Source organism: Typopeltis vanoorti, chromosome 22 (genome assembly GCF_054136105.1).
Source record: "Typopeltis vanoorti isolate ZY-2024b chromosome 22, IOZ_Tvanoo_1.0, whole genome shotgun sequence".
Classification (NCBI taxonomy): Eukaryota; Metazoa; Arthropoda; class Arachnida; order Uropygi; family Thelyphonidae; genus Typopeltis; species Typopeltis vanoorti.
The window spans coordinates 14,463,966-15,617,398 of record NC_143570.1 but is presented as its reverse complement, the minus strand read 5'-3'; the positions used below and the strand labels follow the sequence as shown (position 1 = coordinate 15,617,398).

Genomic DNA, 1,153,433 nt, shown 5'->3' with positions numbered 1-1,153,433 from the left:
AGGAAGCAATGCAGTGTATCATTTCCGCGGTAGTCCACCAGGAGGCCGAAAATAACGTCAAAATCCCTATGACGAAAGCATATTTTTTCATCCTTACAATTTTAAAAATAAATTGGAATATTACCTTTATTTGGAATTGTGACGGTCTGTTATTAAGCAAAATACAGGGAGACGAAGGAAGCCTTTATTCGCTATGCCGAAAGCGATTAAAACTCTAATCTTACTGATCTTTTATTTAAATATCACTGATGTCTATTTAACATTCTGAAGATGCATGCAATCCAATAAATGGGTTACAAAAAAAAAAAGTGAAGATCACGAACTGTGGAAACTGGACCGTAAGAAAATAATGAAAGATTATTTGCTATACTAAAACTATAAAGCTATTTTTGGCACAAAATTCAAATACGTCTTTATTGAGACGAACGCGACTTAATAAACGTTATGTATCAATGCTGACACAATAATTCAAATCTATATAGGAGGCTTCTTAGTAACCTCCATGATGTTAAATCTGTAAAAGAAAATGCCGCTAGAGGGTTCATTCTAGTCGTCAGCAAGATGAAGGTTTTTTTAGGTTTTTTTCGGCTAATTCTCCGTTTAGTCAATCGGTATAGCTTTTTTTTGGTTTTCCTCAGAAAAACTGAGCCTAGAAATCATACACTTTCGCACTGTAATCCCCGTTATAGTTTTTAAGACGAGATTTGTCCTGCTTCTATCTCGTATCGCCCATAAGTTTGCAAATCATTGATAGAAAGGAGATCAGCTACCGTTTATTATGAAGAATGAAAATCGATTTCGGAATGTAAGTACTTCTACACCGATAAACAAAAGCTAGATTTGTGTACAGTATTTGAAGACGAAAAAACAACTCGTTTTTTGTTGTTGTTTCCCAAAAGGAGTATAAGGAACTGTTTTATCCCATACGTTCCTGAAAATTGCTGGAAGTTTGTTTACATCTTTAGTTATTAACAATGTCTGGTTTCAGGACTATCGATGATTTATAGGATTCCGGGGAAAGAGAGAATACGGAAGAAAAGTGCTGCCATCTCGTGACTATAAAACCTAACACTGATACTGTGGTTTGAAATAGTGTGAGCTATACTGTCGGTTTTCTTCAGTCGTGGGATTAAACTCCTAAATATCGATGAGAAGAAAATCTTGCCTCTCTCACCAATAATAAGACTCGAACCTACAATGGTCTTCCTTCTTTTGGTCTGGTATTATCGAATAAACAACTCTGGAATTTGAACAAAGAAAGAAAATTGAAATTGGCTTCATATCATGTATTATGGGACGGTGGAATATGGAGAGGGAGGGAGAGGGAGAGAGAGAGAGAGAGAGAGAGAGAGAGAGAGAGAGAGAGAGAGAGAGAGAGAGTTTGTTATAGACAGTTTTCGTCAAAGTCCTCCTTCTATGGGAGATGGATGAGTCTGGCCAGAATAAATAGCTGAAAAAGCTTACTGCAGACTTCAAAATTGGGTCAAAACTATTTATTTCCTGCCCAAAAAGCGAGGTCTTAGGACTTCTATTTTTTTGCCTAGGGATAACAAAATCAGATGAAAATCATAATAACAGATTCGACCGATTCAAATGACCCAAGTAAAAGATGGGTGTGTGATTGTTTGTGGTTGTGATTTTTTTTTTCAAATTATCTTTGGAGTCTGTTGAATTCATCATCATCATCATTGCTTAACAACCCTTTGAGAGTCCTAGCCTTCCTCAGAAGCTTCTGCCACTTTTCTCTATTTTTTGCCTTTGTCATCCAATTACGTTCCCCAATAGTTTTCATAGTTTTCGCGTCTTGTGTCACATTATTCTCCCAACTAGTTCTTGGTCTTCCTCTAGATCGATTATCCCCTGGGTTAGAGAGAAAGACTTTCTTTACTGGTCTTAGGTTTTTCCATTCATATAGTCCAGCCCATTTTTATGAATGTAATAATACGGTTCCCTAAACAAATCATACAGTTCATTATTATACCTCATTCTCCATTCGTTATTCATTTTAACTGGTCCGTATATAGTTTGTAGTATTTTTCTTTCGAAAATACTTAATCTTGTTATATCCTGTTTGTTCATGCTGCATGTTTCTGATGCCTGATGAACTCTACGGTGTAAATATCATTCTAAATAATATTTCTAACGTGGTGCATTCATTTATTATCCACTTTCTTAGAACATGGACAGTTAAACTGTTATAAGATCATAAAGCTACAGTCTGTGCACTTAAAAAAGAGTAAACCCAGAAACGTGCTGTGATATTTATCTCATTATCATCATCATAATAACGTCTCTCTCTCTCTCTCTCTCTCTCTCTCTCTCTCTCTCTCTCTCTCTCTGTCTTTCTGATAAGCCAGTTTCCACATTTCAGTCTTATTAATGCCCATTGGAGATGAAATGGAACATTGGTACTCACGCACGCACGCACGCACGCACACGCGCGCGCGCACACACACACACACAGAGAGAGAGAGACAAACAGAGAACCAATTCCATATTAAAGAGATTCCATTTCCATCAACATCAACATCGATGCCAATTCCATTAACGCCAATACATAAACTTTACATTTCTTTATAGATTCTTTAGGGGGGGGGGGGGGGCAGAAATGACTCTACGCCTCTTTCGAAGTTCTTATCGACATAGTAAAACGTGATGGAAGAAATCCATCCATAATTCGCTATACACTAAAGTAACAACGGCTGACTGACCAGGAACACAGCAGTTCTTAAACCGCAGTATAAAACTATAAATGGATTTTTTGGTTTTTTTTTTTTTTTTTTTTACTATCTTCGTGCTTCTCTATCTATTTTAGTCCTTCGTCCCCAAATGCCTTTCCGTATCTGGAGAATTGCAACTCACCTTTGCCAGCGAACACTAAAAAAAAAAAGTGTGGAATTTATTTCGCTTACGAAATAGAAATCGACACTCGGATGTGTTTGTGTGTGTGTGAATGTTATTTCTTACTTTTCAGATGGACTTGATAGAAACCCATTCTCTGACACGTAATCTCCGTAATCCTTTCAGATACGACTTTTTTTGATTACACATCTCGGGCTCAGTAATACCCTAAGATAACAAGATGACTGTTTACTAGAAAACATTCAAAGCGATGCAGCTCATCTTCACTCGTTACTTCGCTGTAAAAATTTCATTCTTTTCTCCAGATAAATAAAACGAAAATAGAAAAGTGCAAACGGTATCTCTCGTGTTGGCTGCCCCAAAACATTCTCGCACATTTCAGCTACTTTTGAAGTGTTACATTAGAGACATCGCGCGAGCCTTATTATCCGTTTGCGCCTCGAAAAATACAACAGAGTTTGTGTGATTGGATTCTTTTATTACTAGAAATTCCACATTTTCAGGCCAGAAAAGTAATGAAAGCGTCTATTCTACTGCTCTGTTTCTTTAAACAGCGTCTCCCCCCCCCCACCCTTCTTGCTATATCTCTGGTTATTTGCTATTATCAATGTTACCATGACAACCAGAATTGATAAAGCAGTAAGAATATGCTGATTGTAATAAAAATTCGCCATAATGTTCTAGAGCAGTGTTTCCCAGTGTACCCCTGGGGTACGAGAAACATTTTTAGGGAACGCGAGGCACTTTTTTTTCTTTTTTAATTTTGATTACTTTTTTTAATTAATATTTTTGTCACTGCATTGTTAAAGTACGAAATTATTCAAATTATAACACCATTTAGAGAATCATAAAGACTACCAGAAAAGCCCAGAAATTTTGGAAATAGACGTAAAGCTTTAAAAATTTCAAAGAAAATTATACGTAGTATGAAGGAAGGCGAAAATATGAAAGATTTGGAAACTTCATGTCTTCTCTCATCTTTGCGAAGTTTGGAGTTTGTTTCTGCTTGTTGTGACTTCACAAAAGCGCCATCTTCTTGATGACGAATCTCCTCTACGGCTAAATATAACAAATACAGGAAAACCTCGTTTAACACGAATTCGATATGCGCGATAATCAGTTAGTGCGTTGAGTGAAATGATACTATTTCCCACTTGAAGCGAGTGATTAATCAGTTAACGCGATTTTTTGCGTTATGAGAAATTTTACTTTACGCGAAATTTTTTGTCGCCAATCTGCAGTGAACGGAAGAGCTGGAAGTCATTAAGAGAGATGAAAGGCGCTAGTAATACAATGATTGTGCGAAACCTGGGATACAGCAAGTCTACAGTTTGGACTATATTAAATAAGAGCAAAGAATACAAAGAACAAGGAAAAGTTGCTACTGATTTATTGAGCATGCAGATCACCCGAAATAGAAGCCATTTAACGATCGAGATGGAGCGTCTTCTGTCACTCTGGATTGAGGATTGTAACCCCAAAAGAATACCTCTCAGTACAGGGAATATTCAGGCCAAAGCTCTCAATATTTTTACCTCAAGAGATCAAATTTCAAGAGGAATGTGAAAGCTTTACTGCATAGTATGGTTTGACCGTTTTAAAAATCGAGCTGGCCTGCATAACGTAAGAATAACTGGAGAATCTGCTAGTGCTGATAAAGATTCTACAGCCAAGTTTCCTGAAGAATCGCAAAGGATAATTCAGGAGGGTGATTATGACGATCGGCAAATATTCAACGTCGACGAAACTGGTCTCTTCTGGAAGTACATGGAAACAAAAACTTTCCTAGCTAAAACTGAAGCATCTCAACCAGGATACATAGTATCTGAAGATCATCTTACGCTTTTATTAATAGACAATGCAGAAGCCGACTTTAAACTCAAGCCTATATTAGTTTATCGTGCACAAAATCCAAAACTACTATTATTGAAGAAATCAGCAGAACTGGAAAAAAAAATTGCATTTATTGAATTGTATAATGAAGGTATGAGAAACTTCCTCGATTCCCATTCAGACGCTGCTCTTCAAGTTGGTCTTCTTAAACTTGAAGAACAGCGTGCATATGAAGAAGAAGAAGATGAGGAGCGCGAACAAGAAGAGAATCTTACGACTTAGAAGCTAGCAAAAGAACTTGAGCTAGTTTTCAATCACATTGAGCATGCGAAGGAAATTTTGTTCGATGCTGATCCTGATATGGAACGAAGCTTCGAAGTCCGCCGAAATCTTGATAAAGCGATCGTAGATTGCATGACAAGATGAAAAAGTCGAGTGTGATTCAAACATCTTTACTTAATTTTTTTTTGTAAAAAAGTAGCTCAATCACATGATTAGACATTAAAGAAAATTTTAAGCAATTGATTTTTATTAAATTTGATGATTTTATCCTCTAATATAGTTTATAGTTTTTTTTTTAAATTTACGCTAACTGACGGATGAATTATAAGTATTCCTATTATTTATTGTTTTCACTTAACGCGATTTCGCTTAGCGCGCATTAACTGATGGATGTTAATGCGCGCTAAGCGCATTAACATCCATCCTTCTTCCTTCCCTATATCGTTAATAAACAAATTAAATAGTAGTGGTCAAAGAACAAACCCTGCGGCACACCACTAGTCACAAGCCGTCTTTTGGACTCTACTCCTGAATAAACCACTCTCCGATATCTCTCCATCAACCACCCACCTATCCATCTCACCAACCCTATATCCATTCCCATACGTTGCAGTTTACTGATTAGAATTCCATGTGGTATCCTGTCACAGGCCTTAGCAAGGTCCAGTAGAATCACTGTAAATTACCCTTATCCAGTACGGCCGTCACTGTGTTATAAAACCTGAGCAAGTTACTGAAGCATGATCTACCCTTCACAAAACCATGCTTACCCCACATACAGTATCTTTTTCATCAATCCATTCCTGTATTTTTCCCTTGACTACTTTCTCCAAGACCCTGACAACGACTCCTGATATGCTGATTGGTCGGTAATTTGCGATAGTAGTCTTGGATCCTCCTTTATGCAGTGGAACTATTTTCCCCTCTTTCCAGCCCTTCGGAATAAACTAGACCCGAGACTCAGTTTAAACAAAATGGTCAAGAGCACTGATAATTCTTTAGCCGCTTCACGTCAGATCCTTGCTAGTATACCATCCAATCCCACAGATGTATTCACATTGAGGTTTTGTAATAGACTATTTACCTCCACTTCATTCACCACAATTCCCATATAAACTAATGGTTCCTTCATTCCTTCGATGTCACCACCTGGATGATATACTCTTGCAAAGTGCTCACCCAGTAATTCAACTATATCGACTGATTCAGTTACCTCCCTAGATGACCAGATTAAATACCTACCATCGGCATTCTTTAAAATCATTCTGCCATATACATTTTTTCTTTTACTTGCCACATTTCGAAAAAAACTGTTTGGGATTCTCTTTAGCCTGCATGGCCAATGTTCTTTCATAATCCGCTTTTGCTTTTCTTACCACACTCGTTACCCTTCTGGCCTGCGCTTTATACCGTTCATGTGCCTGCAGGTCACCTTTCTCCTTAAATTCCTTCCGCAGTTGTTTCTTTTTTTTGCAACTCAAGTTTAATGGTGTGTGTTATTCATCCATTTAACCCCTACTTGATTTACTATTCGAACTCTAGGTATACAGTCAGCCATATATGGATGTTTCAAACGCCCAATAGAATACAGTGAAGGAAATTAAAATGATTGTGATAATAACTGTGAAAAGAACACGTCGATGCATCAGAATAAAATATTTTTAATGAAAGCAATGAGCGTGAGACATTAATTGATTGAAATGCTAAAAAAATAGATTCCTTTATAATTATTCGTGTTTGAATAAAAAAAACAACATAACTTCTACCAAATTACCTTGCTAAGAGGAGGTGGGAAAGTTACTAAACATTTTAAAGGGGGTACACGGTTACCGGAAGTTTGGGAAACACTGTTCTAGATTCAAAGACGTATTGCTTATTTCTAGTGCTATATTCAATGTTGATTTTTTAATCTTTTGCAAGTTCATTAGGTTTTAATAATATTGGTTATCTAACTTTACTGAAACACGACCAATCGATTACCGATTCGCCTTAACTTCCTTCTCTCGATATGGGAACTTCATCTCTTCTGTCATTAACTGGGACACACAATGGCCATCATATCGTTCACTGTCAAAGTATGCACAAAGCAGATAATCACGATTAACCAAGAAATCAATCAGTGATCTCCGAATGTACACCCTCTGTCCAAAAAAGAAACCGAACCTTTCGCAAATAGAAGAAACTAGTGGTGCCATCTGTTGTATCTTTTTGTTGTCGAAAGCGGCAACCTTCACTAGTGGTGTATCAACTGTTTATGACATTTGTTTAATTAGAAGCCGAGTTATAGTGCCAAGAGTGACAGTGTTTTGACAAATGGTCGGAAAATGAGTTTCAAACAGAGAGCTGCGATTGACTTTTGTGTTAAACTTGGTAAACGTTTCACCGAAACGCATCAAATGCTTCAAAAAGCATACGGGGATGAATGCTTATCCTGTACTCATGTTTATGAGTGGTTTAAACGATTTCAAAGTGGTCGTCAGACGCTTGAGGACGACGAAAAGCCAGGCCTTCCAAAAACTGGACCGAGCGAAGTTAACATTCAAAAAGTGCGTGATTTCGTCAAAGAAAACCCAAAATCGTCCGTGAGATTGATTGAAGATGAATTGGGATTCCAAAATCAACTGTACACAACATTTTGACCGAGAGTTTTGGGCCTTCGTAAATTGAATTTGCGATTTGTTCCCCACAAGTTGACCGACGACCAAAAAAATGTATCGAACTGAACACTGTCATTTTCCGACCGTTCGTCAAAACACACTGTCACTCTTGGCACTATAACTCGGATTTTAATGAAAGAAATGTCATAAACAGTTGACACTGATTATGAAGGTTGCCGATTTCGACAACAAAAAGATACAACAGGTGGCGCCACTAGTTTCTTCTATTTTCGAAAAGTTCGGTTTCTTTTTGGACAGAGAGTGTAGATGCCTGATCATAGTATGATGACGTGTGGGAATTTTCTTTCTAAATGAGTACCTTTTGAATGAGCGAATGAATAAACAACCATAACTGCATATGCTTAGAATGAATCAAAAAGAAGATAGCAATCTCCCTTTCTACATCTCTCTTTGTCTGTGCGTGTGTGAAGATTCCAGCATTTTGCTACAATCTTCACAAGTGGAGCTCTTTTCACAATTGTAATTTAACAAAATACGCTTAGCTTCAGTTGGCTGGTTAAGAAATTATCTGCAGTAAAACGATTTGTTTTTCGACTTACAGTGTTACAGTCAGAAGTAGAAAAACCTCATCACTTGCAAGGTCATGTCATCCATCTATGGCGCACAAAGAAAAACAAACTCGCTTATTCCAAAGAAAATCATGTTTCTTAAATTGGTTTCTTGGCTTAGCTTTCCATGAAGTTATGAACAGAAATTATAAAAATAAGAATTTTATAGAAATAAAAATGAATGTGCAAAATAAATGAGTCCAAAAGGATATTCATCATTTCTTTCTGCTTGCGAAGATCTTGGTGACAAAGCAACTCATACGCATTGTGCAGGTCATTACTCACTGGGGTCATCTTAAGCTCAACATTTCTCTTCTAGTTTACGGTATCGGTTTTACTTGCCATGACAGATGACTTTAACGGTTGATATCGAAGACAATACATCCTACACCTCTTACAGGAGCTCCTTATTAAGAGATATTCTAGTGCGTGTGCTTGCGGGCAAACTGACCATATGAGTTACCTGGAAAATAGTAGCGGGAATACGAAGTAGCAGTATAGACAGAAAAGTAGAATATTCTTTTTCTTTTTAACATAGAAAGGAAATATATCTCTGACAAAAAAAAATGAAAATAACTTTACCGTCTGGGTCGTTTGCAGATGGTAGCAATAAGTCATATAATGACAGCTTCCAAGTATTTTACTCTGTTATTTTAGTTCAATTCTCCCCCTGAGTATGCCTATCTCTTGTGCAAGTTGTTCACACCTTGGTACGTCTATATTCATACATGCATAATCTGTAGTTCTCCGTAAATATTGGTTGACCTTAGACTAACATGAAATCTGAATTGGACTCCCTAGCTTTTCCCTGACCTCCCATCATTGCAAGAATTCCTTTTGTAAATAAAACACAATACTTACGTGTTGGCTGCTTTCAAGTTTACGTTACCTAGGTCTAGATAATGTATATTTGGACTTTCTCTCCTGAGTGTAGCTCGGAAACTCTAGACAGAGAGATATAAAGTCACGACATTTTTATATGAAGATAAATAAATATCGCTACTGGTGGCTCACTGAGTTAGACTGTACGGGAGAAAGAACCATTTTTCATTTCCTTCTAAATAAAAATGTTTTTTTTTCGATACCATTGAGCAGTCTATTCAAAAAATAGAAAGTAAATGATATATATATATATATATATATATATATATATATATATATATATATATATATATATATATATATATATATATATATATATATATATATATATATATTATTATATATATATATATATATATATATATATATATATATATATATATATATATATATATATATATATATTATATATATATCTTATTGCTTTGAATAAGAAACTCTGGATGAGATAAAAATGTGAAAAGTTTTTTACCTTGGGGATAATATATATTAAGGATACCAAGTAATTTTATAAACTTTGTTTTTTTTACTCCTTCTCCCAAGTAAGCAAAACAGTTAAGTTTGCGCCTGAACGTAGTTCAAGTCTAAAGGTAGTGCAACACCAGGGCAACTTATTGTAAAGGTGGGTAAAGATCTGATCACTATTCTTAGTATTTTCCCATAATGTAAAGCACATCTCACTAGAAGATGTATACTGCAATGCATTATGGGTGGGGTCACTATCCAAACCGGTTTCAACCTTTTTCGAGGTCTCCTCAGTGAGCAGCTAGATCCTAAATACCAAGGTTATATAGTAATATAGTAATACAGAGCCTTATCAACGTTACCTATACAAGTTGCTACAAGGTGTTTTTATTTTGAATAAGAATCTCTGGAGGAGATATAGATGTAAATAAGTTTTTTTTTTTTTGTGCAAACTTAACTGTTTGCTTACTTGGGATTAGGAGTAAAATAACCAACTTTATAAAATTACTTGATAACCCTAATATACATTATTCCTAAGGTAAAAAAATCTTATTTACACACACACACACACACACACACACACACATATATATATATATATATATATATATATATATATATATATATATATATATCATACAAAAAAGAAAAAAGAAAAAAATCAAAATTTGAAAAATTTCTATTTATATACGTCTGTGAGTAATTGGCGATGGTGGCTTCCCCTCTTACTCAGTATTCGAATTAATGTTCTGAAAATTAAAAAAAAATAATGTTAATTAAATTTTTAAATTAAACTATATGCTTGCGAAGCGCACAGCCACTATTCTAACAGCGCGAACTGCATCTCCATATTTTTGATGCATCGTCTCTTCCCATGAAGAGTTTGCTCTCTTTGATCCATAGGCCTGCCTCTAGTCTTACAATGGATCTCCACCTGAATCAGTCAGTTAAATGAGGTCTTGAAATAGAAAAACCTCCAAAACGCCCTCTTTTATGCCTTGACTCATTTGCATATATTGCTGACAGCGCCATTCATTTGTATACGATAACCAGACTCAACATCACTTTTTACATAAAGCACCTGATTTTCATATGTTTTTTTTCTTTCCCCTGGAGTCATCGCAATTTTTATGTTTGTTCCTTAATTTTTGGAAACTACTGTATAAGAATTTTAATTATTATTATACGGGCACCTCCATGCAGTCCGAAGACTCATCGCGGAAGACCCAATATATCCAAGCAATCTCTCATACCTCTCCTTGAACTCATTACGAAAGCACTGACAACTGACTCTGGCAACCCATTCCACTCATTCACTCTCTAAGCAAAAACTCTAGTCCTCACCCCCCCCCCCTAAAAACCGCACCTTTATTCAACATCCAGGGATAACCCCTTGTTCTGGAACCTCTAGCCAAGGGCCGAAACATTTTATTGCTCTAGTTGCTTAAAATCCTTTAAGCAACATAAATGTTTCGGAATATTGAATAATCGCAATACTCAGAGAGAAAGTAATTAGAATATCTCTTATTGAGACGTCCTTCGGAAAAACAATAGCAATTATACAGAAACTGTATTGTTATAATGGAAGAAAATGAGCTGTTTTTTTTTAATTCTTCGAATAAGTGCATTCTTCGATTTTTGTATTGTTGCCCATCAAAAATGTACATCGTACAAATACAAAGAGGCTAAAAAAGCTGGAGTTCAAATGAATTCTTTGGCGTACTTATACTCTTCGTTTCAATTTACAAACCAGGCTAGAGTGAGTAGATTTACGGGTTTATGATGAATAAATAATCGTTGACAATTTTTTATATTATATTTAACAATTATTATATATTAATATTACTTTTAACATCTCACCTAATGATAAGTGGCCTGATTTAATGTTATAAAATTAATACAAAATGTCGAAAATAGAAAAGGAACATCGAAATAATAAATTGTATGGACTCTTTAATTAATTTAAATTACTAAGGTGTTAATAACTCATTAAATAAAAACAAAAATTGTAGGGCAAGCACATTGGATGACTAAATGATATTGGATGACTTGAATCCAGTTAGAGTTGAGACCTGACTACAATACTAATAACAGTTTTCCACGTGGCAGTGAGTTTGAAGCCATCTGGTGTGAGGTGGAGTCTAACGAGATTAAATACACAGCTGGGTGTTCTTGCAGACCTGGTGAATCGGTTGCTAGTGACGAATAAATATATTATTCAATAAACATGATGGGTGCAAAAACGTAATCATAACGGAGGACTTCAATTACGTGATGAATTCAATTCTAATTCTACTTCAATTCTACTGCTATCCAATAAATCCAAACATTTATTGGGTAGCAGTAGAATCTCATGAGAAGAATGAAAATGCATTTATTGAGCTGTTGCGGGACAACTTCCTCAAGCAGCATGTGACAGAAGGAACTCTCGAGGTCAAAGAGTGCTAAATTTGATTATAGTGTCAGAGGGCATTTCAGTTAAAGGCGTAACTATTCTGCCTTCAGTTGACGACAGTGATCATGTCATCACTGTCATCAACTGAAGAAGAAGAAGAAGAAGAAGAAGAAGAAGAAGAAGAAGTAGATGATGATGATGATGTAACTATTATATCATCATTTCAGTTAATATGATAACTATTCTGCCTTCAGTTGATGACAGTGATCATGCGGTACTCACTTAGGAAATGACTAAGTTAATGAATGTTCCATTCAGAAAAGGTTACATGCCGAACTGCAAAGCAGGAAATTATGACCAACTGAGGAGTATACTGAGTTCAGTGGAATGGAATCGGTTGCTGGATGGAAAGGATATCGACAGTGCATGGGAAGCATTTAAGCAATACTTAAATGATGCGATTTCAGAATGTGTCCCGAGAGTTTGAAGAATAAATAGAGTAGGAGTCAAATGGATGTGTAATCTTATTAAGCAAGAGATTCGTAAGACACGGATGATGTGGAAGAAATACCGTGTGCATAAGGATGATGTCCGTTATGAAAATTATAAGCAGCAGGCCATAAGAGTCGCAACTGTTGTACGGAAAGCTAAATCTGAGTACGGAAAGAAACTGGCTCTGCAAGTTAAAGACAATCCAAAAGAATTCTATCGTTATGCTGCAAATAAAAGAAATAATTAATTTGAAAGAAAAACTCTACTGGATGCAAATGGCATGTGGGTGACTGATGCAGAAGTGATTGTTCAATTGATGAGTAACCATTTTGCTAACAGCTATCAACCTGATATATGCAACATTGACCTAACCGCTCCGTATGCGGAAACTCGTGTGGATGAGGACGAAATACTAGAGCTGTTGCACAAACTAAAGAAGAATTCAGTAATAGGGACTGATGGGATATTGGTACAGATGCTAAAACAGTGTTCAGTTGAACTGGCTATTCTTTCACCAGGGTATATAATTTGAGTCTTTCAGAACAGGAAAGATTCTGCAGGAGTGGAAGGAATGTACTGTATGGGAATTCTATTGCACATGGATGATGCTAAGACTGATGTATCCAACTATCGACCAGTTAGTATCCCAGGAGTGGTGGTAAATTTTTTGGAAAACATACTTAGGGCTCGCATTCAGAAATGGGTTGACACTGAATACCTACTTTGCAACGAATAGCATGGGTTTACTAAGAGACGTTCATGCTTGAAAAACTTGCTCACATTCTATAGTAATGTTATTGTTGAGTTAGACAAGGGGAACGGATATACCATGTTTCTTTTGGATTGGATTTTGCTAAGGCTTTTGACAGAACACCGCACGAGAAACTGTTGCATAAATTGGAGAATATGGGTTTGGATTATAGACTATTGGCATGGATGAGAGGATGACTAACTGACAGGTATCAACCATTATGTACCAGTGGTGTACCACAAGGATCAGTCATTGGTCCATTGTTATTCAATCTGTATATTAATTATATTGGAAAAGATTTGATAGGTGACATACAGCTATTTGCTAATGATGCAAATATAGGTAGGGTAATCAAGAATATAACTGAGATGAATAATTTTGAAATTATTTGAACAGGCTGGAATTGTGGACATGAGAAAATGGGTGTCAGTTCAATGCCAATAAATGTAAAGTCATGCACTTTGGTGTGATGAGATATCCAATGTCGTATTATATTGTGGGATCATGCTAGAAGAAAGTGATCAAGACAGGAACTTGGGGATTTAGTAAACAGGAAGTCGAAGTTCAAGGGTCATATAGCAAAAATTGTAAATATAACTCAGAGAATAATGGAAATGCTGAAACGAACCTTGATAAGACCTCACTTGGACTATTGTGCGCAGATCTGGTCTCCCGGTTTCCGTTGTGATTCCGATACATTGAAGACAGTGCAAAGGACAGTGTCAAAAGTGATATTAGGTCTGGAATATTAAAAGTTAACAATGTCTGCAGTCAAGAAGATATAAGATCTAGATTATTCTCTCATAGGGTAGTGCGTGATTCGAATGGATTGCTATTGAATGTTGTGTGCAAGCAACGTGAATGAATTCAAGAACTGGCATGATGGCTGGTTTGGATAGTGTGTGTGGTCTCGCTCGATGAGCTGCTGACTCCCTGGAGGTCTCTCTTAACAATGTGAACGATAATAACATTAAAATCCGATTATAATCAACATAAACCGTTATTTCCCTTAATTTCTTTATATTTATGTTGCATTTTTTTCTACGCATTATATAGTATGTAATGTGCTATCTTTACTGTGTTATCTGTAGTTATATTTGTTAGTATTTATGTTCATCTTCATTTAGCTTTAACATTGTTTTATATATTTTAATATTTATATTTTTATTTTTACTTTATGTTACACTATTTAGTCTTTATATTGATATTATATTTTTATTAATTATTATATTATATCTTTATTATATATTATATTAAGATTTAAAAATGAAAAACAATGATGGAAAGTTAACACCGAATAGATGAATTACGCAATTTTGGATTTGAAAGAAGCGAGAATAAAAAAATCTGTTATATGCATAGTTAGCAACAAGCATGACGAGAGCTGGTTGTTTCGTTATGTTACGTTAAAATCATCAGATGAAAAAATAAAAAGCAGAAAACCAACTGTGAGCTAACCGCATAGTTTTTTTTGTTCAACTAGTTAGGAGTTCGGTTGGTTCGAAAACGTTTGGGAATTGGGCTGGTTGGAGAGTACACGGGAGTAATTTATGTTTGTTTAATTGCCATGAGGGAACAGTAAATATGACCTTTTTGTGTTTTACAGCACATTGGGTGGTTCTTACTGCTAGAGATCGGAACAACGCAATTTGGATTCGTTTTCTTGGAAATCGATAATGAAAAGTTTCGATTGCAGGGGCATGTTTAGATTGTATTGCGTTCAAGGATATTTCGGTAGTAGGATTTTTGTTGCTTCTGGTATGCTTTTGTTTGTGTTTTTTCCTTGTGATTTAAAGAAAATAGTCATCATAATCATCATCATCGTGCATATCAAGGATTTAGGCCTAGAGCTTCCTGTTCTGGCCTTAGAAGTCATCTTTGAATCGTTTAAGAGGACGTCCTGGTTTTCTTTTTCCTAATGGCTTGTACTTTAAGGCTTGTTTTGGTAATCTTTATATTTTCATTCTTTGAACGTGTTCCATCCATTCATGTTTATATTTTTTAATTTTTTCTATTATTGATTCTTGGTTTAATTCTTTCATAATTTCTTCGTTTCTTTTGTGATCAAATAGGGTATACTTTGTTTTCTCATAAACTTCATTTCTGCTGTTATTAATCTTTGTTTGTCTTTTTGTTTTATTGTCCAGATTTCGCTTCCATACATTAAGACCGGTAAGGCTAATGTATTGTATACTTTCAGCCTGGTTTGTTTTTGAACTACGTTTGGTTTAAATATAGAGTTAATCACTCCTGTAATTTTTAAATATTTTGTAATTTTTATGTTTATATCTTTTTCATTTTCATAAGTGATCATACATCCTAGGTAGTTAAATGAATTCACCAGTTCTAAGATCTTGTTATCTATTACTATTTTAGTTCTTGCTGGATCTTGTCCTTTAAAGGCCATAGTTCTTGATTTTTCCGTTGATATTATCATACCATAATCTTTGGATATCTCATTTAGATTTAAAATAGCTTTCTATAAGTTATCTTCAGAATTTGTAATTATTATTTGGTCGTCAGCAAAGAGGAGAGTGTTTAAGTTAACTGTAGGTGAAACTTTAATTCCTTGATGTAAATGTTTACTCCATTTTATTATTATTTCATTTAAGTAGATATTAAAAAGAGTTGCTGAGAGAGGACATCCCTGTCGGATCCCTTGGTTTATCTCTCTTGTATATGATACCTCATGATTTAATCTTATTTGTATTTGATTCTTTTCATATATACTTTTGACAGCTTTTAGGATATTATTTGGTATTTGTCTTTCTTTTAATATGTTAAATAAAATGCTTCTTTTAACTTTGTCAAATGCTTTTTCAAGGTAAAAGTAAATAGTCAGGTATGGGAATATTACTTTCTCGATAATGTTCAATTAAGTGGAACCAATATAAGACGTGTTGCATTCTGACTGGCAATTAAACTTGTCAACTAGATTGATGGCATAGCATGTCGGCCTGAGTTATTGGGTTCTATGTTTTAGTAAATGTTGTAGTTTGGTGTTAGTAGGGAAGAATTCTGTAATTTGAATATTCGTCTTATGGCTTTATAGAATTCTTCCCTACATTAAAATTCTTCCCGAAGAATTTTAAAGCTATATGTGGTGATGATGTGCGGCTTTGAAAGTAAGACACGTGATTTTAGGTAGTGAGTAGCGCAGTCCATGAGTTGCCAGAGACACTGTCGAGAGTTGAAGATATCTTTAAGACGAGTAATTTCTTGGTTTAAAGCAAGAACTGAAGATGAATATTTGTACGCTTTAATGAACTGTGTTAATATGACAGAGTTTTTGACAGTAAAAGTGACAGGAGGTGAAATGCAAACGACTTCCAATGTTTGTAGACTTATGGTATCCTTTGATACTGATATGATCATCGAATGTAATGAGGGTCAGATTAAAGCAATTTATGATTTTATTTTCTTTGTATTCAACAGGAAATTTTAATCCTGGGCTAAAGGTGTTGAAGGAACGAATACCGTAATAAGCGATGTCAGTCTGTAGAGAGGGGAATAATAATTGCGTTTCTGGGCAAGAAAAAGTTCAGCGGGTGCACCGCTAATTGGGGAGAACGAAAATTTGTTCGTAAAAGTGGTATTCGTGTTTAAAGTGATTTGTTGAAATTGTTAGTCTCATAAGAAAGAGGATGTCTGTAGAAGGTAATTTGGAAGAGTTGATCCTTATTTGTTATCATAAATTTTGAATATTTTAACACTTGAGTGATGCGGAAAACTCAAGCTTCAAGTTTAAGTTTCGTTATTTTTTATTGATATTGAATATAGTTTATTATTAAATTAAGATATTAAAATATACAAAGCTAATTTAATAATAATAAACTGCTTGATGTAGTTTATATTTATTGAATTAAGATTTTAGCTGTAATCAACCTTGAGTTCGCTTTAAACAAAGACTTCCGGCGAAAGTATGGCAGACAACTGCAGACATTCTGGACTCTACAGTAAAATTAGGCTTAACGAAGCTTCGCTTTACGAAGATCTGCTCACACGACGCTTTTCAGTTATCGCAATGTGTATTTAGAAATAAAAATTTCTATTTTTTTTTAAATAAATTTAAATAGCGAATGAATGCACATTTCGGTGGCACATTTAAAAAAAAAATCATTATCTAACATTAGTAAGCATACCAAAATAAAGGGGAAAATGATTGGGGGAATGAAATTTTAATCTTCAATTTCACTCACAAGGAATGAAAATAATGTCTGTTGAATAAAAGAAGAAATATTTAAATACTACAAAACTTTACGTAAGAACGTTCCCTACAGTGGCGGCCGGTGAAAATTTTAAGTGCTGTATATACAAAATAAGAAAATAATTAATTTTTTCCTAATCAGTAACCAATTTATTAATAAATAAATTTACATATTAAAAATTGCTTTATTAAAAATATTTCACTTTCACCACGAACACGCATCAATAATAAAAGTTTGGTATCTCCCAGAAATAACGCGCATAAGCATACACTTTATCTGTAGCGACACTGCTCAACGAGCAGTGTTGGATTCACTTGTTACGTGCAGTGACAAGTGCAAGCGAATATCGGCGAGTCCAGCTGCAATTGGCCAAACGTTATAATTCCGACATGCGTTAGATCGTAGTACATTTGTTTCGTAATCTAAAGCGTTAATCGAACAATTAATCAATATCGAAACATAAGCTCTAACCTTATATAAATAATAACAATGCTGTCAGCATTGTTATTATTTATAAACACAAACAAAATTTATTTTTTTTTCGTTTTTTTCCTTGGGGCTCAGTGCTTATGTACAAGCCGCCACTGGTTCCCTCCTCCCTAGCTATCTCCTGACGAGGCACCAAAAAGTGCCGAAACATGTTTCTTGAATTGGGGAAGAAGAAAGGGATCTTAGGATTTCGGATTTAAATCTACAATTTTGTAAGACTGAAACACAGTCTAACTTAAAAGCGCTACCAATAAGAAATGTGGATTTGTGCAGATGCTAAAAGAGGATAAAAAAAAAATCAAAATTTAGGAAAAATTAGTTTTGATGAGTCCGTTTTAAGGGCATCGTGTTCTATCAAGAAACACGTCGGGACGGTGGGAAAGAGGATCCAGTCTGGTACGTTTTTGTGTGTGTGTGCGCGCGCGCGCGCAACGCTACGGCGTACCGGCACCTTTAAAAAAAAAAAAAAAACAGCACTGAACTTCGACACCCTTATAGTCCTTATAAGGACTGGCTTAAAGGGGCGAAGCAAGAATGCTTTTCATCTTCCCTGTTATCTGTAGAGGACAGTGTAGGGATAAGGTGTTATTGAGCTATTAAAGTTCTGATCATGGCAGGAGGGTAACATCAATAGCCGTGCCACAGTATGGCACACCAAAAAAGTTCTGAATAACTACAACGATATATATTTTATGGAGTAAACGGGTGTCGAAGTGGTGGTGAGATGTGGTGATTAATACCCTTGGAGGGTAATGGATGTCAATGCTGTAGCTAATGAAGTTCTAACTGAGGCTCGGCTATTGCTGTTACCCTCCTGCCATGATCAGAGCTTTAATAGCTCAATAACACCTTATCCCTACACTGTCCTCTACAGATAACGGGGAAGATGAAAAGCATTCTTGCTTCGCCCCTTTAAGCCAGTCCTTATAAGGACTATAAGGGTGTCGAAGTTCAGTGCTGTTTTTTTTTTTTTTTTGCTGCGCCATACCCACAATACCAGAAAACCAACGACAAAGGTGGAGCAAGATCCAAGCTCCTCGCTGCCTTTCAAAAATCGATTTATTTTGGATCCGTATCCGATATTAAGCTATTAAGAGCAGATACCACACTCTTCTCTAAACTAACAAGCCGAGAAGTTAAAAGTATAGTATCTGTTCGTATGAGTTTATTATCTGATAGCTCACATCGGCTCTCAAGATATTAAACTGATTTTTGGAAGGTGGCGAGGTGCGTGGAGCTTACTACACCTTTTCCTTGAGTTGCTTGTTTTTCCTAATAAATCCATCACAATTGTAACTCAACCGTTAAAAAAACACCTTTTAAAAAAATTAAAAAAATACATATTTTCTTGAATGTATGGGTGGCATATACCCTAACAATGGTTCGCTATCCAAGTCTCTTATACTTCGCACAGAAGTCATTTTTTGATCAACTGTCCAGCAACTTGTCCAGTCATTAATGTCAATCATTCCTTGTTGTTGGACGCTGATACCATCACGAACAAAAGCAGTCTTTGACACTGCTTCCGTTGCTAACTCGTCACTCATTTTCTCACTTCCCATTCTTTTCATTTTTTTTTTTTTACTTTACCATTCCAGACATTTTTTGTATGACTTCGTAGATGAACAGAACATCCAAGAAATTCGGATAAAACCTACAAAAAAATATTTACTTAACACGTTCGCAAGGACAAGAGACAAATCGACTCCTGTTGTACTTAACAGATAGGACACGATAATTTCTCCAGTGTTTTCAGTTTGCGTATTCGATATATATCGATAGTTTAGTACCAGAATAAAAATGACCCTCCAGAGTAAAACACATCTCTCTCTACAAGCACCATGCTGCATGGTCGCAAACCAAACGAAATCAAGGTTTTATTGGTGCACTAAAATACAGACCTGCTCGAGGCGCAACTGCGTACCGTCGCAAAAAAAGTACTATATATAAAACCCTCAGTAGCTCAGTCAGTGTAGATGCTTTGATTTGAAATACCTGGGTTCAAACCCTGTCTAGGACACGAAGGACCTTCAAATGGGTGTAAGGTTCGATGTTTACTCTCTAGAGCAGTATTTCCCGGACTAAGCAGTATCTAAAAATACAAAAAATAAATTTAAAAAATCTGTTAGCCCACCCACGTACAATGTACGGTTTATAACCTTTGATGGGTGGAATCCTAATACATAAAGTACGTAAAGAAAGCTACTTGAATTTCTCCTAATATGCTGATGAGTTTTAGCATAGAAAGGTTTCGAAATAGGATGGTATTATAGTAAAGCTGGCTGAATACGACTTACGAGAGCTCTGACTTGACACATTTGATCTAAACGACTACTAGGAACTATTATCATCAGTTCATAGCAGTGGAAACTGTAATGCTACACAAGGAAGCTCTTGGGGATGACTCAAACATTACACGCAGTGATATATTTTCTGTGGCAGAAATGTTATTGCAAGAATACTCTGAACACGATATTCTGCAGAATTCTTTTTTCGTTCCAGTACAATTCTACGTTCAATAAGTTTAACTACAACAGGCAGGATGAAACTTCAAAATGAAAATAATGTTTATAATAAATTGATGATTAAATTTTCTATTCTTATTCGATAAATATCCGAATAAAGACGCAGTATTTCATTAATGCGTCTTTATTAGACGCATTAATGAAATAATGCGTGTAATAAAGTAATTAGGGTTTTGAATTATTTGGTCTTATACGGGGTTGCAGGGTTTTTTCTGCCCCAAACTGGTTTTTTTTTCATCTCGCAAAACAGATCAACTATCCAGAGGATCACAGACATAGGAGACTACAGAAATAAGGATTAACTAACGTCGGATTTGGTTTCAAATACCCGGATGGTGTGTGTGTGTGTGCGTGGATCTACGCACAGGCGTAAAATAAATCACATCAGAACCAATTCCCAGAATGGGTTTTAAATTGACTCTGATAGTGTTATCGTCTTGCGAATTATTATTATTATTATTACGTGACACCTCCAGGGAGTCCAAAGACTCATCGAGGGAGGGTACCTGCTCTACAACTCTCTGCCTCTACCACGCAATCCACCAACTACAACGAACCTCAACTACACCAACGCCATCTACCGCCCATCATATGTATTAATATGCAATATGCAGCAACTCGAGGGAGGAATGAAATCCCGGTTATATTCTGTAATTAAATCCCAAATTACAGAATGCAATGAACACTGTGGTTCTTATTTGGAAGTTTACCACTGTTGAAATTACCTTCTTCCTTTTCGAGGTCGAAACAGAGATGCATATTCAAAAAGCTAGATGATCTGTGTTCACAATGATGGACATGTTGGTAACGATACCGTAACTTCTGGAGGAAAGCCGTTGGCAATCAGTTCTGTTCGCTGGAGAAGATCATACGTAAGTGAATTAATGCCATGAAGTCATAAGTGGGGGTTTACGGTTATCAGTAAGTTACAGGAGTCGGTACGGTAAGTAGCTCAGTAAGATTTATTCTTAAGTTCGTTCTGTGAAGGTAAAGAAAAAAAAAACTTCTCTATTGAATATGAGTGAATAAAATAATCTTGATAACAAATATAAGTACACTTTACACTCAACACAAAAGAAAGCGCCCTCTGTTGACTGAGGGATAGTAATCATAATAAAGATGTGACGCCGTGAAGATAATTGCAACCCTAATGAATCCAATTATAGCAATTCAGGTTGATGGACAGTAATAAAGAGTTGAGAAAAGATATCGCTGATTAGTAATTATCTTTAGCGACGATACACAGCACCGAGAGAATAATTTCAGGAATAAATATTCTATTAAAAGCCAAAATATTCCCCAACGTTTATCCAAACTAATAAAAACTTTCCCAAATTCAGCAGTAAACGTTAGGTGTGTGTGTGTTAAGTTTTCCCTGACGGATTCTGGTGTGGCACGCTCAGTAAAATGATACATAAGAGACAAGTGGTGACGGCCACTCCTGGACCTTTTAAAGCAACTAACTGCAGTCGGTGTTATTGCGTTATCAGGGAGACAGCATCTTTATCGATTTCGTTTCCGCATCTTTAGAGCGGTCATTCCACGATGGCTGTCAGTAGCAGTAAAACTTTATACTCTTTTTTTTTTTTTTACGTTACTGTACACGCGAAACCAGCAAACAAGTCTTGTGCAGTATACAATTACTAGTGAAAGCAAATTAGATGCCCCAAATGGCAGAATCTAATTTCAAAAAGTAGATTATCGATTCTGGAGCAAGTTCAAGGAATTTGGTAATGTTATTAAAGAGATTCTTCGCTCGGATTAACGTCAGAAGGAAGAGGAATCTTGATGAAGTGGGTTGATGGGTTCAATTTATTTATTTTTGTTTTTTGTTTCCCTGGCGAAGACGTGTGTCTCGTGGACCGTTACTGTCACGTACCATGTTAGATATCTATGGTGGGTCCACAACTGATTGACAAAAATGGAGACTGATCCATCAAGGTCTTCTATATTGTCGAAATGGAGTGGACAAATTTAGACAACAAAATGGATTTGTATTCGTCGAATACTCATTCCTGCGATGTATGAATTCAAAATCACAAAAATAAATCTGTATTTGGATTTCATGTAGCAGGTTTATAAAATACGAGTACATCTTCACTTTATTTTCTTTGTTAAAATAGAAGAATGAAATATTTTTGATATCATGCGCGACAAAGTTTAACATAATATTATTAATGATATACTTTTTGGTAAAATTGTATTCAATATTCGTTTTAGTGTGCACTTTAAAAGAGACATGAGATGATGTCAAAATGAATTGCATAAGTATTAAGACCTTGCGCAGCAAATCAAGGTCCTCATCTTATTATGATCTCAAAGTCAGTATTTTTATGATCATCAAGGCTGAACGTGTTTGCCAGATATTGCTGGCGCTAATTTGTGTTTCCTACAATCGAAACAAGCATGCTGTACTCTTCCATCCAGGACCATTAACGTCAGCACAGTATGATTACATCTGTGTGATTGAGTGAAAAAGTTCAAAATAGAAATAAAACTGAAACAGAAAAAGAAACGTCTGCGTTCTCAGTAAACCTAGATGAGCTTCAAAAAGGGCATTGGAATAATGTGTGGCCACATTCACTCAATGTGACTATTGAAAAATGAAAGATCGAGATCTTAAATTTGAAGTTTTTTATAATTCTTCACTACTGTCCGAAAATAAAAATATTCTTTGAAGATGAGATATTAAGAATGTTGAAAAAGAAACAGGATTTAAGTTGAAAATAGTTAAATAAAAGACCATGGATTTCGAGTTCCGTTTAGAACATAAAGAACATTTATTGGAAATTTTCAACTGAAGGCGATCAATGACCACCTGTCTGACAGATGGTCTGAATACTTCAATTACAACAATACATTCATTATTGCTGTCTTGATCTCGTATTGGTTGGTTGTCTTTTAACTAGACTAGATAGAAATAAGCATGTATTAGAATCATAATATTTCAGCAAAACTCTCATCATTTTAGCCTGATTATTACACTTTCCATCCAGTCAGGCTTACTTTACCCCAAAATGCGATAATACTAGGAGTGAGAGATTTGGGGACATTCTTCATTCAACATATAAACCACCAATTCATCTACAATTGTTGGAAGAACCATTTAGTCCACTCCAGATGTTTCAGTTCATCCTAGAGGTGTTCTATTTCGTTCGATAGGGATTCTGTGCATATAAGTCAATTTTTTCGCCATCTTACACAAATCACGAAATTATTCGTGAAAGAGACATTTTTGTGAAACTTTTTCACAAAATTTTCACAAAAATGTCTCTTTCAACCATGTCGTGTTGAAAGAGACATGGATTTTTTTCGTATAATATATGAAAAATTACATGAACCAGCAGAATTACATATCTGTCGGGATCATTTTTTCGAGCACTGGAAATGTACTCCATATCCCTACCAGGAGAAACATCGCCAGCTCATTTAGACACCTATCAAATGACTTCAGAGTTAGAAATGACCGATTCAGGCAAACAAATTCCAGACATGGCACATCAGACAGAAAAAAAGGGAATAGCATGATTCTCGTTCCCTGCAGATGTTAAACCAATCCCCGTCTCGATGGTCTTTACACTCTCTAGCATTCAACGCCTTCTGTTGATTAGTAGGTTGTTTATTTTATTTACAGCTACCAGTCTGTACCAGGTTGTTCATTTCATCGATTTACATACTGTCTTGCATTAATTCAGCCCATTGCAGATTCTTTGAACAAATTCCTGCTTGATTATTATATATATATATATATATATATATATATATATATTCTTCATGAAATTCTTCATGCAAAATATGTCCTACACGTTCTTATACCCCTCTACAGCTGCAATCACCTCTTGATTCGAAGAAAAACGCTGACCAGCGAGGAAGACGTTTAATTTTGGGAAGAGATAGAAGTCAGAGGGAGCCAAATCTAGGGAATAGGGTGGATGTTCCAAAAATTCACCTTGCAGATCCCTTAATTTTCCCATTGCCAAAATACCTTTGTGGGCAGGTGCATTGTCCTGATGAAAGATGATTTTTTTCTTCTGCAAACCTGGTCTTTTCTCACGAATTTTTTCGTCTAGTCTGGTTAAAAGATCGGAATAATATTCTTCGGTTATTATTTTACTCTTTTCAAGATAATTAATAAACAAAATGCCTTTAGCATCCCAAAACACTGATGGCAATACCTTTCCTGCTGATCGAACCGACTTTGTCTTCTTTGGCACTGAGCAATCAGCTTCTGTCCACTGACTTCTTTTGACTTCTGTTTGGATTCTGTTGTGTAATGTGAATCCAAGTCTCATTCATAGTAATAAATCGACGCACAAAATTAGTTTTATTCTTGTTAAAACGCTCCAAGCACTGTTCAGAGATTTTCATGCGAGTGCGTTTTTGATCTGCTGTGAGGAAGCGTGCCACCCATCTTGCACAAAGCTTTTGGATTTGCAATTCTTCATGCAAAATATATCCTATCTTTTGAAATCCCTATAGTCTCAGCAATTTAATGAACTTTGACTCGCCGGTCATCCAATACCATATCGTGGTATTGGATGACGGGTATTGTATGACCAGATTGTATGATTTCTGGTGTGGTTACACTTTTTGGACGTCCTTCACGTGGATCATCTTCAAGGCTGGTACGGCCACATTTAAAGTCGGCAGGCCATTCCTTAATTGTCTAAAACGAAGGAGAAGAGAGTGCCAATAAACTTTAATGAACTTCGAATGAATTTCTTTTGGCGTTCAACCTTCTTTTACAAAGAATTTTATAATCGCATGATACTCATTTTTATCCATTTCAAGGGATAAAGACAACACATTTGCTTCAGACAGCTGCATAAAACGAACTACTTGATAGAATGACTTGCAGTTTCAAATGGATGCTTATGACAGACGTATCAACTTAGAAAAAACAATTCTTGCAGATAATGTTGCCATTTATGGTCGAGAACGTTTTAGACCACCTTGGTATGTATATATATATATATATATATATATATATATATATATATATATATATATATATATATATATATATATATTGTGTAGTTATAAAATGGATACATCTCCAAGAAAGCTTTCAAAAATATGTACTCTTTCTCAGCACACATCCATAACTTAAAGACAAATTGCCAATGGTTCTGGTGTTTGTTTGGGTATACTGTCAATGCGGTTTTTAACACGTTTATGGAGCCAGGTACCTTTTTTCCTGGTAGAAAAGGAAAATGTGGACCAAAAAGGAACGCTATACTTACTGAAGATCTTATATTTGGAATTACTAAAAGCAAAATGAATATCTAAGATTGTCTACTATAGACTTAAATAGAGACTTGTCAGCTACTGATATTAATGTTTCTGGCATGACAGTCTCTAAGATTGTTGGAAGCAGGGTGGACTCTCCACACACCAAAAAACGAAACAACTGTTGGTGAAGGCTATGCAATAAAAGAGGTTCCAGTGGGCAAAAGTGTACAAGATTAGCCTGTGGAGAAGTGGAAGAAGAAGGTCATATATTCAAACGAGAACCATTTCTCTATCCAAGGAGAGCTTTGAACAGAGAAATGCTTCTGTGTTCAAAGAGTTCCTTATGTTTGCAAATCAGCAGCTGAGAAGACTTCTCTCGCACACCTTACAAGCTCCTAAACACCCAGCTAAAAAGATCTTGTGGTTTGTTTTACACACACATACGCACACACACATATATATATATATATATATATATATGAGGTACCGAAACTTATTTCAACATTGTATATCAAATATGACAATAAGGATCACCATAAATCAATAGGTACATAAAAGCTCTTAGTAATTCCTTGGCATTATTAAGAACTCTTCCCTGATGCGATACACAATGATTACTGAATCCCCACAACTGACTATTCGTTGTGCAAAGTTAATTGCTCAACTGGAAATTGAAATTCAGTTGTTCAAATATGGCTGTCATCGAAATGATTAGCACTATTATTAGAAGCACATAGCAAACGCAGAATGCAGCAAACATGTCGTAAACAGCCATCCGTGTTAAATACAAACATATCAGCGGATACTAGACCTCGTTGTTGCTAATTTCTCTAGGATGTCATAAGGAAAATCTACTACAACATTGTAGATGGCGCTGATTACTTTATTCGCGATAACAAACAGCAAATGAGAATAAACAGTGCATGTCAAGCCATTCATAAAGTGTCGCAACCGACTTCTTAATCCGCCTGATCTCTCTCTTAAGGTCAAAGGGCATTTTCCGCGAATTATTATTACCTTATGATATCATCAATCCTCATCATTTGCCGCTCCGTGTTAAAGCACCATACTTGGCGATGGATATTTTCAAATTTTTCAAATTACTTATTCTTAAGCAAAGAATGAACGAAAGAAGTAATACCAGAGACTTGCGGTAAATACAGTAAATAGGCAAATAATCCTTCAATTTATTTCTTTAATCTCTTGTGAAGATTATTATTTAAAAAAGATAAAAAGAGATTAAGTAATATATCAGAGAACACCAGATCAGATTTACGCAAAACATGAATCCTTAGCGAATGATTTTTTTTAGAAGTTAATCTTTGCAAACTGTAATGTTGAAATCCTTACTAAAACATGGTTGGTATTTGTCGATAGCTTCGGAATGTCCATGCAATTTGCTTCATTTCTTTTAAAGAATCATCCATCACGACGATCAATGGTCTTAGTTGGACAATAAGGATCATATGATGATCGCTAGTGACAGGCGCGGGCAATCTGTGCTGTTAAAAAGATAGATCAGTTGCCCTATAGCAGTGCTTACAAGATGATTGGATAAGTTCTAACAGAGGAAGCAGAGAACGGGAAAAAAAAAAAAACGATTCGCAGGAACTGCAATCGAGCATTCGTGAAGTTAACTGTGTCGATGCAGCACGTATTTTGCACAGCCATAAATTTAATATAGTTTCGTGTGCTTTTTCGAGGATGAAATCGCGTTTAATAAAGCTATACCGTGATGCATACACTGGTCTGATATTACTTAATTTTATTAGGGCCATCGACCCGTCAGTTCCTTCAGACTCAACTCTTGGCGTCAGTCATTGAATTCTCTCTGCACTTGTCTCATAAAAGTGGTCTGCAAAACTTCTGGGTGACGTAATGACAGAATTGAAGATTTTATACACTTGAGCAATCGTAAAACAAATATTTTATATTGCAGAAACTAAACCATTTTGCAAAAGGCACTTCCCATTTTCTTCATACAGCTTAGAATGTTTTAAAAACAAAAAAAAATTCTCAGTAATTAAAAAGTTTACTTTAATCGCTAGAAAAATGTAAATACACTTAAGGAGAATCTTCTCTCAGCGTATAAATAAAAGCATCACTTGAATATGAAATAAAAATGAAGCAAAGAAAGGCACGAAATCCATTCTTCTTTTAAGAATCCTTTAGTCCTTGAAAAACGGGCTAAACGAACTACCTTCATTGTCATACGGCAATATATTATTCAGATGACAGACAGCGCCATATCACGGTGATTATGTTAAACAGCTAATGAATAATATATAAGTGGCGAACGAATAAATAAAGGGGATGAATATTTTATGCTATGATAGGAATAATCTAATAAATTTTTCGCTGTGTTTATAATTAAAGTTTTCAAAAATTTATCCTAGCTTTAAACCTCTTTAATTCTTTGAAATGCATAAGTTATTGCTGCATTTGTAATTGGTGTTTCAGAGATCGTAGAGAGAGATCTTCGAAAAAGTTCCTCGTAGTTTGTTTTCATCCCTGGTGTATGATGACAATAGGAAGAAACAAAACTGAGTAGTTAGAGACTATAATGGGATCTCATATTCTCCGATAAAGTAACGTTAATGAATCTAGGGCATTAGTACCGTTACGCCATTAACCTTGCTTCAGACTAATAGGAAATTTGACCCTTCTGACAGGTGAATTAGAAAGAGGTAAAGAATAACAGAATCCGTTATGATGAATAGGGAGGAAGCAATGAATAGATTCACGCATTTTGACTGAGTTGATCGATGATCTTGTAGATTGTGTTAGACAACGTTTGGCTTCAATCTAAAGACCATACAACAGAAGCTGACAGCAAACTATCACAACTGTGAAATTAACAATTTCATGCGGAAGAAGACATCATGTGCGCGCGCGCGCACACACACACACACACATGATGTCTTCTCTTTCGGTTTATATATACGGTAGAAAGAATACATTGCAATCTGTAACTTATAACTTGACAACGTTTTAAAACATTGGGAAATGACGTCACTCCACAGGAAATACTGCCTTCATAGTCTTGTCATTAGTCCCCTACAGTTCGACGAACTCATCAAGTTAGAGAATTAATGGTGTCTCCGACCCCGATGTTACATGGCTTGCCAGCTATAAAATATCCGATGGTATCCGATAAAGGCGAAAGGACGATGTCAGGGTCACATATCAGACCGTAATGAACTCACCGAGGGTATATCGTTGCACAAAAGCTACTCTCAAAATTCATTTCACTTTCCGATCCAAGGAACGAATCGATCCACTAGTAAAACTTTTCATAACTATGTAACTGTACTGAAACTTAATCCTCACTTTCCACACATCTGTGGAGTTATTTGAACCTGCATAAGAAGCGAACGCGTATAATACTGAATTTATATGATTACTTTGTTCAAGTAATAAACCAAGATTCTGTTAGCCTGAATTAACATCCCACAGTATTCGTAATTAATTACGCGGTGGTTAATTAAGTTATTCTAGCATCAAAAATTCGTTTATTTTAAAGAAATTTAAGTTTTTTAAAGGCTGGTTTCGGTTGGATGGAAGCCGAGATAATCAAGAGATCATTATATAGGTTATTCGTATTAGATGCGGTAGAATTAATTTCTTGGCGGAACAATGTGTGTGAAGAATTTCCCTCAGCCTAGTGGTTGATGGGATAGCAATACTACTTGACTACTTAATAATTATAAACCCAAGTAGTTTCCCGTTGCCTTCTTTGTTTAATAGTATCATATGTGTGTATCGGTGTTCATGGAGCCGGTTTGCCTGTTTTACGGGACGAAGACAAAACGAAATAATGACCTGCTTTTACCACAGTTCAGTATATTAACAGTAAAACGCAAATTCTAATTTGAGGAACCCACATCATGAACCTTGCACCAATATAACTACAAAGTTACACATACCACCCCCATTAACAACAACAGCTGTTACTGCTCGATATCACCTCAGTAACTTAAGTCCAACACTTGACATCAATTACCAACATAATTGGACAAAACATGCGAACGAAACTCGGCATGTTTGTACTGGAATGTGTGATTGCACGTAAAAGATAACGGAGATTATTAGAAATAAAAAGAAACTTCTGTAACTATAAATTTGAATCATAAAACAAGGCTTCTAGCTTATCTGATCCTTAATCACCAAGGGTGCTACTACACTATAGATTTTCAACCTATCGTGACTGAAATCGCTGCGAAAATCATTATAATGTATTGTAAATATAAGCCTTACTATTGGGCTGATACGATTACCTCTTTTGCCACAGCCCAGATAGAAAATGCGGAGGCTTTTTATTCTTTCTCGTCAGTCATGCGCGTTGGTAATACGCTTAAAGGAAACTAATGGAAATAAGTGAGCACGTGTTTCAGAGAAGGAAAGAGCAACCTCTCAAAATTTCCAAGTCAAATTGCTTTCCCTCACTCTGTAATGTACTTATAAAATCATTTTCGGCTTCTTTCTCTCCGATTCAAGAAAGCTATTCACAGGTATATGCGACTATAAATTCTTCTTAGCTTCTTTCCAAACAGTGAAATGCGTGTTCCTTTTTTTTTCTTATGCAAGGATCGTGTTTATCTACAATCATATCAGCAAACAATCTCATCATTGAGAGAATCCTTTCACAACACCACTTCTATCGCTTTCCATTTTCTGTATACACGAACCTATCTTTCTTAGAATCCATTTCTAGAATCTTTCTTGCTAAGTTAACGGAAGTTTTAGTTCATACAAATCTCATATCCTCGCACCAATTTCGAGTTTGCGATAGTTCTTTGCAAAAATAGTAAAAGGCATTTTCTACCGTAACTCTTTGAGTAAAAGAAAATACGCAAAACAGTTTATTCAAAGGCTATAAAATACATTTTATAAGATATTTTCATTTCTATTCATGGCAGAGAACATATTGTGACGTTCTTTAAGCCTAAACAAGCAAATAATATGCGAGAATCAGTTTGTGTTGTAAATAGGTGATATCAGTGCTATCTCCTATTTATTTAAATCTCCTATACATAGGAGATTTAAATTTAATCATGCTCAAGAGCATCTAAATATTATTTTTGATTCATAAATAACTAAAATTTCCAAGCTGATTTCGGCTAAAGAAGATTGTTCCGGTAACAGTGCTTATTGCAAAATATAACTGACTGGTTGGGCAAGTTGATAGCGTCTCCGCTCTTCTGCTAACGGGTCGTTGGTTCTGATCCCTCAGTGACATGGGTGTTCGTAAGTGTCTTTAGAAGGTAGATGAATATCATCAATGTGAAATCATCCCCTTGCTTGTTAGAAGCTTGGATTGTTGCTTTCTACAGTAGGTTCTTGGGTTTATAAGTGATTAACTAAAGTGGTTTCTGGTCTCGCATATTGAGTAAGAAAAAAGATTGAGGAATGCAATTAACCCTACTAAAATGTGTTACAGATCAGCAACCTCTTAGGTGCGTTGGATTGAAATAACACCGACAGATGGATAACATAATCCATTGTTTTTTTATGTTACTTTGATCGGATACTGATTGAAATTTTATACTCATCACCTTTGTAGAGAAATCTCAGCTTTAGTTTAAATCGGAAGATTTTTATCAACATACTTTGACCAAAAAAAAGTTTCGAAAGTACTAAAAGTAATGTAATAGTTTTACATTCTGGATAGATGACATTTGAAGATATTTATGTTTAAGATCTCTCTACGAGGTTTTTGTAGCCAAAAACAGTATTGTATTAGCGTAGTATGCACTCTCAAAAACTGTTGAAAATCTGATTGTGTAATGTTAGAGATCGTGAATTTATATACTGGAGAATTAGAAAGTAATTAATGATTGTTACATGTGAACTTATTAAATGACGTCAATTCTGTGGCGGGAAAAAGGATGTGCTAGCTTGTGGGAATATAATCAATTTCGCATTCCACTCTTGAGTAAGGTGAATTAATATCCGGTCTTAGATGTGCCTGCTTTTCCGGTTTGCCATCCGTATAGCAAGCAAACCAGTCAGAGAACACAAGTACTTAACAGGACATAACACAATTGCCTCATAGACTTAGCTGCTTCAGTTATAATTTCATGCAAACCAAATCGAGCCTTTCCCCTGCTTAAAGTAAAATCTCTATTAAAAAGAATTTAGTCTTGCCCACTGCAAATTACAAAAACTGTAGAGGACAGAACTTGCCTTATGTATTGGAACTGACAGTATTCTTAAGAAGAATTCTCTTTCTTCTTCTTTTTCAGCCTCTTTTCATCCACTGCTGAAAATATAGGCCGTCTCCCCCATAACTTTGCAGTTCTATCTGTCAGTAGCCAATGTCTACCATCCGGTGTCAAACTTTTGTAGATCATCCCTCCATCCTTGTCCTTCGACGACCATTCCTTCACTTTGTATCCACTCAGTGCTTAATTTTTCCTACTCTAATAATCCCAGTCATCTCTCACTAATTATAGTGTTTCTTATTCTATTTCTTTTTGTTATGTGGAGCATTCTTCTTTCCAAGGGTCTTTTGGCTACACCAACCTGCCTTCCTGTATTTTACTCGTTGCCCATTTCTCAATTCCATAGAATAATGCATATACTCGTATTAAAGAGTTTTAAGTCGTAGAGGTAAATCTCCTAACAGATGCTCCTTATACAGCCGAAACACTTTGTTTACTTGTGATTGTTCCTCATTTTTCCTTAAAACTAACTCATTTCCAATGTAAATAAGGTTTGCCACAATTTAAATACGATTATCTGTTGATTTTAGTTCAATGTGATCTGAATCTATCATCATTTTGGTTTTAGTCATATTAATCTTTAAACCGGTTTTAGTCATATTAATCTTTAAACCGGTTTTAGTCATATTAATCTTTAAACCTTTTTTCCTGGATTGCTTGAGCTTCTTTATTTTTCACTAAAAAAACAATATCTTCTGCAAAACGTAAATGATCAAGATTTTTCCACTGATGCTAATTCCATAGCTTTTCACATGTTTCCCAACAGTTCTAATGTAGCAGCAAACAACTGATTTTTGATATACAATTTTTAGTAATATATACGTTGTTGGGATGGCTTGTTTTTTTTTAACTGTTTATTATTTCTGACTTATGTAGAAAATCGAAGGCTTTTTCAAAATCTACGAACATTAAATATGAAGGAAGATTATATTCATTTGTCTTTAGAATTTCTTAGCTAATAGCATGGATATGATCTATTGTAGAGGATCTGGATCTTGCTCTGAATCCCGCTTGTTCATATGGCTATGTAAGTAGTACAATACTTAAATACAAATACTTACGTAGTACAATACTTAAGAAGACTATAAAAGTAAAATTCTTGATACAAGATCAAGAGGAAAGCCAAAAACAAAATGAATATGTACCATTGGTCAAGATAGCAAAATCATATTGCAATAGAGAAGTAACAGAAGATTATATAATCTTCCATACATGACATTGTTGTGTTATGTCTGGAAGATTAAGTGAAAGAAAGAAATTAACACGTTTTCTGAAAGGCTAGGGGTTGTATTTTGTTAGGGAAAACAGTATGGATAAGGCTGTTCCAACGAACCAAGACAGATGGAAAGAGAGAAGAAGAGGAAGAAGAAGAAGAGATGCTATAAGTTTTGAGTTGAAAGATGTACACATGCCAAATAGTGGATACTCATATTCTTACATGAACGCGGCGATTAGAGAAAATCGGAAGAAGGGTAATAACCAGTTCGTAGGGCAATGTGAAAGGGCTTAAGAAAAGGTGTATAAAAAGTAATAATAAAAAGTAAATATAAATACATTTATATGTATATATCATAAATTATATATACAAAAACAGAGAATCTACGAGAAAGTAACTGGTGTGAAGAATTCTTAGGGAAGCGTGGCCCATTCCGAAGAACAATATTCTAAGGTGGATCACATTTGGAATTTATAATACACTTGGAACGGAGCATGAGAGAAGTAATGTTTTTAACGGGGAAAAAATTGTTTTTTATTTGTGATGGAAACATTATCAAATGTAGGAGGGAGGAGTGAAGTAGGATCTTTCTTTTGAGTAATAAGACAAGACTTTCTTTTGATAGCATTAAAATGTACAAAAATTATCTTCACCCTGCGTGAGAATGTAGCAGATAATTTGTTAACACTGGCAAGACGAAGCTCTTGAAACATAAATCATTTAAGTATTGTTATCAACAACTATGGAGAGGACTTGCCGTTAAAAGAGAAGGTCAATGATGTATAGGAGAAACACTAGGCGAGCGTTAGAACCCATTGGTAGTCCAGCATTGGTAAAGAAATCTGATGAAAGAACAATATGCATTATGCTACACAGTGAACGACAGAAGAGGAAGCTGACAATTCAATCCCAAAGGACAAGAGAGAGAGAGAGAGAGATCATGAAAATGGCAGCTTGGTGAGAAGACCCGATGCCAGGCGCGATTAAATGCCTAGGAAATATCAATCCATATTGATCATCACTAATAGATTGATGAGTCTGGAGGTAAAGAAGAAGCTGGTTGTTAATGATCCTCTCCATCACTATCAAGAATATTGAGGTGAGAGAAATTGAAAGAGAGTTTGATGGCTGACTTTTATATTCCTTTATTTAGGGAGAGGTTTGATAATTGCTTGCTTCCATTGCTTTTTTGACTGGAAAAATAATCGACATAGAAAGAAAAAGGGAGATAAAAGCATGCTTCTATCGTTTAGCCAACAATTCTCCCTCACATTAATTCAATAATACAATATTTAACACTTCGCTTTGAATAATTTGACTCGCGTCAGATGCAGACCTCATCTGTTCGAAAATACTTCAATAAATGGACTACTTTGTCTAGGATAAATGCATACAATAATTTCTTCTTCAACAGCATTCATACTTTGCACTCCGCCTAAATAAAATAATATCACTTAACTTATCTTAGTAATATCGGTGAAAGTAAACATACCCACCTCCCTACCCATACGCATGCACACACACACGCACGCATTAAATAGACTGATGAATAGACAGCATTACTTTCGCTCTATTAAAGAAGTTCGCTAATGGATTTTCTTTTTGAACACCGAAAAGTTCCTTCCCTCTTTCAGAAATTTTTCCATTGAGCTTTTAATGCCATCTCTATGTTTTATCTCGCGTATAGTGACTTCGGTGTCCATGGCAACGTACATTATTCAGTAGGCAGAAAATTTCCAGCAGATTTACGGTGTAGTCCACACAAGGGAATGTATTGAAGCAAATCCTAACTAATAGTGTAGCTCAATAAAAACTGAGAAAATCTCCATGTTAGCGCCGACTAGATGAAGATTGACGAGAAGTCATTAGCATCAAGTAATGGAAAAATAGAAGGATTTTTACATCCCATTCATGGCTGAATCCCAGTTACGTGGTAGCGAAGATGAGAATGAAGACACCATCAGAAATTAAAACGCAAGTACTTGGCCACATGCGGAGAGCTACAACACATTTAGGTGAACGTTCTTTCAGTGTGTGGGCGTGGGTGTCATGCTCAGAAATAAGGGGGAAAAGTGTTTGTAATCTGAATAAGAATAATATAGCTATTATGTAAAACAAATCAAGGTTGTTTACGAAGTAGAATAACTTAGCATCGAAACATAAGTCCAAGTTTTTAGAAATGAAAAATCTTATTGGAATTATGCCAACGTAAAAACAAATTAAAAATGGAGTGCAACATGAAGAAAACCTAATTGATAGGGATAAATAAAAGATGCAGACATTTAGCTTGAATCCCCGGATTACGTTAAAATTGGATTTATTCTAAGGGGCGTAGTTAGAAGACTTTTGATTAGGGATTCGGGCGTGCGTCTTTTTAACCCAATGACTTCCTCGGAACTGAATACGCTACTCAGACTCTGGTAAAATAGTTAAATCTCTTGAAAACAAAGAAAAAAAATGAAACAAGTAATACTTATTAAAGACAGTAGGAGTTTAATTACAATTTAGATATGACCCCTGGGTGGATATTATTTCAATGTGTGCTAATTTATTATACTGTTATTACTGCTCTTGCTGGATTTTCAGAGATGAATGCTTTTAGTGGTTGCATAACTCTGGACATAAACTTCTGTGGGTGCAAAGTCAGTAGAAGAAAAACTGATTTGATCCTAGTCACCGAATACAGAAACTATTTTTCTTTTCTTTCTTTCTTTATTTATTTATTTAGCCGATTACAGAGTTAGTCGATCTTTGGTACAGGTAATCAGCGTCCTTCCCCACTCCTCCCCCACGCCTCTGGAAGGACCTTTTGCTTATTGTGTGTGTGTGTGTGTGTGTGTGTGTGTGTGTGTGTGTGTGTGTGTGTGTGTGTGTGTGTGTGTGTGTGTGTGTGTGTGTGTGTGTGTGTGTGTGTGTGTGTGTGTGTGGTTCAGGTTAAAATTACTTATATTACTTATATTTCGAACAGGACTTTCCAACTGAAAAGCAAACGTTTGAACATCTTCGGCACTGCGCTGGGGAAGCACTATAGGACAATTTACTTTTAAAAATTCCCTTCAACCATCGCCTTGGTTTTGCTCTGATTGGGACAAGGAACTTTAAGTAACGTAAAAATCCACGTATTTCAAATCTGATCAAAATAGTCCCAACGATGCAACATTTAGATGAGTATGAGGAGGAGAAAGAGGAAGACAGAATGAAAAATAACACACTTTTGTAATCGCATTAATCAGATTAACACTTTAAGATGAAAGGCTGTGTCCTGTTGAATGTATCTGTAGAATAAAAATGGCTGATCAGTCCGTAATATTCAATTTGTATTCGGAGATTTAACAGATCGAATTTTGTTTCAGCGACTATATTGAGTCACAAGATTTATTATTATTATTATTAATGATAATCTTGTAATATTAGTAGCGTTCAAATATAGATTATTTTTATCATTTTTTTGTGTTTTTATTTATTTTTTCGCATAATTCGAAAACCCTGCTCTAGCGACCGAACACGGAGCTTTTTCCTCCTAATAAGCGGAGAAGTGGTCGTACACCAGGCGATGAAATTCATCTTCTACCTAAAGACAATCACAAACAGCTCACGGTGGGATTCGAATCCGCCCATAATGGCTCCATTATTTATTTCTCTGAGATGTCGTTCGATTTCAAATGGATGACATGTAGATAAGATTTGGTATATTACAAAACTTCACGGTTTATCCTGTGGTCTCGTGTAATATTCATAACAATAAATTAATTTTGTAAGGAGATATCATTCATATTTTTCTCGGTCATACGCGTATTTGACAAAACCAAGTTCCAAGAATCGAAGATATCAATAAAAATTTAAATAAATAAATAAATAATAAGTGAAAACGATATTGACAGTACCTTATAAATATTATAAATAAATTCGAAGTCTCATTTATAAATAAATAAATATTATTTCTTCCTCGAGAATAAATCTATCGAATTCCTGATTCATTACAGTATAAGTCCTGGTTAAACGCAGTCCTAACAAGGACTAAAAGTCATTAACATTTCCAGCAAGCAAGTCTTGGCTGATAATCTACGACTTAATGGGAGGAGTGCAAAGAAATCTTCTGGGAATGTTGATTACAATGACACAAGGTTTCAATTAGCGAGCTCTGGACTATAGACACCCAGTATATTTGATTTTCTTTTCTGTAACAAGGGCTATTTACGGTAACTTTCAAAGCCATCACAAAGAAACGCTTCGCTGTAATAACATTGATGAAACACATTCTACAGCAACGGAAGAAAGATTAGAACCTTTATGAGTTAAAAGAGTAGCTAATTGACTGTTGGATTATGACACCAATAACACAATTTACATTTGTGGACAATGAACTCCTTAGTGAGGCGGAGTTAGGCTTAGCGTTGCCGATTCTGTGGAATTTCCTAGCGCCCGATGCCTTGAACAGTGTCAATGTTCGTGGGAAGCTTTCAGGATGATAAAACGTATTTCGCACTGCGGAAATTTATTTCTTAAAGCGAAGGAACAGTTCTAGGAAATAGAATTTCAGACGTTGCTTATTGACAGATGGGACTGCTTCCAGGGAAGATGCAGAGATCTACGACGAAGTTTATTGACTTTCGGTAGTGCTGTAAGTGATGTCACGCCGGTCGCAGTGTCCTTTATCCCATTTGGATTACGAAACCAATGCGTGTTAGCATCTATAATGGGATTTTCTGTGTACACTTCCAAGAAGCATTTAAGTCATTACAGCGCTAATAAAGTATGTTAATTCAGCAGCAACTTTTCCACTTCTTAAAGACATTTTAAACATTTTTTGCAACACTTATCTTTTGCACTTTAGACTTCGGTTGAGAAGGCAATAAAAGAAAGAAAAAATAAATTGCCAACATGCGAATATAATTAATATTGCAGTCCTACATTAGCGATTTAATTGCATACCTCGTTACAGATGGAAGCAGTTATGTTAATAAACACTTCCCTAAGTGCTTTTGACAATCGTATACAACTAATGTATGAATTGATAATATCAGTGTTCCGAATTATGTCTCAGTGGTTTTGAATTGAAATCTCTTATATTCCCAGAACAAATATAAACCACTTAGAATTAAACCACAATGACAGATACAAATTTGCTTGTAAAGTTCTTTGAATACATAATGTCAGTTTCTTAATTATAATCATAAAATTCCCACTTTTCTTGCATACATCCGAATTTATACTAGAAAAATTTTACCATTTTTAATCCACTCGTGAATCTTCCAGGAATCAACTTCTTATCAATCAAGATCTCTTCTCTTATTATTAATAAATAGTCTAGTAATAATCAGTGGCGGCTCGTGGCTTGAAATTGTGGGGGCGCTGCAACTTTCGAAATATAAATACACACTGTAAGTACTGTGTATACGTGGTCGAATAAAATATCAAAATCATGGTAAAAATTAAAAAAAAAATTAAACATGAAAAAATATTGTTTATTATCGATAAAATTATATAATTCAAAATTATTTAAAAATAAAATCTATTATCACAATCCCAATAATATAACAAATATTATGTCTTTAATTGTAATGCCCAAATATTTAAAGAGACGGAGTAAACACGATAAGCACTACGAACACTCTACTACTGGCGCAAACTGCATATAAACAACAGTGGAACTGCGCGACGGACAGTGCCGCATTACGCTAATAGCTCGCATCTCATTATAACATGCATATGCTTGCGCGCGTAGCAATATGACACTGCGGTAAACACAGTGCTGCTAGCGTCCTCCTAAGTGCTACAAGATGGATTTTTATTATTTTTTATACAAAATAAGAGAATTGTATAGGATTGTTGATGATAAAATTAAATATTACAAGCAAACATAAATAAATTAATAAATATATCGAGAAAAATTGGGGGTGCTGCAGCTCCGCAGTGTCTATGCGCACCCTTGGTAATAATTTCTTTAGTATATAATGATGCAAAACTGCTCTGATGAAGAACCTTCTTATATTTGTTCACTTCAAATTGTAAGCGTCTAAAATGGCAAATAGAAGAAAGAGAGATAAATACTATTTCATTTTATAAAATACATTTTTCTTCCTTCTATTTCCATTTTTAATAACAGCAAACATTAAACCGAGTCTGTATATTTGCCAAATATTTGTGTTTAAAAATATTTTTTTCGGAAATCTTGATGTGCCTTACACACCAGCAAACACAATACGTTCGTTTTAAAATAAATCATCATAAATCAGAGTCCAACTTGCTCTAATAATGTTAAATTCGGTCACAGCGTCTTTCTGTCCAAAGGAATAAAACTAGGATGAGGCGAACGCCTTTGCTACAGAAGGTGAACACTTGCGCACATACCATAGAAGCCATTGAAGTTCTGTTTCGATATCGATCTACGGAGCACTTTTAGGATTTCAAAAGATCTTTTAAAGATTTGCTGAACAAATGCTAGAACTTTGAATATTCGGCGGGCGTCTAGAAATTTCTCGAAAACTATCGATCTCAATCGTAAAGGTGATGGAGGTTGGTCAGTTTAGTAAAGCTACTGCAAAATGAATAAATAAATGGTCAAATAAAATACAATTTGAAAAGACATTTCACCTGATTAATAAAATAGTTTCCATTTAGATTTTTATCGAGTTCGAAACCAGAGAAAAACTTATATTTAAAGTTATTAAATTCTACGAAACAGACGTAAATTGTATTTATCTGTTCTAGCGAAAAAGTCGTGAATTGTGGCGCCATCTAGTGAAACTCTGAAAACATTATTCATGTACTGACATAGGTCATGATATTTCGTAGTTAGGCCTAAAATTAAAAATGATTTCATAATATTTATATTAACGATATCTTTTGCAATCAGCTGTTCCACATCGATAGCACAGTTTTGCAGCTGTTTGCTGTTCGGTTGAATATACCTGGAGTCAAATGGTGTCTAGGATAATGAGTGATTTTATGAACCTTCAATTGAAATTGAGCTATTTAATCTCACACAGAAGCAGCAGGATTCTTCCACACACACACACACACACACACACACACACACACACACACACACACACACACACACACACACACACACACACACACACACACACACACACACACACACACACACACACACACACACACACACAAAGCGAATTTTTTTATGAAAAAATTTCAATTTTTAAAACCTGTAGTTTTCAATTGAAAATATTTTCCATTTAAAATTGCACTCTTATCCGGCACGTCTGTGTAGAACCAAAAAAAAGCATCTAAAGTAAAAGAGGAGCTTTTGCCTGCAATATTTCTTCGAAATATTCAACACAAAATAACAACATTGAAGTTTATTTAAAGTTTCATAACATCGTCGTCCGGTAGCATCCTCTAGCAAGAGGGTTGCTGCAGATGAGCAGCTCTTCTCCATTTCTCTGGGTCTGTTGCCTCCGTCATTCTTAAACCAGTCCATTCCACAATGCCATTGAACCACTCTTTGATTTCCTTTCCATATGTCTTCTCTTCCCCTCAACTTTCCCTTTCAATATAGTTCTTATCAGATGTCTTGAGGAACCTCTCTGAAGATCTCCTGCAAATCTGGTCTTTCTTTGCATAATGTTCTTAAGCAGTGTTCTTTCCATCCCAACTCTTCTTAAAACTTCTTGATTTGATATTCTCTCTGTATATCTAATCTTTTCCATCCTTCTATAACATCACCTTTCCAATTCATTAATTCTTTCCATATCTCTCTTTTTGAGTGTCCATAACTTGCAATACTCCAGACTGTTACTTTAACTATTCCATTTCTCACACCTATTTTAATATTCTTGTTTATTAAAATTCTCTTCATTTCCATAAATGCCGATTTAGTTTTATCTATTCTGTTTCTAGTGTCCAACTCTGAAGTTCCTTTCTCTGAGATCCAACTACCTAAATATTGAGATCTTTCCACTTCTAAAATCTTTCCTCCACATCTTATCTTTACATTATCTGCTATTTTTCTGCCCATTATCATTATCTTGGTCTTCTTTGTGTTAATCCTTAGTCCGTACTCTTTACAGGAGTTTTCAATTCTTTGAACAATTTGTTGTAATCCATTTTCGCTTTCTGCCATCACCACTATATCTTCTGGATACTTTAAGTTATTGATAATTCTTCCATTTATTTTTATTCCTTCTTTTACATCCTCAAGTGCCTCTCTAAGCATCTGTTCACTATAAAGGTTAAATAATAACGGTGATAAGTTACATCCTTGTTTAACTCCTCTCTTCGTAACACAAAAGTAAAAACTTCATACGGATATATATAACTGCATTGTTTACAAGGATTCACAGTAAATTCGAAAAGTCTTAGGTCGTTGCATTAGGCTGTGAAGTATACTCTTTCTCACTCTCTCGCTCTAATAGTGTTATCCTTCAACAGCTAGCAGCTTCTCTTTTTCAGTATAAAGGGAAAAGACTTCCCTTTGAGTGATTGTGATGGAGCATCTGACTTCTTCTTTTTCCTTAGACATTAACCACGTAACTAGTTTGCAGCTTCGCTTAATTGTGATGTCTTATTGTCTTCTCTGGTATTTCGCACATGGAAACTAGCTGTAATCAATTTTCTTTTTTTTTCTTTTTTTTGCAACACAAGCAATTGTTCGGCTGTGCATAATTTAGATTCAGATGTGAGTAATAATACTAATATAACTCATTGGTTATCTCCTCACAATATTTGTTGTTCTTGCATCTAGTCTAATGGGTTCCAAATCCACATACGTAGAGCCAATGCAAGAGTTTCTTAAAACGATGAATCGAACTTGGATGATAACATTTCAGGAATTATTTTGAATTGGTTTATTACTCTATTCTGGATCTACTCTGAATGGTAAATGCGATATAATAATTCTGTGGGAATGTTTATTTATGTTTTCAAATTGATGTTTCCTATGTGGTTATGGATCCTTTGTAATCCGCTTATTACTTTGCACTAATTTCAACCTCGTAAAGAACTGATATTTTCCTATGATAGAGTTTCATAGAATGATATTGTGAAACAAGCTGGATATTTACACTTTTTCATATGCATCGGATGTTTTATTGTAACATAAGAAATAAAGTCCAGAGTGCTTCTTTTCGAACCCCTTAGTTAGACATAGAAACACTTCTACAACAAAGATCTCTGGATCCTAAAAGATTCTAAAAGAGATCAAAAGAGAGATAGAGAAGCATGTGTTCTTGTCCATTTAGTCATTTTCGTTTCAGTGTTGGTGAAAGAGGGTGTCTCCGTAGCACAGTCGTTAACGAAAAAGTGAGTTAGCAGTCATTCGGAGATCAAAGGGCTTGTTCTCCATTAAACTCAGTTTTTTTCTCTCGTACAAGAAAAAGCTGCATAGAGAATATATATTAGTTAACACGCATAAAGGACAGTAAATGCTGTAGATTAATCCCATAATAAGTCGTAGGTTAAAAAAGCAAGCGTCTCCACAGCAGAGTCCGAAGAATGTGATGCGAAATTTATCCCTCATTTGGAAACAGCTCAGTTTTGAATTCCTTCTAGGACACGAAAACTTTTTTTTTTCAGAAATAACAAGAGAAAAAACTTGAATCTCTTCAAACTTTTCCCCGTAGTATTTTTTCAAAACTGCGTGATATATGCAACAAAATCTCTTTTTATGACCAATCACGATAGAATTCATACCGGCAATCCTTTCTTAGTCGAGAGGTTTCCAGGTGTGTAGAAGATGACTATTCGTTAATGGATTCTTCCATTGCTTAGAAGAAATTAAAGTGAGGATAGGATTAACCTTTGTCGTCTTAGGAATAGGTTAAATGCGGACTTTAATTTCCAAGTTACCGAACAAATACAAGGAAATATGACAGGACAGAAGAAAGAGGGACACAGAATAGAGTCATCATTGATCGACAATCCTTCGGAATAATTACAGAAATTCATCACTATCAGGAGGCTATTTGGTTTCCGGATTGGAAAAACTTCCCATTTCTATACACTGCTTGAAAAGAAGTCAACGGACATCATAGTGTGACACCAAACAGACATGGCGTCCACCTTAATAAGATGTAGACTTCTTTTTGCTAAGATGGTTACATCGATCCTACGGGCATACTTCCCACACGGTAGCAATCAATTGGAATTTTGAAACATTTTTCCTTTAGGCATGTAATAAGGTCCAGGACTCTTATAGGGCGGACGTGTGAGGCCAGTCAAGTGTGGTGTTCATGTCCATGTCGCAAACCACGCAGTTACAGCAGCCTTATTGAAAGTAGAAAGCATTGCATTGTCCAGAATGTTCGGATACCTCTCAGAGTTCAACGTTCGTAGCACCCTAACAGAAGTCCAAGGCCAAACCAGGAATAACAGAACCAAACTCATCACACCGTCACCTACGAAATTCACGCTCACCACGCATCCGCCACACACACGCACACACACCCACGCCCGTCCATCTATTCGGTAGAGGGTAAAGTATGATTCATCACTCGGTAACACAGCTTTGTAAATTTCCACGTTCCACTGTACACGCCCTTTTCACCACTACACGTTGCATGTCGGTTCGGGTGATGTGGGGATTGCATATTGTTGTCATACCATGAAAACCCGTGTTATGAGCCTCGATTCTAAATGTTTTTGTGCAGATTCCTATTCCAGTTGATGCATGAAACTCCATAATCGATGTATCTGTCGAGGAATAACGATTTTTACATATTATCCTTCGTAGCACCCTATGATCACTTTCGATGAGTGTCATGGGTCGTCCACTACAGGCAGCACTTGCATTTGACTCCCTGTGCTAACTTTTTATTATGGTATCACTGGTTGTTGACTTGTGATGGCCCAATTTGTCAACAATTTGACGAACAGACAGGCCTACAACATGGCATCCTATCGCAACGTCCGTTTTAAACTCCGTCAGTTCTCGTCTAGCAGCTATTTCACCCGGAAAGAGGTGCACTGACTTGGAAGCACCATATTCCTCCAATTTATATCGGCTACAGAGATTTGATGTATATGGCAAGCTGCACCTTGGCCATGGGGTATTCGTTAACTTCTTTCCAAGCAGTGTATAATAAAAAAAATTAACAGGAGCATTATGAACAGGGAAGGACAGAAAGAGAAAAGAAAGAGTTTGATGAAAACCAAATGTGATGTGGTAACTTTGTCCGATTCTTCTCTTGAACAGCTTTGACATACTCCTTGGAGATAAGCACATCCTTAGAGAACTAAGCTGTGATAAATAAGGAGAATTTTACATGTAATGGGGAACTGATGTTTCTATCCCTCTAAAATGGTTTCAGTGGTATTTTTCACTTAGTATTCTGATAACGCCAAACTACACGTGAATGATGGTAGGGAAGGGGGGGGGGGGTTGCACTACTCACCGTAGAACAACTGAACACTGATTTTAGATTTGAATTGCTTATGAGACAAACAACATCCACAGCATACTTAGAAGACGGGCTTGAGAAGTAAAGACCAAGAGTATTTGGAGAAGAATTAACTAATATTTTGGTAGGCGTGAGAACAGTTTGTTGTGGTTCGCTGTTTTCATGCCTACCAGAATATAAGTGAACTCTTATCATTGTCCAAATACTCTTTGATCTTTACTTCTCAAGTCAGTCTTCTAAGAATTTTAGTTCTAGAGTTCCAGGAAAACTTATAGGAGTTCCCCAGAGCATACAAACATTTGTACCCTGTATTAGATGTATTTTCTAATTTAAAAAGAAATTAAATAAATAAATAAAAATCTCCACTGAATGGGGAATACTTTTTTTTTGTAATATGATTATTTCTGGAATTGTTGTTGCTCAGTTATCTGTAATATTATGTATCATATGTTTTCATGATTAACATATTTTTCAGTAATAGTCCATTGTTATAATTCCCCTCCGATAATTTTTATTAAAATTTTTCTAAGGGATTCACGAAGAAATATTTTTGGATAGGTTTTCTCCGTCTCAAAAAAGTTTAAGATGCACTGGTATAAACACAGTCTTCTCCCCGTCCCCCCAACCTCTAGAATAGTTCGTATATTATTATCATTTGGCTATTTTATTTGATAATGAACTTCGATGATTTTAGATTCGTTTTGGAAAATATGTAAACACCTTTTGTTAAAGCATGTCACAAAACGCATAAGAATTTATTCAAGTCGTTTTGTTTGTAGGTCCGTATACCTATATAATAGTTTCGTTCGGAACGAATTATTATTATTATTATTATTATTATTATTATTATTATTATTATTATTATTATTATTATTATTATTATTAGTGAAATTCGTTATTTGGGATCTCTGCTTAATTATTATTATTATTATTATTATTATTATTATTATTATTATTATTATTATTATTATTATTATTATTATTATTATTACGTGACACCTCCCAGGGAGTCCAAAGACTCATCGAGGGAGGGCACATACTCCACAACTCTCTGTCTCCACCACTCAATCAACTACAACGAACCGTAACTACGCCAACGCCATCTACCGCCACCCACCACCACTAGTATTTTCACAGACAATCACAAACATTTATGCCCACGGCAGGATATGTCCAGTAATTTCAATTAAATCGGCATTTTAGTGATAAAAATAGGAAAAACGGCACGAAGTTATATGTTAAAAGCAATACTAAAAATATGTAATCCAAAAATTTACTATGAAAAATTTGCTTATAAAAAATGCTAAACGCATGAAATACGCTTTAAAAAATTAAATAAATAAAAAACTTTAAATCAAAAACATTATTATTGATAAGAGTTCATTTTTTCTGGATATCCATACGAATTATTTAAAATCGCTTCTTTGTTATTAAACCCAGATCGGGATAAATGTCTAAACCAAACTCCTTTGAATTATGTCCAAAATCTTTTCTCGTCGATTACTTTCAGATCGATAATTTTTCCGTTGACCTTGTTTCAAAGTCTCAAGGTCAACGGAAGCCAGAGAATGAAAAACGATCGAACCTTCTTACCATCAACTAAAGAGGAAAAATATAAAAATAACCTTTAAGGACAAAAACACTAAAACGCCAATAACCGAAGCTTTCTTTAACACTCCACTGCCAGCGATGCATAAACTTTATCGGTTACATCACAGGACCGTTTAAATAGAAGCTGTTTTCCCTTTGCAGTCGTTAACGTGATACGGACCATAAAGTGAAAGTGGTAAAATACCCAAAGGTACGGATTAATAGCAGTTCATTTCTACGTGTAAACAAAATCTTGATCTTTTATTTAATTTTATGTTCATTCCATACGATTCGTAGCAGTCAAAAATGACAACTTTTTCTGCTAAACAGTATTTCCAAAAATTGCAAGATATTAATCTTGCAATTTACAAACTAAAAATTCTGTTAGTAGTGATAGTTCGTGGTAGATGGCGTTGTGTGTGTGGGTGATATTAGTAGTTGGATTATTGATATTTTTAACAACAATTTATTATCTTTCAAAGAAAATTACATGTGTATATTTTGTTACGTTATTAAAATTATTATAATTACAACAATATAATACTATAATCAATGCTAAAATTAATAGTAGTCATAACAAGAACAGCTTGCTTCTTTTTTATTATCTTTATTATTTTTCTTTTTTTTTTAACATACGACAGGGAATACTGAATACATTCATTTCGATTTTTGCGATGCTTTTTTTTAAAAAAAAATCAATTATAATATTTCCTCCCCAAATATTCTTTTTCAAAGAAATTACAAGTACTCAAAAGTATTTAGACAAAGATTAACATTAGCAAACAAAAGGTTGTTGCAATAAATAGATTTAATATATCTAAATAATAATATTTTTAAATAACAGTAATAATCATATTGGTTTGTATATATATATATATACAGAGTGGTTCAAAATTCCACGTACAAACTTTGAGGGGAGGTAGAGAACATCAAAATCAACCCTATTCACATAGGAAAGCTTGACCGGAAACGACACCCTAAAGTGATAGGTGGCGTTGTTCGCCAGCGGTCTAGGTGAGCAATTGGACTTCCTCATTCATATTATGTATCCAACTACTATTGAAATGTTCAGTTACACCTAATAAAGTTTTTTACACTATTTACTGCCTTGTGTTATTTTTGTATCTTTGTGTCCCTGTTAGTACCTTCCGGTGGAGTTTCCGGTCATGCTTTTCTATGTGAATAGGGTTGATTTTGATGTTCTCTACCTCCCCTCAAAGTTTGTACGTGGAATTTCGAACCACCTTATATATACTATACTACTAGCAACAGTAGGAGGTTTGGTAAACAATACTGTATTAAAAGCAAAACGAATGATATCCTAAAGGAAGCATAATTACCCACTGTAACAGTACAAAGAGAGTCTCCTTAGTGGAGTTCTGTATCGACAATGTCCATTGTTTGGAAAGACCTGGGTTCGACTCCTATCTATGACGCGAACTTTTGCTTAGTGAAGATGATTGAGCGGGTTTCATACAGAGATGGAGGAACATACGACCGGCAAATTATTTTCAACAAGCATAAGCGTAACTACCTTATCCTAATAAAAATTAAAGGTGCGAATTGCAAGGACACTTGTGGCATGTTGTAGACTGTGAAGACTTCTAAGGATCACTGATGATGCTTGAAGAAGAAATAGATGCTTTTTAAGTGACGTTTGATTGAAGTTTCAAAGAAACCTAAAATAACAGCAATAGACAACAGAAATTATTGAGAAAATGGGGTTTTTTTTGTGTATGTATGTGTGTGCGTGCGTAAGTGGCGATCTTTCCGCATTTCTGTCAGAGAAACTTTCCTCTCTCTAGTCATGTCCATTGCGACCTCCGCACTGCCCTTTTACTCCTTAGCGAACGCTTAATGGAGCGTTCAGGGAAAGAGAAAATCTAGGTCATAACGTTCTGTTCCTGAAATAACAGCATTCTTTCGATTTTCTTTGTTCTTCACCTCTTTTGTTCGATGATTCCTGTTTCCGAAAGGTGTCCACTGTTCGCCCTCTAATGACCCCTCCTTTCAACCGACTCCAAAGAGAAAGACGACATTTTCGTGTGTGTGTGTGCGTGTGTGTTCCTAAAAGTATGAATTCAGTGGAGCGTGCAAGTGTCTATTAATGTCAGATGAACAATGAACTCCTTTTAAAATCGTAACGGAGTTGCGAATAATACAGACTGAAAGGACTCATCTCTGAATAAGCAATCGGGGACATTTCATTGGTAACGTATGCAAATTAATTGCCTTCTAATTCCATACATTTCTGATAAGTAATTCGCTACCTTAGCCAATTAACGACAGCGTAAACAAGGAACGATATAAGAGAATCTTGGGAATGGAGTTAAATAGAGTGAATAAAATATAAACGTAACCCAGCAGTGGTTACGAACTGTGTTGCGAGCTGTTGGAAAATTGATTATTATAATCACCATGAATATTATCAGCCGTTGATTGGATGCTCAATACCGATAGATACTAAAAGATTCACACAAACCTTGTTCTAAGAGGACTCTGCAATAGCGAAGAATTAAATCCTGAATAGAGAAAGGTAAATGGCGATAAAGGATCTGATTCTGTTTATTAACGTCGCTTTCTTTGAAATTCAGGGAGATGGGATTACGTGTTGCTTGCGGGATATCAAAAGTGAGCTGGGAAAAGTTAAAAAAAAGTTTTTTTTTATGTTTCGCATCCAAATTTGAGATGAAGTAAAATTTGACTTATTTCTCTCTTAAAATGACGTCTGTTTAGAAAGAGATTGAGCGAGACCACTGTCTAAAACTGGAAGGTTTTAATATAATAACAGATTAACAAGTGCCTGTATAAGTACCGAACTGCTATCTTTATTATTATTATCATTGAATCATACGTTTAATGTTTATATTATTCAAAGGGTGAATGCGGAATTCTTGTTGTTTTGACTTTTTGGATAGGTAACTCAACTCTACCTTTCCTCATTGTCGAGGTTAAGTATACTTTTCTGTAGCATGCTACTTGCTAATCGGCGATGTTCCTAAGTTGTGATTTTGTTAAGCTGTTCGATTAAAACACATAAAATTTTTTTATCGGTGAGGTAAAAAAAATCTAAAAAAAATCCCAGTGACTGTTTTCATATTTCGTTCACTAGAATCAAATCTAATTAAGAAAGATGGATAATTTTCAAATAAAAGAACTTCTGATGAGAAATGTATAAAATATTATTTATAATATTTTAATAAGGATTCTTATTTCTCAAAGAAACAAAAAAGTAACAGAACAGTGTCAATAGAATCATTACAAACCGCATCGTTTGAAGTGCAACTGAACTTCGTAATTATTTTCATAGCGATTTGTTTGATCTCCTACGAATGTGGATCCTGTACGAGAAGAATCATTGGATTGGATTTCCAGCAAGGAATGTTAATACAAGAAAATTCAAATATCTTCGAGGGTTTGGAGAAGTGTTTAAAATTAACTTCGCGGCGGCAAACTGCGTATGTTAATCAACCTCATTTCTGAAAGTAAAAGCTCGCTATCACAGAGAGTTTAATTCAGTTTTTCTGAATGAAACTCTCTAGAGTCCTAGAAAGAATGTTGCCTCATCCTGGATGGAATTCGATCTCAGGTATTTTCTAACTAAAAAACAGGGCCGCTCTTCCAGCGGCATCACATTCATAAAGAACAGTTCTGAGAATCCGAAATTAAGCTTCAGCTCTAGCGAGTATTAGCATTCATCATCATCAAATTCCTGACATGTACCCTCAGGGTGGTATACCGGATATTATGAGAGTACTCCACTAAAAAGTTACATCATTACTAACTTCCTATCATATTATGGGTCCTATATACTTCCTATAATTTACTGTCATATTATATTAGCATTCATGTGTGTGTGTGTGTCCCATCCAGGAAAGATCGTAAACTTCTAATACATTAGTACCGCTCATCTGATTTTTTCTATTTTTATTTTATGCTTTGCATAGTCTAAGAATGCTTTCCCAGAAACCACTTTTTTTTAAGAACTTGAGAACTCCGATAATCAAGGAAGTGGTCTCACACCGAACAGTGAAATTCGTCTTCTTCTCCTTACTACGTATTAGACCTACTGGCCTGTTACAGAGCTATCTCAAGCCCTTCTAAGTCGTACTCTTCCCGAGAATAAGGTGACTAGCCCTATGCCTCCCCGGTATATTTGATGGCTGTAGCTGCGTGTGCTCACGGGGCCGGTTTGCCTGCTTGCTGGAGAAAAAACCCTGCTGTCCACGCCCAAGACCGGTTAACTTGGCTATGTCTGAGAAAGATCCTTAAGCTCCTCACATCGGCGACGGGAATCGAACCCAGGTTTCATATGGTTGCGAAGCGCATTGCCACTAGGCTAACCGCGCGGACCGATGAAATTCATCTTTCACCTAAAGACCGTCACACACACACACATTCCTGTGATACACAACCCAAAAATCCGTGGAGCAAGGTAAGAATTTTGTTCTTTTTGCCTTCCCCGTAGCTTGTGGAAGTATGAAGGAATGGAGTCGCTATGTTGTGAACTCCATTCCCTCACACTGCCTTATTATTTCAGCAGAGGGAGGAAGAGATTACAATTTTCCCCTTTAATCATTTGAAGCATTATTCACCGGAAATTTTTACTAAGAAGGTAGCAGTTGGATGGCTGCCTTCGTTCTAGACAATGCCTCAAATGGAGGACTTTAAAACCAACTGGTAAATCCAGGTTAGATCGGGCTCAGTTCAAAGCACCTAATAACGGAAGTTAGCTTCACTAACCATCATTTGTGATTGAGGTAAAATAATACTAGTAATATTAGAAATATAATGTCTGCAAAAAAGTCTACCTTTGAAAAACTAACATGCAAAAAAATAAAAGTAAGTTGCACGAATGACGTAGCATCCTAACTCCAAATCAAGGGCGCATCTAACTTTCTAGAAAGGGGTCTATTTTTTTTCAAACAGAGGAAATCATTCGCTAAAACTTCTGTTGAGGTTTCTGATATTGTACTATTTCTACATTCTAAATATTAGACTTTTTAAATCCCTATCTTAACAACTTATTGCAATTCTACATCGTTAAAATACAATCGAACATCTGTAGATTGTTTAATAGTTCCAATGTTTAAAGATCAAGACGTGTTACTAACAAACTATTGCATTATATTATACTGTAAAAAATAAAGCCTCTCTGAGCAAACTATGTTTTTCTTTTCTTCAGTATGAGAAGAACAAATAAACATAAACTTTCCCTCATTTTACAAGCATCAATAATTCATTTATGACTGAGATTCGCATTCCATGCTTCCACACTCTATTATTAAAATAAATTTCAGGCCTTCGCAAGAAACAAGACATCAGTATGTACATAACGTTAATGGTAAACAAAGTCGTTAGCGTGTATCCAATGGGTTAAAGTTTTTAAGGATCATTTGTGGAGGTAAACCTTCAGGTAAATTGCTACGATTGTCAATTAAAAAAGAAACAAAGAAACGTACTTGGAAAGAATAATTAGACCAAGCTGTTTTAAATGTCCTCTAGGTGGTGTTGGTGTTCCGTGATTATTCTGCTGGTTAATGAGGTACTAGGTTTAAAGTAAGTTAATGGACAAATTACTGAAGTTTAGTAATCAGGGCTGAGCGAGCTATTTCAGGAAATAATTTCTTAACAGAATCAATGTCCTTGACTTTATTTGCGGAAAACGACTTAGGTAAGCTCTCTTAATAATGGAAGCGGTAGCGATTCGTGGCTTGAAATCGTTGGGGTGCTGGCAACTTTCGAAATATACATACACACTGTAAGTACAGTGTATACGTGTTTGGATAAAATATCAAAATTATGGTAAAAATTAAAAAAAAAATAAACATGAAAAAATATTGTTTATCATCGATTAAATTATACAGTTTAGTATAATTCAAAATTACTTAAAATTAAAATCCATTCCTTTAATTGTAATTAAAGGAATAGATTTATAATTTTTGGACATTACAATTAAATCCTTTAATTGTAATGTCCAAATATTTAAAGAGACGGAGTAAACACGATAAGCACTACGAACACTCTACTACTGGCGTAAACTGCATATAAACAACAGTGGAACTGCGCGACGGACAGTGCCGCATTACGTTAATAGCTCGCATCTCACTATGACGTGCATATGCTTGCGCGCGGAGCAATATGACACTGTGGTAAACACAGTGCTGCTAGCGCCCTCCTAAGTGCTACAAGATGGATTTTTATTATTTTTTATACAAAATAAGAGAATTGTATAGGATTGTTGATGATAAAATTAAATATTACAAGCAAATATAAATAAATTAATAAATATATTTATATATCGAGAAAAATTGGGGATGCTGTAGTTCCGTAGTGCCTATGCACAAGCCGTCCCTGAATGTACTTCATAAATCTTCTATTTCTATTTCCGCGAAAAGGAATAGCTTTCATAGATTTCAAATCATGGAAAGAATAAAGGTAAACCGCAGCTATTAGAAGTTACAAAGCTACTACTACAGAGAGTATATTTTTTTCTCTGAACCTTTAGTCTATCAGATGTGGTGAAGGAAAGCGTCTAATGCTAGCGTACTTAAAGTAGAAATTTGAGCAATCTACCGAAGAAAATAAATCGATGCTTCTTCGAATCTGACCGGAAGCTCTGGCGTCTTTTGACTGAATGCTTGTTAACCTCTTCAGAAATACGGAAAGAGAGAAAATGCGGCCACACACCGAGGTACACACAAACAGACCAGTTCCTGCAGGCCAAGTTTCTAACAAGGCTATTTCTTTCTTTGTCATTTTGCTTTCCGTTCTACCACTCTTGTAGATGAATAGAGAGATAGTTTGAATGTCTGCTTAAAGAAACTTCCTTTATGAAAGCCATCTATAAAAATAAAACGATAAGAGAAGAAAAAATCTTCTATAGAACACCTTCGGTGTTCTCCCCGATCGAAAGAAATTGATGTCTTATTTATAAACGGGATCGTTTTACCTTAACAAGTGAATGAAAAGAGAAATTCCAGAACTTGTAATCGTAAAGGGCAAACCTCAGAAAAGCTCACGGGCGTGCGAACATGTATTGTGACTTTCGTGGGAATCGACAGAGCGTGAAAGACTGGCGAACTCCGTAGAAGATGGTAAGATTACAGTTTGACGGCTTAAAAATATTTAAGTTTCTACACGGAACTGCTTTTAGGCAATCAGATGTTTGAGGTTAAATTATAATAGGAAACAACTGTAATGAGAGAGAGAGGGGGGGGCTGCAGGGGCGAATGCTGATCTTGAAATTCACGCTTGCTCTTGTGTGAGTGAGAGGTGTGATTGAAGTCTGATTAGCGGAATAATGAATTACTGACCATTTAAAACTACATATTTAGAAATTTATGTACATTTAATCATACAAATACAACATTTATTTTACACATGATATTCTATCTTTTTTAATTTAGCTACTTGAATACAAATTCTACCCTACAGTTCTTCTTTATGAACTGGTCAATAACATCGTCATAAAAAGTCGGTTGTAACTTAATTTTCCCAAGCAACACGCACACTTGTAAAGGCTGGCTGAAGCTCACTGGCTAGAGCTACTTTGACTGGTTATGGCCTGTGTTTAAGACGACGTGAAGGGAGCGGAAATGGCTATGCGATCGTATGAAATCAAAGTGCTTCAGCGAGGATCTGGAAGCTCCCACAACCGTGCAAGCCAAGGTAGCTTTGACTAGACGAGCAAGCATCGGCCTTCGATACACAACGCAAAGCTCAATTATTGCCGCGCAAGCTTAAAACGTCTTCTGTCTATCTACAAAAATAAAAGCCTAAATGGAATGCTTATAAATGCGTGCATTTATTAACAAATAAATATGACTTCTTTCTCAATTAATGAGCTTGCGCAGCAAGCAGGAAGAATTCGCCTCTGACGAAATGTATGAAATAAACAACAAAATCATCTTCTAAAAAGACCCGAAAAAAAGTAACTTGAGAAAAAATTATTATTCTTGAAAAATTGTAATTATAATCAATATAACCTTCTTGCTATCAAGCTAACCATGCTTAATGTTTTAAACATATCATAATATATGTAGATAGAATAGCATTTAACTGTGGGCTTTCACTTCAACCTATCCAATACTGTCCAAATTAGCAATGGATTATGGGTCAAAAAACATGATCGGCTTTTCTCAGAACAGGACGGTCAACTCAATAGTACTCTTGCAATTTTATACGTATAACATAAGATTAAAAAAAAAATGATTAGCTTCTATTTCTATTGTTCATATCAAAGTAGCCAAAACCACGAATTTTACATCGAAACTAGAACATGTTGTAATCGTTATGATCCCATTCTCCCTTCTTGTCAAATAACTTGGCTGTGACAGGCTATTGATCTAATAAGATTTAGACATTAAAACTAATCAGGTATCCAAGAAATCATTGATGGAAGCCTGATTAGTACTCCGATTTAGCGCCTAACGCTATCTGTGCATTATGTCTGTGTTATGTGAATTTGTTCTTTTGGCCTGTTGACGTGTTTTGATAGATAAATAAAAATGGAAGAAATCCCTGCTAATTCCACGTGAGATCCGTCAATTGACCCTCATCTGAAAAGGCTGGATAAATGTTCTTGGTGTCCTATATTGCATTCGAACCCCCCATATTGTTTATATTATTATTTCTTTTTAACATCTTGCCTTCACGTTGCAAAGATTTACGACTTTTCATGTTGTGATTGATTAACGTAAATGAAATCCAACATTTCATTTACTTTAAATAAATATATAAATACGAAACACTCATAGCAGCAATAAATGCAAGACGAGAAACGTCGGCACCAAGCACCACCAATACAAAACCAAGCAGTGTCAACTTACAGTTCTCATGGCTGCGTCACATTTTATAGAAATCCGAACAGCAAATGAATCGAGACATGTTTGGTCGAGTAGTGTTTTTAATTTATACCAATGAGATTATATCTAACTTGATGTAAATAAAATGCTACGTTGTTTCTTAGTATCATCCCCTCAATACATTCTCCAACATACCTTGAACCGAATCACTTTCAGATATAGAAAAAATTGCACTTAATCATAAGCTAGTTATTCTTTACATCACTTAAACCGATTGAAATAATATATTTGCTTTCAAACTGAATTAATAATTAATCATACACTCTTGCAACATGAATTCGCAATTGAAAAACTCTCAGAAGATCAATCGGATTTCTACAATTTTAAGTATATTTTTAGCTGTCTTTATTTTACCGGAGCTTGTTATTTCAAGCTGTTTATTCTCCTCGGTTTTTAGTCAAAATTCGGTTTTTTTAGTCAAAATCAAGAACTTGGGTTAGTGACCAATCTATTCTTATTACCTTTCCCAGCGGTCTAACTCATAATATTCTCTAAACCTTCGGTTGTCTTTAGAAAATTCAAATCGAAAAGAATTTCAATTTCATACTGACTACTGTAAACTCATTTTTAAAGTAATCATAGTAATACACGCTTGAAATAAACTTATCACACGTGGTTATTTTAAATTATTTACTAGAAAACTCAAGGGAGAATTATCGATAGCTCGTTAAGCATATGCTTACCCAATAATACAATGAATAGTCTGAAACAAAGGCCCAGGCTTCACTTATTAAGGATAAATTTGTTGACCCCATGGTGTACAATAGTTATCTTTCTTGAGAAAGATAACGAATTTTATATGAAACTTTTCATCTAATTCTTTAAACGCAGATAACTTGGCAAATGTCCCTCCATTTCTTTTGTAATGCAGAACTTTAGCCGATTTTTTTTTTTTTTAGGGAAATCAGTTCTTGGTCTGGTTAGTGTAAACTTAAAAGAAGGGAACAAAGAGAAAACAAAGAAGTACGGGAACTTGGGAGATAACTACATAAAATTGGGCTTTGTACACGGCAACTGAGATTGAGAGGATCTCTTATTATTAAAAAAATGGAAAACTGTAACAAAGGATATTGATTTACTAACAACAAGAGGCTTCAAGAAAAAACACACAAAAAAAATGAAATCTTGGTAATTCCGCCAGCTTAATCTAATAAAGGGCAACACCAATGCAGACCTACATTGAAAAAGGCGTTCAATCCTTATTAAAAGTGTGTTCGTAAACAGAAAGATAGTGTTCCAAGACTCTTATTCTTGAAAGAACACTTTTGAGGAGCATTTAGATATTTGCGCCTTTTAATTATAAGTTAATTTTAGTATAACTAATTAAATTAGGAAAAAAATAATAAAAACAAACAAAAAAAAACTATAAGTGCATTTACTTCTTAAAAATATTAAGATCTTAAACGCGAGAATAAAACGCATTTATACGAAACTGTTGTCCTGTTCAAATTACTGGAATAAAATCATAATAGAATCCAAATGGGAATAAAATAAAAAGACAGATGAGTGTATTTAGTAAATGGAATGATATACTTTGCATTTAAAAGTATTCTTTAATTTACATTTTAGGTTTTTATTAATCTCCAGGGTTTAGTTAATTATTAATCTAACGTTAACATGTACTACATGAGAACCTCATTTAAACATACTCAACCACAATAATAAAACGAACAGTTGTTTATCTTGCAAATCTCACAAATAGACGATTGTCAGGCGCTAATGGTTTTAATGTAAATAAGATGAATGCTCATGAGAATTGAAAAAATGCTTACATAACTGAAAATACATTAAAATATGTTGCATAAACATTACGACAAAAATTTCAAAGCACAGTTTCGTTGAGAGTCATTCTCAAATAAATAAACATATTATGATTATAATAATATAAATATAAAAAAGTATAACGGAGGAAAAATTAATAACAAATAAAATAAAGAATTCAGAGAATGGAGAAATAGTATAGTAGGACGACTTCTAGCTGCGATTTGGTTACTATGGTGATATAGAATTCACAAGATAGCGCGAACAGCTGCAGTGATTTGCAGCCATACAATTCTTCTCCACTACCACCCTAGTAAGATACTTTTTTATTACACTCGTCACTTCACATGATCGCAGTGGTGCTCAAAAAGATTTAAATTTGAAGACTAAGATGGCTTTAAGATGCGTACGTAGCCCAAAACTTTTATCACCAATCGAGAACCACGTATCGCTTCACACAAATGAAAATCACAAATATAGGAACGCTTTTAAAATGTTTCAAAATATTTTTTGAAACATTTTAAAATGTTTAAAATGTTTCAATGGTCTCCACTCAACATTCTGGCGCTTTGTTTCGGGCTCATACTCAAAACACCACGTTTCATCACCAGTAACGATTGTTTCAAGGAAGCGTGAGTCCTTACGAGCGGTTTTAATGAGGTCCTTGCAGTGTTCAATTCGATACACTTTTTGGTCGTCGGTCAACTTGTGGGGAACAAATCGCGAATTCAATTTACGAAGGCCCAAACTCTCGGTCAAAATGTTGTGTACAGTTGATTTTTGAATCCCCAATTCACCTTCAATCAATCTCATGGACGATGTTCGGGTTCTTTGATGAAATCACGCAGTTTTTCGAACTATTTTCGAAAAGTTCGGTTTCGTTTTGGACAGAGGGTGTATGTCTCTAGTGTATATCTGTATACTACCGATGCACGCTGAAAAGAACGTAGATTTAGAAGGTAGTGTTATCATAGAATGTCATATCAGTGGCTTCTCAGTTCTTGGTGTTGGTAAACGAATTCATCGCTCAAAATAATTGTAGATAACATCAATCGAATGTGTCAAGAAATGCACAGAAATACTTACTCAAGTTGTGGTTTGGAAATCTTGGTCTTCCAATATGTAAATGATCAACCAGGGATTCAATTCATTTATAGAAGTTTAAGTTAGTACTAAGTAACACGCCGATTAAAGAGTAGCATATTCCGTGTGTCTACGGGAAGACACTTGCACGGGAAGACACAAACATTTACCATGGCAAGCCGAGAACATAGACCACGCTTGCATAAACCTGTAGAACTTTCAGATCCGTGAAACAGAAGTACGAATCAGATTACCCTCTTTCCAGAACGAATCAGTGATGGTGTATTGTAAAACTTTTAGGTCTTTGTACCCTTTGAACACCATTAGTGAGTAGAAGCGTCTTCCTTATAAAATATTTTTACAATTATAGTACAAAATAGATTCATTTTAAAGTGTTGAATGAGTTTATATATATAGTTAATTGTGCCATGATCTGAGCATTCCTGACACTCTCAGTATTTTTTTTTTTTTTTTTTTTTGGTATGGGTGGTCCATACCTGAACAACTGGAGTTACAGCCTGCAATTGGTCGTGGCTATTTTGTAACAGAATTGAAAAAAGTTGCCATCTTGAGTCAGGTTTAACATGTACTTTCAGACAATATTTTGCCCTTAATTAAACTTGAAGCTCGAAAATACAGATTCTCAAATGTTACGTTGTTGAGCAAAGAAATTGATATTTTCTCTAATTTAGGGATAAAATATACTGCACACTGTCGACATTCACACACGATGAAGAAATTTATTGTAAAAATAATTATTCTACACGGAAGATTTCAAATATAAAATAATGGAATGTCCAACGGGCATATTGTTCATAATACTCTTTATCATAAGTGCACATGGATATGCTGGATGTGGAAAAGTTTTACTTCCAGAAAAATCTCTGCCACAACCACTAATGATACCGATTAACTCATCACGGAATAATATTGTTTTGAGTTTTATGGATTTTTTTTTATATTTTTATCTTTGTTATTTAATTTATGTTTGAAATTATAAATTGGGATACTTCGTGTATTTTTGTATGAATTTAAACTACCGACCTTACAAAAGTATTTTGTACTCAAACTGCAAATAATAGAAACGATAATGTCTTTTTTTTGCGTTAACTACTTAGCATTGGGGTAGTAATAATTAATATTATGTGACACTTCCAAGAAGTCCAAAGACTCATCGAGGGAGGGCACTTACTCTACAACTCTCCATCTCCGCCGCTCAAATCCACTAATGCCAACCGCATCATCTATACCACCACCACTGGTATTTTCACAGACAATCACAAACATCCATGCCCACGGCGGGATTCGAAACCGCAGCCTCTTGACTGGAGAGCGGATACGCTAACCACTCGGCCAACCAGGCCGGCTAAATACGGTGATGTTTACAATCACGTGACTCACTAATGAATTAATCATCAAAAATCCGTTTTTGCATGCTAACGGATAAGAGATCGAAGCATGAAAATAAGGTAAAAGTTGTGCAAGTCTTAGGCAACTCGTGGTAAAGGTAGAATAAGCTCTGATCACTATTCTTAGTATTTACCCTTAATGCAAAGCACATCTCTTTGAGGAGATGTATGATGCTATATATTATCAGAGGTAGATAATACTGGTTACCGGACCCCTTATGGATCTTGGGTAACAGTCATTGATTAACTAGCAGGTCTACGGATTGTAAAATTCACTGTCAGGGACTTCCATCATTTTAAAAAAGTCCTTAAAGGAAACGAAACCCATCTTTATTGCAGATTTATTTCCTTTTTTTTCTTTTTCTTTTTTTATTTTTTTGCGATGGGCACAATATGGACTGGATTTTGCTAATGTTAAATGTTAAAAAAAAGCATTAAATTAACAAAATAAATTGTAAAATAAAAACAACAACAACAACTTATAATCAACGTCCAAAAATGGAATATATCCTGTGAAGGCCTAGGGGAATAGCGTTTGTGTCAATAGCGCTGGGCCACCAGAAGAAACACCGTTCTAAGTTCGATTCTATTCTTCTCCAACAAGAGGAACGTTTTCTAAGCCTGTTATGGACTGTTCCGGACTTAGTTGATCTCTGCCCGACAATCAGGTTTAATCTCCCCGAAACTCAGGATTCCATCCCGTAAACTCAAGAAAATCGACCATAAAACTCGTGATAATATACAGTGTTAGGATTAGGAACCGCTAGATGGCAGCAGTTGTTTGCTGTCCGATCTTCCTCGGTTGTCAATAAAGATGGCTGATATTTCTGGGTCAGCTATTTTGTGATTAGCTCTGGGTGGAGGCTGGTTGTCCACTAGTCTTCAAGAGTTTGGAGGACTACAAAGAATGGGATCGAATAACAACCAGAAAAACTGAGGGCGCGTGAGTCTAATCAGTCAGTTCGGGCCCGTACTAAGTTAGAGACCTGCGAGAGGATTTTGTGATAACCTGGTTTCGATGTTCATGTGGCCCAACATGTTTCCTTGATTACACATTATTTTTAACTAACCGATTAAGTAACCACCTACTGGCCTAAAGGCATCATTTTTCGAAGTTTCAAAATTTCATTATTCAGAAACCGAGATGGAATATGCCATAGCTCATTTAATCAAACCAAGATGACGAGGATTTATTCTTCTTTTAATCACAGATTCTACGATTCATATTTCTATCAAATAAAAGCTGTCTCTTCTCTATCTGTTGGGATAAATGTCCTCGCCCTCTCCGGAAATAAGATTGTTAGGGAATTTTATTTTGCAACACCTTAGTTGAGTTGTTCTGAATAAAGGCCAAAACAGTTACGACTATAAGGCCAATGTACTGTGTCTATAACTCGTGTCCTTCTGAATGATTTGCTTGCTGTTTTTAGAGGAATGAAAACCCAAAGTTCCCAGGAGCAAATACCCTGCCACTACACCATATGAGACTGGTAAAGCACTTGTGAAGAAATTTATTAATGAAAGATTATGCTGGAATGTTACTCAAAATATTTTATTATTTGTTCGATCAATAAATAAAAATATTGTTAATATCCAACCCTGCTTCCACCAGTTTTGTGTATCCTGGCATTTGGTGATTATAATGCATTATTGCAATTTTTCTTATCCAACAGCACAAAAAAAAAAAAAAGGTTGGCATTGTGAGAATCATCACCACTTCCGTTCCATCTCAATTTCAAATGATCTTGAAATCTCCGTATAATACACATGTTTTGAAGGAATACAACCAGATGGAGAGAGAGAGAGAGAGAACTAGAATAGTTTGTCACGCCATCTACCGATACAAATAGTGACTATTTATAGGCTTATTTTGTTTTATTTTCACAGCGCTTTATTTGAAGCAGTAAATGTTTACGATTAAACTAACAATAAAGCAACAAAATCACTTCTTTTTTTAGAGTATATATAATATAAGTACATTTAAAGAAACATTTTTAAGAAAATCTTTCACACAAGTTTGAATAAATCGGATTAAAAAAATTTTTCAAGCTGTACACATTTTACAAATAGATTATCTATTTGCACTATTAGGCTACTGTTATAAACCTAAACATGGTCTTAATGAAATAAAGAGCCAAAAGGCTTCACTTCGGCGATGTTAAAATTATTTAAATTAAGTGGATATTTAATCCCACATTATTTAAAAGCCGAATAAGAAAACTCTAAGATAGAAATTAAAGAGTTTCATGCCGAATATAGCAAATATAAAAGTTCGGCGAGTCTAAGAGTAAGCAAACACCTGGGTCGTACAATACCGGGCAACTCGTTATAAAGGTGGTTAAAGCTACGATCGCTATTCTTAGTATTTGTCCTAATGTAAAACTCATCCGCTAGGACAGGGGGTGTTCAACCCGTCGATCGCGATCCACCGGTCGATCGCGGAGCGATTTTTGGTCGATCTCTTGTGTATTCCTCCTTACTTACAAATGTAATTAAAACTGAAAACATAATATTTTATTCATCATTATTTTGTATTATTTTTAATTCGCTTTAAGTGTATTGCTATTGTTTATTTATTCTTTGCTTTATTTATTTATTTATTTGTTTATTTATTTTTATGCTATTGTTTATTTTCAACTTACAATCAAAAGAAAGCGGAGGAGAACAAAAGGCATGCCGAACTTGAAACTTAAGATGAAAGACTCATACCTATTCTTTGGGGGTTGCCAAACTTCATGCGAGGTCTCAGAGGAGGCCTAATAAAAAGGGACTGAAGTAAGCAGAAGGGGTCCCGGTTCCAGAATTGCTATCAGAGAGGAGGCTGCCCGATCCAGAGTCGCTCTCAGAGAGACTGCCCGGATCCACGTTGCTTGAGAGAGGAGTTTCCAGCTTCCAGAAAGGAGCTTCTCGGTTCGCTATGTCGCTAGAGAGAGACTACTTCTAGGCCGCAGACAAGGTTTCAAATTGCCGAAAGGAAAAGTTCCAATTGCCAGAGAAAAGTTTCCAAGCCAGGTTAATGTCAGACATTCACCAGTGTGTTGCGTTTTCATTACAATTTGATGAATCATACGACTTCACTGATATTGCTCAGTTAATGGTATTTATTCGCATGGTATTTCCAGATTATTCAAGTAAAGAAGAACTTTTGAAAATTATACCATTATTGGGAAGAACTAGGGGAGAAGACATTTTTTCAGCATTTGATGAATTTGTGAAACAACACAAACTTCCACTTTTTAAACTCGTGTCTTTTACTACTGATGGTGCTCCTGCAATGATAGGTAATAAATCAGGCTTCGTTTCATTATGTAAAAACGATGACAAATATCCAGATATTTTTACGTACCACTGTATTATTCACCAACAAGTACTGTGTAGTAAAAGATTAAACACAAAAGATGTTTTGGATATTACATTTAAAATTGTAAATTCTGTTCGAGGAAAAGCCCTGCCAGCGGTTATTTAAATTACAGGCAGATGATGATGATGATAGGGAACTTCTGTTGTACAATAATGTTTTCTGGCTCAACAGAAGTTAATTTTTAGAAAGATTTCTTGTATTAATTAACGATATAAAAATTTTTCTTGATGAAAAAGGAGATATTTATCCACAATTGAGTGATAAAAGATGGTTGTTACACTTATAATTTTTAGTAGATTTCTGTACGAAATTAAGCAATTTAAATTTAGAGTTACAAGGTAGAGATAAAAATTTAATTGACATGTTAAGTTCAATAAAAACTTTCCAACAATACTTACTTTTATTAAAGAAAAATATAATGACCTCGAATTTAGACATCTCCCATATTTATCAAAATTTTTTGAACAAAATCGAGAAATGCTTCGCTATGATTTAAAAGAATTTATTCGTGAAATAGAATTAGTTGAGGAAGAAATAAATTTAAGATTTAAAGATTTTAATAAAACTGAAATGATTGTATCTTTTATCAGTAATCCATTTCAAGAAAACTTGAACATCACAGAAAGTTCAAATAAAATTAGTGGGCTGTTTGATATAAACCAAGCTGAAGTAGAACTTGAGATAATAAACATTCAGAATAGTTTACATTTAAAATCAATAAACAATGACGTCATTTGGAAGTATGTGCACATGAAAAATTCCCAATATTAACTGATGTTGCGCGAAAAATTCTTCGTGTTTCGGATCGACATACTTGTCAGAATCCGCTTTTTCAAATATGACCGTCATAAAAAATCAATTAAGAAACTAAATTACAAATGATCATTTGGATGAGTGTCTGCGATTGGCCACTTCTTCATATCAACTTGACTATGAAAATATTGCGAGGTCCAAACAATGCCAAATTTCACATTAACTTTTTTTTTTAATCAATCTGTTGTTTTTTCTAACTTTGGTTTTCCAAAATAGAGAAATAAATATTTTATTCCAATGTATTTGTTTTGTTTTGTTGTATAAAAATATTTGTTGTATTAAAATAATTAAAAGTGATAAATAAATTTTTAAATACACAAATAAAGTTTTTAGTTGTGTATTTTTTTTAGTTGTTCATTTGTGCGTAATCAGATATCAGGTTGGGGGAATGTGATCTATTTATGAGAGTAGATCGCCGAATAACTTTTTATAGAAAAGTAGCTCGCGTAGTAAAAAAGATTCAACACCACTGCCCTAGGAGGTGTATGTTGTTTTGCATTAAGGGAGATAGGTCACTACCCAGACCAGTTTCAACCTTTATTGAGGTCTCATCAGTGAGTAGGCAGTCCAAATAATACCAAGATTATAGTGATAATATTTTTTTAAAATTTATCTATGCACCTTTTTGACAACTCGTACTGTAATGTATTAAAGCTATTATCATTACAATCTTGGTATTTATTGGTCTACCTACTCACTGATGAGACCTCAATAAAGGTTGAAACCGGTCTGGGTAGTGACCTATCACCCTTAATGTAAAACAACATACACCTCCTAGGGAATGAGTTTTACATTAGGGTTAATACTAAGAAAAGCGATCCTAGCTTTATCCACCTAAACTACGAGTTGTCCGGTATTGCACTACCCAGGTATTTGCTTACGCTTGGACTCGCCGAACGTTTATAGCTTGCTATTGCTATATTCGGCATGAAACTCTTTGGTTTCTATCTTAGAGTTCCTTATTCGGCTTTGAAATAATGTGGGATTAAATATCCCCTTAATTTAAATAATTTAAACATGGCCTGTTTGAATCATGGTGGCGCTACTTATAGTAAATAACCTGATCTGTGATTTTTATATAAATGCTAAAATTTTTACAGGAAGTTTTAACTGTCATTAATAATGAAAAATAAACATGTCTGTCTGTGCGTGTGTTGTGTGTCCAGAACATGTATAAAACGTTCTTATAATTTTTTTCCTTGCACGTGGATCTTTATTAGTAAGAGTATATTTATAAAATGCACGTAAGATCAAATTTTTTTACAAGGACAATTCTTTTTTATGTGTAACTGTTCCTATTAGCAGTTCTTATATTGTGATATTGAACTGTATCGTGCTGCAACCTCGGAGAATAATTCTTAGCTCTTTACTATTTGTAAAGGCATGTAAAGGAATAAGTGATATCAAGAATGAATGAACTAGACACACGAGAGGTGCTTAAGAAAGTTGGCGAGGAAGTAATGTCCATCACAAATGAAAGAAAGGTAGATTTCAAATGGAATTACCTCAGTTAATGGTAGAGACGATGATAACAGATATTGGATCCGTATCTTCCGACAGTCTGCACCAATGTGCTGTATTAATTCCAGTTACAGATAACCTGACCGTTCTCACCACTGTTGGATTAGTTCGGAAACTTTATCTCGGGGTCATGTAGGATATATTCCTTCTGAAAATTTGTACTTCAAGACCCTCCGGAGTTGAAATCGCAGTTTTCTCCACCAGGTTTGGATTCTACTAACTGTGGGGATTGAGAGACAAGAGTCAGATCTCGCTTTTAAAATGGCTTTTGAAAGGAATCAGATGTTTGTGATGTGAGGGACACAACTAGAGCGTATCCAAAATCTAGGCTAGGCTCAATACTACTGGAAATGATGAGAGTGAGGAGTTGTGTCAGTTAAGAGAAAGAGTGTCTGTTGAAAGTAGAAGGGAAAGGTAACAGTAAATGAGAAGTTGAAGATGAGCGATAACAGCAGAGGTTTGGAATGGAACAGGGAGAGAAAAATAGAAGAAGAAGAAGAAGAAGAAGAAGAAGAGAGAAAGAGACATTATTTGGAGATTTATCTATCAATGATATAAAATTTGAATAGATGTTGAAAGCGTTTTTCGTGTGGGGGAGGACAATTAATAGAGTGAATGAGGCTGTGTACAGAAGAGGAAGTGCAGATGAAACTGACTGCGCTGCTGGAACGAATGATTTGTGGAAAAGTTTAAATGATGTATCATGATATTGGGGTGATTGTTATTAAGGACTCTAATGACAGAGTTGTTAGTAGATTTGGCCAGCAGGAGAGGAGAAGAAGAAGAAGAAGAAGAGCAATGATTACGATCAGCATGCACAAGGGAGACTTTTTGTATGTTAGTTTATGGAATAAATTTCAGGATAAGAAAGGGTTGTTTGCTTTGGATAGTTTGGAACCGAGCGAAGAGTGGTAGTGCGAACTTGGATAAATTGCTCTTGAGTAGAAGAGAAAGCGTTGAGGTAGGGAATCCAGCAAGAATCAGGCGGTGGTTTTCCGAATGTGAGCTCTGAGGTGCGTGCGTGAATGCTGGGAATACAGTAGTTGAGTTAAAAGGTCTGGTCCGACGAGAGTGTGAGAAATTGCTGGACTAGAAGAGTGATCCATTGTTTTTAATGTCTGATATTAAAGTATGATAATGGGTGGGGTTTTAAAATTGGTTTGAATTTTCCCCAAACTGGTGGCTAGTTATCGTGTATGCTCACTAATCCCATTAGCATCAGCAATAAACTCGAGAAATTATTATTATTATTATTAAGAGTATTCTTAGCATTAGTTCTTAGAAGAGTATTTTTAGTATTAGTATTAATCCTTAGTATTAGTAAATGAAAAATGAACTACAAATTATGGCATTAGTGACACCTGAATAACAAAAGAGGATATCATTAGGCAGGGGTCTGAGAATGACAATTATAATGTGAGTACTTAAAAATTTGAATTAACTAAATATTGAAATTATATAATTAAAAAACTGTTTGCCAGTAGTCCAAGACATTTTAATGTTTGTCGCTCTCAAATCTAAAGTATATCCAATCTAGAACACCGAAATGATGCACACAAAGTTATTGATAAATGCTTGTCTAAATCAATGGAGAAAATTTATATTTTAAACAAACTTACATTTCTTTTTCGCATTCTGGATTTAAGATTTTTAATTTCAAGTTCCTGTTTATTATTATTTTTTTTTTACGGTAGTTACTATTTTCTATTGCAGAATTTGTCCAATGTTCGTTATGTATAGCATGACTGTAATGCAGGGTCTTGTTCTTATCTGTTTCTTTCTTGTGGGAACATACATATGGAACATATTTTCCTCGTAAGATAGCAAGCTGATATCTAAGGATATTACAGTTTGATTTCCTGGTGGAGTTTTTGAAATCTCTCCACAGATTGCGTCCTGGAATAGACAGTAGTTGCACGCTACATTAAAGTCATTAGCTGTCGTCACTTTCAAAGTTTTATTTATTTTTTTAATATTCCATTTATTATTTCTTTTGCACGTATATAATTATAAACAAACGTTTATTAATAATTGTTTTCTTTCTTTATTTGTTATTTATATATTTTATTGTAATTACTAATTATTCCACGCAGAAATTTTGTTCGTAAAAGGATGATGACGTCATCATAATTTGAGCAGGTGCAGCGTCGGCATTCCATGTCAATCTGAAACCAATAATAATATGTTTATCAACTTGAAAAATGTCTCAACAGTTAATAAATACTAACAAGACCAACAATAGAGTGACAAGAGCTAAAAAAAAGTATAACTAGAACACTTATCGTGATGGCAATGGCTCATACGTTAATGAATAATTAATACGTTAATGAGTAATGTGTGTGTGTGTGTGTGCGTGCATTTTCAGCCAGTCATGCCTGTTACGTGTCTGTATTTCACTAACAGCAATGGCCTCAATGAATAAATTATGAATTGACAGGGGTTACTTATGTATATAGTTCATTTTGTTTACTCGCAGTGCATTCTGGAACACCCATAGTATTTTCTCGCAGTTAGTAAGTTTAAAAACAACTTAGTACAAAACGAGGATGGGAAGGATAAAGTTCTTTTCATTCTAAAGGCACTAAAAGCAAGGTTCCCTGTTACTTCACTTTTTTAAAAATATATCTCGCTCATGCTTATCACGTATATGCCATGACGCAACAGTATAATAGCTAATTATTTGTCTTCTTGCAATGTAGCTGTTTAAATGAGTTATCTAGTTCAAATCCTATGTTTTCGTGATTAATTTTTGGTAAATGTCCTCAATATTTCATTAGCTCCGTCGAACAGTTCGGGCTCTAATACCAGGTCACAGACAGTCTGACGTTTTTCGACGTATTGCATTTTTAATATATTTTGTAAGAAAGCATTTACTCATTGAATATAAAACTCAGCTAGTACGTAACTTTTTTAAAAAAAATTTAATTATCAGACTAGGCTAAAAGTATTTCTTGTCAGCCCAGCGATACAAAATAAATAATAAACTCGTATAGGTGTGTGTGTCGTTTCGCTTTATGGAGTTAACTTTTCAGTTTTTATCTTATCTGCTATTGCTAAACCTAACACTTTACGAGAGACTAATAAATAAATAGTAATGACTCACTGGTTAATTTTTGAGTTACGAGGCACATTGCGAGAGCCAGATAATAAAACAATATTTCATCATAGTTTATATGGATATATATTAGGACATTGGTATACTGTATATTAATTCGTATATTGTACATGTACAGTATATGATTGTCTCGATATTAGGGACATGTATAGAGCAAATGTGAAACACGCTGTCTCTCTCTCTCTCTCACTCTCTGCGTGCGTGCGTGCACACACACAGCTAAAAAAAGTGTACATGTACAATATATGACTGTCTCGATTTTTTCTTCTCCCTGTAATGTTATCGGGAAAGAAATAAGTAACCAACTGTATGACGATGTATGTATGAGTTAATACATAAACACCTTTCATGAGTCGTAAAAAGTATGCAAGTTAATTCTGACACTCTGGTTGGACTTACTCAAATTTGGCATCTGGTATTTACATGAAAATTTGTGTCATTTATTTCATTTAGGACTACTTGCAGTAGAAAAATGTGTCGAAATTATGTATAGCAATAACTCCTCTCTGGCTACATAGGATTTAATAAAAATTTGAGATTTAGGATGTACGAGTACACAAGAAGAAGTTCGTTTCAGTCGAGTTTGGTTTCCAAGGTCATTTTTATTGACAAAATATTTTCAAAGGAATGAGAGAAAGAAACAGGTGTAAGAAGATATTCATGGAATATTATATAAAGCCTTGATTTTTAAAAGCGTGCGCATGATTTTTTTTTTTTTTTTTTTTTGCATGGAGAGTGATTGGTGAGTGGAATGGTTGCCGGATGAGATAGTTTAGAGACAATGAATTCATTTAAGGCGAAGTATACCAGATATTATTCCTGCTAGATTGCTTCAGTGAAATAAAAAAAAGGATAGTTTCAAGTCTCTACTTTAATTTCACAGTTTCAAATCCGATCTCTTCGATAGCCTTTTAAATGAACGTGCTCATGAGTAGCTTCGCATTGTCATATGGTAAAAGCAATGGGTTTTCCTTGACACGTTCCCAATCAATTAATCTATAATTCGACTCTCTCAAAGCTCTCACATAACTTTGCCAATTTATTGTTGTCTCTTTTACCATATACTCCTTGTTAATGGAACCATGGCTGTCCCAAAAGATAGCAAGCATACACATTTGGGCGAAAGGCTGACGCCTGATCCTTTTGGTCCTCAATGAATTACAGGACATTCCACTGACTGAATTTTTATTTAGGTATCATAATAATTAATGAAAATAACGTAATAAGCTCTACTTGTTTGCATCAAAGATGGACTAATTATGGAATCTCCACAGAAAGCTTGGAAAAGTTCCTTTTGTGGATTTTCTTCTTTCTAGATTTTCTCATATGGTTAAGTTGATCGCTATCTTTTCTTTTCCACAAAATGTTCTTAGTGTTGTTTGCTTTATTTCCTTTACGTTACTTTTATTTACTTTATTTCCTGCATTTGTTAGTTCAAGTTTCACCTTTGGAACAACAGCGAGTATGAACTCTGACCTTTTTAAACAAATAAGTACTGATTATGTGGATTTTCTCTTTCATGTTGTTAACTTTTTCCCCTCATTGTTAGTGCGAAGTATAGCCTATTTATGTCAAGATAATTTTAAGAAATGGATTTTGCATAATAGATATTATAATTAGATATGATTAAGTTGGATTAATGTTTAACATTTTCAACATGCAGTTTTGATTAAGAACAAAACAAAAAAAGGCAGTTCCGAAAACAAAAAGTAAATAGATGTAAATAAGTAATCAACCAGAACATAAAAGAAAGATTATATACATAGTTTGTAATTGCATAATAAAGTCTATTTGTCAAGTTCAGTAGTCCACTGATTTTCTTTATTGAAATGAGAATCATGATTACCAAACATGCATCGTGAAATATCGGAGTAGGCGAGGCCTTTATACCCTATCTAGCTTTTTGGAGACTGAGTGGGCAGTTCAATCTCCAACGGTAGCCAATCAGAGATAGCTGGCCCATGTCTATCACTAATTATAGCAGCCACCGATGAAGAAGCTGGCAAACAAGTACTGCCATCGCTTGTTATCTCACCCTAACAAGATATGTTACTGTCTGAAATAATGTGGGTACTACGGTCGATTTTCTTGAGTTTACAGGACTAAAAACCCGAGTTTCCGGGAGGAAAAATCTCGGGAACCGGTCGAAGATAGGCTTAGAAAAAGTTCCTCCAGTCGGCGACTGGACTTGAACCTAGGTCTAACTTCGAGAAGCCAAGAGCAGAGGATGCAAGCGTCACTTCCACTGAGTATATTTTTATTAACACTAAAGCATCTATGTACAATCAAAATAAATATATATACAACTATTTACAATATGCGAAGTGATTCAGACCAGAGCAGACGTGTTTTTGTGTGCTCCTTAGTGTTCGATTGTAAGAGGATTAGTGCTGCTTAAGCCTTTACCAGTGCGGGCACGTTGCCCTTAACATACCGTCTGTTTTCATACAGCATGTCGCCGATCGCGGAAAAATCTTCACTTGCTAGTACAAGCTCACCTATTAAGGCTACTAGCTTTCAACAACTACCGGAAGGAAATGTTTCATCTGGCAATACTTCTTCAAGTACCAAGGCTACTGGATCTCTGAAGGATACATCCCCAATCTCTACAGTAACAAATCTACATAACACAATGGAACAGGCATCAGCGACCGTCTCAGTCACCCGCTGCCAGTACAACGAAGGATTTCAATTCAGATGTTCTCATCGTTGAATCTCCCAGATGAACTAGATTGGAGCAAGGCCTGCATCCTAAAGTGTGATCCTTCTGGCGCCCCATATACAGAACTGGATATCATCGAAAGTTTGAAAGGCAAGGTAAGAGGTTCCGATGTATGGCACCTTGGCTCCTTAAAGTTCAGTTATATTTTCATAATTTCATTTAAACATGTTTCTTTGAAAGAAAAATTTGCTAAATTAAAATCACTTAATGTTAATAACCATACATGTTAAATTATCCCCATTGTGAGATCTAGAAAATTAGATATTTTAATTCATTGGTTGCCCCCCCAAATATCAAATCGATTAGTTGGCATGTACTTTGAATCATTTGGTAAAATAGAATGTATTGAAAATGTATCCAATATAAAAGATAAAGAATGGGCGCATGTATTATCTAACAAAAAAAAATTAACTATTACATTGAATGACGATGCCAGAATAGAAAATATCCCGTACATTATAAAAGTTTCTAAAATGCCAGGCTTAGTGATCATTCCAGGAAGACCTCCTGTATGCTCAGATGCAGACAGGTAGGTCATCTAAGAAGAGAATGTACAGCATCGAAATGTGAGCGATGCAAGAGAATCGGACACGATATTAAACAATGTCCAGGGCAGACATATGCCTCCATGTTGGCCGCGCGCCCTTCGGGCAGTCAACCGAACACATGCGATGAGCTTGAAAAAGCAGAAGACTTCCAGGAAATAACCTCAAGTATTGAATATGAGGCAGAGAATCGGGTCAATGAGAGCATCACCCCAGGGCTTAACACCTACGCGCACGAGGAATGTAATGAGAATAACTCTCTGCTAAAGGCAAAGGAAGGGATTATCTGGGCGGGTGAGGAGACTAACAGCCAAAGGTCAGTTTCAAATTCAGAAAAAGTAACAAAACCTGAAACTACAGAGAAAAAAAAAATCACTCCGAATAACACAAATGAAGAATTAAATAATAATTGCCCGGTTGAAGATGAAGAACTTCCAAACATTGAAATAATTCAAACCATCTCGGTAACACAAATTACAGAAAAAAGTAAAAAAAAAATCAGCTAACGCCTTTTTCTTCCCGTATACGGGGAGTAGGCGAGGCCATTTTAGCCCTATCTAACTTTTGGAGACTGAGTGGGCAGTTAAAACGGATTTAGAAAACGAAGTAGAGAAATCAGAATGGAATACTAAACAGATCCCAGTAAAGAGAGCAAAAATGAAGTTTACGCCTAACATCACCAAAAGCCAGAAGTCAAAACCCAAAGAAAAAAAAAAATAGCTAAGAGTGCGGAAAGAAAAGGCTCTAGAAAACTTTCAACTTTCTAACTATGACTCACAATCTAAAAATCATCACACTAAATGTAAACGGGCTAAATAATAAAACATCGATTCAACTAACAGTTAATCTAATCTTTCAACACAGACCCGATGTACTTATGATACAAGACGCTAGACTACACAACAACACTGACCCATCAAACAACTTCAAATACAAACAAACAATGTACCATATCGTTGCCGAGAGGCTCAGACCAATGGAATAGGTGGAGTTACTACACTAATAAAAAAAATCGGGTAACCTCCAAATATTATCCCATAATGTCGTAATCAGGCATAGAGTTCTGGAGGTCGAGCTCCTTTGGCAGAAAAAAATACACAACATAATTAACATATATGGACCAGCCACACATAATCATAAGACCACCTTCTGGGAGGAAGTGCGACACTATATTCAACAAAAAAATAACCCAATAATAGCAGGAGATATGAACTTTACAGAACAACCACAAAAGGATCAAGAACACCCAAACTTACTTCCGCAGAAAAATTTCACAAGAGTTTTCACCCACTGTGGCCTATCAGATGCCTTCAGAATCTTGCATCCCCAAACGAAGGAATTCACATATTTTGCACCTGGAAACGCCTCTAGAATAGACCGCATATACATCCAAACATTCAGAAATATAAAGGTCAAAACTGTACAACACACACCTGTCATGTTCAGCGATTACCATATGGTGATGGCTGAACTACAATATCAACAAACAGAAACAGCTGATAAGTTTACAAACAGAAATTTCCCCCTATGGAAATTTAATAAACACCTTAAAGATGACGATGAATTCAACAATAACATAGAGAAAATAGTTGAGGAAATAGAATCCATAGAAAATGCTGTAACAGCCTGGGAGAAATTTAAACACATGACAAAACAAACAGCAATCAAAATTAGTAGAATAAAAAAGCAGCAACAAAGGAACAAACAGAACGCTGACACGAAGAAATTATCAAAATTGTATCACCACCATGACAGAAATAATAAAAACATCAGAACAGAAATAGAAGAAATTAAAAACCGCATAACAGCGAAACAGTTTCAGGAAATAGAAGGAGCGTGGCTACGTGCTGGTCTCAAAATAATTGAAAATGATGAAGGGAAGACCTCGACAGCATGGCTGTTTGAGAAACAACGGAACGCAAAACAGAGAATAAAAACCATAACATACGAAGGCCAAACTCTAAACAAAGACTCCGAAATAATTCGAGATGTTCAAAAATACTTTTCTTCACTATTTCAAGAAAAACCCAGCAGTCAGGAAGAAAGAGAAAGATTCCTTTCACTCCTCCCCAAAATCACCCAGCAGGAGGCTGAAGAGATCGACGCACCAATCACCGTAGCAGAATGCCGTCTTATAGTGAAACAGCTCCCGGATAACAAATCACCAGGTGAAGATGGACTAACAGGCGAATTCTATAAAGAATACTTCCCAAAATTTGAACATATTTTTATTAAAATGATCAACACGATGATTACAACACAGACAACGCCAGCAAAATTCAACACAGGACACATTGTACTACTACCAAAGGTTGGGGATCAACAGAAGTTACAAGACATAAAAAACTGGAGAGGCATAACCCTACTGAATACTGATTACAAAATAATATCTAAAATACTTACAAACCGAATACAAAAGTACCTCCATAAACTTATCTCACCAGCACAATCATGTGCAGTGAAAGGAAGAAATATTCTTGGCACAATAATGCACCTCCAATGCATTTGCGATTATTACAGCCTCACAGAAAATCCATGTATTGTAATGGGTCTAGATATTCAAAAGGCATTTGACACAGTTAGCCACCAATACCTGTTTGAAACACTAGACCGAATAGGAGTTGGAGTAAACTGGAAAGAAACGATTAAGCTTTTGTACAGAAACGCAGAAAGTAGGCTGATCATTAATAAAAATCTCTCAGCCTCTTTCCCAATAAAATGTTCCATCCGGCAAGGAGACCCACTATCCATGGCTCTATTTGTTCTGGCCCTAGAACCACTCATTATAGCCATTAGCACAAACAACAATATCAAAGGAACACATATACACGGAGAAAGTGACGCCAAAATTTTGGCATATGCTGATGACGTCACTTTAACACTAGGAACACAAAAATCTTTGGACAACACTCAAAATAATAAAAGACTTCAGCAAATCCTCAGCACTGAATGTGAATCTGGCAAAATCCCACTGCAAAATAATTGGAAAGTGGGCAAACCAACCAAGGATTCCTTCAGGAATACAGGTGAATAATTACATACCGGTTCTGGACATCAACATCGGAAGCTCAGAATCACACGAAGAACAGTGGAAAGAACTCCATGACGGCATAAAGAAGAAAATTAATGCAATGCGCCCTAGACAGCTGTCCGTCAGAGGAAGGGCCCGGGTTTGTAACATCTACCTAACATCTCGCCTGTGGTACAAGATACACAACACCCCGTATCACGGAAGGTGGGCCGAAAAAATACACAGGCTCTGCGCTACATACATCTGGGGCTCTCAGTATGAACCCATGCGCAGATCAACACTCTTCCATGAAGTTGAAGCTGGAGGTTTGGCATTGCTAAACATCCATCTGAAAACTCTCATCGGCAGGGCAATAACAGCAGCCCGAGCACACACACAAAAACCTATCATGCCTATGCGGCAACATTCTTACAAAAGTGCTTGCCGCATTGGTTTATAAGTTCACTTCCAGATATAAAAAAACCAAGTCCGAGAATGTTCAAAGAAATAGCCGAAGGGTACACATATATAATGAAATACTCAGATACCGAAACCTTACTGACAATCAAACCAAGAAAACTATATAAAACATTAAGTCAAGTGACATTCCCACCTCCCCAACACAGGGAAATAAGAAAAGGAGAAATTAGGCTAAGTCCGGTGCTTAGCAAAGTTTTCCGACTTCCAATACCACAAAAATACAAAACATTCTTCTATAAAGTACATCATGCCTGTCTCCCCACAAAAATGTGGTGTGTAGCAAAAAAAATCCCACTACAAGGCTCAGCGAAGTGTCATTTCTGTCCCGACCCAGAAACAATATATCATATTATGATGTTCTGTAGCAAAACGTCCACAGTATGGAACACTATACAGAAATTCCTACATAAGACACAACCATTCTCTGAAAACACATTATTTTGGCTGGAAGACCAAACAATGAAAAAAAAAACAGAACTAATAATCAGAGTAATAACAATGTATGCAATATGGTCCCACAGATGTGACAAAATACACGGAAGAGACACCAGACCAGACATACTAGGAAAAATTAACAATTATTTAAAGGAAATTATCATAAACACTACACAAAACAAAAGCATAACAACACAGCAATGGAGGAAACTCGGCCTAATTGAAGAAGGAGAAGAAGAAGGAAAAATAAAACTTATACCGATAATGAAACCCCCGTAGTTAGTGGTAAACAATAATGATAACCCACTATCTGAACAAAAAGCATAATCCCAGACAAAGGTGCTGGTAACGTAGGCCCATTCGCCACAATGAGAGGAATAATGACAACAAGATATCAAATCTAATAAAAAAAAAAAAATTAAATTAAAAAAAAAGTATATATGTATATAAAATAATAATTAAAATAAATAAATAAGTAAAAGTTTAAAAAAATAATAAAAATATTAATAATAATATATAGGTACGCCTATATATAAGGGATAAGAATGTTATATATATGTATATCTAATTGTGTAAGGAAAAAAAAAAAAAAGGTAAATAGCAAATTACTCCTTAAGAAGCCAATACTACTCTAGTAATAAATATGTAGATTAAGATATATTACCATGCTTATGTTTTTCTTTACATACGTATATGTTCTTGTATATACAGACACAAGGACGGTAGATATGTCAATTGTAAGAAATGCAGATAACATAAGTTCATAACATGATAATAACCCAAAATGTTAATAGGATATATTATCCATTTATAGACCTGTAACTAATTCTGCAACTCAGAAAACTTTGTATATAAGAAACTACAGATTTACCTCTTAAGTTAAGCAAACAATATAATGTTAAAGCAAGATGGAATTCTTTTTTGTAAAATAAGAGTGCCTACAAAAAAATAAAATCTGCATGAGATATAGAGATACTACCAAAATATATGCATATATCAATGTAAATAAAAACATAAGCAATGTGTATTTTAAGAATAAGATGTGCATTTAAATTAAGTTAATAAAATAATCATCCAAAATATGTGAACAAAGATATAGAATGAAGATATATGTAAAACGAATTGTACATATGGAAAATGTCAATGCTAACATGTATATGTATGTATATGGATGTATATATATATATATATATATATATATATATATATATATATATATATATATATATATATATATATATATATATATATATATATATATATATATATATATATATAAACGAGAATAGACTGATCTGATAATGGAACTTATAAATAGACTGAAATCACTATGTAACATATACCAACAAAAATAACAGCTCAAGCAATTCAATAGGACAATAAGGAAAATAGAAATTGAGCATGTGATGTTGTATCTTATTTAAACAATGATTGTAAAACAGGTGTCATAAGTATATTGTAACGAGTAAATGAAAATGCCTAATAGAATTAGCAGCCTATGTACAAATTGTAAATAGCTGTATATATATTTATTTTTAAATGTACACAGCTGCTGGTGTTGATACAAATAAACTCAGTAGAAGCAGCCTCAAGAAATGTAAATCAAAATGTCAATTAGAATAAGCATTCTATGTACAAGCGTCACTTCCACTGAGCTACACAAGCCGTCGTTTCTTTTTTCTTTTTAAAAAATTTGTTTTCAAAATTCAGGACCGTAAAGTTGCAATAGGTTAAAAATCTGTAAAAATAAAGTGGAGGATAAAAAAAGTTTGAACTGAATGTTAAAAAAAAAAAAAAAAAAAAAAAAAAAAAAAATTCATGAGTCTTAGATGTAAAAAAGGAGAAATTTATGTTATTGAAAGAAAATAATATCCTTCGCTGCATATAGTGATGTATGTATAGAACTTCGCTGTATATATAGAACAAGTACCCTCTGTTTCAGTTGCTGAAAGTCAATTAAATATCAATCATTACGTTTTTCTTGCTTTTTTTTTTAATTCATGCATCAGTCGTTCATGTAATTTAGACGTGTGCTAGTTTACGTTAAGACATTTACATTTACGCCAAATAAAATGGGCCTATTGGAATTAATTAATATTCATTAGCCCTGTCATGGTTTCTTAATTTTTTTTTAATTTTTCATTACACAAACAAGAGTGATAGACTGGGATCGATACTCATTTATTTCAATCACTATTGCGAACAGTTACTTGCGCGTAATTATTAAAAAAAAAAAAAAAAAAAAATCGAATTATTTATTGACATAGGAATCCGAAAGAAAAATAAATGAAATAAAAATAAAACGAGTCACGCACTTTTGATAAGGACTAACGTGCTCTGTTGGTGTTTGAGCAAAATAAAAAAAATAATAAAAAAATAAAATGTTTTCAAAGTTCCGTGTGAGCTGATATTCTTAACGAGTCCCGTTTTTTAGTTTGAAAACTATTGGAATTGAAAGGTTATGCTACTCTGCACATTATCTGAAATAGATTACAATAGTATTTATTCCTGGAATGACTTTTAATGGGATTATATTGATCAAGTGCATATAATAAACAACTAAGTTATACCAACTAGTTTCACCAACTAAGGCTGTTGGCATCTTCAGGGTACATAACTGATGTAAGGCACTAAAAAATAAAAAACTGTAAAAAATTAACAATAATTAATTAGGCAAAAAGAACACATAGGTGACGTCAATAATAACAGACAAGAAAAATTGGGGTTAGCTTTTCATTTCTCAAGAACGAACCATTCCATAGAGTGGGATAGAAGCACAATTCCTTATAGAGGAGGACTTCCGCTCCCGAATTTTTAAAGAAGCTACAACAGTTGCCCACTGTGTACAAAACCTTAACAGGAACCAAGGACTAATCTTACCCATGATCTGGAAGATCCTTATTAGATCTCTCAATTCGCCCGAACTGAATTACAGTGCCAAACTATTCCTAAATAACAACAAGTGAGATCATGCACGCTCTATGCATGTATTGTACGCGCTCTGTTCTTTGTTTAATATAACTGGAATCGGTTGATTATAATTTGTAACAGTTTTTTACTTTTTAGTGCCTTACATCAGTTATGTACCCTGAAGATGCCAACAGCCTTAGTTGGTGAAACTAGTTGGTATAACTTAGTTGTTTATTATATGCACTTGATCAATATAATCCCATTAAAAGTCATTCCAGAGCTTTTTGGTCAAGAAAATTAAACGTTTTTTAACAAGTATTTATTCCTGTTTTCTAAGTCTGTAACTCACTCTCATGAAATTTTATATATCTCTTTAGAAAATTTTCGAAACTCAGTATTACAAACATTCTATAACATCACACCCTTAAATGCTAAGCAAACCATTTGTCCAATTTTAATAAAATAATTGTCGTGGTAAACTAAATCAATATAACCAGCAAGTGTGTCGTCACTACATCATTATTTCTAGCTTCTTAGGATAAGCGGATAACAAAATGTAAATTTTGTTGTGCAGTGTTGTAAGATAAGATGAACTATTCGATAAGGACGGATGATAATGTTGATATATATGATAATGTTGTTTATATCGTATATAGTTATTGGAAAACTTTTGACATGGATATCCTCAAGATATATTCTCTGACAGCCATTGTGATAATGAGGTTGAACTGCAAACGTTATAAAACAAATAAAGAAAGATGTATTCTAGTTGTTATGGAAGATTTAAATGTTTAAATGCAAAAGTTGAATTCACTGGAAGAGGATTGTCCCCGATAAACTGCAACTGTGGGCTTATCCCTATGAATAGAGGTGTAAAGCTGATTGTGTTTTGTGAGAAAGTTATCTTATAATCAACAACCAAAAATGATGAATATATACTTGAGAAAGATCACATGGTAGAATCAGAAATTTGATTGATAATAGTTTCAAATTTTAAAAGTCAGTCGTTTAAACAACCTATTCAGCAAAAAATAATAAAAATAATAATAATGATAATAATAAATAATAATAATAAATAAATAAATAAAAATAAATAAATCAGAATACAATCTTTAAAAAAATAATAAGGAAATAGCGCAAGTAAGTCAAATAACTCTGGCTAGGTTAGAAATAAATCAACTCACACACACACACACACACACACAAATTATTATTAATAATAATAAAAAGGAATAAAATTCAGGAATAAAAGACACTAGAAGAATTATGTTTTATTTATATGAATCCGCCCCATAGAGACTGGGGCCTATTGTATATTAATATTAGTACTATATCTAAGCTGAATAATAATATGAGCCCTTCAGTGAAAAATCAAACACTGAACTGCTTTCAAATCAGTTGAGGCTTCAAGTAAGCAAGGTAGGAGGCACGCTGAGTCCATGAAATTCACCTTTCGCCAGAGCAGAGAGGTGGAATTGATATTTGATCATTGATTTGATCCCACAACAGCCTATTGGTAGAACAATCTAAGAGTTATCAATTCGCTCAGCCACGCAGCTTTAAGCAGCCTTATCAGAGGCTGTTTATTCTAAGACTGTCCATATTATTTCGTTATATGCCAGCCTGGTAGGCCCAATGGTCAGCATATCCACTCTTCAACTGACAGGCTGAGGGTTCAAATCACGCATTAGGCATGGATGTTTATGATTGTCTTTAGGTGGTGATGGATTTCATCTCCCAGTAGGAGAACAAATCTGCTTGTTGCAGGCCTGAAGTGGCTTGTAAATGTTCCATGTTTAGTATCTAGAGCAGGATTTCCATATTACTTAAAAATAATTTTACAAAAAAAAAATTATAAATAAATAAATAAATGAATAAAGATCGAAAAAAAAAAAATCCTTACCCTACCCACGATACTAATGTACTATAAACTTACAACCTTTTGTAGTGGAAGTCATAGAAAAATAAATTAACTACCAGAATTTTCTAACAGTGACCCTCCGAAAATCACGTTCGTTTTGAAATAGATAAGCATATTAATCAAAGCAGATTATGGCACATCATATGGAGTTTACATCAGACTTATCAATACATGCTGAGATCCTGTTAGTTTCTATTCTCCACCTTCGACAAAAATAGTCTGCATTATTACCATGGTAAAGGATAAAGTCTTCTTATTTTAAGAGATGATCAAGATTAAAAGAGAAAAGAATTAGACCTTTTGAACAACCAACCCACTGTTAACGATGACGTTAACAGTGGACTGGTTGTTCCATAAAAATGGAAATTTTATGAAACATAAAAATTCCATTTAGTGGAAAGAACTCGACATTATCAGTATCCAGGAATGCATTAGCAGAGCTAATCTCAGATGGTATGGTCACTTAAGCAGTATACGCGAGGAAAGATTAGCCAAACAAGTGTTCTCCAACAGGTTGGGAGGAAAACAACCCAGAGGAAGACCACGATATAGGTGGATTGATATGGTAAAAAGTGCCTTAGATGACAGAAATATGTCTGATAATGTTGGAGTCTTGACAGGTAACAGATTGATTTGGAGGAAAATTGTAGATAAGAAGTTAGTAATGATGTAATTTTTTTCATGTAGCACTACCATATCTCCTGTACACCTCCTTGAGGGCACATGGCAGGAATTTGATGATGATGATAAAAATTCCATTCCATAGCAGTAGACCTCCCTCCCAGTAAAGATCATTATTGGTTAGAGGAACTTAGAAAAAAAAATTTAATGGGTGAAGTAACTTGTTTCAAGTATTTCTTTGACAGGTTCCTCAGCTAGTCGATATCTGGCTACGTCATGGATTTCTTGTCCAAAATATAGTAACTGCCTTGTTTAATTTTATTTCATTCATAAAATTAAAAAAATATTAAAAGAATTGAATGCATTGGATAATGTGAAATCGTGAACTGAAATACTCATACGGGCGCGCATGTGTGTGTGTGTGTGTGTGTGTGTGTGTGTAAAGACAAGGATTTATTTACTTAATATAAGTGGTACAAATTGCTGTAACTTGAAACCATTAATTTAGTGTACGATGTCAGCTGTTAAATAACTTTACTCCATCTGAGATTGGTCAGGCCAAGGAAGGGCAAATGATCTATTTCGTAGGAGAGTTTTTGTCATACAGTAGACAGTGCAGCAAAAGATTGTCTTGATACAGTGTGATTAAAAAATGTCTACATTACACGACACAAAGAATGTATATCAGAACAAGTCATGTAATAAATTTCCAAAACATCACACTATTGAAATAATAATGAAATCAATATAGCTAATTAGATTAAATTCCCCTGATCTTATGAGGGAACATTTTCATTTTCAGGAAATTTCTCCGTTTGCTATTTACAATTTTTTAAAAACTTCTTAGGTGCATACAGCCCATAGCTTAGTCGGCTTCAACGATGTCCTTTGGTTGGAAAGAGCTATGTTCCAATCCTGTGTAAGACGTGAGGATTCTCATAGGACATAGGACACTATGAAGTAAGAATTAGCCACCCTATTCCGTCCGGTTTGGTTTCGAATGACTGCATTATGAAGCACAAATGGAAGAAGAATTAGAAAAGTAAACTAATATATCAGCATACTAACACTAATAGGTCGAAGAATATAACAGAAGAGATACTGCAAAGAATTAGATACTGCACTAGTGCAATTGATAAAGGAAAGGAAATAACAATAACAATATTCAATAAAAAAACAAGCCGAAAAAAGTTTTGACTGATACGCAGTATCTAGTATTGTGATATGAGCAATTTTCAAAATGGAAAATTGCAAAATTGCACAATGAGACTTGTTGACAAACAAACATGCATGTGAATGTCACCGAATGCTACGCCTATTACCCCACAGTCGTACAGCTAACGCCCTTTTGTTCCCGTATAGGGAGTAGACGAGGCCGTTTTAGTCCTACCTAAATTTGGAGACTGAGTGGGCAGTTTACTGGTACCCAATCAGAGATTGTTGGCCCAAGGCTATCCCTAATTAAGCGGCAAGCAGTGAAGAGGTGGCACAACAAGAGCCGCCATCTCGTGGTCCCTAATCCTATGAATAAACTCCTAAAGGAAAGATGCAAATCAATGAGAGAAAAAGAGAAAAACAAAACTAATGGTCCAGGGATGGAGACCAAATCATAATATAATTTACAGTAATTATAATTACAAGTAATATAATTTACCTACCTAGGAAACCAAATATGAGGGTGGTCTGAGAAGTTCTCGCCCTCAACCAAAGATGGCAGCACTATCGGCACGATTTTTTCCCTCTAAGTTGGTACATTGTCATAATCATCCATGGAAAATTGCAAGTCATTCCATAAAGTAGTTTATTTTATACAGTTCTCTAAAGCAAAAGTGTTGGTGCTGCACGTGCTCGCAGCAGATCAAAAACACACTCGCATGAAAATCTCTGAACAGTGCTTGGAGCGTTTAAACAAGAATAAAACTGAATTTGTGCACTGATTTATTACTATAGATGAGATGTGGATTCACCATTAAACACCAGAATCCAAACAGCAGTCAGAACAATGGACAGAAGCCGGTTTTCAGCACCAAAGAAGACAAAGTCGTTTCCATCAGCAGGAAAGGTCATGGCATCAGTGTTTTGGGATGCTAAAGGCATTTTGTTTGTTAATTATCTTGAAAAGGGTAAAACAATAACAGGGGAATATTATTCCGATCTTTTAACCAGACTAGACGAAAAAATTCGTGAGAAAAGACCCGGTTTGCAGAAGAAAAAAATCATCTTTCATCAGGACAATGCATTTGCCCACAAAGGTGTTTTGGCAATAGGAAAATTAAGGGATCTGCACCATGAATTGTTGGAACATCCACACTATTCCCCAGATTTGGTTCCCGCTGACTTCTATCTCTTCCCAAAACTAAAACTCTTCCTCACTGGTCAGCGTTTTTCTTCGAATCAAGAGGTGATTGCAGCTGTAGAGGGTATTTTGCAGATCTTTGTGAGAACCACTACAGGGACGGGATAATGGCGCTGGAGCATCTCTGGAATAAATGTATTAGTCTTAAGGGAGCTTATGTTGAAAAGTAAGAATAATTTTGAAATTATAAATTCGTTTTTTCATTGTTAGGCAAATAACTTTTCAGACCCCCCTCGTAACATCAGATGGGAGAATACTATGCCCCTGTTAGCTCAGTGGAGATGTTATGTGCCTTCCACGGCGTTAAGCTACCCGAAGCGAGAGCGTCGTAGGTTCGATTCCAGTCGGCGACTAGAATCGAACCTCTTTTCGACGGGTTCCCGAGTTAGTCGATCTCTGGCATGGGCGGGCTAACGTAGAACCGACGCTGTTTTCAGACAGTGAACATAGTGTTAGGATTAGGGACCACGAGATGGTGACACTTGTCAGTCGCCTCTCTTCACCGATGCCATGTAAAATTTGTGATAGTCTTGGGCAGCTATCTCTGATTGGCTAGAAGAGTGAGAAAGTAACCCTTGTATGTTGCCACAGTATGATAGAGGCGACTTGAATGAGCGCTTTGATAGCCAAAACGCCATGGCGCAGATTGTGTGAAAGAAGACGAATTAAGGGAGGGATTAGCCAATGTGCAAAAAGTGTGCAAAAAAATGATGTGGAGGGAAGGAATGATTTATATTTACCAACCTTCGCCAGCAAAGGTTGGTCGATCGGTAGAACCTCTGCTACTAATGGCTCGCCAAAAGTTAAGCAAGTCTGAGCACGGTTAGTAGTTGGAAGGAATTAATCGTTCGATGTTGGTGGCACACTTTGCCTCGATGAGTCTTTGGACTCCCTGGAGGTGTCACATAATAATAATTATAATAATACTATAAGTTGATGGCTTGCATTTCAATCTAATTGGAGTCAGGATTGGAAGTACAGACAGGGAAACTAGAATGTTTGGTTAGGGGAGGGAAGAAGCAAGTGCATGTAAGTCCTGGAAACATGAACTTAGTAAGAGGGAATGTGACCACACGATAGCGAATATAGATCTAGGGTTTCTCATCTGCAGTTGGCTAATTAACATAAGGTGTAAGGAAGGTTGCAGGATGAAGGGGTTATTGAAGTATATGTATACTAATGACAGAAGTAGTTGGAATAAGGGAGAGGAAGTTTGGACATTGGTTTAACTCAAGTTAACCAAAATTTATAGCATTAGTGACACTTGGTCGACTGAGAATAATATACTCACAGGAATAGTATGCAAAAGTTATACAGAAAGAAAGGAATGGGGGGAATTGCTAATGATATAAGAAAAAGTGAAACCAAAAAGAGTAGAAGTGGATCAGGAAGAGAGAGATAAATGCAGCGGACAAACCTTTGTGAATATCTGTATGAGCAGATGACAAGAGGATAAATATATCCATTGTTCCTTTATAATCCAAGAGTATAAGGAATAATGTGCACTGCTTGGAAAGAAGTCAATAAACACCCCCTATGGGCAGGGTGCATCGTATCATGTAACGAGTCAGGTGTTTGTAGCCGGTATAAATTGAAGGAATATGATGCTACCAAGTCAGTGCAACTGTGTCTGGGTAAAATGGCTGCCAGAAAGGAACTGGCTGAGTTTGAAAAAGGAGGCAGGTGAGGATGCCATGTTGCAGACCTTTCTGTTCTGCAAGTTGTTGACAAATTGTGCCATCCCAGATCAACAATCAGTGATATAATCAGATGGAAGTGCAGATATTCAACTGTAAGTGCTATCACCACACTCACCAAACGTGACTGTAGGGGTGCTACGAATGATAATATGTAAAAACCGCCAATCGTTGCCCGATACTTTGAATGCGCAGTTCTATCCATCCACTGGAACACGAGTCTGCACAAAAACATTCAGAACCGCGGCTCACAACATGAGTTTCCATAGTAGGACTGCAAAATGCAAGCCACACATTACAGTGAGGTTTGCATATTGCGATCTCTTGCATGGTGTGGCGCTTGCATACTGCACAGTGGCGCATGGAAGCTTGGAAAGCAATGTTAGCGACAAATCGCGCCACATCCTCTACCGAGCAGATGGTCGGGTGTGAGTGTCGCGGATGTCCGGTGACGAACATTTTTTCTGATGATTGCAAAAGCAAATTCAGACAAATCAACTTGTGGCAATTTGTATAACTGGTGATTTCCAGCAGAAAGCAAGTACACATTCAAATTTTCGAATACCACACAACGGGTCACATGGTAGCAAAACATTTGCGATAAGTAAGCCCATATGCCGGAAGGCCTGTTTTCTGCATCCCATTATCCACAGCTCATCGTAGAGTACGTTTTCAGTGGTGTTGTATCCATAAAAATTCGACAACACACCAATAGATTAATGTACTCTTTCCAGATGAGAGTCGTATTAGTCTTTCCTCCAATTTTAGACGGCACTTGATCTGGCGTGAAAGTAATACTGCTTACCATCGCGAGAATGTTCTTAAAAGGGATAAAGAGGATCATGATGTGGGAGGCATTTTGCTTAACGGAGGCACCGAGCTGCAACTGCTGGAGAAAGGGGACTATGACTGATGATCGATATTGCAACGAAGTTCTTTCACGTCATGTTCGATTGATCCGTGGTGCCGTAGGCGAAGAGTTCGTTTTTATGGATGACAATGCCAGCACATCGTACACGAGCAGTGGAGATACTTCTGGAGACCGAGAATATATAGGCATGAAAGGTTTTTCGTATACAGGCAAAAATGTAGGTCGTCCCCTGAATTTTGGACACCAGTGTATGAAAACTCAGAGGTGGCGGTTTTATTGTATGGTCCTGTTTTTCCTGATTTAGCCTCGACCTCTGGTTGTAGCGCCACGAATAATGAACTCAGAGATGTATCTGAGCAGTCACGATAATGCAATGCTTTCTACTTTATGGCGTTTTTACAGAACTGACCATTGTCTCTTTCAGCAAGTGCCTGTCGAATAGTTATTGTTGGGAATTTCGAATATGTGTTATATGTTAAGAGGAAGAATGATCAAAGGGAGGGAAGGAAATGAAATTTACACAGCTCCTAAAAATAATTAACTATGCAATTGAGGTAACACGACAATCGAAAGTTTGGATCTAGTTATAGCATCAAAGAACTTAAAAGTAACCAACAGATTAATCCTGCCTCTGCCTGGGGGAAAATGATCATGCAGTCTTGAATCGGAAAATTGCCAGGCATGAAGAATTTTCTGTTAAGAAAGGATATAGGTGGAATTACAAAGCAAGTAATTATTACAATTTGAGGAGACAACTTACAGAAGCGCCATGACATATGCATTTAGAGGAGAGAGAGAGAGATGTGGTGGTGGTGGTGGTGCATTGCAGGTTGTCCAAGTATGTTTAAAGAAAGAAGTATCAGACTGTACACCTAGAATCAGAAGGATAAATCAGTTAAGAATTAGATGTATGAAGAGCATCTTTAAAAGTAGGAGTTGAAAACAAAGAAAAGTTGGGAAGGAAGTATAGAGAAAAAGATCAGAGCATGCCCATGAACAATACAAAGTACAGGATATGGAGAGAAAGGCCAAAACTATTTATGAGAGTTCTTTCACTATGTAATTATAAAATGGATAAATAACTATCGAAGGATAACTTTTAAAAAGTCCTTATGAGGAGGTAACAGAAGCAAATCAAATAATTGATGAATGATCAATTTGCAAGACTGTTCCATCTAGAAAGTAATAATATTGCAAAGCCAGGTGTGACTCTGACTGATGGAAGAACACACGTTGAAGAAAATGGAGGTGCTTAGAACGTAGTAGAATCTCAATGTGAACACAGCCATGAAGTTAGACGACACATTACTCGTGCATTACGAAAATGTTCTGGGGAACTTTGACCAATCAGTTTAACTTAAGTCTCAGTGCTGGGAATGTGCCAATGTAGTGGAAAGATTGCAAAATAATCCCTCTGCATAAAGAAGGCTTCACAATGGAAGTATCAAATTATAGGCCAATCGACATCTCATGATTAGTAGTTAAGCCATTGGAGAAATCAGTAAAAGAATTCAGAACTGGGTGGATAGAAACGTGATATTTTATAAAGGAGCAACATGGTTTACTGATGGGTAGGTCTTGCCTTAATAATCTGCTTAGTTTTTATAATAAAGTGACAATTGAGTTGGATAAGGGATATGGCTACTCGGTGATACTGCTGGAGTTTACCAAAGTATTGGACAGGATTCCACATGAAACTCTGATGAGTTGGAGTATAAGAGGATGGATATGTGTCTGGTGATTTGGATTAGTGGGTGACTGATGGACAAGTCAGAGTACTTTATGGAAAATAACCAAACTAAATCAAAAATCCAAATAACCAGAGAGGGTGGCTGATGGACAAGTCAGAGTGCTTTATGGAAAAGTTGAGTCCTGGAGAAGACAGGTGACTAAAGGTGTATACTACAGCGCTCAGCACTTGGTGCTCTGTTTAATTTGTACATCACTGATATAGGAAATTATTTGACAGGAAATAATTAGTTGCTTGCTGATGATGCAAAACGAGGAAATGAGATAGTAAATGGAGGTGATGTGGAGATCCTAATGATTAAATATACTTCCAGTATGGTCAAATGTATACACATATGGGTACACTTTGGGGATGAGACATTATGAGTTGTGCATGATATTGATGGAATTAAACTGCAGGCTTGGGATTTGGGGATGCTTGTGAACAGGATTTAAGGGCATATTGCATAGATTGCCGAAAATGCACATCATATTGTAGTAGAAATACTAACAAGGAATGATAGAGAAGTGATTCTTCCTTTTTATAATGCTTTAATGAGGCCACTTCTGAACTACTGCACAAAGAACTTGTCTCCGGATTCCTTAGAGATGAAGTGCATGAGAGAATCAATAGGAGGGTATAAACATTGTAGCATGTCTATGGAATGCTTCCTATGAGAAGAGATTGAAGGTATGTGGAGTGAAAAAAACTAGCTGAGTGGCATAACAGAGCATGATAGAAGCATGTAAGATATTTAAGGGGTTTTAAAAGTTTGACACTGAAGATGTTTTCAACAGATGGCAGGAAGATAGGAGCAAATGAGTGGTAATCTATGAAAATTGTTTGAGTGTGGTCAGCAAAGGTGTTAGGACTACGTTTTCTGCTTGGAAGGTGGTGAGTCAGTTGCAAGAGGTGGCTGTTAATGCTTCATCAGTGAATGAACTTAAGGTGGAGTATGATGTACTTTGTGAATAATGGCTAGGTGTGTGAATAACTGGTCCCCACGATGAATCTTCTGAGACAATTTAGATAATAATAATAATAAGAGTAATTTCTGTTTTATTATATAATATAATAGTTACATTTATTTATTTTTATTAAAATAAAAAAAATCAGCGAACGGTTTTTTATTCCCGTATATGGAGTAGGAGAGTCCGTTTAAGCCCTATGTAACTCTGGAGGCTGAGTGGGCAGTCCAATCTCCACTGGTAGCCAATCAGAGATAGCTGGCCCAAGGCTATCACTAATTAAGCAGCACTCAGTGAAGAGGCAGCTCAAGATGTGTCGCCATCTCGTGGTCCCAAACCCTAACAAAATATATTTAATGTCTGAAATAGTGTACGTTCTATGGTCGATTTTCTTGAGTTTACGGCTTTTCTTGAGTTTACGAAAAACCCAAGTTTCTGGGAGAAAAATCTCTTGCCCGTGCCAGAGATCGACTAATTCGCGAACCGTCGGTAAACGGGTCTGGTCGCTGACTAGATTCAAAACGAAGTCTTCCTTCGTGCGGTCAAGTTCCTTGGTGTGCAAACGCCACATCCACTGAGCTACACAGGCTCCCAAATATGGAATTATATATATATATATATATATATATATATATATATATACAGGGTGTTCGGGATAAATTTGACAGTTTCGTAAGGAAAAAGAAAATCTTCTTTGTATCTATTAAATTTAATGAATTGACAAAAAAACATTACAGGCAGAGTTAATTACAATACTATCAACAAGATTTACTCAAAATAACCACCATTAGCATCGATCACAGCTTCAATTCTGCTTCGGAACCTCGAACAAGCTGATGCTACAGTCTCCCTGGGAAGGGCCGCAAACACTGTTTTAATTTTATCCATTAACTGGGCTTTTGTATTACTGGAAGTGCGATTGGTGTCTTTTTCAACTGCGCCCCATACAAAATAATCCATGGGGTTAAGGTCTGGGGAGTTTGGAGGCCAAACATTTGGACTGGTGAAGTCGTAGAAATTTTCAGACAACCATTTTTGACTTTTCCCAGAGGTGTGGCAAGGGGCCGAATCCTGCTGCCATACATACGGCCTACCATTGGCTACCCTTGTTATCCAGGGCTTGACTACAGTTAGCAACTCCACGAACAAAGCCCGAATTCCAATGCCAGGGTTCTTCAACACCTGTTCCTGCAGATTTGCGAGGAATTCTGCTGTACGAACGCAATCAGATCGTCTGCTAGGGATCTTTCTTCTTGCTACATCCTCGTAGTCACCATTGCAAGTCTCTAGTTCATGCCCGATTGTTTTTACTGTATTCAGGGAGCATTGGGCAGCAGTCGTAATATCCTTATTTTGATGGCGGGCACGAATCATCATGATACAAGTTATTCTCTTCCATGATTCAGGTGGGTTCCAGCTATCCATCCTTTCTGACATCTTGTATATGAATGAAGAAGGGTCCAAACTTTTAAATGAAGAGAAGTGTGTGTTAATACATGTAACTTACGGAAAAATATAATTAATTATAAATATGTCAAATTTATCCCGAACACCCTGTATATATATATATATATATATATATATAATTAGGCCTTAAGAGGACGTCCTGATTTTCTTTTTTCCTAATGGCTTGTACTTTAAGGCTTGTGTTGGAAATTTTTCTGTTTTCATTCTTTGAACATGTTCCATCCATTTATGTTTATATTTTTTAATTTTTTCTATTATTGGTTCTTGGTTTAATTCTTTCATAATATATTCGTTTCTTTTGTGATCAAATAGGGTAGATATACTTTGAAGTTTTTCTTATAAACTTCATTTCTGCTGTGATTAATCTTTGTTTGTCTTTTTGTTTTATTGCCCAGATTTCACTTCCATACAATAAGACTGGTAGGGCTAATGTATTGTATACTTTCAGCCTGGTTTGTTTTTGAACTAGGTTTGGTTTAAATATAGAGTTAATTACACCTGTTATTTTTAAATATTTTGCAATTTTCACGTTTATATTATTATTATTATTTTAACGGTGTCTCCATGGAGTCAAAAGACTCATCGCGGGAGACCCGACATTGACACACTAACCATTATTTACACAATACCTGTCATACCTCTCCTTAAATTCATTCACAGTTGAAGCATTCACAACCAGTTCTAGCAAAGCATTCCACCCATTCACAACCCTCCAAGTAAAAAATCTAGTCCTAACACCCTTGTTAACCACACTCTTACACAATCTCCAGGGATGACCAATCGTTCTCTCACATCCTGCATTGGTCTTAAGAATATCATCAGTATCAATCCTGTAAAATCCCTTTAACAATTTAAATACCTCTATCATATCTCCTCTCCTACGTCTATCAGCTAGTTTTTGGAGCCCACAGATCATCAATCTATCCTCATAGGGAACATCCCACAGACCTGTAACAATCTTTGTAACCCTCCTCTGAATCCTTTCTACCACTTCCGCATCACCAAGAAATCCTGGCGACCATATCTTTTTCATTTTCGTATGTGATCATACATCCTAGGTAGTTAAATGAATTCACCTGTTCTAAGATTTTATTATCTATTACTATTTTAGTTCTTGCTGGATCTTGTCCTTTAAAGGCCATAGTTTTTGATTTTTCTGTTGATATTATCATACCATAATCTTTAACTATCTCATTTAGATCTAAAAACTTATAGAAAGATCATTTAGATCTTTCTATAAGTTATTTTCAGAATTTGTAATTATTATTTGGTCGTCAGCAAAGAGGAGAGTGTTTAAGTTAACTGTAGGAGAAAGTTTAATTCCTTGATGTAAATTTTTATTCCATTTTATTATTATTTCAGTTAAGTAGATATTAAAAAGAGTTGCTGAGAGGGGACATCCCTGCCGGACCCCTTGGTTTATCTCTCTCGTATATGATAGCTCGTGATTTAATCTTATTTGTATTTGATTATTTTCATATATACTTGTGATAGCTTTTAGGATATTATTTGGTATTTGTCTTTCTTTTAATATGTTAAATAATATGTTTCTTTTAACTTTGTCAAATGTCAATAAATGCAATATGTGTTTCTAAATTGTATTCTCTTCTTTTCTCTATTATTAATTTTAGGCAAAAGGCTGTGTCTATACATGATCGTCCTTTTCTAAATCCATTCTGTACCTCTAGAATAAAGTTTTCAGATTATTTTATTAGTTTGTTATTTAAGATTCTGTTATATATTTTGTAACAGGAATTTAGTATACTGATACCTCTATAGTTTTTAGGGTCATCTCTATTACCTTTTTTAAAGATAGGAATCGCAATTGCTTTTTACCATTCTTTTCGGGGGATACCATTTGAGGAAATTTTATTTAAAAATAATAAGAATATTTCTTTGAATCTTGTTCCTGCGTATTTATATAGTTCTGAACCTAGCTTATCTTCTCCAGGTGATTTTCCGTTTCTTGTTTCTTTCAGGCTGATTTCTAATACTTCTTTAGTTATTTCCTTTTCATTTTCGTTAATTGTTTGCCAGTTGTCTTTTTTAAAATATTTGTCTGTCCACAGTTCTGTGTGGTAATTTAGAAATTCTTCTAATTTCAATTCAGTGTTTAGTTTTATGTTTTCTTTGGTATCTGCATTTAAGTGTTTCAAAATCGTATATACATTGGGTCTTATTTTATATAAATCATGTTCTAAATTAGAAACGAATTTATTCAATAATTCTCTATGTCTTTTTCTGACTTCTCTTTTAGCTATGGCTCTTATTCTTTTATATTCCATTTCATCTTCTAATCTTTTACTGCTTAGCCATTTCTGATAGGCTTCTTTTTTCTTTTTCATTATTTCTTTGATTGTATCATCCCAGATCTTCAGTTTTTTATTTTATTGAATTTTTTGGTCTTTCCTCAGCTTTCTTTTGCTGCTGCATTTAGTATCGTTTTTATATTAAGTCATTCTATTTCTATTTCTTCATTTTGTTTTATTTTATCTAGATATTGGTTAATTCTTTGTTCATATAGCAATTGTGCATTTGTGTCATTCAGTAGTCTAGTGTTATAAACAAATGTTTCAATTTTTCTTTCTGTTCTTGTTACTGGTAGCCATTTAAGTGGTAATCTTAATTTTATTTTTACAAGGAAGTGGTCACTGCTTATTTCATATCCTCTGTGAACTCTAATATCTAGTGAAAATTTTGATGTCTTTTCATTTAATATAAAGTAATCTAATATTGATTTCCATCCTCTTGCTGCCCAAGTATATTTATGTATGTCTTTATGTTTACAGAAGGAATTCATTATTTTAGGTTATTATAAACTACAAAGTCAATCAATTTTTTACCATTCCTGTTTAGAGTATGCTCTCCATGTATTCCTATATTATTATTAATTTCGTGTTTCCAATTCTTGCATTTAAGTCTCCTGCTAAAATTACGTAATCGTTTTTATTTATTTTATTATATATGTTTTGTTGCTGATTATAAAAATCAATACTATCCTGCTCTCCTCCTTCTTCTGAGGCATATAAACCAATTATTGTTAAATAGCCTCTATCTATTATTATTCTAGCTTCTATTATTCTTTCATTTCATAATTTATAATGTTTTGACTGTTTTGAAAGGGAATTATGAATCCAAATCATGACTCCTGTTTGAGCTCTTTGGTCTCTGTCGACTCCACTGTATATACGACATTAAAATTTTCGGTTCTCCTAGTTCCTTTTAATTTCTTTTCTGTTTCAGTGATTACTGCTATTTTAAAGTTTCTTTCATTTAATAACTGGTCTAATTCTATTTCTTTATATACTATTCCTCTTACATTCCAGTTTGCTATGTGTATTATATTTTGTCGTTTCCATTTTTGTTTTACCTTTTCCATTCCAGGGTCGTTTCCCATACATTCAATCCGATTATCTTTTTCTGTCAGCTTACAAGTAGGATTATGTTCTCCATGTCAGGAGACTAGCCTGACGATGGAATAGTTCAGTGGTAGGGCTGCTACCTTAAGGCTTCTGAACTTGAACTAGCCTTCTTCCGAATTTAAACCCATAGGAAGAATAGGGTATAATGAAGGGGAAAGAGTAGATTATAGAAAGTTTTATAGAGAGGGCATAGTTATAAGGCCAGAAATGAAAAGACCTCATGGCCCTCGAGTACTCTAATAGCATAAGGTCATAAAATAAGCAAAGTTGACTGATTGGGCCTTATAGGAAAGATTACAGTAAGTGGATCTTCATCAAAGTAGAAGAAGGAGAGGACAAATCCAGCTAGGGGTCCATGGGAGTGCCGCTTCCCTTACAATCAAGATGATTTCCCCTTATGCTCTGTTGGTCCACGAGTGCTTATTCAGTATATTCGGATCACCCCACCATATATATATATATATATACACACACACACGCACGCAAATGCACATATACTGTGGGCTCCCCTATCCGTCACCGAGGGGATGCGGTCTCTAGGGGTTACGGGGTCCCCCGAGAGGATGTTTACATGGGAAATGGAGTAAAACCAGGTTAAAACTAGCTTGGTATCTTTAACATTTATTATACCCAAGGTAAAATACTTTCTACATATATATATTTTTTTAATAAAAAGGATAATGGAAACTCTTTATTTAGAAATAAAGAAAATATTATAAATTGCCAGCCTGGTTGTCCAAGTAGGTAACATAGCAGGTCTCTAACGAACAATCTGCGAATCCTGCGGTAAGAATGAACTTTTGTGATTTTCTTTAGGTGAGAGATGGATTTCATGACCTTGTGTGGGACTACCGACCTGCTCATTGGAGGCCTGAGGAAAGAGTTGGAAAATGTATACATTTAGTCTCAGGCTTTGTGGACTATGTCAAAATAAAGAGAGAACAATTAAGAAAGGCAGACAAATGCTTTCTTAATTGAGCTTGTGGTCCCTTATTCTAAATCAGTATGTTGTTAGTCTGAAATAATAATGAGTGGGTTCTACGGTGTGTTTTCTTGAGTTTACATGGCTAAAACATTTTCTGTGAGAAAAACTAGCTTGCCCGTGCCAGAGATCGATTAACTCGAGCACCAGTTGAAGAATAGTTTAAGGAAAGTTCTACTCGGTGATTAGATTTGAAATGAAAACTGCTCTTTATTCGACGACCTAGCGTTATGGGTGACCTCTCCTCTTCCACTGGGCTATAAATAAATAACACGTTGTTTTATTCTTTCTATAGAACTGTATTACATTATTTATAGAAGTATGACATGTTATGTATAAGAAGCATAAATGAGGAAATAAGGAATTAGTGTTTGATGCAGTTTGAACTGCTCACTCAGTCTCCAAAGGTTAGACAGGGCTAAAACGGCCTCGCCTATACCCTATATTATTATTATTATTATTATTATTAGACACCTCCAGGGAGTCCAGAGAATCATCGAGGGAGAGTGTGCCAACAGCATCAAACAATATAGTCCCTTCCAACTACTAACCACGCTCAAACTTTCTTAACTTTTTGCGAGTCGTTAGTGGCAGAGGCTCTACCAATCGACCAACCTTTGCCTACACGGGAATAAACCTTCCAACTACTAACCACGCTCAAACGTTCTTAACTTTTTGCGAGTCGTTAGTGGCAGAGGCTCTACCAATCGACCAACCTTTGCCTACACGGGAATAAACCTTCCAACTACTAACCACGCTCAAACTTTCTTAACTTTTTGCGAGTCGTTAGTGGCAGAGGCTCTACCAATCGACCAACCTTTGCCTACACGGGAATAAAAAAAGGCGTTAGCTGGTTTTTTTAATTTTTTTTTTTTGTAGTTGTAATGAAATGCATCTTTTTGCGCTTTTTCATAAAAAAATACTTAAATAATATTATTCTTAAAATTAAATAATTTTGTAGGACGCGGCATCTAGTGGTCAAATCTAAATGACGTAAGTCTCTTTAATAGTAGTTGCAATCGATTTTGAATGTATTCCGGTGACTACTAGTATGTTAGCTTGGTGGTGTAGTGTTGTTCATTGAATTAAAAATATTTTTATTAGTTCGATTATATAGTATTTAAAATGGGTTCACTGTTTAGAAGCGAAGAAATGGCATTATGCCAGCTTTTTCTTCAATCTGAAGCGGCATATGCTTGTGTGTCTGAATTAGGAGAACTTGGATTAGTGCAGTTTAGAGATGTAAGTCAGTTGGGTTTCTAAAATGCATGATGTTGAAGTAAATTGGAAGCAACATATTTCGTAATTTAATATCCTGTTTTGTTCGCTAGGTATTGTTTATTTTATGCTTCATTACACAAGAAAAAATATATGCTTTAATTGAGAATTGTACATTTGCTCTTAAAATTGGTGTCTTGGTTTTTCATCCCATAAAGCAGGAAAATTGGCCAGCTCAGACAATTTTTGTGGCTCCCACCCACGAAAGGTGTCTCTGGAACGTGGCCCCAGAAGCCAACATCATACTGGGCAATAAAATTAATCTCCCAACTAAAAACTCACAAACATACATGCCGGTGGCAGGATTCGAACTCGGTGCCTGTTGGTTGGAAAACAGAACTTGATCTTTACTAATCTTTCTCTCCCATTCTCTTTAACTGCTGTTAGGGACGTAAACAAAATATTTAAGTGCCCTTGGATCTGCCGTGCTCACACGTTACTGGGTTGCTAACAAATTCAAGTTTCTTTACATTTGCAGTTTTAATATGACTGACTGATGCCATCTGTTCACTTCCCTAATTTTGCTTTGCAAAAATCTTTGATCAACTATTTCTAACCTGGCTCACAAATCCATAAGTTAAAACTGGTTGGAAGTTCCATACAGTGATGGATTAGTGGTGGCTTCTCTATTACTCCATACATACTATTTTTGTATGGAGTAATAGAGAAGCTCCACAACATACTACTTTTGCTTCTGTTATCAATTTATATATTTAATTTGCATATTTAAAAATTCTGCCTAAATAGCTGAAATATTTTGTTTGTTCTGTAAGGTCTCTAGAATTGTGTAGAATGCAGAAGATGTTTTCTGTGTTGATGTCTTCAAACGAATAAACAGATACCTAGAGAAAATAATTACATAATTTATTAACTATTATTTTTCCTTTCTTGAAACTTTAATTCATAATAAACACTTAAGTATCCATATGGGATTATGCTATCCTTCTCATTCGTCCCTTAGGACTGGTTGAGTCACTCCTAATGAGGAGCTTACGACTAATGCAGATGGCTCATCACATCTCTGCTGCATCCCCTAACCGCAGTATGCATGACTGTAATCCATGTGTGTTCACAGTTTGCCTGCTCTGGGGGATGAAAAACCCAAGTTTCCGGGTGAAGAACCCCTCCCCACCTTCGTATGAGACCAGCTAACTCGCCTTTCGTCGAAAGAGACAAGATAAAGGTTCCTCACATCACTGACAAGAATCGAATCCAGGTCTTTCTGACCAAAGGACTTAGTCTATACTGACTGAGCTACGGAGGTATCTCTTTCCCTATTTTTATAGGGGCTTTTTATTATTATTGCTGATTTTCATACTCAACTGGCTACAGGAATTCAGTTAAGTCAATGAGACCTGAGCCATATACTAGATTTTAAATTTTTTTTTTTTTTTTTTTTAACAACATCTGCTATCATACCAAAATCTTTCTCTACATCTGTCATTTCTGACGGTTGACATAACTTCTCTAGCTAAATTGAATAGCAGCTGTAACAAATATGGCATGAAATTTGGCAGTAAAAAGACCAAAACTATGAAAATAAACAGGAGCATAGAAAACTTCAGCTGCATTCTGAATAGAGATCCTATATAAAACAAGTAAAATATTTCAGCTATTTAGGCAACAGAAATAGACAACAGAATAAGCAAAGCTGGTATGATGGGTAGTCTGCTGAATAAATTTATATGGAATAAGAGAGAAATTAGAGAAATCAAAAACACCAAACTAGCAGTATACAAGACAGTATTCAAACCAGTTTTAAGTTATGGATCTGAGAGTTGGGTTATGAAAAAGAAACTTGATTAAATACTAGAGATCACAGATATGAGTGATCTGAGAACAATTAGGGGAGTGAATTGACGGCATCAGTGGCAGAATCATATTAAAAATGAAGATATTAGAAAGGAACTTGACATTATTAGCATTCAAGAATATGTCAGCAGAGCTAATCTAAGGTAGTATGGCCACTTAATAGAATTAGGGAGGAAAGATTAGCAAAACAGGTGTTTGATTTCAAGATGGCAGGAAAGCGACTTACATGAAGACTAAGATCTAGGTGGATTGATTCATTTAGAAGTGCCTTAGAAGCACAAAATATTACGTATGACTATTGGAGTTCTCATAAGTAATACTGATTTGGAGGAAATTTGTTGACAGGAGATTAATAATAATGTAAACTTAATCATGTAGATTTTTTTTTTTTTAAATTTAATCCCCACATGAAAAGGCCATAAGACCTATATCTCATTAGTGACATGTGTATGGGTAAGGGGAGTAGAAAAGAGGAGTGTCTTTACATTTTGCTTGAACAGCTGAGTCATAATCTATGGGGAAGTCTGTTGCAAAGGACAGAATCAGATGAATGTAAGAGGGGGTAGGGAAGTTGGTTCGGTGAGTTTCAAGATGAACTATAAATGAGTATTGGTTAGCAATGACTCTTTTTTTAATGATTTTGGAGGAGAGTAGAGGAATATTAGTGGCCAATTCAGCACAGAGTGCTGTCTATGAAAGTATCTATAGAAGAGGCAGAAACTGAATGTTTGTGAGAGAGGGATCATTAATTAATCAGATGCCCTCTTCTGGATAGAATCAAGCAATCTTAGAATGGATTTCGGTACACCATCCCAAATACGGAAGCAATATTCCATGGCTGAACAGACTTGGGCTTTGTATAGCATTAGCAGCTGTGAGGGTGTGAAATAGCGTCTTGTGTGAAGTACATCAAGTTTAGTGCTGTCATAGTGACCTTAACACCCCTTAGGGATACATATCAGGAGATTGATGACAATTCTGTTACTTTAAACTTAGTCCATTATTGAATATTTCAATAAAAGACTCAAAAATGTTCATATTTTATATGTCAATCCTGAAGTTTTAGAAACAAATCTGAGATAGTAACATTTGTTCCTAGTGTCTAATCAGGAGCACATTTCACTTTTAATTTATTTGCAGTTTGATGTCAATGTTATTCATTTTGAATTTCTGGTCCACGGTAATATGCTGTTTTTTCTGATTATTTTTCATTATATTTAAGTGAGCTTTCAAAATGTTATCAAACAACCTAAACAGTTCAACAGTCTTTTAAAAATGCAGTGTGGAAAAGCAGCATTTTCCACAATGGGGTATATGTACCTACAGGGATATGCAAAATGTCCTTAGAGGGTATGAGGAAGTTTTTTAAATTTATTATTATTATTATTTTTTTCTCGTTTTTATCATTGTATTATAGCAGATAAGTGCAGGCATCTTGTATAGTTAATTTTTGCATAACCAAAAAATGTAACGAAAGTTTAATCAAAATGTGTCTCTTGGCATCCATTGAATAACCTCCAATAGGGTCTTGTCTGGTTGACAGCACAATCGCTTTCAAACCATTCGGTTAAAGCTGTTTACATTAAAAGTTTAAATTTAAATAGTTCAAACCATGTGGTTGAAACTGCTGAATATTATTAAATCTACTGTATGGATATGTTGGATTTACGTAAATAAAAATGTATTTAATAATTTTAGAAAATTGTTTCACATTTTGTTTATTTCATTATAATAACATCATAATTATTAATGTTTGAATGAAATATTATAATTTCTCCCAAATTGCTTTTGCCTGAGGGAGAATAATATTCATGTTACTTAAATTTTAAAAGGGGTACATGGATACTGAAAGTTTGGGAAACACTGCTGTAACGGATACATTCTGGGATGCTATTGTTTGAATTATTGCACATAAACAAACAAGAATAGTTTTCTGTTTACTTTCTTCAATTAAATGATGTTCAAAATCTATAGTTTTATATAATTATAAACAAGTTTTCATTTCTTGCCACATAGAAAAATTAGATGCGTGATTGAAATTTTTTGTGCCATTGCATTCTATTGGAAAGAATGTGTTTCTTGAAAGATAACCAGCTCCCATTTTTTACAGAACAGCAAAGTTCAGTCAATTACTTCATTTTGCAAAGTATAATACACGTCAGGAACAGGACATTTTTTTTTACCTGAATTGGATCTTTTTTTAACTAAACAATAAAATATATTATCTATAATTAATTAACAAGAAATATGGGTCTGAAATATAGGACTTGTCTTGATTTAGAATTTTAACTTCTAGTAGTTGTGAATGTTTTTCATGTTAAGCAGAAGTTTACACTCGCCATTCTTTACAACAGAAGATTTCTCTTCATGTCCATCTTCTATAGGTGCAGTTGATATAAATAGATTCTGTATCTTCGTTCTGAATAGGAGTTTTCACTCCCTTCACAAGCTCTTCTGTACCAAGTTTCTTTTTTGTGTATTATTTTCTGCAGAAATAGTCCATGATATCTTCATGTTCTTCTTTGCATACACTTTCTGCAGGTGTAATTGATTCCAGAAATTCTATTGAAAATGAAAAAAGACTACCAACTTGACTGGCTAATCATGCTTACACACACACACACACATGCTGCACTAGACATTGAGACTTCATTTCTTAATTTATTTCCTGTAATCATAAATCAGAGTGGCATACTGGTTGCATTAATTGCCTAAAATCTTCAAAGTTGGATAAGCTAGCAAATAGAAAAAGTAGAAATAATGCTACTGCATATGGGAAAACCAACTGCCTAACTCAAGCCTATAGAGTAGGTGTGAAAACAGCTATGTGGATTGGAAATGGGGATCAGTCAAGTCCACATTCTCGCCATACTCCCTGGGACCTTCCTCCTTGGAAATGCCCTTCCACGAGGATGCCACAGACCCATTAGTGGAAGAAGATTTCATATCTCAACAAGATGGATGCAGAAGAGCTTTCAGAGGAGCATACCTCTATAAATAACCTGGGCTCAGCCGGCTCTGGCTGTCAGTACCTAGAAAAGGCTCCAGCCAAAGTTTACTGGTGAATAGTGTCTGTCCCCATGTTAACAGTGATTGCAAAAAGCATCTGTATCACAGGTTAAGGTCTATGTCTATGGGTCTATGCTCCACCCAAAGTAGCATGTGCAGCAATAGGAGTGGCCAACTGGCTGCATTAATTGCCTAAAATCCTCAAAGATGGATCAGCTAGCAAATAGAAAAAGTAGAAATAATGCTATTGCTAATGGAGAAGCTGACGTGCCTAACTCAAGCTCACAGAGTAGGTGTGAAGACAGCTATGTGGAATGCAAACTGCACATGTTTCAATCATCAGTATCAACACTATGCAAACCTGGTAAATTAAAACTGATAGAGAGAGAGAGAGAGAGAGCTCGAACTGTTTAAATGGGAAATAATGGGAGTTGCAAAGACTTGCTGGACAGGTGAGGGGAAAATCAACATTCAGAATGCAAACATATTCTACTCAGAAAGGAAAGATAACCATCATACAGAAGGTGTAGCACTAATAATCAAAAAATGGCTCCTAAACTCCGTAGTCGATGTAAGACCAGTTTCCTCTAGAATCATCTCAGTAAGGTTTAAAGCAAAAGAAAAGGAATATATATACAAATAATACAAAAATAATAGAAGTTTATGCCCCCAGACCAGTTCACAAAGAGGAGGAATATAGCCAATTTCTTGAACAATTGCAAGAAGAAATCAAACAATCAAAAGAGATATTATGATTATTATAGAAGATTTTGGTGTAAAGATTAGTCAATACTCTGAAGATGAAGAAGAAGTAATAGAAAAATTTGGACATGGAGATATGAGAGAGGGAATGACTTGATTAATTTTTGCGAAATAAATCAACTGTTTACCACAGGCCATAGAATAAATATACCTGGACATCACCATCATCATTATCATCGATTTCCTGCCATATACCCTGAAGGGGTGTACAGGATATGATAGTACTACATGAAAAATTTACATCATTACTAACTTCCTATCTACAATTTTCCTCCAAATCAGTCTGTTACTTGCCAAGACTAAAACATGATGAGATCTTATATTTCTATTGTCTAAGGCACTTTGTACAGTATCAATCCACCTACACCTTGTCTTCCTCTGGGTCGTTTTCCTGCCAACCTTGCAGAGAACACTTGTTTTGCTAATCTTTCCTTGCCCATTCTATTTAACTGACCATACCACCTGAGATCAGCTCTGCTAATGCATTCCTGGATGCTGGCAATGTCAAGTTCTTTCCTAATATCCTCGTTTTTAATGACCCAGCTCTCAGGTCCATAAGTTAAAATCGGTTTGAACACTGTCTTGTATACAGCTAATTTAGTGTTCCGACTAATTTCTCTCTTCTTCCATATGAATTTATTCAATTGACTTCCTACCCTACCAGCTTTGTTGATTCTGTTGTCTATTTCCATATTTAATTTACCATCTTCACTAAAAATCGTGCCTATGTAGCTGAAATGTTTTACTTGTTTCACAGGTTCTCCATTCAAAACAGTTGACATTTTCAATGATTCTGCCTATTTTCTTTGTTTTTGTCTTTTTATTGCTGACCTTCATACCATTTCTATTACAACAGTTATTCAATTTAGTCAGGGAATCTTGCAGACTTATAGTGGATTTATTTAGAAGTATAACATCGTCCACATAAAACAAAGAGCTGACATTAACGTCTCCAATTCTGATATCATGTTTAATACCACTTTCCTTCATAATGTGATCCATATAGATAATGAATAACAGAGGGGATAATCTACATCCTTGTCTGACACCAGATTTAACATTAAACCATCTTTCTGTACTTCTTTCAATTCTAACTGCTGACTTACAACTCAAATAAAGACTAAGTATTGCTTGATATAATGCCCCATTGACACCATATAACTGTAGCGTATTGAATAGCTTCTCTCTTGGCACCTTGTCATGTGCCTTTTTCCAGATCGACAAAACTTAAATACAGATCTTTGTTATATTCCCATGCTTTCTCAACTATTTGTCGTAAAGTGAAGATCTGATCCTGACAGCCTCTATTTGGCCTGAATCCAGCTTGTTTTTCACCAAGCTGTTCTTCCACAATTCTTCTCAACCGTTTCTCAAGTATACTTGCATATATCTTACCAGGAACACTCAGTAATGAAATGCTTCTGTAATTCTCACATTTAATTTTATTTTCCTTTTTATATATGGGTACTATGAGAGCTCTACTCCAATCATTGGGAATTCGTCCCTCTGTCCAGGCTTTCTGAATATGCAGTGCAGCCACTGTAGGACTTTTATACCACCATACTTCAGCATTTCTACCCGAATATCATCTACTCCTGTTGCCTTTCCATTTCAGGCCTTTGATGGCATTTTCTACTTCAAGTATGGATATATATTCCTGACTGTATGCCTGTTGAGTGTTTTTAACCACTGTGCTATCACTGCTTGTTTTATTTAGCAAATTTTCAAAGTAATTACTCCATACTTCAAGGATATCCTTTTCTCCCATTTTCATGTCATCTTTATCATCTCTAACTCCTTTTACAGCACTTTCCTTTTCTAAGCTTCAACGTCATCGAGAATATTTTGCCACCTTCTTGATATTTATTTTCTATGTTCTTGCAAAGTCCTCCCATGACTTTTGTTTAGATAGTTTTACACAGTGTTTAGCTATCTTACATGTGCTCTTAGAGAATACAGAGACAAAAGCTGACTTATTTGCCAGGAACTTTTGATATGCTTTCTTCTTTTCCTTCACTGCCTCTTTTACTTCCTATGTCCACCATGGAGTTCTGATTTTTCTATCCTTGCAGAGAACATACCACATGTCTCTCTGGCTGAATCAATCTGTTTTCTTCAAGGCTTCACTGAATTTCCAAGGTGTGGTTGCTGTTCTCAAACTCTTTCATTTTTTCTTCAATAATTTTTGTGTATTTTAGTCTACATTTCACATCTGAGAGCTGGTCAACTTTTATTCGCTTTAAAACTTTCTTACATGTTATTCTTTTCAATATGAAATTCAATTTTATCCTGCTCAAGACTAAATAGTGATCACTTCCAATTTCAAATCCTCTGTACACTGGTGCAGTACACCAGTGTACAGAGGATTTGAAATTGAAATACATGTGAATTTGTGCACATTTTTATGTTGGAACATGGTGTTAGTAATAACCAGTCCATGTCCTGAACAGAAATCTAACAGCTATTTGCCATTATTATTAGCTTTGCTCTTTTCTCCAAATTTTTCCAAAATATTTTTGTATATCTGACAATCATTTCCCACTCTGCTATTTAGATCTCCAACAGGGACCAGCTTTTCCTTTTTTATTGTGTCAGTTGCTTTCTTAAAATCCGTAAAAAAAAATTCCTCTACTTCTACCTTAGTAGAACCTTCTGTGGGATCATAGGCACAAATTAGTCTCATTGTTCAGTTCCCCATTCTCTTATTTGTCCACATCACTCTACTTGAGACTGCCTACTATTCAAGAAGATTAGCCTCGTATTTAGTGTTGAATACTATGGCTGCTCCTTTTTTCCTTGATTGTCATTGCCTGAATATAACATTTTGTATTTATTGCTCAGAAAGATCTCACCAGTTTTTGTCTTTTTTGTTTCAATCACCCCAATTATGTCGATCTGGCACTTATCTAATTCCTCAGCTAGCTCCATTTCTTTGCCATTCAGGCTTCTTATCTTGATAGTACCCATCTTTAACTCTGGTGATGTTGAGTTGGGGTTTGTTTTCAGATTTGTTCTAGTAGCTGACTTTTCACTGTTTGCCCTGGTTCCCTGGCAAAAACAACGGGGCCCTTTTTAACCGGGTGACGCTCCAGCCGGCATGAAATTTTGTCGTGTCGTACCATCATTTTGTATTTTGGTGTAAGCCAATAAGAATACAATTTGGTCGGCTAATCAGCAAACAATGAAACTAAAAATTGTGTAGACTATATAATCATCAATAAAAATTAAACATTCATTCCAAAATGTCAGCACATTTAAAAAGATTGACATGGGCACAGACCATGAACTACTATCAGCCAAACTAAAAATCAGTCTTAAAAGGAATCGAACAAACCGAATCAAAGATAACCTAACCAGATCTAATTACCAGAGAGCATTGGAAGAAAACTTAAATAATCTTGCTCTAGATTGAGCTTCAAAATCTAGAGCACTATCTTTACTTTTTTTTCTTGGAAAAAAAAGGGGAAATTTAAAAGTGCCCCTTCTTTCATATATCTTAGAACAATGATTACTCCAGATAATAAAATTAGTACAAAAATAAAAGCTAGAATACATGCCTCTTGTCATTCACTACTCGTTTATTATTTTCCAAAATTCTATCAAGCAGAGTTAAAACAGAAATAGAGGGTGTTTCAGAAAAAGTTTTCCCCTTGATTGTGATTTCTGCATACTTTTAAATATTCAATTTTATTTTGGTTATTTGTAATCTTAGTTTTTCAGCAGCAGTTTTGAGTTTTCTAAATGTCTTTAGTATTTTATCCAATAAGGCATATGTTATCTGCATATCCTGATATTATTGTTCTGGTTGTGTTATCTTTTACAATTTCTCAAATACATTTTTCTAATGATAAATTAAAAAGAATGGGTGAAAAGGCATCCATCTCCTTGTTTCAATCCTGTCTTAATATCAAAAGGTTCAGATTTAATTCCATTAGCCAATATCATGCTTCAGCTTTCAGTGGTGCATATTTTTATTGATATTATTATCTTATGTGGTATTTTTAGTTCATCTAATACTCCTCAAAGACCTCTATGAATGCTATCATATGCTTTTCTAAAATCTATAAATAAAATGGACCTGCAGATTATATTCCCATTTTTTTTTTTTTTTTCCAGTAACTAAGTATAAAAATCTGGTCAGTTGTTTATCTGTTTCTTTGGAATCCTGCTTGAAATTCACTTATATTTTCTTCAGCACACAGTATAATAGTGTAAGAATATAATTAGTATAATATTACATAAATTTTGTAGCCTGCTCACAGTAACAGTATCTCTCTCCTGTAATTTTCACATTCATTTTGGTTTCCTTTTTATGTACTGGAATGATTGGCAGTTCTTTCCATTTTAACGATATCTCTTCTTTTTCCCATATTAAATTTACCATATTATGTATATTAGTGATTAATTGACTTTCCCATATTTGATTAGTTTAGCTACTGTTTCATCGGTACCTGGTATGTTTATCATTGAACTGCTTTATACTTTCTTTTACTTCAGCTAGTGAAGGTTTATTTTTGGGTGACAAATGTAATAAGTTTTCTGTTTAAAAGACACAGCTGGTTCATCACAATTTAGGAGTTTATTAAAGTACCCTCTCTCTCTCCACCTGTTTGCTAGTGTTTTGTCCATTGCTGTTATTGATTGTTTTCATATGTGGACCTGTTTTTTGGTTTTAATTTCATGGAAAATTTTTCTAGGGTAATTAACTATAAAGTAACGAAATAAAGAACCAAAAGGCTTCACTTTGGTGATGTAAAAATTATTTAAATTAAGGGGATATTTAATCCCACATTATTTCAAAGCCAAATAAGAAACTCTAAGATAGAAATCAAAGTGTACCGAATATAGCAAGCTATAAAAGTTCGGCAAGTCCAAGCGCAAGCAAATATCTGGGTAGTGCAATATCGGGCAACTCGTAGTAAAGGTGGATAAAGCTAGGAACACTTCTTAGTATTAACCCTAATGTAAAACTCATCCCCTAGGAGATGTATGATGTTTTACATTAAGGGAGATAGGTCACTACCCACACCGGTTTCAACCTTTATTGAGGTCTCATCAGTGAGTAGGTAGACCAATAAATACCAAGATTGTAGTGATAATAGCTTTAATAATTTACAGTACGAGTTGTTAAAGAGGTGTACATAGTAAGATTTGTTAAAGAGGTTACATAGTTGTTAAAGAGGTGTAATACCCCTTAATGAAATAAAGAGCCAAAAGGCTTCACTTCAGCAATGTAAAAATTATTTAAATTAAGGGGATATTTAATCCCACATTATTTCAAAGCCAAATAAGAAACTCTAAGATAGAAATCAAAGAGTTTCATGCCAAATGTAGCAAGCTATAAAAGTTCGGTGAGTCCAAGCGCAAGCAAATACCTGGGTAGTGCAATACCAGGCAACTTGTAGTAAAGGTGGACAAAGCTAGGATTACTTCTTAGTATTAACCCTAATGTAAAACTCATCCCCTAGGACAGGGATTCTCAACCTATGGTACATGTATCACTGCCTTACTGGTACGTCTAATATCTTGAATTTAATATGTATGCCACTGGAAAAGGTTGAGAACCCCTACCCTAGGAGATGTATGTAGTTTTACATTAAGAGAGAGAGAGGTTACTATCCAGACTGGTTTCAACCTTTATTGAGGTCTCATCAGTGAGTAGGTAGACCAATAAATACCAAGATTGTAGTGATAATAGCTTTAATATTTTACAGTAAGAGTTGTTAAAGAGGTGTACATATAAATTAATGAAATAAAGAGCCAAAAGGCTTCACTTTGGCGATGTAAAAATGATTTAAATTAAGGGGATATTTAATCCCACATTATTTCAAAGCTGAATACGAAACTCTAAGATAGAAATCAAAGAGTTTCATGCCAAATAAAAGTTCGGCGAGTCCAAGCGTAAGCAAATACCTGAGTAGTGCAATACTAGGCGACTTGTAGTGAAGCCTTGTGGCTCTTTATTTCATTAATTTATCTGTTCACCTTTTTGACAACTCGTACTGTAAAGTATTAAAGCTATTATCACTACAATCTTGGTATTTATTGGTCTACCTACTGACTGACGAGACCTCAATAAAGGTTGAAACCAGTCTGGATAGTGACCTATCTCCCTTAATGTAAAACAACATACATTTCCTAGGGGATGAGTTTTACATTAGGGTTAATACTAAGAATAGCGATCCTAGCTTTATCGACCTTTACTACGAGTTGTCCGGTATTGCACTACCCAGGTATTTGCTTACGCTTGGACTCGTCGAACTTTTATAGCTTGCTATATTCGGCATAAAACTCTTTGATTTCTATCTTAGGGTTTCTTATTCGGCTTTGAAATAATGTGAGATTAAATATCCTCTTAATTTAAATAACTATAAAGTATTTCTGAATTTCTTCAATCTGTTCATATAAAAATTTTCTTTTGTTGTCTGATTATTTTATTGGTTTCTTTGCTGCTCTCTCTGTATCTCTGAGCAGTATGAATATGAATATCAGTTAGGATATTAAGCCAAGTGACTATCTTATTTCTTTACTGCCAGTTCACATTCATTATTAAACCATTTTTTATGCTGTGTTTTACTTTGAATTCCAAATGAGTTTTCTGTTGCTACTTTTATGTTATCCTTGATATGATTCCAGATGTTTTTAATATTTTTAATTCATTCTCCTCCAGCTGCATATTTTTCAATTTCTATTTTAATTCATCATGTTTTCTTCTCTCTTCTATTTTATCTAGTTTAATATGTAATAATGGTAGGCAGAAACTACAGAAAAAAATGTTGTTAGTTACAGAATAAAAAAAAAAAAAATGTGATGTTCAAGCTCATTAACAATACAAAGAACAGGAATGAAGCATGACTAGCATAGTAAGAAATGTAAAATTAGATTATGAAAGGAAATCTCAGAATTCTTTGGCTAAGTTGCAAGTAAAAGGAAGAAATAACTATGGATAGAAATGACTATGCACGGCCTGTGACTAGTGGTGTGCCGCAGGGTTCTGTTCTTGGACCACTGCTGTTTAATTTGTTCATTAATGATATAGGGAAGGATCTAAGAGGGACAGTTCATTTGTTTGCTGATGATGCAAAGTTGGGTGGGGCAATAGTAAATGCAGAAGATGTCAAAATCTTGCAGGATTACTTGGATATATTGGAGTTCTGGGCTAAGGAGAATGGATGTCAATTTAATGTGACAAAATGTAAGGTTATGCATTTTGGGGTGAAAAGATGAGTAGCAGTATACTACATTAGTAGAACTGTACTCCAGGAGATTGATGAGGCCAGGGACTTGGGAGTGGTGGTGAATAGGGAGATGAAGTTTAGGGGGCACATTGCAAAAGTAGCTAAATCAGCTCATCAACTCACTTGGTTGTTGAAAAATACCTTGACGAGCAGAGACAAGCAAGTTATTGTACCTCTGTACCGAGCCTTGGTAAGACCTCATCTCGACTACTGTGCCCAGATTTGGTCACCTCGGTTCCTTCTTGATGGGGAGGAGGTGGAGAGGATCCAGAGGCGAGTGACTAAGATGATAGCAGGTCTATGGAATGACCTATATGAGAACAGGTTGAAGATTTTTGGGTTGTAGAAATTAGTTGATAGGTGGAAAAAGGGAGATATGATTGATACATTCAAATTGCTAAAGGGTTTCTATAGGATTAATTCAGAGGATATTTTTGAGATCAGGACTGGTGGTGGTGGGAGAACTGGGGGACACCTATGGAAGCTGGGCAAGAGTGTGGTTAGCAGGGGTGTTAGAGCTGGGTTCTTTACTTTTAGAGTGGTAAATGAGTGGAATAAGCTGCCAGTCTTTTGTAGGTGCTATGACAGTGAGTGAGTTCAAAGCAAGGTATGATAGATACTGTGAGAATGTCGTATAGTTGTGTGGACATGATGTTTAGGGCCTCCCTCGATGAGTCTAAGGACTCCCTGGAGTCGCCCGTAATAATAGTAAAAGTACAGTAGAAATAGTTGGAGTGATCATTTGCAGAGGTTAATCAACCAAATACAGTTAAAAAAAAATCATGTTTTTGATTGATGAAACCAGAAATAGATAAACCTGGAGGACCTCAGAATATTACAAAATTGTAATTTAATATTCCTGTAGGATATCTACCTGTGTTATGAGAAAGTGCAAGAGAATTGGTGATGATTGATCAAGTTGTTTAACAAATCACCATTTGCAGTCTAAAGAGGGGGGGGGGAGCTAAGAAAGGCTCTATATCAGAGATTGCAAATTACAAACCAGACCTATCAGTAACTCTCAGGAGTAATGGTTAAGATTCTGGAAAAGTTAAGGCTTGAATTAAGAAGTGTTATGTCATGCATGGCTTTTTAAAGGGGAGGTCTTGCTTTAGTAATTTACTCACTTTCTATAATAGTGATATTTGAGTTCATTAAAGGAAATGACTACATTGATATTGAACTTTGGAAAGATATTTGCTAAGATGTAAGGTACCAAATGGAAATCTTTTAAATAAATTAGGGAATATGGATATGAATGAGCAACTGGTGACATTGAATATGTAGTGTTAAATAATATAAGAAATAAGATGTCTCAATAATCACAGTATGATGGCTGTTCTTCTAAGCGCAACATCTAGACCATGACGTAGGTTGTCTGTGGACAATTTGGAGCTCACGTCACACCTGAATGCTACAGTGTAAAAAGCAGCAGCCGCATGGTTGTAATAGCTGCCTTAATACAGAAGCATTTTCTTTCTAGTGGCCTCATCTCCATAGCAATTGCACCATAAAAGTACCAAAGCAACTCCAGCTAGCACTACCTTTCAATGCATAAGGCATGAATGTGGAGAGACATATTCCATATTTCTGAGCCACAGTCTGTGATCTTACAGGATCATCTACAAGTGTCATCGGAATTTTAATAGAGGTATTCAGTCCTTCAACGTACATAATTCATGAACCTAAAGGCATTCAGCTCATTCTCAACCAACTCCATCCACTCCTACTAATGCTAGATCAGGGCTGGCCACAGATGCAGCCATTCAAACATGCACCTTAATTGTTAATCTGATAGTAATTTGATCTAGCACATGAATCTGAATCTCCATCCTAGCCTAACCTCCTCACAGCTAACTTATATTCATATTTACGAATTTAGGGACACAAAACACGTGTTGTGAAATGATTATTTTACTAATTATTAATAAAATTAACACGTGACGTTTCGACCCGTGTTGAGGTCATCATCAGAAGGATACATGTATATAGGGAACCAAGCTACATGCTCTTGCACTCTATAAAGGTAAATTAAATCTACGCTGTTAATTAATCTTTTTCTTAGCCTGACCTCTAGTGAAAATAAAATAAAAATTAAAAGAAAGAGCTAACTTATATACTATGACTACCCACCCTTGTCTCCACATCCTCCTACCATGCTGTGGTCTAAGCTTCTTTTTTTTTTTTTTTGTTATACATATAGGAGATTATTTTACACAACTAATCATCTATAGAATTATTGGGGGTTATCACATCCAAGTTTCAATGAAATTTGGATGTGATAACCCCCAAATTGAAACCAACCATGTTTCAATGAACACATCATTAGTCAGACAAAGTTCCCCAATGATAGTGTGCTTGTGTACGGTGTAATTAAAATGGAATACAAACCACCTTGTGGCTCTATCAGCGTAATCACTAGTCATTTCTGTGTGTCTTGCACGTCGGTGCATCATGTGGAGAGACAAATTCCATGTCTCTGAGAACCACAGTCTGTGATCTCCTTACAGGATCATCCATAAGATGTGCCCTTCAGGCAGGATTTTTAGTTTGGTTAGCTTATTTTGAACAACAGAACCACAGCTCCAGCCAACATCTCTGCATCTTGCCAAATATTCATGATCTTGATTGATATTCTTTCACTTCAGCACTCAGAACAGTGGCCTAAATAACATGTCAACACCTCAGTGACTATTACATTGCTTTGTTTTAATTAGACAGATTCTCATGATCCATGCCAGTTTTGAGTTAGCTTTCATGGCAGATACTTTGGACTCTGTCTGTAACTGTTTTATTTGTGCATCAGTGATATTGGGGATGATTTGAAGTCAAATTTCTAGTTATTTGTTGGTGATACTAAGTTGGAAAACGTAATGATGTAGCGCTTCTAGTTATTTATTTATTTATCATATGGCTCACACATGAAAAGTTACATTAATCCATAATATATATGTACAATAATAAGACATAGTACATTTATAAAAGAGACACTCAAGAATAGGCTACAACTGAATGTCTAGGTTGATTATCCAGTCGACTGCACTTGGTGTAGCATGGATGAGGTCTGACAGGTTTCCACTGTATGCACGTAGGACACATTCTGCTATAATATGATTGTCTGGCAGGGTGATCCACAGTTGCACCTGGGTGAGGCAATCATGCCCCATTTGTAAAGGTGGTCTGCACATCTACCATGGTTGGTGCGGATTCGGTTAAGGGCAGACCAAGTTTTCCGAGGTAGGTCAAAACCCGAAGGTATCTGTGTTGGGTCCACTAATTCATGGAAGATCCCTGTTGAAGTGTTACACCAGGATTCTTTCCACTTCTCCTTCATGTTGAAACTTGTCTCTGCAAGATTTTTTGCTGTTAAGATTGGAGGGTGCCTTGACTTTAGCCTGTTTATTTCTAGGGGTGGGATGTCTTCATGGATTGAAAGATTTTGGATTTCCATGATTCTAGTTGATTCTAATTGATCTAGAATCAGCTTCTAGTTGATTTGAGTAGACTTATTGTGGGGAAATAATGGTTATATAAAGTCATAATTCAATTATGAATCTCTTTCAAATTTTGTATCTTGGGATTCTTATGGTTGATCTGTTTAATAATTATATGCTGTTTGTGCTTGCTGTGTGTGATTAAAACATGAAAATTTTGTTAATTAAATTGTACTTAGAGACTTCATGTTTGTAATAATTTCTGGTTTTTATTTAGTTCAATGAATTTAATTTTAGAGCAGACAGTCAAGTTTTTATCCTATGTACAAGCACATCAGTCAGAACACATGCAAATAACAGACAAAAATGCCATTAGAAGCAGTAAATGGCATGTGTGGATATGGATTGTGTAGTATATCAGTGGATGGTGGATACAGTGTGGTAATGTAGTGTTAATGATGGATATAGGGTGCTCTCCCATGATAATGCTTTGGACTCCATAGAGGTATCACATAATATAATGAATGTAAGTCATTCTTGTTCCCTATTATTAACTTTTGCTGGTGATCTGGTTGAAAAACTGCATGTGTGCTATAACTTTATCAGGGATTTTGGAGAGTGGGTGGGGGAGTAAGCAACAGGAAACAAATGAGAATGGAGACCATAGGATTTGCCCTGAAATGTTTGTATAAGACTGAGGGGAATATATAACATATCTCCAAAAATGAATTTTTAAGACGTGAAGCCTATGGCTGACAGATAGTATTGCATGGGCACCTCTATCAAGTCACAAAGACTCATTGTGGGAGACAAAGACTGACTGACTCTAGTAATCCATTCCACTCATTTACAAGTGAAAAATCTAGTCCTCGCATCCTTGCTTTCCTGGGATGATCTTGTTTCTCTCTCTCTCGTCAGGTGCTGAAATATTTCCTCTGCATCAATTCTATAAAACTCTTTTAGTAACTTAAATGTTTCTATCATATCTTTTTTCTGCCTATCAACCAATTTTTTGCAAATTCACAAACCCTCAGTCTATCATCATAGGGAGCATTCCACACACCACTCATCACCTTAGTCACTTGCCCCAAGAAATGTAGATGACCAGACCTGAGCACAGTAATCCAGATGTAGATATATCAATGCATTATAAAGAGGATTTGTAACTCCTTATCTCTGTGTCTGTGTTCTTCAATGACCAAGTCATTTTATGCATACTTTGACCACCCTAGCAATATGCCCTCTGAACCTTCAGCCATCTGCTACTAAACCAAAAACCTTAGCTTTATGAGTTCCTGGGGTACACAACCTGGAATAGTTTTATTCCAAAATGCATAAGTTTTCCCACATTAAAGTGGCATCCATTATCTTTTCCCCAATACTGTTAATCTATTTAAATCATCGTGCAAGCTCTTACATCACCTTGATTAACTATTACTTTAACCCATTTTACATGATTAGCAAACATCTGAATAGTTCCCTTCAGATCAGTTCCTGTATCATTTATGTACAATTAAACAGTGGTGATCCAAGCACAGAGCCTTGCAGCACACCATTAGTCTGTGGCATATTTAGGTATTTCCTGCCCCTAGGCTCGCAGGAAGTGCTACCCCTTATATTTAATGAACATGTTGATTTACATGCAAAACCTATTTATATCATAAATTCGTAATATAAATAAATATATATATATTATGACTCACTCAAAATGTCCTAGAATATTCTACGTCTTGCCACTTGCTTGGCGAAGGTATTTATCACGTCCTTGTAGTCCAGTGCCCTTGTAATATTATTATTACCCCAAGACCTCATGGAGTCAAAGACTCATCTGGGAGGTCCTTTTATCACACACACACACACATCTCATCAGACCGTGTCTTAAACACACTCGAACTCCTTGCAGACACCACATTCTCAGGCAAGGCATTCCAATCATTCACAAAACTGCACGAAAAAAAAAAAAAAACGCTCTCAATTTGTAGAACTGCCAAGTTGCTGAGCCTTTCTTCTGTCATAGTTGTTCTGTGGTAGTCCTTCAACCTTTTGAGGTTGAAAGACTACCATAGAACAACATAGGACTACCATAAAACGATCGTTCAGCTGAGCAATTTGTTGCCATCTTACACAGAAAAATCATAACAGATTGGGATCTGTAGGACTTCCTGTCGAATTTTCTGTGAAAGTTGTAGGAATGTATTTATTTCTAGGCCACTTGATTTCAGAAAGTTCCTAGAAATAAATACCTTCAGGTTCAATATCAGTCAAAGTGTTCTTGAAGTTTTTTTGCCCCTTTTATGACGTCCTTTTCACATATCACATGCATTGTTGTGAGAAACTGGAACTCCTTCGAGAGGTTTTCATACAACACTTTTCTTAGATTCATTTCGAACGAGACTGTGCAAAATTGTGTGATAAGTATCAGTTTTGAAACTGACTGAATTGTACTCGTCTTCATTTTCATTACTTTTATATGCATTGTCAAAAAACCTGGTTGGCTTTTTCTTCCTCTTTTTCTCTTCCTCATACAAGTCAACTCCACTAAATTTCTTGTCCTGTTCTTCATAAGATTTATAGAGTAACTCTAATTCTTTGAAATATTCTTCGAGGGACCTGTACAGTTCACACATAGTTCCTATATCAATGTTTACACCTTGTAATTTCTTGCTTGTGGAATTCATTCTTGTGAGAATATCACCCCATAGGCAGGTCATGATCCCAACCTCCAGTGACTGAAGTTGCCGTAGAATACCATTTGCTTCACATCGCGTAACTTTCTTCTGGGTGATGTCATTTTCAACTTCGGACAAAGTGGAAATTATTTCCTTCCATCTCTCACGAAGACTCTGGCTGGCATCATCACGAGCTGACCAACGAGTAGGCGAAGGACTTTTGATTACTTTTGCAGAAGTTTCCAGGTGCTTTCTTAGAACACTCCACCGATGTGTTGATGATATGAAAAATACGTACAGCTTCTGAAGAACATCAAAAAATGCGGAAGAGTACCGACAGGATTCGGCAGTGCCAATTAGAGACAGAGAATGTCAGTGCACAGTGTGTATTCTGCCAATGAATTTATTTCAAGAATTCTTGCTTGCTGTCCTGTGTACTTGCCTGACATGTTACTAGCATTATCATATGCCTGCCGTCTGCAATTTGCTAGATCAATTCCAAGCTCATTTAGTGAAGTCAAAACTGCCTCTTGTAATCAGATTTGTGAATTACGTTAGAAATGAAATGCAAGAAACGTTCCACAGGAGTTCCACGTTCTTTCACATATTGCCCTTTTCCTTTTTTCCCACTTTTGCTAATGTGCTCAGCAAGAAAGGTAACAAATTCACTAATTAACTCTGGACACATCATTACATTTCCATTATGCACAGAACTGAAAATGTCATCCTTTCCCCTCAAAGCAAGCCCTCTACTGGCCAATGTTTGTACAACTGCAACTACCCATTTTAACACTGCCTTCCAGTACTTAATTTCTTCTTCCAGTTGCTGAGTTATTTGTAAGTTAATTTTTCCTGTAAGATTTGCTCTTTGTTTCAGAGCTATCAGACAGTTCATATGATTAGCTGCTTTCTTGTGATGAACTCACTCATGCTTTTGCATTTTTCCAGTCATTAAATTCACTGACAAAGTGACTATTGTCAGCTCCCCGTCCACCAAAAAAGGCAACAAGGCGCACAGAAGATCTTTCCGGTACTAGGAGAGTAAACAAGAAAATCTCTTATTATTTTTTTGCCATTAATCAGATTCCTCTCAATGAGTTTCTTAGAAGCATGTCTTACTTTGTCAGGATAAGTTCTTTGTGATTTTGAAAGATCACTGTCTAAATTTTGTGGAAACCCATTAACTGCGATATACTTGTTATGTCATTTAGAATCCACTCAGCTGGATCATTACTCACTATCATCTATGCTGCCAAATTGTTGGGATTTGTTGTAAGCACATCATTTGAAACAGATTCAATTTCCGTCTCCTCAACCTTTTCTTTTTCCAAATCACAATTACTAGTAGTAGATACTCACGCAAAAAACTGTCCAGTTTTCTTGTCTTTGATACTACTTCGTTAATTTTCACTTCCTTTTCTTTTCTCCTCTTCTTATATTCACTACCACTAAGTCGCTTTCTACCATCACTCATGTTTTAAAATTTAAATAGTAATTTAAAACACACAGGAAGTATTGGAATGATTTACACAATTTATAACTTTTTAAAAGCAAAACAACAAAACAGTATTACCTCCACTCTGACAACACATTGTAAAATCTCGCAAGAAATTATTTCTTTAAGAGAATTTTTGCTAAAGATTTTGCAATTTTTTTGTCTGAGTTTATAAGAAAAAAATGTGCTTAGTAAGATGTAAAAATATAAAAGAATAATTTACTGTTGAAATACACTTGCACTTTAGATTTATGGTAAAAGCTTAAGAGGAGTTAAGCCAGATTAGCACTGAATACCACCAAAATCGTACGGTCAAGTGGCCAGCGATGACATCAATTCTTTCATTGCTTCTGGCTAATCCTGGAATACTCCTAATTAAGGACAAAGGACTGAAAATGGAATAAAAGGCAATGCAGCACGTGGCTTTTGGGCTTTTTTTGATCCTTGGTCTCGTGCTTGGCTCTTCACCTGTGAGGTCTGCGGGAGCTCCTTCCCGCAATCCAGGAAGATCATTCTTCCTGCCACCGTCGCCGATGTTTCTCTGCCGCCAGCTCTCTCTCTAAGCTCCGGATAGCTACGGCAGCACCCCAGTGTGTCCGACGAAGGAAAGCTCTCGAGGATTGACTGGACAGAAGACTTTCCAGTTTCAATGTGTGTTACGGAATATAAGTCAGACTTTCCTCTCGAGGTTGTTAGCAAGTAAGCCGTTATTTTATTGTAGTATGCGATGTGAATGTAACTTGAAATCGTAAAGGATTAAAAAAGGTTACTTGTTAACTGGGGGGTAAGATTGAATGTGAAATAACGGGAGAATTTGTATTGTTAAGTATGTCTAATTCACAGGTAGATTGTGATAGTGTCTGAATTAGTATAATTTAGTATTGAATGTGTTGGAAGAAAGCTAATGTAATCCCTCCTGGAATATTTATGCATGCTTGTAAGCCAAATTGTGTCATAGAAGACACTTTTATTTCAAGGTACAATAGGTTTTCTTTTAGTGAACGCACTATAGTCTCTGTTGCTAAGATTGAAAGTTGTTTTGTGTATTAAAGTGCCTTTGATTAAGTTGATCTTTTCTTACTGTTTATGTGCTTTGTATCATATCCTTTAAGTTGATAATAAATATATTTTTGTTTTGTAATTACCTGGTTCTCATTCCTTAGCCAATGCACTATCCCGAAAATTTAACAGGCCTGCAGGAATAGAATACAGTAACGAGCTACGACTTGCATATAAAGATATTGTATGGAAGTATAAACTTATTTTTTGTTATCTTCTTGCCCTGACCTTCAAATATAAAAGGATCAATTAAGTTGCATAGTTGTTAAGCTCAAATATCTTAATTTGAATTCGAAATAATAAAGAAGGAAAAGTTTTTACAGTTAGTAAGAATAATACCGACACAAAATTAATTAGCATCAACCTCTCCCGACCACTATCCCGATTGCCTTTGTGTCGAGTTACCGACAACAATACAGTAGCTTTCCGTGCACATGTCTCGGTCTATATAGTTATGCAGAATCTGATCACATGCCAACATGCTTGCAGACTAAACTTACAATGAGGAAAAGAAAAATATTTCTCTACTTGTGAGTAGATGTGGCATATAATTAACATGTTATAATTACAAAAAAATGAGAGCCTGGAAATTTCCGCCGCCCTTCAAAATTTGCCACTCTAGGCCCGGTCCTATACCTAAATATGCCACTGCCACTAGTCACCTGCTTTCTCCTGGATTCTGCTCCTCCATATTACTTTTTGATATCTGTCTATCAGCCACCCTCATATCTACTGTTTCTTATCACATATGTTCCAGTTTGCATAAGTCTGGTGTGGTATAACACCAGACTTATGCAAACTGGATACCACACCAGACATAACAAAGTCTGGTGTGTGAAATGCCTTTACAAAATCCAGTAGAATCACTTATTTAGCTATTCCCTTTATCCAACTCATCTATCACTCTGTTATAAAAAGTGAATTTACTAAGGCATGACCGATCCTTCACAAAGCCATGATACCTCCCACAAAGTATCATATTTTTATTCACCCGTTTTATTCACACCAACTTTTTCATTACTCTTACCACCACTGCTGAGGTAATTGGTCAATTTATAGCTGCAGTCTTCGAATCTCCTTTATGTACAGGCACTGTTATTATATCCTCCTTCCACTCCATTGGGATTTTACTAGAACTGAGACTCGAGCAGCTTGGTCAGAGACATTCTCAATTCCTTTGCACATTCTTGTAATATGGGAGCTGATACCTCACCTCATCCAATCCCAAGGTGTATTTGTATTGAGATTCTGTAATATTGTAAGCACTTCATTAATCAACCTCTGGTCTCACATCAGATTAAAAGTGCAGTTTAATGAATAATTTCAGAAAGGAGATACTCAGTTCTATTTCACTGTTGAAAAAAAAAATGCTAAATGTTTTTTCTGGTCTGAAGGATGCAAATGATAAATTATTATTCATAAACACTTGAAGTACTTAATCTATATAAAGTATTTAGCAAATTAAAAAAAAGTAAATTTTTCTGAAGCTTTCAACCATATACCATTATTATAAACACCTGACCTCAATGGAGTTACACTATCTCATGCACACAAAGCTCATCAAACTGTGCCTTAAACTGATTCAATCTGTCTGCATTCACAACACACTCAGACAGTGCATTCCCCTCACCAGCCACTCTCCATGTAAAGAACCTCACACCCTCCTTATACAGTTTCCAGGGATGACCTCTTGTTCTATTCTCTCTCTCATTCTTTGAAAAATTTCTTCCATGTTAATCTGCTAACAACTCTTGGTCAACTTATGTCTCAATCATATCTCTCTCCCCCTTCCTCCTATTCATGAAGCTTCACAAACATTCTTTCAATCTGTGTCATACTCCCCATTCCAGAGACCAGTTAACACCTTTTGTGAATCTTCTCTGGCCTTTTTCTAATTTGTCATCACCATGAAAGCCATATGGATGGCTTTCATGGTGATGATGACAAATTAGAAATATGAGGCCTGAATCTAGGCCTTGTACAGTGGAATCATAGCCTCTTTATTTCTGCCTGTCAGCATCCTCTGCATCATTCCAATTATCCAATGAGGATTTCACAACTTTCCCAGTGATGTGTATTTCTTTCATTGTTGAATTCTACTGAGAAATTTGGACTGAAATAAATGTATGGAAGAAGTGTGCTTTCTCTGCAGACACATCTGCAATTGCAGTGTTTGCTTGATTTCAACCAAATTTGGAATATAGTTTGTGCTTCCCAAGAATTTCAGTTCAGTTGAATGAAAGGATTTGTGTGTGCGTGGGGAGAGGGTTGCATTTTTCACAGATACTTCTAGAAATTTAATTGTAGTGTTTTGACTAAATTTGGAATATAGTTCCATATATTTGCTTGAGGTCATTTAAAAAATTAAGCATATGTGACAGAAATGATATTTTGGATTATGGGAAGGAAGATATCTCCTTGTTAGATATCTTATAACTTTATAAGAAACATTCGGCCATTTCACAACATTTGTAATATGTAGTAATCAATTATCTAACCACATTAAGAAATTTTATTTGTTGGCTAACAGAATGTATGGTTACATGGTGCTGTTCCAAGAGTTAGATGGCATGCTAAATCCATTCAAGGATTTGCTAACTGTGAAGGGCTTGGTTATTCAAAGGTCAGATAACTGAGAGGTTACTAATTATCTTATGTCTCTTGAGGAAAGTTCCCTGACAATGTCCACATATTGGAGCCAAAATGAAAGGCTATATTGTAGAGGCAGGAAAATTCCACATACATTGCTGCAGATCACATCATGTCAGTTGTTTGACTCCTACCTAATTCCTGTAAAAAAAAAAAAAAAAATCTGATATAGTATTATGGAAGCAAGAGGTTAGTTATAATTTATAAGTGGTTGCTTGAATGGCATTATTTTAATTACTGAAAATGGAAACTGTCCTCTGAAATGGAAGTAATGTTAAAATAATAACAATACTACTCATTATTAGAAATACAGCAAGTACATGATGTCACAACTAATTCCAACTCCAAGATGTTTGTACAAAGGAGGAGGCATCTTTGGCAAACACAGCCACAATCTTAAGTTTGAGGAGTTTATTTATCTGCAGAGTATGGCTGTATTTTGTTGAGCAACCTTTTCTCCATAAGAAGAGAGAAAACACCTCTGTATTTGGTACTGCTATGTTAGAGGCAAAGGTGGAATTTTAAAAACTATGGTTGTGAGACATGGGTAATGGTCAAACTCAGAGACGAATATTGACTTTCAAAAGTCAATATTCGTCTCTGAGTAATTCCTAGAATATTTTATGCTATATTTTATGATAACAAATTAAGAACTATATAGTACATTAAACTGCAAACAGAATCTGATGCAGGAAATAATTCAAAGGAAACTTAAGCTTTTTTGGACATATCTGCAGAATGAATAACAGTATAAAGATCAAAACCTTGATGCTCGGTACATTGGATGCTATAAACAGAAGAGGACAGCCAAGGCGAGGGGTGGATAGATGATGTGAAGGAGTGGTGCAGAAAGAGTTTGCAAGATTTGAGTCACTTGACAATAGACAGAAATAGCAAAGAATGGTGAAACAAGCATCAGACATCAATGGCATTGAATCCATGGGCTCTTATGATGATTTTATTAAAAATGTCAGTACTTTGCTTGCTTTTTCAACATATTAAATATTTTTATGAGGTAATCTTAATTATATACAGTATGTATATCTTTTGTTGACACTGTTATCAAAGCATTAATGGATAGGATATCTGAAGACTGCTTGTTCTGACATAGGAATTTTATGAAATCTTACATTTGCAGTAACAGACTGCCCAGTTTGAAGCCCCAAAGTAGACAATGCAAGGGAAAGTGTTAACAAGACTATGTGTTGGGCTGGATAAAATGCTGGAATTCAGTCATGGCAGCTAGTGATATGACAATGTGATATCACTAGCTGATATGATAACATTAAAAATTGAAGTGCATGATTTTAGGTAGGTAAAATAAAGTTGTTGTTAATCGAGAAAAGTCAGGCTTACTAGAATTACCACTAATGGGCATGTGGTGGATCTTGTACCAGTGCAAGAGAAAGAGGAACTTAATATGTCCTTAATGGTTAACTAGTTTCGGAAACTATGAAGATGAACTTTTGTGAGTTAGAATTTCTCCAAAGCCTGTTTGGGAAAACCAAACAGTATTTTCCAGTAATTATGAAACTTAGAATGGTAATCTGCTGGTGTCAGACTACCTGCAGTGGTATTATTGCTTGAAAGAATCATGAAGTACCAACAGTGTTGACTATAAATTTCCACAATACTTGAAATTTATATAACATAAGTTTGTTCTAAGTTAATATTTAGTGAATTATGGTTGTGCAATAAATTGACAATTTGAACACTCAGAATTGGGTAGGCATATTACCATATTCTGCTAAATATTAAACAATGACTATGTTTTACTTTTACTGCTGATTAGATGTTCCCTCTTCCCTTACTTTTTTGATCCTGTCTTTGTTTGACTGGAATGTTGCCAGGTAGAAATTTTTCTTCACATCGTGGAATAATCCATGTGTAAAGGCTTAAGTGCTGAGAGAAACTCATGTTAGAGGCTTAATGGAGTAAAATAGCACTGAGAAAGAATTAAAAATAATATTTAATTATTCCAGTGTTTTGTCTATCACAGACATAATCAGGGAGTAAAATAAATATGAGACTTGTAACACACACACAAGGCAACACAAAACTAAGTGAAACACGTGGACAAAAGACTACATTCCTAACTGGGGCACCCTCTGTGGTGGCCATCTGTTCGTGGCCTGTTTTTAATCTTGAAGTATTATTGTTCCCCAAATTTTGGGAAGTTTAATGCAACATATTTATTCAAATTAGGCTGGTTTTCTGAGAGCAACTGCAGATTCTAAGAACAGTCTTTCTCTTCTGAATTTACTGCAATGGAGCATGGTCTTTTTCCAGTTGATTCTGTCAGCCTTGTCAAACGCATGGTCTACAACAGCGCTTCCCAAACTGTGGGCCGTGGCCCCCTTGGGTGCCGTGAAATAATGAAAACAAATTTAAAATGTTTTAAGACTAAGATTTTTTATTTTAAAAGAAACGTATTTAACTTTTATGATTTATTATTTCTTTTTTGTTATTTTTTATATTTTAATGGAAAAATTCACACATTGGTGTTGGTTCACAAACTTTGCTTCCTGCGTATTTCAGCACTTAATGAATATTAGTAAATATTGCTTATTCATATGTTTCATTTCAAAGCAGTGGTTAATTGTATTTACTTTGAATGCTCTCCAGGGAAGCTCCAAATCTTTCTGTCCCTTTCATCACGCGTTCGTAATCAGGGACTGTTGATATTGACTTTATATACATATCAAAACTCATTTTATATTATCACTGTCATCCAAGCTAGTTTTCTGTTACCAATAAAAGTTTCGCATATACTTCACACATGAAAAAAAGCTTAAGTTCATGTGGGCAGATGGTAACTCACTTGCAGTGGTAAACAACATGCCCTCCCTAACAGCCACTATACTGCAGAGGCAATAAAAACAAGTACTTTTATTATGCCAGTGAATAAGGTATGAGGAATCTGTGTAATATATTTCTCAACAAATAGTGCAATTAGAGACAACTGGGATAAAAACACACTAATTAATGAATCACGTCCCCTCATACAGAAACTATGCTGTATAGACTGAAACAAAACCATATGTTGCATGGGCAAACACAGTATCTAACTAAAAACTATTGTTATTAATTAGATGTGTGCGAGTTCGATTTCCCAAGGCAGCAATAAAATTCGTAAAAGTGTTAAAACTAAGTAATATATATATATATAAAATGAATGTTATGGCAGTTTCACATATGGAATTCGGTTGAAGAGAGTTAGCATTTCAACTCAATTGTCAGCTATGCTTTTATCTTTCGGTTGCGTGATCTTTTGTTAATATCGCACCAATCATATGCACATTTTAATAACCTGCCTTTGCTGTCTGTTTCGCATTAAGCTTAATTACCGTAAAGGGAGAAGAGTCACAAAAGAGAAATGTTCCTGGTCCGGGGATTCCCTTATTCAGGTAATATTCACTAATTTCATGTTATCAGTCTGTGGTGTGCCAGTATCGGTAAGTGGTGATATTATTTGATCTATTCTATGTTAAAAAAATGTAACCCTGAGATGGATAAATGGCTGATAAAAAAAAAAAAATTAAAAAAAATTCCTGCGAACAATCAGAAGAAGCAGAAACAGACTCAAAAAAAAAAGGACAGTATTTCATATTTTACCAGAACAGCCCGCATCGTCTTCAGAACCAAACGGTAAGCGGCAAAAAATGTAATATGTGTATTTGATTTTTGCAATATTCGCTGTGTATGTTTTGTATTGAATATAAATACAATAAATATTATAATAATATCTCTCTATTACGATTTTTTTTCGAGGGGGGGCTGTGAAAAATTTTAATTTTTGCAAATGGGGCCCCTGACATCCAGAAGTTTAGGAAGCACTGGTCTACAAGGCCTAATTGACCATAGTTATGACTGCAGATGTATTTTTTTATTTTATGTGAATGTTGGCTGAACTTCCTGTCTGTCCATAATAGGCTAAGTTGCAGGAGCAGGGAATACTATATACTCCATGAACTGAGAGGGGGGGGGGGGATTTGGTCTTTAATGAAATAGATAAAGATAGCTAGTTTCAAGTGTGTGTGGGGGGGGGAGGCTTCAAAGCCATGCAAAGGTCATATTTCTTTAAGATTCTGGCTATCTATTTTTATCTGAAGAGTTCTAGGATTGGGGGAAGAATTGATTATTATTATTTTTTTTTTTTTGATACTGTGGGAACTGTAGCTATTAGATAAAGCATGGTGCATATGATTAAGTTCTGCTGTAAGAGAGTACTCATTGGAACAAAGGTTTTAGGGTCTTTTAGTGTTTTAATGATATCATATTGTTGAGAGGGAGATGGCAAAAAAGTTTGTAAATGTATCTCTGTTTGAGTGGGTTCTTGTATACTGAAAAGGACAGATTACCAGTGGGTAGGTATTACCATGTGTTTCACTTAGCTGTGTGTGTGTGTGTGTGTGTGTGTTACAAGTCTCATTGTATTCCCTGACAATGTCTCTGTGACTAGATGAAATAGTAGAATTAAATATTATTTTGAATTCTTTTTCAGTGCTGTTTTACTCCATTAAGCCTCTAACATGAGATCAGGGAATAACATCTCGGTGGAAACTCTTCTTGACTTATTTTTCACGGTATTAACAACCCCACACACACTTTTATCACAAATATGTTTTATTAACGCTTATATTTCGCTGATTTTTAACTCGGCATCATCAGAGCACAACACACTTGTATATGCGACAGTGAGTGAGTGACACAATATAATTGCAAAAGACAAAAGATCTAAAGTCCTATTTTGGCGCCCTCTAACGGAAAAAAAAAAAAAAAAAACAGCAGCTATCCAGGAGTTTTTCTTAGGATAACCATCTCCCAAATTTTTGGCAAATTAATGCAACCATATTTGTTAAGATTGGGAGAATTCTTCAAAACCATTGCTGACTCAAAAAATAATCTTTCAGATCTATCATGACTCCTAAATAGCCCATTCGTTTTCCTCCATCTAATCTTGTGTGAAGGAGTGTTCAAAGCGTGGTCTGCCAGTCCTGACTTGCCATAATAATAGTAGCGAATGTATCTTTCATGTTCTTCTAGGCGGATGGTCACTGATCTTCCTGTTTGCCCATAATAGGCCAAGTCACAGTCACAAGGAACTTCATACACTCCTGGGTGTGCTAAAGGGTGAAGTTTATCCTTAGGCGAGCAGATCAGAGTTGCCAGCTTGACATGAGGTTTGAAAGTGGTTGAAAGTGGTGCAAAGGCCATGTTTCAACAATACTTTGGCTATCTTTTCCGATGTACCTCTGATATAGGGAATAGAAATGGTCATGTTGTATTCTTGTGTATTGGGGGAGGGCAGAGTAATGGGCCTATGTAGTATTTTATCTATTTTGTAGGGATTGAAGCCGTTGGCTAAGAACGTATGATATTGGAGTTCAGTGGTCAGAGCTGTATCGTCAGAACAAATGGCTCTGTCTCTGTGTTTTTAAAATGCTGTACTATTGGACTGGATGATGATGTGATTGTTTATGTAGGTATCTTCCTGTGTGTGTAGGCTTTCTGTAATAGAAAAAGATAGTGATCCATCTGAAAGGCGGGTGACTAATGTGTCAAGAAATTGTAAACAGTTATTTGATTCTTTTGTTACTGCGAAGTAAATTTTGGGGTGTTGGCTGTTTAAGTAGGTGACAAAGCATCCAAAGTGTCTTGTCCATGGGGCCAGATGGCAAACACATCATCTACATAGCATAACACTTGTGGTTTGTATGTAGCTGTGGTAAGTACTTTATTTTCAGTGTTTCATGTAAAAATTTGCTAATGGGGGAGAGAGGGGGGGGGACCCATAGCTGTACCATTAATATGTTTGTAGAATTTTCCTCCACATGTAAAGTAACCTGCATTCATGGTAAATTGAAATAATTAAAAAATGTCTTGGGGAAATTTAGACTTGATTAAATCAAAAGTGTCTATAAGTGGTACATTGGTAAATAAGGAGGTGACATCGAAACTAACCATTATGTCTGAATCTTTTAGGATTAGATTTTTAACCAGTGTTTTGAAATGGATTGAATTTTTTACAAAAGTAGAGGAGTTGCCAGTAAGGGGGACAAGCGACTTGGCTAAATGCCGGGCCAGTTTATATGTGGGACTGTCTATGCTATCAACTATGGGACATAGGGGGATTTTTGGTAATCCATAAATACGGGGCGGTTTAACATGAATTGGTTTTATTTTCCTGATGATTTCTTTGGGCCATGATGTTACTTTTTTCAGTAATTTTCAGACTTTTTTCTTTTGAGGCATCGTAGGGTCTCGATGTATAATTTGATATTCTTGTGTAGAGGCTTAAGTGCTGTGAGGACATTATGTTGGAGGTTTAATGGATTTTTTACAACACTCAAAAAGAATTAAATTAGAATTTAATGCTTCCTATATTTCGTCCTAGTCACTAGGACATCTACGGGGATTACAAAAACAATTAATGTAACATGCACACAAAAACTTACAATACTAAGCCCAACCACGTGGGTGACACTAAAGTCCTATCTAGGTGGAGTGCCCTCTAAGGGCGGTAGTAGGTGGCCTGGAATGTAAGGTGGGACCTCTGATGATGAGTGTTTCCCAAAATTCTTTGGAAGCTTAATGCAACCGTATTTGTTAAGATTTGGTTGGTTTCTGAGAGCTGCTGCTGCTTCTAAGAAAAGTCTCTCTTTCTTGAATTTGCTGTGGTGGAGCATGGTGGTTTTCTTCCATGATACTCTGTGGGTGGTGATCAAAACATGGTCAGCCAAGCCTGAATGGCTATAGTTGTGTTTAACGATGTACGACTTGTGTTCCTCCAGGCGGATGGATGCTGATCTGCCTGTCTGTCCAAAGTACGCAAGCTTACAGGAACAGGGTACTTTGTAAACTCCAGGCAGAGAGAGAGGAGGGAGCTGATCTTTCGTAGAACGGATAAGGGTAGCAAGTTTGCGGTAGGGCTTATATGCTGTGTGTAGGTTATACTTTTTTAGTATCTTGGCTATTTTTACCAAAAATCCACAAACCCAATTCCCCACTCAGACCTATAGTAGATGCCACCAATGCACCTTGTTACAGACTGTCTAAACAGCTATCCAACTCTCTGTCCCCCCTCACCGGAAATTCAGCTTCCTATATAAAAAACTCGACCCACTTTAAAGCCCTCACAGAAAATTTAACCTGGAACAATACAGACATATTAGTAAGCTTTGATATCTCCTCTTTGTTTACCAATATTCCCTTAACTGACACTTTATCTCTCTTAGAAAACGTTTTCCCCTCTGACATCTTAGATCTCTTTTCCTTTGCCATCAACTCTGGGTATTTCTCTTGGAATAACAAAATCTACAAGCAGATAGAAGGAACTGCCATGGGTTCCCCCCTCTCACCCCCCCTTGCCAATTTCTATATGGAAGATTTCGAAAAACGAGCCATAGACTCAGCCCCACTCAAACCTTCTATCTGGCTAAGATATGTAGATGATGTGTTCTCCATTTGGCCTCATGGCCCAGACACGTTAGACTCCTTCCTCGGTCATCTCAATAGCCTACATCCAAGAATCCAGTTCACTATGGAAAAGGAAAAGAACAATTGTTTACCCTTCCTAGACACCTTAGTCACACGCCTGCCTAATGATACACTTTCCTTCACTGTATACAGAAAACCCACACTCACAGGCAGATACATTCACAAACTCTCCCACCACCACCCCTCACAACAATATGGCATCATTAAAACCCTTACCAAGAGAGCCCACAATCTTTGTTCCAGTGGAACCGCCCTCACTACTGAGCTTAACCACATACACAGAACTTTCCTCTCCAGCGAACACAGTATCAAAAAGATAATCAATTCCTCCCCCATTCCCCGTCCCTCTCGTCAACAAGATTTTAAAAATGCCATCACCATACCCTACATCCGAGGCACCTCGGAAAAAATAGCCAAGATACTAAAAAAGTATAACCTACACACAGCATATAAGCCCTACCGCAGACTTGCTACCCTTATCCGTTCTACGAAAGATCAGCTCCCTCCTCTCTCTCTCTGCTTGGAGTTTACAAAGTACCCTGTTCCTGTAAGCTTGCGTACTTTGGACAGACAGGCAGATCAGCATCCATCCGCCTGGAGGAACACAAGTCGTACATCGTTAAACACAACTATGGCCATTCAGGCTTGGCTGACCATGTTTTGGACACCACCCACAGAGTATCATGGAAGAAAACCACCATGCTCCACCACAGCAAATTCAAGAAAGAGAGACTTTTCTTAGAAGCAGCAGCAGCTCTCAGAAACCAACCAAATCTTAACAAATACGGTTGCATTAAGCTTCCGAAGATTTGGGAAACACTCATCACCAGAGGTCCCACCCTACATTCAAGGCCACCTACTACCGCCCTTAGAGGGCGCTCCACCTAGATAGGAGTTTAGTGTCACCCACGTGGTTGGGCTTAGTATTGTAAGTTTTTGTGTGCATGTTACATTAATTGTTTTTGTAATCCCCCTAGATGTCCTAGTGACTAGGACGAAATATAGGAAGCATTAAATTCTAATTTAATTCTTTTTTGAGTGTTGTAAAAAAATCCATTAAACCTCCAACATAAAGTATAATTTGATATGTGGAACTGTCACATATGAGATCTTGCATTTTTCTGTTATACTCTTCTTTATTCATGATAACTGTTGCATTTCCTTTATCTGCTTTTGTAATAATAATATTTTTATTATAACTTTTTTAGGGCAATATTATTACTTTTTGGAGGCTTAGCCTTGTTTATAATACTTGCTATATCTAGTCGCACGTTATTGGCCATTGCTGGCAAAACATCGTGGATACCCCGTTCTACTTTCATCATAATTTCTAGTTTAGGAATTTGTTTGAGCGGGACGGCAAAGTTATGTCCTAGACTGAGAGCGTTCTTGGCTTGTTCAGTGAGTGTTTCCGATGATAGGTTTATGACCACGTGGTCTCGTCGAAGTTGTGGTTGGGACTTCGTATTTTGGCGCTGTTGTAGGAGTTCATATTTCTTTGGGTGTTTGCTTTTTACTTTTGTGAATTCTGCAACTTCGGAGATGTGCTGTAGGACAGTCCATATTTCAAGATTTAACATGTTGATTAGTTCTTGTTGTAGAGCTGTGATAGAGCTGTTTAGCTTACTAAGCAGGTTACTTTACATGGGGAGAAAAATTCTACAAACAGAGTAATGGTACTGCTATGGGTTCTCCCCCATTAGCAAATTTTTACATGAAACACTTTGAAAACAAAGTACTTACCACAGCTACAATACAAGCCACAAGTGTGGTTACGCTATGTAGATGATGTGTTTGCCATCTTGCCCCCACGGACAAGACACTTTGGATGCATTTGTCACCTACCTAAACAGCCAACACCCGAAAATTCACTTCACAGTAGAAAAAGAATCAAATAACTGTATACCATTTCTTGACACATTAGTCACCTGCCTTTCAGGTGGATCACTATCTTTTTCTGTTTACAGAAAGCCTACACACACAGGAAGATACCTACATAAACAATCACATCATCATCCAGTCCAACAGTACAGCATTTTAAAAACACTTACACACAGAGCCCGAGCCGTTTGTTCTAACGATACAGCTCTAACCACTGAACTCCAATCCCTACAAAATAGATAAAATACTATATGGCCCATTACTCTGCCCTCCCCTAATACACAAGAATACATGACCATTTCTATTCCCTATATCAGAGGTACATCGGAAAAGATAGCCAAAGTATTGTTGAAACGGCCTTTGCACCACTTTCAACCACTTTCAAACCTCATGTCAAGCTGGCAACTCTGATCTGCTCGCCTAAGGATAAACTTCACTCTTTAGCACACCCAGGAGTGTATGAAGTTCCTTGTGACTGTGACTTAGCCTATTATGGGCAAACAGGAAGATCAGTGACCATCCGCCTAGAAGAACATGAAAGATACATTCGCTACTATTATTATGGCAAGTCGGGACTGGCAGACCACGCTTTGAACACTCCTTCAAACAGGATTAGATGGAGGAAAACGAATGTGCTATTTAGGAGTCATGATAGATCTGAAAGATTATTTTTTGAGTCAGCAATGGTTTTGAAGAATTCTCCCAATCTTAACAAATATGGTTGCATTAATTTGCCAAAAGTTTGGGAGATGGTTATCCTTAGAAAAATTCCTGGATAGCTGCTGGTTTTTTTTTTTTTTTTCGTTAGAGGGCGCCACAAATAGGGCTTTAGATCTTTTGTCTTTTGCAATTATATTGTTTCACTCACTCACTGTTGCGTATACAAGTGCTCTGATGATGCTGAGTTGAAAATCAGCGAAATATAAGCGTTAATAAAACATATTTGTGATAAAAGTGTGTGGGGGGGTTGTTAATACCATGAAAAATAAGTCATGAATAACCATCAACACCTAAGCTTATCTGTTAGATCTTGGTGGAAATGTTTCATGCAATGAATTAGCATCAGTAGAATTAAACAAAATGTGACTCTCTCTCTCTCTCTCTCTCTCTATCTCTATATATATATATATATATATATATATATGATTTTGGAGTCAACAACTGCTTGGGATAAAAACTAATAAATTGGATATAATGAGTACTGTTCAACATTTAATTTCACTGAATGAAGGGATAAACAAAGTAAGACTGTACTTTAAAAGTCATGAAATCAGCAAGGCTCTATTTACAAAGCTTGGACTAAAAATCTAAAAATTGAGAAGTATTCTATGATAGTGGATAGCTATCTTTGCAATTCGGTTTAAAAGTTAAAATTTCATTTTTGATATATAATTATTACTGCTAAGTTTGCTCCTTTCTGTTTAAGAATGATTCAATGAACAACTGTGAAAGCTCATTAACTAGTACAGTGCCATTTGCTTAAGAATAGTCAACCCATCTATTAAAGGATTGGAGTGTTTCATTTTTAGTCTTAAGTGAATGAAAAGTTGACCATCAGATGGTGATAATGTTTATATTCAATCTTATTTGGAGAAATATTAGTAATACAAAAGGGGAGTGGGAAGGAACTGTATTTTATTCTTTAATTAACTGTTGAGAAATTTGGCAAAAATTCTGATTATAGTAATAAAAACGTTTTCAATTTCAGTTAAATCCAGATGTTAATGCCTTCCAAAGAAAATTTGTAAATGAAGTTCGTCGTTGTGATGAGATGGAAAGGAAACTTAGTAAGTATATCACATACCTAGCCATAATTATATATTTAGGTTTGAATGTGATATTCATACTTTTTATGGCTTTATTTTGAATAGAAAGGATAGAGACTTGACTTTCCATCATATAGTTTACTTGCTTTTCTTAATTTACCTTCAAGAAAAAATAATTTTATTCCAGGGACTCAAAAAATTACAAGTCGATCTTTTTTGCTGTATCCTCTGTCATTGCACTTGTAATGATTCATTCCTGATCTTTCACCATTTTTTTGCAATGCATCCCCTCCCTCCTTATTCTACATGCAAAAAGTCTGTTCTCTGCTTGTACCATTTATCATTTACTAGCTGTACTTCCTTCACTATTGCTCCCTTCCTGTAGGAGCCTCCATACCTGTTGATAATGATGATTCTCTTTGGTTTAAAAAGTCCTAGGTTTGAAAGAGTCCAAAATATGAAGAATCTTTTGACTTTTCAACTGAAGGTCGGTTAGTTAGTGTCATGTGAAGTTGGCATTGTGTTCCCTCTGAAAATTCTGGATTTTTTCTTTATTCATTAAAAAAATAGGCAAAATTGGCTAGGGGAACACATTCAATTAATAGACATAACAGACAGGTTTCCTATCCTTAGCTCCTTCAGCCCATAAGCCTATCCAAACCTTTTAGTAGCATTCTGTGAAGTAGAATGTGCAGCTGTAAGGTCCATGTGTGCTCTGGCATGTGAATGGGTGACTTAATTAGGTCACCTATCTTTGGTGAGCCCCTGCTGATCAACAGTGGCATAATCTTCACTGGTACTCATTTATTAGTTGATTACCTTAAGGGTAGTAGTACTTTAAAAAGAATTAAGATAAGGAAAATTGGATGGTAATTTCAATGCAAAGATTTGTGGCCCTTAAGAAGGATGTACATGGACTAATTTCCAGACTGCAGGATATAGTACCAGTAGAATAATTGTGTAAAAAGGTGACAGAGTGAGAGTCAACTCTGAAGCATTAAACTTTAGAACAATTAGAGAAATGCCAATCAGGGCCTGGAACTTTTGGGATTCTGATTTGGACAAGATTTTTCTGATCTCCTTCTGGTGAAAGATCAAACAAGGCATCGACTGTTTTGGAATGGTTGGGGACATTGTCTGTGATCAGCCATGCAAGAATTGGGGAAATGGGAGATTCAATAGTACCATTTAGGTGTAATAGTGATGGGAGTAGTGTTGGACAAAAATTATGGCCAACAGTTTTGGCCAGAGACCAGAAGGCATTACTGCCATTTGGAAAAGATGCAAGTTTTCTCCTTTTAGCTCTCTCTCTCTCTCTCAAAGTCAGTTTGCAATATATTCATAGTTTCTTTTAGCTGTTCTGGGCTTTGGTGTGTAAGCGTGTAGGAAGATGGAGTTTTGGATGCGAGTCAGTTAGGGTATGTTTGACTCTTCTCCTTCACAGCCTTGGTGCACTTATGGGAGAACTAGGGCTTAGCTAGTGGACAGGAATTTAGGATAGAATGGGGAATAAATGTTTCCATTCCAGTAAGAATTATTTCAAAGATTTGTTCTACATATAAGCTTGGATTGGATGGCTGGAAACAATCTGACCAAGGAAATGAAGCATAGAAGTTGCAAAGATCGTTCCTTTTGGCTTTTCTGTAATGCCACACAGCACATGAATGGTTGTATATGTGTTGCTTCATGGGTGGGAAGAGATCTGCATTAGATTGTGATCTGAGCTGCCTAGAGGACAGATAGCATTCACTGCAAACTTAGAGGAGTGAGTAGTAAGGAGAGGTCTGGGGTGTTTGAAGACTAGCGTGGGTTATCTGGTATTCTGGAGGACATGGGAACAATTTGTATAAGAACATTGGTGATTGCAAATGTCTCAACCTGTCTTTCTGCTTGATCCCTGCAGTTGAAAGAGGAGAGCCAGCTGGTGTTGTAAACATAGATCTTTTTTTTTACTGTTACTTGGTGATCAACATTCATTTTGATAAATTATGGAGACTATAGCTGTGTTAGGAATACAGAAATACAACTTTAATACCACCTTTAAACCTCCTGCAAAATTAAAGAACTTATTCAACCTCCAAGGAGCCACTTCCTCCCCATGGCCCACCCTGGAGTATACCATATGCAGTGTATATGTAATTTGCCTTATATAGGTGAAACCGGACACGATTCCTATCTGAAAAAAGGAACAAACGACACATCAAATTTAACAACTGTAGTAAATCTTGCCTTTCTGATCATGCCCTGAATACTTTGCATAGAATTGACTGGAAAGGCACCTGTTCACCCAAAAGTTGAATGAGCACAGATTTAAAGAAGTCCATAGAATTCTTATCAACCACCCTAAGCTTAACAATAATGATGTTTTAAAAATGCTAAGAATATGGATGGCACATATTCTACCTACATAACAATTTGTTCTGAGTTCCTTATAAACCATAATTAGGACTGTAGTAATCCAGGATCTTAGCTTTGATATGAATTTGATCTCTGACCATGTTATATAAATAGGATATAGCTTTGATATAGGCTTTTTTTTTTCTCCCCCAATCAAATCAGTCACTTTTGCATACTGTTTGAAATGTAGTGTAGTTTGACTCTGTCATATATATATATATATATATATATACACACATTGTTATTATTATTTGTGACACCTCCAAGGAGTCCGAAGACTCATCACGGGAGGACATCTACTGGACAACTCTGTTTCCACCACTACACCGAACCTCTACTACCAATCATCTATATCAATGCCATCTACTGCCCACCACAAGTAATATTTTTTGTCTGTAAACTGCGTGTGTTTTGAAGGGTCGATTTGACTGTATACAGGATGAAAAACTTGAGTTTCTGGGAGAAAAACCCTGCTACCTTCGTATGAGATCGGCTAACTCAATATATATATATATATATATATATTATTATTATTATTATTATTAGAAGAGCAGATGAATTTGACAGAATGCTGTAGTAATTTTCAGCCATAAAAGGTCAAAATTGGGAGATTCTAGATTGTATACTTTTTAGTATGGTATACTGAAGCAAACATGCACAAACCTCACCCTCTAGTTGGGAAAATAAAGATGAGTAAAGCTTGTGGTGGGGAGTGGATTGCCTTCTGACTTGTTCACTGCTGATATGAATGCTGCCTGTCGGGATATTATGGGTCACTTTACCAAGCACCTGAAGTTCATTCTGTCTTTCCATGTAATTATGGACACAGAGAAGGTACACCAGACAGTTTTCTTGAGGTCAAAGTTACATTGTTTAATGAGCCTATAAATGTCATCATTTAGTATTGCATCTATTTCTAAATGGGAATTCATGATGATTGTATTATAGTTCTAATTTTCTACCTCAGTTGTGTCTTGAACTGTGAGGTGCTGACATTGTTGGCGGTAGGCATGTTATTGAAATACTGATTGTGACTTGCTTTGAGATTTCTTTTTTTTTTTTCTGTTGCATCGATTTTCTGGGAGCAAGTTTCATCAAGTATGATAAAGTGCTGTTCCAGGCACTCCATCTTTTTTTTTGTGTTGTGCCCATTAAAAAAAAAAAAATGCATCCCTTATACAGCTTTTTTTTTTTTTTTCAGATTGCTTTAAAACTTACCAGTTAAATTGCTGTAATTGATATATGTTTCAGAATGTTTTCCCCCCCAAACTTAATTTTTTGCTAAGTACATTTTATTTTTTATTAAGTACAGAGGATGCACAGCTTTAAACCAGTTTTATTATTATTTTAGACAATGGAGAAAATGCATTTTTAAATTATTTTTCCTGTGCATTTATTCTAATGAAAAAAAAAAAAATTCTGTCCTTAGGATTTCTTGAAAAGGAAATTAAGAAAGATGGTATTCCTATGTTAGATATTGGAGACAATCCAGAGGCTCCTCAACCAAGAGAAATGATCGACTTAGAAGTAAGTAATTTTTCATATATATTTTTTAAATAAGAAATTCAGTATCAGTGATAAATGACAACACAATATAGTAATATATTCATCTTGTCAGCAATTTCATTTTTTTGAATTGCTGATCAGCCTTTATTAGTATGCAAGGGTTTGTTGGATAATGTGGATTTTATAGAGTAATGAAGTTTACCCTCAGTATGGTGAACACTTTTGGCACTTTTCCAGTATTTCACACACAGTAGATACATTTTTATAAGATATGTATAATTTTGTAAACATTGTGCACTTGCTTTAAATGTTGTATCTTGTTATTTCTTAAATCAGACAGGAGCAACTTTTTCTTTCAAAAGTTACACTTGAATTTTTTTGTATCTTAACCAAATCTCAGCACCAGATTGATATAGTAACTAAATATCTTTTGGCACCCAGAACTCAACAAATGTTGGAAACCTTTCTGACTAAATCATTTTGGCTTCTACTGCTTTTTGTAAATTTTTTTCTGAATATTGAATCCAGAATGTTAGGATGCTCTTTCTTGTTTTGTATAATTGCAACAATAAAACTATCACCTGTATGCCTCATCAGAGGTAAGGGTTAAAAAAATTTACCTGCTTATTAAAAATATATGGAACAAAAGATTTTGACAGTTTGATGTTATTTTATATATGAGCTGAAAGGTGCAGAACAAATATTTGTTTTTTTCTTTAAATACAAATCAGGATAAATGTTCAGCATATTTGAGAAATGGATAAAAAGACTTCTACATAAAACAAAGTTTCTCATCTGTTACGTCATTTGGGAGATTCATAAGAACAGTGAAAAATATTATGTAGTTGGTCTTCAGAATGACAATAGATCTGAATGTTTGTCCAGATTTTTTATTGAACAGATAACTTACTAATTGAATAATGAGTCCAAATTGCAAAAATAATAAATTTTCTTATACTTTTTTTTCTCTATTAAATAAACTGAATTCTTTTGTAAAATGGAATGAATTCAAGAGCATTGTGTTGCTTATTTGAATTGAAATTGTTCTTTATTTGAAAAATATGTGAGAGAAATTTTTTTTTTAATATAAAATTTTAATATTGAAATGGAGGATATTATGGCTTCATCCATATTTTATAGCCAGATATAGAATGAAACTAAAGTTCCAAAATTTACCAGAGAACCTTTAGCATTAAAGTTACCTTGCTTTGTACTATTTAAGACAGTCTATCCAGGATCTCATATATTCACCTTTTATTGCTTAGATTAAGTCGCACTGGCATCAGGCAGCTCTTTTGAACTGTTGGCTCTCATCACAGGACAAACAGAAACAGCTGTCAGAAAATTGCAACCTAATCTAAGTGCCAATAAAAGGCAAATATATAGGTTCCTGGACAGAACTGGTCTTAAGTAGCACAAACCAAGTCAATTCTGATGTTGAAGCATATATTCTTATAAGATCTCTTCTACATTTCAAAACTAGTTTCCTTATAGATTTGGCTATAAAATGTGGATGGATCCATAATATCCTCTATTTTAATATTTTACTAATGCCAGATTAGCTTTTGACTCTATACAAAATTTTGATCCAGGACCTAAAAGGGAGTATTTATACTTCCAACTTTGGGAGCCTACATAGCATGTTAAATAATATTAGTGATGTCTTTGAATCTTGTTTAGGATGTGAAGTACCCTGTAAGGTTTTTATTTAACTGAAGGCATTATCAGTTCTTGTGTAGAGATGACAGGGTTTTTCCATCTGGAAACTCTTTTAATCCCATTTTGCTGTTAGAAAGTTTAAAGTAATAAGGTAGCAAGCATAGATTCTAAGAAAAAAATAGACTGTTCATTTCCTTCAGACCAGTAAACTCCAATCATATTGTCCAATTTTGATTATATTTTAGCAACACTATCTGCTAATGATGGCTTTTGCAGCACAACTTGTTAATTGTATGTTACATATGTTTAAGCAGTTGGCAGTAGTTTGTGTTGTAATTGATTAATTGAACATGCTTTCAAGAATACATGTGATGTTTCAGCCATTATATCAGGGATATCTTCTGTAGAGCAGTGAAGCACAGTAGACTAGCTCATAATAGAATTAAAAATACCCTTTTAATTGTGAAATCCACTTAGTTCATTATAATATGTATTAGAATATATATTACTAAATTAATTCAAAATAGCTTGGAGATTCCTGTTATTAGTCATTAACATGTCTTAGTAGTAATTGATACCAGGTGTATATCATTAACATATTGGTTGTTAGTAAGCATAAATCTGAAATTACAGTATTGTTGATTCTATTATGTTAAACTAATGGCTATCAGTGGAAGATAGCAATTAGTCTTATGTTTTCTAAGTCAGTTTGCTGCAATTTAAAATGAATCCTAATATTAGTAGTCTGACTTCCAGTTCACTAATTATTACAATCCATTCATTGCAGTTTAAAGATCAACATGTGAAACACTTTGAAAAATCCAGAATTATCACCGTAGAGTTAACTCTCACTGTAGCAAACTCATATGGACAATAATTTACTATAGTAAAATTTTCTTTAGTGGAGTGTTGCATTTCTGAGTTTTGGTTAGTATTTTCCATTAGTGGTTATAGAAAGCAAGTTTGTGATAATGGTGTTTGCTATAGTGAACTGTATATGCATTCTCTCTTCAGTGCTCTTATGGTGTTATTAAATATGACTGAAACAAGATTCCTCTTTAACAAATTCATGTTATTCTATAAAGAATCCTGCACTACCTATTTTTGTATATAAGTCCCTACCAATTTTTCCAAACTTAACTGTCATCAGTGAAAAAATGCAAACTAGTCTATAGGTTGATGCTTCCATTTTAGCATCAACTTTATGCAGTGGTACTCTTACCCCTTTGCATTCCTCAGAAACTTGACCATTTTCAAGACTTTCATTAAACAACCAAATCAATGACATTGTCAAATTGCATATTCTTTTTAAAATGTGATAAATTCTCATCCAGCAGATCACTTTGTTAACGGCTAGAGTGCTTAATATTCCATTTTATTCACTTGTAATTCTTCTTTTTGTCTCCAGTCTCTAGGAATGAAATACTCTGATAAAATGATGAATTAACATTTGTCATCTCCATGGATCACCAAGTCTTCTACTCCAGCATGGTCACTTTTCTGTAATCATCCCTTTTATTGTCTTCAGTGCAAGTGTCCATCTATGCCAGTTTCACCTTCCATAATATACAGGACACCTACTAGCTTTACCATTATTCTTCAGTTTCTTTCCATTTCATCACTGTTGTCTTTTTGATTTGCAAGTTCTTGCAGTGGATATCTCTTAGCTGATTCCTAAATCTAATAATCACCTGCCTTGTAATTCCACACAAATCCCTTTCTTTTTGAGATCTTCACATGATGCCTACTCCTGCCCCAAGTGAAGTGAAGATCATGTACCCCCCCCCCCCCCCAACTGGACACAGAAATAACATCTTATTAATAAAGTACACAGTTACTATAGTGAACACCATTGTAACAAAATCATGCACTGTGATGAACTATAATTCTAGCTATTTTAAGCTCACTATTACTAACAGTAAAAGCTCGAAATCAAACTGTGATCCTAGCAAATGATGTCACAATCAGTAAACAAAGGAAATGGCTGAAAATCATACATTTGATAACATAAATATTTATGTATGGCAAGAACCATATGTGAATAGAGGAATTGTGGGTGTATGACACCCACTAATTCCTTTGTTTATTTGACAGAACAAAAAAGGATTAGCAGGAACAAAGAACACAAAATCACATGAGAAAGTACAAATGCAAACAGTAATGGCAGACAATAACAAAATTATGAAATTATGAAATGATAATTTGTTTAAATTTCCAAATGTTAAGTTAGCTTAATGCATTTGCTTGAAATCTTCATAATGAACTACTGAAAACTTCATGATGTGCAAATAGGTACCATTAAAATAAATTCTAAATTGGAATGCTTTTTTTTTTATCTTATAAAGATTATTTCAAACACAAAATGTGTCATTATCCACACAAGCTTCATAACTTTAATTAAATGTTGAATTAAAGAAATAATGTATTGTGCCATATTTCTTTAATGTACAGTTGTAACAGAATGGTTCATTTGTGCCATCTGTCCATTATTGGGTCTACAGAAATATCACATCAACCCTAGTTAGGAAGATGACTATATCAGCTGTACCAGTCACTTTCCCCTCCACTTAAAAACTGACTAATGCTGACCAGTGTTCTCTTGTCTTTTCCCTTTTTATAATTGAAAATGTTCAGGTGCGAGCCTGTTCTTCAAATAGAGGAACTTTTTCTAATCCTTTCTTTCACCTCTTCTAGAGTTGGTTAATCTCTGGCACAGACAAGTGAGTTTCTCATCCTGTAATATAAACCCAAGGAAATTGACATCAAAGCTGTATAACTGAGAGGAGACCTCCACATAGCCTTTAAAGGAATGTGGAGAACTGACCAGGGTTTCTGACCTAATGTCCAATCCCCACCTTCTCGTGGTGCACCCTGTTAGGTATCTACCTGGATACTGAACGAACAAGGATGAGCTGGCAATTTGGGATTTAGCTGACCAAATTGTATTCTTATTGGTTAAGCCAATATAGAAAATAATGGTACAACATGACAAAATTTCATACCAGCTGGGGCGTCGCCCGGTTAATGAAAGCCTCTGTTGTTGTCCCCAGGGAACCAGGGCGAACAGCGAAAAGTCAGCTACTGGAACAAATCTGAAAATACACCCCAACTCAACATCACCAGAGTTAAAGATCGGTACTATCAACATAAGACGCCTGAATGACAAAGAAATGGAGCTAGCTGAAGAATAAAATTAGTAGAAGATCGACATAATAGAGGTGACTGAAACAAAAAAGACAAAAACTGGCGAGATCTTTCTAAGCAATAAATACAAAATGTTATATTCAGGAAATGACAATCAAAGAAAAGGAGTAGCCATAGTATTCAACACAAAATAAGAGGCTAATCTTCTTGAATGGCAGGCAGTCTCAAGTAGAGTGATATGGGCAAATATCAGAATGGGGAATTAGACAATGTGTTTATTTGCGCCTATGGTCCCACAGAAGGTTCTACTAAGGTAGAAGTGGAGGAATTTTTTGATGCTTTAGAAAAAGCAGCTGACACAATGAAAAAGGAAAAGTTGGTGCTTGTTGGGGATCTAAATAGCAAAGTAGGAAATGATTGTCAGACATACAAAAATATTTGGGGAAAATTTGGAGAAAAGAGCAAAGGTAATAATAATGGCAAATACCTGTTGGATTTCTGTGCAGGACATGGACTAGTTATTACTAACACCATGTTCCAACATAAAAATGTGCACAAATTCACATGGAGAGAAGAGGCAAGGAATAAGAAAAATCTCAGTGACTATATTATTGTTGATAGTAATGTTTTCTCCCTGGTGCAGGACACCAGACTGTACAGAGGATTTGAAATTTGGAAGTGATCACTATTTAGTCTTGAGCAGGATAAAATTGAATTTCATATTGAAAAGAAGAACATGAAAGAAAGTTTTAAAGAGAATAAAAGTTGAGCAGCTCTCTGATATGAACTGTAGACTAAAATACACAAAGATTATTGAAGAAAAAATTAAAGAGTTTGAGAACAGGAACCAAACATTGGAGATTCAATGGCAAGCCTTGAAGAAAACCCAGATTGATTTAGCCAGAGAGGCATGTGGCGAGGTTGTCTGCAAGGATAGAAAAATCAGAACTCCATGGTGGACACAGGAAGTTAAAGAGGCAGTGAAGAAAAAGAAGAAAGCATATCAAAAGTTCCTGGCAAATAAGTCAGTTTTTGCTCTTAGAGAATACAGATGCATGTAAAACTAGTGAAACAAAAGTCATGAGAGGACTTTGGCAAGAACATAGAAAATAAATATCAAGAAGGTGGTAAGATGTTCTGGAGGTTGTTGAAGAAGCTTAGAAATGGAGGAAAGAGTGCTGTAAAAGGAGTTAGAGATGATAAAGGTGACATGAAAATAGGAGAAAAAGATATCCTTGAAGTATGGAGTAATTACTTTGAAAAACTGCTAAAAGAAACAAGCAGAATAATAACACAGTGGTAAAAAACACTGACCATGCATGCAGTCAGGAAGAATACATATTTATACTTGAAGTAGAAAAAGCCATCAAAGGCTTGAAATGTGGAAAGGCAGCAGGAGTAGATGATATTCGACCAGAAACCCTGAAGTATGGTGGTGTAAAAGTCTTGCATAGTTCAGAAAGCCTGGACAGAGGGACGAATTCCCAATGATTGGAGTAGAGCTCTAATATTACCCATATATAAAAAAGGAAATAAAACTGAATATGAGAATTACAGAGGTATTTCCCTACTGAGTGTTCCTGCAAGATCTATGCAAGTATACTTGAGAAACGTTGAGAAGAATTGTGGAAGAAAAGCTTAGTGAAGAACAAGCTGGATTCAGGCCAAATAGAGGCTGTCAGGATCAGATCTTCACTTTATGACAAATAGTTGAGAAAGCATGGGAATATAACAAAGAACTGTATTTAAGTTTTGTCGATCTGTAAAAGGCATATGACAAGGTGCCAAGAGAGAAGCTATTCAATATGCTACAGTTATATGATGTCAATGGGGCATTATATCAAGCAATACTTAGTCTTTATTTGAGTTGTAAGTCAGCAGTTAGAATTGAAGGAAGTACAGGAAGATGGTTTAATGTTAAATCTGGTGTCAGACAAGGATGTAGATTATCCCCTCTGTTATTCATTATCTATATGGATCACATTATGAAGGAAAGTGGTATTAAACATAATATCAGAATTGGTGATGTTAATGTCAGCTCTTTATTTATGCGGATGATGTTATACTTCTAAATAAGTCCGCTACAAGTTTGCAAGATTCCCAGACTAAATTGAATAACTGTTGTAATAGATATGGTATGAAGGTCAGCATTAAAAAAGACAAAGACCATGAAAATAGGTAGAATTGTTGAAAATGTCAACTGCGTTGTGAATGGGGAACCTGTGGAACAAGTAAAATATTTCAGCTACTTAGGCATGATTTTTACTGAAGATGGTAAATTAAATATGGAAATAGACAACAGAATCAACAAAGCTGGTATGGTAGGCAGTCAATTGAATAAATTCATATGGAATAAGAGAGAAATTAGTCGGAACACTAAATTAGCTGTATACAAGACAGTGTTCAAACCAGTTTTAACTTATGGATCTGAAAGCTGGGTCAGAAGTAAAACACTTGACCAAAGACTAGGGACTGCAGATATAAAAGTCCTGAGAAAGATTAAAGGCGTGAACAGATGACATCAATGGCAATATCATATTAAAAACGAGGATATTAGGAAAGAACTTAATGATGTCAGCATCGAGGAATGCATTAGCACAGCTAATCTCAGGTGTTATGGTCACTTAAACAGAATGGGCGAGGAAAGATTAGCCAAACAAGTGTTCTCTGCCAGGTTGGCAGGAAAATGACTCAGAGGAAGACCAAGATATAGGTGGATTGATACGGTACAAAGTACCTTAGATGATAGAAATATAAGATCTGATAATATTAGAGTCTGGACAAGTAAGAGACTGATTTAGAGGAAAATTGTAGATAGTAAGTTAGTAATGATGTAAATTTTTCATGTAGTACTATCATATCCTGTACACCCCTTGAGGGTACATGTAAGGAATTTGATGATGATGATGAAAATCAACTGTAGAACACACACTATTTCAGGCAATAACTTATCATGCTATGTTAGAGACCATGAGGTAGCATCACTTGTTTGCCATTGTCTTCACTGGGTGCCACTTAAAATCAGTGATGGTCTTGGGTCAGCTATCTGTGATTGGTTACCAGTGGTATGTTTGAACTGCCCGCTCAGTCTCCAAAAGTTAGATGGGGCTAAAACAACCTCTCCTACTCTATATAAGGGAATAAAAGGCAATAGTCGTGACCAGCTGCTGAATTTTTCATGTTATTTTAATGACGTAGACTGCATATATCTAGTTTATTATTAAAATTCCAGGTAAGTGACATTAATTTAAACTAACATGAAATTTCAGAAATTAAACATTAATCTTGTATTTTCATTTTTATAATTTTGTATTCATCTATTTTTTTCATCACCAAAAGAACACAAAACAACATGAAACAATGCGAGTATACTACTGTTTGCACACCTACTTGGTTCCAGGCATTCCTTTGTGTTCGATCATCAATTCTATTTCTTGCCATTTTCCCCTGTTCTCTTTTCACCATTTCCTTTATTTCATGGAAATGGAGTGAGAGATTTCTGTCTTTCTCTCTCTCTCTCCCCCACCCCCTAAATTCACTATAGTAAACTTTGCATAACAGATTATTTTTCTAGTCTCTGGGGATATGATGCAAGTATTGTCTACTGTAATAGCATTGTTTTGATGTTATTGAAAACTCTTGATTGATCCTAGTGTTCCCTTTGCTATGTCTTGCCTGAAATAACTATTCCTGAAGAATGCTAGAAATTACTATGCAATGCCAGTTCCTCTATGTTGCCATAGTTAATCTCTTGTAATTGCCTACTTTTCACTAGTCAAGTGAGGTAAGTAACAGTGAACTAGCCTGCTATTTTTTGACCATTTTTTTCGTGAACCTTATTTTGTTATCATAGGAACTTAATCTTGGCAACTACTTAGTCTGTCAGTACATATGTTCTTTGGCTACTTTTTTCTCCAGAGTTGAAAAGATGAGGTTTTGGGAAGAGAAATTATGTTATGAGAGACTAGTTAACCCTTTGCTTGATAAGTTCTTGTAAATGTTTCTTCCATTTTAGAAAGAAATCGAAATGCAGGCTTTTCATCACTACTACTAATTACGCTATGGGGTACGATTTCTATAATATCTTTCTTGTTGGGACATGACTCGTGGGAATATAATTTTATTGAAATAAAGTTCTGTATAATATAGTCTGTTGCAATTCAGTCCTTGAAACCAACAGTTTTGTTAAGCCTTGCAGATCATAATCTGTATATGCTCAATACATTTCAGGTCTAGAGTTTAAATAGCCAGGGAGGATATTCAAACAAACAAAAAAATATCTAAAACTAAATTATAAAGCTACTTGATCTGTTCAAGTTGCACACAGATTCATATACAGGATATTATATATATAACTTCATCATTTAACTATTAACCATTTACTCATTAAGAGATGAAGCCTTCATCTCTTAATACATACAACATAAAATCTATAAATATATAGAACATAAAATCATCAGAACATAACTTTGCAATAGCTAATTGATACTTCAGGTCACAACAAGAATAGTCTGAAAATTACTTTTTGTACTTTTATTAATCTAACAGTTCTAGATCTTTTTTTCCACAAAAATCTGGAATTTGTTTCTTCCTTTCAACAGACCATTCACACTCTTGAATTCACATAGTACAAAAATTAACACAAACTGCTTCTACCTGTATAACAGTAGCATGATTAAATAAGTTCTTTCTGTATCTTTAATCAGAAATTCTTATATGGATGAACTGCTATAGTAAACTAAAACTCCACAACTGGAATTATTTTTATTATTTTTTATTGCTTTCCTTTTTCTGTCTCATTACTTTATATTATCAAATTATTTTCTGACTTATTTGCTTTCTACCCACTAAAAAACTGCTGCTATGCTGGAATATTGAGCACACAGAAAGAGCCATGGTTGTTTTTTCCCCTCTCTCTCACAAACGAACATTAAGTTTCTTCATTTAAACATAATTACACACTGCAACATGAAGACAGCAGTCGTAAGTGTTTTTCGTGAATAATGGTATACAATACTAACATTTCAATATTGATATTCATTTGAACAAATTTATGCATTAATTTCTTATGTCAATTTTTGTATTGGACAAAAAAAACAACTAAAAACTGCTTGCTTTTTACATACAGAAGCAATCAAAAGGAAACTGTTTAAATAACTAAAATAATAGCATACTGTAATGATCTACACAACTTTGAATTAATATTTTTTAAGGATATGTGTATATTCAGGCATCCCACAATCAATTTTAAACCAAAACAGGATATAGTAAATTTCTAATAAAAAAAAGGGAGGGGATTCATTTGATGCTTTCTCTCTCAGGCTCATTTTTAAAGAATGCTTCAGCCATTGTTCTATTGCAAAAACCCATTTGATGCAGAATTGTTACTGATGAGGCTAAAAATTATCTAGACAAGAATCATACTATTGTTATCTTTTAAGTTACTATCATGGTTATTAAGTTTACATTTTATCTGACTATAACATCGATGGATTCATAATACCATTATAATCTATAATTTCCTATGACAGATTGAAGGCTCTTTATTTCAATATTATATATGTGTTTACTTTAATATTGATAACTATTTCATTGTTTTGCTACAAGCAAAAGAAAGAATGAATGAAAGAATGAAGGATGCCTTTACTGAATGCAGATAGTACTCTAGTGTCAGAAGCTAATGAGATTGTTCAATTAATGAGTGCCCACTTTGCTAAGATATATCAACCAGGTGTATGTAACACTGTGCACAGTGCTGCTACATTGGATGAAGAGTTAGAGGTGCATGAAAATGAGTTTGAATACCTGTTGCATAACCTGGATATGAATTTGTCAATAGGGACAGATAGAATATCAGCACATTTGTTAAAGGAATGTTCAACCAAATTGACCAGACCTTTCGTATGTTTGCATAACTTGAGTCTCAGCTCAGAAATGATTCCACATGAATTGAAGGAATGTATGATAGTTCCATTGTACAAGGGTAGTGCAAAAAACTCGCATAGAAAAGGGTAAGCAAACAAGCTATACTTTACAAAAGGAATGTCATGTTTTAGCAATTTGTTCATATTTTATAACAGTGTTATGGCTGAATTTGATAAAGGAAATGGATACAGTATGATAATGTTGGATTTTGCTAAGGCATTTGATAGGACACCACACAAAAGACTGTTGCATAAACTTGACAATATGGGATTGCACTGTAAACTCTTGACTTGGATCAGTGGATGGTTGACAGATATCAAAAAAGTGGTATACGGCAGGTGTGAATCTGCCAGATTTAAGGTGACCAATGGTGTACCCCACAGTTCAGTGCTTGGGCCATTGTTCAATCTATCCATTAATGACATTAGGAAAGGTCTAACGGGAGATGTTCAGTTGTTTGCCAATGATGCGAATATAGGCAAGGCAATCAGGGATGCTAACTACTAATATCCAGCACTTAGAATGATTTGAATAGACTGCAAATTTGGGCATACAAAAATTGCTGTCAGTTTAATGTTAGTAAGTGTAAAGTTATGTACTTTGGCATGATGAGATTTTCAGTGGCATGTTATATTAGTGGGGTTATGCTACAAGAAACTGATGAGGCTAGAGATCTTGGCATAATGGTGGATTTGAAGTTCAAAGGTCATATAGCAAAAGTTGCAAATACAACTCAGAGTATAACTGCAGTGTTGAAGCAAACCTTAACATTATTATTAGATATATGGATAAAGAAGTCATTTTGCCTCTTTATAAGGCTTTGATAAGACCACCTGGATTTTTGTGTGCAGATTTGGTCTCTCCCAGGTTTCAAGGCGATAAAGAAGCTGTGAAAAGGGTGCGAAGAAGAATTACCAAGATTATCTGGAGAGTATGAGATTTAGACTATGAGGATTAATTGCGAGTGATTACAGACTCTGGTTAACAGGAGAACGAGGGATGATATGAAATAGGTCTATAAACTTTTTAATGGGTGTTATAGGATATTGTATGAAATTTTTTGTTATATTGAAGGTGGGGAGAGAACACAAGAACATCCGCAAAAGTTAACACATTCACTGCCAACTAAGAGTATACTCGTAGTTCGTATATGAGCTACACAAGCCAGCTACGAGTATACTTGTATGACGCTTACCGCCGGCAATGACCTTGAAGAAGTGAGAATGCTTGGCTTGTGGAGCTAGCAGCAAAACTGTGTATACTCATAGATGGTATATGCTCTGCACAAGCCGACTACGAGTATACTCGTTGTCGGCTTGTGCTGAGCATATACATCTATAGATATGTCTTATTCTCTAGACGTATAGAGCATATACGTCTAGAGAATAAGCTTCATACGAGTATACTCGTATGACGCTTACCACCAGCAAAGAGATTACCGTACTGACCTTGAAGAGGTGAAATTGCTCGGCGTACGGGAACAGACTATGCCGAAGTAGCGTGGCAGCGAACGTGTTAAGTTTGTTTGCAGCCAGGAAAGGGATAAGAGCTAGGATATATTAGGAAACAGTAATTAAAGAGAATTCTATGTTTGATTGGTATATTTGATTTGCTGAAAAAGTGTAAATATGTGAACCAATATTAATGACCCACATGAGAGTGACAAATATAAGGATAAGAAAGAATAGGTGTGGATAGAAATAATTTCATTATTGACAAATGGATTATATAATACCACAATTGTAAATTAATTTGTGTGTCCACTAAGTTTGCTGGAGTGGAGCAAATTATAGGTGATCCTATAAAATCTAGACATGCATATTTGCATTTATAATAGGCTTAAAAAAAAAAAAAACCTGTAAGGAGATGTTTGTGAAATCTAAATATTTAACAATAATAAACAGCAACTATGTACATTGCAGCCCAGTGAATAATTATAGGGAAGGAATTATCCAGCAAACTAATGTTGATAGGATGATTTTTCTTGGTGTGGCAGAAATACATGTGAATTGGAACAGTAAATCATCTTGTATTATTTGTGTCATTGTGCTTGTTATGTGTATTTATTTCTATGTTTTATTTATATTTTGCTTTGTTTTCTAAGAATGCTCTTTTATTCACTAATGATCAGCATGTACTGTTTACATAAATAATACATGCATACATTAATTTCTGATCATCATTGGAATTATACACCTGTTTGCTAACCAATGTTACTCTGTATTCCCTGGAACATTCCATTAAGATGCATGGTGATATGTCATCAAATCCTGTTGCCTTATTGACATCAAGATTATTATTTCCTCATATACCTCTTGCTCACTCACAATTAAGCCATATTCTCCTATGTCCTCTACATTTAAGTTACTCATGATTCCACCGTGATGTGGATGAAATCCTTACAAATTGATCATTGAATACCTCAATAGCATTTTCTGCAGCTGTCACCATTCTACCATTTTCGTCCATTGACATCATCTTACCATAATCATTCTTCTTTCTACTTGCCACATATTGAAAACACTCTCTACTGTTTTTCCTTTGCCTGATTTGCCAATTTCTGTTCACACTGCACTTTTGTTTTCCTTACTGAGTCACTCTCCTGGCTTGTTTTCTTTATACTCTTCATGTAACTGATTATTACCATTATTCATCTTGTACTGCCGCCAAAGTACTTTCTTCCAGATTTCATGTTTAAGCCCCTCAATCATCTATTTTTCATCTACCTTATTCAGCATTTTGGACTTTGGAATACATTCACACATTATGTATTTATTTGTCAGTTTCCAAGCAGCATTTATTTCCTTACATGCTATACATCCTCATTCCATGCTATAGTTAGCTTGTTATAATCACTAACCTTGTACTTCCACATGTATCCTTTCCTCACAGAGGTCTGCATATAGCTAGCCACAACCCACGTGATTACTTCATGATTACTCTCACCAACTGGAGGAAAGTGCAAAACTCTACTCACAATTACATTTTCCGATAAAGTGATCAGATCTAAAACTCTCTTAAAACTTGTGTGCTCTGATTTACATAGGACATGCAAGATTGGAATGAAGAGATAGCATTTGAGAATAAGGAAAATGAATTTCTTGAGAGAGAGATTTTTTCCTCTTGAACTCAAGAAATTCATTTCCCTTATTCCCAAATGCTATCTCTTCATTCCAATCTATACCACCATAATTAAAATCACCTATAATAATTACCTTTCCTTTGTTCACTAATCCAAGTTATTTATACATTTTTTCATCATCTCCACATTCCCTGGCCTATGGCAATATCCAATTATTGGATATTGCTATAGGCCAGGGAATGTGGAAATTGGCAAATTGGATATTGCTAAATGTCTTCCTGTCAACTTCCACTTTACACCACACTGCCTCATAACCATTGCTACTATCTCACTCGTTCATGTCCCTCTTATATGGACATGGACATAATTCCCTGCTATCATTGGCAGAACTCCCCTCCCGTCTTTCAAACTGTATGCATCAAATTATATCCTTGCGAATTTTTCCATTTCTGTTAGGATATCATCTTCATTCAACAATGTTCACTTATTCCAACTATTTTGGGACAAATAAACTCAATCAGTGCATTTCATACTCCTTATTTCTGATACTTTTGGCATTTGTAAACAAATGCAGCAGTTCATTTTTAGGTCTATAACCAGTCCTATCCAAGCCACTTGGTTGTAATTTCTGTACACCTTCCCTTGCTCAATCACTTTTATCACCACTTACCACATATATTTGCTCAGTCTCAACTTCCTCATTCACATCCCGATCTATTCCATTTCTATGCTGATCATCCCCATACATACATTCACTACTACTTCCAACATCCACTCTCCCTATGCCATGTCTACCTAGGATCTCCTGTTTACCTATTCCTCTTGCATTCTCATTCTCTTTAACTCTTATACTACTACTGTTCCCACTGCGAAGTACTTCTGTATCTTCAATACCACTCTCCTTATCTTTTACTTCATCTCTTCTAATCTTTTGCATGCATCACACATTGTACTTCCATCTAGCTACACTTTCTCCATTGCATTCATTCCAAAGCTATTCAACAACCCATCACGCTTGTATAATTCCATTCTTCCCTCAAACACATGCCATACATCCACAAACTGTACTCCCTTCTCCTCACACAGGTCTGCTAGCATTCATGATTCTGGCTCTCCATCTCAACTCATTGTCATACTTCGGCAACATTGAGAGACTTTTCCACTATACTGTTATCTTTCACTCTTCTTGATAACCTCCTAGTACTTGCTTTCTTCAGCAACCAGTAGAAACCTGACAATCATTCGATGGCCATTTCATTTGCAACAACCCAATAGATATCATTCATTCCTGCATTTTTAAAGCTTCTAACATTTCACATAGGAGTGTTGAATCAAAGGCTTTTTCAAGGAATTTAATATGTTATGTTCTTTAGTATACTTATAGAAAGGCTTAGGTATTGTTGGTTATTCATAATAGTGCTTCACAGTATAAACAACACCAAGAGAAGAAAAAATTGTAATTAATTTATTGAACTTTGTCTAATATAGGCTAAACTTCAGTCACATGGAAGATGAAGTTGATATTTAGTAGACTGGATGAAGGTAGTTAACTGTGAGTGAGTGGTTTGAAAGTAGCACAAGATCATATTTGCAGAAAACTTTAGCTTTCTTTTCATATATCCTGAATGTCAGGAATGGGAGTGTTTTCTATTGGTTACACACTCCTCCTCCTTGTAACCAATAGAAAACGCTCCCATTCCTGACATTCAGGATATATGAAAAGAAAGTTTTATAGGGGTTGTAGCCATTGGCTAAAAAGATGTTCCGAAGGGTATCTAAGCTCAATTTCAAGGGCTGTGTCACTTTATAAATAGTACTGGCATGGTGTGTAAGGGTTTTGAGGATGCCGTACTGTTATACAGAAAAAAACAAACAAATTATTATAACCAAAGCAGATACAACTGTCATAATAGACAAAATAGATTATAATAGTAAAATAAGTAATCTCCTTAAGGACTCCTACTCCTGTTCAAAATCTCAGTGCACAAATTGTTTTAAAAAAAAGTTGCATCTTGACTCCAAGAATTTACCAAAAAGCTAAAAAAAATGTCATCTACCACAGATATATGTGGCCTCCGGTATTCACAAATCTGATATCTCTTCCCCTTCATCTAAAAATTGACAGTATAGACAGTTCCTACCTACAGACTAGCCGAACATTTATCCAAATTACTTCCTCCCTCAAAGACAACTTGCCCTCATTTATTAACAGTTCTCTTCACTTTAAAAACATAGAAGAAAAAATCTGACCTTGACTAAGTGTGATATTGCCAGCTTTGATATTATTTCAATCTTTGTTAAAGTACCTTTGACAGAGACTCTTGACCTCATTAAGCTACATTTCACTGCTGATATCTGAATTATTCAGATTCACCATTTATTCTGGTTATTTCTTCTGGAAAAGAAAAATATACAAACAGCTGGATGGAAGTGCAATGGATTCCCCTCTACCCCAGCCTAGACTTAGTTGGATTCATTTTTAGTGCATCTTTGCAGCCAACATTCTAAAGTAAACTTCACAATAGCAAAAGAAAATAACCATTGTCTTTCCCTTTCTAGATGCTAGTGACACAACTACATGGTTTGTTCCTTTTCTGTTATACACATACAGGAAGGCATTTACATGAGCACACACACACCTACCAAATCTCAGTGTACAATTTATTTTTTAAAAAAAAGTTGCATCTTGGGGGGTGGCATCAGGGGATGGGGCCCACCCTAGTGTGTGTGTGTGTGTGTGTGTATATATATATGTGTGTGTGTGTACAGTCAGGCTATGTTCATGAAATCTATAGGGAGTTAATAATGAGCTATATTATTATGATAAATATTGACAACTCTGCCATCTCATCATTTATTGTTACCTTCTTACAGGCTACATTTGAAAAACTAGAAAACGAACTGAAAGAAGTTAACACAAATGCAGAAGCACTAAAGAGAACCTATCTTGAACTCACAGAATTGAAGCATATCTTGAGAAAAACTCAAGTATTTTTTGATGAGGTAAACTTTTGTCATTCGAGTCTGAACTTTTCTTAATGATTTTTTTTTTTTTTCAAAATGGAATACAGTCAATTTTCACTTTAGCAAAACTATAGAGATCTTTTACATTTATTAACTTTTACAGATCACTAAACTCTGACAACAGCTTTCCACTAACAAATATTCTTCTGGTCCCAGTGTTTTTAATGTAGTGAGAATTGACTGTAATAACTCTATAATGGTTAAAAATAAATAAATAAATAATAATAAAAAAGTTTGAAATATGTATTTTGTTTCTATAATTTGAATTTTTTTTTTTTTAATTCCTGGATTCCAGTAGCAGATTTCCATTTAATTGCACTTTAAGTGATTTTGTTTCAGGTACTCTCTTTAAAATGAGTTTTAAACCATATTCTGTTTTTCATTTAGGGCATTTGAGTTTTTCTTATTTAATGTATTTATATTAAATTTTAGATTTCTACAAAAAAGTAACTGCACTTTTAGTGGTTATAAGTGGAGTGTGAGAAAATTATGATGTATTATATACTGTAATCTCTCAGTTATCCAATCACATTAGAAAAAAAGATTTGCTAATCAGTTAATTGAGGTGGTGGTAAATGAATTTTTGGTTAGTGCTGTTTCAGGACTAGGTTGGCATGCCATTACAAGTTACATTTGAAAAATCAGAAAATGAACTGAAAGAAGTTAAAACAAATGCAAAGGCACTAAAGAGAACTTGTGTTCCTTTTAGAATTAAAGCATATCTTGATGAAAAAACTTGTTTTTTAATTATTTTTAAACCTAAACTAAACTTTCATTAACTGAAAGTTTGGATAATTGAGAGATCACACACACATATGTATATATGAATGCAGGCAAAAATATAGGGATATTGTAGTGCAAAAATGGGGAATTTGCTCATGAGTTATGAACCACAGTACAATACAGTTTGTAAAAAAATCACCTATTGATCATGAAGATGTCATTAAAGCTGCAACAGAAAAAAAAAAATAATAAAAAAGCACTCTAATTTGTTGAACAGGGTGCTTAAGGGTCAAAGCTGTATAACTGAGAGGAGACCTCCACATAGCCTTTAAAGGAATGCGGAGAACCGACCAGGGCTTCTGACCTAATGTCCAATCCTCACCTTCTCGTGGTGCACCCTGTTGGGTATCTACTTTGATACTGAACGAACGAGGATGGGCTGGCAATTTGGGATTTAGCCGACCAAATTGTATTCTTATTGGTTAAACCAAAATAAAAAATGATGGTACAACATGACAAAATTTCATGCCGGCTGGGGCGTCGCCCGGTTAAACAAGGCCCCCGTTGTTTTCGCCAGGGAACCAGGGCGAACAGCGAAAAGTCAGCTACTGGAACAAATCTGAAAACAAACCCCAACTCAACATCACCAGAGTTAAAGATCGGTACTATCAACGTAAGAAGCCTGAATGGCAAAGAAATGGAGCTAGCTGAGGAATTAGATAAGTACCAGATCGACATAATAGGGGTGACTGAAACAAAAAAGACCAAAACTGGTGAGATCTTTCTGAGCAATAAATACAAAATGTTATATTCAGGCAATAACAATCAAGGAAAAGAAGGAGTAGCCATAGTATTCAACACAAAATATGAGGCTAATCTTCTTGAATGGCAGTCAGTCTCAAGTAGAGTAATGTGGGCAAATATGAGAATGGGGAACTGGACAATGAGACTTATTTGTGCCTATGGTCCCACAGAAGGTTCTACTAAGGTAGAAGTGGAGGAATTTTTTGAGGCTTTAGAAAAAGCAACTGACACAATGAAAAAGGAAAAGTTGGTCCTTGTTGGGGATCTAAATAGTAGAGTAGGAAATGATTGTGAGACATACAAAAATATTTTGGGAAAATTTGGAGAAAAGAGCAAAGCTAATAATAATGGCAAATATCTGTTGGATTTCTGCTCAGGACATGGACTGGTTATTACTAACACCATGTTCCAACATAAAAATGTGCACAAATTCACATGGAGAGAAGAGGCTAGGAATAAGAAAAGTCTCATTGACTATGTTATTGTTGATAGTGATGTTTTCTCCCTGGTGCAGGACACCAGAGTGTACAGAGGATTTGAAATTGGAAGTGATCACTATTTAGTCTTGAGCAGAATAAAATTGAATTTCATATTGAAAAGAATAACATGTAAGAAAGTTTTAAAGCGAATAAAAGTTGAGCAGCTCTCAGATGTAAACTGTAGACTAAAATACAGAAATATTATTGAAAAGAAAATGAAAGAGTTTGAGAACAGGAATCAAACCTTGGAGATTCAGTGGCAAACTCTGAAGGAAACATTGATTGATTCTGCCAGAGAGGCATGTGGTGAGGTTGTGTGCAAAGATAAAAAAATCAGAACTCCCTGGTGGACACAGGAAGTTAAAGAGGCAGTGAAGGAAAAGAAGAAAGCATATCAAAAGTTCCTGGCAAATAAGTCAGCTTTTACTCTTACAGAATACAGAGACAAATGTAAGAAAGCTAAACAGTGTGTAAAACTAGCTAAACAAAAGTCATGGGAGGACTTTGGCAAGAATATAGAAAATAAATATCAAGAAGGTGGCAAAATATTCTGGAGGTTGTTGAAGAAACTTAGGAATGGAGGAAAGAGTACTGTAAAAGGAATTAGAGATGATAAAGGTGAAATGAAAACAGGAGAAAAAGATATCCTTGAAGTATGGAGTAATTACTTTGAAAAACTGCTAAATGAAACAAGCAGTGATGACAGCACAGTGATAAAAAACACTGACCAGGCATGCAATCAGGAATACATATCTATACTTGAAGTAGAAAAAGCCATCAAAGGCTTGAAATGTGGAAAGGCAGCAGGAGTAGATGATATTCGACCAGAAATGCTGAAGTATGGTAGTATAAGAGTCTTACAGTGGTTGCACTGCATAGTTCAGAAAGCCTGGACAGAGGGACGAATTCCCGATGATTGGAGTAGAGCTCTCATAGTACCCATATATAAAAAGGGAAATAAAACTGAATGTGAGAATTACAGAGGTATTTCCCTACTGAGTGTTCCTGGCAAGATCTATGCAAGTATACTTGAGAAACGGTTGAGAAGAATTGTGGAAGAAAAGCTTGGTGAAGAACAAGCTGGATTCAGGCCAAATAGAGGCTGTCAGGATCAGATCTTCACTTTGCGACAAATAGTCGAGAAAGCATGGGAATATAACAAAGATCTGTATTTAAGTTTTGTCGATTTGGAAAAGGCATATGACAAGGTGCCAAGAGAGAATCTATTCAATACGCTGCAGTTATATGGTGTCAATGGGGCATTATATCAAGCAATACTTAGTCTTTATTTGAGTTGTGAGTCAGCAGTTAGAATTGAAGGAAGTACAGGAAGATGGTTTAATGTTAAATCTGGTGTGAGACAAGGATGTACATTATCCCCTCTGTTATTCATTATCTATATGGATCACATTATGAAGGAATGTGGTATTAAACCTGATATCAAAATTGGAGATGTTAATGTCAGCTCTTTGCTTTATGCGGATGATGTTATACTTCTAAATAAATCCGCTACAAGTCTGCAAGATTCTCTGACTAAATTGAATAGCTGTTGTAATAGATATGGTATGAAGGTCAGCAATAAAAAGACAAAGACAATGAAAATAGGCAGAATCATTGAAAATGTCAACTGTGTTGTGAATGGAGAACCTGTGGAACAAGTAAAACATTTCAGCTACTTAGGCACAATTTTTACTGAAGATGGTAAACTAAATATAGAAATAGACAACAGAATCAGCAAAGCTGGTATCGTGGGAAGTCAATTGAATAAATTCATATGGAATAAGAAAGAAATTAGTCGGAACACTAAATTAGCTGTATACAAGACTGTGTTCAAACCAATTTTAACTTATGGATCTGAGAGCTGGGTTAGAAGTAAAACACTTGACCAAAGACTAGAGACCGCAGATATGAGAGTCCTGAGAAAGATTAGAGGCGTGAACAGATGGCATCAATGGCAATATCATATTAAAAATGAGGATATTAGGAAAGAACTTGACATTGTCAGCATCCAGGAATGCGTTAGCAGAGCTAATCTCAGATGGTATGGTCACTTAAATAGAATGGGAGAGGAAAGATTAGCAAAACAAGTGTTCTCTGCCAGGTTGGCAGGAAAACGACCCAGAGGTAGACCAAGATATAGGTGGATTGATACGGTACAAAGTGCCTTAGACGATAGAAATATAAGATCTGATAATGTTGGAGTCTTGACAAGTAACAGACTGATTTGGAGGAAAATTGTAGATAGGAAGTTAGTAATGATGTAATTTTTTCATGTAGTACTGTCATATCCTGTACACCCCTTGAGGGTACATGGCAGGAATTTGATGATGATGATGAATTTGTTGAACATCTTTTTGATTTCGATCCAAAGTGTTTGTCTTTGATTTTATATTAAAGAACCATTTTGTTCTGAGCAGTGCATGATCTAATTTTTTGAAGATCAGAGTGAAGTCAATGCAAGTTAGTAACCAACATCTCACTGGATGATGTGATGTTCCTGATCTGTTAAGTAGGTATTGAGTATATATATATATATATATATATATATATATATATTAGTAACTTGCTAGTTTTAGTGGCTTAGTAACATAATGCTTGTAAAATGCTGTTTTGTGACTCACCTCCAAAATTATGTCTATCCAAAAAGGGGGAGGTTCTGAATATCTGGCAGCATTTATACTGTCTTCACTGACATTAGTACTCTGAATGGACAATGCACTGTTGGTTTTCATATGTGAGAATATCCATCCATCCATCTTCAAGGCCCACCTTTCCTAATTGGGTTGTGGGGGCAGTAGCTGTAAGAGTGACTTCCAGTGGTCACGATCTCTGCCACCAAACTCAGGTGTTCTGGTGGGACTCCCAGATGTATCCATCCAAGGTTTTGGATATAATCTATCCAGTGAGTCTTTGGGCGAGCCTCTCTTGTGGCATTCTGACCAGGTGCCCATACCATCATAACTGTGATCTCTCAACATGGAGAAGCAGCGGTTGAGTATTGATGGTTTCCCGAATTGCAGAGCTTCCGACCCTATCAAGTCTTGTCAGCCCTGCAACCCTTTGAAGGAACCTCATTTCAGCCGCTTGGATTTGTGTCCGCATTCTTTCGGTCATTATCCAGCTCTTGTGACCATAGGTGAGGAGGGACATAGACTGTATTAAAGATAGCCATCTTTACCTTCTGGCTTAACTCTCTCTTCGATACTACTGAACAGCCAAGCTCCTGCAATATTGTGCTTGCTGATCCAATTCGAGTATCTAGCTCTACGTCCCACTTTCCATCACTTGTGAATATGGACCCAAGGTATTTAAACTTCTCCACCTGCCTCAGTGGGACTCCACTCACATGTAGAGTGTACTGAGATGGTTGTTTTGAGACCATAAATGTTTCCTTTTTGGCCACACTGATCATCATCCTGGCTTCGGCACAAACAGCTACAAACCTATCCAGGGTCCACTGGAGGTCATCTGTGGCAGAGCCAAGCAGAACTAGGTCATCTGCAAAAAACAGACGTCCAATGCTACATCTTCCAATTCTGATACACTCGCTGCCTCGGTTGTGCCTATCAATCCAGTCCATAAATGTTATGAAAAGGAGGGGTGACAAAACACACCCTTGGCAGAGACCAACAGGACTGTGAAAGGTTCAGACTTTGTGCTGTTTACCCTGACACAAAACTTCGAGCATTCATACGGAGACTTGATGGCAGCTAATAGTTGGCCATCCACTCCATACTCCTGTACTACTTGCCAAAGCTTATCTCGAGGAACCCGGTCATATGTCTTCTCCAAATCCACAAAGCATGTGTAGACATTCTTGACATATTCCCAAGATTTCTCAGACCTGCCTTAAATAAAGTGAAGATTGGTCAGTTGTGCTTCTACCAGGATGAAAGCCACATTGTTCTTCTTGGAACTTTGACTCAACTATGTCCCTGCACCTTCTTTCCAAACACCTAGCATATACTTTCCCAGGCAGGCTGAGTAGAGAGATGTGCCACTATAGTTGCTGCAATCTCTCTCTCTCTGGTCTCCTTGAAGACTGGTATTATTATGCCTGTTTGCCACTGCTTTGGTGCTCGCCCACATATCCAAGCAGCTTGACACACTCGAGTCAGCCAGAGAACACCGTCTCAATTTAAGGCTTTTAGTATTTCGGGCCAAATTTCATCATTACTAACAGCCCTGCCCAATTTTATTGCTAAATGGACCTCTTCTGCTGTGAGACTAGTCATCACCCTGATCTACACTTCTTGGATGTCCACAGCTGCCAGGCCACCTGGGTTAAGAAGACTCTCAAAGTATTCCCTCTGTCTGTGGAGGATATCTTTCTCGGTTGTTAAAGTGTACCATCAGAGGTCTTAATTGCCCTTGCTGTGCACGATTTCCTCCCTTGAAGAAGACGGATATCTGCCAGAATACCTTGTTTGCATTTGCAGAGGATGAGTCTGATCTTTCTCCAAAGGATTCCCAAGCCCTCTGCTTTGCTGTCTTTACTGCCTCAGCAGCAGTGTGCCTCAATGTACTGTAAACACATCTCAGGTGACCTGACCCTAAGTCATGTTAGGTAGGCCTCCTTTTTTGCCTGGACAGCTTTTTGGACCTCATGGTTCCACCAAGGTGTCCTTTTCTCACTGCTCGTCGCCACGCCAAGCCACTTTTTTGCCACAGCATGAAAGTGCAGAGGCAGTGGCAGCTGTTCTAAACAGCTCCCACTTCTCCTCAACATCTGCAGTATAAGAATAAACATAAATTAATGAAAATGTATTCTTGGGTCAAAAATTGGGACTAATTGATTTTTAAGTTTTTGTAATATCCCTATATTTTTTTTTCCCTGTGTACTATTTAATATTGGTGTGAATGATATTTTATTTCGGGGCCATTTTCTTTTGTTTGCATAACCTGCCTGAGTTAAGCATGCAAAAATTTTTATTTAATCAGAAATTAAAACTTTGCATGGTGATCCTTTGTTCCTTCCTTATTATTTCTTCCTAAGTGTTTAAAAAAAAAAAAAAAGTGTTCATGATAGTGCATTATTTAATCTGTGTTCCAATTACATAGGATTTACTCATGATCTATATGCTGTGAAATGTTGTTATAAAAACTGGAAAATTTACAGAATAGAAAACGCTTCAGTAGAATACCTCAATTTTATTTGTTTTATTTATGTAGCTCAGTGGGAGTGGCATTTGCACTCCACAGCACTTGACTGCATGAATGAAGACTTGGGTTCAAATCTAGTTACTGACTAGAGGAACATTTTCTAAGCCTTTTTTTTTTGACCAGTTTTAGTTAATCGATCTCTGGTATGGACAAGCAGGTTTTTTGTCCTGTAAACTCAAGAAAATCGACTGTCGAACCTACTCTATTTTCAGACGTTAAAAATATTGTGGTAGGGTTAGGGACCATGAGATGGTGGCACTTGTTAGTGGAGATTGAACTGCCCACTCGGTTTTCAAAAGTTAGATAGGGATAAAACACCCTCACCTACTCCCTATATGGGAATAAAAGGCATTAGCTGATTTTTTTTTTTTTTTTTTTCCTGATTTATTCATTTATATGCGAGTACAGTTATTTCTGCCTATCTCATTGCTGTCTCTTTCCACTGGATGGTTGGCATGCTTAATACTTGTAATGTGCCATATTTGGTTGTTTCTACCAATGAGAAATATTTGTCAAACTGTCCACAATCCCATTTCTTATTGAAGGCCATTCAGGACATACTGTTCATGAAATACATGTTGATCTTTCCATGATTGCTAGTAAATCCTCTTTATACTTTCATTAAAAAATTTCTAGAAAGTAATAGGGAATAGAAAGCAAGGACAATATGGGATTGGAATATAAACTCTTGACTTGGATCAGGGGATGGTTGACAGATATCAAAAAATGGTATACAGTGGGTGTGAATCTGCCAGATTTAAGGTAACCAGTGATGTACCTCAGGGTTCAGTTCTTGGGCCATTATTGTTCAATTTATATATTCATGACATCAGGAAGGATATAACATCAGATGTGCAATTGTTTGCCAATGATGCAAAGTTAGGCAGGGCAATCAGGGATGCTACTGATATTCAGCAATTACAAAATGATTTGAATAAACTGGAAATTTGGGTAAATGAAAATGGCTGTCAATTTAATGTTAGTAAGTGTAAAGTTATGAACTTTGGCGTGATTAGAGTTCCAGCGGCATATTATGTTAGCAGATTATTCTACAAGAAACTGAAAAGGCAAGGGATCTTGGTGTATTGGTAGAAAGGAATTTAAAGTTCAAAGGTCACATAGCAAAAGTTGCAAATACAACTCAGAGGATAATTGCTATGTTGAAGCGAACCTTCACATGTAAGGATAGGGAAGTAATTTTGCCTCTTTATAAGGCTTTGATAAGGCCGCACCTGGATTATTGTGCGGTGATTTGGTCTCCCAAGTTCCAAGGAAATAAAGAAGCAATGGAAAGGGTGCAAAGAGGAGCTACAAAGATTATATCTGGGTTATGGGATTTAGATTATGAGGACAGATTACGAGTATGGATTGCAGACTGGTTAACAGGAGAAAGAGGGGTGATATGATAGAGATCTATAAACCTTTGAAGGGATGTTATAGGCTATCATCTGATGAAATTTTTCATTATATGGAAGGTGGGGAGAGAACATGGGGGGGGGGCATCCATGGAAGTTAAATTTATTTGCAGTCAAGAAAGGGGTAAGAGCCAGGTTTTTCTCCCAGAGAGCAGTGAATGAGTGGAATAATTTGCCCTTAGGGGTAGTGAGTGTATCTAGTGTGAATGAATTTAAGGGAAGATATGATAGCTGGTTGGGATGATTTATAGCCTCCTTCGAGTCCTTGAATAACTGATTTTTTGTTTAGTTTTTCAGTAGTTTTTATTAATAATATTACATTAGCTGAAATGCACTATTATGGATACATTTGCATGTTCAAAAGTTCTTTCTGCTATTATTAAACAACTTATTTTCTTAACTAGATTATAATTTTCCCTTGTTGCAATATTTTCAGTTTGTCACTTTAAAAAAATATAAATAAATAAATTGATTTCTGCATTGTTTTGCTAATTTCACTTTTCCATTAATGGGAAAATGAAAGTCTCCACCCTTCTGCCTCCTTGTTTCTGGCCCCGCATGCATAAAGCATAGTAAGTGCGATTTGTTTAATAGGCAGAATTTCATCGTGCACAGATGCACGATCCCAGTATGCAGGAAGAAAGTGTTACTCTCTTGGGAGAAGAAGGTCTCAGAGCCGGAGGTCAAGCCTTGAAGTTAGGGTGAGTGAAATTGAATATTTTTTGTATTTGCACTGTATTTAGTTTAATCCTGCATGCATATCACTGTTATTGCTGTGTGTTGAAACATACATACTAACAAGTTATTCGTGTACAGCAGCAAAATAATTAGTAAAATAACAGTTAATTTACCTCTGAATAAGTATCATTCATGTTTGTTCTGGTTTTTCTCAGTGTTAATAATTTATCAGTGAATATCTTAAAATAAGCATGTTCAAATATCTTATTTTAATGAACAAATTAGTCATAAAAATGATCAGTTCCCAGGAGAAGATAATTATGTAGCTAAACCACTGGATTTTCTAAGCCGAATTCCAAAATTGCATGTGATTAAATGAGACAAAATGACTGTTCAAGGACTCAGCAGTTTGATGGGTTTTTAACCTTTCTAAGGTGTTAATTATTTTCACTTATGTATACATGTATTTATGCTTATGAAACTTCTTTTCATGTGTACAATTTAAAATAAAAACTTATGTAGTACTGTCAAAATGTTTGTGTCTCAGAAATATAAAAATATGCAATATGTTTTAAATGCTAATATGTAATGTTCATAAAAAGCAAAGCAGATTGTAAACAAGAGCACCTTATGGTTATATTGTATATATTGAACCATTGAACAGGATGAGGACAGCCTTGTGAACTTAATGATTAAAGATCTCATTCACTTGTCTTTGCTATTGATAATACCCAGATCTTTGGGCAAGAGTTCTCTTTTTGGGTGAACGTGCACCTCTAAGTTTTCCATCACATCTCAGATCTGCAAGCCTTAGAATGCTGTTCTCACATGTGGGGTGATATGCAAAAAGCCTTTATGAAAATTCTTGTTGCTATCTAGAAGGCAGTTATCTTTGCACACTCATTCCAGCCACATACACATACTCACAGATGTTTTACATCTGAAAAATTGCATAGGCACTCTCCTGCTCAATTGGTTGCCACCATTCTTCTGCTTTCCGTTTATGAATGTAAAAATACAAGCAGTTATTAGTCAGTCTCTTTTTTCCAGCTTCAAACTTACTAACCATATTTTCTCTTTGATTCCATCAACCTCCTGTTTAATTTAAAAGGCCAGATTCTCCTTTCTCTTGAAATAGTTGTTCATAACAACGGTTGACCCATGGGAGATTGAAAAATATAGGATAAATCTTAAAAATACTTAGGGTTTTATTTACCATCCAAAATAAACTATCTAATCTCATATCATTACTCTGCTCTCTTGCCAAAGGAGCAGTAATGGGGATGGGAGAGAAGAAAAACTTTTTTTTGCCATTTTCAAAGTACTCTGAATCCAATTAATGACAATTCTATCATTAATCAGATTCAGTTCTTTAAATTTTGCAAGATTGAATACTTCTATGGAATATTGTTGATAATAGTTAACTCATGTAAGAAAATATGGAGTTTATTAACTCTTATATATTTCTTCCTTGTTAAAAAAAAATCAAATAAAGATCAGTTGATAACATTCTAAAACATTAGTCATGAGTCATAGCTAAGTAAACAGAACACATTATTAGAGTTCAGAGGAAACAGAGCTTACTTTTTGTAATTTAAAGAGAGGATTATATAACCTATTCAGTGTTACTAATATATATATATATATATATATATATATATACATATATATAATTAGAATGCTGGTTTACTCAGTTTGTTATCATATTGTTAAATATTTAATGATTGAATGCTGAGAATTTTAAAAAAGAAAACTAAGTTCAGGGGGGATAAAAATCCCTTATTGTTTTTCAGCCAGTAAGTGAAACTAAGATCGAAAACTACGATCTGAACGTTTCATGCCGACGAACTGTCGGCTTATCCAAGCGTAAGTGACCACTTGGTAGTGCCACACCACGGCAACTCGTTGCAAAGGTGGAGCAAGCTCCCTCACTGTTCTTGATATTTTCTCATAATGTAAAAACACACAGCTCTTAGGAGATGTAGTACTATTTTACATTATGAGGAGAGGTCACTACCTAGACCGGTTTCAGCCTTTTTTGAGGTCTCATCAGTGAGTAGCTAGACCTAGAATATCAGAGTTTAAGTGAAAAGAACTTACATACTTTTGCTATACGTTATATTGAACCATTTGGCTTTTCATCTTAGTTATACTATGTTATAATATAATATAGTGACACACCTTTCTGGCAATCGTATAGCAAAAGTATGTAAGTTCTTTTCACTTAAACTCTGATATTCTAGGTCTAGCTACTCACTGATGAGACCTCAAAAAAAGGTTGAAACCGGTCTGGGTAGTGACCTCTCCTCATAATGTAAAACAGTACTACATCTCCTAAGAGCTGTGTGTTTTTACATTATGAGAAAATATCAAGAACAGTGAGGGAGCTTGCTCCACCTTTGCAACGAGTTGCCATGGTGTGGCACTACCAAGTGGTCACTTACGCTTGGATATGCCGACAGTTCGTCGACATGAAACGTTCAGATCGTAGTTTTCGATCTTAGTTTCGCTTACTGGCTGAAAAACAATAAGGGATTTTTATCCCCCCTGAACTTATCAACCTCGCCAGAAAAATAGCCGTTTGGCTTTTCATCAAAAGAAAAGTTTAATAAATCACACTACTAGTTTCGTCAGAAAGCTGACTTCATCAGGTCTAACAGCATAAAAATATAAAAATATATAAAACAGGAAGACCATAAAAGCATTGCATTTCTAATACAATGGAACATGACAATTAACTGTAAATAAAGTTTAATGGGAGACCGAATTCTAGTTGAAGCGTCGTACACATGCATGTGAAATTGTGTGTCACCAATGTTGAATGGCAGAACTGTGAGAGTCTGGCAACCTGTAACTTAGGTTGCTATTCATGTGGGAGGCATCAAGAACTATTTCTTTCGATTCCAGAATTCGTCTCTCTAGTTCGTCATTACATCCATGAACGTTGCTTGTTAAATCCTAGTGTAGTTGATGGAGACCTTCATCATTGTTGTTTGCAGAAAACAATACATGGCTGGACAGGGCACTGGCCTGAATTCTGTTGTAAGATATGTCTCACTTATGTTCTTCTAAGTGGAGAAGGATTGATTAATTGCGGTAAACATAATGCAGTTTACCGCAATTACAAACAATTCTGTAGACACCAGGAAACTGAAGATTGATGTTGCTCTTTTGGACGGCTTAAAATTAACTGGAGTTTGGGTAAAGTTGGGAAAAAGGTCTGTATTTCTTTAAGAATTTTGCCAGTTTTGGGGAGAGAGAACTAATATAAGGTAAGGAGATGCATCCTTTGAAATTAGTTGTATCTTCATTTGATGGTTGATGCGGTGAAAAAGAAGTCTGTTTATACTTTTTTCAGAGTATCCATTTTGTTTGAAGGTACTTTGGAGGTGTTTTAGTTCATTTTTAAGCTTTTGTTCATCTAATAACAGGGATCTGGCCCAATGAGCAGAAGTGGAGATAATGCCAAATTTCTGTGGGGGGATAGTGGTGAGAGTCTGCATGTGGGTATCTGTCGGTATGCATAGGTTTTCTAAACATGGTGAATTCAATGTTTTCAGTTTTCCTGGTTAATTTAATATCTAAAAAAGTCCAGTGGTTGCAAACATCTTTCTTGAAGAGTTTGAAGAAAGGGCTATTTCTTCTGCCTCGTTGAAACCAAAGATATGGCTATGATATATATAGATGATATTTCCATGTTCTGGGAACATGGCCGAGATAACCTTCAAATATTTCTTAACCACCTAAATGCCATACATCCTAACATCAAATTTTCCTCAGAGTTAGAAGTAGACAATTCCCTTTCTTTTTTAGATATTAAATTAACTAGGATAACTGAAAACATTGAATTTGCCATCTTTAGAAAACCTACGCAGACAGATACCCACATGCGGACTCTCACCACTACCCCAGAATTGAAGAATTTCTCACCACAGAAATTTGGCATTATCCCTACTCTTACTCATCGGGCCAGATCCTTGTTATTAGATGAACAAAAGCTTAAAAATGAACTAGAACACCTCCAAAGTACCTTCAAACAAAATGGATACTCTGAAAAAAAGTATAAACTGACTTCTTTTTCACTGCATCAACCACCAAATGAAGATGTGACTAATTTCAAAGGCTGCATCTCCTTACTTTATATTAGTTCTCTCTCTCTCTCTCTCCCCAAAACTGGCAAAAATCTTAAAGAAATACATAATCTTAAAGAAATGGATGTCCTCAATGTCATTGAAGTGCTCCCCTTTCAAGGCACACTTCATCTTTAGAGAGGAAAAAATCTGTGGGAGCCAAATTTGGCAAATGGGGGGAGGGGGGATGTTTGATTGCACAGATCAACTTTGAAGCCAGAAACTGCTTCACAGGCGGTGTACAGTGCATGTCTACGTTGTCATGCAACAGAAACCAATTGTTGTAGAACAGTTCTTTCCTGATACATTGCATGTTGGCATACAGACATTGTATTATTCCTAAATAATAGACTGTTCACTGTGATGCGCTCAGGAACAAATTTGCAGTGGATAATTCCAGCAGCAATGAAAAAAAAACAATGACCATTATCTTGAATTGTGATGTTTGCAACCTGACTTTCTCTTGTCAGGGAGAAGACATTCCATGCTTTGGTGTTTTGATTCTGGATCAAACTGAAAACACCAACTTTCAACACTGATGGCAATTCTTTGCAACTTGGTGCTCTCTTTCATGTGTCAACATGCATGGCACAAACCTCAAACAAATCTTCCTCTTATGCAGGATCTCTTTTTAAGATTAATCTGCCATTTCTTTCTGAACCATGCTGTACATTGAGTTCAGCTTATAGCCTAGTGGTTATTCGCCTGTCATGGGCAACAATTTCACCACATTTCCATTTGTCCATGCAGATACTGTCAGCCCACAGCATGGTACTCCTTCCCCTCTTTAAATGTCGAAAACCAGTGGAACACCTGTGCACATTTCAGACAGTCATAAACGTTTTCTTAGGTCTTGATACACTTCCGTGGCAGTTTCCCTAATTTACAGTAAAATTTTATCACAGCCTCTTTGCTCCATGATGCAACTTCTGACACACACTCTTTCTTCAATTGTTGCTACACAAAAACTGCTGCATCACTCGACGCGATGTGTTGTGATTGCACCTGCGATTACAACACTAGTGGTTAATACTCACACTATGAACAAATTTGTCTCTTTGATTGTTTTACAGGACAGCCCTTTGAATAAATCTCATTACTTGTGGGCACACTGTGTAATGCATGGCAGTAAACACACTAATGAAAAAGGAATGTTTTGCATTATGGGATACAGGATATCTTGATATGAAATCAAGAGCTCTGCATATAGGTAGCTTAGCTATGAAGGAATTTCACATGTAATGTTTTGCTTTGCTTTTGCTTGGATGAAAGAAGAATGAATATAATAATTTCTTGTCAGGTAATAAATAACTTGTTATTATTATAAATAACTTTTTATTGAACTTGTTATTTATTAAAAAAAAATGTCGTCTCAATGCCAGAAGCTTTCTACAGAACTGCTTAATCACAGAAACTTATATATTCATCAATAAATAATTTAACCTATATGCAGAGTGAATCAAATGTTCGTCTTTAGGATGTGAAATAATAAATGATTCTATCAGATTTGTAGCAGGAGTTATCTTAAGAGAGAGACTTCCATCATTTGAGAGGATGCTGTGGCGGGTATGTCATGGGAATGTATTTCTTCGACAAGCAGAAATTGATACACCACTAGAAGATCCAGTTACTGTAAGTTCATTGTTTATTTAGTTAATTGTTTAGTTTCTACAGCTTGCTTATAGCAAATATGTGATATGCTTGTTATTAATTTATGTATAATATTTTTGTGTATCATAAATTAATATACATGACAGACAGAAAGCACATTTATGAATGCATTGACTTATGTCTCTTACTTTGCTGATGTTAGTCTTATTTTATTTGTGTAAGACATTTGCAATCACAGAAAATTTTAAAATATAGCATATTAACTGGCAGTGAGTTGATAATTTGAAATCAGAGATTCAACTCGATAAGTTTTCATATTCAACCTTCAATAAGCAAGAAAATTGTCTCACACACTTAGTGATAAAAATTATCTACTATAAACCTCCAACCACCTGAATTATTATGAAATTTTAGAAAAATTTCTGTTTTCGGATTTATTTAATTTTGATTAAGATAAATCTTATTCTCTAATAAACAAAAGATCAACAAAAATTTATCTGAAATTAGTACATACTAGCTGCTTAAATTTTGTTGCTAAAAAGTTTATTCATTAGTTGGCTCACGAAGTAGCCTCATCATCAAGGAGGGAAGGTAAAAAAAAAAATGTAATTGGTATAAAATATTTTCTGTACCTTCCTAAGAATGCTGTTAAAATCTATGAATACAGTATTTGATACTGTATAATGTGAACTTGTACAGAATAAAGGAAAATGCTTTATTATAGTTAAGTTTGGTATAGACAATGAAAACAGGCAGAAATATTGAAAACATCAATTGCATCCTGAATGGAGAACCTATAGAACAAATAAAACATTTCAACTATTTAGGTACAATTTTTAGTGAAGATGGGAAATTAAATATGGAAATAGACAACAGTTATCAAACCTGGTATTGTAGGAAGTTAACTGAATAAATTTATATGGAATAAGAGAGAAATTAGTCAAAACACTAAACTTGGTTATAAAGTAAATCATCATCATTAATCTCCTGATATGTATCCCTAAGGGTTGTTCAGCGTAATACTGCGACAGTGCTACATGATTAAGTTTACATTATTATTAATCAATTGACAATTTTCCTCCAAATCAGTATTACTTGTGAGAACTCCAATATTGTCATATTTAACATTTTGTGCTTCTAAGGCACTTCTAACTGAATCAATCCACCTAGACCTTTGTCTTCATGTAGGTCTCTTTCCTTCCATCTTGGCATCAAACGTCTGTTTTGCTAATCTTTCTTTACCAATTATATTTAAGTGGTTGTGTACCACCTTAGATTAGCTCTGCTGACATATTCTTGAATGCTAATAATGTCAAGTTCCTTCCTAATATCTTCATTTTTAATATGATTCTGCCACTGATGCCATCAGTTCACTTCCCTAATAACACTCATATCTGTGGTCTCTAGTCTTTGATCAAGTTCTGTTTTCTAACCCAACTCTCACGTCCATAACTTAAAACTGGTTTGTACACTGTCTTGTATACTGCTAGTTTGGTGTTTTGGCTAATTTCTCTCTTATTCCATATAAATTTATTCAGCTGGCTACTCACCATACCAGCTTTGCTTAATATTAATTTAAATATGCTAAGAAATTATTTTTGTTTAATCCTTTATCGAAATGAATTAAAACAAAGTTTGCATGCAAAGTATTTCACAACTAGGCTACTTGTATACAGAAGCTAGTGATTTCATGATCTCAGAGCTGGGTTAGAAATAAATCTTGATCAAAGACTGGATACTATAGATATGAGAATTCTGAGAAAGATTAGGGAAGTGAGCAGATGGCACATCAATAGCAATATCATATTAAAATTAGGATATTAGGAAAAAACTTGACATTGTTAGCAGAGCTAAATCTCAGGTGAATTGGTCACTTAAAACAGAATAGGAGATGGAAGACATAATTTCCTGTATACCCCCAGAGAGTACATATCAGGAATTTGATGATTGTTTAACTAGAAAATTTGTTGACCCTAGCTATAGTTTAGAGTTTGCTATAGTGAATTTAGGTTTTAAAATAATAGTAAAAAAAAAAGACTGACCTACAACACACACACACACTTTGCTTCCAGGAAGTAAAGGATATGGTAGAAAATCATAATTGACAATAGAATACAAAGAATTAACAAGAATCATACATAAAGCACAAAAAAGACAGCACAACAAAGTGTAAATGCAAACGGTGGGAGACCTTAGAAAGAAAACTACAAAAGTTTAATATTATAAGAATGAAAACCCAGAAGTAATGTTTATACTTCAAAATGTATATAAGCTAGTTAATACCACTTATCTGAAATCTTCATATTGAACTAAATATGTGGTCTGTACCATTAAAATCAAAAATAACTGGTCTCCCCCAGTTAGAGAATACAAGTGATAAATAATGGCAGGAATGTATTGACACAAGCATTGAGTAAAGGTAAGATTTCTTCTCCATTGTAACTTCTGACCTGTCCTTAGCATTGTCTGGAACTTGAATGTGTCAGAAATGCAATACCTGAATGGTGTGTGTGTGTGTGTGTGTATATATATATATATATATATATATATATATATATATATATATATATATATATATATGAATACAGGCTCATTTTTTTATTTATTTATTTATTTTTAATGCACTGGATTTATAGCATAATAGTAAAGAAACACTTTGGGTAATGGCATCTACATTTGTTGAAAGTTTATTTTTCACTTGGTTAGAACATAATAAATTTAGTTTAATCCTTTATCCAAGTGTGAGCAAACAAAGTTTGTGCCTGAAAGTACTTCAGGACTGGGGTAAAGTGGTACAACACCAGGACGACTCCTTGCAAAGGTGGAGCAAGCTGCCAACACTCCTAACTCAGTATCTCTCATAATGCAAAGCACATCTCCTTGCGGATATGTGTAATGTTATGCATTAAGGGAAGGGCCACTACCCAGACTAGTTTCGACCTTTATTGAGGTCTCTTCAGTGGGAGCCAGGCCCAAGTGGAGATACCAGCCAGAAGCATTAGCAGGTCATGTCCATCTATAGGAGTTGCCAATTGGTGTGCCACCTTTTTAATAAATTACTCTGGATTTAGAGAAAGATGTTGAAAGTTTATTTTTCACTTGGTTAGAACATAATAAATTTAGTTTAATCCTTTATCCAAGTGTGAGCAAACAAAGTTTGCGCCTGAAAGTATCTTCAGGACTGGGGTAAGGTGGTACAACACCAGGAGCTCCCACTGAGGAGACCTCAATAAAGGTCGAAACTAGTCTGGGTAGTGGCCCTTCCCTTAATGCATAACATTAGACATATCCGCAAGGAGATGTGTTTTGCATTATGAGAGATACTGAGTTAAGAGTGTTGGTAGCTTGCTCCACCTTTGCAAGGAGTCGTCCTGGTGTTGTACCACCTTACCCCAGTCCTGAAGATACTTTCAGGCGCAAACTTTGTTTGCTCACACTTGGATAAAGGATTAAACTAAATTTATTATGTTCTAACCAAGTGAAAAATAAACTTTCAACATCTTTCTCTAAATCTAGAGTAATTTATTAAAAAGGTGGCACACCAATTGGCAACTCCTATAGGTGGACAGGACCTGCTAATGCTTCTGGCTGGTATCTCCACTTGGGCCTGGCTCCCACTGAAGAGACCTCAATAAAGGTCAAAACTAGTCTGGGTAGTGGCCCTTCCCTTAATGCATAACATTAGACATATCCGCAAGGAGATGTGCTTTGCATTATGAGAGATACTGAGTTAGGAGTGTTGGTAGCTTGCTCCACCTTTGCAAGGAGTCGTACTGGTGTTGTTACCACCTTACCCCAGTCCTGAAGATACTTTCAGGCGCAAACTTTGTTTGCTCACACTTGGATAAAGGATTAAACTAAATTTATTAGGCATCTACATTTATTTCCAATTTTATATAATTTCCTTAGATACTTTAAGTAAAGGATGCTCTATGAGAGTACTCCATAGTTAAGTTTATACAGCTTATTAACAGTTTTTCTTTTCACAGTTAATACCACGTCATGTCCCCAGTATTTTCAGATGATATATTATGATCTGAGATACTGCTAATTGAATCAATATCTTCGCTTGAGTCTTTTTCTTGATGTACTCTACTGATATTTGCTTAAATATCATGCCTGTGCAGATTAGCCCTGCTTACACCTTAAATGCTCACAATGTCAAGTTCCTTATTTTAATTTTCTTACCTGCTGCCATCTGTTCATTCTCTTAATTTTCCTCAAAACTGTTATTCTGTGCTATCTAGTCTTCAGTTAACTTTATTTTTAACCAAACTTTTAGATTCATAAGTTAAACTTAGTCTCACACTTATATTGTTGGTTATTCTTCTTTCATCATCAACCACACAAGTATTGCTTCTTATTCTATTTATTTCTTTGCTATCTTCAATAATTGAAATGTTTGACTTGTTGTATAGATTTATTATTAAGAAAGCAGTTGTTTTCCATGTTCTTATCTTTTTTTTTTTTTTTTCCATTTGCATACCAAACTTGTTATGACTGCTGTTCAGTTCAGTTAATCCTGAAGACTTGATTTAGCAGTATAACATCTTTCACATAAGAGCTGACTTTAATGTTTGATTTTGATGTCTGGTTTATCACTTTCCTTTATAATGTAATCCGTATTCAGTTGACTCTCACTATAGCAAACTTGTAGGAACCATAATAATAATAGTTAATAATAAATAATAAATTATTAATAATAAAAAAATTAATAAACATAATAGTTTATATAGTGAGTTTCTTTTAGCATTGCACCTACAAAGCTTTGATTGGATTTTTCATTAGTTATAGTAACAGTTTGTTATTGCAGTGTGCAGTGTTAGTTAACTTCAGATGATAAATACAATAGCTTCCACATGGTGAAGATAGTTTGAATACTTAATATTGGATTTTATCTCAGGCCATATTCCTGTAAATCCTTCAGTTCTTACTACTGGCTTGCAGTTATGCTTAGGCTGTGAATTATTTGAAACAATGTCTCATTTATACCATATAGTTGTAGATTTTGAATATTCTGCTCAAAACTAAATGATCACTTTTTTTTTTTTAATTTTTAATTCCCTGTATATTGCTTCCTTATCCAGTTTATTGATATTGTGTGCCATTTATGTGCATTTTGTGCAATATAAATGGCACACACGTGCAATGTCATTTATGTGCATCTTTGTTTTTTGAACATAGTGTTAATAATGAATACTTCATGTTCTGAGCATAAATTTATCACGTTACCATCAGTATCATTAGCCTTCCTTTTATTCAAATTTTTCCAGACATTCTCTACTTATGTGATTCACTGCTATTTAATTTTCCAGCAAGAATCAGCTTTAAGTCGGCTATCTTTTCTAATGACTCAAAGAATTCCTTTACTTCACTACTGGTAACTTGTTCAGTAGGATTTTTAAGGCACAAGCAAGTCACATTTTCAAATTTACCACTTCCAGAGAGAACATGCTTAGAATGCTCAAATCGATCATAATGACGAACAAATTGATGTGGCACCGAAGGAAGTTGCCCTCAAAGAAATGGACAAAATGCTTATAATTGCTGAAAATTTTAAAGAAAAAAAAAAAAAAAAAAACGGTGATCCTAATCTTGAGCGATCAATAAAAGTTCGTCAGGAAATTGAAAATTCCATCCATTGCTACAGAGTTTTATACGAAGAAAAAAGAAAGAAAAAATTCCACCAGACAACTCTACAGCAATTTTTATCCTAGAAAGAATAATTGTATGAACTGTATGTACTCCTTATATATAAATAAAGATTAAAAGAATAATCTTGTTTTTCTAAATGAACCTTCATTTTTTACTTAATATGTTTAACACATTTCTTTTTTACTTCATATATAAAATTTAATTAATAGATTTGAAAAATCCTTGGCAATGATCACCCATTTTACATGCATTATTTATCCCGATTATCGCAAATTCGATTATTGCGGTATTTTTCATGGCAACAATAACCGCGATAATTGAGGTATTCCTGTATTTCAAGTTGGAACTGTGACTGCATATACAGTCTAATATTTGTGTCATGTTTATTTGCATAAAATATGAAAATCGAGCTGTTTAGTACATTTCTTTCAGGTATTTGTGTGGTTAATTGCATAATGCTTTTTCAAATAAACCTTTTTTTTTGCATACCGAGCTGGATCAAATTTTTCATTTTGTAACATGTTTTGTAACAGTTAAATATTTTTTTTTCTAGAAAATATATTTTTCTTTATTGTTTTTGCTTACACAGCAGTTACTTTGAACACAACATTCATACTATATTTTCCACAGGCAGCATTAACACATTTGTGCTTCATTTCACTTTGTAAGTAAAAATAAGGTTATATCTCCAGATGAAACAAGATTTAATCAGATTAATTATGTTTGTGAAGTGAAGGCTCGTGAAAGATCAAGTTTGTAAAGAAGCATATGGATAAGATCTGCATCAAATATTATGGATGTAAGATCATGTAAAAGAGCCTTGTTGTGATTCATATCATTATCTGGTCAACATTAACTATAAGTGTGGAATCTCCGTGAAGAAACAAGAACGAAATGAGAGAGAACTCAAGTTTAACTTGCAGAGGAGGCTTAAAGAAGTTAAAACAGATTTTTAACTCAAAATTAAAGGAAAAAATAGAGGGCTGAAAATATAGATACAATACGACATATCGAAAGAAGCTGGACATATTAAAAAATGGATTCTGGATACCGCAGATGACTTTAGTATATAAAATATACAAAAGAAAAGAGATTGATTTGATGAAGAATGTTCTCAAACAATAATAAAAAAGAAAAAAAAAGCATACAAAGAATTTACTCTAACTGGCATTAAAAAAAAGGAAAATATAACAAATAGATATGAGATACAGATAAAATCTGTCAAAGGAAGAAAAGACTAGCACTTAATGATGTACAGAATAGATCAAACCATGACAGTAAGTTAAAGGAAGACAAACCTGGGCTAGATGTATATAAGCAGAATTGTTTAAAGAAACATAATAAAAAAATAAAAATAAAAAAAACAGATGAGAATATTTTCATGAATTACTGAATAAGAACATTACTTCTGCAGCTCAAAATTACATCCTAATTACTACTGCAGAAGAAAAATCTGTAGAACCTGCATCAAGACCAGCTCTTAGTGATATAGTACAACATACATCCAGGAAGAATATACATAGTAAATGCCAGAAGAATGGAAAGTCTCATCTGTCTGGTATATAATCATTATCATCATCATCAAATTCCTGCCATGAACCCTCGAGGGTGTGTACAGGATATGATAGTACTACATAAAAAAATTACATTATTACTAACTTCCTATCTACAATTTTCCTCCAAATCAGTCTATTACTTGTCAAGACTCCAACATTATCAGATCTTATATTTCTATCGAATAAGGCACTTTGTACCATATCAATCCACCTATGTCTTGGTCTTCCTCTAGGTTGTTTTCCTGCCAACCTGGCAGAGAACACTTGTTTTGCTAATCTTTCCTATTCTGTTTCAGTAACCATACCACCTGAGATTAGCTCTGCTATAGCATTCCTGGATGCTGACAATGTCAAGTTCTTTCCTAATATCCTCATTTTTAATATGATATTGCCATTGATGCCATATGTTCATGCTTCTAATCTTTCTCAGGACTCTCATATTTGCAATTTCTAGTCTTTGGTCAAGTGTTTTACTTCTGACCCAGCTCTCATATCCATAAGTTAAAATTGGTTTGAACACTGTCTTGTATACAGCTAATTTAGCGTTTTGACTAATTTCTCTCTTATTCCATATAAATTTATTTAATTGACTTCCTACCCTATCAGCTTTGTTGATTCTGTTGTCTATTTCCATATTTAATTTACCATCTTCACTAAAAATCATGTCTAAGTAGCTGAAATGTTTTACTTGTTCCCTCAGGTTCTCCGTCATAACGCAGTTGACAATTTCAATGATTCTGCCTATTTTCATTGTCTTTGTCTTTTTATTGCTGACCTTCATACCATATCTATTACAACAGTTATTCAATTTAGTCAGGAAATCTTGCAGACTTGTAGTGGATTTATTTAGAAGTATAACATCGTCCGCATAAAGCAAAGAGCTGACATTAACATCTCCAATTTTGATATCATGTTTAATACCACTTTCCTTCATAATGTGATCCATATAGATAATAAATAAAAAAGGGGATAATGTACATCCTTGTCTCACACCAGATTTAACATTAAACCATCTTCCTGTACTTCAGTTCTAACTGCTGACTTGCAACTCAAATAAAGACTAAGTACTGCTTGATATAATGCCCCATTCACACCATATAACAGTAGCATATTGAATAGCTTCTCTCTTGGCACTTTGTCAAGATCTTTTCCAGATCTACAAAACTTAAATACAGATCTTTGTTATATTCCCATGCTTTCTCAACTATTTGAGAAAGCATGGGAATAAAGTGAATATCTGATCCTGATAGTCTCTATTTGGCCTGAATCCAACTTGTTCTTCACCAAGCCTTTCTTCCACAATTCTTCTCAACCGTTTCTCAAGTATACTTGCATAGATCTTGCCAGGAACACTCAGTAGGGAAATACCTCTGTAATTCTCACATTCAGTTTTATTTCCCTTTTTATATATGGGTACTATGAGAGCTCTACTCCAATCATCAGGAATTTGTCCTTCTGTCCAGGCTTTCTGAACTATGCAGTGCAGCCACTGTAAGACTTTTATACCACCATACTTCAGTATTTCTGGTCGATTATCATCTACTCTTGCTGCCTTTCCACATTTCAAGACTTTGATGGCTTTTTCTACTTCAAGTATGGATATGCATTCTTGACTGTATGCCTGTTGAGTGTTTTTTTACCACTATGCTATCACTGCTTGTTTCATTTAGTAATTTTTCGAGGTAATTACTCCATAGTTCAAGGATAGCTTTTTCTCCTATTTTCATGTGGCATTTATCATCTTTAACTCCTTTTATAAGCACTCTTTCCTCCATTTCTAAGCTTCTTCAACAACCTCCAGAATATTTTGCCTCCTTCTTGATATTTATTGTCTATGTTCTTGCCAAATTCCTCCCATTACTTTTGTTTAGCTAGTTTTACACAGTATTTTGCTTTCTTACATTTGTCTCTGTATTCTCTAAGAGCGAAAGCTGACTTATTTGCCAGGAATTTTGATATGCTTTCTTCTTTTCCTTCACTGTCTCTTTAAGTTCCTGTGTCCACCATGGAGTTCTGATTTTTCTATCCTTGCAGACGACCTCACCACATGCCTCTCTAGCTGAATCAATCAGGGTTTTCTTCAAGGCTTGCCACTGAATCTCCAAGGTTTGGTTCCTGTTCTCAAACTCTCATTTTTTCTTCAATCATCTTTGTGTATTTTAGTCAACAGTTCATATCGGAGAGCTGCTCAACTTTTATTCGCTTTAAAACTTTCTTACATGTTATTCTTTTCAATATGAAATTCAATTTTATCCTGCTCAAGACTAAATAGTGATCACTTCCAATTTCAAATCCTCTATACTCTTGTGTCCTGCACCAGAAAAAAAACATCACTATCAACAATAACATAGTCAATGAGACTTTTCTTATTCCTTGCTTCTTCTCTCCATGTGAATTTGTGCACATGTTTATGTTGGAACATTGTGTTAGTAATAACCAGCCCACGTCCTGAGCAGAAATCCAACAGGTATTTGCCATTATTATTAGCTTTGCTCTTTTCTCCAAATTTTCCCAAAATATTTTTGTATGTCTGACAATCATTTCCTATTCTGCTATTTAGATCCCCAACACGGACCAGCTTTTCCTTTTTCATTGTGTCAGTTGCTTTCTCTAAAACATCAAAAAATTCCTCCACTTCTACCTTAGTAGAACCTTCTGTTGGGACCATAGGCACAAATAAGTCTCATTGTCCTGTTTCCCATTCTGATATTTGTCCACATCACTCTATTTGAGACTGCCTGCCATTCAAGATTTGCATTGTATTTAGTATTGAATACTATGGCTACTCCTTCTTTTCCTTGATTGTCATTGCCTGAATATAACATTTTGTATTTATTGCTCAGAAAGATCTTGCCAGTTTTTGTCTCTTTTGTTTCAGTCAATCCTGTTATGTTGATCTGATACTTATCTAATTCCTCGGCTAGCTCCATTTCTTTGCCATTCAGGCTTCTTTTGTTGATAGCACAGATCTTGAACTCTGGCGATGCTCAGTTGGGATGTGTTTTCATTTTGTTCCAGTAGCTTACTTTATGCTGTTTGCACTGGTTCCCTGGTGAAAATAACAGGGACCTTGTTTAACCGGGCGACAACCTAGCCGGCATGAAATTTTGTCATGTTGTACCATCATTTTGTATTTTGGTTTAAGCCAATAAGAATACAATTTGGTCGGCTAAATTCCAAATTGCCAGCCGATCCTCGTTCGTTCAGTATCCAGGTAGATACCCAATGGGGTGCACCACGAGGAGGTGAGGATTGGACATTAGGTCAGAAGCCCTGATCAGTTCTCCGCATTCCTTTAAAGGAGTTATTGGAGTTATTACTCCTCTCAGTTATACAGCTTTGACCCTTAAGCACCACTCTGTTATATAAAAAGAATGACAACCAGATTGTGAAGGTTATAGAGGTATTTCTGTATTATGTCCACCATACAAAATATTTACTTCTATTTTGAAGAACAAATTAAATTCATTCATGGAGAAAATTGCTGTGTACCAAGAATGTTCCAGGAAAGGCAGATCTATTGTTGATGAGATACATACAACAAAACAATTATTAGAGAAATTTTTGGAATTTTTAATATAAATATTCATCAGGTTTTTGTTGATTTCTAAGTATGACAGCATTAATAGAGAAATTATATGGAGTTATGATACTCTGGAATACCAGATAAACTAATGAAACTTAAAAGATTAACATTGAAAAATTCAGAAGCACAGCTTGCAATACAAAAAATTATTTAAATTTCTTTATTTAGATCTCTTTCCAATAACTCAAGGATTAATTAAAACAAGGGGATAGTCTTGCTCCAATGTTTTTTTTTTTTAACTTAGTTCTGCAATACATTATCCAGTTTTGTTGTTATTAGATACTGAAAGTACTCTAACAAATAAATCATTTTAGATTGTAGCATATGTAAATGGCATTAACATCATGTCAAGAACCAAATAGAAAAAAGAAGAAACATTTGGGATTAAATAAATTAGTACATGAGACAGTGCTGAAATTAATCAACTAAAAACCAAAATAATGATTAATACTAGAGGAAACTGCTGACTTACAACTTAAATATATACTATGCATTTCTCTGTATAACATTCCATTTAACATTCCTCATATAATTGAAACATTTTGAAAAGCTTTTCGCTGGGCACCTTGTCATATCCGTTTTCCAGATCAACAAAACTGAAGTATGGATTCTAGTTATATTTCCAAGATTTCCCAAGTATTTCTAAGATAAGAAATTAAAGTTTAAAATCTTGGCTTGACAACCTCTATCTACAGTTGTTCTCAGTCTGTTAAAGTATGCTTGCATAAATGTTATCTGGAACATTCAGCAGAGAAATTCCTCTGGAATTCAACCTTATTAGCCTTTCTGAATTATATGGTGTAGCCATTACAGAACATTTTACCTCCATATTGTTTAATCTAAGTCTCAGCTCTGACTAGTTTCCAAGGGAATCAAGAGGGTAAGAGAGTTCCATTACATAGGTGGCTGTAAGACAGAAATAGCAAGTTAAAGACCAATTAGTATCTCTGGAATGATTAAAGTATTGAAAAAGTTGGTTAAAGATAAAATCCAACAGTGGATGGATAGGGATGTCATGCTCTATATTGGGGCAGCATGTCTTTCAAGAGTAGGTCTTGTTTTAGTAATTTATTCACATTTTATAAGATGACAGAAGATCTGGATAAAGGAAATAGCTACACCATGATACTGCTGGACTTTGCAAAGGCATTCGACAGAATACGGCATTGGAAAACTATTACATAAGTTGGGGTGAATGGAATTGGTATGAAGCTGGTGACATGCATAGGATGGCTGACAGACAGATACTAAAAGCAATATATGGTTGGAGTAGAATCTAGCAGAACGACCCCCCCCTCCAATTAAATTTTCAACTCTTTAATTTGTACATTAATGGCATTCGACAGAATACGGCATTGGAAAACTATTACACAAGTTGGAGTGAATGGAATTGATATGAAGCCGGTGGCATGCATAGGATGGCTGACAGACAGATACTAAAAGCAATATATGGTTGGAGTAGAATCTAGCAGAACGACCCCCCACTCCAATTAAATTTTCAACTCTTTAATTTGTACATTAATGATATAATGGAGGATATTTAGTTTTTTTGCTTAAGATACAAAACTGGGGATGGCAGTAGTTGATAAAGGTGATGTTGGATGACTTAAATAAATTGGCATTGTGGGTAAAGGACAGTAGTTGTCAATTTTGTTGCAGAATGTAAGGTAACGGGAATGATACTCTGTATAAAGATAAGAATAGGCATAGCAAAAAACCAATTCAATAAAATGGAAAAGGCATTAAAAGGAAACTTAACTCTACAACTAAGGAAAAAACTTCTAAAAACTTATGTATAGAGTATAGCACTTTATGGCAGGAAACATGGACAATGGGAACAGGAGATATTAGAAAACTGGAGGCATTTGAAATGTGGTGTCGGAGATGAAATGCATAGGATAAAAATGGAAAGTCAGAAAATCTAATGAAGTGTTTAAGGAAGTAAATGAACCCAGAACACTGATAAAGCCATTAATAACAAGAAGAGACAGATGGATTGGACATATCTTATGGCATGAAAGTCTGACAAGAAGAATAATGGAAGGCAATATCAAAGGGGAAAGAGGAAGACCAAGGAAAAGATACTTTGATCAAATAAAACAAAGCACTGGACTAAAAAAGAGGAAAGCAAGCAGAAGAGAAGAATGGAAGGAAATGCTGCTGAGCTACCAGTCATAAGACTGATGCAATAGAAGAAGGAACTGGATTACAGGAAATTCATAATGCTAGGGATCTGGGGGTGATTGTGGATAGATGTTTGAAATTCAGAGGATATATTGCAAAATTTGGCAAAATAGCTGAAAGCATTCCTTAGGTGCTGAAGAACACATTGACAAGTAAAGATGAGGAAGTTATTATCCCTCTTTATTAAGGTATGATTCAGCCACATGTTGACTACCATGCACAGATTTGGCCTACTTGGAGTTAAGGAGATGAAGAAGATTCAGAGATGTGTGACCAAGCTGGTGACAGGTCTGTGGAATGCTCCCTATGAGGATAGATTGAGGATGTATCTGTTGCAGAATTTAGTTGAAAGGTGGAGGAGAGGGAACATAAGTTACTAAAGGGGTTCTATAGGATTGACACAAAAGAAAATTTTCAATACATAAAGAATAGGGAGAGGACAAAGGAACACTATTAGTAGTTGTGTAAGGGTGTGGCTTTGTAAAAAGGTGCAAACTAGGTTCTTTTGCTTTGGAGGGTAGTGTGAGTGAGTAAGTGGGATGGATTGCCAGGGTAGTTAAGTGCTCCACTAGTGAAGAAGTTTAAGGAGAGGCATGATAGGTATTGTGTGAATAATGAGTAGTGTGGGTTTACTGCAATGCATATTCTGACTCCATGGAGATACCAATATTATAATAATAATAATCATAATATGAGCATTTCTGGTCAAATAGCTACTCTAGCTGCCTTTCCACGTTTCAGGCTTTTGGTATCTTTTTCTCCTTTGAGTTTTGATATGCAGTCCTCTTTAATATTTTCTGCTACTGTTCTGTCACTGCTTATTTCATTTATCTTTCATAGTAATTACTCCAGAATGTAGAATGTTATTTTCAGTTTTCATGTCATCTTTTGATTCTTTTTACAGTACTCTTTCCTCCATTTCTAAGCTTTTTTTTCAATATTCTTAAGTCATTGGCATTCAGTAACAGGCAACACTGTTTCCATTGCAAAATCTATAAATATGTGCCATTCAGACATTATTTCTAATGACATTGACAAATTGACCATTGCATAAACTGGTGGCTGTTACAGTAGGGTGATGAGACGTCCCTTTTTTTAACAGATTTGTCCCCCTTTTTTAGACTCTGGTCCCCTTGTCCCAACAAAACCTTAACAGGATGCTAATTGACCATTTTTTATTAACTTTAGTCCCTTTTTTGAATTTGTGACATGACTTCATTCTTGTATGTTCAAATATGGAAAGGATAATGTCTCTGCTGGTGACATCTGATAGCTTGAGATAGAAATCATGCATGCTATGACGATTATCAACCATTATGAACATACTCTCTCTCTCTGCAATAGGATGAAAATGCTTCAACCAGTAGCAGCACTGCTGCATCCGGGCAGTAACAAGATTACTTTGTCTACCATACCATTGTTTTGTGCTTCTTATTCCAGTCTGTTAATAATTGCGAAAGTTAAAGTGAGTATATATTGTGAATGGTGATATTTCATTCAGATTTTATCGTGCCAAAAAGGAAGTTTAGTTTCACTCGAGATTTAAAAGAAGAATATCCCTTCTTGAAAGACGATGAAACAAGTTGCAGTGTACTGTGTGTCGTTCAGTTTTTTCAATTAAACATGGAGGCCGTTCTGATATAAAACAGCATTTGATGAAGCAAAAATATAAATTGACAGCCACTGCTCACAGTTCAAGTCGAGCTACATCATTTTTCACGAAAAATTCAAAAGGAAATTAACTGACGAAAGTAAATGTCTTGCAGCTCAAGAAGATTTGTTTGCGTTTCATGCAGCGAAACATAACCTTTCTTTGAGGTCAATGGACTGCACCTCTGCAATGGTGAGAAATTTATTTCAAAAGAAATTTAAATGTGGGCGAATACAGTGCCAATCAATTTTAGTGAATGTCCTGGCACCTTATGCAATGTGAGAAATAGCAATTGAATTGAAACAAGCCAAATATGTGTCAGTTATGGTAGACACATCAAACTACAGAGATTTGAAGTTGGTGACTGTTCTTGTTAGGTACTTCATCCCAAATAAAGGTATTTGGGTTAATGTGATATTTTCAGAACATAACAGGAGAAATAGCAGAACTGCTTGCAAATTATATATTGAATATTTTGCAGAAACAGTAACTGACTGAGAAAATTATTGCATTTTCTGCAGATAACTGCGACACTAACTTTGATGAATACAAACAAGGTGGTTCCAAAAATGTATTTTCAAGACTTAACAAAGGGTTAAAAATGAACATTCATGCTATTGGTTGTGCTGCTCATGTTGTTCATAATGGTGTACAGACAAGTGCTAATATTTTGCCTATTGATATCGAAACAATCGTAAATAAAATATTTCAGTATTTGCACCGTGAAAGTAGAGGAATTGAAGAATTTCTGCGCATTTACAGAAATTGAATACAAGCATTGTTCTAAGTAATGTACAAACAAGATGGTTTTCATTACTACCAGTTGTGAATTATTGACATGCATGATGGACTCAGATCTTACTTTTTATCACAAGATAAATGCCCTACATTGTTGAAATCATTTTTCAGTAACCAACAATCAATACTTTAGCTCCATTTCGTGCAAAGCCAGCTTGAAAATATTCTGAATAACAATAATGAAAATAGAAAGGGAAAATATTTTGGCAACTGAAGTAGTATAATTGGAATTGCTCAGACAAAAAATTACAAATAGGAAAGCTGAGAACTTTCAAACATTTAAAATGTCATCAATTATTTCAGAGTCCAAAAGATGAGGGCATCTTCGAAAAAGAATTTTTAGACACTACAAATTTATTTTATGATACTTTTCTTGAATATTTAAACAAATGACTTATCATTTCCAGCCATTGAAAACATTTCACTGGATTAAGTTGCAAACACCACTAACTTGGGCTGAAGTTGCAAGCAGCCTAAAGGCAATCAGTGATGAGATTTTTTTCTCTCATGAGTTCTTTGTGGTCTGATGAAAAGAATCAATTCAACACCAAGACTGTGAAAGGAATAATTGTGATCAAGACACACTTTGACAATTCGTGTATTGACTTTTATGAGATCTTGAAAGAACCAACACTTTTGGAAGAAATAATGTCTTCATATAAATATAATAATAATGCTGATACTCCATAATTATAATGCACACTTCAGTCCTGTGTACTGTAATTGTAATTGTTATTCCATTTTTATGTAGAAAGTACCAGAAATGTCCTGTTTTTGTCCCTTTTTTTAATTGCTGAAAAATTCAAAATGTCTTTTTTTTTGTTTGTTTTTGTTTTGAAAATCTGGTCACCCTATGTTACAGTCAACAAGCAAGTTTTAGTTTGTTTTAAAATTGTGGGTTACACACACAGAACACAGCATGTACTGCATTATGTATTGAGACGAGAGTAGTTTTGAGAACCAGCCGATTTTTTTAAAACCATTATAAACTGCCCAGCAATTTTTCAAAAATCAAATGGCCATAGCCCTATTACTTTTTTTTTCTTTTTTTTTTATTTAAAGATATCTGCTATAAGCACCCCCAAGTTATGCTCCTTACCCCTGGCTTACTCCTGTGTGGACAGTTTAGTGTGTGACTGTTGAGTGGATTATAATACTTATCCACTTGGTCAGTGATCTAGAAGCTAATTTTTTTTTCATTGTGTGACTAGATTTAAATTTAGATTTAAAACGGCACATTTTCTTTGTTATACATGACTTAAAAAGTGAACATAAATGCTTTACTTAACACTACACCTTCTAACCTTTATTTTTTGGTTTTCAAGAATATCAAATTCAAAACTAAAAACTTTGCTGTTTAATTTTTCAGAACTTCTTTAGAATCTGCTCTTAAGGAATATATGCCTAAAAATATATCTTCATAGTTAATACTCCTTACCAAACAAAAGGAATAAAAAAAATTTCAGCTAAGTCCAACTACAGAAATTAGTTTTAAAGCATAATCGTTGTTGTTTCTTGTGATTTCTTCTGGGGACAACCCTGCCTTCACTATACCCCATATGTTATGAATTAAATTTTAGCAGTGTGAAGAAAATATTGCAAAAAAATATATATACATTTTTCATTTCTTCCTAACAAAATATGCATTTTTTTCCCCTGCATTCCTTATAGGGTGACCAAGTGTACAAGTCTGTTTTTATCATATTTTTTCAAGGAGAACAATTAAAAAATAGAGTGAAAAAAATATGTGAAGGGTAAGTACACAGATTCTTTCCACTCCCATTGGCAATATAAACATGATTCATATTTATATTCAGATTTTACAAATGTATAACATATTGAAGAAGAAAGATCACATTTTCCAACTACCATGACTGTGTGAAATGTGAATTAGTATTGTATAAAGACTGTATATTATAATTTTTAATTGCAGGCCCTCTTTGCAAGTACCATCTGTAAATTGTTGCATTGCATTAAGCATTCCATACACAGTGATCAGCATATATGATAAAAAAAAAATTATTTGTTGCAAATGTATACATGCATGCTCACAGTTTCTATTTAAGACATTACCAGTATATCAAAGCTGGAGGCAAACATGCTTTTTTTTAGAAATTTTATAACAGATTAGGCATTCAGATTCATTTTAGTTTTACCTTGTTACACCTGTTTGCCATTATTTATGTGAATAATGAATGAACAAGGATTGGCTGGCAAATTTAGATGAGAAAACCAAACTGTTAGCTGCAACTGTACATTTACCATGATGACACGATACTATAGCAATTTTTTAACTGGACAACATTCCAGATGTTTTGGGCAACAAACAAAAAAAAAAAAATGAAAAATTATCTAAATCAAATTACCTAAAGAGAACTAAAAGTAATATCATAAATGTGTGTGTGTGTGTGTGTGTGTTTGGAGTTACTGAGACAATAAAAATAGTTGTCTTTCTAAATCAGCAATGAAACTTGATTTATAAATACAGCTACCATTTTGAGTTAAATAAATTAAAATTACTAAATTCCTCTTCGGGGATACATGCATAAAAGCAATTTAATGTGCTATACTACTGTAAACTACGGTATATTTAGTAATAATGTTAATCCTGACTCCTTGTGATGAAAACTACATCAACCTAATTCAGACATTAAAACTAGTGCATGTATGCATTTTTCTAGAATCCTAATTATTAGCTTGGAGAACTGGATGATCCTAAATTTGACATTACTGCAGTTCAGTACTCAGGAAACTTAGAATTGTCAGGGCCAGATGCATATTGTGCAAATCTTAAAAATTTTATGTCCATCATTCATGTTTAGATTTGGTTTAATGAAAGTCTCACATACTTTTTTAAATCTGCTTTCAAACTATGTTCTGGTTAGATGTCAAATTTCTGTGCCTTTCCATTCATTCGTATGGAATGTCTCGGTGCATGATCAAAAAATTCTGTTTTCCCATTATGGATTAAAAGAATATGGCTTTTGTGCTCTTTTCTGATTTTAATTGTGCATCTAATTTCACCTATCTAATGGAAAGTTGCACAGACTCTTGATATAGTATGAACCTGGATGTGAGAAAGAGAGGGAAGTGATCCTTGGACATGCTAAACTAGCATTTAATTTTATAGAGGTTTAAAGGTAGTTTTGATATTGTTTTTATAAATTTCTACTTTAGGGATATCCCTTTAATATAGGGGATGGATATAGCTTGCTGTGATGGTTGTTGCTCTTGTGTTATTTTTATTCAGAATTTTTTAATTCTCTTATGTCAATTTAAAAAAAAAAAAATCCCTATTGTTCCTGGACACACTCATAATTTGCCTTATGTTGAACTGTTTTCCATTTAGCACTTGACAGATTTACTAGCCAGTATGTTCATACAGACTCCTATCACTATTACCCAGCAGAAACTAGGGATGATAATAAACCATTCAAAAAGAGAGTGATAACAGTTTTCTCCAGTGATAAAGATTTCAAAGTAGAATTACAATTTTTTAAATCTATCTTTTTAAAAAAGAATATGGAAAGAAGCAAATAAAAAATAAATAATTAAAAAAAAAAACCTTGACAAAAATACACCAAAGCAACAACCATTAGTGCAAGCTGTTCTATCTCCTATGTTAAAGATCTATCAGGGTTAAAAAAGGAAAAGAAAAAAAGTAGACATTTATAAAAATTTCAAGACTAAATTTAAATTTGATTTAAATTCCTTCTCCGCACATCCAGGAGCATTATAAATTAACATGTTCACTGACACTAATGCTTTAAATCATCAAATCAAAGCTGTAATAAATTCTGTCTTAAATTAGTGGCAGTCAATGTGTTAAAATGTACTTGCAACCTTTCACACACACACACCTAATATTAATTGAATATTAAGTTGAATATTAAGACCAAATCCACCTATATATATAGGTGGAAGTGGACATAGTGGTGGAAAAAAGCACAAAAGGCATATTCATTTAAATCCACTGAAACAAGTCTTTCTGATCTGTTCTAGAGATATCCATGGGATTGAGTGGAATGACACAACTCTTACATCCATCTGGAGCATGATCTGAAAGAAAATTTAAAGAAGCATGTGAGACATTCATTAAACATGAAGTAGTATAATGACGATTCAATAATGAGAACGTGTCATCCACATGTGAATAAATTAGAGTACCACAGTTCAAACTTCTACAAAATGTTTATACGTGTTAAAATATATTAACTGGGGATGGGCTGTATGAAGAACAATTTCTCATAAAGAGGATGAATTCAGCCTGTCAGATCAATTCAGATTGGGGCAGGTAGTAAGGTTTCACACTTTCTTTATGCATCCACTCCATAAGAAAATATCTTGTGTATGACTTAGTCTTTTTACCAAAAACATCCTGTTTGGAGCAGATGGTGTGTGTGTTCAAATTCAGATTGTTGCAGCTTGTGGAATCTAATATAGTGTAGATGTTCATCATGGCGAACAGCTGCAACTGCTCCAAAGTCTGACAAATCACAAGCACAGGAAATTTGATAGACTCCAGTGTAGGCCAAAGGAGGATGCTTATCCTGTGTAGAGCTTATTCTTCATTCTAGGTGTAGATCCTAATATAGTGTTATTATAGATTAAGAAGGAAACTTTTTCAAATTTGAGAATAAATTGTAAGGATGAACAGTAGTGATTTTTGTGAACAAGTTGAAGTACACAGTGAACTTTGCCATACTTCAAAGATATCCTCCATGTATCTGTACCATACTAAGGAAATAGGATGGTTATAGAGTAGCCATTGCTAAAACTGCAAAGTACTCCACATGAGTAGGAGAAAGAGAACTATCACTATTCTCTTTCCTATCTGCAAGGATCTCTATCAGTAGAAAAAAGATGACTCCATACATATGTATTCTATTAAACATCTAAAAAATTAAGCTGTTTTTAGATGACTCCATACATATGTACTCTATTAAACATCTCTGAAGACAATATCATGATCAGTTCATTGAGTTGGCTGCATTTTCTATTTATAAAGACTAGGGTTTTTTTGGTCTTAAGTCAACAAAAGTAAGGACTTGCTAGCTAGTGAAATTTGTTTTATAAAATGAAGTAACCTGAGTGGATGAAAAAATCAGACAGAGATATGTGGAAAAGTTTTGTTGGAGTACTAATATTTCAGAGAGTGGAACATTCATGAAGGTAAAGTGAATATTAAGACCAAGTCATTTGGGTTAAGATGAAGTGCTGAGATTTCCCCCTCCCCTTTAAAATGGAAACTGCTTTTGATGAAGGATGTGGATTTACCTGTGAACGATATTAGTAAATTAAAGATGCTATGCAACTCTATAACAAGATGAACCTTTGCAGCTGGTGGCATGTTGTAATGAAACATATGGTTGATGAATTTTGAGGAGACTGTTCAATTTAAGAGGGTAGCCATAATAGATTTTAGACTTTTTTGGTTTCTTCATCCAATCTGGCAGTGCTATCGATGAGTTTGTTTAGTCTATTTAAATGACTAGAAGTTGGCTCATTAGAAAGAGGATAAGTGGTGTAGTCATGTAGCAGTATAAGTTTTCTATAATATTCTTTTATGTCCCAAGCCATAATTGATTTCCTTTATCAGCCTTGTTGATGAGAAAATTTGTCCCTTGAGGTCACCTGTGTCTAGTGGAAGGGATCTCCCAACTGGGGTAATAGTCCTTTTTATTCTATCTTTTTTCCTTTTGCTTTTCTTCACATATTCTTTGCTCTGCATCTCCTGAGTCTTTTGTGCTATCCTGTCTTTCAGATCCTCATCTGGGATCAAACACTCTGCTGCCATGTGTATGCTGTGCAGCGCAATCTGTGGAACATCCAGAAAGGGGAGGGGGGATCCTGATATTCTTGCACTACTTTGGCCACTGTTTTGGCAAGACAGTCAGTCTTGGATGACCCCAGCCAGGATCAGTCAGCTAGTGAGTTTGCCTGCAAGATTAAGCTGTGTTGCAGTAAGTCCCCACTACATCATCTGACTCCAGATGATGTAGTGGGGACTGGTGACATACCAGCACCACAGCAAGTATCAAAAATCTCTTGAGCATGAATTCCTCTTCAAATAAAGATGAAGAAGCCCTAACAAGGTCCCAGCCAAGTATTGATACTGTATATATGCAATTTGATAATAGTGGTATGGAACAAGACATAATATCAATTTAAATGTACCAGTGTTTCTGATCATTCATGCAACAGGTGAAAAGCCAATAGGAAAAATATTATCCTTCTGTATATTCAAAAGGATTTAGGACTTGTAAAATAAAATCTGGTGATTTCCTTATGGAAACATCTAGTCAGCAACACTCAGAAAAATTACTGAAGGCAACATCATTTGGTGGCATATCAATTACAGTGACACCTCATAAGACACTAAACTCATCTGGAAATATGCTAACAGAATGGAATCTCCTTGATGTTTACCATGTTATTAGGAGATATGTTCAGAGCTTAAAGATCAGAGAGTGACAGGCATGAAGCTCATCCTGATACAAAGAGATGATCATCTGGTTCCAACCAGGAACATCATGCTTATTTCTGATATATCTAAACCTCCAACATCTGTAAAAGTGGGGTGGTTATATGTCCCAATCCATTGAGATGCCTTAAAAGTCAGAAATATGGACATTTCCAAACTGCCAGTCATAGCTCTACTACCTGTCTGATATGGTAGTAAAGAGCATGATAATAATGATGATAACCTGTGCATCTCAGAGGTAGAAGGATAAAAAAGAAATACAAAATATCAGGATGTAAAAGGAAGCTAGTCACCATCACTACTCCAGTCCTGAAATCGTATGCTGAGAAGGCGACTTAGGGAAATATCAGTAGCAACTCAAATCTGTATGTCTATTCCACCATACCTGAATGTTATGGTCATCGGTTCTTCTCTGTGGAGCACATCAGTTGAACCACCTATGGTCTCACTTCTGAAACAACTCAAAAAAATTATTCCATTCGATGAGAACCCACTTGTTAAGAAAATTATGGCAAGGATCTCACCTAAAGGTAAACCACCAAGCACCCATAAAAAAATATTGGCATTTCTGTATGGAATGAAAGTAAACTAAACTCACCACGCATCAGAACATGAGATGATGTATTAAACATTTTTCCAGAAAAGATGGACACTGGCTATCCATACTTCCCTAAATCAATAGATAAACATAAGCCCGACAAAAGTAAGCCCTCAACATCTTGGAAATCAGACAAATCTACATAGCCAAACTAATAAGAAAATTTCTACAATGGAACTGTTGTCAGTTTCACCAAAATATTGATATCGTCATGGTTCTGCTGCAGAAATACAAACCCCTCTGTGTCTGTCTGCAGGAAACATCTAAAAACCAGTGAGGATCAAACCTTTAGGCATTTTACTGTTGTTCATTAGGACAGAACTGCAGATGATCCTGCTCATGGTGGAGTAACTAACTAATGCTCAATCATACTCCTTTCCAACATGTCCTTAATATTGCTTTGGAAGCAGTAACAGTTTGCCTGTCTGTGGGATTTCTTATTGCAGAATGCTCCATCTATTCACCACTGGGTTTAGAGCTAAACAAAATTGAACGTGATAAGCTTATATTTGTAACTGTCTCAGCCCATACATCTCATGGGTGACTTTAATTTATGTAACCCTCTGTGGGATAGTACCAACACAAATGGATGAAATCATATTGTAGAGGAAATGCTCATTGATCACAACTTCTCTCTTCTTAATAATAATCAGTACCTTCTTCCATATGCTTACTCACTTATTATTAATTATAAAAACTTTGATAACCACCTATATTTCGGCAATGTTACATTGCCATCTTCAGGGATCACAAAGTCAGTCCCAGAGTCTTAAAGATGCTCCCTAGCAGGCTAAATTGAGTTATCTCAAATGTTGGGCTGATGTTCTTAGAATGCAAGTTTGCCGCAGCTCTGAAAAACTTCAAATTTGGGTGCATGAGACTGCCCCAAATTTAGGAAACTTGCATTCTGAGAACATCAGATGTTCTTAAATCTGGCATTTTTATATATGCTATGTAAAATATAAACATATAGGGATGGCTGTATGAAGAAATGGCTCATACAGCTCTCCCTATTTAATATACATTTTTATAACATAAAAATGTCATCAGAACTTTAGAGCACTTTGGACCATGCTGGTCTACTTTTTTTCATGTGTGTGTGGCTGTGTTCTCATTGAATCTTCATTAGGTTGCTTGTGCCTTATTTTGAATTCTTATTGAGGATGCCCCACTTGGGCAAAAATTTTATGCGGCTAAAATTCTGGTATAAATGTTCTGTTATATTAGTTTTTAGTATTATTGCCAATAATAGCTGTGCGTTAAATGTGGTATTTCTTATGCCAAATCATTTTAAATATTGATGTAAATTTTTCTATTAAATGCTGTATCAAATAGTAATTTTAGAACACACTATGGAGTATCTGATGACTCATTCAGATAAACCACATTTATATATATATATATATATAGAGAGAGAGAGAGAGAGAGAGAGATTAGGTAAAAGTATTGCTAAAAAGTAATTTTAGCAATACTAAATAGTTTTTTAGCTAAACTCTAGAGTTCATCTCCATGAACTCTAGAGTTTAGCTAGAGTTCATGGAGATAAAGCATGAAGTTAACAGTTTTCAACTTCAAGAACTGCATATAATTTCAGCTAGCTAATACCAAGGAATTATCAATTTATTTAAGAAAAGCCATGTAGTAGAACTGCTGTTCTTACATAAAGTTTATTTTACATGTTTTATCTTACCAGTGCAGATAAAATGATAAGTTATAGAACAGTTTGAAGCTAGTGCACATACACACTGAGGCATCAGAGCATTTAAGCAATAGCTGTTTGTTTTTGTTGTTGTGGAGACTAGGAGAATAGGGGTTCTTGTTTAGAGAGGAGAAAAAGCTATAGGAATGTAGGAGACCTATAGATTTATCTGAAGGTATTTATTCTTTCAAATGGTGTATGATCACTAGAAGATAAAGAATCTAGAAAAAGGTTCCAAGGATAAACAGTAGCTCAAGTTTTGGAAGAGTAAATTCCAATACTAGTTTGGATCTAGTGCTTTCTTTATTCAAACCTGTGTTTGTTCCTGTCAGCAGATGAAACTGAAGACAGAACATTTTGTATCAAGCAGAAAGTGGTGCTTTCTTCTAAACTGTATTCATGATAGTATGTTACAAAACACCAAAGACAAGAAAGTGCATTCAGATAAAGGAAGCCAATTCATAATGGATTGTTTAGAGAACTGTAAAGTCAACAGTTTTCTTGCTTGAAGTGTTTCATCTTCATGGATAACTTTCTGAAGTTATCCATGAAAAGTTATTTTTCTAATCTACCAAAGCAGGGCAGGACAAGATTCTTGATTTAGAATGTTAACTTTGAATTAGTGAGATGGCTCTCATGTTGGAAGTTGAATGAATTGATTGCATTGGAAAGCTGAAGCTGTTAATTCTAGATGGGAATTTACAAAGAAATTTGTCCTGTTTCATAGGAAACTTTTTTTTAATTCATGAAATTAAATTTAAATAATTGAGTGTGAGAGAAAGTACATTTCTTATAAAATGTTTCTGAACAGATTTATGTAAATAATTGTTTGTACATTTTTAGAATTACTAAACAATGTTTCTGTTGTAATTACAATTCTTTTGTCTTATTTAAAGGCTAAGATAAGTGAATGTAATGTATGAGAAGTTAAGGATTTAGGAAAACTAGAATTGTTTTCAAGTAAATAAATATCTTGAAAAAAAAAAAATCAGAAGTACTCAAACTTATTGTATGAACTTAACCTTTTTTTATGTGCAGGAAAAATACACACATACACATGGAAATATATATATAAAAACTCATATTTTCATCATTCAGTTAATTTACAACACACTTAGAGGTGTTTTTTCCCTCAAATACTTTTAAGAATGGAATTAAAAACCGCTTTCATTTAAAAAATAATGTGTTATAGGTTTCGAGCAACTCTTTATCCATGCCCAGAAACACCTGCAGATAGAAGAGAAATGTCCATTGGAGTTATGACACGTATTGAAGATCTTAATACGGTATTAATTTCATTATTTGTTATATTTATTATGTACATGTTATAATATATTACTACCCATTGTTCTATTTTTCTATGTTTTAATTATGTGACTAATATTGCCATAGGTCTTAGGACAGACTCAGGATCATCGTTATAGAGTTCTTGTTGCAGCAGCAAAGAATATCAAGAGTTGGTTTGTTAAAGTACGTAAAATAAAAGCCATATACCATACGCTTAATCTTTTCAACTTAGATGTGACTCAGAAGTGTCTCATTGCAGAATGTTGGTGTGCTTGTTCAGATCTTGATAAAATTCAGATGGCCCTGTGTCGAGGAACGGTTAGTATTCACACTTTTCTTTCTATATACTAATTTTATGATACAAAGAATTTTCACTTAATTACATAACACAAAATATCATAATCAAAAATATTGCACAATATTTCATAATAAAAAAGTATAATCATTTTTCAGTTTTAATAGGATACTTAATTTTTAATTCATGCTGGCTGGGATATCGCCTGGTTAAACAAGGCCCCTGTTGTTTTTGCCAGGGAACCAGGGCAAACAGCAAAAACTCAGCTACTGGAACAAATCTTAAAACTTACCCCAACTCAACATCACCAGAGTTCAAGATCTGTACTATCAACATAAGAAGCCTCAATGGCAAAGAAATGGAGCTAGCTGAGGAATTGGATAAGTACCAGATTGACATAATAGCAGTGACTGAAACAAAAAAGACAAAAACTGGTGAGATCTTTCTTGGCAATAAATGCAAAACATTATATTCAGGCAATGACAATCAAGGAAAAGGAGTAGCCATAGTATCATCATCATCAAATTCCTCCCATGTACCCTCAAGGGGTGTACAGGATATGATAGTACTACATGAAAAATTTACATCATTACTAACTTCCTATCTACAATTTTCCTCCAAATCAGTCTGTTACTTGTCAAGACTCCAACATTATCAGATCTTATATTTCTATCGTCTAAGGCACATTGTACTGTATCAATCCACCTATATCTTGGTCTACCTCTGGGTCGTTTTGCTACCAACCTGCCAGAGAACACTTGATTTGCTAATTTTTCCTTGCACATTCTGTTTAAGTGACCATACCACTTGAGATTAGCACTGCTAATACATTCCTGGATGCTGTCAATGTCAAGTTCTTTCCTAATATCCTCGTTTTTAATATATTGCCATTGATGCCATCTATTCACACCTCTAATCTCTCTCAGAACTCTCATATCTGCAGTCTCTAGTCTTTGGTCAAGTGTTTTACTTCTGACCCAGCTCTCAGATCCATAAGTTAAAACTGGGTTTGAACACTGTCTTGTATACAGCTAATTTAGTGTTCCGACTAATTTCTCTCTTATTCCATATGAATTTATTCAATTGACTTCCTACCATACCAGCTTTGTTGTTTCTGTTGTCTATTTCCATATTTAATTTACCATCTTCAGTAAAAATTGTGCCTAAGTAGCTGAAATGTTTAACTTGTTCCACAAGTTCTCTGTTCACAACGCAGTTGATATTTTCAACGATTCGACTTTGTCTTTTTATTGCAGACCTTCATACCATATCTATGACAACAGTTATTCAATTTAGTCAGGGAATCTTGCAAACTTGCAACTGATATATTTAGGAGTATAACATCGTCCACATAAAGCAAAGCGTTGACATTAACATCTCTAATTCTGATATCATTTTTAATACCACTTTCCTTCATAATGTGATCCATATAGATAATGAATAACAGAGGGGATAATCTACATCCTTGTCTGACACCAGATTTAACATTAAACCATCTTCCTGTACTTCCTTCAATTCTAACTGCTGACTTACAACTCAAATAAAGACTAAGTATTGCTTGATATAATGCCCCATTGACACCATATAACTGTAGCGTATTGAATAGCTTCTCTCTTGGCACCTGGTCATATGCCTTTTGCAAATCAACAAAACTTAAATACAGATCTTTGTTATATTCCCGTGGTTTCTCAACTATTTGTCATAAAGTGAAGATCTGATCCAGACAGCCTCTATTTGGCCTGAATCCAGCTTGTTCTTCACCAACTTTTCTTCCATAATTCTTCTCAACCATTTCTCAAGTATACTTGCATAAATCTTACTAGGAACACTCCGTAGGAAAATACCTCGGTTATTCTCACATTCAGTTTGATTTCCCTTTTCATATATGGGTACTATGAGAGCTCTACTCCAATCATCAGGAATTCGTCCCTCTGTCCAGGTCTTCTAAACTGCAGTGCAGCCACTGTAAGACTTTTATACCACCATACTTCAGCATTTTTGGTCGAATATCATACGTATGCTGCTGTTAAATTGTGAATGAAGCTATGTTATGTAATTTATTATTTTCATTCACATTTAACATTGCCTATTTAAATATTAATCATGGTTTATATAAAATTGTTTATTATTCCTTATTTAAGAATTACTATTTAATTATTTACCTACTGTTAATATATTAAATAATAATATGTGTAAAATTTATGGTAACTAAATATATATGATGTAACGTAAAGTGTTATTTATAATTAATTTCATATGTAATGAAAATGTTGACTAAGTAGTTCAAATATTCTGTTTATTCTTATTTGTGAAATTATTTAACGTTATGTAATCATTCATGTAGTAGTAGAGCGTTGTATTACATTAGCGAAATGTTTACGTTTAGTCTGTTGTCATGGAGACGCACGCGTAAACAACCACGAATGAAGAGAGCGTGGCGTTCGAACGTAAGGTGGGAGTGAAGGTCATATATGAAGAAAGAGGAGACGATTATTAATTAGAGAGAAGAGAGAGTTTTGCGGAGCCTGAAGGAAAGTAGGATATAAGCAAGGAAGTGAAAGAAAATTATAAGTTCTCTAGGGCAGAAATTCATGAGAATAGTGTTGAGAAGTGAGCCAAAACATAGTGAATCATATACTTAGCTGCAAGTGAAATAAGCTGTGGTTATAGAGGAAAATTGATGTCGTAATCGGATAAATAAAGAACTGGACATTCAATGAAAAATTCTGATTAGTTCCAGTTAGTCTAGGATTACGTCTTAATTCTGTGTTGCCCTGAGAAGAATATAATGAATTTATCTAGTTTCAGAAAAGTAAACAAGGAAAGATATCAGTGCCTTATTGATGTGTTTTTTTTAGAATAGTGAAGCGCAGTTAACAAAAGTTCAGTTAAAGCGTAGAAGAATTTTATTATGTGTGTTCCGCTAATGTAAATAAGTTAATTCATAAGTGTACTCGCAATAACTTGATGTATTGAAGATTTTATCTGGTAAGAGTAGTTGTATATGTTTGTCTATTCTAGCATTAACTGTAATAGATCTCCGATGCTCAAAGTCCGGAATAAGCTTGCTTGGAATATTGTCTACCTAGATTAGTGCCTGCTGTGAACTTAAGCATTGAACTGACAGATTTGTAGAGACTGACTGATTGTGAAGTTTGTTATTTTAATCTGAGTTAAGAAAATATGTGTTTTGAAGTTGCAAATTGTTTTTGAGAATTTAGAACATCGAACTGGAATGAGAGACTTAGCGAGTTGTATTGAGTTTATTGTATTGTTTCATTTAAAAGTAGAATTATTGTACTTGTTATATATCACATATTAAATGTTTTATTTTGTTAATCTAAATATTGTGTTTGCCTGAATTCCTTATTATTGCACCGTTCATAAATATTCGAATCTTGCGGGAACCCCAAGTGGAATAGTAAATAATTCGGCCTAAACTAATGAGAAGACTGCTAACTTAATTAAGAATTGATCCTACTATTTTATATAGACTAATCTAAAAATAGGGTGGCGCAGTATAATTATAAATTTCCCTATTTTAAGATTGGTAACCAATTGTTAATTAGTTAATTTATAGATAAGTGACTTGAAATAAGACCACGGACTCGAAGGACAAGAGTCGTCACAACAAAATGGCGCAGTCGACAGGATAAAAACAAATAATTGATGGTAGCAATCATAGAAATACTCCCTGTAATTTTAGAAAGTGAAATAATTAAATCACAGTGAACTGGTTATAATCTGGAGTCAGGCAAAGATAAAAGTTTATATTAAAATAGAAAGATTGTATTATTTGAATTAGTAATTTATTAGTCATTATGGCTATTACATCAAGCTCTGGAATGAATGACAGTGAATTCTTTCGTACGGTAAACCCGCAACAGGTTTTTCCCCAATATTCAGGTGAAGAATCAGATGATGTACTATTTTTCTTTACCTATGTTGAAAAGCTTAGAGAAATTGCAGGTTGGACTGATTTTCAACTGCTAGTTCTGATTAGAAGTAAATTGGTAGGTAAAGCAAAGACATTTTTGCATTCATCTCCAATACTTCGAGAAACCTTAGAACACAAGAAGTTTAAGGATGAACTAATTACTAAGTTTTCCCATACTAGGTGCTACGTTAAAACCCTTACAGAACTCCACAAGTGCATGCAAGATGACAAGGAAGATGTGACTAATTATTATAACAGATTGATGAACATTGCTAGATCTACGAGGGTGTCCCCTACAGAAAGGCCTCACTTAAATTGGATTGTCTTTCAACAATTTCGACTGGGACTGCATAAAAATTTAAGAGAGGTTATTTACAAAAAAAGGGCTGTCAATTTAGAAGCATGTTACAGTCTGGCCAAGCAAAGAGAGAAAATATTGGAAGAAATGCAACAAATATGCTCCATAAGACAATCACTCACTCAAGATTGTAATGATCAAGTTACACCTTCACCAATTCTTGAATGTCTTTCAAACTGTAAAAAAGGGAAAGAAATTAAGAATGAGGAAGTCAATGAAGATAACTCTATCACCTTAACTAACAAACCAGATTCACTAGACTACGATTTCCATAGAATGCAAAGTGTAACGATGGCCAAGGAGAATGGCAAATTGCCTTTAACCCTTGTACAAGGTCTGATTGGAAAAATTCCGTGCAATATTCTGTTAGATACTGGAGCCCATATATCAGTTATTTCTAACTCTATGGTAAATAAACTTGTTGATGACTTTTCTGATAACATCACCCTGATTCAGAGACCAGTAAAAATCACAGGAGTTGCTAAAATTGAACTGATTGCTACAAGAAAATTAAATGCTGAAATTTCCATACCTTGTTTTCCAGTAAAGTTTTCACATGATCTCATTATCCTTCCTGAAGTTGCTGACACAAATGACCAAATCATACTAGGACTAGATTTCCTAGAGAAAAATAAATTCATGTGTGACTTTGCCTCTGAAACCATCTCCTTGTGTGGCGTGAGTCATAAGTCAATATACAATGAAGACAATGAAAGGAAACTATGTGACAAGATGGAGATTGAGACCTTAAACCTTGAAGACGGATTGAATGATAAGAAAAGAAAATTATTGCACGAAGCTCTTAATTTAACAGAATCAAAAACTGATAGAGCAGAAATAAAGAATTTCATTCTATTAATCTTTCAAAAATACCCTCAAACGTTCACTGAAGATATTAGCTCATTGACTTGTACAAACAAGGTAGAGCATTCCATTGAGATCACTTCAGACACGCCTATCTATACTAAGCAGTACAAAACCCCTCTTAAATATCTAGATAGACTTCAGATCCTTCTGAATGATTATGAGAAGGCTGGGATCATAGAAAAATCTAATTCCAGATGGAATAGTCCCTTTTTATTAGTAGAAAAGCCTGATGGAAGTCTCAGATTTATATTAGATCTGCGTGAGATTAATAAGGTCACTAAGCCCATTGACTTTCCTCTATGTAACATAGAAGAGCTCCTGGCTAGTCTAGAAGGAGCAAAATATTTCTCAAAACTAGACTTAAACTCTGGCTATTTCCAGATACCTCTTAGAAAACAGGACAGACAGTTTTTTGCCTTTACCACTCGATGGCAAAAATACCAACTCTGTCGACTTCCTCAGGGGGCCAGAAATTCAGCTATGAGTTTCCAATGTCTGATGAACACTGTACTCTCAGACATGTTAGGAAAGGGAGTCATATGTTTCCAAGATGACCTATTAATTTACACCCCAGATTTAACATCACATGAAGAAATTTTAGATAATGTGTTAAATAGATTAAATTTGTCACGTCTATCATTGAAGTGCTCAAAATGTAAATTCTTCATGAGAAAGGTTGAATACCTAGGACATGTTGTCAGTGAGGCTGGAATAATCCCTACTCAAGAAAACATCTCTGCCATTCTAAGAGCTAAAATACCCACCTCCGTGAGACAAGTACGAAGGTACTTAGGAATGGTAAACTTCTATAGAAAATTTATTCCAAATTGTTCTCAAATAATGGAGCCCATAATTAAGTTGACTAAAAAGGGAGAAAAGTTCGTATGGGGAAAGGAACAAGAGTCTGCCCATAAATCTTTAAATTTAGCATTAACTAGATCTCCTGTTCTCACTCATCCCACTCTTGGAGAACCCTTCTATCTTGCAGCAGATGCCTCGAATGATACTATTGCAGCTGTGATAGAACAGAAAAAGAGAGAAGAAATTAGACCCATTGCTTTTCTAAGTAGAAAACTATCTGCATCAGAAAAAAATTACTCAGTTATTGAAAAGGAAGCACTAGCTATTGTACATGCCTTAAGGAAATTCAGATACATGTTACTAGGACAAGAAATTTTTCTAAGATCAGACCATAAACCCCTAACCTTTTTATCCACGATGAAAGATAAAAACCAAAGGATTATTCGATGGGCATTAGAATTACAAGAATTCCAAATACAGATATGTTATATTCCTGGAAAACTCAATGTAGTTGCTGACTACTTATCCAGAGCCCTAGATGATAAAGTAGATGAGGATATCAGTGCAGAAGAAAAGATAGTGAACTTGATAGCTGAAGAAAATGAGGGACAAGAAAACATAAGGAAACCCCCCACACCTTCAGAATTGGACCAAATTCTCCATTATAGAAGCACAAAAGTTGGATCCTACATGGGGAGAAATATATCGACGAATCAAAAATGGGGAAGGAGTCTTGGAGGAACACACGTTTTTGCAGTCCTTATATTTGGATGAAGATGGCCTCCTGATGGCAAAACATGATGTCACCGGAAATTGGAAAAACAAAATAGTAGTTCCTACTGTCATGGTACCGTGGGTGTTATATACCTTTCATGATGCTGATCTAGCAGGACACCAAGGGTTTTTCCGGACATGGGGGAGAATTAGAAATAGATATGTGTGGAAGGGAATGAGACGAGATGTTGAAAGTTATGTGTTTTCATGTCATCTATGTCAAAGGAAATCAAATTATGGAGGAAAGGCTCCTCTTCAACCTTTCCCTATTCCTACTCGCCCTTTTCAAGCTTTGGCCATGGACATTATAGGTCCACTCCCTACTACCTCTAAAGGAAACAAGTATATACTTGTTGTAATAGATATGTTCTCTAGGTTTCCTGAAGCCACAGCAATGAAGAATCAAACTGCGCAAACCGTAGCTGACAAGTTGTTTAAGATGATCATTTCAAGATATGGAACCCCCCAAACACTTCTCACTGATCAAGGTTCAAACTTTACAGCTGAAGTTATGCTTCAATTATGCAAGTTACTGAAGATAAAAAAGCTTTTCACTACTCCTTATCACCCCCAAGGAAATGGAATGTGTGAAAGGATGAATCGTACGCTGAAACAAACCCTATCCAAACTTGCTAATAATCACTTGTATAATTGGGATAAGTTCCTTCCACACACCCTTTTTGCCTGTAGGACAGCCCTGCATGCTGCCATAAAAGAAACCCCTGCTGTAGTTTTATATGGTTTTGAACCACTGTTTCCCAGTGACTTCAAGAACACGCATGCAAACTCAGGATTCCCAGACATTGATCAGTATCTTAACAATATGATCTCTGAAAACAAAATTGCATATGATCTAGTAGCAGAAGCCAGTCAAAACAGCTCACAAAAGGCTAGAGCGTATGTTAATAGACTAAGAACCTATAAGGAATTAAAACCTGGAAGCTTAGTACTTTTGCGACAAGATCATAGTAACAAGAGAACAGGAAAGTTTGGAAAATGTGCAATAGGACCTTATGAAGTTGTTGAAAAGACATCTCCTGTTAACTTTCGAATAAGAGAATCTACAGGAATGAAAAGAACTTTAGTTGTCCACTCAGACCGACTGAAATTGTACAAGAAGAGACCTGACAAATTAGTCTGCCTAGGAGATTCTCTAGAAGCAATATTGGGAAGGGAAAGGAATTACCATAGAAGAACTAATCACAGACGGAACACAAATATTACAAAACAGCCAAAACACAGTGATGCTAATACAGAGCATGAATTGAATTTGGAAGAGACGATCCCATACTACAGACATAAAAGACACGCGGAAATTGTTAATGACAGTAATAAGAAACTTAATGAGCAACAGATTATGAATAAATGCACAAATCATGATAAGGAACCAAATTTCATTCAAACTAGGTATTACTTGAGAAATAGAAAAGGAAATATGTAATCCAGTTTTTTTTTTTTTTTGTTTAAAGGAGCCTAGTGTCAGAAGAAAAATTTTTCTTATAATAAAAATTTTTCAAAGAAAGGGTGAGCCTATGTTAAATTGTGAATGAAGCTATGTTATGTAATTTATTATTTTCATTCACATTTAACATTGCCTATTTAAATATTAATCATGGTTTATATAAAATTGTTTATTATTCCTTATTTAAGAATTACTATTTAATTATTTACCTACTGTTAATATATTAAATAATAATATGTGTAAAATTTATGGTAACTAAATATATATGATGTAACGTAAAGTGTTATTTATAATTAATTTCATATGTAATGAAAATGTTGACTAAGTAGTTCAAATATTCTGTTTATTCTTATTTGTGAAATTATTTAACGTTATGTAATCATTCATGTAGTAGTAGAGCGTTGTATTACATTAGCGAAATGTTTACGTTTAGTCTGTTGTCATGGAGACGCACGCGTAAACAACCACGAATGAAGAGAGCGTGGCGTTCGAACGTAAGGTGGGAGTGAAGGTCATATATGAAGAAAGAGGAGACGATTATTAATTAGAGAGAAGAGAGTTTTGCGGAGCCTGAAGGAAAGTAGGATATAAGCAAGGAAGTGAAAGAAAATTATAAGTTCTCTAGGGCAGAAATTCATGAGAATAGTGTTGAGAAGTGAGCCAAAACATAGTGAATCATATACTTAGCTGCAAGTGAAATAAGCTGTGGTTATAGAGGAAAATTGATGTCGTAATCGGATAAATAAAGAACTGGACATTCAATGAAAAATTCTGATTAGTTCCAGTTAGTCTAGGATTACGTCTTAATTCTGTGTTGCCCTGAGAAGAATATAATGAATTTATCTAGTTTCAGAAAAGTAAACAAGGAAAGATATCAGTGCCTTATTGATGTGTTTTTTTTAGAATAGTGAAGCGCAGTTAACAAAAGTTCAGTTAAAGCGTAGAAGAATTTTATTATGTGTGTTCCGCTAATGTAAATAAGTTAATTCATAAGTGTACTCGCAATAACTTGATGTATTGAAGATTTTATCTGGTAAGAGTAGTTGTATATGTTTGTCTATTCTAGCATTAACTGTAATAGATCTCCGATGCTCAAAGTCCGGAATAAGCTTGCTTGGAATATTGTCTACCTAGATTAGTGCCTGCTGTGAACTTAAGCATTGAACTGACAGATTTGTAGAGACTGACTGATTGTGAAGTTTGTTATTTTAATCTGAGTTAAGAAAATATGTGTTTTGAAGTTGCAAATTGTTTTTGAGAATTTAGAACATCGAACTGGAATGAGAGACTTAGCGAGTTGTATTGAGTTTATTGTATTGTTTCATTTAAAAGTAGAATTATTGTACTTGTTATATATCACATATTAAATGTTTTATTTTGTTAATCTAAATATTGTGTTTGCCTGAATTCCTTATTATTGCACCGTTCATAAATATTCGAATCTTGCGGGAACCCCAAGTGGAATAGTAAATAATTCGGCCTAAACTAATGAGAAGACTGCTAACTTAATTAAGAATTGATCCTACTATTTTATATAGACTAATCTAAAAATAGGGTGGCGCAGTATAATTATAAATTTCCCTATTTTAAGATTGGTAACCAATTGTTAATTAGTTAATTTATAGATAAGTGACTTGAAATAAGACCACGGACTCGAAGGACAAGAGTCGTCACAACACTGCTGCCTTTTCACATTTCAAGTCTTTCGTGGCTTTTTCTACTTCAAGAATGGATATGTATTCCTGACTGTATGCCTGTTGAGTGTTTTTTACAACTGTGCTATCATTGCTTGTTTCATTTAGCAATTTTTCGAAGTAGTTACTTCATACTTCAAATATCTTTTTCTCCCGTTTTCATGTCGCCTTTATCATCAATTCCTTTTTCAGCACTCTTTCTTTCATTTCTAAGCTTCTTCAACAATCTCCAGAATATTTTGCCTCCTTCTTGATATTTATTTTTTATGTTCTTGCCAAAGTCCTCCCATGACTTTTGTTTAGCTAGTTTTACACAGTGTTTAGCTTTCTTACATTTGTCTCTGTATTATCTAAGAGCACAAGTTAACTTATTGCCAGGAACTTTTCATATATTGTCTTCTTTTTCTTCACTGCATCTTTGACTTCCTGTGTCCACCATGGAGTTCTGATTTTTCTATCCTTGATCTTAGTCTACAGTTCATATCTGAGATCTGCTCAACTTTTATTCACTTTAACCACCTTACCGGCCATTATGGATCAAATACGCATCTGCATACACTTTGTATCCATCATATATTTCAATGTAATATCAATAGTATTACAATTTTAATATGCACTTCGCATCCATGATAACTTGAATGTCTATAGACTTCTTGGCCGGTAGCGTGGTTAAAACTTTCTTACATGTTGTTCTTTTCAATATTAAATTAAATTTTATCCTGCTCAAGACTAAATAGTGATCACTTCCAATTTCAAATCCTCTGTTCACTCTGGTGTCTTGCACCAGGGAGAAAACATCACTATCAACAATAACATAGTCAATGACACTTTTCTTATTCCTTGCCTCTTCTCTCCATGTGAATTTGTGCACATGTTTATGTTGGAACATTGAGTTAGTAATAACCAGTCCACCTTCTGAGCAGAAATCCAACAGGTATTTGCCATTATTATTAGCTCTGCTCTTTTCTCCAAATTTTCCCAAAATATTTTTGTATGTCTGACAATCATTTCCTACTCTGCTATTTAGATCCCCAACAAGGACCAACTTTTCCTTTTTCATTGTGTCAGTTGCTTTCTCTAAAGCATCAAAAAATTCCTCCACTTCTACCTTAGTAGAACCTTGTGGGACCATAGGCACAAATAAGTCTCATTGTCCAGTTCCACCTTCTGATATAGATATTTGCCCAGATCACTCTACTTGAGACTGCCTGCCATTCAACAAGATTAGCCTCGTATTTTGTGTTGAATGCTATGGCTACTCCTTTTCCTTGATTGTTATTGCCTGAATATAACATTTTGTATTTATTGCTCAGAAAGATCTTACCAGTTTGTGTCTTTTTTGTTTCAGTCAATCCTATTACGTTGATCTGCTACTAATCTAATTCCTCAGCAAGCTCCACATCTTTGCCATTCAGGCTTCTTATGTTGATAGTACCGATCTTTAACTCTGATGTTGAGTTGGCGTGTGCCAGATTTGTTCCAGTAGCTGACTTTTTGCTGTTTGCCCTGGTTCCCTGGCAAAACCAACCTGGGACATGTTTAACCGGGTGACTCCCCAGCCGGTGTGAAATTTTGTCATGTTCTACCATCATTTTGTATATTGGGGGGATCCCATCCTCATTCATTCAGTATCCAGGTAGATACCCAACAGGGTGCACCACGAAAAGGTGAGGATTGGACATTAGGTCAGAAACCCTGGTCGGTTCTCCACGTTCCTTTTAAAGGCTATGCGAAGGTCTCCTCTCAGTTATACAGCTTTGACCGTTAAACACCCGTGTAGCCATAGTATTCAACTCTAAATTCGAGGCTAATCTTCTTGAATGGCAGACAGTCTCGATCAAACCGATGTGGGCAAATATGAGAATGGGTGACTAGACAATGAGACTTATTTGTGCCTAGGGTCCCACAGAAGGGTCTATTAAAGTAGAAGTGGAGGAATTTTTTGAGGCTTTAGAGAAAGCAGCTGACACAATGAAAAAGGAAAATTTGCTCCTTGTTGGGGATCTAAATAGCAGAGTAGGAAATGATTGTCAGACATACAAAAATATTTTGGGAAAATTTGGAGACAAGAACAAAGCTAATAATAATAGCAAATACTTGTTGGATTTCTGCTCAGGACGTGGGCTGGGTATTACTAACGCAATGTTCCAACATAAACATGTTCACAAATTCACATGGAGAGTAGAAGCAGGGAATAAGGAAAGTCTCATTGACTATGTTATTGTTGATAGTGATGTTTTCTCCCTGGTGCAAGACACCAGAGTGTACAGAGGATTTGAAATTTGGAAGTGATCACTATTTAGTCTTGAGCAGGTTAAAATTGAATTTAATATTGAAAAGAATAACATGTAAGAAAGTTTTAAAGCAAATAAAAGTTGAGCAGATCTCCGATATGAACTGTAGACTAAAATACACAAAGATGATTGAAGAAAAAATGAAAGAGTTTGAGAGCAGGAGCCAAACCTTGGAGATTCAGTGGTAAGCCTTGAAGAAGACCCGATTGATTCAGCCAGAGAGGCATGTGGTGAGGTTGTCTGTAAGGATAGAAAAATCAGAACTCCATGGTGGACACAGGGAGTCAAAGAGGCAGCGAAGAAAAAGAAGAAAGCATATCAAAAGTTTCTGGCAATAAGTAAGCTTGTGCTCTTACAGAATACAGAGACAAATGTAAGAAAGCTAAACACTGTGTAAAACTGGCTAAACAAAAGTTGGGAGGACTTTGGCAAGAAGGTGGCAAGATATTATGGAGGTTGTTGAATAAGCTCAGAAATGCAGGAAAGAATGCTGTAAAAGGAATTAGAGATGACAACGGTTATGTGAAAACAGGAGAAAAAGATATTCTTGATGTGCGGAGTAATAACTTCGAAAAATTGCTAAATGAAAGAAACAGTGATAGCACAGTGGTAAAAAACACTCGACAAGCATACACTCAGGAATACATATCTATACTTCAAGTAGAAAAGCCTGAAATGTGGAAAGGCAGCAGGAGTAGATAATATTCGACCAGAAATGCTCAAGTATGGAGGTATAAAAGTCGTACAGTGACTACGCTGCATAGTTCAGATGGCCTGGACAGAGGGACGAATTCTAAATGATTGGAGTAGAACTCATAATATCTATATAGAAAAAGGGAAATGAAACTGAATGTGAGAATTACAGAGGTATTTCATTACTGAGTGTTCCTGTAAGATTTATGCAAGTATACTTGAGAAACGGTTGAGAAGAATTGTGGAAGAAAAGCTTGGTTAAATATTTCTAAATAAATCTCTACAAGTCTGCAAGATTCCTTGACTAAATTAAATAAATGCTGTAATAGATATGGTATGAAGGTATGCATTAAAAAGACAAAGACAAATAAAATAGGCAGAAACATTTGAAAATATCAAACTGCATTATGAATGGGGAACTTGTAGAACAAGTAAAACATTTCATCTCCTTAGTCACGATTTTTAGTTAAAATGGTAAATTAAATATGGAAATAGATCACAGAATCAACAAAGCTGGTATGGTAGGAAGTCAACTGAATAAATTTATATGGAATAAGAGAGAAATTAGTCGGAACACTAAATTATTTGTATACAAGACAGTGTTTCAACCAATTTTAACAATTGACCAAAGACTAGAGACCACAGATATGAGAGTCCTGAGGAGGATTAGGGGCATGAACAGATGGCATCAATAGCAATATCATATTTAAAACAAGGATATTAGGAAAGAAGTTGACATTGTCAGCATCCAGGAATGCATTAGCAGAGCTAATCTCAGCTAGTGTGATCACTTAAGCAGAATGGGAGAGGAAAGATTAGCAAAACAAGTGTTCTCTGCCAGGTTGGGAGAAAAAATACTCAGAGGAAGACCAAGACATAGGTGGATTGATACAGTAAAAAGTGCCTTAGAAGACAAATATAAGACCTGATAATATTGGAGTCTTGACATTTGACTTATTTGGAGGAAAATGGCAGATAGGAAGTTGGTAATGATGTAAATGTTTCATTAGTACTATGATATCCTGTATTTCCCTTGAGGGTATATATATCAGGAATTTGATGATGACTTAATTTTTGTTGTTTTATTTGGAACAAAATGTGTATTGTGTTATTTGTTTAACTTTGTGAACATATCTGTTCATGCTATACTTGAGTAAACAAATAAGTTTTATCAGCTTTTTTTTTTTTTTCATGTTTGAAGTTAAATCTCTTAAAGATATTTGTCCATGAGCTTTGCTCATAGAGTTTGAGCATTATCATCTTGTTGATAAATGTCTCCTTATCATATCTCCCCCCCCCACACACACACACAAATACAAGTGAACATAGGGTGGGACCTTGTATCTGTGTTACAGCATTCATGGTTCTGCTGGGAAGCATATACAGGTCAGTGCATCTGTCCAATGATACCTTCCCAAACCATCACACTACCTCCACCATAAGTATTGTTTACATAGATATTTCTACAGACAAGTTTCAATTTGCTCTACAAGGCAATACCAGGTGTGTTGTGATATGGAGAGAACCAGGGACACATTATTTTCACTCTAATATTTGTGAAAGGGACACCTATGGTGGAGGCACTGTGATAGTTTGGGGACAGCATCTTGTTGGTTGGATGCACCGACCTGTATGTGCTTTCAAGCAGGACCACAAATGCTTCAACTTATGGAGACAAAGTTGTGAACCCCTGTGTCCATCTACATGCAGAATGTGATAGGGGAGACATTTATCCAAGACGATGATGCTTGTCCTCATCAAGTGAAGCTCATGGACCATATGCTCTAGTAGAGACTATCATACCTACAGATTGGCCAGCCATTTCTTCTGACCTTAATTCTGTTGAGCATGTCTAGGATACTTTAGACAAGCATGTTGCTGCTCTCAACCCCTCTCCCCAAAACCTTGAGGCGTTTAGGAGAGCTTTGCAGGGGCAGAGGTTGCTATTATCAACTGTTCGTCTAGATACAGAATGTGATAGGGGAGACATTTATTAAAGATGATAATACTCGTTCTCATCAAGTGAAACTCGTGGACCAATATTCTCAAGTAGAGCCTGTTGTATGTATGGATTGGCTAACCAGGTCTCCTGACCTTAATTCTGTTGAGCATGTCTGGTATTCTCTCTCTAGACAGATGTGTTGCTGTTCTCAACCCCTCTTCCCAAAACCTTGAGGGACTTAGGAGAGCTTTGCAGGAGCAGTGATTACTATTATCATCAGAGCTCCTGAACACCATGTGAAATAACTGTGAGTGGTGATCACATTCCATATTGAGGCACTTTGACAATCTAACTTGTTTTTGTTCATTGTATTCGTGTACCCATTTGTTGATGAATTAAGGAGGAATACTATTAGAAATACATTTTCTAATAGTTCAGTTTCACAGTATTTAAGGCCTCATGTTACTAAAAAATATTTGTTGATATTTTTGCACAGTCAAATAATAATTCAGTTTAAAAGGATTTTAATTGAACTAGCATAATTTTTTGTAATCCTTTATGAATGGTCACCTGTTTTAAGAACTCCTTAGCATTGTATTTAATGTTTTAATGGGGTGCATGATCTAGTGATGTGCATCTTATAGAGAACTATACTGTTCTCTAATAATTTAACATAATTTGCAACTAATTAATATAATTAATGGCTATTTTAGCCTGTTTTTGTTTAGGAGTGTCCCTTATATTTAATACATTGGCTAACATAACTCAAAAGGGGTATATATATATATATATATATATATATATATATATAGATATAATTTAGGACATTACGGGCGAGTGTAGAAGGCAATTATGGCAGAATAAAAAATGTTGAAAAATTATGTACATACCTTGATTTTGGTTTAAAGATGCCTTCTAAATCCAAGCTCTTGTGGAAGGGGGGGGGGGAGGAGGGAAAGAACATGGGGATGTACTTGGAACACGGGAAATAAGTTTGGGAACCCGGGTTACTATTAATAATATATATATAAATATATATATATATATTATTTTGTTGTGGGGAAAGGAAGGGGAAGGGTATTCTTATGTGGAAACTGGGGCAAGGGTTTACAGGGTGTGGACCGTTTCGGTCATCGTCGGAACTTTGTGGGAATGACTGTAGGGCTATGTCAAGGCTGCAAGATGTGTCTGCCAGCTTAATTATATTAATAGTGTTTTAGAGGAGTAGCATGGGAATTTCCCAGAAATTATACTTAATAATTTGCAACAATTGCAAAAACGTTCAAGGTTCTGCCAGTCTAATTAATTTTTCACAGATTTTCTTGTGTGTTTGTGAAAGTAAGGTTACTGGATAGAGAAGGAATTCTTAAGAGAATACCAAAAGTAAACTCTTCCATTCTAGACTAACAGACATGATAAAGGACCACAGAATTTTTAACAAAATATGAGGGAATGTGCAAACAGGTTGGGTAACATAGCACACATGAAGAGTTCAAGTTTGCTTATAAAAGTAATTTCTAGATAGTTTTATGCAACCAGATGTATATTTTATTATTAAAAAAAAAAAAAAAAAAATTACCTGGAGATGTGTCGTTCTGTTCTGGATGAAACTCTAGAATTAAACAAGACGATTGTTAAAGCAAACTTGTTTCCTTAGATAAATCGTAATTTAAATGTCTGTTAATATTTATCGAAACATCATATTTAATTAAAATAAGTAAATTTCTAGATAAAAATATTGGAAAACATAACTTTAATTGGCGTCTTGTGTTTTCCCTGAATTTGGTACTTCTAACATCAAATATTAAAAAGTCAGTGTGAAATACTTCACTTTCTTATTTTGACAGGATATCAGTGGTAGCAGTGTTCCTTCGATTCTTCACCGAATGGAAGCTAAAGAGGTCCCTCCAACTTTTAATCGGACAAACAAATTTACAAAAGGCTTTCAGAATATTGTTGATGCTTATGGAGTTGCAAAGTATAGGGAAGTAAATCCAGGTAGTAAATCCATTAATATGCCTATTATCTGTATTAGTTAAAAAATAAAAATATTTAGATTTCACAAATGTAGCATTAGTTTTATGACAGAGTAAGTAGAATCCCTTTGGTATATTCTTTGTCAGTAATGGTGTATTGATATTTTAGTACTTTTTATAGTACTTCTATTGCTTTGGAAATGAGTTTGAAAGACAAAATGGGTACACGTAAAGTTTTTTTGGAATTTCTCATTTAAAGAGAGAAAGCAAGGGAAGGAGATGCAGTAGTTTGCATTTTGATTATCTCTTCATAGATTAAATATCTAACTTCATATTTTTTGTAATTGTATATTTCTCATGTTTTTATAGTATCTTATCAGAAATTTTCAGATAAATTTCTGAAAAAAATTTCAGATACTGGCAAACCAGCCCCATGAACACACATCTACAGACATATATATTTCCCCCAATGTCAGGTTCTGTGACAACCCAGTCTTGATTGCTAAAAAAAAATAATAAAAAAAAAAAAGTTACATCATGCACACCCTACACCAAGTGGGATATAATTTGAGGAAGAAGAAGAAGAGATATCTGAAATGCCTATTAATGTTCATCGAAACTTAGCATTTAATAAAAATAAGTAAATTTCTAGGTAAAAATGCTGGAATAATATAAAATAACTTTATTTGGCTACTTTTACTTTAAAGAAATTTTTCATTTTAGTGAATATTAGTAACTTTGGTTATTATTTTTGGTTATATCTTATTTTAGACTCTAGTGTTGAGTGTGTGTGTTAAATTTAATATGGAATATCATTTAGAAAGCATTCACAGTACCGATACAAAGAAGGAAAATGGCAGCTAAGGGATCCTTGTTCACTTCGTTTAGCACAAGGGATTTAGTTTTCAATTTAGAGTATGCTCTATGTATTCATTGCAAGAGAGAATTGGTTATAATACAAAAGTAAGGAATTAAATAGCTTGCTTACGTGGCATCCTTCACACTGGATACCCTCTACATACAATACCCCTCTCCTTATCTCCAGTTTGGAGATAAGGAGAGGGTATTGTATGGAGATTCTTATTAAGTTACCTTTTATCAACGAAAGTCACGAAAGTGTGTTTCCCAGATATAGAGATCAAGGATGTTAGTGAAGCTTTCAGTTTGCAGAAGAGAAAAGTGAAAGAATTGATTGTTATGACAGGAACAAATGATTTGAATGATGTGAGAACTATGAAATGTAAGATGATATGAAAGACATGTTGAAAAAGCAAAAATGAAGAGTAAGGAAGTCAAGATTGTGAGTCTGCTCCTTCAGTATGATAGGACAGACCTGAGAAGAAGGGCAGTGATTTCTAATGAGTCAATGAGAAGATTGTGCAGGAGGAATGGTGTGCAGTTTATAGATGTGTGGAGTGAATTTGATGGATGAAAGAATTACTGGATATTCCAGCGTATAAGTCGACTTTTCAGCATTGAAAAAAAGTACTAAATTTTTTAGGTCGACTTATACACCGGGGTGCTTAAGGGTCAAAGCTGTATAACTGAGAGGAGACCTCCACATAGCCTTTAAAGGAATGCAGAGAACCGACCAGGGCTTCTGACCTAATGTCCAATCCTCACCTTCTCGTGGTGCACCCTGTTGGGTATCTTCCTGGATACTGAACGAACGAGGATGGGCTGGCAATTCGGGATTTAGCTGACCAAATTGTATTCTTATTGGCTTAAACCAATATACAAAATTATGGTACAACATGACAAAATTTCATACCGGCTGGGATGTCGCCCGGTTAAACAAGCCCCCAGTTGTTTTTGCCAGGGAACCAGGATGAACAGCGAAAAGTCAGCTACTGGAACAAATCTGAAAGCACACACCCCAACTCAACATCATCATCCTGAGAAAGATTAAAGGCGTGAACAGATGGCATCAATGGCAATATCATTAAAAACGAGAATATTAGGAAAGAACTTGACATTGTCGGCATCCAGGAATGCGTTAGCAGAGCTAATTTCAGGTGGTATGGTCACTTAAACAGAATGGGCGAGGAAAGATTAGCAAAACAAGTGTTCTCCTCCAGGTTGGAGGAGAACATTTGTTTTGCTAGTCAGGAAAACGACTCAGAGGAAGACCAAGATATAGACGGATTGATACGGTGCAAAGTGCCTTAGATGAAGAAATATAAGATCTGATAATGTTGGAGTCTTGACAAGTAACAGACTGATTTGGAGGAAAATTGTAGACAGGAAGTTAGTAATGATGTAAATTTTTCATGTAGTACTACCATATCCTGTACACCCCTTGAGTGTACAGGATATGGTAGTACTACATTGCAGGAATTTGATGATGATGATTATATGTCGGGTCAAAAATTGATTGCTTTCCAAGAAAAAAACTAGTACGTATCATACTCTGTTAAATTTATTAGCAATATACAAAAAGGGTAAATAAGTAAAAATATTTCAACTTATATAAAATTTATTTACAGAAAAAATTATTTACATGTTATATAATTATTTATTTACAAAAGAAAATAGGTAGGTAACTACATGATTAAAATTTCATTTTAATCATGTAGTTACTCTGGTTCTGTAATTTCTTCCGGTATATCGTCATATAAATTGTATTCGTTTTCTCCATCAGATTTAGCATCAATTTCGTCATCATTATAAACAAAATCATCTTCCAAGCCATCTAGTTTGTTAATGTAGCACATTTTTTAAAAGATTTTATTACTGTATATGGTTTTATTTCATCCCATGCTTTGGCTACCCATTCACACATAGTTACTAAAGACTCATGTTGCATTTGTCTTCCTTTTGTGTAACTTTTCTCTCCTTCTTGTCCACACATTCCACTGTTTTTGTAAACTGTCTTTAAATGGCTTGTTTATACAAACATCCAACGGTTGCACTAGTGAAGTTAACCCACTTGGAATCACTGCCATATTGGTATTACTCTCTCTTAATAAAGATTTTGTGCTCACTGTTAAATGTGATTTGAACATGTCCTGCACTAAAAGACTGTGTGGATTTTTTAATGCACCTTGTCATGCATTCCAAATATTTTTTATCCACAGCTTAACTCCTGCTTTATCCATCCAACCATTCTCATGGACAAAAACGTTTCTTGGAATTTTGATCTTTGGCATTGTTTTTCTTTTAAAAATTATCATAGGTTTTAATTTAGTACCATTGGCCATACATGCAGATACAACTGTGAAACAACTTTTTTCATGTCCAGTTGTTTTTAAAGAAGTAGGTTTACTTCCTTTCAATTCTACTGTTCTATTCCCGATTATGTCAAACATAACTGGAGTTTCATCCATATTTCAGATTTGAGACAATAAATTTTTTTTGCTTTCTTTTAGCAATTATGAATTTTTGAAAACTTAATAACTTATCATCCAAATCCTTTGGCAGCTTCTGTGTGATGAAGTTTAAAAAACCCTACTGACAAGTAGTTATTTCCTTTAATCTTGCAACTCAACTTACAGTAGAACTCTTGCTATTTCAGACAATAATATTTAGTGTCATTTGACCATGAGATGGGTGCAATTGTCTGTTGTACTTCTTCTCAAATGCCAGTTAAAATTTTTGATAGTTTTGGGATAGCCATCCATGACTAGCTAAAAGTTGGAGGCTGACTGCCTTCCATTTTTCAATAGCTAAAATCTCCTCACCTACTTTTGGAAAATAAAAGGCATTAGATTTATTTATAACTGAAGGTACTTGGGCAGAAATTTCATGCTAAATAAAATATTTCACATAAGTGATTCCATAGTTAAGTTGAAAGAAAAACAATAATTAATTAATCATGTCTTGTGACCAAAAAAACTAATTGCATCTTATGGCCCTTTGTTATAAAGGCTTGTTTGCACACTTCATGGGACAAGAAACCCATTTTTCATTAAGGATACAAGAGACACTGAGTTTTAAGTAGTTGAAAGCAAAAGCATTTCTCTCTCTCTCTCTCTCTCCCTCCAAAAAACTCAACATTTTAAGGTTTTCCTTCTGTAAAACAGACCAAAACTGGCTAGTTTGTTCATTTTGCATAAGGAAAACCTAATACACTTGCATCATGGCCTTAACTACCCTAATATTCATATTCAAAAAGAAAGAATGGAAAAAAAAAAGTGTATCCTAAAGCTAGCTACTTACTGCTCATTTGTGGGATATCTTGATTGTTTCTTTATCATGGATTCATACTGTCTTATATAATGCAGTTGTTGTTTTTTTTTATATGCAGCTTTATACACCATCGTTACATTTCCTTTTCTTTTTGCTGTGATGTTTGGTGATGCTGGTCATGGATTGTTAATGACTTTGTTTGCGTTATGGATGGTCCTCAAGGAAAAGGCCTTAGCATCAGAAAAAACCGATAATGAGGTAGTTCTTTATTATTGATGTTTGCCATTTTAGAAAAAGAAAAAATTTAATAATTTATGCTTAATTTATTACATAATTTGAATATTTAAACATTGTAAAATTATAGCTTATTGTAGTTATATATTATATCAATAGATTTATCACAGTAATACAGAATTCATATGTTATAAATGTTCTAAATATTATGTCATTTAATAGATTTGCATTCATTAGCATCACTCTTTGGTGTAGGTCACAGAGAACCTACATCCTCTTTTGCTTGAAACTGAGACTATTTCCAGACCAGATTTTTAATCCTTAATTTGTAGTTTCTATCCAGTTGATTGTCCAAGCATCATCAAATTCCTGACACGTACCCTCAAGGGGTATACAGGATATGCTAGTACTACATGAAAAACTTACTCATTACTAACTAATTACAATTTTCCTCAAAATCAATCTGTTACTTACCTGTCGAGGCTCCAACATTATCAGATCTTATATTTCTGTCTTCTGAGAAACTTTTTACTCTATCAATCCACCTAATATCTTGGTCTTCCTCTGGATCTTTTTACTGCCATACTGGCAGTGAACACTTGTTTTACTAATCTTTCCTCTCCCATTCTGTTTAAGTGACCATACCACCTGAGATTAGCTCTGCTAACGCATTCCTGGATGCTGACAATGTCAAGTTCTTTCCTAATATCCTTGTTTTTAATATGATATTGCCATTGATGTCATCTGTTCATACCTCTAATCTTTCTCAGGACTCTCATATCTGCAGTCTCTAGTCTTTGGTCAAGTGTTTTACTTCTGACTTAGCTCTCAGATCGATTAGTTAAAACTGGTTTGAACACTGTCTTGTATACAGCTAATTTAGCGTTCTGACTAATTGCTCTCCTATTCCATATGAATTTACTCAATTGACTTCTTACCATACCAGCTTTGTTGATTCTATTGTCTATTTCTATATTTAATTTACCATCTTCACTAAAAATCATGCCTAAGTAGCTGAAATGTTTTAGTTGTTCTACAGGTTCTCCGTTCATAACGCAGTTGACATTCTCAACGATTCTGCCTATTTTCATTGTCTTTGTTTTTTTATTGCTGACCTTTATACCATATCTATTACAACAGTTATACAATTTAGTCAGGAATCTTGTAGAGGATTTATTTAGAAGTATAACATCGTCTGCATAAAACAAAGAGCTGACATTAACATCTCCAATGTACATCTTTGTCTAATGCCCCATTGACACCATATAACTGTAGCTTATTGAATAGCTTCTCTCTTGGCACCTTGTCATATGCCTTTTCCAAATCGACAAATATAATTTACTTTTTACTCTATCAGTCCACCTATATCTTGGTCTTCCTCTGGATCTTTTTACTGCCATACTGGCAGTGAACACTTGTTTTGCTAATCTTTCCTCTCCCAATCTGCTTAAGTGACCATACCACCTGATATTAGCTCTGCTAACACATTCCTGGATGCTAACAACAATGTCAAGTTCTTTCCTAATATAATCATTTTTAATATGATATTGCCATTGATGCCATCTGTTCACACCCCTAATCTTTCTCATCTGCAGTCTCTAGTCTTTGAAGTGTTTTATTTCTAACCCAGTTCTCAGATACATAAGTTAAAATTGGCTTGAACACTTTGTTGTATACAGTTAATTTATTGTTTTGACTAATTTCTCTCTTATTCAATATAAATTTATTCAGTTGACTTCCTACCCTACCAGCTTTGTTGATTCCTTTGTCTATTTCCATACTTAACACGTTCGCTGCCAACTACGAGTATACTCGTAGTGGGTAAACCTGCTTCACAAGCCAGCTACGAGTATACTCGTAGGACGCTTACCGCCGGGAACGAGATTATTGTAGTGACCTTGAAGAAGTGAAAATGCTTGGCTTGTGGGGCTAGCTTCAAAACTGTGTATTCCCATAGAACGTATATGCTCTGTACAAGCCAACTACGAGTATACTCGTAGGACGTTTACCTCCGGTAACGAGATTATCGTACTGACCTTGAAGAAGGAAAACTGCTCGGCGTAGGGGAACAGATCATGCCAAAGTAGCGTGGCAGCGAACGTGTTAATTTAACATCTTCACTAAAAACCGTACCTAAGTAGCTGAAATGTTTTACTTGTTCAACAGGTTCTCCATTCACAATGCAGTTGATATTTTCAATGCTTCTGTCTTTGTCTTGTTATTGTTGTCCTTCATACCATATCTATTACAACAGTTATTCGATTTAGTCAAGGAATCTTGCAGACTTATAGTGGATTTATTTAGAAGTATAGCATCATCTGCATAAAGTAAAGAGCTGAGATGCATTTCCAATTTTGATATCATGTTTAATACCATTCCTTCATAATGTGATCCGTATAGATAACGAATAACAGAGGGGATAATGTGCATGCATGTCTGACACGAGATTTAACATTAAACCATATTCCTGTACTTGGTTAAATTCTAACTGCTGACTTACAACTCAAATAAACACTAAGTACAGTTTGATATAATGTCCCATTGACACCATACAACTGTAGTGTTTTGAATAACTTTTCTCTTGGCACCTTGTGATGTGCCTTTACCAGATTTACAAAACGTAAATACAGATCTTTGTTATATTCCCATGATTTCTCAACTATTTCTTGTAAAGTAAAAATCTGATCCTGACAGCCTCTATTTGGCCTGAATCCAGCTTGCTTCCACCAAGCTGGATCCACTTCTTCACCAAGTTTTGCTTCCACAAACCTTCACAACTGTTTCTCAAGTATACTTGAATAAATCTTATCAGGAACACTCAATAGAGAAATACCTCTGTAATTCTCACGCTCAGTTTTATTTCCCTTTTCATATATGGGTACTATGAGAACTACTCCAATCATCTGGAATTCATCCCTCTGTACAGGCCTTCTGAACTATGCAGTGCAGCCACTGTGAGACTTTTATGCCTCTATACTTGAGCATTTCTGTTTGAATATTATCTACTCCTGCTGCCTTTCCACATTTCAGGCTTTTCAATGGCTTTTACTAGTTCCAGTTTGGATATGTATGCCTGTTAAGTGTTTTTTTTTTACCACTGTGCTATCACTGATTGTTTCATTTAGCAATTTTTCAAAGTAATTACTCTATACATCAAGGATATCTTTTTCTCCAGTTTTCATGTCACCTTTATCATCTCTAATTCCTTTTATAGCAGTCTTTCATCATTTCTCAGCTTTTTCAACAATCTCCAGAATATCTTACAACTTCTTGATATTTATTTTCTATGTTCTTACCAAAGTCTTCCCATGACTTTTATTTAACTATTTTTACATAGTGTTTAGCGTTCTTACATTACCTCACCACATTCCTCTCTGGCTGAATCAATGTTTTCTTCACAGCTTGCCAATGAATCTCTAAGGTCTCTTTAAGGTTGAAAAATAAGAATGCCATGGTGGACATAAGAATAAAGAAGTAGTTCTGGAGCATATGGAAAGTTTGTAGCAAATATGTCAGCAAATGCCCTAAAATAATACAGAGAAGAATAAAAGAGATAATTGTTTGAAAATATCTAAGCAAAACGGATGGGTAAATTCATTAAAAATATAGAAGGCAAATATCAGGAAGGTGGCAACATGTTCTGGAAACTATTGAAAAATCTTAAAATGGAGGAAACAGTAATGTAAAAGGAATTAAAGGTGACATGAAAATTGATAACGGCATCCTAGATATCTGGAATAATTACTTTGAAAGACTGTTAAACAAAATAAACAGTGACGGAAGTGACAATAGTAGAATATTTTAATGAATAATGCTAACTGGAGTGGTATCAATTCTTGGGGTAGAAAAAGTTTGTAAAACTTAATGTGGAAATGCAACTTGAGTAGATGGTGATATTATTATTATTATTTATATGGGTATTCCATGGAGTCGACTCGTCCCATGAGATCCACTATATTCATTAACACAATACCTATCATACAATTCCTTAAATTTGTACACTGTTGGGATACTCACAGCCACCTCTGGCAATCCATTCCACTCATTCATCACTCTCCAAGTAAAGAACCTACTCTGCAGATCCTTACTATAACCACTTCCAGGTCGGAAACTTGTTTAGCCCCCCCACTCCCCAAGTATTGAAAAATTTCATTTGTCCATCTTATGGAATCCCTTTAGTAATTTATCTATTATATCCCCTCTCCTCTGCCTGTAAGCTAAACTCTGCAGCCCACACACACACACACTTTCAATCTTTCCTCAATCATTCCACAGACCTGTCGCCAGCTTGATGACTCGTAACTGAATCCTCTCCTCCAAATCCCTATCTCCTAGAAATACAGGTAGTCAGCAGTAGTCAACATGTGGCCACATAGCCTTATAAAGAGGGATAATAACCTCCTTATTTTTACTTGTCAATGTGTGTTCATCATCCAAGTAATCCTCTGATCTATATTGCCAACTCTTGCAGTATGTTCTCTGAATTTCAAATTTCTATCCACTATCAGATCCCTAGTCTTATCAATTTCCTGTAAACTAGTACCATCAATATGATAGGAAGTGTGCAATCTTTTCATCCCTAAGTGTATTGCCTTATATTTTACAACAGGGCTGTCCAAAGCACTGCCCTGGGCCGCATGCAGCCTGTGGTGCAATTTTGTGCAGCCTGTCTGTGGGTTTGATTTTTACGAGCAAAAAATAAAATAACAATTTGAATCGAATGTTTATTAGATATTTTAATTCTTTCACTAATTGATAATCTCGATGTTGGTAATTTTATTTGCTGTTTTTATGTCACTATATACCCAAGTGTTTTTCAAATGTTAGATGTGTCAAAGAAGCATTCTTACACTGTTTTGTTCCAACGCACATGCTGGGTGCTCACGAGGAACGTGAGCGTGCGATTAGTGTTGTTCATTTGTTCAGCTATCAAGGTTGTGTCACTGCTGCTCACCGAATTGCTAGATACACATTGTGATGTGGCCCTCGGATAAATATTTTTTTCTAATCTGGCCCTCGGATTACCTATGGTTGGACAGCCCTGTTTTACAACATTGAATTGACAACTATTGTCCATACTGTCAATTTATTTAAATCATCCTGTAAGATATCTACATTGCCTTTATCAACAGTTGCTCTTCCTAGTTTTGAATCATCAGCAGACAACTGAATATCCTCCTTCAAATGTTCCGCTATATCATTAATGTACAAATTAAAGAGTAGTGGTGTTAGTACAGAGCCCTGGGGCACTCCACTAGTCATCCTCATTCACTTTTATCTCACTCCACCATACATCACCCTCTGATATATATCAGCAGCACCCCACCCTTCTATGCCACCGTCCTCATATCCATTTGTTCCAACTTATGTAATAGTTTTTCATGGGGTAATCTGTCAAATGCCTTTGCAGAGTCCAGCAGTATCATGCTGTAACCTTATAAAATGTGAATAAAATAACTGAGCAGGACTTACATTTTACAAGGCTATGCTGCCCCCTGTAGATTCATATTCCTATACATACATTCCTGAATTTTACTTTTAATCTATCTACATTTCCAATACTTTATTAACCACCACTCCAAACATGCTAATTAGTATGTAATTTGTTACTTCTGTTTTGGAATCAATTTTTTGTAATGGAACTATCTTACCTTCTTTCCACTCCCTTGGAACCCCACCAGAGCTGAGACTTAAATCAAATTTCATCAGAGAGAGAGAGTCTGCCAGTTCACTTGGGAGGGTGCTAGCATCATCCTTATTTGCAACTTCCATGTATGTGTTGGTCAGATAAGTCATTTTTTTTAGTAGATATTGGCAATATTGTTACATATAATTGGTGGCATTTTGTTTATTTTTGACTGTTGTTAAGTGTCTTGTTTATTCTTTACTATTATTATGTGAAATGGCAACCAAGACATTGATGTTGACTGATATCAACGTGCAGGATTTAGTGCAATGCATGTGTTTAATGTATTCATTGCAGAGAGTGAATGGTTTATGGCATGAGAGTGAGAAATATTTGTCAGAAATGTTTTGTAAGCAAGTATAAGAAATGTGAGTCGTCTAGAATGAAAGAATACAGTGACTGATGTTATGAATATATATATATAATGCAGGATTGTGGACATGTTGTGGAGAATTTAGAAGAAATTACAAGCTTATGTGGACTCCTTCACAGGACGAAACATGAACTCGAGCAACTGGAGAAATTATTGGTGTGTGATACAGAAGGATGGAGATTGAAAGAATGAGTGCATGGGAAAAGCATAAAAGTGGAAGAAACTAGGAGAAGAGTATTTTATGGGTATTAAATGATAACAGGTATACTTAATGAGAAAGTGATGAAAGCATGTTTCCAGGTGCAAAGATAAAGGATGTTAGTGAAGCTGTAAGTTTGCAGAAGAAAGAAAGAAAAGTGTTAATTGTGTGAATTGTTTTGGCAAGCACAAATGATTTGAAAGGCGAGAAATAAGCAAAGAGAGAATATATAAAAGAATTGTTGGAAGAAGTGAAAATGAAGAGTAAGAAAGTAAAGATTGTGAGTCTGCTGCCTCAGTGTGATAAGATAGAATTGAGAAGGGCCATGATTGTCAGTGAGAAGATTGTGCTAGAGGAATGGTGTGCAGTTTATAGATGTGTGGAATGAATTTGATGGAGTTAAGTATCTGTATATGCCCAATGGACTGCACTTAAATGGTTTTAAAGTTAGGTGCTTGGAGAATGTGTTGTCCAGCAAGAGATTGGAAGTGCAAAACTAAATATATTGGGGGAGAGAACAATCAATTAATCATTTGTCTAGCCACCCCTGGAACAAATGAGTGTGGGAATGCTTGTGAAGAGCTTGGTGAAGTTTCCCAGGTTTTGAATCTGAATAGGCAAGTAATGACATTATGTAACAGTAACTGTAGGCCCAAGGAGATATTGAAATGCATGTTCACGAATGCGCAAAGTATCAGAAATAAAAGGGAGGGGCTTTTGGCATTGGTCAGCTCGACTTGGCCAAAAATTATTGGCATCAGTGAGACTGGGTTGTCAAAGAATTATGTAGTTACAGGGATAAAATGTAATGGATATTGTATTTTCAGAGAAAATAGAAGAAATATTACAGAAGGAGATGTATTATTCATGATTGTTGAAGAACTTCAACCGACAAAAATAGAAGTTATGGAAGAGTGTAGATCTTATGGAAATGGTTCATTTGAGGCTGTTTGGTGTGAAATAGAGGCCAATAGCACAAAATAAATTGTTGGTTGCTGTTAGAGACATGGCAGTACATAAGAAAATGTGGACAACATGCATCAGCAGATTAGCAGAATTGAGTATAGGCCAAGCAATTATCATGGGAGATTTCAACTATAGGGATATAGATTGGAAGGAGGAAAGGGCACATGGCAAAATAGAAATGGAATTTATACAGTTACTGAGGGATAATTACCTGAAACAGCACATGATGGGACCAGAAGCTTGAGCGTGTTGGATCTGGTAATAGCATCAGAATATCTGTCTAACTGCAATAGTAACTCTACTTCCAATCAGGCCAAGTGACCATTGCATCTTGTCCTGGAAAGTTACTCAAGGTGCGGAAATTTCAGTCAGTTTATGTGGAACTACAAAGCTGGTGATTATGATGAACTTGAAGGCAACTTGAAGCAGTGCAATGGCATAAGAAACTATGCAGAATGAATGTCATTAGTGTATGGAAAGTGGTCAAGGATTGTTTGAGCGAGCAGTATCAGAATGCATACCAAGGGTGAGGAGGATAAACCTGAATGAGGATTAAGTGGATTACTAGCAATATAAAGCAGGAACAGCAAAAAAAAAAAAAGTATTGTGGAAGGAATATAAACAACAAGGTGATTAGTATCTCATGAGTAATATAAAGCACAAACAAGAAAGGCAACTAGTATGGTAAGGAAGACTACAGATTTTGAGAGAAAATTAGCTAAGCAGGCCAAAGTAAATCCAAGTTTTTTGTTACATAGCAAGCAAGAGAAAGGATGATTATGAAATGATTGCTGATGGTAGGAAAGTGACAGAAGCAGAACAAATAGTTCAGTTACTAAGCGATTACTTTGCAAGGGTATACATCCAGGTGGTGATTTTGCAGTTATTGAAGTGACAGACTGATGTGAGCATTGAGATAGATGAACCGGAGGTACTTAGTATATTGAAAATTATCCATGTGAACACAACAGTGGACCTAGATGGTGGGTCAGCTTGTGTGCTATGAAAATATTTGTCTAGAAATGCTTAAATATATAAATATATGGAGGTATAAATTTTTTTGCTGCACTGTGTAATTCACAGGGATTGGTCAAAAGGTTGAATTCCAGATTATTGTTATAGTTCCCATCTAAGCTGAATATGAGAATTGCCGATTAAATTTATGCAAGCCTTCTCAAAAAGAGGATGAGAAAATATTAAGAATCTTAACTTCATTTGTTCTTATTATTTACAGCAGGAAAACAAAAGCTCAAGAAACTGTTTGCAGTTGGACAGTAATATATGAGTGCTTCTAAAAAAAAAAAAAAAAAAAAAACACCACTATTCCTGTTTATAGTCTAATATATAGTTAATCTGATGGTAATATATTTCTTCAGAGATAAGAAAGAAATTCTTCAAACTTGTGTAATAAAAGAAAGTGCACTTTGGAAAACTCCACAATTTTGCATTTAACTTACTTTCACTTTAGACTTCAGTTGTGCTAGTATTGCTTGTGCCTATATGAGCCTCCATAGTTTCATCAGTGCTGACAATGCCTTTAGTTGGAAAGACCTGATTTTAATCCACAAATTTTTTTTTTTTTCATTTGAAGGTGACTTAGTCAACTTCATATGAAAATGAAACAGGGTGTATTGCCTCACTGAGAAAACAAAGATAAACTTCTTGAATTGCAGGCAAAAACTCTTTGTAAAAGTAGCTAAATGAGTCATATAGCAGATAAATATGAAGGTTGCAAAATGTTTTGTACTATTAAAAAAACTTCTGATAAAGAATGCATTAATAAAGAAATTCAAGAAAAACTATTAGGATTAAAATAAAATGTGACATAAAAGCTGAATGAAAAACAAAATATGTATTCTAAGTGTTTTGAGTAATTACTCTGATGTATTATTAAATGAGATAAACAGTGACAGAATACATAAGCAAAGTGGATATTAGATCCAACATTATTTCAAAGCTGAATGTATAAACTATGAAAGTTTCATAAGTTGACCAGAGAGCTTGCAACAATACATTCCACATCCCAAAGTTGCGTGGTGTGGACTACTTAAAAGACATAAGCACTACCCAAGCGTCTATATATTCGCTTTTTATTAGTCCATTTTCATAAGGTTTCACTGACCTGACAACAGTTTCGAAGCTGTTTATGAAAAATACATTTCTCTGATATTTCAAGTTCCTTAGTACTGCACGAGAGTTTTTGCTCTTTTAAGGTTTCTGCTTGAAGAGAACCAGTTTTGAAACAATTGTCAGGCCAGTGAAACCTTATCAAAATGGACTAATAAAAGGCAGATATATAGATGTTTGCGCAGTGCCTGTCTTTTAAGTAGTCCACACTAAGGCAACTTGGGCATGTCGAGGAATGTATTCCCGCAAGCTCTCTGGTCAACTTACGAAACTTTCATTTGAAATAATGCTGGATCTAATATCCACTTTGCTTATGAAATTACTGAGAGTTTGCTTCCAAAAAAATACATTTCTCTGAGATTTAAACTTCCTTACTACTGCACGAGAGTTTTTTGCTCTCTTAAGGTTTCTGCCTGGTCCCTAAAGAGAACCAACCAGCTTGAAACAGCTTTCAGACCAGTGAAACCAACATCCTTACCCCTGCATTTGCAGTGCTTCATGCTATGTTACAGATTTAAGCTTTTTCCTAAGCATGTCATAATCACCTGCCTCTGAAAGTTTCGTAAGTTGACCAGAGAGGTTGCTGGAATACATTCTGCATCCCAAAGTTGCCTTAGTGTGGACTACTTAAAAGACATAGGCGCCACCCAAGCATCTATATATTTGCTTTTTATTAGTTCATTTTGATAAGGTTTCACTGACCTAACAGCAGTTTCGAAGCTGTTTATGAAAAATACATTTCTCTGACATTTCAAGTTCCTTAGTACTGCACGAGAGTTTTTGCTCTTTTAAGGTTTCTGCTTGAAGAAAACCAACCAGTTTGTAGTTCCTTCCACAAATATCCCTTCTTTATAGAATATTCCTCAATCTCCCAAGTCAAGACTGCACGGAATCTTTCACTGATTGGAGGCATTGTTGACACCTTGGTTATGGATAGCCCTTCTGATCTAAATATGACCAGTCCAGTACTCTCCCACCCCTAGTTCCCTCCATCACATGCTGCTTTAACACGTTCACTGCCAACTACGAGTATACTCGTAGTTTGTATATCAGCCTTACAAACCAACTACGAATATACTCGTATGTCGATTACCAACCTCATATACCAAGCACGAGTTAACCCTTAGTATAACTACCTTAATTTGGACCCTTCGCTTGTGAATAAAGTGGAGAGCACATCTGGGGGCTTGGTAGAAGGGAAATGATTTCAGCTAAAATATAGTATATTATATATGTGCCTTGGAAGCCAACTACGAATATGACGATTACTGACCTCCTATGCCAAGGACGAGTTAACCCGTAATTTATAAATCAAATTAAAACTAATAAAATCAATAAAAATTATAAAATGAAATCAATAAAATAAAAACCAATTTATTCAAATTACGAATGATACCACTTTAAAACAATTTTCCATGCACAATGGTGGTTTCCCCTGGCAAACAGGACAATAATAACGTGTTTCGTGTACATACGTGGCATGGCTTTGTCGGGCAATTCTTTTTTTCTGTAGGTGGTAAAATTTCCAAATAATGAAGATCCCAAATCCTGCTGATATTCTGTGATGCTGTAAGCTCATCCATTCCAACAAAAACTGAGATAAATTGATCTCTAAATTTTGACAGTCATTCCGTTTCCAGTAATTATGTTATAAAATTTATGCACATTTTGAATGTATATATCAAAAATGCGTATTGCCAATTTCTTTGGCCATCTAATTGTCTTTCGTAAGGCAGAATAGTAAAGCTTTTGATCAGAAAGATCGATGCCTGACATATCCAAATATATCTCTAACGATATTTGGTTTTAATTGAATTTTACCATTTCGATTTTTTGCTTCAACCATTTCAAATTTGTGCATATTTGAAATGCAAAGAACTTCCTTCTTATCCTTCCATTTGCTATGATGAATTCATTAAATTCATCATCGCTCATATTGGCGTAAGCTTCTAATTCTTTATCAGTTAGTTTTCTTTTACTGGTCATGGCGAAACTGATTAGAGACTAGACACAATAAACACAGTCGTCAGCGCGTGTAATATATAGGTGGGGTGATAAGAGATTACTCATAGTTGGCGTATGAAACAAAATTCTGTCTGATAAGCCAGCTATAGGATTACTCGTAGTGACCTTGAAGACGCGAAAGCGCTTGTCATGCAGGAACAAACTATGCCCAAGGAGCGTGGCAGCAAACGTGTTAAGTAATTATCTCTTAGCAAGTGTATAAATTCTATTTCTTTCCTACCATGTGATCTTCCTTCCTTCCAGTCTATATATCCATAGTTGAAGTCTCCCATAATAGTAATCACTCAACCTGTACTCGTTGTACTAATTTGGCAATGCATGTCCTCCACATCTGTGGAACTTCCTGGCCTATAGCAACTGTATATTTTGTCTTATTCGCCTTAATATCACACCAGATTGCTTCAAATGAATAGCCACCCCTGCCTAACTAAACATACACACCACAGTAATTAAATTATTTTTAATAAGTAAATATTTCATCTTAAGCATCTTAGGACATCATCAGTACAGTTATTTCAAACAATACTAGGAATAACATGCAGTTAGGGGGCATGCTTACATATAATTTGCATAGTGGAAGGCATTGTACGCCTTCCACTATGCATGCAGTAGCATGCTATAGAATTAAAATAAATATATCTGAAATATTTACTTATTAAAACCTTGCCTTGTAAATATTTCGTCCTATTTTAGGACATAATCAGTACAGTTATTTCATTAGTTTACTTTCATCAGTCTCACTACGGACAGACAGGAAGATCTATTAGTAAATGCATCTCTGAATGTAAAGACCATATCCATCTTATCAAACCACACAATCTGGCCTTGCACAACATGGAGTTGAATACCATAGGATCAAATGAAAAAACACCAAACTTCTACATAGATCCTTATATAAACATGCACATTTATATAAAGAAAGTGCTGAAGCCCTATGTCACAGACCCAACTTAAATTGTAATGATGTTCTTACTATCCCTAAAGTCTGGGAAATTGTCATCCTTAATTGTGTAAAATAAATTTATGTATGATATTTTATTTTAATTTAATTTTATAACATGCTACTGCACTCATAGAGGGATTTCCATTGTAAGCATGTGCCCTAACTGTATATTATCCCTTGTGTTGTTTGAAATAATTGTACTGATGATGTCCTAAGATGCTTTGGACGAAATATTTTACTTATTAAAAATTTAATTACTGTGGTTTACGTGTGTACATTTAGCTATGAATACTCCACAAGTTTCACTATATAATAGACCCTCCTACCTGTCTCCTATTCTTTTTGGCTACAATTCATCTGCTATCATCAGTACTACTCTCTCCCCTCCATCCTGTCATCTTTATCTTCCCTGAAAATGCTAAATCCTTCACATGCTATCCCTATAACTATATCATCTGCTGTTAGCCAAGTTTCACTAATGCCAAAAACTTTTGCCGAGGTTCTGCTAACCAATGCCAATAACTCCTCCCTCTCTTATTCCTGATACTTCTGGTATTAGTATATAGAAACTGCAGCATTCCTTTAGTCTTCCACCCACCTTTACTTTCTGAATTGACTACCCTGTTCAATATTTTTGCTTGAGAGACTAAATTCCTCACTTGCTTCATGGGTGCTTTCATACAAAATCACTTGCTTCCACCCTAATTGCTTAAGTTTCCTTGAATTTGCATTTCAGCATACTTGAACAAAGCTCTTTCCAGACACCAAACACCAAAACTTTTTACATGCAGTTCATTAGCATTGTACGCCTTCTTTCCACCAAACAGAGACCACAGATCCACAAATTCTACATCATTCCTTTTGCACAATCTATGTATTGACTGATTGGCTATCATGCTCTCCTCCTCAGTTCACCTCTCTGTCATAGTGTGGTAGGAGATTTACAGTCTTCACCTTTCTCACTCTTCAGTTTTGCCTCTTCTAACAACTCCTTTACATCTTCTCTCATAGAATACTTGCCTCTCAAATCATTTCATTAGTGCCAACCAAGACAATCATTTCCTTCGACTTATCTGTTTGTGTCCAGATGGCGTGACTAATTATCAAGAATTTTTGCAACCAGGAAACACGATTTTGTCACGCTTTCGTTAAGTACTCCCCCTAATTATTGAGTCTCCATAATTTTCTCCTTAACTTGTTTTTCTTGTTTGTTCAGTTGGTCTTTATTATTCCTTCAGATCAGATCAACTTCTTTTTTTTTTCAAACCCTGCTTAACTCTTGCCACTTCTGTAATTTTTCAATTTTGCACTATGTCCTATGAAGGATAACATTTAAGCATGCCATTTCTTTAATAATATCCATTTCGTTCTCCTCTGTTTCCATGGCCGCACGTTTGACATTAATAATGTCATTTATTAATAATATCTGTATCAGTATTTGTTGCGTTCTCATCACCTAACAGACACTCACTTTTGAAACACTTGATACATTCTCTCTCTCTTTAGTTTCAATTTCCTTCCACATATTCTTTAATTTTCTTGATGAATACATTTTCACACACACTGCACTGAATAAAATCCAACAAATTCAAATTGCCAGACAACGTGCTCTTTGCTGCCATTGTTCATCGTGTTGGTGCCATGCTGACAATATTACAATAAATATCGTAATAAAAATATTATAAAGATAGTAAATACTCAAAAAAAAACATACAAATCTACACTAATGCACCATAATTCTCTCTCTCTCTCTCTATATATATATATATATAAAACAACTTGGTTTATTTGTTCGTTGAAAGAATATTGAAGCATTGAACATTCTGCTGAAGAGGCACATAGTAAAGAGACTGACAAATCTTGGGTAAGATGTAAAACACAGGAAGCCATGCTGATGAATGGTTTGACTGTAGTAGACTGTAGCTGGAAACAGTCTCTTTGAATTTTCTTGTTCAGATTTTTTATCAGTATTATTATAATACAACTTTAGTACTCTTTATGTTGCCAGTTGTATGCATAGCTTTCTTGACCAGACTCAGGAAAATATCTGCGTACATCTTTCAGTGTAGTGTTAGATTGGTTTCATTTTGATTTCACTGATAGGTAATATAGCCATTTTGCTGCTAAGTTTGTTTAGTAGAAAGTTACCTTGATCATTTACCAGAGTAAGCTTTGAAAATTCTGATAGCCATCAGTTTTGTGTAGTTCACATGTTGAAAGAGAATTCATATTTCATGGTTACTTGAGCATTCACAACTCATTGGTTTAATAACAGGTCTATGTTCCGAGCAGAAATCATGCATGTCCTGGTTATAATTTATAGCTTTGCCCTTTTCTCTAAATTTTCTCCAAAATCTCATCTACTCTGTCTCTAATGATTTAAGACTAATTCCTCTACTTCATCCTTTTTGGAATTTTCTATGGGATTATAGGCATAAATAAGTCATTTTCCAATTTTGAAATTTGCCTATATCATCTCATTTGAAAATGACTCGCATTCAAAAAATTCAACTGAATGTTTTAACTCCTCCTTTTCTGATTCCTAGTGCCTGGGAGGAGGAGAATACTTTTTTAAAAATATCTCATCTGTTTTTGTCTTAATCTCAGTAACATTTATGTTGACATGTTAATTCTGTTAGTTTTATCTCTTTTCCATCAAATTTCCTTGATCATTCTTATCTATACTTCTGTGTACAGAAGTATAAAGAAGTATAGATTTTAAAGCTGTTCTTCCTGTAATTGATTTCATTGTTCACCTGTATTCCCTAATGAAAACAAAAGGAACCTTGTACAATAGATGATCACTACAGCAAATAGAATACAATGGAATTCCTGAGGTTTTGCTATTTTAATTTATTCTTAGGTGCACTCTTGTGAAGAATTTTACTAATAGTATTTTTGCTATAGCCATTTTTTTTATATAAAAGTATCGCTGATAATTTGTTATTCGTGCTTAAGAGCTTACTCATTGGAGCAGACATTTTGTGCTGTTTTTGAGGATTAATGAGACTGTTTTTTGTACTGAATGTTGATAGCAAGCCTATATGTATTGGCCAGTATGTGTAGGCTTATAGCAGACAGTGAAGGATGGACTGTCTGAGGAAAGGCATGATTAGCATATCCAGAAATGAAAGTATGCTCTGGTTTTTCACTTTCATTTGTGTACGCTCAGTAGATCATGTTGAATATAATAGATATGAAACTGTAAGGTAATAGAATCTAGTTTAGTCCTTATTCAAAGTTTAAAGCACTTCTCGCACTTAAAACTGAAATGCATGGAGGAAAATAAATTAAGGACCAATTAATGCACTCTAATTCGATGAGTGAGAGATCCTAGTAAACCTGCTGAAGCTTGGTGTGAGAAACTCAAGAAGTTAGTTATTGAACTGAATGCTAATACTTTCTTGGATATTTATTTCCTGGCAATGGTGGGGAGCATCTGCCCTTCCTTCAAATTCATGTGAGCCTTTCACTTATCAACCTATTTCTCCAATCCTTATGGGTTTGCTATAGTGAGAACCTATTGTATAACCCAGCAGTGTTCTATGTGGCATGTTATCCTATTGTGTAGTACCATTAATTTAACAAATTTGATCTCTTAGGGTTAGTTATATTCTTTCACCTTTTGGCCTAGAAACTTATCTGAAAATTATACACAAAATGTGTTTTAATATGCATAGTAATATAGAATTTGTATGCATAATAATGAACACTCCTTGGGATGAAAATGTTTTTTTGCAGAATAGTGACTCTTGCTGGTCTGTCCAAATGAATTTTGTTATGTACAGTATAATATTGCAACCTTTTAGACATTTAGTAGTTGTCTCATTTTATCACAGTATTAAATTATGTTAGACAATCATTTCCTGATATTTTAACTTCCCAAGGGATAGACCGTTGGCTCACTTTAACAGATGACTAAAAAGTTCCCAATAAATCCCCATAAGTATAAGGCTATGCTAAAAGAAATTCACATAGCAAAAAAATTACATTATCCACTATAACAAATTATTTCTCTGCTTCCTATGAGTTTGCTGTAGGGAAAGTTGACTGTATAGGATACTTTACCCTACAGTACAACTTTACCTGTAGCAAACTCTTAGGAATGAGATCAATATTTTGTTTCTTAATTTCATTCAAAATGACACAAATCTGTTAAATTTTCATTTCTGCTAGCTTTTGTCAGTTTTCTACTAAATCTCTGGCGGTCTCTGCTATTTTGTCAGCTTTTGCATTTGCCTTGTATGCACAGCTAAATGCATTATACATAGATCTTCTTACTCCTTTTTTTTTCTTTTTCTCTTCTCTGCTGTCATAAAATATCTCATTTGCAAATTTCCCCCTCCTATTGTTTAATTAGATCACCTTAGATTAGGCTACATACTCATATTCTTGAATGCTAATACTGTCATGTTCCTTTCTAATACCTTTATTTCTAATGTGATTCTATTATTGATGCCATTTGTTCACTCCTAATTTTTCTAAAATATCTTATTTTTATACCTAACTTTCTCATCTGCTAGTTAAAATTGGTTTGAACACGCTATATATCACTATTTTAGTGATTTAGCAAATTTCTCTTTATGCCATACATATTCATTCAGCTTTGGTCATTCCATAGAGAACATGATTGAACACCAAGCTTCATTCATTATATCAAACTGCACAAGTCCAGATTGGCCTTACCTCCTTTGCAAGGATACCATGCTAAATTCATATCTAGCATGAATGCTGTTCAAGGAGAGTTCTGAGGCCCTCCTATATCAGCCTTCTTTTATGTGGCTTCCCACCCATGAAAGGTTTATTTGTAAACATATAGTACATTGGTACCATGTGCAAGCTAAGGATTTTTTATTCTTTTGGTTTATATATATATATATATATATATATATATATATATATTTTTTTTTTTTTTTTTTTTTTTAAATAGATTAAATGACTATAAGCTGAGAGATAAAAAAAAAAAAAAACACTGTTTCAATTAAGTAAACTGCATAACCAGTTTTGTCTTCTTAGAATACTTCTTTGGGACCATAACAAGAGGGAACCACCAACAAACATTGCCCAAGACAAAAAATCTATACATTAAAGCATTAACATTTGAAGCTGTTCTGTGTATCTATTCACTGTTGGGCATGCGTTCAAGGTCTTGTGAATGCCAAAGTTGGATAGCAGCACAGTGAGTGTGAGAGATTATAGCTGAGGTTAGTGTTGAGATGTACTGGATATTTCTTTAGATTCTACAATTCTTCTTTTCAGTTCATCGTAGCATTGAAAGATATTTTCCGATTTGTCTGCTTAGGCATACTGAGAAAGGAACAGAGTTCCTTGCTCAGTACTCCCAAGCAAAAACATAACAGCCTGAAATATCCAGGCATTTACTGTATTTGGTGCAACTGCAACATGCCTTATTTTGGCCATATAGAAAAATCCATCAAATAACATCTAGAGGAACATAAAAGAGACGTCATATATGGTAAAACCAGAGTAAGTGCTCTGGTGAACCATGTCCTGGATTCTGCTGACACTAACGACAAAAACTTGATCATTCATCCAGTCTTTGGGAGAAGTTGGAAAAATATCTTTCAATGCTATGATGAACTGGAACAAAGAATTGTAGAATCTAAAGAAATCATCCTCAGTCCAGTACATCTCAACACTAACCTCAGCTATAATCTCTCACTGTTATTGCACTGCTATCCAACTTTGGTGTTCACAAGACCTTGAACGCATGCACATGCTCAACAATGAAGAGATACACAGAACAACCTCAAACATTACATTAGTGCTTTAATGTATCGTTTTTTTTTTTTTGTCTTTTGCAATGCTTGTTCGTTGTTTCCTCTTGTTAAGTACTCAAAGAAGTCATCTAAGAAGATGAAACTAGTTGTGCAATTTACTTAATTAAAATAGTGTTTCTATTATCTCTCATCTTATAGTAATTTAAACTATTTTTTAAAAAATGTCTCTCAGCCGAGTAAATCAGTTCTCATATATATATATATTCTGATTCTGAATATTCTGAATATATTCTGATTCTGAATATTCTGAATATATTCTGATTCTGAAAAAAAGCAGTACAAGATTCTGATCTTGTACTGCTTTTTTAAAGTATTGCACAGCATGTGTAAGCACAGCCAAATTTTATATCTGGCTTTTCTCCTTTTGTGGTCAGTTGGACCGTTTGCAGAGGCAAAATGTGTCTAGGTATATATAACCTAGACACATTTATATATATTATTTATGTACATATATATATATATTGCAAAAACTTTACTTTGTGAATCAGAATACACAAGATATCCATGTAATTTGATTTAGGTTTTAGTTAGGAGATTTTTTTATTAACAAAATTTGGCTAAATAAATTAAAATTGCAGATTTCATGCTGACTGGATGGAATTTAACGAAATTTGATATTTAAGGTTGTTATTAATATTTGTTAAATTGCTTTGGTTTCAAGTTAAGGAGCACAGTACATTTTGATTTTGGCTTGCAAATGACATGAAGGTGAAATCTAACATTATCCCACAGGCCATGCATATGCAGAACTTTTGAAATGACTTTTAGCTAATGTGGATGTCTTATGTGCCTCACAGAAAATGAACTTTATAGCAACAAATTCATTTAACTAGTTGAATAAGCTTTCACAGACCTTAGCATAAATTTTATTGTAATTCATGCACTATGAGTTTTAAACATCATATGTCTATGATTTTTATCTCATTTTTCTTTTAACAGATCTGGACTACCTTTTTTAATGGACGATATATCATTTTACTGATGGGAGGATTTTCAATTTATACTGGTCTCATATATAACGATGTTTTCTCGAAGTCCCTAAACATTTTTGGATCTGCTTGGCTGGCTCCTCCACTGTGAGTTATTCATTGAAATTAAAATCATTTCAGTTATAATTAAATAATGTATTATACGATAGAAAACCTTAAGGCCAGCATTCTGAAAACCGATTAATTTCTTAGTTTTTATAATGCTGTCTAACATTTGTGGCTTACTTAACTTCCGGGCATTCGCTCAAAACCTGTCATGACCACATTGATATATGGCATCCTATTCCATCCTGTTTCCTTCCTTCATGTTTACACGGTGATCAGAATACATCTTAAAAATCATGGAATAATTTTTAAGATGTATTCTGTTTCTTTTGCTCTAACAACTACCGTGTTAGAGTAAAATTTAATAAATTTTACTCTACCAATTTTGGTGAAGCAGGACTCTCATATCATGCTTTTAACACCTTACACCAAATTGATTGGAAAAGTACTTGTTCTTTACATCATACAAAAACCTGGTATGAACGGAAATCTAAAGAAGCCTGTGAAGTTTTGATTAACTGCCCTAATCTTAACAATAATGGTGCCATAAAAATCCCAAGAATTTGGATGGCATGCATTCAGTCCAATTAGTTCAAGTTTCCAGCAAACACTGACTTTAGGACTTGAAGCAATTTTTCAGCTTTTATTGGCTACCATCCATACTGGTTTGTTTTAATTTAATTGTATGCTTATGAGTAACTTTGTGTGTGTAAGAACATGTTGCTCTCTAGCTTAATTTAATTTTGTAACCTAATAGATAATAATTAACAGGACTCTAGCTTCGATGTAGTAAGGGTTTTTGCCCCACTAGAGGTCAGGTCAATAGTTTTGACTGTTGACCAGTAACTTTAGTATACCATGTAGGTTGTAGTGCAGCTTGTTTCTTTGTATATATGTGTATACTCCAGATGATGACCTTAGTGTGAAGGTTGAAACATAGGGTGATTATTTTGGTTTATATTAAACTGAAGTTTTACTCTAACACAATAGTTGTTTCCATAATTTTTAAGATTATTCCACCCAGTTGTGGAAAAAAAAAAAAAAAAAAAACTTGTTTATTTCATATTCTTTACTCTACCTTATTAGTCCTTTTAGAAAAGGGAATTTTTAAGACTAGTGATCTGTGACCAGGATTGAGAGGTTTACTATATCTTGTTAATTTAATTAGTTCCTGTACTTTTTCATATTCATATTATTGAAGTACATTACATGTTATTAAATGTGCATGGTTTACAAACTGTGTGACATCTAGAGATCTGCAATTTTCTTTTATTTTTACATTGCACTATTATTGTTTAGTAGTGCAAAATGGAAAGAAGATGATTTTTAAACATTAATTACTGTTTACCTGATTACTCATTGAATAGTTGAGAGAATGCTAGGTTGAAGTAATGCTGCATGCACTGCAGGAAAGCGGCAGTCTGGCATAATTAATGGATGTTATGGAAAGGAGCAATTTGGCTTCATTCCTGGTCGATCGTCGACAGATGCTATCTTTTGGTTACGACAGATGATGGAAAAGTTTCGAGAGAAGCAACAGGAGCTATGGTTTTTATTGATCTGGAGAAAGCTTATGATAGAGTGCCAAGGCAAGAAGTCTGGAGATGTTTGAGGGAGAAGAAAGTACCGGAGAAATATGTCAGGTTGGTGCAGGAGATGTACAGAGATGTGAAGACGAGTTCGAACCTGCCTGGGAGAGACAAAGTTTTCCAGTGACAGTTGGCTTGCATCAAGGGTCAGCATTAAGTCCATTCCTGTTTAATATTGTGATGGAGGAGGTGAGAAAAGATGCGCCTTGGACTATGTTGTATGCAGATGACATCGTGCTGTGTGCAGAATCAAGAGAAGTGGCAGCTAAACTGGAAAGTTGGAGGAAAGTACTGGAAGAGAGAGGTATGAGACTGAGCAGAGGTAAGACAGAGTATATGTGTTACAAAGTGGATGGCAGCCAGGAAACAGATCTAGAGCTGGAAAGAAATGTCATCAGGAAGGTCAGTGACTTTAGATACTTAGATTCAACAATGAAAGAGGATGATGAGGCTGAGAAGGAAGTGTGATGCAGGATACAAGCAGGATGGAGGAACTGGAGAGAGATGGCTGGAGTGCTATGCAATAAGAGGGTACCAATCAATCTTAAAGGCAAAATCTATAGGACAGTAGTGAGACCAGCTATGACGTATACTATGTAAACTGTGGCCCTGAGGAAAAATAACATCAGCAGGATTGAAGTAGCGGAGATGAGAATGCTTAGGTGGATGTGCGGTGTGACCAGAAAGGATCGTCTAAGAAATGATTATGTAAGGGGAATGGTGAAAGTTACGAACTTAGGAGCAAAGATACAGGAGGCAAAGTTGAGATGGTTTGGTCATGTGATGAGGAGGGAGGAAGAGTGTGTGTGGGAAGAAAGGTCATGCAGACGAATGTTCAGGGGAAGAGGAAGCACGGATGGCCAAAGAAGAGATGGAGGGAGATGGTGGAGGAGGACTTGAGGATGAAGAACTTGGATGTGGCTACAGCCCTAGACAGAAGGTTGTGGAGGAGACTCACCACAAACAGTGACCCTACTTAAGTGGGAAAAGCTGCAGAAGATTTCACAGAATATTTTTAAATTGAAATATCACTTGAAACCTAATTTTAAATTGTTGGCCGAGTGGTTAGCATGTCTACTCTCCAGCCAAAAGGCTGCAGGTTTGAATCCTGCCATGGGCAATTTGTTTGTGATTGTCTATGAAAATCTAGTGATGGTGATGATGGTAATTGCAGTTGGTAGAGACAGAGTTGTAGAGTTGTTGTCCTCCCTCGATGAGTCTTTGGACTCCCTGGAGGTGTTATATAATAATAAACTAATGGCATTTTTCAGGTAATTTGTTAGCATTCCCAGAAGCTAATAAATGAAAATAGTAATTACATGTCTTGACATTCTAATACTTTTTTTGATTAAGAAAGAGAATTAATGGCAATAAACTAACCAAAAATGGTAGTTTCTTTAATTGTTTGTTGGTTTCAACTAGGTTTTTTTTTTGGGGGGGGGGGGCTTCTAACATAGAAAATTTTAAATGCCATGTAATTTCTTTTTGCACCACCATAGAAATTAATAGAATCTAGAACACCACCGAAAATTTAAATAAACCCATTCAAATGACCCTCTCTCTTAGTTTGAACAGAAGGTGAACAGTGGAAATTAGTTTGGTTAGTTTCAAAATGTACTATAAAAGTGTGTTTCTTAGCAATATCTCTTGTTCTGATTTTGGAGGAATAATAGTGACCAATTCAGCAGAGCACTTTCCATGAAATTATCTGTAGAAAGGGCACAAGGCAGAAACTGAATGGCTGTGAGAGAAGGATCATTAATTAGCCATATTGCTCATGTATTTGGGATAGTGCACCAAAATTCTCTTAAAAGAGGATTTTGGTGCACTATCCCAAATATGTGAGCAATATTCCATGATTTTGGTGTATTTGAGATTTGGATGGAGTTAGCAGCTGTGATAGTGTAAAGTAGTGTCTCCTGCAAAAAAGTACATCATGTTTTTTGGCAGCTGCAGAAACTATAGTTGAAATGCATTTCTGCCTGGATAGATCAGAAGTATATGAGAGTCCAAGAAGAGAAATCTGATTGTGTTTGGATATCTCAGTTTATTGAAAGTAAGGAGATGGGATACAAGCTCTTTCTTGCAAGAGATCAGACAGGACTGAGTTTTGGTTGCATTGAAGTTGAGAATGTTTTTCTTTCTCCATTGGAATATAACTAGGAGGGTCGGAGTTCAGGGCACAGGCTGTGATGGATCTTGAGGATTCCAATACATGAGCACTACAGTTTGTCAAATGCAAAGGAGGAATGAGTGTCATCAGCAAAGCTATGGATAGGATTGGAAATCTGTGAGAGTTGATCATTTATATACAAGAGGAAGAGAATGGGCAAAAGAATGGAACCCTGTGGTACTTCTGCATTGTGGGGAAATCTGAGGAGAGGAAACCTTCCACCATGACACATAGTAACTGTAAAGTGAGAAAGTTGATGATCCAGTTGCAGAATGTCCAAGGTAGACCATCGGATGGCAGTTTGATAAGTAGGCCCTTGTGCCAAAACCGACGAAATGCCTTTGAAATGTCAAAGTCAACCACGTGAGTTTTTCCATGGCTTAACTTCAGAGGTAGGTGGTGAAAGCAAAGATCAACTGTAGATTACAAGTGTCAGAATCCATACTGGTCACTGATTATTTGGTAGATCTCTAGGTGGTTCAAAAGGTGGTTGTTGACTACCTTCTCCATAATTTTAGAAGAACAGAAGTGAGAGCTTGGATGGTAGTTTGTTGGTTGACTTTTATCACCTTTCTTTGCCTATTTCCATGTTGTAGGATATATTGATGAGGCGATACAGGATATGTGTTAGTTCTGGGGCACAATTTTAACACAATAGTTGGGACACTGTCAAGACTAGATGCCTTGTTTGTATTCAGGTTATTAAGGATTCTTCAGGTTTTTTTCTGGCAGAAGCCTATGGGTGACATGAAGAGAGCTGTTCTTGGTGGAGTTGAGGGAACTCCACCCAGATCTTCAATGCAGGAATCTGAAGAGAACAGTGATACCAGTAAGTTGGCCTTGTCTTTAGGTCGGTAACTAGTACCATCCGGATGCGAGAGTGGCGGAAACCCATGTGGGCAAAAGTTGCACTTGTTGACCTTAGCAAAGGACTAGAAGCAGCAACTGCCACATAGGAAAGAACAGAGTTTGCAACATTTGTCCCTTTCAAATTCTGATTTGGATTTGGCGATAATTCTTTTACAGCTGTTGCAAGCTGTAGTATAGGCAGAGTGAGCAGCTGGAGTTTTGGTCTTGAGCCATTCATGGTATGCAGAGGTTTTTTCTTTTACTGCATTGGCACACTTTTTTTTTTTTGAGAACCAAGGCTTGGGTTAGTGGTTGATAATTTCGAGTGGAATAAGGAATCAAAGCCTTCATTCCTGTGATGATGATTTCTGTTATTTGGTCTGAGCAGGTGTTTGGATCAGAAGAACTGAAGTAATAGTCAGACCATGGAAAGGAGGAATAGAAGTCACCCAGGTTGTCCCATTTGGAAGCCTTGTAGTGCCAAAGGACGTGAGACTGAACTGGTGGGTAAAGGGTTATTCTTTGGCATAAGAGGCATGTATTAGCTTGTGATCTGACTTACAAAGAGGAGGAGAACTTATATTCACATTATACTTGAAGAGGATTGTTGGGTATTCTAGTAGAGAGATTGATCTCTAATAGATCATTGCTAATGGCAAATGCCTCGGCATCCCTGCCTGCTTGATCAGCGAAACTGAAGAAGGGAAGCCAATATGAATTATGGACAGTCTTCAAGAAGGATGTCCTCACTATTGGGATATTTAGACTGTAGAAAGTTGAGCTTTAGAGAGAGATAGTTGAAGGTCAGAGTGGTTAACAGAGTTTGGAGAGCATATGAAAAGGGCGAGTCGATTTAGTAAAGAAATTTTGAACCAAAGTAGATCGAACAGTGGGAATTCGAGATTTTTGCAATCTTTAGCATGGTATATCAGTTCTAATAAACACAAGTGCTGCTCTCTTGGCAGGCAAAACTGTGTAACATGTAGTTTGAGCAGTTGGGGTTCTGATAGATATAGTAATTCTGGTATAGATGACTAGTTTGTGATGCATATACCATATAGGACGACTGGCATATAAGACAAGGCCTTATATGCCAGTCGTATAATACGACCCCCCCCCCCCAATTTCTTCTTTCTTGTATTAATGCAACGTAAGGTATCATTGTTATCCATTTTTTTTGCATAGCATAGATTTAGTATTTATGCAAATTACTCTAATTAAATTACTCTAATTGAAATGGCAAAGCAAACTAATAACTGTGTTGCTACAAGAAAGTTTGACATAACCATAACCAAGAAGATGGTAAGAGAATGGAGGAAGAAAGAAGATATTTTTAAAAAATTGTCAAAGAAAAAATGTTCCATGTTTCGTAATCATTTAACTGAGAATACCAAAAGTCTTCTAGAAAAAAATAACACAAAAACTCAGGTGGTTGAACTTATATATTGCAACCACTAGGCGAACAAACCATTTAAAGATAACATGCGAGAAGAGTGGAATAATTGGATGTTGACTAGTGAAAAGTCATTTACAAATGGTGGATCTATGCATGCTGCATCACTTGATGTCTTGTGTAATTTTGTGATCAAAGCATGGATTTAAGACTTATATCTATTGTAATATTTAAATAAATTTATGCAACAAAAAATTAATCTGATTTGTTTATAAACACTGCCTATTTTCTTATATAATGATGTATTGTAACTATCTAAATGTTCATTCCGAGAAATTAAGCTTCCCTTTTTTATACTTGCCATGCAAAACAACCCATGATTTTGAGGGGTTTTCTGTAGTATTTGAGAGTCGTCTTATACATATGTCAACATATATAGTAGTTTATATTGCTATTTAGGCTACTATTATTGAAGTGAATGTGGAAACTTTTTTTTTTTTTTTTGCAAATGAATGCTATTGGGGTGGTGGATATGTTTTGTTTTGTTTTGTTTTTTTTTTTAACATTTTTTTTGTTGGAGAATTTTTGTGATCTGCAGTAAATTTGCATTTCTTTAGGCTGTAATCCATTGTATATGGGAAGGAAGAGAAGAAAAAAAAAGAAGTTGGGGCATGCAGTGAGAGGTGACACTGACAAGCATACTCCATCTCCCTCCAGTTACGACTTGGAAAAATATTTGGCCGCAGAATTTGATGCTAGCTGATCAGGAAACCTCCAGATTCATTAACTGGTTTGGTACCATGCACAAACCAGCAGTCAGCCTGCAGAACTGTTTTACTTATGTACCTTTGAATAGGAGAGGGTCTGGGAACCCTTGCAGTGTGATTGGTTTGTCATTGAGGGTATCACTCTCACTGCATACAGGAAAGGGGTTGGATAGAAACCAGAATCCTTACTCTAGTGACCAAGGCTGCAGCCAAGTGTCTAATAAGCACATGGCTGTGCTTATTAGACACCTGAAGTCATGTGTCTTCAGGTGTCTAATAAGCAAGGTGGTAGTATTTCACCAGGTGATGAAAGACTTCTATCACCTAGAGATCTAGTCAGCATTTCCTTCAACTAGGGAAGTTATGATTTTTGCATTGGCATTGCTTGTCAGGTTTGCAAGCACCCCATTTGACTGAAACAGGCTATACTGCAGGATGATGGGGATGATTTGACTGAAACAGGCTATATATTTGTGCATCAACAGCCCTTTTAGCAGCCCATATATACACACACACACACACACACACACCTTTTTTTTTTTTTTTTAATTTAAATAAGGTGTTTGCTTTCTGCATCCGGTGACTGCATTACAAATAAGTATTACCATGTATTTTCTGTGACTGAAAATTTAAAAAAGGATTTTAGGATAAATCAGTTTAATTAGATACTGTGTTTTTTGTAGCCTGCTTAGCTGAGTTGGTATAGATAAGCCCTTTTTTTGATGTGAGGAATCTTTATCAGGTCTTTTCAAAGAAATGGTGTGTTAACCAGCCTCATACAGAGGTGGAGGGGTTTTCTCCCAGAAACTTGTTTTTTTTATCTCTCAAAACAGGCAAACCAGCAACCTTGAACATACAAATATGGATGTAGGATGCTAACTGCAAGATGGAAGAGATTGATGTTGAAAGTTTTTCCACTAAGTTATACTATAAATTAAAGATGCCAAGAAATTATATTCATGGTTTTATCCTTTATCCAAGTGTAAGCAAACAAAGTTTGTGCGTGAAGTTACTTCACGACTGGGCTACTTATATAAAGAGGCAAATGATTTCACAGCACTTGCCTTGGTATCCCATAATGCAATGTACATATATTGTTATGGACATGTATAATGCTATGTATTACGGGAAGAGCCACTATCCAGATGGTGTCAACCTTTATTGAGGTATGTTTAAGTGCAGGAATACCTCTCCTGTGATCCCTCAGATTACCCAACAATGGGTGACCTGAAGGATCATTTAACTCAGTAGTTCCACTCAGTAACAGGCTCACCCCATCACTGAGCAGAGCTGCTCATATCTCAGGGAAAGAAAACCAACCACTTCAGCACAAAAGTTACTTCAACCTTGATATCACTTCTGGGTCTAGCTTCCACTGATGAGACATCAATAAAAATCAAAACTGGTCTAGGTAGTGGTCCTTCCCATAATGCATAGCATTATACATGTCCATAAGGATATGTGCTTTGCATTATGGGATACTAAGGCAAGTGCTGTGAAGTCATTTGCCTCATAAGTAGTCCAGTCATGAAGTGACTTCATGTGCAAACTTTGTTTGCTTACACTTAGATGAAACCAAGGATATAAATTCTTGATATCTTTAATTTAATGGAAGAAATTTGAGTCTCACCATCTTATCTTTCTACTGCACATTAATGATCTCTCAGGTGGAGATGCATAATAGTCAACCTCCTGCAGAACTCTTTTGATACAACGTTGTACATATTCTTATGCAGTATAATGTCTGTAGAATGGGGTCATTGTGTAGGGTCATTTTCATTTCAATTATCTCTAATTGTGCTAATTGTTGCTGAATTATAATACATAGACCATAAATATGTCTGTTGCCTGTTAGAAATAGAATGTTTTTTCACTATAAAGGGACATTCTCTATCCAATCTTTGGAAAGAATAGATGTAGTGAATAAAAAAATAATAATAATAATCTTGTGTAATATAAGAGGACATTGTGTATATACAGGGTTTTTTTTTTTTTTTTTTTAAGTGCCAGGAAAATATTTGAAATATGTAATTAAATTACACATTTCAAATATTTTCCTGTACAAGATGTACAAATTGTACAAGATGATTTACTGCTCCATCAGCCCACGTGTTAGACTATTAGAATTGAATTTGAATAGTTTCTAATGATTTAGTTCATTGCCTATGGGCTTGTCACAGTTACAGTTGGTTCTCTGAAGATGCTGAGTAGAAAACAAGCAAAATATAAGCTCAATGAATTATTTTTTTCTCTCTTGGTATTTATATCCTGGAGCTATTTATGAATTCATAAGTATGGCTTTTAAGTCATGTGCATAGCTATACAACACAGTACTACTCTGCATGCATTCAGGAGACGAGAGCATTTTGCAACATTATGCAATTACCATACTTGACATTATAAAGAGTGGTTGTGTTGCTCTTTATTTTGCTGTCTTATTTCACATTTATCTATATTATTAATACCATACAGTAAGCCAAAACAAATAGTACTAAGTAGTGTTAATAAAAATGGTGAACTTAAAAATGAACATGGGGAAGAAATAAATATTCTTTAACATTTCTGTGATATAATTTCTTTATTATTACAATTTGCTTGATTTTAAAGGCTATAATTTAATTTCTTTAGATATTTTATGTTTAAACAATGCCATATTTATCATTTTGTTCACCTTTAATTAACATTACTATGCTCAGATTTCATTGTTGGGAACATAACCCCTGTTTTTAACATTGTCTATGGGAAATAATTCTCACTGTACAAGCACATGCTTGGGACAAATTAACTCAAAGTCAGAACTATATGCATTCCTGTGTAAAATTTGTATGTTGATTATTAGAGAATAAAAGAAAATTCTTAGAAAACAAAGCAAAATATAAATAATAAACATAAGCACAACAAATTGTACAAATTGATTTGCTGTGCTGAGGTGCTTAAGGTCAAAGCTGTATAACTGAGAGGAGACCTCCACATAGCCTTTAAAGGAATGCGGAGAACTGACCAGGGTTTCTGACCTAATGTCCAATCCTCACCTTCTCGTGGTGCACCCTGTTGGGTATCTACCTAGATACTAAATGAACGAAGATGGGCTAGCAATTTGGGATTTAGCTGACCACATTGTATTCTTATTGGCTTAAACTAAAATATAAAATGATGGTACAACATGACAGAATTTCATGTCTGTTAGGGTGTTGCCCAGTTAAACAAGGTCCCTGTTGTTTTAGCCAGGGAACCAGGGCAAACTGCGAAAAGTCAGCTACTGGAACAAATCCTGAAACACACCCCAACTCAACATCACCAGAGTTCAAGATCGGTACTATCAACATAAGAAGCCTGAATGGCAAAGAAATGGAGCTAGCTGAGAAATTAGATAGGTACTAGATCAACATAATAAGGGTGACTGAAACAAAAATGAAAAATCTGCTGAGATTTTTTTGAGCAAAAAATACAAAACGTTATATTCGGGCAATGACAATCAGGGAAAAGAAGATGTAGCTATAGTATTGAACACAAAATATGAGGCTAATCTTCATGAATGGCATGCAATATCAAATAGAGTGATGTGGGCAAATATCGGAATGGGGAACTCGACAATGAGACTTATTTGTGCCTATCCCACAGAAGGTTCTACTAAGGTAGAAGAGGAATTTTTTGAGGCTAACCGACACAATGAAAAAAGAAAAGTTGGTCCTTGTTGGGGATCTAAACAGCAGAGTAGAAAATGATCGACAGACATACAAAAATATTTTGCAAAAATTTGGAGAAAAGAGCAAAGCTAATAATAATGACAATTATCTGTTGGATTTCTGCTCAGGACATGGACTGTTTATTACTAACACCATGTTCCAATGTAAAAATGTATACAAATTCACATGGATAGAAAAGGCAAGAAATAAGAAAAGTCTCATTGGCTATGTTATTGTTGATAGTGATGTTTTTTTCACTGGTGCAGGACACTAGAGTGTACAAAGGATTTGAAATTGGAAGTGATCACCATTTAGTCTTGAGCAGGATAAAATTGAATTTTATACTGAAAACAATATGTAAGAAAGTTTTAAAGTGAATAAAAGTTGAGCAGCTCTCAGGTGTAAACTGTAGACTAAAATACACAAACATTATTCAAGAAAAAATGAGAGTGAGAACAGTAACCAAATCTTGGAGATTCAGTAACAAATCCTGAAGAAAACATTGAGTGATTCACCCAGAGAGGCATATGGTGAGGTTGTCTGAGGATAGAAAAATCAAAACTCAATGGTGGACACAGGAAGTTAAAGAAGGGTGAAGGAAAAGAAGAAAGCATATCAAAAGTTCCTGGTAAATAAGTCAGCTTGTGCACTTAGAGAGTACAGAGACAAATGTAAGGAAGCCTAAACACTCTGTAAAACTAGCTAAACAAGTCATTGGAAGACTTTGGTAAGAACATAGAAAATAAATATCAAGAAGGTGGCAAGATATTTTGGAAGTTGTTAAACAAACTTAGAAATGAGGAAAGAGTACAGTAAAAGGAATTAAAGATAATAAAGATGACATGAAAACTGGAGAAAAAGATATCCTTGATGTATGGAGTAATTACTTTGAAAAATTGCTAAATGAAACAATCAGTGACAGCACAGTGGTAAAAAAAAACAACACTTAACAGGTATGCAAACAGGAATACATATCCATATTGGAAGTAGAACAAGCCATCAAAAGCCTGAAATGTGGGGAAAGGCAGCTGGAGTAGATGATATTCGACCAGAAATGCTCACGTATGGAGGTATGAAAGTCTTACAGTGGCTGTACTGTGTAGTTCAGAAGGCCTGGACAGAGGGAAGAATTCCAGATGATTGGAGTAGGGCTCTCATAGTCATCATCATTAGTGTTCTGTCTCTTTCTTGACAGGTCCAATGGTATAACTCAGCAGATTCTCTTCCAATTTCCTCTGTCTCTTGCTTCCTCCATTTCGTGATATCTTCTTGTTCCCATTATATCATCAAGCATCATTAGTCATCTTCTTCCTCTTGGTTGCTTTCCTTCAATTTTATCATTCTTTTCAGTAGGTTGTCTTCTCTTAATACAAGTCCTATCCAGTTATGCTTTCTTCTTCTTATGGTCTTTAGTAAATTCCTTTCTTCTTCAACTCTTTGTAATACTTCTTCATTGGTGATTTTTTTCAGTCCACTTTATTTTTTCATTCTTCTCCATAACCACATTTCAAATGCCTCCAACATTTTAGCTTCTTTCTTCTTAATTGTCCATGTTTCTGATCCATATAAGGTCATACTCCAAATATTGCACTTAATAAGCCTTTTTCTTTAGATTTTTATTCCTTTTATTAATAAACAAATGTTTCTTGCTATAAAAGGCATAATTTTCCTTTGTTAATTCTTTCTTTTATTTCCATGTCACATTTTCTTGTATTATACTACCAAGGTATTTGTATTATCTCACTTGCTCTACACTTTCTCCATTCATCATCACCTTGATGCTTCCTGGTTTCCTGGAGACTCTCATCACTTTTGTTTTCTTTGCGTTAATTTTCATACCATATTTCTTGCATATATTTTCAAATTTTTGCATTAGGTGCTGTAGTTCATTTCGGTATTAGCTAATATTGCTTGATCATCTGCAAATCTAATATTTTGTATTGTTCTTCCTCCAATAGTGATTCCTCTTTTCTCTTCATCAAATGCTTCTTTTATCAATTCTTCTGCAAATATATTGAAGAGCATCGGTGACAGGCAGCACCTCTGCCAATCAGAAATTTTTTTAGTTTTTCCTACTTTTGTCTTTATATGGCCCTCTGGTTCATATGTGATTCAGCTATTAACCTTTGGTCTCTCCAATCTAAACCTATTTTGCGTAATATTTCCTTCAGATTTCACCATGTCAAATGCTTTTTCAAAGTCGATGAAACATATAAACTTCTTTATTTACTTCTATATTCCTTTCGCATATGGTCCTCATTACTCCAATTGCATTTCTGGTTCCTCTGTCTTTTCTAAATCCAAATTGATCATCTCCCAGAAAATACTCCACTCTATTATACAATCTTTGATTTAATATTCTTAGCAGTACACGCATTTTTGAAAATTATGGAGACAACTACCGTGTTTGAATAAAAACTTTAGTTTAATATAACTAAAATCTACATTTTAGAAAGGAAGGATTCTTCTTAAAAGAAAGGATTCTTAGCAGTACTTTGGAGGCATGCGAAAGTATGCTTATAGTTCTGTAGTCACTGCAACTGCACTTAGCAGGATTGCTTTTCTTTTCAATCGGTATAAGAACACTCTGTGAAATCTTTAGGCCATACTCCTGTTTTGTAAATGAGGTTGCTGAGTTTCCATGTTTCTGTTATACCTTTTGTTCTTCAGTTGTTTTAGGATTTCACTAGGTATTCCATCCACTCTTTCCACTTTTTAATTCCTTAATTGCTGTTTCTACTTCTCTCTTTAGTATTTCAGGATCTCTTTCTTCTGTTGAGATTTCATTTTGCTCTTCCAATTCAATTTTTGTTGATCTTTAATTTTTTGCATAAAGTTCTTCGATGTATTCCTTCCATTTTTCACCCTGTATTTCAATATCATAAATCAGTTTTCCTTATCTTCTAATGACAGATTTCTTATGCTTTTTTTAATATTTATAATTTCTTTTGCTTTTTCACATATTTTATCATATCGCCCCCTTTTTTCCATTTCTTCAGTTTCTTTACATTCTGTTTTTAACCGTTCCTCTCTTGCTTTATCAGTTTCTCTTCTTATTTCATTATTTAATACTTTGTATTTTCTTCTTCCCTCTTCAGTGTTTACATTTTTCCATCTTCGTCTTTCTTCCATTTTTCTTATCATTTCATTTGTAATCCATGGCTTTTTAATTCTTTTCCCTTCCACAAAATCTATCTCTTCAGCAGCTGTTTCATATATCAAGTTTTTCAGTTGATTCCATTTTGCATTAACGTCCATAGTTTCTTCAGATATATTCTCTTTGTTCTGTATTTTATTTTCCAGTTCTTCTCTGAATTTCCTACCTGCATCTCCTTTGAGTTTTTCTAGGTTCCACCTTTTCTTGCTTTTACCTTTTGTTTATTTTCTTATATTGTATTCTTAATTCCATAACAAGCAAATTATGGTCTGAGTCAATATCAGCTCCTGGATATGTTGATATCCTTTTTACATTGTTTCTATACCTGTTTTGTATTAACATATAATCAATGAAACTATGGATGTTAATGCAAAATGGAATCAACTGAAAAACTTGATATATGAAACAGCTGCTGAAGAGATAGATTTTGTGGAAGGGAAAAGAATTAAAAAGCCATGGATTACAAATGAAATGATAAGAAAAATGGAAGAAAGACGAAGATGGAAAAATGTAAACACTGAAGAGGGAAGAAGAAAATACAAAGTATTAAATAATGAACTGAGAAGAGAAACCAATAAAGCAAGAGAGGAAAGGTTATTGACATCGACTGGGTTTATATAAACCGAATTTATTTGATACTAAGTAGAAATACCAACAAGTTTTGCCAACTTAGCTGTTTGGCTTCTTCAAGGTGAAAAATAATAGATACAACTACTTAAAAACTAAAATTGTTCATGAAGGAAAGAACCGAATAAAATTGTGTTTTGTAAAAAATACAGTTTTATTCGGTTCTTTCCTTCATGAACAATTTTAGTGTTTAAGTTGTATCTATTATTTTTCACCTTGAAGAAGCCAAACAGCTAAGTTGGCGAAACTTGTTGGTATTTCTACTTAGTATCAAATAAATTCGGCCTATATAAACTCAGTTGATGTCAACCTTTTCCATAATTCATATGGTCAAAAAATAACATTAAATCATTATAAATATTAAATGTCTTGAAGAAAGATGAAAATGCCATTATTGAAAACTTATGGAATTCATTAAACCATAATCCTTCAGTAATGGCTTATGAAATTCAATAACATTTGTAAGATAAAACCAAGATAATGTTTTTACTACATATTATGTTGTCTAATATCAAAGTATTAATGAAATAAAAAAAAATAAAAAAACCAATTGCAGTTAATGTTACATAAGTGGGAAACATAAGAACTCTAGTCTTGAAGCAGTGCATGCACCACATAGCCCTGAAAGATGTTGATGATTGGCATCACCTTGTACTGTTTGACAGAGAAACTTTTCATCTAATTGAGATATTAGAGCAGTATGCGGTGGCCTTGGCTGCTTCACTAAATGTATTCTATAATCTTATGTGTAGATCAGTATTTCCCAACGTTTTTTGGATCATGCCCCACCTCAATGCCTCAAGGATTTTGATTCCCCCCCCTTGCCGACAATGGTGAGTGTTTTGAGTATATCAGTGATGAGGTGATGAATACATCATTTTCTAATTGCCCCCCCCCCTGTGGGGTGTACGCTCCACATTGAGAAACACTGCTGTAATGGAGATTTTGGGAAGCAGTTAAGAACACCAAACAAACCCATGAATGAGTATCTTGGCTGCACTGTGCACATCTGTATAATCTTAACTAATTTCTTATGGTGGAATAACTTTTTGGGATCTCGTTTAGCATAAATGAGATGTGAAGTTGGTGAAATTATCTTGGTTTTACCTTTCAAATACTGAATGTTGTAAAGCCTTAAAAATGTTAAATGGGATGAAATGGTAATCAGTATGTAAAGTATGCGTTATTCTCAATTAGAATGACTAACTCTAATGTGATCTATCTCTGCAGTTGTTTAAACTTATGATCAGAATGCAAGCTAGCTAAATATAACAAAGCAATATTGTTTGAATTTGCATATATAAATTTTTAGATATAGTGTAAGAAATCTATTCTATTAAAAGTAAATTATCTTTTGAAATATTAAATTTGTTTTACTAGATTATATGAACTAATACATTTCATTTAGGAAATGGGAAAAAACTTTTTTTTTTTTTTTTTTTTAGCCCATCTAAAACTCCTTATGGCAAATCTGTTCAGTTAAACCCTGCAAATGAAGATCATTATCTTACATATCCTTATCCATTTGGTTTGGATCCAGTAAGTAATCTAACTTGATTCAACTGTTACTTAAATATCAGCTGTTACAGTGTTTATATTATGGATTATAATTATGAATCTTAGCTTTTTCTGTATGTGTCTATATGTTATTAGATGTGTCTTCAGGATATTTTTGAATCATTAATGAATGAGAGCACATAGGGGCATGCCAATAGTGTTCGGCGCCTGTGTTCAAAACTTTAGTTGGTGCCCCTATCCCCCCCCACCCCTCCAATAAAAAATCACTTTAAAAAACATTTTTTTAAGTATTTCCTCCTCTTTTGTACCTTTACTATTCTGGTGCCTGTGTGCATCGCACATATGGCCGGCGAGCCCCTGAGAGCACACTAAGTTTGTATCTTATGTTTGCCAAAAAATAGGAAATGCATGTAATTTACTTCTTTTTTTTTTTATCTATACATGTGCTTTTTGCCTTGTTTTAAATTCTCTGGAGCTGTTATATTTACAAGAGTTTCATTGAAAATAATTAACTTTTAAAAGCATTTTAATATCTGAGAGCTGCAAATGACTTTATTTTTAGGTTGGATATTAATGTACTAAATCCAGTCAGCAGTTCCTGCTACATACACATTGAAGCATTCAGTTGCATTTGCTAAAGGAGTGTATGTTTATTAAAACAGTAACATGTTAGCTCACCTGCTATCAACTCTGCTTTGACATTGCCTAGTTAAAGTCATGTAAAAATTGTACAAAGCAAAAAGCTGATATATTTTGCTCACAGAATGTTGTGCTGAACATGCAGTGACCCAACTCATCCAAATACAAATACAACCATACAGATATACAGTATGGTTGTATTTGAAGCTCTTTGTTGGATGCAATCCTCATTTTCAGTACTGGAGAATTATGCTTTGGATTAGTCCTTGCAAGTTTCATAGGATTTCCTGTGCCTCCATAGTTTAATCAACTTTTATAAGTACTTTTCAATTTCAGGTGAGTGAGCTGGTTTTAGATATCAATGACAATGATTTTTTTTTTACTTTCTGTCTCTCTCTAACAATGGTGACTTGAGGGTATGACTGACCATAAAATAGACTCTACCAGTGAAAAGTTGCAAACAAGGTCCAACTAGTGTAGATCGTAGTATTAGTAATAGGTAGACTTAGATGCAAGATAGTATATAAGTTAAAATAAGCTAGGTAAAGAAAGATCCTATAGAAAGCTCACTTTTATCTGATACTGAATTTGCCAAGCACATGGTCAGTGGCAGCCCTGACCTGTTGTTGGCAAAGTGTCACACTCCACCATAATGGCTGACATTATTGAGGCCATGCTTGGCTAGATGTATGGCCATGTCAGTCTTCATGTATATTGAGAACTTGAACACTTTTAGGCTCTTAATGTGGGATGGTGACCAAATACCTCTAAGTCGGAATCCTGTCTAGCTGATGCGATGATACTGTTTGTGCTTTGAAAAGCACTGCTAGCTGGTGTTGTTTTCATCTGTTACATTGTGATAGCTCTGGCAATGAAGCCACTAGAATGGAAGCATCAAGGCAGCCATTGAGACTGTGCAGTCACTGCTTTCTACGCTGCACCACTGAGTTGTGACATGTGGGCACCAAATCATCTGCAGCCAACTTAGGTACTGGTCTGGGTGTCATGCTTAGAAGAGCAGCCACCATGCTGCCATCTGTTATGATTCATCCTATGACTGAGGATGAGTCAGATTCTCTTGAGTCCACCAACTCAAGATTTTGGCTTACACAAACTGGCCAGAGAATGTGAGCAGTTGATAAGCCTTAATACAGTCTTGACATATTACTACTTAACATGGCAGCCATAGAGTTTACATATTGCAAGAAGCAGGAAGAGTAGTCCAAAATGTTTATGTGGAACTTGGTTTCATATTGACTGATCCCATTGTAAATCACAGGAAGGAGATCCACACTGATGTCTTCAGTGAACATGAGCAATTATCAATCATAACCTTCAAAAACTGGAGTGAATGTTATACAACTCCTTGTTTATAGGACTTCTCTCCATTGTTCCATGGTCTACTCACAAACTGCACTACTGCATATGAAGGAGAAAAAAGGGGAAAAAAAAAAACTACTTAACAATACAAAAACACTTATCACATCAGAGTAAACACATGTACACAACAAATGGACAATTACATGAAGCAAGAATTGAAATTCACTATCAAAAAGCTAATGCTTTTCACACTTCTGAAAATTTTTTTTTCTCTCCCCATTTAATTATACAGTAAATTATAAGAGATATGAAATTCTTGTTTTAATCAACCATAAGTAAACAAAATTTGCATGTGAAGTATCTTCATTACTAAGCTGTTGGTATATTAGAGGCTGACTTCATTTCAGTTGCATTAGTATTTCTACACAGCACACTTCCTTTCATAAGTTGTGCATTATGGAAAGAGTCATTTCCTATACAGAGACCTCAATAAAGAAACTTTTCAAAATTAACAGTTATTTTCCTATGATAAAATGTACATCAACAAAAGAAAATAACGGATTCCTTTCATTTCATCATGCACTTATAAAATGATTCTTAGCCTTTCCTATTTATAGGAAACTTACATTTACTAGTACATTCTTTAAGATTCGGTATGAAAAATCTGTCACAGAAATTCAGGATTATGACCTTTACCCACAATGCACATGCAATTTGCTCTTCTGAAGATTATCTGATAAGAACTGTATTATGTTAAGGGATAACATGATACTTAGTCGGTTGCTTAGGATCAAAGCTAGATAACTGGAAGTCAGCCTTCAAGTAAACTATAAGGAATGCAAAGAATCAACCTGGGCATATGATTCATTGTTCACTTTCACTTTTTCATAGTTCACTTATTAGATATTCGGCTGAATACTGAATGAATGAGTATAGGCTGGCGATTTGGAACTTAGCCAACCAATTATATTCTGCATTGGCTTGAACTACAACCAAATATGAGCAAATATCCATTTATACGGAATAAAAGAAGAGAAATTATTCAAAATGCTAAGCTAGCAGTATACAAGTGTGTTCAAACCAATTTGAACTGATTGGTTAAAATTAGTTAGTTTGAAACATTGATAAGAAATAAAACAGTTAATCAAAGTAGAGAATAAAAAGAGAAATTATTCAAAATGCTAAGCTAGCAGTATACAAGTGTGTTCAAACCAATTTGAACTGATTGGTTAAAATTAGTTAGTTTGAAACATTGATAAGAAATAAAACAGTTAATCAAAGTAGAGAATAAAAAGAGAAATTATTCAAAATGCTAAGCTAGCAGTATACAAGTGTGTTCAAACCGATTTGAACTGATTGGTTAAAATTAGTTAGTTTGAAACATTGATAAGAAATAAAACAGTTAATCAAAGTAGAGAATATAGATGCAAGGTTTCTTATAAAACAAACGGGAGAGTGAACAGATGACATCACTGGCAGTATCATTAAAATGAAGATATTAGAGAAACTTGATATTGTTAGTAAGCCCTGCAGCAAGCCTGGCTTGCTGCCGTGCTAGTATAATGTATGTGTGGGTCCATTATCCTGGTGCATTTCCGAGACTGCATTTATTGCTTACCTGATAGTGGGCATCCTGTCTGATTCAGTGGTGGATGGGGATCTCCAGTTTGGGAATCAAAATATTCTTTGGACATGAATCTTTCATTCTCAGATTTTTCACAGATCCCACCCAAGTACAGGTACCGTAGCTATGTCATCTAATAACAGAAATCTTCTCATATACTATAAAATGATAAGCTGAAATTGGGAACAGATGTGACATCGGCTTGAAACGGATGTAGGCTGTAACGTTTTTGTGTAAAGTTATTTGAAACGTTTTGAAACTTAGGGGGGCTACCCTGAGTGTCGAGTCATCGGGATTCAAGGAGAACCGGCCTACCAGCCCGGAACACGGGGGGTTGGGCGCCATAGCCTTCAGGGGGAAGAGCCCTCTAGTAAGAAATAAAGACATGACAAATATATTGCTTCTTATCATCCATGCAACAAGTGAAAAGCCAATAGGAAAAAGGTCACAATTCTTTATTCATATGGAATAAAGATTGAATCTCCATGACATTCTATACAAGAAGATATGTCCAGAGTTTAAAGATCAAGGAGTGACAGATATGAGACACATTAGTTATCAGTGGCAGGAGGTATTACAAATAAATTATGAAGGATAAAGCCTGAAAGCTGATCCACAGTTTTGTGAGGAAGGACAGTACTCTGCACTTATCTTTCTTTTTTGACAGACCTTGCACTATGCAAATTACTAAACTTTTGGAAGTGGGGTGGGGACCCTACACAAAAACCTTATCATTTAGCATTAGCAGTTCAGTTGCAGTTTAATTGCCAATTGTTCTTCATTCAGAATGCTAAAAATGTGCTTTAGGTTTGCAGTCTTTCGTGGATGGGGGGGGGGATTTGGATAAAAGGGCAAAGCTAATAATGGTAAGTACCTGCTGGATTTCTTTTCAGCACTTGGGCTGGTTTATTACTAACACCATGTTCCAACATAAAGATATGCACAGATCACATGATGCTGAGAAGACAGGAAATTATTTTAAAAAAACTGAAAGTATTTGAAAACAAGAACCAAATCTTGGAGCTTCGGTGGCAGACTGAAGCACACATTGATTTGGCAAGGAGACATGTGGTGAAGTTGTCTAAAAAAAAGGGGGGGAAATCAGACTTAATGGTGTAAGTTAAAGAGGTAGTTTAGAATCCTTTTCTTCATGCTTCGTGTACTTGTTTGTTACATCATATAAAAACCTGGTATGAACGGAAATTTAAAGAAGCCTGTGAATTTTTGATAACCCACCCTAATCTTAACAATAATGGTGGCATAAAAATCCAAAAAATTTGGATGGCACACATTCAGCCCACTTAGTTTCCAGCAAACCCTGATTTTAGTACTAAGCAGTTTTTTCAGCTTTTATTGGCCACTATCCTACCAATTGGTTGTAATTTATATGGATACTTGTATAAGTAATCTTTTATTTTTATCTATTATTTATAATTTTTTTCCTTTTTGTAAACATGTTGCTCTCCAGCTTAATTTAATTTTCTAACCTAATAGATAATAATAATAGGACTCTAGCTTTGATGTAGTAAGGTTTTTTTTTTTTTTTTCCCCTCACCAAAGGTCAGGCCAATAATTGTAATGGTTGGTCAGTAACTTTAGCATGCCATGTTGATTGTAGTGCAGCTTGTTTCTTTGTATATATATGTGTATACTCCAGGTGATGACCTTAATGTGAAGGTCAAAATGTCGAGTGTTTATTTTGGTTTATATTAAACTAAAGTTTTACTCTAATACAGTAAGTTGTTTCCATAAGTTTTATAATGTAGGTAGTCTTAGAAAAGAAAGTGTATTATCAAAAGTTTTTTAACATATAAGCTAGCTCGTGTTCTGAGAAAATAGAGAAAAATTTGCCAAAGTCATGGGAAAACTGGTGAGAATATAGAGCACAATATCAGGAAAGCGATAAAATGTTCAAGGCATTTTGAAAATGCTTAAATATGGAGGAAAGACATAAAAACTGAAGATTTTTTAAATGTAGTCATTACTTTGATTGTTAAAACAGTAGTCCGAAATATTCATGAGGAATGCAATCAGTATTACAGAGAAACTGTACACAGTTTTACTGTAGCTGTATTGCATAATTCAAAATGCATGGTCAGAAGGTCAAATTCTAAATGACTGAAGTGAAGCTCTCAAGTCCCTTTCTATAAAAAGGGAAATAAAGCTGAATGGAAAAATTACAAAATTTTTCCTAGTGAGTACAGTCAACTTTCACTATAACAAATTCTGCTGGTAACAAACTCAATCACTGACTATACCAAACTATTGAAAAGTCTGGAATAGTCTTATACAATGCTTTGCTAAAAGAAATTTATTATAACAAGTTATTAACAACTGTAGTAACAACTGTTCTTGTGCTACAAGTTTGCTGTAATGAGAGATGACTGTATTTTTTAGATAAGATTTATCTAAGCATGTTTGAAGAGGCTTTGGAAGAGAAACTTTGAAGAACGAGCTGAGTTCAGACCAGATAAAAGGGATGTTAAGGATTGATTTTTACTTTAAGACAAATAGTTAGGAAATCATGAAAGTATATTAGAATACATATTTCTTTTGCAAAACTGGATAGGGTGTCAAGAGAAAAGCCGTTGAAAACACTACAGTTATTGTGCAACTGGGACATTATACAAGCTACAAGTCAGCAATTAAAATTGAAGGAGGAGGGAAAAGATGGTTTGATATAATATCAGGTGTAAGAAAGGAGTGCGCACTACTCCTCTGTGATTCATCTACAGTATATAGAATTGCATTATGAAGAAAAGGCTTTAAATGTGATGTTTCAGCATTGGAGATGCTAATTTACTTTACTTTATTTAGATATTATACACTCCAGTGCAGCTGCTTAATAAATCCAATACAGGATCATTAACTTCCTGTATGCCAAATCCACATTCAAATATAACGGCCATCATCATCACCTCTTCTCTTGCAAATGTGCTACAGGATTTCAGTAACTCAAATCCATCACTAAGCACTACAAAAAAGGTTCTTACAGCAAACACAGCCCATTTTATCTGCACTCTCCGATGCAGTAAAAAATTCACCCCAGATTCTCTGAAGATTATTGCTTGGAATGCAAACAGTCTCAAAAATAAAATACTAGAAATAGAAGAATTCAATGACAGATATAATCCAGATATATTACTAATTAATGAAACTCACCTGAGACCTGCTGACAATCCCAAATTCAAAGGATACCAACTTTACAGGAATGATAGGCTTGAATACAGAGGTGGTGGTGGTATAGCCATTCTCATCAAAAATCACATCAACCACCCTGTAGCCAACCATTAATCTTGAAATCACAGGTATCAATGTCATCACTAACTCTGTCAGAAACCTAAAAGTCTATGCTGCTTACAACCCACCATCAAAAATATTGCTGACCTCAGATCTGGATGCCATCCTCGGAATTAAAGTAACAGTCATTATCGCTGGAGATTTAAATGCGAAACATCATGCCTGGAGTAGTAGGTCTATAAATAGGAATGGCCGCATCCTCTTTAACTACACAAGCTCCAATTGCGCAGCTGTGGCCAGCCCCTCAGTGCCAACTCACCACAGTCTGATTGGTTCCACCGACGTTGTGGATATAGTCATCCTCCAGAATGTGTTATCATCAGACTACAACCCTATTCTGCTCCAACTGGGTTATCAAAGGGGATTTCTCCCATCGCCTCACACCTTCATTCCTTGGAAAAAATTATCAAAAATGCTTCCAAACTACATTGACCCTGTCCCTCATATTAATTCCAAGGAAGAAATCGAATCTGCGGTCAATAAACTTACTACTCAAATCAACGCAGCCATAGCATCTATCACCTCAAATTCAACTGTCTCTAAGCCTAAATGACTACCAGATAACATAATGAACTATTTAAATTAACGGGATATTTAATCCCACATTATTTCAAAGCTGAATAAGAAACTCTAAGATAGAAATCAAAGAGTTTCATGCCGAATATAGCAAGCTATAAAAGTTCGCGAGTACAAGCGTAAGCAAATACCTGGATAGTACAATACCGGGCAACTCGCAGTAAAGGTGGATAAAGCTAGGATCACTATTCTTAGTATTAACCCTAATGTAAAACTCATCCCCTGGGAGATTTATGTTGTTTTACATTAAGGGAGATGGGTCACTACCCAGACCGGTTTTAACCTTTATTGAGGTCTCATCAGTGAGTAGGTAGACCAATAAATACCAAGATTGTAGTGATAATAGCTTTAATACTTTACAGTACAAGTTGTTAAAGAGGTGCACATATAAATTAATGAAATAAAGAGCCAAAGAGCTAAAGGCTTCACTTCTGCAATGTAAAAATTATTTAAATTAAGGGGATATTTAATCCCACATTATTTCAAAGCCAAATAAGAAACTCTAAGATAGAAATCGGAGTTTAATGCTGAATATAGCAAGCTATAAAAGTTCAGTGAGTCCAAGCGTAAGCAAATACCTGGGTAGTGCAATACCGGGCAACTTGCAGTCAAGGTGGATAATGAACTTAATTAGGGAAAAAAATAAAGTAAGAAAAAGATACCCTAACACCAGGCCACCACAAGACAAAAAATTTCTCAACAAAAATGAACATTGCAGTGAGAGAGATGCACTTAAAGCCCACAGAAACAAACTATGGGAAGACAAATTAGCCTCCATATCACCTGGTGATCATACCATCTGGAAGTTGCTGAGAAATAACAAAAACAAATCTCTTCCCCCTCTCAAATCTGATCTGGACATTGTTAACACAGATGCAGAAAAAGCAGAAACTGTACCTAAAAATTTAGAAAAACAGTGCAGCCCTTCATACGATAATCTAAATTTCAATTATATTTATAAAATCCACCGCCACTTCAGATATGTAATGAAACAGTCCGATACCTGTACCAGCCAACTCACCCCTACTTCTCCAGCAGAAATTTATGACATTATGCAGAATTTAAAGAATAAATAAGCTCCTGGGCCTGATGGCATATCCAACAAAGTTATTAAACTGCTACCCGAAAAAGGCCATTGTACATCTTACAACAATAATAAATGTTATGTTCAGATTCAAGTACTTTTCCTCTGCATGGAAGTTGCAGACGTGTTTCCTATTTATAAGCCTGCAAGGATCCTCAGCAGCCTCATCCCATAAGTCTGATTTCTAATTTGGGCAAAATTGCAGAAAAAGCTATCCTTTCCAGAATTCAAATTTTAGTAAAAAAGTTAAACATCCTTCCTGCTGAACAATTTGGTTTTTGCCAGTTTCACAGCACCACTCAACAAATCCATAGACTAATTGAGTTCATTACCACAAGTTACAATTTTCACCAATACACTGGAGCAGTTTTTCTTGACTTAGAAAAGGCATTTGACAAGCTATAGCACTTTAAACTGCTATACAAGTTGATTTTAGCTGGCATTCCATTGGACCTTGTCCACCTTGTAAAGTCATTTCTTAGTGACAGAAGAATGCAAGTCAAACTAAATGACATATTATCTACCCAGCAACGAATCTTGGCACTAGTGCCTCAAGGGTCCCTCCTGGCACCGATACTTTTCTCGATTTACATGGTGGACATACTGCCCAATCCAATGTCATCTATCATTGCCCTCTACATGGATGACACAGCTATACTAGCCAGATCTATTAAACCGCATCTTGTCACCAAAAAACTGCAAGAAAACTAGAGCATTGGTTCTTGGGAGATTGCAAGTAAACCCTCAGAAGAGTATCGCCATGCTTTTCACTAAAAATTCAATATCTCCCAAAGACTACATCTTCCTATTTAATACCAAGATTCCCTGGAGAGCAGATGCCAAATATCTTGGTGTACTGCTGGACAGAAAACTAACCTTCAGTCCACACACAAAAGCCTCATGTACAAAGGCATCAAAAATCAATACCAGGTACACAGATTTACCCTCTTATCAATAGGAATAGTAAGCTGGAATACCCAAAATGGAATCCCCAGCCTGGAGCCACACCTCAAGCACAAATATCCTCAAACTGCAGAGAGTGCAAAACAAATGCCTACGTATGATATTAAATGCACCATGGTATATCAGAAATGTCCAACTTCACTGGGATACAAATATCCCCTACATCTACTCTTTCCTGTAATCTTTAGCAATAAAGTTCTTCTCGGCATCATCGGCATCATCATCATCCAAATGAATTAGTACAACAAGCAACAAATTATGATGAACCAAATTTCTCCAAATATAGGAGACCTAAGGCCATCCTAATTCCTAACGAAGATCTTTAACTCGTACCCACCTGGGCAGAGCACTTGGCTCATAAACTTTCTCCTACACAGTAACCTTATCAGATAACAGGGATTATAAAAGCATTTTTGCTTCACCCTTAAAAACAGTAACGTCTTGCATCAACTTCCTGATATGTACCTTCAAGGAGTGTACAAAACTATCTTAATGCTACATGAAATATTTACATTATTTATTTTCTGTCAACAAAATTTCATAAAGTACAAAACTGAATTGAGCATGAAATATTCAAGAATATGGGAAAACATCAACTGTATACTCGATGGAGTACCTATCGAACAATAAAATATTTCGCCTATCTTCATTCAGTTTTCCTGAATGAAGAAGGTTAATTAAATATGAAAATCAACAGAATAAGCAGTAGCAGTGCAATGGAGAGTTAAATGAATAAATTTATATGGAATAACAAATGTATGGATGTTAGAGTTTGGTTAGAAATAAGATGATCCAAGAAAAATCATGGAATGAATTGATGGCCTCAATGGCAGAATTATATTAAAATGAAGATATTAGGAAGGAAGACCAGGATCTAGGTGAGCTGATGCAGTTAGAAGCCTTAGACTTGAAGTGTGAGATCTAACAGTATAAGAGTGTTTGCAAATGCAATAATTTGGAAAAAAAATAGTAATAATATAAACTTATAAGTGCTAACATAGTACACTATGTCCCAAACCTAAAGCCGAACACTATTTCTTAAGATTACAGCTACAAATTTAGATGAATCAGCTTGTGACAATTTATGTAATGACAGTTTCGAGTAGAATGCAAATGCGCATTCAAATTTTGAGTGTATTTTCGGTTATAATTTCTTGACATCTTTAATTTATAGTGTAACCAAGTGAAAAAACTGTCAACATCTATTGATTATCCAGAGTATTTTAGTAATAAGGTGTGACACCTTTTGACTACTTGTATATGGAAATTGACTTTGGTATTACTTCAACCTTGGTATCACTTTTGGGTCTGGCTCTTCAACCTTGGTATCACTTTTGGGTCTGGTAAAGTAGCCCAATCATGAAGTTACTTCATCTGCAAACTATGCTTACACTTGGATAAAGGATGAAACCAAGAATATAATTTCTTGGCATCTAATTTATAGGATAAAAGGCAAAAGGCCTAAGCAGATTTGCACTAAGCAAATTTGTTTGAAGGAAGCTTTATTCATGAAGGAATAAAGTTGCAAACTTCATGTCTTTGTAATGTCTCAAACACATCTTGTTGATTTCATGCATGGAAAATGGGCTTGAAGAAAGCTGCAGAACTACTGATATTGCCAGAGTTTGGAATCTTGCATAGTGTTGTAGCCAGGCAACATTCAAACCAATGGAATGTGTTTCAGACATTTGCCAAGAGATCACCCTCACTCTACCGTGGAGCATAAAGGCAGTATTTTGGTTATAACAGCAAAACATAATCGACACACCACGGTAGGTCAGCTTGCTAGTTGGCTCCATTCAAGCACAGATACACAGATATCTCAACAAACTGTAGCAAGATGTCTGTGACAAGTAGGCCTGTAGTCTGTGTCTTTTATCCACAGTTCATCGTAGAGCGTGTTTTCAGTGTTGTTGTATCCATAAAGATTGGAAAATACACCAATAGGCTAATGTACTCTTTACAGATGAGAGTAGTTTGTCTTTCCTTCAATTCTAGATGACATGATCTGGCATGAAAGTGGTACTTACCATTACAAGAATGTTCTTGAAAGGGATACATATAGCAGCACTGGGGTGATAGTGTAGTGGAGGCATTATGCTTAGTGGAAACACTGAGCTACAAGTGCTGGAAAAAAGGGACTCTGACTGGTGAATGATATTGCAAAGAAGTTCTTAGTCATGTTTGATTGTTCCATGGGATGTAGGTAAAGAATTGATTTTTATGTATGACAGTGTCACACCACATCATACACAAAGCGTGGAGATACTTCTGGAGACTGATGTTAATCAGATTGAGCGGCCAGCATGCTCCCCAGATATCAATCCCATAGAACATGTTAAGGACACAACAAGGAGATGCATTGCTGCTCAAAATTCCCCTCCAGAAAACAAACAAGGCCTTATTCTTTGCTCTGAAGGAGTGAGCCAGTTTGCTTCAAGAACTCCTGAATCACTTGGTGCTAAGCATGGTATGACATTTCATTGTTCCATGGGGTGTAGGTAAAGAATTGATTTGGATATATTCCATACTGAAATGTGTCTCCACATAGTTTTCTGTACATCCTTAGGAAATTTGTAACATTTTTATATAATATAATTTATTAGTATGCTAACAGTTAATTTATGTCTGCATTTGATTGTAGTCATGAAAGTTTTTCATATATAGATAAAAATGTAGTTCATCCTTTTCTTTTGGACACCATTGTATTTGTCATCTCATATATCATCAGATGAAGGATACTGTGATGTATTCTGTGTGCATGAAACAATGAAATTTCCTTTTAAAACATTTATAATTGATGTATAGGATTTATTAAACAAAAAAATGCTCATTTTAAATAAAGTATCCTTTCAACATTATTTAAAACTAATGATATATACTGTATGTGTGCCTAGCAAACCATGATATAGAATAAATCTAATTCACCTGCTTCAGAAGATAGAGATGAAGTATACTAAAATATTTTCTAACAGCAAGGCAGATCAAAACCAGCTAGCAAAGAATAATTGATTAATTTGGCTGCTCATTTCAGAAATGTATAGTTGAATTACTAAATTCTTCTCTACATTTCATCATTTATTAGAATGAGAGGATTTTCCTTCCCCACTTCAGGAGATAATTGTAGGCATTGAAACATTAAGAGAATGAGAGTAATCCAGCTACCTATTTCTAAATATCTAATTATGGTTATAGCTCTATGTTTTTAGTATTTTGTTGTAACTTACTACCTTCTTGAATATCATATTATACAATAAAATACTAAAAATATAGAGCTATAACCATAATTAGATATTTAGAAATAGGTAGCTGGATTACTCTCATTCTCTTAATGTTTCAATGTCCACAATTATTTCCTGAAGTCTGGAAGGAAAATCCTCTCATGCTAATAAATGATGAAATATAGGGAAGAATTTAGTAATTCAACTATACATTTCTGAATTGAGCAGCCAAAATAATTGATTATTTTTGCTGTCAAATTAACATACTAGTAATGGTTATACAGAACTTATGCTATATAATCATCGTTAGTATGTTAATTTGACTAACATATCTCACTATAGTGCATTGTGAATGGAGAACCTATAGAACTTAGGCACACGATTATTAGTGATGATGGTAAATTAAATATGGAAATAATCAACAAAGCTGGTATGTTAGTAAGTCAACTGAATAAATTTATATGGAATAAGAGAGAAATTAGGCAAAACACTAAATTAGCTGTATAAAACAGTGTTCAAGCCAATTTTAACTTATGGATCTGAGAGCCGAGTTAGAAATAAAACACTTTCCCAAAGACTAGAGACCGCAGAGATGGCTTCAATGGCAATATCATATTAGAAACGAGGATGATAGGAAAGAACTTGATATTGTTAGCATCGAGGAATGTATTAGCAGAGCTAATCTTAGTTGGAATTGGAGAGGAAAGATAAGCAAAACCAGTGTTCTCTTCCAGTATGGCAGGAAAAAGATCCAGAGGAAGACCAAGATATAGGTGGATTTATAAAGTAAAAAGTGCTTCAAAAGACAGAAAAATAGGATCTGATAATGTTGGAGTCTCAACAGGTAACAGATTAATTTGAAGGAAACTTGTAGATAGGAAGTTAGTAAAGATGTTTTTCATGTAGTACTATCATATCCTGTACACCCCTTGAGAGTACATGTCAGGAATTTGATCATGATGATACCCTCACTATAGTATATAATGAAGTTTTGATAAATAGAAAATAATTGCAAATTAATGAAGCGAGATCAGTTTAAAACAAACAAAAAAAAAAAACCCCAATAAACTCAGTTGACTCTAACTATAGCAAACTCTGAGAGCCATAGCAAATTTCTTTAGAATAGCATTGTATCTACAGAACTTTAGTCAGGATTTTTGATAGTCATCATCATCAAATTCCTGCCATGTACCCTCAAGGGGTGTACAGGATATGATAGTACTACATGAAAAAAATTTACATCATTACTAACTTCCTATCTATAATTTTCCTCCAAATCAGTCTGTTACTTGTCAAGACTCCAACATTATCAGATCTTATATTTCTATCGTCTAAGGCACATTGTACCGTATCAATCCACCTATATCTTGGTCTTCCTCTGGGTCGTTTTCCTGCAAACCTGGCAGAGAACACTTGTTTTGCTAATCTTTCTTCACCCATTCTGTTTAGGTGACCATACCACCTGAGATTAACTCTGCTAAAATCTAAACTATTTTTGATAGTTTGTAGTGAATATAGGTGTTTCTCATAAAGTAGATTTTGAAAGTTTTTTCCCACTTGGTTAGACTATAATAAATTTAGTTTAATCCTTTATCGAAGTGTAAGCAAACAGTTTGCACCTGAAGTATCTTCAGGACTGAGACAACTCGTGGTAAAGGTGAACCAAGTTCTCATCACTCCTTTTCTTAGTATCTCCCATAATGTAAAGCACATCTCCTTGCAGACATGTATAATGCTATGCATTGAGGGAAGGACCACTACCCAGACCAGTTTCGACCTTTATTGAAGTCTCGTCAGTGGGATACAGACCCATAGGTGGTGATACTAAGGTGGAAGCAATTGAGAAGTCATATTTATACGAGTTGCCAAAAAGTCTCACACCTTATTATTAAATTACTCTGGATTTAGAGAAAGATGTTGGAAGTTTTCCCCTGCTTGGTTAGACTATAATAACCTTAGTTTAATCCTTTATACAAGTGTAAGCAAACAAAGTTTGTGCCTGAACATCTTTCAACACCTTTCTCTAAATCCAGAGTAATTTAATAATAAGGTGAGATACCTTTTGGCAACTCATATAGATAAATATGACTTCTCCATTGCTTCCACTTTAGTATCACCACCTCTGGGTCTGGCTCCCACTGACGAGACTTCAATAAAGATCGAAACTGGTCTGGGTAGTGGCCCTTCCCTTAATGCATAGCATTATACATGTCCGCAAGGAGATGTGCTTTGCATTATGGGAGATACTAAAACAAGGAGTGATGACAGCTGGTCCACCTTTACCACGCGTTGCCTCAGTCCTTAAGATACTTTAGGCGCAAACTTTGTTTGCTTACACTTGGATAAAGATTAAACTAAATTTATCATAAAGTAGGTTGTAGTGTAGATTGTTTTGCCAGATAGGTAATATTTTGTGTTCTGCCTCCTAAACAGTATGTCTAGGGAGAAGGGTGATGCAGCTTAAAGATTGTTCCATATACTAATATAGTATAGATAGTCCAAATATATATTTAAGTTTTTAATATATAGTGTCAGCCTCCCTATAGGATTGTGGGATTTCAAAATAGAAAAGCGATGTCTTGATTGGTGGGAAAGTAAAAGAAAAAGTTTAATATAAATACTATCCATTTTATTTTCATAAACAAGAATATTCAGTTTATACATTAACAAACAACAGCTTTTGAATCTAAAAAAAAAAAAAAATCGCAGGAGGAACAAAAAAAAAAAAATAGAATTGTGTTGCTGGATCATGCTGTGTATTACCATTAGTTAATTTTTTATTCATGGATGGGAGTATTGTGGATGGGCTAAGGGATTTTTTTCCCTATTGTTTATTAATTTTATATATTTTTCTGCATTTTATTTGTATTTTACATAGTCCTGAAACCCTGCTCTAGAGACTGAACATGGAATTTTTTCGTCATTTCAGGCATACAATAAGAGACAATAGTATCACGCTGGGTAATAAAATGCATCTTCCACCTAAAATTGCTAATCTACCATTATAGCATTGCTCTTTAGAATATGTTTAATAAAAATAACAGATACTTTGTTCAATTTTGTTAAACATTCAGAATTCTGTTTACTTAAATCAAGTTCTTGAATTGATATTGTTATATTTTATAGGTTTGGCAGGTATCAAGCAACAAAATTATGTTCATGAACTCATATAAGATGAAAGTATCAGTAATTCTTGGCGTTACACAAATGGTATTTGGTGTTATTTTGAGTTTGTGGAACCACAGGTTAGTAAGTTTTTCTGACTTATTGCATACAGTACTTAAAAATAAGTTAGAAAAGATTAATGATAATAAACAGTATGCAACAATTTCAGACAGAATGCTTGAGATTAAAGATAGCAAGAAATTATATATTTGGTTTAATCCTTTATCCAAGTGTAAGCAAACAAAGTTTGTGCCTCAAGTATTTTCAGGACTGGGACAACTTGTATATAGAAGCTAATGTATTCACATTGCTTGCCTTAGTATCCCATAATGCAAAGCACATATCCTTACAGACATGTATAATGTTGTGCATTATGGGAAGGGTCACTACCCAGACTGGTTTCGATGTTTATTGAGGTCTCATCAGTGGGAGCCAGACCCATAGGTGATACTAAGGTTGAAGTAATGCAGAAGTCATACTTTCATATATGAGTAGCCAAAAGGTGTCCGAACTTATTAAAATACTCTGGATTAGAGATAGTCGTTGAAAGATAGTTTTTCCACTTGGTTATACTATAGATTAAAGATTCTTTAATCTATAGTATAACCAAGTGGAAAGGGGGGGGGCTCTAACCAAGGGGGGGGTTCTGCCCACTTGGCACCTACGCCAAGTGGGCAGAGCCCCCATTTTCACAATGCACATCCTTTCTGACATATGTCAGAAAGGATGTGCATTGTGAAAATGCCCCCCCCCCCCCCAGACTGGTTTCAACCATTATTGAGAACTCATCACAGTTTAGCCAGACTCAGAAGAAATACCAGATCTGAATTCATTGAAAAGTCACATATTTCCCATATGCAAGTAGTGATAAAGTGTATCATTTTATCATTACTTGTATATGGGAAACAAGAATAAACAAGTTTATTCTTGTTTAATCCTTTATCTAAGTGTAAGCAAAAATGTTTGCGCATGAAATATCTTAACTAGGCTACTTGTATATAGAGGCTGACGACTTCACTTCAGTTACCTTAGTATCCCATAATGTAAACACGTCCTTTCATTGCAAAGCCACAAAACTCTTGGACATTTGTAATGCATAACATTATACACATCCAAAAGGATATGCTGATTTTAATAATGCAAATCACATATCCTTTTGTGGCAGAGCCACTTCAGACAATATAATGCATAGTATTATACATGTCTGAAAGGGAGTGTATTAATACTTTGAATTATGGGATACTAAGGCAATTGATGTGAAGTCATTAGCCTCTATATACAAGTAGCCTAGTTAAGATGCTTCATGTGCAAACGTTTTTGCTTACACTTGGATAAAGGATTAAACAAGAAATATCTTAAGTTTAATTTAATTTATAACTAAGTGAAAAAATTTTATATGCTGATCCAGGGTTTTTTAATAATCAGAACCCTGAATGATTTTGCCACTACCAGGAGCACAGTGATCATAGCACCTGAAGAACCCCTGTTTGAGTTCTTCAGAAGAACCACAATGTGGCAGGACTCATGTCCTTGATATAGTGATACTACAGAATATCACACATCATTGCCAAATAAGTGTGATGATGACTAGAGCTCTGACCATAACCAGGTTTGACTCCAACTGGGCTTACAACATGAAGATATCCCATATTGAGTCCTAACTGTCAACTGGACAAAACTAAAGACTGCTCTATATGAATCTGTTGGCCCAGTTCCAGCTATCAACTCAAAGAGAAAAAAAAATCTATGACTCAATTTCAAGCTTAGAAAACAGATTACAACTGCATTAACTGCTGCCACCACAGATTTGCCATGCACAAACTCCAACTGACTTCCGGATGAGATTAAAAATCTGATCCATGAAAAGAACACAGACAAGCGCTCAATAGAGCTACAAAGGAAATTTGATATGCACTTAAACTATTGAAATCAACAGTGGGAGACAAAACTTCATTCCTTAAACACAGAGAACCAGATGCTTTGAAAAATGACCAAAGCTCTATGCACTGACTGTAAACCTCTCCCACCAACCCATGGTGATTGTTGTCTGGTTTACCATGACATAGAGAAATTTGAAGCCTTTGCTTACAGCCTAGAGGAGCAGTGTAGTTCAACCTACACCCATGCAGATCTAGACTTCATCAATAAAGTACACACCTGGGTACATTATACACTAAAATGTAGTGCATAAATGCCATCCAACTGACATCACCTGCTGAGGTACATGAAATCATCACCAAACTTAAGAATAGAAACTCACCAGGCTCAGATGGGATTTCTAACAAAATCATCAAATTCCTGCAGCATAAAGCCTGTAATGCACATTGTTGCTATCATTAATGTAGTATTAAGATATCACTACTTCCCTGCATGATGGAAAGTAGCAGATATAATCTTGATCCCAGGAAAAGCAGCACACCTTCTACAAAATTATCACCCAATCAGCCTGCTTTCCTACCTAGGAAAAATAGCCTAGAGGATAATACTAATAAGACTGCAGAAATTGATTGCAAATTTTGAGTGAAGCTACAGGGAATTAGATCGTCTGAACACAACATACTCCATCCCCCAGGGGCCCCTACTATCATCACTGCTCTTTGCTATCTATGCAGCTGACATCCCACTTGCAGTTGCCACCACAGTGGCCCTATACATACATGGTACTGCAATAACGGTCTGCTCCTTACAATATAAATTGGCAACCAAAAAACTGCAAAATGCAGTCTTGATACTAGAATATTGGTTCAAAATGGTGAATTATTCGTAATGCAGATGAGCACTACAGTGCTATTCATAAGAAGACAAGTGTCCCTAGAGGGCACAGTTGTCATGTTTGGCATCCCCCGTTACATGGCGGCCACCAGCCAAATACGTAGGGGTACAGCTAGATAAAAGGCTTCACACTACAACTCATATCGATTATGTCTCCTCAAAAACAAATAGGGCAGTGCAGTAGCTCTACTCATTACCTGAATTGTCATAGCCAGCTAAGCACAAAACTTAAATTGCTGCTACACAAGATGCTGATCTAACCATTCCTGATGTATGGCCCACCTGCTTGGAGTCACACAACAGATTCAAACATTAGCAAACTACAGACAATCCAAAAAAAAAATTTTATGAATAATGTTTAATACCAGGGTTTGTAAGAAATATACAGCTTCACCAAAAAGTCAGTATCCTTCAGATCAAAACTTTTTCCAAAAAGTCTACACAATTGAAAAAGATGGACATGTATCATCAAAATTGTGGATAGGATTTGAGGTTATTGATCGGCCGTTTATGAATAGGAAAAGCATAATGAAAGCATGGAGTCCTCTGGTATTAGGGGAGAAATCTGAGAAAGGAAGCCATCCACTGTGATATGCAGTGAATGACCAAAGAGATTGACAGTCCAATTGCAAAGGGTGGATAATTAACCATAATGATGGTAAGTTGGCGAATGGCCCTTGTGAGACTTGATCAAAAGCCTCAGAAATATCTACAGTGACTACACTGTAGATATTTCTGTGTGCTCCATTTATTAATATTATTTTGTGGCACTTCCCCCCCACCTTTTCCCCCTTGCAATTCAAAATACTATCACCTTAGTGGATCTATGGAGAAGGCTGAGGATGATTGAATAGGGTATTTAAATATAGCATTTTAAAAATGCCAGAATGAACCCTCGGAGTGCAATCCTAAACTTCACACACTGAAAATTGTTTCAAGTTTGCTAAATTCTGTTAATTGTTTTTCTGGCATACTGTATTTTGTAGTTTGCACTTTGTGTACCTTATGGTTCTGGTGCATCTTGTAGAACAAAAATCTGTTCAGTTGCTTTTTTGTTAATGTAGTGCAGTTTGTGTGCACTAATTTGCTTTACTTCATAATAAGTATCCCTCCCCCCCACTCCCCAATCTGCCTTGTTAATACATAATGTAATTCTAACCTACAGGTTTGTATCTCATGAAAAATATAATCAAGGAAAAAAGAAATATAATACCAAGAAAAAATAAAAAATAGATTCAAAAATAAAACCCCACTAATAGCCATCATGACTAGTATATGTCAGTATTTGCATAATACTAGGAATATGCAAATACTGATATATATATACACACACACACACACACACACACACACACACACACACTAGTCATGATGGCTATTGGTGGGATTTTATTTTTGAATCTATTTTTCATTTTTCTTGGTATTAAATTTCTTGTTTTTTTGTTTTTTTTTGCATTCAGTGGAATCATTAATAACATCAAAAAAAAAAAAAAAGAGCTTCCTCCTCATGAAGAGGATATTATCAAAAAAGTGGGGTGTTATCATTCACCAATATGTCTCTTTGTGGGGAGGGGGAGAAATGAGGCAAATTATGTTGAGAGAGAAAACTTAATCAAAAGTGTCTGTGGAGAAGCAGGACTGCTATTGGAAATAATTATCGGCATAAAATCATGAAGCTGTATCAAACCACCATCCTGGTTAACTAAGTAGATTGTGATAAGTAAATTAGAATTCCACTTTGGACGTGAATGTTTTGTGAATGTTAGTTTTTCAGTGGGAAATGAATTTCATTGCCTGGTTTGAGACCACTGCTTTGCTTATTGGATTAGACTTTAAAAACTTCCATGAATTGGTCTTTCAAGAAGGCACCAAACAGTTTGGTGCATTTTGAAACTGCCAAACTGAAAAGGTTTTATATTATAAGCATTTCCAATTATTAGTAAACTGAAAGTGCAAGTCATTTCCACAATATAGAAAAATAGACAAAAGGCAATCCAACAAAATGAGAAAGAGAATAACATTGGTCATACAGAATCATTATATTCTTATAATACCACTACTATATGTTTAATATTTAGTACTGGTCACTTTGAGTAGTTAGTTCTGAAAAACCACCATGTAGAAAAGTAAGATGCCAACACTTGCCCATTCATGACTAATGACAAACTTCTTGAATAAAAGGAAATTTCAGGTTAAGTAATGTGGAAAAATTTCAAAATGGGAAATTAAACAAGATGTATTTGTTCTTATTATGCTACAAATGGATCTAGTAGGAAACTAAATTTTTGATCTCATCAGAGAGGACTGCTGATAAAGCAAAAGCTGGTTCTTGTTGGAGAGCTATAGAGCAAAGTAAGAAATAAATTCCAAACACAGATGTAGTAAAATTCAGTTAACAGAGCAAGGTTAATAATGTTAAACATATACTGGAGATCAGTCCATAATATGAATCATTGCTAACACCATGTTCCAACATGATGATGTGCATAAAATTCATATGGAGGAAACACACAAGAAATTAGCAGGCTTATCAACTCTGTTGTTTGATAGCTATAACTTCACACAAATTTCAGATATAAGAGTATATAGAGGATTTGAAACACGAAGTAATCACCATTTAGAGCATGATAGAAATGGGTATCATATTGAAAAGAAAATATGTATATGTTTTTCAAAGAATTAAGTCTTCAGAGGTAAATGTAGACTTGCAAATATCATTGGAAAAGGGAGTTAAAGGACAAAATCCTTAGAGACTCTGGTAAAATTTGAAGAAAACATTGATTCATCAAGTGAAGCAGTGCGGAAAGACAGAAAATTGAGAATTTTGGGGTAGACTCAATTTGTAGGCAATCCTGAAAATTGCCATCAAGTTTCTAACAAGTAAATTATGTATATCCTTAAAGACTATAAAAATAAAGAAACTTAAGTTAGGGAAAAGTATTTAAATGAAAGCAGTAAAGGTTCTGAAAGTTGAAAAACCTAACAGAAGATAACATTCTTGGATGTCTGTGGTAATTACACAGATAAACTTATTAAACAATATACAAGCATTTATGTCATCATCATACTTTCAAAGATTTAGGCCCAGTGGCCTGTTTTGGTCTCTTTCCATCTTTTCGTTGGTCATCCCTGACTTCTGTATCATCGAACTGAGTGGTATCGGAGCATTGGGGGGGAAGAATAGTCTTTAATTGTCCATTCTTCAATATGTTCAAATACTTCTTTCAGTATTCATATACTTTGTCCAATACTGAGTCTATTTTTAGTTTATGTATTTCTGTGCTTAAGTTTTATGGTCCATAATTCACTTCCGTAAAGTGGAGAAGGTCTTGCCAAAACTCTTATTCTTGTATGCTTTTGAACTTGGTTAGGTTTGAAAATATTATTGATCATTTCTGTTATGAAAATTCTCTAGAATTTTCTAGAAAATTCTCTATTTCTCTAGAAAATTTGAAATTTTGATGTAAATGTCAGCTTCTTTTGTATATGATATAACACATCCAAGGTATAACAGTGGTAGAATATATCCAAAGGAAAAATGTAGTTTGCAGTACATTTCATATGGAAGGGGCAGGGGGATGATATATATATATTGAAATATGGAAAGGCAGTTGATGATATCCTACTAAAAATGTTTGAAATTCAGAATGTTAACTTCCATTTATATGGAAGTCCATTTCGTTTATATGGATCATGAAGGAAAGTGGCAAATGATATTTCAAAAAAACTAATATTATTTTTATTATATATTTATTATTATTACTAGAAACCTCCAGGAAGTCATGGATTTATCAAAGGAGGCCACATATCATTCACACACCTGGCATATCTTTATGAATTTGTTCACACTATCTTGCAGACTTACATCTCTACCCTATACACCACTGTTCAGATCAGTCAACCATCCTCTTATCCAAATGAATAGTTTTTAATCTAGTCCCATATCCTCCAACTTTTTCAGCAGCCTTCCATGCTGTATCCTGTCAATAGTTTTAACAAATTTTAAAAGTGTAATGGTGTACCATTCCTCTTGTCTAGCTATATTCAACTTGGTCCTTTACTCTTTGCAGATGTTAGATTTTTAATAAATCCAGTATAAATATTAAAGACTGATTAACTGTTATTATGACAGATGAGAAAATAGGCAGAAATGTGAAAATTTACAATGAAGAACTTTTGGAACAAGAAAAATATTTCAGTTATTTAGGAACCATTTTTAGTGCTCATAATAAAAGTTGAATGGAGTGAAACAGCACTAGGAAAGGATTAAAAGTAGTATTTAATGCTTCCAATATTTCATCTCAGTTACAGAGACATCATCAGAGAGTACAAAATGAGACCTTTAAGACACGCACACACAAAAAGGCAGCACAAAACTTACTAAAACACGTGGACAAAAGAACTAGAGTCCTAACTAGATGAGCACCCTCTATGAACACCTGTTGGTAGCCCAGGATGTATACTGGGAACTTATACAATAGAATCATAACCTCTTTATTTCTGCATATACCTGTTGACAGCCTAGGATGTAAACTGGGATCTCGAAGGATTCGTGTTTCCTGTATTTTTGGAAGTTTTATGCAACCATATTTATTTAAATTAGGATGATTTTTAAGAGCAGATTCTAAAAAATAGTCCTTATCTTCCGAATTTACTGTGATGGAGCATGATAGTCTTTTTCCAATTGTTTCTCTGAGCTGTATCCAAAGCATGGTCAGCAAGACCAGATTGCCCATAGTCATCACTGCAGATGTATTTTTTTATGTTCTTCCATTCAGATGGTGATCTTCCTGTCTGTCCATAGTAGGCTAACTTGCAGGAAAAAGGAACTGGATAAGAGTAGCTAATTTTAAGTGAGGCTTGAAAGTGGTGCAGAGGTTGTATTTCTTTCAGATTCTGGATTTTTTTTTTTCTTTCTGATATGCCTTGGACATAGGGGATGGTGATAGCATTACTGAAATCTTTCTGAAGAGAAGGGCGTGAATTGGGGAAATGATTATGTTTTTGATAATGTGGGAACTGTAACCGTTAGATAGAAAAGTGTGGTGTATATGATTGAGTTCTGTTACAAGAAATGTGTCATTGTAACAAAGATTATAAGCTCTATGGGTTGGTGTTTTTTTTTATTACATCATATTGTTGAGAGGGAGGATGATGGGAAAGTTTGTGAAGGAATCTTTTGCAAATTGCAAAAGTTATACTTATGTACTTGTTGTAGTACATAAGTGTAAGTTGGTAAATCATGATCTCCCTTTAACAAATCCATGCTGACAATCATAAAGAATATTTCTCTATCCTAGTTCACCACTAATCTCTCAAATATTTTAACCACAACTCCAGATATGCAGATTGGCCTATAATTTGTAGCCACAGTCTTATCACCTTCATGTAATGGAACAATTTTACCTTCATTCCACTCTCTTTTGGGAACTGTGCTGTTTGCAAGATTCTTATTAAATAGGTATGCCAATGCTGCTTTTAACTCTCTTAAGACATGTGGTGATATGTCATCAAATCATATTTGATTATTGACATCAATCTTATTTATTCTCTCATATACCTCCTGCTCACTTACAATTAAGCAATCCTCTCCTATTTCCTCTACACTCGAGCTTCTCATGATTTCAGCCTGATGAGGATGAAACATCCTTATAAATTGTTCCTTAAATATCTCAACTATGTCCTCTACAGCAGTTAACATTACACCATCTTCATCCATTAACACCAACTTACCATATTCATTCTTCCTTCTACTTACCACATATCTGAAAAACTCTGTAAGGTTTTTCTTGGCCTGATTTGTTAATTTCTGCTCAAATTAATGATTGTTGGTAAGAACAGCAAAACTATTGTAGTTTTGCTGTTCTTACCACCTTCATGGCTTCTTCTTTATATGCATCATGCAATTGATTGTTACCAGTATTCATCTTGTGCTGCCTGCATAGTATCTTTTAAATTTTGTAATCCCTTCATTCATTCATCTATTTGATGCCTACCTTATTCAGCCTTGTGACCTTAGGAATACATTTGGACACTGATGTTGTTAAATATCTTTTGGTCAGTTCCTACACAGTATTTATCTTCCTCCCACTTAACTCCTCATTTCTTCTATAGCTCCAAGCCATTTCCTAAGCTTTTCACATTCACTAACCTTGTAGTGAATCTAAAACTTGATCCTCATTCACCCTTCTTACTTACTGCCTAAGATAGTTGTTGTTCAAGAAATTCATTTTTCTTATTCCCAAATGCTGTCTCTTCATTCCATTCTATATTGCAGTAATTAAAATCGCCCATAATATTCCATTGTTTACTAACCCAAGTTACTTATCAATTTCTTCATCACCAATGTCTTCCTGTCAACCTCCACCTCATACCATTGTCACTATTTACATCTCACATCTCCACTTTATGCGGGTATAATTCACCTGTTATCATCATCATTCCTCCCACCCCCTTTTCCTTTCTCTCCTTGCATTTTGAGGATAGAAGGGACGTGTGTACATGTTATATGTGTATTTTATGCTGATTATTATTATTATTATAAATTGATATGTTAAATTTTTCCCTTACTTTCTTTTTTAGGTATTTTGTGCAACCTATGAACATTTTCTGTGAGTTTATACCTCAGATAATCTTTTTAGTGTCTATCTTTGGATATCTTGTACTACTTATATTTGCTAAGTGGATGATGTTTGATGCTTCCAATGCCAGTTGTGCCAGCAGTTTACTTATCATGCTAATTAACATGTTTCTCTTTAAATATCCTGACAGTCCTTGCTACCTGGAACCAATGTATGGTGGACAGGTAAGGAAAAAAAGAATTCATTTAACAAAATCATTACTTGATAATCGGTACTGTAACTTATAATAGTTTTATTTGTATTAATATGCAGAAGTTATTGGTGTGACCTTCATAAATATTTTCTTGTCTCTAATTCTGTGTTTATTTCCCTTAACCATCTGAGGTTTGACAAATAACTGTCATTAGTGTGACTTAATTATGTTAAACAGTCTGTGTTTATACCATTGTTTTTGGTAACTTATGTGGATTTGTTTTTAATCAGCAGTTGATTAATAAAGTCAAATAGGATATCTATAGATATAAACAAAACTTGTCTCTATTGATGGAAAGTAATTTAATTCCCACCTTGGGCCATAATATATGCTTTTGGAAGACCAGAAAGTTAGTAATACAGGAAAACCTTGCTTACTGCAATTAATTAATCCATCAATTAATGTGCACTAAGCAAATACAATAAACAATAGGGATAATTATAATTCATCCATCAGTTAGTGTAAATTTGAAAAAAAATTATAAGCTATATTAGAGGATAAAATCATCAAAGTTAATAAAAATCAATTGCTTAAACTTTTATTTACTGTCTAAATATTTGATTGAACTATTTTTTTTTTCAAAAAAATTAAATAAAGATGTTTGAATAGTGCTCAACTTTTTCATCTTGTCATGCAATTTGCGATAGCTGACAATCACTTTATCAAGATTTTGGTGGACTTTTGAAGTTTCATTCCATATCAGGATCAGCATCAAACAAAATTTCCTTAGCATGCTCATTGTGATTGAAAACTAGCTCAAGTTCTTTTGCAGTTAACTTCTTAGTAGTAACATTCTCTTCTTGTTCACACTCCTTATCTTCTTCATATGCACACTCTTCTTCTAGTTCAGTGTTTCCCAAATGGTGGGAAACGAAAGCTGAATGCTGGGTTGCCTAAAAAAAACTCTCGAAAACCTAGGTGTTTGTTTCGTTTTTGGGTTTTCCTTTTTTCATGAAACTCTAAAATACAAGTAAATGGCATTTAATCAGAACTAATGAATGAATAATTTAATTAGTAAAGACAAAAAAACACGCTCTGTCCATGTCTACATTTCACAGTCTCTTTATTCGCATAAAATAACTCTATGAACATTCAAATCTGTTTTATTTTATCTATTGGCCATAAAAATTTTAGTGGGTCATGAAGATGAAGTATGAAAATAACTGGGCCATGGGAAAAAAAAAAAAAGTTTGGGAAACCTTGTTCTAGTTGAAGGAGATCATTCTCACTTAACTGTTCTGAATGGGAATTGAGCAAGTTTCTTACCTTTTCATTATCTAGTTCATTAAATGCAAGTTTTTTTCCAATTGTGCTGATTTCTTCAATAATGTTAGATCTTGTATTTTGCGCACCATAAACTAACATAGGCTTAAGTTTAAAGTCGCCTTCTGCTTCTTCCTAATGAAAGCGTTAAATGATCTTTAGATACTTTGTATCGTGGTTGAGATGCTTCAGTTTTAACTAGGAGTGTTTTTGTTGCATAGGCTTCTAAAAGAGACCAATTGCATTTCAGCAACTTACACATGAATTAAGTAGATATAAAATTGATATAGTAGCAGTACAAGACAAGGTGGACATAGAAAAATAATTTGAAGAAAGACAACCTTTTACTACTTTATGGTGGAAATAACTCAAACATGAATTTGGAATGGGTTTTGTTTTCAGGAAAAAAGTATCAATATATGTAATGGAATTTAAATCTTTTAATGAAGACAAAAAACATGCTCTGTCCACGGAAACAGGAGAGAGAGAGAGAGAGAGAGAGGTATGGAAGTGCTAGAAGAGGAGAGAATGGAAACAGTAGGAGAGACGGAATGAGAGAGAAGCATGGGAGTGCTAGAGGAGGAGAGAATGGAAATATGAGAGAGAGGTATGGCAGTGCTAGAAGAGGAGAAAATGGAAACAGTAGGTAAGAGGTATATGTATGGGGACTCAATGATCCGTGGTGTTCAAGATAGGATGCATGAGGAGTGTTTGCCAGGAGGAATGATGGAAAGCGTGGATGAGATGATTGTGATGGTGGGAACAAATGACTTGAGTGGTGGTGTAAATAGGGCAGCGAGAGATATGAGATTTTTGCTTGAGGTGGTATGAAAGAAGACACGGAGAGGAAAGATTGTGTGTGTGTGTGTTGCCTAGGTATGATAATGACGAACTGAGCAGAAGAGCGGTAATGTTGAATGACATAATAGCTAGAATGTATGACGAGAGAGGACTGGAATATGTAGATGCTTGGAGTACGTTTGAGGACAGAGAGGAATTGTATGCAAGAGACCACTTACATTTGAATAAGGAAGGATGGAGGCATCTGGAGAGATTGCTGTTCTGAAAAAGTCAGTGTGTAGCAGGGGTAGCCTCTTGTGGGAATGGGTACTTGGGAGAAGGGGGACGACATCAGGTAACGCTGAGCCCAGTGGAGTTTAGAGGGGATAATGCTGGGTATAGAAACAACTGCATTTATATGCTATATACTAATGCCAGGAGTATCTGGAATAAGGGAGAGGAATTGGTGGCGCAGATAGCATCAGCTTAGCCAAAAATTATTGGGATCACTGAGACGTGGTTGACAGAAGATATAATAACAGGAATAGAAGACGCTGGGTACAGCATTTTTCAGCAGGATAGGAAGGGAAAGTGTGGTGGTGGAGTACTGCTTATGATAAGTGACGACCTATGTCCTCTAAGAGTGGAGACTTTGGAAGGCAGTGACACTAATGATTTTGAAAGCATATGGTGTGAGGTAGAGGTGGGCAAGACAGGATATTTAGTGGGGTGTTGCTGCAGACCCAGGAGTACAGAGAGTGGGGACCAGGAAATGTTTAGACAGTTGAGTTTGGCAAGTGCAAGAAGAATGATTGTTATGGGAGATTTTAACTACAGTAGTATAAACTGGGGAGAGGAAGATGCATGTATCAATAAGGGAATGGAATTTCTAGAATTCTTGAGGGACAAATGTCTTAGGCAACGTGTAATAGAGGGAACAAGAGGTTCAAGAGTTTTGGATTTGGTTATAGCATCAGAAGAGTTGATAATAACTGAGATGACGTCTCTCCCACAAGTTGGAGACAGTGACCATATGGTTTTGACTTGGAAAATGAATGGACATGCAGGAGCATCAAAGAGATGGGAACGTATGTGGAATTATAAGGCAGGTGATTATAATAGTCTAAGACATCAACTTGGGGAAGTTTCATGGAGGCAGGAATTGGAAGGCCGGATATCATTAGTGCATTGGAAATTATGAAGGAATATTTGTTAGCAACAATGGTGAATTGTATACCACGAGTGAACAAGAGAACAAAATTTGGAGTAAAGTGGATGACAAATAACATTAAACAGGAATTGCATGCGAAAAAGAGGCTGTGGAAGAGATATCAGGAAACAGGAGAAGAGAAGATACATGAAGAGTATAAGACACAGGCCAGAAGAGTGACTAGTATGGTAAGGAAGACAAAACCAGAATATGAGAGGAGATTAGCCCTAAGATCCAAAGAAAATCCTAAGGAATTTTTTTTTTTTAGATATGTGGCCAGTAGGAGGAGAAATGACTATGGAAGAATGATATTGTGGGATAAAAATGGGAATAGAGTGACTGATGTAGCAGACATAGTAGAATTGTTCAATGAACACTTTATTGGAGTATTTCATCCTGGAGGAGTCAGTTTTAATGCTAGAGGGATAGGGCAGGTTTGAGGTTTAGAGGTACAGGAGGAGAGTGTGTTTCAAATACTGAGTACTCTGGATGTCAGTAAAGCTGTGGGACTGGATGGTATTTCACCACGAGTTTTGAGAGAATGTGCTAGGGAACTGACAGTACCTTTGACCTGACTTTTCAATGAAAGTCTGGCTGCTGGAAAGGTGCCCATGGAATGGAAGCGAGGTAAGATAGTGCCATTGCATAAGGGTGGGAGCAGACTAGAAGTGTCTAATTATAGACCAGTTTGTGTGTGTCATTAGTAGTTAGTAAGATCTTGGAGAAAGTAGTGAAGGACCGTACAGCATTGGACAGATGAGGGTAATGTTATCAGTGAGAGTTAACATGGATTTGTGAAGGGGTGCTCTTGTTTTAGCAATATGCTAGCCTTTTATGATAAAGTTACAAGAGCATTAGATGAGGGAAAGGCATATACTGCCATTTTCCTAGACTTAGGGAAGGCATTTGACAGGGTGCCACATGATAAGCTGATATTTAAGTTGTAGCACATGGGTCTGGATGTCAGATTGGTCAACTGGATTCAGGATTGGCTGTCCAATAGGTATCAGAGAATTGTGTATGGTGGGGCAGTTTCAAGAAAGCAGAGGGCTACGAGTGGGGTCCCACAGGGCTCAGTACTGGGACCTATATTGTTTAACCTTTATATCAATGACATTATCAGTGGATTGCAACGGGATATTCATTTATTTGCAGATGATGCGAAGCTGGGAAGGATTATTAGTAATAGTGCAGATGCAGTAGCCCTGCAAGAGGATTTGAATAAGCTAGATAGATGGGCAAATGAATGGGGGGGTGTCGGTTTAAAGCAGCAAAATGTAAGGTCTTGAGGTTTGGGAAACATCGATGGGACACTGCATATTCTATGAGAGGAGCTATACTGGAGGAAGTAGGGGAGACAAGAGATCTGGGGTTGATGATTGATAGAAACCTGAAATTTAGGGGACATATTGCAAAGGTGGCGAAGGTAACACAGAGGATTGTTGCAATTATGGGAAGGTACACTGACCTACAGAGATAAAACAGTTATCATTCCGTTGTATAAGACCCTGATCAGACCACACTTGGACTATTGTTCTCAGATCTGGTCCCCAGGATTTGAAGGGGATAAATTAACTGTGGAAAGGGTACAAAGGCGGATAACAAAGATGGTTTCAGGACTGTACAACGATAATTATGAGGATCGGCTGAGGGAATGGACTGCAGAGTTTGGTGGATAGAAGAAGGAGAGGTGATATGATTGAGACAAACTGTTGAGAGGTGGTTACAGGGTTGACACTGGAGAGTTCTTTCGCTTGGTTGAACAGCAGGAAGGAGTGATGACAAGAGGCCATCCCTGGAAGTTACGAAAGGAAACTGTGAGCAAGAGGGTGAGGAGTTGGTTTCTTTGCATGGAGGGTGGTTGAACCGTGGAATGCATTGCCTGATGGAGTGGTGAGAGCGAGAACAGTCAGTGAGTTCAAGGAGTGGTATGATAGACTTTGTGTTTTCTTAGGAAGGACCTCCCGCGATGAGTCTTTTGACTCCATTGAGGCCTGAATAATAATAATAATGAAAGAATGAGCAAGCTAAGATTATGAGCAAAATGATTGAAGATAACTTAAATGTACATGCAACTGCAGAAGAGGAAATAAAAGATGAATTCTATGAAAAATTGAATTAATCCTTAAATTCCACAAAAGGATATAATTATCTCATTAGGAGATTTCAGCAAAAAATTGGAAAAGAAGAAATCTGTAAAAAAAAAAAAAAAAAAAAAAAAAAAAAAATTAATGGAAGTCAAAGCCTCCATGGAGAAAAATGAATATTAATAGAGAATGATTGATTAATTTGACCACATTTAGAAAATTAATAATAAGCAGCACTATACACAATATTTATGATGAAGAATGTATACAAACAAACAAATGTTGAAATCTCCTGATTGATATACATATAATTAAATAGGAATCATCATATCTACAATAATCAGTTACAGAGAAGCTGAGTGTGGTTGTGACAGTTTTCTAATTGGTGTTATTCTTAAAGTCAAAAATATTTTTCAGCGCATGTGAATCATCTGAGATGCAACATTGACAAAAACTAGATAAAACAGAGAAGAGAAGAAATTATGAGATTGAATTAAAACAAAAATTGAAAAATAAGCAGTTGAAAGAGAATAAAAATTATTAAAAATTTTAATGCTGAATCCATATCAAGGATAGCATAACAGTAGTAGGAAAAAACTCTATAGGAATTCAAAATAAAATACAGCAAAAAAACGTAATTGGCTTAAGCTATCTAATATTCAATTTCTAAAGAAAAATTTCCCATGAAATTAGAAACCAAGAAAAAAAAAAAAAACGGATCCACATTCAAAAACAATATTTGTGGGCAAACTGTAGCCCATAAATACTAGAGATGAAATAGCAGACAAGTAGAGTACTTTATCAACCTCTTAAACTGCAACAAACCTGCTGAGACTTGAAATAGAAAACTTATCATAGCTCTCACCCAGAAATGTTTGCTATCATCTTCTACTCAAAGTAAAAGAAGGTACAAAGCAACTCAAAGACAATTACCGATGACATAGTAGTTGAATTTATCAAATGTGGTAATGAATTAACTACAGAAAATGAATGTAAAATTACAAGGAATTATTGCTCCTGTCTGCAGGGTACAAAATTTTATCTTAATATTTTACTAAAAAGAATCTCACCATATGTGAAGAAAATATTGATAAATATCAAGCAGTATTCTGAAAAAATAGGTCCACAGTTGATCAGATTTTTATGCTAAGACAAATATTAGAGATAAAAATGGGAATATAATCAGCAGGTCGATATTTTATTTATAGAGTTTAGAAAAGCATATGATAAAATTCATAGACTGCCTTTGGAGAGCATTAAATGAACTTGATCTATCCTATTTAACTTAGCTTAAAAAAAATGTATTTCAGAAATGATAAAAGATAACACAAGTAGAATAAATATTAGGATATGCAGATGATATGCTTAGTTGGAGAAATTGCTGAAGACATTAGAATAATAACATTCAGAAAACTTAAAACTTCTGTTGAAAAACTAGAATTACAAATAAACCAGGATAAAAAGGGGTAAATGACCAGTTTGCCATCGTTAACCTGAAAATTAAAAAGACCACTTCCTTCAAATACCTTAAAACATTGATTACTCAAAATAATAAAATTAGTTTTAGAAATACAACAAACTAGGATACATACTTCTAATAGATTCACCATCATATTATCTTCCAAATTTCTATCAATCAGAATTAAAATAGAAATATGCGAGGCAATAATTAGATCCATTGTTTTATATGGAGCAGAAACCTAGAGCACAAATATAAAATCCTCAGAAAAATCTTTGACCCTGTAAGAGATAATACAACAGTTAAATGGAGAAGACAACATAATCAAGAGCTACCTAAACTCTATGGATTCCCACTTCTGATGAAATCAGAGCTTAAAGTTGTTAAAAGAAGAAATGAGTTTATTGATATGAGGTTCGTTAGGAGATCGGCTGTGGAACATGAGTGAAGGAATCCATATTTGTGATTACTAAGTAATTGGCAAGTTTCCAAGTAGTGAAGCAGCTAAATCCTTTTTCCGTTATTTTTGAGAGTATTGAAATTAGAGTAATAGGGAGATTAGTTTGAAGCTTGATTTTTTTTTAATCTGAATAAAAAGCTTTCTAAGCTGTAGGCTAGATGCCAGATGAGTATGAGAGCTCGAAGAGACAATACAATATAGGTAATATAGGTATAAGTTTTGGAGCACATGCTTTTAATACAACTGGAGGAATACTATCAGGGGCTACAAGACTTATTGGTATCAAGGCTAATGAGTATTTTCCTGGTGTCCTGGTGAAATTTCAAAGGAGGCACACTGTGAATTGTTTGTGCAATAGTGAGCGATTTGCCTGGGTCATCTATACAAGAGTTGGAGAAAAAAATTGATTCCAAGTTCTCTCTTTATCTTCAATTACCATTGTTGTACTAGTAGGATATAAGAGGTGGAAACATGGAAGGACAGAAGTTGTCCCACAACCTTGAGGGACTAGAGGACTCGACTGCCATTTGAACAGGAGACGAGCGTAGTGCGGGCCTTATGAAGTCAGCTTTAGATTTTTTGCAGATATTATAAACTATAGTATAAATTGAATGAGAGGCTGAGTTTTTGTCTTTAACTATTGGGCATATGCTGAATTTTTGGCTTGGACTGTTTTGCCACAATTATTGGAGAACTGCAGTTTGGATAAGGGGCAATGGACAAAAGAACTTCTCCCAGTAAAGAATAATTTGTTATTGGATCAGAAGAGTAGAAGCAATAATCAAACCTTGGGAACAGGGTATAAATAAAATCCCAAAGATCATCCCAATTGGCATCATTGTAGTGCCACAGGACATGAGGCTGAGATTGACTGGGAGAAGGATGAACTGTAGAAAATGAAACATGGACAGAGTTATAGTCAGCCTTGCTGAGAGGAGAGCTAACTTCAACAGTATATTTGAAGGAAGAACCAGCTAAGAAAAGATCCAGAGTGTTAAGAGAATGTGAGAATTATTGGGAATTCGTGAGTTGGTGAACAATTTGTGTTAAATTATTACTGACAGTAAACAGTTTAGCGCATCTCTTCCAGCTTAGTTAAAGTTGGAGAAGGGAAGACATTCTGAATGGTGTCTAGAAAATAAAACACACAATGTATAAATGAACATTTGTGGATTTGACCAAGGGCTTTCAGGGAAGAATACAAAATGGTGAAAAAGTGCACCCTGAACACCTAAAGCCACTATTGGGGGGGGGGGGGGGTTGTTTGTCCAAAAATGCAAATAAATCTAAAAGCACACACAATGAGCATTTTTTAAAAAATCAGAATTTGGACAATAATAAAATAAGCTATAATTAATTTTTAAACCCTCAAAATTGTGGAAATTCTGTAGATCTCATCTGTTGAATAAAAATGGCTTCCTAACATTCATTAATTAAAAAATTCCTAACATTAATTTAATTTCACATGGAATTAACCAGCCTCAGCAATACCCTCCACATACCACTACTTGAATTGCCTCTCAAGGCATGACTTGGAATATGTAGCAGCAAGATTGTGTGCTGGCTGATTGAAAAGCCTCCTAATTGCTGACAGGTTTGGACCCATGTACTATATGAAAACTAGTCTGCAGCCCAGTGTACCCTTGAAATGGAGATAGTTTTTAGTTTCTAAGTATGTTTGGTATGCCAAGGATATCACTCATTGCATGAAGAAGAGAGAGAGGAGATAACAGAAACCGGGACTCTTCAGAAGCTTGATTATGGTACTGCCACTTCAGGCCTCATAAGCAGGATGTTCCACAGGGCAGTGAGGGTCATATACATTTATATAGGTCTAATTGACATTTCCTCGAACCTGAAATGTATCTTTTTGCAGTGAGGATGGTCACTAGGCATACCATAGCCCCTTGTACAGAAACAGCCACACCACAAGAAGGTGGATTTGATGAGAGAGGCTGTATATTATGTGTTACTTGTTCATTAATGGCTTGAGACTGGTAAAATAGGGAATACTTAAATTGCTTTGCAGTAGTAGACACATTTCACCACCACTCAGCTTGAAGTGGTGAATGCCATGCTTGACTTCCTTAGCAGGGGTTCTGGTTTATGTTCCTTCTATCTGCATGGAAAGGGAAACCAGAAATCTATGGATTTTTGGCATCCACAACTTCTTCAGGCTTCCAAACATAATAGAGAGCAATGAGGAGAATAGTTATTCTCATGTATTTTTCTTGTGTACAACAATATCACACTGCATGTCCATACTCTATCCCTTGTGACCGATATAAATCTCCCTCAAAAACCCTTTCACATCCATGTTACCAACATCAATGGTACAGTGAATGTGAAAAACCATTATGACCAGACATCCTACTTTTGACTATAATAAATTTAGTTTAATCCTTTATCCAAGTTTAAGCAAACAAAGTTTGCACCTGAAACGATCTTCAGGACTGAGGTAAGGTTGGGTCTGCCTCCCACTGACAAGACCTCAATAAAAGTCGAAACCGGTCTGGGTAGTGGCCCTTCCCTTAATGCATAGCAGTATACATGTCTGCAAGGAGATGTGCTTTGCATTATGGGAGATAATGAGACAAGGAGTGATGAGAGCTTGGTCCACCTTTGCTGCGAGTTGCCTAGTGTTGTACCTCCTTACCTCAGTCCTGAAGATATTTTCAGGTGCAAACTTTGTTTGCTTACACTTGGATAAAGGATTAAACTAAATTTATTATAGTCTAACCAAGTGCAAAATAAACTTCCAACCTCCTTCTGACAGAAAACCAAATTGCTATAATAACCACAGTCCACTTTCACTGTCCAAATTTGCAGTGCATGATTTCCACAAGGGTGGCACACTTGTGTCTTTATGAGATCCAACTTCGCTTTGCTGGGGAATGTCTAATTTAAAATTTACTTTTGACATTCTCTGCATAGAGCTTACTTTTGATATTTAATAAAATTCAACTGCTGTATTTATCACTCTCCAAATTCTGAAAACCACCTTTTCACCTTCATATTTATGATGGTTTCTGTACTCTATCCAATTAGTGATGTCATCTTGCTATCCTTGCAGAATATTAAGTGGTCTTAATATTCACAACTCCAACTGGCTTCCTTTTTTTCATAGCTATTACATAGTGAATATAATTCATTATACTAATAATAGTGTATTGTAATTTATAAATTATATATATGATAATAAATTCAACTGGTTCCATTTTCCAACACCACTGACCAAATGGGGAAGTTCTTGCTGTATCACTCTTTTTCTCCAACTCCTTTATATATGACTAGGGCAAATCTCTAAGTACTATGTGCCTCCTGTGATTTTTCTACAAAAAGACATCAGAGGAATACTAAATAATCTACACATTAAAAACTTTCTGGTCCCAGTGACATTTCTCCAATTGCACTATCTCATACTATCCTTCAGTGGGATGAGGACAACATGGCTACTTCAATGCTACCAAAATGTAATGTTCTCTTTCTTGCATAAAAGCGATTTCAGCTCATCTACCTTATTATACAAACTCTTAGTAAGAGTTTGTATATCAGATAGGATCTGATCTCTCTTTCTTTCTCTCATTGGATTAACATTTATTACCATCCTCTACTTGTATAAACACATCATTATCAATAACTTTCTCTGCCTGTAAAAAAAAAATTAGGCATTCTTTCTGCTCAAGATGTCACCCATTCAGTTACTAAATACAAATCCCAAATCAGCCATTCTTTGAATACTGTTTGCATGTTTGGGTGTTGCATCTAAAACCTCCCTGAAAATGCTTGATCCCTTCTCACTGACTTCATTTTCTGTCTCAGATGGGCTGCTCTACTGAACTGGCAACCATCATTTTTTTCTCCAATTCCTTTTGGGCCTGTTAATGCAACAGCTGTCGAACATCCTTTTTCAGTTAAATTGCAGACATAGTCAACCTCCTTTTTTTTTATTCGATCTACCTGAAATGTTTCCCAACAGCTGTAACCTTCAACTCTAAGAGTTCTTTCCCACTTACACCTCGCACATCTCTGTGCTATAGGTTTTTTCTCTCTCGTACATATGCATTGATATTTAAAAAAAATAATAATAATAAACATTCTTTGACTTTTGACTGTTTTGACTCTCTCAAAAGGTTAATCTATGGTTCACTAACTTTTTTGTACTGTAGGTAGGCTAAGAGTTTAATTTCATTAATTTTTATTTGTTTTGTTACTCATTTTTGTATTATAATTTATGGAAAACTCCATTAAACAAACTTGTATTCTGCAACAAATTAATAGATATAAAATATTTATTTACATGTACACAATATATCTTTCTAACTTAAACCTGTGAAATGTTATTTCAGCCTGGATTTCAAGGATTTTTGGTTGTAATTGCTTTTATATGTGTTCCATGGATGCTTCTGGTAAAACCTATCCTGCTGCATCGGCAATGGCTTAAAAGACCACGACTGGTATGTTTTACTTTGTTATAAGTAATGTATTAAGAATTTTTGTTCAAGATAAATTACAAAAACTTACAGATCATCTTTATAATACTTTATTGTACGATGAGTCTGACTCCATGGAGGTCAAATGTTAATAATAATAATAATTTATTATTATTATTATTAACACACACTATTAACAAACTCACTCAGTATAGCAAACTGCTGAAAAGTCTTGGCCATTCTTATAGATTTACCATTTTAAAGAAAATTCACTAACAGACTATTATTCTTTTAGTCCAAACAAGTTTGGTATAATGAGTTGACTGTATTTTAATTTTTTTTGTTGTCATCACCAATGATTATATCTATTCAGAATAAAGAATTATTAATATCAGCATTTCAGTACTGAAGAATGTTTGAACATTAATCAAAATATTAATGAAAGACTGGTATAATAATTTTCTGTTGTATGCTTTAAGGGAGGGGGGTGTACCAGAAACTGATAGCCCAAAAAATAAGATTTGGGTAGTTTCCAATCAGCAACTTTCTTCCAAATAAATCTGTTATTTGTGCTTTAGATGCTTGCTTTGTTAATTTTTCATCCTGTTTTGTTTAGAATATACTTTAGAATTATGTTTAGAATGTTTATATTCATATTTAAACTTTTTGAATATTATTAATGCCAGTTTTCTTTCCTAATATCTTAATTTATAATATGACTCTGCCATAGATGTCTTCTGTAACTATGGGATGCTCATTTTTCTTAGCAGTTTTGTACCTGTGATAACCATTGTAATATCACATGTTTTTGTTAATCTAACTCTCAGATCCATAGGGTGTGAGGAACTTGATGTTATGGTTGATTTCTGTCTCTTCTTCCATATAAATTTGATTGGCTCCAACTTATTTTATTATCTATTTCCATATTTAATTTGCAGTCATCACTAAAAATCATGGATAAATAGCTATAATGTGGGTATACAGGGAGGATATAGCAATGCATATAATATCTATCATTAATGTATATTAATGATAGATGTTATCAGGAAGAATGGTGAGGAATTTTTGACATTAGTTAGCATCCGTTGACAAAAATAAACATTAAGGAAAGTTCATTAACAGAGTGTGGATAGAAGTATACAGTATTCTACATTCTATCCCTGTCTATCCCACAGGGATAGAATGTAGAATACTGTATAGAAGTGGGGGGGGGGGGGAGTTGCTGATTTCAGAAGTATTTTCAGTGGCATTTGTGACATATCGAAGGTTTTTTAAAACATGTAGACACAAGAATATGTATGAAATTAATAAAACTTCGACTGATATTTCAATCTGAAAGTAACAGATACAAGGTAGAACAATAATTTTTTTTAAAAATCAGCTGCATGCTAGCATACTGAGATACAGCAGACAAGATGTATTATAATGATTTATGGTTTGAAAAAAAAAAAAAAACTATTGATTAGAATGAGACTTTCCCTAACTTTTTGACAAGGAGTTGCTCAGATTTAAATTTGGGCATTATTAGGCTTCAGTACTCTTTGAACAAGTGTTTAAATGTGGTACCAAAGCCCAAGTGACACCAATGAAGTAGGCAAGTTCTTGTCCAGAAGATTCTGTTGGTCAATGTCAAGTACACTGTGCTAAACCAGATTGCTCAAATTTTTATAAGTGATATAAGACTAGTGTTCTTACAATCTCCCTTTCTCTTTTCATGGAATGCCCATTCTATCCAGCATAGAGATCATAGCAAACTTGGTACACACCTGGAAGGAAAACAGGAGACCACTTATCCACAGAAGAAGGCAGCCAGGAGAGGAGGCTATTGAGGAAAAAAAAAACATAGGTCATTATCATCAGTATCTCATCCAGTTTTTATCATTCGTTGCCAGGTGATTCAAATCCTGTCAACTCTTTCCACACCACTCCCTCACATCTGTCTACTCTCATCTTGGCCATTCATTATACTAAACACCACATTTTGATCTTTCTGCTGTTATCCATCATGTCGATATATCCAAAAGCTTCAGTTTCCTTAGAATTACTTTCTATATTGGATTACCTTTGCAGTTTACTTTTTCTATGCAGTTCTTCATTCATTCATTACCTTTTGCATCATCCAGTTTGTAGAATCTTTCTGTTCTTTCAAATTTCAGTATTCATCTTGGTCTTTGACTATTACTCATGTCTCATAACCACAGAGAGCACCTGTGAATGCCTGTGTCCAGCAGTCTCAGCTTTGTGGCAAGGCTCACTAATTTACTTTTCCATATCTTGCTTAGTGCCTATAGGTTTGCTTTAGTTATACAAGATCTTACTCTCTTTTCTATTTTTATGGTATAAATCATGTCTGATCTTTATTTGCTTTTCATCCTCTTCTCTCCAAATAGTTTTTTTCGATGTTCATTATCAACCCATATCTCTTTCCTTCTTCATTTAATTCTTTCTTTTGTCACTTTCTTAGTATTAAGTAAAGTATTTATTTTAACACGTGTTTTGTCTCTCTAAATTCTTAACCATGACTACTTCTTTTAACTTTAGCACTTTTTTCTAGTTCATTTTTTTTAATAATGTATCTGCAAATCATAAATTATTGATTTTTGTACCTTGAACTGAAATTCTCCTTATGTTCTCCTTATGGCAAAAAAGGCGCTTGGTCCTCTTTGAATATTTGGGTATCTTTGGGTGCTGGAGTGAAATCAAGGCAAATTAGGGTGACTACTGGAGTGTCCCAGGGCTTGGTACTAAGACCACTATTTAATTTGTGCATTAATGATATAGTGGAAGATTTGAGGAGAGGGGATATTAATGTTTGCTGATGATGCAAAACTGGGCAGTAGTTGATAAAGGTGATATAGACATCTTGCAGGATAACTTAAATAAGTTGGCAGTGTGGGCAAAGGAAAATGATTGTCAATTCGGTGTTGTAAAATTTAAGGCAATGCACTTTGGTATGAAAGGGTTACATCCTTCGTATCACATTGATGGTACCAGATTACAGGAAATTGATCTTGGGGTGATGACGGATAGAGATTTGAAATTCAGAGGACTTATTACAAGAGTTGGCGAAATAGCTCAGAGGATTACTTGGATGCTGAATAATGCATTGACAACTAAAGATAGACATTATTATCCCTCTTTATGAGACTGATCCAACCACATGTTGACTACTGTGTACAGATTTGGTCACCTGCATTTCTAGGGGACAGGGAAGTGGAGAGGATCCAGAGACTAGTGCCCATGCTCGTGATAGGTCTGTAGAAAGTTCCCTATGTGGATAGATTGAAGATATGTGGGTTGTAGAGTTTAGCTGACAGGCAGAGGAGAGGGGATATAATAGAAACACAAGAATTTTTTAAATACATGGGGGAGTTGGGAGAAAATGAGGAGTCACACTTGGAAGTTGTCTAATAGTGTGGTTATTAAGGATATGCAGATAAGGTTCTTTACTTAGAGGTGGTGAATGAGTGGAATGGATTGCCAGAGGTGGTTGTGAGCACCCCCAACAGTGAATGAGTTTAGGAGATGATAGGTATTGTTTAATGGGTAATGTGGGTCTCCTGTGATGAGTCTTTTCACTCCATGGAGTACCCACATAAATGATAATAATAATTTGTCTTTCAAAGTAATTACTCCAGATATCTAGGTTATCATTTTTCATGTCACCTTTATCATCTTTGATTCCTTTTATAGTACTCTTTCCCCTATTTCTAAGTTTTTTTTCAGTAGCCTCCAAAACATTTTGCCACCTTCCTGATATTTACTGTTATGTTATTCTTACCAAAGTTTTTCCATGACTTGTTTAGCTACTTCTACACGTAACATACCTCTGTTACATTTTTGTCTGTATTCTTTTAGGGCATCTGCCAACTTATATGCTAAGAACTTCTTGGTTCCACTATGGTGTTTTTATTTTTTTATCCTTGCAATTAACTTCACCACATGCCTCTCTAGCTGAATCAATGTTTACTTCAGAATTTTCCACTGAGACTCCAAGGTTTGGTTCTTATTTTCAAACTGATTCATTTTTTTCTTCAGTAATGTTTGTATAGTTGAGTACTGTTAACTTGTAGAAGTTGCTCACCTTTAATTTTTTTAAAAACTTTCTTACATACAATTCTTTTCAATGTGATATTCATTTTTATCCTACTTAAAAGTAATTGATGGTCACTTAGAATTTCATATCCTCTGTACACTGTTATATCCTGAACCAACATGAAAATATCAATATCCTGAATGACATAGTCAGTGAGGCTTTTCTTGTTTCTTGTGTTGACTCTCCACTTGAACTTGTGCACATCTTTATGTTGAACATGATATTAGTAATAACTAGTCCATATCCTGAACAGAAATTCAGGAGTTACTTACCATTATTATTAACCTTGTCCTTTTCTTCAAATTTTCCCAAAACATTTCTATTTGCCCGGTGGATTTCATTTCCTACTTTGTGTTAGATCTCCAACAAGGACCACTTTTTCAATTTTCTTTGTCAGCTTCCTGCTCAAATAACTCAAAAATTCCTCCAGGTCTTCCTTATGGGAACTTCCATGGGACCAGAGGCACAAATAAGTTTCACTTTCTCTTTCCCCCTTTTGAGGTTTGCCCACATAACTCTACTTGAAACTGTCTTCCAATCAAGAAGTTTATCTTCATGTTTGATGTTGAATGCTAATGCTACTTCCTTCCTTTCCTTGATTATTATTGCTTGAATATGTCAGCTGCCTGCTCTTATGACTCAAAAAATTACAGTAAATTAATACTGATTTTTTGTAGTCTGAATTTTTTTTTTTTTTTTTTTTAATCTAAAAATAATGGACTAAATGTTAAGTTGCAGTGCCTGTGTAGCTCAGTGGAAGTCACTTTTGCTATCTATGCCTAGACCATCCAAAGAAAGAGCGTCATAAATTCTGTTCTAGTCACCAACTACAGGAGTTTTTACTAAGCCTTTTTTTGGCCAGTTGCCTAGTTAATCGATCTCAAATAGTAAACAGTGTTAGAATTAGGGACCATGAGAAGGCAGTGGAGATGCTTCTAAGTCTCCAAAAGTTAGATAGGGCTAAAATGGCCTCGTCTACTCCCTCTATGAGAATAAAAGGCATTAGTTGATTTTTTGATGATAAGTTGCTGTTTCTTATCTGAAAAATCTTTTTTTTTTTTTTTTTTTTTTGAATGGGCATCATTAGACATTATTAAACCAATAGATATAATGAACTGGTATAATGAAATAAAAGTGTAAATTATATGAGAATAAGAAGTATTTAATACAGAATAATTATTTCATAATTACATCAGAATTAAAAGAAACATTTAATAAAGAATAAAGCTCATTAGGCACGTGCTTAAATTTAAAAAAAAATGAAATAAAAAAAAACAGCTACTTAAAATGCATGTCTGCTGGTTGCCTGAGATGTTATATTTGTTTTCCAGATGACCGTGAGTTCAATTCCCATTGTGGACACGGATGATTTATGAATGTCTTCAGGGGGATATAGATACAAAGTGGTTTATAAAACAACCACAGAGAAGAGTTTCTAGATTATCTAATCATTCTTATATTATTTATACTGTATTATGTTACTTTACATTAATTATTACATGTTCATGTTTATATGTACTGCTTTTAAATTTAGTTTTTCATACCCCCAAAAAAAGCAGACCTCTCCAGAAAGAATATATCTGTTAACATATGTAATAATATACTGGTCTTCTTTGTTTCAGCTTTAATTCAAACTAAAACCCACAATTTTAAAAGGCTATCTTATAAAGTAAATAATGGTCACTGCATGGGAGGAGAATTCATTCATAGATATTTTCTTATGAGGACATTGTTAGGGAGAAAAAGAGTGAAGCAATATTTAAACTTGAATGTTTGTTGTGTATTATAATAAGTAACATTTACTTATTCACAACAGTGGGGGGGGGGGGGGATGTGCTAATGGTACATAAGAAATAGATAGTTGCATTAATTAAATAACATAGGGCACGTATAAAAAAAAAAAGCGTGTGCATTATGGAATACCAGGCTAATTTGATATAGCCATCTGTCTCCACATGCCTAAAGCATGTGGAGACAGATGGCTATATCAAATTCCTGTCTTTATGTATGCTTGGGTAAAGCATAAAGACAGGAATATAATTTTCAATTTTGTTGAGTAATATGTTAAACCCCCCCCCGATTACATAAGAGCTGTACAAGTCTTATTTAAACCCATCACATTCTACTGTATAACTGAGAGGAGACCTCCACATAGTCAGTTCTCTGCATTAAAGGAATGCAGAGAACTGACCAGGGCTTCTGACTTAATGTTCAATCCTCACCTTCTCGTGGTGCACCCTGTTGAGTATCTACCTGGATACTGAATGAATGAGGATGGGCTGGCAATCTGGGATTTAGCCGACCAAATTGTATTCTTATTGGCTTAAACCAAAATACAAAATGTGATGGTACAACATGACAAAATTTCTTAATTGGCTGGGGCGTTGCCTGGTTAAACAAGGCCCTCGTTGTTTTTGCAAGGGAACCAGGGCGAACAACAAAAAGTTAGCTACTGGAACAAATCCTAAAACACACCCCAGCTCAATATCGCCAGAATTGAAGATCGGTACTATCAACATAAGAAGCCTGAATGGCAAAGAAATGGAGCTAGCTGAGGAATTAGATAAGTACCAGATCAACTTAATAGGGGTGACTGAAACAAAAAAAAACCATAACTGGTGAGCTCTTTCTGAGCAATAAATACAAAATGTTATATTCAGGCAATGACAATTAAGGAAAAGGAGTAGCCATACTATTCAACACTAAATAAGAGGCTAATCTTCTTGAATGGCAGGCAATTTCAAGTAGAGTGATGTGGGCAAATATCAGAATGGGGAAATGGACAATGAGACTTATTTGTGTCTGTGGTCCCACAGAAGGTTCTCCTAAGATAGAAGTGGAGGAATTTTTTGAGGCTTTAGAAAAAGCAACTGACAGAATTAAAAATGAAAAGTTGGTCCTTGTTGGGGATCTAAATAGCAGAGTAGGAAATAACTGTCAGACATACAAAAATATTCTGGAAAAATTTGGAGAAAAGAGCAAAGCTAATAATAATGGCAAATACCTGTTGGATTTCTGCTCAAGACATGGACTGGTTATTACTAACACCATGTTCCAACATAAAAATGTGCACCAATTCACATGGAGAGAAGAGGCAGGGAATAAGAAAAGTCTCATTGACTATGTTATTGTTGATAGCGATGTTTTCTCTCTGGTACAGGACACGAGAGTGTACAGAGGATTTGAAATTGGAAGTAATCACCATTTAGTCTTAAGCAGAATAACATTGAATTTCATATTGAAAAGAAGAACATGCAAGAAAGTTTTAAAACGAATAAAAGTAGAGAAGCTCTCAGATGTGAACTGTAGACTAAAGTATACAAACATTATTCAAGAAAAAATGAAAGAGTTTGAGAACAAGAATCAAACCTTGGAGATTCAATGGCACACTCTGAAGAAAACATTGATTCTGCCAGAGAGGCATGTAGTGAGGTTGTCTGCAAGGATATAAATATCAGAACTCCCTGGTGGATACAGGAAGTTAAAGAGGCAGTGAAGGAAAAGAAGAAAGCATATCAAATGTTCCTGGCAAATAAGTCAGCTTGTGCTCTTAGAGAATACAGAGACAAATGTAAGAAAGCTAAACACTGTGTAAAACTAGCTAATCAAAAGTCATGGGAAGACTTTGGTAAGAACATAGAAAATAAATATTAAGAAGGCGGCAAGATATTCTGGAGGTTGTTGAAGAAGCTCAGAAATGGAGGAAAGAGTGCTGTTAAAGGAATTAGAGATGATAAAGGTGATATGAAAACTGGAGGAAAAGAAATCCTTGAAGTATGGAGTAATTACTTTGAAAAATTGCTTAATGAAACTAGCAGTGATGACAGCATAGTGATAAAAAACACTGACCAGGCATACAATCAGGAATACATGTTCATACTTGAAGTAGAAAAAGCCATCAAAAGTCTCAAATGTGGAAAGGCAGCTGCAGTATATGATATTAGACCAGAAATGCTCAAGTATGGAGGTATAAAAGTTTTACAGTGGCTACACTGCATAGTTCAGAGGGCCTGGACAGAAGGACGAATTCCAGATGATTGGAGTAGAGCTCTCATGGTACCCATATATAAAAAGTGAAATAAAACTGATTGTGAGAATTACAGAGGTATTTCTCTACTGATTGTTCCTGGTAAGATTTATGCCAGTATACTTGAGAAACGGTTGAGAAGGAATGTGGAAAAGAAGCTTGGTGAGGAACAAGCTGGATTCAGGCCAAATAGAGACTGTCAGGATCAGATATTCACTTTACGACAAATAGTTGAAAAGTCATGGGAATATAACAAAGATCTGTATTTAAGTTTTGTAGATCTGGAAAAAGCATATGACAAGGTGCCAAGAGAGAAGCTATTCAAAATGCTACAGTTGTTGTAGTATCAGTGGATCATTACATCAAGCAACACTTAGTCTTATTTGAGTTGTAGGTCAGCAGTTAGAATTAAAATAAGTACAGGAAGATGGTTTAATGTTAAATCTGGTGTCAGACAAGGATGTGCGTTATCTCCTCTGTTATTCATTACCTATATGGATTACGTTATGAAGGAAAGTGGTACTAACCTGATACCAAAATTGGAGATGTTAATGTCAGCTCCTTGCTTTATGCAGATGATATTATACTTCTAAATAAATCCCCTAGAAGTCTGTAAGGTTCCCTGACTAAATTGAATAACTGTTGTGATATGGTATGAAGGTCATCAATAGCAAGACAAAGATAATGAAAATAGGTAGAAGCATTGAAAATATCAATTGCATTGTGAATGGAGAACCTATAGAACGTTTCAGCTACTTAGGTACGATTTTTAGTGATGATGGTAAATTAAATATGGAAATATTCAACAGAATCAACAAAGCTGGTATGGTAGGAAGTCAACTGAATAAATATATATGGAATAAGAGAGAAATTAGTCAAAACACTAAATTATCTGTATACAAGACGGTGTTCAAACCAATTTTAACTTATGGATCTGGGTCAGAAGTAAAACACTTCACCAAAGACTAGAGACCACAGATATGAGAGTCCTGAGATAGATTAGGGGCATGTGAACAGATGGCATCAATGGCAATATCATATTAAAAATGAGAATATTAGGAAAGAACTTGACATTGTCAGCATCCAGGAATGCATTAGCAGAGCTAATCTCAGGTGGTATGGTCACTTAAACAGAATGGACGAGGAAAGATTAGCCAAACAAGTGTTCTCTGCCAGGTTGGCAGGAAAAAGACCCAGAGGAAGACCAAGATATAGGTGGATTGATACAGTAAGAAGTGCCTTAGAAGATAGATATAGATATAAATATAAGATCTGACAATGTTATAGCTTTGACAGGTAACAGATTGATTTTGCAGAAAATTGTAGGTAGGAAGTTAGTAATGATATAAATTTTTCATGTAGTACTATCATATCCTGTACACCCCTTGAGGGTAAATGTCAGGAATTTGATGATGATGACATTTTATTGCTTGCTTTTATACAGTAGTACGTTAACATGTTTTAAAGCTTTCTTTACAGGAGGTATACACATATTAAATTTTAATATGTAATAATTAATGTTAAGTAACATAATACAGTATAAATAATATAAGAAAACAAAAAAAAATTGTTGGATTTGGCCATTTGATCCTTCCTTACAAAATTATGTTGGTAGTTATTTTTGCTTGGTTATAAAGTATATTGTACTTAGCAAGAAATTATATTCTTGTTTTAATCCTTACCCAAGTGTAAGTAAAAAATGTTATGAAGTATCTTCACAACAAGTTGACTGCATATGAAGACTAACTTTGCATCATTTGTATTCACAATGCAAAAACACTTCATTTTAGGCATGTATATTGCTACCCATTATGGAAAAGGTTGCTGTGGCCTTTATTGCACTTAGGTAAGGATTAAAACGAGTATAATTTGTCAAGTATAATAAATATAATTTATAACCAACTGAAAAAACTTCCTGCAACTTTCTGATGAAAGAAGGTATGCTTTGCATTATGGGATTCTAAGGCAGTTGATGAAGTGAATAGTCTCTCTATTCTTATAGAGATGTATGTGAAAAGTATCTTGATAGATTAGAGCAATTAGAAATGGGAGCAAATGTCAGGACCGTAGTAGAACAGCTTAGGCAAGAGTTAGTAAAAGTGAAATGAAACATCTGTAAAAGGATATTAAACATCTGAAGAAGAGATTATCTGATGAAAATGAGAAGGAGGAAGTTAGTATTAAAAAAGAAAGAGTCAAAGGATAGTCATATATCATTGTGAGTATCGTGAGTGAACGTAGTGCTAGATTTGAGCTGTGCTAAAAAAGTGTACAGCATACCTTTTTATCGCAAATTGTGCTTCATTTTTTCAGTTTGGATACAAGTGTCCTTCAGTAGTGTTGTTGGAATTTTTTGTTGTTTATATTGTTGTGTTTTGCTATGTTTTGTTCTGCTTCTGAAAATGGTGTCCATAAAGAAACGCACGTCAATGGAAGGCTTCGGTACGAAGATCAAGCTCTGTGTTGGATTTTTTGTAGTGGATGCATTACAAAAATTGCTATATGTATGCACTGAAAAATGTGAAAGATTTGTGGACTGTTTGGGTAAATGAGAAGAAAGAAAGCATTCAAGTATGTGAAAAGTGTCTTGATAAATTACAGCAATTAGAAATGGGAACAAGAGTTGGGACCATAGTAGAAAAGCTTAGGCATGAGTTATGGAAAATGAAAAGCAAAATGAAACATCTGGAAGAGGATATTAAGCATCTAAAGTCAAGACTTGCAATCCAGATATTACAATTGAGAAGAAGAGCAGAGATAATGAATAGTAAGATGGCTGAGTTGTGTGAGGCAAAGGGGGGTTCAATTTGTAAAGCTGCGGAGAGAGATTGGCTGATAAAAAATGAGGAGGGGGAAGTTAGTATTATGAAGAAAGAGTCAAAGGATAATCACATATCATTGTATAGGGACTCAATCATTAGAGGTGGGAATGACTGAAAGTAAAGTACACAAAACATGCTTTCTTTGTGGAACAATGAAACAAGTAACTGATGTGTTGCAGAAAAGAAAAGACCAGGCATCAAAATTAGTGGTAGTTGTAGGCACAAATGACTTATCTGGTGGTGGGGGGGGGGGGGTAGCAGGTAAAGAAGAATACCATGTTGTTGGAAAAGTCATAGGCATGTTGCCCAGATATGACAACAGTGAATTGAAAAGGAGAGTAGAGATAATGAATAGTAAAATGGCTGAGTTGTATGAGGCAAAAGGGGGGGATTCAGTTTGTAAAAATGTGGATCGAATTTGAAAGAAAGTTGATGGATTGCATTTGAATGGGTTTGGTGTTAGGCATTTAGAAAGGCTATTGTTTTCTGAGAAGGCAAAGAGTCAAGAAGTTAATGTAGTAAGTGATCAGAGTCTCCTTGTGAAGCAGGATAGCACAACTAAATGGATTGTACGACAGGAGTAAGATGGATATGAGGTTAAAGATGTGATTACATCAGCACAAGGTGATGGAATGCATAAAGGTGGGGATAAGACAGATAGGAATGGAAATCAGAGTCAGGATCAAGGAAACAGGAGTGGTGTGGTATAGCATCCAGAATAGAGAATGTTGTTTTCTGGTAGCATGGCTTTAAAGACAGAGATTATTATGTTTGTACATAAATGTAAAGAGATAGTATTTGAAACAGGAGAGCTGAGTTTGTTGCATTGAGTCACTATGACCAAAGATAATTCGAATAAGTGAAACTTGATTGTCTGAGGAGGATGTGATATAGAGAACAGAAATTGGATGTATAATTTTCCAGAAGGATAGAAAGGTGGGGGGGGCTTAAGGATCAAAGCTGTATAACTGAGAGGAGACCTCCACATAGCCTTTAAATGAATGCAGAGAACAGACAAGGGCTTCTGACCTAATGTTCAATCCTCATCTTCTCGTGGTGCATCCTGTTGGGTATCTACCTGGATACTGAACTAACGAGGATGTTGGGATTTAACATGGCAAAATTTCATGCCGGCAGAGCCGTCGCCCAGTTAAACAAGGCCCTCGTTGTTTTTGCCAGGGAACCAGGGTGAACAGCGAAAAGTCAGCTACTGGAAGAAATCTGAAAACACACCCTAACTCAACATCACCAGAGTTAAAGATCTCTACTATCAACATAAGAAGCCTGAATGGCAAAGAAATGGAGCTAGCTAAGGAATTAGATAAGTACCGGATCGACATAATAGGGGTGACTGAAACAAAAAAAATGACAAAAACTGATGAGATCTTTCTCGGCAATAAATACAAAATGTTATATTCAGCCAATGACAGTCAAGGAAAAGGAGTAGCCATAGTATTGAACACTAAATATGAGGCTAATCTTCTTGAATGGCAGTCAGTCTCAAGTAGAGTGATGTGGGCAAATATCAGAATGGGGGAACTGGACAATGAGACTTATTTGTTTTAATGGTCCCCAGAAGGTTCTACTAAGGTAGAAGTGGAGGAATTTTTTGAGGCTTTAGAGAAAGCAACTGACACAATGAATAAGGAAAAGTTGGTCCTTGTTGGGGATCTAAATAGCAGAATAGGAAATGATTGTCAGATATACAAAAATATTTTGGGAAAATTTGGAGAAAAGAGCAAAGCTAATAATATAATAATGGCAAATACCTGCTGGAATTCTGCTCAGGACATGGACTGGTTATTACTAACACCATGTTCCAACATAAAAATGTGCACAAATTCACATGGAGAGAAGAGGCAAGGAATAAGAAAAGTCTCATTGACTATGTTATTGTTGATAGTGATGTTTTCTTCCTGGTGCAGGACACCAGAGTGTACAGAGATTTGAAATTCGAAGTGATCACTATTTAGCTTTCAGCAGGATAAAATTGAATTTCATATTGAAAAAAATAACATGTAAGAAAGTTTTAAAGCAAATAAAAGTTGAGCAGTTCTCTGATATGAACTGTTGACTAAAATACACAAAGATTATTGAAGAAAAAATGAGTTTGAGAACAGGAACCAAACATTGGAGATTCAATGGCAAGCCTTGAAGAAAACCTTGATTGATTCAGCCAGAGAGGCATGTGGTGAGGTTGTCTGCAAGGATAGAAAAATCAGAACTCTATGTTGGACACAGGAACTTAAAGAGGCAGTGAAGAAAAAGAAGAAAGCATATTAAAATTTCCTGGCAAATAAGTCAGCTTTTGCTCTTAGTGAATACAGAGACAAATATAAGAAAGTCTTGTGTAAAACTAATTAAACAAAAGTCATGGGAGGACTTTGGCAAGAACATAGAAAATAAATATCAAGAAGGTGGTAAGATATTCTGGAGGTTGTTGAAGAAGCTTAGAAATGGAGGAAAGAGAGAGTGTTGCAAAAGGAGTTAGAGACGATAAAGGTGACATGAAAATGGGAGAAAAAAAATATCCTTGAAGTATAGAGTAATTACTTCGAAAAATTGCTAAATGAAACAAGCAGTGATAGCACAGTGGTTAAAAACAGACATACAGTCAGAATACATATCCATACTTGATAGAAAAAACCATCAAAGGCTTGAAATGTGGAAAGGCAGCAGCAGTAGATGATATTCGAACCAGAAATGCTGAAGTATGGTGGTATAAAAGTCTTACAGTGGCTGCACTGCATAATTCAGAAGGTCTCGACAGAGAGATGAATTTCCGATGATTGGAGTAGAGCTCTCATTGTACCCATATGTAAAAAGAAATAAAACGGAATGTGAGAATTATAGAGGTATTTCCCTACTGAGTGTTCCTGGCAAGATCTATGCAAGTATACTTGAGAAACGGTTGAGAAGAATTGTGGAAGAAAAGCTTGATGAAGAACAAGCTGGATTCAGGTCAAATAGAGGCTGTCAGGATCAGATCTTCAATTTATGACCAATAGTGGAGAAATCATGGGAATATAACAAACATCTGTATTTAAGTTTTGTCGATTTGGAAAAGGCATGTGACAAGGTGCCAAGAGAGAAGCTATTCAATACGCTACAGTTATATGGTGTCAATTGGTCATTAGACAAAGATGTACATTGGAGATGTTAATGTCATCTCTTTGTTTTATGCAGACGATGTTATACTTCTAAATAAATCCTCTACAAGATTCCTGACTAAATCGAATAACTGTTGTAATAGATATGGTATGAAGGTCAGCAATAAAAAAACAAAGACAATGGAAATAGGCAGAATCGTTGAGAATGTCAACTGCGTTGTGAACGGAGAACCTGTAGAACAACTAAAACATTTCAGCTACTTTGTCACGTTTTTAGTGAAGATGGTAAATTAAATATAGAAATAGACAATAGAATCAACAAAGCTGGTATGGTAGGAAGTCAATTGAGTAAATTCATATGGAATAAGAGAGAAATTAGTCGGAACACTAAATTAGCTGTATACAAGACAGTGTTCAAACCAGTTTTAACTAATCGATCTGAGAGCTAGGGCAGAAGTAAAACACTTGACCAAAGACTAGAGACTGCAGATGTGCGAGTCCTGAGAAAGATTAGAGGCATGAACAGATGACATCAATGGCAATATCATATTAAAAACAAGGATATTAGGGAAGCACTTGACATTGTCAGCATCCAGGAATGCTATAGCAGAGCTAATCTCAGGTGGTATGGTCACTTAAACAGAATGGGAGAGGAAAGATTAGCAAAACAAGTGTTCTCTGCTAGGTTTGCAGGAAAACGACCCAGAGGAAGACCAAGATATAGGTGGATTGATACGGTACAAAGTGTCTTAGACAATAGAAATATAAGATCTGATAATGTTGGAGTCTTGACAAGTAACAGACTGATTTGAAGGAAAATTGTAGATAGGAAGTTAGTGATGATGTAAATTTTTCATGTAGTACTATCATATCCTGTACACCCCTTGAGGGTATATAGCAGCAATTTGATGATGGATAGAAAGGTGAAAAGAGGAAGGGAGTGCTGTTAATAATTGCAAAGTAATTGTCCACAAAGTGTGGAGTTAATAGTGCACAAATTTTGAATCTGCATGGTGTGAAGTTGAAAACAGGCTACTGTATCTGATCAGCTGTTATAGGCCAGGGAATGCAGAGAATACTGATTGTGAAATATTTAGGCAAATTAGTTGTGCATGTAAAAGAAGGTGGTCCTGATAGGAGACTTTAATTATAGGAATACAGAATGGAAGTAGAAGATAGTGTATATGAGAACAAGGAGAGTGAGTTTGTTGAATTTCTGAGAAATAAATATCTTAAGCAGCATGTGACTGAAGCAACTAGATGCTTTAATGTTTTGGATTTGGTAATAACTGCACAAGATATCGTTAATGACGTGTTGACACTGTCACCAGTTTGTGAGAGTGATCATTAAGTACTTGTTTTGGAATTATGAAACAAAAGCTTACTGCCAAAAATCGATATATATATATATATATGGAAGTATAAAGTGGGTTATTATAGGAAGTTCTGTAGCCACTTAGCATCAGTATGTGGTAGATGAGGTGAGCAGAAGAGTTATTGACATTGCATGAAAACTCACATGGCAGTATCTGACAAAAGCAGTATAACTGCATCCTAAGGGTTAAGCGATTAAATATAGTGGGAGTGATGACCAGTGAAATCAAGCAAGTTGTGATTGGAAAGAAAATGTTATGGATTAGTTACAAGACAGTGGTGATTGGATTCATGAAGAATATAAAGTGCAGGCCAGAAAGATGATGAGCATGTTAAAGAAAAGGTGCAGTATGAAAGGAGAATGGCTGGAGACTTACATCAATACATTGGGTTAATGAATTCTGTAAAAAAAAAAAAAAAAAATGTTGACAGTGCATGGGAAATTATAAGGCAATATCTAACACAAGCAATGTATAACTGTATACCAATAGGTAAGTGAATAAATGGAGTAGGAGTGAGATGGATGAATGGTGAAATCAAGCAAGCAGTGTTACAAAAGAAGTTATGGAGGAAGTAAGGAAGTGCAGGCCAGAAAAGTGACAAGCATGGTTAAAAAAGAATAAGTAGAATATGAGAGGAAATTGACCAGTCAGGTCCAAGCTAATCCAAGAGAATATTTCTGCTATGTGGCAAGCAAGAGGAAAAATAATTATGCCAGGTTGACACTGGTGGATAGTCATGGCAGCAGAATAACAGTTGCAAAGAATATAGTGGAATTATTGAATGAGCACTTGATCAGCGTATATTATGCTCGCATAAATATGATACGGTGCAATATATGGAAGAGAGGCAAGTATTAGGAGAATTGGAAGTGAAAGAATCTGAGGTGTATCAGGTGTTGGTTGGGTTAGATGTTAATAAGGCTGTGGGAATGGATGACATATCACCACATATTCTTAAGAAATATGCACCACAGTTGATTATACCCTTGACCTGGTTATTTAATGAAAGTCTTGTAGTGGGTAAGGTTCCTAAGGAGTGGAAAGAAGGCAAAATAGTACAACTTCACAAGCATGGTTCTAGAACAGAAGTTTCCAATTATAGACCAGACTGAATAACTGCGGAAAGATTGGTTAAGAATAGAATGTAGGATTGGGTTGATGGACACAGTTGACCATGCTGACCATTACAATATTCTCTATGGTGGTTAGCACGGATTTGTAAAAGGTAGATACTGTTTTAGCAATTTACTTGCATTTTATGATAGGGTAACAGGTGCGTGTGTTAGATGAGGGAGAATCAGGCATAGTAATATTCTTGGACTTTGCAAAAGCATTTGATAGATTACCACATGATAAGTTGATTCTCAAGCTGCAGAGGATGGGAATAGATAGTATATTGGTTAGATGGATCAGAGATTGGTTCTCTGAATGATATCAGCAGGTTATGTATTGGAGGGTAACTAGTGACATGACCTGGGGGTCTGTTCTATGGTCCCTGCTGTTTAACTTGTTTGTAAATGATATATCATGTGTTCTGACTGGGGATCTTCAGTTGTTTGCTGATGATGCAAAGTTAGGACGAATTATAAGTAGCACTGCTGATGTTAATTCCCTTCAAGAAGATTTGAATAGACTTTTGATTTGGACAAAGGAGTGGGGTTGTAGTTTTAATAAGTGCAAAGTGTTGCATTTTGGGGTGCAGAAATGTAAGGCTGTGTACTATATTGATGGTGACATACTGCAGGAAGTGGAGATGTTGGAGAGGATCCAGAGGTGAGTGACTAAGGACTTTGGACTGCAGGCTATGGAGAGAGAGCGGTTGAAAAAATGTGGATTACAGAGTTTGGTCGGTAGGAGGAAAAGAAGTGATATGATAGAGACATTTAAGTTAGAAGATTTTATCGGATTAATCCAGATGAATTATAAAAAGAGTAGAAGGCGAGAGGAGAAAAACCAGAGGTCATCCTTGGAAGTTATGTAAGAGGGGTGTGAGGAGTAGTGAATGAGCACTTGATCAGTGATTGGAATGCATTTCCAGAATATGTTGTTAATGCAAGGAGTGTTAAGGATTTTAAGATTTGGTATAATAAATATGTTGGCAGTTAAATGAACCTCCCACAATGAATCTGCCAAGTCCATGGAAAGTGCAATAATAATATACAAGCAGGCTTGCCATGAAGATCTTTCATGTGCAAACTTTGGTGAGAATTAAAACAAGAATATGCTTATGAAATTGTCAAAGGATGAGTGAACAGTGAGCCAACCATTACTTGCCACAAAGGATTGAGAACCACATAAATATTTTGATTTCATGCATTCAAAATGACTTATTGATGAATACAAATACTATTGAATACAGCATGTCTGTATTCAATAGTAAACAAAGCAAATGCATCAATTGTGTGGGACGTATGCCTTGCAGAAAACTGCTCTTAGGTGGCTTGTGAGTAATGTAAATACATTACTATATCATGAATTGTCTTAACTGTTGTTTAATGTAAAATACATTTTCTAGGAAACATATATTGCCTTCCAGTTTAATGAGTCACTTCTGAGGCCAACTGACCTTTATTGAGGCAATATCGGTAAGTAATGATAGAGCTGCAAAGATAAATATGCTTTTGAGAGTAGGAGCAAAATCACTTGCCATTTCATAATTAGGAATCCTCATTGTTTTAGACAGAAGACAGTTTGCCTTCTGTATTTGAAAATTGTATACTTAGCAATTATAAATAATTTATATCAAAGTGAATTAGATGTAAAAACTAGCTGGTCTGGATGGTCAAATGGAAATCGTCTCTACTTTTGTGAACCACAAGCAGGAGATTCAAATCACACTGTTCGGGATGCCAGTCTCACACTGAGCAAACGACAGTTATCTACCACTTAAGTAGTCACCCCACATTGTGGATGTTGGTGAATGTCTTTAGGTAGTAGCTGATTTTCATCATACCCGATGGTAGACCATTGTCCTACTTATTGGTACCATGAAGTTGCTTTTTAAAAAGCCATCTTGGGCTTCCAGGGTAAGGGCTCACATTTTTCAGTCCTTAGCCTGCTCAAGGACCTAATGCAATGTAGATTTTTGGAAATGTTGTAAACAAAAATTACTATCTCTTATGAAATAGGTTATTTGAAAGAAATAAGAATGTTGCCACTGAAGCCATTTTTTGTTTAATATTGATCATATAAAATATCAGTCCACGTACTTTAGTTAAGTAGTTTCATTTCATTACATAAAACCTGCTTTTTCCTCATTTTTTCTTTATATGTGAGAATCTTGAATACAGTTGATATTTAACTAATGTGGTGTTAAAATTGCTTTAATATTGTTAGATGAATACTGAGAAAAATACTGATGAAGAAGCTAATATTGAAGGAACTGGAGATAAAAATTATCAAGATTCAGCATTAAAAGAACATCCCCCTGCCCCGCCACCTTCTGAGCATGGCCAAGAACAGGATTTCGATTTTGGCGATGTCTTCATTCACCAGGCTATCCACACTATTGAGTACTGTCTTGGCTCTGTATCTCACACTGCATCATATTTGAGACTTTGGGCTTTAAGTTTAGCTCATGCCCGTAAGTAGTTACATTTAAATGAAAAATTATTGCAGTAAATTTGAATTTTTTGTTAATTACAAAATATAACTGTTTATGTGCTCTCATATTTAAGAAAAATTTGTACAGTACACATCTCTCCTCTTTCAAGATCTATATAAAGAAGCAATAACATTGATTTTAAATAATTTTGCTTTCATTCATTGGGCTAATTCATGGATTTCTGCCCCTCCCCCCAATGAATTATTATCCTAGGTGGTTTAGTAACAAGCTCCTGATTTTTCACTCATTGCTAACTTATGCATGAAATGGTTTGAAACTATGCTGAACTTACTATCCCTTCAAACTGAAAATCTGTTGAAGTATAAAAATTTCTTTGCCTGTATTTCCAACATATTTCCAACATTGTCCACAAACTAGAAATTTTTAAAACTATCATGCAGGGCAGAATAAATATCTTTCTCAGAACCAGCGTAGCATCTGGAATAATAGGCTCTTAACGACTTTGAACAAAATACATAAAACAACCAAACAAATCTTCCGAACTCCTTAAATAATTGGCTCCCACCTTGCAAACCTGACTATATATTCACCATATCTTCAATGTGGTGACCTAATTTACTATTAGTGCTTATTACAAGCACTAATAGTAAATTAGGTCTTCTTCTGACATGTCAAAAGGTTAGAACGGTTTGCAGAATAGTGCACAAAGTTTCTACTTATATGTAACTGCCAGGACACAATTTCCTGAGTGTTTACAGTATAGTATATATCCCTTGTTGGTGTGGTTTGAAGTATTTTGGACAGACCTACTGGATACCTTGGGGAAAAACACTCCATTAATTGTTACTTTATTTCAAATTAGTGCCTTTTCTCAAAAGTTGCTTATTTTTTACAAAATCTGAAAATTGCAACAGGATTAAATTTGTTTGAACAAATTTTGGAGTACTGCTTTATATTCTCATTAGCCTTTTGGACTAATCAGAAGATTATGTAAAAGTTGTATAACTCGTGTTAAGCACATGTTCCCTCATTGATTTGTCTTTCTGAGCTTTTTTCAGAAAGACAAATCAACATGGGTAACAGGGAAACAAGAAGACACCGAACAGAAGTTTCAGAAAGCAGACTGGAGAATTTTGTTTTAGGAAGTTTTTGAAAACTTGACAATCAGAATAAATTAATAGAGGATTCTGTAAAGGAATCTTAACAGGGCAAATACTTAGACTGGAAAAGTGAGACTCATAGTAAATAAAAGGAGATATTAAGTACATATTTTAATGTTCAAGGAAATGCAAAATGGAAAGTTTCGTCTTCTGTCTCAAGGACACTGGTGATATTAATTATTTTATTGGAACAAGTGGCATAATTAGAGAGAGAGAGAAAGTGGCTTTAATGAAGAATCTCTACTTTGATACAATGCTTATAAAGTAGTAAAACAGTGTTCTTCTCTGGTAAAGAATTTATAACTGGTGCTTCTTGTAATAAAATTGCATGAGGTAAGAATATTTATATTCACTGAAATAGTGAGAATGAATGGAACAGTATGTACTAAATAAGAAAACTGCATAATTCTATGGAAGATTAGAAGTTTTATATTTTGAGAAAAGGCCTGATATTTATTTATTTATTTATTCTTATGGCTACATGAAACTGGTAAGTGAAAAATACAATCGCAATTTCCAAAAACAATTGATGAAAATCTTAACATATAAAAGTTCATTACATAAAAGGCACAACCTGCTTACTAAGTCTTTCTTTTTTAAAAAAAAAATATATATATATATAAAGCAAAAGTAACTTGTCATAATTAAGCCAGGGACAATTATCGTCCTGCTGCACCAAGTATGACAAGACTGCATGTTCTCACAACACTTCACAACATAAAAGTGGCTGTATCTGAGGTTTAAGTAGAGAGCAATTGTGTCTTGTGTGAGAAAACTTGATCCATTAGAGGAGCCCCATTTCACACTGTATCGTCATCTTCGAACATGAGGAGTTCTGCTGATACTATGACGAGGACTATGAAAGTGACTACTAGAATAACATCTTCATGGTGAGACGGGACCATGATCGTCTGTTTCCTCCATAACCACTGCCACCACCATACCAACTACAGGTCAAGGTCCAGGCTGGAAAGCCAATTCAAGTCCTCATCCGTCACCTTCTGGATGTCCTGTAGGCCACCACCATGAAATTGGCACCTTCAGTAGTCGTACACAATATGAGTAATTGTCTGAGCCACAGGAGAACAATCACAAGAAGGGTGATCTGACAACCCCCATTTATGTAGAAACTACTTTAGTTTCTACATAAATAGCCACATCTGCCTTGACTAGCTCTGATCCTGTTTATGGATGACCAAATCTTCCTAGGAAGACAAAAACTAGGCTGTGTGGAGCACAGGGATCTTCCACCAGGAAGCCGTTTGTTGGGAGATTGTTGGACCAGTATTCTCTCCATATGTCAGATATTGATGGCAGCGCAGCTGAAGAGACTGAAGAGAGTTTGTCCATGGACCAGAGAGGCTTTCTAGATTTTAGGCTAAGACTAGGTGGATTTATGAGAGTCGGGTGTAGGGGTAGGAGTGGGTTGCTCATTGCTTTATTAAATTCCTTAATCGAGGCTTGTCTTCTCCGTATGTGTGATGGAGCAATGTTAGATAGAACAGGCAGCCAGGAGAGAGGGGTGCTTCTCACTGTCCCACTAATTGTGCGCATGGTAGAGTTCAGCTGGGTGTCGATAATGTTAGTGTGTGTACTTCTTTACCAGACAGAGGCACAATATTCTGCTGTAGAGAATGTGAGGGCTAGTGCAGACGACCTTAGAACTTCTGCACCACAACCCTAGGTTGTTCCAGCAAGCCTTGAAATCATGTTATTTCTGGTTTTAATTTTATAGGTTAGGCTTTTTCTAAGCAATAAATACAAAATGTTATATTCAGGCAATGACAATCAAGGAAAAGAAGGACTAGCCATAGTATTTAACACAAAATACGAGGCTAATCTTCTTGAATGGCAGTCAGTCTCAAGTAGAGTAATGTGGGCAAATATGAGAATGGGGAACTGGACAATGAGACTTATTTGTGCCTATGATCCCACAGAAGGTTCTACTAAGGTAGAAGTGGAGGAATTTTTTGAGGCTTTAGAAAAAGCAACTGACACAATGAAAAGGGAAAAGTTGGTCCTTGTTGGGGATCTAAATAGTAGAGTAGGAAATGATTGTGAGACATACAAAAATATTTTGGGAAAATTTGGAGAAAAGAGCAAAGCTAATAATAATGGCAAATATCTGTTGGATTTCTGCTCAGGACATGGACTGGTTATTACTAACACCATGTTCCAACATAAAAATGTGCACAAATTCACATGGAGAGAAGAGGCTAGGAATAAGAAAAGTCTCATTGACTATGTTATTGTTGATAGTGATGTTTTCTCCCTGGTGCAGGACACCAGAGTGTACAGAGGATTTGAAATTGGAAGTGATCACTATTTAGTCTTGAGCAGGATAAAATTGAATTTCATATTGAAAAGAATAACATGTAAGAAAGTTTTAAAGCAAATAAAAGTTGAGCAGCTCTCTAATGTGAACTCTAAACTAAAATACACAAAGATTATTGAAGAAAAAATGAAGAGTTTGAGAACAGGAACCAAACTGTAGAGATTCAGCAGCAAGCCTTCAAGACCAACCTGACTGATTCAGCCAGGTTGGTCTTGAAGCGAATAAAAGCGAATAAATAGATAAAGCGAATAAAAGTTGAGCAGCTCTCAGATGTGAACTGTAGACTAAAATACAGAAATATTATTGAAAAGAAAATGAAAGAGTTTGAGAACAGGAATCAAACCTTGGAGATTCAGTGGCAAACTCTGAAGGAAACATTGATTGATTCTGCCAGAGAGGCATGTGGTGAGGTTGTGTGCAAGGATAAAAAAAATCAGAACTCCCTGGTGGACACAGGAAGTTAAAGAGGCAGTGAAGGAAAAGAAGAAAGCATATCAAAAGTTCCTGGCAAATAAGTCAGCTTTTACTCTTACAGAATACAGAGACAAATGTAAGAAAGCTAAACAGTGTGTAAAACTAGCTAAACAAAAGTCATGGGAGGACTTTGGCAAGAATATAGAAAATAAATATCAAGAAGGTGGCAAAATATTCTGGAGGTTGTTGAAGAAGCTTAGGAATGGAGGAAAGAGTGCTGTAAAAGGAATTAGAGATGATAAAGGTGAAATGAAAACGGAAGAAAAAGATATCCTTGATGTATGGAGTAATTACTTTGAAAAACTGCTAAATGAAACAAGCAGTGATGACAGCACAGTGATAAAAAAACACTGACCAGGCATGCAGTCAGGAATACATATCCATACTTGAAGTAGAAAAAACCATCAAAGGCTTGAAATGTGGAAAGGCAGCAGGAGTAGATGATATTCGACCAGAAATGCTGAAGTATGGGGGTATAAGAGTCTTACAGTGGCTGCACTGCATAATTCAGAAAGTCTGGACAGAGGGACGAATTCCCGATGATTGGAGTAGAGCTCTCATAGTACCCATATATAAAAAGGGAAATAAAACTGAATGTGAGAATTACAGAGGTATTTCCCTACTGAGTGTTCCTGGCAAGATCTATGCAAGTATACTTGAGAAACGGTTGAGAAGAATTGTGGAAGAAAAGCTTGGTGAAGAACAAGCTGGATTCAGGCCAAATAGAGGCTGTCAGGATCAGATCTTCACTTTACGACAAATAGTCGAGAAAGCATGGGAATATAACAAAGATCTGTATTTAAGTTTTGTCGATTTGGAAAAGGCATATGACAAGGTGCCAAGAGAGAAGCTATTCAATACGCTGCAGTTATATGGTGTCAATGGGGCATTATATCAAGCAATACTTAGTCTTTATTTGAGTTGTGAGTCCGCAGTTAAAATTGAAGGAAGTACAGGAAGATGTTAAATGTGGTGTGAGACAAGGATGTACATTATCCCCTCTGTTATTCATTATCTATATGGATCACATTATGAAGGAATGTGGTATTAAACCTGATATCAAAATTGGAGATGTTAATGTCAGCTCTTTGCTTTATGCGGATGATGTTATACTTCTAAATAAATCCGCTACAAGTCTGCAAGATTCTCTGACTAAATTGAATAGCTGTTGTAATAGATATGCTATGAAGGTCAGCAATAAAAAGACAAAGACAATGAAAATAGGCAGAATCATTGAAAATGTCAACTGTGTTGTGAATGGAGAACCTGTGGAACAAGTAAAACATTTCAGCTACTTAGGCACAATTTTTACTGAAGATGGTGAACTAAATATAGAAATAGACAACAGAATCAGCAAAGCTGGTATCGTGGGAAGTCAATTGAATAAATTCATATGGAATAAAAAAGAAATTAGTCGGAACACTAAATTAGCTGTATACAAGACTGTGTTCAAACCAGTTTTAACTTATGGATCTGAGAGCTGGGTCAGAAGTAAAACACTTGACCAAAGACTAGATGAGAGTCCTGAGAAAGATTAGAGGCGTGAACAGATGGCATCAATGGCAATATCATATTAAAAATGAGGATATTAGGAAAGAACTTGACATTGTCAGCATCCAGGAATGCGTTAGCAGAGCTAATCTCAGATGGTATGGTCACTTAAATAGAATGGGAGAGGAAAGATTAGCAAAACAAGTATTCTCTGCCAGGTTGGCAGGAAAACGACCCAGAGGAAGACCAAGATATAGGTGGATTGATACGGTACAAAGTGCCTTAGACGATAGAAATATAAGATCTGATAATGTTGGAGTCTTGACAAGTAACAGACTAATTTGGAGGAAAATTGTAGATAGGAAGTTAGTAATGATGTAATTTTTTCATGTAGTACTGTCATATCCTGTACACCCCCTGAGGGTACATGGCAGGAATTTGATGATGATGATGGTTAGGCTTCTGCCCAGGCTCACTCCAAGGTATTTTGGGTGAGACTCGTGTTCTACCATTTTTGCACAAAAAGAAAGGTTGAGTTGTCAATTTGCCTTTGCATTGTACAGGTGAAATACTGAAGACACTGTTTTTGTTGGATTTGGCTTCAAGTACCACTGCTTGAAGTACTCTTCCAGAGTGTTCAGGTCTGTATTCAAGGTTGATTTTAAGTTGGTAAAGAAGGTGGATTGTTGTAAAATCGCTAGGTCATCGGTGTACATAAACTTGCTTGATCTGGTATGAGGTAGATCATACAAATAGATGTTAAAAAGTATAGGGGATAACACAGAGCCCTGAGGAAGACCGTTGTGAAGAAATCTGGGCCTGCTCTTTTTTCTGCCAATACAGACCTGGATCTTTATGTTGGAGAGAATAGATTCAAAAAGTTGTAGAGTTTTTTTACATGTTATAATATAAAGAGTAACTGATGCAGAGGACATAGTAGAATTGTTCAATGAATACTTTATTGGAGTATTTCATCCTGGAGGAGTCAGTTTTAATGCTAGAGGGATAGGGCAGGTTTGAGGTTTAGAGGTACAGGAGGAGAATGTGTTTCAAATACTGAGTACTCTGGATGTCAGTAAAGCTGTGGGACTGGATGGTATTTCACCACGAGTTTTGAGAGAATGTGCTGACAGTGCCTTTGACCTGGCTTTTCAATAAAAGTCTGGCTACTTGAAAGGTACCCATGGAATGGAAGGAAGGTAAGATGGTGCCATTGCATAAGGGCAGTAGCAGACTGGAAGTGTCTAATTATAGACCATTTTGTGTCTCATCAGTAGTTAGTAAGATCTTGGAGAAAGTAGTGAAGGACTGTATACAGCATTGGGCAGATGAGGGTAATGTTATCTGTGAGAGTCAACATGGATTTGTGAAGGGGTGCTCTTGTTTTAGCAATATGCTAGCCTTTTATGATAAAGTTACAAGAGCATTAGATGAGAGAAAGGCATATGCTGCCATTTTCTTAGACTTAGCGAAGGCATTTGACAGGGTGCCACATGATAAGCTGATATTTAAGATGCAGCACATGGGTCTGGATGTCAGATTGGTGAACTGGATTCAGGATTGGCTGTCCGATAGTTATCAGAGAGTTGTGTATGGTGGGGCAGTTTCAAGGAAGCAGGGGGTTACAAGTGGGGTCCCACAGGACTCAGTACTGGAACCTATATTGTTTAACCTTTATATCAATGACATTGTCAGTGGATTGCAAGGGGATATTCAGTTGTTTGCAGATGATGCGAAGCTGGGAAGGATTATTAGTACTAGTGCAGATGCAGTAGCCCTGCAAGAGGATCGGGCAAATGAATGGGGGTGTCCGTTAAATGCAGCAAAATGTGAGGTTTTGAGGTTTGGGAAACATCGATGGGAACACTGCATACTCTATGGGAGGAGCTATACTGGAGGAAGTAGGGGAGACGAGATCTGGGATTGATGATTGATAGAAACCTGAAATTTAGGGGACATATTGCAAAGGTGGCGAAGGTAACACAGAGGATTGCTGCAATAATGAGGAGAACACTGACCTGCAGAGATAAAACAGTTGTCATTCCGTTGTATAAGATCCTGATCAGACCACACTTGGACTATTGTTCTCAGATCTGGTCCCCAGGATTTGAAGGGGATAAATTAACTGTGGAAAGGGTACAAATGCGAATGACAAAGATGGTTTCAGGACTGTACAATGATATTTATAAGGATCAGCTGAGGGAATGTGGACTGCAGAGTTTGGTGAATAAAAGGAGAGGTGATATGATTGAGACTTAAACTGTTGAGAGGTGGTTACAGGGTTGACACTGGGGAGTTCTTTCGCTTGGTTGAACAGCGGGAAGGAGTGATGACAAGAGGCCATCCCTGGAAGTTACGAAAGGAAACTGTGAGCAAGAGGGTGAGGAGTGTTTCTTTGCATGGAGGGTGGTTGAACCATGGAGTACATCAATTGAGTTCAAGGAGTGTTATGATAGATTTTGTGTTTCTTAGGAAGGACCTCCCACAATGAGTCTTTTGACTCCATTGAGGCCTGAATAATAGTAATATTTCATGGCTTTAGGAGGAGATCCCTAATCCAGACAGTGTCATAAGCAGATGTTAATATAAAGGCCTGATAAAGAACTGACTAATCAACATTCATTGTTTTGTAGGAATATGTTGTAAAAAAACAATGTTCAGTCTAGTAGACTGATTAAGTACTACATGTTAAACAAACTGATAATAGAATGAGTTGGTGTGGAAATGAATTTATCCACTGAAGCTAAGATCTCAAAGTATAGTTTTTAATATAGAAAGGCTTGGATGCAAATAGTTTTGTAGTTATTAATTTTATTTTATTTATGACGTATATAATCTTATTTAATTTCATTAAATATATTTTTTTTTTATTTGGTTTCGAGTCGATCATTTCTTGGATTCTAAAAATTAGTTAAGTCATTGCACCAATCGGATTGAACTCTTAATCTCTCTCTTTACAGAGAGATATTAACAAAATCGGTGCAGCTGACAGGATTTTTTAACAAGGTTGCCTTTTTTCATCTGGCTAACCTGTAAAATTGTTAGCACTAAATTAATTCTCTTAAATCCATGTAGCTATAAAAATCCATCAACAGTTGCATGAATTCATTTGACACTACTGTCTAGACAGACACTGTTAACGAATATGCATCTGCAACTTGCAGATGTGGTTGAAACATAACTAATTAGTGTATTAAGTTGGAATGGGTTAGGGGTAATGTTTAGCACAAAGACAATGGAGAAATTACTAAATAAAATAAGTGATAAGTATGATATATCATATAATTCAAAAATTGACTCTAAATTAGAAATTCTGAAAACAAAAATTTTGTATCTGCAGTTACTAGGCATGTGTGTTCCCCTTTTTGATGGGGGGTGTGTGTGTGTGTGTGTGTGTGTGTGTGTGTGTGCACATAGCTTAGAGGGAACATTGGCCGCAGTGTGTTTCTGATCAATTTTTATTGTACTTAGTTCTGATGGATTGCTGTTCTTTTCACCACTAGAGAGAGAGAGAGAGAGAGAGAGAGAGAGAGAGAGTGTGTGTGTGTGTGTGTGTGTGTGTGCACATAGCTTAGAGGGAACATTGGCCGCAGTGTGTTTCTGATCAATTTTTATTGTACTTAGTTCTGATGGATTGCTGTTCTTTTCACCACTAGAGAGAGAGAGAGAGAGAGAGTGTGTGTGTGTGTGTGTGTGTGTGTGTGTGTGTGTGTGTGTGTGTGTGTGTGTGTGTGTGTGTGTGTGTGTGTGTGTGTTTTAAAACTGAGTTACAGAAGTCTAGACTAGATTTTAAGAATTGTATTTTGTTCCAGAATTATCTGAAGTATTATGGAACATGGTAATGAAAATTGGCATCAGCAGTCCAGGCTGGGGTGGTGGTATTATTCTGTATTGCATCTTTGCTGCTTGGGCAGTACTAACTATTGGTGTGCTGTTAATTATGGAGGGACTATCAGCATTTCTGCATGCTCTTCGTCTGCACTGGTAAGATAACAAAATGCATTTTTTTGTATTTATCATTTATTTGCATTATATTTGTTGTGCAATTTTTTAAGAATCTGCTATTAAAATGATATCCTTCAGTGTGAACCTTCATCTACAGCATAGCACTTGAAATGTTGGTATATTTGTATTATCGATTAAAACAGCTTTCCAAATGTTGTTGAAGCTTGGTAGCAATAACTGGAAATTTTACTAGGTATGTGGCAGCTCCTCTGCACTTGCTGGTTTCTCTCACTGACAGTAATAGCAGACAACACACATCTGAACACTAAGCATAGTCTATTTGTTTTGTGAGACAATCTTACACAGAGAAGATGTTGGGCTTTGTGTGGAATTCATCGAATACTTTTCACCGATGTAAAGGATTGATCATGACATTGTATCTAGTGTTAGTTCTTCAAAAATGTTTAAACATTTGGGATGCAGTGTAGCATCATTCAGGAAAGTTAACAAGAAAAGCAGCTTGTGAACTTAGAATATCTTGGTACACATTCACCTCAACAGATAAAAATATCTCTTGAGGTGAATGGGTTAAGTTGTTTAAAAAAAAATAAAAGGATTTTTTTTTTGCATAGTTCCTTTTGGCTTCTACTCTTTAGATCATCTTTGTACAAATTTCTTCTTATTATTTAGAACAATTATAAAATTAATAACGGAAAAACTCACGTAAAAAAGATTATTTAATAGTATAATTTTTGCCTCTGTGTCACAGGCATCTTCAGTACATTTTAAGCTCAAATTAAGCAATAACTGACAATTCCAAAAAGTGCCACTTAAGTAGCTAATGTAAGATAACTAAAAAGTTCAATAAAATTTCCTAACTAAAAAAAAAAAAAAAAAAAAAAAAAATTATATATACAATAAAATGTTAAGAAAGATTAGCTGATTTATAAAGTACTATCTGCCATAAAGGGGATAGACGTAAACCATCGGATCTGTTTAAGTTTGGAGAGTGAAGTAAAGTTTCACGTTTCTTTATAAAGCCGTTCCATGAGGAAACGACTTTTGTGAAGGACTCTTGTCTTTTTCCAATGAACTCTATGTCTAGTGAAGATGGCATGTTCTGCAAGTCCAGACTGTTCTTCTAGTCGAATAGAGGCAGATCTTCCTGTTTGTCTGAAAAAAGACAATCCACAAGAGCAAGTGTAGACACCTGGAAAATTAAGATGTGGAAGCTTGCCCTTAGGAGAAGTGAGAAAGGTGGAGATTTTTCTGAACGATCAAAAGGCAACAAAAATATTCAGTGGTCTTAAAACTTTTGCTATACATTCACTAATGCCTTGTACATAAGGGATAGGAATGCGTGTTATTTTTTCTGTATTTAAAGAGGAACACATATTAAAACTACTCAAAGCTCTTTTGATGAAGGAATTCTTATATCCATTAGATAATGGAGTGGGCCTGATGAACCAGTGTTTTAATAGTTCCTGCCTTTTGACTGGGATGGTGATGAGCTTCAGCATGGATATAATGGCCTGTATGAGTCTTCTTTTTATTGACTGAGAAATATAGGTTACCATCTGGTTGGTGAAGAATTAAAAGTTCTAAAAAGGCTTACTTCTTATTCGATTCTACTTCTAGAGTAAACTGGATCCTTGGATGAAGTGCAGAGAAATGTTGAAGTTCATTAAAAGAGCCATTCCATATAGCAAAAATATCATCGACATATCTGAACCAATGAGTAGGTCTTGGAGAAATGTCAAAGATACATTGTTGGAGATAGCAGGAGAAAGAGGATTGCCCATTGCTGTTCCTTCAATTTGTTGATACAGCTTATTTTTAAAGGAAAAATAACCAGAATGTATTACAAAATCAAATATTTTTACGTCTTAAGGAAATTCCTGTTGCAATAATTCAATGCTTTCAGATAAAGGAATATTTGTAAATAAAGAGACATCTAAACTGATCATGATATCCAAAATGTCCAAGTGAAGATTTAAAATTTTATTTTTGAAATCCAAAGTATTTTTTATATAAGTATCAGTTCTTCTAGTTGAAGAAGTGAGTAAATTTGATAATCAAAAAAAAAAAATTTGAAATTTTGTAAGTGGGACAGCCTACAACCTATACCAGTGTTCTTCAACGTTTTTACACCTGCAGACCAGGGAAAATAGGAGAAATATTTCGCAGATCGGCTGACGGCTAAGACAAAAACATAAACCAATGTAGATAGTATTTTATTTATTAAATCCAATGTTATGAAGCTAAAATTTTTTAGCTAGTGCGACATCTGCTGCTGCTTAGAGGTTAGAAAATTTGATATACTTGGCTGGAGCGTTGTTTCTGAGAGACGAAGAAATTTTTGGCAGACCACCAGGAAATTTCCGCAAACCACAGGTAGAAGAATAAGGACTTTTGTCAGCTTTTGTAATAATTAAATTATTATTATTCAGTGGTTTTAAAACTTTTGCTATACGTTCACTAATGCCTTGTACTATTATTATTAGTATTGTAGATACATTGTATTATTATTATATAGACAGAGGTATTTGATCCTTATCCCAAAAAACAGCCAACAGGTTACGTTTTGAATGTGCAAAAATTCTTTTTAACACCATGCCTCCTCGTCCTAACCTTCCTTACTCTGAATTTAAAGCTTTGAAATCATTGAAGAATAATAATAATTTAATTATTCCAAAAGCTGACAAAGGGAAGGCTGTAGTTATTCAAGATAGGAAGGAATATGAGAGAAAAATGTCTCTGTTACTCCACGACTATTCAACTTATAGGCCTCTTACATCGGATCCTACCGGGAGTCAATTGAAGAGACTTAATTCTCTCATAGATAATGTATCTACATGAGATGAAAATCAAAAGAAAAAACTAAAAACCTTCTTCAGTCGTCCACCTAGATTGTATGGTCTTCCGAAAGTTCATAAACCAGGCATTCCGTTGAGGCCAGTTGTAGATTGTATAGGTTGTCCCACTTACAAAATTTCAAAATTTTTATCAAATTTGCTCACTTCAACTAGAAGAACTGATACTTATATAAAAAATACCTTCGATTTCAAAAATAAAATTTCAAATCTTCATTTGGACGTTTCGGATATCATGATCAGTTTAGATGTTGTCTCTTTATTTACAAATGTTCCTTTATCTGAAAGTATTGAATTACTGCAACAGGAATTTCCTTCAGACATTGTAAAAATATTTGATTTTGTAATACATTCTGGTTATTTTTCCTTTAAAAATAAGTTGTATCAACAAATTGAAGGAACAACAATGGGCAATCCTCTTTCTCCTGCTATCTCCAACTTTATGGAACATTTTGAACAACGTATCTTTGACAACATTTCTCCAAGACCTACTCATTGGTTCAGATATGTCGATGACATTTTTGCTATATGGAATGGCTCTTTTGATGAACTGCAACATTTCTCTCTAAGTTAAATGCACTTCATCCAAGGATCCAGTTTACTCTAGAAGTAGAATCAAATAAGCAGTTAGCCTTTTTAGATCTTCTAATTCTTCGCCAACCAGATGGTAACCTACATTTCTCAGTCTATAGAAAGAAGACTCATACAGGCTATTATATTCATGCTGAATCTCATCACCATCCCAGTCAAAAGGCAGGAACTATTAAAACACTGGTTCATCGGGCCCACTCCTTTTGTTCTTGAGACAATCTTTTACAGAAAGAACTGCAATATATTACTGCTTCCTTTCTATCTAATGGATATAAGAATTCCTTCATCAAAAGAGCTTTGAGTAGTTTTAATATGTGTTCCTCTTCAAATACAGAAAAAATAACGCGCATTCCTATCCCTTATGTACAAGGCATTAGTGAATGTATAGCAAAAGTTTTAAGACCACTGAATATTTTTGTTGCCTTTTGACCGTTCAGAAAAATCTCCACCTTTCTCACTTCTCCTAAGGGCAAGCTTCCACATCTTAATTTTCCAGGTGTCTACCAGATTCCTTGCTCTTGTGGATTGTCTTTTTTCAGACAAACAGGAAGATCTGCCTCTATTCGACTAGAAGAACACTAGTCTTATATTCAATACCTTATACCTGAACAGTCTGGACTTGCAGAACATGCCATCTTCGCTAGACATAGTTCATTGGAAAAAGACAAGAGTCCTTCACAAAAGTCGTTTCCTCATGGAATGGCTTTAAAGAAACATGTGAAACTTTACTTCACTCTCCAAACTTAAACAGATCCGATGGTTTACGTCTATCCCCTTTATGGCAGATAGTATTTATAAATCAGCTAATCTTTCTTAACTTTTTATTGTATATATACTTTTTTTTTTTTAGTTAGGAAATTTTATTGAACTTTTTAGTTATCTTACATTAGCTACTTAGGTGGCACTTTTTGGAATTGTCAGTTATTGCTTAATTTGAGCTTAAAATGTACTGAAGATGCCTGTGACACAGAGCCGAAAATTATACTATTAAATAATCTTTTTACGTGAGTTTTTCCATTATTAATTTTATAATTATGTCTACTCATGGTATTCACTTATTAAAACTGAAAGAGAGAGTCAGGAGGAAATGCATACCTAATATTTCACTTTTCCAAAATTTTCATTGTACTCTGATGCACCCAGATCATCATCAAATTCCTACCATGTACCCTCAAGGAGTGTACAGGATATGATAGTATTACATGAAAAATTTACATCATTACTAACTTCCTATCTACAATTTTTGTCCAAATCTGTGTTACTTGTCAAGACTTCAACATTATCAGATCTTATATTTCTATCATCTAAGCCACTTTGTACTGTATCAATCCACCTATATCTTGGTCTTCCTCTAGGTCGTTTTCCTACCAACGCGGCAGAGAACACTTGTTTTGCTAATCTTTCCTCACCCATTTTGTTTAAGTGACCATACCACCTGAGATTAGCTCTGCTAATGCATTCCTGGATGCTGACAATGTCAAGTTCTTTCCTAATATCCTCGTTTTGAATGATATTGCCATTGATGCCATCTGTTCACGCCTCTAATCTTTCTCAGGACTCTCATCTCTGCGGTCTCCTGTCTTTGGTCAAGTGTTTTACTTCTGACCCAGCTCTCAGATCCATAAGTTAAAACTGGTTTGAACACTGTCTTGTATACAGCTAGTTTAGTGTTCTGACTAATTTTTTTCTTATTCCATATGAATTTATTCAACTGACCTCCTACCATACCAGCTTTGTTGATTCTGTTATCTATTTCCATATTTAATTTACGATCTTCACTAAAAACCGTGCCTGAGTAGATGAAATGCTTTACTTGTTCTATAGGTTCTCCTATCACAACGCAGTTGACATTTTCAACAGTTCTGCCTATTTTCATTGTCTTTGTCTTTTTATTGCTGACCTTCATACCATATCTATTACAACAGTTATTCAATTTAGTCAAGGAGACTAAAGAATAAAGCAAAGAACGGACATTAATATCTCCAAGTTTGATATCATTTTTAATACCACTTAATAATGTGATCCATATAGATAATTAATAACAGAGGGGATAATGTACATCCTTGTCTCACACCAGATTTATCATTAAACCATCTTCCTGTACTTCCTTCAGTTCTAACTGCTGACTTATAACTCAAATAAAGACTAAGTGTTGCTTGATATAATGCCCCATTGACACCATATAACTGTAGCATATTGAATAGCTTCTCTCTTGGTACCTTGTCATATGCTTTTTCCAGATCAACAAAACTTAAATACAGATCTTTGTTATATTCCCATGATGTCGCAACTATTTGTCATAAAGTGAAGATCTGATCCTGACAGTCTCTATTTTGCCTGAATCCACCTTGTTCTTCACCAAGCCTTTCTTCCACAATTCTTCTCAACCGTTTCTCAAGTATACTTGCATAAATCTTACCAGGAACACTTAGTAGGAAAATACCTCTGTAATTCTCAAATTCAGTTTTATTTCCCTTTTTATATATAGGTACCATGAGAGCTCTGCTTCAATCATCGGGAATTCGTCCCTCTGTCCAGGCTTTCCGAATTATGCAGTGAAGCCACTGTAAGACTTTTATACCACCATACTTCAGCATTTCTGGTCGAATATCATCTACTGTTGCTACCTTGCCACATTTCAAGCCTTTGATGGCTTTTTCTACTTCAAGTAAGGATATGTATTCCTGACTGTATATATGCCTAATGAGTGTTTTTGACTATTGTGCTATCACTGCTTGTTTCATTTATCAATTTTTCAAAGTAATTACTCTATACTTCAAGGATATCTTTTTCTCCAGTTTTCATGTCACCTTTATCACATCTAATTCCTTTTACAGCACTCTTTCTTCTATTTCTGAGCTTTTTCAACAACCTCCAGAATATTTTGCCACCTTCTTGATATTTATTTTCTATGTTCTTGCCAAAGTCTTCCCATCACTTTTGTTTAGCTATTTTTACACAGAGTTTAGCTTTCTTACATTTGTCTCTGTATTCTCTAAGAGCAAAAGCTGACTTATTTGCCAGGAACTTTCAATATGCTTTCTTCTTTGCCTTCACTGCCTCTTTAACTTCCTGTGTCCACCATGGAGTTCTGATTTTTCTATCCTTGCAGACAACCTTACTAACATGTCTCTCTGGCTGAATGAATTGGGGTTTTCTTCATGGCTTGCCACTTAATCTCCAAGGTTTGGTTTCTGTTCTCAAGCTCTTTCATTTTTTCTTCAATAATCTTTGTGTATTTTAGTCTACAGTTCACATCTGAGAGCTTCTCAACTTTTATTTGCTTTAAAACTTTTTTACATGTTATTCTTTGCAATATGAAATTCAATTTTATCCTGCTCAAGACTAAATAGTGATCGCTTCCAATTTCAAATCCTCTCTATACTCTGGTGTCCTGCACCAGGGAGAAAACATCACTATCAACAATAACATAGTCAATGAGACTTTTCATATTCCTTGCATCTTCTCTCCATGTGAATTTGTGCACATTTTTATGCTGGAACATGGTGTTAGTAATAACCAGTCCATGTCCTGAGCAGAAATCCAACAGGTATTTGCATTATTATTAGCTTTGCACTTTTCTCCAAATTTTACCAAAATATTTATTTATATCTGACGATCATTTCATATTCTGTTATTTAGATCCCAACAAGGACCAACTTTTCCTTTTTCATTGTGTCAGTTGCTTTCTCTAAAGCCTCAAAAATTTCCTCCACTTCTACCTTAGTAGAACCTTCTGTGGGACCATAGGCACAAATAAATCTCATTATCCAGTTCCCCATTCTGATATTTGCCCACATCACTCTACTCAAGACTGCCTGCCATTCAAGAAGATTAGCTTCGTATTTAGTGTTGAATACTATGGCTACTCCTTTTCCTTAATTGTCATTGCCTGAATATAACATTTTGTATTTATTGCTCAGAAAGAGCTCACCAGTTTTGTTTTGTTTTTTGTTTCAGTCAGCCCTATTAAGTCGATCTGGTACTTATCTAATTCCTCAGCTAGCTCCATTTCTAGATTCATTCAGGCTTCTTATGTTGATAGTACCAATCTTTAACTCTGGTGATGTTGAGTTGGGGTGAGTTTTCAGATTTGTTCCAGTAGCTGACTTTTTGCTGTTCGCCCTGGATCCCTGGCAAAAACAACGAGGGCCTTGTTTAACCAGGCAACGCCCCAGCCAATTAAGAAATTTTGTCATGTTGTACCATCATTTTGTATTTTGGTTTAAGCCAATGAGAATATAATTTGGTCGTCTAAATCCTAAATTGACAGCCCATCCTTGTTCGTTCAGTATCCAGATAGGTACCCGACAGGGTTATCCAGATCATCTGGCATTATTAACGTATTCTTTGCTTTGAGCATTAGAATATTCCAAAAACATAGTTTGTCGTTTCACTTATTTTTGATTACAGTGGTAGATAACCAACAAAACACTACCACTTTTGCTTCTTAAGTTGGGAAGTAGTATCCCTGGAAGATGAAACATAATGATGTTTTGTTTTGCAGGATTCCTGTATTCCCCCTCCCACACACACACACACACACACACACCCCTTTCTTACATGCATCGTGAGTAATTACCATTAGAATTCTGCTGCTACATATTCTGCTAAGTGGAGGATCAGAGCCACTTTTGAGGACATATAATGGCCAATAAGGAGGGCTTCACAGTATCCTCTCTTGCTGCAGTTTCAACAACATTTGGAAAGCTGTTTTATTTGATAATACAAATATACCAACATTTAATGTGCTATGCTGCAGATGAATTTTAATCATATGTAATCAGTGATGAAAAGTAAGGCGAATTAGTACCATTAGTTAAAGGGGGCATTTCAAGAGGAAAGCTATACATTTACTTCACCAGTATATGCAGCATAAACTTACTTTCATACATTTCTGACCTTTGTAATTGAATTTCAACTTGCATCTACTCTTCATCTTCACGCTTCATCTTCATCCTGACTGGCCATTTGAAGTGTGCCAATGCAGTAATATTGCTTTTTTTTTTAAGAGAAACTTGCAATAAGAAAGTTGTATTAATTAGTATAGTGTTTAAAAGCATCTTTTTGAAATAAATATTTTGTTGCTCTTTCTATACTAGCCATGTCTAATTTTCCACCTGACGTAAACTTTCAAAAAACCATATATTAGATACTCAAACTTTCATTTAAAAAAAAAAAAAAAAACATTTTGGAGTGTAATTAATCGATGTCAAAATAAAACTTATCAGATATTCTAGCCAGTTTAGACTTGGTGTTATTATTCACAAATCTTCCAATGAAGATTCCATCATATCTTTTAAGTCCTTTTCTCCTGATGCTAATTTTGGCAGTAAATATTGAATAAATCATGTTATTGTAGTTTTCAGACATTTCCCTTATTTTTTTATTCATGCATTTCAGATTTTCAAGAAATGTAACACCTACAAATGGCAAGGACCTAATGTATTTAGAGACAAAATAGACTTAAGAAACTAAGTGAAGGTCAGTTCATGGCTGCATATTGTAACACAGAAAATAATAAAAATAAATAAAATCTGCTGAAGTCTGTAAAACCGTAGAGAAAGACAACTGAAGTGAAATGGAATTGTTTATGCAATGCCCCTCCATACAAAGTCATTATAGATATTAATATAGGTGTCATAATTTACAGTCATAATAGTAACTTTTATTACAGGCCCAGATTCAACCAACTGAACTCTGGTAAGTTGATGAGAAATTCAAAGTATTATGTCAAATTAATAAAAAAAAAAAAAAAAAAAAATACTGGAGTGCTTTGAAGATAGCAAGAAACACCAAATAGCTTACTGGAATCTTCTACTAATGTCAATCAAAATTGAAATGTGGTTTCTTATGTTATTTAAGTCTACTGAGGAATTTATCCTAATTGAATTAGGAAAATTTAAGAGGACAGATTCTTTTATATAGGTCACGTCATTAGAACAAAAATGGAGGTCACTTCCTTCACCCATGCACACACACAGAGAGAGAGTCCTTTGTGTTGTATCATTCTGTTGATTTCACATGATTCAATTAGGAATTATATAGTTCGCCCACCGTTTGTAGGTCCCTGCTTCGCGTCTTTCCAAGAATAGTTGATTCATGTTGAAGGGGAGAAAGAAATGAATGACGTCCGAATTGGTCACCAACATGCAAAATCACGTGCTTTATAGGTAAAATTTTCCAACTGTTATACAAGCAACATAGTTAACTACAACAATCATAAAAGAGAAGTTAATTTTCCGACCGGTAATAATAAACAACTCATCCCACAATATGGACTGATTACCCTATTATCGGAATGGATTCTCCTTTTTCTGAGATGCGCAGAAGTGTTGAAGAATCTGTAATCAGTGGGCGAACTATAGTTAAGTTACTTCAGTTCCTCTAAAAATTTTTAGGATGTTTCTCTATAGCTACTTGTACAGGACATCATTCAGCCAGTTTTGAACAAGAATATAGTTATGTTGCAGAAGATCTCCTGATGAGTTGGCAAAGTTTGACCAAAGCTTTGTCTATCTAATTTTAACTAGTTATTTACCAACTAGATTTATAGGTTCTATCTACTTCATCTTAAAAAAGAACAACTAAGGATTGAGAAGGTAACAAGTCACTGCTGACTTTTTTTTTTTTTTTTTTTTTGTAATGAGATATCCATCAGTGTGAAGAACAATAGAAATTTGAATATGACAGATTACAAGAAATATAAAACTATTAAGAACTTAAAAATTCAAAAATAACTTTTAAAAATTGCCAAATTTGGGCACTTCTGAACACGTTGCTAAAATTCTCATGAAATTTCAACTGACTGCAACCTTCAGACAACCCATTTACCAAATCCATCAATTATTACTTTCTTCTCTATAGATAAGTTATCGTCTTTGCTACTGCCTGATGTATATTAAGCCCTATTACATTGCCTTAACTCTGAACATTTGGGAAATGTTTGAAGTTGAGTCAAAACTTTATTAAATAAGTTTCCAATAGTGTGCCAGTTTTAAACCTAGCATATATATACAACTGCATATAAGAGATTTTCATTGTCGCTACTTTTTTTTTTTAAATCTTTTTAATTCATATTTGTCTTTCTCTTCATACTGAAGGTTATGATTGGAATAAAATGAAATATATGTAATTTTTAATTTATTAAAGTTTTTACTTTGGTTATGTTTCCTTATACAGTCATACCCTGACTTACGCGAATCCGGAGTTGCACGGTTTCTTATATGTACGTATTCCCATCCCGCTTCATGCCTCACCACTAGTCGTATCTTTCAGGCGCCGGCCGCATTTGCCAGTGTTGCACATGCTGTGAACAAGCACTGACGTGTTTCACGTGGTCTCCATTCATACACGATTTTTATAGTCTACAAACCTTGTGATTGTTTAATATTATGTTCTTGATAAAAATTTTATCATATAAAAAATAATAATGTCATCCAAAAGAAGCAAGTCAGATTCTTCTACTGCTAGCAAGAAAAGAAAAACATTGACTTTGGAAACAAAACTCAACATTATTAAGGATTTTGAAGGCCGAATGAAAATTTGTGAGCTAGCAAAGAAGTTCGATCTACAGGAATCCACAGTAAGAACAATCATAAAAGAAAGGTTTACAGATTTTGGAGGACATAGATTCTAACGAGGAACGAATTGTAGCCACAAGGCAAGGAATAAAAAAATCATTAGCTTGCTATGAAGAAATTTTGCGTGACAAGAAAAAGACATTATGCCGTCAGACGAATCTATTAGATTTTATGAAGCCATTGACATCGAAATAACTTTTTTTTATGTACGAAAAACTACAATTATGATTATATTTCTTAAAAAATATAGGTGTTTTTGTAAACCTTTGGTCCCAATTGTATGTTTGTATATATATAAATGACATGCAAAATTATACCCCGAGTTACGCGAATTCGACTTATGTGCTTTTTGTTGGTCCCACCTACCGCTTAACTTCGGGGTTTTACTGTATTCATCCATGAAAGGTTAACTTAATATATACATTAGCACTATGGACTAATGTAATCCATGGTGCTCTGGATCTTTCCACTGATCAGATGTCAATGAAGGTTGAAACTGGTCTAGGTGGTGACCTTCTCATATACAGTAAGTGTACTTTGCATTGTGGGATACTGAAGTCAACAGCCTCTGTTATACAAATAACCTAGTTGTGAAAATACTTCACATGTAAACTTTATTTTCTTATGCGTGGGTAAAGGTTTTAACAAGAATGCAATTTCTTGGCAAATATAATTGACCTTTTTTTTTTTCTATTTTTAAGCCAGTTCAGATTTTCATCACCTGGTCGAAAACAGGTGATGAAATTCATTTTCTACCTTTAAAAACATTCACTAATGCCCACGCCCCAGGATCCTGTTCATTGAAGATCAGAGATTCTATCCACTCAGCTAACCAGGCAGACAATTGTTGAAAATGTAAGCTGACCCCTGTAATTCAAGCAGCAACAGTATCACTAATAGGAATGTTAATCAAGTAGTAGCTGACCTTCTCATTGTTTTTTGAAAGAACTGATATAAGGACATTGGCATAATAGTACTGGCTGACCTTGTTTTGGAGGATGGGAGGGAGGGGCATACTTCCATGCCATTCAATAAATGTCAGCTGAATAACAGCTTGTATACAAATCTTAAAGAACGGGTGCTAATTCTTGAGCATAGGGGGGGGGGGTGTCTGAACTAGTCAAACTATTAAGAATTTTGATGTCTTTCTGGAGGGTGGGGGGGTATGAGTTGCTCTTGGCATAGTGGGAGGTGATTTGGCTTAGCCACACATACAAGAGTTGTTTGAAGAAAACTAATGCCACCTTTCTGTGGGTGATAACGGTACCATCTGAATTATGTGGAAGGGCGAAGGTATGACAGGTAGCTAAGAGATCAGAAGCTTTGACAGTCACTTGAATAGGAGGCAAAGTGTTCTGTTGTTGGCCCCTTCAGTCTGATAAGTCTGAAGACTGACTCATTTGAGATGATTTTTTTTTTGGAAAAGGAGCCTTGAGAGTGGATAATATTGGGGTTTCCTCTGTTCCATTAAGCTTTGTTAACTAAATACTGTGCTATAGATTGTGAAACTTAATAGCAGAATGTCTTATATGGACAATAAGTGAAGTTTTTAATTAAACAAGGTTTTTCTAAGATGATGAAGTTAATAATGTAAGAATTGAAATGGTACTATTAAAAAATCTTCCCAAGTAGGGACAGAATCTTTAAGGAAAGCAGCCATAAAGCAGACTGCAGTTATTCTTATTATTATTGATTATAGTAAACAATTTTTATGTTTAAAAAACAATTTAAATAAATTAAAAATTTTCTAGAAAAATTCCAAAATACATTTTATAATATTCCTACAGAACTTAGTTAACAATGCAGATATACGCACTCTTCTCTCCTGTAATCCTAAATGGACCATTGGGTCATTTGTGGCTAGTAGGTGATATTCTTTGTTAGCCTCCTCCAATCATCTCAGTCTGTTTTTTTTTTTATGTCAGTTAAGAAAGGGAGGAATTTATCCATTTTTTAATGTAATCAGTCCATTTTAATCGGGGTTGGCCCCTAACCTTTGGTCCTGGAACAATTCCTTCTAGTGCTTGCTTTGGAATGCCATTAGCCCTCTCCACATGTCCGAACCATTTCATCTGTCTTCTGATGACTGTCAGAATATTTTCCCTTTTTCTCTCGTCTATTGAATCAGTCAGTTTTTGGACATTTTCATTGATTTCATGAGCAGTATAGGGAATTCTCAAAAGTCTTCTGTAAGTTTTCATTTCAAAAGACAGGAGTCTCCTCTCATCTTCTCTCAATAAAGTCCAGGCCTCAAAACCATACAAGAGGATAGAATTCACCAAGGTGTCAATTAGTCTTAGTCTGGTTGTGATTGCTACTGTTATCTCCCCACAATGGTTTTAACTTCTGTAGAGCAAGCCACAATTGCCTTAGCAATTTGGTATTTAATGTCAGTTTTTGAATGACCATCTTGACTCACCATGCTTCCTAGATAAGTGAACTTGTTTACATTCTCAATTTGTTTGCCAATTTGTATCTTTAAGAATTCAATGTCTGATTTTAAGGTTATCATTGTTTTTGTTTTTTTGTAGGTTTATGTATAATCCATATTTTTTTAATGTTCCGAAAATGCGGCTGGTTATCTCTTGTAACACTAAAGATATACACTACAGACTGCTAAAAATGAAGCAAGTTCAAAACATAGTGAAGGTATTATTTCCTATATATAGAGAGAGAGAAAGAGAGATGGCAGTTGTTTAAAACATCAACCATGCTATCTGGCCAAAGTATATAAATGATCTCTGCCTTTGTGCCACATGGTCTCAAAGCTACTTAACTGATGGCCAAAATTAAATTTACAATTGCCTAAGGAAAAATATGGCTTGCTAGCAAGTTCAGTATGGTACAAATCCACATGTTTTAGTAGTGCTGTCAGAAGAATGATGGGTACCCTTTGGTCAAAAAGACTTGGATGTAAATTTTGTGCAGTATAGTTTTCTCTAACTTATCTATACAACAGTTTGTCCAGCCACTATTTGTGATGTGAACAGATAAATTATAAAAGGAATCTGCAGAATACGATAAATATTTGTGACACTAGAAATGAATGAAAGCTATCTTGGATTTTTGTATCGCCTTTCATAGAAACAGAATTTGTTACTCTTTTATTTCGACAAAAGTTAAAGCACTGTTTACTAGCTTTTTTTTTTTTTTTTGTAACCTTGGAGTACAGTTTGAAAACATCCAAAATTTTAATTTTACCAATAGTTGAATTTTGCTTCATTGTGCTTATATTGCATTTTGATTGTTATCTTACAGGGTTGAATTTCAAAGTAAATTTTATGGAGGAACAGGATACATGTTTACTCCCTTCTCTTTTGAAGCTATCCTGGAGACTGCTAGTATTGAAGAATAACTTCAGTCAAATTTGTAGTAAATAGTAGGCAGCTTGTCACTGTTCAGGAGTCCTAGTCAAAGATTATAATATATAAAGAATAATGTTGCAAAATTTCTAGCCATATAGAAAAAGTTAAATTAGTATAGATCTTTTGAATGTTGTCTTTCATCTGTTAGTCCAGATGGAAGAACAATTGAGATTAATAAGAAATGTATATAGTTTATTTGTATGTTTAGTAACTGCTTTTTCGATGTAGGTCTTGCCTGAATGATAATTGCTCATTTCTGTTGCCAAAGAAAGATGGCTGTATATTTATTGCATAAAGTTAAAGGCCAAAGAAAGAATGGCAATCGTGATCTGAAACTATTTATTAAACTTTTATAAAGTGTATAATTTATTTTTTTTAAATGCCTTACTGTATTGTTTCCCACATATGTTAACCTTCATGTTTTGATGCTGTTTTACAAAAATCCATGTTATTCTAATTATAACTGTAAAATACCAGCTTAGCAAGATATAAGGAAAAGATTTTTATTTTCATGAGTTAAAGGGTTCTGCTGCATTACAGCATTTTATGTGGTATAGTAGAATTATATACATGAAGCAAATTAACATGAATGTTCATTGTACAGTTTGAGCTGATCTGTTCCAATTTGCAACTTCCTTCATATATATATATATATATGTTATTTTTTTTCTTTTGTGTTTATTCTTACTAAACTTCTACATGTTCTTTGTACTTGAAAATAATATTTGGAAATAGTATATTGTAGAAAAATAAATCGTGATTATCTGTGTCCATTTGCATATTTTCTTTTTCAGTACACAAAATTAAGAAAAATTTCCACTACTTGTTTATCAGGATTGTCTAAAACCCAGCAAAGTAATGGCTAAGCATTCTCAGTCTGAAGGTCTGGTTTGGATGGGGAGGTGCACAAATAACAGGGAAGATTCCCGTGGAAAATGAAATGAATGTTGAAGTCTTAAGTTTGGACTGAAAGAATTGTTACCTACTCATATTATTATTAGTGAATCCATTCCAGACCAGTGATTAAAATCAAAGATGATCCCTTTACACAAATAAAACTATATATATAGCTTTAAATCAGTCTTGTTTCTTATAACTAAGTATTCATTAGTTATTTAAAATAATTTCAGCTCAGCTAGATGCTACAGTCATACAAACAAGTAGGATTTAGAAACTTTTCCACAACAGATCACTTGCATACAATAAATAAATTATTGAAAAATATGAATAACAAATCTGTATGTTACTTTTATCAACTATACCAAAGCATTTGACTAATTCCATGGTATGTTCTCCTGAAACTAGGTGTAAATGTTAAATATCAAACTAATTCAAAAATATTTAAGCAAAAGTCAAGTGCCTGTTTGCACAGAAAGAAAGGGAGATTATTTTCCAATGAAAAGTTTACTGCTACACTTCAATATGCATTCAGAAAACTATTGAATTAACAAAAGTATCAGTAGGAAAGAAATTAATCTTTGATTTGTAGATGATAAATGAACAGCACAAGCAAAACTAGTATAACCTGAAATGAATTTCAGAAAAACCTTGTGACCGAGTTCAAATTGCTATCTTGTTGGATTGTATCACCATAATAATCTTCAACAATAAACTAGACCTAGTTTGTCACAAAAGCATGGAATAATTACTGGAGATTGGGTGAGGGATGATTTGCCCATCTCTTAAAAAACTGATGGATTCGATTAAAGTGTGACATGGTATGCAAACTTGGTCCCCGACAAAAGAAGACAAGCAAAAACTTAAAGCATGCCAAAAAAAAAGGAATCAAAAAAACTATTTTAGGAATTAAAAAGAGGATAGAAAATAAATTTAGACATGTTGCAAAAATTCTTATTCACAACGCCAAAGTGGAACTTGACTGGTCATGTAAGTAGGATGACAGATGGACAACTGTTTAGATTCCCAGAGAAAGTAAAGGAAGGTGATACAACAAGCTTGACATGTTTGGATTCAATCTTCTTGGGCTGTGCTTTTATTAGTTAGTACCTGAGATATTGTGGCTGTACTATTTGAAATTTCCATGTTTGTACATTCTGTTTTACTACTTAGTGTAATGGTTCAAACAGTCCCTGTGATCTAAAATCTCAAAGTGACAGTTTCTGAAATTGAACACTTTGTGGAGCTAAATATCGAGCTCTTGAGTCCTTTCAACTATGAAGAGTAAGAACAATTAAACATCTGAAAAGCATTCGTGTTATTTAATGGCATTTTCCATTAACGCAAGGCCATCTTCCATCTTGCCTCTCATTAAATAAAATCTTAGATGCACAAATGAACAGTAAAGTCAAAACACAGCTTCCATGATTTCAGTACCAACACTACCATAAGAAAGCCTGATATGCAGCATATAAAATACCCCAAATATTTAAGATTCAGATTATCTCCATTTCAACTGAAAATTTTAATGAGCAGTTATTAAAAAAAAAAAGAGTGTGTTTCACTATTCTCTCACCTCAGCTAAAACACTCCCCATTCTTGTAATTTGTTGGGGAATCAAAACTTAGATCGAGATAAGATAAGATTGGGATTCCTTCATGTTTCATTAAACTTTACTGATGAAATGTTGACTATATCCAAAAGAGCTACATAAACATTATGGTCAAATCAAAATATAGAAAATAATTTTAAGGCTGTATGCATGCTAGTCTTGTGTTGTACTTCTGGTAATGGTTCAGTGATGAAACACTGAATCAAACTAATGTTCTTTTTCATTCCTCAATGCTAATGCATTAAATCTATAAATGGTAGTTTATACATTAAACCTAGTTGTTATACTGCCTGAAGTTTGTGCTTCAGGTAGTATAACAGGATTTGGCTAAAAAATTTTGCTCCATGCAGGTATCTACGAGGAGCATTCTGAAAGTAATAGATACCTACTTGTTCATATCTGAAAGTAACTGCATGCACAGCACTTAACGTATGAGTGGGCTCGAAAGAAACTTATTTTAACCTAATCAAAGCTTGTAAGTGCTATTGAAATTCACTGCCAATTACAAGGTTTTATAATTAAGCAACAGAAATTGAGTACTGTATATTGTTGGTCACAAAAAAACAATGTTGCCATTCATGAAATGGATAGCCAAAAATTGCAACTATCCTTTCCATAAGCAGAAAGCTGAGCAGTTATCTGTGAAAATCAGTGATTACTAGTAGTGAAACCAAAGACTGGATTAGTATTGGTCAGCTGATCTTTACAGAACTGGGATAAAGTAATTATAGTCCAATAAAATCACATCCGAAATCGAATACCCATCCACCTTACAGGCTGGACTTGGCTCATTGGACTTCAGGTAGTTTACTAAAATGAAGATAGATCCATTTTGAAAACGGTTAGCCAGAGAAAATTATTGTGGTGGCCTTGAAAAAAATTATGCAGTGGAGAAAATGTGTCAGAAAGGAAGGAGATAATGTTGAGAAGCAGTGTATGAAAATAAAGTAGATTTAAAACTTTTTTTAATTTCACTGGCATCTCTTTTTGGATGGTGGAGCTATCAGTGATTTACTTTGGAATGTCCCTTTTAATATCTGTTAATCACATGTTTACAAGGAAAAACTTAGGAAGAAATAGATCAGCTAACTTAACCCTAGTTGGAAGACTATAAAAACTCATCACAAATTCAGATACAGATCTCTCTTGAACAGGGTAATAATATAAAGATAATTTTATGACACTTTATGCTTTTGAATAATAGTGCAGCCAGAAGAATTATTACTTATTACTCATATTCTTCACCAGCATAAATGCTGGTGAAGAATATGACTAAACTATGTCAATGAGTTTACAATTCCATCACACATGTGCCATAAAATGCTTGAAAGAAAACAAGTACTACTTCCTTGATGTTTGCTAGGCTATTAGGCATACACTTGCAAAGAAATAATGAAAAACCCATAAAATTTGGTGAGGTGCTACAATGCTGAGAGAAAATCCTGTGATTCTATCTCTGTTAACTAAATACTGTCAGCTATGACTATTGAACTCAGGGTACAAAGAAATGATTCATTAAATATCTTATAGCATAATATTGATCCTATGGGATTTCTTAATAGTTATAGTGAGAACTGACCATACATCAATGTTATTCATGATTCTTCCAAATGCTCTGCATATAGTGTTCCAAATTGGTGCATAAAAAATAAGTATTAAATAAAGATAAAAAATCATTAAAACAACTTGAGTTTGCCCTTCATTTGGAAAGCCAAGTTCACCAGTGACTGAGAACTTACAAGTTACAGATGAAGACAGAATTTACCTCTTGAAATGAGGTTTCACATCTTGCATAACATGCCAGAGAAAACACACAAGTAGCAGATTAGCCATACTGGAAATGAGCTTTTGACTGCCTATATGGATAAGGGAAATTCAATAATACAATATTCTTGGACTTTGCAAAGGCATTTGATAGAGATTAGCACCTGGCAAGTTAGTGTATAAGCTACAGATGAGATTGAAGATTGGCTTTCAGAATGATAAAATTATTTATGATGGAGCAGTATTTCAAAAAAGGAAGGTGACCAGTGTGGAATGTGTTTTTTGATCCCTACTGTTTTAACTTGTTAGATCTTTCATGTGAACTGACTGGGGATCTTACATTATTTTATATGGTACATTACTTTATATGTTTGCTTGACAATTCAAAGATAGGTAGAATTATCAGGAGTGTTGCTGATGTTAATTTTCTACAGGAGGATTCAAATACTTTTAGTGTAGACCATCGTTTCTCAAACTGTGATACATTACATTATTTTTGGTGGTACAATTTTTACACAAAATATTTAAATGTTCAGAAAAATGTATTTATTACCCACCATTTACTATATTTCATTATAATGTAAAAGTTTCATTTACGAATATAAATAAATAATATAAATTTTAAATGTTTTATTCTTTGATTATAAACACTCCATTTGGGATGTATTGCTTTTAATCGGGAAATGCTTTTATGGTGGTACATATATTTTTTGATTCTTATTTATGTGGTACAAAATTTAAAAAGTTTGAGAACCCCTGGTGAAGACAATTGAGTGGGACAAATCCCACTTTGTAGTACAGATATAAAGCTACATATTACATTGGTGGGGCTGAGATTCGGGATCTTGAGGTGGTAGACAGTGAACTAAAGTTCCGAGGGTACACTGTATGTACTGCAGCTATGATAATTACATTAATATGTAGGGATAAGGTAGTGCTTCTGTATAAGATAAGACATTAAATCACACAGGAACTACTATGCTCAAATTTAGTCACCTAGTTTTAACTGTAATGTGGAAACACTAGAGGTGAATGACCAAATTGATATTGGAACTTTGCAGTGTTGTTTATGCAAAGCAGTTGAAAGAATGTAGGTTGCAGAGTCTGGATGGGAGGAAAAGAGGTGATATGATGGAGGCCTTCAAATTAAGGGATTTTACCAGATTAATACAGAAGGAATTATTTATATGGGCACTCCAGCGAGTTGAAAGATTCATCACGCAAGACACATTCCATTCATTAACATAATACCTATTATATATCTTAAACCCATTCACTGTTGGGATGCTCACAACTACCTCTGGCAACTCATTCACCACACCCTTACTAACCACTCTTAAACAACTTCCAAGTGTGTTTTCCCCCTACCCCTCATGTATTGAAAAATTTCTTCTGTGTCAATCTTATAGTATTCCTTTAGTAATTTATAAGTTTATATCATATCGCCTTTCCTTTGCAACCCATATAATTCTCAATCTATCCTCATGGAGAACAATCCACAGACCTGTCACCAGTTTGCTCACTCATCTCTGAATCCTCTCCACAACCTTCTGATCTCCAAGAAATGCAGGTGACCAAATCAGTGCATATTAGTCGACGTGTAGCCGAATTATAGAGGAATAATAACCACCTTATCTTTACTTGTCAATGCTCTTTAGCATTCAAGTAATGGTCAGCTATTTTGCCAATTCCAAAATGCCCTTTGAATTTCAAATCTCTCTCCACCATCATCCCCAGATCCCTAGCCTCATCAATATGATACGAAGTACGTAATTTGTTAATCCCAAAGTGTATTACCTTACAATTATTGACACCCATTGTCATTTGCCCACACTGCCAATTTATTTAAATCTCGTAAGATATCTACATAAACTATTTCACTCCCGAGTTTTGCATTATCAGCAAACAATTAAATGCCCTCCCCCCTCAAATCTTCCACTATATATCATTAATGTACAAATATATATCATTAATGTACAAATTAAACAGTGGTGGTCCTGGGACACTCGACTAGCCACCCTAATTTGCCTTGATTCCACTCCAGCATGCACCTCCCTCTGACGTCTATCAGCCACTCCTCCCCCATCCATACCAAACCACCTCGTATCCATTTGCTCCCACTTATGTAATAATTTTCCATGTGATATTCTGTCAAATGCTTTTGCAAATTATGCTGTCCCTTTATAAAGTATCGTGTTCCTAAATTTTACTTTTAATCAACTTTTCCAATAATTTAAACCACCACTCCAGAGATACTAACTGGTCTGTAATTTGCTTCTCTCTCTCAAAAGAGAGAGAGAGAATTAGAAAGCTTATCAGAGCTGAGACTTAGATTAAACAAGTTGTCAGAGGTACTGAGTTCACATGCACATTCTTGTAGAGCACGAGATGACATACTGTCCAGGTCAATTGCTGTATTCACATTGATATTTTTTAATATACTGAGTACCACCAGTTCATCTCCCTCGATACTCATATCAGTCTGTCACCTCAGTAACCACAAAGTCACCAGCTGGATGCTATACCTTTGCAAAATGATGACTTAGTAACTGAACTATTTTTTTCTGCTTCAGTCACTTTTCCAGTAAAATTATCTTTCCATAATCATTCTTTCTCTTACTTGTTATATAGTGAAAAAAAACTGTTTTGGATTTACTTTGTCCTGCTTAGCTAATTTTCTCTCAAAATCTGATTTAGTCTTCCTTACTATACTACTTACCCTTTCTTGCTTGTGCTTTATGCTGCTCATGGATATGCTAATCACCTTGTTCTTTATATTCCTTCCACAATGCTTTATTTTTTTTTTTTGCAGCTCCTGCTTTATATGCTAGTCACTAGTCTACTTAATCTCTACTCGGTTTATCCTCCTGATCCTGGGTGTGCACTCTAATACCAACATGCTCAAACAATCCTTGACCACTTCTCATGCACTAATGACATTGATTCCATGTATTTTCTTATGCATGGCACTAATCCAAGTTGCCTCCTAATTTTGTCATAATCACCAGCTTTGTAGGTCTGCATAAATCCTTTCTTGACTGAAATTTCCACATGTTGAGCAACCTCCCAGGACAAGACTGCATGGTCACTTTTCCTGATCAGAGGTAGAGTTACTCTTGCAGTTATAGATAGATCTTCTGCTGCTATTACCAGGTCCAACACGCTCAAACTCCTGGTCCCTTCCATCATGTGCTGTTTCAGGTAATTATCCCTTAGTAATTATAAATTCCATTTCTCTTTTGCCATGTGCCCTTTCCTCCTTCCAATCTATATCTCCAATTTCAATCTATATAATATCTAGATATAGATAATAACCAATATCTAGATAAAATAAAACAAAATGAAGAAATAGAAATAGAATGGCTTAATATAAAAACGATACTAAATGCAGCAGCAAATGAAAGCTGAGGAAAGGCCAAAAAATTCAATAAAAGAAAAAACTGAAGATCTGGGATGATACAATCAAAGAAATAATCAAAAAGAAAAAAGAAGCCTATCACAAATGGTTAAGCAGTAAAAGATTAGAAGATGAAATAGAATATAAAAGAATAAGAGCCATAGCTAAAAGAGAAGTCAGAAAAAGACAGAGAATCATGGAATAAATTTGTTTCTAATTTAGAACATGATTTATATAAAATAAGACCCAATGTATATAAGATTTTGAAACACTTAAATGCAGATACCAAAGAAAACATAAAACTAAACACTGAATTGAAATTAGAAGAATTTCTAAATTACTACACAGAACTGTGGACAGACAAATCAGCTGGCAAACAATTAATGAAAAGGAAATAACTGAAGAATTAGAAATCAGCCTGAAAGAAACAAGAAACGGAAAATCACCTGGAGAAGATAAGCTAGGTTCAGAACTATATAAATATACAGGAACAAGATTCAAAGAAAGACTTATTATTTTTAAATAAAATTTACTCAACTGGTATCCCCCCAATAGAATGGAAAAAAGCAATTGTGATTCTTTAAGAAAGGTAATAGAGATGACCCTAAAAACTATAGAGGTATCAGTATACTAAATTCCTGTTACAAAATATATAGCAGAATCTTAAATAACAAACTAATGAAATATTCCGAAAACTTTATTCTAGAAGTACAGAATGGATTTAGAAAAGGACGATCATGTATAGACCCAGCCTTTTGCCTAAAATTAATAATAGAGAAAAGAAAAGAATATAATTTAGAAACACATATTGCATTTATTGACTTTGAAAAAGCATTTGACAAAGTTAAAAGAAATATATTATTTAACATATTAAAAGAAAGACAAATACCAAATAATATCCTAAAAGCTGTCACAAGTATATATGAAAATAATCAAATACAAATAAGATTAAATCATGAGCTATCATATACCAGAGAGATAAACCAAGGGGTCTGACAGGGATGTCCCCTTTCAGCAACTTTTTAATATCTACTTAAATGAAATAATAATAAAATGGAGTAAAAATTTACATCAAGGAATTAAACTTTCACCTACAGTTAACTTAAATACTCTTCTCTTTGCTGATGACCAAATAATAATTACAAATTCTGAAGATAACTTACAGAAAGCTATTTTAAATCTAAATGAGATATCCAAAGATTATGGTATGATAATATCAATGGAAAAAATCAAAAACTATGGCCTTTAAAGGACAAGATTCAGCAAGAACTAAAATAGTAATAGATAACAAGATCTTAGAACAGGTGAATTCATTTAACTACCTAGGATGTATGATCACATATGAAAATGAAAAAGATATAAACGTAAAAATTGCAAAATATTTAAAAAATAACAGGTAATTAACTCTATATTTAAATCAAACCTAGTTCAAAAACAAACCAGACTAAAAGTATACAATACATTAGCCCTACCAGTCTTATTGTATAAAAACAAAATCTGGACAATAAGACAAAGATTAACAACAGCAGAAATGAAGTTTATGAGAAAAACTGCAAAGTATACCCTATTTGATCACAAAAGAAACAAAGATATTATGAAAGAATTAAACCAAGAACCAATAATAAAAAAAATTAAAAAATATAAACAAATGGATGGAACACGTTCAAAGAATGAAAACAGAAAGATTACCAAAACAAGCCTTAAAGTACAAGCCATTAGGAAAAAGAAAACCAGGACATCCTCTTAAACGATTCAACGATGACTTCTTAGGCCTGAACAGGCCATGCTAGGCCTAAATCCTTGATACGTATGATGATGATGATTGAAATCTCCCATGATAATTGCTCAGCCTACACTCGTGCTACTCTTCCGGTGCATGTTGTCCACATTTTCTTCTGGATCGCCAGGTCTCTAACAGCAACCAACAATACAGTGTGTCCTATTGGTCTCTATTTCACACCAGACAGCCTCAAATGAGTGACTTCCATTAGATCTACAGGATTTCCTTAACATCTATTTTTGTTGGATGATTACTGATGATGGTTGAAGTTCTTCAGCCATCATCAAGTAATACCCCCCCCCCTCCCAACTCCTCTATTTCTTTTATCTTCTCTGAAAATACAATATCCATTACTTTCTATCCCTGTAATTACATTATTCTCTGACAACCTGGTCTCATGGATGCCAATAATATTTGGCCAAGTTGAGTCGGCAAATGTTAAAACTCCTCTCATTTATTTCTCACAGGCATTCATGTACATGCATTTCAACATCCTCCTTGATCCCATAGTTACTCTTACATAATGTCATTACTTGCCCATTCAAAACCTGGGAAACTGCACTCAGCACTTCATAATCATTCCTGCACTCATACTTATCTATCTCAGGAATGAGAAGACACATGCTCCCCCCCAACATCTCTAGTTTACCTGGTTTTGCACCTCTCCCTGAACAACACTCTCTCCAAGCACCTAACTCCAAAATCATTTTAAGTGGAATCTGTCAGGCTTATACAGGTCCTTACGTCCATCAAATTCACTCCACATATCTATAATCTATCTTCTTATTGACAATCATGGCCCTTCTTAATTCTACCCTATCATACCGAAGCAGCAAACTCATAATCTTTACTTTCTTACTTCCAACAACTCTTGCATGTTTCTCACCTTTCAATCATTGGTGCTTCCCAAAACAATTTGTTCGCTTCTTTCTTTTGCAAATTTAAAGCTTCGCTAACATGCTTTCGTCACTTTCTAATTAAATATACCTATTATCATCAAATCCCAATCCAGTACTATCTTTTCTCCCAGTTCAATGCACATTCACTCTTTCATTCTCTGTCCTTCTGTACCATATGGCAATCATTTCTCTAGTTGCTGGAGCTCACATTTTGTCCAGTGAAGGAGTCCATATAAGTGTGCAATTTCTTTTCATGCTAGTATTTCATCCCTCACATTATTACTTTCAACCACTTCCTTCAAACTCTCATATTTCGTGCACTATCATTCACTGCTTCTGCTACACTTGAACAATCCTGCTTTTATATCCATAATATCATTCACTTCTTTCTTTTCTCCTGACACGACTTGTATTTTTTATACTCACTTATGAAACATTTCTGACAAATATTTTCACCATTCTCACTCTCGTACCGCAAACTATTCACTCTCAGCAATGAATACATTAAACATATGCTACGTTGCCCTAAATCCCACACATTGATATCAGTCAACTTAGATGTCTTGGTTGCCATTTTTTCTCGTACACATTGGTGCCATAAATCACGCAATAGTAGTTGACTAAACAACACCGCTTAACACAATTAACCATATAACAATGTGGTTAATATCTAGTAAAAAATAATGACTTATTTGAATAACAGGTGTGTGTGGCATCTGCTACTAAGGATGATATGTTAGCATCTCCTTGTCCTGTTGAAGTAAATGATCTCTTGCAGTTCCCCCCCCCCCCCCTCTAAAATTCTCATCTCACAGAACACTGCTTGTCGGAGAAAGACTATAACAAATTTTCCATGAGATATATCAGAATGAATTTCTTATAAAATAAGACAAAAGAAAGTCAGGCCAAACAAAGCGTAGCAAAGTGTAGTGTTTCAAATTGGTCTGCTTTGGATTTCTTTTTTAAATGAAAAATGCCTTCCAACAAAATAACTCAGTTTATTGCAAGTTCTATATTAATAACAAATTTATCACAGCTATTGATCCTTTTGTATATTTTTCTGAAATATATAAAAACAATCATTTATAATAAGCACTTAGGCAAAAATAACTACTTCTCTCAATGAGTTGCATATATATCCCTTTTGATCAACTTCTCTCAACTCCTACCCCCAAACACAGGGGGAGCTGCGTGCAACAAGGCAAAGGTTTATGCCTTAAATGTTTCACCTATTAAATAAGTTCAAACAATTTTCTTAAAAAATTCACAATCACTTTTTGAGCACCCACAACTTTTCAGGGGATCATAGTGAACCCTGCTTTAAAAGAATTTGCAGTGAATTTTATTTTATTCCTTTCTCCTTTAAACATGATACTGTACAATCATATGGCAAACTAAGAGCCAAGAGGAATAGTTTGTTTTAAAGAAAGAAAGAACATCAATAATTTATACGGCCATTTGTAACAGCATTTGATGCAACATTAAAAACATAACATATTGGTAACCTAATGATTACTTGACTAGTTCAGCAGACATCTGGCAAAATATATCTTGATCATGAATTAATGGGGAGGGGGGAAAAGATGAGCAAGTTTTAACAGAATTCTTGTTTAATGTATTAAAGGAGTTGACTAATGTTCACCCCAATATTCCACATATGATGAATATAATTTAAAATAAAAAAAAAAGACCCTCACAATTCAGAGATACAACATACTCTATCCTATATAGAATCTTCAGCAAAAATGTGACTTCTATAAACAAATTATGTATATTGTAATATTAAATGAAGTTAAATCTTCAGAAGCTCTTACCTTTGAAACCATTTTTATATTACTTTTGTAAAAAATTATTTTAAAGTATCTGGACCTAATAAAGTTATTTACAATATATACAACCTTTATGAAATAAAAGGTGGGCAGGAAAAAAAAATATATATATATACTTTCCTAAAAATATTACCTCAAGAAAATAAACTTCAACCTTCATATCACACTGTATATAGCATTTTTTTTTTTTTTTCAGTTCTATATATAACTGGCAAAGAAAAAAAAATTCTAAATCATCAAAAAAAAACATCACAGATTTCCATATATTTCAATATGAATTGGTTAATCTGAAATCTAACAAAAATATTAGATTTTGAATTTCTTTGACATTTACTCTTTTGAATAAGGTTTTAAACATATTTCCATAGTCCACAGAATGTCTTTATCTGTTGTTACTGTAACTGTGTCACAGTCATTGTCATATGTATTGGAAGTGCTGATGAGTCCACCAAATTGCAAGATGTGATTATCTGGAAAAAAAATATATAGTCAATACATAGGAAACCATAACTTAAATTATATTATCTAATTGAGATGTGTTCTTATATTCAATTTTTTTATTATTATTTTTACATAGCAGCACTAATTACTTGTACATTTATTGTACCAGGTAAAGTTTTTCACGTGGCATAACAAAACTCACTATGTCAATGAAACTCTGGGTATAAAATAGAATGTCTCCTTGTGGTGGCTAAGATAAAATATTAGAGATGGAATGTCCCCATTAAAAGCAGGCATTTTCATTCTCCCAGTTATAGTTGTAATTTGTACACATCTGTGGTGAATTCTTTTAACATCATCCCACATAAAAGGTCATACGACCTATCAAAGACTGCTGTGCATGAACACATTATTAGAGTGAAGAAAGAAATCTTAACACATTTCCCTGAAGAGCAGGGGGATTTTTTTGAAAATTTAATTTTGACATGAATCTGAAAGAAGAATTATATAGTTGACCTAAAACTGAAAACAACTGACAATGAGTTCTTATAGAAAAGTTAGAAAGATGGCAACAGTAAGGGCATTACCCAATTAAAAATGGAGATAGAAGTTTTGGCTTTATTAGTATTTAGGGAGACAAGAGACCTAATGTGGGAAGTCACTTAAAAATATGAGAAAAAAAGATTAACAAAATGCGTTTGAAGTAAAAATGGATGGTAATTTTCCTTGGGGTCTTTTTAAGATGATTTGATGCATGCAATTTAACAGTGCTTTAGAAGACAAAAGAGTAATTAGTGATCAACCAAATAGCTTGGGAGAAAATGTCACAGGAAATGAATACTTGTGTTGCATTAACATAGTACTTGCATAACTGTCGAGTCTACACTCCAGTAAATGAGTAGTGACAGAAAAAAACTATCTGGTCTCTTATCTGAAATTCCTTAATAATTGGCTTCTATTTCAATCTGAATATGTTTTGCATAACTGGTCTAGACTTTTTCCATAGATTTATTGTGTATTATGTAGTTTCAAATACAGTTGGTAGGAATACTTCCATTAGATTCTGTTTATATCTACGTGTGAGTGAGCTCTGTTTTGAAAAATTACGATCATGCTTTATTATGGAATGTCTTTGTTAACCTTAAAAAAAAAAAAAAAAAAAAAAAAAAAAAAAAAAAGCTGGCAAATATAAATGTATTTGTCTTTGATGTTTTAAGGATACTTGTGACATAAAGACTGAATAATATAAGCAAGTAAACACAAGAAAGATATTTAATTAACCAAATATTTCGGTTTGGAAATAGCAGACCATCTTCAGTGGCACTACAAGAACAGTTTAAAAAATAAAATAAAATAAAATAAAATAAAAAAATATACAAGGTGAAATACTAACAATAGATTATTTAACAATAGAACAAGCCGTGTGATGTTATATCACTAAGTATTATACAAGGTAGGTTACAAGCAAAGATCAATTTTTAAAAAAATGCCGCGCCAAGATTATTCCCAATTTCGCTAAGATTAAAGAAACTAAAATCTCCTGGAGCTCATTATATTTACTGGAACACCAGTTTATCGTTAATCTGTAACCAACTTAAAGCTGCTAAACATGATCTTACTATTCACAGTCATCATATTTCTGATCTTCACACCTATATTTCCACAAACTTGTATCCACATCTTTCACACACAGTTCTAAATGTGGCTAAACATTCTACTCAACGAGCATATAATAAACTAAGTGAACATCTAAACCGAAAATATGAAGCTCTTTCGTCTAAACAATTCAAGCCCTTCAAAACTCCAGATAATTGGATTGTCAATATATCCGGACGTCCTCTAAATGATAGCGAAACCCTCATTCCTGTCAAAAGGACATGATTTTTCTGTTGTTCCTAATAAGATACCATATCTAGATTTCCTAGTTAACATTGAACGGAATCTCAGTCATCTAACTAGTGATAAAGCTAATGCTCTTCTTCTTCTCTACTTAAGGCCAAACTTCCTCCTTCTAACATATCTCTTTCTGAAATGAAATCTTTACAGTCCTTGAGAAAAAACAATCACCTCATTATCACCAAAGCTGACAAGGGGAAAGCAACATAGTTATGGACTCAGCAAATTACAGAAGAAAACTTTCTCTTTTACTTCGAGATCGCTCCACATATCAAGAACTTGATTATAATCCAACCAACAGACAACTAAAGAAATTAAATTCTCTCTTAGATGAAGTCATCAGTTTAGATAGAGACACAATTGAAAGACTTAAAACTCATTTTGCAAGACCTAGATATTATGGTCTTCCTAAAATACATAAGATTGACTTTCCTCTTCGTTCAATAGTAGATTGTATTGATTCTCCTACTTACCGTATAGCCAAATATCTAGCTAAATTATTGAAATCTCACATAGGCAACTCTAGTTCCTTTCTAAAAAACTCCTAAGATTTCTTAGAAAAATTGAAAAATGTCTTATTGCAACCCTACAGATCTTTATAATGTCTTCCAGAAGACATTATAAAACTATTCGATTTCGTAATACACTCTGGATATTTCTTATGTCAAAACAAATTTTACGGCCATGGGAAGTCCTCTCTCTCTCCTGCTTCAGCCAACTTTTATTTAGAACATCTAGAAAAAGTCCTCTTCTCATCTATTTTCCCTCAACCATCCTTTTTGGGTAAGATATATAGATGACATCTTTACTGTATGGCCACACAACAAAGACTCCTTACCCTCTTTTTTAAACAGTATCAATTCCTTACATCATTGTATAAAGTTTACTATGGAAAGAGAAGAAAACAACCAATTATCTTTTTTAGAGGTTCTCCTCATCCGGTCACCTTCAAATACTTTTACAACTACAGTTTACAGGAAACCAACATTCACAGGTCGTTATATTCTTAAAGAATCAGCCCATCATCCATGTCAAAAAAAAAAAAACAGGAATCATAAAATGTCTAATCAGAAGAGCCAAAACTAATTGTTCTACTTCTTTTCTACAGAGAACTTTCTACTATCCAACAACACATGAAACTCAATGGCTTTTCCGAAATGAGTACACAACATCTTCTCGATTCTTATAATCCACCACAAAACAACAAAGATTCAATACGTCGAGTTCCAATTCCATACATCTCTGGGATTTCAGAACCTATCGCAAGAATTCTGAAGAAATATGAGTTAACAGCTACGTATTCACCTATTAACAAATTATCTTCCCATTTTCCTTCTCCTAAAGACAAATGCTCAACTATGTCTCTTCCTGGAGTTTATCAAATTCCCTGCAACTGTGATCTCTCCTATTTTGGACAAACTGGACGTTCTCTTGAAAAAAGAATCCAAGAACATCAATCCTCCATTCATCACAACAAACCTGAAAAATCTGGATTGGCTCAGCACGAGATTGAAACTAACCACAACATCCTTTGGTCAAAAACTCGCCTCTTACATAGATCCCATTATAAATTTGAAGGTTTATTCAAAGAAAGCGTAGGGGCCTTACTCCATCGTCCTAACCTAAATCGGAATGACTGTATATCTATATCAAAAATCTGGGAAAGTCTAATCAGGATAACTCATTAATTCATATTAATTTTATGTTATTTAATATTATTAATTAATATCTTTATTTCAATCATGTCTCTGCTTAAAAATATTCCCTTTAATACTTAGTGATATAACATCACGCGGCTTGTTCTATTTTTAAATCATCTATTGTTAGTATTCCACCTTGTATATATATATTTTTTTATTTTTTAAACTGTTCTTGCAGTGCCACTGAAGATGGTCTGCTATTTCCAGACCGAAATATTTGGTTAATTAAATATCTTTCTCTTGTTTACGTGCTTATTTTATTCAGTATTTGTCTTTGTTTAGCATAAAACCTGAAATAACAGCTTAATAGAAAATTATGTCATCAAAAATATCTCACCAAATTAATACACTGTCACCAAACATCCATTGTCTATGTAACATGTTGACAAAAACAAAATTGTCTAAATTATTAAGTGACACCTCCAAGGATTCATCATAAGAGGACATCACCACGCATTAACACATAACACCATCTACCACCACCAATAGTATTTTTTGTCTGTAAATTGTTTGTGTTCTCCTGGTCAATTTGCCTGTACAAGATAAAAAAAAACAACTGCATTTCTGGGAGATAAAACCTGGCTACCTCTGTATGAGATTTGCTAACTCACCTTCAACTGAAAAACCCATATATAGATTCCTCTCATCATGATGAGAATGAAAAGGTGCAATGTCTCGTTATTCTTCCAATTGCACTATGGAGTAAATTATTTTAAATGATGGAAATAAGGGATTTCAGAAGGAAGGGAGAAAGGCTACTACTACCAAATCAAAAAATCTACATTATTTTTCAAAGCCGGTTACTTGTGCTTGGTAATTAAAATTCATTAGCAATTTTGTGCATTTTTTAATTGTACTATTTTTGCATTCATAATATGTGAATATTCATAGTGCAGTTTGTTTATGGTTCTCTGCTTTCTATGTACATTTTGTTTCTAATACATCAACAACAACCATCAATACATTAGTACTAGTCACAAGCATATATGTGTTTTCTCCCTTCTCCAACCACTTTGAAGAAGTACAACAACTACTTCTTCCTCATGCTTGAAATGTAATTTTAAGACATGTTTAAAGATTTTGACCTGCTGTGCAATGGCAATTGGAAGAAATAGTATTCCAAATTTCAAAGCTTTCCAACTCAGAAAATCCAATTTCAATATTTGAAATTGAAATGGAGTAAAAAAATTAATGATGAAAGCATCCCAAAATAATAAATTTATTTTTACAGTAAATGAGCTTGTACTCAGTATTTTTGTAATTATAATCTTCAGGTTAACTTTTAGCCCACAAAATTTCATTCATATATCTTAAATATGTTTGGAGAAATAATCATAAAAAAATATTACATTTGTATAATTTTGATAACTATAGATCCTGCATGTTGCTCTGATTATCTACAGTTCATTTCATCCAGGCAGTGAAATATGATTGTACTGCTTGATTTAGAATTAATGACAATTATGTTCTACCAAAGGCATATATTATCTGGCCAGATTTTAGGTTCATTTCATAACAATGCATGAGCACCTATTCACTTTGTCTATCTGTTTCTACAAAAACAATGCCATTTGACTAGGTGGATTTTCATAAAATTTTGTATCCTGGATCTTTGCTAAAACTTGTCCAGATATTTCAATTTGGGTTTAAATTGAATATTTTAGTACCAAAATCAAACATAATATTTGGTAAACAATTTATTTTTTATCACTCCCACACAAGAGGTCTCAGAACCCAAAGTAAATTGATGCCATGTGTGGAGAGGGAGATGAGAGAGAAGTAATTTTTTGGGCAGCTGCTCACCAACAGATTGATTCCTTCTTCTTGTTGCAGGCTTAGCAGAAATAGATGCCAGTTCTGTGGAACATCATCCATGAAAATATCTGCAGAAAAAGCACAAAGGAGAACAGACAATCTATGAAACAGTTGCCAATGTGTATATCAGAAAAGAATCCCTGATTAGCTGAAATGCCATCAAGAATTTTCAGGAAAGTTTTTGGTGCATCATGCCAAATGTGAAAACAATATTCTAAGGCAGACTGATTTGGGATTTTTATGGAGTGAATAGCTGAAAAGTAACATCTTGAACAGAAAAGGCTACAATTTTTTTTTAAGGCTGTGGAAGCTGTATGTAATATGTCTGTGCCAAAGAAGGCCAGAAGTAAATAGCCCAAGGAAAGATTGTCTTGTCTGGTGAGGTTAGTATTATCAAAGATAAGGGAAATAGAACTAACATCCTTATTTTTTTATGAGAAGAAAAACAGCCCATATTCTGATATAAAGGAGACAAGATTGCCATCACACCATTGAAGGATGGTATGGAAAAACAGTGTTCAGAGCTGGTTGTAGAAGATCTTGATGCTTGGGATTTGAGCATTGCAAGGTTTGTCAAATGAATACAGACAAGTAGATCCCAGCAGATCTACGTGCCTCTATAACCCACTTCTGGACATGCACCATAAAAAGGTTTGGAGAAGTCTATGCTGTTGCACTGATATTTCCAAGGCATTTGATAAGGTCTAGCATAAAGGACTGTTCAACAAATTGCACTCTTATGGTCTGCCTTCTTCCCTTTGTAATTGTAATTATTTCTCTGGTCATCGACAGCACATGTAATGATGGATAGTGTTCTCTCTTCAGATATCTCTGCCAATGCAAGTGTTCCTCTGTTATATCATCTGCTGTTATCTCTCACTGACCTGAAAGCCCATCAACTTAGGTCAGTGAGAGAAGGTTATTTATGTATGAGAAAGAGAATAAATGATATATTCACCTAGCAGATGACTTCTAACCAGGTGAATAAATTGCTTCTAGAAATTATTCATGTTGCAGTGAATGGCCTTCATTCAGAATTCACACCCAAAATTCAAGGCTTTTCAACAAGTGCACCAAGGCAGCTCAAGAAAAATATCAGCATCTCACAAATGGCCTTAAATTTCATTCTACATTAATACCTCAAGAACTGCACAATAAATCTAAATCTAACTGAAAGAGCTAAATGCTGACAAAACTGATTCACATAGATAACCAAAGCAAATTACTGCCATCCATACCAGGAACAGTGCACTTCATGCCTCTTGTGACTTTTTTAACAGAAAAGCATCAGAAAACTCTTCAACATCCTAGATACCAAAAAATACTTTTGGTCCTGAGAGAAAGAGAGAGAAAAAAATCTGACGCCTGACTGTTGACTTATTGCCCTCAGCTCAGTCTTCTAAAGTGGTGCATAATTTGCAGATCCACAAGTTAATCAATGATTTCCAGTACAGATTCCACCACTCAAGACTAGGAGACCCTCCAGTCTGGATTCCTATCCCTAAAGATCCTAGCAGATCTACTTGTCTCTATAGCCCACTTCTGGACATGTGCCATAAAAAGGTTGGAGAAAGTGAATATAATACTGTAAGCAAAATCTAATATTTTGCCTACAGTAACTAAGAAGCATTCAAATATTTTGACTATGACCTCTGTATGCAACCAAGGATGGCTGGTTGACTGCTTCCAGATGATAATCAAAATATTTAAAGACTTGCTTTTGTTAACCTTTTTCTTAAAAAATGCTTCAGTTACTGTAGGTAAAATATTGGATTAAAATGATGTTTTTTTTTGTTTTCTTTTTTTCGTGTTGTACCTGTTATAAGCCATTTTGTGTCTATTATTAGTATGTATAACCAACACATAAGTATAAACAGCACATGTAATTTGAAAAGTTAAATCAGGTGAGGATGTCAGTAATTCTTGGTGAAAATCATTTAAGTTTGTGATTATGCTGATTTAGGTTTGTCATCCTGCTGCGGGCATGGATGTTTGTGATTGTGAAAATATTAGTGGTAGTGATCGGAAGTAGATGGTGTTGCCGTAGATGATGAAGGCAGTTGCAGTTGGTGGAGACAGAGAGTTGTAGAGTAGGTGCCCTCCCTTGATGAGTCTTTGGACTCCCTGGAGGTGTTATGTAATAATAATAATTATTATGTTCATTAAGCACATATCTATATGTTATTGTAAGTTGTTTTTGTTTTTTAATTTTTGAGGGAAGACGATTGTTTTTTCTTATTACGGTTATGTTTTAGAAGTTAAGAGTATGAACATATAGCAGGAAAGAAAAAGACTAAAACATACTGCCCTTACAGAATGCACCAGTCTCCATGCCATCATGTAGACTTGATGTCTCCCCCCCCCTTGATACACACAATGCAGCTTTTCTCCAGGCACAGTCTGATTTAGGTGGCAGTTGGATTACACTCCTGATGTGTTACCATCCCATGCTCTTCAAGGGCATGCCAGGAATACTCCAACTTGCACTAAATGTTAAAGATGAGGAAGGAATAAACAGAACATTTGCTCTGGAGATCAAACATGGCATTGGTTACCTCGGGCCTTCAATATGCATGGTGATGGTATTTCACTGGGTGATCAAAGTTATTTAACACCTAGCAGATCCAGCTTGTATTTTCTCCAACTAAGAAGATATCCTTCTGCATTGGGAAGGACACTTGCTGAATACACAGAATGACAGCTCCTTTGGTGAAACCAGGCCACACCACATGAAGGTGGTATTAAACATAAGAGGCTGAGGATTGGTAGTTTTGAATGATAGCTAAAGCAACTAAAGCTAAGAGGCGAATATATATATCATGTCTGCTAATTATGTGGATTTTTCTAGACAGTTTGCTTATTTTGCAGAAGAAAAAAATTCTGTCATCTGCATATGAGACAACTAATTCATCTTCAGTTGAAAAGCCCCCATAAAGGTTGTTCACATCCTATACAGGATTCAAACCTGGGATTTTCCAACAAAAAGACTGTATCCATTGTATATATGGATATAATACTGCAGTCTGCAGTTATTGGGTATTATTCACCCATAAGATCAAAAATTCTGTAACGCTAAATTAGTGTAGCATGAGGTTAAAAAAACAACAGCATTAATCCAATGCTACAGTATTCAAAATAAGGCATCTGTCAGGCAAAAAATGTACCCTCTTTATTCATTCCTGGATCTATCCATACGTTGTTTTGCAGAAGCAAAAATTTTTTTCTAGGTGAAAATTCAAAACCAATTTCATACAAATGAAATCAGCTTCTGTACATTGTTGTACTCTGTTTAATGTCTGAATGTAAAGGTCTAAATTAACTCCACAAATCTTATAAAATCATATCTTATCAACAATTAGCATTGTCTTTTAATCACAGAACAATATTTACTAAGTATCAAAATAAACAAAGAAAACACAATATTAGAATGTGGACTGGAATATTCATACTCATACAAAATATGCTTAGTAATCCAAACAGTACAGTGTAAAACTCATTTAAAAATGAAATTACCCAAGTTCCATTTGAGACCTGTAGTAGTGACAGTGCAAGGTTCTCCAATTGGAATAAGTCCTATAGAAAGTTGTTGAGACTTAGAATCAGGTATAGATTTAATCCTATGTTGTCCCTGAAATTAAAAATATCATATAAAAATTAATTTTAATTTTAAATAAAGGGAAGTCTTAGATTTAAAAATTAGTTAAAATTAAATCTGCTTCTCAGTCCCAGAAATTTTCTATAAATCCTTTACATGAGGAGGAGGGGGGGGGGTATTTCCCCCCTTCCACCACCACCACCAATTAGTCTTATGACTCCATGTAGGTCCAGAATAATAATTATTGTTCTTAAAATATGTATAATGTGTTAAAGTGATTATATATATATATATATATATATATATATATATATATATATATATATATATATATATATGTGTGTGTGTGTGTGTGTGTGTGTGTGTGTATGTGTGCAATCACTTTAACACATTATACATATTTTAAGTACAATTAAATATATACATTTTTTTCAATATATTAAAATTTTATATATTCTTCTTCTTCTTCTTCTTCTGCAGCTTGTCCCACTTAAGTAGGGTCACTGTTTATAGTGAGTCTCTTCCACAACCTCCTGTCTTGGGCTGTAACCACATCCAAGTTCTTCATCTTCAAGTCCTCTTCCACCATTTCCCTCCATCTCTTCTTTGGCCGCCTATGCTTCCTCCTCCCCTGCACATCCATCTGCATGACCTTTCTTCCCACATACTTGTCCTCCCTCCTCATCACATGACCATCTCAACCTTCCCTCCTGTATCTTTGCTCTTAAGTTCGTAACTTTCACCATTCTCCTTACATAGTCATTTCTCAGACGATTCTTTCTGGTCACACCACACATCCACCTAAGCATTCTCATCTCTACCACCATCTCTGCTGATGTTATTTTTCCTCAGGGCCACAGTTTTCATAGCATACGTCATAGCTAGTCTCACTACTGTCCTGTAGATTTTGCCTTTTAGATTGATTGATACCCTCTTATCGCATAGCACTCCAGCCATCTCTCTCCAGTTCCTCCATCCTGCTTGTATCCTGCATCATACTTCCTTCTCAGCCTCACCATCATCTTTCATTGTTGAACCTAAGTATCTAAAGTCACTGACCTTCCTGCCAGCTCCAGATCTGTCTCCTGGCTGCCATCCACTTTGCAAAACATATACTCTGTCTTCTGCTCAGTCTCATACCTCTCTCTCTTCCACTACTTTCCTCCAACTTTCCAGTTAAGCTGCCACTTCTTCTCTTGATTCTGCACACAGCATGATGTCATCTGCATACAACATAATCCAAGGTGTGTCTTCTCTCACCTCCTCTGTCACCACCTCCATCACAATATTAAACAGGAATGGACTTAATGCTGACCCTTGATGCAAGCCAACTATCACTGGAAAACTTTCTGTCTCTCCCAGGCAGGTCTGAACTCTTGTCTTCACATTTCTGTACATCTCCTGCACCAGCCTGACATATTTCTCTGGTACCTTCTTCTCTCTCAGACACCTCCGGACTTCTTGCCTTGGCACTCTATCATACGCTTTCTCCAGATCAATAAATACCAGATGTAACTCCCGTTGCTTCTCTCGAAACTTTTCCATCATCTGCCATAACCCAAAGATAGCATCTGTCATCGATTGACCAAGCATGAAGCCAAATTGCTCCTTTTGCAATCTTCACCTCCTTCCTCAGTCTTCCATCATCAAGAACCCTTTCTAAGATTTTCATTGTGTGGGACATCAACTTTATTCCTCTGTAATTCTTACAGTCTTGTGCATCCCCTTTGCTCTTGTATATGGGGACAAAAGTACTTTCCCTTCATTCTTCGGGTATATTTTCCTGTTGACAAACTTTTATTAACAGGTCCCACAGCAAGTCAATTCCCTCTTTCCCTAGTGCCTTCCATGTCTCCACTGGGATCTTGTCGGGGCCCACCGATTGTCCATTCTTCATCCACTTTATGGGCTCCTTCACTTCCACTCTACTAATGTTCTGCACCATCCCCTCATAAGGCTCCCCATCTTCTCTGTGAGTCCTTGCCTTGCATTTTCTTCATTCAAAAGCCCATCTGTTTCTTATATCTACATTCCTCCTTAAAAACCTATATATATATATGTGTGTGTGTGTGTGTGTGTTTTAGGATTTAGAAAAGCAAATTGCTTTTCATTTCCAACATAACTACCGTATTTTCCGGTGTATAAGACGCACTTTTTTACCTTAAAAATTCATCTTAAAAATGGGGTGTGTCATATAATGAAGGTAAAGATTGTTTCCTCTTTTCAAAGTCATATGCACTCCCTATTATGTTCCAAGATCAAGATCTTTGTAGGCGGTTAATGGTGCAATCAAATTGATGCGTGACCTTCACGTGACTTCTAGCGTGTCATTGGCTAAGAACTTGGCATGGTCAGAAGGAGATTTTGTACAATTTGCATAAAGAAAAGCGCACGGAACATGGAAAAATTGCGAAGTGGCCAGAACTAGAGACCGAAGTACTGAAATGTGTGCAAGAAAATGGACAAAATGGCATTGCCATTTCAACAAAAATTATTCGTACACATGCAGTCAAAGTAGCCTGTGAGCGTAACATTGAAGATTTTAAAGGTGGTACGTCATGGTGTTACCGTTTCATGAAATGCAGTGGACTTTGTATGTGTACAAAAACAAAAATCAGTCAAAAAATGCCAAAAGAATATGAAGACAAAATTATTTCTATATTATAAGAAATTAATGATGATAGAGAAGAGTCAGATGACAGTCACATGGGTTTTGCAGGTTTATGAAAGGTCAGTTTACTATTAAAAATTACCTATTATTTTATCCATTTTTTTTTAAAATCATACTTTAAGGCTTAGGTTTTTTCCAGAAAATTGTATTAAATTTCTTGGGTGCATCTTATACACCGGAAAATACGGTAAGTGATTTGAGTTTAACATTGATTAAATATTTGTTGTTTGGTCACTGTTAACACCAGCAAGGCTAGTGTTACAAGAGAAAAAGAGAAATATTGACTGTTAATTTGATAAAATTTAAACTTTTCTAATAAACACCATTTCTATCTATCTTATTTCATTAAAATAAGATGGATAGAAATATTAATATACATATATATGTTACTGTAAAAGCTCGAAAATTTTTAAATCCTAGCATTTACCATAATGAGGTGGTAAAAGTCCAAAAAATGCTTCCATTTCAGTAAATGCCAGCATTTACATACACCGATTGGTAAAAGCCCATTTTGTTTACATTATAATAATTTACCTTTGTCAATTTAAATTTCAAAACATAATGTCCAGAATAAACATAACTGCTTTATTATTTTATTACATTTAATTAATGTATTATAAGAAAATGTTCATGAAATAAAAGTAACTTATTAATCACAATTTCCTTCAACAATGTACTTATTTGTTACAGCAAGGTTGACTGTTGTGATATTTGGAGTTACAAAGTAAATTGGCTGATTTGCACAAATACATCTTCGTGGTAACTTCTTTGAACAGTTGCATTTTTGGAATCCTTGCCCACCAACTAAAGAAAGCTTTTTTACCACTTCACGTGCACTTATTTCTTACATTACGACTTCTTCGATGCTTAAAAAATTTTCTTTGCACAAGGTAAATTGGTTTCTTGTGTACAATGCTTTTGGTTTACCCAACTTAGTACCAAGTTCATAAAATTCTTCACCTTTAATATCTGTGATAACGGATATTACTGATTTTGGATCCATCTAACATTTTGTCCGAGAGTAGGTTTTTGGAACCTAATCTAACCTAAACTGATTCCAGATCGTAGCTGCTCGCACCCGTCTATACTCGCACTTTATTCAGGCTTTTACTAATTGGTGTTGGTAAATGCTGACATTTACCAAAATGGTTCAGTAAAAACGCTTCCCGAAATGGAAGCGTTTAAGCCTTTTTTGGACTTGTACTACCTCACTATGGTAAATGCTAGGATTTAACAATTTTGGGGCTTTTACAGTAACACACACACACACACACACACACACACACACACACACACACACACACACACACACACACACACACACACACACACACACACACACAGAGAGAGAGAGAGAGAGAGAGAGAGAGAGAGATTACTAAACTTGCAACTTGCATATTAATAATAATATCAATACAGAAATAAAAAAAAAAGATGGATAGATATATAAGTAATGAACAGCAACATGAAAGCCTAAAATATAGACATATCTTTCTATGGAAGAAAAGTTTGGGAACTAGAGACTGTTATTAAACAAGTGTTTAGTAAAATAGAGTCGTCCTTCTCATGAACTGTTGATGCTAACATTCTTCCAACTTGCATGAAGATTAAAGAGACATTTAAGTCAACCAGTGGGCTCATTCTGTTTACCAACAGATCAGTAAGTTGCTTCATGCCCAACTGCATACTGTCAAATGTGATTTACCTTTATTGGAAATAAAAAGAGATAATATTAAAGGAACACTGCAGAATGACCTTAATGTAAAACTTTTTTTTGTACTATTTAAATTATTCATTCATTCATTCCACTCATAAATCAAGAAAAATCTTTTCAAAATGTTTGACAACCTATTCTAAAAGAAATTTGAAGAGAATGGCATTTGGAGATTGTTGTCCCCTGGTAAGCAAGAGTATTACATCAGAAAAAACTAACATTGTTAGGGTGAAAGGTAGTAGAGTCTTGTGGAGATGGTGGCTCTTGAGATAGAAGATTGTACAGTGTATTGTGGAGTCAGGGAAGAGTAATAATAGGTATAGAAATGCTAGGAACTTGCGAGAAGTTAAACAGGAACTTACATGAAAAATAGGTTATAGAAAAAAGTATGAAGAGAAGTGGCAATGAGGAAGTGACATATATAACAAGGAAGACAACAACAGATGAAAGAGGTGACTAGTGCTGTCACTAAAAGAAAATCCCAAGAAATTCTTTCATTGTGTAGCCAACATTATCAAGAATAACAGGTATGAGTTTGTCACATGGATAGCCACAGAATATCCAGAGATCACTGGTATTAATGAAATATGGCTGATGGGAAATGGTTCTGACAGAAATAGAAGTACACGGTTTAGCATCAGCAGAATAGGTAGGGCAAATGAGGTAGTGGAATGTTACTTATGGCAAGTGATGAGTTGTGCCCTTTTAGGATAGAGAATTTGTAATATCGTTTTGAGAGTGTATAGTTTAAAGTAGAGAGGTGAGCAGGACAGAGTATTTCATAGGATGTTGCTAGAAGCATGGCAACAAAAAGGGCGATGAGGAGAAAATGGTTAGACAAAGTGATCATTATGGAAGATTTTAACCTACAGCAATAAAAATTAAGCAGAGGAAATGGCATACAATAAAAGGGAAACTGAATTTCTTGAATTTTTGAAGAACAAATATCTTAGATAGTTAAATGGTAGAGGGAACACAGGAAACAAGAGTACTGGATCTAGCATTAGAGGATCTCATTGTAACTGAGATATCATCATCCTTTCTCCCTCCATTTGATGAGAGTGACTAGGTAATCTTGAAAATGTATCAAGGAGAAAGGAGTTGGTGTGGGATTGTAAGGAAAGTGATTATAATAATTTTAGAAACAGGGACAGTTCCATGGATGGAAGAATTTGAATGAAGAGATATTAGCAGTATATGATGAACTAGTTAAGAAATATTTCTTAGTAGCAATGGCAGATCACATACTACCTCAAGTGAAAAAGTAAAGTGATCTGGAGTAAAGTGGATGACTAGAGAAGTTAAACAGGAACTTACATGAAAAACAGGTTATGGAAAAAAGTATCAAGAGAAGTGGCAATGAAGAAAGTGACTAATATAACAAGGAAGACAACAATAGATGAAATAGATGACTGGTGCTGTCACTGAAAGAAAATCCCAAGAAACTGTTTCATTGTGTAACAGGAAGAAGTATGATTGTGGATGAATAATCTCTTTAGATAGAGATTCAATGATTGATGCAGATGACACAATGGATGTGTTTAACCAGTGTATTTCCTTCTGGAAAAGCCGATTTTATTCCTAGAGAATGGGAAGGGATTAAAGTTTATAAGAAGTGCATGAAGAGGATGTATTTCAAATACTAAGAAGTACTCTAGATGTCAATAAAGTTTGTTTGGTTTAATGGTGCTTCCAACATAAAGATGTGCACAAGTTCACATGGAGAGAAGACACAACAAATAAGAAAAGCCTCATTGACTACATTATTGTTGATGGTGATATAATCATGCTCATTCAGGATACAAGAGTGTACAGAGGATTTGAAATTGGAAGTGACCATTAATTAGTACTAAGCAGGCCAAAAATGGATATCACATTAAAAAGAACAGTATGTAAGAAAGTTTTTAAAAGAATTAAAGTTGAGCAACTTTTACAAATAAATTGTATTGACTATAGAAACATTATCAAAGAAAAAATGAAACAAATTGAAAACAAGAACCTAATCTTGCAGTATCAGTGGTAAACTGTGGAGAAGACATAGATTTAGCTAGGGAGGTATGTGGTGAAGTTGTCTCCAAGGATAGAAAAATAAGAACATTATGGTGGACACAAGAAGGTAAAGAAGCAGTCTTAGAAAAGAATAAAGCATACCAAAAGTTCCTAGCAAATAAGTAGACACATGCCCTAAAAGAATACAGAGAAAAATATAGGAGAGAGCTAAGTTACGTGTAAAAGAAGCTAAAAACAAAAGTCATGGAAAGACTTGCGTAAGAATATAGAAAATAAATTAACGATACCAAGAAATTATGTACTTGGTTTAATTCTTTATCCAAGTGTAAGCAAAAACAAGTTTGCACCTGAACAATTTTCAGGACTGGGGCAACTCGTGGTAAAGGTGTATGACTTCACTTCACTTGCCTTAGTATCCCATAATGCAAAGTACATAAGCATTATGGGATAATGCTTATGGGTATGCATTATGGGAAGGGTCACTGTCCAGACTGGTTTCAACCTTTATTGAGATCTCATCAGTGGGAGCCAGACCCAGAGGTGATACAGAAGTCATATTTTTACATATGAGTTGCCAAAAGGAGTCACACCTTTTGGCAACAGTCCTGAAAATAGTTCAGGCACAAACCTGTTTGCTTACACTTGGATAAAGGATTAAACCAAGTGTATAATTTCTTGGTATCGTTAATTTATAGTATTTTGAATATAGACAATATAGAAAATAAATATAAGGAAAGTGGCAAAGTGTTCTGGAGGCTATTGAAGAAGCTCAGAAATGGAGGAAAGAGTAATGCAAAACGAATCAGAGATGATAAAAGTGACACGAAAACTGAAGATAAGGATATCCTAGATGTCTACAGTAATTACTTTGAAAGACTGTTAAACAAACCAAGCAGTGAAAGAACCATACTTGAAATTTTTCAAGAGGAATGCAAAGAGGCATACATACTTGAGGTAGAAAAAGTTGTCAAAAACTTGAAATGTGTGAAAGGAAGCTGGAGTAGATGATATTCGACCAGAAATGCTTAAGTATGGGGGTATAAAAGATTTGCAGTGGCTACACTGCATAATTCAGAAGTCCTGATCAGAAGGTTGAATTCCCAATGACTGGAGTAGAGCTCTCATAGTACCCATCTATAAAAACGAGAATAAAAACTGAATGTAAGAATTACAGAGGCATTTGCTTATTAAGTGTGTCAAGTAAGATTTATGCAAGCATACTTGAAAAGAGATTGAGAAAGATTGTGGAAGAGAAACTTGAAGAAGCTGGGTTCAGGTCAAATAGAGGTTGTCAAGATCAGATTTTCACTTTAAGACAAATAGTTGAGAAATCATGGGAATATGAAGGATCTGTACTTAAGTTTTGTAGATCTGGAAAAGATGCGGTGCCCAGAGAAAAGCTTTTCAAAACACTACAGTTATATGGTGTGAATGGAACATTATCCAGAGAAATGCATAGTCTACATGTAAGTTGTCAGTTAGCAGTTAGAACTGAAGGAAATCCAGGAAGATAGTTTGATGTAAAATCAGGGTAAGACAAGGATGCACATTATCTTCACTCTTATTTATCTATATGGATCACATTATGAAAAAAAGCAGCATCAAGCCTGATATTAGAATTGGAGATGTCAAACTAATCACTTTGCTCTATGCAGATGATGTTGTACTCAGTGACGGCTCGTGGCTTGAAATCGTAGAGGTGCTGCAACTTTCGAAATATACATACACACTCTAAGTACAGTGTATACGTGTTTGGATAAAATATCAAAATGATGGTAAAAATTTTTAAAAAAATTAAACATGAAAAAATATTGTTTATTATCGATAAAATTATACCGTTTGGTATAATTCAAAATTACTTAAAATTAAATATATTCTTCTTGTTTTGTTTCATGAAAAAATATTGTTTATTATCGATAAAATTATACAGTTTAGTATAATTTAAAATTACTTAAAAATAAAATCCATTCTTCTTGTTTTGTTTCGAGTGAAAAGTCAATAACTTTTTCCTTGATGTTGTTGTAACTGTTGAAGAATTTTTTTCTCTGTTGAAATCATCGCAAGTGCATTTGTTTTGTCTTTAATTATAATGTCCAAATATTTATAAAGAGATGGAGTAAACACAATAAACACTCTACTACTGGTGCAAACTGCATATAAACAACAGTTGAACTGCACGACAGACAGTGCTGTATTACGCTAATAGCTCGCATCTCACTATGATGTGCATATACTTGCGCATGTAGCAATATGACATTGTGGTAAACACAGTGCTGCTAGCATCCTTCACCCTCCTAAGTGCTACAAGATGGATTTTTATTATTTTTTATACAAAATAGAAGAATTGTATAGGATTGTGATGATAAAATTAAATATTACAAGCAAATATAAATAAATTAATATATATATTTATATATCGAGAAAAATTGGGGGTGCTGCAGTTCCATAGTGCCTGTGTACAAGCCGCCCCTGGTTGTACTCCTAAACACATCTAGTGCAAGTCTCTAGGATTCACTAACTAAATAGCAACTGTAACAAATTTGGCAAGAATATCAGCAATAAAAAGGCCAAAATTATGAAAATAGGCAGGAGAATAGAAAACTTCAGCTGCATTCTTAATAGAAATCTTATAGAACAAGTAAAATATTTCAGCTATTTAAGGCACATTTTTAGTGAATATGGCAGGTTAAATCTGAAAATAGACAACAGAATAAGCAAAGCTGGTACAGTGGATAGCCAGCTGAATAAATTTATATGGAATAAGAGAGATATTAGCCAAAACACCAAACTAGAAATATACAAGACGGTGTTCAAACCAGTTTTAAGCTATGGATCTGAGAGTTAGGTTAGAAATAAAGCATCTGATCAAAGACTAGAGACCACAGATATGAGGTCTCTAGTCTAGACCATAGATAGGAGTGAACTGATGGCATCAATGGCAGAATCATATTAAAAATGAAGATATTAGAAAGGAACTAGACATTATTAATATTCAAGAATGTGTCAGCAGAGCTAATCTAAGGTGATATGGCCACTTAAATAGAATGAGTAAAGAAAGGTTAGCAAAACAGGTGTTTGATACCAAGATAGCAGGAAAGAGATCCAGAGGAAGACCAAAGTCTAGGTGGATTGATTCAGTCAGAAGTGCCTTAGAAGCATGGAATATTAGAGTGCACACAAGTAATAGATTGATTTGGAGGAAAATTGTTGATAGGAGATTAATAATAATGTAAACTTATTATGTAGTGTTGTCAGAGTAACCTGAACACCCCTTGGGAGTACACATCAGGAAATTGATAATGATTTAAAGGTGCAAGTACACATATAATATAATAAACAAGCAGCATATAGAGGTCTAAAATCTATATATAAAAATAGAAATAATAATAATAAATGAAAAATTCCTTAGAAGTACACAAGGTAATAAATAAGAAAAAAAAAAACAGCATAGTATAATATATGGTAAAAATTTAAAGACCAGGGTGATTGCTCAGTCTGATAAAATCTGCCTGAGTGTATAGGGCTCAGACAGATTACGAAAGTGGCCAAAATAATGACTGCATTCTTTGGAAAATTATGAGAGTAAATTAAAATATGAATGATGGATAGTCCATGTCATCACCCCTCAACAGGAAGGAATGTTTGTGACCTATGTAGAACCAAGAAAGAACAATTTCCTCTGTTCAAACCTTGCACAAACTAGACTGTCATAATTTAATTTTAGGCTTGATTTGGTGGGGCTTTAATATTATTAGTCTCTCTATTCCAAGATGACTGCCATTGGATAGCCTTTTTTTGTCTGAGAATACACCAGTAATTTGTGTATGGTACAGACAGATGGTGGATGTTTGAGAAATGAGCTCACCTCAGCCTTGCTTCCTTAATCTTAATGGCTTGGAATCCAACATAAGTGTAGCTTCCATAACTGTGAGAGGAGATGTTGGATTTGAGAAAGCACTAGATATTTCTGTAGCTCTTGACATTTGAACTGCCTGGAAAGAACTTTGTAAATTTGAATATATTATACATCTTTGATAGTGATGCAATCCTATGTATTTCAGTACATGCTCTACTGCATACAGCTCAGCTGAAAAGTTGCTACACTCTAATGGGAATTATACAAATATAATTTATTTTTCAGCAGAACATCCCACTAGGTTCTCTAATTTTGAACCATCCATGTAGACAGGCACAAAATCAGAGTATTCAAATTGGTGAGCTTTGAAAGCCTGCTGGTAAACAGAAAGGAGGTGGTCATGGCGATCTGCTGACTGCCATGAAACCCTTTGACAACATGGGGCGGTCTGGCAGGGATTTTATTTTTCTTGCACATAACAGAACAGCTGTTAACATTGAAGCAACAAAAGTGTTCATATGTCTTGACATGCAAACCAGGAATAGGTGAGGTACAAAATGCTCCACTTGAAATTCTGATGGCTTAATGGGAAATAAGATCTAGCAACCCTCTCTGGCAGAAGAATAGACTTGGGACTCCATAATCAAGTTTGGATCTTATCAATGCTCTGTACAAACAAAGCAAAGAGCATTTCTCAGTACCCTCAAAAGGTGAAAGACAGAGTGCACACAATGTTCATTGCTTTAAGTCACTTGTTTTATTTTACAAAATTATGGACTTTACAACCATATTATAAATATTTATTTTAATGACATTTCGATCTTCATATGAGGGTGGTCTGAAAAGTTCTCGGCCTCGACCATAGATGGCAACACTATCGGCAAGATTTTTTTTTTAAGTTGGTACATCTGTCATAAGCATCCATGTGAAATTGCAAGTCATTCTATCAAGTAGTTTGTTTTATACAGCTGTCAGAAGCAAAAGTGTTGTCTGTATCCCTTGATTATTGTAGAATTTTATAACTGAGTATCGTGCAGTTATAAAATTCTTTGTAAAAGAAGGTTTAATGCCAAAAGAAATTCATTCGAAGTTCATAAAAGTTTATGAGCACTCTTCTCCTTCATTTTTGACAATTAAGAAATGGGCTGCCAAGTTTAAACTTGGCTGTACCAGCCCTGAAGATGATCCACGTGAAGGATGTCCAAAAAGTATAACAACACCAGAAATCATTGATCAAGTGCACGATATGGTATTGGATGACTGGCGAGTCAAAGTGCGTGAAATTGCTGAGACTACAGGCATTTCAAAAGAACATGTAGGATATGTTTTGCATGAAGAATTGCAAATGAAAAAGCTTTGTGCAAGATGGGTGCTGTGCTTGCTCATGGCAGATCAAAAATGCACTCGTATGAAAATCTCTGAACAGTGCTTGGAGCGTTTTAACAAGAATAAAATAGATTTTTTGCATCAATTTATTACTACGGATGAGACTTGCATTCACCATTACACACCAGAATCCAAACAGCAGTCAAAACAGTGGACAGAAGTCAGTTGTTCAGTGCCAAAGAAGACAAAGTCTGTTCCATCAGCAGGAAAGGTCATGGCATCGGTGTTTTGGGATGCTAAAGGCATTTTGTTTATTAATTATCTTGAAAAGGGTAAAACAATAACCGGGGAATATTATTCCAATCTTTTAACCAGACTAGACGAAAAAATTAGTAAGAAAAGACCCAGTTTGCAGAAGAAAAAAATCATCTTCCATCACTACAATGCACCTGCCCACAAAGGTGTTTTGGCAATGGGAAAATTAAGAGTGCACTATGAATTGTTGGAACATCCACCCTATTCCCCAGATTTGGCTTCCTCTGACTTCTATCTCTTCTCAAAACTAAAACTCTTCCTCACTGGTCAGCATTTTTCTTCAAGAGGGGTATTTTGCAGATCTTACTGAGAACCACTACAGGGATAATGGCACTGGAGCATTGCTGGAATAAATGTATTTGTCTCAAGGGAGATTATGTTAAAAAATAAAAATAATTTTGAAATTAAAAATTTGTTTTTTTCATTGTTAGACCGAGAACTTTTCAGACCACCCTTGTATAATACTCTTGTGAAAATCTAATAAACAGAATATACAATGAATTTTAAGCCTGATACCTTTTCCAGCAACCATGTTAGAGAGTTATTTGCTAGTAAAAATACAGGGAATGAGCACATTTCTTTTGCTAAAAATAAAGTTTGAATATTTCCCATTATGTGATCCAAGCGACCTCCAGGCTGAACAACAGCAAGAATTGCAACAATCTGTAAAATAACAAAAATAATTTGTTATTTTACAAATATATTACATCATTTTTGATGTAATATATTTGTTATCTAATTATTATTAAAAAGTGTGTGTGTGTGTGTGAATGGAAAACTTTTTGGTAAGTAATAGTTTTTGCTGCCATCAACATTTGACATTTACTAACTTAAGGTTCCAGAATTTGATCTATGATTGAAGAAATTTTAAAAACGCCATAAAAAAAAGCAAGTCTTACATCTTGCATCTTTAAAAGGAAAATATGTTTCACATGTCATTTTGTGGCAAGATAACAAAGACCATCTCTTTGTATACTGACCCTAGGACAAAAAAATGTATCTATGGACTGTAAAAAAATTATCTCTTATTTCCTTGATGTGTTAGGCTCAATGACCTGTCAAGTTCAAGCATCTTCATATTAAGATACCAAGAAATTATTAGGCTCAATGACCTGTCAAGTTCAAGCAGCTTCATATTATATTAAAGATACCAAGAAATTATATACCTGGTTTAATCCTTAATCCAAGTGTAAGCAAACAAGTTTGCACCTGAACTATTTGCAGGACTGTGGCAACTCGTATCAAGAAGTTAATCACTTCACATCACTTGCCTTAGTATCCCATAATGCAAAGCACATCTCCTTGCGTACATGCATAATGCTATGCATTATGGGAAGGGTCACTATTCAGACCAGTTTCGACCTTTATTGAAGTCTCTCCTGTGAGAGCCAGACCCAGAGGTGATACTAAGGTTGAAGTAATGAAGAAGTCATAATTTCATATACGAGTAGCCAAAAGGTGTCACACCTTATTATTAACATACTCTGGATTAGAGAAAGTTGGAAGTTATCTTTAATTTATAGTATAACCAAGTGGAAAAACTTCCAACAGCTTCATATTAATCTAACAGATAAGATTAGGTGTTGATGGTTATTCATGACTTATTTTTCACAGTATTAACAACACCACACACACTTTTATCATAAAGATGTTTTATTAACGCTTATATTTTGCTGATTTTCAACTCGGCATCATCAGAGCACTTGTATACGCGACAGTGAGTGAGTGAAACAATATAATTGCAAAAGACAAAAGATCTAAAGTCCTATTTTTGGCGCCCTCTAACAAAGAAAAAAAAAGCAGCTATCCAGGAGTTTTTCTTAGGGTAACCATCTCCCAAATTTTTGGCAAATTAATGCAACCATATTTGTTAAAGTTGGGAGAATTCTTCAAAGCCATTGCTGACTCAAAAAAATAATCTTTCAGATCTATAACGACTCCTAAATAGCACATTTGTTTTCCTTCATCTAATCCTGTGTGAAGGAGTGTCCAAAGCGTGGTCTGCCAGTCCCCACTTGCCATAGTAATAGTAGCGAATGTATCTTTCATGTTCTTCCAGGCAGATGTTCACTGATCTTCCTGTTTGCCCATAAGGCTAAGTCACAGTCACAAGAAATTTCATACACTTCTGGGTGTGCTAAAGGGTAAAGTTTATCCTTAGGTAAGTGGATCAGAGTTGACAGCTTAACATGAGGTTTGAAAGTGGTGCGAAGGTCATGTTTCACCAATACTTTGGCTATCTTTTCCTCTGATATAGAGAATAGAAATGGTCATGTTGTATTCTTGTGTATTAGGGGAGGGCCTAAGGATAAACTTCACCCTTTAGCATACCCAGGAGTGTATGAAGTTTCTTGTGACTGTGACTGGGCCTATTATGGGCAAACAGGAAGATCAGTGAACATCCGCCTGGAAGAACATGAAAGATACATTCGCTACTATTACTATGGCAAGTCGGGACTGGCAGACCATGCTTTGGACACTCCTTTACACAGGATTAGATGAAGGAAAACGAATGTGCTATTTAGGAGTTGTTATAGATCTGAAAGATTATTTTTTGAGTCAGTAATAGCTTTGAAGAATTCTCCCAACTTTAACAAATATGGTTGCATTAATTTGCCAAAAATTTAGGAGACGGTTATCCTAAGAAAAACTCCTGGATAGCTGCTTTTTTTTTTTCGTTAGAGGGCACCAAAAATAGGACTTTAGATCTTTTGTCTTTTGCAATTATATTGTTTCACTCACTCACTGTCGCGTATACAAGTGTGTTGTGCTCTGATGATGTTGAGTTGAAAATCAGCGAAATATAAGCGTTAATAAAACATCTTTGTGATAAAAGTGTATGTGGTGTTGTTAATACTGTGAAAAATAAGTCATGAAGCTTCATATTAACTTAATTAATGTCATGATGTGGTCATTAATCCTATCTACATGGTCTTCCAGAGCTGTCAATTATGTGTATTCTGTAGAAAAATTATTTATTATCATCATCAGATTTCCACAGAGTCAGAAGGATCATTATGCAAGCTACTGTCACACAGTTCATCATACTGTGCCTTAAATGCGTTCATCATCTTCATACTCACCACACTCTTAAGCAAAGTATTCTTGGCATCTTTAATTTAAAACCAAGTGAAAAACTTTCAACAACTAGCTCTGATCCAGAGTATTTTAATAATAAGGCATGACACCTTTTCACTATTAGTATTATGAGAAATATATGATTTCTGCATTACTTCAACCTTGGCATCACTTCTGGGTCTGGCTCACACTGGTGAGACCTCAATAAATGTTGAAACCGGTTTGGATAGTGGCCCTTCTCATAATGCTTAACATTAGTATTCCATAACGCAAAACACACATCCTTTTGGGTGTGTATAATGTTAAGCATTATGAGAAGGGCCACTATCCAATGCTTAACATTATACACACCCAAAAGAATGTGTGCTTTGCATTATGGAATACTAAGGTAATTAATGTTGAGTCATTATCTTTTAGATTAAAGTAGCTTAGTTATGAAAATACTTCATGTGCAAACTTTGTTTGCTTACACTTGGATACAGAATAAACCAGAATATAATATCTTGGCATCTTTAATTTAATTTATAACCGAGTGAAAAAACTTTCAACAACTTAGCCACTTCCCTGATCAGTACAGTATGATCACTGTCACCAACCAGAGACAGAACAGTCAAGTACTTTACTGAGATTCCCCCCCCCTAACACTATAATCAAATCTATTAATTTTTTTGAAATTGAGTTCCTTCTGTAACATGCTGCACAAGAAAGTTGTCTCATAACAACTCAATAAATTTGGCTTAATAACTCTTTTCATGAGATTTCACTGCTACCTAATTGATGTTTGGATAATTCAAGTCACTGGTGACAGTGACTTTCATTATTATTTAGTTTCCTAATGAGTACTAAATGAATAATCACTAGCAGTTGATCCAGTAGGCCTGTAGCAACAATAAGTGAGTTCTAAAGATCATATACTTGATCTTTAAAACTCACTGCTACATGGTAAACTGTTACTGATATTGCAATCATAGCTTTCTATCCTAACTGGAGGCAAATCATCCAATATCATTAGCATCACAATCCCTCTCCTATTTCGTCTATTCTTTCTAAAGAAAACTGTACCCTTTGTACTCAACACCAGTTAGTACATTTTCTTCTGAGAGCCATGTCTCACTACTGCCAATAATCTCAGGCCACAACTTATTCACTAAGGCAACAAACTCAACCCCTTAACTGGCATTTGTAATGCTTATATGGTATTTGTGTACAGACATAATAAGTTACCTGCATACTTGTTTTGTATAGTCTCCGTTGCAACTGTATGACCAAGTTGGACAACTTTTAGTTTTTTGTTCATATCTAATGCTTCACTTATACAGACATCCTTATACAAACTTAATAAGTCTGATGATCACACAATCATCTTTTAATCATAATCAACTCCATTATTTAGTATATTTGTATCATTAATATAGTTGAATTATGCAGAGGTTCTCACCATTCTTCCCATTATAATTTAGTTTCCCTGAGTTACCAAACTCATAGCAATAAATAATTTCTCCAAATCCCTGATACCAAAGGATTCAAGGGCATGCTGTCCCTCTTATATAAATTCCTCATTTGTTCAAACTTAAGACATCCAAGAACTTACAACCATTCTTTCTACACAACCTATACATCAAATCATTTGCCATCATTCTTCTTCTCTTCTATCCTCAAAATGGGTTGAGCCCCACATGGATAAGAGCCTTCCACCGTTCTCTGTCCAAATCAAGCTCTTTCACACCAACAGCTTTGAAAGTCCAATGCATTTCTAATGCCTTTATTTCAACTGATCTTAGTATTCCCCCTGGGTTTTGTACCCTGAATAGTGCCCTCAAATACCAGGTAAGGAAGTCTGTCCTGTTCCATTTGCACACTGTGACCAAACCAGCGGAGTTGATGTTTTTTAATTATGTTAAGAATTGTTGAGTTAAGAATATTCAAGTCTTGAAGGTTGTCGTATGTTCTGTCCAATGAGTTCTGTTTATTTTCCTGAAGCATATCATTTCAAAAGCTAACAGTTTCCTCTCTGCTTCTTTTTTTTAAAAAAAGAAGCAGAGCAGAAACTGTTAAACTTTTTTTAAGGTCCAAGTTTCTGCCCTGTAGAGAGCTGTTGGTAGTATTATACTTTTGTATAATTTTATTTTTAGAGTTGTAGGAATTTAGTTGTTTTTCTAAGTTTAATTCACCATGCTATGGAGAGTCTGTGTTTTATTGTTGCTATGCCATTTGAATTTGAAGGGAAATATGCTCCTAGGTAATTAAAACCATTAACTTGCTCTGTGATTTCTTGTTTAAGTGTTATCTATATATCTTCCAGGTGTCTTCCAATTTTTATTATCTTTGTTTTACTTGCCATCATAAATTGTGCATCCTGTTTCACCTATATAGGGCAAATTACTTTAGGTGTGTAAGATCATGGATGTAGCTACAGGAATAAGCAGAGTTGACGGTACGGCTGAGTGCTTGAATGGTAACAACGGGTGAAAGTGGTGGTGAGTTAGAGATGTTGATTGGTAAGATAGTGTGAATATATGGTGGCAAGGTAACAACAGTGAGTGGTAAGAGAGCTGGCAATGGTGAGGGGTAAGACAATGGATGTACAAGGTAGTGAAAATGCAATTTGTGTAAATGGCACTGAGAAAGTAATTGAAGACATGAAAGCAGAGTTGGTAAAGATGAGGCAAGATATTAAACATATGAGGAGTGAACTGAGGAGAATTACAGCTTTGCATGGGAATGTGAGGAAGAATGAGACAAATGATTTAAAAGAAATATTGAATGATTGGAGAGTTCAATGTACAGGGATTCAATGATAACAGTTGTGGTGAGTGAAAAGGTGCACAAGGTCTGTTTCCCGGGAGGTAAAATAAGCAGGATGGTTGAAGCATCGGATAAGAGGAGTACACAAGCAAAAGAGTTGACATGAATGACTGACTGGTAAGAAGAATGTAACAAGGAATGTCATGAGTCTGTTAAGGAGAATGAAAGATAACAGTGTGGTAGGTAAGGTAGTCCGCATGTTGCCCAGGTATGATAATGATAAGTTGAGAAGGCAAACAAAAATTATGAATGATATGCTAGCAGAGTTGTGTGAGGAGAAATGAGTTCATTTTGTGAATGTGTGGGATGAATTTGAGGGGGTGGATAGAATTGTATAAAAGAGATGGCCTACATCTAAATGGATTTTGGTACTAGTCAGTTGAAGAAACTGTTGCTTCAAGAAAAATTAACTGAAGTGAATGTAAGACCTGAGGAAGCAAGAGGTGTTGTGGAAAAGCAAGAGCGTAAGATAGGCATGTTTTTGAATTGAAAAGTATGTGGCAAAAGTAAAGAATGAGAGAGAGAGAGAGAGAGAGAGAAGGAAAACAACTGGACAGGAGACATTGAGAAGTGTAGATAATGGTTTCACAAGTAAATGTAAGAGTGCACAAGAAATGGTTTCACAAGTAGATGTGAGAGTGCACGAAAGGATTAAGAGAGTCAAGGACGTGAGGGTGACATTTAGGTCTGGGGAGGAGTGTAATATCAGTGATGTTAAACAGGAATGGACAGAGGGTATGTGGAGGAGTCATATCAGAGAAGTGGGATCAGTGGGACTTATAGAAACATAAATGAGCTAGTGTGTATGTTTATAAATACTAAAAGTATCCAAAACAAGAGGAATGAAATTGTAGCACTGATAGAGTTTATTCACCCACAAATTGTTGGTATAAGTGAGACATGGTTGAATGAAGATGACATTCTGATAGGAATAGAGATGGGGAAACTATAAATTGAAGATGCCAAGAAATTATATTCTTATTTTAATCCTTTATCCAAGTATAAGCAAACAAAGTTAGCACCTGAACTATTTTCAGGACTGAGCAAATTGTATAAAGAAGCTAATGATTTCAAATCACTTGCCTTAGTATCCCATAATACAAAGTACATATCCTTACGGAAATGTTTAATGCTATGCATTATGGGAAGAATCACTACCAAGACTGGTTTCGACCTTTATTGAGGTCTCATCAGTGGGAGCCAGACCAGAGATGATACCAAGGTTGAAGTAATGCAGAAGTCATATTTCTATATACAAGTAGCCTACAGGTGTCATACCTTATTATTAAAATACTCTGGATTAGAGAGAGATGTTGAAAGTATTTTTGCTAGGTAATATTATAAATTAAAGATGCCAGGAAAATTATATTCTTGTTTAATCCTTTATCCAAACATAATGTGGAGTAACTTACTCCACAGAAGTTACTCCATATTGCATGTGGAGAAACTTCATGCCTACTTGTATATAGAGGCTGATGACTTCACATCACTTGCTTAGTAACCCATAATGCAAGCACATATCCTAATGGAGATGTATAATGCTGTGCATTATGGGAAGGGTCACTACCCAGACTAGTTTCGACCTTCACTGAGGTGAAAAAGTAAACGGGTGCACATCATAGGCCTAGAGTAGTTAGTATGGGGTGCAAGAGAGCTTGATAGTATTAGGAGAAAGAAAAGACAGACAGATAGTATGAGAGATAGAGAAAACACCTGAACTCATTTATATCATCATACAGCCAAAGGGTGTCAGTTTTCCTTTTCCACCAATCTCATGTAGATGAACAACCAAAAGACCAATTGAAGCTAAAGCACAAAGTTGACTGATACCTAGGTGGGTTAGCCCCATCTGGGTTAACCACCTTGAGTTGTCCTTCTCTGCCTGAGATTGCTCTCCAGTCATCCCTGCAATTGACTATAAGACTATATTGAATGTGGACAGAACTATTTAAAAACCTCTCATAGCAAAAACAGGCAGAATTTTATATTCCCCTGGTGAATACTGCATAATGTGGACAACCTTCACTAGCCACATTACGTAATATTAGCCAAAAATTTAATATCTCCTAGAATGATTCTTTCTACATACAAAATTCGTCTGACTAAACAATAAAATTTCCACAATACATTCTTCTTCTTATTATTATTATTATTACATTACACCTCCAGGGAGTCCAAAGACTCGTCGAGGGAAGGCACATACTCCACAACTCCCGTCTCCACCAACGCCATCTACTGCCGACCACCAGCATTAGTATTTTCACAAACAATCACAAACATCCATGCCCATTGTGGGATTCGAAACTGCAGTCTTCTGGCTGGAGAGAGAGGATACGCTAACCACTCAGCCAACCAGACCGGCAATCATATCATAAAGCATTTGGATGCCATATTGCTGGTTTTCAAATCCGTGTTACTTTCTAACCTTCCATGAATGGTATTCTAATTTATTAATTATAAAAATCAAAATTCTCTTCCCATTGCTGTCAGGTGGTGGGGTACTGCAAAAAAATAACTGTTCTGTTGTAAGTAATGGAATGCCCATCCCATTACATAATGTGTTCCAAATATGCAGGGTGAGAGGGCAGCTGTAGAACGCGTGTTCTATTGTTTCCAATTGGATCTCTGATGCTAAAGTACCTCCTCCATTTGATGATATTGACTGGAAGGTGACCACATGCAATTCTCCAAGTAAGATCCCTCCTGTTAGGGTATCCTTGGAACTTCAATAAGTTATGAAACAAAATATTGTTTTTAATACCCAACTACGGAAATTTGAACTGGTAATATTGGGTAAGTAGAGAAGGGAATTCCAAGTATAATGAGGTGTTCTTTCTTAGGGGTTAGTCCAAAAGGAATGCCTCCAAGATCTCGCTTTCCATAAACTTTTAATTTTGTCTTGTCTTGTCTGCATTAGTAGTTAATTCAGTGAGCTTGCTGAATTTTTCCAAAATACCAAAAGGATCTATATGGAATCATTACCCTTCAATATCCTTTAATGTGGAATATTATCCTTCAATAGCTTATTTTCCTTCATAGTTGAAGGAACTGTTATTCCTTGCACAGCATGTGTATTGTTGAATTCCTATAAGAAACATTCAAGAACCAATGCAAAGAGGAATGGACTAAGAGGGCAAACCTTACTTGACTCCTTTTTGAATTTTAACCAGGTCTGACAGGAACCCATTAAATAGGAGGCAGGTAGCTGAATTGGCATAGGCTCCTTTGATAACAGGTAGCAGTTTTTTACCCACACCAATTTGCTGGAGGATGTGGAACAGAAAGGGAGGCTAGACATTATGAAATGTTTGAGTAAGGTCTACTGATAGCACTGCCATCAACTGCTTTTACGTATTAACTAAGTGGAGTAGATCATGTAGCAGAAACAGATTAAATTCTACTGCTCAACCTGGAACTCCATACATTTGTGTGCTTTTAATTATGTATCTCATTCCCACTTTGAGCATGTTATTGATAATGCGAAAAAATATCTTGTAGTCAGTATTAGATAGAGAAATAGGTCTCCAGCTGCTGATTAAGGTGTGATCTCTATTAGGTTTTGGTATAAGGACAGTATGTCTTGCTGCAGATTCACTTGGTATGTGTCCTGACGAGAGAAAAGAATTAAACAGTATAACTAGAATGGGAAAAATAAAATCCCAGGCCTTGCAGTAAAATTCTATCCCTAGGCCATCAGGTCCTTGGGGGTTTTCTTGTTTGGCATTCTTTATAGGCTATGGTAACTTCAGATGCTGTAATGAGTCTGTTAAGCCCATCTTGGATATGAACAGGAAAGACATTAACATTCCAAGAGTTATAATTTCCCACAGTACTATTGTCTTCAAACAGATTTTTGTAGTGTTTTTGAAAGGAGTCAAGGATGTCTCGAGTAGTGAACATGTTTTCACCATCAACACAGATTTGAGTGATAGTCCTTTCTTCGTGGAATTTAGTGAATTGTCTATTGAAGAATGCAGCTGAAGGGCTATCTGCTAAGTGCTGTTGTATTCTTATTTTAAAATTTCTTTCTACTTGTTTCTGCCTTTTCACTTTTATCTCTATGTTAATGTTTTTAACGATGTTGCGTTGGCTTGCTACGAACAAGTTTCTCTCTTTATACAGATCTTGCAACTTTTTTTTCTTTTGAGGAAAGCCTGTTCCTTTCCCCCATTCAATCATATTCTGTTTTACAGCTTGTTTGAATTTTAACCCCCTATCCTAGTTCCAGTCCAATTTGAACAGAGGGTCTGGAATAATTTGGTTGAAAAAATCAACGGAAAATTTGGTGGAAGTCTCCATAGTCCAGAACTGATCTCTAATTGTTCCATGCAGTGGAATTAAGTAAAACTGGATTATGATCTGTTGATGTTAAGATGTTTTATCTGAATTATCCTATTTATAAGAGAAAAGAAGAGATATAAATTCTATTAAAACGGACACCAATACCTTGATTCATATATGTGTAAGTCTAGAGATAAGGATTGCAAATCCTCTACTAGTTGAGCATTGTAGAGACATGTTTTTAACTGTGCATATTCCACTTTTCCACTCCTCCTATTTTGTCTAATGTAGGGTTTTTCAATACACCCCAGCTGCTATAATGTGGTGGGTACCATAAAAATATAGCACCAATTCCTGGAAGAATTTTCGTCTAACATTGGATGGAGCATAAACATTTATAAACCTTATTACACATCCACAGTTTTTCCAGTCTATTGTCAACATTCTTCCTTCTGCATCCCTTTGGATATTATAAAATGATCCAAGGAGGGAGGGGACAAAATAAGAACTCCTACTCCAGCTCTGTTAAATTGTCCAAGAAAAGGCAAGTGATGTGAAGTCATCAGCTTCTATATATGAGTTGCCTCCAGTCCTAAAAATACTTCAGGTGCAAATTTTGTTTGCTTACCCTTGGATAAAGGATTAAACCAAGTACATAATTTCTTGGTATCTTTAATTTATCTCCAATAAGAAAGAAGTAGATATCTATCTGTTAAAGTTTTTATATCTGTAAAAGTATGTTTCTTGGAGAAACAAAAACCTGATATTATCACATAACATAAGTTTCCACATAGTTTTTTGTTCGATTTGCCTGTGGCATCCCCATACATTTAATGAGGAAATGCAGAAAGGAGATGCTATGATTAGTGATGTCAGTGGTAAGTCTTTAACTTCTAGATTTTGGATGAACCTGATGAAGTCTTCAATCTGTGAAGGAGCAATTGTGTAGCCTGCTTCTTGTAAACTGTTTTCCATTATTTCAATTTCATGCCTATTGTTCTTGATTTCGAAACTAGTTATTTTCATGTAGATGATAATCATACTGAGAAAATTTTGAATCAGTAAACTGTATTATTTTTTCTTTAATTGTATCTCTTGCTTTTCCCTTATTAGCATAAGATGGTTCTTCACAGTCCGTAAACTCTTCTGAGCCTGAAGAGTCTTCATTTGATGATCCGCAATATTTTTCAGCTTTACATTTTTTATTACTTCTTTTTCTTTTAGATGTAATTTTTTTCTAACATATCTTTTAATTTTTTTTTGTTTATCCTTAATATTTTTTATTAATTCATCTTTTCTCTTTGGTGATCTTGTCTGAACATTCTTAATATTAATGTCAAGTTCTTTTCTTGTATCTTCATTAAAAAATTACAATACCAGAAATTAGGCAATGGCTCCAATGGAGTGAGTTTTCTCAATGATGATATTGCATGAAGAACTCTTTTTTTTTTCTTTTTCATGAACCTGAACAGAACTGGGTTAATGAAGCAGTCTAACTCCTGAAAACCTCCCATTTCTCGATCATTGCAATGCAGCATAGTTCTGCAAAATACTTAATTTTTTTAATCATTTCATTGTTAGCACTTTTGAGTATTCTGTAATGGAAACATTTAAACTAAGATAATCAGATAGAATGTTTCCATTTTCTCAAGTAGCTATAACATCTGCAGCATCCTATTCTTTATTTTAATTATGACAAAGATTTAGATAATTACGTTGTCAGACTTCTGTTCTTAAGTGGAAATAACTATTTACCAACATAAATGTCTCAGTCATATCCTCCTACTTCCCATCTACCAAACTTTGCAACTGCATTTCCTCAATCTTTTTTATCATACTTAACATTCCAGAGATCACAAACCACTTTAGTCAATCAATCATCTTTGGACCCTTTCCAATATCTCTTCATCCTTTTTGAAAAACAGGTGACCAAATCTGTGCAATAATCTATATGCAGCTTGTTAAAATTCTTATACAATGGATAGAACCAAAGTTCTCCTTATCATTGCCAAAATCCACCATACAGTCCTCACAATTTTAGCAATGTGTCCCTGAAATTTTAGATCTTTCTCCACCATCACTCTCAGATCCCTTAACTCCTTCACCTCTAATATATTCTCATGAATTGTATACTCTGCGTCCCATCTTTGCTTTCCAAATTTTAAAACCTACACTTTGCAATACTGAACTAGTAATCCAACTTGCTTGTCCATTTACATACTTTATTCAAGTTCTCTTGAAAAGCTACACCATCTACTCTATTCTTCAGAGTTCTTCTCAACTTTGCATACAACTGCATATCACCATTTAAACAACCTTTCCCAATATTATTAACATTACTGTTTAACAAATTCAAGAGTACAGTTCGCCCACCATTTCTAGATCCCTTCTTGGCTTGGTGCCAAGAATAGTCGATTCATGCTGAAGGGGAGAAAGAAATGAAGGATGTACGAATTGGTCGCCAACATGCGAAATCACGTGCTTTCTTGTCTGTCGCTGTACTAGTACTAGCTTGATTTTTGTTGTTCTCTTTTTGCATTATTTTTTTATTATTAATTTGTATGATGGATCCAGTACAGTCAACAAGTTCTATTGTTACACGTTTCAGCAGCTCTTGCAAAAGAATATTGAATAATGTGCTGACATTCTGCGAAAAAGAATCGTCAGAAGGCCGTCTTCTTGTTCCCCTTTCTCAAGTCATAAAACATGCAAGTGCAATTGCGGGCGTATCGGGGTCGACTGTTAAAAGAATTCGTAGGGAATCAAAAGGTGAAGGTAAACCAAAATTTAAATCTCCTAAAAAAATCCGCCAGAGAAACAAAAACCATCGAAACCGTAGCTTTGAATGATTTTGATGTAGATTTTATAAGAGGAGCTATTCACGAATTTTACGTGGTCGAGAAAAGAGTTCCAACTGTTCCGAAATTGATTCCTGTGCTTAAAGAAAAAATTAATTTTCCTTGGAAAAGAGAAACTTTTAGGAAAATACTTCATGAAATCGGATTTTGTTTTAAAAAGTCCCAGAATAAAAGGAAACTTATCATGGAGTGAAGTGACATTGTTTTATGTAGAACGCAGTATTTGCACGTATTAACACTCTACGTACATTTTTCCAACTGTTATGCAAGCAAAATAGTTACACTTTAAAAACAGCAATGTTCGTAAAAGAAAAGCTAAATTTTCCGACCTGTAATAATAAACAAACTCAGTTTGTTTATTATTACATCCCAGAAGACAGACTGATTACCCTATTATCGGAATGGATTCTCCTTTTTCTGACATGCGCAGAAGTGTCGAGGGACCTCAAATCGGTGGGCGAACTATAACAGCCCAAAACCCTTGAGGCACACCACTGGTGCCTTTTCTCTCGGGGGATATTGCTTCCCCACACACAACTTGCTGATTACCTTTATGAAAGGCAATCTCCAATTAACTCCAATTCCAAGGAACAGGCTACATGCTATAGCCCTGTACACCGGTGAACTAAATCTACGTAGTTAATTAATCCTTTTTCCTAGCCTGACCTCTAGCGATTAAAAATAAATAAAAAAATATATATAAAATTAAAATAATTATATATATATATACACACAGGCAACCCTCGTATAATGCAGATGTTAGGTTCCATAGAAATGCTGTGTTATATAAATCGCGTTATACGAGACTTAGATCACATAGAAAAATAAGGGTTAGGTTCCGAAATCGCTTTTTTTTTTAATTATATAAACAACAATGACATATCTAACTAACAAAAACAATATTTTTATTTAATTCGGGTAATTCATGTAAGTTAAGAAAACATAAACTATGAGACAAATACGTAGTATAAAATTATAAAAATTACAAACTATACATAAATTTCATTGCACATAAAACATAAATGTTTTAGACAAAATAAAGCACATATTTTAATCGTCATCACTGTCTTCAGAAATAACATTTCATAGATGTTCTTTAAGTACCTGGAGGTCGTCACCACTTGAAATCTCTTGGACATCATTTGTATAATTCTCATTGCATACTTCGACTGGTTTAGTCATCAAGAAGTCAGTAATAAGATCCACTATGCTGCAATTTTTTTATCAAGTTCATAATATGGCGCTAAACAAATATCCAATGTCTCACGAATTTTCCCAAGCGCTCCATTGAGGGATCATTATCTGTAAAATAACTTCCTAACTTTCTTGCCAAGTCCAATCCTTCTGCTAATTTCTTTAAACTGAATTCTTTAACGGATTCATCACAATCAGAATCTTCGGCAGAACTTTCCCTGCAATTTGTTTTGACGCCATCTATTAATTGTAACAGTTCCTCCTGATTTAAATCTGTTTCTCCATCAATTAATTCACTAATTTCGTTTTCAACCATATCACAAAAGCCCTCTCCACCATAAATGTGTGCAACGTTTATTATATGACGTAGCTCAGCATCCACTGGAGGTACGAAATTTTGTTCCAGAACGGCTTCAAGCCATATTTTTTTCCAGCAAGCATTCAGTGTAGAGGATTCTAATTCCTTAATGGCCAGAGAAATAATTTTCACACAATTCAATATTGAAAACTCTTTCCACGCTTGAAGTAGTGTCATGTTTGGATTAGATTCCATTTTTTCCAAAATTAATTGAAATGTTCGCCGAATACAATATGACTTAAATGTTAATATTATTCCTTGGTTGAATAAGTGAAGTAGTATTAGGTGGCAAAAAAATTATTTTATATTCGGATGGCTTAAATTTGTTGGGTGGCCTACCGCGTTATCTAAAATTAATAGAATTTTGAAGTCCATATTCTTTTTCTTTGTGTAACTTTCTACATCGGGTACAAAACACTTGAAAAAACAATTTTCAAATTACATGCAAGCTGTAACCCATGCCTTTTTGTTGGCCCACCAATAAACAGGTAGGGTGGACTTTCGAGCCCTTTCATCGCATGAGGATTTGCAGATCGGTTAATAAACATTGGTTTTGTCATGTAATCACCTAATGCATTACTACAAAACAGTAGAGTAATTCTATCTTTGGAAACTTTGAATCCAGGAGCTGATCATTCATTTTTCGAAATATAGGTGCGTTTTGGCATTTTTTTCCAATATAACCCAGATTCATCCGCATTGAATACCTGGTCTGCACTGTAACCACCTTCTTTAATGATTTTTAAAAGTTCTGCTGGGTATTTCCGGGCAGCTTCAACGTCTGCTGATGCTGATTCTCCCTGGATTTTAAGATTATACAAAGAAAACCGCTTTTTAAAGTTTTCGAACCAACCCTTACTGGCACAAAATCCATGCTGAGAGATTTCTTCTGAAGAATCTTGATAGAGTTCTTTTAAATGTTTATAAACTTTGAGAGCTTTTTGCTTAATAAGGTTTCCATCCAAAGGAATTTTCTTTTGAGTGCAATCTTCTATCCAAATCATTAGGAATTTCTCCATTTTTTCTATTAGAATATCGTGAACACGAGCAAAGTGCTTTGCACTTACCGTTGACCCAGCAATAACACTTTCTTGGATTTTATGTTCATTTTGTTTGATTGTTCGAATTGTAGATTCATTTAAATTCAGAGTCCTTGCAACAACTCCTGGTTTTTCTCCAATTTTCAACTGATCCAAGATTTTAATTTTTTTTCTTCGAAAGAAATGAATTTCCTCTTCAATGTTGGTTTTTTCCCTTTCATTGCAGTTTTAGTTATTGCAGACATTACAATAAAAATAAACTTTTACATAAAAAAAAAGCATTAAATATGTATGTAACTCACCAGAAAATAAACTGCTCAGCTTGAGAATAACACACTTATGATTTTAAATGTGCTTTCCTGGAGAAAACAAAGACAATTTTCAACAATAAACACTTTATACAGTAAACCCTAGATAGCGAACCTATGGCACTCGTGCCAGAGGTGGCACGTCTGAGAATTTTGCTGGCATGTCAACAATTTACAGGTGATATTCTTTTATATGCTTATAAATTCAAGTTTTTTTTTTAATTGTTACAATACGTACAAGCTGAATTTTGTTTTACACAAGACAGCAGCTATAAAGACGTGCATATGATTGGTGCGGTATTAACAAAAGATTGTGCGACCCAAAGACAAAAGCAACCACAAGTGTTGAGTTGAAATGCTAATTCTCTTCAATTGAATTCCATAACATCTGAAACTGTCATGACAATATTCACTATTAGTTTTAACACATTGACAACAGGGTGTCAATGTGATGGAACTGTGATAGTTGCGATGGAACTTCTCATTACTGATTGGCTCAACTCACACAAACGTTTCAACCCTGGGTTGAATTTTATGGCTTCTTGGCAGGCGAACTTGCACATTCATTATATGGCATATTTCAATTCTTGCTAGTCTTTTATTTTAAGTTAGCCTTTGTGATCGAGATAATGACATCGAGAATTTCAAATGCAATAAAGCAAATACTTATTTCATAATTGAAATATTGGAAATAGTTTTTAGTTAGATACTGTGTTTTGGTGCAACATATGGTTTTGCTTAAGTCTATACAGCATAGTTTTTGTGAGAGGGGGGACATGTGATTTATTAGTTAGCACCGTTTTTATTCCATCTGTCTCTAATTGCACTATTTGTTGAGAATGACACAGACTGCAAAAGCCTCTGTACAGTACCTTATTCATTGATGCAATAAAACTAAATTCGATACTTATAACTACTTGCGCGATTCGGGCAGACACAAATTTAATGAAGATAAAATTTGATTTTTAAGTCCCACGGTGAAAAATATGAAAAAATAAATAAATAAATAAAGGGTTACTAGAAATTGTAGACCGCGTTACATCGAAACCGCGTTGTATAAGTACTGCCTTATACGAGGGTTACCAGTATATTAAAAAAAAAAAAAAAATACAACTACAATAAACTGCTAAAGTCCTCATGTATTAATATTCTTCTGGATTTGTACAGTTGATTGTTATACATGATGATGATTACCTTCAGTTGCTGTTGAATGTTACAAACACTTCACCAGGTTGTCTTCTTGTAGTGGGATTTTTCTCCAGCTTGTTATACAGGTTGTAGATGGGTCCTCCACATTCTTGGAATGATTAGGTCATCATTTACGTTGAGATTTGGGTTATGATTGAGCATTTCACATGACTCTTTAAATTTCCTCTCAAACCAGGTTTTGGTGCAGTGTAGGGACTTGGTATTTTTCCAATCAATTCTGTGGTATGTTTGGAGTGCGTGGTCAGAAAGCCCAGTTTTTCCAAAATGGAGGTTTTTAATGTGTCATTTGTGTTCGTCTTGTCTAATTTCGTATACCCTGGGTGGGCTAGGTGTGGAAGAGGATCTTTAGAAGAACTGAGTAGGTGTCTTAACTTATTCATGGGTTGAAAGGTAGTTTTAATGTTGTATTTGCTTAGTGTTCTGTCTATTTTTTCAGAAATGCCTCTAACATAAGGATTGGTAATGGCATTCCTGAAATCTTTTTTGTTCTTACTGGTATCTTTGTGGAGGAGGATCTTGTGAATAGTTTTTTTACTGTATCCATTTTTTATCAATGTTTGGTTGATGATCTTATATTCCTGGTTTAGAGCTTGTTCATTAGAACAAATAGTTTGAGCTCTGTATTAAGGGTGCTTATGACACCTAGTTTTTGTGTTGGATGGTGGTAAGAATTTTTGTGTATGTATTGGCCTGTGTGTGTAGGTTTGCGGTAGACTGAGAAGGAGAGACAGCCAGAGGGAAGACGTGTGATAAGTGTGTTTAGGAACTGAAGAGAGTTGTTTTTTTCCATTTCAATGGTGAATTGGATACGTTTGTGTTTGTTTAGGTGGCTAACGAATGCATTTAGTGCTTCATGGCCGTGGGGCCAAATGGCAAAAATATCGTCGATGTATCTAAGCCAAATTTTGGGCTTTAGACATGCTGTCTCTAAAGCACGTTGCTCAAAGTCTTCCATATAAAAGTTAGCTATTGGGGGAGGAAAGCAGTAAGCCCATGGCTGTACCTTCTTTTTGAAGGTAAAAATTGTTTTGCCACACAAAATATCCGGAGCAGAGTACGTGGGCAAAGAGGGATGTGATGTCTTGTGGAAATATGTTCTGTAAGAGCAAGATAGTATCATTGATTGGGACACTGGTGAAAAGGGAAGTTATTTCAAAGCTGATTAATAAATCTTGGTCGTTGAGCGTAATGTTTTTAATTTTATTTATGAAATGTGTATTTTTTATGTAAGAAGGGGACTGACCTACCAATTCCTTGATTGTGGCTGCTAATTTTTTGGCTAAGAGACAATTTGGGCTGTCAAATTATCTCTGAATGTAGGAGCAACCAACCACATCGGACCACAGCCTGGTTATCAACCAATCAAACTACCATCTTTCCCAAGGTGAACTCTCACTGTTAAAGAAAGATTTGAACTACGGCATTGCTCCGAGGTCAGTGAACAAACTCGATATCATTTATCATGTCGAGAGAAGTTTAAGATCCCTCCCCACCAATCTAGCTGATAAAATACGCATGGAAAAATCCTTAAATCCTTAAAAAATAACCAAGACATTATAATCACGAAAGCAGATAAAAGTAACGCCACTGTCCTTTTAGACCATACAACATACACTGAAAAAATGAACCATTTGATATCGGACCACAACACCTACCAAATGGTAAACTACAACCCCACAAAACGTAACAAAAAGAAAACAACTGAATTAATCAAATCCATCCACACATGGCCAGAAGAAACAACAAAAAAATTAATACCTCATTATGCCTGCCACCCAGAATTTATGGCCTGCCAAAAATACACAAAGCAGACACACCATTACATCCGATTGTTGAAGGAATTGACAGCCCAAATTATCTCTTAGCCAAAAAAAAACAAAAAAAAAATAATAAATTAGCAGCCACACTCAAGGAATTGGTAGGTCAGTCCCCTTCCTACATAAAAAATACACAATATTTCATAAATAAAATTAAAAACATTACACTCAACTACCAAGATTTATTAGTCAGCTTTGACATAACTGCCCTTTTCACCAATGTCCCAATCAATGACTCTATCTTGCTTTTACAGAACATATTTCCATAAGACATCACGGCCCTCTTTGCCCATGTACTCCGCTCCGGATATTTTATGTGGCAAAACAATTTTTACCTTCAAAAAGAAGGTACAGCCATGGGCTCACTGCTTTCCCCCCCAATAGCTAACTTTTATATGGAAGACTTTGAGCAACGTGCTTTGGAGACAGTATGTCTAAAGCCTAAAATTTGGCTCAGATACGTTGACGATATTTTCACCATTTGGTCCCATGGCCGTGAAGCACTAAATACATTCCTTAGCCACCTAAACAAACACAAATGTATCCAATTCACCATTGAAATGGAAAAAAACAACTCTCTTCCATTCCTAAACACACTTATCACACGTCTTCCCTCTGGCTGTCTCTCCTTCTCAGTCTACCGCAAACCTACACACACAGGCCAATACATACACAAAAATTCTTACCACCATCCAACACAAAAACTAGGTGTCATAAGCACCCTTAATACAGAGCTCAAACTATTTGTTCTAATGAACAAGCTCTAAACCAGGAATATAAGATCATCAACCAAACATTTATAAAAAATGGATACAGTAAAAAAACTATTCACAAGATCCTCCTCCACAAAGATACCAGTAAGAACAAAAAAGATTTCAGGAATGCCATTACCAATCCTTATGTTAGAGGCATTTCTGAAAAAATAGACAGAACACTAAGCAAATACAACATCAAAACCACCTTTCAACCCACGAATAAGTTAAAACACCTACTCAGTTCTTCTAAAGATCCTCTTCCACACCTAGCCCACTCAGGGGATATACAAAATACAATGCACATGTAACATACCTTACATAGGGGAAACAGGGCAAACCATTACAATTAGACAAGACAAACACAAACGACACATTAAAAACCTCCGTTTTGGAAAAACTGGGCTTTCTGACCACGCACTCCAAACATACCACAGAATTGATTGGAAAAATACCAAGTCCCTACACCACACCAAAACCTGGTTTGAGAGGAAATTTAAAGTCATGTGTAATGCTCAAACATAACCCAAATCTCAACAAAAATGATGGCCTAACCATTCCAAGAATGTGGAGGACCCATCTACAACCTGTATAACAACCTAAACAAGCCAGAGAAAAATCCCTTTACAAGAAGACAACCTGGTTAAGTGTTTGCAACATTCAACAGCAACTGAAGGAAATCATATTATAACAATCAACTGTACAAATCCAGAAGAATATTAATACATGAGGACTTTAGCAGTTTATTGTAGTTGTATATTATATATACATATATATATATATATATATAATTATTTTATTTTTATATTTTTTTATTTATTTATTTATCATCATCATCAAATTACTGACATGTATCCTCAAGAGGTGTACAGGATATGATAGTACTACACAAAAAATTTACATCATTACCAACTTCCTATCTACAATTTTCCTCCAAATCAGTCTATTACTTGTCAAGACTCCAATATTATCATTATCATACCTTATATTTCTATCGTCTAAGGCACACTGTACCGTATCAATCCACCTATATCTTGGTTTTCCTCTGGGTCGTTTTCCTGCCAACCTGGCGGAGAACACTTGTTTTGCTAATCTTTCCTCGCCCATTCTGTTTAAGTGACCATGCCACCTGAGATTTGCTCTGCTAATGCATTACTGGATGCCGACAATGTCAAATTCTTTCCTAATATCCTTGTTTTTAATATGATATTGCTATTGATGCCATCTGTTCATGCCTCTAATCTTTCTCAGGACTCTCATATCTGCGGTCTCTAGTCTTTGGTCAAATGTTTTACTTCTGACCCAGTTCTCAGATCCATAAGTTAAAATTGGTTTGAACACTGTCATGTATACAGCAAATTTTGTGTTCCGACTAAAATCTCTCTTATTCCATATGAATTTATTCAATTGACTTCCTCCCATACCAGCTTTGTTGATTCTGTTGTCTATTTCCATATTTAATTTACCATCATCACTAAAAATCATGCCCAAGTAGCTGAAATGTTTTACTTGTTCCACAAGTTCCCTGTTCACAACAGAGTTGACATTTTCAACAATTCTACCTATTTTCATTGTCTTTGTCTTTTTAATGCTGACCTTCATACCATATCTATTACAACAGTTATTCAATTTAGTCAGGGAATCTTGCAAACTTGTAGCGGATTTATTCAGAAGTATAACATCGTCTGCATAAAGCAAAGAGCTGACATTAACATCTCCAATTCTGATATCATGTTTAATACCACTTTCCTTCATAATGTGATCCATATAGATAATGAATAACAGAGGGGATAATGGACATCCTTGTCTCACAACAGATTTAATATTAAACCATCTTCCTGTACATCCTTCAATTCTAACTGCCGACTTACAACTCAAATACAGACTAAGTATTGCTTGATATAATGCCCCATTGATACCATATAACTGTAGCGTATTGAATAGCTTCTCTCTTGGCACCTTGTCATATGCCTTTTCCAGATCGACAAAACTTAAATACAGATCTTTGTTATATTCCCATGCTTTCTCGACTATTTGTAGTAAAGTGAAGATCTGATCCTGACAGCCTCTATTTGGCGTGAATCCAGCTTGTTCTTCACCAACTTTTCTTCCACAATTCTTCTCAACCGTTTCTCAAGTATACTTGCATAGATCTTGCCAGGAACACTCAGTAGGGAAATACCTCTGTAATTCTCACATTCAGTTTTATTTCCCTTTTTATATAGGCACTATTATAGCTCTACTGCAATCATCGGGAATTTGTCCCTCTGTCCAAGTTTTCTAACTATGCAGTGCAGCCACTGTAAGACTTTTATACCACCATACTTCAGCATTTGTGGTCAAATATCATCTACTCCTGCTGCCTTTCCACATTTCAAGCCTTTGATGGCTTTTTCTACTTCAAGTATGGATATGTATTCCTGACTGCATGCCTGTTGAGTGTTTTTTACCACTGTGCTATCACTGCTTGTTACATTTAGCAATTTTTCGAAATAATTACTCCATACTTCAAGGATATCTTTTTCTCCTGTTTTCATGCCACCTTTATCATCTTTAACTCCTTTACAGCACTCTCTCCTCCATTTCTAAGCTTCTTCAACAACCTCCAGAATATCTTACCACCTTCTTGATATTTATTTTCTATGTTCTTGCCAAAGTCCTCCCATGACTTTTGCTTAGCTACAGGGTGTTCGGGATAAATTTGACAGTTTCGTAAGGAAAAAGAAAATCTTCTTTGTATCTATTAAATTTAATGAATTGACAAAAAAACATTACAGGCAGAGTTAATTACAATACTATCAACAAGATTTACTCAAAATAACCACCATTAGCATCGATCACAGCTTCAATTCTGCTTCGGAACCTCGAACAAGCTGATGCTACAGTCTCCCTGGGAAGGGCCGCAAAAACTGTTTTAATTTTATCCATTAACTGGGCTTTTGTATTACTGGAAGTGCGATTGGTGTCTTTTTCAACTGCGCCCCATACAAAATAATCCATGGGGTTAAGGTCTGGGGAGTTTGGAGGCCAAACATTTGGACTGGTGAAGTCGTAGAAATTTTCAGACAACCATTTTTGACTTTTCCCAGAGGTGTGGCAAGGGGCCGAATCCTGCTGCCATACATACGGCCTACCATTGGCTACCCTTGTTATCCAGGGCTTGACTACAGTTAGCAACTCCACGAACAAAGCCCGAATTCCAATGCCAGGGTTCTTCAACACCTGTTCCTGCAGATTTGCGAGGAATTCTGCTGTACGAACGCAATCAGATCGTCTGCTAGGGATCTTTCTTCTTGCTACATCCTCGTAGTCACCATTGCAAGTCTCTAGTTCATGCCTGATTGTTTTTACTGTATTCAGGGAGCATTGGGCAGCAGTCGTAATATCCTTATTTTGATGGCGGGCACGAATCATCATGATACAAGTTATTCTCTTCCATGATTCAGGTGGGTTCCAGCTATCCATCCTTTCTGACATCTTGTATGTGAATGAAGAAGGGTCCAAACTTTTAAATGAAGAGAAGTGTGTGTTAATACATGTAACTTACGGAAAAATATAATTAATTATAAATATGTCAAATTTATCCCGAACACCCTGTAGTTTTACACAGTGTTTCACTTTCTTACATTTGTCTCTGTATTCTCTAAGAGCAAAAGCTGACTTATTTGCTAGGAACTGTTGATATGATTTATTCTTTTCCTTCACTGCCTCTTTAACTTCCTGTGTCCACCACGGAGTCCTGATTTTTCTATCCTAGCAGACAACCTTACAACATGCCTCGTTGGCTGAATCAATCAGGATTTTCTTCAGTTATTTTATTTTTTTATCGCTAGAGGTCAGGCTAGGAAAAAGGATTAATTAACTATGTAGATTTAGTTCACCGGTATACAGGGCCATAGCATGTAGCTTGTTCCTTATACGCTTGTATCCTTCTGATGATGACTTCAATACAGGGGTCCAAACGTCAAATAGTATTTTATTACTAATTAATAAAATAATCTTTTCAACACGTGTGTTTTTGTGTCCCTAAATTTATAAATATGAATGCTGATCACCGTGTAACCTTAAAAGAAAGAGTTATAATAAGTAGATTGCTAAATCACAATCTTCTTGAGCACATGCTCTCCATGAATGGGAATGCTGCTGTTTTCAACCCCCAAATATTTGTTCTCGCTAACCTCTATAACAGGTTAACCACAACTCTAGACACCCAGAGATTAGCCTATAATTTGAAGTCTTAGTCTTATCACCTCTCTTATGAAGTAGAGCAATTCTGCACTCTGTATACTATTTTGGAACTTGGGCCAATTTTAGACTCATGTTAAAATGTATGTCAAAGTTGTTATTAACTCCCAGGAGCATTCTGTTAAAAATATGCAGTGATACATCCTCAAACCCATATTAACATCAAGTTTACTCAATTCCCATAAACCTAATGCTCACTCACCATAAGTCACCTTTCCATCCTTCGCACTGTGCTGAAGTTTGGTATAACATCATCTTCACAAAGATAAAATAACTTTACGAATTGCTCATCTGAATAGCCCTTTGAGCAGTAGCTGTACATTATATATGTCACCATGCTTCTATCCCCAAAACAGTATTGATGTATATATGTTTAAATTTTAACTATAGGAAAGCGATAAATTTATGCTGGCTTCTGAGTTTTTGCAGAGAGGTGCTGCAACCTCTTTGGCAATCTTTTCTTTCTTTTTTTATCATGTATTTATGAGCTATAGAAGGTGGGTGAGTATATATTTTAAACTCACTGCTCAAAGGATTAATATATCTACTTTATCCTCTGCAATGGTTAATAAATTTTACTAACTAGTATCATACTTCCATAATCATTCTTTTTTTTGCTAGACACATCAAAACCATGAGATTTATAAGAACCACGTAGCTGTAATAATAGCACTTCACAAGGTTGGAATGCAGCCACCTATTATTTTCAACATGCTAAAAACACTCACGATCAGTAGGATGTTTGTGTATCAGACTATTAACCATTATAACAATACAGGAGACTTATCTGACAAAACAATGTCATGTGTATTAACTGATTAATTGGGGGTATGAGCCTATCGTCGTTCTACTGGACACTTTCTAACACCATAACTTATAAAGCAGAGGGTGATAAAATCAAAGGCATTTCTCGACAGAACAAAAACAACAGACAGAAATATCCTCTTCACAGATGAGAAGGTTTTCAGAAGAGTCGTTTAACCACCAAAATGATCAGGTATATGCCCCAGATGGTTGCACAGCATGTGCCATAGCACACAGGATCGAGAGAAGTCATCACCCTCATCAGTGATGGTGGTGGTGGTGGTGGGAGGGGGTTACATATCAGGGGGCATCCAAGTTGCATTTCTGTGAGAAAGGAGTCAAAATTTCTGCTAAAATGTATCAAGATGCCAGGCTAGAACCTGTGTTATGGCCCGTGAATAACAGGTTAACATGACGGTTAACAAATGCACAGTAGGCAGTGAACCTACCAACAGGATTCAGCCCCTGCACACAAGGTGAGTACCACACAATAGTTGCTGGAGGTGAATGTGCCTGACCACATTCACCTGGAAGCCCTGATCTGAGTCCATTGGACTTCAAATTGTGGTCTGAGCTTGAGAGAATAGCCTGCAAGAGACAACATCCCAGCATCACCAGCCTGAAAGTGAATTTGAAGCTAGCAGTGGCAGCATTTCCATGAAATATTGTGCAGGCTGCCATCTATATCTGGACTCATAGACTTCAGGTATGAAGACAAAAGGGGATACATTTCAAACACTTAAGTGCTGCTATATGCACGTTATACAGTACATGTGGTTTGTACGTGCTGAAAGCTGCAAATGATTTATTGATAGATTACAGGTTTACGCACTGTTCAAGTTGCAACAGTATTTATGGCTAGACTAGGTATAATCAAAATCAATCTATAACAATCATCCTATCTTATTTGCTAAGTTAATTTGCCTATATAGCTCCTTCTCACCACTTTCCAGGAATATAGAAACATGCACTCACATATCTCACACTATATTCTCTCAGTACCGTTGCCACTTGCACAGATATAATTCTCTACTATCATCAACTCTGATTCCTCCCTTTCTGTCCTGTCTGCTTCATGAAAAACATAATACCTCTAGCTCTATTTCTGTCAGATAATCATCCTCATCCAGCTATAATAAGTTTAGTTTAATCCTTTATCCAAGTGTGAGCAAACAAAGTTTGCACCTGAAAGTATCTTCAGGACTGGGGTAAGGTAGTGCAACACCAGGAAACTCGTTGCAAAGGTGGAGAAAGCTCTCATCACTCCTATCTCAGTATCTCCCCTAATGCAAAGCACATCTCCTTGTGGATATGTGTAATGCTATGCATTAAGGCAAGGGCCACTACCCATACTGGTTTCGACCTTTATTGAGGTCTCGTCAGTGGGAGCCAGGCCCAGTAGTGGAGATACAAAGGCAGAAGAAATGAGAGGTCATCCTAACCTATAGGAGTTGCCAAAGGGTGTGCAACCTTATTATTAAATTACTCTGGATTCAGAGAAAGATGTTGAGAGTTTATTTTTCACTTGGTTAGACTATAATAAGTTTAGTTTAATCCTTTATCCAAGTGTGAGCAAACAAAGTTTGCGCCTGAAAGTATCTACGTCCAGAAGTAGACAATGTAGGCTAGGACAAGTAAACACACTGTCAGTAATAGATGGCAGTGGTGATGTGAAATGATCTTTTGTCAATAAAATACCAAACAGCCTGTTGCAATTTGTTCTTAGTGATATAATTACATATAAATGACATTCAGAGTAATGATAAGACATAATCCTCATAATAATGAATACTGATAATCAATACATATCACTAGATCCCTCAGTGTGTGTGTGTGTGTGTGTGTGTGTGTGTGTAACATGCTGAAGGATCTAGTGATATGTATATTTTTTTTTATTCACAGTCATCCTAGCCACCTGAAGAACTGTTGTTCTCTGAAAACCAAACTGCCTCTATCATTACTAATTTTTCTCGATAGTCTCTGCACATTTTAATAAAGAAAAGAACAACTTTAAAATGACTTTTGAAATGACTTTAAAAAATTCTGACATTCATCACCACAGGTAAAGATTTAAGTCATCTGGTACACTTTTCATAAATATGAAACTACAGCTCTTGCAGTTAAGTTGGTGAGATTATGTACTGTATATGAGAGTGGTCTGAAAAGTTCTTGGCTCGACCATTGATGGCAACACTATTAGCACGATTTTTTTTTTCTAAGTTGGTACATCTGTCATAAGCATTCATGTAAAATTGCAAATAGTTTGTTTTATACAGCTGTCTGAAGCAAAAGTGTTGTCTGTATCCCTTGAAATGGATAAAACTGAGTATCGTGTGGTTATAAAATTCTTTGTAAAAGAAGGTTTAACGCCAAAAGAAATTTATTTGAAGTTCATAAAAGTTTATGGGCACTCTTCTCCTTTGTTTTCGACAGTTAAGAAATGGGCTGCTGAGTTTAAACATGGCCGTACCAGCCTTGAAGATGATCTACGTGAAGGACATCCAAAAAGTGTAACACCACCAGAAATCATTGATCGAGTGCACGATATGGTATTGAATGACCGGCGAGTCAAAGTGCGTGAAATTGCTGTGACTATAGGCATTTCAAAAGAACGTGTAGGATATATTTTGCATGAATAATTGCAAATGAAAAAGCTTTGTGCAAGATGGGTGCTGTGCTTGCTCATGGCAGATCACAAACGCACTCGCATGAAAATCTCTGAACAGTGCTTGGAACGTTTTAACAAGAATAAAACTGATTTTTTGCATCAATTTATTACTACGGATGAGACTTGCATTCACCATTACACACCAGAATCCAAACAGTAGTCAAAACAGTGGACAGAAGTAGGTTGTTCAGTGCCAAAGAAGACAAAGTCTGTTCCATCAGCAGGAAAGGTCATGGCATCGGTGTTTTGGGATGCTAAAGGCATTTTGTTTATTAATTATCTTGAAAAGGGTAAAACAATAACCGGGGAATATTATTCCAATCTTTTAACCAGACTAGATGAAAAAATTAGTGAGAAAAGACCTGGTTTGCAGAAGAAAAAAATCATCTTCCATCACTACAATGCACCTGCCCACAAAGGTGTTTTGGCAATGGGAAAATTAAGAGTGCACTATGAATTGTTGGAACATCCACCCTATTCCCCAGATTTGGCTTCCTCTGACTTCTATCTCTTCTCAAAACTAAAACTCTTCCTCACTGGTCAGCATTTTTCTTCAAGAGGGGTATTTTGCAGATCTTACTGAGAACCACTACAGGGATAATGGCACTGGAGCATCGCTGGAATAAATGTATTTGTCTCAAGGGAGATTATGTTAAAAAATGAAAATAATTTCGAAATTATAAATTCGTTTTTTCATTGTTAGGCCGAGAACCTTTCAGACCACCCTCGTAAGTACCGACTGAAACTGAACATTTCCTATTTAATTCCCACTGCTTGATGGAAAATTTTCCATTAAAGCAAAAATCTGAGTTTTCTGCACATGGCAATCATGCTAAAGCATCCCTTCCCTCCCTCATTTCATTTCACAAAGGAAGAAATCAGCTAAGACAGAGTAGAACATTATCATCATCAGTACAGGACTTTCATCATGTCACAAAAACTCATTATGGTAGATATGTTTTATTTATAAAGATTATTATTTACTTACAAAGTCATCATAACACTCTCCACTCGTTCACTGTCTGTACTCTTAGGGATGACCCTTGTTCTCTCATATGAAGAATCTCTCTAATGTCTATCTGGTAAATATCTCAGCAACTTAAATGTCATATCACTCATTGTCTTCTATCTACCAAACTCTCCAGATCACACAGGATCTCACTCTATAGCCATTCCACAGTACAGCCATTCCACAGTACTAGAATGCTGGCTGTGGAATGTTTAGAGAGTTACCTTCACTGTAACTCTCTAAAGGTTTGTCTTTTCCCTACTTGGAAGATGCCTATGCATGACTTCTTTTAATGATGGAATGCTAAGGTACTACAGGTAGTACCTGACAGCTGATTGCAATGGCATGAAGATCAAGAAAATTAGGTGATTCCCACAAACTTTAAATTTCTATCCACCATCACCTCAAAATTCCTTGCCTCCTCATGTTTTCCAGCATAGCTCCACAATAAAACATGAAGCCTTCCACATATGGATCCTAAAATTCAAAGCCCTGCACTTAGGAATATCACAATGAAATTCCCACTTAATTGAAATCCATCTGAAGAGCTATCACAACATTGAGCACCATTACTGACAATTCCCCCCTTAGTTTTACATTATCAAAAAAAAATTGAATTTTGCCTTGCAACTCAGTGACAATATCACTGACATAAAGATCAAATAGTAAGTGTCCCAGTATTGTAACATCATCATCAGTAGCAGTCACTTGTGCTTTCAAAAGTTGAAAGCACAAGTGTTGTGTCTGGAGATGGCAGGTGATAGTCCTATTTTGAAGATGCCAGGCTGTGCATGACTTCTTTTAACAAGAGAATGTTGATGCAGACAACAGATACACACAGCATTTGATAGCTCTGAGAGTCAATTCCAATGGCATGCAGACCAAGACAACTGAGGATCCCATTCTGCTGCAGTCTTTTCCTGATATTCTGTCACTAAAATGCATACCTTCTTTTGCTCAGTCTGAGAAAGGTGGCCTATGAGTTCTAGGTCGAATAGTATTGCTCTCAGAATCATATCACAAGAACATGCACACCTTTCCACAAGAACAAAGTGGCAATTCATAGGAGACAGGTCGGTCTTGTAACATTTTTCATTGTATCAGTCATCTATTTCAAGGCCACAGAACTCAGTCCTAATCAAAATTATCATCAGAAAATCCTGGAATCAATTGATGAAAAGAAATAAAAATCAGGTATAACAAAGAAATGGTGATTAATATAAAGCTACTACATACTTACATTTTCTTTTTTTTTGCTTAATGCATTTAATGTTTCCTCGATACCTTTAGTAAAATCTGTTTTATCCTGATCAGGGGTTTGGATGATACGGCTGCCCTAAATATACAAACAAATACGTAAAAAATTTGTTTTTATTATTTTATTTTAAAAAACAAAACAATGGAATGCTAATAACTCATCACATACTATACTTACATTTTATTTTTTTATGTTTTATATTTATATTGTTATACATCTTAGTATTATCTCTATTCAACATGCAAAAAAAATAATATAGTTAACAACTCTACAACTAGTTAGCAAAGGAATTTTAGATTCTTAAAATCTGAATTCTCAGTGCAATAATAATAAGAAAGAAAGAGTTTGTAGATATGGAAAAGGCATGTGATAAGGTGTCAAGGAGGGTGGGGGGAAGAAAAAGAAACTGTCCAAGACAATACAATTATATGGTGTAAATATATCAGCAAAACTGAAAGATATAGGAAGATGGTTTGGTGTAATTTCAGTAAGACAAAGGTAAGTGCTACCTCCACTGTTATTCATCATCTATATGGATGACAACACGAGGCAGGTAACACTAAGCCTGAAATCAAATAGAGGCAGATATTAAACTCAGTTCTTTACTTGGTATTAGCATGTGACGATGACATACTTCTCTATAAATCTGATAAAAATCTTCGGGACTCAGACTAAACTGAATAACTGATACAAAATGATTTGGAAGGGAAATCAAAAATAAACACATAGAAACTATGAAAATAGAGAAGAATTGTGGCAAATAACTGCATCTCGATGAAGGACATACAGAACAATATTCCAGCTATTTTGGCACAACATTTTCTCTCTCTCTCTTTTTAAATCCAAACAGATAATAAACTAAGCAAAGCGGATATGAAGGAGAAACAGCTGAATTAAAGTTATATTATTCCATATAAAGGAAAAGTAGCAGAAATATTAAAGAAATGTTTTGGGAAAATTTAGAGAAAAGACCAAAACTAACAACAATGGTAAGTAGTGGCTGGATTTCTCTTCACAACATGGACTAGTCATTTACTAATACCATGTTCCAGCATAAAGATATGCACAAATGCACATGGAAAAAAGACAAGATATAAGAACATGGACTATGAACACTGACCATGACAGTAACATAGTCAATGACAGTAACATTGACTATGTTACTGTGGATAATGATATGTACACACTGATAGGATTAGAAATCAAACAGTTGATCAAATACTATAGATTACAGATATGACTTATGTGATAGAAAAGTAGGAGAGTCAAAATATGGCATAAATGAATATGTCACAAAGGAACTTGTGACACATTCATTTATCTTAAATAGAATGGCTACAATAATACAAGTGAGGATGACATGACATTTGAAATAAATTGATTAAAAGGAATTATTAGACAACTGACCATAGAATTAGAAAAAAGTCAAGAAACATTTAAAGAAACTTGGATAGGATAAGAAAAATAATCAGAACAAGATTATTTTCATTTTGATTTTGCAATTTGATTGTTAAATGTGCAGTTGTCAATGTCACTAATTCAAGACTCCTAGAGGTAAAAATTAAAGATGTGACAAATGTAATAGAGAAACAAAAACGAAAAGTAAAAGAGATGGGAGAGTGCTTGCTGGAACTAATGATTTAAGTAGCGACAAATATGGTATGTGATAAGATATCTAAGGATAAGTACAAAAGAAAAGGAAATTGTTGGTTTATTAGCAAGATACAACATTACAGAGTTAAAGAGGGCTATGATGGTAAATGATTCAATGCAAAGACTGTGTAGAAGAAATGGGTGCGAGTTTTTGGATGAGTGGAGTGAGTCTGATGGTAGAAAAGGACTGTATAAGAGCGATGCCTTGCATATGAATGGATTTGGCAATCAGGAGCCCAAAGAAAATTATTTATTGAGATGAGACCTAATGCAGAGAGTCAGAGAAACTAGATCATCATGGGAGGAATGGTAATAATGTGTGTGCAAATTCAGCTATGATATGCAAAGGTAATAATGATATGAATGTCACTGAGGTTACATATCTGTTTGGCCCAGCTGTTTTTGAGTAAATCTGGGGAGGGAAAAGGGAAAGCTGTTCAACTGAGTCAAGCAGACTGCATATGTATGTATTTACTTATTTTATTTGTCTAACTTTACACTGAAAACAGTGCGACATACCATGGTCCCATGTGTAGGACCAGAAGAGGAGGCGTAGGCCTCTAACAATATCCTGTACTATTCAACTCCAAACCTGGGGATTCGAGAAGTCATTCCTGGTAAGTCTTCCATGCTACCAATGTGCCCTGCAAGGCACACAAAGCGAGTATCTTGAAATCAGCTCAAGAGAGACCAAAGCTTAAAAAATTCATAAAATTATGCTAACACTATACACCTTTAAAGGATACAATTACAAAAGTAAATTTTGGTATGATATTGTGTTCTTCCTGAAGTAGCCATACCAAGTCTTGGTTTTCAGCATGGCAGGCAGCTTTCTCATGATGGAGGGTAGTGAGTGGTTGCCTAGTGCCCACAACTTGTACATCAATAGCAACTAACTCATCTCCACTCCCTACAACACGGTCAAGCTTCCTTAATACAATGTTAGTCCTATTGTGTGTGTGGGGGGGGGTCTACTGTGGTTATCCTGTTATCCAACATTTGTTCTTCAATGTATTCTCTATAACCCTCACTACTGAATTGTGTCTTCTGACATATACTCCATGTATACAATAACAATATTGAGCAATATGAGCCAAAGTTTCTATACTCTGACAGCCTACTCTGCAGTTACTGTCATCACTTTCCCAAGTTGTACGAGCTCGAGTTGGCAGAGTATATTTGAACAGGATATAATCAAAACCAGGAAGGAAGTGAGTCCCATCCTGTATCCATTGATGCTGAGAGGAAACATGTTTAGATTATTCTTATAATGCAACTCCATCAACTGAATGCTATAACATTAAAGCCCATTTCCTTTGTTCAGCCAAGGCATTCGTAATCAGTGTCCTTCCATCAAGCACCCATCTACAGGTACGTTGATAATTATCCTTAATACATGAAGCTCTAGAGGCAGCAAAACAGACTTCTGAAATGGAGAGAGAAAATTTCTGGAATCTAGATAGATGTAATCTAGGCACTGATCATCACAATGAAGGACTTGCAAGGCTTCCATGATTTAAGTATAAGAAAAAGCCAGATGGTAATTTGTTATGTCTTTATGCAAATACCAGGAGCAATAGAAACAAAGAAGTTGAGTTTGTTACTTTAGTGAATAAGTTGTAGTCTAAGACTGTTAGCATTAGTGAAACCAAATCTGGCTATCACAATAAATGGGACCAAGTGTAAAGGGTATTTTTAGGAAGGACTAACTTTCCCTCCTCTCCTATCTGTTTTATATCTGATGATATGGGTATAGTTAGGATATAAATGTGCGAAAGCAAAAATAGTAATAATGTCCCATACAGCAGTGATTCTGAAACTATATAGTGTGAAGTGGAGGCTAACAAGATGAAATATATGGTGGGAATGTGCTACAGACCTGGTAATTAAGTTGCTGGCAATGATAAATTAATGCAGTACTTAATTACCATGCCATGATGGATACCAAGTGAGTAATCATTATAGATGACTTAAATTATCCAAACGTTGATTGGGTAGTGAAGAAAACTCATACGAATGAAGAATTTATTAAGCTAGTTTCTTCTCATAATTCTGATTTTGCCACTTTCCTTACCATGCTGATCACCTTTCTTACCTGACCTTATACTGTTCATGGGCTTGCTGATCACCTTTCTCCTTATATATCAGGGGTGGACAAACTGCAGCTCGCAAGCTGCATGCGGCTCCCAAAGCTACTCTGTGCGGCTCCCGAGACAATATTGGTTTTCACTGCCATTTTTTCTAAACTTTTATTTTAATAATCTATAGTAGTATAGTATGTACCAATATTAGAATATTTTATTTCGTAAATGCTTTAAAGATAAGTAAAAAACACATATTTTGAAACTTTACATTTTTAGCTTTTAAATGGTACTGGCCAAAAGGGTTGTTAATGTGGATTTTATTATCGTATTTGGTTGGTAAATAGTGTTTCAACATTTTGTGGCCTGTGTCGCTCCCACCAAAATTAGTTCCAAAAGTGACTACTATAATTGCTGCATTACCCACCACCTCTGTTGCCTGGACTCTTCATGCAGTACACACAAGTTACGTGCTTGTGGTGATAGCGGAACATAACTAGTGAATTTTAGTGTAGATAAGTACTTTTCTGATTAATAAATAATTAAGACTGATTTTAGTGAGTTATAAAAACCCTTGTTTAAAATGACTGAGCAACAGAAGAGTATAAAACAAAAATATGAACGAGAAATGAGAGTGTTTAACCAACAATGGGAGGACAATTTTAATTGAAACAATGCGAAGGAAACTTAGAAACACTTTATAATGATTTTGAGAATAGATTTGAGAAACTAAAAAAATGTTAAAGCCATGTTTTGAATTTCTTGTGAATCCTTGATTGATTGATGTCATCAACGATGGATGTCCTGTTGTTGCACCTTTTACCACGGATGTTGCTTCAATGGAGACAGAGCTTATTGAACTGCAGGAAGATGTGGGTTTGAAGCTAGTACATAAAAGCTCATCTGTATTTGATTTTTGGAAACAAATCCCAGAAACAAAGTATCCCAATCTTCAGAAAACTGGCTTCCGACTACTCTCTGTTTTTGAGACAACTTAATGCTGTGAATTTCTTTTCTCTGTAAAGAAATTTGTCAAGTCAAAACATCATGCTATCCTCACTAACAGTCACCTCACCTCACCTTCTTAGAACAGCTTTGACATCCTATCAGCCAGATTTTAAACTATTAACTGCACCAATGAAGAATCAATCAGAGCCTTCAATGAGTAGAGATTAAACATATTCTTCTCTGGTGAGTAGGACTACTATATAGTTGTATATTTTATTATTTATAAATACAATTTGAAAATAATATTTTCTGCAGCTCTTGAACATTCAAAAACGTATTATATGCACCTCTTATTACCGAAGAACTTGTCCACCCTTGTTATGTACCATCCACAATAATTTCTTTTGCAGCTCAAGCTTAATGATACTACTCATCCATTTAACTCCTACCTAACCTTGTTACAATCTGATATTGCTTCATTCAGATGCCCCATAACTATCTCCCATGCACTACTAACAGTTAACCTCAAAACCTTTGTGATATGTCCTCTGAACTTCAAATTTCTATCACCAATTTCCCCTAGATTGCTTGCTTCCTTTGCTTCTTCAGTATAACTCCACAAAGCGAGTATCAAGTATCTGTGGATCCCAAATTTCAAAACCTAAGATTTAGTTGCATTAAACTAACATTCCCAATCATTTGCCCACTTTCCAAATATTCAAATCCTCTTGATGAGCACACTATTGCTAATAACCTTCCCCTTCATATCATCAGCAAACAACTGAGTAGCTGTCTTTAGTCCAGCAATATCATTGACATAAAGTGAACAATTATAATTCATCTCTTATCATGAGTAATACTCCATCAGCACATTTACCTTCCATATCCTGTCAAAATATGCTACTATACACCCTTCAATTTCTATCCGTGTCAGAACATCCCCCTCAGTTAACCAAGTTTCACTGATATCAACTACCTTCAGATAGAGCGAGTCAATCAACACCACAAACTCATTCCCTTCACTCCTTTATTCCTAATGATCCTGGCATTTGTATACAGAAAAACGAGTGCATTGCCAGTATAGTATACACTCTCTCATTTCTCAAGCCACTATTCCCACATAACGTCATCTCTGCTATCTTCCACCCTTGCAATTCTAGTTTCCCTGTTATAACACACTCGCTTGTCCAGAAATCGACAGTCTCTCCAAACGTAATCTATCTCTTGCATACAGCTCCCATTTATCCTCAAATGTACTTCACATATTCCAGACTTATCTTCCTACACTTTCTCACTATCATCTCATTCATTATCACTACCTTCTGCTCCACTGTGCATCCAAAGTAACACATTCACTATCTTCCCTCTGACAAATTTCTGCTGCACTATCCCTAACATCAGTCTCAAATCTATTGCTACACAATTTATGCTACCTCTCGGGTCATTTGTGCCAACATCACTACACTCTCTATTATTCCTCATGCAAGCACTCCTCTGGCGGACTACTCTACGCATCCCCAAATCATCAAATCTCCATACATCATACTCTGAACAGATCGTCCAGAATGTCTCTCACTGGCATCCCTGATCCTTTCTTCTTTCAATCTCTCTCTCTCTCTCTCTCACACACACACACTCCTTTCTCTCCAACTTTCTTTCCTTCATCTCACCTCTATCTTTCTCTCTCTTGACTTTCTCCAATTTCCTCCCTTTCTCTATCTCTCCCATTCTCTTATCTACTTTATTCCCTTGCTCTCTCATGTCCTTCTCCACACCTGCTCTCTTTCTCCTTGCCATAACTAACCTCTCTGGCTCTTAACCTCATCATTCTGAACTCAGTGTTAATGCCTTCTATCTCCTTTCTAAGCAGTTCCATATTTCTCTGTCCACACACATCCTGCTTTCACCCAACATTTACATGCATAATCACAGCCATCAGTCAAAACATCTTCCTCTACCACAGTGCCCAAGGTCAAATTCATAGACACATCTTTCACATTCTTTAACACACTACTGGCATCTAAAAGTTGGCACTATCCATTTCAGAAGCATTGCACTACCTCAACTGCTGTTGAAGCCTGAGATCAAAACACTTACAATATCTGGTACTTCCCATTACCTACATTTAATGCGTATTAGATATGAGACAAAGACAATAAATTTGCACCAAAAAACCACAGCAATCATACAAAAAAATCAAAACTCAGTATCAGAAACTTAAAAACCAGTCTTCTTCTTCACTTTTACTACACGTTATTCCCGCTTCCTATGCAGGGTCCGCGTGTTACTTAGATGCAACTACTTGTTAATATCACTCCCAACCGACTTGTCGCCTAGTCTGCTGCTGGGGGGGGGATATATTTTTGGCTGTAGAAGCGTATGTTCACGGGGCCGGTTTGCTTGCTTTTCCACCAGATAAACTGGTGGGAAAAACCCTACTGCCCGTGCCCAAGACTGGCTAACTTGGCTATGCCTGAGGAAGATCCTCAGGTTCCTCACGTCTTCGACAAGAATCGAACCTGGGACACTCCTTCCCCAGGCATATGGTTGCAAAGCGCAAAGCCACTAGGCTAACTGCGTGGACCTTAAAAACCAGTATTTGTAAAGATATGCACAAAAAAAGTCCTGTCTTAATACATTAAAAAAGAAGATAAGTACTAATACTTATCTTCTTTTTTAATGCCTCGTGTCAACTGACTGCTTTATTTTGCATGCTAGCCTATTTGCATTAATTTATTGGTTTTAAAATATTTCTCACTAAAAAGACAACATGTATAAAAAGTCTTCACTTTGAATCAGAAACCATGGATTTCATTCTCATCCTCCCACAGCATTTCATTCTCTTTACCATAATGTTTACTGCTGACAAATTAGAAGGTTCAGGCTTTATACTGAGAGTATACAATGAATCTGTCTTATCTGCTGATATATACAGTAATTTCTTATTTTCATTGTGTAGACTTAATTTGAAGCTGGCTGTAAGCCAGCTTCTGAAGAGGTTATCTGAATTGGTCTAATGAACAGTATGTGTTGGATGTAAAAATATCATGAAGACATTACTTTTCAATATATGTGGTATATATGTAAAAAGAGTAAGAAGTTTTTTCAAAACACTTAATTACCTAAAGCAGGGGTTGGCAACATGCATTTAATTAGCCACATGAGGTTCTTTGAACATGTAAATGTGGCTCATTAATTTTTAGCCTATATGTACCACTAGTGCATGCTCAATAACACTTCTCTTTGTAGTATGCCAGAACATTAAAAGCACAGCATGTACTGCAAGGTGCTGAAGGTTAATCACTGCAGCAGTGGTGAGTATAAATAGTTAAAACAAGAACAAAATAATATCCATGTGTTCGATGCAATGAAATTGTGTTCAATGTCTGAAATAGCTTACTGCATGTGTATATAAATTTGAAAATATCTGTATTTGGACTTCTTTCAGCTTTTTTTTTTCAATGTATTTCTGTAAAAAAATATTTTCGAATATACTTTTTTTTTTTTCAACGTATTTCTGTAAAAAAATAAATCAAGAAACCATCTGAACAATGCAAGTCTCTCAGCATGTTTAAAGATGAAAATTATGGCATACTCATCTAATAATGAAAGACTCGCTGAAGAAGTTCAGTAGCAAAAGTCACAGTAATTCATATCTAATTGGATATTTGTTACATTTTTTCAGTACCGATATAAAATATTTCAAAAATATATATTTTTTTAAATAAAACACTTTCCCAAACTATTCCATTTCTTAAAAAATTCCCCTTTCCTCCTCCTAGCTTGAGCTGAGATGTGGCACTTTGAATTTTTTTATTTATTTATTTTTTTTTTAAATTAGATCAAAAATGGCTCTCCACTCAAAAAAGGTTGCCAACCCCTGAACTAAAGCAAAAGCATACAAAATTAAACTTTTTAAAAGACATTCCCTTACCATTTTTTCATAATATTTTAACACTTCAACATTTAAAGAATCAAAATCCCCAGTTACGAGATCAGGAATTAAATGTTTACATCTCCGATACAGTTCTGCACTTCCACCATCAACTGCAATTCGAAGAACAGCTATAAATTAAGTACTTCAATATTAATTTCCATTATAGAGAAAAAGTGGGAGATTTTAAGTATGTAGTTACAGTTATCTATCGGTTTTATAACATGGTAATTCCAATTATATCAAAATATCATATTTCAAAAATTCAGAACTGAATTTCTATCCATATTTAAATATAAACCAACACTTTTTTTTTCAGGTCTTTTACCACTGTTTAACAATAATTTTTACTTAATTCATAGAATATAAAGATTGCACCAAACACAAAAGTCAACCATGCCATACCTCTATATCTTACTAATTTAATACAGCAAGAAAATACTAGAATTGGTGTCACATCCTCATGACAAGGTAGTCATGAAGATGTGGCAATTCGATTATGCCATATTTTGGCTCCATCAATAAATGCAACAAATCTTTCATTTCTACTTTCAGTCAGTTAAACAATTATGCAAAATGTGTTGCACAAAAAAAAATCATATCAACCAGCAAATGTTTGATGGGTATGGCACACCCAAATAGTGGAAAAGTAGTCATGTCTTTAATTACCTAAATGATCAAATGATTGCACTCTCCACACCATTCAAGTCACATTTAAGAAACATGGGGTCAGGCAGTTGTAATATAAGGATATCAAGGTCAATCTCATTTACTAAGAACCCAATGGTAAATAAATGAAATATACAGTAATGAGAAAACCCATAGAAGATGAATGGCTATTGCTTCTAGAGCAGTATTAAGCTGGACAGGCTGAAAAGGAATACGGTTGTCCACTAGGATAACAACCCTGCCATTATCTCCAATATTCTCTTCTTGTGAACAACAGTGAAATGCCTCAAGGTGAGGTCCACACTAGGTTTTTAGATATGTTTACTGCAGACTATAAACAGAATGGTTTGTGTTTCTGCAGCAGAACCTTGATGTCACCATTTTGGCAGGATCTATGACAGTTCCACTATAAAAAATTTATCTATTCTTTTATCTTTGTAGACTTGTTCAACTTCTAATAAGTTGAAAGCTTATCTCTTGATTGCCATCATGTAATAAGTAGAGAGCTTATCACCATCATCTATTGGTGAGTTTAATTGTGAATACAGAAGTATCCATTTTTTTCTGGGAGAGGGGGGGGGTTGTCTGATAGTTTATCTTTCAGTGATATTCTTATCATAATTTTCTTCATAAGTGGGTTCTCACTGAAATGGATCATTTATAGAGTTGTTTCAGAAGTTAAACTGTAGATCATACAACTAATTCACTCCACAGAGAGACACTCATGTTCCTAAAGTTCAGGAATAGTAAAATTATCAGATGGGAGTATCTAACAAAGAAGCTTATGGTTGACAGTTATTCATGACTTATTTTAAACAGTATTAACAACACCAAATGGACTATTTAATAAAAAGATGTTTTATTAACAGGTTAATAAAATATCTTTTTATTAAATAGTCTGTTTGGTGTTGTTAATATCATTAAAAATAAGGCATGAATAACCATCAACACCTAAGCTTATCTGTTAGATTGATGATTATCAGATGGGAAAATAAACAAATATGTTTGAAATGATTTTGATATTTTCTTAACTGCCACTTTTCAGCATAAGATTTCAGGATAGGTATGGTGGTGGTAGCTTACTTCCTTTTTAGATCCTGATGTGATATATTTTGTTCTGTTTTTATCTTTCATGTTTCTTTTTCATCCCTCCACCATTGACATGCATGGAAGTATGATGGATGATCTCTTCAACAGTTGACATATTTTGCATTCTTGGCAGAGCAAGGTTCATTATCCTGTTCTTTATTGCCACATCGGACACATGCAATAGGCATGGTCACACCTGTATTTCTGACATTTAAAGTATTTCAGTGGATTAGAGATGTACAGCATATCAGGACTGTTGAGATAACCTGCTTTTACAGATGTTGGAGGTTTGAGTATATCAAAAGTAAGAATGATTGATTGATTTATGGTTTATTGGTGCAAAGACAGCAAAGGTCATACTCCTGTAACCAAAGCAAAGGTAACAGCAGTACATGAGGTAATAATAAACAGTAATAAAGCGATAAATTATGAAATGATATGTTCAATACAACAAGAAAATTTTTAAAAAATTTATAAATTAAGCAATGTCTACAAAAAAAGAGAATTCATAATCAAATGTGCATATATAAATTAATTAATATAAAGTAAAAAGTTAAAAACGTTATGCATGTTTGAGTCTCATAAGATCTGCCTGAGTATGTATAGTTCAGCTGGATTAGTAAAAATTTCATTCCTCTCTGCCATGTTAAGTGCTGGCACTCCACCAGAATATGACAAATACTGAGACACATGTTGCATTTTTCACAATAAGTGGACACCAGCACAAAGATTTGCACAAAATTCTGAGCAGGAAGCAGAAGAAAGACTTGGAGAAAGCTTTGGAAGACAGTGGTTTAAGGATCAGGAGAAATAAGACAGAGTACATGTGTTGTAGTGAACCAACCAGGGCTTCTGACCTAATGTCCAATCCTCACCTTCTCGTGGTGCACCCTGTTGGGTATCTACCTGGATACTGAATGAACGAGGATGGGCTGGCAATTTGGGATTTAGCCGACCAAATTGTATTCCTATTGGTTAAACCAAAATACAAAATGATGGTACAACATGACAAAATTTCATGCCGGCTGGGGCGTCGCTCGGTTAAACAAGGCCCCCATTGTTTTCGCAAGGGAACCAGGACGAACAATGAAAAGTCAGCTACTGGAAAATATCTGAAAACACACCCCAACTCAACATCACCAGAGTTAAAGATCGGTACTATCAACATAAGAAGCCTGAATGGCAAAGAAATGGAGCAAGCTGAGGAATTAGATATGTACCAGATCGACATAATAGGGGTGACTGAAACAAAAAAGACCAAAACTGGCGAGATCTTTCTGAGCAATAAATACAAAATGTTATATTCAGGCAATGACAGTCAAGGAAAAGAAGGAGTAGCCATAGTATTCAACACAAAATACGAGGTTCATCTTCTTGAATGGCAGGCAGTGTCAAGTAGAGTGATGTGGGCAAATATCAGAATGGGGAACTTGACAATGAGACTTATTTGTGCCTATGGTCCCACAGAAGGTTCTACTAAGGTAGAAGTGGAGCATTTTTTGAGGCTCTAGAGAAAGTTACTAATACAATGAAAAAGGAAAAGTTGGTCTTTGTTGGGGATCTAAATAGCAGAGTAGGAAGTGATTGTCAGACATACAAAAATGTTTGGGGGAAAATTTGGAGAAAAGAGCAAAGCTAATAATAATAGCAAATACCTGTTGGATTTCTGCTCAGGACATGGACTGGTTATTACTGACACCATGTTCCAACATAAAAATGTGCACAAATTCACATGGAGAGAAGAGGCAAAAAATAAGAAAAGTCTCATTGACTATGTTATTGTTGATAGTGATGTTTTCTCCCTGCTTCAGGACACCAGAGTGTACAGAGGATTTGAAATTGGAAGTGATCACTATTTAGCCTTGAGCAGGATAAAATTGAATTTCATATTGAAAAGAATGACATGTAAGAAAATTTTAAAGCGAATAAAAGTTGAGCAGCTCTCAGATGTGAACTGTAGACTAAAATACACAAAGATTATTGAAGGAAAAATGCAAGAGTTTGAGAACAGGAACCAAACCTTGGAGATTCAGTGGCAAGCCTTGAAGAAAACCCTGATTGATTCAGCTAGAGAGGCATGTGGTGAAGTTGTCTGCAAGGATAGAAAAATTAGAACTCCATGGTGGACACAGGAAGTTAAAGAGGCAGTGAAGGAAAAGAAGAAAGGGTATCAAAAGTTCCTGGCAAATAAGTCAGCTTGTGCTCTTAGAGAATATAGAGACAAATGTAAGAAAGCTAAACACTGTGTAAAACTAGCTAAACAAAAGTCATGGGAGGACTTTGGCAAGAACATAGAAAATAAATATCAAGAAGGTGGCAAAATATTCTGGAGGTTGTTGAAGAAGCTTAGGAATGGAGGAAAGAGTGCTGTAAAAGGAGTTAGAGATGATAAAGGTGACATGAAAACGGGAGAAAAAGATATCCTTGAAGTATGGAGTAATTACTTTGAAATGCTAAATGAAACAAGCAGTGATGACAGCACAGTGATAAAAAACACTGACCAGGCATGCAGTTCAGGAAATCATATCGATACTTGAAGTAGAAAAAGCCATCAAAGGCTTGAAATGTGGAAAGGCTGCAGGAGTAGATGATATTCGACAGATGATATACCTGGACAGAGGGACGAATTCCCAATGATTGGAGTAGAGCTTTCATAGTACCTATATATAAAAAGGGGAAATAAAACTGAATGTGAGAATTACAGAAGTATATCCCTATTGAGCGTTCCTGGTAAGATATATGCAAGTATACTTGAGAAACGGTTGAGAAGAATTATGGAAGAAAAGCTTGGTGAAGAACAAGCTGGTTTCAGGTCAAATAGAGACTGTCAGGATCAGATCTTCACTTTATGACAAATAGTGGAAAAATCATGGGAATATAACAAAGATCTGTATTTAAGTTTTGTCGATTTGGAAAAGGCATATGACAAGGTGCCAAGAGAGAAGCTATTCAATACGCTACAGTTATATGGTGTCAATGGGGCATTATATCAAGCAATACTTACTCTTTATTTGAGTTGTAAGTCAGCAGTTAGAATTGAAGGAAGTACAGGAAGATGGTTTAATGTTAAATCTGGTGTGAGACAAGGATGTATATTATCCCCTCTGTTATTCATTATCTATATGGATCACATTATGAAGGAAAGTGATATTAAACATGATATCAAAATTGGAGATGTTAATATCAGCTCTTTGCTTTATGCGGACAATGTTATACTTCTAAATAAATCCGCTACAAGTCTGCAAGATTCTCTGACTAAATTGAATAAATGTTGTAATAGATATGGTATGAAGCTCAGCAATAAAAAGACAAAGACAATGAAAATAGGTAGAATCATTGAAAATGTCAACTGTGTTGTGAATGGAGAACCTGTGGAACAAGTAATACATTTCAGCTACTTAGGCACGATTTTTAGTGAAGATGGTAAATTAAATATGGAAATAGACAACAGAATCAACAAAGCTGGTATGGTAGGAAGTCAACTGAATAAATTCATATGGAATAAGAGAGAAATTAGTCGGAACACTAAATTAGCTGTATACAAGGCAGTGTTCAAACCAGTTTTAACTTATGGATCTGAGAGCTGGGTCAGAAGTAAAACACTTGACCAAAGACTGGAGACCGCAGATATGAGAGTCCTGAGAAAGATTAGAGGCGTGAACAAATGGCATCAATGGCAATATCATATTAAAAATGAGGATATTAGGAAAGAACTTGACATTGTCGGCATCCAGGAATGCATTAGCAGAGCTAATCTTAGGTGGTATGGTCACTTAAACAGAATGGGTGAGGAAAGATTAGCAAAACAAGTGTTCTCTGCCAAGTTTCCAGAAAACGACCCAGAGGAAGACCAAGATATAGGTGGATTGATATGGTACAAAGTGCCTTAGATGATAGAAATATAAGATCTAGTAAAGTTGGAGTCTTGACAAGTAACAGACTGATTTGGAGGAAAACTGTAGATAGGAAGTTAGTAATGATGTAAATTTTTCATGTAGTACTATCATATCCTGTACACCCCCCCCTTGAGGGTACATGGCAGGAATTTGATGATGATCAGCTTTATTAAGTAGATCGATACCAAATAAAAATGCAATAAAGAAAAAACATTATCACCTTTTTTTAGTAATAATAAGTAATAAGAAAATGAAACAAACATTCTATTTCCAAACAAACTATCATCGTGATATACTAACATACAAGTTTTGTCCCATTCAGTTGTTGCATCAATTGCCAGGCAGCCTGATGTGGCATGACTCCTTTACTGTCATTTTATATATTTTTTTTCCTATTTTGTAAAGAATTTATCGGTTTTCTAAAGTGTGTATATATGTGGATTTGTAGGGTTGAAGAAGTATGTGAAGAGATGATTAACCTTGTACCACTATCTGAGCGTACCAACAGGGTTGAAATATGTAAAGCAGTTATGAACAAATTATCTTTGGCAAATTGATATTTCAAAAGTGGTATCCATCACAACAGATGGTGCACCCAGCATAATTTATAAGGAAGCAAGATTTGTAAATCTGTTTGCAAAACATGCTGGTCATCCACTGATAGGTTTTCATTGCATTATACATGAGGAGACTTGCAAAAGCTGGCCTCAAGGAACTTCAAGAAGTGATACAAACAGCAAAAGTTGTTAATTACATTCTTGCACGTGCTTTGAATAAAAGACAATTTCAGAATCTATTGAATGAGGTGGATTCAGTGTACAAAGGACTAATAATGTACAACAATGTTCATTGCCGTAGTCAAGGTCTTGTTCTGAAACGATTTGATAAATGCCTGGATGAGATAAATCTCTTTTTGACTAATAAATATGTCTTATAAAGAAATGTATGACATCATGTGGGTTTGCACACTGATGTTTTTTGCAAACATTTAAATGGCTTGAACTGTAGTTTAAAACTTTAAACTATAGGGCTCTGGAGATCACTGATGTATTTCTTTAGGTTTGGAAAATATCTAAATCTCTCTGCCTACATCCCTCTTAAGGCTATATTTGATGACATAAAGACATTTGAAATGAAACTAGAAGCTAGGAGTTCTTAAGAGGGATGTAGACAGTGAGAGAATTAGATATTTTCCAAACCTAAAGAAATACATCAGTGATCTCCAAAAGGATGACAGAACAGATCAGATGACTTAATCTGTTAAGTAAAAATTCTGTCACTAATTTTTACATTCATTCACTCTTACATGACTTAGAATTATTCTTACAATATTCTTTGACTTTACCCCTCTAGTGTGATTTTTGATTATTTGAAAAGGTCTCCCGATACTTAAAACACACCAAATAATAATATGTTCCCCAAAATTTTAGTTGGCATGTGAAAAAATTTTGTATTAAAGATTTGACAATTTTGGCATACACACTTAAAAAGGTTGCCCACCCCTGGTCTAGGTTCATATATCTAGGATCATGTGTCCAAAGTGATGGATACCTGGACTCAGAACTCAGTAGGAGGAACCAATCAAGGTTTCAGGTATCTTGCACGATACAAAAGTGTCTAGCAAATTAAAAGGAAAGATCTACAAAATGGTAGTAAGACCTGCATTGATGTATAGCAGTGATACCTGGCAGATGACCAAGAAATGGGAGAAGAGAATGAACATAGCTGAAATGAGAATGCAGACTTACAAGTGGTATAACACAATTGGACAAGATCAAGAATCACTGATCAGGGGAACAATGAAGGTAACCTAAGTATCTGGAAAGATAGGGAATCAAGGTTGAGGTAGTTTGGTCATGTTATGTGACAAGATAAAAGTTATGTGGGAAGGAGAGTGCTGGAGATGAAGCCACCAAGCAAAAGTTTATCAGGCACCAGGCAAAAGTTAAAAGAAATAAGGGAAGACCTAAACAACAATGGCTGGATAGTTTGACAGGGAACCTCCAAAACCTTGGACTAGAGTAGAAAATGGCCAGACAGAACTGAGTGAAGGAGATTGATCTGCTGCAGCAACCCTACTTGAGTGGGAATGAAGCTGAAGAATAATAATAAGAAGAGGTGGGTCACCAGCTCTCAGTAAATGTGCATGTGTAAGATGACCATGAGCTATCTGGAGCCTAGCAAGAAAAATTTTTCTCTCTTATTTCTATGCTGGCTAGACTGCCAGTACTTACTTTCAGGCTTAATCTTATGTAATTTATTTGTCAGTACTCTCTGCCATAGTGTGATAAGCTTTGATCATATAAACTGTCTGTATATGGGGTTGATCATAATGATACAGTAAGAGGAAAATGAATGGTCTGATTTATCAGCTGCAGCCCCATTTCCTTCAATTCCAATGTGGCTGGGAATTCAGCACAGTTACATATCAAAATTAAGGATCTTCAATTTGTACAACAGTTGTAGAACTTTGAAAAGCACTGGATGTGTATTATACAAAGCAGGCAAGATGGCCCATAAAGAACTCAGTGAGTCTGTATAAAATTATAAACCTTGAATAGCTATTTTGCTTTATATACACAAGCTGAATGACATGCAACTCTGCAGTATAATTACTGCAATCTGGAATTTGGTGGGATATAGTAATGTCTGAAAACACAGCAGCACAACCATCAAAGGTCTCAGATCTTGAATCATCAGGACAGATGGGAAGAAAATCAGTATAGTGTTCTATGTACATTAAATAACTGCACGTAAATAGTTGATAGAATATGATACTTCCTTAGTTGGCACAGTCAAAGATTACAGGATGGAGCACAAACCTGCCGTGGAAGAATACTGTCATGTTTGGTGCATGTAATGTTGTTGACATTCATGTGAATAGCTTGCGAGTAGCACATTTGAAGGCAATCAGATCTGATGCAGTAGGGTATCTACAGAATGTATCTCTATGCTCTGTTCGGATCTATTTGGGCTGCTCTCAGGGTCTGACTGCACCAAGGTTTTAGATAAATGGAATTCAAGATGATGTTTATGAAAATGTGGTTTTGCTGGTCTTCACAATTATAATTAATCTCTTTGCATAATCACATACTAAAGCAACAAAGGGGAGTCTAACATGTGATACTGAGCTTCTCAACACAAAGAAAAGATACTAGTTCACATAAGATGCCCAGGAAGAGGCTTATTTACAGAGCATAGTTAAGAGACAACTATTTTTGTCTAAGTGATAGAGCACATCCATTCACTTCAACATTAAGACTGAATGGGCAATGCGCGAGTAGCACCAGTATCTATTTATATATCCCGATGATGGATATATATATCCCTATCCAGCAAGATGATGGATAGGGTCCAACCATCAGAACATGCTCTTCCTTGCTGAACTGTAACCCCGATACCCATGATCAAACTTTGAACATAAAAGTGCACAATAAAGGCAGAGCAGAGCAAGGAACACTGACCATAAGTGTGAAGGATATTCAAATATCCTTCAAACTTCAAAAGATGATTCCCAAGAACTTGGCCTCTGGTGCTACATCCCATTCTTAAATCAGGATCTGGGTGTATGATATGTTTAGAGCAGAAGCGTACACAGAGTTTTTCCTGCTGAAAACCTAAACCACTACTAATAGCTCATGATGAGACATGATGAATTGATTCTTGAAATTGTCTTTCAATTACCCTCATATTGCAGGAGTGAGAGTGACAGTAAATTGTGAAATCATCGACATAGAGAGCATTGCCTACTGTGAGAGGCAATGCTCTCTATGCATTGCCTCTCAGAGGCAATGCATAGAGAGCATTGCCTCTGAGAGGACAGACATTGAGACAGAACCTTGAGAAACACCTCAAGGTTCTGTCTTAAGCTACATTATGTGTTAGAAAGAAGTCAGTTACTTTCTAGGTACCAGAGAAGTCTTGTATTTACCATTTTTTCCAATATCTAACAAAGACAACTGGTCAGAGCAATAGGTCGATAATTATTTCCTTGCATTGGGTCCTTTCTAAGTTTTTTGGGATGGCAATGACAACTGACTTATGCCAAGAATATGGTGACTCTTCCTCTGTAAGTATTCTGTTGTGTAGCAAGAGGAAATCCAGAGAAGGTGATGGAAAATGTTTTATCATCTCGTAACAAATATCATCAGGCCCCAGTGCACTGGGATAAAAGAGAGTAACAACCTCATTTTAGTTCCTCCTTAATGAATGGTTGACTGTATGGCTATAGCCTATTTGTAGAAAAGACTAATTACTGTTTCTCTTGTTGTTCTTTCAATATTAAAAATTCAGGAGAATATGAAGCTATTGCTCAGATTCCAGTAAAATTTTCTCCAAAATGTTGGCTGTGGCTTTGAGTTCTACAACAACACATATGATCCAAGGTAGATAAATGTTCTACATCTACCTTTCATTTTCCAGATTTGATCCCATACAATTCTTGAATTTGTTGTTTGAATAATAGATGAAGTAAATAAGATCCAAGATTGCTTTTGACTCTGATGTCTAACACAACATGCTTTAGCCCAAGCACGTTTGAAGGCAATGAGATCTGATGCAGAAGGGTATCTACAGAATGTACCTCTATGCTCTGTTCAGATCTATTTTGGCTGCTCTCAGGGTCTGACTGCACCAAGATTTTAGATAAATGAAATTCAAGATGATGTTTTTTGAAATTGTGGTTTTGCTGGCCTTTACAATTACAATCTATTACATACTTCTTTGCTTCATAGTTAGGTGTTTGACTAACTGTTCAGCATTAAATTCTGCAAAACCGAGAAAAGTATTTCAATCAGCCTGGTCCATTTTTCACATGATCATCCATGTAGGAGAACAGAGTTCCTTTGAAGACATAATGCAAATAACAGGAAAATGACTGATGTTCTTTTCGCCATCCCACATGAGCAATGGAAAAATAACAAGAGAGCGGATTGTAAAATCTGTTGCAGAATATGAGCAGACAGGCATATGAAAGAAGGTATTGTCTATTATTAAGAAGGGAGAGGTCATGATTGTCAAGCATTCACTCAAGAATATGACCTTGTTTATTCGTGTTCATACTACCCCACAGAGTGTTGTGTTTATTAAAGTCACCCACAAGAAGTAAGAGCTGAGGCAGTTGCAATATAACATTATCAAGTTCCATGTCATTTGACTCATAACCTGGTGGTAAATATATTGAACACACTGTAATAAAAAAATCCCACAAATGGGAGAATCGCTACTGCTTCCAGAGAAGTATTAAGTCAGACATGATGGAAAGGAGTACGACTGTCCATTATGATAGCTAGTCCCCCATTAGCAGGACCATCTCCTGTTCTGTCCTTACATACAACAGTGAAATTCCTTAAGGTAAGGTCCTCACTGGGTTACAAATATGTTTCCTGCAGATAAAAACAGAAAGGCTCGTGTTTCTACAGCAAAATCTTGATATTAATATCAAGGTGAAACCCATGACAGTTCCAATATAAAAAATTTCCTACTGTTTTGGCTTCGCACACTTGTCTGATTTCTGGGAGGTTGAGAGCTTTGTCAGGTTTTATATTTATCAGTTGATTTTGGAAATACAAATAGTGAATGTCAATTTGTTTTTCTGGAAAAATATTCAATAGATCATTTGATGTGCCAGAATCATTTGGTAAGGTATTATTTCTGGGAAAATTCCCATGTTATGCCTATAAAATAAACTATTATTTTAATGGCTAATATAGCCTGCTTTCATTTAGGAGTGCCTTTTTTTTATTTTTTTTTTTACAATGTCATTGGCTCTTTACTCAAATCTTAGGGCATTACTGAAGTGTTATAAAACTAATATATGAAGAATAATATAGGAGGAAAATTCGGACATACCTTTTTTGGATATTATTTTGTGTCTCTTTATCCCAGCAATATGCATTCATCTGCTGTTAAGCTGTTAAAGGAAGGGGGTTTTGGGAAAGTGGGAGTAAAGTAATGTGGGGAAATTATTTTAAAAAAAAACCTGTTTTTTTTTATATGTATAATATTATTATTATTAAGGATGGGTAGAGAGCATTTGGGGGTGGGGTGCGAGAAGGATCTGAAGATAGAAATTATTTTTTGAGGAAGAGGAGGGATTGATGGGAAAAAGTCAGGGGTGAGAGTAGCAAGCCGTTTCGACAATGTGTTGTCTTCGGAACTCGTGGGGGAAGTGGATATCGAAATATCCATTTCTTTTTGTGTGGGTGTCTGGTGGTATCTTTAACTGATATCCTTGCCATCATTTTTTTGACAGGGGTTCTCATCAAATGGAACCATTTTTGGAGTTGTTTCAGGATTGAGACAGCAAGTTGCAGGTCAAACATAAAGTTCAGTTACAGTGAAATTATCATATGGTAGAACAGACATACAAGTTTAAGATGTGGTTGATATTTTCTTAACTGCTACCTCAGCATAAGAGGATCTCAGGACAGGTGTGGTGGTGGCTAACTTCCTTTTTGCATCTTGATATGATATATTTTGTTCAGTTTTAATCTTTTGCATCTTTCCCCTTTTGACATACATGGGAGTGAGCTGCATGATCTCTCTCTGACAGTTCACACTTTCTTTGCAGAGGTGGATTTGTTATCATGCCATTTATAGTCTGCTCACAGTTCAGAGAACCGTAGCTGGAAGAGTAACAATAAGAGTCAATTCATGTTGAAGGGTAGAAAGGAATAAGGCGATGTACAAATTCGTCACCAACATGCGAAATCACGTGCATAAAATTTTCCAACTGTTATACAAGCAAAATAATTACCATTTTAAAAACTAAAATGTTCATAAAAGAAAAGCTAATTTTACAATGTGTAATAATAATAAACACTCATTCCATGAAACGCACTGAATACCCTATTATTGAAATGGATTCGCCTTTTCTGGCATGTGCAAAAGTATCAAGGGTTCTTTCATTTCACAAGATGTTGGAGGCTTAGGTGCATCAAAAATAAGGATAATATTTCTGGTCGGCACCCAGTGATCATCCCTAAGTATCAAGATGTCCCTCATACTGATCGCTCCCTGATCTTTAAGGCCTGAACATATCTTCCCATCAGGGACATCAAGGAGATCTCATTGTGATATCACTACTATAGAAGAGTTTAGTGTTTTATGAGGTGTCACTGTAATTGTTATTCCACCCATTTATGTAGCCTTTAATAATTTTTCTGAGTGTTTCTGATCAGATGTTTCCATAAGAATATCACCAGAACGTAGTTTCTTGACTGTTTTGGGAGATGTTGTTTTAAACACCTCTGAACAAAGAAGCATGACATTTCTCTCTTTGGATTTCATCTTTTAATAGATGATCAAAAGCACTGATGGATTTATGCTGGTATCACTTTTTTGTTTCTTACTTCTGTTATTAAATGATGTATCTGTGCTATCGGTACTTGGTTAAGACCTTGTTAGAGACCCTCAAATATGTGAAGATGAAGTATTCATTCTCAACAGATTTTTTGTTTGGCACCAGAATTCCCCACAGGGATGTCCCACTGACCAGCAAGCAATGACTGTGCTCTGGAGTACAGTCATTTACATCCCTTGATGATGATGATGTCATCATCAAGGGATACAAGCTTTGATCCCTGTCCCCAGACCATGATTTAGGAGACTTACTGCAACACTGACCCTTGCAAGAAAGCCCACTAGCCAAATGATCCTGGCCAGGCATCCAGGACAGCCCATTTTGCCAAAGCAGAGGGCAAAGTAGTGCAAAACTACCATAATTATCCTTTCTGAATGAATACGGGTTGCACTGTATGGCAAACACAGTGCCAGAGCATTGGATCTCAGTGATAGTGGTCTTAAGACAGGACAGTAAAAAAAGACTCAGGAGAAGTGGAGTGAAGAATATGGGAAGAAAAGCACTGAAAAAAAAGCAGAAGAATTAAGAGAAGTAAGGATAATGTTTTGGTTGGAAGCAGGTGGCAATCCCTATGTATCAGAATAGACCTCATACTTGTCACTCCTTGATCTTTAATTTCTAAACATATCTCCTCATCTGAAACATCAAGATGATTACATTCTAATATTGCTCCTCTAGAAGAGTTTAATGTTTTATGAGGTGTTACTATAACTGATATTCCACCAATTGATGTTGTTTTCAATAGCTTTTCTGAGTGTTGTAGACATGTTTACACAAGGTGTTTTGAGATTTTTTTTGCTTTATTTGCTCACCCAAAGTGTGAGCAAATAAATTTTTGCAGAAAGTATTGGATATATATATTGTTATGCATTATGTGAAGGTCATTACTAAAATGGCTTCAACCTTTAAGTTGTGAGAGCTAGACCCATGGAGATTTCCATGATTTCCATGGAAACCTCAATGATGGAACTATGCTCTCAGTCTTGATTTCTCCATGAGTGCAAGTCGCAAAGATGCCAACTTTCTTTATCCCAAGCCAATCTCCTCCATTTCTCTCATACTGACTTTAATACAGGATCCTCCCATCAGCTGGCAAAGGTTGGTCGATTGGTAGAGCCTCTGCTACTAATGGCTCAGTTAAGTAAGTTTGAGCATGGTTAGTAGTTGAAAGGGGGACAATCGTTCGATGCTGTTGGCACACTCTCCCTCGATGAGTCTTTGGACTCCCTCGAGGTGTCAAATAATAATAATAATAATAATAATCTCCTAGGTGATCTATATGGCTTATGTGTCTGGGATACCAGTCTGTTATTCTTAAAAGTCCATCTATTGCCTTTCATACATGCTATGCGTCCTGCCCACTTTTTTGTTGTTCTAGATAGCTTCTACCCCATATTTGAATCCAGATTTTTTTTCTTATTTCATTATGTCTTATATGCTCTTTCTTGCTTATATTACAGACCCTTCTTTCTATTAATCCTTTGGATTGTTATTGGGCTTTGTTTTTCCTTTTATGTTGTGTTCCATATCTTGCTGACATAGGTCTGTAATATAAGAGTATATTAGAACAGTATATATACAGGGTGTTCGGGATAAATTTGACATATTTATAATTAATTATATTTTTCCGTAAGTTACATGTATTAACACACACTTCTCTTCATTTAAAAGTTTGGACCCTTCTTCATTCACATACAAGATGTCAGAAAGGATGGATAGCTGGAACCCACCTGAATCATGGAAGAGAATAACTTGTATCATGATGATTCGTGCCCGCCATCAAAATAAGGATATTACGACTGCTGCCCAATGCTCCCTGAATACAGTAAAAACAATCAGGCATGAACTAGAGACTTGCAATGGTGACTACGAGGATGTAGCAAGAAGAAAGATCCCTAGCAGACGATCTGATTGCGTTCGTACAGCAGAATTCCTCGCAAATCTGCAGGAACAGGTGTTGAAGAACCCTGGCATTGGAATTCGGGCTTTGTTCGTGGAGTTGCTAACTGTAGTCAAGCCCTGGATAACAAGGGTAGCCAATGGTAGGCCGTATGTATGGCAGCAGGATTCGGCCCCTTGCCACACCTCTGGGAAAAGTCAAAAATGGTTGTCTGAAAATTTCTACGACTTCACCAGTCCAAATGTTTGGCCTCCAAACTCCCCAGACCTTAACCCCATGGATTATTTTGTATGGGGCGCAGTTGAAAAAGACACCAATCGCACTTCCAGTAATACAAAAGCCCAGTTAATGGATAAAATTAAAACAGTTTTTGCGGCCCTTCCCAGGGAGACTGTAGCATCAGCTTGTTCGAGGTTCCGAAGCAGAATTGAAGCTGTGATCGATGCTAATGGTGGTTATTTTGAGTAAATCTTGTTGATAGTATTGTAATTAACTCTGCCTGTAATGTTTTTTTGTCAATTCATTAAATTTAATAGATACAAAGAAGATTTTCTTTTTCCTTACGAAACTGTCAAATTTATCCCGAACACCCTGTATATATACTCTTGAGTATATATACAATAAGAATATATATACAATGTAGATGTTGATATGTTCCATATATAAGTAGCAAAATGGTATATCACCACATTAAAATACTCTGGATTAGAGATAGTTGTAGAAAGTATTTTCCTCTTGGTTACAACTTTTATAACTATCTCTAATCCAGAGTCTTTTAGCAATATTTTGATATACCATTTTGCTACTTGCACACGGAAAATATATGACTTCTGCATTGATTTAACCTTAGTTTCTACCTGTGTCTAGCTCCACTGACAAGACTTAAAAACGTTGAAACTATTCTGGGTAGTGACCTTTTAATAATGCATAGCAATATACATGTCTGTAAGGAAGTGTGCTTAATTATGGGATACTAGGGCAATTGGATGTGAAGCGATCTGCTTCTATATACAAGTATCATAGTCAAGAAGTTGAAAGTTTATTTTTCCATTTGGTTAGAATATAATAAATTTAGTTTAATCCTTTATCCAATTGTGAGCAAACAAAGTTTGCGCCTGAAAGTATCTTCAGGACTGGTGTAAGGCGGTACAATACCAGGACAACTCCTTGCAAAGGTGGAGCAAGCTATCGGCACTCCTATCTCAGTATCTCCCATAATGCAAAACACATCTCCTTGCAGATATGTCTAATGTTATGCATTAAGGGAAGGGCCACTACCCAGACTAGTTTTGACGTTTATTGAGGTTTCTTCGGTGAGAGCCAGGCCCAAGTGGAGATACCAGCCAGAAGCATTAGCAAGGTCATCTCTACCTATAGGAGTTGCCAAATGGTGTGCCACCTTTTTAATAAATTACTCTGGATTTAGAGTAAGATGTTGAAAGTTTATTTTTCACTTGGTTAGAATATAATAAATTTAGTTTAATCCTTTATCCAAGTGTGAGCAAACAAAGTTTGCACCTGAAAGTATCTTCAGGACTTGGGTAAGGCAGTACGACACCAGGGCAACTCCTTGCAAGGAGTTGGCCCTGTGTTGTACCACCCTGTGTGAATTTTATTTCCTTGCAAGGAGTTGCAAGGAAATAAATGTTGTACCCTGGTGTTGTACCACCTTATCCCAGTCCTGAAGATACTTCCAGGTGCAAACTTTGTTTGCTCACACTTGGATAAAGGATTAAACTAAATTTATTATATTCTGACCAAGTGAAAAATAAACTTTCAACATCTTTCTCTAAATCCAGAGTAATTTATTAAAAAGGTGGCACACCATTTGGCAACTCCTATAGGTAGAGATGACCTTGCTAATGCTTCTGGCTGGTATCTCCGTTTGGACCTCAATAAAGGTTGAAACTAGTCTGGGTAGTGGCCCTTCCCTTAATGCATAACATTAGACATATCTGCAAGGAGATGTGTTTTGCATTATGGGAAATACTGAGATAGGAGTCATTATAGCTTGCTCCACCTTTGCAAGGAGTTACCCTGGTGTTGTACCACCTTACCCCAATCCTGAAGATACTTCATCATCATCATCATCAAATTCCTGCCATGTACCCTCAAGGGGTGTACAGGAAGATACTTTCAGGTGAAAATTTTGTTTGCTCACACTTGGATAAAGGATTAAACTAAATTTATCATAGTCAAGAAGATATTGCATGTGCAAACATTGTTCATGCTTGGGTAAAGCATTAAAACAAGAACATAATTTCTTGTTTAGTATAATTTAGTTTGTAACCAAGAAAAAAAAAACATTCTACTGTTTAATGTAATGAAAGATTTCTTATAGTGAATTTCCTTTAACAAACAGCAGAAAAATTCCCTCTAACTTATTCTATAAATAAAAGGTGGTTTGTATAACAAACCACCTTTTATTTATTCCCCTCATAGCTGGAAGTTTTCTGTAGTATGTTATAGGGAGGGAGCTCATTATACTGATGTCTGTATACTGAGAGTTGACTGAAGTTCCATGCAAAGTTTGATGAATTTAAGCTTTACAAATACAGCAAGAAAATTATTATTTTCTTTACTTGGAGCAAAAATAAACTAGGACATGGTTTAAAAAATGGTTTTGGAAAATATGTCTCTGATAAGCAAGTGGTATTAACACCAAACAGAAAAATTTATATAGCACCTAGCATGACAGTAGCTTAGCCTTTCCTTGACAAGCATGTTCGATCCCTATATATGCTTGTTTTCACATTAGCAATGAAATCCCTGGCTAAAATGGATGTGAATTTTATTGATGGTTGTTACACAACTACGCTGCTTAACAGAATCCAGTTTAAAATTATCCAAACTATGTTTTTAATCCAGAACAATTTGGAAAATTTGTGAATGGAACTAGAAATAGTTATAAAAATTCTGATAGTATAAGGAAAGTATCAATGCCATCACGTGCCCATTTAGGCTGGGTGTGCTGTCATGTGGCTCATGGAACCCATGCTAGAAAATTCACATCAATTTAACTGTATGATTGCATTTTTATCAATGTGTGAAAGTTTTAAAAGTGCAAAGAGCATCAGCGCACATCTTAATTGGTCCAATGCAATTAATTGTAGGATAACTCTGAAGACATTAATTTATCAATTACTTGTAACCAATTTTGCATAGAGTGAGGAACAATGTGTTTGTTTTAAGGTATATTAGAAAACAATGAAGGAGAATGCTATATTTGGTTGGTATATTTGCATTACTCAAAGGTATAATTTGGAAGAGGAGGACAAGGCTTACCTCCTTCAACTACAATCCTATAACCTGAAAAGCTCTGGCAGAAAATAATGGCACATTCAGTAGATGGTTAACCCTGTTTCTCATTGTGAATATGAACAAAAAAGTTATAGAATCATGTCTTAAACACATCAGTTCACACTTCATGCATGCAAAACAGATGAAATTCAGAAAACAGGATAGCACAAATCAACAGATTGGGTTGGTTGACACAATAACCAACACAGCCACTGGTTTTGGTGCTATTGTCTCAGTGCATACCTGCTTTGCCTTCTTTGCCATTTAAAACCACTGGACTACTAAGAATTTGACCTGCTGCACCATCTGTAAGTCAGTTCAAAGGGTTCAAAGGTGTCCATATTGTGACCACACGCCCAGGATATAACGTGAATGTGATGCAACGTTTACATGTCAAAAAGTGTCCTTCTCATGAAGCATTAGTATATGGTCTTTAATTTTAGGAATCATGCAAAGCCAGGAAACAATTAGGAGAGTCTTTAACAGGAATAAATGCAAGAACATAATATCAGTGATAGTGCTATTCTGTGGGTGTGTTGCACACCCTGAACATATGCCCCTGGAAAACATAACTTAATAAAAGCTGCTTTAGTATTTCTCTGAGTATATTACTCAAAGATAATTATCAGGTTCACTAATGTGAAGCTCTATCTACAGTAGGCAAAGAAAGGACCAATCTTAGGGCATAAGCTACCACTAGGCAAGCACTATTTTGCTGTCCCTGAATTCAAGAAAATATGCAAAATAAAAAAATAATAATAAAATGAATGGTGTTTTCATGGATGATGTACAATTTTTCCAGGTTTCTGCCACTCTCCAAACTTGCCACTCCTAGACAATGTCTTAGTTACTTATTGGGTTATGTCTTCCATCCATCATCCAGAGGCTGGATGATGCAAAATGACCAAACTGTAAAGTTTTCTATCCTGCTGAAACTGAGAACTTAATCATGATATTAGATTTTGGTTGTTTAGCCCAAAAGTTCTGTGCCTGTCTTTGATAGTAAACCCATAACACCAATGGGAGAGCAACATAACATGTGTCCCTTTAGGTTTTAATCCCATCTAAAAGTACTTTTATAAAGGGCTTTTTAATTGAAAGAGGGATTAGCTAGTCTCACATAGAGATGGCAGAGTTTTCCTCCCAGATGCTTGAGTTTTTATCTCTACAAAATAGACAAACTAGCCAAAGAACACATTTGGTTGCTTGTTGGGTGAGACTTTCCCTGAGGAGACTTAACTTCAGAGAAGTGGATTCTCTTTTTAATAATGTATCTGCATGTGTACCATAACTTTTGGCAGAATAGTGTAAGTCAGCATTATCAAATTTGAATATACAGATTATTTATAAATAAGTACATTTTTTTCCTGTGAATAAGCATAGAAAGACCAAATTTATAATAAATAATTACCCAAATTCCACATTCTCTTAACAAAGGTTTCTAAAACATCACATAAGGGCTGATTAAGTATCATCAGTGCAATCTTCATGCCTAAAAATATACAACAGGTTTGGTAACTACAACAATAATAATACAAAAATTTGCTCAGTGTGCTACATCAAATATAAAGTGAAGAAACATACAATATCTTCCTAATAATGCTTAACAAAAAACTATCATAATCAGAATATATAGCAAAAACAAACCAGTACAGATTTAATAATTAATGAATTCATCATTAACTCTACAATAGAAGATAAATTTCTTCATGGTAAGCAATATGTGGATATAAGTAGTTACTTAAAAAGAAGTGCATTAAATAATGCATGGTTTAATATACTTTTTAATTTAATGTATTTAATGTTTAAAGGGCATATTGCAAAGGTAGCCAAAAGAGCACATCAGGTTATGTAGTTGTTGAAGAACACACTGACAAGCATATGATAAAAGTGTTGTAGAAACAGCATCAAGCACTGAATTTGTTGTTGCACAGTAGCTTACACAGAATGTTTTCTCTTGATGTAATATCATCAATTTTTAAATTCTGTAATATCATGAGAAGTAAGTTAGAGGCCAAATTAGGCAAAAAAAAAAAACGGTTCTCAACTAATCACAAAGTTAATCAGCCTCCAGTTTATTCAGTACTTAGGACAATGACCATCTGGGAGCACTTGGTGATGCTGGAAAGAAAGTGAGCATGTGTGTTGGGAGTGTTTGGAGAGAGAATGTCAGAGGTGCAGGGAGAGAGTAAGAAGAATGCCACTAGTAAGATAAAAGTTGAACAATGAAAAATAATAAAATACGAGTAGGAATCATGATGGTGTTGTTGCAAGTAAGTAAAGGTACATACAATTGATAGCAAAAATGAAATGGTGGAAAATAAAGAGAATGACCAGATGATAATGAGAGAGAGAGCTTCCATGGAGTTCATCACAGAACAAAACATAAGACCAAAGAGTTGGAGCACATGGTGCATGAGAAGTGAAAGAGGGGGATACAAGGGGGAAAAAAGAGCAAAGTATGAAAGAAAGAAAGAAAAAATGAGGGAGAGTGAGGATCGAATTTTCCATGATAACACCATAAGAGGAGTACTTGAGGAGAGCATGCTAAAATTATGCTTTCCTAGGGCCGAGATTAAGGATGTCAGCAATACTATAAGGATTGAGAGAAGGAAAGGGAATGACTATTTTGACTGGCAGTAATGATTTTGCAGATGACATGTGGTATGCAATAAAGATAAGAAACAGTTGCTGGTACAAGCAAATAAAAAGAGTAACAAAGTAAAAATTGTGAGTCTGTTGCTGTGTTTTGGCAGAACAGAAGTGAGTTGAGATGAAGAGCTACATTGCAAATGAGTCAGTGTGCAGGTTATGCAGGAGGAATGGTTACAGCTTGCAAATGAAGAGTAGGTCTGATAGACAGAAGTACTTATATAAGGTATTTGAGTGGAAGTTAGCTCTGAGAAAGTGTTGTTCAGTGAGTGTTTGGAGGAAAGGGGAGTTCTCGTGGAAAGGCTTAGATGTTGGTTATGCATTTTCACTATATAATTTAAAGAAATTACAACGTGCTAGGATATACATTAAAATAAATTTTAATATATTTCAATATTTCGGCAACGTCACGTTGCCATTTTCAAGAACTTAAGTACAAGACACGTGCACACACGCACAACAAAACAGTAAGTGAGGAAGAAGTAGGAAGCTATTATTTCTCCTAAAGTCCTGATTGTGCCCTCTAGCAGGCAATGTTGGTATTCTTGGGCGATTGGGCTGAAGATCTTCTGATGTAGGTTTCCCAAATTTGAGGAAGTCTCATGCAGCCAAATTTGTTGAGGTTTGAATCGTTTCTTAGGGCTGAAGCTGATTCTATGAAAAGCCTTTCATATCTGTATTTGCTACGGTGTATTATTCTGGGCTTTCTTCCACCGTATTCTATGGCAGGTATAGAATCGCTATGTAAGTGACCTTAAGGGGCATGTGGAGTTTTCTAATTTCCCACCAACTCGCAAATTAGAAAACTCCACAGGCTCCTTAAGAAGGTCACTTCTTGGACTGTGGAAATCACTAACAAATTAAAACCATATAACTCCATACCCCCCCCGTATTTATGGACTCCCAAAAATTCACAAGGTAAATGTGCCATTATGTCCCATAGTGGATGGCATTGATTCCCCCACATACAAATTAGCTAAACATTTGGCCAAAGCTCTCTCACACTATACTGGCAACACACCTTCATACATAAAAAACTCAGCCCACTTCAAAGCCAGCACAGAAAACCTTACACTCAAACACACTGACATAATGGTCAGTTTTGATGTCTCCTCCTTATTCACAAATGTCCCACTCAAAGAATCCTTAGAGCTAATCCAAGCTAAATTTCCTTCCGATATCACAGCCCTATTTCAGTTCACAATGAACTCAGGCTATTTTGTTTGGCAAGGAAAATTCTACAAACAAATAGAGGGGACAGCCATGGGTTCTCCACTCTCCCCACCCTTGGCCAACTTTTATATGGAGACTTTTGAAGAGAAAGCCCTTAAACTCTGCCCCACAAAAACCAACAGTTTGGCTTCGCTATGTAGATGATGTATTCGCTATTTGGCCACATGGCTCCGATGCACTCCTCTCCTTCTTAACACACTTAAACAACCAACACCCCAGAATCAAATTCACCCTGGAAGAGGAAAAAAAACAACTGCATTCCTTTCTTAGACACACTAGTCACCCGCCAGCCTGATGGAACCTTGGTTTTCTCAGTATATAGAAAACCCACCCATACAGGCAGATACATTCACCAACAATCCCACCACCCCTCCTCACAACAATATGGGGTCATTAAGACACTACACAACAGGGCTAAACTTATCTGCTCAAATGACAATGCCCTAATCACAGAACTAAACCACATTCTCACACTTTCTCAGCCAATGGCTACCCCCCCACACAAAAAAAATCCAAAAAATATTGAAACCAGTAAACCACAACCTCCCCCCCCCCTCACAACAAGGATTACTCTAAACCCATCACCATACCCTACATCCGAGGCACCTTGGGAAAAAAATCACAAAAATCTTAAAAAAACATAACTTAACTTCTTGTTACAGACCATATAAAAAATTGGCAGCCCTCATCCGCTCTACTAAAGACCAACCTCCCCCCCCCCTAGACCTACCTGGTGTATACCAGGTCCCTTGCAGCTGTAAGCTGTCCTACTTTGGCCAAGCAGGCAGGACAGCAAATATCAGAATTTCAGAACACAAGGACTACATCCATTTTCACCAATACAGCTGCTCTGGTCTTGCTGGCCATGTGCTGGATACCTGCCATAGAATACGGTGGAAGAAAGCCAGGATAATACACCGTAGCAAATACAGATATGAAAGGCTTTTCATGGAATCAGCTTCAGCCCTAAGAAACAATCCAAACCTCAACAAATTTGGCTGCATGAGACCTCCTCAAATTTGGGAAACCTACATCAGAAGACCTTCAGCCCAATCGCCCAAGAAGGAGAAATAATAGCTTCCTACTTCTTCCTCACTTACTGTTTTGCTGTGCTTGCGTGCACATGTCTTGTACTTAAGTTCTTGAAAATGGCGACATGACATTGCCAAAATATTGAAATATATTAACATTTATTTTAATGTATATCATAGTACGTTGTAATTTCCTTAAATTATATAGTGAAAAAAGGAAAGGGGAGTATTCCAGTGAGAGTGTGTCCAGGCAACCAAGACACAGTGGGAGAGTGTGTGGAAAAGCTTTTGTGTTCAAAGTACATGTTAATTTATTTTCACGGTATTGATGACAACACAGAATGATAAGAAAATAATTAATGTTTATTGACTTATTTGCTGATATTTCACTGGTATTATATCCAGAATCATCAGGGCACAAAAACAGTTTGTCACAGTATGTGAAAGAATAACAATTTGGTATAACAGTAGGACTAGTTTAAAAAAATGTAATGGACAACTACAAGGAACTAAAGTCCTAATTAAGCACCATGTATGTTGATAAAGAGAGAAAACGAATATTAATTAGACCTTAAAATGACTGTCTCCGAGATTTTTGGTAAATCTATACAGTCATACTTGTTGAGATTTGGAGTATGCTTTAAGGCTTCTGCTGAATCCAAAAACAATCTCTCTGACTTATAATGACTTCTGTGTAGCACTTTTGTTTTCTTCCAATTGATCCTTTATGTAGAGGTATTCAAGGCATGGTCTGCTTGACCTGACTTGCCATAACGATAATGCTGGATGTATTTTTTATGTTCACCAAAACAGATGTAAACAGTTCTTCCTGTCCATCCATAGTAAGCCCAGTTACAAAAACAGGGCACTTCATAAATTTCTGGATATGATAAAGAAGGGAGTTTGTGCTTAGATGAATGGATGAGAGTTGCAAATTTGATACAAGGTTTAAATACAGTGCATAGCTGATATTTATTAAGCACTCTAGATATCTTTTCAGATGTGCCTTGAATATATGGGATGGTAACAGTTATGCTGTGGTCTTGCATAGTAGGCAATGGAGAAGATTTCTGGGGAGCATTTAGTATTTTTTCTATCCTAAACGGGGATTATAGCCATTGGCTAAGAAGGTGTGATGTAAGTGAATGAGTAAGTTAGTAAAAGCATTGTCATTGGAATAAATAGCTCTAGCTCTGTAAGTTAGTGTTTTTAAGATACCATACTGTTGAGCTGGATGATGGTGTGACTGTACATGCAAATATCTCCCTGTATGCGTGGGTTTTCTATAAACAGATAAAGATAAGGAACCATCTGGAAGCATTGTGATTAGTGTATCCAGGAAGGGCAGACAGTCAGTCATTAGCTTCCTGTTCCATTGTGAAGGATTTTAGAGTGTTGGTTATTTAAATGCACTAAAAATGAATCCATGTGTCTGGACAATGTGGCCAAATAGCAAATACATCATCAACATAGCATAGACAAGCCAGTGGTTTGAGAGTGGCTGTAATCATAAGTATCTTTTCCAAGTGTTCTATGCAGAAATTAGCTAAAGGGGGAGAAACTTTAGGAAAGTAACATTCAACCATTTACAACATTAAGACAACCTTCATATCCCCGACAAAATTAAGAAACTTATTTAGCTCTTCCAAAGATCATCTTCCATACCTGGCCCACCCATGAGTTTACAAAATTCAATGTACCTGTAACCTACTGTACATAGGGGAAATAGAATGCACCATCCCAATCAGAAAAGATGGACACAAATGACACATTAACTACCTCACTATGGCAAAACAGGCCTATCAGACCATGCACTCGAAGCATGCCACAGAATTGACTGGAAAGGTACCAAGTCCCTACACTACACCAAAACCTTGTTTGAAAGAAAATTCAATGAAGCTTGTGAAATGCTGAAACATTATCCAAACCTGAACAAAAATGATGGATTAATCATTCCAAGAATATGAAGGTCCCATCTGCAATCCACATAGCAACAAGAACAAGCTCAAACAGAAGAAGATCTCAATACAAGAGGACTTTAGAAATGTTTAATGTAGTTCTGTTTATATTTTGTTTTTATTTAAGTTTTTTATATAATGTTTTATATTATTTACTTTTTAATTTATTTTATTTTATTTAATTTTATTTTATTATTTTTATTTTTTTTCCACAAGAGGTCAGGCTAGGTTAAATATTTAACAAGCACTTAGATTATTCCTCTTACTTTTGTGTAGTGCAGTGGCATGTAGCTTTTATCTTATACATATGTATTTTTCCTGATGATGACCTCAATACAGAAGTCGAAACGTCGAATGCCACTTTCCTAAAGTTTATATAAAGTAATTATAATAGTACATGTGCTGTGTCTCCATAAATTCTTCACTATGAATGCTGCTACCATGTAACTTTAAAAGAAAGAATTCATTATTGAAAGTGTGAAGATGAGAAATTTAGTAGACAAGGACAGGATACAGAATATGCAATTAGTGGCAAAATTTTTGGAAGAGGTGGAAGAAGAGATGAGAGATCTAGAACTAAAGGCAGATAGGGACCTGAAGTTTAGGGGTTCACATTGCTAAAACTGTGAAGACATCACAATGGATAAATAATAGCAATGAAGAGAAGGATCTGGACATGCAGAAGCAAAGAGGTTAATGATTTTACTGTATAAAGCCTTGATGCATATGGACCACTGTGCTCAGATCTGTTCAACTGGTTTTCAAGGTGATAAGATTATCTTGAAAAGTGTTGAGGAGACTAAGATGGTGTTGGATCTTTTGAATGTGGGCTATGAAGACAGATTGAGGGAATGCCAGTTGCAGAGTCTTGTGAATAGAAAGTCGAAGGGAAGGAGTATGATTCAGACATATAAGTTGGTAAAAGTATGTCACCAGATTAATGTGAAGATTATTCAATAGATGAAATGGAGACAGAGAAGGAAAGAATACAAAGTCATCCCTGGAAGCTGTATAAGAAAGGTGTGAGCTAGGAAGTGAGGAGTAAGGTCTTTGTATGGAGAGAGTGAACTGTTGAAAGGAATACACTGTCTGAGAATGTGATGACTGTAGAACCAGTGAACAAGATTAATACACAGGGGATAAAAATCCCTTATTATTTTACAGCCAGTATGTGAAACTCTAAGATTGAAAACTACAATCTACGAGTTTCATGCCAAAGAACTATCGGCGAATCCAAGCGTAAGTGACCACTTGGTAGTACATCACCAAGGCAACTCAAAGCAAAGGTGGAGCAAGCTCCCTCACTATCATTGATATTTTCTCATAATGTGAAAACACAGCTCCTAGGAGATGTAATACTGCTTTACATTATGAGGAGAGGTCACTATCAGACCGGTTTCAACCTCTTTTGAGGTCTCATCAGTGAGTAGGTAGACCTGAATGATATCAAAGTTTAAGTGAAAAGAACTTACATACCTTCACTATACAAATGCCAGAGTGGTGTGCCTATATATATTATATATTATATTATAATTAAGATGAAAAGCCAAATGGCTATATTTTCTGGCAAAGTTAATTAAATTAAGGGGATAAAAATCCCTTATTATTTTACAGCCAGTATGCAAAACTCTGAGATCGAAAACTATGATCTACGAGTTTCATGCCGAAGAACTATCAGCGAATCCAAGCGTAAGTGACCACTTGGTAGTACATCACCACGGCAACTCGAAGCAAAGGTGGAGCAAGCTCCCTCACTATCATTGATATTTTCTCATCTTAGAGTTTCGCATACTGGCTGTAAAATAATAAGGGATTTTTATCCTCTTAATTTAAGATTAATACACAGTTAAACAATCTTGTATATGACAGTGAAGACCTTCTAAGATGAGTCTTTTGAGTCCATGGAGGTCTGATATGAATAACAACAATATCCATGGCACTTACTTCCATTAAGTAAAAGCTGTGGATCCCACTCCTTAAAGTTTTCCATTGAATTCCAATGTATCTAAAAAATAAAAAAAAAAGAAAGAAAGAAAAAAAGTTACAAGGATATAATAATAAACAGGAAACATTGTAATACAGCAGAACTTAGAGTAAAAATAATTATACTAATACTTTCTGTTTTTCTCCTCTAATACATAGTTATTTAGATTATCAAAAAGATTGCACCTGGAATTGAATGGTACTATGAGAGCAAATAAATGTTTTAATTAATATCTCAGTTATTATGATTCATTAATGGTTAAAAGAAATTACTATTATTGTTTTTCACTTTTGTTCTGATGATACTATATAGAACTGTAAAATATCAAAAATAACTCAGAGATAACTGAGTTTATTACCCATGTAAGAATACTGAATATATGATTTTATTATTAAATAAAATCTATACATTAAATCATATGATTTTATTATTCTTATATAGGTACCTTCAAATGGTCTGCAGATGCATCATGGAAAGAATCCCACTCAACCCAAATGTGAAGTTTTCTTCATAATGATGCACTCCCCATTCCTACTAGTAATTTATTCCATTTATGAAAGAAAAATCTAGACCATACTATTTTTGCTTACCACACTCCTATGCAATTTTCATGGAGGCCTATTTGTTCTCTCTCTCTTTCTCTCCCTCCTCCTCCTCCTATCATCTAGAGATTTTACCCATATCTTTGTTCACAGCTCACATTAAAAAAAAAAAAAAATTGGAATAAATTATTGATTAACATAAATGTAAGAAGCATGCAGCATAAGTACAAATGTAGTTGATGAAAGCATGAGTGACAGATAATAATAATAATTATTATTATTATTATTATTAGACACCTCCAGGGAGTCCAAAGACTCATCGAGGGAGGGCATCCACTCTACAGCTCTCCATCTCCATCACTTAATCCACCAACTGACTGCAACTACACCAACGCCATCTACAGCCGACCACCACCACTAGTTTTTCCACAGACAATCACAAACATCAATGTCCGTGGCAGGGTTCGAACCCACAGCCTTTTGGCTGGAGAGCAGATATGCTAACCACTTGGCCAAATTAGCGTATAATGAATGAAGACGGTCTGTGTGAAATGAAGAAAGTTGTCTACAGATTTGATGGAGTGTATAAGATAGGAGTATGCTCAGTCAGAGATAGATGTTGAAAGTTTTTTTTCACTTGGTCATACAATAAAGTGAAAATGCCAAGAAATTATATTCTTGGCTTGATCCTTTATCCAAGTTGTATTCTTGGCTTGATCCTTTATGTCGTCTTTTGCATGTGCAAACTTTGTTTGCTTACACTTGGATAAAGGATTAAACCAAGAAAATAGTATGGTGCAAAAAAAACCAGTACTGAACTTTGATACCCCCCCCCTTCAGTACATGCAGTATGAGATATGCAATTTGACTGCATGTACATTAATAGAAGAGCATGTGTAAATGTTATCTTTTCTTCCAACATCAACACAATAGTGCTGACATTGGAAGAAAAGACGTTTATTGTTGAGCATTATTTTCATTCATACGGAGCTGGCAGAGCAAATATTGTGCATACATGGTGATCAATGTCTATGAAGATCCATCCTTCCTCCATAATGTCTGGTTTTTGGATGAAGCACAGATGTCCTAACCTTTGTTCTCCAAGATCACAGAGAACCTTTGCTTGTACTAAGAAACCTGCCTTGAAAGACAAGGTGCTCATTTCAACCACTTAATCTACCATCATTAATGCTTATTCGACCAAGATTCCACCAATACATTAATGCTTTATTCGACCAAGATTCCACCAATAGTTGTGGATGTATATATCATCAGGTGTAAACATATATTTCTTTGTTAATAAACCCATTTACTCTATAACATATATTGTTGTAGTTATTTAGTGCTATTTTTTTTTTTTTTTGCACGCCATACTATACAATTTCTTGTCCTCATGGGCTCACTTTAGTGAGTATGGGCATGGCAAACCCGAGGTACCTGATGCTGGACTATGCCTTACTTCATGTAATATACATCTGTTATATTATCTGTAGACTGGTCCCTCCCCTTCTTTCTTTCTTTCCTCTCTTCTTGCTCCCCCCCCACCCCCAGTGCTATTAGTATATTCACCCCTAGCCCTCAAATACTATAGAGTAAATAGGTGCTGGTCCCAAGCCCAGATAAATGGTGAGGGTTGACATCAGGAAGGGCATCTGGTCATAAAACTTCACTGCCAGCTCTAGTTATGATCAAATGAGTTGAAAAGAAAGTGACAAGGGCTAGAGCATACCCCTTAAGCAACGTGCAACCACATCATGTGTAAACATATTTTTTTTGTTAATAAACCCATCGCCCTACAGCTGCAAGAAGTGGACAAGGGTTGCCGCATCAAGGGCAAGTATGGTTAAAAAAGAGAGCCCAGCAGGTGGACAGAATGTTGCGAGTGGGAACATTGAATGCTGAAAGCATGACTGGAAGAGGAACAGAGGTGGCAGACATGATGAGAAGAAGGAGTTGGACATTTTATGCATGCAGGAGACAAGGTGGAAGGGGGAAAAGGTGAAGGAACTGGAAGATGGGTATAAATTGCTCTACTCAGGAGCGAATAAAGAGGGAAGAAATGGTGTTGGAATTGTGGTGTGTGTGGCAGAATGAAGGACAAAGTACTAGAAGTGGGTAGGAGGAACGACAAGATCATGCGAATGAAACTGGGTCTTGGAGAAGAGCAACTGGTTGTCTTATGTGTATACGCCCTGCAAGTTGGCTGTACAGCAGAAGAGAAAGATGAGTTCTGGAATGTGCTAGATGAAGAAATGAGGGAACTGGAAGAAAACAAGATGGGGATTGTAGGAGGAGGAGACTTGAATGGATACATAGGGAGACAGAATAGGGACTGTGAAAGGGTGCATGACTGCCATGGAGTGGGAATGATGAACCAGGAAGGAGAGAGGATTTTGGACTTTGCAGTGCATTTGATCTAGCAATTGTGAACTCCTTTTTCTGCAAGAGGGAAGAACATTTGATAACATTTAGAAGTGGCAACAACAGATTGACTACATTTTGACTAGAAGAAAACATTTTAAGGCAAAAATATTGTAAGGTAATCCCAACGGATCAAGCGACGCATCAACACTGGCTGCTGTGCATAGACTTTAAAATAAGGTCGAAGATAAGAACCTTTGGAAGCCATGGAAGGAAGACAATTAAGCGGTTTCGCTTAAAAGAAAAGAGTGTTAGGAACCGTTTTAGAGAGAGGGTGTTAGAGAGGATTTCAAATGGACTAGAAAGTGTACAGATTGGTGGAACCATAATTCAAAAGCAATTCTAAGTTATGCAATTGAGGTGCTTGGTGAAATATCCAGAAAGATTAGAGAGCAGAAGGAGGGTTGTGGTGAAATAATAATGCACAAGAAGCAGTGACGCTAAGAGAAAGGCACAGCAGAAGTGGGACGAGTCAAGAGTGGAAGAGGACAGAGAGAAAAAGCGACAAGCCAAGAGAGTTGTTGTGCAGGCAAAGGCCATGGCATATCAAGATCTTTATGATCAAGTAGAAACAAAGGAAGGACACAAAAAAATTTATCAATTGGCAAAATGTAGAAATAAGGCATCAAAGGACATATTTCATGTGAGGCAGATCAAAGACTCTGGAGGATGAGTATTAAGGAGGGATGTGAATATAAGAAACTGATGGAAATATACTTTGAAGAGCTTTTGAATGAAAAAAAATGCAAGGATTCACAGAGAAGGTGGGCAGCATTATGAGGGGATGGTGCAGAACATTAGTAGAGTGGAAGTGAAGGAGGCCATAAAGAGGATGAATGGAAAATCGGTGTGCCCTGACAGGATCCCAGTGAAGGCATGGAAGGCACTGGGTGTATGGGGGGGGAGTAAGAGGGAATTGACTTGCTGTTGGACCTGTTAATAAAAGTTTGTCAACAGGAAAATAAAATATACCCAAGGAATGAAGGGAAAGTATTCTTGTCCCATCTTCAAGGGTAAAGGGGATGCACAAGACTAAGAATTATAGAGGAATAAAGTTGATGTCCCACACAATGAAAATCCTAGAAAGGGTTCTTGATGGAAGACTGACAAAGGAGGTGGAGATTGCAAAGGAACAATTTGGCTTCATGCCTGGTCGATCGACGACAGATGCTATCTTTGGGTTATGGCAGATGATGGAAAAGTTTTGAGAGAAGCAACGGGAGCTACAGCTGGATTTATTGATCTGGAGAAAGCTTATGATAGAGTGCCAAGGCAAGAAGTTTGGAGATGTTTGAGGGAGAAGAAGATACTGGAGAAATATGTCAGGTTGGTGCAGGATACCTGCCTGGGAGAGACAGAAAGTTTTCAAGTGACAGTTGGCTTCCATCAAGGGTCAGCATTATGTCCTTTCCTGTTTATTAATTATATGAAGAGCCAAAGGCTTCAATTCGGCGACATATAAACTTATTTAAGATAAGGGATATTACATCCCATATTGTTTCATAGCCGAATAAGAAACTCAAAGAGTTTCATGCCGAATATAGTAAATATATAAAGTTCGGCGAGTCCAAGCATAAGCAAATACCTGGATAGTGTTACAACTGACCCTAAAGGGAGTGCAACACTGAGTCAACTCATGGTAAGGGTGGAGCGAGCTCCGATCACTATTCTTGATATTTCCCCATAATGTGAAACCCAGCTCCTAGGAGCTGTATTACTGTTCTACATTATGAGTGAGAAAAGGTCACTACCCAGACCGGTTTCAATCTTTATTGAGGTCTCATCGGTGAGTAGGTAGACCTAGAAATACCAAGTTTGTAGCGAACAGTAGGGTATATGTAAGTTCTCATAGTAGGGTATATGTAAGTTCTGTTCGCTACAAACTTGGTATTTCTAGGTCTACCTACTCACTGATGAGACCTCAATAAAGGTTGAAACTGGTCTGGGTAGTGACCTTTTCTCACTCATAATGTAGAACAGTAATACAGCTCCTAGGAGCTGGGTTTCACATTATGGGGAAATATCAAGAATAGTGATCGGAGCTCGCTCCACCCTTACCATGAGTTGCCTCAGTGTTGCACTCCCTTTAGGGTCAGTTGTAACACTATCCAGGTATTTGCTTATGCTTGGACTCGCCAAACTTTATATATTTACTATATTCAGCATGAAACTGTTTGAGTTTCCTGTTTATATTGAGATGGAAGTGGTGATGGAGTAGGTGAGAGAAGACGAGCCTTGGACTATATCATATGCAGATGACATCGTGCTGTGTGCAGAATCAAGAGAAAAAGTGGCAGCTAAACTGGAAAGTTGGAGGAAAGTACTGGAAGAGAGAGAGGTATGAGACTGAGCAGAAGTAAGACAGAGTATGTGTGTTGCAAAGTGGATGGCAGCCAGGAGACAGATCTGGAGCTGGAAGGAAATGTCATCAGGAAGGTTAGGGACTTTAGATACTTAGGTTCAACAATGAAAGAGGATGGTGAGGCTGAAAAGGAAGTGAGATGCAGGATGGAGGAACTTGAGAGAAAGATGGCTGGAGTGCTATGCGATAAGAGGGTATCAATCAATCTAAAAGGCAAAATCTACAGGACAGTAGTGAGACCAGCTATGACATATGCTATGGAAACTGTGACCCTGAGGAAAAATAACATCAGCTGGATGGAGGTAGCGGAGATGAGAATGCTTAGGTGGATGTGCAATGTGACCAGAAAGGATCGTCTGAGAAATGACTATGTAAGGAGAACGGTGAAAGTTGCAAATTTAGGAACAAAGATACAGCAGGCAAGGTTGAGATAGTTTGGTCATGTGATGAGGAGAGGACGAGTATGTGGGAAGAAAGGTCATGCAGATGGATGTGCAGGGGGAGGAGGAAGCGCAGGCAGCCAAAGAAGAGATGGAGGGAGATGGTGGAGGAGGACTTGTGGATAAAGAACTTGGATGTGGATAGAGCCCAAGACAGGAGGATGTGGAGGAGAATCACTACAAACAGCGACCCTACTTAAGTGGGATAAGCTGCAGAAGAAGAAGAAGAAAACACTATATAATTTCTTGGCGTTATTATTATTATTACTGTCTGAGACCTCCAGGGAATCGAGGACTCACCAAGGGAGGCGATAAATCACCCAAAGAGGATGTCATACTTTCTCTTAAATTCATTCACACCAGATGCACTTAATACCCCTAAAGGCAAACTATTCCACTCACTCACTGCTCTGTGAGATGAAAACCTAGCTCTCACCCCTTTCTTGACCGCAAACAAACTTAACTTACATAGATGTCCCTAAGTTCTCTCACCATCTTCAATATAACAAAAAATTTCATCAGACAATATCCTATAACACCCATTCAAAAGCTTATAGACCTCTATCATATCACCTCTCTTTCCCCTATTAACCAGAGTCTGTAACCCACATACTTGCAAATAATCCTCATAATCTAAATCCCATAATCTGTATATAATCTTGGTAATTCTTCTTTGCACCCTTACATAGCTTCTTTATCCCCTTGGAACCTGGGAGACCAAATCTGTGCACAATAATCCAGGTCTTATCAAGGCCTTATAAAGAGGCAAAATGACTTCCTTATCCTTACATGTTAAGGTTCACTTCAACATAGAAATTATCCCTTGAGTTGTATTTGCAACTTTTGCTATGTGACCTTTGAACTTCAAATTCCTATTCACCATTACGCCAAGATCCCTAGCCTCATCAGTTTCTTGTAGCATACCCCCGGCTAATATAACATGTCTCTGGAAAAGTCTGCTAAAGTGCATAACTTTACACTTACTAACATTAAACTGACAGCAATTTTTGTTTGCCCAAATTTCCAGCCTATTCAAATCATTTTGTAAGTGTTGGATATCAGTATCATCACTGATTGCCCTGCCTATATTTGCATCATTGGCAAACAATTGCACATCTACTGTTAGATCCCTTCCTATTTTCATTAATGTATAGATAGAGCAACAATGGCCCAAGGACTGAACCCTGAGGTGCACCACTGGTCACCTTAAATCTGGCAGATTCACAACCACCATATACCACTTTTTGACATCTGTCTATTAACCACACTGATCCAAGTCAAGAGTTTATATTCCAATCCCATATGCTCCAGTTTATGCAACAGCCTTTTGTGTGGTATCCTATCAAATGCCTTAGCAAAATCCAACATTATCACAGTGTATTCATTCCCTTTATCCAACTCAGTTCTAACAATGTTATAAAATATGAACAAACTGCTAAAACACGACCTTCCTTTAGTAAATCCATGCTGCTCCTTGCGGCTTGTCTACCCATTTTCGCATGCGAGTTCTTACCAACTTCTCTAAACTCTTCACTACCACACCAGAGATACCAATAGGTTAGTAGTTAGATATCAGTTTTTGCACCATCCTTGTACAATGGAACTCATACATTAGTTCCATTCTTGTGGTATGAGCTGAGACTCAAGTTATACAAAACATGTGAAAGGCCTAGCCAAGTCTGCTGAACATTCCTTTAGCAAACATACTGATATTCCATTTGTCCCTATTGACAAATTCTTATCCAGGTTATGCAACAACTCTTCAACCTCACATTCATGCACCTCTGACTCTTCATCCAATACAGTAGTAGTAGCACTGTGCACCATGTTACATAGACCTGGTTGATATATCTCAGTAAAGTGAGCACCCATTAATTGAACAATCTCATTGGCTTCTCACACTAGAGTACTGCCTGCATTCAGTAAAGTTATTCTTCCATATTCATTCATTCTTTTGCTTGTGGCATAATGATAAAATTCTTTTGAATTGCCTTTAGCTTGTATACCCAATTTCTTTACATACTCCGATTTAGCATTCTGCACAATAATCGTTTTCTTTTTTTTTATGGCCTGAGCTTTATATATTTCACAACTATTCTCATGATATTCTTTTCACATCATCATCTTCTTGTAGATTTCTTGCTTAATAAGGTTGCACATTCATTTCACTCCCAATCTATTTATTCTTCAAACACTAGGGATACAATCACATACCGCTTCATTTAAGCATTTTTTCAACGATTACCATGCATTGCTGACATTTTTCCATTCAGTAACTTGTACTATCTTTGGTCGCATGGTATCAGTTACTGAATGGGGGTTTGAACAGTTTAGATCCACTTATACAGGGTTTTTTTATGAATAAATATACCGGAAAATTTTTTTGAGATTTGAGATGTGAAAAAACTCGCATATGAACTGTGTAGCTTAGAAAAAATAAGAAAAAGTTAGGTATGTTATTAATGCATAAAATATATGTAGATACTAGTCTATTTTATCATTATATTACATAAAAAAAAATCAGCTAATGCCTTTTTATTTCCGTATATAGGGAGTAGGCGAGGCTGTTTTAGCCCTATCTAACTTTTGGAGACTGAGTAGGCATTTCAATCTCCAAATGATAAATATATATATTATAAAAATTTTTAATTTATTAAAACTTACGCAAACAAACACTTACAAACCATACATGGCCATTTGCAGTCAAGAGAAATGTAAACAAACATAAAGATGCAGGTTAATTACAACTGCATAAAATTAACTTTATTAATTTAATTAATTAGCATAAAATAAAATTTTATAATGATTCATTCATTAGTGTATAGCTAGACTACAAAGCAATGTATCAATTGCACTAGGCTACCATAAAGCAATCATATTGCTGCTTCTTCGTTATCAATTCATGAATCATTATTATTATTATAACACAAACACCTCCTGGAGTTGAGCCACATTAAGGGATACCTGTAAATAAATATGAATTTCTTTTTCACATTTTCTTTTCATTTTTGATGTCTAGTGTTAGTAATACATAATAATATAGAGTGTTTTATATCATATAAGACAATATTGATGTAGGTACTGACAGACATATGATTCATCTTGTAAGCAGATGAATTGTATGTCTGTCAATAAACCTACAGTATTGATAAATACAGTAGAGTACTGTACATTTTTTTTCACTTCCTTGTAATTTTCTTTAATAACATTTTCTTTATTCAGCTTACTTTATTGTAAGAATATGGTATATATACATACATACCATATAAAATGTGTTAATCGACTGTTTGTAAACGGTACTTCCGTCAACAGTAGGCTATTAGTAGTTAAGTTTTTGTAGTTTTAGTAGTTAAGAGTCAAAAGTTATATGCAGATTTTCGAACAATATGGGAGGTCAGCATCCTTAACTTCCGTGTTGTTCAAGGGATCAACTGTATTCTCCTAAGTTGATAATAATTTCTATCTCTATAGTTCAGCATGTAACCAGTTCTAATGGGAACATCAATATAATTAGATATTTCCTAAGAAAGCACAGCATGATCACTGTCACCAACTGGTGGTAAAATAGTCATATTCTTAACAGAGACCCCTTCTGATGGTATGAATGAACAAATCTAACACTCTCTGACCTCAAGTTCCTTCTTTCACATGCTGTTTAAGAAAGTTGTCTCACAATTCAATAAATTCCTTTTCATTCTTATCATGAGATTTCTCTTCTACCTAAGCAATGTTTGAATAATTAAAGTCACCCATAATGATCACTCATTTAGTACCCATGAGGTATAAAATTTCTTCATCCACTGCATCTAAGCCACCAGACCTGGTAGCTTAGATGCAGTGGATGAAGAAATGCATCGCCAATTTAGCCTCTTGGGTACCAAACCATCGTTACGATCATTCTTTTCTTGTGTTTCTACCTAAATTGACTTAAGTCAGCTGCTTTCATTAGTAGTACTCTCCCCCCCCCCACTGCTCTCCTATCTCTTCTGTCATTCCTAAAAATAGTATACCCATTACACTTGATCCTAGTTACCATATCTGATTCTGATAGCAGGTTTCACTAATTCCAACAATCTTAGGCCACATCGTATTCAATAAAGCAACGAACTTTATTGAATCCCTTTGTTTCTGAATTTCTTGGCATTTGTTGTATAGACATAATAAATTACCACAGAGTCTATTCTTATAATTAGATATACAATCTATCCGGCCTTGTTATAGAACTTTCTCTTTTCCCTCCCTCGAAAATTCCGAACCCAAAGCACATTTTTCCACTCCTTTGCCAGATACATAACCATGTTCAAAGCCATTCATAACTTTATCATGTTTGCATACCATAGCTGAATTTTCACACACATTTTTCCCATTCCTCCCTTGAACTAGTTTCCTTGACTCTCTGCATTAGCCTTCATACCAATAAGTAATTTTTCCAAGCTCCTGATGCCAAATGAATTCAAGTGCAGGCCATCCCTCTTATACGATTCTTTTCTGCCATCAAACACACTCCACAGTCTTTATTTATCTTTAATATGGTGTGCAGAAATGTAAGGCTGTGTACTATATTGATGGTGCCCTACTGCAGGAAGTGGATGAGATTAAAGATTTGGGAGTGATGGTTGACAGCAGACTGAAGTTTAGAGGCCATATGGGAACCTCCTGGGCCACTTTATTCTAGATAGTTGAAGGAAAAAGGATGAATGCTGCACAAAGATTACTGATCAGGGCAGAAAACAGTCTGACCGCCAAAAGTATTTTACAGCAAACAGCTAATGATATTAGATCTCAGAGGGTCAATTGGGTGTCTTATCTTCAGTCAGATGATTAGTCAGGAAGATTATAAGTTTATTACACAATTTGATTCATCAGATCCCAAACAAAGGGAAGCTCTTTTAAGTAATAATTGGAATCAAGCCTCAAAAACATTCCTTAACTTGCTTGTACATATTGCAAAGGATCAAACATTGCCATATATATTTATTATGATTGATGACATGTTACAGGAGGATAAGAGTAGAGTTAAACTCTTCAAACATACTAGATATTCTAAAAGGAAAAGTGATTCAGTGTGGAGCCCATTTCTTAATCTTCTAAACAGATCTGACAGCTTTATTATGAGCATGACTAGTCGAATCATTGCCAAAATTACCTGCTGGAGTTCTGAATTAATGGACAGTCCTGATCTACACTTTTATTTAACTTGGCTAAAGGATCAACTTAGAATGCCTGGAAATGAATATATCCAGTCTGCAGCTCATTGTCTTCAGATGATGTTATGCATAGATGAATACAGAATTGCATTTGTTGGAGTGGATGGAATTTCTACATTAATTACTGCACTTGCTGGATGGGTCAACTTTCAAGTTCAGTATCAACTAACATTTTGCCTTTGGGTCATGACCTTTAATCATGTGTTAGCTGAAAAAATGAACAAATTCAATGTTGTTTATTCTGACTGATATTTTAAGTGAAGCTTCCAAGGAGAAAATAACCAGAATAGTTTTGGCAACTTTCCATAATTTAATAGAGAAACCAGAGAGTCCAGAAATCAGTAGAGACAATGCAATTGCTATGGTATCATGAAGCAGCTTCACATTATTAAGGGTCGAAAACATGAAGATCCTGATATCATTGATGATATTATATTTCTGAATGAAACCCTGCAAGCAAGGGTACAGGATTTGAGTTCATTTGATGAGTATTCTACAGAATTAAAGTCTGGTCGTTTAGAATGGAATCCAGTTCATAATTCAGAAAATTTTGGAGAGAGAACACCATGAGGCTAAATGAAAAGAATTATGAATTACTGAAAGTTCTGATTCATTTATTGGATACTAGTAAGGATCCTTTAGTTTTGAGTGTTGCAGCACATGACATTGGAGAGTATGTCCAGCACTATCCTAGAGGCAAACATGTTATTGAACAGTTAGGTGGAAAACAACGTGTCATGCAACTTCTTACTCATGAAGACCCTAATGTTCGATACCAAGCTTTATTGTTGTACAGAAATTAATGGTTCATAATTGGGAATATCTTGGAAAACAGTTAAAAAAAGAAACGCGTTCCTTTGGTCAAGTTGTAGCAGCAGCAGATGAAAAACATCGGAATTAGGATTTTTTTTTTTTTTTTTCCCCCTCTAAAAATAATTTGTAATAGAAAGACATTCCAAATGATGTGATGAATGACTTGTTGGTAACCAGTTAAAATGTGACTTATTTTGATGAACAGATCTCCTTATTCAATTAACAATACCCTAATTTTTACTATTTTTGGAGTCACTAGATTATATATACAAAAGCATATGATAGTAACAAGGAATAACTGCATACAGGAATTTTGCCTGTAGTTGCTGTTTGTAAGTTATTTACCAGCAGTATATGTGTATTTGTGCGCAATGTGGTTTTGTTATATTGTACAAAAAATGCATATAGCTTTTTTAATTCTTTATGTATATATTAAATTCTGAATGGTCTCTATAAAGTAATAAGGGAATAACTTCTCTAAAATTTTTTTGATGATAATTACAATTTTTTAATTATCTGCTTTAAAGTATTTTTAAATATTGTTATTTGTATATGTCACAAATGTGAAATGTACTTATAATTTAAAGTAATTAAAAATAGGTGCTGTAAATATTTATTTAGTGGAAGAAATGTTGGCTGACTTGACTATTAAATTTTGCTGTTTAAAAATATATCTTCTATATCTTGTTGTTTGAATGAAATAATTTAAGTGGTACAGAGAGATAAGAACGCACTTTTATTTAATTTTAAGAATGAGAAGACTAGCCATTTCATATTGAATCTTTTTACTGTACACTTCATGAGGAGAGAAAAGTTCTCAGAATAAATATAGTCCCTTGAATATTGGTAATAGGTTATTGTAGTCACATCTGACTGTAGAATAATGATTATAGTAAGTCCCAGTAAAGCTAACTTTAGTTTCAATACTGTTTAAAAGGGGATTCACTATAACATATGTTGCAAACAACCAAACTATATCTTTGATCTTACAAGTCTAATGAGAATTGACTACAGTTTTTATCTTGACTTTTATTGATAGATTCAAATGTTTTCAATTCCAGAACAGATACTGAATAATGAAATTAAGATTTAACTAAGATTTTTGTTTTAAGTTATAGCCATACCTAGTTTGGCTGATGTTCAATCAAATTTGTGGTACTGTGTTGTTTTGGACGAAGATTTTTTTTTCCCACCTCTCTAAAAAAATAGTATTAAACATCTAAGTTTAAATTTTTATAGTCCTTTATTATTTAAATAAAGGACTATAAATAAATATAAAAATAATATGTTATGATATGCATTACAACTTAGAGAAGCATATTTTGGTGAATGTAAATAAACAATCACAGACATTATGGAGAGCATTTTCTTCTTTGACTTTTATTCAAGCATTATGGGCTTCTGTGCTTCTTTTCTTTTTCTTGTTGTTTGCTGCTCTATCTCTTAAATACGTATTTTAATGAAATTGACTCAATACTATATTACTCTGTATCTTTGCATTCTGCAACACAGATTTTTATAAAGCAGAAGAAAGTAGAGAGACTAAAGAAACAGTGCATAATATTGGTTATGAAATAAAGATGAATTTTGCAGTTTTAGAAAAAAAATTTTTTTTTTTTGCTGGCCTGGTTGGCCGAGTGGTTGGCGTATCCGCTCTCCACCCAAAAGGCTGCGGGTTCAATTCCCGCTGTTGGCATGGATGTTTGTGCTTGTCTGTGAAAATACTAGTGGCAGTGGTTGGCAGTAGATGGTGTTGGTGTAGATGATGAAAGTAGTAGTAGTTGATGGATTGAGTGATGGAGAGTTGTGGAGTAAGTGCCCTCCCTCGATGAGTCTTTGGACTCCCTGGAGGTGTCATAATAATAATAATAATAATATTGCTAGGGTTGCAAAGGTTGCACATCATCGTGCTGCTATGATAAGAAGTACTCTAACAGCGCCTCCGTAGCGCAATTGGAAGAACGACGGTACATTGCGCCCTTCGATTGGAATAGGCCTAAGTTCGATTCTCGTCGCGACGGGAGGAATCTTTATCTGGTCGATTTCAATCGATGGTGAGTTAGCCGATCTCATACGGAAGTAGCAGGGTTTTTTCTCCCGGAAACTCGGGTTTTTCATCCCGCATACATACAAATCGGCCCTTCAGAACACACGCAATTTACAGACAAAAAAAATTACTAGTTGTGGTGGTGTTGGAGGTGGGCGGTAGATGGCGTTGATTCGTAGTAGAGGTAAGGTGTCCTCCCACGATGAGTCTTCGGACTCCTTGGAGGTATCAGGAATAATAATAATAATAATAATAACATGCAAGGATAAGGAAATGGTTGTGCCACTGTATAAGGCAGTGGTCAGACCACACTTGGACTATTTTGCTCAGATCTGGTCACCTGGTTTTCAATGTGATGTGGAGACACTGGAGAGGGTCCAGAGATGGGTAACTAAGACAATATTAGGAGTTTGGAATGCTGGCTATGGAGAACTCCTGATACTGTCTTAGTTACCCATCTCTGGACCCTCTCCAATGTCTCCACATCACATTGAAAACCAGGTGACCAGATCTGAGCACAGTAGTCCACGTGTGGTCTGACCAGTGCCTTATACAGTGGCACAACCACTTCCTTATCCTTGATGTTAGAGTACTTCTTATCATAGTAGCACTACGATTTGCAACCCTAGCAATAATATTATTATTATTATTATTATCATATGACACCTCCAAAGACTCATCGGGGGGAGAGCACCTACTCTACAACTCTCCATCACTCAAAGAGAGGTGATATGATAGAGACGTTTAAGTTGGTGAGAGTTTTTTTATCAGATTAATCCAGAGGGGATTATAAAAAAAGTAGAAGGTGAGAGTGGAAGAACCAGAGATCATTCCTGGAAGTTATGTAAAAGTATGGTGAAGAAGGTTGTAAGGAGTAGATTTTTTACATGGAGAATTGTCAGTGAACGGAATGCATTACCAGAATGTGTTGTTAGTGCAAATAGTGTTAAGGACTTTAAGATTCCATGTGATAAATATGTTGTCAGTTGAATGAACCTCCCATGATGAGTCTGTCGACTTCATGGAGGGTGTAATAATAATATTGAATAATAACAATAATAATTTATTGTGCTCGATTAGTATTATTATTTTTTTTTATGTCAATCCTATTTGTGAAAGGCTACAAATTTATAGCATGTTTAACAGTGCAGGTGAACTAAGGATCAGAAAATATCGGGGGGGGGGGGGCAGCTTAGCAGGCAAACATTTCCTGATCTCACACATATCATTCGTATTGGTATATTCAGTAATGGGTTGATACACTAAAATAATTTCATTTTTGTCTAAATCAAATTTTCAAGGAACGTCATCATCAAATTCCTGATATATATACCCTCAAGGGGTGTACAGGATATGATAGTGCTACATGAAAAATTTACATCATTACTAACTTCCTATCTACAATTTTCCTTCAAATCAGTCTATTACTTGTCAAGACTCCAAACTTATCAGATCTTATATTTCTATTGTCTAAGGCACTTTGTACCATATCAATCCACCTATATTTTGGTCTTCCTCTGGGTCGTTTTCTGGAAACTTGGCAGAGAACACTTGTTTTGCTAATCTTTCCTCACCCATTCTGTTTAAGTGACCATACCACCTGAGATTAGCTCTGTTAACGCATTCCTGGATGCCGACAATGTCAAGTTCTTTCCTAATATCCTCATTTTTAATATGATATTGCCATTGATGCCACCTGTTCGCGCCTCTAATCTTTCTCAGGACTCTCATATCTGCGGTCTCTAGTCTTTGGTGAAGTGTTTTACTTCTGACCCAGCTCTCAGACCCATAAGTTAAAACTGGTTTGAACAATGTCTTGTATACAGCTAATTTAGTGTTCCGACTAATTTCTCTGTTATTCCATATAATTGTTGATCCTGTTGTCTATTTCTATATTTAACTTACATCTTCACTAAAAATCATGCCTAAATAGCTGAAATGTTTTACTTGTTCTATAAGTTCTCCATTCACAATGCAGTTGATATTTTCAATGTTTCTGCCTATTTTGATACCATATCTGTTACAACAGTTATTCAATTTAGTCAGGGAATCTTGCAGACTTGTAGTGAATTTATTTAGAAGTATAACATCATCTGCATAAAGCAAACAGCTGAGATTAACACCTCAAATTTTGATATCATGTTTAATACCACTTTCCTTCATAATGTGATCCATATAGATAATGAATAAGAGGGGATAATATACATCCTTGTCTCACACCAGATTTAACATTAAACCATCTTCCTGTACTTCCTTCAATTCTAACTGCTGACTTACAACTCAAATAAAGACTAATTATTGCTTGATATAATGCCCCATTGACACCATATAACTGTAGCATATTGAATAGCCTCTCTCTTGGCACTTATCATATGCCTTTTCCAGATCTACAAAACTTAAATACAGATCTTTGTTATATTCCCATGATTTCTCAACTATCTGTGGTAAAGTGAAAATCTGTTCCTGAGCCTCTATTTGGCCTGAATCCAGCTTGTTCTTCACCGACTTTTTCAAGGAACAATACACAGATAAAGATATATGCACTCAGGCACTACATAGATTAAGTGAGACTGATGCAAGGAAACAAAAGAAAATCTAAAGTTAATCTAATATAAGCCTTCTAGTGAGCATGATGATTAAGTGCTGTGGACCACTGGGTTGAAAGACTATGAGTTTCCCCAGATATAAAGTTGCTTTATGTGCCCAAATTTGCTGAGCTTGTATACTATAAAGTAAAGGAAAGGAAGTCGTTCATGATTTATGAAGCAAGGCCTTTCTCCCATAGCTTCTATGATAGGTATCCAAAAGCATAGTCAGCAAGACCTGAGATAGCAATAGTACTACCAGATGCTGTCTTTATGTTTAGAAATTCTAATGTAAGCTGTCTTACCAGTTTGACCATGGTAAGCATGAGTAAAGCTGCAGAGCAACATTAGGATGATCCATGGTTATAGCTAATCTTTGGAAGAGAAAATAAACGATGTCAAATTTTTATGCAGTCTAAAGGCCACTAGATTGCCACACGATTTTTGTTATATTTTCAGAATTTCAGAGTTATTTCTGAATTCTGATTTAGTTATAGATTTACTTTGATCTAAATATGGAGGTGCACATGTCTGATGTAGCCATTGGCTAAGAGGATGTTGCATACGTGTTTAAGTTAAGTACTGAAGGCATTAAACAAATCGGTTTTGTCCTATTAATGATGGTGTGACTATTAGTAGATGTATCTACATGTGTGGGCATGTGTTCTGTAGATAATGAAAACCAATCCTTCCTAATGGTAAGTAATCAAATGTGTTAATGATGGGCAGACTGTTTCTATTTTCCTTTTCTAAACTGAATTAAATCCTAGGATGATGTTGGCTGGTCAAATGTGTTAGAAAGGTATTCAATATGTTTGGCTTCATGTGTTCAAATGGCCTAGGAGAAAATAAATATAAATAAATAACAGTGTCCTTCCTGGATAGCTTGACTACACTTCGTCGAAATGAACCCTTGGCTTCCACTATTTACAGGAAATACACATACCCATATAGGTGGGTAAATTCACTAATAGTCACACGACTGTTATTAACAATATGGAATTATAAACACTAATAAAAATAACAAAATGTGTTTACTTTCAGGATTCAAGATATGGCCTTCACTGCTGAACTACTTTTATCTCTCTCTCTGTCTCTTTTAACATATGACTTCCACCCACAGGGATATATATACACACCCAAGTGGGTATGTTAACCACTTGGTCACCAAGGCTGTCAATACAACACCTTCCTTAGCCAATGACTACAACTAGTACAGAAAAATACATCCCCCCCACACACACACAACACCTCCCCCTTCCAAATGTAACATCAATTCCTGATAAGTACATTCATGGGGTGTACAGGATAATACTATGATAGTGTTACATAATTAAGGTTCAGTTATTACTAGCTTCCTACTAACAATTTTCTTCCTAATTCCTAAGTCATTTGTTAGGTCTCCAATACTCAAATCTTACACTTGGATCCTCTAAGTCACTACTAATTGCATCAATCCATTTAGATCACTATCTTCCTTTGGATCCTTTTGCCATCCTAGAATGGATCATGGACAACTGGGTAACAGCCAACCGGGCAACAGACAACTACAGGTACCTCTTTCATTATATCTCCTATCATCTGCTGACTTGCTTTTAAGACTTGACAACCAACAAATTGAGCAGCTGGATCAAAAGCAAAGGATCACTTTGTCTGGGGAACTGCTACTAGCTGATGTCCCCAGGTTGGTCGATTGGTAGAGCTTCTGCTACTAATGGCTCACGCGAAAAGTTAAGCAAGTTTGAGCGTGGTTAGTAGTTGGAAGGGATTTAATCGTTCGATGCTATTGGCACACTCTCCCTCAATGAGTCTGAACTCCCTGGAGGTGTCACATAATAATAATAAATGTGGACATCCTGCATGTAGTAAAGTATTATGACAACAATCAGTACAGTAACGAGGGTATGAAGCACTTGTGGCAAATGTCTAACTTGCATCCCTAACCCAAATATGAAATGACAAAAATTTTGAAAAATTATTGAAAAAAGCGCCGTACTGCCAAAATTTAAAAATACAATATAAAATAGTGGACTTTATATCTATTTATTTATTTTTATTTTTTACATTTTTACGTTTTGTGCCAGTGGCGGGTGCCTCTTTCACCCATGGTGGGCGCCTCTTTTGCCATGCCCTAGTTACGGCACTGACCATAATGCTCAACCGAGATGTAGAATGTGAATGAGAAAACAATGGCAGATGAAGATAGAACTAATAATGTAGGATGTTAGTTATTCTCAGGAGTATTCAACACAGAATGATAAGAAAATGATATTTAACTTATTCACTGGTATTATATCCAGCATCTTCAGAGCACAAAAACAGTTTGTCACAGTACGTGAAACAACAAGAATTTGATTGGGATTAGTTAAAAAAAATTAAAACGGACAGCACAAGGAACTAAAGTCCTAATTAGGAACCATCTATGCTGGAAAAAGAGAGAAAACAAATATTAATTAGATTCAAGATGACTGTTTCCCAGATTTCTAGTAAATTTATACAGCCATACTTGTCGAGGTTTGAAGTGTGTTTTAAAGCCTCTGTTGATTCCAAAAACAATCTCTCTCACTTATAATGACTTCTGCATAGCACTTTTGTTTTCTTCCATCTGATTCTGTGTGAAGGAGTATTCAAGGCATGGGCTGCTAAACCCAACTTGCCATAGCAATAGTGCCAGATGTATTTTTTATGTTCACCAAAACAGATGTCAACAGTTTTTCCTGTCTGTCCATAGTAAGCTTGGTTACAAGAACAGGGCACTTTATAAACTCCTGGATGTGATAAAGAAGGGAGTTTGTCCTTAGATGAATGGATGAGAGTTGCCAATTTGAGTTCAAATATGGTGCATAACTGATATTTATTGAGAACTCTAGATATCTTTGCAGAAGTGCCTTGAATGTATATGATAGTAACAGTTTTGTTGCGGTCTTGTGTGGTAGGCAATGGAGAGTATTTCTGGGGAAGCATTTAGTATTTTTTCTATCCTATAGAGATTATAGCCATTGGCTAAGAAGATGTGATTGAGTGAGTAAGTTCAGTAGTAAGAGCATTGTCATTGAAACAAATAGCCCTAGTTCTGTGAGTTGGTGTTTTTTTTTAGGATACCATACCATTGAGCTGGATGATAGTTGACTGTTTGTGCAAATATCTCCCTGTATGTGTAGGATTTCTATAATCGGATAAAGATAAGGAACCATCTGGAAGCATTGTGATTAGTGTATCCAGGAAGGGCAGACAGTCATTAGCTTCCTGTTCTATTGTGAAGTGGATTTTAGGGTGTTGGCTATTTAAATGAACTAAAAATATATCCAGTGTGTCTGGACCATGTCACCAAATAGCAAACACATCACTGACATAGCATAGCCAAACCACTGGTTTGAGAGTGACTGTATTCATAGCTAACTTTTCCAAGTGTTCTATGTAGAAATTAGGTAAGAGGGGACCATCTGGTTGTTTGTATGTCTTCCCATTCCATGTAAAATAATAAAATATATCAGAGGGAAAATGTGACTTTAGTAAATCAAGTAAATTAGCGGTACATTTGTAAATAGTGAAGTGATATCAAAAAAGTTCAGACGTAACTAATCATTACATCTGAACTTTTTAAGATATGGTTTTCTAAAATACTTTTTAGATGAACAGAATTTTTAACAAAGGAGGCCAAATTATTTGTGAAATTGGCTAGTAATTTAGCTAAATGATTAGCAAGTTTCTATGTAGGACTGTTTATACTATCCACAATAAGGTGAAATATATGGAGCATCTAAAATTCACTAACCTTGTTTGTGAATTTTAGATGCTCCATATATTTCTGGCTGTTTTAACATGAAAAGGCTTGAGTTTGTTAACTATTTCTTTTGGCAAGGAAGTGACTTTTTTCAATAATTTGCAAACTTCATTCTTTTGAGAGTTAGTGGGATCATGATCTATAATTTCTTATGTACACTGGTCTTGTAATAGTATGTGCATTTTGCTTTCGTATTCAGCTAAATTCATCACCACAGTTGCATTACCTTTGTCTGCTTTAGTTATAACAATATGGTTTAGTGTATAGTTCTTTTAAAGAATTGATTTCCTTTTGTGGGATATTGTTCTTGGGAGGCTTGATTTAATAATAATATGGGAGAAGGCTGGCACAAAAAAATTTAACAAAACAGGAACAAGAGGCAAGTATTGATGTTTGCATTGCTGGATGAAATATGAAAGGAGAATCCTCCTTTACACATTTAAACTTCCTGCATAATTAAAGAACTTATTCAACTTCTCTGAGGATCCCCTTCCTTCCATGGCCCACCCTGAAGTATATCACATTCAGTGCATCTGAAACCTGCCTCATGAATGTGAAACTGGATGTACAATTCCTATCTGGGATAAAGGAACATAAATAATGTTTAATCTAATAACTATGGTAAATCTGGCCTTTCTGATCATGTCCTGGATACTACACAGAAATGACTGGAAAGGTACTCGTTCATTACATCACACCAAAATTTGGTATGAGTGAAAAATTTAAGGCCTGTGAAATTCTAATCAATCACCCTAATTTCAACAATGATAATGGTCTAGAAATCTCAAGAATATGGATGGCACATATTATACTCACATAACCTTTTGTTGTCATAGGTCATTATAAATTATAATTAGGAGTGTAGTACTCCATGATCTTTGCCTTAATATAACAAACGCTTATGTTAAATTATTGACATAAGTATTAAAAGAATTAATATAAATTTGTTCTCTGGCCATGTAAAAATAGATATAACTTTGATATGTTTTTTTTTCCCTCACTTGAGGTCAGGCTAGTAGAATAAAAGCTGAGCAAATTAATGGCATACTGTGTGAATTATAATAATGTAACTTAGGTGTATTTTGGCAGGATACGAAGGGCAAATGCAGTTGTGGTGTATTGCTTATGATAAGTCATGAGTTGTGTCCTCTCAGAGTGGAGGATTTGGAGGGAAATGGCACTAATGGTTTTGTGAGCATATGATGTGAAGAGAGTTGGCAAGGCATGGTATTTAGTGGGATGTTGCTATACAGTTTGAGCAAGAAATGTTTAGGCAGTTGAGTTTGGCTAGTGCAAAACAAGTGATCATTATGGGAGATTTCAACTTCAGCAGCATAAATTGGGAAGATGAACCAGCATGTAATAGCAAGGGAATGAAATTTCTGGAATGCTTCAGCCAATGTGTAGTAGAAGAAACAAGAGGCTCAAGAGTTTTCATTTGGTTCTGGCATCAGAGGATCTGATTGTAACTGAAATGTCATCCCTTCACCAATTAGAAAGAGTGGCCATATATTGGGATATTTTAAGATAGCTTCATTTTTTTTTTAATTATTTCACACATACGAAATGCAATAAGAAATTAAAGGGTCAGAAAGTGGAACAAAAGCATATTAATTTCATTATAAGATGTTTGTTGTTGTTGTTGTTGTCAGCCTGTAGAATCTCACTGCTGAGCAAAAGGCCTCCCCCCCATGTTACTCCATTCAGCTTGATTTTAGGCCATTCTTGACCGGGTTGGTCCTGCTGTTAGAGTAAGTTCATCCTTCCATCTGGTCTTCCGTCTACCTCTACTTCTCTTTCCCTCTCCAAGTATTCAGTAATTGGCGAGTTTATCACGTGTCATCTCGTTTTCTCATAAAGTGTTCTGCCCATTTCCATTTAAGGGATTTTACTGTTCTTATGATATCAGTGACTTTTGTTTTGTCTTATTTCTAGGGCTCTTATTTTTTATATCCTTTTTGATGTTTAACATACTTTTTTCCATTGCTCTTTGGCACGTTCTTAGTTTGGTCGCTTGTTAAGTTGTTAGTTACCATGTTTGTGATCCATAGGTAGTATGATCATATTATGAAGTTTGCATTTTAGGCTAACTGGTAGGTCTCCCATCATTCACTTATTAAAGAATGTAAATACTATGTAACATTAGAATGCTTTTCCTCTTCTCTTAAAGAAGTTAAATTTGTGTTCGCATTTTCAGACTTCTTTTCAACAGTAACATGCTGCAAGTTCTAAAATATTTTGTGTGTGAAGTGGAAAGAGAGAAAGAACACGATTAGGGTGGGGATTCAGTTGCCAATGCTCTGAGGAACAACTGTGCACCATTTAATCCATCAACAATCCCCAAATACACTTACAAGTGCAATTTAGTGCCTGGAGAATAATAATAATAAACAACCAATAAAATATCCGCTCACATTAGAATTACAGGCCGAAATAAAATAATTCATACACTTACTTCTCTAACAAACCGATTAGAAATCTGTTTGCTGTAACACAAGTTAAGAGGAAGTTTACTGTAATTACGGATAAAATACTGTGAAAACCGACAAAAATGATGACACACGGAAACCGGAACTAAACCCCACGCCATACCAACCGTTACCAGAAGCATTAAACAGAGACTGCCATTACTCATAAACCAGAATCGTATAAACGACAATGACCATAAGTGGTCATTTAGTTAGATGCTTAAGCGTTTTTTTTTTTTTTTAATTTTTATTTATAGTGTGTAACATTAATATAAAGAAATACACAAATCTGCTAACGTCTTGTATTCCCCAAAGAAAGTAAATGAAACTACCAATGATTTCAAGGCTTAACCAGCCAGTGAGGCAGACAATTACAACCACTTCTTCTACCTGAATGCACCCCCCCCCCTAAATTGGAGACTCTCCGACTCAGAGTAGGTATAGTTTTTTTTTTCTCTTTTTATCTCAAAAATCTTGATTTAATGGGACATACATACAGTCATAAGAATACATCACAAAGAATGCATCACAGAAAAAAACTGAAGTGAGGTCGGTGTTCAGGCTACAGTGATATTAAGGCAGCCTATAATAGCATTATTATTATTAGTAGTAGTAATATCCAGAAGTGAAAGGACTAAATCAAGAAGTCACCCACTTGTAACCACATTCTCTCAATTTTTATAGATAACACAGAGTTCTTTCCCATCACCTATCAGAAACAGCAAACTCACTAGTACACACACACACACACACACATATATATATATATATATAAAAAAAAAAAATCAGCTAACGCCTTTTTATTCCCGTATATACGGGAGTAGGCGAGGCCATTTAGCCCTATCTAACTTTTGGAGACTGAGTGGGCAGTTCAATCTCCACTGGTACCCAATCAGAGACAGATGGCCCAAGGCTATCACTAATTAAGCGGTACGCAGTGAAGAGAGACGGCTCAAATGTGCCGCCATCTCGTGGTCTCTAACCCTAACACAATATATTTAATGTCTGAAATAATGTGGGTTCTACGGTCGATTTTCTTGAGTTTACAGGACGAAAAACCCGAGTTTCCGGGAGGAAAAACCTGCTTGCCCGTGCCAGAGATCGACTAACTCGGGAACCGGTCGAAAAAAGGCTTAGAAAAATTTCCTCTAGTCGCCGACTAGACTCGAAACCAAGACTTCCTTCGTACGGCCTAGCGCGGTGGTATGCAAACGCCACATCCACTGAGCTACACAGGCTCCTGTATCGGGATCCCCCCGACGCCTACGGCGCCCAACCCCTCCCCCGAGTTCCGGACTGGTAGGCCGGTACTCCTTGAATTCTGATGACTCGACACTCAGGGTAGCCCCTGAGTTTCAAAACGTTTCAAATAACTTGACAAAAAACGTGTGTATATATATATATATATATATATGTGTGTGTGTGTGTGTGTGTGTGTGTATATATATACACACACACATACATACATACATACATGTGTGTGTGTGTGTGTGTGTGTGTGTGTGTGTGTGTGTGTGTGTGTGTGTGTGTGTGTGTGTGTGTTCATCTCTTTTTGGCTGACTGAAACTGAGAAAATAGATAACAAGTTAATTTAATGAAGCACACAGCATGTTTCGTCAAAACGACTTCTTCGGGTGTGGTAATTCTTTAAGCAAATTTAAAAAAACCGTAAAAACACTGTGCCATTATAATAACAGACTTGTAAACTGAAGTTAAGTTTGAATTGTCGTTATAGTCCGTTCTGTTGTTGTGCAAATGCGAGCGTATGAGTTCACGCGTATGCCAGTATCTAATAGCAGATCTATACGAGTCAGGTAGACCATAACTGAGGTTGCTGTTGATGTGCGAAGGGTCTAGGACAATTTCTTTGGATTCCAATATGGGACGTTCCCCTTCATTGTGACAAATATAAGCGTTTGATGTTGCGTACCAATCTACTCCGTGTTGGCGGCCTTCATCGTTTGTGTTCATCACTGAAAATAAGACTTGACTTGAGAGTGTGCTTGCTCTGATTCTAGAAGAACAGAACTGCATGCGCTCGTACCTATGAAGGGAACGACGAAAGGCACTGATATTCTAGAATCCGCCAAGAAAACGCTCCAGCATTTCGACCTCAGCTTAACCAAGCTAGAGGGTGTGGTAACTGATGGTGCCCCTAATATGGTGGGAAAGAATGAAGGGTTTGTTGCGCTGCTATAGAAAGAACCGGAATTAGAAGGAAAAGATTCCGTCCATTAAAACTGTTTAATCCACCAGGAGAATTTGTGAGCGAAAACTATTGGATTTTAGAATGTCATGAAAGTTATTGTGACTGTCGTCAACATTATTAGGGCAACAGGATTGAATCATCGTCAATTCCAAGAGTTTTTTTACCCAAGAGTGCGAAGCGGATCACGGCGATGTGGTTTATTATAGTGATGTGCGTTGGTTGAGCAGAGTGAAGGTTCTTAAAAGAGTCTTTGACTTAAGGAGTGATATACAGCAGTTCATGCAAACCAAGGGGGAATCCGATTGCGGAATTTAACGATCTGAAGTGGATGACAGACTTTGCCTTTGTGATCGACATCTCGTTGCATATCTTCTTCTTCTCTTCCGTCTAAGACGGGTTGAGTCTTCTCTTGAGCAGGATCTTCCAGTCTTCTCTATTCCTTGCTGTTCGAAAAAGTTCCTTATATGTTCTGCATCCTGAGATGTTCTTTATTAATTTCAGCCAGGTAATTCTTGGTCTTCCAGGTCTTCTTTTTTCAGTTGGAAAAGTATTGATTAGGACGTTAGGAAGTCTGTCTGCATCCATGCGTACAGTGTGTCCAAACCATCTCAGTTGTTGTTTTCTAATTTTTTCTATTATTGTCTTTTTATACAATAGTTCTTGTCTGACTGTAATGTTTGTTTTCTTTTCTATCCAACTTGTTCTATTTATTTTTCTTAAGCATTTCATTTCAAATGCCAGCAGTTTTTTCTCCTCTCTTTTTTTAACTGTCCACGCTTCTGCTCCATAGATGACTGTTGGTATAATTATTGCTTCATATAATTTGATTTTGGCTTGCTTAGATATCTTGTTTGTTTTCCAGATTTTCTGTAATTTTCCGATGGTGGTCCATCCTATCGCTATTCTGTGTTTGATTGTTTTGAGTTCATCTATTGTTTCTGTTAGTTTTGATCCAAGGTATATGAAGTTGTCTACTTGTTCTATTTGTTCTCCGTTTAGGGTGGCTGAGATGGTAGTTTTGTTCCTCCCTATTTTCATCACGTTTGTCTTTTGTATATTTATTGTCATGTCATATGTTTTACAGGTTTCGTTTAGCTTGTTGATCAGCTTTTGTAGTTCATTTGGGGTTCTTGCAAGAAGGACGAGATCATCTGCATATTTGATATTATTTATGTTTAAACCATTGACAGCGATTCCAGGCTCATTGTCTATTGCTTTCTTTACAACTTCTTCTAGATATATGTTGAATAGGCATGGAGATAATGGGCATCCTTGCATTACTCCTTTTTTGGATCTCTATGGGTTCTGTTGCGAGTGTGTCCTTTTTAATTATTGCATTTGTCTTAGAGTAATATTTTATCAGAAACTGTATTATATATATGTCTATTGCTTTTTCTAGTAGAACTTTAAGAAGGATTTCTCTGTTGATGTTATCAAAAGCTTGTTTAAAGCCCACAAAACAACAATATAGTTCTTTATGGTCTTCCCAGCTGAGCTCTGCTAGTTGGTGCAATGTGAAAATTTGGTCTATTGTTGAATAGTTTCCTCGAAAACCAGCTTGTTCTATGCCTATCATTTCTTCGCAGGTGTTTTTAAATCTATTTTGTATAATTCTTATGAATATTTTATAGGTGTGAGAGAGTAAATTGATTGGTCTGTAATTTCTGCAGTCTCTTTTGTCTCCTTTCTTGTATATTGGGATGATCTTTCCAGTTCTCCGGTCATCTGGGATCTCTCCTGTTTGTAGTATTTTATTGAATAGGGTTGTTAAATATTCTATTGATATACTGCCTCCATATGACCACAGTTCAGTAGGGATAGTATCAATGCCTGGTGCTTTATTGTTTTTCATCTGTTTTATTGCGTATCTAACTTCTTCTTGTAAAATTTTTGGGTGATCATTATTTTCTTCTATTGTTGGCATTGTAGTTTTGTTTCCTTGGTGGAAGATAGTCTTATAATGGTTTGACCAGATTTTTCTTATATGTTCAATATTCCCGGTTTCAGTCATCTTGTTGTTTATCATTGTTACTGCTTTTGCTGAAAATTCATTTGTAATTTCTCTTACAGTATCATGGAAGACTTTTAGGTTGTTTTGTTGGTATGCTTCTTGGCATTTCTTAGCTTTTTCTTCTAACCATTTTTCTTTGGCTTTTTTGCATAGGTTGTCAACTTTATTGTTTAGTGCTCTGTATTTTTCTCTATTCTCTTCATTGTTTTGTTGGTTTACAAGTATCTTGGCCTCTCTTTTCTCTTCTATGGTAACTATGATTTCTTGGGTTATCCACTGTTTGTTTATTTTGGGTTTGGAACCTAGAGTGTCTTTTGCGATTGATAACACTGTTTCTTTTCCTTCTTCCCAGTATTTTCCGCTGTTCTGTAAGATGGAGGGTTTTAATTTCAAGCACATCTGTTCTAAAAATCGACTTCTGCTTAAGCTATCTTTTAGTTTTGATAGGTTGATGATTTCTTCTTTTCTGATATTATTTTTCCTGTTGAATTTTATCTTTACTTTGGCAGTTAATATTTCATGGTCAGTGTCAAAATCAAAACTTCTTAATGTTCGTACGTTATTTACTGATCTTTTCCATTGTTTGTTTATGATGATATAGTCTATGCAGTTCTTTATATTACCATCTGGAGATGTCCATGTATATTTATTATTAGGGCGTTGATAGAAAAATGTGTTTGTAATCATTAGATCGTTTGCTTTACAGAAGTGGAGTAATTGTTCTCCTCTGTCGTTAAGCTCTCCGTATCCAAATTTCCTTATCACATCTCATTTGTCTGCTGTGAACTGTCCTATTTTAGCATTAAAATCTCTCATCACTATCATGAGTTCTCTATTTTTGGGATTATCTATTTCCTGTTGTAGTTCTTCATAGAAATTTTCTATTTCTTCTTCTGAATGGTTACTGTCTGGTGCATATATTTGGATTATTTTAATTGTTTGACCTTTTTCTTTTGCTTGAAGTTTGGCTGTTATTATTCTAGGATATACTGGGTTTATTTCAATTACTAAGTGTGTAAGATTCTTTTCAATTAGTAATGCAACTCCTTCTCTGTGTATGTTATCTTTTCTTCCTGAGAAGTACAGTCTTCCTTCTGATAAATCCATGAATCCATCTCCGCACTAATGTGTCTCTGATAAACCTAAAATACTCCATTTCAGTCTTTTTAAATTTTCCTGGACTAATTGTAATTTTCCAGGTCGGTATAATGATCTTATGTTGAGGGTGGCTACATGTTTCACATCCTTGGCTGACCACATTGCTGATTTCTCACCTACTCTATGTGGTCTTTGAGTAGGCGCGTCGGTTGTCCCGTATGCAGTAGCACTATCTCGGTTTGTAGACTTTCTCCTGCTCATGAAGGTTACTGGCATAACAATGTAGCCAGCTTGCCATGCCTCTGCTACATCCTTTGGTCCACGGCTCTTTATTCTTTATTCAGAGCAACCCATTTGGGTTTCCCCCATCCGCCACCCTGGGGACGCGCCTGGTAGGAGTGTGGTCTCCCCCAAGCTCGTTGCACATGAATGCAACGTTGCATATTTGCCTCCCAAAGTTTGAAAGTTTGAGCTTGGCCACAAAAGATTTGATGTGATCAAACAGAGTGTGCACCAGTTGATCGTTGGATTGTAGCCACGTATTTAGGTCATTCTCGTTGCATATGAATAACCTGAATACATGGCTACAATCCAACGATCAACTGGTGCACACTCTGTTTGATCACATCAAATCTTTTGTGGCCAAGCTCAAACTTTCAAACTTTGGGAGGCACAGCTCGCAAAAAAAGACTTAACTCAATTTTCAGCTTCTCGCTGAGTCCAACTGTTCGTCTCTTGATGAATACGCTACAAAATTAGCCATGTTGCGAAGTGAGTTGGAAGAGAGATTTAGTGATTTTCGTAACCAATAGTCTTCTTTAGATTTATTTTCAATGCCATTCAGTGTCAATGCTGCTGAAATGCCAGACTCAGTACAAATGGAGCTGCTTGAACTCCAAAACATTATCATTGTAACGCGCCACATATCCAGCTGCAATAAGTGACGCTGCTGTCGCTTATACCGTCGAAAAGTTATCATTCCATTTTATCTACCATTAATGTAATTATCCGTTTGTTTTGGGCTCCGCCAGCCCCGAAATTTCCCCTATAGGCGACATTTGGTACTAAATCTGTTCTTTGAGAGAAAAATTATTCAATGTGCCCTTGCTTACATTTTACAAACACTACATTTCTGAGGACGCATTCCCTTATCTTCGCTGGCATGCTTTGAAGATGTGCGCTTTGTTAGGAAGAACATACAGGGTGACAATTACTTTCCCTCTTTGGAGGCATAGAGGGAAAGTTATCTGTAGCTAAAACCAATAAACGGAATGAGACCAAATTTTATATTGAGACTTTTGAAGGCAGGGGGAGATGATTTAGTACCAAAAAAGATTTATTACCAAAAGTACCAAAGAAAAAAAGATTTAGTACCAAATGTCGCCTATTGGGGAAATTTCAGGGCTGGCGGAGCCGAAAACAAACGGATCATTACATTAATGGCAGATAAAATGGCAAATAGAATGATAACTTTTCGACGGTGTAAGCGACAGCAGCGTCACTTATTTCAGCTGGATATGTGGTGCGTTACAATGATAAGAATAATAATAATTAAACTAAAACAACAACTTGCTAGAGACACAGAAATTAATGTAGTGATTGAACTCACGGGAAATAATGTTTTATTCATCAGAATCAGGGTCCCCTGGACCATATACACGATTTTCAATGTGCTGACCTTTCTTGTGTACAACAAATTGCATCTGGTGTGCGACATGCTCTACAGCTGAACATGCCTTACTGTCTCTTCTTGCACTGCTTTCCGTCCTCTGCCAGGTCTAACTCCTAGTGATCCAGTTTCTTCAAACTTCTTAATCTTAGCTCTCAGTGCTACAGCTGACATAGGACCGGTTTTTAAGGCAATTCTGTGGCAGTTTCAATAAGCGGTAAAATATTCTGTCATCGAAACAATTGCCCCAGTGCCATAGCATTCCAAACACACTGTTTTCAATCCATTAACTTAGGAAAATTGACCGTAGATTTTGTACTCTTTCATACCAAGTACGGTTTAGGAATAAGAGAAATTTTCTAGGCTTTTTTTTTTCAGACGCTTCTTGCATTAGTAGATTGCTAGCCATGGCAAGTAAGATAGTTTCTCTTAGGACTTGTGTTTTTGATCCTGAGGACGATTCTTCTGACAAGAAAAATCTAAATACAAATACTGCATATGATACGAAAAACTTTACAAATATATTAAATATAATTGCTTTACAAATGAAAGTAAATTAGCATGTGTCTTATGAAAATCGAAGGTTTTTAATTCGTCAAAATAAACAAACTTGTTTGTTTGTTTTGAGGAATGCAAATAATTTGGGAACCTCATTGTCCCATGGTCTTAGTTGCTTCAATTGTAACACCAACCCCACGTGGTGATCTACTACAATCTAACTCTTTTCTAAATTTCATTTATTTATATTATACATATACCGCTTGGAAAGAAGTCAGCTGACACGCCATATTGGAAGAATATAATGCTCCCAAGTAATTGTAACTATGTCCTAGTGAAATGGCTGTGATAAGAGAACTGATAGAGTTCAAAAGAGGCGTTGTGAATAGAATTCTACGCTGCAGGCCTATCTCTTCGGCAAATTGTTGCACTATTGGGCCATCTCAGGTTAGCAATCAGTGATAACACTGATATTGAACGGATGGAAGTCAACCGCAAGTGTTATCCGCAGTGGACGGCCCACTAAACTCGCTTCCAGACATTGAATTCCAGACATTAGCTGGAGCATGAAGCTGCACAAGGACATTCACGACCGAGGCACACAACATGAGTTTCCATGGTTGGACCACAATATGTAAGCCCAACATTACTGGAACCAACATGCAACTTCGTCTTCAGTGGTACAAGAAATATGTACAATGGGATGAGATTGGAAAGCAGTCTTATGGAGTCACGAATTACACTATATTCTCTACCGAACAAATAGACTGGTGCGGGTGTGCAGATACCTGGTGAAGTCTCTTACCATAGTGTGCAATCCAACTATGAAATCGATGACATGGTTCTGATTTTGCTGGTTTGGCCTCAGATCTCTGTTTCTGGTGTCACAATCAAACTGAACTCCGAGAGTTATCTGAACATTCTAAACAATGTAATGCTTTCTACTTTGTGGGGTTTCTATGGAGCTGACCACATTCTGCAAGACAGTGCACAATGTCGTAAGGCTGCTGCTGCTGCTGCTGTAACTGCATGGTTTGTGGACATGAACTTATGGACGCTTGGCTTCCACAGAGCCATGATGTCGACCCTATGGATCATTCTGAGGGATGAGCTGGAGAGTCTGTTGAGGTTAAGGACGTCCGTCCCCACAATAGTCCATGACCTCATTACACGTATATAAGAAGAACGGTCCAACCATCCAATTAATCTCTATCATACACTTGTGGAAAGTATGCTCCATAGTAACGCTGCAGTCATCGCAGAGAAAGGAGATACTAATCTTATTAAGATAGGCGCAATGGCTGTTTCTTCCTCACACTATAGTGTTCGTTGATTTCTTTCCAAGTAGTGTAAGTTTTAAAAGTTAAATAAAAAGTATATCGAGACATGATCGAGTTGATTTTAGATCAGGTAGGAATACTGTAAATCAAAATTTTAACTTAAGGAACATCATTGAACAGAGTATAGAATTTAGAAACATCATATACCTAAATTTGATAAGTTTAATCAAGCCTGATAAATTATAACTGACTTATTTCTGTTAAATTATTCTTAAATTAAATTTTTCTTAAATACTGTAAAATGATTGAGTTATTAAATTTTAAATATTCCTGAATCACTCATATTAAAAGCAATGTATAAATAAAGTAAAAGTTGTGTTACTACACAGAAAATAACACATCACAATGGTCTTGAGATAAAAACTTATGTGAGGCAGGGTTGCGTGTTGTCTGGGTTACTTTATAACATTGTCGTTGATTAATTTATGAAAAGAGATAAAGCTGTATGAAGAGAGAAATAAAACGGAATCCTTTGTGAAGTTTATCAAACTCCACGAATGAAATGAGCGGGCCATATAGTGAGAATATGTGATTAAAGAAATTTAAAAAAAAAAGTATTCTCACATAAACCAACGATAATTTGACCTCGAAGGCCTAAATTACGATGAATTGACAATCTTGATAGAGACCTCATACTTTTGAAAACCAAAAATTGGAGGACGATTGCCAAACAAAGAACGGAATAGAAAAAGTTCCTTGAGATGGCCAGTGCCTACAAAGGGCTATAGAGCCACTGAGGAAGAAGAAGAAAACGTCGGCATTTCTGGCCGAGTGGTTAGTGTATCCGCTCTCCAGTCGAAAGGCTGCGGGTACGAATCCCGCCATGGGCATGGATGTTTGTCATTGTCTGTGGAAAAACTAGTGGTGGTCGGCGGTAGATGGCGATGGTAGTTGTGGTCATTTGGTGGATCGAGTGGTGGAGACAGCGCTGTAGAGCAGGAGCTCTCCCTCGATGAGTCTTTGGACTCCCTGGAGGTGTCAAAAAAAATAATAATACAAATGACATTCGATGAAAGATACTGCCCTAAGAGAACAACTAGTAGCAGTTGTTCTCTTAGGGCAGTATCTTTCAACGTGTGAAAGATACTGCCAATTCGAAGCCAGTGCTATTGAGGCTTCGAAGCAGCCCCAATAGCACTGGCCCCTACAAAATTAACGGTATCAAACGTTACCCTGAAATGCCTCATCAACTCATCAGATCCATATTATCAAGATACGGTTTTGTCACAGGAAAAGTACGCAAATTGTTAGCAATCACGAAAAAGCCCAAATTCTCCCATGTTCAAAGTTTTCGAAGACAGTCATTAATGCACTTTCCAAACAACCACGCACTACACAACCTGCCAAAATTAATCAACACGGACATAAATGGAATCATCTACACCTTCTATTCACCTTTCTCATCACAGTGCCTCTTCTGTCCTGAAGAGAGTCACATTAGGAAACAATGTCTCTAAATTACCAACAATTCATCAACAAATATCCCAGCCCAGAATAGCAAACCAGTTGAACAGAACAACATCGTACATGAAGAAAATCAAAGCATAGGAAAAAGTAAACCAAAAATTCTCTCCCTATCACGAATTTCAGAGCCAAGAAAATCTCGAACTGAAAAAGACAAGATTCAAGTCGCTCTTGAACGTCTGCGAGTAATGAGATCCAAAGTTCTGATAACGAAGTCTCATGGCACACAACACCACACAAACAGCATGAAAACATGGATCCTCCCAACAGAGATAACCAGGATGAATTAATTAAAAGCAATCCCAGACAAAACAATCAGAATCACTAGCCCAGCCTCCCACTAATTCCAAACCTCATCCGATAGAAGAAACTACTCAAAGTGGCCTTTCATCACTTGCAGCCAGCCAAGGAGGAACAGAGTTCCCAGACGATCAGGAGACTGTACCTCCACATGACGACTAAGAAAAGGAAGAACTGAGGGAAGAACTTCCCCACACTGAGGGTCCTCTAACCATGAAAGAGCTGTCATTCTTCATACAGAAAGTGCGAGGCTCTCCTCACAATTTAACTGTAGCCCTTAAATACACCACAAAAATCCCAGAACTAATATCTCAGCTTCAGGACCTAAACTCGAAACTGAAATGTATAAAGGGAAGAGCAGAGATTGCCAAGAGTAAGCGAATCTACTATGTAATTAATGGGCTATAAACACAATTCCGGGACCAATATTAGATTCAACTTACAATCAAATTTTTATAAGCATAATGTCGTTGAGCCTTTTTTTTCTCTCAATGCAAGAGACTGTGCCTGTGTTTTATGCAAGAGAACAAGTCCAAATATATCAGATAGACCTAATACTTCTTCAAGAAACACATATCAGCTCCTCATCCAAGTTATCTAGAAAATGAGCAAAGTGGCCTTATTACTTACATCAGTCTGCAACCCAACAACATCATGGAACAGGAGTTGGCTTAGGTGTACATCATCGTTGCCTCCCCCCCCTACAAACTGAACGTGATTGCAGATATACCAGGATAAGCCTTGTATGCTCACATAAATGCACCAAACCATAATACCCTGCATGTGTTCAATATCTACATACCACAGCAGGCTGCTCTGGCTTCACAAATCTTGGATTTAATTCAAAGACATATTTCCAGTATTGACCAAGAATATATCATAATAGCTGGAGACTTTAACTTCACACTTGACCAAGAAAAAAGACAGCAGACTTCAATGGGTTGAACATCGTAGCGCGTTAATAAACAAACTTTAAACACTGGTAAACGATAATGAACTCATTGACGTCTTTCGGCATAAACATCCATATAAGAAGTCTTACACATGGAGGTCAGCAATCACAGCAACTAATAGGCCACTCTACATACTACATTTCCAAACACGTTAGAAATATCTCATACATTCCTTCCTACATCTCAGAGTACTGCTGCAATTTTCATAATGTATCAAGCTGCAATTTTCATTATCTTTGAAAGCATCAAAATCAGGAAGTACCCATTGGATCTTCAACAATATCTTCCTGAAAGATCCAGATTATACAGTAAACACTCAGGCTTTAATAATTAACTTCACTCACTTGAAAGGGAAAACAGGACTAATGAAAACATAGTGGCCCCACCTAAAATTACAAATGACATCCTTTATCCAGATCTACAGTCACCAGAAAAATCCACAGAGAAACAAAATCCGACAACTTGAAGAACAGCTCGAAAGCCCATATCATTCAGCCCTCGCTATGCAAAGACACTTAGAGTTATCTGCAAAAGGTGCCCTACTTGTATCGTGGCATACGCAAATAAATCTTTCAGATGTCCCGACAAATTATTTTTTTCTTTGGAAAAAAAAAAAAATACCAGGCAGCAAACTGCATCTCCACTATTAGAGTTCAAGACGGCAGCATTCACAGAAGATCCAAGTAAAATTACTTCTGAAATCCTACAATACTACAATAATATATACAGTTCTACAGGAACATCCCTTCACGCCACTCACGAAATACTGAAAGAAACAAAAAAGAATCTCTGCAACAGATTGGAACTTAGAAAACTCACTCACTCTAAATGAACTGAAAACTGCATGCACAATCATGCCAAAGAACATATCTTCCAGCTTTGATAGTCTCGCAACAGAGTTTTTCTAAGTTTTCTGGAATCAACTCGGATCACTTCTCCTTAAAATACTGCAAGAAGCCTACCTCAATGAACTCCCACAAATCCGTCATGATGTCAGTAGTACGATTGATATCAAAGAAGGGAGACGACACAGACAGCAGAAAAACTGGCGTACAATCTCACTAATCAATACAGATTGCAAAATAATTTTCAAAGTTATTGCACACCGACTAAAGCCAACATTGCCTAAAGTTATTGACGGACATTAAACTTATTCTGTTTCAGGAAGATCGATACATGATAACCTCCATTTAATAAGAGATCTCATCCACATCGCAAACAGCCAAAATGAAAACCTAGCAGAGAAGAAGACTTTCGACAGGGCAGAGCACGAGTACCTTTATGAAGTCCTAACGGCATCCGGCTGTGGTCTACTTATCACTGAAACGATCCAGTTGCTATACAGAGATGCACTCTACTGTTCAAAAATCAACAACAGGCTCACTCGCTCTTTGCTATACTCTCGAGAGATCAAGTAAGGATATCCTCTCTCTGGACAATTATACACACTGACCATGGAACTCTTCTTAAAAAGAGTACACGATACCATCATCTCCAAACGAACCAGCATAATAGAATCACGTCTAAAAATAACCCTATCAGCATATGCCAATGACGTCACTGTAAGAGTCCAAAATGAAGAAGAAATGACAGTAACCGAGCAAGCACACAAACTGTATGCACAAGCCTCAGGGGTTGTGCATATAGTTTGCCCTCCAGATCACATTACCTCACATTCGACAACACAAGAAGGCACTCGACCCTCAACCATGTCCAAATCATATGCGGAAGCGGTAAGAACCCAGACTTCATCGCAAGAGCGAACAAGCTCTAATCTCACATCATCTTTAACCTCGTCACTTGCAACAATGCTGCATGAATTCAGCAAAGCAAGCACCTCACCATCCTCCAGAAAAAGATTCTACCTAGAAACCCAATCCATATTCACAGCTCTCTATAATGTTTAAAAAATTTAAACCAAATTCTCTCATGATAACAGCATGGAATGCCAATGGCTTAACAAACAAAATTCTCGAGCTGCAAGAATTTGCAAAAAGATACAATCCAGACATAATCTTGATCAGTGAATCCCACCTCAGACCATCAAACAATCCAAAACTAAGAGGTTATATTTTATACAGGACAAACAGACTTAACTCTAGTGGAGGCGGAACAGCTATTTTTATCAAAAATTATTTAAGCCACAACTCGCTGACCAACCCCCAAACTCTAAACCTTGAGGTGACGGGTGTGGAGGTGCACACTAATAACGCTGGCAAACTCAAAATCTATGCAGCGCGCAATCCTCCCAGTATTCCACTATTGACAGCAGACTTAGACTCCATCCTTGGCTCCAAGGATTCCATAATTATAGCTGGAGACCTTAACTCCAAACATACGGCCTGGTTCAGTTCGTCAATCAAGGCCAAAGACCGTACCTTATACAACTACACATTACTCAACTCATCAATAGTAGCTGGACCCACTGAGCCCACCCACTACAGCCCATCAGGAAGTTCTGATGTATTAGACATAGTTATCCTCAGAAACATCAAATATCAATACCAGCTGGAGACAGTAGAAGAGCTTAACTCAGATCATTATCCCATCCTACTCAGGTTAGGACTTCAAGACCAGCTCTCTCCCCATCATTCTTTCATACCATGGGATAAGCTCTGTACAGTTCTTCCAATTCACATCGGTCCTCCCCCTGTCATTCGTAAAAAAGAAGAAATAGATCAAGCTGTAAACAATTTAACTAGGCAAATCAACACAGCAACAGCATCAGTCACTCAAACCACTGTCTTCCACGCTCCTAACTGGATCCCAGAAGAGATAATGGACCTGATTATGGCCAGAAAGCGATATCACAACACCAGAGCCGCGCAGGACAAAGCAACCTTAAACACTTTGAACAGACAGGTTCGAGAAGCCCTCCAGGTCCACAGGAACTCCAAATGGGAAACCAAACTGAAGGAAATCAACCCAGAAAATAACTCCATGTGGAAGTTTGTAAAATCTCTTCGTACCAAAAGACAACCAATTCCCCCTTTAAAGACCAATCTTGGAGTTGCACACACAGATGATGAAAAAGTAGAAGCCCTAATTGACAATCTGGAAAATCAATGCAGCCCATCTTATGCAAACTTAAATATCAATCTTATTTACAAAGTTCATCGTAAAGTTAGAAATGCACTAAGTCAGCCTAAGGGTGATTCAGAAACGATCACCCCCACATCTCCAACAGAAATAATAAATATCATTTCCCATCTGAAGAATAAAAAGGCCCCCGGCCCTGACGGCATTACCAATAGAATAATAAAGCTACTCCCACGGAAAGCCATAATTCATCTAGTTAATATTACCAATTCCATTTTAAGATTCCAATACTTTCCCACAGATTGGAAAATCGCGGACATTATACCTCTGAAAAAACCTGGTAATAACCCACAACTTCCCCAAAGCTACAGGCCCATCAGTCTTATTTCCTGTCTTGGCAAAGTAATAGAAAAGGTCATCCTATCAAGACTACAATCAGCAGTGAACCAACAGAAAATAATCCCAAATGAGCAATTTGGGTTTCGCAAAGCTCACACCACGGTGCAACAAATTCACCGACTAACAGAACATATCACTCATGTATTTTTGGATGTTGCCAAGGCCTTTGATCAGGTCTGGCATCAAGGCCTTATCTTCAAACTAATTGAAAACAATATCCCAATTAAATAATTGAAACTCATATATTCATATATCAATGAAAGATACATGCAAGTAAAACTCAACGGAATTGTTTCTTCAAGGCGCAAAATCCTGGCGGGAGTACCTCAAGGTTCTCTTCTGGCACCAATACTTTTCACAACTTACATGGCAGATATTCCTCTCAACCCAAAAACAACTACTACGGCTCTTTATGCCAACGACACCGCTATTCTAGCTAGATCGCTCAGCCCTCACCTAGCAATCACTAGACTCCAAGGAAGTATCAATGAGCTAGCAAACTGGTTCACTAACTGGAGAATTCAAGTAAACCCCCTCAAAAGCTCAGCCATGATGTTTTCAAGAAGAAAGATCTGCAACAAAGAAGACATTCTGCTCTCTGGTCAAAAGATCCCATGGCAATCAGAGACCAAATATCTTGGGGTATTGATGGATAAGAAACTCCTTTTCAACAAACACATCAATCTCATTTGCTCCAAATCTTCCAAAGTCATAGCTCAGCTCTACTTATTGATCAACCACAAGAGCAAATTGAACCTACATAATAAATTGCTTCTTTACCGAATGGTAATACGTCCAGTCATTACCTACGCCTTACCAGCATGGAGTCACACTTCAATATCAAACATTTCAAAATTACAGAGAATCCCAAACAAATGCCTTAGGATGATTCTGGATGCACCGTGGTTCATCAGAAATTCACAAATTCACCGAGAAACCGGCACTCCATACATCTCCTCCCTTCTTCGTGATCTTGCAGAAAAATTCTTCGTGAAGTCAAGTTCACATTCAAACCCACTAATCGTGCAAGCTGTCAATTACAATGAGACTGATTACTACAAACACAAAAGACCGAAGGCTATTCTTCTCTCAACCGATAATAGCTAACACTACTGCCCTCAGAGGGCGAGCTTAATTGCTCACAAATCTCTCATTCCCAAATAACTCTCATTACAGATAAAGGGGAATATGAAAAGCACTTGTGCTTCACCCATCCTATCAGTAATATCAATGGTCAATGGTTATTTTTTTATTAAGTAAATTGACTTATCCGAGTCATCATTTAAACAGCAACACATAGGATCTAATATCTTGCTTCCCGATTGTTCTTCCAAGAGCATGTTATTTTAAATGTGTGTATATATATGAGAGTGGCCTGAACATTTCTCTGTCTAACAATGAAAAAACGAATTTATAATTTCAAAATTATTTTTATTTTTCAACATAATCTCCCTTAAGACTAATACACTTATTCCAGCGATACTCTAGGGCCATTATACTCTCCCTGTAGTGGTTCTCAGTAAGATCCGCAAAATACCCTTCTACAGCTGCAATCACCTTTTGATTCGAAGTAAAACGCTGACCAGAGAGGAAGAGTTTTACTTAGATCTGGTGAATAGGGTGGATGTTGCAACAGTTCATAGTGCAGATCCCTTAATTTTCCCATTGCCAAAATACCTTTGTGGGCAGGTGCATTGTCCTGATGAAAAAATATTTTTTTTCTTCTGCAAAGCAGGATTTTCTCAGGAATTGTTTTGTCTAATCTGGTTAAAAGATCGAAATAATATTCCCCGGTTATTGTTTAATAAACAAAATCCCTTTAGCATCTCCCAAAACACTGCTGATGGAACCGACTTCGTCTTCTTTGACGCTGAATAACCAGCTTCTGGTCACTTTACTGCTGATTGGATTCTTGTGTGTAATAGTGAATCCAAGTCTCATCCATAGCAATAAATCGACGTACAAAATCAGTTTTATTCCTGTTAAAACTCTCCAAGCACTGTTCAGAGATTTTCATGCAAGCGCGTATTTGATCTGCTGTGAGCAAGCGGGGCACCTATCTTGCGCAAAGCTTTTTCATATGCTGCAAAATATATCTTACACGTTCTTTTGAAATGTCTATGGTCTCAGCAATTTCACGCACTTTGACTCGCCAGTCATCCAATTCCATATCGTGCACTTGATCCATGATTTCTGGTGTTGTTACACTGATCCACTTCCTTCACGTGGATCATCTTCAAGGCTGGTAGAGCCACGTTTAAACTTGGCATCTCATTTCTTAATTGTCGAAAACAAAAGAGAAGAGTGCAATTAAACTTTTATGAACTTCGAATGAATTTCTTTTGAATTCTCTTCGAATGAATTAAACCTTCTTTTAGAAAGAATATTATAACTGCATGATACACAATTTTATCAATTTCAAGGGATACAGACAACACTTTTGCTTCAGGCAGCTGTATAAAAAATTTGCCTGATAGAATGACTTACAATTTCACATGGATGCTTATAACAGATGTATCAACTTAGAAAAAAGAAAAAAAACGTGCTATAAAAAATAAGGCAACACTATCAGCACGTTTTTCCGAGAACGTTTCAGACCACCCACGTATATATATATATATATATATATACGTGAGTGGTCTGAAACGTCCAGAAAGTAAGTTCCGATGGGCTATCGGCAGGGGCGAATTCTCCATGCTTGATGCTTGCTGCTCAAACTCATTACTTGAGAAAGAAGTAATATTTATTTGTTAATAAATGCATGCATTTATAAGCATTCCATTTAGGCTTTTATTTTTGTAGACAGAAGACATCTTAAGCTTGAGCGGCAATAATTGAGCTTTGCGTTGTGTATCGAAGGCCGATGCTTGCTGGTCTAGTCAAAGCTACCTTGGGTTGCTCAGTTGTCGGAGCTTCCAGGTCCTAGTTGCAGCACTATGATTTCATGCGCGCGCATAGCCATTTTCGCTCCCTTCACGTCAACTTAAACACAGGTCATACGCAGTCAAAGTAGCTCTAGCCAGTGAGCTTCAGCCAGCCTTTACAAGTGTGCGTGTTGCTTGGGAAAATGAAGCTACAACCAACTTTTTATGTTATTGGCCAGTTCATAAAGAAGAACCATATCGTAGAATTTGTATTCTAGTAGTTAAATTGAAAAAGATAGAATATCATTTGTAAAACAAATGTTGTATTTGTATGATTAAAATGTCAATAAATTTCTAAATAATTAAAAGTAGACCCTCGGTTGTCGAACGCCTCTGTTCTCGAACAATTCGGTTCCCGAACAAAAAACGGCCCGGTTTCAGAACAGGCAAACGGCAACCACGTGCTGAGCTGTAAGGTGGGAAAGCATCAGTTACGCGGCAGCCTTCGTTCAGTGCAGACACCTGCTCGAATTCGCAGTGAGTTTTCTTGATTTTCTTTGTGCTTTTTTTCCCATAAATTATTATTAATTAAGCCACCATGGGGCCGTGGAAGAATAGCGATAGCAGCAAAGCGAAAAGAAAAATTGTTACCCAAGTTAAAAAAAACTTTCTACATCTATCTCTCATCCTGAGATTTTATTTAATAAGGTCAAAGCACCTTGTAGCAACTTGTTTAGGTAAAATTCAAAAGTTCTGCATTATTTCAACCTTAGCATTGTCAGATCTGGCTCCCACTGATGAGACCTCAATAAAGGTCGAAACCGGTATGGGTAGTAACTATTGCCTTTAATGCATAGCATCATACATCTCCGTAAGGGGATTTGCTTTACATTAAGGGAAAAATACTAAGGAAAGTGTTAAGAGCTTAATCCACCTTTACCACGAGTTGCTTAGACTTGCACTGCGTGCAGCCACAAACTTGACTTACTTGTCTGTTTGCTTACTTAAGAAATAAGATTAGAAACCAAATTTATATAAAATTACTTGGTATCTTGATTACATAATATACCCAAGTTAAAAACATTCTATATATATATATATACAGTATATATATTGTAACTAGCATTGACTCGACTTGTAGACATATTTAAAAATTAATAATTGTACTGACTAAGAACATCGAGAAAGGTAAGCAAAGTTTAATATAACACGACTAGTATCGTCGAAACGCCGACTTCTTCAGGTGTGGAAATAATAACAAAAAAAAACTGGAAAAATAACAAGGTAAAAAACATGGACTTCTCAAATTAACAAAATAGGAATGGCAACAGTCATATTTGAACTAGTGTCTGCGTGGCAGACTAGCATGAGTTGAAGTGAGTGACAACTGATTCGAGAGCGCCAGAACTCAATCACTGCGCTGTGGGTATCAGGCAAACTGTAGCTTAAATTGTTGTTTATGTGTGATGGGCCCAGAACTATCTCTTTTGATTCCACGGTACGTCTCTCAAGTTCGTCACCGCATTTATAGATATTGGTCGTCAGATTCCAGTCTATTTGGTGTTGAAGCTCTTCTAGATTAGAGTTAGCGGAGAAAAGAACATGACTGGAGAGTGCGCTTGCACGGGTTCTTTTGTAAGAGATGTCACGCTGGTGTTCCTCAAGACGTAGTGAAATAGTCTTATCAGTCTGTCCATAATAAGGTTCACCACAGTTGCAGACGACTTTATAAACTCCTGGAAACTGAAGCTGGTTGTGTTTTGGTTTGGGGAGACTCAGTAAATAACGAAGCTTTGGTAGGGTGGTGAAGTAGGTGTTAATGTTGAATTTCTTCATTATTTTGGCCAGTTTTAGAGATAGAGAGCTTATGAATGGCAATTAGATGTAAGTAATAGAATTGGAGTTATCTTCTTTTCGAGTCAATTGGAGAACTGTTGCTGCAAGAGAAAATGGCTGAAGTGAATGTAACACCTGAGGAAGCAAGTGGTGTTGTGGAAGAGTTCAAAAGGAAAAGCAAGGTATCTGAGTTTGCGAATGAAGAGTTGAGTGACACCAGTGCAGAGAATGAGATAGAAGGAACACAAGGTGGCCAGAGGGGCATTGCATTAGAAGTGTAGATGATGGATTCAGGAGTAGATGTGTGATTGCAGAAATCAAGGATGTGGGGTAACTTCTGGATCTGGGGAAGGTGTAATATAAGTGATAATTGACTGGAATGGACGGGATTGTGGAAAAGTAATATATAAGAAGTGGGAGAAGTAGTACTGTTATAGAAACAGAAATGAGCCAATGTGTATGTTTATAAATGCTAGAAGTATTCGAAACAAGGAGAATGAAATTGTATCGTTCATAGAGTTCATTCACTGAAAATTGTTGGTATAAATAAGACATGGTTAAACGAGGAGCACCTTCTGACAGGAATAGATGTGGATGGAAAAGTGGCTTTCGTGAAGGCAGAGAAGGCAAAAAAGAGACGAGGGGTGTTATTGATGATGAGAGAGGAAATGTATTCATCTAAGTTTAAGTTGCATGGAGCAAATACTGTCAGTGGTTTTGAAGCAGTATGGTGTGAAGTGGAGATGGACAGAATGAAATGTTTAGTGGGGTGTTGCATTACACCTGTTATTGTGGAAGTCAGTGAAAATGAAATGTTTAGGCAATTTGTTCTGGCTAATAAGAAAAGAATGATAATTATGGGCAATTTCAATTCTGGAAGTATAGGCTGGAATGAAGAGCGCATCAGGAACCAAAGACAGTGTATTTCTTAACATTTTGTGGGACAACTACGCTTAGCAGTATGTAATAGAGGCCACACGTGGATCGAGGGTCTTGATTTGATTATCTCATCAGAAGATATTTTGTAAATGAATTCCACATCTTCTTCCAGTAGGTGAAATTGACCATGAGATGATCACCAAGGTAGTGCCAGCGATTATAGAAATTATGTGTGAAAGGATTATGTGTGGAACTATAAGGTTGGGGATTATGGCAATCTCAGAAGGTCACTTGCAGCGATATAATGGAATGAAGAATTGGATGGGAAGGAAATCAGTTATGCATGGTCTCTTCTCAGGAATTATCTGTCAAACTTATTTAATTCCAAAGGTCAGAGGATTAAAAAATGTAGGTGTAAAATGGATGAATGAAGAGGTAAAGCACGTGGTCTCGAAGAAAAAGGCATTGTGGAAGTGGTAAAAGATGAGTGGTGATAATCAGGTGCATGACGAGTACAAAGAGCAAGCAAGCAATTTGACTTGGCAAGAGTAGCAAAGATGCAATATGAGTAGTAGTTAGCAAATCAAGATAAAAGAGATCCTAGGGAGTTTTTTCGATGTGTGGCTGGTTGCAGGAAGGATGGTATTAGTCAGTGATAATGGAAGAATGATAAACACTGAACAGGATATAGTAGAGAGTAATGAGCAGTTCTTTAAAGTATTCCATCGTTGTCATTGTAACATAATGCAGATATTGAGACAGTGGAATGAGTGAGGAACCAATGATGGTGAGTGAGAAGGACGTATATGAGGAATTGAGTAAACTGACGTCAACAAGGCCATGGGATTTGGTGGTATATAACCACGTGTCTTGACGAAATGTTCCGGGGATTTACAATTTTAAGTTCCAAAGGAGTGGAAGTATAGCAACATTGTTCTGCTTCATAAAGGAGATCATTAGATAAAGGCTTAGATTTACATGTCAGTCAGCTTTTCTGAAGTTTGGTCGAGATGTTGGAATAATTACTGAATACAGAGATTTATAACAAGGTTGACAACAGTGGAATTCTCTTTGATGGACCGAATGGTGTTTAACAATGTTCTGCCTTATTATAATAAGGTAACGAATAAATTGGACAAGCAGGATTCATATAGAGTAGTACATTTAGATTTTTCAAAGGCTTTTGATAGATTACCGTATATGAAACTAGTAGATAAATTGGAACAGATGGGAGTTAGATAGTAGATTAATGCCTTGGATTTGAGAAGGGTTGCCTGATAGGTCTGAGCAGGTTGTTTATGGGGGGGGGGGATATATCCCATAGAGGAACGTCACTAGTGGAGATCTCTTCTGGGGCCATTGTTTAACTACCATACCAGCCATTATGGATTAAAAAACACATCCTCATACGCTTCGTATCCAATTGGTGTTACAATTTTAAAATGCACTTCGCATCCATGATAACCTTGACGTCTTGGCCGGTAGCGTGGGTAATTTGTATGTAAATAACATTGGAAAGGAATTAAATGGTGATAGACAGTTGTTTTCAGTTGATAGAGTTATTAGAAGTAGAGCACATGTTTTTGCTTTGCTAGTATACAAAAAGACCTAACTAGACTTTCCAAATGGGCGAGTGTGTGGGGGATGTCTGTTTAATGTAGCAAAGTGTAAGGATTTAAAATTTAGAAATTAAAGCAGGGATGCGATTGAGATAATGCAAATTACAGAGCACGATGGTTAGAAGAAGGAGGAGAGAATGATTGAGCGTATAAGGCGGTAAAGAGTAATTTCTGACTCTCCAGGTTTTCTTTGAAAAATGTCAGATTATCTGGGGAGTCTGTTTGTGGTCTCTGGAATGGAAAATATGAGGAAAGTTTGAGAGTTGATACAATTGCAGAACTTAATGGGAATATTTTAGAGGAGGCAGAAGAGATGAAAGATCTTGAGGTGATAGCGGATAGGGTCTTAAAAATTCGTGGACATTTTACTAAAAATGGTGAGTACAACAAAGCGGATTATTGGAATGATCCATTACATTGAATGAGTTCAAGATGAGGTATGATAGTTCTTGTGTCTGTGTATTCAAACCTCCTGTGATGAGCCTTTGGACTCCATGGAGGCTTGGAAGTAATACTAATACTAATTCTAATACTACTTGATGTTTAGTTTCTGTTGTATGTGTTCTGCCAGCCGTGACTTGTGTCTTCTTTTGTTCTCAACATCTTTGAAATGTTCTGATCAGCATACCTCTTCAGATCTGCCTGTTGGCATATTGAAATAAGTATATTACTATCCCATTGTACAAGGCTTTGATCAGGTCAAATATGGATTACTGTACACAAATTTTGTTTTCAAAAGAATGGTGATTTGTTGGAGATGGATCACAGATGATTGACTAACTCTGGTTTGTGGTCTCTGGAATCTCGACTATGAGGACAGATGGAGAGAATGTAAATTTCAGCGCCTAGCGATATAAAAAAAGATGGGAGACGTGATTGAGATGAATAAGTTGGAAAGGAGTAATTACCTGATTAAAGTGGAAGACATTTTTCATAGAATATCTGGAGACAAGGAGAGAACAAGAGGTGATCACTGGAAGCTGTCTAAGGCGGGTGTGAGCAAGGGGATGAGGAGTCGAGTTTTTGCATGGTGAGTGGCGGGTGATTGGAATAGATTGCCTGAGAGTCCAGTGAGTGTAGAAACAACGAATGCATTTAAGTCAAGCTATGAGAGGAGTTTTGTGTGTGTGTGGGGGGGGGGGCTCCCACGATGATTCTCCTGTTCGTTAGCTGATTTTTTTTTTTTTGATAATAATAATAATGTTTTACAATAATCATCTTTAGTGACATTCAATTTGTAATTTTTAAAAATTCAGCACTGAGGGCTGCATATGTAATTAATTTTCTACTTTGCATTTCAATAAAAATTTCAATAATAATATTTTTTTGCATCTATATTTACAACACATGTTCTTCTAATATTAACAATGAAGATTACACGGATTTTTTGATTATATTTTTTTTCTTCAAAGTTTGAGAAAGAGTGATTATACAAACAAATTTCTGCATTTGTTTAAAAGGATTAGTTGTAGATGTGTGAGGCAAGTTAAGTTAATCCTACCTACTTCGAAGCTTGGGTTAGCTTTTATGAAGAGAATGGGATTTAGCCTTCACTATTTATGTTGTTGCTACTGTTTATGTATGGGATGTAGTTGGATGCTAGTGATTTGTGATGTGTATATTAGTGTTAATGGTATCTTAACTTTGTTGGTATATTTTCCAGAGTTCGTTTTTTTTAATGTTCTGTAGTTATCTACGTGTTTTAAATTTCTTGGTAGGTTGTTGAGTTTCGTGGGTATCTGATGTGATCTCACAAAAGAACCGTATGAGTTCTTGAAGGGTGTGGGATGTAGAGAGTTGTTTTAGGTCGTGTTGTACGATATGTGTCTGTTGTTTCGATAGGTGATGTTGAAGTAATTTCTTCTTAATGTCATGTAGAGTTGCAGGATTTTAATGTTCAGAATTCTGTGTATCGCCATGGGCTTGTCGGATATTGGTTGTTGCGTGTAAGGTGTCCAGATCACTGTTGGCACGATTTTCCTGTGTAGCGTTTCTAATTTTGTTAGGCGGCTGTTTGATGAATTTGATTAGACTGTTATTCCGAATCTGAGTAGGGATTTGCAGAATACCCCAAAAGTATCGGAAAATTAGTACAGCCATCTATAGAAGAAAAAAAAACTATGTTTGAGTGACATTAGCATAAAATTATAGCGAAATTCCAAACTCTATAACAACACCCATCCACGTCACGATTCCTTATCTTATCTTGATCTTGATCTGGTTAAAAGTGTCCCACCAATCACGACACGATTCTTTATACACTAATATATCTTCCTTTTCCATTCAAAACAACAACGTCACTTATCTTTATCTGATAACAACAAACATTCACGTCACGATTCCTTATCTTATCTTGATCTTCATCTGGTCAGAAGGGCACCACCACCAATCACAACACGAATCCTTATCTCTACCATCACCCATAATTCCATACACGAACCAAAACACAAAAACTGACGTCACTGACACATATACCCCCAGGGAAATTCCTAACATCCCAATCTCATGACGTCACCCCCACAATGACGTCATCAAATAAACAACCTATCACTTCACGATATTAAAACTTTTTACTTAAATCTCGGTTCTAGTCATTCACTTCTTCATAAAAATATATATGTTAACCAAGTTAATGATCATTCTTTCATATATATATATAGTTGACTTACTTGTCTAAATATATATATATACTGTATATATATATTATATGTGTGTGTGTGTGTCTGAAAAAGCTTTAATGAAAGATGACATGGTATATTTGAAAACATACTACTAGTTTACTAGTTTCGTTGAATAGATCAACATCCTCAGGTATCATAATCAAAGAAATATATAAAGAATTACAGAGACTTAAAATTGTAATAATAGAACAAGTACAAAAAAGACAGTAGCGTGTTTGAAAACAAAAAAGCGAGCTTGAGTTCCAAACAAGCGTATACCATGCGCTGCCGCGAGTGAGCCAATACTGAACAGAGGCAACGTTAGCGTCAGAGGCTGTTATTGATATGAGAAGAATCTAGAGAAATTTCTCTTGATTCGATAATCTTTCTCTCGAGTTCATCACAGCACACATGGATGTTAGAAGTTTGAGTCCAGTTCACAATGTGTTAGCGGCCTTCGTCTGAGTTAACTGAAAAGAGAGCGTGGCTAGAGAGAGCGCTGGCTCTAGTCCTGTTATAGGAGATATCTCTACGGTGTTCTTCCAAACGTAGAAGGATGGATTTAGCAGTCTGGGCAAAACATCTTGTACACTCCTGGAAACTGAGTTGGAACATGTTTCTCTTTAGGTTTACTAAGTATTGAACGAAGTTTTTGGAGCGTAGTGAAGCAAGTTCTGAAGTTAAACTTCTTGAGAATTTTTGCCAGTTTTGCTGAAAGAGAGCTGATTTAAGGCAAAGAGATGAACGCTCTGGGGGAAGAGGGATCTTCAGAAGCAGCTGGGTGACTATGGGAAAGAAATTTGTCAATTTTCTTAGGAGAGAAACCATTATTAATAAAAGTTTTTTTAAGAAAAAGGAGTTCATTTTCAATTTCTGTTTCATCAGTAAGTAAAGATTTTGCTCAGTGAGCTAAGATGGAAATAATACCAAATTTTTGTGGGGGATAGTGATGGGAAGAAGCGTGAAGGTATCTATCAGTATGAGTAGGCTTTCTAAAAATTGAGATTTTAATACTCTCAGCACATCTGGTAAGTTTCTGGTCTAAAAAATGGGGAGGCAGTCATCGGATTCCAGTTCGAAGGTAAAAGAGATTTTTTCATGACACTTGTTTAGGTGGTCTAAAAATAAATTGAGGTTGTTGACACCATCTTCCCAGATGAGGAAAATATCATCAATATAGCGATATATTGATGGTTGCCTCTTCGTTTGTCGTAGATACTTCAGTCAGTATTAAAATATCTATGTTGTCTATATCTTCCTTCAGATAAGCTTGCAGGGTTAGCCAGTATTTTTGAATGCTTCTGATGTTGATGTGGAGAACAGATAGTCTCTTTTTGGGGATAGTTTCCATACTGTTATCGATTTCAGAATGTGGAAATTATCATGTTCCGGGTGATTACATCTGCTTGATGGTCTGCATTCATGTAAGTTGGTGTGCTGTTCCCTTCTTTACGAGTCATCAATATTCCTTTTAATGTGGCAGCTTGTTGAGGTCTTCTACGGATTTTATTTGAATTGGTTTTGCATCTTGTGGCTTTTTAAGGAATATTTGGCTGTCTTATATCCATATAAACTGTAATTTTTTCTGTTTCTACTTTCCTTGTTTGGTAGAATAGTTTCTGATAGTATGACGTTAAGTATTCGGACAAGTATATTAAGGTATTATCTTGGACTCCTTTCAGATCCTTGGCTATTTGTTTTTTAATCCTGCTAGCTTTTATAAGTGTAATTTTTGTTAGGCTGTTGGTGAATTGCACTACGACGGGAGGAAGTGGGAATTACTCTTTTCCTTCTTTGTGGTAACAGATGTACCGACAGGATATCTTTTGATTCTATGGGAGCGCCAATTTTTTTGGCTTAGTTGTATTACAGTGTCTTTTAGATGTTCCGTAGCAATTTTCGGGAGACCATCTACGAGGAGATCATTTTTATACTGCTGTTGGTTTTAGAGTTCGTAGTATTACTTTAAAGAGTTTAGTTCTTGTCGTAGTTCCGTTGTCTCTTTAATTAGGTTATGCTATCTTTCCGTTAGCTCTTTAACGCAGTTTTTAATTTACCGAGCTATTATCAAATTTAAAAAATTCCTCATATTGGTTGAATATTTCGCTGATCTGTATAGTATGTTTTTTTCGAATAGTTCTCCAACAAAATAGATTAAATATTCTTTTAGGGTTTGTAATTTATTTTCAAGCAATGCAATCAAAGTTGACTCACTTTGGTTTCCATTGTTGTTTTGTTTGTTTTTTCATTCCATCTGCTGTTGATTGCTGCGTTAGCTGTTTACCACCTGCAGTTGTTTTCTGCGTTGGCTGTTTCCCGCCTGCAGTTGAAGGCACATTCCTTTGTTTTCTCTACAATGGGAGCACCTCCACTCGTCACGCTTCGTGTTTGATTTTCGCTGCCAAGTGGCCTCGAACAATCCCGAACATAGACAATGCATGTTTCCTTGGCAGTTCCTGCATGCTTTTCTTTCCCCTTTAGGTATTCCTGGCATTTGTAGCACTTCATGTTTCTTGTTTTGACGATCTTGCTGTAATTGCTAATATGGCGACTTCCTCTGTTCTCTTCTCGCGTAGTTGACCAACATATACTTCGAACTTAGAATACTTATAATTTACTTATTACTTAACAGATACTAACAGTTTTTTCGTCAATATGTTCGGCTTGCATATAGTAATAATAATAAATAATTATTATTATTATAAACATTAGGAACATAAATAACGATAGAAAACAATACCTAGACCTCTTATCGGCATATAACATTGCCCCATCCATACAGTCATATATATATACGAGAAGAGGTAGTCGGAAATACAACAACCTCATCCTGCATTGATCATATAAATATAAGGGCCCCTCCAAACAGCCACACAGCAGCCGTCATAACATGCAAACTGGCAGACCATTATTTCACAGCATTACAGGTAAACACTGAACCAGAACCAATAAAACTCACTGAGACTACAAAACAGTATTATAGAATTCTAAAAAAAACAATAGTAAACGATGAAATCAGAAAAACAGACCGGATGCAGATAGAATCTTTAGACTCTGCTGAAGCTGTATATAATAATCTTAAAATTGCATTTAACAAAATATATAACAAAGCATTAACAAAAATAAAAATACTCTCCCAAACGAAACAAAATCCATGGATAACAGACAACATATTAACAGACATACAAAGAAAAGATACCGTATGGAAACAACTTAAGAAGTCGCCGAACAATATCGCTTTAAGAGCTGAATACAAAAGAAAATGGAATCTCCTAACAACACAGATTAGAACGGCAAAAAGAAACTATTACAGCAACAAATTAACAACAGCTCAGAATGACATAAAGGAAACCTGGCACCTGATTAATGAAATGCTGGACAATATACACAGAACCACTGCCTAAGAAACAATAAAACACACCATTGCCTGCGACCCCAAATTCCTCAAACAGTTGGAAAACAACGTTAATCAACACTTTGTGAACTCTGTCCAAAAACTACAAGAAACAACCTTTCCTCACACAAACGAACATTCTCCACTAGGTCCACGAGCAACCCAGTCGGTGTGGTTCCCCACAGTAACAAACGAAGAACTATCACTGGCAATTCAACAAATTAACCCTAACAAAGGACCGGGGATAGACGGAATCAGACCAAAAGACATCAAGAGACACTCAACCAACCTACTCCCAGTTATACAAAAACTGTTAAATAAAATCTTCAAAACGGGACACATACCTGAAACACTAAAGACTGCATTAATCACACCCATACACAAACATGAAAAAAAAAAAAAAAACATTATGAGTAATTACAGACCCATCGCTACGTTGTCTGTAATCAACCAAATCACGGAGCGCATCGTGCATCACAAACTCTCCACATACCTTGAAAAATTTCAAATCATACCCAAAACACAATATGCCTTTCAAAAAAATAAAGGAACAGCAACACTCCTGGAAGGTTTCAAAGACCTAATAAACGCTGCATTGGATAAAAACAGAATAATATTAGTGGTATTCATTGACCTAACAAAAGCATTTGACATACTTATACACAAAACCTTGTTAACGAAACTAACGCATATCGGAATTGGAGGTTGTCTACTCCAGTGGTTTAAAGCATACATGAAAAACAGAAAGCACACCACATGTATAGGATCAACGTACAGCAAAGAGGTTCATATAACCTGTGGAGTACCACAAGGAGCTTTCCGATCTCCCATTCTATTTAACATATACACACACGATATAAGCCACCTTCCCCTAAAAAGTAAAATCTACCAGAATGCAGATGGCACGGCCATAGTATCCATTCACAACGCAAATATCGCTTACACAAATATGCAACACGACATCAATCAAATCACTAACTGGTTAACTGAAATATATAAACCCTGGAAAAACAAAGCTAATGATATTCAAAAGCTCCTAAATCCTGCCCATAGAAACTAAATATCTCACTATCCGGCATTCATTTTCCTATACACAAAGCGCAGAACCAAAAACCGCAACCATCACACAAGTGAAAACTGCACGCTATCTCGGACTTCCCTTCGATGCTGATCAAAGTTGCAATAGCCACACAAACTACCTTCATACCAAGCTTAGGATAATAGCAAGCAAACTATACAGATTAAAAGACTTTGCCCCAACCCACATAAAAATACTAATCTATAAAGCATTATGTGAAACATTTTAAGATATGCAATCACGTCATATGCATTCTTCGCAGACTACTGACGCAACAGGTTACAATGGTCGCAAGATAAAATGGTAACATTGATATTCTAGGAACAACCCACACTTATGCAGGAAGCACGGACAAAACACAAAATAGGTGAAACACTTATGCCACTACACAGCATGTTAAAACATTACTACAGCCAACCTATAGAGTAACTAGACTAACATATCAGATAAAAAGACCACAGTCAACAAACTACATAACATAGAAGTACAACAACCAAATGGCAAAGTCACCTGAAACTTCTATGAACCTGACATGATAAACAAACTGCCGTTCGATGACAGAAACCTAGGAACATACAGAGAGCCGAGACAGGCGCTATATAAATATTATAGCGAGAATCAAAATTAGAGCAATTCCTGTTTCTCTCCCTCCCCACGAGCGCGCGCACGCACGCACGCACGCACACGCACACACACACACACACACACACACACACACACACACACACACACACACACACACACACACACACACACACACACACACACACACACACACACACACACACACACACACACACACACACACACACACACACACACACACACACACACACACAGGAGGAGGAGGAGGAACTGTTAGTAAGTGAACAGGAGGTATATGAGGAATTGAATATACTTGATGCTATTTCACCACGTGTCTTGAGGGAATGTGCCACAGAGTTAACAACAGCTTTTGTATATCTTTTTAACATGAGTCTCTCACTGGGTCAAGTTCCAAAAGAGTGGAAAGAGGGTAAAATTGTTCCAATTCATAAGGGAGGTGATTAGAGTAAGGCTTTGAATTATAGACCAGTCTGTGTGTCTAGAGTTGTGGTCAAGGTATTAGAGAAGTTAGTTAGGAATAAGATTCAGAATTGGGTTGACAACAGAAAAATACTCTTTTGCGGCCAGCATGGATTTACTAAAGGAAGGTCATGCTTTAGCAACCTGCTTACTTTTTATAATTAAGTGACAAATGCGTTGGATAAAGGTGTTGCATATACAGTGGCATATTTAGATTTTGTAAAGGCGTTTGATAAATTGCCATATGACGAACTGGTAATTAAATTGGAACGGATGGGGCTGAACAGTAGATTGGTTTGCCGGATTGGAGATTGGCTGTCTGATATGTGTCAGCGAGTTGTCTATGGAGGAGCGATATCCGAGAAGAGCAAAGTTACTAGTGGTGTACCTGAAGGGTCTGTTTTGGGTCCATTGCTGTTTAATTTGTATGTAAACGATACCTGGAGAGAGGTCTGAATGGTGATGTGCAGTTGTTTACAGATGATGCAAAGTTGGGGAGAGCTATCAGGAGTAGTGTGGATGCTGCAGCTCTGCAAGAGGACTTGAATACACTAGCTGAATGGGTAAATAAGTGAGGATGTCAATTCAATGTTTCACAGTGGAAGTTTTGAAATTTGGGAAGCAGAGATGAGATGTAAAGTACACAATCCGTGCAAATATCTAGCAAGAGGTAGAGGAAATGAGAGATCTGTGAATGATTGTCGACAAGGACCTAAAATTTCGGGGACATGTTACTAAAATAGTGAGGACAACACAGCTGATAATGGGAATGATGCGGAGGACATTGACTTGTAGAAGTATGTTATGGTTCCTTTGTATAAGGCTTTGATCAGGCCACATATGGATTACTTTGCATAGATCTGGTCACCTGGTTTTCAAAAAGATGGAATTGCGTTGGAAAAAAAGTTCAGAGGTGATTGACTAAGGTGGTTTCTGGTCTCTGGAATGTAGAGTATGAAGGCAGATTGACAAAATGCAATTTGGAAATTGGTGGATAGAAGGAGGAGGGGGATATGATTGAGATATATAAGCTGTTGAGAGGTTATTACCAGATTAATGTCGGGGAGGATTTGCACAGAATGGGTGAGGAGAACAGGAGGTAATTCCTGGAAGCTGTATAAGGAGGGTGCGAGCAACGGAGTGAGGAGCAGGTTTTTTGCATGGAGAGTGGTGAGTGATTGGAATGCTTTTCCCGAGTGTGGTGTGTGTGTGCAGAGACAGTGAATATATTTAAGGCACAGTATGATAAACCGTGTGTTTAACAGTGGACCTCCCACGATGAGTCTTTGACTCCATTGAGGTTTTTATAATAATAATAATAATCTATCATCTATTATCTTCCTCAGATAAGCTCTGCTAAGCTTCGAGGAAGAAATCAGAAATGCCTCCTCCCAAAGAAAGAATATAATACATTATACAAAAAAAATTGTTATTATTATTATTATTATTTAAAAATATTATTAACTTGCAAGTATATTCACAATTGTAATGTATTATAATTATTATTATATCTAGGTATGTAATTTATCTGAGACATAATAAAATGTTTTAACATGAAAAAAAATTATTTTATTATTATTATCATTATTATTATTATATTTATGTAAATTTTAGAATTTTTAAATTTTGTAAATTCCATAATTTTACAATGTAATTGTTATATGTATGCAAGACAATAAAATGTTTTTTAAAAAAATTAATTGTGCATATATGTATATAGGCTGTATAAAAATTGTGAAAAAAAATGTACATTTATATTTATTAAAAATTATTATTATTATTATCGTTATTAAAATTAAAGAGGATGAGGAAGAAAATTGAAACTGAAAAGGGATTCAATGGTGAGTGTGTGTTAGGTGAAGAGAACGCAACAAATACCCACGGTAAGATAGAAACTGATGTTATTAATGTAACGTGTGGCCGTGAAAATAGACGAGAAGGAAATGGTTATTAATAAAGAAATAGCGCGCTTAACGATTATCCTTCATAAGATAAAACGCGAAATAAGAAACTTACAGAAGAGGCAAGAGTTAAGCATGGCTGAAAAAGAAACAAACAAAGAACAAAGAAGCAGTTGAACTGAATGAATAATAAAGAGAGATAATTGAGACTCAAGTGCCAGTGGAGTACTTAATGATCACGTTTCCCTTGTGAAAATTCACAATTAGCCACGCCATCCGGATGCAAAAAGGTAAGTCAGAGGAAATGATTGTTTTGGTTGGTACAAATGATTTGATTGGCAAGAAGTATTCTATGAGTGGCGGGGGATATAAAGGAGTGGTTAGAAGAGGCAAAACTGAAGAGTGCTCAGGTGGATTGTAAGACTCCTACCATTCTATGATAGAGTCGAACTGAGGAGGAGGACATTGATTGTCAATGAGTCTATACGCAGCTGGTGCAAAAGGAATTATGCAAAATTTGTGGATCAGTTGTCTCTGTTTGATGAAAAGAAGGATTTGTACAATGCTGATTCACTCCATCTAAATGGTTTTGGTTTTTAGATATCTGGAGAGAGAGAGAGAGAGAGAGAGAGCTTTGTTTACTAAGCATGATGAAGTGCAAATTCAGGGAAACTTAAGCAATGGAAGGAAGTGAGTTGGTGTGAAGGTACCCATAAAGTGAGTAAGTCTGAGAATGACTAAGTGAGGAATTTAGTTTCTCAAAAAAAATATTGAATAGGATAGTCAGTTCAGAAAGTGAAGGTGGTTGGGGGAATAATGGGATGCTGCAGTTTCTATAAACTAATGGCAGAAATATTAGAAACAAGAGGTAGGAGTTTTTGGCATTGTTTAGTGCAACCTTGCCAAAAGTTATAGACATTAGTGAGACTCGGCTAACAGCAGATTATGTAGTTACAGGAATTGGAAGTGAAGGGTTTAGAATTTTTAGGAAAGATAGAGAAGATAGGATGGGGAGGTGTACTGCTGATGATGGCAGAAGAATTGCACCCAAAAAGAACAGGACACAGGCGAGAAAGCGCTGTTCATTTGAAGCAGTCTTGTGTGAGATTAAGGCCAGTAAGACAAAATATACAGGTGCTTGTTGCTATAGTCCAGGTAGTTCCACACATGATCTGGAAAACGTACATTGCCAAATTAATAAGAGTACAGGTCGTGTGATTATTATGGGGAATTTCAACTATGGAGTATAAATTTGAAGTCAGAAAGATCACATGACAAGGAATGAAATAGAATTTATACACCTGCTGAGAGATAATTACTTAAGGCAGCATGTGATGGAGGGGACTAGGGGGTGGGTGAGTATCGAACCTGGTCACAGGTTCAGAAGAGCTATCCATAACCAAGGTGAGAACATTTTCTCCAATTGGAGGCAATTGGAGAAAATGCGGTCTTGCCTTGGGAGAGTGTAAAACATGAGGAATATTCTATCAAGTAGGGGTATTTTTGAAACTACAAGGAAGGTAATTATGACATGCTTAGAAAGAAGCTTAAATCTGTATCATGGCATAAAACATTGCAGGGTAAGGATGTTAGTAATCCATGGGATATAGTTAAGGGTCATCTACAGGAAGCAGTATTATATTGTATACCTATGGTATGGAGAGTTAATCGAGTAGGAGTTAGATGGATGAGTAATATCATTAAGCACGAGCTGCAGAAGAAGAAAATGCTGTGGAGAGTATATGAAGGGAAAGGTGACCAGCAAATTCATGAACAGTACAATGCTCAGGCAAGAAAAGTGAGCAGCATGGCAAGGAGGGCATAATTAGATTATATGAAGAATCCAACTGATCAGGCCAAAGGAAATGCAAAAGAGTTCTTTCGTTATATGGCAAGTAAGAGAAGGAATGAGTATGGAAGATTAATCTCCATGAGTGATGATAGTCATGAGAGACAGAAGCAGATAAAATAATTGTGTTACTGAATGACCGCTTTGCAATGGTATATCATCCTATTGAGGTTACTGCCTTAACCTATGTGGGTGCAAAGGTGGATGAATTGGAGATTCTTACGATATTGCAGAATCTCAATGTAAATACTACAGTGGGACTGGATGGGTATCAGCAAGTGTTTTGCGAGAATGTGCAAGGGAATTGGCAATGCCTTTGACCACACGCTTTAATTTAACTCTCAGCTCGGGTAGAGTTCCAAGGGAATGGAAAGAGGGCAAAATAATTCCTTTGCCTAAAGTAAGGTTCTGAGACTACAGTAGCAAATTATAGACCAATCAATATCTCAGGCTTGGTGGTAAAAGTATTAGAAAAATTAGTAAAAAAGAGAATTGAAGAATGAGCAGATAAAAATATGATACTGTATGAGGGTCAACATGGATTTGTGAAGGGTCGGTCATGCCTTAGTAATTTGCTAAATTTTTTTAGCAAATTCATCAGCTCAGACGGATAAAGGCAGTGGCTTCTGGATGATTTTGCTTGATTTTGCAAAGGCATTGCAAACTCAGTTACGCAAATTAGAACAAGTGGGGACGGACATGACCCTAGGTAAGTGGATAGGAGGTGGTGCTGCTCAACAGATATCAAAAAGCGGTGCAATGGAGGGGAAGAATCGAGCTAAAAACATGTGACTAGTGGTATTCTGCAAGGTTCAGTGCTAGGACCATTGCCGTTTAATTTATACATAAATGATATAGGAAAGAACCTGAAAATAAATATTCAGTTGTTTGTTGATGATGAGAAATTAGGTAGAGTACTAGTTAATCAAGGCGTGTGAGAGCTTGCAGAACGATTTAAATAGGTTGTCAGTATGGGCAAAAATTAATAAGCTTCAGTTTAATGTCGAGAATATAAAATTATGTATTTCGGGATAAATAGATTACAAGCCGTTTGTCACATTGATGGCACCGTACTCCAGGAAATAGATGAAGCTAGAGATTTCGGGGTGGTTGTAGACAGAAAGGTAAAGTTTAGAGGATATATTGCTATGGTAGCATATAAGATTACTTGGCTGGGGAAGAATACATTAACAAGTAGAGATAAGGAAGTTGTAATTCCTCTTTCCAAGGCGTTCATATGCACACATCTGGTTGATTACTGTGCTCAAGTCTGTTCCTCTGGTTTCTTGGAGATGAGAAAAGTGATAGAGAGGATGCAGAGGCGAGTGCCAAGATGACGAGTGGCCTGTGGAATGTTCCTGATGAGGATAGATTGAAAGTGTGTGGATTGCAAGTTGGTTGATAGGAGAAAAGGAGGGGATATGATAGAGACATATAATTTGCTTAAAGGGTTTTATAGGATAAATCCAGGGGAAATATTTCAACACTTGACTAGAAGGACCAGAACGTGGGGTCTATCCTGGATGTTGAATAAAGGTGTGGTCAGTAGGAATGTGAGGAGTAGTTTTTTGTTTGGAGAGTTGTGAATGGGTTGCCAGAGTCTATTGTGAGTGCTTTGTCTGTTAATGGGTTCAAGGAAAGGTATGATACATTGTGTGGACAGATGGGGCCTCCCGCGATGAGTCTTCGAACTCTATTTAGGTGCCCGTATAATAATAATAATAATAATAATAATATACATACACACACACACACACACACACACCTTGCATTTCTGTTTTCTTTACGAATTTCCAACTCGTATTGAAGATTTTGTATCGATCCCTGACTTTTTTTACAAATCTGATTTATAAAGCAAATGTTCATTCACCTTTTGTTTAGAATTTGCTTTCCTAAAACAATACAGTTGAAAAAAATCCAGTTCATTCCATTCATTATTATTGTAGGTGCCACTAACTGTTTGCCGTATGATCCAATGGTATTGCTATAGGAAGCGAGTTGGGTGTGTTTAGCGTGGTTTGACTTTCAGTTAATGAAGGCGGGTAGGAAATGCAAAATGAAATTCAGTTTACCTGTTCTGTTGTTCGTATCGCTTTGGAGCAGTAAAAAACTGATCGCTGAAAGTAAGTATCAATTTGTTTTAGTATGGCACAAAGCTTATACCATTGACCGTTTTTAATTTTAGTAGTAGAGCATGAGAAATTTAGTTGTATCTTGGCCGTTCTATTTATTCAGCAATACGTGTCAGTCGATATCCATTTAATTCTCGAAGTTGAATTTAATAATTTCTCCTTCTGGGATGAATTATCTGTTCATTTTAAAAGCTTACCAATGCTTAAGCTATACTAGTCATGCATGATATTATGGTTAACGTTTTAGGGATACTCATGTTTTGAGAACCGAATTTTCTACATGCTAGGTTATCGAATTGTAAATACACACACACGCATACATTTGTATAATAATAAATAAGTAACTTCCACGGAGTCAGTAGACTGATTGTGGGAGGCCCACTGAACCAGCAACATGGCTATCATAACGAACTCTGAAGTTGTTTACACTCCTTACATTAACAGTGCACTCTGGCAATGCATTCCACTTGTCAACACCCCACAAAAAATCTACTCTACATGCCTGTCATCACATCTTTATACGACTTCCAGGGATGACTTCTCATTCTTCCCATCTTGATGTCTGCTCATTTTACATTTATTTATTTATTTAGCATATGGCAATCTACATGCAGTTATAAAGGTACATAAGTCAGAATAAATATGTAAAAAAGTAAGTGATAAACAATTACAATAAAACAGAGACACATACTTTCAACAAGCAAAACACTTATAGGTTAAGATCAAGTTCTCTGATCCAGTTTATAGCAGGCGTAGTCACCCCCAAGAAGTTGTTTCTTTGACCCATATATGCACGAAGACTGCACTCAGTGGAAATATGGTGGATTGATTGAGTCGGGTGCCCCCTCCCACATCACATTTTGGTGAGGGAATTTTTCCCCACTTGTACAGAGAGCTTGCACATCTTCCATGTCTGGTGCAAATCCTGTTCAGTGTTATCCATGTCTTTTGGCTCAATTCCATACCTGGGATGTTGAGACAATGCCTGTCAAATCAAGTTGGGCATTGGTATTTATGCTCCACGTTCATTTCCATTGTTCTTTGGTATTGTAGTTTGTTGTTCTCAGGTGTTTAGCTTTACTGAGAGGGAGCTTTCTTGATTTCAGTCTGTTGATCTATAACTCTAGCATGTCGTTGTGTTTAGGCAATTCAGTATTTCTGAGTATTTTATCATATTCTCTTAGCAGAGCATCACATCTTCATAGGTTTATTGGTATTATGTTACTCAGGAGCCAATAAACAGGAGTTGTTTTTATGGTTCCAGAGATAAATCGCATTGTGGTGCTAAGCTGACAATCAATTAGTTTAGTGTGGCAGCTGTTGAGCCAAACTGGAGCACAGTACTCTGCCACCGAAAAAACCAATCCGAGTGCAGATGTTCGTAATGTGGTTGCTGCTACACCCCAAGAAGTGCCACATAATTTCTGGATGATGTTATTTCTAGTTCTTATTTTTCCAGCTGTGTTTTCAGTGTGTTTGTATATGATAAGGTATGATCAAGTGTAACTCTTAGGTATTTAGGATATTTGTTATAGTGGAGAACTGAATTTCCAAATCAGATGTTCAGCTCATCATGTGCCAGTTTTTTGCTGAGATGGAATGTTGACACTTCAGTTTTACTTTGGCTTGGTTGCAGTCTCCATTTTTTAAAGTAGGTATACATAGCAGTAAGGTCATTTGTGAGAGTTTCCATTTTAGTTCTCTGTTTCTGGTGGCTAACACTATGTCATTCGCATAGCAGAATTTTCTGGATACTGTATCTGGCAGGTCAGCTATGTATAGGTTAAATAAGAGGGACCAGTACTGAGCCTTGTGGTAGGCCATTCTTCTGATTACTGATATTTTCTCCAAACTCATTTTACAATTCCTTCTTATATTAATTTGGCAGAATCCCCCAACTAACTTGAAGGTCTGTCATGTCTCCTCTTTTCATTCTAATCTCCAAACTCTGTAATCCACATTCACTCAACTTTTTTATGTAACCAACATTCCAGAGTACTGATATAACTTTGGTCATTCATCTTTGGACTCTGTCTAGTGTTTTCACATCAGTGAAAACTCAGCAACCAACTTTGAGTTCAACATTCCATGTGTGGTCAGACCAGTGCTTTATATAGAGGTGCTACTGCCTTCTTATTCATTCATGTCATTGTACTTGTCATCATAGCAGCAATAAGATGTGCAGTCTTATTGCTGCATTTCCAGTGTGCCCTTTGGAACTTTAGTCCACTGTCTATTATTATCCCAAGATCCTGAATCTTATTGGGATCTTGGCATGATATTGGTGGAGCTGTACTTCCTGAAGTACAGCTCCACCAATACAGTACATAGCCTTATATCTCTCTACTCCCAAGTGTAACATGTTACATTTATTAATATCAAAATTTTTAATAACCCCACTCATCTGTCCAAGCTAAAAGTCTTCAAATCTTCCTGTATAGAATTAACATCTTTAATGCTCCTGATAATTCTGCCTACCTTTGCATCATCAGGAAACACTTGAAGATCCCCGGTCAATAAACATGAAAAAGGAAATGAAATGTCTTTAACAAATAAGTTAAAGTCCCCCCCCCCCCCAGTTGGGCAAGGGATTAACATACCTACTCACCAACCAGCAGGTTTGAATTCCTCTGTTGCCATGGATGTTTGTAATTGTCTTTAGGTGGGAGATGAATTTAATTGCATAGTGTGAGACCACCTCCCTGCTTATTGGAGGCCTGAAGTGGCTTGAAAAAGTTCCATGTTTGGTCCGTAGAGCAGGGTTTTTGGACTGTGTAAAAAGAAATGGAAAAATTAAATTACAAAAAAAAAATGAAATTGATAAAAAATAAACAGAAATCCTTAGCTCACCCTGGTACAAGTGTACTATAGTTTTACTAATCAGCTTTTGTGGGTGGAAACAACGTAAAAAAAAAAAAAAGAGGGGCCCAAGAACAGAACTTTGAAGCATGCCACTGGTCACCTTACTTTTCTGAGATGCTACTTCATCATACACAACTTGCTGGTATCTTTCAGAAAGCCAGTCTTCAATTCATCTAATCAACCTATTATCCAGTCCCATCTTCTGTAGCTTATACACCAATCTGTCATGTGGTAATCTATCAAATGCCTTTGCAAAGTCCAAGAAAATCATATATACAAATCTCTTATCCAATTAATTATCCCAAAATTGACTAATTTCAGTTTGTTAAATGCTTCATAAGCAGTTGTCACACTTGTGTTGCTGTTTCAAGTAATTTTTATTAATCTATGTATATTTTATCTTCCCTGAAATATCTGTGCTCTTCTCACGTGTACTTGAACTATCATACTCTTAATAGTTGCATATCAAGTTGCCAACAGTTTTTTTGCTGCTTATGTAATAAATAGATATTTCAACTAATTCACCATTTATTTTAATTCATATGAATTATTATGTGAAATAATATTCATGTATTTTAATTATCTAATTAAGCAGGTTTAATTATTTAGATTGCATAACAGCATATGTACCATACAAAAAAGACATACATGAAAAATAAATTTCGAAAAAATGTGGAACAATTATATTGATACTGAACACACACACACACACACACACACACACACACACACACACACACACACACACACACACACACACAAAATCTCACATTTTATAGAGTAATGGCCTGTGCTCTTGCATGGTTTAGAAATATGGACTGTTAAAAAAAAAAAAAGATCAGAGTAATACAGGCAGCAAATTTTTTTAAGAAATGTTCAAGGATGCACAAAATTAGACCATAAAATTTAGACATTTTAATGAGAAGATCAAGGAATTTAAAGAAGAAGAAAGATAATGGCTACCGAAAGAAGTGGATAAATATTGATCAGGGGAAGAGAGAGAGTGTGTGTGCAAACATTGCAAGATGGAAACATTATAAAGATAAAGACAGAACAGGCAGTCTTATTCTTAATGAAAATATAATAACATTTATTTTCATTAAGATGAAAATATAATAACATTTATAGTAACTTGCTATGCAGATGATATAGCCATCTGGCACACTAGTGCTAAAATCAAAGAATCAGAGGAGATTCTAAACAAATCCATGAGAGGATTAGAAAAATGGTCAGATGAACTTAAACTCAAAATCAACCCAGACAAAACAAAACTAAGCACCTTTAGTACAGACAGGAAAAATAGACATTCCTACAATCCCAAAGTCATGATCAACAACAAGCTAATTGAAAAAGTCGCAAATCCAAAATATCTTGGTATTATGGATTATACGCTTGATCAGCAATTACGTTTTGCACAACACATCTCTAACACTTCCAACAGAGCTCTAAAAAAATTAAATATACTGAAAAGGCTTTGTGGAACAAATTGGGACGCAAAGCCAAAAATCCTCAAAACTTCTTACACTATACTAATAAGGCCAATAATGGAATATGCAGCACCTATCTGGTCACCTTTGGTCTCATCGGTAAAGAAAAAATTAGACAAAATACAAGCAAAAGCATCCAAGATTATCATTGGTGCAGTCTCATCCACTAACAACATCAGAGCCCAACAGGAATGTGGGCTTGACCTGCTGGAGGACAGACGAAAATTTGTCACCATAAAATTCATAAATAATATCGGAAGCTATCAAAGTAATCATATCTCCCTAACTTATGAACATTGGAACCAAAAATGCAGACTTCACAGATCATCAACTTTACAATATGATGACACTATCAGGAAAGAAATAGGTCTTGATCAGCTAAATGCCCACATAAACAAAGAACCTCTATTTTCCAGTCCTTTACCTTCAAATACCTCCATAAATGTAAACCTTACCCAACTCTGTACAAAAAAAGAACCACAAGAAATGCTCAAAGAAAAAGGCCTAAATGCTATCAACCTTCTTTCATCCTCCAAACAGGTTATTTGTTATACCGATGGATCGTCGGACACCAATATGATTAATGGAGGCGCTGGTGTTCTCCTTCTACTCCCGAAAGGTGAAAAACTTTCAATAAAAGTTGGATCTGGGAGAATCGCTTCAAATTTTATCAGCGAACTCTATGCAATAAATAAAACACTAGAAGCCTACTTAAAACTGTCATCATCTCAACAATCTGAAGGAATTATAATTTACAGTGACTCAAGATCAGCTATGGAGGCAATCAAAAATGGCAATACCAAGCTCACACAAGACATCCATAAACTCTTAAATCAACTAAAGTGTTTAGGTAAAAGTTGCATTTTACAATGGATTCCTGCTCATGTAGGCATTGATTACAATGAAGCAGCTGATAAATTAGCAAAAGAGGCCAGAGAACTCAACCGAGAAACTCATATGATAACTGCTGATGCCAATGCGCTAGCAAAAGCTAAACTAATTCCACTGAAATCAGTGATACAACATCAAATTCCCGAAATCAGTGCTGCATAATATATAGAAACTGCAACAACTGCTCCAATACAGAACTGACACCCACTCACATCTTTACCAGCAATTACAGAAGCCTTGCAAGAAATAGATCCTAACCCTGAACAACAGCTCTATACAAACAAAATCGTCGACACAGCCAAAATAGTACAAGGAGCACATGGAAACATCTAAGATTCTTCAAAGGATAAGACAACAACAACAATAACATTTATGTATGTCATCTTTGGACTATAATTTCATAACTGAGCCATTTTTTGAAAAATCCCTCCACTGGATATTAGTTTGTTTCATTAGTGAAAACAACCTGCATATGATGGCCTTTCAGTAACTGCTAAGTTACATATTGCTGTTGTGAATGATTTTGGGAATGGGGGGGGATAACTAGACCTTTTCTTATCATATATGATATGATATATCATATAACCAGTCCTTTTCATATCAGGCAAGGGATGCCTGATATGAAAAGGACAAGGCAACAATAACATTTATGCTATTGTTGTTGATGACTTGGATGGTAAGGGTAGCAAAAGGGAGGTATGAGCAGCAGTTAGCTAATGAAGACAAAAAGAATTCTAGGGAGTCCTTTAGATATGTAGCCAGCAAAAAAAAAAAAAATAATGATTATGGAAGGATGACATTGATTGGAGAAGGACAGCTGCTGCGGAAGATATATAGTGGAGATACTTAATGAGCAGTTCATAAATGTCTTTCATTCTTGTGAATGAAAGACATTTATGAACTGCGACTTCATGAAGAGATTGAGAGCAATTGATGATGGGGAGGAGAGACTGACTGTAAGTGAGCAAGAGGTGTATGGGGAGTTCAGCAAACTTGATGTTAATAAGACTTGATAATATATCACCACGTATTCTGAAGCAATGTGCCAGGAAGTTGACATCTGCCTTGACATATTTTTTTTAACATGAGTCTTGCATTGGGTCAAGTTCCTAAGGAGTGGAAGTAGGGCAAAATTGTGCCACTTCATAAGGGAGATGATAGAACTCAGGCATCAAATTATAGACCTTTCTCTATGTCAGGTGTTGGGTTAAGTTGTTGGAGAAACTTGTGAGAACTAGGATCCAGAATTGGATTGATAACAATGGTATTATCTTTGATAGATACCATGGATTTGCTAAAGGTTATGTTTTAATAATCCACTTACTTATTACAATAAGGTGACAGCTTCCTTGGACAGAGGAGAGGGATACACAGTAATATATGTAGAGATTTTGCAAAAGCTTTTGATAGATTACTGCATGATAAGTTGATCATCAAACTAGAGCAAATGGGATTGGATATTAGATTAGTGCATTGGATTGGAGACTGGCTATCTGATAGGTATCAGCGAAGGAAAAGGAAAGTCACTAGTGGTGTGCCTCAGGGATCTGTTTTAGGGCCATTCACTTCACCAATATCATCAACATACAGGCTGTTTAACCTGTATGTTGATGATATTGGTGAAGATATTGCCAGCCTGGTTGGCCGAGTGGTTACATATCCACTCTCTCTAGCCAAAAGGCTGCGTGCTCGAATCCTGCCGTTGGCATGGATGTTTGTGGTTGTATGTGGAAATACTAGTGGTGGGTGGTAGATGGCATTGGTGTAGTTATACTTGGTGGATAAGTGGTGGAGACAGAGTTAGAGTAGATACCCTCCCTTGATGAGTCTTTGGACTCCCTGGAGGTCACGTAATAATAATATGGATGGAGATATTCAGTTATGCCAGATTAATTCAGTCAGTGGCACTTCAGGAGGATTTGAATAGATACAGTATTGGGAAGTGCCCAGTTAAAGTTGGGTCAAACTGTGAAGAGTAGAGAAGATGTTGTGGCCTTACAAGAAGACTTGAATAAATTGAGTGGTTGGGAATGGGAATGCGAGGTCAATGTTCAATAGGAATTTAGCTTGGCATGTGAATTTCGAAATGGAAGGTGTACTGTAAAAATAGTAGGAAAAAAAAAGTTAGACACATTACAGAGAAGTAATGAAGTTAAAAAAAAAAAAAAAAAAAAAAAACATATTAATTTGGTCTTAGGATGACTGTCTCCCAAATCTTTGGTAGATTTATACAGCCATACTTGCTGAGGTCTGGAGTATGTTTCAGGGCTTCTGTTGATTCCAGGAACAACCTCTCTGACTTGTAAAAGCTTCTGTGCAGTACTTTTGTTTTCTTCCAAATGATCCTGTGTGCAGGGGTATCCAAAGCATGGTCTGCCAGACCCGACTTGCCATAGCGAAAGTGCCGGATATGTTTTTTTTGTTCACCTAGGCAGATGCCCACAGTTCTTCCTGTCTGTCCATAATAGGCTTGATGACATGAACAGGGCACTTCATAGACTCCTGCATGTGATATAAAGGAGAAAATCTGTCCTTGGTGAATGGATGAGAGTTGCCAATTTCACATGTGGTTTAAATACAGTGCAAAGTTGGTGTTTGTTAAGCACCCTAGATATCTTTCCAGATGTGCCTTTAATGTATGGGATGGTGATAGTTTTGTTGTAGTCTTCTGTGGTAGACAGTGGGGGGATTTTTGGGGAGCATTTAGTATTTTATCTGTCTTATAGGGATTATAGCCATTGGTCAGGAAGGTGTGATGCAGGTGAGAAAGTCCAGCAGTGAGAGCAGTGTCATTGGAACAAATCGCTCTAGCCCTATGGGTTAGTGTTTTTAAGATACCATATTGTTGAGAAGGGTGATTGTTTGTGTAAATATCTCCCTGTATGTATGGGTTTTCTATAAACTAAGAATGATAAGGAACCTTCTGGAAGATGTGTGATAAGTGTGTCCAGGAAGGGTAGACAGTCATTGGCTTCTAGTTCCATTGTAAAGTGGATTTTAGGGTGTTGGCTATTTAGATGCACTAAAAATGTATTTAATGTGTTTGGGCCATGTGGCCAAATAGCAAACACATCATCAACATAGCGTAGCCAGACTAGATTTGAGAGTGGCTGTGTGAATGGCCAGCTTTTCCAGATGTTCTATGTAGAAGTTGGCAAAGGGGGGAGAAAGGGGGATCCCATAGCTGTCCTATCTAATTGTTTGTATATTTTCCCTTTCCATGTAAAATAACCTGCCTGTACTGTGAATTTAAATAGCTGAAATATATCAGGGAGGAATTGTGAATTTAGTAAGTTAAGAGTTTCAGTTAATCGTACATTCGTATATAATGAGATGATATCAAAACTCGCCATCAAAACCCATCATTAAGAAAACCTTTTAGGGAGAATTGTTTGTGCAAGTGGCTAGTAGTTTGGCTAAATGTTTAGCAAGTTTATATGTGGAACTGTTTATACTATCTACAGTTGGGTTTAAAGGTGTACCTCGTTTGTGAATTTTTGAAGCTCTGTATATCCTGGGTGTTTTAACATGGAGAGGCTTGAGTTTGTTTGACTGTTTCTTTTGGCCAGGAAGTGACTTTGTTCAATAACTTGCACACCTTATTCTTTTGTGAGTTGGTGAGATCTCGATATATAATTTGATATGTTGACTGGTCTTGGAGAAGTGCGTGCATTTTGCTTTCATATTCTGTTGCGTTTTCATTGTGTTTCCAAATCAGACAAAGGAAGCGCAACTGTAGTGATGGAACAAACTTTATTTGCTTACACTTGTATAAAGGATTAAACAAAATTTATTAAAGAGCAGGTGAGAAAGATGACTCGCTTGATAAGGGTAGCAGAACTGCAGTATGAGCAGCAGTTAGCTAATGTGGCCAAAAAAAATCATAAGGAATTTTTTTGATGTGTGGCCAGTAGATGAATGTTTATTCATTTTTTAAATTATGGACTTTACAACCGTGTTATAAATAACTATTTTAATTTCCCAACGTTTTGACCTTCATATGAAGGTCATCATCTGGAGTATACACAAATATACAAGGACAAGCTGAGTTACATTTCACAGTATGCTAAAGAGACAATGATTTGATCAACAGTTATTCTACTGCATGACCTCTAGTGAAAATATAATATATATAAAAAAATTAAATAAAAATACAAATAAAATTAAAAAATTAATTAGAAACTACTTGAAAGCTATATTCTATGTAAGATAACATCAGAGAGACATTCTTTCATATAGTTTTCTTACAGTAACAATGATGTCCTAATTTAACATAATTGTTATATTAGATTTAAGATTCTGGATTATCTACAGTTCTGTTTATAGTTAACTCTTAGGGAGAAATGGGTAGAATATGTGCCTTCCATATGCTTGGGATTTTTAGACCATCCTTATTGTTAAGATTAGGGTGGTTGATAAGAATATCACATGCTTCCTTAAATTTATGTTCATACCATGTTTTGGTGTGATGTAAACAACTGGTGCTTTTCCAATCAATTCTATGTAAAGTGTTCAGGGCATGATCAGAAAGGCCAGCTTCACCATAGTTCTTATATTTAATGTGTCTTTTTTTCCTTTTGTCTGATAGGAATTGTGCGTCCTGTTTTCACCATATATATGGTAGATTACAGGTGCAATAAATACGGTATACTCCAGGGTGGGCCAGCAGAGTTAGTGGGTCTTTGGATGAGTTGAGTAAGCTTTTTAATTTTTCAGGAGGTTTAAAGGTGGCTTTAAGCTTGTATTTCTGTAGTATTCTGTTTATTTTATCTGATGTCCCTTTAATGTATGGAATGGCTATAGTTTTCTTGTAGTCTAGTTTATCTTTGTTTTTTAGTGAGGTCTTGTAGAGAATTTTGTTGATAGTGATTTGGCTGTAACCATTTTTAGGAAAGTATTACTGATAACTTGAAATTCGTCTTTAAGTGCTTGTTCATTGGAGCATATCTTCAAAGCCCTGTTTTTCCGATTATTAATGACACCTAGTTTTTGTTTTGGGTGGTGATAAGAGTTTGTGTATATATTGGCCAGTATGTGTCGATTTCCGGTAAACAGAGAAGGAAAGACTGTTAGACGGAAGACGTCTCTTTTGTCTAGCAAATTGTCTCTTTAGCATACTGTGTGAAATGTAACTCAGCTTGTCCTTGTATATTTGTGTATGCTCCAGATGATGACCTTAATATGAATGTCGAAACGTCGGGAAATTAAAATAGTTATTTATAACACGGGTCCATAATTTCAAAAATGGATGCTGATCACAGTTTAACACTAAAAGAAAGGAGAAGAATGATTATGGTAGGATAGGTCTGATTGGTGAAAATGGAGGAATAATAACCACTGCAGCGGATATAGTTGAAATTTAATGAGCAGTTTATAAAGGTATTTCATTCTTATGAATGTGACATCATGCAGAACTTGAAAGTAGTGGGAAAGGAGGAGGAACTGTTAGTAAGTGAACAGGAGGTATATGACGAATTGAATAGACTTGATGTAAATAAGGCTGTAGGACTCGATGCTATTTCACCATGTGTTGTGAGGAAATGTTCTGGAGAACTAACAACAGCTTTTACATATCTTTTCAACATGAGTCTTGCTGTGGATCAAATTCCAAAGGATTGGAAAGAGGATAAAATTGTTCTGATTCATAAGGGAGGTGATGGCTTTGAATTATAGAGCAGTCCATGTGTCTGGAGTTGTGGTTAAGGTGTTAGAGAGGTTAGTTAGAACCAAGATTCAGAATTGGGTTGACAATAGTACCCTTTGGCAACCAGCATGGTTTTGTTAAAGGAAGATCATGTTTTAGCAATCTGCTTACTTATTATAATAAAACGAAAAATGCATTGAATAAGGGTGTTGCATATACAGTGGTATATTTAGATTTTGCAAAGCTGTTTGATAAATGCCACATGACAAGTTGGTAATTAAATTGGAACGGATGGGACTAAACAGTAGATTAGTTTCCTGGATTGAAGATTGGCTGTCTAATAGCTATCAGCGAGTGGTCTATGGAGGAGCAATATCCCAGAAGAGGAAAGTTACTAGTGGTGTACCCCAAGGGTCTGTTTTGGATCCATTGCCATTTAATTTGTATGTAAATGATATTTAGAGAGATCTGAATGGTGATATGCAGTTCTTTGCAGATGATGCAAAGTTGCGAAGCGCTATCACGAGTAGAGCAGATGCTGTAGCTTTGCAAGAGGACTTGAATACTGTCTGAATGGATAAATGAGTGGGGATGTCATGTCAAATCAGTGTAGCAAAGTGTAAGGTTTTGAAATTTGGGAAGCAGAGATGAGATGGGATGTAGAGTACACAGTTGGTGGAGATATCTTGGTAGAGTAGATGAGATCTGGGAGTGATTGTGGACCTAAAATTGTGAGGACAGTGCAGCGGATAATGGGAATGATGTGGAGGGCACTGACTTGTAAGGATGTTATGGTTCCTTTGTATAAGGCTTTGATCAGACCACATACAGATTACTGTGTTCAGATTTGGTCACCTGGTTTTCAAAAAGATAAAGATGCATTGGAAAAGGTTCAGAGACGATTGACTAAGGTGGTTTCTGGAATGTTGAGTATGATGACAGATTGACAAAATGCAATTTGCAGAAATTGGTGGAAAGGAGGAGGGGAGAGGATATGATGAAGGCATATAAGCTTTTAAGAGGTTATTACCAGATTAATGTCAGGGAGGTTTTGCATAGAATGGGTGGAAACAGGAAGGGAACAAGAGGTTATCCCTGGAAGCTGTATAAAGAGAATGAGCAAGGGGGTGAGAAGCAGGTTTTTTTGCATAGAGAATGATGAGTGATTGGAATGCATTGTCTGAGAGTGTGGTGAGTGCAGAGACAGCGAACATATTTAAGGCACGATACATATATGAACTGTATATGTAACAGTGGACCTCCCGCGATGTCTTTGGCTCCATGGATGTGTTTTTATAATAATAATTATTTTATTTCATTTTATTTTTCTCCTCTTCGTTTTTTCACCAAGCAATCTTTCCTTTTCTTTGAAGATTTATTAGAACTCATTACTGGGATCACTGAATTGGGACTGAGGGGATGCTAGTTGCAAAACAGGTAGATTGAAATCTGAGGATAATAGCAGCATAGAAACAACTGACTGATTGAAGTTATAAAGAAGTGCCTCACATTAGTCAAAACAAAAATTTCTAAAAAAATGCTTTAATGTAAAATTATGCAACTCAGACATCCATAACTTTGACTGTATTGTTAATTAATAAACATCAACAACAAAAAGTTAATCTTTTAGGGATTGTTTTTTATGATTATGGCCGTTTTTTTGTGGATGAGGTTTTTAACTTTGTTTCAGTTTGAGGTATGTGTATGTATGTATGTGTGTGTGTGTGTGTATATATATATATATATATATATATATATATATATATATATATATGGAGCTACTGACAGCTATGCTATTCTTGATAGTATTTGCTTAGTCCTGCTTTTGGAATTACTCTTGCTTCACTCCACTATTTGCTCACGTTACTGACATCATCTGGTACCTGATACTGCTTTTAGTAAGATTGGGTTAGGTGGTTAAAAAAAAAAAAGTGTGTGCAAGAAATGTTATGTTGTTATAGTTCTTTAGGACTCAGTTGATGAGAATAGTTAATGCCATATAATGGTTTTTATTATTAAACTATTAAACCTCCAGGGAGTCAAGGATTTGTCCAGAGAGGCTATATCACCCACACCAGTTGTCATACCTTTTACCTTTTTTTAACTCATTCACACTAGATGCACTCACTACTTCAGTAGGCAAACTGTTCACCCACTCATGGCTATGAGAGAAAAATCTAGCTCCTACCCTTTTCTTAACTATATACAAACTTAACTTCCACAGATGCCACCTTGTCCTCTTCTCACTTTCCATATAATGAAAAATTTTATCAATTAATATCCTATAATGGCATCTTAAAAGTTTATAGACCCCTATTGTACCACCCCCCTCTTCTGTATACCAGTGTCTTCAGTCTACATACTCTCAATCTATCAATGCTCAAAATCTACATTCCATAATCCTGATATCATCTTCGTAACTATTCTTTGCAGTCTTTCCACAGCTTCTTTATCCCTTTGGAACCTGGGAGACCAAAACTGTACACAGTAATCCAGGTGTGGTTGTATCACGGGCTTGTAAAGAGGCAGAATGACTTCTACATCCCTACATGCCAATGTTCGTTTCATCTCAGTTATCCTCTGAGTTGTATTTGCAATTTTTGTTATGCGACGTTTGAACTTCAACTTTCTACCCACCTTAACTCCAAGATCTGTAGCCTCGTTGGTTACTCTAAGCATAATCCTACCAATATAATATGCTGTTGGATATTGCATCATGCTAAAGTGTATAATTTACACTTATTAATATTGAATTGATAGCCGTTATTGTTTGCTTCAAAATTGCCCTGTAAATGCCATATATCAGTAGCATCTCTGATTGCCATGCCTATCTTTGCATCATCTCCAAACAACTGAAGATCTCCTGTCAATCCCTTTCCAGTATCATTAATGTGTAGATTAAACAACAATAGCCTAAGGACTGATCCTTGAAGCACACCACTGTTCATCCTAAATCTGGCAGATTCCTCCTATTCTTCTCATCCATCCCTTAGGATGGGTTGAGTCCCTCCTCCCTAATGAGGGGGCTTATGGTGAATTAATGCAGTCAGCTCATCACTGCTCTGCTGCATCCCCTAAGGGCAATATTCATGACTGCAATCCATGTCTGTTCATGGGACTGGTTTACCTGTTCTGGGGGATGAAAATTCCAAGTTTCCAGGTGAAAAACCCCTACCTCCATTTCAGACTGGCTAACTCATCTTTCGTCGAAAGAGACCATATAAAGATTCCTCACATCACTAATGGGGAATCCAGGTCTTTCCAATCAAAGGGCTTTGTCTATACCGACTAAGCTACGGGGGGCTTCTGGCAGATTCACATCCACCAAATACCATTTTCTGATACCTATCTGTCAGCCACCTACTTATCCAAGCTAATAGTTTATATTTAATCCCATATTCTTTAGTTCATGCAACCTATCAAATACCTTAGCAAAATGTAATGGTGTCATAGTGTATCCATTCCCTTTATCCATCTCAGCTGTAACATTATAAAATAAGTAAATTGCTAAAACATGACTTACCTTTAGTAAATTCATGCTGTTCTTTGCAAAACATAGCTTGTGTCTCAACCCATTTCTATATGTGAGTTCTAACTTCTCTAAAATTGTCTCCACTGCACCAGTGATACTGATAAGCCAGTAGTTAGATACATCAGTTTTTACATTGCCTTTGTATAATAGAACTAGCATACATTCTTTCCATTCCTGTGGAATCTTTCCTGAGCTGAGACTATAGATATACAAACATATCAAGGACCAAGCTGTTCCATCTGAACATTCCTTTAGCACATGTGCTGATATCCCCTTTTGGCCATGTTGCTTTAATATCCAGGTTGTGCAATAGCTCTTGAACCTCATTCTTATGCACCTGTATCTTTTCGTTCAGTTTAGTGATAGCATTGTGCACTACCATGTTACATACACCTGATTGATAGATCTTAGCTTTAGTGAGCACTTATTATTTGAACATCTCATCTGCTTCTGATGCAAGGATACTATCTGCATTTGCTAAAGTTATTCTTCCATGTCCACTTTCTTTTACTTGTAGCATAGTGATAAAATTATTTGGGGCAGCCTTTAGCCTGCATAGTCAGTTTCTTGTCATACTCTGATTTGTCTTTCTATATAATACTTAACTTTTCTGGCTTTCACTTTATATATTTCATAACTTTGCTCACTCTTTCTCTCACAATGTTATTTCCACATTTTTCTTATGGGTCTCTTGCTTAATGAGGCACATCCATTTCTCTCCCACGCTATTTTTCTTTGAACTCTAGGGATACATTCAAATACTTAATAATTTAAGCATCCTTTCAAAGCTTCCCGTGTGCATTTCTGATATCCTTCCCATTCAATAACTGAATACCCTTGGAAAGATGTGAGATTTTAAATAAAAAACTCAAAAGTTTTTATAATTTTGTAGTTTAGCATGTAACCTGCCATAATCAGAACAGCCATATAGTTAGCTCATTTTCAGGACAGTATGGCATGGTTACTGTCATCACTGGTGGAAAAACATTCATATTCTTAATAACACCTGTTCTGATTTTACGCTCAAATCTAATACTCTGACATGCTGCTTGAGAAAGCTGTCTTGCAACAACAATATATTCTCCTTCATTCATATATTTGGATAATTTAAGTCACCCCTAATTACTTGAGTTCCTATGCTCCCAATAGAGTGAAGAGGAATAAGTAAGTATAATGATTACTGCTCAATATTATCCACGAGTTATTTGGTGATTCATTTCATTGTTCCCAACATCTGAACTACCAGTTCTGTAGCAACACAAATTACTACAATAATAATTAAGGCATTAATACAAAAGTATTAACTCTTTTGGTAAGCACAAATTTCATGATAATCACCATACCATATTAATTTTTTTTTCTTATGTTCTAACTGACTTACTTTATTAGTATAGTTATTGATTCTTACTTTACCTGCTTCAGTGTTTTTCTGCTTCTTGTTCTGCTCATTTTTCTTTTCCTGAGTTTCTTTAATTGTTTCAACTAATGTCTAATAATTTGTTTTTATTGCAATATTTCAGGCATTAAGTTTTTCTCACTTATCTTCAGTAAGTGCCATTTTTAAAATAACTGAAATATAAAAATATATCTACATTTATACTACTAAATATGATTGGTTGAGATACTTAATGAGCAGTTCATAAAGATCTTTCAACCTTGTGAATGTGACTTCATGGAGAGATTGAGAGCAATTGTTGATGGGGAGGAGAGACTGACTGTAAGTGAGCAAGAGGTGTTTGGGGAGTTGAGTAAACTAGATGTAAATAAGGCTGTGGGACTTGATAATATATCACCACGTATTCTGAAGGAAAGTGCCAGAGAGTTGACACCTGCCTTGACATATTTTTTTAATACGAGTCTTGCACTTGGTCAAGTTCCTAAGGAGTGAAAGGAGGGCAAAATTGTGCCACTTCATAAAGGAGGTGATCGAACTCAAGCATCAAACTATAGGCCTATCTGTGTGTCAGGTGTTGTGGTTAAGTTGTTGGAGAAGCTTGTGAGAACTAGGATCCAGAGTTGGGTAGACAACAATGGTATAATCTTTGATGGACAGCATGGATTTGCTAAAGGGAGGTCATGTTTTAGTAATCTACTTACTTATTACAAAAAGTGACTGCTTCCTTGGACAGAGGAGAAGGATACACAGTAATATACTTGGATTTCATAAAAGCTTTTGATAGAGTACCTCATGATAAGTTGACAGTCAAACTAGAGCAGATGGGGTTGGATATTAGATTATTGCATTGGATTGGAGACTGGCTATCTGATAGGTATCAACAAGTTGTGTATGGGAGTGCGATATCCAGGAAAAGGAAAGTCACTAGTGGAGTGCCTCAGGGGTCTGTTTTAGGGCCATTACTATTTAACTTGTATGTTAATGATATTGGTGAAGATTTGGATGGAGATATTCAGTTGTTTGTAGATGATGCAAAGTTGGGATGAACCATAAAGAGTAGTGAAGATGTTGTGGCCTTGCAAGAAGACTTGAATAAATTGAGTGATTGGGCACGGAAATGGGGATGCGAGTTCAATGTTGCAAAATGTAAGGTTTTAAAATTTGGAAAACAAAGATGGGATGCAGAATTTATGCTTGGTGAGAATATATTGTTGGAGGTAGAGGAAATGAGAGATCTGGGGGGGATAGTGGATAAGGATCTAAAATTTAGGGGACACATTGCCAAAATTGTGAAGACAACACAAAGGCTTCTGGGAATGATGCGGAGGACACTGATGTGTAGAAGTAGGGAGATTCTTGTTCCGTTGTATAAGGCTTTGATTAGGCCACACATGGACTATTGTGCCCAGATTTGGTCACCGGGTTTTCAGAAGGATGAAGAGATGTTGGAAAGGGTCCAAAGGCGACTGACTAAGGTAGTTTCTGACCTCTGGAATGTTGAGTATGAGGAAAGATTGAGAAGATGTAATTTGCAGAGTCTGGTGGAGAGGAGGAAGAGGGGAGATATGATAGAGACCTACAAGTTGGTAAGGGGTTGTTATAAGATCAATGGTGGAGAAGTTCTACAGAGAATAGCGGGAGAACCAGAGGTCATCCCTGGAAACTGTATAAAGAGGGTGTGAGTAGGGGAGTGAGAAGCAGGTTTTTTTCGTGCAGAGTTGTGAATGATTGGAATGCCTTGCCTGAGAGTGTGGTGTCTGCAAGGCGTTTGAGTGTTTAAGGCTCGGTATGGTGAGATGTGTGCATGATAAAAGGACCTCCCAGATGAGTTTTTGACTCCATAAGGTCTTGGGATAATAATAATAATAATAATAAATATAATAAATCCACTAAAAACTATAGTAATGTACTAAAAATGCTTGAATTAATTTATGAAAACTTAGTAAATCAGAAGAAAAATCGCCAATCTTATAGCAAATATGTGAAACACGATGACACACAAAATAGCCTTGAACCAGACTATTTTTTCATTTATGATAGTGTTATTTTATTTGGTTAAATTTTTCCAAGCAACCAGTTTGTTTATTTCATTAAATATACCATTGTCCATTTTGATTGCTTGTCCTAAATAAATGTAACCTTTCACTCTAATTTTATTTTGATGGTCATGACAGTATATGCTTTTCATCTGCTTTGTCTTGTTAGGGTGTATTTGTAATCCTGCTGTTTTACCATGCAAATCTCTTTCGTTCAACATTATTTCTAGTTCAGAATGTTGATAAGATATCAGAACCACATCATCAGCAAACAGGAATATTTTATGATTCTCTCCATTTATACTTAATCTTCCATCCAGGTTTGAGCCTATGAGAATGTTTTCAAGTTGCTGTAAAGAGGTTGAAGGAGATCAAATTTCCTTTCTTACTCCTCTTCCTACAGGTAATTCTAGGGATTTATTAAAAAGTGATGTGGGTTTTGTATTGATCTATGATTGTTCATTGCTTTGATTACATTGTTCTACTGTCTCAAATGTTTTTCTGAAACTGATAAGTAGCAGACAAAGTGGAGGATGATATTCTCTGCATTTTCCAGTTAATTGGTTTATTGTATGTATTTGTGGAGAATCTTTAAATCCTGCTTGCTCTTTGCTGTTATTTTCATATAGCATTTTTGATTATTTAGTATGTTTCTTGTGCATATTATATAGGGACTATATTGGTCTATAGTTGTCACTATTCTGTTTTTTTCCCTTTTTATGGATGAGGAATATCCATAAAAAGGGAAAAAAGGAGAATATAAAGAACAGAGCTTTATAAAGAATATTTCCTTCTACCTTCACATCCTCTGTTATTTCATCTGTCCTTGGTGGTCTTCTTATTTTCGTCTGATTGATTGCATATTCTACCTCTTCTGGCAGTGTTTTTGATGCTTCTTTATATTCGATTTACTCTATTGGAGTGATGTTTTGTGTAGATGAGTAGAACTTACTATAGTAATTCTGGATGATTTTTTCCATTTCTTTTTTGTATACAAACTACAAGATTGTATTTTGAATTTGGTGTAATCTTCTTGTATCTTTTATTCTTAGTCATTCAATCATTTGATTGAATATTTTAAGTTTTCCTTTATGTAGCATTTCGATAGATGGGTATGTGAATGGGGAAGTTGAGACTGAGCAAATATGTGGTAAATATGATTAAGGTGATTGGGCAAGGGAAGGTGTAGAGCAATCGCGACCAACAAGTGGTTTGGGTAGGACTGGTTATAGACATAAAGGTGAACTGCTCTGCTTATTTACAAATACCAGGAGTATCAGAAATAAGGGAGATGAAATGATTTCACTGATTGAATTTATTCACCCCAAAATTGTTGGAATAAGTGAAACATGGTTGAATGAAGATGATATCCTAACAGGAATAGAAATGGAAGAGTACAGTGTTTTTCACATGGATAGACAAGACAAGAAGGGAGTGGGAGTTTTGCTGATAATAGCAGGGTGATTATGTCCACATAAAGTAGACATGAAAGAGGGAAATAGTAGCAAAGGTTATGAGATATTGTGGTGTGAAGTGGAGTTTGACAGGAAGATATTTAGTTGGATGTTGCAATAGGCCAGGAAATGTGGAGGGTGGTGATGAAGAAACGTATAAACAACTTGGATTAGTGAACAAAGGAAGGCTGATTATTATGGGCAATTTTAATTATGATGATATAAATTGAAATGTAGAGATAGCATTTGGGAATGAGGAAAATTAATTTCTTCAATTCTTGAGAGACTCAGGCAGAATATAAAGAAGGACATGCAAGGATTGAGTTTCAGATCTGATCATTTCATCAGAGGATGTAATTATGAGCACATTTCTCACCTTCTTCCAGTTTGTGAGAGTGATCATGAAGTGATCATCTGAGTTGTGGCTAGCCATCTGCCACAACTCAGATGATCACTTCATGTCACTAAGGAGACAGCTTGTCATAATTATCAGCCCTGTACTGCCACACATATACTTCCTCACAGAAGTCTGCAGATGGCTAGCCACAACTCAGATGATCACTTCATGATCACTCTCACAAACAATTATATCCTCTGATGAAACAATTATATCCTCTGATGAAATGATCAGATCTAAAACTTTGATCCTTGCATGCAATAGCATGGAATTAGGAGTTGAGTAGGAAGGAAATAAATGTGCTTGGGAACTGACAAAGAAATACATAACAGTATCAATATGTGAATGTATTCTGAAGGTAAAAAAAGCTGAATTAAGTAGGTGTAAAATGGATGAATGAGGGGGAAGGGGTATTAAGCATGAAATCTGGAAGAAGGCACTTTGGAGGTAGTACGAGACGAATAATAGTAATAATCAGTTACATGAAGAGCATAAAGAGCAAACCAGGAGAGCAATGGTTAGTAAGGACAACAAAAGTGCAGCATGAGCAGAAATTAGCAAATCAGATGAAGAAACCCTAGAGTTTTTTTAGATATTTGGCAAGCAAAAGGAAGAATGATCATGGTAAGATGATGTTAATGGATGGAAATGGTAGAATGGTAACTACTACAGAAGAAATTGTTGAGGTACTCGGTGATCGATTTATAAGGGTGTTTCATCCTCATCAGGGTGAAATCATGCAAGACTTGAGCATAGAGGAAATAGGAGAGGATGGCTTAATTGTATTGGTGAGCAGGTGTATGAGGAAATAAATTCGATGTCAATAAGATGGTGGGATTTGATGACATATCACTGCACATCTTAAGGGAATATTCCAGAGAATTGGCATACCTGTTTAATAAGTCTTACAACAGCACAGGTTCCAAGAGAGTGGAAAGAAGATAAAATTAATCCATTGCATAAAGATGGTAAGGCTTTGGCTATAAATTATAGGCCAATCTATATATCTCGAGTTGTGGTGAAGGTACTACAGAGATTGGTGAGAACTAGGACACAGAAATGGGTTGATAACAGCAGTATTCTCTGTGGTTGTTGGCATAGATTTGTTAAAGGGAGAGCATATTTTACTTACTATGTATTATAACAAAGTGACAAATATCTTGGAAAAGAGGGATGCAAATACAGTGGTATACTTAGATTTTGCAAATGCTTTTTAATAGACAGCCACACTAGCTGTTAAATAAGCTGAAATGGATGGGATTGGATAACAGAGTAGTGAATTAGATTGGTGACTGGGTGTCAAATAGGTATCATAAAGTTGTATAGGTGGTGCAGTATCCTGAAAGAGGAAGGTCACTAGTGGTGTGCTGCAGAGGTCAGTTTTGGGACTATTGTTCAATTTATGTATTAATGATATTGGAATGGGTTAAACTTGATTTGCAGATATGCAAAATTGGGGTGAACAATGCATCAAGCAGAAGTTATGGCCTTACCAGAGGACTTTAATAGGTTGCATGAATGGGCAGTTAAATGGAACTGTCAGTTCACTATTGCAAAGTGTAAGGTTTTGAAATTTGGTAAGCAACAAGTGAGATGTAGAGCATACACTTAGTGGGGAATCTTTAAAAGAGATAGAGGAGATTAGAAATGTGGGAGTAGTAGTGGAGAGGGACTTGAAATTCTGGGACCACATTGAACAAGTTTTGAAGATTGTGAAGTCATTACATCGGATAATGGCAAAGATGCGGTCAATCTGATGTTCAGAATTATAAAGAGTTATGATGCCATTGTATAAGGCCGTGATCAGGCCTGATATGGATTATTGTGCACAGATTTTGGGGGTTTCATGGTGATGAGGATATGTTATAAAAGGTCCAAACAAGATTCACAAAGGTTGTCACAAATGAAAAACCAATGAGAGTAGTAGGTTTGGTGAGTATCAATTCAGTGGTAAAAGAAATTAACAATGGAATGGCATTACCTGTTTCTAGTTTAATTTTTTAAACTAGAAACAGGTAATGCTAGATGTGAAACAGTGTTTTTCATGAAACTAAATGAGTGTCAGAATAAACATTTTCTGCTCTCAAGTTGTTCTTTATAGTTTAATATTGACATTACAATTTCATCAAATCCATAGTAATATTTGCAGAAGAGAGAGAGAATGCAGAAATTGCCTGGAGAGTCTCTGAGAGATGTCATCTGTTACTGTAATTGCCTTCTTCTGAACAGCAACAAGAATTTTTTAACTAGGTCTTAGGTGCACCACCAAAAATATGACAGTGTTATTTCAAGGTTTGGGTGGATTCATGATTTGTACAGAGTTAGTAGCTGAATAGATGAAAAGTAACATCAACAAAGAGGTTGCAAAGATTTTTTTAAGCCAGGGATGCTACGGAAGTAATGTGGTTATGTCAGGAAAGTATCAATTCAAGAAGCAAAAGTCGGTCTTGACTGTTGAGATGAGCATTAACAAAGGTAAAATGTGTGTCAGGAAGTGGAAAGAAGTAAGGTCTTTTTTTTTTTTTTTTTGCAAAAAAGTTGTATTTCATAAGCATTAAAGGTGATCGGATTCTCATTGCCCCATTGAAGGATGGTATAGGGATCACTGTAGGGCACTTGTAGATCTTGGAGCTTCAAATGTTTTGAGAACTTCAAGGTTTGTCATATGAGTAGTGGGAATGGAAAACTATGAATAGTGTTTAAGGTCATTGAAAAAAGGTTATTTATGTATATGAGTGAGACTAAGTGAAATAACAAATCCTGAAGAACATCTGCATTAATAAAATACGAAGAGAGAGAACACTTCGCTATATCATTTTGAATGCTGGGAGTATTAAGTAATTGAAGATTCAGTAAATGTTAAGTGGATGTTTCACAATGATTCTGCTGACTTCATGGAGTTTATGATGATAATGATAATACAGCAAATGATCAGGGAAAACTGGCAAATCTAGTTACCATAACAGCAATTTGCTGAGAAGCTCTTGATGTCAATCCTTATCAGATACCTTGAAAACGTCAAGCACATCAGATCGAAGTTTCTCCCAACCTTACCATGGCATGTGTCCAGAGGTCGGTGATGTTGGCAAGAAGTGCACTGATTCTGCTGTATATGGGACTGCTTCCATATTATTACTTGGATGCTAGACAAGTATATAACCTAGTGTTAGAGATGATAGGACAGGTGTATTCAGGAGCTCATCTCTTGAGCACATTTGGTGAAATACCATCAGGATCAGAAGCCTTTTGTGGTATCTAGGTTGTTCAAGATTCTTCTGATGTGAAAGGCTACAGGGCGGTATGTGATGCTATGTTCAGGTAAAGTTAAAGGTGATTTACCCTGGTCATCTGTGCAATAGTTGGATGAGAAGAATAATATCAGGAGGTAACCTTACCTTTAAATGTTGCAATAATGCCACGTAGGTAAGATGCATTACAATAGACGACATATTTCACCCATGCTATTAGTTCATTCTTTTGTCCAACGAAGCTCATCCATCAAAAGGATGAGCTTTGTTTTGCAAGTGTTATTGACATTAATGTGTAGGCTATGTATAAATTTTATTTATTTATTATTTTTTTTTCAAGCTGCTTTTTATCTACTCTGGCACATCTCTTAAACTTATGGCTTTGGATACTGGCTGAAAAATTTTAATGAAGTGGAGAATGAAGATCTTTATTCCAGAATAGAAAAGTAGCATGACAGTGGAAAGGAGTAAAAATCTTGGATCTACTCCTTTCGCTCCACTTTGGCATTCTTGTAGTTGCAAAAGATATGAGGTTGTGAATGGTCTGAGGCGAGGGCATTCTGCTAGAAAGCTATATGAGGTTATAATCTGAATTACCAAGAGGAAAGGTTACCTCACTTCAAGAGTGTACTTGGAAGGAAAACTGGTTAAGAAAAGATCTAGATTGGATGAGTGAGATGAATTGATATCCTGTTTGGATGAACAGTTTGCTTTTACAGCAAGCATCTCGGCATTTCTTTTAGCTCGTCAGTGAAACTAGAAAAAGTGAGCCAGTTTGAAGTTGTGGACATTAGTCATCAAGGAAGATAACTTGTTAGGGTAGTTAATTTCGGGAAATCAGGATTCAAAGAAATTAAAACGACTTTGAAAAAATTAAAATGACTCAGATGAATGATGCATGATGAGACAAATCTTAACCCACAGAATGTCAGAGAAAATATTCAAGATTAGTTGCCCTATGGCAGGGGATATCAGATTGCACAAGTGCTGCTCTTGTGGCAGAAGGAATGGGAGTATAGTTAAGACATTTAAGGACTGTGGTTTTGTTATATTAATTTGGGGTTTGGTCAAAAACAGATCTGTTTTGGTATGTTTATAGGTGATAGTGCACATAATTTCAGTTGATGTTTATGCCACAAATATTGAAGTGAATGTGAAAGTTTAAGATTTTTAAATTTTTTTGGATTTTTTTATTTTTACTGGTGACAATTATACCTATTAGTTTGTCATGATTGGACTGAAGATGTAAAAATGTACAGAGAGATACTTTTATATATGCCACCCATACAGTGCACATCTGGTCTCCATGCCATAACGTGAAATTAATTTACAGAGCCCTACATACCACTATACAGCCTCCCTCCCTCCCTCTAGACATGATCTGACACAGATGGTAGTGGAGATTATGCACCAACTGATTAGGAAGTTCCCCTAAGCACATTACCACCAGTAAATAATGAATTACATGATAACTACAGTAATTAACTTTAATGAATTGAAAGTAAAGATATTTCATACTGAAAATAACAGTACATCATCAGTATGTAGAAACAAGCAATCAAAGGAACTAGATTACAAAGTACATATAGCAGCCAGTGGTTTACTCATTAAAAACTGTTGCTGCATGCTAGAAATTAGTATTAATAAATAATAATATTAAAATATTAAACAACTATTTTTGATGGTTACACAAGATAAGAATCTCCGAAACTTTTTTGGAGTGGGAGAGAGAGAGAGAAATTGTTCAGATTCTGATTTGGCTGATGTTCATTAAAAAAGTTCATTAAAGTTAATTACTGTAGTTATCATGTAATTTATTATTTATAATCATGCCACAGGTACCTTTAAAGATTAGACATTACCACCAGTCCTACTCTACTTTGCTTTACTGCTCTACCCTTGATGGAGAAGCTCTGGATCCCCACTATGTTTAGCATGTTGTTGAAGGGATTAGTCTCATGCTGCATGTTAGGGAATTGGGTGTACAGAAGTCAGGACCCGGGAACCAAACTTAGCATCAGCAACTGTGGGCTCCCCAATAAGCAAAATGGCAGTGTTTCACCAGGCAATGAAAGTCACCAGTCACGTAGTAGGTTTAGTTGGCATTTCCTCCAACTACACAAAAGGTATCCCTAACAGCTGGATTGCTTGCTGATAGTGCTAGTGGCCATTTTGAAATGGGCCACATCTTGAAGGCAGAGTTAACATAATAGTAGTATTTTCAAATGCTTTTTTTCTTGGCACAGTAAATATACAGATCCTTTTTGTATTCCCATGATTCTCAACTGTTTGTCTGAAAGTAAAAAATCTTGACCCAATGACCTCTATTCAACCTGAAACTTATTCTTCTCTGCCGTTTTCTCTTGTACCTTTTTAGCTTATTTTTAGGTATAATAATAAAAATAATAATCTAATGCCTTTTTATTCCCTTTATAGGGTGTAGGCAAGACCTTTTAACCCTATCTAGCTTTGGAGACTGAGTGGGCAGTTTGTCTTCACTGGTGGCCAGAGATAGTTGACCCACATCTATCACTAATTAATAGGTGACCGCCGTTGAAGAAACCAGCAAATAAGTGCTGTCATAAGTGCTTGGTATCTAACCCTAACAGGATATGTTATTATGTGAAATAATGTGGGTTCTACAGTTGATTTTCTTGAGTTTACGGGATGAAAAACCCAAGTTTCCGCGAGAAAAAACCCGCTTGTTTGTACCAGAGATTAGCTAACTTGGGAACCGGTTGAAGAAAGGCTTAGAAAAAGTTCTTCTATTCAGCGACTAGACTTGAACTATAAGTCTATCTTCAGGCTGCCTAACACAGAGGATGCAAGTGCCACTTCCACTGAGCTACACCAGCCTTATTTTTAAGTATGCAATAATAAATCTTACCTGGAACACTCATGGGGAAAATTCTATAATCTTCACAAGCAGTTTTATTTCACAGTTTTATTTTTCGTTTTTATGGATATGTATAAATGAGAGCTCTTCTGTTTGCTGAAACAAGACCTGCTAACTAGACCTTCTGAATTATGCAGTACATATTTTATACTTCCATATCCGAGCATTTTGGTCATATAATCTTCTCTAGCTGTCTTTCCACATTTTGCTTTTCTGAAAACTGTTCTATCTCCAATAAACCGATATAATCATCACTTCCTATCGACTCCTCTTTATGCTTTTGTATTGAACCAATCTGAAGATGTACCAATCTATCAACAAGATGTTACTCTCCCTTGTTGAGTGTTCTCTCTGTGAATTTATGTAAATCTTTGTTGGCCTGAGATGTTAGTAACTAGTTATTCATGTCCTGAATAGAAATCTATCACATTTCATTATTACTAGCTTTGCTTTTCTTAACCATATTTGCTGTGCACTTTTTTCCCAAATTTTTTGAAAATATTTCTGTATGTCTGAGATTTATTTCCTACTCTTGTGTTTAGTCTATAACAGTTTTCTTATATTTCAGCTATCCTGATTCAGTCTAATGATCAAATTTGTCTGCTTCTTTTTTAGTAGACTCTTTTATTGGATGATAAATACAAATGAGTAGTCCAATCTCCCTTTGTTAATGTAGCTACTCTTTCCTTCTCTGATCTCTATTGCCCGAATATAAAAATTATAATTTGGAAGCATCTGGCCTCTTGTCAGAAACATGGTATGCTTCAGACTCCTCTTCTAGCTCCACTCCTTTTTTATGGGGATGGTATTAGTCATCAGTTCTTTTTAGGATGAATTTAATGAATGTAGTAAAATTACTTCCATGGAACACTTAACAGAATCAGATTGATTTTGCATGACGTATGCGAATGCTTATTAGATCTTGTAATACTTCAGTTCACTTACAATCGTTGAAAAGCATTGTGAGAAAGCTAATTACAAATATTAGATTCAACATGATATTTAAATTTCTCTGTTGTTAATGGCTCAATTAATGCATCATTGTACAGTTATCTTCAGTGCATTTATGTTAATTTTTTTGTACCAGTAATCCTGATGAAACTACCTTGAATAGGGAAACTTGCTGGCCATAATCTGTTGTTTTTTATACTAATAATCCAGTTATATTTAATAATTTGTTTTCTCATAAATAATTTGCAAACTTACAATTTTAAATCCTGGATATTGTTTGAAAGTTTAGTGAAAGTCTCCTTAGTAGAGTTGTGGGTAGATAAGTGGAATGCTTTGTATGGTGTGATTGAACAAATGAATTTAATGCTTGCATACTTGCATGATTATGGAGATATGTTGATGACTGGTATCTATTGATGAAATTAATGTTATGGCTTTAGGTGACTGTGACAATGCATTATTAAAAAATGCAAGAATCTCGTCTACTTCATCAATATCAAGAGACCGTGACGCAGAAAAAGCAAGGTTACATGGTAAGCTCTTATTCTGATAGTAAATTTTTAGATTCTGTTTTTGCTTTACTTCCTATTAGTAAAGCAAAAAATTTCTCTCTGCAAATATTTCTAAATTTTAGTTTTTAGTCTGTAGACTTTATGGTATAAAACATAGGGCATTAAAGATTTTCTATGGGGAAAAAAAAATCTCACTAACCACTTAAATATTTTAAGTTCATTCACCAGCATTAATTCCATTATAGATTTTGCCGTGTTACCCCTATTTCCATCTAGAGTACTTCACTGTATTGCCTAACATGTTAGATGATTATCTAATCTATTTCACTAAAAATATGAATATACTTATCCCTCCTTAACTGAATAAGGTAACCATTCCAAAATGATGCAACATCTTGATACAGTATCAGGTACCAAGGAAACAAAGAATGTAATGTCTACTGCAGTAGGTATAGTTATATTTGGAACAACATTTTTGGAATTTTCAGGTTTACCACCATATAACAACACTTATAACACTTAAATTTCATTTAGTGAAATTGAACAATGAACGGCATACTCATGCTACTGTAGATATATAGGCTCAACTACTGCTTGAGATAAAAAGAAATCTAATAATATTAAAATTCTACATTTTGACCTTTCCATTAAGGTCATCATTAAAAATATATACGTCTATATATGCACTACATTAAAAGCAGCTAGTACTGTACCATTATAAGCTGTGTTTTTATTATACTACTCCTACACATGAAGCAGCTGGGCCTATCGCAAATAAATTCTATATGAGGGCAAAATGTTTAAAACTAATTAGCCTGCCCAGCCTGACCTTTCATGCTAATAAAAAAATAAAAAAATCAAATTAAAGTTAATATAATTAATTACATCAGCTAAAGTTCCTATTTTTGACATTCCAGTTATTAAACATTAATATATGATGTCAAGACTAAAAGTTTCATGGCCCTCTTAAATTTTCTTTTCTTTTATACCAGACTGTCTGCATGATGCAAAAGTTATGCTTTTCTAGTCATTCCTGTGGAATGTCTCCAGGACATGATCAAAAAGGTCTGTTTTCTCATGGTGTTTTAAGTGAATGTTTTTGATATCTACTGTGCATCCAGTTTCACCAATGTGTACTGAAGGCTATGTATGCATTTAATTTGGTGTACTTCTGGACCTGGGGGGACATCCATGGGTGTGCTGAATGTTTTGTTTATAAGAAGCTAGTTTTTGTTGTACTTCCTTAGATTTCAACTTATATATTTCCAATTATCCCTTTAATATAAGGGATAAATTAGCTTTGCTGAAATTGTTATTTGATGTGTTATATTTTTGTTCATTATATTGTCAATTTTCTTTTAATTATATCAGGTTCTCACAAAGGTGGTTATAATCCATTGCAATTTTTTTGAGGATATTTATTCCTAGATTTCCTATCCTATCCTTCTCGTCTGTCCTAGGATGGGTTGAGTCCCCTCCTAATTGGCGCCTCCGTAGCACAATTGGAAGAATGGCAGTACATTGTGCCCTTCGATCGGAATAGGCCTAACTTCGATTCTCGTCGTGACAGGAGGAATCTTTATCTGGATGATTTCAATCGAAGGTGAGTTAGCCGATCTCATATGGAGGTAGCAGGGTTTTTCCTCCCAGAAACTTGGGTTTTTCATCCCGCATATAGACAAATTGGCCCTTCAGAACACACGTAATTTACAGACAAAAAATACTAGTGGTGGTGGTGGAGGTGGGCGGTAGATGGCGTTGATGGAGATGATTTGTAGTAGAGGTTAGGTGTAGTGGTTGAGACAGTTGTAGGTGTCCTCCTGCGATGAGTCTTCAGACTCCTTGGAGGTATCAGGAATAATAATAATAATAATAATGAAGGGTTACTGGCATATTAACGCAGCTAGTTCACCACTCCTCTGCTGCATCCCCCTAAGAGTGATATTTATGGCAGGCAAACTGGCCCCGTGTATGTTCACGGGGCCAGTTTGCCTGCTTGCTGGATGAAAACCCCCAGATAAATTGGGGGGAAAAACCCTGCTGTCCACGCCCAAGACTGGCTAACTTGGCTATGGCTGAGGATGCTCCTTATGCTCCTCACATCGTCGACGGGAATCGAACCTAGGACGCTCCTTTCCCAGGCATATGGTTGTGAAGCGCATAGCCACTAGGCTAACTGCACGGACATTCCTAGATTTAGGTTTGTGATATACACCAAATGATAGACAGACAGCTCTGACTGATGGAAAGTTATGAGTATCAAAAATTTCTTACTATTGTTTTATACATTCATAACTTGCCTTCCATTGTATTCTCTCATTAAGCATATATCACAAATCTACATGTACTGATCAATTTGTACATATAGACTCCTATCACCACTCAATACAAAAAGTAGAGATAAGAAATTTCATCAAAGTAACAATTTTTTTAATGAAAATGATCTCGAAAGAAAACTACAGTGGATTAGAACCATCTTTTTGAGAAATAGATATGTATGCTGAACAAAAAGATAACACAAATGCTAATTTCAGCAAAGCTTATATTTATCTATTTTCTTAAAATTCTATCTTTCGTATTAAAGTTCTACATACAGTTACCTTTAAACCTCCTAAAACGAAAATATTTATTCAGCATATCCAGAAGTGTACCAAATGAAATGCATGTAACCTTTATATATATTTATGTATATTAGTGAAACCAGACACACAGTAGATATTAGTGAGAGAGAGAAGTGGTGGTGGTGTTGTGTGTGTGTGTGTGTGGGGGGGGGAACAGGCCTTTCCAGTCACATTCTAGGTTGATTGGAAAAGCATAAACTCTTGTATGGCAAAAACCTGGTATGAAAGAAAAATTAGAGAGGCTTGTTGTGAGACTTCATAAAGCAATCAAATTTAAACAAAAATGCTCTCAAAATTTTCTGACAGTCCTCTTATACAATCCTGACAATCAACCAATCATCAAATACATTACATTTAATCTTGATATTCTGTATTAATTTTTCATAACCAGATGTCAAAAATAGGAATTTTCTGTTTGGCTGATGCAGTTATTATTTATTAATTAATTTTGATATGATTTTTATTTTTTTAGTTTTAAACATTATGTAGTTTATAATGGTACAGTGCTAGTTGCTTTAATGGTGTGTGTGTGTGTGTGTGTGTGTGTGTGTGTGTGTGTGTGTGTGTGTAAATATTCCCGAAGATGACCTCAATGTAAAAGTGTAAACATAAAATTTTAATGTTATTAAAGTTTTTCTTATTTCAAATGGTAGTTGAGCCCATAAATCTAGTATGACCACAGAACTTGTAAGTTCAACCTCTTAGAAATATGGCATCCACGATCCCCTGTAATTAGTTTATGGGACGTTAGGCTAAACATTACAGAGGAATGCAAATATATCATTAAATTCAAGTAAATCTACAAATTACAACTAGTAATAACTAGAGGAAGAGTATTAAGGAGAGATGTGGATATAAGAAACAGATGGAGAATATACTTTGAAGGACTTTTGAATGAGGAAAATGTGAGGACTCACAGAAGATGGGCAGCCTTATGAGGGGATGGTGCAGAACATCAGTAGAGTGGAAGTGAAGGAGGCCATGAAGAGGATGAAGGATGGAAAATCAGTGGGCCCCAACAGGATCCCAGTGGAGGCATGGAAGGCACTGGGAGAAGAGGGAATTGACCTGCTGTGGGACCTGTTCATAAAAGTTGGCCAACAGGACATATACCCAAGGAGTGGAGGGGGAAAGTACTCTAGTCCCCATCTACTAGGGTAAAGGGGGATGCACAAGACTGAGAATTACAGAGGAATAAAGTTGATGTCCCACACAATGAAAATCTAAAAAGGGTTCTTGATGGAAGAGTGAGAAAAGAGGTGGCGACTGCAATGGAGAAATTTGGCTTAGTGCCTGGTCGATCAGCGACAGTTGCTATCTTTGAGTTACGGCAGATGATGGAAAAGTATCGAGAGAAACAACGGGAGCTATACCTGGCATTTATTGATCTGGAGAAAGAATATGATAGAGTGCCAAGGCAAGAAGTCTGGAGGTGTCTGAGGGAGAAGAAGGTACCAGAGAAGTATGTCAGGTTGGTGCAGGGGATGTACAGAAATGTGAAAACAAGAGTTTGGACCTGCCTGGGAGAGAGACAGTTTTCTTGCATCAAGGGTCAGTATTAAGTCCATTACTGTTTAATATTGTGATGGAGGTGGTGACGGAGGAGGTGAGAGAAAACATGCCTTGGACAATGTTGTATGCGGATGACATTGTGCTGTGTGCAGAATCAAGAGAAGTGGCAGTTAAACTTTGAAAGATGGAGGAAAGTACTGGAAGAGAGAGGTATGAGATTGAGCAGAAGTAAGACGGTATATGTATTGCAAAGTGGATGGCAGCAAGGAGACAGATCTGGAGCTGGAAGGAAATGTCATCAGGAAGGTTAGGGACTTTAGATACTTAGGTTCAACAGTGGAAGAGGATGGAGAGGCTGAGAAGGAAGTGGGATGCAGGATACAAAAGCAAAATCTATAGGAAGTAGTGAGATCAGCTATGACGTATGCTATGGAAACTGTGGCCCTGAGTAAAAAATAACATCGACAGGATGGAGGTAGCAGAGATGAGAATGTTTAGGTGGATGTGCGGTGTGACCAGGAAGGATCGTCTGAGAAATGACTATGTGAGGGGGAAGGGTGAAAGTTACGAACTTAGGAGCAAAGATACAGGAGGCAAGATTGAGATGGATTGGTCATGTGATGAGGAGGGAGGAAGAGTATGTGGAAAGAAAGGTCATGCAGGTGGATGTGCAGGGGAGGAGGAAGCTTGAGCAGCCAAAGAAGAGATGGAGGGAGCTGGTAGAGGAGGACTTGAGGGTGAAGAACTTGGATGCGATTACAGCCCAAGACAGGAGAATGTAGAAGAGACTCACCAACAATAGCGACCCTACTTAAGTGGGACAAGCTGCAGAAGAAGAATTTCATTCATTTTTTGCATTCGCTAGGTAAGCTAATTGTTATATTGTAAATTGTATTTCAATACCTTTTTGAGGATGATGTGATATTCAAAATAACCTTAATGAACATTATTTACTGATGTCTCGATGAGATCCATTGTCTTTAAAGAGCACAATTGTCAAACAGACACATCAAAACTAGCTATGACTGATCTATTAAGTAGCATTTTTGGTCTAAAATATGAAATAGATAATTCTTTACATTGCTAACAGTGAATAGTATTAACGGTGGGCTAGAGTTTAGGTTAGGATCATAGGAATGTTATATAGTGTGTTGGGTTTGCATAATTTACTTGAGTTTTGGTGATTTTAAAAGAACAGGAAATAATTTTATTACTTCCTGAATCTTTTCAGGAAGTAATAATACTCTTTTTTTCCTTTTATATGTATTGTTAGAGGGTTCATTTTCTATTTTGGTGCATGCAGTCCTGTCACCATCAGTAAATTATTCCTTTGATGCAGAGTGGTTTATCTCAACTCTAAAATAAATAAATAAAAAAAAGCATTAAAAAAACTAAATTACAAATCAACAGATATGATATTCTATGATATCTTCATTAACCATTTAACTCATTAAGATATTGAGTCTTCAAACGTTTTTTCTTGTCATTCTCACATGCAAGCTGCAAGGCTTACAGCATATAAATGCTGCGCATAGGCTGGGATCAAGAGCAAAGTAATCTGTTGATATTTTTTTTTAAAGAGCTGAAAGGTTATAGTCCTTGGAGTATACTTCATATTGCAAACTGTTCCACAGAACTGAGGTAGATGAAGTAAAAGATGACTGAGAGAAACAGGTTTGGTGATTCTGCATTTCAAATGCAAATAGATGTTGGGAAGCTGTTGCCTCATGTTCCTGTAGTTTTAGCAATAATAGGAGGAGGTGCATAATGGATTCTAGTTCTGTTGAACAGTGCCAGTGGAAATATCTGTAGAAGAGACACAATGCAGAAACTGATCCACTATGAGCAGCAGCTGAAGAGAATTGTATACTCTGAATAAAAATCTTTAATTTACAGAAAAACACACAGAAATATGCCACATGAAATCAATATAACTTAACTATGCAAATACACACCCACCCACAATACACTTCAGATTGTACCTTTGCTGCCCCTTTCTATTATTATTATGTGACACTTCCAGGGAGTCCAAAGACTCATTGAGGGAGAGTGTGCCAACAGCATCAAACAATTGAACCCTTCCAACTACTAACTGTGCTCAAACTTGTTTAACTTTTTGGTTGAGCCATTAATAGCAGACGCTCTACCAATCAACCAACCTTTGCTGGCTGCTGGCATTACATAAGTTTTTAATCCTTTATGGACAAACTTCTGAAATTTCTCTTGCTTTCAGCTGAATAATTCTTTTAGATTTATACAGAAGGAAGGTTGATACAGAAATTACTTCTACTTGTATAACAGCAGCATAAATCAGTTAAATCTTCCTACATTCCATATCACAGAATACATAATAAACTTTGCATATCTTGCTTTTTTATAATTTAATTTTCACTTTCTATATGAAAGTCATAGCAGTATTCTTTGAATCAATTACTAAAACCATATCAGTAAGCTCACTGAGTTTTACATAAAACAGTTCATCATTCACAACTATACTAGGTTCATTTCTGTATGAATTAAAAAGCAAGTTTTCTTCAAGTTTAAGTTGAAGTTGTTCTCTTCATTCCTGTGCATGCTTGAAAATACAGTAAAACAACTTATTTTCCTAGACACTATTTTATTATTATTATTATTATTATTATTATTATTATTATCAACACCCTACCTCCATGGAGTCAGAGACTCATCGTGGGAGGTAATCATCCAACCTCGTCTTAAACTGATTCAATGTGTCCACATCCACAACACATTCAGGCAATGCATTCCACTCACCAACCACCTTTACTGATATTAGTTTTGTACTTGAAATAATGGTGATGTTCATTTCACAATACAGTGCAGAAAATGATTTTGTAATGAAAGTAGCAGAAATTAACTTTTTTTTTTCTCACAAGGTTTAAACTCTGAGGCATCTTTTGAGTATCATACAGTTTATTTCCTTATGACAAATCATATAAATGCATCAAATTCCTGATATGTACCTTTAGGGGGTGTACAGGATATTATGATAGTACTACTACATGAAAAGTTGCATCATTACAAACTTCCTAACAATACTTTTCCTCCAGATTAGCATGTTATCTGTCAACATTCCAATATTATCAGATCTTATATTTCTGTCTTCTAAGGTGCTTTTTACTGCATCAGTCCACCTACATTTTGGTCTTCCTCTGGGTCTTTTTCTTGCCATCTTGTCAAAGACACTTGTTTAGCTGCTGGCATTACATAAGTTTTTGATCCTTTATGGACAAACTTCTGAAATTTCTCTTGCTTTCAGCTGAATAATTCTTTCCTCTTCCATTCTGTTTAAATGACAATATCATCTGAGATTAGCTCTGCTGACACATTCCTGAATACTAATGATGGCAAGTCCTTAACTAATATCCTCATTTTTAATATGATACTACCACTGATGCCATCTGTTCACTCTCCTAATCTTTCTCAAAACTCTCATATCTGTGTGCTCAAGTCTTTGATGAAATGTTTTATTTCTAACCCATCTCTCAGTTCTATAAGTTAAAATTTAAAATAAGTTAGTTTGAACACTGTCTTATATACAGCTAGTTTAGTATTTTGACCAATTTCTCTCTTATTCCATATACATTTATTCAGCTGGCTTCCTACCATACCAGCCTTACTAATTCTGTTGTCTATTTCCATATTTGATTTGCCATTTTCACTAAAAATGTTCCTAAATAGCTAAAATGTTTTACTTGTTCTATAGGTAGACCTTGGCAGACTGTATCCTGTTAAATTGTGAATGAATACAATTCACTAAGGAATGTTTCATTCATAATTTGACAAGTTAAAACCCTTGAAAAGGATATGCTTGTATTTTAGTATAAGTTGTATATAGCCGGACAAATATTGGGTACCGTAATTAGTGTAAAACTTGTGAATATTCCCGTGTAAAATACCTACTGAATTGTATGTTAGACAATGAATTTGTTATATACATATTTTCTGTTAAATTGATATAAAAGAATTACTGTGTAAATTGCATATAACTAACTGAGATTATAAGGTCAAAATACGCGGGCAAGACACCGGATTAGTAAGTTGCCTTAAGTGGTTACGTGGTGACCTAAGTTTTCAGGGAAGACACTACTAAAAGGCAAGACCCACAAGTGCAAAGGAATAACATGTCGGGTGAAAATTTAGGGTTACAAGGAGTCCCGGTAGGGGTTGATATAAAAGGGCTGGAAACCCCCCCCCCCCCCCCCCCAAGGAACTTTTTGTCTGGAGTCTCTGTTCTCTCTTGGTGGCAGAAGTCTGAGGTGTCGGGTCGTGATTAGAGGGATCGCGGATTCCAAGCCCTACTGAATAGTGGCATTCGAAGCACCGGGCAACTCCCGGAAAAGATAGCAGCCAGGTAGCATGCCTTATGGATGCAGAATCACCTCGTGCTAAGAATATTCTAGGCATAGATGATCGGTATGCAGACTCCATGAGGACCAACCTAAGCTGACAGGAATTTTAGCCTTAACATAGAGGGAAGGAAAGGAATCCAAGAATCAAAAAGACAAACATGAGGAAACCTAGAGTTCAGTATAGTAAACCTTTAATCAAGTAATGTGAGAGAGGAAGGTAATTGTAACTTAAGAATCATAGACCTTCATAAAGTTTTGAGACTATCTAAAAATTAAGACAGAACTGTGATATTTTAATCGTAGTAGGTGAGCAATATGTGCTATGTATTATAATTGTACTTGTGTTAATTGCTAGCTATATTTAAGAGCTGTAGAGATGTCTAATCCAGACAGCTTGATTAACACCTAAAAGTCATTATTGGTTTTATAATCTAAGAATGCGAGCCTTGAATCTTTGAACATAATGTTTTTGTAGTATTAATTACTGTGTGATGCATATTGATTAATTTTACTTTGTAATCTAGTAGTATAGTGATAATTGAAAGTTCTTTATTCTGTATGATGATCATTATGTTAAATAAACCTTTTGCTCTTATTAATTGTTAATAAGAGCGGAAGGTAATTGTTAAGACCACGACTGCAAACATGGTTGATTATAGAAGGTATTGATAATTGATAACTTAGCATAGAAAGAGATTAGATTAACCACGTGCTTATCTGAAGGTTCACTTTTTGACAGAAGTTTTTCCAATCTAAGGGTTCTGGGTGGCGTAGCGGAACAAATAAATTTTCCCAGAACCTCAAGAGAAGTTAACTTCAGAAGCGTTGTTACTAAGGGGTTGGCTTAACCTTGAGACAATCTCTTTGTAGATCAGATTTGCACACGTGATAATCTGAGGAGCTGAAGTATATAATAGTAAGACAAAGACAGGCACATTATAGGTGCTGCTGAGATAGGACAAATTATTCAAAAGATAGTTAAGTAAAGGAGTTAAACCATATTAAGTAAATATCAACTATTACTATGATGACACATCATAACAATCCTAAATTCGAGTTCTGCCAGACCTTGCATTTATGATATAGTTGATATTTTCAATTTTCTGCCTATGTTCTTTCTTTTTATTGCTGATTTTCATACCAAATTTATTGCAACAGTTATTCAACTTAGTCAGAAAATCTTTGCAAGTTTTATTTAAAGTATAACATCATCTGCATAAAGTAAAGAGCTGAGATTAACATAACCAGTTTTGATATCAGGTTTAATGCCACTTTCTTTCATAATGTGATCTATATAGATAAAGAATAAGAGTGGAGATGATGTGCACCCTTGCACTTTACTAATGTGACTGATGTAAAAAATAAAACAAAAAGTTGGCTTAGATCAGGTGCAAGTAGTATTGTAAATACTTGTACTATATATCACTATATGATGTGGAAAACTTTTTTTGTTTGCATGGTATTAATTTTATGACCCATTTGCTATGCACGCACTTTCAAAATCATTAAGAGAAATCACTAGAGCTGTGTGAGAAAAGTGATGGGCTAGAACTTGTATCAGCTAAGGCCATATGTACTCAATGTTTTGAAAACTTAAACTTGTAGAATTAGATGACATGTGATACAGTTCTTCAAGCTGGTGTTTTTTTTAGAATCAGTTAACCAGGCATGTGCTACCCTGGGTGTGACTCCTTTTTGCTTATAGATATTATCTTTCTCTAAAAGAAAAATGTAGACTAAAAAAAAAAGGTGAAGCATTATCAAATAATATCAGAAGGATATTATTATTATTACATGACACCTCAAGGGAGTTCAAAGACTCATCTAGGGAGGACACTTACTCTACAGCTCTTTCTCTCCACCACTCAATCTACCAACTACAGCGAATCACATCATCTACATCAATGCCATCTACTGCTCACCACCACTAGTATTTTCACAGACAATTGCGAACATCCATGCCCGTGGCAGGATTTGAACCCACAGCCTTTTGGCTGGAGAGCGGATACACTAACCACTCAGCCAAATTTGGTTTCTCTGTTCTTGATGATTCTATTGATCATGAAAATGAAAACCCAACTCTTCTCGTCTTCAGATTATCTTAATTCATACATGAATTAAAGAAGTTCTTCAAATCTAGTTAATTTGATTGAACTACATTTTAAGGCTTATCTCAAAGATGGACGGACCATGGTGAAAAAAAAATTTAAATTTAGTAAATACTTAGGCAGAAATCCTAGAGCATTAAGAAAGAAATATGGAGTACTCCCAAGTGGTGAGAGATAGGGGAAGGGGTTGGAAATAGGTTAGATGATAATTAGATGATGATATAATCAAGGTAGTAGATTTCTATTTGGGTGAAGTAAGTAGTTATTCCTTAAAACAAATATTACTTCTGTAAGATTTCCAAGCAGAGTACAATCAAAGCAAAAGAATCTGTACTCTTCAGTTTTAAAGAGGTATACTTAAAGTCCAAAGAAACTTATCCAAATATAATTTTTTCCCCTCCCTAAATTTGCAGCATAGAAAATTGAAAAACTGTTGGCTGGTGTTAGTGCACTTGCTTTTCAGACCATTTGCTGTTATCTCTATCATAAAGGTTTGAAAATTTAACTGCATTTTATAAAAGCACAAATGCTTTATGCTTTGGACAAAGAAAATTGTCTAAGAAATAATATAAACTTTTATTTTGGCAAAAATGCAAAATTATAAATTCAGCAGAAGTATAAAAATTTCTTTCAAGGTTTACTTTGCATGCTTTCTGCTTGATGTTTATCTTATAGCAAATCATTTTAACCTATTTTTTCCAAAGTTATTTTGATATAACAAAATGAAAAAAAAAAAAAAAAAAATAGGCTACTATGGTGATAAAAGCCAAAGTTGTTTTGTGAAAGCATGTAACCAAACTGAAAGAACAGCCTTAATCCTCTTTTGATGCAACACAATTATCACTGTCCTTACATATTTTTATTTCTAGTTTTGTTCATATTGCGCAGTTTTGATTTTTGTTTTGTTCAATTAAGTTATCACCCAGTGACGGTTCCTTTGCCTCCCCCCCCCCCCCCCCAAGTTAAAAATTACATCTATCCTGCTATAGAATTAGACCTCAGGAGAACACAGATAATTAAATGTAAAAGACTAGTGAGGACATAGCAGAGGAGACAGTACATGGTAAGATATAGAAATGACACAACAAAGGTTGGGGAATGAACATACATGTAGAAAACTAAATATCTATACTTTTAATAGTATTATGTAAGCTATCTATAAATTCATCTTTTTTTTTTTAGTAAAGAACTTTGATTCATAAATTATGAAAAGCATTTTAATTGATAGGAAACTGTCCATTAGCACATTTTTGGTATGCTTGCTGACTAGACACTTAAAAATAATCATTACATACTGCAGTATTATTCTTCAGTAATCACCAGAAAGCTACAAAAATACACAGTTTCTGTATATCTACGAGGAGAAAAATATTCCATAATGCATATACTATATATGCATGATGCAAGCCTCAAACTCCATGTTCTCTGTCTTTATTATTTTTCATTTAATTACCTCAATTACCTTGATGGACCTGTGGTTTCAGTGCAGGTCGTAAAGAGTCCAGCTATTCCTGTCTTGGGCTTTTCTTCTCCATTTTCTTCCAACTTTCTTAATCATTGGGTCTTCCCAACTTAAGGCTGGTCTTTCAGGTTTCCTTTTGGTATCTCTCGGATACCAGTTTGTAACTCTGACTGTCCATCTGTTGTCTCTCATTCTGGTGAGATGTCCTGCCCATCTTCTTTTGCTGTTGTAGATTGTTTTTATTATATCTGTGAGTTCAGACTTCTTCATGATTTCTGTGTGTCTTACGTGGTCTATTTTGTTTATATTGCATATTCTTCTTTCTATTGCACGTTGAGTTGTTATTAAGCTTTGTTCTTCTTTTAAAGTTGTGTTCCATGTTTCACTGCCATAAGTTAATGCTGGTAAGATGTGACTATTGAAAAGATGGGCTCTTATGTCTATATTTATGTTTTGGTTGGTAATTGTTGATTTTATTTTGTTGAAGGCTATCCAAGCAGCTCTTTTTCTCCTTGCTATTTCATTTGATATATCATTATTTATGGACTGTCCGAGGTAGATGTATTCTTCAACTTTTTCGATGGTGTGAGATTCTAGAGTGATTGTATGATCTTTACAGTATTTGTTTTTCATCCATCTTGTTTTGTCAGGGTGTATTTCCAATCCAATTTTTTGGCAGTTTTGGCTTACGTTATTCAGCATTGATTCTAGGAGTTTGGGTGACCACATCATCGGTGAATAATAGGATATTTAATATTTCACCATCAATGTTTATTCCATCTTTCATGTCAAGTTTTCGAATGATGCTGTCCAGAGTAGATGTGAAGAGATTAGGTGATAAGACATCACCTGACGTACTCTTCTACTTAAGTTAATTTTAATTGGGTGATTGAAAAGGGTGATATTTGTTGTGCTTTCTTTGTAGATATCTTTTATGAGTTGGATGTATTCTATGCCTTGTTCTATTAAAGCTTGGAATACTGCATTATGCTCAACAGTGTCAAATGCCTTTTTAAAATCTATAAAAAGAAGACAAAGTGGGATCTGGTATTCTCTGCATCTTTCTGTTAGCTGAGTAATAGTTTGAATGTGATCTATTGTTGAAAAGCCTTGTTTGAAACTAGCCTGTTCTTTGCAGCTATTTTCATTGATGGAAGTTTGTATTCGGTTTAGGATGATTCTGGCGAATATTTTATGTGTGCACTAATAGATAGATAGGTCTGTAGTTACTGATGTCTTCTTTATTACCTTTTTTATGCAGAGTTATGGTCTTTGATGTTTTGCATTCAGTAGGTACTTTCCTTAATTGTATATATCGGGTAAACCTTTCTGCTAGAGCTTTAAAGAGTATTTGTCCACCCATTTTTAATTCATCAGATTTTATACAGTCAGTTCCTGGTGATCGGTCATTTTTTATATGGTGGATAGCGATTTTTATTTCTTCAGGTAGGACAGGTGGTATTTCCAGATTTTCCAAATTTTCGTCTGGTACTGGAGCTGTGATTACTTGTTTAGATGAGTAAAGGTTCTTATAAAATGATTTTACTATTTTTTCCATTTCACCTCTGTTTGTGTGTCTGTTTCCTTGATTGTCCATGAAGGCTGACGGTAGTGGTTGCTTTAGATTTATTTCTTTTTCTATTTTTTTTAGGCTACTGCAGAGCCTAGCTGCTTCTGCCAATTTTGTTGTTCTATAGTTATAGTCGTCTTTGATATTCTGCCTCAGTTGTTTACAAATAATTTTATATTCTAGACGATCTTTTCCTGTGTCTTTCAGTATTCTTCTTTTCTTCAATAGTTCTATTGTTCTTGCTGATAGGCGTTTCCTGGTCTTAGGAGGAAGTTCATATGAAGTTCTTTCTTTGCAGTTCATTAATTTATTGTTAAAGTTAGTTAAATCTTCGTCGATGTCATTTTTTAATTTCCAGTTGGTTTCTTCCACCTTTTTTCTAAATTCTTCTGGGTTTATCTGTTTTGAGCGTTTTTTATGGTTGGACTGTGCTCGTATGCATTCTTCATTTTTTTATGTATTTTGAGAGTGGCTCTTATTGGACGGTGGTCTGAATGAATGTCGCAGTAAGTTTTCCCAATGACTTTGACATTTTTTATTATTCTTTTGCAATCTGTCAGGATGAAATCAATTTCATTTCTTGTCTATCCATTTGGATATGGCCAAGTCCATCTTTTTTCAGTTCTCTTTTTAAAGAAACTATTCATAATGTACAGCCTTTCTGCTTCTATAAATTCTGCCAGGAGTTCACCTCGTTCATTTCTTTCCCCTTTCCCCCATGGTCCAATGTATTTTTCTTCAATAAATCCTGTACCAATCTTTGCATTGAAATCTCTACACAGTATTGTGTATGTTGTTTTTTTCAGTAATGTTTCTCGTAAGTGTTCATAGCAATTTTCTATTTCTTCTTTGTTATCTGTTGAGGTGGGTGCGTAGGCTACTATTATTTTTATTGTTATGGATTCTCCAATTTTTAATATTAGTGTTCCTAGTCATTCAGAATGGATTATACAAGAAATAATATTTTTAGTTAGCTTTTCATTTATGATGAAGCCAACTCCTCCAGCCCTTGTAGTGTTATCTGAGGCTCTCAGGAAAATTTGGTTGCCATTGTTCCATTTTGCTGTTAATTCAGAACTTTTTTGGGTTTCACAAATAGTGAGGACATCAAACTTTACATTTTGCAGTTCTTGAAGCAGGAAATCAATATGGGAGTCAGAAGATAGAGTTCTAGTGTTGAATTTCCAGATGGTGGTCTACCTTCCTCTGCGGGATTCTTAGCACCCCCTGCTCGTGCAGATTTCTCACCACCACCTTGGTGGAATTGCAAAGAGCCGCGCAGGACTGGGGGTCTTTTTCTTCTTCTACTTGCTGGCATCTCTACAGTGGTCTACAGCACTTCGCTTGACCATGGTTCTGAAGTGCACCTTTGGTCCACGGCTCCTTATTCATTATTCGGAGCTGCCCGTTTGGGTTTCCCTCATCTGCCACCCGAGGGACGTGCTTGGTAGGGGTGAGGTCCCCCTACGAGTTATAAAAAAATTTTGCCCTCTTCAGCAAAATTTTCTGCTGATTATAAACAGCTGGATTTACAGTCATCATCTCACTATTATGTTTTTCCCTAAAACAGTAAATAAAATTATTGCTAAGTTCTTTAATGCCACTTTTTTTTTCCTGTTTAGGAAATAAACAAATTTTTCATAGTGCTTTCATCTTTTAACTATCACATTAGATATTTAATGTATTAATATTCTGTATTATAATTTCTTTATTATTATTATTATTATACTAAGATCCCATGCAATCAAAGACTCATCTAGGAGATCCTTTTCTCATACACATAGCTCATCATACTGTGCCTTAAACACTCAAAATCTCTGCAGATGCACACGCTCAGGCAAAGCATTCCAATCATTCACAACTCTGCATGCAAGACACTCTCTTGTTACACCTTCCTTATACAGCTTCCAGGGATAACCTCTTGTTCTCTATTGATCTCCCACTGTTTTCTGTAAAACATCATCAACATTGATTCCATACCAGCCCCTTACTAATTTGTAGGTCTCTATCATATCACCCCTCTTGTTCCTATCCACTAGACTCTGTAGATTACATCTTTTCAATCTTTCCTCATATTTGACATTCCAGAGATCAGAAATTACCTTATCTGTGCACAGTAGTCCATGTGTGGTCTAATCAAAGCCATTATACAATGGAACAAAACTCTTCTTACTTCTACAAGTCAGTCTCCTCTGCATCATTCCCAGAATTCATTGTGTAGTCCTCACAATTTTGGCAATGTGTCCACTAAATTTTAGATCCTTATCCACCATCACTCCAAAATCTCTTATTTCCTCCACCTGCAACAATATATCCCCCCACCAAACATAAATTCTACATCCCCATCTTTGTTTCCCAAATTTTAAAACCTTACATTTTGCAACAATGAACTGGCATCCCCACTCCTGTGCCCATTCACTCAATCTATTCAAGTCATCTTGTAAGGCCACAATCTTCTCTACTCTTCATAGATCAAACTAACTTTGCATCATCTACAAACAACTGAATATCCCCATCCAAATCTTTGCCAATATCATTAACTTAGGTTAAAAAGCAATGGCCCTAAAATAGATCCCTGAGGCACACCGCTAGTGGTGACTTTCCTCTTCTGGGATATCCCCCCCTACACAACTTGCTGATGCTTATCAGATGACCAATATCCAATCCATTGCACTAATCTAATATCTAACCCATCTTCTCCAATTTGACTATCAACTTATCATGCAACAATCTATCAAAAGTCTTTGCAAAATCTAAGTATACTATTTTATATTCCTCTCCTCTGTCCGAAGAAGCTGTCACTTTATTGTAATAAGTAGATTACTAAAGCATGATCTTCCTTTAACAAATCTGTTCTGTCTATCAAAGATAATAACATTGTTGTCAACCCAATTCTGGATCCTGGTTTTCACCAGCCTCTCCAACATCTGACACACAGATAGGCCTAATTTGATGCTTGAGTTCTCTCACCTTCCTTATGAAGTGGCACAATCTTGTCCTCCTTCCACTCTTTTGGAACTTGACCTGGTGCAAGACTCATACTAAACAAACATGTCAAGGCAGATGCCAACTTCCTGGTACATTCCTTTAAAATACATGGTGATATATTATCAAGTCCCGCAGCCTTATTAACATCAAGTTTGCTCAATTCCCCATATTCCTCTTGCTCACCTATACCTCAGTGAAATTGAGATATAGGTGAGGTAATGGACTATCAAAAACAAAACAAAAATCAAAACCGTGAGGAACATTTACAAAACCAGATGAATGTACCCATATACCTCAATGAAAGAATTCGCCTTATTCTGATCTCTGCTCTTATTTTTATTTTTAATAGTACTCTTTTAGCTTATCACCTAACTTCTAGTCATGAAAAGCTGTAAACCTATAGCACATTAGTACTCTAGATGGGCTGAGAGCTAGATAATTCAGAAACCCTGCTCTAGAGAGACAACAGATTTTTCAAGTCACTTCAGGTTTCTTAATAAATAAAGTGGTTGTGTCACATTAGGTGACAACAGGGGCGAATGCTGGTCTTGAAATTCATGCTTGCTCTGGTTATCATTCAGGGAATGAGAGGTGTGATTGAAGTCTGATTAGTGGAATAATGAATTACTGACCATTTAAAGCCATGTACAGGTAACCCTCGTATAACGTGGATGTTAGATTCCGCAGAAATGCCGCGTTATATAAATCGCGTTATGCGAGTCTCAGATCACATAGAAAAACTAGGGTTATGTCCCGAAATAGGTTTTTTTTTTTTTTTTTTTTTTAATTATATAAACAACAATGACATCCAACAAAAAAATATTTTTATTTAATTCAGGTAATTCATGTAAGTTAAGAAAACATAAACTATGAAACAAATACATAGTATAAAAATTATAAATTGTACTTAAACTTCATTGCACATAATGCATAAATGTTTTAGGCAAAATAAAATAGTGCATATTTTAATCTTTCATAGCACGAGGATTTGAGGATTGGGTAATAAACACTGGTTTTGTCATGTAATCACCTGATGCATTACTACAAAACAGTAGAGTAATTCTATCTTTGGAAACTTTGAATCCAGGAGCTGATCTTCCATTTTTCAAAATATAGGTGCGTTTTTGCACTTTTTTCCAATATAACCCGGATTCATCCGCATTGAACACCTGGTCTGCACTATAAATGTTTATAAACTTTGAGAGTGTTTTGTTTAATAAGATTTCCATCCATAGGAATTTTCTTTTGAGGTGCAATCTTCTATCGAAATCATTAAAGATTTCTCCAATTTTCCATTAGAATATTGCGTACACGAGCAACACGCTTTGCACTTATCGTTGACCCAGCAATAAACACTTTCTCGGATTTTATGTTCATTTTGTTTGATTGTTCGAATTGTTGATTCATTTAAATTCAAAGTCCCTGCAAAAACTGGTTTTTCTCCATTTTTCAACCTACCCAAGATTTTGAATATTTTTCTTTGAAAGAAATTAATTTTGTTTTCAATGTTGGTTTTTCCCTTTCGTTGCAGTTTGCAGGCCATTGATATAAAAATAATTTTTTACACAAAAAAGCAAGCATTACATATTGTATGTAACTCACCAGAAAATAAAGTGCTTAGCTTGAGATGAACACACTTATGATTTTTAATGCACTTTCTGGCAGAAACGAGGACAATTTTCAACAATAAACATTTTATACTGTAAACAATTGAGTACATGCATGCTAAAGGGTATTTCCCCTAATATAAATTTGCTACTTATAATTACATGCGAGATACAGGCAGACACAAATTCAACAAAGATAAAATTTGATTTTTAAGTCGCACGGTGAAAAACATATGAAAAGATAAAGGGTTACTACAATTTGTAGACTGTGTTTTATAAGTACCGCGTTCAACAAGGGTTATTACAATTTTAGACCGCATTGTATAAGTACCGCATTATATGAGGGTTACCTCATATAATGCGGTACTTATACAATGTATAAGTACAAGGTATTATACAATGTATAAGTACAAGGTACTTATACAAGGTATTAGATTATGTACATTTAATCATACAAATACAACATTATTTTACAAATGATATTCTATCTTTTTCAATTTAGCTACTTGAATACAAATTCTACCCTATAGTTCTTCTTTATGAACTGGTCAATAACATCGTCATAAAAAGTTGGTTGTAACTTAATTTTCCCAAGCAACACGCACGCTTGTAAAGGCAGGCTGAAGTTCACTAGCTTGAGCTACTTTGACTGCGTATGGCCCGTGTTTAAGCAACAGAGTGAAATGATATGGAGGGAGCGGAAATGGCTATGTGCGTGCATGAAATCACAGTGCTGAAGCGAGGACCTGGATGCCCCCACAACCGAGCAAGCCAAGGCAGCTTGACTAGCGTCAGTCTTCAATACACAACGCAAAGCTCAATTATTGCCGCGCAAGCTTAAAACGTCTTCTGTCTACAAAATTAAAAGCCTAAATGGAATGCTTATAAATGCATACATTTATTAACAAATAAATATTACTTCTTTCTCAATTAATGAGCTTGCTTAGCAAGCATGTAGAATTCGCCACTGGGTGACAAAAATCACCTATTACTTAGACTGAAGTTATAGTTAACTGAATGTATTACTGATTCCTAGATTGACTGTTTAGATAAATATCTTAAAGAGAAAAATTGTTGCACATGGAATGCCTACCCAGGTCACAGTCTGCCAAAAAAAAGTACAACTGGCTAGTGCACTGTGTGGGTTTGGAAATTGAAGCCTTTTAAAAGGCCAAAGCTTAAACAACACAATATTTCCACACGCCTATAAGGAATGCAGAGAACCAGCTGGGACTTCTCGATTTTGTGATGCACTGTTTGCATGGTGAACTAGCCAGCTACCTGTTTGCAACTTAGCCAATGCAGTTTACGTTATTAGTAAGCTGAAACTATGTACGCAGTGTGTGTCCATTAAGTAATGAGACAACAAATATATATATAAAAAAAAAAATCTATATTTAGAATTGTCAAATACACAGATTCAAAATAATATCCCACCAACTCTACACAACGTTTACATCTGCTGTGCAGGTGGTAGAAGGCACGGTGGAAGTACTAAACAGGAACCTCCTTCAGAATCTAGTTCACACTGCATTAGATGTCCTCAATGTTGCTGAAGTGCTCCTTGGTGAGTGCAAAAAATAATGATTGTTATGGGAAATTTTAACTACAGTGTAAATTGGGAAGAGGAAATTGCATGTCGTAGTAAGGAAATGGAATTTCTGGAATTCTTGGGCAACATGTAGTAGAAGGAACATGAGGTTCAAGAGTTTTAGATTTGGCCATAGCATGAGAACATCTCTGCCCTTGGTTAGAGAGAGAGAGAGAGAGAGAGATCATGTGGTTTTGACTTGGAAGATGAATAGGCATGTAGGAGCATCAAAGAGAAAGGAATGTATGTGAGGCAGGTGATTATAATAGTCTTAGATATCAGCTTGGGCCAGTTCCATGGATGGAGAAATTGGAAAGGCAAGATGTCATCAGTGCTTGGGAACTTGTGATGGAATATTTATTAGCAGCAATAACAAGTTGTATACCGCAAGTGAAGAAGAGAACACAATTTGGTGTAAATATAAGACTCATGCAAGGAGAGTGACTAGTATGGTAAGGAAGGCAAAACTGGAATATGAGAAGAGATTGGCCCTGAGATCCAAAGAAAATCCTAATGAATTTTTTCATTGTGTGACCAGTAGGAGAAATGATGGTGGAAGAATGACATTATTAGATAAAAATGGGAATAGAGCAACTGATGCAGAGGACAAAGGAGTGGAGTTGTTCAGTGAACAACACCACTCCTTTGTCCACTATTGAGGTATTTCATCCTGGAGAAGTAGGTTTTGATACTTCAAGATTTAGAAGTGCAAGAAGTGTGTGTTATGTTCCATCGAGTCATTTTCGACTCCTGGTGATTCTATGAACAGAGATAAGAGTTTTCATTCCATTGTATAAAGCCCTGATTAGACTACACCTGTACTATTGTGCTCAAATTTGGTCCCCAGGATTTGAAACCGTGGAAAGATGCAGAGGTGGATAACGAAGATCAGCACTGTGCAATATTAGTTATGAGGATAGGCTGAAGGAATGTGGACTGCAGAGTTTGGTAGATAGGAGAGGTGATGAGACTTTTAAACTGTTGAGAGATAGTTATAGGGCTGACACTGGGGAAATCTTTCATTTGTTGGAACAGGGGGGAAGGAGTGAGGACAAGGAGCCATCCCCAGAAGTTATGAAAGGAAGTTGTGAGCAAGAGGATAAGAAGTGGTTTGCATGTAGGATGGTTGAACCCTGAAGTGCATTGCCTGATAGAATGGTGACAGCACAAACGGTCAATGGTTTCAAAGTGGTATGATAAACTTTGTTTTCTAGAGTGAGCTCACACGATGAGCCTTGTGACTGCATGCAGCCCTTTGAATCATCATCCTAATTAATTCGCTGACTGATGCATATAGTTCTAGCTAAGGCAGATAGTATATACTTGTTAGTTACTGGAACTGGACCTATATACCATAATTAATTTACTTTTAGTCATCTTGGTTAATACATATAGACCTTAATTTCTGCATTAGAAGAATTATTATATTAAATCTCTACAAGATATATTATAATGAACACTTATAATAATACAAATGAAGAAACGAATATCAATAAAGAAGAAAGATGAAAATGTGTTATCCCTGCTATTTTCATCATACATAGAAGTGAAGATTAATGGAGTAACAAAGGTTAGAAAAAAGGTTGTTATTATTATTTATGTTGGGCCCATACATGAGAGGTTGGCTTATCAACCTATAGTACTTTGGTACCATACATGAGTAAAAAAGTTCCTCTGGTTGGTGACTAGACTTCAACTACTAATTAAGTCTATCTTTGGGCAGCCTAGCACAGAGAATGCAAACGCCACTTCCACTGAGCTACATGGGCCTTACTATTGGGACATTATTAATATGTTCAGGTTTACTGACAATGCAGATTCAAAAAGTGCACGAAGAAATAAGCAACACTTTAAAATCATGCAATTTAAAAATTAATGGAAATAAAATTACGGTTATGATCTGCAGTGAAAACACATGAACAAATTAAAGGGCTAGATGAAATCAGAACAAATAAGCTTTCTTCACCTAAATATTTAATGAGAACTATAGGTGGAAGAAGTGAAAAAGAAATAATTACTAGAATATATCAGATGCAGTGAACAATATATGATTATGTGACTAGGAAAACCCCAGCTGGCTTGTCACAGAGTCTGGCATTGGAGTAGGGGGGGGGGGACAATTTTTATGTGTATAATAGATGTGTGTGTGTTCATGGAGCCAGTTTGCTTGTTCTGTGGAATGGAAAAACCAGAGTTTCTGGATGAAAAAACCCTCTACCTCCATATGAGACCAGTCAACTCATCATTAGTCAAAAGAGACCAGATAAAGGTTCCTTCTTTCCAACCAAAGGGCTTTGTCTCTATTGACTGAGCTATGGAGGCTCCACATGCGCTCTCTCTCTCGCTCTCTCTCTTTCTAATTAAGATATCCAAATAAGTAATTTCCTTATGAAAAGTAACATGGAGCATGGTTTTATATGGATTAATAGGAGGCTCTGTAAGATTCCATGAGTGGACAGTAAGGAAGTATTGGTTATAGCCAAGGAAGAATAATCACTATCAAGGAAAGAGCTAAGTTAATTGGACATACCCTGAGACAAAAAGTATAATAATAATAAAAAAAAAGAAAACTTGTAGGAAAGAGCTAAGAAAAAACAAACTGGTAGATGAAGGCTTATAACCACCAAATCAAGAAAGATGGAAATGCTTATGAAGAGATGAAAAGACTTGCTGAAAGAAAAGATTAGAGAATGCTGCAGATAAGTCTGCAGGATAACTATACTTTGATGCTGTTATTCTAAAACAACTCCCAGAAACTGAGGTTTTTCATAACACAAAACAAGCCAGCTAGGTGAATACATTCAAGATAGAGGGCATAAGATGTTACAAGTCAAGATTTTTGGAACTGAAAGACGTTCTTGAAAATATTTAGCCATAATTGATTCATTTTTATCTATATTATTATTTTAATGAGTGCTTGCTTATAAGAGTTGTTTGCTTGTTTCTGTGATTTAAATTTTATTATTTTATTTTTTATTATATTGTATACCGTGTTGTACATCATGGCACTGATGTGTAGAACAATGGCAGGTGGTTCATCACACATGATGTTGTTAGCTGCAGTGTGTGCAAAATGCATTCACTTCACAGAATGAAAGATTTATGGAAATAGAACAAAACTGGTGAGCGTGCATGTGTCGGAAGTGTTTCGAGAGTGTGTGTGCCAGAAGTGTGGGGAGAATAAGAATGATAACTGTGAGTTGAAGGACAGAATACAAGAAAATTCAATTGTGAATGGTGAGGTTCGTGCCGAGAATGCATCTGGTAAGAGACAGTAAGAATGAAATGATGAAAATGATCAAATGAAGACAAGAGAGAGAACGCATACTTAAGTGGAGTTGTCCCCAGAACAAAATGTAAAAGTAAATGGTGTGAGAAATGCCTGGATTGTGGTATGACTCAGAAGGGAGAGGAGTGTAAAAGAGTAAAAGGGAATGACAGCGATCTAATTTTGTATGGTGATTCCATAATAAGAGGGAGTTAAGATTAAGGATATTAACAGTGCTAGAAGGATGCAAAGAAGGAAGTTAAAAGAAATTATTTTGGCTGGTATGATCTAGCAGGTGACAAGTGGTATGCAAGATGCGAAAGCATTCCTTGTACAAGCAAATAAGAATGAGAAAGTAAAATCATAGCCCTGCCTTGTTCTTGATAGAGATGATATGAGACAGAGCGATGATTATGAATGAGTCAGGACACAAGTTGTGTAGGAGGAATTGTGTGGAATTTTTGGATGTGTAGAGTGAATCTGATGGAAGGAAGGACTTATACGGACTGATGGTTTGTGTTTGAATGGATTCTGAATTAAGTGTCTTGAGAGTATTGTTCAGTGAGTTTGGAATTGTACAGTCTGGTGAAGCTGAATGTTTAGAGAGGTGTGGTTGAAGTGGGTCTAGGCAACTGAGAGGCAAACGGGAGTGAACACATGATGCTGAAAGTAGCTCACTAGGTTGTTAACGCTAGCATGATAATCAACACAAGAACTTATGTAAGGGAGGTTGCAGGATGAAGGGTAAATGTAGTTAATGTATGCTGATGTCAGAAGTGTTCGGAAAGGAATAAGGACTTTTTGGCATTGGTTAGCTGAGCTTGGCCAGATGTTAGTGAGAATTGGTTGAGAATTGAGTATGATATAGAAATGGACTGCAAGGGATATAATATTTTCAAAGAGAAAGGCTTTGCTAATGATAGCAGAAGAATTGAAGAAAAAGAGTAGAAGTACATGAGGAGGACTGGGAGGGATGCAGAGGGCAGTTTGTTTCAGGCTATCTGGTGTGAGATAGAACATAGAAAGTTTTAAAAGCTCTCAAATGTGAACTGTAGACTAAAATACACAAACATTATTCAAAATAAAATGAAAGAGTTCCAAACCTTGAAGATTCATTGTCAAGCCCTGAAGAAAACATTAATTGATTCAGCTAGAGAGGCATGTAGTGAGGTAATGTAAGAAAGCTAAACACTGGTTAAAACTAGCTAAACAAAAGTCATGGAAGACTTTGGTAAGAATATAGAAAATAAATATCAAGAAGGTAGCAAGATATTCTGGAAGTTGTTGAAGCTCAGAAATGGAGGAAAAATGTAAAAAGAATTAGAGATGATAAAGGTGACATGAAAACTGGAGAAAAAGATATCCTTAATGTATGGAGTAATTACTTCAAAAAATTGCTAAATGAAATAATCAGCGACAGCACAGTGGTAAAAAACACAGACCAGGCATGCAGTCAGGAATACATATCAATACTTGAAGTAGAAAAAGCCATCAAAAGCCTGAAATGTGAAAAAGCATCTGGAGTAGATGATATTCGACTAGAAATGCTCAAGTATGGAGTTACAGTGGCTGCACTGCACAGTTCAGAAGACCTGGACAGAGGGATGAATTCCAGATGATTTGATTGGAGCTCTCATAGTATCCACATATACAGGGTGTTCGGGATAAATTTGACATATTTATAATTAATTATATTTTTCCGTAAGTTACATGTATTAACACACACTTCTCTTCATTTAAAAGTTTGGACCCTTCTTCATTCATATACAAGATGTCAGAAAGGATGGATAGCTGGAACCCACCTGAATCATGGAAGAGAATAACTTGTATCATGATGATTCGTGCCCGCCATCAAAATAAGGATATTACGACTGCTGCCCAATGCTCCCTGAATACAGTAAAAACAATCAGGCATGAACTAGAGACTTGCAATGGTGACTACGAGGATGTAGCAAGAAGAAAGATCCCTAGCAGACGATCTGATTGCGTTCGTACAGCAGAATTCCTCGCAAATCTGCAGGAACAGGTGTTGAAGAACCCTGGCATTGGAATTCGGGCTTTGTTCGTGGAGTTGCTAACTGTAGTCAAGCCCTGGATAACAAGGGTAGCCAATGGTAGGCCGTATGTATGGCAGCAGGATTCGGCCCCTTGCCACACCTCTGGGAAAAGTCAAAAATGGTTGTCTGAAAATTTCTACGACTTCACCAGTCCAAATGTTTGGCCTCCAAACTCCCCAGACCTTAACCCCATGGATTATTTTGTATGGGGCGCAGTTGAAAAAGACACCAATCGCACTTCCAGTAATACAAAAGCCCAGTTAATGGATAAAATTAAAACAGTTTTTGCGGCCCTTCCCAGGGAGACTGTAGCATCAGCTTGTTCGAGGTTCCGAAGCAGAATTGAAGCTGTGATCGATGCTAATGGTGGTTATTTTGAGTAAATCTTGTTGATAGTATTGTAATTAACTCTGCCTGTAATGTTTTTTTGTCAATTCATTAAATTTAATAGATACAAAGAAGATTTTCTTTTTCCTTACGAAACTGTCAAATTTATCCCGAACACCTTGTAAAAAGGGAAATAAAACTGAATGTGATAATTGCAGAGGTATTTCCCTACTGAGCGTTGCTGGTAAGATCTTCTTCCTTTTCCAGGCTTATAGGCCAAGTGGCCTGTTCCGGACTAAATTCCATCTTTTTAAGGGTCTTCCTCTGCATCGAGTACATTTTGGTGGTTATTTAGAATTTGTTTAGGTATTCTGCTTTTATTCATTCTCAGTATGTGTTCTTTCCATTTTTCTCTATAGCAAACAACTGTTTCATTTATGGAGGTTGTAATTCCAAGTTTTTTCTGATTTCGCTGCTTTTCATTTTGTCCATTATTGTGACTCTTTCAGTTCTGCGCAGAAATTTCATTTCGGATGATTCAATTCTTCTTTCATCTGCTTTTTTTTATTGTCCATATCTCACTGCCATAAAGTAAGCTACTGTATTATAGATTCTTATTCATTTCTGTTTTTGTACATAATTGGGTTTAAAAATTTTATTTATAATGCCTGTTACTTAAAAGTTTGATATCTTTGGTTCTACATCAGCTTCATTTTCATATGACATTGTGCAACCTAAATATTTGAATGTATTTACTTGCTCTATTATTTTGTTGTTTATTACTATTTTGCTGTTTATTGGATTAGCACCTTTGAAGGCCATGACTTTTTTTTGTCTGTTGATATTTCCATACCATATGTTTTTATCAGACTATTTAGACTGCATAATGATTTTTGTAGTTCATCTTCATTGTTTCCAAGGATTATTTGGTCATCAGCAAAAAGAAGATTAGCTAATCTGGTGTTATGGTTTATCTTGAATCCTCCTTCATTAGCTATCTTCCATTCTTTTATGATTTTATATATGAATATATTAAATAAAACCGGTGAGAGAGGGCAACCCTGATGTACTCCTCGATTTATTGGTTTCCAGCTCGATGTTGAATTATTGAACTTCACAGATATTTTATTATCTTGATATGTATTATATAAGGCTCTAAAGAGTTGGTTTGGTATTTCATATTCTTCTAGGATTTCCCATAGTTTTTCTCTGATAATTTTATCAAATGCTTTGGTGTAATCTATAAAAGCTATGCATGTTTCTATGTTCATTTCTCTGTGTTTTTCAATTAATAATTTTAACGTAAATGCAGAGTCTATGCAAGACCTGCTTTTTCTGAATCCATTTTGTTCTTCTATTAATTTTGGGTCTACTATACGTTTAAGTTTATATGCTAAGATTTTTGCATATACTTTATAACAGGTACTAAGTAAGTTGATTCCATGATAATTGTTACAATCAGATTTGTGTCCTTTTTTTGGTGATAACTATTGCTTTGGTCCAATCTTGTGGGCATTTTCCTTCTTTCCAGATCATATTATAAAAGTTAAGTAACCTGAGTGAGAATTCAAGTCCTGCATATTTGATAAGTTCCAAGTTTATATTGTCTTCTCCTGGAGTCTTTCCTGTTTTGCTTTGGGTTAATGCTTCTGTTAATTCTTCTAGAGCAATGTTATCCGAGATGTTTACAAAGGGTGGTTTTCTGTTTTGAATGTTTTCATCATACCATAGATCTTAGTAGTAAATTTGCCATATTTCTATTTTAATTGTATTAATATCTGCTTTTTCTCTAGATTTATTGCTTAGATCTTTGAGGATTTTATATGCATTAGGTCTTTTGAGTATACAGTCTCTCTCTAATTTTGTTACAAAATTGTTCCATCTGTTTATTCTCCTGCATGCTGCTTTTGCTATTGCTTTTTTTTTTTTTTCTGCTGTATTTGATTTTTGATTCTATTGTTTTTAGGTTGAGCTAGTTTTTATATGCTTTTTTTCTTTTCTTCAATAATGCATTTAATTTCATCATCCCAGTCCCTAAGGCCTCTTTTTCTTTTCCACTTTTTCTTTGTTCCTAAACTTTCTTTTGCAGCTTTTGTAATTATGATTTTTTAGGTTTGACCATTTTTCTTCCATTTTCTGATTTTGTTTTATACTTGTCATCCAGTTCTTTATTCTTTTTTTGGTACAAGTCTTTAATACTACTGTTGTCCAAAAGTCTAACTTTGAAGGATTCAAAATTTCTATTTTCCTTGTGCTTTTTTATTGTTTTCCATCTTGGTTCCCATTTTATTTTTCCAATTAAAAAGTAATGATCTGATTCTATTTCTGATCCTCTGTATACTCTTATATCTATTATCATTTCTGACATTTTGATATTGCTGATTATGTAATCAATAATGCTTGTGTATCTTGCTTCCCAGGTGTATCTGAGGATGTCTTTATGTTTGAAAAAGGTGTTCATTATTTTAAGGTTATTGCTTATAGTAAAATCTCTTAATCTATTTCCATTTCTATTAGTTAAGTTCTCCAATGGGTCCTATGTTTGGTTTATTGCCAATTCCTGCGTTGAGATCTCCTATTACCAAAATGTGATCCTTAGTAGATGATATTCAACTAGAAGAAGATTGGTCTTATTTAATATGTTCTGCAGTTAGGTGTAGAAGTTTTCTGAGTTCTTTTTCCTTCTTCAGGTGCATAAGTTACAATTACTGTCAATATAGCCTCTGTCTATTTTAATTCTCATTTCTATTATTCTATCGCTCCAAAAGTTGTATTGGATTATATTGTTTCTAAGAGATTTATGTAGAAAGATCATTACACCAGATTTAGCTCTCTCTTCTGCTTTTACCCCACTATATATATAGATGTAATTTTCAGTTTCGTCTGTTCCTCTCTGCTTTTTTTACATTCTGTAATTACTGCTATTTTTACATTTCTTTTTTCTAGTGCTTGGTCCAGTTCTATGATTTTGTGGTGGTATGATACTTCTTACATTCCAAGTGGCTATATTCAAATAGGCGTATTTCTGCTTTTTTTTTTTTTTTTTTTTTTTTTTTTGTTTTCAATAATTTTCTTCTCAAATCGTTATTCCAAACCGGTTCGTTACCAAAAAAGTCTGTCCATTTACTATCTTCATGAGTCTTTTTAGTGGGTTAAAATTTTGACTGAGAGGGTTACTGGCCATCTGCAGTCTAGCTTGGTGACGGGACTGCCATCTTGAGGCCTTCAAGCTTGCCTTAAAGTGGTAGGAGAGAATTTTAAAGAGTAGAGATAGAAATAGAATGACCCATAGCCCTTGATTACTCTAATAGCATTAGGGTCGTGAGTTACAAGAGTTGGGTGAGGAATGCCATATAGGAAAGATTAAAGAGCAAGGGGGACCTACCTCAAAGAAGAGGGAAGAGAGAGAATAGACCCAGATAGGGGGGACCATGGGAAAGCCACTTCCCTTGCTATCAAGATGATACCCAGGGGACGTGCTCTCTAGAGGTTACAGGGTCTTTTGAGAGTGCTGGTAAGATTTATGCAGGTATACTTGAGAAACGGTTGAGAAGAATTATGGAAAGGAAGCTTGGTGAAGAACCAGCTGAATGCAAGCCAAATAGAGGCTATCAGAATCAGATTTTCACTTTGACAAATAGTTAGGAAATCATGGGTATATAACAAAGATCTGTATTAAAGTTTTGTTGATCTTGAAAAGGCATATGACAAGGTGCCAAAAGAGAAGCTATTCAAAACACTACAGTTGTATGGTCAATGGGACATTATATCAAGCAATACTTGGTTTTTGTTTGGGTTGTAAGTCAGCAGTTAGAATTGAAGGAAATAAAGGAAGATGGTTTAATGTTAAATCTGGTGTCAGACAAGGATATACATTATCCCCTTCTGTTATTCATTATCTATATGGATAACATCATGAAGGAAAGTGGTATTAAATCCGATATCAAAATTGGAGATGTTAATGTCAGCTCTTTGCTTTATGCAGATGATGTTTTACTTCTAAATAAATCAGCTACAAGTCTGCAAGATTCCCTGATTAAATTGAATAACTGTTGTAATAGATATGGTATGAAGATCAGCAATAACAAGACAAAGACAATGAAAATGGGCAGAAGCATGGAAAATATCAACTGCATTGGGAATGAAAAACCTATAGAACAAGTAAAACTTTTCAGCTACTTAGGCACGATTTTTAATGAAGACGTTAAATTAAATTTGGAAATAGACAACAGAATCAACAAAGCTGATATGGTAGGAAGTCAACTGAATAAATTTATATGGAATAAGAAAGAAAGAAATTAGTCAAAACACTAATTACTGTCTTGTATACACCTAAATTAGGTGTATACAAGACAGCGTTCAAACCAATTTTAACTTATGGCTGGGTTAGAAAATAAAACGCTTGAATAAAGACTAGAGACTGCAGATGTGAGTGTCCTGAGAAAGATTAGGGGCATGAACAGGTGGCATCAATGGCAATATCATATTGAAAATGAGGATATTAGGAAAGAACTTGACATTGTTAACATCTAGGAATGTGTTAGCAGAGCTAATCTCAGGTGGTGTGGTCACTTAAACAGAATGGGAGAGGAAAGATTAGCGAAACAAGTGTTCTATGGTTGAAGTATTTAGTTGGTTGCTGCTGTAGGCCAGTGGATATAATGGAGAATGTAGATGGCATGCATTGCAAATCAGCTTGCGTGCTTCTTGCAGCTTCAACTTGATGTGTCTTCAGTGCATGCAGCTGATGCATAGGATGAGTAATTATATTGTTATGGTGGGTGGTGGTTTCAACTATGGAAACAGATTAGAAGAAAGAGGGGTCACAGGAAGGGAAGGAAATGAAATTTAGACAGCTACTTGAGAGATAATTACCTGAGATAGCATCTAATGAAGCGGAAATGAGGTTCGAGAGTGCTGGTTATGGGTATCAGAGAACTTAACAGTGTGACCAATCTAGTCGTTTTGCTTCTACTTAGGAAAAGCGATCAAGTGGTCTTGACTTGGAAGATTGCCAGATATGCAAAATTTTTTGTTAAGAAAGGCAAGGGAGAGGTATATGTGAATTATAAAGTAGGTGATTTTGACAAACTGAGGTACCATAGCTTAAGAATTTGGAGAGAGAAGAAACATTGGCAGTGAATGGGAAATGGTCAGATGTTGAAAGAAAGCAGTGTCAGATTAGGTCCAGAATAGGAGGATAAATCAAGTAGGAGTTAGATGAATGAATAGCATCATGAAACAAGAGTTGCAGAAGAGAAAAGTTGAAGGAATATAAAGGAATAGGTGATCAACATGCCAATGAGCAGTACAAGGAAGAAGTGACCTGTATGGTAAGGAAGGCCAAAGCTAATTATGAGAGGAAGCCATCTGATGAGACCAAAAGAAATCCTAGAATTCTTTCACAGTGTGGCGAGTAAAAGAGTGAATGGCAGAAGCATTTGAAATAGTTGAGTTAGTGCGTGATCATTTTGCAAGTGTGTAACATCCAGGTGGTGGTTTTGCAGTGCCAGATGTGACATTGACTGGTGGGAGAATAGAAGTTGATGAATCGAAGCTACTTACGGTATTGCAGAACCTTAATGCAAACACTACCATGAGATTACATGGTTATATCAGCCCTTGTGTTATGAGAATGTGCAAGGGCATTAGCACCTCTTCTGGCCCAGCTGATTAATTTAACTTCTGGGAAGTCCCAATGTAGTAGAAAGAAGACAGGAATAACTCCATTGCATAAAGGCTACTGTAAAGCAAGTAGAATTTTGGCCAGTCAGTATCTTGAGTGGTTGTTAAGGTATTGGAGGCAATGGTAAAAGACAATTCAAGACTGGGTGGACAGGCATGTGATACTTTAAAAGGAAAACATGATTTTAAAAAGGGTATTGTTAGTAGTCTGCTTGCTTTTCATAACAGTGAATTTTGAGTTGGATAAAGGCAATAGACATTCAGTGATACTGCTGGACACCTTGCAGAGACATTTGACAAGAGGAGCAAATGGGAATGGATATGAAGTTGGTGGTTTGGCTAAGAGAGTCTTCTTCTTTTCAGCCATTTTCTGTCCACTGCTGGATGAAAGCCTCCAGTTCTTTCCACCTTTCTCTGTTCTTGACAATGGTTGAATTTTCCCCAACAAATTTGACAATTCATCACTCCAACTTCTTTTAGGATGTCCTTCAGCCTCGTTTCCCTTCTTTAGGAATCCCGTTACTATGGTGGTCCATCGCTCATCTTCTCTTCTGGATATATGTCTAGCCCATTTCCATTTTAGTTGCTTGTGGTGAAGAATGATATCAGCGATGCCGAGTCTGGCTTCTTATCCAAGTGTTTCGCTTCTTATCTTTTAATGTGATGACTAGCATCAACCTCTCCATTTTTCTTTGAGTTGTTAATTTATTTGCCAGTGCTTTTATCAGCGACCAAGTTTCACAACCATATGAAATTACTCGAATTATACGCTGGTTAAATGTCTTCCTTTTTAAACAGAGTGGGACATCATTATTTTGAAAAATGCTTTTCAATTTTCTGAATGCACTCCAGGCAAGTTGAACTCTCCCATTTATTTCCTTTTGGAGCCCACAGTTTAGATCAAGGAGATGACCTAAGTATGTATATGAAGAGACTCTTTCTAAGAAATTGTTTTCTATTATTATGTTTTTTAGTGTTACAAAATGATTAAACATGATTTTAGTTTTTTCTCTGTTTATCTTTAGACGACTTTTCTGCTTTTATGATATAGGTCTTCTATCATTATATTAAGGTCTTCTGGAGTGTTTACAAAAATTATATCATCTGCATATTTTAGGTATGTTAAGTTTCTGTTATTAATTTTTATACCAAGGTTTGTCCAGTTTATATTATTAAATTTTTCTTGAAGGACTGCTGTAAAGATTTTGGGTGATAGAGAGTCTCCTTGTCGGACACTTTTTCAATTGATATTTTATTGTTACTCGTGTGAAGTTGGAGTGTTGCTGTTGCAGTGAGGTATATTGCCTGGAGGATGTCCGTATATTCTCCAGGAATTCCTTGATTCTGGAGTGCTTTGATTATTACATTAGTTTGGCTAAGAGAGTAGCTGATGGAAAGATAGTGATTTATGGATGAGTTGAGTCCAGGAGAAGGTAGGTGAATAGTGGTACTGCAGGACTCAGTGTTAGTTCCTCTGCTTTAATTTGCACATTGCTGAAAGAGGAATGAGTTGAATGGAAATTTTCAGTTTGGTTAATGCAAAGCTGGTGATAGTTAATGAAGATGTAGAGATCTTGCAGGATGACAGACTTCTAGTATGGTCAGAGATAAGTGACTGTCACTTTAATGTAGCCAAGTGTAAAGTGATGCACTTTGGGAAGGATAGAAGATCGCAAGCTGTGTACTGTATTGATGGAATTTGAACTATGGAAATTGAGGCCAAGGATATTTGAGGGGGACTGTGTACAGGGAGTTGAAGTTTAGATGGCATATTGCAAAGTTGGCAAAACAGCACATCAGGTTATATGGTGGTTATTCTCCTTTTATAAGGCTTTAATAAGGCCATACCTGGATCACTGCATTCAGATCTAGTCACCTGAATTTTGTGGGGATGAAGGTGTGGTAAAGAGGATCCAGAAGTGAGTGATGAAGATTGCGACAGGTCTGTAGAATACTCTGTGAGAATAGATTGAAGGTTTGGGCTTCAAAAACCAGCTAGTAGGTGAAAAGGATGGGGGAGACATCTAACAGATAAGCTTAGGTGTTGATGGTTATTTTTGACTTAATTTTTAACGGTATTAACAACACCAAACAATTTAATCAAAAGATGATTTATTAACTGCTTATCTTTTCCTGAATTTCAAATCAGCATCATCATCAGAGCACAACACTTGTATGCATGACAATGAGTAAGTAAAGCAATACAATTGCAGTGGACAAAAGATCTAGAGTCCTATTTTGGTACCCTCTAATGTCGTAAAAAAAAAAAAAATTACAGCTATGTGAGAGTTGCTTTTAGCATGACAGTCTCAAAAATTTTTGGCAAATTAATGCAACCATATTTGTTCAGGTTAGGGGAATTCTAACTATTGCTGACTCAAAAAATAATCTTTCAGATCTGTAACGACTCCTAAATAGCACATTCGTTTTCGTCCATCTAATCCTGTGTGAAGCAGTGTCCAAAACGTGGTCTGCCAGTCCTGACTTGCCATAGTAATAGTGGCGAATGTGTTTTTCATGTTTTCCAGACAAATGTTAACTGATCTTCCTGTTTGTCCATAGTAGGCCAAGTCACAGTCACGGGAACTTCGTACACTCCTGGGTGTGCTAAAGGGTGAAGTATCCTTAGATGAGCAGATCAGAGTTGCTAGTTTTACATAAGGTTTGAAAGTGGTGCAAAGACCATGTTTCATCAGTACTTTGCTAACTTTTCTGATGTACCTCTGACATAGAGATCGTAGATGCCCCATCTAGGGGCAGCTACGATCTTCTGTGTGCAATGGCCAGTAATGTGTGTTTAGATATAGCAAATATTCTAAACAAAGCTAAACCACCAAAATGCAATATACCATGTAATGAAATAACTGCCTTAAAAAGTTATATAAGAATAAAAATATTATTTCCAAAAGCTGATAAAGAAAATTCAACAGTTATCATGGATCAAGAAGATTATAACAGAAAAATGGAAGATCTTTTAATCATGCTTTGGACACTCCTTCACACAGGATAAGGTGCAAGAAAACGAATGTGCTATTTAGGATTCGTTACAGATCTGAAAGATTATTTTATGAGTTAGCAATGACTTTGAAGAATTCACCTAACCTGAACATGCATTTATTCATGCGATACCTGATAGGTATTGCATGAATAATAGTTCTCCCACAATGAGTTTTTCTGACAACATGAAAATACTTGTATTATAATAATAATACACTGCTAAACATATAACTAATGCATTAATCAACGAAGCTGGTATGATAGGAAGTCATCGGAATAAATTTATATAGAATAAGAGAGAAATTAGTCATCATCATCAAATTCCTGATATGTACCCTCAAGGAGGATATGATAGTACTACATGAAAAACTTACATCATTACTAACTTCCTATCCATAATTTTCCTCCAAATCAATCTGTTACCTGTCAAGACTCCAACATTATCAGCTCTTATATTTCTCTCTTCTAAGGCACTTTTTACTGTATCAATCCACCTATATCTTTGTGTTCGTGTGGGTCTTTTTCTTGCCAACCTGGTAGAGAACACTTGTTTTGCTAATCTTTCTTCTCCCATTCTGTTTGTCAGTGCTTCCCAAACCGTGGGGCTGTGAAATAATGAAATCAAATTTAAAATGTTTTAAGACTAAGTAGATTTTTTATTTAATCTTAAAAGGAACATATTTAATTTTTATTATTTATTATTTCTGTTTTGTTCTTTTTTATATTTTAATGGAAAAAAAATCACACATTGGTGTTGGTTCACAAATGTTGCTCCCAGCGTATTTCGACGCTTAATGAATATTAGTAAATATATGCTTATTCATATAAGTTTCATTTCAAAGGTGTTGATAAGAAGCACAAAAAAGATTACAAACGCAAAATCTTGAATATAAATTGTATTGAATATAAAAACAATAAATATTATAATAATATGTCTGTATTATGATTTTTTTCCCGATGGGGCCGTGAAATATTTTAATTTTTCAAAAGGGGCCTTGGCATCCATAAGTTTGTGAAGCACTGGTTTAAGTGACTATAGCACTTAAACCCCTTCCTACTGTTGTGTCGTCCATCTAGCTAATTGATCCATTTATGTTGGTTAGTTGGATCTATTCTTATTTCTTTAAATTCTGTTTTTATTTTGTTATATGCTGATTGATACTGATCCGAATATAAGGAAATTTATATTATACTGTGCCACCCTATATTCAGATTAGTCTATATAATACAGAGGAATCAATCATCAACTAACTTGTGCAATCTCATTTTATACAGGCCGAGGTTAATATTATCATTTAAGGCTTCTGCAAGGTCCGATAAATTTTTATGAGCGGTGCAGATGAAGAAAAATCAGGCAAACAACAAATTGAATTCAATGAAATAAACATTTAATACAGGGTTATAGAACATGTACATTTAAGCATAATTTTCTAAGCAAGATAATCTAATTGAACAATATTTCAAATATCTCTAAGACACTAATAGCCTCTCAGTTTGGTTTAAAGATTGAAGTTAAATTTACAGATCTTATTCTCCAACGCTTAAATACTATTATTACAACTTATCTCTATTCAATGAGATAATTCAATTCTTTTATACATCAACTTAGTTCAAATACTCATAACAAACAAAAAACATTAGGCATTAAACATTCAGCTGTCAATTTTATATTCTTCCGTATAATTGAAAATGGTTCACACAGTTCAATGTTCCAGAATCTTACAGTAATTATTCTTAAGGTAGAATTTTCTAATTCTCTCTTAGTCAACAAACACTTAATTTCATTATGAGGCAGTTATCATTTCAAGGGGGAAACGGAAACGTTTTAAAGCTCTTTTCTGGCTATTTTTAGTAGAACACCACAGTTAATATTAAGATATATCAGGCGGAGCTAACTCTTATTTCTTCACACTGAAATACAAAAAGGAATGCTCTTACCCTTGTTACACCTTTTACACACTGGATTTACTATAGGCACACTTAAAACTGTAGTTAACTATTACTTTAACACTATTCAAAAGAAATCTTCACTATGATAACTGAAATATTAAACATAGAGTTTCACAAGTCTTGATGCACTCGTTTTAGGTAATCTACTTATTTCTTATTTTCTTCTATGCATTAAATTCAGCTTTGCACTATTCTTCCTCAAAACAGTTGGAATTCGTCGTAATTTTAGAATTCCGTAGAAATATTCCGAATTGCCTATTAATTTCCCGGTCCTTTTTTAATCTATTTGCAGCCTTTCCAAATCCCCTTACTGCCACCCATTACTTCTCCTTGCTGTTCTGAATGCTTCTCCTCTCTTTACTTTCGTTTTCCAATTAAAATCGTTCATTCTTCCCACCAAAATCCGGTTCTAGCCAGTTCAGCTTACATCTACTGGCTTCACTCCATATCACAGCCGTTCGTGTTCTAAACATGCGCTGACTAAAAACAAACTCCGTTTCTCCTTCAGCAGCCAATCAAATGCTGCAAATACAGAAATAAAGAAGATATATCACAATTCATATAATATACATTTAAATTTACTTACACACAGTTTCTTATAATAAATTTTATAGAATAAACTAAATAAAATGAATGACATATTTATATAGAGTCTTTTCATTATTATTGCATATTCTAAGATTAAATAATTAAATAATAACAAACAAAACTCATAGCATTTATATGAATAATATATTACAAGCAAGAGACTAACAACAAATAATATTTACAAGTCTTGCTTATAACATGGTGGATTATGTTAACTGTGAATGAAGTATTAAAACATATAAAATATCTTCATTCACAATTTAACACTACCATTCACTGAACATCTTTAGTATCAATCCTATAAAGCCCCGTCAAGAACTTATACTGATCTATCATGTCTCCAATCCTTTTCACCTATCATCTAGTTTTTGCAGCCCAAATCTTCAATTTATTCTCACAGAGTATTCTACAGACCTGTCACAATCTTCATCACTCACTTCTGGATCCTCTTTGCCACCTTTTCATCCCCACAAAATTCAGTTACCGAAACTATTAGATAATTGCTTTGCTTGCATTTGGACTTTGCATTTAAGCAGCTTTAAAATGTTATGTCATTTTCAACATCAGTTTACTAATAGCAATAACATCTATTATTTATAACTAAATTATAATTTGAAGTATAGCAAGATTAATGACATTTGACTTCTTAATGTCATTGCACTCCAGTTATCTTTGCAAACTTCTATTTAATGTATGAAAATCATCTGTTGCTATTTTTACCCGTTATCTGAATATTGAACCTCTATTTCTATCATCAGTTATTTGGATGTCTGCAGGACTGATGGAGACAGTCAGATGTCATATAACTTGCTACATGTGTTATCATGTTATTATACAGGAGCCTTTTAAAAGAGATATTTAATTCCTGATAATCCAAATATCTAATAATACACTTTCAATGGTCATATTAAAAGAAAGAACTTCTTAAATATATTGATATTTCCTTTTTTTTCTTTTATTTACTGATTTTTGTTTCACCTTTGCCTTGGTTGAAAGGCTCATAATATTAAGGGAAATATATATAATTACTGCCCTATTGCTGCAGGAAATGGAGCATGGACAGCAAAAAGTTCAGACTTCAGCCAGTATCTCATCATAGAACTGCACGACAAGAAAATCATCACTGCCATTGCCACTCAAGGTCATCCCTTTACATCAGAATTCATCCAAGAATATCGTATAGAATATGGATATAACGGTTTAGACTATGCTGATTATAAGGACCGGGAAGGACATCCCATGGTGGGTTTGTGGTTATTTCACTAGGTGCTGGACAAATTGCAGCTATATGACAATATATTTCATTGCTTATATATATATAAAAGTTTATTTTTAGTGGGATTAATTATTACTGTCTTGATTCAAATACAAAAAAAAGTTCTCCACTTTTATTAGGTTACTCAAGGATTATAAATTTTACTACTAGATTTTACTACAGTAGTGGATTCAAGTTATTTTGTAATAACCACACCATATTAGAACAAAGCAAATTATGATTTATTGCATCTGCTGATATTTTTCTGGATTCAAATCAGTACAAAAAAGTACTTTTCCTTAAAAACAGTACAATATAAACAAGTATATAGTGGAAACTTCAGAGTGAAACAAAAATAAGAACTGAAACTGATCTGTTTATTAAGTGTGCAGTGGTAACATTTTACTAATGGATGAGTAGCGGCATCTACAAAATATACATAGAACTGTGAGCCCCCGCCCCCCCCCCTCTCCTCCATGCCATTAGCCAGCCTTATACATTGCACACGAAAACTAGAACCTTAAGTATGGTCATGCTATAACCCAGGTATGCCTAACTTACTTCTTGCAAGGCCAAATCCAGCCTAGACTTTCAAATCAGCCCACCAGTTTATATCAATATTGAAACATTTGCATGACAAATTTTAAATATATTTTTACAGATAAAATCGATGTTAATTATTAAAAAAAAAAGTGAAACAAAGCTTGACACAATAATGTCTATAACTGATAAGGCAAAAATTATGCCAATATGACAAAAATAGTCATAAATTTTCTCTCCTCCTGCATTCACCTCAAGCAATTTTATGAATATTTAACTTGACACCAGATTTTGAAGATTCTGAAAAAAATACAAGCTCAAATTTCCCATTAATGTTTTCTTAATCTAAATATTGTAAGTGTTATAATTCAATTTTTTGCTACCTTTATTGTATAATTATAAATATATAAAGTGTACTTTTATGTCCACTTTATCACCCGGGTTCCATTTCTTGTGTAAAATTATAATAAATATCATAGATTTAATATCGAGTGCTTTTGAAAATTTGGTGGGGGGGGGTCTACAGATCTTAGGATAGTGCTACATGAAAAGTTACATCATAACGAACTTATCAACAATTTTCCTCCAGATTAGCTTGACAAAATCAACATTCCAACATTATCATATCTTATATTTCTGTTTTCTAAGGCACTTTTTACTGTATCAACCCACCTACATATTGGTCTTCCTCTGGGTCTTTTTTCTTTCCATCCTGGCAAAGAACACTTTAGCTAATCTTTCCTCTCCCATTCTGTTTAAGTGGCCATACCACCTGAGATTAGCTCTGCTAACAACGTCAAGTTCTTTCCTAATATCCTCATTTTTAACGATACTGCCATTGATGCCATCTGTTCAGTCTTCTAATCTTTCTTAGGACTCTCATATATATATATATATATATATATATATATATATAAAAAGTTAGCATATTTATAGATACATGCATTTCGTCCACACCCAGAGGAGCTTGGGCACCCACTTCTCTAACACAGTTTGACCACATAGTCTGTCTTCAAATGTTGATATGTGATCTAGATAATTTCGTGGCATTGTCAGCCTATATATATATTTCACTATGGGAAAAATACTAACAAAAAATATTGTCTTCCTGTGCATTTTAGATACACTTAATAAGTTATAATTCTCTGTTTTATAGAAACCCACACATTGATACATACCTTATAAACAATTGCGCCATCACCATTTCTAGGTGGTAGATGTTTATTAAAACCTGAAGTGGCTTGCAGCCATGTTTGATTGCTAGAGCAGAGATTTTGGTTTTTGTTCCTTCACCTTTTCCCACATGCACTGTTAGTGATATCAGTAACTTGCCAGTCATTCTGTAGGAGGCATACCCTCCTCCCCATTCTGAAGAGTACAGTAATAATATGTTTCTGCAGGCAGGCCACCAGTTAGTAACAAATCCACAGGTTTCTCAATCAGCCAGCTCTAAATTGTTCTACCACTGTGCCAATTCATGACTTGAGGGTTATCAAGTGTGAGGGACTGTTGAGGCCATGTGCAGACAGGAGACAGTTCCAACTATGTGGGCAGCTTGTTTGCGAGTCTGCTACCTCCCATTGCATTCCCATATTCCTTGACTTTTCCTTCCCACATATAATGAATTCCAGCTCAATGAAATGCAGTTTTACTGTGGATCATTAAAATTCTCAAACAAAAAAGCAAGCAGTTAAAAATAAATAAATAAAAAATAAAAATATAACCAAAAATCATTAAAAAAATCAAACCAATTAAAAAACAAACAAAAATCCAATCTGGTGTGGGATGAAGTGTTGTTACAGTGGATCAGTTGCTAGTAATGACAAAAGTAATTACTAAATAAAAATGATAGGTACAAAATGAGTAATCATAATAAGGGACATTAATTATCCAAACATTGATTGATGGATAATGGCAAAATCTCATGAGAAGAATGAAACTGAATTTATTGAGCTGTTGCAAGACATCTTCAAGCAGCATGTGACAGAAGGGACTTGCAGTCAGGGAGTGTAAGATTTGATCATAGTGTCAGAAGGGATTTTAGTTAAATCTGTGACTGCTCCATCTCTGGTTGGTGACAGTAATCATGCTGTCCTGATGTGAAGTTGTAATTTTATAGATTTTCTGTTCAGATAAGGTTACATGCTGAACTGCAAAGCAGGAAATTATGACTAGCTGAGGAGTATACGAGATTCTACCCTGTCGTATTGTTTGCTAGATGGGAAGAATATCAGCAGCGAATGATAAACATTTAAAAAAAAATTCTTGCTGCAATATAGAAATGTGTCCTTAGAGTTTGAAGAATAAATATGGTAGGAGTGAAATGGATGTGTAATCTTATTAAGCAAGAAATTCATAGGAAAATAGTGACATGAAAGGATATAATTCCATGTATACAGGGATGTTAGTTATGAAAATTCTAAGGAGTAGGCCAGGAGGACAACTGTTGGATGGAAAGCTATTTGAGGATGAAAAGAAACTGGTTCTCCTAGCTATGAAAAAACTCTAAAAAATTATGATGCAAGTAAAAGAATGATTATGGAGGAGTAGTAACTCTGTTGAATTTAAATGTTATGCATGTTACAGATGCAGAAGAGATTGTTCAACTAATGAGTGCCCATTTTGCTAAAAGCTACCAACCTGGTGATTGCAACATTGAGCTCACTACTACTTCATTGGATGAAGAAACTAGGGTGAAAAGAACTGTTTCACAAACTCAATAAGAATTCAACAATATAAGCTAGTGGAATATCAGCACAGATGCTAAAAGAATGTTCAGCTGAACTAGCTGTTTCTTTGATCTGGCTTTATAATTTGAGCCCCGGAACAGGGAAGATTCAACAGGAGTAGAAAGAATGTACGATATCCCATTGCACAAGGGTGGTTTAAATTCTGTTGGGCCCAACTGTTGACCTATTACTATTTCTTGAGAGGTGGTGAAATTTTGGAAGAGTTAGTAAGAACTTGTGTACTGAAATGGGTTGACAGACAATTCATGCTTTGCCATGAATGGCATGGGTTTACTAAATGAAGGTCATGCTTCAATAACTTGCTCACATTTTATGTTATCGTTGAGTTAAACAAAGAGAATTGTCTTGATAATTTTAGATTTTGCTAATGATTCTGACAGGATATAGCATAAAAGAAGCATAAATTTGATATGGGAAACGATTATAAAATATCATATATAAGAGGATGACTGTTAGATATTAAAATGTTGTAATGCAGGGATCAGTCCTTGGTCATTGCTCTTGAAATTATGACATTGGGAAGGATTTGATAGATGATAGACAGCTATTTCTGATGCAAAGATAGACAAGTTAATCAGAAATGTTATTGTTATGTGCACGTCTGGTGTTACATCCATAATTTGCATAAGCAAGTTCCATGTGGTATTATGTCAAATGATTTTGTAAAATCCAACAGAATCATCTTGTAGCCATGACTGTTGACCTATTACTATTTCTTGAGAGGTGGTGAAATTTTGGAAGAGTTAGTAAGAACTTGTGTACTGAAATGGGTTGACAGACAATTCATGCTTTGCCATGAATGGCATGGGTTTACTAAATGAAGGTCATGCTTCAATAACTTGCTCACATTTTATGTTATCGTTGAGTTAAACAAAGAGAATTGTCTTGATAATTTTAGATTTTGCTAATGATTCTGACAGGATATAGCATAAAAGAAGCATAAATTTGATATGGGAAACGATTATAAAATATCATATATAAGAGGATGACTGTTAGATATTAAAATGTTGTAATGCAGGGATCAGTCCTTGGTCATTGCTCTTGAAATTATGACATTGGGAAGGATTTGATAGATGATAGACAGCTATTTCTGATGCAAAGATAGACAAGTTAATCAGAAATGTTATTGTTATGTGCACGTCTGGTCTCCTAGATTGTTTACATTTGCAGAATGATTTGAAATTGGTTGAAATTGAGCATGTGAATATAGCTGTCAGTTCACTGGTAGTGAAAGTCAAGTCATGCACTTGGGTGGGGTTATGCTTGAACGAAGAAACTGATTAGACTGGAAATCTTGGAGTTTTAGTAGATAAGAAGTTGAAGTTCGAGGACTCGGCTCTTGACTAGAGGGGGGGGGGTAGAACAAGAGGTCATCCTTGGAAATTGCATAAAAGTGTGATTAGTAGTGGAATGAGAATTAGATTTTTTTGCTTGAAGAGTTGTTTTAGTAGATAGGAAGTTGAAGTTCGAGGGCCATATAGCATAGGTTGCAAATACAACCTATTTCAGTTATCAGAGAATAATTGCAATGCTGAAATAAGCTTTGACATGTAAAAATAAGGAAGTCATTTTGCCTCTTTACCAAGGCCTTGATAAGACCTCACTTGGGCTATAATATACATGTCTGGTCTCCTAGATTCTGTTTACAGTGGAGGGAGTGTAAAGGAGAGTGATAAAGATATCTCAGCTTTGGTAATTCCAAGAGAGTGGAAAGAGGGTAAAATAATTCCCTTGCATAAGGGAAGTTCTAAGACTGTAGTAGCCAGTTATAGACAATCAGTATCTCAGGAGCAGTGGGAAAAGTACTGGGAAAATTGGTCAACAAGAGAATTCAAGAATGGGTAGATAAGAATATGATGCCCTGAGCGGTAACATGACTTTGTAAAAGGTCAGTCATGCCTTGGAAATTTACTATTTTTTTATAATAACTGAGTTGGATAAAGGAAATGGCTACAAGATGATTCTGTTGGATTTTACAAAATCATTTGACATAATACCACATGGAACTTGCTTATGCAAATTATGGATGTAACACTGGTTATGTGGATAAGAAAGTGACTGCTTGACAGATATCAGAAAGTGGAAGAGTAGAGTCCAAGTGAAAGTGGTGACTAGTGGTGTGCCACTACGTTCAGTGCTAGGACCACTACTGTTTAATTTGCCCATAAAAGATTAGAAAATATGATGATGCAAAATTAGAGTAAATAGACTGTCAGTATGGGCAAAAGATAATATGGTGTCAGTTTAATGTGGAGAAATGTAATGTTATGCATTTTGGGATATATAGATTACAAGCTGCATACAACCTTGATGGAACTATACTCCAGGAAATAGATGAAGCTAGTGGTGGTAGACAGAGTTGAAGTGTAGAGGACATATTTCTAAGTTGCTCATAAGATTACTTGGCTATTGAAGAACACTAACAAGTAGAATAAGGAAGTTATTTTATTTCTCTATATAAGGCCTTCATATATCCACATTGGATTACTGCACTCATGTCTGGTCTGAGTTTCTTGATGATGAGGAAGTGGTGGAGTGGATTCAGAAGTGAACAGTCTGTGGAATTCTCTCTATGAGGATAAATTGAAGGTGTGTGGACTGCAGAAGTTGGTTGACAGGTGGAAAAAAAAAAAGAGGGGATATCATAGAAACATTTAAGTTATTTAAAGGGTTTTTTTATAGGATTAAGTCGGGGGAAATGTTTCGGCTCTTGACTAGAGGGGATAGAACAAGAGGTCATCCTTGGAAATTGCATAAAAGTGGGATTAGTAGCGGAATGAGAACTAGATTTTTTTGCTTGAAGAGTTGTGAATGAATGGATTGGGTTGCTATTCCATCGATGCTTCTCCCTCACTGAGTCTTTGGACTCCATGGAGGTGCCCATACAATAAATTCAGAACTGTGAAATACAGATTATGAAGAGAGAGAGATTGAGAATTTGTGGACAGTAAACAGGAGAAAGGGGGGGGATTGATATGATTGAGACAAACTTCTGAAAGATTCATACAGGATATCAGTATATGGAATTTTTCATTTTATGGTGAGAAAAGGATGTGAGGGCATCCTTGGAAGTTGAGAATGGTATGGCATCAAGAAAGTGGCGAGTGCTAGAAATACATGCAGCGGGTGGAATTGAAATGGATTTCCTTTGGAATTTGAGTGCAGTTTGTGTGAATAAATTCAAAACATCTTTTTTAGGCAATATGTAGCTTCCAAATGAGTCCTTATGTCCCATGCTCTTAATAATAAAACAGCAAGAATTAAATCATAAAAAATAACAAAATTAAATTAAACATTTTAAATTAGAGAAAATATAAAGAATAAAAAATCCAACAAAAAAACAAGACATCCAAAAAAATCATAACCAAAATTCAACCATAAATTATAAAGCCAGGCCTGTTTAGTAGCTCAGTGGAAGTGGCACTTGCATCCTCTTTGCTTGTCTAAATCTGTCTTCATGCAGGAAGATAGACTTAGTCTAGTCACTGAATAGAGGGACTTTTTCTAAGCTTTTCTTCAACCGGTTCCCGAGTTAGTCAATCTCTGGCACGGGCAAGCGGTTTTTTCTCATGGAAACTCTGGTTTTTCATCCCATAAACTCAAGAAAATCAACTGAAAAAATCAACATTATTTCAGACAGTAACATATCCTGTTAGGATCAGGTCCCAAGAGATAGCAGCACTTGTTTGCTCGTCTCATCAGTGGCTACCTATAGTTAGTGATAGACATGGGCCAGCTATCTGACTGGCTACTGGTGGAGATTGAACTCTTCACTCAGTCTCAGAAAACTATATAGGGTTTAAAGGTCTTGCCTTCTCCTTATAAGCGAATAAAAAGGTGTTAGCTTATTATTATTTTAGTATTTATTAAATTATAAACAACAGTGCAATAAAAAAAAAAATCTGGCCAACCAAATCAACAAAAGTCTAACCAAAATAATTTTTAAAAAAAATTCATAACAAAAATCCAACCAAAAACATTAAAAAGAAAAATCCAATCAAAAATCAACCAAAAAAAATCAGTAATCGAATCAAAGAGGAAAAAAAAACAGAAAAATCAAAACAAATAAAAAAATCCTTATATATAAATCTAACCAAAACTACAAAGAAACATCCATTTAAAAATCCAACCAAAAATCATAGGCAAAAAAAATGCTCATTCAATAAATCATAACAAAAATTGACCAAAAAAATCATGGAAAGTAAAAATGCAATGAGAGATAAAAAAAAAAATGATAAAACAAAAATCTAACCAAAATTTCATATGAAATGGGGGGATCCACTTAAGAAAACAAATCATACAAACAAAAATCCAATTAAGAAATCATGAAAAAAAATCGTAATATATTCATAGAAACATGGTTGGCTTGGTTCGCCGAGTGGTTAGCATATCCACTCTCCAGCTAAAAGGCCGCAGGTTCAAATCCCTCTATGGGCATGGATGTTTGTGATCATCTGTGAAAATATTACTGTTGGCAGTAGATGCCATTGGTGTAAATGATGAAGGTCCTTGCAGTTGGTTGAGTGGTGGAGACAAACAGTTAGAGAGTAGGTGCCCTCCCTCTTTGGACTCCATGGAGGTGTTACGTAATAATAATATAAATAAAATCGTAATAAAAAATAAAAATCAACTAAGAAATCGCAAAAAAATAACAAATGCAATTAAGAAATCCAACTAAGTAATCAAAAAAATTAAATTAACAAAAAAAAAACTAAATTACGAAAATTAAAAAATCATTAATAAACAAAAAATCCAATTAAAAACCATAAGGAACAAACATTATTAAATAAAAATTCAGCTAAGAAATCATAAAAAAAAAACAACCAAAAGAAATCCACTCATTCTTATGTAAAAAAAAGTTTCCTTATCTACTTCAGCGACATCTGTGGCTTAAAATCGATACAAATGTGTACATAAGTCATCTATACTTGAATTATTGTTTCTAACAGAACCCTGATGGCAACATCAATAATCACTGTCCTTCTCATCTTTCTAAACTACACCTTACTCAATTCCTTTGCAAAACCTTGATCCTCCTCCTTATCTCCCTCCCCCCAAATGTCTGAACAGCTTTGGCTCAAAATTTCTCTATCAAACCAACTTGTTGCTTTCGTTTGTAGTATCTATCCTTTCCCTGATAATCACTCTGTTCTCTTCAACTATTTCTTACCTGAAGCTCAATTTTCTGCATTTGAAATACCCTAATAGTGTGGTCACCCTTGAGGACTTCACTGTCTTCAATTCTTGTTGGCTGCCCTTTTCCATTTCTACTCATTTAAGTAGATAGGATTTCCCATTAACAATGATTCAACACACTTTATTTTCCTACCAGAATACCTGACAAATCCTTCTAATCAGCCAACATGCTTGATCTCTTCTTAACAATCTCCCCTTCCAGATATACTGTGGATGTCAATACTCTTCTTGGTAATTCAGGCCACATCCTCATACAAGTCTCCTTTGCTCAACAATTCTGACTTGTGTCCTTTAGCACTATAAGGGTGCCAAATGGGATGACCTTAATGGTTTCTGCAACTTCCCTTGGTCACTGCTGCTTCATTTCAGATCCAGACACCTGCTCAGACCAAATTACAGAAGTCATCTTCATAGGAATGGAGGCCTTGATCCCTCGTTCCACACCAAATCCCCATCTACCATCCAAGCCTTGGTTCTCAAGAAAAGTGTGCCAATGCATTACTAGGAAATAAACCTTGTTTCATACCATGAGTGGCCCAATACCAAGACTGTAGCTGCTCACTCTATCTGTATTACAGCTTTCAGCATCTGTAAAAGAACCATCACCAAATCCAAATCAGATTTTAACAATATCAACTGCTGTAAACTTGACTCTTGTCCAAATGGCAGTCCAGCCTTCTAGCACCCAGACAAGGTCAGTGGATACAAGGTTTGTCTATCCATGTTTCCACAACTCACATCCAAATAGTATCATTGTCACTTCACCCAAAGACAAGGCTGATTTACTGATATCACTCTTCTCTTTTCCAGTTCTTATATTGATGCCATTGCCACCTTCTGTTCTTAGAGTCTCTCTACTCTGCCTTCCCCAGAGAATATGATCTTCACCTCTTCAAAAAAAAAAAAAAAACTTCTTATTCACATATGGCACTGATAGATTATTTTGGATTTATTATCAAACCAATTCAGGCTATGAGGCCAGTGTATTATGTCTAATTGCATGTGTTTTTATGGCCTGTTTGGGATGAAAAACTGAAGTTTCTGGGAGGTAAAAAAACCCTGCCACCTCAGTATGAGACTTGCGAACTCACTTTCAGTCCAAGCCCTATAAAGGTTCTTCACCTCCTAGATGGGATTCAAACCCAGGTCTTATGCTATAGGTCTTGACTTTTCATGTGTGGACCAGATATGTTACAAAAAGCAGTACTATCTTCAAAACTTTAATAGACAAGCTATTTGTTTCATAGCTATTTGTTCCAATGATTACAACACCTTCTGTTAACTCTAGGCTACACTTTCATAACCATTTCATATATATCCACCACTCATAGAAAAGATAATACACTTCCATATTTCCCATGACTCAGAAATACCAATGCATTTCTTATATACCTTATTTGCCGGCATATAAGACGCACCCTCTTTTTTTAACACATTTTTTAAGAATAAAACTTTATTACTGAATATTATAATGAATTTACAGTATTTCAAATATAAAGTAATACGTAGCTCTACTTTCAACAGATACCTAATCTAACTAGGAAAGAGTACCCACCTTTTAATCTTCTTCGTCAAAACCCAGAAATTCATTTCCAGAGCTAAATAAAAAATACTTGAAACCTCTTCTAAATCAGAATCTGAGTCTTCATTCAACAAATTGTCCTCTGTACCATCCAGTGCATTACTAATGCCACACTTCTTAAATGATTTAGCCACTCTCAGTTTTCACAGCATCCCATGAAGCTTTGACCCACTCACAAATTTGCAAAATGCTAGGCCTCTTCCTGATGGCGTAACCCCAAAATCTGAAGACTGCATCCAGCAGTCTTCTGGATGCAGTGTTCCACTTTTCCTTCATAAATCCCTTAAATGGTTTATTAATACAAACATCTAAAGGTTGAAGCTGACTAGTTAGAACTCCTGGAATTACAGCTAACTGAGTTTTCAATTCCTTGAGTTTATATTTAACATCTTCTGTTCTGTGAGAACGAAACTGATCCCATACTAGCAGGGCAGGCTTCTTCAACAGTCCACCAGAGTGCCTACACCAAATGTTATCTTTCCACAACTGGAATACTGGAATGTATTCCAGTAACTGGAATAGATAACTAACGTAACTGGAATGCTCTCACACACTGCAAGGAAGCAAGAAAGAAATCGCATAACTCGGAACAGAGAAAATTTCCAGAAATGAAAGTAATAAAAAACTGAGTATTGGCGTATAAGACACACCTTGTTTTTCAGACCTATTTTCAAAGAAAAAAAGTGCATCTTATACGCCAGCAAATACAGTATATATCTGAAAACCTGATTTTTGGAATCTGAGTAGCAGATTCTAACATTCTAGGAATTTATAACATATTATTCAAATTATTACAAAGATCTTGGTCTTAGTTATAATTTGAATAGTTACACATATATACTTGGTTTTAATGCTTTGTGTTTCTGATATATGCTTTTCCTCCCAAGTATGCTGATTTAAATCTGATAGAATATTAGCAGATAACTTCATACTTTGTTCTTAATATGGTTTTTGAGCCCATGCTCTAAAAACAAATTACGTGAATAACATCAACCTAAGCATTTCTATATGGCTGAATGAATTCTTGCAAATTTATATATATTTTTTTTTTAAATCTCATCCCAGAATGAGTTTGTGCAGTACATTTTATTGTGGAATTGCCCAGTATTTTTGGTGCATACTATATAATATTTTCCTTTCTTATGTTTAGTGCAATTGTTTTTCACTGATGATAAACTCCTTCATCCTAGGTATCTCAGCATGGACTGCTGCATCTGGTGATTATTATGAGTCCCTTACAATAAATCTACAGGCCAGAAAGCTGATCCACTACTTAGAGACCCAAGGTCATTCTCGTGCTGTGGAGTTTGTTACGGAATACATAGTTCAGTACAGCAATGATGGCGACACCTGGCGCACATATGTAGCCTCTGATGGTAGTCCAGAGGTGTGGTAGTAGTGACCTGTGCTTCACTGTCACTTGTTACTGCACTTGAGTAGGCTCTGCTTCTGGTGCCGTAAGCACTGATTATAACTTTGGTTTGGTTGTAGTTCTCTTTTATTTGTGTAATGTTTTGCTCGCCTTTTATGAGATTGGTTATTTTGGGAATGCTTTTTTTTTGTTTGTTTATTTCTTATTTTCTCTACATTTTGTTGGATATTCTTTTGTTTATTTACTTTATTTGCAGTTTTACATTTTGCTACGTGCATTTTTTTATAATTTGCTATTTCAAAATTGCACATTTCTGCATTATTATTTTTGCATTTTGGTTTCTCTACTTTTTATTTTCATCTATACTAGTGTATATTTTGGAATCAACCTGCTTAAGTAACATGTAGCAACTTTTCCATTTAATATTTTAGCTTTAAATTTTAGATATCTTTGTAATGTATTATATTATAAAACCCAATATTAATTTTTTAATTGAATATAATAATTCATTTAATATTTAAGATAAACATTTTCTGTCATATGTATTTCATATTATAGTTACAATAGCATTGCTTAAATATATATAAAATATGCCATTTTCAGATCACTTTTGGTGAATAATAGTGCAGTTTGATAAGAAAAATCCTTTTATAGTTAAGCCTTGAACTCTTTGTTTCATAAATATAGTTTATACAAATCTCTGAGATCTTGTGACACTTAAAATTCAGTACAATAAATGTTATTAGTCGACTCTCACAATGAGTCAGCTGACTCTATGGAGGTTAATGTGATATGGTACTTAAAGAATTAATGGCTTATCATCAAAGGTAAAAGCAGCAAGCATTTTTACCAAGATTTCACTTCCAATAATTGAGATTCTCCAAACTAAGCAATCAGTGTGATCACAATGGCTCACAATGCAGAACGAGTAAGGGCATAAAATGTGGGTGTAAATCACCCCGAGAGACAGTTTCTGGAAGGGAGAGTAATGACTAAAGTGAATACCTGATTCAGAGAAGTTATGCCCATCCAAGGTGGAGATGCAATGGACAAATGGGTAGTAGGGTGTGAGGTATAGGTGGTCAGATGACATATTTACTTACATGTTATAATCCTTTCTTTTAAGGTTACACAATGATCAGCATTAATATTTACAAATTTAGGGACACAAAACACGTGTTGAAATGATTATTTTACTTATTATTAATAAAATAACACTTGACATTTCGACCCCTGCATTGAGTTCATCATCAGAAAGATACATGTGTATAGGAAACCAAGCTACATGCTCTTGTACTCTATAAAGGTAAATTAAAACTATGCTGTTAGTTAATCTTTTTCTTAGCCTGACCTCTAGTGATAAAAAAAATTAAATAAATAAATTTAAAAATATATAAATAATTAATAAAAAAAAAACTACAATAAACTCTGCTGAAGTTCTCCTGTACTAAGATTCTTCGGGATAGGTACAGTTCAGATTGCGATGTACAAGTCCAGAAGATTTTCTTCTGGACTTGTATATTTCAAGTTGCTATTGAATGTTAGGAAAAAAAAAAACATTTAAGTCTTGTAGTGGGATTTTTCTTTGGCTTGTTCTGGTTGCTATAAAGGTTGCAAATGGGTCCTCCACGTTCTTGGAATGGTTAGGCCATCATCTTTTGGCCTAACCATTCCAAGAATGTGTAGGACCCATTTGCAACCTTTATAGCAACCAGAACAAGTCAAAGAAAAATCCCACTACAAGAGATTTTTTATCACTAGAGATCAGACTAAGATAAAGATTAACTAACAGCGTAGTTTTAATTTACCTTTATAGAGTGCAAGAGCATGTAGCTTGGTTTCCTATACACATGCATCTTTCTGATGATCACCTCAATACAGGGGTTGAAACATCAAGTGTTATTTTATTAATAATAAGTAAAATAATCGTTTCAGCACATGTGTTTTGTGTCCCTAAATTTGTAAAAATGAATGCATGTTATAATGTGGAAAACGTTTAGAAGAAAATGTATAGGCAAATAAGAAAAGCGCGATTTTAATCATCATCATCAAATTCCTGCCATGTACGCTCAAGGGGGAGTACAAGATATGATAGTACTACATGAAAAATTTACATTATTACTAACTTCCTATATACAATTTTCCTCCAGATCAGTCTGTTACCTGTCATGACTCCAACATTATTAGATCTTATATTTCTGTTGTCTAAGACACTTTGTACCGTATCAATCCACCTATATCTTGGTCTTTCTCTGGGTAATTTTCCTGCCAACCTGGCAGAGAACACTTGTTTTGAAAATCTTTCCTCGCCCATTCTATTTAATTGACCATACCACCTGAGATTAGCTCTGCTAACTAATTCCTGGATGCTGACAATGTCAAGTTCTTTGTTAATGTCCTCGTTTTTAATATTATATTGCCATTGATCCATCTGTTCACGCCTCTAATCTTTCTCAGGATTCTTATATCTTTAGTCAAGTGTTTTACTTCTGACCCAGCTCTCAGATCCATAAGTTAAAATGGTTTGAACACTGTCCTGTATACAGCTAATTTAGTGTTCTGCCTAATTTTTCTCTTATTCCATATGAATTTATTCAACTGACTTCCTACTATACCAGCTTTATTGATTCTGTTGTCTATTTCCATATTTAAATTACCATCTTCACTAAAAATCATGCCTAAGTAGGTGAAATGTTTTACTTGTTCCACAGGTTCTCCGTGCACAATGCAGTTGACATTTTCAACGATTCTGCCTATTTTCATTGTCTTTGTCTTTTTATTGCTGACCTTCATACCATATCTATTACAACAACTATTCAATTTAGTCAAGAAATCTTGCAGACTCGTAGTGGATTTATTGATAAGTATAACATTATCTGCATAAAGCAAAGGGCTGACATTAACATCTCCAATTTTGATATCATGTTTAATACCACTTTCCTTCATAATGTGATCCATATAGATAATGAATAACAGAGGGGATAATGTACATCCTTGTCTCACACCAGATTTAACATTAAACCATCTTCCAGTACTTCCTTCAATTCTAACTGCTGACTTACAACTCAAATAAAGACAAAGTATTGCTTGATATAATGCCCCATTGACACCATATAACTGTAGCGTATTGAATAACTTCTCTCTTGGCACCTTGTCATATGCCTTTTCCAAATTGAGAAAACTTAAATACAGATCTTTGTTATATTCCCATGATTTCTCCACTATTTGTCGTAAGTGAAGATCTGATCATGACAGCCTCTATTTGGCCTGAATCCAGCTTGTTCTTCACCAAGCTTTTCTTCTACACTTCTTCTCAATCGTTTCTCAAGTATACTTGCATATATCTTACCAGGAACACTCAGTAGGGATATACCTCTGTAATTCTCACATCAGTTTTATTTCTCTTTTTATATATGGGTACTATGAGTGCTCTACTCCAATCATCAGGAATTCGTCCCTCTGTCCAGGCATTCTGAACTATGCAGTGCAGCCACTGCAAGACTTTTATACCACCATACTTCAGCATTTCTGGTCGAATATCATCTACTCCTGCTTCCTTTCCACATTTTAAGCCTTTGATGGTTTTTTCTACTTCAAGTATGGATATGTATTCCTGACTGTATGTCTGTTGAGTGTTTTTTACTATTGTGCTATCACTGCTTGTTTCATTTAGCATTTTCTCGAAGTAATTACTCCATACTTCAAGGATATCTTTTTCTCCCATTTTCATGTCACCTTTATCATCTCTAACTCCTTTTACAGTGCTCTTTCCTTCATTTCTAAGCTTCTTCAACAACCTCCAAAATATTTTGCCACCTTCTTGATATTTATTTTGTATTTTCTTGCCAAAGTCCTCCCATGACTTTTGTTTAGCTAGTTTTACACAGTGTTTAGCTTTTTTACATTTCTCTCTGTATTCTTTAAGAGCACAAGCTGACTTATTTGCCAGTAACTTTTGATATGCTTTCTTCTTTTCCTTCACTGCCTCTTTAACATCCTGTGTCCACCATGGAGTTCTGATTTTTCTATCCTTGCATACAACCTCACCACATGCCTCTCTGGCTGAATCAGTCAGGTTGGTCTTGAAGGCTTGCTGCTGAATCTCTACAGTTTGGTTCCTGTTCTCAAACTCTTCATTTTTTCTTCAATAATCTTTGTGTATTTTAGTTTAGAGTTCACATTAGAGAGCTGCTCAACTTTTATTTGCTTTAAAACTTTCTTACATGTTATTTTTTTCAATATGAAATTCAATTTTATCCTGCTCAAGACTAAATAGTGATTACTTCAAATTTCAAATTCTCTGTACACTCTGGTGTCCTGCACCAGGGAGAAAACATCACTATCAACAATAACATAGTCAATGAGACATTTCTTATTTCTTGCCTCTTCTCTCTATGTGAATTTGTGCATATTTTTATGTTGGAACATGGTGTTAGTAATAACCAGTCCATGTCCTGAGCTGTAATCCAGCAAATATTTGCCATTATTATTAGCTTTGCTCTTTTCTCCAAATTTTACCAATATATTTTTGTATGTCTGACAACCATTTCCTATTCTGCTATTTAGATCCCCAACAAGGACCAACTTTTCCTTTTTCATTGTGTCAGATGCTTTCTCTAAATCCTCAAAAAATTCCTCCACTTCTACCTTAATAGAACCTTCTGTGGGACCATAGGTACAAATAAGTCTCATTGTCCAGTTCCCCATTCTGATATTTGCCCCACATCACTCTACTTGAGACGGCCTGCCATTCAAGAAGATTAGCCTCATATTTAGTGTTGAATACAATGGCTGCTCCTTCTTTTCCTTGATTGTCATTTCCTGAATATAACATTTTGTATTTATTGTTCAGAAAGATCTCACCAGTTGTTGTCTTTTTTTTTGTTTGAGTCAGCCCTATTATTAAGATGAAAAGCCAAACGGCTATTTTTTTGGCGAGGTACATTATGAGAAAATATCAAGAACAGTGAGGGATGTTGCTCTACCTTTGCAACGAGTTGCCGTGGTGTGGCACTACCAAGTGGTCACTTACACTTGGATATGCTGACAGTTCGTCGCCAGAGAAACGTTACAGATCGTAGTTTCGCTTACTGGCTGAAAAACAATAAGGGATTTTTATCCCCTTAACTTATACAGCCCTATTATGTCGATCTGGTACTTATCTAATTTCTCAGCTAGCTCCATTTCTATGCCATTCAGGCTTCTTATGTTGATACGATCTTTAACTCTGGTGATGTGGAGTTGGGGTGTGTTTTCAGATTTGTTCTAGTAGCTGACAGTAGCATGAAATTTTGTCATATTGTACCATTTTGTAATTTGGCTTAAGTCAATAAGAATTACAATTTGGTCGGCTAAATCCCAAATTGCCAGCTCATCCTCATTCGTTCAGTATCCAGGTAGATACCCAACAGAGTACACCATGAGAAGGTGGGGATTGGACATTAGGTCAGAAGCCCTGGTCACTTCTCCACATTCCTTTTAAAAGGCTATGTGGAGGTCTCCTCTCAGTTATACAGCTTTGACTCTTAAGCACCCCGGGTGATTTTAATTATAGAAATTATAGAAGAAAAAAAGATTAGAGAAGGATGATCAGTTAAAGTGTCAGAAGGATAACTGTTATGGAGGATATAATTCAGATATTAAAAGAGCAGTTCATAAAAGTATCACATTCTAAATGTGATATGCAGAACTTGAGTGTGGTGGGCAGAGAGGGGTAGCACTGATGATCGAGCAGGAGGAATTGAGTAAATTTGATGTTAAGATTGTATGGCTTGATGACATATTGCTTCACATTTTGTGAGATTGTTTTAGGTAGTTAACAACTTTGATGTGCATTTTAACATGGGTCTTGGCATGGAGTCAAGTACCAAAAGAGTGGTAAGAGGACAGAATTGTTCTGCTTTATAATGGAGGTGAGAAAACTAAGGCTTCAAATTATAGCTCCTGCATGTCTTAAGATTCAGATTTGGGTTGACAATAGCAGGCATTCTCTTTAATGGACATCATGGATTTGCTGAAGGAAGACTGTTTTAGCAGTCTGCTTATAACATGCCATGACAGATGAATAAAGGATATATATATATATATATATATATATATACACACACACACATTGGTATATTTAGATTTTACCAGGGCTAAATTAAAGATGCCAATAAATTATATTCTTTCTTAATCATGTATCCAAGTTTAAGTAAACAGTTTGTGTGCAGCAAGGCCTTTGTGATTGCCACATGACAAGTTGGTAATCAAATTGAACAGATAATAGATTAGTGCACTGGATTGGAGATTGGTTGTCTGATACACATCAGTATTTAGTGCATTGGGAAGTGATAACCCGGAAGAGGAAATTCACTAGAGGTGTGTCCCAAGGGGTCTGTTTTTGGCTGTTGCTGTTCAACCTGTATGTTAGTGGTATTGGAAGAGGCTTGATTGGTGGTATGCAATTGTTTTCAGATAATGCCCAGTTGAGAACTATGAAGAGTATAGCTAACAAATGTATCTTTGCAAGAAGACTTGAATCGACTGGGTGAATAAGTGAGTGAGGTTGCAGATTGTAAAATTTTTTAAAATTTGGAAAGCAAAGATGGGATACAGATATTGCTTTCTCCTCTAAGATATCTGTTAGGACATCTTAAAGAGTGTGAAGATGATCTTTGGATAAAGGTGAATGACCTAAAATTTCAGGGACACCTTGTTAAAATTGCAAGGCCAGCATAGCACATGATGGCAATGATGCTGAGGACACTGATGCATAGAAGTAAGGATATGGTTTCATCGTATAAGGTACTTCATTCAAGCTGTGTATGGATTACTGTGCACAGATTTGTTCACCTGATTTTCAAAAAGGATGAAACGATTTTGGAATAAGTCTGGCAACGATTGTAATCCATTGTTGAAGGTGGTTTCTAATCTCTGGAATATTGAGTATCGAAGACGAAACATGAGTTGGTAAAGTGGTTATTACTAAATTAATGTGGAAGAGGTTTCATGATTGGGGAGAGAGGGAGAACAAGAGGCCACTGCTGGAAGCTGTATAAGGAGGATATAAGAAGGGTGAATGAGAAGTAGGTGTTGCATGGAGAGTTGTAGACGATTAGAATGCATTTCCCTGTGGTGAGGGACTAGATCGTCAATGCATCTAAGGTATGGTATAATCAGGTTGTGTCATAGTCTGACCTTACATTAATCTTGACTCCTTGAAGGTCTCATGATAATTTTGTGTAGTGTCCTACTTTCCCTGATTGCATTTTCTAGGTGCATTCAAAAATGTTCAATTTTGTTTCCTGAGGGCCCAATTACCTTGCCATGTAGAACTAAATTAAATTAGGATTGTTTTTAAAGTATGTGCTGATTCCTAGAATAATCACACTTATGAAGTGAGTTTTCTTTATCGTTGTGAATATTTTGAATATTAGTTATTGGTGATTTGTACCTGATATTGAATATTTGATTCTTTCTTAAGTCTCCACCACACTTGTAGCAAGAGACTAGTGCTGTTTTGGAGTAGTCTGTATATTTTTTATTAATCTGTATGTCATTGGAGAGGGGATATAGTTATTTTTGTAGGATTGTATTCCATGAAACTTTTAAGATATATTCTAATTTGTTTTTGGAATATATCATGAAGCAAAATAGCTCATACTTTGTGTTATTTTATCCTGCTGAATGGTGGTGCAAATTAATCTTCAGATATCTCTTAGTGTATATGGGCATTTCTGTAAATACAATAGAAGCTGTGGGATCTGGTGAGCCAAATTATATACACAGTAATCAGCAGCAGTTTTTAGTTGCTTTCTCAAATTTTATTATTGGCCTTACACTAGACTTGCCTTTTCAGGATGGAAAAAGCATAACTCACAAATGATCTGATTCTATTATTATTGACATCAGACCTCCATGGAATCATGACTTATTATGGGCAGTCCATACTCATGCAAAAAAGATTATCAAACTCTACCTTAAACTCATTCACAGTTTCTGCACTCACAACACTTTCAGACAATGCATTCCACATATCAGCCACTGATATGCAGAGGACCTGCTCCTCACTCTCTTGCTAGCACCCTCCTTATACAGCTTCCATGAATGGCCTCTTGTTTTATTCTTCCCATATCTCCTACTCTATGAAAAATCTTCTCCACATTAATCTAGTAACAACCCTCACTAATTTATGTCTCAATCATATCCCTTCTTCTGTTCACAAGTCTCTGCGAGTTGCATTCCCTTAATCTGTCCTTATATCCCACATTCCATAAACCTGAAACAGACTTATTAAACCTCTTCTAAGATATCCTCATTCCTTGGAAAACCAAATCTGCACACACCCATATGTGGCCAAACCAAGACCTTATATTAGGGAACTATGACCTCTTTGTTTCTACATGTTGAGGTCCTCCTCATCATTGCCATAATCTATTGTGATGTTCATACAGTTTTAGTAATGTGATCTCTAAATTTGAACTTTTTATTCAACATTAACCTCTTTACTTCTACATGTCAAGGTCCTCATCATTTATCAACATCCGTTGTGATGTTCTTACAATTTTAGTAATGTGATCTCTACATTTGAAGTCTGTCCAACATCACTCCCAAATCTCTGATCACTTCTACCTCCTTCAGAATTTCTCCATTAACAACATCGGAACACATGCAATTTACAGACAAAAAATACTGTTGTTAGTGGTGATGGGCAGTAGATGGCGTTGATTATAGTTGTGTGTAGTGAGAGAATTAAGTAGTAGGGAATACTGTGAGATGTATATATTGCAGTGAACTAGTGTCCCCTGGAATGAGTCCTTAGAGGTGCTGTCATTATTAATAATAATTGTATATTATTATATTCTTGATGGGGAGGAGGTGGAGAGGATCCAGAGGCGAGTGACCAAGATGATAGCAGGTCTGTGGAATGAACCGTATGAGAACAGGTTGAGGATTTGTGGGTTGCAAAAATTGGTTGATAGGCGGAGGAGGGGAGATATGATTGAGACATTCAAATTACTGAAGGGTTTCTATAAAATTAATTCGGAAGATATTTTTGAGAACAGGGCTGGTTGTGGGAGGACTAGGGGACATCCATGGAAACTGGGCAAAAGTGTGGTTAGTAAAGGTGTTAGAGCTGGGTTCTTTACTTTTAGAGTAGTGAATGAGTGGAATGCGCTCCCTGAGTCTGTGGTGGATGCTGCGACAGTGAATGAGTTTAAGGCGAGGTATGATAGATACTGTATGAATGTCAAATAGTTGTGATGAATATGATTTGGGGCCTCCCTCGATGAGTCTAATGACTCCCTGGAGTTGCCCGTAATAATAGTAATAGTAATATTCTTGATACCAAATTTCAAGCCCTTGCACTCTACAGCATTAAAAACTCACTTGCCTGCTCACTCACATAATCTATGGAGAGATCCTTCATGAAAGCCACATCTGTTCTGTTCTTCATAGTTCTTTTGAACTTTGCATCATCAGCAAACAACTGCATATCCAGTTGAGTCTGTCCATTGTTAAGATCCCTGTGATACTCACCTGGTGACTCCCTCTTTGCAGATACCACTCCCCCATACACATCCTGCTGATACTTATCTGGCAGCCAGTTTACCTATCCAACTTACTAGTCTCTTATCCAATCCCCTCTGTTTTAATTTAGTTACCAGCTTATGTGGCAGTCTATCAAAGGCTTGAAAAATCTGTATATGACTGTATATGCATCTTCCATATGTAATGAATTCATCACGTTGTTGTTGTAGTACACAAGCAGATCTAAAACAACTTCCTCCTAACAAACCAATGCTGACCATCATAGATTATACTCCTATTTTCAACCCATTTCTGAATCCTAGTTCTCACTAACCTCTCTAACACCTTAACAGTTCCAGACAGAGATTGGCCTATAATTTATAGCTTTTTTTTTGTATCCCCTTCCACACCCACACACACTCCATTTTGTAAAATAGAACAGTTTTCCTCACTTTCCACTCCTTTGGGACTTGCCCTGTTGCAGGATTCATATTAAACAGGGGTGCAGTTCATTTCTTAGAGCATTTCTTCTTCCAAACATGCAGTGATAACTCCACCATACTCTCTAGCTTCTCATAATGTTGCTTTCACAAGGATGTAATACCCTGATAAACTGCTCATTGAATACTTCAACTATATCCTTTGCACCAGTTACCAATCCTTGTTATTGTCATCAACTAACATAATCCTGCCATAGTTGTTCATTCTTCCACTTATCACATCAGAAAGAACTCGCTATGATTTTCCTTTTTTTATTGGCTAATTCTTGCTCATACTACATTTTTGCTGTCTTTACCAAGTTACCTTCCTGACTTTCTCTTTGTACTCTTCATGCAACTGATTATTACTAACATTCATCTTATGTGAATTCCACAGTGTATTCATCTTCCAGATGTCATCCTTAATCCCTTCATCAATTTTCCTCCTCCCTTATTTAGCCCTTTCACCTCTGGAGTATACCGAGATATTGCTGCTGTTAAATAGCTGTTGATCAGTGCCCAAGCAGCATGTCTCCTTTCTAGTTAACTCCTCTTTCCATGCTATAGCTCCTAAATTTTTCATAAACAGTGGTTCTGTAGTTACTCATATAGCCCTTCTTCACAAAGATATACAGTATGCTATACCTTCACATCACATTTAGCTACTAAATGTGTTTTATGTTTGTGAGGAGAAAACAGCACCTGCAGGGAAACCAACCTCTTATGACTTTATCCCGAATCTAGCAGAGTGCAGTGGGCTGAAAAAATAATAGCCAATGAATGAATAATCATCACTGTGTCTATACTGGTATGCATAACATGAGATTCACCAATCCTGTGAATAGATTGGGTGATGAATCTCAAGTTACTCGTGTTACTCATAGCTTTTCTCCCTCATCTTCATTTGCAGATACATTTTTCTTTTAATACACTTGTAAAAATTTACATATTTAGTTAAACCACCAAGCTCAACAATATATGCAATTGTGCTAAATTAGATAATCATAGTTCATTTTAAATGAAACTATCCTTGCAGGTATAACTAATCTTTCTTAAGGTTTTATAAATTCCTCGCTTTTATAACCTGTTGATAAAGGCCTTTGCATGTCCTGTACAGTAAAGAACAAACACGTCTTTGTTTTCTCTCTCTCTCTCTCTCTCTCTCTCTCTTCACTACCTTATTTTATTATGTTTTTGGGTAGAATCTGATTCATCCAAGTGCAACAAATTATGCTATATATGTTCTGAAGTAAATTATAAACTTCAATTAAATCTCCTGTTAGCTAAATTCAACAAATTACAACTTACTGATTCTCATGTCATGATACTGTAATTATGAGAATTGGTAAATCTTCTCTGAATATTTTGTCTTCTACTCACTCAGGCACCTTCACATGGGACACCTATTTGTGGCAGAGGGGACTTCACTGTGCTGACACTGGGCCTATTTATTCTTCCTCTTTTTCTTTAGTTTTCTTCCTGTATTCTTTGCTCTGTTTCTTCTAAGCCTTTTTTACCAATGCTGTGGTGCAACTAATGGACATCAATAAACGGGGATCATGGTAGTCTTGCATTACTTTGGTATTTGTTTTGGCTAGGCAGATGGCCCTGGGTGACCAGACCTGGATCAATCAGCTAGGCCTTGCAGGCAAGGCCTAGCTGATTGATCCAGTAAGGTGTTGCAGTAAGGCTCATACTCCATGTTCCAGGGATTGTACCTGAAGGCTTGCTATGGTTCTGTATGGCATCTGGAGTAACACTGCATTCCATTTCTGAGTGCATTTACTGCTTGCTGGATGGTGGTGTCCATACGTGGCTCCATGGTGAGTGGTAGCTTTGGTGCAAACAAAAAAATCCTTTGAGCATGAATCCTTCATCCTTAAGTTTTCCAGGAGCTGTAACAAGGCTCAAATCACTTAACAATACTGTAGATAATCATTTGATAACAGAAGTAAGAAACAAGATATCTGACACCAGTATTATAAATGTACATGTTTCTCATCTATGCAACAAGTGAAAAACCAATAGGGAAAATATCACTCTTGTAAAAATATTACATATTTAGTTAAACTGCCAAGCTCAACAATATATGAAATTGTGCTAAATTAGATAATCATAGTTGAAATGAAACTATCCTGCAGGATGGTGAGTGTCCATTACTGGCTCCATGGTGAGTGGTAGCTTTGGTGCAAACAAAAAAAAATCCTTTGAGCATGAATCCTTCATCCTTAAGTTTTCCAGGAGCTGTAACAAGGCTCAAACCACTTAACAATTAGATAATCATTTGATAACCGAAGTAAGAAACAAGATATCTGACACCAGTATTATAACTGTACATATTTCTCATCTATGCAACAAGTGAAAAACCAATAGGGAAAATATCACTCTTCTTTATTCAGAATGGGTTAGGATTGACTGGATCTCCCCAAAACAGATAAGAAACTATGCTCTGGAGATATTTGTGTGTAAACATCATGCCAATAGCACTCAGAAAAACTACTGAGAGCAGTGTCAGTGGTTGAAATACCAATTATAGTAATACTTCATAAAATACTAAGCTGTTCTAGAGGAGTGATCAGAATGGGATCTCTGTGATGTTCAGATAAGGAGATATGTTCAAAGCGTAAACATCAAGGTGTGACAGATATGAGGCACATCCTGATGTATATATATAGAGATGATCACCTTGTTTCGACGAAGAACATCACCCTTACTTTTGATACCTGCAACATTTGTAAAAGCAGGATATCTCAACTGTCCTATTAGTTTGTACATCCCTAATCTCCTGAGATCCTTTAAGTCAGAAATATGGACATTCCCAAACTGTCTGTTGTGGCCCTACTACTACCTGTGCTACCAGTATGATAGTAAAGAGCATTAGAATAAATCTCCCTCTGCCATCAAATTCATATGTACCCTCAGAAGATATGTAGGATATTATGATAGTACTGCATGACAAAGATATCATTGCCAACTTACGATCAACAATTTTCCTTCAGATTAATCTGTTAAAATCCCAACATTATATCTTATTTTAGTCATCTATGGCACTTTTACCTTATCAATCCACCTAGATCTTGATCTTATTCTGGGTCTTTTTCCTGCCAACCTGACAAAGGACACTTATTTTGCTAATCTTTATTTTCTCATTTAGTTTAGGTGATCATACTATCTGAGATTAGCTGTACTAGCACATTCCTGAATGCTAAGTTCTTTCCTAATATCCTCTTTTTTAATATGATACTGCCATTGATGTTATCTCTCATTTCACTACTTTGATCAAACATTTGATTAAAGACTGGTGTCCAGTCTTTCATCAAGTGTTTTATTTCTAACCTAACTCTGAGATCTTAAGTTAAAAATTAGTTTGAACACTGTCTTATATATAGCTAGTTTAGTTTTTTGACTAATCTCTCTTATTGGATATAAATTTATTCAGTTCACTTCCTACCATGCCAGTTGTGCTGATTTGCTGTATCGGCTTTGCTAATTTTGTTGTCTATTTCTATATTTAATTTCCCATCTGCACTAAATATTGTGCCTAAATAGCTGAAATATTCTGTCCTTGTTCTAGGTTCTCCATTCAGGATGCAGTTGATGTGTTCAATGTTTTTGACTATTTTTGCTGTCTTTTTATTGCTCATTTTCATACCACTTTCAATTTAATCAGGGAATATTGTAGACTTGTACTCTATTTAGAAGTATAACATCATCTGCATCAAGTAATGACCTGTGATTAATACCTCTGATTTTGATATTGGGTTTCATACCACTTTCCTTCATAATGTGATCCATATATAGGGTGATCAAAATTAAAGTATTCCTGTGTAAGGCATTGTGGAACCCAAACGACTAATCATTCATTGCAGATCATAGGGAGATAGTGGGCTCATGGACATTAGTTTAGATCAGGGTTTCTCAAACTTTTCCTACAACAGAACACTTCACAAATCCTGAAATTTTAATGGAACACCTTAGTTAGTCAATTATCGTCAGTCTCGTATTCAATATAAAGCTAAGCACACACACACTACCACTGCAGGCTGTATCTCACCGCAAAAATGTAATAGTGCACACTACAGGTGTGCTGGGCCGCAGCGCATCACTTTGACTTTACTTGTGACCGCACGTTTCCTAGAATAGATACCTCCATACTTCATTCGCTCTCGGAAGTGTTGATAATTGTGGGAGGCTGAGTCAAGGCCAGCACGTGCTGGCCTTAATAGCACAATTCACACACAAAGTGAGAGGTGCCTGATTTTCAAACATGTTTGAACTTGTCGTAGCATTTGAAACCATTCCAGGCCCATATTGATTTTGATAATTTTTCATTCAACACTTATTCACTTTCCTTGGAACATAGTTTGAGAAACACTAGTTTAGGTAATAAAATTTGCTATAGCAACAGTTTAGATAGTACAGCTTCATGAGCAAAGCATGTTGGGACAGGATTACTACCATCACTGTGGACGGTAGTAACAACCAGAATGAAAGGAAAAAAATCCCATGTTCATCTTTATAAACTCTACTGGCACTTGCCAAGTTGCGTGATATGCAAATACCAAACATTTGGGCTTTACAGTGCCACCTGGTGGTGAATTTTGGAACTTTACCTCCTTAGATATTGCTTCTGGATGATGCACAATGTATTTCAGCAAAGTTTTGCAGCATTTGGATCACTGTGATGCTCCACAAAGCCTTAAAATGGGGATACTTTAATTTTGATTACCATGTAGATAATAAATAACAGTGGGGATAATGAACACACTTGTCTCACACCTGATTTAACATCAAACCATCTTTCTGTACCTCCTTCAATTCTAACTGCCGGCTTAGAACTCAAAGACTAAGTATTGCATGATATAGTGTCAAATTTGTACCATATAGCTGTAGCATTTGGAACAACTTTCCTCTTGTCACCTTGTCTTATATACATTTTCAAATGTATGAAACTTAAATACATATCCTTATTATATTCCAGTGATTTCTCAGTTATTTGTCTTAAAGTGAAAATCTGATCTTGATAACCACTTGTTGGTCCAAATCATCCAGCTTGTCCTTCACCAAGCTTCCCTCTCAATTTTTCTTAGCCATTTCTCAAGTATACTTGCATAAATCTTACCAGGAACACTCAGCAGGAAAATATCTCTGCAATCCTCACATTGCTTTATTTTCCCTTTTATAGATGAGTACTATGAGAGCAATGACAAATTTAAGCAAGATCTTTAAAGATATTAGCCTTGCAACAAAAATCAGAATCGTGAAAGCAGTGGTATTCCCTGTGGTACTGTATGGATGTGAAAGTTGGACCCTGAGAAAGAGTGAAAGAAGGAAGATAGATGCATTTGAATTATGGATTTGGAGATGCTTACCAAGAATACCATGGACTCCAAAGCAAATCAGTAAATCAGTGATAGACAGAATAAAGCCAGATCTCCCTTGAAGCTATGATCATCAAGCAAAAGTTGTCATACTTTGGACATATTATGCAAGCAAATGACAGTCTGGAGAAGATGATGATGCTTGCTAAAGTTGATGGAAGTAGGAGAAGAGGACGACCAAGAATTAGATGGGTGGATGGAGTTAAAGAAGCAACTGGAAATGCTGAAATATATAGCCAGGGACAGATCTGAATGGATCTGTTCCTGGTCAGATCAATCAGATCTCTTCTCCAGATCACTAGATTAATATAAATCTGGCAAAGGTAAGTCTCTGACTCCTGAGATGTTTGACAAGTTTACAAAGCCAAAAGAATAGAGTGGATGTTCATAGAATCACTAGGTTCGAAAATTACTTGATGGAACATAACTATGAGAGCTCTATTCCAATTATCTGGAATTTAATTCACTGTCCAGGCGTTCTGAATTGTGCAGTGCAGCCACTATCAAACTTTTATACCTCCATATTTGAGCATTTTGGGTTGATTATCATCTACTCCAGCTGCTTTTACACATCTTAGGTTTTTGATACTTATTCTACTTGAAGTATTGACATATATTCCTGATTGCATGCCTGTTGAGTTTTCTACAGCCACACTGTCACTGGTTTCTTCATGTGGAAATCTTTCCAAGTAATTACTCCAGACATCTAGAATATCTTTACTTCCAGTTTTTATTTCACTTTGTTCATCCAAGTCCTTTTATAGTATTCTTTCCTCATTTCTAAGCTTTTTGTCACCTTCCTGATTTTTATTTTCAGTCTTCCCATGACTTTTGTTTAGTTTTACACAATGCTTAATTTTCTTTCATTTATCATCTGTATTCTCTAAGAGCACATGTTAACTTATTTGCCAGGTACTTTCAGTACACTTTCTTCTTTTCCTTCATTGTCTCTTTAATTTCCCAACTCCAAATTAGAAACTCCTTGGGGTTTCTAATTTGGAGTTGGGAAATTAAAGAATAGAAAAATTAGAACTCCTTGGAGTTCTAATTTTTCTATCCTTGCAGACAAGTTCACTGCATGTCTCTGGCTGAATTAATAAACTTTTTCTTCAGGGTTTGCCACTGAAATCTTCAAAATTCAGTTCTTGTTTTTAACTCTTGTTCTTTCTTTTAGTTAACATCTGAAAGCTGCTCAACTTGGATTTGTTTTAAAGCTCTTACTTGCTCTTCTTGTCAGTATGAAATTCAGTTTTATTCTGCTTAAATCTAAATGGTGATCACTTCCAATTTCAAATCTTCTGTAACACTCTTGTGTGTCCCCAGTGCAAAAATCGCTATCAACAATGACATCATCAGTGAGATTTTCCTTATTTCTTTCATCTTTTTTTCCATGTGAATTTGATTTGTGCACATTTTATATGTAGGAACATGGTATTATAACTAGCCCTGTCCTGAACAGAAATCTTGGAAACATTTACCATTGTTATTAGCATTGCTCTTTTCTCTAAATTTTCCTAAAACATTTCTGTTTTGGGACTATAGACATTTCTTGTCTATGATCCCGCCTTCTGTGGGACCATAGGTCCAAATAAGTCTCATTGTCTATTTCTCCATTCTGATATTTGTCCACAACATACTAAGATATTTACACTATCTTGCTCTGCTAGGAAAGCTAAATGTGTCGTCAGTTGTCAGAGAGATCATCCAGCGTACTCTGGGGCATGTCAGCAGTGGGAAGATGAATGAATGAATGAATTTCAACCTGTAACTTCTCCATTGCTGGGGTAAAGGCATTTCTCAAATATGTCAATTTCACCATACCTGAACTTTAGGATCACGAGTGCTTCTCTGTGTAGCACATCAGTCATATAGCTATTACAGTCTCACTTCTGAAATAACTCCAAAAATTATCTCATTCGATGTGAGAATCTACTTATCATGAAAATTATGGCAAGGATAAATCATCAGACACCATCAATCATAGGAAAAATGGACACTGCTGTATCCACAGAAAGTTAACTGAACTTACCAAATGATCTTGATACATCAGGTGATATATTAAATATTTTTTCAAAGGAAGAGATGGACACTGGCCATCCACACTTCTCCAGATCAATAGATTAATATAAATCTGGCAAAGGTAAGAGTCTGACTCCTGAGATGTTTGACAAGTTTACAAAGCCAAAAGAATAGGTAAATTTTGTAATGGAATGTTGTAGAGTCTTTCATTTCTTTCTGCAAGAAATATGATTGGAGAAAATGGGTTTGGGTTATACAATATTAGCATGGATAGGAGGATGGGTGACTGACAGATATCAAAAAGTGGTATACGGGGGATCTGCAAGGTTTAAGGTAAGAAGTGGTGTACCACAAGGATCAGTGCTTGGTCCACTGTTATTCAATTTGTACATTAATGATATTGGAAAGGATTTGACAAGTGACATACAGTTATTTGCTGATGATGCAAAGATAGGGAGAGTAATCAGGAATGCTGCTGATATTCAATCTTTGCAGAATGATTTGAATAGGCTGAAATTGTGTGCATGGGAAAATGGGTGTCAGTTCAATGTGAGTAAATGTAAAGTCATTCACTTCAGTATGATTACATATCCAACGTCGTATTATATTGGTGGGATTAGGCTAGAAGAAACTGATGAGGCTAGGGATCTTGGAGTGTTAATAGATAGGAAGTTGAAGTTTAGGGGCCATGTGGCAAAGATTGCAAATACAACTCAAAAGATAATTGCAATGCTGAAACAAACATTCACATGTAAAGATAAGAATGTTATTTTGCCTCTTTACAAGGTCTTGATAAGACCTCACTTGGACTATTGTGAGCAGGTCTGGTCTCCTGGATTCCATTGTGATTCTGATATATTGGAGAGAGTACAAAGGCAAGTGTTAAAAATGATAACAGGATTGTGGAATACTGATTATGAAGACAGATTGAGAATTTGTAGACTGCAGACACTAGCAAACAGGAGAAAGAGGGGTGATATGATTGAGACTTAAAAACTGCTGAAAGGGTCATACAGGATTTCAATTGAAGAGATTTTTCAATTTATGGAGGGTAGGGAAAGGATGAGAGGGCATCCTTGGAAGTTGAGAATGAAGGCTGCCAAGAAGGGTGTAAGGGCTAGATTTTTCTCTCAGAGGGTGGTGTGTGATTGGAATGGATTGCCATTGGATGTTGCGAGTGCAAGCAGTGTGAATGAATTCAAGAATAAGTATGATAGCTGGTTTGTGTGGTATATGGCCTCCCTTGATGAGTCTCTGACTCCCTGGAGGTTTCTCTCTTAATAATAATAATAATAACAACCATCAACACCTAAGCTTATATGTTAGACTGTTGCAGTATATTATTATCAAGGTCACAAATGTCACTGAGCATATACTTGACAATAAAGATCTCTCCCTTGTTAACAATAGATTTAATACCCTCTTCCATATGCCTACCTGCTTGTATGCTGCAATAGATCATACATTTTGCTCTCTGCCATTCTTCTACTGGTCATGTGGAATGTCAAAGAGAACATATACAGGAGTGATCATTTTCCTGTGATTTATAGTGTCTTCACAGAAATCAATGTTTTCCTACACAAATTCTCATGTGGAAAATTGACCTAGCTCACTGAAATGCTTTTTCTGATCTTGCATTATCCTACATCATCAAATCTCATAGCTTTCAGATGTGCTTGGGGCCAAAGTATGTTACATTAGATATCAAAAGCAATCTTGGATCCAATTTACATCATCTATAAATCAAACAGATGAAAAAATCTTATGAACTAAAATCTGGAAAATGAAGGGCAGATATAGAACTCTCCATTTTTCTAACTTAGAACATAATGGATGTGTTGTTGCTGATCCCAAAGCTATTTAGCCACTTTGGCAGAAAATGTTTCTAGAATCTCAGCAACAGTTTCTTATCTTTCTGACTTTTTAATATTGAAAAAGCAAAAAGAAAAGCAGTGGCTGAACTTTTCTACCAATGACCTGTAAAGTATAATCATCCATTTGCTAAAGAGGAACTAGAACAAACTCTTCTACTATCTTATTCCAGTGCAGTAGTTCCAGACGACATCTATTGTGAGATGATAAAACATCTTCCATCGTCATTTCTGGATCTCCTTCTCTTATGGAATACTTAGAGGAAGAGTTTCCAGATTGTTGGCATATGTCAATTATCATCGCCATCCCCTAACCAGGAAAAGATCCAACACAAGCAAACAGTTATCGACCTATTGCTCTATCTTTATAGAATGTTAGAGAAAATGGTAAATGCTAGACTTCTGTGCTATTTAGAAAGTGACAAACTACTCTCTAACACACAATGCAGATTTCACAGACATTATTTAAATTTGACCATATGGTCATTTTAGAAACAGAGGCACATTCCTGAAACGAGAACATCTGGTTTCGGTGTTCTTTGACATGGGAAAAAGCTTATGGCACACCCTTTATCTCTATATTAAAAGACCTCTATAATCTTGGTTTGTAGTGCCTTCCTGTTTTTATCAAAAACTCTAGCCAAATCTTCCAAGTCAGAGTGGGAAGCCCATTCTCTTCTTGATAAAATGGACAGGATAGTGTTCCCCAAAGCTGTCTTAAGTATGACACTCTTTGTTGTCAAAGTGAACTCATTTACTGAACAACTTTCTCACCATAGGCAATACTTTATATGTAGGTGACTTCACAATATATTGTCATTTTAAAATGGGGGTTATTGAAAGGCAACTTCAAGAAATCATTGATTATATTTCATCTTGATCTCTTAACAATGGATTTAAGTTTTCAACAGAAAAAGTGTGTACACTTTTGCCAAAAGCAGATTCTTCATCCAGACCAGAGTTAAAGGTGGGACAAATTGTTATTCCAGTAGCAACAGAAAACAAGTTCTTAGGAATTATTTTTGACAATGTGTACATTCTTTACTCAAATTTGTCAACTTAGAGAAAAGTGTGAAGGAACATTGACTATGCTTTGCACACTATATCCTTGCAGAATGAGGTGTGGATAGATTTGCCTTTATCATACACTTTGTCCATCAAAGCTTGATTATGGGTCTTAAGTTTACTTTTCTGCAAAGGAGAACACCTTCTATCCATCATCATGGTATATGAATAGCTACTGGTGCTTTTCACACATCACTCATTCAAAGTCTGTTTCGAAGTTAATGAAATATAACTGCTTTGTCACTCTGATGGAAACAGTTCTCTCTTAACTATATTCTAAAAATGGTTTTCCAGAACATCCACTATGGACTAATGACTTCATCTTTGATGGGAAGCCCAATAGTACACATCAGTCAGTCATATGCCTCTTTGGTATGCATGTTAAAGAGATTATGCAAGCTGTTGGCATGAATGTTGACAACATTACTAGCACCAAACATAGCATTCTTCCACATCAGGTTTGCACTCCATTCTGCAATTTCTCACTATGTCATCTCAAGTCTCATATTCCTGAGTTGTCTGCCTACCTGCAATTGTTTAATGCACGTAGAGCAGAACACTCTGAATTTCATACCCATCTCTGCTGATAGTTCAAGATCTGAGACCTTTGTTGGTTGTACTACTGTGTTTCATGACCTTATATCTAGAAAGATCCCTTTTGATTGCAGTAATTATAAAGCAAAGTTATATGCCATTCTGCTTGCACTTGTGCACATAAATGAAAACTGTTACCAAAAATGACTTATACAAATTTATTGAGTTGTTAGACTATCCCCTCTCCTTTGTACAATCCACATCCATTGCTTGGTGAGTCTACAGCTGTTTTACAAAATCAAAATCCTTAATTTTGATGTTTGGTTGAGCTGGATGATGAGCATATACTTTTTCAAGTACCATTTGTCATTCCCATATATAGACTACAGACAGTTTATAAAATCAAAACTTATTCAGTAGTGGTCATCATGGCAGGAAGCACTGACAAACAAATTGCATGAGATTAAGCCTGCAATTAAGCATTAGCAGTTTACTCATCTTAGAAACAGAAGAAAGAAAGTTGTTCTTGCTAGGCTGAGTATAGGTCACAGTTATTTTATGTGTTCTGATGACCGACCTATGTGAGAACAATGCAATGCATGCCTCGCCATTTGTCAGGTCCTGGTGGAATACCAGCACTTCATATGAGAAAGGAATGAAATCTTTAATAAGCCTTATGTCTGAGTGTAATGGCTGAGCCATATACACTCAGGCAGAGCTTATCAGACATGGAAAAATTGCATGGTTCTTACTATTCTTTCTTTCCTTCTTACCCCCTCCCCCAATGCTATTAGAGTATTTGAGGGCTAGGAGCAAATATTTCCTATTTTACTTTACTTCCTCTCTTGCAGTGGGAGTCTGCCTTCTCTCTCAAGTATTTGGCTTACCTAGTAGGCTAAACAAACACAGAATAAGGCAGTGGCAAACCACCTATACATAATTTTGCCAAGAAAATCTTATGAACAGAGGCTTAAGTTATTGTGATATAATGCTGGAAGATGGGACATCAAGGTCAGAACACATCGAAATAGTTACTGGAGAAGAGAAGAGCATAGAGGAACTTCCAGCGAAGTTAATGAGAATGATGAAGCTGGATCAAATCCTTCTGAATGTTCAACTTCTGATAGAGTTAATCTCAAAAGAAGATGCCTCCACTTTACTGCTTCATATGAAATAGAAACATGGAATGTAAGAAGCATATATCAAGGGAATCCGGAACTGGTAAAGAACGAAATGAGAAGAACTAGAGTTAAGATTTTAGGAATCATTGAACTGAGATGGACAGGAATAGGTCTCTTTGATAATGATAATTTCCTGATGTATTATTCAGGACATGGAAGCCTTCAAAAGAAATGGAGTAGAATTCATAGAAGAGAATACAGAAAATACATTTTGGGTTACATCCCATTGTCAGATAGAATAATTCTAATCAGAATAAAGGTATATCCACTGAATGTTACACTTCCACTACAGATTCAAGTGAAGATGAGGTTGAAGAATTTTATAACAGCATGCAACAAGTAGTACACAGTATTGATGAAACATTTTCTCTTGATATTAGGTGATTGGAATGCAAAAGTGGGAGAAAAAAAAGAACGAGGCATCACTGGAAAATTTGGTTTTGGATGAGGAATGAAGCAGGAGAAAGAATGTTGAAGTTTTGTGTTAATAATAGTTGCTTTATCACAAACGCTTGCTTTCAACAATATAAAATATTGTACACATAGACTTCAACTAATGGAGAATACAGAAATCAGATTATATTGTTACCAGCAGAAGGTGGAGAAGTGCTATTCAGGCAGAAAAAACGAAAAAACACTACCTGTTGCAAACTGTAGGAGAGATCATGAATTATTGATAGCTGAAGTTGAATTGAAATTAATGGCTAAGAAGAAACAAAAGGACAATTAGATTTGATTTAAATCATATAAATGAAACATTTAAAATAGAAGTTGGAAAGAAATTAAAAGTTTGAAGAAGACAGGAAGAGAATTAGAACTTTGGGAAGAAACAAAATGTGCAATCATGGAAGCAGAAAAGAAGACTATGTAAAGCAACAAGAAAGAAAAATTGTAAATGGTTGTCAGAAGAAGCTATTCAAATAGCAGAGGGAAGAAGAAAAATGGAACTTCAGAGAGAAACAAACGGTTAGATTACCGAGTGCAGGTTTCCAGAGACAGACTAGAAAAGATAAGGGAAAACATCTAGACAAAAGGTGCAAGAAAATTGAACAAAGGAGTATTATGGGTAGAACAAGAGATCTGTTTAGAAAAATAAATTATATTACAGGAAAGTTTATTCCTAGATCACCTGTTGTAAAAAGTAATTCAAGAAAATGTCTGATGGAATAAGAAGCATGAAAAAAAAAGATGGAAAGTATGTAGAGGATTTTTACTATTGAAGGAGAATTTGAAAGGAGAGAATTTGTTGAGGAACCGATGATAATGAAAAGTGAAGTGCTGTGAGCAGTGGAACAGCTGCCAAAAGGAAATGCTCCTGGAGTGTCAGTGGATTTGTTGACAATAGCTGGGGATGAAGTAGTGAAGTATTGACTGAAATTTGTCAATAGGTTTGGAAGAAAATATACTGGCCTAGAGATTGGAAAACATCAGTATTCATCCTAGTTCCAAAAAAAAAAAATCAAATCTCAGAGATTGTGAGAATTATAGAACTGTCGCTTTAATTTCACATGCAAGTAAAGTTATGCTGAAAGTGATCTAACAAAGGCTGGAGCCATATCTGAATAGAGAAATGCCACAGGCAGCCTTTAGCAGAGGTATAGGAACTTGAGATGGATTATGTAAAGAAGAGAATTTCAGAAGGAAGTATTCATCTGTTTTATTAATTATAAGAAAGCTTTTGATTGTGTGGATCACAACAGACTATAGATTGCAATGTGAGATCAATGGGAATACCTGAGCATCTAATTTTCTTGATAAGAGAGCTGTTTGACAACCAAGAAGCTTCAATAAAAACAGTCTTTGGAGAAACAGTGTTCAAGTGGAAAAATTGGTGTGGCAGGGTTGTATACTGTCGCCCTAGTTTTTTAATATTTATAGTAAATATATTATGAGAATGGCTAACTTAGCCCAATCTTAACTGCAGCTGGAGTTAAGATTCTTAAAAAAAAATTTAAGATATGCAGACAATACAACCCTCATAGCAGAAATCATTGGAAAAGGCAGTTATGTTGGAGAAGATTGAAGGAATGAGAAGAAGAGGAAAACCACAAAAGAGTTGGATGGACAACATAAAATAACTTACCAAAATTGAAACTTATTTTTGCTGAAAGAAAAGACAAGAGGCTGAGTGGGATGGAGCCTTTCTTCAGAAGATCACCAAGAGTTGAAAATAACTGGATGGCACATAACAACAAAGAATTAATTGATACAAGCATATTTGATTATAAATTCTATTTGTGTATATTATTACATTACTTTAAAAAAATGCTTGTACATAATATTATTTACTAATTTATCTCTTTCTTACTATTTATTATTACCTTGTGTACCATTGTACCTTTTGGTTTGGCATAGTATAATATTTGCATTCCTTGTGCCAATTAACTTTAAATCAACCAACCAATCAACTTACCCAAGGTTTTAAAAGATGTTAAGGTATTAACCACAGTCTGATTAGAGACTTATATGATGCTATCATATATTCCATTTTCTGTGAAACTTCTAATACTGCTGTCTGCTGATCTTTACCCAGATTCTTGTATTCATTAGTTTTCCCCCCTCATTAAAGCCTGTTTATTTATTCAACATATATCCATCAAAAACAAGCTACTCGCCACATTTGAATGTATTTGCATATCTTCATGTTATGTTTTAAAGCCCACCTCTCTAAGGTGGTCATGATAATGTTTTGATATTTGACTTTCAGTCGAATGAACTCAGTTCAAATTCCATCTTGCATGGAAGGAATCTTAATACAGGCTTTTCAATTGATTAAGTTGGCTAGTCTGATGGAAAGTTTTTTCCTCCTAGCAACCCTGCTCTAAATGAGTCACAGAAATTATCCTCACTGACATGAAGGCCTTCAACTCCCATTCTGCTTAGAATCCTCACCTGCTTTCCAAGCCCTGGTTCATCAGAAAGTATATCAGAGCAGTTGAAGAAAAAAATTCAGTTACTACGGTGACCTGCATCAAGAAATCCAGCTTCATAGTTTGTACCAAAGCTTGTAACAAATGCAAAGCATCAGCAGATCAGAATCCAATAAAGGCCAACAGCAGAAAACTTTCCTCCTGTCTAAATGGAAGCCATGCCTTCTGTTCCCTTGCTAAGGCCATTAGATGTAATAGCTTCTACTTACCTGCACTTCCACCTCTCTTTCTCATTGTGATGGCACCACTGTTACTTCACTCAAAGATAAAGTTTGTGGAAGCAATCTCATATCCAACCTATACTAAACAAGGAAGATAAAGTCTACCATCAAACTACCTACTCAATTAATCAGTGACCACCGGCATGGATTATTCCACCATTCAGGATCTATTGCTGACCTCTTATCTTGCATCACCTGCCAATGGACATGTGCAATGGAAAGGTTCAGAGAAACTTGTGCTGTCACTCTTGACAGATTTAGAGTTTGTGATCGTGTCTGGCATCAAGGCCTGCTGAACAAGCGGCCATCCTTTGGTCTACCTGCTGCCCTCTATAATTGGGTTTACTGTGTGTCATTGTTGATGGCTTCCCCTGTTTGAGCTTTATCATCAATGCAGAAGTACCTCAGGGCTGTATATCATCACCTACCCTCTTATGTACGTAAATGACCTACTCTCAATCACCACTAATCCTATCCATAGCTTTTCAGATGATAGTATCTTCCATTCATTCTACTCATTTGTCAAACTACATGGTATGCAGATATCCCCAATCATCAAGATCATCTACAAGTAGTGCCTTAAATGCTGATCTGTGTACTATCCTTTAATGGGACAAAGACAATCTGGTCAGGTTTGATACCACCAAAATGCAGTCTTTCCTCTTCTTTTGCAAAAGATATCTTAGTTTATCTACCCTTACCCTCAATAATACATGAATCATCAGACAAGAACAGATCTCTTTGCTTGGAAATGACCATTCACTTTCAGCCTCTCCTGGCACAATTGTGTCTCAACAATAGCTTAGGTATTTGTTGAAAATTTTTCCACTTGATTATACTATAAATTAAAGATACCTTACAATTTGGCCCACTTTGCCATCTGTTCAAAGGATTCAAAGGTATCCATATTTGTGACTGACACCTGGGCTATTAATGCAGATGTGATGCAATGTTTATGCATCAAAAAGTGTCCTCTTCATGAAGCATTAGTATATTGTGTTTAATTTTGTGAATCATGTGAAGCCAGGAAACAATTAGGGGAATCTTTAACAGCAATAAATGCAAAAATATATCAGTGATATTGCTATTCAATTTGTGTGTGTGTGTGTATCTTGTGGATTAATCTTAGCATTTCTTGTTGATATAATTAAAATATCGCTTTGGTCTTTAATGATTTAGAGTTATCATATCTGTACTCTTTCCATCGTTTTTTTTTTCTTTTTTCATTTCCCCCCTTACATGTTTCATTGAGAACTTGATTAGTTGTCCAGATGATGCCAGATTTATTATGAAATTTACTCCAGGGATTGACATTAAATTATGCAAGGTGTTAGTTTCAGCAAATGCTTCACCATGATTATTACCTCTGCTGTTTTCTCCAGATTTGCCCAGAACTTTTCTATATGTCTGGTATTCATTTTCTACTCTATTATTCAGATTTCCAATGAGAACCATCTTTTCCTTTGTCAGCTTCCTTCTCTGTGGCTCAAAATTTCTCCTCCTCCCTTAGTAGAAACTATCTGTGGGGTCATAAGCACAAATACTTCATTGTAATTTCATCATTTTGAAAATTTTTCTCTTTATTATTACTTAATCATTTCCCATTTGAATGGGAAGAATATAGAAGATAAATAAAATACAAAGGATATTATTGAGGAAATAAAAACGAAGTAATTATTTCTAGTTATCAAAAATAATTACTCTGGAAAATTACTGAATGAGGTAATAAGTGATCAAATAAGCAATTGTAGAAAATATCCAGAGGAATATAATTGTAAGGTCATACCAGTACTTGAAGTAGAAATAGTTGGAACTATTTGATAAAATGGTGAATGTAGTGGTATGAAAGTTTTACATTGGCTTCATTGCACAATTTTAAGTTTCAGATAATTGACATAGAATATATTTTATCAGTTAATAAAAAATAAATAAATAAAAAAGAAGTGAAATGAGAATCATCAGTCTGGGAAAGATTTTAAGTTTGCATACACGAGAAAAAAGATATGCAAATAGGATTCTTTAAAGATACTTGTGACATTAGGATTATAAAATGTATACACATTTACACAAGAATATTATTTAATTTGCCAAATATTTCAGTCTGAATATTACAGACCATCTTCAGTGGCTACATAGGAATAGTTTTAAAAAACAAGGTGGAATACGAACAATTGATCATTCACAAATAGAACGAGCCACGTGATGTCATATCGCTAAGTATTAAAAGAGTAAACATTTTTTATCAGAGTCGTGATTAAATTAAAGATATTAATTCAAAAATTCATGTAATAATCTTAAATAACATTAGACTAATATAGGAAATTAAAAAAAAAAAAAATTTAATGTGTTATCCTGATCTGTATCAAAAACTTTCCCAAATTTTTGATACAGATATACAGTCATTACGATTCAGGTTAGGATGTTGAAGTAAGGCCTCCACACTTTCTTTAAATAAACGTTCAAATTTATAGTGACATCTGTGTAGTAGGAGAGTCTTGGGCCAAAGGATGTTGTGGCTTGTTTCTCTTTCGTGCTGAGCTAATCCAGATTTATCGGGTTTGTTGTGTTGAATGGATGATTGATGCTCTTGAATTCTTTTTTCCATAGAACGTCCAGTTTGTTCAAAATAGGAAAGATTACAGTTACACGGAACTTGATACACACCAGGTAGAGACATAGTTGAGCGTTTATCTTTAGAAGAAGGATATCAATACGTCGAGTTCCAATTCCTTACATTTCCGGGATTTCAGAACAAATTTCAAGAATTCTGAAGAAATATGATTTAACAGCCGCTTATACACCTATTAACAAATTATCCACCCATTTTCCTTCTTCTAAAGATAAGTGTTCAACTATGGCTCAACAAGCCACAACATCCTTTGGTCTAAAACTCTCCTCCTGCATAGATGTCGCTATAAATTTGAACGTTTATTTAAAGAAAGTGTGGAGGACTTACTTCAACGTCCTAACTTGAATCGTAATGACTGTATATCTGTATCAAAAATTTGGGAAAGTTTAATCAAGATAACACATTAATTTTTTTTTTTTTTAAATTTCCTGTATTAGTCTAATGTTATTTAAGATTATTACATGAATTTCTGAATTAATATCTTTAATTTAATCAGGCGCCTTAATAAAAAAATGTTTACTCTTTTAATACTTAGCGATATGACATCACGTGGCTCGTTCTATTTGTGAATGATCAATTGTTCGTATTCCACCTTGTTTTTTAAAACTATTCCTATGTAGCCACTGAAGATGGTCTGTAATATTCAGAATGAAATATTTGACAAATTAAATAATATTCTTGTGTAAACGTGTATATATTTTATAATATGCAAAATAATTGAATGGAAAGCTGGAGAACAACAACCTGCATCTAAGCCAAAGTGGGGTTACCAAGTCAAGATTTTTACATTTCTACAAATTATTTGAGAAATCATGAAGGAATTCAGTAATATGTATTCTCAAAGAAGCATATAAGGACAAGAGAAAAAAAAAATCTATGATGCATTAAATATGTATTCTGTTAAAGGAATGGTATATTTAATTTGAAAACTGGCAGTTAGAATTGAATGTACTATAAGGTACATTTGATATTAAATCAGAATTTTGCCAATTAAGGTAAGTGATATTAAATGTGATATTTTAAATAAGGCATTAAGTTTTTTATTCTGTGTAGTTGATATTATCCTCTTAAATTTGATATAAGCCTTAGGCCAAATAAAACAGAAAACTTGTTATTTAGGCATATTTTTTTTTAAGTGAAAGTGACAAAAATATATATTTTTATAAATTAGTATGGCCGATATGGTCTGAAGCAAGTTAAATTTATATGGAACCAGAAGAATAATGAACAGATGACAAGAGATTATATTAAATACAAAGATATCCGATCAATTAGATCTCATAAAAACATAATTACAGAAACCCACACACACAGGTAGATACATACATAAACTTGCTTACCATCTCCTTTCATTAACAATATGGGATTATCAAAACACTTCAATAGAATCTCCATCCTCTGTTCCATTCAAGCTTCCCTTGCAGCAGAACTTGTCTTTATTTGCTAAACCTTCATTTCCAATGATTACAGTGCTAAAACGATCTATGAATTATCTGTCCCTTAGATCTCCTCAGATCCTTCTCAACATATAGACTATAGTAATGCCATTACTATTATAATATACTACATTACCTTTTCCACTCTCCTAATGATCCACTTCCTCTCCTCTCTGTTTCAGGTGTTTACAAGGTTCCTTCTTCTTGCAGCTTATTATATTATAATCAGACTGGGAGATCTGCTAACATTCACCATATGCAAAAAATACATTTGCCACAACTATGGTCAGTCAGGTCTTAGCAGACTTTGGATACATTGCAGAGAATCAGATGGAAGAAACTATCATGCTCCATTGCAGTAAATACTAACTTGAAAGATTTTTTAGAATCAGTAGCAGACTTGAAAAACCAGTCTAATCTTAATAAATATTATTGTATTAAACTTCCTAATATTTGAGAAACTTTAATTCTTAGGTTTCCTGCCCAACATCTAAGGCTAGTCAGCAACACCCATGGAGGGTTCCCATCATGGAACTATGATGAAAGTCTTCATTGATTCTAATTTCATTCCTTCCACTTTTTGCAAGTGTATGTGTGTTATTACAATTTAATATTGTATTAAATTGTGACAGACAGAATACTGAAATGATTGAACCTGCTGTTTAAAATTTCTTTGTGCTGTAATTACAGGTAAACCTCACTTAATGTGATTAATTAATCCATGCTAATTGAAATTACGTTAATCGAATAAAATAAACAATAGGAATAATTATAATTCATCCATCAGTTAGGTAAATTAAATTTGGAAAAAAATTACAGTATAAGCTATATTTAGAGGATAAAATCATCAAAGTTAATAAAATTCAATTGCTTAAATTTTTATTTAATATCTAAACATTTGATTTGAGGGGGTGCTTAAGGGTCAAAGCTGTATAACTGAGAGGAGACCTCCACATAGCCTTTAAAAGAATGCGGAGAACCAACCAGGGCTTCTGACCTAATGTCCAATCCTCACCTTCTCGTGGTGCACCCTGTTGGGTATCTACTTGGATACTGAACGAATGAGAATTGGCTGGCAATTTGGGATTTAGCCATCCAAATTGTATTCTTATTGGTTAAACCAAAATAAAAAATGATGGTACAACATGACAAAATTTCATGCCGGCTGGGGCATCGCCTGGTTAAACAAGCCCCCCCCCCCCCCCCGTTGTTTTTGCCAGGGAACCAGGGTGAACAGCGAAAAGTCAGCTACTGGAACAAATCTGAAAACAAACCCCAACTCAACATCACCAGAGTTAAAGATCGGTACTATCAACATAAGAAGCCTGAATGGCAAAGAAATGGAGCTAGCTGAGGAATTAGATAAGTACCAGATCGACATAATAGGGGTGACTGAAACAAAAAAGACAAAAACTGGTGAGATCTTTCTGAGCAATAAATACAAAATGTTATATTCAGGCAATGACAATCAAGGAAAAGGAGTAATGTGGACAAATATGAGAATGGGAAACTGGACAATGAGACATTTGTGCCTATGGTCCCACAGAAGGTTCTAAGGTAGAAGTGGAGGAATTTTTTTGAGGCTTTAGAAAAAGCAACTAACACAATGAAAAGTTGGTCCTTGTTGGGGATCTAAATAGCAGAGTAGGAAATGTTTGTGAGACATACAAAATTATATTGGGAAAATTTGGAGAAAAGAGCAAAGCTAATGATAATGGCAAATATCTGTTGGATTTCTGCTCAGGACACGGACTGGTTATTACTAACACCATGTTCCAACATAAAAATGTGCACAAATTCACATGGAGAGAAGAGTCAAGAAATAAAAGTCTCATTGACTATGTTATTGTTGATAGTGATGTTTTCTCCCTGGGGCAGGACACTAGAGTATATAGAGGATTTGAAATTGGAAGTGATCACTATTTAGTCTTGAGCAGGATAAAATTGAATTTCATATTGAAAACAATGACATATAAGAAAGTTTTAAAACTGAATGTTAAATTTTAAATTCACTTTAAAACTGAATGTTTTAAAGTGAATTAAAGTTGAGCAGCTCTCAGATGTGAACTGTAGACTAAAATACACAAAGATTATTGAAGAAAAAATGAAAGAGTTTGAGAACAGGAATCAAACCTTGGAGATTCAGTAGCAAGCCTTGAAGACCACCCTGACTGATTCAGCCAGAGAGGCATGTGGTGAGGTTGTCTGCAAGGATAGAAATATCGGAACTCCATGGTGGACACAGGAAGTTAAAGAGGCAGTGAAGGAAAAGAAGAAAGCATATCAAAAGTTCCTGTCGAATAAGTCAGCTTTTGCTCTTAGAGAATACAGAGACAAATGCAAGAATGCTTAATACTGTGTAAAACTAGCTAAACAAAAGTCATGGGAGGATTTTGGCAAGAATATAGAAAATAAATATCAAGAAGGTGGCAATATATTCTGGAGGTTGTTGAAGAAGCTTAGGAATGGAGGAAAGAGTGCTGTAAAAGGAGTTAGAGATGACAAAGGTAAAATGAAAACGGGAGAAAAAGATATCCTTGAAGTATGGAGTAATTACTTCGAGAAAATGCTAAATGAAACAAGCAGTGATGATAGCACAGTGTTAAAAACACTGACCAGTCATGCAGTCAGGAATACATATCCATACTTGAAGTAGAAAAAGCCATCAAAGGCTTGAAATGTGGAAAGGCAACAGAAGTAGATGATATTCGACCAGAAATGCTGAAGTATGGTGGTATAAGAGTCTTACAGTGGCTGCAGATATCTGCATAGTTCAGAAATCCTGAACAGAGGGACGAATTCCTGATGATTGGAGTAGAGCTCTCATAGTACCCATATATAAAATGGGAAATAAAACTGAATATGAGAATTACAGAGGTATTTCCCTACTGAGTGTTCCTGGCAAGATCTATGCAAGTATACTTGAGAAACAGTTGAGAAGAATTGTGGAAGAAAATCTTGGTGAAGAACAAGTTGGATTTAGGCCAAATAGAGGCTTTTAGGATCAGATTTTCACTTTACGACAAATAGTTGAGAAAGCATGGGAATATAACAAAGATCTGTATTTAGGTTTTGTCGATTTGAAAAAGGCATATGACAAGGTGCCAAGAGAGGAGCTATTCAATACGCTACAATTATATGGTGTCAATGGAGCATTATATCAAGCAATACTTAGTCTTTATTTTGGTTGTAAGTCAGCAGTTAGAATTGAAGGAAGTACAGGAAGATGGTTTAATGTTAAATCTGGTGTGAGACAAGGATGTAAATTATCCCCTCTGTTATTCATTATCTATATGGATCACATTATGAAGGAAAGTGGTATTAAACATGATATCAAAATTGGAGATGTTAATTAACACCCTTAAAAACAGAGCCACAACTATTTGCTCTAACCAGCAAGCCCTGAAACAAGAACTAAAAAGCATTTGTGACACATTCATAGCCATCCTATACATTAAAGGGTTATTAGAAAAAATCAACAGAATCCTACAACATTATAACCACATTGCCACCTTTAAACCACCCACTAAACTTAAAACCATATTCAACTCTTCTAAGGATCCTCTCCTCCCACTAACACATCCTGGAGTCTATTGCATCCGCTGCACTTAACTTACCGTACATTGGTGAAACAGGACGGACAATCCATATATGTAAGAAAGAACACATTATATATAACCATTATGGTGAAGCAGTCCTCTCAGACCACGCACTCAATTCCTTACACCAAATCAACTGGAAAAGCACCTGCTCTTTGCATCGCACAAAAACCTGGTATGAAAGGAAATTTAAGAAATCCTGCAAAATCCTGATAAACCACCCAAATATCAACAACAAAGATCGCATGAAAATTCCAAGGATCTGGATGGCATACATTCAGCCTACTTAATATTTAAGATCCAGCATAAGTCAGGACTCTAGCTAATCCTTAGCTAGTATTAGAAACCATTCCATACCAACTGGCTGGAATGATGTTAATATATGTATATAGTAGACAACACTAATAACAGGATTCTAGTGTTGATGTATAATTTTTTTTTTCTCCCACCAGAGGTCAGGCCAACCATTGTTGTAGCGGTTGGTCAGTGTCTTTAACAAACCAGTTTGATTGTAGTATAGCTTGTTTCCTGTGTATAGTCGTATGCTCCAGAAGATGACCTTGACATAATGGTCGAAACGTTGAATGTAGAATTTAGTTATATTAAACTGAAGTTTTTATTCAAACATGGTAGTTGTCTCCATAATTTTAAAAAATGCATGGAGATGTTAATGTCAGCTCTTTGCTTTTGTGCGGATGATGTTATATTTCTAAATAAATCCGCTACAAGTCTGCAAGATTCTCTGACTACATTGAATAACTGTTGTAATAGATATGGTATGAAGGTCAGCAATAAAAAGACAAAGACAATGAAAATAGGCAGAATCATTGAAAATGTCAACTGTGTTGTGAATGGAGAACCAGTGGAACAAGTAAAACATTTCAGCTACTTAGGCACGATTTTTACTGAAGATAGTAAATTAAATATAGAAATAGACAACAGAATCAGCAAAGCTGGTATGGTGGGAAGTCAATTGAATAAATTCATATGGAATAAGAGAGAAATTAGGCAGAACACTAAATTAGCTGTATACAAGACCGTGTTCAAACCAGTTTTAACTTATGGATCTGAGATCTGGGTCAGAAGTAAAACACTTGACAAAGATATAAGAATCCTGAGAAAGATTAGAGGCGTGAACAGATTGATCAATGGCAATATAATATAAAAAACGAGGATATTTGGAAAGAACTTGACATTGTCAGCATCCAGTAATTAGTTAGCAGAGCTAATCTCAGGTGGTCTGGTCACTTAAACAGAATGGGCGAAGATAGATTAGCATAACAAGTGTTCACTGCCAGGTTGGCAGCAAAACGACCCAGAGGAAGACCAAGATATAGGTGGATTGATACCGTACAAAGTGCCTTAGACAATAGAAATATAAGATCTGATAATGTTGGAGTCTTGACAGGTAACAGACTGACTTGGAGGAAAATTGTAGATAGGAAGTTAATAATGATGTAATTTTTTTCATGTAGTACTATCATATCCTGTACACCCCCTTGAGGGTACATGGCAGGAATTTGATGATGATGACGACATTTGATTGAGCTACTTTTTTTAAAAAAAAAAAATTAAGTAATGTTTGAATCGTGCTTGACTTTTTCATCTTGTCATGCAATTTGCGATAGTTGGCGATTGCTTTATCAAGATTTTGGTGGACTTCGAAGCTTCTTTCCATATCAGGATCATCATCAAACGAAATTTCCTTAGCAAGCTCAATGTGATTGAAAACTAGCTCAAGTTCTTTTGCAGTTAGCTTCTTAGTCGTAACATTCTCTTCTTGTTCGCACTCCTTATCTTCTTCTTCGTATGCACGCTGTTCTAGTTGAAGGAGATCATTCTCGCTTAAACGTTCTGAATGGAATCGAGCAAGTTTCTCACATCTTCATTATCCAGTTCATTAAATCTAGGTCCTTTTCCAGTTATGCTGATTTCTTCAGTAATGTTAGATCTTGGATTTTGCACATGATAAACTAAAATAGCTTGAGTTTAAAGTCGCCTTCTGCATTGTCTCCTAATAAAAGCATAAGACAATCTTTAGGTACTTTGTATCCTGGTTGAGATGCTTCAGTTTTAGCTAATTTTTTTGAATTTACGAAAGTTTTTGTTGGCATATGCTTCTAAAAGAGACCAATTTCATCCACGTTAATTATTTTCCGATCGTCATAATTACCCTCCTGAATTATCCTTTGCAATTCTTCAGAAAACTTGGCTGCAGAATCTTTATCAGCACTAGCAGATTCCCCCAGTTATTCTTATGTTATGCAATCCAGCTCGATTTTTAAAACGGTCAAACAATCCTAAACTCGCAGTAAACCTTTCACATTTGTCTTGAAATTTGATGTCTTTCAATGAGGTAAAATTCTTCTTTGGTTATAATCCTCAATCCAGAGTGATAGAAGATGCTCCATCTCGATCATTAAATTGCTTCTATTTCTGCTGATCTGCATGCTTAAAGTAGTAATAACTTTGCCTTGTTCTTTGTATTCTTTACTCTTATTTAATATAGTCCAAACTGTAGACTCACTGTATCCCATAAACAACAGAAAGGATGGAACAAACTTTCCATGCCTCGTAAAAGTGACTTGGGACACGCCAGCAAGCACGTCAAAACTAATAATAGCAATTAACAAGTTCAAAGAGATTTCCCCAATTGCGCATACGTGCTCAACCAGAGTTATCATTTGTACAAAGGGAACAAGGACGCCAGCTTCAAAGGCAATTTGCAGGAAACGTCAAAATGGTGACTACAGTTGGACCATTCACTACAGACAAGCTAAATTAGTCCAAAAATCAAGTGATGCCACTAACAGCCACCATGGTGACACTGCAGTATGCACTGGTGGTATGCAGGCACTGTGTAGGAAATGTATGCAAGACCCCCTGTGGTCAAACATATATGACTCACAGAGCCCTACAAATCCACTTCACCAACATCTGTGGCCTAAACTCCAACCTTAATAGTGTCCACTACCACCTTCAGTCTACCAAACCGCACCTACTCTTTCTGGCAGAAACTCAAATCTCGCCTCCCCCAGCACAGTTCATCTCAACCTTCCAAACTACACACTCTTTAACTTCTTTCTACCCAAGGATGGCATCTGTGCATACATCTGCTCTGACATACCTTGCCAGAGAGCACCCAACCTAGAATCGTCCAACTTTGACCTTCTTTGGATCAAAATATCCCTACCCAACTCAGTCAAATTCATATGCTGTCTCTATCACTCTCGTAATGCAACTAACCACTCTGAGCTCTTTAATTTCATCTCCTTAAAAATTGACTTCCTCCAGTCCCACTTTTCCAACAGCAAAATCATCCTCCTAGGAGATTTTAATATCCACAACACCAACCGACTTTCCTTCTCCAGCTGTACAGATCTTACAGGCAGATATGCTGAAACATTGGTCATCACTAATGACCTTACACAACTAGTTTAGATGCCAACCAGAATACCTGATAACCCCATCCATTCTCCAAATACCCTACATCTCTTCCTGATCAATGACCCTTCCAAACACACAGTGAATGTAGAGGGCCTGCTAGGCAATTCTGACCACAACTTAGTGCTCATCCCCATTGCAAGAACGCTTACACAGCCACTCCCATACAAGAGTAGTTTGGCATTATAACAGTGCCAGGTGGGACAACCTCCACAACTTCTATTCCTCTTTCTCATGGTTAGACTATTGCTTCCAACCTTCTGACTCAAACACATACACCGAACTCGTAATCAAAGTAATCCTCACTGGCTTGGAATCATACATTCCCCACAGTACTCTAACTTGGCATTCCCTAACTGAACCCCGGTTTTCCAAAAGATACACCAAGGCTGTACAAATGAAAAACCAAACATACCATTACTGGCTCAAATCAAGAACTCCATCCTCCTTTAGAGGATGGAGTTCTTGATTTGAACTCCCTTATACCCAAGCCCAAAATAAATGCAAAAAAAAACATTCAATGCTTCCAAAACAGAGTTTGAAAGAGCAAAAAGATTATCTAATTGATTATTGCACATATCGAATTCACGTTAAGTGGGACTAGAATGCTTGACTGCCATTTGAGCAGCCTGATTTGGATATGTTTATGATCTTTTTTGCAGCTGTTGTATGCTGCTGTGTAGATACAAAGCATGGAACTCTGTTTTCTAGCTAATTGTGGTACACTGCTGCATCTCCTTGCTGGTCTACACCAGATGATAAAACTTGGTTTATGTTCAAAATTATTTTTATAAGAAAATTGCTCCTGGAATATTCTTGTCATTCATGAAATTCAAGATCATGTTGCTAGCACACTTGGAAATATAGAGAATTACCACAAAATGCCAGTAATTTGAAGGTGAATATTTTCAAATGAAATTGTTGATAATTACCTGACTTAAAGATGGTTGTTTGCCTATTCAGTATTGTGCACCTATCTCATTCTCATGTTGGAGGCTTAATGGATTTTTTACAACACTCAAAAAGAATTAAACTAGAATTTAATACTTCCTATATTTCGTCCTAGTCACTAGGACATCTACGGGGATTACAAAAACAATTAATGTAACATATACACAAATAACAAACAATACTAAGCCCAACCACATGGGTGACACTAAAGTCCTATCTAGGTAAAGCGCCCTCTAAGGGCAGTAGTAGGTGGCCTGGAATGTAAGGTGGGAACTCTGGTGATGAGTGCTTCCCAAATCTTCGGAAGCTTAATGCAACCGTATTTATTGAGATTTGGTTGGTTTTTGAGAGCTGCTGCTGCTGCTTCTAAGAAAAGTCTCTTTTTCTTGAATTTGCTGTGGTGGAGCATGGTGGTTTTCTTCCATGATACCCTGTGGGTGGTGTCCAAAACGTGGTCAGCCAAGCCTGAATGGCCATAGTTGTGTTTGAAGATGTAAGACTTGTGTTCTTCTAGACGGATGGATGCTGATCTGCCTATCTGTCCAAAGTACGCCAGCTTACAGGAACAGGGTACTTTGTAAACTCCAGGCAGAGAGAGAGGAGGGAGCTGATCTTTTGTAGAACGGATAAGGATAGCAAGTTTGCGGTGGGGCTTATATGCTGTGTGTAGGTTGTACTGTTTTAGTATCTTGGCTATTTTTTCAGATGTGCCACGGATGTAGGGTATGGTGATGGCATTTTTAAAATCTTGTTGACGAGAAGGATGGGGAATGGGAGAGGAGTTGATTCTACACACGTATCTCATTCTCATTTGTAGTGTTAGGTTGGCAACAGGATTAAACCAAGAATATAATTTCTTGGCCTCTTTAATTTATAGTATGGCCAAGTGGAAAAACTTTCAATAGAATGTTAGTGATGTTTGACCTGCTAAGTTAGATAATTAGGGCAATTACAGAACTTTTTTTTTTTTTTTATTCCAAGCCACTTCAGGAATCACGTGGCTCACTGTGAATAAAGACCTATAAATGTCTGCTCCATTCTTCTCTGGTTCTACTACTTACAGAATTCAATAAAAATGTTATTATATATTATATGTATGTGGAGAGGAGATCTTACAATAACCGAAATATATTTCTGAATTGATATTTTATGCATATGAATTTTCAGTGAATATTTTGAAATATTAAATTTAAATGCTTTTATTACATGCTTTAATTGCAAAAAGTCGTGTTATATGGGAATTATTAAATATAGTACTAATCTAATTCCATTTAACTATTGAATATTGCTGACCTGGTTGGCCAAGTGGTTAGCATTATTTGCTTTCCAACCAACAGGTTGCAGGTTTGAATCCAGCTGTGGGCATGGATGATGTCTGTGATTGTCTTATACACCGGCAAATATGGTAATTTATTACTACAGGTTTATGTGAAATGCACTTAGTATTTAATTTTTATTCCTGAAGCAGGATAGGGCAGTTTTAAGCTGATACTTGAAATAAGCATGTCAAGTAATCATACTCCTAGTTTTGCTTCTAAGCTAAATGAATTTTCAATTTGTTCTCACTGAATTGAAAATCAGTCTTTTTTTTTTTCTTGCAAGTGAAGCATTATAAAGTTAATGAGCTATGTAAAATTCAAGTATGATGTGTTTGTTGCCAGTTTTTTCATATTTCAAGTGATTGTTAAAATAATCGAGGTCTAAAGTACAAAATAAGTGACTTCGACATGTTGTGCAGAATGAAGTATTATTAACTACTTAAAGGTTCCATTTGAGCAAATGGCTTCACTAGATTCCTTATAATGTGTCAAATCTTACTCCATGTTTAGAATAGAAGCTATGTTCCACTCGATGTGATTTAGTATTATTTCCAGGCCTCCAGAGAAGACTAATTCGCGAGAGGTCGAACACTCACAGACCACTATTATACATTGCCTTGAATACATACAATGTTGGAGCACCTATTCTGGCATTCCATTCCACTCATTAACCACTCACCAAGCAAAAAAACCACCTTTTCTCTTCCTATGATCTTTGTACAGTTTTCAGGAATGATCTCTTTCTTGCATCACCCATTATCCTATGTAATAATTCTCCTGCATCTATTGATAAGCTCCTCTCACGAATGTGTGTATATATTATATATATCTCAATCATATCACCCTTACTCCTCCTCCTCCTCATATTCACCAAGTTATGAAGACCACAATCCCTCAATCTGTTCTCATACTCAATATTCCAGAACCCCAGGACAGTCTTAGGTATTTGTTTCTGCACTCTCTCCAGTGTCCTTATCTCCAATATAGCCAAGTGACCAGATCTCTGTACAGAAATCCTAATTAATATCTTTTGGAGTCAAACTATTACCTCATCCTTACATGTTGACATTCTTTGCATTAATGGAGCGATTTTTTTTTTGAGTCATCCTTACAATTTTTGTAATGTGTCCCCCTGAACTATCAGTTTCCCTCTGCTTCCTGAAACAAAGTGAGTTCTTTGAATGTGGTAAACCTCATTCCATCTTCTCTGGCCAAAGTGCATAAATTTACACTTGTCAACATTGAAATGACATTCCCATTCTTCACTGCAAAGCATCAACCTATTCAAATCCTCTTGTAACAACAGCATATCAGAACTTCCCGATTCAGCATCATCAGAATAAAAACTGAATACCTCCTTTCACGCCACGAACCATATCATTGATATATAAGTTAAACAACAGTGGTCCCTGTGGTGCCTCACTTGTCATCTCCCATTTTTGAGATATTGCACCTCAATACACTTGCTGGCTCCTATCAGTCAACCATCCTTGTAACTAAGTTACCATGACTATCCATACCTATCTTGTTCAGTTTCAACAGTAGTTTATCATGAGTTGCTCAAATGTTTTAGTAAAATCAAGATCAATCTTGCTATAAACATCTCCAGTCCAATACATTAGTCACTCTTTTATGAAATATAACCAAGTTACTAAAGCATTACCCCCAATCTCAACTTTAACAAACCAATGCTGCTCTCTCAAAAGATTTCCATTCTTGCCAATCCCAGGAGTTTTGTATTCTGTCTTTCTAACACCTTCATCACTACACTTTGATATCCACACTAGACTTGGATTCTCTTTCTCAGAACTCTCATATCTGTAGTCTCCAGTTTGTGATCAAATGTTTTATTTCTAAGTCAACTCCTAGATCCATATGTTAAAATTGGTTTGAACACTGTCTTGTATACAGCTATAATAAAATTAGTTTAATCCTTTATCCAAGTGTGAGCAAACAAAGTTTGCGCCTGAAAGTATCTTCAGGACTGGGGTAAGGTGGTACAACCCCAGGGCAACTCATTGCAAAGGTGGAGCAAGTTACCAACACTCCTATCTCAGTATCTCCTAATGCAAAACACATCTCCTTGTGGATATGTCTAATGTTATGCATTAAGGGAAGGGCCACTACCCAGACTAGTTTCGACCTTTATTGAGGTCGCTTCAGTGGGAGCCAGGCCCAAGTGGAGATACCAGGCAGAAGCATTAGCAGGTCATCCCTACCTATAGGAGTTGCCAAATGGTGTGCCACCCTTTTTTAATAAATTACTCTGGATTTAGAGAAAGATGTTGAAAGTTTATTTTTGGCTTGGTTTGAGTATAATAAAATTAGTCTGGGTAGTGGCCCTTCCCTTAATGCATAACATTAGACATATCCGCAAGGAGATGTGTTTTGCATTAGGAGATACTGAGATAGGAGTGTTGGTATCTTGCTCCACCTTTGCAACGAGTTGTCCTGGTGTTGTACCACCTTACCCCCCAGTCCTGAAGATACTTTCAGGTGCAAACTTTGTTTGCTCACACTTGGCTAAAGGATTAAACTAATTTTATTATACTCCAACCAAGTGAAAAAATAAACTTTCAACATCTTGTATACAGCTAGTTTATTGTTTTGACAAATTTTTTTCTTATAACACATAAATTTATTCAGTTAACTTCCTGTCATATCAGTTTGTTAATTCTGCTGTCTATTTCAAAAAATATGTGCCTAAATAACTGAAATGTTTTATTTGTTCTGCATTCAGGCTGGCTGTTTTCATTGTTTCTGATTATTTGCATCTTTTTTTTGTCTATTGCTGATTTTCATACTGGATTTATTACAGTAGTTATTCAGTTTAGTTTGGAAGTCCTGAATTTTGTATTTGAGTTATTTAACAGAAACAATGAAAATTACCAACCTGAATGCAGAAACTGCATACTATATAAATTTATTCAGTGAACTTTCTGACATACCAGTTTGTTAATTCTGCTGGCTAATTCTATATTTAATTTGTCTTCATCAAAAAATGTGTGCCTAAATAGCTGATTTTATTTGTTCTGCAGTTTCTGCATTCAGGTTGGTAATTTTCATTGTTTCTGATTATATGCATTTTATTTGTCTATTGCTGATTTTCATACTAGGTTATTGCAGTAGTTATTTAGTTTGGTTTGGAAGTCCTGAATTTTGTATTGGAGTTATTTAACAGTTATAACATCTGCATAAAGTGGAGCTGAGTTATATATCTCCAGTTTTGATATTAGGTTTAATACAACATTCCTTCATAATGCAATTCATGTTGATAAATAGCGTTGGAGATAATGTGCATGCCTTGTCTCGCATCTGATTTAACATTAAACCATCTTTCTGTACCTCTTTCAATTCTAACTGCAGATTTTACATCTCCGATGTTGACTATGTATTACTTGATGTAATACCCCAACATCATATACATATAATTGTAATGTCTTGTATAGCTTTTTCTATTGGTACTTTTCACATGCCTTTTCTGTCGAAGGAAACTGTCGACTCTTCGACAGTTTTTTTTTAGCCTCTACTTAAGTATGCTAATATAAACCTTACCTGGAGCACTCAGTAGAGAAATTCCTCTGAAATTCTCATTTACTTGTGTTTCGCTTTTTATAGATATTTACTACGAGAGTTCTACTCTAATCTAGAATTGAGATTTCTTACCAGACTTTCTGAATTATATGGTGCTAGCACTGTAAAACTTTTATACCTCCATATTTAGCATTTCTGGCTGAATTATCATCTTCTCCAACTGCTTTCCTACATTTCAGGTTTTTGATAACCTTTTCTACCTTAGGTGTTGATATATAATCCTGATGTCTTCCTGTACACATATCACATACAGTTACCCAACTCCCTGTGGTGGGTTCCATTCTGATAATCCCATCGTGAGTTGAAAATGTTGCAAGACAGAAATCACTGTATAAGGATATGCTAATATGCTTACACAGTGACTGCTAGAATATGTAGATCTGTTTTTGTTAATTTTTAGCTAATTTTACTTTTGTTTATAGTGAAATAATACAAACTGTTCTGTAATAAATGATGAAACATGAGTATACACTTCTATGTGCTTACCAGTAAAATAATCAGAAGGAAACATATGCAGCAAGAGCAATTCTTCAAACTGCTGCTTTATTATTTGAATGATTTATTGGAGAAGACAGGGAAGTCTAGGTTATCAGAACAAAGACTTCAAATTTATGAATGCAAACGTGTTCTGAGAATGGTTCACCATATGTAACTTGTGGAAGGTACAGGCTCATCTTCAGAAGGTGAGGTAACAGCTGAAGTGGCCTTTAAAATATGCATTGCATAGTTTGATTTTTCTTTTCATGAATTTCTCTGTTGAAGCAATTGCAGCTTGTCATTCTCTTTGGATAAATCACTGTTGGTATCCATTTCCTCAAACAACTAATTGCCTTATTAGCAGAGGCAAATGTTTTGCTATTTTTTTTTTTTCTTTCACTGTACACTTTTTATAGAGACTTGGCTACTTCTTGTTCTGCATTTTTTCTCTCTTCTTCTGTAACTATATGTGCTTCCATAAAATCTATAAGATCTTCATTTGAGAGCTATTCTTACACAGCTTTCATCAACTGCTCTCCGTCTTCATTGTCAACCTCTAGCTATTTAGCTAGCAAGATTATCTTGTCAACAATCTCTTGTAAGGCTTTGTCATATCTTGTGAATGTATGAACATATATTTTCAGCAACTTGTTCCAAAAATCCCATTCAGTATTTTTCACCTAATTCCATGTACATCTGCATTTTTGTACAGTACAAGATATGTTCTTACCAAAAGTCTTTTAGCATTTTCTCACCCTCAGTAGCAGCAATAGCCTGAGCAAAAGCATTTCTTAAATAAATATATCACAAAGACAGTAATAACATCCTACGCCAGGTGGCATGATTTTACCCAACCTTCAGCCCCAAAAGAGCACTAGTTCTCAAGGGACTGAAGAACCCATTCAGCATTCTGTCACCTCACTCTATGCTGCATTTACATTCTTTGTACAGTACAAGATATTATGTTCTTTCCAAAAGTCACTTAGCATTTTCTCACCCTCAGCACAATAGCCTGGGCAAAAGTATTTCTTAAATAATATACCATGAAAATAGTAATAACATCCTACACTAGGTGGCATTTTGGATTCTTACTTGAAAATTGTGCTCTGATATCATTTTAGAAATGATTTTACCCGACCTTCAGCCCCAAAAGAGTGTATAACAATAGTTCTCAAAGAACTGAAGAATGCTAAACCAACCATAAGTATCCTGAGCACTAAACGTTTCCCTGTATTCTGATATCGGCCATAGCAAACTAGCAGACAATGTGTAGTTGTGCCTGCATCATAAAGCAAAAATGGCAACAACAAAGCCAAGCAATGATAGTGCTTCAAGTCTCGCTGCTGCAGACAGACCTCTTGAAGCTCTAAAATGCCAAACCTGCAAATTTTACATTTCTATGCAATTTTGGTTCAGTGAACTTGTACCACTTGTGCTAAGATCGATGAATTGGTGCTTAACCTCCTAAGCAACATCAGCCAGCTAGTTTTCTGCTTCCTGGATTAGTGTCTTATCATACTTCATGAAATTCTCCCAGAAAATTGATACAACTAAATAAAAAAAAAAATGAAATAAAAATTAAAAAAAAACTTGAAGCAATTCATGAGCAGTGTCTCGATGATAATGCCTACCACCCACAATGTCGGCAAGCTTCACAACTTTGCCTCATCAACTCAACACAGTTGAGTCAGAAAACAAAGTATAATGCCACCACCACCACCATCATCATCATCAAATTCCTGCCATGTACCCTCAAGGGGTGTACAGGATATGATAGTACTACATGAAAAATTTACATCATTGCTAACTTCCTATCTACAATTTTCCTCCAAATCAGTCTGTTACTTGTCAAGACTCCAACATTATCAGAGCTTATATTTCTATCATCTAAAGCAATTTGTACCATATCAATTCACCCATATCTTGGTCTTTCTCTGGGTCGTTTTCCTGCCATCCTGGCAGAGAACACTTGTTTTGCTAATCTTTCTTCGCCCATTCTGTTTAAGTGACCATACCACCTGAGAGTAGCTAATGCATTCCTGGATACTGACAACGTCAAATTCTTTCCTAATATCCACATTTTTAATATGATATTGCCATTGATGCCACCTGTTCACGCCTCTAATCTTTCTCAGGACTCATATCTGCGGTCTCTAGACTTTGGCCAAGTGTTTTACTTCTGACCCACCTCTCAGATCCGTAAGTTAAAACTGGTTTGAACACTGTCACAAGAAATTCAGCTAATTTAGTGTTCCAGCTAATTTCTCTCTTATTCCATATGAATTTATTCAATTGACTTCCTGCTATACCAGCTTTGTTGATTCTGTTGTCTATTTCTATATTTAGTTTACCATCTTCAGATAAAAATTGTGCCTAAGTAGCTGAAATGTTTTACTTGTTCCACAGGTTCTCCATTCACAACACAGTTGACATTTTCAATGATTCTGCCTATTTTCATTGTCTTTGTCTTTTTATTGCTGACCTTCATACCATATCTATTACAACAGTTATTCAATGTAGTCAGAGAATCTTGCAGACTTGTAGCGGATTTATTTAGCAGTATAACATCATCTGCATAAAGCAAAGAGCTGACATTAACATCTCCAATTTTGATATCATGTTTAATACCACTTTCCTTCATAACATGATCCATATAGATAATAAATAACAGAGGGGATAATGTACATCCTTGTTTCACACCAGATTTAACATTAAACCATCTTCCTGTACTTCAATGACTTACAACTCAAATAAAGACTAAGTATTGCTTGATATAATGCCCCATTGACACCACATAACTGTAGCATATTGAATAGCTTCTCTCTTGGCACCTTGTCATATGCCTTTTGCAAATCGACAAAATTTAAATACAGATCTTTGTTATATTTCCATGATTTCTCGACTATATGTCGTAAAGTGAAGATCTGATCCTGACAGCCTCTATTTGGCCTGAACCCAGCCTGTTCTTCACCAAGCTTTTCTTCCATAATTCTTCTCAACCTTTTCTCAAGTATACTTTCGTAAATCTTACCAGGAACACTCATTAGAGAAATACCTCTGTAATTCCAACAATCAGTTTTATTTCCCTTTTTATATGTGGGTACTATGAGATCTCTACTCTAATCATCAGAAATTCGTCTCTCTGTCCAGGCTTTCTGAACTATACAGTGCAGTCACTGTAAGACTTTTATACCACCATACTTCAACATTTCCGGTCAAATATCATCTACTCCTGCTGCCTTTCCACATTTTAAGCCTTTGATGGTTTTTTCTACTTCAAGTATGGATATATATTCCTGACTGTATGTCTGTTGAGTGTTTTTTACCACTGTGCTCTCACTGCTTGTTTCATTTAGCATTTTCTCGAAGTAATTACTCCATACTTCAAGGATATCTTTTTCTCCCATTTTCATGTCACCTTCATCATCTCTAACTCCTTTTACAGCACTCTTTCCTCTATTCCTAAGCTTCTTCAACAACCTCCAAAATATTTTGCCACCTTCTTGATATTTATTTTGTATGTTCTTGCTAAAATCCTCTTATGACTTTTGTGTTTAGCTAGTTTTACATAGTGTTTAGCTTTCTTACATTTCACTCTGTATTCTCTAATGCTGACTTATATGCCAGGAACTTTTGATATGCTTTCTTCTTTTCCTTCACTGCCTCTTTTTCCTGTGTCCACCATGGAGTTCCGATTTTTCTATCCTTGCAGACAACCTCACCACATGCCTCTCTGGCTGAATCAGTCAGGGTGGTCTTCAAGGCTTGCCACTGATTCTCTAAAGTTTGGTTCCTGTTCTCAAACTCTTCATTTTTTCTTAAATAATCTTTGTGTATTTTAGTCTACAGTTCACATCTGAGAGCTGCTTTAACTTTTATTTGCTTTAATAACTTTCTTACGTGTTATTTTTTTCAATATGAAATTCAATTGTATCCTGCTCAAAGACTAAATAGTGATCGCTTCCAATTTCAAATTCTCTGTGCACCTGGTGTCCTACACCAGGGAGAAAACATCACTATCAATAATAACATAGTCAATGAGACTTTTCTTATTCCTTACTTCTTCTCTCCATGTAAATTTGTGTATTTTTATGTTGGAACATGATGTTAGTAATAACTAGTCCATGTCCTGAGTAGAAATCCAACAGATATTTGCCATTATTATTAGCTTTGCTCTTTTCTCCAAATTTTCCCAAAACATTTTTGTATGTCTGACAATCACTTCCTACTCTATTTAGATCCCCAACAAGTACCAACTTTTTCTTTTTCATTGTGTCAGTTACTTTTTCTAAAGCCTCAAAAAATTCCTCCATTTCTAACTTAGTAGAACCTTCTGTGGGACCATAGGCACAAATAAGTCTCATTGTATAGTTCCCCATTCTCATATTTGCCCACATTACTCTACTTGAGACTATCTGTCATTCAAGGAGTTAGCCTCGTATTTTGTGTTGAATACTATGGCTACTCCTTGTTTTCCTTGATTGTCATTGCCTGAATATAACATTTTGTATTTATTGCTCAGAAAGATCTCACCAGTTTTTGTCTTTTTTTGTTTTAGTCACCCCCTATTATGTCGATCTGGTACTTATCTAATTCCTCAGCTAGCTCCATTTCTTTGCCATTCAGGCTTCTTATGTTGATAGTACCGATCTTTAACTCTGGTGATGTTGAGTCGGGGTGTGTTTTCAGATTTGTTCCAGTAGCTGACTTTTCACTGTTCACCCTGGTGAAATCAATGGGGTCCTTGTTTAACCGGGCGATGCCCCAGCCGGCATAAAATTTTGCCATGTTGTACCATCATTTTGCATTTTGGTTTAAGCCAATAGGAATACAATTTGGTTTGCTAATTCCCAAATTGCCAGCTATCCTCGTTCGTTCAGTATCCAGGTAGATACCCAACATTGTGCACCACGAGAAGGTGAGGATTGGAGAATAGGTGAGAAGCTGTGGTCAGTTCTCTGCATTCCTTTAAAGGCTAAAGTATAATGCCTAATGCCATCATCTTGAATTTCCATTTTTACTCAGACTCATGCTAAATGACTACATTTGCAGGATCACTGAACAATGCAACTTTGATCTCAAAAAAAATCATCAGTTGTCACCACTTCTGGCTCACAATTACATGTAGAAATGGAACAAACTTGCTGCACTTAATAGAAGTGACCTGCGATAATGTGATGAGCAGATATGCGTTAATGTGGCTATGAGCAACAAGTCGGAAAGTACCACTTCTTGCACAAGCTCAACCAGATCTGACCTTTCATGCATTTGGAACAAAGGCAGCAATTATGAAAAGAAATGGAAGGGAAATGTTAAAGTGGAGATGAAGCATGGGCAGTCACTTATAAAGAAGAAATACTAATGAGAAAATCACACGGTGGGATCCATACAGTTAAAAGCAGACTTCACAAAACCTTCCAGATCCATTTCACAAATATATGATCTCAGTTCTGACCTTAATGATGTTTACTTCTGCCTTCAAAACTTCACATATTTCCTGAGAGAAACTTAAATCTCGACCTCCTCAAATGCTATTCATCTCTACTTTCCCAAATACACACTTTGACTCCTTTTGCCTCATAGTTGGTGTTCATGGTTATGTTTTCTTTAGTATACCATGCCAAATTGTATCCAACCTGTAATATCCCAATTTAGGCCTAATTTTATTTTGGATAAAAATTACTAATTCCACCAAATTCATATTCTTTCTCTACTGTTTTCATCATGTTAACCACTGCTGAACTATTCAATTACTTTGATTTTCTTCAATCCAACTTTCTTAACAGCAAAAATCATCTAACCTCAGAGACTTCAATGTTCACAGTACCAGTTGATTGCCCTCTACCAACTGCACAGATCAAGCAGGTAAACAGGCCTGAGACATTTGCAATCACAAACTATCTTGCACTATTGTTCACATGCCATCAGAATACCAGACAACCCTAAACAACCTTGATCTCTTCATCACTAATGACTCATCTAAGTACACTATGAATGTTTTCTGTCCTCTAGGCAACTCAGACCACAATCTAGTGCAGATGTCTTCCCCCATGGAATAACGCATACACAACTGCTTGTATCAATGCATTGTAATGACATTACAAAAAAGCAAAGTGGATGATCATTGCAAATTTTCTTAGACAGATTATTGTTTTCAACCATCTGAATGAAACCTATGTGTAGAACAAATTATGAAATAATGCTTTTTGGCACAAAAACATTTATACCTTGCTCTAACCTAAATTCCATCCTCTAAACACTAGTTTTCCCACAGGTGTGCCAAACTATAAAAGAAGACTCAAGCGTACCCAACTGGCTTGCATGCAAAATTATGTCTTCCTATACTGCTTACATTAGGGTGACCCGACATCCTGTTTTTAATGGGGCTGTCCCTTTTTTTCAGCCACTGATCCCATTGTTCTTTGAAATTGCAAATAGTTGGATGCCAAACATCCCATTTAGATTTTTTTTAAAAAAGTCCCATTTTTGTCAATTTTCCTCTTTCTTCATAAACTAATCTAACTATGCAGTTTGTTGCAAATTAGAGGTTTACCTTATTTCCAATAGATGTCACTATAATCCATTCAGGTGGCTTTTACAGGTGGTGTTATGCGCAGGTTGTTTGAAAAGTTTGATAAATTTTGCAAAAGATGGCAACACAATTTGTTCATTCATACCAGTGTCAGCACCTATCATCTTTTTCATGACCCCTGCCAAAATTTTAGCCATGTGCAATGCATAGTTCTCGTTTGGCAAACATTTAAAATGATCGTGTTTGCATTTTTCATAAAAATTGAGAAAACAGTTTTGTGCAGTTCTTCAAAAAAACACTTTTATTTGAAGTAGTGGATGACTGCAAAGATCAAAGCCAAGTTAGATGCAGTCCATGGGGACTCTGCACCAGCATTAAAGACTATTTATTTTTAAATAAATGAGTTTCAACATGGTCGTAAGTCCATCATAGATGAAGTACACTCCAGATGCTCGACTGAGGTCACTACGAAGGAAATGATTGACAAAATCCATGGTATCATTATGAAAGTGTGTGAAATTACTGAAATTGTAGGCATCTCAACTGAACAGGTATATAATATATCCTGCACGAAAAATTGCATATGAAAAAGCTATGTGTGCGATGGGTGCTGTGATTATTGATTGTCAATCATAAAATGCATGAGAAAGGACATTTCATTGCAGTGTTTGGCGCTGTTTAATCACAATTCGCAAGGTTTTTTGAATCGTGATTGTAGACGAAACTTGGATCCACCATCTGAATCAAAACAGTGGACAATGCCTGGTGAAAGAGCACTGAAAAAAAGCAAAGACTGTTTTATCAGGTTGGAAGGTGATGGTCACTGTTTTTTGGGATTCCCAAGGAATTATCATGATAGACTTTGGAAAAGAGTAAGACAATAACAGGAATCTATTATGCATTATAGACCCTTTAAAAGAAGAACTGAAGAAAAATGCCAAGATTGGCACACAAAAAAGTGCTCTTTTATCAAGACAATGCACTGTCCCATATATCGGCCATCACGATGGCAAAGATGCATGAATTAAGGTTCGAATTGGTTCCACATCCACTGTATTCTCCAGACTTGGCTGCATGTGACTTCTTGTTTCCAAACTTAAAAATTTGGCTTGGTGGGAAAAAATTTTCTTCTAACGAGGATGTCATCAAGGCTGTCAATGACTATTTTGCACAATTTGACAAATCCTACTTTTTAAATGGGATGAAAAAATTGGAAACTTGCTGGACCAAATGTGTAGACCTCGATTGAGACTATGTTGAGAAATAAAGGTGTTTTTTTCCAAAAAAAAGTTTTTATCCTATTTTTTTTTTACCTAACTTTTTAAACAACCCTCGTAATGCAAATGAGAACCAACTTTTGTCTATGGAATGGCTGACGCATTAGATGCGTGAATTCTAGTATTTTCTTTGGTGTGTTTCAAAGTATTGAAAAATTTGCAAGCAGAAATGTAGTTTCACAGGGATGTTGAAATACAAATTCCATTTCCTAACTGAAAATCATAATGTTAACGGTAAAATTTTATGCACATGTTTGCAGAACTGAATTTTTGATTGAACATGGCAGTCATTCAGATATTACACACCACTGCTAAAAAGATATGTATGGTGGGGAAAAAAAACAGTACTGAATAATGTATGGGATGTCAAAGTTCAATGCTGTTTTTTTGCACCATGCCATACAAAGAAGGAGTTACAGCAGAAAAGTGCAAGCTGTAATCCTCTCATGAAAAAACAAGATGTAAATAGTGAAAGGAAACAAGTCACTGCACAAGGATTGCTAACTTTCTATAGTATCACATATAACCATTAGTTTAGATCAGTGAATTGCGTGTCTATCACCTTACAAAACATTCTCAAATAGATTCACATATTCAAGAAAAAAATGTGAAAGTATAATTGCTAATATACTTTTTCGTGAAGTGATAAATGACTTATGAGGCAAAATATATCTTATGGTAGATACACGAAGTCTCTCAACCCTGAAGCTGTTCTCAATTTTGGTTAGATATTTTATACCTTACAAAAGGAATACAAGTGAAATTGTTGGAATTTCAAAATCTTGTAGGAGAAACATCTGAGATATTAAAGCACTTTCTTGTCTATATTGGAGAAATATAAATTAAAAATTTGATTGACAGTAGTATAATAGTATTTTGTGATGACAACTGCAATACCAACATTAATGGCATAGTGGAAAAAGGCAACAATAATGTCTTTCATAAGTTAAGCAAGAACATGAAAATGAACATCTCATGTGAAAATAGTAAAAACATGAAATGTTTTCACATGTGGTGATACATAAAAACAAGGCATTATGGAGGCAGCATAAGAGGAGTTGTAATAATCAATTCCATGAGGATTACAAAGAACAGGCAATGAGGGTGACTTGGAGAGTGTAGCAAAAGTGAAGTATGAGAAGCAGTTAGCTAATGAATCCAAAAAGTATCCTAGGGAGTTCTTTTGATATGTAGCCAGCAAAAAAAAAATTATGGGAGGATGACATCGATTGAAGAAAAAAGTATAATAACTGCTGCTGTGGATATAATTGAGATGAGTTGAGTTCAGAGGTGGATAACAAAGATGGTTTCAGGACTGTACAATATTAGTTATGAGGATCGGCTGAGGGATTGTGGACTGCAGAGTTTGGTAGATAGGAGAGGTGATATGATTGAGACTTTTAAACTGTCGAGAGGTGGTTACAGGATTGATACTGAGGAGTTCTTTCGCTTGGTGGAAAAGCAGGAAGGGGGTGATGATAAGGGCCATCCCTGGAAGTTATGAAAGGAAGCTGTGAGCAAGAGGGTGAGGTAGTTTCTTTGCATGGAGGGGTGATTGAACCATGGAATGCATTGCCTGATAGTGGTGAGAGCGAGAACGGTCAGTGAGTTCAAGGAGTGGTATGATAGACTTTGTTTCCTAGGAAGGACCTCCTGTGATGAGTCTTTTGACTCCATGGAGGCCTGAATAATAATAATAATTTAATGAGCAGTTGATAATGAGGAGGAGCAAGAGATATATTGGGAATTGAGCAAACTTGATGTTAATAAGGCTGTAGGATTTGATAATATATCGGCATGTATTGAAGGAATGTGCCAGGGAGTTGGCATCTGCCTTGACCTATTTGTTTAATATGAGTCTTGTACTGGGTCAAGTTCTAAAGGAGTGGAAGGAAGGCAAAATTGTGCCACTTCATAAGAGAGGTGACAGCACTCAAGCATCAAATTACAGGCCTATCTGTATGTGAGGTGTAGTTAGAAGGCTAGTGAGAACCAGGATCCAGAATTGGATTGACAATAATGGTATCTTTGATGAACAGCATGGATTTGCTAAATGGAGATTGTGTTTTCGTAACCTACTTATTACAATAAGGTGACAGTTTCATTGGATAAAGATGGATTACACAGTAGTATACTTAGATTTTGCAAAGGCTTTTGATAGATTACTTGCATGATAAGTTTATAGTCTAACTAGAGTGGATGGAAGTTGGATATTAGACTAGTGCATTGGATTGGAGACTGGCTATCTGATAGGTATCGGCAAGTTGTGTATGGGGGAGCAATATCTTGTAAGAAGAAAGTCACTAGTGGCATGCCTCAGGGGTCTTAAAATAATGGTTTTAGGGTCATTGTTGTTTAACCTGTATGTTAATGATATTTTGGAAGGTTTGGATGGGGATATTCAGTTGTTTGCAGATGATGCAAAGTTGGGACGAACTTTGAGGAGTAGAGAAGATGTTGTGGCCTTACAAGAAGACTTGAATAGATTGATTGAATGGGCATGGGAGTGTGATGTGATGTCATTTCAATGTTGCAAAATGTGAGGTATTAAAATTTGGAAAAAAGAATAAGATGATGTAGAATTTATGCTTGCTGGGGGATATATTGTTGGAGGTGAAGGAAATAAGGGATCTTGGGGTGATGGTGGATAAGGATCCAAAATATATATTGCCAAAATTGTAAGAACAGTGAATTTTGGGAATGATTCGAAGGATACTGATTTGTAGAAGTAAGGAGATTCTTGTTCCATTGTATAAGCCTCTGATTGGGCCATACATTGACTACTGTGCACAAATTTGTTCACCTGCTTTTCAAAAAGGATGAAGATATGTTGGAAAGGGTCCTGAGACGACTAAGAAGTTTCTGATCTCTGAAATGTTGAATATGAGGAAAGGTTGAGAATATGCAGTTTACTGAGTCTGGTGGATAAGAGAAAGAGGGATTATATGATAGACTTACAAGCTTGTAAGGGGATTGTTATAGGATCAGTGTTGAAAAGGTGTTTTATAGTGTGTCACTTGGGATAGTCCGCTAGAGTGCTATGCAGCATGTAGTGTTTGCAAAGAGCTCCCTCAAAGATAAGTATTATTTTGAGAATAAATTGACAATATTGATTTAATCTTTGGTGTGTCTGTGTGATTTTTGGTGTTCCACCTTAATTAAACTAGTAGTTTAAAGATACGATTGATAGCACATGGCGCCAATGCGACGAAAAACAATGGTGACCAAGACTTCGCAATCTTTGTTCAAGAACTTTAATGTAAGGGATTCGTCCAGTGTGATATGTATGCATTCCCGAAAGAGGCTGCAGTTTGGATGGGTAATGATAGTGGTGGGAGACTGTGCCGAAAGTGTAAGGAAAGTGAGAAATTGAAGTGTGGGTCAGGTCGTGAGATAGTTGTAGAAGAAAGCCAGAATGTGAGAGGAAATAGTGGTTTGACAGTAAATTGTGATGTTGTACAAGATAGCAATGAGAGCATGAAAGAGAGAGTGGAAGTAATTATACAGAGAGATAAAATGGTTTGAATGATGAAAAAAATGAGAAATTAGCTGTAATGATTGAGATCGCACGGTTACGCAGAGTAATACATAGGGCAAAGTGGCATTTGGAGAGACTGCAAAACTCTTTCCCGAGTGCCCCGCAAACGGAAATAAACGAGTGTACGAAAGGAATAATAAGCGTATGATAAGGAGTGTTTCAGAAATGAAGGAAAGAGTGTTGTACGGTGACTCATCAGTAAGAGGTGTGATAGATGAGAATTTGACTAAATCATACTACCGGGTGCGAAAATTAAGGATGTAAGTGAGAGTATTAGTCCGCAGAAGCTGAGGGTGAAAGAAATGACAGTCGTAGCAGGAATGAATGATTTCAAAGGAGATGGATTTGATATGAGAGAGGATGTGAAGGAATTATTAGAGGTAGCGAAAGAAAAGAGTGACAGAGTTAGGATAGCAAGTCTGTTGCCGCGGTACGACAGAGAACAATTTAGAAGGAGGGCCATAATCGCAAATGACTTTATGCGCAGGTTATGCAGATGGTGTGGTGTGGAGGTAGTTTGATGGGCGAAAGGATTTGTACAAGATGGCTTACATTTGAATGGATTTGGTGTGCGAAGGCTGGAAAAAGTGTTGCTGAGTGAAGTGAGAGTGGATGTGCAAAATCAGGGAAACCAGAACTATTAAGGAGGGGAGGAAGTGGATATGCAGACATCAGTGAGGCAGTTAAGTGTAAGAATGTTTATAATGTGCCTGAGCCAGTACGAAAGAGACCAATTAAGACATATATGCTAATGCCAGGAGTATTATGAACAAGAAGGAAGAATTTTTGGCCTTGGTTGGCTCTTCCTGGCCACAGATTATTGGCATTAGTGAAACATGGCTGACAGAAGATGATATAGTTAGTGGGATAGAATGTGTAGGGTATAGTGTGTTCAGGAGGGACAGAGAGAATAAAATGGGGGGGGGAGTGTTACTGATTATAGCTGATGAACTGCAACCAAGGAGAATAGAAGTTGTATTGCAGGATAGTGAAAGGAGCTCATTTGAAGCTATTTGGTGTGAGATTGAGACTAACAGAACAAAATGTACAGTTGGGTGCTGCTATAGACCAGGTGATGGAATAGATCGTGGAGATATTATGCATAGGCAAATTGATGAAATGAATGGAAGGAGAATAATTGTTATGGGGGATTTCAACTATAGTAACATTGATTGGAAGGAGGAGAAGAGGACACATGTGAGGAAGGAACTGGATTTTATTCAGTTACTGAGGAATAACTATCTATAGACAGCATGTAATGGAAAATACTAGGGGTTCGAGGTTGCTTGACCTAGTAATAGCATCTGAGAAGTTGAATGTAATGAATATGACCATGTTGCCACCTATTGGTGAGAGTGATCATAAGGTCTTGACCTGGGAGGTGGCTAAAGTGTGGAATTTTAGATTAAGACAGGGTATATGTGGAATTACCGTGCTGGCAAGTATGACAAGCTTAGGAGATTGCTTGGTTCAGTGCCATGGCTTGTAAAACTGCAAGGTCTGGATGTTGATAGGTCATGGGAAGTGGTCAAGGAGCATTTGCAGGAGGTTTTGGCAGACTGTATACCTAGAATCCGAATAGTAAATCAAGTAGGGGTTAAATGGATGAATAACACCATTAAACTTGAGTTGCAAAAAAAGAAACAACTGGGGAAGGAATTTAAGGAGAAAGGCGACCTGCAGGCACATGAGAGGTATAAAGCACAGGCCAGAAGGGTAACGAGTTTAAACTTGAGTTGCAAAAAAAGAAACAACTGGGGAAGGAATTTAAGGAGAAAAGCGACCTGCAGGCACATGAGAGGTATAAAGCGCAGGCCAGAAGGGTAATGAGTTTCGTGAGAAAGGCAAAAACTGATTATGAAAGGAAATTAGCAATGCAAGCCAAAGAGAATCCCAAACAGTTCTTTCAATATGCTGCTAGTAAAAGAAAAACTGTACATGGCAGAACGATTTTAAGGAATGCCGATGGTAGGGTGATCACTGAATCAGTCGATATAGTGGTATTACTGAGTGAGTAGTTTGCAAGAGTATGTCATCCAGGTGGCAACGTTGAAGAAATGAAGGAACCATTACTTTATATGGGAATTGTGGTGAATGAAGCGGAGGTGAATAGTCTATTACAGAACCTTAATGTGAATACATCTGTGGGATTGGATGGTATATCAGCACAGGTCTTACGTTAAGCTGCTAAAGAATTGTCAGTGCCCTTGACCTTATTGTTTAATCTGAGTCTCAGGTCTGGTTTAGTTCTGAAGGGGGAAATAGTTCCACTGCATAAAGGAGGATCCAAGACTACTGTTGCAAATTACCAACTGATCAGCATATCAGGAGTCGTTGTCAAGGTCTTGGAGAAAGTAGTCAAGGGTAAAATACAGGAATGGATTGATGAAAATGAGATACTGTATGGGGTTTTGTGAAGAGTAGATCATGATTCAGTAATTTGCTCAGGTTTTATAACACAGTGATGGCTGAACTGGATAAGAGTAATGGGTTTACAGTGATACTGCTGGACCTGGCTAAGGCCTTTGAAAGGATACCACATGGAAGTCTAATCCATAAACTGCAACATATGGGAATGGATATAGGGTTGGTGAGATGGATAGGAGGGTGGTTGATGGAAAGATACTGGAGAGTAGTTTTCTTTTAGGCTTGCACGGTGATCCGAATGCATTTTTGGAAATTATGGAGACAACTACCGTGTTTGAATAAAAACTTTAGTTTACTATTACTAAAATTTTTACAATTCGACGTTTCGACCTTTATGTCAAGGTCATCTTCTGGAGCGTACAAATATACACAAGCTAGTATTAGAAACCATTCCACTCAAACTGGCTGGAATGATGTTAATATATGTATATAATAGACAACACAAATAATAGGACTCTAGCGTTGATGTATAATTTTTTTTTTTTTTCCACCAGAGGTCAGGCCAACAATTGTGGTAGCGGTTAGTCAGTGTCTTTAACGAACCAGTATGATTGCAGTATAGCTTGTTTCTTGTGTATATTTGTACGCTCCAGAAGATGACCTTGACATAAAGGTCTAAACGTCGAATTGTAAAATTTTAGTAATAGTAAACTAAAGTTTTTATTCAAACACGGTAGTTGTCTCCATAATTTCCAAAAATGCATACTGGAGAGTAGCTTACTCAGGGGTTGAGGGAAAGATACCGGAGAGTAGCTTACTCAGGAGTAGAGTCCAAAAGACTGCCTGTGACTGGTGTTGTACCACAGTGTTCTGTTCTTGGACCACTGCTGTTTAATTTGTTCATTAACGATATAGGGAAGGATCTGAGGGGAACGGTTCATTTGTTCGCTGTTGATGCTAGGTTGCTTAGGGCAATAGTGAATGCAGAAGATGTCAAAATTTTTCCAGGATGATTTGGATAGATTGGAAGTATGGGCTAAGGAGAGTGGATGTCAATTTAATGTGGCAAAATGTAAGGTTATGTATTTTGGGGTGAAAAGATTAGCAGCAGTATACCACATTGGTGGAGCTGTACTCCAGGAGATTGATGAGGCCAGGGACTTGGGAGTGTTGGTGGATAGGGAGTTGAAGTTTAGAGGGCACATCGCAAAAGTGGCTAAATCAGCTCATCAAATCACTTGGATGCTGAAGAATACTTTGACGAGCCTTGATAAGACCCCATCTTGATTACTGTGCCCAGATATGGTCACCTAGGTTTCTTTTTGATGCGGATGAGGTTGAGAGGATCCAGAGGCGAGTGACCAAGATTATAATAGGTCTATGGAATGAACCTTATGAAAACAAGTTGAAGATTTGTGGGTTTCAGAAATTGGTTGATAGGTAGAAAAGGGGAGTATGATTCAAATTGCTGAAGGGTTTCTATAGGATTAATTCAAAGGATATTTTTGAGAACAGGATTGGTGGTGGGAGGACTAGGGAACATTCATGGAAGCTGGTCAAGAGTGTGGTTAGTAAGAGTGTTAGAGCAGGTTTTTTACTTTTAGAGTGGTGAACGAGTGGAATAAGCTGCCGGTCTGTTGTAGGTGCTATGACACTGAATGAGTTCAAGGCAAAGTATGATAGATACTTTGTGAATGTCAAATAGTTATGATGGACATGATGTTTAGGGCCTCCCTCGATGAGTCTAAGGACTCCTTGGAGTCGCCCGTAATAATAAAATGGTGGGAGATCAGCATAGAACAAGAGATAATCCCTGGAAGCTGTATAAGGAGGGTGTGAGCAAGGGAGTGAGAAGCAGGTTTTTTGCATGCATAACAGAGTTGTGAATGATTGGAATGCTTTGCCTAAGAGTGTGGCGTCTGCTGAGAATTTGAATGTATTTAAGGTGCACTATGATGAGCTGTGTGTGTGTGTGTGTGTGTGTGTGACAAAGGGACCTCCTAGATGAGTCTTTGACTACATGGGATTTTAGGGTAATAATACTAATATTTCATTCTTGATGTAAACTACTCTGCTATGTTGACATTCTATGATGCAAGTGTGTCACTAGACTTACAAAAACAAAAGCACAATGTTGCATCCTTCCTGTGATGTTACTGTTTTACCTTAGGTAAAACAGTACTAGCTTGCTTGCCTTATTTTTGACCATTCCCCTGCTCTCCTAATTAGCATAGTTTCCCTCTTCTTTTTCCCATTTAATTTTTCATACAGAAGATTGAAATTACAGCAAAACTATGAAATTCCCTATTAAGACTATTAAATGCTGTGACTTGAACATCTATTTTCATTGACCTCAACTACTCTTCAGCAATACTGAAGTTTCTCATAACAGCCACAGTTCATCTGTAGTTATAAACTTGCATTGTGTACATAAAAATATCATATATTTGATTCATCTGAACATGTCTATCTGATTGCCTTCTAGACCAGTGGCTCTCAAAGGGTGTGCCAGGGCACACCCTTTGAGAGCCACTGGTCTAGAAGATTTCCGGGTGGGCCCTGTGGTATTCCAGAGAAATATGTGTCCAGATATAAAAATAAATATAGTTACTCTATTATACCATTTCATTACAGATATACCGTTCTTTTTGTCAACACATCATTATTATGTTAATTAACAGTGGTTTTTCTTGCAAGGAGAACAAGAATATGGTTTATTCTTGTTGTGTATATTACTTATTTTAAAAGTGTTGGAAGTGGATGTTATGCGCATATTACTTATTTTCAGATAAATACACCCAAATAAAATGGATAGATTTCTCAAAAAGAAGCATGATATTGAAGAATCAGATTCTGGAAGTGAGCAACAGTTAAGTGCAAGTAAGAAAGCAAAATCGCGGCCTACTCGCAAATATAATGAAAGTTATTTAAGCTTTGGTTTCACTTGGACCGGAAGTGAAGATCATTCTTTGCCGCTATGTTTAGTATGTGGATGTAAAATGGCAAATGAATCAATTCTTCCTAGTAAATTGAGTAAACATTTTAAAACTATACACTCTAATTTACAAGATAAATCTAATTTTTTTCAAGAGATTGTCTGAACAGCAAACAAAAGCGGCAAATTCTTTTAAAAGTATAATGACTGTTTCTGATAAAGCTCAAATCGCTTCTTATCACGTCTCAGAACTGATAGCAAAAAATACGAAAGATCATACTTTAGGTGAGTCACTTATTTTGCCTGCATGCAAAAAAATGGTCATGACAATGCTAGGAAATGAAGCAGCAATGAAAATAAGCAAGATTCCTCTGTCCAACGATACAGTTCACAGGTGTATTATAGAAATGTCTTCTGATATCGAGAAAAATGTATGCAGTAATAAACTTCGGTATTCAAATTTTGCATTGCAAGTTGATGAGTCAACAGACATTACCAACAAGGCACAACTCTTAGCATTCGTCCGTTTTATTAATGAAGATCAAATAGTAAAGCTGTTTCTTTTTTGCAAAGAATTAATGTCTACAAAAGGTGAGGACGTTTTTAACATTTTGAATAGCTATCTTGATAAATGGCAGTTAACATGGAAGTCATGTGTAGGCATTTGTACAGATGGAGCCCCTTTCATGGTAGGCTGTGTTAAGGGCCTTACATCTTTTGTAAAAAAACAAAATGAGAATGTTATTGTAACTCACTGCTTTCTTCATAGGCCTTGATGACAAAAACATTGGGAGAAAAATTAAGAGAAGTTTTAGATCAAGTTGTTCAGATGGTAAACTTTATTAAAACAAGACGTGTCAAATCGCGTTTATTCGAAAAGCTTTCTATCGATATGGATTCACAACACAGACAGCTGCTTTTACACACTGAGGTGAGGTGGCTGTCATGTGTACACAAGCTATGACAAGAACTTCTTGCTTTTTTTGAAGAGATGAAACAATTACATTTTTGTAACCTCCTTCGGTGTGAATTTTGGATTGCCAGGTTACAGTATTTGCCCGATATATTTCAGCAGCTCAATATTTTGAATACTAGCATGCAAGGGAAAGAAGAAAATATTCTCGCATCCACTGACAAAATGAAAGCGTTTCAGAGAAAACTACAGATTTGAACAAGAAAAGCTGTTGAAGGTAATTTGGAAATGTTTCCATTGGTAACACTTGCATAAATGAAACACTTCCAATAGTAGTTGAACATTGAACAAGTTTAGAAGAAAAATTTAGTTCTTATTTTCCATCACTTAACATTGAACAATATGATTGGATTAGAAATCCATTTATGGAAACTTCAAGTGATTTTGGTTTAACGTTAACAGAAGAAGAAGAACTGGCAGTTATATCCACTGATCATGGATTGATGATTAAACATAAGGAATTGTCTCTTGAAGCCTTTTGGATTTCTATAAAAGAAGAATATGTGTCAATATCTAAAAAAGCTTTGAACATTTTACTACAATTTTCAACATCATATTTATGTGAATTAGGATTTTCTATCCTCACCACAATTAAGTGTAAAAAGAGAGGAACTCTTCAATGTATTGACAAAGAAATGAGAGTTTGCCTTTCAAATATATGCCCAAACATTGAAGCAATCACTAGGACACATCAGGCTCATGTTTCTCATAAACACAAGAATGAATAAACTTAAGATATGTTTCATTTTATTTTTTTTTATCGCATTATTTTTTTTCTGTAATATTTGACTTAATTATTATAACATATTTCTCCGAAATTTGTATATAGTGCGCCTACAATTATTTGTAGGATTTTAAATGTGCCCCGACGTCAAAAAAGTTTGAGAACCACTGTTCTAGACATTGGAAACTAAAAACAGGCTTAATTTATTACTACCACCATTACTGTTATATTTTTTGGAAAATGAATTACATTCTAAATTTTCCATTCTAATTTGCATATGGCTGTGGCCAAAAAGTAGTAAAAGCAAGTCATGAGGAAATTACTGTGATTTTAATTATATTTCAGGAGAAGTTTAACCCCTTTTTGTTAATGCTTTTTGTGGTTAGAAGCAGGTATACCCATTACATTATGGGCACCTTCTTAGAAGGAATAGCAGTTTGACTTATTAGTTTACTTGTTAGTTAGCATCTTTCTCCCCATCCCAAAAACCTATATTTATTTGAAATTGAAATGCTTATTTTGCCCTTTGAAGAGTATTCATAAGCTGTTTGACTCTGAGACTGTTATAGGGCTTCATAGGAAGAAAACATAATTGCATATTTCAGTCAGGGACAGCATACTGTGACTTGAACTTATCCAATTTCACTGTTTTATGTAAACATTGCCTAAATCCATACCTGTAAAGTTGGCACAAAACAGCATCATTCTTCCATTGGAGCTATTCTGTAATCTAACTGAACAAAATATTAACTTTCTGTGTACAAGTGATGAAGGAATAGCAGATAACTGACATTAAATTATTTTGCACTTGAGCACTATGTGACATAATCAGGAGACCTCAGGGCTGGCTTTGTAGTCTCAAAAGCTGACAGCAATAATCCCAAAGGATTACCTTTTAATTTTGCAAAATTACAAAAGGATTACCTTTTGTAATTTTGACAGTTTTTTTAAAAAAAGTATTTTAGTCCTAAGTGAAACTGAGTGGTTAATGCATAACTTTCCAATTGAGGTAAGAGATATAGTTATACTAAGTACTGAGTAGTCAACAATCAGGCACTATCAGAACATTAATTATTATTATTATGCGACACCTCCAGAGAGTCCAAAGACTCATCGAGGGAGAGTGCCAACAGCATCGAATGATTGATCACCTTCCAACTGCTAACCGAGCTCAAACTTGCTTAACGTTTTTTGCGAGCCATTAGTAGCAGAGGTCTACCAATCGACCAACCTCCAGCACTCACTCTTTATGTTCCATAAATGATTTATTTTTCTCTTCTTAAACATTCTATTATAGAATATTCTAGTGAGAAAGAAATACTTTCCTTCTGCTATAAAATTTCAATTTGTAATCAGCTCAGGATAAAACTGTTTAATCAAGTGAATGAGTTTCCAGGCTTGCCTGATGTGGAACTTTGAGTATCATTTCTTTAATAGCAACATCTACAATAACAGCTGCATTATGTGGATGATGCAATTAGAATTCCTCTGACAATTGATTTACAAGTCCTACTATTAATGGGGTCAGCTGTATACATTGAGATCCATTTTGACTTAGAAGAAACTAATAACTGTTTTCCTTTCTTAGACTACCAGATGGCAATCTTCAGTTTTCTCTGTATACATAAAAAAGAAAAGATATATACAAGGAAGTATATCAATGCAAGGTCTCATCTTAGTAGTCACGTGTGCTCAAAACAATGATCCATCACTTGCACTTGATATTCCCTAACAAATGCCCTGTTATAACAAGTACAAATTTTCAACTATTCTATGATTACAGCAATCATGTCATAGAGAAGATAATAAAGAACTATGCTATCTTTCTCTCTAGATAACTTCTGCAGAGCTTATATTCTTTGTTGTAAGTGCTATAAAGACAGCTACGCTTTATTCCACAAGTTTGTCTCTTTTGCACAAATTAGCTTTCTGTATATTAAAAAAAAGCTTCCATTTTACATCTACCAAAAGACAAATGCATTCCACTGTCATGTGTAGGAGTTCACTGAGTAAATTCTTGATGTGGCTTATCATGCTTTGGTATCAAACAGTGAGATTGGCATATTGGATACATATTAGACCAAGAGTCGGCAACGCAGCGCCTGCAGTGAATTTTTAGTGCACCCTCAGAGAAATTATTGTAAACTGTTTTATTTGTGCCTATTAAGATGAGAGACCACTGATCATAAGTAGTTCGAGTTGTTGACGTCATCTAGTTATCAATGTGACTGCTCTCACTATCCTTCACACTGCTTCCGTTGTTAGAACCCTTTGTTTTTTAGTATGTGTGTTTGATGAATCACTCCTGCTATCAGTGCAAATATAAAATACTTTATTTACAAAGATATTTTTAACCCTTTATAATGGATAAACATGAAAGGAAAAGAACGTACTATTCTAATGACGATTGGGAGGAAGATTATTGCTTTATCAACCTTAATGGCAAATGTATTTGTTTATTATGCAATAATAAGTGTATTTCTAAAAGTAATATAGAGTTCCAAATTCCAAATAGAAATAACATTTCAAATTTCAAATCCATTCGTGCTAATTTTAATTTTGACTATCCAGTGAAATTCGAAATAAGGGAAAAAAAAAAAGATTTTATCTTTGAAATCATCCATTATTAAACAGCAAAGTTTTTTTTACTAAACCGTTGCTACAGTCAAAAACCAACAACAGTTGCATCGTTTAAAATTTCACATTTGCTAGCTAAGAAGAAAAAAACATTTACAGATGGAGATTTAATTAAAGAAGCTATGCTAGAAGCTGCAGGTTCACTTTTTTTGAAGATTTCAAAAATAAACCGAAATTGTTCGTCTATAAATACATCGCAGTTATCAACAAGAACTATAACTAGAAGAATTGAAACGATTGCAGTTTATTTAGAAACAGAATTAGCAAATGATATGGGAAAATGTGTTTTCTTTTTGCTACAGCTGGATGAATCAATAGACATAATAGATACATCACAATTAGCAATTTAGTGAAAATGGTATTTGATTTTTCTACAAAAGAAGAATTTATTAAAATTCTTCCATTGAAGGGGCACACTAGAGGAGAAGATATATTTTCTGTTTTTAAAGATTTTGTACTATACAAAAAATTACCAATTCACAAATTAACTTCAATTACTACTAATGGTTCACGAACAATGACTGGTAAGGAAAATGGATTTATTGGCTTGTGCAGACAGGACCCTTTATTTCCTAAATTTATTGCATATCATTGTTTTATTCATCAGGAAATGTTATATGCTAAAACTGTTAATTTTTTAAACATGTAATGTCAATTGTAACAAAAATTATTAATTCGATAAAATCAAAAAAGCAACTCAACACAGGTTATTTAAATTACTTTTGAAAAATGAAAACGCTGAAAATGACAACCTACTATTACTGATGTGAGGTGGTTGAGCAGAGGTAAAATACTTGAGCGATTTATTATTCTTGTGCTACAAATAAATTTTTACTAAGAATTAGAAAATAAAAATTGGTTAATAGATCTTGGATATCTAACAGATATAATGGCAAAGTTTAATGATTTAAAGCTACAATTACAAGGGAAAAATTCCCATATTGCTGATATGATTAGTGCAGTCAATGCTATCAAGTGTAAGTTGGAACTCTTGAAATCCCATCTGATGAAAAATTTGTTGTCACATTTTCCAAATGTAAAACATATCAATGAAAGTTTGAATAATGAAACATTTAGCACTACATTGTATATAAAAATCATAGACACACTATTAGAAAAGTTTTCTTCCTGCTTTCAAGATTTTGTGTCTTTAGAACCTGTTGTTAGATTTTTCCTAAATCCGTTTAACATCACTGAAGATGATATACCTGCTAAAATTTGCATTGACTTCAAGCTAAGTAATACAGAAGACTTGGAAATGGAAATAATTAATTTACAAAGCAACATAATTTTAAAAGCTCATCATGATGACAAAATGTTCTGGAAGTTAGTAGATAGAAATGCTTGCTGAAAATTTATTCATATTGTGCAACTACATACAACTGCGAGACCCTGCTTTCAAATATGGCATATTTGAAATCAAAATATCGATCTCAACTTAGACTCACATTTGGATAATTGTTTAAGATCAGGTACTTCAAACTGTATTCTTGATTATAAAAAAAATTAGCAGATGATGTACAAGGCCAGGTTTCTCATTAAATTCTATTGAATTTATATTTTTTGTACTCATTTATTATTTTATTTTTTATAGTATTTTATATTCATTCATATATGACAAAAATATGTTGTAAAAGAAGTTAAATAAAATATTGTTAAAATTTGAAATTTCATTTTTTCTTAAAAACAACTAATCATAGAATTTCTAAGCCTGAAATGAGAGAAAAAATGCCTGTCATGAGCCCTCTGTAATTTCCAAATTTTATATGGCACTCTTCATATTAAAAAGGTTGCTGACCTCTGTATTAGACTATATTAGATAAGTTGTCCTTCTGTTGCAGTTGATTAGAACAATTGCCTTCCATAAAAGCTATTTTCTGTTAGAAAGATTGTATACAAAGCTGTAAAGCTGTATATGACATACACATTTAAATAGAAATGACTATCTTTCTTAATTTTGTTAAATACCTCATGTTACTTTTTATTTTTAATCTTTCATCCTGTGTATATCCATTTGGATGCTTAATGTTAATTCAGTTCTTGGTCTTCACCTGTGGCATAACATGTCATTTGTTGGACAAATTTCACTACAAATGTTTGATTTCATTTTGCTCATTATTCTATCCTTGTAACTCATCTGCATTTTACTGACAGTGGCAATGAGATTTGGGTAAATTTTGCCTGATGTGACTTATGATTTTCATAAGTCTAATCAGATCTATGTGTGTTTTTTTATCTTGCCTAATAGTATACTTAAGTTACATCAAATTGTAGGTAAATACCTCTGAGACCCTACATCTTTATTTTTTTCTTCTAGTTGTTTGTAGGTAATTCTAATGGTGATAGTGTTAAGAGGAACCAGTTTGATACACCTATAATAGCACAGTGGATTAGAATTAATCCAACCAGATGGCATGAGAGAATATCACTGAGAGTAGAATTATATGGATGTGATTACGGCAAGTATCTCAAACTTGTAATATATTTGAGAATTCTTTTGAATGTTTTATCTTGAATAGTCAAGGACATGCATTTCCAGTTGCAGCATATTATTAATGCAACCAAAACAACACTTAACTAGACACTAATCTTTAGAGGTACCTGTGGCATAATTAAAATTAATAACTTAACGCGTATAAAACCAACAGTAATAACTTGAATGAATTAAAGGTACAAATATTTCATACTGAAAGTAACCGTACATCATCAGTGTAGAACAAATGGTTAAAGGAATGGAATACAAGATACAGAACAGTCGGTGGATTACCAATTAAATTGTTGCCGCATGCCAGAAGATTAATATTAATAAAATATTAACTCTTAAAAACTATTTCATTGATGGTTGCATAAGATGAGAATCTCCCACACTTTTGGGAGGGAAGGAGGGGGGGAGAGAGAGAGAGAGAGAGACAGACAGACAGACAGTCATTTCGATTCAAATTTGGCTGATGTAAAAGGGCTTTGCAACTTTCTTTAAAAAGGCATTCATATTATGCAACCATCAATGAAATAGTTTTTAAGAATTATTTAATAATATTTTATTAATATTAATCTTCTGGCACGTGGTAACAATTTAATTGGTAATCCACTGACTGTTCTGTACTTTGTATTCCATTCCTTTAACTGTTTGTTCTACACTGATGATGCACTGTTACTTTCAATACAAAATATTTGTACCTTTTAATTCATTAAAGTTATTACTTTTGGTTTTATGTGTTATTAATTTTAATTAGACACACTGGCCTGTGAAAAGTGCTAAATTAACTTTATGTTATGAAATGTATGTTGATTTTATATATATATATATATATATATATATATATATATATATATATCAAACATAGGCAAGGTCTCAACTTTTGAGACCCTGACTTATATCAGATGTGGGTAAAGCTTTCCCATGTTTGATAATTGCAAGATTATTTGTGAATTAAAAATAAACTGTTATTTAATAGTTTTTAACACATTTTATTTAAGTTTATTTTTTAATTTTATATTAATTAATAAGTCTTCTTATATTGAATATGAGTGCATGGTATCTGCTTTTTAGTGATATCAGATTGTCTTACATTTAAAAAAAAATATATAGCAGAGGGTGATTCTAAATAAATAAATAAAAAAGAAAGATAACTCATAGTTTTATTGTATATGCGAACATTTCCTAAATATATAGCAAATATTTATGAAAATCAAGTTGGTATTAGATCCAGCATTATTTCAAAGCTGAATGTAGAAACTATGAGTTTCATAAAAGTAAGTTGACCAGAGAGCTCACTGGAATACACCCACCAGCATTTATGAGTCACCCCTTGCATGGACTACGTTAAAAAACATGCGTGCTGCTCAGGCATGCATATATTCGCTTTGTAATTTGGTCTAACTTGATTTTTATGAATTTTGCATCGCCAAAATGAAGTTTTTTGGCTCTTTATTGCAAATATTTCTTAAATATTTTTGCAATACTAAAATAAACTAAAAGTAGCATGTAATAAAAAAAAAAAAAAGTAACATGGAAGTGAGATGAAAGTAAAACCATCACTTTAAAGACTACAGTTCTTTAATAGCATGTAAAGATCTTCAGAAAGTTCCATATTTCCTTCTATCAAGTTTTTTAAGTTACAGAAATAAAAATTAAAAAAAAAAATTAAACAAGAGGCGAGTTCTTTTTTTTTACAAATAAATATTGCAAATGAATAGTTTGCAACAAGTTGTAATTATACAAAGATTTATCTTATATGTAACATTAGTAAAGAAATTTCTGATTGCAAAAAAATAATATATTTTTTGCTATATATTTTCTAATTATATAGCAAAAATGTATTATTTTTGCTATATAAAAAATTGACCAGATTGAGGATTACTCAGAAGAAAATGCAAAGATCGTTATGTGGTATTGCCATTCTAGATAGAAAGTACAGTACTTGGGTCAAAACTCAGACTAGAGTGAGTGGCATAACAGCCATTAAAAGATCCAAATGGCAATGGACAGGTCACTTTGCAAGAAGTAACACTCAAACCTGAACAAAGTTGATATCAACTTTGTCCACTGCTGGAAAAGTCCTCCAGCAGTGGACAGAAAATGACTGATGATGATGAATAGGCTTCACTATAGCAAATCCCATGGGACCAGAAAAATAATCTGCTATTGCATATTGTTTTGAGTAAATTGAAAAGGCTGACCCATCACTCTCTCTCCCCCCAGGATACAAAGGAAATGGAGAGAAATTGTAACCGATGATATAGCAGAGTATTGGCTGCAACCACATATAAATCACTCAGAACAATAATGTGAAAAAATAAAAATGCAAACAGTAATAGGAGACATAAGAAAGATAACTAGAAGAGTATGAAATTTTAAAACTGAAAAATTCAGCATTAACATTTGAATTTCAAGAAGGTATGTTAGCCTAAATTAATGTCACTTGCCTGAAATCTTCATTGTAAACTAAATATGTGCAGTCTGTAGGAAAAAAAAAAAAAAGCAGCAGCATTCAGATAACTTTATGAATGGTCACCTCCAATTAGAGGGAAGAACAGTTTTCTTTGCATGTTATCATCAGATCCTCTGGGGAGTCGGACCCAAAGGAGGGTATACATTACCCACAGCAGCTGTCATACCTTTCTTAAACTCATTCGCACTAGATGTACTCACTGCTTCGACAGGCATGCTGTTCCACTCACTTGCAGTTCTATGAAAGAAAATCTAGCTCTCTCCCTGTTTTTTAACTGTATAGAACCCTAACTTCCACAGATACCCCCCCCCCCCCTCCCTTATCCTCTTTCCACCTTCCACTTAATGAAAACTTTAATCAATTGATATCCTATGACACTCTCCCAAAAGTTTATGGAGTTCTATCATATCACTCTTCTTTCTCATGTCTACCAGTCTACATGCTTTGTCTATCCTTGTAATCTTACATTCCATAATCTTTAACTCCTCTTTCCACAGCTTCTTTATCTCCTCAGAATCTAGAAGAAATCTGTGCACAGTACTTAGGCGCATTCATATCAGTACCTTGTAAACAGGCATTGTAAACTTTCTATCTAATAACTCCAAGATCTCTAACCTTGTAAGTTACTTTAAGCATAATCCCACCAATATAATATTGGATATCTCATCATGTCATAGTTGCATGAATTGACAATATCAGAATAGATATTGTCAATTCATGCAAAATAGATGTATGAACATTGAATTAATGGCAATTATTGTTTTCTCACACTTCCAGCCTGTTCAAATCACTCTGTAAATTCTGTATATTGGTAGCATCACTGCCTTGCCTATCTTTGCATCATCAGCAAATAGTTAAACATTTCCTTTGAGGCTCTTCTTAATATCATTAATATATAGATTAAACAACAATAGTCCAAGGACTGATCCATGGTGCACATAGTCACCTTAAATCTGGCAGATTCATATCCCACATATACCATTTTCTGATATCTGTCCATAACAGTTTTCACCTTCTCACACCTGTCCTACTATAATTATCACCATATAAATCAGTTCCCACAAGCACTACCACATCTTTTCATTTGTTTCTCTATTGCATTTGTGATATCCTTTATTTTGGCATCGAGCGAAAATCTAAATTGAATCACCACTCCATTTTACTCTCTTTTTCTTATATTCTAATCGATACTTACCTTGTTATAATTATTCATTAATGACTTATGAATTTCTACACTTTCTTGCCCCTTATTGTTTTCCTTATGGTTTTTGTAAATGTTTCTTTTGCTTTCTCATGCTACCTGCATTCAGTTTTCTAGTAATTTCTTTTAACCCTGCTACTGGCCAAGACATCAAGGTTATCATGGATACTAAGTGCATATTAAAATTGTAATACCATTGATATTACATTGAAATATATGAAGCATATGAGGATGCATATTTGATTCATAATGGCCGGTTAGGTGGTTAATCTTGAAATTTCATATGGTGCCTCTTCTTCATTTGCATCTTCAATAAAAGGTTCTTATTTTCGGATTCTGTGTTTCTTTATCCTTATCTTTTGCTGCTGTGTTGTTCTACTATGTTTTTGGCACCATTTTTAAAAACCATCTTAATTTAACAATGTCATAAAATCAATATTCTCTGTAAGGTGTGCATATGTGCACTTGTCACCTATTTTATTTAGCAATTTCTCCAGTGTCTCCACTCCAATACACATTCCAACTTAATACAGTAATTAATTACATTGAGCCTGTGTGATATGGATGAACTGGCGCTGACATCAAGTTGCAGAGGCATATTTGTTTAATGTGTGCTTCCAGACGACAGTCACTTGAGCTTGTGCACATGCTGATGGATATTTGTAGCTATGCAGATTTAAGTAAATTAAAAGGCATAGAATTTCCTATTCTAGAACTTCATATAATTTGTTTTTAAATTGCATGTATACAGTATTTAAGTAGCTGAAGGAGTATGCATTTAGGTTGCTCTTATAGAAATATTTAGCATGCAATGTACAAAATCTTTAACAAAGATATCATCAATTTTAGGTGTATCAAATTAAGAGTTTGGCTTGTGACTTTCGCTATTGTGAGCACAGGCTACTGCACCCACTTTGAGTGTCTGAGACCGAAACTTGCACATGTCTTTCATGTGCACATATGCTGGCAAAATAAGAGGGTATATTGCTTAAAATATAATGGCAAATGTTGTTATATGCAATAAAATCCATAAAAACTACAGTAATACAGTAAAAATATACTAACTAATCTAAAACACTCAAAAAAAAAAAAAAAAACTGTCTTACAGGAGCTTCAAATTATGTAGCCATACTCAAAAATAGTCTAATCAGACCAGTGTGATATACACATTTTTTCCCTCCCATTTTAAAACGCCTCATACTATCAAGTTAAACCTATTAGATAAGAGGAAGCTACCAGTTAAAGACATTTCATTTCAGGCCTGTAAGTTACATAATTGGTTATCTCTAATAGCTGTCCAGAAGTAATACCTTAAGCAAAAGAGATCCTAATTTTTTTTTTTTTTTGTATGTGAGGTGTTGGTTTAAGATTAAAGAATCATTAAAGAACCTAGTAACTAAAGTGAAGGCTTTATTTCTTTCCATTACTGCATAGTTCTTTAGCTAATCTGTTAGTCTGTATAAGTTCTAATTTGATTAGTTAATTGACAGCTGACTATTTGATTTTGCTGCACAACAGCCATTTTTCAGAAATTTAAGATACAAAATGTGTGGAGTTGATAAATTTCTCATATTTCATTATAAATACAGTTTATTATATCATTCCTTTTATTTGTAGTTGCTGAATCAGTGCATTTTGATGGTAAAAGCTATGTAACCAAAGACCTTTCTAAATATCCAGTGGCTTCCCGAATGGATATAATAAGATTTAGATTCCGTACTAATCATGCTGATGGGCTAATATTATATAGCCGCGACACCCAGAAAGATTTCATTGCTCTTCAGCTGGTGGGAAGCCAACTTCTACTAAATATTGACCTAGGTAAGCCATGTTTTTCTTCTCTAATATAACAGTTTTTACATCTTAGAAAGGTAACCAAGCAGTTAGTAGTTCAGTTGATGAAAATATGAATTTGGGAAGCAAAAAAATGTTTTGTAAATAAATATATAAATAACTGACATTGCTTTGGAATAGTTATGTCTTGGATAGCTTTTTTTTATTAATAAAAATTTGTTGTCATGGCATGCCAGAAATTAGCTGAGGTGAAGAGTTGATTGCGAATGATTCAGTGAGCAGGCTGTAAAAGAAAGTGTACAGTATGTTGATATAATGGGTAATTTTGGTGACCAAAAGTATTTTTACTTGCAGAATGAATTACACTCAAGTGATTTTTGGTGTCTTAGATGTTTGGAGAAATTGAGTAGTGAGTAGCCTGTTAATAGGTTGGGGTGGCTGCAGGAAAGTGTAAACGTACATTAAGAGGTTAAAACAAGTGTAATAACATCCCAAAAATTATAAGCATTAGGGAGACCTGGATGATAGAGAAGGACATTATCTGTTACGTTATATTCCTGTAACAGTTTATTCATTAAAGATAAACAAGAAGACTTGGGGGGGGGGAATACTTGCTAATGACTGCAGAGGAATAAAATCCAACCAAAGGAGACATCTCTAATGGAGTTGGTGACATGAGTAATATAATACAAACAGTGGGTTTGAAGCTGTGATGGTTATGCCTCTAATTGGCGAATGATTATGCAGTTTGGACTTGAGGTAACAATGCATTAAAGAGCGCTAACTAAGAAGGTACATATGCAGAACTACTGGTTTACATAAATTATGAACAAAGAGAAAAATCACAATTGAGTCATGCATAAAAGCAGGCATTTTGGAGTGGTTTTCCATTTCATGCATGGGTGAGAACAAAACATTTCATGATAGCAAAATTTTTGGATATGTCTGCAAGGCATTATTTAATTGATGCAGTCAGGAGAATCATTGTAAGACTAGAGGCTGACCAAAGTCAGGCAGAGGTAGCCAGATGCTTGCATGGGGAACCGATTCCAACAGTCACAAAAAGCATCTCGGAGATAGTGAAGGAAGGCTATGGTCTACACCTGCAATGGGCGAGCGATATCTCTGATTATCTGCTCATGGAAACAGGAGTGCTACCCTGAATCAGCTATGATCTGACCTCACATTGGATACAGGAACATTGGTATCTGCTTCCACCATGCACAGAAGGCTTCACAAAAGTGGTCTGTATGTTATGTGACTGGTAGTGTGCAAGCTTCTATTCCCATGCCACAGGGAAGAACATTTAAAATTGGCCATTCTCCACATTAACTAGACCCAACACTTATCAGTCAGTATTGTTAAGATGAATCCTGGTTTTCTCTACAAAGAGATACCAGCATGCTCTGATCTGGAAAGAACCAGAGACACATTACCATCCTTCTAATATCCATAAAAGGAACACTTATGATGAAGATAGTGTGATGGTTTGGGGAGGCATCTCATTAGATGGCTGTATGCGTTTCCTAGTAGAACCATGAGTGCTGTAACTTATAGTGATGAGGTTCTGGACCCCATGTTCATCCACATGTGAGTGCGATAGGGGAGAGACATTTATCATACAAGATGATAATGCTCATCCTCATTGAGTGAAGCTCATGGATCTATATCTTCAAAAGCGACTCTTATACATGGACTGGCCAGTCAGCTCTCCCGACCTTAATCCTATTGAGCATGTCTGGAATGCTCTTGGTAGATGTGTTGCTGCTCTCACCCTTCTCTCCCCTCCCCTCCAAAATCTTGAGGGATTTAGCAGAACTTTGCAGGAGTAATGGTTATTAACTGAACTCCTAGATACCATTATTACAATATGGAACAGTATTGTGAGTACTATATTGCTGTTAAATAAACTTTATTTTCAGTTTTTGTTGGTGTTTTTCACATTTCAAATCATGCTGCTTTTCACTGAATTTCATAAAAAAATTTTCAAACAATTTTTGTGATTTTTCTCTTTGTTCCTTAATTTATGGAAAGTAGTGTATAAGGCAGGTGATTATAATGAGAGAAGACAGCTTGAACCTTGATGTGAGAAATTGTATTGTAGAGAAATTGGAATTATCAGTGCATGGAAAGTAGTCAAAAGGTGTTTAAAGGAAGCTGCATCTGACTGCATCCACAAAGTTAGGGAGAATTAATCTCATGGAAGTTAAGCATATTATGGATCAGATATCGTTATAATGACAAAGCCCAGGTGCACGAATGAGCAGGCTAGGGAATTGACAGCATTGGTGAGGAAGGCAAAATTGGATTGTGTAAAGAAGATAACCAAACAGATCCAAGGAAATCTTAGAGAATTTTAACAATGTATTAAGTAAAAGGAAGAATGTGATCAATACTCAGGGTAGAAAAGTGTAGGTATGCAACAAATAGCTGAGCTAAGCATTCACTTGAGTAAGGCATACATATCATGTAGACCTGTTAACTTTCTGTATTCTAGGAGGGGAAGTGAAAGAATATAGATAGATGAATTAGAGATATTAAAGCTGTTACAAGACCTTATTTGAATACAGCAGTTGGACCAAATAGGATAACTGCATGGATGCTGAAGGAACATGCAAAAGAGTTACCATTATCCCTGACCTGAATTATTTACCTTGAGTCTTAGCACTTGCATTATTTCTAATGAATGAAGGAAAGCATGATAATTCCATTATGTAGTATTGTGCAAAAAAAAAAAGTACTGAATAATTATGTTATTATTCAGTACTTTTTTTTGCATCGTACCATATAATGGTGGAGCTAGGACTGATGCAATAAATTATAGACCGCATTGGTTAGGAATCACATCCAAAGGTGGATTGACCACACTAGGTCATCCCTTGCAAAGGACATAGCATTGTTTTGTTAAAGGTAGGTCTTGTTTTATCAATTTGTTCATGTTCCATAATAAAGTGACAACAAAGTTGGATAATGGAAATGGATATACCACATTACTTCCGAATTTTGCAGATTCTGCTTTAGAAGTCATATAAACTCAGAGAAATGGTTATGCAAAATAAATTTGACATTTGACATGGATAGGGCAGCTAACTGAGAGATATCAATGTGATATATAGTGATGCTTCGTCTAAGAGGAGGATGATAATATCAGTGTACTGCAGGGTTCTGTACTTTGTTGTTTGACATTTTCATTTTACTAGAATGATCTCCAGTTATTTTCTAATAATAGGTTGTGGAGATTAATAAAAGACATAGCTGATACAGTCCTTACAGGTAAACTTGAGCAGATTGGTTATATGGACAAATGAAAACAAATCAGTTCAGTGTGCCCAAGTGGAAAGTTATGCATTGCAGATGTGAATGGTAATTTGCTACAAGTCATTGATGAAGCTAGGAATTTGAGGTGGACTAATGGTAGACAGAGTTAAAGTTTGAGGAACCATTGCTAAGAGTGGTTGTTATCACACTAGATAACCCAATGCTGATGAGAACACTAACTTGTAAGAAAGGAAGTTATTCTCTCACTTTGAGGCTTTGATGAGAATACTGTGTAGATATGAATATTGTGTAGATATGACACCTAGATTCCAGGGAGGTGGGGAATTGAAAAAATTAGCAGTGAATGAGAACTTTTATGGAATTATACCTATGAGGGCAGATTGAGAGAATGCAGTCTTCAAAATTTGAAGAATAGATGGAGCAGAGGAGATATGAATAAAACATAAAAGTTGATAAGGGATCTTACAATGCAGACCCAAATGAGATTTTGAAGCTTATGAATGGTGGAGGGAGAACTTGATCATACCTGGATGATGGCTAGGAATGTTGTTAGGAAGGATGTAAGATATTGATTCTTGTGGCATGTGAACTGAGCTACTGTTAGGTTAGTAAGCATCTTCAAGAAGAGATAAGTATGATCTACATGTGCCAGCCTCGAGTCCATGACCTCCCTAGAGGAGGATATAATGAGTTGTTCTTGAGAGAGAGAGAGAGAGGGGGGGGGGGGGGGGCTGATACCTTGCCTTAGTCATATGGGATTTGCTGATAGTATTTTTATAGTCCTTGCAAACTGCAGTATGGGCTGAGTGTGGAGTTCCATCTTTGGTTTCAAGCTATTTATTGATATGCCACATTTCTTAGACTGGCTTGCCACACTTAAAAAAACTAAGACTTGAATAATAAAGGATTTGAGTGGGATGGGAAAATGACAAAAAAAGCATTTATTCCAATAATTAGTATTTCATGTTAGTCAGAGCACATGGTGGATCAGAAGGGAAGCAGTAAAGAAAGAGCAGAAATCATAGAGGTCATCCTATTTTGCACTCTAATGCCAAAGGACATGGACTTAGATGTGACTTGTGAACATTTCATGCAAATCCAGACTAACTGTGGATGTAATGAATTGAGGCCATAAATTTGGAAGAACTGGCTAAGAGGAGATCAAGATTGTGTTGGGAGAGTGGAGATGATTATTTAGTATTCTGGTGAGTTGATGGACATTCTGTGAAAAATGACAGGATTGGATAGCTGAATGAATTTTAAATTAAATTAAAACTTGATCAGAGAGATGTTTCTCAACATAAGGCAAGAATACATTCATTGCATAGAAATAAAGATATAATTTAGTTAATGTGCAAGAATGCACACTTTGAATATCTTGTTGCACGGTTAAAATTTATTTCCTTATATTTTGTTACATGCATTCTGCTCATTAACAGTGGTACATCAGTATTATACACCAAACATGCTACATTTCAAATCATGCCTTCACTAAGCAGGGTGATGAAAATCATCTACCACTTAAAGGTTTCCATGCCCACAGAGGGATTTTAACCATCTAGTCTGTTAATTACATAATGTGGATATATTATACAATTAACAGACTAGATCCACTTAACTTCATAGGACAAATTACTTTGTATTAAAATCAATTAATGATTATCCTTAAATATTACCTGCTTGGGTAAGGAGGAATTTATTTCCTTACATATACAGTGTCATTTCTTTTTCCATGTCATGTTGTAGTAATTAAATTAGTAAAAAAAAATTAAGTTTAATTATAATTATCAACGTTAACAAAACTAGTCATTATCATCATTACTTCCTGACATATCCTCAAGGAGTGTACAGTATATTATGATATTACTACATAAAAAGTTACACCATTACTAACTTCATATCAACTATTTTCCTCCAAATTAATGTGTTATCTATTATGATTCCAATATTATGAAATCTTATATTTCTGTCTTCTAAGGCACTTTCTACTGTATCAATACACCAGAACTTGGTCTTCCTGTGGGTCTTTTTCCTGCCTGACTGACAAAGAATACTTGTTTTGCTAATCTTTCCTTTCCCATTCTGTTTAAGTGACTGTACTACCTGAGATTAGCTCTGCTAACACATTCCTGAATGCTAACAATGTCAAGTTCTTTCCTGATATCCTCATTTTTAATATGATATTGATGCCATATGTTCACTCTCCTAATCTTTCTCAGAACTTTCATACCTATGGTCTCCGGTCTTTGATCAAGTGTTTTATTTCAAACCCAAGTATTCAGATCCATAAGTTAAAATTAGTTTGAACACTGTCTGGTATATAGCTAATTTAGTGTTTTGACTAATTTCTCTCTTATGCCATATAAATTTATTCTGCTAACTTCCTACCATTCTGGTTTTGCTAATTCTGTTGTCTATTTCCATATTTAATTTGTCATCTTCACAAAAAATTATGCCTGGGTAGCTGAAATGCTTTACTTGTTCTATATGCTCTATATTCAGGATACACTTGACATTTTCAGTGTTTCTGCCTGTTTTTATTGTCTTTGTCTTCTTGTTGCTAATTTTCATACCAAATTTATTACAAGTTATTCAGTTGAGTCAAGCATTCCTGCAGACTTGTACTAAATTTATTCAGAAGTGTAACATCATTTGCAGAAAGTAAAGAGCTGAGATTAGCATCTTAATGTTTTAGAGTGTTTAGTGTCATTATAATGTATTTTTATTCTTATATTGTTCTCCTATTTTCTTCTTATATTGCTCTGCATACTAAAGACAACCCACAATAATTCTGTCAATCTGCTGCGAGTAAAAGAAAGAATAAATATGAAAGAATAACTAACTTTATTCATGTGGGGTTCCTCAAATGCCCCTTAGGACTGGTTGAGCTCTCCTAATGAGGGATTGAGTACTATATATATATATATCCTATGGTTTGCCTGCTTGCAGGATGAAAAACCCCAGATAAACTGTGGGTAAAACCCTGCTGTCCACGCCCAAGACACTTTGTCACATTAAACTGACATCCATTCTTCTTTTCCCAGTCTACCAATCTATCCAAATCATCCTGCAAAATTTTGACATTATCTGTATTAACTATTGCTCTACCCAATTTTACATCATCGGCAAATAACTGAACAGTTCCTCTCAGATTCTTTCCTATATCATTAATGTACAAATTAAACAGTAGCAGTCCTAGAACAGAACCCTGTGTGGCACGCCACTAGTCACTGGCCTTCTTTTGGACTCTACTCTCTGATGTCTCTCCATCAACCCTCTTATCCATTTCACCAACCCTATATCCATTCCTATGTGCTGCAGTTTACTGATTAGAATTAAATGTGGTATCCTGTCAAAGTCTCTTGCAAAGTTTAGCAGTATCACTGTAAACCTATTACCTTTATCCAGCTCAGCTGTCACTGTATCATAAGACGTGAGCAAGTTAGTTAGGCATGACATGATCCCCCCCCCCCAATATAGTATCCCATTTCCATCTATCCATTCCTATATTTTGCTTTTGACAAACTTCTCCAATGCTTTTGACAGCAATTCTGATTGGTCGGTAATTTGCTACATCAGTCTTGGAGCCTCCTTTATACAATGGAACTATTTTTCCATCTTTCCACGGCCTTGGGACTAACCCTGAGCTGAGACTTAGATTAAACAGTATGGTCAAGGGCACTGGCAATTACTTTGCTGCTTCACGTTAAAACTCAAGCTGGTATACCATCTAATCCCACAGCTGCATTCACATTAAAGTTCTGCAATATGCTATTTACCTCCATTTCATTTACCTAAGTTCCCATATAAGCCTTTTGCTCTCTCATTCCTGTAATATCACCACCTGGATGATATACTCTTGCAAAGTGTTTCACTTGGTAATTCTACTATTTCAATTGATTCAGTTACCTCCTTACTATTAGCATTCCTTAAAATCACTCTGTCATATATATTCTTTCTTTTACTTACAACATATCGAAAGAACTGTTTGGGATTGTCTTTAGCCTGCATTGCTAACTTCTTTTCATAATCTGCTTTTGCCTTTCTTACCAAACTAGTTACCCTTCTGGCCTATGCCTTGTACTGTTCATGTGCCTACAGATCATCTTTCTCTTTAAATTCCCTCCATAATTGTTTCTTTTCTTGCAGCTCCAGCTTGATGATATTCATCTATTTAACTCCCACTTGATTTACTCTCCTGAGTCTGGGTATGCAGTCTTTCATTACTTCCCTCAAACACTCCTATACCACTTCCTATCAACGTTCAGCCTTTGCAGTTTTACATGCTATGGCACTGATCCAAGCAATCTCCTAAGCTTATCATACTAACCAGTCCTGTAATTCCACATATACCCCATACTAACTGAAAATTCCACATTTAGTCACCTCCCAGGTCAAGACCACACGATGACGCTCACCAATTGGTGGCAACGTGGTCATATTCGTTACGAATAAATTCTCAGATGCAATTACTAGATCAAGCACTCTCAAACCCTTGTATATTCCATTACATGCTATCTCAGGTAATTATCCCTTAATAACTGCATAAATTCTATATGAAAAGGGTGTTGGAAGAACCTTTTCAAAGAGTGAAGACCAAGAAAGTAAAAATTGTTAGTATATTACTTAGAATGGAAATTAATTATGAAGGAGGACTATGATGGCAGACAGTTCAATGCATAGGTTGTGCAGGAGGAATGGTTGAAAGTTTTTGGACATGTAGAGTGAGTTGAGGGAAGATTGGATTTGTATAAGATGGATGGCCTACACTTGATTGCATTTGGCATCAGGAGTCTTGAAAAATTATTAACGGATATGAAACCTAATAGAGAGAGAGTCAGGGAAACTGAATTCTGATGGGAGGAATAGTGATAATCTGTAAGTGACAAGTTATCTGTAAGAGTTAGATAACATAACTCTTATCTAACATAAGAGTTATGTTAGATAACTGTTAATGATGGGAATAGTTATTATGGAAATGATTATCAAGAGAGAACGATTCTGAGTTAACTGTATCAAGCATGTGTAAAGATCTCTGAATGAGCAAGGAACTAGATAATGACAGATCTGCAAATTGTCAAACTGTGTCATGCAGACCATAGATAAGGTGTACAAAAAAAGCATGCAAGTAACTTATGTCTATACACGAATGCTAGAAGTATCAGAAACAAAGAAGTAGAGTTTGTTGCCTTGGTTAACATATTAGGACCTCATACTATAGGAATTAGTGAGACCTGCTATCAGAAGCAGACATGCTAACTGGTATCGATTGCAAAGGGTATAGTATTTTTAGAAAGGATAAGAGAGGAGGAAGTGTGCTAGTAATGATATCAGATGACCTGAATCCAGTTAGAGTTGTGATCTATGACTGCAATACTAGTAACAGCTTTCCATCTGGTAGTGAGTTTGAAGCCATCTGGTGGGAGGTGGAATCTAACAAAATCACATAATATACATAGTGGGGAGTTGTTACAGACCTGGTCAATTGGTTGCTAGTGATGAAAAAAAATCGCCACCAAATATAGAAGATAGGTGCAAAAAGAATAATCATAATGGGGAACTTTAATTATCCAAGCACAGATTGGCTCGCTGTGAAATCTCATGAGAAGAATGAAACAGTACTGAGCTGTCACAAGACAATTTCCTCAAGCAGCATGTGACAGAAGATACTGATGGTAAAAGAGTGTTAGATCTGATTAAAAGGAGTTCTGTTATGCCTCCGGTTGGTGACAGTAATCATGCAGTTACTCACTTGAGAAGTGGCAAAGGTTGTGAATGCATTCAGAAGAAGTTACATGCTGAACTACAAAGCAGTAAGTTATGATAAACTGGGGAGTATTAGTGGTTCAGTGCTGTGGTATTGGTTGCTGTATGGAAAGAATATTGACAGTGCATGGGGCACATTTTAAAAATACTTCAATGATGCAATATCAGAATGCACCCTGAGAGTTCAAAGAATAATAGGTAAGAGTCAAATGGATGTGTAATCTTATTAAGTAAGAGATTCATAAGAAAAGAATAATGTGGAAGGAATACCGTGTTCATGAGGGATGATGTCCATTATGAAAATTATAAGCAGTATGCTAGAAGAGTCACAGTTGTAGTACAAAAAGTTAAGTTTGAGTATGAAAAGAAGCTGGCACAAAGTAACAAAGAATGAATATGAAAGAATAACTGCTGAATGCAGATCGTGTGAGGGAGACGGGTGCAGAAGTTGTTGTTCAACTAATGGGTGCCTATTTTGCTAAAAGCTGTCAACCTGGTGTATGAAACATTGAGGTCACTGCTATCTCTTTGCTGGATGAAGAAACTTGGGTATATGAGGATGTGGTATTAGAGCTGCTGCACAAACTGAATAAGAATTCAGGCAATAGTGACCAATGGAATATCAGCACAGATGCTAAAAGAGTGTTCAGCTGAACTGGCTATTCTTTTCGATCCAGGCTATTTATAATTTGAGTCTCAGAACAGGGAAGATTCCATATTAGTGGAAAGACTGTATGGTAATCCTATTGCACAAAGGAGGTGCAAAGACCAGTGTATCTAACTTAACCAATCAATATATCAGGAGTGATTGTGAAGATTTTGGAAAAGTTGGTTATAGATTGCATTCAGAAATGGGTCGACAGAGAATCTCTACTTTGCAACAAACAGCATGGATTTACTAAGGACAGGTCATGTTTTAGCAACTTGTTTACATTCTATAATAATGTTATAGGAGAGTTAGAGAAGGAAGTTCTGTTCAAGCATCGCGATTTTCTCAGAAAATTTAGAGTAGTAACAATTATTTTCTTCACATTGATCAGATTTCTCAATGAACTTTTTTATTTCTACATAAATATATTAACTTGTGTATATCTGAAAAGTTCAAATTCATCAATTTCCTGATATGTACCCTCAAGGAGTGTACAGTGTTATAGGATACTATAGCAGTGCCACATGGCACTGTTATAGTATCTATTTACTATTATTACTAATCTCCTATATATATATATATATATATATATATATATATATATATATAAATTCCTACTAAAAATAGTGTAATGCTTGTCTGCACTCCAATATTTTCTTATCTCATATTTCAGTCTTTTAGGACACTTATGACTAAATCAGTCCACCTAGATCTTGATCTTCCTCTGGGTGCTCTGGATGGCACCCTTGCCATCTTGACATCAAATCCTGTTTTGCTAATCTTTCTTCTGCCATTCTGTTTAAATGACCATACCACTTAGATTAACTCTGCTCACATGTTCTTGAATGCTAATGACATCAAATTCCTTCCTTATACCTTCATTTTTAATATAATTCTGCCATTGATGTAATGTATTCACTCTCCTAATTTTTCTCGATTCTCATATCTGCAGTCTCTCCTCTTAGATCAAGTGCTTTATTTCTAATCCAACTCTCAGATTCATAACTTAATCACTGTTTTCTATATTGCTAGTTTAGTGTTTTGTCTTATTCCATATGAATTTATTCAGCTGTCTCTCCACCATATCCGCTTTGCTTATTGTATGGACTATTTCCACATTTAATTTGCCATCTTCACTAAAAACATGTACATAAATAGAAACATTTTACTTCTATAGGTTCTCCATTATTGGCACATAACATTTGAAGAAATTTGGAGAACTGACCTGGGCTTCTGACCTAATGTCCAGTTTTCACATTCACATGGTGCACCCTGTTAGGAATCTATCTGGATACCGAATGAACGAGGATGAGCTGGCAGATTGGGATTTAGCTGATCAAATTGTATTCTTCATGGCTTAGACCATAATGCAAAATGATGGTACAACATGACAGAATTTCATGCCAGCTTGGGGCATTGCCTGATTAAACAAGGCCCTTGTTTTTGTTAGCGAACCAGGGCAAAAGCACAACGTCAGCTACTGGAACACATCTGAACTCAACATCAGCTGAGTTCAAGATTGGCACTATTAACATAATAAGCAGAGACGTCGTGAGGAATTTTGGCACCTATGGCCAGGAAAGAAAATTGTGCTGTTTGTGCCTATGGCCAGGAAAGAAAATTGTGGCATTCTAAAAAAAACTTTAAAAATCTTAGTTTTTGTGCCTATGTAAAATTAACACCTATGGCCAGGGCTAAATTGGCCATAGCCTCACTACACCTCTGATAATAAGCATCAATGGGAAAGAAATGGAACTAGCAGAAGAATTGGATAATTACCAGATCGACATAATCGGTGTAACTGAAACAAAGAAAACAAAAGCAGGTGAGATCTTTTTAAGCAACAAATACGAAATGCTATTTAAGCAATAACAATCGGGGAAAAAGCTTAGCTACAATATTCAACATTAATTACTAGGATAATCTTCTTGAATGGCAGACAGTATCAAGTAGAGTGATGTGGGCAAATATCAGAATGGGGAACCAGACAATGAGACTTATTTGTGCCTGTGATCCCAGAAAGTTGTAAGAAATGGAGGAATTTTTCATGGCATTAGAGAAGGCAGCTGTCAAAAAAAAGAAAAAGAAAAAAAAGTCTTTGTTGGAGATCCAAACAGCAGAGTATGAAGTGATTCATATATAAATGTTTTATGAAAATTTGGAGAAAAGAGTAAAGCTAATAATAATGGTATTTCTAGATTTTATTATTATTATTATTATTACACAAGCACTTTCATGGAATATTAAAGACTCCTCATTGTAGGCCAAAATCATCAACACAATATCCATTATACCTCTTTTTGGAACAAAGCACTCATAGCTGACTCCAGTAGCCCATTCCATTTATTCACCACTCTCCAGATGAAAAATCAAGTCCTCATGCCCTTGTTAACCACACTCTTACCTAACTTTCAGGGATAACCTCTTGTTCTGGTCCTCTCTAGCCAAGTGCTGAAACATTTTCCCTGCATCAATCTATAAAAGCCTTTAAGTAACTAAAATGTCACCATACCCCCCCCCCCCACACACACACACCACCACCACCACCACTTCCTCCTTTTTTTCACCTATCAGCCAACTTTTGAAATCCATAAATCCTCAGTCTGTCCTGATAGGGAGCACTCTGCAGACCACTTGTTATATTGGTCACTCATTGTTGGATCCTCTCCACCACTTCCTTATCCCCCAGAAACCCAGGTGACTGGACTTGAGCACAGCAATCCAGATGTGATCATATCAAGGCTTTATAAAGGTTAACAAAGTAATCCTGTGTGCAGTCCTCTGTGCAAGCAATCCTGTGTGCAAGGATAGAATAATCAGAACTCCATGGTGGACTCAGGAAGTTAGAGGACGTCAGGGAAAAGAAGAAAGCATATCAAAAGCATTTCTGTTAAGGACGTGGACTAGATATTACCAATACTATGTTCCAACATAAAAATGTGCACAAATTCACATGGAGTGAAGATGCAAGAAATAAAAGTTTCATTAACTCTGGTATTGTTGATAGCAATGTTTTCTACCATTTCAAAACACAAGAATATACAGAGGATTTGAAATTGGAAGTGATCATTTAGTTTTGAGCATGTTAAAATTGAATTTCATATCGAAAAGAAGAGTGTGTATAAAATTTACAAATGAATTAAAGTTTGGCACTTTCATAGGTGAACTGTTGAGTAAAATGCATAATCATTCAAGGAAAAAATGAGTTTGAAAACAATGTTCTATTATGAGTATTATTCCAGTCTCTAATTACACTAATTGTTGCTATATATAACACATGCAGTAAATCTCTGTTGAGATTGGAATGTTTTTCACAGTATACACTTCTGCATATTAGAAGCGGTTGATCTACAACAGAATGTTAGCATATGTGAGATCTATTATTGATAAGATAGAAGAGCTGTTGATGAAAAAAAAATTGTTGGGACAGTGAATGTAGGATTTGCAAAGGGGTGGATAATTTCATTTATGACTGGAAGTTATGTATACTGATCCTCAGTAAGGAAAAAAAAAAAAGATACTTATTAGAAAATGAACGGAAATATAAATAAAACAGAGAAATGCACATAACAAGCACGACAAAGTTTATAAGATGTTTGCTGCTCCCTCAGCCCACATGTATTCCTGCCTGCCTAAATGATCACTTGATCAACACTATTAGTTCATTGGGTTAACCCCTCCCTATAGTTATTTACTGAACCCCCAGATATATACAGTGGTTGTTTATTCTTGATTAGTTATTAATATACTTTGCAAAGAAATCTCTCTCCCTCTCCTTGTATGCTTTTTTTTTTTAATTATGCCATCATAAATTCACTTATGCATGATTAGAATTTATAAGATCACACGCTATTCATTTCACCCAGCAACAACATACAGAACACAAATCATTAAATAAGAGCTGCTGATTACCAACATCCTCTTACAGTCCATCTTGAAGCTCACCGAACCAACTTCACTGCCTCCTCTTTCATTCTATCTACTTCTATCCTTTGGAACAGTCTTCCCCCCCCCCCCCCTCTCTACCTCTTATCCAAAGATTACAATCCTCACCTGTTTAAGCAAGATGTGAACAGATTCCTCCTTTTTTCTATTTCTCTTGCCCACATAACACTAATGTGCTATAGGTCTTGTGACCTTTTGTGTGTGTGTGTGTGTGTGGATTAGATATTGAAAATAAATACTGATCCTCAGTAAGAAAAAAAAAGATACTTATTAGAAAATGAACGGGAATAAAAAGTGTTAATTGTTAATAATTCATTTGCAATAGCAGAAGTATTTCTACTCGCTTGTTCTTTCTTTTACTTTTTCCATTTTCACATGGTATTTACACCTTTGAGTAATTCAAATACACCAACCAAATATAGCATTCTCCTTCATTATTGTTTTCGGATATATCTAAAACAAATGCATTGTCCCCCCCCCCCCCACGCAGATTTGTTTATAATTAAAGAACCATTATGATAAGTAGCATGTTCATCAAAATGCAAGCACGAAATTTCTGTGGGACAGTATTTTCTCTTGCACCATCACATAGTTAGGGTGATGGCAGAAGAGCTATAATTGCCCTATCATGAACATGTTAAACAGAATGTGAGAGTAAAGATTAAGAAAGCAAGTATTCTTTGCCAGGTTAGCTGAAAAAGACCCAGAAGAAGGCCAAGATTTTAGATGGTTTGGTACAAGTAAGAGGAAAAATAACCATGGTAGGATGACTAAACAATATATAGTATAGGAAGGTAGTAGAGGCAAAAGAAATAGTTGTTACAGATGATAATTTTGTATCATCCAGCTGATTTTGCAGTTGTTGATGTGACAGACCCATGTCAAAATTGAGGTAGATGAACAAGAGGTGTTCAGCATATTGAAAAATATCAATGTGAATACAGCAGTTGGACTGAATGGCATGTCAGTCTGCATACTACATGAATGTACAAGAGAATTGGCATTGCTTCTGAAGTTTTTCAATCTAAGTTTTAGCTTTGGCAAGGTTTTACAAGTGAAAGAAGGTAAGATAGTTCTATTGCATAAAGGTACCTCCAGGACAGAGGCAGCAAACTATAGACTAGTTAATATATCAGGAGTGGTTGTTAAAGTATTGGAAAAGTTGGTTGAAAGTGAATTCCAACAATGGGTGGATAGGGATGCAATACTCTATAGTAGGCAGCACAGTTTTGTAAAGGGTAGGTCTTGTCATTTATTAATTTTTTATAATAAAGTGATAGTGGAATTGAATAAAGGAAATGGCTACACTATGATATTCTTAGGCTTCGCAAAGGCATTTCACAGAATACTACACTGGAAAACTATTACAAAAGTTGGCAGTGGATATGAAGCTAGTAGAATGTATGAAAGGGTGGGGGAACTGACAAACACCAGAGAGTAGTATATGGTGGGGTGGAATCTAAGAGAATAAGGGTGACTAGTGCAGTACCTCAGGGTTTGGTACGAGCCACTATTTAATTTGTATATCAGTGACATAAGGAAAGATTTAAGAGGAGATATTCAGTTGTTTTGATGATGCAAAACTGGAAAGGGCAATAGTTGATAAAGGTGATGTAGATGTCCTCCATAATGATTTAAATAAATTGGTACTGTGGGCAAAGGATGATTGTCAATTTAATGTTGCAAAAAATATAAGGTTATGCACTTCAGGTTGAAAAGGTTGTATAATGTGTATTATCATATTGAATGTACTGGATTGCAGGAAATTGACAAGGCTTGAGGAAAATGGTGGACAGAGTTGAAGTTCAGAGGGCATTGCAAAAGTTGGTAAAATATATTGTAACTATATTATTATTAATATATAATAATAACAATGATGTCCTATTTTTAGCATTACCATTGTTATTTTTGATTTAGGGTCCTGCATTTTCTACAGTCCTAAGTCAGAAATACTATTTTCTTCTCATTCTGTATTGCTACTATGAAGCAGTATTTATGGCTTATAATGAAGGAAATACTAAAAAAGTAGTAAAAAAATTATAAATGCCTTATTTATTTATGCAATTTGAATTGTCTTATATGTAAACCAAAAGCTTAAGAATCCACAATATTTTATTTTTTTTTAAATTTTTTAGTTTTAACTTGCACTGTAAAGAATTTAATAATTCTTTCAAAGAGATGAGATTCAAAGTTGTCAAGTAGAATTCACCAATTTCAATATTATATTATTTAGGAGGCCATTAATTTTTTTATTTTCCCATAATATTGGTTTGTATCCATTTTAAGAAGTTCAGGAAGCATAAACAAAACTTTTTATAGTTGTCATATTTAAAAAAAAAAAAAATCCTGATTTGCTCCAAGTATGTTATTCTCCACCTTTGTCCAAATTTGTTATATTAAAGGCAGTTGTGGAGTAAGATGATATATTTTGTTTTATTTTTGTTGGTTAGAATGTTTCAGATTCCTATCCGTGATGGTGCATTGACTTCAGGATCAACATGTGTTCTAAAGAATGAAGCTCAGTGATTAAAAAAAAAAAAAGCTTAAATATTTACTGTAAACATATAATTCTATACAACAGATAATACATACACTGAATAATTAAATGGCCATTTTTAAAATTACATAAGTAGACTCAAATTTTCTCTCATACTCTAACTTTCACAGTTAAATTCAATACTGAGAGAATACATGAAATATTTTACTATGAACATAGCATTCAGCTAAAAGTTCTGTAATCTCACTTGGCCATGTGGAAATTTCTTTTATAGCATCTGTTTTATCACTGATCTATATATCTTCCTTTAATTTTTTTACTCACTCATTCAGTGAGTAAAGATTTCTTAAATAGAATAGCTAAAGATTCTCACTTGACCAATATACTTGAATATGTCTTTCAGTTTCCTTAATGCATCTTTCTTTTGAAGATAGATGCATTTTTTCAATCACTAAGGAATACATTAACTGAACAGTTCCAAATGCATTTCCAATACAGGGACTTTTTTTACTGTGGATTCCATATTGCTCCTTGGAACATATCGTTTGCCTTTCGTTAAGCACAAAATATTTTCATATACAAAGGCTTGATATATTATACTGTACTTCAATTATCAACTTCAGATGTTCGTATCCTTGGAGAGTTATTAATAATTCATATGAAAACTTTTCAGAGATTAGAGAACTTAACTCATTAGTTTATTAGACCTTTTCGGCCCTCCTTCCTCCCTCCTTCCTTGCTTGCCTACTCTTTTCTCTCTAGTGGTCCTGTTACTCAGTGACAGCTGTTCTGAAAAAAACTAATGTGCATGTCCATTACCAAGATTCAAAGCGAAACTCAAGTGACAAAATGGTTGCCATTGCTACAGTGCTCACCACATGTTATTTGTAGGTTTGTGTTAGCACAAACCTAAAAATAATACATATACAACATTGCTGTACTATTCTCTAAGAATTACAGTATATGCTCAGCAAGTTTACTACTCATAACTATAATTAAGTTTCTTTTATATTGCTACTGCTTAATCATATGGCAGCTCTGGTAATACTAAGCATATAATTGCAATACTAAATGTGAACAAATCACATATATGCTGTATATGTATATTTTTAGATTACTTTATCACATACATAACAAAACATATTCCTCAAAATTTAAAATTTAATTAAATTACAAAAGGACAAACATTAAAGGATTTAGTATTCATTTCCTTCTTAACCTTATTAAGAAGGAAATGAATACTAAATCCTTTAATGTTTGTCCTTTTGTAATTTTGTGCTGTATTATTTTATTTTACACCTATTAGTATAATTACATGTTGAGAAAATTACTTCTCGCTTGGCAGGAATCTATGACAAAAATGATAGAAAATCTTTGGGAACATAAATGAAAGAAGTTTATTAATAAGTTATAAAATCAGATGTTTTATCTGAAATTTACAAATCTTGAATGTACTGACAGTTCAGAAAGCAACAATAATAATGGATTTCAAAAGATATGATACCAGTGCTAGAGTGTAACAGTACAATAAAATATAAGGTTACTACATAAATGATAATACTAATAAAAAGGTTAATCTTTGCAATTAATAAGGATCAGACTTGCCCAAATTTCGAATAATGAAGCAGTCATTCATTTAAGTTCAGCACTAGCATGCAGTTTGTATCTTTTGAAATCTACACAAACTGACTGTCTGTGCTACTTAATCCTCCATCAAAACACAATCCCTGTCTTCATATACCACACTTCTATTTATCAACAACACACACGACATCTACTGCTTACCAGTGTTTTTTTTTTTTTTTTAATGTAAATTGTGTACTTTCTCTGATTTGCTTGTATGCAAGATAAAAAGCCAGAGTTTTCGGGATAAAAAAAACCCCTGCCACTTTCATATGAGATTGGATAACTTGCCTTCATTTGAAAAAGTCCTTATTGATATTCCTCTCATCATGACAAGAATTGAACTGTTTTTTTTCCCAGTTAACTGACAAGCACAATGTCTCATCATTTTTCAGTATCACTACAGAGGTGCAATAAAGTTAGTTTTATTCATATCATTCTTAAATTTAGTTGAAGAAAGCATTTTTATTGCTTATTTCATTCTGCATTCTTATATCATGAAAAGCATCGAATGTATTTATAGAACCCCTTATTACTATAGAAAGTTCCAATGGAAAAATTACACTCTGCAAGTTTTAAACATACTTTTGCCCATTTGGAATGAAGGAATCAGCTAGCATGAATTCATATTCCTTTTTCACAGAGGTAACTTCACTAATTTATAAGTTGCTTAAGCATTTTCCTCATCACTTCTTCCTCTCTTTCCCCCACTGCCCAACAAGCAGAAGGAAAAAAAATCACTTAACTTTCTTCATCATTACAAACATCTAGTTCTAATTCATATAATTCAAATTTGAATATCTGAATTATATGAATACTTGATTGATCCTTGATGGTTTCTTAGTCATCGTATCTTATGAATTTGTGTTTACATTCATAGAATGTATTATGATGACACACTTTTGACTTTCAAAGTATAAAGAGGTTAGTGTCATTTCTAGTTTTCAGAAAGAGGTTAAGTTGTACACTGTTAGGTTGTATTATTGAACTCACAGTGTACAAAATATAACAAAAGTTGACATATTAATTCTTCTAGCTAGTTCATTTTTACATCTAAATTAATATCCTGTTATTAAACAAAATTGAGGAATAAGGCATATAATTTTGTCTCCATTGGGTAAATATCATTGCATCCAGCTGTCTGAGATTGAGTATACTGCTTTCAGTATATACAAAACGAGTAGAAAGTAGTCACTATAACAAACTTGTAGTAACTACAAGAATAATCTGTTTTGGTGTGCATAATTTGCTATAGTGAATTTCTTTTAGTAAAGCATTTTTCTACTGAGGCTTTCATTGGCACTTTAGTAGTTTGTTATAGTGAGTTTTCTGTTGTGAGAGTTGACTGTATGTGATTGCTGTTAGATTTCTTCTCCAAGATCACAGCTACTGAGATTTGTTTTTTGGACATTGTAAACATTGTGCAAAAGCATAGCATGAAATTTTTTTGTGTAGCTTAATGAAAATTAAACTTAAAGGATTTTATACTAAAATTTTTAATTCTATAAAAATTCTATGATAAGAAGTACTCTTAACATGTAGGAATAAGGAAGTGGTTGTGCCACTGTATAAAGCACTGGTCTCAGACCATACTTGGACTATTGTGCTCAAATCTGGTCACCTGGTTTTCAGTGTGATGTGGAGACATTGAAGAGGGTTCAGAGGCAAGTGACTAAGACAATATTGGGACTTTGGACTGCTGGCTATGGAGAGAGGTTGAAAAAATGTGGATTGCAGAGTTTGGTGGAAAAGAAAGAGGTGATATGATAGAGACATTTAAGTTAGTGAGAGGATTTTATCGGATTAATCCAGATGAGATTATAAAAAGAGTAGGGCGAGAAACCAGAGGTCATCCCTGGAAGTTTTGTAAAAGTGTGGTGAAGAGGGGTGTGAGGAGTAGATTTTTTACATGGAGAATTGTCAGTGAATGGGACGCATTACCAGAATGTGTTTTTAATGCAAGGAGTGTGGATTTTAAGATTTGGTATGATATGTTGTGTCAGTTGCATGAACCTCCTACAATGAGTCTGCTGACTCCATGGAGGGTGCAATAATAATTTACAATTATAGAAGTACAGTGGAACCTCAGTTGTGGAACGCCTCTATTCTCGAACAGTTCGGTTCCTGAACATATTTTCCGAACAAAAAACGCTTCGGTTCCTGAACAGGCAACCACATGCTGAGCTGTAAGGCTGGAAAGCGTCAGTTACGCTGCAGCCTTCATTCAGTGCAGACACTTCTCGAATTTGCAGTGCGTTTTCTTGATTTTCTTTTTTTTTTTTCCCATAAATTATTATTAATTAAGTCACCATGGGGCTGGAGAAGAATAGTGATAGCAGCAAAGCGAAAAGTTGCTAGAACCACAATAGAGATGAAAAAAGAAATCATATCCAAACATTAAAATGGCGTTCATGTCTCGAATCTTGCTATGTAGTTCGGTATGGCAAAATCAATGATATGTACAATACTCAAAAATAAAGAGGCGATCAAGAGAGCTGATGTTGCAAGAGGAGTGAAAGTTCTTACTAAATAAAGATCGCAGACGATTGAAGAAGTGGAAAAATTGTTGCTGATTTGGATAAACGAGAAACAGTTAGTTAGCTGGTGATAGTGTTTCTGAGGCTATAATTTGTGAAAAAGCGAGGCAATTACATGATAGCCTGTTAAAGAAAAACCCTGGTACGAGTGTTGATACTGATGTGTTCAAAGCTAGTAGAGGGTGGTTCGAGAAATTTAAGAGGAGAAGCGGCATACATAGTGTAGTTAGCATGGGAAGGCTAACCAAGAAGCTGCTGAGAAATATGTGCAAGGATTTAGTGACTATGTAAAGGCTGAGGGTTTTCTTACCCAGCAAGTGTTCAACTATGATGAAACTGGCCTATTTTGGAAAAAATTGCCAAAGAGGACCTACATCATTCAGGAGGAAAAATCATTGCCAGGACACAAGCCAATGGAGGACAGGCTGACTCTTTTGCTATGTGGAAACGCAAGTGGGGAGTTCAAGGTCAAGCCATTGTTTGTGTACCACTCTGAGAATCCGAGGATGTTTAAGAAAAATAACGTGATGAAAAGTAAATTGCCTGTTATGTGGAGGGCTAATAGTAGGGCTTGGGTAACCAGGCAATTGTTTATTGAGTGGATTCATGAAGTCTTTGCCCCAAGTGTGAGAAAATACCTTCAAGAAAAAAAATTGCCAATTAGATGTCTTCTTGTGATGGACAGTGCTCCTGCTCACCCTCCAGGCTTGGAGGGCGAGTTAGTGGAGCAGTCTGATTTTATCACAGTGAAGTTCCTGCCTCCTAACACAACTTCTCTAATTCAGCCCACGGACCAGCAGGTCATTTCAAACTTTAAAAAACTCTATGCCAAAGCACTGTTTCAAAGGTGTTTTGAAGTGACCTCTGACACAGAATTAACACTCAGAGAATTCTAGAAAAATCTTCAACATCCTCCATTGCTTAAGTATCCTTGACAAAGCCTGGGCACAAGTGACTTACAGGACCATAAATTCAGCCTGGAGAAAATTATGGCCAGACTGTGTAGCAGACAGAGACATTGAGGCTGAGCATGTTGCTCTAGTCGATGATATTGTGTCTCTGGGCAAAAGCATGGGCTTGGAAGTTGACAATGCTGATGTGGACGACTTAGTGGTGGATCACAGGAATGAGCTCACCACAGAAGAACTGGAACACCTTAAGAAGGAGTAGCAAAAGACACAGGTGGAGGAAATGTCTTCAGACACAGGAAGGGATTGAGGAGGTTCCTAGTTCTTTGATCAAAGAAATGTGTGCGAAATGGGGTGAGGCGCAAAGTTTTGCAGAAAGATATTACCCTCACAAAGCTGTAGCAAACCACATCATAAACTTTTTTAATGACAGTGCCATATCTCACTTCAGAAACATTTTAAAACGTAGGCAGAAACAAATCTCATTGGACAGGTTTTTAGTGAGACAGAGGCCCAGTGTGTCTCAAGCAGAGTTGAGTGGTGCCAAGAGACAGAAAAGAGAAGGAGAAAAAAAACCAGAAGGACAGTAACCTGATGTTTTTATGGAAGGGGACTCCTCTTACTCACCTCCTTCAGGTGAGTAGGATATAGATGAAGTTAAATTTTCATCTATATTTTATCTATTTATTGTCTATTTTTATGTAAGATTTTATACATTTTCATTATGTTTGTATACGATCTTATACATGAAGTACTGTTGTAAAGGTTTAAATAAACGATCATCTGGGGTTCGGGAATGGATTAATCCATTTTACATGAATTCTTATAGGGAAATGGTTTCGGTTTTCGAACGAATCGGTTTCCAAACAGCCTTTAGGAACAAATTATGTTCGACAACCGAGGTTTCACTGTAATCTCTGAATTAATGTTTTAAAAATTAGAACATTAATGCCAATTTAGTTATCAAAAACTGTCATTGTGTTAAAAATATTTTTCAGGTGGAGAAGGAATTATGAGTAGCATATCAGTGGGCAGCCTTTTGGATGATAATCTATGGCATGATGTCTTAATTTTGCGCCAGGAGAAAGATATTTCATTTTCTGTAGATAGAGTTGTGGTTAAGGAGAAAATTAGGGGTGATTTCTCTCAGCTTGATTTAAACAGAGAGGTAAGTTTATAGTAATAATGTAAGCTTTATCTATCTAATAAGGATAGTAATGCTTTTTTTTTTGTTTTGTTTTCTGTTCCACCTGATATAGTAAGAAATAAGTATACTTTTGATTTTCATCTATTGGAAAGCTTGCTATGTAATTTTTTTCACTTGGTTAAAGTAAATTATATTTGCCACGAAATTATATTCTTGTTTAACCCTTTATCCAAGTATATAGAACAAACTTTGCAAGCCTTGTCATGAAGTATCTTCATGACTAGGCTTGCTTGTATATAGAGATTGTTGACTTTATGTTAATTGCCTTAGTATTACATAATGCAAAACACACATCCTTTTGGATGTGTATTTTGTTGTACATTATGGAAAGGGTCACTACCCAGACTTGTTTCAACCACTTTCTAGGTTGCGCATAGCAATATGCACATCTGAAAAGAGTGTGCTTTGTATTATGGGATACTAAGAAAGTTAATATGAAGCTAACAGCCTCTATATATTGAAAGTTTATTTTTCATTAGGTTAGACTATAATAAATTTAGTTTAATCCTTTATCCCAGTGAGAGCAAACCAAGTTTGAGCCTGAAAATATCTTCAGGACTGAATATAGTGTTGTACTATCTTACCTGGGTAAGTAGTGCAACACCAGGGCACCTCATAGCAAAGGTGGAGCAAGCTACCAACACTCCTATCCCAGTATCTCTCATAATGCAAAACACATCTCCTTGTGGATATGTATACTGTTATGCATTAAGGGATTGGCCACTACCCAGACTAGTTTCGACCTTTATTGAGGTCTCTTCAGTGGAAGCCAGGCCCAGAGTTGGAGATACCAGGCAGAAGCAGTAGCAAGGTCATCTTTACCTATAGAAATTGCCAAAAGGTTTACCACCTTTTTTATTAAATTACTCTGGATTTAGAGAAAGATGTTGAAAGTTTATTTTTCACTAGGTTAGATTATAATAAATTTAGTTTAATGTTGCCTGGTATCTCCAACTCTGGGCCTGGCTCCCACTGAAGAGACCTCAATAAAGGTCGAAACTAGTCTGGGTAGTGGCCAATCCCTTAATGCATAACAGTATACATATCCACAAGGAGATGTGTTTTGCATCATGGGAGATACTGGGATAGGTGTGTTGGTAGCTTGCTCCACCTTTGCTATGAGTTGGCCTGGTGTTGCACTACTTACACAGGTAAGATAGTACAACACTATATTTAGTCCTGAAGATATTTTCAGGCGCAAACTTGGTTTGCTCTCACTGGGATAAAGGATTAAACTAAATTTATTATAGCCTCTATATAGTTTAGTAGTGAGGATACTTCAAGAGCAAGCTTTGTTACCATACACTTTTATAAAGGATTTCTATAGTAAAGAATTAATATGGAAAACCTGTTCTGATGGTCATGTAAATGACAAAATTGTTCATAATAGATATCATAACTTGTGTAATATTGTTATTTAGATGCTTTTGCAGCCTCCAGCAATATCTCAGCCACTTAATAGTTTAGTTGAGGAAATTGGGATGAATTAACACTTGGGAAATGGTTCATTGAGAATGTTATTTTTTCTTAATACTCGATTTCATGGTAATCAGCTGTTTAAAAAAAAATTATCCTTGGTGGACCTCATTATCCACCAGCAGTGGCTAGAACTTTTTTTTTTATTCCTTTGTCATTTCTGATACTGAAGTAAACACAAATGCATCCCCCCCATGAGTCCCAAGTTTAGTTTTTTGGATATATTTTGTTAGTAAAAGAAATCAAATACAAGGAAAAGCATCACAAGCTAACTTGGATTTTACTATATTCATGAGATTCCTTATTCAGAAAATACTATTAATATGTGCAAAGTTTGTAAACACTTGGAGTAGAAGTTAACTTTGTCCTCTAGACCAAAACATGCTATGTTATTCAGTATACCCCCCCCCCACACACACAACAATAAACATCAGTGAATGTTTATTGTTAAGTACACAGTTTACAATTTAATTGCTTTGAAATTAAGAGTAATTAGTTTTTTATTTTTGCATCCATTATCACCATTTTAGGTTCTCTTTATTTAATATTGTGCTAGAGATTTATTTATTTTTTTAAAAGTAGTTTTGCTTTTAATTTCAAAATACTTAAATTACCTTCATGTTCCCCTTTCATGTTTTAGACAGAACAATGGTTTGTCACGACAAAGTAACTTGGCTTCATGTAAACCTAATTAATGCTACAATAGGGTTAATCCTATTTGCATGGTCTGCTATGTGAATTGCGTGTATTCTCTGACCAGTTCATCTGTCTTGAAAAAAAAAAAAAAAACAGTGGGCGAGCTCCTACATCAGTGCAAGATCATTTAACTAATCTTGTGGGAAGACCAGTATAAGATTCTTCACATCTCATATGGAATTTAAAACCTAGTCTTTCCAAAAAAAAAAAATATATATATATATATATATATTATTTTTACTAAGTGAGGTGTAGGGACACATTTGTGGAAGTGAATCATGATTATTGAAATGGTCATGTTACTTGTTTCTTACATGAAAAATCCAAAATTTCCTTAGAAAATCCATTGATTTTGTGTGACCGCTGCCCCTCTCCCATAACTAAAATTTTTAGTATAATCTCTTACATCATCATCAAATTCCTGCCATGTACCTTCAAGGGGTGTACAGGATATGATACTACTACATGAAAAATTTACATCATTACTAACTTCCTATCTACAATTTTCCTCCAAATCAGTCTGTTACTTGTCAAGACTCCAACTTTATCAGATCTTATATTTCTATCGTCTAAGGGACTTTGTACCGTTTCAATCCACCTATATCTTGGTCTTCCTGTGGGTCGTTTTCCTGCCAACCTGGCAGAGAACACTTTTTTTGCTAATCTTTCCATGCCCATTCTGTTTAAGTGACCATTCCACCTAAGATTCCACCTTCAAGGGGTGTACAGGATATGATACTACTACATGAAAAATTTACATCATTACTAACTTCCTATCTACAATTTTCCTCCAAATCAGTCTGTTACTTGTCAAGACTCCAACTTTATCAGATCTTATATTTCTATCGTCTAAGGGACTTTGTACTGTTTCAATCCACCTATATCTTGGTCTTCCTGTGGGTCGTTTTCCTGCCAACCTGGCAGAGAACACTTTTTTTGCTAATCTTTCCATGCCCATTCTGTTTAAGTGGCCATTCCACCTAAGATTAGCTCCGCTAACACATTCCTGGATGCTGACAATGCCAAGTTCTTTCCAAATATCCCCATTTTTAATATGATATTGCCATTGATGCCATCTGTTCATGCTAATCAAAATAATCTTTCTCAGGACTCTCATATCTGCTGTCTCTAGTCTTTGGTCAAGTATTTTACTTCTGACCCAGCTCACAGATCCATAAGTTAAAACTGGTTTGAACACTGCATACAGCTAATTTAGTGTTCCGACTAATTTCTCTCTTATTTCATATGAATTTATTCAATTGACTTCCTACCATACCAGCTTTGTTGATTCTGTTGTCTATTTCTATATTTAATTTACCATCTTCACTAAAAAATCGTACCTAAGTAGCTGAAATGTTTTACTTGTTCCACAGGTTCTCCATTCACAACACAGTTGACATTTTCAATGATTCTGCCTAATTTCATTGTCTTTATCTTTTTATTGCTGACCTTCATATCTATTACAACAATTATTCAGTTTAGTCTGGGAATCTTGCAGACTTGTAGCGGATTTATTTAGCAGTATAACATCATCTGCATAAAGCAAAGAGCTGACATTAACATCTCCAATTTTGATATCATGTTCAATACCCCTTTCCTTCATAATGTGATCCATATAGATAATGAATAACAGAGAGGATAATGTACATCCTTGTCTCACACCAGATTTAACATTAAACCATCTTCCTCTACTTCCTTCAATTCTAACTGCTGACTTACAACTCAAATAAAGACTAAGTATTGCTTGATATAATGCCCGATTGACACCATATAACTGCAGCGTATTGAATAGCTTCTCTCTTGGCACCTTGTCATATACCTTTTCCAAATCGACAAAACTTAAATACAGATCTTTGTTATATTCCCATGCTTTCTGGTCGACTATTTGTCGTAAAGTGAAGATCTGATCCTGACAGCCTCTATTTGATCTAATCCAGCTTGTTCTTCACCAAGCTTTTCTTCCACAATTCTTCTCAACCATTTCTCAAATATACTTGCATATATCTTGCCAGGAACACTCAGTAGGGATATGTAATTCTCTCATTGTTTTATTTCCCTTTTTATATGTGGGTACTATGAGAGCTCTACTCCAATCATCGGGAATTCGTCCCTCTGTCCAGGCTTTCTGAACTATGCAGTGCAGCCACTGTAAAACTTTTATACCACCAAAGTTCAGCATTTCTGGTCGAATATCATCTACTCCTGCTGTCTTTCCACATTTCAAGCCTTTGATGGCTTTTCCTACTTCAAGTACGGGTATGTATTCCTGACTGTATGCCTGTTGAGTGTTTTTTTACCACTGTGGTATCACTGTTTGTTTCATTTAGCAATTTTTCGAAGTAGTTACTCCATACTTCAAGGATATCTTTTTTCTCCCTTTTCATGTCACCTTTATCATCCTGACTCCTTTTACAACACTCTTTCCTCCATTCCGAAGCTTCTTAGGAATGGAGGAAAGATATTCCTGGTGGCAAAATATTCCAGAATATTTTGCCACCTTCTTGATATTTATTTTCTACGTTCTTGCCAAAGTCCTCCTATGACTTTTGTTTTGCTAGTTTTACACGCTGATTAGCTTTCTTACATTTGTCTCTGTATTCTCTGAGAGCACAAGCTGATTATTTGCTAGCAACTTTTGATATGCTTTCTTGTTTTCCTTCACTGCCTCTTTAACTTTCTGTGTCCACCATGGAGTTCTAATTTTTCTATCCTTGCAGACAATTTCACCACATGCCCCTCTAGTTGAATCAATCAGGGTTTTCTCCAAGGCTTGCCACTGAATCTCCAGGGTTTGATTCCTGTTCTCAAACTCTCTTTCATTTTTCCTTCAATAATCTTTGTGTATTTTAGTCTACAGTTGACATCTGAGAGGTGCTCAACTTTTATTCACTTTAAAACTTTCTTACGTGTTATTTTTTTTCAATATGAAATTCAATTTTATCCTGCCCAAAGACTGAATAGTGATCACTTCTAATTTCAAATCCTCTATATGCTCTAGTGTCCTGCACCAGGGAGAAAACGTCACTATCAACAATAACATAGTCAATGAGACTTTTCTTATTCCTTGCCTCCTCTCTCCATGTGAATTTGTGCACATTTTTATGTTGGAACATGGTGTTAGTAATAACCAGTCCATGTCCTGAGCAGAAATCCGATAGGTATTTGCCATTATTATTAGCTTTGCTCTTTTCTCCAAATTTTCCCAAAATATTTTTGTATGTCTCACAATCATTTCCTACTCTGCTATTTAGATCCACAACAAGGACCAACTTTTCCTTTTTCATTGTGTCAGTTGCTTTTTCTAAAGCGTCAAAAAATTCCTCCACTTCTATTTTAGTAGAACCTTCTGTGGGACCATAGGCACAAATAAGTCTCATTGTCAAGTTCCCCATTCTCATATTTGCCCACATTACTCTACTTGAGACTGCCTGCCATTCAAGAAGATTAGCCTCGTATTTTGTGTTGAATACTATGGCTACTTCTTCTTTTCCTTGATTGTCATTGCCTAAATATAACATTTTGTATTTATTGCTCAGAAAGATCTCACCAGTTTTTCTTTTTTGTTTCAGTCACCCCAATTATGTTGATCTGGTGCTTATCTAATTCCTCAGCTAGCTCCATTTCTTTGCCATTCAGGCTTCTTATGTTGATAGTACCGATCTTTAACTCTGGTGATGTTGACTTGTGTGTTTTCAGATCTCTTACTTGTACATTTAAGCATCTATCTTTTGCTTAAAACTGTGAGTAAAGTTATATAAACACCAGGATCATAATCGTGGAAGAGATTCGAAATTTAACAACAAAAAAATGAATACCCCATTTTCGGTATTCTCTATTGTTGGGTAAGTTTATGGTTGTAATGGAGTTGATTTTAAAATGACTGTCTCTGAAATATTTGCTAAGATATTGCAGCCGTACTTCTTGAGGTTTAGGGAAGTCATCATTGCTGCTGATCCCAGACTTCTGACTTCTGTTATAACTATTATCTTTCATTTAAAACTTATATAATGAGTATCCAGAGCTGATTTGTCAGTCCTGATTTAGCATAACAGAGTACTTGAGGGTCAAAGCTGTATAACTGAGAGGAGACCTCCACATAGCCTTTAAAGGAATGCGGAGAACCGACTAGGGCTTCTGACCTAACGTCTAATCCTCACCTTTTCATGGTGCACTCTGTTAGGTATCTACCTGGATGCTGAATAAACAAAGGCCGGAAATTTGGGATTTAGCTGGCCAAATTGTATTCTCATTGGCTTAAACCACAATATAAAATGGTGGTACAAAACAGAATTTCATGCCAGCTGAGACGTTACCTGGTTAAAAAAGAGGCCACATTGTTTTTGTCAGGACAAACAGCAGAAAGTCAGTTATTGGAACAAATCCTAAAACACACCCTAACTCAACATCACATGAATTCAAGATCGGTACTATCAACATAGCCTGAATGGCAAAGAGATGGAGCTAGCTGAGAAATTGGATAAGTACCAGATTGACATAATAGGGGTGACTGAAACAAATAAAGACAATCTGGCGAGATTTTTCTGAGCAATAAATGCAAAATGTTAGATTCAGGCAATGAAAATCAGGGAAAAGGAGATGTAGCTAAAGTATTGAACACAGAATACAAACCTAATCTTGAATGGCAAGCAGTATCAAGTAGAGTGATGTGGGCAAATGTCAGAATGGTTGAACTGGACAATGAGGCTTATTTATGTCTGTAGTCCCACAGTAGGTTCTACTAAGGTAGAAGTGGAAGAATTTTTTTGAGGCTTTAGAGAAAGCAACTGACACAATGAAAAAGGAAAAGTTGGTCCTTTTTGGGGATCTAAATAGAAGAGTAGGAAATGATTGTCAGACATACATAAATATTTTGGGAAAATTTGGAGAAAGAGCAAAGCTAATAATAATGGCAAATTTCTGCTCAGGACATGGACTGGTTATTACTAACACAATGTTCTAACATACAAAATATGCACAAATTCTCCATGTGAATTGCGCACAGAAAGTCTCATTGACTATGTTATTGACATTTTTCACTGGTGCAGGACACTAGAGTGTACAGAGGATTTGAAATTGGAAGTGATCACCATTTAGTCTTTAGCAGGATAAAATTGAATTTCATAATGAAAAGAAGAACATGTAAGAAAGTTTCAAAGCAAATAAAAGTTGAGTAGCTGTCAGATGTGAACTACAGACTAAAATACACAAACATTACTGAGGAAAAAATGAAACAGTTTGAGAACAGGAATCAAACCTTGGAAATTCAGTGGCAAACTCTGAAGAAAACATTGATTGATTCTGCCAGAGAGGCATGTGGTGAGGTTGTCTGCAAGGATAAAAAAATCAGAACTCCCTGGTGGACACAGGAAGTTAAAGAGGCAGTGAAGGAAAAGAAGAAAGCATATCAAAAGTTCCTGTCAAATAAGTCAGCTGGTAAGACTGGTAAGAACATAGAAAATAAATATCAAGAAGGTAGCAAGACATTGTGGAGATGGTTGGAGAAGCTCAGAAATGGAGGAAAGAGTGCTGTAAAAGGAATTAGAGATGATAAAGATGACATGCAAACTGGAGAAAAAGATATCCTTGAAGTATGGAGAAATTTTTATGATAAATTTTTAAGGATGCAGTTCTTTTAATATGGCTTTGAAATGAAATGGGGTAAGGACTTAGCTGTGGGACAAGATTTGTAATTATTTCCAAATGCGTGGAAAGGTTTGTGTTGGCAGTACATGTTAATTTATTTTCACAATGTTGTTTACAACATAGGATGATAACAAAATAATTTATATTTATTAACTTATTAACTTATATTATATCCAGCATCTTCAGAACACAAGAAGAACAGTTTGTTTACAGTACACAAAACAACAGCAATTTGGTATAAAACAGTGTGAACTAGTTTTAAAAAAAATTGTAACAGACAACACAATGCACTAAAGTCCTAATTAGGTGCCATCCATGTTGGAAAAAGAGAGAAAACAAGTTAATTGGATCTTAATATGACTGTCTCCTAGATTTTTGGGAAATTTTTACAGCCATATTTGTCCGGTTTGGATTTCTTTCAGACTTGAAAGTAATGTGTTTCTATATGTCAAGAGACTAACATGACGATAGGTATCTGGTGGTGGGGCTGTCACCTTAAGACAACTAGGCTTGCCTTTTTTAGTAGATAGTGGAAACTACAGATTGAGAGGAAAGAGTCACCCCCTTGTCCTCAAATTGCTCTTATAGCACTGGGGGGGGGGGAGTAGTAAGAAGTGAGTAGAGGGAAAGAAGAGTAGAAGACCAGTCTCCAGGTATAATATACCAAGTGTATATTGTACGAAGTAAGATCAGGTCTAACTTGGGTATCTCTGGTTTGCCATGCCTGTACTCACCAATGTGAGCCCCTGAGAAAACAAATACTAAAATATAAGCCAATTGGAAAGCTAAGGCAGGGTAGATCTCAAAAAAGGATATTGGATGGATAATGAGACCGGTACAGACCAATACGGTCTATACCCATAATTAGTGTTTTGATGATGATGATATTTGTTGAGGTTTGAAGTATGTTTTAAAGCTGCTGTTGACTCCATAAACAATCTCTCTCTGTCTTTTAATGACTTTTGTGTAGTACTTTCTTTTTCTTCCATTTGATTCTGTGTGAAGGGATATCCAAGGCATGTCTGCTAGTCCCGACTTGCCATAATGATAGTGCTGGATGTATTTTTTATGTTTACCAAGGCAGATGGCAGCAGTCCTTCCTGTCTGTCCTTAGTAAGCCAGGTCAAAAGAACAGGGCACTTCATAAACTCCTGCATGTGATAAAGAAGAGAGTTTGTCCTTGGGTGAACGGATGAGAGGTGCCAATTTGATATATGGTTTAAATATGGTGCATAGCTGATATTTATTAAGCACTCGAGGTGCCCTTTCAGATGTGCCTTGAATGTATGAGAACTGTTTTGCTCTAGTCTTGTATGATAGGCAATGGAGGAGAGTATTTCTGGAGAGCATTTAGTATTTTTTTTCTATCCTTTGGAGATTATAATCATTGGCTAAGAGCATTGTCATTGAAACAAACAGCTCTAGTTCTGTGAATTAGTGTTTTTAGGATATCATACTGTTGAGATGGATGATGATTACTGTTTGTGTAAATATCTCCCTGTATGTGCGGGTTTTCTATAAACAGAAAAAGATAAGGAACCATGTGGAAGCCATGTAATTGTTATATCTAGGAAGGGCAGACAGTCATTAGCTTCTTGTTCCATTAATATGAAGTGCCTTTTAGAGTGTTGGCTAAATGCACCTAAAATGTATGTAATGTGTCTGGACCATGTGGTCAAATAGAAAACATTTGGCTAAGAGCATTGTCATTGAAACAAACAGCTCTAGTTCTGTGAATTAGTGTTTTTAGGATATCATACTGTTGAGATGGATGATGATTACTGTTTGTGTAAATATCTCCCTGTATGTGCGAGTTTTCTATAAACAGAAAAAGATAAGGAACCATGTGGAAGCCATGTAATTGTTATATCTAGGAAGGGCAGACAGTCATTAGCTTCTTGTTCCATTAATATGAAGTGCCTTTTAGAGTGTTGGCTAAATGCACCTAAAATGTATGTAATGTGTCTGGACCATGTGGTCAAATAGAAAACACATCGTTTGCCATTTGAACAGGCAAGAGAAAACACTGTGCCCCGTAGAAATTTTGTGTTTGCATTTCATCAGGCATGCCACGTGTTGTGACACTTCTACGAAAGGAGTGGGGAGGACTAATGTGTTTGTTTTACGATGTATAAGAAAATAAAGAAAATACTATATTTGATTGGTTTATTTGAATTACTAAAAGGTGTAAATATGTGAACCATCATTAATAAGCCATGTGAGGATGGGAACTATAAAGGAGAGAAAAAACAAGTGTAAATAGAAATACTTTCATTACTAGCAAACAATTTATTAATAATTAACATGTATGATATGAGGGAGCAAATAGCATGTGATCCTATAAATTCTAGATATGTGCATTTATGATGGTCAAATAACAATTTGTTTGCAAAGTATAAATAACTAACCAATAATAAACAACTGCTGTATACATCTGGTGGTTCAGTGAACTATAGGAAATTACTAATGCAATGAACTAATAAGAGGGTTGTTTGAAAAGTTCGGTAAAAAAAAATAAGTTAAACACATTTTTTTTGGAAAAAATCACCTTTATTTCTCAACATAGTCTCCATCAAGGTCTACTCGTTTGGTCCAGCAAGTTTCCAATTATTTATTTCGTCCCATCTAAAAAGTAGGATTTGTCAAATTGTGCAAAATAGTCATTGACAGCCTTGATGACATCTTCTTTTGAAGAAAATTTTTTCTTACCAAGCCAAATTTTTAAGTTTGGGAACAAGAAGTCACACAGGGCCAAGTCCTTAGAATATGGTGGATGTGGAACCAATTCGAACCTCAATTCGTGCAATTTTGCCATTGCAACAGCCAATGTGGGAGATGGTGTTGTCTTGATGAAAGAGCACTTTTTTGTGCACCAATCTTGGCTGTTTTTTCTTCAGTTCTTCTTTAAAATGGTCCAACAATGATGCATAATAGACTCCTATTATTGTCTTACCCTTTTTCATATAGTCTATCATGATAATTCCTTGGGAATCCCAAAAAAACAGTGGCCATCACCTTCCAGCTGACAAAACAGTCTTTGCTTTTTTCAATGCTCTTTCAAGTAGTGATGGATCCAAGTTTCGTCTGCAGTCACAAATTGATGCAAAAAATCCTGCGAAATGCAATTAAACATGGCCAAACACTGCATTGAAATGTCTTTTTGCCTGCATTTTTGATCAATGGTCAACAATCGCTGCACCCATCGCGCGCACACAGCTTTTTCATGTGCAATGGTTCGTGCAGGATTTTATACACCCATTCAGCTGAGATTCCTACAATCTCAGCAATCTCGTGCACTTCCACTTGGCGGTCTTTCAAACAATACCATGGATTTTGTCAATCATTTCCTTGGAAGTGACATCAATTTAGTCCAGAACACGCTTTGATGGATTTACGACCCTGTTTAAACTCATTTATCCAAAAATAGTCATTAAAGACTACTATTTTTGCAGTTCATAGGACAGTCCCTATGAACTGCATCTAACTCGGCTTTGATCTGTGCGGCCATCCACTTCTTCAAATAAAAGTGTTTTATCACTGCATGAAGCTCGTTTTTCTCCATTTTTATGGAAAATACAAACAGTCATTTTAAATGTTTGCCAAACAAGACCTATGTGCTGCACGTGGCTAAAATTTTACCAGGGGTCATGAAAAATATGATACATGCTGACACTGGTATGAATGAATTGTGTCGCCGTGTATCCATACTTTTCAAATAACCCTCATAATATTGAATAAGTGATTCATTTAGGCAGGTAGGAATACGTGGGGTGATAGAGCAACAAATCATCTTATAAACTTTGTTGTGTTTGTTATGTGTATTTACTTCTATGTTTTATTTATACAAATACATGTTGACTTTATCAAGTCAACTTTTATCACTTCATTTTTTAAGAAGTTTCTTTTATTTATTTAGGATCAATATGCATTTTACACAGTAATAGGATACATAATTTCCAATCATTGAAATTATCCACCCTTTTGCAAATCCTACATTCATTACTTTTTTTTTTTTTTTATCAGTGGCTCTTATCAATAATTGATATCTCACATATGGTAGTATTTTGTGGTAAATTAACCACTTCTTAAAATACACAGAAGTATTCTTTTTTATTCAGGAACAGATAAATTTTTAATTTGTCTGTTTTTTCTGAAGATTGGAATAAAAATGTTCCTATAACTGTTAAAAACATTCCAACGAAATTTGACTTCCTGACCTAGGATTACTATGGTATTGAGTGTTTTTGATCTCTAGGTTTCTGCCTAATCTCTAATGAGACCTAACAGTTTGAAATATCTATCAGACCAGCAAAACCTAATTTAAGCACTAATGAAAGGCAAATATATGGGTTCCTGGGCAGAGCTTGTGACTTAAGTAGTGCAAACCAAGGCAACTCTGATGCCGATAAGCTCTGAGGTAAATTTTCAAAACTAGCTTTAGTTATGTTTGGATATAAAATTCTCAACTTTAATATCTCACTTATGCCAGATTGAAGCCTTTTGACTCGATACTTTAGTCATTTTTGGTGCTTAAGAGTTTGAATTTGCTTCCATTACAGGAAACAAGTGCACTGCACTTGACAGGTTTAAAAAGTAAGTTCATCTGGTGATAGCACTATGGGTGATAATCTGAATAAGAAAAATTTGTTCTGAATAATCCCTCACTTGTTCCTGAGACTTAAACAAGTTGATCCACCCATACTCAAAGATAAATTACTACTTCATCCTTACCTGCTTGATAAATTCGACATGTATTTGAAATGTTATGCCCAAGTTGTTCTAATAGGGAATTGCTTGCTAGTCGTCAAAGGGAATAATTCATTAATTGATTTTTATGTTTTATTGTGTTCTATAAAAAAAGTAATTATTTTTAGAATAATTAGTTTTTTTTATTGAATGTTACTGTTGATTTTCATGTATTTATGCAGTATTTGATGTTTCCTGATAATATGTTGAAAAGCTATAATATTAAACTAGTACCATCAAATGGCATCAAAACCCAGAATGATAGAACAGCACCAACAAAGAGAAATATTAGCAAAATTGTAAACAAGGAAATTTCCCCCATTGAACAGAATTCATGCCATTTTGGAACTAATGAAGATATTAAGTATGAATTAACTTTGGAAATATCTACACTAAAACAAATTACCAGACAAATATTAAGGAAACTGGAAAAAGTTGAAAAGCAATTAGAGAGGCATTGGAAATACATGGAAGAGTAAGCAGCAAAGTCAGAATCAGGTAGGTTAAATTGATTATAAAAAGGATATTATATCATGATGATTCAATTCTTAAACATGGAATTGATGACCAAGCTACCACCTCTAGTTCATGATAACCTCTAGTTTTCCAGGTGCTAAAATCAAATATTTAATGAATTTAATTGAAAAGCATAAAAGTAAGAGATTGCAGTCTGGAAGTAACAAATGATTTGTCTGTTGATAAATACAGTGTGCTTATGAAACTTATGCATGTGGAAAAAAATATAGAATTAAAAAAAATCTCCAGTATATTTCATCCAGTTTAACATGGATATTGTCAAAGAGAAAGACTGGCAACTACATTCAAAACATGAATCATGAGCCACGTAGCATGTCCTTACTAACTTATGCCTTGGTTGTGCTGAGTTTGACAGATTACACCATTTGTCCAAAGGAACAATGGTAAATTTCTGCAAGTAAAAATAACATAAATTAAATTGATTTATTATTATTTTTTGAGATCAGTTAATGGCAATCATTTCCCAATATTTTGAGATTGGCATACAGTCAGAACGGTTAAGGTTTGGACAATTTTGTAGTGTTTCAAGTAAAGGGCAATCAAGTTTGAACCTGGAATGAAAAATCTTTGTCTAGTTCCAGAGAAATGTGTGTTTAGTGTCAGCAATATGAGATGTAAGGCCAGAACCCATGGGTTCTGGCCTTAATTATCCAAAATTTGAAATCCTCTTTTGATTCCAAAAATGCAATATATTCTTGTGATGTTCTTGGATTCTGATCAAAGCAGAGTGGCCAGTCTATCCAAAGTAGGTAAGATGACATGCATGTCATCATATAAGGACAGAGGTAGAATATATCCTTTACGGACATAACAGAAAAGAGTTTCCGAGCTGGTTTGAAGGAAGTGTATGGATTAAATTTGTGAAGAATCCATGCTCAGGTGTCTCTTTAAAGTAGGGCACTGAAATTTCACATTTGATTGTAGTCTGGTAAATGGATGATAACTATCAATACTTTTCTGAATGATAGTTTCATTGTAACCATTAGACATCAGAGTGCTTTTAATTTTATTTAATTCATCTAAAAATGGGCAATCAGGAGAGCAGATCACATGTGAGCTCTATGTACAAGACTTTTGATAATACCTGTCTTCTGCGATGAATGATATGTTGAGGATGAGTGACTTTATCTGCCATCAAAGGTTGGCTTTTAATAAACTGAAATCTATGCATCCATTAACTCCAAGACTATATGGTGTTCCCAAAATCCATAAAGAAGGTACACCATTACATCCAATAGTAGATGGTATCCATTCCCCTACTTACAAACTATCAAAATATCTAGCCAAAATGTTACAAGAACACATTCACAACACGGATTCTTATATGAAGAACTCCCAACATTTCTTGGAGTAATTAAAAAACATCCATATCTCTGAAAATAATATTATGGCTAGTCTGGATGTCACATCTCTATTCACGAATATCCCACTTTCAGAAGTCATTGACATCTTAGAAAACTTGTTCCCACCAAACATCACCAAGTTGTTCATTCCTTACATAGCCTATGTGTTCTTTCTTTCTTAATGCTTGAACAACTTGGTGATGTTTGGTGGGAACAAGTTTAACAGACAAGATATATCAGGCCTTTCTTTCCACTTTGACTCTATCAACCATAATATTGAATGGGATGTGAGTCATATGCCCTACATAGAAGAGAACTACCATTTCAGAACATTCAAAGAAGCTGCTACAGTTGTCCGTTCAACTGGTCACTTAAATAAGAATCGAGGCCTAATCCACCAGATATATGGAACTCTAATCAGATCATTTAACCAAAAAGAAATGAACTTGCATGAAAATTACAATAAATATCTCAACCAATAAAATGTTGTACTTGCGACACGCGTATTGTATCAGTGATAAGTTTATATAATTTTTAGAATTGTCAGTTAGTTTCCTAGTTTTTGTTACTTTCTATTGCTTACCAGTGTATCCTTTGAAAATGCTGACAGATATTAGTCAGTGAAACGTCGGATTTTAAACTATTATTTACTTGACTAACATACAGAATTAAGTCTTTAATTTATTAATACTAGTGGTCAAGAAAAAGGTCATAATATTGACTATTTATGTCTATGGTTGGTGACAGTGATCATGTACTGACGTGGGAAATGGCTTGGTGTATGGATATCAAAGAAAAGTTTATACACTGAACTTTTCATTCACTTTTTCTGAAATGTTTATTTTCTTCAATCTGACTCTCCAAACAGAAAGTCATCTTTCTTGGATACTTCAATGCCCACAACACCAGCTGAGACTTTTGCAATCGTAAATGATCTCACACAAATTGGCATATACCCACCACAATACCAGATAATCCCAAACACCCTAGATCTCTTCTTCACTGGTGACCCATCTGAGTACACTGTGAACATTGTCTGTCCTCTGGGTAGCTCAGGCCTATGTAGTCTCATTTCTTTCTCAGCTCTCTTTCCCCATGGAGCAATTCATACACAGCTACTCACATCCATGTGTTGTATGGCATTACCAGAAAGCCAAGTTGGATGATCTTTGCAATTTCTACACCATTACTTTTTCCATCTACCTGAGCTAAACCTATGTGCAGAAGGAATTGCCAAAATAATTCTCATCAGCATGGAAACATTTATTCCCTGCTCCACCCTAAATTCTCAACTGCTGTCTAAGCCTTGGTTTTCCTACAGGTGTGGCAACACTCTACAAAAGAAGTCAGCATAACCTTCCTATACTGCCTATACCAAAGCCTAGAATACCTGGAAGAAAATTATCACCACATTGAAATCTAATTGTAAGATAGCTTAAAAGCAGGAAACTTGCATTCTGACCAAAGGCAGCCATGTTTTCTAGACTCTAGCATAGCCAAAGCTGTCAGCCTTAACTTCTGCCCAACACTACTCTTACACCCCAGGTATTATTGTATTATCACAGATAAAGCTAACCTGGTCTCCTACTACTTCGATTTGTGTATAACCAATCATGGTAAATGTCCCCCAACCATTCCAAACACTCAACACTCAGGCCACTTTTCAACTTTTGTCAGAAAGAGATCATAAAAATCTGATCAGTGGCATTGATTCTCCCCCACATATAAATTAGCCGAAGTGCTAAAGGAATCAATGTCATTGATTCCCCCCACATACAAATTAGCCAAACATTTAGCCAAAGTGCTCACACATTATACTGGCAACACACCATCACACATTAAAAAAAAAAAAAAAAAAAAAAAAAAAAAAACCTCAGCCCACTTTCCTCTCACTCCAACACTGACATAATGGTCGGTTTTGATGTCTCCTCCTTATTCACGAATGTCCCACTCAAAGATACCTTAGATTTCATACAAACAAATTTCCTCCTGATATCTCAGCCCTATTTCAGTTCATCATGAACTCAGGTTATTTTGTTTGGTATGGAAAATTCTACAAACAAATAGAGGGGACAGCCATGGGTTCTCCACTCTCTCTCTCTCTCTCTACCCCAGACAAACTTCTTTATGGAGACTTGAATTAAACTCAGCCCCACAAAAAACCCACTGTCTGGCTACGCTATGTGGATGATGTTGTCACTATTTGGCCACATGGCTTAGATACACTCTGCAACGTCTTAAAGCACTTAAACAATCAACATCCCAGAATCCAGTTCACCTGGAAAAGGAAAACAACAGTCTCCCTCTTCCAGAAACTCTGATTACATGCCAGCCTGATGGATCCCTGGCTTGCTCTGTTTGCAGAAAACCAACCCATACAGATAGATACATTCACCAGCAATCACCCCCACATACACACAACAATACTACAGCCAAAAGGCTGCGGGCTTGAATCCCGCCGTGGGAATGGATGTTTGTGATTGTCTTTGAAAACACTCGTGATGGTGGTCGGCGGTAGATGGTGTTGGTATAGTTGTGGTCAGTTGGTGGATTGAGTGGCGGAGATGGTGCTGTAGAGCAGGTGCCTTCACCCAATGAGTCTTTGGGCTACCTGGAGGTGTATAATATTTATTTAGCCGGCCTCATTAGCCGAGTGGATAGCATATCTGCTCTCCAGCCAAAAGGCTGCGGGTTTGAATCCTGCGTGGGCATGGATGTTTGTGATTGTCTCTGGAAATATCAGTGGTGGTCAGCGGTAGATGGCATTTGTGTAGTTGCAGTCAGTTGTGATTGAATGGTGGTGACGGAGTTGAAGAGCAGGTGCTCTCTCTCGATGAGTCCTTGGACTCCCTGGAGGTGTCAAATAATAATAATAAAAACCCTATATAACAGTGCTAAATTAATCTGTTCAGATAACAATGCCCTTACCATTGAACTTAACCATATCCTTAACACCGTCTTAGCCAATGGCTACAACCCCCCCCCCCCCCTGCAAAAAAAAAAAAAATCCAGAAAATATTAAAACCAGTTAACCACAATACCTCTCCCTCTTCATAATAGAGATTACACTAAATCTATCACCATTCCTTATATCCGGGGCACATCTGAAAAGCTAACAAAAATTCTAAAAAAAATATGACCTTGACCTGTTACAAACCATATAAGAAATTGGCATCCCTTATCTGCTCCAGCAGAGACCAGCTACTCCCCTAGACCTGGAATATTCCATGTCCCTTGCAGTTGTAAACTGTCCTACAGCCAAACAGGCAGGTCAGCTAATATCAGGATATCTGAACACAAAGACTACATCCAGTTTCACCAATACAGCCACTCAGGACTTGTGGACCATGTACTAGGTACCCATTCCAGAATATGCTGGAAGAAAGCCACTTTACTACACCACAGCAAATATGAATATGAAAGATTATTCCTGGAATCAGCCTCAGCTCTTAAAAAAAACTTCCCAAACCTCAACCAATTTGGGTGCATGAGACTACCCCATATTTGGGAAGCTTGCATCCTAAGAACATCAGCTCAACAGCCAAGACAACTCAATTTAGACCTAATTAGGGGACACCTTTAGCACTCTAGGACCCTCACCAGTTGCCTTCTTCAGCCTCATTTGCTGTTGTTAGTACCTGCATGAACATATCATAGTTTTATCTTCCCAGAAGATGACAATGTAATAACATTGCCAAAATATTGGAAGGTATTGATTAAAGTTTTTTAATTAACATTTTAGTATATATTGTCATTTCCTGAAAAATTTAGTCTTTTCAGTAATAGTTCATAATATTTATACTTTGTGGAAACATTACTTTCAATTTTGCTAATGCTGGGTGCAAGTTGTTCATTTCTTAAAAATTTTATCTTAAAATCTTAAAAATCACATTTACATATTATGTTTAAATTCTCCAAATTTCTTATTTCTAGATGTACATTGGAGGAATATCAAACTTCAACCAAGATGGTATTGTGATAACTTCTAACTTTACTGGCTGTTTAGAGAACTTGTATGTAAACAATTCAAATTTGATAGCCGATTTGAAAAATGGTGGATATGCTTTTAAACAGTATGGCGAATTGCTGTATACATGCCAGGTGAGTTTACCCCTTTTTTATGATTATATCAAAGTGAATATACAAAAAATAATTAATAAGAATTAATTATTATTAAAAAATTTTTAAAAAATTATTTAAATAATTTAAAAATATAAATTAAATGTTTTAAATTTAAAAATTATCATTAAGAATGATTTGTTTTAAGAGAAAAGAAAGCAACTTAATTAAAAATTGTTTAATAATGGGACAGTAAAAAAAAAAAAATCTAGTCATTTATGATTTTCGAACTTGGATCATGTATAGAATCAACACAATTACTCTAAAAAATATCATAGGTATGTATCTGAAAGCTACCTAAATAAAAAAGCAGAACCTTTAAAAATTGCAAACTGACAGCATCCAAACCACCAATAAAAAAAATCTTAACTACCTTATTTCTACTGTCCACTTTTTGCTGTTTGCTGCTTATTTCATGCAAGAAAGATCACACCACATCTTCCCTCACCCTTCATAATACTCAGATACCTATGGAAGATCACCTCTCTCTATTCCTAGAGTGACTTATGCTTGTATTGTTATTTAGCACAAACTGGTCATTTCCATAACCTCTTCTGTTTCCAAAAAAACTTTTATACAAGTCTCTGCTTCTCAGCCTATTCAACTTGAATCTCAAGTTTGCCAAACCTTATAATACTGTTCTTATGTTTGAAGTGGTGTATTAAAAATAGTTGATCACTCCTCTCTCTTCCTTATGCACACCCATTCATGCACACGCACACACAATTTACACATCACTTTGTTATTGACATTATTTCTACTTTATCTGCCAATCCTATAGTAATTTTCAGTAGTGCTGTTTTGTTGAACCAATTATCTAATTCAATAATTCAAAACCACTAATTTAATAAGAACATGAGCAGATGCTAGTCAACATCCATTTACTATCCACCTTCTTGTCATTCTCTTTTATTCCATCTACTTTTGTTCTTTGGAACAGCCTTCATTGCATTTCTAAATATTCAAACTTCAACTGTTCAAGAAACACATCAACAGATTCCTTCTCCTTAACTACTTATTCATATATGGCACTGATGTGCTACAGATTTTGCAATCCCAATTGTGAGAGTTGACATATCACACTGCTGTTATTAGAATTCCTGAGGGAGAAGCCATTTACAATGTAGAGAACTCACCATAACAAAATACATACAACTTGTTCAGTGGCGTCGGGTGCCCATTTTGGTTGGGTGTGCTATTGTGTGGCTTATGCAATCTGCACTACAAAATTCACATCACTTTGACCATATGTGGTCAAAGGTGAATTTTTCCATATCCAATTATGATGGCAAAATTTTTCATTGTTGTTTTGTAGCTCGGATTCACATCACTTTGACCATATGTGGTCAAAGGTGAATTTTTCCATATCCAATTATGATGGCAAAATTTTTCATTGTTGTTTTGTAGCTCGGATTTGTTTTAATATATCTTACAGCAAACACATTGTCCCCAACTCTATTAGATATATTATAATATAATAAGATATATTAGAAAACAATAATGAAGAAGAATGCTATATTTGGTTGGTATATTTGAATTGCTCAAAGGACGTAAAATTTGGAAGAGGAGGACGAGGCTTACCTCCTTCGGCTACAATACTGTTTCCCATTGTAAATATGAGCAAAAAAAGTTATAAATTTCTCGAAAATTATATATTAAAAACTAGCCTACTACGTCAGTTCACACTTCACGCACGCAAAACAGATGCAACTCAGAAAACAAAAGCAGCAACTCATGACAAATGACAACGTTCAGTCAGATTGGTGACACAATAACCAATCACAGTCTCTAGGTGCTATTGTCTCTGAGCTCACCCTGCCTCGCCTTCTGAGCAGTTTAAAACTACTAGAACTCTAAGAATTTGCACCATCTGTACATCTTTTCAAAGGTGTATGTATTTTGAACGCACACCCAGGCTATTAACACGGATGTGATGCAATGTTTACGCTTCGAAAAGTGTCCTCTTTATGAAGCATTAATATATTGTGTTTACTTTTAAGAATCGTACAAATTCTGGAAACAATTATGGGAATAACCTTTAGTGGGAATAAATACAAAAATATAATATCGGTGATATTGCTATTTGGTGGATGAGAACCGCACACCTAACACACCCAGAATATTCACCCCTGAACCCCCTTGTTATCAAAACAAGCAACTTTTTTTTGGGGGGGGGAATTCCTTTACAATGGCTGTACCCCACATAAATTATTACAGTTCATTTTATACCATTGCCTTTAATAACTTCTTTTCCTTCCCACTTCCAAAAAGTAATGCCATACATTACAGGAATCCTAAGAAAAATGAAAAAGAATTCTTACAGCCAGACTGCAATCTTTCATACCTAATAGGAAACCAGCATCCCCCCCCCCCAAAAAAAATACATTCTCTCTCTCTCTCTTATGCTTGCATCAGAGAGAGAGAGAGAGATTTGATAGGGTGTGGGAACCACATAATTCTTTGCAGCTGTTTTACTGTGAGCAGTCAAAGTCAGGATTATTTTTTTTCACCATCCTTGAAGTAAATTGTAACAACAAAAAAAAAAGGCAAAATAGGTTTAGTCGACCAAGAGAAAACTACCTTACAACATACATAAATTCTAAACCATTAATTGAATCAGTCTGTTGTTGCATTGATGAATACCATTCACTTGAATGGGAATTATTACTCTAGATGGGAATTATTACCCATCTAGCCTAACAATAATGTCTAATAAAGAGGATGTCCATGGAGGGGTGCAATCAAGACAGTCATGTTTCTTCAACATTTAGAAGTCATATTAATAACATAATGCATAATACTTTGTTTTTGGTAAGTCATTCCATATCCTGAAGATGTCCATGTTACCTAGAAAAAAAGTATATGACTTAATGTAGTTTAATAAGTCAGATAATTTTGTCAATGTTTGATTCCTTTTAATTTAACATGTCCAATAATCAAAATAAGTATTCAGTTATGATTCATATTTCTTCCATTCTAAATGAAACATTGATAAATCAACATTACTTTAATTTATTTTTACTGTAACTTTAATGTGTTCGGATTTTTATCTTTCTATACATTCAAGAGTCGCACACAAATCTTCCTACCCTCAGATAGTAGTCAAATTTAACACTGAAGGTACATTAAGTTTGTAGCTCTTTGTTAACTTTCGATAACATTGGTGTCTTGAAGAAATGTTGAATTAAATAAATGAATATTTATATTTTTATTCTCAAACAATTCAGAATTCTTCAGGAATCATAGTACTTGTATGGTTTTCTAAATATGGCTGCTGGATTGTTTAAGAATTTTTAAAAATTAAAATTTATTCCCCCATGGTACTTCTTCTCTGGTGCATCAATCCAAAGACTGGTTAGTTATAGTAGCACATCCTACCTTGTGACCTCCTTTTTATCTCTTCATAACTCTTAGTGCCAGTAGCATCATTATGTTATTTATATATGAAATTCTTGGTCAGATGGTGTCTAATTAGGCCTTTTCTTCTCTTATTGATGTGGTTCATTAGTGGCTCTTCATGAACTATATTTAAAACTTCTTCAATACTTTTTCTTTATATCCAACTAATTTTCATCATCTTTCTCCAGCACCAAAGTTCAAATGTCTCCAACTTTTTGATGTCTTGTTTTGTTAACGTCAGGCCTCACAACCATATAATGCAATGCTCCATATATATATGTTTTCACTAGCCTTTTTTTTAGCTGGATTCTAAGTCCTTTACTAGTGAAAATGTTTCTTCTATTGTAGAATGCCTTTGTGATTGGTTTCTTCCATCTTCTGTGATAAGACTAAGATATTTAAAGGAGGATACCTGATGTAATTGGGTTATTATTTATTTCCAGGTTTATTTTCATTGAATTTGCTTTACTTGTAATTAATAGTTTTGTTTTCTTATAATTAATTTTTCGGCTATACTGTGTGAAAATTTCCTCCATCTTTGTCAGGGTGGATTTCAGTTCGTCTTTATCAGTTACAACTGCTATGCCATCTGCAAACTGTAGCCAGTTAATTTCAATGCCATTTATCTTAATTCCTGTTTCTATTAGTTCTTTCAATTTATTTATTTCATCTTCAATGTAGAGATTAAACAGTATAGGTGAAAGAGAGCAACCCTGTCTTACACCTCTACATATTCTTGCTATTGCGGATTTTGTTTTATCAACTGTTTCTATTAGGGCTTCTTTTAAAGATTAAATATAACCCTTCTATCTCTCCAATCTATCTTTATTGTTTTTAGGAGGTGAAACATTTGGTTCCAGTCAATACTATCGAAGGCTTTCTCCAAGTGAAGAAAGACTATCAGAGTATTTTGATTCTTCTCAAGCCTTCTTTTGATAACTGTTCGTAGAACAGGATTGTTTCTCTTGTTTCCTGAACAAAGAAGGCTCTTTAGCCCTTTTTGTATAATTTTTAGTAGCATTTTCGAAACATGTAATATTAAGCTTATTGTTTGATGATTTTCACACTTGTTTGCATTATTTACTTTAGGAATGGGTATGATAGAGTATTGTGTAAAGTTTTTGGGAATGATACCTGTTTCATATATATCCTTTATGATCTTGAAAAGGTATGACTTAGTTATACCTTTTCAAGCTCATAGAGGATATATATGAAACAGGGATCATTCCCAAAAACTTTACACAATACTCTATCATATCTATTCCTAAAGTAAATAATGCAAACAAGTGTGAAAGTTTCCTGAATATTTTATTAATTCTGAGGGGATGTTATCAACGACTGGTGTCTTGTTAGCCAACAATTCATTTAGTGCCCATTCAAATTCATTTTTTAATATAGTTGGACCAATTTCTTCCATATCGTCTTGTTTCATCTTCTAATTACTCCTTCCATCTTTCCAAAATTTCTTCCTCATCTATAATTATGTTCTCCTGTTTATTTTTGATAATTGTGCTTCTTGTCTTGTTTTGCTGGCTTATTCCTTTTATAATGTTACAAGCTTTATTGATTCTCCCAGTTTTTTTAAATCTTCTATTTCTTTACATTTCTCTATATACCATTGTTCTTTTGTTTCTTTACACTTTCTATTTATTATATTTTTATATATTTATATTTGTCTTTGCTTTCTTCATTTAAGGAGGTTTTGTGTTTTCTTTTTTCATCTATTAGGTCTAGAATGTCCTAGGTAATCCATGGCTTTTTTTTTATTTGCTTGTTTCTTAATCCTGTGCAGTCACTGGCAGCCTCAATGATTGTATCCTTCAAGTGAGTCCATTTTTTCTGTTTTTCTTTTCACTCTCCAGTTTTAATGCTTTCATCAGTTTGCTGTTTATAGTTTCTATGGTTTTCCTCTGTTTTCAGGTTTATATTCCATTTGGACCTTTTAATAGTATTAATACTTTTAGTACTAATGTGATGTAAATTTTGATATCTGCATGTATAATCTCTGTTGTTCAGTGAACAAACTTATCTGAAACTTTGAGCCTCCTGACATATATTGTTATTGAAATAAGGAAAGATGTTTTATACTGTATGGCATTCAAATTTGCCTTTAGGCGATTGCTTGAGAAAATCGTGAGCTCACCAGCACATTGAGTTACATTGTCATTTCAAGGAATAAACATTCCACAATTCTAGATATACTAGAATTATAATCACATCATGTGGCATGTGCCATGATTATATTGTGAAGAGCAAGAGTAGGAGGCAGATAAACAGTTAACAAGATAAGCCACACCTGACTTTACACTCATGCAATTGAGCATTTGCTTTCTCTTAATGTTACATGATGGACAGACTGTAATTCATTATTCTTGATTCAGTCTTTTCACTGTGAATATTTCACTTGTTTTGCTCTATATGCAAAATGATATTAAAATCTGAAAACAATACTCATTCTTCTGATGAAGATAACATATGAGATGTATTTTAGATGTAAAGTGGAAATCAGGACTGGACCCCAGCTTCCCATATGTTACTGCAGGATTGTACGTATTTAAGAGGATGGTAAAAGTATACACATTTATTAATGCCATTCATTATTCCAGTGATAAAGAGGGGACTATAGACTATACAACTGACTGCTACTTCATCAAATTACCACTTGAAAGTTTACATTATTAATAATTCCTATTAATCATTTGACTCCAAAATTGTCATTCATCTTATTTGTCTTGCAAGGCACTTTGGATTCAGTCCACCTAGATCTTGGTTTTCCTCTGAGTCATTTTTCATTCCATCCTAGTAACAACCGTTTTGCTGTCCTGTCCTTTCCTTTCTCCTATTATGTCAGTGACTATACCACCTATTCTCTCTCTGCTCACCCACACACTCTCTGAATACTAACAGTGTCAAGTTCCTTTTTAATATCTTCATTTTTAACATGATTCCACCATTTATGCCATCAGTTCACTTTCCTAATTTTTCTCAGAACTCATATCTGTGGCCTCCAGTCTTTGATCAACTATTTCTAACCCAACTCTTAGATCTGAAATTAAAATTGGTTTGCACGCTATACTTAGTTTAGTTTGATTAATTTTTCTTTTTCCATACAAAATTATTCTACTAATGCCTCACCATACCAGCTTTGCTAATTCAGTTGTTTTTTACTCATATTTAAATTGGCATCTTCACAAAAAAAAAAAAAAAAAAAAAAAAATTCTAAATAGCTGAAATATTTTAATTATTCTACAAGTTCTCCATTTAGAATGCAGCTGATGCTTTTAATGTCCTCCTTATTTTTATAGAAATTTCGATTTGATTTTCTTTCCAGATTTGTTGGCAGTTGCTCAATTTCATTAAGAAATCCTATGGACTTGTAAGAATATACCATCATCCACAAAGTATAAAGAGCTGAGATGAATATCTCCAGTTTTGATGTTAGGATTAATGTCTCTTTCTTTATTGTAATTTCTATATAGATAATCATGAATAAGAGTGGTGATAGCGTACCCTTAAATCTGATTTTGCATCAGACCATATTTCTTTATCCCTTTCAGTTCTAACTTCTGACTTCAAATTTAAATATGGATATACTGCTTGATATACAGCATATCATTTTAACATTTTGAACAGCTTTTCTCTTGGCCTTTTATATACCATTGTCATATCTGCAGAACATAAATATTGTTACAAATTAAAGATGCCAAGAAATTGTATTCTTGATTTAATCCTTTATCCAAGTGTAAGCAAAAAGTTTGCACATGAAGTAACTTCATAACTGGGTAACTTGTATATAGAGGCTAATGACTTCACACCACTTGCCTTAGTATCCCATAATGCATAGCGCACATCCTCAGAGGCATGTAGTGTGTACTTTGCATACATCCTCACAGACATGTATAATGCCATGCATGATGGGAAGGGTCATTGCCTGGACCAGTTTTAACCTTGATTGTGGTCTCATCAGTGGGAGCCAGACCCAGAAGTGATACCAAAGTTGAAGTAATGCAGAAACCATATTTCCATATATGTAAAATACTTTGGATTAGAGATGTTGAAAGTTTTCCTCCTTGGTTATACTATAAATTAAAGATGCCAAGAAATTATATTCTTGGTTTAATCCTTTATCCAAGTGTAAGTAAACGAAGTTTGTGTGTTAAGTAACTTCACGGCTGGGCAACCTTATATAAAGGTTAATAAGACTTCTGCATTACTTCAACCTTGGTATCACTTCTGGATCTGGCTCCCACTGATGAGAGTTCAGTGGGAGCCAGAAGTGACCCTTCCCATGATGCATGGAATTATACGTGTCTGTAAGGATGTGTGCTTTGCATTATGGAATACTAAGACAAGTGGTATGAAGTCATTAGCTTCTATGTACAAGTTGCCCAATTGTGAAGTTATTTCACGTGCAAACTTTGTTTGCTTGGGTAAAGGATTAAATCAAGAGTATAATTTCTTGGCATCTTTAATTTATAGTATAACCAAGTGGAAAAACTTTCAAAACTCTTGTTATATTCCCATAATTTCTCAACTACTTGTTCTGAAGTGAAACTCTGATCCTGAAATCACCTATTTTTACTTAAATATAAAGAGCCAATAGGCTTCATTTTGGCGATATAAACATTATTTAAATTAAGGGGATATTAAATCCCACATTGTTTTAAAACCGAATAAGAAACTCAAAGATTGGAATCAGAGAGTTTCATGCCAAATATAGTAAACTAAAAAGTATTTAACTAATGCAAGTAGTCCTAGACCATAGTACAATCTCGGGCAACTTGCAGCAAAGGTGGTAAAATCGCCGATACTTTTATAGTTTAATATATTCGGCATGAAACTCTCTGATTCCAATCTTTGAGTTTCTTATTCGGTTTTAAAACAATGTGGGATTTAATATCCCCTTAATTTAAATGACACCTATTTTTTTATGTTACTCCCACCCATGAAAGGTTATTTGCAAACTTATGCTGGTACATTTTTTTTTTTTTTTTGTACCATGGATAGGCTAAGGATTTATTTTTATTTTATATATGTATAATTTTTTTTAAATTTTTATTTTTTATATTTTTTTTACATAGTCTGGAAACCAAGCATGGAACTTTTTCAAGTCACTTCAGGCCTCCAATAAGGCAGTGGTCTCACAATGGGCAATGAAATTCATCTCCCACCTAAAGAAAACCACAAATAACCATTCCTATGGTATGACTTGAAATCACAGTCTGTTAGAGAGTAGGTATGCTAACCACTCACCCAACCATGCTGGCAAATTTGGCCTGAATCTAGCTTGTTCAAGTATCTCTTTTCAATTTTTATTCGCTGCTTAAGTTCTTGCATAAACTGAAACATTCAGTAGGGGAAATTACTCTAATTTACACATTGTTTTATTTTCCTTTTTATAGATAGATACTACGAGAGCTCTACTCCAGTTATATGTAATTGGATTTTCTGATCATGCTTTATGAATTAGGTAGTGTAGCTAGTCACTATAAATGTTGTATACCTTCATATTTGAACTGTTCTAGCTGAAGATCACTTACCCCCAGCTACTTTCCATATTTCAGGTTTTTGAGGACTTTATTCTTCAAGTATTTCAACTGCATTCCTGTTGAATATTTTCTACCACTATTTTGTCACTTATTGTTTCATTTAAGTTATTTAAAGTAATTACTCAAGACATCTAGATATCTTTATAGTCAGTTTTTATGACTGCCTTTTCTGTTTAATAAAAAAAAAATTCTGCCTTTTTTGCAAAATCAGAACATGTTATAAAATACCCAGTCATGTGAACCAGTATCTAATGATATTAGGGTGTTCTGAAACGTTCTCAGCCTTGATCATAGATGGCAACGCTATCAGCTCTGCCATAAGCATCCATGTGAAATTGCAAGTCATTCTATCAAGTAGTTTATTTTATACAGTTGTCTGAAGCAAAAGTGTTGTCTGTATCCCTTGAAATGGATAAAATTGAGGTATCGTGTTATGAAATTCTTTGTAAAAGAAGGTTTAATGCCAAAAGAAATTCGTTTGAAGTTCATAAAAGTTTATGGGCACTCTTTTCCTTCGTTTTCAAGTTTAAATGTGGCCATACCAGCCTTGAAGATGATCCATGTGAAGGATGTCCAGAAAGTGTAACAACACCAGAAATCATTGATCAAGCATACGATATGGTATTGGATGACTGGCGAGTCAAAGTGCATGAAATTGCTGAGACTATAGGCATTTCAAAAGAACGTGTAGGATATATTTTGCATGAAGAATTGCAAATGAAAAAGCTTTATGCAAGATGGGTGCTGCGCTTGCTCACAGCAGATCAAAAATGCACTCGCATGGAAATCTCTGAACAGTGCTTGGAGCATTTTAACAAGAATAAAACTGATTTTGTGTGTCGATTTATTACTATAGATGAGACTTGGATTCACCATTCCACACCAGAATCCAAACAGCAGTCAAAACAGTGGACAGAAGCTGGTTGCTCAGCACCGAAGAAGACAAAGTTGGTTCCATCAGCAGGAAAGGTCATGGCATCGGTGTTTGGGGATGCTAAAGGCATTTTGTTTATTAATTATCTTGAAAAGGGTAAAACAATAACTGGGGAATATTATTCTGATCTTTTAACCAGACTAGACGAAAAAATTCATGAATAAAGACCTGGTTTGCAGAAGAAGAAAAATCATCTTTCATCAGGACAATGCACCTGCACTCAAAGGTGTTTTGACAATGGGAAAATTAAGGGATCTGCACTATGAATTGTTGGAACATTCACCCTATTCCCCAGATTTGGCTCCCTCTGACTTCTATTTCTTTCCAAAACTAAAACTTTTCCTCACTAGTCAGCGTTTTTCTTCGAATCAAGAGGTGATTGCAGCTGTAGAGGGGTATTTTAATTTAGTCTTAAGGGAGATTATGTTGAAAAATAATTTTGAAATTATAAATGCATTTTTTCATTGTTAGGCTGAGAACTTTACAGAAAACAATACTGGAAACAATACTACCCTTGTAGTATTGATTCCAATTTCTAAACTACCTTGTTACTTCAACTGTGGATGATAATAGTTCTGCACTTTCAGGTTTATATTGAACTGTTCCAGATTTTAGCTGCTGTTTACATAATTGCTCTATTTGATAAATGAAGATAAGTGATCTTGAGAGAGAGAGATTATTCATTGTGCATATCATAAAGCTTACAAAATATAAGCTGAAATCTTAGGGACACACTGAAAGATTGGATCTCCTCCAAAGGTCACAAAGACCACCTTGTTTTTTGGTTCATTAGCAAATTTTTTAATGAGTGGAGTCTTGCATTTTACAGTGATGAGAATGGATTAATGGAATTATAACAAATGGTTTTGATGAACGGCATATGTTTATTGATGCATCAATTTTGTTTATAGACTATGCTTCTACACACTAGAATTAAATATGAACATCTGCAGTGGCCTTAGTAGCACTTTTAATGGTTTGTAGCTATGCTTTATGAAATTTAATTTTTATGTGGATGTGGTAGCCAAGCTACAGACTGCTGTTATGAGATTGAAAAATGGGGCCATTCAGCATTTTAGGTGCCAGGGATTAATCATTTTGAATCATCTCTTAGCGAAGTTCAAAAATGTTCTTTCCACTGCTTCACATTAAAGTTTTATGTATGATTGTAAATTACAGCGAGAAACATATACCAATGTAACAGATGTATGACAACTAAAAGTCACATAAAAGAAAGTTTTACAAAGAAATTTTCAATTTTTCAAGCCAGTTTATAGCTTCTGTTGTAACATTATGTATATCTTGTATAGTGCCCTCAAAAGCATATATCGGACAGTCCAATAAAATATGGTCAATAGTTTGAGAGTGATAACTGCAGTCATAAGCAGGAGAGTCGGATTAAACTACATTAGAACTGTCATGGCCAGTTTTAATGTTGTTTAAGGTTGTCCAAAGGCGACGTAGTAGCCCAAATCCAGTTAGTTTAGATGTAGGTTCCGATATAGCTAATCTGAGTTTTTAATAAGAATGATTAAGTATCCACAAATAACTGATGTAATTAAAGAAGATATTTTTGGTCTATTGATTCATATACTTATGAAGGACAGTTTTTTTTTTTCACCAACATTTTAAATTATAGTGAAAAGCAGTACCGAAGGCTTTCAACAGTTTACTGTTAATTTTTGTTCTGTTAAGAGAAAAATATATAAAAGTAGTGCAGCAAACATTCAGAATTGTGGGATGCAATATATCATCATCATCAATTTCCTGATATACTGGGGGGAGGGGTCTGAAAAGTCTCGATAAACTCCTAGAACAAAAATATTAAAGCAACTGATATAACCACAGGAAAGAACATACGAGGATATAAGAATATGTTACCTTCATAACTCTACTACTAATATGTTCTTTCTTGTGGTTATCAGTTGCTTTAATATTATTTTTGTTCTAGTAGGTGTTTATCAGAACTTTCCAGCCCCCCCCCCCCCATACATATCCTCAAGGGACGTTCAGGCTACTGTGACAGAAGGGGTCTCTTAAGGATCAAAGCCAGATAACTGGAAGGAGACCTCCACATTGCCTTTAAGGAATCCTCACCTTCACATGGTGTGCCCATTAGTAGGCATTTACTGGATACTGAATGAATGAGAATGGGCTGGAAATTTGGGACTTAGCTGATCAAATTGTACTTCATTGGCTTAAACCAAAATGCACATCATTAATGATCTTTTTTTTATTCACATTTTAATTTCTTTGATCATATGGTGCTGTCATTTACCCATCATGGCAAATTATTCCATTAGCATTTTCTTGCATGCACAGTGGTACTTAAGCAAGTGAAACTCTGATATGCTTGCATATTTTTGCTTGGAACAAAGAAAGATTAGCAAAACAAGTGTTCTCTGCCAGGTTGACAGGTAAAAGGAAGACCAAGATATAGGTGGATTGATACAGTAAAAAGTGCATTAGAAGATGAAATATAAGATCTGATAATGTTGGAGTCTTGACCGGTAACAGACTGATTTGGAGGAAAATTGTAGATAGTCAGTTAGTGGCGATGTTTTTCATGTAGCACTATCATATCCTGTACACCTCTTGATGGTGTATGTATCAGGAATTTGATGATGATGAACAAAGAAATCACTGATGTGAGATATAACTAAAGACATCAAGGAAGACTCTCTCCAAGCTGTAAGTAAATTTCCATCTACATATAAAAAATATTTGCAATTAGGATGTCTACATGTAATTTGTTTCCAAAAGAAAGTAGAGTGTAGCGTTTAAGCTCATATTTTAATTCATGTTGAAAATTAGTTGATCAATTGTTTTTTTATATTGTATTATATCTTTCTAATTGTTTATTTATATTAACTATTTAACTCATAGTTAATCTCAGTATAGTTAATTAAAATTATATTTCAAGGCTGTCTAATATTTTGAATATGAAATTAATAGCTATCTTTTTTTTCCCCCTCCAGTATGAACAAGTAATTCCTGTTACATTTTCAACATCAGAATCTCATTTAAAAATTTCTGGATACAAACGTGCTGAAATGAACTGCAGCTTTGATTTTCGCACATTTAATGAAGATGGTCTTCTCCTGTATAATAAATTTTCAATAGAAGGCTATGTTAAGGTAATGTTTAAGATTGTGTAATTTAATTGTTTAATTAAAACTGAAAAGGATTACACCTGATTTCAGTCTAGTGTGAAAAATAATTTCTCATTTGTGATATGTTGCAATTTGGAAAGATGTTTTATTGATAATCTATCCTAATGAGTATTTTTTGGACATAAAATTCACAGTTCCTTTCTTCCTTACATGAAAAGAATCCTAAATTGTTCTTTCTAATTGGTCTTAGTGATTTAAAATGTGGTTATTTAAAAAAAGGAGCTTTGTTAGTACATACTGGCTGAAGGATCAATAATAGTTTAGTGAATGTAATGCCTAGTTTGATGCTGAGGAATCTGATAACAGCAGTATCAGCGTTTAGATATTAATTACACTGGCACATGATTGTGGATTTGTTTCACTCACCTGATAATGATCAGATCCAAGTTTTTAATCAGTTCATTAGAAGCAGGAGGGTTCCCATTAGCAATGTATGTCTGAGTACTGCTAGATTCCACTCAAATGGGCAAGGACATAATGGCTGTACATATTTAAAATATGTTAGAGAAATCAATGAGTAGTCACTGCAGAAATAAAGTTCAAACCAAGACTGAGGTTGCATCATGAATTACTATTCAAGTATTCTCAAAAAATGTTTTGGGAAAGATTAAATTATTGTTATCAGAGACCTTCATTGAGTTCATACATTGCCCAAACCTGCTGTCATACCTTCTCTTAAACTCGTTCACCATTCACACTAGATGCATTCACCACTTCAACAAGCAAAATGTTCCATACCCACTATTGTGAAAGAAAACTAGATGCCCCCCCCCCCCATCCTTTTCCCACTTTCCACATACTGAAAATTTTCATCACCTAACATCCTATAACACTCTTTCAAAAGTTCATAGACTATTGTATCACTTGACTTTCTGCTGTCTACCAATGTCTGCAGTGTTTACATATTCTCAATCTTTGTCCTTATAATCTACAATTCCATAATCCTCACCTCTAACTCTTTTTTTTTTTTTTTCCCAGCCTTTCCATAATCCTCATCCTTTCCATTATCCCCTTGGAAACTAAGAGACCAAATTTGCATACAGTAGTTGACATGCACACTTAAAAAGGTTGCCCACCCCTGCTTTAGAAGATTACAATGTTAAAAGGTGATCAAATTGGAGGCCTGACAAACAGTACCAATTTGGAAGAAAATTATTTCATTGAAAACTAGTCAGTACTGTCATATCTTGTCTCTGTAAGAAGACAAACTGAATTCAGTGATCAGTCCCATATTTAGTAGGCTGGAGTCTGGTTTGTTATCGGAAGTAACCAGACAAATTGCTTCACGAACTCAGAATGGCCATGCACCACCAACGATTGAATCAAGAAAGAGCTCTTAATCTGTCAGTCTTCCAGTGTCCAGGCCAGGTAAGTTTTTCTGTGTTATATTTTAAGTGGAAAATGAATTTCATCGCCTGGTGTAAGATCTCACTTATTAGATGCCTGAAGTAGCTTGATTAGTTTCGTGTCTAGAATAGTGTTTCCAGACCAGGTGAAATAAATGAAAAATACAAAAAAAATATGAAATGAATTTTAAAAATATATAAAAATCCAAATCCTTAACCCACCTGTGGTATAAATGTACTATAGGTTCACGAATTAAAAAAAATAAAATAAAAACTTTTGTGGGCGAGAGACAGATAAAATATATCTTGTACATCCAGATGATATTTTGGTTGAATTTTTAAGTTTGGAGTGTCAGTTAATCATTTATGGTGCGATTTACCTCACTCTTTACCAACATTTCTCTTCTAAATTTCTATCTGACATTGTGAGCCTCTTTAAGTTTGCTGTCAACTCCAGATATTTCATCCGGAATAGAAAGCTTTACAGACAGATTGAAGGAATTGTGCTGGGCTACCCTATTTCCTCAAATCTGGCAAACTTATTTGGATCATCTCAAAGAAAAGTTTCTCTACTTTTGATCTAAAACCTCCACTTTGGCTTCATTTCATAGATAACATTTTTTTTTGCAATCTGGAATAAATCATGTCAAGAATTAATGTCTTCCTACAAAAAAATAGCCTTCAAAGCAATAAAATTTTCCATTTCATTCTTGTTTCTAAGGTACTATGTTTTTTCATTATATCCACTTAGAAATAGATTGTTCCTTATTCAGGTTACCATGAACTGTCTTTCTTTGCTCAATATGTTCATAGCACATCAGTGCACTGTATCTCACAGAGAGATGATATTAAGTTCCTACTATCAAGAGCACATGATGTTTCTTCATCCAAATCATTTCAGAAAGAAATTTCAACCATCAAACAAATCACCTCTTAATGACTACAACCCAAAAATTGAGAAAATCATCAGCATTTTTCTCCTGCTTCTAAATGACTATAATAAATTTAGTTTAATCTTTTATCCAAGTGTGAGCAAACAAAGTTTGCACCTGAAAGTATCTTCAGGACTGGGGTAAGGTAGTACAACACCAGGCAACTCGTTGCAAAGGTGGAGCAAGCTTACATCACTCTTATCTCAGCATCTCCCATAATGCAAAACACATCTCCTTAGATATGTATAGTGTTATGCATTAAGGGAAGAGCCACTACCCAGACTAGTTTCGACCTTTATTGAGGTCTCTTCAGTGGGAGCCAGGCCCAGAAGTGGAGATACCAGGCAGAAGCAATAGCAAGGTCATCTCTACCTATAGGAGTTGCCAAAAGGTGTGCCACTTTTTTTATTAAATTATTCTGGATTTAGAGAAAGATGTTGAAAGTTTATTTTTCACTTGGTTAGACTATAATAAATTTAGTTTAATCCTTTATCCAAGTGTGAGCAAACAAAGTTTGCACCTGAAAGCATCTTCAGGGCTGGGGTAAGGTAGTACAACTGTATTTTGTTGTACTACCTCTGTGTTTTGCATTATGGGAGATACTGAGATAGGAGTGATGTAAGCTTGCTCCACCTTTGCAACGAGTTGCCCTGTATTGTACTACCTTACCCCAGTTCTGAAGATACTTTCAGGTGCAAACTTTGTTTGCTCACACTTGGATAAAGAATTAAACTAAATTTATTATAGTCTAACCAAGTGAAAAATACACTTCTAAAAGACTAATGACTCATAGAATCTCAGTCCCTTATATTAATGATATTCTGAATGTGTTTCTTTGTATCCTTAACAAATTTCGTCTTTCAACCACATTTAAATCTATTAATCAGATCAGTTTTGTTATTCCCAAAGTCCTATGTAGCTAAGTGGAAGTGGCGCTTGCATCTTCTGTGCTTGGTTGCTCGAAATTAGACTTAGGTGCAAGTCTAGTCGCTGACTAGAGGAACTTTTTCTAAGCCTGTTTTCGACTAGTTCCTGAGTTAGTCAATCTCTGGCATGGACAAGCAGGTTTTTTCGTCCCATAAACTCAAGAAAATCGACCGTTATACCCACATTATTTCAGACAGTAACATATCTTGTTAGGGTTGGACACCATTAAATGGCAGCACTTGTTTGTCAGCCTCTTCATATGTGATTGCCTATAATTAGTGATAGACATGTTTAGCTATCTCTGATTGGCTACTGGTGAAGATTGAACTGCCCACTCAGTCTCCAAAAGCTAGATAGGGTATAAAGGCCTCCCCTATTCCCTATAAGGGAATAAAAGGGCGTTAGCTGATATCTGATTTGTTATTCCCATTGGATAAAGTACAGATAATCTTTGCTGCTACCTGATGTCTATTCAATTCCACATAATGACAAGCTATTTTAATTTACTAAATGCATTTAGTGATGGATTGGTCAAACAGGCTGATCCATCACTAAATGCATTTCTGAACACCAGTTCTATATCAAATCCAAAAAAGTCACAAATTTTCTGCTGAACACGAAATTATGAATAGTAACTGCAGGCTCCTCTGGATGATTCACAACTATTGCACAGGAGCACCTGTGCAATAGTTTTCGTTTTAAAGAAAGTTCTGAGGTCCTTTACTGTCCAAAGCTCAACCTTGCTGACTGACTGTCTTCACTGACTGTTTTTTTGAGGAATACACATACCTATATCAACTTAATATTATCTGGCTTTCTCATGACCATACATGAAAAAGATGCCATTCTTCATGCACCTACATTGTGGGTTTCTTGGAATTCCCATTTTAAACTGATGATGGTTTTAGAAATATATAAAACATTTGTATAATTAATTTACAGTTAATTAAATATCCCTTTGAGTTTCAAGTGCAATTTTTGTTTCTTTTATGGTAATTTTTCTAGATTTTGTGAATACACTTCATAAATGTTACATGACAAATTGGATTTGAAATTGATGAGCATAGGAATGGACGGTGTATTGGTGGCATAGGTATGTGACATTTTGCTGCTAATGATGCAAAATTGGTGAAGGTAATTGTAGAGCGATTCGGTTCGTAGACTGATGAGTGGAGAATGCCAGTTTAATTTACCCAGTCTAAAGTTTCTCACTTTTACCAAAGGTAATGAAATGCATGCACTGCTATACTTTGCAGCAATCATATCACAAGAACATACAGTATATCAAGAAGCCAGGAGAGTTCATTAAACTAAAACATGTTCCAGCAGTCTGTCTAATAGCATCATTCCCAAGAGAATTCCCAAGAGGACTGGGGTCTAGTGACCTGGATAGGTAGTCGGCTACCACAGTTGACTTCCCAGGAATATAATTTACTTCAATATTGTATTCCTGCATCTCTAAGTACCAGTGCACAATTCTTTGATTCTTATCCTTCATCGAAGAAATGAAGGATAAGGGCTTGTGATCTGACCTGAGGATGATGTGTTGTCCCAGTAATAGGTATCAAAACTTTCTAAAGCTGCATATGATTGCCAGGACCTCTTTCTTAATCACAGAGTAGCTCCGCTCAGAGGGAGACAGTCTTCTATTTATAAAGGCAATTGGCCTGAAATTCTCTCCCTCTGCTTGCTCCAGAACTGGCAGCAATAGTGTTCTTAGAGGCATCAGCAGCAAGGAAGAAAGTCTGTCCAAGCTTTGGATACGTGAGTACAGGCATTAAGGTCAAAGCCTGATGCAAGGCTTGATGCACTCTCTGCTGCTCCTCCTTTCCATGCAAATTTGGTCCCCTTTTTTGTAAGTCTCACTATGGGATCCATTAATCTGGAGCACTGAGGGATAAACTTCCTGTAAAAGTTTACCATCCCCAGGTATCTCCTGACTTTTCTCACTGTGGAGGGAGGCTTTGCTCCCAGTATAGCACTCACATTATCCTTGGATGATTTTATCCCTGTATCGTTCACTATATATCCCAGATATTCCACTTCCTTCAAAAAGAATCTACATTTTGAGCATTTAAGTGACAGACAGACTCTACTCAGTCTGTCCAGAACTTTCAGTAGAATTTCCTTGTGTTCTCTTAGTGTAGATGAGTAGATTAGCAGGTCGTCCTGGAAGCACAAGACTCCCTTGCCTAATATGTCAGCTAACACGGTGTTCATGAGACTCTGAAAGCTCATGGCCGAGTTCCATGCTCCCTGGGGAAGTCGGCACAGCTGGTATTTTTGCCACTTTGTGGTGAAGGCAAAATACTGTCTGTCCTTCCTGAGGGAGATTTGGTAATAGCCAGAGTTCAGGTCTAGTTTCGAGAATATTCTTGCTCCTTTCAGGCGGACTAGCAATTCCTCTATTGTGCACACGGGAAGTCGATAGGTTTGGTAACCTTGTTGACCTCCCTCAGGTCTAGCACAAATCTGAGATCTCCATTCAATTTCTCAACAAGAATGAAAGGGCTGTTCCAACGGGAATTCGACCTGTCGATAATTTCCGCCTTCTCATACTCTATCAAGAGTTTCTCTAATCTGTCCTGGTGTATCAGGGGTGTTTTATATTGTCTTGTATATATTGGGGTTTCCGAGGTAACCTACACTGTGTGCTCTACCACATTTGTACAGCAGAGGAAAGTGATTCCCTCTGTAAATACCTTGGGGTATTCCCTGTATGCTGTCTGGAACAATTCCCTAAGTTCCTCCTTAACAAGATCGGAGTCATGCAGTTTCGTGGCACTGTGTGCAAGCCTTTCTTTCCGTTCATCATGATCCTTCTCTAATGCACTCACTTCAATTTGCATGGTTTCATTTGTTTTGCCCCCCACCCCCTCATTAGGGCTGTGTCTGGGTTGGACGGTTTTCCCTTAAAGGGACAGTGATTGGTTTCTAAAATCGCATATGAATTGATTTTTTTTCCAAAAAATCCAGACCCAGAACAACCTGATTGCTCAAGCCTGACATCTCAGGGAGAACTATTAGTTCGTACGTGAGGTTTACGGGAAAACAAGGTATGAATATCTGTACTTTTTATTTTTGTAGAGGAAGAAAGCTCGATCCTGGCAATACCTATTAGTGTGTGGGGTTGCTGAAGCTCGATGAGATTCTCGGCACTTAGAGAGCTAAGCCTTTTGAACATCAAATAAGGAATGACTGAAACTTGGGCTCCTATGTCTAGTAGGAATTTGCACGGCTTCTTCTACGAGTCCTTCCGCCAGGGCGAGGTTTCCTTCACCTTGTGCCTCCGGCAGGGTCACACTCTGCATCCTATAGAGCTTGCCTTCATTGTCTATACTTGTGGTCGACAGGCCCTTGTCCTCCTGGGGAGTCCCTTCCTTTGATTCCCCCAGCCCCAATTTTCTTATCTCAAAGGCCTGATCTAAGTCTTCCAGCACTCTCTCCTTCTCTCTAGCTACTTCATAATACTCGTTAAGGCTTCTAACCCTTTTCATGTGAACACTCTTGCAATTCATAGGCGAGCCCCGACCGGAAGGGGTGACTAGAAAGCTAGTCACTCCTCCCCCTTTTTCTTGCATACATTTGTACAGTTTACTGGGTGTTTGAATAATCCCCCACCCCCACCCCCTTCCTGGAGAATTCAGAGGTGAGTGTCTCTTTAAAATTCTCATAACTCAAGGTCCTCTTAAAACAGGGTGCGAGTGGAAAATTTTCCTCGCCTTCTCTATCAGCATGCCGCGAAGCAATGTTAGGAATTGGAAGTTGCTCCATCGACCAACCCTCTTAAGCTCTTCTGCATATCTAAAGAATGTTCTCACATCATCAGAGTCGTCTCCAGAGAACTGAGAAAAATCTGCTGGGGGTTCTTATTTTTGAAAAACTCTAGATCGCTTAACTTGGAACTCGTTGGAAGAGGCATACTTACACTTTTAGCTTACACTGTTATACTAAGGTCATAATTCAAAGTTTCCCTTTCCAAAATTTTCTGGGTTCTTTGCATGAGACTGAAACCAACTCACTGTATTTGATTTGATTCCTCTCTTTTATGGATCAAATACACCCGGTTGGCTGCGTTGTTATGTCGTTACTTTCTGTTATTTTATCTATTATTATCACTCTAGTGCCTTCTAAGATTATCTATAAACTAGTTCTCTGAGGGCCATTCCCCTTTTCGGACTCTGACAAATTTGTTTGGTTTGTTGCGCCAACCAGAGCCTAAGAACGAAATTTCTTGTCCTAGGGAAGTTTCCCAGAATTAAGTGCCACATAATTTAGTAAAGTAAATTAGGAAGCTATAGATATTTTTACTTTGCAGTCATGGCCTATTAACCCTAAACTGTTTGTATATTTCCCTCACACATAGGTCTGAAATTTAATGATTGGTGAAGTAAGTCTCATGCTTAGATCACTCATAGGCTTACATAAGAAAACATATTTATTATATAGCTAAAAGGATTACAATATATCAGATACAATACGAGGTTAGCATTTTACCTCAGGCAAAAGCAATACTAAAGGAATGATCTAAATCACACGCACAACATTCACACTTTAGGCATATAATTCACTGTTATACACAATTCATCTACTAAATATTTAGCATAATATTCACATACAATTTGGTATGCATATGGTACAGGACACTATTTTAGTTCTGAACTTATGAATTATTAACTAACAATCCCTTAACAATCCCTAGAACCATACAATGCTTGGTTTCTCAGACTACTAGTCAATAAGGTTAGAGTCCCTAAAGATGTATTATCATTAAAGTTCTCCTTCTTTCAGCCAGGTTCTTATTCCTACCCTTTCACAAAATCTTATCAATATAAAGCAAGAAAGGTCACAGTACTTTACCACTCTGCAGTGTTGACATTGAGACCCTTTCATCCGTCCTTTGTTGTGGGATATCACCGCTGCTGCAAACTGCTACCACGTGTACGTGACGTACACATTTCGAAATGGCCACTCTTTCTTGCTGGACATTCGCTTAGCTCAACCTTCTTCGAAGGAGATCCTTTGCTGTCTTTCATCAGCACAGTTTCACCGATGGCCCGCGTTTGGGATCTGCCGTTGTCTGGTGCATAGCCTTGCCGGACTTGCGTTAGTCAACCACGGGAGAGTTGATACTGGGCATCGCTGGTCTGCATGAGGGAAACGGGAGCATACTTGACCTGCTTAACCGTATTTATATCCCTTTTTAGTGCCCTCTTTCCATGCTGGAATCTTATTCACCAGAGCCTCCCTATTCATCCCGAGGTGATGTCACTCCACTGCCTTATGGTGTCTGCTCCTTTCGGGGAACGCATGCCTGTTCATCTTCTACGAATATTCTAGCTTCGGGCGTTACGTTACCAGTGGTGGTTAGTCCACAATCTTTGGACTTTTGTTGGCAGTACATTTACTTTCTTGCATAGGACATAGTTTTAATACTAATGTTTAAAATATTATACATAATCCAAACATTATTTCAATAGCATTGTTTCAGATGACAGATTCAAATCTGAAACTTATCTCGTTTTCTATTTTACCCTTTCTATGTTAAACATGACATGTTTTCTGATAAAATGAGCTTGATTGCTATGAGCACAAGTATGTTCTTATTCATTGTTGTGCTTCCTGTTAGATTTTGTATGAGTGACTCTTTTGTTGAAAGAGTCCCCCATTCAAGATCTAACATTCCTAACCTTCTATAAATGGTATTTTAATTCATTAATTATAAAAATCCAAATTCTCTTTCCATTGCTGAAAGGTGGTGTGTATTCAGTGGTGAGCTATGGAAAATTTTAACAAAGAGCTCGCATCGTCGAGCAAAAAAAAAAAAAAAAAACACCAACATCATCTATTGCCGACCGCCACCACTAGTATTTCCAGAGACAATCACAAACATCCATTCCCACGGAGGGTTATGTGTGAACGCTAATGGATGTTTGCGGGATGTTTATCATCATCATCATCAAATTCCTGCCATGTACCCTCAAGGGGGTGTACAGGATATGACAGTACTACATGAAAAAATTACATCATTACTAACTTCCTATCTACAATTTTCCTCCAAATCAGTCTGTTACTTGTCAAGACTCCAACATTTTTTTATTTTGGTTTAACCAATAAGAATACAATTTGGTCGGCTAAATACCAAATTGCCAGCCCATCCTCGTTCATTCAGTATCCAAGTAGATACCCAACTGGGTGCACCACGAGAAGGTGAGGATTGGACATTAGGTCAGAAGCCCTGGTCGGTTCTCCGCATTCCTTTAAAGGCTATGTGGAGGTCTCCTCTCAGTTATACAGCTTTGACCCTTAAGCACCCCGTGGGATGTTTATAAACAAAATAAATTTGTTTTGTTTTCGATAGAAGTTTTTATGACAAACAATCTATAAATAATACATAAATATTATCTAAACACAATAATATTGAAATACGTTATATTTCTCTTTTGTTTTTATACTTCAAGTGATAATCAACGGTACCAATCAAGGAACATTATTTTATAGTCCTATTTATTATATGAGACTACCAAAAGTGAATTCTTATTTGTAAAATAGTAGTAACAGTAACTATAATATTTTATTTAATAAAATCGCTTTCGAAACCATGAGACAATTTCATTTGAAAAAAAACAAAAAACTCACTGTCTGGTGCACATTTACCCAGAAAAAACTCTCTCCTTTAGAGGTTAACATTTACAAACAATTACTTTAAGGAAATACTTATGACAACTGCTGCCACACCTTATTTCCTTCTTCACGTCTTGTTTTCTTCTAGGAGGATCTATAGCCGAGCTTTGATTTTCTAGAAAAGATTTGACATAGGGATTCGGATTAAATTCATTCAAGGGTTTCCCATTTATACATATTGTCATTAAATCCGAAATATGTTATAGTGAGAGAAGATCTCTTCGTCGTTATGATGTTATTCATCACACTAAAAGCTCGTTCGACTTCAGCGCTGCAAACTGCAATTGTTGCCATAATCGCTTTGGCTTTTTTTCCGTGCTGGGAATTTCATTTTGCAACGATCTTTTTTTTTCCCTTCTAACCATGGACACGTAACTTCTTCATACTCCATGTTTCAGGATAACATACATTTAAAATGTTTTTGAGTTCATCTTCCAAATCCTCATAATTTTCATTTTTAAGTTTAAAATTTCTTCACTGCATTAATCTATCCTTTAAAGACGTTATAAGAGAGTTTAGTAATGTTTCTCGCAGTAATTTGTGAAATCTGATTTTGCTTTCAATTGCTATTCCTTCAAATTGTTTTGATTTTAACATGGTATCAATTTTAGATTCACAAGAACCTACAGAATCTTTAAAATTATTAATTGCACTAATTGTTCACATAATTAAGGAGTTAGCTCTTATAATACTTATATTGCAACTTTGTAGAGCTTCTGACAGATATAATTCCTGTAGGATATCAATCATTAATGCTAGATCTTTTAAAAATTCAAATTGAGAAGTCGGTTTAAAAAGCCCTTCTATTTATCGTTCGATGCAAAATGCTTGCATAAAGCTGGGTAATTTCTCCACAAAGCAAGGGCAGCTTGCAGTTCGTAAACTGCAAGCTGCCCATCGTGGTCCAAACACATGGCCGATCTTTAAAATTTCGATACCAAAGTCTTTTGCAATCGTATTTAATTCTTGTTGATTTTTTCAAAATGATTTATTTCTTCAATGTTTTTTATCAAATTGTCTAATGCTAATTGTTAACGATGAACTGCGCAATGCCAAATCAAAATGTTGGGAAATTTTTGTAGAAATTTGATTGCAACACCTGATTTGTTTGGCATTACACTAGCTCCATCAGAACAAAATGCAATGAGGTGTTTTTTAAATTGTTTTCAGAAAATCCATATGAATTTAAAGTAGCATGTATACATCTAGCGGTGGTATTTTCTAGGTCTGCAAGATCTACAAAAATCATACATGGTTCAGTGAGCTCAACTTTTATGTGAATAACTAAAACACTTTTTTTCTATAATAGCAGACGAATTGACAACATTATCAAATTTACATTATCGAATTGACAACATAAGTTTGATTGCAACACCTGATTTGTTTCTTGGCATTACACTAGCTCCATCAGAACAAAATGCAATGAGATGATTTTTTCAATTGTTATCAGAAAATCCATATGAATTTAAAGTAGCATGTATACATTCAGTGGTGGTATTTTCTAGTTCTGCAAGATCTGCAAAAATCATACATGGTTCAATGAGCTCAACTTGTATGTGAATAACTAACAACACTTTTTTTCTATAATAGCAGACGAATTGACAACATTATCGATTCATCTGCTATTATAGAAATTTTGCATTTTTTTTTTTCTATTATTTTGGAGAATATTTCTAATTTTTTTTGTTTAGAAATATGTTCAACTATTCTAATTCATGAGAATCTAGAATTCAATGATAATCCTAGATCAATACAATTTTTAATTTGGAGCTCGATTAAATCCTGCAAATCAGACATTGGTCAGTTCTTCCTCTTCACCAAACTATAAACAGAATTAAGCATTTTTGAAGTTATCAAAATTTCTTTTTCATTTAGTCTGTCAATTAAATTTGATAATATAGATTTGCTGCATTCTTCGTTTATTTTTATGATTCATTATGTTTGGATAACTTTTTACGTAAACATGTGGTTCTTGAGTCTGTAGTGTTTCCATTTAGTTCCATTTTCATTTCTACCCATTCCTTTGATGATAAAACAACTTTTTTCTCCTTCAACACTTAAGTTTTTATATTTTGAGCAAACGTCACATCCTAATTTACCATTTTTAACTTCTAACCACTTATACTGTATTTTGAAATACGATGCTTGCTTCTCGTTCTAGCAATCAGATAAATTTTCTTTTTCTCCTCCAACTTGTTGCATATTCATTGAATCAATGTGCGTTTTATCTTCAAACTTCCATCTTCGACTTCATTTTCAACAGCAGTAGAATCAGCAGAATCACTTTTCATTATTTTTTTTTCCCAAAAAAATTTAATATAATAAATTTCACTGTCTTTTCATGTTTCATGGGTAAAAATACTTTTACAATTATAAAAATAAAATTTGCTGAATCTACAGTTTTTAAATTTATTATTATTTTTAAATTTTTTAAACACAAACAATTGTCATACATCAGTGTACTGACGAACACAGAACTAATGTCCAGTGGAACAGCCCGCTGATGACAGTTTTTCGAACATTTGATTGTCTAGTGGTTTTACCATACGATTGCATATTTATTTTCAAACTTCATAAAATTTTAAACGTTATAGAGGAGTTGAAACAATAATTCCAAATAATCTATACACTGCCGAATAGACTAATTTTTGTTAGGTTACCGAACGAGTTTGTGGCTTAATATATTTCAAAAAAATTATGTTTTTTTTTTAAATAAAAAGTAAAGAAGAAAAACAAGGGGCTCGTAAATTTGAGAAAAATTTAACAAAGGGCTTGCCCGAGCCCCTTATAGTTCACCACCGTGTGTACTGCAAAAAAAAAGAACCCGTTCTGTTGTAAGTAATGAAATGCCCAACACATTTCATAATCTTCCAAATATGCAGGGTGACGGGCAGCTGTAGAATGCATGTTCTACTGTTTCAATCGATAAAGATATCATAGATGGGATCTCCCATGTTAAAGCATGTCTATTTGATGGTATTGACAAGAAGGCAGCCATATGCAATTCTCCAAGCAACATCCCTCCTGTTAGGGTATCCTTGGAACTTCAGTAAGTTATGAAGTAAAGTATTGATTTCAGTACTCAACTGTGGAAGTTTGTGGTGAAAGAGATTAAATATTTCTTTATACCAAATTTTGCTTTTATTAATGGAAAGAATGTCAATGCCAGAATATTGTAGCAATCTTAGAGTTAAGCATAGAATGTTGTAGTATTCAGGAACAATCTCAGCTTTATGTACAACTTATAGTCATTTACTCCAAACAGGGGAAGATGAAAATCCAGGTAGTGCTGGAGAAGGTCTGCACATATGCAATTAGTCTGCAAAATTTTAAGACTTGAAGTCCCAAAGCCTTTGTACTGCTTTGATAATTGAAGAAATTCTCTTTTAACTTCTTGATATCAGCTAGACCAAAAAAATTGCACAGATTTATTATATAATTGCTTTTTTTCAGCTTGTGTACTGTCTGTAATATTTATTATGTACAACTGAGCAGGGAAGATTATTGTTTTAAGTACTACGGCTTTCGAAAAAAAGGAAAATGTCCCAGTTTTCCAATTTTCTAAGGTTTCAGTCTTTATGTATATAAGTTCTTGGAATGATAATATTGGGTAAGTGGAGAAGGGGATTCCAAATATAGCGAGGGATTAGTTGAAAAGTAAGCCTATAAGATCCTACTTTCCCAAAACTTTTAATTTTGTCATGTCTACATTAGTAGTTAATCAACTGTCTTGTTGAATTTTTCCAAAATACCAAAAAAAAAATGTATATGGAATCATTATCCCTCAAAGTTCCTACTACATCATTAGCATATGCTGATACCTTATTTTCCATCATAGTTGAGGTAACTGTTATTCCTCACACAGCATGTGTATTGTTGACTTCCTGCAAGAAAGGTTCAAGAACCAATGCAAAGAGTAATGGACTAAGAGGACAACCTTGCTTGACTCCTTTTTGAATTTTGGCCAGGTCTGATAGGAACCCATTAACTAGGAGGCAGGTAGTTGAATTGGCATAGACTCCTTTAATAAATGATAGCATCTTTTACCTACCAATTTGCTGGAGGATGTGGAACAGAAAGAAATGGAATGCTGAACATTATCAATGCTTGAGTAAGGTCGACTGATAGCACTGCCATTTGCTGCTTTTTTCATATTAACTAGGTAGAATTGATCACATAGCAGAGATGGATTAAATTCTACTGCTCAGTCTCAAACTCCATACACCTGTGTGGTTTTAATTATATATCTCATTCCTACTTTGTGCCTATTATTGATAATGTGAAAAAATATCTTGTACTCAGTATTAGATAGAGAAATAGGTCAGCTCTCCAGCTGCTGATTAAGGTACGATCTCTATTAGGATTTGGAGTGAGAACAGTATGGCTTGCTACAAATTCACTTGGTATGTGTCCTGATAAGAGAAAAGAATTAAACAGTATAACTAGAATTGGAAGAATAAAATCCTAGGCCTTGTGGTCAAGTTCTAACCCTAGACCAGCGATTCTCAACCCTATGCCCACAGAGCTATTTATGTGCCCATTGTCAGTTATCAAATAAAGAAAAAATAACATTAAAACTGGGAAAATATGTCTTCTCCTAGTAATAATTATTGAAATCATAAAAAAAATGTTAACATTTGTTATATTACAAACATTTTAATAAATTTAGTTTAATCCTTTATCCAAGTGTAAGCGAACAAAGTTTGCGCCTGAAGTATCTTCAGGATTGAGGCAACTCGTAGTAAAGGTGGACCAAGCTTTCATCACTCCTTGTCTCAGTATCTCTCATAATGCAAAGCACATCTCCTTGCGGACATGTATAATGCTATGCATTAGAAGAAGGGCCACTACCCAGACTGGTTTCGAACTTTATTGAGGTCTCGTCAGTGGGAGCCAGACCCAGAAGTGGTGATACTAAGACAGAAGCAATGGAGAGGTCATATTTACTTATACAATACATCCCTTAATGCATAGCATTATACATGTCTGCAAGGAGATGTGCTTTGTATTATGGGAGATACCGAGACAAGGAGTAATGAGAGCTTGGTCCACCTTCACTACGAGTTGCCTCAGGCCTGAAGATACTTCAGACACAAACTTTGTTTGTGTACACTTGGATAAAGGATTAAACTAAATTTATTATAGTCTAACCAAGTGGAAAATAAACTTTCTACAAACATTTTATAATTCCTCTATCTTTGAGTGTGAGTGTTACCAGTGCCAATTTTATGTGTGTGTGTTATGTATTTAGTCTACTGGTAACCATATTCATGAGGGATGTCACCATTTTGACCATACATTGTTTTCTCGTGTTCAAAAATTTTGTCCCACATGAGTAATCCAAATAAAAACAATGACCTATAAATTTAACAACGATTGGGAAGAAGACTATTGTTTTATTCAGAATAAAGAGAAATGTTTCTGCTTATTGTGCAGTGGTTTAATTTAGTTGCATAATAAATGTTACATGTGTATTTATCCTACTTTCATAGTTAATTAATTTGTTAATTGCTATCATTTGCTATGACAAGCAAGTATAAATTTTCATAGAAAAAAAATATTGGTGCCCTCCACTCTCTTCCCAGTCTTGAATGCACCTACAACCACACCCAGGTTGAGAACCCCTGCCCTAGACTATCAGGTCCTGGGGATTTTCTTGTCTGGCATTCTATGGGTCTGTCAATCCTATCTTAGATATGATCAAATCTAATTGTTTCACGAGTTATAATTTCCCATAGTACTATTGTCTTCAAACAGATGTTTATAGTGTTTTTGAAAGGAGTCAGAGATGTCTTGAGTGTTGGACATGTCTTCGCCATCAATGCAGATTGAATGATATTCCTTTTTTTTTTTGCAGAATTGTCAGTGAGTTCAATATGAGACTTGTCGCGCACACAAAGGCAGTACAAGACTAACAAACACTTGGATGAAAGACTAGAGTCCGAACTGGGTGGGGTGCCCCTCTGTGGGACCTGTTGGTGGCCTAGGATGTAAACTGGGATCTCGAAGTACTAGTGTTTTGTTTCCCACATTTGGTGAAGTTTAATACAACCATATTTATTTAAATTAGGCAGATTTCTGAGAGCAGCTGCAGATTCCAAAAATAGTCTAATTAATTTATCACACTGGAGCATGGGGCTCTTTTTCCAATTGATTCTATGAGCCATATCTAAAGCATGGTTTGCAAGTCCTGGTTGACCATAGTCATGACTGCAAATGTATTTTTTGGGTTCTTCCATGTCAATGCTGGCTGATTGTCCTGTCTATACATAGTAGGCTAACTTGCAAGAACAGAGCACTTTATATACTCCAGCCACACAGAGAGAGGAGAAAGCTGATCTTTAGTAGAACGTATAAGGGTAGCAAGCTTTTGAAGAAGCTTTGAAAGTCATGCAGAGATTGTATTTCTTTAAGATTCTGGCTTTTTTTTCTTAAGTGCCTCAGACATAAGGGATGATTATAGCATTACTAAAATCTTTCTGAAGGAAAGTCGAGGAATGGGGGACGGATTTTTTTTTTTTATACTATGAGAACTGTAGCCATAATGTGAGGTGTGGTATATATGTTTAAGTTCTGCTTTAAGAGAGGACTCATTGGAACAAAGGTTATAGTAGTGTTTTAATGATATCATATTGTTGAGGGGGTGGGGAGATGTTTATGAATGTATCTCGCCTGTGTGGGTGAGCTTCCTGTATACTGAAAAGGACAGGTTACCATTGGTTAGGCATGTTACCAAGGTGTTTATAAAGTCTAATCTATTATGAGTATTTTTTTTTTTTCATGGTAAACTGGATCCTAGGTTGAAGACTATCGAAGTGGGAGAGGGTAAGTGTCTGGCATATGAAGCCAAAGGAGCTTCATACACATATCTTAACCAGATAGAAGGTTTGAGAGGGTCTGAGTCAAGAAGAGGATTACAACAAAAAAATGTAAGGTCTCCTAAGTGATAGTTCTATCTATCTATTACCAATTTATTGAGACCCCCACTATTTTTCAAAAGAAAAACGTCCATCAGTTATTGAAAAAAAAGTTACTCCCCTTTTTGTTCTCTGATGATGATATGAATAGAATATAGCTTTGATGTAGTTTTTATTCACTAGAGTCAGGCCAGTAGAATAATGGAATAAATTAGACTATTAATTCAAGAGTGCTGATTAGTGGTACATTAGTAAATAAAAGATGTGACATCAAAACTAACCATTATGTCTGTATTTTTAAGGATGTGATTTGAAATGGACAGAATTTTTTTATAAAAGTAGAGAAGTTGTTGGTAAGCAGGGGAACAAACAACAACTGCTGAGCATAGTTAGTCCTTCTTATAAACTTGCTCAGCAATTGTTGTTGTTTGTTCCCCTGCTTATCAACAACTTCTCTACTTTTATAAAAAAAAAAATTCTGTCCATTTCAAATCACATGCTTAAAAATACAGACATAATGGTTAGTTTCGATGTCACATCTTTTATTTACTAATGTACCACTAATCGGCACTCTTGAATTAATAGTCTAATTTATTCCATTATTCTACTGGCCTGACTCTAGTGAATAAAAACTACATCAAAGCTATATCATCATCAGAGAACAAATTCATATATCTATATGTTCTCTGATTATGATATAAATAGAATATAGCTTTGATATAGGTTTTTTTTTTTCACTAGAGGTCAGGTCAGTAGAATAACAGTTGATCAAATCAGTATCACTTTAGCATGCTGTTTGAAATGTAATACAGGTCATGTTCAAAAAAGACCAAACTTTTGCTATAAAGTCTTTATTGCAAATTTTGCATTTTAAGCACTGTCCCCCTCTACTGGCGATTCACTGTTCCCAACATTTCTTATATTGTTGGAATGCTTCCTGGAGTGCACTCTCTGTGATAGTGCACAGTTCTCTTATCGCATTTTCCTAAATCTCCTCTATGGTTTGAAAATGACGTTCTTTCAAAGTGAATTTAAGTTTGAGAAACAGGAAAAAGTCTGCTGGAACTAAGTCCGGAGAATAGGGTGGATGGGGCCAAATGAGGAGCGACGCATGAGCCGGTTTTCCTATAATTCAGGCCTCTTTCTGCGCATAGCATCCCTGAAACATGCTAAAACTTTCTGATACAACTGTTTACCATCTGACCACGTGGTACAAATTCATAATGGACAATGCTTTCCAATCAAAAAACACAACCAACTTCACCTTGATCTTTGACTGACTCATCCGTGCTTTTTTTTTGGTTGAGGGACCCTTTCCCCAACCACTGTGGGGAAAGGGTCCCTGATGATTGTATCTTGGTTTCAACATCATAGCCGTAAACCCACGTCTCAATTTTTACCAAGTTTGCTGCAAAATTTCACACACACATTGTTCTTCAAGCTCTTTCATTGTCACTTTGTCACTAATCTGACAAACAGCTTCACTTGCTCAATTCAGTGGGTGTAACTCGATGGCTAATGCTCATAGCAGAACAGGGCAAATGCAGTTTGTTGTCAAAACCTGCCTCTAGGTGCACTCAGTAGCTGCAGTGTGCACTCTATGCCAGTTGCCTTGCTATTTTAAAAGTTGTCTTTTTTTGAACACACCTCGTATAGCTTGCCTTTGTGTATATATGTGTATACTCCAAATGATGACCTTAATATGAATGTCGAAATATCAGGAAATGAAAGCAATTATTCCTAACATGGTTGTAGTCTCCATAATTTTATTGAAATGAATAATAACATAAGCCAGAAGAGCAGAATCAAATATCAAAGAAGATATTTGTCTTTTGGTGAGATAAGGAATGTATTAAGTTTGTGAACTGGATGGAAAGCAAATTATATGTTAATCTGTTGAAGTAATCTTGCTATTTTTTCTGAGAATCCCTTAACATATGGAATACAAATTCTGATAATTTCTTCTTGAGAAGGGTCAAGATGACAGCCATAATTATTAATTATTTTTTGGATAGTTTTTTCATTATAATCATTGGCAATAAAGGTAGTTCTGATAATAAACATTTCTTTGTTTAGAAGAGATTCTGTAGAACAAATTTTATGAGCTCATGCGATTTGTTCTACAAATTCTCTTGGTCAGCTTGACTTGTCCAAAAATTACAGGCATCCATCAGTGAGACTTGATTAACAGAAAATGATATAGTTACAGGAGTGGAATGTAAAGGGTATTGTATTTTCAAAGAGGATAGAGGAAATAGGACAGGAGGTGTGGTTATTGCTGATGATACATCAAGAAATTCAACAAAATTGGAAATTAAAAAGGATCTTAGATCTAGGAGGAGGGTTCATTTGAGGCTATCTGGTGTGAGATAGAAGCTAGTAGGACAAAGTATATTGTCTGCTATAGACCAGGAGATTCATAAGAAGCTGTGGATGCCATGTGCAGGCCAAGCAATTATTATGGGAGACTTCAACTGTGGAGGCATGGCAAGATGGAAGCAGAATTCATACAGTTGGTAAGGGATAATTATCCAAAACAGCGTGTTATATAGGGAACAAGGGGTTTGAGAGTGCTGGATCTGATAATAGCATCAGAAGATGTACCCATAACCAAAGTAGAAGTCTCCAATCGTGGATGCAGTATTGTTCTGGGTGGTTGCTAAACAAAGGGAAGGTAAACAAAATGGGGGTTAAGTCAGTGAGTGGAAATATAAATCAAAAGCTGCACAAAAAAAAAAAAAAAAAAAAAAAAAAAAAAAAAAAAAAAAAATCGTGGAGAGATAAAGATAAAGGTGATCAGCATACTCACGAAGTACAAAATGCAAGCAAGCAGGATGACTAGTATGGTAAGAAAGGCCAAATATGATTATGAGAGAAAATTAGCTAAGCTGGCCACAGTAAATCCAAAAAGTTTTTTTTGATGATTTTAATCAATGGTGATGGTAGAAAGGTGACAGAAACAAAAGAAATATTGAGTTGTTGAGTGAACACTTTGCAAAGGTGTATCAACCAGTTGGAGATTTTACAGTTGCTGATGTGACCAAGTCTGATGCCAGAATTGAGGTAGATGAACAGGAGGTACTCATGTGTTGAAAATCAATGTGCATGATAGCAGTGGAACTGGACAGCATATTAGCCTGAGTGCTATGTGAATGTGCAAGATAATTGGCAGTGACACTAATGAAATTATAAAATCTAAGTCTCAGCTCTGGTGAGGTTCTGAAGGAGTGGAAAAAGAGGATAAGTTAGTTTCATTATATAAAGATGGATCCAAGACAGAAGTAGCAAATTACAGACCAATTGATATTTCAGGAGTGGTAGCTAAAATATCGGAGAAATTGGTTAAAGGTAAAAATCCAGCAGTGGGTGGATGGGAATATGATACTCTGTGATGGGTAGCATGGCTGTTTGTAAAGAGTAGGTCCTGCCTTGGTAATTTACTGTTTTATAATAGTTACAGAAGAATTAGATAAGAGAAATGACTATGCTAATACTGCTGGACTTTGCGAAGGCATTTGACAAAATACCACATGGAAAAATATTACAAAGTTGGAGCAAATGGGAATGGATATGAAGCTATTAGTATGGATAGCTGGGGGAAGGGGGTGACAGACATCAGAGAGTAGTACATGTGGAGTGGAATCTAGAATGATGGTAACTAGTAGAGTATCTCGAGGTTCTATACTAGGGCATCTACTCTTTTAATTTGTATATCAATGATACAGGGAAAGATTTAAGAGGGGACATTCAGTTGTATGTATGCTGATAATGCAAAAATGGTGAGGAGAAACATTAAAGGTGATGTAGGTGTTCTACAAGGTGGTTTAAATAAATTGGCATTGTGAACAATGGATAATGATTGTTAATTTAATGTTGCAGAACATAAGATTATGTACTTTGGGACTTGGGAATAATGGTGGACAATGAAGTTCAGAGATCATATTGCACAAGTTAGTAAAATAACTCAACAGATTACTTGGATATTGAAAAACGTGATAAGTAAAGATAGGGAGGTTAATATTCCTCTTTATAAAGCTGTGATTCAGCCACATGACTACTTCACATATTTGGTCACATGAGTTTTTTTGGCGATCTGGAGATGGTAGAGAGGATTCAGAGACTAGTGACCAAGGTGGTGACAGATCTTGGAATGCTCCCTTTGAGGATTAGTTGAAGGTGTGTGGATTTAAAAATTTAGTTGATAGGCAAAAAAGAGGAAACATGATAGAAACTTATATATAGTTATTAAAGGAGTTTTATTAGATTGACACAGAGGAATTCTTTCAATCCATGACAAATATATACACACACACACACATACAGGGTGGTTCAAAATTCCACATACAAACTTTGAGGGGAGATGGAGAACATCAAAAATCAACCATATTCACATAGGAAAGCATGACCGGAAACGCCACCCGGAAGTGATAGGTGGCGCTGTTTGGCGGCACTCCAGGTGAGCAATTGGGGCTTCCTCATTCAAGCTTTCGACGTCATACGAAGAACATGTGTTGTTTTATGAACGCTGAGATGACAGACATGCACCTCATTTACGGGTTAGCTGACGGTAATGAATGAGCCGTTGTACGAATGTATCGCGAAAGGTACCCAAACAGATGTGTACTGCATCACCAAATGTTTGCGCATTTGCATCAGAATTTGTGCGACTATGAATCATTCAGGGATCGCAGGCATGATAGTGGGTGGCCACAATCGATGCAAAATTCCACCATCCAGAGACAAGTACATGTGCTGTTGCCTCTGCTATAGGAGTATTTCGATCCAGTGTATTGCGCATTTTGCACTCTGAGTCCTTACATCCATTTCATTTGCAATGGGTCCATTACTGATGACCAAAGATTATCCCCAACATGTGGAATTCACGCAGTGGTTTCTGCAAAAAAGTGCGTTGGACCCGGATTTTCCAATTTGTGTTTTGTTCACGGATGAAGCTTCATTTACCCATGAAGGGGTCTTCAATCACCACAATGCTCGTGTGTGGGCCTATGAGAAAACACATGCTGTGCGATCACATGCTGCACAACAATGCTTCCCATTAATGTATGGGCAGATATCGTCGCTGACTGTTTAGTCGGCCCATACCTGTTACCACCCCGACTGGACTCCCAGAAGGGAATCAGATAACAGGTTTGGTAACAAAAGTATCGGACCTTTCTGGAAGAAGTTCTGCTGGATTTACTGAACGATGTTCCAATGACTGTGCATCGGCAGATGTGGTTCCAACACGATGGGATTCCAGCCCATTTTGGCATTTCTTTGCGTCAGTATTTGGACAGGTCCTTTGGAGCCTGACGGATTGGGCATGGTGGACCCTTTGCATGGTACCCACGCTCACCTGATTTATCAAGCATTGCTTTCTTTCTGTGGGGGACCCTTAAAGCCATGGTGTACGAAATGCCTGTTGCCTCTGACATGGACCTCGTGACATGAATCGCCATCACCGTTGCTAATATCTGGGAAACTCCAGGTATTTTCAAAAATGTACAGCCATCAATGTGTCGTCGGAATCAGGCATGCATCACTGCTAATGGTCATGACTTTGAGCACCTGATGTGAAACCATGTTATGTATCCAACTGCTATTGAACTGTTCAGTTATGCCTAATAAAGCTTTTTACACTACTTACTGCCTTGTGTTATTTCTGTATCTTTCTGTTCCTGTTAGTACCTTCCGGTGGCATTTCTGGTCATGCTTTCCTATGTGAATATGGTTGATTTTGATGTTCTCTACCTCTCCTCAAAGTTGTACATGGAATTTTGACTCACCCTGTGCGTATATATATATATAGAGAGAGAGAGAGAGAGAGAGCTAGGAGTCATCTGTGGAAGTTGTGTTAAATGCATGGTTAGTAAAGGCGTTCAGACCAGATTTTTTTACATAGAGTAGTGAATGGGTGGAATGGATTACCAGAATTGGTTGTGAGTTGCCTGACACTGATAAGTTGAAGGAGAGATAAATTAGTTTTGTGTGTATAAAAGTTAGTGTGAGTCTCTGGACTACATTGATTCCTGTATAATAATAATGATCATCCTTAGTCTTGATTTTTCTTCACTCATAATGTATATTATGTGAATCTGATTTTTATGTTTAATGGAACTGCTTTGGCAATTTTTTATAGCTCTTTCTTGAAAAGGGAAAGATTAAAATTGAACTTCAAGGTGAAAACACTCCAAAAGTTACTACAGAAGCATTTAATAGTAAGTATTGATTCTAATGAATGTTCATTATAATGTATTTGTTTCAAATTCAGGGATGACTACATGATTAAAGAAAGATATTAGTTTTGGTTTGCATGCTGCTGTAACATTAACATTGCAATAAACTATATAGATTTCTACTAGTGGTGCATGGTTGGCATTGATGAGGGTGTGCTGTGGTAAGGCACTTTTATTAAAAAAAAGCATTACATTTGTATAAAACTCTTAATTTACTAAGGAAAAAAAATGTTCTATTATACATCATTTCAATCTTTTATTTCTGAGTTTTAAACACTACTATTTAAATTTTGAAAGAGGCAATTGTGATTTACTGTCATTAAAATATGTTCAATGTTGTTTTCCTTCGTCAAGAATGACATTGGGAAATAGTGGATAAAAATAAATATCAGTCAAAAATAAATAAATAAAATACAGTTAACTAATAGGAAACCGAAGGAAAACTCACTGAATAGAACTAAGCTACCTGTGGTGTTGAGAACACACACCTTTAAATCCCAAGCAAATCTTAGTCAGTGTGCATGTGCCAACATGTGTGCTACTTAGGTGTCTGCTTACCTTTAGCCATTAAAAATGCATATTAATCACTCATTGTAGACTCCACAAATGGAGCCACATTGCTCTCTCATCATATATATATCACTATATGCTTTGATGCATTTGCCTTTATTTGGTTTATAGTCACATTGTGAATGTCTTGATATTTGTAACCAAGACTTTATTTCAAATAACTGCTCAAAAAGTATTTCTTCATGAATTTGAGTGTGTGTGCACGTGCATGCACTCACTCACTCACCTAGCACACCCTGAATATACATCATATAATTCATGTTAAAAATGAATTTAAAAAATTCAGACAGACCCCAAGATACATAAATTCATACTTGTGTAAGAAATTCTCGAGATACACAGTATTTACGGACAGAGCTTATGCACAAGTCAACGCTCAGCCCAACGTGCTGCATCATCCTAGTTTCCATGCAACTCTTGCTGTGAGTGCACCTATATAGTGTTGTGCTTATTTTCACATTTCCTAGTTTAGTTTGGTTTGAGAAAAATGGATCCAAACACGTCCTGTTTTCTTAAAGTGCAAAGAATGGCAGAAGGCACCTTTGCCTGCCATAAAGAAATTTATGACAAAAGTTCATATCTTTTGATAGATTTTTATAACTAGCAACCAACCAACATGCAACAATATGTACTTTTTTTTCTTTCTTTTTTTTTTTAATTAAATGTAATCTTAATACTGGCAGAGCATTTTGGACTGTATTTTTTAGTTGATTTATTCTTGATTTTCTTCTTTTATCCATAGAATGAGTTTGGATTATTGAAAGCCATGAGTTAAAATATGTGTTTTGCCAATACATGTGGTCAAATTGTAAAATCTGCTATTTGTAATTTACTATACTATTTGTAATATATACTACTACACACTATATTTAGTGTGTTCAGTGTTTAAAAATACATTTCACACTATACCCTACTGGATATGGTGTGAAATGTATTTAATATAAGATGTTTTTTTTTATTTAAAAAAAAAAATTTTTTTTAAAATATTTCTGCATATACATGTTTATTTTTTTGCATATGTGTTTGAGATGATAGTCCAATATTAAAGGTCAGGAAAGTGAGGGAGATCCGACTTACACAAATTTTGACTTGCATAAGGAGTTGCAAATGGTTTACTTATGTATGTCTGGAGGAGTGTCTGTATTATTATCATTATTATTATCATCATCATCATCAGAGACCTCCACAGAGCCAAGGAATCATCAAGAGAAGCCATACATCACCAACACTAGCTGTCATATCTTCTCTTAAACTCACTCATACTAGATGCACTTATTACTTCAACAGGAAATTGTTTTATTCACTCACTGCTGTCTGAGTAATTTTAAAATGTAGTTTTCACTCCTTTCTTGACTTTTTGCAAATTTCCATGGATTACCCCTATCCCCTCTCCCCCACCTTTCATATTAACAAAATATTTCATGGACTGGTATCCTTGAACACCCTGTTAGAAGTATATAGACTATCACATCAGCCCCCTCTTTGTCCCATCTATCAGTGTTTGCATTGCATATACTCTGTCTGTCCTCATAATCTACAATTCCATAATCCCTGGTTCATCTTTGTAACTCTTTTTTACAGCCTTTCCATAACATATTTATCTTCTCAGAAATCACAAGACCCAATCTGTGTACAGCAGTCAGAAATGTTGTATCAAAGCCTTGGAAAGAGGTAAATGATTTCCTTATCCTAACTTGTCATTGCTCATTGTGGCATGCTTTCTATTCCTGTTAGATTTTTTCTGAGCTATTGCTGAAGTTTATACAAGCATATCAAGGGTCTAGTCAGTTAAGCTGATCATTCCTTTAGCATAACTACAGATACCCTTTGCCAAACTCTTATCCAGATTATGCAACAGCTCTAGAACCTCCTTCTCATGTACCTCTATCTCTTCACCAGTGTAGTGGATGTATGCATTACCAAGTTGATAGATCTTAGTGATTTCTTTAATGGAAGAAAGAAGAAAATGGAAAAATAAAGACACTCCAGAAGGGAAAATACAATATAGAACCCTGAATGATACATTGAGAAGAGAAGCAGAAAGAAGTAGAGAAGATTGGCTTAAAAAACAATGTGAAGAAATGGAAAATTATGAGAGAATGGAAGGTATGATCTTTTATATGAAAAAGCAAGAAGCATGAATCACAAGAGAAATGGAATTCGAGCTAGAGGCATAGAAAATAAGAATGGAGAAATCATAACTGAAGAAGATAAAATCCTAATGAGATGGAAGGAATAGATTGAAGATCTATATGACAAGGAAAATAGACCAAACGAGTTGCCATTAGAAGATATAAAGAAAGTAAATGAAGATGATCTAGGCCCAGAGATTTTGACAGAAGTAGAAATGGCCATTAAAGAACTAAAATGTGGAAAGGCAGAAGGAATAGATGAAATACCTGCAGAATTCCTGAAACAACTTCAGAAGAAAGGAACTGAAGAAATAACCAAAATAATAAATTTAATTTATAACAGAGGAGAACAAAGGAATTTAATTTATAACAAAGGTGATGTGGCCAAATATCAGAATAGGAAATTGGACAATGAAACTTATTTGTGCCTATGGTCCCACAGAAGGTTCTACTAAGGTAGAAGTGGAGGAATTTTTTGATGCTTTAGAAAAAGCAACTGACACAATGAAAAAGGAAAAGTTGGTCCTTGTTGGGGATCTAAATAGCAGAGTAGGAAATGATTGTAAGACATACAAAAGTGTTTTGGGAAAATTTGGAGAAAAGAGCAAAGCTAATAATAATGGCAAATACTTGTTGAATTTCTGCTCAGGACATAGACTGGTTATTACTAACACCATGTTCCAACATAAAAATGTGCACAAATTCACATGGAGAGAAGGAATAAGAAAAGTCTCATTGACCATGTTATTGTTGATAGTGATGTTTTCTCCCCGGTGCAGGACACCAGAGTGTACAGAGGATTTGAAATTGGAAGTGATCACTATTTAGTCTTGAGCAGGATAAAACAGAATTTCATATTGAAAAGAATAATATGTAAGAAAGTTTTAAAGCGAATAAAAGTTGAGCAGCTCTCAGATGTGAACTGTAGACTAATATACACAAAGATTATTAAAGAAAGAATCAAAGAGCTTGAGAACAGGAACCAAACCTTGGAGATTCAGTGGCAAACTTTGAAGAAAACTCTGATTCAGCCAGAGAGGCATGTGGTGAGGTCTGCAAGGATAGAAAAATCAGAACTCCATGGTGGACACAGGAAGTTAAAGATGCAATGAAGGAAAAAAAGAAAGCATATCAAAAGTTTCTGACAAATAAGTCAGCTTGTGCTCTTAGAGAATACAGAGACAAATGTACGAAAGCTAAACACTGTGTAAAACTAGCTAAACAAAAGTCATGGGAGGGCTTTGGCAAGAACATAAAAATAAATATCAAGAAGGTGGCAAAATATTCTGGAGGTTGTTGAAGAAGCTTAGAAATGGAGGAAAGAGTGTTGTAAAAGGAGTTAGAGTTATAAAGGTGACATGAAAACAGGAGAAAAAGATATCCTTGAAGTATGGAGTAACTACTTCGAAAAATTGCTAAATGAAATGAGCAGTGATACCACAGTGGTAAAGAAACACTCAACAGGCACACAGTCAGGAATACATATCCATACTTGAAGTAGAAAAACCATCAAAGGCTTGAAATATGGAAAGGCAGCTGGAGTAGCTGATATTCAACCAAAAATGCTGAAGTATGGTGGTATAAAAGTCTTTCAGTGACTGCACTGCATAGTTCAAAAGGCCTGGACAGAGGGACAAATTCCCGATGATTGGAGTAGAGCTCTCGTAGTACCCATATATAAAAAGGGAAATAAAACTGAATGTGAGAATTACAGAGGTATTTCCCTACTGAGTGTTCCTGGCAAGATTTATACTTGAGAAATGGTTGAGAAGAATTGTGGAAGAAAAGCTTGGTGAAAAACAAGCTGGATTCAGGCCAAATGGAGGCTGTCAGGATCAGATCATCACTTTACAACAGATAGTTGAGAAAGCATGGGAATATAACAAAGATCTGTATTTAAGTTTTGTCGATCTGGAAAAGGCATATGACAAGGTGCCAAGAGAGAAGCTATTCAATACTCTACAGTTATATGTTGTCAATGGGGCATTATATCAAGCAATACTTAGTCTTTATTTGAGTTGTAAGTCAGCAGTTAGAATTGAAGGAAGTACAGGAAGGTGGTTTAATGTTAAATCTGGTGTGAGACAAGGATGTACATTATCTCCTCTGTTATTCATTTATATGGATCACATTATGAGGGAAAGTGGTATTAAACATGATATCAGAATTGGAGATGTTAACGTCAGCTCTTTGCTTTATGCAGACGATGTTATACTTGTAAATTAATCCGCTACGAGTTTGCAAGATTCACAGACTAAATTGAATAACTGTTGTAATAGATATGGTATGAAGATCAGCAATAAAAAGACAGAGACAATGAAAATAGGTAGAATCATAGAAAATGTCAACTGCATTGTGAACGGATAACCTTTGGAACAAGTTAAATATTTCAGCTACTTAGGCACGATGTTTGTGAAGATGGTAAATTAAATATGGAAATAGACAACAGAATCAACATGCTGGTATCGTAGGAAGTCAACTGAATAAATTTATATGGAATAAGAGAGAAATTAGTCAGAATGCTAAATTAGCAGTGTTCAAACCAGTTTTAATTTATGGATCTGAGAGGTGGGTCAGAAGTAAAACACTTGGCGAAAGACTAGAGACTGCAGATATGAGTCCTGAGAAAGATTAGAGGCATGAACAGGTGGCATCAATGGCAATATCATATTAAAAATGTGGATATTAGGAAAGAATTTGACGTTGTCAGTATCCAGGAATGCATTAGCTACTCTCAGGTGGTATGGTCACTTAAACAGAATGGGCGAAGAAAGATTAGCAAAACAAGTGTTCTCTGCCAGGTTGGCACGGAAATGGCCCAGAGGAACACCAAGATATAGGTGAATTGATATGGTACAAAGTGTAGACGTTAGAAATATAAGATATGATAATGTTGGAGTCTTGACAAGTAACAGACTGATTTGGATGAAAATTGTAGGTAGGAAGTTTGTAATGATGTAAATTTTTCATATAGTACTATCATATCCTGTACACCCCTTGAGGGTACATGTCAGGAAATTGATGATGATGACAAAGGAGAACTACCAAAAGATTTTATGACCTTAATATTTATACCTATACCAAAGAAAAGTAATGCAGTTAACTGCAAGGATTTTAGAACAAAACTTATTTCCCATACATCAAAAATACTTATGAGAATCATAACATGAAGAATTTAATCTAAAGTGGAAGAATTTCTTGGAGAAGATAAGTTTGGTTTCAGGAAGGGTGGGGGAACATGAGATGCAATTGGACTGTTAAGAATAGTAAGTGAAAGAAGTCTAGAAGTGAATAAAGAAGTTAACATCTGTTATATAGATTTTGAGAATGCTTTTGACTATGTAAAATGGGATAAGATGGTTGAGGTAATGGAAAAGATTGGTATAGATTGGAAAGACAGAAGGCTAATTATCTCACTATATATGAGCCAAACTGCCATTGTGAGAGACATATATATGGTACAACAGAACCAGGTATCATTGGACGAGGAGTAAGACAAGGCTGGTCTCTGTCACCGATTTTGTTCAACATGTATTCCGAAGCTATGTTAAAAGAAGCACTGGAGAATTCGGAAGAAGGAATAAAGATTGGAGGTAGGCAGATATTTGCAATTAGATGTGCAGATCACAAGGTATTACTATCAAACACTGGAACAGGACTACAACATGCATTGAACAGATTACTAGAATCCTGTATCAATTATGGAATGAAAATTAACATCAGAAAAACAAAGGTGATGAAAATAGCAAAGAAAGAGGCAAATATGGATATCAGAATAAATGGGGAAATTTTGAATCAAGTAAAGACATGGAAATGTTATTTGCAGTGATGGAAGATGTGAACGTGACATAAAAGCACGAATAGCGATGGGAAGAGTTTCCTTTAATAGAAAATGGAATTTATTCAGAAGTAAAATGGATAGAAACCTAAAGAAAAGACTAATAAAATGTTGTGTGGAGTGTTGCCCTCTATGCATCTGGAACTTGGACATTGAAGAAAGAAAAAATTAAGATTTTGGAAAGCTTTGAGATGTGGGTTTGAAGAAGGATGGAAAAAATCAAATGGACAGATAAAATAACTAATGAAGAGGTCTTAAAAAGAGTAGAAGAAGAAAGAAGTCTGTTAAGGAGGATAAAAAGAAGCAAGAGAAACTGGATCGGACGTATTCTGAGAGGAAATGGAATCATCAGAGATGCCATCGAAGGAAAAATAGATGGAAAAAGACCCAGAGGGAGAGTAAGGAAAACAATGCTAGATGACATGCTCAATGGAGACAAGGTACACAACCTTGAAAGAGAAGGCTCAGAACAGAAGAGAGTGGAAGGAAAGGTTTCTGCTACTAAAAGAAGAACCTGCTCAATTGCAGACTACTAAAGAAGAAGAAGAGTGAACACTCATTATTTGAGTATTTACATGTTCTTCTGATGCAAAGGTACTTTCTGCATTCAGTAAAGTTATTCTTCCACAGTAATTCTGTTACTTGCATGGTGATAAAATTTCTTTGGGTTTGCTCTAGGATATACTGCAAATTTGTTTTTCTTCTCCAGCTTAGCTTTCCATAGAATAATTGTAATTTTCCTGACTTATGCTTTATATATTTTGTAACTCCTTTCACCCTTATTTTCATGATATTCCTGCCACATCATCCGCTTATAAGATTGTTTTGCTTAATAAGATTACACATCCATTTCACTCTCACGCTGTTTGTTCTTCAAACTCTAGGGACATACCCTACCGAACAAGAGAGATACCGTGGAACCAAACATGGTGTTCTCCTGAGTTTGTAGCCATCTTGTTTACTTGGTTAGTAATTTACTAACCTTTTATTGACAGAATAACAGCTGATTTGGATAAAGGAAATGGCTACACTATGATTTTGCAGGATTTTGCAAAGGCATTTGATAGAATACTGCATCGAACTTTGTTATGCAAATTAGAACAAATGGGGATGGACATACACTGGTTAAGTGGATAACTTACTGGACAGATATCAAAAAGTGGTATATGGAGAGGCAGAATTGAAGCAAAAACAGGTGACTAGTGGTGTGCCACAAGGTTCAGTGCTGAGATCACTGCTGTTTAATTTATGCATAAATGATATATGAAATAACCTGTAAAGAAATATTCAGTTGTTAGCCGATGATGTGAATTTATCACATCATTGGCAAACAACTTACTGGCACAAGTGCTGAAAGAATGAATGACAAAGTTAGCAGTGTCTGTCCCCTGACCTTGTTCAACTTGATTGTCAGTGCATGTAAAATTTCTAATGAGGGAAAGGAAAGTAAGATAATTTTACTATATGAGGATATTGCTAAGACTGGTGTAGCAAATTATAGACCAGCTACTATATCAGGCATGGTCATCAAGATATTATAAAGGTTAGTTAGGAATTGCATCCAAAGGTGAGTGGACAACACTGGGATCCTTTGTAGAAGCCATCATGGTTTTATTAAAGGTAAATCTATTTTAGCAATCTGCTCATGTTCTATAACAGTGACAGAGTTAGATAAAAGGAGAATGGACACACACACACACACACACACCATGATACTTCTGGATTTTGCAAGGCATTTGACAGGATTTCACAGTACTAGAAGTTGGTAAGAAACATGAAAAAATGCATAAAAATAAATACCAGTGGGGTGTAACATTGTTGTTTATTTCTGTAATTGATAGTAGGAAAGATCTTTAGTGTGATATCAAGTTATACTTCTTGATGCTAAATTATGGAGAGTGATAAAGATTGCTGTTAATACATTGTTTATATGGGCAAATGACAATGAATATCAGTTCAGTGTTGTTAGACATAAGGATATGCATTTTGGAGAGAGAGAGGTAGTCCACGAAACTAGACACATCAGAAATGTGACTACTTGAAAATCACATTGCTGAAGTGTTTAGATACCTGTGATGTTAAAAGAAGGCAGTTGTTAACTGATCTACCATAAAATATGAGTATTTTATCTATTTATAGTATTTTATGTTTCTATAAAATACTGCATGCCCTCTCCTCTTGCAAGCACACAAGATCACAGCAAAACTATTCGCATTCCATACAATAAGGATACATCAAAAATGGTAGCTAAAGTCTCTTCAAATATGATCTCTGTGCCACTTTCAAACTACTCATTTCATCTCAATTTCATCTTCTTGCACATCCTGGAGTATATAACATTCCTGCAGTTTGTCTTGCTTTTGAAAAACAAGAATTATATCCATGATCATCTGTATGGCAAGTCAGAACTGGCAGACCATTCTCTAGATACTCCTTCACACAGGATTAGTTGGAAGAAGAAGACATCCGAATTATGTATCACTATAATAAGCCTGAGAGAGTATTGTTAGAATCAGTATTGCATGCTGATGGTATTGCAACCCTCAAGCATGTAGAAAGTATAGAAAGTATTTTTTAACTTGGGTATAGTTATGTTAAAGATACCAAGCAATTTTAAACCTGGTTTTACTCCATTTTTCCCAAGTAAGCAAACAGACAAAATGTCAAGTTTGCGCCTGCAATTTATGCAAGCATGGTTGCAATAATTTTCAAAGATCTGGGAGACCATGTCATTTTGAGACCAGATAGCCTGACCTCTCCAAATTAACTTTATGGTTATTTGGCCTATAGGGGATAAACATATTAGGACTTTAATTCTTTTTTCAGTTACAACGTGAATTGTTTCTGCAATGATTTAGTTGAGTGCTATGTGCTTGTCAGTTATAATTTGTACTCTGCAGATGCTGAATAGAAAATCAGTGAAACATTAGTAAGTTTAATAAATTAATTTTTTTTCCCATCTCTCTCTCTCTCTCTCTCTCTCTCTCTCTCTCGGTGTTTATATCATGAGTCACTATTATCAAAAAGATATTGATTAGAGGGCAAATTATGCAGGATTGGAATAGTGTTTTTGCTAATCAGAAAGTGAAAATTATAGGGAAAATTATTGAATATCCCAACTCCATATTTGACTGGAATACCTGAAAGCAGTTATGAAAAATTGATGAACATGGGAAGAAAAAATCTGGCAGATTGCAGCTTTCAAGGCCTTGAGAAAATAGTTGACTACCCAATGGTAAGAATTTTTCTTTCAGAAACTCAGCTGTCTAAAACATTAAAATATCAAACAACAACAAAAAATTATTTCTGTGACTGATTTTGGCACCCATCACTTGTCTGAGAAACTAGATCATTTATATTAAATTTATTCAAAATTCTGTGTATTGGAAGGAATTTTATGTGAACTCCTTAATTATGTTCATTAATAAATATGAAATAATTGTATTTGGTATATAAAAATGAAAGATGTTTTTCTTTGACCAGTAATGCAGTCAGCAGAAGATAAATTCTCAAGTTGAACTTGAGAATTTACCTTCTGTATATTAAAAACAGTAGTTCAGCAGCGTTGATCAGTACAAAGAGTATTCTTGTTTGTTAGGAAGTTTCTTATTTAATTTGTTTTTTTCACATATTTATGTTCAGTTGATTCTCTTTTTGTGGCATATGGTGTACACTAATGTAGTAACAACACTTGCAGGATCATTGAATGATGGCCAGTGGCACAGGACAATGCTTAATCTTCTGAAAGACAGAATTGAATTGCATGTTGATGGCAAGCCAAGTATCACTGTCCGAAAATTTTCCATGCAGACAGGTGATGAGTACCTGATAGGAGGTTTGTAATGTCTGTATATAATTTGTAATGAAATTAATTGAGCTATTTATGAATTATAGTCAGTTATTTTAAATGCACAACGTGTTAAAAATGAAAAAAAAAATCTTTTGGGCAGTTCATTCTTTGGTTCTGCAACAAAAATCATGAGCCCATGTTTTCTTAAATATTAGATATGTCATGATAAAGCTGTGTAGTATTAATTCCCCTCCCCTCTCTTTAAGAATTGCACATTGAATGTTTTCAGACTACCATTTGATGGGGGGGGGGGGAATATCAAAGAATTTTCTAAGCAAAAAATCCTGTAGTGTGTTCAGAATTTTTTGCTATCCACATGAATAGCTGAAATTTTACAGAAATGTGAGATATTAAAGATCCATCCTATTTCATAATGGAAGAAATACAGAAAGAAAGTTTTGACCAAAGAGCTTATGAGAATACAATCCTCTGCTTCAGTTTCCTTAGCTTATATGAGCACTGCCCAAGTATCCATATAGCGTAGATGCCGCTTATTGTGATGACTTTGGGATAGTCGCTTTTCGATAACAATAACCGACTGATAACATTAAGCAAAAGATATAAAAAAATTGCATAATTTATTTAAATTTATTGTTATGAACATTAATTTGTTGTTATAAACACATTTTTAATAAGCAACAACATAAAATTTATTTTAAAAACTTATCTAGTGTTGTCTGTCGTGTGTTTGAATATAGTAGTTCATGAATAAATTGTTCATACTCGTAATGCCTTTCAAAGTTTGCTGCTTGTTGCACACCGTGATGAAGTATTCGACAAGAAAACTTAGTGCAACACCCTTTCAGGCAAGTCCACTAGCTGAATGATCCTGTTTGAGCCATCCAGGATTGTCCATCTTGCCAAAGCAGAGAGACAAAAGTAGTGTGTGACTACCACCCCCCCCCCCCCCTCCCGCTCCTTTCCAGATGTCCATGGGTTACACTGTACAGCAAACAAGGCAGTGAAGCATTGGTTCCCAGCAAAGATAGTTTGGAAGATAGGATGGTATCACTGGGTGGGGGGAGGGGGAGAAAAGATTTCTGTTATGGGGGTAAGCCTATGTGATAAGAGGTATACTTGAAGAGAGCATGATGAAATCATTCCCGAGGCAAAGATTAAGGATCTCAGTCAGTTTCTTAGAATGAAATGAGATGATTAATTTGGCTGATATGCATATGATATGTAAGAAAATATGAGAGCTGTTGATATAAGTGAATATGAGTGAGAGAACAAATACAGAGTTTACTGTCACAGACTGATAGATGAGTGCAAGCTGAGAAGGGATATGATTTCAGAGGAGTATTGCAGTTGTGCAGAAGGAGTAATATGCAACTTGTCATGGATAAAAGGATTTATATAAAGATGATAACTTGCATGAAAGGATAAAGGTCTTGGGGTTGGACAGTAGGTTTTTTTTTCCCAATTTATCCTGGGGTTTTTCATCCCACAAAGCAGGCAAACCGGCCTTGAGAACTCAACACTACAGGACATAGGATACACTGGGGCATAGGACTGACCACCTTATCCTGTGAATGGTTTGAGGTCTGATGATTAACAAACCCTGGACGCAGCAGGGTAAAAGGAAGATGAAATGAGATAATTTGCATTTGAATGGATATGGTGTTAGGTGTGTATGGAAAAAAGTGTTGTTCAGTGACAGCTCATAAGCACAGTCAGGAAAACTAGTTTTATGGAAAGGTAAGTAAGTGTGTGTACATGCATCTTTGAGATGAGTGAGAATGCTTAAAAGATACTGAATTCAGTTTTCAGACTGAAATTGAGTAGGATAGTCAATACAAGGTGTAAGGGAGGTTGTAAGCCAAAGAGGGCATTGCAGTTTGTACACTTAAGCCAGAAACATTCAGAAAAAGGAAGAGTTTGTGTACTGGTTAGTTCATCCTGCCCAAAAATTATAAGCATATGCAAGATATGGTTGATGAGGATGATGTAGATATTTTATAGTATTTTCAAGGACAGAGAAAACAGAAATCTGAGGGATTTTAGTAGAAATAAAGCTAAACAACAAGATGACAAGGATGCAGATGGCAGTGCACATGAGATTATCTGATGGGAGATAGAGATCAACAGGATAAAATATATAGCTGGTTGGTTACTGTTATAGGACAGGAGATATAAAAGAGAATATAGACAGCATGCATCAGCAAATTAGCATTAGTGCAGGTAAGATGGTGTAGTAATTATGGGGAAATTCAGCTATAGGAATATAGACAGATGGTCACATGGAGAGAAGGAAATAGAATTTATACAGATACTAAAAGATAATTATCTGAGATAGCATGTAATGAAAGGGACTTTGGGTTTGAGAATGCTAGATCTAGTGACAGCATTAAACAACTTGTCAAGAACTAAGGCAGTCACATTATCTCTGATTGGGCTGATCAATTATGTTGTCTTCACTTAGAGGAGATTACCAGAATGCAGAATTTTCAGCTTTGAAGGGATATATGTGAGAGGAATTACAGAGTGAATAAATATGACACACTGAGGAGCCAGAGTGGAGAAGTGCATGAAAAATCTAGAGGAAAAGATGTTATAAGTGCATGGGAGATGGTCAAAGGGTATTTGAAGAAAAATATCAGTTAGATGGATAAGTAGCATCATTAAGTAGGTGTTGCAGGAAAACTGGCAGGGGATCAGCAAACTCATGAGCAGCATAAAGCATAGTCAAGAAGGGATTTCAAAAGCACTACTAAAAGATAATACAGTAGAATCCACTTACTCTGATCGCTGATATTATCAATTGGCTATTGTTATCAAAATCAGTCGCTTCCTAAACACCATTTAAAATGAATTTAAAATAATCCATCTATTATGATCAAAGTTCTGGTAATTGTTATCAAAATCCTCGAATGTTTAGCCTTTTGCATCTCAGAATTAAGAACTTTAAGGGTTAATCAGGATAAACTTTAACAAAGAACATTTGTCGAAATCTGACTGTGTTAATCTTCTTTTAATCTCATTCTTCAGTAAATCTTAAATCTTCCAGGCAAATACAAGTGGGTATAAATACAGTTGAATTGTGATTTTTCAAGTTTATTTTCATACTAACTTTCAGTAAGTAAATTTGACTAAGTGCTCTATAAAACAGCCCTTAGCATTATGGAAGAACCAAATAAAAAATGTAAATATTTATCTTTCAAGAAAAACAAAAGAATTTTGAAGTTCTATGATAAGTTGCCCAAAATGAGTCAGTGTAGTGTGGTTGTATATTTAAAAATTTCACCACTCTTGTGTGAGATCTGAAAACACAGATCACACATTGAAACTTCAGCTCTTACCAATGAGAACATGAAACAGAAGAGAGCCCTGTCTCGGGTAAGGATAGTCAAATTAAATCAGCATTAAAAATTTGGTTTAGTAATGTTCGCGAAAATAGTGCTTCGATTATTGGGCCTTTGATGGTCAAAAAGTAAAAGAACTTTTATTATTTGACAGTGTGGCAACAGCATCGAACGATTGGTTCTCCTTCCAACTACTAACCGCGCTGAAGCTTGCTTAACTTTTTGCGTGAGCCATTAGTAGCAGAGGCTCTACCAATTGACCAACCTTTACTTGCAAAAACAATAGGCAAAGAAAATTTCACAACTGATGGATGGTTTAACAGGTTTGGTGAAATTTTCTTATGACTGTGCTCGAGAGCGAAATTCCAGGACTGTCCCAAATGCTATACAGACATTAACGGCAATCCTTGGATGGCTCAACCATGGGAAGAAAATTTAGTGCAACACCCTTTAAGGCAAGTCCAGTAGTTGAATGATCCTGGTTGAGCCATCCAGGATTGTCCATCTTGCCGAAACAGAGAGACAAAAGTAGTGTGAGAGACTACCAGGCTCCCCCCCCCCCTCCTCTCCTTTCCAGATGTCCATGGGTTGCACTGCACAGCAAACAAGGCAGTAGTGAAGCATTGGTTCCCAGCAAAGATAGTTTGGAAGACAGGATAGTATCACTGGGGTGGTGGGGGGGGGGGGTAGAGAAGAGTTCTGTTATGGGGATAAGCCTATGTGATAAGAGGCATGCTTGAAGAGAGCATGATGAAATCATTCCAGAGGCAAAGATTAAGGATCTCACTGAGTTTCTTAGAATGAAATTATCCAAGGATTGCTGTTAATGCCTGTATAGCATTTTGGACAGCCCTGGAATTTTGCTCTCGAGCACAGTCATTGCTTGCCAGAGTAGGCATTCATGGTTGGTGGGAGTGCTCTAACACTGAAACAACCTCCCTTCAAGTATGAATAATTTTTTATCCTCTTGTTTATCTGGGCTCTCAACAATCCCCAACCAGGTTCAGGCCATAGAATCAACAGAAAACCATATAGTTAGAAACAAAACATATCAGAGCTATAACAAATGCACCACTGTTCTTAATTTTACTAAAAAAGTCACCCTTTTTCATCCAGAAGGATCTCCAAAATCTGTAAAGAAACTGCATTCAGGAGATATTTTTATTGAAACAGTTACAGTAGCACAATCAGAAAAAGTTCTTCATGCAACATCTGTTGAGGGAATGCATATGTTATTCCCCCCCCCTTTCTCACACACACACACACACACACACACACACAAAACTTTAAACTTTTCTAGAGGCATAATATCAGTTCCTTGATTTCAGAAGAGATATGAACAGATATCCTCATCAGATATCTGTTCTCAACTCAATGACCAAAGAGTGGCATCCGTAAGAATCTACATATGGATGGGCATCTGATACATACTAGAAACACCACTTTTACTTTCAACAAAACAAAACTGCCACCATGGCTCTATATTCCAAATCCTTTACACTGCTTTAAATATCAAAAATATGGCCATTCTCAAACTGCCTGTTGTTGCTCTGCCATCTTTGACTCAATGTGGCAGTAAATATCATGAGAATAAAGATTGTAAGAGCAAAACACCAAAATGCTCTGTGATGGAGACCACCTAGCATATTCATTGAGCAAGTCAAAGTGGAAGGATGAAAAGGAGATGCAGAAGTTAAAAATAGAGTAGTGTATCACCTGCAGGAGGCAAAGAGGCAGTATGCGACAAAAGTAGCAACCACATCTGATGCTAAACCATTTTGTGCTGAGAAGGCAGTTGTACAGAAATCAGTCAAGATGTTGACATATGTCAGTATCACTTCACAACTACAATATCCCTAAAAGATATGGTTTGTTCACCGTCTCTTTAAAGTGGATTATAGAGAAGGGGGGGGACTGATATGGAATCGCTCCAGAAGACATCATAAATGGTCCCTCTATACAAAAATCCTATTAGTAAAATAAAAAAATAATGAAATGTGCACCACAGAGGATCATTCCTCCAGACCCTCTTTTATTACATGGCTTAATAATAGATAGCATCACCGTGTCTGTTCTTCCTTAGAAAGATAAAACAATTAATATACTGAGTACCCTAGAGGGAGTGGATTTTGACATCTTGGATATTTTTTCCAGAAGAAGAAAACAAAAAAAATCCAAGGTTAATGAAAACAATCTCTCATCATAGGAAATCAGATGATGCCACCCAAAAGAAATCATAAAGCCATTGCTGCACTGGAATTGTGGATTCTGACAAAACATAGATGACATCCACGCTCTCTTGAAGAAAAGTGACGATCTGGCTCTCTCCATAATATTACTATCATCCATAAAGATAGGACAGGGGGATGGACCAGCACTTGGAGGAGTTGCCATCATTGTGGGCAACCATATCCCCTTCCAGAGAATCCAAATTAACTCCCAATGTAGAAACAGTTGCTATCCACTTCAATCAGAAATATAATAACAGAATGCTGCAGATATTTCTCAAAATAACCTTGATGTCTGTGGTTACCATCCTCCTTACTTTTAATGAGGGATTTAAATGGACACAATGAAATGATGACAGATGTTTTACCATTTCATAATGAATATTATCTGATCCAACAACAGTTGGACAGCACCTAAGTAAATCAATTTTCAATTCTTCTTTAGTGAATGGCGTGTTGTATTCGTTGGTGCCATTTGAAGAAAGGGGAATTTGTTGTTTTTCTGCTTTGGAATTTTGGGCAGATGGAGGACTGTACAGACATCAGAGAAGGAGTTGTTGAGCATATGCTCAACAAGTTCTCCCTGTTTAAGAAAATACAGGATGCAGAACCTTCTTCTATATGTCTATCCAAGCATTCACTGCCATCAACTTAGGTATCTGTTCACCCTCCCTTTCCCCACTGTTTAAGTGGGAAACTAATTGAAATATATTTGGGAGCAATCACTTCCCCATGATATCCACTTTTCTCCATGGTTGCCCATGCAGAAAAGTGAATATCATGGGAAAGTGATTCAACTCCTGTTAATGATGCAGTGAATCATGTACCAATGTGTTATAGGAGCTGCCAGAACTGCTATTAGTCGATTCTCACATTGTTCTGAGCCATGGTGGATTGACAATTGCACATTAGCTAAAGAAGCTCAAAAGAAACCTTTTGGAATATTTTCTACAGATGTACCACAACAACAACAAACCTAATTGCTTTCAAATGTGCTCAAGCCTGATACATCCACCATCAGAGCCAGAAGGAATCTTGGATCCAATATGTCTTCTATAACAAGATTCACCAGCAGCAAAGAAATATGGGATAAAACCACATGGATAGACCGGGGCGTAGGGCTTGACCACCTTATCCTATGAACGGTTTGAGGTCCGATGATTAATATACCCTCGACACTGCAAGGTAAAAAAAAAAAGAGGGAAAGGAAGATGAGATGAGATCCAGAAAATGAAAGGTGGATATTATCACCCACCAACTCTCCATCCTACTGACACACTCAGGGTGAGGAGAGAAGGAGAGTGATAAAACATTAGCGAAATCTTTTTATCGTGCTTCCCCTCCCCAAGTTCCTTGCCCAAAAATACAAAGCAGAAAAACAACAAATTCCCTTTTCTTCAAATGGACTGAAAAATACAGCATGCCATTCGCTAAAGAAGAAATGAAAACTGATTTGCTTAGGTGCCATCCAACTGCTGTTGGACCAGATAATATCCATTATGAAATGGTAAAATATTTGTCACAATTTTCTGTGAGAGTATATTTTCAGATACCTAAAAAAAAAAAAAAAAAAAAAAAAAAAAAAAAAAAAAAAAAAAAGGGGGGGGGGCAATTATAATTGCCTTTTCTAAGCTAGGGAAGGATCCAAATCCCCAAATAACCATCCCTGTTGCACTGAGTAGCTGCATTCTTGAAGAAATGGTTAACTCTTGTCTTTTGTGATTTCTGGAAAGAAACAATCTGGCTTCCAAAAATATCATTCTACTACTGATCATATAATCAGGCTAGAGGCATTTATGAGCGATGCCTTCCTAAAACATGAACATCTTGGATCAGTTTTCCTTGATATGGAAAAAGCATATGACACTGCTGGGAAATTTGAAATACTGAAATATCTATACAGTTTTGGTGTTAGAGAAGGAATCTTCCTCTTTTTATCAAGAACTTGTTGTTAAAATGAATCTTCAAGTCCTAGTGGAACTGCTCTCTCACAACTATACCCAAGAGGAACGAGCCCCACAGGGTTGTCTTAAATGTCATGCTGTTTTTAGTCAAGGTCAACTCAGTAGCAGAATAACTTTCTCCAACAATAAGTAATGTCTTCTAGGTGGATGACTTCACATCTTCTGTCATTTATATTATTATTAAGAGAGCCCTCCAGAGAGTCAGACTCATCGAGGGAGGCCACACACACCAGCTATCATACTTATTCTTGAATCCATTCACACTGCTTGCACTCGCAACATCCAATGGCAATCCATTCCAGTCACGCACCACCCTCTGAGAGAAAAATCTACCCCTCACACCCTTCTTGGCAGCCTTCATTCCCAGCTTCCAAGGATGCCCTCTCGTTCTTTCCCCACCCTCCATAAATTGAAAAATTCCATCAATTGAAATCTTGTATGATCCTTTCAGATTGTAAGTCTCAATCATATCACCCCTCTTTCTCCTGTTTGCTAGTGTCTGCAGTCTACAAATTCTCAATCTCTCTTTATAATCAGTTATTCCACAATTCTGATATCATTTTTAACAATTTTCCTTTGTACTCTCCAATATATCAGAATCACAATGGAAACCAGGAGAGCAGACCTGTGCACAATAGTCCAAGTGAGGTCTTATCAAGGCCTTGTAAAGAGGCAAAATAACATCCTTATCTTTACATGTGAATGTTCTTTTCATAATTGCAATTATCCTTTGAGTTGTATTTGCAATCTTTGTCACAATAGCCCCTAAACTTCAACTTCCTATCTGTTAACACCCCAAGATCTCTAGCCTAATCCCACCAATATAATACGACATTGGATATCTAATCATGCCGAAGTGAATGACTTTACATTTACTGACATTGAACTGACACCCATTTTCCCATGCCCACAATTCCAGCCTATTCAAATCATTCTGTAGGTACTGCATATCACAGCATTCCTGATTAACCTACCTATCATTGCATCATCAGCAAATAGCTGTATGTTGCTTGTCAAATCCTTCCCAATATCATTAATGTACAGATTGAATAACAGTGGACCAAGTACTGATCCTTGTGGTACACCACTTGTTACCTTAAACCTTGCAGACTCAGATCCTCTGTATACCATGCTTTGATATCTCTCAGTCAGCCATCCTCTTATCCATGCTAATATTGTATAACCCAAACCTTTCATTAATGTATAGATTGAATAACAGTGGACCAAGTACTGATCCTTGTGGTACACTACGTGTTACCTTAAACCTTGCAGATGCAGATCCTCTGTATACCACTCTTTGATATATCTCAGTCAGCCATCCTCTTATCCATGCTAATATTGTATAACCCAAACCTATTTTCTCCAGTTATGGAGAAAATCGGTTTGGGTTATAGGAAAATGGAAAAACAGGAGAAAATATATTCTCTCCAATTATATGCGACAGTCTACATGCTGTATTCTGTCAAAAGCCTTAGCAAAATCTAAAAGTATCATGGTGTATCCATTCCCCTTGTCTAGTTCAATGGTAACATTGTTATAGATTGAGCAAGTTGCTAAGACATGACCTTCTCTTATTAAACCCATGTTGTTCATTGCAAAGTAGAGATTCACTGTCAGCCCATTTCTGAATGCGAACCCTAACCAGTTTTTCCAAAATCTTCACCACCACCTTTGTGCAATGGAATTACCATACATTCCTGCTGACTCTTCCCTGTTCTGAGATTCATGTTAAACAGCCTGGTCAAAAGAATGGCCAGTTCAGCTGAACACTATTTTAGCACACGTGCTGATATTCCATCAGTCCCTATTGCTGAATTCTTTTATATTATTATTATTATTACGGGTGACAACAGGGAGTCCTTAGACTCGTTGAGGGAGGCCCTAAACATCATGTCCACACAACTATACGACATTCTCACAGTATCTATCATACCTTGCCTTGAACTCACTCACCGTCATAGCACCCACAACAGACTCAGGCAGCTTATTCCACTCATTTACCACTCTAAAAGTAAAGAACCCAGCTCTAACACCCTTGCTAACCACACTCTTTCCCAGCTTCCATAGGTGTCCCCTAGTTTTCCCACCACCAGTCCTGATCTCAAAAATATCCTTTGAATTAATCCTATAGAAACCCTTTAGCAATTTGAATGTCTCAATCATATCTCCCCTTTTCCACCTATCAACTAATTTCTGCAACCCACAAATTTTCAACCTGTTTTCATAGGTTCATTCCATAGACCTGCTATCATCTTGGTCACTCACCTCTGGATCCTCTCCTCCACCTCCCCATCAAGAAGAAATCTAGGTGACCAAATCTGGGCACAGTAGTCGAGATGAGGTCTTATCAAGGCTTGGTACAGAGGTACAATAACTTGCTTGTCTCTGCTCGTCAAGGTATTTTTCAACAACCAAGTGAGTCAATGAGCTGATTTAGCCACTTTTGCAATGTGCCCCCTAAACTTCATCTCCCTATCCACCAACACTCCCAAGCCCCTAGCCTCATCAATCTCTTGGAGTACAGTTCCACCAATGTGGTATACTGCTGCTAATCTTTTCACCCCAAAATGCATAACCTTACATTTTGTCACATTAAATTGACATCCATTCTCCTTAGCCCAGTCCTCCAAACTATCCAAATCATCCTGCAAAATTTTGACATCCTGTGCACTCATTATTGCTCTACCCAACTTTGCATCATCAGCAAACAACTGAACAGTTCCTCTCAGATCCTTTCCTATATCGTTAACGAACAAATTGAACAATAGTGGTCCAAGAACAGAACGATGCGGCACACCACTAGTCACAGGCCATCTTTTGGACTATACTCCTGAATAAACTGCTCTCTGATATCTCTCCATCAATCACCCACCTATCCATCTCACCAACCCTATATCCATTCCCATATGTTGTAGTTTACGGATTAGAATTCCATGTGGTATCTTGTCAAATGCCTTAGCCAGGTCCAGCAGTATCACTGTAAACTCATTACTCTTCCCTTATCCAGTTCAGCCGTCACTGTGTTATAAAACTTGAGCAAGTTACTGAAGCATGATCTACCCTTCACAAAGCTATGCTGTCCCCTGTACAGTATCTCATTTTCATCAATCCATTCCTGTATTTTTCCCTTGACTACTTTCTCCAAGACCATGACAACGACTCCTGATATGCTGATCGGTCGGTAATTTGCAACAGTTGTTTTGGATCCTCCTTTATGCAGTGGAACTATTTTCCCTTCTTTCCACACCTTCGGAACTAAACCAGACCCGAGACTCAGATTAAACAACATGGTCAAGGGCACTGATAATTCTTTAGCCGCTTCACGTGAGACCTGTGCCGGTATACCCAATCCCACAGATGTATTCACATTAAAGTTCTGTAATAGACTATTCACCTCCACTTCATTCATCACAATTCCCATCATCTTCATCATCATCTTCCTTATACCCTCTTTTACCTTGCGGTGTCGAGGGTCCATTGATCATCGGACCTCACTCCATTTACAGGATAAGGTGGTCAGCCTTATGCCCCGGTGTATCCTATGGCCTGTAGTGTTGAGTTCTCAAGGCCAGTTTGCCTGCTTTGCGGGATGAACTAATGGTTCCTTCATTTTTTCAATGTCACCACCTGGATGATATACTCTTGCAAAGTGCTCGCTCAGTAATTCCACTATATCGACTGATTCAGTGACCTCCTTACCATCATCATTCCTTGAAATCATTTTGCCGTGTACAGTTTTTTTTTTTTTTTTTTTTTTTTTTTTTTTTTTTTTTTTTTTTTTGCAAAAAATATATCCCTGTTTGGGATTCTCTTTAGCTTGCATAGCTAGTTTCTTTTCATAATTCACTGTTGCTTTTTTACCACACTCATTACCCTTCTGGCCTGCACTTTATACCGTTCATGTGCCTGCAGGTCACCTCTTTCTTTAAATTCCCTCCACAGTTGTTTCTTTTTTTGCAGCTCAAGCTTAATGGTGTTATTCATCCATTTAACCCCTACTTGTTTTACTATTCGGACCCTAGGTATGCAATCAGCCATAACCTCCTGTAAATGCTTCTTGACCACTTCCCATGCTCCATTGACATCCAGCCCTTGCAGTTGTACATGCCATGGCACTGATCCAAGCAATCTAAGCTTGTCATACTTGCCAGCACGATAATTCCACATATACCGTCTTAATCGAAAATTCCACACCTTTAGCCACCTCCCAGGTCAAGACCTTATGCGGTCACTCTCACCAATAGGTGGCAACATGGTCATATTCATTACAGTCAAATTCTCAGATGCTATTACCAGGTCAAGCACTCTCACACCCTTAGTATTTTCAATTACATGCTGTCTCAGATAGTTATCCCTTAATAATTGAATAAAATCCATTTCCTTCTTCACATGTATCCTCTTCTCCTTCCAATCAGTGTTACCATAGTTGAAATCCCCCATAATAATTACCCTCCTTCTACTCATTTCATCAATTTGTTTATGCATACTATCTCCACCATCTATTTCATCACCTCTATAGCAACACCCAACTGTATAATTTGTTCTGCCAGTCTCAATCTTACACCAAATACCCTCAAATAAGCTCTTTTCACTATCCTGCGATACAACTTCAATTCCCCCTTGGCTGCAGTTCATCAGCTGTCATCAATATCACTCCCCCCCCCATTTTATTCTCTCTGTCCCTCCTAAACACACTATAACCTACACATTCTATCCCACTAACTATATCATCTTCTGTCAGCCATGTTTCACTAATGCCAATAATCTGTGGGCAGGAAGAGCCAATCAAGGCCAAAAATTCTTCCTTCTTGTTCCTAATACTTCTGGCATTAGTATACATGAAATGCAGAGGTCCTTTTGTCCCACCTCTATCTTGATGCGTTATTCTAACTATCCCATTCCGATTTCTTGTTCTTAGTATTGACTCGGGTACATTATATACATTCTTACACTCAACTGTCTCACTGATGTCAGCATATCCACTCCCCCCCCTTCCTTGGTAGTTCTAGTTTTCCTGGTTCTGCACATCCATTTTCACTTCATTCAGCAACACTTTTTCCAGTCTCCGCACACCAAATCCATTCAAATGCAGGCCATCCATCTTGTATAAGTCCTTTCGCCCATCAAACCCATTCCACACGTCCACAAATTCCACACCACACTGTCTGCATAACTTGCGCATAAAGTCATTTGTGATTATGGACCTCCTTCTAAACTCCTCTCTGTCATACTGCGGCAACAGACTTGCCATCCTAACTCTGTCACTCTTTTTTTTCACTACCTTTAACAATACTTTTAAGTCCTCTCTCATAAAAAATTTATCTCCTTTCAATTCATTCATACCCACCAAAACTATCAGTTCTTTCACCCTCTGTTTTTGCGATCTAATACTCTCACTTACATCCTTAAACTTCGTGCCCGGTAAGTACGATTTAGTTAAACTCCCATCTATTCACTCCTCTTAATAATGAGTCGCCATACAACACTCTTTCCTTCATTTCAGAAACTCTTCCACTCTTACACTTATTTTTCCTTTCAAACACTTGTTTATTTTTGTTAGCCGAGGCACTCTGGAAAGAGTTTTGCAGGCGCTCTAATTGCCGCTGCGCATTTTGTATCACTGCGTGCAACCTAGCGATCTCACTCCCTACAAATAATTCCTCATTTTTTTCATCATTTAAACCATTTTCTCTCTCTGTATAGTTGCTTTCACTCTCTCTTTGATCACCGCTCTCATTGCCATCTTGTACAACATCGCAGTTCCCTATCAAGCCACTATTTTCACTCACATTCTGGCTTTCTTCAACCATAACTATCTCACGACCTGACACATACTTCAATTCCTCACTTTGCTTACACTTTCTGCACATTCTCCCACCACTATCACTTCCATCTAAACTCCAGCCTCATTCGGGAATACATACATCCCACACACATCACATCTTTCTAGTGAAGAGGTTAAAATTGAGCCAATGTTGCATTCACGGTCGACATTTCCATGACAAAGCCCATTCATCTCATTAACACAGTTATATAACGTTGTCTCACTTACACTCACATTCTGATTCTCTGTGTTAGGTCTCATACCAGTTATTAAGTTTTCCACACTTCTGATACCAAACACATTTAGGTGTAGACCGTCCCTCTTATACAAATCCAGTCTTCCCTTAAACTCACTCCACACACACATCCAAAAACTCACATCCATTCCTTCTACACAGCCTACACATGGAATCGTTTGCCATCATATCCCTTCTTCTTAATTCATTTTTATCATAGTGTGGTAAAATACTAGCGATTTTTACTTTCTCACTCTTGACTCTTGCCTCTTCCAACAACCCTTTCATGTCCTCTCTCATACTGAACTTATCTCCAGTTAAATTGTTTGTACCTACCGCAACTATGATTTAATTTACTTTTCTGTGTTTGAATTGCTTGCGTTATTTTTAATTTTTGCTCCAAGAAAGCTCATTATTATAACTCTCATCTGTAGCATGTTTTATTATTGAGTCACCATACCAAATAACTTTTTTCTTTTTACTAACAACATCACTTACCTGATTTCCGTTATTTCCTGACTTAGTTGTTTCCTTGCTTTCTGATGTCTCTCTGTTGTCATCGTCTCTGATGATCTGCTTCAACTTCACTATTTTGGCAGTTAATTGATTTCGTTAACCTCCTCCATGTGTACAGTAACCTCGTTAACAGGGCTAACCTTCTTGTTCTCTCCTGTGGTGTTCAATCCTGTAACTGAAGCATTGTGAATGTCACCTATTCCTAGTCTGTACAACGAGGCAAATAAACCGTATTTGTCACTTCAGTCAACAGCTGTCTCTGTTGTGCACAACAAAAATAAATTCTCTGCTAGACCACCCCACAAGGCCAGTTGTTTTTCTCCCAAGATGGAAGTATCTCTACAGCACTTGACAGACTGCTATAAAACCCTTTGATTTGTAAAACACTTACAAGCCTTAGAGATTGCAGTAGACAACATGGCCCAGATGCCACTAATCACACTTCCACTGTGGTATTCATACCAACCAGCATGTAGCTTTTCTTTCAGCAGGGTATATAAATTTTCCACCCCTCCTGTTGTCTATCAGCAGCTCTCTGAAGCTCATATAATGGAGTTTACTGATTTTGTGCCTGTCTACTCAGATGGTTCAAAATCACAGGACCCAGTGGGATCATATTCCATCTTTCCATATCTGCACAAATCCCACTAGAGTATAACAACTGTACAGCTGAGTTGTGTGCGATAGAGCTTGCAGCAAAATACATCAGGTTGCATTGCTACCAAAAGTAGATGGAGACATATATATCAGGGGTGTACATTATATGGTTTACGGAAAAGTCACTCCTCGCATTTCACCCCCTGTAGATAATAAGTAGGTTACAAAAATGTAAATACAGTCAACTCTCGATAACTCGAATTTTTGTTAAGTCCCAGCCCCTTTAGTGGAGATTCAATGTTAAACTCTGTCGATTACTCGAAGTGAACTTCCGATAACTCTAACTTTTCTGAACAAATTTTTAAAAATTGTATTCATGTACAAATTGTCATAGCTTTTAAACTAATTTCTCCCTTTTTGTATGTCTTCAGGGTTCTCTTTCCATTGTGAAAGTATTAACTGGAACTGTTAATCCTTTCACAATGGAAAGAATACATACTCAACCATGAGGGCGATAGTCACGTGGTTAGTGACGGACATGGGGGGGAAAACAGTGGACAGTGCACGTTTGCTGTTTTCGCTGCCTCATTATTGGCAGTGCATTGCGTGAACAAGCTGAGCGTCGCAGGCAGTGCAATATCTACATATTATTTTTGCATCTTGATTGATTAATCCTGTGTGTACAATGGCAAAAAGTGTTCTGTCAATAAGAGGCAAAAGAAAATTGGTAAATGATGAGAACTACATTTATGTGTTTTCAAAGAGAACTGTAGATGAATAACATGGAATCTGGGTTTGTGAAAAACGTTCCACCTGCAAAAGGCGTGTTTGGACAGAGGGTTTGGAAGGCCCAGTTGTGAAAGTCGTAACTAAACATCGTGAAAGTATTAACTGGAACTGTTAATCCTTTCACAATGGAAAAAATACATACTCAACCACGAGGGGAATAGTCACGTGGTTAGTGATGGACATGGGGGGGGGGGGGCAGTGGACAGTGCACGTTTGCTGTTTTTGCTGCCTCGTTATCGGCGGTGCATTGCATGAACAAGCTGAGTGTCACAGGATGCATTGCAATTGATTGGTCAAATACGGCAACATGCAACAACCACAAACGAATGGCCACAGCAAATTGTCGCATCAGTAATTGCAGAGGCTCATGCCAATGTCACGGCATTACTTCCTAAAAAGGATTCACTTAAACAAACCATTCATCATGTTCGATGCAACAATGGTACTCCTGCTTTACTGAGCAATCTCCAGGACCTAGTAATTCCACAAAATTATCAAGAAATTATTATCGATGGCAATGTACAACAGTTTTTGATATATGATTCTCAGGACGAACTGCTCCAGGGTCGCATGCTTATTTTTTCCACTAGTAACAATCTTCAGTTATTGGCTTGTAACCAGGAGTGGTTTTCTGATGCAAATTTTAGCACAGTACCCGCGCATTTCCAGCAGCTTTATACAATTCATGTGGTTCAATTCAATGCAGTTATTCCAGTGGTCTATGCGCTTCTGCCAAACAAAACTTGTGCCACATATGTCAAGTTGCTTCAAGAAGTTAAAAATCTACAACTGGGTCTCCAACCCCAGCAACTTATGAGAGATTTCGAATAAAGTGCCATGCAAGCCTTCCAACAAGAATTTCCTGGTATTGTAAATACCGTTTTTTTTTGTTTTTTTTCCCCCCCCAAAGCATTTGGCGAAAGGTATAGAATGAAGGTTTAAAAGCCCAATACGAACACGACCATGAATTTGCTCGTTGGATCCGAATGATTCCGGCATTGGCATTTATTCCTCCTGCTAACGTTATTCAAGCATTTGAAGATTTAGTTGAAGCTGATGACTTCCCCATTGAAGCTATGGTGATTGCAAACTACATTAAAGGTGCATATATTGGAAGAAGACAACGGAGAGGCTGGCAATTACCCATTTTTGCCATTGAATTGTGGAATGTTTACATGAACACTGAATGATCAGCAACGTACCAACAAAGCTGTGGAGGAGATGGCACAGGGATTTTAATAAACTTGTGCTACTTTATTCCCAAATATTTACCGATTCATTGATTCTTTAAAGAAACAAGGGCTGCACAATTTCAAAATTACTACGCAGTAATTGCTGGTAATTCAGGCAATCAAAAAAACAAGAAGTATGCTGCAATTTCGCTAGAATCAAAACAGTAGTCCAAGATTTTCAAAATTGTAATGTAATTAATATTACATTACGATTTGTATGCAATGTAATTGATATTACATTGCATACAACTTTGAGTTTTAAATAATAATAATGTGCATTCTATTAAAACAAAATAAATTAGAATTATTAAAAAATTAGGTGTATTATTTACATTTTTGTAGCCCACTCATTATCTACAGGGGACGAAATGCTGGGGGCGACTTTTCTGGATCCCACCGTATATCCAGGGTGTGCTATGTGTTCAGTTCACACACACGGAATAACATTATCACTGATATTGTATTTTTGCACTTATTCCTGTTCCCTTTCCAATGCGTAAACATTGCATCACATTCGCATTAATAGCACAGGTGTGTGTGGTCACAAAACGGATGTACAGATGGCACAGCAGGTTCTTACCATCCCAGTAATTTTAAACCACCCAGAAGATGAGGCAGGATATGTGCTGAGAGCATCCATAAATCAGTGGCTGTGATTGGTTATTGTGTCAACCAATCCAATTGAACATTGTCATTTGTCATAAGTTGCTTTTTTTTTGTTTTCCGAGTTTAATTTGTTTTGTGTGCGTGAAGTGTGAACTGATGTGTTTAGGACACTAATATAGACAAGTATTTAATATGTAATTTTGTATGAATAATTTGTAACTCTTTGCCCATATTGACAATGGGAAACAGTGTTGACTATCTAATGAATGTCCCGTTTTCTGCCAGAGCTTTTGCATATTGTATGATCATAGTCGAAGGAGGTAAGCCTCGTCCTCCTCTTCCAAATTTCCTATTATATTTACACTGTTGAGTAATTCAAATTTAAAAGGACTTCATTAGAGAGCTTTTCTTCTACGGCTTCTACTAACTACTGTGCTTCTTCATTGTCAACCTCCAACTCTTTAGCCAGCAGCACTATCTTCTCATTGGTGTAGTTGAAGTCTTTGTCAAATCCCATGAATGTATGAACATGCATTTTAAGCAACTTCTTCCGAATAATACCATTCATACTTTTGCTGTCACCTCACTTCATACTGCATCTATATTCCTTGTACAGTGCAAGATATTACACAGTATTCCTTCTAACAGGCTATAGGTTTTCTGGCCCTCAGTAGCAGTGATAACCTGAGCACAAGTATTTCTTATATAAATGCCTTGAAGGCAACAATGACCTGGTCCATGGGTTCCAGGAGCAGGAGTGAGTGGTATTTGGTGAACATGTTAGGATGGCCATCATAAAGATGAGTGGTTGTAAGTGGCATTTATAAGTCAAGGACTGACTGTATATCAAAAACTAGAAAAGGAAAATGCAAAAATATCTAAAATCATTAAACAGAATAAGTTATGTATCATTCAGTTGCAAAAAATATTTCAGATCTAAGAGCAGTTAATACGACTCAAGTTTTACATATATACAGTTTGTTTCAAATGACTTTGGTCAGCTATTTTCCAAAATTGTATAAGATTCATTGAGCCTAGATTTTTCGAGACGTCCTGTCATGTGAATCCTCAGTTTCTCTTCAAGCTGTTATGTGAGTGAACCATTTTCTATACTCCTTGAAGTAAGAAGTTGTTGTGAAAAAGGACATAGAAGTATGGAGCAATCCATTTCATGTTATCTGCAGTGGCAAGCGGTGAATTTTGATTTTTTTTTTTTTTTATCAGTGTGGACTGCTGTTTCTTCTGAATTCATCACTTCTCATCTGATGTAGAAACCTTTGCTACATGAATAGTAAATTTTGCAGACATCCAGTTCTGAAAAGGAACAGTATCCTTTGAGTTCTTAAAAATTTTTAAAGTTTATGAACTAGTTTAACAAAAATGATCTGATACATCTTATGGCATAAAATTATGCATGTCCAGATGTGCTGTTCGTGTAGCCAAACTTGTTAGACGGGAAGAAGTTGAGTAATTTGTAAAAGTGAAATATATGAGGACTGAGCATGTCTACAGCCAACCACTAAAAAGAATTAAGCTATAGTTTAATGATTTATCTCAACAGTAATTTATTGTCGTTATTCAGACAATAGCCTCAACAGAAATCCTCATTTTTCATGACATTTAGAAATCTATCTAGTCCTATGGCTCAGTTGGCAACTACCTATAATCTACTCAAAGTAAATTGCATATGTTGCTTGGTGTATACCAAAACTGATATACATCTATCTCCATGATACATGTGATAATTTTTATTTTTTTCCAAACTTTTGTTTACTTTCACTAGGTGAAATGTGGATGCTACCATGAATGTTTCTTATCATCTATGAATATATTACCTAATGCAGTATAAGAACTTTCTGCAAAGAATGACCATTGCAATAACTGCTGTGATTTTCAGAAATGGGTTAAAGTATTAAGTGTTAAACAAGGCAGTGTTCAGATTGTGTCTCCCCTGCTTACCTTTCATGAAGAAAGCAACCAGTCTTTTTACTAATTCCTGCAACTCAGAATATGCATAGTCCAATAATCTTGCAGTTCTGATTGCTAGTGTGGAGATCTTTGCATCTTCACTTAGTTAAATATGTGGAACTTAAACTGTTTTATTGCATTATTTTTTTGTTATAACAGCTCCACATACAAAAAGTTGAAATACATTTCATGTTGCAGTTGAGTGCATTAGTGCTGCTGCATGTGGGCCATTTAGTTTTATTGTACATTTTAAAAACTTTTTTATCTTTAACATTTTTGTCTTAATCTTTGACTTTAAAAAAAAACAAACTAATTTCTTTTATCAGTAAGGTCACTCCTGATGGGATATTGCCATACATCATTTAGGTTTTTACCACTGAATAAATGAATATGGTAATGTGATTATCATGTTTGTTGGTGTCTAGTCAATTAGTGTGCAAGATATGAACAATAGTTTTTCATATTAGCATTAACTTTTTTTATTTAAAAAAAAGTATGAAAACAAGTTAAATTTCCAAGAAATTTGTGCAAAAAAAAATAAAATAAAATATTGTTCATAATTAGAAATATTGTTGATACATTTTTTTTTCTCCCAAGGTGGTGTTTATGGCTCAAGAGGATTTATTGGATGTATGCGATTTATTTACATAGAAGGTAGATATATCCATGTTCTTTCACTTCCTGCTGAGAGGTATACTAAAGATGTAGTTTTTGATGCCTGCCAAATGGTGGACAGGTTAGTTTTCAGCATCTGTGAGAGAATTGATTGTTTTGGGTTGAATCTGATCATTTAATTAATCATCTTTTTTTTTTTTTTTACCTTAAGGTGCAATCCTAATCCTTGTGAACATGGTGGTTTTTGCAAGCAAAACTGGGAGGAATTCTCATGTGACTGTAGTAGAACCAGATACACAGGAGCTGTTTGTCATATACGTGAGTTTACCTATTATTACTAATGTTACTTTTAATATTTTTAATATTTTATTACTCTTAAAGGAATCAAAGATGAAAAGGTGATATGAAAACTGAAGAATAGATATCCTAGATATCTGAAGTAATTACTTTGAAAGGCTATTAAATGAAACAAGCAGTAACTGAACCATAGCAGAAATTTTTCAGTGAAAATGCAAATAGGAGAGCTTATCAGTACTTGAGACAGAAGAAGCCATAAAACTTGAAATGTGGAAAGGCAGCTGGAGTAGATGATATTAAACCAGAAATGCTAAAGTATTGGAGGTACACAGTATGCAGTGTAGGCAACACAAAAAGTTTTGCGTTGCTTACACTGCATAATTCAAAGTGCTAGGTCAGAAGGGCGAATTCCACATGATTAGAGTAGAGCTCTCATAGTTCCCATCTATAAAAAAAAAAGAAAGGGAATAAAGCTGAATGTGAAAATTTCAGAGAAATTTCTCTATGTATTCCAGGTAAGATTTATGCAAACATACTTGAAAAGAGGCTGAGAAAATTTGTGGAAGAGAAAATGTCAGAAGAACAAGCTGGATTCGGGCCAAATAGTTCGTCAGGAGCAGATTTTCACTTTATGACAAATAGTTGAAAAACCATTGCTTGAATATTGGCTGTCTGATAGGTATCAACAAGTTATGTATGGGGAGAAATATCTCTAGTCACTAGTACTAGGGATGTAGTCACTAGTAGTGTGTTTCAGGAGTCTGCTGTTTAACCTGTATATTAATGATATTGGGGAAGATTTGAATGGAGATATACAGTTGTTTGCATATGATGCGAAGTTGGGATGAACTGTGAGGAGTAGAGCAGATATTATGGCCTTACAAGAAGACTTGAATACACTCAGTGAATGGGCATGCGAGTGGGGAGTTGCCAGTTGTGTTGTGAAATGTAAGGTTTTAAAATTAGAAAACAAAGATTGGATGTAGAATTTTCTCTTGATGGGGGATACGTTGTTGAAGGTGGAGGAAATAAGAGATCTTGGGGTATGGTGGATAAGGATCTAAAATTTAGAGGACATATTGCCAAAATTGTGAGGACAACACAACGAATTCTGGCAGTGATGCTGACTGCAGAAATAGATTCTGATTTCATTGTGTAAGGCTTTGATTAGGCCACATATAGACTATTGTGAACAGATTTGGTCACCTAGTTTTCAAATGGATGAAGAGATGTTGGAGATGGTCCAGAGGTGATTTTACCAAAATTTCTGATCTCTGGAATGTTGAATATGAAGAAATGTTGAGACAGTGCAATTTGCAAAGTCTAGTGTTTAGGAGGAAGAGGGGTGATATGTTAGAGATGCACAAATTGATAAGTGGTTGTTATAAGATTAATGTTAAAGAGGTTTTTTGTGTAAGTATCTCCCTGTATGTATGGGTTTTCTGTAAACAGAAAATGATAAGGAACCTTCTGGAAGACGTGTGATCAGTGTGTCAATCACACCATAACCCTTCTCAACAATATGGTATCTTATAAACACTAACCCATAGAGCTAGAGCAATCTGTTCCAATGACATTGCTCTCACTGCTGAACTTTCTCACCTACGTCAAACCTTCTTAAACAATGGTTATAATCCCCGTAAAATAGATAACATACTAAATGCTACCCATAAATCCCCTCTATCTACCACAGAAGACTACAACAAAATAATCACCATCCCATACATTAAAGGCACATCTGAAAAGATATCTAGGGTGCTTAACAAACACCAATTATGCACAGTATTTAAACCTTATAAAAAATTAGCAACTCTCATCCGTTCACCTAAGGACAAATGCACTCCTTTATCACATCCCGGTGTCTATGAAGTGCCCTGTTCTTGCCATCAAGCCTACTACGGACAGACAGGAAGAAATGTGGACATCCGCCTCAGTGAACACAAAAAATATATCCGACACTTTTGCTATGGTAAGTCGGGTCTGGCAGACCATGCTCTGGATACCCCTGCACATAGGATCAATTGGAAAGAAACAAAAGTAATGCACAGAAGCTTCTACAAGTCAGAGAGGTTGTTCCTGGAATCAACAGAAGCCTTAAAACATACCCCAAACCTTAACAAGTATGGCTGTATAAATCTACCAAAGATTTGGGAGACAGTCATCCTAAGACCAAATTAATATTTATTACTTTTATTTTTTATCATTTGGACTACTATTTCAAAACTTTGAATTTTTTTTTTTTTAACCTAGATGGCGCCATATTAGGACTTTAGTCTTGTGTTGCATGCTGCAATCACTTGTACTGTCCCCACTGTTACACCGGATTGTAGTTGTCTTGCCTTTGTAACAAACTTTGTGTTGTGTGCTCTGAAGATGCTGGATATATTACCAGCGAAATATTAGCTTTTAAGTTAATAAATAGTTATTTTCTTAACCATCTGTGTTCTTTTTATACCGTGAAACCTATCAGAACATATAGACGAATAACAATAGAAATAATGTGCACCCTTGTCTGACCTGATCCTACATCAAACCATCTTCCTGCATTTCCTTCAGTCTAACTGCTGACTTTACAACTTAAATGTAGCTCTGTATTGCCCTGAATAATGTTCTACATTTGTCATAATTGTAACATTTTGAATAGCTTTTTTCTCTGCATGCCTTTTTTAGTTCTACAAAACTCAAGTACACGTCATTGTTATATTCCCATAATCTCTCTCAACTATTTGTTGTAAATTGAAAATCTCATCTTGACAACCTCTGTTTGGCCTTAACCCAGCTTGTTCTTCTCTAAGTTTCTCTTCTACAGTATTTCTTTGCCTCATCTCAAGTATGCCTGGAACACTTAATGAAGATATTCCTCTGGAATTTGATCAGGCCCTTTGAATTATGCAGTGTAGCCGCTGCAAAACTTTTCTATCCCATATTTGAGCATTTCTGGTGAAATACCATCCACTCCAGCTGCCTTTCCACATATCAGATTTTTGATAGCTTTTTCTATCTAAAGTATTGGTATGTACTATCTGTCACTGCTTTTTTTCCTTTAACTTTCAGTGTAATCCATCCAGACATTGACAATATCCTTATCTTCAGTTTTCATGTCACCTTTATCGTCCCTGATACTGTTACAGTATTCTTTTTTTTACATGCAACCCATTCCTTCAGTTTTTGAAGCTTTTTGATTTCCCTGCAGTTTATTTTTCAGTTGACCTTTATACTTCTCTTGTGTGTGTGTTTTTATCATCTTTCTTTCTTTCACAGTATTAGGTTCCTTTGTGGCCTGTTTTGGTATTTTTTTATGAGTCTTCTGTTTTGTTGTTTTTTGTTTTTTTATACTCTGTTAAGTTGTATTCTTTTCATGTTAAATCCATCTATTTCTCTAAATTTTCTCTCAGTGCATCTTTTCTTTATTTACCATGTTCATCACTTGTCCTAATCCACGATTAGGACAAGTGATGAATATGGATTAGGACAAGTACAGCTTGCTTGATTTCACTGTTCATCCATTTCACTTCTACTCTGTTTACTCACCTAACCCTTAGTATGCAATTATATTTAAGTTGCTTTTGTCAGTTACTGCCTTATGAATTCTTGCACTGTGAGCATCTTTTCTTCACAGCTCATTTATCCAACGTATTGATATTAGTTGACTACAGAGCTTCCCATAATCATCCACCTTATACTTCTGCATATATCCTTTTTTGGCATTAACCTTTCTTGTTTCATCACTTCCCAAACAAGTACCTCATGACCGCTATCACCAACCTGTTGCGTGTTAATACTTTATTAACAACTACATCTTATGAAGTTATCACCAAATCCAACACTCTAAAACCTCTAGTTTCTTAAGATATTCAAATAACTCACTCTCTTTGTTCCTGTACACTATCTCTTGCCTTCATTCTATATTCCTATAATTAGTCTCCCATCAGGATCATCATCTTTTTACTGAAGATGCCTAACCAATTGGCCTAAACATTTCACAGTCAGTCATTTCACTGTTTTCTATACTGCTGGTTAAGTATTTTTGCTAATTTTCCTCTTATTCCATAAGTATTTATTCATCTGTGAATCCACCACATCTGCTTTGCTTATTCCATTATTTATTTCCCTATTTAATTTGCTATCGTCACTAAAAATTGTATATAAATAGCTGAACTTGGGAGTTCAATGAATAACAATGGAGTTTGTATTTGCATATGTCTTAAACTTTATTTTATATTGACCATTTTTCTCTCCTTGAGTTCTAACTGCTGACTTGCAGCCTAAGTATAGTCTTGGTTTAATGACAGATTTACACTAAATAACTATTGTTTTAACAGAGGGAAATGATTTTTACTGATTTTTTTCTAACTTTAGTGATTTTTTTTACACTTTATTGAATATGTTTTCCAGATATCCAGAGCTCATGCTGGTCCTTGTTGGATGTATAATAAATTTAATTCACCGTACAGGTACCATTATTGCAAATTCACTTGTGACAACATACTACAGAAAGAAACAACAAAGCACTCCTAACCAAATCTCAATAGCATAATTTCTGTTCTAATGGAAATTCACTTGAATAATATGTTCCATACAAGTTCACAGTATCAAGCAAGAGTTTGTAGCATGAACTGGTGATTCCACTGCTGAAATCTTTTGTTCATGTACTTTTTATTTACAGTAGTAGTACTTGTAGTGGTGGTACTCCTTGGTGAAATTGCATACTTATGGAAAGTGCTTTCATGATTTTACTCATGGAAGCACTTTCCATAAGTGCTTCCATGGGTAAAATCAGGATGCAAATATTTTTTTTTAAGATATTTATTTCTTTTGTGATAATTCAGCGTTGTTCTGTGCTCATATCATTTATGGTAATTAGCAGTATTATCATCCGTAGTTAATGTGTAACTTGAAAGCACAAGTAGAACCACATTACATACAAAGGAAAAAGAGAATATACATCTTAATTCATTTTACAGTGACGTAATTTATTGTAACTTGGTAATAATGTTATGAAACACATTTGTCATCCAGATGACCACCATCTATAGGAGTCTTTCTCCCTTTCCTATGCAGCATATTTCTCCAACTCTGCTGAACCACATGCTTGAAATCTTATTGGAATCCCCTATTCACCAAAAGGGAGTTTTATTTCAGTACAAATATTATTAGCAACCACTGATTTCCACCTGACATACAGTATTCTACATGTTACTGTTCTTTAACAGGAGCTATGCCTCTAGCCATAGCCCCTGTTATGTAAGAACTTGTCTTAGACTATTTTGATTGAAGAACTTCATTGGCATATTTTGAAGTGCTCACTTCTATTCAACATCAAGAGTGCTTCATCATTAAAGTGTATCCTTGGTGTTCCTTTGCATGTGATGGTTGTAACTATCAGTTCATGTAAGTTATTCATTTATTGTTGGTGAAATCAGCAATTGACTTAGGATACAAGTTGTTTTCATTTCTAAAAGATTTTTGTTTTTCATGTATTTTTCTGCTCTTTATTTCAGCTCGTAGTCCTCTTTCATGTGAAGCTTACAAGATGAATAATCCAGTGACAAGAAATACAGATATATATATCGATATTGATGGCAGTGGACCTCTGGATCCTTTTCCTGTTACGTGTGAATTTCCATGTAACTGTCTCTTTATTTTTTTTTAAACTGACTTAAAAAAATTCTTATTAATATATATTTCATATATAATAATAACTTTTAATATCTCACCAGCTGGAGCATTGCTCCTTGTTCAGTTAGGCAACACTCCAGCAGCAAACCAGAGAAAAGTCAGATGCTTACACAAATACTCACATTCATTATCAGCATGATTGAAGATAGGCATTATCATGGGAACTGGCAGAACTAGAAGTACCACCTGGGTGTAACTAACATTACTAAAACAAGACTATTTTGAGTCATGAAAGAAGGTAGCTAACAAAAATTAAAAGCTAGTTCTTGTTGGTGATCTAAATAACAGAGTAGGAAAGGAATGCCAAATGAATAGAAACATTTTTGGGAAAATGTGGAGAAAAATACATAGCTAAATAATGGGGCCAACCTGGTTGGCTGAGTGGTTAGCATATCTGCTCTCCAGCCAAGAGGCTGCAGGTTCAAATCCTGCCATGGGCATGGATGTTTATGACTGTCCTATTAACTCTGTATGGAAAGGGCATCTGCAACCCTGCCACTTCTTCTAGCAGAAGACGTCACTCCAAAACCCGGTGATGTATGGGTTTTGGGAGTGTAACATTTTCACATTTGATGTCCGTTGATCATACATCATCTATGGCCATCAAATGTGAAAATTTCTTTTTTAGTGATAATGGTAAATATCTGCTGGATTTCTGTTCAGAACACATGCTAATCATCACTAACACCATGTTCCAAAATAAAGATGAACACAAATGTCTTGTTGACTGTGCTGTTGTTGACAGTGATATCTCTGTGCTGGTTCAAGATACAAGAGTATATATAGCAGAATCATGGAAGATATTCTGGATATTTTGTTGATTTGTAATACAGTGTATGGTCGTCATCAAAACTGGATTGGATTTGCAGTCAACTGGCGAAGATTGTTGATGTAGGAAACAGTAGGCGTGGTATTTTGTAGAGCAAGAGCTCTGGATGAATTCATAATTTGCAATTGTTTCAACCGTTAGCATAAAAAAAGAAAGTAAGTATTTTTGTATAGCCTTTTCTTGCTTCTTGAAGAACCAAGACTTAAGATAAGGGATGAAAATTAATGGGGAATGAATGTTTCCATACCAATAAAAATTGTTTCATTAATACTGTTTCCAGTCAAAATATTGAAATCGGTAATCAAAATAATGTGAAATAGAAATCACAAGGATTTATCCCACTTGGCAATCTTATAATGCCAAACAACATGTGAATGTGGATGACTGTGTGAGTGTCCTCTCATGCAATAAAAAAATTAACATTTGATTGCATCTGAATTGTCTACATGATAAGCAACATCCATAGTATACTTAATATGATTACACATTTCCCAAAAAAGAAAGTAGTGTTTGAGTGGTGAAAGTTGACTGCTATTCTGGTAGGTTTGTGAACAATTTCTATGAGATCTGTGATAATATAGACAAATATTTGTCCATGACAGGGCAAATCTTTGCCATCTGTTTATACTGGATCACAAAAAAGAAAAGTTAATTGGAGTTGTGAACATTAATATCTTCAAGGACAGGTGACTTAACTCATCAATTTGCTAATATGATTCCTCAAAACATGGTCAGGCTATTATAACAGCACTACATGATTAAATTTACATTATTATTAATCTCCTAGCAACAATCTCGAATATTGTCACAGCTAACATTTCATTCTTCTAAACACACGTCTGACTGAATCAATCTACCTGGACTTTGGTATTCCTCTGGGTGTTTTTCTTGCCATCTTGACATCAAACACCTGTTTTGCTAATCTTTTCCATTCTATTTAAGTGACCATGCCATCTTAGATTAGTCTTGCTCACACATTCTTGAATGCATTGTTAAATTCCTTCCTAATGTCTTCATATTTACTATGATGCCATCTGTTCAGGTCCCTCATTTTTCTAAAACTCTCATATATGTGGTCTCTAATCTTTCATCAGGTATTTTATTTCTAACCCATTTCTCAAATCCATAACTTAAAAGTTGTTTGAACACAACCTTGTATACTGCTACTTCAGAGTTTTGGCTAATTTCTCTCTTATTCCATTTGTTCAGTTGGCTCCCCACTATACCAACTTTGCTGCTTCTGTTACTCATTTTCAAATTTATTTTGCCATCTTCACTGAAAATCTTTACTTGTTCTATAGGCTATCCATTTAGAATGCAGCTGAAGTTTTTGTTTTATAGTTTTGGTCTTTTTATTGCAGATTTTCAAACCAAATTTGTTGCAGCTGTTATTCAATTTAGTTAGAGGATCATATAGACTTGCACTGGATGTGTTTAGGAGTACATCATCACCTGCATGAAGCAAAGATCTAAGCTTGACATCCCCAATTGTAATATCAGGTTTAATTCCACTTTCTTTCATAATGTGTGTGCATCCATGTTTTATACCTGATTTTACATCAATCCATCTTCCAGTATTTCCTTCAATTCTAACTGCTGATTTATAACTTAAATGAAGACTATGGTTTGCCCTGTATAATGTTCCATTTTCTCCATATAACTGCAGTATTTTGAAAAGCTCTTGTCTGAGCACCTTGTTGTATGCCTTTTCCAGAGATATAAAACTTCAGTACAGATCCTTGTCATACTCCCATGAATTCTCAACTAGTCATGAAATGAAAATCTGATCCTGACAACTTCTATTTGGCCTGAATCTAGTTTGTTCTCCAAGTTTCTCTTTCTGCATTCATTCTAAACCTCTTTTCATATATTCTTATATAAATCTTACCTGGAACACTTAATAGAGAAATTCCTTGCCAGAAAACTAGCCTTTTGGCTTTTTATTTTAATTAGAGAAATTCTTCTTTAATTCTCACATTCAAATTTATTCCCTTTTTTTATACACATGGGAATTAGTAGAACTCTACTCCTATGATCTGGAATTTGACCTTCTGACCAGGCTCTGAATTATTCAGTATAACTATTGCAAAACTTATATACCTCCATATTTGAGCAATTCTGAATATAGTTGAATATAATCTACTCCAGCTGCCTTTTCACATTTCAAATTTTTGAAGGCTTTTTTTTTTTTCTATCTCAATGTGTTGATATGTACTCCTGTTTTCATTTCACTTCAAAATTTTCTGTGACTGTTCTGTTAGTTCTTGTTTCATTTAAGTCTTTCAAATTAATCTCCAGACATCTAGAATATCCTTATCTTCAGTCCTTATCTTGGATTCCTTTTACAATACTCTTTCCCCCATTTCTAAGCTTTTCAATAGCCAGAACATTTTGCCAGCTGCAATCAACAAAATCACATCTACATTTCCCATGAAATTCAGATCTCAGCTCTTTCTGTCATTACTTAACTTGTTCACAATTCTCTTTGACTCTACCTATCAAAGGTGATACTTGTGCAGCATATGTTTCCTCTAGTATTCCAAGTTAAAGAGTTACAAATTTAGAATGTTTTTTTTTTTTATCATCATCTGACTGAAAATCTGTCTCATTCTCTCAAATTCATATGCTGTCTCTATTGCTCTCCTTATGCTAGTAGCTATCTTGAACTTTTTGATTTTCTTTCTTTAAATGCTGATTTCCTCCACTCCAATTTTCATAATGCTAAAGCTTGTACAGGTAAACTATGGACTCAACTATACAAACATTATTCAAGAAAGAATGAAACACTTCAAAAAAATAAGAATCAATGTATTACTGAGGATAGGTGAGATGAAATTCCTTTTCCAAGAGAAATTTTCCGTTGACAATACTGCTTTTTGGTGGCGTTGAAGATGATCAGACTGTCCTCATTCCATTGAAGGATGGTATGGAAATTGCTTTAATTCTTGAGACCTGGGATAATTGTTTGAAGGAATAGGATGAATGGAGAGTACCATCATTGGCAGAGCTGTGAATAGCATTGGTGGTGATTGAGAGTAGGTCATTTATGTGTAGTAGGAAGAGGATAGTTGATAGACCAGAGCCCTGAAGCCCTCCTACATTGGTGATGAAGTTGGAAGTGACTGAGAAAGTTGACCAAGTTACAGATGGTGGCAGGTAGACCAAATGATAGCACTTTGCTTAGTAGATTTTGATGCTATATTGATAATTTAAAGCTCTGGAAATGCCAAGAGTGACACCACATTTCTACATGTCCACTAGTGGTGACTGAAAGGAGAAATAGTTAAAAAGAGATCAATAGTATTGGAAGAGTGAATAGTATTATCAGGAATTCAGGGAGTTAGATGTATGATTTTTGTTAGATCACTGCATATATCAAAGACTTTTGCTTCTCAAACAGCTTGGTTAGTGGTATTGGAAAAGGGAGCCAGATGGAGTCAACCTGTCCAGCTGTTTGGAAGCTTTTGGTTGAGCTTTGTTGGTCAGAGTGGTTTTTGGAGTTTGGAGACTGGTAAATGCATCAGACAAATATTACTAAATAGTGCAAGGAAACTTGGAGTAAGAGGAAATAAAAAACAGAAGATTCTAAATTAGCCATTCTCTGGAAAGCAATATGAAGTGATATTAGATCTTGCCAAGGCATAGATGCAACCCTTATCACAAAAGAATTTGTGAAGTGTGTAATTTGGACATCAGTAGTGGTTGATGTACCTGCAGTTTGTGTTTCTTACAAGAGTAAGTCTGGTCTGGATAACTAAGTGATATTGATGAAGTAGATGTGAAAGGGAGTTTTTTTGTGGCAGTTTGTATATTGTGCTTGGTATTTTTGTTGGGATTGGTTTTGAGCGAGATTTAATTTAGTCACAGTATCACTGTAAACGTTTATAATTCATTATTGGTTTATTTAACATTGAATGGAAGGAAAGAATGAGGCATGTGGTGAGTGAGAGAGAGACTAGTCTCCATGCCATAATGTAGTCTCGACAGTGCATGCCACATACGCCTATGTAGATTCCATCAAAAGTCAGAGTGCATAGCAGTAAAGTTTGTGCCAGTTTGAAAAGGAAACTTGCTGACTCGTTATTGACAAATTCAGTCCCATGTAGTATTTGGCAGCAGCCTGTGGCACCATTGATGCTTCGTTGAAGTAGAGGAGGTTTTGAGTCTGAAGGTATGTTTGGCATGCTCTTGAAGAGTAGCATTCATGCTGCATGGAGAAGGGGGGGAAACAGAAACTGCTCTGGAAACAAAACATTGCATTTGCTGCTTCAGGCTGCCACGAAGCCAGGTGGTGGTTTTTCATTGGGCAATGAAGGTAATATGAAATCTAATGAGTCTAGTTGGCATATCCTCTAACAATGAAGGTAGGCTTTTGCAGCCTAATGCTTGCTAGGTTTACCAGAGCTGTTTTGTAGAAACAGCTGCTGCATGGGAAGACAGAGTTGACTTGACAGGGAGAGGCTGTATATTGTGAAATGATTATTTACAGACTGATTACTCTGTAAAATAATCATTTTAAATCTGTATCCTCAAAAAGAAGAAATGTTGGTAATTATTGGCTGAATATATTTGGGCTTACCAACATGTCTTCTTGTTGTGAAGATACAGATTTGGTGACTGGACTTGATTGAAATTAGGTTTGCTACACTTTGTGGTAGGCAGGTCATCAGTTCCATCAGCATCTCAAACTTCTAAAGTGTAGCCATCATTGCAGTCATGGAATCTATCTTATTTATCTTGAGAAGAATGCCTTTACTTCCCCCCCCCCCCCACACACACACACCTGTCCATTTGTGGTTTATGTGTTTAGTGCAGGTTGAATTTCTTTTTAACTTCTCTCACCCTTGAGTTGTTTTGAATATATGGAATGGATATATACTTAGTATCTTCCATTCCTGAGAGAAATCTTGTGAAGCAAAGTGGGTATTGATTTCTATAGCTTTAAAGCATACACTAAATCTCAAATTTGTCTCAGGCTACTTGCTATAACTCTTATCAGAGTATTTATAAAATGTGGCAATGCACCATTTTGTTACTTACATCTTGGAAATTACTTATCCACTGATGAGACTTCCAAGGTTGAAGCAGGTCTATGTAGTGACCCTTCCAGCATAGCATAGCAGTATATACACATCTGAAAGGAAGTGTGCTATTATTGAATGCTAGGGTAAGGCGATGTGAAGTGACTTAATTTTCTCAAGAATATAATTGAGCATAATTTACTCTCTATTCAAGTGAAAATATTCTTCCTACCTCAAAAAGAGTAGGAGGAAATCTTAGCCTTTTAGATTTTGGGATTGGCTTGAAGGATGAAAAAGAGAGAGAGAAAGAGAACTGGGAAATTCTTTGAAATAAAGAAAACATGTAACTACAGTAAGTATATTTTATTAAAAATGCCAAATGTTCATAGTATATTTTTAGTAAAATATCTTTACTGTGGTTATGGCTTATTTCATCTCTATGTCCTAACTTTTTAGAAATCAGTAAACAGCTGATCACTAAATCTTGTCATTGAGGCTGTGTTATTCTTATGTTTTGCATTCGATTTTTGCTAGATGTGGGATTAAAAGTGCAAGTTTCTTCTTCTTTGAGTCAAAATTACTTGCCAAAAATCAGCAGAAAAAATTCTTGATAAAAATTCTTGTTGTCAGTGACTAGAATTGACAAGAGGAAACAACACTAAATTGTTTCCTCTTCAAACCATCTTTCATATCATAACATTAGAGTAAAGCAAACTCTTCTCAAGTGTTTGTTAGAACAGATAATTAAATTGAATAAAGATATGCATACAGTGCACACTCATTTCGAACACCACTATAGTGAATTCAGTCATTAATAAACTACCAAAAAAAGAGTCCCACCTTAAGTTCCCATAGCATCTATTCTGAATGAAATTTGCTCAACCAAACTATTTGCTGCAACAAACTATTTCTTTAGTTCCTGTGAGTTTACTATAGTGATAGTTGGTTGTACCTTTATACTATTATGTATGAATGTTAAAAAAAGGAGAAAAAAAACAGTGTTTAATATAACTTTATTCTATTAGATGCAAGCCCAGCAATAACAAGACTGCACCACAAGAATGAGCGACCTACGGAAGTTAAGGGATTTAATAAACCAGGCAGTTTTATCCAAGATATTTTATATAATGCTGATATGGAACAAATAGTACAATTAGTGAATAGATCCTATAATTGCAAACAGAGTCTTCGATATGACTGTTTGAATGCACGACTCTTTAACACCCCAGGTATGTATATTCTTGCATGTTAACACATGCAAACATTCCTACATTTAATTGATCATATCGTTCAAGATTAATTAAACATTTTACAATAATTCAGATATATTCCATATTAATCATTAAGGAAATGATCAAATTTCACATGATTTTTAGAATGTTGCATATAATTTTGACAATATTTATACAGAGTGGTGTAAAAAAGTGATACATTTGAATTGTCTTAGCAGATTTCTTTGCATGATCGGAAAGTATATTATATTGAACAAGAAATTGTATTCTTGTTTTCATACACATTGTCCTATTATCCTATATTGCACAGCACACTCTCTTTACAGGACATGTACCGTGGCCTATGATGAGCCACTTTCAACCTCAGTACAGGTATTAAAGTATTTTGTCTGTTCTCACATCATTGGCCTTTATAATAAATAAAAAAAATAAATAAATAAAAAAGTTCTGAAAAAACTTTTTTATTTATTTATTACTTTTATATACTCTTATTTATATACTCTCTCCTTATTAAATAAACATTAGAATTTTAAGCAGCATTGATGGAATAAGTGTGTTTTAGACCAGAAGATTCTGTCAGTTCCATGTTATACTAAGTCGAATTTCTTATTTATGATGTAAGAGTTCTCATACTCTTTTATCCACAGAACCTCCAGTTTATCTGAAATAGGAAAGGTGACAACCACAAGGAACTTTGTAGCACCATGCAGAGAAAGTAGAGATTGTTTAGAAGAAGGAAAACAAAAAGAAAGCTTCTTGAATGAAAAATGTAGTCACTAAGTGGAATTTACATGCCATGGAAAGGTTCGGAGAAACTTGTGCTGTTGTCCCTGACATTTCCAAAAGCCTTCAAACGTGTGGCATCATGGTCTACTTGACAAATTGCCATCCTTTGGTTCCCTTTTCACCCTCTGTAATTGGGTAACCAGCTTTCTCTCTAGTCATTCTCTGCGAGTCATGTTAGGAGATGGCATTCCATTGACAAACCATGCAATACATCCCAGACTACAGGATCATCTATTATCTACAACCAGTGCTTTATATATTGAATTTCATACTATCCTTCGTTAGAGCGAAGATAACCTTGTCATGTTCAATGCTACCAAAATAGTCTTGCCTTTTTCTTTCACAAAAGATCTCAATCCCATCTCACCTACCCTTACCTTTTAGTTGCACACAAATCATTAGACAAGATAAGATCTCTCTTCTTGGACTAACGTTTACTTCCAGTCTCTCCTGGCATAAACACATCACATCAATAGCCTCCTCAGCATTCAAGAAACTGAACTACATCCAACCAACTTTTAACTACATCCTCTGTCCAGAAAGAAACCGAACTTTTTAAAATTAGAAGAAACTAGTGCCACCTGTTGTATTTTTTTTTGTTGTCGAAAGCAGCAATCTTCATTAGGGTTGTTTCATTAGAAGCTGAGTTATAGTGGCAAGCGTGACTGCGTTTTGACTAACGGTCGGAAAATGAGTTTCAAACGGAGAGCTGCAATTGACTTTTGTGTTAAACTTGTAAAAGTTTTACCGAAACGCATCAAATGCTTCAAAAAGCATACGGTGATGAATGCTTATCCCGTACTCAAGTTTATGAGTGGTTTAAGTGATTTCAAAGTGGTTGTGAGACGCTTGAGAACGATGAAAAGCCGGGCCGTCAAAAAACTGGACTCAGTGAAGGTAACATCCAAAAAGTGCCTGATTTCATCAAAGAAAACCCGAAATCATCCATGAGATTGATTGAAGATGAATTGGGGATTCCAAAATCAACTGTGCATTTTGACCGAGAGTTTGGGCTTTCATAAATTGAATTCGCAATTTGTTCCACACAAGTTGACCGACAACCAAAAAATGTATTGAATTGAACGCTGCAAGGGCCTCATTAAAACTGCTCGTAAGGACTCAAACTTCCTTGAAACGATCGTTGCTGGTGACGAAATGTGGTGTTTTGAGTATGAGCCCGAAACAACGTGCCAGAGTGCTGAGTGGAGGCCACCAGAAGAGGGGCATCTGAAAAAAAAGTCGCTTGGAAGTCAAAAGTAAAGACAATTCTGATTTGTTTCTATGATTCCGAGGGCATTATCCACAAAAAAATTCGTTCCACCTGGCTAAATGGTCAATGGTGAGTTTTATCTCAAAGTGTTGAAGCGATTGGTAGCATGAATTCATTGCATGTGGCATGAATATCGTGATGCAGGCAGCTGGTCACTTTTGCACGATAATGCACCAAACATTGTGAAACAGTTTTTGAGCAAAAACCAAGTTTGTATGTTGGATCACTCGCTCTATTCACCTGATTTAGCACCCTGTGACTTCTTTCTCTTCCCCCGACTTCATTTGCTGATGAAAGGAAAGCGTTACGACACCATTGAAAATGTTGAAGTGGTAGTAACCACAACCCTCAACAGTATCCCAAAAGCCGATATAAAAAAAAAAACTCATTTAACAAATCAATTGACAGTGCCAAACGCTGTATTGAAGCTGAGGGAGAGTATATTGATTTGAATAATTATAATTAGCCTGTGTTTTATTTTCTATCAAAAGTTCGGTTTCTTTTTCGACAGAGGGTATATATACAAATTGCAAATCTACCCATGCTTAGAATTCTGCTCACATGTTTGTGGGTGATGTACCTAAAACGTCCCTTAAAATTCTAGATGCTGTCCATTTAGCATCTAGGTAAGCAATTAGGCTAAATTGATGATCCCTCTTTCTTATAGAGGGATCACTTCAACTTCTATCTCACAGTTGCAGTGTTTCAGCACTATCTGTTCTATAGGTACTTCCATGGTCACTGCTCCAGTGAATTAGCAACTATCATTCCTTCACTTTTAGCTGCACCTGTTAATACGAGAGTGGCAGCTTACCAGCATACTTTTACTGTGCAACTGCAAATACACCAAACCTGCTTCTCCTCTTCATCTTTTACTTCATCCACACCTCTGTTCTCTGGCACAGCCTTGCTTATGAAGTATTCCCAAACAATTGCGAAAAAATAATAATTAATAAATAAATAAACTTCTGGGGGGTGCTTAAGGATCAAAGCTGTATAACTGAGAGGAGACCTCCACATAGCCTTTAAAAGGAATGCAGAGAACCGACCAGGGCTTCTGACCTAATGTCCAGTCCTCACCTTCTCGTGGTGCACCCTGTTGGGTATCTTCTTGGATACTGAACGAACGAGGATGGGCTTGCAATTTGGGATTTAGCAGACCAAATTGTATTCTTATTGGTTAAACCAAAATAAAAAATGATGGTACAACATGACAAAATTTCATGCTGGCTGGGGCGTCGCCCAGTTAAACAACGCCCCATTGTTTTCGCCAGGGAACCAGGGTGAACAGCGAAAAGTCAGCTACTGGAACAAATCTGAAAACAAACTCCAACTCAACATCACCAGAGTTAAAGATCGGTACTATCAACGTAAGAAGCCTGAATGGCAAAGAAATGGAGCTAGCTGAGGAATTAGATAAGTACCAGATCGACATAATAAGGGTGACTGAAACAAAAAAAGACAACAACTGGTGAGATCTTTCTGAGCAATAAATACAAAATGTTATATTCAGGCAATGACAATCAAGGTAAAGAAGGGGTAGCCATAGTATTCAACACAAAATACGAGGCTAATCTTCTTGAATGGCAATCAGTCTCAAGTAGAGTAATGTGGGCAAATATGAGAATGGGGAACTGGACAATGAGACTTATTTGTGCCTATGGTCCCACAGAAGGTTCTACTAAGGTAGAAGTGGAGGAATTTTTTGAGGCTTTAGAAAAAGCAACTGACACAATGAAAAAGGAAAAGTTGGTCCTTGTTGGGGATCTAAATAGCAGAGTAGGAAATGATTGTGAGACATACAAAAATATTTTGGGAAAATTTGGAGAAAAGAGCAAAGCTAATAATAATGGCAAATATCTGTTGGATTTCTGCTCAGGACATGGAATGGTTATTACTAACACCATGTTCCAACATAAAAATGTGCACAAATTCACATGGAGAGAAGAGGCTAGGAATAAGAAAAGTCTCATTAACTATGTTATTGTTGATAGTGATGTTTTCTCCCTGGGGCAGGACACTAGAGTGTACAGAGGATTTGAAATTAGAAGTGATCACTATTTAGTCTTGAGCAGGATAAAATTAAATTTCATATTGAAAAGAATAACATGTAAGAAAGTTTTAAAGCAAATAAAAGTTGAGCAGCTCTCAGATGTGAACTGTAGACTAAAATACACAAAGATTATTGAAGAAAAAATGAAAGAGTTTGAGAACAGGAATCAAACCTTGGAGATTCAGTGGCAAACTCTGAAGAAAACATTGATTGATTTTGCCAGAGAGGCATGTGGTGAGGTTATCTGTAAGGATAAAAAAATCAGAACTCCCTGGTGGACACAGGAAGTTAAAGAGGCAGTGAAGGAAAAGAAGAAAGCATATCAAAAGTTCCTGTCAAATAAGTCAGCTTGTGCTCTTAGAGAATATAGAGACAAATGCAAGAATGCTAAACACTGTGTAAAACTAGCTAAACAAAAGTCATGGGAGGACTTTGGCAAGAATATAGAAAATAAATATCAAGAAGGTGGCAAAATATTCTGGAGGTTGTTGAAGAAGCTTAGGAATGGAGGAAAGAGTGCTGTAAAAGCAGTTAGAAATGATAAAGGTGACATGAAAACTGGAGAAAAAGATATCCTTGAAGTATGGAGTAATTACTTTGAAAAACTGCTATATGAAACAAGCAGTGATGACAGCACAGTGGTAAAAAACACTGACCAGGCATGCAGTCAGGAATACATATCCATACTGGAAGTAGAAAAAGCCATCAAAGGCTTGAAATGTGGCAGGGCAGCTGGAGTAGATGATATTCGACCAGAAATGCTGAAGTATGGTGGTATAAGAGTCTTAGAGTGGCTACACTGCATAGTTCAGAAAGCCTGGACAGAGGGACGAATTCCTGATGATTGGAGTTGAGCTCTCATAGTACCCATATATAAAAAGGGAAATAAAACTGAATGTGAGAATTACAGAGGTATTTCCATACTGAGTGTTCCTGGCAAGATCTATGCAAGTATACTTGAGAAACGGTTGAGAAGAATTGTAGATGTAAAGCTTGATGAAGAACAAGCTGGATTCAGGCCAAACAGAGGCTGTCAGGATCAGATCTTCACTTTACGACAAATAGTCGAGAAATGATGGGAATATAACAAAGATCTGTATTTAAGTTTTATCGATTTGGAAAAGGCATATGACAAGGTGCCAAGAGAGAAGCTATTCAATACGCTACAGTTATATGGTGTCAATGGGGCATTATATCAAGCAATACTTAGTCTTTATTTGAGTTCTAAGTCAGCAGTTGGAATTGAAGGAAGTACAGGAAATGGTTTAATGTTAAATCTGGTGTGAGACAAGGATGTACATTAGCCCCTCTGTTATTCATTATCTATATGGATCACATTATGAAGGAAAGTGGTATTAAACATGATATCAAAATTGGAGATGTTAATGTCAGCTTTTTGCTTTATGCGGATGATGTTATACTTCTAAATAAATCCGCTACAAGTCTGCAAGATTCTCTGACTAAATTGAATAGCTGTTGTAATAGATATGGTATGAAGATCAGCAATAAAAAGACAAAGACAATGAAAATAGGCAGAATCATTGAAAATGTCAACTGTGTTGTGAATGGAGAATCTGTGGAACAAGTAAAACATTTCAGCTACTTAGGCACGATTTTTACTGAAGATGGTAATTTAAATATAGAAATAGACAACAGAATCAGCAAAGCTGGTATGGCGGGAAGTCAATTGAATAAATTTATATGAAATAAGAGAGAAATTAGTCAGAACACTAAATTAGCTGTATACAAGACAGTGTTTAAACCAGTTTTAACTTATGGATCTGAGAGCTGGGTCAGAAGTAAAACACTTGACCAAAGACTAGAGGCCGCAGATATGAGAGTCCTGAGAAAGATTATAGGTGTTAACAGATGGCATCAATGGCAATATCATATTAAAAACGAGGATATTAGGAAAGAACTTGACATTGTCAGCATCCAGGAATGCGTTAGCAGAGCTCATCTCAGGTGGTATGGTCACTTAAATAGAATGGGCGAGGAAAGACTAGCAAAACAAGTGTTCTCTGCCAGGTTAGCAGCAAAACGACCCAGAGGAAGACCAAGATATAGGTGGATTGATACGGTATGAAGTGCCTTAGACGATAGAAATATAAGATCTGATAATGTTGGAGTCTTGACAAGTAACAGACTGATTTGGAGGAAAATTGTAGATAGGAAGTTAGTAATGATATTTTTTTCATGTAGACTATCATATCCTGTACACCCCTTGTGGGTACATGGCAGGAATTTGATGATGATGATGACAAACTTCTGTCTAAATCGTCATCTGCAGCCCACACACAGTACTGATTAGCTTATAGGTCTCTTGACCTCTTGTGTATAGGAGCCACACACACAGAGTCGGGATCTTTTTTTATGTGGTAGATACGTTCCACAGAAAACTGCATATAAAAAATCACACAAAATTAAATGAATTAAAAGCAATAAATTAAAATAAACCCAAAATCAAATAAAAAAAAGTTTATAAAAATTCAGGAAAATAAGAATGCCTGAGTTGATTTTAAAGCTTTATTAATTTAATTTTATTGAAAAGTAAGAATTTTTTTTTTACAATTTTTCATCAGAATTATCATCGCTATTAGACAATATTCTGTAACGCAACTTTTGCGAACTGGTGCAAAATCACTTTCATCACCAGAAGAGATAGTCAGCTGGTTAAGGCAGTGGTTCTTCACAAACGGAATTAGCTTCACCCTCATTTTGTGCTGATTTTTTGTTTCTGACAATGTAATCAGTGATTAAACTTTGCGATGATGATGATTTCACTAATTTTTAATATAGCTTGTGATATTCAAACATACAGTTCTTCAGCTCACGTTGGAATTTAAAGGCTCATTCAGAATTTGTGTCATTAACAAGAAAATGATTTTCCTATTTATTGCACAGTTCAAGACCTCGAATTATATTTGCAGTGAGGGCGGGGGACAGGTTTTTCTTCCACTTCACTATCGTTTTCTGGATCTTCGACAATATCTAAAGTTAATTGATATCCAATAATATCATCATCACTTAAGGCATTATCCACAAGCAATTCATCTACATTATTCTTGGAAGTTTTTCCCACTTGGTTAGACTATAATAAATTTAGTTTAATCCTTTATCCAAGTGTAAGCAAACAAAGTTTGCGCCTGAAGTATCTTCTGGACTGAGGCAGCTCGTGATAAAGGTGGACCAAGCTCTCATCACTCCTTGTCTTAGTATTTCCCATAATGCAAAGCACATCTCTTTGTGGACATGTATAATGCTATGCATTAAGGGAAGGACCACTACCCAGACCGGTTTCGACCTTTATTGAAGTCTCTTCAGTGGGAGCCAGACCCAGAGGTGGTGATACTAAGTTGGAAGCGATGGAGAAGTCATATTTACCTATACGAGTTGCCAAAAGGTGTCTCACCCTATTATTAAATTACTCTGGATTTAGAGAAAGATGTTGGAAGTTTTTTCCCACTTGGTTTGACTATAATAAATTTAGTTTAATCCTTTATTCAAGTGTAAGCAAACAGAGGTTATGCCTGAAGTATCTTCAGTACTGAGGCAACTCGTGGTAAAGGTGGATCAAGCTCTCATCACTCCTTGCCTTAGTATCTCCCATAATGCAAAAAAAACATCTCCTTGAAGACATGTATAATGCTATGCATTAAGGGAAGGACCACTACCCAGACCGGTTTCGACCTTTATTGAGGTCTCTTCAGTGGAAGCCAGACCCAGAGGTGGTGATACTAAGTTGGAAGCGATGGAGAAGTCATATTTACCTATACGAGTTGCCAAAAGGTGTCTCACCTTATTATTAAATTACTCTGGATTTAGAGAAAGATGTTGGAAATTTTTTTTCCACTTGGTTTGACTATAATAAATTTAGTTTAATCCTTTATCCAAGTGTAAGCAAACAGAGGTTGTGCCTGAAGTATCTTCAGGACTGAGGCAACTCGTGGTAAAGGTGGACAGTAATGATTTCAGCTGATAATGTAGATGTTTGAATGGTTGCACTGTTTGCAACACATCTAGGCCATGCTGCTTTCCAGCAGGCATTTAAAATTTGTGGTCTTGTTTCAGCAATATCAGATGCAACATGATTTATGCAGTCCAAAATAGAAAATTTTTTCCAAATGTCAGTTACTGTTAATGATTCATTTTCTAGTTTATCCAATATAAATTGAAAAGTGTGTTTAATGTAATATTTTTCAAAAGTAGCAATTATGCCTTGATCTAATGGCTGAATAATGCTTGTTATATTGGATAGAAAAAACACTGCACAAATGGATGTTCTAAATGCAGATGACTTGGTGCATTGTCAACAATTAATAAAACTTTAAAATCGAGTACTTTTTGCTTCATATATGTTTCCACTTCTGTTACAAAGCAATTATAGAACCATTCAGTAAATACAGCAGTTGTTACCCAGGACTTGTATTAGCCATCCAGTGTACACGCAGCTGTTTTAGATCTTTGCCTTTTAGAGCACATGGTCTTATAGATCGATTTACTAGGAGGGGTGTCAACATGCAATCCCCTGATGCATTGCTACAAAGTAACAACGTTACTTGATCTTTGCTTGCTTTAAACCCACTTGCTTTTTTCTCAGACTTTGCAATGTAAGTTCAACTAGATACTTTCTTCCAAAACAATCCTGATTCGTCAGCGTTAAACACTTGATCAGGACAATATCCACCATCTTCAATAATTTTGGCTTACTTATCTTAGAAATTTTAGGCTGCTCATTCTTCATCTGCTCCTGCAACCTCACCTGTAATCTTCATGTTATGAAATGCATTCCTTTTCTCCCTCAAGTAGGTCACGACAGAATCTCCATTAAATTAACAGAATTCAGTCTAATGGTATAGAGTCATTCACGCATATAATAATTCTTCATGCTTATCCTTATCATAAATTTCGAGTTACACTTTCTTCCGTTTTTGTTAGTCAAGTTCTCTAAAGGGTTAGAATATGTAAAAGTACTTATCTACACCATCTCAGGTTCTTTTGGGGTTTTCTCCGTCCTCCCTTCTTACAAAGTTCTGGCTGCCTAGGTTCTGTTGCCATGTGGGAATCACGTGCTTTCCCTGGATAGGGTGCTCGCTTTCTTTACTAAGGATTTACGTCGATATTATTCCTTACCGACAGCCTGCGTTCAAAATTTGCTGTGCTCTGTGGCGGTGCCATACTGGGATTTCTTGGTGATCAGCTCTTAAAGATAAGAACTGAATCACGATGACCACAGTGAGAATACAGGAACAAACAAAACGGGGGGGGGTTTCAATTCTGTGTTGCAGGTTTTATATGCTCCCCAAGAGTGGCACCTTTCCGAGTTTGATCTCTTCTTTTACCCTTCTGATTCGTCCCCGACTGGGTGACTTCACCGTTCTTCATATGGGGCTTTCCAATTCAGGGAATGCATGTGTCTTGATGTTTTCTTAGAGGTAGCAACCGCAGACAATCTGCTATTGTAGTATTGGGCAACCTTTGCCCCTTCTTACCAAATTGTTGGCATTCTTTCACGTGTAGAAATTCACTGATAATACTCTCATGTGAGCCCTTTTTGTTGACTTACAATTACATTAAAGTATAAACACACTAACTACAATACAAACAGTTCTTATTCTAATTTGCCAGTTATTTCTTTTAAAATATAGTTAAATTGTGCCAAATGATAAGTATGCTCATTTAATGGATATCTTCTGTTAGACTCTGGAAAGGTGACCATAATCATTTAAAGTGAGGTCGCCTGTTTCAGATCTAACAATATATATATGTAAATTTCTGTCTAAGTCATCATATGCATCCCACACACAGTACTGATGTGCTTATAGGTCTCTTGACCTATTGCTCCTATATATATATAAGAGCAATATATATATATGAAATTTTTTTTTTCTTAAGGATTCTTGAAATTGGTTAGGAAATGCCAGAAATAAATGGACGTGGGATCTCTATACTGTTTCAGGGTTGTTGTTGGAGGAGGATTAGAATCAGAAACACTGTGTAAAGTTCATTTTGAGAAGTCATTCAGTTGCATAATGTATTGGATGCTGTTGCTTGAGATCTTGTGAGTAGTGTTATACAGTAATAAGTATGATGCAATATAGCTTTATGATTCTAATTTTTTAAGTAAGGATGTGAGCTGACTGCTGTATGTAATGACCTGTATAGGTTTACAATAGCTGGAGATAGTTGATCTGAAGGAGAGCAATGTATCTAGGAATGTTAGTTTATTATCCTTTTCTATTTCTGTAGTGAAGTTTATCAGGGGACATGGATTATTTATTTTTGTTAGAAAGGCTCAGGCTGTATGGAGCATAGCACTCAAAAGGAAGGCTGAGGCTGTATGGAGGAAAATGGGATTTCCTCTAAATGTTCCAGATAAAAATTTCTCAAGAGCATGGGAGAGAGTGAGCTTCCCATTGAGGTCTGTTCTATACAGTGGTGGTTGGCGTTGGTGAATTGAGTGGTGGAGAAAGAGTTGTAGAGTAGGTGCCCTCCCTAAGATGAGTCTTTGGACTTCCTCGAGGTGTCATGTAAGAATAATACAAATAATAATAATTTGTTTGCATATAAGTTGGAGAGAACCAATTCTAGGATTATGGAAGGTGCCATGTTATTCTTGGCACCCTCCAAGAACTTTTACATAAATTGTGATTTCCAGGACATTATGATGAAGCAACTAGACATGTGCCACTGTCTTCTGGTAATATTTGGTGAACATTTCTTTTAAATGCCTAAAGATAGTTAAGTAATAATATAGGTAGTTGGTTTGGCTTGCAAGAATAAGCTCCTGATTCATAATTTCTTCACACTTAAAGAAGTTAGTCATGTTCTTTGTTTACTTGATTTTCCCAATTTTCTTCGAATGTGACAATGACAATGAATACAGTTTGCTCTGTAAACAACAGAGCAAACTGTATTTATATGCAGGAATACTTAAATCTATAATGGCATCATAATGAAGCAATGTAACAATATCTGGTGGTAGTAATTATTTCTGCCAGCTGTGTATCATTTGTAGCAAGTCTGAGAACTTTTGAAGAGTACCTCTTATGCAATATTCCTTAGTATTTAGAATAATCTTAAAATTTTTTCTCCTATATGATTTTATTGGTGTTTGGAAATGGTTTGTACTCAGCTCTCACTATAATAAACATTTATAACCAACTCGTGCATTGCTACTATCCACTACAACAGACATATTTCTAAATTAAAGATGCCAAGGAATTATATTCTTGTTTACTCTCTTATCCAAATGGAAGCAAAGAAAGTTGTTTTCTTATACCTGGATAAAGAATTAAACAAGAATATAATTTCTTGGCATCTTTAATTTATAACCAAGTAAAAAAAAATTTCAAAAACTATTCCTGTGAATAGAAATGTTAATATATTATGTTTACCTATCTTCCTAAATGATTAATTTCTGTTTCCATTCTCTTTTCTGAAAATTATAATTTCATTTTTTTCATATATATTTATTTATTTTTATTTTTTTTTTACTTCCCCTCTCCCAGTTCAGGGCATCACCTCCTTTGAACCTTTTTCATGGTGGGTGAGCAGAAATAACCAAAAAATGGATTACTGGGGTGGTTCCTTGCCAGGCTCATATAAATGCAACTGTGGACTATTTGGGAATTGCAGGGATCCCAACAAATGGTGCAATTGTGACACTGAAGTTGGAGGATGGCTTGTTGATGAGGGTGATATTACACAGAAGGAGTATCTTCCAGTAAGGCAGCTTAGATTTGGTGATACTGGATCTACCACAGATGAAAAGAAAGGACGTTATACCCTTGGTCCTCTTATCTGTCAAGGCGATTGTAAGTTCTTGATTTTCTTTTTTATGCAATAATAGAATTTGAATGTTATTGCTTTATATCACATGTGATAGCTATAATGGATTAATAGTTGAACACTACTGAAATGAATTCACCTTATATGTGTATATACAATATGGTAGTACTCAGATAGCAAAAAAAAAAAATGCATTTAATTGTTAAACTAATGGCTTTGAAGCCCCCCCCCCCATACTACTGAAGAGACTATTGTCAAATGCTTACATTTTTTCTTGCCATTTTGGTTCATTTGAAGACATTCGGGCATAGCAAAATGAAATATACTATGTGAGAACTCCATTTATTTGTTCTTGCATAACTAGTACATTTTAATGAAGAAAATTACCAAAAATGATACTGCTATGAAGGAACAAAGATATAATATGCAGGTTTGTGAAGTCATTCTTTTCTGTTCCATTTTTTTTTTTAAATGGTGAATCAAACATGTATAGTATCTTAACTGAACATAATTAAACATTCTGCCAAAGAGAACACTAATCTAAAACAGAACTTCTGACTCTTCATCTAGCAGAAAATGTAGGTTGCCACAAAAGAAAAAGAAAGAAAGTGTAAATAAATTAAAAATACAACAGAATTTCTTTAGGGATCTAATCTTTTTGAACATTGAACTTTATGAATAAATTATATGGTGTGTGAAGATCTCCACATAGTCCATGAGGAATGTGGTCAGTTGACTAACTTCTGGCTCCCAGTTTCATTTGTCACCTTATGTAGAATGGATGTTGAATAAAAAGTACACTGGTAATTTTTGACATTGCTCAACCAAATTATGCTCTACATTGGCTACTACTGCACAGTCCCATATTGCTAGCTGGCACTGTTCTTGTTAGGAAATCAGGAAGAATAGTGACAGGTATGCTATTGAACATCTTCAACTGAATTGAAGACAAACATTGTAAAAAAAACCTGCTATGATTTTTTTTTTTTTTTTTTTTTTTTTTTTTTTTTTTTTTTTTGGCTATATATTGAAAGAACCCTTTGGATTTTTTTTTGACTTCATTAGCTGACTGCTGTTCATACTGCACTTTTGCTACCCTTAACAACCGAGTCGTCCTCCCTGTACTCCTCACGGAATTAATTATTACCACTCATCTTCTGTTGCCTCCGTAATGCCCTTTGTACTGCATGCTTAATCTCTTCGTTCATCCATTTCTTGCCTACTTTATTTAACCTTCTGACCCTTGAAATATATTTACACATTACTTTTCTGCCCAACACTCCATTAAATGCTACAGGTGTAAGATGTCTCCTGAGCATCTCATAATCATCAGCCTCCCTCTTAGTTCCATGTATACTCTTTCATCACAGAAGTCTGAAAACCACCCAGATAATTGCTTCATGATCACTCTCACCAACTGGAGAGAGAGAGAGAGATCTGACATCTCATAATGATATCCTATGATGAGATGATCAATTCCAAAACCCTTCAATCCTCACATGCCTTCTGTTGTATACTGTCTGCGGTAGAAAGTTTATTTTTCACTTGGTTAGACTATAATAAATTTAGTTTAATCCTTTATCCAAGTATGAGCAAACAAAGTTTGTCCCTGAAAGTATCTTCAGGACTGGGGTAAGTTGGTACAACACTGGGCAACTCATTGCAAAAGTAAGGAGATGTGTTTTGCATTATGGGAGATACTGGAATAGGAGTGATGTTAGCTTGCTCCATCTTTGCAATGAGTTGCCCGGTGTTGTACCAACTTACCCCAGTCCTGAAGATACTTTCAGATGCAAACATTGTTTGCTCACACTTGGATAAAGGATTAAACTAAATTTATTATAGTCTAACCAAGTGAAAAATAAACTTTCAACATCTTTCTCTAAATCCAGAGTAATTTAATAAAAAGGTGGCACACCGTTTGGCAACTCCTATAGGTAGAGAAGACCTTGCTAATGCTTCTGCCTGGTATCTCCACTTGGGCCTGGCTCCCACTAATGAGACCTCAATAAAGATCGAAACTAGTCTGGGTAGTGGCTCTTCCCTTGCATAACATTATACATATCTGCAAGGAGATGTGTTTTGCATTATGGGAGATACTGAGATAGGAGTGATGTTAGCTTGCTCCACCTTTGCAACGAGTTGCCCGGTGTTGTACCAACTTATCCCAGTCCTGAAGATACTTTCAGGCGCAAACTTTGTTTGCTCACACTTGGATAAAGGATTAAACTAAATTTATTATTACTGTCTGAGGTAGTTGTCCCTCAAACTCAAAACTCATTTTCTTTACTTCCAGTTGCTATCTTGTCAACCCATTCTATATTGCCATAATTAAAATCAAACATAATGATCACTCTTTTCTTATTTGCTTGACTAATTTGCTTATACATTTCATGGTGGTCACTACCTTCCACATTATCAGATCTATAGCAACAACTGACTAATATTTCATGCTATTGTAACCTCTAGCTCACACCATACTGCTTCAAACCACTGCCACTATTTTCCCCTTTCATCTCTACCTTATATGGACATAACTCTTTTCTATCATCAGTAGCACTTCACCTCCCTTTTTTACCTTTTCTATCTTCATGAAAAACATCATGCCTTCCATCTCTGTTTTCCTGTCAGGATGTTATCCTCATCAACTATATCTCACTATATTCCAACAAGATTTGGGTGCACAAATTCAATCATTACCACAATTTAATTTTTTTTTTTTTCCTGATACTTCTAGTATTTATATACAAATATAACAGCTCATTCTTGGGTCTATAAAAAGATTCTCTGATGCCACTTTTTTTAGGTGTGACTTCTTCAAGCCATTTCTTTTTCTCTTTATTCATCCAGAAAAACCTTCAAATCCAACTGTTTTCTCTACCTCCTGGGCCATCCCACTTCCTTCTCATCTATACACACATTTACATCCTCTTTGAGCATCAGTCTTTCTCATGCTGTGTTCCACTGTTCATCCTAAGTCTCCATTTTTCTGTTTGTCTTGTATACTTCTCATTCTCTGTACCCATGCTACCAACTTCTTTGTTCATAAACACCACTTCAATCTCTCCTTCCTTACCCTTCCACTCTTTCACATTGCCTTCTTTCTTGCTCAGATTCATTCTCTGCACTCATTGCTCTCCCCTTCCAGCAGCAGTCTCTCCAAATGATTCATACCAAAACCATTAGAATACAGTCTGTCACTCTACACAGTTCAGTTCATCCTTCAACTCCTTCCACACATTAACAAACTGCCTACTTTGTCTTCACACATTTCTGCTAACATATTCATAATTCTGGCTCTCCACCTCATCTCATCACTGTCATACCTGGGCAACACACTGACTACCTTTCTTATCAAACTATTATCTTTTATCCTTCTCCACAACCTCCTGATATCCAGTTGTACGTTCTCCTTATTACCAGTCAAATTATTTGTTCTTACTACCACTACCAACTCTTTTGCTTGCTTATTCCTCGTATCTAATGCCTCAGTCGCTCTATTCATTTTACCTCCAGAAAAACAAACCTTGTGCATCTTCTCGTTTACTACACCTCTAATAATTGAATCGCCATAGAATGCCCACTTGCAAGACTTTACCTCTTTTTAGTCTGCTGCCAAGCAAAATCCTACTATCTTGATTCTTTCTATGACATTGAGTTCTTCCCACCTCTTTAAGCTCATCCTCCCACCATCAGTTTGGTCTTCCTGTAGCTCTCTTTCCATCTCTAGGATCTGATATCAACCTTGTCAACTTTTGAGTGTTACTTCTTGCAATATGAGTCCACGCGGTTAGCCTAGTGGCTTTGCGCTTTGCAACCATATGCCTGGGGAAGGAGTGTCCTAGGTTTGATTCCCGTCAGAGACGTGAGGAGCTGAAGGATCTTCCTCAGCCATAGCCAAGTTAGCCAGTCTTGGGCACGGGCAGTAGGGTTTTTTCTGCCAGTTTATCTGGTGTTTTTCATCCCGCAAGCAGGCAAACCGGCCCCGTGAACACACAGGGATACAGCCAAGAATACCCTGAGGCATAGGAGTGACCATTCTATCCTCGTATTTCGGTTACGATATCCAAGCATGCTTGGAAGGTTGTGGGCCTTAAAGGCCTGTTAAAGCCATTGGGATAGGATAGGATCTTGCAATATGACCTGCCTTGTCATTTGGATCTTTTAACTGCTATTAGAATGTCATCACCCTAGTCTGAGCTCTGATCCAAGAATTGTACTTTCTATTTAGAATGGTAATACAGAGTAATGATCTTTCCATTTTTTTCTGGGTTATTTTCAACTTGTTGGTTAATTTTTTAGTCCAAGTCCTTGTTTCACTACCCAGAAGTATTCAACTGCCAAATATTTTTCTTTTAAGGCAGATATGTCCTTTAAGTTATGGTATTTTCCAAAGTCTCTCCAACCAAGTTGAATTCTATGCATAGTTTCTTCTTTACAGTCACACTCTACTGTAATCTTTTGTCTTAGGTAAACATAGGAGATTACTATATCAATTTCCTGATGTTTCATTTTTAATTCTTTTTACTTTCTGCATTCAATACAGTGATCATTTGTTGAAGTTCTTCTAGGGTTTCTTAAAAGAACAGTATCATTAGCAAATCATAGGTGATTTAGTTCTTTTCCATTTACCATAATTCCTCTATTTTTCCAATCTAGGTTTTAAAAAAAATTTCTTCTGGGGCTGCTATAAATAATTTAGGTGAAATGACATCTCCCTGTCTAACTCCATTTTTTATAATAACTTTCATATGTTCCTGATTTTAAAGTTGCAGTTGAATTTTTATATATGTGACTAAGTATATCAATGTAAGTTTTTCCAATTTTTTGATTTTTAAGTGCCTGAAATAGCTGATGTTGAAACTGATTTCAAATGCCTTTTCAAAATCTACGAATGCCAGATAAAGGGGTTTTTGGTATTCATTTGTCTTATCACATATCTATGATTAGTGCTGCTAGCAGTTGGCAAAAATCTGTTTTGTATTCTGTTGCTAATGATTTTTGTATATTGTTGAAAGGACACTGATAGGGCAGAAATTTTTAATATCTTCTCTGTTTCCTTTTTTAAAAAATGTAATAAGGAGAGCATTGTTTCAGCTCTTTGGTATTCTCTTCTATCTAGGTATAATGTATAAATTTTACATAACAAGTCATGACTGGTATACCACCTGCTTTAAGAATTTCTTCTTTTAAAATATCATGGCATATTTTCTCCTCTTTCATTTGGGATATTACATTTTTGTTTTCATATTGGTTTTAAGTTTTGGGAATCATCATACAACTTGGCATAAAAGGATTCTATATTTCTTATGATCTGTTTTTTGTCTTTAATTAATACTCTATTTTCATCTTTAAGGGAGTGCTAAAGAGTCAAAGCTGTATAACTGAGAGGAGACCTCCACATATCCTTTAAAGGAATGCAGAGAATCGACCAGGGCTTCTGGCCTAATGTCCAATCCTCACCTTCTCGTGGAGCACCCTGTTGGGTATCTACCTGGATACTGAATGAACGAGGATGGGCTGGCAATTTGGGATTTAGCCGACTAAATTTTATTCCTATTGGTTAAACCAAACTACAAAATGATGGTAAAATATGACAAAATTTCATGCCGGCTGGGGCATCGCCCGGTTAAACAAGGCCCCCCTTCGTTTTCACTAGAGCAAACAGCGAAAAGTCAGCAACTGGAACAAATCTGAAAACACACCCCAACTCAACATCACCAGAGTTGAAGATCGGTACTATCAACATAAGAAGCCTGAATGACAAAGAAATGGAGCTAGCAGAGGAATTAGATAAATACCGCATCGACATAATAGGGGTGACTGAAACAAAAAAAGACAAAAACTAGTGAGATCTTTCTGAGCAATAAATACAAAATGTTATATTCAGGCAATGACAATCAAGGTAAAGAAGGAGTAGCCATAGTATTCAACATTAAATATGAGGCTAATCTTCTTGAATGGCAGGAAGTGTCAAGTAGAGCGATTTGGGCAAATATCAGAATGGGGAATTGGACGATGAGATTTATTTGTTCCTATGGCCCCACAGAAGGTTCTACTAAGGTAGAAGTGGAGGAATTTTTTGAGGCTGTAGAGAAAGCTATTGACACAATGAAAAAGGAAAAGTTGGTCCTTATTGGGATCTAAATAGCAGAGTAGGAAGTGATTGTCAGACATACAAAAATGTTTTGGGAAAATTTGGAGAAAGGAGCAAAGCTAATAATAATGGCAAATGCCTGTTGGATTTCTCCTCAGGACACGGACTGGTTATTACTAACACCATGTTCCAACATAAAAAATGTGCACAAATTCACATGGAGAGAAGAAGCAAGGAATAAGAAAAGTGTCATTGACTATGTTATTGTTGATAGTGATGTTTTCACCATGGTGCAGGATACCAGAGTGTGCAGAGGATTTAAAATTGGAAGTGATCACTGTTTGGTCTTGAGCAGGATAAAATCGAATTTCATATTGAAAAGAATGACATAAGAAAGTTTTAAAGTGAATAAAAGTTGAGCAGCTCTCAGATGTGAACTGTAGACTAAAATACACAAAGATTATTGAAGGAAAAATGAGAGAGTTTGAGAACAGGAACCAAACCTTGGAGATTCAGTGGCAAGTCTTGAAGAAAACCCTGATTGATTCAGCGAGAGAGGCATGTGGTGAAGTTGTCTGCAAGGATAGAAAAATTAGAACTCCATGGTGGACACAGGAAGTTAAAGAGGAAGTGAAGGAAAAGAAGAAAGCATATCAAAAGTTCCTGGCAAATAAGTCAGCTTGTGCTCTTAGAGAATACAGAGACAAATGTAAGAAAGCTAAATAGTGTGTAAAACTAGCTAAACAAAACTCATCGGAGCACTGGCAAGAACATAGAAAATAAATATCAAGAAGGTGGCAAAATATTCTGGAGGTTGTTGAAGAAGCTTAGGAATGGAGGAAAGAGTGCTGTAAAAGGAGTGAGATGATAAAGGTGAAATGAAAACGGGAGTAAAAGATATCCTTGAAGTATGGAGTAATTACTTTGAAAATTTGCTAAATGAAACAAGCAGTGATGATAGCACAGTGATAAAAAAAACACTGACCAGGCATGCAGTCAGAAATACATATCCATACTTGAAGTAGAAAAAGCCATCAAATGCTTGAAATGTGGAAAGGCACAGGAGTAGCTGATATTCAACCAGAAATGCTGAAGTATGGTGATATAAAAGTCTTACAGTGGCTGCACTGCATAGTTCAGAATGCCTGGACTAAGGGTGAAATCCCATTGATTGGAGTAGAGCTCTCATAGTACCTATATATAAAAAGGGAAATAAAACTGAATGTGAGAATTACAGAGATATATCCCTATTGAGTGTTCCTGGTAAGATATATGCAAGTATACTTGGAAAACGGTTGAGAAGAATTGTGGAAGAAAAACTTGGTGACAAACAAGCTGGATTCAGGTCAAATAGAGGCTGTCAGGATCAGATCTTCACTTTACGACAAATAGTGGAGAAATCATGGGAATATAACAAAGATCTGTATTTAAGTTTTGTCGATTTGGAAAAGGCATATGACAAGGTTCTAAAAAAGGAACCTTGTCATATGCCTTTTCCAAATCGACAAAACTTAAATACGCTACAGTTATATGGTGTCAATGGGGCATTATATCAAGCAATACTTAGTCTTTATTTGAGTTGTAAGTCAGCAGTTAGAATTGAAGGAAGCACAGGAAGGTGGTTTAATGTTAAATCTGGCGTGAGACAAGGATGTACATTATCCCCTCTGTTATTCATTATTTATATGGATCACATTATGAAGGAAAGTGGTATTAAACATGATGTCAAAATTGGAAATGTTAATGTCAGCTCTTTGCTTTTGTGCGGATGATGTTATACTTCTAAATAAATCAGCTATAAGTCTGCAAGATTCTCTGACTAAATTGAATAACTGTTATAATAGATATGGTATGAAGGTCAGCAATAAAAAGACAATGAAAATAGGCAGAATCATTGAAAATGTCAACTGTGTTTTGAACGGAGAACCTGTTGAACAAGTAAAACATTTCAGACTACTTAGGCACGATTTTTAGTGAAGATGGTAAATTAAATAATGAAATAGACAACAGAATCAACAAAGTTGGTATGGTAGGAAGTCAATTGAATAAATTCATATGGAATAAGAGAGAAATTAGTCAGAACAGAACACTAAATTAGCTGTGTTCAAACCAGTTTTAACTTATGGATCTGAGAGCTGGGTCAGAAGTAAAACACTTGACCAAAGACTAGAGACCGCAGATATGAGAGTCCTGAGAAAGATTAGGGACGTGAACAGATGGCATCAATGGCAATATCATATTAAAAACGAGAATATTAGGAAAGAACTTGACATTGTCAGCATCCAGGAATGCGTTAGCAGAGCTAATCTCAGGTGGTATGGTCATTTAAACAGAATGGGCGAGGAAAGATTAGCAAAACAAGTGTTCTCTGCCAAGTTGGCAGGAAAACGACCCAGAGGAAGACCAAGACATAGGTGGATTGATACGGTACAAAGTACCTTAGACGATAGAAATATAAGATCTGATAATGTTGGAGTCTTGACAAGTAACAGACTGATTTGGAGGAAAATTGTAGATAGGAAGTTAGTAATGGTGTAAATTTTTCATGTAGTACTATCATATCCTGTACACTCCTTGAGGGTACATGGCAAGAATTTGATGTTGATGATGATGATGAAGGTTATTAATTTATTTTTTGTATGGACAACTCTCCTCTCACTCCATTTAGACTCATATGGCTTTTTATTGTAATTCTAAAGCTTCTTGTTCTGAAGTTTCTAATTTTTTGTGTCATCCTTTTGGTTATTGTTTTACATAGCTCTGAAATTTTATTCTACTTCTCATGTCTAGAACTCTTTCTTTCTGAGAAGGTTTAGGGTTTCATCAGACAGTTTTCTTTCTTCCTTCTTTTGGTTAATTCCACCTAATCTCTTTGGCATTATTTAGTAGGGTCTCAATTATTATTTAATAGTTTTTATCCAGGTCTTCATTCATATCAATATTATAAATATTGATAAATATTACTCTTATATTAAAGATTTAAATCAGCTTATTACATCCATAATGCAACATTGAACTGAAGACCCAGGATCAAATCCTGTCAAGAATACAAGTAATTAAGACTAAGAGTTTTTCAGTTGCACATATGATGGCAGAAGAGTTTTCCCTTCTCGCAAAACATACATCTTTGTTTGGGGAACAACATGCTTAACAGGCATAATGTACTAGCCTCGTGAGTTTTTTACCCCTACTCAAAAAAAGATTATAAAACCTATAGAGCATTGTACTGTTTAAGGGGCTTCAGACTTCTTATTTTTTATTAATGTTTGTAATTTTTATATTTTATTTATTTTTTTAATGAAATCAGGATAATCTGCTGTAGAGACCAAACATGGAACCTTTTCAAGTCACTTCAGGTATCCAATATTGCAGGGCATAGGCTGGCCATTTCTTTGAATTCCAACCAGTGCCATGTAAAAAAAAAAAAAATCAGCTAATGCCTTTTTATTCCCGTATATAGGGATTTTGCGGGGCCATTTTAACCCTATTGACTTTTGGAGACTGAGTGGGCAGTTCAATTTCCACTGGTACCCAATCAGAGATAGCTGGCCCAAGGCTATCATTTTATAATTATGATACATGGCACTTACCATATCAAATGTTAAATTGTATATTTTTAAAAAATTAGTTAAAAATAGATTTTTAACTAATTATGTAAACTAAAACTAAATTTCTTTAGTTTACATTTGATTTATTCTGATTTAGTACATATTTCAATAGTAAATTGAAATTAATTACAGTGAAATCCCGATTCATCATTTTTGGGGGGTGGATAACAAAAACAATATATATATATACACACACACACACACACACACACATAGTACTGGGAAACCATTAAAAATTATAGATAAGAACAATTTAATGATTATTATTCACTGAAATACAGTATCTGATATGTTATAGTATATTTAAAATACTTCCTCTGAAAAAAAATCTTTGATTGACATTTATTTTGTTCAAATTTTGTCACTCAATTCAAAGTATAATCTCTCAAGGCCTAGAATGTTTTCACGATTACTGTCACTTGTGCTGTGTGCATAAAAAATAAAAGTTTTTGCTTTCATCAGCGCTTCATGCATTTTGGCAAAGTTCAGCACAACTTGGGTTCATCTTCTCCAGGATTGTTCGCTACCTCCTCTACTATTTTCAGTCACTCATGCAGAGTTCTCACTTTTATATTATGATATAGTCCAAGGATAATATTAGGAACATAGGAAATAAAACAGTAACAGGAATAATGAAGTACTGTAATAAAAACAGGAACAAATTAATTCAAAATGGTTAAACTAGCTAACTGATCTGAAACTGTGAAGCACACAAGATTGCACAGAACCACTTGCTATGAAGTGACATGCTTGTAACTGTCTTTGATGAAGTGTTATGCTCGACAAGTGTTGCCAAGTCGTCACTTAGTCCAAAGAAAAGGATGGAGAGCAAAGAGTACATTATTTCAAATTTAAAAACTACTCATGCAGGAAAATAAAGGTAATGGGAATGATGAATCGGGTTTCACTGTAGTATTTTTTATTCTAAGATTAAATGAATTTGTGTAGATTATGTGATCAAACTCTGACTAATAGGGAATTGATTGCAGCCTTGTTTGACAATGTGATAACTTTTCGATATGATGATGCTACCATTGACCTGCCGACTTTTGATATGGGACATTCAGGAGACATATATCTTCAGTTCAAAACTACTGCTGAAAATGGCGTACTTATTCATAGTAAAGGACCGGAAGATTCCATTCAAGTTAGGATAATTGGTAAGTATAAGATAATGATTGAGAACAAACACACATTACTAGTCCAAGGTGTGGAAAAGTCTCCTCTTCTCCTGCAGCAGTTGAGTATAATATTTGCATAATTCTCTCAAAATAAATATATACTTTAGCATAGAAAATTTCATCTTAATTGTAATGATATATGCAATGCCATTCACATACCTAATCTACGTATCCACAGTACAAATAAGGAAATTTTGAAATATCCGTTTAGAGACATGTTCACCTGAATTCTAGCAATAGACCCCTTTCCTTTCTCTAATCAGATGCAGGATCCTCTTTTGCTCTGACTGCAGCAATCCTACATGGCATGCTATGATGGGAATTTTGCACCATTCTTCCTGTAGGCATTGTACCTTGCTGAGATTAGCTATAGTATTCAGTATTAAACATGAAGAAAAACTTCTTGAATGACAACCAGTTTCAAGTAAAGTGATGTGGACAAATATCAGAATTAGGAAGTGGATAGTGTTGGATCCTACCTTGGATCCGACATAATTACTATTACGATGCTCTTAACTAATTGATAAGTTGTAAGTTGATTTCTAATACAAATATAGAGAAAATTTATATTTAAAGACTGTGCCACTCTATATCTGAATTAGTTCAAGAATTGAAGAAAAATCAACCTTCAACTATTTCTCCTTCAAATTATATACTGGCCGAGTATATTTGACTTACTTAATTTACCCGCTTTGATTCGAATATTTTATGAATGGTGCAGTAAAAGAGATTCAGGCAAAATACATCTTTTGATTAACAAAAACAAACATTTAATTTTAGAATCATAAATTATACACTTAAATTCAAATCAGTAAATAAGATATCACAAACATTTTAACTCCTCAGATAAATTCAATCATACAACTCATACAATGGTAAATCTGTTATCTCTATAATACAGTCTTCTCACAGTTCCTTAAGTTCCAAATATGACAAAAATTGCAGTAACACCTCTTCACAAACAAACACTTTTAAATTTACACTTTAGCTAATCTCCGCAATAGTTATTGTTAATATAAGGAAATTCTAGAATGAAACTCGCACGCTTCTCTGTATAGAATTATTAAGGTTGGAATATTCTTACCGAAAATCTTCTTTCTTCATCTACTTATACGCAAACACTTTTTATAACTGTAAACACTTTAAACAATAAATGGCACTCATTAAATAAATCTTCTAAGCAATAACTGAATTAATCGTCAGTCACTATATATATAAACAAACGTTCTTGCATGAAATGCTACTGATCACTTATGAATTAAGGCAATACACAATAATTACTTAACTTCAGGTTTTATATGCACAGCTGTTCATTCTTCCTGCAGTCATTTAATTCTTTAGGCAATATATTTCTAAGCACAGCTAACGGTAAACTTCAATTTTTACAGCCTCTACTATTCTCTAGTTACTCTGTGCTTTATTTCAAGACTGTGTGTCCTTGAAAGGTCGGCCCTGAAATTAAATCTCAACTCAAGTATTGATAGTCTATTTAGTAGTCACTCAGCTGCCTTCCGTAGCTATAATTGTTATTCTACAACTTATTAGCTAACCGCCTCTCAACTAGTAGACTTTATTTAGCTGCTTGAGTGACTTGCCAACATGCTATTATCGCACTGTGATTCCCGAATGCTCCGATTCCAGCCTAATGCTAATCCTCTCCTTTTTCTCTCTCTTCATTCCTTTATAATTTCAGCATTCATCACTTATATATCTGTTTTTCCCACCTAAATTATTCTCGTGATTTCTTTCTGAAACACTTTTCAATAAACCTTCTCCTCACGTGGTGTTCCAAAAACGTGCTCGCTTACTTACATACGTCTCCACGACAACCAAACAAAATATAATAAAATCGAGGTATTGCATAACGCTAAACTTCTACAAATAGGAATAAATAAAGAATATTTACATTTCAATTAATGCGCAGTTAAATTATCAAATACAAGTTCTTATAATATTAATATAGTAATGAATAAAATAGCTTAATAATATTTAATACAATCTTTTCATTATTAATACATATATTTTGATTAAATAATTAAATATTAAATCAACTTATAGGTAGTTATATGAATATTAATTTGTAAATAAGTGATTTACATTAAATAATATTTACAAATGTAGCCTTTGCCATGGCGGATTATGTTGGATTCTGAAGAGAGTATTAATAATTTAAATTTCTCTTCATTCAGAATCCAACAATAGATACTTGTTTGAAATGTTTGTGTTGTTACAAAGGGCAAGTCTGTTCTTATTGGAGAACAAAAACAATAGAATAATGAATCCCAGACATATAAGAGCAAAGCTAATAAGTACCCAGTGGATCTCTGTTCAAGACAGGGACTAATTCTTACTAATACTGTTCAGCCTAAAGATGTGATAAATTTACATAGAGTGAACTTATGAGAAGTAAGTCTTCATTTTGTTGTTGTCGATCCTAATATATTCAGAGTGATTCAGCATACAAGGGTGTACATATGATTTGAAATAGGAAGTGATCACTATTTAATTTTGAGTGGGATAAAAATTAGTATCATGGGGGGGGGGGGCATTGAAAGTTTAGAAAAGAATCAAAGCTTGTAACTCTGAGCTGTAGGTCAGATATAGTTAGTAATAATATTTCAAGGCATCTATGGAATCAGATCATTGTAGGAAGTGAAACATTCAGACTACAATAAACTATTGTACTTTGCCATCATTCAGCATTGGAACACTCACCACCCACTTTGGTATTTGAAATGGATACATTTCATTCACCACTCATCATGCAATAAATCTCCTTTTCACTTCCTTATTCACATGACATTTGTACAATTTCTAGGGATACTTCTTGTTCTCTCTTCACTTATTACTTTGTGTGTTAATTTCACTTTATCTAGCTATGTACGCTGCCTTGGAAAGGAGTCAACAGACACCATAGTGTGAGAAACAAATAGCTATGGTGCCCACTTTAATAAGATGTAGGATCCTCTTTTGCTCTGATGACTGCAGTAATCCTACATGGGCATACTTTCCATAAGCATATGATTGCAATCCATGGGACTTTTGCACCATTCTTCCTGTAGGCATGTAATGAGCCCAACTTTGACCTTTGGATGAAAATATTCCTTCCCAACTCAATCAAATTCATATGCTGTCTCTATCACTCCCCTAATGCAACTAACCACTCTGAGCTCTTGAGTTTCCTCTCCTTACAAATTGACTTTCTCCAGTCTCTCTCTCACTCCCCTAATGCAACGAACCACTCTGAGCTCTTGAATTTCCTCTCCTTACAAATTGACTTTCTCCAGTCCCACTTTCCCAACAGCAAAATCATCCTCCTAGGAGATTTTAATGTCCACAACACCAACTGGCTTTCCTCCTCCAGCTGTGCAGATCTTGCAGGCAGAGATACTGAAACATTTTGTTCAGATGCCAACCAGAATATCTGATAACCCAAACCACTCTCCAAATACCCTAGATCTCTTCCTTACCAACGACTTCCAAATACACAGTGAATGTGATGGGCTCCCTAGGCAATTCTGACCACAATCTAGTGCTCATCTCCTCCCCCATGCATCAATGCTTACATAGCCACTCCCATAGAAGAGTAGTTTGGCATTATAACAGTGCCAAGTGGGACAGCCTCTGCAACTTCTATGCCTCATTCCCAATTTTGAACTATTGCTTCCGACCTTCCACCCCAAATACATGCACCGAACTTATAACCAACCAAAGTAATCCTCACTGGCATGGAAACATACATTCCCCACAGTACTCTGACCTGCCATTCCATAACCCTGGTTTTCCAAACATGCCATAACTGGCTCAAATCAAGAACTCCATCCTTCTTGAGAGCTTATACCCAAGCCTGAAATAAATGCAAAAAAAAATAATCAGTGCTTCCAAAACAGAGTTCAAAACTAACACTTTTTATTCTCCCAAGGGAATTGCCAAGTTCATTTATCCCTAACTAACTTTTGAAGACTAGTAAAAGCTAACCTCCATCCTTTACCAATCACAGAATAGCTGGCTCAGGAATATTAGTAATTTTTACTTAGCATCCAGGGAAGAGAGTACAGCAGACAGTGGTCCTTAATATAGTTATTGCTGAAACAATGTGAACTCTGTGGTCGAGTTTAAATTTATAGGATAAAAAACCTGAATTTCCAGGAGAAAAAAACCTGCCTTTTTTTTCTCTCTTCTTTGCATATCTTTTCCTTTATTCCATCCTACTTCAGTTCTCATTTATGAATGCGACACTGTTTTGGCATCACTGGTCAACCACATATCATAACTATATAACATGGCATCTTGACAGCCACCTAGATTATATCATAAATGATAACTGAAACAAAGTTTCCTAATGACTTGATTATTGACTTCTCACTTCAGAAAAGTCAAGTCTGCAAATACTTCAAGTCCCAGTGATAGAAGGCAGGTTGACAGTCTATTTGTCAAGATTTTGTGAACAGATGTTTTTCTCTGTCAGTGACTCCAAGTTACAAGACATGGTTAGGCTTAATGTGTTCTAATTGCTATAATAGTGGAGAGGAGACTTGCTTTAATAATATAAAACGTTATCCTAATCGATAATAACTTGTATAACAATATTACCTATCTATATATTTTGTACTGCTAGCATGTCTTTAAAAAGAATTATGTAAATACTTTGCACAAAAATATTCAGAAATCTTATAACATGGAATCTCGTTTGACTCTACAAAGAATACTACAAAGAACTGCATTTTGATAATTTTAATTCAGCAAAAATTTTCCTTTTCTTGTCTGAACATATTTAGGCATTATTACAAGGCCCATTTGCTCACACATTTTCAGTATCTTATGTGATTTTTTTTTTTTTTTTTTTTAACTGCTGCTTTCTAATCCACATTAACTTTATTTTTAGAGGGTGACCAGATCCAGTTCCAGTTTCACGTTGGTAGTAGTATCTCAGGAGTAAGCGTGGAAACATCATATAAATTAAATGATGATAATTGGCATTCGGTATTAGTGGAGAGAAATCGTAAAGAGGCACGTGTAGTTGTTGATGGCAGCCTTAGTGGAGAAGTCAGAGAAAGGAGAGGACCTGTTCGAGCATTACATCTTACTAGCAAGTTGGTTATTGGTAAGCTTTTTCTTTCTGGAGTAAATATTTTTATTTTCATTCTTAAAGATTAGATATTAAGGCATATGATAGATGGCCAGAGAGAAGCTGTTCAAAATTCTACAATATTTGGGATAAGTGGGACATTATACAAAACAGTATAATAACATATAATTAAATATGTCAGCAGTTAGAATAGTTGAAAAATGTAGAGGAAGATTGTGTCGTATGAAATCATGGTTGCATTCTGTTTCCAATTTTATTCATAATCTATATGGATCACATTATGAAGAAAAATGGGATTAAACTTATCAAATTTGGAAATAGTCAAATCAGCTCATCATGTTTTACTCTTAATTAAATTCAGTACCAGTTTTCAGTGCCCTTTATCTAATTTTAATAACTGCTATGTAACACTTTTCATGCACATTTTAAGAGACAAAACTGTGAAGATGGCAAATCAAATTAGGAAATAAATCAGTAGTACACAAGACAGTTTGGACTAGTTTTAACCTTTGGATCAGAAGTTGCTTAGAAATAAAACATTTGATCAAACACTTAAGACTAACCACAATATATAAGATCTCTGAAAAAATTAGAGAGATGAACAGATAGTATCCGTTCACCAATGCTAGAATCATATTAAAAATGAAGATATTAGAGAGGAGCATAATATCGGCATTCAAGAACATGTGAGCAGGTAAATTGATAGATATGGTCATTGAAATGGAATGGGTGAGTAAAAGGTTAACAAAAACAGTTATTTTGATGCCAGGATTGTGGAAAAAACTGAGAGGAAGATCAAAAATCTAGGTAGAATGTTATTATCCTGTGCATCTCTGTGTGTGTGTGTGTGTGTGTGTGTATCAACCAAGAATAAAATGTGTACTAAAAGCAATTAGTAAATAGAACTTTTATTAAGAAAGACATTGAATAATATAATTATTGCCTAATGTGTATCCTCAGTGGGTGTATAGGTCGTGATAGTTCATCACCATTTCATCACAAATAATAATGAAATAATAAATTTCATTATTATTAGCTTCCTCAAAAAAAAAAAAAACTGTAAATCTCCTCACTGCACAAATCAGTATGGAAATCTTGTTTTTTCTCTGGGAATAATAGGATTCCCAAATTAGCCATTCCTAAAATAACTTTGTTTATACATTATTATTACCATAAAAACTGCTACACTAGTCATCAAGATATACTTAGAGACATAGCAAAAAACATAAACTACATAAGGATTCCGAAATAATTTTCCAATGGATCCCATCCCATGTGGGATTAAAGGAAAATGAAACTGCAGATGAAATATCAAAAATGGCTGCAACATCAAGTGATACCACAGATTTCAATCTTTTTAAAACCACTCAAAAAGAAAACATAAAAAGAAAGATTCTCCAGGACATGACTCACCACGGGTATTCAGCAGAAAAACCAAGAGCTGCCATCAACTCTGAGTTTAATCGCTGTGCCACTACCATGATCTCTTGCCTCAAGACTGGCCACACAAGACAATCAAGTTTAGCAATGTCATAAAAGTTGTTGCCATCTGTAACATCGAGGAAGCATCGCCAGTGTATTTACTAAATTGTATGAATATTTCCAAATGTGAACTTTATAACAACCCAGAAAAGGTGCTGTATAAAATACATGAATTTGACCTTTATGATCATCATCATCATCAAATTCCTGCCATGTACCCTCAAGGGGTGTACAGGATATGACAGTACTACATGAAAAAATTACATCATTACTAACTTCCTATCTACAATTTTCCTCCAAATCAGTCTGTTACTTGTCAAGACTCCAACATTATCAGATCTTATATTTCTATCGTCTAAGGCACTTTGTACCGTATCAATCCACCTATATCTTGGTCTTCCTCTGGGTCGTTTTCCTGCCAACCTGGCAGAGAACACTTGTTTTGCTAATCTTTCCTCTCCCATTCTATTTAAGTGACCATACCACCTGAGATTAGCTCTGCTAACACATTCCTGGATGCTGACAATGTCAAGTTCTTTCCTAATATCCTCATTTTTAATATGATATTGCCATTGATGCCATCTGTTCACGCCCCTAATCTTTCTCAGGACTCTCATATCTGTGGTCTCTAGTCTTTGGTCAAGTGTTTTACTTCTGACCCAGCTCTCAGATCCATAAGTTAAAACTGGTTTGAACACTGTCTTGTATACAGCTAATTTAGTTTTCCGACTAATTTCTTTTTTATTCCATATGAATTTATTCAATTGACTTCCCACCATACCAGCTTTGCTGATTCTGTTGTCTATTCCTATATTTAAATTACCATCTTCAGTAAAAATCGTGCCTAAGTAGCTGAAATGTTTTACTTGTTCCACAGATTCTCCATTCACAACACAGTTGACATTTTCAATGATTCTGCCTATTTTCATTGTTTTTGTCTTTTTATTGCTGACCTTCATACCATATCTATTACAACAGCTATTCAATTTAGTCAGAGAATCTTGCAGACTTGTAGCGGATTTATTTAGAAGTATAACATCATCCGCATAAAGCAAAGAGCTGACATTAACATCTCCAATTTTGATATCAGGTTTAATACCACATTCCTTCATAATGTGATCCATATAGATAATGAATAACAGAGGGGATAATGTACATCCTTGTCTCACACCACATTTAACATCTTCCTGTACTTCCTTCAATTTTAACTGCTGACTTACAACTCAAATAAAGATTAAGTATTGCTTGATATAATGCCCCATTGACACCATATAACTGCAGCGTATTGAATAGCTTCTCTCTAGGCACCTTGTCATATGCCTTTTCCAAATCGACAAAACTTAAATACAGATCTTTGTTATATTCCCATGCTTTCTCGACTATTTGTCGTAAAGTGAAGATCTGATCCTGACAGCCTCTATTTGGCCTGAATCCAGCTTGTTCTTCACCAAGCTTTTCTTCCACAATTCTTCTCAACTGTTTCTCAAGTATACTTGCATAGATCTTGCCAGGAACACTCAGTAGGGAAATACCTCTGTAATTCTCACATTCAGTTTTATTTCCCTTTTTATATATGGGTACTATGAGAGCTCTACTCCAATCATCAGGAATTCGTCCCTCTGTCCAGGCTTTCTGAACTATGCAGTGCAGCCACTGTAAGACTCTTATACCACCATGCTTCAGCATTTCTGGTCGAATATCATCTACTCCTGCTGCCTTTCCACATTTCAAGCCTTTGATGGCTTTTTCTACTTCAAGTATGGATATGTATTCCTGACTGCATGCCTGGTCAGTGTTTTTTATCACTGTGCTGTCATCACTGCTTGTTTCATTTAGCAGTTTTTCAAAGTAAATACTCCATACTTCAAGGATATCTTTTTCTCCTGTTTTCATGTCACCTTTATCATCTCTAATTCCTTTTACAGCACTCTTTCCTCCATTCCTAAGCTTCTTCAACAACCTCCAGAATATTTTGCCACCTTCTTGATATTTATTTTCTATATTCTTGCCAAAGTCCTCCCATGACTTTTGTTTAGCTAGTTTTACACACTGTTTAGCTTTCTTACATTTGTCTCTGTATTCTGTAAGAATAAAAGCTGACTTATTTGCCAGGAACTTTTGATATGCTTTCTTCTTTTCCTTCACTTCCTCTTTAACTTCCTGTGTCCACCAGGGAGTTCTGATTTTTTTATCCTTGCACACAACCTCACCACATGCCTCTCTGGCAGAATCAATCAATGTTTTCTTCAGAGTTTGCCACTGAATCTCCAAGGTTTGATTCCTGTTCTCAAACTCTTTCATTTTTTCTTCAATAATCTTTGTGTATTTTAGTCTACAGTTCACATCTGAGAGCTGCTCAACTTTTATTCGCTTTAAAACTTTCTTACATGTTTTTCTTTTCAATATGAAATTCAATTTTATCCTGCTCAAGACTAAATAGTGATCACTTCCAATTTCAAATCCTCTGTACACTCTAGTGTCCTGCACCAGGGAGAAAACATCACTATCAACAATAACATAGTCAATGAGACTCTTCTTATTCCTAGCCTCTTCTCTCCATGTGAATTTGTGCACATTTTTATGTTGGAACATGGTGTTAGTAATAACAAGTCCATGTCCTGAGCAGAAATCCAACAGATATTTGCCATTATTATTAGCTTTGCTCTTTTCTCCAAATTTTCCCAAAATATTTTTGTATGTCTCACAATCATTTCCTACTCTGCTATTTAGATCCCCAACAAGGACCAACTTTTCCTTTTTCATTGTGTCAGTTTCTTTTTCTAAAGCCTCAAAAAAATTCCTCCACTTCTACCTTAGTAGAACCTTCTGTGGGACCATAGGCACAAATAAGTCTCATTGTCCAGTTCCCCATTCTCATATTTGCCCACATTACTCTACTTGAGACTGACTGCCATTCAAGAAGATTAGCCTCGTATTTTGTGTTGAATACTATGGCTACTCCTTCTTTTCCGTGATTGTCATTGCCTGAATATAACATTTTGTATTTATTGCTCAGAAAGATCTCACCAGTTTTGGTCTTTTTTGTTTCAGTCACCCCTATTATGTCAATCTGGTACTTATCTAATTCCTCAGCTAGCTCCATTTCTTTGCCATTCAGGCTTCTTACATTGATAGTACCGATCTTTAACTCTGGTGATGTTGAGTTGGGGTTTGTTTTCAGATTTGTTCCAGTAGCTGACTTTTCGCTGTTCGCCTTGGTTCCCTGGCGAAAACAACGGGGGCCTTGTTTAACCGGGCGACGCCCCAGCCGGCATGAAATTTTGTCATGTTGTACCATCATTTTCTATTTTGGTTTAACCAATAAGAATACAATTTGGTCGGCTAAATCCCAAATTGCCAGCCATCCTCGTTCGTTCAGTATCAAAGTAGATACCCAACAGGGTGCACCACAAGTAAGGTGAGGATTGGACATTAGGTCAGAAGCCCTGGTCGGTTCTCCGCATTCCTTTAAAGGCTATGTGGAGGTCTCCTCTCAGTTATACAGCTTTAACCCTTAAGCACCCCTTTATGATCTGGTGTAATAATACCATGGGATAAAAAAATAATAATATTACATGACACCTCAGAGGAGTTGGACTTTTTTGAATGCTATTATGTCAAGTTCCTTTCTAATATCTTCAATTCTAGCATTACTATTATACAGGTTCCTCCAGAGTCAAGGACATTCATTGAGGAAGAGTCTCTTCCTGTTTACACATTGTCCATATCCAGGAATTGAAAAATGTTGTGTTGGCTCACCAAAGAGATAGCTATCTCACTAGTCAAGTGTCAGCCTGGTTGGAGTACAACAGTCACCTAATATTATTATTAGGTGATATCTCCATGGAGTCCAAGGACTCTTTCCCAGATGACACTATCCACCACACAGCCATGTCTGTTACACTTAATTCATCATCCACACTCTGCTGTTTATGGCACATAATAGTATTTTTCTGTTAGTTGCATGTGTTCGTGATTGATTTGTCACTGCACGTGTGTACATACATACAGTAATTCTTGTTAATTGGGTAACATTGGGGAAAAGCATAATTTGGCCCAATTAAATGAAGTTGTGAATCAAGAGTTAAGATATATGTTACATACAGATGAAATTAATTGGCTTTAATTAATGTAAAATAATTGCCATAAAAATAATTTCATATATATATAAAGAAGCTTTAATGACTGATACCGAGAGATAAAAAGATGACGTGATATATTTGAAAAGATTTGGTATTATTTCCACCTTAGCTCACCGAGCCAAATCATTACTTACGGAAGAAATAAAATTTGAAAATGAACTCCTTTTTCTTAAAAAAACTTTTATTAATAATGATTTCTCTCCTAAGAAAATTGATAAATTTCTTTCTCCCAGTCACTCAACTACTTCTGAAGATCCCTCTTCCCCAAGAGCCTTCATCTCTTTGCCTTACATCAGCTCTATTCACCAAAACTGTCAAAGATTCTCAAGAAGTTTAACTTCAAAACTTGCTTCACTATGCTTCCAAAACTTCATTCAATACTTAGCAAACCTAAAGAGAAACATCTTCCAACTCAGTTTCCAGGAGTGTACAAGATTTTATGTGATTGTGGAAAGCCATACTATGGCCAGACTGTTAAATCCATCCTTCTACGTTTGGAAGAACATCGTCGCGACATCTCATATAACAGGACTAGAGCTTGCGCTCTCTCTAGCCACGTTCTCTTTTCAGCTAACTCAGACGAAGGCCGCCAACACATTGTGAACTGGACTCAAACTTCTAACATCCATGTGTGCTATGATAAACTCGAGAGAAAGATTGTCGAATGTAGGGAAATTTCTCTAGTTCCTCTCATATCAACAACAGCCTGAGTTTTAATCTCTCTGATGCACACGTTGCCTCTGTTCAGTACTGGCGACAGCGCGTAGTATACGTTTGTTTGGAACTCAAACTCGCATTTTTTTTTTTTCAAGCATGTTACTGTCTTTTTGTACTTGTTCTGTTATTACAATTTTAAGTCTCTCTAATTCTTTATATACTTCTTTGATTGTGATACCTGAAGATGTTGATCAATTCAACGAAACTAGTAAAATAGTATCTTTTCAAATATATCATGTCATCTTTTTATCTCGGTATCAGTCATTAAAGCTTTTTCATAATATTCCAACCGAGTAAAAATGAATTCTGAAAAAAAAAATATATATATATACATATATATTAAACACATATAACTGAAGTATAGCCCTTTAGTTTTTTATTGACTGCAATTAAACAAAATCAGTGCAGATATTGCATTGCCTCCTTCCATGAATCAGTTGGAATCCAATAATAAATTTTCTAGCTTCATGGGCAGTCACTCGTTCAAGCTCAGGAGTGCCATCTGTCATCCCCATCAATTTCTTGTTTTTCTAATCTCCTTTGTGCTGCTGCAGTTTACTTGGCATTTCCTCTTCAAAATCTTATTATAGCATTAAAGACTACTATCAGTGGATGCAGACTCTTCATAGTTTCTAGTGTTTTACATCTAATGGGGTGTCATTTCCACTATCAATCATATCTGGCATATTGAATGCTTAAAGCCACAGCAAGCAAAACCGTTGTGATTGGTATTTTGCTTATTCCTTGTTAACTATCAGCCATAAACTGTGTATTGCTTGTAAAAGATTAACTTTTGCACTGATCTCCTTAGCACTTGTCAAGAACCAGTAAATTTTTTCTTGATTTCTGTTTTAATTCCATGTCCCAACTTGTAAGTGGATTCTTAAAATACTCGGATGCTATCCATACATTTTGCTCACATGGTACTGAACTGGTTAATAAATTTTCCATCCTAATCCTTTAAAGCCCACCCTTTTTCAAATAACTAATAGCTTTCGTTTATCAGTTCCTGACATGTTTGAACAGCATGTTTATAATGCCAGGAGCATTGCAGATCATTTTCACTAAATTTTTGAAGCGAGATTACCTAATTTTTCTCAGTTAAATAGCATTGCGTCTTAAATAACTAAAGCAAATTCTTGTTATTTCATTTTGTTTTGTTCTTCCAAACATGTCCCAATAAAACAGATTCCCCAATTAACTGGAATCTAATGTATATATATGTAGATCTATGCATATATATTGTAGTTACATATTCCCATGGACTTATATTTATTTCTGTTCCTTTGTTTTCTAAGAAAAAGTTCCTAGTGAATAACACTATTCACTAGGAACTTTTCACACCAAACTTTATTATAGCACTTTATACAATATATAATCCTGACAACCTATTTCAAAATAACTGATTATAAGTGAAATTTATTCTTAGATTTTTGAAGATTATCCTTTTGGACTTATATTTTCAAGAAAAGACTGAACTAATCCTTTAGTCTCTTTTTTATTTTTTTGAAGCCACATTGGATTAAAAAAAAAAAAAAATGCGAAAATAAGAAATTGTGAAGCTGTGCAAAATCTGCATTTCTAAACCTTTAATAGCCTGGCTGGCCGAGTGGTTAGCGTATCCACTCTCCAGCCAAAAGGCTGCGGGTTCGAATCCTGCCATGGGCATGGATGTTTGTGATTGTCTGTGGAAATACCGGTGATGGTGGTAGGCAGTAGATGGCGCTGACGGAGATGTAGAGTAGGTGCCCTCCCTCGATGAGTCTTTGGACTCCCTGGAGGTGACAAATAATAATAATAATGCAGATATAAAAATGTTATATATTTTGTAATTTTATAGAAGTAACAATGACTGTGGATAGGCGCATGTTATAATGTTTGATCTTATTTTTGGTTATTCTAAAGTAGAAAAGAATGGGAACTGTCCTGCAGTTTAACTTTTACCTTCACATCCTCTGCATAAAATCAGTTTCACTGCATTCATTAATAATTAGAACCCTATTTTTTTTTTTTTTTTTAGTAGAGTTCACATCTCACCTTCCACTTTCTCAAAGCAATTAATTTTTTTTAAATAATAATAATCTTTAGTTGTAGAAAATATAAGTTATTGCTGTGATTCATAATTATATGCTGTGCTATTCATCCCTTGCCCAACTGCAGGTTGGGTGGGGATGAGATGCTGATTGTAATAATTGGGGATTTTTGATAAAGTAGGATGATATAATCAACATATTGCTATGCATTGGTGTGTGTGTGTGTGTGTGTGTGTGTGTGTGTGTGTGTGTGTGTGTGTGTGTGTCACTAGGCAAAGAAATCAGCTAATTTTGCATAATGCACAAAATTTTATCCTACAAGATGATAATACTTGTCTTCATTGAGTGATGCTCGTGGACCAGTATCTTCAAAAAGAGACTATCATACATGTGGATTGGTGAGTCATGTTTCCTAACCTTATTTATTCCTGTTGAGCGTGTCTGGGATGCTCTTGGTAGACATGTTGGTTAATCTCAACTCCCCCCCCCCCCCAAAAAAAAAAAATTGAAGGACTTATTTGCAGGAGCAATGGTGGTTATTACCAGCTGAGCTCCTTTAAAACATTGTAAATAGTATGAAACATTGTCGTGAGCACTGTATCGCTGTGAAGAGTGACTATATTCCTTATTGAGGCACTTTGAAAATCTCATTTTGACTTCTTTTTGACCATTGTCTTCAGGTACCCATTTGTTACTGAATTAAAAATTTTTGTGGTTGTTTCTTTCACATCTCATATTTCTTTTCACTGAGTTGCATAAACATTCATGCAGTACATCAGTTTTCTGAAACTAAGGGTTCATTGTCAATCTTGATGTCTGATAATATGAAAAGGGCAGAGCTTCATAGGCAATGGAGCTACAGCATATATCGAACAAGAGGCTAAAGTTAAGACTAGAGATTGGATTTAGAGAAAGATGTCGAAAAATTTTTTCCACTTGGTTAGACTATAATAAATTTAGTTTAATCCTTTATCCAAGTGTAAGCAAACAAAGTTTGCGCCTAAAGTATCTTCAGGACTGAAGCAACTCGTGGTAAAGGTGAACCAAGCTCTCATCCCTACTTGTTCTAGTATCTCCCATAATGCAAAGCACATCTCCTTGTGGACATGTATAATGCTATGCATTAAGGGAAGGGCCACTACCCAGACCGGTTTTGACCTTTATTGAGGTCTCGTCAGTGGAAGCCAGACCCAGAGGTGGTGATACCAAGGTGGAAGCAATGGAGAAGTCATATTTACCTATAATAAATGTATAATACCTATAATAAATGTATAGCATGTATAATGCTATGCATTAAGGGAAGGGCCACTACCCAGACCAGTTTTGACCTTTATTGAGGTCTCGTCAGTGGAAGCCAGACCCAGAGGTGGTGATACCAAAGTGGAAGCAATGGAGAAGTCATATTTACCTATACGAGTTGCCAAAAGGTGTCAAGTAAAGGTTGAAACCGGTCTGGGTAGTGGTCCTTCCCTTAATGCATAGCATTATACATGTCTGCAAGGAGATGTGCTTTGCATTATGGGAGATACTAGGACAAGTAGTGATGAGAGTTTGGTCCACCTATACCACGAGTCGCCTCAGTCCTGAAAACACTTCAGGTGCAAACTTTGTTTACTTACACTTGGATAAAAGATTAAACTAAATTTATTATAGTCTAACCAAGTGGAAAAAAAACTTCCAACATCTTTCTCTAAATCCAGAGTAATTTAATAATAAGGTGAGACACCTTTTGACAACTCGTATAGGTAAATATGACTTCTCCATTGCTTCCACCTTAGTATCACCACCTCTGGGTCTGGATAGTGGCCCTTCCCTTAATGCATAGCATTATACATGTCTGCAAGGAGATGTGCTTTGCATTATGGAAGATACTAGGACAAGTAGTGATGAGAGCTTGGTCCACGTTTACCATGAGTTGCCTCGGTCCTGAAGATACTTCAGGTGCAAACTTTTTTTGCTTATATTTGGATAAAGGATTAAACTAAATTTATTATAGTCTTAACCAAGTGGGGAAAAAACTTCCAACAGCTACAGCGCATGTAAATTAGATGAAATAACATACATACACTCCCTCCCCCATCCCTCCTACACCCAACTCAGAATTACAACAAGACTATTCCAAATATTAAGGCCACATGAGAAAATGATAGCTCGTTTGGCAGCTAGTTGTACCACTCGTTCAACTAGCTGCCTTCATCTGCTCTACTAAAGATATTAGTTAGTAGGCAAACCACAGGCATAAGACACTTCATCCTGGAGTGTATAAAGTGCCTTATGCCCATACTTTGGACTCTGGTAGATCAGTTAACATCTGCCTTGAAAAAAAACAAAAATTACATCCATGATTACCTTTATGGTGAGTCGGGACTAGCAGACCATCCTCTGGACACTCCTTCGCATAGAATTAAATAGAAAAGAAAAGAAAATACTAGTTTTTACACAGAAGTTGCTATAGGTCATAAAGACTATTTTTAGAATCAGCATCTGCTATAAAGCAGTATGGTTGCATTCATTTCCAAAGATCTGGGAGACAGTCATTATGAAACCAGATAGCCTGACTCCTCCAAATTTACTTTACAGCTAATTGGCCCATAGAGTGTGCCTTGTTAGAACATTAGTTCTGTGTCAGTTACAAATTTAATTGTTTCTAATGTTTTAGTGTGTGCTTGTCACAGTTATAATTTGTGCTCTGGTGAATACTGGGTAGAAAATCCATAATATTAGTAAGTTCAATAAATTATTTATTTTTTCATCTCTTGGTGTTATTTATACTGTGAAGCACTAATATGAATAATCAACAGCACCTGTGTATACAAGTAACCATTTATTGATCTCTGTTCTGGCTTTGTAAGATATTGGAGAAAATGGTCAGTGGCAAAAATCTGTGGTATTTAGAAAGCAATGATCTCCTCAACACTGTGTGGTTTTTATAGTTGCATTGGACCATTTCGTCCATGTAGAAATATACATAAGCAATGTATTCTTGCACTGAAAACATTTGATTTTAGTTTTCTTTAACATGGAAAAATCAAAATTATGACACAGCCTTGGAGGCACATGGAAAGGCCTCTATAATCTAGATCTTGGGGGAGAGGGGCATCTTTCTGTTTTTATTAAAAGCTTTCTCTCTAGCTATCTTCTCGGTTTTAGTGGGAAACACATTATCCTGGCCATTTTTCCCAAGAAGAGAATTTCCCAAGGTTTGGTCTTAAGTGGGACACTTTTGGTTGTTCGTATAAAATCAGTCACCAAACAACTGCTTTCTAGAGTAGGCAGTGCCCTATATGTTATGGTGCCTTCACACTTGATTCTTTATTCTTGTAACATGAGGGTTAACCCTCTCATGCATGAATTTTTATATTCATTTATATAAAATTATAATGATGATAGAGTACCATTTAATCTTACAGTATTACCATGAATTCATAAATTTTGCTAAATTTGTGTCCTCATATTGAGTCCCTTATGGATGAGAGGGTTAATAAAAGTCAACTTCATCAAGCAATCAATCATATCTATTTATGGGCTCTTAGTAATGGGTTCAAGTTTCTGGCTAAGTGCACGTGTGCATGCGCACTTCTGTCAACGATGAATTATTATCTCCTTAACAGCAGAAGTTAAGTTCTTAAGCCTCATTTGTGACACAGCTTACATTCCTTATGCAGAAGAGCACTGAATATTCTTTGCACTCTGTCCTCTAGAGCAGGGGTTCTCAACCTTTTCCAGTAGCATACCACTATATTTAATTCAAGATATTAGATGTACCAGAAAGCAAATCTGCTTTCGTACCACCCGGCAGTAGTATGCATACCACTGCTATAGGTTGAGAATCCCTGCTCTATAGAATGGGTCTGGATCGATTGTCCTTGCTTTTTCTTTATCATGCACTTGTTTTGCTTGATTGTGGATTCTGAGTACTGCAAGGCAAGTGCCCTCCAATGGTTGGCTCTTATCCATCATCAGAATATACAAATAGCTGTTAATGTATTTCACATAGTGTTCATTCTTCAAAGTATATTTTGAAGCAAATGAACTTATTCCATCACTTTGACAGAAACAGTTGTATCTCTCTTAACTATGACCTAAAATTGTCTCTTCCTAAACATCCTACGTGAACTAGTATTTTTTTTTTTCTCTGCATTGGGAAGTTCAGTATTATACATCAGACTGTCATTCACCCCTTTTGGCATGAATGTTGACAACATTACTTGCATTTGACAAAATAGTATTTCTCCATTGCAGGTTTGCACTGCACCCTTTCACTTTGCCAAATTTCATACTCAGTCAATGTGCACAGAGCAGAACACTAATTTCTTATTCTGACTGTTTGAGATTTGAGACCTCTTCTGGCTGTATTATATCCAGTCAGATCCCTCTTTAATGCAGTAATGAATCAGATCCCCTTGAATCCATTCAGCTTGGGCTTGTACACATAAAAGAAAACTGCCTACCAGAAATTTATTATTTTATACATATTCATTGAGTGTTGTATAAATCATGTATTTTTATAGGCCATCTCTACTCCTGTGTACAATCCTCATCGTGCTTTGTGATGTTCTCCAGCTATTGTATAAAACGAAGATCCTTAATATTGATTTTTGATTGTGCTAGATTCTTAGCCAGATTTGAATTAAGAGAAATGAGACTATAGATACTGTTTGTGAATTATACTGGGTACAGACAGTAAGAGTAAAGTTAATTAATCAATGGCAGGAAGCACTGAGTACAGACAGTAATGCCATACTGTATTATGCATGCCTGAATGCCATAAATTGCATAGCATTCAGGCTGAAATTAAGCATTAGCAGTCTAGTTAATGTGGAAAGAAAAGAGAAGTTGTCCTTGCTTGGTTTTGCATACATCTCAGTTATCTTATTCATTCCTACCTATGTGTGAATAATTCGACACTTGTCTTACCTTTCTCAAGTGAAATGCTGGTGATTCCCTCAAGAAAGAAATAAAATGTTTACTGCTGTTAGCCTAGAGGAATATACAGGATACTAGTACTGGCATATGGATCCAAGATAAGGTATTAGTCAGAAGCTACCAGTTCCTAGCTAGGAGCCATTGCAGGCTATCATCATTATCTGAAGTGTTCTATGTCTATATGTATATGTAGTCGCAGACCAGTTTGCCTGTTTTGAAGGAGAAAAGCTTCTTTTCTCCTTCAAAAGGGCTTTGTCTATACTGACTGAGCTATGGAGGTGCAAATGTTCACTAATCATGGCTGAGCCAAAAATACTGAGGTAGTTTTTAACTTTTTACAAAGAATTATTTTACACAAATACTTTCGATCATAAATATAAATTATATATAGATATGACATTGATCAGTTTTAATTTTATTTTCTTTTACATAGCATGCTATTTACTTATCTAGTTTTTTTTTTTTTTTGTATTATTATTACTTCATGTATTGTAACCATTGTAACAGCTCAGTAAGAGTTTTGTTGTCCTTGCACAAATGAACTATAAACCAGCCAGCTTGAGCATGTTCATCTCTTGGAGTGTGTATAATAACCTTCCTTGCAAAATCCAAAATTATGGTGATATATCAATTTCTCTTGTCCAACTCTGTAGTTACTCTTATAAAATAGGAGAAACAAGGTTACTCGTTAGTTTTCTATAGTATAAAGTTATTCCTAAGGATATATTTCCCTCCTGTTCCACTGCTTTTCATAGTCTGATTTCAATTCTCTTGCTGTGTCACTCGTAGCTTGTTTTTTATACTACTCTTGCATTGTTTTCTCACATTTCTCTCAATATTAAATTCAAGGCTTATTTTTAGGCTTATTTATTCATTTAGCTCCCATACAATTCCTTGTTATTGACAGGTATGCAGTCAGATATAGCTTATTTCAGACAGGCTTTGTACACTTATCAAGCATTGGTGATCTACTATTCACAACATTCATTTCTTCTAAAGAAGAAAAAAAAAGAAGAGAGAGAGAATTTTATTCCAGTATTTTGCCTAACAGTAATTGAGGCATTGTCAAGGGAAAAACCATTGAAGACAAAGTAATTTGAATAAGAACACAGTCAAAGTAGGAAGGTTTTTTGTTGTTTTAAATCATTATAACACTAATTATGCATGTAGAGTGTATCGGTCTGTTCCAGTCTCATTATTCATCTAATATCTTCTTGAGTCTACTCAGCCTTCTCTTTTGAATTAGTTTATATTTTGTTTACAATATTGGGTGTTGGCCATTCAGTTTACATATTTTATCCAGTTTTTTAATTGCTTAGTTTTTCTTCTGAATCTCATTTCACTTGGTTTTATTCTTTGTTTATCTTGTTTGTTTATTGCACAAATTTCACTGTCATATAATAATGTAGGCACTGCTAAAGTAATATTTTCAAGCATGTTTCTTTTTGTACAATATTTGGATTGAATGTTTTTTTTTTATCACGCCTATAAATTGTAAAGATTTTGAAGTTTTTAATTTTGTGTTTTTCTCCTTCATGTGATATTTCACATCGAAAATAATTGAAAGCATTCATCAGTTTTATTATTTTATTATTCATAATTTGAGGAGGTCACTAGTGTCGTGAGAGAAGTAGCAGTATGTAAAGAGGACTGCCGTTTCAGATAGGTTTTTTTGAAATAATTAATAATATATGAATATGTGTTCATGAGTAAGAGTTACTGTAAAGATTGTGCACTTGCAGGGTTATTAGCATGTAGGATTTTTTTTGTCTAAGTTTATTTACGAATTCATTGAAATTAGAGCTCAGTATAGTAACTGGCAAAGGAAAGATGGCTGCAGCTTTTCCCTTGCAGGAATTCAATTTCAGTTGTTTCATGAAATGTGAGGTGTGCTGTATATACTCATTTGATTATATAGATAAATTGTGGATATTTAAGGCATTGTGGATTTGATTATATAGATAAATTGTGGATATGGAAGGAAGATTTGTGCAAAGTGTGAGATGAATGAGGACTTGATGAGTGCCAATATGTTGATAAACTGAAAGTGTTAGTAGCGAGAATGCCATGAAGAGGATGAGTGCTCATCTAATAGAAAAGGACAGCATAAAAGAGCAGTGAAAAAATGTTTAAAAAGTTTTGAAAAAGAGAACGAGCGATCTGAGAAACATAACAATTGATGGTAAGAAAGACAAAAGTGATGTGAATGTGGCAGAAGTTAAAAAAACATGTTAAAGTGCAGTTAAAGATAAGGTTGCGAACAAGTGGGTATGGCTAGCAACAAAATTGAGAGAATGAATGAGAGCAAAAGTGTGATGCAACAGTTTGAAAATTCCAAAGAATGAATCGCAGCAAAAGTGTGACACAACAGTTTGAAAATTCCAAAGAATGAATTGCAGCATAAGTGTGATGCAAGGTTCGAAAATTCCAAAGAATGAATCGCAACAAAAGTGTGACGCAAGGTTCGAAAATTTGAAAGAATGAATGACAGTGAAAGTGCGATGCAAGGTTCGAAAGTTGGTTAAGATGAGGCAAGAGATGAAATGGATGTGAAATGAAGGTAAGAGAATTCGAAATATGTATGGAAGAGTGAAAATGATAAAAACAAATAATGTTGATCTAAAAGAGGTAACAAAAGATCCTAGAGTGGCATTGTATGCTGATTAATTGTTAAAGGTGTGCTGGACGAAACGTTGCACAATGTATGTTTTATTGGAGGTAGAATGAGTAGAGTGATTGAGGCATTAGAGATGAGAAGTAAGAGAGAAAAAGAGGTAGTTGTAATAGGTACAAATGACTTGACTGTGAACAAAAAACAAGTCAGATTGGATATCAGGAGTTTGTTGAGATGGATAAAAGAGAATAGTGTGATACGAAAGGCAGTAAGTGTGTTGCCGAGGTATGACAGTGATGAGGTGAGACAGATCGCCAGGATTATGGATGATATATTAGCAGAAATGTGTGAGGAGAAAAGAGTGCAGTTTGTTAATGTATTGAATGAGTTTGAAGGACAAAGTGAACTGTATAGGAGTGATGGACTGCATTTGAGTGGTTTTGGTATGAGTCACTTGGAGAGACTGCTGATAGGAGGTAGAGAAGTGAATGCAGAGAATGAATCTGATCGAGTGGGAAGCAATGGGGGAAGAACAAGAGAGTTTGAAAAGATGATTATGAATGAAAAGTGAGTGGTATGAGTATAGAGAATGAGAGAACAGGCGTGCAAAACAGACAGTGAAACAGGGAGGCTCAGGGTAGACCGAGGGACGCAGCGTAAGAAAGGTAGATGCTCCAAGAGGATGTGAATGCACGTGTAGACAAAAAGGGAAGGGGATGACCTGGGATCAAGGGAAAACAGTTGGATTTGAAGAAGGTTCTAAATTGAATAAGAAGAAAAAGAAATGGCTCAAGTTAAGCACGGAGAAGTCGCATCAAATATGTGGTATCAGTGGAACTAGCTATTGATCCAGGAATAAGTTGCTGTGTTTGTATACAAATGTTAGAAGTGTAAGAAACAAGGCAAATTAAATGGTTGCATTAATTGAATTTTCTGTTCACTGAAAAATTGGAGACATGGTTAGATGAGGACGACATCCTGACAGGAATAGAGATGGAAGGATATGATGTGTTTCGTGAGGATAGAAAGGGTAAAAAGGAAGGAGAAGTGCTAATGATAAAGAGGTATATCTATACAAAATAGAGATGCAAGAGGGAAATAGTACCGGTGGTTTTGAGGCAGTGTGGTATGAAATAGAGGTGAATAGAATGAAACACTTAGTTGAATGTTATTATAGACCTGATAATGTGGACCGTAGTGCTATGAAATGTATAATCAAATTAGCCAAGCAAATAAGAAAAGGGTGATCATTATGGGCATTTTTAATTATGGCAATATAGACTGGGTGATGAGATAACTGGAAGTAAAGAAAATTAGTTTCTTGAGTTTTTGAGGAACAACTACTTCAGACAGTATGTAACAGAGGACACATGAGGATTTCAGGGTCTTGGATTTGATCATCTCATCAAAGGATGTAATTATAAATGAGGTGTCAAATCACCCTCTCCAGTTGGTGAAAGTGACCATGAAGTCATTACCAGTGGTTGCCAGCAGTGTGAGGACCTCTGTGAGAAAAGGATATATGTGGAACTACAAGTCTGGTGATTATGAGGAACTCAGGAGATAGCTCACAGGTGTAACATGGAATGAGGAGTAGCTGGAAAAAAGATCATTGCAGTTTGGAGGATATTCAAGAACTATCTAGTAGAATCAATGTCTAAATGTATTCAAGTTTCAACAGGTTAAATAAGGTAGGAATGAAATGGATGAATGAAGAGATTAAGCATGATATACAGAAAAAAAAAAGGCATTATGGACCTCCTGAATGAGTTTTTTACCTCATGGTGTCTTGAGATAATAATTTTACTTCTAACTGGAGTTTGTCCCCAAAATGCCATTGTTTTAGTTTTATCTGCGAATATTTTCATTCTAAATTGTTCTACTATAATGTTTAAATTATATATTGCTCTTCGTAAATTGTCTTCTTATCTGATGAAATTGCTTATTGTTTTAAATGAATATTTATTTAGATTGGGAGTATTCTGCAAATCTAAATAAATATTCATTTAAAACATTTAAAATATATCAGAATAATCTAACTTTTAAATCAGTCTTTTTGAAGTATTAGTCCTTCTCTATTAACTGCATGTTAGGTATCAAGCACATGGTCTGCTAATCCACTTTGTCTGTATGGGTTCATTACTATATAATTTTCATGGATCTCCTTTTCTTTATGGATTTTCATAATTCTTCTTTTAGCTGCACATCTGGAAAATTATCCATAAAGAGGGAGTTTACACTGCCAGTGTATTCTGTATTCTGAAGGCCACTGATGATGGGTGAACATCATCTTTTGGAGAACAAATATGGGAAGCTAGTTTTAATATTCTATAGGAAGTTTGTATACTTGTATTTGAGTACTGTTTTAATCTTTTCAGATACTCCTTTGATAAACAAGCTCATTATTAATTAGAGATACCAAGAAATTATATACTGTACTTGGTTTAATCCTCTATCCAAGTGTAAGCAAACAAAGTTTGCGCTTGAAATATAATCAGGACTGGGCAACTCATATATAGAAGCTAATGACTTCACATCACTTGCCTTAGTATCCCATAATGCAAAGCACATATCTTTATGGGTATGTATAATGCTGTGCATTATGGGAAGGGTCATTTCCCAAGGTGCAATTGCTTCCCATAATTACCTATTGTTTTAAATGAATATTTATATAGATTAGGAGTATTCTGCAAATCATAAGCAGATTTCCAGAATAATCTAACTTTTGAATCTGTCTTTTTTGAAGGATTAGTTCTTTTCCATTAAGGGTCACTTCCCATAATGCATAACATTATACATACCCATAAGGATATGTTCTTTGCATTATGGGATACTAAGGCAAGTGATGTGAAGTCATTAATTAAATTAATTAGCTTCTATATACGAGTTGCCCAGTCCTGATTATATTTCAGGTGCAAACTTTGTTTGCTTACACTTGGATAAAGGATTAAATCAAGTATATAATTTCTTGGTATCTTTAATTTATAGTTTAACCAACTGGAAAAACTTCCAGCAAGCAAACTAATCCATTCCTCTATCATGCTGTTTTTCATGTTAAGGCACTGCTTCAAACTAACTTCTCATTTTGTCATAATCATCTGCCTTATAGTTTCACATATATTCCTTTTTGTCCAGAGCTTTCACGTAATTTCCACTACCAAGTTAAAACTGCATGTTCTTCATTTGGAGGCAAAAAGCTACTTCATTTTTATATACAGATTCTCAGGTGCTGTTACTAGATCAAATATTGCACTACAAGTCCCTTACATTGACTGCTACTTAAAGTACTTAACTCTGTCACTCAAAATTCTCTTGCACACTTTCTCCTCTTTCTAGTATATATCCCCACAGATAAACTCATTAATTTCAACTATGCATATTTGTCTATACATCTGATGATCTGTCTGTAGCAGTACCCTTTTTTGTAATTTGTCCTGTTAACTTCTGTTTGAACCCTAACAGCACTGATCTGACTGCCTGTATTATGCCTATCACCACCGTTATGGATATTTATTCTGGTTAGATTCAATGCTTGGCAGTTATTAATAATTAATTATCTACTGCCCTTTTCTCCGAATACACTGTACTCATCACATTCCTGTAAGGATAGTTTCTTCTATTAGTCAGGTCTTGCCTAGTTACAATAATTTTTGGTCCCATTTCATTTACTTATACCAAAAATCCATTCCCTTTATTAATGAACATGCACGATAACCATACCTCTGGTGAATTCATACCCACGTGACTCGGAAAACTTCAGATTCAGATTAAACAGCCTGAGCTGTGATTCAACAGACACATTATTTCATATCCTGCAACAACCATTGCTTTTCTTATCTGATAAAATTGACCCCACCATTCTCAGGATCATCTATTTCATATTATCCTTTCATGCTTTTTCTGTCGTGTCTCTCTCTCTCTCTGCTTAGTGTATGTGTCTGGCAAGCTCTTATGTGCAGCCATCTTATCATGCCTTGTTCCTCTGACTCCCTGCATTTGCTCTTACATTGAACAGCAATTTGTTCAAACACCTAACACGAATTCCATTCAAGGGCAATTCATTTTTCAAGTAGTACAAATCCTCTCTACCGTTAAAAAATAAAAAATCCTAAGTGAACATACCACTTTTTTCCTGCAGTCTTATTCATTAGCAATTGTAGCTGTCCATATCAGATCACTTTTTCACATTCTTAACTTTTTTTTGCCTCATTCAACAAATCTTCTCTCATTCTGTACTTATCCCATTTCAAGTAATTTGTTCCTACTAATAGTCATATTTTGCAGTTCTACTCGCCTTCATAGCCTCAGTTGTATCACAAAAACACATTTTTGTTTGCTCGTGTAGCACCTTGCCAGGCATAAATTTGTGATTGCACTCCTTATTTCTTTTCTCATATTTCCTATTTTGTCTCCTTTCTTATCTTTACTGATATTCAAGCATCATGAATTTTCCAGTTTCTCCAACTTTTGTTTTGAACTATGAAGCACTTGAAACCATGAAATTTGTCATTGTGCTGCAACCTTCTGTTTTTAAATCAGCTATTTCTCTGTTACCTATTGTTCTACCCCCCCCCCCAGTCTCTCTCTCTCTCTCGCACACATGTACACTCTCTCATTCCAACCCACTTTATCGTGCACAATAGAATAGATTTTTTCATAGATAGAACAGAAGTAAGATAGCTAGTCAAAGACCTAGAGACCACAGCTATGAGAGTTTTAATATAATATAGAGAAAAATTAGAAGTGTGAACAGGCCATATAAATGGCAAAATCATATTAACCTTTTAACTGCTGAGATACTAAATAACCAGTATAACCCTCCTTGCTGAGTTATTTTCACAATTATAAAATATTTTATAATAATATGAATAGTTACTATAATGTATTACAAATTTTTGCACTGTTTTCTTGTATAAATTGAAGTCACTGAACAAAACTGTTATATAGGAATTTTATTTTCAGGTTATGTCCAAAATTTATCTTGAAATTTATTTGTTTATTCCATGTCAAATAATCTCACACACAATGAGTGAGAAACACCTCCCCAAAAATACTTCAATACTTTAGTATTGTGTGGTAATTTCGAAAACAGGGGTTACACATAAGGTTATGCCACATTTGGCACACATATACTGGCTCTTTTCTTTTTCTTTACCCCAATGTAGTATTTGAACACACACATATGACAATGCCTAGTGGAATTTGCTTTCTTGGGTGTGGGTGGAACAGGTATTAGGAAATGTCTTTCCCTCAGTCTGAGGGGTTCATCACCCTGTGATGGTTGTCCAGATGTAGTGGTCAGTCTTGGCATGTGGAATTTTTGAAAATTTTCTCTGATGAGTCGATTGAAAATTGACGTTGAAATTGCTTGTCGAAGTCATTTTTACTAACCCTGGAATCACCGCATCACATGATCGCCTGGCTCCTATTGTCAAGGATGGCTCTGATAACATTGTGCATGATCTCACAATTTTTTTACGAAGATAGCGCCACAAAGCAGACAAAAGCTTGAAAATGAGTTCCTTCTAATCCTAAGAGATGGCACTATAAGCCCACTCAATTCAAATGGTTTCACAAACTAAATTAAATGAGTATTACACATTGAAAGTTCAAATAGAGCAGATCTAGCAAGGTCGCCATTTTTTTTTTTTTTTTTTTTTCGCTCTTGAGCTAACTCAACCATAGCAGTTAAAGGGTTAAAAATGAAGATATTAAGAAGGAGCTTGACATTTTTAGCATTCAGGAATGTGTAAACAGAGCTAATTTCAGGTGGTATGGTCACTTATACAGAATGGAAGAGAAAAGATTAGCAAAACAAGTGTTTGATGCCAAGATAGCATAAAAAGATCCAGAGGAAATCAAGATCTAGACAGCTTGAAGCAGTTAGAAGTGTCTCAGGAGACCAAAATATAAATTCTGACAATACTGTCTAATAAGTTTTGACAGATAAGACTGATTTGGAGGGAAAGTTGTTGATAAGAAATTACTATTACTATTTCATGAAAAGTTTACATGGTTTGGTTCATCAAATTCCTGATATCCTGTATATCTCTTGAGGGATTCATATCAGGAATTTGATGATGAACCAAAATTTGTTTGCAGAGGACTGTAAGCAGTATACTAAGTTGTATTCCAGATTGCTTGAAATTCGTTGAATGATTCACATGTAGATGTGTTGTGAAAAGTAAAAATTTTTTAAAAATGCTAAAAAAAATACTACAAGCAAAGAGCGAAGTTCTGATATTTCTAATTCTAATATCAGATAACCAGTAAATCAGATAATTGATTTACCCCCATATAATTATAACATTTTGAAAAACTTTCCCTTAGTCACCCTGTAATATGCCTCTTCCAGTATGACATGTATCATGGGAATATAGCAGATCTTTGTTATATTCCTATGATTTCTCAGCTGTTTGTCTTTGTGAAAATCTGACCCTGGCAACACTCGTTTAGTACTGAATTCAACTTGTTCTTCTCCATGTTTCTCTTCCACAATTTTTCTCAAATGCTTCTGAAGTATGCTTGCATAAATCTTACACACATGGAATACTTAGTAGAGAAATTCTTCTCTACTAAGTATGATGTGTGCCTGTGTGCACACATCAGCATTTTTTGAGATCCCTGGTGATGGCAATTTAATGTTGTTGAAATATAGGAAAGTATTAAAGTTTTTATAATTAACATTTTAGTATACGTTTAATATACATGTTCCAAACAATGGAACATGTATATTTCCTGAAAAATAATAGTTAGGCTTATACATTGGTTATTCATATCTACCAGAAGTATAAAAGTACAAGTATAAAAATATAATTACAGGCAGCCCTCAGTTTACACCTCACTTCCATTCCTGAAAAAACAGGCATAAAACGAACCCAATTTTAATGGGAGGTACAAAGTTATGTTCTGCGCAGTCAAAAAATATGCACATGAAGTATGTGTAACATTATTATATTTAAAGCTTTGATAATACATACATATATATTTGTTAAAATAAAATTATTAATAGCGAAAACGAAACAAAATTATATACAAAAAATATGAAACTTCGAAAAGATATTACATATTTCTATGTTGAATGTTGAAGTTCCTGGTTTCAGATCACCTACATTTTTTTTTGAAAAAGTTATCCAGTGTTAACTGTCTAGATTTTCGTTTTCTTTCTTTAAGGAGTTCAGTGTAAGGTTGAATAGATGCGATTACACTCCTTTTTCGTGGTCCATTTCACAGAGTTCATCAGTCAATTTCTCTATGCTTGCAAGGATATGCTGTAAATCGTTTTCTTTCTCCTCCTTTGGATGTTGACTTAACTATTCGGCTAATTCTTTTAAGTCTTCATTGGAAAGCGGTTTGTCATGGCTCTCTAAGACTGTCACATCTTCAGCAGTAATATCATCCAATCCCACCTCTCGTGCAAGCTTGGTAACGTCTTCAGTAACATTCTCCTGTTGCTCTAATTCCTCAAAGTCGGGCATAAATGCTGGAAGAAGTTTTCACCACGCTCCTTTTAAACACTGTGCTGACAGTTCGTTCCAAACTGCCTTGATGTCGTTAATGCCCTTCAAAATATCGAATGACCGCCAATAGTTTTTCTTGAAGTGTCCAAGACGCTTACCATTTCCATAAATGTTATACGGAGGTAATAGGCTTTGAAGATTGATATAATCCCCTGATCCATCAGTTGCAAAAGCGATGTTGTGTTTTTTTAGGGGCATGTAAACAACCTTGACATCCAATGGTGTTCTTACTTCAGCAAGGCTTTGAGGATGTCCAGAGGCATTATCCAAGAGAAGCAATGCCTTGGCTGGCAAATCATTTTCTTTACAGAAGTGAAGCATGGTAGGGCAAAAATAAGTTGTGTACCAATCTATAAAAACATCTTGTGTAACTCAAGCTTTCTTGTTCCATTTCCAGTAGACTGGTAGCATGGCTTTTGGACCCTTGAAGCCACGTGCTGTCTGCGAATGGTACACCAACATTGGTTTAAGCTTCAAAGTTCCGGAGACATTTGCATCCAACAAAAGCGTAAGTCTATCTTTTGCAGCTTTAAAACCTGGAGCGGAATGTTCTTCACAGGAAATTAAGGTGTGTGATGGCAATTTTTTCCAGTAGTGCCCAGTCTCATCAACACTAAAATGAGATCAGGAGGATAACTTTGTTGTTCTACACAGTCTTGAAATTCTTTAGGAAAAGCAGCCGCTGCCGCCTCATCACATGATTTGATACTATTGCACTTACTTTGAGACTTAAATCTCATGAACCAACCTTTGCTTCCTAAAAATGTTTCTTCATCTCCATCTTTTTAAGATCCTCAAAAATTGTTTTTGCTTTCTCAGTTATAACAGCCTACGTCAGAGGAATGGTTTTCTGATTCAAGTCATCTGCCCATAATGATAATAATTTTTCCATTTTTTCATGAAGTTTACTTCTGCTATAACTTACATATTTTGCATTTAGTACTGCTGTAGATTGTTGTGCAGACTGTTTTATTCTATCTGCATTTTTCATAATTGTAGTAACAGTCGATGGAAGTAAGTCCATACTTCTACTGCTATTAACACTTGTCTGCCCATCTTCTATTCTTCGAATCACCTCCATCTTCTTTTCCAGTGTGATTGATTTCCATGCCTTCTTAACACCAAGTTCTGCTAACTTTTCTGCACTTTTATCAGACATGATATGTAATTACGTACTTTATCAATTTAAATATGTATGTATGTAAAAAAAATTAAATAAAACAATTAGGTAGATTCAACAGTAAAACTAGGTTTGATACATATACATCATAGTAGCTTGGTAAACATTCAAACACTAGAGTGCATGCTAGTGTCATTTCTCAGTCAGGCCACACTACAGTAAGAAAGCACACACAGGCATCTGGCGTTATTTTGAATCGGCATAAACCGAGGGCTGCCTGTATATATTAAATAGAATGCTTGCTTCATCTAAAATTAAATATTCTGATTAGATTTCCTATCTCAGGTTCTTGTTATTCTCCTTAAATCCAGTTTGCTGATGTTTCTTTGAATGGGCTTTCTAATATTCTGATTCAAATCCTACCCAGACATCCCTTAATTTATCTAGGATCTTTACTCCTATTCTCAGTCTGCATTCAAAACACACACACACACATCACTGATTGTCTGACTACTTTATGATTCCAGGTCATTTCTGTGTGAAATAAAACCCAGGTGATCTAGGAGGTGAAAAATCCTGTTACCTCCATATGAGATTGATGAACTTGCATTTATTTGTGGGTAGGAGCTGAATTTCTTTGCATTAATTGAAAAGACTTGAACCTGGGTCTTTTCCAAACTAGTGTTCATCTAAAACAAGGGATGGCATTGTTCTTCTTTCAAAACAGGCAAACTAGCTAGAGAACTTGGGCAGTTGACAGACTGCCATTCACATGCAAATCATAAATTTGCATGTGGGTGGATACCTGAACTTATTTCAAGTTGTTTAATCCTAATCTAAAGCAAAATTAAAACAGTGGTGGGTCATTTATTTTCTGTTGTGAGTGCATTTCATGTTTTTTTTTTTTTTTTATAGCCAGCATATTGAATTTCTATTATTTAATAAAGACAAAAGTTCCTAAATTTATTTTTATGACTTTCTTTTATAACAGGTGCCACAGTAGACTATAGAGAAGGATTTGTAGGGTGTGTTCGTGCTTTGATGATCAATGGAGAAATGATAGACCTTTACTCCATGGCATTGCAAGGCCTTTATGGAGTATCAGCTGGTTGTGTTGGGAAGTGCAGTAGCAATCCTTGTTTAAACAATGGAACATGTATTGAAGGTTATTCTGGTTACATATGTGACTGTCAGTGGACAGGTTTCAAAGGACCTATCTGTGCTGATGGTAAATGTTTCATTCTTTTATTCACTGAAAATTTGTTTTCTGAAAAATTATATTCTGAGTGATATTTTTCTCTTTAAATTCATAATGAATTAAAGTAAGACATTCATGTTGCAAAATATAAGAAAACATCTCTACTGTAGAAAGCTTCTAGTATTGAGACCACATGTTTTTAGATAAATAACAAGTTTGATAGAAATAAACATAATCCTACAAGTTTCATAAGTCATCAGATTTACATCATCAGTAATATTAGCAAAAGTTAAACAAAAAAAAAAGACTAGAAAAGTTAATTACACAGATTAAATGTTATCAGATATAAGTAACCAGAATAAATAAACACACACATGTACACACAATGTAACAAAAATCAAGGCTTAATTCTACTACCATTGACCTAGTATGTGACATGCGTGACACTACAGAAGGTGTGACAGCAACAACTAGCATTGCTCCAACATGTATGCAATAATTAATATAATGTTTGTTTTTCTGGTTACTCAATTATATGTATCAACTGTGAAGTTCTGATAACATCTAATATGTGTAATTAATTATTTCTAGTCTCTTTTTTTGTTTAACTTTTACTCTAATACCCTAATATAAGTCTGACAACTTATGATACTTGTAGGGTATATTTGTTTATTTTTTTATTAAACTTGTTATTCATTTAAAAATGTGGTCTCAATACTGGAATCTTTCTATAGAACTGCTGAACCACAGAAACATATGTATTCAAATTTCTGTATTGTTCTCAAGATAATAAACTTCCATAGACTACACAGAATACTGATTATCATTGTGTGGACTGATTAAAAAAAGAAAAAAAAACAGTGTCCATCATACTTTATTTTTTATATATATATGTTGAACCCATACACAAGCTGTTGGTTGATCAACTTATAGTACGTTGGTACCATGTATGGGTACGTTCTAACACCCTTGCTAACTACACTCTTCCCCAGTTTCCAAGGATGGCCCTAGTTCTCCCACCACCAGTGTTCTGAAAAATTTCCTCTGTATTAATCTTGTAAAATCCCTTCAGTCATTTGTCTCAAGCATATCACCTCTTTTCCACCAGTCAACCAATTTCTGTTACCACAAATCTTCAACCTGTTCTCATAAGGTTCATTGCACAGACCTACTACCAACTTGGTCACTTGTCTCTGGATCCTCTCCACCTCTTCCTCAATGCCAAGAAACCCAGGTGACCAGATGTGCACACAAGATGAGATCTTATCAAGGCTCAATAAAGAGGAATAATAACCTGCTTGTCTCTGCTCATCAAAATATTCTTCAGTAACCAAGTAATCCAGTGATCTACTTTAGCCACACTCCCAAATCTCTGGCTTCATCAGTTTCTTGGAGTACAATTCCATCAGTGTGGTATACAGCTGGATGCATAACCTTATACTTTGCCACATGAAAATTACATCCATTCTTCTTTATCCAGACTGCCAGTCTATCCAAATCATCCTGTAAAATTTTAACATCTGTATTAACTATTGCTCTACCCAAATTTGCATCATATGTAAACAACTGAACAGTTCCTTTCAGATATCTTTTCCTATATTATTAATGTACAAATCAAACAGTAGTGGCCCAAGAACAGAGCCCTGTTTCACGTCACTAGTCACGGGCCTTTTTTCTGGACTTTATTTCTGAATAAACTACTCTCTGATATCTCTATCAACCACCCTCTTATCCACCTCACCTACCTTATATCCATCCCCATGTGCTGCAATTTATTGATTCAAATTCCATGTGATATCCTGTCAAAGGCTTTTACAAAATCCAGTAGTATCACTGTAAACCCACTACCTTTATCCAACTCACCTGTCACTGTATTATAAAACGTGAGCAAGTTACCAAGGCATGACCTACCCTTCACAAAACCATGTTGCCTCTCACATAGTATCCCATTTCTGTCTATCCATTCTTGTATTTTATTCATCTAAAATCTAAAAATGAATAAACTATGACTCCTGATATGCTGATCAGTCGGCAATTTGCTACATCAGTTTTATATATAATAAATAACGGAAAAACTCACGTAGAAATATTATTTAATGGTATAATTTTCGCCCGTGTGTCACAGGCATCTTCAGTACAATTAGGCACAAAAATCAAACATTAACTGACAATTCCAAAAAGCGCCACCTAAGTAGCTGGTGTAAGATAACTAAAAAGGTCAATAACTTTCCTAAAAAAAAAAAAAAAAAAAAAAAAAAAAAAAAAAAAAAAAAAATTTAATACAATAAAAAGTTAGGAAAGATTAGCTGATTTGTAAAGTACTATCTCCCATAAAGGGGATAGACGTAAGCCGTCGGATCTGTTTAAGTTAGGAGAATGAAGTAGAGTTTCACATGCTTCTTTATAAAGGTGTTCCATGAGAAACTGACTTTTGTGAAGAACTCTTGTCTTTTTCCAATGAACTCTGTGTCTAGTGAAGATGGCATGTTCTGCAAGTCCAGACTTTTCAGGTTTAAAGTATTCAATATAAGATTGGTGTTCTTCTAGCCGAATGGAGGCAGATCTTCCCGTTTGTCCGAAATAACGTAATCCACAAGAGCACGGAATCTGGTAGACACCTGGATGATTAAGATGTGGAAGCTTGTCCTTTGGAGAAGCGAGAAAGGTGGAGATTTTTTTAAACGGTCGAAAGGCAACAAAAATATTCAGTGGTTTTAAAATTTTTGCTATACGTTCACTGATGCCTTGTATATAAGGGATGGTAATGCGCGTTATTTCCTCTGTGTTTGAAGAGGGAGACATATTAAATCTACTCAAAGTTCTTTTAATGAAGTAATTCTTATAGCCATTAGATAGAAAGGAAGAAGTTATATATCGTATTTCTTTCTGTAAAAGATCGTCTGTAGAACAAAAGGAGTGGGCCCGATGAACCAGTGTTTTAATAGTTCCTGCCTTTTGACTGGGATGGTGATGAGATTCCGCATGGATATAATGGCCTGTATGAGTCTTCTTTCTATAAACAGAGAAATGTAGGTTACCATCTGGTTGGCGAAGAATTAGAAGATCTAAAAAGGCTAACTGCTTATTTGATTCTACTTCTAGGGTAAACTTGATCCTAGGATGAAATGCGTTTAACTTATTGAGAAATTGTTGAAGTTCATCAGAAGAGCCATTCCATACAGCAAAAATGTCATCGACATATCTGAACCAATGAGTAGGTCTGGGAGAAATATTGTCAAAGATACGTTGTTCAAAATGTTCCATAAAGAAATTGGAGATAGCAGGAGAGAGAGGATTACCCATTGCTGTTCCTTCAATTTGTTGATACAACTTATTTTTAAAAGAAAAATAACCAGAATTTATTACAAAATTCATCGGGCCCACTCCTTTTGTTCTACAGACGATCTTTTACAGAAAGAAATACGATATATAACTTCTTCCTTTCTATCTAATGGCTATAAGAATTACTTCATTAAAAGAACTTTGAGTAGATTTAATATGTCTCCCTCTTCAAACACAGAGGAAATAACGCGCATTACCATCCCTTATATACAAGGCATCAGTGAATGTATAGCAAAAATTTTAAAACCACTGAATATTTTTGTTGCCTTTCGACCGTTTAAAAAAATCTCCACCTTTCTCGCTTCTCCAAAGGACAAGCTTCCACATCTTAATCATCCAGGTGTCTACCAGATTCCGTGCTCTTGTGGATTACGTTATTTCGGACAAACGGGAAGATCTGCCTCCATTCGGCTAGAAGAACACCAATCTTATATTGAATACTCTAAACCTGAAAAGTCTGGACTTGCAGAACATGCCATCTTCACTAGACACAGAGTTCATTGGAAAAAGACAAGAGTTCTTCACAAAAGTCAGTTTCTCATGGAACACCTTTATAAAGAAGCATGTGAAACTCTACTTCATTCTCCTAACTTAAACAGTTCCGACGGCTTACGTCTATCCCCTTTATGGGAGATAGTACTTTACAAATCAGCTAATCTTTCCTAACTTTTTATTGTATTAAATATATATATATATATATATATATATATATATATATATATATTTTTTTTTTTTTTTTTTTTTTTAGGAAAGTTATTGACCTTTTTAGTTATCTTACACCAGCTACTTAGGTGGCGCTTTTTGGAATTGTCAGTTAATGTTTGATTTTTGTGCCTAATTGTACTGAAGATGCCTGTGACACACGGGCGAAAATTATACCATTAAATAATATTTCTACGTGAGTTTTTCCGTTATTTATTATATATAGTTATGTCTACTCACGGTTTACCTCTTTTAAAACTTACATCAGTTTTGGAGCCTCCTTTATGTAATGAAACTATTTTCCTCTCTTTCCACCCCCCCTTGGGACTAACCCAGAACTGAGACTTAGATTAAGCAATGTAGTCAAAGGCACTGACAATTCCCTTGCACCTTCACATAAAACTTGAGCTAGTATACCATCTAATCCCATACCTGTATTCACATCAAGGTTCTGTAATATGCTATGCACCTCCATTTCATTTATCTTGGTTCTCATGTGTTTTTGCCTCTCTCATTACTGCAATATCTCCACCTGTATGATATACTATTGCAAAGTGTTCACTTAGTAATTCTACTATTTCAACTGATTCCGTTACCTCCTTACCATCGGCATTCATTAAAATCATTCTGCCATAAACATTCTTCCTTTTACTTGCAGCATATCAAAAGAACTATTCAGGATTCTCTTTAGCATGCATTGCTTACTTCCTTTCATAATCTGCATTTGCCTTTTTTACCACACTGATTACCATTTTGGCCTGTGCTTTTGTACTGCTCGTGTACCTGCTGGTCACCTTTCTCCTTGAATCCCCTCCACAATTTTTTTCTTTTTTGTGTATCTCCAGCTTAGTGATGATATTCATCCATTTAATCCCACTTGATTTATTCTCCTTACTCCTAGGTATGCAGTCTGCCATTACTTTTCTCAAACACTCCTGGACCACATCCCATGCACTATCCAACATCCAGCCCTTGCAGTTTCACATGTCATGGTGATGATCAAAGCAATGTTGTAAGCTTATCAGCCCTGTATTTCCACATATAACTCCCCCCCCCCCCCTTACGGAAAATTCCACAGATTTAGCCACCTCCCAGATCAAGACCATATGATCACTTTCACCAGTTGGCAGTAATGTAGTCATATTACTGTCATATTATATTTTGTGGTTATATTCTCAGGTGCAATTACTAGATTGTGCACTCTCAAACCCCTAGCATGTGATTGAATATATTCCATCACATGCTATCTCAGGTATTTATTCCTTAGTAATTGTATAATTCCATTTCTTTCCTCCATGTGTCTTCTCCTTCTTCCAATATATAGCTGAAATCCCCCAATAATTATCTCCCCTCCACTCATTGAGCTTATTTGCCAATGCATGATATCCTCATCATCTTTTCCGTCTCCTGGTCTATAGAAACATCCAACTGTATATTTTGTTCTGCTGCCTCTGTCTCACACCAGATATCCTCAAAAGTGCTATTTTCACTGGCCTGCAGTTGAACTTCTCTCTTTGGTTTCAGTTCATCAGCTTTCATCAATAATTCACCTTTCCCCCATTCTTTTCTCTATCCTTCCTCAACACACTATACCCTTCATATTCTATCCCATGAACTATATCATCTTCCATCAGCCATGTCTCATCAATGCCAATAACCTTTGGCTAGGATGAACCTAACCAATGCCAAAAATTCCTCCTCCTTGTTCGAAATGCTCCTGGCATTAGTGTACAGAAAGTGCAAAAGCCACCTAGGCCTACTCCTAATCTGACACTTTGTACTAACTATCCCATTCTGGGTTTTTTTACCAGTGGTACTAACTTAGGCATTTTATACACATTCTTACACTCAGGTGCCTCACTGATATTTGCATATCCACTCAACAGCTTCCCTCCTAAAAGCTCTACTTTCCCTTATTTTGCACATCAACTTCATTCAGCACTTTTTCTAGACTTTGAACACCAAATAAATTTAGATGCAAACAATCCTTCTTGTATAAGTCATTTGCTATTATAGCTGATCAGTAATTCTTTCATGTCTTCCCCCATGCCATATACTTTTCTCCTTTCAGATCATTCATTCCAGCCAAAACAATCCAAAACAATCAACTCTTTTATCCTTTTGTGCTTTAATGGCCTCACTTAACATCATTAATTTTTGTGTCCAGGAAGCATAATTTTGTCAATCTCTTGATGTTGTACAATGATAGAATCGTTGTACAACACTCAGTCCTTGGATTTTTCCTTCTCTTTTAGTTGAGCATTCATTTCTATTTTTTCACACTTCCTTCTGTTATCAGCTGAACCACTTGCCATACATTTCTGTATTCATTGCAGCTCCCGCTTTTGGGCTATCTCCCTGATTAGAGCCAACTCTTCATTTTTTACATCTGTCATACTATTCTTTCAATCAACACTCTCTCTCAATCGTGTCACTTTTAACCTCTCTCAATCCTATATGCCGTTACCCCATCACACACGTTTTCTGTTCTGTCCACCATTTTAATCTCGAAACTGATCCACACTTAAGATCCTCACTTTCATAGCATTTTCGGTACACTTTCCCACCACTATTACTTTCAAACCAAATTCCATTTGCCTTTGGTAATATGTACATCTTGCAAACATTACACTGTACGAAGTTCCTTTGGTTGAATTCTTTAAACAACGATGCCTTGGACACCATTGTTTTGCTTCGCATCGGCGTCATGTGCTACACTACACAACTTACTGTGCAGAAAGACTATTTTATTATACAATGCAACCTGTGGAGAATTCATGACTGAACAAACACATGTAATAAACACAGTAATAAGTTTTAATAAGTAAATATTTTATCCTAAGTATCTTAGGACATCGCCAGTACAGTTAATTCAAACAATACTAGGAATAAGATACAGTTAGAGTGCATGATTACAGTGGAATCCCAATATGTGTGCAGTAGCATGTTATAGAATTAAATTAAAATATAACTGGAGTGGGGTGAAAATTACATTAAAATAAGATGACATATATAAAAAAATTATTTTACACAATTTTGTATGACAATTTCCCATACTTTAGGAATAGCGAGAACATCATTACAGTTTAGATTTGGTCTGTGAAGTAGGGCTTCAGCACTTTCTTTATATAAACATTCATGTTTATATAAAGATCTATGTAAAAGTTTGGTCTTTTCCCAATGGATCCTATGGTTTGGATTTTCAACTCCGTGTTGAGCGAGGCCAGATTTCTGCGGTTTGATGAGATGGATATGTTTTTGATGTTCCGAAATGCGTTTACAGATCTACCTATCTGTCTATAAGTAACAATTTACAGGAGCATGGAACTTCATACACGCCAGGTAGCATCAGAGGTGAGAGTTTGTCTTTAGGAGAAGGTAACATGTTATAGATGTGGTTGATGGGTTTGTAGGTAGTAGCAAGTTTGTATTTCTTCATAATTTGTGAAAGACGTTCGGAGATGCCTTTGACATAAGGTATGGGAATCCTATGGAACAACTTTGTCTAGGTTGTGTGGGAAGTGACGGATGATTTTTTGAGTTGTTTTAAGATTGTATCCATTTAGTATGACTGTATTTTTGATTATTTTCAATTCTTGGTTTAGAGATTCTTCAGAGGAGCAAAATCTGTTTGCTCTGGTTACTAATGATTTAATTATGCCAAATTTTTGAGATGGATGATGAGCAGAAGAATTGTGAATGTAGCGAGCTGAAAATGTCGGCTTGTGATAGACAGAAGTGGAAATAGAACCCATCTTCTTTTCTTTGGATGTGTAAATCCAGAAAGGCGATAACCTGTGGAGATTTGTTTTCTAGCGTAAATTTGATGCGAGGATGAAGATTTATTTTATCTAGAAACAAGTGTAATTTCGGAATGACCCCAGACAGAAAAGACGTCATCGACATATTGTAGCCAAATTTTTGGTTTTGGTTTTAACTTTAAAATTTTTTCTTCAAGGTATTCTAGAAACAGGTTTACTAAGTTTGGTGATAAGGGAGACCCATTGCTGTTCCTTCCTCTTGCTTGTAAATTTTCTTTCCAAGTGAAGTATGTTATTTCTAGTATTGTTTGAATTAACTGTACTGACGATGTTCTAAGATACTTAGGATGAAATATTTACTTATTAAAACTTATTGCTGTGGTTATTACTTATGTTTGTTTAATCAAGACTATATTAGCTTTCAGAGCTCTCAAAACATAGGCCTACCACCCTACACCACCTAACCTCTATCAACTAATTTTACCACATATTCTAATGACTTCTAGATTAGGAAGAACAAAAAAAATAATGCAATAAAGTGTTAAACCTGAACCATTACATAACTAAAAAATAGAACATGTAGGAAACCATTACACAAATGTAAAAAACAGAAAATACGTGGAACATGGACGTTGGTATGGGTCAGTTATTGTTCAGTATTTTTGCTCAGTGGTATCGAAGACGTGAATAACAACAGAGAAAACAGCTCAGTCTTAGCTTTCCACTTCTCTTACACTTGCCGTAATATTGAATGAAACAAGAGCTCTTATATAGGGAACAACTTTGCTGCCTGCAACATCAAAGAATCTATGGTGGTTATCCATTCACAAGGCACCCTCAACAGGAACCAATAAATGATTCTATGGGATATTTGGAAGTCACTTAATAGATCTTTCCATACATCAGATTTTAACTTTTCTGCCATCTATCGTGCATGCTTACTGAACAATGACTAATCCATGCCAGCTTCCATGTTTTATGTGTTTTCTGTTTTTACTTTTGTGTAATAGTTTCCTACGTGTTTTATTTTTTTAGTTATGTAATGATTCATGTTTAACACTTCATTATATTATTTTTTGTTCTTCCTAACCCAGAAGAAACCACTAGCATACAAGGATGGTGTGAAAAGTTCTCGGCCTAACAATGAAAAAACGAATTTATAATTTCAAATTTATTTTTATTTTTCAACATAATCTCCCTTAAGACTAATACATTTATTCCAGCAATGCTCCAGCACCATTATCCCATCCCTGTAGTGGTTCTCAGTAAGATCTGCAAAATACCCCTCTACAGCTGCAATCACCTCTTGATTCAAAGAAAAACGCTGACCAGCAAGGAAGAGTTTTAGTTTGGGGAAGAGATAGAAGTCAGAGGAGCCAAATCTGGGGAATAGGGTGGATGTTCCAACAATTCATAGTGCAGATACCTTAATTTTCCCATTGCCAAAACACCTTTGTGGGCAAGTGCATTGTCCTGATGAAAGATGATTTTTTCCTTCTGCAAGCCGGGTCTTTTCTCTCGAATTTTTCCATCTAGTCTGGTTAAAAAATTGGAATAATATTCCCTGGTTATTGTTTTACCCTTTTCAAGATAATTAATAAACAAAATGCCTTTAGCATCCCAAAACACCAATGCCATGACCTTTCCTGCTGATGGAACCAACTTTGTCTTCTTTGGCACTGAACAGCCAGCTTCTGTCCACAGTTTTGACTGCTGTTTGGATTCTGGTGTGTAATGGTGAATCCACGTCTCATCCATAGTAATACATCGACGCACAAAATCAGTTTTATTCTTGTTAAAATGTTCCAAGCACTGTTCAGAGATTTTCATGCGAGTGCGTTTTTGATCTGCTGTGAGCAAGCACGTGTCACAGCACTTATCTTTGGTGCCGTGAGCACCAAAAATGGGTGCTCACAGCACCACTTTGCGCAAGATGGGTGCTCACAGCACCCATCTTGCGCAAAGCTTTTTCATCTGCAATTCTTCATGCAAAAATATATCCTACACGTTCTTTTGAAATGCTTATAGTCTCAGTAATTTCACGCACTTTGACTTGCCGGTCATCCAATACAGTATCGTGCACTTCAATGATTTCTGGTGTTAGACTTTTTGGACGTCCTTCACATGGATCATCTTCAAGGCTGGTGTGGCCACGTTTAAACTCTGCAGCCCACTTCTTAATTGTCAGAAATGAAGGAGAAGAGTGCCCATAAACTTTTATGAACTTCGAATGAATTTCTTTTGGCATTAAACCTTCTTTTATAAAGAATTTTATAACTGCACGATACTCAATTTTATTCATTTCAAGGGATACAGACAATACTTTTGCTTCATATAGCTGTATAAAACAAACTACTAAATAGAATGACTTGCAATTTCACATGGATGCTTATGACAGATGTATCAACTTAGGAAAAAAAAATCTTCCCAATAGTGTTGCCATCTGTGGTTGAGGCCGAGAACTTTTCAGACCACCCTTGTATGTGGCAAAACTAGTCAGTATAATCATCTGTACTATTATGGCCTAATAAAACCCCATTGCAGTTTTTGTTGAAAATTCTACATACTCATCAAGAAGATATTGATGTTTAATTCCTCTAAAGTATTGATAAGAAAAATAGATTCTACACCCGTGTATCATACTATTCTATAGATTCTCATCTGGATTGAAAGACAGAGAGCCATAAGATGATGAGCATTCAATTATATGCCTCAAGCATTTATGGAGTTAATTTTTACTGGAGAGATGCCCTATAATCTTGAAAGTAGTGATTACCTCTTTATGAATATAAATGTAACATTGTTAGACATAATCTGAAATACTGTTCCCTGTATCAATATTCCTTTCCCTTGAAAATATCATTAAGTTCATGCCATACTATAATGAACATTTTGAATTCTTGTGTGGAGTGAAGAATTGATCAATTTATGGTTAACTCTGAACTGATCTGATACAGAATCTAGTATCATCTGACTACAGCACATTTTTCCAAATAGATTTCAAAACTTCCTGTTCAGGATTTCAGTTAGTGTAGTGTGATCTTGTTATAGGTTAAAGGTATTGTTTAATTATTGGATGATAACGATTTCAAGTTCTCAGCCTCTTATAACCTAGGGGATCCTAATATTGTTGCCAGAAGCTTCATGAAAACAAAAATAAGAGCCCTCTGAAAGTTATTCATTGATTTTGGTCTTATTGAGGTAGATCCAGAGTGACTTGCTGTGGCTTCATTATTTTTCTTAAATAAACATTCATATTTAAAGCAATCGTTGAATCAGTTGAGATTGTCACCAGAAGATTCTATGTCTGCCAAGCCAGACTTTTTTAGGTTTATTATATGCTATATAAGATTGAATGCTCATTTATTCGTTTTATCACAATCAGTTTGTCCAAAATAAGGAAGTTGCATAGAACTTGGTGCATGCCTGGAAAGGTGAGAAAAAAAATTTCCTCTTACCCTTCCAAGCATGTACTAAGTTGCAGTGAGTGTAATCATCTTTATTTTGGACAACTGGTCGTTCTGTGGAAAAAACAAATACAAGAGCATCAGTCTTACATCACTTATAATAAACCTAAAAAGAGTGGGTTGGCAAGCATGGTGGGGATACCAAACATGGAATCTTCTGATCGTGAACCTGACTGTTTCATTGATGGTGCTTTAAATATGGGCATGTATTTAAGAAAAGTGCCAAAAGCCTTATTGAACTACCTGCACTTCGATTGAAATGATTGTATGTCTTTGCCAAAATATGGGAGAGTCTCATTCTCCTCAGATATCTTTTGAAATAATCCATTGTTGCATTATGCTGTGTTCACTTATTGCTACATTGAAGATGACTTCTTAGTTTCAAGCCAAAATGCTTATAAATGAAATATTATCATTTCTTGTGTTTATATGTTTAAAGTATAAGATAACTAAGATGTTTAAAGTATATTCATTGACACAAATGCTTCAAAAAAAAAAAGTTGTTACTTTCTTTTGAACCACTTCACATCTCCAGTGAGGAGTCATGTGCATGAGATAATGAAACTCCTCTACTCAGCCAACCACACCATTAAGTTCTGTTTCAGTTAGTTTGAATTGTATCTAATGATTTAATTGCTTGTGTTTGTCAGTTACAATTTGTACTTTGAAGATGAGGAGGGAAAAAAACTAGTGAAATAATAAGTATGTACAATAAACTTGTGTTGCTTATACCTTGGTGCACTGTTATGAATAATCAACAACACCTGACCCTTTCTATGCATATAATGTCATGTCATATCTGCATTTTTAATATACAGTAAGTAATCCCAATATCCAGCCACAGTGGGAGAGCAATTGAAGGATTGGATAACTGAGGGTACAGTTATGTGATGCTGTACCAGAAATCACTTATCACACTAATCCATTCATCATCATCAAATTCCTGCCATGTACCCTCAAGGGGTGTACAGGATATGATAGTACTACATGAAAAAAATTACATCATTACTAACTTCCTATCTACAATTTTCCTCCAAATCAAGACTCCAACATTATCAGATCTTATATTTCTATCATCTAAGGCACTTTGTACCATATCAATCCACCTATATCTTGGTCTTCCTCTGGATCGTTTTCCTGCCAACCTGGCAGAGAACACTTGTTTTGCTAATCTTTCTTCACCCATTCGGTTTAAGTGACCATACCACCTGAGATTAGCTCTGCTAATGTATTCCTGGATGCTGACAATGTCAAGTTCTTTCCTAATATCCTCATTTTTAATATGATATTGCCATTGATGCCATCTGTTCACACCTATAATCTTTCTCAGGACTCTCATATCTGCAGTCTCTAGTCTTTGGTTAAGTGCTTCTGAGATCTGACCCAGCTCTCAGATCCATAAGTTAAAACTGGTTTGAACACTGTCTTGTATACAGCTAATTTAGTGTTCTGACTAATTTCTCTCTTATTCCATATGAATTTATTCAATCGACTTCCCACCATACCAGCTTTGATGATTCTGTTGTCTATTTCTATATTTAATTTGCCATCTTCACTAAAAATTGTGCTAAGTAGCTGAAATGTTTTACTTGTTCCACAGGTTCTCCATTCACAACACAGTTGACATTTTCAATGATTCTGCCTATTTTCATTGTCTTTGTCTTTTTAATGCTCACCTTCATTATTATTATTATTATTATTATTACGGGCAACTCCAGGGAGTCATTTGACTCATCGAGGGAGGCCCCAAATCATATTCATCACAACTATTCGACATTCATACAGTATCTATCATATCTCGCCTTAAACTCATTCACTGTCACAGTATCCACCACAGACTCTGGCAGCCTATTCCACTCATTCACCACTCTAAAAGTAAAGAACCCAGCTCTAACACCTTTACTAACCACACTTTTGCCCAGTTTCCATGGATGTCCCCTAGTCCTCCCACAACTAGCCCTTTTCTCAAAAATATCTTCTGAATTAATTTTATAGAAACCCTTCAGTAATTTGAATGTCTCAATCATATCTTCCATCCTCTGCCTATCAACCAATTTTTGCAACCCACAAATTCTCAACCTGTTCTCATAAGGTTCATTCCACAGACCTGCATCTTGGTCACTCACCTCTGGATCCTCTCAACCTCCTCCCCATCAAGAAGAAAAGTAGGTGACCAAATCTGGGCACAGTAGTCGAGATGGGGTCTTATCAAGGCTTGATACAGAGGAACTATAACCTGCTTGTCAACGTATTCTTCAGCAACCAAGTGATTTGATGAGCTGATTTGGCCACTTTTGCAATGTGCCCCCTAAACTTCAACTCCTTATCCACCAACACTCCTAAATCTCGTGCCTCATCAATTTCCTGGAGTACAGTTCCACCAATGTAGTAATCTGCTGCTAATCTTTTCACCCCAAAATGCATAACCTTACATTTTGCCACATTAAATTGACATCCATTCTCCTTAACCCAGACCTCCAATCTATCCAAATCTTCTTGCAAAATTTTGACATCATCTGCATTCACTATTGCCCTACCCAACTTTGCATCATCCGCAATCAAATGAACTGTTCCTCTCAGATCCTTTCCTATATCGTTAATGAACAAATTAAACAGCAGTGGTCCAAGAACAGATCCTTGTGGCACACCACTAGTGACAGGCCGTTTTGTGGACTCTACTCCTGAATAAACCACTCTCTGATATCTCTCTGTCAACCACCCTACTATCCATCTCACCAACCCTATATCCATCCCTATATGCTGCAATTTACTGATTAGAATTCTATGTGGTATCCTGTCAAAGGCCTTAGCAAGGTCCAGTAGAATCACTGTAAACCCATTACCCTTATCCAGTTCAGCCATCACTGTGTTATAATACATGATTAAGTTACTGAGGCATGACTTACCTTTAACAAAACAATGCTGTCCCTGATACAGTATCCCATTTTCTTCTATCCAATCTTGTATTTTCCTCTTGACTATTTTCTCCAAGACCTTGATAATGATTCCTATTATGCTGATTGGCCGGTAATTTTCAACAGCAGCCTTGGAACCACCTTTATGCAGTGGAACTATTTTCCCCTCCTTCCACCCCCTTGGGACTGACCCAGACCCGAGGCTCAAATTAAACAAAATGGTCAAGGGCACTGACAATTCTTTAGCTGCTTCACGTACAAGACGAGCTGGTATACCATCCAATCCCACAGATGTATTGACATTGAGGTTCTGTAATAGACTAGTTACCTCTACTTCATTCATCACAATTCCAGTATAAGCTGTTGGTTCTTCCATTCCTGCAATGTCACCACCTGGATGATATACTCTTGCAAAGTGCTCGCTCAGTAATTCCACTATATCAACTGGTTTGGTTACCTCCCTACCCTCAGCATTTTTTAAGATCATTCTGCCATGAACATTTTTCCTTTTACTTGCAACATATTGAAAAAACTGTTTGGGATTCTCTTTAGCCTGCATGGCCAATTTTCTTTCGTAATCCACTTTTGCTTTTCTTACCACCCTTGTTACCATCCTGGCCTGTGCTTTTTACTGTTCCTTGCACCTGCTGGTCACCTTTCTCCTTAAATTCCCTCCACAATTGTTTCTTTTTTTATAGCTCAAGCTTAATAGTGTTATTCATCCATTTAACCCCTACTTGATTTATTATTCGGACTCTTGGTATACAGTCAACCATTGCCTCCTGCCAACACTTCTTAACCACCTCCCATGGCACTGAGCCAAGCACAACCTAAGCTTGTCATACTTACCAGCCCGTAATTCCACATGTACCCTGTCTTAATTGTAAATTCCACTCCTTTAGCCACCTCCTAATTCATGACCTTATGGTCACTCTCACCAATTGGTGGCAACATGGTCATGTTCGTTACAGCCGCATTCTCAGTTGCAATTACTAGGTTAAGCACTCTCTGCCCCCTGGTATTTTCCACTACATGCTGCTGCAGATAGTTATCCCTTAATAACCACATAAAATCCAATTCCTGCCTCCCGTGTGTCCTCTCCTCTTTCCAGTTAATGTTACCATAATTGAAATCACCCATAATAATTACCCTCCTTCCACTCATTTCTTCTATTTGCCTGTGCATACTATCCCCAACATCTATTCCATCACCTGGTCTATAGCAGCACCCAATTGTATATTTTGTTCTGCTAGATTCTATCTCACACCAAACAGCCTCAAATGTGCTCTTTTCTCTATCCTGCAGTTTAACTTCTATACTCCTTGGCTACAACTCATCGGCTATCATCAATAACACTCCTCCCCCCTTTTTATTCACCCTGTCACTCCTGAACACGCTATACCCCTCGCATTCAATCCCACTAGCTTTATCATCTTCTGTCATCTATGTTTCACTAATACCAACAACCTGTTGCCTGGAAGTGCCAACCAAGGCCAAAAACTCTTCCTTCTTGTTCCTAATACTCCTGGCATTAGTGTACATGAATAGCAGAAGCACATTTGTCCCATCCCTACTTTGATGCCTTATACTAATATCCCATTCTGATTTGTTGTCCTTCGTACTCATTCATACACTCAACTGCCTCCCTAAAGTCTGCATATCTACTCTCCCCCCCCCCACCTTAATAAAGCTAGTTTCCCTGAGTCTGTACATCCACTTCCACATCATTCATCAACACTTTTTCAAGTCTCTGTACACCAACCCCATTCAAATGTAACCCATCCATCTTATATAAATCCTTTCGCCCATCGAACTCACTCCACACATCCACAAATTCCACACCGTTCCTCCTGCATAATCCGTACATAAAGTCATTAGCAATTTTGGCCCTCCTATACTCTTCACTGTCATACTGCACCAACAGACTCACCATCCTAACTCTCTCACTCTTTTCTTTTGCTACCTCAAGTAATTCCCTCACATCCTCTATCATTTCCATTTTGTCTTCTTTCAAATCATTTGTTCCTGCCATTAACATCTCTTTCACCCTCTGTTTTTGCACTCAAATAGATTCGCTGACGTCCTTTATGTTCGCATCCGGCTGGTACGATTTCGTCAAACTCTCAACTATCACACCTCTTAATAGCGAATCCGCATACAGCACGCGTTCCTTCATTTTATTGACGTTTACGAACATTCTATTATTTGTTGTCACAAACTTTCGCCATTTATTAGCCGGTAAATTCAGCACACATTTTTCCATACGCTCCAGTTGCTTTTAGCTCTGTGTATCACTCCGTTCAAACGTGCGATTTCACTACTCGCATTTATCTCACCATTTTCATTATCAATCAAATCATCCATTCCTTCTGTATTTCTACCCTCATTTACACTTTCAACAACGCTCTCACACCTATCTGGCACTACCACGCAATTCTCTTTCACACCACCATTTTCTACATTCTGATTATCGTTAACGATATCACTCGCCACCCGAAGCACGCTTGAGATCCTCATTCTCCTTACACTTTCTGCACATATTAACTCCTAATAACTAACAGTTATTCAATTTAGTCAGAATTTTGCAGACTTGGACTTGTAGCGGATTTATTTAGAAGTATAACATCATCCGCATAATAAAGCAAAGAGCTGACAATAACATCTCCAATTTTGATATCATGTTCAATACCACTTTCCTTCATAATGTGATCCATATAGATAATGAATGACAGAGGGGATAATGTACTTCCTTGTCTCATACCAGATTTAACATTAAACCATCTTCCTGTACTTCAATTCTAACTGCTGACTTACAACTCAAATAATGACGGAGTATTGCTTGATATAATGCCCCATTGACACCATATAACTGTAGTGTATTGAATAGCTTCTCTTTTGACACCTTGTCATATGCCTTTTCCAAATTGACAAAACTTAAATACAGATCTTTGTTATATTCCCATGCTTTCTCGACTATTTGTTAAAGTGAAGATTCTACCAAGCTTTTCTTCTACAATTCTTCTCAACTGTTTCTCAAGTATACTTGCATAGATCTTGCCAGGAACACTCAGTAGGGAAATACATCTGTAATTCTCACATTCAGTTTTATTTCCCTTTTTATATATGGGTACTACGAGAGCTGTACTCCAATCATCGGTAATTTGTCCCTCTGTCCAGGCTTTCTGAACTATGCAGTGCAGCCACGGTAAGACTTCAGCATTTCTGGTCGAATATCATCTACTCCTGCTGCCTTTCCACATTTCAAGCCTTTAATGGCTTTTTCTACTTCAAGTATGGATATGTATTCATGACTGCATACCTGGTCAGTGTTTTTTTACCTCTGTGCTGTCATCACTGCTTGTTTCATTTAGCAGTTTTTCAAAGTAATTACTCCATACTTCAAGGATCTCCTGTTTTCATGTCACCTTTATCATCTCTAACTTCTTTTACAGCACTCTTTCTTCCATTCTTAAGCTTCTTTAACAATCTCCAGAATATTTTGCCGCCTTCTTGATATTTATTTTCTATATTCTTGCCAAAGTCCTCCCATGAGTTTTGTTTAGCTAGTTTTACAAGTGTTTAGCTTTCTTACATTTGTCTCTGTATTCTCTAAGAGCACAAGCTGACTTATTTGCCAGGAACTTTTGATATGCTTTCTTCTTTTCCTTCACTACCTCTTTAACTTCCTGTGTCCACCATGGAGTTCTAATTTTTCTATCCTTGCTTCTTCTTCACTGAATAATTTTTAATTTTTCTTCACTGAATCTCCAAGGTTTGATTCCTGTTCTCAAACTCTTTCATTTTTTTCTTCAATAATCTTTGTGTATTTTAGTATACAGTTCACATCTGAGAGCTGCTCAACTTTTCGCTTTAAAACTTTCTTACATGTTATTCTTTTCAATATGAAATTCAATTTTATCCTGCTCAAGACCAAATAGTGATCACTTCCAATTTCAAATCCTCTGTACACCTGGTGTCCTGCACCAGGGAGAAAACATCACTATCAACAATAACATAGTCAGTGAGACTTTTCTTATTCCTTGTTCCTTCTCTCCATGTGATTTTTTGTGCACATTTTTATGTTGGAACATGGTGTTGGTAATAACCAGTCCATGTCCTGAGCAGAAATCCAACAGATATTTGCCATTATTATTAGCTTTGCTCTTTTCTCCAAATTTTCCCAAAATATTTCTGTATGTCTCACAATCATTTCCTACTCTGCTATTTAGATCCACATCAATGACCAACTTTTCCTTTTTCATTCTGTTAGTTGCTTTTTCTAAAGCCTCAAAAAATTTCACCACTTCTACCTTAATAGAACCTTCTGTGGGACCATTGGCACAAATAAGTCTCATTATCCAGTTCCCCATTCTCATATTTGCCCACATTGCTCTACTTGAGACTAACTGCCATTCAAGGAGATTAGCCTCGTATTTTGTGTTGAATACTATGGTATTCATCAACTGTGAGAAGTTAAGTGAGTCCAAGAAGAAATATCCGATCCTGCATAGAGAGATCTCGGTATTACTGAAAGTAGGAGGGGGGATTAAAATGTTTTTGCATGAAATAAGACAATATTGTGTTTTAGTGGCACTGAAGTTGATAATGTTATCCATGCCCTGCTGAAATATGGCAGGGATATGAATGTTAAGACACTGATTAAGGAAGATCTTCTTAAACAAGACCTCATTACTGTATCAAACCTGCAATGGAACAGTTGAAAAATGGTTTAACAATGGATATGCGAAGGCATATGTACTAGATGGAATTATCACATTGGAAACGTGTGCATGACATTCGTGATGAACAATGATCAGACTTGATGTGCACAGCATTTTTGAAGCTTCACTGCAGTTTTTGACAAAGTAGTTATAGTCCACATACAGCAGTTCTGTTTTCTACCATAGCATGGAATGACCTCCAATGGTATTGTATCATAGGTTAATCCAGATTGGTATTTCTCTTTCACATCATTAACATTTTCTGACTTGCAAATTTCTCTTGATTGCTTTGTTTGTTCCACATAGAATGACCAATATTGGACTTTATTTTTTTAAAGGATGGATGAAATAATTTAGGAGGATTAAAAACACTTGATTTTTGCATACTCTTGAATTTGATTATGTGGATGACAGATTCACTACCTGGCCAATTCAATAAAATGTGTACCTGAATGGCTTACATCCATGTACACATTTTATTCTTCAACTTACAAAATAACAGGGTTAACATTTCTAGCCTAGTGTCATCCAAAGAGGAAAAACTCAGCTAACTGGATATAGAAAGTGTACATACACCAGGAGGTATGATAAAAAAACTGACATCTAAGTAGCAGACAATGTGAAAATTAAATTACAAAATAACTTACGTTGAAATAAAGTATAATTTATTAACAGCAGAATTTTCAGCCACATTTCATGACAATTCTCAACGTATGTAAAAAAAGATAGGGCAAATCAGAATAACTGAAAATTCGAGTGCGTGCGTGCTACAATACATGATATTAATTGCAGGAAGAGAAATCCATCTAAAAACGATGAGAATTCAGAGGAAAAAAAAAAATTTTTAATAGCTCACTTAGCACAAAATTGAGCAGTGTTTAAGGGTAATCTCTCTCAAAATTGGGATAGCTTCATACAGTCATTTTCGTTAAGATTCATCCAATGGATACTGGATTCACAGCTATCTTTATAGTCTTTCTAATAATAAATAACTTTTGTGTAGGAACTTAGTTTTATTCTGATGAATTCTATGTCTAGTGAATACATAGTGGTTCGATTAAACCTGACCTAAAAGTTTGTGTCATCAAACCTGATTGAGCAGAATAAAATCTTGTTGTAGAAATTTCTTTTCTTCTTTTTTTTTCCCCCACTTGGTTACAAAGTAAATTATACTTGCCTCGAAATTATATTCTTTGTTCCTCTAGGCAAGTTTAAGCAAATCAACAAGTCTGCCTACAAAGGCCATATGAACATGAAATCCTATAAACACCAGGATATGAAAGTGGAGTGATATTTATCTTTCAGAGTTCACAAATGAATTTAATCTTTGAATCAGATGGAGTCAAAGTGAAATACAATAGAAATCTTATAATGGGTTGAAAGAAAACATGCGATCAATGGCAGGCCTATAGGGATCTCTCAATTGTCTAAACTCCAAATAATGACACTTCAATTAAATGACTCATGAATGGATTAGTGAGGGTGCTCAATAGAAAGGGGGTGCTTAAGGGTCAAAGCTGTATAACTGAGAGGAGACCTCCACATAGCCTTTAAAGGAATGTCGAGAACCGACCAGGGGTTCTGACCTAATGTCCAATCCTCACCTTCTCATGGTGCACCCTGTTGGGTATCTACTTGGATACTGAACAAACGAGAATGGGCTGGCAATTTGGGATTTAGCCGACCAAATTTAATTCTTATTGGTTAAACCAAAATTAAAAAAATGATGGTACAACATGACAAAATTTTATGCCGGCTGGGGCGTCACCCGCTTGAACAAGGCCCCCTTCATTTTCACCAGGGAACGAACCTGGGCGAACAGCAAAAAGTCAGCTACTGGAACAAATCTGAAAACACACCCCAACTGAACATCACCAGAGTTAAAGATCGGTACTATCAACGTAAGAAGCCTGCATGGCAAAGAAATGGAGCTGGCTGAGGAATTAGATAAGTACCAGATCAACATAATAGGGGTGACTGAAACAAAAAAGACAAAAACTGGTGAGATCTTTCTGAGCAATAAATACAAAATGTTATATTCAGGCAATGACAATCAAGGAAAAGGAGCAGTAGCCATAGTATTCAACACAAAATACGAGGCTAATCTCCTTGAATGGCAGTCAGTCTCAAGTAGAGTAATGTGGGCAAATATGAGAATGGAGAACTGGACAATGAGACTTATTTGTGCTGGTCCCACAGAAGGTTCTACTAAGGTAGAATTGGAGGAATTTTTTGAGGCCTTAGAGAAAGCAACTGACACAATGAAAAAGGAAAAATTGGTCCTTGTTGGGGATCAAAACAGCAGAGTATGAAATGATTGTTAGACATACAATAATATTTGGAGAAAAGAGCAGAGTCAATAATAATAGTAAATACCTGTTGGATTTCTGCTCAGGACATGGACTAGTTATTACTAACAATGTTCCAACATAAAAATGTACACAAATTCACATGGAGAGAAGAGGCAAGGAATAAGAAAAGTCTCATTGACAATGTTATTGTCAATAGTGATGTTTTCTCCCGGGTGCAGGACATTAGAGTGTATAGAGGATTTGAAATTGGAAGTGATCACCATTTAGTCTTGAGAAGGATAAAATTGAATTGAAAAAAGAACATGTAAGAATGTTTTAAAGCAAATAAAAGTTGAGCAGCTATTGGATGTGAACTGCAGATTAAAATACACAAAGATTACTGAAGAAAAAATGAAAGTGTTTGAGAACAGGAACCAAACCTTTGAGCTTCGATGGCAAATCCTGAAAAATAAATTGATTGATTCAACCAAAGAGGCATGTGGTGAGGCTGTCGGCAGGGATAGAAAAATCTGAACTCCATGGTGGACACGTGAAGTTAAAGAGGTAGTGAAAGAAAAGAAGAAAGCATATCAAAAGTTCCTGGAAAATAATTCAACTTGTACTCTTAGAGAATACAGAGACAAATGTAAGAAAGCTATACACTTTGATATGGTATGAAGTGGAGGTTAACAATGAAATATATGGCGGGATGTTGCTACAGACTTGGTAGCTCAGTTGGTAGGCGCTAGTGTCCTTGGTAAATGTGGCGGTCGAGTTTAGCTAGTCTAGAAAACGTGTTTTTAAAGTTAAATATAGTATGGCTTTTTGTCACAAATTGTGCATCGGTTAGAAACAAGTGTCCTTCAGTGGTATTATTGTTTAGAACTGTGTTGTATATATTGTGTTTTCACTGCCATTTGTTTCACTATATCAACGTGTAAAGATGGCGTCCAACAAGAAACGTACGTCAGCGGCGCGCAGGACTTCTACTACTACAAGAAAGGCCGGCTCAGCGTTGGATTTTTCGCAATGGATGCGTTGCGGAAACTGCTATATGTATGCACCGAAAAATGTGAAGGATCTGTGGTCGGTCTGGCAAAATGAAAAGAACGAAAATGTCGACGTATGTGAGAAGAGTTCGGGATAGGCTGGAGCGTTTAGGAATGGAAGCTGACATCGGGACCGTAGCGGAAGAACTTCGGCGGGAGTTTATGAAAATGAAAAATGACCTTCATCTTCTTCATGAGGAAGTGGAAGTGATCGGTAAGGAGATACTGGAAGTTAAAGCGGAGTTTAATGTGTTAAACAGAGAAATTAGGACTATAGAGATTACTTTAGCTGAAGTAACTAGAACAGGATTACATATGGGTGAGTCTTTGGTGAATGATTCAGTAATAAATAGTATGGGAGTGATTGGGAGTCAATATAATAAAACCACAAGTGGCCTAGAAGAAATGAGATGTAGTGAGAGTGGGGGGGTAAGTAATAGAGAGTTGAGTAATGAAGCTGGGAGAGTCATGCTGAATAGTGTAGAGAATGAGTCCATGAGTGTGGACTTGAATGAAGTTAAGAGTAGTAAAATATATGGTGATTCTATGATTAAGGGTATGGAGAGTGGTATGCATGAGGAGTGCTTGGCTGATGGGACAATAGAAAGAGTGGCTTTAGCAATAAAGAGAGGACATGAAGCAGACAAGATGATATCTATCACTATCCCCTACATCCAGGGCACCTCTGAAAAAATAACTAATATCCTCAAGAAATAGGACCTTACTTCCTGTTACAGACCATATAAAAAGTTGGCATCCCTTATCCGCTCTACCAAAGACCAACCACTTCCCCTAGACCTACCTGGTGTATACCAGGTCCCTTGCAGCTGCAAATTGTCCTACTTTGGCCAAACAGGCAGAACAACAAATATCAGGATTTCAGAACACCAAGACTACATCCGGTTTCACCAGTACAGCCGCTCTGGGCTGGCAGACCATGCCTTAGATACCCACCATAAAATTCGTTGGAAGAAGACAAAAATAATCCATCGCAGCAAGTTTAAATACGAAAGATTATTCAAAGAATCTTCAGCAGCTCTAAAAAACGTTCCTAACCTCAACAAATTTGGGTGCATGAAACTGCCCCAAATTTGGGAGACTTTCATTATGAGAACTTCAGCCCAACGGCCAAGACTACCAAATTAGCCCGCAAGAGGGCACCATTAGGACTTTAGGAACAAAATTAGTGTCTTAATTTCTGCCTCATTTGCTTTGTTAGTTCCTGTAGTGCACATACCATATCTTTATGTTCCTGAAGATGACAATGTGACATTGTCGAAATATAGAAGTGATTCATTAAAGTTATCTTTAATTAATTTACTTTATATGCGTTGTTAATTCCGTAAATTAATTACCAGTTAAGACAAGATGATAGTTATGGTGGGTACGAATGACCTGAGAGGTAGTATAAATCGGGTAGGAAAAGATTTAAGAACATTATTAGATATTGTGAAGAGGAAAAGTGTCAATGGGAGAATAGTGTGTGTGCTGCCTCGTTTTGACAATTACGAGTTAAGTAGACGAGCAATGATAATGAATGATATGATTGCAAGAATGTGCAGAAAAAGAGGTCTGGAGTTTGTTGATGTTTGGAGTGTGTTTGAAGGAAAAAGGCAGTTGTATGCTAGAGATGGACTGCATCTTAACATGGAAGGACATAAGCGATTGAAGAAGTTATTGTTTTCTGAACAGGTTGAAGTTATTGGGCAGGGAAACTAATATTGAAAAGGTTGAGTGTAAGAGAGAGAAACTTTAGCACTGATTGTGTATTTATTGATCCTTATAGGCTGAATAAATTGCAGAAGAGAGGGGATAAAAATCGGCATAGGACTACGGTAGTTAATGACTTATATATCAGTTCTAAAGCCGGTACAAGATCTAGAGGGAATCTGCAATTTTTGTATACCAATGCTAGAAGCATTCGAAATAAGAGAGAAGAATTTTTGGCATTAGTCAGTGAAATCTCACCAAAAGTTGTAGGCATTAGTGAAACTTGGCTGTCAGCAGAAGATGTGGTCACTGGAATTGAATGTGATGGGTACACTATTTTCAGGGAGGATAGAGAAGATAGAACAGGGGGAGGAGTACTGTTGATGATAGCTGATGTGTTGCAGCCAAAGAAAGTAGTATATCATGATGATAGACATGTGAATAAGAGTTCATTTGAGGCAGTCTGGTGCGAAATAGCGACCAACGCAACCAAATATACAGTTGGATGCTGCTATAGGCCAGGGAGTACGGGGGGAGATATTGAATTCATGCATCAGCAACTTAGTGCAATGAGTGAAGGCTTGGTGATTATTATGGGGGATTTTAATTACGGTGATATCAATTGGAAGGAGGAAATATCACGTAGCAAAAAGGAAATGGAATTCATACATCTTCTACGAGATAATTACTTGAAACAGCACGTAACTGAAGGGACACGTGGTGTGAGAGTGTTGGACCTGGTTATTGGTTCAGAGGTTATATGCATAAGTAAGGTGTCCTCGTTACCTCCAGTTGGTGAAAGCGATCATGTGGTATTGACTTGGGAGGTTGCAAAATCTGTGGATTTTTCTATTAAGAAGGGATATGTACGGAACTACAGGTTAGGCAATTATAACAAGCTTCGGAGTGAGCTTGCAGCCATCCCATGGCAGAACATATTGCAAGGGAAAGATGTTAGCAGTGCTTGGGATAAAATCAGCGGGTATCTGAGGAAAGCAATATCAGATTGTGTCCCCATGGTTAGGAGGTCAAACAAGGCAGGCATTAGATGGATGAGCAGTAGTATCAAGCTTGAACTGCAAAAAAAGAAAATGTTATGGAGAATTTACAAGGAGAAAGGCGATCAGGACACCCATGAGCAGTACAAGGCTCAAGCTAGGAAAGTTACCAGCATAGTAAGAAAAGCTAAATCAGATTATGAGAAGACCTTAGCCAAAGAGATCAAGGGTAATCCCAAAGAGTTCTTCTGCTATGTGGCAAGTAAGAGGAAGAATGACTTCGGAAGGATAACCTTAGTGGGTGCTGATGGTATTGAGGTGACAAAATCAAAGGTTTTTATAGGATTGATGCAGGGGAAATGTTTCAGCTGTGTGAAAGTGATGGAAGAACAAGAGGTCATCTCTGGAAATTAAAGAAGAGTGTGGTTAACAAAGGTGTCAGAACAAGGTTTTTTGCCTGGAGGGTGGTGAATGAGTGGAATTCATTGCCTGACTTAGTTGTGAGCTCTTCGTCTGTAAATGAATTCAAGAAGAGATATGACAGATATTGTTTTGCTAGTTTGGGTCTCCCGCGATGAGTCTACTGACTCCATGGAGATACCCGTAATAATAATAATAATAATAATTAAAACTAGCTAAACAAAAGTCATGGTAAGACTTTGGTAAGAACATAGAAAATAAATATCAAGAAAGTGGCAAGATATTCTGGAAGTTGTTGAAGAAGCTCAGAATGGAGGAAAGAGTGCTGCAAAAGAAATTCAAGACAATAAAGATGACAAGAAAACTGGAAAAAAATATATCCTTCATATACGTATGGAGTAATTACTTTGAAAAATTGCTGAATGAAACAGCAGCACATAAAAACGCTCAAAATGCATGCAATCAGGAATACGTATCTATACTTTAAGTAGAAAAAGCTATCAGAAACCTGAAATGTGGAAAGGCAGCTGAAGTAGATGATATTTCACTAGAAATGCTCAAGTATGGAGGTATAAAAGTCTTACTGTGGCTGTACTGTATAGTTTGGAAGGCCTGGACAGAGGGACACATTCCAGATGATTGGAGTAGATCTCTCATAGTACCCATATATAAGAAAGGAAATAAAACTAAAAATGTGAGAATTAAAGAGGTATTTCCCTACTGGTGTTTCTGGTAAGATTTATGCAAGTCATCATCATCAAATTCCTGCCATGTACCCTCAAGGGGTGTACAGGATATGATTGTACTGCATGAAAAAATTTCCTTCATTGCTAACTTCCTATCTACAATTTTCCTCCAAATCAGTCTGTTACTTGTCAAGACTCCAACATTATCAGATCTTATATTTCTATCGTCTAAGGCACTTTGTACCGTATCAATCCACCTATATCTTGGTCTTCCTCTGGGTCGTTTTGCTGCCAACCTGGCAGAGAACACTTGTTGTGCTAATCTTTCTTCGCCCATTCTGTTTATGTGACCAAACCACCTGAGATTAGCTCTGCTAATGCATTCCTGGATGTTGACAATGTCAAGTTCTTTCCTAATATCCTCATTTTTAATATGATATTGCCATTGATGCCATCTGTTCACACCTATAATCTTTCTCAGGACTCTCATATCTGTGGTCTCTAGTTGTTGGTCAAGTGTTTTACTTCTGACCCAGCTCTCAGATCCATAAATTAAAATGGGTTTAAACACTGTCTTGTATACAGCTAATTTAGTGTTCCGACTAATTTCTTTCTTATTCCATATGAATTTATTCAATTGACTTCCTACCATACCAGCTCTGCTGATTCTGTTGTCTATTTCTATATTTAATTTATCATCTCATTAAAAATCGTGCCTAAGTAGCTGAAATGTTTCACTTGTTCCCCAGGTTCTCCATTCACAACACAGTTGGCATTTTCAATGATTCTGCATATTTTCATTGTCTTTGTCTTTTTATTGCTGACTTTCATACCATATCTATTACAACAGCCTATTCAATTTAGTCAGAGAATCTTGCAGACTTGTAGCGGATTTATTTAGAAGTATAACATTATCCGCATAAAGCAAAGAGCTGATATTAACATCTCCAATTTTGATATCATGTTTAATACCACTTTCCTTCATAATGTGATCCATATAGATAATGAATAACAGAGGGGATAATGTACATCCTTGTCTCGCACCAGATTTAACATTAAACCATCTTCCTGTACTTCCTTCAATTCTAACTGCTGACTTACAACTCAAATAAAGACTAAGTATTGCTTGATATAATGCCCCATGGACACCATATAACTGTAGCATATTGAATAGCTTCTCTCTTGGCGACCCAGAGGAAGACCAAGATATAGGTGGTGTGATACGGTACAAAGTGCCTTAGACGATAGAAATATAAGATCTGATAATGTTGGAGTCTTGACAAGTAACAGACTGATTTGGAGGAAAATTGTAGATAGGATGTTAGTAATGATATAATTTTTTCATGCAGTACTATCATATCCTGTACATCCCTTGTGGGTACATGGTAGGAATTTGATGATGATGATGAATAAATCCAGTACAAGTCTACAAGATTCCCTGACTAAATTGAATAACCGTTATAATAAATTTGGTATGAAAATCAGCAATTTCAAAACGCTAAAAGATATTTCAGCTACTTAGGCATGATTTTTAGTGAAGATGGTAAATTGAATATGGAAATAGATAATAGAATCAATAAAGCTGATAAATTTATATGGAATAAGGAGAGAAATTAGTGAAAACACTAAATTATCTCTATGCAAGGCAGTGTTCAAATCAGTTTTAACTTATGGATCTGAGAGCTGGGTTAGAAATAAAACACTTGACCAAAGACTAGAGACCACAAATATGAGAGTTCTCAAAAGATTAGGTGGCATGAAGTGATGGCATCAATGGCAATATCATGTTAAAAACAAGGATATTAGTAAAGAACTTAGCATTATTAGCTTCCAGGAATGTGTTAGCAGAGCTAATCTCAGGTGGTATATTCATTTACACAGAATGATAGAGGAAAGATTAGCAAAACACGCTTTCTTTTCCAAGTTGGCAGGGAAAAAACCCAGGTGAAGATCAAGGTATAGGTGGATTGATACAGTGAAAAGTGCCTTAGAAGACAAATATAAGATCTGATAATGTTGGAGACTTGACAGGTAACAGATTGATTTGGAGGAAAATTGTAAATAGAATGTTAGATCCTTTTGTGTCCTTAAATTCGGAAATAATGTCAGGAACTTGATGATGATACGTAAGCTACATCAGCAGAATAGGCAATCCATACAATCAATAAGAGAAGTATCAATGGAAAAGAAGTGAAACTTACACAAGAATTAAAGAACCACCATATTAACACAATTGGTGTTCCACAGATTAAAACAAGTGGGATTTAGCTAAATATTATTTAGTAGAACCTGACCTGTGTTATCTATAAGATGTTATATTCTGAGAATAGTAATCATTATGAGGAGAGAGTAGCTAACATTCAACAGTACTAAACACAAAGATAAACTTCTTGAATGGCAGGCAGTTTAAAATAAATTGATATGGAAAAATTTCAAAATAGAGTGCAGGTATCCCTTGTTTAAATGCAGTTTTGCTTAACGTGGGTTTTGATTAATGCAGCAAAATTAATTACGACAATCCCTTTGTATATGCAATAAGAGTTTTAATTAACACCCCTTTAAATTTACCACGCAAAAACATGCAAGCCCTGAGGAGTGTTTCCTGGCCGAGAGAAAGAAAGTTGTGAATGATGATGTCATTCCTCCCACAAGAAATAACTTAGCTTTCAAAGCTCTTTTGCTTTTAGATAACACACCTGTTTTCTTAAAAAGACATTCTCAAAGGCAGTCGAAACAAAACAACAACAGGAGAAAATGCAATTATGCACCAAGAATTTCGGGAAAACGTTGAACATTAAACACGCAACTGAAAACATTTGACTTGTGGGAGCAAGTGTTCTTCTAGCTGCACGAGAGGCCATTTGGATAAACTTTTTGCCAGAATGTGCTAATCGCGTAGGTGGTTTTCAAAATCCTGTGAATGACGTTGAAGAAATCATTACAATTGGTGAAGAACTAGGTTTTGATGGTGTTTATGCAGATTGTTAACGAATTATTTGATTCGAAAGATTTGAGTGACAACGATCTTCTTGAAATTGAACGACAACGCTCATATGAAGGCAATGAACAACGGGAATGTGAAGATGAGGTTCCAAAGGACATAACAATCAAAGAACTGGATGGAATTTTTCACAGTTTAGAATCGCTTAAGCAGCAATTAATGGATATGGATCCAGATGTTAATTGAAGAATGCTTGTTTGCTAAGGTCTAGAGTCATTTTGCTTGTTATCGTAGAATTTATGCTGATAAGAAAAAAAAAAAAAACTAAAACTGTTCAAACGACTCTTGATAACTTTTTTTTGATAAAAAAAATTGCAGTAACTAATCTAGGTACAAGCATTTATTAAACATTTATTTTGTATTCATTTTTCATCTTTCCTAAAAGAGAGTACCTATAAAATGAATTATTAATACAGTAATCGATCACGGACGAATTGTAATTTTTACCATTGATTATGATATTTGATTAATGCAATTTTGATATACGTGGTAACATCGAGGGATTAGTTAATTGCATTAATCAAGGGATAGCTGTATTCGATATTGCGACTTGTGCCTATGGTCCTGAAGAAAGAAATTGAAAATTTTTGAGTCATTAGAGAAAAAGTAAAACTTTTTCTCATTGGATATCTAAATAGAATAAGAAATGAATAGCAGACATATAGAAATAAGTAATAATAAATATCATACTTCAACATATAGATGTGTACAAATCCACACGGGGAAAAAAAAGATATGTCTTATAGACCATCTTGTTGATAGTGGTATCATCACACTGGTTCAGGATACAAGAGTATAAGAGGAGATTTAAAATAGGAAATGAACGCCATTTAGTTTTAAGCAAAATAAAAATGAATATCATGTTGTAAAGAAAAATATATTAGAAAGTGTTCAAAATGATTAAAGCTTTCAGCAGTGAACTGTAGACCCAAATATACAAATATTGTTCAAGGGAAAAAATGAAAATGTTTATAAAAAAGAATCCAAGCTTAGAGACTCAGTAGCAGACTTTGAAGATAACATTGATTCAGGTATTCATTTCAGTAAATTATGGAGACTACAACCGTTAGGAATAATTACTTTAATTTCCTGACATTTCCACTTCATATTAAGGTCATCATCTGGAGCACACACACACACACAAAGACAAGCTATATTACATTAAATAATAAAGAAACACGTAAAAACCACAGTGATATCTTTAATTAGTAAAAGGACATATATTTCGTACTAAAATTAATAGTACATCTTCAGTGTCTGTTACAGTAATAGGAATGGAATACAAGCAAAACGTTCGGTGGATCACCTATTAAAATACAATTGTTACCGCGTGCTAGGAAATAATAGAAAATAACAAATTTAATCTATTAAGATAAATGGTTTTTTTACATAAGATAAAAGTCTCCCAGATCTTTGAGAGAGAGAAAGGCAGTCATTTCTATTTAAATTCAGTTGGTGTAAGATAGTTTCACAACTTTCTTTGAATAAGCGTTCATATTTGAATCTGCATTTATGGAGGAGAACAGCTTTATCCCACTGGACACTATGAGTAGAGGCAATACTGTGCTGCGCCAGACCAGACTTCAGAGGTTTGTTATAATGAACATAATATTGATGTTCTTTTATTCTTTTTTTTCCAAAGAACAGCCAGTTTGTTTAAAATAAGAGACATCGCATTCGCAAGGTATTTGGTAAAGATAGAGAAGATAGTTTATCCTTTGTAAAAGGTAATAAAGAAGAAATTTTGTGATAGGAATATATGTGGGAATCAATTGATACTTTTTCAGAATTCTACCTATAGGTTCTGAGATTCCTGGAATATACGGAATTGGAACTCTGCAGACTGTTGAAGAAACTGTAGGTATTGGAACATAAGAGTCAAGTATCTGCTTCAGGTCCCCAATAAGCAAGGTGGTGGTGTTTCACTGAGTGATGAAAATCATCTACCACCTAGGTCTGGTTGGAATTTACTCTAACTAGGAAGGTTTCTCTTTCAGTGAGAATAGTTGCTGTTGCCAGAGCCTAACAAAGATATTAGAAAGAAACTTGACACCATGTTGTTGTTATCTGAGATCTCCAGGTCAGTCACCAACCCTCTCTTTGACTCATTCACACTAGATGCAATTACCAAATGGTTCATGTGCAGATTAATTGCATGCAAACTCCATTTCCATGGATACCCTTATGTTCTCTTCCTCACCTTCCATATAATGAAAAATTTTATCAGACAGTGTATAACATTCATTCAGAAGTTTATAGGTTTCTATCGTATCATTTCTCTTACTCCTGTCCCTCACCATGGGGCACCTGTTTGTGGTGGAAGGGACCTCCCAGTGATGATACTGGCTCTTTTCATTCTTCCTTTTTTTCTTTGCTTTTCTTCTCATATTCTTCACTCTACTTCTGAGTCTTTTTAACTATTCTTTCTTCTGGCCCACTATCACTGAGATCCAATGTCCTGCTACCATGTTTGCTAAGTGTTGTAACCCATGGACATCTAGAAAGGGAAATCCTGGTAGTCTTGCACTACTTTGGCATCTGCTTCAGTAAGATGGTGGTGCTAGATGGACTGGCCAGGATCATTTGGCTACTGGGCTTGCCTGCAAGGGTCATCAGTATTGCAGTAAGTCTCCTAAACCTTGTGGTCTAGAGACAGGACTTAAGGCTTGCTCTGGTGCTAGTATAGTGTCCAGGGTAGTCCTAATGGTCCACTCCTGAATGTAGCCATTGTTTACTGGTCAGTGGGCATCCATATGTGGCTCCATGGTGGGTAGGAAGCTCTGGTTCTGAAAAAAATATCTCTTGAGTATAAATTCTTCATCTTCAAATGTTTCAGGGTCTTTAACAAGGCCCCAACCAAGTACCGATACTATAGACATCATTTAATTTGATTAACCGATACTATAGATATAGATACAGGTAAGCATACATTCTGGTGATATCCTTATAGAAACATCATGTAACAACATTCTGAAAAACTTCTGAGAGCAACATTAGTAGGTGCAATACCAGTCAATAACACCTCATAAAACACTCAGTTCTTGTAAAGAGTGATATCAGGATGGGATCTTTTTGCTGCTCCTGATTGGGAGATATGTTCAGAGCTTAAAGATTAGAGAGTGACTGGTAGGAGGCGCATCCTGATATATAGAGATGTTCAAAGCAGGAACTCTGTTGGACTGTGCATCCTTAATGCACTGAAATGCTTTAATGTCAGAACTATGGGTATTCCCAAACTTGCTGTCTTGATTCTACCTGTGCCAGATATGATAGTTAAGTCATCAACTGTCAGGGAAATCATCCAGCTTAGTCCCATGCATGTCAGAAGTGGAAAGATGAAAAAGAATTACAAAAGATTAAAACAGAACAAAATATATCATATCAGAATGCAAAAGGGAAGTTGTACCACCACTACACCTGTCCTGAGATCCTCTTATATCTGAAAAGGTGGGAGTTAAGAAAATGTTCAACGGTGACGCTAACTCATGTCTATTCCACCATCCGATAATTTTACCATACCTAAACTTTATGATGTGCTTCTCTGTTAAGCACATTAAATGCATAGCATATGGTCTCGCTCCAAAAAATGGTTCTATTTGATGAGAACCCACTTGTCAAAAACAAATTATGGCTTTAGATCAGTAGTTTAGTTCTGAACCTTTTTCCCACTTATGCACCCCTTTTAATTCCATTTCTATAAATTGTACCCCTTGTTTTTAAAATAGCTGTTTTTAAATACTGACACTTTTGTTCAGTGCCTATCTTAATGTAAAATAATGGAAGTGATTGTTTTTCCGCCATTACTGATTATTTTTCATGTACCCCTGAACGGCCCAGCACGTATCCGTGGGGGTATGCGTACCACCAGTTGGGAACTGTTATGTCCCTATCTCACGATCTTTGTTTGTTTGTCTTACAAACTGCTTTCGTCTATATTCTTCTAACTTCTATTTTCAAAACACCACCAAAATTTCCACTAATATCTGAGCTATTGTTCTCCGTAGTATCCCTAGTATTTGTATTTTAACTGCGCCCTTTGGGATATTTAGTTTAAGATATCTTATACATAAACAGAGAAAGGAACTCAAATAACTGAAAGTGTAACTATTGCAGTCGTGACACTTTCTTATTACTCAACCTTAATTCCTTAAGCTTCCCGTCTCTTAACATTAATTCCCCGCGAGGTTAGGCTCGAATGTTTCTAAGCGGTGCATTGGACTAGCAATATCAGACAACTTCTTTTATCATTAAACAAAAGGTTTATTATTTCTCTAAACATGGTACATATCAAAATACACAACTAAATTACTTACACACTAAAATTAGCTTAATTCAAGTAGTTGGGCTATGATTCGACAAAGGTTACTATGATCATGCCGCCACAAAATTTTTATACAAAACATGAATTCACCTAACATAAAGGTTTCAGATCATCACACGTTAATAGATTATTCAGCTCCAAGTACACTAACACATACATTAACTACTCTAGCACATATTTATGACAATTCCGATTCCCTACACATCACACTAGGCATTCAAATTCCTCAGGCTACTTGGTTACTCAATTTACACTAATCAAACTCAATATTCATTAACACACAACTATGTCATTAACTTTCCTTTTACAATATAGTAGACACTCAAGATTCTTAGGATAATTAATTATTCACAAATTATCAGCTCTAGCTAGCTTACTTTTAACACTCTCTATCAAACTCTAAAGTCTTATTATAATTTCTCCCTAATCACTTTAACAGTTCCGTAATATGACAATGGTATCTATCACATACAACTTCTAGTTAACATAAGACAAAATTCACAATACCTTTCTTTAGCTTCACTTACGGGCCTTCACCTTTTACTGAACGAACTTGCTTTCATAACTTCTTACAATTCTGGGCTATATGAACATCTGCACCGTTGGCTGTACTATCCGAAACGAGGACATCGATATTTTCACAGCTTCCTATGACTCTCTGGTATATTTCGCTTTCTACATAGGAATACGGGAATATCTTTCCCGTTCACCTTCGATTCCTTGTTGTGGCATGAGGATATATGCCATATCTCTCCTCTCAGGAACACCGTGAAATCCACTAGAAAACCAAACTAAAACCACTGCGACTATCCAAACGTTTCTTCTCTTCTCGCAAAAAGGCCTCAAGCCTCCTTGACCACCTAAACGTCTCCCCCAAGACTCAAAAGAGCCTACTCCTCGAAAATCCAAAGTCAAAAAGAAAGAGCCTCGAAGGGGGGGGGGGGGTTACCAACCCTTTTATAGCTGCTCCCCTAACGGCGCTCTCTCTTACTTCCTTTTCCCACCTTCTATTAGTTTTCCGTCTGTCTACCAATTGGGTAGCATTTGGCCGCCATACGTCATTTTGATCGGCAACTCGTAACGAAGTTTCTATCCGGGTATAGGCCCTAAGCGATATTCCGTTATTTCTCTTGTTAGCCTCTATCTTAACCCCCTTTCAAACCTTTTCTCAGAATTCTGCTTAATGGTTAATCTGTAGCCTCTTACATAGCGTATTGCATGACTCATTCTTTTATACTTATGGACTTAACTCTTTCATTCTTAATCGCATTACTATATTAATTCTTAGTTAGCTACTTATTTAATACAAATTCCCCGTTTAGTCATAATACATCTTAATACATTCTTTTCTTTTGTTATCTTGACTAAACAATAGACCTTTACATTTTACTCAATTTATACTGGATGCAAGAATATTAAATTATTCTTTTCATGCAGGGGTTTTTATTTATGTTATTTGTTTTTCATGTTACACCATGATAACTGACAATACTATATTCTCAAGATATCAGGTGTAACAGAACCAGTGCTTTAGATTATGCTGAGCTTCGAGATAAACCACTTGATATTCTCCCACAGAAAAAATTGATACTTTAGTATCCACTGAAAGTAAATTAAACGTACCAGATGGTCCTGACCTGGACACTGGCCATCCATACTTCTCAAAATCAATTGATCAATATAAATTTAGACAAGTCTACAAAGTCAAACATTAGAAAAATTTTTACAATGGAACTGTCATGCATTTTGCCAAAATTTCAATATCAGGATTTTTGTTGCAGAAACACAAGCCTTTCTGTTCATGTCTGCAGGAAACATATTTAAAATTCAGTGAGGATTCTGCCTTAAGGAATTTCACTATTGTACACAAGGACAGAACTGGAGATGGTGAAGTGGCTATCTTAGTGAGCAGTCATACTCCTTTCCATTATGTCCAGTTTAATTCTGTTCTGGAAGCAGTAGCGATTTGCCTATCTGGTGATTTATTTTTACAGTATGTTCAATATATTTACCACCGGGTTTTGAGTTAAATGAGATGGAACTTGATAATCTTATATTTCAACTATGTCAACCATATTTCTATGGGTGACTTTAACGGACACCACCCTTTGTGGGATAGTGCTAACACAAATGGACAAAGTTGTATTATTGAGTGAATGCTAGACAATCATTACCTCTCTCTCTTATTAATAATGGAATCAATACCTTCTTCCATATGCCTACCCATTTGTATTCTGTAATAGATCTTACTATCTTCTTCCCTGCCTTTTTTTTTTTTTCCTGCTTCTCCTGTGAGATGTCAAAGAGAAAATGCTAGATCATCTTACACATTCTTATTTACTGAGGGCTGACCCACCTATGTGTGAAAAATGCAAACATGTATCTTACAATTCGTCATATTCTGGTGGAGTGCCTGCACTTCACTTGAGAGAGGAATGAAATATTTACATATCTAGCCAATTCAAATATACATTCATGCAGATTTTATCAGACCCAAACAAATTCCATGACATTTTTTAACTTTTTACAAAGAATTATGTTGGCTGATTGGTTAGTGTATCTGCTCTCCAGTCAAAATGCTGCTGGTTCGAATCCTGCCATGGATGTTTGTGATTGTAATGAAAATACTAGTGGTGGTGGGCAGTAGATGGCGTTGGCATAGTTGTAGTTGGTGGATTAAGTTATGGGGACGTAGAGTAGGTGCCCTTCCTCAATGAGTCTTTGGACTCCCTGGAGCTGTCAGGTAATAATTATAATTAATTTATACAAACACACTTAATTATAAATTCTATTTATATGTAGACGCTATTGCTTTTTTTTGTTGTTGTTGTTGTTGTTCATAACATATTTACTAATTTATCTCTTTGTGACCATTTATCAATATCTTGTGTCTGCTGCAACTCTTGATATAGTGCAGTATTTCCTTTTCTTTCCTTGGACGAATAAATCAATCTATCACTTAATCTTACTCCTGTTTACCAGTGTTTGTAGTTCACATATTTTTAATCTAACCTCATAATCTACATTCCATAATTCCAATATATAACACTTCTTTTCAGCCTTTTGACAGCTTCTTTAATCCTATCAGAATCCAAGAGACAAAATCTGTGTGCATTACTCCAAGTGCATCTTATATCAAGTCTTTGTAAAGAAAGCAAAATAACATGTGTCCTTAATGCTTGTTTCAACTAGATTGTTTTTGCAATGTGAATTTGAACTTCAAATTCCTATACACCATAACTTCAAGATCCATAGCCTCATCAGTTTCTCATAGCATAATTCCACCAATATAATATGCCATTGAATATCTCATTACACCCAAGTGCATAACTTTGCACTTACCAACACTGAATTGATAGCCACTATCATATGCTCACATTTCCAGCCTATTCAAATCATTTTATAAGTGTTGGATATCAGTAGTATTCCTGATTGCCATACCCATCTTTCCATCATTAAACAGTTGACCATCTCCTGTCAGATCATTTCCAACATCATTAATGTATAGATTGAACAACAATGATCCAAGGACTGATTTCTAAGTTTCACCACTGGTCAGTTACCTTAAATCTGGGAGATTTGTACCCATCACATACCACTTTTTGATATTCAGTCAACCATCCACTTATCGAAGTCAGTAGTTTCTATTTCATTCTCCAGTTTGTGCAACAGCCTTTCATGTATATTCTTTCAAATAGTGTATCTATTCCCTTCATCCAACTCAGCTGGAACATTACTGTAAAATATGAGCAAATTGCTAAAACATAATCTCCCTTTAGTAAACCATTCTGTTCTTTCCAAAGTGACAGCATAGGTTTATTAAAGCATAACTTGTCCATCACCCCATTTTTGTATTCTTACCAGTAAGAATACAAGTGGTAAGAGTTCTTACCAACTTCTCTAGATACGCATTCAAGAATGGGAGAAAAAAGGTTAGCAAAATGGGTATTGAATGCCTGCAAAAGATCCAGTGGAAGACTAATATCCAAGTAGTTTAGGCAGTTAATACTTCCATAGATGACCTCAAATATAAGATCAAATACAATACCAGACCTAATAATTAACAGATTAATTTAGAAGATTGTTGATGGAAAGCTTGTAATAATGTAAACTTAATTGTGTAGTATTATCATGGCATCCTATGTACCGTGAAAGGCTATATATCAGGAATTAATATATGTATAACTTCTCAATAGTTGAACAGCCTGTTGTTAATAGTAGAAGCCCCTGCATAATATAGGTTGTACAGAAATAATTGATTTTTTTTTTTTTTTTTTTTTTGTTTTCCCATGCTACTTCAGTCTGCTTAGTAATCTGGCATCCTATAAGGAAATGGAAAATATCTGTCATCTTATCAGATTAATTATATAAGATCTGTGTCCGAGAGTAATTCAAACCCTTTCCCCACTTTTAATTGGAAAAATGGGGGATTTATTCATTCACAAGGCCTGCATTGCATTGCACCCACCTATGTTTATTGAACATAATAGCTATGATCACAAAGCATGTAGACAGTGTTGGAACATCCTACCTAACTGACTGTTCCATTTTCGTTGGTTTATTAATCTTATTTTTACCTCCTCAAATTCCATTTATCTTCGATAGTTGTTGATTGATGCTCATCTGAATATAAGGAAATTTATATTATACTGCACCACCCTATATTCAGATTAGTCTAAACAATATAGAGGAATCAATCATCAACTATACTTATTTTACCACTTTGTTTTCAGGCCAAGATTATTAATAGTGTTGTGAATGGAGAACCTGTGGAACAAGTAAAACATTTCAGCTACTTAGGCACGATTTTTACTGAAGATGGTAAATTAAATATAGAAATAGACAACAGAATCAGCAAAGCTGGTATGGTGGGAAGTCAATTGAATAAATTCATATGGAATAAGAAAGAAATTAGTCGGAACACTAAATTAGCTGTATACAAGACAGTGTTCAAACCCGTTTTAATTTATGGATCTGAGAGCTGGGTCAGAAGTAAAACACTTGACCAAAGACTAGAGACCGCAGATATGAGAGTCCTGAGAAAGATTAGAGGCGTGAACAGATGGCATCAATGGCAATATCATATTAAAAATGAGGATATTAGGAAAGAACTTGACATTGTTAGCATCCAGGAATGCGTTAGCAGAGCTAATCTCAGGTGGTATGGTCACTTAAATAGAATGGGAGAGGAAAGATTAGCAAAACAAGTGTTCTCTGCCAGGTTGGCAGGAAAACGACCCAGAGGAAGACCAAGATATAGGTGGATTGATACGGTACAAAGTGCCTTAGACGATAGAAATATAAGATCTGATAATGTTGTAGTCTTGACAAGTAACAGACTGATTTGGAGGAAAATTGTAGATAGGAAGTTAGTAATGATGTAATTTTTTCATGTAGTACAATCATATCCTGTACACCCCTTGAGGGTACATGGCAGGAATTTGATGATAATAATGATGGTTATTAATAGTTTTTAAGGCTTCCGCTAAGGCCTGGTTAATTTTATGAGCGGTGCAATGAAAGAAAATCAGGCAAACACCAAGTTTAACTCAAAAGTAAACATTTAATGTAGAATAATACAACATATACATTCAAGTATAACTATCTGCAAAAGTTATCCAATTGAAAAATTACAAGAATTCACATTCAAACATTAATAACTTCTCAATTAGGTTTGAGGATCATGACTAATGTTAACACTTCTTAATTTTTAAAGCATTAGTATTTCTTTCACATAGTTCTTTCTATCCAACTGGATGAATCATATCAAACATATATTAGCTCAGTTTAAAGTATTCAGAATAATTACAATCCATTAATTATTAAACACTCATTTTTCAGTTCTTTATGCTCAGTCAAACAAGTTGAAAATAGTTCTTAAAGGCTTAACTTTCTTATTGTCACAATAACTAATCTTATGACACGCTACACTATATTCCTTCTCAGTCAGCTAACACTTAATAGAACAATATAACACTTATTATTTCGAGGGGAAAGTACTTCAGTACATTTAACATCCGACCATTAATTGACATAACACCACAGCTAAGGTCAAAGTATATCCAACGGAGTTAATAGATATTGCTTTGCAGGTTATAGAAAGGACAACTCTTACCGGGTTACTGCTTCTACACATCAAATTCGCATAGGCACATTTGAAATTCTTGTTGACTTTTACTTTATGACAACACAATTCAAAAGAAATCTTCCACTATAATAACTGAATTATAGACACAGAAATACACAAGTCTTGATGCACTTGGTTTAAGTTATCTACTAATTCCTTATTTTCTCCTATGTATCAACTTCAGCTGTGCACTATTCTTCCACTAAACATTTGGAATTTATCGTAGTATCAGAACTCCCATAGAAGTAATTCGAAATGCCTATTAATTCCTGGTCCTTTCCTAGTTGATTTACGGCATATATATCAATTCCCCTTCCGCCACTTGCTACTGATTTCTATGCTGTCCCTAAGGCTTCTCTCTTTATTTTTGTTTTCCAATCAACTATTCTCTTCTTTCCCATCAAAATGCTCTCCGCACGAGCTAACTAAAAATAACTCTGTTTCTCTGTCAGCAGCCAATCAAATCCGATCAGTAGAATTCCATAAATTTGCTTTCACTTACAGAAATGTTAAATAATAATAAAAAAAAAAATATCACAATTCATATAAGGTACATTTAAATTTATATACACACAGTTTTTTACAATAAATTTTACAGAATAAAGTAATTTAAATGAATATTTTTATACAGTCTTTTTATTACTATTACATATCTTAAGATTATATTATTAAATATTAACAAACAAAATTCAAGGAAAATACATGAATAACAAATTTTAAGCAAGAGACTAACAAATAATATTGAAACAAGTCTTGCTTAAGATATGGCAGATTATGTTAAATATGAATGAAGTATTATAAATTGTATCTTCATTCACAATTTAACAACAGGATATTAGATAGCAAGCCGTGTGGAGTCCACAGGTAGTTAGTAGCAGAAAAGCACTTTTTTTTATCCTAAGTGCACTCTACATATGATTCAGAAATATTAACTCATCAAATAAGATTTTATGCAGTGTATACTAAAATTGTTTTGTAAAAGGTGGTAGACTTCAAAGAATGTGCTTGAAAATTCTTTTTCAAGCTTAGCAAAATTGCATCTATACCCATGACTTAACTGAATTTTTGGATAAGAAACTAACAGTACTTAAGCAGTTGAATTAATGTGTTAACTTTCAAAGGCAGAATAATCTCTTTTTAAATCTTAGTACATCAGTAGTCTGAGCAGGCTAAGGTGTAATTTTTATTTATTTATTTTTTTTATTTTTTATTTTTTTGTATTTTATATTATAGATGTTAATAAGGCTGTGGGAATGGATGCCATATCACCACGTATTCTTAAGGAATGTGCACCACAGTTGGCTATGCCCTTGACATGAAAACTTTGCAGTGGTTAGGGTTCCTAAGGAATGGAAAGAAGGAAAAATAGTACCACTCCACAAGCATGTTTCTAGGGCAGAAGTTGCCAATTATAGACCAATCTGTATAACTGCAGTTGTGGTTAAGGTGGTGGAGAGATTGGGTAGGAATAGAATACAGGATTGGATTGATGGACATGGCATTCTTTATGATAATCAGCATGGATTTATTTGTAAAGGATTGATCCTGTTTTAGCAATTTACTTGCATTTTATGATAGGGTAACAGGTGTATTAGATAAGAGAGAATTATATATAGTGATATTCTTGGACTTTGTAAAAGTGTTTGATAGATTACATGATAAGTTGGTATGAATAGATAGTATTGGTTAGATGGGTTGGAGATTGGCTCTCTGAACAATACCAGCAGATTGTGTATGATGGAGTAGTGTCAAAAAAAAAAAAAAGGGAGGGTAACTAGTGACGTGCCCCTTGGTTCTGTTCTTAGGCCACTGCTGTTTAACTTATTTGTAAACAATATATCATGTAGACTGAGTGGGGATCTTCAGTTGTTTGCTGATGTTAATTTCCTTCAGGAAGATTTGAATAGACTTTTTACTTGGACAAAGGAGTGGGTTGTAGTTTTAATATCAATAAGTGCAAGGTGTTGCATTTTGGAGTGCAAAAATATAACGCTGTCTACTATATTGACAGTGCCGTACTGCAGGAATTGGATGAGATTTGAGATCTGGGAGTGTGATGGCTGACAGTAGACTGAAGTTTAGAGGGCATATTGCAAGTTTTGCAGAGACTGCAATCATAGTGCTGCTATGATAAGAAGTACTCTAGCATGTAGGGATAAGGAAGTGGTGGTGGCACTGTATAAAGTGCTACTCAGACCATACTTGGACAGTTATGCTTAAATCTGGTCACCTGGTTTTCAGTGTGATGTGGAGACACAATGGAGAGGGTCCAGAGGTGAGTGACTAAGACAAAATGTAACTGATATAAACAATATCAGGACTTTGGACTGCTAGCTATGGAGAGAGGTTGAAAAAATTTGGATTGCAGAGTTTTGTGGATAAGAGGAAAAGAAGTGATATGATACAGACATTTAAGTTAGTGAGAGTATTTTATCAGATTAATCCAGATGAAATTATAAAAAGAGTAGAAGATGAGAGGTAGAAAAACCAGAGATCATCCTTGGAAGTTATTTAAGAGTGTGATGAAGAGGGATGTGAGGAATAGATTTTTTACATGGAGAATTGTCAGTGAATGGAATGCATTACCAGAACGTGTTGTTAATGCAAGGATTTTAAGATTTGGTATGATGTATTATGTTGTCGGTTGAATGAACCTCCCACAATGAGTCTCTGACTCCATGGAGGGTGCAATAATTATAATATTTTGTATTTATTTTTTACTTAGTCCAGAAACCCTGCTTGAGAGACCAAGCATGGAACTTTTTCAAACCACTCCAGACCTCCAATAAACAGAGATCAGGTCTCGCACAACACAGTGACAATTGCAACCATTCATACCCATGGTGGAACCCACAGCCTTTTAGTTGGAGAGGAGGTATGATAATCACTAAACCAACCAGTAGCATATTCTGATGAGTTTAAAAAAATAAATAAATAAATAAAAAAAGTCTTAAGATAAAAAATATTATTTTTTTAAAAATGAATATAAATAGCCAGAATTCAAAGTATATTAAACCCTCGATTTAACGGACAAAATTTTTGGTCCATATGTCACGTGAAAATTAACACCCTGTTAATTTTAAAATGCTTTTAACCAAGATTTGCTTATAATTAAATTAACAGGTTATTTTTGTTATTAATTTCCTATTATTTTTAACAAATTTTGGCGAATAGGCCATCATATGTTGGAAAAACACCACTGTAATAATTTAGCCAACATAAATGAGTCACTTCTCATAAAACATGTTCGCCGAATGATTAGGACATGATCACATCAATCGCACTGTAATTGGTTCTTTTGTCGCATGGTGTGACTTTCTGCGGCAGTTTTATTACACACATTTTTGTAATTTTAGGGAGTTAATTATAAAAAAAAACAACAGAATTCAAAAGTTCAAAAAAAAAACTTGACAGTTTTTTTCAAAAGAGGATTACCTAAACCAAGTGCCTCATCATGGAACATTAACTTATTTAAAACTTATTGAAAATTGTGTGTAAAACAATTTTTTTGTTATTACAGTGCTAATATTGATAAAATTGCATAACTGTTAATTTTAAGGAAAGAACAACGTATATTATTATATTAACTAAATAACTTTAATTAATACTTCCAATATTTCTGTAATGTTGCATTACCATTCTTCAGGGAACATAAAAATTAATGAAATGTGCGTGCAGGCACTAACACTGAGCAAAAATGGCTGAAGAAAACAACTGAAGTCAGTCCTAGAGTCTTAAACGGTGCCATCTAGTGTGCCAAATTGAGTATTAATCTTGGCTATTTGGACTGATGTTTTAAGAATGCAAGCCTCCCATATTTGGGGTAGTCTGCATCTGTTGTGATCCATTCTTATTGAAATATATATTTCCCTTATACTTTCCTTTCTTTTATATATCTTATCCCTTTTCTCTGCATATCGTCACTTCTGTACTAGGGCTCCTGACTGTCACTCAGGAAACTCATAAGGTAACCTCCAAAAACGAAAACTGGCAAAAGACCTCGGGGGGGGGGGGGTCCTAACCCTTTTATATCTTGACCCTACCGGCACCTTCTGTGATTAATTTTCTTCTCCCTTGATATCATGATACGTATCTCATAACCTGTTAGGGCGGCGTCCCCTGCTGAAACTTCTACCGTTGGTGGGTCGTGTGCATGCGACTGACCCGCGGCAGTGTCTAAATCATGGACCGTGACCTTGGGCTTTACTGTGGTTCTAGTTAATCCTATGAGTCAGCTTTATCAAACTCTATCAGCTCACCCTTTCTAAAAATTAGCATAACTTACAATCTCTAGTTTCGAGTGTATAATACGCAAGCCTTTTACATGCAAAACTTTTATAACTAAATACTGTAAATCAATTATCTTATTTTTCTATTATTATACAATCAATGTTCTTATATGAGTTAACAATTATTCTTTTCAATATATTTATTTCATTTATACGTAGATGCAAGCACTATTTTCTCATTAAGGTTTCTACTTGTTAAATTGTGATCAAGTAAATTCTCTTATGAAGTTTACAAGGATCACAAATTTAACACATCCAAATTTATTGAGGTTTGGGGAGTTTTTTAAGGCTGAGACTGATTCTAAGAATAATCTCTCATATTTAAACTTGCTGCGGTGTAGTAAGGAAGCTTTTTTTCCAACGTATTTTATGGCACGTGTCCAAGGCATGGTCAGCAAGTCCTGAGTGGTTATAACGGTGGAAACGGATATAATTCTTATGTTCAGATATCCTGATATTAGCAGTCCTGCATGTTTGGCCATAGTAAGACAGTTTACAACTACAAAGGACCTGGTAAACTCCAGGTAGGTCTAGAGGAAGTGGCTGGTCTTTGGAAGGACAGATAAGAGATGCCAATTTTTGATATGGTTTGTAATAAGTTGTCAAGTCATATTTTTTTAAGATTTTTGTTAACTTTTCAGAAGTACCACAAATATAATGAATAGTGACAGATTTAGAGTAGTCCTTGTTGGGGAGGGAGTTGGGGTTAACTGGTTTTAATATTTTTTGGATTTTATGGGGGTTGTATCCATTGGTCAAAATGGTGTTAAGAATATGAATAAGTTCAGTAGTAAGGGCATTGTTATCTGAGCTGATTAATTTTGCCCTGTTATATAGGTTTTTATAATCCCATATTGTTGGGAGGAGGGATGGTGTGAACGCTGGTGAATGTATCTACCTGTATGTGTAGGTTTTCTGTAAACTGAGAAAGCCAGGGATCCATTAGGCTGGCATGTAATCAGAGTACTTAGGAAAGAGAGATTGTTATTGTTTTCTTTTTCTAAGTAAAGGAAGTTTTCGAGGTGTTTAGACCATGTGGCCAAATAGCAAACACATCATCTACATAGCATAGCCAAACAATAGGTTTAACTGGGGCCGAGTTTAAGGCTTTTTCTTTGAAGGTCTCCATAAAGAAGTTGGCCAGAGGTGGGGAGAGTGGAGAACCCATGGCAGTCCCCTCTATTTGTTTGTAGAATTTTCCTTGCCAAACGAAATAGCCTGAGTTCATGGTGAACTAAAATAGGGCTGAGATATTGGGAGGAAATTTGCCTTGGATGAGGTCCAAAGTATCTTTGAGTGGGACATTGGTGAATAAGGAGGAGACATCAAAACTGACCATTATGTCAGTCTGTTGGAGTGAAATTGCAGTATAATGTTACAGATATTTTTATTTTAAAAAATTTGCTATTTAACGGACACCCCTTAGTCCCCTGTTAGTCTGTTAAATCGAGGATTTACTGTATATGAATTTTGGCTATTTGTATTCCTTGTGAAGAAATCAACAATAGTCACTCATCTTATGGAATCATTGGCAGCTTCCTCTAGCTGAATCAGTATTTTCTTTCGAGTTTGCCTTTGAGTCTAAGGTTTGATTCCTGTCTTTAAACTCATTTTTTAAAATATTGAAGAAAAAAAAATTTTTATCAAAATATCATTTAGTTTTATCTTACTCAAAACTTGAGTGATCGCTTCCTATTTCAAATCCCCATGTCCAGTACTATCATGAAGATATTGCTGTCAACAATGGCATAATCATTGTGACTTCTTTTTTTTCTCATCTCTTCTCTCCATGTGAATTTGTGCACATCCTTATGTTGGAACATGGTTATTAGTAATGACAAGTCCATTTTCTGAACAGTAATCTGGCAGACACTTAAAAATTGTTATTAGCTTTGCTCTTTTCTCCAAACTTCCCCAAAAAATTTGTATGTTTGATATTCATTTCCTACTCTATTGATATCTCCAACAAGGATCAACTTTCCATTTTCTTTGTGTCGGCTGCCATCTCTAATGAACCAAAAAATATTTCTCCTAAAGTAGAACCTTCTGTGGGACCCTAGGTACAACTGAGTCTCATTTTCCAGTTTCCCATTTTGATGTTTGCCCACATCATTCTGCATGATACTGCCTTCATCAAAAAGCTTAATCCTCATATGTAGTGTTAACAGACATAATACAATGACCTCATGGCCTGAGTTGCTTTGGCCATAAATCATAACCAACAACTAGTCTGTGTTGAATATTATAGTTACTCCTTGATTTCTCTGATCATTATTGCTTGAATATAATTGTAATGGTTATTTAGAAGAAACTCACTTGTTTTTGTCCTCTTTGATATAGTAATGTGAGTTATGACTTGGTACTTCTCTAGTTCTTCTGTCAGTCCAGTTCTTTTCTTGAATTCTGCTAACAATCAATTGTAGTTTGTGGAGTTTTGGTCTAGTAGTTGTCTTTTTACTATTCATCTTGGTTCTCTGATGAAAACAGTGGGCACCTTTTAACTGGACGACACCCCATTGTGCATGAAATTCCATCATATACCAGTATTTTTTCTCATGAAGAAATGCAAATACTTTTATAGCAACCTTGAAGAGAATTAAGCAAATTAGACATTTACAATTGGAATTGATTTGTAATTTAACATCAGCAGAGGATAAGTATTTAAATGTTGAAGGGTATCAAAGTAAATTTAGAGATATTTTCAAATGGGATTTACTGTATTCCATGATGTCATGTTGCAACACATGAATTAGTGTGAAATTTAGACCTGGCAGTAAATATTTAAGGCTGTTCAACTTTTACAAAATTGCAGTATTGTGTGCAAAAGAAATGTTAAAAATGAGGTTATAGATATAATTATTTTTATAAATATATTATGTAAATTATTTTGAGGTTTATAAAATTTTTAAAATATAAAAAGATGGGTAATATTTTAGTATTTCTGTATTAAATTATTGATGGGCTTTCATGTATTAGCAGTATTTGAAACCATTAACTTTTTTTTTTAATCTAGAAATTGGTGTTAACTTGCATCAAGACAGCTATATTAGGTATGACTTTGAAAGCATAATCTCTACACTAGAAGAATATATCAGAGTTGGATTCACAACAACTGAAAAGACTGGCATGATTTTTGGGATATCATCTTATTCTGGAGAATATTTAAATCTCGTGATGTCCACCAGTGGTATGTATTCTTACTTATTATAGCATGGGCATCTCCATGGAGTCTGAAGACTCACAGAGGAGGCTTGATAATACCTCTCCTTGAACATATTCACCAACAGAGCACTAATAATGTACTCTAGCAACCCATTCCGCCATTCGCCACTCTCCAGACAAAAATTATTATCCTGACATCCTTGCTAACCACACCCTTACTCATTTTTCAGGGCTGATCTCCCTTGTTCTAGTCAAGTGCTGAAACATATCCTCTGCATCATATCTCCTCTTTCTGCTTATCAACCAACTTCTGCCACTCGCAAATCCTCAATCTGTCCTCATTGGAAGCATTCAACTGACCACTCATCTTACCTTTGGATGATTCTCTCTCCACCATTTTCCCATCTCACAAAGCCCAGGTAATTGACCAGGTATGTGCACAGTAATCATCCAGATATGGCCATATCAAAGCATCATCATCATCATCAAATTCCTCACACATACCCTCAAGGGGTGTACAGGATATGATAGTACTACATGAAAAATTTACATCATTACTAACTTCCTATCAACAATTTTCCTCCAAATCAGTCTATTACTTGTCAAGGCTACAGCATTATCAGATCTTATATTTCTATCGTCTAAGGCACTTTGTACCGTATCAATCCATCTATATCTTGGTCTTCCTTTAGGTCGTTTTCCTGCCAACCTGGCAGAGAACACTTGTTTGGCTAATCTTTCCTCGTCCATTCTGTTTAAGTGACCATACCACCTGAGATTAGCTCTGCTAATGCATTCCTGGATGCTGACAATGTCAAGTTCTTTCCTGATATTCTTGTTTTTAATATGATATTGCCATTATATTTATTTACCATATTCACTTGATGCCATCTGTTCATGCCCCTAATCTTTCCCAGGACTCTCATATCTGCGGACTATAGTCTTTACTGTTTTCAAGTGTTTTACTTCTGACCCAGATCCATAAGTTAAAATTGGTTTGAACACCGTCTTGTCTACAGCTAATTTAGTGTTCCGACCAATTTCTCTCTTATTCCATATGAATTTATTCATTTGACTTCCCACCATACCAGCTTTGCTGATTCTGTTGTCTATTTCTATATTTAATTCGCCATCTTCACTAAAAATCGTGCCTAAGTAGCTGAAATGTTTTACTTGTTCAACAGGTTCTCCGTTCAAAACACAGTTGACATTTTCAGCAATTCTACCTATTTTCATTGTCTTTGTCTTTTTATTGCTGACCTTCATACCATATCTATTACAACAGTTATTCAATTTAGTCAGAGAATCTGGCAAACTTGTAGCGGATTTATTTCGAAGTATAACATCGTCCACATAAAGCAAAGAGCTGACATTAACATCTCCAATTCTGATATCATGTTTAATGCCACTTTCCTTCATAATGTGATCTATATAGATAATGAATAACAGAGGGGATAATGTACATCCTTGTCTCACACCAGATTTACTATTAAACCATCTTCCTGTACTTCCTTCAATTCTAACTGCTGACTTACAACTCAAATAAAGACTAAGTATTGCTTGATATAATGTCCCATTGACACCATATAATTGTAGCGTATTGAATAGCTTCTAGCTTGGCACCTTGTCATATGCCTTTTCCAAATCGACAAAACTTAAATACAGACATCTGTTATATTCCCATGCTTTCTCGACTATTTGTCGTAAAGTGAAGATCTGATCCTGACAGCCTCTATTTGGCCTGAATCCAGCTTGTTCTTCACCAAGCTTTTCTTCCACAATTCTTCTCAACCGTTTGTCAAGTATACTTGCATAAATCTTGCCTGGAACACTCAGTAGGGAAATACCTCTGTAATTCTCACATTCAGTTTTATTTCCCTTTTTATATATGGGTACTATGAGAGCTCTACTCCAATCATCGGGAATTCGTCCCTCTGTCCAGGCCTTCTGAAATATGCAGTGCAGCCACTGTGAAACTTTTATATCACCATACTTAAGCATTTCTGGTCGAATATCATCTACTCCTGCTACCTTTCCACATTTTAAGCCTTTCATGGGTTTTTCTACTTCAAGTATGGACATGTATTCCTGGCAGTATGCCTGTTGAGTGTTTTTTACCTATGCTATCGCTGCTTGTTTCATTTAGCATTTTTTCTAAATAATTACTCCATACTTCAAGGATATCTTTTTCTCCCGTTTTCATGTCACCTTTATCTTCTCTAACTCCTTTTACAGCACTCTTTCCTCCATTTCTAAGCGTTTTCAACAACCTCCAGAATATCTTACCACCTTCTTGATATTTATTTTCTATGTTCTTCTAACATCCTTCCATGACATGTGAAAGCATTATAGAGAAATTATAACTTCCCTATAACTGCTTCTTATCATGTTTTTTTGATAACTAAGCAATCGTGTGAACTACTTTTGCAGTTTGCTCTCCGAACATTGGGTCTCTCGCCACTGATATCCCCAAATCTCTCACTTCATCAAGAACATATAATCTTTCATCCCAAAATGCATAACTTTACTTTGTACAATAATCTTGCATTCATTTTCCTTTGGTAATATGTCAGTTTATTTAAATCATAATGCAAACTCTATATACCCTGATTATCTATTATGCTTCTTAATTTTTTTATTAGCAAAAAAAACTGCATATTATCTTTCAAAGCAGGTCCAAGTATGGCACTGCTAGTCGCCTGGTTTCCCTAGGATCATGCTCCTCCGTATGCTACTCTTTGGTATCTGTCTTTCAGCCAACATTGTATGCATATTACCAACTTCATATCCATACCCATTTGCTTCAATTTGTGTAACTGAGTTCCATGTAGTATCCTGTCAAATGTCTTTGAAAATCCAGACGTCTCATCATATATCCATTCCCTTTTACCAACTCTATTATGAGGGTGGTCTGAAAAGTTCTCGGCCTTGACCATAGATGGCAACACTATTGGCAAGATTATTTTTTCTAAGTTGGTACACCTGTCATAAGCATCCATGTGAAATTGCAAGTCATTATATCAGGTAGTTTGTTTTATACAGCTGCCTGAAGCAAAAGTGTTGTCTGTATCCCTTGAAATAGATAAAATTGAGTATCATGCAGTTATAAAATTCTTTGTAAAAGGTTTAATGCCAAAAGAAATTCATTCGAAGTTCATAAAAGTTTATGGGCACTCTTCTCCTTTGTTTTCGACAATTAAGCAATGGCCTGCCTAGTTTGGCCATGCCAGCCCTAAAGATAATCCATGTGAAGGACATCCAAAAAGTGTAACAACACCAGAAATCATTGATCAAGTGTCCACGCGGTTAGCCTAGTGGCTGTGCACTTCACAACCATATGACTGGGAAAGGAGCGTCCCAGGTTCAATTCCCGTCGAAGACATGAGGAATTTGAGGTTCTTCCTTAGCCATAGCCAAGATGGCCGGTCTTTGGTGCTGGCAGTGAGGTTTTTTCTGCCAGTTTATCTGGCATTTTTCATCCTGCAAGCAGGCAAACCGGCCCCGTGAACACACACATCTACAGTCATAAATACTTAATCCTCCCCATGAGGGGGGCTCATCTTGCCCCAATAGGGACGGGGGAGAAAAAGGGAGGAAACTCCCTACGAATAAATGAAATTGATCAAGTGCACAATATGGTATTGGATGACTGGCGAGTCAAAGTATGTGAAATTGCTGAGACTATGGGCATTTTAAAAGCATGTGTAGGATGCATTTTGCATGAAGAATTGCAAATGAAAAAGCTTTGCGCAAGATGGGCGCCATGCTTGCTCACAGCAGATCAAAAACGCACTTGCACGAAAATCTCTGAACAGTGCTTGGAGCATTTTAACAAGAATAAAACTGATTTTGTGCATCGATTTATTACTATGGATGAGACTTGGATTCACCGTTACACACCAGAATCCAAACAGCAGTCAAAACAGTGGACAAGCCGGTTGTTCAGCACCAAAGAAGACAGTCAGTTCCATTAGCAGGAAAGGTCATGGCATTGGTGTTTTGGGATGCTAACAGCATTTTGTTTATTAATTAATTATCGTGAAAAAGGTAAAACAATAACTGGGGAATATTATTCTGATCTTTTAACCAGACTAGATGAAAAAATTCATGAGAAAAGACTCAGTTTGCAGAAGAAAAAAAAATCATCTTGCATCAGGACAATGCACCTGCCCACAAAGGTGTTTTGGCAATGAGAAAATTAAGGGATCTACACTGTGAATTGTTGGAACATCCACCCTATTCCCCAGATTTGGCTCCCTCTGACTTCTATCTCTTCCCAAAACTAAAACTTTCCTCTCTGGTCAGTGTTTTTCTTCGAATCAAGAGGTGATTGCAGCTGCAGTGGGGTATTTTCAGATCTTACTGAGAACCACCACAGGGACGGGATAATGGCTCTGTAGCATTGCTGTAATAAATGTATTAGTCTTAACGGAGATTATGTTGAAAAATAAAAATAATTTTGAAATTATAAATCCATTTTTTCATTGTTAGGCCAAGAACTTTTCAGACCACCCTCGTACAAAATATTTTTACTTATGTTACGGTTGATCTGTTACAAAATATGAGCAAATTACTGAGGTATCACAGAGCCATTCTATCTTCCACAGGATATCATATTCTTATCCACCCTTTTCTGAATTTTGCATTTGACTAGCACGTCTTTCCTTAAATACTGATTAGTCTGCACTTCTCTGCCTGTCTTGGATCCTCATTTATGCAATGGAACTATTTTGTCCTCCTTTCACTCCCTTGGAAACTTGACTAGACTGAGACAAATTAAATAGTCTAGTCAGAGGGAGTGCCAATTTCTTTACACATTCTTTTAATATGATACTTGGGCTTTTACCCCATCTAATTGCATGGCTGTATTTGCATTGAGATTCTGCAATATCCAAACCATCTTTAATTACTATTTGTTACTATTTCCACATCATTTTCTGTTACATCTTCACTGTAATGTTTATCCAATGGATGATGCACATGATAACAAAGTTGATCATTTAGCAATTCAACTATTTCTGTCATCTGTCTACTTTCAGCAATCGTTAAGATTTTTTTCTTCCTTTTTCTTTTCACTTAGTAAAAGACTTTGGAATTTCCTCTCATCTGATCTTACTTTCCTTATCATGCTGGTCTCACTTCTTGCCTCTGCCTTGTATTGAGCTTTCTGTTCACCTTTCTTCATATATGCACACCAACATTTTATGCATCTCTGCTTTAATGAGACTATATATTCATGTAACTCCTGCCTAATTTATCCTCTTGACCATGGATATATATATATGTAGAATGTATATTTTTTTTACCTTGGGTAATGTATATTAGTGTTACCAAGTAATTTTATAAACTTGGTTATTTTACTCCTAATCCCAAGTAAGCAAACAGTTAAGTTTGCGCCTGAACGTAGTTCAAGTCTAAAGGTGGTACAACACCAGGGCAACTCATTGTAAAGGTGGGTAAAGCTCTGATCACTATTCTTAGTATTTTCCATAATGTAAAGTACATCTTACTAAGAGATGTACTACCCAGACCGGTTTCAACCTTTTTTGAGGTCTCCTCAGTGAGTAGCTAGACCCTAAATACCAAGGTCTTAGTAATACAGAGCCTTATCAACTTTTCCTATACAAGTTGCTACAAGGTGTTTTTATTTTGAATAAGAATCTCTGAAGGAGATATAGATGTAAATAAGTTTTTTTACCTTGGGTAATGTATATTAGGGTTACCAAGTAATTTTATAAACTTGGTTATTTTACTCCTAATCCCAAGTAAGCAAACAGTTAAGTTTGCGCCTGAACGTAGTTCAAGTCTAAAGGTGATGCAACTCATTGTAAAGATGGGTAACACTCTGATCACTATTCTTAGTATTTTTCATAATGTAAAGTTGATAAGGCTCTGTATTATTAAAACCTTGGTATTTAGGGTCTAGCTACTCACTGAGGAGACCTCAAAAAAGGTTGAAACCGGTCTGGGTAGTGGACCCCACCCATAATGTATTGCAGTATACATCTCTTAGTGAGATGTGCTTTACATTATGGAAAATACTAAGAATAGTGATCAGAGCTTTACCCACCTTTACAATGATTTGCCCTGGTGTTGTACCACCTTTAGACTTGAACTACGTTTAGGAGTAAAATAACCAAGTTTATTAAATTACTTGGTAACCCTAATATATATATGTATATGTAATCTGGTATTATTTCTTTCAAACTTCTGTTAACCATCTTCCATGTATTGCTAACAATACATGCCTCTTGAATATTCCTATGCCATAGCATTAATGCTTAAGAAATACTATACTGTAAAGTATTGCATATACAAAGAGAGGAGACAGATTTTCCTCCTTTGTGCTTTACCTGCCACTCCTTGCTGTTCTGTCAACTTTTGCAGAATTAAAAAGGTTTCCTTTAAAAGTTCTATGGTTCTGGTTGTCTGTCAGCCTGGCTGGCCGAGTGGTTAGTGTATCTGCTCTCCAGCCAAAAAAGGATGCTGTTTCAAATCCTACTGTGGGTATGGATGTTTGTGATTGTCTTTGAAAATACTAGTGGTGGTGGTGGTTGATGGATTAGGTGGCAGAGACAGAGTTGTAGAGAAGATGCCCTCCCTCGATGAGTCTTTGGACTCCCTGGAGGTGTCAAATAATAATAATAATTTTAAATATAGTAGTTTCAACATTTGCTATTAAAATATCTTTAAAACATTGAGAGCATTCTACTGTATGAGAAGTGATTATTCAATTAGTTATTCTCTACAAAATTTTCCAATTTTGTAGAGAATAACTCAAGTCTCATCCTCAAGTTATTCCTGAAAAGCCTCTTCTTAAATTTTTTTTTTTTTTACATTGAAATAAGTGTGAAATTTCTCAGTGTTCTATTAAATAGGTTAAACTTCTTCTCTTCAAGGATTAGGCATTTGCCTGTTCAGCTTCAGTGATCTTTCCATCTCGCAGCTAGTCTTCCTCCCACTCTCTCTCTTTCTTTCTTTCCCTTCAGTCTATATTTATTCACCTCTTTTGGTGGCTAATATCTTTCCATCCTAAATAGATGCTCTTTCCATTTTTCTATTTCTTGATCTTTTCATTTATGTTGTAAATATCTCTCTTCTGATGTCTATTTTATTATATGGTCCAATTTTGTGCTTCCTTTAATTGTTGCTCTTAAAAATCTCATTTCTGCAGCTGGTATTTTACTTTCATTTTTCTTTTTTCACAGTCGATGTTTCTGAACCATATAATAGGGTGGGAGTGGCCATTACTTTGTAAAATTTTAGTTCAGTTTCTTGTCTATTCCATAATTTTAATTGTTCCATAGATTTTCTGATATTTCTGTATTTTTTCATCTGTATCTATATCTTTATCTTGTGTCACCTCTTCTATTATTTTACTTTCTATGATCTAACATGATCTCGACCTTTAAAATGGCATGGCTTATTTTCTTTTGTGAAATTTTTCATTGTATTGTTGGCTTATTTTGTTTAATTCATAAACTGATTTTTGAAGGTCATCTTCATACCCCCATTGTATTGATAACAGTTCCTCTGGTTCAATGTGGATATCTTGTTTTATTGTTATTTTTTATATTTTAATAATCTGATCTATATATATATATATATATACAGGGTGTTCGGGATAAATTTGACATATTTATAATTAATTATATTTTTCCGTAAGTTACATGTATTAACACACACTTCTCTTCATTTAAAAGTTTGGACCCTTCTTCATTCATATACAAGATGTCAGAAAGGATGGATAGCTGGAACCCACCTGAATCATGGAAGAGAATAACTTGTATCATGATGATTCATGCCCGCCATCAAAATAAGGATATTACGACTGCTGCCCAATGCTCCCTGAATACAGTAAAAACAATCAGGCACGAACTAGAGACTTGCAATGGTGACTACGAGGATGTAGCAAGAAGAAAGATCCCTAGCAGACGATCTGATTGCGTTCGTACAGCAGAATTCCTCGCAAATCTGCAGGAACAGGTGTTGAAGAACCCTGGCATTGGAATTCGGGCTTTGTTCGTGGAGTTGCTAACTGTAGTCAAGCCCTGGATAACAAGGGTAGCCAATGGTAGGCCGTATGTATGGCAGCAAGATTCGGCCCCTTGCCACACCTCTGGGAAAAGTCAAAAATGGTTGTCTGAAAATTTCTACGACTTCACCAGTCCAAATGTTTGGCCTCCAAACTCCCCAGACCTTAACCCCATGGATTATTTTGTATGGGGCGCAGTTGAAAAAGACACCAATCGCACTTCCAGTAATACAAAAGCCCAGTTAATGGATAAAATTAAAACAGTTTTTGCGGCCCTTCCCAGGGAGACTGTAGCATCAGCTTGTTCGAGGTTCCGAAGCAGAATTGAAGCTGTGATCGATGCTAATGGTGGTTATTTTGAGTAAATCTTGTTGATAGTATTGTAATTAACTCTGCCTGTAATGTTTTTTTGTCAATTCATTAAATTTAATAGATACAAAGAAGATTTTCTTTTTCCTTACGAAACTGTCAAATTTATCCCGAACACCCTGTATATATATATATATTGAATAGAGTTGGAGATAAGCTGCATCCCTGTCTAACACTTTGATTAATTTCACTATTTTCTGTTTATTTATTACTTAACTATTTTTGCATCTTTACATAAACTTTGTACAGCTTGTACCAGATATAATGAATGTCCTTGTTTTGTTTTTTTTCGTTATATTTTAGAATTTTTCTATGTGTATTTCAAAAATTTTCTCATAATCTATAAAGGCTAGATGAATCTCTAAATTAAATTCTCATCTTTTTTTCAATAATTTAACACATAAATAATGTCTATACATGGTTTTTTATTCAGGATTTTACTGTAAATTTTGTAATTTGTATTTAATAGACTGGTTCCTCTTTTTCCATAATCATCTCTGTGTCCTTTCTTAAATATAACCTTAGCTTTTGACCAATCTGATGGAGCCTTGCATTTCCTCCAACAGTCATTTATTAATTTTAAGAATCTGTGATGTAAATATTCTCCACCATATTTCCGAAGCTCTGTGTTTATGCCATCTAATCCAGTTGATTTTCTATTTTTTGATACTTTTATTGCTTGTTTTAGTTCTTCTAATCTAATTAATTCTATATCAGTGTTGATTTCTTCATTATTATTTTCTGTTATTAAATTTGGATCATACCATAAATTCTTATAATGTTCTACCCATTGTTTCTCTTGTATTATGTTGATTTGTGCTGTGTATATCTTTCTTCATTATTTAATTTCCTTAATATTTTGTAGGCTGTCTTGTCTTCCATGCAGGTCTTCTTTTATTTTATTAATAACTCTGTCCCAAGCATCTTGGTGAGCTTTCTGTACTATGGTTTGGTTATATTTCTTCTGTTTCTTTTGTATTAAAATATTTTATTTTTCTTTCCAAGTACTTCAGAGGCTGCTTTATGGATTACCTTTATTAAAATTTTCCATTCTTCTATATCTTCATTGATTTGGGCTTCTTTTAGGTAATCTGTTAATTGTGATTGATAAAGCATTCTAATGCTTTCTTTTTGTAATAGATATACTTTGTATACTTGTGCTATTTCTTATTTTCTCTTATTTACTTCCTTTCTTCATTTTGCTAGTATTTATATTTTAGTGACTACTAAATAATATGAAAAAATTTCACTTCCTCTGTAAACATGTACATCTCTCACATGTGGAGTAAGTTTCTGATTAGTAATGATATAATCAATTATAGATCTTGTTCCAACTCTAGCATTAATATCATCATTAACAATAAGATCTCTTATTGTTAATATAGTCATTTTGATTGTTTTTATTTAACTGTCTTTGTAGTTCCTCATAAAATTGTTCAGAGTCAGTAGGTGCCCTCTCTCAATGAGTCTTTGGACTCCCTGGTGGTGTCGCATAATAATATTCTACTTTTGTATTTATTATTAATTAAAATGGCCACCCCACTAGAAGAAGCTCTGATATGTTGGTCCACTGTACTGTATAACATTGATAAACCATCTATATCTTTTGTTCCCTTTATTATTTCCAATATCATGGCTATATAGTTCGCCCACCATTTCTAGATCCCTTCTTGGCTTGGTGCCAAGAATAGTCGATTCATGCTGAAGGGGAGAAAGAAATGAAGGATGTATGAATTGGTCACCAACATGCGAAATCACGTGTGCGTTCTTGTCTGTCGCTGTGCTAGTTCTAGCTTGATTTTTGTTGTTCTCTTTTTGCATTATTTTTTTATTATTAATTTGTATGATGGATCCAGTACAGTCAACAAGTTCTATTGTTACACGTTTCGTAGCTCTTGCAAAAGAATATTGAATAATGTGCTGACATTCTGCGAAAAAGAATCGTCAGAAGGCCGTCTCCTTGTTCCCCTTTCTCAAGTCATAAAACGTGCAAGTGCAATTGCAGGTGTATCGGGGGTCGACTGTTAAAAGAATTCGTAGGGAATCAAAAGGTGAAGGTAAGCCAAAATTTAAATCTCCTAAAAAAAAGCGCCAGAGAAAGAACCATCGAAACCATAGCTTTGAATGATTTTGATGTAGACATTATAAGAAGAGCTATTCACGAATTTTACGTGGTCGAGAAAAGAGTGCCAACTGTTCCGAAATTGATTCCTGTGCTTAAAGAAAAAATTAATTTTCCTTGGAAAAGAGTAAGGAAAATACTTCATGAAATCGGATTTTGTTTTAAAAAGTCCCAGAATAAAAGGAAACTTATCATGGAGCGAAGTGACATTGTTTTATGTAGAACGCAGTATTTGCACGTATTAACAGTCTACGTACATTTTTCCAACTGTTATACAAGCAAAATAGTTACACTTTAAAAACAGCAATGTTCGTAAAAGAAAAGCTAAATTTTCCGACATGTAATAATAAACAAACTCAGTTTGTTTATTATTACATCCCAGAAGACAGACTGATTACTCTATTATCGGAATGGATTCTCCTTTTTCTGACATGCGCAGAAGCGTCGAGGGACCTCAAATCGGTGGGCGAACTATATTAATATTTTTAGTTGCTTTGATAATTCTAATTCCTTTGCTGTTATGCATTGTACATTCCACATGGCCACTTTTAAAATGTCTGAGATTCCCAATTATTTGCCTTTATTCTTTCTTGGTTGTATTCCATTGTTTCTGTCTGATGAATTTTCTAGTAAAAGCATATGAGTTTTAGAAATTTTTTACTGGTAAGGTAACAAGCCTTATGCAAAATCCCTAACCTGCAGAACTAGGGTATCTCTCATGATCTGGCACTCACCTCATTTCCAGCTAGGGAGACCCTACCGGTAGCTGAGCTATTGCTGGCATAACTCTTGAGGTCAGTGGTGTGCACACACACCTCACTATGTCAAGGTAGAGATACCATTCTTCTTCTTTTCAGCCATTGTCTGTCCACTGCTGGACAAAGGCCTCCTCCAGTTCTTTCCACCTTTCTCTGTTCTTGGCAATGCTTGACCAATTTTCCCCAACAAAATTTGACAATTCATCACTCCATCTTCTTTTAGGACATCCTCGGCCTTGTTTCCCTTCTTTAGGAATCCAGTTCATTAGTATGGTGGTCCATCTCTCATCTTCTCTTCTGGATAGATGTCTGGTCCCTTTCCCTTTTAGTCACTTGTGGTGAAGGATGATGTAAGTGATGTGAGTCTGGCCTCTTATCCAGGTCAGGTGTTTCGCTTCTTATCTTTTAATGTGATGCCTAGCATCAACCTCTCCATTTTTCTTTGAGTTGTTAATTTATTTGCCAGTGCTTTTGTTAGCGACCAAGTTTCACAACCATATGTGATGACTGGAAGTATACACTGATTAAATGTCTTCCTTTTTAAACAGAGTGCGACATCATTGTTTTGAAAAATGCTTTTCAATTTTTTGAATGCACCCCAGTCAAGTTGAACTCTCCTATTTATTTCCTTTTGGAGTCCCCAGTTTAGATCAATTAGATGACCTAAGTATGTATATGAAGAGACTATTTCCAAGAAATTGTTTTCTATTATTGTTTTTTGGTGTTACAAAATTATTAAACATGACTTTAGTTTTTTCTCTGTTTATTTTTAGACCGACTTTTCCGCTTTCATGATATAGGTCTTCTAACATTATATTAAGTAAGGACTTCTGGAGTGTTTGCAAAAATTATGATATCATTTGCATATCTTAGGTGTGTTAAGTTTCTGTTATTAATTTTTAATAAATTAATTAATAACAGAAAAAAAATTAATTTTTTTTCTGTTATTAAAGATTTTGAATGATAGAGAGTCTCCTTGTCTGACACCCTTTTTTTTAATTGATATTTTATTGCTATTTATGTGAAGTTGGATTGTTGCTGTTACAGTGTGGTATATTTCCTGGAGGAGGTCCATATATTCTCTAGGAACTCCCTGATTCTGGAGTGCTTTGATTATTGCATTAGTTTTGATGGAATCAAATGCTTTTCCATAATCAATAAATGCTAAACAGAGAAGCAATTGGTTTTCTTCTGCTTTTTCTATTATTTGTTTTACTGCATGTATATGATCAATTGTGTTAGTCTTTATGGAATCCTGCTTGTTCTACTGGTTGATTTGAGTCTAGAAGAGAGGGTTAACCTGTTTGTGATTAAGGAGGGATAAACTCATTCATCATCCAATTCCTGCCAAGTACCTTCAAGGGGTGTACAGGATATGATAGTACTACATGAAAAATTTACATCATTACTAACTTCCTATCTACAATTTTCCTTCAAAACAGTCTGTTACTCGTCAAGACTCCAACATTATCAGATCTTATATTTCTATTGTCTAAGGCACTTTGTAGAGTATCAATCCACCTATATCTTGGTCTTCCTCTGGGTCGTTTTCCTGCCAACCTGGCAGAGAACACTTGTTGGCGAGAAAAGAACTAATCTTTCCTCGTCCATTCTATTTAAGTGACCATACCACCCGAGATTAGCTCTGCTAACGCATTCCTGGATGCTGACAATGTCAAGTTCTTTCCTAATATCCTCGTTTTTAATATGATATTGCCATTGATGCCATCTGTTCATGCCTATAATCTTTCTCAGGACTCTCATATCTGCAGTCTCTAGTCTTTGGTCAAGTGTTTTACTTCTGACCCAGCTCTCAGATCCATAAGTTAAAACTGGTTTGAACACTGTCTTGTATACAGCTAATTTAGTGTTCCGGCTAATTTCTCTCTTATTCCATATGAATTTGTTCAATTGACTTCCCACCATACCAGCTTTGCTGATTCTGTTGTCTATTTCTATATTTAATTTACCATCTTCAATAAAAATCATGCCTAAGTAGCTGAAATGTTTTACTTGTTCCACTGGTTCTCCATTCACAACACAGTTAACATTTTCAATGACTCTACCTATTTTCATTGTCTTTGTCTTTTTATTGCTGACCTTCATACCATATCTATTACAACAGCTATTCAATTTAGTCAGAGAATCTTGCAGACTTGTATCGGATTTATTTAGAAGTATAACATCATCCGCACAAAAGCAAAGAGCTGACATTAACATCTCCAATTTTGATATCATGTTTAATACTACATTCCTTCATAATGTGATCCATATAGATAATGAATAACAGAGAGGATAATGTACATCCTTGTCTCGCACCAGATTTAACATTAAACCATCTTCCTGTACTTACTTCAATTCTAACTGTTGACTTACAACTCAAATAAGACTAAGTGCTTGATTCAATGCCCCATTGACACCATATGACTGTAGCATATTGAATAGCTTCTCTCTGTGCGCCTTGTCATATGCCTTTTCCAGATCGACAAAACTCAAATAGAGATCTTTGTTATATTCGAATGATTTCTCCACTATTTGTCATAAAGTGAAGATCCGATCCTGACAGCCTCTATTTGGCCTGAATCCAGCTTGGTCTTCACCAAGCTTTTCTTCCACAATTCTTCTCAACTGTTTCTCAAGTATACTCATAAATCTTGCCAGGAACACGCAGTAAGGAAATACCTCTGTAATTTTCGCATTCAGTTTTATTTCCGTTTTTATATATGGGTACTATGAGGGCTCTATTCCACTCATCGGGAATTCGTCCCTCTGTCCAGGCTTTCTGAACTATACAGTGCAGCCACTGTAAGACTCTTATACCACCATGCTTCAGCATTTCTGGTCGAATATCATCTACTCCTGCTGCCTTTCCACATTTCACGCCTTTGATGGCTTTTTCTACTTCAAGTATGGATATGTATTCCTGACTGCATGCCTTGTCAGTGTTTTTTGCCACTGTGCTATCACTGCTTGTTTCATTTAGCAATTTTTCTAAATAATTACTCCATACTTCAAGGATATCTTTTTCTCCCCATTTTGATGTCACCTTTATCATCTCTAAGTCCTTTTACAGCAATTTTTTCTCCATTTCTAAGCTTCTTCAACAGCCTCCAGAATATTTTGCCACCTTCTTGATATTTATTTTCTATATTCTTGCCAAAGTCCTCCCATGACTTTTGTTTAGCCTAATTTTACACAGTGTTTAACTTTCTTACATTTGTCTCTGTATTCTCTAAGAGCACAAGCTGACTTATTTGCCGGGAACTTTTGATATGCTTTCTTCTTTTCCTTCACTGCCTCTTTAACTTCCTGTGCCACCATGGAGTTTTGATTTTTCTATTCTTGCACACAACCTCACCACCTGCCTCTCTGGCTGAATCAATCAGTGTTTTCTTCAAGGCTTACCACTGAATCTCCAAGGTTTGGTTGCTATTCTCAAACTCTTTCATTTTTTCTTCAATAATCTTTCTGTATTTTAGTCTACGATTGACATCTGAGAGCTGCTCAACTTTTATTCGCTTTAAGACTTTCTTACATGTTATTCTTTTCGATATGAAATTCAATTTTATCTTGCTCAAGACTAAATAGTGATCACTTCCAATTTCAAATTCTCTGTACACTCTGGTGTTCTGCACCAGAGAGAAAACATCACTATCGAAAATAACATAGTCAATGAGACTTTTCTTATTCCTTGCCTCTTCTCTCCATGTGAATTTGTGCACATTTTTATGTTGGAACATGGTGTTAGTAATAACCAGTCCATGTCCTGAGCAGAAATCCAACAGGTATTTGCCATTATTATTAGCTTTGCTCTTTTCTCCAAATTTTCCCAAAATATTTTTGTATGTCTGACAATCATTTCCTACTCTTCTATTTAGATCCCCAACAAGGACCAACTTTTCATTTTTCATTGTGTCAGTTGTTTTCTCTAAAGCATCAAAAAATTCTTACCCTTCTACCTTAGTAGAACCTTCTGTGGGACCATAGGCACAAATAAGTCTCATTGTCCAATTTCCCATTCTGATATTTGCCCAGATTACTCTACTTGAGACTGCCTGCCATTCAAGAAGATTAGTCTTGTATTTTGTGTTGAATACTATGGCTACTCCTTCTTTTCCTTGATTGTCTTTGCCTGAATATAACATTTTGTATTTATTGCTCAGAAAGATCTCACCAATTTTTGTCTTTTTTGTTTCAGTCACCCCTATTATGTCGATCTGGTACTTATCTAATTCCTCAGCTAGCTCCATTTCTTTGCCATTCGGGCTTCTTATGTTGATAGTACCGATCTTTAACTCTGGTGATGTTGAGTTAGAGTGTGTTTTCAGATTTGTTTCAGTAGCTGACTTTTCGCTGTTCACCCTGGTTCCCTGGCGAAAACAACAAGGGCCATGTTTAACCGGTCGACACCCCAGCTTGCATGAAATTTTGTCATGTTGTACCTTCATTTTGTATTTTGGTTTAACCAATAAGAATACAATTTGGTCGGCTAAATCCCAAATTGCCAGCCCATCCTCGTTCATTCAGTATCCAAGTAGATACCCAACAGGGTGCACCGCGAGAAGGTGAGAATTGGACATTAGATTAGAAGCCCTGGTTGTTTCTCTGCATTCCTTTAATGGCTATGTGGAGGTCTCCTCTCAGTTATACAGCTTTAACCCTTGAGCACCCCCTATAAACTATACTGCAAAATTTCAAAGTGCTGATATAAAATTGCAGCGTCTTATTTTCTTTTATATATATATAAAGATTAAATGACAAAGCCGAGAGATGAAAGTAAAAAATACTATTTATTTGAGCACAACTAGTTTTTTCATCTTCATAGAAGACTTCTTCAGGAACAAAATATCTATACATTAAAGCATTGCCATATTAACACTTGAAGCTGTTCTGTGTATATCCTCATTGTTGGGCGTGCACATGCGTTCAACATCTCATGAACGTCAAAGTTAATGGTGGTGCAGTGGTAGTCTGAGAGATTATAGTTGAGGTTGGTGAGATGTATTTGATTGAGGACGATTTCTTTGGATTCCACAATTCTTCTTTCCAGTTCATCATAGTATCAAATGATATTTTCAGATTTGTCCCATAAGACTGGATAATTGAAGTTTTCATCATTAGCATCAGCAGGATTTGGGACCTGGTTCGACAGAGCACTAGCTCTGGTTCTGCCGTATGTGACGTCTCTTTTATGTTCAAGATGTAATTCTTTTTTTAAAAAATGTCTTAATTGAGTAAATCCATTATATACATATGTATGTATGTATATATAAATACACTATGTCCTCCCACTATGTCCCATTCTCTCATGTATTGATTCTCCGACGTACAAACTTTCTAAACTTCTTGCAAAATACCTGAAATGTTTTTCAGGCAAGTCTTCATCCTTTATCAATAACACAGCGGACTTTGTTTCGTACATTAAGGATGTGACAGTTAATGAAGATGAAATCATGGCTAGCTTCGACATAATTTCCTTGTTCACTGATATCCCAACAGACGAACTCATAACATTACTCAAAGACAAGTTATCCAAAAAAATGTTGGCCTTACTTGCCCGTTGCATCAAGTCTGGTTACTTTAGATTCCAAGATTCTATATACAAGCAAAATCATGGTCTTGCGATGGGTAATCCTTTATCCCCTGTTCTTGCAAATATTTACTTGGAAGATTTTGAAGCCAAGGCTATCTCTTCCTTTGCTTTAACACCTGAAGTTTGGAAACGTTATGTGGATGACATTTTCCTCATTTGGAGCCATGGACATGATTCCCTAATGGATTTCCTGGAACATCTTAATAGTCGACATCCAAGTATAAAGTTCACAGCAGAGCTTGAAACTGATAGTTCCCTGCCCTTTTTAGATGTAAAACTGACCCACTCTTCTGGTAAACTTAAAATTTCGATGTATAGAAAGCCTACACATACCAACAGATATCTTCATAGTCAGTCCCATCACTTCCCTCCCCAAAAACTTGGAATAATTTCTACCTTGGGGCATAGAGCTCGCTCTCTTCTTGATGACCCAAATGAACTTCAAAAAGAAATCAGCTATCTCAAAACCACTTTCATACTTAATGGATATTCTGAAAGAATTATTGAAAAATTTCTTTTTAATCCTCCTAGTCATCACACAGAAGAAATAAATACATTTAAAGGTAATATATCTATTCCTTACATAAGTTCAGTTTCACAAAAATTAGCCAAGGTTCTAAAAAAATGCATTATCAGAACTTTGTTCACTCCACTTCCAAAAATACGATCCTTAATAACCACCCAAAACCTTATCATCATCATCATCTTAAATATCCTGGTGTGTACAAAATATGGTGTGATTGTGATATTCCTTATTTTGGCCAGACGGACAAATCTATTGAATTACGTATAGAGGAACACATGAGGGACATTGCTTACAAGAGTCAGCGAGCCAGTGCCTTATCAAGCCATATCCTTTTCTCGGCTGATCCTAATGATGAAAACCCAAGTCATACTGTCTGCTGGGACAGATCTACTAACATCTTTCGTTGCCATGATGAATTGGAGAGAAAAATCATAGAATCTAGGAAAATCATCCTCAACCCTGAACATCTAAATAATAACCTGAGCTACAACCTCCCAGATAGTCATTCAGCTGTAATTGTGTACTGGCATTCACGTGATGCTACAAGCACGCACTCTCCCAACAATGCAACAAACAAAAGAACAGCTTTAAATACAACTGCGACGTTTTCATGCTAATTATGTGTAGAGACTCTCTATGTTGTGCATAGTTTTTTTTAACCTTCAGTGTTTAGTGTTTTTTCTTTTCTTTTATAATGTCACCTGATGAAGGCTGTTATAAGCCGAAACTAGTCATGTTTTACTATTAAACCCCCTTTTTTTTATCTAACTCTCGGTTTAAGTCATTCAACTCTATTTTACAATATATATAATGGGGCTTTCAGTATCAGAGATATATTCTAGAATGTTAAAGCTGATAATAAATTGTAGTAAATTTAGGCAGCAACTTTGTGATAGTTCTTTAATATGGTCTACTAATTCAGAGGAATTAGTATACCATATTAATTACATAAAAACTTTGATAGCAATTATTTGACCTCCTAGAAAGGGAACTAAGACTAGCATCAGTGGTTGAATTCAAAAAGGCTGACTTTGAGGGTATGTTAACAGAATTAATAAATATTAGCAAGATGAAATGATTTAATGGAAGTGCAAATGCTGGCAGACTTGTTGCATAATTAAATGTTTTAAGTTTGTTTATTGTAAAATATACACGTGTGCACGTACACACAGGTAATTCGACAACTAGTTTTGTTAGAAAGCATTATCCTACCAAGAGTTTCACTAGGTTTTCTGAGTCTCAGCTATCTTTCTGTTCCTTTGACTCAAGATTTTTACATTTTTGCTTATGAAAATTCTTTAAATATATTTAAATTTTTAGTATATATTTTTTAAATAATGAATTGCTGACACATTTTTATTAAATGCATCAACAATTGCATGATTAAGCAGATATAAGAGTAAATTTTCAACTAAGCTTTCAGGTCAGTATTTCTGCATCAATCTGTCATTATAATTACAGTATGTTTTTCAAAATTATACCAAATGCTTGTATTCGTAAGTCTACGATATTTTGAATATCAACTGAGGAACGCTTTTTTTGAGTATATACTAACTAATTCTAAATTAAACATTTTTAAATCATCTGAATATACAGCAATATTGAAGTGCAGTTTATTTCCAATACTTGCCAATTCATCCAAATTAGGACTAAAACAATGATCCAGTTCTGCTAATTCTTTAATTTTTGATATTTCCTCTTTTATATATGAATAATGTCTAAAATTAACTTTAAAATATCTGACTGGTTTGATAATACATAATTCCAAGTTGAAATTGATTGGCATAAAAAAAAAAAAATTTAACAATTGTTCAAACTGAGTTTCATCTTTTGCAGCTAATCTAGATACAATCTCACTTAATATTCTTGTTTTACAAAAGTTTAAAATTGACTTCTTCTGCAGCTTTTCCCACTTAAGTAGGGTTGCTGTTTGTAGTGATTCTCCTCCATATCCGCCTGTCTCGAGCTCTATCCACATCCAAGTTCTTCATCTACAAGTCCTCCTCAACCATCTCCTTCCCTCTCTTCTTTGGCTGCCTGCGCTTCCTCCTCCCCCTGTACATCCATCTGCATGACCTTTCTTCCCACATACTCTTCCTCCCTCCTCATCACATGACCAAACCATCTCAACCTTGCCTCCTGTAACTTTGCTCCTAAGTTCGTAACTTTCACCGTTCCCCTTACATAATCATTTCTCAAACGATCCTTTCTGGTCACACTGTACATCCACCTATGCATTCTCATCTCCGCTACCTCCATCCAACTGATGTTATTTTTCCTCAGGGCCACAGTTTCCATAGCATACGTCATAGCTGGTCTCACTACTGTCCTGTAGATTTTGCCTTTTAGATTGATTGATACCCCTCTTATCGCATAGCACTCCTGCCATCTCTCTCCAGTTCCTCCATCCTGCTTGTATCCTGCATCCCACTTCTTCTCAGCCTCACCTTCCTGGTGACATTTCCTTCCAGCTCTAGATCTGTCTCCTGGCTGCCATCTGCTTTGCAACACATATACTCTGTCTTATGTCTGCTCAGTCTCATACCTCTCTCTTCCAGTACTTTCCTCCAACTTTCCAGTTTAGCTGCCACTTCTTCTGTTGATTCTGCACACAACACGATGTCATCTGCATACAAAATATAGTCCAAGGAGCGTCTTCTCTCACCTCCTCTGTCACTACCTCCATCACAATAATAAACAGGAATGGACTTAATGCTGACCCTTGATGCAAGCCAACTGTCACTGGAAAACTTTGTCTCTCCCAGGCAGGTTGAACTCTTGTCTTCACATTTCTGTACATCTCCTGCACCAACCTGACATATTTCTCCGGTACCTTCTTCTCCCTCAAACACCTCCAGACTTCTTGCCTTGGCATTCTATCATAAGCTTTCTCCAGATCAATAGAAACCAGATGTAGCTCCCGTTGCTTCTCTCGAAACTTTTCCATCATCTGTCGTAACCCAAAGCTAGCATCTTTCGTCGATCGACCAGGCACGAAGCCAAATTGCTTGTTTGCAATCTTCACCTCCTTCCTCAGTCTTCCATCAAGAACCCTCTCTAGGATCTTCATTGTCTGGGACATCAACTTTATTCCTCTGTAATTCTTTCAGTCTTGGGCATCCCCTTTACATCTTGTAGATGGGGACAAGAGTACTTTCCCTCCATTCCTCATATATATTTTCTTGTTGACAAACTTTTATTAACAGGTCCCACAGCAGGTCAATTCCCTCTTCCCCTAGTGCCTTCCATGCCTCCACTGGGATCCTGTCAAGGCCTACTGATTTTCCATTCTTCATCCTCTTTACGGCTTCCTTCACTTCCACTCTGCTAATGTTCTGCACCGTCCCCTCATAAGGCTCCCCATCCTCTCTGTGAGTCCTTGCATTTTCTTCATTCAAAAGCCCTTCAAAATATATTCTCCATCTGTTTCTTATATCCACATCCTTCCTTAATACCCTTCTTCCAGAGTCTTTGATGCCTTGTTTCTACATTTTGCCAATCGATAAATCTTTCTCTGTTCTTCCTTTGTTTCTAATTGATCATAAAGGTCTTGTCTTGATATGCCATGGCCTTCGCCTGTGCAACAACTCTTTTGGCTTCTCGCTTTTTCTCTCTGTCCTCTTCCACTCTTTACTCGTTCCACTTCTGCTTTGCCTTCCTCTTAGCCATCACTGCATCTTGTACATTATTATTCTACCACCAACCCTCCTTCTGCTCTCTAATCTTTCTGGATGTTTCACCAAGCACCTTATTGCACAGATTAGAATTACTTTGGAATTATGTCTCCACCAGTCTTGTATACTTTCTAGTCCATCCGAAATCCTCTCTAACACCTTCTCCCTAAAGCAGTTCCTCACACGCTCTTCTTTTAAGCGAAACCACTTAATTTTCTTCCTCTCATGGCTTCCAAAGGTTCCTGTCGTCAACTTTATTTTAAAGTCTGCACATAGCAGTCGGTGTTGCTGTGCCACCTGATCTGTTGGGATTACTTTACAATTTGTTACTGCCTTAAGATATTTTCTTCTAGTCAAAATGTAGTCAATCTGTGAACTATTGTTGCCGCTTCTGAAATGTTATCAAATGCTCTTACAGAAAAAGAAGTTCACAATTGCCAGATCAAACACTACTGCAAAGGCCAAAATCCTCTCTCCTTCCTGGTTCATCATTTCCACTTCATGGCCACCATGCACCCTTTCACAGTACTTATTCTGTCTCCCTATGTGTCCGTTCAAGTCTCCTCTGACAATCACCATCTTATTTTCTTCCAGTTCCCTCATTTCTTCATCTAGCACGTTCCAGAATTCATCCTTCTCTTCTGCTGTACATTCGCATGATCCTGTCATTCCTCCTACCCACTTCCAGTACTTCGCCCTTCTTTCTGCCACACACCACAATTCCGACACCATTTCTTCCCTCTTTATTCGCTCCAGAGTAGAACAATTTATACCCATCTCCTTGTTCCTTCGCCTTTTCCCCCTTCCACCTTGTCTCCTGCAAAAGTATAAAATTGACTGATCAGCCTTAATTCTTTTGAGCTGCTTGAAGGTTCCATATTTTCCTCGGTCCCTGTTTTAAAATTAGATTCGTGCATGCATTCTAAATACCTTATTAGTCCAGTCCAATAGTGTTCAGTTCCTTATATGAAATCTGCATTGGACAATAACTGCACTGGTGCTTCCTCATTTTTTTATATTTCTTAAAGTGTTTCCAAACTTCAGATTGATTTATTTTCATCAGAAGATTATATTCTCATAAGCTTTCTGATAAATTTCAAAAGTTTTTAAAGGTTTTTTTTAATATATTTGGCTATAAAATATTATATCCGTTTTTTATCCATCCTCCATTTAAGGGAAATTAAAATTATAAAATAATTTTATCTTACCAACATGTTATCAAATATGATCCCTAAACATGAAAAAATAATAACTTCACCATACATTATAGCATAAGTCTGTTAGCTACTGATAGTGATTTTGTTTCCATTTCACTAATGAACCACCTGCTAAGATGAGTAATTCTGAAAATGAACTGACTCAGATCGAGTGAGTTTAACAAAAAATATCTATTACATGTGGCTGTTTCATTGCACTTGATTTATAGTCATATTATTATTATATGACTAATATAAGTCATACAGAAAGCTGTATATAAAATCAACAGTGTTATGTAGCTGTGTTAAGATGGGAATGGACATCATCATGGAAATGATTAAGGGGAAAATGATTGTGTTTGTCTGGACTTATCGAGCAAGTGAAAGGATGTCTGCATAAATACAGCCCTAGATGAGAACAGATCTGAAAGTTGTCCAACTGTGTCACACAGACTACAGAGTAGTATATAAAAAGAAGCATGCATGAACTTATGTCTATACACGAATGCTAGGAGTATCAGAAACAAATATGCCGGGACCTGAGATTGTAGGCATTAGTGAGGCCTGGCCATCAGAAGCAGACATGTTAACATGTATTGATTGTAAAGGATCCATTATTTTTAGGAAGGATAGACAGGAGAGGAGGAGGAGGCAGGTGTACTGCTAGTGGTATTGGATGACTTGAATCCAGTTAGAGTTCAGACTTATGACTGTCTGAACATAAGTCTGAAATCGGGGGCGCATTAATCGAGGGATTGCTAATACAGCAATCCCTCGATAAATGCGCCCCTGATTAGTGAGCCATTTTTTTGCAATAACCAAATTCAATTAGTGTGCCTATATACATTTTTTATGGCTAACTATTTAAAAAAAAAATCACTCACCAGGATGAAATAATTTAATTACCGATTTGAAAACATTTTACAGAATTATTTTTTAATGGCATACTATTTCCATGTATGCTATGTTCCAAATTTACCGCCAAAATTTATGTCGTCTGCTTTATATAGCATTTTGCTGATCATATCTCGTGCAATTGTTTTCCATTAAATTATTTTCCTAACCTTTAATCATGAGTAAAAGAATTAGTGAGCAAAAAATAGAAGTGTGAAAATGATTCGAAAAGTAATCTGATTGGAAGTAAAACTTGAAATAAAAAATGAACAAGGCAAGTCCAGAGCAAAGATAGGACAAGAACACAAAAATGGGTGAATCAACTGCTGAATACAAAGAGAAAGGTAAGGCTGCTTCAAGTTCATCATGCATGCACTCGAAATCAAAGTATTATTATGATTGAATTAGAGAGACTTCTTTTTACATGGATTGAAGATTGTAACCAAAAACGGATACTGCTAAACACTGGCCTTATTAAATCAAAAATCTCTTTGTAACCTGGAAAGATAGGACTATCAATGATGGAAAAGAAGAAGAATTCCACTTTAGTGCTGGGTGATTTGAGTGTTTCAAAAAGAGAAATAACCTACATAATGTTCTAATCACAGGCGAAGCTGCAAGTGCTGATAAGGAGATATCCAGAAATTTTGAAGAAAATTGTGTAAGAAGGGGACTATTGTGATCAACAAATATTGAATGTCGGTGAAACAGGCCTTTTTTAGGAAGCGAATGCCTTCCAAGACTTTTCTAGCCAAATCAGAGAAATTACTGCTAGCAATATGCGAGCCATTTGGAAGCACATTCTTCCACATTGTGCAAATTAATTTAGAGGCTTTTCAAATGAATCTAAGTTAATTAAATATCATTCTGAGAAGCTGAGTGATTCCGACCTGCTAAATTTAGATGCACAGCAGGAAGATCCTGAAGAATATGAAGAAAATTTCATCACTGACAAGCCCAAAGAGGTTTCACAGAAAATTTGAAAATAGTTTTCGTACAATTTATGTTTTTAAGTAGCAATGCTTAGAGACTGACCCTGGTGAAGAGAGAACCAGTAAAATTTGCAGAAGAGGCAATAGGGCCATGCCTGCCAAACTACATTAGCTCAATTCTTTGTTAAGAGCAAAATAATAAATTTATATTTTGAATATGTTTTTATCATCTTTCAGCTTCACTTTAACTAGACCCTGAGACATACCCTAATTCTTTTATAAAAAAAATTAAGGGTCAAAAATGAAATCTGAGGAACGAATTATTCATTTTCTCATATAACCTATGTTATATGGGAAATGTTCCCATATTACATAGGTTATATTCGATTAGTGCATTTTCGATTAATACGCCTGTTTTAAAGAATGCATTAGGCTCATTAATCAAGGGATTGCTGTAACAGTTTTTCATGTGGCAGTGAGTTTGAACCATCTGGTCTGAGGTGGTCTAACAAGATCACATGCATAATGGGATGCAGTTGCAAACCTAGTGGATTGGTTGCTAGGGATGAAGAAATGCATTACTAAATAAAGATAAGTGTGAAACCAGTACTGAGGGACTTGAATTATTCAACCATTGATTGGGTAGTAGTGAAATCTCAGAAGAATGAGATTGAATTTATAGAGCCATTGCAAGACAACTTCCTCAAGCAACATGTGACTGCAGAAACTCAAGGTCAAAGAGTGTTAAATCTGATTATGGCATCATAGGGGATTTCAGTTAAAGATGTAACTATTCTGCCTCCAGTTGGTGACAGTGATTGTGCAGTACTCACTTGGGAAGAAGCTAAGTTTATCGATGTTCCATTCAGAAAAGGTTACATGCTGAGCTACAAAGCAGGAAATTATGACTGGCTGAAGAACATGTAGGGTTCTTCACCATGGTATCAGTTGTTGGATGGAAAGGATATCAACAGCATAGAAAGCATTTAAAAAATACTTAAATGATGCAGTATCAGAACATCTTATTAAGCAAGAGATTCTTAAGAAAAAGATTATGTGGAAGAAATACCTCCTGCATAGGGATAATGTCAATTATGAAAATTATAAGAAGCAGGCCAGAAGAGTTACTTTAAAGTCAACTTTTGTATAGAAAGCTAAGTTTGAAAAGAAACTGGCTCTGCAAGCTGAAGATAACCCAAAAGAATGCCATCACTATGTTACAAGTAAAAGAAAGAATGAATATGAAAGAATAACTCTGCTGAATGCAGGTGTGCAGGTGCCAGAAGAGATTGTTCAGCTAATAAGTGCCCATTTTACTAAAAGCTATCAAATTGGGGTATGCAACATTGCACTCACTATTACCTCTTCACCAGATGAAGAGACTTAGGTGTATGAGGAGAAGGTACCAGAACCTTTGAACAAACTTAATAAGAATACATCAGTAGGAACTGATGGGATATCAGCATGGATGCTAAGAGTGTTGTGCTGTAATAATGGCTGTTCCTATTACAAGGCTATATAATTTGAGTCTCAGAGCAGGAAGATTAAATGGGAGTGGAAAGAATATGATAATCCCACTGCACAAGATTGGTGCAAAGACTGATGTATCCAACTTTGTATCATTATGATGATTTTGGAAAAGTTGGTTAGGGTTTACATAGAGAAATGGGTTAACAGGGAATCTATATTTTGTAATGACTACATCGGTCTACTTAGGAAAGGTCATGTTTAAGCAAGTCACTCACTTTCTATAATAATGTTACCAAGTTAGACAAGTGGAATGGATGCACCATGATACTTTTTGATTTTGCAGTTGCTTTTGACAGAATATAGAATGGAAGACTGTTGTATGAAATGGAGAATATGGGATTGGATTATAAAATGTTGCATGGATAAGAGGATGGTTGACTGACATGTTGAATGTTATGCATTAAGGACGCAAACTTTGTTTGCACACACTTGGATAAAGGATTAAACTAAATTTATTATAGTCTGACCAAGTGAAAAATAAACTTTCAACATCTTTCTCTAAATCCAGAGTAATTTAATAAAAAGGTGGCACGCTGTTTGGCAGCTCCTATAGGAGGAGATGACCTTGCTAATGCTTCTGCCTTGGTATCTCCACTTGGGCCTGGCTCCCACTGAAGAGACCTCAATAAAGGTTGAAACTAGTCTGGGTAGTGGCCCTTCCCTTAATGCATAACATTATACATATCCGCAAGGAGATGTGTTTTGTATTATGGGAGATACCGAGATAGGAGTAGTTGGTAGCTTACTCCACCTTTGCAAGGAGTCGCCCGGTGTTGTACCACTTTACCCCAGTCCTGAAGATACTTTCAGGCGCAAACTTTGTTTGCACACACTTGGATAAATTAAACTAAATTTATTATAGTTAGCATCCTTAACAAATCAAAACCACCAAAAAAGTAATATACCACATAAGGAAATAGCTGCTTTAAAAAAATTATATAAGAATAAAAATATTGCGATTACTAAAGCTGATAAGAGTAATGCCACAGTTATCAATTAATATTGGATGGGGGGGGGGGGAAAACTATATGCTATACAAAAGTCGTTAAAGGTCTGAAAGATTATTTTTAGAGTTGGCCATGGAGCATTCTCTTAACCTGAACAAGTATGGTTTCATTAATTTGTCCAAAGTTCTCCCAACAGTCTTCCAAATGTAATTTGGGAGATTGTTATCTTAAGATCAACTTGTACATAGCTATAATACTTTTTTTTTAGAGAAGACTCCAAATCTTTTCTTCATTACAGTTTGAATTGTTTCACTTACTCATTGTCATGTGTTAACTGTAACATATATGTGTCTCTGAAGATACTGGTTTGAAATATAAGCCAGTTAATGAACATCTTTTTATAATTTGGTTCGTTTGGTGTTGCAATACCATTAAAAAATTAAGTCATGAATAACATCAACAACTAAGCATGTCCATTAGATTATACATCTTATTTACTGAGGACTAATGATCCAACTATATGTGACACTTCTCTTACCCTTTGCCATGTTCTGGTTGGTGGCAACACTTCACTCGAGAAAGAAATGAAAATTTAACTAATCTGGGTGAGCTGTATGCACAGTAAGGTCATCTCAAACTTGGACAAATTATGTGAAATTTTCAGATAACAATTTCACTGGCTTCCTTAATTTATGCTCATACTATGCTTTGGCGTGATTGTAAACAACAGGCACCTTTCCAGTCAATTCTATGTATTCACTAGAGGTCAAGCCAGTAGAATAACAGTTGATCAAATCATTGTCACTTTAGCATACGGTTTGAAATGTAATTTAGCTTGTCTTTCTATGTCTATATATATATGTGTGTGTGTGTATACACGATGACCTTAATATGAAGGTTGAAACGTCAGGAAAGGAAAGTAATTATTCCTAACACAGTTTTAGTCTCCATAATTTTATTGAAATGAATGCTGATCACCATGTAACACTAAAGGAAAGGTAACTAAACATCTTTTATTAATATGTATATCCATTACATTAAGTTTAAATAAAATGCATCTCTGGTTATTTTGAAGGAGACAAGGTATGTTAGAATATATAGGTAAAAATGCTTGTTTCATTACTTTATAGATACGATAGTTGATATAGCATTAAAATTATTAAAATTAGCATTAAAATTAAAATAGCCGGCAAAGGTTGGTCGATTGGTAGAGCCTCTGCTACTAATGGCTCAGTTAAGTAAGTTTGAGCGCGGTTAGTAGTTGGAAGGGGACCCATCGTTCGATGCTGTTGGCACACTCTCCCTCGATGAGTCTTTGGACTCCCTGGAGGTGTCAAATAATAATAATAAAAATTCTTGGCACTCTCTGTCACTATTAAATTTCATATAAACTTACATTTTTCATGGATAAAGATTATGATCTAGCTCTGCAGATATTTTTCTTTAGGTCATTTACGTTTGGTGTTTGATTTTGGATTTGAAAGACAAGAAATAATCATTAAAAATGAGAATTTTGCCCTTGGACAACACCACAACATTGAAATGAGAAGATCATCAAAAGGTGCTGTGTTAACAATATATGTAAGTTGCTTTTTTGAGTATTGACATTCAGAATTAGCTTAATAAATGTTTGTTAGCTGAAGTTCTTTATTTCTATGCAGAAATATCTTATTTAAGAGGTTTGAATTATTTCTTCCACGCATTATGAATGGCATTGCATAGCATAGATTCACAGGTAAATAATGGTAACTTCACCTGAACTTCACAGGTAAATAATGGTAACTTTGTTTGCACTTTAGGTTGCAAACAAAGTTTGCTTACACGTGGATAAAGGAGTAAACCAATTATTAATACTGTTTTTATAAATTCAATCAAGTTAAAGATACAAGAAATTATGTACTTCTTTAATCCTTGATCCAAGTGTAAGCAAAGTTTGCACATGAAGTTTCTTCATGATCAAGCTACCTGTATACAAAGATTAATGACTTCACATCACTTGTATTAGTATCCCATAATATCCTTGAAGACGTATAATGCTATGCATTATGGGAAGGGTCACTACTCAGACCCAGAAGTGATACTAAGATTGAAATAATGCAGAAGTCATATTTGCATATACAAGTATATGAAAATACAAATATTTTCACTAACTTGTAGGTCTATCATATCACTCCTATCCACTAGACTCTATAAAAAAGGTGTCACACCTTATTATTAAAATACTCTGGATTAGAGATAGTTGTTTGAAGTTTTTTTACTTGGTTATACTATAAATTAGAGATACCAAGAAATTTTATACTTGGTTTAATCCTTTATCCAAGTGTAAGCAAACAAAGTTTGCACCTGAAGTATTTTCAGGACTGGACAACTTGTATATAGAAGCTAATGACTACACATCACTTGCCTTAGTATCCCATAATGAAAAACACACATCCTTGCTAGATAATACTATGTGTAGTGATGTGTAGTCATTAGCTTCTATATGCGAGTTGCCCCAGTCCTGAAAATACTTCAGGTGCGAACTTTGTTTGCTTACACTTGGATAAAGGAGTAAACCAAGTATATAATTTCTTGGTATCTTTAATTTTATAGTATAAATTACTGGAAAAACTTCCAACAGTTTCACTCAAGAACATGTTCCTTATAATTAGTACACTCCTGCAACAAATGGTAGTTAGAGATATGTAATCATTGTATTTTGAAAAAGATGATGCATATTTTATTATTATTATCCAAAACCGCATGGAGTCAGAGACTTATCTAGGAGGTTCTTTTATCATACACACAGCTCATCATACCACAGTTTAAACACACTCTCAGACAAGGCATTCCAATCATTCATTCACAACTCTGCATGCAAAAAACCTGCTTCTCACTCCCCTGCTCACACCCTCTTTATACAGTTTCCAGGGATGACCTCTGGTTCTCCCCTGATCTCCAACTGTTTTCTGTAGAACCTCTTCAATATTGATCTTATAACAACCCCTTACTAACTTCTAGGTCTCTATTATATCACCCCTCTTCCTGCTATCCACTAGACTCTGTAAATTGCATCTTCTCAACCTTTCTTCATATTTGACATTCTAGAGATCAGAAAATACTTTAGTCAGTTCCCTTTGGACCCTTTCCAACATCTCTTCATCCTTTTGAAAACCAGGTCACAAAATCAGTGCAGTAGTCCACTTGTGGCCTAATCAGAGTCTTATATAATGAAATGAGAATATCCTTGCTTCTACAAATCATTGTCCTTTGCATCATTCCCAAAATTCATTGTGTTGTCTTTTCAATTTTGACAATGTGTCCTCTAAATTTTAGATCCTTATCCACCATCACTCCAAGGTCTCTTATTTCCTCCACCTAACAACATATCCCTACCAAGCATAAATTCTACATCCCATCTTTGTTTCCCAAATTTTAAAACTTTACATTTTGCTTGCTGAAGGCTAACTGCCTTCATCCATAAAAATCAACTGCATCCTTTTGAACATTCCACACTGTATAAAGTTCCTTACCTGCAGTTTAGCCTACTTTGGACAGACTTGTAGATCAGTTAGCATCTGCCTTGAAGAGTACGAAAATTACATCTGCAATCGTCTGTATGACAAGTCTGGATTAGCAGACCATGCTCTGGATATTCCTTCACATAGAATTAGATCGAGGAAAACTTCTATATTACATAGAAGTCACTATAGGTCTGAGAGATTATTTTTAGAAGCAGCATCAGCTATGAAGCACTTTCCCAATCTCAACAAGTATGGTTGCATTAATTTACCAAAGATTGGAGAGACTGTTATTTTGAGACTTAATTGTCTCAATTTTCTAAATTAACATTATGGTTATCTGGCCCACAGAGGACACCATGTAAGGACATTAGTTCTGTTCTCAGTTAAAATTTGAATTCTTTTGTTACAATTACTTAGTTCAGTGTTGCATGCCTATCACAGTTATAATTGTACTCTAACAATGCTGGATAGAAAACTAGCAAAATATTATTATCAAGAGAGACCTCCAGGGACTCAGGAACTTATCGAGGGAGGCCATACTATTCACACCAGCTGCCATATCTCTTTTTGAATTCATTCACACTACTTGCACACACACAACATCCAGTGGCAATCCAGTCCATTCACACACTACTCTATGAGAGAAAAATCTTGCCCTAACTCCCTTCTTGACAGCATTCTCAACTTCCATGGATGCCCTCACATCCTTTCCCCACCCTCCATAAAATGAAAAATTCCATCTACTGAAATTCTTTATAACCCTTTCAGAAGTTTGTAACTCTCAATCATATCACTCCTCTTTCTCCTTTTGGCTAGTGTCTGCAGCCTACAAATTCTCAATTTATCTTCATAATCAGTATTCCACAATCCTGATATCATTTTTGACACTTTCCTTTGCACTCTATCCACTGTATCAGAATCACCAAGGAAACTAGGGGGACCAGACCTGCTCTCAGTGGTCTGCATGAGATCTTATCAAGGCCTTGTAAATAGGCAAAATGACTTCCTTATCTTTACATGTCAAGGTTCATTTCAGCATTGCCATTATTCTTTGAGTTGTATTTACAATTATTGATATATGATTCTTGAACTTCAACTTCCTGTCTAGTAAAATCCAAGATCAGTTTCTTCTAGCATTATCCCACCAGAGTGGATGATCGTACATTTATTTACATTGAAATGGCTCACATTGGTGAGTATGTTCATGGCATACCTAATCTTACTTCCATCAATATAACTTGCTATATTATATCTGTAGACTGGTCTGCTACTCTTCTTTCCTCTACTCTCTCTTACTTCTTACCCCCACCCCCACCCCCAATACTATTAGAGCACTTCAAGATCAACAGTCGATGGAGTGAGTGACTATTTCTTCTCAAACTGTAGTTCCCACTATCTACTAAAAAAAAGCAAGCCTAGTTGCCTTAAGGTGGTAGCTCCACCACTAGGATACCTATCCTCATGCTAGTAACTTGACATAGGGAAACACATATTACTTTCAAGTCTGAACGAAATTTAAACTGGGCAGAAAACATGGGAAAATACTGCAAACTGGAAAAGGTTAGTAAACTTTGGAAAAAGAAAAATGTGGTGAAATATGCTACATGGAACATTAGAAGCATAGCACATAACAAAGAAGAAGAATTACATAAAATTTTAAATGAAGAAAATATAGAAATTGCAGTTTTCTTACAGAAACAAACAAAAAAAAGAAACAATTATCATATCATAGTGGAGTAAACAAACAAATACTTGCAAAAAGACATAATGATTGGATCTATAAATCAATCCAAACTAAAATAACTCATACATACTGGATTGAAAGAATATTAGAAGTGTGATTAAAATTAAGGCAGATTTGACAGTTGATATAGTGTATGCCCTCGAAGAAAAAGAAGAAGAAAATAATGACTTACAGTTACAAGGAATATATGAAAAAGTAAATAAAACAGACAATATAATTAATGCTGGAGATCTCAATGCCAGAATAGGAATGAAAATTAATAATATATAAAAATTTGAAGAACCGAAAGTAAACAAAAGTGGAAAACGACTCATTGATTATATAATAATTTAAAAATAATGAACATATTATACCAGCAAGAGGGAAAAAATCTATAATAGACTACTTTATAGCAAATTAAAAAGTAGCAAACCTCTTCCTAGATTAGTCAGAAGAGGGCTAGAAATAGATACAAATCAATATTTAGTACAGGCAAAATTAAGGTTCCTACCAAATTGGTTACAAAAAATAAAAAAATAAACAATCTAGAGAAAGAAAATCTAATTACAAAGTAAGACTACTAAATGATTTAAGTATAAGAAATTATACCAGCAGAGGATTAATAAGTATTTAGAAAAAATACAAGAAAATGTAGACATTGAGAAAGAATGGAATAATGTTAAAGAAATTATTACCTCAATAGCATATGAAGTCTAAGAACACAAAAAATATCATAAAAATAAAAAATTACATATGGGACAATGAAATAAAAACAGTAGTTGCAGATAAAAAGTTAGTCTTTCAAATATGGTTAAGTAGCAAAAAACAAAAAGATGAAATTGAATTTTAACAAAGCTAGCAATAGCAAAAGAGAAATCAGAAAGAGACTCGGAGAAAGCTATGAAAAATTTGGATCATATCTAGAAAATGACATATACAAAATAACACCCAATGCATGGTCAAAGCTGTATAACTGAAAGGAGACCTCCACAGGAATGTGGAGAACCGACCAGGACTTCTGACCTAATGTCCAATCCTCACTTCTCATGGAACACCCTCTTGGGGGTCTACCTGGATACCGAACGAACGAGGATGGGCTGGCAATTTGGGATTTAGCCGACCAAATTGTAATTCTTATTGGCTTAAACCAAATTACAAAACTGTGGTACAAAATTTCATACCTGCTGGGACGTCGCCCGGTTAAAAAGACCCCCGTTGTTTTCACTAGGGAACCAGGGTGAACAGCGAAAAGTCAGCTACTAGAACAAATCTGAACAACACCAGAGTTAAAGATCGGTACTATCAACATAAGAAGCCTGAATGGCAAAGAAATGAAGCTAGCTGAGGAATTAGATAAGTACCAGATCGACATAATAGGGGTGACTGAAACAAAAAAGACAAAAACTGGTGAGATTTTTCTGAGCAATAAATACAAAATGTTATATTCAGGCAATGACAATCAAGGAAAAGGAGGAGTAGCCATTGTATTCAACATTAAATACGAGGCTAATCTTCTTGAATGGCAGGCAATCTCAAGTAGAGTGATGTGAGCAAATATCAGAATGGTAATTTGGACAATGAGACTTATTTGTGCCTATGGTCCCACAAAAGGTTCTACTAAGGTAGAAGCGGAGGAATCTTTTGAGGATTTAGAGAATGCATCTGACACAATGAAAAAGGAAAAGTTGGTCCTTGTTGGGGATCTAAATAATAGAGTAGGAAATGATTGTCAGACATACAAAAATATATTGGGAAAATTTGGAGAAAAGAGCAAAGCTAATAATAATGGCAAATATTTGTTGGATTTCTGCTGAGGACATGGACTGGTTATTACTAACACCATGTTCCAACATAAAAATGTGCACAAATTCACATCGAGGGAAGAGACAAGGAATAAGAAAAGTCTCATTGACTATGTTATTGTTGATATGATGTTTTCTCCCTTTTTCAGGACACCAGAGTGTACAGAGGATTTGAAATTGGAAGTTATCACTATTTAGTCTTGAGCAGGATAAAATTGAATTTCATATTGAAAAGAATAATATGTAAGAAAGTTTTAAAGTGAATAAAAGTTGAGCAGCTCTCTGATGTAAACTGTAGACTAAAATACACAAAGATTATCATCATCAAATTCCTGCCATGTACCCTCAAGGGGTGTACAGGATATGACAATACTACATGAAAAATTTACATCATTACTAACTTCCTATCTACAATTTTCCTCCAAATCAGTCTGTTACTTGTCAAGACTCCAACATTATCAGATCTTATATTTCTATCGTCTAAGGCACTTTGTACCGTATCAATCCAACTATATCTTGGTCTTCCTTTGGGTCGTTTTCCTGCCAACCTGGCAGAGAACACTTGTTTTGCTAATCTTTCCTCGTCCATTCTATTTAAGTGACCATACCACCTGAGATTAGCTCTGCTAACACATTCCTGGATGCTGACAATGTCAAGTTCTTTCCTAATATCCTCATTTTAAATATGATATTGCCATTGATGCCATCTGTTCACGCCTCTAATCTTTCTCAGGACTCTCATATCTGTGGTCTCTAGTCTTTTTGGTCAAGTGTTTTACTTCTGACCACACTCTCAGATCCATAAGTTTAAGCTGGTTTGTACACTGTTTTGTATACAGCTAATTTAGTGTTCCGACTAATTTATCTCTTATTCCATATGAATTTATTCAATTGACTTCCCACCATACCAGCTTTGCTGATTCTGTTGTCTATTTCTATATTTAATTTACCATCTTCAGTAAAAATCGTTCCACAGGATCTCCATTCACAACACAGTTAACATTTTCAATGACTCTACCTATTTTCATTGTCTTTGTCTTTTTATTGCTGACCTTCATACCATATCTATTACAACAGCTATTCAATTTAGTCAGAGAATCTTGCAGACTTGTATCGGATTTATTTAGAAGTATAACATCATCCGCACAAAAGCAAAGAGCTGACATTAACATCTCCAATTTTGATATCATGTTTAATACTACATTCCTTCATAATGTGATCCATATAGATAATGAATAACAGAGAGGATAATGTACATCCTTGTCTCACACCAGATTTAACATTAAACCATCTTGATGTACTTCCTTCAGTTCTAACTGCTGACTTACAACTCAAATAAAGACTAAGTATTGCTTGATATAATGCTCCATTGACATCATATAACTGCAGAGTATTGAATAGCTTCTCTCTTGGCACCTTGTCATATGCCTTTTCCAAATCGACAAAACTTAAATACAGATCTTTGTTATATTCCCATGCTTTCTCGACTATTTGTCGTAAAGTGAAGATCTGATCCTGACAGCCTCTATTTGGCCTGAATCCGGCTTGTTCTTCACCAAGCTTTTCTTCCACAATTCTTCTCAACCGTTTCTCAAGTATACTTGCATAGATCTTGCCAGGAACACTCAGTAGGGAAATACATCTGTAATTCTCACATTCAGTTTTATTTCCCTTTTTATATATGGGTACTATGAGAGCTCTACTCCAATAATCGGGAATTCGTCCCTCTGTCCAGGCTTTCTGAACTATGCAGTGCAGCCACAGTAAGACTTTTATACCACCTTACTTCAGCATTTCTGGTCGAATATCATCTACTCCTGCTGCCTTTCCACATTTCACGCCTTTGATGGCTTTTTCTACTTCAAGTATGGATATGTATTCCTGACTGCATGCCTGGTCAGTGTTTTTTTATCACTGTGCTGTCATCACTGCTTGTTTGATTTAGCAGTTTTCAAAGTAATTACTCCATACTTCAAGGATATCTTTTTCTCCTGTTTTCATGTCACCTTTATCATCTCTAACTCCTTTTACAGCACTCTCTCCTCCATTCCTAAGCTTCTTCAACAACCTCCAGAATATTTTGCCACCTTCTTGATATTTATTTTCTATATTCTTGCCAAAGTCCTCCCATGACTTTTGTTTAGCTAGTTTTACACACTGTTTAGCTTTCTTTCATTTGTCTCTGTATTCTGTAAGAGTAAAAGCTGACTTATTTGCCAGGAACTTTTGATATGCTTTCTTCTTTTCCTTCACTGCCTCTTTAACTTCCTGTGTCCACCAGGGAGTTCTGATTTTTTTATCCTTGCACACAACCTCACCACATGCCTCTCTGGCAGAATCAATCAATGTTTTCTTCAGAGTTTGCCACTGAATCTCCAAGGTTTGATTCCTGTTCTCAAACTCTTTCATTTTCTTTTCAATAATCTTTCTGTATTTTAGTCTACAGTTCACATCTGAGAGCTGCTCAACTTTTATTCGCTTTAAAACTTTCTTGCATGTTATTCTTTTCAATATGAAATTCAATTTTATCCTGCTCAAGACTAAATAGTGATCACTTCCAATTTCAAATCCTCTGTACACTCTGGTGTCCTGCACCAGGGAGAAAACATCACTATCAACAATAACATAGTCAATGACACTTTTCTTATTCCTTGCCTCTTCTCTCCATGTGAATTTGTGCACATTTTTATGTTGGAACATGGTGTTAGTAATAACCAGTCCATGTCCTGAGCAGAAATCCAACAGATATTTGCCATTATTATTAGCTTTGCTCTTTTCTTCAAATTTTCCCAAAATATTTTTGTATGTCTCACAATCATTTCCTACTCTGCTGTTTAGATCCCCAACAAGGACCAACTTTTCCTTTTTCATTGTGTCAGTTGCTTTTTCTAAAGTGTCAAAAATTGAAGCAAAAATGAAAGAGTTTGAGAACAGTAACCAAACCTTGGAGATTCAGTGGCAAGCCTTGAAGAAAACCCTGATTGATTCAGCTAGAGAGGCATGTGGTGAGGTTGTCAGCAAGGATTGAAAAATCAGAACTTCATGGTGGACACAGGAAGTTAAAGAGGCAGTGAAGGAAAATAAGCAAGCATATCAAAAGTTCCTGGCAAATAAGTCAGCTAGTGCTCTTAGAGAATACAGGGAGAAATGTAAAAAGGCTAAACACTGTGTAAAACTAGCTGAACAAAAAGTCATGGGAGGACTTTGGCAAGAACATAGAAAATAAATATCAAGAAGGTGACAAAATATTTTGGAAGTTGTTGAAGAAGCTTAGAAATGGAGGAAAGAGTGCTGTAAAAGGAGTTAGAGAAGATAAAGGTGACATGAAAACGGGAGAAAAAATATCCTTGAAGTATGGAATAATTACTTAGAAAAATTGCTAAATGAAACAAGTAGTAATAGCACAGTGGTAATAAAACACTCAACAGGCACACAGTCAGGAATACATATCCATACTTGAAGTAGAAAAAGCCATCAAAGGCTTGAAATATGGAAAGGCAGTAGGAATAGATGATATTCGACCAGAAATGCTGACGTATGGTGGTAGAAAACTCTTACAGTGGCTGCACTGCATAGTTCAGAAAGCCTGGACAGAGGGACGAATTCCCGATGATTGGAGTAGAGCTCCCATAGTACCCATATATAAAAAGGGAAATAAAACAATGTGAGAATTACAGAGGTATTTCCCTACTGAGTGTTCCTGATAAGATATATACAAGTATACTTGAGAAACGATTGAGAAGAATTGTAGAAGAAAAGCTTGGTGAAGAACAAGCTCGATTCAGGCCAAATAGAGGCTGTCAGGATCAGATCTTCACTTTATGACAAATAGTGGAGAAATCATTCGAATATAACAAAGATGTCTATTTGTGTTTTGATGATCTGGAAAAGGCATATGATAAGGTGCCAAGAGAGAAGCTATTCAATACGCTACAGTTATATGGTTATATCGATGGGGCATTATATCAAGCAATACTTAGTCTTTAGTTGAGTTGTAAGTCAGCAGTTAAAATTGAAGGAAGTACAGGAAGGTGGTTTAATGTTAAATCTGGTATGAGACAATGATGTATATTATCTATATGGATCACATTATGAAGGAAAGTGGTATTAAACATGATAACAAAATTGGAGATATTAATGTCAGTTCTTTGCTTTATGAGGACGATGTTATACTTCTAAATAAATCCGCTACGAGTCTGCAAGATTCCCTGACTAAATTGAATAACTGTTGTAACAGATATGGTATGGCGGTCAGCAATAAAAAGACAAAGAAAATGAAAATAGGCAGAATCGTTGAAAATGTGAACTGTGTTGTGAACGGAGACCCTGTGGAACAAGTAAAACATTTCACCTACTTAGGCACGATTTTTACTGAAGATGGTAAATTAAATATGGAAATGGACAACAGAATCAATAAAGCTGGTATAATAGGAAGTCAATTGAATAAATTCATATGGAATAAGAGAGAAATTATTCGGAAAACTAAATTAACTGTATACAAGACAGTGTACAAACCAGCTTTAACTTATGGATCTGAGAGTGTGGTCAGAAGTAAAACACTTGACCAAAAAGACTAGAGACCACAGATATGAGAGTCCTGAGAAAGATTATAGGCGTGAACCGATGGCATGAATGGCAATATCATATTCAAAACGAGGATATTAGGAAAGAACTTGACATTGTCAGCATCCAGGAATGCGTTAGCAGAGCTAATCTCGGGTGGTATGGTCACCTAAACAGAATGGGCGAGGAAAGATTAGCAAAACAAGTGTTCTCTGCCAGGTTGGCAGGAAAACGACCCAAAGGAAGATCAAGATATAGACGATAGAACTATAAGATCTGATAATGTTGGAGTCTTGACAGGTAATAGACTGATTTGGAGGAAAATTGTAGATAGGAAGTTAGTAATAATGTAAATTTTTCATGTAGTACTATCATATCCTGTACCCCCCTTGAGGGTACATGGCAGGAATTTGATGATGATGCATATAAAATACTAAAGCACGTGAATGCAGATATAAAAAACTGCAAATATAAATTGTGAAATAAATCTAAAAGAATTCTTGGATCACTTTACACATCTTTCGATCTAAAAGAATTCTTGGATCACTTTACACATCTTTGAACAGATAATATTAATATAAAAAAAAATCGTCCAAAACTTACAAAATGCTTTCAATGATATAATAACAATGAAAGAATTAAAAGACAACCTTAAGTAAAATAAAAAATGGTAAATCAGCAGGAGAAGATGAGATGAACTCTGAACGGTATAAATTTGGAAAAAAAATTTCATCAGAGATTAAAATTTTTAAATAAAATATATACAAATGGGCAAATACCAATAAAAAGAAATAAAAGCATAGTAATATCTATATTTAAAAAGGGAGATAAAACAAAACCTGCTAATTAACGAGGTAAAGAGCCAAAAGGCTATTTTTCCGGTGACATAAATTAAGGGGATGATGAATCCCGGATCAGTACGGGATTTATTATCCCCCCTAAATTAATTACACAGGTATTTAATTATAGAGATCAGGTAATAATATCAGATTAGGAGGACAGTTTACAGAGAGCAATATATAATTTAAACATTATAGTACAACAGTTTTGAATGAAAATATCTGTAGAAAACTCCAATTAGAATAAAATAGTTAATAATAAAATAATATAACAGATAAATATTTTCAGTTATTTTGGATACAAAATATATGAAGAAGAAATATATGTTGTATTTATCAGGTTATAGACCTGATAAATACAACACTTGGTCCAAATGTTGTACAAAAAGAAACACTTCAAAAATATGCAATACTTTTGCAGTGTCTGCATTATTATATGGAGCAAAATTCTAGCAATAAAAGAACTAGATAAACATATGTAAAAACAAATGAAATGAGATTCATGAGAAGAACTGCAAAATACACATTATTAAAAGAAAAAGAAATGAAACAAAGATATTTTAAAAGAACTAAAAATGAAATCAATAGAAAAAACTAAACAGTTACAATTGGATAGAACTTGTAAACTGAAAAGCCAATACTTGATATCCTAATCAATTAATGAAATATAAACTAATTGGAAAAAGGTCAGGTATCCATCTAATATCCTCTTTCCTTCAAAAGAGGATATTAGATGGATAATAAGACTGGAACAGACCAGTATGGTCTGTATCTGTAATTAGCACTATGATGATATAATATGATGTTGAATATCTAATATCAAATCATACCTTACATTTATTAACATTGAAATTGAAATGACAGCAATTTTCACATAGCCACAGTTCCAGCCTATTCACATCATTCTACAAGTACTGCATAGCAGCAGCACTCCTAATTACCCTACATATCTTGGCATCATCATCAGCAAATAGCTGTATGTCACATATCAAATATCACATATCCTTTCCAATGTCATTAATGTATAGGATGAACAACAATGGACCAAGGACTGATCTTTGAGACACACCACTGGTTACTTTGAATCTTGCCAATTCACACCCCCTATATGCGACTTTTTGATATGTCAGTCAGCCATTCTCTTATCCATGCCAGCAGTTTATAATCCAATTCCATATTCTCCAATTTATGCAACAGGCTTCCATGCTGTATTATGTCAAAAGCCTTAGCATAAATCCAAAAGTATCATGGGTGTATCCATTCCTCCTTGTCTAACTCAGTGGTAACATTATTATGGAATGTGAGCAAGTTGCTAAAACATGACCTTCCCCATACTGTTCATTGTAAAGTAGAAATTCTCTGTCAACCCATTTGAGTGCAAGCCCTAACCGACTTTCCAAAATCTTCACCACTCCTGAGATAGTGATTGGTCAATAGTTGGATACATTGATCTTTGCACCTTGTGCAATGGGATTACCATACATTTTTCCCACTCCTTTGGAATCTTCCCTGTTTTGCAACTCAAATTATATAGCCTGGTCAAGGGAATAGCCAGTTCAGTTAAACACTCTTTTAGCATTCATGCTGATATCCCATCAGTTCCTATTGCAGAATTCTTATTCTGCTTGTGCAACAGCTGTAGTACTTCCTCTTCATTCACATGTGTTTCCTCATACATTAAAGAGGTTCAATGTTGCATATACCAGGTTGATAACTTTTAACAAAATGGCTGCTCATTAGTTGAACAATCACTCACCTGCATACCATTTGCATTCATTAGAGTTATTCTTTCAAATTCATTCTTTCTTTTACTTGCAGAGCCAGTTTCTTTTCATACACTGACTTAGCTTTCCATACAACATCTGTGACTCTTCTAGCCTGCTGCTTATAATTATCATTATAACTGGCATCATTCTTATGCACATGGCATTCCTTCCACATCATCTTTTTCTGATGAATCTCTTGCTTAATTAGATTACACATCCATTTCACTTCTACTCTATTTATTCTTTAAACTTAGGAACACATTCTAATATCTCATCATTTAAGTATTTTTTAAACACTTCCCACACTGTTCATATCCTTCCCATAGGGTATCCCACAGCATACTCCTTCAGGTGGTCATAATTTCTTGCTTTGTAGTTCAGCATGTAACCTTTTCTGAATGGAACATTCATAAACTTAGCTTCTTCCCAAGTGAGTACTGCATGATCACTGTCACCAACCCGAGGCAGAATAGTTGTCTTTAACTCAAACCTCCTCTGATTAGATCTAACACTCTTTGAACACGAGTTCCTTCTGTCACCTGCTGCTGGAGGATGTTGTCTCTCAACTTCTCAGTAAACTCAGTTTTATTCTTCTCATGTGATTTCATAGCTATTCAATCAATGTTTGAATAATTAAAGTCCCCCATTATTTTCACACCCATTGTATTTATTTGGTGATGCATTTCTTTGTCACTAGCAACCAATCCACCAGGTCTTTAACAATACCATGCATTTGTTCTTGTTAGACTATGCCTCACGCTAGATGGCTTCATACTCACTGCCACATGAAAAACTGTTACTAGTATTGCAGTCATAGGTCTCAACTCTTACTGGATTCAAGTAATCTGATATCATTAACAGCACACCCTCTTCTATTCTTCAAAAAAAAAAAAAAAAAAAAAAAAATCCAAGATCCCTAGCCTCATCAGTTTCTCCCACCAGTATAATACAACATAACTAATTAAACCAAAGTGCATGACTTTACATTTATTAACATTGAAATGACAGCCATTTTCACATGTCCACAATTCCAATATATCCATTGTTAGTAAATTTATTAACCCTCCTACCGGCCAAGGTGGATGAAATAGCAAGACTACCCCAGACTTTTTTCGTGGATCAAAACTTCATCAGCATTGTCCCTTTCATCATGCCATTACCTCCCTCCGCCGTTAATCCCTTTACGGCTATTTTAGAGCCATTCGTGGATTAACTGTTAGTGTCTGACTAACAGTTTGTGTCACCTGTCTTTACACACACTGTTTTACTTGGAATTTTCTTTACTGTCCTAAAATATTTGACTTTTTTGCCTCTAAAATGATTTATTGTGTTTCTTCGCAAAATTTGAAACGAATTTCACATGTGCGAAAATAATTAATCCTGAAATGACCCTCGATCAGCCTTTGCAATGAATCTATTTAGTAGTAGCAAATTCTGCTGTATCTTAAATTTATTCTTCAAATCACTGCAACGGAACAGTTGCACTGGTTGTTCCAATATAGAAACGACTTTTTTCGCGAATTTTCAGATGTTTGCATTGAACATATTATGTCACGTATTTATATTTTTAAATAATATTTATTGAAATAAATATGACCTTTTGCTTTCTTTCCTAGCAAAATACCGTTATATGGATTATAACATTTCAGTTCTAGAAACGATTTTTTTTGTTTTATGAACAACAAACGATGTTATATTGCATAACCCGATTGTGAATCTTTTTAGTATCGAGAATTTATATCCAATGATGTTTTAGCAGGGATTTTTAGCTTTTTTTTTTTTTTTTGTAGGATGCGCATTACTATAATATCCAATGCATAACCACGGTAGATATGTTGAAAATATAATATGAAGGATATCATATACAGAATAATTCAACATTTATGCTCATTTTGAATATTTGCTAATGCTTACCCCCTCCCCATCCTTATCCTCTCCTGGAATTCAATTACATAACCACTCTAAATTTCTACAGGTTAGAAAACGTTTCCAGACAGTATTCAAAATCTCTTACTTCATTTTACCGTTTCGACAAAAGAAATAAGGCAATAAGATTGTTGTACCCTGAAGCTTCTAATTCTGCACTATTTCTTTGCAATCTAAAACCAGCTGTTCTACTGTCTGCTGAAATGATTTGAAATTTTAGAAATACTATGCTATATTTTCACCACATAAAATTGTTTATATGCATACCACACAAAAGAAAGTTCAGTAGTATTATTTTAGTTACTTTTTCTTAAAATAATCTAAATATTTTTACTTATGCTTCTGGGTGCTATTTCTGAAGTAATCTACATCTTAGAAATACTTGTAGTAATCCTCTTAGCTGGTGGGAAAGGTAAAGGCTTAGATTACTCTCAGTGCTATTGAGGAAGAAAATTGAGAACGCTTTGCTAGAAGGGACACTAAAGTGCCTCAAGCTATAGTCCGAGATACATCAAGAATGTCGTGTTTTGTTTTCAATTGTTAATTAGTAGACATCCTAACATAGAAGAAAATACAGACATTTCTTTTACAGGCTGATACAGTATTTTTGCTGAAATAAGTTCTTAATTTATAACGATCAGTTTCATTTTTATTATCGAAAAATTATAAATTATTTCATATAATTATCTTGAAAAAGAGGACTTTAATTATTTTAAAAGAAAAGGAGCATATACTTCACATAATCTTATTTTTTGGGGAGGGCAGGAAGGTTATATTGAAGACTTATTCAATTTGCATATATTTCAGAGAATTTATTTTATAAATCGTTCGCAAGACAACTGTTTTGAACGTAAATCACTTGGGGAACATGCCCATTCATTTTAGTGGTAAATAGTAGCAAAGATTTAGCTACTTCAATAATGTCACCTATCTAAACTAGAAGAAAATATCGTTATATCTGCTGATGTTAGAACTCTTACATAAATAATTTTTCTGGCATGAATTCTCTATCAGCTATAATGTAATCAATCTACAGATTTTTGCCCTCTTGTATTCTACCATCTTATGCACAGTGATTTCTTCTTTGTACTACAAGAAAAAAATCAGATAGCACAAGAAAAATATGGAGTATTTTCTTTTTCATTGGGTGAATTTACAATGTTCTCACTTTGTGTTTTGAAAAGAAAGTACAAATGATTTTTTTTTCTTACTATTTTTGCCATTAGAACATCTGATACAATTACAAGAGTAGCATTTTACCGTTTTCCTCCTACGCGAGAAAAAGAAATATGACAATAATATTGTTGATTCTGTCGAACTTTTGTAGTGGAAATTTTTAATACAAAACTTTGTAATTTAAATATATACATATATAAGCAAAAGTATTGCTTATTATAAAATTGGAGCATAATATCTGAACTAGCAGAAAATATATACATATCAATTTAAATCATAACCGTTAATTTGATTTTGTAATGACCAATTATACAGGGAAACCAAGAAGGTGAGAGTGAAAAGAACAATAGAATACAATATAAAGAAAAAAAATTAGTGATATGTTTAAAGAATTTCATTATTCTTTATAAAGCAAAGTCGCTCAAGCATGTCCTTCAGGAAATCTGGGAAGTATACTTCGAATCATGATTTTGAACAAAAATATAATATAATATCAAACGTCAGCAGCTGGTTTTGTTAAATAATATTTCAAATAATTATTGTGAATTAATTTCTTCGAGAACAAAGAAAATGGTTTGTGGAGTTAGCAATTAGAAAAAAATTAGCAAAAAAATTAAAAACTAAATTCGTTCTGGAATGTAACGCAATATTTAAGTGAAGAAATTAGGCAAGGATCTTTATTTTGTCCAGGCATTAAAATTGTATTTTACAATAAAAAGAGAAAAAAAATAATTTCTATATTTTTAGTTTATCCAATATAACTAAAATTCAGTTACCCAGCATAGAACAAGGAAGTGCATTTCTTGTTATAGGTAACTGAGACACAGCTATGAGCCTGAGATAATCTGATTAAGTGCTCTCTTCAGCGCGAGAGATTATCACACCTTCTAATGGACATGCTGGCCGAATTGCACTTCTTATCCATGTTCTTTCAACAGGTGTACTGAATCGTATCCAGATTTATCTGGACATCTATAGACGTCCTAGCCGGTAGGGAGGTTAAACATATTTTTCCTCTCTTGGTTTGTTTATACCGTAAAGCATTATAAATAATCATTGACAACTAAGCCTTTCCATACATATAGAAATTCTACACAGTAATGTACAGCTGATCTAATCAGCTAATGTCATCTGTAAAAAAGGATTTACATTCCAGACTACATGTCTGAAACCATTTTCAAATTTCCTGCTTCATCTAATTTTCATGTATCACAATAAAATTGGAATGGGAATTATGAATAACCTGTATTATGTGTAGTTATATACATATACATACACATATTTATAAATAAGTATATATACATTTTTTTTTTTCTCTTATCAGGTAGATAACTATGAGCCTATTATTCACACCTTCAAGATAGATGAAAAAGCTGATGCTCAGTTCAACTCACTTCAGAGTATTTATATAGGCCGAAATGGTAAGTTTCTTTTGATTGTCTTTGAATATATGAAAACAGTAGCAGGTTTGTTAGCCACTTTGGCTGGGCGGATAGCATCTCTATTCCTCAACCAACAGGCTATGAGTGAGTTTATACACTGTGGACATGGATGTTTGTTGAATGTCTAAGTGGTAGAAAATTTTCACTGCCTGGTGTAAGATCACCAATTTGCTTATTAGAAGCTTGAAATGAATTAAAAAAAAAAAAAAAAAAAGTATCGTTTGATCATGCCTAGAGCGGTACCCAGATTATCTAATCAATAGCCCAAAAGTATCATGTTTGATCATGCCTAGAGCTGGGTACCCAGATTATCTAATCAATAGCCCACCCTGGTACTTAATGTACTGTTAGGTTTACAACCTCTGTAGATAGGATTCACATAACACACACATACACATTCTTTTAAAAAATTTCCTTTTTTTCTTTTTTTTTATTACTAGATATGTATTATTGTATTGAAGTGTTGCATATAACAAGTTTGAATATATGGTTCAGTTCATTAGCAGTTATATTTATTTGTACTATCTTGCTCAGCTTTTCAAAAGATCATATTGAAGTTTAAAAATTAAAGATTCATTAACTATAAATCTAATATTAAATTGGTAGCAAGGAAGAATTAATAATATCACTATTTTCAGAGACCATGCCTAAAGGAAATGGTTTCCTTGGATGTATATCTCGTGTTCAATTTGATGATCACTTTCCTCTAAGAAGACTATTCCAAGAAAGCCGAAGGGCTAACATTAATTCTTCGGGAAATATCCGTGAAGATGATTGTGGAATTGAGCCCATTATCTACCCTGCAGAAATAGGAGAAACAAGACCGCCTCCAACTTTAGCTCCTGGTGTTTGGATTGCGCCTCGGATTCAAGCAGTTGATGATTCAGCAATATTAGGAGGTAAGTTATATTTTTTTTGTACATTCAGTTCCTTCAGTATCATCTCATCATATTAAAGAAATACGAAGAGGCCTATAATCCTTGTTATAGTTTAGAAATTATAAATAGCATCTAAAATGATTAACGAGATCAAAATAAAATTTCAAACTTACAATTTTGAAATGTTTTCATATCACAAGCCATTTTTTAATCTGATTTTAGAAGTTCAAGCAAAAATAATTTTAGAATAATTTTCTATAATCAAAACTTATGCCTTGCTGATATTCCTTCCAAATTGCTTTAGGAAATTTTGTTAATTTTCATCTTGTTTTTATACTTATTTATATAAGGTCTGCCTCAAGTTACTGTGTGTTATATATGTTGAATTATACTATAAATTAAAGATGCCAAGAAATTATATTCTTGGTTTCATTCTTTATCCAAGTGTAAGCAAACAAAGTGTGCACGTGAAGTCACCTCACAACTGCATTATACATGACTCTAAGGATACATTCATTGCATTATGAGATACTAAGGCAATTGATGTGAAGTCAGCTTCTATGTACAAGTAGCCCAGTCCTGAAGTGACTTCACTGCAAATGTTGCTTATTTAATTTATAGCATAACCAAGTGGAAAAACTTTACATCTATCTCTAAGGATCCAGAGTATTTTAGTAATGAGGTTTGGTACCTTTTAACTATTTGTATATGGAAATATGACTTCTGCATTACTTCAACCTTGGTATCACTTCTGGATCTGGTTCCCGCTAATGAGACCTCATTAAAGGTTGAAACCATTCTGGGTAGTGGTCCTTCCCATAATGCATAGCATTATACATGTCTGTAAGGATGTGTGTGTTGCATTATGGGATACTAAGGCAATTGATGTGGTCATTAGCCTCTATATACGAGTATCCCAGTTGCAAAGTGAATTCATGCACAAACTTTGTTTGCTTACACTTGGATAAAGGATGAAACCGAGAATATAATTTCTTGGCATCTTTAATTTATAACAATGCTATGTATATGTAATGTAATACTTATTTTTTTTTATATATTTGGGAATTTTCAAGATTTTTAAGTGGTCTTTGCATAGAAACATTACAACACACAAATCAAAACTGAAGGAAGCCATAGTTATTTTTACTAGCATTTTGTTTGCATAGCAATTTGTTGATTTATATTGAACCTTGCATGCAAATGACATGATGATGATGATCACCCTAACACACTTTGACTACCATGTTCCAGATATTTGGCTATAACTGTCATAGTGACCTTTGCGCAAAAACATAATGTTGCATAATATTTGTTACAGTTAAAGGATATAATTTATTTCTCCTGTGTAATAATTGATGTGAGGTCATTAGCCTCTATATCCCAGTTGCAAAGTGAAAGTTTTATCTAAAATAGTTCATCATGCATAATTTATTTATGCATGATGAACTATAATGGCATTTTGAATTGCACAAAACATTTTTTAAACTTAAACATAAAAAAATAAATATTGGTTAAATAAAATGTTAGTGGTCCATTATGTATCTACAATAATGAAAAATGATTTTTACTGTAATAAATTTGTATAAGTCCGATGAATACAACCAAAGAAAAACATAATTGGCAAAATATGTTAATGCTTATACCGTGAAAAGAGTAATTTATTTATGCATGATGAACTATAATGGCATTTTGAATTGCACAAAACATTTTTTAAACTTAAACATTTTGTAGTATGACATGTTTGCTTGCATATACATTTCACAGTCCCTGATCTTTACCAGTTCATTGCACTTTGGATACTGTTTGAAGAGACATTTTTTTCAGGGGAAATACTTTTTTGCTCGCAAACACCAAATTGTGACTCTCATACCATTATTTTATTATTCCATTCCTAGTGTGACTGATTTATAAAGCCATCCTCAATTTTTTTTCAAGTATAACAGTTATAGAAAGCAAAATTTCAATATTCACAGTAAAACTGATACAGGCTTCTGGATGTCTAGCATCAGAAATCTTTTTGCTTTTAAACTTAAACCCTCTTTGATCTGTTTTCTTTCTGTCACACAAAAGACAATCTATTTAAGTGACCCATCAGGGGCTCACCATCTACATCTAAGCAGCATATTACACACACCAGCAGATATGTGCCAGTATACATTCTTTAACACTTTGACTCCTATCGATGTAAATATACATCGATTGCACATGAACCCAGAATCCCATCGATGTATATTTACATTGCTAAATTAAAAATCCCGAAAATAATAATATATTCTTGAAATTTGTCATCAGACTGTACTGTAGTTAAATTTGAGCCTTCAGCTTCATTATCCATGAGATTGGCTCAATAAAAATGGGAATTTATATTAGTATATCGTGACTCCTGTAAATCGGCTGCGTCACTACGATTGCACGTGTTCATGTTTATATTACATTATGCCGTCATAACTCTGGCTACTTCATTCTAAACAATATAAGGGATTCACAACTTTCTTCTTGTGACCTTGAGAGATCAGTTTGAATTTCTCTGTCACCATGGACAGACCAGGATCCAGTGGTGCCCAAATCAGGGGTGTAAATTATTTTGCACGTTTCAGACTTAAGATAATTTAGTTTTAACCAGTTTGTTATATGCATGTGAAATAAAGTTGTGAAGCAGTGATGAAGCATTAATTATATCCTCTCCCATATGCATCTTGTAGTTCACCTTATTCTAAAAGCTCCAAATGAGGTAATGACAAAGAATTAGCAGTATAACTCCAGTATCATTAACATAAACCCTTCCAAGGGCTAAGGTAGCAATACCACCTGACTTATCCAGCAACAGACTGATTATTTGGTGATTTTTAATCATTTTTAACTCAAGTAAAGAAAAGCCAGATGAATTATTGGAAAATGAGCAGGTAATGAAAATTGCATTGTGGAATATAAGAAATATGAGATATAAAGAAGATAAATAGTTAAATCAAGCTGATATAAAGATATGCATGATAACAGAATCACAGAGTAGCAAATAATTTATGTAGATCTATATTGGAGTAAAGTGTGTGCTTAAATAAATTTAATGACTAAAGCTTGAGCTTTTCTACCAAAATAGAAAAAATACTATTTGAGCACACAACTAGTTTCATTTTCTTAGAAAAACTTCATTGGATACATAACATGAAAAGAAAAATACAAAAATATACATTGCAAGAGGCAGCTATAAATTTATTTGCAAACATATTGCTAATATCCATAGGCATTCTAGATGCCATAGTATTCTTGGGCATATTCACGAGGACATGATTTCATTTACGTCAAAGTTGGATAGCTGAAGAGTGACAATCAAGTAGGTTATAGCTAAGGTTAGTGTTACGATGGACTGAATCGAGGATAATTTTTATCGAGTCAATTCTTTATAGTTCATCTTAGCATCTCAAGGTGTTTCTAATTTGTTCCAGATAACTAGATGAATGACAGAATCTTCCTAATTTCTTAGATATGTATAGGAAAAAGTAAAAAATATGCATTGTGATTTTGATGTGTAAAACTAAATAAAAATATTGTTTATAACTATTGGAACAACAAAAAAAAGGGGAGGGGGATTATAAACATTGAAGCAATATAACATTAACTAGCCCACAGGAAAATAGGAAGAAATATGACACCTTCCATAAAGAATTACAGAAAAGTGATAAAAGTGGTTACTTACTACTAGCAGATTTAATCAATGGAACAGGAAATGTGAAGAACAAACCTGATGTAGGTAAATTTGGAGAATGACTACATGTTATGATAACATACAAAATGAAATTTGTAATGTGTGAGAATGGTAAACTTGGTGTTTAAGCATAAAGAAATATATGTGATCAGTTTGAGAATTTAAATTAGCTATTGATTACTTTACAAATTTTTAACTAGATGGATTACTCCTAGATCTAAGATCATATTGGAGTTCTGAATTGAATTCTGAAATCCAGTTTAAATTTGCCATTGCCATATCACCATCAGAATTCAATTTTGAACCTTGATTTAAACCAAAGATAAAAATTACAAACAAAATAAAATCTCTCTGAAAAAAGCAAATTTCTTCATAACAAAAATTCAATATTAATCAGTTGTATCAAAAATATACAGATGGGGGGAAAAAAAGATACTTACCCAAATGATTTAGAAGGGGAATATAAAAATCTGAAACAAATTCTGATAAAGCCAACAACAGTATGTTTAGGAATAAAGAGTAATAGTAATAACACAATACAAAATATGATAAATTCCAAAAGAAGACGGTCACAAGAAACAGAAATAGGATAAAAAAAAATGTATACACAGCTCGGCAGATATGCTTGCCTACTCATCCATGACAAATAGCTGTAGAATGGTCAAAATTAAAGTATTCTTTAAAAAAAAAAAAAAAAAGCTTAACAGTATTTTTAACTGTAAGAAAACACAGATGCATCACCATTACTAATCACTTTATGGCTCCGTTGGCTTATTTGGGCCTTCTAAAAAATGAAGGGATGGAATGGAGAAGTGAATTTGTAAACGTGCCCAAATTTTCCAAGACCCCATGGAGTCAAAGACTCATCTAGGAGGCCCTTTTGTCTTACACACAGCTCATCATACCATGCCTTAAACACATTCAAATTCTCTGAAGACGCCACACTCTCAGGCAAGGCATTCCAATCATTTACAACTCTGTATGCAAAAAACTTGCTTCTCACTCTCCTGCTCACATACAGCTTCCAGAGATGACCTCTGGTTCTCCTATGATCTCCCACCATTTTCTGTAAAATCTCTCTAATATTGATCCTATAACACCCTCTCACTAACTTGTAGGTCTCTATCATATTTCCCCTTTTCCTCCTAAATTGCATCTTCTTGACCTTTACCTTTCCTCATATTCTACATTCCAGAGGTCAGAAACTACATTAGGTCACAAAATCTGTGCGCAGTAGTCCGCATATGGCCTAATCAGAGTCATATAATGGAACAAGAATATCCTTACTTCTACAAGTCAGTGTCGTTTGCATCATTCCCAGAAGTCTTTGTACTGTCCTTACAATTTTGGCAGTGTGTCCCCTAAATTTGAGATCCCTATCCACTATCACTCAGATCTCTTATTTCCCCCACCTCCGACAATACATCCCCACCAGGCATAAATTATACATCCCATCTTTGTTTTTCAAATTTTAAAACATTACATTTTGCAACATTTAACTGGCATCGCCATTTCCCATTCACTCAATTTATTCAAGTCTTCTTGTAAGGCCACAACATCATCTCCATCCAAATCTTCACCAATATCATTAACGTACAAGTTAAACAGTAATAGCCCTAAGTATACCACTAAGTATATACACAGACCCCTGAGTATACACTAGTGACTTTCATCTTCCAGAATATTGCTCCCCCATACACAACTTACTGATACCTATCAGATAGCCAGTCTCCAATCCAATGCACTAATCTAATATCCAACCCCATCCGCTCTAGTTTGACTATCAACTTATCATGTGGTAATCTATCAAAAGCATTTGTGAAATCTAAGTATACTACTCTTTATCCCTCTCCTCTGTCCAAGGAAGCTGTCACCTTATTGTAATAAGTAAGTAGATTAAAACAAGATCTCACTTTAGCAAATCCATGCTGTCCATCAAGGATAATACCATTGTTGTCAACCCAATTCTGGGTCCTAGTTCTCACAAACTTCTCCAACAACTTAACCACAACACCTGACATGCAGACAGGCCTATAATTTGATGCTTGAGTTCTATCATCTTCCTTATGACGCAGCACAATCTTTCCCTTTCACTTTTTTGGAACTCGATCCAGTGAAAGACTCATATTAAAAAAATATGTCAAAGCAGATGCCAACTCCCTGGCATATTCTTTCAGAATACGTGGTGATATATTATCAAGTTCCACAAGCCTTATCAACATCAAGTTTGCTCAACTCCCCATATACACCTCTTGCTCACTTACAGTCAATCTCTCCTCCCCATTATCAGCTGCTCTCAATCTCTCCATGAAGTCACATTCACAAGAATGAAAGACCTTTATGAACTGCTCATTAAGTATCTCCACTATATCTTCTGCAGCAGTTGTCCTTATGCCATTTTTTCAATCAGTGTCATCCTTCCATAATCTTTTTTGCTGGTTGCATATCGAAAGAACCCCCTAGGATTCTTTTTGACTTCATTAGCTAACTGCTCATACCTCACTTTTGCTACCCTTACCAACCAAGTCACTCATCTTTGCCTGCCTTTATCTCTATATTTCATGTGTAATATCCCCTCCACTTTGAGGGTACAGCAATAAAGTATTTCTGCTGGTCTGGTGATCAATATTACATATCACAGAATGGATAAGTCAGGAGGATTCCACCTAAGTATCGAATAATCCTATTGCCACCGACTTCCAGATCATGCTTGGGAGGAAGGTTGTTGTTGATGCCATGCATGTATAGGAGACTGGACATTCCTTGTGTGGAAGTCGTGTTCATGAGTCTTTCATGCCCATATTTATTACCCTGCTCTGTAAATATGATATTCTTCTTCTTCTCCCGTAGTCCTAAATGAACCGTTGCGTCATTCATGGCTGGTAGGTGATACTCTTTGCTAGCCTCCTCCAGTCGTCTCGGTCTCTTGTTCTTGATGTCAGTTGAGAAAGGGAGGAATTTGTTAATTTTTTGATGTTATCAGTCCATTTTAATCGAGGTCGGCCCCTAACCCTTGATCCCGGAACAATTCCTTCTAGGGTTTGCTTTGGAATGCCATTAGCCCTCTCCACATGTCCGAACCATTTCATCTGTCTTCTGATGACTGTCAGAATATTTTCCCTTTTTCTCCCATCTATTGAGTCAATCAGTTTTCGGACATTTTCATTGGTTTCGTGAGCGGTATAGGGAATTTTCAAAAGTCTTATGTAAGTTTTCATTTCGAAAGACAGGAGTCTCCTCTCATTTGTATGGTTGTGAGGCCTGGACTCTTCAATTAAGTCCAGGCCTCACAACCATACAAAAGGACAGAATTCACCAAGGTGTCAATTAGTCTTGGTCTGGTTGTGATTGCTATTCTGTAGTACTAAATATGATATTACTAATCAGGAAAGACACTGCCTAAAATAAATGATGCTGCAGATAGTAATAATAATAAAACTTCCCACAAAAGTCATAAAAATCAAGTGTAATTATTTAAAGCAAAAAAAAAAAAAAAAAAAGAAGAAAAGTTTCCACTGTACTAAGATTTATCAAAATCCGATCTTATTTTTCACAAAAATCTCCACTGGCAGCCTGAACAGCTACTGTATGATTCCTTTCCTAAGGACAATATATGTATAAATCTGACATTTCATGCTGAAGATACTAAACCTACAATCATTCTTTGTGGTCTGCTCTGGCTCTGAATTTTTTCTATATTTTGTTTTCATTGCTTGTTTTAGTTCTCTCCTAATTCCAGTAACAGGATTAACCTCTTTGATTTCTTTCTAAGATTAGTTTTGTACAATCATCATCATCAAATTCCTGCTATGTACCCTCAAGGGATGTACAGGATATGATAGTACTACATGATAAATTCACATCATTACTAACTTCCTATCTACAATTTTATTTCAAATCAGTCTGTTACTCGTCAAGACTCCAACATTATCAGATCTTATATTTCTATCATCTAAGGCACTTTGTTGTACCGTATCATTCCACCTATATCTTGGTCTTCCTGTGGGTCATTTTTCTGCCGACCTGGCAGAGAACACTTGTTTTGCTAACGCATTCCTGGATGCTGACAATGTCAAGTTCTTTCCTAATATCCTTGTTTTTAATATGATATTGCCATTCATATTAAAAACCTGTTCACCTGTTCACGCCTCTAATCTTTCTCAGGACTCTCATATCTGCGGTCTCTAGTCTTTGGTCAAGTGTTTTACTTCTGACCCAGCTTTCAGATCCATAAATTAAAACGGGTTTGAACACTGTCTTGTATACAGCTAATTTAGTGTTCCGACTAATTTATCTCTTATTCCATATGAATTTATAAAATTCACTTCCTGCCATGCCAGCTTTGTTGATTCTGTTGTCTATTTCCGTATTTAATTTACCATCTTCACTAAAAATGTTGCTTAATTGTATAGGTTCTCCATTCACAATACAGTTGATATTTTCAATTTTTCTGCCTATTTTCATTGTCTTTGTCTTTTTAATGCTGACTTTCATACCATATCTATTACAACAGTTATTCAATTTATTAATGGAATCTTGCAGACTTGTAGCGGATTTATTGATAAGTATAACATCGCCTGCATATAGCAGAGAGCTGACATTAACATCTCCAATTTTGATGTCATGTTTAATACCACTTTCCTTCATAATGTGATCCCTATAGATAATGAATAACAGAGGGGATAATGTACATCTTTGGCTCGAACCAAATTTAACATTAAACCATCTTCCTGTACTTCCTTCAATTCTAACTGCTGGCTTAAAACTCAAATAAAGACTAAGAATTGCTTGATATAATTCCCAATTGACACCATATAACTGTAGTGTCTTGAATAGCTTCTCTCTTGGCACCTTGTCGGGTGCCTTTTTCAGATTGACAAAACTTAAATACAGATTATTATTATTATTACGGGCGACTCCAGGGAGTCCTTAGACTCATCGAGGGAAGACCTAAACACATGTCCACACAACTATACGACATTCTCACAGTAACTATTATACCTTGCCTTGAACTCGCTCACCATCATAGCACCCACAACAGACTCTGGCAGCTTATTCCACTCATTTACCATTCTAAAAGTAAAGAACTCAGCTTTTACACCCTTGCTAATCGCACTCTTTCTCAGCTTCCATAGGTGTTCCCTAGTTCACCCACCACCAGTCCTGATCTCAAAAATATCCTCTGAATTAATCCTATAGAAACCCTTTAACAATTTGAATGTCTCAATCATATTTCCCCTTTTCCGCCTATCAACTAATTTCTGCAACCCACAAATCTTCAACCTGTTCTCATAAGGTTCATTCCATAGACCTGCTATCATCTTGGTCACTTGCCTCTGGATCCTCTCCTCCTCATCAAGAAGAAACCTAGGTGACCAAATTTGGGCACAGTGGTCAAGATGAGGTCTTATCAAGGCTCGGTACAGAAGTACAATAACTTGCTTGTCTCTGCTCGTCAAAGTATTTTTCGACAACCAAGTGAGTTGATGAGCTGATTTAGCCACTTTTGCAATGTGCCCCCTAAACTTCAACTCCCTATCCACCGACACTCCCAAGTTCCTGGTCTCATCAATCTCCTGGAATATAGTTCCACCAATGTGGTATACTGCTGCTAATCTTTTCACCCAAAATTGCATAACCTTACATTTTGCCACATTAAATTGACATCCATTCTTTTTAGCCCAGTCCTCCAAACTATCCAAATCATCCTGCAAAATTTTGACATCCTGTGCACTCATTATTGCTCTACCCAACTTTGCATCATCAGCAAACAACTGAACAGTAGTGGTCCAAGAACAGAACAATGTGGCACACCACTAGTCACCGGCCATCTTTTGAACTCTACTCCTGAATTCCCGTAAACCCATTACCCTTATCCAGTTCAGCCGGCACTGTGTTATAAAACTTGAGCAAGTTACTGAGGCATGATCTACCCTTCACAAAGCCATTCTGTCCCCCGCACAGTATTTCATTTTCATCAATCCATTCCTGTATTTTTCCCTTGACTACTTTCTCCAAGACCTTGACAACGACTCCTGATATGCTGATCAGTTGGTAATTTGCAACAGTAGTCTTGGATCCTCCTTTATGCAGTGGAACTATTTTTTTCTCTTTCCATACCTTTGTTGGATTTCCAGATCTTTGTTTTATTCCCATGATGTCTCAACTATTTGTCATAAAGATCTGATCCTGACAGCCTCTATTTGGCCTGAATCCAGATTGTTCTTCACCAACTTTTCTTCCACAATTCTTCTCAACCGTTTCTCAAGTATATACTTGCATAAATCTTACCAGGAACACTCAGTAGGGAAATACCTCTAATTCTCACATGTCATTCATGTTTTGTACAGTCTAATTACCTTATACCGGGAAATCATCTTCATTGGAGACTCTAATATTCATCATAAGTTCACTTACTCTTATAATAGATACTTATTCAAATATATCATGAACATTTACATTACCACAATTGAATATGGAACAAGGACACATTACGTGAATTGTCTTGAGGTATTCACATATCCTTCTAGGTACTTATGGTGAGTTAAATTCCATACACTTCTTTCAGGACAGTCCTTATTTGATTCTTTTGTCTCTGCAATAATATTCCTTTTCTTCTGGCTGTATTTCTTTCACTGTTTCCTTTGTCCATTCATAGGCAATGTGGCGACCTCGGACATTCAATTGCTTTCTCCACTGATCGTTCAGTAACAACTTTTGCTAATCTTCTCATGCAAGATGCTCCAATGGCTGAAAGCAGACTTTACATGGCGGTGATCCAGGGAGAAAAAAGATCAAAAGCCCCAAGACACTCTCTTTCCTGAAGCGAGAGCTTTTATAGCTCCGGACTTCTCATAGTTTGCATGCGCGTCTGTCAAGATGCCCATCTCTAAGTCATGTTAACATCGGGATATGCTGATGTCACAACTCATGCGACACCAGTTTGAATAATACAAGATATTTTGCATAAAGTTATTACATACAAGAAAATTTAGTATTATTTTAAACAATGACAATTCCTTATATCATTTTCTTTCTGGTTAACTTGTAAAAGTGAATGTGATACAACATTAATCATGTAAGATTTTACACTAACTTACAACTCCAACATAGACAGCAGTGTATTGCTTGGTATAATGTATGATTTATATCATATTCGATGTGTAGCATTTAGAACAACTTTTCTCTTGGTATCTTGTCATATGTCTTTTCCAGATCTACAAAAACTTAAATGCAGATCCTTGGTATATTCCCATAATTTCTCAGTTGTTTGTCTTAAAAGTGAAAATTTGATCCTAACAACAGCTCTTTGGACTAAACTCAGCATGCTCTTTCTAAAGTTTCCCCTTTGACAATTTTTCTTAGCCTTTTCTCAAATATGCTTGTATAAATCTTACCAGGAACTCTCGATAGGGAGAATTCTTGGTTAATATATTTTCTTTATGACAAATATTTCTAAAAAGGTTGCTAAAAATAAAGTACTCCCATTTTGTAGGTCTGGAGAAAGCTTATGATACTGTCCCAAGGAAGACAATGTGGCAGGTATTGAAGAGAACAGGAATAGATGAAAGAACAGTAGAAATTGTACAGGGATGTATCAAGGAACTAGATCTGCCCTAAAGATTGGTAACAAACTTTCAGAGGAATTATTACTCGCAAGGGGGCTCAAGCAGAGATGTATGCCATCAATGTTGTTTAAGATCTACTTGGATGTGACCTTGTAGGATTGGAACAGACAATGCTGTGGAATGGGTGTCTTTTCACTGATGATCAGATGATTCTCACACAGGATGAGAATGTGGAATACCAGATGAAAATATTGTTGGATAGATATTAACATTGGTGCTTGAAAATTGTGTTAAAACCAACTACCTAGTAGTTGGAGGTGATAGTGCAACAGATCTTGAGTTAGAGATGGGAACTATAAAATCAGTAGATGGCTTCAAATATCTTGGCTCCATGATGAATGTCTGGCCAGTGTGAAGTGGACGTAGCATTTCGAACAGAATAGGCATGAGCAGCTATTAGAACCATTAATGGTATTTTATGATGTCATATGGTCTCAAGAAAAACTAAGATGTTGCTGTATCATATGATTATAGAGAGTATACAGACCTATGAATCAGAACTTTCCAGATCCCCTCATATATTACCATATTTAAAAGCACTCATAATGATCACCTTTTTTTTTATTCCTAGCAGAATACAAGTAGAAATTGTGGAAACAGATTACCTCAGAAGTATGAGAGCAACCAATATGAATTATCTGAGAAATGCATATATTCAAACAGCGAAAAAGGTGAGCAGCCTATTACAGAAAGGATAGAACGATATGCTTTGAAATGATATGGACATATCCAGAGAATAACAGAAGAATGATGGCCATCAAGAATTATGAACTGGTCATTGGCTTCCTCTTTTCCTCCTTCCTGGAGGGAAAGAGGAAGCCAATGGCTGTATTGAAAGGGATTGTGGTTGAGAGCAATGGAGAAAGGAAGCTTACGGGATGATGGCTGGAGGAATAGGAACAGGCAGCTGCTGACAAGTGGAGAAGCCAAGAAAAAGAATTCTTGCATTCACTTTTATTGCCCTTTTTTTTATAGATCAGTACTATGAGAGCTTTTACTCCAGTCATCTGGAATTTGACACTTTCACCAACTTTCTGAATTATGCAGTATAGCCACTGCAAAACTTTTTATACTTTCATATTTGAGCATTTCTTCTCTAGCTGTCTTTCATTTCAGACTTTCAATGGCTTTTGCTCCCTCAAGTATTGATATGTACTTCATTGCCTTCCTCTTGAGTGTTTTCTACCACTGTGCTGTCACTACTTGTTTCATTTAGCAATCTTTCAATGTAATTACTCAAACATCTAGAATATCTGCCTTCAGTTTTCATGTCACCTTTATCACCACTGATTCCTTTTAGAATACTCTTTCCTTCATTTCTAAACTTCTTCAATAGCCTCCAAGCCACCTTCTTGATATTTATTTTCTATGTTCTTACCAGTCTTCTTGTGACTTTTGTTTAGCTTGGTTTGCACATTGCTTTACTTTTTTATGTATACTCGTAGACCACATGCTGATTACTTCCCAGGTGTTTTCAAAATGCTTCCTTCTTTTTCCTTGACTGGTTCTTTAACTGAGTTGACCACAAAATTCTTATTTTTCTATCCTTGCAGACAGTCTTACCACCTCTCTCTCTCTCTCAAATTGTTATCTTAAGGATCTGCCTAAGAATTTCCAAGGTTTGATTCTTGTTTCAAATTCTTTTCTTTATTTATGAAAATATTTCAATATTTGTGCCTACAGTTCACTACTGAACGCTATTCAAATTTGATTATTTTCGAAATTTTCTCACAAACTTTTTTTTTCGATATAATATTCAATTTAATTCTGCTCAAAACTAAATGGTGATTACTTCTTACTTCAAATCCATATACTCCTTTGTCCTGAAACAAGTGTGAAGACATTGCTTTCAACCATAGCACAGTCAGTGAGACGTTCTTATTTCTTGCATCTTCTCTCCATGTAAATTTTTGCACATTTTTTATGTTAGAGCATGGTGTTAGTAATGCTAGCCCATGTTTTGAAGAGAAATCCAGCAGGTACTGACCATTATTATTATGATTAGATTTGCTCTTTACTCTAAATATTCTTAAAATATTTGTGTCTGGTATCATTTCTTACTGTACTGTTTAGATCAGCACAAGACCAATTGTTCCTTTTTTTTTCTTTGTCTGCTGCCTTCTCTAATTCCTAGAAAAAAAGTTCTACTTTTTCCTTAGTAGAACCTTCTTTGGGATGCATAGGCACAAAAAGTCTTGCTGTCTAATTTCCCCTTTCTGATATTTAATCACATCACTCTAGTGGTTATTGCTTGCCATTCAAGAAGATTATTCTGATATTTAATGTTAAATATATAGTTTTTTGTTATTGTTATTATTATTGCCTGAACATAACATCTTCTATTTGTTGCTTAGAAGAATCTCACGTTTTATATATATAATGCCTATTATGGCACACTGGTACTTATCCAGTTCTGCTAGTTCCATTTCTTTTCCATTGACTTTTCTTCTTGTGTGAATGGTGCTAGTCTTGAACTCTGATGTTGAGTTTGTTCCAGTAGCTGACTTTTCACTGTTCGCCTTTGTTACCCTGACAAATACAGCTGGGGCCTTGTTTAACCAAGTGAAGTCCCAACCATCATGAAATTCTGTCATCTAGTCCCATCATTTTGTTTTAAGTGGAGTAATTATTTTGAAAATTATTAAATGAAATAAAAGGCTCTAGAAAATATCCAGAAGGAAATTTCAACCATTAGTACATTCAGTGTTGGAGATTTAACAAAACTCTCAGAAATGTTAAAAGTTAGTTACTGTAGATATTTGTATAAAGCAAAGAGCTAAGTTTGATACCTTTGATTCTGATATCAAGTTTAAGGACACCTTCTTTCATAATGTGGTCCTTCCATATGGAGATAGTGGGCACCCTTGTCTTATGCTAGATTTTATATTGAACTGTTCCTGTGCTTGCTTCAGTTCTAAATGTAATTTGCAACTAAAATATAGACTTGAAAGTTTATTTTTCACTTGATTAGACTATAATAAATTTAGTTTAATCCTTTATCCAAGTGTGAGCAAAAGAAGTTTGCACCTGAAAATATCTTCAGGACTGGGGTAAGGTAGTACAACACCGGGCAACTCGTAGTGAAGGTGGACATATCCGCAAGATGTGCTTTGCATTATGGAAGATACTGAGATAGGAGTGATGTTAGCTTGGTCCACCTTTGCTACGAGTTGCCCGGTGTTGTACTACCTTACCCCAGTCCTGAAGATATTTTCAGGTGCAAACTTCTTTTGCTCACACTTGGATAAAGGATTAAACTAAATTTATTATAGTCTAACCAAGTGAAAAATAAACTTTCAACATCTTTCTCTAAATCCAGAGTAATTTAATAAAAAGGTGGCACACCTTTTGGCAACTCCTATAGGTAAAGATGACCTCGCCATTGCTTCTGCCTGGTATCTCCACTTCTGGGCCTGGCTCCCACTGAAGAGACCTCAATAAAGATCAAAACTAGTCTGGGTAGTGGCCCTTCCCTTAATGCATAACATTATACATATCTGCAAGGAGATGCGTTTTGCATTTTGGAAGATACGGAGATAGGAGTGATGTTAGCTTGGTCCACCTTTGCTACGAGTTGCCTGGTGTTGTACTACCTTACCCCAGTCCTGAAGATATTTTCAGGCACAAACTTTGTTTGCTCACACTTGGATAAAGGATTAAACTAAATTTATTATAAAATATAGACTGTATTGTTCAGTAGATTATACTGAGCAATACAGTCTATATTTTGAGATGCTTTCTCTGGGCATCTTTACACATGCTTTTTACAGATCTACAAAACTTAAGTACAGATCCTTGCTGTGTTCCCACAATTTCTCAACTGTCTCTCATTAAGTGAAAATCTGATCTTCAATACTCTAACCTAATCTCAGCTTCTCAAAGTGTTATTATTATCTGATACCTCCAGGATGTCACTGACTCATGAAAGAAGACCATACATCACCTGTCATACTTCTTAAATTCATTCATACTAGATTCACTCACCAGACAAACTGTTCCACTCACTTGCTGTTATGAGAGAAAAATCTAGCTCTTACACCTTTCTTAACCATGCACTAATTTAACTTCCATGGATGCCTCTGTGTTATCTTCCCACCTGCCATATGATTAAAAATTTCATCAGATGATATCCTATTACATGCATTCAGAAGTTTTATAGCCCTCTATCATATCGCCTCCCCTTTTTTCCTGCTTACCAATGTCTGCAAACTACATACATTCAATCTATTCTTATAATATACATTCCATAATGCCAATATAATATTTTGTAACTTATCGTTTCCATTGCTTTTTTTATCCCCTCCAAACTCAGAAGACTAAATCAGCACAGTTTAGTTCTGGTGCAGTTGTATTAAGGCCTTATAGCAAGACAAAATGACTTTTGTATCCTTATGTCAATGTTCATTTCAACATAATGGGTATCATCTGGGTTTTATTTGCAATTAGAAAAGAAATGACAAACTTACATTTATTACAAACTTAGATTGAAGTTGGGTAGAATCTTATGGACAGAATCTTTCTGTGAACTTCTTAGATAGTGGGAAAACAGTTTTGTATGGAAGATCTTAAACTGATTGTTTTACAGTGTAGTTCGTATCTATATTACTGATTTGATTTCTATGTCATTTAGGTGTTCTGGCTATCATATTTGTGGCATTAATTCTGATGGCTGTTCTCATTGGTCGCTATATGTCAAGGCACAAAGGTGAATACAAGACTCATGAAGATATGGGAGCAAAAGATGCACCAGATCCTGATACAGCCATCATGCAGAGTAAAATAGGTCATGGAATTCCAAGAAAAAAGGAATGGTTCATATAAATGTGATATTTGTCATGCCATATGAGTGTAGAAATGGACCATGTGTTGTTATAAAGTGTAATATTAAAACCTTGAGGGTACTGAAAACACATCAAGATAACATGTGATTTACTGCTTACACTAAGTGTTACCTCACCTCCCAAGTACAAGTTCTTGTTGTCTTCCAAGAAGTGGGAGAGGGGAGGAGAATGTTATAGTGTAGTGCAGTGTTCATTTTGCTACTTTGTGCCACAGTTTTTAGCAGCAGGAGAATTTTGGAGATGGAGATTTCTTTTCATCTCTATTCATTACATCTACCAACAGTCTTTTCACTGCTGCACCAAGTGAAGAATTCAGAGACCAACTATCTTATGCAACAAACTTTCTGTGAATGTATATTTGCATACATTCATAGCTTGTTTCAAGAAACAAATATTAAACTGAAATGACTGAAAGAAAGTCACTGATTTTAACCAAGTTGTTTTTAATCAAATTATTTGCTGGAAAAATTGAATTCGGTTTTTCAAAATAAAACATATCCAAATCAATGGAAGCATTTACTCCACTGATGTAACCAAATATTTCAGCATTGTATAAGACAAATGAAGGATGGTCAAATCAGAACTTTGGCAGGGTGCATTTATTATTCTACAGATGCCTAAATTATATGCCCATTATTCATTTTTCACAAAAAATTATCTTAGAGTAGAAATAAAAAAATATTTTTTTTCATTGTTGATATTGTACATATGTTATTCTTCACAAATGCAAAGCATCCATTATTATATTATATTCTGTTCTACTAATGTTTAATGTTTTTAATTTTAATGCATCCAAAAAGTGTCCTCCTTAAACCATTATTTAGCCATTCCTCTGCAAACTGATTTGATAAATTTGGATTTTCTTTATTTAATAATAAACTGGAATGAAAACTAATGCAATAATTGATTTCATCTCTATTCCATAATGTAATATTTATTTTTTGATTTTCTGTTTAGTTATTGTCTTACATTGGTTGTGGTGATTTTCCACTTTGCCAGTGGAAGAATGTATATAATAATAAAACATTATTCACAGAAGAGAAATTTTCAAAGAACTCTTAGAAAAGAGAAAGAGATTATGGTAGTCATAATCTCTTGCTTTGTGCATGCAGTGTGCAACAAACTATCTTACTCTCTCTCTCTCTACAAACCTGTGCTGTGAAAATGCAACTTTCTTTTACACACACAGTGATCTCTCAGTTAGTTGACCACAGTAAGAAAGTGAAAATTACTTGAAGAATTAGATAACTTGAAGGTACAGTTACTTGGTGCTGTACTAGAAGTCAAACATACAGACATCCATTCAATGGTCATTTAATTTTGAAGTTTTGATCATTTGAAGATCAGATAATTGAGAAATAACTATGTGTGTATTGTAAATACACACGCATGTATGTGTGTGTGTATATATGTGTGTATATATATATATATATATATATATATATATAAAAAACAACCTACAGAGTTATGCATTTTCTCAACACATATAATGTATTGAAAAGTGGTGTAAAAGTGTAAATTTCAGAATAGCATATTTGCAATTTGCACTTTTGCCTAGATATTCAATTTATTTCTAATAGTGCCACTTACCCTTATCTATTTATTTGCCAATTCATTTAAGAGTCAAATTATCAAATTATTTTTTAAAGTTGGAATTTCATATAATTTTAATGTTTTTTTAAATTATGAAGCACAGATTAGCTATATTTACAATGAAAGAATGCTTCTCATTAATTAGTACATCTCTAAATAAATTAAAGACATCTTTCTAACTTGGTGAGTTTAGAACTGAATATCACTCACTTGCAGATATAATATAAGTCTCCTTAAATGAATTGTTTAATGGTAGAGAAGAAAGTAATAAAACAAAATGTAATTTTTATACAATGGCATTGTCAGATTTATTCATCTAGTTCAGCAGCATATTATGTTTTATTCTGTGAAATTTGAAGTTTTCATTGTTAATGAAATTGAATTGATGGAAGCAATTTTATATTAAATTGGGATTGAATATAGTATATTCATTTCTAGAAAGCATTTATCTTTGATCTGTAGGCCAAATATGAATTTCAAGAACCGTGCTTTTGAGATCTAAATGTAATTTTAGTTATTTCAGGTTTTCTTTTAGTAAAATGTAAGTAGTAACTAAAAGCTTTTGAAAACGTCACTATAGTTCTTTTGAAATGTCATTCATGTATCTTTTAAAATTGTTCATTTGCTATAATTGATGTACCAGTCTAATGATGTAAGTCATTTGTAATTCAAAAGAATTGAATATTGATGCCAATGTTGGAGTCAAACTATAGTGAAAGGTTTATTATTATATAGCATAAATTTTGTTCATGATAAAATATTTGAATTCAGAACAAGTGTTAAAACATTGGTTTGATATTCAGGAAAATTGGAGGGAAGTATTTGCTAATACATACTGTTGGTGCCATTGACTTTCCACTTGCTCTTTTATGTTTGTTACTCATCTCTATACACATTAAATATTGTATGGTAGCAGATTTATATCATAAATTTATTTACAATGCATCTATCAAGAGTGCTAGATTTAGTATTTCATTGTGTGGGGAGTATATGTATTGCAGAGAAATGAAGTAAATTGAGGTGCACTAGTTTTGCCTTTACACAAAGGCCAATAGTGATATAATGTAAATTATGGTAGCCCTGTTACTCTTAAAATGTGTTAGTTTTTAAAAAAAAACTGCGTTAGCATTTTTCAAATCCTATGCATCTGTTTACAAAGGGACCATTTTTTCCCTTCATCATCATTTTGACAAGAGGCATTCACAGATATATTTTTCATCATATTTTAAATCTAATAATCACACATTAATGTAATGTTAATAAATAGTTTCTTGAACATTTTTCATATAAGCACTTTAATATTTTTTCTTTACCTTAGCTTGATGACTAAGATTACATTTAAACGTTTTTCAGTTTATTAACTCAGTGTGTCAATTATTACATTAACGTACTTAAATATACACCATCTGACTAGATTTTAAAATGATTGCTCACTTTTTTAAGTGTGCAAATGTGATAAAACCAGAATGTATATATAGAGTTCTATTTTTTGAGTTCACTGAATCAAATGTTGTGATTACATAATATATCTAACTCTTTGGCTTATTTCTTTTCACTCTTTTGATAAATGATAATGGTGTTAAAATGTGATTTTTATTTTCTTATTTTATTTTGTTATAGTGATATTTATTTATTTTTAGAGAAGATCTTATATTCAAAAAATTCCATTTTGCATATTATGATTCTTGTAAAGATTAATTGTGACAGTGTTATTTTTAAGTAAGAATATAGCTGAAGTAGCTTTAAAGAAACAGGAGAATAACATGAGAATAACATCAGATATTTTTATATGATGTGTGGTTCTATTTAAAATATACATAAAATAGTTGCTATATTCTCGAAGATATAATTTACTTTTCTTCTATCTACTGAATATTTCGGAATTAACTTAGTGGAAGAAGGTCACTTAAATTCAAACAATTTGCTTTAATGCAATTATTTAACTGCAAGATGCCACCCAATACATCTCTAGTAGTTTTATTATAGATTAAATAATAATTTCTGTAATAAGAAAATATTTTTTCTATGGCACTAATGAAGTACAGATTACTCAATACACCATAGTGTGAGTAATTTGCTCTCTAAATTTTTTTTTCTCTTTAAAGAAATAGTCATACAAGAAGTTATGAATTATCCTTAAAATCATTATTACCATAGATACTTGTGTATAAAGCTCATCCTTCAATTTAAGAAGAGGGTAAAAATAAATAAAAACAGTTAACGTTTTTATGTCATTTATATGTCAGTATATGTCATTTAAGCTTTCAATGTCTGATTCAATTTCTGTTATTACTGCTTTGATCTTATTATTTTTAAATTTAACAGAGGTTTTTTTTTTTTTCATAAACTAGTAGTGTCAATTATGGTTCTGCTTCTTTCATATGCACATCTGCTATTCTGATGATGATGATGCTTACATGAAAAATCAGCAGTGGTGAATTCCCCCCCCCCCCCCAATAATTACTGTTTGAGTCAGATTGGTGCTAAGGCTTCACAAATATGCATTAACACTGAGTATGGTGCAACATATTTTAAAAATTCAGATTTGTGTATAGATGAGATGAGTGGTTTTAAAAGTTTATTAGAAAAACTAAAATATTATAAATAGAAAAACAGCATATTAAAATAAAACTATCACCATCAGAATTAGAGGTTGGTGCATGCACTAGTAAAGTTAGTGAATTCATCTTATATTATTATTGTTCTGTTCATGCTTATCAGTTTTCTTTCCTTGTCTGCTAGTCTCTTTCTCATCACTAGAACAAATTTTGAATAGAAAGATTCCTCTTTCTAGATCAGTTCATCATATCCCAGAAAAATTTATAATGCTTCTTGTCCTTTGGCACAAATGACAAGGAGCATTATCAGTTTTTCTCATAACTAGAAGGTGAGGATGTCAACTACAATAATGCAATTCACAATTAGCTTAACATATTGAGGATTGCACAGAAAGGGCTGCGAAACACTACCACCTTTCTGCACTTCTAATCTTCTGACTTGAGCTTTTTTTTTTTTCCAGCTTCAGGCCTGCTGTCCTGAAACCATCCATGCTATTCTACAATTCTTGAATTGATTTGTGCATTCAACGAAACTCCTCCATCCAAAGTGTTCTTTATGGATAAGGAGTAAGAATAATAAAACAAACCAAAACCCTTAGAGCACACACACACACAAACAAAAAAAAAAAAAAAAAAAAAAAAACTTCTCTTATCTGTATCTATAAGAATAGCAAGAAAAAGCAAATAAATGAAATAAATTCAGTGAAATCCATTATTTTACAAAAACTAGAATAATTGATTGTATGTGTGAAGTTTCAGTTTAATATATATATATAATGGTTGTAAAGAAATTTTAGAAACTACTTAGATCATTTGCTTTGAATACCTTCTATTTTAGAAAAGCAATAATGTTGCTTCATTAACACTTCCTCTTGACTAGTGTTAATGCAATGGATAAGTGGTAAGTACATCTCTGTATTTAAAAAAAGAAGAAAAAAAAATTATAAATGCTTATAAACATTTGATGGTCACATAAATCCAGAATGAAGGTGAGATGGACATTCACATAAGATGCTTTATGAAATAATGCATCCTCCAGCATCAATGTTATATGCAAAAGTAATGTGCAAATTAAAGTAATTTGAGGGATCTGATAGGTGTCTCACATAGCTAACTGTGGTGGTTAATGAAAAGCATGCTATAAACATAAGGATATAAAAAATAAATCAGTGATGTAATTGATGAATAATTAGATATGTTAATTATATATATTTTGAATAACTTATCATAAGAACAGACTGAATACTGGGGAATACTTTCATTGGTTTGGTGTATTTAAAACAAGAACATTGGCATATTTGCTGTCATTTTTCTAAAAGCACTATATGAATGCATCTGACATGCATGCATTGTAAAGTTCTAATATGCTAAAAGACCAGGTGATTAATTTCCAGGTGTCATCCTGCAGAATTTTAACATCATCTGTATTGACTGTTGCTCTACCCAATTTTGCATCCTTGCCAAAAAAATGAATATTTCCTCTGAGATCACATCTTGTATCATTAATGTACAAATTAAATAGTAGAACTCTGCAGCATGCCACTAGTCACAGTCCTACTGGTCACTTCTCCTGAATGAACTACTGTCTAGTATCTTTCCATCAACCACTCTGTTATGTACTACACCATATCTTATCAAAAGCCTTTTAAATATGGGTATTACTGTATACCCATTACCTTTATCCAACTGAACTGTCACTGTGTTATAAGAGGTAAGTTACTGAGGCATGTGAGGTATGACCTCCCCTTCGCAAAACCATGTTTTCCCGCCATATATATTATCCCATTCCTGGATTTTTCCCTTGACCATCACTTCTGAGATGCTGATCGGTTAATAATTTGCTATACCTTTGTCTTGGAGCTTCCTTTTATGTAGTGAAACTATTTTATCCTCTTTCCATCTCCCACTAACCCAGAGCTGAGACTTAAAATAAACACTGTGGTCAAAGACACTGCCAATTCTCTAACACCTTCTCATAACACTTGAGCCAGTATATCATCTAATTCCATTCAGTACAGTTCAAAAGAGATGAATGCAATCAGAACAGCACTTAAAATTGCAAGTGCGACAGTATATGCTATCAACTGCAGAGCGGTAACTCCATCTACATATTATGAGAATTCAGGGAAATAAATTTAAATAATTGCAACATTAAGAAACACGGAAATGAGGAGTATTACGTAAGATGACTTTCCAAAATTGAGAAAGTTTTAGCACTTATTTTTGTTGATGTTTGAACTGTGAATGTGTGCTTCAGTTTTTTTTATATAATCTTTCAGGAAGAAGGAAAAAAAAAAACTTATATACAACTTTAGTTTTGTTCCAATGATTTCCATGTCTAGTAGATGTCTGGTTTTAGCTAGCCACACCTTATCAGACTTTTGAAGTAAAATATATTCTTGATGTTCTTGTAGACAAATCTGAGCAGAACGATGTGTGCCCATAATAACAATGGCCACATGAAAAAAAGGGATCCTGTAAACTCCAGGATAAGAGAGAGAGAGAGAGGGGGGGGGGGGTATTTGTCTTTCAGAGAAACTAAAAAGAATTTTAGTTTATGAACTGGATGGAAAGAACCTAGCAGGTCAGTCCAGCAGAGATGACTTGCAATTTTCTGTTATAGTGCTTTCTGAACTTCTAGAAACCTCTTGTCAAGGAGAATTAGGATGAAGGCCATAATTATTTTATCAATTATTTTTGTATTATAACCATTAGAGATGAAAGCCGTTCTGATAAATGACAGTTCATTATTTAAAAGAGATTCAATTGAACATAGCTTATGTTCATGGTGAACTAAAGTTTTAATCACTTATCCTGGCATTTTCAGGATCCTTTTTTTCATATGGCCTTTTTTATTATGGGCAGACAGGTCATTCTGCTCAGATTCCTCTACAAGAACATCAAGAATATATTTTAACTAACCACACCTTATCCACTAGACCGGAGGTTGGCAATGCAGTGCCCGTGGGTGCCATGGCTCCCGCAGTGAATTTTTAGTGTGCCCTCAGAGAAATTATTGTAAACTGTTTTGGAGCTCGCAGCGTAGATAACAGTATATCTGAGAGATACATTCATTGCTAGTATGTGCTAAAATGCAAGAAAACATAAAGAAAAAATACTGCAAAAAAATACATGATGGTACAAATTAAGTGAATATTGAATCCATCATTATTTCATAGCCGAATATAGAAACTGCAATAAAAACTGCTGAATATATAGAAACTAAAAGTTTCAGCGGATGCTAAGTAGTGCCTTATGGGCAATTCGTAGTAAAGGTGGAACAAGCTCCAGACCTTTCCTTAGTATTTTCCATAAATGTAAAGCACATTTTCTAGAGGGACATGTGTGATAAATATTGAATCCAACATTATTTCATAGCCGAATATAGAAACTACAAGAGTTTCATGCTGAATATATAGAAACTAAAAATTTTGGCAGATGCAAGCATAAGTAGTGCTTTATGGGCAATTCGTAGTAAAGGTGAAGCAAGCTCCAACCTTTTTAGTATTTTTCATAAATGTAAAGCACATCTTCTAGGGGGATATGTATGATAAATATTGAATCCAACATTATTTCATAAACAAATATTGAAACTACAAGAGTTTCATGCCAAATATATAGAAACTAAAAGTTTCAGCAGATGCAAGCATAAGACCTTGAGTGCACCTTGCTTTATCAATCATAATGACAAATGTATTTCTTTATTATGCAATAATAGTGTGGCTATTTCTAAAAAAAGTAATATAGAAAGACATTTCAAAACCATTCATGCCAATTGTAATTTTAAGTTTAATTATTTAAATCGGGAGGAGTCGGCAATGCAGCTCCCACGAGCATCATGGCATCCGCAGTATTGTGCCCTTCATATTAAAAAGGTTGCTGACCACTGCACTAGACAATAAAAATCATTGGAACAAAATTAAAGTTGTATTAAATTATTCTCTTCTTGAAAGATTATGTAAAGAAAGTTGTGAAGCACACATTTCACAGTTCAAACATCAACAAAAACAAGTGCTATAAACTTTCTCAATTTTGGGAAGTCATCTTAAGTAACACTCCTCATTCCTGTGTCTTAATTTTATAATTAAGTTTATTTCCCTGAATTGTAATAGTTTGTAGGTGGAATTATCCTCCTACATTTGATGGCACATATCGACATGCACTTGCAATTTTAAACATTGTTCTTACTGTGTTTATCTCTTCAGTTGTATTGATAATAGCCAGGAAACCTAGCTGAAAATTCTACAAATAATATTTTCCTAACAAAAGTGTTATTTCATTATTGTATAATTATTTTATCATTATCATCTGCTTGCATTTCGATATTTAGATCTAAGGTTCGCTTAGCAATTCCACTATTGTCTTCTTCAGTTATTTCACTACTCATTGGCATTATCAAAATTATTCTTCTATAATATTTTATTTGCCACATACCAAAAGAACTCTGGCATTACCTTTGGCCTATACCACTGATTTCCTCTCACACTTTGATTTTTCCTTTTTTACCAAACTGATAAAAAAAAAATTGAGATCATCCTTCTTCTGGCCTGCGCTTTGTACTGCTCGTGTGTGGCTACTTGTCACCTTTCTCTTTGAATTCCCTTCACATTTTTAGCTCCTGCTTAATGGGTATTCATCCATTTAACTCCCATTTGATTTATCCTCCTCTAGGTATGCAGTCTGTACTCCCCTCAAACATCACTTTTCATGCACTATCAACATCCAACTCTAGCAATTTCTCATGCTATGCATTGCTTCAAGCAATTTCTTGATTTTGTCATACCAACCAGCCCTGTAATTCCACATATACCCCTCCTCTTAAATTGAAAATTCCACAACTTTAGTCACCTCCATGAAATAAGTTAGTCCTCATTTTCATGCCCTATCTCAAAAATAACCTATTTTATTGCTTCTAGGAGTCTCATAAAATTGTTCACTAACATGGCAGTCTTGACAGGAACCAAGGTCTCATTCAAAATAACGTATTGAGATAACTCATTTGATCATGCAGAATGTCAGACCTTTATCACGCCAGTAACCATCTGTAAGATATGTAAAACAGTGAACTACATATGTGTCACATGTATATGCTCTCAGCTACAAACTGTGTTTCAAAAATTGTTTTGCTATTTAGTTGTGTATATTTGTCCTGATGATACTCTCAGAAAAACTGCAATAGAATATATCCCTGTTCTGGTTTGAAATAATTTACACAAGAATATTCTCAGTATCTTATTTATATATCCCAACTATAAATTTTCAGTACCCTGAATTTTGTATTATGATAGATCATGTTAGTTGAATGCTAATCAGTCTTAAGAAAGAAATGTTTTTCCTTTTCTGAAAAACTGATATTTCTCATGCGAAACAAATGGGCTTGAGAACACAAACATCTACTCAGTTGATATAAAAGGAAGCCAAATATTCATTGGCTTCTTAGCCTGAATAAGATCAGAAATACTCTTGACTATAGAATGAGTTTGTTTTAATAAAAAATCAGTCTAGATTTCTTGCCATCTTATGCTTGATTATATAGTGTCCACTATTTCCCAACTTTTTTGTACATGCCATCAAGTACTGAACTCACCTCACTGCAACACATGCCAAAATTAATACTGTGATAATTAAAAATATAATAATAAATAAATATGGATGCCACTTACGTAAATATATTTTCGTAGAATTTTCGTAGCCTTTCTTGATACAGTAGGAAGATATAAACATAAAATGGACAATTAAATTGAAAGTGTGTAATATTATATGTCCCAACAACTGCAGGAGGATAACTCCATATACATTAATAGATATCAAGAAATAATTTTTTTTTCAATTTTAAATATTAATTAGAATTTTTTTATTTTTATATAATACGTGAATGATTTAAAATAACTTCCCCAAATTAAGGAAGTTTGATGCAGTTATTTTTGTTGAGGTTAGGCTCATGAATGTGTGATTTGCAGCTTTCTTTATGCAATATTTCCAGAAGAAAATAACTTTTGTGTAGAAGTTTGATTTTATTATATTTCTTTATTAATGTAGATGAAGTTGTCCTCCTGCAGTTGATAGTGCATATAATATCACATTCTTTTAGTTTAATTGCTGTTTTGTTTATCTCTTCCTACTGTATCAGGAATGGCTATGAGACATAGCCAAAAAATCTATGCAAATAAATAATATATTTACATGACATCATATTATTATAATGTCTTTCGCTTATTTGGTTTTCAAATCAGTTATGACAGCCTGGTTGGCCAAATAGATAGCTTTTCTGCTCTCCAACCAGTAGATTATGAGTTTCAGTTCATTGCCCTGGTGTGAAACTACTATCCTGCTTATTAATGCAGGATGGTAAGTGGCTTAAAAAAAGATGTTTGGTCTTTAGAACAAAGTTTCTTGGTTATCTACCCCTTAATTGACCTACAGTACCAATTACACTATGTTATTACAACCTGTCATGGGTGGGATTTGCATTAAAAGTAATGTTAATCAAAACTATGCTATAAAATGAGCACCTCTGATTCAGTTACAGAAGCATGTCTGCACAAAACCATCACAGTAGTCTCACTGCATAGCCCATAGTGAACTGCAGCTCAGATTTGAATATGAATCACAGCAGTGATGTGGATAACATTGACCATGAGAGATAAGTGTATTGATCCCATCATATAAAGCTTCGGTCAGACCACATCTGGATTTCTTTTCTCAGATCTGGCCACCAGGATTTGAAAGGGATGAAGTAACCTTGGAGAGGGTGCAGAGACTGATAGCAAAAGCGATGTCAGGACTGTACAATGTTGATTGAGGATAGACTGAAGGCATGTGGACTGTGGAGTTTGGTGGATATGATCGAGACATTTAAGCTGTTGAGGGGTTATCATATTAATACTGAAGAGATTTTTCATATAGTAGAATGAGGGAATGGAACAAGGACAAGAGGCCATCCCTTGAAGTTGCAAAAAGAGGTGGTGGTGGTGAGTAAAATGGTAAGAACTAAGTTTTTTGCATGGCGACCAGCAGGAGCATGGAATGAATTTCCTGAGAGGGTGATGAATGTGCAGACTGTGGATGATTTTAAGGAATGGTATGATGGATTGCCCACCCTTCCAGCTTATTCAAATCCTCTTGAAGAGCCAAAATATGAGCACTATTACTAATAATTCTCCCAAGCTTCACATCATCTGCAAACAGCTGAACATCTCCTGTGACACTATCATTAACATAAAGACTTGAACAGCAGTGGTCCCAAGACTGAACCCTGTTGAACTCCACTTGTAACCTTTATTTTCTCATTTCTACAGAAATGAGAAAAGCCTTCATACTTGGTAGCAACAATAGAAAACTTGGATTCAAATGTCTGAGATGTAGAAAACTTTTATAAGATTTTGCAAATGAAGATGAATTAGCAAATCTCATACATGACAGGTTTTTTTTTTTTTTTTCTTCCCAGAAATTTGGGTTTTATGCTTGCAAAATAGAAAAATTGCCTAGAGAACAAATTTCGTTTATGATAAGCCATATTACTTGAGTGTGATGGGCTATTTCACTAACATGTAAAGAGACAAAGAGAATTTTTTAAATTCTCAGTACCAAATCTCATTCAAATTTGTTTGGCAAGAATTAGTATTTATATTTTATTTATATATTTAACCAACACATGAGAGGTATAACAACTCATAGCACATCAGTGCCATATGTGAGGTGCAGGTAAGAATTGGAAAATATTGGCCTTTTTTTTTTTTTTTTTTGAAGAGTTGCATTATGAGGAAGGCTATTCCAAAGGACAGGTAGATGGAATAAATGTAAGAAGAGAAGAAGATTGTTTGTGTTTGCAGATGTAATGAAAATGTATGCTGGGCAGACAGCTTTTTTTGTTTTAACAAGTCCAAAGTTGCCGGCCTGGTTGGCCGAGTGGTAGCGTATCCACTCTCCAGCCAAAAGGCTGTGGGTTCGAATCCTGCCGTGGGCATGGATGTTTGTGATTGTCTGTGAAAATAGTGGTGGTGGTGTAGATGATGAAGGTAGTTGTGGTGATGGCAGATGGAGACAGAGTTGTAGAGCAGGTTCCCTCCCTCGATGAGTCTTTGGACTCCCTGGAGATGTTATGTAATAATAGTAAAAGAAGAAATTTTTTTTTTTTTTTTTGAAGAGTTATATTATGAGAAAGGCTATTCCAGAGGACAGGTAGATGGAATAAATGTGGAAGAAAAGAAGAAGATTGTGTTTGCAGTTGTAATGAAAATGGATGCTGGGCAGGCAGCTTCTTTTGTTTTAACAAGTCCAAAGTGGAGAAATGATATTTGCCATTTCACTTGAACAGTGACTATGGAAGTAGCTATAGAAGCAATTCAGCCCATAGCTGTCATTTGTGGGCTGAATTGCTTTTCTCTGGACAGCCAAGAATTTTTAGGGAGGTTTATGTGCACATCCCAAATGTATGAACAATATTCTAAGGGTGGGCTGATTTGAGATTTGTGTGTTATTGATAAGGGTATTCCATACCATCCTTCTATGTCCCACAGAAGGATGGTATGGAAGTTAGTGGTTAAGCCACTGGTTTCCAATGATCTTGAAGCTTGAGATGTCCACACATGGCTTGACAAAAGAATAGAATGAACAGTGTGCTGGCATTGTCATCGGCAAAGCTGTGAAGAGGACTGGTGGTGATTGAGATTAGGTCATTTATAGTAGGTGATAGAATGGAGCCCTGAGGTATTCCCACCATGACATCTGGTGAATGACCAGAGAAACTGCTGGTTATCCAATTACAGAGAGTGGCAAGTAGACATCTCCAGGGTATTTAATTGTGTTTGCCATCATGACCTGCTAAGTCATGATGCCAAACACAATTAAATACCCTGGAGATGTCTAGGGTAACAGCTAATTTCTTCAACTACAAATTTACACACAAAACGAATGTGTCCACTTACAAAATTTAAAAATAAAAAAAAAGTAATATGATCAAATTTTTGATCCTTGATATAGTTAGCTTTAGTTATTATTACATAATAATTAATCAATTCTTTTCGTTGGAATATAAATTTAAAAGGGACTAATTATTATAGTTATCCATCCAGCTCACATGCTAAGAGTTATTTTCAATCTGAGGTAGGGTTCTTTTACTGGACAGGTTGTCCAGTTGTTAAAGAAAATAAGAGCATAATATGTATTACATGCAGACCTATAAGGATTATCAACAGATGTTATAGGGAAAAAAATTTAGGGCCTAGAAAGGGATTTTTACTGGTAATTGTATAAAGTCCTTAATAAAAACTCATTTTTTGCACTGGCTTTGTTCCCAATCGATTTAAGCTATCTTAATTACAGGAAATAAATTATTCTTGACAAGAAATTATATTCTTATTTTTATCCTTTACTGAAGCTTGTGATAGTTAAATTGCATCAGTTTTATTTACTCTGTATTTTCTTTCATCTGCCAAGTTCATTTATATAATGAAAATATAGTATTTGTATTACTTCGAGTCACCAAGACTCGAAGTAAGAGTCCAAAGACTCATTCTTCTTCTTTCACTCTGCCTTATCCCATGTTAAACGGGGTCGGCGCACCAATCTTTAACCTTCCTCTTCCAAGTTCTCCGGTCCAGGGCATCCTTCGGACTCCATCCTTTCTCCCTAAGATCCTCTGTCATCTTATCTCTCCACCTGAGCTTGGGCCTGCCTCTTTTCCTCCTTCCCTCCAACTCCATATACTCCACTCGTTTACCAACATACTCCTCACCCTTCCTCTCAACATGTCCAAACCACCTCATCCTACTTTCTTGTATCTTCTTACCAATTGGTCCCACCTTAACCGTCCCTCTGATGTAGTCATTCCTTATCCTATCTTCCTTTGTCATACCACTCATCCATCTCAACATCCGCATCTCCGCTACCTCCATCTTCCTCTCCTGTGCCTTGGTTATAGGCACAGGAGCATCCGCACCATGGAGCATCGCCGGCCTCACCACCATCTTATAGAGTTTTCCTTTCCTCTTACAACTCACTCTCTTGTCACACAGGGCCCCGCTCATCTTCCTCCAATTCATCCAACTGCATGTTATTCGGTGCTGTATTTCCTCATCCAGGTCACCATTCCTCTCGACAACCGACCCAAGGTACTTGAATTTCTTCCCTGAAATTAGCCTTTCACCCTGGAGTCATATGACGATATCCTCGTCACTCCCCGTTGACATATATTCAGTCTTCACCCGGTTAATTCTCATGCTGCTCTCCTCCAATGCTTTTCTCCACTCTTCCAGGGTATTTTCAAGCTTCTCTCGGGATGATTCGCATAGAACAATGTCATCGGCAAACAGCATGCTTCATGGTGCCTCCTTCTTGACATCCTCCACTAGTACATCCATGACCAGGTCAAAGAGGTAGAGGCTCAGAGCTGACCCTTGGTGTAGCCCTACGACAATAGGGAACCCTTCTGTCATGTCGACACTAGACCTGACCTGAGTTTCTGTTCCCTCATACATCTCCTTCACCAACCTCACGTACTTCTCCGACACCTCCCTTCCTCCTGCCTGGCCACTCTGTCATATGCCTTTTCCAGATCTATAAACACCATGTGCAGATCCACTTGCGTCTCTCTATATTTCTCCATCAATCGCCTTAGCGCAAATATTGCATCCGTTGTCCCTCTTCCTGGCATAAATCCAAACTGCTCCTCACCAATTTTCATTTCCTGCCACCTTGCTTCAATTACTCTTTCCCATATTTTTAATGTGTGTGACATTAGCTTGATTCCTCTATAGTTGCCACAGTCTTGAACATCTCCTCTTCCTTTGTAGATTGGGATGAGAATACTTTTCCTCCATTCCTCTGGTATCTTTTCCTGTTGGACTATTTTACACATCAGATCCCATAACATATCCACGCCCTCACTGCCCAAACTTTTCCATACTTCCCCAGGTATCTGGTCTGCTCCCACAGCCTTTCCATTCTTCATGTAATGAGTCCAAAGACTCATTACAGGAGGTCAAATACTTGTAGACCACGGTAACTATTATACCTTTCCTTTAAGACATAAGATGTTAGAGCACTCACCACCTGACAAGCAGAAAATCTCCTTTTCACTTCTCTACTCACATGACCTTTGTAGTTTCCATGGGTGACCCCTCATTCTGGCATCATATCTATTATCCTATGCAGTAATTCCCGTGTCTATCTGATAGGTTCCTCTTGCCAATTTATATATCTCAATCATATCACCCCTCCTTTTCCTATCCACCAATCTGTGAATACTATGTTCCCTCAATAATCTGTCCTCATATTCAATATTCCAGATTTCTGAGACAGTTTTAGTTATTTGCGTCAATACTGTTTCCTTATCACCAATAACCAGATAACCATATCTGTGCACAGAAATGAGGCCTAATTATCACCTTATAGAGTGGAACTATCACTTCCTTATCCATATATATTGGTTCATTCATAACTTATTTTTAATGGTATTAGCAACACCAAACAAACTATTTTATAAAAAAAAAAAAAAAAAAAAAAGATTATTAACTTATATTTTGCTAAATTTCAAATCAGCATCTTCAGAGCACAACACAGCATGTATATGCAACAGTGAGTAAGTGAAACAATACAAATTGTAATGGACAAAAGATCTCAAGTCCTATTTTGGCACCCTCTAATGTTGTAAAAAAAAATTACACCTATCTGGGAGTTTTTCTTAAGATAAGTCTCCCAAATTTTTTGCAAATTAATGAAAACAAACAAATTCTAACCTCAATAAACAAACCATGTTTGTTGAGGTTAGAATTCTTCATAGCCATGGCTGACTCAAAAAATAATCTTTCAGATTTATAATGACTTCTAAATACCAAATTAGTTTTCTTCTTTCTAATCCTGTGTGAATGGGTGTCCAAACCATTCACATTTGCCAGTCCTGACTTGCTATAATAATGGTAACAAATATATTTATGTTTTTCTGGGCAGATGTTAACAGATCTTCCTATCTGCCCATGGTAGGCCAAGTCACAGGGAACTTTGTACACTAGGGTGCACTACAGGGTGAAGTTTACCCTTATGCGAGCGGATCAGAGTTTCTAATTTAACATGATGTTTGAATTGGTGCAAAGGTCATGTTTCATTAGTACTTTGACTATCTTTTCTGATGTACCTCTGACATAGGGAATAGGAATGGTAATGTTGTGTGCCTGTGTATTAGAGGAGAGAGAAGTAATGGGGCTCACTGTTGTGTATACATGCTGTGTTGTGCTCTTAACATGCCGATTTGAAATTCAGCAAAATATAAGCAAGTTAATAAACATCTTTTTTATAAAATAGTTTGTTTGGTGTTGTTAATACCATTAAAAAATAAGTTATGAAAATCCTTCAGCACCTATCCTTTATCTGTTAGACATACATGTTGATGCTCTTCACATTATAGTAGCTGTTTTTTGAATAACACTTGCACCTTTCCCAGTGTGTCCCCCTGTACTTCAGTTCTATCTATCTACTCTATCCACCAACATCCCAGATCTCTTGCTTCCTCCAGATATGATATATAATATGTCTGGAAGAAGCAAGCATCTAATATTAAAATATTGGATGCAAAATTTTAACTTGGGTATGATTTTTCTTGTGTTAATTTATTACTTATATGATATATGTTATATCAGTTTAATTAACAGTGTAACAATCATTCATTCAGACAGTTAACTGAGAGGTTTAAATTAGTAAACAAACTTTGAGCAGCAAGCAAGAAGGAAGGTGTAATTGCCTTTATATTGCTATGCATTTGTGACTAAATGCAGTATTATAATGCTTAAATTAAAAACTAAGCAACATTTTAATCTTTAAAGACTTAAATTATATAATTGCTTACTGATGCTTGGTTATTTTCATTTTCTGTTAAGGAAATTTTCTAAATTTCTTAAGGAATGTCGTTTTTTTTTTTTTATATAGCTAACAGAAGGTAAGAAAACACTGCATAATGAATTTCATGTTTTTTTTTTTTTTCCTTCCACTAAGAAGTGCTTATTTGCCTTTTCCCAATTCTTAAGGTGGGGGGATACTTTATTAGGTTTTACCACACGTGTTATAAGAAAATCTTTGATTTACTTATCATTAATTATTAGTCAGCTATCTCACTTTATTGATTTTCTTTAAAATAAAATTGCTATTGTGCGATATTTAGCAAACCACAAAAAAAAAGTCTTACTTGTATTGAGTGAGTTTGCTGTATAGCATGATTTTTTCTATGTTAATTCAACTGCATCTTTCTTTCTTATAAAATTAGTATATTCAATTCATGTTTATTTAGAACAGTATCAAAAATAATAGCCAATATCAGTTGCTTGTATTGTCAATTGCAGTTTTTGTGCAAAATACAGTAATACAGTTTACTCTACATTAATAAATAGTGAATCGGTCTCTAGTCAATATTTTTTCTACTAGAATCTCAGTTGTTCGAAATATGTCTCTTTTTATATATATATATATTAGTTCATATTATAGAATATTTTTGAAAAATAAGACTTTAGAGCTCTATATATAGTTGTATCCATGGTAATGAATCTTTATCATAGGCTTAACAAAACATCTATATAAAAATTAAGCATAGTTATCCTAATTAGGGAAACTTATGATAGTCTGCTAAAACAATTGAGGATCTATAATCAGCACTGTAAACAATCAGTCATGTGGGTCTAGAGTGGATTACTCATTCTTACTTCTGTTGCAGAAGTATTTTCTTTGTCATTGAAGGGAGAAATGCAACAGCAGTGTATTAAACACTGTTCTGCACATTAGCTCAGGTCAGAAATATACTGTAGTACTTAATTGTTTTTTTTGTGGGGGGGGGGAACATTTTTATTTGAAGCATTCCTTGTTTGAATAATCATTATATGAACATTCCATTTGTAAAGCTGTGTTGTTTTAAAATATTTATTATCTATCTTGTTGGATAAATGTGTTCTGATATTTTATAACAAAATATTGCTGTTAAATGTTATATAGTCAGTTTTTTGTGTTTTTTTTTACAAGATCTGCATGGCAGCTGTTTTCATCAGATCCTCTTATGTCTTTATACATCTGGTGAAAAATTCCAGGAATCTGTAGAATTATACATACATTTTTGTACAAAAAAACTCGGAAATAAAATGTATTTAGGTGTGAATTTTGTCTTTAGTTCATTTATTTTTAATCTGGATCACATCCACTGGAAAATGTTCACATGTGCTATAAGCATTATTATAACAAACTACTGTAAACTCTTGACCCAAACCATTTGAGTACACTTTGTTATGAGTTTGGCCATACATAAACCAGTAAAACAGTTTCATCTCTTCTGTAAGCATTAAACAAATTAGGTTGAAGTGAAATATTACTAGTTGGTTATTTTAATAGCTACTATATAAAAATATAAATTATTCAGGTATTATTTTTGGAAAAATTTTCATGTTACTCCTGTAAGTAAATATTATTTTTATGGCTATTTAGCCTTTGTTTAAGAGTACCCTACCCCCTTTTTTATAATATCATTGGCTTTTTACTCAATTTTTAGGACATTACTGATGTTTTAAAGACAGACATATGAAGAATATATAGGAATAAAAAATTTGGACATACTTTTGTAAGATGTTGCTGGTTGTCTTCTTATTCAGCGGCATCCGGCATATGCTGATATACATTTATCTGCTGTTGAAATATGACTGAAAGGAAGGGGTTGGAAATTTGGAGATAGAGAGAGGATTGGCAGAGAATTCTTTGGGAGGAAGGCAAGAGAAATTTTTGGGGAGAAGGATATGATGGGGTAAGATCGTGGGTGGGAGTCCTGATCTCATCCCATCATATCCTTCCCCAAAAATTTCTTTCACCTCCATCCCAAAGAATTCTCTGCCCACCCTTAAAAAAACCTGGGTTTAAAATTCACACACCTTGCCTTGCCGATAATTCTCCCACATCACATGGTGCTCTAGTGATGGTAGGGTGCTATCGCTGTTTTATTGCATATCTGAAAGAAGCGGTGCCAAATGTATCCACTGTACACTGTGTGATTCATCATCAACATTTAGTTGCCAAATACCTGAGTAATTGCCTACACAGGTCATTACATTATGTAATTACAGCAGTCAACAAAATCAAAAGTCATCCATTGTTTGGACAACTTTGTGTTGAAAATGAAGAATTCAATTGCTTATTGCTCCATACAGAAGTTTGTTGGCTCTTTGACTCAAAGGGTCCCTCTTTGACTCAGTGCTACAGTTTTTAGAAAACAGATGATTCTTTGAGCCAACTTGATTAAGTGACAGCTTATTTGACTGATTTGTTTAACAAATTTAATGAAACAAATCTACAGCTCCAAGGAGAAGAGCTGAATTTAATAAAAACAAAAGCTGTTATTTCTTCGTTTGTGTCAAAACTTGTCCTGTACGAACAAAACTTAGGATGAGGAGAATTCAGCCAGTTTCCAAATCTATCAGCAGTGGAAAAATGTGATGAAGATGTGCTCAGCTATTGTCAACACTTGGAGGCTCCGTTGTGATTTTAATCAACAATTTAAAGATATTCTTGAAATGAAAAATACCTGATTTGAGTTTTGGACCCTTTTTCAAGTACAAACACAGAAGAATCTTTACAATTACAAGAAAATCTGATAGAAGTAATAACAAATGAGGAATTGAAATGTAAAATTCAAAAACGGGTACCAACTGTTCTGTGCCCATACTTTATCTTGGATTGTGGGCAGTAAGTAAAAAGTTTTTAATCGCATTTCCATCATATTTAGTGGAACATGGGTTCAGTGCTGTCACGAATATTTTAACTTAAAAAAAAAAAAAACTGATTGCAAATAGCTGATCATGGTGATTTAAGAATGTTGCTGACAAATATAAAGCCAAATATCAATAAATTGGTAGCAGCACACCTGGCTCATCTTCTCATTAGAATTGTTTTTAATATTACTGATCATTATTTACTATTTTATGTGCAATTTGTTTTCTTAATTTTAATAGTGTTATTAAATTTTCAGTTTCAGCTTGTCCTATGTTTACATGTGCAATTTGTTTCTTTTGTTGATTTCAAAAAATAGTTTCAAAATTTCAGTTCCAAGGTATCTTATTCCAAATTTCAAAAATCTGTACTAGATGCATAATAAAATGCAAATTTGTTTCTGTATCTATCTATCTATCTGTTCGCTTAAAACTCAAGAACTGTTGATCCAATTTTTTTTTTATATGTATCAGGTAGAGCTGGTCAGGTTAGAAAGTAATTTCTGGGAGGGGGGAAAGGGGACAGTAAGCCAAATAAGTTTGGGAACCACTGTCTTAGACATAGAAAAAAAGCATAAAATAAGATAAAAAATAGATTTTAGGAATTTACAAAAAAAAAAAAAAAGTGAAAGGGTGTTGTGAAAGTTACAGCTACAGACTATAGTCATGCTGCTGACTTACCATTTGATTCAACAAGATTTTACATGTGATATCTATCTTACAAAATGTATTACCTCCTAGATATTTCTCTATTACAAGGATGTATTATCAGATGTTTATATGATAATACACATATGAAGTTGAATCAAATGGTAGGTATTGATATGACTCAGTCTGTGTATATTGTGTGTGTGTGTATACATGGGGTGTCCCATAAGTTCCTAGATATTTCAGTAATTCATAAAAATTATAAAAATTGGTATATTAGGGTGTGGTTTGCACAAAAGTGAATTGCAAGGAGGGGGATTTTTTTTGGTAGGGAGAAAAAATTTACTTCGTTTTGACCAATAGAGGGTGCTGTACCACATGCATCCTTTGCAAATACTTTGTTTGCTTACACTCAGATACAGGATTAAACAAAGAATATAAAATCTTGGCATCTTAGCCTAGCCAAGTGAACAAAAAGTTTCAACATCTCTGATCCAGAGTATTTAAATAATGTGATGATACTCCTTTTCACGAATTGTATATTGGAAATATACAACTGCTACATTACTTCAACTTTGGTATCTCTTCTGGGTCTAAGTCCCATTGATGAGATTTACCCTTTTTCACCTCAGTAAAGGTGAAATCATAATTTCATGCCTTCCCATAATGCATAGCATTATACATATGCAGAAGGGAGGGGGGGGTGCTTTGCATTATGGGATACTCAGGTAGTTGATGTGAAGTTATTTGCCTCTGTATACAAGTAGCCCAGTCGTGAAGATATTTCTAAGGATTAAACTTAAAATTTCTTGGCATTTTGTTCATCCAACTGTCTGGGAGGATGTAGAATATTCTTTGAAAAAGATGGCACTGAGGAAGTCAAGCTCTTGGTTTCTTTTATCTATATTAGTGGAGATTTTGTAAGCTCTGTCACATAGGATACATATATGCAAATGTTTGATTTTTTGTGATGGGAAGTGGCATACAAGTAATGCTCTGTATTTGTTGGAATTTCTGTTGACTGAAAAATTGAGTGTGTTCTGTTCGGATACTTCTGACTATTTCAAAAATGGTAATGACCTGTTGACTTCTACTTTAAGAGTGAATTTAATATGAGGATGAATATTATTCAGGTACATAAATTTTTTAACGGGTAGTAATTTCTGGATGAATATGAAAATATTCCATGAACAAATTTGCTAACAGATTAGAATGCAACTAAATCCAATCTCACAGTGAGTCCATGCTTTTAAATGTGAATAAAATTTGAAAAACGAAGTATCAAACAGAAAATTTTTCACAACAGATTAACTTTCTTTATTAGATGCAGAGATAACAGCATTATACCTCAATTTTTAGGATTGTGCCATTAGTTCATTGCTAAATGCACATTAAGAATTTTCCATAGGACAGAAGTTGTTTTACTAAAAGAACACTTCCATCATACAAGATTGCAGCTTTCTGAAATTGACAGTCATGCATGCTTCATTCAAAATTATCTTCCACCTTAAGCCTGAGAATATTTGGAACAGTTTAGACAGGTTTACCTATTAAAATTCATAACACGCATTTGCAATCAGCAAAGAAAGAATGAAGAGAAAACTATGAAACCTGATTGAAAAACACAGTATCTCAATTATCGACAAAAATAGTCAACATGTCCTCATATCGATTAGTTGATTCTGCACTTAACATCCTCTTAAAGTTTCTGTTTTGCATTATCACCAAGTAAGATTCCAAAAATTGGCAGTCTGGAGAAAAGCCTTCAAAGAGTCACTAAAGGTATAGCAGATTTTTTTTCTGCATTCAGATAGCTTCTATGCTTCAAGCCCACCTGGTAATAATTATAAAAAATGGAATGGACCAAAGAGCTCTACAAAATATTAGGATAGGAGAATAGTTGTTCTGAACGTGAATAAAAACACAATGTAAAAACACAAATGTATGGTATTTAGTCCTTAGTAGCAAGTAGAGCTTGCTACTAAGGACCATTGTGGATGCAAGGTTTTTTATAACTTCATTACTGTTCCAAGTGTCTAATGAGTTTGCTATGATTTGTTCACATTGGCAAGATGTTTTTTTATAAAGAATACTTCGCATTTCATAGAGTGCACCAGAGACGTGCAATATAACCTACCGATCTACTGTACTTGCAAGCCTAGACATTAACCTGTTCACTAATATTCTGAAAGTAGAACCCATACAGTTGCTATGGGACCTATTTCCACTAGACATGATAAATCTCTTCAGACATTGTATTAAATGGCAATGGGTTCTTCCCTTTCTACTCTGTTAATTTGTGGAGTGGTTCAAAGAGAAAGCCTTACAGTACCAGGGAACAGTACCTAAAGTTTGGCTCAAATATGGCAATGACATATTCATTACATACATGAATTATAATCATCTTCATATTGAATTCACTCCTGAATTGGAAGTCTAGAGATGGTCATTACCATTTTTAGATGCACTTGAAGTATCAACAGAACACTAAATTTCTCAGTTTAGAGGAATCCAATGAAAACACTGGGCATTTCTTTCTGGCAGAAAGTAATGTGTAAGTTCATTGGTGAGCAAAATTCTATACCAACCTCCCAGGCAGTTGGATCAACATGAAAAACAAGATTTCAGAGGAACAGTGATTCTCCCTTATATACAGTCATTCACAAATAAGATCAGGTCTACTAGGACAACAGAATATAAAGGTTGCCTTCTACTCCCCTTAAGAGCTCTAGTCTCTCGAAACCTCCCCATCTATCAATTAAAAATCCTGGTGTTGTAAGGTCAGCTGTGACTGTGGGTTGTGCTGAATTTTTTATATTGATCCCATACACAAGAAGGAACCTATAGGGGCATCAGTGCTGTGATGTGAGGACCAAGATAGGGTTTTCCCCTCCCCCCTCCAAGAGTTCCAGTTGTTTGGGGAATACTTCTTGAAGAAGGCTGTTCCAGAGGACAAAGGTGGGTGGAACAATATAGGATGAATAGAAGCAAGTTCAATGTGTTTGCAGTTTCACTGTACAGGGATGCTGGGCATCTGCAGCTCTTGTATGCAACAGTAAAGTAGAGGAATGATGGTTGCCAATTCACTGGAGCAGTGACTGTGGAAGTACTTGTAGAATAGACAGTGCTAAAACACTGTGAGAGAGAGAGAGGTCAAAGTAAGTGTAAAAGAGGGATCATCTATGAGTCTAATTGCACACCTCTGGATGGCATCAAGGATTTTAAGAGAAGTTTTAGATGCACCACCCCAAACATGTGAGCAATTTCTAAACATGGATGGATTTGGGATTTTGTATATAGTGAAGAATCAGTTGGGTGTAAAATAGGCTCTTGATCAAAAGAGAATGCTAAGTTTCTTGGATGCTGAGAAGGTTGTGATGTGATGTGTTTATGCTAGGAAAAACCAGAGGTAAATGTTAGTCCAAGCAAAGAGATTTGATCTTGTCTGGTGATTTGTGTATTACTGAGGGTAAGGGTACATGAGCTGGGATCTCTTTTGTGCGAGAAAAAGGCAAGACTGTGTTTTGGCAGCATTGAACATAAGATTGTTCTCGCCCCATTGGAGAATAGTATGTAGATTATCTTGTAGCCTGGGATGTCAGAGTACTGCATAATTTGTCAAATGGGCAGCATGACTGGAGAGTACTATCATCTGTAAGGTTGTGAATGGGATTAGCAGTTATTGTGAGTAGGTCATTTATGTGCAGGAGAATGAGAGTAGGTAATAGCACAGAGCCTTGAGACACTCCAGCATTGGTGGTGAAGCTCGAAGAGAGTGAGCCATCCATCATGACTTGCAGATAACAACCAGAGAGCAAGCTGGTACCCAATTACGGAGGGAGATTGAAGGATGGCAATTTGTTTATTGGGCCTCGATGCCACACACGGTCAAAAGCTTTGAAAATGTCGAGGCCGACAGCACAAGTTTTTCCAAACCTTTCCATGGCTCATGTCCAGTGGTGGGGGATGTAAGCTCCAAGAGCAGCTGTGGATCTTGAATGATGGAATCTGTACCAGTAGTTGCTGATTAATTCATGGGCCACCAAGTAGTGGAGGATTTAGCTATTGATAACTTTTTCCATTATATTTTAGAAAGGACAGAGGTGATGGCAATTGGTCAGTAGTTTGACAGTGACGTCTATCATTGTTTTCTGGAATACGATGGATATGTGATTACTTACATGCATTGGGATAAGTACCAGATATGTATAATAAATTATAGAGATGATGTAGGATGGGTGTTCACTCTAGAGCACAGTGTTTGAGAACAATTGGGGAGATGCCATCAAAACCAGAAGATTTTTAGTATCCAAGTTATTTAGCAGTTTTCTGACGACTTTTTTGTCAAAAAACTAAGAGGCATATGGTGCTTGGGTTCCAGTATGGTAGGAGGTGATTTTTCTTGGTCATCAGTGCAGAAGTTTGAGGAAAAGAGTGATGCCAGGAGATCAGCTTTATCTTTGGGTGAAGTAACAGTGGTGCCATCAGGTTTAGACAGAAGTCGAAGTTCAGGAGGACAGAAGTTGTGTCCATTGGTCTTAGCAAGTGACCAGAAAGCATGGCTTCCATTTGGACAGGAGGTGAGTTTTCTGCTGGTTGCCTTCATGAAATCAGATTTGGATCTACTGATGACTGATCTGAATAGTAGAAAAGAGGACAGTTTCTGAAATAGTGTGAAGATGGTGCATATATTAAACTTGCAAAGAAACCTATGCTATTTGTTTTGATGATCCTTGCTTTTGCCAATTCAGATAACTCATGTTTATGTCAAATTTAAATAAGTTAAGAATATCATCAGTGAAATTGGCATATAAGAATATGAAGAGTTTTCAGGAATGGTATTGGTGAATAGGAAAACTGCATCAAAAGAAAACATTGTTTCATTGTCCAGCAAACAATTTTTAATTTTATCTTTGAAGGCAGTATCTTTGAAGTTTTAACATGAGACCTGCTGTGACCAGTAAAGTTTCAACATGAGACCTGCTGTGACCAGTAAAGTTTCAAAAGAGACTAGAAAGATATTTTGCAAGAACAATATGCAGTAGAGATAGTGCACTCGACTATAGCACATACTGGATAATCTTCTTTGTGCCCCTTGGTGAAGACTTGATATATATTGATGGCGAGCATGATGAATCCATAATTTATCAGCAATAGAGGTAATCCTAATATGCACCTGATCCAGCGATTTTTTTTTTAATTTGCTTTAAGTTGGATCTCTACTGATTTACCATAAGTAGATCTATCTGTAAGTAGAATATTGAGTTTATGGTTATATTAGTATTCATCACATAAGTGGCATTACATTTATATGATCTGGTGATGACAATATTATTGTTGTTGTGCAAGGAACAAAGAGCTTGCAGCTCTGAGTATATTCAGAGGAGGAGGAGGTTTAGCTTTGTATAGAATCTATTAACAAAACTGTAACAGACTTAGTTTTATTAATAGCCATTGCAGCAAACCAAGAAGCAGTTCTTTTCAAATAATGCTCCAATTATAGAGATTTAAAATTCCTCAAAAATTGGCATTAGCCAAGTACATTTTGATTTGATCTCTACAATTTCATTAGCCTCAGCTAAGTGAGATTGCATAAAATGCAAGCTTATATTAGCAAATTTGAGAAATTAGAGTGAAGTAGCCTCCTTGTTGAGAGGAGTGGATAAACAGCTTAACATTTATAGCTTCTTAAGCATTCACACTAGATGAATGTTTTATAAAAAGATGGATACCATATTTGAAAATTATGGTAAGTGTGAGAAAAAAAAGCATACGAGAATCATATGCAGATGAAACAAATTAAGGTTTGAAGTTGTCCAGATTCTATTTAAAGCTAAACCACCACCTCTTCAGAATTGCAAGTTCTTTGTACGGCAACAGTAATACTATCATCACTAGAAATGATCTGATAAAGGTCATGACACTAGTGTGATAAATAGTATGGAGTATAATCGTAAACCTCAAAGCCAATTATATTATTGAATGAAATGCATTCTTGGAATATATTCACTATTAATAAATTACAGATTCATCATACTCATTCTTGATCTATGATCTTCCCAAGGTGCATAAAGAAGATTATCTATCACTGCTCTATAGATGACTGGTACAGTCTTGTTAAATATCTTTCCACTCTCCTTAAACTTTACTGGTCACAATAATTTTTATGTTAAAAACAGCATTGACTTCAAAGATATGTTTGGTGGATGAAACAATTTTTTCCTTTTGATGTATTTTCTCTTATCAGTACACCACTCCAAGAAACTCAATTTCTTATATTTCCCTAAGGATATTGTTAACTTACTGAAATTCACCATTAATGCAGGCTATTTCACAGGGTACAATAATATGTACAAGAAGATTGAGGGTCAGTTTTGGCTGACTATTTTATAGAGCATATGGAGAGTCAACTCTTCAGTACTGTTTATTTTACTTATATTTGGCTTCTCTTTGTAGATATTCTTTTTTTCAGTTTGGTCACATCCATTACTACAATTTCTTGACAAAAAAATAAATTCCACGTACTCTTGTATCAAGTTCACTATTTGGACATGAATCTAATGTCTTCCCTTTCTGAGTGCTTTAATAATTCACTTCTGCAAGGTGGTGGTCAGTTTTTGGTTTATTGAAACCCTTCCTTTATTGGCAGATACATCCATCACGGAAGACAGGTATTATCAAAACTGATACATTCAAGGTTACTCCAACTGTTCAAATGATTCCTTTTTGTAAGAATTAAACAAAATCATCACTGTTCGTGGAATACAAGCTTGCTACTATTCAGAAAATCAGCAATAAATATATCCCACACCAGATGTATAGATATAAAAAGTAGCAATATCCCCTTTCTTAAAGGAACATCAGAACAAATAGCATGGATTCTTTGCAAGTTTAATAAACTGGCTTCTTTTCTCTTATCCAACAAGGATAAATTTATAACACCATATCCTTGCTTGGTTTTTATTAAATACCCTGTTCTTGTTGACTTTGCAAGACTGTTGGCAAGACGTGTTGTTCTACTGAGAGTAAATAATTTTTTTTTTTTTCATTTTTATTCAATGATTTATGTAATTCTGTATTTGAATTACAAAATACTAACGACTGTTTCTCTTGAACTCTAGTGTTTACTGTTTACTCGACTGAGACATAAGTAAACTTATAATACATGACTGTGAGTATTGAATGTTGTCATCTGATATTTTCTTTTCTTCCTGATGGTGCCCTTGCATCAAGGAAGAAATAGATAAAAGTAAATAATTTTTTTTTTTTTTTACATGTGTTTTAATTCATAATATAGTGTGGCTTTTTGTCGCAAATTGTGCTGCATTTTTTTCAGTTTGGATACAAGTGTCCTTAGTGGTGGTGGTGGTGTTGAAATTTTTTCTTGTTTATATTGTGTTGTACTACTTCAGCTTCTAAAGATGGCGTCCATAAAGAAACGTACATCAGCAGCACGGAAGGCTTCTGTACGAAAGTCTGGCTTTGCCTTGGATTTTTCACAGTGAATGCGTTGTGAAAACTGCTATATGTATGCACTGAAAAATGTGAAAGATCTGTGGACTGTTTGGGTAAACGAGAAGAAGGAAAGCATTAATGTATGTGAAAAGTGTCTGGATAGATTAGAGCGATTAGAAAAGGGAGCAAACATCGGGACCATAGTAGAAGAGCTTCGGCAGGAGCTTGTGAAAATGAAAAGCGAAATGAACATCTGGAAGAGGATATTAAACAGCTAAAGGAGAGATTGGCTGATAAGGAGAAGGAAGAAGTTAATCTTATAAAGAACGAATCAAAGGATAGTCATATATCAGTGTATGGGAACTCGATCATTAGAGATGTGATTACTAATAAAGTGCACAAAGCATGCTTTCCTGGTAGAACAATAAAGCAATAACTGATGTGTTGCAGAAAAGGAAATACCAGGCGTCAAAATTAGTGGTAGTTGTGGGCACAAACGACTTAGTTGGGAAGAAGAAGAATGTTGATAGAAACTTGAGGAAAGTGTTGCAGCAGGTAAAGAAGAATAGTGTTGTTGGGAAAGTCGTAGGTGTGTTGCCCAGATGTGATAACAGTGAAATGAGAAGGAGAGCGGAGATAATGAATAGTAAGATGGCTGAGTTGTGTGAGCCAAAGGGGGTTCAATTTGTAAATCTGTGGAGTGAATTTGAAGGGAAGTTCAAATGGTATAAAGCTGATGTATTACATATGAATGGGTTTGGTGTTGGGCATTTAGAAAGGCTATTGTTTGAGAAGGCACAGAGTCAAGAAGTTAATGTAGCAAATGATCAGAGTCTACCTGTAAAACAGGATAGCACAAATCAACAGATTGTGCAGCAGTAGGAAGGTGGATATGAGGTTGAAGATGTGGTTACAGCAGCTCAAGGTGATGGAATGCATAAAAGTGAGGATGGGACAGGTAAGAATGGAAATCACAGTCAGCATCAGAAACAGGAGTGGTCAAACTGAAGAGAGAGAGAGGTGTAGTATAGCAGCTAGAATAGAGAATGTTGGTGCTGGTAGAAGACTCAAACACACAGTGGTTGTTATGTTTATACACAGATGTAAGGTTGGTGAGATGGATAGGGAATGTAGAGAATACTGATAGTGAAATGTTTAGGCAAATTAGTTGGGCACATAAAAAGGTGATCATGATGAGAGACTTTAATTACAGGAATATAGACTGGAAGGAGGAGATAGTGTATGGGAACAAGGAGAGCGAGTTTGTGGAATTTCTAGATAAATATCTTAAGCAGCATGTGATTGAAGCAACTAGAGGCTTTAATGTTTTGGATTTGGTGATAACTTCACAAGATGTAGTTGTTAATGAAATGTTGAGACTGCTAAGAGTTGGTGAGAGTGATCATGTGGTACTTGTTTGGGAAGTGATGAAACAAGAAAGGTCACTACCAAAAATGGATACGTGTGGAAGTATAAGCAGGTGATTATAGGAAGCTCTGTAGTCAGTTAGCATTAGTACATTGAGTAGCTCAGCTGAGCGGGGAAAATGTTGACAATGCATGGAAACTCACAAGGCAGTATCTGACAAAAGCAGCGTATGACTGCATACCGAGGATTAAGCAAGTAAATAGAGTGGGAGTGAAATGGATGAACAGTGAAATCATGCAAGCTGTGCTAGAAAAGAAAATGTTATGGAGGAGGTACAAGATAGTTGGTGGTGATCAGATCCATGAAGAGTATAAAGAGCAGGCTAAAAAGGTGACGAGCATGGTAAAGAAAGAAAAGGTGCAGTATGAGAGGAGATTGGCTGGTCAGGCCAAGGTTAACTCAAGGGAATTTTTCCATTACATGGCAAGCAAGAGGAAGAATAATTATGGCAGATTAACACTAATGGATGGTCATGGCAGTAGACCAACAGCTGCAAAGGATATGGTGGAATTATTGAACGAGCACTTTATCAGCATATATCATACTGGTATAAATGATCTGGTACAATACAGGGTGTTCGGGATAAATTTGACATATTTATAATTAATTATATTTTTCCGTAAGTTACATGTATTAACACACACTTCTCTTCATTTAAAAGTTTGGACCCTTCTTCATTCATATACAAGATGTCAGAAAGGATGGATAGCTGGAACCCACCTGAATCATGGAAGAGAATAACTTGTATCATGATGATTCGTGCCCGCCATCAAAATAAGGATATTACGACTGCTGCCCAATGCTCCCTGAATACAGTAAAAACAATCAGGCATGAACTAGAGACTTGCAATGGTGACTACGAGGATGTAGCAAGAAGAAAGATCCCTAGCAGACGATCTGATTGCGTTCGTACAGCAGAATTCCTCGCAAATCTGCAGGAACAGGTGTTGAAGAACCCTGGCATTGGAATTCGGGCTTTGTTCGTGGAGTTGCTAACTGTAGTCAAGCCCTGGATAACAAGGGTAGCCAATGGTAGGCCGTATGTATGGCAGCAGGATTCGGCCCCTTGCCACACCTCTGGGAAAAGTCAAAAATGGTTGTCTGAAAATTTCTACGACTTCACCAGTCCAAATGTTTGGCCTCCAAACTCCCCAGACCTTAACCCCATGGATTATTTTGTATGGGGCGCAGTTGAAAAAGACACCAATCGCACTTCCAGTAATACAAAAGCCCAGTTAATGGATAAAATTAAAACAGTTTTTGCGGCCCTTCCCAGGGAGACTGTAGCATCAGCTTGTTCGAGGTTCCGAAGCAGAATTGAAACTGTGATCGATGCTAATGGTGGTTATTTTGAGTAAATCTTGTTGATAGTATTGTAATTAACTCTGCCTGTAATGTTTTTTTTGTCAATTCATTAAATTTAATAGATACAAAGAAGATTTTCTTTTTCCTTACGAAACTGTCAAATTTATCCCGAACACCCTGTATATAGAAGAGAGGCAATCATTAGGAGAATTGGAAGTGAAGGAAACAGGTGTATCAGATGTTGGTTGGGTTAGATGTTATGCCCTTGACCTGGTTATTTAATGAAAGTCTTGCAGTGGGTAGGATTCCTAAGGAGTGGAAAGAAGGCAAAATAGTACCATTCCACAGCATGGTTCTAAGACAGAAATCTCCAACTATAGTCCAATCTGTATAACTGCAGTTGTGGTCAAGGTGAGATTGGTAAGGAATACAATACAGAATTGGGTTGATGGATATAGCATTCTCTATTATGGTCAGCATGGATTTGTAAAGGGTAGGTCCTGTTTAAGTAATTTACTTGTATTTTATGATAAGGTGATGAGTGTGTTAGATAATAGAGAATCATATACAGTGATATTCTTAGACTTTGCAAAAGCGTTTGATAGATTACCACATGATATCGTAACGGGAATAGAAATGGAAGGGTACAGTATTTTTCGTGAGGATAGAAAGGACAGGAAGGGAGAGGGAGTGCTGCTGATGATAGTGGGGGAATTAAGTCCACATAAGGTAGACATGAAAGGAGGAAATAGTGGCAATGGTTATGAGGCAGTGTGGTGTAATGTAGAGGTTGAGAGGAAGACATATTTAGTTGGATGTTGCTGTAGGCCTGGGAATGTGGAAGGTGGTGATGAAGAAATGTATAAACAACTTGGATTAGTGATCAAAGGAAGGGTAATTATTATGGGTGATTTTAATTATTGTGGTATAGATTGGAATGAAGAGATAGCAATTGATAATAAGGAAAGTTAATTTCTCGAGTTCTTGAGAGATAACTATCTCAGGCAGCACGTAAAGGAAGGCACGCGAGGATCAAGCGTTCTAGATCTGATCATTTCATCAGAGGATGTAATTGTTGAAAGGGATTCACATTTTGCTCCAGTTAGTGAAAGTGATCATGAAGTAATCACCTGTGTTGTGGCTAGCCATATGCAGGCTTTTTCGAGGACAGGATAGATATATGTGGAATTATATGGCTGGTGATTATGACAAGCTTAGGAGACAACTTCGAGCTATGACATAGAATGAGGAGTTGAGCAGTAAGGAATAAATGCTGCATGGGAACTTACAAAGAAATACATAACAGCATCAATAGGTGTAAAATGGATGAATGTGGAGCTTAAGCATGAAATCTGGATAAAGAAAGTACTTTGCAGGAAGTGCAAGATGAATAATGGTAATCAGTCACGTGAAGAATATAAAGAACAAGCCAGGGGAGTGATGCAGTTAGTAAAGAAAACAAAAGTAGAGTATGAGCAGAAATTGGCAAATCAGGCTAAGAAAAATCATAGGGAGTTTTTTAGATATTTGGCAAGTAGAAGGAAGAATGATCATGGAAAGATGAAGTTAAGGAATGAAAGTGGTAGAATGGTAACTGCTGCAGAAGACATTGTTGAGGATTCAGTGATCAATTTATAAGTATTTCATCCTGATCAGGGTGGAGTCATGAGGAACTAGAGGATATAGGAGAGGATAGCTTAATTGTGAGTGAGCAGGAGGTATTTTGAGGAAATAAATAACCTTGATGTTAATAAGACGATAGGATTTGATGACATATCACCACGCATCTTAAGGGAATGTTCCAGGGTACTAGCAGTAGCATTGGCATGCCTGTTTAATAAGAGTTTTGCAACAGCACAGGTTCCAAGGTTGTGGAAGGAGGGTAAAATTGTTCAACTGCATAAAGGCGGTGATAAGGCTATATCTTCAAATTATAGGCCTGTCTGTATATCTAGAGTTGTGGTGAAGGTCTTGGAGAGATTGGTGAGAAGTAGGATACAGAAATGGGTTGATAACAGCAGTATTCTCTGTGGTTATCAGCATGGGTTTATTAAGGGGAGATCATGTTTCACTAACTGACTTATGTACTATAACAAGGTGACAAATACCTTGGACAGAGGAGATGCATATACAGTAGTGTACTTGGATTTTGCAAAGTCTTTTGATAGACTGCTGCATGACAAGCTCTTAAATAAATTGAAACAGATGGGATTGAATAATCAGACTTCTGTGTTGGATCAATGTCTGGCTGTCAGATAGTATCAAAGTGGTATATGGGGGTGATGCAGTATCTCGAAAGAGAAAGGTCACCAGTGGTGTGCCGCAGGGGTCAGTTTTGGGACCATTGTTGTTCAATTTGTATGTTAATGATATTGAGTCGGGTTTAACTAGTGATATCCAGCTGTTTGCAGATGATGCAAAACTGGGGAGAGCAATGCATAGTCAGGCTGATGTTAATGCCTTACAAGAGGAGTTGAACAGATTGCATGAATGGGCAGGTAAGTAAAACTGTCAGTTCGATGTTGCCAAGTGTAAGGTTTTGAAATTTGGTAAGCAACGATGGGATGCAAAGTGTACACTTGGTGGGGAAACTTTAACAGAAGTAGAGGAGATGAAAGATCTAGGAGTGATGGTGGAGGAGGACCTGAAATTCAGGGGCCACATTGCACAAGTTGTGAGGACATCACATCAAATAATGGCAATGATGCAGAGAACCCTGACATGCAGAAATAGAGAGGTTGTGATTCCATTGTATAAGGCCTTGATCAGGCTTCATACGTATTATTGTCACAGATTTGGTTGCCAGGTTTTCATGGTGACGATATGTTGGAAAGGGTACAGAGAAGATTCACAAAGGTGGTCAATGGTCTTTGGAATGTGGAGTACGAGGACAGATTGAGAGAATGTGAGTTGCAGAGCCTGTGAATAGGAGGAAGAGGGGGGTGGGGGTATGATTGAGACACAAAAACTTATTCTATTTATAAGACCATCGGTTTAATACACATATGTACAAAAACGCCGACTAGTTTTGCTAGCATGCTGTCTAGCTTTGTCAAGACTGAAAAAAGTAAAAATAATAATAAATGCAAAAAAAACGAAAGAATACAGTAACCGTTTCCAACGGTTAGGCAACCAAATTTAACAGCTCTCGTGACAATGTATGCATGTAGCAAGATGCTTCAGTCATCATTGTGAATACGCATTACATAGTTTTTAGCGTACTGTAATTCCGTTATACTTAATGAATTAATCAGATGTTTCCATGTATCTTTCAATACTGCTCCTTGATTTCTGTTCAGGTTATTTCCTGTTCGTAGGACCACTGCCTGCTTCTTTGAATGTTCGGCATTCTATATATGGCATTGAGCTGTTTTCCCAATCTATTGCGTGGTTAGAAGTTGAGAAGTGATGCGCCAAACCTGAGGTATCGGTTCTGTTGTGATTTACATCTCCAACGTGTTCCTTCTGTCTAATTTCCAGGCTTCTTGAAGTTTGGCCTATGTAGGAAAGTCCACAAGTGCATGGTATTCTATAAACACCTGCATATTTGAAAAATGGAACACTGTCTTTAGGGGATCTTAAAACTGTCTAATGGAGACTGAACCAACATAGGGGATAACTACGGATGAAACGTACTGAGTTGCTAACCTTTGTTGTTGGAGGTTATTTTTATAAAGCAATTTGTTGACTATGTCAGAGGATAACCATTTTGAGATAGCGATTTCGATATTTGAGAAATTTCTGTACGTACACCTGTGAATAGGAGGAAGAGGGGGGGGATATGATTGAGATGTATAAGCTAGTCAGGGGTTATTATCAGGTAGACATGGAAGAGATTTTTCATAGAATGGGAGAGGGGAGTAAAACAATAGGCCATTGCTGGAAACTGTATAAGGAGGGTGTGAGCAAAGGAGTGAGAAGTAAGTTCTTTGCATGAAGGGTGGTTGGTGAGTGGAATGCATTGCCTGAGTGTGTTGTGGATGTGGACACATTAAATCAGTTTAAGACACGGTTGGATGAGCATTGTATGCAATAGTGAGTACCTCCCACAATGAGTCTCTGACTAAATGGAGGCCAAATGTTGTTGTTATTATTACGGGCAACTCCAAGGAGTCGATAGACTCATCAAGGGAGGCCCTAACATCATGTCATGAACAACAATTCAACATTCACACAGTATTGAAAGTTTATTTTTCACTTGGTTAGAGTATAATAAATTTAGTTTAATCCTTTATCCAAGTGTGAGCAAACAAAGTTTGTGCCTGAAAGTATCTTCAGGACTGGGGTAAGGTGGTACAACCACCTTACCCCAGTAGGGTGCAAGGGCACCCTACTCTCACTCCAACATCTCACACCCCACTCCAACATCAGGGCACTCCTTTGCAAGGAGTGCCCTGATGTTGTACCACCTTACCCCAGTCCTGAAGATACTTTCAGGTGCAAACTTTGTTTGCTCACACTTGGATAAAGGATTAAACTAAATTTATTATTATTCACACAGTATCTATCATACCTCGCCTTGAACTCATTCAGTCATGGCACCCGCAACAGACTCTGGCAGCTTATTCCACTCATTCACCACTCTCCAAGTAAAAAAATTAGCTCTAACACCCTTGCTAACCACACTCTTGCCCAGCTTCCATGTATGGCCCTAGTCTTCCCAGTTCTATTCTCAAAAATATCTTATGAATTAATCTTATAGAAACCCTTCAGTAATTTGAATGTCTCAATCATATCACCCCTTTTCCACCTATCAACCAATACCCACAAATCTTAACCTGTTCTCATAAGGTTCATTCCATAGACCTGCTATCATCTTGGTCACTCGTCTCTGGATCCTCTCCACCTCCTCCCCATCAAGAAGAAACCCTGGTGCCCATATCTGGGCACAGTAGTCTAGATGAGGTCTTATCAAGGCTCGATACAGAGGAACAATAACCTGTTTGTCTCTGCTTGTTAAAGTACTTTTCAGCAACCAAGTGATTTGATGAGCTGATTTAGCCACTTTTGCGATGTGCCTCCTAAACTTCAACTCCCTATCCACCAACACTCCCAAATCCCTGGCCTCGTCAATCTCCTGGAGTACGGTTCCACCAATGTGATATACTGCTGCTAATCTTTTCACCCCAAAGTGCATAACCTTACACTTTGCACATTAAATTGACATCCATTCTCCTTAGCTCAGTCCTCCAAACTATTCAAATCATCCTGCAAAAGTTTGAAATCCTGTGTACTCACAATTGCTCTACCCAATTTTGCATCATCAGCAAACAAGTGAGCACTTCCTCTCAGATCCTTTCCTATATCATTGATGAACAAATTGAAAAGCAGTGGTCCAAGAACAGAGCCCTGCGGCACACCACTAGTCACAAGCCATCTTTTAGACTCAACTCCTGAATAAACCACTCTGGTATCTCTCCATCAACCACCCTCCTATCCATCTCACCAACCTTATATCCATCCCCATCTGCTCCAGTTTACTGATTAGGGTTCCATGTGGTATCCTGTCAAAGGCCTTGGCAAGGTCCAGTAGAATCACTGTAAACCCATTACCCTTATTCAGTTCAGCCGTCACTGTGTTATAAAACGTCATCACGTTACTGAGGCATGATCTACCCTTCACAAAACCATGTGTCCCCCATACAATATCCCATTTTCATCTATCCGATCCTGTATTCTTTTCTTGACTAATTTCTCTAAGGCCTTGACAATGATTGCTGATATGCTAATCAGTTGGTAATTTACAACAGCAGTCTTGGAACCACCTTTATGCAGTGGAACTATTTTCCCCCCTTTCCACCCCCTCAGGACTAACACAGACCCGAGACTCAAATTAAACAAAACGGTCGCGGGTACTGACAATTCTTTAGCCGCTTCTCATACGACACGAGCTGGTATACCATCCAATCCCACAGATGTATTGACATTGAGGTTATGCAGTAGACTACTCACCTCCACTTCATTCACCACAATTCCCATATGATCTACTGGCTCATTCGTTTCTGCAATGTCACCACCTGGATGATATATTCTTGCAAAGTGCTCACTCAGTAACTCAACTATATCCACTGCTTCAGTTACCTCCCTACCATCGGCATTCTTTAAAATCATTCTACCATATACATTTTTCCTTTTACTTGCAACATATCGAAAAAACTGTTTAGGATTCTCTTTAGCCTGCATGGCCAATGTTCTTTCGTAATCCTTTTTTGCTTTTCTTACCACACTCGTTACCCTTCTGACCTGCGCTTTATGCCGTTCGTGTGCCTGCCGGTCACCTTTCTCCTTAAATTCCTTGCAGCTCAAGCTTAATGGTGTTATTCATCCATTTAATCCCTACTTGATTTATTATTCGGACTCTAGGTATACAGTCAGCCATTGCTTCATGCAAACACTTCTTAACTGCCTCCCATGAACTATCAACTTCTAGTCCATGCAGTTGTACATGCCATTACATTGAACCAATCAAACTCCTAAGCTTGTCATACTTTCCAGCCCTATAATTCTACATGTACCCTGTCTTAATTGTAAATTCCACACCTTTAGCTACCTCCCAAGTCAAGACCCTATGATCACTCTCACCAATTGTTAGCAATGTGGTCATATTTTTTACAGCCAAATCCTCAGATGTAATTACTAGGTCAAGCACTCTCTGACCCCTTGTATTTTCCATTACATGCTGTCGCAGATAGTTATCCCTTAATAACCACATAAAATCCAATTCCTGCCTCCCGTGTGTCCTCTCCTCACTCCAATCAATGCGACCATAGTTGAAATCTCCCATAATAATTACCCTCCTTCCACTCATTTCTTCTATTTGCTTGTGCATACTGTCACCACCATCTTTTCCATCACCTAGTCTATAGCAGCACCCAATTGTATATTTTGTTCTGCTAGCCACAATCTCACACCAAATGGCCTCAAATGTGCTCTTTTCTCTATCCTGCAATTCAACTTCTATTCTCCTTGGCTGCAGCTCATCAGCTATCATCAACAATACTCCTCCTCCCATTTTATTCTCCCTGTCATTCCTGAACACACTATACCCATCGCATTCAATCCCACTAGCTATATCATCTACAGTCAGCCATGATTCACCAATGCCAATAACCTGTGGTCTTTCAACACTCCTACCTATTGAGGAGTGATGAAATATCTGTGTAAGTATTCTTCACCAGTTTTAGCCATTCACCACATTTTAATAGGCTGCTCTCATTTCTTAAATGAATACAGCTGTCCACCTGAGCCATATGCACTCAGTCAGATTTATCAGATTCTTCAAATGTATCTGGTGTTTTTTGATTTTTAAAACATACTATCTCACATAATTCGGTTTCACTGTACAGATATTTTTGTGATTTTATTGATATATATATATATATACTGTATATACACACACACACACACACACCTGAATTTTTATATAAAAATTGATTTTTATATATTTTATTTATACAAATGTTACATTTTTAAATACAATCAAGCATATTTTATTATTGGCTTTCATCATTCTCCAGATTCCTTATCTTTTATGTTAAAATTTTGAAGTGATTGCAAGTAAATTATCATTATTCAGAACATTCAAAACTGATTACAAAAGAAACAAAATCAAGAAACTTATGTCACATTAAACTGGCAGTTTTGCATTCTGGTTTCTTGCTAAAGATTTGACTTTTGTCCGTGATTCCACCTCTTTTGCATTTTTTTTTTTTTTAATTAATATATTTTGTAAAAAATTAGAAAAATCTGGTCCATCTAGAACCAAAAAGTCTCTTGGTCCTTTGAACTTGTTGGCAGAAAGTTTTTGCTGTTGTTTTGGTTTAGGTTTTTTTTCCCAGAATTTACTCCTGTTTTGTGCTACCTATACTCCCTTGTTCCACTATATGTATCCTGATGGAATTAGCCTCTATCTCACATATTTTGAAGACCAACAACAAATCTTTACCATCAAATTACCATCCTTCTACTCTAACTTCAATTCTTCCTAAAGTGATAAAGAAATTCATTGGCAATCAACCTCTATGCTACCTGAAAATTTCAAATTGTAAACAGCTACTAATGTGTATTCAACCACTGTTAAACGAGAAAGGATCCTCTCGTTTATAGAGGCCCATCCAGAAAGTATGGTTCATTCAGAATTTACTGCCAAATATGATATGAGGGAGAGGGTTTGGGCTTGCATGATAGCATAAAATTACTCATTAGCTAGATGTTGATCATTTTACTTTTGTCACATTATTGTTTGTTGTCTTCTACAAAGAATTCATAACAAGTGCTGTGATAAAAATTCCTGCCAGTTGCGAGGGTCGTGGCGTGAATACAGTTTTTGTTGGCTGAAAATGATAGTAAGGTTGAAGGACCTAACATAATGAGTGACAGTAAGATTAAGCAACGCCATCATTTGTTTAAAGAAGGGCACGACATTGTTCACAATGAAGAGTGCAGTGGCTGGCCAAGTGTGGTGACAGATGATTTGGTGGAAAGAGTGAACATGAAAATTCTTTAGAATCATCATTTCACAATTACATAACTTTATTCATCATCATTAGCACCATTCATCATCTCCAAAAGCAAAAATTCAAACAGGCGCCATCAGTCAAAAAAATGATGGCAACTGTCTTCTGGGACCAAAAAGGGATCTTGCTCATTGATTTTCTCACAGTTAATGCTGATGCATACTCTGAAATGCTGGATTAACTCAGATGAGCGATTCAGAACAAAAGACAAGGAATGCTGTTGTCAGGGTTCATGCTTTTTCATGACAATATATGAGCTCACACTTAAGCTCAAACTGTCCAGCAAATTCAGAAGTTTGGGTGAGAAGTTTTCAACCACCCACCCTACAGCCGAACCTCATGCCCAGTGACTACCTCTTGTTCCTGCATATGAAGCAGTAACTCCCATCTCTGTGAGTTGAAGAAGATGAGGAACTGCAGAACAGTGTGATTCAGTGGTTGAATTCAGTGGCAGCAGACTTTTTTTGATGCAGGTATGAAGAAGCTGGGCTACAATACCAGAAATGCATGGAAGTCAATGAGGACTATGTAGAAAATTGATGTATGTATGTAGGTATTTTAGCATATAATCTTTTTTTTTCTTTTTCACCAGTTTTTTTTTGACCCAACTTTATGGATTTATTTACTTTATGGACATGCCTTGTATCGTCTGAAAATGAATACCCTCTTTATCCTTACAACATATCACATTTGATACAACCCTATTAATAATCTGTCTTATCTTCACATTAGTTAGACTTCTGACTTTTGCAACTGGGTTTCCAGTTGTTGTTTTTTCCTGGTTAACACATATGATGATGCATGGAACTTAATCCTCAGGCTGCTACTAATAGTAGGGTAACATAAGACTTCTTTCCTCTACTGTTTTCCTTCATCCAGTTGGAGATGGTAATTTGATATACATCAGTTATGATAAAGAGCCAAGAGGCTATTTTTCTGGGGGCGTAAATTAAGTTAAGGGGATAATAAATCCCTCATTGTTTTAAAGCCGGATACGAAACTCGGAGATCGAAATCTAAGAGTTTCATGCATGAAACTCTTAAATTTCGATCTCCGAGTTTCGTATCCAGCTTTAAAATAATGAGGGATTTATTATCCCCTTAACTTAATTAATACATCAGTTATCTTCATTTGACCACAGTTCCATTCCACAGTTTTACTGATGACAGTACCTTTCAATACCCTTTCTTATTTGACAAACCTTGCACACCAATCAACAAAACTTCTTGAATAACTGCTCCTATTAATCATACATTCTGAATCTTTGTTAGCATAAACATCTCGCAAGTACTGTCTCCTCAGCATTCAAAAGGTTTGTTTTGTCTTTAACTCCATATATTACTACTTAATGAAATGTATTCTCAAACTGTGCTGGGGTAATAAAGAGATCTATTCGCTGTTATTCAACTTAGACTTAGCTGTTCGTTATTATTATAACAAATAATGAACATCTAAAGCTGTGCAAATGACCAGTCTGTCTGGCCACTGGATATTGTTCTTGCATTTAAGATGATCTCCAAGAGCCACCTAAAAATCTTTGACTCTGTACAGAAGTGGAAACAATGAATTAATATGATTAATAAATTATACTTGACAAGAAACTATATTCTTGTTTAATCCTTTATTCAAATGCAAGCATACAAATTTTGCACGTGAAGTATCTTCACAGCTAGGGTACTTCTATGTATAGAGGCTGTTGGCTTCAAGCATCCTTTCAGATGTGTACATTGGTATCTATTATGGGAAGGGTTGAAATCCAGACTGGTTCCAGCCATTATTTGAGATCAAGTTAGAATTAGCTGTTCATTATTATAACAAATAATGAATTGTTATAATGTCCAGCTCCCACTGGATCTGGGAAGATACTAAGACATGGGTATACCATGTCTACATATAAAAGATTTGAGACAGGCTTTGCTCAGATCTTTTAAAACTTGCTATAAATAGCCAGCCTTCTCGTATTTCTAGAAATTTGTTATTGGTGAAGAAATTCTGGTCTTTCACTATAAGCCAGAACTTAACTTCCAATCCAAGGAATAAAAACACAAACTTTTCCCATACTCCCCTCTCTTCCCCCCCCCCCCCCCGCAAAAAAAAAAAGTATGAAATGCTAATAAATAGCATCTTTTGTTGGAAAACGCATTAGGTTGACAGATTATAAATTCCATCTGAGACTATCAATAAGGATGAGTTATAGTGAAACTGAAACAAGAAATGTACATACCATATAAAATTGCCAAGTTGTAGTTATTATTGTTCATTTTTAGCAAAAATTAAAATTACTTGACACTTTTCCCACAGGTGTCATCAAAATCATTTAATCCATTCTGAAGTTTTATGCAGATGGATGGAGAGATGACAAAACCAGAGTCCAGACTTAGATCCAAGTTTCAGTTTTTTGTTTCAAAAATCAGATGAGACCTCAATAAAGGTCGAAACTGGTCTGGATAGTGGCCCTTCCCATAATGCATAGCATTATACATGGCCACTGCATTATGGGATACTAAATCAATTGATGTGAAATCATTAGCCTCTATATACAAGTAACCCAGTCGTGAAGTGACTTTATGCGCAAACTTTGTTTACACTTGGATAAAGGATGAAACTGAGAATATAATTTCTTGTCATCTTTAATTTATAGCATAACCAAAGTGAATAAACTTTCAATAAAAATCAGATTGGTTAAGAAGTACAGCAATCCCTCGATTAATGCGTCTCCGATTAGTGCGTCATTTTTTTTCTATACCCAAATTCGATTATTGTGCCTATATATGTACATCTTAAAAATAAATGTTACAGATTTAAAAAATTTTCTATCTATACATTTTTATTATTACTTTTATTATTATTATTATTACCACCCCAAGACCTCAGAGTCAAAGACTCATCTGGGAGGGCCTTTTATCACACACACAGCTCATCATACCATGTCTTAAACACATTCAAACTGCTTGCAGACACCACACTCTCAGGCAAGGCATTCCAATCATTCACAACTCTGCATGAAAAAAACCTGCCTCTCACTCCCCTACTCACACCCTCTTTATAGTTTCCAGGGATGACCTCTGGTTCTCCCCATATCTCTCACCATTTTATGCAGAATCTCTCCAGCATTAATCCTATAACAACCCCTTACCAACTTGTAGGTCTCTATCATATCTCCCCTCTTCCTCCTGTCCACTAGACTGCAAATTACATCTCCTCAATCATTCCTCATACTTGACATTCCAGAGGTCAGAAACTACCTTAGTCAGTCTCCTTTGGACCCTTTCCAATATCTCTTCATCCTTCTGAAAACCCAGTGACCAGATCTGGGCATAATAGTCCATGTGTGGCCTAATCAAAGCCTTATACAATGGAACAAGAATCTCCCTACTTCTACATGTCAGTGTCCTCTGCATCATTCCCAGAAGCCTTTGTGTTATCAATACATTTTTATGGCTAACTATTTTAAAAAATCACTCACCAGGATGAAATAATTTAGTTACGATTCAAAACATTTTATTAAGTTTTTAATGGCATACTTAGCTATTTCCATGTACACTATATTCCAAATTTACCGCCAAAATTTATACTGTGCATAAATTACATACCATATTGATGATCATATCTCGCACCTCCTTTGCAATTGTTTTCCTTACTTTTTCTTTTATTTTAAAGTATTTTCCCAACCTTTCATCATGAATAAAAGAATTAATGAGCAAAAAAGTGGAAGTGTGAAAATGATTCAAAAAGTAATCTCATTAGAAGAAAAACTTGAAATAATAAAAAATGAACAAGGTAGGACAAGAACACAAAAATGGGTGAATCAACTATAAGAGCAATTTTAAGCAAAGCTGTTGAATACAAGGAGAAAGGTAAGACGGCTTCAAGTTCATCATGCATGTACTCGAAATCAATGTATTATAATGATTGAATTAGAGAGACTTCTTTCTACATGGATCGAAGATTGTAACCAAAAACAGATCCCCTGACCTTATTAAATCAAAAGCATTAAGTCTCTTTGCAACCTTGAAAGAAAGGACTATCAATGATGGAAAAGAAGAATTCCATTGCTACTGCTGAGTGGTTTGGGCGTTTCAAAAAGAGAAATAACTTACATAATGTTCTAATCACAGTCAAAGCTGCAAGTGTAGATAAGGAGATTGCCACAAATTATCCAGAGATTTTGATAAAAATTGTGGAAGAAGGGGCTGTAGTGACCAACAAATATTTGATATCGATGAAACTGGCCATTTTTGGAAGCGAATGTTTTCCAAGACGTTTCTGGCCAAATCAGAGAAATCTCAGCCTGGTTATAAAGTCGCAAGTCTAATGAAATTACTGCTAGCAATATGCGAGCCATTTGGAAGCACATTGTGCAAATGATTTTAGAGGCTTTTCAAATGAATCTAAGTTAATTAAATATTATTCTGAGAAATTGAGTGATTCTGACCTACTAAATTTAGATGCACAGCAGGAAGATCCTGAAGAATATGAAGAAAATTTAATTACTGACAAGTCCAAAGAGATTTCACAGAAATGATTAAAAATATTTTTCGTACAATCGAAATTTTTAAGCAGCAATGTTTAGAGGCTGACCCTGATGAAGAGAAGAAGCAGTAAAATTTGCAGTAGTAGTAGAAGAGGCAATAGGACCATACTGTAAACGGTGTGCTATTTATTGCTATTTATAAACCACTGTTATTATTATTTTTATATATGTTCCTTTCTTATTCTCACTATTCCATCTTACTATTGCGTACTTAATTTATCTATGTTTCACATTACGAGTTTTATTCCAATGGATACTAGAAAATTTATTTGATAAAACTGCTTGACCAGTATCTTTTAATTGGCATAAAACTCAGTAATATGGCTGGTTGATTTCTCTTTCTCTAATACAAATTCCTTCAGTTAAACTTTACACAAACAGTCATGGTCTATTTGCACTTAACTATACGCTTCGGCTATCTTACTTGGTTTCCCGCTCTTAAGTTTGTTTTTATTTAGGTGCAGTGCATTGTAAAATAAACAATCAGGCGGCACTCTATTGACATATAATTAAAACATTTATTTACAATAAAAACAAAGTACATTAAATAAGTGATAGGGAGGTTACTCTCTCGCTACCTATTCTTTTACTTTTGGTATAAAGAAACAAACTTTCCCATTTTAATATTAAATGACTATACAATATAATTACTCTGTTACTTCTTTGCTCAAGAAAATCAAATTGCTGAGACTAATTTACTCATAAAGAGATTAGCTAGCTATGGCAAGTTATCTTACAATTTGTATTCCAGTTAACAACAAATCAGAAATAGTAATAAGAAATATAGATATTTCTTATTACTATTTCTTATCAGTCCATCTATGACATATCTCTTAGATTTCAAAAGAATGTACAAAAAAGATGTAACACACTTACAGAGGCTCTTTGTCATGACATTCCATAGGTCCTGCATCAAAGTCTCTATGGTTTTTCTTTCATCTCAGGCCTTAGGTTTCCGTCCGAAGAGTCTTGTTTCAGGGAGTGCTTCGTCGGAATATTGGCAGGTCTTGGACTGCAATCTTCCTGGTACTCAAAAATTCAGGCAAGAGGTTTCAGCATACAGGCTTGAAGATCACTCTGCAGCTTTTGGCTTCGGTTGACTTCCTGCAGCACTAGGTCATCCGACCAGCACTTGGCATCGACTATTCTCCCAATTTTTCCTCCGGCATGGGTTCGCCGTAAAGTCTGGTCCTCTGGGTCCAACTGCTTCTGGTTCTCCGCCGACTGCCTCTGGCTCTCTTCGGTAACAGCGCTTTGCCTCTCCTGTTAGTAACTACAGATTGCCTCCCTTCTTGATAACTGCACCTCGCCTCACCTTTGGTAACTGAACCTCTCCTCTGCTCTCTCGGCAACTGGACCTCGGCTCTTCTCTGTCAGCAACTGGATCTCGCCTCTTCTCTCTCTCTACAACTGGACCTGGACTCTCCTCATGATGTTCGGCTCAATCCCCTTTTATTTTTGCCTTCTCGGGACCTTGCACCAAGGGTTGTAAATCCATAAGAAATCGGCAGTTCTCCTTGATCTTTTTGTTAAGACCGGCCCGTTCTTTCTTCTCCTTCGTGTACTCTTTTTTCCTTGCCTTGTCAGGCAGTGGAAACTTCTTTGAAACTAGCGGATCTCTTTGATACTAACTTTGAAGGTGTTCATATGCAGAGCTCACAAACAACTTTCTCACACACTTAATCGTAAACAACTTTCTTGTGCTCTTATACATAGCTATTATACAAAACTTCCGATGGCAAATTGCCCTTGTTTTTGACATTCTAGAAACTTTAGTTAAAACAGTAAATACAATCAATTCCCATAGGGTTATTTACATTAATCTTTAACATAAAATACATAGAGACAAGGTTATTTTTGTAACAGTTCTCATGAGACTTGAGCTCTGTAAAAATCGATGTAAAGCGCTTTGGTATTTCTAAGTTACATTGAGTTTTATAATACCATCAGTTGCATGAAAAAAAAAAAAGAAACAGAATGCCTGCCAAACTATAATGTAGTTGAATTCTTTGTTAAGAAGTAGAATAATAAATTTCTGGTCTTGAGACGTACTCTAATACTTTTATAAAAAAAAAAAAATTAAAGATCAAAAAAGAAATTTGAGGAACGAATTATACTTTTTCCCATAGGTTATTATATTCGATTAATGTGCCTGTTTTAAAGAGCGCATTAATCAAGGGATTGCTGTATTATATAAAGACATCTCTCTCTCTCCATGCCAAAAAAAAACTTTCAATACCTGGATTTAACGTGGGAAAAATGTATTCAAAACTAAGTGGATATACAGACTAAATATCTAAATAATCTACTTTGGTACCTGTACATAATGCATTCACTTTAATATTTCTGCTTTTATTCAAAAACACTCATTACTTTTCAGATTTTAACATGGTTAATATACAAAATTAATATACAAAATCAAGATGTTAAAATAAGTATTGGGAACAAACTTCATTTCAGGGAGGCCTAAATTGCATTCACCTCAGCGGGATGTGTGTGATCCTCTTTCTGTACTGCTTGCACTTTCCCCCTTCTAGGCATATCCCCTCCATCAGTTTGGTCCAGAATATCTTGCTCATCGTATTCTTCTTTCATTCATGATCATCAGTCCATATACCATCATTGAGCATGCTGGTCTGGTCTCAACCCAACACTACTCCATTGTAAAAGTGTTCTATTGGATTGTAATTAGGATTCTATTCAGGCCACTTAAGTCATTCCAGTTTGTTTTCCTCAAGCCATATTACAGTAGCACCTGCATTATAATATGGTACAATGTAATGTTGAAAGAGATATGGATATGTTCATAAAACTCCAACATACAAAGAATTGCATTATCTAAATCAGGGCTGTCCAACCTTAGGTAATCCGAGGACAGCAATAAAAAAAAATATTTATCCGAGGGCTGCATCACAATGCGTATCTAGTAATGTGGTGATCAGCAGCGACACAACCTGGATAGGATAGCTGAACAAATGAACAACACTGATCATGCGCTCACGTTCCCCTTGAGCGCCCAGAGCATGCACATTGGAACAAAACAGTGTAAGATTGCTTCTTTGACACATCTAATATTTGAAAAACACGTGGGTATATAGTGATGTAAAAATACCAATTAAAATGACCAACATCAAGGTTATCGATTAGTGATAGAATTACAATATTTAATACCATTCTATTCAAATTGTTATTTTATTTTTTTGCTTGTGAAACTCAAAACCCACAGGCGGGCCGCACAAAATTGCACCGCGGGCCGCATCCGGCCCGTGGACAGTGCTTTAGACAGCTCTGATCTAGATGTGTTGCATATCTATTGACATTTATCATTCCAGGCACTGCAACCTGAGAAACAGGTTCAGCACCAGTATACTCTGCAGCATACTTCACATCTAGATTAATACCCTCAGCCATAAAGCATACCCACATTTGCTATTTGATTAGAAAAGGATGCAGTATGATTCCTTGCTCCATACAGTGGACTTCAAGTTCTCTACGGACAAGTCTTTTCACCTGTGTAGTCTGTTAATTACTAAATTCCTGGTTGATAATTTCCAATTTCAGACTGCTGAGAACTTCTGCACTATCCTTCCAAACACCTTTTGGTCCATTCATGTTGATCTCCTCCATCAGCCTGTGTATTTCATTGAGGAGACACTCATTTCTATCCTTAGATAATGTTGCCTCACAGTTGATTTTCAGTATAACATCTCTTTCAAAGTACATAAATTCTTCTCTCTGTCATTTGATTATGTAAATGTGCAGAATAGTAGAGTTATTCTCTGAGCTTTTTATAGCAGTATAAAACACAGAAATATGTACATATCAGTATGTTTCATTCTAAAACGGGGTGTTCAGTTTTAATTAAACTCTTTATATTCATATCACATTACTCAGCATTTCTCAAATCTTTATTTAGTTATGGGTTGTTGTTGTTGTTTTTTTTTCATGTCTGATGGTTCTTTTTTTTTCTTCATTTCTTAAATGCTACTTAACATATATAAACCAAACTTTTTCCTGTTAAAACTATTTACAGGATCTTATAGCATTCTAATTCCATCATCATCACATTCCTGATTTGTATCCTGAGAATATTATGATAATACTACATTAAAAGTTGAAGTCATTGCTAACTTCCTATAGACAATTTTCCTCCAAATTAATCTGTTATTTGTCAGGATTCAAATACTGTCAGATCTTATGTCTTGGTCTTCTAAGACACTTCTTACCATACTACTTGAAGTTCGCTTTCCTCACACCTCCTGAATTCTAACAATATCAAGTTCCTTCTTCATCTTTGTTATTCCTATGATTCTGCCATTGATGCCATCTGTTCACTCCCCTTATCCTTCTCAAAACTCATATTTATGGTCTCCAGTCAGATACTGTTTTATTTCTAATATAACTTTCAGATCCATAAGCTAAAATTGTTTGAATACTGTCTTGTATACAGCTAGTTTAGTGTTTTAACTAATTTCTGTCTTCTTTTGTATACTAGCATTGCGAATTCTGTTGTCAGTTTCCATAAACATCATCCACATAAAGAGCTAAGATTAACGTATCTGATTTTGATATCAGTTTTAATGCTACTTTCCTTCATAATGTGATCATACAGATGAAGAATTACAGTGGAGATAACATGCACCCTTTGCACCACTGAAGACGATGTTACATGTTGGTTCAGGTAATGTGAGCTTGCATATTGTGGTCCTACAATGGAAACCCATGTTGTGAGCCTCAGTTCTGAATGTTTTTGTGCAGATTTGTGTTCTATTCTAGTTGATGCCCAGAACTCTGCATTCAATATCTCGACTGACTAATGGCAGTTTTTACATATTATCCTTCATAGCACCCTATGCTCACATTCAGTGAGTGTGGTGGATCATCCACTGTGGGTAGCATTTGGTGAACTCCTCGCACTTTCATCTCAGTATGGCATCTCTGATTGTTGACCTGGGATGGCCCAATTTGTCAACAATTTGCTGAACAGATGGGCCTACAATCTGGCATCCCATTACAACATCACTTTCAAACTTTATCAGTTCTCTTCTTGCAGCCATTTCACCTGGACACAGTTGTACTGACTTGGGAGTATTACATTCCTCCAATTTATGCTAGCTACAAACGTGTGACTTGTTACATGGCATGATGCACCTTACCCATGTTCATTAGACTTGAAGGAGGAAATGGTGCAAGGCAAGATGGAAATGAAATTCATACGGTTACTACTTGAATTAAGCGATAATTACCTGAAATAGCATATGATGAAGGGGGGGACCAGGGATTTGAAAGTGGATCTAATAGCACCAAAAGATGTTATCCATAACCAAGGTAGTTCTGGGAGGTTGCTAACCATGGAATTTTCTGTGAAGAAAAGATATATATGGACCAGTAAAGCTTGATTAAGACAAACTTGGGAGGCAGCTGAACAGTACTATGGCATGAGAATCTACTAGAGAAGAATGTCTGTAATGCATGGGAAATGATCACGAATTGTTTGAGGAAGGACAGTATTGAACTGCATACCCAGAAGCAGGATTTAAACTAAGTGAGAATTAAATGGAGGAATAGCAGTATGAATCAGGGAACTACAAATAAAAGTAAACATTGTGGAGGGAATATAAAGAAAAAAGCAATCAGTATGCTCAAGAGCAAGTACAGGCAAGAAGGGTGATCAGTGTTAAGGAGGATTGAATCAGAGTATAAGAGAAAATTGACTAAGCAGGCCAAAGAAATTCTAGAGTAAGAGGAAGAATATGGAAAGATGACTTTAATCAGGCCCAATGGTAGGAAAGTGACAGAAGCAAAAGAAATAGTTGGGTTACTAAGGGATCACTTTGCAAGGATGTATCATCCAGCTGGAGTTATTGCAGTTGCTGATGTGAGAACTGAAGTAGATGAACTGGAGGTACTTAGTAGTATCTTTGAAAAATATCAACATGAATACATAAGTAGCATTGGATAGATGGCAGCAAATGTTACAAGAATGGCAAAAGAGCTGCAGTGCCCATCTAAGCTGTTTAATCTCTCTCAGCTCTGGAAAGATGACAAAATAGTTCCATTGCATAAAGGAGGCTCCAAGACAGGTAGCAAATTGCAGATCAGTTAGTACCTCGGGAGTAGTGATTAAAGGTATTGGAATTCAGGAATGGGTGGATAGGAAAATGATACTATTTAGTTGGGAGCATGGCTTTGTAAAAGATAATTCCTATCTTAGAGTGAGTTGAATTAGTTGAATTAGTTGAAATCACATAACTGGACAAAAGTATTGCATAAGTTGAGGCAAGTAAGAATGGATATGAAGCTTGTGGCATGGATAGGGACCTGACAGACATCAGAAATGTAGCATTTAAGAGAATGAGTGTCTTGAGGCATTCTACTAGAACTCCTCCATCCCATTCATGTGTCATCTATCTATCTAGGAGGGTGGCTACCATGATGTGACTCGTGGTTAATTATGGGCATAACGACATATGGTGAGAACCCTATCTCTTCCACATATTATTGTTAGTATTCATGGCTGTAAATTCATGTGTGTTCATGGGGCCAGTTTGCCTGTTCTGAGGGACGAAAAACCCGAGTTTCTGGGTGAAAAAACCCTCTACTTCCGTATGAGACTGGCTAACTCACTTTAGTCGAAAGAGATCAGATAAAGGTTCTTCATGTTATGGACCAGAATTGAACCCAGGTCTTTCTGACCAAAGGGCTTCATTTGTACCGACTGATCTATGGAAGCTCTGTACTAGGACTACTACCTTTTAATTTATATATTAATGATATAGGGAATTTGTTGAGGAGTGTTCGGTTGTTTGCTGATGATGCAAAACTGAGGAGGACAATTATTGATAAAGGTGATATAGACATTTTACAGGATAATTTAAATAAATTAGCAGTGTGAGCAAAAAATAATGTTTGTCAATTTAATGTGGTGAAATGTTTATGCACTTTGGAAGAAAAGATTACATGATAGTACTGGTGGACAGAGAGTTAAAGTTTAGAAAACATTGCAAAAGTTGGCATAATAGCTTTAACATCACATGGATGTTGAAGAACACATTGACAAGTAGAAATGGAGTTATTATCCCTCTTTATAAGGTTATGATATGGCTACATCTTGACTGCTATGCACAGATTTGGTCACCTGAATTTTTTGACAATGAGGAGGTGGTGGGAAGGATCTGGAGATCAGTAATCAAGGTGGTGACAGGTCTGTGGAATGTTCCCAATGAGGATAGATTGAATAAGTACAGTTGACAGGAAGAAAAGAGGTACATGATAGAAACTTATACTGCTTGCAAACCAGTCAACAGACACCATAGTGGGAGGAATTAACAGCCGTAGTACCCAACTTAAGAGGTAGTTGTATGATAGTACAACTACCTCTTAAGTTGGGTACTACGGCTGTAGAAACTTATACTGCTTGCAAACCAGTCAACAGACACCATAGTGGGAGGAATTAACAGCCGTAGTACCCAACTTAAGAGGTAGTTGTATGATAGTGATCAATGAGAATTTTGGACTATTCTTCCTCTAGGCATGTAATGAGGTCCTGACTGTTGTGGGACAGACATCTCTTGACCTCACCTAATGCCCCATTTTAGCATACAGATGTTCAATAGAGTTGGGATCAGGGCTCTGTGGAGGCTGGTCACGTGTGGTGATGTTCATGTCCACAAACCATACAGCTACAGCAGCAGCCTCATGACATGGTTCATTGTCTTGCTGAAAGAGACAATGGTCAGTTCCACAGAAACGCTACAGAGTAGGAAGCATTGCATTGTCCAGAATGTTCAGATACCTCTCGGAGTTTTGTGCAGATTCGTGGCACCACAAACAGGTCCAAGGCCAAACCAGGAAAAACAAGACCATACCATCACACTGCTACTTCCTAATTTCATAGTTGGGGTTACACACTCTGGTAAGAGACTTCATCAGGCATCCACCACACCCATTCGTCTGCTTGGTAGAGAGTGTAATGTGATTCATTGCTCCATAACACAGCTTTCCAAGTTTTCACGTCCCACTATACGCACTCTTTGCACCATTAAAGATGATGCTGCATGTTGGTTCAGGTAATGTGAGGCTTGCATATTGTGGTCCTACAATGTAAACCCATGTTGTGAGCCTAAGTTCTAAATGTTTTTATGCAGATTTGTGTTCTGTTCTATTCCAGTTGATGCCCAGAACTCTGCATTCAATATGGTGGCTGACCAATGGCAGTTTTTACATATTATCCTTCATAGTACCCTATGGTCACATTTAGTGAGTGTGATGGGTCATCCATTGTGGGTAGCATTTGCAGCAGACTCCCTCTGCTTCTATCTCAGTATGGTATCACTGATCGTTGACCTGAGATCGCCCAAATTGTCAACAATTTGCCAAACAGATAGGCCTACAACCTAGCATCCCATTATAACATCACTTTCAAACTCCATCAGTTATCTTCTTGCAGCTTGTACTGACTTGGGAGCATTATATTCCTCCAGTTTATGCTGGCTACAAATGTGTGACTTGTTACATAGCATGATGCACCTTGCCCATGGGGGGGATCTGTTGACTTTTTTTTTCAAGCAGTGTATAAGTTACTAAAGCGGTTTTGTAAGACTGATGTAAAAGAAATTTTGCAATACATGATGAGTAGAAAGACAACTAGGAATCACTCCTGGAAATTCTATAAAAATATGGTTAGTGGGGTATGCAGACTAGATTTTTAGCTTGGAGAGTGATGAATAATTGGAATGGACTGACAGCAGTGAATGTGTTTAAGAAAAGATATGATAGGCGTTGTGTGAATTATTGTGTGGGATCTCCGTTCTGACTCCATGGAGATATCCATAAAATGATAATAATTTTCTCATATGTATCCTCAAAGGCAACTAACAATACAAGGAAGTACATTGTCAATTCTGGTGATGAGGATATAATTATATTCTGCCGTGGCTTTCCATGGGGAATCTGTTCTCATTAGCCTTCTTTAAGCGTATCTTCTGTGTGGAAGCAATAGCATGCACACAGGATTCTCTGACAGTACTACGTTTCCGTTATTACTAATGTCCTGTCAACAGTTTTCCCCTCAGTATAATAATATTAATAATAAACTTGCTTCATAACCTTAATTGCTTTGTCCATAAATTCCAAACAGCAAAATTAAAATAATTCTTCAAATAAAAAAAAAAAATCTCTATAGGGAGCATGCGAGGCTGCTTTAGCCCTGTTTGGAGGCAGAGACAGTTCCATCTCCACCGATAGCCAATCAGAGATAGCTGGCCCAAGTTATCACCAATTATACATGGCATCCGGTGAAGAGAGGTTGCTGACAAATACTACCATCCTTCTGGTCCTTTATCCTAACACTCTCTGAAAATAATGTGGGCTCTATGGTTGATTTTCCCGAGTTTATGGGGTGAAAAACCCAAGTTTTCGGAAGAAAAAAACCTGCTTGTCCTTGCCAGAGTTCGACCAATTCAAGAACCAGTAAAAAAAAGGCTTAGTAAAAGTCCCTCTAGTCAGCAACTAGAATTGAACTTCGGATTCTCTTCCTTTGGGTGGTCTAGTGACATGGACAGCAAACACCACTTCAACTGAGCTACACAGGCATTTCTTTAAATCATTAATATGAATTTTTTTCCTCTTTTCTAGGTAAATGCTTCTACTTTTAATCTAAAGTTAAAATGTTATGGGGGGAAGAGAGGATGTGGACAAGCAACCCTTTTAATTTTTAAATTAAAAAAAAATTCATTATTACTGTATTTTTCAATAGATAACATGCACCTAATGTATAACTAATTGTAAGTATTCCACACCCCCAACATTTTGATCACTCGTTTTGATGTATAGATAACGTGCATGTGCCAAACTAGCAGTAGAGTTAGGAAGTACAGATGGAGGAATTCTTTAAAAGCATATGTTGCTAGTAGCAGTGGTCGATTTTTTTAATTCATAATTTTACAATGTTCACATTGAGCACTGTGACATTACTATGACTTTTTGTGTGACCCGAAAGATAACTTGTGTGGAAATATGGATGAGGTTCCTGTAAGTTTTGACATGCCTAGTTCTAGGACTGTGAATCTGAAGGAAGCAAAAGAGGTTTCAGTTGCTACAACAGGGCACGAAAGGTCAAACTTGTTTCTCTGCGTAACTGCAGATGGTTCCAAACTGCCACCGATGGTGATTTTCAAAAGAAAGACTGTTCCACAAGGTTGTGATTCCAAAGATATTATTGTTACTGCTAATGATAAAGATTAGATAAATTCTGAGGTTATGAAATTTAGTTGGAGAATGTGTGGCGAAAGAGAAAAATGACATTTTTCAACCGCAGAAGTTAAAACAATTGTAAGTATTTCAAATTGGCCGTCATTCCAGGTGGCTTAACAAAAAAAACTCCAACCCCTCGATCTTGCAGTAAATAAACATTCAAAGACAATTTGTGGGCTAAGTGGGAAGACTGGATGATGAATGGCATCCATGAATATAATGCAGATGAAAAGAACGTCATATAAAGATATAGTTACGTGGATTGTAGAAAGTTGGGCTGCTGTAAGTGAAAACTGTGTTAGAAATGGTGTTGTTAAAGCACAAGGGAATGCAGTGGTGTCCGGTGACAATGATTATAAAGCTGAAGAAATACCAAACGAAATTTTTAATGCGATTGATTCTTTGAATATTGAGTCTGATGAAGAATATTTTGGATTTGAATAGTATAATGTTCAATAAATATTAAGTAATACTTCTATTTTAGTTTTGTTATTACACTTGATTTACCTCTCATGCCTTTCAAATGTATATCGCGCATGTTCGTTTTTAATGAATTTAGACTGTTTTTTTTTTTTTTTTGTAAATACGGTATTATTATTATGTGACACCTCTATGAAATTCAAAGGTTCATTGTGGGGGGGGGGGGGAGAGGGAAAGCTCTAAACCACCTACTATGCTATGATACACAGTCACAAACAAAGGTATCTACCATTCACTATTAGATTTTTTGATTATTGTATGTCCTATCTATCCAATTTTCTTATATGCAGATTGAAAAACCCGAGTTTCTGCAACAAAAAAAAAAAGCCACATAAAGAGTCCTTTTGTTAAAATGAGTTACACCATTTAGTCCTCAGCAGGATAAAATTGAATTTCATATTGAAAAGAATGATATGTAAGAAATTTTTAAGGTGAATAAAAGTTGAACAGCTCTCAGATGTGAACTGTAGACTAAAATACACAAACATTATTCAAGAAAAAAAATGAAAGAGTTTGAGAACAGGAACCAAACCTTGGAGATTCACCCAGAGAGACATGTGGTGAGGGCTGCAAGGATAGAAAAATCAGAACTCCATGGTGGATACAGAAAGTTAGAGGCAGTGAAGGAAAAGAAGAAAGCATATCAAAAGTTCCTGGTGAATAAGTCGGTTTGTGCTCTTAGTGAATACAGTGACAAATGTAAGAAAGCTAAACAGTGTGTAAAACTAGCTAAACAAAAGTCATGGGAAGACTTTGGCAAGAACATAGAAAATAAATATCAGAAAGGTGGCAAAATATTCTGGAGACTGTTGAAAAAACTTAGAAATGAAGGAAAGAGTGCTGTAAAAGGAATTAGAGATGATAAAGGTGTCATGAAAACTGGAGAAAAATATATCCTTGATATATGGAGCAATTATTTCGAAAAACTGTTAAATGAAACAAGCAGTGACAGCACAGTGGTAAAAAACACTCTAGAGGCATGCAATCAGGAATATATGTCTCTAGCCTTGTGTAACTATATATATATATATCTGTTTTTCTACTTGAAGTAGAAAAAAAAAAGCCATCAAAGCCTGAAATGCGGAAAGGCATCAGGAATAGATGATATTCGACCAAAAATGCTCAAATATGGAGGTGTAAAAGTCTTATAGTGGCTGCACTGCATATTTCAGAAGGCCTGGACAGAGGGAGGAATACCAGATGATTGGAGTACAGCTCTCATAGTACCTATATACAAAATGAGAAATAAAATAATGTGAGAATTACAGAGGTATTTCCCTATTTGTAAAATTTATGCAAGTATACATGAGAAACAGTTGAAAAGGGATTGTGGAAGGAAGCTTGGTGAAGAATAAGCTAGATTCAGACCAAATAGAGGTTGTCAGAATCAGATTTTCACTTTACGACAAATAATTGAGAAATCGTAGGAATATAAGGGAATATAATAACAAAGATCTGTATTTATGTTTTGTAGATCTGAAAAAGGCATATGAAAGGGTGCCAAGAGAAAAGCTGTTCAAAACGTTACAGTTATATGGTATCAGTGGGGCATTATATCAAGCAATATTTAGTCTTTATTTGAGTTGCAAGTCAGCAGTTAGAATTGAAGGAAGTACAAAAAGATGGTTTGATATTAAATCTGGTGTCAGACAAGGATGTACATTATCCCCCCCCCTCTGTTATTTATTATCTATATGGATCACATAATGAAGGAAAATGGTATTAAACCTGATATCAAATTTGGATATGTTAATCTCAGTTCTTTACTAAAAAAGTTCTTTACTTTATGCAGATGATGTTATACTTTTAAATAAATCCAGAGCAAGTCTGCAAGATTCCTTGACTAAATTGAATATTATTATTATTATTATTACCACCCCAAGACCTCAGAGTCAAAGACTCATCTGGGAGGTCCTTTTATCACACACACAGCTCATCATACCATGTCTTAAACACATTCAAACTGCTTGCAGACACCACACTCTCAGGCAAGGCATTCCAATCATTCACAACTCTGCACAAAAAAACCTGCCTCTCACACCCTCTTTATAGTTTCCAGGGATGACTTCTGGTTCTCCTCATATCTCTCACCATTTTATGCAGAATCTCTCCAGCATTAATCCTATAACAACCCCTTACCAACTTCTAGGTCTCTATCATATCTCCCATCTTCCTCCTGTCCACCAGATTGCAAATTACATCTCCTCAATCATTCCTCATTCTCGACATTCCAGAGGTCAGAAACTACCTTAGTCAGTCGCCTCTGGACCCTTTCCAATATCTCTTCATCCTTCTGAAAACCAGGTGACCAAATCTGGGCACAATAGTCCATGGCCTAATCAAAGCCTTATACAACGGAACAAGAATCTCCCTACTTCTACATGTTAGTGTCCTCCGCATCATTCCCAGAAGCCTTTGTGTTGTCTTCACAATTTTGGCTATGTGTCCCCTAAATTTCAGATCCTTATCCACTATCACCCCCAGATCTCTTATTTCTTCCACCTCCAACAATGTATTCTCACCAAGCATAAATTCTGCATCCAATCTTTGTTTTCCAAATTTTAAAACCTTACATTTTGCAACATTGAACTCACATCTCCATTTCCGTGCCCAATCACTCAATTTATTCAAGTCTTGTAAGGCCACAACATCTTCACTACTCTTCATGGTTCATCCCAACTTTGCATCATCTGCAAATAACTGAATATCTCCATCCAAATCTTCACCAATATCATTAATATACAAGTTAAACAGTAATGGCCCTAAAACAGATCCCTGAGGCACTCCACCAGTGACTTTCCTTTTCCTGGGTATCGCTCCCCCATGCACAACTTGTTGATACCTATCAGATAGCCAGTCTCCAATCCAATGCACTAGTCAAATATCCAACCCCATCTGCTCTAGTTTGACTGTCAAACTAGAGCAGATGGGGGTACTTATCATGAGGTACTCTATCAAAAGCCTTTGTGAAATCCAAGTATATTACTGTGTATCCTTCTCCTCTGTCCAAGGAATCAGTCAATTTATTGTAATAAATAAGTAGATTACTAAAACATGAAAACACTCCCTTTAGCAAATCCATGCTGTCCATCAAAGATAATACCATTGTTGTCAACCCAATTCTGGATCCTAGTTCTCACAAGCTTCTCCAACTTAACCACAACACCTGACACACAGATAGGCCTATAGTTTGATGCTTGAGTTCGATCATCTCCTTTTTGAAGTGGCACAATCTTGCCCTCCTTAGGAACTTGACCGAGTGCAAGACTCGTATTAAAAAAATATGCCAAGGTAGGTGTCAATTCCCTAGCACATTCCTTCAGAATACGTGGTGATATATTATCAAGTCCCACAGCCTTATTAACATCTAGTTTACTCAACTCCCCATACACCTCTTGCTCACTTACAGTCAGTCTCTCCTCCCCATCATCAACTGCTCTCAATCTCTCCATGAAGTCACAATCATAAGATTGAAAGACCTTTATGAACTGCTTTATGAATAACTGTTGTAATAAATTTCGTATGATGATAAATCAGTAATAACAAAACAAAGACAAGGAAAATAGGCAAAAACATTGAAAATATGAACTGCATTGCAAATGGAGAACCTATAGAACAAGTAAAACATTTCAGTTACTTAGGCACAATTTTTAGTGAAGATGGTAAATTAAATATGGAAATAGACAACAGAATCTATAAAGCCAGTATGGTAGGAAGACAACTGAATAAATTTATATGGAATAAGCGAGAAATTAGTCGAAACATTAAATTAGCTGTATACAAGACAGTGTTCAAACCAATCTTAACTTGTGGATCTGAGAGCGTGATTAGAAATAAAATACTTGACCAAAGACTAGCGACCAAAGATATGAGAATCCTGAGAAAGATTAGGGGAATGAACAGATGGCATCAATGGCAATATCATATTAAAATTGAGTATATTAGGAAAGAACAACATTGTTAGTTCTAGTGTCCTTGACTTTGGAAGTAGAAACACTAACTGAACCCTGTTTCCAGACACTTAACTCCATCAGTGATATATGCCAATCGAATTCACTACATACATTTGCAAAGCATATGACATTTCTCTTGCACAACCTACACATAAACTCCTTTACAATCACTGCACTTCTCAGCTTGTTCCTCTCAAAGTGTAGCAACAGATAAGATCTTAACTCTCATTCTTTGCTTCTAGCTTCTTTCAGTAACTTTCATATTACTTCTTATTTCATACTTTTTACCTTTCAAATCATTTGTACCTTTTAAAACAAATCAGTTTTAAACTGTTGCATTCTAACATAGTTGCTAACATCTTTCATATTCACGCCTGGAAAACAATTTTTGTTAATCTCTAATCATAATGCTCAGCTATGGTGAATATACTTGTCTGATCTTTCTCACCTATGAATGATTTGTTCATTGCAGCAAAGTTCATAAACAGAAGTTCACATATAGAGAAATGGACATGTGTATGTACATACATTTGACCTCCCCCCCCCTCCCATATGACATGGTACTGGTACTTCTATAGCATAGTTTCACTCTAACATGGAAAATTGCAGCAAACCTCGCACGATGTGGTATTTTTTTCTTTTTTCTGTTGCAAATCCCTGCTATTGACTCACTAGCCATTATGTAAAAAAAATAATAATAAATCAAATCAAATGTTCTGCCAATTATGGGGGAAGCAATAGAGTTTTTTTTTTTTACCCTTGTCCTGAGTGCTAATTGCCCTTTTTGTGATACTAAAAAAAAAAAAGTGTTCAGTATAGTGTATTTTGTAATGAATTCATTTTAGCAACAGCTAATGGTTTAGACAATTTCCTTATACGTTAATGAAAGCAAAAGTCAAAGAACTATCAAAAGCATGGAATGCTTTCCTGGGCAACTACAAAGTTTCTAGGAAGGGCAAAACATCTTTCCAAAGAAATAAAAAAGAAATCAGCGCCATCAGATAACTGACTTGCAGAAACATGTGCATTGGTCAAGTTTTGTGTGTATAAAATATTAATAAACACATTTCAGATTTTATATTAAATGAAGTATTTGATGCATTTTATTTTTTTGAATTCTAGGTAGAAAAATTTAAGAAAATTCACTCCTCTCCTCTTTGTGGATGCCCATGTTTTGATACTAGTTTGGTTCAGATGTATTACTGTTCCTTTTTTCATGCATCAAGTAGATGGTGGATCCACTCCTTTAACAAGTATTCATGAACAGCATTTCTTAATCACAAAGCTGTGGATAATTAAGTGCCAATTCTTACATCTGGTGTAATCCAGAGCAATCAGGTTTATTGCTAAACTCATTAGTTCAAAGCTAAAACCAAATAAAAATAAAATTGGTTGTAGCTTTAAATTTTATTTTTTATAAATAATTTGTACTGCTATTTTTTTAGAAAGATTTCATTTAATTATGTAAATAAAATTGTTTATAAAAATGGAACTGGCCTAGAATAAAAATATGAACCATTCATTGGCTTGCAATAGGTTGTAGGTTGAGAACGATGATATTAATCTCTTTAACAGACTATAAGTGAAAATGATTATAAATACTATGGAAATTTCCAAACTCTATACATAACTGTGAGGTGTAGAAAGAATGTTTTTGTTGCCACCCTAAGTTCATGTTATTATTTTCCTGACCTCCATGGTCACAAGACTCATCATGGGAGGGCAACACAGACTCTATCATACCACTCCTTAAACTCATTCACAGGCTGCACGTTCACTACTCTCAGTCAATGCATTCCATGCTCTTCCCACTCTCTATACAAAAAACTAAACTACTCATCCTTTTACTCACCACCTTCTTTTGCAACTTCCAGGGATGGCGCCTCATTTTAAGATATGAAAAATCTCGGTGTTAATATAATAACCCTTCAACATCTTCTATATCTTGATCATATCCTTCCTCTCTTTATCTTATGTCCATCAAGTTTCTACAGTTTGCGTGACATCAGTCTATTTCTCATAATCAATGTTGTACAGTCCTGATATCACATGTTATCTGTCTCTGCATCCCCTCCAAGGTTACTTCATTCCCTTCAAATTCCAGTGGCCAGATCTGAGCACAGTAATCCAGATGTGGTCTGATGAAAGCTTTATACAATGGGACCAGCACACTTTTATCTCTCATGGTCAGTGTTCTTAATATTGCTGCAATTTCTCTGAGAAGTCTTCACAATTTCTGCAACATGTCCTCAGAACTTCGAATCACCCAAGATTCCTTTCTTCCTCCACTTATTCCAGTATAATTCCATCAAGTGAGTATGAAGCATGCCATCTGTGGTTCCCAAATTTTAAAACCTGACATTTAGTTTAATTAAACTGTTATCCTCATTCATTTGCCCATATTCAAATCCTCTTGATTTGAATAAGCTGGAATCAGCACTTACTAATAACTCTCCCAAGCTTCACATCATCATCTGCAAACAGCTGAACAACTCCCTGTAGTTCTGTGACAATATCATTGACATAAAGATTGAATATTAATTTTCCCAGGACTGAACCCTATGGAACTCTACTTGTAACCTTTCTACTCCATGATATTGCTCCCTCACATACAATTCTCTGATATCTATCAAAAAGCCAGTCACCTCTTGAAGAGCCAAAACATCTGCACTATTACTAATAACCCTACCAAGCTTCACATCATCTGCAAACATCTCCTTGTAGTCATGTGACAATATCGTTGACATAAAGATTGAACAGTAATGTTCCCAGAACTGAACCCTATGTAGTTCAGTTCTGGGAGAAATACCGATCACAGTCACTCTGCACAAAACTTTAAAATTTTCTAGAGGTATAATGTCTGAGTGGGATCTCTTTGATGTTCCTGATGAAAGATATGTTCTAAACTCATGGATCAAGGAGTGACAACCATAAGAAGAATCCTGATACATAGGGATGGGCATCTGGTACCCATCAGAAATATCATCCTTACCTTTAACAAACTAAAATCACCAGAATATCTTAACTGTCTAGTACAGCTCTATATCCCAAACCACCCTTACGGTGCTTTAAATGTCAGAAATATCACAGTCACTCTGCACTTGTGATATGAGAGATATGAATAGTGATATTTGCGAGGAAGTACCAGATAGCTGTGAGAGCGGCGTTGAAAGTGAGAATGAAGGTAAAAATACAGAATGAATGAATGGATTAATGGATAATAAAAATGATGAGACAGATGCAATGAGTGAGATTGCACAGTTGCACGGAGCGATACATAGGGCGAATTGGCAGCTGGAGCGTTGGCAAAAATGTTTACCAAGCGTACCAACTAATAAACGGCAAAAGTATGATGAGAAAAATAAGAGTATGCTTGCGAGTGTAAACAAAATGAAAGAGCAAGTGTTGTACGGAGATTCTCTAGTGAAAGGTGTGATAGATGAGAGTTTGACAAAATCATACCAACCTGGTACGAACATTAAGAATGTAAGCGAGTCTATTAGAGCGCAAAAGCAGAGGGTGAAAGAATTGATAGTGGTAGCAGTAATGAATGATTTGAAAGGAGACAAAATGGCTATGAGAGAGGATTTGAAGGAATTACTTCAGGTAGCAAAAGAGAAGAGTGAGAGAGTTAGGATGGTGAGTGTGTTGCCGTGGTATGACAGTGAAGAGTATAGAAGGAGGGCCAAGATTGCTAATGACTTTATGTGTGGATTATGCAGGAGGAGTGGTGTGGAATTTGTGGACGTATGGAGTGAGTTCGATGGGTGAAAGGATTTATATAAGATGGATGGTTTGCATTTGAATGGATTTGGTATACAGAGACGTGAAAAGGTGTTGTTGAATGGAGGGGAAGTAGATTGTGCAGAATCAGGGAAACTAGAGTTATTAAGGGGGGGGGGGTAGATATGCAGACTTCAGGGAGACAGTTGAGTGTGTGAATGTGTGTAATATGCCCGAGTGAGTACAAAGCACAACAAATCAGAATGGGATAGTTAGTATAAGGCATTAAAATAGGGATGGGACAAATGGGCTTCTGCAATTCATGTATACTAATGCCAGAAGTATTAGGAACAAGAAGGAAGAATTTTGGGCCTTGGTTGGCACTTCCAGGTCACAGGTTATCGGTATTAGTGAAACATGGCTGACAGAAGATGATATAGCTAGTGGGATTGAATGTGAGGGGTATGGTGTGTGTTCAGGAGTGACAGGGAGAATAAAATGGGGGGGGGAGGAGTGTTATTGATGATAGTTGATGAGCTGCAGCCAAGGAGAATAGAAGTTGAACTGCAGGATAGAGAAAAGAGCACATTTGAGGCTATTTGGCATGAGATTGAGGCTAGCAAAGCAAAATATACAATCGGGTGCTGCTATAGACCAGATGGTGGAAATAGTATGCATAAGCAAATAGAAGAAATGAGCGCAAGGAGGGTAATTATTATGGGAGATTTCAACTATGGTAACATTGATTGGAAGGAGGAGAGGACACATCGGAGGAAGGAATTGGATTTTATGCGGTTATTAAGGGATAACCATCTGCGGCAGCATGTAATGGAAAATACTAGGGGTCAGAGAGTGCTTGACCTAGTAATTACATCTGAGAATTTGGCTGTAAAAAATATGACCACATTGCCACCAGTTGGTGAGAGTGATCATAGGGTCTTGACTTGGGAGGTGGCTAAGACGGTACATGTGGAATTATTGGGCTGGTAAGTATGACAAGCTTAGGAGTTTGATTGGTTCAGTGCCATGCCATGTAAAACTGCAAGGGCTGGATGTTGATAGTGAATGGGAGGCGGTTAAGGAGTGTTTGCAGGAGGAAATGGCTGACTGTATACCTAGAGTCCAAATAATAAATCAAGTAGGGGTTAAATGAATGAATAACACCATTAAGCTTGAGCTGCAAAAAAAAAAACAACTGTGGAGGGAATTTAAGGAGAAAGGTGACCTGCAGGCACATGAACGGTATAAAGCGCAGGCCAGAAGGGTAACGAGTGTGGTAAGAAAAGCAAAAGCGAATTATGAAAGAACATTAGCCATGCAGGCTAAAGAGAATCCCAAGCAGTTTTTTCGATATGCTGCAAGTAAAAGAAAAAATACCGCAGAATGATTTTAACGAAGGTAGGGAGGTAATATAGTGGAATTACTGAGCGTATATTTGGAATTACAACAGTATATCATCCAGGTGGTGGCATTGCAGGAATGAAAGAATCAACAGCTTATATGGGAATTGTGGTGAATGAAGTGGAGGTGAATAGTCTATTACAAAACCTCAATGTCAATACATCTGTGGGATTGGATGGTATACCAGCTCATGTCGTACATGAAACGGCTAAAGAATCGTCAGTGCCCTTGACCATTTTGTTTAATTTGAGTCTCGGGTCTGGGTTAGTCCCAAGGGAGTTGAAAGAGGGAAAAATAGTTCCACTGCATAAAGGAGGTCCCAAGACTGCTGTTGCAAATTACCGACCAATCAGCATATCAGGAATCATTGTCAAGGTCTTGGAGAAAATAGTCAAGAGGAAAATACAGGATTGGATAGATGAAAATGGGATACTGTATGGGGGACAGCATGGTTTTGTGAAGGGTAGATCATGCCTCAGTAAAGTGCTGACGTTTTATAACACAGTGACGGCTGAACTGAATAAGGGTAATGGGTTTACAGTGATTCTACTGGACCTTGCTAAGGCCTTTGACAGGATAACACATGGAATTCTAATCAGTAAACTGCAGCATATGGAGATGCATATAGGGTTGGTGAGATGGATAGAAGGGTGGTTGATGGAGAGATATCAGAGAGTGGTTTATTCAGGAGTAGAGTCCAAAAGACGGCCTGTGACTAGTGGTGTGCCACATCAGTCTGTTCTTGGACCACTACTGTTCAATTTGTTCATTAACGATATAGGAAAGGATCTGAGAGGAACTGTTCAGTTGCTTGCTGATGATGCAAAGTTGGGTAGAGCAATAATGAGTGCACAGGATGTCAAAATTTTGCAGAATGATTTGGATAGTTTGGAGGACTGGGCTAAGGAGAATGGATGTCAATTTAATGTGGCAAAATGTAAAGTTATGCAATTTTGGGTGAAAAGATTAGCAGCAGTATATCACATTGGTGGAACTGTACTCCAGGAGATTGACGAGGCCAGGGATTTGGGAGTGTTGGTGGATAGGGAGTTGAAGTTTAGGAGGCACATCGCAAAAGTGGCTAAATCAGCTCATCAAATAACTTGGTTGCTGAAAAATAGTTTAACAAGCAGAGACAAACAGGTTATTGTTCCTCTGTATACTCTGTATCCCAGACTAGTTTCGACCTTTATTGAGGTCTCTTCAGTGGGAGCCAGGCCCAGAAGTGGAGATACCAGGCAGAAGCAATGGCGAGGTCATCTTTACCTGTAGGAGTTGCTAAAAGGTCTGCCACTGTTTTATTAAATTACTCTGGATTTAGAGAAAGATGTTGAAAGTTTATTTTTCACTTGGTTAGACTGTAATAAATTTAGTTTAATCCTTTATCCAAGTGTGAGAGACCTCAATAAAGGTCGAAACTAGTCTGGGTAGTGTCCCTTCCCATTATACATATCAGCAAGGAGATGTGTTTTGCATTATGGGAGATACTGAGATAGGAGTGATGTTAGCTTGATCCACCTTTGCTACGAGTTGCCTGGTGTTGTACTACCTTACCCCAGTCCTGAAGATATTTTCAGGCATAAACTTTGTTTGCTCACTTGGATAAAGGATTAATCTAAATTTATTATTGTCTAACCAAGTGAAAAATAAACTTTCAACATGGTTTTTCTCAAACTGCCTGTCTGGGGTCAGCCATCTGTGCTTTGTATGGCAGTTCAGAACACAAGAATAAAACTGTGACAGCAAAACACCAAAATGCTCTAACTGTTAGGGAAACTACCTGGCATATTCCCCAGCATTCCAAAGGTGGAAGGCGAAAAGGAGATACAAAAGTTAAAAACAGAACAATGCATCACATACCAGGAATCAAAGAGGCAATATATGTCAACATTAGCAACAACATCTGCTAACTCTCTTATTCTGAGAAGGCAATGGTAAAGAAAGTATCAGTTGGAACATTACAAGGATTCAGTTCTGCCTTCTAACAACTACAATATCTGTGAAAGATATGATTTGTTTGCTTTCTCTTTTAAGTGAATGAAAGAGAGAAATCATTATGTACTCGCTCCTGGAGATATGCCTAGAACGGTCCCATTACATGAAAAGCCTCTTATTAAAAAAAAATAATGGAATGTGCACCACAGAGGATCAAAGATATGCCTCCAGATCCATATTAGATGACTCATCAACAGATATCATGATAGGCCCCACCACCACCACCTCAGGAAGATAAAACAATTAGTATGCCGAGTGCTCTTGAGGGTGTACAGTTTGACAACATTTTGGATATTTTTCCAAAGAAGTTGCTGCTTTCGACAACAAAAAGATACACTAGTTTCTTCTATTTTCAAAAAGTTTGGTTTCTTTTTGGACAGAGGGTGTAAAATTGTAAGAACATGCCAACAGATTATGGCAATAATGAGGAGGAGATTGACAGAAGCAAAGGGATTGTGGTTCCCTTGTATAAGGCCGTTGATCAGACCACATATAAACTATTATGCATAGATTTGGTCACCTGGTTTTCAGAGGGGGATGCATTGGAGAGGGGTCCAGGGAAGTTTTACCCGATTAGTGTTAGGTTTGTGGAATGTCAGATAGGAGGAGAAATTGAGGAAATGCAATTTACAGAGCCTTGTGCCTTGTGAATAGAAGAAGAAGAAGGGGGGGGGGTATGATTGAGACATATAAGTTAGTGAGGGGTTGTTACCAGATTAACATGGAGAAAATATTTCATAGAGTGAAAAGGGGAGACAACGATAAAACTAGAGACCATCCATGAAAGCTGTTATAAGGAGGGTTTGAGCAAGGGAGTGAGAAGCAGGTTCTTTGCATGCAGAGTGATTGGTGAGTGGAATGCATTGCCTGAAAGTGTGGTGAGTGGGAAAATTATGAATGATTTTAAGGCACATTTCAATTATCTTTTTGCATGAGATAGTACAGACCACCAGCAGTGTGTTCTTTGACTTCATGCTCAGATAATAATAGTAGTACAAGGGTGGGTGGTCTGAAAAGTTCTCGGCCTAACAGTGAAAAAACAGATTTATAATTTCAAAATTATTTTTATTTTCAACATAATCTCCCTTAAGACTATGAGGGTTGTTCGATAAGTCTATGCAAAAATGAAGAAAACGTTTTTTTTTGGGACAAATATTTTTTATTTTTCAACATAGTCTCCTTTGAAGTCTATGCACTTAGTCCAATGATGCTCAAGTTTTTTGATCCCGTCCATATAGTATGATTTGTCCATCTCTTCAAAATAGGCAGTTGTTTTTGGCAATCACTTCATTGTTTGATGAAAATCTCTTTCCTGCCAGCGATTTTTTCATGTTTGGAAACAGATAGTAGTCCGAGGGAGCCAAATCTGGAGAGTAGGGGGAGATGCAAAAGGACTTTATAGCATAAAATGAACAGTTTTGCGGTCACAATTGCAGAAGAATGAGCGGGTGCATTTTTGTGGTGAAAAAGAGTCTTCTTTTCGCCAAGTGTGGGCGTTTTTCCTTTATTTCATTATATAAATGATCCAGCAAAGATGCATAATAAACTCCAGTAATTGTTTTGCCCTTTTCCGTAAAGTCTATGAAGATTATGCCATGAGCATTCCAGAAGACGGTGGCCATAACCTTTCCTGCTGAAGGAATGGTTTTCGCTTTCTTTGGTGTAGATTCCCTGCTTGCAACCCATTGTTTTGACTGTTCCTTGGTCTCAGGTTGGTAGTGATGAATCTATGTTTTGTCCACTGTTACAAAATGATGCAAAAATTCCTCTGAATTCTTGAATTTGAAACAAATTCAAGCTGGTCTTGCAACAGTTCACACTTTGATGCTTTTGATCCAGTGTGAGCAAACGCGGCACCCATCTCAGATAGTTTTCTCATATGTAAATGTTCATGTAAAATATTATGTATGTGGTCATTTGGGATGCCCACAGCCTTAACAATTTCAGCACTTTCACTCTTCTATTCAATAATTTCTGGAGTAGTGACCTCAACTGGGAGTCCAGAACATTCAGCATCACCTGTGCTCGTATGGCCACTTCAAAAGTTATTAAACCACTTATAAACTGTTCTAATTGAAGGTGCATACTCACCATAATGTTTATCAAGCTTAGCTTTGGTTTCCTGAGCCGTTTTGCCTTTCAAAAAGTAAAATTTAATCACTACATGAAATTCTTTCTCATCCATTTTTTACAAATCACGGTACTTGATCGATTCAAATGAATGCCAAATACATAGTAATAGATCTGTTTGACTGAAACTTAGTGTGTGATTCTCCAACAGTTGCCAGCAACTAAAAATAACCTCGATACGTACTGGTGGCACCATCTCTTAGACTTTGCATGGGCTTATCGAACAGCCCTTGTAATATATTTATTACAGCGATGCTCCAGTGCTATTATCCTATCCCTGTAGTGGTTCTCAGTAAGATCTGCAAAATACCCCTCTACATCTGCAATCACCTCTTGATTCAAAGAAAAACGCTGACCAGCAAGGAAGAGTTTTAGTTTTGGGAAGAGACAGCAGTCAGAGGGAGCCAAATCTGGGGAATAGGGTGGATGTTCCAACAATTCATAGTGCAGATCCTTCAATCTTCCCATTGCTAAAACAACTTTGTGGGGAGGTGCATTGTCCTGATGAAAGTTGATTTTTTTTTTCTGCAAACCATCTTTTCTCACAATTTTTTTTGTCTAGTCTGGTTAAAAGATCAGAATAATATTCCCTGGTTATTGTTTTACCCTTTTCAAGATAATTAATTAACAAAATGCCTTTAGCATCCCAAAACACCGATGCCATGACCTTTCCTGCTGATGGAACAGACTTTGTCTTCTTTGGCACTGAACAACTGGCTTCTGTCCACTGTTTTGACTGCTGTTTGGATTCTGGTGTTTAATGGTGAATCCACGTCTCATCCATAGTAACAAATTGATGCACAAAATCAGTTTTCTTCTTGTTAAAATGCTCGAAGCACTGCTCAGAGATTTTCATGTGAGTGCGTTTTTGATCTGCTGTGAGCAAGCATGGCACCCAATTTGCACAAAGCTTTTTCATTTGCAATTCTTCATGCAAAATATATCCTACACATTCTTTTGAAATACCTATAGCCTCAGCAATTTCATGCATTTTGACTCGACAGTCATCCAATATCATATCGTGCACTTGATCAATGATTTCTGGTGGTGTTACACTTTTTGGACGCATTCACGTGGATCATCTTCAAGGCTGGCATGGCCAAACTCGGCAGCTCATTACTTAATTGTCGTAAATGAAGGAGAAGAGTGCCCATAAACTTTTATGAACTTCGAATGAATTTCTTTTGGCATTAATCCTTCTTTTACAAAGAATTTTATAACCACACTGTTACACTTTTTGGACGCGTTCACGTGGATCATCTTCAAGGCTGGCATGGCCAAACTCGGCAGCCCATTACTTAATTGTCGAAAATGAAGGAGAAGAGTGCCCATAAACTTTTATGAACTTCGAATGAATTTCTTTTGGCATTAATCCTTCTTTTACAAAGAATTTTATAACCACACGATACTCAATTTTATCCATTTCAAAGGATACAGACAACACTTTTGCTTCAGACAGCTGTATAAAACAAACTACTTGATAGAATGACTTGCAGTTTCACATGGATGCTTATGACAGATATACCAACTTAGGGAAAAATAATAATCTTGCCGATAGTGTTGCCATCTATGGCCGAGGCCAAGAACTTTTCAGATCATCCTCTTTCAGAAGATTGGTATAGATAGTGTGCATGTACCCTAATCTTAGACCTGTCTTTATCACAAACAATTTTCTTATACCTCCTCGAGTTCTAACTTCCAACTAACAACTTAAATATAGATAAATGCTTGCTTAAAACTTCAAAATTAAATTAAAACCATCTATAAAGACTTAGATAGAGATAAATATATCCCTTTTATGCGATAGGTTAGTATTTTCAGCATCTTTTCTTGTTATATGCAGACAATATTTTACAGATTACAAAACTTAAATACAGGTGCTTGTTATATCTCAATTATTCCCAAGATTTCTTAACTCCTCAAATGAAGTTTTAGGAGTTAAGATTTTGATCCTCACAACCTCTAATTGGCCTGAACCTAGCTTGTTTTTCCCATTTCTCTTCTCCAATTTTTCTTAGCCTCTTCTCCAGCATGCTTTTGTAGAACCTACCTGGAACTTATTATTATTATTATGTGACACCTCCAGCGAGTCCAGTGACTCATCGAGGGAGAATGTGCCAACACCATCGAACGATTTTTCCCTTCTAACTACTAACCACACTCAAACCTGCTTAACTTTTTGCGAGCCATTAGTAGCAGATGCTCTACCATCGACCAACCTTCACATGGAAACTTAGTAGGAAAATTCTTTTGTAATTTGCAAGTTGTTTTATTTCCCTTTTCAGAAGGGTATGATGAATGCTATACTTCATCTAGAGTTTTATTTTCTAACCAGGCTTTCTGAATTATGCCGTGCATTCATGAATGCAATAATTTCCATGTTTGAGCATTTCTGGTCAAATATCATCTATGCCATCTACCTTTCCACATTTCATTTTTTTTAGTTACTTTTACCATTTTATATATTGATACTCACTGACCACCATCCTCTTGAATATTTTCTACCACCACTCTCTCAATTATTATTTCATTTAACTGTCTTTCAAAGTAATTACTCCAGATATCTAGTAGATATTTATACTTAGCATTTGTGTGACCTCTATCATTTCTGATTCCTTTTACAGTACACAAACACTCTCTCTCTCTCTCTCTCTCTCTCTCTCTCTCTCTCTCTCTCTCTCTCTCTCTCCCTCCCTCCCTCCCTCCCTCCCTTCCTTCCTTCCTTACCCCATTTCTAAGTTGGTGTTTTTTTTTTCAATAGCCACTAGAGCATTTTGCCCATCCTAATATTTATCATCTGTCTTCTTACCAAAGTCTTTGCACGACTTTTATTTAAACCAATTTTACATTTTGCTGTACTTTTTTATATTTTTCTCTCAGATTAGATGCTGACTTACTTGCTAGGACCATTCAATGCACTTTTTTTTTCTTTTTCAGGATTGCCTCTTTAACTTCCAGAATCCCCCATGCAGCCTCATTTTTTTCTGTCCTAGCATACAACTTTGCCAAGTTTTATTTGTTCTTTAGGTTCTCCCTTCAGGATGCATCTGCCTGTGTTCATAGTCTGACTTTGTATTGCTTATTTTCTTGCAGACAACTTCACTGCATATTTTATTTCATTTTCTACACAGCAGAATGCTATTCTTTATACTGTGGCTTAACAGTGCTCACACCTCATTGATTGATGTCCACTCAACCAAACCACGAGATTTATCTCTGGAACAATAAGATCAGCTTACTGATGTTCTTCTTATTGTTCCATAATATGGAACAGTCACAATCATACTGGGGCTTAACAGCGCTTACACCTCACTGATTGATATCCACTCAACCAAACCATGAGATTTATCTCTGGAACAATAAGATCAACATCAGCTTACTGATGTTCTTATTGTTCCATAAAATGGAACAATTTGCAGGTATAGTGGGGAAATCACAACCAACATATGGCTTGGATAGGACTGGCTATAGACTTTAAAATGAACTGTTGTGTTTGTTTACAAATGATTGAATGATTGAGTTTATTCGCCCCCAAATCATTGGAATAAGTGAAACATGGTTGAATGAAGATGATATCGTAACAGGAATAGAAATAGAAGGGTGCAGTATTTTTCATGAGGATAGAAATTGCAGGAAGGGGGGGGGGGGAGAGTACTGTGATAGCAGGGGAATTACGTCCACATAAGGTAGACATGAAAGGGGGAAATAGTGGCAATGGTTATGAGAATGCATGGCTCTGTCTGCTTATAGAATTCTTCTGGCCTGTGATTTATATATTTCATAACTCCTTTCATTCTTATTTTCATGACATTCCTCATTGTCTTCTTCCTCATACATTGTCTTCTTGTTATAGATCTCTTGCTTAATAAAACTGCATACGATAGAGTGCCAAGGCAAGAAGTCTGGAGGTGTCTGAGGGAGAAGAAGGTTCCGGAGAAATATGTCAGGTTGGTGCGGGAGATGTACAGAAATGTGAAGACAAGTGTTCGGACCTGTCTGGGACAGACAGAAAATTTTCAAGTAACAGTTGGCTTGCATCAAGGGTCAGCATTAAGTCCGTTTCTGTTTAACATTGTGATGGAGGTGGTGACGGAGGAGGTGAGAGAAGATGCACCTTGAACAATGTTATATGCAGATGACATCTTGCTGTGTGCAGATTCATCTAAACTGGAAAGATGGAGAAAAGTACTGGAAGAGAGAGGTATGAGACTGAGCAGAAGTAAGAAAGAGTATATGTGTTGCAGAGTGGGCGGCGGCCAGGAGAGAGAGAGAGAGAGATCTGGAAAGAAACGTCATCAGGAAGGTGAGGGACTTTAGATATTTAGGTTCAACAGTGGAAGAAGATGGAGGAGCTGAGAAGGAAGTGGGATGCAGGATACAAGCGGGTTGGAGGAACTGGAGGGAGATGGCTGGAGTGTTATGCGATAAGAGGGTGCTGATCAATCTGAAAGGTAAAATCTATAGGACAGTAGTGAGGCCAGCTATGACGTATGCTATAGAAACTGTGGCCCTGAGGAAAAATAACATCAGCAGGATGGAAGTAGCAGAGATGAGAATGCTTAGGTGGATGTGACCAGAAAGGATCGTCTGAGAAATGACTATGAGGGGAACAGTGAAAGTTACGAACTTAGGAGCGAAGATACAGGAAGCAAAGTTGAGATGGTTTGGTCATATGATGAGGAGGGAGGACGAATATGTGGGAAGAAGGGTCATGCAGATGGATTTGCAAGGAAGGAGGAAGCGTGCGTGGCCAAAGAAGAGATGGAGGAAGCTGGTAGAAGAGGACTTGAGGATGAAGAACTTGGATGTGGTGACAGCCCAAGACAGGAGGATGTGGAGGAGACTCATCATCAACAGTGACCCCCACTTAAGTGGGAGAAGCTGCAGAAGAAGAATATAAGTATTCAAAAAAAAAAACATTCGAAATAACAGAAAATAAATTAAATTACATAAATATACTTGTATATTTAATAATTAAATATAAATATAAATTACATAAAACTACATTTTTTTTAATTAGAAATAATGGTCTTAACGTCTAATTCCGCACATATATAATTTTCAATAGCTATTAATGCCAAACTAACAAGCCTTTTTTGTGACATTCTTGTTCTTAAGTAGGTTTTAATCAATTTCAACTTGGAAAAGGAACGTTCACCGCTCCCTACACTAACAGGTACGGTTAATAGTATTCTTAAAGCAATTGAAAAGTTAGGGAAAGATAAATTATTGGACACAATAAAATTACGAATATAGAAAGGGTTTTGAATATTTAAATTATCCTTCCGAAAAATATCCCGGAAAGCACATAACTCGTCATATATAATAGTTCTATTGCATTTATGTCTTTATTGTCGCGGTTCTTCAAGAGAATCTCTAAATCGTCACAATTTTTTCGTAAATCTTCGTTATTAATTTGTAATAATCTATACAAGAAATTAAAATTATCATAATATGTTTTTAGTTGTTCAAAACGTTCTATTAACGAACACATTGCAACTTCTAGAAGTGTATAAAACACAAAATTTATTTTCTGGTGATAGTGGCGTTTCGTCGTAATGCTCGTAGTCAAATGTGTCTTCTTTCGTCGGCGAACTTCAGTACCAGTTTTAAATTCTTGTTCTCCATCCACCTCTTCACTCAGTTCTTTTGCCGTTTTTAGAACTTCTTTAAAATTTTTATCTGATCGATACTCTTGTAAGAATATTTTTAAGTTTCGAAAGATTCTAAAGCAAGTGTAATGTTCATATTTTTGTCTTGAAGCATTTTACTCACAGGGTTTATTCTGTTAAGTAAATCATGCCAAGTTATAAGAGAGCAAATAAATTTGTAGTCCTTTATTTTAGCACATAATGTTTGTGCTTCTTGCTGTTTCTTTATTAAAATTTTCATTATTTAAAATTTCAAAAAGTGCATCGTAAATTTCTCCTAACTGATATCGTAGAGGGCGGATTGCATTAATTTTACTTTCCCATCGCGTTTCTGATGGCTGTTTCAATGTTAATTTTTTACGAATTTCAAAAGGATTGCCCAACGTTTGTAAGAGAATGAAAAGAAATTATATTTCCTGAATAATTGTAAAGAAACTAATTGTATCTGCATTCGCTTTGCTGCATCGTTAATGATTAAATTTAGAGTAAGAGCAGCACATGGCACGTAAAAAGCTCGAGGATTTTTGTTCAAAAGCAAATTTTGGAGCCCATATTTTTTCCCTTTCATATTTGCCCCATTGTCATACCCTTGACCTCGCATGTCTTCAAAGGGAATGTTCCATTTTTCCAGTTGTTCCATTATTGTTGCATAAACCACGTCCTGTGGAATCTGATATATATCTGCAAAACCTAAAAAGTTTTCTCTGATCTTGACAATTCCATTGTCACAGGAAATAAAGCGAATAATAATGGTCATTTGTTCTGTTTTACTTGCATCCCTGATTGTGTTATTTAAAGTTTCCAATATTTCATTTTGACTGCCTTCACTCAAATAGTGTACTTTATTGTTTCGTTGTAGGGCCCTTTCAACATGATTTTCCATAACGGAAAATTTTCCAATTTCCTACTTACATTTCAAACTTCACAAACAGTTCGACTAATTTTAAAAAATTGCCGTTATTCCTTTCATATAATTTATCAGATGATCCGCGAAAAGCTAAATTTTGGCTACCAAGGAATTTTATAATTTCAATCAAGCGTTCTAAAACACTCGTCCAATGTTTCTTTTCCATTTCATACATGCTTTGAGTCTGGCAGTCAATAGTAGTTTTGTTTTTTAAATTTTTATCAAGTTCCTTCCATTTTAAGAAATTTTTCATGCGAGGTAAACTAGTCCCATGTCTATGCAAAGTTGTACTTAAATTTCTCCAATTTTATAACCTTCTACAAGCCTACTTGATTCAGTAGGTGCGAAAAGTTTGCAACAAAAACAAAAAAACAGAGTTTTGGAATAAATGAGCCATGTTCTTGGCACGAGCTCCCTGTTTTCCATTTTTCTTTTATAATACGTGTCGCCAAATTTACGACCATATGTATCTCTGGGATATATTATATTTTTCTTTTGAACAGGCTCCATTTGAATTAAACCAACTAGTAATTTTTCATCAATATTTTCCCATTCACCTGGATCTTCTAAATTTACAGAGACTAATAATGTGTTAATTTTGTAGTCAACTACAACTAATTCTTCTGACTGTTTTTCACTTAAATCATGCGTCTTGTTATCTTGTTTAATAGTTGCAATAGTACTTTCTTGAAAACTGGATGATGTGCGTGGTTCATCAACTCTGATTTCTGATGTATCGAGTTGGTTACAATCTACATCAGAATATTTTAATAAATTTATTAAAAGCCCCAGTTTGTTTCTTAATATCTGCTTCTTTCGCAGCATGATGCTTACGATTTTGTGCACCGGATAACTTTTTTTTTTAATTTTTGATTTCATTTCTATTTTATACCCACAAGAAATTATTACACAACACGACACAGAGACGAAATAATAGTCTGCACCGCGCTACTGTCAGTAGTCTACTGAGATGAGTAACATATTACACAACACGACACAGAGATGAAATAATAGTCCGCACTGCGCTACTGTCAGTAGCCTGAGATGCATACCATATGACTGGTTAACTAGCAACAAATGTTTTGTACGAAAATTCGTTTCTGTGCATAAAAACCATTAACCGTTTCACTTTAGATAGACTGCAGTAGACACAACATTCTGTAGACATTCTCGCTGCAAAATTGTAAACAGCCGGCTGATCAAAGAAGTAGCAATATACAATTTTTTTTAATTTTTATTCGGTGTATCCGGCCTTATTTATTTTAATATTGATCATTCTACGAATTTTTTGTTTTTATTATAAAAATTTTGTTTCTTAAAAATGAACTTATGAACCGTGCCCCGGCGGCGGCACCCGCATGCTCTGCATGCCCGCTTCCGCCGGCTCTGGTGGCAATGGTTGGAGAATAGCTGAATTAAAATTTATGTCCAATGATTGTCCAATGATTATCCAATTTGACAGAGTTAAACATGTTGGTATTGTTATTTGTTTATGAATAAAGTTTGTAGAAAAAAAAATATTTAAAGAAATTTGAAGAAAAATAAAAAAAGGATAAGAGAATTAATAAGAAGCAGAGTGAATATATACCCCATACCTCACTGATGAATTCTTTGGTACACGTATTAGTTTGGTCTCAGTGGTGCTTAGTCAGGATATAGTTCACTTGCTGCTTTAACATTATTCCAGCACTGAGCTGATATCAAATTGTGGGATGGTGTTGGTTTCATTCTGCTCGTTTTCCCCCTCACAAAAATTTGGTCTTAAACACAGTCAGTGGTAACAGGATCATTTGTTGAACAAGGCATAGCATCATTGTTTCATTAAAGGAAAATCAGTTTTGACAATTCTGGTTACATTTTAGTAAATCACAGAAATCACAAAAGAAACATACCAAGTTAATTGGTATGATGTAATTTTTTATCTTTTAGCAGCAAGTTTGATATTGTTGTGCATAAAAACTTGCTGATTAAAATGTGTCAAATAGTTATCAATGATTACAAGTTGAGATGGAAAATTGGATGACAGGAAGTCATTAGTCATCCCCTGCTTTTGATCCCTGTGGCTCAAGGTTTCCTTGCCTCATTTAGTAACATTCATCCACCTCACCTACCAATCTCCAAACTCAAACCACTCTGACCTCTTCACCTCTTTGAAGCTTGACCATCTGAAATGCAGCTATACAAATAATGAGGTCATCTTTCTAGGTAACCTTAATGTCCACAACTGTAATGTCTCCTTTTCCAACACCACTGACAATCAGACAAGATGTGAAAAATTTGATATAAAAGAGATCTACTGCAAAATCATGCATTCACTACCTGAATTCTTGAAAACCCTCTACACTTGTTCAGTACTCTTCATCTCTTGTTAATCTGTTCTCCACGATACACCATGGAGGTTACTTCTATCATAACTCAGATCACAATCATGTGCAGGTCTCCTCTCACACAGAACACTCTTCCTCCAACCACTCCCAACCTTGTGTCCTTTTGGTACTACAAGAGGTGTTGAGTAGGATATCTCCAGAATTTCTACTCTTCCTTTCTATGGTTTGACAGTCTGTTCTGACTCAAACACCTGCTTTGAGCAAGTCACTGAAATTGTCCTGGCATGAAAGCCTTCATTCCTCATTCTACCCAAAATTTTCATCCAATTTCCAAGCCCTGGTTTCAGAAAGTGTAACAAAGCAGCTGAAGAAAAAAATTCAGCTTAGCACAGGTGACCTGCATCAAGAATCCCAGCTTCATATGCAGCCTATATTGAAGCAAGCATGGAACAAATGCAAATCAGAAAATCTAAATCCAACTTCATAAATGCCAACAACAGAAAACTTACCTCCTACTCAATGGAAGCTGTGCCTTCTGGTCTCTTGCCGAGGCCATTCAAATGCAACTTCTGCTCCCCCCACTTCCATCTTTCTCTCTCTCTCTCTCTCTCTCACTCATGAAGATGGCACCATTGTTATAACACCCAAAGATAAAGCAGACTGTCTGGTATTACTCTTTTGCTCCAATTCCTGCATAGATAACCAAGGCAAATTGTTTCCCACCCTACAGAATCAGCATACCAAGCACTGTATGTCTTCCTGTAGTTTTCACAAAAAGATACCAGAACTCTCATCAATTTGAACACTAAAAACTCTCCTGATGGGGTCTCCACAGTCATTTATACTTAGCTGGCATTTATTTGAATGCATGCAAGCAATCATATATCCAGCTATTTCACAAAAAAATGGAGATATGAGTCCAGTATCAAACTCAATCCTCTCCATGATAGTGGAAAAAGTCACTGATAGTGAATTTCTCCACTACTTAGAGGTCTACCAGTTAAACAACAACCATTAATATGGATTCCACCATTCAAGGTCCACAGCTGACTTCTTAGCCAACATCACCACCACTGAACACATTCTGTGTAAAGTTTTGGAAAACATGCAGTCATTCTTGACATTTCCAGAGCTTTTGATCATATCTGGCATCAAGGCATGCTAAGCAAACTGCCTTCCTTTTGTCTACCTGCCACACTGTGTAATCAGATAGTCAGTTTTTTCTCTGGTTGTTTACTGCATGTCATGGTAGATGGCTTCCTCTCTTTGAGCAAAACTCAAAGAGATGTTTAAATGCTTTAAGAAGAGGAATTTTTTGCATTAGTCAGCTTAACTTGGCCAAAAATTATAGGTGTCTGCAAGCCATGGTTGACAGAAAATGATATAGTTACAGGGATAGAATGTAAAGGATATTGGATTTTCAAGGAAGATAAAGGAAATAACACAGGAGGTGGAGCTGAAAAACATTAACCAACAAAAATAGAAGTTAAGAAGAACATTAGTCTGTGAGAGAGAGTTCATTTGAGGCTATCTGGTGTATGATAGAGGCTAACAGGACAAAATATATTGCTGGTTGCTGCTAGATTAGGAGGATCCATAGTAAAATGGATGCCATGCATCAGCAGATTAACACAATGAGTACAAGCTGAGCAATTATTATGGAAACGACTTCAACTATGGGGACATAAGATTGGAGGGGAGGAAAGGGGAATGACAGATGGAATTTATACAGTTACTGAGGAATAATTACCTGGAACACTATGTCATGGAGAGGACCAGGAGTTTTAGAGTGCTGGATCTGGTAATAACATCAGAAGATGTATCCATAACCATAGTAGATATTCTGCCTCAGATTGAGAAAAGTGACCATCAAATCTTGCTCTGGGAGGTTGCTAATCCTGTGGAATCCCCTGTCAACTAAGGGTTTATGTTAAACTATAAAGATGGTAATTATAACAGACCTTAGGAGGCCACTTGGAGCACCATGGTTTAAGAAGCTACAAGGAAAGACTGTCAGCAGGGCATGGGGAATGGCAAGGGATTATTTGAGAGAAGCAGTATCTGACTGTATGCCTACAGTCAGGAGGATAAACTTAAGTGGGTTAAAGATATAAAAATCAGGAGCTGCAAAAAGAAAGAAAAAGAAAACATTGTAAATGGAATATAAAGAAAAAAGTGATCGGCATGCTCATGGGCAATATGAAGTGCAGGCAAGAAAGGTGCCTAGCATGGTAAGAAAGGCCAAATTAGATTATGAGAGAAAATTAACTAAGCAAGCCAAAGAATTTTTCCATTATAGCAAGTTAGATGAAAAATGGTTATGGAAGGATGACTTTAATCAATGCTGATGGTAGAAAGGTGACAGAAGTAAAAGAAACAATTTAGTGAATTTCACAGTGAGTGATTACTTTGAAAAGGTGTATCATTTGGGTAGAGATTTTTGCAGTTGCTGATGTGACAGAGACAGACTGGTGTAAGAATTCAGGTAGATGAACAGGAGGTGCTCAGCATATTAAAAATATCAATGTGAATACAGCAGTTGGACTGGATGGCAATGTTGGCCCATGTGCTACGCAAATATGCAAAAGAATTGCCAGTGTCTCTAATGAAGTTGTTTAAGTCTCAGCTCTAGCAAGATTATAAGGGAGAAGAAAGAGAATAAGGTAGTTCCATTACATAAAGACGGTTCCAAGTAGCAAATTACAGACCAATTAATAACTCAGGAGTTGCAGTTAAAGTATTGGAAAAGTTGGTTAAAGATAATATTCCAGTAATGGGTGGATGGGAATACAATACTCTATGATGGGGAGAATGGATTTGTAAAAGGTAAGTCCTGACGTAGTAATTTATTCACATTTTATAATAGAGTGACAGCAGGTTTAGATAAGGAGAAAAAAAGCCATGATACTTGCTGGGCTTTGTAAATGCATGTGACGGAATACTGCATAGAAAACTGTTACAAAATTGGAAGCAAATAGGAATGGATATGAAGCTGGTAGCATGGATAAGGGGAGTGGAAGACATCAGAGAGTAGTATAACGTAAAGTAGAATCTAGGAAAATGAAGGTGACCTATAAAAGTGCAATGAGAATAAAAATGAAGGTGAATTATAAAAGGTGAAAATGAAAATAGAGTGACTCTCTGTACTAGGGCCACTATTTGATTTGTATATTAATGATATAGGGAATGGGTTTTTTGGGGGGGGGGGATTCGTTTTTTGTTTTTAATGTAGCTCCCACCCACGTAAGGTCATTCCATAAAGCTATAGTACATTCGTACCGTGGGTGGGTTAGGGTTTATTCTTGCTATTTTTTAAATTAATTTTCATTTTGTATTTGTTTCTTTCATTTATTTTTTATCCTAGTCCAAAAATCCTGTTCTAGAGACCAAACATGGAACTTTTTCAAGCCGCTTCAGACCTCCAATAATCGGGGTGGTGATCTCACCCTAGGCAATGAAATTCATTAGAAATTCACCTAATGTTTACTAATGATGCAAAACAGGGGAGGTAAATAATTCATAAAGGTGATGTAGATGTCCTGCAAGATGATTAAATTAGTATTATTGGGGAGAGATAATGGTTGTTAATTTAATGTTGCAAAACATAAGTTATACAATTCGGGTTGTGAAAAGATTATGCATTGCATGTCATGTTGTTGATAATAGTTTGCAAGAAACTGATGAGGCTAGGAAATTGGGGTAATGGTGGCAGAGAGTTGAAGTTCATGGGGGGGGGGATGTGGAAAAGAGTTGGCAAAATAGTTCAATAGATATTGAACTATTTTGCCAATTTTGGATGATGATCCAAGGTATCTTTGAGGAGGACCAAGTTATTCCTTGAACAAGCAAAGACAAGAAGGTTATTATCTCTCTTTCTGAGACTATGATTCAGCCGCATCTTGAATTGTGCACAGATTTGGTCACTTCACAATATTTTCAAAATCCTATGCTCTGAGATAACACTGAGTCACAATATGGCCCACAGTTTGTCTCTGAGTTCCACAATCACAATGCGGGGATCGTTTGCCCCATTTAAAAAGCATGTCTGCACATACACCATGACCAGTTCGTATTCTATTAAGCTGAGTCCAGGATTTTCTTAGGAGGTGTGAGCAAGCATCAAAACTTTCTTGTAATTCATTGAGAGAAAATTTTGTGATGGCATCTGTCTGGCTCTCCCACTGTTCTTGCCACTTTTGCTTCAGGTCAAAGTTAGATTGCAGTAGTAGTTGGGCTAATTGTAGTGGTGGGTGTCTTGATCGCAATCGTCGTACACTTACGTCTGGGAGATCTAAACGTATTGGTAGGGCTGTGCTCTCCAAGACTTTCTTATACTCCTGTAAGAGAGCCTTAGTCCTGCGCAGATTCGGTGGAACAATATTACTAAGAGCTGGAAGTCAGTGTGTGGGCGTTGATTTAATTGCCAGAAATCAGTCTCATTGTATTATTTAGTTGGCTATCAACAAGTTTAACATGTGTGCTATTTAGCCACACTGGTGAGCAATATTCGGCAACAGAGAAAACTAGACCAAGAGCTGTAATCCGCAGATTATCAGCTGTTGCACCCCATGTCATGCCTATTAGTTTTTGTATTATGTTGTTACGGATTTTTAACTTAGCAGAAATGTTTGTTAGGTGTTGCTTGTAAGAGACCGTGCGGTCCAGGGTTATGCCCAAGTACTTTGGAAACTTATTATGTCGTAGTAAACATCCTTCAGAGAAGATATGTAAAGTGACATCTGCCATGTGATTATTAAGGTGAAAGCTTGATACTTCTGGATTGAGCTGGAGCCTCCATTTATTGTAATATTCACCTATTGTTTTCAGATCTTTTGTAAGTACGTCTTCAGCCTGACTTGTGTTTTTGTGTCGAATGACAATTACAGTGTCATCAGCATAACAGAACTTGCATGAGATGGTAGCAGGCAAGTCATATGCGTATAGGTTATAAAGTAAGGGTGCCAATTCTGACCCTTGTGGAAGACCATTATTAAGTTTTCGTTGTCGGGACATTTTATTTCCTAATATAACTTGAAAGAAACGTTCAGTGAGCATGGAGGAAATTAAGTGTGCCGTCCGTTTACATGGGATAATGCTAAGAAATTTGTATATAAGACCTTCATGCCATACTGTATCGTAGGCTGCTGTTAGGTCCAAGAAGACAGCTGATGTTTTTTCTTGCTTCTGAAATCCAGCTTCTATGTATGATGTTGAAGTGAGCACTTGATCACATCAACCACGTTTTTCTCTAAAACCAGCTTGTTCAATCGGGACATGCTGCATAATTGGTACGGACAATCTGTTGTACAGAAGGCGCTCTAACATTTTATAGATGCAACTCAATAAAGCAATAGGTCTGTAACTTTTTGCCTCCTGGGGTGGTTTTCCAGGCTTAAGAATAGCAACTATTTTTGACTTCTTAAACTGACTAGGTAGTCGGCCAGTCAATAATATATCAGAAAAGAATCCACAGGGCCATTTTATAGTATTTGGCCCGCTATTAATCAGAAATTCAGGATGGACACCGTCGAAGCCTGCTGGGGCCTTGCCTGCTTTGATATAATAACGGCTTTTACTTCATCTATAGTGAAGATCGAGGCATATTGTGAGAAAGCAGGAGCATTTATTTTTAAAGCACCAAGTTCTTTCTTAACTTTCTTGGTATGTTCATGGTCCCTAGCATTGACATATTAACGTTAATATGTCAATGTTAGGGACATATCGTTAATATGTCAAGTGCCCTTGACATATTAACGATTTGATTAGCTATTTTCTCAGGGAAGATAATTGTGCTTTTTCTTTTAGGTAGCTTAGTTGTGGAGAGTTGTTGGAGAAGATTCCAAGCTTTTCTACTTGATCGTTTGAAGGCAAGGTTTTCAACTGTATCAATCCATTTTGTTTTTCGAGATGAGTTCAGGCTATGTAGTAATTCATCTGCTATTTCAGGATCTTCACTTTTCAGGAACTCTCTGTAGAGATGTTCACTCTCTTCATTCCATCCGGGGACATAATCTTTTCTGTAACCTCGAGGGATATATTTTTTCACAGTTGATACGATTGCTCCTACAAATCTTATGTACTCTGCAACTCTAGCAGGTATCCACCGAACACATTTATCCAATTCATTCAAAAAATTTCTCCAATTTGCATTTTTAAAAATCCAACGCGGTCGTGGAAAGGATCTTGCTATAGGTAGTGTCATATCAATTTCCAGTAACACCGGTCGATGTTGACTGTATGGGAAGTTAGAAAGTACATATCGTCTTGCTGGTAATGGTTGCCCTTCTGTGTTTATTGAAACAAAACATGTCCGGATTAGACTCTGTTTGCCATGCTGATGATCTAAAGGTGTTTCTATCTTTGGCATCAAATACAAGGTGTATATTATTTATTTCTGCCCATTGAACGAGGGTAGTCCCGCAGTCGTTGTTATCACGGTACTCCCATTCTTCATGATGGCTATTAAAATCACCAATCCATACTGTTGGATGTTGATAAGTAGGTATCACATCTGTAGACCATGATGTTAAAGGAGGTTTATAGACATTGACTATTGTTATGTTGTGAATTTTCACACTCACAAGATGGGTATCGTAATCACATCTCGTTGGCAGGACAGAAGCATTTTCTATATCATCCTTGATATATGTTGCAATACCATAATTCCGGTGGTATGTAGCACCAATCAGACAGTAACACTGATTAACAGGTTTAACAAATACGCCATCAAATATTGTTAAAATGTATGTATGTTTTCTTCGGAGAGTTTTTTCATATACATCATTCCTGAAGATTTATGTATGAATAAATATACTGCGAAATGTGTCCACTTACATTATTAACTGTCATTTTTAAGTGGAAAAAAAAAAATCCAGTTAATTTCTGAATATTTGAACTTATAAGTGAATGTAGGGTCCTCGTAAGCCCCAAGTGAGATAATCTCGGAGGGCTGCAAAAATGGGCAAAACTGTATCTCACTCATAACATCTTTTTTTATTATTATTTTTATTGTGTGTGTTTAATTTGACATATTTCCTTTAATTTAGAAGCGGCAAAATAGTACTTGCCTAGGCGTGACAATTTACTCTAACAACGATCTTGTTTAAATTATCACGTTACCTACTTCTAGCGAAAGATGTTAATAAACTCTTACTTTGTTTCAGTCTGTTAAATATAACAAAAGAGAGAAACGATAATTGTAATGAAAAAATATAACATGTTGCAGACTTACAAGTAGCCAGTGCCTATAATCATTAACCATGGGCTAATTGCAAGAAATAAAAGCATGAAACATATCTTTGGAGGAAGCTATTGTTTCTTAACAAGGCTATGGATAGACACATCGCATAATATCACAAGCGGGGGGGGGGGGTGATAATCATGGAGAAATACAGCGCAGTATATGAACATTCACCATACCCAAGTACAGATAAACCAAAATAGCTGCATTACTGTACTTATGTTATACTTTACAAGAAATTATATTCTGGTTTTAATCTTTTACCCAGATACAAGCAAACAAAGTTTGCACGGGAAGCATCTTCACGACTGGTTTACTTGTATGTAGAAGCTATTGACATCACCGCAATTGCCTCATTATCCCATAATGCAAAAACATTATCTGATGAGCCTTTATTAAGGCCTCATCAGTGGAAACCAGACTCAGGAAGATACCAGTGCTTCAATGCAGAAGTGATATTTTCTATATACAGGAAGTAAAATTATTTATGACCGTATTGTTAAATACTCCAAATCAGGAATGGTTGTAGGAAGTTTTACAATGTACAAAGTAACTTAATTCAATTTTGTGTTACTATACGTTATAGTGCGTATAATTTAGTGCTATCTCACATTAAAAAGGAGGGGGGTAAATTATTAGTTTCTTCACTAGAGGTCGGAAAATGAACCTTGTTTGAACTGAGTTTTGATTCCGAAATTAAGTGGGAAGTTGAGAAAGTGCATTTTTATATACAGATGTATATAAAGTCCATTCCATCCAGAGATTTGTAGAAATTATTTACTACGAGTTAACAAAATATCCATGAAGTTTATATATGATGTTAGAAGACTAAATTCCAGACGATTAGATAAGTGCATAATCTCGAATCAGAGTTCCGCAGAAAGAAAACGAGTAATGGAGGTTACCAGGGAACTTGAATGCTGTTTGTCGTGTGTTTACAAAACACGCAAATGTTTCTTCGAGTTTTGGTTATTTCGGGTTGCTAAGAAACATTATTGATATTTATACGTTCGGGTCTGGTAATATCATCTTTCACAATGGCAGCCAGCTGTGAAGAACAATAATCTAAGACAGAGAAGCAGACTGGATTTTATAGAGGAATTCGTAATTTATCTCTGGAAGGTAAGAATTTGTCTGAAGCTTACATTTTTCACTTAAGCCAGTGTGTTTGTTTTTAGACTAGCAAGTTATATCCAGGTTTTGTTCTCTCGAGCTTTTCGCGGATCCCCGTTTCTGGTAAAAAAAATTTTCTCAGTCAGCTTTTCTGTACATTTTTAAACAATTGCTTTTTTTTAAATAAACATTCCGAAGGAGTAGGGGGGGGAAGCCTATGTTCACAAGAAGCTGTATTATTTGATTTATAAACTAATATATCATTAGTATATGCATATTAGCTAATGAATAACCACTTCAATAACGTACGTACACACACTTTGTGTTTCCTCCCATGATTTGTTTTTTCGAAACAGACAAACCACTCCCAAAACATTGACAGATGTCACAAATGAAAGTTGACATTATATGAAAAAGATATTTTGTTTAAATTAATATTCCGAAGGAGACAAAAATCTGTGTTCATGAGAAAATATTGTTTTTATTTATAAACTAATACATCACTAGTGATATATATGCTAATGAATACCTCTGTAACGTACACACTAACAGATATCATAAATGAGAAAGATATATCCAGTTTCCCCATATGCAAACCCTTCCCCTTCTCTTCTCCCCCCCCCCCAAAAAGCGCCCTTAAACACAATAATATATATATTTATTTATTTATATATATATTATTAATACAAAAACCCGGGTTTCCAAATTTATTTTTCCCAAGTCAAAACACCCCCACGCTCCCTTCCTCCCCCCCCCCTCGTTATAAACAACCTTCAGCAGGATCATAGAATTGGAAGACATCCTAGTATCAAAACAAGGTATGTACAAAATTTTTCCGCCTCTTTTATTCTGTTATAATTGCCTTCTATACTCACCCATAATGCCCTAAAGTATATATATATATATACCCTTTTTTGAGTAATTATAGTCAATGTATTTAAAATAAGGGACACTCCTAAACAAAAACTGGCTATAATAGCCGTAATTATAATAATAGTGTTTAAGAGGAGTAGCATGGGAATTTTCCCAGAAACTATACCTAATTTATATGCAGACGATAATCATTACTGGATAATAGTGTGCGTATTGAGTGGATAGTGTAGCCCTGCTTTCTAGTCAACTGGCTGAGTATCCAGTTCGGCTGTGGCATTGGATATTCGTGAACACGTAAGATAAATTTCAGTGCTCTCCTTGAGACCTTGCTTAGTAGAACCCTGGAGCAGCACAAAATACATTTGTGGTCTCCAAAGCGAAGTTTCCTGTATATTCTAGCGTCGTTGCTAATATGCATTCCATTTCTAATTTTTCGTGAGGTGAATTGTTAAGTAAATGAAAATACTAAAGTTTTTGTAGAAAGTTTTTTACCTTAGGTATAATATACGTTACAGATACCAAGCTATTTTAATTATAAACCTGGTTTTAATTCATTTCCCAAGTAAGCAAACAGACAAGTAAGTCAAGTTTGCGCCTGCAAGTAGTGCAAGTCTGGGTGACCCGCTATATTATACCCAAGGTAAAAAAACTTTCTACATCTATCTCTCACCCTGAGATTCTTATTTAATAAGGTCAAAGCACCTTTTGGTAACTTGTTTTGGTAAAATATTTATAAGCTCTGTATTACTTAAACCTTGGTATTTCTAAGCCTGGCGATGAGACCTCAATAAAGGTGGAAACCGGTCTGGGTAGTGGCCCTTGCCTTTAATGCATAGCATCATACATCTCAAGGAGATGTGCTTTGCATTAAGGGTAAATACTAAGAATAGTGATCAGAGCTTATTCCACCTTTACCACGAGTTGCCTAAGACTTGCACGCGCAAAACTTGACTTACTTGGGAAATAGATTAAAACCAGGTTTATAATTAAAATAGCTTGGTATTTTTAACGTACTAAAGTTTTTGTTTTAACATGGTGTAATAGCAAAGGTTACATGCTAAAGCTGGTAATTATGACCAGCTGAAGAGAATACTAGATTCGATCCCATCATATTGATTGTTAGCGGGAAGTAAGCTGGCAGTGCATGAGAAGTATTTTAAAAAATATATTAATGATGCAATATCGGAATGCGTCCCTAAAGTTGGAAGAATAAACAGGATGGGAGTGAAATGAATGTGTAGTCTTAAAATAAGCAAGAAATTTTAATATTCTAAATAATAATAGGATTGTGGGCATGTGAAATGCTTATCAGTTCAATGTTATTAAATGCAAAGATATAAACTTTGGCGTAATGTCATATCCAATGTCATATTGTATTGGTGGAATTATGCCACAAGAAACTGATGAGGCTAGAGATCCTGTAGTTGATGGTTAGGTTAAAATATCACATTGAAAAAAATTACAAATATAACTCAGAGGATAATAACGGTGCTGAACATGTAAGGATAACTCTCTCCACGTTATCTTGTCTCTTTACAAGACAAGATAACGTGGAGAGAGTTATCCACGTTATCTTGTCTTGGACCGCGACAAGACAAGATAACGACCGCACCTGAACTATCTTGTGTTGGTTTTGTCTTATGGTTTAAGTGGTGATGCTGATACAGTGGAGCATGTGAAGATGATACTGGGACCGTGGATGTAATTATGAGGAGATATTGAGAATTTGTGGACTGCAGAAACAAACAGGAGAAAAATGGAATATTATAGACCTACACGCTTCTAAAAGGGGTTTTAGAGGATACCAGTAGAGGGAATTTTTCATTTTGTGTAGGCTGGGAAAAGGACATCCATGATAGTTGAGAATGCTGCCAAGAAAGCAGCGACAGCTATATTTTTCCTCTCATAGAGAAGTTCATGATTGGAATGCATTGCCTTTGAGGTCATAAGTGCTTGATGGTGTAAATGAATTTAAGAGTATGTTGTGGTGTGAATGATATATGGCAGTGGTGCTCAACCTTTTTTACTACGCGAGCTACTTTTCTATAAAAAGTTATTCGGCGATCTACTCTCTTATATAGATCACGTTCCCCCAACCTGATATCTGATTACGCACAAATAAACAACTAAAAAAAAAAATATATATATATATATATACAACTAAAAACTTTATTTGTATTTAAAAATTTATTTATCACTTTTAATTATTTTAATACAACAACAACAAAAAAAAAAAATATATATATATATATATATTGGAATAAAATATTTATTTCTCTATTTTGGAAAACCAAAGTTAGAAAAAACAACAGATTGATTACAAACTCACAAGTTACAGGAAATGCTAGTTGATTAAGAAAAAAAAAAAGTTAATGTGAAATTTGGCATTGTTTGGACCTCGCAATATTTTCATAGTCAAGTTGATATGAAGAAGTGGCCAATCGCAGACACTCATCCAAATGATCATTTGTAATTTAGTTTCTTAATTGATTTTTTATGACGGTCATATTTGAAAAAGCAGATTCTGACAAGTATGTCGATCCGAAACACGAAGAATTTTTCGCGCAATATCAGTTAATATTGGGAATTTTTTTATGTGCATACTTCCAAATGACCTCATTGTTTATTGATTTTAAATGTAAACTATTCTGAATGTTTATTAGCTCATATTCTACTTCAGCTTGGTTTATATCAAACAGCCCACTAATTTTATTTGAAATTTCTGTGGTGTTCAAGTTTTCTTGAAATGGATTATTGATAAAAGATACAATCATTTCAGTTTTATTAAAATCTTTAAATCTTGGATTTATTTCTTCCTCAACTAATTCTATTTCACGAATAAATTCTTTTAAATCATAGCGAAGCATTTCTTGATTTTGTTCAAAAAATTTTAATAAATATGGGAGATGTCTAAATTCGAGGTCATTTATATTTTTCTTTAATAAAAATAAGTGTTGTTGGAAAGTTTTTATTGAACTTAACATGTCAATTAAATTTTTATCTCCATCTTGTAACTCTAAATTTAAATTGCTTAATTTCGTACAGAAATCTACTAAAAATGATAAGCTTAACAACCATCTTTTATCACTCAATTGTGGATAAATATCTCCTTTTTCATCAAGAAAAAAGTTTATATCGTTAATTAATACAAGAAATCTTTCTAAAAATTGACTTCTGCTGAGTCAGCGAACATTATTGTACAACAGAAGTTCCCTATCATCATCTGCCTGTAATTTAAAGAACCGCTTGCAGGGCTTTTCCTCGAACAGAATTTACAATTTTAAATGTAATATCCAAAACATCTTTTGTGTTTAATCTTTTACTACACAGTACTTGTTGGTGAATAATACAGTGATACGTTAAAAACTCTGGATATTTGTCATCGTTTTTACATAATGAAATGAAGCCTGATTTATTACCTATCATTGCAGGAGCACCATCAATAGTAATAGACACAAATTTAAAAAAGTGGAAGTTTGTGTTGTTTCACAAATTCATCAAATGCCGAAAAAATGTCTTCTCCTCTAGTCCTTCCCAAAAATGGTATAATTTTCAAAAGTTCTTCTTTACTTGAATAATCTTGAAGTACCATACGAATAAATACCATTAACTGAGCAATATCAGTGAAGTCGTTTGATTCATCAAATTGTAATGAAAACGCAACACACTGAATGTCTGACATTAACCTGGCCTGGAAACTTTTCTCCGGCAATTGGAACTCTTCCTTTCGGCAATTTGAAACCTTGTCTGCGGCCTAGAAGTAGTCTCTCTCTAGCGATGTCTCGAACCGAGAAGCTCCTTTCTGGAAGCGGGAAACTCCTCTCTTAAGCAACGTGGATCCAGGCAGTCTCTCTGACGGCGACTCTGGACCGGGTGGCCTCCTCTCTGACAGCAATTCTGGAACCGAGACCCCTTCTGCTTGCTTCAATCCCTTTTTATTAGGCCTCCTCTGAGACCTCGCATGAAGTTTGGCAACCCCCAAAGAATGAGTCTTTCATCTTAAGTTTCAAGTTCGTCATGCCTTTGGTTCTCCTCCGCTTTCTTTTGATTGTAAGTTGCCGTCCATCTCTTTCTGACTGACTTCGGAGATGTTTACGCTTAGAGCCTGCAAGTCTTTCTCATAAATACAAGTTTCAATAACAATCTTTCTAATGCCGCCATGTACAGCTTCGGCGACAAAAACATTGCCTTTGTTTTTAACACTCTAACATATTCTTATTAAAGCAGTATATACAGTTAGCTTCAAAAGAGTGATTTACAAAAATATCTAATACAAACTATACCGAGACAAACAAAGGTTATTTTTTACAATATTCATATGGGACTTAACCTAAGTAAAAAATTGATGTAAATGTGCTTTGGAATATTTAATATTTAAGCTACAATCGAGTTTTTACACGTTGCTTATAATCGTATTCACTCGGCTCGCTGTTTGACTTCCACTGATCCAAATTAATTCATTTACCCGAACTTATAAGAAATTTACTGATTTGACAATTTTAACGAAAAATAAATAAACAATAGCAATACACTTAAAGCGAATTAAAAATAATAAAACATTATGTTTTCAGTTTTAATTAAATTTGTAAGTAAGGAGGAATACACAAGCGATCGACGATTTATTTGAAAAGCATGAACACCCCTGATATAAGGCCTCTCTCCAAGACCTTCACTATGACTCCAGAAATGCAGACTGGTCGGTAACTTGATACTTCTGTTTTGTAAACCATCTTTATTATAACGGTACTTACCTTGTTGTCTAATAAATAGTGGATTTCATGTGAAACATTATTTTCATTTTGAAAATGTGATTATAAATAAATTAAAAATTATTCCATGAAGTTTATTATTTCTCGTCACAGTCGTCTGAACAATTTAGGTATATGATGTTTCATGTTCTGTTCCTGCTCTGTAGATGAGGTTTTACTTAAAATTAAAGAGAAATTTAGCAAAAATATTTACCAATATTCTCGCAACAGCAGTCTAAAAATCGCTAGCTGAGCGATGAGGTAATGAAGATTAAATTTAATGCACAAACCACCTCCTTGTCCCAACTTTATAATGTTCTCATTATTCGTACACATATTGAGGACATTATGAGGATTTTCATCTATCGATGGAGACAGGTAAATTAATTGCAGGAACATGGTACCAATAGACATAACTGCATGTCTATCAGCGCCTCATGTCTCATTTGCTATATGCGATTAATAAATAACAGTAAAATCTCAATGCGTCTTTCCTAGGGCAGCGAACTTTTCAAAAATGGTCTCATGACGAATATCTCCTTAGCCAGAAGAGAGGAAGATGTATAAGGCATTCCAGCAAATTGTGTTAACAGTCAAATTTTGATATTAGTTTAGTGTTTGCTAAGACTTACTTGAAGCTGTTCTTAATGACTAATTATTTCCACTTTAAAAAAAAAAAAGTTTCAGGCCACATTTTAAAAAGGGTAAAATATAAATAAATAAATTCTTAAATCCACTACCGTCTTTTATTTCCCTATAGGGGGTAGACGAGGTCGCTTTATTCTTATCTAACTTTTGGAGAGAGAGAGAGGTTAAAACATTTGATTCAAAGAAAAAAGAAAAAAAAAGTGACATAACTTCTTGGAAACAAAGTTGGTTTTATTAAAATAGAGGTTGAGTTCTCGCCCCACCATAATACCATGATCATTAAAACATCTACAATTACATCGCGACATCAGAAGCACTGCTTTATTTGAAAAGCATCTTACAGAAGTCAAACGAAAATAGCGCGACCATCAACGAAACTTTCATCATGAAAATATATCAGCATGTATTAGACGCGTACAATATCGTTAGCCAGAACTGCTCTTTGAATATCTTCGGAACAAAAATGAAAACGTTTTACATACTTATTTATCCAAAACTTTTTTTTTTTGCTTTGTTCTGAAATGACGAGGGGAAAAAAAAAAATTTGTATTCAAGAAAAAAAAGGTGAGGAGAGGAGTAGTTTGTAGCACAGACTAATAAGACTTCTCAGCATCCTCGTGATCTGAGAAACTAATTCAGATTTCATCGTTATTGTTGCTCATAAACATATAAAAAATGCCTAAAAGTAATAACATAATAACAAAGATTTGAAATATGAAACGGTAATAATGCAAGTTTTTTTCCCCCATTATGTTGCTATTGATATGTTGGATTATAGAATTACGCATAACTTTAATACATGCATATCACAATTAATTTTTGCTGCATGTGTTCTAAAACTGTGAACACTGGCTAATTAATGCGTTGTGGAAGAACATAATTTACCATTGATTATAGCGGTTTGTGGTTATTCGCTCCCCTCAATAGACATGGTGGTAGTTCTGGTCTTCTCACACATTGAATTGAATTTATTAACGTTAGCACATAGTACAATACAAGATAAGATAAAATACTAGAAAAATGATTACAATATGGAATTACCTTATGTCTTATTAACATTAGTAGATAGTACAGATCCAATACAAGATGAAACATTATTATTCAAGACAATTTGCAAGATCGGATGATACAAAATGAAAGACACAACTTACAATATAGGATGGTTCAAATTACAAGGCTAGATTTACAACAAATAAACATAAATATGTGTATATCATATTAAATATATTATGTATAAAAGATATAGACACCCTCTGTCCAAAAAGAAACCGAACGTTTCGAAAATAGAAGAAACTAGTGGCGTCACCTGTTGTATTTTTTTGTTTGTCGAAAGCTGCAACCTTCATTAGTGTTGTGTCAACTGTTTATGACATTTATTTCATTAGAAGCTGAGTTATAATGCCAAGAGTCACAGTATGTTTTGACGAACGGTCGGTCATCACGATATACATGCCGCACGCGACGAATTCTCGCTATCAATCGCTTCAAAACTTCGAGATAAAACTCACCATTGACCGTTTGGCCAGACGGAACGAATTCTTTGTAGATAACGTCCTTGGAATCGTAGAAACAAATCAGCATTGTCTTTACTTTTGACTTCTCCAAGCTACTTTTTTTTTCGGATGCCCTCTTCTGGTGGTCTCCACTCAGCACTCTGGCGCTTTGAATCGGGCTCATACTAAAAACACCACATTTCGTCACCAGTAACGATCGTTTCAAAGAAGTTTACGAGACTCGTTACAAGGATCTCATTAAAACCGCTTACGACCGGTTTTAATGAGGTCCTTGCATGTTCAATTCAATACATTTTTTGGTCGTCGGTCAACTTGTGGGGAACAAATCGCGAATTCAATTTACGAAGGCCCAAACTCTCGGTCAAAATGTTGTGCACAGTTGATTTTGGAATCCCCAATTCATCTTCAATCAATCTCACGGACGATTTCGGGTTTTCTTTGATGAAATCACGCACTTTTTGGATGTTACTCACTTCTCTCAGTCCAGTTTTTTGACAGCCCGGCTTTTCATCGTCCTCAAGCGTCTCACGACCACTTTGAAATCGCTTAAATCATTCGTAAACTTGACTACGGGATAAACATTCATCACCGTATGATTTTTGAAGCATTTGATGCGTTTCGGTAAAATTTTTGCCAAGTTTAACACAAAATTCAATTGAAGCTCTCTGTTTGAAACTCATTTTCCGACCGTTCGTCAAAACACACTGTCACTCTTGGCACTATAACTCGGCGTGTAATGAAACAAATGTCAAACAGTTGACACAACATTAATGAAGGTTGCCGCTTTCGACAACATAAAGACACAACAGGTGGCGCCACCAGGTTCTATTTTCGAAAAGTTTGGTTTCTTTTTGGACAGAGGGTTGTATGTAACCAAGTTCGATTGCTATGTAATACTGTATACCTACAGTGTGTTGAGGTACACAGTATAATATAATATATTTACTTGTCTATATACCTGTGATTATTCGAATACATAAATTGTTAAATCCATAATTATTATATATCATTCACTATAAAATTATGATTCATAATTATTTGATTACATATGTTTAATTTTTAGGTACATAATTATTGTTTCATCTGCTAACTTATTTTGTGTATTTGAAATACTTTAACGTCGTCATTTAATTTTATGGTATTATTATTATTATAACAGTAGGGTCTCCTTCAACTCACTGAAGGAGACCCTACATTGACACGCTAACCATTATTCACACAATAAATTTCATACTTCTACTTGAATTCATTCACAATCACCTCTGGCAACGCATTCCACACATTCACAACCCTCCAAGCAAAAAATCTAGTCCTAACATCCACGTTAACCACAGTCTTACACAATCTCCAGGGATGGTCCTTCGTTCTCTCCCTTCCTGGTCTTAAAACAGTCATCAGTATCAATCCTAAAAAATTCCTTTAATAATTTACATGCCTCTATCATATCTCCTGTCCTATGTCTATCAGCTAGTTTTTGGAGCCCACAAATCTTCAATCTATCCTCGTAGGGAACATCCCACAAACCTGCGATATTCTTTGTAACTCGCTTCTGAATCCTCTCCATCATTTCTTCATCACCAAGAAATTCAGGTGACCAGTTCTGTGCGAAATAGTCCAACTACGGTCTTATTAATGCCTTATGAAGTGCAACAATAACTTCTTCATCCCTGCTTGTCAGTGTGCTCTTCAACAACCATGCAATTTGTTGTGATGTTTTGACAATCTTTGCAATATGCCCTTTAAACTTAAGTTCTCTGTCCATAATAACTCACAAGTCCCCTGTCTTATCAAATTCTTGCAGTTCAGTTCCATTAATATGGTATAGTAAACAGCATGTGATCTCATCTTCCCGAAGTGCATCACCTTACACTTAGCCACGTTAAACTGACAGCCATTTACCTTAGTCCATACGGTCAGCGTAATTAAGTCATCCTGAAAGATATCTACATCATCTGAATTGACTATCGCTCTTCCTAATTTTGCATCATCAACAAACAAGTGGATATTTCCTTTCAAATTATACCCAATATCATTGATGTACAAATTAAACAATAGAGGACCAAGCACTGACACCTGTAGTACACCACTAGTCACCTGCCTTCTCCTGAACTCAGCTCCTCCATAAACCACTGATATCTATCCACCAGCCACCCACTAATCCAAATCACCAGCTTTGGATCCATACACATTTGTTCTAATTTATGCAACAGAGTTCCGCGTGGAATCCTGTCAAATGCCTTTGCAAAGTCCAGCAGTATCATTGAGTAAGGATTTATTTATCCAACTCCACTGTTAGTTTATTACAGAAAGTAAGCAATTTACTGAGGCAAGACCTACCCTTCACAAAATCATGTTCCCCCTTATAAAGTATCATATTGCTGTCCATCCAGTCCTGAATTCTAATTTTTACCAATTTCTCCAAAACTTTAACCACTACTCCAGATATATTGATCGGTCTTTAATTTGCTACCTCTGTCTTGCCTCCGTTATGCAGTGGAATTATTTCCCCCTCTTTCCACTCTATTGGTACTTTACCAGAACTGAGGCTTAAATTAAACAGCCTGGTTAGAGGAAGCGCTAATTCTCTTGCACATTCTCATAACACATGGACCGATATGCATCTTACCCAATGGCAGTGTTAGCATTAAGGTTCTGTAATATACTAAACACCTCTATTTCGTCTTTTGGACTCTCATCAGTCAATGACACATTCGACTGCAATATCACAACTAAGATGGTACACTTTTGCAAAATGATCTCTAAGTAACTGAACTATTTTGGTCGATTGGTAGAGCCTCTGCTACTACTGGCTCAGTTAAGTAAGTTTGAGTGTGGTTAGTAGTTGCAAGGGGACCAATCGTTCGATGATGTTGGCACACTCTCCCTCAATGAGTCATTGGACTTCCTGGAAGTGTCTAATAATAATACAATACAATTTGATTTGCTTCTGTAATTTTCCTTCCATCAACACTTTTTAAAGTCATCCGTTCATGGTTATTCTTCCTTTTACTTGCCACTAAGCTAAAAAAAACTCCTTAGGATTTCTTTTGGATTCATCAGCTAGCTGGCTCTCATAATTAGCTTTAGCTTTCCTTACCATACAGGTTACTCTCTTTGCTTGTACTGTTCATGGGAACGCTCATCTCCTTTTCTTTATACTCCCACCACAACCTTTTCTTTATCTGCAACGCCTGCTTAATAATATTATTCATCCATCTTACTACTACTTGATTTCTCCTAACTCTGGGAATACATTCTAATACAGCTTTCTTTAAATACTCCTGGACAATCTCCCACGCACCATCAACAGCTCTCCCCTTTAAATTCTCGTGCCATACCACTGCTGAAAGCTGACTTCTAAGCTTGTCATAATCACCAGCCTTGTAATTCCACATATACCCCTTCTTGACAGAATATTCAGCACATCTTACAGTCTCCCAGGTCAAGACCACATGATCGTTTCCCCAAGTGGAGACAGTGTAACTAAATTACTTATTGATATGTTCTCCGATGTTATGACCAGATCTAACACTCTCGAATCTCTTGTCCCTTCTATTATATGCTGTCTCAGGTAGTTATCTCTTAATAACTGTATAAACTCAATTTCCTTTGTTCCTTGTGACCATTCCTTCTCCCCATCTATGTCCCCAAATTTAAAATCCCCATAATTACTCGACCTTCACTGATCATGCCAATTTGCCAATGCATGCTATCTACATTCTCCCTTATACCCCTTGGATTATAAGAACCTTTTTTCCCCCCTTTTGATATGTAATTAGATGATAGAGACTTTATATCGTCGGGTAACTTATAGCTGTTAGTGGCTGTAGAAAAGATTTGTGGAATATCTGGTCTCTACTACAAAGTTTCTCCCACGGCGCCTATTATAATTCACATGAAGAAACTACAAGCAAAAAAAATAAATAAAGTTCTTGAGTGGTAAACAGCAAGTACAGGTAAAGTGTAATAATCTCCACTGCAGCAAGTGATGCGTACTATGGTGATTGATTTGCTCACGAGTAGTATCTCAGAGATTCTATACTGGCAATTTTTTAACATAATAGATTCTATTGATTGTGTATCTTATTTTGATCGCCGTAAATATAACATGGGAATTCCAGTTCAAGTTGCTTTCGATATATAGATTTGCGTTTCTAGTTTTTTTATTATTTATTTTTTTTTATCAGCAATGTCGTACTTGTTTGCCATCTCAGTTTAAGTCGTGTTATTTTATTGATAAATTACGATCTACCTTATTCGTTAAGCTGAGGTATTTCGTCTTATCCAAATCTGTTTCGAGACCCATGTTATGAAACCATTTCAATTATTTCACTTGTTATGTGGTATTCTAATGCATCCATATTAACTTCATTGTAAATCAGAACAATTATCATTAGCAAAGGACAGAAGTTTTCCATGTAAGATGCAGCCATATTAGCATAGATTTAAAAAAAAAAAAAATAGGTTCATTAGGATGAATATTACCACTTAAAAACTTGCGCAACAGCCAAAGCGGAGATGCTTTCCACTAACCTACTCTTAAAATCTTCGTCTCTTCCAAATCTAGCTGTAAAAAATAAATAATTAAAAATAAAATGAAGACAGACAGACAAATGTAAAAACAAACATGCTGTTGCCATAACAACACTAAGTTCCGCTTTTTTAAGTCCATGCTGGTTTGTTCACGTAAAGCCGTTGGCCTGTTGCTCGTTTATGTAGTATCGTAATTTTGCTTAACCATTCACTGATTAAGATAAAAACATAAACGCCTTGAAGCTTTTTCCACATACTGAACTGTATGATAGATGATTGACTGAGTGGTGTGAAAACATTTATTTCACGATATTTCTTAAAAATAATATTCAGTGCATTTCTGTATTGAAAATAAGGAGCTCTGCTTACTCTCTTTGGGAAATGAAAAAGCATTTTTGGATTTATTATACCATTTAAAAATATTGAAAAGTGTATGCCGAATATTTTTTACACTGTGTAAGGCCATTTTGCTGTTAAACGTCATTGAAATGAAGAAATTCATGGAAGATCTGCAGCTACTAAGTTTCAATGATATTTTCAGTTAATGAGTTTTTATCATTACTCGAACAAATATATTCGTTAACAGCCATCAGTGTTTTTCTCTCCCTCTGCAAAAAATAATCTAGTCCCGTAATGCTTGTTACTCCCCAAAAGAAAGGCCGTCGTAACCCACAAAGCAATTAAGGTAAGCCTGGGAAGTAAGTTTGGAAAGCTGCAAAACTGCTGAAAAAATGTATCTTAACCATGAAAACATCTTAATTGCATATTTTCTTGAATTTGGGAGTGGCAAAATAGTGCTTAATTAAACTCGGCATACCCTAACAACGTTCCTGCCGAAAGGAGTAGGAACTTTTTCGAAATCGGCAGGTAACTTGCTTCCAGTCATCACCGGCAGGTGAATTCATGTTACAGACGCTTTCAAGCCTCCCTTATAAAGACTTGAAACACTAATTCTTAGCTCAAATAGCCTAGTTGTTAATGTCCGAAAAGGTAAAATATATATACCTTTTCGGATATGATTAAAAAATATAACAACAACAACAACAAAAAAAAAAAAAAAAAAAAACAGAGAAAACCCAATAAGACTTGCTCATTTTATTGGCCAAGCAACCCAGAGTTTCCAATCTCAGATACTTTGGAAGACATTATCCAAAGTCTTCCATACAAATGGTTTATAGCCATTGGTGGAGCTTGATAGTTGGATAATCTGGAAATCCTGCATTTATACAAAACTTTGTTGAAAGCAACTGAAGATCAAACAAACACAGTGATCTCGAACTTGGCGGTGAATTCCTCTAACGGCAAACATCCATGCCACAATAGTATTGGAATGCAACTCCCTTTTTGCTGGAGAGTGAAAACGTAATCCATTTCCGAAAGAAATAATGCATACGAGGATTGTTCAATAAGTCCGTGCAAAAATGAAGAAAACTATTTTTTTGGGGACAAACATTTTTCAACATAGTCTCCTTTGAGGTCTATGCACTTAGTCCGACGATGCTCGAGTTTTTTGATCCCGTCCATGTAGTATTATTTATCTAACTCTTCAAAATAGGTAGTTGTGTCAGTAATCACCTCATCGTTTGATGAAAATCTCTTTCCTGCCAGCCATTTTGTCATGTTTGGAAACAGATAGTAGTCCGAGGGAGCCAAATCTGGAGAGTAGGGGGATGCGAAAGGACTTCGTAGAGTAAATCGAACAATTTTACGGTTACAGTTGCAGAAGAATGAGCGGGTGCGTTGTCGTGGTGAAAAAGAATCTTATAATTTGGTTACAAATTTTTCGCCAAGCGTGGTCGTTTTTCCTTTATTTCATTATTCAAACGATCCCGTAAAGAACTCATAATACACTCCGGTAATTGTTTTGCCCTTTTCCAAAGTCTATGAAGATTATGCTACGAGCATCCCAGAAGACGGTGGCCTGCTGAAGGAACGGTTTTCGCTTTCTTTGGGGCATATTCCCCGCTGACAACCCATTGTTTTGACTGTTCTTTGGTTCGGGCTGCTAGTGATCAATCCATGTTTCGTCTACTCTTATGAAATGACAAAAATATCTCTGGATTCCGTTGAAACAGATTTAAGCTGTCCTTGCAACAGTTCACTTGTTGACGCTTTTGATCCAGTGTGAGCAAACGCATCTTGCAGATAGTTTTCTCATATGTAAATATTCATGTAAAATATATGTAGAATGCTCCACCATTTGGTTACCATAAGTATACTACCTAAACTGTATTATATGCATAGAAACGTTAGTAATATTTTTGAGCAGCAGAAAACTGATTAATATAACTCGACGATTCTAAAATTCCAATTAATAACTAAAATATCTCAAATTTTATCTGTTTTAAAACTATTTTTTATGATTCACATAAATTTTTACAGCTACGAAAAAAGAAATTTAAAAGATCCAGCCAATGCCATTCACAATGCAACTGTCCCCGGTTCCTTCACGAGCATCAGTGAATTCTATAACTTCTACATATTCCATTGAGGAACTATATGGTGAGCATGATTTAATCTTATTCTTATTGTGAATATACTTACAAATGCAGTATATGATGAATGATGTGAAAAGAACCATAACTATCACAGAATGATGCAAAACGCAACGCAGAGCAAACGCGTAACGATTTGACAAGACGTACTTTTGTGATCGATGTTAATGTTTGCAATCTTACACGTACATTTTGTGATTTATTTATGAAGTTATTCATTTCGTATTCAGTGAATTCAGCTCACAAAATTTGTCTTGAATTGTTTTTTGTTGTTACGCTAGTTGCGACACAAGTTAAGCCTAATTTTCTTCATTACATACTGTTGTAAAATATGTCGCATCAATAGGAAATCTGTTTTAATAAGACTGAAGGTGTATATAAGTTAATCTGTAAATGAATTAAAATGTCTTGAAAGTATATTCTTGAAACCAGTTGGCTTCGTTTGTTTGGAACTATAAGAAACTTTCATTAAACGTGTTAGATTTAATTCTTGTTGTAAAGGGCTCTCCATCTATGAGCCCTTAGAGGTGTCACTTAATAACAACAATAATAATTATTAATGAAGTGTAAAAGGTAATTTATTACTGACTAGTGTCATATGTAATGAGTAATTATCTAAGCTATAACGGATGTAATCCTAGCAGTTTTGCTTTAAAAATGACAGTTACTTAACCAATTGGTTAGCTGGTTTTGATCAACTGTATTCTAGTGATCTTCTGGTGGATGTGACATTAGCGTGTGAGGGCTTGAAGCTTAAGGCTCACAAAATATTGTTTTCAGCAAGTAGCCCGTTATTTTATAGTATATTGATTGAAAATCCTTGTAATCATCCTGTAATAATATTTAATTTAATGATGTGCCAAAAAGTCTGATGTAGGTAATGTAAGGCAGTCGTTGTCAGAGGTTAACATCTTGAAACGCTGGTTTCTATCCCACTTAGTGAAATTAAGCTAGGTAAATATTTGAAAACAACATTTGACAACTCAAGCGACAGCGTTATAGATGACTTGGTATCATTAAAGGATAAGGAGACAGACTTGCCAAATGAATATGGTCATATAAATCAACTTTCTAGCGGCCTTGACCTGGTTGCTGAAGGCCAGCTGTCAGGTGAATGTGTGCATACCAGTGTGTGTCCCTTTCAGTTTCTGATTCTTCAATTAATTCCCTTGCCATTCAAAACCTTGGGTAGTGATAACAACAATCCTTTTATCAATTCAGGTGAATGTGTGCATACCAGTGTATTGTCCCATTCAGTTTCTGATGCTACAGTTAATTCTCACATGCCAATCAAAATCTTGGGTAGTGATGACATCAATCCTGTATTTTCTCGTTTTGATATGTCATCTGAATCAACCATTTCTTCTGTAGTTACTAGGATGTCAATCCAGATTACTTAACATCTTGAATCTGATGTCAAGGTAGAAACCAAAAATTATGCAGTCCATTTCACATCTTCTAATGTATCAACTGTGTGGCCTGTATTAATTGACTCGTATAAACACCGACGTTTTAGGGCAATGATGATACATCTGACTTGTCTAATGTCTAAAGTTTAAGTGATCATCAAGGCTTCACAGTTAGGTGCCATCAGTCTCATAGGAAACATGCCCTTTTTTATACAGCCATATCCCAATGTCACTGATAGAAGTATGTGGAGTAAATTGTGTTGTGCAAGTTCTCCTGAACCAAAGGAACTGACATTTTAAATGACTGTAATATATTTTATAATTTTGATCTGACCAAATTGTATAGTCTATCTTGCAGTATTCCAATATGTTCTAATGTTTTTTATGGAATAGAAAGTATGTGGGGATTAAGAATGACGAGGAGTGAGAATGATAGATTATTTAGTAACGAATTAAGTGAGTGAGTGCACATTGAAAAATAGTGCAGAAATACATACACAGAGATTGCTGAGCGATATACAAAGAATGTGAGAGAGATCAGGACAAAAACAAGCATCAGTGGGGGGTAAAGGATGTCAAATTAAAAAGGAGCAAAAAAGATGTGCTGCATGGGGAGTCTATAATTAAGGGTGTGAAGGATGGTAGAGTAATTAAAGGTGTTATCCAGGGTCAAAGATTAAGTATATAACTGAGGCTGTGAAATTGCAGGAAGATAGAGCGATTGAGATTATATTGCAGTTATAGGGACGAATGATCTAGGTAGCGAAAGATTTTCTGTAAGACAGGATTTGAAAGATTTAATGATAGCAATGAATCCAAAGAGCGAGCGTGGAAAGATCATGAGTGTGTTACCAAGATTTTAAAGTGATGAATTAAACAGAAGAGCAATTATAGTAAATGGAATGATGTCAAGATTGTGTAAAAGCTTTTGCAAAGAAATGAAACTGAATATTCATTTTATGAATGTCTGGGATGAGTTTGATAAAAGGAAGGAGTATTTTAAGAGAGATAGTTTGCACTTAAATGGATTTGGCGCTTGGCATTTAGAACATTTATTGAAAAAGGACAAAGTAAGTGGTCAAAAACAGGGAAGTGAGATTGGATTTGTTAGGGAGGCAGGTGATAGAGTCAGCTGTAAATAGTACTAAGGTCATTAATCGCTATGAATTTGGGATTAATTGTTCGCAGAAAATTAACAGTACACAGAGTGGGCTAAATCACACAGAGGGAGATTATGGGAGGAAGGGAGTATTGCAGTTTATGTATACTAATGCTCGAAGTATTCGGAATAAGTGCGAAGAATTTTTGTCATCAATTAGTACAACTTGGACAAGAATTATAGGAATTAGTGATACTTGGGTAACTAAGAATGATATAGTTATTCGCATTGAATGTAAGGGGTAGAGTACTTTCAGGCAGGACAGAGATGACAGAATGGGCGAGAGGTTTTAGTAATTATAGATGAAGCGTAAAAGCCAAAAAAGGCAGAAGTGCCTCAAGGTGATGGATATGTAGAGGGCAGTTCATTCAAGGCTGTTTGGTGTGAGATGGAGATCAACACTGCGAAATATGTAATCGGTTGTTGTTATAATCCAAGGAGTATAAGGGAGAATGTAGATAGAATGTATTGGCAAATTAGCACGATTAGGGAAGGTCGAGTAATCATTATGGGGGATTTTAACTTTGGGGACATAGATTGGAGGGAAGGAATGGTCACAAGGAATAAAGGAAATTGAGTTTATACAATTGTTAAGAGATAACTACCTGAGACAGCATATAATGGAAGGGACAAGAGATTCGAGAGTGTTAGATCTGGTCATAACATCGGAGAACATATCACTAAGTAATTTAGTTACACTGTCTCCACTTGGGGAAAGCGATCATGTGGTCTTGACCTGGGAGATTGTAAGATGTGCTGAATATTCTGTTAAGAAGGGGTATATGTGGAATTACAAGGCTGGTGATTATGACAAGCTGAGAAGTCAGCTTTCAGCAGTACTATGGCACGAGAATTAAAGGGGAGAGCTGTTGATGGTGCGTGGGAGATTGTCAAGCAGTATTTAAAGAAAGCTGTATCAGACTGTATTCCAGAGTCAGAAGAAGAAATCAACTACGGGTAAGATGGATGAATAATACACCCTCTGTCCAAAAAGAAACCACACTTTTCGAAAATAGAAGAAACTAGTAGAGCCACCTGTTGTAACTTTTTGTTGTCGAAAGCGGCAACGAAGGTTGCCGCTTTCGACAACTGCTTATGACAAATGTCATAAGCAGTTGTCGAAACTTATGACTTATGTCAACTGCTTATGACATTTGTTTCATTAGAAGCCGAGATATAGTTTCAAGAGTGACAGTGTGTTTTGACGAACGGTCGGAAAATGAGTTTCAAACAAAGAGCTGCGATTGACGTTTGTAAACAAAATTTGTAAAACGTTTACAAAACTTACACTTTGTAAACGTTTTACCAAAACGCATCAAATGCTTATCCCGTAATCAAGTTTACGAATGGCTTGAGTGATTTCAAAGTGGTTGTGAGACGCTGGAGGACGACGAAAAGTCGGGCCGTCCAAAAACTGGACTGAGCGAAGGTAACATCCAAAAATTGCTTGATTTCATCAAACAAAACCCGAAATCGTCCTTGAGATTGATTGAAGATGAATTTAGGATTCCAAAATCAACTGTGCATAACATTTTGACTGAGAGTTTGGGCCTTCGTAAATTGAATTCGCGATTTGTTCCTCACAAGTTGGCCGACGACCAAAAAATGTACCGAATTGAACACTGCAAGGACCTCATTAAAACCGCTCGTAAGGACTCACACTTCCTTGAAACGATCGTTACTGGTGACGAAACGTGATATTTTGAGTATAAGCCGGAAACAGAGTGCTGAGTGGAGACCACCAGAAGAGGGCATCCGAAAACAAATTGCTTACAGAAGTCAAAAAGTAAAGACAATGATGATTTGCTTCTACGATTTCAAGGGCATTATCCACAAAGAATTCCTTTCCCTTGGCCAAACGGTCAGAGGTGAGTTTTATCTCGAAGTTTTGAAGCGATTGATAGCGAGAATTCTTCGCGTACGGCATGAATATCGTGACGACCGACCGTTCGTCAAAACACACTTTCACTCTTGGCACTATAACTCGGCTTCTAATAAAACAAATGTCATAAACAGTTGACACGACACGAATGAAGGTTGTCGCTTTCGACAGCAAAAAGACACATGTGGCGCCACTAGTTTATTCTATATTCGAAAAGTTCGGTTTCTTTTTGAACAGAGAGTGTAGTATTAAGCAGGAGTTGCAGATAATGAAAAGGTTGTGTGAGGAGGTATAAAGAAAAAGGAGATGATCGTTCCCATGGACAGTACAAGGTACAGCCAAAGAGAGTAACTTGTATGGTAAAGAAAGCCAAAGCTAATTATGAGAGCAAGCTAGCTGATGAATCCAAAAGAAACCCTAAGCTCTTTCGGTATGTTGCAAGTAAAAGGAACAAGAACCATGGAAACATTACTTCAAAAAGTGTTGATGGTAGGGAAATTTCAGTAGCAAATCAAATACTTGATTTGCTTAGTGATCATTTTGCAAAAGTGTACCATCTTGGTTGTGATATTGCAGTGTCGAATGTGTGTCATTGATGAGAGTCTATGGATAGACGAAATAAGGATGCTTTAGTATATTACAGAACCTTAATGCTAACACTGCCATTGGGTTAGATGGCATATCCCAAGTGTTATGGGAATGTGCAAGAAAATTAGCATCTCCTCTAACCAGGCTGTTTAATTTAAGTGCCTCAGTTCTGGTAAAGTACCAATAGAGTGGAAAGAGGGGAAAGTAATTCCACTGCATAATGGAGGCTTCGAGACAGAGGTTGCAAATTATAGACCAATCAATATATCTGGAGTGGTGGTTAAGGTTTTGGAGAAATTGGTAAAAATTAGAAATCAGGACTGGATGGACAACAATATGATGCTTTATAAGGGACATGGTTTTGTGAAGGGTAGGTCTTGCCTCAGTAACTTGCTTACTTTTTATAATAAAGTAACAGTGGACACGTCTTTTGTTTATTGCACCAAAATTGAGTTTGAATTTTGGTTTTACATATAAATACAACCGAATATAGACGCTAGACAATCTTGTGCCTATTTCCTTTCAGCCGAGAAAAGTTGCCAACGGCGTGTATCGGCTATTTCGTTTGCGTTTGCACAAATTCATCATTATTTTGAAATAATGATGAATTTGATCCAGCAAATCACCCTCGCCCAAACAGTTGGCAGAAAATCGACCACTTTCTGATTTTTAATTGGTACGTTAAGGGGTTAACGTGGCTAAGTGTAAGGTGATGCACTTCGGGAAGATGAGATCACATGCTGTTTACTATATTAATGGAACCGAACTGCAAGAATTTGATGAGACAAGGGACATGTGAGTTATTGTGGACAGAGAACTTAAGTTTAAAGGGCATATTGCAAAGGTTGCCAAAACATCGCATCAAATTACATGGTTGTTGAAGAGCACACTGACAAGCAGAGATGAAGAAGTTATTGTTCCACTTTATAAGGCATTAATAAGACCGTATTTGGACTATTTCGCACAGAACTGGTCCTGAATTTCTTGGTGATGAAGAAATGGTGGAGAGGATTCAGAGGTGAGTTACAAAGATTGTTGCAGGTCTATGGAATGTTCCTTACTAGGATCGATTGAAGATTTGTGGGCTCGAAATACTAGCTGATAAACATAGGAGAGGAGATATGATAGAGGCATATAAATTATTAAAGGGATTTTATAGGATTGATGCTGATGACATTTTTAACCACCTAACTGGCCATTATGGATCAAATACGCATCCTCATACGCTTTGTATCAATCATATATATTTCAATGTAATATCAATGGTATTACAATTTTAATATGCACTTCGCATCCATGATACCCTTGACATCTGTAGACGTCTTGGCATGTAGTGTGGTTAAAACCAGTGCATGAAGGAAGAGAACGAGGGTGCCAGCCCTGGAGATTGTGTAAGTGTGTGGTTATAAAGGGTGTTAGGACTAGATTTTTGCTTGAAGGGTTGTGAATGGGTGGAATATGGAATACGTTGCCAGAGGTGGTTGTGAATGCTTCGTCTGTGAATGAATTTAAGAAGTATTATTATTATTGTTATTCGTGAGACCTCCAAGGAGTCCGAAGACTCATCGCTGGAGAACACCTATTATACAATTGTCTCCACCTCTGCTACCAATCATCTCCATCAATGCCATCTACCGCCCACCACCACAACTAGTATTTTTTGTCTGTAAATTGCGTGTGTTCTGAAGGGCCGATTTGTCTGTGCGCGGGATAAAAAACCGAGTTTCCGGGAGAAAAAACCATGCTACCTCCGTATGAGATCGGCTAACTCACCTTCGATTGATAAAGTCCACATAAAGATTCCTCCGGTCACGACGAGAATCGAACTTAGGCCTATTCCAAGCGAAGGGCGCAACGTACCGTCGTTCTTCCAATTGCTCTACGGAGGCAATTTATAGTATTATAGGTATTGTGTTAATAATGGTTAGTTTATCAATGTAGGGTCTCCCGCGATGAGTCTTTTGACTTCATGGAGACACCGTTAAAATAATAATTTAGATCTGAAAATGGTTGTTGGCTTAATGTGCCGTGGTAAAGTGAATATCACATGATGATCGTCTTTCTTCACTTCTGAAAACAGCTGCGATGTTAAGGATTGGAAAGTTTGACAGAAGCCAGTCATATCTGAACATCTGAGTGTTGGTATTGTGCATCACAATAAGTCTGAACATAACTCAAATACTCATGTTCTGTCACCCAATGATTGCCAACAATAGTGCAGAGAAGAATTGCAAATTTTATGCAAGAAGAAGCGTAAGAAGTTGTGGAAATCTTTTAGTGATTACAACTCTTGTCACTGGTGATGAAGTGTTATCTAAAAGCACAGTTGGGAGTTCAGTAGAAGTAATTGAGTGTTTGGGGAAGAAGTTTCAGAACAAAGTTAAGCATTGCATTGGTCGGCCTCAAGTGCAGATGTTTCTTTGGAAACAGGATCAGCTACTGCAGCAGACAATTTGATATCATGTTCTGAAAGTTTGCTCAATGCTCCTGTATTAACTCCAGTCACTAATAAGTTTACTTTATCTATAAATCTTGATTCAGCTATTACTCGATTATTTTTATTTTATTTTTTTTTGTGATGGACAGTCATTTGTTTCTTCCTTTTATGTACCATTGAGTCATTAGCGTCAGACTCATCTTCTCAGGCCAGGAAAAAAGTTCCCAGCTTTGGTTCTCTATCATCTTCAGTTGCTGGTTCTTCACATAAATACTAGTTTTCAAATGATATATAAGGATTATCTGGAATTCCAGTTATCAATAATTGTCTGTTCTACAGGCAGCATTCTCAGTTGGAAATGTACCCCAAGGTAATTTTGAAGGATTCATAAGAAGGAAGTTATGGCACTTGATCTCCGTTATCCACATATTTGGGTCTATCGTTTTAGAGAGAGAGAGAGATTGAATAGGATGATGTCACAAATCGTTTGTCCATTCATTCTTGACGGTGCTGATTTAATGGTTTCACAAACTGTTAACTTAGTGTCTTCTAAAGAGTGCATCACGTGTTTCTTGCCGTTCTTTATCTAGGCTCAAATGTGAGAGATAATCAGATGAGGGAAAGCAGAGGAGAGAGTTTGGAAGAAATAGATAATCGATAGTATGAAAGGTTAACTGATGTGCAAGGTCTGGTGACTCAGCAATGAACAAGGGAAGGAAGGTTCGCGAAAAGTGAGGAAAATATGAAAATGATGTGTATACGGAACAATAAGGGGTCAATATTATATGAAGATTCTATAATAATAGATATACACAATGCTAATATGACTAACCCTTCCTAGAGCCAAACTTATGCTCATTAGTGTTGTTCTGAGTATTCAAGTTGGTTCAAGTCTACTGCCGTGGTGCGGTACTAACGTACCTATAGTAGTTAAACTGGGAAAAGATATGGGAAAGGATACGAAAGTGTTATTGAAAGAAGCAGTAGAGAAAGGAGAGATAGTGAAGATTATAGGTGTACTGCCGCGTTTTGATAAAAATGATTTGAATAGAGGCGCCACGATTGCAAATCAATTCATATAGGAGGAACGATGCACAATTCATTGATTTATAGAGTGAATTTGAGGGACAAAATGAATTGTATTTGAATCACGGTGTTCATCTAAATAAATTAAGAGTTCAATGGTTGAAGGAACCGTTGTGTTAAGTATAGTCTAATGTGCAGAAACAGGAAAACTGATATTTGGGCAGAAAGAGGTGGCTACGCGTGCGGGGATCACTGGGGCAAGTGGTGAGTTCAGCTGTCTGTGGTTATGTATACAAATGCTAGAAGCATCAAAAATAAACGCGGAGAATTTATATCTTTGATGAGTGCCTCCTGGCCAGATATTATTGGTGTTAGTGAAACTTGACAAAAGATAATACCGTTTCAGGAATAGAATGTAAGGACTATTATATTTTTAGAGACGATAGAGAGAAAAGATGGGTGGTTAGGTGCTGTTAATGATAGCCGAGGAGTTGCTACCAACTAAGTTTGAGGTTTCTCAGAAGGGCAGTGCATTTAAATTTATTTGGTGTGAGATAAGAGTCAACAGGGCTATGTTTGTTGTCGGTTGCTGGTAGAGGCCTAGGGGGATGCAAGGATATATTTAGATGGCATGTATCAGAAGATCAGTTTGATGAGTTAGGGAAAGATATTATAGGATTATAGATTAGAATGAGGAAATGTCGCGTGGAGGAAGGGAATTGAAACAGCTTCCAAGACAGTTTTTTGAGGGAACTTGAGGATTGAGAGTGCTGGATTTGGTGAATAACATATGAAAATTTTTCCTCATCCAAGGTAAACATTTTGTTCTATGGTTGGAGAGAGAGAGTGTGATCGTTCGGAAGGTATTTAGTTATGTTAAATCCCCGGTTAAAATGGATATTTGTGGAATTATATTACTGGTAATTTTGTTAAGCTTATGGGACAACTTGCAGTAGTGTCTTGGCGTGATACCGCAAGGAAAAGATGTATGGGTATTTGAAGGAAACAGTATCAGACTGCATTCCTAAGGTGAGAAGAGGAGGGAATATGAGCTGAGATGTGACAGAGGCCATAAACAGTAAAGTCCAGAAAAGTCATATGCATTGTATGACAAGCATAATTTCATTATGATACGAAATTGGCTGAATATTCCAAAGGAATTCTTTAGCTGTGTTGCGAGTATTAAAAAAAGTTTATGGAAGCTATTTTTGAGTGCTGTTGGTAAGAAAGGTAACAGAACCAGAAGAAATAGTTGATTATTAGAAATTGGTGATTACTTTGTGATGGTTTACCAAGATGAGGGTATAGTAGCTGATGAGACAGGAATGGATATCGTCTTTGAAGTAGATGAACTAAAGGTGTTTGGGATATTAATAAATCTCACTGTGAAGTCTTTCATATGATTAGATGTGATTTCGGTGCATGTGTTATGTGAACGTGCAAGGGAATTTCTCTTGCACATTCATATAACTTGACTAAACTTTTTAATTTAAGTCTCAGCTCAGGTGTAGTTCCAAGAGCGTGGAAGGAAGGTATGATAGTTCTGTTGAATAAAGGTGAGTCAAAAACAGGTTGAAAATTTACAGACCTGTGACTACCTTGGGAGTCGTGATTTGGAAAAGTTTAGAGGTCAGCATAACTTTGTTCTAAGGGGTGGTGACTGTGTAATATTATGAAGCCCTTGACTTCATGATAGAAAACATATAGCTTCTCCCACTCAACCACCCTCACCTTCTTGTGGTAGAACCTGTTATCACAAACGAGGGTTTCGCCAGTATCACCAAAACATCTACACAAGAATAAATGATTGTGTATAAAGTGGATGTCTGGATGCTGATTTAGTAGCCCTACCACCAGAATAGGAACTCTTTAAGGCTAACAAACTGCAAGTCTCCAAAAATTTAAATATTGTTTTCAAGTTGGATAAATGCAGAAATTGGACTAAAGTTTGGAAAATTAGGACAGGAATTGGGTAATGGAATGTTAAAACACAAATCAAACAGGAAAACTAGCACAACTGAGAAAGGAGATGGAAAAATATAAAATTGAATTATTGGGGGTATTAGCGAAGTAAGATGGAATGGTACTGGTAGAATAAATTTTCCTAATGGGAATGTGTTGTTTCATTCAGGGATGCCTAATATAACTGATATACATCAATATGAAGTTGGAATCCTCATGAGTAAAAGATTTAGTCAAACAATGATTAGGTGGGAATCAATTTCAGAACGAATAATAAAACAATAAACTTTAAACTAAATTTGGAAGACTAAGTTCAGTATTATTCCCCAACTGAGAATGCATCCTTTGAAGAAAAGGAATCGTTCTATAGTCTACTTGATTAGACCTTGATAACACCTGGTAACGAAAGCATACTTCTCATATTGCTAAATTACAAAATGCTAAAGTTGATACAACTAATAAGGGGCTGGAGAAAATAATGGGCATAGGTTGGGAAAGAGAAATGCAAACGGTGAACTGTGTGGCAAATGTAACTTAATAATAGGTAGCATAATCTTCCAGCATAAGAAAATACATAATGTAGCTGGAGTGTCACCAGATGGCAAAACTCAGAATCAAATAGATCATATTGCCATAAATCAAAGGTGTAGGAAATGTTACTAGAGGTCCGAAATAAAAGACGTGCTGATATTGACTCAGATCATCACCTACGATAGGATCTATGCAGTTACATATTCGAAAAAAATCATCAGGGGAAAACATTTAATAGACGGAAATTTGATATTGCTAAATTAGAAAATGCTGAAGTCTGCAATGAGTTTAAAATAAAGTTAAGGGATAATATGGATATTCATTTTGAAGGAGGAGATGGAATGATGATATAGAGGATAAATGGAAAATGGTTATAAAAAAGTCCTTAATGATACAGCTTTAGGATATGCTAAATGAAAGAATGGAGAATTGTTATTGATGGAAAATTGGAGACTAGTGGATGAAAGGGGGAAAAAATGCTGAAATTATGTGCAAGAAATACTCTCCAAAAGGAAAGACAAATATAAGATTTTAAATAAAAACAGAAAAGATAAACTGCAGTGGTTTGAAGAACTGGCATCGAGGGCACAACAAGCTGCAGACAGTGACACAGTATTATTATTATTATACATCACACCTCCAGGGAGTCCAAAGACTCACCAAGGGAGAGCATGAACTCTACGTCTCACTACTCCAACCTTCATCATCTAACACCAACGCCATCTACCACCAGTGCTTTCACAGACAATCGTAAACATCCATGCCCACGGCAGGATTCGAACCCCCAGAGTTCGAATGTTAGTGTCAATAGAAGAACAATTGGAAAGGTGGAGAAAACATTTTAGTCAAATTTTGAACAATAGCAGTGATAGAATACAAACAGAAATAAAAATACACAGTAGATGATTTAAAATTGATACCAGCCCACCATCTAAATTGGAGACAAAAAAATCTATTAAAGAAATGAAAAGTGGGAAAGCAGCAGGACATGATGGTATCACAGCAGAGGTTCTAAAATCTAACACGGTTACAGATATGCTCTACCCACTATTCCAAGATATCTGGAAAAAAGAGACATTTCCTAAGGACTGGGATTAATTCCTAAGGAATATAGGATTAATAATAAAAATACCAAAGGAAGGAGAATAATTTGCTGTTTGCGGATTATGAAAAAGCCTTCGATTCCATTCCTAGAGATTGTGTGTGGAATGCACATCAAAACAAATGAATGCCACTGAAAATAATAAACCTCAAACTGGAAATATATAACAAATTCCAATTCTAGGTGCTGCATGATGGATATCTTATACAACCCTTTCAAACTGTATCTGGAGTGCGATAAGGATGTCTGCTATCTCCCATATTATATATACTGGTGTTAGATCTAGTTCTAGAACAGACAGCAATGAAACATGCCAAAGAATTATCATGGAAAATAAAACTTTGGGTGATCTAGACTATACAGAAGATGTCTAATTGCTCTCACATACATGCAGATATCCAAAACAAACAAACCAACTACATTACAAGAGGAATCACTGAAAGTCGGTTTGAAAATAAATACAACAAAAAAAAAAAAATAGAAAAATCTAAACTGTTTCACATATCTCGGCAGTGTTTTATGGAGGAGCAACTAGAGGGGGTTGACGTAAGGATTCAAAAGGCAAGAAGTGCATATTGCTAAACTTAGTGGAAAATATTCGCATACATACAAAATTAAAAATGTTACATGCATGTATTAAATCAGTTCTTTTATATGGATGCGAAAAGTGGCTGGTTTCAAAGAAAATACAAAGAAAACTACAACCATTCATACACCGATGTCTGCAGAGCATACTTCGAATTTGGTGGCCACCAGGGCCGATTTCATCATTACGCGAACCTAGGCAATCACTTAGGGGAGTTAAGATTTCGGGGCACCAGATTTTGCTACATAGTTCGGAGAAAAATTACAACCTTCGAAAAAAATTAGTAAAACCTTGATTAATAATTATTTTTTTTATAAGTATCCACATGTGTACGTGTTCTTGTGTGAGTATGACAAAATATATAGACAACGTATAGGGGTGCCTAAATGTTCTGTGCCCAGGGGCATCAGATACTCTCGGATCGGCCCTGGTGGCAACAAATCATTAGTAACGAAGACATCTAGAAAAGAAAGAATCAGCAAAAACCTTGAAATCAGAAAACGAAAATTTAGATGAAATGGACGTGCACTTAGGAAAGATTCGTCACGCAGCTCTGGAATGTAATCCACAAGGAAAGAGAAAGCGTGGCCGTCCTAAAAATACATGGAGGAAATCGACTTTAATAGAATGTGAGAAGAGTTTTGTTGAACCAAGACCAATAGCAAGGATAAGGAACCGATGAAGATCATTTACAGACTCCTAATAGAATCTGGAAAGAAGAAGCGTAGCTCTGTTAATGGGAAGTCTTGTCTTAGCTATTTACTTTGTTTCTATAATAAAGTAACTCTAGAATTGGATAAACGTAATGCCTATATTGTTATATATTTATTTCGCCAAAGCATTTGGCAGAATACCGCATGTGTATCTATTAAGTAAGCTAAAACTAATGGGAATAGGTACTGGATTGTTGAGATGAATAAAAGGGTAGTTGTCAGACCGACTTCAGAGAGGCGAGCAGAGTCAAAGATCAAAAAATGTGACCAGTGGTGTTCGAGTAAAGCTCTGTTATTGGGCCATTGTTTGATCTGTATATATATTAATGATATTGGAGACAATTTACAGTGATATTCAGTTATTTGCTGATGATGCTATGTTGGTAAGAGCTATAGTACATAAAAACGATGTAGCGATTCTAATAAATCATTTGAATCGGCTGTCATTGCGGTCAAAGGATAATGATTTTTCTTTTCATGTGGCAAAATGTCAAGTTATTCATTTTGGATAGAAAAAAGTTTGTCTGCATGTTCTGTTGATGGGATTCTTTGTTGAGGCCAGGAATCTGGGAGTGATGGTTGATAGGGACGCGAAATTCGGAGATTATATTGCAAAACAGTTCAGATCGCTATTTGGATGCTCAAAAATATGCTGACGAGTAGAGACCGAAAAAGTCATTATTTTTCTTTATAAGACTGATACTGGACTATTGTGCTCCTATTTGGTCAGGGGTTTCTTGAAGATGTGAAGGTGGTTGAGAGGATTCGCAGGCAACTAACCAAGATGGTTGCTGCAGTGGGGATTGTTCCGTACGAAGATAGATTGAAGATTTGTGGGTTACAAAAATTCGCAGATAGAAGAAAGGTGACATGATAGAAACATTCAAGATGCTAAAAGGGTTTTTTGAATGCAGCTAGAGGACGTTTTGACAGGTAGCAAGGGAACAAAATGGCATTATTGGAAGTTGAGTAAAGTGTCAGCGAAAATGTGATCTAGATTTTTTTTTTTTTTCTTTCCTACAAGGGTTGTGAATGAGTGGAATGGGTTGCCCAAGGTGTCAGTTCAAGGAAAAGTATGATGCACTGTGTCAATAATGGTTATTTTCTATTCCCATGGTGAACTTTTAGTAGCATTGTGGTGGCATGACAGATGTATTGTGAATGAGATTTGTCACGGCCTGGTATCACTGAGCTGATACTAGTAATGTGAAATTCCTGAACTTATAATGGCTGCAACGTAAATAATAGCAGTTATTTAAGAGGGGAAAATGCATCAGTTACAACGTATCCTCCTGACGGGAGGGAATGTTCTTCCTCACATCCAAGCATTAAATGCTCTATCTGCAGCCTACTAACAATACGTTTTGTTTGTAGGTCTGTTGAGGGGAAAAAACCTGCTACCTTCAATTGAAAAAACCCATACGAAGATTCCTTTCATCCGGTTGTTTTCAGAGTGGTACGATTTCTAGAATGGTGTATATCTTCAAACAACATGCAAAGGGATTTTTATTCCAAATTACACTTGCTCATTTTTATTTATTTTGTGTGTATGTGTGGGGGGGGAACTAACTTCTGAAAATCCAACTTGTCATTAATTTAACAACTTTATCTTCATCACACGATCCGTCAGATATCATACCTATGTCAAAGCATCCGTAGCTCAGTCGGTATAGACGACGCCCTTTGGTCGGAAAGACCTGGGTTCTATTCCCATCAGCGACGTGAGAAACCTGGTTCTCTTTCGACGAAGGCAAGTTATCCGGTCTCATACGGGGGGTAAGGGGTTGTCTCCCCCTCCCCAGACTATCCCCGAGAACACGCATTTACAGACATAGGACACACCGGGAGTCCTAGGGCTAACCATCTTATCCTCTGGACGGGTACGATTTGGAAGGCTAAGGACAGCTCCGTCACAGGCCGCTAGGCATAATGCGTGAAAAGGAAGATCTATGCCATTTCATTAAGTAATCTTACTGAAATATAAACCATATCTTATATCCTATAAGCTTACTTTGCTCCACCCCCTTCTGCTTATAAGCTTACTTTGCTCCACCCCCTTCTGCTTATAAGCTTACTTTGCTCCACCCCCTTCTGCTTATAAGCTTACTTTGCTCCACCCCCTTCTGCTTATAAGCTTACTTTGCTCCACCCCCTTCTGCTTATAAGCTTACTTTGCTCCACCCCCTTCTGCTTAGCTTATTATAGATCTACCTTGTGAAATGTTCTATGCTTATTTTGTTCATGTTATGTTGAAATTACACACATACACATATAATTTTATAATATATCTAGACGTCCGGTCTGTCACTTTATTTATACATTCTGCAATCTGTATGAGCTGTTGATTTTAGGTTTTTATTTTATATATGCATATGATTACCCCCCCACACACACACACAAAAATTTAAATAAAATGATAGAAAACGTCATTGTTTAAAGGGAACATACCTGATCCATGAAAAACCACTATACATTCTGTATGAGCTGTTGATTTTAGGTTTTTATTTTATATATGCATATGATTACCCCCCCCCACACACACACACAAAAATTTAAATAAAATGATTGAAAACGTCATTGTTTAAAGGGAACATACCTGATCCATGAAAAACCACTTAATGCCTCTTATTCTCTTATAGGGAGTTACAAAAAATAAAACCGATCATAAGGCCGTGCGTTTAGCCAAATGATTACAAGCTTCGCAACCATATGCCTGGGAAAGGAGTGTCCTGCATTCGATTCCCGTCGCTGACGTGAATCTTGGGCGTGGACTGCAGGGTTTTTCTCCTCCTGCAAGCAGGCAAACCAGCCTAGTGAACATATGCTTCTACAGACATAGGATACCTCTCCTTTAAGGAGTAACCAACCTATTCCATAGGATTTCGGTTTCGAATGCCTACACCGTAAAAGATGTAGGTCTGCACGTGAACGTAAATCAGGACTGATCACAAAAAATTCTATAATTTCCCTAAAAAAAAAAAATATATATATATTGCAACTGTAATGTGCACAACTATACTGTTCTCTTTATGGCATGAAACTGAAAGGTTCGTTTTCCAAATTTTCCCTAATTTAATACATAATACATATTAACATTACGTACAGATATAATTTAATAGATATTGTAAAAACACGCAAGCTCCAAAGATAGTTTCAAATCATGTTTGTCTCTGTAAAGCTTATGCCTCATCCTCTTACTGCTTTTCTATATATAACAAACCTGAAAATGGAATCTCTTATTTCACTCTTGACAAGAAAAGAAAAATATATTTCTGTAAGTCCATATCAGACATCTTAAATGCCTTTTATTCGTGCATATATCATAATCCAAAAAAAAAAAAAAAAGATGGTGTGGAAGAAAGTCATGACTCTAGTCTATCAAAAAATCCTTTCACCAGACAGGCGTAATCCAATTCCCCTTACTCTCGGGTATAATGAAAAACTTGACTTTAACCACATCGACAAACAATTGACAATTGACATTTGTCTTTAGGGGTGAAGCAATATGCTTTTCATATTCCCCGCTATCTGTCGTGGTTACAGTGAGGGTAAAATTTACGAGCAGTTTGCTCGCCCTGAATGGGCATTGAGATTATGTATCGCTATAGGAGGCTAATATAGTTTTTGGTCTTCTATATTTAAATATGTCCGTTGGCTCGTATGCTGCAGCTTGTTGAACCAAATCGTTGGGATGTGTGGACGTCTTTAGAAAAAATTTGGCAGCTAAGGATTGTAGATAAGAGAGAATATAGGGAATATTTGTGTCTCTGTGGAGTTGGCTGTTTCTAACATACCACGGGGCGTTCAACATCATTCTCAAGCACTTGTTCTGCACTCGCTGTATCTTAATAATGTTAGTATTAGAGGTGTGGCTCCAGGCTGGAGAGGCATAGGTGATTATAGGACGAATCGACATCTGGTATAGCTGCAATTTGATTCTGTTGCTGAGTTTGCTATTTCTATTAATTAGCGGGTAGATCTGAGCTATGGCTTTAGATGCTTTAGCACATGCAGACTTGATATGTTGGTTGAAAGATAGCTTTTTGTCGAGAATCACACCCAGGTAATGTTTCTTTCTGCCAGGGAATTTTAGTATTGAATAGTAACACATCTCCAGCAGGAGACATTGGCCTTTTTGAGAAGAGAACCGCTGAGCTTTTCAGGGGATTGACTTCCAATCTCCACTTGGAGAACCAACCCTCCAGCTTTAGAAGATTTTCTTGAAGCTTTCTAGTAACGAAGTGGGGTCTGAGAGATCTGGTTAGTATTGCCGTATCGTCCGCATACAGTGCTAAAATGGAAGTCATCGGATTGTGTGGGATGTCTGACATGTATACAGAAAACAGCAATGGAGCCAGTAGAGATCCCTGCGGCACTCTAGCAAAGATATGGCGCTGGGACGATGTAGAACCGTTAATTTTAACTTGCATTGATCTATTCTGAAGATATGAACGGATTAGATGAACCATTTTTAGTGAGATACCGGCTGAGATAAGTTTGTGCAGGAGTCCAAAATGCCAGATTTTGTCAAATGCTTTATATAGGTCTAGGAATACCGCACCTGTGCACTGGCGCCAGTTGTAGCTGGTGGTGATATATTCCACAATTCTGTGGATTTGCTGGGTAGTACTATGGTGTTGTCGAAATCCAAACTGTTCTTTAGGGAGGATGTCTAGGAGTCGTGAGAGGATGACCTTACCCAGATTGGAGATGAGACTGATTGGACGATAATTCTGCGGTAAGTGTGGGTCTTTGCCTGGCTTATGTATAGGAATCACATCAGCCATTTTCCAGGTGGAAGGAAAATAGTGAAGTCTTAAGATTGCATTTATTATATTGGTCAGATGCACTATAGCTTTTCGAGGCAGCAGCTTGATCACCCTGTTTGAGATGCTGTCTGGTCCAGGAGCTTTATTGTTCTTAAGTTTTTTAATAATATCATATAATTCAACAGGTGATGCGGGTGCAATATGATCGGCACTGGTGTCCGGGAGGTTTAGTGCATGCCTAACCTGTCATCGACAAACATTACGTCCATATATATATATATATATACATATATACACACTATCTACCAAAATAATTGCCAACCACCCGTTAATTGAAGTTATGGAACGTTCCAGGTTAGTTAATAACAAATAAAAAGCGGTGAACAAGATAGTAGAAAGCAGTATTTCAGCTTAACAGTTGAATAATGTAAGCATAAGCATACGTGAATTCAGTGAGAGAGAGAGGGGTCTTCTTGGGCTGTCATATTGGTGGCATTGCCGCTTAACTGGAGCATCCAAAATCAACGGTTAGCGATGTGATCAACAAATGGGATCGTGCTAGCATCACTAGTGCAGGAAAACACCCAGGGTGGCCGCTCGAAAGAACAGGAAGGTGTTAAAACGGGTGGCACGCAAAAACCGGCACAGACCATCCGTTTCGAGTTGCAGAGTGCCAATAACGCCATGGCGAGCACTAATACTGTACGAAAAGAACTTCTAGGTTTCCACGGCACACAAGCCAACCACCACAGCAACGAAGAAAGCAGCTGGCCTGGTGCAAAGAGTAGGTGAAATGGATAACGGATTGGTGGAAAATGGACTCTGGAGCGATGAATCAAGATGATCCTATTTTCAGTCTGATGGCAGCCAAGTGAATGCTCGTTACCACAGTATGTTGTACACAGTAAAGTTTGGTGGCGGTGGAGTAATGGTGTGAGGTGCATTCAGCTGATTTGGAATGGAAACACTGGTCGTTGTCCATTGTTCCATGAAGGCAGCTCAGACCTTGATATTCTGGATGATCAGGTGCTGCTGACACTGGAGTTTTTATGGAATAGACCCAGCTTACTATGCTCTATGCCACAAAGCTGCAGCTGTTATGGAATGTGTGAAGAGATGGGTGTTAAACACTACTCTGCACTGTGTAGAGTTCTGACCTCAACACCTACAGGACAAATTGGAGAGTTCCAGAACAGCTTGTCCTCGATTTAAAACTGAACTCGATGCTGCTTTGATAGTGGCAGTGGCGTAGCTGTGGGGGGGGAGGACTGCCCCGGGGCAGCACTTTTCATGTGAGACAAATTTATTTTTCGACGATTCTATTTATGTTAACTTAGTAAATTTATTACTTAATTAGTTTTCAACAACTATAGTTGTAAGCTATATGTATGGGGCTCGCGCGAGCCTTGTTAATTTTTTTTTCTCAAATTTGAGAGGCCCTTGTTCATTTTTTCAAAAGAAAAAAAACAATTTTTTAAAAATATATTTATTTATTAAGCGACAAACACATACAGTAGCCTAACAAACAAGTCTATTCGGCAATGTATAGATTACTTGGAATTATTGTTTCAACTCCTCTATAACGAATGCGCCCAAGTTTGAAAATAAAATGGGCTCCCTTCTGGTAGCCAATCGTGTGGCAAAACCGTTATCACTTGAAGTATAAATAAAAATGAAAGAGAAATAGAGTATAACGTATTTCAATATTATTGTGTTTGGTTATTTATATATAGTCATAAAAACTTCTATAAACAAAACAAATATAAACATTTATATTTGTTTTGTTTATAGAATAAAACAAATATAAAACTTTTATAAACAAAACAAATTTATTTTGTTTATAAAAAAATGCGAACTATTGCATATGTGTGATTATAAAAGATTTTATTATATTTTGATAGTTAAAAAATGTTTCTTATGTAAGATAACAGATGATTGTGTGCAAATGTTTAGATCATGAAATATTTGTTTCATGATCTTAAATTTAAAAATGATAGCCTTTACAGGTTGATTGTCCCCTCATACTTTTTGATTGGCATTTGTACACAAGCTGTATTAATAAGTTTGTGTGAAATAGTTTTTTTTTTTTTTTTTTTTTTTGCTCGACGATGCCAGCCCTTTGTTAAAATTTCCATAGCTCACAACTAAAATATAAACATAAACAAACATGAAGTGTTTTAATTTCTTTCCCTACGTCGTTTTGACTTTGTAATATTTTTGGTGTATATATTGAGAGGGGCGGCAAAAGCTCTAGCTACGCCAGTGGATAGAGGAATGGAGACACATTCCACCGGCTGCTTGAGGACATTGGTGGAAAGCCCCCCTCAAAGGGTACAGGAACAAAACCAAAGATGGACATACCTGATATTAGGGTTTGTCTGCTGGTATCATTTGTAAATTGTCCAATTATTGGTAGTAGGGTATGTCTCCCTAGTTTATAGCTTGAATCGAATATTTTACTCGATTGACTAGATTTGTGTATTTCAAATAAATCTTTTTTTTCTTTTTTTTGCTCAAATTTATGATTGATTTTTATTGACAGATAAGATAGGAGAATTAAGAAAAAAGCACGAAATGACAATGGATGAATTTCGAAAGGTTCGTTGCATACATAAAGCAAGAATGACCCAGGATTTAGAAGAAAAGTTGCAAGCAAGAAGAAACCGAAGAAATCAACAAAAAGACCAGTTTACCCCTGTCTCAATCTAAGTTACAACTAGCTACATCATATACCAAGTGAAGTAAACATACTGATGCTTTTCAAATTATGAAAATAAAATGTCCCACCCCACCTTGTCTGCTTAATTTATGTGTGTGACATGGATCGCATCTTTTGTTTGGCATTTTCAACGATTGTATAACCTTATAGTATTTTATTTTCTAAAAAACGTCTGTATTATGTGGATCTAAAATGATTCCACTAGTGAATAAAATGTTTACGTTTCTCTAGATACTTCTGCTACTCACGATAAGGTTTAAATTATTTTGCATGAATATTGATACGTTATCTTTGATATAATTAAAATTTTATTACATTTCTTGCAAGGACCTGCATTTTTTAACTTACAGATGGTTACTATAATCTGAATGCAGTACTGGAATCAACATAAACTAACTCGACTATAAAAAATCCTGTTATAAATCGAACTTACTAAATAATATATATGTATATGATATGATGGTACCAATTACAGTACGTCCGACTAACAAAAAGGAAGCAAGAGGGGTAGTTTAGCCCAACTTTGTTTTTGAGGATGAGTCACTTAGTCATTAATAATTGGCCAACCACTACCAGGAAGAAGAGTACGGCAGACAACTGCTGCTGCTATCTCGTACCCAATCCTAAATTCATATTTATGTATGCATGTCTCTATTAAACATTAAACAAAAGATACTAATTTAAATACATTATAATTGGCATACTGAATTGATACACAAAGTAGTTCAGTGGAAGTGACGTTTGCACCCTCTGCGTAGCGACTCTCCACTATATTTCACCCTATTTACTTCCACTCACTAGACGACCTCAAACTCACTGCATATGAACATTTGCTTTCATGCATTTCTATCCTAACTGGACATAGAAGTATTATTAATATCCGACCGTCTTTCCTAATACAGTATACCGGACCTCAGTCCCAGTTACAAATTCGGACTCTGGTTTCACTAAAGCTAACAACCTACACCACAATGTAATCAAATCAAACTCATTCCCTTCATTTGTATGTGTGTATATACACACACAGGTAACCATCGTATAACGCGGTCTAAAATTGTAGTAAACCTTTATTTCATGTTTTTCAACGCGCGACTTAAAAATCAAATTTTATCTTCGTTAAATTTGTCTGCCTGTATCCGGCATGTAATTATAAGTAGCGAATTTGTAGTAGGAAATACCTTTCAGCATGCATGTACCTCAATTGTTTACCATATAAAACGTTTATTGTTGAAAATTATCGTTTCTGCCAGGAAAGTGTATTAAAAATCATAAGTGTGCTCATCTGAAGCTGAGCACTTTATTTTCTGGTGAGTTACATAGAATATGTAATGCTTGCTTTTTTTGTGTAAAAAATTACCTTTATAGTAATGGCCACAAACTGCAACGAAAGGGTAAAACCAACATTGAAAACAAAATTAAATTCTCTCGAAGAAAACGATTCAAAATCTTGGATCGATCGAAAAATCAGGAGTTTTTCCAGGGACTTTGAATTTAAATGAATCAACAATTCGAACAATATGAACATAAAATCCGAGAACGTGTTCATTGCTGGGTCAACGATAAGTGCAAAGCGTGTTTGTTCGATATTCTAATGGAAAAATCTGATTTCGATAGATTGTACCTCAAAAGAAAATTCCCATGGATGGAAATATTATTAAACAAAAAACTCTCAAAGTTTATAAACATTTAGTGCAGACCAGGTGTTCAATGCGGAAGAATCTGAGTTATATTGGGAAAAAAGTGCAAAATCACACCTATATTTCGAAAAATGAAAGATCAGCTCCTGGATTCAAAGTTTCCAAAGATAGAATTACTCTGTTTTGTAGTAATGCATCAGGTGATTACATGACAAAACCAGTGTTTATTAACCAATCCTCGTGCTATGAAAGATTAAAATATGCGCTATTTTAATAAATTAAAGACTTAATTCTGTATATTAGCCAAGTAAATAATAGTTTAATATCCGACGTTTCACTGACTATCTGTCAGCATTTTCCTAACAAAAACTAGTTTCCTAGTTTTTGTTACTTTCTATTGCTTAGATGTCTATCCTCTGAAAATGCTGACAGATATGTCAGTGAAACGTCGGATATTAATAAACTATTATTTACTTGACTAACATACAGAATTGTCTTTAATTTATTAATACTAGTGGTCAAGAAAAAGGTCATAATATGCACTATTTTATTTTGCCTAAAACATTTATGCAATATGTGCAATGAGGTTCAAGTACAATTTGTAATTTTTATACTTTCGTAGTTTGTTTTCTTAACTTACATGAATTACCTGAATTAAATAGACATTTTTTTTTTTTGTTGGATGTCATTGTTTATATAATTAAAAAAAAATTTCGGAACACAACCCTACTTTTTATGTGATCTGAGCCTCGCATAACGCGGCATTTCTGTGGAACCTAGCATCCGCGTTATGCGAGGGTTACCTGTACTTATTTATGTACATCTAACTTTGCTTGTCTGAGCTGGTCAACTTTTTTTTGTCCCCTGACATTGAAAAAGGCCGAACCCAAAGCGTACATTTTCACCCCTTTGCCTACCATAATTGAACTTACATTCTTGGTATTCCTGACTTTTCTTCCCTTCGATGTCAATTAGGTCACGTACCTCAATGCCATATCCAACTTCATTTCTTATAGCTTTCTTGCTTCGGAAAAAACCGTTTCACTTACTGACTGCTTAACCCCTTAACATACAAAGCCGTCTGTGACACGTCTTTTGTTTTTTGCACCGAAATTGATTTTGAATTTTTGTTTCACATATAAATACAACCGAATACAGACGCTAGACAATCTTGTGCTTATTTCCTTTCAGCCGAGAAAAGTTGCCAACAGCGTGTATCGGCTATTTCGTTTGCACAAATTCATCATTATTTTTCAAATAGAATGAATTTCCAAAAAATTGGCAGAAAAACGACCGCTTTCTGATTTTTAATTGGTACGTTAAGGGGTTGTCATTATTTCCAGTCAGCACTACCATGCCCTTTACCTTTTCTGTCACATCATTAATTTCCTCCCCTCGTGACTCGCCTAGAGCAAATTTCACGATTCACCAATACTTTTCCCTACTTATTCACATTAACCTATTTTTATTATTCTTAACTTCACTGCTTTCCCACCTCTTCTTGCTGCGATGGTTTTTCTTGTTTTGAATTTTCCTAGCCTCTCTTCGATTTTCTAGTCTTAATCGGCATATTTAAAATGTCAAGTTATCAACATTGATGCTACGAAAATTTTGCACAACGGGACAAATATTCTCTATTCGACATAAGTTAACTTGCGCCTTTCCGAACTTTAAAATCGCCCGTATTACAGCAGCTCTGTAATTAACTATCTGGACCTTTTATTGCGATGAAAAAACGTCTCTACAGCATAAACATAAATTAAAAACATTTATCCTATCCTTGGATTTGAGATCTTGTGCATGCACACATTACATACATACATAACGTGATAACGAGTGCATTTGCTTCTACTTATTGAAGCATTATTCTTGCCAGTTTAAGTTAATTTTTGGCTGCTGTAAGCAATCAAAAATAAAAACCTGAACTTTCAACTAGTAATTCAAAGCATACGCAAGAATCGTAATTTTTAGTACACCACAGAAAAATGTACCAAACTGCAGCAATATTAAATTATGGCTGATATGACAATGGAATAAAACCACAGATCACATTAGCAAGTGGTTATCCCTTTAAACTAATCAAAGTTCAAAACACCATGTGTTTGGGCTTTGTAAACTACATTAAATTTAGAAAATTATGGTGCTATTTCCACTTTGCACTTTCCTTTATAAAGTTCAGAATATAAAATGAAAAGTTTTCAAAACTAGAACTAACTGGCAATTAGCTGAAATTATGTTTGAAGAACTAGCTCATTTCTTCAGTAGTTAAAAAAAAAGTGTCACTTACCAGATATAATTTGGACCAACCACGTTTTGGTTGGTCAACTAGGTTAACAAACTTCCTTCAACATTTATAGTGCCACCATTTGGCTGAAAAGACCAGGATTGAAACCTTCCTAGAATGTGACTGCATTTATACTTCATTTGACTCAAGATGTGTTAGCCTAGGACAGCAACTTTTATTCTTAAATAAGCTGAAGACTGAATGTTGCCACATTTACAATTCCATTTTTATTGGCAAATCAAAATTATGTATTATATCTGCTGTTTTAGGAAACAAAAAATAAATGGAGGCAATTACACAATGATACTGCAAATATCCTTGTTTTTAATATTCTACTAATTTTGTGAAATAGGTATACTGACATTTATGCAACAGTTCACTAACTGGAAGGGTAAAGATGAAATACATTTCCAGATGATATTTCATCTCAAAATATGTTTAACTCGATTCACAAGCTCTCCAGAGGATTTGCTGGAAGAAAATGACAACTACATATCAGCAGTTAAATTCCCAGATGCCATTTTTGGAGCCAACATCAACAATAAAAGTTTAAAACAACTCCTTTAAAAAAGTACGATTGTTTTAATTTGCCCAATAGTTGGGAGATCTTTAAAACCACTTTCAGCCAATGTAAACTCCCCTGCACCTTATCCCTCTCTAATTTTATGTATATATAATTAGCAAGAAAAGCTTCAAATGAAAGCAATACATTTGCAAGTTAATTTATAGCTGCCTGTGTGTGTGTTTGTATTTCATGTTATGCACCCAATGAAGTCTTCTAAGACAAAACTAGTTGTATGCTTAAATAAGGAATAAACTATTTCTTAAAATAGTATTTTTTCCATTCTGGTATACACACACACAGGGTGAAGGAAAAGTCACTTGCAGAAGTGTTACAAGTGGCCAATGCTGATCATCCACTGAAAAAGGTAGGAATAATGTAAGTACTGATCAATTTCTAAATGATTTAGCTACTAGCTGAAATCATTTTTTCAGACTGCATTAACAAATGCACCAAATAACTTCTGCCTCATTCTGTGAAGAAAGCAGTGCACATTAGGACCATTATGATTTTAATGGTTTACACTGTTTGAAATTTTTTCTAACCTTTCAATGGTGTGTGCGCGCACACACACTGTAATCAGCTAGCATGTTATATTACGCAAGTCAAAGTCTCCCAATTAATAAATGGCTGATTATGAATAGATTTTTAAACTTATGCTATTACAGAATTCAATGCAGTTTTCAAATTGTTAAAAATGGCAGAAAAGCAGTCTTACATTTACTGCAGATGTAAATGCTTTGGCAGCACTTGCAGTCCAAATGGTCACCAATCCATTTGACAAATAGTGATACTTTATTTACTAGTTTTTATCTTCAAATTTTACTGCTCAATATGCTTTCATCAAGTACAAGAATAAAATTTTACTAATCAATTTATCAATATTTCAGAATATTGTCACTCTTCTGATGACCACACCAACATTTACTTGAAAAACAAGATTGAAACAATATTCTAATCACAGAATGTATCCTTTAGCTGATTAAGAGTATTACAAAATTATACACAATTTCAGTTTCTAACCCCTCTGAACTTCATTTATTGACTTGTCTGACAATAAGTTGTAAGGCATGGTATCATAATCTTAAACTCATTTAGAGTATTAGCTATAATACTGTAATCAGCTAGCATGTTATATCAGAAACATCCATAAAATAGACATTTGTGAGAATCTACAATTTTAATCAGAATTTAATGGGAGGTTGCAATTTCAAGTTCTTGAGTAAAAATGTGGAAAACATCAAATAAGTGAATGGAAAACTATTTGTTTAAGAAAAATTCATTAATAATCAAGTAGCCCTACAACTGCCAAAACCAAAATGTTGATGTCATAAGCATATTTTATTTCCACAATTACACTTTTCTAATACAAAGGACAAAACCTTACTTTCAATGAACAACTATTTCTACAAATGAAAAATGACGTCTGATAATACAGTGTGTGTGTGTGTGTTCTAATAACTAATAAAAATACCAATGTCTGGGAAATTCACAAACTTTAAAGCAGAGTGGCTGATGAGACATTAATTATAAAAAAAAATAAATTTAAAATCACATCACAAATTAATGATATGCTAAACATGCATTATACAATATACAAAAAAAGTGGAGGAAAACACAGGGGAGTAGAATTATCTCTGTATTTAATGAAACTTTCAAAAGGAATGATGTAATGTAATTACACTTCCAAGTTTTCAGTAGCGCCTAATCATAGGTAGACTATAGCGGTCAAAGCTGCTGCTGCCAATACCAGACATCATGCTACCCATTCCTCCAGAACCACCAAACATGCCTGACTGACCTTGATGGCTAACACTCTGTCCCATTCCAACTCCAGGTTGACTCCGAGAATGATCCATGCTATTACTCCAGCGATCACCTGATGATTCTACTCTCCCCCAGCTATCAACTTTGCTGCCAGAGCCCCACTGGGAACTCATCATACTTGAACCAAAGGATTTTCCCATTTCTCTATCTCCAGATTTCCAGGAATCACCTCTATCATATGGCCGACCACGACCAGGAAATGATCTTCCACTTATCATTCCTTTAACATAGTGCTCTGAACGATCTCTGGAAGTGTCATATGCTCTTGATTCACGAGGTCTCAGTTTCCAATCTCTAGATGCTCTACGATCTGATGAATCCCTTGCAGTTACAAAACGTTCTCTATCAAAGTTTTCTCTTCTTGCTTCTCTAATTTCATGATCCTTTCCCCGTTCATGGTGCTCCACCCTACTCACTTCTCTGTCAACATGATCTATCTCTCTTCTTCTGTCATGCTCAATTGTATGAGAATATTCACGGGAGGTATCTAATCCTTTGTCTCTAACAAATCTATCGCTCCTCTTCTCAGGAAGTTCCCTGTGTTCATAAGACACCCTACTGCGACCATAATCACGTAATCTGAAAAACATAACATTTATACATTGCAGAACAAAATTCAAACCTAACATTCTATGTTAAAGAAATAAATTTGCACTAACCTGCTGTTTTCTATATTTATAGTTAACTATACTAGTTAGTTAAAGTGTACTAATATTAATTATAGTGCACATTTGTACAAGTGCTTCTTTTCTCAAAAATACTTCAAAGTCTAATACCAAATGTAACGAAACATGCAAATATTAAAAGTAACAACTTTCTGCATGATTTTGGGAGCAATGCATCCAAAACTCAATAATGCAAAAATATCCTTTGTCAAAAATTGATCTGCATGAAACACACAATCTTAAGTTCTTACCTTACAAAAGGAATTCAAAATTGTCGAATATTTACTCTGAAATGTAAGAAACTCAAATATTTTGTATCCCTTCAATACATTTGATAGTGTTAAAGATCAAGTGTGTGTGTGTGTGCCCAAAGTGATAAAGCAGTAATTCAAATCTAACTTCATAACGTGAATGATGAGCACAGTAATATCATTAAGTTGTCATTCAATAAGAGTATAATCACTGCTTCACCAGAACTTAGTTTAGCAAAGATCTGGAAACTCAGTTAATTCACTAAACAAACCTGTAGGGAGCATAGGACAGTTCCTTATAGTGAATTCCCTTTAGAATACTATTATGCCTACAAAATGTTAATTTGGACAGGAAATTAAGAAATAACGATGCTATTATCATAACCAATTTCTTAAGTATAAGACAGTAGTTGCTGTCTTATAACAGCATTTGCTGCTATAGTGAGACTTCTCTCCTCTCTCTGTTTATACATTAAGAATGCATTCTCAGCTTTCCCCTTAGTGGCCTATCAGAGTGCAACAACTTAGCTTCATATAAGCATTAATGCTATGATATACTCAATCCTTTCTAAATATCCTGCTTATCTTTTGTTGTGCGTCTTCTCACAGCCACTTCTTGTTTCTTCAGGTGGGAACCAGTATCTCCTTATCACCTCAGCATAAGACCACCTAAATCCTCCAAATGGAAAGAGCCTTAATTACATTCCTAATTGAATCTGAACCAAAGCCTTTTCAAGAGCAGTGCCCATCACTGTTCTCTGTTGACCAGTAGGTGCCAAATGAAGTTTCATAAGAACTTCAAAATTCCATTCATACCCCCTCAACTATCCAAGATTTTTCCAAGTGTACAGGAAAGAGGCAGGAGCTATTTTATTCACATGTGCAAAGTATGTGAATAATTTTTTTTATGTCATACATTATCATAACCAATTATTTTAAATATTTTATCAATCAAAGGTACTTCCCCTTAACAGTACTGGTTAGTGTTTCTAGATAAAATCCTATTTCCATTAAAGTTGCTCATTTTGTAAGGCACCACACAAATACACCATCACCTAATTTACGATGGTACTCAGAAAATGTAACTGCATAAAATTATACAAAGCCAAGAAGTATCAAACACCACAACACTATGTATATGTTCATGCATGTGTGTATTGTCTTAAGAAATACACCTATAAAGTAGCTGCTGGACTTAATTCCCAATCCATTTCCAATCAAGTTTGGTTGTTTCGTGTCCTCTTTTGTAAACTGTTACTGTAAAAATTATAAGTAATTAACGTTCCTGATAGTTCTACTTGGAAAAGTGTGTGACAGCAGAGTAATTCTGTTATCGAATACAGATAAACTGCAAGAAAAATCAATCAGAATCCATCTATTCCAGGTATGTATAATTATATACCTGCTTGAACTGTCTGGTTGGTAGGATACTTCATGATGTCCTGCAGATTTCTTTTTATCTTCCCAGTAGGGATCTGAATCTCTAGCACCACGACCTTCATATGGACGTTTTTGTGGTCGACGTATACCTCCACGGCTGAAAATTAAATATTTTCTAAATAATTTATAGCTTTAGTGGAATCATTCTAAATATTAACCAAAAGAAAATAAGAAAACTTAGCAATCTCGCTGAAGGAAAAAAAAAAAAAAAAAATTGTGTAATGAAACTACTAATGCTGAGGAGTCTAATTCACATTCCTGATTTAATGCTTCATTAAATCTTCCTTTATTTGTAACATAGACTTATAACTATACACCACTACTTTTCGAAAAGGTTTAACACAAAATTTAATATTTAAGCCTTGTAATTATTATTTTTTTTTTTAAATTTTATTAAGTAGCTGCTCAAGAACTTGGTAAATTTCCATGAAATAGGAAAAAAAGTTTACTATATATTTATCGTTAATTATAAATATAAAGGAGTAATTGAACCTGTTTCAGTCAAAGATGCAACAAAATGGCCAAACCAGGCAAGCATGTAGAGCAGTGGTTCTTAACCTTTTCAAAGTCACCGAACACTTTTGATTATAAGAAAAATTTGGGGAACACCAAAAGCATTAGGATCATAAAACTAACAACAAAAATATGCATGGACTTGCCTTTTAGAAAAATTAAACTTATTTTAATGCGATACTTGAGCTTGTTGGCTTTTGTAGATTTCAGGAATATCAGGTCTAATATGTGATATAGCTACTCTCCTCTCTTTTGTCTATATTAGTAAATCTTTCACGCTTTTTAGTTTTTTGTCAAGTTAACTAATTGTTCTTCTTGTAATGAAAATTCACAACTCAATGTATTAACTGTGCCAAATGGATTTCATATCCAGTCATAATTGTGTGTATTTAAGGAAGGAAAGTAACTTGAAATATTTTCTTCCGATATTGTTAAATGTTCTGTTATAACGGAAATAATTCCCTTGACATTTTTATTATGGAGCGAAGGAAACATATCTACTGTATTTTTTTCTGATATATTGTTTTTCCCAAAGAGATGCTTTTTTCCTGAAAAGCTGACAATTTGTCAGTGGATGTCAAAATATTTTCAGTTTTCCCTTGGATTATTAATGCTATTTATGTCATTAAAAATATTGGTTAAATATACCATTTTAGCATACCAAATATCATTTTGAAGACATTTTACAGAAGCATCTGTACTTTCATTTTGAAAAAAAAAAAAAAGACCAATAATTCATTCTTAAGTTCTAAAATTCAGAATAGCACTTTACCCCTGGATAGTCATCTTATTTCAGTGTGCAAAAGCAAAGATTCGTACTTGGCTTCCATAGATATGCAAAGTTTTTTTTTTTTTTTTTTTTTTTTTTTTTTTTTTTTTTTTTAGGCATGCTTTTAAAGGTCTTGACTTGATTTACCATATTTACAACTTGGTCTAGTATAAGTTTTAATATTGCCGGTAATGTTTTTGAAACTAGGGATCCTCTGTGCAAAAAACAGCGCGTAGATATATTTGGGTTTATTTTCATTGCAAGGGTAACAAATCCTTTAACAGGGCCTACCATAGCCAAGTTAGCTGGTCTTGGGCATGGACAGCAGGGTTTTTTCTGCCAGTTTATCTCGGATTTTTCATCCTACAAGCAGGCAAACTGGCCCCGTGAACACACACGGATTACAGTCAGGAATACTGACCCAACCATAAGCCTGATTCGTCAGCTATGCCGGTTCCGAGCCCAGATAAAATTTGGGAGATTGAGATGGTGCCGTATCCCTGTAAAAAGGGACTCACGGCCGCTGTCTCATCATACAAAATGTACTTACTTTACCTATAAATGATATTTTAATGGTTTAGAAGTCAACACGCATAGCAGTCTTCAGTTGTTAGGATCAGAGTAGTCAATTATACTAAGGACTGTGTCGTAACATCTTTCACCGGAGGAACAAGTGTTCCGTGGAACACCGGTTAAGAACCACTGATGTAGAGAATAAACTATACTGAAAAATTCTTGCAATTTTACATAGAAAGTTTTTTTTTTTTTTTTTTTTTTTTTTAAATTTGACTAATTTCATAAAAATTATTGTTTCACATTGTTAGAATAATATTATGAATAAACTATAAAACTAGAAAACAAGTAATAACAGTTAACTTGTGAAAAATTTGAAATTGTACTTTAACATCCAAAGTAATCAGATAAAAAAGAAAACCAACATTTGAGTAGCGCAGTAATTCTCCCACAGATAAAATAGCAAGGTTGCTTTGTCAACAAAACTTAAAGGTGATCCTTCTAGCCCATCAACAAGATCACCTGAAACCTCCAACACCTGTCAAATATCCAGGTCTCTACAAGATCAGTTGTAGTCGTGGGTTACACTACATAGGGCAGATTAAGCAGATCTGGAGAGGTAATTCATTACGAAACTCTTAACTTCTAGTAGTAAACAGCAAACCCACAAACCAGTAAAATAGCAAATGCATGCTTTCCATTGTTCAATCATGTTCAAATATTTTCACTACAGTTGTTAAACTGTTACTTTTTTTCTAGTTTTTTTTAAAGTTTATTCATGTAATTATCCAGATGAAGTGAAGCAAAAGAATTTTCACAAAGCTAGTAAAGAAAATTAAAAAAAAAAGTTTGTGTGATATTTTTTGTGATAAAATACCGGAAAACATTCTTGCAATATCTCGATATATCAAAAACATAAAAATGCAATAAAATCTTGCTTTCAGATTTTATCCACACATTTTAATGTGCATTTGCAACACAATTTAGACATGTGGCTTCAGAACAAATATGATTTCCAATTTCATCTGAAATAACGTGTATCATTCACTTTCCAAAATGATCAGTTATGTATTATTCTTTTATAATCAGGTTCATTCAGAGCCACATCTAGTTTACTATAAAATAAATCCTATGATTGGAATAATCACTTGATACCACTCCCTCAGAAAAATGAACACCAATACTGTTATTTTGCTCCTGAAAATATGATGAGAGGATCTTTGAAATATTATGAATGCCCTAAAAAAAACTTTTTCTGAGTCCAATATTGAACAGAACAGCAAATTTACATTTCAAATTATATTTTTCATTTTTTCAAGTGAAATAATGATTTCAATTTAGTCCATGGATTTTACAGCTCAAGTATATAAAAACAGTATGTACTTGAGTGGATTCTGGTGTCACTACCATGATTATCAACTCATCCTTTTGATTGAATTACATATCTACAATTTTCTTCCAAATTAATCTGTTGCCTGTCAAGATTCCATCATCACATCTTATATTTCTATCTTCTAAGGCACTTTTTATCGTATCAATTCATCTATATCTTGGTCTTTCACCTGACAACCTGGCAGAGAACACTTGTTTTGCTAATTTTTCCTCTCCTGTCCTTTGTCATAACGAAAATTGTAGATTTATTTGAAAAAACGTATTGTTAAAATTCCAAAGAGAAATAGGTGATGCCTCAACCTGTTATGGAGATTTATGAATTATTAAGCCATATCAGCAACTCTTGATAATTTCTTAATAAAAATGGAATGGCTAAATTAACCCCCCCACACACCATTTTTATACTAATTATACTATATTACTTTGCGTATAATACCTAGATATTGAAATTCAATTTGTGTGCGAATTCTGTGACAAACTAACACTAATAGCCTTTAAAACGTGTGAATGCACTACTTCATACACGCACCATAAACTCATCAGCAATTGGATATGATGAGCGAGTGAAAGGATTATATCTGAGTTACAATAGTTTGTGAAACATTAGTCTGGAACTCCTTATGTATGTAGATGTTATACAGGTTGGCCATAATTAAAGGTGGTGTTCAGAGCCCTATAGCAGAAAATGCATTCGATGAAATTCAACCAAACTTGGAAGCGCATTCTAGAATATGGGGTTTTTATTTACAGAGTAGTGCAAAATTCTGCCACTAGAGGACATTTGGCAGTATAAGCACATGGTTTGGAATTAAACAGTACTGGTTAGAAGACACATCAAATCAATTTTTGTGTTTGTATAACTTATAAATGGGGTTCAGTGTGTGCTCCTTTCAGCAATGTTCTTAGAAATGAATTTTGAATGGCATTTTCTACGGGACACAATCGATCTGCGTTGATTTGCCTCGCATGTTGTGTTATTCTGTCTTTCAATGTTGCTAAATCAAAAACATGTCCTTCATACACTGCATGTTTCAGATGGCTCCACAACCAAAACTCCCAGTGGTTGAGATGGCCATACAATGGAAATGCATGACTAATCACTCTGCATTCTGTGAAGTTTTCATAACATTCACTGTACCAGCAATCCAATGTAAGGCAGTGCTCCTTCCTGAATGAATATGGTAGAGTCAAAAGGTACATGAAAGACTCCAGTGGAAAGAATTACCGTCTACTCAGTTATTCTCATAGATCATTTTGATGCCCTTTCTGCAAAGTTAGATAGGATAATCACAAACAACATGCTGATAGCAGGTTGTAACCTCTTAACTGTAGAGCAGATACACTAATCACTCATCCAACCAGGCTGGCTGCTGCCTGCTCAAGTTTTTAACAAAATTTTTACCACAGCACTGCAATAATTCATGATATACATTTTAATAAAAGGCAATGCATTAATGTGAACAACCATGAAAGCTGTTCTCATTATGTGAAAAATCTAATCATGAAGTAACTATGCACAATTTTTTTCATATGCCTGTATCAACTTCCAATTTGTACTGCAAGGATCATACAGGATACCAATGCTTGATAGATGCTTACAATATTAACAGCTTCCTGTCAACAATTTTCTTTTTAATTTAATTTTATGTGGTTTTCACCCATTAAAGGTTATTAGCAAACCTATAGTACATTTGTACAATGGGTGGGCTAAGGACTTTTGCCCCATTTCTTTTGTATTTTTACATAGTCCAGAAACCCTGCTCTAGAGATTCAACATGGAACTTTTTCAAGCTATTTCAGGCCTCCAATAAGCATGGAGGTGGTCTCACACTGGGCGATGAAATTCATGTCCCACTTAAAGAGAATTGCAGTCATCCACGTCAACAGTGAGATTCAAACTTGTGACCTGTTGGTTGGAGTGGGTGGACTAACCACTAAGGCTGGCAACTTATGTCAGGTTATTCTCCAATACTGTCAGATTTCACATTTTAATTTTTTAAGGTTATTGTTAATAGCATTAATCCACCTAGATATCAGTCCTCCATTAGTCCTTTCCCACTACTTGCCATCAAGATCTCTTTAAATGACCATACCAACTTAGATGTTAACATCAAGTTCCTTCCTAACATCCTCAATTTAAATATGATTCGTATCATCATGCCATCTATTCTTCACAAAACTCATTTGTGGTCTCTAATCTTTGATCAAGTGTTTTAATTTTTAACACAAATCTCTCTTTGCCTTAACTTGATTTGGCATCTTATCTTTCAGTTGGGGACCTTGTTGGGGATCTAAATAGCAGAGTAGGAAATGATTGTGAGACATACAAAAATATTTTGGGAAAATTTGGAGAAAAGAGCGAAGCTAATAATAATGGCAAATATCTGTTGGATTTCTGCTCAGGACATGGACTGGTTATTACTAACACCATGTTCCAACATAAAAATGTGCACAAATTCACATGGAGAGAAGAGGCTAGGAATAAGAAAAGTCTCATTGACTATGTTATTGTTGATAGTGATGTTTTCTCCCTGGTGCAGGACACCAGAGTGTACAGAGGATTTGAAATTGGAAGTGATCACTATTTAGTCTTGAGCAGGATAAAATTGAATTTCATATTGAAAAGAATAACATGTAAGAAAGTTTTAAAGCGAATAAAAGTTGAGCAGCTCTCAGATGTGAACTGTAGACTAAAATACAGAAATATTATTGAAAAGAAAATGAAAGAGTTTGAGAACAGGAATCAAACCTTGGAGATTCAGTGGCAAACTCTGAAGGAAACATTGTTGATTCTGCCAGAGAGGCATGTGGTGAGGTTGTGTGCAAGGATAAAAAAAATCAGAACTCCCTGGTGGACACAGGAAGTTAAAGAGGCAGTGAAGGAAAAGAAGAAAGCACATCAAAAGTTCCTGGCAAATAAGTCAGCTTTTACTCTTACAGAATACAGAGACAAATGTAAGAAAGCTAAACAGTGTGTAAAACTAGCTAAACAAAACTAGCTAAATATCAAGAAGGTGGCAAAATATTCTGGAGGTTGTTGAAGAAGCTTAGGAATGGAGGAAAGAGTGCTATAAAAGGAATTAGAGATGATAAAGGTGAAATGAAAACAGGAGAAAAAGATATCCTTGAAGTATGGAGTAATTACTTTGAAAAACTGCTAAATGAAACAAGCAGTGATGACAGCACAGTGATAAATGCTGACCAGGGATGCAGTCAGGAATACATATCCATACTTGAAGTAGAAAAAGCCATCAAAGGCTTGAAATGTGGAAAGGCAGCAGGAGTAGATGATATTCGACCAGAAATGCTGAAGTAAGGTGGTATAAGAGTCTTACAGTGGCTGCACTGCATAGTTCAGAAAGCCTGGACAGAGGGACGAATTCCCAATGATTGGAGTAGAGCTCTCATAGTACCCACATATAAAAAGGGAAATAAAACTGAATGTGAGAATTACAGAGGTATTTCCCTACTGAGTGTTCCTGGCAAGATCTATGCAAGTATACTTGAGAAACGGTTGAGAAGAATTGTGGAAGAAAAGCTTGGTGAAGAACAAGCTGGATTCAGGCCAAATAGAGGCTGTCAGGATCAGATCTTCACTTTACGACAAATAGTCGAGAAAGCATGGGAATATAACAAAGATCTGTATTTAAGTTTTGTCGATTTGGAAAAGGCATATGACAAGGTGCCAAGAGAGAAGCTATTCAATACGCTGCAGTTATATGGTGTCAATGGGGCATTATATCAAGCAATACTTAGTCTTTATTTGAGTTGTGAGTCAGCAGTTAGAATTGAAGTACAGGAAGATGGTTTAATGTTAAATCTGGTGTGAGACAAGGATGTACATTATCCCCTCTGTTATTCATTATCTATATGGATCACATTATGAAGGAAAGTGGTATTAAACCTGATATCAAAATTGGAGATGTTAATGTCAGCTCTTTGCTTTATGCGGATGATGTTATACTTCTAAATAAATCCGCTACAAGTCTGCAAGATTCTCTGACTAAATTGAATAGCTGTTGTAATAGATATGGTATGAAGGTCAGCAATAAAAAGACAAAGACAATGAAAATAGGCAGAATCATTGAAAATGTCAACTGTGTTGTGAATGGAGAACCTGTGGAACAAGTAAAACATTTCAGCTACTTAGGCACAATTTTTACTGAAGATTGTAAACTAAATATAGAAATAGACAACAGAATCAGCAAAGCTGGTATCGTGGGAAGTCAATTGAATAAATTCATATGGAATAAGAAAGAAATTAGTCGGAACACTAAATTAGCTGTATACAAGACCGTGTTCAAACCAATTTTAACTTATGGATCTGAGAGCTGGGTCAGAAGTAAAACCCTTGACCAAAGACTAGAGACCGCAGATATGAGAGTTCTGAGAAAGATTACAGGCGTGAACAGATTGCATCAATGGCAATATCATTAAAAATGAGGATATTAGGAAAGAACTTGACATTGTCAGCATCCAGGAATGCGTTAGCAGAGCTAATCTCAGATGGTATGGTCACTTAAAAATAGAATGGGAGAGGAAAGATTAGCAAAACAAGTGTTCTTTGCCAGGTTGGCAGGAAAACGACCCAGAGGAGGACCAAGATATAGGTGGATTGATACGGTACAAAGTGCCTTAGACGATAGAAATATAAGATCTGATAATGTTGGAGTCTTGACAAGTAACAGACTGATTTGGAGGAAAATTGTAGATAGGAAGTTAGTAATGATGTAATTTTTTCATGTAGTACTGTCATATCCTGTACACCCCTTGAGGGTACATGGCAGGAATTTGATGATGATGAACTACGGTGATACACAAAAAGAGGAAATTCAAAACGTGCATAATTTAGTTAAAAATATAAATCCAGATGTTCATATTTCACAAACAGATGTGAAGGAATGGATTACAGGTAGAACCGAAAGTGAATTCAAAATCTAATCAGATGCTGAAATTATAGATACGATGCTACAGAATGAATTAGAAGACAATGATGACAATTAAGAACTAAAAGAAAAAAAGTAAAACATGGAGAGGCAGTTGACAGTTTCAATATGTGTATAGAATGGGCTAAGCGGAATGATGCACCATTCCACAAAATTTTGTTGCTAATGCAGCTCCGAGAAGAAACATTCGAAAAAAGTTTAGCTTCCAAGAAGCAAAAGAAAATCACTGACTTTTTTACAAAGAAATAAAAAAAAAACACTTGTGTTATTTTGTGAAACCTTGTGTTCTGTAAAAGAAAGTGATATTTAATATGCAAATTAAATTATGTACTGAACTATGCAATTTTATTAAATCAGAATCCTCAACAATACAGTACATACAAACTAAATTTTTTATGTTACAGTACAGTAGCTTTTAGTTACCTCATTTATTTATACAGAAGTAAATTGACATATCATTAGAATCTAATTATTTTTGTCTTAAACGCTAGTTATTGTCGTCTCTTGGGGGTAAATTCTCTAATCCGAACAAGCACGGTTTTTATTAGTTCGGATTAGCGAGATACCGCTGTACTTCCAAATTTAATTTACCACCGTCATTAAAAATTGTACTCATGCTATATCATCTCCAACATTTGTCATTTATTCTATATAGTCCAGGAGTATAACTAAATATCTACCAGTCTTCAGATATCAAATTTAATAACACCCAGCTTCGTGTGATGCTGGGTGTTATTAAATTTTTAAAACGAAGCTGGGTGTTATTAAATTATTAAACGTTTGCAAAATCAAGTGTACACTTGATTTTGCAAACTTCAATTACGAGGGTGGTCTGAAAAGTTCTTGGCCTAACACCAAAAAACAAATTTATAATTTCAAAATTATTTTTCAACGTAATCTCGTAGACTAATACATTTATTCCAGTGATGCTCAAGCACAATTATTCCGTCCCTGTAGTGGTTCTCTCAGTAAGATCTGCAAAATACTCAATAGCTGCAATCATCTCTTGATTCAAAGAAAAACGCTGCCCAGCGAGGAAGTGTTTTAGTTTTAATAGATGAAAGTCAGAGGGAGCCAAATCTGCGGAATAGGGTGGATGTTTCAACAATTCATAGTGCAGATCCCTTAATTTTTGCATTGCCAAAGCACCTTTGTGGGCAGGTGCATTGTCCTGATGAAAGATGATTTTTTTCTTCTTCTACAAACTGGTCTTATCTCACAAATTTTTCCGTCTAGTCTGGTTAAAAAATTGAAATAAGATTCCATGGTTATTGTTTTACCCTTTTCAAGATAATTAATAAACAAAATGCCTTTAGCAACCCAAAACACCGATGCGACGACCTTTCCTGCTGATAGAACTGACTGTCTTTTTTTGGCACTTCTGTCTGCTTTGACTCTGATGGGTAATACTGAATCTAAGACTCATCCATAGTAATAAATCAATGCACCAACTCAGTTTTATTCTTGATAAAATGCTTCAAGCACTGTTCAGAGATTTTCATGCGAGTGTGTTTTTGATCTGCTGTGAGCAAGCACGGCACCAACTTGCGCAAGGCTTTTTCACTTGCAATTCTTCATGCAAAATATATCCCACACGTCCTTTTGAAATGCCTATAGTCTCAGCGATTTCACACACTTCGACTCGCCAGTCATCCATTACCATATCGTGCACTTGATCAATGATTTCAGGAGCTATACTTTTTGGGCATCCTTCGCGTGGATCATCATGGCTGGTACAGCCACGTTTAAACCCGCCGCCCATTTCTTAATTGTCGAGAAAATTCTATGTAAAAGAAGGTTTAACGCCAAAAGAAATCTTTTACATAGAATTTTTATAACCGCATGATACTCGATTTTATCTATTTCAAGGGATATAGACAACACTTTTGCTTCAGGCAGTTGTATAAAAAACTACTTGATAGAATTACTTGCAATTTCACATGGATGTTTATGACAGATGTACCAAATTGGTGAAAAAATCTTGTCAATAGCATTGCCATCTATGGTCGAGGCCGAGAACTTTTCAGAGCACCCTCGTACCTAATTTAACTGATTTTACTGCTCTGTAGAAGCCAATCTATACCAATAACTGCAATGTTTTGAAAGAATATTCTCTTTGCACCTTATATGCTACTAATCTACAAAACCTTATGATCCTGTTATATTCTCTTACAGTCAACTCTCACTACAATACGACTATAACAACTACCAACACACCACCCAATGGCCAAGATAGGATGCTATTAAAAGGAATTCACTACATCCAAAACTATCCACAATTTAACTATTCATGTGGTTCCTACAAGTTTGCTATACTGAGATCATGTTTTAAAGTACTTGAAGTGTCATGGAAGAACAAATGTGTTGGTTGTTCTTCCAAGTTTCTCTTCTGCTACTCTTGATTTGAATATATAAGCCTTATATTCAATAATGAATCTTACCTTGAACACCAGAATGGGAATTCTGTACTTCACACATTCATTCAATTTCATCTTCCTTTTTTAATAGATGTGTACTATGACTTCTATACCAATAATCCGGAACTCAGCCTTCTAAATCATGCAGCAATCTCACTGTAAAACTTTTATATCTCCATATTTGGATTGATATTTATATACTTTATACATAGCTTCTGTTTTCTTAATCTGGATAAATATCATTGAAATTTGTTTGAATTATGGCAGCCCGATGTTTAAAACATTCATTTATTAAATGTATAGTTAAGTAGAACATCTTTATTTCTTGTGCTTTGAGGCTTCAGCTATGCTTTGGTTCTGTGCAAGAAAAGATGACACACCGTTCATTTGCAATAGTATCCAAATGTTATATTAACTTAATGGAATTTGCATGCAAGTAATAATTAATGCGTAACACGTCAAGGGTGGTTTGGTGGTTAAACAGGATTTCTAAAGGATTCACCATAAAACATTTAACACAAACATATTCTTACCCAACCAAGGAAATGAAATTAGATATGCAGTTTCTTGTGAAGAACAGCCCCTCAAACATATGAAAAGTTTAAGACTTTTGGCATGTTAGTTTGTAATGACTAATATTATAAAGATGTTTTTATCCTATTTCATTCTAATATCATAAATTGGTTCTTTCGCTCGAATTCTGTTGAATGTAAGGGAATATAACAGAATATAAATCGAAAAAGATTTACTTCAGGATCAATGCAATTTTAAGATTATAAAATGAGATTCACAGGAATTGTGAATAACAGTATGTTGAATGAGTATAATTAAAAGTTTAAATCCAATGCACAAAAACTACACACTTACCTTATTTGTTGTCTTCGTCTCAGCTCCTCTTTTTCTCTCTCTAAATGCTCTCTTTCCATTCTTTGCTTTTCTCTCTCCATTCTCAGAACTTCAGCACGTTCCCGTTCAAGTTTTTCTCTCTCAATCCTAAACAGAATGTTCACACTTAAGTGATACATGAAGGATACAAAAATAAAATATGGATGACAGTCCATGACAAATTAAGAGCACCAAATTAGTTATTAGTAATGCAATAACTCAGAAGTTACATATCTGGAAGATCTTCCTTTACTCATCAAATTAACAAATAAAATCTATCAATTCCTGGTGTGTATGTACACACACACATACACTGTGATGGAGTTTAAAGAATATGTACTGCTATTAGTATGTCCTTCATTAGAAATTATCATGCAAGTTTATGTTTGTTGATCTCAATAAGGAGTTGGCAGGGAGTTTTTTCCTCATAGACATGGAATGTTTAATCAGCAGTTAGGATTAACTACTATGTCAAAGCTTCTTTATTAAATTTTATTAGTTTATTAATCATATGATGTTAACAATGAATAAATTGACAGAGTAGACAAATTCATATTAAGAGAAATGCAATGCTACATGTCAGCAGATAACTGTTGGAGAAAAACTCAGATATGCCAAAAGATCTAATAAGAAATTTCCATATATTTAAAATAGGGGAATTAATATAATCAAATTCCTTACATGTACAGGATATGATAGTACATGAAAAATTTAGATTACTAACTTCCTATTTACAATTTTCCTCCAAACCAGTCTGTTGCATGTCAAGACTCAAACATTTTCAGGTCTTATATTTATTTTTACCGTATCAATCCGCATATATCTTGGTCTTCCTCTGGGTCTTTTTCCTGTCAACCTAGCAGGAAAATATCAGGAAATCTGATATTTCAATGCTTCTGCCTATTTTCATTGTCTTTGTCTTGTTGTTGCTGACCTTACCATATCTATTACAACAGTTATTCAATTTAGTCAGGGAATCTTGCAAACTTGTAGTAGATTTATTTAGAAGTATAACATGCTCCGCATAAAGCAAAGAGCTGACATTAACATCTCCAATTCTGATATCATATTTAATACCACTTTCCTTCATAATGTGATCCATATAGATAATGTACATCCTTGTCTCACACCAGATTTAACATTAAACCATCTTCCTGTACTTCCTTCAATTCAAACTGCTGACTTGCATCTCAAAATACAGACTAAGTACTGCTTGATATAATGACCCCCTGACACCATGCAACTGTAGAATTTTGAATAGCTTCTCTTGGCACCTTGTCATATGCTTTTTCCAGATTTACAAAACGTAAATATTCCCATGATTTCTCAACTACTTGTAAATGAAAATCTGATCCTGACAGCCTCTATTTGGAGTGCATCCAGCTTTATATATGGGTACTATGAGAGCTCTACTCCAATCATCTAGAATTAGCCCATCTGTCCAGGCCTCCTGAACTATGCACTGCAGCCACTGTAAGACTTGAGCATTTCTAGTCAAATATCCTCTATTCCAGCTGCCTTTACACATTTCATGCTTCAATGGCATTTTTTAGTAGGGATACCTGATTGCATGCCTGGTCAGTGTTTACCACTGTGTTGTCAATGATTGCTTCATTTAGCAATTTTTTTAGTAATTGCTCCATACATCAAGGATATCTTTTTCTCAAGTTTTCATGTCACCTTTCTTATTTCTAATTCCTTTTACAGCACTCTTACCTCCATTTCTGAGCTTCTTCAACAACCTCCAGAATATTTTGCCAAGTTCTTGATATTTATTTTCTATGTTCTTGCCAAAGTCCTACCATGACCTTTGTTTAGCTAGTTTTATAGTGTTTAGCTTTCTAACATTTGTCTCTGTCTTCTCTAAAAGCAGAAGCTGACTTAATTGCCAGGAACTTTTGATATGCTTTCTTTTTTTCTTCACTGCCTCTTTAACTTCCTGTGTCCACCATGGAGGTCTAATTTTTCTATCCTTGCAGACAACCTCACCATATCTCTCTGGCTGAATCAATCAATATTTTCTTCAGGATTTGCTACTGAATCTCCAAGGTTTGGTTGCTGTTTTCAAACTCTTTCATTTTTTCTTCATTAATGTTTGTGTATTTTAGCCTGCAGTTCACATCTGAGAGCTGCTCAACTTTTATTCGCTTTAAAACTTTCTTACATGTTCTTTTCAATATGAAATTCAACTTTATTCTGCTCAAGACTAAATGGTGATCGCTTCCAATTTCAAATCCTCTGTACATTCTAGTGTCCTGCACCAGCGAGAAAACTTCACTAACAATAACAGTCAATGAGAGTTTTCTTATTCCTTGCCTCTTCTCTCCATGTGAATTTATGCACATTTTTATGTTGGAACATTGTGTTAGTAATAACCAGAGCAGAAATCTAATAGGTTTGCCATTATTGTTAACTTTGCTCTTTTCTCCAAACTTTCCCAATATATTTTTTGTGTCTGACAATCATTTCCTACTCTTCTATTTAGATCCCCAACAAGGACCAACTTTTCATTTTTCATTGTGTCAGTTGCTTTCTCTAAAGCCTCAAAAAATTTCTCCACTTCTACCTTAGTAGAGCCATCTGTGGGACAATAGGCAGAAATAAGTCTCGCTGTCCAGTTTCCCATTCTCATATTTGCCCACATCGCTACTTGAAATTGCCTGCCATTCAAGAAGATTAGCATTGTATTTAGTGTTGAATACTATAGCTACTCCTTTTCCTTGATTGTCATTGCCCGAATATAACATTTTGTATTTATCGGTCAAAGATCTCATCAATTTGTGTTTTTTGTTTTAGTCATCAATGTTATGTCAATTTGGTACTTATCGAATTCCTTAGTTAACTCCATTTCTTTGCAATTAAGACTTATTATGTTAATAGTAACAATCTTCGACTCGGGTGATGTTGAGTTGGGGTGTGTTTTAGGATTTATTCCAGTAGCTGACTGCTGTTCGCCCTGGTTCCCTGACGAAAACAATGGGAGCCTTGTTCAACCAGGTCGATGCCCCAGGCTGCATGAAATTTTGTCATCTTGTACCATCATTTTATTTTGTTGTTTAAGCCAATAAAAATACAATTTGGTCAGCTAAATCTCAAATTGCCAGCCCATCCTCATTCATTCAGTATCCAGATAGATACCTAACAGTGTGCACCACGAGAAAGTGAGGATTGGACATTAGGTCAGCAGTCCTGCTCAGTTCTCTGCATTCCATTAAAGACTATGTGGAGGTCAACTCTCAGTTATATAGCTCTGACCCTTTAGCACACCTCTCCCAAGGGAACCATGTAAATAGATAACTAATGATCACTTGATTTATCAAGAAAGTTTTCTAAACAGGCGATGGTGGAAGCATCTCATTCAATGTATGATTAGTAGCTAAAGCAGGATGAGCCAGATTTCCTGCTTCTCACCTTGAACTTTCTTTCTCGCATTTCAATTAGTTACAAATGACACTGCAATCATAGAAGCTGCAAGAAATATAATGAAGGTAGTTCACACCAATTTTAACTTGGATTAGAAACAAAACTAAATGACTGGCAAAATCATATTTCCTAATAAAACCTGAATGTTACCTCAATCTAGTCCTTTCCCTTTCCAGACGAAAGGCTTCTTCTTTCTGTTTCCTTTCAATTTCTCTCTGTCTATAGAAATCCTGAGTTCTTCGTCTTTCAGCTTCTCTCATTTCTCTCTCTTTTTGTCTTTGCCGTTGTCTTAAATGTTCTTCCTGAGAATATTAAAATTTTACATGAATATAGAAGCACTAACAATAGCAAAGTTATTAATATTCACGACAGTAACATTTGGTAGTCGCATCAAAATAGTCCTAAGTACGATAAAAATTCACGATTTAATAACCTGCTTTTTAACAGTCTCATTAGCATAAGAAGTAACAGATAACTTCAACAGGTATTTACCAATATCAACCAGCCTTGACATGTATACACACATGAAGGCATGGAGTATGCAAATTGCCCATCGAAATTGCTACAACAATGATATTCTATTGAAATATGGACATACAGTTCAATTGAACTATTTCATCCATACAGATGTTCGTTGTAGTAAATTTTATGGACTATGCAATCTTTTAACAAATGCTGAAAATAAATGATCATATATATTTGATATCATTTGTAAATATAAAGATCAAATATATAAATCAATGTTGAAAAATCTTAATTCATAATTTGTGGACTTCTTGCCCCTAAATGTTTGCTGTGGCAAGAGGATACTGTATTCTGTTTGTAGTGTGTTTGTTTGTATATTCTGTAGCTCTATAGATGAAGCCCTTTGGTAGGAGAGACATGGGTTTAATTCCAGTCCAAGATGTGAAGAACCTTGATCTAGCCTCTTTCGACTAAAGGTGAGTGGTCTGGTCTCATGCAGGGGCGCGGGGGATTCCCGTTCCCCAGAACAGGAAACCAGCACCATGATCATCTAGAGCCATAAAATACCCCCCCCCCCCCCCCCAACCAGTTGGGGTTGCTTAAAGTCGCAGTATGTAATAGTAGATCCTGCATGATAAAACTGCTAGAAAAAAGAAAATATGAAGCTTGCTTCAAATGACTTTCAATCTATTTAAATATTTAATACTAATGATATTCCCAATTACCCGTCGGTGCACCTACACACACTGCTGCTTCCCAATTTTAAGTAGTCCATTTGAGTAAAGCCAGGGAGTCCGATTTCCTAATCGCTTTTCCAAAAATTTCTACCATACTATCTTTTCCAGTCCGCACACGGTTAGCCGAGTGGCTTAGCGCCTCGCAACCATATGCTTGGAAAAGGAGTGTCCTGAGTTCGATTCCTGTTGCTGATGGGAGGAGGTTAAGGATCTTTCTCGGCCATAGCCAAGTTAGCCAGTCTTGGGAGTGGACAGTGGAATTTTCCTCTCCAGTTTATCTGGTTTTTCATCCCACAAAGCAGGCAAACCAGCCTTGAGAACTCAACACCACTACGGACATTGAATACACCGGGGCATAGGGCTAACCACCTTATCCTGTAAACAGTTTGAGGTCCGATGATTAATAAACCCTTGACACCACAAGGTAAAAGGAAGATGAGATTATCTTTCCCTTCATCAGATTTTCTTCAAAAATCATTAAAAGATTGCCGTGCTTCAGATGTCCTGGACTATTTCTCATGTTTTTTTACTGTAGTAATGATATTTCTATTTTAGCAAAATATTTCATCGCTGATCACTTCTACATGATTGTATGAATCCATTTTGTAGTTTCAAACTTCTTAAGCTACACTATCACATGCATGTATCAAACTCCCAAGATATATAAAACTCGAACCACGTCGTATTGTTTCACTACTAAGAATCACAGTAGTTTGGTTTTACTAGTTATAATTCATATTGCATTTAATTCTCATTTAATTTTTTGCAATTCCATTTTTCAAATCACCAATTACTGTTACTGTATACACATCCTTTGCAGCATACAACTATGGCCAATTATGAGAACATAAAAAGAGAGGTCTTTTTAAATGCAAGTTAAAAGGTGGGGAAAAGGATCATTCTTGCTGAACTGCAATTTTGTAGTAATTTCAAAATCCATCTTCCAAATCTGCTTATTTATTGAGTACCAGTCATATAAACCTTGCTGTTTCTCTAGTTCATTACTGTTAGCTCTTTGTACTTTTAAGCAATTTTCCCCAAGCTACTTGATCAAATGTCATCCCTAAATCTATGGAAGCAATATATTTGGGCTTTACTTGTCTTGGTTTTTTTTTTTTAACCAATGCCACATGTCAGACTGAATCTGCAGAGACTATGTCAAAAGAGAATTGTGCCAGCTGTCGCCGTGAACTCAGTTTGCTCAAGTCACATTTAAGGCAATTCCAATACATGACCTGCAATTTAGAATGATCATTCGAGCTGATAATAGAATTTGGCAAGGCATTGTTTTCTACAACTGTTAGTAAGAAACTGTATCCAATGTGAAAGAGTGCTTCATTTTATTGGTAACAGTTGGAAATCATTATAACCTCTAAATGCACGTAAGTGTGCATTTAGAGGTTATTTGCTAATCACGGGAGGAAAAAAAAACCACTGACATCTATTCTTTCTATAGTTGTGAGCAAGATGAAAACAGCCATCTCATGCTCAACAATATAAACTATAAAACAGTTTATACTGTTGAACACAAGATTGGTTTATCTGAATAACAGATAACTATCGTGTAAATTACAAATAGCTAATTATATTTTGCTATGATTAAGCTTTGATTTTTGTTAATTTAAGCTTATACCAATGTCTGCCCTTTAAAAATAAATAAAAACTTGAAATGATTTATAATGCCTTGAACTTGATTCAATAAAATGTGGCAAACCCATCAAACCACAGCACAGAGTAGGTTAAGAATATCATGCCCTAGATTGAACATGGAACTTTTTTCAAGCCACTTTAAATTTAAGAAAGGTTTCAATGAAAATCCCCTATAATTCACACATCCAAAAATACCCTGCTAGAGCTGGGCTCAAACCCATATATGTAGGCTGAATTTGAGTCCTTATCTATGCCAACCTCATCTTCGTCAAATCCAAAACTTTTAAAAAGCGAGCATATTATAGGGCCACAGTGGCCAAACTGCAGCTCGCAAGCTGCATGTGGCTCTGAAGTTTTATTGCGGCTCAACTAACAAAGAAAAAATATTTATATTTTTTTCTTAATTTTCTATTGTTTTTAATTTAATTTTTCAATTAACTACATTGCTGTTCAGCAATGTAGTTATTTATATTACCTTGTCAGAAAATTTAAAAAATTACATTAAAAGATACAAAAAAATCAACTGACATTTACAGACCAACCACAATTAGCAATTTTTATTCATTTCATTCTTGAGGATGGAGTGACGCAAGAAGAATTATTAATTTAATAGCATTAGATAGTACTCGTGGCGTTGATATTAAGGAAGCTTTTGATGTTGCCTTTAAAATTTTTCCAAAAAGTAAATTTGTGGCTCTTAACAATTTCTGGTAGGTAACTATGGCTCTTGCTGCAAAAACTCTGGCCACCCCTGTTATAGGGATCCTATGTCAGAGCCTGACACATTGAAGCTTGAAGTACATTTTTAGTACTGTGGGTGAGTTAAGGATTTTTTTTAAATTTTTTTCCATATTTTTATGGTTTATTTTAATTAACTATTTTTAAATTAAATCTAGACCAGAAAACCTGCCCAAGAGACCAAACATGGAACTTTTTCAAGCCTTCAATAAGCAGGCCAGTAGTTACACTGCACTTTCACTGAAATTCTCTTCCACTTAAAGACAATCATAAATATCCATGCCAATAGCAGGATTCGAACCTGTAACCTGCTGGTAGGAGAGTAAGTACACTAGCCACTTGACCAACATACATATATACACTAATATTATGCGTAATCCAAAACATAAATCACAATATACCTTTATTTTCTGGAATGTAAGCATAGATGGCTTGGAAGACCTAAAACCAGATTTAAAATACGATCTTCCATAAAATGATCTTCTAAATCCTACAGCTCCAGACATCACTCTGCCACGACCACGGAACCCAAAACTCCCTCTACCACGTCCTCTAAATCCAAACGTACCCCTGCCTCGGGGACGACCAAGTGAGCGAAATCTAAATTCTCTGCTTCGGGACCTACTCCGTCTCCTCAATCTTCTTCTACGATCATGTGATCCTTCTCGAGACCTCCGGTCCTTGGAAGGCCTTTCACTCTTCTCACCCTTTTCATCATCTTGAACTCCATCTAAGGCAAAGGAATACCACTTATTTTAAAACTTGCAATCAAAACACTAAATACACAACAGAAATATTTCTCACACAGAATTACTACCATGTTACATTTTTATACAATCACACAGATGTTAATAATGTAAGGAAGTACTGTTCATAAAACCACATTAAACAATTTTCAATGAAAATCACCTATGGGAAGGGAAAAGATAAGTTAAAAAAATAAATAAATACCTTTAACATCCGACTTCTCTTGACCCTTTTCTTGTGAATCTACATCCATTTTTTCGTCAGGTTTTTCATTATCTGATGTGATGCCTATTTAAAAAAAACATCAATTAAAGATAGCAAAATCAGAACTTATACTGTAAAAACAAAGGAAATCTCAGATACACATAAAAGTTTTAGGAAAGACATGAAGAGCAAACTTAATGTAAGCATTTGCTGCATTTCTGTTCAAAACCTTTCAACAGGGCTTGCAAAAGAATATTGCAAATGTATTGATATTTTGCAAAAAAAATAAATTAGAAGGCAGTCTCCTTGTTCCAATTTCTCAGGCCACAAAACGTGCAAGTTAAATTGCAGGCATATCAGAGTTGACTGTTAAAAGGATTCATAGAGAATCAAAAATGTCAAGATGAGACAAAATTTAAATCTAAAAAGCGCCAGAGAAAGAAAACCATCAAAAACATAGATTTGAACGATTTTGATGTAGACTTTTTAAAATTTTGTTAATACTATACGTAAAAAATTTTCAAGCTTTTATGCAGGCAAAATAGTTACTTTAAAAACTACAATGTTCATAAAAGAAAAGCTAATTTTCTGACATATATAAATAAACTCATCCTATGAAATGGATTTAGCTTCTGTCATGCACAGAAGTGCCGAGGGTTCTTTCATCTGTGGTCGAATATATAATAAGCAATTGAAGGTAAGGATATTTTGGATGATTATTTTCATAATAATTTACTGTAAGTGCAGTTAACACTTACAGATCAATGGCAGGAAATATTCAAGAGAAATGTAATCAACTTTATATCAGTACAGTAAGATAAATCCACGAGAAACCTAAAATGCAACGTAGCAGCTTGAGTCTGTGCTGTGAATAGCTCAGCGCCATATTAGCTATAGTGTACAACTCAGAAAGTCAAATTCCGGAAGATTAAAATCCAGCTCTTACAGCCTACAATTATAATATGGGAAGCAAAACTAGATGAAATAAGATATAAAACTAGATAAGGTTTATGCAAGCATACTTCAGAAGCAAATAATCACTGTGGAAGGAGAACCCTGTGAAAGAATAAAGTGGGTCCAAACCACTTTACTCTTTCAGAATAAAGTGGTAGGGGTGCTTAAGGGTCAAAGCTGTATAACTGAGAGGAGACCTCCACATAGCCTTTAAAGGAATGTGGAGAACCAACCAGGGCTTCTGACCTAATGTCCAATCCTCACCTTCTCATGGTGCACCCTGTTGGGTATCTACTTGGATACTGAACGAACGAGGATGGGCTGGCAATTTGGGATTTAGCCAACCAAATTGTATTCTTATCGGTTAAACCAAAATAAAAAATGATGGTACAACATAACAAAATTTCATGTTGGCTGGGGCGTCGCCCGGGTAAACAAGGCCCCCCGTTGTTTTCGCCAGGGAACCAGGGCGAACAGCGAAAAGTCAGCTACTGGAACAAATCTGAAAACAAACCCCAACTCAACATCACCAGAGTTAAAGATCGGTATAGTTCGCCCACAATTTTTAGATCCCTTCTTGGCTTCGTGCCAAGAATAGTCGATTCATGCTGAAGGGGTGAAAGAAATGAAGGATGAACGAATTGGTCGCCAACATGCGAAATCACGTGCTTTCTTGTCTGTCGCTGTACTAGTACTAGCTTGATTTTTGTTGTTCTCTTTTTGCATTTTTTTTTATTATTAATTTGTATGATGGATCCAGTACAGTAAACAAGTTCTATTGTTACACGTTTCAGTAGATCTTGCAAAAGAATATTGAATAATATGCTGACATTCTGCGAAAAAGAATCGTCAGCAGCCCGTCTTCTTGTTTCCCTTTCTCAAGACATAAAACGTGCAAGTGCGGGCGTATCGGGGTTGACTGTTAAAAGAATTCGTAGGGAATGAAAAGGTGAAGGTAAGCCAAAATTTAAATCTCCTAAAAATGCACCAGAGAAAGAAAACCATCAAAACCAAAGCTTTGAACGATTTTGATGTAGACGTTATAAGAGGAACTATTCACGAATTTTACGTGGTCGAGAAAAGAGTGCCAACTGTTCCGAAATTGATTCCTGTGCTTAAAGAAAAAACTAATTTTCTTTGGAAAAGAGAAACTTTAAGGAAAATACTTCATGAAATCGGATTTTGTTTTAAAAAGTCCCAGAATAAAAGGAAACTTATCATGGAGCAAAGTGACATTGTTTTATGTAGAACGCAGTATTTGCACTTATTAACACTCTACGTACATTTTTCCAACTGTTATACAAGCAAAACAGTTACTTTAAAAACAGCAATGTTCGTAAAAGAAAAGCTAAATTTTCCCGACATGTAATAAACAAACTCAGTTTGTTTATTATTACAATCCCAGAAGACAGACTGATTACCCTATTATCGGAATGGATTCTCCTTTTTCTGACATGCGCAGAAGTGTCGAGGGACCTCAAATCGGTAGGCGAACTATACTATCAACGTAAGAAGCCTGAATGGCAAAGAAATGGAGCTAGCTGAGGAATTAGATAAGTACCAGATCGACATAATAGGAGTGACAGAAACAAAAAAGACCAAAACTGGTGAGATCTTTCTGAGCAATAAATACAAAATGTTATATTCAGGCAATGACAATCAAGGAAAAGAAGGAGTAGCCATAGTATTCAACACAAAATACGAGGCTAATCTTCTTGAATGGCAGTCAGTCTCAAGTAGAGTAATGTAAGCAAATATGAGAATGGGGAACTGGACAATGAGACTTATTTGTGCCTATAGTCCCACAGAAGGTTCTACTAAAGTAGATGTTGAGGAATTTTTTGATGCTTTAGAAAAAGCAACTGACACAATGAAAAAGGAAAAGTTGGTCCTTGTTGGGGATCTAAATAGCAGAGTAGGAAATGATTGTGAGACATACAAAAATATTTTGAGAAAAGAGCAAAGCTAATAATAATGGCAAATATCTGTTGGATTTCTGCTCAGGACATGGACTGGTTATTACTAACACCATGTTCCAACATAAAAATGTGCACAAATTCACATGGAGAGAAGAGGCTAGGAATAAGAAAAGTCTCATTGACTATGTTATTGTTGATAGTGATGTTTTCTCCATGGTGCAGGACACCAGAGTGTACAGAGGATTTGAAATTGGAAGTGATCACTATTTAGTCTTGAGCAGGATAAAATTGAATTTCATATTGAAAAGAATAATATGTAAGAAAGTTTTAAAGCGAATAAAAGTTGAGCAGCTCTCAGATGTGAACTGTAGACTAAAATACACAAAGATAATTGAAGAAAAAATGAAAGAGTTTGAGAACAGGAACCAAACCTTGGAGATTCAGTGGCAAGCCTTGAAGAAAACCCTGATTGATTCAGCCAGAGAGGCATGTGGTGAGGTTGTCTGCAAGGATAAAAAAATCAGAACTCCCTGGTGGACACAGGAAGTTAAAGAGGCAGTGAAGGAAAAGAAGAAAGCATATCAAAAGTTCTTGTCAAATAAGTCAGCTTGTGCTCTTAGAGAATATAGAGACAAATGCAAGAATGCTAAACACTATGTAAAACTAGCTAAACAAAAGTCATGGGAGGACTTTGGAAAGATTATAGAAAATAAATATCAAGAAGGTGGCAAAATATTCTGGAGGTTGTTGAAGCTTAGGAATGGAGGAAAGAGTGCTGTAAAAGGAGTTAGAGATGATAAAGGTGACATGAAAACAGGAGAAAAAGATATCCTTGAAGTATGATGGTATAAGAGTCTAACAGTGGCTGTACTGCATAGTTCAGAAAGCCTGGACAGAGGGACGAATTCCCGATGATTGGAGTAGAGCTCTCATAGTACCCATACATAAAAAGGGAAATACAACTGAATGTGAGAATTACAGAGGTATTTCCCTACTGAGTGTTCCTGGCAAGATCTATGCAAGTATACTTGAGAAACGGTTGAGAATTGTGGAAGAAAAGCTTGGTGAAGAACAAGCTGGATTCAGGCCAAATAGAGGCTGTCAGGATCAGATCTTCACTTTGCGACAAATAGTCGAGAAAGCATGGGAATATAACAAAGATCTGTATTTAAGTTTTGTCGATTTGGAAAAGGCATATGACAAGGTTCCAAGAGAGAAGTTATTCAATACGCTACAGTTATATAGTGTCAATGGGGCATTATATCAAGCAATACTTAGTCTTTATTTGAGTTGTAAGTCAGCAGTTAGAATTGAAGGAAGTACAGGAAGATGGTTAATGTTAAATCTGGTGTGAGACAAGGATGTAGATTATCCCCTCTGTTATTCATTATCTATATGGATCACAATATGAAGGAAAGTGGTATAAAACATGATATCAAAATTGGAGATGTTAATGTCAGCTCTTTGCTTTATGCGGATGATGTTATACTTCTAAATAAATCCACTACAAGTCTGCAAGATTCTCTGACTAAATTGAATAGCTGTTGTAATAGATGTGGTATGAAGATCAGCAATAAAAAGACAAAGACAATGAAAATAGGCAGAATCATTGAAAATGTCAACTGTGTTGTGAATGGAGAACCTGTGGAACAAGTAAAGCATTTCAGCTACTTAGGCATGATTTGTACTGAAGATGGTAAATTAAATATGGAAATAGACAACAGAATCAGCAAATCTGGTATGGTGGGAAGTCAATTGAATAAATTCATATGGAATAAGAGAGAAATTAGTCGAAACACTAAATTAGCTGTATACAAGACAGTGTTCAAACCAGTTTTAACATATGGATCTGAGAGTTGGGTCAGAAGTAAAACACTTGACCAAAGGCTAGAGACTGCAGATATGAGAGTCCTGAGAAAGATTAGAGGCGTGAACAGATGGCATCAATGGCAATATCATATTAAAAACGAGCATATTAGAAAAGAACTTGACATTGTCAGCATCCAGGAATGCATTAGCAGAGCTAATCTCAGGTGGTATGGTCACTTAAACAGAATGGACGAGGAAAGATTAGCCAAACAAGTGTTCTCTGCCAGGTTGGCAGGAAAACGACCTAAAGGAAGACCAAGATATAGATGGATTGATACGGTACAAAGTGCCTTAGACGATAGAAATATAAGATCTGATAATGCTGTAGCCTTGACAAGTAATAGACTGATTTGGAGGAAAATTGTTGATAGGAAGTTAGTAATGATGTAATTTTTTCATGTAGTACTATCATATCCTGTACACCCCTTGAGGGTACATGGCAGTAATTTGATGATGATGAATAGTGGTTTGGATTTTTGCTCAGATTTTGAACGAAATGCTGTTCACAATTGTATGACATAAATGAGATTATACAGACAGGATGTAGTGCAGCCTATTTTTAATTTGCAAGTTGGCAGTTAAAACTGAAGAGTAAAGATTGAAAGATATCAAATTGCTGATATATACCTTCAAGGAGTGTACAGGATACGATAGTACTACATGAAAAATCATTATTAACTTCGTGTCAACAATTTTCCTCCAGTCTGTTAAATGTCAAGACTCCAATATTATCAGGTCTTATATTAATGTCTTCTAAGACACTTTTTATTGTATCAATCCACCTATATCTTAGTCTTCCTCTGGTTTTTTTTCCTGCTAACCTGGCAGAGAACACTTGTTTTGCTAATCGTTCCTCGCCCATTCTGTTTAAATGACCATACTACCTGAGATTAGCTCTGCTAACAGATTCCTGGATGCTGACAATGTCAAGTTCTTTCCTAATATCCTCATTTTTAATATGATATTGCCATCTTTCATGCCCCTAATCTTTCTCAGGAATCTCCTCACATCTGCTGTCGCTAGTCTTTGGTCAAATGTTTTACTTCAACCCAACTCTAAGATCCATAAGTTAAAATTGGTTTAAACACTGTCTTGTATACAGCCAATTTCTCTCTTATTCTATATAAATTTATTCAGTTGACTTCCTACCATACCAGTATTGTTTATACTGTTGCCTATTTCCATATTTATCTTCACTAAAAATCGTGCCTAAGTAGCTGAATGTTGTACTTGTTCTATAAGTTCTCCATTCACAATGCAGTTGATATTTTCTGCCTATTTTCATTGTCTTTTTAATGCTGATCTTCATACCATATCTATTACAACAGTTATTCAATTTAGTCAGGGAATCTTGCAGACTTGTAGATGATTTATTTAGAAATACAGCTTCCACATGCAGCAAAGAACTGAGATTAACACCTATTTTGATATCAGGTTTACTACCACTCTCCTTCATAATGTGATCCATATAGATAATGAATAAGAGAGGGGATAATGTACATCCTTGTCTGACACCAGATTTAACATTAAACCATCTTCCTCTACTTCCTTCAATTCTAACTGACCTCTTACATCTCAAATAAAGACTAAGCATTGCTTGCTGTAATGTCCCATTGAAACCATATAACTGTAGCATTTGGAATAGCTTCTCTCTTGGCACCTTTTCTCATACCTTTTCCAGATCTACAAAATACAGATGTTTGTTATATTCCCATGATTTCTCAACTATCTGTCGTAAAGTGAAGATCTGATCCTGACAGCCTCTATTTGGTCCGAATTCAGCTTGTTCTTCACCAAGCTTCTCTTCCACAATCATTCTCAACCATTTCTCAAGTATACTTACATAAATCTTACCAGGAACGCTTAGCAAGGAAATACATCTAATTCTCACATTCAGTTTTATTTCCCTTTTTATATGAGTACTATGAGAGCTCTACTGCAATCATCGGAAATTCTTCTCTCTGTACAGGCCTTCTGAACTATGCAGTGCAGCCACTGTACGATTTTGATACCTCCATACTTAAGCAATTGTGGTCGAATGTCATCCACTCCTGCTGCCTTTCTACATTTCAGGCTTTTGATGACTTTTTCTACTTCAGGTATGGATATGTATTCCTGACTACATGCCTGGTAAGTGTTTTTTTATCTGTCCTGTCATCCCTGCTTGTTTCATTTAGCAGTTTTTCAAAGTAATTACTCCATACTTCAAGAATATCTTTTTCTCCTATTTTCATTTCACCTTTATCATTTCGAATTTCTTTTACAGCACTCTTTCCTCCATTTCCGAGCTTCTTCAACAACCTCCAGAATATCTTGCCACCTTCTTGATATTTATTTTCTATGTTCTTGCCATAGCCTTTTGTTTATCTCTATATTCTCTAAGAGCACAAGCTGACTTATTTTCTAGGAACTTTTGATATGCTTTCTTCTGTTCCTTCACTGCCTCTTTTACTTCTTGTGTCCACCATGGATTTTTCTATCCTTGCAGACAACCTCATCACATTCCTCTCTGGCTGAATCAATCAAAGTTTTTTTTTTTTTCAAGGCTTGCCACTGAATCTCCAAGCTTTGGTTCATGCTCTCACTCTTTCATTATTTTTTCATGAATAATATTTGTGTATTTTAGTCTACAGTTCACATCTGAGAGCTGTTCAACTTTTATTCTCTTTAGAACTTTCTTACGTGTTCTTTTCAATATGAAATTCAATTTTATCCCGCTCAAGACTAAATAGTTATCACTTCCAATTTCAAACCTCTGTACACACTGGTGTCCTGCAAGAGGGAGAAAACATCACTAATAACAATAATATAGTCGATGAGACTTTTCTTATTCCTTGCCTCTTCTCTCCATGTGAATTTGTGCACATTTTTATGTTGGAACATGGTGTTAGTAATAACCAGTCCATGTCCTGAGCAGAAGTCTAACAGGTATTTGCCATTATTATTAGCTTTGCTCTTTTTTCCAAACCCCAACAAGGTCCCCAACTGAAAGATAAGATGCAAAATCAAGTTAAGGCAAAGATGCACACTATTCTGTTATTCATGATTTACATACTCATAAATAAACTGGTGCAAGCCTTCAGGATAAACTGCTGTAACAAATTTGATACGAAAATCAGCAAAAAAGTAAATAGGATTATGCAAAGTATGAATTCTCAATGAGGGTGTATACAAAAAATTGTATATTTAGACAATTTCTTTTTAAAGCTAAGATGGCAAACCGAACAAGAAAAATCATAAGCGTAAGTAAAGTTGAAATGGTGTAGAGGCAGTCGAAATTTACATGGTGGAGAGAAATTAGCCAAAACAGTAAATGTGTAGTATACAAGACCAAACCAAACCCTTCAAACAAACAGCATTTGAGAATGCTGGGGAAAATGCTAAAGTAGAGGATGAGGAGAAGAAAGCCAGAGTGATAATTTTGGCATTCGTATCATTCTTTCTTCAGAGGATGTTTAAATCTTCTTCTGCAGCTTCTCCCACTTAAGTGGGGTCACTGTTGATGATGAGTCTCCTCCATATCCTCCTGTCTTAGGCTGTCACCACATCCAAGGATGCGGTGACAGCTGAATTATATTCAGCTGCCATAACAGTGATAGGTCAGGCCTTTCCAGTTACAGCATACCTACTAGATACAGGATTCACTAGAATAAAGACTAAGGTTTTACAAAGGAGAAGAGTTTTATGATAAAGAATGTACAAAGAAAGCTGTCAAGCCGACATTCATCCATTATCCTAACCCTGATTGCTGGCTTGGTTAACATACCCACTCACTGCTCAACAGACTGAGTAGATAAGAGATGAATTTTGCATGGTGTAAGATCAGTGCCATGCTTATTAGAAGCTTGAAGTGGCTTTAAAAGGGTCTATGTTTGGTCTCTAGAGCAGGGTTTGTATACTATGTAAAAATAAATGAAAAAACAAACAAACAAAAAAAAAAACAGAAAATCGTTAGCTCATCCATTGTACGAATGTACTATAGGTTTGCAGTAAAACCCATTGTGTGAGAGCTACATAAAAAAAACGAACAAATATTACTATCAAAACTTTCCGTTTTGGGCTTTTGTAGTCAATACTAGTAAATAATTGATAATTTTATTGTATTTTCTTTGAATTACAGTTACAGATCAAGCTCTCTTGTCACAATGATATTCCTTGTGAGAAGAGTCATGCAAGAAGACTAGAAATTTTGCTCTTAATAAATATTTGCAATGTAAGTTGGCTTCTGCAGTTTATGTGCTTAGAATATCACTACAGAACATACTATCAACTAATTTTTTCTCATCAACAAGTTTAATGGAGTCTTGAGACAATTACGTTATTGTATATTAATCCATATCTAGTTCATTTGAATGGGCTAGATAAAACAGTTGGATGTTAATTCAGATAAGATAGGCATGCATGCTATTTCCATGTTATTTATAATCTATAAGCAAGCACAACATTCAGGCAAGTATCAATGAACTAGTTTGTAATAAATGGCCTAAGTAAAAAAAAAATGCTCAGTGAATGTACTATGTATAGCCTTTAGTAGTACATACCATGTAAAACAAAAAGGGTGACACTTTTTTTAAAAAAAATAGTGAATGTCATGAAAATTGATAATAGGAGTGTTAGTATGGTTACAATGCCATTTGTGTAATTTTATACAGGGTAAGAGAAACAAGAGAAAACACTAAGTCAGCAATATATAACAGAGCATTCAAACTCATTTTGATGACATTTTGGCCAAGTAACTTGGTTTCATAAAAACCTAATATATATGCTGTAGAGAGGTTAATCATACATGCACAGTCAGCAATGTGACAGTTACACACGCATGATCAACCAGCATTTCCTGGCAAACATACCCTACCTTCTTTAATGAGACCAGCTAAGTCACATTCAGCAGAACAGACCTAATAAAGGTGGTTGTTTTTCTAGATGTGACAAATTCTGGTTACTCCAAACATGGCAAAACAAGTAAGAAAATGAAGTCAGAAAAACTTGATTCAAGAATGTAAAAACAGAAGTAATTTAAGATGATATGGTCACTTAGAATAAGGCTGATTTAGTAGTAAGCTAATTAGGAACCTAATATTAAATCTTGTCTTAGCTCAATAAGATCTTTGCAGGTGTAGACTTCTGTGGCTAATTGGTTCAAAAGATATATTTCAGTGATTACACCATTTTTTTTTTTTTTAAATTATTCACTTATATAAAACACTGAAATAATAGTTCCCGACAAGTTTCGTAAATCGTAGGATTTACATCTTTTGGGGGGGGGGGGGGGGGGAAATAGTATAACTTAAAATTAAAACAAGAGAATTAATAAATACAAATCATAACTGTCTGGCTATTCATAAAACTCAAATAACAGAATGCAGATATATAACGTTAGTGACGTTGAACAATACTGGATGATGTCACATGTTCTTGTTCTCGTTCATACAGTCCGAGCTCAGATTGAGGTAGATTTTTTTTATTAGAGCTGACCACACTTGGTGGAGAATTAAACCTTTATTTTTATTGCATTGGGTTGGGTTTTTTAGCATATTAGCAGCTTCTTTAAATTTTCTTATATAACTGTTTTCTATGTATGACATCGTCGTTTTTTTGCCAGAGTACACCGTGTCCAATGGAAGTGGTATGGAAAGCAAGACAATATTTTTTCAATAAGATCTGGCACACACCTTGGTATGTATGTAATTATAACACAAATACCACTCCTAAATTTTATTAGGCCTGTAGAAACCTTTCCAAAACAGTAATTTGTGGCAATCTACATTGCTAATGTGGAAGATTCTTACTTTTCTTTCTTTCTGCAGCAGTTTTTAAGTTCCTGAAATCTTTTTGAGCCAATTTTTTTGCAGCAAGAGATGCTCTGATATCAGTCTTCTTTAAAGCACTACCTCCTGGTTCTTTTCTTGTCTACAAAAAAACAAAATAAAATTTAAATGGCTATATGTCAAGTACCTGCTTAAAGATAAAGTATATTAACTTATATGAGAGGAAAAAGTAGTAGTTTCATCTTTAAACGACAATTACTGCTATGTTGGAACCAATATTCATTCTAATTTTTTACATATGTGCATGAAAAACATTTTGTATTATTACATTTGTGCACACATTTTCAATGCAAGCATTAATATAATAATATCCCCCCACACACACAAACATCTAGCTATAACCTGTAAAATTGTGAACACTAAATGAATTTGCTTAAATCTGCATATCTACAAAAATCAAGTGACTACTGTCTAGAAAGCAGACACTAAACAAATATGAATCTGCAATGTGCTGATATCAGCATCAGTTTTTACTCCCCCCCCCCCAGGTCAGTTTAAAAGTAACTAATTAGAGCTATATTAGGTGGAGACATTGGCCAAACAAATGAAATAAGTGAAAAGTATAATTTATTCATATTATTTCTTTTTATACTATATTAAAAAACTAAATTCAAAATTCTGAAAGTAAAAATTGTGTGCAGTTACTAGGCATATGTGCTTCCTTTTTGATCAGTGTACATGCAACTACACAGCTTAGAACATTGGTTGGAACCTTGTGTTAACAATCACTAACTATGGTTGCAACCTTTTGAGTGTGCCAAAACTAGATACATTTATGAAAAAAATTGATCACTAAAATTCTGAAGAGTAAATTAATTGCGATTTTGAAGCGAACCTTAACATGTATGGATAAGGAAGTCATTTTGCCTCTTTATAAGACTCATTAGACACACCTGGATAGCTGTAGGCAGTTTTGGTCTACCAGGTTCCAAGGAGATAAAGAAGCTGTGAAAATGGTGCAAAGAAGAGTTATAACTATTTTTTTTTTATCTGATACCACTCAGCTAATAAATAATAGTTACAAATTATAAAGATGAGTTCCTTCTGATAGCTTTATTTCCATGTGCAGTAGATGCAGTGTGTTATAGCAAACACCACTATAATGAAATGATGCACTTTAACTTAAAAAAAAAAAAAAAAAAAAAAAAAAAAAAAAAAAAAAAAAAAAAAAACCCCAAAATATCACAGAAACCATGCAATTTTAAGGTCACTAAGTATATTCAAAAATAGTGCAAGTGCAAATCCTTTCATGATAGCAAATTGAATTTCCTCACAAACGATGTCACAATCAAAGTACATTTGGAGTAATCTCGTAAATAGTGCATACATTTTATATTTTGCATTAAAACTAGTAAGTAAAGGAAAGGAAAACAATAACATGAAAAAGTACAAATGGAGACATTTATATTAACATAGACAATAAGAAAGAAAGAAAGAAACTAAGAGTATAAAATTCTAAAAATAAAATCTAAAATTAACATTTAAATTCAGAAATGCAATGTTACCTTAATTAAAATTAAAATAACATTTAAATTTAAATGTCAATTCTGGATTTATATCATTTGACTGAAATCTTTATAATGAAATGAACAGGCTTATCCAATTAGAATGATGACCTAGTGACATCAGCTATACCAATCACTTTTCCCTCCCCAAATTAGACTAATGAAGGATAGATGTTCATCGGTTGCATTCAGGTAGGCATATTAAAATAACATTTAAAAATTTAAATGTCAATTCCTGGATTTTCATTTTTATAATTTCATACGCCCCTGGTTTTCTTGGTCTCCTATTGTTTCCATTTGTATTTTTTGATGTTGGTTTGAATATTTAATGAATAGTAATGTTAATCCTTGGTACCCCATCACCAATGAATTTGTTATTTCCACTGTTCTCTTTCTAGCTATCTTTATCAAGTTTTTTAACATGCACCTTCAAGGAGTGTAGCGGCTACTATAACAGCACGCCATTATTATGTTTGTTTTTTGATCTGTCATCTTGATATTAAACACCTGTTTTTTTTAACATTTCCTCTACCCTTCTTGAATGTTAACAATGTCAAGTTTCTTTCTAATATCTTAATTTTAATGATTCTGCCATTTGTGGTCTTTAGTCTTTGATCAAGTGCGAGTTTCTAAACCAACTCACAGATCCATAACTTAAAACTGGTTATTTCTTTGAACATTGTCTTCTATGTCTTGTGGGGTGGGGGGGGGGGGGGGTGGGGGGGGGGGGGGGTGGGGGGGGGGGGGGGTGGGGGGGGGGGGGGGTGGGGGGGGGGGGGGGTGGGGGGGGGGGGGGGTGGGGGGGGGGGGGGGTGGGGGGGGGGGGGGGTGGGGGGGGGGGGGGGTGGGGGGGGGGGGGGGTGGGGGGGGGGGGGGGTGGGGGGGGGGGGGGGTGGGGGGGGGGGGGGGTGGGGGGGGGGGGGGGTGGGGGGGGGGGGGGGTGGGGGGGGGGGGGGGTGGGGGGGGGGGGGGGTGGGGGGGGGGGGGGGTGGGGGGGGGGGGGGGTGGGGGGGGGGGGGGGTGGGGGGGGGGGGGGGTGGGGGGGGGGGGGGGTGGGGGGGGGGGGGGGTGGGGGGGGGGGGGGGTGGGGGGGGGGGGGGGTGGGGGGGGGGGGGGGTGGGGGGGGGGGGGGGTGGGGGGGGGGGGGGGTGGGGGGGGGGGGGGGTGGGGGGGGGGGGGGGTGGGGGGGGGGGGGGGGCAGCACGTGTAGTGGGGGCTAATCCTGTAGTGATCCATAAGTTTCGATTACTAACAACTACACGCCTGACTCTTTCACCTGTTTTTCAAGAAGAAAACATAAGAATCCAAATACAAGTAAATTACAAAAAAAAAAACAACACACAAGTGAAAGATAATATCCACCATTTGTTACCTATTAATTTGAAATTTAAAAAAGGAATGGTCGGGAGGTTGCTTTGATTTTCAACTGAAGGAAGTAAGGACATAATACACTGTGAAGAACATTGTATTATGTCTGTAAATTGTGTTGTTCTGACCAGTTTTGAGGATTAAAAAAAAAAAACAATTCCTGAACATCATTCTCTATCAATGAAAGAATATTCTTTCCTACAGTGCAAGGATAATTGACTATTCATGACCACATTGATAAAGATTGATTTGGCTGAGGATATTTGGAAGTTTATCACAGTGAATGTGCTCTTAGAGTTTTGCAATAAGTAAAACTCCATTACAATAGGTTACAGCAATAGTCAAGGTAATAGTAATAGCGAAGAATGAGTAAATGCTATATATGAAAAGGAAATAAAAAACAAGCAAACTGCTATCTACATATAAATATAGCCTTCTCATAAACTGTTTTAACTTCCGAACACCCTTGCACTGCCTAAAAAATCAGGCAAGCCCAATTCCATTAGTACTGTGTACAGCCAACATTCACCTGTTTATCAGTAGAGTTGTCTAGCTGTATTGACTATTTACCATCATAATGATACAGAACAAATATATGACTGCCAAAGAAATGGGTCAACTATGCTATGTTAGGACACACCAGCATGTGAAGGCATGCCTCTGCTGTAATCCTGTGAGAATGCAGAAAGCAATATCATGTGTACTAACAGATGACTTGGGGGCAAGAGCCTTATCGTCATTCTAACACCACAACTTATGCTCCAGAGGATGATAAAATCAAAGGCACTTTAATGGTATGCAAACAACAGATATCCTCTTCACAGACAAGAATATTTTCATTATTTGAAGTCATTTAACCACAAAAACAATTGGGTATATTCCCCAATGGTCACACAGCATGTGCCAAAGCACCCAGGATTCAGAGAGGACATCACCCCTCATCAGTGATATATCAGAGGATATCCAGGTTGCATTTCTGCAAGGGGTTAAAATCCATCAAAGTATATCAAAACACTGTGCTGGAACCCATGGTACAGTCCTGAACATCTTGTTTCATGGTAAGTAGTGACTATTCCAACAGGACTCAGAAGGTGAAGCCCACACATCAGTGGTTGCACACATGGTAATGTGGAAGACCCAATCTGAATCCGTGAACTCCAAATGGAGTCCAACTGATTCAGAGATGGCTGGAACTTGAGCGAGTAGCCTGCAAGAAATGACACCCCAGCACAGCTGGCCGAAAGATGGATTTGGAGCAAGTCATAGCAGTTTCCTTTGATTGTTGTGCATTCATGAAGGCATCAGGAAAACATTTCGAACATCGAGTGCTGCAATATTTATGTTATACACGTGGTATGTATGTGCTGAAGCTGTAAATGATTTACTGATAGATTAAAGGTTTATGCACTGTTCAAGTTGTAACTGTATTTATGGCTACTCTAGGTAGAATATAATCAAATGTAATTCTATTTAAAAAAATTAAAAACCTTGCATCATTTATCTGAGTTTGATAAGATCTGTGCTAGCATATATAGCAAAACAGAGTGCAAGAAAAAATCCATTTATTTCTCGAGCAAAGTGCAGTCACTTCCCAAGAACATAATTGCTGGAATGCACACTGCATTTACACATAGTTGAATCATCAGCCCTACAAAAATTCAAATATAGAAAAACTACTGACCTATGTGCAGCCTAGCAACTACAACTTCCTTTTGAATTTGATATTCAGCTGTGGATTCTTAGTCATGTTGGAATTGAGGAAAATGAAACTGTAAGCAGAGCTCCTAGATCATCTGATAATTTTTCCACATATTGTTTGTCAATTCCATGTATGTTTCTATACACACACACACGGGACGTATATATGCATATCATCATCAGCATCATTATTGGCCACTGTCAATCCACTGCTGAAGGCCTTTTTACGATTACTCCAAAACTGTCTGTCCATGGCTCTCCTTTCCCATGTCACTACTGCAAATCTTATATCATCAATATGCCCAGCCCACTGCCACTTCAAATGTTCTATGTCACAGACTTTGGTTTCTTATCCACGTGTTCCTTTTATGATCCAGTCTTGTGACACCAAGCATACTTTATCCCATGCTAAATTGTATTGTTCTTAATTTCCTTTGCATTTGTGTCCATGTGCAAATATAGCAAGAACACACTGGTTAAAAACTTTTCTCTTCAGGCATAATGGTAGTTGGCTTTTGAATATTGAATGTAATTTTCCAAATGCTTTCCACCAAAGCATTATGCGTATTTTTATTTCGTTCATGTTATTTTGTTCCATCATCATCATCAGCCATTTCCCATTGCGATCTGTTGTCCTAAGTATATATAATGATCTGCTTGTTTAATTTTCTCATTACTGATTTTTATTATTTCTGGTTGGACATAGATATTGAACATAACATGGGTCTTCTTTAGGTTAATCTTTAGGCTAGCTGTGCAGTTGAGTAAAGTTAACTATGTCGTCTGCAGTGTAAATGGTTAAATAACTTCCATTTATCTTCGGACCTTTCCCTTCCCAATCAAGTTTGAATATTTCCTCTAGGCATGCTATGAATAATTATGAAGACATTTATTCACCGTGTCACTCTGTCTTATACCTCTGTATTCCCACAGATGTTTCCATTGAAATGGTCACAACAGAATGAGAGAGGAAAGATTAGCAAAACAAGTGTTCTCCGCCAGGTGGCAGGAAAAAAACCCAGATATAAGTGGATTGATATGATAAAAAGTGCCTTAGAAGATAGAAATATAAGATCTGATAATGTTGGAATCTTAACAGGTAACAGATATATTTGAAGGAAAATTGTAGATAAGTTAGTAATCCCCAAGCATTGGAGGTGGATTATATTAATGGCCTGGATAAAACTTAATGAGTATGTATAATCATGCACTTTTGGTATCTATGATATCAGAAACTGATTGGGACTTTGTGAGGGAGCCTGTGAAACATGATTATAACGAATTCATGCTCAACGGATTTGTTCATTGCCAGAGATCCCATCCCCCCCCCACCACCCCCCCCCTCCAACCCCCCCCCCCATATTGCTATATTGCTATCAAGCAATAAATGCACAGCAAGACTTGGGACACATGGTCAGACCTTTACAGTACGAGCTTTACTTCAAACACTGTTGACCCTTTAGGTCAACAGTGTTTGAAGTAAAGAGCAAGCATTATTTTCCATTTTTTTTTCAACCTCTCAGTGAATAAATTAAAGCAGGAGTAATGGAAATTTCAAGATTCCAAAAGAGCTGCATAACAGTAATCTCAAACAATAGGTGATTCACATACAATTATTGGTATTTAAAAGTACAATGGTGGAACGAGAACTTCGTAAGGTTAAGAATATGGCTAGAAAAAGGAAGCAACTCCAAACTAGAAAAGGAAGTAACTCCAAATCAATCAATGTCAATCCACCCATCAAAACCTTACACCAAGATTTCAATGGATGGCTAAGCAACAAGTAATTTGTAAAGATTATAAAGAATGACAAAGTGGCATTCCAGCCCATTAACCAAATAAGGATGCTACTAAGATCAGTATATATTGACCAAAAATAGTCAATGTAATTAATGGGTAGCAAAATCTATTTGGAAATTTAAGAATGCCAAGTTTCCTCATTATGTGCCAGAACTTTGGCCAAAAAGGTAAACAAAAGGTGAAGGTTAAGGAAAGGGGAACAAAAGCAGACATCACGTAAGAAAAAAAAAGACAACAGAATTCTTCACATGGTATAAAAGGACCTATTTGTCCTTCTATACAGAAAGTATTCTTACTGGGACCCAATAAGCAAGCCATACCAATATGATTAAAATCTGCATCCGTGGGGGAGGGAAGAACTACAACACTTTTTTTGTGCTTGAGCCCTTTTACAAGATTTTCACACACACACACAGCAAAAACCAATTTGATACAATGCCATTATAATTTCTAATACTAGATCTAATGTTATGGTTATCAAAACAAAACGGAGAATAAAGCATTCTATTTGCATAAATATTAATCTCTCCATTCCACAATACATGTTGCTTCCTTTGGTTTGTTATTAATTCTAGAAAATCGTTAGACTCAACTACTCTTATTTCAGTTATATAGTACAAAAGACAAATGCCACATTACCTTTCTCATCTCTGCTGATAACCTTCAGTTCTTTAACAGCACTACAATAAATGAAAATTAAGCATTGTATGAAAGATCTTTGATATTTATATTAAATTAAGACAGTTAAAATATACCATATTCAATGTACTTGAAGAGAATAATTCAATGTACCAGAGAGAATAATACATACTGTTGATATATTTCAATGCAAAATATTTAAAATACATTACTTATATTAAAACTTACAGAAGTGGAGCAAGTCGAGGAAAAAACTGATAAATATTTTAAATTCATCAATCTCAAATGACAGGCTTAGATCTCAATCATCCTTTTTCAGGAAGGAAAAAAAAATGATAATTTCCTAATTAATAAGGACATATCTAAGAAAAAACAACTGATTTTTACTTTAAATAATCATAGATGTACAAAATTTCCAACATTTTTAAAACTGACTTGTTGAATCAATGTCTACTTTTATGGATAAATAAAGTGTCTAATTTAGTCTGCTATCTCTTCGATTTTCCTTTTGTGCTGTCTGCATACGTTCACTAATAATTTTTCAGAGGAATTTTATATATATAGTCATACCCCGACTTATGCGAATCCAGAGTTATGCAGTTTCATATATGTACGTATTCCCGTCCCACTTCATGCCTCACCAACACTAGTCTTATCTTTCCAGCGGCGGCCGGATTCTCCAATGTCACACGTTGTGAACAAGCACTGACGTGTTTTGTGTGGTCTCCATTCATACACGATTTTTAGTCTACAAACCTTGCAATTGTTTAATGTTATGTTCTTGATAAAAATTTTATCACATAAAAAATAATAATGTTGTCCATAGGACGAAAGTCCGATTCTTCTACAGCTAGCAAGAAAAGAAAAACATTGACTTTGGAAACAAAACGCAACATTATTAAGGATTTTGAAGGCAGAATGAAAATTTGTGAGCTAGCAAAGAAGTTTGATCTACAGTAAGAACAATCATAAAAGAAAGGTTTACAGATTTTGGAGGACATAGATTCTAACGAATTGTAGCCACAATGTAAAGAATAAAAAAAAATCATTAGCTTGCTATGAAGAAATTTTGCATGACAAGAAAGACATTATGCCATCAGATGAATCTATTAGATTTTATGAAACCATTGACATCGAAATAACTTTTTTTTTTTTTTTTTTTTTTTTTATGTACGAAAAACTACAATTATGATTATATTTTTTTAAAAAAAATGTTTTTTAAAATTTTGGTCCCAATTAACTAATATTTTTGTATGTTTGTATGCAAAATTATACCCGAGCTACGCGAATTCAACTTATGCATTTTGTTAGTCCCGCCTGCCGTGTAACTTCGGGGTATGACTGTATATATTAAAAATTTATCAATCTGCATGATACTAATAAATAAATTGGCTAATTTAAAATAAGTTTCTCACAAAATACATAGAAAAGTTTCCAGCTCACAGAAATCCAAGAATACGTTTCACTTTCTTTGAAAAAAAAAATTAAATAAAATATAAGCTTGTCATCAACATCAGTCTCAAGTGTGTTTTCATAAGCTAATCAGTGCATAACATGACAATTTTACAGACTTTTCATCAAATATACAGTTTATACTTATGTGCCAGCTGGATATAAAGTAGCCGGTGTATCATGTGAATCATATTCACACGATACACTGAAAACTGCAAGAATCTAATTTTACCTCATGTGTTGTATGTGATTATAAAGGGTATTTTGCAGTGTGTGTACCAAACAAAGACAAGAGCACATAAAACAGTCATTTATAGATGCACTGCTTATTGAAGGAAAAAATACATCATGCACAATATACTTTTGCTTCATCAAAATACTAGGATGACTATTCGTGTCTCAAACATATTTTTTATTGTTGCATCCTGTTAGTTTTTAAAAAACTAGAGGGTACTCAAGCATTACATATGAAGTGTTGCAAAACAAAATGCAACTACAGATGAAAGATTATAATCACCTCTACTGAAATGAACCATGTGCAACCAATAGGAGATTTTCGATGGCGTATGGTTACTTTCACTACATGCCTAGTTATTAATGACTGAAGTGTAGAATTTGGATCTTTCTGGAGCATAAGATCTTAAATAGTTTCAGAAGGTATCAATTAGACACAAAAGTATCATATAAATTTTTATCTTATTCCTTATGATAATTTAAGATAGAGACCCAGAAAATAGTTCAACCTATCAATCATTTCTTGTCACTACAATAAGAGAAATCTTGCTTCAGTGATTCATAGTACCTATTATATAGTATTCATAGTATCTAGACTACGGTAATCTAGTCTCAATGAGGCAAAGTGGAGTTTGCAGTAAAGATTATTCCATAAAAGTGGCTATTTTTATTTTATTGACTCTGGTAACAAGTTACAGCTTCTTTTCATGCATCTCTGCAGATAAATGTTTTATTATTCTGTAGATTTGCCAATGAAAATATGTTCACTGGTTTCCTGCCTACACACTTTTTTTTTAAAGGTGGCATCATATGGAGATGATTTGATCTATCAATATTTGTTGTCACTGCAATAAGAGAAATCTTGCTCCAGAGTAAAGAGCTGAAATGCTGCTTTTCTTCAATCATGTGGTCCACATAGTTGAATAAGTCACATTATCATTCCCTCTTGACTTGAGCATCCTTCCTCTACATCATTTAATTAGAACTGCTCACACATAGGTTAACCATCAGAAGTGCAAATAACAAGTGTATACTAAGACTTCGAAAAATAAAATGTGAGCAAAATGAATGACTGTACAATCACAGGAAGTTCTAATTATGGCAAAGCAAGAGACTAATTACTGAAGGGGGGGATAGTGAGACGTGTGGATGGTAATGGTAAAATAATCAGCCACTGACAAAGTATCTAATGGAATTATTTAATCAGCACTATCAGTGTATATAACTGGTATAAATGATGCTGTTTTATTCTGGAGAGAAGAAAATGGTAGAGGCACTACCAAAAGGAAGAACCAGGAGACTTGTGTACAGATATTCTTGGATTTTGCAAATGCATTTAATATTTACCAACAGCAAGTTAGATGGGAAAGACCAAAAGAGATAGTGTGAGACCAGAACAGGCCACTTGGCCTCAAATCTATGATAGGAAGGAGATGGATGGGATTAATGAGAAAATGGTTAACTGGTCAAAGACAACAAGCTGCTATAACTCAGGTGTTATTGACAATACCCTTTGAAAAGGCATCTCTTCAAATTGTTTGGGGTGCTAACAATTTTTAAAGTTTTAACTGAAGACAAGAAGTTATCCCATCTCATAGAAGAGTTCAGTTTTTTCCCTCCAAGAAACTCAAAATTGGCCAAAAGAACATAATTAACAGAGTTAATACTCTGGGCTTATAATATTGGTTTGCTTTGGCTGTAAATCAAAACAACCTACAATGATGATTCTAACTTTTTCCATTACAACTAGGATTTCAGGAGTTATCCAATTGTAAATAATAGTACACAAATTATACCCTTGTTTTGATCCTTTACCTGAGTAATCCAATGAAAGTCTACAAGTAATGAATCTTTATGACTAAAGTACTTGTATATGAGTATATTGATTCCATATCAAATTGCCTCATTATCCATGTACACAGCTTCTGACATTCACACATTGAGAGAGATCACTAACTAGTTTCAACCAATCTCATCAGTAGGAGCTAGGATTATTGGCGATATTGAGGCCTAAACCAATATCTTATTTACATATATGAGAAACATGACATACCTGACATCAGTAATTCTAATAACTTCTCTAAAAGAAACCATTAGCTTTTATAATATCTATATAAAATATTTTGATGAAAATATTCTACACAAGACATGCTGTCCAAAGTGTTGCTTGTTTTCGCTCATCTTTTACTTTTAATTTCCTATCTTTAGGTTTTATTTTTCTTTGACCTCTTCCAATGATATTATATATTATTAACATAAAATAAAATTAGTATGTTGTCCATTATGTGTGTTCTTCCAGCCAATTTGTTTATGATAAGTTCAAAAAAGCTTTTTTTTTTTTGTTAGAAAACATTAAGAAATATAATTTTACTAAAAGATGTTTCATTCAGCGGGTAGTGATATATACATGCTCTTACTTGGTACGATAAAGTTGAATCAATTTCTTTTAAGAAAAATTATTTTTAGTTAGAAACTTCAGAATAAATAAAATTCTGGAAGAGACAAAATGCAATATTCTCTAGTCTACAACATATAAAAATTTCATAAATATTGGTAAAAAATTCAAAGTATTAACCAAACTATCATATTACTGCAAACTGAATTTGATCTAGCACACCAAATGTGGAATGGATTAGTTGGCATATTTTAAAATTAACGTTTTAAAAGCATTAAATAAATATATATAGATATAAATAAATTAAAAAACATCATAGGTTCTTTTTGCTGTTGGGGGAAAAGTATATGCAAAGAAACTTGAAATCGAGGGTCCTATAATATTAATCAATTTGATTTCAATTGTGCATTAAATAAATGCAATCCATATTTAAAATGAAACAAGAAAATTAATTTAAAGACACTTAACTATTTATGTCACATTCAGAATTGACCAATAAAATGCAATCATCACTGATGTACTTTCATAGATATCATAATTACTGCATTATAAAACGATCTTTCTTCAATCTTATATTAAGTCAGATTAATCACAATCTACAATCAAATTTGTATTTTTTGATTTTTTTAATTATTAAGAATTAAAAGGTTTCTAATTCTAACAGCTTAGAATTTAAAGTTGTATTATTGTAAATGCCTTAAACCTATAAAATATAAATCCAAATAATTTGTAAGTTCCTCTGCAACATGGCTTTGCTCAACAGCAAAGCCATGTTGAAATATTGCCACCTTGGTTGGCTAAAGTGGTTAGATGAACCGGCTCTCAAACCAACAGGCTTTGAATTCTGCTGCAGGCATTGATGTTTGCGACTCTCTTTAGTGGGAGATGAATTTCATCCCCCTGGCAATCAGAGAAATGTGTAAGTGTTCCAGTGAGGCAATTTCACTGCCTCAAAGGGTTTCAGGTTTGCTCTAGAGTACGATTTCCAGATTATGTCAAACATCCTTCACCCAGCAAAAGTAAGAATGTACTATACATTTACAAATAAACCATTTGTGGGTGGAAGGAAGAAAAAATGCAGCACTACTTTACTGATATGGCTCTTAAATCTTGAGGATAAATGGTAATCTGTTTTGAAAATAGCTTTGACAGATGAAGCTCATCTTGAGGTCAGTGACGAAATTCATAAGCAGAAATGCATGTTACGATTAAGAAAAACTGACTAGACCACTGAATCCAAGTTGTAATGGTTGGAAAATTGGGCTGCATTTTTTTTTAGATATGAAGCAAATCCTATTACCATAAAGATAATCTCTTAAAGCAATAATATCAAACATTTCTCTGATTTAGACATATCAATGGCTACACTTGTACAAAAAAAAAAAAATGCTCTAATGAACAGCAAATAATTACCACTCAGGAAAACAGATATACAATCCCCACAAAGTATAAACAGTTCATACCGCCTAGAAACCTTCATGAAAAGTTTAAACAATCTCCAAGTAGAAAATTTAATTTCGGGTAGATAGCAAGTCATACCTTAAAACAGGCTTGACGATATTAACCCATCTAATGTTTTCAATGTAATGTGAAAACACTGGAGAGGATCCAGAAAAGTGACTAAAACAATATCAGAACTCTGGAATGGAGAGGTTGAAGAAATGAAATTGCAAAGTTTGGTGGATACGAGGAGGAGGAGTATGTAAAAATACACAATTTAAAATTCTGAATATTTTTACAAATTGTTTATGTTAGCACATTAATAGTTTTCGTTTCATAAGACGTATTGTCAGCACTTGTGATGTGCACGTTATTGATGTTATTTTATCAAAATGATATGTGAAGCATTTTAAAAAATTTATGTACATACTGGATTTGGATAGTTGTATTACTTTCAGAAATTGTATTGTGGTTTAAAATTATTAAGTGCTGTGTTTTGTAAAGACATTCTCGTAACACTAACGGAGACAACACATCAGTCATTATACATAACTTCTTGTTTGCCACTTTCATGGAATGTGCATGTTTGCCGAGGAGTTTGATGGGCGATTGACAACTGACAGAGCGTTCAGTTTCGAGGTAACGGAAGATAAACAAGGGAGAGCTAATGGAAGTTTAAGAATGCAGGCCTGCAAAATTTTATTAGGAAATTAAGTTATGTGATAGTCGGGGACATATTAATAGAAGAAAAAGGGAATCGTAGAATTGTGAGCCTTTAGAGTGGAGGAGTTAAGACAGTAAATAAAAGAAAATATTGTGAGTGACGTTCTATAGGAATGTTCGAGGAAATGCTGATTGTAAATATCATCTGTTTTAAGGATGCTGAATCTGTTATTTCTACTGGAAAAGGAGATGGAATTTAGCAACATAGATAAAGCAATAGAAGAAACCTTATTTGCTGGTAGATAAATTAACAAAAATTGAACTGCATGAGGTAAGAGTAACTATACTTCAGTTTGGTGAATTCAGAATATCTTACTTCAGAGTCAGAAGAAATATATGCTACATAAGGGTGATAAGAAAGGATCCTATGGGAAAGAACAAAATTTTATATCTTCGGAAACAAAGGCCTTAACAAAGAAACTGACTATGAACATTTTTGCTGTTGTGAAAACAAGGTGTTTAGTCTGGTAGATGTCATTAAGTATATGTTAAACAATCCAGTAATAAAATGCAAAACCATATGTTGCATTGGCAAACACAGTATCTAACTAAAAACTAGATGTGTGGAAGTCTTTCTCCTGCTCAAACACAAAGCACTAATAAAATTCAAACGTGTTAAAACTAAGATTTCATATTTTTGAATAAGAAAATCTCTAAAGTGTAGATTTTAAAAAGCTTTGGATCCAGTTAATTGTGTAAATTTATTTGAAGTGTATATATTGTTTTTGTTTTACAAAATATGTATATTTTGTATTAGGTACTGAGTCAGTGATTTTTCAGATTCTGAAAGAAATAGTAAAAAGTCATTGCACCAATCGGAATGGAACCCTTGTGCATATAAACACTCAGAAATTATAAATAATCGTTATAAAGAAATTCTCATAACAAATGAGGATTGATAATAAATAAATGAATAAATAATCCCCCTCATAAAATGACACAGCCAACAGGAATGATAATTATCAAAACAATTGGCGCAGCCGGTATAATCAATAATCTCTAATTTATAACAAGGTGATATAAGATATGTAAGTGACGTTTAAGTTACCGAGGGAATTTTATTGGATTAATTTTATAATTGGAAATTATAAAAAGAGTAGAAGGCAAGAGGGAGAAAACTAAAAGCCACCCGAGGAAGTTGTGTAAGTGAGTAGGTGAAGAGGAAGTTTGGGGAGTAGATTTTTTACATGGAGAGTTGTCAGTGAATGGAATGCATTACCAGAAGTTCAATTAACTGATGCAGAGGAAGGATGCATCATCATCAAATTCCTGCCATATACCCTCAAGGGGTGTACAGGCTATGATAGTACAACATGAAAAAAAAAATTACATCATCACTAACTTCCTATCCACAATTTTCCTCCAAATCAGTCTGTTACTTGTCAAGACTCCGACATTATCAGATCATATATTTCTATCGTCTAAGGTACTTTGTACCATATCAATCCACCTATATCTTGGTCTTCCTCTGGGTCGCTTCGCTGCCAACCTGGCAGAGAACACTTGTTTTGCTAATCTTTCTTCGCCCATTCTGTTTAAGTGACCATACCACCTGAGATTAGCTCTGCTAATGCATTCCTGGATGCTGACAATGTCAAGTTCTTTCTTAATATCCTTTTTTAATATAATATTGCCATTGATGCCATCTGTTCATTCCCCTAATCTTTCTCAGGATTCTCATATCTTTCGTCAAGTATTTTATTTCTAATCTAGCTCTCAGTTCCACAAGTAAAAATTGGTTTGAACACTGTCTTGCATACAGTTAATTTAGTGTTGCGACTAATTTCTTTCTTATCACATATTAATTTATTCAAATGACTTCCCACGATACCAGCTTTGCTGATTCTGTTGTCTATTTCTATATTTAATTTACCATCTTTAGTAAAAATCGTGCCTAGGTAGCTGAAATGTTTTACTGGTTCCACAGGTTCTCCATTCAAAACACAGTTGACATTTTCAATGATTCTGCCTATTTTCATTGTCTTTGTCTTTTCATTGCTTACCTTCATACCATATCTATTACAACAGTTATTGAATTTAGTGAGTGAATCTTGCAGACTTATAGCAGATTTATTTAGAAGTATAACATCCGCATAAAGCAAAGAGCAGACATTAATATCTCCAATTTTGATATCATGTATAATACCACTTTCCTTCATAATGTGATCCATATAGATAATGAATAACAGAGGGGAAAATGTACATCCTTGTCTCACACCAGATTTAATATTAAACCATCTTCCTGTACTTCAATCATAACTGCTGATTTACAACTCAAATAATGCCCCATTGACACCATATAATTAGTGTATTGAATAGCTTCTTTCTTGGCACCTTGTCATATGCCTTTTCCAGATCGACAACTTAAATACAGATCTTTGTTATATTTCCACGATTTCTCCACTATTTGTCGCAAAGTGAAGATCTGATCCTGACAGCCTCTATTTGGCCTGAATCCAGCTTGTTCTTCACCCATCTTTTTTTCCACAATTCTTCTCAACCGTTTCTCAAGTATACTTGCATAGATCTTGCCAGGAACACTCAGTAGAGAAATACCTCTAATTCTCACATTCAGTTTTATTTCCCTTTTTATATATGGGTACTATGAGAGCTCTACTCCATTCATCAGGAATTCGTCCCTCTGTCCAGGCTTTCTGAACTATGCAGTGCAGCCACTGTAACTTTTATACCACCATACTTCAGCTGCCTTTCCACTAGCTTTGTCCACCTCCATCTGCTCTGATTTATGCAACAGTTTAATGTGTAATCCTATCTAATGCCCTTGAAAAGTATAGTATTATCATTCAGTAGCCATTTTCTTTATCTAATTTAGTTGCCACTTCATTATAAACAGTAAGCAAACTAAGTGTGGTCTTTGCAACCATTGTTTTCGCCAGGGAACCAGGGCGAACAGCAAAAAGTCAGCTACTGGAACAAACCCTAAAACATATCCCAACTCAATATCACCAGAGTTGAAGATTGGTACTATCAACATAAGAAGCCTCAATGGCAAAGAAATGGAGCTAGCTGAGGAATTAGATAAGTACCAGATCAACATAACAGAATTGACAAACAAAAGAGACAAAAACTGGTAAGATCTTTCTGAGCAATAAATACAAAATGTTATATTCAGGTAATGACAAGCAAGGAAAAGAAGGAGTAGCCATAGTATTCAACACAAAATACGAGGCTAATCTTCTTGAATGGCAAGCAGTCTCAAATAGAGTGATGTGGACAAATATCAGAATAGGGAATTAGACAATGAGACTTATTTGTGCCTATGGTCCCACAAAAGGTTCTACTAAGGTAGAGATGGAGGAATTTTTTGAGGCTTTAGAAAAAGCAACTGACACAATGAAAAAGGAAAAGTTGGTCCTTGTTGGGGATCTAAATAGCAGAGTAGGAAATGATTGTGAGACATACAAAAATATTCTGAGAAAATTTGGAGAAAAGAGCATAGCTAATAATAATGGCAAATATCTGTTGGATTTCTGCTCAGGACATGGACTGGTTATTACTAAAACTATGTTCCAACATAAAAATGTGCACAAATTCGCATGGAGAGAAGAGGCAGGGAATAAGAAGTCTCATTGACTATGTTATTGTCGATAACAATGTTTTCTCTCTGGTGCAGGACACCAGAGTGTACAGAGGATTTGAAATTGGAAGTGATCACTATTTAGTCTTGAGCAGGATAAAATTGAATTTCATATTGAAAAGAATAACATGTAAGAAAGTTTTAAAGCAAATAAAAGTTGAGCAGCTCTCAGATGTGAACTGTAGACTAAAATACACAAAGAGTATTGAAGAAAAATTAAAGAGTTTGAGAACAGGAACCAAACCTTGGAGATTCAGTGACAAACCTTGAAGAAAACCCTGAATGAGTCAGCCAGAGGCATGTGGTGAGGTTGTCTGCAAGGATTTAAAAAAAAAATCAGAACTCCATTGTGAACACAGGAAGTTAAAGAGGCAGTGAAGGAAAAGAAGAAAGCATATAAAAGTTCCTGGCAAATAAGTCAACTTGTGCTCTTAGAGAATACAGAGACAAATGCAAGAATGCTAAACACTGTGTAAAACTAGCTAAACAAGTCATGGGAGGACTTTGGCAAGAATATAGAAAATAATTATCAAGAAGGTGGCAAAATATTCTGGAGGTTGTTGAAGAAGCTCAGGAATGGAGGAAAGAGTGCTGTAAAAGGAGTTAAAGATGATAAAGGTGACATGAAAACGGGAGAAAAAGATATCCTTGAAGTATGGAATAATTATTTCGAAAAATTGCTACTTTCCACATTTCAAGCCTTTGATGGCTTTTTCTACTTCAAGTAGAAAAAGCCATCAAAGGCTTGAAATGTGGAAAGGCAGTAGGAGTAGATAATATTCGACCAGAAATGCTGAAGTATGGTGGTATAAAAGTCTTACAGTGGCTGCACTGCATAGTTCAGAAGGCATGGACAGAGGGATGAATTCCCCGATGATTGGAGTAGAGCTCTCATAGTACCCATATATAAAAAGGGAAATAAAACTAAATGTGAGAATTACAGAGGTAGTATTTCCCTACTGAGTGTTCGTGGTAAGATTAATGCTAGTATACTTAAGAAATGGTTGAGAAGAATTTTGGAAGAAAAGCTTGGTAAAGAACAAGCTGGATTCAGGCCAAATAGAGGCTGTCAGGATCAGATCTTCACTTCACGACAAATAGTGGATAAATCATGGAAATATAACAAAGATCTGTATTTAAGTTGTCGATCTGGAAAAGGCATATGACAAGGTGCCAAGAAAGAAGCTATTCGATACACTACAATTATATGGTGTCAATGGGGCATTATTTGAGTTGTAAATCAGCAGTTATGATTGAAGGAAGTACAGGAAGATGGTTTAATGTTAAATCTAATGTGAGACAAGGATTATCTCCTCTTTTATTCATTATCTATATGGATCATATTATGAAGGAAAGTGGTATTAAGCCTGATATCAAAATTGGAGATGTTAATGTCAGCTCTTTGCTTTATGCAGATGATGTTATACTTCTAAATAAATCTGCTATAAGTCTGCAAGATTCCCTGACTAAATTGAATAACTGTTGTAATAGATAAGGTATGAAGGTCAGCAATAAAATCACAAAGACAATGAAAATAGGCAGAATCAGTGAAAATGTCAACTGCGTTGTGAATGGAGAACCTGTGGAACAAGTAAAAAATTTCCGCTATTTAGGCATGATTTTTTAGTGAAGATGGTAAATTAAATATGGAAAAGAGACAACAGAATCAACAAAGCTGGTATTGTAAGAAGACAACTGAATAAATTCATATGGAATAAGAGAGAAATTAGTCAGAACATTAAATTAGCTGTATACAAGAGTGTTCAAACCAGTTTTAACATATGGAGCTGGGTCAGAAGTAAAACACTTGACCATAGACTATAGAAATATAAGATCTGATAATGTTGGAATCTTGCTAAGTAACAGACTGATTTGAAGGAAAATTGTAGATAGGAAGTTAGTGATGATGTAAATTTTTCATGTATTACTATAGGGGATACCTTGTGTATCCCCTTGAGGATACACAAGGCAGGAATTTGATGATGATGTATATGAAAGTGAACAATGGTTCACTGTCACATACATCAAAGGGAACAATGAAGGTCACGATGACGGCTGATGTCGGCGTGCATGGACATTCAGGGGTCTCCGACCCTAAAACACGGAACTAGAGAAAGGAGTATATAGGGGGCATTAGGAGCTCTCTCGGTTTTTGCATTCTTCTTGGGATGGTTTACAGAACCCGACTAGAGCTCATCTGAACGCACTTGTGACTACGGGGAGCGGAGTAATTCCTGCGATGAATTGCAGTTAGGAGTTCGCTCAGTGCATCGGACGTGGGGCGCCTTCGACTTGATCCAGTGCCGTCAAACAGGAATCACTCTTCCCGCAAGTGAATCCATGAAGAGACTACTATCAAGCAGCGTACAAAGAAGGCTTGCACAGAAGAACAAGTCAAACAGCCTGCAGAAACAGAGTAGGATTGCAAGGACTTGTTTTCCAGTATTATTAGTTAGGTGCATAAGGAGAATTGTGGTCTTCTGATTGTAACATTCCTAGAACTTTATTGTTGTATCGGATAGAAACAAATTAGGACTGAAGGGTAGATATGAGAGAACTTTTAGTGAGAGGATATAGCAAAACCAAGATATTGTAGGGCATGAAGTTTTTCTCTTTGTGTAAATGATTGATTCATTATTTGTTTAAGGAGACTGTATGAAGTGTATGGAATAGTGTAATATTTGTTTCAAGTTGCATGAAACATGTTGTTTGTTAAAAGGAGACAATGCACTGCCTTGAAAAAATATTTCAATTTGTGAATAAGGAAAAACTAAGAAATAGCCACGACTGTAAAATTAAGCCTTAGACCATTGATAGAAGTATCCTATTGGTGTTATAGCTCATCTCCGATGCTTATTAATTAAGAGCTTAAGTGGCACAGTCACAAATCAAATAAATTTTCCTAAGCTCCTTTTGGCTTAAGAGATTGCTATCTGTACCTGAGAATTGTCTAGTACTTAGGTCAATTCATTAACAGCATCACCTTATGTAGGAGCATTAGAGACTAATTGTTAGGAATAAGACAAGAGATATAAGGGATAGAATAATCTTATGAAAGCATTAGAGTACAATTAAGAGAAAATTAAATAACAAGTAAGAGTAGTACAAAAAAAAGAAGTAAAAGCAAAAATTATTACAATTACGCAAATGACCAAGCATTTACAACGGCGCAACAGACACACATTAACAGCTTCCCTGGGTGAATCAATGTTTTCTTCAGTCTGTTCCTAGTCTTCAAAATTTGATTGTCATGAATATTAATGTTCGAGTCTACTATTTACCTTGAAAGCAGCTTAACTGATAACTTTCTTCCACACTTTTCAGTATGATATTCAATTTTATTCTGCTCAGAACTAAATGGCACTATTTACTGTTTGAAATACCCTATATATTTGTGTCCTAAACCAGTGAACATATCACTGTCAACAATAACGACTTATTTCTTGCATCACCATATGAATTTGTGCACATCGTGTTGAAACAGTGCTAGTATTTAATAATTAGAACATAGCACTCAGCACGTCCATGGCCAATCACGCGATATCGCGTGTTCTCACCTGGTGGGGTCGCGCGTTATCGCTATCAAGTAAAAAAAAAAATTGCCCACCACACGAAATTCCAATTTTCAGCTTGGCAATGAACGTGTTAATGACCATGTTCATATCCTGCACAGAAATCCACCACGTGCGTGCTTAACATTTTTTAAACAGCTTTGCTCTAGTCTCCAAATTTGTCCAAAATCTCCAACCAAAATCAAGTTTTCCCTATTCTTTAAGATAGTGGTCCTCTGGTGACTCATATTCCTACATTTCTTCATTATCAGACCGGTAACACAAATCTCATTATCCAATTCCTCATTTTGTTATTTATCCACATCACTCAACACTGCCTGTCATTCAAGATGCTTATCTTTGTTAGTGTTGATACAAAATGTAGTAACACAACATTTTGTAATACTTATTTGGAAGAATGTTAACCTTTTTTGTTTTCTTCATTTCATTAAAACCAATTTTGTCCACCTTTCAAATTTCCAAACTCTTCTGCCAGTTCTTTTCCGTTGATCCATCTTATGTTAATGTGCTAATCTTGAATTCTGCTTAAGGATTGGGGTCACTGTTTCAATAGTCGACTCTTCACTGTTTGCTCATTCCTGATAAAAACAGTGTGGTCACTGGCCTGACTCAAATGGACTTCTGCACATCTCCTAGGTTAACTATTACGGTACCTATGTTCACATCATGAGCAAAACAAAATTTCTTTTCAGAATATCATTTATGTACAAATTAAACACTAGTGGTCCCAGCACTGAACCTTCACTAACAAGGATAAGCATCTTGAATGACAGGCAGTTGAGTGATGTGGATAAACAACAAAATGAGGAATTGGATAGTCACCTGTTTTCGTCCTGATTCTATTACTTCACATACCCCCTTTTGATATTTGTCCAGCAGTCACTCTCTTATCCACATGACCTGTGTCTTATCCAGTCCTTAATTTTCATTTATTTACATAAGAGTTCCATGTGGTATTTGACAAATGTCTTTGCAAACTCCAGCAGAATCATTTTGTAGCCATTTCTTTTATCCACCTCAGCTGACACTATTATAAAATAGTAATAAACTACTACTATCATTAATAAAAGCAATGTTGTCCCTCATGCAGTATCATTCCTATCCACCCATACTTGAATTTTCTTTTTGACCAATTTTTCCAGTACTTTTACCATTATGCATGAGATACTGATTGGTCTATAATTTGCTACCGCAGTTTAGAATCCCCTTCATGCAGGGGGATTATTTTGTCCTCTTTCCACTCCCTCTATCAGAGCTGAGATTTAAAACATACTAGTCAGAAGCACTGCCAGAACCTGAGCTGATACCCCATCTAATCCCACAGCTGGATTAAATGGGATAGCAGCTCATGTTTAATGATATTACTCATCTAAATAGACTGAAATAAATCAGGGTATCAGTCAGGGATGTAGCTTATCACTAACTGTATTCAATACATATATTGATCAGATTCTTAAAAGATGATACCCAGTTAACCAGAAGTACTGTTATCAATAGAATGGAAGGCATTTGTCAAATACACATGTATGCAGATGATCAAGTTTATATTACAAAACAATGAGATGACCTTCAAAAATCAGTTGATGAATTAAACATAATAAGCTAACGATACAATTTAAAAATTTCACAAAAGAAATGAAAAATCGTGGCATTTAAAAGGTAAAGATCGTGTCAGATCAAAAATAGTTATTTAGTCTGCATAATAGCATATCTAAAAGATATACACGAAAAAATACAGAAATTTCAGAAAATCTGCGAAACAATTAAAGGATGCTGAATAAAAAAAACAAGATGAGAAATCAATTTTAGAAAGTAATGGCCACTCCCATTCTGTTATATGGTTCAGAAACGTGGACAGTTAAAAAGAAAGATGAAAGTAAAATACAAGCTACACAGATGAGAATTGGATCATGTAAGAAATGAAGACCTAGAAGATCAAAAAAGAACTAGATATTTATAACATAAATGAAAAGATCAAGGAATATAGAGAGAAATTGAAAGATATCAGCTACCAAAAGAGGTGGTTAGATATAGACCAAAGAGAAGGATTGGGGTTGGAGAGCCCAACAGCAAGATGGAAAACCAAAACCAGTAGACAAAACAGGCAAATATCTAATCCTTTAAGGGAAGATTCATGTTCAATGGGAACATATAACTATGATACGTACACGCAGGCACTACAAAAAGTTAAATGAGGCAGAAGAGAGAAACTACTGCTGTTCCTAGGGTACTAATGGTGCCTCTAGTGGGCTATATTGGGCGGTCTTGGTTGTTGGGCTGATGTTCTAGTGATGCAAGATTCCCAAATTCCCTCTCTCTACACACACCTACCCTCAAATCTATTTAGATGCAGTTCATAAGCGTTATTAAAATAATTTCCAAACACAGACAACAGATACACAAATTCTACATCATTTCTTCTGCACAACCTACGTATTGATTCATTTGCTATGAACACCCCCACCTCAGTTTGTTCTTTATCACAGCATGGTAGGAGACTTACAATCTTCACCTTCTCGCTCTTCAGTTTTGCTTTGCTCATTCAACCTGCTATTTCCCATTCACCCTTCATTCCAAACTTATTTCTATGGAACAGCAATGCCCCCCTCCCATTAATTTCTCAAAGACCAGCACTTCCAAGAAAAATATCAAGATTACCTACTCTTAAACACTGCCAACAAACATGCAACACTGATTTTCTATAGTTTCTTCTCAACAGTAGAAGCAACGTGTGTGATTTGTTGGAACAAGGACAGCATGGTGTCATACTGTGTCAAACCAAGATTTACAACAATAGTTAATAAAAATAAATTAGTAAATAACATAGTATGTAAATTTTTTTAAAGCAAATTTAAAAAATTAACATCAGTACAAACCAAGTTAAACAAAGCAAGTATCAAAAGATAAAATTTATAATCAAATGTATTTGTATAAATTAATTCTTCGTAAAAAAATTAAACTTCATGCAATTTGTCAAGTCTGATAAAATATGCCTCAGTGTATATAGCTCTGCCAGTTGGCAAAAAATTTCCTTTAAGAGAAGTGGCAAACATGGCAAATAGTAACATGCATATTAAACTATTTACAAATAAGTGGGACATCAGCTCTCACTAAGAATGTGTAACATGGCTGAACTAAGCACAGCCTAACATGAAAACCACTTGTTTCTATATTGACTAGACTGCCAATGCCTAAGCATGTGCAATTTGTGCTTTGTGCCACTGATTAATCAGCCACTCTTATAATCTGACTGTGGTATATATATGGTACTGATATAGTACCACATATATACCATGGAAAAACTATGAGCAGACCAAGCAGATACATCTGCAGTCCTATTACCTCAATTCCAATATAGCAGAATACAGCATGTGTACAATCCACATCTGGTGTATTGTACATATGAGAGATGGCCTGTGAGGAACAATGAGTCTGTAAAAATCATTTTTGAAAAATGGTTTTACTTGTACAAACAGAAGCTGAATCGTATACAGTTCAGCTATAAAATTACTGCATTTAAGCAGGATCTGACTGGATATAATAAAGTCAGGAAATAACAGCACCAGTCAACAGAGGTCTCAGAGGACCATCAGTACAGATGGTAAAAAATCAAATCAAAATGCTTTGATCTAGGTATATCAGGATTGAGCATGATGACTTCCTTAATGTCAGTGAGGTTGCACGATGGTGCAGACTTGCCACAAAAGAACATTATGTCAACATTTACGTCACAAGCTTGCATAAGCTTCTTCACTTTAATACCATTTTGGAAGAGACTATTTTTCAGTCTGTTAAAAGGGCAGTGTAAAAGCAGGTTCATCTGACAAAGACTTTGTATACCATAATGATGGATCCAATCAGAAGAATGTGTTCTCTTGCAGAACTAAATACTTGGAACCTATAATCTTGCTTTGATAGAACAAGTGTATGATAAAGAGAAAAAACTGATCTGTACCCTATTTCTATAGAGAATAGATTGCAAAGGATATTCATTGGTCTTTTGCACTTTTCTCTAAGTAAAAGAATGTGGGCAAGGAATATAAGCTTTCTGAAAGAAAAAATATCCTGAAGTTTTTTTTTTTGTTTCTGTAGTATTAGTTTTTTTGCTATTGGCAGCAGCATACACAGACATCAAGTTTTCTGCAGAAAAATTAAACCCAGCCAAGAGCCCATGAAGAGACATCAATTACTTATTCAAGTTGCTTTTCAATAACTCATGTTACAAGAAAGATAATATCAAAAATAATAATTTTTGATATTTGCTAAGGATGAAAATCTTCCAATCTTTCAGGAATGAGGCAGTCGTTACAATTTAAATCTAGATAGTGTAGAACATCTCTTTAAAAGATATTCATAATTATCAGTGATTCTACGAATTAGGCACCTTTAACACCAATCCAATTTGATGGATGTTAGAACTTACAGAGCAGCAAATATTGATTCTGGCCACTATTTGATTATATCAAAGATTAAAATCAAAATCTAATGCAAGATATATGGGTCACAAGCTAAAAAGTTTAATAAGGAAAGATTAAAGGAATCAGAAATTAAAGCCAAATATGGTGAGTGTTAATGAAGCTTGGATGTTCTTAGGGATGTCAGTGACAACAGCAGACATGGTATTAGGAAAAGTCAGTAGAGTCAAGTATAACCATTGGTTTGATGCAGAATGTGAGCATGTGACTGTATTAAAAAATGAGGCATATAAACAAATGCAGCAAAGGAACCACACTAGTGATGAAGATATGAGATAAGAGCCATGAAGATAAAACCATGAACTATATAGATGAATATATATTTAATGAGCCAGACATTAAGTACATAAAAATAAATAGATTAAGTTGGGTTGGACACATTACTCATGGATAGTAATAGAATAGTTAAGATTAATGCTAAGCCAGAAGGAAAAAGAAAAATTAGAAGACCTTAATTAAGATGGAGTGATGTAAGATATTAAGGTTTTAGGAGTCAAAAATTGAAGTTTGGCATTGAATAAAGAAGGCTGGAAGAAATTTCTGAAGGGCAGGGCCCACGTAGGGCTGTCGAGTCAATGTCGATCCAAAATTGCATGTATGCAGAATGAAAATTTTCCCTAACTCATTCTTTAATAAGGATTAATTAACTTAGAAAATCGCATGTAACACTTTGTCTTACAATAATGCACATCAAACCTGGCTCAGAATCTAATTCAGCTTTATCAGCTAAGTAATTTGATTCAATAACTAATGCAGACATCTTCACATAAAGAGGAATGCCATCAGACCTTGTCCTTTATTGAGAAACAGTCTGCATCACCTGTCAATAGGCATTCAACAGACTGATGCAGTAAATCACTTTTGGCTATGTATCCAAAGAACAAGCACACACACACAGTAGTCAACTATTTTGAGATCTGTAAAATGATAGTGTATACCAGCTATTCAGAGTAGAAATTATTTATTCTAGATCAGAAATAACGTACACATTACCTAAATTTTTGCAGCCCAAAGTCGGAAAGAATGACCATTCAGTAACCTTGTTTTAGTGATGACTAATTTTTATTTAAAAAAACAATAGATAGAAGTATTTTAGTGCTATATGTAAATATTAACTAAAAATATAATCATTTATTAGTATTAAATTAGATTTGTATAAAAAATACATAACTATTGCCTGTCACAATCAAATTGTTTAGTGGAATTGAAACGTTATGACAGGAAAGTTCAATATTTTCTCGTAATATTTTATGCAATTGAACAATAGAACAATTTATACAATAGCTTTGGTTACAACAAGCAATTTACTTTTATATTCATCGTGTTTCTCTACAGAAGTCAGTAATGTGCTAGCACAAAGATTTCAGAATAGTAAGCTTCACACAAGTACTATAGATCAGAATAGAATACTTTCTAAAAGATAAGTTGTGGGGAGAGATTAAGGAAAATAAGATATATAGTTTTCTCCTAAAGTAATGAACAGTCCTAAATATGGTAAACAGTAATCTTGCTCTAGTTAAATTTTCTTGATCTTTTTTCAAGGGTAACAGAATAGTCCCAACAAAAATGAAGAATGCCTAACTTCAGTCACCAAGGAAACAAAAGATGTAGGAGAAAGTCACGTTCAAGATATGCAGGAACCAAAGACGATTTAATACATTTTTTTCTACTTGCAAGAAAAAGCAGATATTTATGTGATTTCATTTCAATGACGCGAACTAAGCAATGAATAAACAGCACTTAACATTCAAAGCAATTAACTGAAATTTTGTAATATGTAACGTTTTATACTATGATCTGTGTAGGCCCATTTTATCTTTATTTATAAAAGTGAAACATATATAGCACTTACATTTTACATGCTTCTATATCCATATAATTCTAAATATTAATTGAAATAATATATCTCAATCTTTTTTGATTTATAAATAAAATAACTTTGGGTATAACAAGAACCAGGGGAACAACGAATCAAAATTTCATCATTGAAATTTTGATTCGTATATCAGTGATGAGTTAAATCGCTTTTTATTCAGTTAAATCTTTTGTATTCTCAATAACTTGATAAAAAATATTCAAAAAAAATATATATTAGAGAAAAAATAATTATATATCTAGATATTATCTGTATGAATAGGCTTCAGTGAACTACAACACACAATCTGTCCATAATTACACTTAACCCATACTCTTAATTTTTCTGTAATTAAAAATACTAATTAATAATAAACAAGATTCCACTTAATCTGTTTATTTATGGTTCAACAGTGAACATGCAACTACACACACACGCCCTGAATATTTGCACGTGGTATGATCCAAAATTCACACAGCAAGTAAGGTGTCCAAATACTTTTGTCAACATAGTATATGTATATATAGGGTAATCATAATTAAAGTATCCCTGTTTAAGACATGAAGCACTATCCAGTGATCCAGATGCTTGAAAACTTTGCAAGAATACACTGTCATGCAGAGGCAATATCTGAGAGGGGGGGGAATCCAAAATTCAACACCAGGGAGTTGTAAACACCAAATGCATGGAATTTGCATTGACAAGTGAATGAAGTTGCTACTACCATTGTGGAGTGGGATATGAACAGCGTTGGTTACCGTAGTGCATGTGCTCTATCAAGGCACATGTATGCACCTTACACAACTGTGGAAAATTCTCTGAAAGATTCTGCATCTCTACCCATTCAAGATTGCCCCTGACATAGGAGTTGTGCCTGCAGGACTGAGTTGAGTGACATTTGCTTTAACATTCCTTGCATCAGTGGAGTTGGACGCTGTGTGGTTGTGGATGATTTTGTGGGGAAATTTGACCCACTTTCACTTAAATGGAGCTGTGAATACCCACAATTACAGTATGGGCTATGAAAAACCCACATGCAATCAAACATATTCCTTTGTATTCACCTAAAGTTATTGTCTGGTGCAGGTTGACAGATGATTTGAATCACTGGACCATTCTTTTTTTAGGGACATTTGCCAGTTGGGTCCTATGATCTGCTCAGTTACTGTCAAGAGGTATTGCAATAAGATAAACAATTTTCTTGACACTGCTACACCAGTTCTTGTGCATGGATTCAGTCATTTTCATGCAAGATGGGGTTCCTCAACACATCGGTAAATCCTCACAGGAGGGTCTTCGAGAACAATTCACAGAAACCCGATCAGCCATGCATTTCCCACTGCATGGCTGCCTCATTCACCTAATCTGACCCCCTGTGACTTCTGGCTCTGGGGATTTCTCAAAGACGGGGATTACCATGATCATCCTCATAACTTGCCAGCATTGAACAACGGCATAACACAGCATGTGCACAACAACAACAGCTCTGACCAGCTCGTTCTGCTCTCAAACACACTGCAAAGGGTGCAGTTTGTGGTATAATGGGAAGACAGGGTTTACCAAGATCATCCTCATACCTTGCCAGCACTGAAAAACAGCATAACACAGCATGTGCACAAAAACAGTCCTGACAAACTGCATTCTGCTGTCAAACACATTGTGCAAAGGGTGCAGTTTGTGGCATAATGGATGGCACACTGAATAAGTACAGCCCATGGATGTATAATGGAAGTGAATAAAAATGTGTTTGTAATTTATGCTTATGTCGTTTTCTCCTTACACAGAAAAATCACTACCTACATTCAGCACATCAGAGTGTCCATGGTGGTGAATTTTGGAACTTTTCACAGATCCATCACAACACAATGTATTCATACAAAGTTTTGCAGCATCTGGATCATTGGTTACACTGCACAAGGTCTACTTTAATTTTGATCACCCTGTGCATGCACACACACAACAGCCAATTGATCAGCAATCAAGTAGTATATTTTCAAACATTAATTTTTAATTAGTAATTTCTTTAGTAATGTTTCTATAAAAGAAATTTCTATGCCCTCAAAGCATGTTCCAAACTGTTTGATGATATTTATCAATATTAAACTTCTAAAAAGGACTCACCTTGTGTTTAGTTTTATTTCTCTAAACTGGAGAGGACAGGAAAATACTGAAGTTGCCAAATAAGTTTCCACTATATTAAAAGAACTGTAGCTACACTCAACACAAAACGTGATGATTTTACTTTTGTTTCACTGCCATGTTATTTGCAGTGTGCTAGACAGTAGTGCACTTACGGCAAATTTGCATTTCTGTACAGGATTTACTGTGTGTGTTGGGGGAAGGGATTAGAATAGGTTCTAAAAGTTTAGCAGAAAAAGACAGCATAAATTTCATTCAAAGGAAGCCAAGTTAAAGTGCAGATCAAATGGCAAAGAAGAATTATATAGGTGACAAGCAGTTCTTTTAAATATATTGACCAGAAACCTTGTTCTAGTTAAATCTTTTAAACACAAAGAGATGAGTTTTTGTGTTCAGTTTAAGGAAAAAATTTCCACAACTTTTTATTAATATTATCTATGCTCCAAAAAAACAGAGAGGAAAACATGTTAGAAAAGATATCAAAGAAATAAAGGTCATGCACAATTTTTATTTTCAAAGAAAATAAAAAAAAAAGAGTTAATAGGATTCCAATGGCCACTTTTGAAAAGAAAAAAACTTAAATTTAGAGCGATCTTATCAAACCTGTGATTTTGATTGGGGTGGTGGGGGAATTGTGTGTTGTTTGCATTCTTTGTCTTATGTATATCTAAAGAGAAAAGTGTCCACAATCCTAACTTTTTTTTTTGCAAATAGTGCTTGCAAAACAGACATTGTATATATGCGAACACACCCTGTTCTGACCATGCAATACAAAAATTGACACTAATATTTGTTTGTAAATAAAGATATGATATTTTGTCTCTCACTCAATCTCTTCCATTCTTAATTTATAGCAACATCCTGGATATCAATTTGCTATTAACTGAAAAAGAAAAGTTAATAAACCACTTAGCATAACACCAGCATGCAATTTACTTATTAACCTATCTTCAAAATTAAAATTCTCTAAACAAATTCCATTTTACAAGATGTACTATTCCATATATTTCATGTCATATGGTATTTAACTGCTCATTTTACAACCTATATTTCCCATTTTGGATAACTGTTCAGGGAGAAAAAAAAAGGTATATCATTGACTAGTGGAAGTACGTAGAGAAAGTGCAAATCAAGCCCTGTCATTTTTGTATCTCAAAAGATATAAATAGTTGATAAATGGTAAGTATATGTTAAATATATCAGCAAAGTAGCCATTATATATTACTTAAAGCTAATTTCAACATCATTATGTAAATATAACTGAAAAGAATCACCCACTGAAAATATTTAAATTATGTAAGCTGTGCAAAGAGGTGTACACATTTTTTATTTCATATCCAATCAAAACAGTCTAAAATTAACTGCTGGCAACGTCTTGTAAACGGATTTGCTGATTTTCTTCACCTGACAATGCAGGAGGCTTCATTGTATTTTATAGTATGTCCTGTTGTTCCTTCTCTACTCCAAGATTTACCGAATCAAATATTATGTGCAACAATCCAAAACATATAAGTTGGTAGGTGTAGCAAATCAAGTAATAGTTCCTTCTTTGGTACAATAAGATATTTCTGCTAATGAACATTGCCTCAAGTGAAAACCAGCAGGAACAACTGTTTCCAATTACATTATATATATCAAATGTCCTTAAAAGTGAAATCAGACACTATTTTTGAACAGGATATTAAATGGAAGATTTTTTTTTATTCATTGACAGATCTCAAGCTGCACAGTAGGTACAGGAAGGGAGCCAATATTTTCATACGTAAAAAAGTTGGAAATTAATGAAGAATGCCATGGTATATAATACATAAAACATTTTCAAACTTTTGAATAAGTACATATTTTAGTATCCCTTAAAGGTGACAAATTTCACTTTAGACATTTTACTAAAGTATTAAATTTATACTTTTTCCAAATATGCAACTTTGACTACATTCTGCTTATTTTAAAGTCTAAAGAGAAAAACTGACTACTGATTAGCCAGTCAACTCAGGGCAAAAGCTGTGAATGGCTATTTCTCTTCAACAGTCTTCAAACTCTCTGAACTTTAGAATTATTTGTCTAAATGCTTCACCATCAAATTATGATTTCAAATATAAATGCAATATCCAAACATAAGCATTATCCATATATAACAAAATCTCATTTTACTAAGAAAAAAATATATAGAGGTATTCAATGGCTGATGTATATTACTCAAAAGCATAAGTTGAGAATTCTAAATTTTCCCCAAAAGGTGGTAGTACATACATACATACATACTTGGGTACCACAGAATATCAACCGATGAAAGATTTTTATATTCATGAATGACATTAGCTGTATTCTTTCTTTTAGCTCTAATTTCACATAGTTGAGAAAAATGCTATTCTTCAAAACCATAACATGAGAAATAAAGACACCACAAACATGCACACATATGTATCTTCTTTGAGAAGAATGGGAGAACTGTTTAGAAGGTACACATCACTGGGAAGATTAAAGTTGAATTCTGTAACTTTCCTAATTTTTTTTTGGTATCTTCATATTAAATGTGAAATTCTGTTAACAGATAGCTGTCTTTCTCATGTCCATGTCTGATAATACATTTCCATTCTGTATTCATTTTTGCACTTAAAGTACAGTTTATAGAGCAGACCTTGAATTCACAAATTTTCTAGATTTTAGTACTCATTTCCCCAGGAAACAACTTTAGTTTCAACATCACTACAAAATTGTGTATCTCTACATATATATAGTATATACGCACACACAAACATATAACTATATATGTAAAGATAATATACACATATCCTATAGGAATAGGGCTCACTTTTTTTTTTTTTTCATCACTTGTAGAGTAAAAGAGCTACATGTATATACATATATATGATTAAAAGTAAGTGAAAACTCCAACAGACTTTGCTCCACAACATTCCACTTCATGAGTTTAGGCTTTTGTTTCCTGCCACTGCTACTTACGGATTATTAATATTCTTAGATATTGCCACAACATAATCGTGCCATTCAGTTCTCACTTATCTTTAAAGCCAAACCAATGAACCTTATTCTAAAACTGTATTTCATCTTTTTTTTTTGTATTTTTTTTTTTTTTTTTATTAATAGCAAACCATCCACATCAAGAGTGCTAGATTAAATCTCGGTTCCTATGCTTAATACAGACAGGCTATCAAAAGGAACAGTAATATGATAACAATTTGGTTTAAATCAAAGTTAAATGGTGTAGTAAAGAAAACAAACCTCTTGGCCTTTGGTGTATCCGCTTCTGTGAGTTCTGTGTTTTCCTTTCCTGCTTCCTTTGGCTCTCCTTCCTGTTCTTCTTCTCCACTAGCTGTTTTCTCTTCAGTCACGTTGGTTGATTCGGCCTGTTCTTTCTCAGCATTGGCAGAAGTCTCGCTCAGTTCCTCATCTTCTGCAACGACAGTAACTAATTCAGGAGCTTCACCCTCAATTTCATCTTGGTTTTCAGTATTAACATTTTTCATATTGTAAAGGAATATCCACTACATGCTGATCAGATCCATTTCTGAGATGCCAGATCACACTTTGTATGGCAACAATATTAAAATTAATTAAATACCATTAGTTTTAAATATCATTAATTGAATTTGTATTAATATCCTCATCAGTATAAGGAGCAACAACAGCCAAAGTGTTGTTTCTTATGTAAAATGAATATAAAATTTTTCAGCTATAATCATCTTCAACATATTCTACTCAATTATATTTCTCCAATACTACTTTCTCATAAACGATCTGTCAGAGAATTCATTACCAACTTAATCATACTGTTGCAAGCTGATATTGGCAATACTTGTCACAAAAATAAGTGAAAGGTCCAAATTCAGTTGCATATTTCCTAAGCAGCATCTTGCAAATCATTTTTTTTTTCAAAGATATTACTGCTGATAGAAATAATTTTAATAGTAAAAAAATAAACTTTTAGCTGAAAAGTTTATAACTGCTATAATAGAAATTTAAAAAAAAAAAAAGTCCTATAGGTCTGTATGCAGACCACCAACACTGGCTAAAAAAGATAAGATCCCTGCAATGGTAATCTATTTTTCTAATTTCTCTTTTTTTAACAAAAAAATTCAGTAGGTTATTTATGGGTAATGAAGCTCATAAATCCTGTTCTTCAAAAATGAAAGATTCCATTTTCAATTAATGACAAAATATTTCTAGTACTACTTCACGTAGGATATATTCAAATTCTGATCCTCATTTATTTTATGAATTCTACATATTTCCATTTTCTTGCTATCATATTTTGTTAACTTCATTGCTCTAAGACTTGTTCAATACGGAAAAAAGTCTTCATTCACCTTTCTCTTCTAAATTTAAAACATTCAGAATGAAAATGATAATCTTCATTTTCTTACATTTCCATGAAAATGCTTTAATAAACTCATTAATTTCTGCATATTTACACTTCTTTTATAAGTTCTTTTCAAGTCATGTATTAATCTACTAGAAATATTACTCAGATTATTGATCCTCAATCATTTTCTTACATTTCCATGAAAATGCTTTAATAAACCCATTAATTCCTTCATTATTTACACTTCTTTTAGAAATTCTTTTCAAATCACATATTAATCTATTAGCATTATTATTCAGATTACTGATCTTCATTCAAGCTTTCTTCTTTTCTTCTTATTGTGCTATCTTCTATCGAAGGTCAGCGACCATCTTGGCGAACAAACTGCGCTCTTGTGCTAATCAATTCAAGCTTTAAGTTTTCTAATAATGAAAATTCCTTGCAGTAAATCATTAATTTCTTCACATTACTTCTTTTATTTATCACTTTCTATATAAAGTATAATTTGATTGAAGCGTGCATATCTGCTCCTTGATTTGTTTCTTCAGCGTGTAAATTATCAGGAAAAGCCATTCTCCAGATTTAGTGTATTATCAGTTGGAGGGAAAAGGGATAATTTTTCTCTTGTGAGATCCTCATAACATTCTCCTGTAGGCCATCAAATGTTTTCATGCATCTAACGAAAACCCATTCAATTGTTTTTCAAACTTCTGTGATGGAAATATGGATAAAATTATGCTTATCGACCTGGTGAATATTTTTCTATTGTTATTTATACAAACATTTAAGACTTAAAAAACTGCATAAAATGGGAAGCCCACACTATGTGGAAACAAATATGGAAACATGACTTACCGTTACACTTGGCTTCCATGTTCTGCTCACTCTGAAAAATAAGAGCAAAGAGTGAAATTATGTATCTTTATATAAATAGTATGAAATTTTATAAGTTGTGTGTAATATAATTTACACTTATAAAAGAATACAATTATACAATAGAAGTTTGTTACAAATACAAAATAGTTCTATTTAGAACAATAAACATGCATTGCACAAAGCATGTATAGTTGGCAACCATGCTGTAATCTTAGAAAACAACCATCTTATTTACCTCTGAGATACTGTTGAAACGTAACAGCATATTTTATTATTTTGCTGTTATGTAACTTGATGTTTCTAAATTCTGATGATTAAATGATAAATCTTTTCATTTTTAAGATTTGGTGGGAGTCTTCAAATCTAATACTCAAATTTTGGAATATGCAGATTTAAAATGCCAATTAAATCTTATTCTGTTTTTCTGTGATTTTATGGAGCCAGGATGATACTCTAATTTCTTAATCCGATGTTTAGTGGGATTGTAATCTAACAAAACGCAAATGATGTCCATTGTTCTTATTCTATTCACTGGCATTATGGATTACTCTGGTAATGACTAAACTATATATAATCTTTTCATAGCTACCTGAGAGAACCGAATTGGCAAGATGACAGTTTTCTTTTAGGAGCACAACTCTGCCATATACACCACACCTTCCTCTCTAATGGCTACAGTTCCTACATAATCAAAAAAAGTAATCAGCCCCCCCCCCCATTGTAATACGGGCATGGAGCTTAGAAACTAGATATAGATTTTAGCTTTTTGTAGATGAATGTCCACTCAGGCATTTTTTTTTCAAAAACAAGGAAGTCTCATCCATATTAAATATTTGCTGTGGCAAATAATTTTCCTCTGTAATAATTTTATCCAATTTTCCCACAAACTCCTTGGCAGCCTTCTCAGAACTTGCAGATTCCCATACATTTTCACATTATGCAGCGCAAAACGCTGCTTGAATCTCATGAACCAACCGGAAGCATTGAATTCTTAGTCATAATCGGGTTCTGCTTTCTCCTTCAACATGTTGAAGAGACTTAGTGCCTTAGCAGTTATGGTCACAGTGCTAAGGGGTATGTGCTTTTGGTTCAGGTCCTCTATCCTTGATGCAAGTAGCTTTTTCATATCACTGATAGGACCTTCTCGTTGCGCCATCACTATTGTTGATTTAATGGAAGCAGATTAACACAGCCTCTGCAGTTTTATCCTTATTTTTCAAAATTGTATTCGCTGTAGAATGAAACCATCCGAAGTCATGGGCGATCACACTGACGTGCTTCCCAGCTTCATGTTGCTTTATAACTTGCGACTTCGTTTCAAGATCAATTGCTTGCCTCTTTTTCTGTGATTCTTCACTAGGTTTTTTTGATTGTACATGTAGGAGCTATGTTGCACAAAACATCGCAAAATAATTAACGATAAATACACAACCTATTTCTCAAACACAAAAATCAACATAGGAACTGTTGAAGACACGTGCCGACAGCCGAGGGAGGTTGCCGCTGAAAGAGCTGTTGCCACTATACATGCTTTTCCTTACACTCGCTTGCGTCTTGTTTGAAAGCATAGCCGAAAATGTTACTTATTCCCTTATGAGATCACAGACGTATCTTCGAAAGGACGTAAGTCGAGGAATGACTGTACATGTATCTGCAATTTACAATGTGACAAATGAAATATTGGAAGAAGTGTTTTTAATTATAATGATTTCATGAGGAAACTGACTGATGTTTGCGGCACATCAAATTAACTTTCCTTAACGTAAAGTTAATTGACAGACATAACTTTGTCTTTCAAAGAATATGGTCATGGATGGTGGAGAAAACAGACCCATAACCTCCAGTTCACAAATATCAATGATGTATTGTAAAAGGAAACCAAGATGATACTCCAAATGACAAAGTTTAACATGTGTGGTGGATGGACTATAGATGCAAGTTAGAAGAAAGACGGGTAAGACCTATGACAGCATATCTTACCTTTGCCTTCAGCATGAAACTATTATGGAAGGACTGAACATGAGAAAATGGTGGACCATGTGGAGTGTATCTTCACAATGCCATGGACATGTTCAATGTATGTCTAAAGAGTAATGAACTTGTTACCACAAGAAAGACAGAAGAGATGGCCTCAACTCATATGGAGAGAAGTTATGGAAGTTCCTTGGATGATAATTCACAACAGGAATTACCTTGTAATTCCCATTGTGAATTTGTCACAATCGGTAACTGCAAGTAGAAGACATTTAAAATGTAAGTGTTAGCAAAACAATACACTTACCTCATCAACTGCATCTTGATAATTTTGATCATGTGAAATATCATCTTCACCATCCAGTCCATTCTGCAACAGAAATTTCTTATAACATTAGTATTAGTACTGTTACATCATATTACAGTTAATCAAAAACAGTAGCATGGAATGTGCAATTTATGCACTTATCAAATGATTGAATACCTCAAAGTAATTTTTTTCATTAACACATACCAAAAATGTTATAAAAACAATCACTATAACAAAATCATCCATGAACAACAATACTTAGGGAAATTTGCTATAGAAAACGTCATGGAACAACAGAAGTGTACCAAATTATCCATTATAACTATTTCTGAGGTCCAACCAAGTTTTCTATAATGAGTCAGCTGTATTAAAAAAGATTACACAGACCAGGTGTTTTCTCTTAGAATTCTAATGAAGAAATAAAAATTAAATTATGGGGTCACATCATTTATTCAATAATTAAGGAAGTTTACAATTCCAAAGAAACTTTTTTTCTTGGAACTTATCAAAATTAATGACTACAGTGTAAAGTTATGATTAAATTTTCTAGAAAATTTAAATAATGAAATCAAATCTGATAGTGTAATATTAATCAGATACAAAGAAAAGAAGACTTATTTCAATAATACTATTTTTTTTTTTAAATATGGGTTGAGGGAATAGAAATGCAATTACCCTATGTGGAAAAGTGTCCAGACACCCCCAGTCTGCAATAAAGATAGGACATTCCAATAGATCGCATGCCGAAGTCCTTCAAAAACTGCAGATGAGATTCTCAGGCATCGTACAGTATTGTATATTGTCTACTCATAAGACATGGTCATGCATGTTGAACATACTGACTTCAAGAGGTGTTATTATAGGGTGCCATATTAGCAACCTCAGTACGTACAACTGCAGAAAAATTGGAACTTACGATCAACCGTTCAAGATGTTATTAGTAAATGGAATCGTGAGGGACATACTACCAAAAAAAAGTTCAGGAAAGTTACATAAATTGAGGGGAAGCAACAAGAGAGCTCTCAAATATGTCATCCATGAGTATCATCATTCATCTCTACAAATCAACACCAAAGAATTTCAGGAATCAAAAGGGGTGAGTGTGTATGGACGAAGCAGTAAGGAACTGCACAAGTTAAATTTCCATGGCCAAGCTGCTGTATACAGGCCGTTAATAACTCATACAAAAGTAAGCGACTTGCTTGTCGCAAAGAACATCGGCGATGGACCCTAGACCAGTGGAAACCGAGAGGTATACAGTGACATCCGATGGTCATTGCTGATTGTGACATACGCCAGCATGTATCATCACAACTGTAAAAATCGGTCTGGGGATCTTTCTTATGGTATGGACTCAGACCGTCAGTGGCTGTGGATAGAAACATGAACACCACGAAGTACTGGGATATTCTAGACAATGCAGAACTGCCTACATTTTACTAGTTTTATGGAGAAGAGCCATTCCTGTTTCAACTCAACATGCCATGCCTTAAAACAAGCTCCATTTTGACATGGTTTGAGTATATGCATGTAGAGAATTTCGAGTGGCTAGCTCAAAAGCCCCGAACTTAATCCTATAGAGGCCTTTTGGAATAAACTCTAACGTTGGATTCGTGTTAAAACAAGTCCATCCTGTGTTTGAACTGACCACTGCTTTGCAGGAGGAATGGAAAAATATACCTGTAATTAATTAACAGCATCTCACTGAACATGTGCCAAGGAGAGTGTACAATGTAATTGTGGCCAAAGGTGGGGCAACTATTTATTGATTTTGCAATAAATGCAGTATTGTTTAAACAGCAGTGAGTCCCCTTTTTCCCACATAGGGTATAAAAGATACTATTAGAAAAAAAGTTTTTGGATATGCAGATGAAAATGGCCTGAAGAAAACAGAAGTGGTAAAGGAAGCTTAACAATTAACATAGAAATAATTTTATAGCAAGAAATGCAAACGAATTTTCATACAGAAAATATAAAATTTTAAATACTAAAAAAATTCCTAATTATGAAAGGATAAATTTTAATCAAGTAATATAAAAGCAGATGTTATGAAGAAAAAAAATAAAGCATTTTCAAATTTTGCAAGAAATACAATATACAAATATATAACAATAAATTGCAAAAATATGAAAATAGTATAAGATATATCTCAAGGGAAAGAATAAGCAGATATAGAATCAGGAAAAAATGGAAATATAAAATTATCCAACAATAGTACAATAGAAAATCCAAGAACAGCACAGTGAGCAGAGTATGCAATTTTGGTCATAATAGGTATACCAGAGAAATTACTTGAAGATGTTCCAAAACGATGACTACAAAAGAAGACAGGTATTCTTATGTCTATTTGTGCAAATCCACGTCCATCACTAATGCTTTATGATGTTTTTGGGATACCTGTTGTTGAAGTCTGATGCACCCTCAAGCATTTCAAGAAATTTAATGACTAAGCAAATAATGTCCTTAAATGATTACAACAGTGACTCACACTGCTTTTCTGCATCTGCCAATTCAAGATGAAATCTGTAGGATCCTTATTCTGTATACGAAAAGAATCTCTGAACCTATTGAAAAATTTTCAACAAGTTTTGACTGACTGAGATTCAAAACCCATTAACTCAGCCAGCTACTGTCATCTCTTTAAAAAAGAAGCTTGTTCCTTTGCTTCTACCAAGAGGCAAATCCCTAGTTATTGCAGCCTAACTTCAGTCATGCAGCTTGTTCAGATGAGAAAATTGATGAACATTCAACACTATATTGAGCTGATATCAGAGAATTCTTTGATATAATACATGAATGTTCTATGCATTAAATTATAAGTAATCACACTTAATGGCTTTCTAATTCCCAAAGCATGTGAGAGGGAACTGTAATTTTGAAATACCAATGTTTTCATCTGGAGGTGCTTAAGGATCAAGCCAGGTAGAAGACCTCCACATGGCCTATTGGGGAATGCAGAGACCGACATGATGTCCAATGCTCACCTTTTGTGGTGCACCCTGTTGGGTATCTACCTGGATACTGAACGAATGACAATTTGGGATTTAGCAGACTAAAAATTGTATTCTTATTGGCTTAATTAAATTTACACTCAAAATGATGACATATGTTGGAATTTCATGCCAGCTGGGACATCGCCTGGCTAAACAAAGCACCTAATGTTTTTGTCAAGGATCCAGGACGAACAGTAAAGTCAGCTACTGGAACAAACTCAAACTCGACATCAGCCGAAATCATGATTGGCACCAATAGCATAAGCATCAGTGGAAAATAAATGGAAGAAGAACTGGTTAAATACCATAGGTGTTACCAAGACAAAGAAGAAATAAACAGGCGAGTTCTTTATAAGCAAAAAATGCAAAGTGTTATATTCAGACAATAACTATCAGGGAAAAGGATTAGCTATAGCATTAATACTAAATATGAGGATAATCTTTAATGACAGGCAATATCAAGTATACAGTGATGTGGGCTACTGTCAGAATTGGGAAACTGGACAATGAGTTATTTGTGCTTATGGTTCCACAGCAGGTTTTACTAAAGAAGTGGATAAATTTTTCCAAGACATTAGAGAAAGCAGGTGATATAATGGAAAAGGAAAAGTTGGTAGATCTAAACAGCAGAGTAGAAAATGATTAAACATAAGAATGTTTTGGGAATATTTGGAGAATAGAACAAAGCTAATAAATAATAATGTAAGTACCTGCTAGATTTCAGCACAGGACATGGAGTAGTTATTAAAATTTGCACAAATTCACAGAGAAAAGATACAAGATATAAGAAAGGTCTCATTGATGTTATTGTCAATAGTGAAGTTTTCCCAGTGATCACCATTTTGTTTTGAGCAGGATAAAACTTCATACTGAAAAGAAGGGTGTGTAAGAATGTTTTGAAACAAATCAAAGATGAACAGCTATCAGACGTGTACTGTAGACTCAAATACAGAACATTACTGAAGAAAAACGTTGAAAACAAGAACCAAACCTTGGCAATTCAGTGACAAACCCCTAAAGAAAACTGATTTATTCAACAAGAGGCCTGTGATGAGGAATCTGCAAGGAGAGAAAATTAAACTTTATGGACTCAAGAAGTTAGAGGCAGTCAGGAATCAAAAGTTCCTAGTAAGTCGGTTTGTGTTCTTGGGGAATACAGAGATAATGTAAGAAAGCAAAGTATTGCGTAAAATTAACTAAACAAGTCATGGAAAGACTGGTGGTAAGAAAATAAATATCAGGAAAGTGGAAACATATTCTGGAGGCAATTGAGAAAGTAACAAATGGAAGAAAGAGTACTGTAAAAGGAATCATGAACACTAAGAAAAAAAATATTCTTCACATATGGAGTAATTACTTTGAATGATTGCTAAATAAAACAAGCAGTTACAGCATGATGGTAAGAAACACTCAATGGGAATGCAGTCTGGAATATATATATATATATATATATATAGGGTGTTCGGGATAAATTTGACATATTTATAATTAATTATATTTTTCCGTAAGTTACATGTATTAACACACACTTCTCTTCATTTAAAAGTTTGGACCCTTCTTCATTCATATACAAGATGTCAGAAAGGATGGATAGCTGGAACCCACCTGAATCATGGAAGAGAATAACTTGTATCATGATGATTCGTGCCCGCCATCAAAATAAGGATATTACGAATGCTGCCCAATGCTCCCTGAATACAATAAAAACAATCAGGCATGAACTAGAGACTTGCAATGGTGACTACGAGGATGTAGCAAGAAGAAAGATCCCTAGCAGACGATCTGATTGCGTTCTTACAGCAGAATTCCTCGCAAATCTGCAGGAACAGGTGTTGAAGAACCCTGGCATTGGAATTCGGGCTTTGTTCGTGGAGTTGCTAACTGTAGTCAAGCCCTGGATAACAAGGGTAGCCAATGGTAGGCCGTATGTATGGCAGCAGGATTCGGCCCCTTGCCACACCTCTGGGAAAAGTCAAAAATGGTTGTCTGAAAATTTCTACGACTTCACCAGTCCAAATGTTTGGCCTCCAAACTCCCCAGACCTTAACCCCATGGATTATTTTGTATGGGGCGCAGTTGAAAAAGACACCAATCGCACTTCCAGTAATACAAAAGCCCAGTTAATGGATAAAATTAAAACAGTTTTTGCGGCCCTTCCCAGGGAGACTGTAGCATCAGCTTGTTCGAGGTTCCGAAGCAGAATTGAAGCTGTGATCGATGCTAATGGTGGTTATTTTGAGTAAATCTTGTTGATAGTATTGTAATTTACTCTGCCTGTAATGTTTTTTTGTCAATTCATTAAATTTAATAGATACAAAGAAGATTTTCTTTTTCCTTACGAAACTGTCAAATTTATCCCGAACACCCTGTATATATATCTGTGCTTGAAATAGAAAAAGCTATTACAAATGTGGAAAGGTAGCTGGAGTAGCTGATATTCTTCCAAAAATGCTAAAATATGGAGGCATAAAAATTTTAACAAGGGCTATCCTGCATAATTCAGGTCTGGTCAGAAGGTCAAATTCCAGGTGATTGGAGTAGAACACTCATAATACCCATTTGCAAAAAGCTGAATGTGAGAATTACATAATTTTTTTCTAGTGAATGTTTCTGCTAAGATTTATGCAAATATTCTTAAAAAACGGCTATGAAAAATTGTGAAGTTTGAAAAAAAAAAAAAAAAAAAAAACTGATTTCAAGCTAGAGGTTGCCAGGATAAGATTTTCACTTTAAGACAAATTATTGAGAAATCATGGTAATATAACAAGAATCTAAATTTAGGTTTTGTAGATCTGGGAAAGGCATATGACAAGATGCCAAATAGGAGCCTTGGGAAAGATTAGGAGACTGAACAGATGGCATCAATGGCAGTATCATATTAAAAACAAGGATATTAGGAAAGAACTTGACATTGTTAGCATTCAGGAGGTTAACAGATCTAATCTCAAGTAGTATGGCCACAACAGAATGGGAGAGGAAAAATTAGCTAAAGTGTTCTTTGCCATGATGACAGGAAAAAGACCCAGAGGAAGACCAAGATGTAGGTGGATTAATACAATAAAAAGTGACTTAGAAGACAGAAATATAAGATCTCATAATGTTGGAGTTTTGACAGGTAAGAGATTGATTTGGAGGAAAATTGTTGATAGAAAGTCAGTAATTACAATCATAAGATCTTGTACACCCCTCCCAAGGGGAAGGGATGTTGTCAGGAATTTTAAGTTTTCCTCTTAAGATCTTAATTGTTATAGCTTGAATCTGGCACACAGATGGTTGCATTTAAAAAGAATGACACTTTATAGCATACATCTGAATATCTTGTTGTTCTTAGATTTATTGCACTGAATATTTTGTGATAACATTAACAGATTTTTATAATAAAATTAGTTTAATCCTTTATCCAAGTGCGAGCAAACAAAGTTTGCGCCTGAAAGTATCTTCAGGACTGGGGTAAGGTGGTACAACACCAGGGCAAAGGTGGAGCAAGCTACCAACAATCCTATCTCAGTATCTCCTATAATGCAAAACACATCTCCTTGCAGATATGTCTAATGTTATGCATTAAGGGAAGGGTCACTACCCAGACTAGTTTCGACCTTTATTGAGGTCTCTTCAGTGGGAGCCAGGCCCAAGTGGAGATACCAGGCAGAAGCATTAACAGGTCATCACCTGCTAATGGTGATGACCTGTTAATGGCCTGGCTCCCACTGAAGAGACCTCAATAAAGGTCGAAACTAGTCTGGGTAGTGACCCTTCCCTTAATGCATAACATTAGACATATCTGCAAGGAGATGTGTTTTGCATTATAGGAGATACTGAGATAGGATTGTTGGTAGCTTGCTCCACCTTTGCCCTGGTGTTGTACCACCTTACCCCAGTCCTGAAGATACTTTCAGGCGCAAACTTTGTTTGCTCTCACTTGGATAAAGGATTAAATTAATTTTATTATACTCTAACCAAGTGAAAAATAAACTTTCAACATTAACAGATTTTGTGTAACATGCATTATTTCTTCACTTAATGGCAAGAATATGATATAAAAGTTAAATACATATAAACATGAATACACATTTTTAACTGAGTAGATATGGTTTCTTGCATTATAAACAACTATCACACAACATATATCCCTTTTTAAAAACATCAGAACTTTAAGTTCTGATGTTTTTAAAAAGCCTTACTCCTTACTTGCCTTACTCCTAACTACTCACTGTTGTGAGTAGTAAGAGTAAGGCAAGATCTGATATCACTCAAATTATTTTGTTACACTGGATAGAATCTTTTAGGAATGTATCATGGAGTAAAATATGGTGTTAACATCAAAGAAATCAATATTCTTTAAGCATTGCAGATCACATTGCTCTTCCAACAAAATATGAACAAAATAAGAAGTGCTAAATAACATTGACAGAGAAAAGCATTAAAAAAAAGTTTATTATTAAACTTAAACAAACTATAATAACTTTCTTATTTTAGGGTTTCCATTTTCTTTAAGTGTAAAAGAGCTAAGTATTTTTGAACTATGACCATAAACATGTCTGAACAAATTTTGGAGATTAATATGCTTCAACTTCAATGTATAAAGAGAAAAAAAAATTTTTTTTTGCTAGAAAACAAAAAATTCCACAATGACATTCATATATACTTTGTTTTCATATACAGATAGCCCACGTATAACATAGATGTTAGGTTCCATAGAAATTATGCGTTATATAAATCGCGTTATGCGAGACTCAAGATCACATACAAAAAAAAAGTAGGGATATGTTCCAAAATATTTTTTTTTTTTTTAAATTATAAACAACATATCCAACAAAAAAAATATTTTTATTTAATTCAGATAATTCAAGTAAATTAAGAAAACAAACTATGACACAAATACATAGTATAAAAATTACAAATTGTAATTAAGCTTCATTGCATGTAATGCATAAATGTTTTAGGGAAAATAAAATAAAGTGCATATTTTAATCTTTCATAGCACGAGGATTTGAGGATTGGTTAATAAACATTAGTTTTGTCATGTAATCACCTGATGCATTACTACAAAACAGTAGAGTAATTTTGTCTTTGGAAACTTTGAATCCAGGAGCTGATCTTTCATTTTTCAAAATATAGGTGCGTTTTAGCATTTTTTTTCCAATATAACCCGGATTCATCAGCATTGAACACCTGGTCTGCATTATAAATGTTTATAAACTTTGAGAGTTTTTTGTTTAATAAGATTTCCATCCAAAGGAATTTTCTTTTGAGTGCATCTTCTTTCCAAATCATTAGAGATTTCTTCATTTTTCTAAGAGAAAGGAGCTTTTGCACTTACCGTTCACCCAGCAATAAACACTTTCTCGGATTTTATGTTAATTGTGTTTAATTGTTTGAATTGTTGATTCATTTAAATTCAAAGTCCTTACAACAACTGGTTTTTCTCCATTTTTCAACCAATCCATGATTTTAATTTTTTTCTTCGAGACGAATTTTCTTTACAATATTCATTTTTTTCCCCTTTCAATGCAATTTGTGGCCATTACTATAAAAATATTTTTTTTTGCATAAAAAAGCATTACATATTAATTATGTATACAACTCACCAGAAAATAAAGTGCTTAGCTTGAGATAACACTCATGATTTTTAATGCACTTTCCTGGCAGAAATGAAGAAATTTTCAACAATAAACACTTTATACAGCATACAATTGATGTACATGCGTGCTAAAGGAAGTTTCCCCTGATATAAATTTGCTACTTATAATTACATGCGGGATACAGGCAGACACAAATTTAACAAAGATAAAATTTGATTTTTAAGTCGTGCGGTGAAAAATATGAAAAGATAAAAGGCTACTACAATTTCTAGACTGTGTTTTTATCAAAACCACGTTGTATAAATACCGCATTGAACAAAGGTTACTACAATTTGTAGACTGCACTATACGAGGGTTACCCACATATTTTACCCACAAGATAGACCAAGTGAGTTTTCACACAAACCTTCATACATATTGAAGCAGAATGCACATCCCATATTCCAATAATGTACAGTGCAAGTAATAATCCACCATACATTATTAAAAAAAGTCACTTAAGTGGCTTTAAGTTTACTGAGGGCTTACTGGAGGCTAACTTCACAGAGATGCTGAACTACTCATCGGCAACTAAACAAACACACGAAATAAGTTTTTTCATCCTAAGTATCTTAGGATGAAATATTTACTTATTACTGTGGTTATTACGTGTGTTTGTTTAGTCATGAATTCTCCACAGGTTTCATTGTATAATAAAACTCATTGGCAAAGCCATAATACCATAAGTAGTGATATTAAACCATGTGGAATGAATGTTGCACCATAGTGGTCCATAAAAGTGTCAACTATACTGAAATGCTAGATGACAATTCTTGCAAATAGTGATAGTGAAATATAGACAATTGGAATAGATCACCTGAACAGAAATGGGAATATGCTGTATGTTATAGGATACTAGGGAAATATGAAGTTTTCCTATAAGACAATTGGCATTATATCCAAGCAGCATACATTCCATATGAAACTGTTTTACCATACTGGATAAAAACAATATACTTAAAATATTAGGGCGAAAAATTAACTCAGCTTTTTTTTAAATATAGCTTTCTGATGAGACATTAAAAACTGAGAGAATGAATTTTTTTTAAATATTATATGAAAGATTTAGAATATTTACCTTCTCATCTTCTGAGTCACCTTTATAATCTTCATCATCTTCTTGTCCATCTGCATTTTCTTTACTTAATTTTCCTTAAATAGTTATATAAATTAATTTAACTACTTATAGTTTTATGCATAGTGTTGAATATATGCAACAATCGTTTTTACATTGCAAAGCAAAAAACAGTTATGTAAGAAATGCACTACTTGAAAAGACAAGGATTCAAGCTTAACACATGGAAATAAGCATTCAGTCAAACATAAAATGATTCAAACATGAGCTAGCTGTGATTGCTAGTAACTACTTGCTTGACATTAGATTTACTGTATAATGGCTTACTCATATATGGAAAAAAGTCTACAGGTTTACATGATGTATAACATCAATGAATTACAACATTTAATAATAATCTGCATGAAACTACTAGCAGATCTCAGACCACAGCTAAGATCCTTTCTAAAAATTAATCCCTATAAAATTGACCGCTTTTAAAAAAAACTAGGATTAAAGGATCATTTAAAACTTCATGTATCACCTATGTATACTGCAGTTAAATCTGCATTTTACATCTCTCCTTCACTATCAAAATCATTACAACAGAATGCTTACATCTGCTAACACAATAAAATGTTGATTATATTGAACATTACTATGAAGCACTACAGCAAACAAAAGGCAGTTAAAGATCTCATAATAATCACGATCAATATAATTACCATACTGTGTACATTTCAGATCCCAACAAATGCATTTGATACAGAAAATACTAATAGTGAAACATAATTTCCTTTGTAATGGAAATATCTAAAATACCTAAAAAAAGCTGGGGGAAGCAGATGCAAGGCATAAATTAGTAAATGCATTGTGTAATTGTTAGAAAGCTAACTAACAAATTGGTAGCATCTGATACTAGCTGTGAGCAGAGAACTGAGAAATCATTTGGTAATTATAGTTGGGATCATGCTATAATGGGAACAGTCTTGCTTGTAATTTGAAACTACTATGCAAAACTGGTGATTTACTTTCATCTGCCCTTTAGACCTGTTATTTGAACGGTGCTGTCATGAACCATTTTAGAGCTATAGGATCCATCAAAATCATCATCACTTTACTGATATGTACTCACAAGGGGTGTTCAGGTTACTATGACAGAACAAGTTTACATTATAAATCTATCAACAATCTATTACTTGTGAGAAGTCAAATATTGTCGTGAAACAGTGTAGTTTAGCTGGCTACCCACCATACCAAGCACTGCTTATTCTGTTGTCTATTTCTAAATTTAACCTGCCATCCTTACTAAAAACTGCCTAAATAGCTGAAATATTTTACTTGTTCTATAGGATCTCAATTCAGAATGCAGTTGAAGTTTTCTATGCCCATGCCTATTTTTCATAGTTTTGATCTTTTTATTGGTGATTTTTAATGCCATGTTATTACAGCTCTTATTCAATTTAATTAGTGAATCTTGGAGACAGACTAGATGCGTTTAGGAGTACATCTGCATAAAGCAAAGAGCTGTTTGACACCACAGTTCTAATATCAAACTTGATGCCACTTTCTTTCATAAATGATCCATATAGATGGTAAGAGTGTAGATAATAAGCATTCCTCTCTTATTACTGATTTTACAAACCACCTTCCTGTATTTCCTTCCATTCTTGAACTTAAATATAACTATATATATATAATGTTCCATTCACCCAACATAATTGAAGAATTTGGAAAAGATTTTCTCTGAACACCTTGTTGTATGCCTTCCTTGTTATATTCCCTCAATTTCTCAACTATTTGTCTTAAAGTGAAAACCTTATCTTGACAGTGGCTTGAACCCAGCTTGTTCTTCTCCAAGTTTCTCTTCCACAATCATTTTTAACCTCTTTTCAAGTATCCTTGCATAAATCTTACCTGAACACTTAGTAAAGAAATTCTTTAATTCTCACATTCAGTTTTATTCCCTTCTTTATAGGTGGTTATTACTATGAGAACTCTACTCCAATCACTGGAAATTCAACCTTTTGACCAGGCCCTCTGAATTATGCAGTGTAGCCAATGCAAAACTTTTATTCCTCCATATTTAAGCATTTCTGGTCAAATGCCATCTATTCCAGCTGCTTTTCCACATTTCAAGTTGAAGGCTTTTTCTACCTCAAGTATTAACATATATACATGCTCTCCTCTTTGCATTCCTCTTGAAGATTTTCTAGTATGGTTCGTCGCTGCTTGGTTCATTTAACAGTCTTCAAAAAGTAATTACTCCAGACATCTAGGTATCATTATCTTCAGTTTTCATGTCACCGTTATCATCTTTGATTCGTTTTACAGTACTCTTTTGTCGATTCTAAACTTATTCAATAGCCTCCAGCATATTTTGTCAGCTTACTGATATTTTCTATATTCTTAAGTCTTCCCGTGACTTTTGTTTAGCTACTTTTACACACTGCTTAGCTCTCTCTTACATTTTTATGTATTCTTTTAGGGCATCTGCTCACTTATTTGCTAGGAACTTTTGGTACACTTTCTTCTTTTCCAGGACTGCTTCTTTAACTTGCATCCACCATGGTGTTCTTATTTTTCTATCCTTGCAGACGTCACCACATACCTCATTAGCTGAATTAATGTCTTCTTCACAGTTCACTGCTGAGACTCCAAGGTCCTTGTGTTTTCAATTTGTTTCATTTTTCTTCAATAATGTTTGTATAGTCAAGTCTACAATTTACTTGCAAAAGTTGCTCAACTTTATTTTAAAAACTTACTTACATACGGTTCTTTTCAATGTAATATCCATTTTTATCTTGCTTAGTACTAAGTAATAATCACTTCCAATTTCAAATCATGTGTACACTCTTGTATCCTGAACGATCATGACAATATCAACATAGCCAATGAGGCTTTTTCTATTTTCTTGTGTCTTCTCTCCATGTGAACTTGTGCACATCTTTATGGCGAAACTTGATTGGTAATGACTAGTCCGTATCCTGAGCAGAAATCCAGTAAATATTAATTAATTTTGACCCTTTCTCCAAATTTTCCCAAAATGTTCCAATATGCCTGGTAGGATTCATTTCCTACTCTACTGTTCAGATCTCTAACAAGGACCAATTTTTCCATATTCTTTATGTCAGCTGCCTCTTCTAATTCAAAAAATTCCTCCACTTGTCCTTCCTTGGAAGAATCTTAAGTATGACCAAAATCATACTTCAATATTATTCCAAAATGGATACACCCTTAATTACTAAATAAAATCTTCAACATTTACAGTTCATATTTTAGTAATAACAAAATCTGTACATTAGCAAAATTCAAAATCTCTTATTTATTGACCATTTATATAACTGATAGGAATTATTTTCTAGTCATGCAGTAAAAAATAAACTTGTATATTTGTTCAAACTCTTCATTTTTATTATATCCTATGCTAGACTGGTAGAGATATAGTAAATCATTGCCACCTCTCCCTTATGCCCTAAATTTTAAGAAAATTAAATGAAAACTTCCATCTCCTAAAATCTCTGAATATACTCTTGGATTTCTTCAGTATTCATTAAAACCTTGTTGAGTAAGGCTGGGAACCATAACCAAAATATTCAGCCAGAAGAATGGTTTGTATAATGGAATTAAAACTTTCTCTTATAAGTAGAGAAATTTATTTAATCCTATGATATGCCGAGCATTGTTAGATATCTAACCAATACGATTTCTGAAATTATTATCCAATGCCCCCCCCCCCAACACACACACAAATCTTTGGATTTATTAAATTTCTAAAATGTTTCTTTTCCACTTTTATCCACTGAATATTCTTACCAAATCTTACCAATTATCTTCTTACCAAATCAGATATACTTGCATTTTTTCACACCACTTCGTCATCCACTCTTCCAATATTTTAAGTACTGGGGCCATGTGAAAAAGTAAACTGCCCAACTTTACATCTTTAAAAGGGAGATCTCAGTAAGTAAACCTAAATGAATTTGGGAATATTGAAACCAGCTCTGACAATGACAACTGTGGTTACTCCATGCTTCACATGGAATATCAATAAACCAATGTCTCATCCACACTAGATAATCATGAATATCAACCTGGTGCATTTTGATCAATAAGCTCTTATGTTAAACCCATAAAAAACACAGCCATTTCCTTAAACCATTTCTTTTGAAATAACATACGAACAGTAAGCAGTAACTGATGAAATCATGCTGTTCTCTTCAATAAGTGAACTCTGTCAAGCATATCGCATATCCTAGATACAAATTGCAATTTTTCCATTACTTTGTTATATCACTAAGACTTATTGGTCTACCATTTTACATTATGTGATGAAATGCACTTATGAAATAAGTCTTCAAGTTTCCAATTAAAAGAAAGCTCCCAGGCACCATTACACATCGTAAACAATCACAAATGGATTCATTATCTTGAGATACATTTTATAACGAAGGAAGATATACCATCTCCACCTCAAACCTTATCACTAACCAATTTAATATATCAGCAATTTTCTCATCTCATAAGCAGCTGTTTTAAATAACCAGTATTTGCATATGCTTTTGCAAAATGCTTATTCTTCTGCAATTGAGCAACAAGCTGAATAATTCTTGCTCCAGAGGAACTGGATATGCTTAATTCACATATTTACACCTCCTCATCATCATCAAATTCCTGCCATGTACCCACAAGGGGTGTACAGGATATGATAATACTACATGAAAAAATTATATCATTACTAACTTCCTATCTACAATTTTCCTCCAAATCAGTCTGTTACTTATCAAGACTCCAACATTATCAGATCTTATATTTCTATCATCTCAGACACTTTGTACCGTATCAATCCACCTATATCTTGGTCTTCCTCTGGATCGTTTTGCTGCCAACCTGGCAGAGAACACTTGTTTTGCTAATCTTTCCTCGCTAATCTCACCTGAGATTGGCTCTGCTAACGCATTCCTGGATGCAGACAATGTCAAGTTCTTTCCTAATATCCTCGTTTTTAATATGATATTGCCACTGATGCCATCTGTTCACACCTATAATCTTTCTCAGGACTCTCTCATATCTGCGGTCTGTAGTCTTTAGTCAAGTGTTTTACTTCTGACCCAGCTCTCAGATCCATAAGTTAAAACTGGTTTGAACACTGTCTTGTATACAGCTAATTTAGTGTTCCAACTAATTTCTCTCTTATTCCATATGAATTTATTCAATTGACTTCCCACATACCAACTTTGCTGATTCCATTGTCTATTTCTATATTTAATTTACCATCTTCAGTAAAAATTGTGCCTAAGTAGCAGAAATGTTTTACTTGTTCCACAGGTTCTCCATTCACAACACAGTTGACATTTTCAATGATTCTGCCTATTTTCATTATCTTTGTCTTTTTATTGCTGACCTTCATACCATATCTATTACAAAAGCTATTCAATTTAGTCAGAGAATCTTGCAGACTTGTTGCGGATTTATTTAGAAGTATAACATCATCCGCATAAAGCAAAGAGCTCACATTAACATCTCCAATTTTGATATATTTAATACCACTTTCCTTCATAATGTGGTCCATATAGATAATGAATAACAGAGGGGATAATGTACATCCTTGTCTCACACCAGATTTAACATTAAACCATCTTCCTGTACTTCCTTCAATTCTAACTGCTGACTTACAACTCAAATAAAGACTAAGTATTGCTTGATATAATGCCCCATTGATACCATATAACTGCAGCATATTGAATAGCTTCTCTCTTGGCACCTTATCATATGCCTTTTCCAAATCGACAAAACTTAAATACAGATCTTTGTTATATTCCCATGCTTTCTCGACTATTTGTCGTAAAGTGAAGATCTGATCCTGACAGCACCCATTTGACCTGAATCCAGCTTGTTCTTCACCCAGCTTTTCTTCCACAATTCTTCTCAACCGATTCTTAAGTATACTTGTATAGATTTTGCCAGGAACACTCAGTAGGGAAATACCTCTGTAATTCTCACATTCAGTTTTATTTCCCTTTTTATATATGGGTACTATGAGAGCTCTACTCCAATCATCAGGAATTCGTCCCTCTGTCCAGGCTTTCTGAGCTATGCAGTGCAGCCACTGTAAGACTCTTATACCACCATACTTCAGCATTTCTGGTCGAATATCATCTACTCTAGCTGTCTTTCCACATTTCAAGCCTTTGATGGCTTTTTCTACTTCAAGTATGGATATGTGTTCCTGCCTGCATGCCTGTTGAGTGTTTTTTACCACTGTGCTGTCATCACTGTTTGTTTCATTTAGCAGTTTTTCAAAGTAATTACTCCATACTTCAAGGATATTTTTTTTTCCAGTTTTCATGTCACCTTTATCCTTTATCTTCTCTAACTCCTTTTACAGCACTCTTTCCTCCATTCCTAAGCTTCAACAACTTCCAGAATATTTTGCCACCTTCTTGATATTTATTTTCTATATTCTTGCCAAAGTCCTCCCTTGACTTTTGTTTAGCTAGTTTTACATGGTGTTTAGCATTCTTGCATGTCTCTATATTCTCTAAGAGCACAAGCTGACTTATTTGCCAGGAACTTTTGATATGCTTTCTTCTTTTCCTTCACTGCCTCTTTAACTTCCTATGTCCACCAGGGAGTTCTTTTTATCCTTGCCGACAACCTCATCATATGCCTCTCTGGCAGAATCAATCAATGTTTTCTTCAGTTTGCCACCGAATCTCCAAGGTTTGATTCCTGTTCTCAAACTCTTTCATTTTTTCTTCAATAATCTTTGTGTATTTTAGTCTACAGTTCACATCTGAAAGCTGCTCAACTTTTATTCGCTTTAAAACTTTCTTACACGTTATTCTTTTCAATATGAAATTCAATTTTATCCTGCTCAAGACTAAATAGTGATCACTTCCAATTTCAAATCCTCTGTACACTCTGGTGTCCTGCACAAGGGAGAAAACATCACTATCAACAATAACATAGTCAATGAGACTTTTCTTATTCCTAGCCTCTTCTCTCCATGTGAATTTGTGCACATTTTTATGTTGGAACATGGTGTTAGTAATAACCAGTCCATGTCCTGAGCAGAAATCCAACAGATATTTGCCATATTATTAGCTTTGCTCTTTTCTCCAAATTTTCTCAAAATATTTTTTATGTCTCACAATCATTTCCTACTCTGCTATTTAGATCCCCAACAAGGACCAACTTTTCCTTTTTCATTGTGTCAGTTGCTTTTTCTAAAGCCTCAAAAAATTCCTCCACCTCTACCTTAGTAGAACCTTCTGTGGGACCATAGGCACAAATAAGTCTCATTGTCCAGTTCCCTATTCTCATATTTGTCCACATTACTCTACTTGAGACTGACTGCCATTCAAGAAGATTAGCTTCGTATTTTGTGTTGAATACTATGGCTACTCTTTTTCCTTGATTGCCATTGCCTGAATATAACATTTTGTATTTATTGCTCAGAAAGATCTCACCTGTTTTGGTCTTTTTTGTTTCAGTCACCCCCTATTATGTCGATCTGGTACGTATCTAATTCCTCAGCTAGCTCCATCTCTTTGCCATTCAGGCTTCTTACGTTGATAGTACCAATCTTTTACTCTGGTGATGTTGAGTTGGGGTTTGTTTTCAGATTTGTTCCAGTAGCTGACTTTTTCCTGTTCGCCCTGGTTCCCTGGCGAAAACAACGGGGTCCTTGTTTAACCGGGCAACGCCCCAGCCGGCATGAAATTTTGTCATGTTGTACCATCATTTTTTATTTTTTTAATTTATTAAAAAAAATTTTTTTTTTTAAATATTTACTCCTTCCCTTTTTTTTTATTTCTGAAAATTGGTTAGGGCTTGCATTCAGAAATGGATTGACAGTGAATCTACTTTGCAATGAACAGCATGGGTTTACTAAGGAAGATCATGTTTTAGCGAATACACCATGATACTTTTGGATGTTGCTAAGGCTTCTGATAGAATACAGCATAGTATTCTATCTGCATTACATAAAGTGGAGAACATGGGCTTGGATTATAAAATATTAGTGTGGATAAGAGGATGGCTGACAGATATCAATAAGTGATATATGGGAGGGAGTGAGTCTGCAAGATCCTCGTGGTACACCAGTGGTGTACCACAAAGATCAGTCCTTGGTCCACTGTTATTCAATCTGTACATTAACGATATGAGGGAAGGATTTGACAAGCAACATACAGCTCTTTGCTGCTGATGATGCAAAGATAGGTAAGGTAATCAGGAATGCAGCTGATATGCAGTACTTGCAGAATGATTTGAATAGGCTAGAATTGTCAGCATGGGAAAATGAATGTCAGTAAATTAAAGTTCATGCTTTTTGGCATGATTAGATATCCAATGTAGTATTATGTTAAAAGAAACTGATCAGGGTAGGGAATTTGGATTGTTAGTAGATAAGAAGTTGAAGTTTAGGGCCATGTGGCAAAGACTGCAAACACAACTTAAAAGACAATTGCAATGCTGAAACGAACATTCACATGTAAAGATAAGGATGTCATTTTGCCTCTTTACAAGGCCTTGATAAGACCTCATTTGGACTATTATGCACAGGTCTGGTTTCTGTTGTGATATTAATATATTGGAAAGAGTTCAAAGGAGAATGTTAAAAATGATATCAGGATTGTGGAATAGTGATTATGAAGACAGATTGAGAATTTATAGACTGCAGACACTAGCAAACAGGAAAAAGAGGAGATGATATGATTGAGACTTACAAACTTCTGAAAGTCATACAGGATTTCAAATGATGGAAGATTGTAATGTAGCTTGTTTTCTGTGTATAGTTGTATGCTCCAGACCTTGACATAAAGGTCGAAACGTCGAATGTAGATTTTAGTTATATTAAACTAAAGTTTTTATTCAAACACAGTAGTTGTCTCCATAATTTTCAAAAAAAGAGAAATTTCACCTGAAGAAGAGGATGGTAGGGGAAAAAGGGCCAATGCCAACAGCTGCCATTAAAGAAGTTTTATTCCACTGGTTTTCATGGTGAATATGTGGAATGGACTACTATTAGATGTGATTCTTTGGTGAATGTGTTCAAAGAGAGATATGATAGGTATTCATATCTCTTTGATTATCAGAGTTCAATGTGTTCCTAGACTCCCTAGAAGAGCATACATAATAATAATAAAGACATTTCTATGGCCACTCTTCATCAAAACTAGAATTAGTAATTCCTTTACTTTTCCTAAATTATGTTAAGAAATTTATGGAGGATGGATTTAAGAGATATCGTTGGAAGCTAAGAATGAATGCTGCTGGGGGAGGGGGCTAGATTTTTCTCTCATAGGGTGGTACATGATTGGAATGGATTGCCATTGGATGTTGTGAGTGTAAGCAGTGTAAATTAATTCAAGAATAAGTATGATCACTTGTTTGTGTGTGTGTGTGTGTGTGTGTGTGTGTGTGTGTGTGTGTGTGTGTGTAGTATGTGGCCTTTCTCGATGACTCCCTGGAGGCCGCTCTTAATAATAATATAAGAGTCCAGAGAGGATTTGAAATTGGAAGTGACCATTACTTAGTACTAAGTAGGATAAAAATGGATATCATATTGAAAAGAATAGTAAGTAAGAAAGTTTAAAATAATTAACGTTGCGCAGCTTTCACAAGTAAATTGTAGACTCTACTATACAAACATTATTGAAGAAAAAAATGAAACAAATTGAAAACAAGATGAAGGCTTAGCAGCCTTCATCAACAAATGGTTGCGAGTTGTCCTGTGATTCTCTTGACAACACCTTGATAAGAACTCACTTGGAATATTGTGCACAGGTCTGATCTCCTGGTTTCCATTGATTCTGATACAGTAGAGAGAGAGTGAAAAGGAAAGTGTTAAAAATGATATCAGGATTGTGGAATACTGATTATGAAGACCGATCAAGAATTTGTAGACTGTAGATACTAGCAAATGGGAGAAAGAGGGATGATATGCCAGCCTGGTTGGCATGTCATCCCTCTATCATTGGCCGAGTACTTGCAGAATGATATGAATAGGCTGGAATTGTCTACATGGGAAAATGAATATCAGTAAATGGAAAGTCAGGCACTTTGGCGTGATTAGATATCCAACATCGTATCATATTGGTAGGATTATACTAGAACTAATCGGGGCAGGGATCTTGGAGAGTGGATACACTCCAGCCAAAACACTGCAGGTTCGAATCCCATAGTGGGCATGGATGTTTGCGATTGTCTGTGAAAATACTAGTGGTGATGTTGGGCAGTAGACTGCGTTGGTGTAGATGAGGTTCACTGTAGTTGGTGGATTGAGTGGTGGAGACAGTTGTAGAGTAGGTGCTCTTCCTCGACAGTCTTTGTACACTACTTGGAGGTGTCACATAACAATAATAATATACTTACAAACTTCTGAAAGGGTCATACGGGATTTCAGTTGATAGAATTTTTCATTTTATAGAGGGTGGGGAGAGGACAAGATGGGATTCTTGGAGGCTGAGAATGAATGCAGCTAAGAATGGGGGTGAGGACTAAATTTCTCTCACAGAATAGTGCATGATTGGAATGGATTGCCACTGGATGTGTGTGAAAGCTGTGTGAATAAATTCAAGAATAAGTATGATAGCTGGTGCATGTAGTATGTGGCCTTCCTCGATGAGTCCTTGACTCCCTAGATGTCTCTCTCTCTTAATAATAATAATATCCCATCTTGACTACCATGAACACAGATCTGGCCACTTTGGTTCCTTAGGCATGAGGAGGTGGAAGGGATCCAGAAGCAATTAATCAAGATAGTGGTAGGTCTATGGAATTCACCTTATGAGAATAGGTTAAATATTAGTAGGTTACAGAAATTAGTTGATAGGGAGAAAAGGGATGATATGACTGAGTCATACAAATTACTGAAAGATTTTACAGGATTGATACAGAGGAAAATTTTCAGAACTTGTAGTGAAAGAACTAGACATCCTTGGAAATTGAGAAGGGTGTGAGGACTAATTTCTTGGTTCGAGTGGAATAGACTGCCAGTTTGCTGTGAATGATAGTACTGAATGGGTTCAAAGCATAGCACAACAGATAATGCTAAATGATCCTGGTGCAGGATACTACCATATTTTTGGACTCGAATGCGACAATTTATGTTTCTTTTTGTGAGAGCGTATGTTGGCTTTTTTTATAAACCGAAATAAATATAACGAACATTTGCAAGATGTAACTTAACATGAATAGGAAAAGTAATCAGTTCTATTCTTTTGCTCTTGTACAATGTATTTTACAATAGGTGGTGCTAAATGTATCTGAGTCATATTACCACCTACATGTCAATAGGGTTGGCAAGTCTTGGTTGGTCTGCATGTAAATCAAGTATAGATGTCAAGTCAGTCAAAATAATATTTCCAAAAATTTTAATAATCTAATATTCTGTTTTACTTATCTTTTTATATATATATTCTATACATATAAAAAGATAAGCCAAAATTTGAAACGTTTTTATGTTTTTTGTCTTACCAGCCAGGGGAGTGGAACCCCCTAGTATATAAATGCTACACAGAAATTCAAAAAGATAAAGGATTGTTTGGCAAACATACAGATTTTGATATCTCAATTTTTAAGTTAAGTAAAATGAAATGCATTTCCATATTTCAATCAGGAAAATTAGAATAAAGCATGTCAAGATATGCATACTAGCCACCGAATTAGAAACTTTTAGTTTATGTATAGGCACACACCTGCCAAACCAATCTTCAATTCCCTGTGCACATTTTGGCGAGATATGGGTCGCAAACAATCTTCATTAAATGCTTCGGTCAATTGCTGCACACAGAAAGTTCTCTGTCCTACAAGCCTTCTCAGAAGATGGCAATCTCATTCCTAACATTGCCTTACAATCATAGTTACACCCCTTAGACAAGCCACGGTTTATTTTATCAGCAATGTTTGAAAAAATAGTGGCTCAGGCACCCACAATAAGCTCTTCATTGAACTCCAAAAGATCCTTTGTTTTTCCCATTGTGTTCAATACTATTGACGATTACTGACCAGCAGCATTCATTAATAGTTGCCTAGAACACATGACCAAGTAGTTTGCATAAAGGTTTCTAATTTAGTGGCCGGTATGTGGATAAAAACTAAATGAGGAAAAAATTTTATTGAGCTTTCTAATATTTTGCTGGTTTTCTACTCAGCATCTTCAAAGCACAAATAACTGACAAGCATACAGCATTCAAGTAAATCACTGTAAGAACCATTTAAATTGGAACTAAAAAAGTACTAATGTCCTAACATGGCATTCTCTATGAGTGTGGTAACCATGGTTAATTTGCAGAAACCAGAATTTTCTGAAATTATCTCCCTGAGAGATAATTATTCTGAGACCAGATACCATGACTGATTACGTGACACTAATGTTAGGATATTAGGTTTTTTTTTTTTTTTCCCCAGTCACAGTTTGAATTGTTTCTATGATTTTACTTGAATGCTGTGAACTTTATGGTCTAAGCAGAAACCAGCAAAATATTAGTTCAATAAATTTTTTTCTCTTGTTGTTCATACCATGAAGCACTATTATGTATGAATAATTTATAGGGAATAAGAAAGAATAAGTAAAAACACTAAACTAGCTATATACAAGTGTACAAACCAATTTTAACTTATGGATCTGAGAGCTAGATTAGAAACCAAACACTTGATCAAAGTATGGAGACTACAGTTCTGAGGAAAGTTAGAACACTAAACAATGGCATTACTGAGCAGAACTATATTAAAAATGAGGATATTTGGAAAGAACTTTACATTGTAGTATTCAGAAATACATATTCAGAGCTTATCTAAGGTGATATGGTCACCTAAACAGAATGGAAAAGGAAAGGTTATCAAAAGGTACTGTTCACCAGGATAGCAGAAAAAAACCCAGAAGACCAAAATATATAGAAAATATATAAAATAACCAGAGCAGCCAGCCTGGTTGGCTAAGTGGTTAGCATATCTGCTCTCCAGCCAACAGGCTGCAGGTTTGAATCCCACCGTGGGCATGCATGCTTGTGATTGTCTGTGAAAATACTAGTGGTGGTTACCATTAGATGGTGTTAATGATGGTAGTTGTGGTTCACTGAAGTTGGTGGATTGAGTGAGTGGTGGAGATGGCAAGTTGCGAAGTGGGTGCCCTCCCTTGATGAGTCCAAAGACTCAACAAGGGAGATCATATTATTATCACGTAATAATATGATCTGCTGATATCGCAATCCTAATAGATAAGATTAACTGGGAGAAAAATTGTCAATAGGAAGTTGACAATGATGTAAACTATCATATACACCCATCCTCCACCCCTCAGTCACACATATCAGGGATTTGATGTAACTGTATAAAGACCATAGAGTTGATTCATTTAACTAAACTTTTGCAAATAGCACCAAAATATAAAGGAAAAAGCCATGCCAACTTCACTGAACCTAGCAAGCTTCAGCTAAAACAGCCCAGAAACCATTTCTCACACTCCTTGAGAATTTTAATCTATTTTTTAATAAAGGGCACTTTTTAATGCTAAAGTTGGCATTACAGAACAAGGAATTATTTCAATAAATGAACATTATAAGACCTAATCAGTATTTATGATATCTACTAAAACACACAAAGCTAAAGATTTTACTTTTAAAAAAAGTATATCACTGGGTTGGGTCTACACACAACCAGTTTTGACTGTACATATGTCACACCACGTTTGCTTTTATATGCAAACATAAATACCTACACTAAAGTTTAAAGTAATGAATCCCACTAACCCACCATTGCAAAAAACTTCCTATTTCGATATTATAAAGGAAAAGAATACCGAACATAAATGGTATGGATGTTTGGCAAATGATTTGTTCATCACCAATTGGTAAGATACCTCTATCCTACCTGCTGGAAGCCTAAAAAGGAATGAAAAATGTTTGGTCTCTAGAATAGACTCACTACTCTAGCCACAGTAATATTTTATAGATTTGCATATCCTAAGATAATTAAAGCATGAACTGTATATATAAAGAAAGCATTTCTACATACTTCCTGCTCGTTTGATAACAGGTGTTTTCTTGAGAACAGGTGATCCTCCTTCTCCAGGAACCTCAAAGAGATGCTCTTCTGGATCAAGACCTTCATCCTGTAAGGCCTAAAAAATATATTACACAGAATTTATCTAAGCTTATAAAATGAAAATTATAACCAGTACTTGAAGAGAGACAATATGTAGTAAAACTTAGCAGCATTAGTACAAGTATGAATGCTGTTAAATGTTGTCACTTTGTAATAAACAATTGGGTATGTGTTCATATCCTGAGAGTTATTAGGTTTAAGCCCTTCTTGATATTGACTCAATAATAATAGTCACTACTTATGTAAACTGAAATCAATGTTTTACAGTGGATTTTCACCAAAACTTTCATTCTCAAAGATATTTATTCCCTTTCTACGAGCCAGTTGCAAAATATGCTTAAATGTATCAAAATCTGATGTAGCACTTGAAATAGATTGGTTCCTTTGAATAGTTGAATATTGAAGTATTTATTCATTTAATACCCATTTCATGAATATTACAAAACTGAACATTCTTCAACTGCTGGATAGGGATGAAATTTGCAGAATGAGACAATAATGTCCTAATAGATAATACTCTTGCTACTGAACATTTTAAAAATATAGTTCCATTTTACCAAAATCTTATTTTTAAACAATCTTTCCCCCCCCCCTTTTTTTGCACAAGTACTGGTTATAATATTACTCAAACTTATAACATTTTTTTCCTTATTTAATCAAGAAATATAGCTCTCAATTATCCATTCACATTTGAAAACTGATTTACTTTTTCTGTTAATTTTTTATGAGGATGTAGATGAATTGAGCATATAATTACAAAATACTGTTCCAGTGGCAACAATATGCTTGCCCATCCAATGGCCACTTCACACAAATTCCTAGTATATCCACTCTTCAACAGGATGGATGTTGTGAATGTCTTTAGATGGTAAATGAAATTTTGTTTCAGACAAAACAGAAAGTTTGCTTAATGGAAACACAAAGTGGTTTGACAAAGGTTCACATGTTTGGTGTTCTTTATAACCCTGAGATTCATATGAGTTGACCAATTTTCTGCTCATGTGAAGGCTGGATAACTGAGATCAGTGTATAACAAATTATATCACAAGAAACATTTTCAATTCATTATTTCTAATTCTTGCTCTAATTCATTTTTATTTTAATTCTTAATGAGTAAAATGCATATACATAAGTATATAAATTTAACTCATTTTTAAACATTTCACTCTTAAAAACACAAATACATGTATAAAACAACTTTTCAAAAAATCAATGTAACAAAAGTGGATGAGATAAACAATCTACAAGTTTTATGTTGAGAATGACAGCATTTTACTTGCTTCCACTTTGTTTTAAACATGAAAGTACTTATGTCAAACAATCCAGCTTTCATTGATCAAGAAATGCAAATTTCATGCCAGTTAACCTAGAATACTAAGCATTCATAAAAATACCAGGTGATGGCCACTCTTATCAGAGTTTGATAGCCAAAATTCCTCATGACTGGCATAGCCAGTTTTAGCACTTTGCAAAAACAATGGTATTACCAAATTGACAATGTCATCTATCATTAATAATAAATACATTTTCCTTCTAGATATTTGATGAAAAACATACCAACCCCCAGCACAATACAAAGAATATTACAAGCTTGCATAGCATGGTTCCACCAATGTGAACATATTACCACAGGACCTCCATTAAATCCTGTAACTCATTGCAGATCTGTTAAGCAAAATCTAGCATTCCATTCGCAACCACTTCGTGCAAGTGGTTAATAAGTACAGTCTAAATAACTGTCTCAACTCTAGATTACATGTCCCTTAAATTATCCTGAGTGAAAATTCTAGTCACACTACAGAAAACTATTGTAAAGTCCCATCATCCCCATAGTATCAATTCTATCTTAAAGGAAATTCAGTTCTTCCACTAAAAATTTCATTTTGTAGCTATACCATTTATACAGCAAGATCACTACAGCATGTTATTCTTACATTTCTTGGTTTCTTTGTGTGCTTCAAATCTAGGCTAATAGATTTGAAGAGTTATACAAGCAAATTATCTTTATCTCTTCACATTCCACTTTATTCTAGTACAGTCCCACCAATGAATATATCTTCTGTTTTGTGGCTAACATTCAAACCTAGTAGCTATTGAAATCTTTCTGAATAGCACCATATCTGCAAATATGCAAAGTGCTTCCTTGCAATGCATTCAAATATCACTGATATTATGGATGAATAACAATGGCCATAGTAGTGAGTTCGGGGAAATTGCAATTGCTGTACTATATAATTGTGATATCTGACTATTAATCCAATCTACTAGCCAGACATATAAACCCATTCCAAATTAAATATCATTCCAAGTGACAAGATTAATTTTTTTCTAGATTCTGAAAAAGGCAATTGAAAAATCCCAAAAAATCAATGTATAGCAAACTAATTCATTACTTTATTATAAAGTATGGCCAGATTAATAAAACAGGGCAACCTTTAACAAATCCAATATGGACTTTATACAGATTTCATCTACCAATTCCAGTGCAAGTGCTTTAACTGCTACTAGAGAAATGCAAATTAGTTTAGCCTGTCTAGTCTGTTATGACACAAATGTAAGCTTTGCACTCATTTTCTCCATCAGATACTATCAATTGACATTTATGCTTGTCATATTCTTAGCACATTTCCTTAACTGGAAAAAATGTCACCCAGTCACCATCACCTTTCTTGATTCAGAGTATTCAGTATTCTAAATAATTCATTTAGAATCTCTGAACCCACTACTATAAACCTGTTTCACCAAAATACTAATGTTATTCAGTCATTTATCCACCACATATCCAGGAGTGACCTGTCAATAATTCCTATCGGCTTTCAAGTGTTTAAAAAAAAAAAAAAAAAATTAATGCACCTGGGCAGAGAATTTTTAAAAATATCTGACATCCTGTTCAGAAGCAACCATCTCTAGTGCAAATGGAAGAACAGCAGAATATTGTACCTTTCAACTGTAAGGAATCCAAATTAATTTTCATCATGGGAAGAGGAATCTTGATATAGCTTTTTCAGCTGAGTTAATCAATGTGGTACAGATTTTTAGCCTGCAAACAAGTTTTTCATTCTAACACAGGCAAATTAGCCAGAGAACACAATTTACAGACAAAAAAATATTATTCAATCTAATCATTCCGGTTTTGTAAATTATTTAAACCTGTTTCACCAAAATACTAATGTTATTCAGTCATTTATCCACCACATATCCAGGAGTGACCTGTCAATAATTCCTATCGGCTTTCAAGTGTTTAAAAAAAAAAAAAAAAATTAATGCACCTGGGCAGAGAATTTTTAAAAATATCTGACATCCTGTTCAGAAGCAACCATCTCTAGTGCAAATGGAAGAACAGCAGAATATTGTACCTTTCAACTGTAAGGAATCCAAATTAATTTTCATCATGGGAAGAGGAATCTTGATATAGCTTTTTCAGCTGAGTTAATCAATGTGATACAGATTTTTAGCCTGCAAACAAGTTTTTCATTCTAACACAGGCAAATTAGCCAGAGAACACAATTTACAGACAAAAAAATATTATTCAATCGAATCATTCTGGTTTTGTAAATTATTTTTTTTATTAAAAAAGACTGTTTTTTTAAAACTAAACAAGTAATAAAAAACAAATCCGACAAGTTTCATTAGTCGTCAGACTAACATCTTCAGGGCAAAGATAACTAACAGTTTAAGGAACTAACTATAAGAAATTACGAAAAAACAAGTTCATTTATTGGTATTATGAACATCAAAAAAAGTTTGTTAAAAAATCGAATAACAGATCTATACAACTGTTAATACGTGTTAGCTGGAAACAATGCTATTTGATGTCGCGTTCTGTGGTTCGCTTTCACTCTGTCCGAGGTCTGAACTGGGTAAATTTTTAATAAACATTGACCAAACTTGATTTAAAATTAAGCCTTGATTTTTGTTGCATTGTGTAGGAATTTTTCAATGCAGCACCTACAAGAAACTTAAATAAACAAGACTTCTCAAGAACACAGCCACCCTTCCTTGTATCAAAAATGTAACAGATAAATTAGTCAAACTTCTCTACAAGTATAACATAAAAGTGACTTTCCTGCCACTTGAAAAAATATCAAAATCTCTTCATCCTCTGAAACCCCACATCACCCAATGAAAAAACCAGGAGTTGATGATATTCACTGTTCCTGTGGCATCTGCTACATAGGCCAGACAGGGAGATCAGGAGAAATCCTGCATGAGTGAACATAAAAAAAAACTTACAAAAAAAGAGACAAAATAAGTCTGGCTTGGCATTTCACACAGCTTCTACTGGTCATGATGTAATCTGGGACAGAACAAACATGTCCTACATTGATAAAAACTGTTTCACAAGAAAATTCAAAGAGGCATATGATTAAAATTCCTACACAATGCAACAAAAATCAAGGCTTAATTTTAGATCATGTTTGGTCAGCGTTTATTAAAACTTTACCCAGTTCAGACCTCGGACAGAGTGAAAGCAAACCACAGAACGAGACATCAAATAGCATTGTTTCCAGCTAACACGTATTAACGGTTGTATAGATCTGTTATTAATTTTTTTTTTAATTTCTTATAGTTTGTGCTTTAAAGTGTTAGTTATCTTTATCCCTGAAGTTCAACAACTAACGAAACTTGTCGGGTTTGTTTTTTAGTACTTTTTTTATTAAAAAAGACTTTTTTAAAACTAAATATGTGGTCACAAAACCAGAATGATTCGATTGAACTTAACCACAGAAACCTCTGCATGATTAAAAAAATACTATTATCCAAAGTAGTATTCTTTACAGACAAAAAAAATATTACTGGTAGATAGATGGTGGTTAGTACTCATCCTACACAACTGCAAGTAGGAGTATTCAAGAGTCAGTCATGGCTAACTAGCTCATTTCAGAGGTTCTTTATTAACATGGCTTCTTCTGCCCAATCCAGAATAAGCTAATTAAATAATTTGAATTCATCACTGTTCCCTGGCTTACAGCAATATTCCTAGCAATCCACTTTTCACACATCAATGAATTAGAGCTTTATGCAACTGAACTATCATCACCCTTGTTTCTCTACCAGCAACATTCTCTGCAGTGCTGCAGCAATGTATGTTATAGGGTGTCTCCAAAACAATTTTGCATATCAATACTGTCCACTGAAGTTCAAATTTTTCCCATCACCTCAAGATCTCTTGCATCCTACACTTCCACCAAGAAAATAAACATCCTTATGTAGATCCTAAACTTAAAATCTTAAATTTATCTATGAACACCCTATTCCTTTTTCCATCTTTACAGCTTATACAAATCCTGAAGAATGACATACAAATAACCATTCCAAGGTTTTCTGTAAAACTGAGTATCCCCTATGCATTCCAGTGAAGATGAGGGATAAATGCTAACAGTCCTCCCTGTACTGAACTTTGTAGATTTGTGTTTCTCAACCTGTGGTCTACAGGCAGACTTAAATATATATTTTTTAATTATCCAAACAAAACAAATTAAAATTGAATAAGTAAAAATTATTGAAATCAAATGGAGACTTAAAAAAAACCAACAAATAGCTTCAGAATGTTCAAAGGTGGAAGCAATAAAACTATATTATTGTTTAGTTCACCCCTCTTTTATTATTTGTCATTCTGCTGCTACAAATTTAGCAGCAGAATAAGAAGGGAGAAGTGAACAACAATATAGTTTTATTGCTTCCGCCTTCTTGCTGCTTTGTCAGATTTGAAGTGAAAATGTGTTATCTACATTTCAACCAAGTGCTTGTTATTTATTGATTTTTATTATTGAAGGTTTCCTTCCTTCATCCAAGGCTCAGTTATATCTTCAGAAGTGCTAAGTGATACTTAGACAAAGTCCTGAGGTTAACCCCAGTATTTATATATTTTTCAAAAACGTTTTTTAACAATGGAAAAGTGGCTTAGAACTAGGATTTTGAAAAAAGAGCAAATGAAACAGGTGATGCTAACCCTAATTGTGATACATGGGTTTACTTGCTGTTACAACGTGTATCACAATTAGGGTTAGCATCACCTGTTTCGTTTGCTTTTTTCATTTGATACTATTAAAGTAGAAGAAACAAGCAGTTCAAAGAAAAAATACAGTAGGAAATATAACAGTTCATATTTGGAATTAGGGTTTACTTGGCATGGAGATGAAAGTGAACAGAAATCTCAATGTGTTTTGTGTTATAGTGTTGTTGAAAGAGTGCATGAAACCTGCGAAACTCCAACGACATTTAGAAACTAAACATTGTGATGTGAAAAATAAGCCAATGAAATTTTTCAGCAACGCTTAGGGACATTAAATCATGGGAAAGATATTTTCGGCCATGGGTTCCATTAATAGCAAGGAACTAGAAGCATCCTATCTCTTAAGTTTGTACATATTGAAAACAGGGAGAGCTCATTCTATCGGGGAAAATTTGTACTTCCAGCTATAAAAGATGTGGTAAAAACTATGTTTGGCAACAAGTTACTCAAAGATGTTGATTTGATTCCTCTTTCAAATGACACTGTCAGTCGCAGAATTAATGATATGGCAGGTGATGTAGAATCTCAGTTAATCGAAAGAGTTAAAGAAGAGTCTTCATTATGCGTTAAAAATAGACAAGATGTTACAAATGATGCGCAGTTAATATGCTACGTAAGATATGCGCATGATAACATTCATGATGATATTCTGTTTTGTAGAACTTTGCCATCCTGATCAACTGGAAAAGAAATATTTCACACTCAATAATTACATAATACACAAAGGCGGGAAAAATGTATAGTCTTCTGTTCAGTTGGAGCTCACACCCAGGCATAGTGGGGTTGTTTCTATGGTCCAGGTATGAATTGGGTACCATACATAGGGAAGTGTTAGCCTCCAAAGGAATGCTACCAGAATTTAAAACTGTGCTATACAACGCTGTAAAGCTAGTTAATTTTATTAAAACTCGACCGTTAAATAATGGGTTATTTTCGGTACTCTGCGATGAAATGGGCAGTGAATATATACAACTATTGCTTCATTCTGAAATTCGCTGGCTTTCCAGGGGCAAAGTACTAATAAGGCTATTTCAATTAAGGCAGTTTTGTTTGTAACTGAAAGTAATTCTGATTTTGCATCATTCCTCATGGACTATGCATGGTTATCAACACTATCCTATCTTTCAGACATTTTTCTGAGATTAAATGAACTAAATCTCTCCCTTTAGGGAAATTCTTTAACTGTTCTTGATGTGTACGACAAAATAATGGCATTTGATTTTTATGGATTAATTATGTAAATGACAGACAATTGGCACCTTTTTCAACATTGGAATCCTTTTTAGTGGAAAATTATAATTTTGTTAATTCTGAGTTTCTGGAAAGGGTTTGTGACCACCTCAAAAATCTGAAACTGAATTTTTAAACATATTTTCCAAATAACTTTTATAAGAAATTTCTGTGGGTTCATGATCCATTTCAGGCTTGCAGTCATGAGAACGACCTTTCATTATCGAAAAAAGAACAGTTAATTGAGCTTTCAACTGACAGTAGACTTAAAATGCAATTCCGTGATCTTGGTTTGGCTTGATTTTGGATCTTGCCTTTGGTGAGAAGTGAATTTCCAGAATTATCTGGAGCATTGAAAATCGTCATGCAGTTTTCTACAACCTATCTTTGTGAGAAAGGATTTTCATCACTCCTTCAAATAAAAAAATAGACTTCATCTTAGTGTGTACCTATCTTCGACTGAAGTTGACCAATATTAGGCCAGATATCCAGCAACTCTGCAAGGGCCGAGAAGCTCAACCATTTCATTAAAAGTAAGTAGTAACATAATTATATTATATTATTTATTTGATACACTTTTAATCGTTTACCTCCAATTTAATTATGTTTCATTATTCAAAACATGCATTTAGATTTATTATGTTATAAATGGCAGTTTTTCCAAAATGTTGGAAATTCCCATTGGTTTTCAAAAAAATTACAAAAAGTCAAAACGACGTATAAGGAAATAAATTAAAATATGTTTATTTTTGAAGTAAAACTTTAATTCCAACATTCTAAAATGTTATTTTTCTTGCTTTTCTGTTCGTAAAATTGTCGATGACATTATTGAAGTCTATTTCATCACTCAGTTGCTGTTTTATAGACAGTGTGGCAAGATTTCTTAAATGCCAAAAAAGTGCCACCCAGGGAGGATCACCCCCCCCCCAGCTACGCCTCTGTAACTTAGTGGTCCGTTGAATTGTTTTGTTTTAGGCATTTTACTGGTCCTTGGGCTTAGAAAGATTGAGAAATGCTGCTGTAGATCAGCCATCACTTGTAATAACGTCCTACTACAATGCGCCCACTTCACACAATTGCAACTGATACGAGCAAGTCAATTTCCAATTCAACTACAACTAAATCAACCCAACTGTTCTTATATACAAAATAGTCAATCTTGTATGTAAGAACCAGATTGTTCAGCAAACTGTATATAGTGAAACCTGTGGAGTATCCATAGCCATAGAAATAACATGCATGCCACAGTAAATAACTTTTTTCTTTAAGTAAATTATGTCATCTTATGTCTCATAAGAAATCAGTACAATGACTGAACAATAGGAATTCAAAAAACAGTAGCATGCATGCTTTTAAAAATTGTAATCCCTCTATGAACAATCGTGTGTGTTCATGGAATAAACCTAATGGGATGAAATTAAAACTAAATTAAATTAAAATATAAAATTTATTTTATAACAATCGAGGATAACAATTTCCCAAACTGTTTAATATTGTCTGTAATTAAAAAATTTTTAATTGAACTAGCCAACTATTTTTACATACAAAATCATCACATCCAGATAAGCAAATTTTTAAGTTTCAGCTTTCAAGATCATGCTATCTACTGAGACTTTCTTATATAGTGAAACCTGTGGAATATATGTAACTATAGAATAACATGTAGGCTACAGTAAATAACTTTATTATGTAAATATTTCAATTCCTATTATTGTTCAATCATTGTACTGATGTCTTATAAGACATAAGACAAAATATTTACATAAGTTATTTACCGTGGCATACGTGTTATACTATAGTTATCTACTAAGAATTCATCACTTCTTTGTGAACTGCTGAAGCAACGTGAACTTGTAAAATTAAGGGAAAAGAATAGATGGCTTAATAACAGGACAAATGTTGCAAATATTAATGATTTGCATAGCCATGACAGGATTTAGATATTAAAAGCAACTAATTAACAGTGGACTAATAAAATAAAGTAAGGGACTCCTCCTCTTGTTAATCTGACTTATTCTGCAGTAGTGAATGGACTTTAAATTTGGAATGGTATTCTCTTTAGTGAATTAACACGTTCGCTGCCAACTACGAGTATACTCGTAGTGGGTAAACCTGCTTCACAAGCCAGCTACGAGTATACTCGTAGGACGCTTACCGCCGGGAACGAGATTATTGTAGTGACCTTGAAGAAGTGAAAATGCTTGGCTTGTGGGGCTAGCTTCAAAACTGTGTATTCTCATAGACTGTATATGCTCTGTACAAGCCAACTACGAGTATACTCGTAGGACGTTTACCTCCGGTAACGAGATTATCGTACTGACCTTGAAGAAGTAAAACTGCTCGGCGTAGGGGAACAGACCATGCCAAAGTAGCGTGGCAGCGAACGTGTTAAGATGAAATTGTAAATATACTCAGTTATTTTTAATTAGATGCTTTCATGCTAATGTTGTAAATACAGTAGTGGACTTCACTATCTTACATTACTAGCTTGTTCACAGCTATCATATTCTAAGGGATGGTTCAATACATAAGTGCATCGCCAAAGTAGAAACCACAAATTATCAGCTGAGAAAAGCATTGGTCAATAAACTCACTGTGTCGTAACTACCACAATATTTATTACCAGAAAGTCTCAAGTCATGAAACGTTCCATATAATTGGTATTTGTTTCAATTTTGTAAAATTTGATATGCCTTCCACTTCAAAGTATTTAGAAAACTTACTTTTGTATGTTTGTTTTTCAAAAATTTTAATTTTAACATTAAAATTTTAATTTTAACATGAAACAGTTGCATTATTTATTAATTCAAAACTAGAAGCAGTTTTCTTCATGAGTTTAGCAAAATGGAAGTTTTAATGAAAATTTTTATTGCAATTTATGGATTTTATTGCAACATATAGAAATATGAGTGATCAAGCAAACACTGATTTAGTGATTATAGCAAAAACATTTATCAGATATAAACAACTATTAACAGACTCAATGTTAATCTACAATGCTATGATGTGGTCACTCTCAGCTTGAATGTGGCACAGAATCCTGCTCAGCAAAATACCACCTTCTACAACTCAGTCATTGGACATTAGATACCATATGGTTACTCCAGTCCTTCCCATGTGGTCCTGTTCATATGCTTTTCTGGAGGTTTCAAACTCTGAAGTTCAGTCACTTCCAACACAGTGTCTACACTTCTTTGTCCAGGAATTTTATCTTCTATTACTGTCTCTTCCATTCTTTCAATGTTTCCACATATCTTAAGCTTTCTTCTGTCAGCCATTAAGGAATCAAAGTTCTACCAGTCCTTTCTAGCATCCATCCATTTGTTTGCTTTTCAGTAATTGAAATCTTCAAGCAACTTATAACACAAAACTTGGTTGCCAATTTCCTATTTAGTCATTAAATCTCTATACTTTCATTGCTATTCCTCCTACACATGAATCGACTTCTCTAGCTTTATATCGATGGCTATGATCTCAAGGCACTCCATTCCTCTTTGACAGGCCCTGTGGTACAGTCATTCAGGATTTCAAGATCTTTCATACCCAATGCCTTAAATGCCAATCTCCTTACTATCCTTCTGTGGGATAGGAATGACCTGAACTTCCAATACAACCAAGGCACAGTGCAGTTAATTTATCACAAGAACAATCTCATTTTCCCTTTCTCTTGAAAATGACAAATCTGCAAACATGACCAGATTTTCCTTCTTGGGTTGACCTCCAGCCTCTCAGGTACAAATTTACCTCAGCCATAGCTTCTTTTCAGTTCTATATATTTCACATATGTACAATTAATATATAAATTAATAATAATATAAATCCCATATCCACCAAACCTAGAAATGTGTTTCATTTGGGGTGGTGCTTCTAAAACCAGGTTACAACTGCTTAACAATATTCAGATGAGGAAAATCCAATTAACTGTTCTCTCTCACAAATATTCAGTTCACTCAATTTCATATTCTTTCTACATTGTCTCTTCCATCAGCAGTTAGAAGTTGCCACCATAATTTCTCAACTTTCTTTTTTGCAATCATTTGTTATCCAGAGCAAAATATCCATGCTGTGAAGATGAAAATGGGACATCTCTAAGGTGAAAACAGGTAAAACTTCAGCAATCCCTAACATCAATTTACTGAGATAACTAGCACCATACCAAGTTTAGTATTATAGCCATGACACTTTGCTAACCATAGTAAATTTCTCTACTTGCAAATGGAACTATAAGTGATATTCAGTCAACTCTATGCATATAGCTCACACCTATCATTATTCAGGACGTCCAAGGAGTCCTTCCATCTTTGTGTTGACTAAGATGGAAGGCCTATCTTACACAAGTCTATTATCAAAGTGATCTGGGTAGTAACTCCATTATAAAAATAAGGAGATGAAAATGAGAACATAGCAGTCCCCCTTATCTGCAGGGATACATACCAAGACACCCCACAAATACCTGAAACTACAGATAGTACCAAACCCCATATACACTGTTTTTTCCTATACATTATACATACCTAGGATAAAGTTTAATTTATAAATTAAGCACAGTAAAAGATTAACAACAATAACTAATAATAAAATAGAAAAATTATAACATACTGTAATATATGTGAATGGAATCTTAGCAACCTCAGCATGCATTTTTTTTTTTATTATTTAATTATTTTATGAAGTCAAGAACTTTCACCTTTTTCACTTAAAAGGAAACACTTTATGGCTTCTTTCTCTTCTCTTGGGTTACTTGAACACAAGCACTGTGATACCGTGACAGTCGATCTGATAATTCAGAACTACTCAGAACAGTGTGCAATTTAAAATTTATGAATTGTCGATTACTAAAAGAAAGAACTATACAGCTTCGTTTCTGCAATGTAAAATTACATTGGCAAAATGAATATCAGATCCAATATTATTTCAAAGCAGAATGTTTGTAGAAACTATGGAAGTTTTGTAAGTTAACCTGAGAGCTTACGAGAATACAATCCTCAGCATCCCCGAGTTGCCTTAGCTATTTAAGTCAAGTAGTACAAGCTAAGGCAACTTGAGGATGCCGAAGATTGTATTCTTGTAAGCTTTCAGGTCAACTTATGAAACTTTCATAGTTTCCATAAACATTCGTCTTTCAAATAATGTTGAATCCAGTATCCACATTGCCTATGTAATTATAAATTGTATATTTCTGGAATTTTCTATTGAATATTTTCAGACCAGGATTGACTGCGGATAGTGAACCCTCAGATTGGGGGGACGGGGACTACGGTGTTCATCAAGTATAATTTATATTAGCAAAATAGATGTTTGATGGTAAGTAAGATCCCAAATTCCAAGATCAAGTCTGATACAGTTAGTAGTATCTTAGAAGAATGAAATGTAATAATATAGGAAACCTAGTAATAATTTAGACTTAATTATGTAGAATTATCATATGACATTAAGTCAAGAAATGTCCAGGGTACATAAGTCTTTTGCATAAGCATCCCAAGAAGTGCTCCTCATTATTTGGTCATTCACTTCATTAAAATTATTAGTTTCATTCTTTTAAACACCATTTATAGTGTCTGCTACACATTACATCACGTATCCATGATCTAATATTAACCCATGACTTCCGTGGAGTTGTGGGGATCATCGGCATACAAAAAAGCATATGCAATGCCTTGCACAAGTTTGCAGATGGCTCTGGTCTCTCACACTTGTTAACCTCTTAAAAAAAATCTTAGCACAACCGTTATTACCTCCAAATACCTTGTTACAGCCTCCATTTCCACTGATAGAATATGATCCTCCATCTGTGCATCCCAAAATGTCAAAATTCAGCCACATTAAACTCCATCCTTTATTCATTTTTACCTTTAAAGCGTATTCAAATTCTCTTAAAAAACCACATCAGCACTGTTCATAATTTTCCATATCTCTGCATCACCTATGAAATGAACATTGCAGGCACTCCACACAAACCCCACTGTCTATACTAATTAATCCTTAATCTATTTCACATTTACTTTCACAACCATTTCATAAATTTCCACTTCATCTTCGGATAGTAGTAAAATTTCAAAACTGGCTGGCAATCTCAGCAAAGCGGTGCTTAGGACAGATTCCTATAATTCCTAAATTATTCAACATTCAAAACCACATACTAATAATCAGTTTGCATCTTTTCAGATGGGAAATATAAAGCATTAAATTTGTTTTAAGATAGCATGCATTATTATATTATATTTATGGCACTGTATAAAAAGCATGCACAGATCAATTTTAAAAAAAAATTAATTAGAACTTACAAATATGAAAGAAATGAAATTACACAAAATGTGTGAAGGAATTACTATTAATCTCGGATTGATGTTGGATACCATGTCACAGTACTCGGCAGCATTTTTTTTTTTTTTTTTTACTGGAGGGGGGGATGAAAATATGCATTTTTCCCGCCCATACAATAAATACAAAGGCACGGCGAATTCTGTGGTCGAGTTTTTCGGGCAGACTCGTTCAGATATAGTAAAATTCATGACTAATTCCAAATTATAATAAAAATTAGTGAAATTCAGTATATACAAAAGTATAACGAAACTCGCTTCTACAAATTATACACGAAAAAATAAAAAAACTAAATGGCATCCAAATTCGGCTTGATCAATAAAGCAAAATACACACTCCGGTAAATAAATAATTATAAGTATCACACCTAATAATCTAATTTAGCATGAATTTTATAATCCCACATCAATACCGAAGATTATTATTATCAATATTATATTACTGAAGTTTTTTTGTTCGTTTATACTACACACTCTCATTACACAACACGGAACAAAATGGTGCCTTTTTAAACAACAGAAAAACTATGATACATTTAAGGAAATGCAATTCAACTAGAACACTTACTTTATTTAATCGCTCAATTAACGCTGTTTTCACTCCAGTCTTATCCAAGCCCCGCTTCTCTAATTCAACACGAAGATCTACTACTCGTAAATCAATTAATTTCTTTTTGGACAAAGCAACCTCACCTTCTTCGTTAGCCATCTTGTCTCTTTCACAAAGACCTAACAGAGCCGACAATCGTCTTCTTCAACGGGTGGTTACTGAAAGAGAAAGTAGCGCCCTCAAGAAAAATGAAGGAGATAGGTTTCGTAATTAGAAAATAAGTTCGATTATTATTATTTCGTTAAATAAATTTACACTTAAGTTGTTTACTCTTGCCAATTAAAACATATTTGAAAAAAAAGAAATAATAAAATAAAAAAACAACAAAAAAAAACGAAATCAAAAAACAAAAATAGCCATAATATTAATAATAAAATCAGATTATCATTTCACAGCCAAGCAACAAATAAAAATATATTATTTTACCAGACCAAAGATTCCATAGATGAGTGGTGTGATTTCACGTGTTGCATCCCATTACTTATCAAATGATATTAAGAAATAAAGGATTCTTATTTCAAGAAGTATAATTGGGAAAGAGGATATCAAATGATTCTCTGGGGAGGGGGGGAAGCAGCGTAAGAAAGTAAAAATTGTTAGCTATTGCCAAGATATGAGCGTATTAATTAAAGAAGAGGAGTTTTAATAGCAAGTGATTCAATGTGTGCAAACTGTGTAAATGAAATATTTGAGGGTTTTTGGAAATGTAGAGTGAATCTGATGGTAGAAATAGTTACTTAAGAGACAGGCCAACGCTTGAATAAATTTGAAATCGGGAGACTGGAGAATATTTATTGCAATGAGATCTAATGCACAGTGCTGCGGAAACTAGATAATGACTCGGGGAATGGTGAGAGTTTATGGGTGATAATGATATGATTGCAAATGAGTACGATTATCAATCTAGTTAAGGTTTGGAAATGCACATTGGGTTCGGAACTTTTGAATATATCAGAGTAGGCAAAGAGAAAGTTGCCCAACTGGGACATGGACGCAGCACATATGACTATAGAATTAAGCTAGGAGGTAATTTGTTCTTTCCTTTAGTGTTACAATGGTTATTCCAGTAGAATAACCGTTGATCATTGTCTCTTTAGCATTTGTTATTTCTATACATAAATGCCAAAAGCATCTTGAACAATTGAAGTCTGTCTGTTACCTTGGTTTTAGTGCATTCATGGTCTAAAAGTCATATATTGAAATTGGAATTAAGTGGAAGTGGTACAGAATTTAATGAATGATAGATGACATAAGATAGGAGTGTAGTATTAATAATGGTATCAAATGATTTGAGTCCTGTTAGGATAGAAACTCATCCAGGTAATCAGAGGAATATTGCCCCATCAAGCAATGATTTTCATGCCATATAATTGTCAAGTGACGGCGAACAAGATGAAATATATGGTGGAACGATGCTATGTATCTAGTGGTTCAGTTGCTACGGACGATGAAATATATTGTAAAACTATTCATATGGGTACTAAAAGAGTAATCATTGCGGATGACTTAAAGGAGAGTTTTAGACGTGTCCAACCAATCCAAGCAATCATTGGGTAGTAAGGGAAAAAAATCGGGATAAGAATGAAGGAGAATTTAAGCAGCTGTTAAAGACAACTTTTTCAATCACACATAAAAAACATAAAGAAAGCTAGGTCAAAGAGTGTTAGATTTAAGCACAGTATCAGAATATGCATCACTTCAGAAAGGGAATGTTTTCCCACCAGATATTGATGCTGATCATGCGTACTGACCTGGGAAATTGATAAATATATGAATGTTCTTCATACAAAAGAATAAATGCTAAAAATATAACAAATTCATTAGAATACTATGGATATTCCCACAGTATCATTTATCGAATGGAAAGGATATTAGCAGTGTATAAAAACAGTACAAAGATGCTTAAATGATGGAGTATCCGAAAGTGTCTTTAAAGCTCAAATTACAGATATATAAAATTTAATCAGTAAACTTACGAATATTATATGGTAAGCAAATTCGAAGTAGAAAAATTGGCTATTCAGTTAATAACAAAAAAAAAATATCGTCATAAGAGTTATGTTTGTGACTAAAAGAGATGCGATTGTATAAATAACTAGCGCTCATTACACTGGTCCATTAATCTAGTGTATCAAC

General features: G+C 35.5%; 4 protein-coding genes, 1 long non-coding RNA gene, 1 other non-coding gene and 2 pseudogenes across 9 annotated transcripts; 5 read left to right on the top strand and 3 right to left on the bottom strand.

The window, feature by feature from the left end:
• Positions 1–18,847: 18,847 nt before the first annotated feature.
• On the bottom strand, positions 18,848–19,025 carry LOC150094182 (U2 spliceosomal RNA; annotated as a pseudogene).
• Positions 18,997–19,191, top strand: LOC150094181 (U2 spliceosomal RNA). Its single transcript, XR_016550286.1, has one exon. It is a non-coding gene; the product is annotated as a U2 spliceosomal RNA (small nuclear RNA).
• A 75,934-nt stretch (positions 19,192–95,125) lies between these two features.
• Vha100-1 (V-type ATPase subunit a family protein Vha100-1) lies at positions 95,126–329,028 on the top strand. Its single transcript, XM_090412379.1, has 19 exons — positions 95,126–95,340; positions 130,593–130,671; positions 134,477–134,574; positions 151,238–151,366; positions 160,566–160,672; positions 166,285–166,411; positions 183,492–183,574; positions 191,794–191,887; positions 191,994–192,206; positions 208,853–209,003; positions 213,228–213,367; positions 232,403–232,539; positions 248,184–248,277; positions 264,110–264,228; positions 273,503–273,725; positions 285,363–285,470; positions 304,214–304,460; positions 313,715–313,886; positions 328,153–329,028. Exons 1-19 carry the CDS (start codon positions 95,224–95,226, stop codon positions 328,247–328,249), a joined length of 2,535 nt encoding a protein of 844 aa, XP_090268505.1. The 5' UTR covers positions 95,126–95,223; the 3' UTR covers positions 328,250–329,028.
• Positions 329,029–339,592: 10,564 nt separating this feature from the next.
• On the bottom strand, positions 339,593–450,192 carry LOC150094178 (thiamine pyrophosphokinase 1). Of its 3 annotated transcripts, none has more exons than XM_090412223.1 (8): positions 450,153–450,192; positions 427,112–427,172; positions 419,705–419,785; positions 400,077–400,207; positions 391,443–391,538; positions 362,293–362,439; positions 349,803–349,917; positions 339,593–340,907 (listed from the first exon to the last, which is right to left on the bottom strand). In XM_090412223.1, the coding sequence occupies exons 2-8, from the start codon at positions 427,155–427,157 to the stop codon at positions 340,768–340,770; spliced, it is 756 nt and encodes a 251-aa protein (XP_090268349.1). In that variant the 5' UTR covers positions 427,158–427,172; positions 450,153–450,192; the 3' UTR covers positions 339,593–340,767. The 3 variants fall into 3 exon arrangements, with proteins under 3 accessions (XP_090268349.1, XP_090268347.1, XP_090268348.1); XM_090412221.1 differs by lacking the exon at positions 450,153–450,192 and adding an exon at positions 449,808–449,968; XM_090412222.1 differs by lacking the exon at positions 450,153–450,192 and adding an exon at positions 449,808–449,968 and having other exon boundaries at positions 400,077–400,189.
• Positions 437,610–439,024, top strand: LOC150094179 (V-type proton ATPase subunit H pseudogene; annotated as a pseudogene).
• A 35,746-nt stretch (positions 450,193–485,938) lies between the features above and the next one.
• Positions 485,939–977,671, top strand: Nrx-IV (neurexin-4). 2 transcript variants are annotated; one of them, XM_090412013.1, is made up of 23 exons: positions 485,939–486,068; positions 513,312–513,404; positions 551,130–551,326; positions 628,723–628,864; positions 634,176–634,379; positions 656,555–656,724; positions 675,138–675,305; positions 688,184–688,342; positions 711,324–711,402; positions 721,658–721,795; positions 741,669–741,807; positions 741,898–742,004; positions 747,485–747,610; positions 754,538–754,741; positions 766,365–766,670; positions 777,339–777,509; positions 782,416–782,634; positions 808,165–808,401; positions 855,185–855,358; positions 883,357–883,490; positions 900,532–900,628; positions 901,288–901,548; positions 977,274–977,671. In XM_090412013.1, exons 1-23 carry the CDS (start codon positions 485,978–485,980, stop codon positions 977,285–977,287), a joined length of 3,630 nt encoding a protein of 1,209 aa, XP_090268139.1. In that variant the 5' UTR covers positions 485,939–485,977; the 3' UTR covers positions 977,288–977,671. The 2 variants fall into 2 exon arrangements, with proteins under 2 accessions (XP_090268139.1, XP_090268140.1); XM_090412014.1 differs by lacking the exon at positions 977,274–977,671 and adding an exon at positions 917,489–918,322.
• Positions 977,672–1,002,450: 24,779 nt separating this feature from the next.
• LOC150094176 (uncharacterized) lies at positions 1,002,451–1,038,539 on the top strand. The gene is made up of 3 exons (XR_016550267.1): positions 1,002,451–1,002,647; positions 1,017,337–1,017,456; positions 1,038,156–1,038,539. It is a non-coding gene; the product is annotated as an uncharacterized LOC150094176 (long non-coding RNA).
• Positions 1,038,540–1,042,557: 4,018 nt separating this feature from the next.
• On the bottom strand, positions 1,042,558–1,151,455 carry LOC150094175 (uncharacterized). Its single transcript, XM_090412415.1, has 15 exons — positions 1,151,256–1,151,455; positions 1,137,032–1,137,137; positions 1,123,034–1,123,107; positions 1,113,339–1,113,401; positions 1,111,037–1,111,067; positions 1,109,101–1,109,272; positions 1,083,978–1,084,018; positions 1,079,672–1,079,748; positions 1,076,929–1,077,049; positions 1,066,398–1,066,481; positions 1,065,848–1,066,176; positions 1,062,007–1,062,158; positions 1,058,416–1,058,541; positions 1,046,961–1,047,095; positions 1,042,558–1,045,221 (listed from the first exon to the last, which is right to left on the bottom strand). The coding sequence occupies exons 1-15, from the start codon at positions 1,151,394–1,151,396 to the stop codon at positions 1,044,510–1,044,512; spliced, it is 2,364 nt and encodes a 787-aa protein (XP_090268541.1). The 5' UTR covers positions 1,151,397–1,151,455; the 3' UTR covers positions 1,042,558–1,044,509.
• Between the last annotated feature and the right edge of the window lie 1,978 nt (positions 1,151,456–1,153,433).

What these genes read in the sequence shown, in the direction of transcription:
- LOC150094175 (XM_090412415.1), bottom strand. Translation starts at nt 1,151,396, where the DNA reads ATGGCTAACGAAGAAGGTGAGGTTGCTTTGTCCAAAAAGAAATTAATT. An exon ending in TGTTATCAAACGAGCAGGAA is followed by an intron (nt 1,123,108 to 1,137,031) that starts GTATGTAGAAAT and finishes TAACTATTTAAG; the next exon opens with GAAAATTAAGTAAAGAAAAT. An exon ending in CAACCAGACAGTTCAAGCAG is followed by an intron (nt 1,045,222 to 1,046,960) that starts GTATATAATTAT and finishes TATGTTTTTCAG; the next exon opens with ATTACGTGATTATGGTCGCA.
- Vha100-1 (XM_090412379.1), top strand. Translation starts at nt 95,224, where the DNA reads ATGGGTTCACTGTTTAGAAGCGAAGAAATGGCATTATGCCAGCTTTTT. An exon ending in GTGAAAAAAATATGTGAAGG is followed by an intron (nt 183,575 to 191,793) that starts GTAAGTACACAG and finishes AATGTGTTATAG; the next exon opens with GTTTCGAGCAACTCTTTATC. An exon ending in ATCCATTTGGTTTGGATCCA is followed by an intron (nt 248,278 to 264,109) that starts GTAAGTAATCTA and finishes TATATTTTATAG; the next exon opens with GTTTGGCAGGTATCAAGCAA.
- Nrx-IV (XM_090412014.1), top strand. Translation starts at nt 485,978, where the DNA reads ATGAAGGCGGGTAGGAAATGCAAAATGAAATTCAGTTTACCTGTTCTG. An exon ending in TAAAAAACTGATCGCTGAAA is followed by an intron (nt 486,069 to 513,311) that starts GTAAGTATCAAT and finishes TTATGGCTTTAG; the next exon opens with GTGACTGTGACAATGCATTA. An exon ending in ACGACTCTTTAACACCCCAG is followed by an intron (nt 754,742 to 766,364) that starts GTATGTATATTC and finishes CCCCTCTCCCAG; the next exon opens with TTCAGGGCATCACCTCCTTT.
- LOC150094178 (XM_090412221.1), bottom strand. Translation starts at nt 449,963, where the DNA reads ATGCTTCTGGTAACGGTTGGTATGGCGTGGGGTTTAGTTCCGGTTTCC. An exon ending in ACAGCTTTTACTTAATGGAA is followed by an intron (nt 419,786 to 427,111) that starts GTAAGTGCCATG and finishes GTATATTTTTAG; the next exon opens with GCATGAAGATTGCACTGATG. An exon ending in TAAAATATTATGAAAAAATG is followed by an intron (nt 391,539 to 400,076) that starts GTAAGGGAATGT and finishes TTGTATATTTAG; the next exon opens with GGCAGCCGTATCATCCAAAC.